General features: G+C 47.4%; 4 protein-coding genes, 1 long non-coding RNA gene and 1 pseudogene across 9 annotated transcripts in view; 4 read left to right on the forward strand and 2 right to left on the reverse strand.

Moving 5' to 3' along the window:
- The first annotated feature begins 61,068 nt into the window (after positions 1–61,068).
- On the forward strand, positions 61,069–481,676 carry mapkbp1 (mitogen-activated protein kinase binding protein 1). 2 transcript variants are annotated; one of them, XM_072486182.1, is made up of 32 exons: positions 61,069–61,317; positions 96,858–96,949; positions 223,146–223,208; positions 223,896–223,953; positions 259,481–259,651; positions 277,006–277,143; positions 280,837–281,019; positions 283,559–283,576; positions 286,834–286,994; positions 294,707–294,896; positions 301,212–301,358; positions 301,769–301,953; positions 303,184–303,275; positions 305,933–306,058; positions 308,933–309,003; positions 380,922–381,043; positions 386,879–386,954; positions 389,762–389,873; positions 406,150–406,213; positions 407,065–407,190; positions 408,624–408,772; positions 420,109–420,173; positions 424,301–424,561; positions 428,780–428,949; positions 447,801–447,946; positions 449,053–449,223; positions 451,835–451,964; positions 455,762–455,948; positions 463,128–463,389; positions 470,659–471,636; positions 474,317–474,402; positions 477,166–481,676. In XM_072486182.1, exons 1-32 carry the CDS (start codon positions 61,201–61,203, stop codon positions 477,475–477,477), a joined length of 5,229 nt encoding a protein of 1,742 aa, XP_072342283.1. In that variant the 5' UTR covers positions 61,069–61,200; the 3' UTR covers positions 477,478–481,676. The 2 variants fall into 2 exon arrangements, with proteins under 2 accessions (XP_072342283.1, XP_072342284.1); XM_072486183.1 differs by lacking the exon at positions 283,559–283,576.
- On the reverse strand, positions 451,926–589,096 carry LOC140397823 (uncharacterized). Of its 2 annotated transcripts, XR_011937259.1 has the most exons (4): positions 588,444–589,096; positions 518,346–518,490; positions 455,116–455,304; positions 451,926–452,167 (listed from the first exon to the last, which is right to left on the reverse strand). It is a non-coding gene; the product is annotated as an uncharacterized lncRNA (long non-coding RNA). The 2 variants fall into 2 exon arrangements; XR_011937255.1 differs by lacking the exons at positions 451,926–452,167; positions 455,116–455,304; positions 518,346–518,490 and adding an exon at positions 567,539–571,027.
- jmjd7 (jumonji domain containing 7) lies at positions 499,826–547,682 on the forward strand. Of its 2 annotated transcripts, none has more exons than XM_072486186.1 (8): positions 499,826–499,980; positions 507,222–507,375; positions 508,019–508,272; positions 508,975–509,031; positions 512,041–512,136; positions 514,588–514,664; positions 540,189–540,348; positions 547,082–547,682. In XM_072486186.1, exons 1-8 carry the CDS (start codon positions 499,932–499,934, stop codon positions 547,111–547,113), a joined length of 879 nt encoding a protein of 292 aa, XP_072342287.1. In that variant the 5' UTR covers positions 499,826–499,931; the 3' UTR covers positions 547,114–547,682. The 2 variants fall into 2 exon arrangements, with proteins under 2 accessions (XP_072342287.1, XP_072342286.1); XM_072486185.1 differs by lacking the exon at positions 547,082–547,682 and adding an exon at positions 545,231–546,523.
- A 245-nt stretch (positions 589,097–589,341) lies between the features above and the next one.
- ivd (isovaleryl-CoA dehydrogenase) lies at positions 589,342–651,643 on the forward strand. The gene is made up of 12 exons (XM_072486184.1): positions 589,342–589,639; positions 602,722–602,811; positions 608,436–608,487; positions 617,795–617,964; positions 619,477–619,570; positions 625,609–625,745; positions 642,382–642,478; positions 643,283–643,376; positions 643,710–643,791; positions 644,797–644,901; positions 646,767–646,839; positions 648,789–651,643. The coding sequence occupies exons 1-12, from the start codon at positions 589,490–589,492 to the stop codon at positions 648,920–648,922; spliced, it is 1,278 nt and encodes a 425-aa protein (XP_072342285.1). The 5' UTR covers positions 589,342–589,489; the 3' UTR covers positions 648,923–651,643.
- Positions 618,583–618,806, reverse strand: LOC140408082 (U2 spliceosomal RNA; annotated as a pseudogene).
- A 33,303-nt stretch (positions 651,644–684,946) lies between the features above and the next one.
- The window catches only part of tyro3 (TYRO3 protein tyrosine kinase), a 535,899-nt gene continuing 67,412 nt past the window's right edge, over positions 684,947–1,153,433 (forward strand). Inside the window, exons 1-7 of one of the 2 annotated variants that reach the window (XM_072486187.1) lie at positions 684,947–685,253; positions 725,693–725,879; positions 728,944–729,044; positions 934,496–934,669; positions 1,108,072–1,108,158; positions 1,109,589–1,109,704; positions 1,145,395–1,145,590. In XM_072486187.1, coding sequence (XP_072342288.1) covers positions 685,202–685,253; positions 725,693–725,879; positions 728,944–729,044; positions 934,496–934,669; positions 1,108,072–1,108,158; positions 1,109,589–1,109,704; positions 1,145,395–1,145,590 — 913 coding nt within the window. In that variant the 5' untranslated portion in view covers positions 684,947–685,201. The remainder of the gene's footprint in view (positions 685,254–725,692; positions 725,880–728,943; positions 729,045–934,495; positions 934,670–1,108,071; positions 1,108,159–1,109,588; positions 1,109,705–1,145,394; positions 1,145,591–1,153,433) is intronic. The other variant, XM_072486188.1, reaches the window with a different exon arrangement.

The raw sequence follows: 1,153,433 nt of genomic DNA on the forward strand, positions 1-1,153,433 counted from the left end.
AGGTTCGTGTTTGAATATGCTGCTGATACACTTTACAACATTTTTCCATAGTTAATTTTTCACAGGACTGCAGCTCCAAAGCAGCTGTCCCCCAGAGGGAGCCCATCAGAAGCACTAGCCCAAACCCTCCCTTTTCTTGGCACCCTCCCTTACTCCCTCTCTCCCCGGCAGCGCTCAGCCTATCCCAACTCGTGTTTCGTACTTGTTGCCCATTATTTTACCAGCCAGCATGAAATCTCATTTGGGGGCCAGTCACAGCCAGAAGTGCATTTTGTGCCTGCGAACATCTGATGGGCACAAAAGGAGGCCCAGGGATTAAACCTGACCGTTGTAATATCTGTCTGGTATTTCCTGCTCACGCAGTCAAAACCTTTCTCTGTCCAGTTCAAATTTACTGGCTTTCTTTTCTCTACAACTCAAGGTTTTCGCTTTCTTTTACCCTGAAATTCAAGTTCAGATTGTCACATTTCTCTTTCTTTCCATTCCTTCCATTTGGAATTCAAGCTGCTTCATGTCCATCAGAATCCTGGCGAACTCAACTTGAGTTTTACCTTTTCTTTCCTCAAGGTTCAAATTTTGAGCCAATATCTCAACTAGTTCTGCTTTTGCAGCATTTGCTCTGTTTCCATCTTTTCTGTCACTGCTTTCAAGTTTTCTTTTATTGACTGGTGAAAGGTACTCGGACAAACCCTCTCGAGCAAAGCAATAGACATAACCAATTTTAAAACTTCAATGAACACAGCAGAAGCCACTGAAATCTTGTTCGCTTAAACCTTTATCTCTGTGTTCAAATCCCTGTGGATTTGAAATCCCACAAAGAGCCCCCAATTTTGTTACGCTTTCCACAGAGACTTTAAAAAGGAAGTCGAACATCCAGTTATCTGAAAGAATGTCACGGCAAGATTTAAAAGTTCCATTCTAATAAATTACTGTACAAACACATTGAACTCTTTTTTTTTTATAGGCAACTTGTACCTGAACTGCAGAAAATGTCATAACTTGAATATTTATCCATCACACACTTCAAAGAACTACAGCCCTTTTCATTGGAACATTAACTAGTTGAACAAACGGGGCAGTAGCACAGTGGTTAGCACAGTTGCTTCGCAGTGTCAAGGACCCGTGTTCGATTCCCGGCTTGGGTCACTGTGAGGAGTCTGCACATTCTCATGTCGGCGTGGGTTTCCTTTGGATGCTCCGGTTTCCTGCAACCAGTCCCGAAAAACATGTTTGTTAGGTGAATTGGACATTCTGAATTCTCCCTCCGTGTACCCGAACAGGCGCTGGAATGTGGCGACTAGGGGCTTTTCACGGAAACTTCATTGCAGTGTTAATGTAAACCCACTTGTGACACTAATAAAGATTATTATTTTGCCTTGGAAATCCCTCTCTCACAGCACAGTGGGTGTACCTACCCCTCAAGGACTGCAGCAGTTCAAGAAGGCAACTCATCACCACCTTCTGAAGGGCAACAAAGGAGGGGCAGTAAATGCTGGCCTAACCAGCAACACCCACATCCCGTAAATTAACTTATTAAGAACCCTGCATAACCACCAGCTGTTCACCAAATGCTGCTTGACCACTGCACCCCCGCCTCCATCCATCCTGCCCCCAGACAAGTATACACAACCGATGCATCACACAAAGGACCCACAGTATACTGCAATTACGGTCCCAACAGTGCCCACCCCTGACCGAGCCCCGGACCCTGCCTGCATAATGCCACCAAGCATAGCACTGGTCGGTGGCGCACTGCGTCCACCCCCCGCCCCCAACAACCTGGCGCCACCCTGCTGGCGGAGTAACACACAGCCAACCCACAGTGGACCCCATAGGAGGGCGCACGACAGGGATCACAAAGCGTACAGCTGGCACGGGTAGCGCCAGCGACAAGTACCACTGGCGCAGGGATAGGTGGTGTCATCAGAGACTCTCCGATATGTTGGTGTGCATATTCTGCTTTGGTAGTGCATGCTGGGATACTTGGCTATATGAATTAATGCTTGCTTTGAAGTTGTCACAAATGGTGTTTTCTGCAGTGAATTTTGGACTAAATGAGTGACTCAAACCAGATGTGTCCTCCAAAGAGAATTGATCAGTGATGACCAGTGCTCCACGGACCTCAGGAGCTGTTATTCTTTTTTTAAATATAAATTTAGAGTAACCAATTCATTTTTTCCAGTTAAGGGGCAATTTACCGCAGCCAATCCACCTAGCCTGCATATCTTTGGATTTTGGGGGCAAAACCCAATCAAAGACGGGGATAATGTGCAAACTCCACACGGTCAGTGACCCCGAGCCGGGATCGAACCAGGGACCTCGGCGCCATGAGGCAGCAAGGCTAACCCATTGCGCCACTGTGCTGCCCTTAGGAGCTGTTATTCTAAGCTGTCAAAACAACTGCAAAGGAAGAAGCCCACTATGAGAGAAAGGGGCCCCTGGATCCGGCGTTCAGGACTGGCATCTCATGACCTTATGTCTTTATGTAATCACGCACGCAACATATTGAATGGACGAATGTAACATACTGTGTAAAGAATTGATTAACTATATATGGAATGAACTGTGATACTAAGAGAATTGATTGGCTGTATGTAAATGAGAATGCGAACAAATTCTGCTTTTGAAAGTATATATTAACCCAGTATAAGCCTCCGCTCAGGGAGAAAGTGTGCCGGCAAGACCGTGGGGTCTAGGACCTTTCTCCCAGAGCTCTGCAACAATAAATTGCTTCTTTTGCTCAAGTTAAGGTCTACTTGTGAATATTTTCACCCAACAGGTACCAGGCATCAACGGAGCCAGGGGTGTGGTGCGGAGGGCAAAGTGTCAGGGGAACGGACGCGGTTGGGTGTAGGAATGGGGGGAGACATAGGGGGAGGACCTGTAGTGCAAACCAGAGCCACCGTGTAGCCTGTTGGACCTGGCTGGGCATGGGAGTACACCGCATGCTAACATGTCTACCCTTTACCACTGCAGAGAATGGAGTTTGCTATTGAGCAAGGAGTGGTTGGCATGTCTGGCCGCCAAAGCCCTAGAGGATTCTCTGAGGCTGCACGAGCTGGAGCTGCTCGGGGAGCAGGCGAGATCCTGCAGAACAGGAGCCTGCCCTAGAGGAGCAGGAGCTAGCCGGTGATGATAGCCAGCCACCCAACAAGCTGAGGAGGAGGTGGGATTGAGTTGTCTCATCAGGTCTCGTGTGTATCAACAGCGTCTGAACTACGAGGACCTGCCAGACCGAGCATGCTGCCGACATCTGCGGCTGAGCAGGGAGACCATGAGACATCTGTGCCGGATCATAGCGCCTCTGTAACCGCGGGGAGGCCACCCGCACCCGATGGTCGTTGTAAGGGGAAAAATTCGGGACAACGGATCAAGACCATAAATCATGGCTGACACTGTACCAGAAACCGGCAGGCAAAGGGTTAAATCAGATGGGTAGCACAGAAAGACCACACTTAAAAAGCACAGACACAGATCCTATCAGGACAATAAAGTATTACCAATCAATACAAAGACTGCATTTAACACCTCGTTATGAAACCCAGAACATATCTCAACCGCCAGCCAAAAGCCATCACCATTTAATCTAGTTAAAGGGAGCTCTATGGTGAACCTAAATAAATCCTATTAAAATGCATGGTATTGACGTCAGAACCAGGAAGCCTGCGAAAAACTATGAATGAATGAAATCATGAATGAATGGGCTGTGAAGTGGGAACCGGTAATGGCCCACTGAAACTAACCTACGATAAAACCTTCATGAATAAGCCCGCCAAGAATCATGTCTGCAGGGTAAAGCTGTAAATATGCATGAACCCAAAAGCCCACCAAAACTTGTAAGAAATCTGTACTATATAAGATAAAGGCTTTCTGTATGTATTTTGAGTTCAGTGTGGACCGTGCTGTCTTTTAACGCCGGCCCGCTGTTCTCCCTGGAGCTTCAGACAATAAACCCTGTCTTGCGATTCAAACTTCTGACTCAGGCTGACTTTTTCCCTGCAATACCGTCAAGGTAATGGTCGCCCTGGACTTCTTTGCAACGGGGTCCTTCCAAGTGCCAAATGGGGACCTGTCTGAGACCTACCAGTCTTCCGTGTACAGGTGCATCCATGCCATTAAGGATGCCCTGTATGCCCGGGCGGCACAATGCATCCACCTGGATATGGACCGAGCCCACCAGATTGCCCAGGCAGTGGGATTCACCACCAACGCCAGGGTGCCCCAGGTCCAGGGCATGCATGTCCCCCTACGAGCACCGCCGCATGAGCAGGTGCCCTTCATAAACCAGAAGGGGTTCCATTCTCTCAATGTGCAGTTGATGTGTGACCATCGGCAGCACATTATGCATGTCTGCACCTGATACCCAGGCAGCATGCACGACGCCTTCATCCTATTACACTCGATGATGCCCAACATATTCAAGGCACATTCAACCCCAGGCGACAGGGGTTATCTGCTGTGGTCACGTCTGATGACGTCTATCCGGAGGCACAAACCAATGCGGACAACCACTACAACGATCCCCATGCTGCGACCAGGAGCGTGATCGAGCGGAGAATCGGCGTACTCAAGATGTGGCTCAGGTGCCTGGACCGCTTTGGTGGGGCCCTCCAGTACAGCCCGAGGCAGGTCGTGATAGCCTGCTGCGTCCTCCACAACATTGTGCAGCAGAGTAGCGCAGTGGTTAATACTGCTGTATCACAGCGCCGAGGACCCGGGTTCGTTCCCAGCCCCGGGTCACTGTCTGTGTGGAGTTTGCACATTCTCCCCATGTCTGCGTCAGTTTTGCCCCCACAACCCAAAGATGTGCAGGTGGTTTGGCCACCCTAAGTTGCTCCTTAGTAGGAAAAAAAAGAATTGAGTACTTTAAATTTATAATTAAAAACATTGTGCAGCAGAGGGGTGACATGCTGGAGGAGGAGGAACTTCAGGCCTCCTCCGACGAGGAGGATGTGGGGACGGGCCAGGATGGGCAGGGCATGGGGCATGGGCAACCACAGGAGGCCACACATCGTGTGCGCCAGGGCTGGTGCACACAAGACAATCTGATACCTCCAGGTTCGCCGACTAGGGGGCCTGTCCACCGGCAGCTTGAATGACCCGTCCCACCTTGGACACCTCCCCAGCCATGCTTCCCACCTGCTGTACTACAGGGTGTTGGCCCTGGGCGGTTATTGGGATGGAGGATGATGACTACCCGCTCTGCGATGAGCTCTGGTGCTTTGCATCATTTAACATAGTCTTATTCCTGTCCTCGGTAGCACATTCCACTGTCCGCCCGGGTGATCCTTGCATGTGTGCAGGCCATTCCATCTTACGATCTCATCAAACCCCTAGGGCCACGTGAGTGGGGATGTGGTCCAGGGTGGGAGGGAGAATGACAGGGTCTGGGGGGATGTGAGGAGTTGGGTGCCAGGGCAGTATACAGTGGTGGGTCACTCAGTGGGTAGGCCTGACCACATGGTACCCTCAAATATCTGGCCCCGTTTCCTACCGCCTCCGAGGGTGACCCCAGGGGTGGCCTCCAACTGCCCAGAGGGCCCTAGCCCATGTCCACCTCGATCACCCCACCCCACAGCACCGTGTCACCCATGTGGTGTTGGCCTGGGTGGCACGCATGATCGGTACCACCTCCTGCCCCTGCAGGCGGTTGGACTCCTCCAACTGCCCCTGCAGGAGTTGGATGGTTGCTGACATCCCCTCCTGTAGTCCCTGGCTCTGTGTCTGCATTTCCAACATTGATGGGGCCGCCCTTTCCAGAAGCCAGAGACCGTCTGGACGGCAGGTCGCCCCTGGGGCCGGACCGCCCTCTGATCCGCCACCCCCTCGGGTGTCCTACCTCCACCCTGCTACATATGTGTGGAGCGCACTAGAGAGTGCCCCAGGAGCCGCTTCACTAAAGTAGCAAGCTGAGGCGAGTGTCTCTGGGGTGGTGGAGGGTGCTGGTGACAGCAGTAACGAAAGGTCGGTGTGGTCCCCAGACATGTGCCCGGTGTGTCCTGGGATTGCAGCAAGGACATGGTGACAAAACCAAGATGTATGGTTGGATCGTGGGTCGGCGTGCTTGTCATGTGAGAGTACCTTTTAAAAAATGGGTGTCTATAAATGGGTGTGTATATAAGTATCTGTAGTGAGAGCACCTTTAAAAAATGGGTGTTTATTACTGCAGTGATGTCAGAGAGTGGGTGGAGCTGGGCTGTCTGTCAGCTTTTTACTTTCGTTTTAGGCTGTTTGCTGCAGGGCGTGTTTTAGTTTAGTTTTCAGAGCTGGATAGCTGCCGTCACAGCCAGAAGATGTATTAGAGTCTCTCTCTGTAATCTAAAGACTGTAAATCGATCCTGGTGATTTAAAATTAATAACAGTAGTGACTTTAACCTGATGGCAAAAAATGTTTTAAGTCTTATGGATGTTAAAAGGAAAGCTCAAAGGATTACTTAGTGTTGTATTCTTTGGGGGTTATATTTGAATTAATGGTTGCTAAGATGTTCTCTGTATGTTTTAAAAGGTTCCCTTCCACTCCTGCAGCTTTTCCATTTTTCCTGTGTTTAATGGCGGCTTCGACTTTGTGCACGCTTGGTAGGAGTCCAAGATTATCTTTGATGTACCTTTGATATACCTTTAACCAGGTGTATTCTGTACACAAAAAGCAGGTCTAATCCAATCATGCCAATTACTGCTCCATCAGTATACTCGCAATCTTCAGAAAAATGGTGGAATGTGTCATCGACAGTGCTATCAGGCAGTGCTTACTTCCCAACAGCTCCTCAAACAATGTCTAATTTGGATTCCACCGGGGCCACTTGGCTCCAGGCCTCTGCCTTGACTCTAACATGGGGTAAAGTGCTGAATGCCAGAGGTGAGGTGAAAGTGAGTGCCCTTGATATCAAGTCAGCATTTGACAAAGTGTGGCATGAAGGAGCCCGAGCAAGACGGGAGTCAATGGGAATCAGTGGAAAGTCACTGGTTGGAGTCAGACCTGACACAAAGGTGGTTGTGGTTGTTAGATGTCAATCATCTCAGCAGCATGACATCACTGCTGCAGGAGCTCCTCAGGGGAGTGTCCTAGGCCCAACCAACTTCAGCTGCTTCATCAGTGACCGCTTTTGCATTATGTGGTACTGAAAATAGGCTGACAAGACACATAGGCCAGGAACAGAAACTGCCACATTAGGCCTTGTCTGAATTGATACTGGCCGTCTGCAAGTCAACACATAAACTTGTTATTGCTCGATGTACTTTGTGATTACCCACTCGCGTTTTCACAAAATAACAAGAGCATTCTATGAATATGTAATGAATTTCCAGACACAGGTGATCAACTTTGCAGCAGGACAAAGGACAGACACAAGAAGCTATCAGATCCACCATAGGCTATTAGCTGGCCAGACAAGGGTGTTTCAGAAGACAATGGATTTTGATTGAATCACCCTGGATAAACAGGAGTATCCTGTTTTTTTCCATGAAGGAGTTGGGGTCTGGTTGGGATAATGGAACTCCGGCCAGTTTTGGGCGTATACTCAATACTAGGAAGGAACGTCGGAATAAATCTTCAGCGATAACCTGGATGTTCCCTAGGCATAACGTTCACAAGAAGACGAGATCCCGGGTCCCAGAGAAGATACCCACATCGCGTAGCCTAGCCAGCCTCCTTCACTAAGTGTGGGTAATACCAGAGCTCAGCTATGAATTTGAGTGAGAGAATTGTGAATAAAATTGCATTAAACCATGAACCTGTTTTGTTTTGTTTTCATCTCACAAATAAGGGCAACTTCACAGCTCCGAGGACCCGGGTTCGATCCCAGCCCCGGGTCACTGTCCGTGAGGAGTTTTCAAATTCTCCACGTGTCTGCGTGAGTCTCACCCCCACAAGCCAAAGATGTACAGGGTAGATGGATTGGCCACGCCAAATTGTCCCTTAATTGGGAGAAAAAAAAATTGGGTATTTTAAATTTTAAAAAAACAAAGAAGAGCACCTGGGTAAAACCTTTGATTAATGCAGTGGTCCAAGTACCTGAGATTCTACAGATACAACAGCCATAAGGTCAGAAGTGGAGATGTTTGCTGATGATTATGCAGCATTCAGTTCAATTCACAGCCCCTCAGAATATGAATCAGTCCATGCGTGCATGGAGAAAAACCTGGGCAACATTCAGCTTGGGCTGATATGTGGCAAGTAACATTCGCACCACACAAGTGACAGGCAATGTGCATCTCCAATGAGACAGTCTAACTGTCTCTCTTTGATATTCAGTCAAGTTGTTATCAAATTCCCTGCTCCAATAGCCTGTGAATTATGGTTAACCTGAAACATAACCGGGCCAACCACTGAACTACAATGGCCACCGGTACAGAGGTTGGGAATTCTGCAATGAGTAATTCAACCCCTGACTCCCAAAGCCTTTCCACCGCCTACAAGACACAAGTCAGGAGTACATAGAATATGTTATGGGCCAGAGTTTAGAGAACCACAAAGTGTATCATGGAGTTCACCTGACCCACAACTTTTACTAGATTGTGGTTTGGGGAGCACTCGGCCCACTCTACAGGTGTGGTACAGCAGAAATGGAAAAGTTTTTTTTAAAACAAAACAATGTTTATTCTATGAACTCAAGTTAACCTTTTTAAAACATACAATGAACATCTTAGCAACCATTAATTCAAATCCAACCCCCAAAGACTACAACACTAAGTAAACCTTTAAGCTTTCCTTTTTAACATCCACCCGACTTAAAAACAAAACCTTTATCAGAAGCACACCAGGTTAAAGTCACTACTGAAACACTTATAATTCCGAATTCACCAAATAATCAAGAGATAGTATTTTGATGGCAGAGAGAACAGCAGTACACCTGCTTGGTCTGGCTTCAGTTCCAGCACTGAAAACAAAACTAAAACACACCCTGCAGCAAACAGCCTAAAACGAAAGTAAAAAGCTGACGGACAGCCCAGCTCCCCCCACACTCTGACATCACTGCAGTAGTAAACACCCATTTCTTAAAGGTACTCTCACTACAGATATTTATATACACACCCATTTATAAACGCCCATTTCTTAAAGGTACTCTCACATGACACCTCCGCCCAAGAAAAAAAAATAAACCATCAACTTCAAGATGGTTTAATTTTTCACTTTTTCACTATCCTTTAAGAAATGCACACAGGAAATATACTTCTTCGTTTCAAAAAACAACACGCAAACAAGTATAATAATATTGTCCATTTTTTTTTTTGTTCTTCTTTCTCCAACTGAAATCCTTCTCAATTGACAGTCTCTTTGAACAAGAAGGTCTCTGCACGATCCGTCCATTTCTCTACGCCTCGGCATTTCTCTTTAAAGTCCCTTGTAATTCTCCAACACAGGAGCATTGATTATCTCAGCTTTCAGGCAGTCAAATGCATGTTGAAACTCTGCTGTCCACTTAAATTTTCGACGTTTCTTCAGCAAGTCCATCAGTGGAGCAATCATGCGACAAACCTTTTGCACAAATGTTCAATCAAATCTACTCATGCCAAGAAATCACATTATTTCCCTTTGTCTCGAGGGTATTGAAAACTCCTCAAGGAAAGTGACTTGGGCTTTTCCAAATTCACTTTTGGCTAGGTTTATCACCAAACCTGCCTCCTGAAGTCGATCAAATAACTCCATCAGATGTTTCAAATGTTCTGTCCATGTCTGGCTGAAAATTACCAGATCGTCGATGTATACCGCACAATTGGGTAATCCTGAAACAACTTTGTTAGTTTAAATGTGGCTGGGGTGTTTTTCATGCCAAATGGCATAACTTTGAATTGGTATATACCATCTGGAGTCACAAAAGCTGAAATCTCCTATGCCCTTTTGGATAAAGGTACCTGCCAGTAACCTTTAAGTAAATCCAGTTTGGAAATAAAAGCTGATTGTCCCACTTTCTCAATGTAATCCTCCAAACGTGGGATACGATAAGAGTCCGTTCTTGCAACTGCATTAACCTTTCTATAGTCCTCACACAACCGTTGGGTACCATCTGGTTTTGGTACCATCACAATGGGCGAGCTCCATTGACTGCACCCCACTTCAATTATGCCATTTTTAAGCATACTCTCAATCTCTTTGTTAACCTGTGCCAATTTTAAAGGGTTAAGTCTATATGTATGTTGTTTGATTGGAACAGCATTTCCCACATCTACATCATGTATAGCCATTTTTGTCCTTCCCAATTTATCTCCACAAACTTGCCCATGTGATATCAATAACTCTTTCAGGTCAGTCCGGTTTTCCTCTGGAAGGTAACTCAACAATTTATCCAATTTTTAAGAACATCCTCGCTTTCCAATTTAATTTGAGGTATGTCAAATTCACAGTCATCTGGATTTAGTTCGTCACTTTGAGTTAGAATCATTAAAACCTCCTCCTTTTTCTCTCCTTCCCTTTCAAAGTACCTTTTAAGCATATTCACATGACACACTCGGTGAGTGTTCCTTCTATCTGGTGTTTTTACCACATAATTCACCTCACTTAATTTCCTTTCAATCTGATAAGGTCCACAAAACCTTGCTTTTAAAGGTTCACCTACCACTGGTAACAACACTAAAACTTTATCTCCATAGGCAAAACTACGACCTTGGATTTCTTGTCTGCTACCCGTTTCATCACATTTTGTGCAACTTTTAAATGTTGTCCAGCCAATTCACCTGCTCTATTTAATCATTCTCTAAAATTTGACACGTAACCCAATAATGTAATTTCCGATTTCTCACTCACTAATTTTTCCTTAATCAATTTAAGTGGTCCTCTTACCTCATGACCAAAAATTAGTTGACTCATTAGATGCATCCCTAATTGCAAACAATATGAATGGAATTCCTTTATCCTAATCCTCTGGATAATCTTGACAATAAGCCCTCAACATTGTCTTTAATGTCTGATGCCACCTTTCTAACGCTCCCTGCGATTCTAGATGGTATGCAGTTGATTTAAATTGTTTTATTCCTAAGCTATCCATAACTTCTTTGAATAACTTGAGGTAAAATTCGATCCTTGATCTGATTGTATTTCTGTGGGTGGTCCATATCCGGTAAAGTATTTAAGTAACTCCTCCACAATCTTTTTAGCTGTAATATTACATACTGGAATGGCCTCTGGAAACCTAGTAGACACATCCATTATCGTCAAAAGATATTGATTCCCACTTTTCGTTTTAGGAAGCGGTTCTACACAATCAATTAGGACCGTTGTAAAAGGTTCCTCAAATGCTGGAATGGGTATTAAGGGCACTGTTTTTTCACTGCTTGAGGTTTCCCTATCACTTCACATGTGTGACATGATAGACGAAATTTAGCTACATCTTTATGTAGTCCAGGCCAATAAAAATGTTTCTGGATTTAACTTGAGTTTTCCTTATTCCCAAATGACCTCCCACTGGTACCTCATGTTCAACTTGCAACACCTCCTTTCAATACTATTTGATGAACTTCTGCCGACTTTTCATCCGCCTGCATATGTCAAGGTCTCCATTTTCTCATAACACTCTGGTATACACTCAGATTCCTCTTCCGTGTATGCTTTCTGATACATCCGTTTTATTTCTATATCTTTTTGTTGTAACTCCGCCAATTTTCCTGAACTCAAAATATCTGCCTCTTCCTCCACCTGTTCTTGTTCTTTTTCAACCATCTGACCAAAAATCGTTTCTGATAATTGCACTTCATCTTCATCTTCACTCTTTGATTTCTCCTCTTGTCTTAACCTGTGAGTTTGCAAACTTGTTACTACACAATCCGGGAAAATCCCAGGATATTCGCCCTTCAACACTTCAGTTGTCTGATTTTCCACTGGCTTATCAACCACAGTAAGCATCATTCCCACCTGTGATCCAGCTATATCATTACCCAAGATAAACTGTATTCCTGGACAAGATAGTTTCTCTATTACTCCTACTACCACTTCACCACTCTTCACTGGACTTTCCAACCTTACCTTATATAATGGAACTCTACTCCTCTCACCCTGAATTCCACATATTACCACCTTTTCTGGCAACATTCTTCCCAAACTACATAATTCCTCATCTCTTACCATTAAAGATTGACTAGCTCCCGTATGTCTTAAAATTGTGACTTCTTTACCTGCTCCTCCTGATACACATGAGTAAACTTTACCCACACAAGTAAATTCTTTAAAGAGACCTGGCACCTTCTTATCAATCACCTCTTCATCAAGCTGTACAACCTTTTGCACCTCCTTCGATTCACTTGGGCTTTCCTTTACCACTTTAACAAACCCCACTGTCTTATCCTGTTTTACCACATCAGCCTTCCCAGTGTTTTTCTTCAACCACCAACACTGTGACTTTACATGGCCTAGTTTATTACAGTGAAAACATTTGAAACTTTTCATTTCTTTTCCATCGTCCTGGATTTCTTTCTTTTTTTTAAATTTAGAGTACCCAATTCATTTTTTCCAATTAAGGGACAATTTAGCGTGGCCAATTCACGTACCCTGCACATCTTTTGGGTTGTGGGGACGAAACCCATGCTAACATGGAGTGAATGTGCAAACTCCACACGGACAGTGACCCAGAGCCGGGATCGAACCTGGGACCTCGGCGCCGTGAGGCAGCAGCATTAACCATTGCGCCACCGTGCTGCCCCTGGATTTCATTTTTAATCTGAGGTACATTCTCCTTATTATCTCCCATCAGATCACCTTTACTTTTACCATTTGAGTATTTCTCATATCCACAGTTTCTATCCCTCACCGGCTGAAACTGATGTCGGAAACCAAGCTTTGATTTATGAACTAATTCATAATCATCTGCCATTTCTGCTGCTAACCTCGCAATTTTAACCCTCTGCTCTTCCACATGAGTTCTCACTACATCAGGAATTGGATTATTAAACTCCTCCAAAAGTATAATTTCTCTGAGAGCTTCATACGTTTGGTCTACTTTCAAAGCCCTTATCCACCTATCAAAATTACTCTGTTTGAGCCTTTCAAACTCCATGTATGTTTGACCAAATTCTTTCCTTAAATTTCTAAACCTTTGTCTGTAGGCTTCAGGCACTAGTTCATATGCACCTAAGATGGATTTTTTTCACCTCCTTATATGTCCCAGATACCTCCTCCGGTAAACACTTCACTAGCCCTACCTACCAGCTTTGTTTGAATCAGTAATACCCACATGTCCTGTGGCCATTTCATTTGTTTAGCCGCATTCTCAAATGAAATGAAAAAGGCTTCTACCTCCTTCTCGTCAAACCTTGGCAATGCTTGGACATATTTAAATAGATTCCCACCAAGCCTTTGACTTTGATGCTCTTTCTCACTATCCTCATCACTGTCATCCAACTGTACGTTTCCCTTTACGCCTGCCCATTTTAGCTGACTGTCATGTTTCATGGCCATTTTCTGAAGTTCAATCTCTCTCTCTCTTTATCCTTTTCCCTGATCTGTATCTCCCTTTCTCTTTCTTTTTGTTCTGCTAGGGCTATTCTTTCTGTTTTCCTTTTTTCTCTCTTTCTCTCTCTCTTTATTTTTCCTTTCTCTCTCTTTCTCTTTCTTTTTCCTCTCTCTCTCTTCCGTATTCAAGCTGCTTTAATTCTTTCTCATGTTCCATTTGTTTAACTTGCAACTGAATTTTTGCTATTTCCAATGAGTCAAACTGTATCTCAGGCAACTTTAAATGCTTAGTCACCGCCATAATTACCTCATCTTTTTGCATTTTGTCAGGCAATGTTAACTGCAAAGTTTTTGCCAAATCTAACAGTCTGCTTTTAATCTCTGCCCATCAGGTACTGCGTGTAACCATCTCTACCCACAAAAATTTCTGAGCCTCTGAAACAGCCATTGTCCACAATACATTCCCTACTTAAACTAGAATGCCACACCTGAAAAGCAACCACAATATGCTCACCCCTCAATGCCTTTAAGTTCACTAAGCCAATCCAATAGATAGACTTTTATCCCCCTCGAGCCCCTAATTTGTTCTGGGCCAGGGTTTAGAGAACCCCAAAGTGTATCATGGAGTTCACCTGACCCACAACTTTTACTAGATTGTGGTATGGGGAGAACACGGCCCACTCTACAGGTGTAGTAGAGCAGAAATGGAAAAGTATTTTTCAAAGAAAAACAATGTTTATTCTATGAACTCAAGTTAAGCTTTTTAAAACATACAGTGCACATCTTAGCAACCATTAATTCAAATACAACCCCCAAAGATTACAACACTAAGTAAACCTTTAAGCTTTCCTTTTTAACATTCATACAACTTAAAAACAAAACCTTTATCAGAAGCACATCAGGTTAAAGTCACTACTGAAAACATTTATAATTTTGAATTCACCAAATAATCAAGAGATAGTCTTTTGATGGCAGAGAGAACAGCAGTACACCTGCTTGGTCTGGCTTCAGCTCCCACACTGAATACGAAACTAAAACACACCCTGCAGCAAACAGCCTAAAACGAAAGCAAAAAGCTAACAGACAGTCCAGCTCCACCCACACTGACATCACTGCAGGAGTAAACACCCATTTCTTAAAGGTACTCTCACTACAGATATTTATATACACACTCATTTATAAACACCCATTTCTTAAAGGTACTCTCACATGACAAATACTCTCTACTGACCTCCATCAGTGTGGTTCCAACAACACTCAAGCAGTTCAATCATTATTGGCATCCCATCCACTTGCTACACCACAAAGACTGCAGTCTTTATTTACTTTATTATATGCAACTAAGACAATAAAACACATCTTGGAATAGTTCCAAACTTCAGGTATGGCAGCCTTGATATATAGGCAAAGGACTGCAACATTTTGTCTTTAATGTTATAAAATTTAGTTTTGTAAGAAAAGCTTTTCTTCGGTTTTACATAACCTTGGTCAAAACTCATGTGGATCATTATGTTTAGTTCTGGGCCACCCAATGGGGTAGCCCAGTGGTTAGCACTGCTGCCTCACAGTGCCAGGAACCCGGGTTCAATTTCGACCTTGAGTCACTGTCTGTGTGGAGTTTGCAGGTTTTCCCCGTGTCTACGTGAATTTCCTGAGTGCTCCAGTTTCCTCCCACAGTCAAGGTTAGGTGGATTAAAACCTGCCATATGATCAATTAAAATTGCCCCTTTGTGACTTCCGGTGGTGGCCATGGAGTGAGTGGTCACTTATTTGGTAGCTCCCGCTCGTGGTGGACCTTTGGGACTTTTTTCCCCAATTCATGGGGATTTGATCGGTAAACTAGGAGACGGTGAGTTAGAGAGGAATCCCCACCAGTTTCTGGATTCGTGGACCAGAGGTGGTCTGCAAAGGAGAGATCGTTGGGCAAAGAAGGGAGTGGATCTGCAGCACAGGAAAACATGGTGGAGGCTCAGGGACTGGCATTTTCGGTCCAGTGGTCAACGGGGCAGCTGGTGGAATTGCTTCAGGAGAACTTTGCCAAGCACCTGGACTCGATTAAGACGGGGATTGACCGGATGGAGCAAAGATTGAAAGCCCAGGGACAGGCGATCCAGAAGGTGGAAGAGGCGGTGGCTGAGTACGGAGGACCAGCTGACCGTGTAGTGGTGGAGATGGGGCTGATGAGGGACCACCAGAAAAGGCTGCAAGAGAAGGTGGAGGATTAGGAGAACAGGTCGCACAGGCAGAATTTGAGGATCGTTGGCCTCCCAGAGGGCATCGAGGGATCGGACGCAGGGGCATACGTGGCGCGTATGTTCAAGAAGCTGCTGGGGGAAGGTTCATTTACTCGACCCTTTGGAGGTGGACAGGGAACACAGAGCGCTTATGAGGAAGCCGCGGATGAATGAACCGCCGAGGGCTATGGTGGTATGAATGCAGCGGTTCCTGGACAAGGAACAGATCTTGCGGTGGGCCAGGCAGCCGAGGAGCTGCAAATGGCAAGATATTTACCAGGACCTGGGTGCGGAACTGGCCAAAAGAAGGACAAGCTTCAATAAAGTTAAATCGGCCCTCTTCAAGAAGGGTTGAAGTTCAGCATGTTGTACCCAGCTCCTTTGTGGGTCACGTACGAGGGTCAAGAACTTTATTTTGGATCGCCGGATGAGGCGATGAACTTTGTTAAGGACAGGGGACTGGCAGGTGATGAAGGATGTTGAACTTGTTAAAATTTCCCCTGAGTGACCAAAGGTGCAGGTTAGGTGGGATTACGGGGATAGGGCAGGGGAGTGGGTCTAGGTCGGTGAGGGTCTTTCAGAGGGTCGTTGCAGAGTTGGTGGGCCAAATGGCCTCCTTCTGCACTGTAGGACCTCTGTGATTAATTTAACACACACGCACGCTAAATGTTTTTTTTATTAAAGTTAAATATTACGTAAAGCAAGAGGGTAGCCAGGGAAAGGGTTGGCCCACTGAAGGATAGGCAAGGGAATCTATGTGTGGAGCCAGAGGAAATGGGCGAGGTACTAAATGAATACTTTGCATCAGTATTCACCAAAGAGAAGGAATTGGTAGATGTTGAGTCTGGAGAAGGGGCTGTAGATAGCCTGGGTCACATTGTGATCCAAAAAGACGAGGTGTTGGGTGTCTTAAAAAATATTAAGGTAGATAAGTCCCCAGGGCCTGATGGGATCTACCCCAGAATACTGAAGGAGGCTGGAGAGGAAATTGCTGAGGCCTTGACAGAAATCTTTGGATCCTCGCTGTCTTCAGGGGATGTCCCGGAGGACTGGAGAATAGCCAATGTTGTTCCTCTGTTTAAGAAGGGTAGCAAGGATAATCCCGGGAACTACAGGCCGGTGAGCCTTACTTCAGTGGTAGGGAAATTACTGGAGCGAATTCTTCGAGACAGGATCTACTCCCATTTGGAAGCAAATGGACGTATTAGTGAGAGGCAGCACGGTTTTGTGAAGGGGAGGTCGTGTCTCACTAACTTGATAGAGTTTTTCGAGGAGGTCACTAAGATGATTGATGCAGGTAGGGCAGTAGATGTTGTCTATATGGACTTCAGTAAGGCCTTTGACAAGGTCCCTCATGGTAGACTAGTACAAAAGGTGAAGTCACACGGGATCAGGGGTGAACTGGCAAGGTGGATACAGAACTGGCTAGGCCATAGAAGGCAGAGGGTAGCAATGGAGGGATGCTTTTCTAATTGGAGGGCTGTGACCAGTGGTGTTCCACAGGGATCAGTGCTGGGACCTTTGCTCTTTGTAGAATATATAAATGATTTGGAGGAAAATGTAACTGGTCTGATTAGTAAGTTTGCAGACGACACAAAGGTTGGTGGAATTGCGGATAGCGATGAGGACTGTCTGAGGATACAGCAGGATTTAGATTGTCTGGAGACTTGGGCGGAGAGATGGCAGATGGAGTTTAATCCGGACAAATGTGAGGTAATGCATTTTGCAAGGTCTAATGCAGGTAGGGAATATACAGTGAATGGTAGAACCCTCAAGAGTATTGAAAGTCAAAGAGATCTAGGAGTACAGGTCCACAGGTCATTGAAAGGGGCAACACAGGTGGAGAAGGTAGTCAAGAAGGCATATGGCATGCTTGCCTTCATTGGCCGGGGCATTGAGTATAAGAATTGGCAAGTCATGTTGCAGCTGTATAGAACCTTAGTTAGGCCACACTTGGAGTATAGTGTTCAATTCTGGTCGCCACACTACCAGAAGGATGTGGAGGCTTTAGAGAGGGTGCAGAAGAGATTTACCAGAATGTTGCCTGGTATGGAGGGCATAAGCTATGAGGAGCGATTGAATAAACTCGGTTTGTTCTCACTGGAACGAAGGAGGTTGAGGGGCGACCTGATAGAGGTATACAAAATTATGAGGGGCATAGACAGAGTGGATAGTCAGAGGCTTTTCCCCAGGGTAGAGGGGTCAATTACTAGGGGGCATAGGTTTAAGGTGAGAGGGGCAAGGTTTAGAGTAGATGTACGAGGCAAGTTTTTTACGCAGAGGGTAGTGGGTGCCTGGAACTCGCTACCGGAGGAGGTAGTAGAAGCAGGGACGATAGGGACATTTAAGGGGCATCTTGACAAATATATGAATAGGATGGGAATAGAAGGATACGGACCCAGGAAGTGTAGAAGATTGTAGTTTAGTCGGGCAGTATGGTCGGCACGGGCTTGGAGGGCCGAAGGGCCTGTTCCTGTGCTGTACATTTCTTTGTTCTTTGTTTGTTCTTTGTTGTAAGTTAATGGTCAAAATCAGGATGACATAAGATGAGGTCACACCTGGTGCACACATTTAAAGTTAGTTGAACACAATCCTCCAGATGTCTCCCTTCTTCATCTCTTGACTTGTGACAATGGTTCTATCCCACTTATACTGTTTCTAACTGCACTAACTCCATTGACAGCTGTGTTAATGCTTAACAGAGGGTTCCAATACCCAGCAAGGTGTTTCTCAGCATGCTGAATGTTTATTGTTGCAGGAAGCAACGCTGTTTGGGTTAGCAAGGCGTAAAGGGAGGACTGAGTCTCCAGTTAGTGTGATAAAGAAATCTAAATGTAAACAATGTCTGAACAAAGAACAACAAAGAACAAAGAAATGTACAGCACAGGAACAGGCCCTTCGGCCCTCCAAGCCCGTGCCGACCATACTGCCCGACTAAACTACAATCTTCTACACTTCCTGGGTCCGTATCCTTCTATTCCCATCCTATTCATATATTTGTCAAGATGCCCCTTAAATGTCCCTATCGTCCCTGCCTCCACTACCTCCTCCGGTAGTGAGTTCCAGGCACCCACTACCCTCTGCGTAAAAAACTTGCCTCGTACATCTACTCTAAACTTTGCCCCTCTCACCTTAAACCTATGCCCCCTAGTAATTGACCCCTCTACCCTGGGGAAAAGCCTCTGACTATCCACTCTGTCTATGCCCCTCATAATTTTGTATACCTCTATCAGGTCGCCCCTCAACCTCCTTCGTTCCAGTGAGAACAAACCGAGTTTATTCAATCGCTCCTCATAGCTTATGCCCTCCATACCAGGCAACATTCTGGTAAATCTCTTCTGCACCCTCTCTAAAGCCTCCACATCCTTCTGGTAGTGTGGCGACCAGAATTGAACACTATACTCCAAGTGTGGCCTAACTAAGGTTCTATACAGCTGCAACATGACTTGCCAATTCTTATACTCAATGCCCCGGCCAATGAAGGCAAGCATGCCGTATGCCTTCTTGACTACCTTCTCCACCTGTGTAGCCCCTTTCAGTGATCTGTGGACCTGTACTCCTAGATCTCTTTGACTTTCAATACTCTTGAGGGTTCTACCATTCACTGTATATTCCCTACCTGCATTAGCCCTTCCAAAATGCATTACCTCACATTTGTCCAGGTTAAACTCCATCTGCCATCTCTCCGCCCAAGTCTCCAGACAATCTAAATCCTGCTGTATCCTCAGACAGTCCTCATCGCTATCCGCAATTCCACCAACCTTTGTGTCGTCTGCAAACTTACTAATCAGACCAGTTACATTTTCCTCCAAATCATTTATATATACTACAAAGAGCAAAGGTCCCAGCACTGATCCCTGTGGAACACCACTGGTCACAGCCCTCCAATTAGAAAAGCATCCATCCATTGCTACCCTCTGCCTTCTATGGCCTAGCCAGTTCTGTATCCACCTTGCCAGTTCACCCCTGATCCCGTGTGACTTCACCTTTTGTACTAGTCTACCATGAGGGACCTTGTCAAAGGCCTTACTGAAGTCCATATAGACAACATCTACTGCCCTACCTGCATCAATCATCTTAGTGACCTCCTCGAAAAACTCTATCAAGTTGAGACACGACCTCCCCTTCACAAAACCGTGCTGCCTCTCACTAATACGTCCATTTGCTTCCAAATGGGAGTAGATCCTGTCTCGAAGAATTCTCTCCAGTAATTTCCCTACCACTGAAGTAAGGCTCACCGGCCTGTAGTTCCCGGGATTATCCTTGCTACCCTTCTTAAACAGAGGAACAACATTGGCTATTCTCCAGTCCTCCGGGACATCCCCTGAAGACAGCGAGGATCCAAAGATTTCTGTCAAGGCCTCAGCAATTTCCTCTCCAGCCTCCTTCAGTATTCTGGGGTAGATCCCATCAGGCCCTGGGGACTTATCTACCTTAATATTTTTTAAGACACCCAACACCTCGTCTTTTTGGATCACAATGTGACCCAGGCTATCTACACCCCCTACTCCAGACTCAACATCTACCAATTCCTTCTCTTTGGTGAATACTGATGCAAAGTATTCATTTAGTACCTCGCCCATTTCCTCTGGCTCCACACATAGATTCCCTTGCCTATCCTTCAGTGGGCCAACCCTTTCCCTGGCTACCCTCTTGCTTTTTATGTAAGTGTAAAAAGCCTTGGGATTTTCCTTAACCCTATTTGCCAATGCCTTTTCATGACCCCTTCTAGCCCTCCTGACTCCTTGCTTAAGTTCCTTCCTACTTTCCTTATATGCCACACAGGCTTCGTCTGTTCCCAGCCTTTTAGCCCTGACAAATGCCTCCTTTTTCTTTTTGACGAGGCCTACAATATCACTCGTCATCCAAGGTTCCCGAAAATTGCCGTATTTATCTTTCTTCCTCTCAGGAACATGCCTGTCCTGTATTCCTTTCAACTGACACTTGAAAGCCTCCCACATGTCAGATGTTGATTTGCCCTCAAACATCCGCCCCCAATCTATGTTCTTCAGTTCCCGCCTAATATTGTTATAATTAGCCTTCCCCCAATTTAGCACATTCATCCTCGGACCACTCTTATCCTTGTCCACCAGCACTTTAAAACTTACTGAATTGTGGTCACTGTTACCGAAATGCTCCCCTACTGAAACATCTACCACCTGGCCGGGCTCATTCCCCAATACCAGGTCCAGTACCGCCCCTTCCCTAGTTGGACTGTTTACATATTGTTTTAAGAAGCCCTCCTGGATGCTCCTTACAAACTCTGCCCCGTCTAAGCCCCTGGCACTAAGTGAGTCCCAGTCAATATTGGGGAAGTTGAAGTCTCCCATCACCACAACCCTGTTGTTTTTACTCTTTTCCAAAATCTGTCTACCTATCTGCTCCTCTATCTCCCGCTGGCTGTTGGGAGGCCTGTAGTATACCCCCAACATTGTGACTGCACCCTTCTTATTCCTGATCTCTACCCATATAGCCTCACTGCCCTCTGAGGTGTCCTCTCGCTGTATAGCTGTGATACTCTCCTGAACAAGTAGCGCAACTCCGCCTCCCCTTTTACATCCCCCTCTATCCCGCCTGAAACATCTAAATCCTGGAACGTTTAGCTGCCAATCCTGCCCTTCCCTCAACCAGGTCTCTGTAATGGCAACAACATCATAGTTCCAAGTAGTAATCCAAGCTCTAAGTTCATCTGCCTTACCCGTAATGCTCCTTGCATTAAAACATATGCACTTCAGGCCACCAGACCCGCTGTGTTCAGCAACTTCTCCCCGTCTGCGCTGCCTCAGAGCCACACTGTCCCTATTCCCTAGTTCTCCCTCAATGCTCTCACCTTCTGACCTATTGCTCCCGTGCCCACCCCCCTGACTGATCTGGCCCAGAAGCAGTTTGCACACGACCTCTGTACAGACAGGTTTCCAACCAATCTTTTCAACTTTTTGGAAGTTGGAAGCTACGGAAATAATCTAAAATGGAAAATAACTGGATTTCCTTCCATTCCTCAACTTTAATTTTGGATTTTTCCTTCCCTTTATCTCAAGAGGTTTGGAATTCAAAGAGCAACGTTCCATTTGTTGTTTCGATGAGAAAGAAATGCCTCAGGCTGTCCCAATGCACGTCATGGAATAAAGTATTTCTGAAGTGTAGTCACTGTTATAATGTAAATTATTAGTAGAGGTGACAGGCCTGTGGCAAAATCCACTTTGCAATCAATTTGCTTTTTTGAAAATGTCTAGAAGCTGCATATGAGCAGGAAGGTGAAATTTTGAACCAGCTACACTTACAGATCAGGGTGCCTGAGGTGCAGGACTGTTCTCCTGTCTGCAAATAAATTACTTCATAGAATCATACAATTTACAGTGCAGAAGGAGGCCATTTGGCCCATCGAGTCTGCAGCGGCCCTTGGAAAGAGCAGCCTACTTAAACCCATGACTCCACCCTATTCCCGTACCCGGTAATCCCACCTAACCTTTTTGGACACTAAGGGGCAATTTAACGTAGCCAATCCACCTAACCTGCACATCTTTGGACTGTGGGAGGAAATTAGAGCACCGAAGAAAACCCACGCAGACACGGGAGAAAGTGCAAACTACACACAGTCATCCGAGACCGGGATTGAACCCGGGACCCTGGAGCTGTGAGGCAGACGTGCTTACCACTGTTCCACCCCTTCTGGCCTTGTGTGGGCAAGTAAATAAATAAAGCCGCTATAGTACCAAATGACCGTAGGCTGCTTTCCCCTTTGAGGACCTGATTTAACCTGAGGGTCATCGCACCTCAGGCGAGGGGCAAGGTTTAGAAGGCAGGGTCTTTGTGAATAACCCCAGCCGGACAGGAATTGAACCCGTGCTGTTGGCCTCAGCACTACATCACAAACCAGGGGGTAAGTAATGATTTTCTGGAACCATTGATGTGACTGGACTTTGGTTAGATTGTGTAAAGTGCACAAGGCCATTTAACATTCACCCCATGTTCCCCCAACATAGACATAGCTGTGTCGAGCCCAGACAGACTTGTCACAGGGTATGAATAACTGGCACATATGCCGTCCAATGTAGATTCCTGCTCCTTCCCTTTGGAATTCACTTTGGCTAGTGCTCAACCTTACTTTATGTCTGAGTTCACTCTACACCTTAAGAAACGAACTCCTTCCACACGGGTTATTCTTTCTTCCAACCTCTTCCATCGGGCAGAAGATAGAAAAGTCTGAGAACACACACTAACAGGTTCAAAAACAGCTTCTTACCCACTGTTACCAGATTCCTTAATGACCCTCTTATGGCCTGTGGTAAACCACTGAACATACATTACATGTATTATGGTACACTGCCATTGTACTCCAGTTATTACGGTAAATCCCGGCCTGCTAGCTCCACCCAGCAGGCTCTGTATAAAAGTGTACGCTCTCCTGCATGGCCCCATTCTCGGGTCCAGCTGCAGGAGGCTTAACATCCAGCACAATAAAGCCACAATAGTTCACCATTCGTCTCATGGTCATTGATGATACATCAATTTATTGTGCTAGAATTTTGAAGATGAACGTCTTGCTCAAGCCGCATCACCTGGAGCTGAACCCACACGCAGCCAATGCCACAGCCACTTTCGAGCACTGGCTAGCCTGCTTTGAAGGATATCTCGGAGCATCCACCAAAGTCATCTCAGACCGAAGATCATCCATGATCTCATTGAATGGCGGAGCAGGCTCGAGGGGCCAGATGGCCTACTCCTGCTCCTAGTTCTTATGTTCTTATGTAAACCGTCGAGTCTGTGGAGGTAGCTAAAGCAAATTGATGAGTTGACCAATGTCAGCTTTCATATTAGACATTCACGTCAAGGCAGGACCTGCTGGAAGAGAAGGGTGAGAGTCCTTGTTTGAAAACACTTGGTTCAGCAATGTGAGAAAGCCAGATGCTTTCCACTCTTGTTTGAAGAGGAGTCTTGGTAGGCACCATAGCAGTGCTCTGGAAATATTTTACCCAAAACACATTTTCAGGGGTAAACGTCTTGATGCTCTGGATTTTAAGAGGTCCAGGTAGAGAATGCAGCTGGGAGCAGCCCCCATGTCAGTCACCCCACCTCCCCTCCACCCAAAGATAATGATTATTTCCAAATACCTGTGAGACATTATGTGTAATGTCCAGCAATTTGAAGGTTGATGTAATACTCTAACCGACCACTAGATGGAGCTGGGGAGCAGACCTATAAAAAGGAATGCCTCTCATCCTTCTGGGAGAATCTGTGAGGAGAGTGTAGAGAGCTAGATGCGAGAGGAGTAGAGCAAAGAACAATTTAAGATAGAATGCACGTGTTAGTATAGTGTCGATTGTAGTTTAGTTATAACATTGCTTGTTTTAAGAATAGTGAGTGAACTGTAAAATAAGTAGTCGAATAAATTTAGCTTTGTTTATTAGACTTAGCTTTTTGTGGTCTTTGTGTACACTATGAAATCCATCCTGAGTAATAGCAGCACAAAGAACACTACAAGCAGGAGGTTTGGAGGACGATTGTGAACGTTTACAGATAAACAGGTCTGCAGCATATCACATTCTCGAGTGAGGAAGCAACCCATCATTTTGATACATTTCTACATTCGAAGGACAAATGTTCTTGAATCAGTTTGGTATGATTTAATTTGGGTTTTTTTCTCTTAAATTTAGAGTACACAACTATTTTTTTCTAATTAAAGGGCAATTTAGCGTGGCCAATCCACCTACCCTGCACATCTTTGGGTTGTGGGGGTGAAACCCACGCAGACACGGGAGAATGTGCAAACTCCACACAGACAGTGACCCAGGGCCGGGATTCGAACCCGGGTCCTCAGCGCCGTAGGCAGCAATGCTAACCACTGTGCCACCGTGCTGCCGCACAATTTCAGGGTCTCCCGGCTTCTATCGGCCACGTTGCACCATGGGGTGCAGCTTTTTGGGTGCAGCGTGGCCACAATGCGCTCACAATGTTTTGGCCTCAACTACTTTTTGTGGTGGTGAATTCCACAGGCTCACCACTCTCTGGTGGAGACATTACTTCATCTCAGTCCTAAATGTATCCTTAGACTGTGATCCCTGGTTCTGGTAAACCTTCGCTGCACTCCCTTGAGAGCATGAACATCCTTCCTCAAATAAAGCTGTGCATAATATTCCAGGTGTGGCCTCACCAAGGCCCTGTATTATTGCAGCAAGACATCCCTGCTCCTGTACTCAAATCCTTTCGCAATGAAGGTCAACATTGTCATAATATACACCAGTGTTGGTGACCTGTTTGTGATCCAGAACACCCAACACATCATGGTACAAGGAGTGGTTGCATACTAGCACTTCTGAGACCCACCTGCAACTAATCAGCATTCCGGCATCCTGAAGTATGGAGAACATCAACCTGCCACCGCTCCGCATTGCCGGCAATCTCGGGGTCAATTGGAAGATTTTTAAACAGCGCTTCCAGCTCCTCCTCGAAGCCACGGACAGGGAGAACGCCTCGGACACCTGGAAGATTGCTCTGCTACTCTCCACGGCCGGGCAACACGCCATTCACATCTTCAACTCCACAGGCGTGCACTACGCAGGACCGCACCGCGCATGTGCGCTGGCTCAACGAGCGTACTGACGTCACGACGTGCGGCGACTGTGGCTCCGCCCATTTAAAGCGGCAATGTCCTGACAAATCGCGACAATGCCTACGATGCAGACTTGGCCACTATGCTGCCTGCTGTCGAGCAGCTCAGCCTGCCAATTCGCATCGCTTCAGCCAGCCTCACAGGAACGTTCGGGCAATTCAACCCACGTTCACCGAGTCCGATTCCGACTTCCCGCAGATCAGTGACACCGAGGACCCGAGGGAGCCTTTTCGAGTCGCTGTTATAACAAAGAACAGGCTGTCCCAGAATCAAAACCACCAGCCGCTGTTGGTGCACAGCATTGATCCAGACGATGAGTGGTGTGCCACCCTGACGGCCAACCGATCCCAGATATGATTCCGCCTGGACACTGGTGCTTCCGCTAATCTCCTAGCGTGGTCAGACTTTCAGACTCTTGGGGTTAAACCAACCATTCTTCCGTCGACCTGCCAACTAGTGGACTACAATGGCAACGTCATTCCTGCCACCGGTTCATGCCAACTCGAAGTGACGCACAACTCGCGAAAAGCCATCCTTCCCTTCGAGATCGTGGGCTCCTCGAAGGACTCTCTGCTAGGCGCACAGGCGTGCAAACACCTAAACCTCGTTCAACGAGTACACTCTCTCCCTCCAGAGGACACGTCTGCCTTCCAGGATGCGGACTTCAGGGCGCAACTCAATGCCATCATCGACCAGCACCGTGACGTTTTCGAAGGCATGGGCACGCTTCCATACACTTACAAAATCCTGCTCAAACAAGACGCCACGCCTGTGGTTCATGCACCTCGCAGAGTCCCAGCACCCCTCAAGGACCGCCTCAAGCAGCAGCTGCAGAACCTCCAGGACCAAGGAGTGCTCTCCAGAGTGACGGAATCAACCCACTGGGTCAGTTCCATGGTGTGCATAAAGAAGCCTTCCAGTGAGCTCCGGATCTGTATTGACCCAAAGGATCTGAATCGCAACATAATGAGGGAGCATTACCCTATCCACAAGCGCGAGGAGATCACGTGCGAGATGGCTCGGGCCAACATCAAACTTGACGCCTCAAAAGGATTCTGGCAAATTCAACTAGACAGGTCCAGCAGAAAGCTGTGTACCTTTAATACCCCGTTTGGCAGATACTGCGACAACAGGATGCCGTTTGGGATTATATCGGCATCAGAAGTATTCCACCGGATCATGGAGCAAATGATGGAGGGCATTGAGGGTGTGGCCGTCTATGTTGACGAAATCATCATTTGGTCTACCACCCCGCAGGAGCATATCAGTCGCCTCCAGCACGTTTTCAAACGAATACGGGACCAAGGCCTTTGCCTCAACAGAGCCAAATGTTCCTTCGGCCAGACGGAACTCAAGTTCCTCAGGGACCACATCTCCCGGTTGGGTGTGCGGCCGGATGCGGACAAGGTGACAGCCATCACGGCCATGCAGAAGCCAGCGGATAAGAAGGCGGTCCTCCGATTTTTGGGCATGGTCAACTTCCTGGGGAAGACCATCCCCAACCTCGCCTCCCATACCACTGCTCTCCAGAACCTGGTCAGGAAGACGACAGACTTCCAATGGCTTCCCGCCCATGAGCGCGAATGGGAGGAGCTTGAGACCAAGCTTACCACGGCCCCGGTATTGGCATTTTCTGATCCCACGAAGGAAACAAAAATTTCAACGGATGCCAGCCAATCCGGCATTGGGGCGGTGCTCCTGCAACGCGATGAGGCCTCATCATGGGCCCCCGTTGCATATGCGTCACATGCCATGACCCCCGCGGAACAGCGCTACGCGCAGATCGAAAAGGAGTGCCTGGGCCTGTTGACTGGGGTCGACAAATTTCATGATTACGTGTACGGCCTCCCCCAATTCACTGTCGAGACCGACCATCGTCCGCTGGTCAACATTATACAAAAAGACCTGAATGATATAACCCCTCCCCTCCAGCGCATTCTGCTTAAACTCGGGCGGTACAATTTCCAGCTCCTATACACCCCGGGCAAGGACCTGATCATAGCCGACGCTCTGTCCAGAGCAGTCAACACTCCGTGTGACCCAGAGGGGTTCATCTGCCAGGTTGATGCCCATGTGGCCTTCACGGCCTCCAATCTGCCGGCCACGGATGAACGCCTTATCCACATTTGCCGCGAGACTGTGGCTGACCCCCTACTACAGCGTGTCATGCGCCACATGACGGACGGGTGGCTCAAGGGCCAATGCCTGCAGTTCTACAATATCAGAGACGATCTTGCAGTAGTCGATGGTGTCCTCCTGAAGCTGGACCGCATCGTGATCCCGCACAGCATGCACCAGCTCATTTTGGAACAGCTACACGAGGGCCATCTTGGCATGGAGAAGTGCCGACGGAGGGCCCCGAGAGGCTCTGTAGTGGCCCGGCATCAATGAGGGCATCACCAACACAGTGCTCAACTGCCCCACCTGTCAGCGGTTCCAGCCGGCCCAACCACGTGAGACCCTACAGTCCCATGAGTTGGTCACGTCCCCTTGGTCTAAGGTAGGCGTTGACCTGTTCCATGCGCTCGGCAGGGACTATGGTCTGAATGTAGACTATTTTTCGAACTACCCGGAGGTCGTACGCCTGCACAACATCACATCATTGGTGGTCATCCGTGCCTGCAAGGAGACCTTTGCTCGTCACGGCATCCCACTCACTGTGATGTCGGACAATGGCCCCTGCTTCGCGAGCCAGGAATGGTCCATCTTTGCCAGCAGGTACAACTTTGTGCATGTGACATCCAGTCCCCTACACCCCCAATCCAATGGCAAAGCGGAAAAGGGCGTCCACATCGTCAAACAGCTCCTCTGCAAGGCTGCCGATGCAGGAACCGACTTCTACCTCGCCTTGCTGGCCTATCGTTCGGCCCACTCTCCACGGGCCTGTCGCCAGCCCAGCTGCTCATGGGTCGCACCCTCAGGACCACGGTGCCGTCCATTCACGTCCCAGACCTCGACCACGTTCCGGTCCTTCAGCGGATGCAACAGCCTCGTGCACAACACAAGGTGGCGCATGACGCTCGGGCGACTGATCTCCCTGCTCTGGCGCCGGATGACAACGTCCGCATCCATCTTCCGGAGGGTGGCTGGTCAGCAACTGCTGTGGTTCTTCGGCAGGTGTCTCCCCGCTCGTTCCTGGTTCGTCTGCCAGATGGTTCCATTCGCCGCCGCAATCGGCGTGCCCTTCGTCTCGTTCCACGCTCGCTGCGTGATCCTCCACCGGTGCCACGCCCTCCTGTTGTCCCCAACCTGGACTATGTGGAGATTCCGAATACTCTGCATCCTCCTCACTCTGCCGTGTCCCAGCCTGTTCCTCAGCCGGTGGCTCCTGACCCACCCTTGAGGTGGTCAACCAGAATTCGTCGCCCACCTCAGAGACTTGACTTATGAGTTTTACAATGTTGGACTCTTTGATCTGTTCTGTTATCCTGTTTCATCGTTCCAGTAGTTTATATAATGTTCATTTCGTTGTTGGTGTGACACCCTATTTCTCTGCACCAGGCACCTTCCCATGTAAATAGATTAGCCTCATGTACATAGTCATGTAAATAACACGCACACACATAGTCAGGTACATTCACTACACAATATTTATTGTCACGCAGGCACATATTCTTTATATAAAAGGGAGGATGTCATAATATACACCAGTATATTATGGTGCAGACACACACACACACACTGATGGACATGCAGTGGGACCAATCAGCATACACAACACCGCAGCCAATCACCAGTGAGAGCACAACGCACTATAAAGACAGGGGACAGGAGAGTTCCCGCTCACTCTAGTAGCAGCCAGCTCGGAGCACAGAGCTCACAGCCTGCAACACAGACATTCACCATGTGCTGAGTGCATCACCTGGTTAGGACTAGGCAAGGGTCAACAGTTAAATCTGGTATTGCATTTACCCACAGTTCAAGTATGTTGATATAGTTAACCTTATAATAAAATAGAGTTGCGCCACTTCCAGTGTTGGTGACCTGTTTGTGATCCAGAACACCCAACACATCAAACATATCATTTGCCTTCTTTACCGCCTGCTGCACCTGCATGCTTACCTTCTGTGACTGATGTACAAGGAGACCCAGGTCTCGTTGCACACTCCCCTCTCTCAATATATAGCCATTCAGATAATAATCTACCTTCCTGTTTTTTCTATCAAAGTGGATAACCTTACATTTATCTGCATTATACTGCATCTCATAGAATCCCTAAAGTGCAAATACAAAAGGAGGCATCCAGCCCAATTGGTTTGCACCAACCCTCCAAAAGAGCACTCTACCCAAGTCACTCCCCCATCCACCCCACCTTATCCCATAACTCCGTAACCTGATCTGCACATCCCTGGAAACTAAGGGGCAATTTAGCATGGTCACTTAACGTGCACATCTTTGGACTGTGGGAGGAAACCAGAGCACCCAGAGGAAACCCAAGCAAACATGGGGAGAACGTGCAAAGTTCCACACAGACAAAGCCGGAACTGAACCTGGTGCTGTGAGGCAGCATACTGTGCCACTATACTGCCCATCTGGCATGCATTTATGCATTCTCTCAACTTGTCCAAGTGCATTTTTGCATCCTCCTCACAGCTCACCCTCCCACCCAGCTTTGTGTCTGTTGGGACTCTTATTTTACCTTCTAATAAGAATCGGAATACCGGTTGCTGGGAGGTATCAAAAATACGACTTTATTGCCAATTACTCACTCGAACAAACTGAGAAATGAAATATCAAACAATACATTATTGTATTGTCAAGTCGAGCACGGGCAAAAAGCATAAAGCACAAAAGGAAATCATTTTAACACAAATAAACAGATAGATGATTCAAGAATTCAGGAACAAAAGCCTTGACCACAAGGTCCTACATTTAAGGGAATTATTATCTCTGGTCTAACCCTTCATTTACTTTCATTGGCTTCTAATTCTCAGCTGAGACCTCCTGGTTTGTTCAAAAGAATGTTTGTTACTTCGAGGAGGATTTGTTAATCAAACATTGGACATTACTTAAGATTGACTGGTGCCTATCAAAACTAGCTTAGCGTCTGCAGTCTTAGGAAAAGTGCTGGATATGTGTTCTCACATTTAGCGATGTCTAATAGCTTGGCGGAGACCATAAGAATTGATTAGTTGATTAGACAGAGAACAATACGTTCTCAGTGCTGAATACACTGGAATACAATGGTTAATTCATTGTACGAGACACTGACTGAGTTCCCACAGTCAAGACATTTTTAATATTTAGCTTCTTTAGCTATATGCATTCAACTAGCCCCTATACGAATAAAACTATGAATAAAACTAGACTCTATTAGTGTCATCTGAAAATTTGGAGATATGACATTTAGTTATCACATCTAACTGAATAATATAAATTGTGAATAGCTGGGGTCTGAGCACAGATGTCTGTGGTATCCCACTCATTCCTTTCTGCTATTTGTAAAAATACTTGTTTATTCCTTCTCTTTGTTTCCTGTCTGCCAACCAGTTTTCTATCCATCTCAATACACTACCCCTAATCCCATGATCTTTAATTTTATACACTAATCCCTTATGTGGGACTTTGTCAAAAGCTTTCTGAATGTCCAAATAAACTACATCCACTGGCTCCCCCTTAGCAACTATATTAGTTCATTCTCGAAGAATTCCAGTAGATTTTCAAGCATGATTTCCCCTTCATAAATCCATGTGGACTCTGTCTGATCCTGCCATTGTTTTCCAAGTGTTCTGTGATTAAATCTTTTAAAATGGAACTTCAAACCCTCCCCACTCCTGACGTCTAGCTGACTGATTTATCATTCCCTGTTTTCTTTCTACCTCGTTTTTTAAATAGTGGGGTTACGTTAGCCACTCACTCTCCAATCTGCAGGAACTGTTCTAGAATCTATAGAATTTTGGAAGATGACCACCAACGCATCCACTATTTCTAGAACCACTTCCTTAAGTACTCTGCGATGTAGATTATCAGGCCCTGGGGATTCATCAGCTTTCAATCACACCAATGTCCGCAACACAATTTCCCTATTAACACTCATTTCCTTTAGTTCCTCCCTCTCACTAAACCCTGCATTCCCCAACATTTCTGGCATGTTAATTGTGTTCTCCTTTGCGAAGGTATGCTTGGCTGGAGTAGAGGAGGTGTATTAACTGGGAAATACATTCTTCTTCCCACAACCAGTCGGCTGGTGATTGAAAGCTTATGACTGTATAGCGTGGGAGAGTGGAAAGCTTTTGCCACTGGGTAGATGCATGGAGTGGGTGGAAAAGCTTTTACAACTGGATGAATGCGTGATGTCCTGATACATCCTCAGAGGAGGGAACCTATGTGGGCGGGCTTTGGCTAACGGGTACCCACTATGTTACCACCTCTGGTGGTAAGCGTCGGGTCAAATTGTTTGGAGAGTCCCGGTACCAGGGGCACCATAGGGGGTAAGGTTTGCTGGCACCCCATCCTTTTGGTCAAGTGGGACATTCCTATTGGAACCCGGAGCTTTGCAGCTAGAATTGGGCAGGCATGGGTTGGTCCAGGGGGCACAGGATGAGCCCCGTGGTCTGGGTCTGTTTGCTATTGGGTGAGGGAGCTCAAAGATTCCTTCTAGGGTGACGTGGTGCTGGTGGATGTTCGGTTGGGAAACAAATGCATTGCATACTGTTTCTGCAATTGCTCTACCTGTTGCCCGGTTTCTTTTCTTACCAAGACCACGCGTTGCATGTCCTGGTCGGCGTTATCGTACTGGGTCTGAAAACCAATCAAATGGGCGAGACAAGACTGGGCAGCACGGTAGCATTGTGGATAGCACAATTGCTTCACAGCTCCAGGGTCCCAGGTTCGATTCCGGCTTTGGTCACTGTCTGTGCGGAGTCTGCACATTCTCCCCGTGTGTGCGTGGGTTTCCCCTGGGTGCTCCGGTTTCCTCCCACAGTCCAAAGATGTGCAGGTTAGGTGGATTGGCCATGATAAATTGCCCTTAGTGTCCAAAATTGCCCTTAGTGTTGGGTGGGGTTACTGGGTTATGGGGATAGGGTGGAGGTGTTGACCTTGGGTAGGGTGCTCTTTCCAAGAGCCGGTGCAGACTCGATGGGTCGAATGGCCTCCTTCTGCGCTGTAAATTCTATGATAATCTATGAAGACTGGTGTGCCCCCTTAGCATCATCCACCTCTCTGTCCCTCGCTGCTAACTGTTCACTTAAATCCTTATTCTCCTTCTCAAACTCGCTCACATCTCCCTCACTATTTCTGTCTCTCTCCTCAATCTCTCTACGGAGCGTCCTAACGACCTCCTCTGTGCCTCGCAATTGTGCCAAACAGGACACGATTGCCATCGGCTTGCGAGCTTTCCCTCAGCTCTTTTTGTGGATCTCTGACAGGTTCTCCCACCAAGTATGTCCTATACTCCCGGGACCTGTTTCGTCATTGGCGCAGAATTCACTCCAAAGGGGCCATCCTTTCCCTTTGAGGTACTTTCTATTTTCCTCTTCCCATACGGGACACTGTCCTACTCTACTGGTCGCTGCGTCGAATTCCTGCGGGTTCACAAGGCGTTCCATTGCCTTCATTGCCATTTTCACTATCTCTGTGGTTCTCTACTGAATTTGGAACAGGGGGTGGTAAAGTGGTGATGTAAACATGGGTACGGCTTACGCTATTTTCCGGCCTACAAAACTCCCGACAGTTTTACGCAACAAAATCTCTCAGGTTTACCTTATATCCCTGTTAGTACGCATGCATTAACACACTTCCGAATCTCAGAGGTTTGATCAGTATCGTTCTCACACTTGTGGTTTTTCTGTCTCCAATTGGATTCAAATTCAAATTTGGGTTCTCTCGGAGTGACTCGGCCACTTCTAAGTCGAGTCCCGTCAGAGGTCGCCTGTAAATGTTGCTCATTGTGTTCTCTTTATTTCGCTCGGAATATGGCAGTCAATATGGTCGCCTTCCTTAATTCTAATTACATTTCGCTCTAGAGTCAGCAGGTATCTTTCGATACCGCCACAAGGTTCAAACCGAATACTGATCAAAGACTCGATACACCAGTTAGTTAGTTCAAAGCCAAATGCTTATTTATTTACACACACAGTTAAATATACTCATGCACAAATACTACAGACTAAACTATCACTACTGCTAAAGCCTATACTTAGCTTTGGGCGCCCACTCAGTCAGAGAAACAATGGCCGTTGTTCGGTTTTGAGGCTGCTGGGGTTGAAGTGGTGAAGGGGAACAGCTAAGATCGTCTGTCTGGTAGTGTGCATTAACCTTGGACTTACTTGTTCTTGTGCAGCTGGTGGACAGGTCTCTCCTTGGTGAGAGCCGGGTTCAAGAGAACGATTCTCTCTTGGGGGATCCTTCTTATACCCAAAAGGGGCTTTGCGCACTTTTGGGTGGGCCTTGAACTTGGCCCCAATTAATTGGGCCATTTTTTGATCGTTCCTATCGATTTCCTCCAATAAAGGGGTGGGTGCCCTGACGGGTCCTAGGTAGCCGTTGGCCTGCTTTGTTGTGGTCTCCTGTGGCGCCGGGGTGTCTCCCTTAGTATCGGTTACTCAAATGTTACTCTTTTGTCCCCGGAGATGGGCCATTAGTATGCTAATGGGCCTGCAGTTTTGGTCTTGTCTGGGAGCTGTGGCTCCAATATCCAGACAAACTCTGAACCTGCTTGTTTTCTCAGTATTGTCCATTTTCCCTGCAATCTTTGCAAAGTGTCCATTTTGTAATCGGGAAGAGGCCATCCCAGATGGCTACAAGACATACATACTATCAAATTGCATAAAGATACTGTAAAGGCCCACTGTTCCTTGTGGTTACATTCTGGGAAAAACACGGCAACTGGAAATACACATGTGGGAACTTATTTTATAATTGGATAAATTCCAACTATGCAAAAAGTTGTTATGTATAGAGAATAAATGATAATAAAAACAGTAAAGTGTGGATCGCTGTTCCTTACAGATGTTAACCTGGAGGTTTGACTATTAGAAAAACCAGCACTGCCTTATTTTATCTTCAAACTGCCTAATGTATCTAATTGTGATTCATTAACACTGTATTCCCTGGTCAATCTGGTAGCATGTTTCAGCATATTTAATACTGTTGCTTTTTCGGCAAGTGTCGTCACTTTTCTAGGAAAAGCTTGGCTCAGATTCACTCATTTTTCAATGGCAGTGACTTAAAGATTGCCCAACTACTATGTCATAAACACAAATAAAACTATGAACATCCATGTGCAAACACTCCAGACAACGCATGTGCAGCGTGCACCTTCTAGTCCAGGATAGACTCCTTTCCGGGTCATATTTTAAAATATTCATTTTGGTGCTTTTTCTCTTTTGTGATATTTTGCTCCAACTTCTCTTCTGATATTTTTTCTCTGAAAACTGGCTAAGCGAGCATTGAACCCGTAAACGGCGAAATGTCATACATCATGTTTCGCACGGATAAGTGAATTCATGAATGACGAAGACACGAATGGTGGGACTGCACTCTAGTTCATCTGTGCTGATGGAAAATACGCTGTGTTGCATTGCAATAACCTCTAGAGGTCAGCATTTTTCCATAATCGACAGTTATTCCTGTTTGGAAAGTGTAAGAATGTCTTGATCTGAAGGAACTTCTCTCCACAGTGGATCGGCACTCAAAGAAACAAACAGACAGAAATGTCATATTGTTCTAGATTTCATCAGATCATATACACCCTGTGGAAACGTGGACCTTGATAAGGTTCTGAACTGCTCTTGCTGCAATGTACTTGGATTCACTCAGGCTGTATTGCATGATTCATATTGTTGCTTTTCTACAAAGTTGCACGCCATTATTAGAAAGACTTCCTAAGTGGAGACTAAAAACAAGCTGTGATCTTATTTATATGGGGATAGTTGTGTGATGATAGGTAGACTACCATCTGTGTATAATATTAGCAGGTCATCATCTGTATATGTATTATAAGTTATATGTTTTACTGTTGTAGTTCTAGCATCCGACCAGCAGGTGGTGCGAGTATGCAGGCACTTGACCCGGACACACCATGTGTTCCCGCAGGAGATGTTAGTGAGGAGTTGAAAGCAGTCGCGTATTAGAGTAGCTCGTAGTATCTTAGTGTAAGTTAGTGTTAGACCATTATTTCCAACTGTATTAATCCTCGACATTATAGTAATCCTTTAGAGTAGTGTTGGTAATGAATAGTTTTGTTGTAAAACTAAGGGGCTGGTTTAGCACAGTGGGCTAAACAGCTGGCTCGTAATGCAGAACAATGCCAACAGCGCGGGTTCATTTCCCATACCGGCCTCCCCGAACAGGCGCCGGAATGTGGCGACTAGCGGCTTTCCACAGTAACTTCATTGACCATTAATGAACCAACAAATAGGGTGGAACAAGATCATGTCTGGATCCCATTGAGGTTTTGATTCCTCCCCAGCCTCTTTCCAGTGGCAAGGACAGAGGCAAATCCTCTAGCCTCCTTGAACCCACGTTATGGGATTGAGTCGGGAGAGTCACCAGACTATCCTGCACTAAAACCTGAGTGGAACTCATGCTAATTCTGAATTGGTGTGAGGCCCGGTTGAAGCCTGTTGAAAGATGCCTGGCTTGCAGAATTGATCCAGGAGTGATGGGCTGGGGGGTGGGGGGGTTACCTCAGGTAGTGTCCATTGCTGCACGTTTCTGTCCAAAGGCTTTGGGCAACAATGTGGGCAGAGGGGAGTTCTGTGCCCTTTTCTTCCGACATTGGAGTGGCCACAGTGCAATTTGAGACCTTTATTCACTTGTTTTTTTTTAAATATTTTCATTCAAGGCATTTAACATATAGGCATAGAGTACTGAATATCAGAAGAACAACACATCAACCCAACAAACAACTACAGACCTCCAACTCCCCCAACACCAACCCCCTACCATGTCCGCCTTCCCCATTTTAACCCCTTTACCCCCCCCAAACCACCTCTCCCCTTGCTGACCCCACAATTCTCCTTGAACAAATCGATGAACGGTTTTCACCTCTGGGTGAACTCTTCTACCGACCTCCGCAGAGCGAACTTGACCTTCTCCAACCTCAGGGATTCTGCCATGTCGCTCACCCACACCCCGGCCTTCGGCGACTCTGAATCCCATCAAAATGCGTCTCCGGGCTAACAGGGATGCAAAGGCCCAGACTTTAGCCTCTCTCCCCAGCCCCGGAGTCCCGGGTCTTCCGACACCCCGAGTATCGCCACCTCCGGACTCGGAACCACTCCACACCCAGAACGTCAGACATAACATCTGAGGACCCCTGCCAGAACCCTCTAAGTCTTGGACATGCCCAGAACATGTGGACATGATTCGCAGGCACCCCCCAACCCCGCCCACCCCCTCCCCTCCCCCACCCCCGAGCACCGCCCAGACCTATCCTTCACCCCCACAAAGAATCCTTGCCACTGTCATGTGGGCCCTATGCACCAGTTTAAATGCGATGAGGCTTAACCTCACATACAACGAGGGCGCGTGCAGCCTCCACATGCCCTCTGCCCACGTCCCGGCTCGCACTTCCCCATCAGCTCCTCCTCCTGCTTGCGCTTAAAATCCTCCGCCGGAGCGCTCTCCCTCTCCACAATTCCTTATAAATATCCGACACTTTCCCCTCCTCTATTTCGTTCTCCAATAACAGCTCGTCCTGCAACACCAGAGGCGACAGCCCCAGGAAGGACAGCACCTCTCTCCTCACAAAATCCCAAACCTGCAGGTACCTAAAGCCATTCCCCTTGGACAACCCACACAATTCCTCTAGCCCTGTGGATTTGCCTCCTATAAACAAGTCCCCAAAATATTCAATGCCCACCTGCCGCCGCCTCCAAAACTTTGTGTCCAGCCCTGCCGGCACAAACATATGGTTGTTGTAGATCGGCGCCCATGGCAACATACTCTCTAATACACGATCAATGACCACTAAAGCAAGGTTGTAGTCCAACTGAAGGCTTTAATAAGCTAGATGTTTCCCCCAGCAGCTCAGATACAGAAAGAAGGCTGCTGGGGCGGCACGGGCTCTTATACCCTGCCTTGCAGGGCGGAGCTACCATACAGCTTGACCAATAGGAAACATACAATATCTACCAATGGTGTTCCAGCATTACCAGGTACCGTAATACCTCTACACAGACTACCACATTCACCCCCTGTTAAAAAAAGAGTCCGGCGGGGGTGTGGCTTGATATTGCAACATGGTAATGTGGTAGAAGTTATAGTTATGGAGGTACCGTAATACCTCCGTACAGCGTTTTGTCTTAACTATATACAATTTCACAGTTACCTACATACACTTTAAAATTAAGCAATCAGTTGATCGGGGTCCCTGGTCGTCCTCTGTGATCGTCGAAGATCTGGTGGTGACGTCGGTGGAGGCTCGGGCGTCTGTGACTCCGGGAGCGTGGCCTCGATCTCTGTGGCAGGTTCAACACCCCGAGATGGCGCTGGTGGGGAAGCCGTTTGACCTGGGAAGGGAGCGTCTGCGGGGTGCGTCGGTGGGCGGGGGGGTCTAGACGGGGCCGGTGGAAGAACTGATCCTCCTGGGAAGGGGGTGGTTGTAAGGTGCACCGGTGGGAGGGAGGGTGGGACTGGTGGCTGGGGTGTGTGTGGGGATCTGGCGGGCGCCAGGTCTCGTAGGGAGACCGTATCTTGCCAGCCGTCGGGGTACGCCACGTAGGCGTACTGGGGGTTAGCATGGAGAAGATGGACCCTCTCGACTAACGGGTCCGACTTGTGCGCCCGCACGTGTTTTTGGAGCAGGACGGGTCCGGGAGCTGCCAGCCAGGTCGGGAGCGAGGTCCCAGAGGAGGACTTCCTGGGGAAGACAAGGAGACATTCGTGATGTGTTTGGTTGGTTGTGGTACAAAGTGGTGACCGGATGGAGTGGAGGGCATCCGGGAGGACTTCCTGCCAGTGGGAGACTGGTAGATTCCTGGACCGTAGGGCCAGTAGGACGGTCTTCCAGACCGTTCCGTTCTCCCTCTCTACCTGTCCGTTACCCCGGGGGTTGTAACTGGTCGTCCTGCTTGAGGCAATGCCCTTGCTGAGCAGGAATTGACGCAGTTCGTCGCTCATAAAGGAGGACCCCCTATCACTGTGTATGTATGAGGGGAACCTGAACAGCGTAAAGATGCTATGGAGGGCCTTGATGACGGTGGTTGCGGTCGTGTCGGGGCAGGGGATGGAATTTGGGAACCGGGAGTACTCGTCAATCATGTTCAGGAAGTACGTGTTGCGGTCGGTGGAGGGGAGGGGGCCTTTGAAGTCCATATTAAGGCATTCAAAGGGACGGGAAGCCTTTATCAGGTGCGCTTTCTCTGGCCGGTAGAAGTGCGGTTTGCACTCCGCGCAGATTTGGCAGTCCCTGGTGGCTGTCCTGACCTCCTCGATGGAGTAGGGCAGGTTGTGGGTCTTGATAAAGTGGAAGAAGCGAGTGACCCCCGGGTGGCAGAGGTCCTCGTGGAGGGCTCGGAGGTGGCGCACTTGTGCGTTGGCACATGTGCCGTGGGACAGGGCATCAAGAGGCTCGTTTAGCTTCCCGGGACGACACAGGATCTCGTAGTTATAGGTGGAGAGCTCAATCCGCCACCGCAAAATCTTATCGTTTTTTATCTTGCCCCGCTGTGCATTATCGAACATGAAAGTAACCGACCGTTGGTCAGTGAGGAGAGTGAATCTCTTGCCGGCCAGGTAATGCCGCCAATGTCGCACAGCTTCTACTATGGCCTGGGCCTCCTTTTCGACTGAGGAGTGGCGGATTTCGGAAGCATGGAGGGTACGTAAGAAGAAGGCCACGGGTCTGCCCGCTTGGTTGAGGGTGGCCGACTGAGCTACGTCGGACGCATCGCTCTCGACCTGGAACGGGAGGGACTCGTCGATGGCGTGCATCGTGGCCTTTGCAATGTCTGCTTTCATGCGGCTGAAGGCCTGGCGGGCCTCTATCGACAGGGGAAAACTGTGGATTGGATCAGGGGACGGGCCTTCTCCGCATGGTTGGGGACCCACTGGGCATAGTAAGAGAAAAACCCGAGGCAGCGCTTCAGGGCCTTGGGGCAGTGAGGGAGGGGGAAATCCATAAGGGGGCGCATGCGTTCAGGGTCAGGGCCTATAACTCCATTTCGCACTACGTAGCCGAGGATGGCTAGGCGGTCGGTGCTAAACACGCATTTATCCTTGTTATACGTAAGGTTAAGGATCTTTGCGGTCTGGAGGAATTTTCGGAGGTTGGTGTCATGGTCCTGCTGGTCGTGGCCGCAGATGGTGACATTATCGAGATACGGGAATGTTGCCTGTAAACCGTACCGGTCAACCATTCGGTCCATCTCGTGCTGGAAGACCGAAACCCCGTTGGTGACACCGAAGGGAACCCTTAAGAAGTGATAGAGCCGCCCATCTGCCTCGAAGGCAGTGTATTTGCGGTCACTAGTGCGGATGGGGAGCTGGTGGTAGGCGGACTTAAGATCCACCGTGGAGAAGACCTTATAACGCGTGATTCTGTTGACCAGGTCGGATATGCGGGGAGAGGGTACGCGTCGAGCTGCGTAAACCTGTTGATGGTCTGACTGTAGTCAATGACCATCCTATGCTTCTCCCCGGCCTTTACCACCACTACTTGAGCTCTCCAGGGGCTGTTACTGGCTTCACTGACTTCTTCCCTCAGTAGCCGTTGGACCTCTGACCTCATAAAGATCCGATCCTGGGCACTGTACCGTCTGCTCCTGATGGCGACGGGTTTGCAATCCGGGGTAAGGTTCGCAAACAGGGAAGGCGGATCGACCTTGAGGGTCGCGAGGCTGCAGACAGTGAGAGGGGGTATAGGGCCGCCGAATTTGAAAATTAGACTTTGGAGGTTGCACTGGAAGTCTAACCCTAGGTATGTGGCCGCGCAGAGGTGGGGAAGGACGTAGAGCCGGTAATTTTTAAACTCCCTTCCCTGGACCGTGAGGTTTGCTACACAAAACCCCTTTATCTCTACTGAGTGGGAACCGGAGGCCAGGGAGGTTTTTTGATTAACGGGGTGGACGGGGAGAGAACAGCGCCTTACCGTGTCGGGGTGTATGATGCTCTCCGTGCTCCCAGAGTCGATTAAGCAGGACATCTCGTGCCCGTTGATTAGTACTGTTGTTGTGGCAGTTGAGAGTGTTCGAGGCTGGGACTGGTCCAGGGTCACCGAGGCTAATCGCGGCAGCAGTTGAATGTTCTCTTCGGGCGGTGTGTGGTCAGCGCACGGTAGAATTCTTCCAGCGATTCCCCAGGGATTTGTCGCCTCGTCGCTAGCAGATGTCGGGCATAGACTTGGTTTACCGGGCGAATATAATGTCCTTTTAGCAGCTCCATTGCTGCATCGAAGTCTTCCGCGTCCTCGACGAGGGTGTAAATTTCTGGGCTCACCTTCGAGTGCAGGACTTGCAATTTCTGTTCTCTGGGTGTGTTTTCGGCCGTTCCGAGATATCCTTTGAAACACGCCAGCCAGTGCTTGAAGGTTGCCGCTGAGTTTGCCACATGGGGGTTGAGTTACAGACACTCCGGCTTGATTCGGAGCTCCATCCTTTTAAATCTAGCGTATTAAATTGAAACACAATCAATGACCACTAAAGCAAGTTTGTAGTCCAACTGAAGGCTTTAATAAGCTAGATGTTTCCCCCAGCAGCTCAGATACAGAAAGAAGGCTGCTGGGGCGGCACGGGCTCTTATACCCCGCCTTGCAGGGCGGAGCTACCATACAGCTTGACCAATAGGAAACATACAATATCTACCACTGGTGTTCCAGCATTACCAGGTACCGTAATACCTCTACACAGACGACCACACCCTCCAGCCCAAAATGCTGCCTTCACTGCCCCCACACCTTTAGAGCTGACACCACCACGAGGCTCACGGAGTACCTGGCAGAGGCGACAACAGCAGAGTCCTCAAACTCGTTCCTCTACACCAGTGTTTTTCAAACTCTTTTTCCGAGGACCCATTTTTACCAACCGGCCAACCTTCGGGACCCACGCCGGTCGACCTTCACAACGCACGCCGGCCGACAGTCGCGATCCACCATTTTCTCTTACATTTAATGCAAGAGTTGAGCCTGCTTGTCCTCACGATCTCACTCCAATCAGTTTCACAGGAGGAGAGCATGGATTTCGTACCTCAGTTTGTAAACCCTGAGTAGCTCCCCTGTGAACTGATTACTACAGTAACTCTTCAAGTGGATGAAGTCCACCGTCATAGGGATTGACTGGTCACTGTTTCTATTCAATGCTTTAATGTAGTCTAAAAGGTCAGCAAAAAACTGATAGTCAAGCTTCAGGACACAGAGGGTGACGCTGTGATGATTTCCCATGGCTTTCATTATATCCCTTGCCAAACATTCAGTCCTGTCCATGATTAAACCATGAGAAATATATATTCTTTCCAGATCATTACAGTAATGTTTAGGGATGTAAAACAGATCAAGGACATAGCCTTGTTCATCATCAGTGATCACCACGCAGTCAGCCGCCGCCATGCCGCGATCGCACTTTGACCCCAGGTTCAGGACCCAACACACCCGGGCCGCATGCGCACTGGTGAGCGGGCATGCACATGCAGTGCACCCCTAATTGTTTAGCTGGTCGCTGCTGCCATTTTTAAAGCAGCCCGCAGCCGACATTGTTGAAAGCCGGCTGCTATGGTTGTTGCGTGGGAATTCCCACGATCGGGCACGCCGCGATGGCTAGCTCTGTGACCCACCCGACACCCGCGGGTCGCGATCGCCACTTTGAAAATGCCTGCCCTACACGATGCCGCCTCCATTCGCCCCCAGATTGACCACTCCTCCACAGCCCATTTCCTCACCATTGCAATATTTGCTGCCCAATAATAATTTATCAAATTTGGCACCACCAACACGCCCCCCCCCCCCCCCCCCCCACCCCCGGCCTTTCCAAAAATGTCCACTGCACCCACGGGCCTTCCCCGCCCACTGCCGTTCCTAAACAAAATTTGGGGACAACTTCTGGGTGTGGCTATGCAGAGCTAGGTCGCATATTCAGCAGCCCCTGCTTGGAATGGACTTTTGGGCTCTTTTACAGGGCCCCCACGGCATTTGTTTGACATTTCCCGGTGTGAGAAGAAGGCTGCAATATTCCCCCGACAGTGTCCCCCAGGAAGGGTATGTCTCTGGGTTGCCAGACACGGCAGAAACAGTAAAAGATTTGGCTGCAACTGCAGGATAAACAGGGCCTCTTCCAGCATGCAGGCGGGGGAAGGGCAAGCTTAAAGCTGCAAGCTGACCTGAGGGCCTGTATCAAAGGTGAATTCTAGCAGCAGAGGGAACAACTGTGAAAAGACCTCATCAAGGCCACTGAAGGGACTTCCGGTTGCGGTGATGCCTAGCTAGCCGCACGCTTCGGCGGCTCCAGCTCCGACGGACCTTCGGGCTCTTTTAAGAGCCCCAACGGGGAGTTTTTCGACGACGCAACCCGGTGTGGGGTGTGTGAGAAGGGAGTCCCCCCCAAACGAAGGAGGAAAAAACCGGCGGCGGCGGCTGCAGCGCGAGGAATCGTCGACCAAAGGGTCAGAAAGAGAGAAGTACAAGATGGCGGCGGAGAAAGCGCAGGCGACATGGGGGCCTGAGCAGGATGAAATTGTGAGACGGTGCGTGGAGCTGCTGAAGAGGGAGGTGCTGACCCCGTTGCTACAGGCAATTGAGGGGCTCAAGGAGACATTAAAGACCCAGGAGACAGAGCTCCGCGTGGTGGAGCAGAAGGTGACAGATATTGAGGACGAGATCCTGGGCCTGGCGGTTAAGTCACAGACGCACGAGGCACTTCATAAAAAGTGTACTGAAAGGATCGAAGCCCTAGAAAATGGAGCGCGAAGGAAGAACCTTCGGATACTGGGTCTCCCTGAGGGTGTGGAAGGAGTGGACTGTGGAGCGTACGCAAGTACGATGCTGAGCTCACTGATGGGTGCTGAGGCCCCTACGGGCCCCTTGGGCAAATCGGATTCCGGCGAGAAGACCAAAAGCGGGAGAACCACCCAGGGCGATAATCGTGCAATTTTACCGCCTTAAGGATAGAGAAGAGGTCCTGAGATGGGCTAAAAAGGTGCGGAGTAGCAGATGGGAGAATGCAGTGGTACGGGTATACCAGGATTGGAGTGCAGAGGTGGCGAGAAGGAGGGCGAGCTTCAACCGAGCCAAAGTGGTGTTGCATAAAAGGAAGGTGAAGTTCGGGATGCTGCAGCCGGCAAGACTATGGGTCACGTATCAGGAGAGACACCATTATTTCGAGACGGCGGAGGAAGCATGGACCTTCATCAAAGAAGAGAAATTGGATCGGAACTGAGGGACTGACGCTGCAGGAAATTTTATTGTTAATGTAATGGTTGAAGTTAATTGAGAAGTAAAATGGGAAGGGGGGAGACATTGGGGAAATGTGGGCGCCGGTGAGGGGGGAAAGACGGGACATAGTTGGAGAATGGGGAAGGGGAGGGGGAGGGGAAAGGGAGCTGCGCCATAAGAGGCGGGTCAGGTAAAGGGATGTTCCCGCGCCAGAAAGAATAAGGCGGGAAGACAGGCGCAAGGCGGATGGGAGTTCCCCTCACGGGGGGGTCGAGGAGTTAACAGGAGTAGCCGGGGTCAGTTGAAGTCAGCTGACTTATGGAAGTAATATGGGGGGAGCAATCATGCTAGAAAGAGATCTAGCGGGGAGGGGGGGAGGGAGGGGGAGGGGGGGGGCAACTGGGTTGCTGCTGCGGAAATCCAAAAGGAAATGGCTAAAGAGTGGGTGGGCGGGGATGGTGTGCGACGCTGGGGGAGCGAGCGGGAGCGCGGAGGCGGGATATGGGACTGGCCTAGAGAAGGTAATGGCTAGTCGACACGGGCGGGGGGCAGGTAGCCCCCTAGTGAGGCTGATCACGTGGAACGTGAGAGGCCTGAACGGACCGATAAAAAGGGCCCGAGTGCTCGCGCATTTGAAAGGACTAAGGGCAGACGTGGTTATGCTCCAAGAGACGCACCTAAAGGTGGCGGACCAAGTTAGGCTAAGGAAAGGATGGGTGGCACAGGTGTTCCACTCAGGACTGGACGCAAAGAATAGAGGGGTGGCCATTTTGGTGGGGAAACGGGTAGCATTTGAAGCAAAGAACATCGTAGCAGATAGCGGAGGTAGATATGTAATGGTGAGTGGCAGGCTGGAGGGAATGGAGGTCGTGTTGGTTAATGTGTATGCCCCAAACTGGGACGATGCGGGATTTATGAGACGGATGCTGGGGCGTATACCGGACCTGGAGGTAGGAAACTTGATTTTAGGAGGGGACTTTAATACGGTGCTGGACCCGGGGCTAGATAGATCCAGCTCAAGGACCGGAAGAAGGCCGGCAGCGGCCAAGGTACTTAAGGGGTTTATGGACCAAATGGGGGGAGTGGATCCATGGCGATTTCTTAGACCTAGGGCTCGGGAGTTTTCCTTCTTCTCCCATGTCCATAAAGTGTACTCCCGGATAGATTTTTTTGTTTTGGGAAGGTCGTTGATCTCTAGGGTGGAAGAAGCTGAGTACTCAGCCATAGCGGTTTCGGATCATGCCCCACATTGGGTGGACCTGGAATTAGGAGAGGAAAGGGAGCAGAGAACACTCTGGCGATTAGATGTGGGACTGATGGCGGATGAGGGAGTGTGTGCAAGAGTGCGGGGGTGTATTGAGAGATACCTGGAGGTCAATGACGACGGCGAGGTCCCTGTGGGAGTGGTATGGGAAGCACTAAAAGCGGTGGTCAGAGGAGAGCTGATCTCCATTGGGGCCCACAAAAGGAAAACAGAGGCCAAGGAAAGGGAAAGATTACTGGGGGAGATTTTAAGGGTGGATAGGGAATTTGCAGAGACCCCGGAGGAGGAATTGTACAGGGAGAGGAGACGACTCCAGACGGAATTTGACCTTCTGACCACCAGAAAGGCGGAGGTACTGTGGAGGAAGGCACAGGGGAGGAGGTATGAATATGGGGAAAAGGCTAGTCGCCTGTTGGCTCATCAATTGCAAAAGAGGGCAGCAGCGAGGGAGATAGGAGGAATTAGAGACGAAAGGGGAGACACGGTGCGAAGGGCAGGAAAGATAAATGAGGTGTTCAAGACCTTCTATGAGGAACTGTATAGGTCTCAACCCCCAGGGGGAGAGGAGGGGATGCGGCAGTTGCTGGACCAATTGAGGTTCCCGAAAGTGGAGGAGCGGGGGGTGGTAGGCCTGGGGGCACCGATTGGGGTGGACGAGGTTATTAAGGGACTGGGAAGCATGCAAGCAGGGAAGGCCCCAGGACCAGACGGGTTCCCGGTGGAGTATTACAGAAAATATGTGGACTTGTTGGCCCCGTTGATGGCGAGGACGTTCAATGAGGCCAGGAAAGGGGGGACTCTACCCCCGACGATGTCGGAGGCGACGATATCGTTAATTTTGAAGAGGGATAAAGATCTGTTGCAGTGCGGGTCCTATAGACCCATTTCATTATTGAACGTGGACGCCAAATTGTTGGCAAAGGTACTGGCATCGAGGATAGAGGACTGTGTCCCGGGGGTGGTGCACGAAGACCAGACAGGGTTCGTAAAAGGGAGACAACTGAATGTTAACGTGCGACGACTATTAGGGGTGATAATGATGCCACCAGTGGAGGGGGAGGCAGAGATAGTGGCGGCAATGGACGCAGAGAAGGCATTTGATAGGGTGGAGTGGGAGTATTTATGGGAAGTGTTAAGGAGGTTTGGGTTTGGGAACGGGTTTATTAGCTGGGTTAGACTTCTTTATGGGGCTCCAACGGCAAGCGTAGTTACAGGTCGACATAGATCGGAGTATTTCCGACTATATAGGGGAACAAGACAGGGATGCCCGCTGTCTCCATTGTTGTTCGCGTTGGCAATTGAACCTCTGGCCATGGCGTTGAGGGACTCCAGGAAATGGAGAGGGGTGATTAGAGGGGGAGAAGAACACCGAGTCTCGTTATACGCAGATGACCTATTGTTATACGTGTCGGACCCAGCGGGGGGATGATAGAGGTTATGCGAATTTTGAGGGGGTTCGGGGATTTCTCGGGGTATAGGCTAAACATGGGGAAGAGTGAATTATTTGTGATACATCCAGGGGACCAGAGTAGAGAGATAGAAGGCTTGCCTCTAAGGAAAGTGGAAAGAAACTTCCGATACCTGGGGATTCAGATCGCTAGGAGCTGGGGAACCTTGCACAGACTTAATCTGACACGGTTGGTAGAACAAATGGAGGAGGACTTCAAGAGGTGGGACATGCAGCCTCTATCGCTGGCGGGCAGGGCGCAAGCAATTAAGATGATGGTCCTCCCGAGGTTCTTATTTGTATTTAAATGTCTCCCTATACTAATCACCAAGACCTTTTTTAATAAAATAGATAGGAGCATCACGAGCTTCGTGTGGGCAGGGAAAGTTCCGAGAGTAAGGAGGGGGTTCCTTCAGCGTAGTAGGGACAGAGGAGGATTGGCACTACCGAACTTGGGCGATTACTATTGGGCTGCCAATGTGGCAATGATACGTAAATGGATGATGGAGGGTGAGGGAGTGGCGTGGAAAAGACTGGAGAGAAAGTCCTGTAAAGGGACGAGTTTAGAGGTGCTGGTGACGGCGCCGCTACCGATCTCACCTAAAAAGTTTACCACAAACCCGGTGGTGGCGGCAACATTGAATATCTGGGGACAGTGGAGGCGACAGAGAGGGGTGCGGGGAGCCCTGGTGGGGTCCCCAATCAGGAACAACCATAGGTTCGCCCCAGGAAGAATGGATGGAGGATTTCAGAGCTGGTACCAGTTGGGAATTAGGAGGGTGGGAGATTTATTTATAGATGGGACTTTTGCGAGCTTGGGAGCATTGGAGGAAAAGTATAAGTTGCCCCGGGGAACTTTCTTGAGATATATGCAGGTGAGGGCGTTTACTAGACAACAGGTGAGGGAATTTCCGTTGCTCCCGACACAGGGGATACAGGACAGGGTGCTTTCAGGGGTGTGGGTCGGAGAGGGCAAGGTGTCAGAGATTTACCGAGAGATGAGGGAAGAGGGGGAGGAGTCGGTGGGCGAACTAAAAGGAAAGTGGGAAGAAGAACTAGGGGAGGAGATAGAGGAAGGTATGTGGGCTGATGCCCTAAGCAGGGTAAATTCCTCTTCCTCATGCGCCAGGCTTAGCCTGATTCAATTTAAGGTGCTACATAGAGCACACATAACGGGAGCAAGATTGAGCAGGTTCTTTGGAGTGGAGGACAAATGTGGGAGGTGTGGCGGGAGCCCGGCAAACCACGCACATGTGTTTTGGGCGTGCCCGGCACTGGAAGGGTATTGGAAGGGAGTGACGGGAGTGATTTCGCGGGTGGTGAAGGCCCGGGTCAAACCAGGCTGGGGGTTAGCTCTATTTGGAGTTGCGGAAGAGCCGGGAGTGCAGGAGGCGAAAGAGGCCGACGTTGTGGCCTTTGCGTCCCTAGTAGCCCGGCGCAGGATCCTACTCATGTGGAAGGAGGCGAAACCCCCCGGACTGGCGGCCTGGGTAAATGATATGGCGGGATTCATTAAACTGGAGCAGATAAAGTTTGCCCTGAGAGGATCGGCTCAAGGGTTCACCAGGCGGTGGCAGCCATTTCTCGACTACCTAGGGGAACGTTAGAGGGAAGACAGATGACCAGCAGCAGCAACCCAGGGGGAAGGGGGGGGAGGGGGGGGGTTTAGTTTAGTTTAGGTCAAAGATAAAGGGGTTTTGTTACTTGTGTATTGTTAAAAATTTCTGTTTTGTTATTGATGCGTTTGCTTTGTAAGAGGGGAAAAATTGTTGTTTGGGAAAAAAATTTCAAAAAACATATTTAAAAAAAAATAAAAAAAATTTGGGGACAAAGATAGGGAGGTTCTGAAAGACAAACAGAAATCTAGGCAGCCCTGTCATTTTCACTGTCTGCACCAACCCTGCCAGCGACAGCGGGAATAAGTCTTGTATTTTCTTTTATTTCATTTTCTTCCCATGTACTTAATGATCTGCTGAGCTGCTCGCAGAAAAATACTTTTCACTTTACCTCGGTACACGTGACAATAAACAAATCCAATCCAATCCAATCCAATCCAAGTCCCACCTCTTAAAATCCCCCTTCATCTGCTCCACCAATCGAGCCAAGTTCAGTTTATGCATCAACGCCAGACCTGGATCCAGGACCATATTGAAATCACGCCCATAATCAACCGGTGCGTGTCCAGGTCCCAGAATCTTCCCCAACACCCGCCTCATAAAATTCAGGTTGTCCCAATTTGGGGCATAAACATTTTGCAGGACTACTGACATCCCCTCCAGCTTCCCACTGATCATCACATACCTACCCCCCCGGATCGGCTACAATGTTCCCCACCTCAAAAGCCACTCTTGTTATTAACCAACAGTGCCACCCCCCTCGTCTTCATGTCCAGCCCGAGTGGAACATCTGCCCACCCTCCCCTTCCCCAGCCTCGTCTGATCCCCCCACTTCAAGTGCATCTCCTGCAAAAACACATTTGTCTTCAGATTCCTCAAAGCAGTCCATTCAACCCTCACACATTCCGCGTGACCAGCCTGGTCAGAGGGCTCCCCCCACCTCCCCTTCTGATCAGCCATACTCGTTTTGGAGCCAGACCCCGGCCGCGTCACCCGCCACTCCAGGCCTGCCCTCGGATGTCCGCCGCCATCTCACCCTTCCCAAGTGCGCAACACCAACCATTCCCATGTCAGCAAGCCTTCCCCCACCCTCTTCACCCTCAAAGACAGAACCAACCTCCCCCCCCCTCTCCCCCACCTTCCTCCTGGCAACCCCCCACTTCACCCCCGTTAACTAGCCCGCCCAGCTGGCCCCTGCCCAAGGCATCTGACTTCCCCTCATCCCGCTCGTCCACCCCTCCCTCCCCGCAGTCGTCCCAACCGTCCATGAACAAAGAGAAACAAAAGGCACATTCGCCATCGCCAATCCCCCATTGAAACCCACCCCAAATGCTTTACAATGAACACAAAGCTCCTCTCCAAAGTTCAATGTCCTCATATTCCTCCCAGTCCACGGTCCTTCATAAAATCCATCGCTTCCTCTGTCGAGTCAAAATAAAACTCCTGCTTCTGATGTGTCACCCATAAGTGGGCAGGATACAAACTCCAAGCTTCACCCCCTTCTCAAAGAGGGCAGCCTTTATCCGGTTGTAATCGGCACAACGCTTCGCCAGCCCCACTCGCAGGTCTGTGTGGAGTCTGCATATTCTCGCCATGTCTGCGTGGGTTTTATCCCCACAACCCAAAGATGGGCAGGGTAGGTGGATTGGCCACACTAAGTTTCCCTTTAATTGGAAACAAATTAATTGGGTACTCTAAATTTTTTAATTTTTTAAAAAATTGGACACAATTATACAGCAAGCACCTAATGAGTGAGCTATAAAGGTTTAGTATAACGTGCTTGCTGGTCACGTTTACCACCTCCCGCCCCAAGTCTCTGATTTTCCCCATTAGGGAGGCAGGATAGCAGGCAAGAGACCACAAGGCCGGGGTATCCAGAGACCCAGCCCATCTTCACAGTATAGGCCTCATTCACATAAGAACATAAGAACTAGGAGCAGGGGTAGGCCATCTGGCCCCTCGAGCCTGCTCCGCCATTCAATGAGATCATGGCTGATCTTTTGTGGACTCAGCTCCACTCTCCGGCCCGTACACCATAACCCTTAATCCCTTTATTCTTCAAAAAACTATCTATCTTTATCTTAAAAACATTTAATGAAGGAGCCTCTACTGCTTCACTGGGCAAGGAATTCCATAGATTCACAACCCTTTGGGTGAAGAAGTTCCTCCTAAACTCAGTCCTAAATCTACTTCCCCTTATTTTGAGGCTATGCCCCCTAGTTCTGCTTTCACCCGCCAGTGGAAACAACCTGCCCGCATCTATCCTATCTATTCCCTTCATAATCTTATATGTTTCTATAAGATCCCCCCTCATCCTTCTAAATTCCAACGAGTACAGTCTCAGTCTACTCAACCTCTCCTCATAATCCAACCCCATCAGCTCTGGAATTAACCTAGTGAATCTCCTCTGCACACCCTCCAGTGCCAGTACGTCCTTTCTCAAGTAAGGAGACCAAAACTGAACACAATACTCCAGGTGTGGCCTCACTAACACCTTATACAATTGCAGCAGAACCTCCCTAGTCTTAAACTCCATCCCTCGAGCAATGAAGGACAAAATTCCATTTGCCTTCTTAATCACCTATAAACCAACTTTTTGAGACTCATGCACTAGCACACCCAGGTCTCTCTGCACAGCAGCATGTTTTAATATTTTATCATTTAAATAATAATCCCTTTTGCTGTTATTCCTACCAAAATGGATAACCTCACATTTGTCAACATTGTATTCCATCTGCCAGACCCGAGCCTATTCACTTAGCCTATCCAAATCCCTCTGCAGACTTCCAGTATCCTCTGCACTTTTTGCTTTACCACTCATCTTAGTGTCGTCTGCAAACTTGGACACATTGCCCTTGGTCCCCAACTACAAATCATCTATGTAAATTGTGAACAATTGTGGGCCCAACACTGATCCCTGAGGGACACCACTAGCTACCGATTGCCAACCAGAGAAACACCCATTAGCCCCCACTCTTTGCTTTCTATTAATTAACCAATCCTCTATCCATGCTACTACTTTATCCTTAATTCCATGCATCTTTATCTTATGCAGCAACCTTTTGTGTGGCACCTTGTCAAAGGCTTTCCGGAAATCCAGATATACCACATCCATTGGCTCCCCATTGTCTACCGCACTGGTAATGTCCTCAAAAAATTCCACTAAATTAGTTAGGCACGACCTGCCCTTTATGAACCCATGCTGCGTCTGCCCAATGGGACAATTTCCATCCAGATGCCTCACTATTTCTTTCTTGATGATAGATTCCAGCATCTTCCCTACTACCGAAGTTAAGCTCACTGGCCTATAATTACCCGCTTTCTGCCTACCTCATTTTTTAAACAGTGATGTCACGTTTGCTAATTTCCAATCCGCCGGGACCACCCCAGAGTCTTTTGAATTTTGGTAAATTATCACCAGTGCATTTGCAATTTCCCTAGCCATCTCTTTTAGCACTCTGGGATGCATTCCACAGTTCCAGGAGACTTGTCTACCTTTAGCCCCATTAGCTTGCCCATCACTACCTCCTTAGTGATAACAATCCTCTCAAGGTCCTCACCTGTCATAGCCTCATTTCTATCAGTCACTGGCATGTTATTTGTGTCTTCCACTGTGAAGACCGACCCAAAAAACCTGTTCAGTTCCTCAGCCATTTCCTCATCTCCCATTATTAAATATCCCTTCTCAGCCTCTAAAGGACCAATATTTACCTTAGCCACTCTTTTTTATTTTATATATCTGTAGAAACTTTTACTATCTGTTTTTATATTCTGAGCAAGTTTACTCTCATAATCTATCTTACTCTTCTTCATAGCTTTTTAGTAGCTTTCTAGTTGCCCCGTAAAGATTTCCCAGTCCTCTAGTCTCCCACTAATTTTGCCACTTTGTATGCTTTTTCTTTCAATTTGATACACTCCCTTATTTCCTTAGATATCCACGGTCGATTTTCCTTCTTTCTACCGTCCTTCCTATTTGTTGGTATAAACCTTTGCTGAGCACTGTGAAAAATCACTTGGAAGGTTCTCCACTGTTCCTCAACTGTTTCACCATGAAGTCTTTGCTCCCAGTCTACCTTAGCTAGTTCTTCTCTCATCCCATTGTAATCTCCTTTGTTTAAGCACAAAACACTAGTGTTTGATTTTACCTTCTCACCCTCCATCTGTATTTTAAATTCCACCATATTGTGATCGCTCCTTACGAGAGGATCCCTAACTATGAGATCATGAATCAATCCTGTCTCATTACACAGGACCAGATCGAGGACCGTTTGTTCCCTCGTAGGTTCCATTACATACTGTTCTAGGAAACTATCGTGGATACATTCTATAAACTCCTCCTCAAGGCTGCCTTAACTGACCTGGTTAAACTAATCGACATGTAGATTAAAATCCCCCATGATAACTGCTGTACCATTTCTACATGCATCCGTTATTTCTTTGTTTATTGCCTGCCCCACCATAATGTTACTATTTGGTGGCCTATAGACTACTCCTATCAGTGACTTTTTTGCCTTACTATTCCTGATTTCCACCCAAATGGATTCAACCTTATCCTCCATAGCACCGATGTCATCGCTTACTATTTCCCGGATGTCATCCTTAAATAACAGAGCTACACCACCTCCCTTACCATCCACTCTGTCCTTCCGAATAGTTTGATACCCTTGGATATTCAACTCCCAGTCGTGACCATCCTTTAACCATGTTTCAGTAATGGCCACTAAATCATAGTCATTCACGATGATTTGCGCCATCAACTCATTTACCTTATTCCGAATACTACGAGCATTCAGGTAAAGAACACTTATGTTGGCTTTTTTACATCTGTTTTGAATCTTAACACCTCGATCAGTAACCTCTCCTAAGTTATATTTCCTCTTACCTTTTCTCCTAAATTTCCTTGTCGATGAACCCATATATTCATGTAACAACCTGCATTTACGTTCGCTTATCATTCACATTTTTACTTCCCGTTTGATTCCTTTTAGTATTACTGGTCCTATTCACTGAGCTCCCCTCGGTCACTGTACATTGTACTGTCACCCTTTTTGATTTTTGACGATGGCTTCTCTGCCTTACACTTTCCCCCTTACTGCCTTTTGTTTCTGTCCCTGTTTTACTACCTTCCAACTTCCGGCATCGGTTCCCATCCCCCTGCCACATTAGTTTAAACTCTCCCCAACAGCTCTAGCAAACACCCCCCTAGGACATCGGTTCCAGTCCTGCCCAGGTGCAGACCATCTGGTTTGTACTGGTCCCACCTCCCCAGAACCGGTTCCAATGCCCCAGGAATTTGAATCCCTCCCTCTTGCACCATCTCTCGAGCCACGCATTCATCCTATCTATCCTGACATTTCTACTCTGACTAGCTCATGGCACTGATAGCAATCCTGAGATTACTACCTTTGAGTTCCTACTTTTTAGTTTAACTCTTAACTCCCTGAATTCAGCTTGTAGGACCTCATCCCGTTTTTTACCTATATCATTGGTGCCTATGTGCACCACGACAGCTGGCTGTTCACCTTCACACACCCCCCCCCCCCCTCTGAATGTCCTGCAGCCGCTCCGAGACATCCTTGACTCTTGCACCAGGGAGGCAACATACCATCCTGGAGTCTCGATTGCGTCCGCAGAACCGCCTGTCTATTCCCCTTATGATTGAGTCTCCTATCACTATAGCCCTGCCATTCTTCTTCCTGCTCAGCTGCGCACCAGAGCCAACCACGGTGCCATGAACCTGGCCGCTGCTGCCTTCCCCTGGTGAGCCATCTCCCTCAACAATATCCAAAGCGGTAAATCTGTTTTGCAGGGAGATGACCGCAGGTGACACTTGCACTGCCTTCCTACTCTTGCTCTGTCTTTTAGTCACCCATTTTCTATCTTCCTCAGTAACTTTCACATGCGGTGTGACCAACTCGCTAAACGTGTTATCCACGACGTCCTCGGCATCGCGGATGCTACAAGCTGAGTCCATCTTCAGCTCCAGAGCCGTCAAGTGGTCTAACAGGAGCTGCAACTGGACACACGTCTTGCACGTGAAGGAGCCAGGGACAGTGGACGTGTCCCTGAGCTCCCACATCGCACACGAGGAGCATGACATGGGTCTGGGATCTCCTGCCATGTCTTAAACCTTAGGTAAACCTATACAACTACAATTCCAAAAAACAAAAGAAAAAATAAATAAATTAGACAATGAAAAGAAAAACTACTTACCAGTCACTTACCAGGGATAAAAAGCACCTCCTCCCCACCCAGTTCGAATTCCCACCTAGATCCAAATTCCCAAACTCACTCTTTGCTGTCTCACTCTGGCTGTGCCTTCTCTGGCTCACTGGGAGAACTCACTGGGAGTGAGTTACAAGTTGCTCTTTTAAAATTGGCCTGAGATGACTCCCCTCCCCTCCCTTAAATAAAAATGTGTAGACACCCACCCTACACCCAATCAGATTGACGGTCTGGCTACCGGATGAAAATAGTAGGAGGCTGGAACTGGCAATCTTTGGGAACAGACCCTGGGAGTCTGAGGAATGATGAACGGAAAGGGTCAGGCACAAATGGTGTGGAAGCATTGTGAGTTGTGGGGAGGAAATGAGATGACAACTGGCTCTAGGCTGGGACTGGGGAGTTTTTGTGAGGCCTGGGGGTTAGGTGCGGGGTGTGGAGGGGATGGGGCGGACTGGGGGTGTGTTGTTGTTGGGGGAGAACTCTGCTCCTGTTTGATCAGAAGGAGCTTAGGATCAGGTAAAACTTTGAAACTTACCTGGCCCTTTTTGGACTAGTTATTTCCTCCTATTTGTTTTGCATTGGGCAACAACAAGTCAGGAATTCACCTGTGATAAGGTCACTGACATATTGATCTTAAGTAGGCCCCCGCCTGCGTTTGGTTGGTGCCTTGTCCATGGCTGGGATAGCCAAAGGGTACATCATGTTGCATTAGTCCGACATTTTTAACCCCCTTGACCATCTCCTGCTCAACCAGAGTTGTGTTGGGGTAGGGGTAGGGAGATGGGCTTGATGGGGCAACGGTGGGAATTTAAAATCATGGCCATGATCTCTGTTGAATTCAGACATTTGATAAAGCCATAGTTTGCTGCAGTGGCAAAAGGGTTAGCAATCAGCTGCAGTTCTAACTGTGTGGGTGTCTCTGGAATGCAGTCATCAAACTAAAGCACATTCACCGCCAACATCGTGATATTTTTGTTGAAGTACAAAAGTGTAAGAGAATATGATTGCAGTGTATCAATGTATAATGCACCGTGTATCAATGTGGATTATTATAGATTCATGTAACACAGAGGAGGCCATTTGACCCATCGGGGATAGATGGGAATGTAGAACTTGGAACACAAACAGATCAGCCATGATCTTATCAAATGGTGGTGCAGGTTGGAGGGGCCGAATGGTCTCATTCCCCTCCTCTTTTCCCCTTTCTGAGCAATGTTTTTCCCTTTAAGCATTTGTTCATCTTCCAATTGAATCTACTTCAATCAGGCTTCCAGATCCTACCAATAAGAAAAAACAGAATCTCCTCATTCCCCTATGGTTCTTGCCAAATGCCTTAAAATTGCATCCTCTAGTCACCATCTGTCCTGCCAGTAGAAATGGTTTCTCTCCATTTATTCTATCAAAAGCCCATAAGGACCAGAAATTGGCCATTAAGCACCTTGTAGCTGCTACCCGATTCAATGACATCACAAATCGTCTGCACCTCAACTCCATTTACCCACCTTTGATTCCTATCCATCTGTGTATAAGAATGGTATCAGAATCGTGAGGATATACAGTAACTATTAGAAAAGGCTCTTTTCTTTAGAAAGGGGAATTCTGTGGGGTGGGCCTAGGTAGGGTGTTCTTTCCGTGGGCTGGTGCAGACTTGATGGGCCGAATGGCCTCCTTCTGCACTGTACTACCTATTTCTCCTGGTAATTATTGAAAGGATTCAATAGACGAGAGGCACAGGATATTGTTTCCACTTGTGGGAAGGCCAGAATTAGGGGGCCTGAATATATGATGGTGGTGGTGATGTGTCACAGGTACTCAGAGAGCCCAAACTGCTGTGGCAACATGCACGGTCACATGCATGTTTGTAGCTATGGATGCCGATGATAGAGGCTCCCACTTTCGCTCTATCTCATGGCTGACCAGGAGTGGCCATTACTGAAACATGGTTAAAGGATGGTCACGACTGGGAGTTAAATATCTAAGGGTATCAAACTATTCGGAAGGACAGAGTGGATGGTAAGGGAGGTGGTGTAGCTCTGTTATTTAAGTATGACATCCGGGCAACAGTAAGGGATGACATCGGTGCTATAGAGGATAAGGTTGAATCCATTTGGGTGGAAATCAGGAATAGTAGGGTGAAAAAGTCACAGATAGGAGTAGTCCATAGGCCACCAAATAGTAACATTATGATGGGGCAGGCAATAAACAAAGAAATAATGGATGCATGTAGAAATGGTACAGCAGTTATCATGAGGTATTTTAATCTACATGTCGATTGGTTGAACCAGGTCGGTCAAGGCAGCCTTGAGGAGGAGTTTATAGAATGTATCCGCGATAGTTTCCTAGAACAGTGTGTAATGGAACCTACGAGGGAACAAGCGGTCCTAGATCTGGTCCTGTGTAATGAGACAGGATTGATTCATGATCTCATAGTTAGGGATCCTCTTGGAAGGAGCGATCACAATATGGTGGAATTTAAAATACAGATGGAGGGTGAGAAGGTAAAATCAAGCACTAGTGTTTTGTGCTTAAACAAAGGAGATTACAATGGGACGAGAGAAGAACTAGCTAAGGTAGACTGGGAGCAAAGACTTTATGGTGAAACAGTTGAGGAACAGTGGAGAACCTTCCAAGCGATTTTTCACAGTGCTCAGCAAAGGTTTGTACCAACATAAAGGAAGGACGGTAGAAAGAGGGAAAATCGACTGTGGATATCTAAGGAAATAATAGAGTATCAAATTGAAGGAAAAAGCATACAAAGTAGCAAAGATTAGTGGGAGACTAGAGGACTGGGAAATCTTTAGGGGGCAACAGAAAGCGACTAAAAAGCTATAAAGAAGAGTAAGATAGATTATGAGAGTAAACTTGCTCAGAATATAAAAAGAGGAGCTGAACAGGTTTTTTGGGTCGCTCTTCACAGTGGAAGACACAAATAACATGCCAGTGACTGATGGAAATGAGGCTATGACAGGTGAGGACCTTGAGAGGATTGTTATCGCCAAGGAGGTAGTGATGGGCAAGCTAATGGGGCTAAAGGTAGGCAAGTCTCCTGGCCCTGATGGAATGCATCCCAGAGTGCTAAAAGAGATGGCTAGGGAAATTGCAAATGCACTAGTGATAATTTACCAAAATGCACTAGACTCGGGGGTGGTCCCGGCGGATTGGAAATTAGCAAACGTGACACCACTGTTTAAAAAATGAGGTAGGCAGAAAGCGGGTAATTATAGGCCAGTGAGCTTAACTTCGGTAGTAGAGAAGATGCTGGAATCTATCATCAAGGAAGAAATAGCGAGGCATCTGGATGGAAATTATCCCATTGGGCAGACGCAGCATGGGTTCATAAAGGGCAGGTCGTGCCTAACTAATTTAGTGGAATTTTTTGAGGACATTACCAGTGCGGTAGATAACGGGGAGCCAATGGACGTGGTATATCTGGATTTCCAGAAAGCCTTTGACAAGGTGCCACTCAAAAGGTTGCTGCATAAGATAAAGATGCATGGCATTAAGGGGAAAGTAGTAGCATGGATAGAGGATTGGTTAATTAATAGAAAGCAAAGAGTGGGGATTAATGGGTGTTTCTCTGGTTGGCAATCAGTAGCTAGTGGTGTCCCTCAGGGATCAGTGTTGGGCCCACAACTGTTCACAATTTACATAGATGATTTGGAGTTGGGACCAAGGGCAATGTGTCCAAGTTTGCAGACGACACTAAGATAAGTGGTAAAGCAAAAAGTCTGCAGAGGGATTTGGATAGGCTAAGTGAATGGGCTAGGGTCTGGCAGATGGAATACAATGTTGACAAATGTGAGGTTATCCATTTTGGTAGGAATAACAGCAAAAGGGATTATTATTTAAATGATAAAATATTAAAACATGCTGCTGTGCAGAGAGACCTGGGTGTGCTAGTGCATGGGTCTCAAAAAGTTGGTTTACAGGTGCAACAGGTGATTAAGAAGGCAAATGGAATTTTGTCCTTCATTGCTAGAGGGATGGAGTTTAAGACTAGGGAGGTTCTGCTGCAATTGTATAAGGAGTTAGTGAGGCCACACCTGGAGTATTGTGTTCACTTTTGGTCTCCTTACTTGAGAAAGGACGTACTGGCACTGGTGGGTGTGCAGAGGAGATTCACTAGGTTAATCCCAGAGCTGAAGGGGTTGGATTACGAGGAGAGGTTGAATAGACTGGGACTGTACTCGTTGGAATTTAGAAGGATGAGGGGGGATCTTATAGAAACATATAAAATTATGAAGGGAATAGATAGGATGGATGCGGGCAGGTAGTTTCCACTGGTGGGTGATAGCAGAGCTAGGGGGCATAGCCTCAAAATAAGGGGAAGTAGATTGAGGACTGAGTTTAGGAGGAACTTCTTCACCCAAAGGGTTGTGAATCTATGGAATTCCTTGCCCAGTGAAGCAGTAGAGGCTCCTTCATTAAATGTTTTTAAGACAAAGATAGATAGTTTTTTGAAGAATAAAGGGATTAAGGGTTATGGTGTTCGGGCCAGAAAGTGGAGCTGAGTCCACAAAAGATCAGCCATGATCTCATTAAATGGTGGAGCAGGCTCGAGGGGCCAGATGGCCTACTCCTGCTTCTAGTTCTTATGTTCTTATGTTCTTATGTACCTTATCTCAGTTCCTCACCATCAACTTTCAGGAATTCTGCATTTCTGTCTTTAGCCAGGAACCCACCTGAACTGGAATTTCTCGGTGAAGGAATCCATCCAGGATTTTGAATTTTTGGACTCTGGCAAACACAAAAACTGATTTCCATATTTATGGTTCTTTTTACTGTCGAGATTTTCATTGTTGTAAATCTCCTAATTGTATACGTGTATGAGTGTGTGAAGTTGTGATTATCCCCAGGTATCTCTGCTTAAGGACAAATGTGGAGAGAATAAAGGAGTTCAGTTTTGCCTCTCTCTCTTGTCCATTACACTGGGTGTACATGCGGCATGTATCAGTCCGTGCACATTGGCAATGTTTATCAGTCTAGGTGTATTTGCAATGTGTATCACTCTGGGTATATTTGCAATGTGTATCACATTGGATGTATTTGCAATATGTATCAGTCTGAGTGTATTTGCAATGTTTATCAGTCTAGGTGTATTTGCAATGTGTATCACTCTGGGTATATTTGCAATGTGTATCACTCTGGATGTATTTGCAATATGTATCAGTCTGAGTGTATTTGCAATGTTTATCAGTCTAGGTGTATTTGCAATATGTATCAGTCTGGGTGTATTTGCAATGTGTATCACTCTGAGTGTATTTGCAATGTGTATCAGTCTGGGTGTATTTGCAATGTGTATCACTCTGAGTGTATTTGCAATGTGTATCACTATGGATGTATTTGCATGTGTATCACTCTGGGTGTATTTGCAATCTGTATCACTCTGGGTATATTTGCAATGTGTATCACTCTGGATGTATTTGCAATGTGTATCAGACTGGGTGTATTTGCAATGTGTATCACTCTGAGTGTATTTGCAATGTGTATCAGTCTGGGTATATTCGCAATGTGTATCACTCTGAGTGTATTTGCAATGTGTATCAGTCTGGGTATATTTGCAATATGTATCAGTCTGGGTGTATTTGCAATGTGTATCACTCTGAGTGTATTTGCAATGTGTATCAGTCTGGGTGTATTTGCAATGTGTATCACTCTGAGTGTATTTGCAATGTGTATCACTCTGAGTGTATTTGCAATGTGTATCACTCTGAGTGTATTTGCAATGTGTATCAGTCTGGGTATATTTGCAATGTGTATCACTCTGGATGTATTTGCAATGTGTATCACCCTGGATGTATTTGCAATGTGTATCACTCTGGATGTATTTGCAATATGTATCAGTCTGGGTGTATTTGCAATGTGTATCACTCTGGATGTATTTGCAATGTGTATCAGTCTGGGTGTATTTGCAATCTGTATCACTCTGGGTGTATTTGCAATCTGTATCACTCTGAGTGTATTTGCTATGTGTATCAGACTGGGTGTATTTGCAATGTCTGTATGTCCAGGTGAATTTGCAATATGTATCAGTCTGGGTGTATATGTGATGTGTATCAATCTTGGTGTATATCTGATGTGTATCAGTCTGGGTGTATATCTGATGTGTATCAGTCTGGGTCTTTATGGGATGTGTATTACTCTGGGAGTCTTTGTGATGTGTTTCAGTTTGGTGTAAATGGGCTGTATATCAGACTCGGTGTATATATGATGTATATCAGTTTGGGTGTCCATGTGATGTGTTTCAGTCTGGGTGTATATGAAATAAATATCAGTCTGGGTGTATATGTGATGTACATCAGTCTGGGTGTATATGTGATGTATATCAGCCTGGGTTTATATGTGATGTATATCAGTCTGGGTGTAAATGTGATGTATATCAGTCTGGGTGTATATGTGATGTACATCAGTCTGGGTGTCTATGTGATGTGTTTCAGTCTGGGTGTAAAGGAATTAATATCAGTCTGGATGTATATGTGATGTACATCAGTCTGGGTGTATATGTGATGTTATCAGTCTGGGTGTATATGTGATGTATATCAGTCTGGGTGTATATGTGATGTACATCAGTCTGGGTGTATATGTGATGTTTATCAGTCTGGGTGTATATGTGATGTACATCAGTCTGGGTGTATATCTGACCTGTGTCTTTGAACTGGGAGTATATCCTTGTGAATGATCCAATGAGCCTGGCAGTTGCTGGTAGTTTGAGTGGTCTCTGGGTACCTTCGGCAGTGTGTATCCTCACTGTGCTGTGTAATGTTGGAGCACTGACGGAGGGGGCGATGTGTCTGTGAGATCTGCTCGGGATCAGGCTCTGGGATCGGGTTGCAGGAGCTGATCGGCCCGGGGGCTGCTCTGTGTGGGGAGGGCGGGGGGGATGTGAGAAACCCCCAGCAGACGGGCTCATCCCCCGGGGCAGGTGGGAGGGAAGGGGGGGAGTGGGGGCTCGGAAATGCCGGTGAGGGGGAGAGCGGGGCACTGCCCGGCACTCAGCCGCTCCGAGTGAACGGGGCAGCGGCCGAGGAGACACTGGAGGCGGCCGAGATCTGCTCCGGGACGGGGGACAGGGACCTTGAAGTGTGGGGGAAGGAGCAGGGGGGGCATGCATGAGGAACCATGGCCGATGTCGGAACTCCCACCATCACCACCAGGATTAAAAAACTGCTCCGCTCCCCTTCACTCAAACTGCGGAGGAGCAAACACCAGAGTGCCGGCAAGAATATCAGTGAGAAGGTGAGTGTCAACCCCCTGTGCTGTGTACACACAGGCAGGCAGCGCAACTAACTGGCAACTGGGCAATGTCAATAGTCCATTCAATGCTGAGGAGAGAGGATGCAAGGTGGTCCCAACAGATTGCAAATAAAAGCAGGCAGCCCCGGGAGTATCACTCAGAGAGCAAAGGATTGGGGGGGGGGGGGGGGGATGGAGACATCAGAAAGGGTTCATTAACCAGAACAATTGAAAGGTTAATCCACCAAGTAAATGGGTTAAAGGGACAGTTAACAGAGGTGCCGCTAAGAGCCTGTCCAGAATATTATAAAGTGTGGGATACTCGTTAATGCCAGCAAAGCAGGAATAGTGATCCCAACTGGAATTTGCAGTCGAATATCACAGGCGAATGCATCTTGTTCCCTTGCTGAGTCTGCATATATCCGAGCTCAGTGTTTCTCAGAGGTGTACATTGTTCATAGCTCCAGTGTTCCCGTGCAGCTTCCTCCAGGGTAGTGCCAGGCGGACACTCCGGGTTCATGGTGTATTGAAGCTTAACATTCACCTGGAGTGTTCACAGCCCACTCTGCTTCCCAATCCAGAGTTTCATTATTCACACTCACTCTGCTCCCTAATCCGGAGATTCATTATTCACACTCACTCTGCTTCCCAATCCAGAGTTTCATTATTCACACTCACTCTGCTTCCCAATCCAGAGTTTCATTATTCACACTCACTCTGCTTCCCAATCCGGAGATTCATTATTCACACTCACTCTGCTTCCCAATCCAGAGTTTCATTATTCACACTCACTCTGCTTCCCAATCCGGAGTTTCATTATTCACACTCACTCTGCTCCCTAATCCGGAGTTTCATTATTCACACTCACTCTGCTCCCTAATCCGGAGTTTCATTATTCACACTCACTCTGCTTCCCAATCCGGAGATTCATTATTCACACTCACTCTGCTTCCCAATCCGGAGTTTCATTATTCACACTCACTCTGCTTCCCAATCCGGAGTTTCATTTTTCACACTCACTCTGCTCCCTAATCTGGAGTTTCATTATTCACACTCACTCTGCTCCCTAATCTGAAGTTTCATTATTCACACTCACTCTGCTCCCTAATCCGGAGTTTAATTATTCACACTCACTCTGCTCCCTAATCCAGAGTTTCATTATTCACACTCACTCTGCTCCCTAATCTGGAGTTTCATTATTCACACTCACTGTGCTTCACAATCCAGAGTTTCATTATTCACACTCACTCTGCTTTCCAATCCGGAGTTTCATTATTCACACTCATTCTGCCTCGAATCCGGACTTGAATTATTCACATTTACTCTGCCTCCACTCCGCAAAGTTTTGCTGTTCACACTCGCTCTGTCCAGAGTTTCATTATTCGCACTCACTTTATTTAGAGTTTAGTTTTTCACACTCGCTCTGCCTCTAATCCGGAGTGTCTTTATTTACTTTCACACTCATTCTATCTGGACTATTGCTTTTGAATTTGTCAATCATAGGGGACTCTCTACCCGGGACAGATCTGTGTATCGCCATTACCACTGTTCTGGCCTCCCTGGAAGGAACTCACGGGTTATTTCAAATTATAGTCAGTGTGTCTGATCATGGATGGTTCGCAATGGACCCGATAATGGGTGCATTCAAGATTACGGGGACAGAGGTGATAGAGGAAGAGTACATGAGCTTGTTGCTGATATATCTGAAATGTCTCCAGTGGAGGTGAGTTTGGCTTATTGATGCTTCCAATCGGCCAAACAGGCTGAGAAAATGCATGGTGATGTTTTGTCATCAAGTGGCATGATCTTCATTCCCATTTACACTCGTGCTAAATCAAGACATGTCAATGTTTTACTCCTACCTCCATTCAGTGCAAGGTTTCAGAGTGAAGGGGAGCGGTATAAGATTAAAAATGGCACTCTCTGTGTCATGATGAATCAAAGTAAACGGCTGCATTTAAGTGACTGCAAATATATTTAGTGAATAAAATACCTTCCTATCCTCATTTTCCTCCCATCTGAAGCACATCATGTATTAAGTGTGTAACGTGCATGATTGTGCGAGTACTGATGTCCTTGGGCATCCCATTGGTGCCAACATTTGCACTAGCTGCTGACTGAGACACTGCTGTCATCTGCACAGTGTCAAGTTAAAGCACTTCGGCATTTAAAAACCTGAGTATGTTCACAGGAAACCTTGCATCAGGCAAGCACAATTAATGCTTCCTTCGTAGGTCCTGAGGAGGAAATTAATAAGGGCTGGAGAGCAGGATATTGCTACAAGCAGGATATTACTACTGTCCCCAAGTTGTTTGATGGTCTTTGGCCCAGAATTCTGGTGACTTCAATGGAAGTGCTGGCTTGGTGGCATTTTGGTTCACCAGGTCAAGGCAGCTTGCAGCAAGGGCCGGTACCCATCTCAGGACAACGTGAAGACCTTGCCACCCTCCCTTTCTCTCTGATTCTCCAGGCATCCAGGGTGATCCCAGAATAAAAGCTCCTTTAACACAGCAGAATATTCCACAAATACGCTTCACAGAGGCGCAATGGCAAAAATGCCCAGTCAAAGATGCTGAGATTAAAAGCCAGGGAAAAATCTTGGTCAAAGAAGTGGGTTTCCGATAGGATCTTGAAAAAGGAGGTCAAAGGGGCTTACCAAAGGGTCGGATCTGGTTGGCCAAATCCCAGGGGTGACTGGTGGGGCAAGGAACAGCAGGGTGATGGAGAGTTTAAGGTGATGGAGAGGATAAGGAGTCAGATGCTTAGCTCGGGGTCTAATAGGATGACAAAAGCTTTGACTAGCCTGATACAGTGTTCAGGGATTCTGTGGCAAGGGCACGGAGTTTGTCAGGCACGGTGGGCATGTGGATTATCCATTTTTGACTTTCCTAGTGCTTCACTGGAGGAACTTTCAGCTTCTTCAAGTCTGGGTGTTGGACAAGTAGTGTAAGAAGGCAGAACTGGTGAAGGACTCGAGAGGAGAGAGCAAGGAGCCAAGGATGGATTGTTGGGGACTTGTAACGGGCAGGGGTGGAATGTGAAGCCGCAGCTGGAGATGCTGTGACTATGTGTGGAGTGGAACCAAGCTAGGGTAATCCCAAGGTGGATAACAGAGGAGAATGTTTCGCCAATCTTCATGTGAGCTTATACAGCAAGTGTCAGCAGCTTGTGGAATCATGGAGGAGTATTGTAGGCAAGTCTGCTTCTGACCTTAGCAATCCAGGTGGCACTTAAGTAGGGGTCAATGGACAGTGGTCAGGGGTGGCTCATTTCTTCCCCTTCTACCTAGCCAGATAGTAGGTCCTGTGGCGCAGTGGGTAGCGTCCCTGCCTCTGAGTCCGAAGCTCCTGGTTCAAGTCCCGCTGAAAGACTTGATGACTATGGAAGGTGCGTTCACAACACAGCAGACAGCTTGATATCAACCAGTGAATCCTCCCCAACAGGCGCCTAAGGGTGGCAGGAAGAGAGGGAAGGATACCTGACCAGGGAAAGAAAATTGAAGCCTGTGCCATCACTATTTACAACATGCATGTCAAAGTGCGTGTTTCCACGGCAACCTGGATACCTTGAGGGAGCTAGGTGGCTGGACGGCTGGCGTCGATTAGATTGGTGACAACAGCAATGGGTTTGATTTCCACTTCTGGCTGGGGTGGAGTTGGGACCTGCCCCCTTGCCGGATCCATGGTGGAGACCATGCTGCTGTGGATCGGACTTGCCCTTGCATAGAGAACTGAAGAAGAAGACCTTGCCTGAATGTGTAGAGGACAATTGCAACCAAACTGCCAACCCCGAGGTCAACTAACAACATCGACCAGGAATTGAACCTGGAAGGACTTGGATGTATTGTTGGAGCTGTGGGTTCGAGCCCAACTTAGACTCAGTTCAAACTGATCTTCAAGTGTAACCCAAAGGGAACTATCATTCTTCCAATGAAAAGTTAAATGCCGATTCCAGCGGTTTACGTTGACATGATAGAACCTCCACTATTTAAAGAAGGTGCAGCGATATTTCCCAATGTTCTGGGCAATATTCCTCTTTGAAGTAACAGCACCAAAATTGATAAACTGATCATTCATTTCATTCCAGTTTGTGAGATCCTACTGTGCCCTTAGAGATTGCTACATTTTCCTAAATAACAGCAGTCACTGAGCTTCAAAATCACTAATGTTCAGACAAATCTTTGCAAGATGAATAAGTTCTAAAAAAAATGAGAGGTTGGCAGCACGGTGGCGCAGTGGGTTAGCACAGCAGCCTCACGGCGCCGAGGTCCCAGGTTCGATCCCAGCTCTGGGTCATTGTCCATGTGGAGTTTGCACATTCTCCCCGTGTTTGTGTGGGTTTCGCCCCCATAACCCAAAGATGTGCAGCATAGATGGATTGGCCACGCTAAATTGCCCCTTAATTGAAAAAAAAATTAATTGGGTAATCTAAATTTATTAAAAACAAGAAATGAGAGGTTTGTTTTTCTCTTTGGTCTGGATGGGCGAGTGTTGCATTGGACAATACTTCAGGGCATCTGGCAGAATAGTGCCTGATGATCAAGCAGCTTCTAGACTCTGAGAAAGATTAAGGGCAGGATTCTCTGGCCCCATCACGCTCTCGCTCAAGCGAAACGAGGTTGGTGAATAGCGGGAGAAGCAGAAAACAAGAACCGCGCCGGGAGGCAAACAGTTTGCTAAGCAACCGGCCCGCTCCCGTAAGCAAAATCGGGATCTCGCCGTATTGTGGCGAGAAACCAATTATCACCACTTAATCCTTATTTCCATACAATTAACGAGAGCCTCCCCTTATCCAACGGCCTCACGTCATTCAGCAGCCTCCCCAGCAAGTGGTCACGCTGGCGCCCATTAGTACTCCTTTTGAAAAACGTGAACCTGGCAGAAGGACTTCTGTGGGGAGCCGAGGCAGTGAGTAGCCATCTTTGCTCACAGGCAAAGCGCACGGGGGCGCTGGCATTGCCATTTCTGCGCTCGGCAGGGGGAGGAAGACACTCGGCTGAGGGGTCGGGGGGGAGGGTGAGGCGCTGGGGGGGGGGGGGGGGCAGCCAGGGGCAACCACTCGCGGCACCACCATGCCAACCCCTGGATCGTGTTTCCCGTTTCGGGGGCAACCCTTGTCCCTGCCCCTCTGCCCCTCTGACCACCCATAACTCCCACCGACTGCCGAGGCCTCTGGCCGTGCGTCTGAAGGCTATTGTTAATAGCGAATCGGCAATCGTTAAGTGAGCACTGCACACCACCCAAGTGGATTTCCATGGGTGAGCGGGCCATGTAGCATATGGCAGTCACTGCCTAGAATTCCAATCAGACTGCGATGCCTAGACCGTGTGCTTGAACACTGCGGGAAGTAACACCGCACATGCAGCAGCCAACATCGGAACACCCAGGGGATAGGAGATAAGAACATACTGCTGGGAATATTCTGCAGGTCAGATAACATCTGTGAAGAGAAACAGAGCTAGCCTTTCAGATCTGTGGCCTTTGATCAGGTTGGGTCTGGGTCAGTTGTACAAAGGTACAGGCCTGAGGCCTATCCAGGTCCTATTACTGCCGGCCTCACTTCCTTGAGACTGAGTTTTTATATTAATTCATGGGATGTGTCACCGGCTAGGCCAGCATTTATTATCCATCCATAGTTGCCCTTCAGAAGGTGGTGGTGAGCTGCCTTCTTCAACCGCTAAAGTCCTTGAGGTGTAGGTACATCCACAGTGCTGTTAGGGAGGGAGATCCAGGATGTTGGCCCAGCGACAGTAATGGAATGGAGATATATTTCCAAGACAGGGTGGTGAGTGGCTTTGAGGGGAATCTCCAGGTGGTGGGGTTCCCAGGTTTCTGCTGCTCTTGTCCTTCTAGATGGTAATGAGTCATGGGTTTGGAAGGTGCTGCCTAAGGAACTTTGGTGAGTTACTGCAGTGCAGGTTGTAGATGGTACACACGGCTGCCACTGTTCGTCGCTGGTGGAGGGTTTGAATGTTTGTGGAAGGGGGAGCAACCAATCGAGTTGTTTTGTCCTAGATGGTGTTGAGCTTCTTGCTTGTTGTTGGAGCTGCACTCATCCAGGCAAGTGGAGAGTACTCTATCACACTCCTGACTTGTGCCTTGATAGTGGAGGATGTTGATTGGGGGATTCAGCGATGGTAATGCCACTGAATGTCAAGGGGCGGTGGTTAGATCCTCTCTTGTAGGAGATGGTCATTGACTGGCAGTTGTGCGGCGCGAATGTAACTTGCCACTTGTCAGCCCAAGCCCAGGTCTTGCTGTATTTGGAGATGGACTGCTACATTATCTGAGGAGTCGCAAATGGTGCTGAACACTGTGCAGTCATCTGCAAACATCCCACTTCTGACCTTATGATGGAAAGAAGGTCATCGATGAAGCAGCTGAAGATGGTTGGGCCTTGGACACTACCCTGAGGAGCTCCTGCAGTGATGTCCTGGAGCTGAGATGATTGACCTCCAACCACCACAACCGTCTCCCTTTGTGGCAGGTATGACTCCAACCAGAGGAGGGTTTTCCCCCGATTCCCATTGACTCCAGTTTTGCTCGGGCTCCTTGATGCCATACTCGGTCAAATGCTGGTGTTGATGGCCCACAGCGCCTCATAGATGCCCAGTCTTGAGTTCTAGATCTGTTTGAAGCCTGTCCCATTTAACACAGTCGTAGTGCCACACAGCACGATGGAGGGTATCCTCAATGTGAAGAAGGGACTTTGTCTCCACAAGGACTGTGTGCTGGTCACTTCTACCGACACTTGCATCTGCAGCAGGCAGGTTGGTGAGGCAGAGGTCTAGTATGTTTTTCCCTCTTGTTGGCCCCCTCGCCACCTGCTGCGGTCCCAATCTAGCAGCTATGTCCTTTAGGACCCGGCCCGCTTGGTCTGTGGTGGTACGGAGCCACTCCTGGTGATGGACATTGAAGTCCCCCAGCCACAGCATATTCTGTGCCCTTGTCACCCTCAGTGCTTCCTCCAAGTACTGATTCATCAGCTGACGGGGGACAGTATGTGGTAATCCTTGCCCATGTTTGATGAGAGTGGATGTTGAGGCTCCCGGGGTAACCCCCTCTCGACTGTATAGCACTGTGCCTCACCGGGTGTCTTTGTAGTGGTTGAATTCAACTGGGTGGCTTCCAAGGCCTTTTCACAGGCAGCGAAGAGTCAAGCACATTGCTGTGGGTCCGGAGTCACATGTAGACTTCAATATTTCACTTGGTCAGGAAGACTGGCAGAATGGCGGGGAAGGGTGTTAGGAATGGTGCCCAAAGTCTTCCCGCTGCCATATTGCCAGTAGCAGGAAAGTTGACTGATCAATACCTGCTGGGGTGACCAAGTGAAATATTGAAGTGGTCAATTGAGCACCACATCTGCAGAAAGGCCATCTGCCGCAAGGTGAGACCGCCCAGTGAAACCTGGGGCCTTCAGTGGGCCCTGGGGTTGCAGATGGCGGTGGGGAGGGGGGGAGGGGGGGGGGGTGAATTCCATGGCCACAGAGGGACCCCCTGATAGCAAGAGCTGCCGCCAAACTTATGTCCCCGCTGCTGGTTTAGGACAGGGGGGATGCGGAAGGATTGTAAAACAAGGAGGAGAATTTTAAAATGGCTGTTTTTGCTGGACTGGAAGGCAGTGTAGATTAGTGAGCATAGGGGGCGAGGGTGTGTGTGAATGGGACTAAGTGCGAGTTGGAACACGGGCATCAAGTCCCTGGGATTTGGGATGGTAGGTTTGCAGTGGGACATGATTGCTTGCTGCTCTGGAAAGGAAACCTGGGGCGGAATTTAATGTCAACATTTCTAAGTTGATTTGCGGTGGGTTTTACAGTGAGTTTCCTGCTGGCTCTGCTGGTGAGTTCCCTCCCGCTATCAATCGGCACTTAAGGCGCGGTTCTCCCAAAAGGGAACAAAGTCCCCGAGCGAATGCGTTCAGCCGCGTGTTTCCCGGCGCTCGCAATGCCAAGAAACACATGGCTATTCAACGGGACTCGTTGGACAGGGGCCCCGCGACCGAGCTCGCACATAGCCCCGTTTTGTGCAGTGGGGAGCTCTGCTCACTGGAATTCCACAGGGTAGCAAGAGATCGGGACCCCACTTTTAAAAGGCATCACAATCTGCGAGGCCCCCGAAACAGTCCCCAAACTCCACCCCCCCCCCACCCAGTCTGAATGCACAATGGGAGGGTCCCCGGCCCGATCACACGCGTGCAGAGAATGCCAGCTTGGCACACTGGCAGTACACATGCCAGATAGCACTGCCAGGGTGTCCAGGTGGCACCAGCAGTGCCAGGGCACTACCCTGCCCAAAGGGCATGCAGCTGGGGGCCTCCGATCCCCTGGGAGATCCCCACAAGATGTCATTCTGCCTGGCCCCCGTTTGTGGGGATCAGTGCTGAACGGCATTCGCCCAAGGTCTCTGAGGTAATGGGGATGAATCCCAAATCCTCAGGTACCTCGGGACTCTGCAAATTAGAGTAAGGCTTATGCTTCACTATAAGATTTGGATTTGGATTTGATTAATTGTCTTGTGTACCGACGTACAGTGAAAAATATTGTTCTGTGTACAGTCCAGACAGACCGTTCCATAGATGAAAAGAACCATAGGACAGACATAAATACACAATGTAAATACATAGACACAGGCATCGGGTGAAGCATACGGAGTTTAGTACTGCTCAGTGACGATGTGTGAAGAGATCAGATCAGTCCATAAGAGGATCATTCAGGAGTCTGGTAACAGCGGGGAAGAAGCTATTTTTGAATCTGTTCATGCGTGTTCTCAGACTTTTGTATTTCCTGCCTGATGGAAGAAGTTGGACGAGAGAATAACCCAGGTGGGAGGGATCTTTGATTATGCTTGCCGCTTTCCCAATGCAGCGGGAGGTGTAGACGGAGTCAATGGATGGGAGGCAGGTTCGTGTGATGGGCTGTGTTCACGACTCTCTGTAGTTTCTCACAGTCTTGGGCCGAGCAGTTGCCACACCAGCCAGATAGGATGCTTTCTACGGTGCGTCTGTAAAAATTGGTAAGAGTCAATGTGAAGTTTCCTTAGTATCCTGAGGAAGTATTGGCGCTGTTGTGCTTTCTTGGTTGTAGGGTCAACGTGGGTGGACCAGGACAGATTGTTGGTGATGTGCACACTTAGGATTTTGAAGCTGTCAACCATCTCCACCTCGGCCCCGTTGATGCTGACAGGGGTGTGTACAGTGCTTTGCTTCCTGAAGCCAATGACCAGCTCCTTAGTTTTGCTGATGGTGAGGGAAAGATTGTTGTCGATACACCATGCCACGATGTTCTCTATCTCCCGTCCGTACTCTGATTCGTTGTTCGAGATCCGACCCATTACAGTCGTGTCGTCAGCAAACTTGTAGATGGTGTTCGAGCCAAATTTTGCCACACGGTTGTGTGTGTATAGGGAATATAGTAGGGGGCTAAGTACGCAGCCTTGCGGGATCCCTGTACTGAGGATTATTCTGGAGGAGGTGTTAGTGTTTCTTCTTACTGATTGTGTTTTTTAGGGGTCAGGAAGTTGATGATCCAGGTGCAGAGGGAGGAGCCAAGTCCTAGGTTTTGGAATTTTGATATGAGCTTGGCTGGGATTATGGTATTGAAAGCAGAGCTCTAGTCAATGAATAGGAGTCTGATGTAGGAGCCCTTGTGGTCGAGATGCTCCAGGAATGAGTGTAGGGCCAGGTAGATGGCGTCTGCTGTGGACCGGTTGTGGCGGTATGCGAATTGCAGTGGATCTAGGTATTCTGGGAGTTGATGTATATCATGACCACCCTCTTGAAACACTTCATAATGTTCGATGTCAAAGCAACCGGACGGTAGTCGTTGGGGCACGTTTCCCGGTTCTTCTTTGGCACCAGTATGATGGTGGTCTTCTTGAAGCTGATAGGAACCTTGAGCAGGGAGAGGTTGAAGATGTTTGCGAACACACCGCCAGTTGGTCCACGCAGGATCTGAGTGGACGACTGGGGCCTCCGTGAGGACCCGTTGCTTTCCAAGAGTTCACTTTCAAGAAGGCCGATCTGACTTCGGAAGAATTGACGGTAGGTATGGGTGTGTCCGAGGCTATTGTGGCAACTGTCAATGGTTTGATGGTTTCCTGCTTGAAACGAGCACAGAATGCATTGAGTTCATCAGGGAGAGGTACGCTGCTGCCGGAGATTCTATTTGGCTTTGCTTTGTAGCTAGTTATGTTCCGCAAGGACGGGTCTACCTTTCGGTGCGTTCTGGTCCTCGCGCGGGATCTCTGCCGTTTTGGGGGTGTTTAGTCCGGGTCTGGGTTGCTGGCAGGGTCTTCGTGCGTCAGGTTGGGCCAGGCTCAGTGTTCGGTTCCAGCGTTGGTGGCCAGGTCGGGCGGTCCTGGGATCCATCCCAGATTTGCCAAAAAGTGATCCCGGGATTTACATCGCAACACGATCTTGCGAGGCCCGGCGAGCCGGGTAGATCCCTCAAGCGGGGTCTCCTGCCTTTCATTGGCCACGCAGCAAGCTGTTTTTCCGGTGCTACGTAGCCATTGAATCGCACACTAAGTCACTTTTTGGGGTCCTGGGGAGTTTCTCCCCGGTTTAGCTCACACTTAGAATCTTTTTCAGCACTAGGGAGCTGATCTCCGAGGTCGGGCCGCCATTTTGGAAGGGTGCCCTGATCTCTAAGTGAGCTTGTGGGCCCCCCACACCCATGGGTAATGTCACCCCCTACACACATGGGCATTACTCCAACCCCCCGCCCCCCCCAGGTAAGGGCACCCTACTATGGGATCCACCCTCTTCAGGCCCCCCCCACACCTCCTTACTGGCCCCCACTCCAGGACCCCCCATCCGCCACCCCCCAACCTCCCAGAGGCCCCTACTTACCTGCCATGCCCCCCCCCACCCCCCCGCCCATCAAAATCTCCCTCCACCTTTCATGGGCATGGTCCCCTTTGGGCCCTGCCCCTAGCATGGCCACCCACCAGCTTGTCAGTGCCACCCACACACCTTGGTAGTGCCAGGGTGGCAGTGTCAAGGTGCCAGCTGGGCAGTGCCAAGGTGCCCGCATTCCAGGGGGAGGGCCAGGGGTCCACCCTGCATTCTCGCTGACCATCCAGGGGTCTCCGATGGCCCGGGAGACCCCCCTCCCCGGATGCCATTCTGCCTAGTCCACGCCTGGCAGTGGTCTCCCTAGGGAGGCCGATAGATTTTGGGTGAACTCGCCTAAGTAGGTTTAAACCCTACTTAGGCAGGCGCCATTTGGCTTCAGATTCCGATGCCTTGTGGAACTTGGGTCTGCCAGGGAGCCCGCAAGAGGCCTTTCCCGAGATCTATCGGCCCCGTTATGCCCTCGCTTGAGCGCAACACGCAATATCGCACCCCTGAAGATAGATACCCCAGTGATAAAGGAGCAGCATCACACATTCGGTTTAATTCCTGCGATGTCAGTAATGGACGATGCATTGCGGCTACCTCAGAAGCCATGTGTGCTCTGGCCGATGTGACCATCATTGCAACACAAGGCTACGAAGTAACTCTTTGAGTTTAGCATTGATTGAAAATAAGGATAGGCATATTGGGTGTGATTTTAACTCACTGAAAACCTTTGGGAACCAGTTAACTCAGTTGGCTAGAGTGTGATGCTGACATAGTCCTTCTCCCAGCTGAGGTAGCTCCTGGGGTCTGCCACTTCCTCTTCTTCCATTGACATTTCATGGCAGAGACATATTTGAAGCGCCATGATTATCGACCCTCATGCAGTGAGAGGCTACATGGAAAGTAGAGTGCTCTTTCCAAGGGCCGGTGCGGACAAAATGGGCCGAATGGCCTCCTTCTGCACTGTAAATTGTATGATTCTATGAAATCCCAGCCATTGGCACAGAATTAAAACTGGACCCGATAAATGTAAAGCAATGTGATGAAATCTTTGGCCTTGAAATCTGAAGGGGTGTGGGAAGGGTGTGAGACATGTGTCTGTTGGGGCTGGTGGCAGGGTGTCCTGAATGTGGAGACCCACAGGTCCTCACTATAATTTCAATATATTGGGGAATCATTGTCAGTTGGTGAAGCGAGGCGGGGGGTGAGAATGTGTAATCCCAGAAGGAAGATGGACGGTGAAACACTACAAGGTTACCAGGGCGTGGTTGTCAGCCAATCGTAGCAGAGAATTTGCTTGAGGAGACGAACGAGCCCCCCGGCCCTCCTGGCCCACAGGCAGTGCTGCAAAAAGCACATGCCAGCTGGATCTGGTTGCCCCCGCCTCCCTTCAGTTGCCGATTTTCCCGATTTCTGGAAACCCCGGCCGGCCAGCGTTAAATTTAAATGGCTGCCCAAGTATCAGTAATGGAGCCTCGTTATTACCTCCACCCGATTCCCAAACCCACCATGGTTGAACTGAAAGTGGGTGAGATCACAGACACCTCGGTCCTAAACTCTGGAATCCCTCTTTAAACTTCTCTACCTCTACCTCTCCTCATTTACGACGCTCCATAAAAGCTACACCTGTGACCAAGCTTTTGGTGGCCAGCCCTAAAAGGTTCTTTGTGTGGCTCAGTATCACTGTGTGTCTGGTAAGCTCCTGTGAAGCACCTTGCATGGCTTACCGTGTGTAAAGGTGCTATGGGAAAAGCAAGTTGTTGTTGCACACCCATAAGAAACGCTGCACCTGCACGGAGAGAGAGAACAGGCTTCAGGCATCAACCCTTCATGAGAACTATATATTCTACTCAAAAAGACGCACTCCTTATGCATAGACATGTGTGCCTTGGGGACACTGACTGTGTGTTTCCCGTATTCCCTGTTTTTGTTCTGGAGCGCCAGTGTCTGTAGTATTTTCCTTTTTAATATTAGCACTTGTTACACCAAATTTGCTTGCTGTGAGGTTCACAATCTTGCTTCGGGCAAAGTGTGCTAATTAGGTTAAATTTGCACATGTAAATAGTCTGACTCACTGAAAATGCTTTAGATTTGCAGTCTACAGGAATGTACTTTTTATTTAGTCTGGAGCACTGCAAGTCTTCCCTTCTTCTGAATTCATATCAGCATGAAACATTTACTCCCAGGTTAGGTACAGAGTAAAGCACCCTGTATACATCGAATTACCAATCCCAGTTTAGCTATGATGTGGTTTAGTTCTGAAGTATGCTGGAGGGAAGGGTGAGATCTGAGTAATTCATACAGGATTAAACTACTTGAATCAGGCAGAACCATATAAAAATACCAAGAATCCACACATTCTCACCCAATTCTCAATCTTTGGGTCATGCAAGTTCCACCTACTCACTTTGTCCCATTCTGCACTGTAAATTCTATGTTAATCTATGATAATCTCTGATAATCTATGTTTCTAAACTTTATCCCTTTCAAGATTCCTGCTTCACCTCTCTCTCTCTATTTGTCTCTCTGTTCTCTTTTGTCTCTCTGTCCTTTCCCTCTCCGTCTTTCTCTCTCTTCTCCCTGTCTTCTCACTCTTTTCTCTGTCACTGTTCCTGTCTCTGTCTCTATTTGTCTCTGTCTTATTCTATCACTGTCTTGCTATCTTTTTCACTCTGTCCATGGCTGTATCTCTGTCTCTCTGTATCCCCAACTCCAGAATCTCTTGATCTATGTCTCTCTCGTCATGTGTCTCTCTCGTTGTGTGTCTTTCTTGTGTGCCTCTCTCGTGTGTCGCTCTCGTGTGTCTTTCTTGTTGTGTGTCTCTCTCGTTGTGTGTCTCTCTCGTTGTGTGTGTCTCTCTCATGTGTCGCTCTCGTGTGTCTCTCTCGTTGTGTGTCTCTCTCGTTGTATGTCTCTCTCGTGTGTCTCTCTTGTCGTGTGTCGCTCTCGTTGTGTGTGTGTCTCTCGTTGTGTGTTGCTCTCGTGTGTCTCTCTCATTGTGTGTTGCTCTCGTTATGTGTCTCATGTGTCTCGTTGTGTGTTTCTCATTGTGTGTCTCTCTCATTGTGTGTCTCTCTCATTTTGTGTCTCTCTCATTGTGTGTCTCTCTCATTGTGTGTCTCTCTCATTGTATGTTGCTCTCGTTATGTGTCTCTCTCGTGTGTCTCTCTCGTGTGTCTCTCTCGTATGTCGATCTCGTTGTGTGTCTCTCTCGTTGTGTGTCGCTCTCGTTGTGTGTCCCTCTCGTGTATGTCTCATGTGTCTCTCGTGTGTCTCTCTTGCTTCTCTAATGTGTGTCTTTCTCGTTGTGTCTCTCTCGTTCTGTGTCGCCCTTGTGTCTCTCATTGTGTCTCCCTCGTTGTGCGTCGCTCTCGTTGTGTGTCGCTCTTGTTGTGTGTCGCTCTCGTTGTGTGTCGCTCACGTTGTGTGTCGCTCTCGTTGTGTGTCGCTCTCGTTGTGTGTCGCTCACGTTGTGTGTCGCTCTTGTTGTGTGTCGCTCTCGTTGTGTGTCGCTCTCGTTGTGTGTCGCTCACGTTGTGTGTCGCTCACGTTGTGTGTCGCTCTCGTTGTGTGTTGCTCTCGTGTGTCGCTCTCGTTGTGTGTCGCTCTCGTTGCGTGTCGCTCTCGTTGCGTGTCGCTCTCGTTGCGTGTCGCTCTTGTTGCGTGTCGCTCTCTTGCGTGTCGCTCTCTTGCATGTCGCTCTCGTTGCGTGTCGCTCTTGTCATGTGTCGCTCTTGTCGTGTGTCGCTCTCGTCGTGTGTCTCTCACATTGTGTGTCACTCGCGTTGTGTCTCTCTCTCATTGTGTATCTCTCTCGTGTGTCTCTCATGTGTCTCTTGTCATCGTGTGTCTCTCTCGTCGAGTGTCTCTCTCGTCGAGTGTCTCTCACATTGTGTGTCTCTCACATTGTGTGTCTCTCTCGTTGTGTGTCTCTCACATTGTGTGTCTCTCACATTGTGTGTCTCTCTCGTCGAGTGTCTCTCACATTGTGTGTCTCTCTCGTTGTGTGTCTCTCACATTGTGTGTCTCTCACATTGTGTGTCTCTCTCGTTGTGTGTCTCTCACATTGTGTGTCTCTCACATTGTGTGTCTCTCTCGTTGTGTGTCTCTCACATTGTGTGTCTCTCTCGTCGAGTGTCTCTCACATTGTGTGTCTCTCTCGTTGTGTGTCTCTCACATTGTGTGTCTCTCACATTGTGTGTCTCTCTCGTTGTGTGTCTCTCACATTGTGTGTCTCTCTCGTTGTGTGTCTCTCACATTGTGTGTCTCTCTCGTCGAGTGTCTCTCACATTGTGTGTCTCTCACATTGTGTGTCTCTCACATTGTGTGTCTCTCTCTCGTGTGTCTCTCACATTGTGTGTCTCTCACATTGTGTGTCTCTCTCGTTGTGTGTCTCTCACATTGTGTGTCTCTCACATTGTGTGTCTCTCTCGTTGTGTGTCTCTCACATTGTGTGTCTCTCTCGTTGTGTGTCTCTCACATTGTGTGTCTCTCACATTGTGTGTCTCTCTCGTTGTGTGTCTCTCACATTGTGTGTCTCTCTCGTTGTGTGTCTCTCACATTGTGTGTCTCTCACATTGTGTGTCTCTCTCGTTGTGTGTCTCTCACATTGTGTGTCTCACACATTGTGTGTCTCTCACATTGTGTGTCTCTCACATTGTGTGTCTCTCACATTGTGTGTCTCACACATTGTGTGTCTCTCACATTGTGTGTCTCTCTCGTTGTGTGTCTCTCACATTGTGTGTCTCTCACATTGTGTGTCTCTCACATTGTGTGTCTCTCACATTGTGTGTCTCTCACATTGTGTGTCTCTCACATTGTGTGTCTCACACATTGTGTGTCTCTCTCGTTGTGTGTCTCTCACATTGTGTGTCTCTCTCGTCGAGTGTCTCTCTCGTCGAGTGTCTCTCACATTGTGTGTCTCTCACATTGTGTGTCTCTCTCGTTGTGTGTCTCTCACATTGTGTGTCTCTCACATTGTGTGTCTCTCTCGTTGTGTGTCTCTCACATTGTGTGTCTCTCACATTGTGTGTCTCTCACATTGTGTGTCTCTCTCGTTGTGTGTCTCTCACATTGTGTGTCTCTCACATTGTGTGTCTCTCTCGTTGTGTGTCTCTCACATTGTGTGTCTCTCTCGTTGTGTGTCTCTCACATTGTGTGTCTCTCACATTGTGTGTCTCTCACATTGTGTGTCTCTCTCGTTGTGTGTCTCTCACATTGTGTGTCTCTCTCGTCGAGTGTCTCTCACATTGTGTGTCTCTCACATTGTGTGTCTCTCACATTGTGTGTCTCTCTCTCGTGTGTCTCTCACGTTGTGTGTCTCTCACATTGTGTGTCTCTCACATTGTGTGTCTCTCTCGTCGAGTGTCTCTCTCGTGTGTCTCTCACATTGTGTGTCTCTCACATTGTGTGTCTCTCTCGTTGTGTGTCTCTCACATTGTGTGTCTCTCACATTGTGTGTCTCTCTCGTTGTGTGTCTCTCACATTGTGTGTCTCTCTCGTTGTGTGTCTCTCACATTGTGTGTCTCTCACATTGTGTGTCTCTCACATTGTGTGTCTCTCTCGTTGTGTGTCTCTCACATTGTGTGTCTCTCTCGTTGTGTGTCTCTCACATTGTGTGTCTCTCACATTGTGTGTCTCTCTCGTTGTGTGTCTCTCACATTGTGTGTCTCTCTCGTTGTGTGTCTCTCACATTGTGTGTCTCTCACATTGTGTGTCTCTCACATTGTGTGTCTCTCTCGTTGTGTGTCTCTCACATTGTGTGTCTCACACATTGTGTGTCTCTCACATTGTGTGTCTCACACATTGTGTGTCTCTCACATTGTGTGTCTCACACATTGTGTGTCTCTCTCGTTGTGTGTCTCTCACATTGTGTGTCTCTCACATTGTGTGTCTCTCACATTGTGTGTCTCTCACATTGTGTGTCTCTCTCGTCGAGTGTCTCTCTCGTTGTGTGTCTCTCACATTGTGTGTCTCTCTCGTTGTGTGTCTCTCACATTGTGTGTCTCTCACATTGTGTGTCTCTCACATTGTGTGTCTCTCACATTGTGTGTCTCTCACATTGTGTGTCTCTCTCGTTGTGTGTCTCTCACATTGTGTGTCTCTCACATTGTGTGTCTCTCACATTGTGTGTCTCTCACATTGTGTGTCTCTCTCGTCGAGTGTCTCTCTCGTCGAGTGTCTCTCACATTGTGTGTCTCTCACATTGTGTGTCTCTCTCGTCGAGTGTCTCTCTCGTCGAGTGTCTCTCACATTGTGTGTCTCTCACATTGTGTGTCTCTCTCGTTGTGTGTCTCTCTCGTCGAGTGTCTCTCACATTGTGTGTCTCTCTCGTTGTGTGTCTCTCTCGTCGAGTGTCTCTCACATTGTGTGTCTCTCTCGTTGTGTGTCTCTCTCGTCGAGTGTCTCTCACATTGTGTGTCTCTCACATTGTGTGTCTCTCACATTGTGTGTCTCTCTCGTCGAGTGTCTCTCACATTGTGTGTCTCTCTCGTTGTGTGTCTCTCTCGTTGTGTGTCTCTCACATTGTGTGTCTCTCACATTGTGTGTCTCTCACATTGTGTGTCTCTCACATTGTGTGTCTCTCACATTGTGTGTCTCTCACATTGTGTGTCTCTCTCTCGTGTGTCTCTCACATTGTGTGTCTCTCACATTGTGTGTCTCTCTCGTCGAGTGTCTCTCACATTGTGTGTCTCTCACATTGTGTGTCTCTCTCGTTGTGTGTCTCTCACATTGTGTGTCTCTCACATTGTGTGTCTCTCTCGTCGAGTGTCTCTCTCGTTGTGTGTCTCTCTCGTTGTGTGTCTCTCACATTGTGTGTCTCTCACATTGTGTGTCTCTCACATTGTGTGTCTCTCACATTGTGTGTCTCTCTCGTCGAGTGTCTCTCACATTGTGTGTCTCTCACATTGTGTGTCTCTCTCGTTGTGTGTCTCTCTCGTTGTGTGTCTCTCACATTGTGTGTCTCTCTCGTTGTGTGTCTCTCTCGTCGAGTGTCTCTCACATTGTGTGTCTCTCTCGTTGTGTGTCTCTCTCGTCGAGTGTCTCTCACATTGTGTGTCTCTCACATTGTGTGTCTCTCTCGTTGTGTGTCTCTCACATTGTGTGTCTCTCTCGTTGTGTGTCTCTCTCGTTGTGTGTCTCTCACATTGTGTGTCTCTCACATTGTGTGTCTCTCTCGTTGTGTGTCTCTCTCGTCGAGTGTCTCTCACATTGTGTGTCTCTCACATTGTGTGTCTCTCTCGTTGTGTGTCTCTCACATTGTGTGTCTCTCACGTTGTGTGTCTCTCACATTGTGTGTCTCTCACATTGTGTGTCTCTCTCGTTGTGTGTCTCTCACATTGTGTGTCTCTCACATTGTGTGTCTCTCTCGTTGTGTGTCTCTCTCGTTGTGTGTCTCTCACATTGTGTGTCTCTCTCGTTGTGTGTCTCTCTCGTCGAGTGTCTCTCACATTGTGTGTCTCTCACATTGTGTGTCTCTCACATTGTGTGTCTCTCACATTGTGTGTCTCTCTCGTCGAGTGTCTCTCTCGTTGTGTGTCTCTCACATTGTGTGTCTCTCACATTGTGTGTCTCTCACATTGTGTGTCTCTCACATTGTGTGTCTCTCTCGTCGAGTGTCTCTCACATTGTGTGTCTCTCACATTGTGTGTCTCTCTCGTTGTGTGTCTCTCTCGTTGTGTGTCTCTCACATTGTGTGTCTCTCTCGTTGTGTGTCTCTCTCGTCGAGTGTCTCTCACATTGTGTGTCTCTCACATTGTGTGTCTCTCACATTGTGTGTCTCTCTCGTCGAGTGTCTCTCACATTGTGTGTCTCTCACATTGTGTGTCTCTCTCGTTGTGTGTCTCTCACATTGTGTGTCTCTCACATTGTGTGTCTCTCTCGTCGAGTGTCTCTCACATTGTGTGTCTCTCTCGTTGTGTGTCTCTCACATTGTGTGTCTCTCACATTGTGTGTCTCTCACATTGTGTGTCTCTCTCGTCGAGTGTCTCTCACATTGTGTGTCTCTCTCGTTGTGTGTCTCTCTCGTCGAGTGTCTCTCACATTGTGTGTCTCTCTCGTTGTGTGTCTCTCACATTGTGTGTCTCTCACATTGTGTGTCTCTCTCGTTGTGTGTCTCTCTCGTCGAGTGTCTCTCTCGTCGAGTGTCTCTCTCGTGTGTCTCTCACATTGTGTGTCTCTCTCGTCGAGTGTCTCTCACATTGTGTGTCTCTCTCGTCGAGTGTCTCTCTCGTGTGTCTCTCACATTGTGTGTCTCTCACATTGTGTGTCTCTCACATTGTGTGTCTCTCACATTGTGTGTCTCTCTCGTCGAGTGTCTCTCACATTGTGTGTCTCTCTCGTTGTGTGTCTCTCACATTGTGTGTCTCTCTCGTCGAGTGTCTCTCACATTGTGTGTCTCTCACATTGTGTGTCTCTCTCGTCGAGTGTCTCTCACATTGTGTGTCTCTCTCGTTGTGTGTCTCTCTCGTGTGTCTCTCACGTTGTGTGTCTCTCACATTGTGTGTCTCTCACATTGTGTGTCTCTCTCGTCGAGTGTCTCTCTCGTGTGTCTCTCACATTGTGTGTCTCTCACATTGTGTGTCTCTCTCGTTGTGTGTCTCTCTCGTTGTGTGTCTCTCACATTGTGTGTCTCTCACATTGTGTGTCTCTCACATTGTGTGTCTCTCTCGTCGAGTGTCTCTCACATTGTGTGTCTCTCACATTGTGTGTCTCTCTCGTTGTGTGTCTCTCACATTGTGTGTCTCTCACATTGTGTGTCTCTCTCGTCGAGTGTCTCTCACATTGTGTGTCTCTCACATTGTGTGTCTCTCTCGTTGTGTGTCTCTCACATTGTGTGTCTCTCTCGTTGTGTGTCTCTCACATTGTGTGTCTCTCACATTGTGTGTCTCTCTCGTCGAGTGTCTCTCACATTGTGTGTCTCTCACATTGTGTGTCTCTCTCGTCGAGTGTCTCTCACATTGTGTGTCTCTCACATTGTGTGTCTCTCTCGTTGTGTGTTTCTTTTGTCGTGTGTCCCTCTCGTCGTGTTCCCTTCTCGTCGAATGTCTCTCTCGTCGTGTGTGTCTCTCTCATGTGTCTCTGTCGTCGTGTGTCTCTCTCGCCGAGAGTCTCTCTCGTGTGTCTCTCACATTGTGTGTCTCTCTTGTTGTGTTTCTCTCTCGTTTGTCTCTCTCATTTGTGTTTCTCTTGTCATGTGTCCCTCTCGCCGTGTTCCCTTCTTGTCGCGTGTCTCTCTCGTGTGTCACTCGCGTTGTGTGTCACTCGCGTTGTGTGTCTCTCGCGTTGTGTGTCTCTCGCGTTGTGTGTCTCTCGCGTTGTGTGTCTCTCGCGTTGTGTGTCTCTCGCGTTGTGTGTCACTCGCGTTGTGTCTCTCTCTTATTATTTGTCTCTCTCATTGTGTCTCTCTCATTGTGTATCTCTCATTGTGTGTCTCTCGTGTGCCTCTCTCTATGTGTGTCTCTCTCGTTGTGTGTGTCTCTCTCGTGTGCCTCTCTCTATGTGTGTCTCTCTCTATGTGTGTCTCTCGTGTGTCTCTCTCGTGTGTGTCTCTCGTGTGTGTCTCTCGTGTGTGTCTCTCGTGTGTGTCTCTCGTGTGTCTCTCTCGCGTGTCTCTCTCTCATGTCTCTCGTGTGTCTCTCTCGTTGTGTGTGTCTCTCTCGTGTGTCTCTCTCGCATGTCTCTCTCGTGTGTCTCTCATTGTGTCTCTCGTTGTGTGTCTCTCTCGCGTGTCTCTCTCTCGTGTGTCTCTCATTGTGTCTCTCGTGTGTGTCTTTCGTGTGTCTCTCTCGTTGTGTGTGTCTTTCGTGTGTCTCTCTCGTTGTGTGTGTCTCTCTCGTGTGTCTCTCATGTGTCTCTCTCATTGTGTGTCTCTCTCGTGTGTCTCTTTCGTGTGTCTCTCATTGTGCCTCTCTCGTTGTGTGTGTCTCTCGTGTGTCTCTCTTGATGTGTGTGTCTCTCTCGATGTGTGTCTCTCTCGTGTGTGTCTCTCTCGTGTGTCTCTCTCATTGTGTGTGTCTCTCTCATTGTGTGTCTCTCTCGTTGTGTGTCTCTCTCGTTGTGTGTCTCTCTCATTGTGTCTCTCTCGTTGTGTGTCTCTCTCGTGTGTCTCGTTGTGTGTCTCTCTCATTGTGTCTCTCTCGTTGTGTGTGTCTCTCGTGTGTCTCTCATTGTGCCTCTCTCGTTGTGTGTGTCTCTCGTGCGTCTCTCTCGATGTGTGTGTCTCTCGTGTGTCTCTCTCGATGTGTGTCTCTCTCGTTGTGTGTGTCTCTCTCGTGTGCCTCTCTCGTTGTGTGTGTCTCTCGTGTGTCTCTCTCGATGTGTGTGTCTCTCGTGTGTCTCTCTCGATGTGTGTCTCTCTCGTTGTGTGTGTCTCTCTCGTGTGTCTCTCTCGTTGTGTGTGTCTCTCTCGTTTGTGTCTCTCTCGTGTGTCTCTCTCGTTGTGTGTCTCTCTCATTGTGTCTCTCTCGTTGTGTGTGTCTCTCGTGTGTCTCTCTCATTTTGTGTGTCTCTCTCGTGTGTGTCTCTCGTGTGTCTCTCATTGTGCCTCTCTCGTTGTGTGTGTCTCTCGTGTGTCTCTCTCGATGTGTGTGTCTTTCGTGTGTCTCTCTCGATGTGTGTGTCTCTCGTTGTATGTGTCTCTCGTGTGTGTCTCTCGTGTGTGTCTCTCGTGTGTCTCTCTCGATGTGTTTCTCGTGTGTCTCTCTCGTTGTGTGTGTCTCTCTCGTTGTGTGTGTCTCTCACGTTGTGTGTCTCTCTTGTGATTCTCTCTCGTTGTGATTCTCTCTCATTGTGAGTCTTTCTCTTTGTCGCTATCGTTGCATGTCGCTCACGTGTGTTGCTCACGCTGTGTGTCGCTATCGTTGCATGTCGCTCACGTTGCGTGTCGCTCACGTTGTGTGTTGCTCACGTTGTGTGTCTCTCACGTTGTGTGTCTCTCACGTTGTGTGTCGCTCACGTGTGTCGCACACGTGTGTCGCTCACGTTGTGTGTCGCTCACGTTGTGTGTCGCTCACGTTGTGTGTCGCTCACGTGTGTCGCTCACGTTGTGTGCCGCTCACGTTGTGTGTCGCTCACGTTGTGTGTCGCTCACGTTGTGTGTCGCTCACGTTGTGTGTCGCTCACGTGTGTCGCTCACGTTGTGTGCCGCTCACGTTGTGTATCGCTCACGTTGTGTGTCGCTCACGTTGTGTGTCGCTCACTTTGTGTGTCGCTCACTTTGTGTGTCGCTCACTTTGTGTGTCGCTCACGTATGTCGCTCACGTATGTCGCTCACGTATGTCGCTCACGTTGTGTGTCGCTCACGTTGTGTGTCGCTCACGTTGTGTGTCGCTCACGTTGTGTGTCGCTCACGTTGTGTGTCGCTCACGTGTGTCGCTCTCGTGTGTGTCGCTCTCGTGTGTGTCGCTCTCGTGTGTCTCTCTCGTTGTGTGTCTCTTGTGTCTCTCTCTCATGTGACGCCCATGTTGCGTGTCGCTCTCGTCATGTGTCTCTCTCATGTGTCTCTCTCGTGTGTCTCCCTCGTGTGTCTCTCTCGTGTATCTCACGTTGTGTGTCACTCGCGTTGTGTGTCATTCGCGTTGTGTATCACTCGCGTTGTGTGTCACTCGCGTTATGTGTCTCTCTCGTTGTGTGTCTCTCTCGTTGTGTGTCTCTCTCTCGTGTCTCTCGTGTGTCTCTCTCGTGTGTCTCTCTCATGTGTCTCTCTCGTGTGTCTCTCTCGTGTGTCTCTCTCGTTGTGTGTCTCTCTCGATGTGTGTCTCTCGTGTGTCTCTCTCGTTGTGTGTCTCTCATTGTGTCTCGATGTGTGTGTCTCTCGTGTGTCTCTCTCGTTGTGTGTGTCTCTCTCGTGTGTCTCTCGTGTGTCACTCATTGTGCCTCTCTCGATGTGTGTGTCTCCTTCGATGTGTGTCTCTCTCGATGTGTGTCTCTCGCGTTGTGTGTGTCTCTCTCGTGTGTCTCTCATTGTGTCTCTCTCGTGTGTGTCTCTCGTGTGTCTCTCTCGTTGTGTGTGTCTCTCTCGTGTGTCTCTCATTGTGCCTCTCTCGTTGTGTGTGTCTCTGGTGTGTCTCTCTCGATGTGTGTGTCTCTCTTGTTGTGTGTGTCTCTCTCGTTGTGTGTGTCTCTCTCGTGTGTCTCTCTCGTGTGTCTCTCTCGTGTGTCTCTCTCGTGTGTCTCTCTCGTTGTGTGTCTCTCTCGATGTGTGTCTCTCGTGTGTCTCTCTCGTGTGTGTCTCTCATTGTGTCTCGATGTGTGTGTCTCTCGTGTGTCTCTCATTGTGTGTGTCTCTCGTGTGTGTCGCTCTCGTGTGTGTCGCTCTCGTGTGTCTCTCTCGTTGTGTGTCTCTTGTGTCTCTCTCTCATGTGACGCCCATGTTGCGTGTCGCTCTCGTCATGTGTCTCTCTCATGTGTCTCTCTCGTGTTTTTCCCTCGTGTGTCTCTCTCGTGTATCTCGCGTTGTGTGTCACTCGCGTTGTGTGTCATTCGCGTTGTGTATCACTCGCGTTGTGTGTCACTCGCGTTGTGTGTCTCTCTCGTGTGTCTCTCTCGTGTGTCTCTCTCTCGTGTCTCCCGTGTGTCTCTCTCGTGTGTCTCTCTCGTGTGTCTCTCTCGTTGGGTGTCTCTCTCGATGTGTGTCTCTCATTGTGTCTCTCTCGTTGTGTGTGTCTCTCTCGTGTGTCTCTCGTGTGTCACTCATTGTGCCTCTCTCGATGTGTGTGTCTCTCTCGATGTGTGTCTCTCTTGATGTGTGTCTCTCTCGTGTGTGTCTCTCTCGTGTGTCTCTCATTGTGTCTCTCTCGTTGTGTGTGTCTCTCGTGTGTCTCTCTCGTTGTGTGTGTCTCTCTCGTGTGTCTCTCATTGCGCCTCTCTCGTTGTGTGTGTCTCTGGTGTGTCTCTCTCGATGTGTGTCTCTCTCGTTGTGTGTGTCTCTCTCGTTGTGTGTGTCTCTCTCGTTGTGTGTGTCTCTCTCTCGTGTGTCTCTCTCGATGTGTGTCTCGTGTGTCTCTCCCGTGTGTGTCTCTCATGTGTGTCTCTCATGTTGTGTGTCTCTCATGTTGTGTGTCTCTCTCGTGATTCTCTCTCGTTGTGATTCTCTCTCATTGTGAGTCTTTCTCTTTGTTTGTCGCTATCGTTGCATGTCGCTCACGTTGTGTGTCGCTCACATTGTGTGTCTCTCTCGTGTTTTTCCCTCGTGTGTCTCTCTCGTGTATCTCGCGTTGTGTGTCACTCGCGTTGTGTGTCATTCGCGTTGTGTATCACTCGCGTTGTGTGTCACTCGCGTTATGTGTCTCTCTCGTTGTGTGTCTCTCTCGTGTGTCTCTCTCTCGTGTCTCTCGTGTGTCTCTCTCGTGTGTCTCTCTCGTGTGTCTCTCTCGTGTGTCTCTCTCGTGTGTCTCTCTCGTTGTGTGTCTCTCTCGATGTGTGTCTCTCGTGTGTCTCTCTCGTTGTGTGTCTCTCATTGTGTCTCTCTCGATGTGTGTGTCTCTCGTGTGTCTCTCTCGTTGTGTGTGTCTCTCTCGTGTGTCTCTCGTGTGTCACTCATTGTGCCTCTCTCGATGTGTGTGTCTCTCTCGATGTGTGTCTCTCTTGATGTGTGTCTCTCTCGTGTGTGTCTCTCTCGTGTGTCTCTCATTGTGCCTCTCTCGTTGTGTGTGTCTCTCGTGTGTCTCTCTCGTTGTGTGTGTCTCTCTCGTGTGTCTCTCATTGCGCCTCTCTCGTTGTGTGTGTCTCTGGTGTGTCTCTCTCGATGTGTGTCTCTCTCGTTGTGTGTGTCTCTCTCGTTGTGTGTGTCTCTCTCGTTGTGTGTGTCTCTCTCTCGTGTGTCTCTCTCGATGTGTGTCTCGTGTGTCTCTCCCGTGTGTGTCTCTCATGTGTGTCTCTCATGTTGTGTGTCTCTCATGTTGTGTGTCTCTCTCGTGATTCTCTCTCGTTGTGATTCTCTCTCATTGTGAGTCTTTCTCTTTGTTTGTCGCTATCGTTGCATGTCGCTCACGTTGTGTGTCGCTCACATTGTGTGTCTCTCTCGTGTTTTTCCCTCGTGTGTCTCTCTCGTGTATCTCGCGTCGTGTGTCACTCGCGTTGTGTGGAATTCGCGTTGTGTATCACTCGCGTTGTGTGTCACTCGCGTTATGTGTCTCTCTCGTTGTGTGTCTCTCTCGTGTGTCTCTCTCTCGTGTGTCTCTCTCGTGTGTCTCTCTCGTGTGTCTCTCTCGTTGTGTGTCTCTCTCGATGTGTGTCTCTCGTGTGTCTCTCTCGTTGTGTGTCTCTCATTGTGTCTCTCTCGATGTGTGTGTCTCTCTCGATGTGTGTCTCTCTCGTGTGTGTCTCTCTCGTGTGTCTCTCATTGCGCCTCTCTCGTTGTGTGTGTCTCTGGTGTGTCTCTCTCGATGTGTGTCTCTCTCGTTGTGTGTGTCTCTCTCGTTGTGTGTGTCTCTCTCGTTGTGTGTGTCTCGCTCTCGTGTGTCTCTCTCGATGTGTGTCTCGTGTGTCTCTCCCGTGTGTGTCTCTCATGTGTGTCTCTCATGTTGTGTGTCTCTCATGTTGTGTGTCTCTCTCGTGATTCTCTCTCGTTGTGATTCTCTCTCATTGTGAGTCTTTCTCTTTGTTTGTCGCTATCGTTGCATGTCGCTCACGTTGTGTGTCGATCACATTGTGTGTCGCTATCGTTGCATGTCGCTCACGTTGCGTGTCGCTCACGTTGTGTGTCGCTCACATTGTGTGTCGCTCACGTTGTGTGTCGCTCACGTGTGTCGCTCACGTTGTGTGTCGCTCACGTTGTGTGTCGCTCACGTGTGTCGCACACGTGTGTCGCTCACGTGTGTCGCACACGTGTGTCGCTCACGTGTGTCGCTCACGTTGTGTGTCGCTCACGTGTGACGCTCACGGTGTGTGCCGCTCACGGTGTGTGTCGCTCACGGTGTGTGTCGCTCACTTTGTGTGTCGCTCACGTGTGTCGCTCACGTGTGTCGCTCACGTTGTGTGTCGCTCACGTTGTGTGTCGTTCACGTGGTGTGTCGCTCTCGCGTGTCTCGTGTGTCTCTCTCATTGTGTGTCTCTTGTTGTGTCTCTCTCTCATGTGACGCCCATGTTGTGTGTCCCTCTCGTCATGTGTCTCTCTCGTGTGTCTCTCTCGTGTGTCTCTCTCGTGTGTCTCTCTCGTGTGTCTCTCTCTCGTTGTGTGTCTCTTGTGTCTCTCTCTCGTGTGACGCCCATGTTGCGTGTCGCTCTCGTCATGTGTCTCTCTCGTGTGTCACTCGCGTTGTGTCTCTCTCGTTTCTCTCTCTCGTTGTGTTTCTCTTGCCGTTGTCCCTCACGTCGTGTCCCCCTCTCATCATGGGCGTCATTCTCCGACCCCCCGCCGGGTCGGAGAATGGCCGTTGGCCGCCGTGAATCCCGCCCCCGCCGAAGTCTCCGCTCCCGGAGATTGGGCGGGGGTGGGAATCGGTCTGCGCCAGTTGGCGGGACCCCCCGCTGGATTCTCCGGCCCGGATGGGCCGAAGTCCCGCCCAGGAATTGCCTGTCCCGCCGACGTAAATCAAACCTGGTATTTACCGGCGGGACCAGGCGGCGTGGGCGGGCTCCGGGGTCCTGGGGGGGGGGGGGCATGGGGCGATCTGACCCTGGGGGGTGCCCCCACAGTGGCCTGGCCCGTGATCGGGGCCCACCGATCCGCGGGCGGGCCTGTGCCGTGGGGGCACTCTTTCCCTTCCGCCTCCGCTACGGCCTCCACCATGGCGGAGGCGGAAGAGACTCTCCCCACTGCGCATGCACGGGAAACTGTCAGCGGCCGCTGACGCTCCCGCGCACGCGCCGCATTTCCGCGCCAGCTGGCGGGGAAACAAACGCAATTTCCGCCAGCTGGCGGGGCGGAAATCCCTCCGGCGTCGGCCTAGCCCCTCAATGTTGGGGCTAGGCCGCCAAAGATGCGGAGCCTTCCGCACCTTTGGGCCGGCGCGATGCCCGTCTGATTGGCGCCGGCTTTGGCGCCAGTCGGCGGACATCCCGCCGTTGGGGGAGAATTCCGCCCCTAGTGTCTGTCTCGTTGTGTATCTCTCTCCTTGTGAGTCTCTCTCTTTGTTTGTCGCCCTCGTTCCGTGTCGCCCTCGTTCTCTGTCGCCCTCGTTCTCTGTCGCCCTCGTTCTCTGTCGCCTCGTTCTCTGTCGCCCTCGTTCTATGCCCTCTCTGGTTCTGTGTCTTTCTTGTTCTGTGTCTCTCTTGTTCTGTGCTCCTCTCTTGTTCTGTGCCCCTCTCTTCTGTGTCTCTCTTGGTTTGTGTCTCTCTTGTTCTCTGCCCTCTCCTGTTCTGTGCGCTCTCCTGTTCTGCGCGCTCTCCTGTTCTGTGCCCTCTCCTGTTCTGCACCCTCTCCTATTCTGCGCCCTCTCTTTTCTGCGCCCTCTATTGTTCTGCGCTCTTTCTTGTTTTTCGCCAAATCTTGTTCTGCGCCCTCTCTTGTTCTGCACCTTCACTTGTTCTGCGTCCTCTCTTGTTCTGCGCCTTCTCTTGTTCTGCGTCCTCTCTTGTTCTGCGTCCTCTCTTGTTCTGCGCCCTCACTTGTTCTGCGCCCTCTCTTGTTCTGCGCCATCTCTTGTTCAGTGGCCTCTCTTTCTCTCTCGTAATCTGTCTCTCTCATTTTCTATATTTCTCATGTTGTCTCTGCTGTTCTCTATCTGTCTTGGTCTCTGCGTCATTCATTCGCGTTTTCTCTATTTCTCTGTCTCCTCCTTGTTCTGTGCGTCTTCCTGTGTTTCTATACCTATCTGTCTGTCTCTTTATTCCCAACACACTCTCTCTCTCTCACGCTCCACACTCTGTCTCCATAACTGAAAGCAAAATACTGCAGGTGCTGGAAATCTGGATTAAAAACAGAAAGTGTTGGAAAAACTCATCAGGTCTGTGGGGAGAGTTCATGTTTAGACTCTTCTTTGGAAAAGTCTCCTTGCCCTGCCACTGCTCCTGGTTTAGTACCCCCCCCCCCCCCCCCCCCCCCGGCTCTCCCCCCCTCCAGCAGTCTGTGATGATCTTTCGCTCCGGGTGGTCCCTTGTGAATCTTCCTCTTGATTTTCTCCTTACTGATTGCTCTCTGTTAATCTCTCTGAGGCCACGATCCCTCAGTCTCCTGCTATAACACTGAGTGGCTGAGGTCTGGAATCTTTCAACCTTCCCACCGAGGAGACGACAAAAGCTTCAGTGTCCCTGAGTCCTGGATTCCCCATATTTGCCCCATGACCTCTGACCTTCCAGGCCACAAGTGAGGAGTGGACATTCCTAATCCTTTGGGTCAGTTGTAATGTAGCGTACCATACGAAGATGTACCATTTGTACCAGGCTGATTCCTGGAATGGTGGGACTGTCATATGAGGAGAGACTAAGTCGTTAGGATTATATTCATTGGGGTTTGGAAGAGTGAGAGGGGTCTCATAGAAACTTACAAAATTCTAACTGGATTAGACAGGGTAGATTCAGAAACAATGGTTTGGATTTTCCACAGCCCTGCGCTGAAATCGCGTATGGGGCGGGGGCGGAGAATCCATTTTCGCGCCAAAATCGGGCCAGCGCTGGTCCGGCAATTCTCCGGGACCCGAGAATCAGGTTTTTGCGAATTACTCCACGGAGCTGGGGGACCGCTCCCAGCCGGCCTGTTGAGAGGCGGGGGGATCGGGCACTGGGAGGGGCCTTAAGGGCAGCCAGGGGACAGATCGGGCCGGTCTGATGCAAGGGCGCGTGGCCGATTGGGGGGGGCCTTCATTTCGGAGCTGCCTCCGCGGTCCGAGTCCGCCATGGCGCTCGGCGCAGCCACTGGAGGCCGGCGCCGTGCGCATGCGCAGACTCGAAACCAGAAGTGCGGGGGCCCGTCGCCGCAGCTGAAACAGCGTGAATTACTCCGGGTCCCTGCCAGCCCCCTGAAGGTGAGTGAATTGGTTTTTCTTTTTGTAGGGAACTCCGGAGTGAAACGCCAGCGTTTTTACACTGGCGTGGGGACAGAGCCCCATTTTGGGAAAATCCAGCCCACTATTCCTGATGGTGGGGGACTCCAGAAGTAGGGGGTCATAGTTTGAGGATGACGGGTAAACCTTTTAGGGCTGAGGTGAGGAGAAATGTCTTCACCCAGAGAGAGTGGTGAATCTGTGGAATTCACTACCACAGAAAGTAGTTGAGGCCAAAACTTTGTGTAATTCCTTTTTTTTTGTGTTTTTTTACAGTTTAGAGTACTCAGTTCATTTTTATTTCTAATTAAGGGGTAATTTAGTGTGGCCAATGCACCTACCCTGCACATCATAATCTTTATTGTCACAAGTGGGTTTACATTAACACTGCAATGAAGTTACTGTGAAAAGCCCCTAGTTGCCACATTCCGGCGCCTGTTCGGGCCACAGAGGGAGAATTCAGAATGTCCAAATTACCGAACAGCACTTTCGGGACTTGTGAGAGGAAATCCACCCAGACACGAGGAGAACGTGCAGACTCCGCACAGACAGTGATCCAAGAAAGGAATCGAACCTGGGACCCTGACGCTGTGAAGCCACAGGGCTAACCATCGCGCTGGTGTTTCCACATATTTGTGGTAATTTTCTAGGTTTATGGCTGTCACAAATCTAAAAGAAAGATCATTTCCCCTGTTAACCATTTCCCCCCAATACTCAAATAACAAGACTCAAAGGGGAGGCGGTGGCGTAGTGGTAATGGCGCTGGATAGTAATCCAGAGATCCAGGGTAATGATGTGGGGATCCGAGTTCGAATCCCACCACGGCAGATGGTGGAATTTAAAGCAAATAAAATATCTGGAATTACAAGTCTAATGATTACCATTGTCGTAAAAAAATCCCATCTGGTTCACTGATGTCCTTTAGGGAAGTAGATCTGCTATTCTTACCTGGTCTGGCCTAGATGTGACTCTTAAATGGCCAAGCAAGCCACTACAAAAACATAAAATAGGTGGATCATCCAGCATCGATCCAGGCACCAACAATAGCAAATCCTCCTAACTAACATCTGGGGGCTTGTGCCAAAGTTAGGAGAGCTGTCTCAGAGACTAGTCAAGCAACAGCCTGACAGTCATACTCACAGAACAGTACCCAGACACCACTATCAACATTCCTGGGTATGTCCTTTCTCTCCGGCAGGACAGACCCAGCAGAGGTGGCAGTATACAGTCAGGGAGGGAGTTGCCCTCAACATCGACTCTGGACCCGATGAAGTCTCACGGCTTCAGGTTAAATATGGGCAAGGAAACCTCCTGCTGTTGCGTCCACCATCAGCTGAACAGTACTCCTCCATGTTGAACATCAATGTGGCAAGGGCACACAATATGCTCTGGGTGGGGGACTTCACTGTTCATCACCAAGAGTGGCTCGGTACCACCACAGACAGAGCTGGCCGGGTCCTAAAGGACAGAGCTGCTAGACTGGGACTGCAGCAGGTGGTGAGGCAACCAACAGAAGGAAAAACACACTTGACGTCACCCTCATCAATCTGCTTGCTGCAGATGCATCTGTCCATGACAGTATCGGTAGAAGTGACCACCACACAGTCCTTGTGGAGACAAAGTCCCGTCTCACAGTGGGGATACCTCCCATCATGATGTGTGGCACTACCACCATGCTAAATGGAATAGATTTTGAGTTGTAGGGGTGAGACCCATGCAGATGGGACAGTGACCCAGGGTCGGGAACGAACCCGGGACCTCAGCATCATGAGGCAGCAGTGCTAACCACTGCGCCACCGTGCCACCCACGTTGTGTAATTTCAAGAAGGAATTAGATATAACTCTTGTGGCTAAAGGGATCAATGGATATGGGGGGGAGGCTGGGTCAGGGTATTGAACTTGATGATCGGCCATGAGCATAATGAATGGTGGAGCAGGCTCGAAGGGCCAAATGGCCTCCTCCTTCTGTTTTCTATTTTTCTTAAGATGGTAAGCTGATCACTCCTTGATTATCACGTTCTCTCTCTCCATCTGTCTCTCGCTGTGATTCTTCTCATTAAACTTCCTCTTTATCCTTCACTTTGATATCACAGTTAATCTTCCTCTCTGAGGCGTGCTTTATCTCCTGTCTTAGCTTCCTGCTGGTTGTCCTTTCCCTTCATTCTTTCTTGCTCTGCCTACCAATCATGTGCCAGTCCCAGTGGTTTATGGATAACTGCAATCCAGACTAACTATAACCCCCCTCAGGACTTCTGCTTTCTCTCCTTGCTACATGGACTTTTGAATCTAGCAATGCTAAATTTCGGGGAGAGTTTGCCTAGAGTGCATTCTGCAACTGAAAAGAATGGAATAAAGCTGCCTCGGTATGTGAGTCTAGTGATTATGTCAATGGACCAGTAATTGAGAGGTCTGGATTAACAATCCGACCATGGCACAGTCGATCACACTGCTGCCTCACAGCACCAGGGTTCAATTCCAGCCTCGGGTGACTGGCAGTGTGGGGTTTGCATGTTCTCCCCGTGTCTGCGTGGGTTTCTTCCGGCTGCCCCGGTTTCCTCCCACAGGCCATGCGAAATTGTCCCTTAGTGTCCAATGAAGTGGGGTTATGGGGATAGGCAGACGATTGGGACTAGGTAAGGTGCTCTTTCGGAGGGTCGGTGCAGACTCAATAGGTCGAAAAGCCTCCTTCTGGACTGCATGGTCTTTGGTTCTATGGCTGTGTAGGGAATTGAATTCAGGTAGGGAAAATGAGTAGATGAAAAGCTGGCATGGGTAAAAGTGGCCACAAAGCTGTCAGATTGTTGTAAAACCCAACCGATCCCGAATAACCTTTAAGGAAATAATCCTGCTCGATCTGGCCTGAGTGTGACTTCATTCCTGTGTCAGTGCCTTCTGAGATGGCTTGGTAAGCTCACTGTGGAACTCCCGACCTAACAATGTTGTGGCCTGCATTGTATCCTGTGGATGTGCAGCTGGCAGTGGATGTAAAACCCGCTCCTGGCTAAGTTCACGCTGTTAATGGCATATTTTTCTGGGTGGCCAATTAAGGCCCGCCCAGCGTGAACCATGTCTGCCGGTTGGGTTTGCATTGCGCGGGAATGTGTTGAGCGCTGGGTCCAATGTGGACCCAGCGGGGGGGTTTAAAAATGGAAGAGACTGCTTCCTAAAGCCTGTTGTGAGTTGTCTAGGCTGAGGAGCTGCCTAGAAGGATATCAATAACTGTCCCTGTTCTACAGTCATGGCCTCAGACCCTGGTGCTCATGGACAGTGGGAGGGCAAGACGGTTGGGCACTTTGCCCCCCCGCTTCTCCAATGATTGCCTCGGAGTCCTGGTAGAGACGGTCTGTGTCAGGCGGCACATTCTTATGCCCACCCTCTGAAAAGCGGCGTACTCGAGGAGTATGCCACGCTGATTATCCACGGCCTCAGGCCATTGTGCTCACACCGTCCGGGAAGCTTGCGTGGCGGCTGCAGACTCAGTCCGGGGCCACCACAGTCGGGGGAAGGCCGATCCGCTGGCAAGGGGGTTTCATTCGGGGCTGGGGGTACTGTGGGCGGGCGGTTCGGGCAAGCGAGCGGCCGAAGGGGGGGCACTACGTTTGCTGTCCGCCGTGGAGCATGGCACGGCTGCTGCAGGCCGCCACCGTGAGTATGCGCGGCCCTGGAACTGGAAGTGCTCAGGGCCATATCGGCAGCTAGAGCTGTGAGCTCCATGCTGCCTCCCTGCTAGCCCCCAGAAAAATAGGGAATCGGTGGCCATTTTGCTCCAGTTTTCCTGGCGTAAAAGACCACCGTTTTCACGCCGGAGTGGAGATTTAGTCTCCAAAACGGAGAATACAGCTCCTTTTGTCCTCTGTAAATGAAATGACCAGGTCCAGGGATTTGGTACCTTGTAAATCAAGGGTACCACTGCACTGACTGATTTTTGGAATTAGTCACTTAAGGGGACAGTAGTATATTTTAAAAATATTTCCTGTGGACCGGGGTCATCCTGAGTTTATTCTTACTCTTTGAGCTTCCCCATGTAGTGCGAGACCTGGCTTCTGAGTGGAGGAGGATAGCCGATGGAAGTCCATGATCAAGTAGTCAGTACATGGTCTGTGGAAGGAGTGAGTTTTACTAATGGGCAAATGGCTCATATCTCATTGCACGGTGAGTTAATGGTGCATTTAAGAGGGCCTAAAGAAACCATGATTAAGTGCCTCTTGCTCAGTGCTGTGGGATTGCAGCACTTTATCCTGATGTGTAGCAAAGAGTGCGAGCCCAGTGAATGGTGTTTGCTGTTTCTTTTTTGCAAAAATATACTTTATTTGTAAAACATCTGAAAGAACATTACAAACATTTCAAAATGACCATCCCACAAAGTGCAATAACATTCAGGTTATCTCCATACATCATGTGAAGCACTCTGAGGTACTTCAATATAATCTCAAAACATTACAGTCATTTCAAAATGGTTTATACAAATGGTGCAATGGTATTAAGTTGTTGACAGAGAGCATGTTGCACCCTGAGGTGCTTCAATGCAATTGTGCACCGTGTAATATTCGCTGTGAGTCATACAGCCCGGGGGGGGGTTCTGTACAATCCCCCTCCCCTCCGGTCACTATAGCTGAAAGGTTTCAGACAGTGACCTTCCCCCATTGTGCCTCTGCGCAGCTGCCCGTTAGCTTTAGTATCCCTCAGCCCATAGTCCTGGGTTTTGAAATGTCTGCAGCCTCAGTCAGGGTCAACTCTTTGCACTGAGGACCAGCAAGTTTCAGGCAGACCGAAGAACATTTTTTACCGAGTCGATGATCCTCCAGCAACAGCTGATGTCTGTCTCGGTGTGTGTCCCTGGGAACAGCCCGTAGAGCACAGAGTCCTGTGTCACGGAGCTGCTTGGGATGACCAAACACCACCTCATCTCTCTCCAGACTTTCTCTACAAAGACACATTCCACAAGGAGTTGGACAACGGTCTCTTCCTCATCTCAGTCAACTCGAGGGCAACGTGCGGATGGGGTGAGACTCCCGGTGTGTAGGATGGATCTGACCAGGAGAGCCTTTCTCACCCTGGGGACATGCTAACAGCAATAACTAACAGTTCTACTCCTTAGCAGGCCAAGTTGTCAGTCGTCCTGGGTGAGAGCTAGTCTCATTACCATCAATGTATTGTTACCATGGTGGTGTGATACCTGTGACCAAGGTACACCAATCTAATGTTTTCCCAAAAAGAAATGTGCTGCTCTCGTAGCCTGGCCCAGGGCGGTTTGTGAGTTTTCGCTTGTTGTATTTGGTAACGGTAGCGCAGTGGTTAGCAATGTTACTTCACAGCTCCAGGGTCCCAGGTTCGATTCCCGGCTTGGGGCACTGTCTGTGCGGAGTCTGCACGTTCTCCCCATATCTGCGTGGGTTTCCTCCGGGTGCTCCGATTTCCTCCCACAAGTCCCGAAAGACGTGCTGTTAGGTAATTTGGACATTCTGAATTCTCCCTGTATGTACCTGAACAGGCGCCGGAGTGTGGCGACTTGGGGATTTTCACAATAACTGCATTGCAGCGTTAATAATAAATGTTTTATTAAAGTTTTTCCAATCAGTGTTTTTACATAACAAAAATAGAAATACAGATTGTAATAAAAAATAACAATAACCATAGCCCAAAGCTTACAATAAAACTAATTACAAAACAGAATTTAAAAAAAACAGAACAAGGTGGGTCATGTCTCCACACCCAACTCACATTATATCAGCAGTAACCCCACCTGAACCCCCCCTCCCACCCCCACCAGGATGCTGCTGCTGGCACTTACTGCTCCCCTAGAAAGTCAAAGAAAGGTCGCCACTGCCGGGAGAACCCCATCAAGGACCCTCTCAAGGCGAACTTTATTCGCTCCAGGCTGAGGAACCCCGCCATGTCGCTAACCCAGGTCTCCACGCTCGGGGGTTTCGAGTCCCAACACATTAACAAGATCCGTCTCCGGGCTACCAGGGAGGCAAAGGCCAGTACCTCGGCCTCTTTCGCTTCCTGCACTCCCGGATCCTCCAACACCCCAGATATCGCTACTGTTGGACTCGCCTTCACCCGGGCGTCCAAAACCCTAGACATCACCCTTGCAAACCCCTGCCAGAATCCTTTAAGCGCCGGGCATGCCCAAAACATATGGGCATGATTCGCCGGACTCCCTGCACACCTCGGGCACCTGTCCTCACCCAGCTCCTCCTCCCACTTATCCTTCAACTCCCCCCCTGAGGCTTACTTCATTGCAGTGTTAATGTAAGCATACTTGTGACACTAATAAAGATTATTAAAAAATTAACTGGCTGGTTGGAATTAAGGGGCAACGTAGCATGGCCAATCCACCTACCCTGCACATCTTTTGGGTTGTGGGGGTGAGACCCACGCAGACATGGGGAGAATGTGCTAACACCACACGGACAGTGACCTGCATTACCACCTTCTTAATTTTAAAATCAAGGTGTTTGGAAACTGGGAATCATCAGGGGTCAGCAAGCATGGGCGGGATGTGCGAATGGACATGAGTTAGGACATGGCAGAGAGTGGGAGATGGGGGACCGGTCTGGAAGCTGCTGACGTGAACCTTGTGGCCAATGTAGTTATACAGCGATTTCTTTATTTTCCTCGTTGATCATTGTCCAACAAAAAGGTGGGGTGGCCCATGTGGCTCACGCAGTGCGACAAACCAGCAGTTATCAGCTGGGCTGACTATGGAATGCCCATGTCCTTTTGATCCTGGGTGGTTTTTGCAATGCACACTAACCTGTATCTATCTCTGTGTAGGTGATTTTGGAGAGAGTACTGGGCATCACAGTCTCTGGAAGCAGTGGACTTGCGTGCGACCCAAAGACAGGACTCGTAGCCTATCCGTCGGGGTGAGTAGATGTTCACGTGGAGATTGACACACAGAATTCTGTTACCTATTAACTACTTGATTGTGCAGCCTGGCATCCATTCCATTTTTCAACCAGTAATTCTTTCAAAGAATTGTCAACTTAATTTCCCTTGTTCACTGCGTTTAGTGCAAATGCTTGGACCTAAGCAATCAAACAGATGAGAGATTGGGAAGCTAAGTGTTGGATTTGATAGTGACCTGAAGATCCATGTATATCTGCTGCATTAACATATTAATATGAATGCAGAGATCGATGCGGTTTAGCAACTGAACACCGCAGTTATGAGTGGAAGAACGCTACTGAGTAGTCTCCCCTGTCTGTGACCCACCCCACCTATCCCGCAGGTAGCAAAGAGGTTTTGGTCAATGCTTGGTTGCCTGTTTACTTTCCTGGCCAAAGAGCAATGCGAGGAGGTGAAAGGAGATAGGAAAACTTTGGCCATTTCTATGCTGAAGGTTTGTGCCGAAAGTAGAGAAGTGATTTGTTCACTGCTCCATACCCCCAGGAATTGAAGATCAATGGAGGCGGTTTCAAAGATTCTGGAAAGCCCAAGGCTCAATGTGTTCCAATCCATGACTGTTGCAAAACGATTATTGCCACAATTCTGTTGCCACAACTTAAATCTCAAAATGATTTGTATATAAAATGTATCCATGTTGTTCAGTGATGTAAGCAATTGGAACAAATAGGTGTTTCTAATGCACACCCACATAGATAGTTACAGGAGCTGAAGAAGGTGCCGTCGTTTTTGCCAAAATTAAGCTGAAGAGTCTTATAGTTAACTTAGGTCTCACTGTTTAACTGTATGGTGTTGCTGTTTATTCAGCAAGGAAAGAATTATTTGATGCGTAATTATACACTGTTTCTGTTTGGTTGCAAGGAATGTGTAAATATAATCAATTCTATCCCTTCAGACAGATAGTTGCTACAGATTGAATTGTTCAGGATGTGTGTTTGTTTCTGTGTGTGTGTGCCCATGTTTGTGTGTATCTGTGTTTGTCTGTGATTTGTGTGCATGTGCTGTGTGTGTCCCCTGTGTCCTGGCCCCCTCCCGTGTGTGTGTCCGTGTGTGTCTCTATGTGTGTGTGTATGTATGTATGTCTTGTGTGTGTGGTCATGTACATGTGTATGTTTGTCCGTGTTTGCGTGCGTGTCCACATGTGCATGTCCAGGTATGCACATCCACGTGTGTGCGTACACATGTGTGCGTCCACATGTGTGTTTCCACGTGTGTATCCACGTGTGTGTTTCCACGTGTGTGTGTCTGCGTTTGTGTGTCCTCTGTGTGTGTGTGTGTGTGTGTGTCTGCATGTGTGTCCGCTTGTGTGTGTCTGTTTGGGTGTCCTGTGTGTTTAATTGAGTAATTGAGATAATGTGCTCACCTCCCAATGCTCTACAGAATTTAATTTGTTTCTCTGAGACACCGGTTGCCTGCACTCCATACAGTCTTCTGCGTATATGGTTGGAATTTCAATTGCCGATAGGGGTGGGAATGGAGGGGGGGGGGGGTGATTTGGAAATTAGATTTTACCACCTCTGGGACAGGTTGCTATTTTACAAGGGAGGAGGAAGGGAAAACCTACGTGCTGCCAATTAATGGCCCACTTAGGTTTTTTGAGTAGCTTGTTATGAGGCCCGTCCAGACAAATGGTGTTCCTGATTTATTTCTGGTCCAAACCATCCAATTTGGTATTTTGTCAGTGCACAGCTGTCAGGGTCACTTCAGGGCAAAATAAAGGTGTTTCCATTGGTGTTCATTTGTGACATTTTGAAAGGTCAACAAAAATTGGGTCAAGTGATCTACCTCAGGACTTCCAGTTGCGGCTATGCCTAGGTAGGTCGCACGTTCGGTAGCTCCCGCTGGGAACGGACTTTTGGGCTCCTCAGAGGGGCCCCAACGGCAATTGTTTGACGGTTCCCAGTGTGGGAAGGTGACAGCAAGGTTCCCCCGACATTATATGGATTGGACCAGGAGTGGAGCGGTTAAAAAGTGATCCTGGTGCAGCGAAAAGTGCGAGGGAGGAAAAGCAAGATGGCGGCGGGAGGAGACCAAGCAGCGTGCGTGCAGTGGTCGCAGGAGCAGCAGGAGTTCCTTAAACGCTGCTTTGCAGAGCTGAAGACAGCAATGCTGGTGCCAATGAAGGCGGCGATTGAGAAGCTTGTGGAGACCCAGAAGGCCCAAGGGGCGGCGATCCAGGAGGTGCGGCAAAAAGCCTTGGAGAACGAGGACGAGATCTTGGGCCTGGCGGTGAAGGTGGCCCAAGGTGCACGAGGCGTTGCACAAGAGGTGGGCGGAAAAATTGGAGGACCTGGAGAACAGGTCGAGGAGGAAGCATCTTCGGATTCTGGATCTCCCTGAAGGAGTGGAGGGGCCCGATGCCGGGGCATATATGAGCACGATGCTCAATTCGCTGATGGGCGCGGGAGCTTTCCCGAGGCCCCTGGTGAGGTTCCACCGCTTTATGGACAGTTAGGCCACACTTGGAGTATAGTGTTCAATTCTGGTCGCCACACTACCAGAAGGATGTGGAGGCTTTAGAGAGGGTGCAGAAGAGATTTACCAGAATGTTGCCTGGTATGGAGGGCATTAGCTATGAGGAGCGGTTGAATAAACTCGGTTTGTTCTCACTGGAACGAAGGAGGTTGAGGGGAGACCTGATAGAGGTCTACAAAATTATGAGGGGCATAGACAGAGTGGATAGTCAGAGGCTTTTCTCCAGGGTAGAGGGGCCAATTACTAGGGGGCATAGGTTTAAGGTGAGAGGGGCAAGGTTTAGAGTAGATGTACGAGGCAAGTTTTTTACGCAGAGGGTAGTGGGTGCCTGGAACTCGCTACCGGAGGAGGTGGTGGAAGCAGGGACGATAGTGACATTTAAGGGGCATCTTGACAAATACATGAATAGGATGGGAATAGAGGGATACGGACCCAGGAAGTGTAGAAGATTGTAGTTTAGTCGGGCAGCATGGTCGGCACGGGCTTGAAGGGCCAAAGGGCCTGTTCCTGTGCTGTACATTTCTTTGTTCTTTGTTCTTGACTGTGTCCTGAGATGGGCCTAAAAAGAACGGAGCAGCAGGTGGGAGAACACGGAGATCCGAATCTACCAGGACGGGAGTGCGGAGGTGGCTAAGAAGAGAGCTGGTTTTAACTGGGCTAAGGCGGTTCTCCATCGGAAGGGGGTGAAGTTCGGGATGCTGCAGCCAGCGCGATTGTGGGTCACGTTCCAAGATCGGCACCACTATTTTGAAACGCCTGATGAGGCGTGGAACTTTATCCAGGCTGAAAAGTTAGACTCAAAAGGCGGGTTTGTCGTGGGGGGATGTTTACTGTGTGTACTGCGTTTGGGGAATGTTCTTTTTGTTTTGGTGCTGGGTGGGGATGGGTGAATGGATTTGATGTGGGGGCTGTGGGAGAGTGTGGACGTCGGTGTTGGAGGGGCAGGGCCCCATGGAGGAAGAGGCCCGGGGATGGGAAATTGGGGTAAGGCCGCAAAAAGGAGCTGCGCCAGGGGGTGGCGGGGCCGGCTCAGACGGAAAGCGCGGGCTTTTTCCCGTGCTAGGGAAGGATGGGGGCGGGGCCAGGGGGGAAGGGCAGTGCTGGAGAGGAGCGGACACTGACTGCCAAGGGGTGGGGGGATTCTCACACTGGGGGGTCGATGGGAGAGGCCGGGGTCAGCAGGAGTCAGCTGACTTACGGGAGTGTCATGGGGGGAGCAAAATGGCTAGATGGGGATCTAGCGGGCAGGTGGGGAACTGGGTTGCTGCTGCATTGGCCAAAGGGTAGCTGGTAGTTGGAGAGGTGGTCGGGGCGGGGGTCCGCCGCCTGAGGGACTGGAGGGTGCGGGAGGCGCGGGCACGTGACTGGCCTAGAAAAGGAGATGGCTAGTCGGCAGGGGGGGGGGCGAGTAGCCCCCCGATCCGGCTGCTAACTTGGAATGTGAGGGGCCTGAACGGGCTGGTCAAGAGGACCCGGGTGTTCGCGCACTTAAAAGGACTGAAGGCAGACGTGGTTATGCTCCAGGAGACACACCTGAAGGTGGCAGATCAGGTTAGGCTGAGAAAGGGATGGGTAGGGCAGGTATTCCATTCAGGGCTGGATGCGAAGAACAGAGGAGTTGCAATACTGGTGGGGAAGCGGGTGTCGTTTGAAGCAATGAATATTGTAGCGGATAATGGAGGTCGATATGTGATGGTGAGTGGTAGGTTGCAGGGGGTGCGGGTGGTACTGGTGAAGGTATATGCCCCGAATTGGGATGATGCCGGATTTATGAAACGCATGTTGGGTTGGATTCCGGATCTGGAGGTAGGAAGCTTGATAATGGGGGGTCTTTAACACGGTGCTGGACCCAGCACTGGACCGTTCTAGGTCCAGGACGGGTAAGAGGCCGGCTGCTGCCAATGTGCTCGGGGTTTATGGATCAGATGGGGGGAGTGGATTCATGGAGGTTAGCCAGGCCGCAGGCCAGGGAATTTTCCTTCTTTTCCCACATCCATAGAGCCTACTCCCGGATAGATTTTTTCATTTTGAGTAGGGCGCTAATCCCGAAAGTGGAGGGAACGGAATATTCGGCCATAGCCATCTCGGACCACACCCCACATTAGGTGGAGCTGGAGTTGGGGGAGGGGAGGGACCAGCGCCCGCTGTGGCGCCTTGATATGGGACTGTTGGCGGATGAGGGGGTGTGCGGGCGGGTGCTGGGGTGTATTGAAAGATACTTGGAGGCCAATGACAATGGGGAGGTGCAGGTGGGGGTAGTCTGGGAGGCGTTGAAGGCGGTGGTCAGGGGAGATCTAATCTCCATTAGGGCCCACAGGGAGAAGAGAGAGAGGAGGGAGAGGGAGAGGTTGGTGGGGGAGATTTTAAGGGTGGACAGGTGTTATACAGAGGCCCCCGAGGAGGGGCTGCTTAGGGAGCGACGGAACCTCCAGACGGAATTCGACCTGATGACTACGGGGAAAGCAGAGGCACAGTGGAGGAAAGCGCAAGGGGCAGTTTAAGAGTATGGGGAGAAGGCGAGTCAGATGCTGGCACATCAGCTTCGTAAGTGGGAGGCAGCGAGGGAGATTGGTGGAGTTAGGGATAGAGGGGGGAATACATTGCGGAGTGCGGTGAGAATAAACGAGGTATTTAGGGACTTCTATGGGGATCTGTACAGGTCTGAGCCCCAGCGGGGGAGGAGGGGATGTGACGATTCCTAGATCAGCTGAGGTTCCCGAGGGTGGAGGAGGAGGAGGAGGTGGCTGGTTTGGGGGTGCCGATTGGGCTGGAGGAGCTGGTTAAAGGATTGGGAAACATGCAGGCGGGGAAGGCCCCGGGGCCGGATGGGTTCCCGGTTGAATTTTACAGGAAATACGTGGACCTGCTGGGCCCGTTGCTAGTGAGGACTTTTAATAAGGCGCGGGAGGAGGGGACCTTGCCCCCTACAATGTCCAGGGCGCTGAGTTCTTTGATCTTGAAGCGGGACAAGGATCCATTGCAATGTGGGTCGTATAGACCGATCTCGCTCCTCAATGTTGACGCTAAGTTGCTGGCGAAGGTGCTGGCTACAAGAATTGAGGACTGTGTCCCGGGGGTGATTCATGAGGACCAGACGGGATTTGTGAAGGGTAGGCAGCTAAACACAAATGTGCGGAGGCTCCTTAATGTGATTATGATGCCCTCGGTGGAGGGGGAAGCGGAGGTAGTGGCAGCTATGGACACGGAGAAGGCCTTTGATCGGGTGGAGTGGGAGTATCTTTGGGAAGTGTTGCGGAGGTTTGGGTTCGGGGAGGGGTTCATCAGTTGGGGCAGACTGCTATTTAGAGCCCCAGTGGCGAGTGTGGTTACGAACCGGCGGAGGTCGGAGTACTTTCGGCTGTGCCGGGGGACGAGACAGGGGTGCCCCTTATCCCCCTTGTTGTTTGCACTGGCAATTGAGCCATTGGCCATGGCACTGAGGGAGTCCAGGAAATGGAGGGGACTGGTCCGGGGGGTAGACGAACACCGGGTGTCATTGTATGCCGATGGCCTGTTGATGTATGTTGCGGATCCAGTGGAGGGGATGGCGGAGGTCATGCGGATCCTTAGGGAGTTTAGGGACTTTTCGGGGTATAAACTCAATGTAGGCAAGAGTGAGCTCTTTGTGGTGCATTCAGGGGACCAGGGAAGGGGGATAGACGAGTTACCGCTGAAGAGGGCGGAAAGGAGCTTTCGATACCTGGGGATCCAAGTAGCTAGGAGTTGGGGGGCCCTGCACAAGCTCAATTTGACGCGGTTGGTGGAGCAGATGGAGGAGGATTTTAAAAGATGGGATATGCTGCCACTCTCACTGGCGGGTAGGGTGCAGTCGGTCAAAACGACAATCCTTCCGAGGTTTCTCTTTGTGTTCCAGTGCCTTCCCATTTTTATCCCCAAGGCCTTTTTCAAACGGGTAAGCAGGAGCATCATGGGATTTGTGTGGGCGAATAAGACCCCGAGGGTGAAGAGGGTGTTTCTGGAGCATTGCAGGGGGGGGGGGGGGGGGGGGGGGGGGGGGCTGGCGCTGCCGAATCTGTGCGGCTATTATTGGCAGCCAATGTGGCCATGATCTGTAAGTGGGTAATGGAGGGAGAGGGGGCGGCGTGGAAGAGGTTAGAGATGGCGTCCTGTGTGGGCATGAGCCTGAGGGCACTGGTGACGGCACCGCTGCCGCTCTCGCCGGCAAGGTACACCACGGGTCCGGTGGTGGCGGCGACGCTGAAGATCTGGGGGCAGTGGAGGCGACACAGGGGCGAGGTGGGAGCCTCGGTTTGGTCTCCGATTCTGGAGAACCATCGGTTTGTCCCGGGAAGGACGGATATGGGGTTTCGGAGCTGGCATCGGGCAGGGATTAGAAGAATGGGGGACCTGTTCATCGATGGGACGTTTGCGAGCCTAGGGGCACTGGAGGAGAAGTTTGAGTTACCCCCGGGAAATGCCTTTAGATATATGCAGGTGAGGGCTTTTGTGAGGCGACAGGTGAGGGAATTCCCGTTGCTCCCGGCACAAGAAGTTCAAGATAGGGTGATCTCGGGTGTATGGGTCGGGGAGGGCAAGGTGTCGGAAATACACCAGGAGTTGAAAGAAGAGGGGGAAGCGCTGGTGGAAGAGTTGAAGGGTAAATGGGAGGAGGAGCTGGGGGAGGAGATCGAGGAAGGTCTGTGGGCTGATGCCCTAGGTAGGGTTAATTCCTCCTCCTCATGTGCCAGGCTCCGCCTGATACAATTTAAGGTGGTCCACAGAGCGCACTTGACGGGGGCGAGGTTGAGTAGGTTCTTTGGGGTAGAGGACAGATGTGGAAGGTGCTCAGGGAGCCCGGCGAACCATGCCCATATGTTTTGGTCATGCCCGGCACTGGAGGGGTTCTGGAGAGGAGTGGCGGGAGCAATATCTCAGGTGGTGAAAGTCCGGGTCAAGCCAAGCTGGGGGCTAGCAATATTTGGAGTAGTGGACGAACCGGGAGTGCAGGAGGCAAAAGAGGCCGGCATTCTGGCCTTTGCGTCCCTAGTAGCCCGGCGAAGGATCTTGCTAATGTGGAAGGAGGTGAAGCCCCCCAGCCTGGAGGCCTGGATAAATGACATGGCTGGGTTCATAAAGTTGGAGAGGATTAAGTTCGCCTTGAGAGGGTCTGCGCAGGGGTTCTACAGGCGGTGGCAACCGTTCCTAGACTATCTCGCGGAGCGTTAGAGGAAGGTCGGTCAGCAGCAGCAGCAACCTTGGGGGGGGGGGGGGACGGGGGGACGGCCTGGGAGGGGGGGGGGGAAGGGGGGACTGCCTGGGAGGGTGGATGAGCAAGAGATAACATGAAGGGTTGGGGAAACTGGCACGTACGGGTGAGGGCCAGTGTGCAAAGCTGTGTAAATATATCTTTTTGCCATGTTTATATCTTGCTCTGCGCGTTTCTCGTTTTTTTTTGTTAAGGGAGAAAAATTGTGTTAAAAAACTTTAATAAATATATTTTTTTTAAAAAGGGTTCATCAAGCTGGAGAGGATAAAGTTTGCCTTGCGAGGGTCTGTGCAGGGGTTCCTCAGGCGGTGGCAACCGTTCCTAGACTATCTCGCGGAGCGTTAGGAGGAGGTCAGCAGCAGCAGCCCAGGGGCAGGGGTGGGGGGTGGGTGGGGGGGTTTCTCTTGGGGTGGTGTTTGGGTTAAGGTGTTTTTTTCCCCCCTATTTGTGCTTTTTACTGTTATATGGGGGGTTACTGTATATGGGGGAATTCCAATGTATAATTTCTACTTGTGTTCTTGTTGCTTTCTTTTTGTTGGGGTTGGGTTTTGTTGAAAATTTGTTGAAAAACGTGAATAAATATATATATTTTTTTAAAAAGTGTTCTACCTCAGGCAGCACGATGGTGCAGTGGTTAGCACTGTTGCTTCACAGCTCCAAGGCCCCAGGTTTGATTCCTGGATTGGGCCCCTCTCTGTGCGGAGTCTGCACTTTCCGTGTCTGCGTGGGTTTGCTCCGGGTGCTCCAGTTCCACCCACAGTCCAAAGATGTGCGGGTTAGGTGGATTGGCCATGCTAAATGCCCTTAGTGTCCAAAAAAGGTTAGGTGGGGTTACTGGGTTATGGGGATAGGGTGGAGGTGTGAGCTTAAATAGGGTGCTCTTTCGGAGGGCCTGTGCAGACTCGATGGGCCGAATGGCCTCCTTCTGCACTGTAAATTGTATGATTCTATGAATATCCGGATTTCCACAAACCTGAAGCCAGTTGTTGAGAGTTACAGGGGAGCAGGCCTTCATACTGAAGCCTTCCAATTTTCTTTTTTCCTCTTAGCTAAGTCATAGAATTCCTACAGTGCAGAAGGAGGCCATTTGGCCCATTGAGTCGGCAACGACCCATGGAAGAGCTCCCTACCGCGTCCCACTCTCCATCCCATCCCGTAACTCCACCTCACCTGCACATGTTTGGACACTAAGGGGCAATTTATCATGGCCTATCCACCTAACCTGCACATCTTTGGACTGAGAGAGGAAACCGGAGCACCCGGAGGAAACCCACGCAGACATGGGGAGAAAGTGCAAATTCCACAGACAGTGACCCAAGGCTGGAATTGAACCTGGATCCCTGGCTCTGTGAGGCAGCCGTGCTAACCACTGTGTCACCATGCCACCTACTGACAATCATTTTTTTTTAAATTTAGAGGACCCAATTCTTTTTTTTTTCCAATTAAGGGGCAATTTAGCTGGGGGACTCCCGGAATCTGGCACATCATAATTGAAGGTTCTTTTATTGTTCTGCTTCCGTAGATAGTTCAGGCAGTGCCCTATTGGGCCTCCCTCCACCAACACCCTGGGCGCAATTCTTCCATCGGGAGACTAAGTCCCGACGCCGGAGTGAAAACCGGAGTGTTTCACTCCGGCGTCGGAGCCCGCTCCCAGCCCCCTATTCTCCCGTCCCCGGGGGGCGAGGAGCGGCGCCGCGTCATTTACGCGCCTTACCGCCGCGTAAAAGCAGCGGCGCGTAAATGACCTCATCCACGCATGCGCAGGTTGCCGTCCTCCCCGCGGCCGCCCCACAAGAAGATGTTGGATGGATCTTGCGGGGCGGCGGAGGAAAGGAGGTCCTCCTTCAGAGAGGCCAGCCTGCTGATCGGTGGGCACCGATCGTGGGCCAGACCCCTTTTGAGTCCCCCCCCCTGGTGCAGGAACCCCCTTCCCTCCCCCCATAGACCCCCCCCCCCAGGGTTCCCGCGCTGTTCCCGCCGGCAGCGACCAGGTGTGGACGGCGCCGGTGTTAACCTGTCATGTTGGGCAGGCCGCTCGGCCCACCCGGGCCGGAGAATCGCCGCTCGCCCGTTACAAACGGCGAGCGGCGATTCTCCGAGCGGCCAGCCGTGATTCTCGCCACGCCGGTTTTGGGGGGGGTGGGAGAATCGCGTGCCGGGGCGGCGTGGCGGGATTCGCGCGGCACCCAGCCGATTCTCCCACCCGGCGTGGGGGGGGGGAGAATTCCGCCCCCTGACTCCCTCCTTCCCCACCACTCTCCTTTGCCCTCTTTCCCCACACCCATTCCCTTTCCCTTCTGTTGGTACAGAGGCGAGGGTATCTGGTCTCTCCAGCGCAAAGTTTAGTGCTTGTACCATTTGTTTTTTGTAGAAACGTGTTGTGAACTGTTTTAATAATCAGAGAATCCACTCCCCCCTCCCCGTACATTGGTACTGAGGGGAGGGTACCCTGTTTCTCCAACACAAAATTAGTGTTTGTACCGTTTGGCCTTGTATATGTTTTTTACTGTTTTAATAAAAAGATATGGCCAGTTAACCTAACCTGCACATCTTTGGGTTGTGGGCGTGAAAGCCACGCAGACACGGGAGAATGTGCAAACTCCACACGGACAGTGACCCGGGGCCGGGATCGAACCTGGGTCCTCAGGGCCGTAGGCAGCAGTGCTGCCCACTGCATACCCGCTGACAACCATGACAGGTTGGGAAACACACTTAGTCCCACAGGTTGATAATTTGAAAATGCTGAATTTTATTCCGAGGATGTTTGAGAACAGGGATTGGTTTGAGAAACCCCTAACTTTGTGATGTCATGATCAGTAAAATCAAAGACATGATTGCCTGCAAAATGGCTGCCACGGGCATTTAGCTGGGATGTGGAATGATTGTGTTTGTGGATAAGATGGAATGACTGACTTCCTGCCTAAAGAAAATGAGCAAGGAACATCAAAAAACGTTATTGAGCATCTGTCAGAAGACATTGGTCCAGTTTTGAGCATAAATACCTAGGTAAGCCCCCTAGCGGGAAGGTTTAAGCGCCTGTTTCCACACCCTGAGTGCACTGGATCAGGTATAGGTGGGGGTAAAATTGCATCAGTGGCGATATGTCCTCACATATCCAAATTCCCTGTTGCACACCCAGTGATTTTTGCAATAATTTGCCTGTACTATCGCGAATGATGACACCACTGAGGACTTGCTCAGCTGGAGTTTTTTTTCAAATCTGCGGCTCCACGTCAACAGAAAAGAAACCGATTTTCAAGGGAGGGGGTAACATTTCCCACTTCCCTGCGTTCTCCCTTCTCGTGAACATGCGGCGTATACCTCACTCTGCTGCAGTGTCAGCTGCCACTCCCCGAGGTCTACAATCTGCCTTCACTGTGCCAAACTGTTGCCCACGGTGTTCAAAATGCTGGCCCTGTTGATTGGACTAGGCGCATCAGGTGCCTCGCCCACCATCCGTGATTGGACAGAGGGCCAGGATGTAGCCAATTGGGCTGTGGCAGTTAGGCCAGTCTCGGGATCCTCATTTAGTTCTAAATTTGGCATACCAAAGCCTTGTGCTAAAATCCAGTCTGTAGCTTCTACCCAAACCCAAGAGGGAGGATTAAACTGGAGGAAGTGTCGCTCTCATCCCTGTCTTAGTATCAGGCAGGCCAGTTGGAGAATAGGATGAAGATTGGTGGAAGAGGTAGAGAGTGGAGAGATGTCTTTCCGATGTGACCCACAGCACAGGATTCAAATGTTTCATTGACAGTTGGAAATTAGATTCAGGGAAACACAAGACTCGCTCCACTGCCAACTCTGACATAAATCTCATAAAAATGCAACGCAAGTGTTTTTGTGAAATCCCTCCAGTGGAATCTTCTGGTCCCACCAATGCCCCCCCCCCCCGGTCATGGTGGGGCGGTGGGATCCCTGACAGCATAGCCGATGAACAACGGAAATCACTGTTGACATTGGCAGGACTGGAAGATCCCGCCACCGTCCAAGGATGAGCTGCCGATGCTGCCGGAAAATCCCCCGTGGTGGGGGTCAGAATATCCCGGCCAAAATGCTGGAAAAAGTCAGCAGTCTGGCAGCATTTGTGGAGCGAGAAACAGAGTTTTTAAAGTATTTTTATTATAAATTTTCAACATTTTTACAATTTACAACAAACACGTCACCCCCCCCCCCCCAACACATTAAGCCCCCCCCCCCCAACCCCGACCACGCCCTCAGCAGTCAACGGTAACCAACTCTCCCAAAATACAAACCCCAACTTTGTAGAACCCATCACTCACCCCTCTTGGAGCAAATTTCACCTTCTCCAGAGCCAAAAAGCCGATCAGGCCCCCCCCCGCCACGCCGAGGCACAGGGTGGAGAATCTGCCCTCCACCCCAACGAGACCCACCTAAGAGCGATCAGTGAGGCGAAAGCTGAAACATCTGCTCCTGCAATAGCCTGCAGGTCCGACACCCTGAATCTGGCCTCCAGGGCACCGGGCTCCAGGTCCAATCCCCACAATCCCCAGACTGTCTGTGTGGAGTCTGCACGTCCTCCCCGTGTCTGCGTGGGTTTCCTCCGGGTGCTCTGGTTTCCTCCCACGAGTCCCGAAAGACTGTTAGGTGAATTGGATATTCTGAATTCTCCCCCTGTGTACCCAAACAGGCGCCGGAATGTGGCGACTAGGGGATTTTCCCAGTAACTTAAAAAAAAAAAACATTTTATTAAGGCATTTGTAAATTTTGAACACCAATTTCAAGAGAAAAAACAACAAAGTAAATAACACCCCCCCAACCAACAACCACACCCAGCCAACGTGGCTTACATTCGCAGTTCCCCAGTCCCCCTCCTCCACTTACTAATCCCGCCTCAACCGTCCCCCCCTACCCCCCCCTCCCCCCCTTTTGTATCTGCGAACAGCTTAATTTTCCCCAAGGAAGTCGATAAGCGGTTGCTACCTCCGGATGAACCCTTACGTCGACCCTCTCAGGGCGAACTTGATCTTCTCAAGCCTGAGAAACCCAGCCATGTCACTAACCCATACCCCCGATTTCGGGGCTCCGAGTCCGTCCACGCCAATAAGATCCATCTTCGGGCTACCAGGGAGGCAAAGGCCAAAACATCAGCCTCTCTTGCCCCCTGGACTCCCGGCTCTTCCGACACACCAAAAATCGCCACCTCTGGACACAGAACCACCCGTACCTTCAATACCGTGGATATAACATCGCCAAATCCTTGCCAGAATTTGCAAGCCCTCTCGCACACCGCCCACACCTATCCTCCATCCCTTCAAAGAACCTGCTCATCCGGGCCACAGTCATATGCGCCCTGTGGACCACCTTGAATTGTATCAGGCTGAGCCTGGCACATGACGAGGCCGCGTTAACCCGACTCAAGGCATCCTCCCACAATCCTGCCTCTAATTCCTTGCCCAGCTCTTCCTCACATTTTCGCTTTACCTCCCCTATCGGGGTTCCCTCCCATTGCATGAGCTCTTTATAAATTTCCGGGACCATCCCCTCCCCATCTCCCGTTTTTAAAACACCCTTGTCCTGTATGCCCTGGGGGTGGGAGCGGGAAGGTCGAAACCTGCCTCCGTGCAAAGTCCCTCACCTGCAGATAACGGAACCTATTCCCACCTGGCAGCTCAAACACCTATTGCAAGTCCTCCAAACGTGGAAAGCTGCCGTCAATAAATAGGTCCCCAAACTGCTCGATCCCAGCTTGCTGCCACCTCCGAAACCCCCCATCCAACGTCCCCGGCACAAACCGGTGATTGCCACAAATTGGAGCCCACACCGACCCTCCCTCCACTCCCATGTGCTTCCACCACTGTCCCCACACCCTCAAAGCCGCCACTACCACTGGGCTTGTGGAGTACCGAGTTGGCGAGAACGGCAGAGGTGGCGTTACCAGTGCCCCTAAACTTGTGTGCCTACACGATGCCGCCTCCACCCGCTCCCACACCAATCCACTCCCAATACCCACTTCCTGATCATTGCTATGTTTGCCGACCAATAGTAGCTCCTGAAATTCTGTAGGGCCAGTCCTCCTACCACCTTGAAAGGCATCCCCCCCCCCCCCCCAATCTCCTCTCCTGCCTCCTCGCCTGAATCGCAAAGCCCTCGCTTTTGCCCATATTCAATTTATACCCCGAAAACCGGCCAAATTCCCCTCAGATCCCCATAATCTCTCCAATCCCCCCCCCAGTAGGTCAGGAATATACAAGAGTAGGTTGTCCGCATATAACAAGACCCTGTGCTCTACACCCCCAACCCCCCCCTCCCCCGCATTATCCCCTGCGAGCCCTTTGACACTCTCAGCACCACTGCCAATGACTCTATAGCCAAAGCAAACAACAGTGGAGAGAGAGAGTGGACATCCCCGCCTCGTCCCCGGTGCAGCCTAAAATAATCCAAGCTCACTAGGTTCGTCCCTTACCAGCAAGGGCCCAGGACCCCTGAAAAAGTTATATAAAACTCCACTGGGTAACCTTCCGGCCCCGAGGCCTTGCCCGAGTGCAGAGCCTCCAGCCCCTCCACCACTTCAAACAGCCCAATCGGGGCCCCTAGGCCCTCCACCAGCTCTTTTTCCACCCTCGGAAACTCCAGTCCCTCCAAAAACCGCCCCATCCCCGCCATCCCGGCTGGGGGTTCTGACTCGTACAGCCTACTATAAAATTCCCTAAACACCCCGTTCACCCCCACTAGGTCCAAGATCATGTCCCGCTCTGTCCTTCACTCTCCCTATCTCCCTAGCCGCCTCCCGTTTCCTTAGCTGTTGTGCCAACATCCTCCTGGCCCTCCCTATATTCATATACCGCCCCACCGCCTTCCCTGTAGAGAGAAACCCAAACTCCATCTGCAGCTTCTGCCGCTCCTTCAACACCCTCGCCTCCGGAGTCTCCAAGTACCTCCTGTCCACCTGGAGAATCTCCTTAACATCTGTGTCCGCCCGTTCAACCTTCCCCCTGTGTGCCCGTATCAAGATAAACTCCCCTCTCACCACTGCCCTCATCGCCTTCCACACCGTGGCTGCCAAAACTCCCCCGTATCGTTTATCTCCACATATCTCCGAATGGCCTCCCTCACCTGCACACCACAAACCTCCTCCTGCGTTAACAGTCTAATCTCCAGTGCAGGCGCTGCCCCCCCCCCCCCCCCCCCCCCCCCTCCAGATCAGTCGATGCGAGTCCAGGTCAGGGATATTCCCCAATACCCGCCTCTTAAACTCTACATCATCCCAGTCCAGTGCATAAATGTTCACCAGCACCACCGGCATCCCCTCCAACTTCCCACTCACCACAACGTATCTGTCCCCCCGTGTATGCCACTATGCTTCCCACTTCAAACGCTACCCGCTTATTAATTAGAATCACCAAACCCTTTGTTTTAGAGTCTAGCCCCGAATGGAATATCTGCCCTACCCAGCCTTCCTCAGCCTAGTCTTATCCACCACCCTCAGGTGTGTCTCCTGTATCATTGCCACGTTCGCCTTTAAGCTTTTCAGATGCACAAACATGCGAGCCTTCTTGACTGGCCATTCAGCCTCTCACATCCCATGTGATCAGCCTGGTGGCTCCCTCTCGTGCGACTAGCTGCCAAATGGCGAATCTCTCAAGTCACACGGTGGCTCTCTATCGCCACCTGCTGGTCGGAGGTCGTACTGATAACTATATACATTGATAGATAACGATAAACATTGATGTGCACATGTCTATCACCTCCTCGGCGGGGTCAGCAACACGACTGGGACCTGTCCACCCTCGGCTCCAGCAGTGTGCTCCAATGCCTCCCCCATATCAACTCTTGGGCATCCAGATTCGAATGGCAGCCAGTTCTCTCTTCATGGACCCTGCATCATCCCAATTGGGTGCATATACGTTTACCAACGCCACCAACCTCCCCGCCATTGCACCCGTAGCGATTACGTACCTGCCCCTGATCCGCCACCACCTTCCCCATCTGGAACCTCACCAGCTTACCCACCAAAATCGCCACCGCTCGAGCCCGATTGTCAAACCCTGAATGAAACACCTGGCTCACTCACCCCTCCCTAAGCCTCGTTTCATCCTTCACCCTCAGATGGGTCTCTTGCAGCATCAACACATCGGCTTTTAAACTCCTGACGTGCACAAAGATTCTTGCCTCTCTTCACCGGTCCCCCGAACCCCTCGCGTTCCGTGCCACCATTCTGACCGGGGATCTCTCTCCTCCCCCCCGGACACTCCTATCCACCATTACCAGCACCCCAGGCCTCACCCATCTGGTCAGACCCTTCATTTTGTTACCGTCGAACCACTCCCAGAATACCCCCATCGCCTTCCTCTTGCAAACACCGCACCGAGAATCGATCCCCTCCCCTCACCATTCACACCTCCCAGGTCCTACTTGACCAGGCTCCAACAACCATGGCCCCTCCCCCCACCACACGCATGTTCACTAGCTAACCTACGTTTGCTAGCGCGGTGACCCCAGCCAGAGCCCCCCACCTCCTCCCCACCCCCATCCTCAGTAACATAAGAACATAAGAACATTAGAACTTGGAGCAGGAGTAGGCCATCTGGCCTCTCGAGCCTGCTCCACCATTCAATGAGATCATGGGGTGATCTTTTGTGGACTCAGCTCCACTTTCCGGCCCGAACACCATAACCCTTAATCCCTTTATTCTTCAAAAAACTATCTATCTTTATCTTTATCTTGGCCTTCGTGACCAAAACCCCATCTTCCTCAAACCAAGAAACAAAAATAAACCACACCCATAAGGAAAAACAAGGACATATTTGAATAAACATGTGAATAACCCCCCCCCCCGCAACCACCATCATTTAAACAAAACCCCAATCCAAGCAAGAAACACTTAATAAGAAAAACATTCCCCACCAACCAAATCCAAATCGCAGCTCTCATCTCCGTCCCAGTCGTTCAGACCTCAACAAATGCTTCCGCCGCCTTCACCCCCTCAGGCAAGCCCACAATTCTCAAATTTTGCCTCCTCTACCTGTTCTCCGGGTCCTCCACCTTAGCTCTGAGCCATTGGTCGACCTCCGCCCCCTCCCACAGCTCCTCACCCATCGAGGTGAACTGGATGTTGACTTGCGACAATGCCATTCCACCCCTTTCAACGCCGCTCCTTGCTCCCTCACCTTGACCGACAATCTTCATCGCTGCCACCTTCACTGGGTAATCGCCTCCTCCATCCACTGTTTCAGCGAAGCCGGCATCTCTCTCCGAAGCACCTCCACATGCTTGGCAAACGGCCTTTCAAACGCCACTGACATCACCTCGGTCAGAGTTTCAATCGTCAGGGGAGCGACCCCACCCGTCGACTGAGCCTCCCACATATTTCCTCCTGCAGGACTCACGGCAGCACTCGCTGGCGGATGTTCGTTCTCCCCCTTCTTTCCAGAACCTTTCTTCTGGGACTTCGACATTCCTCAAACTCCTTGTGACCTCCCACACCAACTCCTCCAAAAACTACCCCTGAGATCGGGCATAAAAGTCCAAAAATCAGAGTCTCTAGCAGGAGCCACCTAATGTGCGACCTCCACCTGCATGGCACACTGGAAGTCCCAGAGAGAAACAGAGTTGTTTTTTAAATGTATTTTATTTCAAGTATGTGTAAAAAACAGTAACATGTACAACAACCCACTCCACAACCTCACAGTCCACTGTTTGTGCAATTTTCCCCCATTTTACCCGCTACCCTCCCCCTCACCATCCCCCGCTAAGAATAGTTCCTCAAAAGTTGTCATGAACAGCCCCCACCGTATCTCGAAGCCCTCAGCTGACCCCCTCAAACTCAAATTTGATCTTTTCCAACCATGCCTGGCGGCGTATCCAACCTCCAATTCAGCAAGAATTATGCCGGGCAATAAGTGAGGCGAAGGCCATGACATCGGTCCCCTTCCCCTCTAGCAACAATTTTAGATAATGCCCCAAACACCACTTCCCAATATCTCTCTAGCTTCTTGCAGCCGCAGAACTTTTGTGTGCATGATTCGCCGGCCCGCGCCCACACTTCTCACACTCGTCGCCACACCTCACCCACACCCAACCCCAGGTTCGTTCGGAGGTGGCAGCCGTTTATCGACTTCTTCGGGGAAAACTAAACTGTTAGCAGTTTCAATAAGGGGGGGGGGGGTGTTAGTTTAGTTCAGTTCAGTTTAGGTGGGAAACAGCGAGAGGAGATGGAGGGACTGGGAGTGTGTGTATGTTATGTTGGCGGGTATGGTTGTTGGTTGGGGGGATGTTAAGCACTGAATTATGTTTACATTTGTATTTGTGTCTTTTGTTGTTCTAAAAACCATAAATGCCTCAATAAATGTTTGTTAAAAAAAAATAATGGCAACATTCCCAAGTTGGTCCCTAACTCCACCACATTCACCAGAAACACTTTGCTCGTCCCGACATTTAACTTATACTCCGCAAGGCCCAAGCCTCCCCAATAGCCCCGTGATCCTACCCATAATCTCCAATGTGTCCAACAGGAAAAACAACAGGTCATCTGCGTACAGTGACACCCGGTGCTCCCTGCCCCCCCTCACACTCCCCTGCCACTCCACAGACCCCTAAGGGCCATCGCCAAGGGCTCAATCGTCAGCGGTAACAACAATGGGACAGCAGACACCCCGTCTTGTACTTCTGTGCAGCCCAAAATTCAATGAACTTGTCCCATTTGTACGTTAACCTGCCACCTGAGCTGCATATAACAGAAATACCTATGTCACAAACGTCGGGCCAAACCCAAACCTACCCGAGATCTCAAATAAATACCTCCACTCTGTTATATTACTGGGTTCAGTAATATGTATTGTTACTAGTTGCTGTTAATGCAGATGCTCTGATGGTGTGACCCTGAAGAAACCATGAGTCTTCATCTTAAAGCAAACTAATTTATTAAGTAACAATTAATTATAATTGAGCTCGACACTCTACAGAACTATCACTAGTAATCAAGTAATTAAATATTAATGTATTAACTGATTCAAAACTACACGTGCTAACTATGCTGTGATCTATCTCTCATACACTACTGCTGTCTAGTCACTCCTGGGTGGAAAGAGACCAAGATCCTCTGGGGGCTGATACTTATAGTGGGATCCAGTGGTGCCCTCTAGTGGTAGTGTTACAGTTAGATGTTATAATTAACCTTTTAGTTATCTACATGTATACATATCATTACATACTCCACCCAAGCAAAATCTTTCTCTGCATCCATAGAGACAATAACCTCAGGCACCCACCCCACTGACGGAGTCATAACCACATTTAACAGCCTCCTGTTGTTACTGGAGAGCTGCCTGCCCTTCACAAAACTCGTTTGGTCCTCCGCAACCACCCCTCACACACATCCCTCTATCCTCCCCTCCACTAACTTAGCCAGCACCTTCACTTCTGTGTTCAACAACAAAATGGGCTTTTCCGACCCACACTCAAAGGATTCTTCCCTTTTTCGGGATTAGCGTGATCGACGCCTGCATCAGTGTCTCTGGCAGCTCCCCCTTCTATAAAGCCTCATTAAACATTCTCAACAAATGAGATGCCAACTCCATCACAAACACCGTATAAAATCCCGCCAGAATGCCGTCTGGCCCTGGAGCCTTGCCCAACTTCATCCCCCTAACGCTGTCAATCACTTCCCTCAGCCCCAGCAGCTCCTGCAACGCTGCCTCCTCGCTCCCTCCAACCTTGGAAACTCGCAACCCATCTAAAAACCATCCCTTATTCCCTTCCTCTCCCCCGGCTCCGCCCTGTACAAATTCTCGTAATACCTCCTGAACACCTCAGTTCCCCTCCCCGGCTCTGACACTACCTCCCCATTCTCTGTTTGTAGCTTTAAAATTTCCTTGGACGCAGCCTGCCTCCTCAGCTGGTGGGCCTCATATGGCTCGACTTCTCCCCATAACCATTTAGAGGACCCAATTATTATTTTTTCCAATTAATGGGCAATTTAGTGTGGCCAATCCACCTACCCTGCACATCTTTGGGTTGCGGGGGTGAAACCCACGCAAACACGGGGAGAATGTGCAAACTACACACGGACAGTGACCCAGGGCCGGGATACGCTCCCGGGTCCTCAGCGCCGCAGTCCCAGTGCTAACCACTGCGCCACCGTGCTGCCCTTCTCCCTATAATCATATTGAACCCATCTCACCCACCGCAGCTGCCCCACTGCCCTTCCAGTCGTCAACCTATCAAACCGCCCCTACAACCTCTTCCTCTCTGCCGATGACGCTATAGTGGGGGGCCCCCGCCTATCTCCTGTCCACCTCGACTATTTCCTCCGGTAACCATCCATGTTCTTCCCTCCTCCTCCTGTCGCTGTGTGCCTTGTACGAGATAATCTCACCTCAGACCACCGCCTTCAACGCCTCCCAGAATGTGACCGCCAACACCTCCCCATTCCGATTAACCTCCACATACTCCCCGATTGCCGACCTCACCTTTCCGCAGAACCTCTTATCCGCCAACAGACCCGAGTCTAGCCTCCATCCCGGCCTCTGCACCTGCCCCTCGCTGAGCCTCACCGCCAGCCAATGCGATGCATGATCGGATATCACAATTCCCGCATACTCCGCCCCCAACAACGCCGCTCACCACAAAGCCCCACACTCCGCAAGTTCTGCTGCCTGGACCTATTTTCCTGCTCCTCCAACTTCACCCTCAACGAGGTATCAGAGGTCCCCCAGAACCCCTTTTCCGCCTCCAAGGACACGATCCGATCTCTCTGGTCAGACACCACCGTCTCCACCTCTCGTATCTTTGTTCCTTGTGCCGAAGGCACTTTCCTACACGGTCCATCGATCCTCGCAGAGGTGCTACTGCTCCCTTAATGGCCTTCGGCCAATCATCGTGCATATCCTTTCTTTACTAGCGAAATCCATCTTGGGCCTTTCGCACTGGCGACGACCTTTCCCCCTTCACCATTTTCGCAATTGTTACTGCGTCACAGGTCCCCTCCAATTCCTTAGCCAGGTATTTAACTGTTTTTTGCCGGGTCTGGTAGCCAGTAGACATGCTTATCTTGGGGAGAACCTCTCCCTCTGTACCTTCTGCACCACTTCCCTGCCGGAGTTACCCCGCCAATGGGTATAAAGTGCCCAAACCAACACCTTCGAGCCGGAGCTTCTCTGTGTGCGACCACTCACTCCATGGCCGCCACCGGAAGTCGAGAGAAACAGAGTTAACGCTCTGAGTGACTCTCCTTCAGGCAAGAGCTTTCCTAGCACTTCCTGTTTTTATTTCATATCTCTGGCAGTATTTTGCTTTAATTTGAGTGCAGGTTTTTTTTGAATAATGCCTGAAATAATAAAGCGATTTGCTGTATGCCAAGCACTTCAGGATGGTTGCTGAGAGCTGCCAAGTTTTTTTTCTTCAGCTTAATATTGCCCCGAAGCTCAGTCCAGGGCCGTCCGCGCTGAAGTGGTGAATGTGGATGTTGTGAGGGTTAATTGTAATTGGCAGTTCTTCTTGATTCAAGCCTCGCAGATTACTATTGAATGTTACACATGTGGCGCATTAAGAGCCTTCCAGAGGAAACCACAGTGACTGATGGAGAGTCACAGCCTTGCAATTTATTGAGCATCATGGCAGGAACTGAGTATTGTTTCAAGAAGCTCACAATTGAATCAAAGGAGTTCTGATGACCCACTGACCTAGAACGCAGTCTGGGCAGTTTATGGGCCTTCTCTGAGCTGTAAAATGAAATAAAAGACTTGTCACTGTCATCCATGTAGTATTTTGACCTCATGCTCAGTGTTTAAAGGGGCACTGTCTGCAAGGGTAAAGCATTTGGCAAATTATTGTTTTCCCATTTGTTTGGCAGGCCTGTAAATGCATCAGTGTGGTTTCATTGACAAGCATATTCGAATTTATTGGTACCTCAAAACATGGAGTGCATTGCACTGTAATGTTGTGTGGTTCGCTTCTTGTGTAAAACTCTTAATTTGCTCCGCAAATTGCTCCCCTTTTTCTTTTCAGACCTGTGGATTCCATTCTCATGATACACTGTTTGGGTATACTCACCCCAGACACAACCCAGTTTGGAAAGGGGGGGGGGGGGTGGAGAAACCCTTTAATTTTACTGTTTTCCATAGTTCACGTGGATGTATGCTTAAAAAGACTCACATACTTCTCATTCCAATTTACCACCCTTCATTATGTCACTTGTACAATTGTACAGGAAGATAACTGCCTTACGTGAAAAAAACGACTAAGCAAACATAGGTAGGTCGTGCCTTCAGGGAAAGGGAGAACAAGCAGCCTTGTAATTGTGAGTGAAACACAATGGGGCAGGGTTTTATTTTGCCTGAGGATGTGGCCCACCCCGTAGTTTCTCGCTATACCGGCTGGCATGTTGCCTCAGGGCCATTTTTGTTCAGAGAGAATTGGGCTTACGGGTGGGAGTGTGGCGGGTGGTGATAGCTACCTGCCTACAAGCCCATTATACCAACTAAAGGCCCTGTTACTGTCCACTCTGCAGATGCTGACTGGAATATTCTAATCGGTATGTGGGGCCCTCTCTCTTGAGGCTGAAACTTGGCTGAGGGGTTGACGTGGCCTGTTTTTGGTAGTTTGAGATTTAATTACTTTCCATCTAGCTGGGAGATCCTCCCCCTTCTTTGTCCCCTCTCCGCACACCCCCAGCATCCACCATAGGCACAGGACAACGTAGGCCTTTGCCCATCCAGTGTCCAGTGGAGGGGGTTGACAATGGCCTGGTAGCTGTGGCCTTTTTGAATAATAACAAGTCTAAAAGCTCTTCAGAGGGTGCTTCCACTTTGGGGCATCCTCTTCTTCCTGTCTACATTGGCAGCAGCTTATCTCCCCATCTCTGACAGCGGGATTGCAAATCTTTAAACACTGAAGGGCCTCCTACTGGTACTCAGCTTCGGGAGCCTGCCAGCTGTCCTTAATTGGATGAGAGGCCTGCATCCTGGCCAATTATTGGCCTGCTTGTTAAAACTTGCGTTGGGCATCAGACAGTACACATGGGGCTGGATTCTCCGCTCCCTGATGCCAAAATCGCATTCGGCGACGAGGTGGAGAATCTGTTTTGGCGCCGAAATCGGAAGCGGCACTGGTTTTTAAATTCTCCACCCCCTGAAAATCGGCGAGTATCCATCGCCTCAGGCCACTGCCTGAGGCCCGCCCCTCGATGCTCCGTTGCCGACCGGCCGAATTCCCGACGGTGTGGGATTCGTGTGGTCTCACCGCCTGTGGTGAACCACGCATTGCTACTATATATATATTTACCGTCATTCGTTATTCATCCTACTGTTATCCACCACTGTATATATGTTCACTGTTGTTCTCATTCACTGTTACTTACTGTTGTTGTGTTGATGCTTCTGTTGACTCCGCCCCTCGGGGAGGTATATAATTGGCAGACCTGTGGGCCAGCTCTCAGTGCGGGAGCAGCAGCAGGCTGGCATACTTCTTAGCTTATTAAAACCACTGTTCTCTTCTACAACTCGACTCGTGTGAATTGATGGTCCATCACCGCCCAGGAATCCTTGTGTGGCGGCTGCGGACTTAGTCCTAAAAACGGAAAATCCAGCCATGGACTTTATTTTTATAACAAAATGGAGGATGGACACTCTGGGTGCAATCTAACGGCCTCTCGTGAGCTCTCATTATTTAACATATTTAAGTGTGTATTTAAGCTCACTTAAATATGTTTGCACCGGAGTTGCCCAAGGCGCAGGATCTAATAGCATTGCCTCGGAGACCCCAAGTGGCCGCTGTTTAACACTGATTTTCACAAATGCGTACCAGCACCTGGGGAGGGGGGGGGGGGGGGAGGAGACTATCAGGGACCCCTGGGTGAGTGATACCTTGGCACCCTGGCAATGCCACCCGGGTGCCACTGGCAATGCCAGGTGCCCAGGTGGCACTGCCAGGGTGCCAGGATGGCATCTTGTCAATGCCGAGGATCAGGCCCTGCCCTTATGAGGTGGGGTTCAGGGGAACTCAGGGACCCCTTAATTAGTAGGTTGGGGCATTTGGGGGTCTGGAGGCCGTGGCGGGGGGGTCCAGAGATCGGTTGGCACCTTGATCTCTTCCTGCACTGGTGAGTGGAGCTCGGTAGTGCAGGAAACAAGCTTATGTTTGGCTTCGGCGGGGCATTCCTCCCCAAGGCCCAAAATTGAAGCAGAGCACCCTTTTAACAGCGGGGTCGTTCTTGCCGCTTTAAGCGGCGGGAAACACCTGGCTAAACGCTCCCAAAATGGGATTCTGTTTCATTTCCGTTAAATCGCACTCTCTGTTTTGAGGCAAAATGGTTTTGCTTCAAAGGGGCTGGTTTAGCACAGGGCTGAAGAGCTGGCTTTGAAAGCAGACCAAGGCAGGCCAGCAGCACGGTTCAATTCCCGTAACAGCCTCTCCGAACAGGCGCCGGAATGTGGCGACTAGGGGCTTTTCACAGTAACTTCATTTGAAGCCTACTTGTGACAATAAGCGATTTTCATTTCATTTTCATTTTTCATTTTCAAATGGAGTTGAGAGGCCAGGAGACCTTTTTCTTCTCTGCCAATATTCAATGGATATTTAATACCCAAGGCTGGAAGCTACTGTAAAATTCCAAGTCTATGTCTAGCCTGTTTGTTTGGGCAACACATTAAAATGCAAACTACCTTTCAGGATGTTTCACGGGGAAGACATTAAAATTGGGACCCCGGAGATTCATCCTATGTCATGATCGCAGAATGAAAATTCAGCCCGTGGTCTTTGCTGGATGGTTAAACCTCTCTCATCAGTGGTGAGATTGTTCTCCGGAGTCTGCGTACCGCCTGCTTCACAATAGCATCATAGAAATTCCAGACAAAGAAAAGGATCAAAGTTGATCTGATTGACTTTCTCCTATCTGCTAGATGCCTGAATCAATGAGAATGGAGTTTTCATTAATCATCGCAATCAATGCATATTGATTAGTCTCCAACAGATCCAGACATAAGGTGAGATAAAAAACCCAGGAGAGGGGAACTTAGGGAAGCATTGAATCAAAGTTCCTCCCGATCATCTTGCACTGACCATGCCACAAACCACCCATGTTCTATCCAAAAATGTTATTTTCTGTAAACCAATTTGATTTGCAACTGAATGAATCAACACTGGCTGTTTCCACTGGTCTCCCCAAGAAGCCTCTAAAAATTGCACCATGCATCATTTTCGTCCAGCTTGCCAGAGATACTTTTTGATGTCTGGTTACCAACTAATGATGTTGCAGCTTCAATTCACAGTGGAGCAGGTAGATTCACATGACTGAGGGTAGATCTTTGCAGTGAGGCACATTGCTCTCTGTGAGATCTCGCTTTGCGGGCAGCACGGCAGCACACTGGCTAGCATTGTGGCTTCACAGCACCAGGGTCCCAGGTTTGATTCCCTGCTGGGTCATTGTCTGTGGGCAGTCTGCACCTTCTCCCCGTGTCTGTGTGGGTTCCCTCCGGGTGCTCTGGTTTTCTTCCACAGTCCAAAGATGTGCAGGTGAGGTGGATTGGCCATGCTAAATTGCCCTTTGTATCCAAAAAGGTTAGGAGGGGTTATTGAATTATGTGGATAGGGGGGGAAGTGAGGACTTAAGTGGGTCGGTGCAGACTCGATGGGTCGAATAGCCTCCTTCTGCACTGTATGTTCTATGTCTGTAAAATGGCCACTGTGGTTTTCTACATGGCAACAGTAGCCGGACTTCAAAAGAGCATTTCATTAGTTGTGAAGCACTATGGAATGATCTGAGCTTGTAAAAGGGTGCAATGGAATTGTAAGTTGTTGTTGTTATTGTGTGCCACTCTGTGTACTTTCTCTGTTTCCCTGTCTCTCCCTTACTCTCACAATGCACCCACACATCGAGTGCGCTCCTCAGTTGGGAATTCTATCTCTTGCTCGCTGGTGTTTCCTTCTCTAAAACCTCTGACTAAGCCTCTCACCATCTCCACAGAAAGCAAATCTGTATTTGTGGTTTGCTCGCGACTTATCACTTCCTGTGTTGCACATCGAGAGACTTTGAGGCATTCATCATTACTTCACTAATAAGGACCAGACGGGAACATGGGGACTGCGTTGCTGTCATCATTAATTCATGCAGGGAAAGAAGAAAAGAATTGCATTTACATTGTGCCTTTTGTGACATCACGCATGTTACAGAGAATTAAATTTCTTTTGAAGTGTAGTCATTGTTGTAATGTAGGGAAAGCAGCAGACAATTTGTGCACAGCAAGCTCCCACAAAAATGAATGCGATAATGATCAAATCATCTTTTTAAGTGACGTTAGCTGAGGTTAAATATTGGGCAGGACACAGTGCAGAACTCCCATGATCCTCTTCAAAATAGTGCCATGTGATTACTCGTCCAGTGACAATACCACCGTGCCACAGCCTCCCTAATATTGACCTTTCTCTCAAGGCGATTGGAATTCAAAGTAACACTTTAGTTGTCCAAAATCTTGGCCAGATCCCATCTAGAGATCCGCATTCAATTTTGGACAGTGCACCTCATGCATTGGCTTTGGAAGGGACATAGTGCAGATTCATCACAATGGAACAAATCTTTCCCGTGGATTAATGGCTGCCATTGTCCAAACAACTGCCGAAGCTGCTTCTCAATGGCCTTGCAGACCTCTTGGCTTTGGAGTGAAATTCCACAGATTGGGTGTGGGAAGAAACCCATTCTCGGAGATGCAAATGGGTGAAACTCAAACACTATTGTGTGTCAATAACCAAGTTGTCAGAGACCATTTGTGTAGACAGATCCAGACCAGCAAGGGAAAGATCTCCTTCAGCAGGCAGAGAATTATGGCTAGCCTTTACCTCTCGATTTGAAGAACAAAACCAATATTTTACTACAGGGATTCAACTGCACCTTGACTAGAGTGAAGACAAAAAATCCTGCTTCTGTGAGCAGTAAGCTACTGTGAATCCGTCTTCAGAAACCTCCATTTCTTCAGTCAACCAAAAGGCAATCACAGGCCTGCAAAATCCCAAGACTGCGTCACGAGGGAATCCAGAGTGACAGTGAAATTCTGGACACATCAGACCTAAGTGCATGCAACCTTTTTGCAATCACCTTTTCTTGCCCATGCATGTGTGAACGTGACTGTGGCAAATACATTTGGATAATAAGCAATTTTTTGGCATGGGGGGTTGGGGGCATTTATGGTAGGATTTGCAGTCAGCAGTCTACTCACTAAGCAAACAGAGTCTGTTGAAAAACAAATCAAGCTACAGAAAACATAATTTGTGACAGCAAGTCTCCTCAACAAAGGGAAGTTGCATGATATAAATTCTTTACATGTCAACAATCATAATTCAGTCTCCAGGCATGCCTGGTGGGTATAAGTACCCAATTATTTCCCTTCTGACTGTTATATTGTTGTATTATTCATGAAGAAATAGGAATGAATTGTTATGAGAATGTCCAATCAGGGCATTTTATTGCTGTACTGGGGCCATGTGACGAGTAACGATCTATCAGTCCACGGAAGAGAAGCTGTAAGAAATACACTCGATGAAGCTCCGACATATTAGAGTCTTGAAGAGTGTGATAAATCCTAACTTATGGGAGCCAAAGAGCATAACGCTGACCATTGTGGTGTCAGTGTGCGCAGGCTTTAAAAATAGCTTCTCAAACTGTTCTTCTCTGTCATTCCCAACATGAGAATAAAGGGCGTTGTCATGGAAACCACTATAATTAGCTCTAATAGTGCCCGTTTTCCTGAATCGTGACTGTTGCAATTATATGTTGGGATGAACACACCAGAACTCTTTTCAGCAATCAGACCTGCTGATCTTGACGGGGTCTTCCCTGTGGTGTATCTGTGGTCTCATTCCTAAACCAGTGTGGTGCAGAATCGTATTAGTGTGGTGTCCGCTCTGCGCTTGTAGTGTGATGGGTGCAATGTGTTCGAAATTTTAAATGCCATGATTAGATTTATCCATCAACTTTCTCAACTCAGGGAATACAAGCCAAATTTATGCAACCTGTCCGCGTTAACCGCGTAAGTTAACCGCGTAAGATCTGGTATCATTCTGGTGAAGCAGTGCTTTATTAGTCCTCCTTCCTGAGTTGCGCTGCCTCAGACCTGATTACAAGTTGGCTGCATGGAGCCTTTGAACGGGATTCTCCCATCTGGGACTAATGGCGCAATCCTATGGCCACGCTACGCCGGAAAAGCAGCTCACCGCGGCACAGCGTGGCCACTGAAAGCCGGCAGACCCCGTCCCTGCATCGACCCGACTCGCAACGCCTCACAAGATTCAACGCAATGTTGCGAGACATTGCGAGGTGAATGCCGGCCACTTTGGGAAAATCTGCATTGGCCCCCACAAACAGGGACCAGACGGCATGAGACTCATGGGGATCTCCCAGGGATCAGAGGCCCCCAGCTGCATTCCCTTTGGGCAGGATGGTGCCCCGGCTGGGGGTTTAGCGCCGCATACTGTGGCGGGGTGGGCTTGAATGCACGCATTCGGCCGTCATGTCTGGGTGCCATATTTAAAAGGTGCCTAATATCACTGACCGACCATTAAAGAAAGAAGATGGTCCTCCTGAAGAAAGAAGATAAATCTCCAGGAACACTCTTGAGGCTGGAAGATGGACCTCTTCGATGACACTGAAGCAGGAAGATCCAGCTGATAGGTACTCCCCCCATCCACTGCTGTGGTGTCCCAGGGTCCAGGGTCGCTGGTGGCTTCCATCCCAAACTCTGGAGCAGCCCCTGTCATTGTTCAGGTGTGTCCTGACTTCTGTGTGCCATGTTGTTGCAGCCATATTCTGGACTGACGTATTTCCCCATTGGCGTCGTCATTGGAATCGAGCATGAGGAGAGGATACCAGTTGGGCCTTCATCTTTATCCCATTAGCAGGATGCAAATCAGTTGGCGCTCTGGTCTTCCATGGGTTTCCTATCTGCCATGGCGGGTACCAATGGAAGATCCCATCCACCCCTCCGCTGAGGCTGCCATTAAACCTGCCGGCAGGGGCATGGAAGAATTCTGTCCTTTAAAACTGAACCGTCACTTCCTCACTTTTCATTTCCAATCACTTTGCGCCAAACATTCTGTTTGTCTTTCTTATTACTTTTCGTACCTGGACTCTAGTTTTTAATAATTCAAAGTCCCTCTGTAACGTGGCCATCCATGTAACCCACAGTGCTTCCTAACTTAGTGGCATCAGTAAACGTGGATTTCAAACCCTCCATTTCTTCCTCATGGTGAAAAGCTAAGCTGCCACTCCAGGTCCCTGAGGTATTTGTCACATCCTGCCAATCCGAGAACAAACCTTTATCCCTACTTTCTATTGCCTTTCTCTCAGCTAACTACCGACCCTTGCCACAAGGTTACCTCAAGCTTTTGGTCACCTGACTTACTATCTCCAAATATACCTCGATATCTAATTTTGTTTGATAACACCGCGTGTGAAATGCTTTGGGATGTCAGACTCTGTTAACGTCACTTTGTAAAAGTGAGTTGTTGCTCTGGTTGTATATTCACAGTTGAGAGAAGCAGCACGATCCAGAGGACAGAATGTCCACTCCTCACCGTTCTGTCCTGCTTGTCACCCAATTAGGGTGGCAATCTGCATGGCATGACTCGAACAAGCCCGTACATCCTTCATTCTTTCACAGTTCGCTAACTAGCCCAGCCTGTTTGTCCCCTATCCCTAGCTGTTCTTGAGCCGCTGCAGTCCACGTGGTGTAGGTGCACCCACAGTGCTGATAGTGAGGGAGTTCCAGGATTTTGACCCAGCGACAGTGAAGGAAGTGCAGTACAGTTCCAAGTCAGGATGGTGTGTGCCTTGGAGGGAGACTTGCAGGTGATGGCGTTCCCGTGTGTCTGTTGCCCTTGTTCTTGAGGCGAAGGGTTTGGAAGGGTTTAACAAGCAGCAGTCCAGGAGTTGATTGTGGAAAGAGGCTGGTTTCACTGTTCCAATGGGGATGTGTAACCCTCCCCATTTTGTACACCTAATTAGCCATTTAAAAAAAAATTGTCTCAAGGCTGAGTTGCCATCAGGTAATAAAGTGGTCACCCTAAATCTGCCTCTGGAGGGGGGGGGGGTTGGGCGAGTGATGGACGGTTGTTGTGATGGCAGGCCGGGGGGGGGGGGGGGTGGGGGTAGGGGGTGGGATGAAGGTTATATAACCAGGTGCAGTATCTGAGAGTTTTAACCTGGGTATGAATAAGGGGAGGGGGCGTGGTGGTGGGGGTCCACTGTAATCTGGTCTGTGGGGCCTTGGAGGAGATGGGGTTTATAATCCGACTTGAACGGTTCTATCTCAAAGACGGCAGCACTATTCAGGCCTTGTTCTCTGAATTACCATCTGCAATTTATTTCCTTATGTTGGCAAAGGATGGATTTTGTTTTTGCTGAGTTTGCAACTCGGTGGGACAAAGCAGCGTTTATACATGCATATGCATGACTTGCTGCATATTATTCTGGCAGTAGATTGAGCAGCAGCTTTAACCTACATGTTTAATGTAGCATATTACAATATTTATAGTATTGTGTTTTGAATATTGTATAATACAGTTCAGTGCGGTGATAAAATCAGATTACATCACATCTTCTGTAAAGCAGCTCTTTGTGTCAGCTGTGGCTCAATAGCATTCATAGAATTTATCACAGAATTTACAGTGCAGAAGGAGGCCATTCGGCCCATCGAGTCTGCACCGGCTCTTGGAAAGAGCACCCTACCCAAGGTCAACACCTCCACCCTATCCCCAGAACCCAGTAACCCCACCCAACACTAAGGGCAATTTTGGACACTAAGGGCAATTTAGCATGGCCAATCCACCTAACCTGCACATCTTTGGACTGTGGGAGGAAACCGGAGCACCCGGAGGAAACCCACGCACACACAGGGAGAACGTGCAGACTCCGCACGGACAGTGACCCAAGCCGGGAATCGAACCTGGGACCCTGGAGCTGTGAAGCAATTGTGCTAACCACTATGCTACCATGCTGCCCAAGTCATTTCCAAGTTATTTTTTTTTTCCTTTTAGATACGATTAGATAAATAATAATAGAATCAGGTGGTTGCTTTTACTGTCGAAATACACTTACAGTTAACCTTACACTTGCCTATTCCTTGCCTTTGAGCTAGGAGGTTGTGGGTTCAAGCCCCATTCCAGGACTTGAGCAGAGTATTCACGACTGATGCTGAGTGCAGTACTGTGGCAGTGCTGCACTGCCGAAGATGCATTCTCTCAGGCGAGGTGTTAAGCCACGTGTCTGTCCGCGTGGGCCAGCTCAGTGGTGCAGTGAGTAGCACTGCTGCCTCACGGCGCCGAGGTCCCAGGTTCGATCCCGGCTCGGGGTCACTGACCGTGTGGAGTTTGCACATTCTCACCGTGTCTGCGTGGGTTTCGTCCCCACAACCCAAAGATGTGCAGGCTAGGTGGATTGGCCACGCTAAACTGCCCCTTAATTGGGAAAATGAATTGGGTACTCTAAATTTAAAAAAAAGAAAACAAAAAGAAAAGTGTCTGTCCGCTTCTTGGCTGGGTGGAGAAGATCCATGGCATTGAATCTGAAGAAAGACAGGATTGTTATCCCTGACCCCATTTTAATACTTATCCTCCAACTCCATTCTACCATTGTTGTATGTGGAAGCTTGTTGTGCCTAAAATTGGCTGCCACATTTCCTCCATTCCAGCACTGAGTGCAATTCAAAGCTGTTCATTGGCTGAGAAGTGCTTTGGGATGTCCGATGTCTGTGATAGGTGTTATACAAATGCAAGTCCTTTTTTTTTTCATAATATCTCTTCATTGGTTGGAATCATACTTTGCACAAAGGAAGATGGTTGTGGTTGTTGAAGGTCAATCATCTCAGTTCAGGACATCACTGGGGGAGTTCCTCAGGGTAGAGTCTTAGGCCCAACCATCTTCAGCTGATTCATTAATGACCTTCTCTCCTTCATGGTGCTCGATTCAACCAAATGGGAACAAAGTCACATTGCGAATGCATTTAGCTGCTTGTTTCCTGTCGCTCGCATTGCCGAGAAACACATTATAAGGGGCCTCAACGGGGAACGTGCGGCCGAGGTCGTACATAGCCCTGTTTTGTACACTGGGGAGCTCCGCTCGCTGGAACCCCCCAGTGTAGCGAGAGATCGGAACCACCGTACCCAAAATGGGGGGGGGGGGGCAGCCCTGGGGGGGCAGCCCTGGAAGCCTCCAAACACCACGAATGCCATACCGTCTGGCCCCATTTGTGGGGACCAGTGCTGAACGGCGCTCGCCCAAGGTCTCTACAGAGAACTGTACAGCACAGTACAGGCCCTTCGGCCCACGATGTTGTGCCAAACTAGTCTGAAACTAAGATCAAATCAACCTACTCCCAATCATTCTAGTGCACTCCATATGCCTATCCAATAACCGCTTGAAAGTTCCTAAAGTGTCCGACTCCACTATCATAGCTGGGAGTGCGTTCCACGCCCCAACCACTCTCTGAGTAAAGAACCTACCTCTGACATCCCTCCTATACCTTCCACCATGAACCTTATAGTTATGCCCCCTTGTAACAGCTATATCCACCCGAGGAAAAAGTCGCTGAACGTCCACTCTATCTATCCCGCTCATCATCTTATACACCTCAATTAAGTCACCTCTCATCCTTCTTCGCTCCAATGAGAAAAGCCCTAGCTCCCTCAACCTTTCCTCATAAGACCTACCCTCCAATCCAGGCAGCATCCTGGTAAATCTCCTTTGCACCCTTTCCAATGCTTCCACATCCTTCCTATAGTGAGGTGACCAGAACTGCACACAATACTCCAAATGTGGTCTAACCAAGGTCTTGCACAGTTGCTGAGGCAATGGGAATGAATCCCAAAGCATCACGTACCCTGCACATTAGAGTGAGGCTAGCTGTCTCCTTATATGCAGATTTGCCAAAACGTGATCGAGCTCTCAATTGGCGGGATTTACATCGCAATGTCTCACGAGATCGCGTTGGATCTCGTGAGGTGTTGCGAGGCGGATAAATCCCGGGTGCGGGGTCTTCAGGCTTTTATTGGCCATGCTGCATCGCAGCGAGCTGCTTTTCCCGTGCAGCGTGGCCATTGGATCGTGCCCAACAAGTCAGAAGTGGGGATGTTCAGCACCATTTGCGACTCTTCAAATAATGAAGTAGTCCACGTCCATACACGAAAAGACCTGGACAGCATTCAGGCTTGGGCTGACAAATGGCAAGTAACATTCGCGCCACACAAATGCCAGGAAATGATCATCTCCAGCAAGACAGAATCTAACCATCATCCCTTGACATTCGATGGCATTACCATCACTGAATCCCCCACTATCAACATCCTGGGGGTTACCATTGACCATAAACTGAACTGGATTAGCCACATTAATAATAAGAGTTGGTCAGAGGCTGGGAATTCTGTGGCGCAGAACTCACCGTCTGACTCCCCAAAGCCTGTCCACCATCTATAAGGGTAAGTCAGGAGTGTGACGGAATACTCTCCACTTTCCTGGATTAGTTCAGTTTCAACAATACACAAGAAGCTTGACATCATCCAGGACAAAGCAGCCTGCTTGAATGACATCCAATCCAGGTGGCACTGCCACTGGCAGGGGCACTGCCAACATGCCAGGCTGGCAGTGCCAAGATGCCAAGTTGGCATTTTTCAAGTGGCGGCGATCAGGCCAGGGGGAGTGCACGGTGCAGATGTGGGTGGTTTCGGGAGGTCCGAGGACCTTCACAGTGAGTCTGGGCTTGGGGGTGGAGGTTCTTCGTTTGCGTCGGCGCTTGAGAGAAAAATGGCATCCTGATCTCTTGCTGCGCTGAGGAATTCTGGGGAGCAGAGCTCCTCAGTGCTGTAAACGGGGCTGAGTGCGGTCTTGGGTGCGGATTCCCCGCTGGGGCCCGTATCTCACCGGATGGGTGTTAGACAGCAGGGTGTTTCTCGGTGCTTTGAACGCCGGGAAACATGCGGCTAAACACGGTCGCTACAGGTCCCATTTGATTAGTTTGAGTCCTTAATCATTTTTTGGGGCCTTGAGGTGTTTCTCCCCGTCTAGCCCACACTTTGAAATTTTTTTAGCAGCGAGGAGCTGAACTTGCCGGCAAGGCCGGCTCCTCAGAGATCGGGCCGCCTCTTTGAAAGGGTGCCCCGATCTCTAAGTAAGCTTGAGGGTCCCCCGCACCCCTGGCCCATGGAATGCCAACCCTGCACACATAGGCATTATCTCCCCCCCCCCTCCCCCCCCAAGTGAGGGCATCCCACTATAGTCGCTGAGGCCCCCCCCCTTTCAGGCCTCCCAGCCCACCCTTTCAGGACCCTAACCCCTCACCCCCCCAATCTTTATGAGGCCCCTTCATGTTGTCCTCCAACCCCCTTTCATGGGCATGGCCCCCCTCCGGTCCCGTCCCTTGGCAGCGTCACCCAGGCACTGCCACCAAGGCAGTACCCCTCCCAAACTCACCATAGCAATGCCAGGCTGGCAGTGTCAAGGTGCTCAGATGCTATGGGGAGTGCCAGGGTGCCACCCTGCCCTCTCCCAGACCACCCACGGGCCTCAAATGGCCTGGGAGACTCACAGGTGCCATTACGCTTGGATCACGTTTGTGTGGACTAGAACGAATCAGCGCCCTAATAAGGTGTCCCAGGTAATTTAAATGGCTCATTTAAATATTCATAGCTGGATCTTGCCCAGTGAAGGCGAGATCCAGATCGCGACGTCTTGCGAGGTTCGGTTGAATCTCATGGGACGTTTTGAGCGTCACGAATTTCGCGAGGGACTTCTCGCAAGATTCTTTTTTAAAATACATTTTTTTCCATTTAAGGGGCAATTTAGCGTGGCCAATCCACCTACCCTGAGCATCTTTGGGTTGTGGGGTGAGACCCACGCAGACAAGGGGAGAATGTGTAAACTCCACACGGACAGTGACCCGGGGCCGGGATTGAACCCAGGTCCTCAGCGCCCTCTCGCAAGATTCATTAGCCTCGTCCCGATACCAAGTTGGGCGCGATGAGGCCATTAAATCAAGCCCACTTATCGGAGCTGTCATTGGGGTGATACAGTCAGAGTAATTCATTACTGGGGTGATGTGCTCTTTCAGGCCTTAGTCACAGTTTTAAGATGGGTTGAATTTTCCTGCTGGTTGAAATTGTTGGAATTGGAATTTTTGCAGTTGGTCAGTATAATATTGTGGTCCCTTCAATTGGTCAGTAGTTAATTGGGTGACTGGATAATGGAGCTGGTCAGTAATATATTTGGATTAGGGGCATATCATGTGGTCAGTAATTTATTAGGGGCTGGGGTCTATCCTTAGGGCATAGAAAGGCAGGTCACATTTCGTGGAGAATTGGTAATTAACATAACTGGAGTAAATGTGTTTGTGTGAAAAGCCACAATTGGTCAGCAGGTTAAAATAGCAACAGGCATGTATGTCAGTGCATTTCAATAACCTTTCACTCTGTAGTCAAACAGACAGCAAGATCCTACATATGTCGTTCAAGAGAATATTCTCACTTAAAGAGCCACAATCAAGTTGAGAGAGAATGTGAAGGGTTTGGTCCAACAGGATTGCATGCAATAGAAAAACAGCGGCAGGGACCCGGGTTCAATTCTGACCTTGGATGATTGTCTGTGCTGAGTTTGCACATTCTCTCCATATTTGCGTGGGTTTCCTCCGGGTTCTCCGGTTTCCTCCCACAGTCCAAAGATATGGGGCGGGTTTCTCTGTCCCGCCGCACCAGATTTCTGGTTCAGCGCGCCGCCGGGAGTCTCGGTTTTACCGGCTGGTCAATGGAATTTCCCATTGTGGGGCAGCCCTACGCCGTCGGGAAACCTCCTGGCTGCCGGCAAAACGGAGCATCCCGATGGCGGAGAATTCAGCCCATGCAGTTTAGGTGGATTTGCCGTGCTAAATCGCTACTTAGTATCCAAAAAGGTTAGTTGGTGCTATGGGGGTAAGATAGGGATGTGGGCCTAGGTAGGATGCTCCTTTGGAGTGTCGGTGCAGACTCATCGAGTGAATGGCCTCCTTCTGCACTGTAGAAATTTCATGATTCTAAAGGCTGACAAATCTCCAGAGCTTGATAATCTTCATCCCAGAGTACTTAAGGAAGTGGCCCTAGAAATAATAGGTTAATTGGTGGTCATTTTCCAAAATTCTTTGGACTCTGGAATGGTTCCTACAGATTGGAGGGTAGCAAATATAACCCCACTGTTCAAAAAGGGAGCAGGGAGAAAACAGGGAACTATAGACCAGTGAGCCTAATGTCGGTAGTAGGGAAGTTGCTACAGTCCATTACCAAGGATTTCATAGCACAGCATTTGGAAAGCAGCGGTATAATCAAAGTCAGCATGGATTTATGGAAGGGAAATTATGCTTGGCATCTCGTGGAATTCTTTGAAGATGTAACTAGTAGAGTTGACCAGGGAGACCGGGGATGTGGTTTGTTTGGACTTTTAGAAGAATTTTGACGAACTCTCACATAGCAGATTACTATGTAATGTGCATGAATTCCGGGTAGTGTCTTGAGATAGACAGGATACAAAGAGTTGGAATACATGGGTCTTTTTCCAAAAGGCAGGCAGTGACTAATGGGGTACCACAGGGATCAGTGCTACCACCCCAGCTGTTCACATTATATATTAATAATTTTGATGAGGGAACTGTAATTTGCAGATGATACAAAGCCATGTGGGAGGGTGATCTGTGAGGAGGATGCAGAGATGCTTCAATGTGATTTAGACAGGCTGAATGAATAGGCATATGCATGACAGATGCAGTATAACATGGATAAATGTGAGGTTATCCATTTTGGTTGCAAAAATAGGAAGGCAGATTATTGTTTGAATGGGTGTAAATTGAGAGATTTACACCCGTATCATCGAGATCGTGGTGCCCTCGTGCATCAGTCGCTGAAAGTAAGCGCGCAGGTCCAGCAGGCAATAAGAAGGGCAAAGGGTATGTTGGCCTTCATAGCGAGAGGCTTTGAGTATAGGAATAGGGATGTTTTACTGCAATTGTGTAGGGCATTGGTGAGGCCACACCTGGAGTATTGTGGGAAATGGTGTTACAGGGATAGGGTGGGGGAGTGAGCCTAGGTAGGATGCTCCTTCGGGGATCGGTGTAGATTTGATGGGCCGAATGGCCTCCTTCTGCACTGGAGGAATTCTATGATTCTATGATGTATCCTTGTAACTCTTGCTGTGTACAAATTGTTTGCTGCGTTTCCTACATCACCACAGTAACTACACTTCAAAAACACCTAATTTGTCATAAAGCACCTTGGAACATGCTGAGACCATGAAAGGTGCTATGTAAATGCAAGATAGTCTGCCTCTCTATAAAATCCAAAGGACTTTGTAGATATTGGGAACAGTTGAGAAGGGTGTTGGTCTGTACAGTATCAGTGAGTGTGGAGGGGTTTTGCCTGCTGGGAATTTGTCCAAGAATGTGTTTGTTTAGTGCCGACAGCGCAGTTTATCTTTTGCTCTTAGTTAATGTGTCAGTCCCGAGTCAGCCTAAGAGCACTGCAAACATAGATATTCAATTAAAGGTAACAGGCCTTGAGATTGCATGAGCTGTTGGCAGTGGAAATATTGTCTATACTTAAAGCAAGATGAGTACTTGTTTGATTAGATCTTGGTATATATTTAATTAGTGTGTTTATGCTTATTGGGATGTTGATTATAAGAGGTTTTGTCAGGCGAGCTGCAGACAGAAATGTCTCTCTGAATTCCTTTGACTGGGACTGACCAGCAGTGGTAAAATACAGCACCGGGACAGTGCTTTATCCAGACCCTTGGCCTTGCCAGCACCAACTAAACCCTGTCACTTCCTGCACCTTCTTGTTGTTACAGTCTTCACCCATATAACTGAGGAGATTGGCCTCAGTCACATCGGTAGCCTGTTGCCTCGCAGCTAAAGGAGAAAGGCATCACGCCAGCTTGTGACGGGATTGCAAAATACCCCCCATAGACCTTAGCTTGAGTCTTGCCTGAAAGACAAGGTTGCTGGGTTAGTTAGCTGGCTGTTTTCATGAGTAAACCACCCCCTTTGTGAGCATAACCTGCAGCTGTATTCTCCGGCAGCCATTGGTCAGGATTAACTCCCGATCACAGTAAATCATTGAACTGGAGCGTTTGTGGGATACCCACCAGCTCTCCGTCAGAGAAAGTGAACTCGGGAATAGGAGCAGGCCATTCAGCTCCTCGATCCACTTTTGCCATTCAAGCAAATCATGGCTAAACTGTCCCTCAACTCCATTCACCCTCTTTTACTCCCGGCCCCTTTGATATCGAGCAGAGTCTCTCCATCTAGGTCTTCAAAGCTCCAATTGTCCCCATGTCCACAGCTTTTTGATATGAGAATTTGGGGTCTTGAGCTCACAGCCAGCAATGGTTGCCCTGGAGCTCTGGCTGATTTCTGATGGTTGTGAGGCCTCTTCAAGTCCTTATTTTTTTGTTGAGGGACGTGGCCTAATGGATTGTTCTCTGAGACGCGATTGCTGCAAATAATGGCTGCCTTTGCTGCCAACATGTAGAGCTGTATGAGCAGCCGCCATTTTTATAGGAGGCAGTGTGACACAGGGCACATGCTCGGTCATCGCTGGCCCTGGAATCGGAAATATTATAGAGCCGGCAGCATTAAGTTAACATGTTTATAACAATCCCGTCCATCCACAGCTCACTCCCCCTTGAATTATAATTTTCTACACAAATCTAGAATGGTCTTTACAATTGCACCTTAGCTGTACTGGTGAACTGAATGTACTAAAAACCATCTTGTGTGAGCAGGGGTGAAAGTGGCAAATGAGAGCCTGCAAATTGGAAAGGGTTTGTTATTTTTGGAAACACCCTGCCTTTTCATCAACTTGCTCGATCCTCAATTCACGTCCCCCGCACCCCCCCCCCCCCCCCCCCCCCACCCCCTCCCCCATGCCCACCCGATCAAGAACTAAGAAACCCCCATGCCCCTTAGATTTTCACTCTGGGAGTCACACAAAGTCTGAGGCATTAAAATGGGGTCACTGCAGGAAATGGTTTGTGAATCCCTGTTTTACGTTATGTCCCCCTGTTCTTGATTTTCCCTTCAGCCAAATTAGTTTACCCCCACCTAACCTTACTAAATCCTTTCACATTTTAAATATCGTAATTAACTCATCCCTCACTCTTCTGTCCTCAAGAGAATACCAGCACAATTAACGTACCCTGCCCTCACAATTTAACCCCCTAAACCCTGTGTAATTCTGTGGAAAATAATTTGCTGCCAGTGCAACATGTACAGGTTCCATTACAACCACTGAGGTGGAACTGTACGATGAGAGCTCAAATTCTTTCCACCATTTTATCAGCTGACACTTGAAAATAATCTTTGATGGTTTTCCATGCCACTTCCTCACTGAGCTTTTCATCCTTGTGCTTTTTGTAAAGATGCAAGGAAACAGCAGATGAATCGCGGCGAAAGCGTCCGTGGTTTCTCCTTTTTCCTCCGATCAAACAGTTTCTTTTCCATCCTCGGGAAAACAAAATCCTAAATTGGCAAGTTGTTAACTGGAGGGCATATTTCTAAGATTATCATCGTCAAAAGAGGAGGGGAATGAAGTTTGGAAAATATTTATTTGTGCAGAGGTTCGATAGGACAGGGAATACCCTCCCGGCAAAAGTCTGGAAGGCAGAGTCCACAAAGTCATAAATAGATTGAAAAATTCAAATTTAATAGGGTTTCGGTGAAGGCTGGAGGAATGGGACATCAGAAGGCAGGCAGAGGAGCAATGGACCAAAAGGCCTCAAGTTGTGCTTTGGAAGCTGATGATGTAGGTCTGTCGGAAGTGGTGTTAACTGAGTCATTCCTGCAACCCCATATCATTTGTTTTCGATGCAAAATCCGAAATGACTGACAGAATGCAGTGCCTGCGAGTGTGGTGGAGGCAGGCACAATCGAGGCTTACAGAAGAGCAGTAGGCGGTTTTATGAAAAAGAAGATTACGGCATGGTGGCACAGTGGTTAGTACTGCTGCCTCACAGCGCCAGGGACCCGGGTTCGATTTTGGCCTTGTGTAACTGTCTGTGTGGAGTTTGCACTTTCTCCCCGTGTCTCTGTGGGTTCCGGTTTCCTCCCACAATCCAAAGATGTGCAGGTTAGGTGGATTGGCCATGCTAAATTGGCCTTAGTGTCCAAAGATGTGTAGGTTCGGTGGGGTTACTGGGATAGGGAACGGGAGTGGGCCTTGGTCGGGTGTTCTTTCAGAGGGTTGGTGCAGACTTGATGGGCCAAATGGCCTTCTTCTGCACTTTAGGAATTCTATGATTTTAATGTGCAGGTTACGGGGAGAAAGTAGGGATTGGCACTAAGTGAAATGCCTGTTCAGAGAGTTGGTGCAGATGTGATGGACCGAATGGCCTCCTGCACTGTCCCAATTCTGTGATTCAGCAACAATTCCATCTGTGCGGCTATATTGGAATTAGCAGATGAAATTTCACTGACCTTCAAACAATTTATAACTTAATTTATTTGGCTACCTCTCGGCACTAATATTCACCCTCCCTCAACTTGAGTGCACGTAGACGAGTCAGTTTCAACTCCGTAAGCATCTACTAGGAGATGTGTAAAGTAAATCGGAATACATATTTTTCATATCTTTCTCTTTCATGTATTCTGTTTCACAATTACTTCCTGGAACACTTTGTCACGCTGTGTTGATAAGACGCCTATTGATATACAACAAGATATCTTATCATGTCACGAGGAGCACCTGCATGAGAAAATGAATTAAATCATCGGGAAATTGAATTATTATTTCCCTGCCCCGTCGCTATTTTGGCATCGGGTCACTGGAGGGAGATTTAAAAGGCAAGTTTAATTGTGTTAAAGGGTAAGAAGGTTAAAAGGTGTAGAAGGTGAGACTGCGCCCGAGTTGAAGGTCCTGATTTTAACTCTGTGTCAATTGATGGGTTAAAATTGGGCCTGACGGGCAGCACGGTGGCGCAGTGGGTTAGCACTGCTGCCTCACGGCACCGAGGTCCCAGGTTCGATCCCGGCTCTGGGTCACTGTCCATGTGGAGTTTGCACATTTTCCCCATGTTTGCGTGGGTTTCACCCCCACAACCCAAAAGATGTGCAGGCTAGGTGGATTGGCCACGCTAAATTGCCCCTTAATTGGAAAAAATGAATTGGGTACTCAAAATTTAAAAAATAAATAAATAAAATTGGGCCTGAAACCCCTACACTTGGTGGCAGTCTGGAATGGCATGGGAGGAGTTTGTGTCACTGGACCAACCAGAGCATTGATTCTACAAATCTTATAACAGTCGCTTACAATTACGTGGCACTTCTAACATAGCAATATGTCACTTTGCGGTATATCAGCAACAACACAATCAGACAAAATAAACACGAGTCAAAGAAGGGGACATTAGGCTAGATGGCCAAACACATGGTCAAAGAGCTAGGTTTTTAGGAGCATCTTAAAGGTGGAGAGAGAGGCAGAGAGGTTTACACAGTGAATTCTTGAACTTAGAACCCAGGCAGGTAAAGCCACACCTACCAGTGACGGAGCGAAGAAAATTGAAGCACAGAATTGGCCAGAATTGGAGGGATGCAGAGACCTTCGGGGGCTGGAGGAGGTGACAGAGGCAGGGGAGGGGTTAACTACGAATGGTATTTTTAAATTGGAGGTGTCAGTGGATCTTGGACCAGTATTGTGCGCAGGGAGGATGGGTGAATGGAGCTAAGTGGACGTGAGGATATTGGCTACTCAGTTTCAGATGACCTAGATTGCGGAGTTGTTGTGGAAGAACATCTGTCGGATAGTCTGAGAGCCAGATGTCGCTGCGCTGCCCAGCAAGGTATTGCACCCTGGCTTTGATTACAAGCCCAGTGACATGCAGCACTTACAGTCAGCATGTTGGTTCTCCTTTCGGAGTCAGCTGAGTACAATCCACTTGCCTTGTAAAAAGACACCCACAGAGAGCAAAGGCTCCACCTTCTGCCATTGAAGCTGCTTCCCAGTGAAGGCCATCTGCTGTGTGTGAAAAAGAGAACTTTGTGACGCTGCAAGCTGAGTGCAGCTGGGTAAAGTGTTGGAGTGTGACAGGGTGCTCGGAAATGCCTGGCACACGGAAGACATTTCATTCCATATATTCTGTCTGGAAAGATCTGAAGTTGAACGCCCTGGAGTAGGAGAGGGACAATGCGTGCAGCGAGGATATCAGTCTCCCCGTGTCCTTGGAGAACAATTCTAGCACAGCAATTGGCGGTTTACAGGAATCACACAGAGGGGAGTGGAATTCTGAAACTGTTAGAAAAGCTGGAGGGGGTCAATTGACAATGTCAGAACTCGGGTTGATAGATTTTTGTTTGGTAATGGTGTGAAGAGATAGAATCATAGATTTCCTGCAGTGCAGAAGGAGGCCATTTGGCCCTTTGAGTCTGCACCTTTAATAAGGATACGGGGAGTCCATACCCAGTGAAATAAAGAAACTAAGTTTTATTTACAACATGACATATATGTAGCCTGGCAGATCCCTACTGGGTATCTTTCTGGTTGGTGCCTTACTGGTTAATAGAGCTCGCAATCTGCAAGGACCACTGGAAGATAATAATTTCCACCCTGTAGGACCTGTGCGGGCTATCACAGCACTGACCCGCCGAAAGGGCAATTCCTGCCCTATCCCCATAACTCCACCTAACCGTTGGACACGAAGAACAATTTATCATGGCCAATCCACCGAACCTGCACATCTTTGGACTGTGGGAGAAAACCGGAGCACCCGGAGGAAACCAACGCACACACGGGGAGAATGTGCAAACCCCACACAGTCACACAAGGCTGGAATTGAACCCGGGTCCCTGGCGCTGTGAGGCAGCACTGCTAACCACTGTGCCACCCTGTTAGTTTATTTTTAATTCGCGTTATCCCCTTTTCCATCAACCATCAATCCAACGTCTGGCATGCCTTTCAATGATGGAACCCGCTGCTGAGCTTTGACCATGTCCTCGCACTAAGTGGTACAGGTAGAATCTTGTTAATGTTTGTGGGGAAGAACACTGGCTGGTTTACTGCCCTTCCCTAACAATCAATCATACCGTCATAGTCACAGCCGCTGGATAATGATCAGCTATCTCAGCCCAGACCTGGAATGTGATGCTACTGATCAACCCTGTCTAACTCTCTAGATGTCTGTCTGTGGAAAGAGGCAGGGTGTGAGTGCCTCATCCCTTTTATAGTGTTTATGTCATGCCCCCTTGTGGTGATGCCACCTCTGAGTGTCCTGACTGCCCATTGGTTGTGTCCTATTCTGAGTGTTCATCTGGCACCACTGTTGTCGAAAGGCAAGTAAGATGGCAGCAGGGAGCCAAAATAGTTGTTCATGAAGGACATCAATAAATAGCAGCCAAACCACATATCAAACGATAGCTCAGTAACTGCTTCTCAGAGTGGCAGCCACCAGAGTTGTAGGGAGTTGTTGAGTAGATAGACCAAAGTGCAGCTTGAGTAAAAGCTGAGGACTTAATGCCACAAAGGCGTCTGCGTGACGCACCGGCGAGCTTTTCAAAGGAGCAGGACATCGAACGGTGCTGGACAGAGTTTGTCACACGGCTGCTATAAATACAGGCTAGCCTGGGGGTGGCGGGATTGCTGAGGCCTCCACAAGCGATGCACATTGGTCTTGTGCCAAGCATGTCAAAAGCAGACTATTGAATTTCATATGGGTTCATTGATCCTATCTCGCAGAGAAAAGAGTTTGCACAAAGGGGGAAATCAAAGCTCCTTTACCCAAACGTCGAGTGTTAGTCCTTCTTCTCACCTGTATTGATGTTGGGAATATATTCAGCTGGATCGAGGTACAATGCCATCCATTGTGAGAATTGGCAACATTCCACAGAGAGCTGTGTGTGCAATAAAAGTATTAATTTCTGAGACTGAACCCCCGCGGTGGTGGTATCATCAGAAAGTGAAGCACAAGATCGAATGCTCACTCAAATAGAAGCAAAATACTGCAGGCGCTGAAAATCTGAAATAAAAACAGGATGCTGGAAACATTCAGCAGGCCCGGGAGCATGTGTGGAGAGAGAAACAGAGGGCGTGATTCTCCGCCTCATTGCGCTCTTGCTCGAGCGAAACAAGGTCGGTGAATGACAGGAGAGGCGGAAGCGGCCAACCTTCAATCACCCAGGGGATGGGCCCCAGCCCCGGGCACATGTCCGCCGCCGGGTATGCATGGGTGATGGTGGGGTGGGTGCACGTCTTGGGGGATGGGGCATGGAATTGGTGGTTGACCCGCATCGCGGAACAAAGGGTCAGAAAGGTATGACAGGTTGTGTTGAGGGTGTTTATTGTTTCTTGTACAAGTGTACACCAGTGCCCCATTCACCCGATGGTGTCGACCCACTATCCCCACCCTCCCTCCCTCGCCTCTCCAAACCCCCCACAATGCCCCTCCCCCAACGCGCAATCCACCCCTTACCCTCTGACCTAACCACCCCCCCGCCCCTCTCAATGATCCTCGACGTGCTTAGCCCTCCTTGCTCTACCGCCAAGTCTAGATGTATACCCAGGATCCCAGGATGCACATCAGGGGTGGAGGCAGCTGGCTGCTCACCACGTCCCCTGGGCTTTGATGCCCTGGCGGTGGGTCCTCTGGGGCCGGAGGGCCCCGATACACTTGTCGGCCGCACATGCACAGCTGTGTCGCCCTGTTCCGGGTGCTGGCTGCGAGATGCGGCCTCATCAAAGGGTTGGAACTCGGGAGAGCTGGTCTCCAGTCCAGAGGATGGGTCTAGGTTGCCACCCAGCAGGCCCTCCTCCCTGTCGGTGCACATAGGGCCCTGGGTTTGCCTCGGGACGGAGGGACAGCTGGATTGAGCCCCGGCTGCCCTGCGTCTTCTGGCTCTGCCAGCCCTGGCGGTTCCCCAATGTCTGCAACATGGTGACGAAGCCCTTGGCGATCCTCCTCAGTGATTGGGCCATGCTCTGCAGTGACTTAGCCACCTGGGACTGGGACAAGCTCCGCACCGCCTCGGCCATTCCCATCTGAGAGCGGGACATGTCCCTCAGCACCTTATCAAGGTCAGCCTGGTACTGGGTGACATCCCCCATCATGTTGGGCAGCCTACCGAGTCCCTCAGTCCTGGCCATCACTGACTGCGCAACGCCTTGGACACCTTCACTCAATGCTGCTGATGTTGTGCACCAGGCTCTCCACTGCGGTCGCCACCCTAGCAGCGTTGGCCTCGGTGCCACGCATTGCCGGCGTAATCTCCTGGAGCCTCTGGAACTCCTCCAATCGGCTACGGATCTGCTGGAGTATCGCTGACATCTCCCTCTGAATGTCCCGGCCGCTCTCTCAATATCTCCATCAGCTCCGGGTACCTCTGTACCACTGGCTCAGCATCACGCTGGGACCCAGCTGGGTCCTGGGATCCAGCAGACCTCCGACTGTTGTCTCATCTGGGGGCTCCACCACATGTACATCAGCAGCTGTGTGGTGCTCACCAGATTGTACCCCAGAACCCTGACCACTAACATTGCCCACCGAGGTGTGTGTCTCTGTGCTGGTGGAGGGGAGGGATGACAGCTGTGATGCATCTATGATGGCATCCTCGGAGCTCGCCTCTGAGGTGGTAGGGAGGGAGGCAGGGTAGGGAGCCACCCAGGGAGGGCCTGCAGGACGAGGAAACTTTCCCCGTCCCTACATTCAGTGTAACATTCCAGGCCTAGGAGGATGTTGACCCACTGGGCAAAAATGCAAAACTGCCACTGTCAGATCAGTTGCTTATTATTATACACGGTCTGCTCGTCCCTCTTAATGACTTTGTGCAAAAGAAAAAGCTTAAGGGAGTGTATCATGAGCAGCCAATCCAACATTGTCCATTTTAAGCTGACAACATTTATATAAGCAAAATTCTGTGGATGCTGGATGTAGACCGGGTCCTAACATAACTACATGGTGATGCAGTCATGCGGAGCGTCACGAGAGCGGAGCTTGACAGATTTACCCGGGACCCCAGGTGGAGTAGCCGTGTTAATGAGAGCTCACAGGTTTAATTAATAAATCTCCTGTTTGTTGAAAGTCCCTTGTGCAATCATTGATTTAACGGACCACGCAGAACTACATTGTATCAGGGCTGGCAGTACGGCACAGGGCCTTTTGAATCATTGACCCACTTGTCTTCATTGAGAGTGTAGTGTACGAGCAGGAATGGATCATCGCCTGTGGTGCAGCGCTGTCTGAGAAAACCAAAGAGGTTCAAGCCTATACTCTGCTGAACTTAGCAGGTTCCATAGCAGTCGCAAAGTTTAAATTGTTTAAATTCAAATCAGAGGACCCCGCAATTATCCTCCAGAAATTTGAAGAAATATGTTCCCTGTCTAAAAACATAATTTTAGACCGCCACATATTCCATTCTACTGATCAGAAGCTGTTCAAATCAGTCCAGGCCTGTGTGGACACTTGTTGGTTTGATTTATTGTCACATGTACCGAAGTACAGTGAAAAGTATTTTTCTGCAGCCGAGGGAATGTACACAGTACGTACATAGTAGACAAAAGAATAATCAACAGAGAACATTGACAATGGTACATCGACAAACAGAGATTGGTTACAGTGCGGAACAAGGGGCCAAACAAAGCAAATACATGAGCAAGAGCAGCACAGGGCGTCATGAATAGTGTTCTTACAGGGAACAGATCAGTCCGAGGGGGAGTCGTTGAGGAGTCTTGTAGCTCTGGGGAAGAAGCTGTTCCTATGTCTGGATGTGCAAGTCTTCAGACTTCTGTACCTTCTGCCTGATGGTAGGGCCTGGAAGAAGGCAATGCCTAGGTGGGAGGGGTCTCTGTGATGCGACCATCAATTCACTCAAGGACTCGTAACGGAGTAAAACAGTAGTTTTAATTAACTATCAACTTTGCCTGCCTGCGACTGGGACATACTGAGGACAGTCCCACAGGCCAGCTACTCTTATACTCTTCAAAGGGGTAGAGCCATGGGCTGAGCCCGTACATGCTCCAACATCCTCCAACATCTCCCCCTGTGGGTGAAGCCATACAATGGCCCACAAATAAAACCCAAAGGGTTAATAACATAGAACATAACTGGTGAATTAACTGTATTTACATTCACCACATTCATAACTGTAAAAAAATAAAGTCCGGCGGGGGTGATGGATCACAGGTTCAGCCCGTCCGGCGCCCGGGTCGTACGCTGCAACCGCCGAAGCACTGGTGTTGCAGCCACTTCAGGTGGCTGGGGAAGTGGGTCCGGTGCAGCCCCAGGGGTGCACTCCGGGAGCGGCTCTTCCTGAGCTTCATTCCTGCAGACTGGTGAGCCGGGTGGAAGGGAGTGCGGGAGCCAAATGGCCGCGGGGACGCTGGGCATGGGAGAAAGAGCGGGATACAGCGCGGGGGGTACTCTGGACGTAGTGGTGGCGGAGCCTGCGGGCGCAACGTCTCGGAGGGAGACGGTATCCGGTCGACCATCGGAGTGCTCAACATATGAGTAGTGCGGGTTTGAGTGCAGGAGCTGGACCCTCTCTACCAGGGGATCGGTCTTATGGGTCCGACCGTGTTTCCGGAGGAGAACTGGACCCGGTGTCATCAGCCAGGGTGGGAGCGAGGCCCCTGAGGTAGTCCTCCTGGGGAAAATAAACAAGCGGTCAGGAGGAGTCTGGTTTGTGGCCGTTCAAAGGAGGGACCTAATAGCATGGAGCGCATCGGGGAGGACTTCCTGCCAATGGGAAACCAGGAGATTGCTGGACCGTAGGGTCAGTAGGACGGTCTTCCAGACCGTCGCGTTCTCCCTCTCCACCTGTCCGTTTCCCCGGGGGTTGTAACTGGTCGTCCTGCTCGAGGCGATGCCTTTACTGAGCAGGCACTGACGCAGTTCGTCGCTCATGAACGACGAGCCCCTGTCGCTGTGGACGTACTTGGGGAAACCAAACAGGGTGAGGACACTGCGCAGGGCTCTGATAACAGTGGGGGCGGTCATATCGGGGCAGGGAATGGCGAACGGAAAACGGGAGAACTCATCAATAATATTGAGAAAGTAGGTATTGCGATTATTCGAGGGGAGGGGCCCTTTGAAATCGATACTGAGGCGTTCAAAGGGCCGGGACGCCTTCACCAGGTGGGCCTTATCTGGTCGATAGAAGTGCAGTTTACACTCCGCACAGATTTGGCAGTCCCTGGTTACAGCTTTGACCTCCTCGGTGGAGTAGGGCAGGTTGCGGGCCTTGATATAATGGGCGAGCCGGGTGACCCCCGGGTGGCAGAGGTCATCGTGGATAGCACGTAGTCGGTCCTCTTGCGCGCTGGCGTATGTACCGTGGGTCAGGGCATCTGGGGACTCGTTGAGCTTCCGAGGACGATAACCTAATTATAGGTGGAGAGTTCGATTCTCCACCTCAAGATCTTATCGTTCTTGATTTTGCCCCGCTGCATATTGTCGAACATGAAGGCTACCGATCGTTGGTCGGTGACGAGGGTAAACCTCCTACCAGCGAGGTAGTGCCTCCAGTCCCGCATGGCTTCCACAATGGCTTGAGCCTCTTTTTCGACTAAGGAGTGTCAAAGTTCAGAGGCGATGAGGGGGCGTGAAAAAAATGCAACCGGTCTGCCTGCTTGATTGAGAGTGGCGGCGAGAGCGACCTCTGATGCGTCGCTCTCCACCTGAAAGTGGACGGACCCGTCCACCGCGCGCATCGCAGCTTTGGCGATGTCCGCCTTGATGCAGTTGAAGGCCAGGTGGGCCTCGGCTGCCAGAGGGAAAAGGGTGGCCTTAAATAGTGGGCGGGCTTTGTCCGCATAGTGGGGGACCCACTGGGCGTAGTAGGAAAAAAATCCAAGGCACCTCTTGAGGGCCTTGGGACAGTGAGGGAGAGGGAGTTGCAGGAGGGGGCGCAGACGGCCAGGGTCGGGCCCTAGGACTCCGTTTTCCACGACGTAGCCGAGGATGGCTAGCCTGGTTGTGCGGAAAACGCATTTCTCCTTGTAGGTGAGATTAAGTTTGTGGGCGGTTTGGAGAAATCGGTGGAGGTTGACGTCGTGGTCCTGCTGATCATGGCCACAGATGGTGACGTTGGCCAAGTACGGAAACGTGGCCCGCAGCCCGTACTGGTCCACCATTCGGTCCATTGCTCGTTGGAACACCAAAACCCGGAGGAAATGAAAATGGCGGCCGTCTGCCTCAAATGCCGTGTAGTGTCGATCCTCCGCACGGATTGGGAGCTGGTGGTATGCAGACTTCAGATCCACCGTGGAGAACACGTGGTAGTGTGCGATCTGATTGACCATGTCTGCAATCCGGGCAAGGGGGTACGCATCAAGTTGCGTAAACCGGTTAATGGTCTGGCTGTAATCAACCACCATCCGGAGCTTCTCCCCAGTCTTGTTGGCCAGCACCTGAGCTCTCCAGGGGCTATTGCTGGCCTCTATGACTCCTTCCCGCAAGAGACCCAGGACCTCAGACCTATCTTCCAGTTGGCCCCTGCCTATCTTCCAGCGTGCCTTCCGACTCCGACTCCGCACAGCACGTGCGACTCACGGGGGCCGCCATTTTGGATGCCATGTTCCTCGACGCCCGCCACGCTTGATCAATATTCTGTCCTGCATGCTATATTGCCTGCAGCGAGTGGCTACTGGCTTGCAATCAGCGGTGAGATTAGCGAAGAGGGATGGATGGTCGACTTTCAGAGTGGCTAGGCTGCACACAGTGAGTGGGGGCAGGGGTCCGCCAAAGCTAAGTGTCAGACTCTTGAGATTACATTGAAAATCGAGCCCTAAAAGGAGGGGGGCGCAGAGGTCTGGGAGCACGTGCAGCTAGAAATTAGTGTACTCAGCGCCCTGTACCGCTAAGGTTACCATAGTGCACCCTCGGATTTGTACCGAGTGCGACCCGGAGGCGAGGGAAATTGTTTGTTGCGCCGGGAATATCGGGAGCAAGCAGCGGCTTACCAGATCCGGGTGGATGAAACTCTCGGTGCTCCCGGAATCGAACAGGCAAGGTGTCTCGTACCCGTTAACCCGGACGGCCATCATTGAGCTCTTGAAGTGCTTGGGTCGCGACTGGTCCTGGTCCAAGGTGACTGCGCTGAGTTTAAAAAATATATATATCTTTTATTAAGGTTTTTTAACAACACAATTTTTCCCCTTACAAACAGTAACCCCCCCCTCCTGTAACAAAATAACGCAAAATCTCCCTGAGCACGATATATACATGGCAAGATGGTATATTTACATAGCTTTATACACTGGCTCTTGGCCGCACGTATCGTTTCCCCCACCCTCCTTGCCATCTCCCGCTCGTCCATCCCCTCAAACAATCTCTCGTGTCCCCCCCCCCCAGGGTTGCTGCTGCTGCTGACCGACCTTCTTCTAACGCTCCACGAGATATTCTAGGAACGGTTGCCACCGCCTGTAAAACCCCTGTGCAGACCCTCTCAAAGCAACACTGCACTGAGTTGAGGGTAACCGGCGGCGTGGTCGGCTGTGCTGGGGCGGCCCCCCGGTGACTGTCCGAGCAGGTCGTACACGTCGAGTGGCGTAGCAGATGGCGTCCAAGATGGTGGCCCCTGCTGATCAAGTGTGGCGGGCGTCGAGGAAGATGGCGTCAAAGATGGCGGCCCCCATGGATCGCATGTGGCCGGCCGCGTGGGGGCGGATGGCCAAAATGGCGGCCCCCGTGAGTCGCACGTGCTGTGCGGAGTCGGAGTCGGCAGGCACGCTGCCACATTGCGAGGTCTGCGGGCCTGAGAGTCGGTAGTCCGGGTCTGAGAATTCGCGTGCTTAGGCTTGGCGAGGCAGACCTTGGCGAAGTGCCCTTTTCGGCCGCAACTGTTGCAGTGCACGTTGCGGGCCGGGCAGTGCTGTCGAGGGTGTTGAGGCTGGCCGCAAAAATAACAAGGCAACCCCCCATGATGAGCGGGTGGGCGCGCAGCGCAGGCCTGGGGTAGTCTCTGGTCGGGAGCCCACGAGGGGGTCGGAGTGTTTGGCCGGAAATGCAGTGAGGCTCTGGAAAGCGGCCTCCAGTGAAGTCGCCAGTTTCACCATCTCGCCCAGGTCCTGGGTCCCTTTCTCGAACAGTCGCTGCCGCACATAATTTGATCTGACCCCCGCAACGTAGACGTCTCGGTTGGCGAGCTCCATGTGCTGAGTGGCCGTAACAGCCCGATAGTTGCAGTTGCGCGCGAGGGCTTTGAGGTCGCGCAGATAGTCATCGAGTGACTCCCTGGGGCGCTGGCGTCGAGTAGTGAGAAAATGTCGCGCATAGACCTCGTTCACAGGCCGCACGTAGATGCGCTCGAGGATTGCGAGAGCGGCGGTATATGAGGTGGCCTCTTCGAGTTGCACAGAAATGCGGTGACTCACCCGTGCGTGGAGGAGACTCAATTTTTGTTTGTCCGTGACAGATGGCGTCGACGACGCGGCAAGGTAGGCCTTACAAACACCGCAGCCAGTGTGAAAACATTTCCTTCGCCTCTGCGGCCTGTGGTTCGAGCTCCAGTCTGTCAGGTTTGAGGGCTGACTCCATAATCGTTTTTGTTCAGATAGTTAATTAAATTGATGTGACCATCAATTCACTCAAGGACTCGTGTCGGAGTAAAACAGTGGTTTTAATTAACTATCAACTTTGCCTGCCTGCGACTGGTACATACTGAGGACAGTCCCACAGGCCAGCTACTCTTATACTCCTTCAAAGGGGCGGGGCCATGGGCGGAGCCCGTACATGCTCCAACATCCCCCAACATCTCCCCATGTGAGTGAAGCCATACAATGGCCCACAGATAAAACCCACAGGGTTAATAACATAGAACATAACTGGTGAATTAACTGTATTTACATTCACCACACTCTGATAATGCTGTCTGCCTTCCTGAGGCAGCGGGAGGTGTAGACAGAATCAATGTAGGGGTGGCAAGCTTGTGTGATGCGCTGGGCTGAGTTCACCACACTCTGCAGTTTCTTGCGATCTTGGACCAAGCAGTTGCCATACCAGGCTGTGATGCAGCCGGATAGGATGCTCTCTATGGCACATCTGTAGAAGTTTGTGAGAGTCGATGCAGACATGCCAAATTTCTTTAGCTTCTGTAGGAAGTAGAGAGGTTGTAGGGCAGCACGATAGCATAGTGGATAGCACTGTTGCTTCACAGCTCCAGGGTCCTAGATTTGATTCCCGGCTTGGGTCACTGTCTGTGCGGAGTCTGCATGTTCTCCCCGTGTCTGCGTGGGTTTCCTCTGGGTACTCCGGTTTCCTCCCACAGTCCAAAGATGTGCAGGTTAGGTGGATTGGCCATGATAAATTGCCTTTAGTGCCCAAAAAAGGTTAAGTGGGGCTACTGGGTTACGGGGGTAATGTGGAGGTGTGGGCTTGGGTAAGGTGCTCTTTCTAAGGGCCAGTGCACACTCGATGGGCCGAATGGCCTCCTTCAGCACTGTAAATTCTATGATTATATGATTCTTGACTGTTGCATCAACGTGAGGACAGACTGTTGGTGATGGTGACCCCAAGGAATATATTAAAGGCCTTAGCAGAAAAATGTGCATTTGGAGTGTTTCCTGACACATTCATTGGAGATTAGTTAGTAGGGGGCACAGAAAACAACTGGGGGGTGCTTGATATCAACTGTAGCAGCCAGCAGTCTGTGTGCACGATTGATGAACAATCTGCAACATCGCACAAAGATTTTCAAAAATCTTCCATTGGTTGAGAGTCGGCGCAGAGTTGGCGCAGTTGTTGATTTAACAGACTGCGCAGAACTACACTGGAAATCTGAAATAAAAACAGAAAATTCTGGATAAGTGTCATGATATGCAGACACACACATGATGATACACAGGCAGGCACAGACAAGCAGCTAATGGACACAGAGACCAGGACATGACCAATAAGCAGGCAGGACACTCAGGGGTGGGATCTGACTACAAAAGACACGAGGCACACACACTCCGCCTCTTTCCACTGATGAACATCTACAGAGTCAGTCAAGGGTGTTGTTACAATCTCACACCTCCACCACGTGGCTAAGAGCTAGCCTGGTTCAGTCAGACAGAGTAATCACACTTAAGTTAGCAGAGAGTCGAATCACAGAGAACTGTGCTAACTGTGTTATTAGTTCAATAAACCTGATTGAACTAACTTCAAGGTCTGGAGTATCTTTTTGATCTAAGCTGCATCCAGTTGCAGCCAGTGTTAGACCAGTGGACCTAACACGACAATAAGCATGGCAAGTCTGGCAGCATCTGTGGGGAGAGATGCAGAGTTAACGTTTCAGATCCATATGACCCATCTACAAAATTGAAGATGGTAGAAATGTAATGAATGATATAGTTGGAGAGGTGGGTGGAGAGATGGGGCAGAATAGAAGCACAGGGATAGGTCAGAGCAAAGGAGAGATTTACAGAGATGTCATGGACATAAGACAAAGGGGGGTGTTAATGGTGCCATTAAGGACTGAAAAAGTGCTAATAGTGACAAAAGGTAAGATAGCAGAATGTGTTGATCGAAGAACAAAGGTCAGTACTCAGGGGGAGCAAACTCAAGTAGGGACAAGTGGTCATTTGGATGCTGTGATGGGACAAGCCCAAGGATACTGGTAGACAAAAGGTGCGGGGCCAAGATGGAGGGGAAAGTTCACAGTTTGAAGTTATTGAACTCAATATTGAGTCGAGAAAGCTGTAACGTACATAATTGGAAGATGAGGGGCTGCTCTTCCAGTTTACGCTGGGCTTCACTTGGAACATTGCAGCAGGCCAAGGGCGGACATGTGGGCATGAGAGCAGGACGGTGATTTAAAATGGCGAGCGACCGGAAGATCGGGGTCCTGCTTACGGACGGGGCAAAGGTGCTTCACAAAGTGGTCACCCAGCCCGCATTTAATCTCCACAGTGTTGAGGAGACCGCATTGGGAGCCGTGAATAGATTGAGATGCGAGTGAAATGCTGCTTCACCTGAAAGGAGTGCTTGGGACCTTAGACAGTGAGAAGAGAGGAGGTAAAGGGGCAGGTGTTGCACCTTTTATGATTGCAAGGAAGGTGTCGTGAGGAGGGGGATGAATGATAATCTTTATTATTGTCGCAAGTAGCAGCACGGTAGCACAGTGGGTAGCACTGTTGTTGCACCAGGGCCCCAGGTTCGATTCCCGGCTTGGGTCACTGTCTGTGTGGAGTCTGCACGTTCTTCCCGTGACTGCGTGGGTTTCTTCCGGGTGCTCCGGTTTCTTCCCAAAGTCCCGAACGACGTGCTTGTTCGGTGAATTGGACATTCTGAATTCTCCCTCTCTGACCTGAACAGGCGCCGGAATGTGGCACCTAGGGGCTTTTCACAGTAACTTCATTGCAGTGTTAATGTAAGCCTACTTGTTACAATAAAATATTATTATCATTATTATTATTAAGTATGTCATAATAAAGTATGACAGTATATCATGGTGCAGACACACACACTGATGGACACACAGCAAGACCAATCAACACACACAACACCGCAGCCAATCACCAGTTAGAGCACACGCACTATATAAACAGAGGACATCAGAGTTCCCGCTCATTCGGGATGCAGCTTCCTACAAGGACAGAGCTTACAGCTTACAGCACAGATCTTCACCATGTGCTGAGTGCATAGACTGGTTAGGACAGGCATAGGTCTTTAGTTTAATCTAACATCATGTTAACCCACAGTGAAAGTATGTTCAACAGTTTCTAACTTAATAAAAATAGTGTTGTACTATTTGAAGTGTTGGTGGCCTGTATGTGTTCCACGGATCCAGAGCACCCAACACATCATGATACCAGGAGTTGAGGGATGTTAGAACTTCTTAGACCTACCTGCAAGTGATCTGCCTTCCACCAGCTTTCAGCCATCCTGCAAAATGGACAGCGTCTGCCCGCCGCCGCCGCTCCGCATCACCGGTAACCTAGGGGCCAACTGGAAGATATTCAAACAACGCTTCCAGCTCTACCTTGAAGCCACAGACCGGGAAGCTGCCTCAGACACCAGGAAGATCGCTCTCTTCCCATCCCCGCCTGGGAACATGCCATCCACATTTTCAATTCTCTCACCTTTGCTGATGGTGAAGATAATTCAAAATTCAAGACGGTCCTCCTTAAGTTTGACAGTCACTGCGACATCGAGGTGAATGAAAGTTTTGAGCGCTATGTACTCCAACAGCGTTTGCAGGGTAAGGATGAACCTTTCCAGTCCTTTCTCACCCACCTCCGCATCCTTGCGCAGTCCTGTAATTACGGGCCCACCTCCGACTCCATGATATGCGACCAGATAGTTTTCGGTGTTCAGTCCGACCCCCTACGCCAGCAGCTCCTCAAGGTAAAGCAGCTCACCCTAGCGACCGCCATCGAGACCTGTGTGCTACATGAACACGCCACTAGTCGATATTCCCACATCCAAGCGGCTGAAATGGCGCGGCAAGGTCCCCACGAGGCAGAACGGGTCCAAGTAATCGAGCAACTCCAGGGCCTCAGCCTGGATGAGGGCGGCCATTTCACGCGCTTTTCGCAGACTCTCACGATTATGCGCACCGAACGAGGGGACGGCGACGTCGACGAACGTACTGCGCAGGCGCGCACCACGTACGACCGCACCGCGCAAGCGCGGTGACGCAGCGAACGTACTGACGCTACAACGTGCGGCAACTGTGGCTCCGCCCACTTAAAACGGCAATGTCCTGCCAAATCCCGACGATGCCTGCGATGTGGCAAACTTGGCCACTATGCTGCTTTATGCAGATCAGCTCAGCCTGCCAACTCTCGTCACTTCAGCCAGCCTCGCAGGAATGTCTGGGCCATTCAACCCTCGGTCACCGAGTCCGATGCGGACCGACTACCCGATATTGACACCGGGGACCCAAAGGCGCCGTTTCGAGTCGGTATCGTTACAAAAAACAGGGTGTCCCCGAAGCAAAGAATCCAGCCTCTATCGGTATACAGCATCGATCCGGACGATGAGTAGTGTGCCACCCTTACGGTCAACCGGTCCCAAATATGATTCCGCCTGGACACTGGTGTCTCCGCCAATCTCATTGACCTCTGACCTCCAAAGCCTTTGTGTCAAACCAGTCATCCTCCCATCAGCCTGCCAGCTATTAGATTATAATGGCAATGCCATTGCTGCCAGCGGCTCACGCCAACTTGAAGTGACACACATGTCACACAAAGCCATCCTTCCCTTTGAAATCGTGGGCTCCTCGAAAACCTCCCTGCTTGGTGCGCAGGCATGCAAGCTGTTGAACCTAGTTCAGAGAGTTCACTCTCTCTCTCCTGCTGACGGGTCTGCCTTTCAGGACACTGACTTCAGGCCGCAGCTCGACGCCATCATCGACCAGCACCACAACGTCTTCGAGGGCAAGGGCACGCTCCCGTACACCTACAAGATTTTATTAAAACCGAATGTCACGCCTCGCAGGGTCCCAGCACCCCTTAAGGACCTCCTCAAGCATCAGCTGCAGGACCTCCAGAACCATGGAGTGATTTCCAAAGTCACGGAACCGACCGACTGGGTCAGTTCCATGGTATGTGTAAAAAAGCCTTTCCGCGAATTGAGAATTTGCATTGATCCCAAGGATCTAAATCGCAATATTATGAGAGAGCACTATCCAATTCCCAAGCGCGAAGAGCTCACATGTGAGATGGCTCGCGCCAAGCTCTTTACCAACCTCGACGCCTCAAAAGGATTCTGGCAAATCCAGCTCGATAAACCCAGCAGAAAACTCTGCACATTTAACACCCCCTTTGGCAGATATTGTTACAACAGGATGCCGTTTGGGATCATCTCTAAATGATGGAAGGTATTGAAGGTGTTTGCGTTTTTGTCGATGACATAATCATTTGGTCCACCACCCCGCAGGAGCATGTCAGTCGCCTCCAGCGCGTATTCAAACATATGCATGAGCAGGGCCTCCACCTCAACAGGGCCAAATGCTCTTTTGGTCAGACGGAACTCAAGTTCCTCGGGGACCACATCTCCCAATTGGGTGTGCAGCCGGATGTGGACAAGGTGGCTGCTATCACAGCTATGTAAACACCAGAGGCCAAGGTAGCTGCCATCACAGCTATGAAAACACCAGAGGACAAGAATGCGATCCTCCGAATTCTGGGCATGGTCAATTTTTTAGGGAAATTCATCCCTAACCTCGCCTCTCATACCACGGCTCTCAGGAACCTGGTCAGGAAGACAACAGACTTCCAATGGCTCCCTGCCCACGACCGCGAATGGAGGGAACTCAAGGCAAAACTGACCTCGGACATGGTCTTAGCTTTCTTTGATCCAGCAAAGGAGACCAAAATTTCGACTGATGCCGGTCAATCAGGCATTGGGGCAGTGCTCCTTCAATATGATGAGGCCTCATCATGGGCCCCCATTGCATATGCGTCACGTGCGATAACTCCCACAGAGCAGCGCTACGCGCAGATAGAAAAGGAGTGCCTGGGCCTTCTGACCAGTGTGGTTAAGTTTCACGATTATGTGTACGGACTTCCTCAATTCACCGTCGAGACCGACCATCGCCCGCTGGTCAATATAATACAGAAAGACTTGAACGACATGACGCCTCGCCTCCAGCTTATTCTTCTCAAGCTCCGGCGATATGACTTCCAGCTGGTATACACCCCAGGCAAGGACCTCATCATTGCTGACGCTCTCTCCAGGGCAGTCAACACTCCATGTGACCCAGCGGGATTTGTCTGCCAGGTTGACGCCCACGTGGCATTCGCGGCCTCCAATTTACCTGCCTCGGATGAGCGCCTCGTCCAAATTTGCCGTGAGACGGCGGCTGACCCCTTGCTACAGCGTGTCATGCGCCACCTAACGGACGGGTGGCTTAAGGGCCAATGCCCTCAATTCTATAATGTCAGAGATGACCTTGCAGTAGTAGACGGGGTTCTTCTAAAACTGGACTGCATTGTCATCCCGCATAGCATGCGCCAACTTGTCCTGGAACAACTACACGAGGGCCACCTTGGCGTGGAAAAGTGCCGCCGACGGGCCCGAGAGGCAGAGTACTGGCCCGGCATTAATGAGGACATCGCCAACACAGTGCTCAACTGCCCCACTTGTCAGCCCTTCCAGCCGGCCCAACCACGTGAGACCCTACAGCCCCATGAGTTGGTCACGTCACCATGCATCAAGGTGGGCATCGACCTGTTCCACGCGCTGGGTAGAGACTATGTCCTGATCGTGGACTACTTTTCGAATTACCCGGAGGTGATACGGTTGCACGACCTGACCTCGTCTGCAGTCATTCGTGCACGTAAAGAAACCTTTGCTCGACACGGCATCCCGCTCACGGTTATGCCGGACAATGGCCCCTGCTTCGCCAGCCAAGAATGGTCCAACTTTGCCAGGCGGTACAATTTTGCCCATGTGACGTCCAGTCCCCTGTACCCCCAATCCAACGGCAAAGCAGAGAAGGGAGTACATATAGTCAAACGGCTCCTATGCAAGGCTGCTGATGCTGGGTCTGATTTCTACCTTGCCTTGCTGGCCTATTGCTCCGCCCCACTGTCCACTGGCCTGTCGCCAGCTCAATTACTCATGAGCCGCACCCTGAGGATGACGGTGCCGTCCATCCATGTCCCAGACCTCGACCACGTTCCGGTCCTTCGCTGGATGCAGCTGTCTCGTGCACAGCACAAGGTGGCTCCTGACTCCCGTGCAGCTGATCTCCCTGCTCTGGCTCCAGATGACAACGTCCGCGTCCATCTTCCGGATGGTGGCTGGTCTGCAACCGCTGTTGCCCTTCAGCAGGTGGCCCCCTGCTCGTTCCTGGTTCGTCTACCGGATGGCTCCATTCTGCGCCGCAATCGACGCACCCTTCGTCTCGTTCCACGCTCGCCACGTGATCCTCCTGTGTTGCCTCGCCCTCGGACTATGCAGAGCTCCCTGTCACTCTGCCTCCTCCTGACTTTGACGCAGTCCAGCCCGCTCCTGAACCGGCGGCTCTCGATCCACCCTTGAGGCGGTCAACCAGAATTCATCGCCCACCTCAGAGACTAAATTTATGAACTTTTCGAACTTATCGACTCTCTGAATTGTTTTGTTGCTTTGTTTGATCGTTTCCCTGGTTTGTATATAGTGTTGATCTCGTTACTATTGTTGCATACTGCTGCTCTGCACCAGGCACCTTCCCATGTAAATAGCTTAGTTCTCATGTATGTAGTCCTGTAAATATGTCTTCGCACCCCACACGTAGTTAGGAACATTCTCACCACACATTATCTATTGCCACACACATACATTTTTTTATAAAAGGGGGGATGTCATAATATACACCAGTATATCATGGTGCAGACACACACACTGATGGACACACAGCAAGACCAATCAACACACACAACACCGCAGCCAATCACCAGTTAGAGCACACTCGCTATAAAGACAGAGGGCATCAGTTTTCCCACTCATTCGGGATGCAGCCTCTCAGAAGGACAGAGCTATCAGCTTACAGCACAGATCTTCACCATGTGCTGAGTGCATAGACTGGTTAGGACAGGCATAGGTCTTTAGTTTAATCTAACATCGTGTTAACCCACAGTGAAAGTATGTTCAACAGTTTCTAACTTAATAAAATAGTGTTGTACTATTTTAAGTGTTGGTGGCCTGTATGTGTTCCATGGATCCAGAGCACCCAACACATCAATGTAGGTTTACATTAACACACTTTCAGGACTTGTGGGAGGAAACCGGAGCACTTGGAAGAAACCCACGCAGACACGGGGAGAACGTGCCGACTCTGCACAGACAGTGGCCCAAGCTGGGAATCGAACCCGGACCCTGTGCTGTTAAGCAACAGTGCTAACCACTGTGCCACCGTGCCTTACTATGAAGGGTGGGGGCGATGGGTGAGTGGCCCATGGTGTCACTGAGGGAATGGTTCTTGCAGAGTTCCGACAGGCGGTCTGAGGGGAAGATGTGTTCAATGGTGGCATCGTGCTGTAGTTGGCAGAAATGGCAGAGGATGATCCTTTGAATGCGGAGACAATATTTATGTTGTCACCCTCATTGCTTGAGCCAGACTCATAGCTCAGGTTAATTGGTGTATCTCATTCGCAGTCATCATTTCACATCTTCAGTAATAACAGACAGTGCTGTTAATCCCAGCTTCAGTTTGTGAAGCTTCTCTTACTGATCAGCTACAAAATGACAGTGCTTTAAATCAGAACCAATGAACTAACTGAATGTGGAACAAGCCCGAGGGTCAGGATGGCCTCCTCCTGCCCTTATGTTCCTGTAAATTGCAGCCTCTCCAATAAAGTCAGTGCGCCCGAGAATGTACAGACCAGGGAGAAAGAGCAGTGGAGCGGATTTGATACTTGCGAGTGTTCACTCTCGGTAACTGGCTGCTGTTCAAAGCAGGGTAGATGATATGCAGTGGCCCTCTGAATTAATTATGTGTGTCGATGGTGGTAGACAGTAGACTACAACTGCAACGTGTTTAGAGAGCACAGCTGGCGACCTGGGTAGTTTAGGTGTAGCGGACAAGTGCAGGACTCTGTGCCAACTTGGGAGATTGATCCACGGTCTAAACTTGGCCGATGACAGCAGTTTGCGCACATGGCCAAATTTCAGTGTGGGATCTCCTAAATAGGTCACATTCTGGTGGAAACCTTACACTAGGAGCGTCACTCACACTGAGAGGTGTGCAGAGGGAAGGTTTTCACTTCCCGGAACTGTTTCACACTACGCTGCTTGAATTTTATAAGTTTGCGTGAGCCAAATCTTAATGATTGGTTAAAGCAAGGGGGCTTTTCCATTTAATCATTCCTGCCTCGCACCCGCCTGTTCGAAGTATGTTGTGGATTGTGAGGTCACCATAGCCTTAATTTTGTTTAAGGCTGGGGCTTTGTGGCCCTGCTGTGGTGGGATATGCTGCGGGGGATACGTTGGGACAGCCAAAAGTCCATTGATTTTTGGCTGCACTGGAAGATCCCGGGTTTATGTCTTTTACTCCTATGGATAACAGTGCTAGTTTTAGCAATATTTAGATCCAGCCATGTGGTGTCCACAGTGTCAACGTCGGAAGATCCTCATTTTCTTTTTGTATCCTCAATTTAAAAAAGTTACTTGCTCTTTTTTAGCAAGCACGGTAGCACAAGTGATTAGCACAGTGGCTTCACAGCGCCAGGGTCCCAGGTTCGATTCCGGCTTGGGTCACTGTCTGTGCGGAGTCTGCACATCCTCCCCGTGTGTGCGTGGGTTTCCTCCGGGTGCTCCGGTTTCCTCCCACAGTCCAAAGACGTGCAGGTTAGGTGGATTGGCCATGATAAATTACCCGTAGTGTCCATAAGGGTTGGGAGGGGTTATTGGGTTGCGGGGATAAGGTGGAAGTGAGGGATTAATGTGGGTCGGTGCAGACTCGATGGGCCGAATGGCCTCCTTCTGCACTGTATGTTCTATGTAATCTATGTAATTTACAACAAATGTTCTGTCATCCCTCTATAGGGTACTTGTGGCTCAGTAGTTTTTCTTTAGCTAATTTCCACACTGTTGCTCTTTCTAGCTTTAGTCTATTTGCTCTGTTTAGGTCACCTTTGCTCATGAGTCGCCAGGTATCTTTATGATACCGCCACGTGGTTCAAGTTCAGGTTATGATTAATAACACAGCACACCGCTTAGTAAGGATTAAAACAATGGTCATTTATTATATACAACAAGCAATATTAATACCCTAATACTACTTTCTATATAACAAACCTATCACTACTGGCCAATACTTAACTTAGGAAGAGCCCACCAGGTCAGGGAAATGAATGGCTTGTCCAATCAAATCTGGCCCGCGGGATTCAAAAGGCTGCTACAGGTCGGTGGCTAGGTGTCTCTACCAGATAGCGATCGTTGGATTCAAACTTACGATACACGGTGGCTGGTCTTGCGAAGGTCTCGAGCAGGCGAAGATGAGAGAGAGCGAGATCTGAACTTGGACCTTCACTTTTATAGGGCCCAGGGGCTTCCTGCCTCCCGGGGCGGCCCTTGACCCTGAGTCCCAAGTGATTGGATTCTGTCCCCAGTCTCTGGGGTCGATGTGTCCAATGGTGAGGCGATTCCTCGATCGGGGGGTGGTCGCTCACCTGTCTTTGTTTCGGCCACTGCAGGCGCCGACAGGTCTGGCCCGGTATTCAATTGCTAATATGTTGCAATTCTTCCCGGGGATAGCTGATTTAACTGTGGATGTCTGAGTAGATTAGGTGTAAACAGTCCTGAATGAAACTGCAGATACCTGGGTTGATGGGCTGTTGATAGCCCTGAGTATCGATCTGGGCTATGTTCCCAGAGCTGAATATGCAAACCTGTCTGCAGCTGCCTGCTTGTGTCTTTTTGGCTGCTTTTCCCAGCAGTCTTTCGGGTTAGCCGTTTTAAACTGGGTTTTGGCCAGATTAATCGGAACGCAGCCATTTTACATGGCTACAACACCCACGTGATTTATTTTTTAGTGGGGAAAGTGGCGTTAAGTATTGCTGAGCTGAATGAACCGCGATAGCCAACAAGCCCTGGAGTTGGACTCGAACAAGGAGTTTCTGGGCCAGAGGTAGGGACATGCCACAAGACCTCCTTGTACTCAATAGGATTACACTCATCTTTCTGAGTCAGAGGGTCATGGACTTAAGTCCAAATAAAGCACTCATTGCCACATTGAGGCCTGTGGCATCTTGCTGTGTAAAGCCACGTTTCCGACATTGCAACAGGCACTACACGTTCACCAATACGTCATTGGCTGCAAAGTGCTTTCGCATTTTCTGAGGACATTGTGAACTGCGCTTTAAAAGTTGTAAGCTCTTTGAGCTTTACAGGCCTTGGGGAAGATGAATTGGGGTCGTCCCTCCCATCTTGGCAAATAGCTGCAGGGCAGCAATAACTGAAGGCTGTATAAGGAGACAGTGTCCTTTCAACCAGCGTGGATCAGCAGTTCCGAGAAAAAGAAGAAAATGAGGCTGTATTTTAAAAATTGTTATTCACCAGTCAAAAGAAAATTCTACTTAACTCTTTAATTGCACTGGTTATCCAGTATTGGGGTTTGATTTGTGCCTCCAGATGCTTCAGCACCAAAGAATTTCTCCTCAAATCTCTCTCCCTCCTTCCCACACTCTTTTCTTTTTGGATGATGAAAACGATTCCTCTATGCACGGTGGCGCAGTGGTTAGCACTGCTGCCTGCGGCGCTGAGGACTGGGTTTGAATCCCGGCCCTGGGTCACTGTCCCGTGTGGAGTTTGCACATTCTCCCTGGGTCTGCATGGGTCTCACTCCCACAACCAAAAGGTGTGCAGGGTAGGTGGATTGACCATGCAAATTTGCCCCTTAATTGGGAAAAAAAAAAGAATTGGGTACTCTAAATTTATATTATAAAAAGGATTCCTCTATGTCAAAGGTCTGGTCACCTGTCCTGATATTTCACTCTCTAGCTCAGTGTATAATTGTGTCAGGTTACTATATGAAGTGAATCCATAGAATCCCTGCAGTGCAGAAGGAGGCCATTGAGTCTCCACCGACCCTCCGAAAGAGCATCCTATGTAGGCCCAGCCCCATAACCCCGCACATTGATCATGGCCAATCTACCTAACCTAACCTACTCATCTTTGGACACTAAGGGGAAATTCAGCATGTCCAATCCACCTAACCTGCATATCTTTGGACTGTGGGAGTAAACCGGAGCACCCGGAGCAAATCCACGCAGACGTGAGGAGAACGTGCAGACTCCGCACAGACAGTTAGCTAAGGTCAGAATCAAACCCGGGTCCCTGGCGCTGTGAGGCTGTAGTGCTAACCACTGTGCCACCGTGTGTCTTGGGAACTTTCACGACATTAACAGTCCTTTACACAAATTCAGAATATTGCTGATTATTCTGGTGAAGGGAATGGGGGCCATAAATACTGGCCTGGTTAGCGACAATCGGCACCCAAGAACCAATATTTTTTTTTAAATCACTCATTCTGAAAAAAGAGTCAATGACATATTCACAGTTTTTTACTCCAATACCTACCACCCTCGAAACATTACGCCAAGGAAATCATAAACTTTGTGATGGAGGAGCAACAATTTGGATGGTAGCGGGGTGGAAGGGCTGAATAACCTCATTCATCTGAACCTTGTGACCTTGTTGCCAAGACAACCATGAGGAAACCATGCAGGTTGCTGAAGGCTGACAGCTGTGTTCTATCGTCCAATCTTGCTGCTTCATTTCATTATGTGGTACACTTAAGGTCAGCCAAGAGGTCAATACCTAATTCAGTCACTGCCTATAATCAAAGTAGTGATTTATTTTCCTTCCTGCGGCTATGTTCTGCTATTCTGCGACTATTAAAGACACACCCACCTAGCATTATCGGTTAAGAAGAATGTGTACTTTTGGTATTTTGTAAGCAAGAATCTGTGTTTTTTGCCAGGGCCATCACTGGCATTGTTCAGTTCAGGTGAAACAAGCCACGCTTGTCGAACGCCACATGTTCACTTCAGCAAGATGGCCTTGTCGGCTCCGAGAACAATTGTTCCTCGTGGCAGACAATTTTTTTCCAGGAAGTTCAGGTTTTGTGTTGCAAAGAAATGTGCTTCAAATCTAGCAGAACAGAGGTTCATGTGATGAGTAAAACATCATAGGATCATAAAATATTCAAAGAACATTCAGTCTTCCATTGTTGAGTGCAGTTCTAGAGAAATCATTTCAGACGTTAGAAAAGCATTCTCCATTGGCAGCTCTAATATCGTTGTGGAACCAGGATTATCATTTAGCCCTAAATGTCAAGGTCAGCCCAAGGCCAGGATAGTAGCTGAGGGCAGCACGGTGGCGCAGTGGTTAGCATTGCGGCCTCACATGCCGAGGTCCCAGGTTCGATCCCAGCTCTGGGTCACTGCGTGGGTTTTGCCCCCACAACCCAAAAGATGTGCAGGGTAGGAGGATTGGCCAGGCTAAATTGCCCCTCATTTGGAAAAGAAATGAATTGGATACTCTAAATTTATTTAAAAAGGGATAGTAGCTGGGCAGGTAATGAGAAGACCTCACGCTTGATTTCTTGTAACCAAAGTTGGTTACCACTCCCTCATTGTGAGGTACAGAATTCGGCAGCGAGAGGCTTGATGATAAAATCTTCCAGTGCAGAATGAGGCCCATCGGCCCGTTGCCAGCTCATTGAAACAATGAATCCCACCACGCACCTTGCTCTCTCTCCTACACATCCTTCCCTTCAAATATTTACCCAATTCGCTATTGAATTCCGCTCCTGGTGATTACCAGTAACAAACTGCATCCATCAGTTATTCCAAGTTGCCCTGGTGACAAACTGCTGGGGGAAATCATGTGAACTAAACAACATGAAAATAGACCTGGACATGACTCCAACACCACTTGTTGGGAAATAGTCTTGTCTATTAAAAAAACATTTATGGCACATCTTTTATAACTTCAGGATTTCCCAAAATACTCGGCAACCATTTAAATGCTTCTAAAGTGTATTCACTGTTTAATGAAACAACCAGGACAGCTAATTTGTGCTCGGCAAGGTACCACATGCAGTAATATGATAAATGACCATATCATCTAGTTTAGTGATTGTCATGATATGCAAACATGCAGCTAATGAACACATAGAATAGGACACGACCAATGAGCAGTCAGGACACTCAGGGGTGGTATCTCACTATAAAAGGGATGAGGCACTCACACCCTGTCTCTTTCCACAGACCCACATCTACAGAGTGAGACAGGGTGTATCCTCAGCACCACACCCCAGCACGTAGCTTTGAGCAAGGCTGGTTCAGTTAGGCTGAGTTACTACATTTAGATTAGCAGAGAGTCGAACTCATTGAGAACTGTGCTAATAGTTCAATAAAACACATTGAACTCATTTCAAAGTCTGGAGCATCTTTTACTCAAAACTGCATCAAGTGGCAGCTTGTGTTATTCCAAATTACATAACACAACATGATACCAGGAGTCTGTTCAATCTAGTTAGTTCAACTCAGCAAGATCCGTGACAACCAGCGAATGTGTACCAGCATAATGGAAAAGAATGCGGCTCCTCACCAGCTCAGGACCTCCGGCAATCTCAGTGCCAACTGGCAGACATTCGAGCAGAAATTTCAGCTTTACGTCGAAGCATCAGACCTCAATGGTGCGTCTGATGCACAGACGATAGCTCTTTTCCTCACCACAGCAGGTGATCACGCCTTGGACATATTCAACTCCTTTCACTTCGCCGAAGACCAGGAGAAGACAAAGTTTCAGACCATCCTGGACAAGTTTGACAGCCACTGTGAGGTGGACATCAACAAAATCTTCGAGCGCGACATATTCAAGCAGCGATTGCAAGGTAAAGACAAATCCTTCACCTCATATTTAACTAACCTTAGACGGCTAGCGCAATCCTGCAACTTTGGTGATATCACTGACTCCATGATCAGAGACCAAATCGTTTTTGGAGTTCATTCTGATCCTCTGAGAGAGCAGTTACTGAAGATCAAGCATATGACCCTGCCAGTCACGATTGAAACATGCACCGTGCATGATCACGGTAAAAATCGCTATTCCCAGTACAAAACGGCAGAAAATGATAGACTAGCCTCCCACGAGGCGGAGAGTGTGCATCTCCCGGATGCAGCGCCTCAACATTGACAAAAGCGGCCATTTTGCACGCTCTTCCTGAGGCCCGACGCATGCGCGATGCGAACGGGATAACGAAGCGGCCGAAACCCGCACTGCGCAGGTGCAGGCGTCAGAGCACCGCACTGCACATGTGCAATGACGCACGGAGCGTCAGGACGCCGACGTCATGACGTGTTCGAACTGTGGCACCGCCCATTTAAAGAAACACTGCCCTGCAAGAGGCAGACGCTGTTTAAACTGCGGGAAGCCTGGACACTGTGCAGCCCTGTGCAGATCTGCACCACCAGTCAGGAGCCAGCACTCCCAATTCCAACGACGGCGCATCCGGAGTGTGCAACACCGCCTACAGGATTCTGATCCCGGCAGTGCAACGGATCCAGATAATGAATGCCTGGACAACGCCCACCGTGTGGGCATTATTACAACGTGTGAATATGCCACACCAGACTCATCGCAAGTCCAGTCAATCCTCGCTGTGGATTCCGAGTTCGAATGGCGAGCAGTGATGAAGGTCAACCACTGCCCCATCCAGTTCAAGCTGGACACAGGTGCCTCTGCCAACCTCCTCTCACAGGCAGACCTCAGACGCATTAAGAAGCCCCCACGGTCCTTCCAGCTGCCTGCAAGCTCCTGGATTACAACGGGAATGCCATCACGGCACTGGGATCCTGCCATCTGCACGTATCCAACCGACACACACAAGCACGGTTACGCTTTGAAATTGTTAAGCCGGACAGGGCATCCCTACTAGGTGCACACGCCTGCAAGCAGCTGAACCTCATTCAAAGTGGTTTACACCACGGGCAGCATGGTGGCACAGTCAGTTAGCCCTGTTGCCTCACGGCGCTGAGGTCCCAGGTTCGATCCCGGCTCTGGGTCACTATCCGTGTGGAGGTTACACATTCTCCACGTGTTTGTGTGGGCTTCGCCCCCACAGTCCATAGATGTGCAGGGTAGGTGGATTGGCCACGCTTAATTGACCCTTAATTGGAAAAAAATGAATTGGGTACTCCAAATTTTTTTTTAAAAAGGGTTTACACCACGACATCCTCCCATGTGGATCTTCAGGCCGGCATCCTCACCCAGTATCCAGAAGTGGTCAACGGGATGGGCACGCTGCCGTATCGATACAAGATTCTGCTCCGACCTGATGCCAAGCCAGTGGTCCATGCACCACGCCGGGTCCCGGCTCCACTGAGACAGCGCATGAAGGCCCAGCTCAAGGATCTTCAGCAAATAGACATCATATCCAAGGTCAACGAACCGACTGACTGGGTCAGCTCGATGGTGTGCGTAAAGAAGCCTTCGGGGTCCTGCACATCTGCATTGATCCCAAGGATCTCAATAAGAATATCGTGTGGGAACACTACCCCATCCCGAAGCGGGAGGAACTCACGAGTGAGATGGCACACGCGCACTTCTTCATCAAATTGGGTGCATCACAGGGATTTTGGCAAATCCAGCTGGAAGAGTCCAGCAGAAGGCTCTGCACCTTCAACACACCTTTTGACAGATACTGCTACAATCGCATGCCATTTGGCATCATCTCGGCATCGGAGATATTCCATCGCATCATGGAGCAGATGAAGGCATTGAAGGGGTTTGTGTTCATGGACGACATCATCATATGGTCCATGACCCCTGAAGAACATGTGTCCCGTCACCAGAAGATATTCTGCCATGTACATGCCAACGGCCTAAAGTTAAACAGGTCCAAATGTTGTTTTGGCACATCGACGCTCAAGTTCCTAGGCGACCAGATCTCACAGTATGGTGTGTGCCCGGACACAGACAAAATCAACACCATCGAGGCGATGAAGGTCCCAGAGGACAAAAAGGCAGTGCTGCACTTCTTGGGTATGGTCAATTTTCTGGGCAAGTTCATTCCAAACATGGCCACACACATCACTGCCCTATGCAACCTGGTGAAAAGTCAACTGCCTTTGAGTGGAAGGCGGCACACCAGACAGAGTGGCTGGAGCTGAAAGCCAAGTTCACCGCTGCACCAGTCCTGGCATTCTTTGACCCGGACCGTGAGACAAAGATATCCACAGATGCGAGTCAGGATGGCATCGGTGTGGTGTTGATTCAACAAGATGACACATCATCCTGGGCACCAATAGCTTACGCATCAAGGGCGATGACGCCCACTGAAACCAGATATGCACAGATTGAGAAGGAGTGCTTGGGTCTTCTCACCAGCATCCTCAAATTTCATGATTATGTCTACGGCCTGCCGACATTCACTGTCGAGACGGATCGTAGGCCTCTGGCCCACATCATCCACAAGGACCTGAACGACATGACGCCTTGGTTGCAGAGAATCCTGCTTAAACTTAGGAGGTATGACTTCAACTTGGTGTACACACCTGGCAAGGAGCTCATCATCGCTGATACATTGTCCTGCTCCGTCAACTCACCCAGTGAACCGCTGGAGATCATCCAGCACATCGAATCGCAGGTGCAGCTGGGTGCTAGCACTCTCCCGGCGACAGATGAGAAGGTAGTTCTCATCTGTGATGAGACAGCCAAAGACCCCCTGTTACAGCGAGTCATCCACAACCTCACCAATGGCTGGCAGAAAGGGCAGTGCCCAATATTTTACAATGTAAAATGCTCTTCAGGCTGGACAGGATTGTTATTCTGCTCAATCTCCAGAGCTTGGTGCTGCGCCAGATTCATGAGGGACACCTGGGCGTCGAGATGTACAGACGCAGAGCCCGGCAAGCTGTCTACTGACCCGGCATCAGCCAGGACATCACAAACATGGTCCTGAACTGTGCTACCTGTCGGCGGTTCCATCCAACGCAGACCAACAGCATGACATAGTGACCTCTCCGTGGTCCAAGGTTGGCATCGACCTCTTTCATGCGAATGGTCGCGACTACGTATTGATCATCGACTATTTCTCGAATTACTCTGAGGTGCTGAAGCTCCTGGACTTCACCTCGTGGACCGTCATCAAAGCCTGTAAGGAGACGTTCTCAAGGCATGGCATCCCAATGACCGTCATGAGCGACAATGGCCCGTGCTTTAGCAGTCGAGAATGGTCCACGTTTGCCAGGTCATACAATTTCCAGCATGTCACCTCCAGTCTGCACTATCCGCAGTCCCATGGAAAAGTCGAGAAAGGGGTTCACATTGTGAATCAGCTCATCTGCAAGGCCGCGGACACTGCTTCCGACATACACTTTGCACTGCTCGCGTACAGGGCGACTCCATTGTCCACTGGCATGTCGCCGGCTCAATGCCTGATGAACAGGGACCTGCGGACGCGCTGCCAGCCATACACCTGCCCAACCTGGATCACCTCCCGGTGCAGAAGATGCAGCAGCTCAGAGACCGTCAAAAGCAGGGCTATGATGCCCATGACACCGATCTGGCCGTGCTGTCCCCGGCAGACACTGTCAGGATCAAGATACCGGATGCTGGGTAGTCTGCCCCGGCTGCTGTTGATCGACAGGCCGTGCCCCACTCTTATGTTGTACGTATGGCTGATGGCTCCATCGTGCGAAGGAATCGACGGGCAAAAGTTGCCCGCCAGCAACCACTTTCTCCTCCATTTCCATATGTTGAATTGCCACCTCCTGATACCTCGCACCACGAGACCATCAGTTAGGTTTCCATCCCGCCTGTCAAGGCGCCGTCGTCCCCTCCGCCACCTCTCCGGCGGTCGACCAGGATCAGACGAAAGCCTCAGAGACTGGACTTGTGAACATTTGTTTTGTTTGCTCTGTTCTGTTGTCCTCCATCAGTCACGTTAGACAGACTCATTCACATGTAAATACATTCACATATGCCAACAAAACATAAAAAAAAGGGAGATGTCATGATATGCAAACATGCAGCGAATTAACACATAGAATAGGACGTGACCAATGAGCAGTCAGGACACTCAGGGGTGGTATCTCACTATAAAAGGGATGAGGCACTCACACCTGCCTCTTTCCACAGACCAACATCTACAGAGTGAGACAGGGTGTATCCTCAGCATCACACCCCAGCATATGGCTTAGAGCAAGGCTGGTTCAGTCAGACTGAGTTACTACATTTAGATTAGCAGAGAGTCGAACTCATTGAGAACTGTGCTAATAGTTCAATAAAACATATTGAACTCACTTCAAAGTCTGGAGCATCTTTTACTCAAATCTGCATCAAGTGGCAGCTTGTGTTATTCCAAATTAAATAACACAACAGTGATGTTGATTAAAGGATAAGTGTAGGCCTGGAGATCAGGCAGAGAGAGTTCTTTACAGCTTTTCTTTGAAGTCAACCCACGGGCTCTGTTACGTGTACCAGGCAGACTGGGCCTTGGTTTAATGTCCCATCAAAAGACAGCATTCCTGAGAGTGCAGCACGTTTTTGAGATGTGAGCCGGAATTCTGTGCCCCAGTGCATCTCACAACCCCCTCGCTCCGAGAGTGAGTACCACCTATCAAGCCACAGCTGCAACGAGGCACAGCCATGTTCACACCACATCATCTCTAGATTGTACATTGGGGAAGAGCAGCAGACAGTACAGGAAAGGTACACTTGTGATTTTAGTGCTTTAAAAAAATATATTTTTTTGTTCTCCTTTTTCACATTTTCTCCTAGATTTACACCCAACAATAAACAATAATCAGTAACAAATGTAATGTCAATCCCCATATCAATAACAACAATCCCATCCGCCCACCAAGCCCCCAAACAGCAGCCAGCATGTTAACATAAACAAATGACATAAAGGAATCAGGAATCACCCAGAGTCACCATTAACACATACAGTCCTTCTCCCCCCCCAACCATCCCAGCCCCCAATGTTCAAATTTGACCTTTTCAAGCGATAAGAATTCCAGCAGGTATTCCCGCCACGCCAGGGCACAGGGTGGAGGGGTTGATCTCCACCCTAACAGGATCCACCTTTGGGCGATCAACGAGGCGAAGGCTACAACATCTGCCTCCGCGCCCATTTCCAACCCCGGCTGTTCCGACACTCCGAATATGGCTTCCTGAGGGCCCAGGTCCAGTTTCACGGGAACGTGGTTTGCGGGTCCTCCCCCTGCAACGTTCACACACATCTTCTACCCCCTCAAAGAGCTGGCGTATCCTCGCCCTGGTGAAGTGTGCTCTGTACACCACCTTCAGCTGTATCAGCCCCAACCTCGCACATAAGGTGGAGGCGTTCACCCTCCGGAGCACCTCACACCAGAACCCCTCCTCCATACCCTCTCCCAACTCTTCCTCCCACTTTGCCTTGATCCTTTCTAGCAGCGCCTTCTCCTCCAAAATAGCCCCATAAACTGTCAATACTACCCCCTTCTCCAGTCCCCCTGTCGTCAGCACCTCCTCCAGCAATGTGGAAGCCGGCTCTACTGGGAAGCTCTGCGTTATAACCTGCCTGCCTGCTGGGGGCTAATGCCAATCCCACAATCCTGTGGGAGTATGAGCTACCCCAATGAGGGGGGCGGAGAAATCATTAGCAGTCTCCCTGTATAAATAAAGCTGGCCAGTTTGGAACTAGCAGGAAGGAGTAAGCAGCAAGTGAGGTTGCTGCTGTTATGTATATATATGTTATTGTAAATAAATGTTATTTCTTGTATCCTTGAAACTCGTGCTGGATTCTTCGTCGCCCTCACAAAACTCTGTATCTCCTTTCTGGCAAAATCCCGAACCTGCATGGATCTAAATATTTCCCCTGCTCCAGCCCATACTTCGCTCCCAGCTCCTTCAATCCCGCAAGACGACCCCCAAGAAATAAATCTTTCAGTGTCCTCATTCCTTTCTCCTCCCGTCTCCGAAAATTTCCATCCCAGTTCCCTGGCTCAAATCTGTGGTTCCCCCGAATCAGCATTTCCCTTGACCCTGCCCCCAACCCGAAGTGGTGTCGAAACTGCCTCCAAATTCTCAACGAAGCCATTACTACCGGACTCCCTGGGCGGGATTCTCCCATTCGGCGGCAGAGTGTCCACGGCGTCACGTTTCACGACGGCGTGAACGGGCCGCTGGGAGTACTGATTCTGGCCCCTACGGGGGGCCAGCACGGCGCTGGAGCGGTTCACGCCGCTCCAGCCTCCCATCTGGCGCAAACTATGCGCCACGCCAACCCGCGCATGCGCGGTGGCTTCCCTCAACGTGCAGGCCCGGACGCAACATGACGCGGGAGTTCAGGAGCCGGCGCGTAAGAAAATAGGCCCGGGGAGCGAGAGGCCAATCGGTGGGCCCCGATCGCGGGCCAGGCCCCATCGGAGGCCCCCCGCGGGTCGGAGCCCCCCCCCCCACACCACAGGCCGCCCCCCGACCCTGCGCGCAGAGTTCCCGCCGGCTGCGAGCAGGTGTGGACGGCGCCGGCGGGACTCTCCCTTTTTAGAGCGGGCACTCGGCCCATCGAGGCCGGAGAATCGGCAGCTGGGCCGCGTAGAGCGGCCTGCAACCAGCGCCGCGCCAAACTCGCCGCGCCAATGGCGGTGATTCTCCGCTCTGTAGAGAATCGCGTGTCGGCATCAGGGTGGCGTGGCGCGGTTGTGGTGATTCTCCAGCCCGGCACGGGATTGGGAGAGTCCCGCCCGCTGAGTATCTCCCCGGGGCCATCGGCAGCGGCGCTGTCGCTTGCGCCTTCAATCCCCCTACATAAACTCTCCTCCATTCTGACCCATTGGGAGTCAACCCCTCTGACCCAGCTCCGTACCTTCTCCACATTCGCCGCCCAGTAATAATACATCAGGTTCGGAAGACCCAAACCCCCTGCCTGCCTTGTGCTTTCTTTTTTTTAATGTATTTTATTACAAACATGTATCAAATCAGGCTGCACCAAACAAACACCCCGGAAACATATTTCCCAACAATCAACTATACAGTCTGTACGGACTTTTCCCCTTTTTCACCCACCCTCCCACCCCCCGCGACAAACAGCCCCTCAAACACGGTCACAAACATCCCCCACCTTTCCTCAAAGGCCCCTGCTGAGCCCCTTAACTCATACTTTATCTTCTCCAACAGTAGGAAGTAGTTACGCCCGGTGGCAATGCCGACTGCCACTCCAGAAAATTTGCCATTGTGCAATCAGAGAGGCGAAGGCTACGCCTTCCTCCTCTCCATGAGCTCCGGCTTCTCTGAAACCCCAAATATCGCCACCAAAGGGTTCGGATCCTCCACCTCCTCCATTATCCTGGCTAAGACTGCGAACACTCCCACCTAGAATCTTCAGCGCACACCTCCCACACTCATCTGCTAATACTCCCCAATTGATCTCCCCTCCCAACTCCTCTTCCCATTTCTCCTTGATCTTCACCACCTTCTCGCCTCCCTGTTCCCCCAGCCACTTGTATATATCCCCAATTTTTCCCTCCCCTTCCACATTCGGAAGCAGCAGTCACTCCAGCAAGGAGTATCCCGTCAATCTAGGGAACCCCTTCCAGACTTTTCGCGCATAGTTCCTAGCCTGCATATACCTGAACTCACTACTCCTCGGCTGCTCTACCCTCTCCCTTAGCTCCTCCAGACTGGCGAACCCACCTCCAAATACAGATCCCTCACCTTAACCAGCCCCACTTCCCTCCACCTCCTGTATACCCTATCGAACCCCCTCACCCCCGGCTCAAACCCATGATTCTCGCACAGCGGCGTTAACACCGACATCCCTTTCACCCTAAAATGCCTTCTCAACTGATTCCACATCTTCACCGTGGACTGCAATACTGGGCTCCCTGAATACCTACTCGGAGTCATTGTCAATGCTGCCGTCACCACAGCCCTCAAACTAGACCCTATACAAGATTCCTCCTCCATCCTTACCCACTATACCCCTCTCCTTCCCACCACTGCCACACCTTGTCCACATTCGCCGCCCAATAACAATGAAGCAAGTTCGGCAACGCCAACATGTTAGTGTTTCCGGTCGTGCCCCTTTCGAAACATCCGGAGCAGATCGTCGAGAACCCACTCGGAATTCCCCAGGATGCTTCTGGAATGGACAGTTGATCTCCCAAGGTGTTGCAGCTGACTTCCTGCGAGAAAACTGCTTCTGTGTTCCGGTTTGGGCCCGGAAGGCCCAAAGGGTAGGAACAGGAGGAGACCATTCAGCCCATCATTCACTTTCTGGTTTATCTGCGCTTCAGCTTCGTTTTCCATCCTTTGCTTCTGAACTATTGACACCCTTTCCTGGCAAAATCTACCATCTCACTTTTCAAAACTGCAAGGATGGATCCTGTCAGAGCTCCGAGTGTTCCCAACGTTTCAGCGGCGGGAACACCTTTAGAATGATAATCATGCGACTCCGTGACTTCACACCAAAACATTCAAGAGCAACGCTGGACATTTGTGTTCCTTTAACAAGGACATAAATAAAAGCCAGCAAGGTGTTTGTGCATGGGAAACTTCAACAAACCATTAATCATTTATAAGGTCTGCCAATAAAACTCCAGAGCATTTACTGAGGAACATGTTTATATAGGCTCACATTTGTGGATTGTGGTATATGTCATGCAAGTGAGGCTCCAGGACTAATTCCAAGCAGCTACTTGGCTAGCTTGGGTGTAACTCACCCACAGAATATAAAGCTGAACGCCTAAGGGCCTGGCAGGTGTTAGAAACAGAGGTGCTGCGACAGAGAGAGAGAGAGCCATGCAGTACTAGTTGAGACACACACAGGCAGACACATACAGACACACACACAGGCACACACAGATACAGACAGACACATACACACACAGGCACAGAGAGATACAAACAGACATACACACAGACACAGATAGACACACACATACAGACATGGCGGGAGTGTTCCTGTTTACATCCTGTTTCCCCTCAGTAAGTATAATGTCAATGGATGACGATGACACACCTCCTGCTTGAATGTAAATTGAACGGTTCATGTGTAACACTGCTCTGGGTTGATCTTTTCCTTGCTCACCGTCCAGCCTGGCAACCAGTTAGGTTCTCAGGTTCCACGGCAATAGTGTCTTCTCCTCAGAGGCATTTAAAACGCTGCGTGGCAGCTCCCACTGGGAGGCTGAAGTTCCTCATGCTCCCCTGTGACACATTGTTTGGCTGCTGATGTTAGCCCAACAAGCTGACACAGTGATAGAATCAGAAAAACAAAGAATTGTTATAGTGCAGAAAGAGGCCATTCTGCCCATCTCTCCATGCTACCTCTCTTTGAGAGCAACTTAGCTAGTCCCTCTCTTCGGCCCTTTCCCAATAACCTTGAAAATCTTTTCTATTCAAAGAATTTTCCAATTCTCTTTAAAAAAAAACCTCCCTTTTAAAAAAAAAAAAATCTCGATTGACTCTGCCTCCACAATACTCTCAGGCAGTGTGTTCCGGATCCCAAACATACTCTGTTTAGAAACAAGTTTTTCCTCATGTCAGCTTTGACTCTTTTGCCAACTGCCTTAAATTGATGTTCCCTTGTTCTTGACTCTTTTTGAAGACAGGACAGGACTTTTTGAGGAAAAGTGACATTTGGTCCCTTACTGTACCCCGTCTTAGGGTGCCCTTTGTGCCTTTCGGACAGGCTATATCTGACCTTCTGTGTATGTAGGATGGGATTTTCTGGCCCTTCCCGCGAGCGGGATCTTCATTCCTGCCAAAGGCGATCCCCTCACACCCCAGGGGCGATTACTCGGGTAGCGGGCCGGGCGAGCCACACCTAAGTGGGACCGGAGATCCTGCCGGTGCGCTATGGGGAGCCGCCTGTGTTACCGGAAAACACGCCGCGGGGTGGGGAAAGGGGGGAGGCTGGAAGGTCCCGGTCATAGTTAGGCGAAGAGATGTGGGGGGAGGGGTTACCCAGGATTCCGGCTCCTTGCCACCATCCATTGTCTCCTGCTGGAACATGTGGGTACGGGTGGGTGATTGGGAAGAGCTTCGATGCCCTCTTCAGTCGCACAGTTCATCAGTACCCGCCCTTCAGGTGGGCATTTAACCAAAGGCCACTTGTCATTGGAGAGTGAGCAGCAAGTGTGGCACTGAGCCCCAACATGAGGTACCGCCTTCTGAGTAAGAGGGGCCTTCCCAGCTCAGTTACAAATCAGATCCCCCTTCCATTATTTTGCAGTAGACACACAGTTTGAGCTCACTTTGGGATAGGAACAGAAAACCCAGACCGAACCATGATGTCAGGTATACCAAGTGTAAAAATGTGAGTGAGGGTAATGGTTGGGGCCCGAGCGAGTAGAATAAGGACCCCTGCAACTGATAAAATATTTTCTTCGTTAGCGCTGGTAAATGCAATACTGACTGGTAGCCAAACCTTTTAGGCCCCGGATTCTGGAATATCTTTGTCAAATTTTTCCACATCTCCACAGGCAGCACTGTTGCTTTGGAAGGATGAGGGGGGATCTTATTGAAACTTACTGCGAGGCCTGGATAGAGTGGACGTGGAAATGTTTCCACTTATAGGAAAAACTAGAACCAGAAGACACCATCTCAGACTAAAAGGATGATCCTTTAAAACTGAGATGAGGAGGAATTTCTTCAGCCAGAGGGTGGTGAATCTGTGGAACTCTTTGCCGCAGAAGGCTGTGGAGGCCAAATCGTTGAGTGTCTTTAAGACAGAGATAGATGTGTTCTTGATTAAAAAGGGATTATGGGGAGAAGGCAGGAGAATTGGGATGAGAAAATATCAGCCATGATTGAATGGCGGAGCAGACTCGATGGGCCGAGTGGCCTAATTCTGCTCCTACGTCTTATGGTCTTATGGCCTTCACAGCTCCAGGGTCCCAGGTTCGATTCCCAGCTTGAGTCACTGTCTGTGCGGAGTCTGCACGTTCTTACTGTGTCTGCGTTGGGTTTCCTCCGGGTTCTCCGGTTTCCTTCCACAAGTCCTGAAAGACATGCTGTTAGGTGAATTGGATATTCTGAATTCTCACTCCGTGTACCCCAACAGGCGCCGGAATGTGGCGACTAGGGGCTTCTCATAGTAACTTCATTGCAGTGTTAATGTAAGCCTACTTGTGACAATAAAGTATTATTATTATTACCTCCCCCTTTTCAGACCTTCTTTAACTCCACCTCTATGTTTAAGACATTGTAGAAATGTAAGTAACTCTTCTTGTATGCATACACAGGTTGTGGGCCTTCCTGGCTAGGCCGCATTTATTGCTCATCTCCAAGTGCCCTTGGTAAGGTGGTGGTGAGCTGCCTTGTGGCACCACTGCCGTCCATGTGGTGTCGGTACACCCACAGCTCTGTGACTAAGTGAGACTCATTAATGGAAGACTATCTCTGAGACTCTGTCACGGTGCTTTGCTCTAACATAAAGAGCAACCCACGCTTCCAAATACAACACCTCTTACAGCTGGGGTTGCCAACCCTTCAGGATTGGTCCGGAGTCCCCAGCAATTGAAGATCTTCGACCCTAGAGAAAAATCAGAGGGGCATTAAGAAAGATTTGTATTTTCTTCTAGTCATTTTATCTGAGATATTCTCTTTACAAGATATAAAAATATTGAAAATTGGAGAAAAAGGCTGTTTGGCTGACAGTTACGCATCGTCCAATTGTGCAATGAATCTTTTAGCTTTCCAGTTGGTGTAGGAAGGCAGTGAGTCACAAGGACGGGTGTGTTGGCCGATTAATGGCTGGAGTGTGGGGGCAAGTCACGGGCTGAAACCTCCAGGGATATGTTTCATCACAGTTGGCAACCATACTACCAGCACTAATACATTTTTATCATTTAACTCTGCACCTCCAAACAAGCCTGGTGGAGAATTTGAATTCAGTTTTTGATGGTCCGCAAATAAAAATTAACAGCAGAAGCTGTCAGATTGTCATAAAAATCCAACCTGTTCACTAATTCGCCCACCAAATATTGGGTAGACAGAAGCCCCTGGCTTTGGTTCCTGCCACAAACCTCCCTTCCCAGCCACCATTCACCTCCCTGGCTCCTATTTCAGAATGAACCAAATTCTTTGCAACCTCCTGTCTTATTTGAGCGTCATATCCTCTCCGTCACAACATAGTCTACTCTCAGGCCTTGTCATACTCTGTGCTCGCACACTCCCTGTTGGATTCTCCACTTCCCCAGCCGCGTGTTTCTCGGCAGCGGCGTTTGTTGGCGGCGGGATTCTCCAATTGCCCAGATGCGTGTTTCCCGGTGGTGCGCCGTTCCCTGGAGTCGGGATTCCCTACTTCCGCCACTTGTCAATGGGATTTCCCATTGAAGCCACCCCACACGGCCGGGAAATCCCGCGGGCGGGTGAGAGCTGCCAGCGGGAAAAGAGAACCCCCAACAGCCAGAGAATTCCGGCTTCTGTCGGTGCTCCATCCATCTTAACGGCAAGATTTGCCAACTCTTCTCTTTCCCGGGGAGGAGTTTTGTAGAAAACGTGATCGTTGACATTTCCCTCCGCTGCAAATTCCTGCACTGTTTCTTCTTGGCCTGATTGAGCATACGTTTCACTCCCTTACATGTCCTGTAAAGAAGATAAGATCCTGTCAGCATTAGTGTTGATAAAAAAAAGGCCTTTAATACTGTTCGGGGCTGAGAACATTTGTTGAATGAGACATGCCAGGCAAGCTGTCCGCTGTGGAGAAGAGATTGGAACTCAGTGTTTTATTGGTGTGTAAAAGGAAAGGCTTGTATTTCTATTGTGGTGTGGGAAACGCCAGATTCTGCACAGCAAGATCCCACAAACAGCAATGACCAAATAACCTGCTTTTTAAAAAAAATAACGTTGGTTGAGTGATTTAGATTGGTGCACACACTGGGGAGATTCCTTTCCCTCCCCCCCCCTGCCCCCGTTCTTTTACATCTATCCAAGGTAGCAGCTGGGGCCTTGGTTTAATGTCCCTTTCAAAACCCAGTGGTCCGAATCTTACACTCCTTGGCCCTCAGGGATTTAGCTGCGTGGGGTGGGGTAGCGGGATGAGGGAGTCAGTTGGGCTTCCCGCTGAGTTCACACCCGCCCCGACCTCTCAGTGATTTTACGCTGGCGAGGGCGAGGCCTTGGACAAGAAGCTCCCTTCTAAAATCGGGCCTTAAGATCCAGTGGCTGCTGGACCTCCTCCTTCACACTAGTCGCCCACTGTTCACCCCCTCCCAGGCTTTCCTTACCCTCGCCACCCTGAGACTCTGAAACCTCACCTTTCCTTCCACCGCCGGGACTTAGGCCCCGTCGACTTGGTGAACTTCCACTTCTGTCCATTCAAGTAGTGTAAATAAAATTAGTTTAGTTCATGAAAAGAACTTCAAGTATCTTTGTGATCGCTACGCTTTCCAGCCTGACTGAAGTCAACCTCACCAAGATCACCACAGGTAGAATTGTCCTTGAGTCGTGTTCCGTTTACCTGGGTTGGAGGCATGACTGCAACAAGTGATTCCCTGACCCTATGCTTCCATTGAAACATCTCTTCTCTCCAGTCGTGGGGAGTTGGAGAATGGCCGTTATGATACGAACAAATTTATAAGCAGTTTTATTTGTAGTTTAGACAGCTTGTTTGTTCCGTAGAAGGGGGCTATTTGCTGTGAACTGCACAGAGTTCCTCTTTTCTCAACAGGGTAAGGATTACTCAGTTTGTAATTCGACACGCTTCTTGTTTACAGCCAGGTCATGGTTCAATGGGAATTATATCCCGAAGGGATTGTGGACAAAATAGTTAATCTACCTGATTAATAGTCTCTCACCACTATTCCCCCTTGTGACTACATCACCAGTGACACGGCCTAAAGCTCCCTCTAACGTGCCAATCGCAAAATGCCCCCTAGTTCAGGTGAATGCAAAATAAAGCTTCCTTCCACACTTGTTTAGCCCCACAATTATTCTTCTTTCTCTTGTGAGCAGAGTTATATTTGCTCTGCTGTGTGTAGGGAGAAGAACAGAAAACCCATAGGTTGGTCCACCTGGCACAGAAACACCAGGTCTTGCTCACTGTTCCTCTGGGGAGCTGTTAGGCTGTTAAGCTGAGAGTAAAATCACCAACAACTCGGAGGTACATGCTAGGGAAATGTAAGACCAAGTGCTATCGATGAGTAAATTGACAATGTAAAGCCATCGTCTTGGGTCGAGTTGCCAATGTACTAGGTGTTAGCCTGGAGTTTCCAGGGGTTAAATGGACAAATCCAGAGAGTGAAAACACGCATCCATTATAAACTTAGATTCCACTTTACATGTCAATTGTAGTTCAATGTGCTCTTGCCTTTGAGTCAGAAGATTGAGGGTTCAGGTCCCACCCTAGGACTAATGGTGTTGATGCTCCAGTACAGTACTGAGGGAGTGCTGCACTGTCTTCCAGGTGCAATGTCAAACTGAGATACCCTCTGCTCTCTCAAGTGGATGTAAAAGATTCCAGAGGATTATTTTGAGGAAGAGCAAAAGCGGATTATCAAGCCATTATCACATTATTGTTTGTGGGAGCTTGCTGTGCGCTCGTTGCCTGCAGCTTTTTCTGTATTACAACAGTGACTGCACTTCAGAAGTATTTTATTGGGTACCTTTGAAAAAAAGAGACATACTATCAAAGCTTTTCATCTGCACTCATCAGAACAACTCGCAAGAAATTTCCAACAGTAAGGGGGGAACAACAATTTATACTGCATGAGAAGAGAGTGCTGATTGGTTGGCAAGTGGACTCTGATTGTTGGAGGCGTTGCCATGGAGAATGCAGCATGGTACAGTTAACTACCTAGCCTGTTGGATATGTGGCTACTATTCACACACAGAGCCCTGTCGTTTGCAGACGGAAGAATTATGTCCACACATTACACCTTCTTTCATTGAAAGAATGTTCGGCGGCACAGTGGTTAGCACAGCTGCCTCACAGTGCCAGGGATCCGGATTCAATTCCGGGCTTGGGTGACTGAATGGAGTTTGTAAGTTCTCCCCATGGCTGCGTGGGGTTCCTCCGGGTGCTCTGGTTTCCTCCCACAGATCCACAGGGCTAAATCGCTGGCTTTGAAAGCAGACCAAGGCAGGCCAGCAGCACGGTTCAATTCCCGTAACAGCCTCCCCGAACAGGCGCCGGAATGTGGCGACTAGGGGCTTTTCACAGTAACTTCATTTGAAGCCTACTTGTGACAATAAGCGATTTTCATTTTCATTTCAGATGTGCAGGCTAGGTGGATTGGCCATTCTAAATTGCCCCTTAGTGTCCAAAGATGTGCAGGTTAGGTGTGGTTCTGGGGAAAAGGGCGGGGAAATGGGCCAAGGTAGGGTGCTGTTTCAGAAGGTCGGTGTAGACTCGATAGGCTGAACGGCCTTCCTCCGCACCATAGGAATTTTATGATTCTATGGAAACAAACTTAGGGAACAGTCATTCCCTAGTTCATTCTTTAGGGCAATGCCTTGACCAATCAGAGTCTACCTGGTTTGAATTTGAACAAAGTTTGGCAGTTAACTGGTCCATGTTGTATTCTCCATCACAATACACAAGTTTGGTGCTATCAAACAACTATTTTATTAGGTGTAAACACTTCGGGGTTTGGGGGGTCCTGAGGTAAAGAAAAGTGCTTTATAAATGCAAGTCTTCTTTTTCTTTTCTGTTTTTACAATTTCTTTTGAACACTTTTGTTTATTAGTATTAAAAAATATTGGCGATGTGGGAAAAAGATTGTTTGACTGACAGACAAGAACCGTCTGGTTGTGTAAAGGGGAGTTTGTTTCCTTTTCAGTTGGTGCGGGAAGGTCACTCAGTGGTCAGAGCACGAGGCGGGAGGTCAGGTAATGAATATCTACAGCCAGGGTTGGCAATCACAGTCTTGCAGCATCTGCTGACGACACCTGAATGACTATAGTTTACAGTATATTTTCCACATCTGCTGTTATGAGCTGGGATGCACTGGCTGAAAGGGTGATGGAGACAGTTTCAAAACTAACTTTCAAAAGAGAACCGGATAAATACTTGAAGGGAAAGATTTGCAGGGCTGCGGGTAAGGCACAGGGGAGTGGGATTAGTTGAATCGTTCTCTCAGGAAGCCAGCACAGCCACGATGGGCTGAATGGACCGCCACAGTGTTGTTAAAGTTCTGAACGATCTGGGCGCTGAAATTGCTGTGGATTCTGCTCTCTGAGCACCCTACCCCAGGCCAATGATACTGTGCCAAATGCCAGGGGGGGAGATGTTCATCTATTCGACTGAGGAAGGGCACCCATTACTGGAAGGCAGGTCCCTGGACCCCGTCCCTAGGCGTTGGCAGAATGTCATGGCAGCATGCATGGGCGCAGGAGAACAAGCCCAGGAGAAATGCCCCCCTTGGAGCTAGCAGGGGGGTGTGGGGATGGGGGAGTTTGGGGGCTTATCCCTTGCAAAGTTTCAGGGCCTTAGGCAGACCTACCATCTTCCCTTAGTGGAGGTAACTTTCACCCTCACGACTTAGGCATTAGAATGATGGAGCCGATCTCTGGGCTACTGTAGAAGGGAATTGAATATATAGTTGAGAAAGAAAAAAAAGGCAGTGATGTGCTTTTCGAAGGGCTGGATGGCCTTCTCCTGTGTTGCCTGACTCCAAGCCGCCCAGTTGATTCTCTCTGCCAGCATGAAACCCCCAGCAAGCTTCAGCCAAGGCCTGTGCAGGGGCACACATATTGCCCTCTTGGCGTGGGGAGTGGCTGACAGAAGACCCGCCTGTTATCACCGGGAGATGGTGGAATGGAAACCTCGGGGGCAGGATCCCGGAAGATTTTCAGACTTCGATTTGCCTCAGTCCCGATTGAAATTGCGAGTCGGGTGGATTTAATCAGGGGCTGTTGCACAAATTGTCACCACTCTCCCAGAAACGTTGTCTTCACCGGTTTCTCTTACACCACGTCCCCTCCCACCCGCCCGGCCTGGCCAGGCCCGGCCCCTCCAACTATTGAATGTAAATCTTATTGCTCCGACTCTTGACAGTATCACGGTTACATTCATTTTCTTCTCTGGCAAATCACTTCCATTGTCAGTGACTGTTAATAACGGAGGTGTCAATGAGTCACTCAGACTTAAGGACTTTTTTGTTGTAACATGAGGAGTGAGAAATCCTGCAGGGCTGGAATTAAGTTGTGGTGTTTGGAATCTGAATTTGGCAGTGATGACATTCTTCCCTGTCACGGGGCGAATTATTCTGTTTTTGTGATTGCGAATCAGTGTTATTCAGCAAGTTGCTTTTCAGAAGTGATTTTAAAATGGTGGGAAAGCCTCAATATTCCACCATCATTCATCCATCTAACAAATCTGGGTGTGTGCGTCTGTGTGCGTGCATGTGGACGTGAACATTTGTGTGAGTGTGCGTGTGTGTGTCTGTGTTCATGTGTACGTGTGTGTGCCTATGTGCACATGGAACACCAGGTTAAAGTCGAACAAGTGTGTTTTGAATCACTAGCTTTCGGAGCACTGCTCCTTCCTCAGGTGAATGAAAATGTAGCTCCATTCGCCTGAGGAAGGAGCAGTGCTCCGAAAGCTAGTGATTCGAAACAAACCTGTTGGACTTTAGACTTCTTACTGTGCTCATCCCAGTCCAACGGCGGCATCTCCACATCATGTGTGCATGTGTGTGTGCGCATGTGTGCGTGCATGTGTACGGGTGTCTGTACATGTGCACGTATACGTGTGCACGTGCGTATATGTGCACGTGTACATGTGCATGTGCGTCTATGAGCGTGCATGTGCGTGTGGGATTGACTGGCAGGACAACTAGTTGGCAAGCGGCCATTGGTCAGTGAGAGCACAAAGACATGGTTAGGGTAGAGGACACTGATGTTCGACAAGGGTAGAGGAAAAGATTCAGGATGATTTCATCAGTGAGGCCCGAGCTTGAGGACAGGAAATATTTCAGGGAGCCGGAGTGTCAGAGATCCGGGCCAATGTATCCTTCTTATTTGCCCACCAGCATGTCTTTGTCAGTATTAGTGCTTCTCTGTGGTACAGTCCAGTGGGTGTGATCTTCACATGCTAACTGCCCAAGTGGCTACCAGGCCAAAGCCTTGACAGTGAAAGTCGGTTGATTTGTCAGTTAAAGTTTATTTTTATTGCTTTCAAATTGTTGATTTTTTTTTTTCGAGAAATGCACAAGTACCTTTGCAGAATTTCAAATCAATTTAGCAGATAGTTTGAATGAAGCAACAGTAAATTAAAGGGAATATTGTGTTTGAATGTGTGGTGAGAGCCCCCATCTTGTCCTCGGGTTTCATCACTGCACACTGTGCTGGTGGATACACAAGTCCACAATCACGTGTCTTGCGTCAGGCTCATTGAGCCATAATCCCTTCCTCTATCCTCTGCAACCTTGCTCCTCTTACAACTTCCTTGATCAGCTGCGCTGGCCAGCACACTCTAACTTGTTCTACCTACCGACAGCACAGCTTGCTTCTAGCCACCCCAGTGTGGTCAACCTTCTCGAATTCCATTGGCGTTTCCTTACCAACTCATTGACATGAAGAATGGACAACAATGGCATTTTAAATACACTTGACCACCTCTGAGCCTGTACATAGTGCATGGGCTGATATCCAGGCACAGGCAGTAGATTGACTAATGTACAGGTGCATTCAGTGAACATGCTGCTGTACAGACGCAGGCAGTTTGTGGACTAATGTACAGGCACAGACAGTGATCATGCTGTTGTCGAGGTGCAGACAGTGAACATGCTGATGTACAGGCGCAGACAGTGATCATGCTGTTGTCGAGGTGCAGACAGTGAACATGCTGATGTACAGGCGCAGACAGTGATCATGCTGTTGTCGAGGTGCAGACAGTGAACATACTGTCGTACAGGTGCAGAAAGTTCTTGGGCTGATGTACAGGTGCATACAATGCACATAAATGCAGAGATGCAGACAATGAGCACGCTAATGTACAGGCACAGACTGCGCAGCTGCTGTACAGATTTAGAGTGCACATACTGATGTACAGACTCAGAGAGTGCACACACTGATGTACAGACTCAGAGAGCGCACACACTGATGACAGATGCAGAGAGTTCACACACTGATATACAGACTCAGAAAACGCACACACTGATATACAGACTCAGAAAACGCACACACTGATGTACAGACTCAGAGATGCACATACTGATGTACAGCCTCAGAGAGCACATATTGATGTACAGACTCAGAGAGCGCACACACTGATTACAGACTCACAGAGAGCACATATTGATGTACAGACACGGAGAGCGCACACAGTGATGTACAGACTCAGAAAGAGCGCATACTGATGTACAGACTCAGAGATGCACACACTGATGTACAGACTCAGAGATGCACATACTGATGTACAGCCTCAGAGAGCACATATTGATGTACAGACTCAGAGATGCACATACTGATGTACAGCCTCAGAGAGCACATACTGATGTACAGCCTCAGAGAGCACATATTGATGTACAGACTCAGAGAGCGCACACACTGATTACAGACTCACAGAGAGCACATATTGATGTACAGACACGGAGAGCGCACACAGTGATGTACAGACTCAGAGAGAGCACATATTGATGTACAGACTCAGAGAGCGCACATACTGATTACAGACTCACAGAGAGCACATATTGATGTACAGACACGGAGAGCGCACACACTGATGTACAGACTCAGAGAGCGCACACACTGATGTACAGACTCAGAGAGAGCGCACCCACTGATGTACAGACTCAGAGAGAGCGCACATACTGATGTACAGACTCAGAGAGAGCGCACATACTGATGTACAGACTCAGAGAGAGCGCACATACTGATGTACAGACTCAGAGAGAGCACATATTGATGTACAGACTCAGAGAGCGCACATACTGATGTACAGCCTCAGAGAGCACATATTGATGTACAGACTAAGAGAGCGCACACACTGATGTACAGACTCAGAGAGAGCACATATTGATGTACAGACTCAGAGAGCGCACATACTGATGTACAGACTCAGAGAGAGCACATACTGATGTACAGACTCAGAGAGCACATATTGATGTACAGACTCAGAGAGCGCACATACTGATGTACAGACTCAGAGAGAGCACACACTGATGTACAGACTCAGAGAGAGCACATATTGATGTACAGACTCAGAGAGCGCACACACTGATTACAGACTCAGAGAGCGCACACACTGATGTACAGACTCAGAGAGCGCACATATTGATGTCCAGACAGAGAGATGCACACACTGATGTACAGACTCAGAGAGCGCACATACTGATGTCAAGACTCAGAAAACGCACATACTGATGTACAGCCTCAGAGAGAGCACATATTGATGTCCAGACACAGAGATGCACACACTGATGTACAGACTCAGAGAGCGCACACACTGATGTACAGACTCAGAGAGAGCGCACATACTGATGTCCAGACTCAGAGAGCGCACATATTGATGTCCAGACACAGAGATGCACATACTGATGTACAGACTCAGAGAGAGCGCACATATTGATGTACAGACTCAGAGAGAGCGCACATACTGATGTACAGACTCAGAGAGAGCGCACATATTGATGTACAGACTCAGAGAGCGCACATACTGATGTACAGCCTCAGAGAGCACATATTGATGTACAGACTCAGAGAGCGCACACACTGATGTACAGACTCAGAGAGAGCACATATTGATGTACAGACTCAGAGAGCGCACATACTGATGTACAGACTCAGAGAGAGCACATACTGATGTACAGACTCAGAGAGCACACATTGATGTACAGACTCAGAGAGCGCACATACTGATGTACAGACTCAGAGAGAGCACACACTGATGTACAGACTCAGAGAGAGCACATATTGATGTACAGACTCAGAGAGCGCACACACTGATTACAGACTCAGAGAGCGCACACACTGATGTACAGACTCAGAGAGCGCACATATTGATGTCCAGACAGAGAGATGCACACACTGATGTACAGACTCAGAGAGCGCACATACTGATGTCCAGACTCAGAAAACGCACATACTGATGCACAGCCTCAGAGAGAGCACATATTGATGTCCAGACACAGAGATGCACACACTGATGTACAGACTCAGAGAGCGCACACACTGATGTACAGACTCAGAGAGAGCGCACATACTGATGTCCAGACTCAGAGAGCGCACATATTGATGTCCAGACACAGAGATGCACATACTGATGTACAGACTCAGAGAGAGCGCACATACTGATGTACAGACTCAGAGAGAGCGCACATACTGATGTACAGACTCAGAGAGAGCGCACATACTGATGTACAGACTCAGAGAGAGCACACACTGATGTACAGATGCAGAAAACGCACACAGTGATGTACAGACTCGGAGAGCGCGCGCACTGATGTACAGACTCAGAGAGCGCACACACTGATGTACAGACTCAGAGAGCGCACACACTGATGTACAGACTCAGAAAACGCACACACTGATGTACAGACTCAGAGAGCGCACATACTGATGTACAGACTCAGAGAGCGCACACACTGATGTACAGACTCAGAGAGCGCACACACTGATGTACAGACTCAGAGAGTGCACACACTGATGTACAGACTCAGAGAGCGCACATACTGATGTACAGATGCAGAAAACGCACACAGTGATGGACAGACTCGGAGAGCGCACGCACTGATGTACAGACTCAGAGAGCGCACATACTGATGTACAGCTGCAGAAAACGCACACAGTGATGTACAGACTCGGAGAGCGCGCGCACTGATGTACAGACTCAGAGAGCGCACATACTGATGTACAGACTCAGAGAGCGCACACACTGATGTACAGACTCAGAGAGAGCACATATTGATGTACAGACTCAGAGAGCGCACACACTGATTACAGACTCAGAGAGCGCACACACTGATGTACAGACTCAGAGAGCGCACATATTGATGTCCAGACAGAGAGATGCACACACTGATGTACAGACTCAGAGAGCGCACATACTGATGTCCAGACTCAGAAAACGCACATACTGATGCACAGCCTCAGAGAGAGCACATATTGATGTCCAGACACAGAGATGCACACACTGATGTACAGACTCAGAGAGCGCACACACTGATGTACAGACTCAGAGAGAGCGCACATACTGATGTCCAGACTCAGAGAGCGCACATATTGATGTCCAGACACAGAGATGCACATACTGATGTACAGACTCAGAGAGAGCGCACATACTGATGTACAGACTCAGAGAGAGCGCACATACTGATGTACAGACTCAGAGAGAGCGCACATACTGATGTACAGACTCAGAGAGAGCACACACTGATGTACAGATGCAGAAAACGCACACAGTGATGTACAGACTCGGAGAGCGCGCGCACTGATGTACAGACTCAGAGAGCGCACACACTGATGTACAGACTCAGAGAGCGCACACACTGATGTACAGACTCAGAAAACGCACACACTGATGTACAGACTCAGAGAGCGCACATACTGATGTACAGACTCAGAGAGCGCACACACTGATGTACAGACTCAGAGAGCGCACACACTGATGTACAGACTCAGAGAGTGCACACACTGATGTACAGACTCAGAGAGCGCACATACTGATGTACAGATGCAGAAAACGCACACAGTGATGTACAGACTCAGAGAGCGCACATACTGATGTACAGACTCAGAGAGCGCACACACTGATGTACAGACTCAGAGAGCGCACACACTGATGTACAGACTCAGAGAGTGCACACACTGATGTACAGACTCAGAGAGCGCACATACTGATGTACAGATGCAGAAAACGCACACAGTGATGTACAGACTCGGAGAGCGCACGCACTGATGTACAGACTCAGAGAGCGCACATACTGATGTACAGCTGCAGAAAACGCACACAGTGATGTACAGACTCGGAGAGCGCGCGCACTGATGTACAGACTCAGAGAGCGCACACACTGATGTACAGACTCAGAAAACGCACATACTGACGTACAGACTCAGAGAGCGCGTGCACTGATGTACAGGCTCAGAGAGTGCACATACTGATGTACAGGCTAAGAGAGTGATCATACTGATGTACAGATGCAGAAAACGCACACAGTGATGTACAGACTCGGAGAGCGCACACACTGATGTACAGACTCAGAGAGCGCGCGCACTGATGTACAGACTCAGAGAGCGCACATACTGACATACAGACTCAGAGAGCGCACACACTGATGTACAGACTCAGAGAGCACGCGCACTGATGTACAGACTCAGAGAGCGCACCTACTGACATACAGACTCAGAGAGCGCACATACTGATGTACAGACTCAGAGAGAGCACATACTGATGTACAGACTCAGAGAGCACATATTGATGTACAGACTCAGAGAGCGCACATACTGATGTACAGACTCAGAGAGAGCACACACTGATGTACAGACTCAGAGAGAGCACATATTGATGTACAGACTCAGAGAGCGCACACACTGATGTACAGACTCAGAGAGCGCACATATTGATGTCCAGACATAGAGATGCACACACTGATGTACAGACTCAGAGAGCGCACATACTGATGTCCAGACTCAGAAAACGCACATACTGATGCACAGCCTCAGAGAGAGCACATATTGATGTCCAGACACAGAGATGCACACACTGATGTACAGACTCAGAGAGCGCACACACTGATGTACAGACTCAGAGAGAGCGCACATACTGATGTCCAGACTCAGAGAGCGCACATATTGATGTCCAGACACAGAGATGCACATACTGATGTACAGACTCAGAGAGAGCGCACATACTGATGTACAGACTCAGAGAGAGCGCACATACTGATGTACAGACTCAGAGAGAGCGCACATACTGATGTACAGACTCAGAGAGAGCACACACTGATGTACAGATGCAGAAAACGCACACAGTGATGTACAACTCGGAGAGCGCGCGCACTGATGTACAGACTCAGAGAGCGCACACACTGATGTACAGACTCAGAGAGCGCACACACTGATGTACAGACTCAGAAAACGCACACACTGATGTACAGACTCAGAGAGCGCACATACTGATGTACAGACTCAGAGAGCGCACACACTGATGTACAGACTCAGAGAGCGCACACACTGATGTACAGACTCAGAGAGTGCACACACTGATGTACAGACTCAGAGAGCGCACATACTGATGTACAGATGCAGAAAACGCACACAGTGATGTACAGACTCGGAGAGCGCACGCACTGATGTACAGACTCAGAGAGCGCACATACTGATGTACAGCTGCAGAAAACGCACACAGTGATGTACAGACTCGGAGAGCGCGCGCACTGATGTACAGACTCAGAGAGCGCACATACTGATGTACAGACTCAGAGAGAGCACACACTGATGTACAGACTCAGAGAGAGCACATATTGATGTACAGACTCAGAGAGCGCACACACTGATTACAGACTCAGAGAGCGCACACACTGATGTACAGACTCAGAGAGCGCACATATTGATGTCCAGACAGAGAGATGCACACACTGATGTACAGACTCAGAGAGCGCACATACTGATGTCCAGACTCAGAAAACGCACATACTGATGCACAGCCTCAGAGAGAGCACATATTGATGTCCAGACACAGAGATGCACACACTGATGTACAGACTCAGAGAGCGCACACACTGATGTACAGACTCAGAGAGAGCGCACATACTGATGTCCAGACTCAGAGAGCGCACATATTGATGTCCAGACACAGAGATGCACATACTGATGTACAGACTCAGAGAGAGCGCACATACTGATGTACAGACTCAGAGAGAGCGCACATACTGATGTACAGACTCAGAGAGAGCACACACTGATGTACAGATGCAGAAAACGCACACAGTGATGTACAGACTCGGAGAGCGCGCGCACTGATGTACAGACTCAGAGAGCGCACACACTGATGTACAGACTCAGAGAGCGCACACACTGATGTACAGACTCAGAAAACGCACACACTGATGTACAGACTCAGAGAGCGCACATACTGATGTACAGACTCAGAGAGCGCACACACTGATGTACAGACTCAGAGAGCGCACACACTGATGTACAGACTCAGAGAGTGCACACACTGATGTACAGACTCAGAGAGCGCACATACTGATGTACAGATGCAGAAAACGCACACAGTGATGTACAGACTCGGAGAGCGCACGCACTGATGTACAGACTCAGAGAGCGCACATACTGATGTACAGCTGCAGAAAACGCACACAGTGATGTACAGACTCGGAGAGCGCGCGCACTGATGTACAGACTCAGAGAGCGCACACACTGATGTACAGACTCAGAAAACGCACATACTGACGTACAGACTCAGAGAGCGCGCGCACTGATGTACAGGCTCAGAGAGTGCACATACTGATGTACAGGCTAAGAGAGTGATCATACTGATGTACAGATGCAGAAAACGCACACAGTGATGTACAGACTCGGAGAGCGCACACACTGATGTACAGACTCAGAGAGCGCGCGCACTGATGTACAGACTCAGAGAGCGCACATACTGACATACAGACTCGGAGAGCGCACACACTGATGTACAGACTCAGAGAGCACGCGCACTGATGTACAGACTCAGAGAGCGCACATACTGACATACAGACTCAGAGAGCGCACATACTGATGTACAGACTCAGAGAGCGCACATACTGATGTACAGATGCAGAAAACGCACACAGTGATGTACAGACTCGGAGAGCGCACATACTGATGTACAGATGCAGAAAACGCACACACTGATGTACAGACTCAGAGAGCGCGCGCACTGATGTACAGACTCAGAGAGCGCACATACTGACATACCGACTCAGAGAGTGCACACACTGATGTACAGACTCAGAAAGCGCACACACTGATGTACAGACTCAGAGAGCGCACAAGTATGAATGCGGAATATAGGGTTAACGGTAGAGTTCTTGGCAATGTGGAGGAGCAGAGAGATCTTGGGGTCTATGTTCATACATCTTTGAAAGTCGCCACTCAAGTGGATAGAGCTGTGAAGAAGGCCTATGGTGTGCTCGCGTTCATTAACAGAGGGATTGAATTTAAGAGCCGTGAGGTGATGATGCAGCTGTACAAAACTTTGGTAAGGCCACATTTGGAGTACTGCGTACAGTTCTGGTCGCCTCATTTTAGGAAGGATGTGGAAGCTCTGGAAAAGGTGCAAAGAAGATTTACCAGGATGTTGCCTGGAATGGAGAGTAGGTCTTACGAGGAAAGGTTGAGGGTGCTAGGCCTTTTCTCATTACAGCGGAGAAGGATGAGGGGCGACTTGATAGAGGTTTATAAGATGATCAGGGGAATAGATAGAGTAGACAGTCAGAGACTTTTTCCCCGGGTGGAACACACCATTACAAGGGGACATAAATTTAAGGTGAAAGGTGGAAGATATAGGAGGGATATCAGAGGTAGGTTCTTTACCCAGAGAGTAGTGGGGGCATGGAATGCACTGCCTGTGGAAGTAGTTGAGTCGGAAACATTAGGGACCTTCAAGCAGCTATTGGATAGGTACATGGATGACGGTAAAATGATATAGTGTAGATTTATTGGTTCTTAAGGGCAGCACGGTAGCATTGTGGATAGCACAATTGCTTCACAGCTCCATGGTCCCAGGTTCGATTCCGGCTTGGGTCATTGTCTGGGCGGAGTCTGCACGTCCTCCCCGTGTCTGCGTGGGTTTCCTCCGGGTGCTCCGGTTTCCTCCCACAGTCCAAAGATGTGCGGGTTAGGTGAATTGGCCAATGATAAATTGCCCTTAATGTCCAAATTGCCCTTGGTGTTGGGTGGAGGTGTTGAGTTTGGGTAGGGTGCTCTTTCCAAGAGCCGGTGCAGACTCAAAGGGCCGAATGGCCTCCATCTGCACTGTAAATTCAATGATAATCTATGATTAATCTAGGACAAAGGTTCGGCACAACATCGTGGGCCGAAGGGCCTGTTCTGTGCTGTATTTTCTATGTTCTATGTTCTATACTGACGTACAGACTCAGAGCGCGCGCGCACTGATGTACAGGCTCAGAGAGCGCACATACTGATGTACAGGCTAAGAGAGTGATCATACTGATGTACAGATGCAGAAAACGCACACAGTGATGTACAGACTCGGAGAGCGCACACACTGATGTACAGACTCAGAGAGCGCACACACTGATGTACAGACTCAGAGAGCGCACACACTGATGTACAGATGCAGAAAACGCACACAGTGATGTACAGACTCGGAGAGCGCACACACTGATGTACAGACTCAGAGATCGCGCGCACTGATGTACAGACTCAGAGAGCGCGCGCACTGATGTACAGACTCAGAGAACGCACATACTGACGTACAGACTCAGAGAGCGCGCGCACTGATGTACAGATGTAGAAAACGCACACAGTGATGTACAGACTCGGAGAGCGCACACACTGATGTACAGACTCAGAGAGCGCACACACTGATGTACAGACTCAGAGAGCGCGCGCACTGATGTACAGACTCAGAGAGTGCACATACTGATGTACAGACTCAGAGAGCGCACACACTGATTACAGACTCAGAGAGCGCACACACTGATGTACAGACTCAGAGAGCGCACATATTGATGTCCAGACAGAGAGATGCACACACTGATGTACAGACTCAGAGAGCGCACATACTGATGTCCAGACTCAGAAAACGCACATACTGATGCACAGCCTCAGAGAGAGCACATATTGATGTCCAGACACAGAGATGCACACACTGATGTACAGACTCAGAGTGCGCACACACTGATGTACAGACTCAGAGAGAGCGCACATACTGATGTCCAGACTCAGAGAGCGCACATATTGATGTCCAGACACAGAGATGCACATACTGATGTACAGACTCAGAGAGAGCGCACATACTGATGTACAGACTCAGAGAGAGCGCACATACTGATGTACAGACTCAGAGAGAGCGCACATACTGATGTACAGACTCAGAGAGAGCACACACTGATGTACAGATGCAGAAAACGCACACAGTGATGTACAGACTCGGAGAGCGCGCGCACTGATGTACAGACTCAGAGAGCGCGCGCACTGATGTACAGACTCAGAAAACGCACATACTGACGTACAGACTCAGAGAGCGCGCGCACTGATGTACAGACTCGGAGAGCGCACACACTGATGTACAGACTCAGAGAGCACGCGCACTGATGTACAGACTCAGAAAACGCACATACTGACGTACAGACTCAGAGAGCGCGCGCACTGATGTACAGACTCAGAAAACGCACATACTGACGTACAGACTCAGAGAGCGCGCGCACTGATGTACAGACTCAGAGAGCGCACACACTGATGTACAGACTCAGAGAGCGCACATACTGATGTACAGATGCAGAAAACGCACACAGTGATGTACAGACTCGGAGAGCGCACACACTGATGTGCAGACTCAGAGAGCGCACACACTGATGTAGAGACTCAGAAAACGCACACACTAATGTACAGACTCAGAGAGCGCGTGCACTGATGTACAGGCTCAGAGAGCGCACATACTGATGTACAGACTCAGAAAACGCACACACTGATGTACAGACTCAGAGAGCGCGCGCACTGATGTACAGACTCAGAGAGTGCACATACTGATGTACAGACTCAGAGAGCGCACATACTGATGTACAGACTCAGAGAGCGCGCGCACTGATGTACAGTCTCAGAGAGAGCACATACTGATGTACAGACTCAGAAAACGCACACACTGATGTACAGACTCAGAGAGCGCGCGCACTGATGTACAGACTCAGAGAGTGCACATACTAATGTACAGACTCAGAGAGCGCACATACTGATATACAGACTCAGAAAACGCACACACTGATGTACAATCTCAGAGAGCGCGCGCACTGATGTACAGACTCAGAGAGTGCACATACTGATGTACAGACTCAGAGAGCTCACATACTGATGTACAGACTCAGAAAACGCACACACTGATGTACAGACTCAGAGAGCGCGCGCACTGATGTACAGACTCCGAGAGCGCGCGCACTGATGTACAGACTCAGAGAGTGCACATACTGATGTACAGGCTAAGAGAGTGATCATACTGATGTACAGATGCAGAAAACGCACACAGTGATGTACAGACTCGGAGAGCGCGCACACTGATGTACAGACTCAGAGAGCGCACACACTGATGTACAGACTCAGAGAGCGCACACACTGATGTACAGACTCAGAAAACGCACACACTAATGTACAGACTCAGAGAGCGCGTGCACTGATGTACAGACTCAGAGAGCGCGTGCACTGATGTACAGACTCAGAGAGCGCACATACTGATGTACAGACTCAGAAAACGCACACACTGATGTACAGACTCAGAAAACGCACACACTGATGTACAGACTCAGAGCGCGCGCACTGATGTACAGACTCAGAGAGCGCACACACTGATGTACAGACTCAGAAAACGCACACACTAATGTACAGACTCAGAGAGCGCGCGCACTGATGTACAGGCTCAGAGAGCGCACATACTGACGTACAGACTCAGAGAGCGCGCGCACTGATGTACAGGCTCAGAGAGTGCACATACTGATGTACAGACTCAGAGAGCGCATATATTGATGTACGGACTCAGCGTACATACTGATGTAAGACACAGAGAGCACATATACTGATGTACAGATGCAGATAACGCATATACTGCTGGAGCTACCCCTGTGACTCTAATAACTAACGCACCCACCCTGCTGTACTGAGCTGTACTGAGCCCTGTCCCTATTGCATTTACTGCACCCACAGTGCTGGAGAGATTTCTATGTGAAGTTGCATTTTCTCACAGCTGTATGTACAGTATGAAATGGATGTTGTAACTGATGGTACGCAGGGAATCGGACTTGTGTTTCACTGTGTAACTTTAGTACTGTAAAGAGTATTTGCTTTGCCTGTAATTCCTAACAGGAAGGTGATATTTGTAACATGATTGTTTGGTTTGGACAGCAGAATTTCTTATGTTAGGATAAATGTGTGAGATGAAGGGGACCATTGTTAGAGAAAGCAACATCTGCTTGAGAGTGGTTACTTGTTAGGCACTGTGTGTTACAAAGGGGTGTTTGGGGGAAAAAACTAATTTATTTGTGATAACGTGCGAGAGGCAGTGGGGTGAGAACAATAATTCTGGAAGGTGCTTGTCACTGAGGGTGTGTGCTTATTCTGAAGAGGTATTGACTTTTGGAGAGAATTAGGTACAAGGTGATGAGTGATAAGTTGTTCTTGTTTGAAGAGGGAGTGAGAGAGGCAGAAGAAGGCATGCTGCAGTCAGATAAAGGCACTTGCAGGATCAGTGAGTCGGGTATGGTTGCACGCTACACGAGTTGTACCTCTGCCAAAGACAACCAACTTGCAGCAGCAATAAAGTGAAATTAGAAATGATTTTGCACAGTTGTTCATCGCTTTAGACCATGGCATACTCTCGCCTTGGAGTTAGTGGCGTTGCCATGTAAACGAGTGTTACAAACTCGTTGGGATTTTGTTGTCCTTTTTTCATGTTGCATTCTGTCCTGTGATTGTTTTCAGTGTCTCACAGCAGGTCATGATTTCTGGCTGTCCAATATTAAAGGGAGAAAGAGCTTGCAATTAAAAAGCCTCTCGAGCCCAGGAACTCCCAGAGCGCTTTACAACAAATGAAGTACGTTTGAACCGCAGTCGCTGGGCAGGAACGAATTTGAACACAGTAGGGTTCCACAAACGGGAATGTGATAATGACCAGATTATGTTTTTTTGTGCTGTTGCTTGACGGAAAGCTGTTGGATGAGACACTGGTGAACTCCACCGCTTGGCGAAATGCTGTCAGGGTATCAAAGGCACCCACTTGAAAGGGCAGACAGGAGCTCAGTTTGACATTCATCAGAATGACGGAATATTTAGCATTGCTGCGTCATGATGCTGAGGACCCAGGTTCGATCCCAGCCCCGGTCACTGTCCGTGTGGGGTTTGCACAGTTTCCCCGTGTGTGCGTGGGTCTCACCCCCACAACCCAAAGATGTGCAGGATAGGTGGATTGGCCACGCTAAATTGCCCCTTAATTGGAAAAAAGAATTGGGTACTCTAAATTTATATTTAAAATGAAGAATGGCAAGGAGGTAGGTACCTCCCAAGAATAGCCACCAGGATACAGCAATATGTGCGCTAAGGTTGCCAAGGTTGGCCGTTCATGAGAGGTGGCAGTCGGGGGATTGTGTTGGGCTGGAGCGGCTCAGGTCAGGGATCCCTCCAGGAATGGGGCTTGTTTGGCTGCTCTCCCCATGCCTTTAAACCCTTTAAACTATCAGTCAGTATGTAAAAATGAACGTTTTCTCATAATAAAGTGAAAGTCTTCTCATCTGTACCTCCATACCATTTAAACAGTCACTCTGTATCTCATAAATACACATCTCTCATATAACGTGAAAGTCTTCTCATCTTTACCCCTCAATCCTTTAAAAGTGTCACTATGCCAAGTTAAAATGTCTGTGAGATAAAGGTGAAAGTTATCCCTTTGAAGTGATGGAAACCTTTGAAGTGGCTTTCACACATTTAATTTCATTGCCCTTTAAAGCGTAGACGTCTGCGCATATGCCGAGTATGCTGAAAGCTTTGATCTGCATTGCTTACATTCAATTTCTTGCCCCAATGCCTGCTAATAACTTTCTGATTGACAGGCCGAAGCAGTTTGAAAGGAGAGATTTAGGTTGTTTATTTAAATAGCTCTGCAGGGATCCATTAACTCAGGTTAGCAGGTGTTTACTAACTGCAGTTTTTTTTACAAGGCTGCCACTTTGTTCTCAAGTGCTTCCTAGAAAGTAGAGCTGTCGGACTGCCCTTTGCCAGCGATTAGGATGGGGAGTGGAGGGGGAGGAGGGCGCTGCAGCAGCTTTTTGAGATCAGAGCCCCCTTTAGAAATGGCTCTCCGATCTCAGAGGTGCAGGACCTGTCAGACAGATTAGGTCGCACCCCTCTCAGTTGCAGCGCAGACCCTGGTGCGCCAATGAATGGCACAGAAAAGCCAATTCAACTAAAACAAAATTCCAAATGCCATAGCATGGCAATGTCGGGGTCACTCCTAGTGCCTGTAGTAATCACTCCGGTTTTCCCGCTGACGGGAGCACTTAGTTGCGGTTCTGAAGAATCACGCCCCATTACTTGAAGAAGCATGTGATAGCTTACATGTAACAGATTTTAAAACTTGAATATATACTTTAAAAAAATTATTTTATGGGATGTGGATGTCGCTGACAAGGTCAGCATTTGTCCCCACCACCAATGAAGTATTTATCTCCTGATCTGTCTCAGGGTCAATGTTTAATATCAATATTCGGATGGGACATGCGACGTGGAACTTGTAAACTTGCTTGTGGTCACGTTCTTATTTGATTTTTTAAGCTGTTAAATTAATGGTTCAGTTCAAACTGTAAACATAGATTGACCAAGGGCCCAGAGAACAGATTCATTGTATGGAATGTAGCCACATAGCTTTCCTGTCTCTTTGGATCGGTAAACGTTTGTGCGTTTTCAGAGTAAGTTACTGATGGCTATTGGTTTAAATCACAACTTCCCTTATGATTATAGCATCATTGCTTATCAGTAATATAGAACACAGTTACAACAGCGGTTTGAGGGGCTGAGACTGAGCAGGAATCGATATGACACAGAGTGAGCAAGTATGTAAAGAGAAGACATGAAGACAGAGTCTGTAGTGTCATGATATGCACATAATGAGATACAAACAGGCAGCTAATGAATACAGAGAACAGGACATAACCAATCCACAGGCTGAACACTTGGGGGTGGTTCCCCACTATAAAAGGCACGAGGCACTCACACTCCGCCTCTTTCCACTGGGGACATCTACAGAGTGAGTCAGGGTGTACATATCTAACTCCTACAGCACGTGGCTAAGAGCTAGTCTGGTTCAGTCAGACAGATTAATCACACTAGGTTAGCAGAGAGTCGAACTCACAGAGGATTGAGCTAACTTTGTGACAGGTTCAATAAATCATATTGAACTAACTTCAAGGTGTGGAGTATCTCTCAGGTAAAGCTGCACCCAGTTGCAGTCTGTGTTATCTTACTGAGCTTAACATGACATGTAGAATATAGCTCGAGCAAGAAAGTATAGAAAACAGACTGCAGAAAATACAAATCCATGAGATACAGCTCTTTCATGAATCTATGGAACATAGCAGGAGGCAAAATCTATATGGTGTGTTGAATCTATGTATAGAATAATTGACTTATCCGACAGGTGCGCTAACCATTTAACCTTTGATTGTTGACTCAAGTAGATCATTTATCTATGGCGATTTAATTCAGTGGATTAAGCCACCACACCAACGAGATTGAGAAACAAGGACAGATGCACCCATGTTTGATTCGCAGACTGTGCAATGTTCCCTGAACTCAACTGGCCTTAAATTTTGTTTCAATATCCTCGGCAAGAGCAAGGGGAAACCAGGCACGATGCCCTGGCTTGGATGTGTGTCCCCAATTCAACATTCTACTCACCCACCTGCTGGCTCCACAAGAGGAGAATGGTCATTTGGGAGATGTACGGAAAGGGCCTTGGTGTCCTTGGAACTGAACCCCAGGAAAAAAAGAGTGAATGGGCGATCAACTGGGAAATTTCCTCTTAATGCAGGTCAAGGAACCTGACACAAACACACATGTGCAGGCAGATTTCATCACTTCCAAAGTACAGAGACATTTGTACAATACTTCAGTGCAGTCAATATGTTTGCACCTTTTATGTATTATAAAGATTGTTTAACATGGTGCTGACTCCACTCACTGGGACTGACTGTTTAACTTGGTGCTGACTCCACTCACTGGGACTGGGACTGTCTGTTTAACATGGTGCTGACTCCACTCACTGGGACTGACTGTTTAACATGGTGCTGACTCCACTCACTGGGACTGACTGTTTAACATGGTGCTGACTCCACTCACTGGGACTGACTGTTTAACATGGTGCTGACTCCACTCACTGGGACTGGGACTGACTGTTTAACATGGTGCTGACTCCACTCACTGGGACTGACTGTTTAACATGGTGCTGACTCCACTCACTGGGACTGGGACTGACTGTTTAACATGTTGCTGACTCCACTCACTGGGACTGGGACTGACTGTTTAACATGTTGCTGACTCCACTCACTGGGACTGGGACTGACTGTTTAACATGGTGCTGACTCCACTCACTGGGACTGGGACTGACTGTTTAACATGGTGCTGACTCCACTCACTGGGACTGGGACTGACTGTTTAACATGGTGCTGACTCCACTCACTGGGACTGGGACTGACTGTTTAACATGGTGCTGACTCCACTCACTGGGACTGGGCCTGTCTGTTTAACATGTTGCTGACTCCACTCACTGGGACTGGGACTGACTGTTTAACATGGTGCTGACTCCACTCACTGGGACTGGGACTGACTGTTTAACATGGTGCTGACTCCACTCACTGGGACTGGGACTGACTGTTTAACATGGTGCTGACTCCACTCACTGGGACTGGGACTGACTGTTTAACATGTTGCTGACTCCACTCACTGGGACAGGGACTGACTGTTTAACATGTTGCTGACTCCACTCACTGGGACTGGGACTGACTGTTTAACATGGTGCTGACTCCACTCACTGGGACTGGGACTGACTGTTTAGCATGTTGCTGACTCCACTCACTGGGACTGGGACTGACTGTTTAACATGTTGCTGACTCCACTCACTGGGACTGGGACTGACTGTTTAACATGTTGCTGACTCCACTCACTGGGACTGGGACTGACTGTTTAACATGGTGCTGACTCCACTCACTGGGACTGGGACTGACTGTTTAACATGTTGCTGACTCCACTCACTGGGACTGGGACTGACTGTTTAACATGGTGCTGACTCCACTCACTGGGACTGGGACTGACTGTTTAACATGGTGCTGACTCCACTCACTGGGACTGGGACTGACTGTTTAACATGGTGCTGACTCCACTCACTGGGACTGGGACTGACTGTTTAACATGTTGCTGACTCCACTCACTGGGACTGGGACTGACTGTTTAACATGGTGCTGACTCCACTCACTGGGACTGGGACTGACTGTTTAACATGTTGCTGACTCCACTCACTGGGACAGGGACTGACTGTTTAACATGTTGCTGACTCCACTCACTGGGACTGGGACTGACTGTTTAACATGTTGCTGACTCCACTCACTGGGACAGGGACTGACTGTTTAACATGTTGCTGACTCCACTCACTGGGACTGGGACTGACTGTTTAACATGGTGCTGACTCCACTCACTGGGACTGGGACTGACTGTTTAACATGGTGCTGACTCCACTCACTGGGACTGGGACTGACTGTTTAACATGTTGCTGACTCCACTCACTGGGACTGGGACTGACTGTTTAGCATGTTGCTGACTCCACTCACTGGGACTGGGATTGTCTGTTTAACATGTTGCTGACTCCACTCACTGGGACTGGGACTGACTGTTTAACATGTTGCTGACTCCACTCACTGGGACTGGGACTGACTGTTTAACATGGTGCTGACTCCACTCACTGGGACTGGGACTGACTGTTTAACATGGTGCTGACTCCACTCACTGGGACTGGGACTGACTGTTTAACATGGTGCTGACTCCACTCACTGGGACTGGGACTGACTGTTTAACATGGTGTTGACTCCACTCACTGGGACTGACTGTTTAACATGGTGCTGACTCCACTCACTGGGCCTGGGACTGACTGTTTAACATGTTGCTGACTCCACTCACTGGGACTGGGACTGACTGTTTAACATGGTGCTGACTCCACTCACTGGGACTGGGACTGACTGTTTAACATGTTGCTGACTCCACTCACTGGGACTGGGACTGACTGTTTAACATGTTGCTGACTCCACTCACTGGGACTGGGCCTGACTGTTTAACATGGTGCTGACTCCACTCACTGGGACTGGGACTGACTGTTTAACATGGTGCTGACTCCACTCACTGGGACTGGGACTGTCTGTTTAACATGGTGCTGACTCCACTCACTGGGACTGGGACTGACTGTCAGACAGACCCATTTTACTGCCCAATGTGGATGGAAAAATACTTGCAAAAGGCCTGGCCATGAGACTAGAGAACTGTGTACCAGAGCACAGAGTCTCACTCTATGCTGATGACCTGCTCTTCTACATTTAGACCCGCAAAATGGCCTGAAGGAAATCGTGAAGCTCCTGGGAGAGTTCGGAGCCTTCTCGGGCTACAAACTCAACCTGGGTAGCGGAGCTTTCCGGTAAACCCGAGAGGGGGAGGGGCAGAGCTGGAGGGTCTACCATTTAAAATAGCCCAAAACAAATTCCGCGACCTGGGGATCCAGATAGCCCGGGACTGGACATGGATCCACAAGTGGAATATGACCAGTCTGGCGGAGAAAGTCAAAAAGGACCTACAGAGTTGGGGTGAACTTCCGCTTTCCCTGATCAAGGTGAACGTACTGCCCAGCTTCCTCTTCCTGTTTAGATCCATGCTGATCTACATCTCTAAGGCTTTTTTCCAAAATGTAGACAAAATGATTATGGCATTTGTGTGGGGGGAGGGAACAAATCCAAGAATCCCTAAAACACTGAAATGGAGAAGAAACATGGGAAGGCTGGCCCTCCCGAACTTGCAATACTACCACTGGGCAGCCAGAGAGTGAGGAGATGGGTAAAGGAACCAAACATGGAATGGGTAAGGATGTAGGAGTCTTCCTGCATGGGAATGACCCTTCGATCCCTCGCCACGACAGTGCTCCTTTCCCCGCTGGCAAAACACTCAACCAGCCCAGTGGTAGTTGGAACACTTAGAACTTGGAACCAGGTGATTGAGAACTTCGGTCTAACCGAGGAGTCCACCTTGGCCCCCATCTGCGTCAACCACAGGTTTCCACCAGCTGTGCTAGACATTACCATTAAGAGGTGAAGACAGGAGGGGGGACACAGCGTTTAGGGACTTCTACACAGGGACAGACCTTAGAAGGGCTGACAGAGAGACTGGAACTACTGAACGGACAGGAACTCAGACATTTACAAATCAAACACTTTCTCCGCAAGGAGACGATGAGGTATCCTAGAGTCCCGAGAGACACAAAGTTGGAGGAGCTACCGAACGCGGACAGTATGGAAATGGGGAACTGCGGGGACATACACAAATAACGTTTAGAAAAGACATGTTCCAGTGGATGGAACAAGGGAGAAATGGAAGGAAGAGTTAGGGACGGAAGTAGGGTGGGAACTCTGTAGCGAAGCACTAAAAAGGGCTAACTCCACCTCCTCCTGTGCAAGGCTACTCATGCAGCTGAAAGTGGTGCACAGAGCGCACCTAACCAGAACTCGAATGAGCAGCTTGTTCCTGGAGGTGGAGGATAAATGTGAACGGTGTCAGGGAGGCCTGACCAACCACACCCACATGTTCTGGGCCTGCCCCAGACTTGTCGGGATTGGGCAGCCTCTTTTGAGGCAATGTCCAAGGTTGTGAGGGTGAGGGTGGAGTCGTGCTCGAGAATGGCAATCTTCGGGGTATCGACCCAGTCAGAACTTCAAAAGGGGAAGGGGGCCGACACCCTTGCATTTGCTTCCCTAATTGCCCGCCGGTGAATCTTGCTCGGCTGGCGATCAGCAGCACCACCCACAGCTGCAGGCCAATCACAATTTCTCCATCTGGAGAAGATTAAAGACACCTCCGAGGGTCGGACGATGGCTTCCACAAAGCTTGGGAGCCATTCATCAAACTGTTCCAAGACCTGTTTGAATCCAACAACGGATAGAACGGGGGGAGGGGAGGGGAGGGGCAGGGGGACGCACGGGAATCATCAGCCCCACAGAAAGCAGACAGGAATGATGGGGGGGGGCAACAGGGAGGGGGAGAGACCCAAGAAAACACCAAAGCGGAGCCCAGGGAGAGACCGACAGGGGGAACAGAGGGCCCTCACAAAGGTATAAGAATAAAACAAACACCAGACACACCATCTAGGAGGGCCGGGGGTGGGATGGCCGAAAAGGAACAGCGTGTAAATTATAACCGTTTCATCCATTTCTTGTCCAAACTTTAATTAAAATATTTTAAAAGAAAGAAAAAACACCCCATAAATCATGGATACCTCAAAATATTTTATGGTCCAGACTTTAATAGAAAGGTTAAGAGGAAAATGGGTGCTTATTCAAAGTTGTAATCTATGGCAAAGGCGAGAGATGATGTTCAGTGGTGGATCCTGGCCCAAGGGGTGGTTGGAATGGAGTGTTGAAGAGTTGGTGTTCAAGCTTCTGTAAAGTAAAGATTGGTTCTCCAAGGGCAGCACGGTGGCGCAGTGGTTAGCACTGCTGCCTCACGGCGCCGAGGTCCCAGGTTCGATCCCGGCTCTGGGTCACTGTCCGTGTGGAGTTTGCACATTCTCCCCGTGTTTGCGTGGGTTTCGCCCCCACAACCCAAAGATGTGCAGGGTAGGTGGATTGGCCACGCTAAATTGCCCATTAATTGGAAAAAATGATCTGTCAAAGACAGATCGTTCAGCATCAGGGAAGAGGAAAGGAGGAGAGTACAACACAAGGTAAGTTTAGAAGAAGGGAGAGGGGGCGTTGAACTTGTGACCTTTGATACCTGAAAGGAAGAGTAAAAGTTTTTTTTACTAAAAGGTTTCATGAGTCGAAGGATGAACTGAAACTGTGAAGCGGGACAGCATTCAAATAGAGTGACTCAGTGCTGCTGGGGAGGTAAGTTGAGAGTGTGAGTGTGACGGTGCAGGGCACTGAGTGTGGATGTCAGGTTGGCAGCAGGAGGGCAGCACGGTGGCGCACTGGTTAGCACTCCTGCCTCATGCGCCGAGGTCCCAGGTTCGATCCCGGCTCTGGGTCACTGTCCGTGTGGAGTTTGCACATTCTCCCCGTGTTTGCGTGGGTTTCGCCCCCACAACCCAAAGATGTGCAGGGTAGGTGGATTGAACACGCTAAATTGCCTCATAATTGGAAAAAATGAATTGGGTACTCTAAAATTTAAAAAGAGGATGGCAGCAGGAGCAGTAGTTTGAGGAACGCTGAATGTCTAGGAGGTATCCGGAAGCATGAAATGTGGACTTGGAGTTGGAATACACACCAAATAGGCTAGAGCCCAAGACAATGGCTGAGGAAGGAAATGTGGCTGTGGAGGTGAGTTATTTTAGATAGCAGATCAAAGACGAGGGAGGAAATAGGAAACAGCAAAGGTGAACAAGGTAAAAGTGACAAAAGAAAATCCCATCGGATTTCTTCACAGGGGGCTTGGGAGAGAAGTGGCAGTGAATTAGGCATTCATCAAAAAGCAGAATACTGCAGATGCTGGAAATTGTAATCAAAAATGGGAAATGTTGGAAATACTCAACATGTCAGACAGCATCTGTGGAGAGAGAATATAGTTAATGTTTCAGATCGGTACATTTTTTTCATAATGTATAATTAAAACATTTTTTTTCCCAATGAAGGGGCAGTTTAGCGTGGCCAATCCACCTAACCTGCACATCTTTGGGTTGTGGGGGTGAGACCCCCCCAAACACAGGGAGAATGTGCAAACTCCACACGGATGGTGACCCGGGGCCGGGATCAAACCTGGGCCCTCGGCGCCGTGAAGCAGCAGTGCTAACCACTGCAGCACCGTGCCACCCCAGGTCTACTTTTTAATCAAAACTGGGGCTGAATTTTGGGACCCCTCCCTTTGCTGGCAGGCTGAAAAGCATGTAAAATACAACTGGTGGCTAACCCCCTGCCTTCCCACTCACCCTGAGTTGTCCCTCATAATGCAGTGGATGCGTAAAGCATCAGCTAGTCTGCCCACCCATATATTGAGGCCCTCAACTGGTCAATTCATGCATCTGTGGAAGTGGGACAAAGGAGGACAGTCTGCCTTTTCACTAACTCTTGGTAAAAGGAAGGGTCAGGTACTTTGTGGGAAAATGGCACAACTACTTAGTGTGCCCCCCCCCGCCCCCACCTCCCAACCTGTAAAACTTCACCCACCAGCCAGCTCTTCCCCCTCTCTAGGGTTGATGATCCCTCCCTGACTAGAAAGCCCAAACTCACCATTAAATCCGGCATCCATTTTCTTTTCTGAGGGATTGAGTTTAGCCCCAGCAGCGCCACTATCGGACTGTCTGGCAGCGCTCGAGAGCGGCAAGTTCTTTCAATGAGGCACTGACTCCCACAATCACCTCGTTGAGTCCACCCCAAGTATATTATTGCTGCCTGGCAACCTTTTTTAAAGTTGGTTGGCTTTCGGGAGGTGAGTAATACCCCCCATTATTTCAGATCAGTTATACGGATGAGCCATGAATTAATTGAATGTGGAACTGTGGTGTTTAAAATGTTAAAAGGACTCGATGGGGGAGGTCGGGAGAACAGGAGAAACTGTGGGTGGAATTTTCTGCCCCGCCTGCTGCAGGGATCATGCGGTCCTGCTGAAAGTCAGTGGACATTTGGCTGTCGCACAGAATCCCCGGGGGCAGGCCCCACCACAGTGGGAAAACCCCAGCCTAGGTATTTACTCTGGTAGGAGAATACAGAAGACAATGGCGGAAAGCGTAAAATTAGAGTGTCAGGAGGGAAATCAGGAAAATTCTTCCAACAAAGGTTAGTAGAAATCTAGAATGCCACCCAAAAAAGCTGCGAATACCAGGGGTGGCATTTGGAGTTTTCAAGACTGGGAGGTGTGTTTGGGGGGGGAGATGGAGGGGGGAGATTTTTCGCTCCTGTTTTCGGTGGTGGGAACAGAAAACCCCATGGGGGGGGCGGAAACGCGATTTACACGGCCGGATTTCCCATGGCCATTCCCCCCCCCTCCCCCCTGCCACTCACTACTGATGTTGAGAACCCCATTACAATAAATTAACACCTGATAATCCCTCTATTACTTGGTCCATTCACCACGGCATGAGGACAGTGGTGAGCAGAGTCTTCCAGAGGCGTTCAGCTAAGTGTATCGCTGGGGGACGGGGGACGGGAGGGGGAATAGAGTCATGCAAGGGCATTGCCCCCTGGCACTACACTGGGGGAAGTGCAGGGGGCTGTTCGGGGTTAAGGAAGAGTTAATGTTCTCGAGGATTTAATAGACCGCACTTACTGTTTCATCGACTCCACATATATATATAAAGGGAACACAGGTGGCACTGTGATGTTGATGGAGAAGTGATTGTTGACACAAGAGGCGGGATTCTCTGATCCTGAGGCGAAGTGTTGACGCCGTCGTAAACGCCGTTGTATTTCCCGACAGCGTCAACATGGCCTCAGGATCAGCAATTCTGGCCCCTACAGGGGGCCAGCACGGCACTGGGGCGACTCGCGCCACTGCCGATCCCGGCGTGAGATCGGCGCCACGGGTCCGCGCATGAGCGGTGGAACCGGCGCGATTTCCGCGCATGCGCTGTGTTTCACTTCTCCGCGCCGGCCCCGAAGCAACATGGCGTAGGGCTACAGCGGCTGGCACGGAACAAAGGAGGCCCCCAACCCGAGAGGCCGGCCCGCCGATCGGTGGGCCCCGATCGGCGGCTGGCAGGGGCGTGATCATGGTGTTGGTGGGTAGGGGTGGGGGGACCTGGAGCTCCAACGTCCTGGACGAGGCACCCCAACTCTGACAGGACTTTCAGAAAGAGGCACCACCCACTCCCCACTTCCTGCCCTAGATGGGGAAAAGTGTAAATGTCACTTTGCCACCTAACCCACTCTTGCCAGCCTAAAATTTAAGGCTGTGCGCAGAAGGCCCTTAAGTGGCCAGTAGGTGGCTTCTCAAGGGCATTAATAGGTGAATAGGCTTCCCGCCTGTGGCCGTGCCCGCCCAAGAATAAGATTCTGGGTTTGCCCGGACGTGTTCCCGGGAGTAATGTTGCCCATTCAGTGGTAGCCCCACTCTCACCCCGCCTCAGAACCTGCCTTGGGGGAGTGTAAAATTCTGCCAATGAAGTGGAAGCCATTTTGTCCCTCGAATCCATGTCGACTTTGAATAGCAATACAGTTATTCCCATTCCCACCACTCTATCCCCATACTCTTCCATTTTATTTGTCTCTTGTACCCATCTATTTCCCTTTTGAAATCATCAACCGTCTCCACTTCCACCACCTCTGGAGACAGCAAGTTCCAGGACATCGCCACCTGCTGTGTAAAAAGGTTCTTCCTTACATTCTCTCCAGATCTCTTGCCCAAAATCTTAAATCTGTGTCACCCGAATCCTTGTACCATCAACTAAGGGGGACATGTATCATAATCTTGCATATCTGACTTCAATCTTCTTTCTAATTGGAGGGCTGTGACCAATGGTGTTCCACAGGGATCAGTGCTGGGACCTTTGCTGTTTGCAGTACATATAAATGATTTGGAGGAAAATGTAACTGGTCTGATTAGTAAGTTTGCAGACGACACAAAGGTTAGTGGAATTGCGGATAGCGATGAGGACTGTCAGAGGATACAGCAGGATTTAGATTGTTTGGAGACTTGGGCGGAGAGATGGCAGATGGAGTTTAATCCGGACAAATGTGAAGTAATGCATTTTAGAAGGTCTAATGCAGGTAGGGAATATACAGTAAATGGTAGAACCCTCAAGAGTATTGAAAGTCAAAGAGATCTAGGAGTACAGGTCCACAGGTCACTGAAAGGGGCAACACAGGTGGAGAAGGTAGTCAAGAAGGCATACGGCATGCTTGCCTTCATTGGCCGGGGCATTGAGTATAAGAATTGGCAAGTCATGTTGCAGCTGTATAGAACCTTAGTGAGGCCACACTTGGAGTATAGTGTTCAATTCTGGTCGCCACACTACCAGAAGGATGTGAAGGCTTTAGAGAGGGTGCAGAAGAGATTTACCAGGATGTTGCCTGGTATGGAGGGCATTAGCTATGAGGAGCGGTTGAATGAACTCAGTTTGTTCTGACTGGAACGAAGGAGGTTGAGGGGCGACCTGATAGAGGTCTACAAAATTATGAGGGGCATAGACAGAGTGGATAGTCAGAGGCTTTTCCCCGGGGTAGAGGGGTCAATTACTAGGGGGCATAGGTTTAAGGTGAGAGGGGCAAGGTTTAGAGTAGATGTACGAGGCAAGTTTTTTACTCAGAGGGTAGTGGGTGCCTGGAACTCGCTACCGGAGGAGGTGGTGGAAGCTGGGACGATAGTGACTTTTAAGGGGCATCTTGACAAATACATGAATAGGATGGGAATAGAGGGATACGGACCCAGGAAGTGTAGAAGATTGTAGTTTAGTCGGACAGCATGGTCGGCACGGGCTTGGAGGGCCGAAGGGCCTGTTCCTGTGCTGTACATTTCTTTGTTCTTTGTTCCTCCTGGGAAATCTCCTCTGGTAAATCTCCTCTGCAGCCTCTCAAGGACTCTCATCCTTGCTAAAGTGTTGTGACCAGAACTGGACACAATAGTCTATTTGTGGCCCAACCAGAGGAGGTTCAGCATAACTTTGCTGCTTTTCTACCCAACACCTCCTTTATGAGGCCCAAGATCTCACCTACTTTGCTAACCTCTCTCAGTACCGCCTGCCACCTCCAAGGGGCTGTGCACAAGAACCCCAAGGTTCCACTTCCCTTGCACACTCTTTAGAATTGTGCCATTCAGTTTAAACTGCTGCTCCCTGTCCCACCTGCCAGAATGCTTCACTTCACACTTCTCTCCATTAATTTCCATCTGCCACATGTTTGTTGATTCTGCTGGTGGACAGGAATCTCTCTGACCGTAACGTGTGCTGACATGGGCATTATTCTGTGGCAGTTTCTTCAGTTCTGTTCTTCCTCTTTTAACAAATAATAAATGCTGCCAGGTTTATGAATGCTGTAATGCTTAGCAACCAGAGACTATCATCCCCACGAAGATAATGCTGCAATTCCGATGTTTACAAGATGAGGGTCGGAGAATCAAAGAGTGCTTCAGACTGGTATGCCACCCCATTTAGGAGTGTCTGTTAGGCTACACGGATGGTAACGTCCCAAACTTTTATTCAAACCAAAATTAAATTAATTGCACCTGCCATGTGGGACGTTCTGCTCTCACGGAGGCTCCCATCAATTAAGCTTTCTTCTACATTTAAAATTGATTCCTTTCCAAAAGTTGAAATCATTTCAGTAATTAAGAATAAAAGTGGAAAATAATTCCTGACAGTGCTCAATGGGTAGCATGATGGCACAGTGATTAGTGCTGCTGCCTCACAGCTCCAGAGACCTGGGTTCGATTCCAGCCATGGGTGAGTGGCTGTGTGGAGTTTTCATGTTCTCTCCGTGTCTGCGTGGGTTTCGTCTGCATGATGTGCAGGTTAGGTGGATTGGGGACTTCCGGTTGCGGCGATGCGGAGCTAAGCCGCACGATTCGGCAGCTCCCGCGATTACGGACTTTCGGGCTCGCTAGAGGAGCCCCAACCGAATTTTTTTCACAGACAACCCGTGGGGAAGTGAAGAGAGAGGTTCCCCCACCAACCTTTATGGACCGGACCCGAAGTGCAACGGCCAAAAAAGCGGCATTGGAGCAGCGGGAGAAGCGAGGGGAAAAAAGCAAAATGGCGGCGGCCGGGGACAAAGAGGAGTGCGGGCCGGAGCTGCAGGAATTCATCAAGCGCTGCTTCGAGGAGCTGCGCAAGGAGATGCTGGCGCCTATGCTGGCGGTAATTGAAGGACCAGGGATAACCCAGAAGGCCCACGAGGTGAAGATCCAGGAAGTCCAGAAAAGAGTCAGTGAGAATGAGGACGAGCTCTTGGGCCTCGCGGTGAGAGTGGAGCGGCACGAGGCGCTACACTAGAAGTGGGCGGGAAGACCTGGAGAACAGGTCGAGGAGAAATAATCTGAGGATCCTGGGTCTCCCAGAAGGAGTGGAGGGGGCCGATGGCGCGGCATACGCGGGCACAATGATCGGGGCGATGATGGGCGCGGAGGCCCCTTCGAGGGCGCTGGAGCTGGACGGGGCACACCGGGTGCTGGCGAGGAAAGCCCAAGGCAACTGAGCCGCCAAGGGCGATGGTGGTGAGATTTCACCGGTTCACGGACAGAGAGAGGGTCCTGAAATTGGCCAAGAAGGAGCGGAGCAGCAAGTGGGACAATACAGAGATCCGAATATACCCGGACTGGAGCACGGAGGTTGCCAAGCGGAGAGCGGGTTTCAACCGGGCCAAAGCGGTGCTGCATCGGAAAGAAGTAAAATTCGGAATGCTGCAGCCAGCGCGACTGTGGGTCACATACAAGGACCAACACTACTACTTCGAAACGCCTGAAGAGGCGTGGACCTTTATACAAACTGAAAAGTTGGACTCTAACTGACGGTTTGTGAGGGTGAGGGGGATGTTTGAGGATTGATGTGTGATGGTTGTTGTATACAGGGGGGCAATCACGCGCAGGAAATGTTACATGGGCTGGGGGAGAGAAACAAGGCCGCGACAGGAGCTGCGCCAGAGGGGGCGGGGCAGGCTTTGGAAAGCGCGGTTTTTTTTCCCGCGCGCGGGAAGAAAGGCGGGAAGGGGAACGAAGGATTGATTCCCACACGGGGGGGGGGGTCAAAGGGATGGCGTGGGAAGCCGGGGTCAGCAGGTGTCAGCTGACTTACGGGAGTGATATGGGGGAGCAAAAAAGCTAGACAGGGGTTTAGCGGGGGGGAGGGGAGGGGGGCAGGGGGGGAGGGGGAAGGGGGGGGAAAAAGGGTTGCTGCTGCACTGGCCGAAAGGGAATGGGACACAGAAGAGGTGGTCGGGACGGAGGTCCCCCTACTGGGGGACTGGAGGGCGAGGGATACGCGGACACGGGACTGGCCCAGAAAAGGAGATGGCTAGTCGGCAGGGGGGGGGGGGTTTGGGGGGGGGGTGGGGGGGGCGGGGGGGGCGGTGAGAGCCCCTCCAATCCGGCTGATAACGTGGAACGTGAGGGGCCTGAATGGGCCGGTGAAGAGGGCTCGAGTGTTCGTGCACTTGAAGGAACTGAAGGCAGACGTGGCTATGCTCCAAGAGACACACCTGAAGGTGGCGGACCGGGTCAGGTTAAGAAGGGGATGGGTAGGACAGGTATTTCACTCGGGACTGGACGCGAAAAATAGAGGGGTGGAAATTTTGGTGGGAAAGCATGTGTCATTTGAGGCCAAGACTATCGTAGTGGATAATGGAGGGGGATATGTGATGGTGAGTGATAGGTTGCAAGGGACGTGGGTGGTGTTGGTAAATGTATACGCCCCGAACTGGGATGATGCTGGATTCATGAAGCGCATGTTGGGGCGCATCCCGGACCTGGAGGTAGGAGGCTTGATAATGGGAGGGGACTTTAACACAGTGTTGGACCCAGCACTGGACCGCTCCAGATCAATGACGGGAAAGAGGCCGGCGGCGGCCAAGGTGCTCAGGGGGTTTATGGATCAGATGGGGGGAGTGGACCCATGGCGGTTTGCAAGACCGCAGGCCAGGGAATTTTCTTTCTTCTCCCACGTGCACAAAGCCTACTCCCGGATAGATTTCCTTGTTCTGGGCAGGGCGCTCATCCCGAGGGTGGAGGGGACGGAGTATTCGGCCATAGCCGTTTCGGACCATGCCCCGCACTGGGTGGAAATGGGGCTGGGAGAGGAGAGGGACCAACGCCCGCTGTGGCGGCTGGATGTGGGTCTGCTGGCAGATGAGATGGTGTGTGGGAAGGTGAGGGGGTGTATCGAAAGGTACTTGGAGGCCAACGACAACGGGGAGGTGCGAGTGGGGGTGGTATGGGAGGCGTTGAAGGCGGTGACCAGGGAAGAGCTAATCTCCATCAGGGCTCATAGGGAGAAGACAGAGGGCATGGAAAGGGAGAGGTTAGTGGGGGAGATTTTGAGAGTGGACAGGAGATACGCAGTGGCCCCGGAGGAAAGATTACTTGGGGAAAGACGACGGCTCCAGACGGAGTTTGACCTGTTGACCACGGGGAAGGTGGAGGCACAGTGGAGGAAGGCGCAGGGGGCGACCTACGAGGCAAGAGAGGAGGGGACCCTGCCCCCGACAATGTCTGAGGCGACAATTTCCTTGATTCTAAAGCGAGACAAGGACCCACTGCAATGTGGATCGTACAGGCCGATCTCGCTCCTCAATGTGGACGCTAAGTTATTGGCAAAAGTGCTGGCCACGAGGATTGTGTCCCGGGGGTGATTCATGAGGACCAGACGGGATTCGTAAAGGGCAGGCAGTTAAACGCTAATGTGCGGCGGCTCTTAAACGTGATAATGATGACATCGGAGGAGGGAGAGGCGGAGATAGTGGCAGCTATGGACGCGGAGAAGGCCTTTGACCGAGTAGAGTGGGAGTACCTCTGGGAGGTATTGCGTAGGTTTGGGTTCGGGGGAGGGTTTATCAGCTGGGTTAAGCTCCTTTACAGAGCCCCGGTGGCGAGTGTAGTGACGAACCGGCGGAGGTCGGAGTACTTTCGGCTGTACCGAGGAACGAGGCAGGTGTGCCCCCTGTCCCCCCTGTTGTTTGCATTGGCGATCGAACCATTGGCCATATCACTGAGGGAGGCTAATAAATGAAGGGGGGTGGTCCGAGGGGGAGAAGAGCATCGGGTGTCGCTATACGCGGATGACCTGTTGCTGTATGTGGCGGACCCAATGGAGGGGATGGTGGAGGTCATGCAGACTCTGAGGGAGTTTGGGGAGTTCTCGGGCTATAAGCTCAATGTAGGGAAGAGTGAGCTTTTTGTATTACAGGCAGGGGACCAAGAAAGAGGGATAGGGGACCTACCGCTGAGGAGGGCGGTGGGGAGTTTTCGGTATCTGGGGATCCAGATAGCCAGGAGTTGGGGGGCCCTACATAAACTGAATCTGACGAGGTTGGTGGACCAAATGGAGGAGGACTTCAAAAGGTGGGACATGTTACCGCTCTCGCTGGCGGGTAGAGTGCAGTCGGTCAAAATGGTGGTCCTTCCGAGGTTTCTGTTTGTGTTTCAGTGCCTTCCCATCGTGATCACCAAGGGCTTTTTCAAGAGAGTAGGTAGGAGCATTATAGGGTTTGTGTGGGCGAATAAGACCCCGAGGGTAAGGAGAGGGTTCCTGGAACGCAGTAGGGACCGAGGAGGGTTGGCACTGCCAAACCTAGGGAGCTACTACTGGGCAGCAAATGTGGCGATGATCCGCAAGTGGGCTATGGAGGGAGAGGGGGCAGCATGGAAGAGGATGAAGATGACGTCCTGTAAAGGAACGTGCTTGGGGGCGTTGGTGACGGCACCGCTGCCGTTCTCGCCATCAAAGTATACCAAGAGCCCGGTGGTGGCGGCAATGTTAAGGATCTGTGGGCAGTGGAGACGGCATAGGGGTGCAGTGGGAGCCTCGGTGTGGTCCCCGATCAGGGGTAACCACCGGTTTGTCCCGGGGAAGATGGATGGGGGGTTCCAGGGCTGGCATCGGGCGGGGATTAGAAGAATGGGGGACCTGTTCATTGACGGGACATTTGCGAGCCTAGGTGCACTGGAGAAGTTTGAGTTACCCCCGGGAAATGCATTTAGATATATGCAGGTGAGGGCTTTTGTGAGGCGACAGGTCAGGGAATTCCCGTTGCTCCCGGCACAAGAAATTCAAGACATGGTGATCTCGGGTGTATGGGTCGGGGAGGGCAAGGTTTCGGCAATACACCAAGAGATGAAAGAAGAGGGGGAAGCGCTAGCAGAAGAGTTGAAGGGTAAATGGGAGGAGGAGCTGGGGGAGGAGATCGAGGAAGGTCTGTGGGCTGATGCCCTGGGTAGGGTTAATTCCTCCTCCTCGTGTGCCAGGCTCAGCCTGATACAATTTAAGGTGGTCCACAGAGCGCACTTGACGGGGGCGAGGTTGAGTAGGTTCTTTGGGGTAGAGGACAGATGTGGAATGTGCTCAGGGAGCCCGGCGAACCATGTCCATATGTTTTGGTCATGCCCGGCACTGGAGGGGTTCTGGAGAAGAGTGGCGGGAGCAATATCTCAGGTGGTGAAAATCCGGGTCAAGCCAAGCTGGGGGCTAGCAATATTTGGAGTAGTGGACGAGCCGGGAGTGCAGGAGGCGAAAGAGGCCGGCATTCTGGCCTTTGCGTCCCCAGTGGCCCAGCGAAGGATCTTGTTAATGTGGAAGGAGGCGAAGCCCCCTAGCCTGGAGGCTTGGATAAACGACATGGCTGGGTTCATAAAGTTGGGGAGGATTAAGTTTGCCTTGAGAGGGTCTGCGCAGGGGTTCTACAGGCAGTGGCAACCATTCCTAGACTATCTCGTGGAGCGTTAGAGGAAGGTCGGTCAGCAGCAGCAGCAACCCTGGGGGGGCGGGGGGGGAATGGCGGATTGCTTGGGGGGATGGATGAGCAGGAGATAACATGAAGGGCGGGGGAAACTGGCACGTGCGGGAGAGAGCCAGTGTATAAAGCTATGTAAATATACCATTTTGCCATGTATATATCTTGCTCAGTGCGATTTTGTGTTATTTTGTTACGGAGGGGAGGGTTATTGTTTGTAAGGGGATAAAATTGTGTTGGTAAAAAACTTTAATAAATATATATATTTTTAAAAAAAGGTTAGGTGGATTGTCCATGCTAAATTGCTAGTCTCCAAAGATGTGCAGGTTAGGTGGGGTTATGGGGAAAGGGCTGGTGAATGGGCCTAGGTAGGATACTCTTTCGGAGGGTCGATGCAGTCCCGATGGGCCGAATGGCCTCCGACTACACCGTAGGAATTTTATGGATCCTAAATGATTGGACCAATAAATGTTGATAAGAAAAACACAGTGAAAAAACAAAATTACTAACCTAATAACAAGGATAGTAACATTATTAATAATGATGGTGACAACATCTTATTGCTATTATTAATATTATACACCAGTAATATTAGGGACATCAGTAACATCGAAGACCAGTAATATTGAAAAGTAATAATATTAGAAGCCAGTAATATTTTATTAAGTTAGTAACCGGTAATATTGGAGAGCAGTAATATTGACTCCAGTAATATTGCAGATCAGTAATATTGGAGATCAGTAATATTGGAGATCAGTAATATTGCAGATCAGTAATATTGGAGATCAGTAATATTGGAGATCAGTAATATTGGAGATTAGGGCAAGGATTTTCCAGCCCCTCCAATGGGACATTATGGTCCCGCTGAAGTAAACAGGAATTTAAATGCCCACTGTGTCCGCTGGCGGGAGGGACATCGTGGCAGGACCATAATATTGGGGACCAGTGATATTGGAGACAAATATTAGAGACCAGTAATATTAGGCACAGTAAGAATTCTTCCAACACCCGATTAAAGTCCAACAGGTTTGTTCTGAATCACTAGCTTTCGGAGCGCAGCTGCTTCATCAGGTGAATCACATTGTAACATTGGGGACATTAATCAATTAGAGGTTTTAGTAGCTCCATCGAACATCCTCAGTGTCACTAATGTGAACTACACATTATGCTTCTACTTTGGTGTGCTTTTCTCAAGGTTTGACACTAATTATTGCCATTAAGAAGTTGCCGTAATTTGGACTCCCACATTGTCAGACTTCATACACAGTGCAAGCGTTATTCTTTTTTCTGTTTCCTCACATTGAACTTGCTTGTTGAAATGTTGCCTTTGTCATTTTTCTCATTCTCTGTGAACACAAACGCAGAGGCGACCCACTCAACCTGTCAGCAATAGGCTTGGCTGGCAGAGGAAGACACAAAGTGCACCACTTTAGTTTTGCACGGGCTAAGAGGTAGGTGGGCAGCTCACACTATTAGGAGCTACATAATTTTGTTTAAGATGAAGCCCCTGCCTATCAATGCACTGCGTCTGTCATAGTGAGACCAAATATATTCATTACGAAAATGGCACTATATTCCTTGACACAATTTTTGTAACATTGAGATATAGTTAAGGTCATTTATTGAGCAGCCCCTGTCTTAACTGTGCCATGTTTGTCATGGTGCAGTTGACTTACTAAGATGTCGCCTAACCGTCTTATAAACAGCAAGGCCAAATTAACCTAATTGCTGAACTTGTCGTCCCCCCCACCCAACTGTGACTCTGTGCATGTCTATGTTATTTAGCTGTCCCAGTTTCTCAGTCTGTCAGAAGTATAATGCCAAGGCTGAAATTAGTTCCCCACACCCTGTCACATACATTATAACAATCTCTGTGCTAAAAGAGCTTGTGTTTATGCAGCAGTTTTACAACCTTCCGAAGCAGTTCACTGCCAGTGAATGTTGTGGTGATTGCGGTCTGCAACAATATATAATTTCCTTTGGCTTTGAACTGAAGTCTAACTGGAAGAAAAGGATTGTAGCTGTCTAAATCCTCATGTGGGGGAGCTTGAGGTGGTTTGACTTGTCCAGTGAGAAAAGTACACATAAGAATCCAGCCACTGTATGGAATGTGCGAGCGAGTCATTCTATGGGATTCCAATTCATCGAATCCTCTCAGCATTTGGTGCTAATATAAAGAAAGATCTTTTTACGTCACCTATCACAACTTCAAGAGGTTACAAAGTGTTTGATGACCAATTAAGTTCCTTTGAGGTGCAGTCACCTCCCCCGCTGCCACCCCCCCCCCCCCCCCCCCCCAACAACCATAACCACCATTGGAATAATACCAGCGGCAGTGGGACTCGGGCGAAATTCTCCTGAAACGGCGCGATGTCCGCCGACTGCCGCCCAAAACGGCGCCAATCAGACGGGCATCGCGCCGCCCCAAAGGTGCGGAATGCTCCGCATCTTTGGGGGCCGAGCCCCAACATTGAGGGGCTAGGCCGGCGCCGGAGGAATTTCTGCCCCGCCAGCTGGCGGAAAAGGCCTTTGGTGCCCCGCCAGCTGGCGCGGAAATGACATCTCCGGGCGGCGCATGCGCGGGAGCGTCAGCGGCCGCTGACAGTTTCCCACGCATGCGCAGTGGAGGGAGTCTCTTCCGCCTCCGCCATGGTGGAGACCGTGGCGGAGGCGGAAGGGAAAGAGTGCCCCCACGGCACAGGCCCGCCCGCGGATCGGTGGGCCCCGATCGCGGGCCAGGCCACCGTGGGGGCACCCACCCGGGGCCAGATCGCCCCGCGCCCTCCCCAGGACACCGGAGCCCGCCCACGCCGCCTTGTCCCGCCGTTCAAAAGGTGGTTTAATCCACGCCGGCGGGACAGGCAATTTCTCGGCGGCACTTCGGCCCATCCAGGCCGGAGAATCCAGCGGGGGGGCCCGCCAACCGGCGCGGCCCGATTCCCGCCCCCCGCCGAATATCCGGTGCCGGAGACTTCGGCAACCGGCTGGGGCGGGATTCACGCCAGCCCCCGGCGATTCTCCGACCCGGCGGGGGGTTGGAGAATGACGCCCGAGATCTTTAAGTGGGCATTATTTTCTATCCTTCCTTCAGCAAAGAGACCAAATTGTATGCAGTCCTCTAGGTGTGGTGTTACCAAGACTCGAGATATTGCATATACTCCAATCCCTTTGTAATCGAACAACAAACATTTGCTTTCCTAATTGCCTGCAGTATGTACATGTTACCTATTTGTGACTTGTGTACAAAATCATCCAGATCCCTCTGAATCTCAACATTTTCCAGTCTCTCACCATTTAAAAAATGTTCAGATTTTCCATCTTTCCTATCAAAGTGGTTTACTTTTCACTTCCCCACATTATATTCCATCAGCCAATATCGTTCTTTGCAAATTTTTTATGTCCTTCTCACAACTTACTTTTACCCCTAACTTTGTATCATCAACAAATGTTGATACATTATTATCAGAGAGGCCTTGCCTAAATCATTGATATAGAATTTGCTTTCACTGAGCTCTGGGGCTGGATTCTCTGATCGGCGACGCCAAAACCGCGTTCGGCGATCGGCCGGAGAATCCACTTTTACGCTGGAATCGGGGGCTGTGCCGTTGTTCCGATGCTCCGCCTCCTCAAAAATAGCGTACTCCCGCACGCCGTTGGGATGGCCTCAGGATGTTACCTGAGGCCCTCCCCGTTGCTCCGCCCCCGATGGGCCGAGTCACTGACGGCATGGGACGCAACTTTCGGGGACCTCGCATGGCGGCAGCGGACTGTGTCCAGCGCCGCCACAGTCGGGGCGGAGCCATCCCGCTGGCTGGGGGGATTGGTGGGGGGGTGGCCTGGGGGTGGCGAGGGGGGTTACAGGGGGACAGTTTTTGGCAGGCCGGGTACGTGCGTGGCCGGCGGCATGCTGTGTGGCAGGGCCGCTGCAGGCCATCGCCAAGCGCACGTGTGGCTACGGACCTGGTCATTCTGTGGCTGTATCCGCAGGTAAGGGCAGGGGCTTTACGAGGTGTGGGTGCTCGCCTGCCAGCGGGCGGAGGATTGGTGCGGGGGCGGCACCGACTTTCTGGTCGTAAGGCCAGACGTATCCTGCGGATGTAGCCGCAGAATCAGAGACTCCAGCCCCTGATCTTTGCTTTCCTATTAATACGTTCTGTTATTTGACCTTTATGCCACTATCAGCACCTTCTTTTGTCCTGAATGCTGCCATTAACACTCTCTTTGTCTTATGTCCACAGCATCTTTGTCAGTCTCTCCTTAGCTCTGACCTATCCATGACCTTATGTCCCACCCCACCCCTTTCCTACGATGTAACCCATCACATTCCTCCCCCTCTTCAGCTCTGAAGAGAGTCATCCAGACTTGGAACATTATCTGTGTTTCTCTCTCCACAGATGCTACCAGGGCTGCTGAGTTTATCCAGAATTTTCTCCTTTTATTGATGATATAAAATTGTAAATACCTGAGGCCCAAGCAACTGATCCATGTGGAGCCCCAGTAGTTGCAGCCTGCCATCCTGAAAATGTACCATTTATTCCTACTCTCGGTTTTCTGTCTGTTAACCAATTCTCAACCCATGTTAATATATTACCCCCAAGTAGTCTACTTGGACTTCAGCAAGGCTTTTGATAAGATCCCACATGGGAGACTGATAGCAAAGGAAAGAGCCCATGGGATCCAAGGAAATTTGGCAAATTGGATCCAGAATTGGTTGAGTGGCGGGAATCAGAGGGTGATGGTCAAGGGGTGTTTTTCTGACTGGAAACCTGCTTCTAGTGGGGTCAGTGTTGGGGCCCTTGCTGTTTGTGGTTTAGATAAATGATTTAGATATGAATGTAGGAGGGTTGATCAGAAAATTGGGGAATGATACAAAAATTCGTGGGGTGGTAAATAGTGAGGAGGCTCTCCTTAAATTAGAGGAGGCTATAGATGGGCTGGTCAGATGGGTTGATCTTTTTTTAAAATAAATTTAGAGTACCGAATTGTACAAGGGTACAAACAAGGCAAGGGAAGACTTGATGAACGGCAGGACCCTAATAAGCACCGAAGATCAGAGGGATCTTACTGTGCATGTACACCTGTCCCTTAAGGTGGGCAGGTCGATAACGCGGTTAAGAAGGCATATGGTACACTTGCCTTCATTAACCGAGGCCTAGAGTTTAAGAGCAGGGAGATTATTCTGGAATTGTATAAAACGTTAGTTAGGCCACAGCTACAGTATTGTGTGCAGTTCTGGAATCCACATTATAGGAGTGATGTGATAGCACTGGAAAGGGTGCAGAGGAGATTTACCAGGATGTTACCTGGGCTGGAGAGTGTTAGTTATTTATGAAGAGAGATTGGATAGACTGGAGTTGTTTACCTTGAAGCAGAGGAGACTGAGGGGGGACATGATTAAGATGGATACAGTTATGAGGGGCAGACAGGAAGAAACGTTTCCCCGAGGCGGAGGGATCAATGACCAGGGGCATAGATTTACGGTGAGGGGCAGGAGATTAGAGGGGATGTGAGGAAAAAACACTTTTCTTTCAAAAAAAAATAAAATATTTATTAAACTTTTTTAACACAATTTTTCTCCCTTACAAACAATAACCCCCACCCCCACCCCGTAACAAAAAAAAACAAGAAATCGCGCAGAGCAAGATATATACATGTCAAAATGATATATTTACACAGCTTTGTACACTGGCCCTCACCCGTACGTGCCAGTTTCCCCAACCCTTCATGTTATCTCTTGCTCATCCACCCTCCCAGGCAGTCCCCCCTTTCCCCCCCCCCCTCCCAGGACGTGTCCCGTCCCGTCCCGTCTCTTCCCCCCTCCCCCCCCCCCCCCCCCCCCCCCAAGGTTGCTGCTGCTGCTGACCGACCTTCCTCTAACGCTCCGCGAGATAGTCTAGGAACGGTTGCCACCGCCTGTAGAACCCCTGCGCAGACCCTCTCAAGGCGAACTTAATCCTCTCCAACTTTATGAACCCAGCCATATCATTTATCCAGGCCTCCAGGCTGGGGGGGCTTCGCCTCCTTCCACATTAGCAAGATCCTTCGCCGGGCTACTAGGGACGCAAAGGCCAGAATGCCGGCCTCTTTCGCCTCCTGCACTCCCGGTTCGTCCACTACTCCGAATATTGCTAGCCCCCAGCTTGGCTTGACCCGGACTTTCACCACCTGAGATATTGCTCCCGCCACTCCTCTCCAGAACCCCTCCAGTGCCGGGCATGACCAAAACATATGGACATGGTTCGCCGGGCTCCCTGAACACCTTCCACATCTGTCCTCCACCCCAAAGAACCTACTCAACCTCGCCCCCGTCAAGTGCGCTCTGTGGACCACCTTAAATTGTATCAGGCGGAAAAAACCTTTTCACCCAGAGGGTGGTGGGAGTCTGGAACTCACTGCCTGAAAGGTTGGTGAAGGCAGAGACCCTCGTAACATTTAAGAAGTATTTAGATGCGCACTTGCGATGCCAAGGCACACAAGGCCATGGAGAAAGTGTTGGAAAATGGGATTAGAATAGTGAGGTGGTTGTTTTAGCCTGGTGCAGGTACGGTGGGCCGTAGGGCCCCTTCTGTGCTGAAAATTCGAATTTGGTGTAATAGCCCCTTGTGTGACATCTTATTGAATCTTGTTTTTGAAAAACCAAGAACACTATTCTTGGTCTATATCTCTCCTGCTACTTACAACCTCAAAAAACTCTTCACAGATTTAACAAACATGATTTCACTATTGACTCTGGCTAATCATATTATGATGTTCTTCGTGCCCTGTCACCTCATCCCTAATAATAGATTCTAACATTTTTCCAACGACTGATCTGAGTCTATTTGACTGCAGTTCACTCTTCTCTCTCCCTTTTGGAGCCTCACCTCGCCCTCCACTCCCAAACTTCAGGTCTTTGTTGCGGTGGCTTCGTGAGTCCCACAGCACAGTCCTGTCCAGATAAACACTGGTGTGTGACACCGGGGGGTGGGGTTTGGGGTGGGGGGGGGAATAACCCTGTACTTCCCAACCCCAGGTGCTGTACCCAGTGACACAGGAGGGTCCATGGGTCCAGCAGCATGGTGTTCACCATGAAGACCAGCTCAGGGATGGGGGCAGGAACTGGTCTGCTCAGGCAGAGTGCATCAGAAGCGGCGCAGCACTATGGCAGAAAGTTGTTGCACTCACCCCGAAGTCTACGGTGAACTTAGAGCGCTGTGCACACCGCTGATAACCAATCAGATTTGACGCCAATGTAAATTGCTCACTGGCGTGACGCAAGATTGAAAGACCTGATAGGATGCAGATGTCAGCTGCTTTAATGAGAATTCATAATATGCAAATGGCGTTTGCTCCATTGACCCGCCATTAATCCGCCATCGGGGGAATTGCAACGGGATTTTACGCGGACGGGTTTCCAAACTTCTGGCTCCCGTCAGATTTACCGCACCTGCCCCCCACCAAACCCGTCGGGGGCAAGATGGGCGAATTCCACCCCTAGAGAATTCTGGAAGATCAAAACTAAAGCATCCACTATTTCCATAGCTACCTCTTTTAAAACCCGGAGATGGTGACCATCTGATCCAGGGAATTTGATCAGCTTTTAGTCCCATTAATCTTTCCAGTATTATTTCATTACTCATTCTAATTTCTTCATAAATTCCTAATTTTCACCACAATTTCAGCAATATTTTCTTGTGTTTCTATCCTGAAGACAAATGCAAGATATTTGTTTCATGCCCCCTTTAAAATATCTCCTGTTTACTTTGGTTAATCTTTTCCTTTTACATACCTATTGAAGTTTTTACAATCTGTTTTTGTCAGCTTGCTTTCACATTCTATTTTCTATTTCTAAGTCGTCTAAGTTGCTGAATCCTGGTAGACAGACTTGTAGCTCTGTCTTTTCCCTCTGGCTTTTCTGCAGTTCCCATGATCTCTTGTGTATTAGATTACCTGGATCAAACCCATTTCCCTTCCCTCTCATTTGCACTTTGTCAGATTCCAATGGAGAAGATCCTTTCCTATTCACTTTCAAAGTAATGGAGCAAACCAATCCCATTCACTACCAAAGTGTTGGAAATCTTATTCATTCCCTACCAATGTGTTGGAATTTCCATTCACTCCCACTGGACAGTCCAAACCACAGACATTCCCATTCATTCCCATCGTAGTAAATCAACCTCTTTCATATTCATTCCAACATCATAATTCCAGTGGACTAAAACCTATGGGTTTCCTCCAGGTGCTCCGGTTTCCTCCCACAGTCCAAAGATGTGCAGGTTAGGTAGATTGGCCATGATAAAGCGCCCTTAGTGTCGAAAAAGGTTAGGTGAGGTTATGGGGATAGGGTGAAGGTATGAGCTTAAGTAGGGTGCTCTTTCCAAGGGCCGGTGCAGACTCGATGGGCCAAATGGCCTCCTTCTGTAGTGTACATTCTATGATTCTATTTGCTTTCATTCCCACTATATTTGTCTCTAATGGATCAAACTAATTTTCATTCATTCCCATTCTATAGAACACCGGGAGGCTGAAACTCATTCTATTCACTTCCATGGTACTGATTTAGTTAGACTAAATCTTTTCGTAGTCACGCATGTTATATTCAATTACAATTAATTGATCAAACTACTACTACTGTATTGGATTCCAATGTACATTTATAGCTTACGATGGCTGGAACAGTTCCAAGAAGTGGTTGTTGTTGGTGTTTTTTAGACTTTGGTGGAGAATTTGCCAGGTGGCGGTATTGTCAAGGGACTAGTAATCCAGAGACTCGGAGTAATCCTCTGGGGACCGGGGTTCGAATCCCACCAGGGGAGATGGTGAAATTTGAAGTCAATAAAAGTCTGTAATGGGGCAGCACGGTGACGCAGTGGTTAGCATTGCTGCCTCACGGCACTGAGGTCCAAGGTTCGATCCCGGCTCTGGGTCACTGTCTGTGTAGAGTTTGCACATTCTCCCCGTGTCTGCGTGGGTTTCATCCCCACAACCCAAAAGGGTAGCTGGATTGTCCACGCTAAATTGCCCTCAATTGGAAAAAATGAATTGGGTACTCTAAATTCATAAAAAGAAAAATCTGGAATTAACAGTCTAATGAAGGTCATGAAGCCATTGATAATTGTTGTAGTTAAAAACCCATCTGGTTCACAAATGTCCTTTTTAGGGAAGGAAATCTGCCATCCTTACCTGGTCTGGCCTACATGTGACTCCAGACCCACAGCAATGTCGTGGACTCTTAAATGTCCTCTTAAAAAATAAGCCACTCAGTTCAAGGACATTGTGGGATGGGCAATAATTGCTGGTCCAGCCAGCAATGCCCTTATCCCCTGAACGAATAAAAAAATACACACTTGTATATGAACATGAGCCAAGCTGCTTAATCCTAATGGACCAGACTCAGATACTTTTCTTAAATTCGTTCATGGGATGTGGATGTCGCTGGCTGGGCCAGAATTATTGCCCATCCCCGAGGGCATTTAAGAGTCAGCCACATTACTGTGGGTCTGGAGTCACATGTAGGCCAGGTAAGGATGGTAGATTTCCTTCCCTAAAGGACATTAGTGAACCAGATGGGATTTTACAACAATCGACAATGGTTTCATGGTCTTCATTAGATTTCTAATTCCAAATTTTTTTATTGAATTCAAATTCCACCATCTGCCATGGTGGGATTCAACCCCAGGTCTCCAGAACCGAGTCTCCTGGGTTTCTGGATTAGCAGTCCACTATGCCACTGCCTCCCCCACTGCATTCCTACTGTCCAGGAACCACAATTTGAAACTAATATTATTCCCCGGTTATACAATGATTGATGCATTAATTAGTGTTAAAACCTCTTCTGAAAGGGTGGCGCACTGGTTAGCACTGCTGCCTTATGGCGCCGAGGGCCCAGGTTCAATCCCGGCCCCGGGTCACTGTCCGTGTGGAGTTTGCGCATCCTAACACCCACAACCCAAAGATGTGCAGGCTAGGTGGATTGCCCCTTAATTGGAAATTTAAAAAAAAAACACTTCTAAAAGATGGAAACTTTTCATGTTTGTGATATTTCTGTTCGGTCTATTTAATATTCTCCGTGTTCATTTGCTTTGATTCATTCCCTGAGTACCATTTTTAAAAAACTATATTTATTTCATGTGAGTTCTTGACTCCCGATAGACACTCAAACTTGTTACTTTATCTCTGCCTTCCCTGAGGTTTTCCTGCTGTTTCCGTGGTTTCTCAGTGATTCCCTCACTGTAAATGTATTGCACTTTGTTACCCCTGTACTTCATATCACCTCAGTTATGTTAAACTTGGACTAAACACTGGTTCGGCCTCAACTGAGGTATTGTGTCCCGTTGTGGGCACCCACACTTTAAGGAAGGATGTGAAGGCATTGGAGAGGGTGCAGGAAAGATTTGTGGGAATGATTCGAGGGATGAAGAGGATGAAGTTGTGTGGAAAGATTGGAGAAGAGGAGGTTGAGATGTAATTTGATAGAGGTATTCAAAATCATGAAATGATGAAAAAGAATCGACAGGGAGAAGCTGTTCCCATTGGTGGTAGGATCGAGAACCGGGGGCACAGATTTAAGGTAATTGGCAAAAAACGACACCACGAGGTAAAACGTTTTGATGCAGCGAGTGTTTAGGACCTGGAATGTGCTGCCTGAGAGTGTGGTGGAGGCAGGGCCAACTGAGCCCTTCAAGAGGGAATTGGATCTTTAGCTGAAAAGGAACAATGGGCAGGGTTACTGGTTGGGAGTGTGGCACTAGGTGAATTCCTCCACCACGGGGCCAGCAGAGCGATGATGGGTCGAATGGCCTCCTTCTGTGCTGTCACCATTCTATGATTCCAACCTCGATCCCGATACTGAATATGTTTTCTTTTCCCTATTTCAGGTGTGTGGTCGTGCTCTTTAACCCCAAGAAGAACAAGCAGCACCATATTCTGAATGGATCAAGGTAGGACATTTCCACCTCTCCGACCAGAGCGAAGAACCCACTTGCATCCTTACAGCCTGTGCCAGTTCACTAGGGAGAAAGAAATCATCAGTGAACTGACCAACACTTGGTAGTAAATTCACTGCACTCAGCGGACAGCCAAGGTCAGCGGGACCTGACCCGAGATCAGAAATGGGGCTGCAGCATTGTAGTGCCACTGCTTTGACTCTCTCACTGTCTTGGACATATCACCCTGCTGGCCATAGTGAATTTACTCCTTCAACTCCAATGTACAGGAGCTGGGAGATGATAAGGGGGAAGGATAGAGAAAGGAATTAGAGGAACGAGAAAGTGGGGCGTGGGGCACTGAAATTTTGGGCAGAATTCTCCAGCTGTTCGCTGGTGGCGGGATACACTGTTCCTGCTGGCAGTGCACCCCTGCCCTCGAGTTTCTCGGCGGCGTGGAATGCCTTCAGTGGAAAACCCCATTGACAAGCAACGGGAGTAAAGAATCTCACTGCCAGTGAACAGCGGGCCAAAACTCTCCATCCTCGCTAGCAGCGGTAACAGGGCAGACTCGCAGCGAAGAATCCTGGCCTTTGTTTGGAACTAATCCAATTGATTATATGGATCATGTATTATCTATAAAACCACTTACCTTTTATATGAGTAGCAAAGTAGCCTGATCTCAGTCCTTTTTTTCCCCAGGAAAACCATCACAGCATTGGCCTTCTCTCCAGATGGCAAGTACCTGGTCACGGGTGAGGTGAGTTCCTTCACCAAGTCCTTATGCCCAATTCCTATCCCTTGTTCCTTGTGCTCTGTCCCTGTGTTGGCATGATAGTAGAACGTGTGTCTCCCCTTGCTTGATTCAGCAGTTTAAACATGAGCGTCTCGGGGTAGACTGCCCTGCTGCCAGGCCTAGGACCCAACAGAGAATTGGCATAGTGCAAGAAGTGAGACGGTGGCTCCATTTCGTATGGCTGTGATGGTAGCTTATGGATAGTCTTCAACCAGAGCAAAAATATAGGCTGGCATCTCAGCGCAATACTGAGGGAAGGCCACACTGTCGGAGGAGTCATCTTTCCGATGAAACATTAACCTATCTGCCTTGTCTTGGTGGACCTAAAAGAAACCATGACAATATTTTGAAGAATTGTAAGTTAACTTGGGTGCACTCTTTTGAAAGGTGCTATATACATCCAAGTCTTTGTCTCTTTATGAGTCTTTGATAAATTATGGGTGCAATTTTATGCCCCCTCTCACCCCACTGGAGGGTTTGAAAGTGGGAGGCTCATAAAATGCAGGGTGTGACCTGCCCGCCCGCCACCTAATTGCCCCACCACAACCCATCTCACCATTTACGTGGAGTGGTGGAGGCTTTGGGCCTGCCCTTGAGCCTATTGAGGTCCTTAAAAGGCCAATTAATGGCCACTTAAGTGTGCAATCCGCCCCTGCCAAGATTTTACCTGTGGCAGAGGAAGACCTATGCCATTTGGGTAGCCCAGCATTCTTTGATTGGGCAGGCTGATGACGGGCAAGGAGGTGGGTTGGATCTTTCTGTAAGAGATGGGTTACCAAACTGGGTTCCGTGAAACTCCAGTTTTCTGTGGAACGCCTTGAGGGGTCTGAGTGTGTGGGGGGGACACGGGAGAACCAGCGCCGGGGGGAGGGGTGTTGAGGGGGTCCCCAAGAAGAGTTGGGGCCGGGAGGCCTGACAAGAGCTGGGGCCGAAGGACCCCAGAAGGGCTCGGAGACCTGAGGGGAGGGTGAGTGAGTGAGGGTGAGAGTGAATGAGGGTAAGACTGGGTGAAGGTGAGACTGGGTGAGGGCGAGTGGATGAGGGTGAGAGTGGATGAGGTTGGGAGGTTGCGTGACAGTCGGTGAGAGTGGATGAGAAACGGTGAGAATGGATGGGTGGGGTTGAGGTTTGGTGAGAGTAGGTGAGAATGAAAGTGGATGAGTCAGGGTGTGAGTGGATTGGTGAGGGTGAGAGTGGGTGAGGTTGAGTGAGGTTGGACGAGGGTGAGGTTGGGCGAGGGTGAGGTTGGGTGAGAGCGAGGGTGAGAGTGGGTGAGGGAGTGTGTGAGTGGTGGGTGAGGGAGTGTGTGGGTGAGGGAGTGTGTGAGTGGTGCTCCCGCTAAAAATAGTAGAAATGACAATGACTAGAAGTCCAACATGCTATCTGTTGAGCAACAGAGCCTAAAAATGGCAAAAAATAATGTAAAACTTGGAAGAACTTTTTCAGTATAATAAATGTAAACATATAAGACATATATCTTTCAAGCTTGTTTTTGTATATTTGTGACGATTGCACAATAACAATCATTTTTTGTGGTTTAACTCTTCAACACAATAAGAATGTTTCTCAGTGATTCCTTCTTAGGAGGTCAAAAGGGTTTGTGGCTGGAAATGTTTGGAAAACCCTGCTTTAGGGGATGTTGTGCCCCCGCCTCCCTGCCAATCAGGCCCCGCTGATACCCTGGGCTCAACGTCCAGCCTCCATTTGTTCCTCTTCTTCAGGGACTTGAGTTACCGCTCAATCCTGGTTCTGTTGAGACCACAGAACTGCTGGTCAGCTCTCTGAGGTGGACGTCCTCCCGACTGAGGGGAAGCCCCATATCCAGACAGCCAAGGCCCCCGGAGCGTTAAATGGCTGTGGGGAAGCCAGGATCGGCCGGGATGCCTTCCCCACTGGCCCTTTGGACCCCCCCCCGACCATCCGGAAAATCCTTCCCCTTTGCCTCTGTGTCCTGGGCAGTTTCAAGATTCTATTTCCTCCCTCAAAGTTGGACTTTTTACATGTGTTGTTTCTGAGGTTTTGTTCCTCTCAATATGGAGATCAAATATTCCTAAACACATGGCAGAGTTTAAAACTATAAAGAGTTGCATTCTTTGAAGTAGTTCTCTTTGCACAGTTAAAATTACACCAACATAAATTTTTTTCATTGAAACAATCGGGAACTTTGGATTCCCCCTAGGCATTTATTTATTAAAACTGAAGAAAATATTCAAACACACAGCGGGGGCTGGAAATCTCAGAGGTAGGTGCAAAGTTGTGTTTGAAAACAATGTGAGAGTAATTCTGTGTTGCCAGAGGGAAAGTTACACCCACAGGGGCTGTGGGTCAGAGATTGGTGTAGCTCTATATTTTTGATCTGGACCCCTTCCGGCGGCAGGAACAGAGAATCCCGCTGCCAGCAATGGCGCGCCGCCGAGGAACGCGTGGATGGGAAAGCAGAGGATTCAACCCATCGGTTCTGCTAGCACTGATTCATAGGTATACGCCCCCATCTGGCCTGAGTTCTATTGTCTCATCCAGACTTAAATTCATTGACAGGAATAAACAGGATACTCCTGTTCAGCCAGGGTGATTCAATCAGGGTCCACTGTCCGCTGACTATTAGCCCATTATGGAGTCCAATGGCCTCTTGGTTTGTCCTGCTACAAAGTTGATCACCTGTGTCTGGAAGTTCATTACATATTCATAGCATGGTCTTGTTCTTTTGTGCAAACGTGAGTGGGTAATCATAAAGTCCACGTCGCGATAATAAGTTTATGTGTTGACTTGAATGCTTTTCCAGGTGGCCGGTATCGATTCCAGCCAGGGCCTCATTTGGCAGTTTCTGTTCGGGGCCTATTGGTCTTGTCAGCCTGTTCCCAGTACCACATCACTCTGCAGATTTCATCGACATCTGTGCCATTTTCTACCCTCAATCTTTATTTCAGAAAATGGGGCGACATTCTCCGACCCCCCCAGTGGGTCGGAGAATGGCCATTGGCTGCCGTGAATCCCGCCCCCGCCGGTTGCCGAAGTCTCCGGTACCGGAGATTGGGCGGGGGCGGGAATCGGGCCGCGCCGGTTGGCTGGCGAATGCCTGACTAACTTGATTTAATTTTGGAGTTCGGCCAATGGCAAGTTGCCTACATGCCAAAAAACAGGCGGCGGGGATGAAAAATACCGCAAGCAGACAAAGGAGTGTCCACGGATGGGCCGAAGTCCCGCCCAGAAATTGCCTGTCCTGCCGGCGTAAATTAAAGTAGGAATTTACCGGCGGGATAAGGCGGCGTGGGCGGGCTCCGGGTTCCTGGGGGGGGCGCGGGGCGATCTGGCCCAGGGGGGTGCCCCCATGGTGGCCTGGCCCGCGATCGGGGCCCACCGATCCGCGGGCGGGCCTGTGCCGTGGGGGCACTCTTTCCTTCCGCCTCCGCAACGGCCTCCACCATGGCGGAGGCGGAAGAGACTCTCCCCACTGCGCATGCGCGGGAAACTGTCAGCGGCCGCTGACACTCCCGCGCATGCGCCGCTCGGGGATGTCATTTCCGCGCCAGCTGGCGGGGCAACAAACGCCGTTTCCGCCAGCTGGCGGGGCGGAAATCCCTCCGGCGTCGGCCTAGCCCCTCAATGTCGGGGCTCGGCCCCCAAAGATGCGGAGCATTCCGCACCTTTGGGGCGGCGCGATGCCCGTCTGATTGGCGCTGTTTTGTTCTCAGGAACAATTAGGGATGGACAATAAATTGCTGCCCGAGCAAGGAACACTCGCATCCTATGAACAAATAGAAATTTGATAATGGGTTTAAATCGAATTCCTCATCCTAAAGGCACAGAATGAATTGCCTACTTCTAATCCCAATTCCTGTGTTCCTATATATTGGCACCTGCCTTAAGAGACTTTTATCGTCCCTTTTACATATTGAAAATATTGAAACGGCTCACTCTAAAACAAACCATCTGGCTTCAAATTGAAGAGGTGGCAACTGATGTTTCGAATGTTTCCTGCGAGAATGAGATATTGTTGTGGAAACCAGGGACTTTCTGCAGTAAATCATTCTCCCATATCTTTATTTTTTTAAAAATATTAAAACGTTGTAATCACTCTCAATTTGTGGATAATTTTCCACAGATAGTTTAACACTCTCGGACCAAATTCTTCTGTCAGCTAACCCAAGAAAGGCGATAACCATTTGAAATTCTTCACAAAGATACTTACAAAGGCAAAATGCAGCAGAGGCTGGAAATCTGAAATAAAAACCGGCGAGGCTGCAAATACTCAGCAGGTCAGGCAGTCTGGATGGAGAGAGAGAGGAGAGACAGTTAATGTGTCAGGCCGATGACCTTTCATATGATTCTAACAAAAGGCCTTTTTACCTGGAAGTCCACGGAAGAGGCGAGGAAAAAACATTTTACTCAGAGTGTCGAGAAATGGATTGCGCTGCATGAACAGCAACGTTCAAAAAGGATTGGGATCTCTACTTAAAAATGGATTACTTACAGGGCCATGGGGCAAGAATAAGGGGGTGGGACTAATTGAACAGCTCTTTTCGATGGACCGAACAGACTCCTCTACTGGATGATTCTGTGACAGGTGGCATCCGTGGACACTCCTTTGTCTGCTTGCGGTATTTTTCATCCCCGCCGCCTGTTTTTTGGCATGTAGGCAACTTGCCATTGGCCGAACTCCAAAATTAAATCAAGTTAGTCAGGCATTCCTCGCTTTTACTATGCTGACGCTTTCTTGTTTGCTTTTGTTTTATCCTTTATGACAGCTAATTCGACAAACGCGGCATCCACTTCATATAAATTGTTAACAAGACACTTGTTTATTCTCGGCAATTCACTTGCACGTTTTCACGAGGAATGTCAGTGAGTGTTCCAAAGGTGCGAATGGTTGTTCCAGCAGGTTTGGTCTCCAAGGTTGATGGTGAACACATTAGGCCTTGAGGTCAGCGATTGTGGTGGAATGTAATCTTCTTGCTGCTGATTCCATCAACCCATCATGGTAGAAGATTCAACAGGTGTTCCTACCTACAGAACGCAGGATAAGTGTGATCCGGCCATTTACTAAGCTACGGCCTCCCTCTGAGCATCAACAAAGTGACGAGGAGAGTCATTAATCAGATGCCATCCAGTGAGCCTGGCCCAGTTTGCGTTCTATCCAAACCATGTGGCTCTGTAACACATCAGCACTTTGGGGTTCCTGAGGTCATGAAAGCTGGGGTCAAGGATAGTTTTAAGGTGCCACCTTTTCTTGCCCATGATCAAATATGTCCCGCTGCCCGAATGTTTTTATGGTGTGGAGATGCCGGCGCTGGACTGGGGTGGACACAGCAAGAAGTCTCACAACACCAGGTTAAAGTCCAACAGGTTTATTTGAAATCACAAGCTTTTGGAGCGCTGCCCCTTCATCAGGTAAGTAATAATAATAATAATAATCGCTTGTCAGTGGAGGCAGATTCACAATCACAGCATATAAAGGAGAGACACAATTGCAAGATAATTACAGGTTGGAATGTGAAGAATGGTTGGAATGTGAGTCTTTACAGGTAAACAAATCTTTACAGGAACAAACAGTCAGTGGAGTGAGTGATAATCGAGGTGTAAATTGTCTCAAGCCAGGACAGTTAGTAGGATTCTGCAAACCTGAGCAGTATGGTGGGCGTTACATATAATATGACCTGAACCCAAGATCCCGGTTGATGCCGTCCTCATGCGTGCGGAACATGGCTACCAGTTTCTGCTCGCCGATTCTGTGTTGTCGTGTGTCTTGTAAGCCGCCTTGGAGAATGTTTAGCCAAAGATCAAAGGCTTAATATCCTTGACTGAAGAGTTCCCTGACTGGAAGGGAACACTCCTGCCTGGCAATTGTCGTGTGGTGTCCGTTCATCCGTTGTCGTAGCGTCTGCATGATCTCGCCGATGTACCACGCCTCTGGACACCCTTTCCTGCAATGTATGACGTAGACAACGCTGGCCGAGTCGCATGAGTATGTACCGCGTACCTGGTTGGTGGTGTTCTCACGTGTGATGGTAATATCCTGTTGATGATCCGGCATGTCTTGCAGAGGTTGCCATGGCAGGGTTGTGTGGTGTTGTGGTAGCCGTTCTCCTGAAGGCAGGATATTTTGCTGCAAACAATGGTCTGTTTGGGGTTGTGCGGTTCTTTGAAGGCAAGTAGTGGGGGTGTGGGTATGGCCTGGGCGGGATGTTCATTGACATCAATAACGTGTTGAAGGCTCTGAAGAAATTGTCGTAGTTTCTCTGCTCCGGGGAAGTACTGAACGATGATGGGTATTCAATTGGTCGTGTTCCGTGTTCGTCTTATGAGGAGGTCCGTGTGGGTTTCCGCTGTGACACGTCGGAACGGTCGATCAATGAGTCGAGCCCAATAGCCCATTCTTACAAGGGCAGCTTTCAGCGTCTGTAGGTGTCTGTCACGTTCGTCCTCGTCTAAGCAGATCCTGTATATAGGGAGGGCTTGTCTGTAGGTGGTGGCTTATTTAATGTGTTTTGGGTGGAAGCTGGAGAAGTGGAGCATTGTGAGGTCATCCGTGGGCTTGCGGTAGAGTGAAGTGCTAAGGTGTCCATCCTTGATGAGATGCATCTGTCCAAGAATGCAACCGATTCTGGAGAGTAGTCCATGGTGAGCCTGGTGGTGGGATGGAACTTGTTGATGTCATCATGTAGTCGTATCAACTGATGACGGCCTTCTGTGGCGGGTTCCCTCGCAGCAGGATGGGTGAGCCCTGCCGGAAACCAATGGTGAGCTGGCTATGCCGCTGCAGTGGAGGGGCAGAATATTCCATCCATAGTTTTTGTAATATTGTCATGCCATTACAGCCTTGATACTGGTACAGAAACCCTAGGCCAGGGGTAGCTGGAGCCTGCAAGCGTCTGCCAGTTAGTTCCTGATTAGATAGTTGAACTGAAGTCCACTGGAGTGTGGCATTTGAGGCTGGGGTGAGTGCAAACCAGGCTGGTGAGGGAAGGAATGGGCCTCGTGCGGGGGTGGGTTCGGTAAACAAAGTGAAACATCAAAAGGAGTGTCCCAATCCCATTTGTTGCATCTCATTTGTGTGTGAAGATTGACTGTGACGAGATAACCAAGCACAAAATGTTCCTTTGGATTTTGCCTGTGTTTTTCCTTTCAATGCATCTGTCAACTGCAGCTTGAAGGGAACAAGACAGTGTTGACATATGCACCACTGAAGCAGCACTCGGGTGTGATGCCATCGAGTCAGGTTCAATCTTCTTCTCCCCGCTCCCGACGCTGGTAGATAAGATTCCAAACACATGGTGGCACAGAGATTAGCACTGCTGCCACACAGCACCAGGGACCCGGGTTCGATTCCACCCTTGGGTGACTGGAGTTTGCACATTCTCCCTGTATCTGCATCGGTTTCCTCCGGGTGCTATGGTTCCCTCCCATCGTCCAGAGATGTGTAGATTGGGTGCATTGGCCATGCTAAATTGCCACTTAATTTCCAACCGTTAGGTGGGGTTATGGGGATTTGTCGTGGGTCTAGGCAGGGTGCTCGTTCAGAAGGTCGGTCTCCTAAGGTTGGGGAAGGGAGGGTTCTGTGGAGTTGAGGAAGCAGGAGGCTTGGGTACAGGAGAGTAGGCAGGTGGGAGGTAAGTGGAGGAGATAGCACATGTTTTTATGTTTTTTTACTTATTTTAAACATTATTTTAGATACAAATATAGGAATTTAGGAACGTACAGGATTTTAACCATTTAAAATAAATGTTTTAATTTTTTTTCTCGTGCGACTAGTCCTGCCAAACCTAACTACAACTTTCACACTGGGCGTATTGGGAAAAGCTGATTTGCAAACATTGTTTTGTTTAAAATTGCAATTTTCAGGAACACAAATACAATTCTAAGTGAGAACGTGTCGTTTGTTCGTGTAATAACGGGAACTCCAGGCGGCCATCAGTGGATAACAGTAACAGACAGTTTATTGAGAGACAAAAACTATTTCCAGAAAGTATTCAGGAACATTGCAGTATTAGCCGGCAACTCCAACTCTTCTCCCAGACTGGATCTGTTCTGCAGGTTTGAAAGGCCCCCAGCCTACTGGAATTGCGCACACTTTGCCGTGATAGGCCGGGTGTCATGTGGCCTCCGAGATTTATTGAGGCCTTGGTCGGGGAGGTCACCTGACCCCCGAGGTTTGCTGCAACAATTAGATTTGGGGTAATGTAAGGGTCCTTCCTGTTAATTAACTTATTTCCCCTTTATTTTACCATTATCATTTTTGTTCCATGGGTGATTAATGGACATTCATTTTTAAATCAAGCAGCAGAGAGAATGAGGAATTGAGAAGTTACAGGGAGAACACTCTGCTAGTCTCTGCTAGTTTGAACAGGAGCTTCAGCTTTTTCGGTACCGGAGAGAGATGAAGTGGGACTTGGTTTCATTGATTGACTGGTGGCCAATGAATTGGCCAAAAGGCCGTACTCTGCCTGGTAACAGATGGTGATTAGGTCCTACCCCCTGTGGAATGATTTACAGAGTCCCAAGGAGCTTATTTGGACTCCTGAAAGTACAAGATCAAGGTCTCTCACTCTCTCCTCCGTGTTTTCTCCAGAAAGACTCTGATTGCTGTATTCCTGAAACCACAGAGGCCTTAATGAGCATACAGTAAAGCTGCGGAAAGTAGAGTTTGAAAAGGAGTAAGCTGCTGGAAACAGCCATCTGAAACAAGGACTCTTTTTCCCTTTTACTTATGATTTCTTTTTGCCCCTTTCTTTCCCTCTGTGTTTGTCTGTCTTGTGTGTGTGGAGAGAACATAGAACATACAGTGCAGAAGGAGACCATTCGGTCCATCAAGTCTGCACCGACCCACTTAAGCCCTCACTTCCACCCTATTCCAGTAACCCAATAACCCCTCCCAGTTAAAGCAGGGAATTAGGAATTAGTTAATAGTTAAGCAGTTGTATTTTCTGCATATTTCATTGCAGTTCTTGTTATAGAACACCTAGAATATAGAACATACAGTGCAGAAGGAGGCCATTCGGCCCATCGAGTCTGCGCCGACCCACTTAAGCCGTCACTTCCACCCTATAGGACAGATGTCAGAGGTAGGTTCTTTACTCAGAGAGTAGTAAGGATGTGGAATGCCCTGCCTGCAACAGTAGTTCACTCACCAACACTAAAGGCATTTAAATGGCCATTGGATAGACATATGGGTGATAAGGGAATAGTGTAGATGGGCTTTAGAGTGGTTTCAAAGGTCGGTGCAACATCGAGGGCCGAAGGGCCTGTACTGCGCTGTAATGTTCCATGTTCTATCCCCGTAATCCAATGACCCCTCCTTACCTTTTTGGACACGAAGGGCAATTTAGCATAGCCAATCCACCTAACCCGTACATCTTTGGACTGTGGGAGGAAACTGGAGCACCCGGAGGAAACCCACGCACACACGGGGAGGATGTGCAAACTCCGCACCGACAGTGACCCAGCGGGGAATCGAACCTGGGACCCTGGCGCTGTGAAGCCACAGTGCTAGCCACTTGTGCTACCGTGCTGCCCAGTATTAATAAACAAGTAATTGTGTTTATATTTGAAAGCTAGTGACTAAGTATTGGACAGCCAAGGGTTAAAGACTTTGGGTATTTTTCTAAGAATTCACCTGTATTGTGACTCTGGGTCGACAATTGACTGTGCACTAACCCAGGGAGTCATAACAGTACAAAGCATATTAAGGGATATGGGGAAAATGTGGGAAAGTGGAAGTGGATGTAAAAGATCAGCTACGGTCAAACTGAATGGCGGAACATACTCAAAGGGCCGAAAGGCCTTTTTCTGCTCCTATTTCTCATGTAACTTATGTTACCATGCATTGCAACTTTTAACACGAGCTGAATAAATAAGTGCAGTGTTGTGTGGCATGAAGTGCTGACCTAATTTAACAAGAACGCCTCTTCAGTAAGTGTTGTGCATTTCAAAGGAAGATGCAGTGAGGAGTTATTTATGAAGTTTGACAGGTCTCAGTGTGTCTCCTCCTGTTTATCCATCTGTGTGAGTGTCTGTCCCTCCTGTCACTTCTTTTCTCTGTGTTTCTCAATCTTGCCTTTTGTTTCACGTGTGCATGTGTGCCTGTGTGTGGGCATGTGCCTGTATGTGGGTGTGTATCTGTGTATGCATGCATGTGTGAGCAAGTGTACATGTGTTTGTGTGCCTGTGTGTGTGCGTGCTTATGTGTGTGTGTTGCCTGCCTGTGTGCATGCATGTATAAATGCGCCTGTGTGTATATATGCATGCATGTGTCTGTGTGTGCGTGTACCTGTGCCTGTGTGTGTATGTATGTGCATTTGCCTGTGTGCGTGCATATATACGTATGTGTGTGTGCCTGTCGGTGTGTATGCCTGTGTGTATATATGTGTGCATGTGCCTCTGTGTGTTTGCCTGTGTGCGTGCGTGCTTATGTATGCCTGTGTGTGTGAATGTGTGAGTATGGGCATGTGTGCGAGTATGTGCATGTGTGTGTGTCCACGTGACTTCATTGTTAGGCTAGCGGGAGGCATACGGAAAGCCTGGCAATGAACAAGTTTAGATCTCAGGCAGGAAGGGGGGTCCTCCATTTGAAGACCACTTCTGACTTCAGGCCCATCCTTAAGGACTACTGGCCATTGGCCCTCTCCCCCCAGCACCCCCCCCCCGACATGCCGACTTCCCACTTTGTGCCCCCCATGCCTTCCCGACCTTCTTCACCCTCGGGCTCCTTAAACTTACCTTATTGTCCACTCCTGGGACTTAGGCCCAGGCAGTTTCCCGAAGTTCCTCTTCTGTCCACTGCAACAGTTGCCGCTGTGGATTGGCCAGCAACTCTCTAAGGCAGGGCCTCCTCCCGGGTGAGGGGTGACAGTCCTGCCGGTAGCCAATTCGAGCGTGACAGAGGGCATGCGGCAGTCGCAGTTGGCGGGATGTGTTCCCCGCTGACCATTCAGATGGTGAGAAGGAAAATCCAACCATCCAAATTATTCAGGTCATTAATTCTAATCTGACCCACCCAATGGGACACTGGCACGATCAAATTGCCTGCCCAGTTAACATCCCCAATCTGATTTTACCTCACCATCTTTCAGCCTCTCAAAGTCACTTCACTTACTTATCCGACTCCCTGTATTGGATGAGCTGAAATTGCCTCCAATTACTTATTGGGAAGAGCAAAGCAATTATCTTCAGTACCTGCCACTAACTCTGCTTCTTCACCACCGACTCAATCCCCCTCCCTGACAACTGCTGGACTGAGCCTCAGGGTCATGTTTGACCAACCTCCTATCTGTGCTATCGCTAACTCTGCCTATTTCTACCTTTGTAATATCGCACAACTCCAAGCCTCCCTCCGCTCTTCTGCTGTTGAAATCACTAACTTTGCATTTGAAACCTCAGACGTAACTATTCTAAGGCATCCTGGCCCAGCTTCCCACATTCGACTATCTACAACCTTGAGGCCACTCATATCTCTGCTCGCAGTGTCCTAACTTGCACCGGTTTCCACTCACCCATTGTGCTCGCTGACTTGCTTTGACTCCTGGTTAAGCAATGCCCCAATTATGAACATTCCAAATCCCTCCATGGCTTTCCCCCCTCCCTACCTCTGTAATCTCTTCCAGCCTCACAACACTGCAAAATAACTGTGATCCTCTACCTCTGGCCTTTTGTGCAACCCTGGTTTTAATTACCACAATCTTAGTGGTTTCCAGAGCCCTAGACTCTGGAATTCCCTCTCTGTCCCTCTACTTTGCTTTCCTCCTTTTTGACACTGCTTAAAACCTACCTCTTTGGCCAGACTTTGGGTCATCTGACCTTTATCTCCTTCTGTAGCTTGGTGTCAAATTTTGTTTTATAATGCTCCGGTGAATCCACCGTTGGATACTTCAATTCATTAGTTTGGCTCCTCCCTTGATACTGTAGTGATCTCTATATGTGCATGTACACAAGGGGTTAATGTGTAATCAGTAACACCACATGATCACTAGAGGGCCGGCCCAACAGGGGTATAAAAGACAACCACATTGGGGCTCTCGGTCTCTCTTGGGTGCACTGTGACCAGGGCAATAGCAGACTAGTCAGATGGCTAGTGGAGTTACGTATAGTTACTGTATTAAATCTTGTTAACCTTATCACTAGTATCAAAGATAAAGTAAAGAACTCATGCAATTATTGTTGTAGTTACTCAATAAACCTTTTGTTACTACTGGACGAGTTCGAATCTTCTTCATCGGGATTCAGAATACTTCATCACTAACCAAGGTTTGACTACCACATGTTACCTACCAGACAGGTAACAAAACAGATACCAATCTCAGTCAGATTGGCTAATGGTTTTACCCACTGTGCTAATTTAAGGCGTGAAGGATAGAATTTTCCACCGGCGGGATTTTCCATTGCTTCCGAAGTCAATGGACTTTCGATTGGCTCGCCACATTTTCCAGCCCCAACCCCCTCCATGAAAGGGCCGTAAAATTCGGCCCAATGTCTCTGAGTGATGCCGGTACTTTTAACCTTATGTAGTAACAGAACGTCATGTCAAATCTCGGGCAAAAGAGCTTCATTTTGGTCACATCTGGCTTCTCTACATTGTTATTTGTTAATGGGATATAAACACATCTTGGGCAGTTACAAATCGGCTTTCCAATTTGTCATGGACGAGGTGTTTTCAGAACCCCAAAATGTATCATGGAGTTCAACCAACCTCTCCCTTTAATGGATTTGTTGCTTTTCCTAGCACACGGCTTTTTCCCTAGGTGTGGGATTACAATTATGGGCACGTGGGTTTTTAAACACAAAACACTGTTTATTCCATGAACTCAACTTAACATCTTAAATAAACATTGGATCTCTTAACACCCCTTACTTCAAAGATAACTCAGAAAACATTGCAACAGTAAATATTTCCTCAAAATGTTCCTTCAAGTTAGTTTTTTGAAGAATAAAGGGATTAAGGGTTATGGTGTTCGGGCCGGAAAGTGGAGCTGAGTCCACAAAAGATCAGCCATGATCTCATTGAATGGTGGAGCAGGCTCGAGGGGCCAGGAGACCTACTCTTGCTTCTAGTTCTTATGTTCTTATGTTCAAACTTCCAAGAGACTTAAAACCTTTAATCAGAATCATATCAGGTTAAAGGCTTTACTATTATGAGTTTAAATCACCCAAATGATCCAGAGATAGTCTTTCATGGCAGAGATCCAGCTCACTGCAAACACAGACACTCCCCAAGCCCTTTTCCCCAAACTGCAGCTCTCTAGAAACACACAGACACACACAAGCTGCTTTTTAAAACTGCAGCTCTCTGGAAACACCCAGACACACACAAGCTCTTTTTCAAGCTGCAAAACTAAACTGCAAAATGGCTGACCTGACCTCAGCTCCACCCACTCTCTGACATCACTGTTTTCTTAAAGGTACATTGCTTAAACATCCATGTCTTAAAGGTACTCTCACATGACAAATTATTTGTTCCTATGTTTTGAATGTAGCTGTCTTGTCCACCACCTTCTTAAGGGCAATTAGGGATGAGCAATCGACACTGGTCCAACCAGCAATACTCAAACCCCAAAAACAAATGACGTGAAACTACCCTCCATTGCTAAATACAGCAAGTATTTAAGAGAGTTATTCTTGCTCCATCTTTGTGTTTTGAGGTCGATTGTCTACATGTACCTTTTAAAATGTCTTTATTCTTCCTATTTTGTCTGTGCCACATGGGCTATTAGCACTGGGTGTTTTCCTGGGATCTTTTAACTTTACACAGTGTGGGTTGATAAAGCTGCAGATTGGCAACACATCACCCAATAAGTAACATCCTTCCAACATATCAACACATTACCCACTACGTAACATCCTTATTACATATCAACACATCATTCGGCATCTTCATCCCACTTACCTCTTCTTCCACATTATTGGCCATTATTGGAATCTCGTGTGTTGCGGCAAAGGATTTCTTACCTTTTCCTCCCCTATCCATAATACATCCATTATTCTGATTTATTTCGCTTTTTCTCTGTACATCTCTCTGATCCCTGGCAACTCTGTCCCTGGCTAGCCCAGTCTCCACCTCCTAACCGCAGTGAATTATTCTTGATCATTGTTAACCCAACCATTTCACAAATCAGCAGTCACAATATCTACTGAGTCTCATGCTAACCACTCACCTTTGACTATTCCTGTGCTTTCAAGTGTGCCTGTGCAGTACTCCTTTCTGAAGCTGTAACCTTGTCTTAACTCCTTTTCATCAGCCAATGTCAAGTAACGTCAATTATCGGGGTAGATGGGAATGTGGAGCCTGAAATGCAAGCAAATTAGCTAGGATCTTATTGAATGGCGGAGCAGGCTCGAGGGGCCGAATGGCCTACTCCTCCTATTTCATATGTTTGTATTCATGATATCATAACCCGCATGAGACTTACGGGATGGGAATGATTGTCTTCCCCGTGTCCATTGTGGATACAAGCTCCCTCGTTAAGGGGGCAGGGGAAACTCAATCCACGTTGTATATATAAGGTCTGCAGTTTGGCTCAGACCTGTTGAGACCCTGTTGTGACTTATCAGGAGCTGTGTATTTATAACCTTGTAAATAAATCTAAGTTTCTTTGATACAACTCGGTGTGGACTCTCCGTGATGTCATAAGACATAACACCTCTTTCCCCATTTAATATTGAAAGTGGTCTGCTACAGAAACCTCCTCGTGTAAAAGAAACTTCTTAATCTTCATTTGAATAATATTTGGTCAGTCGGTTGGCCATTTGAGTTTATTTCTTGCTGCACTCCTGGTTTAATTCCTCCACTTCTATTTTAAGTTAACTGGCCTTGGCTGTTACCTGGCTTCATGTGGAGAGTGTTGGAGAGTGGAACTGTCCCAGGATGGTTGCTGCTGTCCTTTTTTTCTATTTTTAAAAGGAACTTTTCTGTTAAGCCCTCGTTTGCTTTGAATCACCTGCTTTCCTCATTTTTACCGCCTGTTTGCCTTTTTGCAGCTGGGTAATGTTTGAAGATTGTAGGAGTCCTTCCAAGAAGTTGTCACATCGGGTCAACCAGAACTCCTGGCATCAAAGCAGCTGGAGGTTTGTGGCACAGCAGTGATAGTCAGTGCTGGTCAGTGCTGGTGCCTTCCTTCTGGGATGTATTTGTACGCTGAATGATCGTTCTCAGCCTCCTGAGTTATCCAGTTAGCTCTTGTGACAGTGGCTCGAACACATTTCTAAAAAGGGGAATATGGAACCTGAAACGCAAGCAGATTAGCCACAATCTTATTGAGTGGCGGAGCAGACTCAATGGGCCGAATGATCTACTCCTGCTCGCATTTCATATGTTTCTGTTCATGATATCAGATTAAGGGGGTGGTTTAGCACAGGGCTAAATAGCTGGCCTTTAATGTAGAACATGGCAGGCCTGCGGCGCGGGTTCAATTCCTGTACCAGCCTCCCCGAACAGGCGCCGGAATGTGGCGACTAGGGGCTTTTCACAGTAACTTCATTTGAAGCCTACTTGTGACAATAAGCGATTTTCATTTCATTTCATTTGAAAAGAATGGGGAATTCTTCCCACTGTTCCAGACAATGTTTATCCCTCTACAAATGTCACTAAAACTGATTATCTGGTCATTATCACATTGCAGTTGTGTGCAAATTGCCCCTTTTCTTACATTACAACAGTAAAAATGCCCCATTATCTGTAAAATCATTCCGGACATTCTAAATCCATGAATGGAATATTGAAATGCACGACCTTCTTACTATCATTCTTTCTTTCTTTTGTGCTTTATCTTCTTCATTCCTCACTTACTTCCTTTCCATTTGACTGAAGTGTCTGAGGTTCCTTCGACCAGGAAGGTATCTGTCGGTGGACTGGTGGCCTGCCGATCTCTCCCTTGGAGAGCGATCCACACATTGACTGCATGGAGTCTCTCTTCATTTTCCTTACTGAGCTTCTGTACGCTAGTCAAGCCCTTATGCACTGAGTTGGGTTGACGTTTTCCTCTAGACAAGAGCTAGAACCAAGTATCTTCAAAACCCTCAGGATATTTTCACCTATCTGTTAAATCACCTTAATAGAATCCATGGATGGATCAGTCTCCTGAGCTCCATGGCTATTGTGATGACTGGTTAGAAATTAATCTATTATAGTGATGTTGTGCTCTCTCTGGCACTGATATCTTCTTCCACCATTGCCAATGACTGTACCCAGCTAGCCCACTCACCAGAGCTCATGCCAATCTATATGTACTGGAGTGCAGCTTTGGGCTGCAGGAGAGTGCTTAAGTTGGAATTTGGTGACTGAGGGAGTTTGGTGAGGAGGGAACAAATTGATCCTTTGAGTACAGTTGATGATCCTTTGAGTAACGTGAGTATGGTCTTGTAAACATTTACTACTTTTATTGCTTATACTTTTTAAGGTCTTATTTTGTGGTTCATCATCTGTAAGGGCTATACTCTGCAGCAACAAGTTGCAGGGAAGAAGGGCCCCAGAGTAATTGATATTATTTGACATTAAGTATCTTCCAAAAGGTTTAATGTATTTAAAGGGCTAAGTCATGACAAGGAAGCTCAAAGCCATAGTGTGCTCTTCCTGCTCTATGTGGGAAGCCGGGAGCATTTCTAATGCCAAGGGCCAGCATGTATGCAGGAAGTAGCTTCAGCTGCAGTTCCTGGAAGCCTAGATTTTGGAGATAGAGCAACAACTGGGGACATTGTGAAGCATCTGCGAGGCAGAGATTATCGTGGCTAGAAAGTATTGAGAGTCCACAGGGAGTAAGGGAATGAGTGACCACCAGGCTGAGCAAGGATACTAGGCAGGCACTGAAGGAATCCCCAGCGGCTATTCGCCTGAAAAACAGATATACCGCTTTGGACACTGTTGACGGGCATCTCAGAGGAAAGCAGCAACAGCCAAATTTGTTGCGCCACGGTTGCGTCTGCTGCACAGGGGAGCAGTAAGAAGTGTGGGAATGTAATAGATATAGGGGATTCAATTGTAAGGGGAATAGATAGCGTGTGTGTGGCTGCAGACGAGATTCCAGGATGGTATGTTGCCTCCCTGATGCGAGAGTCAAAGGTGCCTCAGTGCAGCTACGGGACACCCTGAAGGGGCAGAGTGAACAGCCAGTGGTAGTGGTGCACACTGGTACAAATGAAATCGGTAAAGAAAAGGGATGAGGCCCTAAAAGAATATAAGGAGTTCGGAACAAAGGTGTAAAGTAGGACCTCAAATATAGTTGGAAAAATTCCACCAAGGCCAGGCTTCATACAAAACTCTTGTTCATTTGATCAATGTAAAGACCCGCTGCCACGGTGTACAGTGCTGCATCCCAGTCCGGAGACCACCGGGAACACCGGTACAGGTCTGAGCTGCAGGTTTTAAACTCCCACCGAATGGTTCTTATTGGGCGAGCCTCCACCCGCTCAATAGGGGAACAAGTATTCCAGAAGGACAACGGGGAGATCAATTGATGATCCCCCGTGACCCTTCATGGTGTCATAACATCGCTCCCCCTCAAGTCAGTTTCACCCCGGTGCTTCCACGATGACAAGGCCTTTTCTGCCTCTTTGCAATTGGCCTTGAGACCATAATAAGTGAAGTCAGATCGGGAGGTGTGAATCAGATCAGCAATCTTCAATTCCACAGGGAGCACCTAAGGGTCACCAACATGGATTCTTATCGACATTGGCTATCAGGGAATACCCGATTCATCGGCCTCTATATCAGAACCAGAGCCCACACAATTGTGGGAGACGGACATAGGATCCTCTATGGGTGGTAGTTCTGTGCCAGCAATGGCCACCACTGAAGTCGGAGATGCGGCTTCAAAGGGGGCAGGCTCCCTACTGAGTTTCAAGAAAGTACATTATGTTCACACCTCAGTCGCAAAGACCGGCACCAGATATACAAAACGGCGAAGCTTTTGGGGAAATTTGTTTGGCACTAGATTAATTGGGAAACATTCACTTTTGTTGATATTCAATTTATAGCCAGAGAACAAGCCAAAGGCGCTGAAAATATTCAATATGGCATCAACACAGGCAACAGGGTTAGTGATATATACTGGAGGTCATCAGCCTATAAGGACACATGGTGCCCCACACCAGCTCAAAAGGTATCCTTTAGCAGTGGTGGATCACTTTAACGCTATTTGCAGGGGTTCCATCGCCAGGGCAAAGATCAGTGGGGACAGAAGATGGGTTGCCCTGGATAAGAGGAAGTAATACTCCGAATGTAAAGAGTTAGTGTGCGCACTCAGTAGTGGAGGTATAATGAAGGCAAATTCATGAAGTAAATTTTAGACCAGCCCCAAATTTACTCAAAATTGTCAACTGATGATCCCACTCCATCCGATCAAAAGCTTTCTCCGCATCCAACAACTGCCGAGACAACAACTTCAGGGACGGTGGAGGCAGGTGCAGTTGGGGAAAGTATAATGTCACGAAGAGGACATACATTTGAAGATAATTGACCAAAATCCAACATCTAGGAGTTAAGTGCTTTCACTTCCTCTTTTTCTCAGAACCCACTTAACTGCTTTTGATGTGGTCACGAGCTGTCAATCATAGCTAGATGTTTATGAACATTAGGGTTAGTTTCCCAGCAGTGCACTTGAGGTCCATTCAAGCGTGAAGGGAAATGAAATTAAACAATCCAGACACCTGGTTTTCTGGAAACTGTGATTCATCATCTAGTAAGAACAATTTCTCATTGATGTGAATAAACACCTTGCAGATCAAAGGGTCCGAGGGGGTTTAAACCCTGGAAATGTGGTATTCGCTTTCTGGGAATTTACAGTTGCTGCTTTCTCTGCCTGAGGCAGCAGGTGTAGGGGACATGTGAGTTTTAAAGTAGTGATTTTTTTCAATATTTTTGTCTGAACTGCTCTTTATCTTACAGGCAGGGGTTTCTGTAATGGGGGTCTCTGGTAGGGGTCTATATTACGGGGGTTTCTAGTGGGGATCTCTGTCATGGGGTCTCTCGTGGGGGTCATTGTCATGGAGGCCTCTGTTATAGGGTCTCTGGTAGGGTCTCATTATGGGGGTCTCTGGTGGGGGATCAGTGGGATGGATCAGTCACCCTCATGCCGGTGAACTGTGGGGTGGGGTTTGCAGGGGCAGTGAACCAGAAAATCTCATCTGGGGAGGGGGGAGGGGCTGCTGAATTGTGTTACGGGCGTGGCTGCCTCTTGACTTCACTATAGGGCCACCCGCTCAAAATGGCAGACCGATAACGGAATAGCGATGGAATCCCTTGCAATCCCACCATGCACTATGGCAAGGTATAGTGAGCCGTGGCAAGGGATGGTGAGCCCCCTTTGTGCGCCTTTCCCAGCATGAGCCCAAATCAGGGGCAATTCATCTCCAATGATATGGAATCTGTATGGCTGAGCTGAGAAACACTAAGGGGCAAAAAACATTAGTGAGGGTTGTTTATAGACTCCCAAACTGCAGTGGTGATGTTGGGAATGGCATTAAACAGGAAATTAGAGATGCATGCGATAAAGGAACATCTGTAATTATGGGTGACTTTAATCTGCATATAGATTGGGAAAATCAAATTAGTAACAATAACATAGAGGAGAAATTCTTACAGTGTGTACAGGATGGTCTTCTGGACCAATACATTGAGGAACCAACTCGAGGAATGGCTATCCTAGACTGAGTATTGTGTAATAAGAAATAAATAATTGCCAATCTAGTTGTGCAAGGCTCCTCGAGGATGAGCGATCCTAATATGATGGAATTTTTCATCAAGGTGGAGACTGACAGAGTGGATTCTGAGACTAAGGTCCTGAATCTTAATAAAGGAAACTATGATGGTATGAGGCATGAGTTCGCTGTAATGGATTGGGAAATGTTATTTAAAGGGAATATGGTGGATAGGCAAAGGCAAACATTCAAAGAGCGCAGGGTGAACTACAACAATTGTTTATTCCTGTCTGGTGCAAAAGTAAAATGGGAAAGGTGGCCAGACCATGGTTTACAAAGGAAATTAGAGATAGTATTATATCCAAGGAAGAGGCATATAAATTGGCCAGAAAAAACAATAGACCTGGGTATTGGGAGCAGTTTAGAAATCAGCAAAGGAGGATGGCAGGATTGCATAAGAAGGGGAAAATAGAGTACAAGAGCAAGTTTGCGGGGAACATATAAACTGACCGTAAAGGTTTCTATTGGTCTGTGAAGAGAAAAACGATTGGTGAACACAAATGTAGGTCCCTTATAGTCAGAGACAACAGAATCTATAATGGGGAATAAAGAAATGGCTGACCAACTAAATACATACTTTGGTTCTGTCTTCAAAAAGGAGGTCACCAATAGCATACCAGAAATGTTGGAGAACACAGGGTTTAGTGAGAGGGAGGAACTGAAAGAAATCATAATGAGTAGCGAAATGATGTTGGGGAAATTGATGAGATTGAAGGTCGATAAATCCCCAGGGCTTGATAATCTACACCCCAGTGTACTTCAGGAAGTGGCCCTAGAAATAGTGGATCCATTGGTGGTCACCTTCCAAGGTTCTATAGACTCTGGAACGGTTCCTTCAGATTGGAGGGTAGCCAATATAACCCCACTGTTTAAAAAGAGAGGTAGGGAGAAAATAGGGAATTATAGACCAGTAAGCCTGATGTTGGTAGTGGGGAAAATTTTAGCGTCCATTGGAAAATATTTAATAGCAGAGCACTTGGGAAACAGTGGCAGAACTGGACAGGGTCAGCATGGATTTGCAAAAGGGAAATCATGCTTGACAAATCTACTGAAATTCTTTGAGGATTTAACAAGTAGCGTTGATTGGGGGGGGGGAGGGGGGGGTCAGTGGATATGGTTTATTAGGACTCTCAGAAGGGGGGGGGGGGGTCAGTGGATATGGTTTATTAGGACTCTCAGAAGACTTTCAACAAAGTCCCACATAAGGGATTAGCTTGTACAATTAAAGCCATTGGGTATTGTACAGAGATGGATAGAAAACTGGTTGGCAGACAGGAAACGAAGAGTAGGAATAAACAGGTCTATTTCTAAACGACAGTTAGTGACTAGTGGGGCACCCCAGGGATCAGTGCTGGGACCCCAACTATTCACTACATATATTAATTATTTAGATGAGGGAACAAAATGTCATATCTCCAAATTTGGCAATGACACAAAGCTGGGTGGGAGAGTGAACTGTGAGGAAGATACAGAGATCCTTCAGTGTGATTTGGACAAGCTGAGTGAGTGGGCAAATACATGGCAGATGCAGTATAATTGGATAAACGTGAGGGCATCCATTTGGTTATCAAAAACAGGAAGGCAAATTGCTATCTGGCTATAAATTGAGACGGGGAATGTGCAACAAAACCTGAGTGTCCTTGTACATCAATCACTGAAGGTAAACATGTAGGTACAGCAGGCGGCAAAGAAAGCCAATGATATATTGGCCTTCATAACAAGAGGATTTGAGTACTGGAGCAGGGATGTCTTGCTTCAATTATACAGGGCCTTGGTGAGGCCACACATGGAATATTGTGTGCAGTTTGGGGCTCTTTATCTGAGGATGGATGTTCTTTCTCTAGGGGGAGTTTTCTAGAATGTTTAACAGACAGGTTCCTGGGATGCCATGAATGACATTTGACGAGAGATTGAGTTGGTTAGGATTATATTCGCTGGAGTTTAGTAATAGAAGAATGAGGGGGGATCTCATATAAATTCCAACAAGACTGGTCAGGGTAGATGTAGGAAGGATGTTCCTGATGGTGGCGGAGTCCAGAACCAGGGGTCCCAGTCTGAGTATTCGGGGTAGACTATTTAAAACAGAGGTGAGGAGAGATTTCTTCACCGAGAGAGTGGTTGGCCTGTGGAATTTGCTACCACTGAAAGTAGCTGAGGCCAAAATATTTCAAGAAGTTAGATATAGCTCTTGGGGCAAAGGGGATCAAAGGATATGGGGGGAAGGCGGGAACAGGCTATTGAGATGGATGAGCAGACTGAAAGGGCTGAATGGTCTCCTTTTGCTCCGATATTCTATGTTTCTATCTTGCCCAATTCACCTGAGCACCTAAAGGACCTCCACAGCAAAGAAACTAAAACCAGCAACTTCACGTTGGTATCTTGAAAGGTAGGACCAGCTGTACAGCTTGAAGTATGAAGAGTCTCAGGCAAAAGATGGTGAGCTCAGCCTGGCTTCCCATCTGCAGTCATGAGGTGCAAAACCTCACCTGAGGTCAGATCAGGCAGAACGTATCCAATGGGCGGGATTTATTGGCTCTTCACGCCAGCGGGAAATTCCGGTCCCACGCCGGCGCACGGGTTTCCCGGTAACGAGGGGTGCTGTCACCGGGAAATCCAGGCCACCTCCGGCGAAAAACATGCGGGGTCGTTAAATCCCGCCCAGTGTTGCAGAGCATCAAGACCCATATTTGAGTGCCAACCATAGTGCAGTTGCACCACCCACTCTTTGGAGTCAACAGAGGTCAGTAAGTTCAAGTCCCATTCAAGAGAGTTGGGCACAATCTCCAGGCTGTCACTCCAGTGCAGTACAGAGGGAATGCGGCAATGTTGGGATGAGATGTTAATCTGAGGTTGGGGTTTCCTGGCCCTGTCTCCGCCAGTAGGAAAGTCCAGTCCTGCCAAAGTCAATGGGCATTTGAATGGCTTGCCACATCCGCCACAGCGAATTCCTTTCCACAACGGGTATGGAAACCTCCAGCCAAGTAACTGACCCCCGGTGTCCTGGACAATATTCAAACTTCGACCAACATCACTCAGATGAGTAGATCTTGAGTAAGGATGTAAAGCAAGTGAGCATGAGTCGACAGCACAATGTACATCTCTTCCCATTGTTATTCCCACAGCCTTAGAGACATAAATGCCGTCCTTCTGTGCAAAGCCCAACATCGAAGCATTGAAGCATTTAGGTGCTGTTTAGCACAGGGCTAAATCGCTGGCTTTGAAAGCAGACCAAGGCAGGGTAGCAGCACGGTTCAATTCCCGTAACAGCCTCCCCGAACAGGTGGCGGAATGTGGCGACTAGGGGCTTTTCACAGTAACTTCATTGAAGCCGACTTGTGACAATAAGCGATTTTCATTTCATTTCAAGCAACAGCCGTGGCTGGTTTTTGCTGATGCATATTTTGACTGCACTCTTGATGGCTTATTCTGATCTATGATACTCCCGTGTTTTAAAGTTGTGCTTTTAATGCTTTCCAGATTGCTTCAGGAACCCATCGACAAGGTCAACTAAATCAAAAGTACCTCAGTGATACACTGTAATAAACTCTAAGAGACAAAGCCATAGTTCACTGTACAGTTTTAGCTGCTGTCATGGCAACATCTCAATCAGATGATTTATCTTGATTATAAAGCCTGGCATCTAACATACAGACGGTGTGAAACCTTTCAAAGAGGCTGACTGAGACCTAGGAGAAATTTTACATCCACTGCAACGAATGGCGATTTGCTCAACTAACCACTTATCTCTCACGCTGTTAATTAAAAGTATGATTGATTAACTACAAGCCAATTGAGAGTGGCACATATAGCAACTCGAGCTCAGCCCCTTGAGGCTTTTCTCCCGATCAGTTAGATCATGTCTGATCTCTAACCTAACTCCATTTGCTGACCTTGGTGGTTCCGTCACCCTCAATAATTTAGATCTCTGCATCTTGGAATTTTCAATTGAACCCCAGCCTGGGAGAGAGATTTCAGATTTCTACCTCCCTTCTTCTGTGAAGAGCAGTTTCCTGACATCATCTTGAAGAGCCTAGCTCAAATTTTAAGTCCCTGTGCTCTGAGCTCCCCCCACCATGAAAGTAAAGTACCATTAAAACATTTTCCCAGCCTCGCGGCAACCTAAGAACAAAAGATGTGATAATAATAATCTTTATTGTCACAAGTAGGCTTAATTAACACTGCAATGAAGTTACTGTGAAAAGCCCCTAGTTGCCACATTCCAGCGCCTGTTCGGGTACACAGAGGGAGAATTCAGAATGTCCAAATTACCTAACAAGCACGTCTTTCGGGACTTGTGGGAGGAAACCGGAGCACCTGGAGGAAAACCACGCAGGCATGGGGAGAACGTGCAGACTCCACACATTAAGTGACCGGAAATCGAACCTGGGACCCTAGAGCTGAATCATAGAGTTTACAGTGCAGAAGGAGGCCATTCGGCCCATCGAGTCTGCACCAGCTCTTGGAAAGAGCACCCTACCCAAGGTCAACACCTCCACCCTATCCCCATAACCCAGTAACCCCACCCAACACTAAGGGAAATTTTGGACACTAAGGGCAATTTATCATGGCCAATCCACCTAACCTGCACATCTTTGGATTGTGGGAGGAAACCGGAGCACCCGGAGGAAACCCACGCACACACGGGGAGAACGTGCAGACTCCGCACAGTGACCCAAGCCGGAATCGAACCTGGGACCCTGGAGCTGTGAAGCAATTGTGCTAACCACTGTGCTACCGTGTCGCAGGATTTGCAGTTTTTACTCTCTTATCGTGAATCTGCGATATCCAGAGTTTGGCAGCACGACATCGGCCTTGCAAATAACTGAAACGATCACCATTTTTTTTTTTTTAAAGATATTTTATTGAAAATGTTTGGCCAACCATCACAGCACATTGTGTATCCTTTACACAGTAATATCACAATATAAATAACAATGGCCAGTTTTATAAACAAGAAATAAATAATATATAAACAAAAACAAAACTAAATGGCAACTGCCTTGTCCCAGATAAATATTCTCCAAAAATATGTTTTAACAGTCCAATATACAATTATCTATAACAACAACCTATACATATTATACTTATATCCTTATATATTAACATCCCTGAGAATCCCTCTGGTTCCTCCCCCCCCCCCCCCCCCCCCGGGTTGCTGCTGCTGTCTTCTTCTTTTCCATTCCCTCTATCTTTCTGTGAGGTATTCGACGAACGGTTGCCACCGCCTGGTGAACCCTTGAGCCGATCCCCTTAGGACGAACTTAATCCGTTCCAGCTTTATAAACCCTGCCATGTCATTTATCCAGGTCTCCACACCCGGGGGCTTGGCTTCCTTCCACATCAACAGTATCCTGCGCCGGGCTACTAGGGACGCAAAGGCCAAAACATCAGCCTCTTTCGCCTCCTGCACTCCCGGCTCTTCTGCAACCCCGAATATAGCCAACCCCCAGCTTGGTTCGACCTGGACCCCCACCACCTTCGAAAGCACCTTTGTCACCCCCACCCAAAACCCCTGTAGTGCCGGACATGACCAGAACATGTGGGTGTGATTCGCTGGGCTTCTCGAGCATCTCGCACACCTATCCTCTACTCCAAAAAATTTACTGAGCCATGCTCCAGTCATATGCGCCCTGTGTAACACCTTAAATTGTATCAGGCTTAGCCTGGCACACGAGGACGATGAGTTTACCCTACGTAGGGCATCAGCCCACAGCCCCTCCTCAATCTCCTCCCCCAGCTCTTCTTCCCATTTCCCTTTCAGCTCATCTACCATAATCTCCCCCTCGTCCCTCATTTCCCTAAAAATGTCTGATACCTTACCGTCCCCCACCCATGTCTTTGAGATCACTCTGTCCTGCACCTCCTGCGTCGGGAGCTGCGGGAATTCCCTCACCTGTTGCCTCGCAAAAGCCCTCAGTTGCATATACCGGAATGTATTCCCCTGGGGCAACCCATATTTTTCGGTCAGCGCTCCCAGACTTGCAAACGTCCCATCTACAAACAGATCTCTCAATTGTGTTACTCCTGCTCTTTGCCATGTTCCAAATCCCCCATCCATTCTCCCCGGAGCAAACCTATGGTTATTTCTTATCGGGGACCACACCGAGGCTCCCGTCTTTCCCCTATGCCGTCTCCACTGCTCCCAAATTTTCAGAGTAGCCACCACCACCGGGCTTGTGGTGTATTTCTTCGGTGAGAACGGCAACGGCGCCGTCACCATAGCTTGTAGGCTAGTCCCCCTGCAGGACGCCCTCTCCAATCTCTTCCACGCCGCTCCCTCCTCTTCTCTCATCCACTTACATACCATTGAGATGTTGGCGGCCCAGTAGTACTCACTCAGGCTCGGTAGCGCCAGCCCCCCCCCTATCCCTACTACGCTGCAAAAATCCCTTCCTCACTCTCGGGGTCTTCCCGGCCCACACAAAACTCATGATACTCTTCTCAATCCTTTTGAAAAAAGCCTTCATGATCACCACCGGGAGGCACTGAAACACAAAGAGGAATCTCGGGAGGACCACCATTTTAACCACTTGTACCCTCCCTGCCAGTGACAGGGATACCATGTCCCGTCTCTTGAAGTCCTCCTCCATCTGTTCCACCAACCGCATTAAGTTTAACCTATGCAATGTACCCCAATTCTTGGCTATCTGGATCCCCAAGTAGCGAAAGTCCCTTGTTACCTTCCTCAGCGGTAAGTCCTCTATTTCTCTGCTCTGCTCCCCTGGATGCACCACAAACAGCTCACTTTTCCCCATGTTCAGCTTATATCCTGAAAATTCTCCAAACTCCCCAAGTATCCGCATTATCTCTGGCATCCCCTCTGCCGGGTCCGCCACATACACCAATAAATCGTCCGCGTAAAGAGATACCCGGTGCTCCTCTCCTCCCCTGAGTACTCCCCTCCACTTCTTGGAACCCCTCAATGCTATTGCCAGGGGCTCAATCGCCAGTACAAACAATAATGGGGACAGAGGACATCCCTGCCTCGTCCCTCTATGGAGCCGAAAATACGCAGACCCCCTTCCATTCATGACCACGCTCGCCATCGGGGCCCAATACAACAGTTGCACCCATCCAACATACCCCTCTCCAAAACCAAATCTCCTCAACACCTCCCACAAATAATCCCACTCCACTCTATCAAATGCTTTCTCGGCATCCATCGCCACCACTATCTCCGCTTCCCCCTCTGGTGGGGGCATCATCATTACCCCTAGCAGCCTCCGTATATTTGTATTCAGCTGTCTCCCCTTCACAAACCCAGTTTGGTCCTCATGGACTACCCCCGGGACACAATCCTCTATCCTCATTGCCATTACCTTGGCCAGAATCTTAGCGTCTACATTTAGGAGGGAAATAGGTCTATAGGACCCGCATTGCAGCGGGTCTTTTTCCTTCTTTAGGAGAAGCGATATCGTTGCCTCCGACATAGTCGGGGGCAGCTGTCCCCTTTCCTTCGCCTCATTAAAGGTTCTCATCAGTATCGGGGCAAGCAAGTCCACATATTTCCTATAAAATTTGACTGGAAATCCATCCGGTCCCGGAGCCTTCCCCGCCTGCATACTCCTAATTCCTTTCACTCCTTCCTCTATCTCGATCTGTGCTCCCAGTCCCACCCTCTCCTGCTCCTCCACCTTAGGAAATTCCAGCCGGTCCAGGAAGCACATCATTCTCTCCTTCCCATTCGGGGGCCGAGCTTCGTATAATCTTTTATAGAATGCCTTGAACACTCCATTCACTCTCTCCGCTCCCCGCTCTATCTCTCCTTCCTCATCCCTCACTCCCCCTATTTCCCTCACTGCTCCCCTTTTCCTCAATTGATGGGCCAGCAACCTGCTCGCCTTCTCCCCATACTCATACTGCACACCCTGTGCCTTCCTCCACTGTGCTTCTGCAGTACCCTTTGTCAGCAAGTCAAATTCTACGTGTAACCTTTGCCTTTCCCTGTACAGTCCCTCCTCCGGTGCCTCCGCATATTGCCTGTCCACCCTCAGAGGTTCTTGCAGCAACCGCTCCCGTTCCCTACTCTCCTGCTTTCCTTTATGTGCCCTTATTGAGATCAGCTCCCCTCTAACCACTGCCTTCAGCGCCTCCCAGACCACTCCCACCTGGACCTCCCCGTTATCATTGAGGTCCAAGTATTTTTCAATGCACCCCCTCACCCTTAGACACACCCCCTCATCTGCCATTAGTCCCATGTCCATTCTCCAGGGTGGGCGCCCTTCTGTTTCCTCCCCTATCTCCAAGTCTACCCAGTGTGGAGCGTGATCCGAAATGGCTATAGCCGTATACTCCGTCCCCCTCACCTTCGGGATCAACGCCCTTCCCAAAACAAAAAAGTCTATTCGCGAATAAACTTTGTGGACATAGGAGAAAAACGAAAACTCCTTACTCCTAGGTCTGCTAAATCTCCACGGGTCTACTCCTCCCATCTGCTCCATAAAATCTTTAAGCACCTTGGCTGCAGCCGGCCTCCTTCCAGTCCTGGATCTCGACCTGTCCAGCCCTGGCTCCAGCACCGTATTAAAATCTCCCCCCATTACCAACTTTCCCACCTCTAGGTCCGGGATGCGTCCTAGCATGCGCCTCATAAAATTGGCATCATCCCAGTTCGGGGCATATATGTTTACCAAGACCACCGCCTCCCCCTGTAATTTGCCACTCACCATCACGTATCTGCCCCTGCTATCCGCCACTATGGTCTTTGCCTCAAACATAACCCGCTTCCCCACTAATATAGCCACCCCCCTGTTTTTCGCATCTAGCCCCGAATGAAACACCTGCCCCACCCATCCTTTGCGTAGTCTAACCTGGTCTATAAGTTTCAAGTGCGTCTCTTGTAACATAACCACGTCTGCCTTAAGTTTCTTAAGGTGTGCGAGTACTCGTGCCCTCTTTATCGGCCCGTTCAGCCCTCTCACATTCCACATGATCAACCGGGTTGGGGGGCTTTTTACCCCCCCCTTGTCGATTAGCCATCCCCTTTTTTCAGCTCCTCACCCGGTTCCCATACAGCTGTGTCCCCCCCAGGCGGCGCCCCCCCGCCCACCCCACCCCATTCCGGCTCCCCCCTCTCCCCAGCAGCAGCAACCCAGTAACTCCCCCCCACCCCCCCCCCCCACCCCCGCTAGATCCCCCACTAGCGTAGTTACACCCCCCATGTTGCTCCCAGAAGTCAGCAAACTCTGGCCGACCTCGGCTTCCCCCGTGACCTCGGCTCGCACCGTGCGACGCCCCCTCCTTCCTGCTTCCCTATTCCCGCCATGATTATCATAGCGCGGGAACAAAGCCCGCGCTTCCCTTTTACCCGCCCCCCATGGCCAACGCCCCATGTCCTCCACCTCCCTTCCTCCCTCCACCACCACCTGTGGAAGAGAGAAAAGTTACCACATCGCAGGATTAATAACCTAAAACTCATCTTTCCCCCCCTTTTCCCCCCTCTTCGCCCCCCATACTCGCCCCACCACTTTGTTTCAAACGTTCTTTTTTAGTAACCCGCTTTTTCCAGTTTTTCTTCCACAATAAAAGTCCACGCCTCATCCGCCGTCTCAAAGTAGTGGTGCCTCCCTTGATATGTGACCCACAGTCTTGCCGGTTGCAGCATTCCAAATTTTATCTTCTTTTTGTGAAGCACCGCCTTGGCCCGATTAAAGCTCGCCCTCCTTCTCGCCACCTCCGCACTCCAGTCTTGATATATGCGGATCACCGCGTTCTCCCACCTACTGCTCCGAGTTTTCTTTGCCCATCTAAGGACCATCTCTTTGTCCTTAAAACGGAGGAATCTCACCACTATGGCTCTAGGAATTTCTCCTGCTCTCGGTCCTCGCGCCATCACTCGGTATCCTCCCTCCACCTCCAGCGGACCCGCTGGGGCCTCCGCTCCCATTAACGAGTGCAGCATCGTGCTCACATATGCCCCGACGTCCGCTCCCTCCGCACCTTCAGGAAGACCAAGAATCCTTAAATTATTCCTCCTCGCGTTATTCTCCAACACCTCCAATCTTTCCACACATCGTTTATGGTGTGCCTCGTGCATCTCCGTCTTCACCACCAGGCCCTGTATATCGTCCTCGTTCTCGGCAGCCTTTGCCTTCACGACCCGAAGCTCCCGCTCCTGGGTCTTTTGCTCATCCTTTAACCCTTCGATCGCCTGTAATATCGGGGCCAACAGCTCCTTCTTCATCTCCTTTTTAAGCTCTTCCACGCAGTGTTTCAAAAACTCGTGTTGTTCAGGGCCCCATATTAAACTGCCACCTTCCGACGCCATCTTGGTTTTTGCTTGCCTTCCTTGCCGCTGCTCTAAAGGATCCACCACAATCCGGGCACTTTCCTCTCCTTTTTCCATCCGTATCCAGGGGGGGATTCCCTTCTGGTTTACCGCACAGTGCTTTTAGCCGTTAAAATTGCCGTTGGGGCTCTTATTAAGAGCCCAAAAGTCCGTTCCACCGGGAGCTGCCGAAACGTGCGACTTAGCTGGTCATCGCCGCACCCGGAAGTCACGATCACCATTTTTATTCTTTGATTGTTTTGTATCATTTAAGACAGTAAATAACCTCAGTAAGTAAGGACTGAAAATGTCGTGAGTGCTCAGCAAGTCCCACAGCCTCTGTCAGTAGCAACATCGGGAATGGGCCTGATTTCCAATCCCCAGTCAGTCGCGATCCCGACATTGCTTTCCAATCTAGATTGGGATAGAGCCCTGGTGGGATATTAGACACCTTGGCCAGAATTTTACGTTGCTGGGGCGGGTACACCCAAGACACAAAATTGTGCGAGAGGACTTCGGGCCCGCGTCCTGACCTCACCACGCCTCCGCGTGATATTTCGGCCGGTGGGCATGGGCGTGGGTCTGAGACACGCCCACCAACAGAAAAGAAACCAACTTAAATTAACTAAACAACAATTGAGTAGGGTTTTACATGGCCCGTCTGCTTTCCCGGTTTTCGGGTAGGCCGATTAGCCAGGCAGCCTTTACCTTTCAACTACTACCTTCACCCAGGACAGGATGAAAGTCAGGGCTCAATTAAAATTAACAAATGTTTCTGGGGACGGATTGTGCTGGCGAGACACTGATGGTACAGTTTTTCCACTGGTATTTCTTTTTTTACAGGTTACAATCTGCAGTGGCAGTCCCCGCCCCCCCCGAGGGAGCTCCAGCCCTCACACACCCTATTCTCAGCGCCCGGTCGCTTCCCGCAGTCCCGAACACTGCTCAGCCTTCCACGCAGCACGTTTAACGCTGATTGTCCATTAGTTGGGCACCCAGAGTAATGTCGCCATAACAACTCGATGTCAGCGGGCGTGGGGAGGAGCAAATTTCACAACCTCTCCTGTCCTTGTGCCGGCTTCGGGTTCTCCCGAACATCAAGTTGTTTGTGCTACATTTCAAGGAGCTGGCCACTGTCAGTTGTTAACGGGTGGGGGGGGGGGGGTGAATTGTTTGGTTGAGGTTCCTGGAAGGTGGTGTTGGGGATTTGTGTTGTTTTTTATTTGCTATGTTGTTTGTTTAAAATGTTAAAATATCAGAAACTTGAATAAAAATACATATTTTTTAAAATGCCTCTGATGATTTACGGCTTGAACCTCCTGCTGTGAAGCCACCTCCACTCCATTCTTGGGGTGGGAGGGGGCGGAGGGAGCCAGGGTGGGGAGGGTTCGGGGTGGTGGAAGCATTTGGGAAAATTACAATCTGTTTCCACAATAATTGGTTTAATTGTCTACCCACAGCAGACAGCCAGGTCGCCAGCACTGCCAGAATCCCCGCTCTGGGAAAGAGAGGTGGAAACTGTTTTGTTATGTTTCCTTTGTAACATAAGCGGCTTCCTTGTGTTGCATTTGTCAAGGAAGGTCGAGACGTGTAGATAACGTCAACACATTTATTTACACTATGTACACTTTTATAACTTGAGTTCGACACTACTGCTAATCCTATTGTAGCTACCTAAACTGACTAACCAGCTGCTGTCTTCCACGTGGTGGGTGTAATATTGAATCAATCCTGTGCCTCTCCTCACTGACTGTCTCCACTGACCAAAGGGAGATCATGTGTGTGGTGTCCTTTATATATGGGTTGGTGTAATGCCCCCCTGTGGTCGTGTCACCTCTTTGTGTATCGTGAATGTCCATTGGTCGCCTCCTATCTAACTTATATATTGGCTGAGTGTGTGTGATGTTTCTTGTTCTCCCTCTAGTGTCTGGCTAGCTTACATGTATTTACAGTGATGCACATCACCACATCCTCCCTTTTTTATATGTTCATATTTTCTGTACACTTTAAGAAAAACTTAACAAAGAACAGGTAGACAAGTTAAGGTATATACAAGTCATGGGAACGGTGATTAAACAATAAGTCCAAATCATTCATGTGAGTCCATAAACCATCAATCATCATGGTCAAAAGTCTCTCTTGGTTATGAACGCTATCAACGTCCCTGTGCCACAGGAACCAAGAAGTGGTCAAATCACTTCGCTGTCTGATTTGGAGTCTCTTTCTTTTTTTATGTTTGTGGTGGTGCTGTCGGGTGGCATCTTGTAGCTGATAGGTCGTTGACATTAAAGAGGTACCGTCAACAGTATCATTCGAGGTCATGGATGTGCCAGATGTTGAAGTCGGATGAGACTGTGCGTACTGGTTCTGGCCACATGCTGTGCTGGAAGGGTGATTCTGCTGAGAAGCGTTGAAGCATGTCGATTTGGAGACAGAATTGCTGCTTGCATCAATGTCTGGTGATGGTGTGAAACTAGAACCTTGCATCTGATAGGAATATGCTGTCTGGCCAGGCTGTGGTGCAGCAAATCCTGGGCTGTAACTAAGGCATCCAGTCTGTAGTGCAGATTACGCTGGCGGTAGTCCTCCTTCGGTCTTGATTCCATTAGTGGGCAATCCGTAGTGCTGGCCTGTTTGAGAATATGCTGCATAGACTGCTGGCTGCTGCAGGCTTGAATACTGGGTTTGTCCAGCATGAGCTGTCATTGGCCGCACTGTCGGTGTGGAACAAATGTGTGGACATAGCTGTGGTGAAAATTGGTCTATTCCTCTTGGACTGTAGCTGCTGCTTGTTATTGCTGACCCAGTGTGATTGTCACGTGATCCATCTCCTGTCGTTGTGGCATCTGCTGTCACCCTGAGCATGCCATCACTGAGGTTGCGACACTGCCTGTCTGGAGTAAAGTCTGGCTTACGTGAATCAGAGTCGGCGTTTGGTTGCTCCCCATCTGGAGTCTGGTCTGTTTTAACTGAGTCAGTGTTGGTTTGTTGATGTTCCCCGTCCGGAGTCTTAGCAGGTTCACTGGAGTCAGCTGAGATTTCTTGAAGCTGCACGTCTGGAGTCGGAACATGCAGGAATGCACTGACTAGTGGAGAGGTTCGAGCAATTGAGGGTGGAAGTAGTGTGGTGTCACCGGAGTCACCAGTGGTCTCACCGTGATCATCGAGTGCCTCTGTACACACTAGCTGAGGTCTGTCACTTTGTACCTCTTGCATGGGAAGTGGGATATTATCGTCCCTCGTTTCACTACCGTGGGTAGATCCTCAGTAGCTGCTTGCTGTTCACTAGGGTTGGGTAAATTGTCAGAGTTTTCATCTGGTGGTGCAAACAATGTGGGTCGACTGTCATTGTCTTGCCGTTGTCCTTCATTTGGGCTTGAACAGTCATCATCACTTTGTCCTTCATTGTAGCATGATAGACCGTCATGGTCGTCCTGCTGTGCAGTGGAGCGTGGTAGACTTATAGTCTTCTTGGTGTTTACGTGAGCATGGCAGACTTGCATCGTCTGCCACTAGTTGGTCAGAGGAGGTTGCTAGACCCTCATGGTCTTGTTCCTGCAAGGACTGCACATCGGAGTCATGCATTTCTGCCATTGTGGAGTCTGTCCACGAGCTTGCTGTGGAGTCTTGTGATACTGGAGTCACTTCTTGTTCCTGCAAGGACTGTGGTGTGGAGTCTTGCATGTCTTCTTTCGTAGAGTCTGGAACCCTGAGCGGGGCGTGGACCACTCTGTGTGTGGCAGCAGGCCGCTCTGTGGGCTTGTACCGCTCTCTGTCTCTTAATCCTGCACTGATGAGTTGGGACGTCATATCTGCTGGGTTGAAGATCCTCAAATCCGAAGAATGAATCCGCATCTGCGTCGGATTCAATACGGGGGTCACCAATGTGCAACACGAAAGGTTCGTCCGAGTCGTAGTCGTCTAGGACCATGGAGCTGTCATTGGGCTTGCGAGGTCCAGAGAAAATGTAAAGGTCGGTATCGAAGTATTCAAGGTCGGAATCATCGATTTGTGTGTAGGTAACTGCTTGTTGCCGGGTTCTTCGGAGGTTAAATTCATTTCCTGGTTTAATTTGAGGCATTGTGCTGTCATTCCAGGTGAAGGGAGGTTGTTTTACAGCTTTAAAAGATTTTTTCTTTAAAATTGGTGCGGTCTGGGGCCTCTGACGTCATGACGTGCGTGACGTAGCACGTAGGAAGCGATTGCGCATGCGCAGATCGCTGCTCCTTTACCGATGGCCGTTTTCTTGATTTCGCATGCACGGCGTCTCGCGCATGCGCAAACGAACCTTCTGGTTCTGCGCACTTCTCGCGCAACTGCGCTAGTGTAGTCCCTTTGGCAAGATGGCTGCTGACCCCGACCCAAATCGTTCTCTGGTCCGGGATTTCGGCCTCGAGGTGAGTACTGGCGCTTCACTTACCTTTTCTTGCCGATTGGAGTGTGTTTTCCTCACAGTATTTGCCGAATTTGTCCAGGACTGCCTGGAAGTCGCACCTGTTTTGCCTCTTGGAAAACTTGAATTTTTAAAAGATTTCTTCTGCTCTTGCACCGGCGATGGTGAGGAGAAACTCTGTTTTTTCATCATCGGCCAGGTCTTTAAGTTCGGCTGCCACCAGGAAGAATTCAAACGTTTGCCGGAATATCTGCCAGTTTTCACGGAGATCGCCGTGGCACTGGAGCTGCTGCGGAACCGGGAGTTCGAACATCTTGCCTGGGTATTGTTGGTTGTCACTGTACGTTGAGGTATGGCTATCTGGATTTAAACAGTTCACTACTGGTACCATGTATTGTTATGTTTCCTTTGTAACATAAGCGGCTTCCTTGTGTTGTATTTGTCAAAGGAAGGTCGAGACGTGTAGATAACTTCAACACATATATTTACACTGTGTACACTTTTATAACTTGAGTTCGACACTACTGCTAATCCTATTATAGCTACCTAAACTGACTAACCAGCTGCTGTCTTCCACGTGGTGGGTGTAATATTGAATCAACCCTGTGCCTCTCCTCACTGACTGTCTCCACTGGCCAAAGGGCAGATCATGTGTGTGGTGTCCTTTATATGTGGGTTGGTGTAATGCCCCCCTGTGGTCGTGTCACCTCCTTGTGTATCGTGAATGTCCATTGGTCATCTGCTATCTAACTTATCTATTGGTTGAGTGTGTGATGTTTCTGGTGCTCCCTCTAGTGTCTGGCTAGCTTACATGTATTTACAGTGATGCACATCACCACAGAAACCTATTGCTGAACTGTCCTGATGAATCAGTAGTATTTTCTTTGAACTCACTCCCAAAACTACATCCACTGGTTTGGAGAAATTGAGCCCGAAGTTGCTGGTCAATGGCCTTTAATTTGAATTGACAGAAGTTCGAGATTCAGCAGGTTTTGAACAAGTTTAGAGCCAGTGTTTGAGGACTGATTTTTCATGACATAATTAATTTCCTGCTGATCATGATCAAGCTGCATTTAGTAATCCACTCTTTAACTGAGCTGTCCATCCTGATTGCTGTTAACTGTTTATTTTGCCCCCTTGGTGCTGCTTTGCAGAGTGGACACATGCCCGCCGTTCGAATCTGGGATGTCAATGAAAGAACACAGGTGGCAGAGCTCCAGGAACACAAGTACGGAGTGGCCTGCGTGGCATTCTCACCCAACGCCAAGTACATTGTCTCCGTGGGATACCAACATGATATGATCGTCAACGTTTGGGCGTGGAAGGTACACAGAGCATTGACATTTACTCTCATGGCTTTTGTCCCTGCATTACTGTCCAGAAACATTACCCCATGGAAATACTGGTTACAATGGAACAGCAAATGTATAGGTGAAATGGTACATACTGAAATACAGGAATACAGGGAGATCTGTGTGTACTGAACAGTGTGTTACACAGGGAGAGCTGTGTATACTGAACAGTGTGTTACACAGTGAGAGCTGTGTGTACTGAGCAGTGTGTTACACAGGGAGAGCTGTGTGTACTGAACAGTGTGTTACACAGGGAGAGCTGTGTGTACTGAACAGTGTGTTACACAGGGAGAGCTGTGTATACTGAACAGTGTGTTACACAGTGAGAGCTGTGTGTACTGAGCAGTGTGTTACACAGGGAGAGCTGTGTGTACTGAACAGTGTGTTACACAGGGAGAGCTGTGTATACTGAACAGTGTGTTACACAGTGAGAGCTGTGTGTACTGAGCAGTGTGTTACACAGGGAGAGCTGTGTGTACTGAACAGTGTGTTACACAGGGAGAGCTGTGTATACTGAACAGTGTGTTACACAGTGAGAGCTGTGTGTACTGAACAGTGTGTTACACAGGGAGAGCTGTGTGTACTGAACAGTGTGTTACACAGGGAGAGCTGTGTGTACTGAGCAGTGTGTTACACAGGGAGAGCTGTGTGTACTGAACAGTGTGTTACACAGGGAGAGCTGTGTATACTGAACAGTGTGTTACACAGTGAGAGCTGTGTGTACTGAACAGTGTGTTACACAGGGAGAGCTGTGTGTACTGAACAGTGTGTTACACAGGGAGAGCTGTGTATACTGAACAGTGTGTTACACAGTGAGAGCTGTGTGTACTGAACAGTGTGTTACACAGTGGGAGCTGTGTGTACTGAACAGTGTGTTACACAGGGAGAGCTGTGTGTACTGAACAGTGTGTTACACAGGGAGAGCTGTGTGTACTGAGTAGTGTGTTACACAGGGAGAGCTGTGTGTACTGAACAGTGTGTTACACAGGGAGAGCTGTGTGTACTGAGTAGTGTGTTACACAGGGAGAGCTGTGTGTACTGAACAGTGTGTTACACAGTGGGAGCTGTGTGTACTGAACAGTGTGTTACACAGGGAGAGCTGTGTGTACTGAACAGTGTGTTACACAGGGAGAGCTGTGTGTACTGAGTAGTGTGTTACACAGGGAGAGCTGTGTGTACTGAACAGTGTGTTACACAGGGAGAGCTGTGTGTACTGAGTAGTGTGTTACACAGGGAGAGCTGTGTGCACTGAACAGTGTGTTACACAGGGAGAGCTGTGTGCACTGAACAGTGTGTTACACAGGGAGAGCTGTGTATACTGAACAGTGTGTTACACAGTGAGAGCTGTGTATACTGAACAGTGTGTTACACAGTGAGAGCTGTGTATACTGAACAGTAACACAGTAACACAGGGAGATCTGTGTGTACTGAACAGTGTGTTACACATAAAGCTGTGTTTACTGAGCAGTGTGTTGCACAGGGAGAGCTGTGTGTACTGAACAGTGTGTTACACAGGGAGAGCTGTGTGTACTGAGTAGTGTGTTACACAGGGAGAGCTGTGTGTACTGAACAGTGTGTTACACAGGGAGAGCTGTGTATACTGAACAGTGTGTTACACAGTGAGAGCTGTGTGTACTGAGCAGTGTGTTACACAGGGAGAGCTGTGTGTACTGAACAGTGTGTTACACAGGGAGAGCTGTGTATACTGAACAGTGTGTTACACAGTGAGAGCTGTGTGTACTGAACAGTGTGTTACACAGGGAGAGCTGTGTGTACTGAACAGTGTGTTACACAGGGAGAGCTGTGTGTACTGAGCAGTGTGTTACACAGGGAGAGCTGTGTGTACTGAACAGTGTGTTACACAGGGAGAGCTGTGTATACTGAACAGTGTGTTACACAGTGAGAGCTGTGTGTACTGAACAGTGTGTTACACAGGGAGAGCTGTGTGTACTGAACAGTGTGTTACACAGGGAGAGCTGTGTATACTGAACAGTGTGTTACACAGTGAGAGCTGTGTGTACTGAACAGTGTGTTACACAGTGGGAGCTGTGTGTACTGAACAGTGTGTTACACAGGGAGAGCTGTGTGTACTGAACAGTGTGTTACACAGGGAGAGCTGTGTGTACTGAGTAGTGTGTTACACAGGGAGAGCTGTGTGTACTGAACAGTGTGTTACACAGGGAGAGCTGTGTGTACTGAGTAGTGTGTTACACAGGGAGAGCTGTGTGTACTGAACAGTGTGTTACACAGTGGGAGCTGTGTGTACTGAACAGTGTGTTACACAGGGAGAGCTGTGTGTACTGAACAGTGTGTTACACAGGGAGAGCTGTGTGTACTGAGTAGTGTGTTACACAGGGAGAGCTGTGTGTACTGAACAGTGTGTTACACAGGGAGAGCTGTGTGTACTGAGTAGTGTGTTACACAGGGAGAGCTGTGTGCACTGAACAGTGTGTTACACAGGGAGAGCTGTGTGCACTGAACAGTGTGTTACACAGGGAGAGCTGTGTATACTGAACAGTGTGTTACACAGTGAGAGCTGTGTATACTGAACAGTGTGTTACACAGTGAGAGCTGTGTATACTGAACAGTAACACAGTAACACAGGGAGATCTGTGTGTACTGAACAGTGTGTTACACATAGAGCTGTGTTTACTGAGCAGTGTGTTGCACAGGGAGAGCTGTGTGTACTGAACAGTGTGTTACACAGGGAGAGCTGTGTGTACTGAGTAGTGTGTTACACAGGGAGAGCTGTGTGTACTGAACAGTGTGTTACACAGGGAGAGCTGTGTATACTGAACAGTGTGTTACACAGTGAGAGCTGTGTATACTGAACAGTGTGTTACACAGGGAGAGCTGTGTGTACTGAACAGTGTGTTACACAGTGAGAGCTGTGTATACTGAACAGTGTGTTACACAGTGAGAGCTGTGTATACTGAACAGTGTGTTACACAGTGAGAGCTGTGTATACTGAACTGTGTTACACAGTGAGAGCTGTGTATACTGAACAGTGTGTTACACAGGGAGAGCTGTGTGTACTGAACAGTGTGTTACACAGGGAGAGCTGTGTGTATTGAACAGTGTGTTACACAAGGAGAGCTGCGTGTACTGAATGCTGTGTTACACAGGGAGAGCTGTGCGTACTGAACAGTGTGTTGCACAGGGAGAGCTGTGTGTACTGAACAATGTGTTACACAGGGAGAGCTGTGTGTAGTGAACAGTGTGTTACACAGGGAGAGCTGTGTGTACTGAACAGTGTGTTACATAGTGAGAGCTGTGTGTACTGAACAGTGTGTTACACAAGGAGAGCTGGGTGTACTGAACAGTGTGTTACACAGGGAGAGCTGTGTGTAATGAACAGTGTGTTACACAGTGAGAGCTGTGTATACTGAACAGTGTGTTACACAGGGAGAGCTGTGTGTACTGAACAGTGTGTTACACAGGGAGAGCTGTGTGTACTGAACAGTGTGTTACACAGTGAGAGCTGTGTGTACTGAACAGTGTGTTACACAGTGAGAGCTGTGTATACTGAGCAGTGTGTTACTTAGTGAGAGCTGTGTGTGCTGAACAGTGTGTTACACAGGGAGAGCTGTGTGTACTGAACAGTGTGTTACACAGGGAGAGCTGTGTGTACTGAACAGTGTGTTACACAGTGAGAGCTGTGTGTACTGAACAGTGTGTTACACAGTGAGAGCTGTGTGTACTGAACAGTGTGTTACACAGGGAGAGCTGTGTGTACTGAACAATGTGTTACACAGTGAGAGCTGTGTGTATTGAACAGTGTGTTACACAGTGAGAGCTGTGTGTACTGAACAGTGTGTTGCACAGGGAGAGCTGTGTGTACTGAACAGTGTGTTACACAGGGAGAGCCGTGTGTACTGAACAATGTGTTACACGTTGGGAGCTGTGTGTACTGAACAGTGGGTTACACAGTGGGAGCTGTGTGTACTGAACAGTGTGTTACACAGGGAGAGCTGTGTGTACTGAACAGTGTGTTACACAGGGAGAGCTGTGTGTACTGAACAATGTGTTACACAGTGAGAGCTGTGTGTATTGAACAGTGTGTTACACAGTGAGAGCTGTGTATACTGAGCAGTGTGTTACTTAGTGAGAGCTGTGTGTGCTGAACAGTGTGTTACACAGGGAGAGCTGTGTGTACTGAACAGTGTGTTACACAGGGAGAGCTGTGTGTACTGAACAGTGTGTTACACAGTGAGAGCTGTGTATACTGAGCAGTGTGTTACTTAGTGAGCGCTGTGTGTGCTGAACAGTGTGTTACACAGGGAGAGCTGTGTGTACTGAACAGTGTGTTACACAGGGAGAGCTGTGTGTACTGAACAGTGTGTTACACAGTGAGAGCTGTGTGTACTGAACAGTGTGTTACACAGTGAGAGCTGTGTGTACTGAACAGTGTGTTACACAGGGAGAGCTGTGTGTACTGAACAATGTGCTACACAGTGAGAGCTGTGTGTATTGAACAGTGTGTTACACAGTGAGAGCTGTGTGTACTGAACAGTGTGTTGCACAGGGAGAGCTGTGTGTACTGAACAGTGTGTTACACAGTGGGAGCTGTGTGTACTGAACAGTGTGTTACACAGGGAGAGCTGTGTGTACTGAACAGTGTGTTACACAGGGAGAGCTGTGTGTACTGAGTAGTGTGTTACACAGGGAGAGCTGTGTGTACTGAACAGTGTGTTACACAGGGAGAGCTGTGTGTACTGAGTAGTGTGTTACACAGGGAGAGCTGTGTGCACTGAACAGTGTGTTACACAGGGAGAGCTGTGTGCACTGAACAGTGTGTTACACAGGGAGAGCTGTGTATACTGAACAGTGTGTTACACAGTGAGAGCTGTGTATACTGAACAGTGTGTTACACAGTGAGAGCTGTGTATACTGAACAGTAACACAGTAACACAGGGAGATCTGTGTGTACTGAACAGTGTGTTACACATAGAGCTGTGTTTACTGAGCAGTGTGTTGCACAGGGAGAGCTGTGTGTACTGAACAGTGTGTTACACAGGGAGAGCTGTGTGTACTGAGTAGTGTGTTACACAGGGAGAGCTGTGTGTACTGAACAGTGTGTTACACAGGGAGAGCTGTGTATACTGAACAGTGTGTTACACAGTGAGAGCTGTGTGTACTGAGCAGTGTGTTACACAGGGAGAGCTGTGTATACTGAACAGTGTGTTACACAGTGAGAGCTGTGTGTACTGAACAGTGTGTTACACAGGGAGAGCTGTGTGTACTGAACAGTGTGTTACACAGGGAGAGCTGTGTGTACTGAGCAGTGTGTTACACAGGGAGAGCTGTGTGTACTGAACAGTGTGTTACACAGGGAGAGCTGTGTATACTGAACAGTGTGTTACACAGTGAGAGCTGTGTGTACTGAACAGTGTGTTACACAGGGAGAGCTGTGTGTACTGAACAGTGTGTTACACAGGGAGAGCTGTGTATACTGAACAGTGTGTTACACAGTGAGAGCTGTGTGTACTGAACAGTGTGTTACACAGTGGGAGCTGTGTGTACTGAGCAGTGTGTTACACAGGGAGAGCTGTGTGTACTGAACAGTGTGTTACACAGGGAGAGCTGTGTATACTGAACAGTGTGTTACACAGTGAGAGCTGTGTGTACTGAACAGTGTGTTACACAGGGAGAGCTGTGTGTACTGAACAGTGTGTTACACAGGGAGAGCTGTGTATACTGAACAGTGTGTTACACAGTGAGAGCTGTGTGTACTGAACAGTGTGTTACACAGTGGGAGCTGTGTGTACTGAACAGTGTGTTACACAGGGAGAGCTGTGTGTACTGAACAGTGTGTTACACAGGGAGAGCTGTGTGTACTGAGTAGTGTGTTACACAGGGAGAGCTGTGTGTACTGAACAGTGTGTTACACAGGGAGAGCTGTGTGTACTGAGTAGTGTGTTACACAGGGAGAGCTGTGTGTACTGAACAGTGTGTTACACAGTGGGAGCTGTGTGTACTGAACAGTGTGTTACACAGGGAGAGCTGTGTGTACTGAACAGTGTGTTACACAGGGAGAGCTGTGTGTACTGAGTAGTGTGTTACACAGGGAGAGCTGTGTGTACTGAACAGTGTGTTACACAGGGAGAGCTGTGTGTACTGAGTAGTGTGTTACACAGGGAGAGCTGTGTGCACTGAACAGTGTGTTACACAGGGAGAGCTGTGTGCACTGAACAGTGTGTTACACAGGGAGAGCTGTGTATACTGAACAGTGTGTTACACAGTGAGAGCTGTGTATACTGAACAGTGTGTTACACAGTGAGAGCTGTGTATACTGAACAGTAACACAGTAACACAGGGAGATCTGTGTGTACTGAACAGTGTGTTACACATAGAGCTGTGTTTACTGAGCAGTGTGTTGCACAGGGAGAGCTGTGTGTACTGAACAGTGTGTTACACAGGGAGAGCTGTGTGTACTGAGTAGTGTGTTACACAGGGAGAGCTGTGTGTACTGAACAGTGTGTTACACAGGGAGAGCTGTGTATACTGAACAGTGTGTTACACAGTGAGAGCTGTGTATACTGAACAGTGTGTTACACAGGGAGAGCTGTGTGTACTGAACAGTGTGTTACACAGTGAGAGCTGTGTATACTGAACAGTGTGTTACACAGTGAGAGCTGTGTATACTGAACAGTGTGTTACACAGTGAGAGCTGTGTATACTGAACTGTGTTACACAGTGAGAGCTGTGTATACTGAACAGTGTGTTACACAGGGAGAGCTGTGTGTACTGAACAGTGTGTTACACAGGGAGAGCTGTGTGTATTGAACAGTGTGTTACACAAGGAGAGCTGCGTGTACTGAATGCTGTGTTACACAGGGAGAGCTGTGCGTACTGAACAGTGTGTTGCACAGGGAGAGCTGTGTGTACTGAACAATGTGTTACACAGGGAGAGCTGTGTGTAGTGAACAGTGTGTTACACAGGGAGAGCTGTGTGTACTGAACAGTGTGTTACATAGTGAGAGCTGTGTGTACTGAACAGTGTGTTACACAAGGAGAGCTGGGTGTACTGAACAGTGTGTTACACAGGGAGAGCTGTGTGTAATGAACAGTGTGTTACACAGTGAGAGCTGTGTATACTGAACAGTGTGTTACACAGGGAGAGCTGTGTGTACTGAACAGTGTGTTACACAGTGAGAGCTGTGTATACTGAGCAGTGTGTTACTTAGTGAGAGCTGTGTGTGCTGAACAGTGTGTTACACAGGGAGAGCTGTGTGTACTGAACAGTGTGTTACACAGGGAGAGCTGTGTGTACTGAACAGTGTGTTACACAGTGAGAGCTGTGTGTACTGAACAGTGTGTTACACAGTGAGAGCTGTGTGTACTGAACAGTGTGTTACACAGGGAGAGCTGTGTGTACTGAACAATGTGTTACACAGTGAGAGCTGTGTGTATTGAACAGTGTGTTACACAGTGAGAGCTGTGTGTACTGAACAGTGTGTTGCACAGGGAGAGCTGTGTGTACTGAACAGTGTGTTACACAGGGAGAGCCGTGTGTACTGAACAATGTGTTACACGTTGGGAGCTGTGTGTACTGAACAGTGGGTTACACAGTGGGAGCTGTGTGTACTGAACAGTGTGTTACACAGGGAGAGCTGTGTGTACTGAACAGTGTGTTACACAGGGAGAGCTGTGTGTACTGAACAATGTGTTACACAGTGAGAGCTGTGTGTATTGAACAGTGTGTTACACAGTGAGAGCTGTGTATACTGAGCAGTGTGTTACTTAGTGAGAGCTGTGTGTGCTGAACAGTGTGTTACACAGGGAGAGCTGTGTGTACTGAACAGTGTGTTACACAGGGAGAGCTGTGTGTACTGAACAGTGTGTTACACAGTGAGAGCTGTGTATACTGAGCAGTGTGTTACTTAGTGAGCGCTGTGTGTGCTGAACAGTGTGTTACACAGGGAGAGCTGTGTGTACTGAACAGTGTGTTACACAGGGAGAGCTGTGTGTACTGAACAGTGTGTTACACAGTGAGAGCTGTGTGTACTGAACAGTGTGTTACACAGTGAGAGCTGTGTGTACTGAACAGTGTGTTACACAGGGAGAGCTGTGTGTACTGAACAATGTGCTACACAGTGAGAGCTGTGTGTATTGAACAGTGTGTTACACAGTGAGAGCTGTGTGTACTGAACAGTGTGTTGCACAGGGAGAGCTGTGTGTACTGAACAGTGTGTTACACAGTGGGAGCTGTGTGTACTGAACAGTGTGTTACACAGGGAGAGCTGTGTGTACTGAACAGTGTGTTACACAGGGAGAGCTGTGTGTACTGAGTAGTGTGTTACACAGGGAGAGCTGTGTGTACTGAACAGTGTGTTACACAGGGAGAGCTGTGTGTACTGAGTAGTGTGTTACACAGGGAGAGCTGTGTGCACTGAACAGTGTGTTACACAGGGAGAGCTGTGTGCACTGAACAGTGTGTTACACAGGGAGAGCTGTGTATACTGAACAGTGTGTTACACAGTGAGAGCTGTGTATACTGAACAGTGTGTTACACAGTGAGAGCTGTGTATACTGAACAGTAACACAGTAACACAGGGAGATCTGTGTGTACTGAACAGTGTGTTACACATAGAGCTGTGTTTACTGAGCAGTGTGTTGCACAGGGAGAGCTGTGTGTACTGAACAGTGTGTTACACAGGGAGAGCTGTGTGTACTGAGTAGTGTGTTACACAGGGAGAGCTGTGTGTACTGAACAGTGTGTTACACAGGGAGAGCTGTGTATACTGAACAGTGTGTTACACAGTGAGAGCTGTGTGTACTGAGCAGTGTGTTACACAGGGAGAGCTGTGTATACTGAACAGTGTGTTACACAGTGAGAGCTGTGTGTACTGAACAGTGTGTTACACAGGGAGAGCTGTGTGTACTGAACAGTGTGTTACACAGGGAGAGCTGTGTGTACTGAGCAGTGTGTTACACAGGGAGAGCTGTGTGTACTGAACAGTGTGTTACACAGGGAGAGCTGTGTATACTGAACAGTGTGTTACACAGTGAGAGCTGTGTGTACTGAACAGTGTGTTACACAGGGAGAGCTGTGTGTACTGAACAGTGTGTTACACAGGGAGAGCTGTGTATACTGAACAGTGTGTTACACAGTGAGAGCTGTGTGTACTGAACAGTGTGTTACACAGTGGGAGCTGTGTGTACTGAACAGTGTGTTACACAGGGAGAGCTGTGTGTACTGAACAGTGTGTTACACAGGGAGAGCTGTGTGTACTGAGTAGTGTGTTACACAGGGAGAGCTGTGTGTACTCAACAGTGTGTTACACAGGGAGAGCTGTGTGTACTGAGTAGTGTGTTACACAGGGAGAGCTGTGTGTACTGAACAGTGTGTTACACAGTGGGAGCTGTGTGTACTGAACAGTGTGTTACACAGGGAGAGCTGTGTGTACTGAACAGTGTGTTACACAGTGAGAGCTGTGTGTACTGAGTAGTGTGTTACACAGGGAGAGCTGTGTGTACTGAACAGTGTGTTACACAGGGAGAGCTGTGTGTACTGAGTAGTGTGTTACACAGGGAGAGCTGTGTGCACTGAACAGTGTGTTACACAGGGAGAGCTGTGTGCACTGAACAGTGTGTTACACAGGGAGAGCTGTGTATACTGAACAGTGTGTTACACAGTGAGAGCTGTGTATACTGAACAGTGTGTTACACAGTGAGAGCTGTGTATACTGAACAGTAACACAGTAACACAGGGAGATCTGTGTGTACTGAACAGTGTGTTACACATAGAGCTGTGTTTACTGAGCAGTGTGTTGCACAGGGAGAGCTGTGTGTACTGAACAGTGTGTTACACAGGGAGAGCTGTGTGTACTGAGTAGTGTGTTACACAGGGAGAGCTGTGTGTACTGAACAGTGTGTTACACAGGGAGAGCTGTGTATACTGAACAGTGTGTTACACAGTGAGAGCTGTGTATACTGAACAGTGTGTTACACAGGGAGAGCTGTGTGTACTGAACAGTGTATTACACAGTGAGAGCTGTGTATACTGAACAGTGTGTTACACAGTGAGAGCTGTGTATACTGAACAGTGTGTTACACAGTGAGAGCTGTGTATACTGAACTGTGTTACACAGTGAGAGCTGTGTATACTGAACAGTGTGTTACAAAGGGAGAGCTGTGTGTACTGAACAGTGTGTTACACAGGGAGAGCTGTGTGTATTGAACAGTGTGTTACACAAGGAGAGCTGCGTGTACTGAATGCTGTGTTACACAGGGAGAGCTGTGCGTACTGAACAGTGTGTTGCACAGGGAGAGCTGTGTGTACTGAACAATGTGTTACACAGGGAGAGCTGTGTGTAGTGAACAGTGTGTTACACAGGGAGAGCTGTGTGTACTGAACAGTGTGTTACATAGTGAGAGCTGTGTGTACTGAACAGTGTGTTACACAAGGAGAGCTGGGTGTACTGAACAGTGTGTTACACAGGGAGAGCTGTGTGTAATGAACAGTGTGTTACACAGTGAGAGCTGTGTATACTGAACAGTGTGTTACACAGGGAGAGCTGTGTGTACTGAACAGTGTGTTACACAGTGAGAGCTGTGTGTACTGAACAGTGTGTTACACAGTGAGAGCTGTGTATACTGAACAGTGTGTTACACAGGGAGAGCTGTGTGTACTGAGCAGTGTGTTACATAGTGAGAGCTGTGTGTACTGAACAGTGTGTTACACAGGGAGAGCTGTGTGTACTGAGCAGTGTGTTACATAGTGAGAGCTGTGTGTACTGAACAGTGTGTTACACAGGGAGAGCTGTGTGTACTGAACAGTGTGTTACACAGGGAGAGCTGTGTGTACTGAACAGTGTGTTACACAGTGAGAGCTGTGTGTACTGAACAGTGTGTTACACAGTGAGAGCTGTGTATACTGAGCAGTGTGTTACTTAGTGAGAGCTGTGTGTACTGAACAGTGTGTTACACAGGGAGAGCTGTGTGTACTGAACAGTGTGTTACACAGGGAGAGCTGTGTGTACTGAACAGTGTGTTACACAGTGAGAGCTGTGTGTACTGAACAGTGTGTTACACAGGGAGAGCTGTGTGTACTGAACAATGTGTTACACAGTGAGAGCTGTGTGTATTGAACAGTGTGTTACACAGTGAGAGCTGTGTGTACTGAACAGTGTGTTGCACAGGGAGAGCTGTGTGTACTGAACAGTGTGTTACACAGGGAGAGCCGTGTGTACTGAACAATGTGTTACACATTGGGAGCTGTGTGTACTGAACAGTGGGTTACACAGTGGGAGCTGTGTGTACTGAACAGTGTGTTACACAGGGAGAGCTGTGTGTACTGAACAGTGTGTTACACAGGGAGAGCTGTGTGTACTGAACAATGTGTTACACAGTGAGAGCTGTGTGTATTGAACAGTGTGTTACACAGTGAGAGCTGTGTATACTGAGCAGTGTGTTACTTAGTGAGAGCTGTGTGTGCTGAACAGTGTGTTACACAGGGAGAGCTGTGTGTACTGAACAGTGTGTTACACAGGGAGAGCTGTGTGTACTGAACAGTGTGTTACACAGTGAGAGCTGTGTATACTGAGCAGTGTGTTACTTAGTGAGCGCTGTGTGTGCTGAACAGTGTGTTACACAGGGAGAGCTGTGTGTACTGAACAGTGTGTTACACAGGGAGAGCTGTGTGTACTGAACAGTGTGTTACACAGTGAGAGCTGTGTGTACTGAACAGTGTGTTACACAGTGAGAGCTGTGTGTACTGAACAGTGTGTTACACAGGGAGAGCTGTGTGTACTGAACAATGTACTACACAGTGAGAGCTGTGTGTATTGAACAGTGTGTTACACAGTGAGAGCTGTGTGTACTGAACAGTGTGTTGCACAGGGAGAGCTGTGTGTACTGAACAGTGTGTTACACAGTGGGAGCTGTGTGTACTGAACAGTGTGTTACACAGGGAGAGCTGTGTGTACTGAACAGTGTGTTACACAGGGAGAGCTGTGTGTACTGAGTAGTGTGTTACACAGGGAGAGCTGTGTGTACTGAACAGTGTGTTACACAGGGAGAGCTGTGTGTACTGAGTAGTGTGTTACACAGGGAGAGCTGTGTGCACTGAACAGTGTGTTACACAGGGAGAGCTGTGTGCACTGAACAGTGTGTTACACAGGGAGAGCTGTGTATACTGAACAGTGTGTTACACAGTGAGAGCTGTGTATACTGAACAGTGTGTTACACAGTGAGAGCTGTGTATACTGAACAGTAACACAGTAACACAGGGAGATCTGTGTGTACTGAACAGTGTGTTACACATAGAGCTGTGTTTACTGAGCAGTGTGTTGCACAGGGAGAGCTGTGTGTACTGAACAGTGTGTTACACAGGGAGAGCTGTGTGTACTGAGTAGTGTGTTACACAGGGAGAGCTGTGTGTACTGAACAGTGTGTTACACAGGGAGAGCTGTGTATACTGAACAGTGTGTTACACAGTGAGAGCTGTGTGTACTGAGCAGTGTGTTACACAGGGAGAGCTGTGTGTACTGAACAGTGTGTTACACAGGGAGAGCTGTGTATACTGAACAGTGTGTTACACAGTGAGAGCTGTGTGTACTGAACAGTGTGTTACACAGGGAGAGCTGTGTGTACTGAACAGTGTGTTACACAGGGAGAGCTGTGTGTACTGAGCAGTGTGTTACACAGGGAGAGCTGTGTGTACTGAACAGTGTGTTACACAGGGAGAGCTGTGTATACTGAACAGTGTGTTACACAGTGAGAGCTGTGTGTACTGAACAGTGTGTTACACAGGGAGAGCTGTGTGTACTGAACAGTGTGTTACACAGGGAGAGCTGTGTATACTGAACAGTGTGTTACACAGTGAGAGCTGTGTGTACTGAACAGTGTGTTACACAGTGGGAGCTGTGTGTACTGAACAGTGTGTTACACAGGGAGAGCTGTGTGTACTGAACAGTGTGTTACACAGGGAGAGCTGTGTGTACTGAGTAGTGTGTTACACAGGGAGAGCTGTGTGTACTCAACAGTGTGTTACACAGGGAGAGCTGTGTGTACTGAGTAGTGTGTTACACAGGGAGAGCTGTGTGTACTGAACAGTGTGTTACACAGTGGGAGCTGTGTGTACTGAACAGTGTGTTACACAGGGAGAGCTGTGTGTACTGAGTAGTGTGTTACACAGGGAGAGCTGTGTGTACTGAACAGTGTGTTACACAGGGAGAGCTGTGTGTACTGAGTAGTGTGTTACACAGGGAGAGCTGTGTGCACTGAACAGTGTGTTACACAGGGAGAGCTGTGTGCACTGAACAGTGTGTTACACAGGGAGAGCTGTGTATACTGAACAGTGTGTTACACAGTGAGAGCTGTGTATACTGAACAGTGTGTTACACAGTGAGAGCTGTGTATACTGAACAGTAACACAGTAACACAGGGAGATCTGTGTGTACTGAACAGTGTGTTACACATAGAGCTGTGTTTACTGAGCAGTGTGTTGCACAGGGAGAGCTGTGTGTACTGAACAGTGTGTTACACAGGGAGAGCTGTGTGTACTGAGTAGTGTGTTACACAGGGAGAGCTGTGTGTACTGAACAGTGTGTTACACAGGGAGAGCTGTGTATACTGAACAGTGTGTTACACAGTGAGAGCTGTGTATACTGAACAGTGTGTTACACAGGGAGAGCTGCGTGTACTGAACAGTGTATTACACAGTGAGAGCTGTGTATACTGAACAGTGTGTTACACAGTGAGAGCTGTGTATACTGAACAGTGTGTTACACAGTGAGAGCTGTGTATACTGAACTGTGTTACACAGTGAGAGCTGTGTATACTGAACAGTGTGTTACACAGGGAGAGCTGTGTGTACTGAACAGTGTGTTACACAGGGAGAGCTGTGTGTATTGAACAGTGTGTTACACAAGGAGAGCTGCGTGTACTGAATGCTGTGTTACACAGGGAGAGCTGTGCGTACTGAACAGTGTGTTGCACAGGGAGAGCTGTGTGTACTGAACAATGTGTTACACAGGGAGAGCTGTGTGTAGTGAACAGTGTGTTACACAGGGAGAGCTGTGTGTACTGAACAGTGTGTTACATAGTGAGAGCTGTGTGTACTGAACAGTGTGTTACACAAGGAGAGCTGGGTGTACTGAACAGTGTGTTACACAGTGAGAGCTGTGTGTAATGAACAGTGTGTTACACAGTGAGAGCTGTGTATACTGAACAGTGTGTTACACAGGGAGAGCTGTGTGTACTGAACAGTGTGTTACACAGTGAGAGCTGTGTGTACTGAACAGTGTGTTACACAGTGAGAGCTGTGTATACTGAACAGTGTGTTACACAGGGAGAGCTGTGTGTACTGAGCAGTGTGTTACATAGTGAGAGCTGTGTGTACTGAACAGTGTGTTACACAGGGAGAGCTGTGTGTACTGAGCAGTGTGTTACATAGTGAGAGCTGTGTGTACTGAACAGTGTGTTACACAGGGAGAGCTGTGTGTACTGAACAGTGTGTTACACAGGGAGAGCTGTGTGTACTGAACAGTGTGTTACACAGTGAGAGCTGTGTGTACTGAACAGTGTGTTACACAGTGAGAGCTGTGTATACTGAGCAGTGTGTTACTTAGTGAGAGCTGTGTGTGCTGAACAGTGTGTTACACAGGGAGAGCTGTGTGTACTGAACAGTGTGTTACACAGGGAGAGCTGTGTGTACTGAACAGTGTGTTACACAGTGAGAGCTGTGTGTACTGAACAGTGTGTTACACAGTGAGAGCTGTGTGTACTGAACAGTGTGTTACACAGGGAGAGCTGTGTGTACTGAACAATGTGTTACACAGTGAGAGCTGTGTGTATTGAACAGTGTGTTACACAGTGAGAGCTGTGTGTACTGAACAGTGTGTTGCACAGGGAGAGCTGTGTGTACTGAACAGTGTGTTACACAGGGAGAGCCGTGTGTACTGAACAATGTGTTACACATTGGGAGCTGTGTGTACTGAACAGTGGGTTACACAGTGGGAGCTGTGTGTACTGAACAGTGTGTTACACAGGGAGAGCTGTGTGTACTGAACAGTGTGTTACACAGGGAGAGCTGTGTGTACTGAACAATGTGTTACACAGTGAGAGCTGTGTGTATTGAACAGTGTGTTACACAGTGAGAGCTGTGTATACTGAGCAGTGTGTTACACAGGGAGAGCTGTGTGTACTGAACAGTGTGTTACACAGGGAGAGCTGTGTGTACTGAACAGTGTGTTACACAGTGAGAGCTGTGTGTACTGAACAGTGTGTTACACAGTGAGAGCTGTGTGTACTGAACAGTGTGTTACACAGGGAGAGCTGTGTGTACTGAACAATGTGCTACACAGTGAGAGCTGTGTGTATTGAACAGTGTGTTACACAGTGAGAGCTGTGTGTACTGAACAGTGTGTTGCACAGGGAGAGCTGTGTGTACTGAACAGTGTGTTGCACAGGGAGAGCTGTGTGTACTGAACAGTGTGTTACACAGGGAGAGCTGTGTGTACTGAACGGTGTGTTACACAAGGTGATCTGTGTGTACTGAACAATGTGTTACACAGTGAGCTGTGTGTACTGAACAGTGTTACACAGTGAGAACTGTATGTACTGAACAATGTGTTACACAGTGAGCTGTGTGTACTGAACAGTGTTACACAGTGAGAGCTGTGTGTACTGAACAGTGTGTTACACAGGGAGAGCTGTGTGTCCTGAACAGTGTGTTACACAGGGAGAGCTGTGTGTACTGAACAGTGTGTTACACAGGGAGAGCTGTGTGTACTGAACAGTGTGTTACACAGGGAGAGCTGTGTGTACTGAACAGTGTGTTACACAGGGAGAGCTGTGTGTACTGAACAGTGTGTTACACAGTGAGAGCTGTGTGTACTGGACAGTGTGTTACATAGTGAGAGCTGTGTGTACTGAACAGTGTGTTACACAGGGAGAGCTGTGTGTACTGAACAATGTGTTACACAGTGAGAGCTGTGTGTATTGAACAGTGTGTTACACAGTGAGAGCTGTGTGTACTGAACAGTGTGTTGCACAGGGAGAGCTGTGTGTACTGAACAGTGTGTTACACAGGGAGAGCCGTGTGTACTGAACAATGTGTTACACATTGGGAGCTGTGTGTACTGAACAGTGGGTTACACAGTGGGAGCTGTGTGTACTGAACAGTGTGTGACACAGTGGGAGCTGTGTGTACTGAACAGTGTGTTACACAGGGAGAGCTGTGTGTACTGAACGGTGTGTTACACAAGGTGATCTGTGTGTACTGAACAATGTGTTACACAGTGAGCTGTGTGTACTGAACAGTGTTACACAGTGAGAACTGTATGTACTGAACAATGTGTTACACAGTGAGCTGTGTGTACTGAACAGTGTTACACAGTGAGAGCTGTGTGTACTGAACAGTGTGTTACACAGGGAGAGCTGTGTGTACTGAACAGTGTTACACAGTGAGAGCTGTGTGTACTGAACAGTGTTACACAGTGAGAGCTGTGTGTACTGAACAGTGTTACACAGTGAGAGCTGTGTGTACTGAACAGTGTTACACAGGGAGAGCTGTGTGTACTGAACAGTGTGTTACACAGGGAGAGCTGTGTGTCCTGAACAGTGTGTTACACAGGGAGAGCTGTGTGTACTGAACAGTGTTACAGTGAGAGCTGTGTGTACGAACAGTGTTACACAGTGAGAGCTCTGTGTACTGAACAGTGTTACACAGGGAGAGCTGTGTGTACTGGGACAGTGGGCATGATTTATCCAACCCCAGTGATGGCGGATCTTTCATCACCTTGCCAAAGGTGACCCCTGCGGCAGATCGTCCACAGTACAGCCAAACACGCCTTGGTGGCGTGGGAGAAACTGTCAGCACTGTGTTCCACAGGGAACTGTATCACATCTGAGCCTTCATGGGATGATTGTGTCAATGTTATTCATGCTGTCAGCATACATTTTGTTTCTCTGGAGCAGTGCTTTTCAAACAGGGGTCCTTGGGACCCAAGATTCTCCAATTTGCCCTGAAAGGTTCTGTGCAAAATTCTTACCACTTGAAAGTTGTTCAAAGTTTCTAAGATTCATTGTCTTACGTTTCCTGGCAAATAATCACCGATTGATTCAATAGCATTTTATTTTGTTTTCAGTTTTGTTTTCTGACCTCCATAGTAGGACAATAGGAGGGACTGAGGGTTAGGGTTCCATAGAATGTCAAATATATTGTGCGGTACCTTAATCAAAAGAAGGTTGTAAACCACTTATCTGGAGTGTCGCCAATGTCGGTACATGCAGCATTTAACAATTCATGCAGCATTTTTGATAGATATTGATTATGTTCTGAGGTAATGTGAAATGCGTGTTTCTGCATTCTTCCACAGAAAAATGTAGTTGTGGCTTCCAATAAAGTATCGAGCAAGGTGACAGCCGTGTCCTTCTCTGAGGACAGCAGTTATTTTGTCACTGCTGGCAACAGGCACGTCAAGTTCTGGTACCTGGATGCGTCGAAAGCCTCGAAGGTGAGTATATCTGATCAAGATCAGGAACGTCTTGCTCGCCCTCTCCCTGGGTTTATATTCCTCACTTGCTGTCTACATTCAATCATAGGAACAAGTCAAGACTGTTACACATGCAAAGTAGATACGGTTGTTATGTTTTGGGACTGTTGCTTTAACTTAGGGTGAAGTAGAGGACTGAAGGCGATGATGTGGTCTGATCTGATTTGTGCCTGACAAGCCTGGGTGGCTTGTTTCTTAAAGGTTCAAGGCTGCAGAGCACCCAAGTTGCTTTACTGGTAACAAGGTAGAAGGTATTCTTCCCTGTAGACAATGGTAAGAGCGTCTATACTGACTATGGGTAGACACCCTCATGTCTCACAAAGAGATGTTAGGCTTTATAAATGCTTGTACTTTAAACTCTCTATTTATTCCAAAGATAGGATGAAGTTGGGGGTTTAGAAGATAGTTAATCGATGTTTCTACCTAGAAACAAGGTCCATGTGATTCATATTGCCATGGAGCTGGACTTTGAAAGGGGAACACTGTAGAAAGCAATTGTAGTATGTGCTTTCACGGACAGGTCAGTCTATAAGAATCTTAGAGAGAGAGATGGAGCAGAGAGAGAGAGAGAGCAGAGAGATAGACGCAGCCAGTATCTGCTGTCCACCATTCAAAATGCAATTGGGAGCCCACGATCAAATCGAAGAGACTGTGTTCAACAGGATTTTAATGAGATTGGGAGATCTGCCTAGCTTTGGTTGGAGAAACAAATTTCCAGGTTTACCCTCAGCATCAGTTCAGGGATTAGAGTTTATCTCCTGGACTCATTGGGAGACTGTCCCTCAAGGTGTTACCCCATCCAGATTCCTCTCCCCTCTATGCCTTTGAAAACCCCTTGCCGTTGCTTGGCACCTATGGAGACTCCTGACGCCCCTAATGGGCTGGATCCAGTACAGCTCATGTCTTCATGCCCCAATTGTAGTCCCTATCGGTGCCAGCGCACTTGCTGGTGTCACCTGTACTGGAGAGCTGCCAGTATCTAATTGGTAGGCAGCTCCCCGAAGCAGAAGTCCTGCCTCCAGCCTATTAATGGCCAGTTGAGGCTTCAACTCATATCCGTGTGGGACACCATGGGTGGAATTTAATGTCCTCCCTTGAGCAATTTGGAGTGGGAGGCATGTCATTTAATCAGGCAGGTGGAGACCTCACCCTTCCTGCCTCCACCATGATTAAGTTCCAATTAATACCCACTTAAGGGCCTCATCCTGCTGAGCTGGTATTAGCCGAGTGGCCAATATGCATGGCAAGGGGTGGGTTTGCTTGAGCTTCCCAGGATGATCAAAGCACCCGGTATCTAGAAGGAGGCTTCTCTGTCCTTGTTGCCAGATCCCCCACTCACCCCCTCCCCTGCAACCCCCATCTCCTCCCCTGCAATTATCCCCACCCACTTGCCTACAAACTCCCCACCCCTCCTCTGTAGCCACCCCACACTTCCTCCCCTGCAATCTCCCCACTCACTCCCCTCCACCCCCTGCTCACACTCCCTGCAACCCCCTCCCGCAGCCCCACCCCTGAAATTGCCCCACTTCCTCCCCTTCACCCCCTTCCCCTCCCCTTCACCCCCAACCCTTCTCTCTGCACCCTCCCAACCCCTCCCTCTGCACCCTCCCAACCCCTCCCTCTGCACCCTCCCAACCCATCCCCCGCACCCTCCCAACCCCTCCCCCTGCACCCCCCCAACCTCTCCCCCTGCACCCCCCAACCCCTCCCCCTGCACCTCCCAACCCCTCCCCCTGTACCCCCCGACCTCTCCCCTGCACCCCGCCAACCTCTTCCCTGCACCCCCAACCTCTCCCCTGCACCCCCCAACCCCTCCCCTGCATCCCCAACCCTTCCATTGCACCCCAACCCCTCCCCCTGCATGCCAACCCCTCCCCTGCACCACAACCCTCCCCCTGCACCCCCAACCCCTCCCCCTGCACCCCCAACCCCTCCCCCTGCACCCCCAACCCCTCCCCTTGCACCCCCAACCCCTCCCCTGCACCCTCAATCCATCCCCTGCACCCCCAACCCTCCCCCTGCACCCCCAACCCCTCCCCCTGCACCCCAACCCCTCCCCCTGCACCTCCCAACCCCTCCCCCTGCACCCCCCCAATCTCCCCTGCACCCACCAACCCCTCCCCCTGCACCTCCCAACCCCTCCCCCTGCACCTCCCCCAATCTCTCCCCTGCACCCCCCAACCCCTCCCCTGCACCCCCAACCCTTCCACTGCACCTCCCAACACCTCCCCCTGCACCTCAACCCCTACCCTGCACCCTAACCCTCCCCTGCACCCCCAACCCTCCCCTTGCACCCTCAACCCCTCCCCTGCACCCCAACCCTCCCCCTGCACCCCCAACCCATCCCCTTGCACCCCCAGCCCCAACCCCTGCACCCCAACCCCTCCCCCTGCACCCTCAACCCCTCCCCCTGCACCCCCTCCCCCTGCACCCCAACTCCTCCCCTGCACCCTCAACCCCTCCCCTGCACCCTCAATCCCTTCCCTGCACCCCCAGCCCCTCCCCCTGCACCCTCAATCCCTTCCCTGCACCCCCAGCCCCTCCCCCTGCACCCCAGCCCCTCCACTGCACCCTCAACCCCTCCCCTGCACCCTCAACCCCTTCCCTGCGCCCCCAACACCTCCCCCTGCACCCCCAACCCCTCCCCTGCACCCTCAACCCCTTCCATGCACCATCAACCCCTCCCCCTGCACCCCCCAAAACCTCCCCCTGCACCCACCAGCCCCTCCCCCTCTCCCCAGCTCCTCCCCCGCACCCCCCCACCCCTCCAACGCACACCCCTGCAACTGCACACCCCCAACCTCTTCCCTGTATACCCCCACCCCTGCACAAACCCCAGCCCTCCCCTGCACACCCCTGCCCCTTCACAACCCCTCCTCTCCCGTCATCTCCACACACCTCCCCCTTCCCCCAGCAGCTGCCCCTCTCCAACCCCTTCACATTCCCCATCGACCCCCTCGCCATTACTCACCTGTGGCCTGGGATCCAGCGACAGTCCTGGATCTCGGGAGGCTGTCATACCCAGTGACACTGCTGTTCAATGGAGCTGCCGTCCTCTGATTGGCCAGCAGGCGGGACGTCTGCCCCAGGGGTCCTTGATCCTGGAAGGACTGCCACTGTCTAGTTATGTGCTGGAGTGTCATTTCATTTGGCAACCTTCCTAAGAGGGGTGTTACAGCGCTCTCATTGGCTCTCCAGCCAGTGGGCAGTGCCCCTTCACCTGCACTAAATAATGCCAAACTGGTCGCTTCCTTTCAATGTGAATACTTGCCAATTCTCACTACCCTATTTTCGATTGCCGAACCAACCTTCCAACCATTTACCTTCAATTCCATGAGTTTTAATTTGAGCCAAAAGTCTCTCATATGGAACTTTACCAATGCCTTCTGGCTGTCCATAGACTACATCAATAGTCTCTTTTTTCTGGGGCTTTGTGTGTGTCTCTCATTCACAGTGTGTTTATTTGTCTCTCTCCCTGGGCCCAGTTTTCACTGTGAACAAGTGGGTGGATTTTGATTGTGTTCAAACTGGGCCCAGTTTCTCTCATATCTTTTCTCACTGTTCCTCTCTCTCCCGGTCTGCCCTGTTCACCTGTTCCCGTCACAGTCGCCTGCGGTTCCCTGTTGATGGAGGTTTTCACTGCCTGTGTTTCAGGTCAATGCCACGGTGCCTCTGCTGGGCCGTTCGGGCCTGCTGGGCGAGCTGCGTAACAACTTCTTCAGCGACGTGGCGTGCGGGCGGAGCAAGAAGGCCGACAGCACGTTCTGCATCACCACCTCGGGCCTCCTGTGCGAGTTCAGTGAGAAGAGGCTCCTGGATAAGTGGGTCGAGCTGAGGGTAAGTGCCATTGGGAACTGCGAAGGCCCAGCAATAAGGGCCCATGAGACTCACTGATGTGTGCAGTCTGCAACCCCGCTGCTCTCCAATTCTGACATTGTGATCCCATTGCACTCGATTAAGCTGCTCTCCTTTCTCTGCTCGAGCCCTTCATCCGCTGATTTCTGTAAACATCCAATTTAACAATAGTGTCTCAGCGTCAACCATGGCTCAGTAGGTAACAGTCTCACCTCAGAGTCCGAGGTTGTGGGCTCTTGAACACAGAACGACATTCCAGTGCAATACTGACGGAACGTTGGACTGTTCATGCGCTGTCCCCTTGATGAAGTGTTAAATGTGGCTCCATCTGCCCTCTCAGTTAGATGGAATAGGCCTCGTGGTGCTAATTCGTAGAAGATCAAGGTGGTTTTTGTCAGTTCCTTGCTCATTATTCAACCTGCAACCAAAATCCATAAAATCCACCCTGATTATATGGTCACGATCTCATTACAGTTTTTGGGATCTTGGGAGTGGGGGGGGGGGGGGGGGGGGGGGGGGGGGCAGGGGGCGGGGGGTGGGGGGGGGGCAGCCCTCCCTCCCTCTTTTTAACCCATGAAAACAAGATTTCCTCTGAAATAATGGGAAGTGGTCAGGAGAACCTCCCAGGACATTCCCAGCGAGACAGCGCTGTTCCCTGAATGGCTGTGATTGTTCACCTGGAATTTCCAATGAATGGGTCCAGATGTCCCACCCGGTGGCTTTAGCCAGTGGAGGCACATCCCAGGGTAACCAGGAGCTTCCGGGCTTAGCTTCCAGTTCAGGAAGGAGTGGGGCAGCCACTGGCCCAGCGTTGCTCCTGGGGAGAGATCAACCAACCAACTGAGGATTCACCCTCCTGATCAGCAGCTGGTTGGTCACGGAGGTGTAGAGGCTGGACAAACTGAAAAGCAAGCTGGAGGAGGAGGTGCCTCCTGTGGTCAAATAGCCAACTGGCGTTCTGTGCACAGGCTTAAACACATGGACGGGTGAGGTACGGAGGATGGTCACCACCTGTGGCATCATAACCAAAGCAGGATGGGGGAAAGGACAGCAGCCTGACCTAGCGATAAGAATCTACGTGTTGGGGTCATTGACAGTGGTGGACGGCCTAAGCAGCTCCCCAGAACCAAAGCATGGGACGTCCTCTCACCAAAGATTCGGTATGAGGGACAGTTCCCCACCCAAGAGACTATTCTTCATTATAGGCAGAATTTTACATTGTGCGGGAGTTTCCCTGCCCCCCCCATTGTAAATTCTTCATCCCTTCTCCATCAGGTTGCCCCACAGCCGTTCAAGCTTGGCAGTGTAGTAATTGACTTGGGCCTCCATTTGGGAGGGAGTTCCGCCTCTGAGAATTGCTGACCAGTGAAATGACCGGTAACTCTCTGTGCCCCACCAGTGCCACTGGGCGCAGTGGCCCCTGCTGGTACTACACCCAATTCCCCATGGAGTTCTTAACTGGAGCCAGATGGGGTGGCCGGGGGTTGGGGTGGGACAGGCAAGGAGGGCTTGTGCAGTGGGATGCTGGAGTGGACAGGTAGTGTGGGAGGGGAAACATGGGGGTACGGAGGGGTTTGGCGAGGAGAAAAAAGACTGCAGGAAATTGGGAGGGCGGGGGAGGGTTGGTGGTGTGTGTGAGTTGCCTGATCAGCCCAAGGGGCCTGTAAAGGAAATACCTCTCACACTTGCCGAGTGAAAGCGGCTAGGCTTCCCAGCCCACCTTCTGTCCTATTTCAGACTCTGCAACCCAGAGATCACCTGATCTCCACTTTTATCAGTGGGTAGTGATCTGGACGGGGGGTGTTATTTCCCTCCCCAACCCTGGGAGACCGTCCGCAGCCCCACTGAGGGGACGCACCCGAGCTCCTTACACTCTGTCCTTTTGCACATAGTCCCCTGGAGGCCCGTGCTTGGATTTTATAGGATAATGGGCAGTCCCGCAAGCTGAATGACCGTTGTTATCTCCATCCGGCTGATGAAGTAATTTTTGAAGAGTTTTCACTGTTGTATGTCTGAAACAGCAACTCACTCATAGTGGACCCCACCAACAGCAATGAAATAATTGACCGAAAAATCTGCTTTTGCAACGCTAGGCAGGTGATAACCACCGGGCAGGACCATGCGCACGATGTGTTAAGTAAAAAGGAAAAATGTGTTCCCGTCAGGTTGTGCGTGCATTATCTGCTTTGTGTAGTTTACTGTAAACTGGGAATGTACTAACAGAGGAGCTAGCATTTAACTGTGGAAAGAGCTGTTAACTGTTGGTGAAGCTGCCACCCATTATTGTGCCTACGAGAGACAGATGTGAGAACACGTAGCTCCCATTCCATGTGTCTGCCAGCGTGGGCCTTCCTGTTGATCCGCACTGGAAATGTAGCCAAGTGGAAGTATAGAGATGTGACGTGTGCGTGTACGTGTGTGTGAAGTTCTGTCAGCTTAGTGTGCTGTTCTTTATTGTATCTCTAACACTTGATTCCCTCTCCTCTCCTCGCTGCTCTTCTCCCCTATTGACTTTGAAAAGAATGCAGACAGTACAACAGTAAGTGGACAATGTCAGTGTCAGCATCCTCCATAACCCATTCAACTCTTCCCTTGTGTGTCTGCATCTTTGTGACTAACCATCTGTCACACCCGCATGAGGGTTAAAGGAGTCAGTTGGCTTGTTCCTCTTGCAATTTGCTTTCTTGGTGTTCTGTGTGCCTGCAGCTCCTGAGGATGAGCAATCCTTCCGCACCATCTCCATGCATCCATCGGCCCTCTGCTGACTGGCCTACGTTGGGTCCTGGCTTGGTCATGCTTCGATTTTAAAACCCTCATCTTTGTTTTTTCAAATCCCTCCCATGGCCTCACCCCTCCCTATCTCTGTAATCTGCTCCTGCTCTCCCAACTTCTGAGGTCGCTGCATTTCTTCAACTCTGACCTCTTGGCCACCCGCACATCCTTCGCTCCACCATTGGTGTCCGTCCTCACCTTCAGCTGCCTGGGCCCGAAGCTCTGGGATGCACGTCCCAAAACCTCTCTGCTTCTCTCCCCTCCTCCATGACATTCCTTAAAACATATCTCTTCGACCACGCTTTTAGTCATCTGTGGTAAGACGCTCAGGGAGAAATTAGGAGTATTTTAGTTCCACGGCGAGTTGTAATGATCCCGAAAGCACCGTCTGAAAGTGATTGGTAACTTTTGGAAAATAATTGAATATATACTTCCTGTCTTTCCGTCCTCTTTTGGCATTTCTCATGTCAGACGAGTTTGCTGGAATGCTAGTTGATCACTCTTTATTGTTAACCAGCATTTTGTTTTTTTAGGGTGTTTTGCAGCCAGCTGTCCCTCCTGCCAGCAACCCTCCCTGTTTATCCGGTCTTGGCACTGGCAGTGATACCTGCTGGCTTTCCCTTCACCGCCGGTTGGGGAGATTGGATATGTACTGGAAGGAAAAGAATTGCAGGGTTCAGGGGAGTGTCCGTGTCTGCCCCCGTTTGCCTTATTTAAATGGCTGGTTTTTGACGAGGGATAAGATTTACTGGACAAAAAAATGACTTCACAAGGCTATCTTGTGCAGTTATCTGGACCGGAAAGGACAGGGGAAGATGGTGGGGAGGGAAAAGGACTTTGTTGTGTGTTAATGGTTCATACAGAAGGGACAAAAATCACTGCGGTGCAGGAAAATAGGTTTTGATGAGTGACTGCTGTAAGGGAGGGTCTGCTTCCTGCACTAAAGGAGACTCAATTATCAACTGCAGCAACATTGTCCTAACAGATTTACAATGTTGAAGTTTATTAGAACAAACAGAAATCTCATCAGGTTTTTTGTTTTTGACAGGCCTGCCTGTTCACGAGATCCTCAATCCCTCTTTTCTACCAGGCCAAAGCTCATTGTTTCTTAAACCATTGATGCAGTCATCGCCTAGCAAAACATTTCTCAATTCTATCGCCCCCCCCCCCCCACCCTCCCCCCAACCCCCACCGGGGTCGTAACTTCTAATTTATCATTATCATCTGTATCTCTCCCATCCTATCTAAAACCCTGCAGTAACCAAACAATTTTCTCAAATCCCTCGTTACTCGTGATTCCATTCATTTGAATCACCTCAGTCATCTTTTCTCAAGAAAACAAACCTTAGTCAATCCAATATCCTAAATTCCTGATATCCACAATTGAATTGTACTGGCCTTCTCTGCAGCTCCTCAAGAGCACTTGCAACATCTGGGGCGTCATTCTCTGACACCCCGCCGGGTTGGAGAATCGCCGGGGGCTGCCGTGAATCCCGCCCCCGCTGGTTGCCGAAGTCTCTGGCACCGGATATTCGGCGGGGGCGGGAATCGGGCCGCGCCGGTTGGCGGGCCCCCCCGCTCGATTCTCCGGCCCGGATGGGCCGAAGTCCCGCCGATAAATTGCCTGTCCCGCCGGCGTGGATTAAACCACCTTTTGAACGGCGGGACAAGGCGGCGTGGGCGGGCTCCGGGGTCCTGGGGGGGACACGGGGCGATCTGACCCCGGGGGGGTGCCCCCACGGTGGCCTGGCCCGCGATCGGGGCCCACCGATCCGCGGGCGGGCCTGTGCCGTGGGGGCACTCTTTCCCTTCCGCCTCCGCCACGGTCTCCACCATGGCGGAGGCGGAAGAGACTCTCTCCACTGCGCATGCGCGGGAAACTGTCAGCGGCCGCTGACGCTCCCGAACATGCGCTGGGAAACTGTCAGCGGCCGCTGACGCTCCCGCGCATGCGCCGCCCGGAGATGTCATTTCCGCGCCAGCTGGCGGGGCACCAAAGGCCGTTTCCGCCAGCTGGCGGGGCGGAAAATCCTCCGGCGTCGGCCTAGCCCCTCAATGTTGGGGCTTGGCCCCCAAAGATGCGGAGCATTCCGCACCTTTGGGGCGGCGCGATGCCCGTCTCATTGGCGCCGTTTTGGGCGCCAGTCGGCGGACATCGCGCCGTTTCGGGAGAATTTCGCCCCAGATAATCACTGACCCCATCGACATAAAAACAAATCAGACACATAAATGTTTTAAGTTCGCTCAACTCCGTGTTTTACTTCCTAATTCTGTGATCTTAATGTGTGTGCGCTTGTGTGTGTGTATGGATGTGTTTGTGTGTGCCTGTGCATGGCTGTGCTTTGTGTGTGTGTGTGCGTATGTGTTGTGTGTATATATTTATGTGTGCCTCTGTGTGTTTGTGTGTCTGTATGTGTGCCTCTGTGTGTGTGTGTATGTATGTGTGTACCTCTGTCTGTGTGCATGTGTGTGATGTGTGCATATGTATGTGTGTGCCTCTGTGTGTATGTGCATTTATGTGTGTATGTGTGTGCCTCTGTGTGTTGTCATGATGTGGAGATGCCGGCGTTGGACTAGGGGGAGCACCTGAGAGAGGAGCAGCGCTCCGAAAGCTAGTGTTTGAAACAAACCTGTTGGACTTTAACCTGGTGTTGTAAGACTTCCTTCTGTGTGTTGTGTGTGTGTATGTGCATGTGTGTGTTGTGTGTGTGTATGTGTGTGTGTTTGTGTGTGTGTGCATGTGTGTGTTGTGTGTGTGTATATATGTGCGTACCTGTGTATGAGCATGTGTGTTATGCATGTGTATGTATGTGTGTGCCTCTGTGTGTTTGTGTGTGTGTGTGTGTTGCTGCTTGGACCCAAACCTCTGGCAGGAATAAATTATTCTTTTTTAATACAGTAGCAATTTGTTTGAATTTTATTTTGTGGAAAAAATCTGCAGTTTTAATGGTTTTCTTTAATCTTAAGAAGAAACTGTACTGAATGTAATGTATTTATAATGTTGATCTTTTCCCCTGCACACAGACCACAATGGCCAGCTGCTTGTCAGTCAATGAGGATTTTATCTTCTGCGGTTGTGCTGATGGAGCAGTGCGGCTTTTTAACCCTGCTAACCTCCATTTCATCGCAACAATGCCCAAACCACATGACCTGGGCATGGATATCGCAGCTGCCACGGAGCCAAGGTGAGATTTGGGTTGGCTTTGTGCTTTATGGAGGTGAAGGAAGGTAGGGAAATTATCCCACTGCTGGAATATTCTGGAAAGATATTCGGTCTGCAGTGACCACTGAAATCTGAGTTGAGAAATGGTTCACAGAGTGTTAAATTCGCCGAATGTGAGTGACTGTAAATGTGGGTCATCCCGTCCACCTTGGCTGACGGTCCAAAGCAGAGGCTACACCTCTGCAGGAGCAACAGCAGATGCCTTCTCCTCAGTTCCATACCCCTTCGCCGGGGCAGTGGGACAGACACTGAGATCCAGCTGGGTGGAAGTGAGAGCCCCGACACAGGGCCTATGCACAGAGGATCAGCTCTCTCGACAGGCGTGAGCCCCAGTGCCTCAGGACGATGAGCCTCTCACAGTAGGCCACTGCTGACGCCTGCAGCCTCCTGGAACAAGACCTCCTTCCCATGGGAGCAAGTGGGAATGAATTGTCAATGGCTGACAAGGCTTGTCACTGGAGGGTCATTATCAAATTACTGTTTGCTGTACACAAATAGGTTGTCACATTCCCTCCATGTCAACATTGACCACTCTTTGGAAAGCACTTTGGATGTGAAAGGCACTATAGAAAGCTACTCATAGTCCCTTTAAGCGGAGGCCGAAGTGGTGCTTCAGGGTGAGTGAGAGTGGGAGTGTGCCATTCATTGGAGAGCGGGGTGCTCGTCCAAGGGAAATGCGGTCTTCTGTCCCTCACTAACTCTCTCCAGAGGCTGTGTTAATGAACCAGGGAGGAGAACAAAATACACACAGATCAAGTGATGAATCCTTTGCTTGTTCCAGCATGGCTGTTGTCAGCATGTGATGTGAAAGTGGGCTTGATGGCATTTAGCTCTATTCAAAAATGTCACCGATGTATGAGAGGCTTGTCCTTCAACACAAATCATCCGACGCTTCAAGAGTCAGTGCCACTAAATGCAGAATTAGTCTTATTAAAGGAGCAATGCACGCTTTTCTTTGATGCCAGTTTCTTTTTGTCTCATCTAACGTTGATGCTCATTCTTAGTTAAAGGGATCCAACAGTCTTCACTCCTCACCCAAGGGTCCACTCTTTGAGCCTGTGCCTCTTCAACCTCTCCACCAAAAGGAATTTCCTCGTGTCACGTCTGGGCCTGCTGAGGACTGTTTGTTGGGGATTTATTGTTATAATGAGTCAACAACTCCTCTCTCACTTTATTCTGTCACTACTGAGATGGTAAAAGACATTATGGGATGTCAGCTAGAAATTTCGACATCCTGTGTTCTTTAAACCTGGGCCTAAAAAGTGCACGTTTACTGAGACGGAGTATTTCTGCTGAACCAGATAATGCTCTTTCCTGTTTGTTTTTAATATTTATTCTTTGGTTATGGGCATCACTGGCAAGAACAACGTTTATCACTCCTCCCCTGTGAGAAGGGGGTGCCTTCATGAACCTCTGCAGTCCATGTGGAGAAGGTAATTCCCCAGTGCTGTTTGTCAGGCAACTCCAGCATTTTGACCCAGCAGCTACGAACAAACGACAATATATGCCCAAGTCATGGTGTGACTTGGAGGGGACCTTAGCCCTGATGGTGTTCCGATTCAGCTGGATTCTTTGTCCTTCTGGGTGGTGGAGGTAAGAGGTTTGATATCATCCTCTACGCAACAGGAATCACCAGAGAGTGACCAGGTGTAACTTCATTTCCTGATCTGAAATGGGAATGGAAGCAGCAGGCCTACCTGCACACCAGTGATGCAGAAAGCCACTGAACTTGATTTAAACCCCTACTGTCAGAAACCAATTGAAACGTACCATTCGGCATGCCCCTCACTCCCCCTACCTTCATCCTGTGGGTCACTGGGGACTAGGCCAGTTGCCAGGCGACAGCCTCACAATAATAGTCTGGAGAGCCAGTTCACCAGGTCGGATTTGAGCCACTGTCTCCCCTCCCCCTCGTCTGTAGCTAAGACCGCAGGTCAATCTGTGGAGGTGCTTCACCTCCAGGTTGGGGACCAGTTGCTGAGTCACTTCTTTTCATTTAAAAAGTTGGGAGAAATGCTGCCTCAAACTTGAGATTGCCACTCTCCCGCTTACCTGAAACGGCAGGCTGCAGTTCCTTCGAGACTGAAGGACCTCCTCTTGGCCCTCCAGTCCTGCAAATCCACTAATTGACCGACTGAGAGAAAATCATTTCCAGGTGACTGTTCCTCACACAGTGCAAGGTTCTGACCCCCACTTTACCCTGGTGTTGGGATCCTGAAGTCTGTCATAATATACACCAGTATATCATGGTGCAGACACACACACTGATGGACATGCAGTGGGACCAATCAGCATACACAACACCGCAGCCAATCACCAGTGAGAGCACACGCACTATAAGGACAGGGGACAGGAGAGTTCCCGCTCATTCTGGGAGCAGCCAGCTCGGACAACAGAGCTCACAGCCTGCAACACAGACATTCACCATGTGCTGAGTGCATCACCTGGTTAGGACTAGGCAAGGGTCAACAGTTAAAGCTGGTATTGCATTTACCCACAGTTCAAGTATGTTAACATAGTTAACCTTATAATAAAATAGAGTTGCACCACTTCCAGTGTTGGTGATCTGTTTGTGATCCAGAACACCCAACACATCATGGTACAAGGAGTGGTTGCATACTAGCACTTCTGAGACCCACCTGCAACTAATCAGCATTCCGGCATCCTGAAGTATGGAGAACATCAACCTGTCGCCGCCGCTCCGCACCGCCGGCCCCTCAGCGTACAGTGACAACCAGCAACGATACCCAGGCAAGATGTTCAAGATCCGGGTTCCGCAGCAGCTCCAGTGCCACGGCGATCTCCGCGAAAACTGGCGGGCATTCCGGCAAAAGTTTGAAATCTTACTGCTGGCAGCCGAACTAGAAGACCTGGCCGATCCTGAAAAAACAGAGCTTCTCCTCACCATCGCCGGTGCCAGAGCAGAAGAAATCTTTTAAAAATTCAAGTTCTACAAGGGGCAAAACAGGAGCGACTTCCAGGCAGTCCTGGACATATTCGGCAAATACTGTGAGGAAAACACACTCCAACCAGCAAGGAAAGGTAAGAGAAGCGCCAGTACTCACCTCGAATCCGAAATCCCAGAGCAGAGAACTATTTTGGTCGGTGGCCATCTTTCTAAAGGGACTGCACTTGCGCAGTTGCGCGACGCCACGCATGCGCAATCACGAAAACGACCATCAGTAAAGGAACCGCGATCTGCGCATGTGCAAACGCCTCCTACATGCTACGTCACATGCGTCATGACGTCAGAGGTCCCGGACCACGCCTATTTAAAGGGGAAACGTCCCAAATCAAAGAAAAAATCTTTGAAAGCTGTAAAACAACCATCCTTCACCTGGAATGACAGCACAATGCCTCAAATTGAAACAGGAAATGAAATAAACCTCTGAAGAACCCTGCAACAAGCAGTTACCTACCCCCAAACCGAGTCCGATTCCGACTTCCCGCAGACCAGTGACACCGAGGACCCGAGGGAGCCTCTTCGAGTCACTGTTATTACAAAGAACAGGCTGTCCCCGAATCAAAACCACCAGCCACTGTCGGTGCACAGCATTGATCCAGACGACGAGTGGTGTGCCACCCTGACGGTCAACCAATCCCAGATACGATTCCGCCTGGACACTGATGCTTCCGCTAATCTCCTCGCGTGGTCAGCCTTTCAGACCCTTGGGGTTAAACCAACGATTCTTCCGTCGACCTGCCAACTAGTGGACTACAATGGCAACGTCATTCCTGCTACCGGTTCATGCCAACTTAAAGTGACGCTCACCTTCCCTTCGACATCGTGGGCTCCTCGAAGGACTCTCTGCTAGGCGCACAGGCGTGCAAACTCCTAAACCTCGTTCAACGAGTACACTCTCTCTGTCCAGAGGACACATCTGCCTACCAGGATGCGGACTTCAGGGCGCAACTCAATGCCATCATTGACCAGCACCGCAACGTTTTCGAAGGCATGGGCACACTTCCATACACTTACAAAATCCTGCTCAAACAAGTCGCCACGCCTGTTGTTCATGCACCTCGCAGAGCCCCAGCACCCCTCAAGGACCGCCTCAAGCAGCAGCTGCAGGACCTCCAGGACCAAGGAGTACTCTCCAGAGTGACGGAACCAACCGACTGGGTCAGTTCCATGGTGTGCGTAATAAAGCCCTCCGGCAAGCTCCGGATCTGCATTGACCCAAAGGATCTGAATCGCAACATAATGAGGGATCATTACCCTATCCCCAAGCGCGAGGAGATCACGTGTGAGATGGCTCGGGCCAACATCGTCACCAAACTTGATGCCTCGAAAGGATTCTGGCAAATTCAACTAGACAGGTCCAACAGAAAGCTGTGTACCTTTAATACCCCGTTTGGCAGATACTGCTACAACAGGATGCCGTTTGGGATTATATCGGCATCAGAAGTATTCCACCGGATCATGGAGCAAATGATGGAGTGCATTGAGGGTGTGCGCGTCTATATTGAAGACATCATCATTTGGTCCACCACCCAGCAGGGGCATATCAGTCGCCTCCAGCGCGTTTTCAAACGAATACGGGACCAAGGCCTTCGCCTCAACAGAGTCAAATGTTCCTTCGGCCAGACGGAACTCAAGTTCCTAGGGGACCACATCTCCCGGTTGGGTGTGCGGCCGGATGCGGACAAGGTGGCAGCCATCACGGCCATGCAGAAGCCAGCGGATAAGAAGGCGGTCCTCCGATTTTTGGGCATGGTCAACTTCGGGGGAAGTTCATCCCCAACCTCGCCTCCCATACCACAGCTCTCCGGAACCTGGTCAGGAAGATGACAGACTTCCAATGGCTTCCCGCCCACGAGCGCGAATGGGAGGAGCTTAAGACCAAGCTTACCACGGCCCCGGTATTGGCATTTTTTGATCCCACGAAGGAAACAAAAATTTCAACGGATGCCAGCCAATCCGGCATTGGGGCGGTGCTCCTGCAACGCGATGAAGCCTCATCATGGGCCCCCGTTGCATATGCGTCAGGTGCCATGACCCCCACGGAACAGCGCTATGCGCAGATCGAAAAGGAGTGCCTGGGCCTGTTGACAAGGGTCGACAAATTTCATGATTACATGTAAGGCCTCCCCCAATTCACTGTCGAGACCGATCATCGCCCGCTGGTCAACACTATACAAAAAGACCTGAATGATATGACCCCTCCCCTCCAGCGCATTCTGCTCAAACTCCGGCGGTACGATTTCCAGCTCCTATACACCCCGGGCAAGGACCTGATCATAGCCGACACTCTGTCCAGGGCAGTCAACACCCCGTGTGACCCAGAGGGGTTCGTCTGCCAGGTTGACGCCCATGTGGTCTTCACGGCCTCCAATCTGCCGGCCACGGATGAACGCCTTATCCACATTTGCCGCGAGACTGCGGCTGGCCCCCTACTACAGCGTGTCATGCGCCACATGACGGACGGGTGGCTCAAGGGCCAATGCCCGCAGTTCTACAATATCAGAGTTGATCTGGCAGTAGTCGATGGTGTCCTCCTGAAGCTGGACCGCGTCGTGATCACGCACAGCATGCGCCAGCTCGTTTTGGAACAGTTACATGAGGGTCATCTTGGCGTGGAGAAGTGCCTACGGAGGGCCTGAGAGGCTGTGTACTGACCTGGCATAAATTAGGACATCGCCAGCACAGTGCTCAACTGCCCCACCTGTCAGCGGTTCCAGCCGGCCCAACCACGTGAGACCCTACAGCCCCATGAGTTGGTCACGTCCCCTTGGTCTAAGGTAGGCGTTGACCTGTTCCATGCGCTCGGCAGGGACTATGGTCTGATTGTAGACTATTTTTCGAACTACCCGGAGGCCGTACGCCTGCACGACATCACATCATCGGTGGTCATCCGTGCCTGCAAGGAGACCTTTGCTCGTCACGGCATCCCACTCACTGTGATGTCGGACAATGGCCCCTGCTTCGCGAGCCAGGCATGGTCCAACTTTGCCAGCAGGTACAACTTTGTGCATGTGACATCCAGTCCCCTGCACCCCCAATCCAATGGCAAAGCGGAAAAGGGCGTCCACATCGTCAAACGGCTCCTCTGCAAGGCTGCCGATGCAGGATCCGACTTCTACCTCGCCTTGCTGGCCTATCGTTCGGCCCCACTGTCCACGGGCCAGTCGCCAGCCCAGCTGCTCATGGGTCGCACCCTCAGGACCACGGTGCCGTCCATTCACATCCCAGACCTCGACCACGTTCTGGCCCTTCAGCGGATGCAACAGTCTCGTGCACAACACAAGGCAGTGCATGACGCTCGGGCGACTGATCTCCCTGCTTTGGCGCCGGATGACAACATCTGCATCCATCTTCCGGAGAGTGGCTGGTCTGCAACTGCTGTGGTTCTTCGGCAGGTGTCTCCCCGCTCGTTCCTGGTTCATCTGCCAGATGATTCCATTCGCCACCGCAATCGGCGTGCCCTTCGTCTCGTTCCACGCTCGCTACGTGATCCTCCACCAGTGCCACGCCCTCCTGTTGTCCCCAACCTGGACCATGTGGAGATTCCGAATACTCTGCATCCTCCTCACTCTGCCGTGGCCCAGCCTGTTCCTCAGCCGGTGGCTCCTGACCCACCCTTGAGGCGGTCAACCAGAATTTGTCGCCCACCTCAGAGACTTGACTTATGAGTTTTACGATGTTGGACTCTTTGATCTGTTCTGTTATCCTGTTTCATCGTTCCAGTAGTTTGTATATAATGTTCATTTCGTTGTTGGTGTGACACCCTATTTCTCGGCACCAGGCACCTTCTCGTGTAAATAGATTAGCCTCATGTACATAGTCATGTAAATAACACGCACGCACATAGTCAGGTGCATTCACTACACAATATTTATTGTCACGCAGGCACATATTCTTTATATAAAAGGGTGGATGTCATAATATACACCAGTATATTATGGTGCAGACACACACTGATGGACATGCAGTGGGACCAATCAGCATACACAACACCACAGCCAATCACCAGTACTATAAGTGGCACTATAAAGACAGGGGACAGGAGAGTTCCCGCTCATTCTAGTAGCAGCCAGCTCGGAGCACAGAGCTCCCAGCCTGCAACACAGACATTCACCATGTGCTGAGTGCATCACCTGGTTAGGACTAGGCAAGGGTCAGTTAAAGCTGGTATTGCATTTACCCACAGTTCAAGTATGTTAATATAGTTAACCTTATAATAAAATAGAGTTGCACCACTTCCAGTGTTGGTGACCTGTTTGTGATCCAGAACACCCAACACATCAAAGTCCACAGGAGAATTTCTGCCAACTGAAGCTAACTATAGCCCCCTGCCACCACACTTCCACCCAATAGTTGGCACTGGTTGAGATCAGTTGACACAGGCCTGGTTTCCTCATCTGTATGACTTTGTGAATCACTTTGCCCAGCAGAACCCACACGTACTGCAGTCAGACGGACTCCTGGTCCCTGCCGGATCAAATGGTAGTTTTGATGGAGACAACTATGGCACAAGAGCTTTGACTTTCAGCCGTCGTAATTCTGCCTTGTTGAAGCAAAACCTTAAATTTGGGTGCTTAATCAAGTTCAAAAGAGGCTGCAGAGATATCTTCAAAATGAGAGGTTGCAGTTCACTTAGCAACACTGTTTCATTGCTCTATTAGAATATTGTTTTGTGGGGGTTTACTAACATTACTTTATTTCTTCTCTAGCCACCTATTCTCAAACAGAGCAGATGCCAAGTACCCAGACACCATTGCACTGACCTATGACCCCACAAACCGCTGGCTATCATGTGTGTACAATGACCACAGCCTGTACGTGTGGGATGTAAGGGACTTTAGGAAGGTCGGGAAAGTGTACTCTGCTCTCTACCATGCATCTTGTGTTTGGAGTGTCGAGGTAAGGCTGCGGGTTAATTCACCGTGGAAAGCCATTTAATAAAGAAATTAAACAAGACAGTTTCTTTCTTAAAGCATCTTGGAGGCTGGTTTGCGCCTATGGTTCCTCACATATATTCTCTCACCCATAGTTCCTACATTGTAACAGTCTCTGCATTTCAAAAGTACTTTATTAACTGTAAAATGCTTTGGGACATCCTGAGGTTGGATAAGGTGCGACTGCTCGTCATCCCTCCCTTCCTCTCAACCCCAACCTCTTTCCTTTCCTCCCTTCACCTCCTCATCTCCCCTCTTATTTTCTTCCTATCTCTGTTTCTTTCCTTCCCACTTCCAATATTTTCTGACAGAGTTACATTGTCCTGCTATACTTGGCCCACTCACTTCAGATGGTCTGCGATTGGGAAAGTTCTGAATAGTGTCACTACACAACAATATTAAGTGTGGCTGATGGTGCAAAGCAGGCAATATTTATAATCGTTGCCCAGAATATGTCTTGCCTGACTTTTCCTGTTTGTTGAAGTGTGATGATTGGAAGATGTTAGGAAAATTGGATTATGAATGCAATTTAAGGGTTAAAAGCCTAGAGTTAGAATGTGTCTGTTTAAAAGGGATTTTGGTTTACTTCCAGGAAAAAGCAGGTGAAATTGACAAGGAATGTGTTTATCAGTCTGGGCTAATGCACAGTGGTTTGCTTGGGGAAGTCCCTGGAGAGTTCATTTGCTTTTGCAGCCTGCGGAGAGAATTTGTTTTTTTAGTTTGGGGACATGAGGGTGGAGCCAAGGAATGCAGAGAGACATTTTGAGAAGCTGTGGAGAGAGAGAGAGACAGAGGTTTGGAGACCGCCTTTTTGGAAGTGAAGTCTGATCTGGAAACCTTTGTGTTTCAGATCACAAGTAAAGGCAGTTTTCTTTCTCAGTAAGAGAGTTTAAGAAAGAGGAGTGGTAGTATATTTTAAAGCAGAGCATTCTTGTCTGAAGACAAGGAAGAGGCTGAAACAATCGAGTTGAAGCAGCTATTTGAAGATATTCAGCCAGAGTCTGAAGGGGTTCTAACAAGAGCCAGAATTTGATCTGTACCGCAAGTATTCCTCTGTGCCCTGCTGATGTTTAAGCTGGATTGAGAGCTGTGTGTTTCTTTTCTTGTTGTTTAGTGGGAAATTGTATAATTGTGTAAAGAAGTAATTGTAAGCTGTTCTTTTTCAGATGTTAAAAGTTTAATATTGTATTCATAATAAAGTTTTGTTTTAGAAATACCAAAGCTCTATTTTTTTCATGCAATCACTCCTGGAGTGAATTATTCTTTCCGCACAGTCTTAAAATGAACTAAAATATTGATGTTGTCGGTCCAGTATCCTAGCTACTGTTGGGGTCTGGCTTGGGATCATAATAGAAGTCAATTGGAGAGACGTAGAACGAGTGGCTGATCCAATATTGTCCATTTTATGCCAATATCCAATGTTAAGACTGCCTCCAACTTTAGTGGATGTCTAGATGGACCATAGTGGATGTCTTGCTGGACCATATCTTTCTGAGACACTGTGCCATGGAATGAGCCTAGATTTGTGACTTGCCACACACCGAGAAACTACTTTCGGTAATGCTCCAATGGGCACATTGTTAAGTGGAATCAAAGCATTTCCCCACAACAGGAAAACAAACATAGGGAGATAACAGAACCACAATTTTTTAAGCAACTTGACTATGATGCAATATGTAACTTGCTGCGTGGAAACTGGGATAACACACCCTCACTAGAGTCTGAAATACTTCTCCTGAATAGAAATGGGATAACTATTGCTCAGTAGAATTTGGAAAATCCTGACTCATAATTCGAATCCTGAAGCTTGTTTTTGTTGGGACCGTGAGCTGTTTCCAGGTAAGAAGTGAAAAGAAGGCTCCGAGACATTGCCAATAGAGCGGCATTGGGCGGCACGGTGGCACAATGGGTAGCACTGCTGCCCCACAGCGCCAGGGACCCGGGTTCAATTCCGGCCTCGGGTGACTGTCTGTGTGGAGTGTCTTAATATACACACAAGTATATGATGGTGCAGAAACAGACACTGACTGACACACTGAAAGACCAATCAACACACAGAACACAGCAGCCAATCACCAGACAGGACACGGCCACTATATAGCCAGAGGGCACTAGTTTTCCCGCTGATTCTGAGACAGCCAGAGCCCGTGATCAGTAACACGAACATCTACCAGATGCTAGCAGTATAGTCTGGTCAGGTTAGCCTCAGGTCTCCAGTCAACCTAACATAGTGTCAACCCACAGTGCAAGTATGTTTAACAGCTCATAGCTAAATAAAATAGAGTTGTACTTCTACAAGTGTTGGTAGCCTGTCTCTCTCACTGCTCTGGTAAACGCAGCCCTCGCAGACCCAGAATACCCAACACATCATGGTACCAGTACGTAATGTTAGAGTTCGATGGACCTACCCTGAAATAATCTGCCTTCGACCAGCGATCAGCCATCCGGTAGTATGGACAGCTTCCGCCCTCCACCGCCGCTCCGCATCACCGGCAACCTCTGTGCAAACTGGAAGATTTTTAAACATAAGTTTCACCTCTACCTCAAGCTACCGACCTGGAAGCTGCCTCAGACGCCAGAAAGATTACTCTCTTTCTCTCCACGGCCGGGGACCACGCCATCCATATTTTCAACTCCCTCACATTCGCTGAAGGTGAGGACAAGTCCACGTTCAAGACAGTCCTGCTCAAATTCGACAGCCACTGTGACATCGAAGTCAACAAAAGTTTTGAACGCTTCGTCTTTCAACAGTGTCTGCAGGGTAAGGATGAACCTCTTCAATCTTGCCTCACCCATCTTCGCATCCTTGCGCAATCCTGCAATTGCGGCTCCACGTCCGATTCAATGATCCGCGACCAGATCGTTTTCGGTGTGCACTCGGACCCCCTACACCAGCAGCTCCTCAAAGTTAAACAGCTCACCCTTGCTATAGCCATCGCAATCTGCGTTCTGCATGAGCGCGCCACTAACCGACACTCGCTCATTCAAGTGGCAGAGGCAGCGCAGCAAGGCCCCCACGGAGCAGAGCGGGTGCAGGCTGTAAAACAGCTCCAGGGACTAAGCCTGGATGAGGGCAGCCACTTCGCGCGCTTTTCCCGGGCTCGTGCATGCGCGCAACGACCGAAGGGACGGCGAGGCCGAAGACTGAACTGCGCATGCGCGCACTACGTTAGGCCGCACCGCGCATGCGCGGTGGCGCACTGAACATTCTGACGTCACGACTTGCGACAACTGTGCCTCCTCCCACTTAAAGCGGCAATGTCCCGCGAAATCTCGACGCTGTCTCCAGTGTGGCAAGCTTGGCCACTACGCAGCCCTGTGCAGGTCTGCTCAAGTACCTGCCTCCATTCGCTCCCACCAGCAGCGCAGGGACATCTGAACCGTACAACAACCGGTCACCGATTCCGACTCCAACATGGTTCCAGACCCTGACACCGAGGATCTCAAATCCCCATTCCGGATGGGCATCATCACCAAGCACACAGTGCTTGAAAAGAAAAAGGCCAAGCCCTTCCCAGTGATGAGCATTGATCCGGATGATGAGTGGTGTGCCACCCTCACGGTCAACAAATCTCGCATCCGGTTCAGGCTGGACACCGGCGCTTCAGCCAACCTCATTGCGCGGTCTGACCAGGACAGCCTCCACGTTAAGCCGACCATCCTTCCATCCGCCTGCCAGCTTCTCGACTACAATGGCAATGCCATTGCTGCCAGCGGCTCATGCCAGCTTGTGGTGTTGCACCGTTCCTTAAAGGCCACCATGCCCTTCGAGATTGTAGGGGCCACTAAAGCTTCCCTGCTCGGTGCTCAGGCGTGCAAGATCCTAAACCTCGTCCAAAGGTGTCGGCCCCCTGGACCAAGGTTGGCATTGATCTTTTCCATGCACTAGGCCGGGACTATGTCCTCATAGTGGACTACTTCTCTAACTATCCAGAGGTAGTTAGGCTGCATGACCTCACGTCGACAGCGGTCATCCGTGCGCGCAAGGAGACTTTTGCTCGCCATGACATCCCACTCACGGTCATGTCCGATAATGGCCCATGTTTTGCTAGTCAGGAGTGGTCCAACTTTGCCTGGCGGTATAATTTCACGCACGTCACCTCAAGTCCCCACTACACCCAGTCGAATGGCAAAGCTGAGAAGGGGGTACACGTTGTCAAACGACTCCTGTGCAAAGTGGCCGATGCGGGATCCGACTTCTACTTGCCTACAGGTCAACTCCATTGTCCACTGGCCTGTCACCAGCTCAATTGTTAATGAACCGCACATTACGAGCGACGGTGCCTGCAATACACGCCCCAGACTTGGACAACTTTCCGGTCCTGCTTCGAATGCAACTGACTCGGGCCCAACACAAGTCGGCGCACGACGCCCGCGCCACAGATCTCCCTGCTCTCGTTCCTGATGACCAGGTTCGTGTACAACTTCCTGAAGGTGGCTGGTCTGCCGCCGCGGTGGTAATCAAGCAAGTGGCCCCCAGGTCGTTCCTGGTTTGTATGCAGGATGGCCCTTTTCTTCGCCAAAATAGGAGGGCACTGCGGCTCCTTCCACGCTCGCCGCCAGATCGTGATGCCCTGCCTCGCCCTCAGGACAGGCCCGTCCAAGAGCTCGCAGATCTGCCTCTTCTGTTGCCACCCTCTGCGACTGACACAGTCCCGCCCGTTCCAGAGCAGGCGGCCCCTGACCCACCCTTGCGGTGGTCAAGCAGAATTCGTCGCCCACCACAGAGACTGAATTTATGAACTGCCTGAATTTATGAACTCTAACCTCATGGACTGATTGTTTCATTACCCTGGTTATTTGTTCGCTAGTTTGTACATACTGTTATTCAGGTCCTGTGTTTTGTTACATACAGTCTATCTGCACTCGACACCTGACCGTGTAAATATGTTAGAATTTTTGTATATAGTCCTGTAAATATGCTCACATATTCTCCACATAGTCAGGAACATTCACGTACCACACTATTTATTGCCACGTACATATTTTTTTTTTTAAAAAGGGGAGATGTCATAATATACACACAAGTATATGATGGTGCAGAGACACACACTGACTGACACACTGAAAGACCAATCAACACACAGAACACAGCAGCCAATCACCAGACAGGACACAGCCACTATATTGCCAGAGGGCACTAGTTTTCCCGCTGATTCGGGATGCAGACTCTGAGACAGCCAGAGCCCGTGATCAGTAACACGAACATCTACCATGTGCCAGCAGTATAGTCTGGTCAGGTTAGCCTCAGGTCTCCAGTCAACCTAACATAGCGTCAACCCACAGTGCAAGTATGTTTAACAGCTCATAGCTAAATAAAATAGAGTTGTACTTCTACAAGTATTGGTAGCCTGTCTCTCTCACTGCTCTGGTAAACGCAGTCCTCGCAGAACCAGCATACCCAACACATCATGGAGTTTGCACCTTCTCCCTGTGTCTGCGTGGGTTTCCTCCGGGTGCTCTGGTTTCCTCCCACAGTCCAAATATGTGCAGGTTAGATGGTTTGGCCATGCTAAATTGCCCTTAGTGTCCAAAGATGTGCAGGTTAGGTGGGGTTACGGGGATAAGGTCGGGGAGTGGATCTAGGTAGGGTGCCCTTTCAGGGGGTCGGTGCAGACTCGATGGGCGAATGGCCTCCTTCTGCACTATTGGGAGTCTAGGAAAAGAATTAGGCCAATAATGGTGTATCAATGGAACAAGTAGAATGGGATATTTTAAACTCACATCACCTAAGCTGTGTGACTGGAATTTCAGACGTTACATGAATTCTATCTACATCTCCCACTGTCTGGGGAAAGCGGGCAGCATAATCAAAGACCCCTCCCACCCGGCTTACTCACTCTTCCAACTTCTTCCATTGGGCAGGAGATACAAAAGTCTGAGAACAGACTCAAAAACAGCTTCTTCTCCACTGTTACCAGACTCCTAAACGACCCTCTTATGGACTGACCTGATTAACCCTGCACTCTTGCATGCTTCACCCGATGCCGGTGTCTATATATTTACATTGTGGACCTAGTGTTGCCCTATTCTGTATTTTATTTTAATTTTATTTTATTTTCATGTACTAAATGATCTGTTTGAGCTGCTTGCAGAAAATTACTTTTCACTGTACCTCGGTACATATGACAATAAAAAAATCCAATCCAATCTAATTTCAGCCCCTAGTTAAGCTCCACGCCTCTTTAGCACAAACTAGGCCTTTTTGAAAAAAATATCATACTCAGTCCCCAAACAATCATTGCTGAACATTCGGAATGCGTATCATTGTGTTTAACAGGTGTACCCAGAAGTAGAGGACAGTAATCGGGCATGTTTGCCTCCAGGCTCCTTCATTACCTGCTCATCGGACAACACCCTCCGACTCTGGAACACCGAGGGCTCCAGCACCAATGGGACCTCACTGCATCGGAACATGATCAGCAACGTAAGCACCCAAGCAATCCCTGCCAATTCTATGGACTCTGGTCACTTAGACCAGAACCTTCAGGCTAGCCCATAAATTGATTGAATCATGTTCTGCAACCTGACATGCTGGGATTTGAACTCTCGAGGCATTGATGGTATAGTTTTATTGTCGCTGGGCTGTATTCCAGAGACCCAGGGTAAATCTCTGGGGACCCTGGTTTCGAATCCCACCACGACAGATGATGAAATTAGAATTCAATAAAAATTCTGGAGTTAAAAGTCTTAACGATGCCCATGAAACCATTGTTGATTCTCGTAAAAAACCATCTGGTCCAATGTCCTTTAGAGAAGGAAATCTGACATCCTGTACAAACATGTACAAAGAGGCGAACCTGAAGTTGTTTTGAATTTCTTTTTCTCAAAACCCAGGATTTGCTGAAGATTCTCTACATGGACTCCAACACGTCGACGCTGCTAGATGTGGAAAACACTTCAGCGGGCGGCTCTGACAAACCAGATTCCCAGACTGCTGAGGTGAAGACTGGAATCAGAACCCTGTGTGTCAGCCCCGATGGACAGCATATGGCATCGGGTGACCGGGCTGGAACTCTGAGGTAAGTCTCCTTTGGGGAAGGCATCTCCCACAAAGCTAAATCAACCGAGTACTGAATACGTATAGCAGAGTCCAGCAATGGGGGCAGTGAGATACTCCGAAATGTAATCAGTCTGCACCCTGTCTTGACCAGGGCTTCTCAAACTGTGGGTCACAACCCCCAACCCCCCCCCCCCCCCTTCCCCCCCACCACCCGCCCAGCCCCAGTGGGGTTACGAGGTGGGATTTTGGGGGTCATGATCTCTGAGGCAGCAATGGTGGCCATGGAGCTGGGACTGGGTGTTGACAGACTCTGTGCTGTAACCCCCTCTGCCAATTCAGTCATTTATGTGCAACCGATGTAAGTGATCTGACTGAAGTGACCACAGATGCACTTTTTGGCTGTCAAGATTTAAGAGACACTTAGAGGGTTGGCCAATGTCTATAGTGCAAGGCAACTTCAAGTTTATGAATGGGAGAGCAGATGGGCAGCAATTGGCTGAGAGCAAGCTTGTATTTCAAAACAAGAGAATTCTCAGTGAGGGGTTTAAAAATTTGCAGATCCTGGCAATGAATGAGATGGAGAGACATTCAGGGACATGGGCCAAAGGCAGGTATATGGATTTAGGCCACAGATCAGCCACAATTGTATTGAATGTTGGGACAGGCACAAGCGGCTGAATGGCCTACTCCTGTTACTTTGTTTCTGTAGAAAGACTTGCATTTATATTGTGCTTTTCACGACCACCGGACATCTTAAAGTACTTTACAACCAATGGAAATCCTTTGGCAGTGATTTGGGAGTGGGGGATGAGGCGAGTGGGGTGGTGGGGTGGGGGTGAGTGGGTCGGGTGACCAAAAACCTGATCAAAGGAATGGGGTTTTAAGAATTGTCTTTTACGAAGAGAAGGAAGGAGGCGGAGAGGTTTAGAGAAGGAATTGCGGAGAGCGAGGCCTCCGTGGGAAGGTACGACAGTCAGAGGGACGGCCCAGAGCTGGAGGAACTGAGAGTAATCGAAGTAGGGTGGGGCAGGGGGGTAAGAGTGAGAAGGCTACGGTGAGATTTAAAAACTAAAACAGCCATCTTAAATATGTTGCCCCTAAGGTTCTGTGGTAAGGTAATCAGCAAAAACAAGGGTGATGGGTGACTCTCACAATTAGCTCGGTTATCTACAGCCAATTTGTCCGTCCAATCTACACGCGGTACATGGTGGAATGGACTGATGTACCTGTGTTGCAATGTGTCTGACAGGGTCCATGACCTCCAGCTGCTGAGGGAGCTCCTTCAAGTGGAGGCCCATGACTCGGAGATCCTGTGCCTTGAATACTCCAAACCAGAAACTGGTAAGAACAAATTTAAAACAGAATTCTGCCTGCAGCAAGGTCATCCAATAGAAATCATTGACTAGCAACAGGTGTAGCTGTGGCAACACTGTTTAACTCTGTCCACTCATTTTAGTAGAAAATATTGTTTTTCTCTTTTAAAAAGGGGACACATTTATTGAATTCTTCTTCTTGATGTCACTGGGGCAACTTGGTATCAATCCTAATTGGCAATTAAGAAGAGGTGAAAATGCCTCTCATTCATTCACACTGTACAGTACCTCTCACGCATATTTACTTAACAGATGTCTATTGCCACCAAGTAACCAATGTCATGATATGCAGACACACACATAATGACATACAGACAAGCAGCTAATGGACACAGAGAACAGGACATGACCAATAAGCAGGCAGGACACTCCGGGGTGGGATCTGACTATAAAAGACATGAAGTACTCACACTCCGCCTCTTTCCAATGATGAACATCTAGAGAGTCAGTCAAGGGTATTATTACAATCTCACATCTCCACCACGTGGCTAAGAACTAGTCTGGTTCAGTCAGACTGAGTAACCACACTTAAGTTAGCAGAGAGTCGAACTCACAGAGAACTGCGCTAACTGTGCTATTAGTTCAATAAACCTGATTGAACTAACTTCAAGGTCTGGAGTATCTTTTTGATCTAAGCTGCATCCAGTTGCAGCCAGTGTTATACCAGTGTACCAAACACGACAACCAAGAGACTAAAGCATTCACAGTGATTAAAGAACAATCACACGCTCTGCTTTTCATCTTACTATTCGACCAACTAATGCATGAAAAGGTTAAAGTTCATCCATATCTACAGTACAAAGACGATACCTGGATTCACATGCCCGATAATGGTGGCTCATTTTTATATCCACCAATCAGACATGCAATTAACCGTATCTGGATTCACAATTGTCCAAATAGAGCCACTGGCTAATGTATTGGGCTGCATAGATCCACATGATGACCTCAGTGTACCTGAGGTTTGTAGAAGAGTTAGATCCTAGGTTCCATCTTCCGGTTGCTCTTAGTTAATCAACATCAGCCAGAGTGGAAATAGATACCCCTTGTGGCGCCTGGGCCCAGAAGAATTCCAATTAGTCTTGCCCCCACAACCCAAATATATGCAGGGTAAGTGGATTGGCCAAGCTAAATTGCCCCTTAATTGGAAAAAAAGAATTGGGAACTCTAAATTTATTTTTTTAAATCATATTACATAATATAAGTTACAATGGATACCGATTTGAGACACTGACCCAATCCCAGGAGGCAAAGGTTAAATATAAATTTACATTGCATTGTACTGCCCCCTCATTTGATTGGTTGGCTTGGAGTCCATGGCCAGGGTTCCTATAACCTCTGTGTATTTTGCATATGACTGCGATATCAACACATTTGCTCCATAAATGTTCTCCAAAACTCTTCTGCCCATATCATTACTCATACCAAGTTCCATTCACGAATCACCTGTTGCTAACTTTTGGTTGGCTCTTAATTCGTAATTTGCTCTGTTTTATAACCTTTGCTCTAGAGTCGCCAGGTATCTTTATGATCCCGCCACGAGGTTCAAGTTCAAGTAATGATCAATAACTCAACACACCAATTAGTAAGATTCAAATCAAAACAAATTTATTATACACAGTCAATCGCTACTCATGCATAAACTCTACTTTCTAGACTATTCCTATCACTAAAAGGCCTATACTTAGCTTCAGAATTGGCCCACCAGGTCAGGGGAACAATTGGCCTTTCGTTCAGGTCCGGAGTCCGCAGGATTCAAAAGCTGGTATGGACTTGTAGCTAGGAGCGCCTATCTCGTAGCGAGCGTTGACTGGAGACTTACTTGGTTGATGTGGCCGCTTGGACAGGTCACTCTCACGGGTTGATTCAAGTTGCTGAGTGACCCTGCCAAAGAAGGACGATTTGAACTTGGGGGCTTTACTTTACAGTCCCCAGGGGCTTCCCGCCCTTCGGGGCGGACCCTGTACCTGGTTCCAAATGATTGGACTGCGTTCCGATCACTTGGATCGATTTCTCCAATACTGGAGTTGTTCCCTGATTGCTGGGCGGTCTAATGTCCGAAGGCCTAAATGTCCGTTGGCCTTCCTTTGTCTTGGCTCCTGCTGGCGCCGAAGAGTCTGGCTTGGCTTTATTCACCTTAACTGTTGCAATTGTGCCTTGGAATTGCTCATTACTATGCAAATGGCTGCTGGTTTCAGTGCTGTCTGGTTTTTGCAAGTTTCAATACACATGGAGCGAAATTCTCCAGAAACGGCGCGATGTCCGCCGACTGGCGCCCAAAACGGCGCAAATCAGTCGGGCATCGCGCCGCCCCAAAGGTGCGGAATGCTCTGCATCTTTGGGGGCCGAGCCCCAACCTTAAGGGGCTAGGTCAGCGCCGGACGAATTTCCGTCCCGCCAGCTGGCGGAAAAGGCCTTTGGTGCCTTGAAGAAATCTTGAAGATTTGACCACCTGTCTTTGTAATTCTATGTGGCCTGGTCTCAATTTTTGCCCAATAACATTCCTATGAATTTCATTACATTAAAGGCGCTATTACTTGCAAGTTGTTATTCCTGTTCTCGGCAGGCTTTGCCCCCATGTCTGTACCTGATTTTTATTTTTATTCTTTCCTTATCCTTCACCAGGCATGAATTTGTTGGCGTCTGCCAGCCGAGACCGCCTGATCCATGTGCTAGACGCAGAGGACGATTACAGCCTGCTCCAAACACTGGACGAGCATTCCTCTTCCATCACTGCCGTCAAGTTCACAGGTACGGATGTGTGTGAGTGTGGTGCCACATGCTCAGTGTTGACAGTTTAGCTCATTTTTTTCAATAGAATCTGCAGGGCAGAAGGAGGTCATTCGGCCCATCGAGTCTGCACCGGCTCTTAGAAAGAGCACCCCACTTAAGCCCACTCCTCCACCGTATCCCTGTAACCCAGTAACCCCACCCAACCTTTTTGGACACTAAGGGCAATTTATCATGGCCAATCCACCTAACCTGCATGTCTTTGGACTGTGGGAGGAAACTGGAGCACCCGGAGGAAACCCACGCACACACGGGGAGAAAGTGCAGACTCCACACAGGCAGTGGCCTAGACCCGGGAATCAAACCTGGGACCCTGGAGCTGTGAAGCAACTGTGCTATCCACTTTGAGAATGCCCACAGAATTAAGTGCCAATCAGGGGATGGACACTCCACCATTCTTGAGCTCCTGGCAATCAGAGGCAAGCAGCTGTGCAGTGCTCAGCAGTGCCATCAGGGGAGTGGTGGAATTTGCCAATGATGCACCAACCCAAGGCCCAAGAACACTGAGGGACACTCACCTGTGGCCTGTGGTCAGGAGAGTCAGCAGGGAGTTGGTTTTCTGTGACCCCCCCCCCCTGGCTTTCAAGTGCCGGGTCCTTCAATCAGCTCACAAGCAACTGTGACTGAACTTGCTTTTTGGGATTGCCTCATGGTGAGTTGAATACCAGCAGCAGTGGGATGAGGCCTGTAAGTGGACACTAATTGCCCACTCAAGGCCATCAATTGGCAGGGAGAAGGCTGTCACAGGCTTTCCTGCCTGGACTTAACTGGGGCAGAGACAGGAAGATGGTGGACTCCTCCACCATCGAGGGACGGCATTAAATTCTGCCCAAGGAATCAAACTAGCAGTTGGATTCTCAATTAATTTAACTCCCCGTTAACACAATTAGCCATTCCGTCGCTATCACAGCACAGTGTTTATACTTCACGTTGGGTAGATGGAAGTGTTGTTCCAATGCCACTGGACTTGCAGTGCCTGGACTTGAACCCTGGGAACATGGGTTCAAGTCCCCACCATGGCAGCCGGTGGAATTTAAATTCAATTGATAAAAAAATCTTGGATCAAGAACTAATCTCAGGAATGCTGACTTTGAAACTATCATTAATTGTCATAAAACCCCAGCTGGTTCACTTTAGGGAAGGAAATCTGCCAACCTTACCTGGTCTGGTCTACATGTGACTCCAGGCCCATTGCAATGGGGTTGACTCATAACTGCCCTCTGAAATGGCCCCAAAAGCCACTTAGTTCAAGGACAATTAAGGATGGGTAACAAATAATGGCCTTGTCACTGACACTCAAGTCTCTTGAAAAAAGAAAACCAACCCTTTGTCATCTCACTCCTCAACATAATCTTCGATTCCCTTCTTGTCCATGTGCTCTCCTACTGTCCCTTTTAATGCATCGATGCTATTCACCTCAAGTCAATCTGGTCCTGATCACATTACAGTTGGTGGGATCTTGCTATGTGGAGGTTGGCTGCTGTGTTTCTTACAAGATACTGCTTTTCAAAAAGTACTTAATTAACTGTAATGTGTTTTGCGAGGTCTGGTGGTTATGAAAAGTACTGTATAAATGTGCCTGAACAGGAGCCAGCACTGACACACACATCGGCTGTACAGTACCAGATGACAGTGAGTCCTCCATAGCCAACAGGTATGGACACTTCCAGGTGTTGAATTTTCACATAGACATAGAACATACAGTGCAGAAGGAGACCATTCGGCCCATCGAGTCTGCACCGACCCACTTAAGCCCGCACTTCCACCCTATCCCCGTAACCCAATAACCCCTCCTAACCTTTTGGACACTAAGGGCAATTTAGCATTGCCAATCCACCTAACCTGCACGTCTTTGGACTGTGGGAGGAAACCGGAGCACCCGGAGGAAACCCACGCAGACACGGGGAGAACTCCGGGCAATTCCCAGACTCCGCACAAACAGTGACGCAGCGGGGAATCGAAACTGCGACCCTGGCGCTGTGAAGCCATAGTGCTAGCCATTTGTGCTACCGTGCTGCCCATCTGAATGAATAGTCCTCCTGTTTTTGTGTATGGTTTCCCCGTGGTTGCTGGCAGTACAGGTAAACCCCCCCTGCCTCCCTAAAGCCAGTCCACCATCAAAAGGCACACGTCAGGAGTGTAATGGAATACTCTTCACTTGCCTGGATGAGTGCAGCTCCTACAACACTTGAGAAGCTCAACACCATCCAGGACAAGGAGCCCGTTAGATTGGCACCCCTTCCATAAACATTCACTCCCTCCACCAGCAACACACAGTAGCAGCAGTGTGTACCATCTACACGATGCACTGCCGGAATTCACCGATGCTTCTTAGGTAGAACCATCCAAATCCACAACCACTATCTGGAAGTCCGCTTACAAGTCAGACGCCATCCTGACTTGGAACACTGTCACCGTTTCTCACCTTCGCGAAGTCTAAATCCGGCAACTCACTCCCTAACAGCACTGTGGGTGTACCTGCTCCACGTGGACTGCAGCGGTTCAAGAAGGCAGCTCACCAACACCTTCTCAAGGGCAATTAGGGATGGGCAATAAATGTTGGCCAACCAGCGACGTTTAGATCCCATGAATGGTAAAAAACAAATATAACTGCATTATCCGCTTTACCTGCTGTGTCCTGCCTCAATAAATAAGCCGATGGGCAGGTAAGCCTGTGTTGAAATGATTCATGACTGTTATCAACAGTCCTGATCCGCTGGGACTCATGAAGCTGATATTTTTCTTCCTGCTCGGTGAAACTGGGAACATAAATAAGCCCATTGAGAATCCCTAAGTTACCATGGCAACTTAGTCACCTTCCTTTCTTCTTCACAGCAAATGATGGGAATGTCAGGATGATCACCTGTGGAGCAGACAAGAGTATTTACTTCCGGACAGCACAGAAGGTAACACATAGCAGTGTTGTACATAGACACCTTGATGAAAATCAAATCGAGGGGTTCAGATGGTTTATATATAGAATAATGGACACCCGGGAGTGAGTTACAGACTGGAATCTAATCGAGGGGTTCAGATGGTTTATATATAGAATAATGGATACCCAGGAGTGAGTTATAGACTGGAATCTAATCGAGGGGTTCAGATGGTTTATATATAGAATAATGGATACCCGGGAATGAGTTACAGACTGGAATCTAATCGAGGGGTTCAGATGATTTATATATAGAATAATGGATACCCAGGAGTGAGTTATAGACTGGAATCTAATTGAGGGGTTCAGATGGTTTATATATAGAATAATGGATACCCGGGAGTGAGTTACAGACTGGAATCTAATCGAGGGGTTCAGATGGTTTATATACAGAATAATGGATACCCGGGAGTGAGTTACAGACTGGAATCTAATTGAGGGGTTCAGATGGTTTATATACAGAATAATGGATACCCGGGAGTGAGGTACAGACTGGAATTAAATCGAGCGGTTCAGATGGTTTATTTATTGAATAATGGATACCCAGGAGTGGGTTACAGACTGGAATCTAATCGAAGGGTTCATATGGTTTATATGTAGAATAATGGATACCCGGGAATGAGACTGGAATCTAATCAAAGGTTTCAGTTGGTTAAGGTGTAAATTATTTGTTAAGTTATTTTCTTGGAGCAAATGAGAGGGGTCTTTTCTTTGCACGGAACCTAGTTATACTTGGCGTAGGAAGATGGGAAATAGGGGATACTAACATGTTTCAACTTGAGTAGAAAATTCAGCAAAACTTGTAGTCTGTATTCATTGAATTGAATATGAATTTACCTGAATATGTCTTTGGGAGAAGGGAAACAATGACGTCTTAGAGGGAAAGGTTGGCTAGTACATCGTGTGTGAGGAACATTGATTTAATTCATGGTTCAACTGCAGACAAACTGTTGGGATGAAAGTCTCCTTTGTCAGCTGCAAGGATTCGTTCTGAAATTCTACAGGTTCACTCTCAACCCCAGTCCAAGTGGGCTCCAATCCACACGTAGTTAGACTCGAATGGGCACGACTTTGCATCTCGTGATTCTGCACATTGTCATTCAATTCATTGGCCACAGAATCACACTCACTCCTGATGAGTAACATCGATCTTTCTCACAATGTGTTCAGAAACTAAACTGTTTTCATCCACCCCTCCCTGTTTCCTGTCTGCTGATTGTTACTTTGAACTTGCGTTGTTTATCTTGTGTGTTCCAGTGACTTGAGTAAGTGCTCGGGAGGGGTTACTGACCCTGCTGCTGCAGAGAGCTGAATTGACACACAGTTTAAATCGCCCCCAAGCTATTGACACTGCTCTTGCTTGGTGTTACGTTGCCAGGCGCTTCAGACTAAATAGGGTGCATCAACAGACAGACAGAGCACAGGCATGCCCTTGTTTTAACAGGACCACTGCTATCACTGCGCATTTCTCTAGGTCCTTGAATGGCAGAGAGCAACTAGGAGCAAGTGCATGGACCACGGAATTGATCTGCAAACACACTTACTAACCAAAACAGGCTTTCCCACTCAGACCAGAATTAAAATGAAAATAGACTCCCACTGATGCGGAAGAACCAAAATTTTTAGGGTGGCACGGTAGCGTAGTGGTTAGCACTGCTGCCTCATGGCGCCGAGGGCCCGGGTTCGATCCTGGCCCCGGGTCATTGTCCGTGTAGTGTTTACACAGTCTCCGCATGCCTGCGTTGGTCTCACCCCCATAACCCAAAGATGGGCAGGGTCGGCGAATTGGCCATGCTAAATTGCCCCTTTGAAAAAAGAATTGGGTGTTCTAAATTTTAAAAAAGAACCTCAATTTTCGAGACTCAGTAATACTTATGTTTCCAACAACATTCTGATATACTCCTCACTGTAACACTGATATACCCCACACCCCTCAATGTAACACTGATATACCCCACACCCCTCCCTGTAACACTGATATACCCCACACCCCTCAATGTAACACTGATATACCCCACACCCCTCCCTGTAACACTGATATACCCCACACCCCTCACTGTGACACTGATATACCCCACACCCCTCACTGTAATACTGATATACCCCACACCCCTCACTGTGACACTGATATACCCCACACCCCTCCCTGTAACACTGATATACCCCACACCCCTCAATGTAACACTGATATACCCCACACCCCTCACTGTGACACTGATATACCCCACACCCCTCACTGTAACACTGATATACCCCACACCCCTCACTGTGACACTGATATACCTCACACCCCTCACTGGGACACTGATATACCCCACAACCCTCACTGTGACACTGATGTACCCCACACTCCTCCCTGTAACACTGATATACCCCACACCCCTCACTGTGACACTGATATACCCCACACCCCTCACTGTGACACTGATATACCCCACACCCCTCACTGTGACACTGACATACCCCACATCCCTCACTGTAACACTGATATACCCCACACCCCTCACTGTAACACTGATAAACCCAAACACACATCACTGTGACACTGATATACCCCACATCCCTCACTGTACACTGATATACCCCACACCCCTCACTGTGACACTGATATACCCCACACCCCTCACTGTGACACTGATATACCCCAGACCCCTCAGTGACACTGATATACCCCACACCCCTCACTGTAACACTGATATACCCCACAGCTCTCACTGTGACACTGATATACCCCACACCCCTCACTGTAACACTGATAAACCCCACACCCCTCAGTGACACTGATATACCCCACACCCCTCACTGTAACACTGATATACCCCACACCCCTCACTGACACTGATATCCCCACACCCCTCACTGTAACACTGATATACCCCACACCCCTCACTGTGACACTGATATACTCCTCATTGTAACACTGATATACCCCACACGCATCACTGTAACACTGATATACCCCACACCCCTCACTGTAACACTGGTATACCCCACACCCTTCACTGTAACACTGATATACCCCACAACCGTCACTGTATAACTGGTATACCCCACACCCCTCACTGTGACACTGATACACCCCACACGCCTCACTGTAACACTGATATACCCCACACCTCTCACTGTAACACTGATATACGCCTCACTCCTCACTGAAACACTGATATACCCCACACCCCTCACTGTAACACTGATATACCCCACACCCCTCAGTGACACTGATATACCCCACACCCCTCACTGTAACACTGATATACCCCACACCCCTCACTGACACTGATATACCCCACACCCCTGACTGTAACACTGATATACCCCACACCCCTCACTGTGACACTGATATACTCCTCACTGTAACACTGATATACCCCACACGCATCACTGTAACACTGATATACCCCACACCCCTCACTGTAACACTGGTATACCCCACACCCCTCACTGTAACACTGATATACCCCACAACCGTCACTGTATAACTGGTATACCCCACACCCCTCACTGTGACACTGATACACCCCACACGCCTCACTGTAACACTGATATACCCCACACCCCTCACTGTAACACTGATATACCCCACACCCCTCACTGTAACACTGATATACGCCTCATTCCTCACAGTAACACTGATATACCCCCACAACCCTCACTGTAACACTGATGTACCCCACACCCCTCACTGTCACACTGATATACCCCACACCCTTCACTGTAACACTGATATATCCCACAAGCGTCACTGTATAACTGGTATACCGCGCACCCCTCACTGTGACACTGATACACCCCACACGCCTCACTGTAACACTGATATACTCCACACCCCTCACTGTGACACTGATATACCCCACACCCCTCACTGTAACACTTATATACGCCTCACTCCTCACTGTAACACTGATATACCCCACACCCCTCACTGTCACACTGATATACCCCACACCCCTCCTGTAAGACTGATATACCCCACACCCCTCACTGTGACACTGATATACCCCACACCTCTCACTGTAACACTGATATACCCCACACCCCTCACTGTCACACTGATGTACCCCACACCCCTCACTGTGACACTGATATACCCCACACCCCTCAGTGACACTGACATACCCCACACCCCTCACTGTAACACTGATATACCCCACAGCCCTCACTGTGACACTGATATACCCCACACCCCTCACTGTAACACTGATGTACCCCACACCCCTCAGTGACACTGATATACCCCACACCCCTCACTATAACACTGATATACCCCACACCCCTCACTGACACTGATATACCCCACACCCCTCACTGTGACACTGACTTACCCCACACCCCTCACTGTAACCCTGATATACCCCACACCCCTCACTGTAACACTGATATACCCCACACCCCTCACTGTGACACTGATATACCCCACACCCCTCACTGTAACACTGATCTACCCCACACCCCTCACTGTAACACTGATATAGCCCACACTCCTCACTCGAACACTGACATACCCACACCTCTCACTGTGACACTGATATACCCCACACCCCCCACTGTAACATTGATCTACCCCACACCCCTCACTGTAACACTGATATACCCCACACCTCTCACTGTAACACTGATATACCCCACACCCCTCACTGAAACAATGATATACCCCACACCCCTCACTGTGACACTGATATACCCCACACCCCTCACTGTAACACTGATATACCCCACACCCCTCCCTGTAACACTGATATAGCCCACACTCCTCACTGTCACACTGATACACCCACTCCCCTCACTGTAACACTGATATACCCCACTCCCCTCACCGTAACACTGATGTAGCCCACACCCCTCACTGTAACACTGATATACCCCACACCCCTCACTGTAACACTGATATACCCCACACCCCTCACTGTAACACTGATATACCCCACACCCCTCACTGTGACACTGATATACCCCACACACATCACTGTGACACTGATATACCCCACATCCCTCACTGTACACTGATATACCCCACACCCCTCACTGTGACACTGATATACCCCACACCCCTCACTGTGACACTGATATACCCCAGACCCCTCAGTGACACTGATATACCCCACACCCCTCACTGTAACACTGATATACCCCACAGCTCTCACTGTGACACTGATATACCCCACACCCCTCACTATAACACTGATATACCCCACACCCCTCAGTGACACTAATATACCCCACACCCCTCATTGTAACACTGATATACCCCACACCCCTCACTGACACTGATATCCCCACACCCCTCACTGTAACACTGATATACCCCACACCCCTCACTGTGACACTGATATACTCCTCACTGTAACACTGATATACCCCACACGCATCACTGTAACACTGATATACCCCACACCCCTCACTGTAACACTGGTATACCCCACACCCTTCACTGTAACACTGATATACCCCACAACCATCACTGTATAACTGGTATACCCCACACCCCTCACTGTGACACTGATACACCCCACACGCCTCACCGTAACACTGATATACCCCACACCTCTCACTGTAACACTGATATACGCCTCACTCCTCACTGTAACACTGATATACCCCACACCCCTCACTGTAACACTGATATACCCCACACCCCTCAGTGACACTGATATACCCCACACCCTCACTGTAACACTGATATACCCCACACCCCTCACTGACACTGATATACCCCACACCCCTCACTGTAACACTGATATACCCCACACCCCTCACTGTGACACTGATATACTCCTCACTGTAACACTGATATACCCCACACGCATCACTGTAACACTGATATACCCCACACCCCTCACTGTAACACTGGTATACCCCACACCCTTCACTGTAACACTGATATACCCCACAACCGTCACTGTATAACTGGTATACCCCACACCCCTCACTGTGACACTGATACACCCCACACGCCTCACTGTAACACTGATATACCCCACACCTCTCACTGTAACACTGATATACGCCTCACTCCTCACTGTAACACTGATATACCCCACACCCCTCACTGTAACACTGATATACCCCACACCCCTCAGTGACACTGATATACCCCACAGCCTCACTGTAACACTGATATACCCCACACCCCTCACTGACACTGATATACCCCACACCCCTCACTGTAACACTGATATACCCCACACCCCTCACTGTGACACTGATATACTCCTCACTGTAACACTGATATACCCCACACGCATCACTGTAACACTGATATACCCCACACCCCTCACTGTAACACTGGTATACCCCACACCCTTCACTGTAACACTGATATACCCCACAACCGTCACTGTATAACTGGTATACCCCACACCCCTCACTGTGACACTGATACACCCCACACGCCTCACTGTAACACTGATATACCCCACACCCCTCATTGTAACACTGATATACCCCACACCCCTCACTGTAACACTGATATACGCCTCATTCCTCACAGTAACACTGATATACCCCCACACCCCTCACTGTAACACTAATGTACCCCACACCCTCACTGTCACACTGATATACACCACACCCTTCACTGTAACACTGATATACCCCACAAGCGTCACTGTATAACTGGTATACCCCGCACCCCTCACTGTGACACTGATACACCCCACACGCCTCACTGTAACACTGATATACTCCACACCCTCACTGTGACACTGATATACCCCACACCCCTCACTGTAACACTTATGTACGCCTCACTCCTCACTGTAACACTGATATACCCCACACCCCTCACTGTCACACTGATATACCCCACACCCTCACTGTAGCACTGATATACCACACACCCCTCACTGTAACACTGATGTATCCCACACCCCTCACTGTGACACAGATATACCCCACACCCCTCACTGTAACACTGATATACCCCACACCTCTCACTGTAACACTGATATACGCCTCACTCCTCACTGTAACACTGATATACCCCACACCCCTCACTGTAACACTGATATACCCCACACCCCTCAGTGTCACTGATATACCCCACAGCCTCACTGTAACACTGATATACCCCACACCCCTCACTGACACTGATATACCCCACACCCCTCACTGTAACACTGATATACCCCACACCCCTCACTGTGACACTGATATACTCCTCACTGTAACACTGATATACCCCACACGCATCACTGTAACACTGATATACCCCACACCCCTCACTGTAACACTGGTATACCCCACACCCTTCACTGTAACACTGATATACCCCACAACCGTCACTGTATAACTGGTATACCCCACACCCCTCACTGTGACACTGATACACCCCACACGCCTCACTGTAACACTGATATACCCCACACCCCTCATTGTAACACTGATATACCCCACACCCCTCACTGTAACACTGATATACGCCTCATTCCTCACAGTAACACTGATATACCCCCACACCCCTCACTGTAACACTAATGTACCCCACACCCCTCACTGTCACACTGATATACACCACACCCTTCACTGTAACACTGATATACCCCACAAGCGTCACTGTATAACTGGTATACCCCGCACCCCTCACTGTGACACTGATACACCCCACACGCCTCACTGTAACACTGATATACTCCACACCCTCACTGTGACACTGATATACCCCACACCCCTCACTGTAACACTTATGGACGCCTCACTCCTCACTGTAACACTGATATACCCCACACCCCTCACTGTCACACTGATATACCCCACACCCTCACTGTAGCACTGATATACCACACACCCCTCACTGTAACACTGATGTATCCCACACCCCTCACTGTGACACAGATATACCCCACACCCCTCACTGTAACAGTGATATACCCCACACCACTCACTGTCACACTGATGTACCCCACACCCCTCACTGTGACACTGATATACCCCACACCCCTCAGTGACACTGATATACCCCACACCCCTCACTGTAACACTGATATACCCCACAGCCCTCACTGTGACACAGATATACCCCACACCCCTCACTATAACACTGATATACCCCAGACCCCTCACTGACACTGATATACCCCACACCCCTCACTGTGACACTGACTTACCCCACACCCCTCACTGTAACCCTGATATACCCCACACCCCTCACTGTAACACTGATATACCCCACACCCCTCACTGTGACACTGATATACCCCACACCCCTCACTGTAACACTGATCTACCCCACACCCCTCACTGTAACACTGATTTCGCCCACACTCCTCACTCTAACACTGACATACCCCACACCTCTCACTGTGACACTGATATACCCCACACCCCCCACTGTAACATTGATCTACCCCACACCCCTCACTGTAACACTGATATACCCCACTCTTCTCACTGTAACACTGATATACCCCAGACCCCTCACTGAAACAATGATATACCCCACACCCCTCACTGTGACACTGATATACCCCACACCCCTCACTGTGACACTGATATACCCCACACCCCTCACTGTAACACTGATATACCCTACACCCCTCACTGTAACACTGATATACCCCACACCCCTCACTGTAACATTGATCTACCCCACACCCCTCACTGTAACACTGATATACCCCACTCTTCTCACTGTAACACTGATATACCCCACACCCCTCACTGAAACAATGATATACTCCACACCCCTCACTGTGACACTGATATACCCCACACCCCTCACTGTGACACTGATATACCCCACACCCCTCACTGTAACACTGATATAACCCACACCCCTCCCTGTAACACTAATATAGCCCACACTCCTCCCTGTAACACTGATACACCCCACACCCCTCGCTGTAACACTGATGTACCCCACTCCTCTCACTGTAACACTGATATACCCCACTCCCCTCACTGTAACACTGATATACCCCACTCCCCTCACTGTAACACTGATGTAGCCCACTCCCCTCACTGTAACAATGATATACCCCACACTCCTCACTCTAACACTGATATACCCCACACTCCTCACTGTAACACTGATATACCCCACACTCCTCACTCAAACACTGATACAGCCCACACCCCTCACTGTAACACTGATATACCCCACACCCCTCACTGTGACACTGATATACCCCACACTCCTCACTGTAACACTGATATACCCCACACTGCCTCACTCTAACATTGATAAACCCCACTCCCCTCACTGTAACACTGATATACCCCACTCCCCTCACTGTAACACTGATATACCCCACTCCCCTCACTGTAACACTGATGTAGCCCACACCCCTCACTGTAACAATGATATACCCCACACTCCTCACTGTAACACTGATATACCCCACACTCCTCACTCAAACACTGATACAGCCCACACCCCTCACTGTAACACTGATATACCCCACACCCCTCACTGTGACACTGATATAGCCCACACTCCTCACTCTAACATTGATAAACCCCACACCCCTCACTGTGACACTGATATACCCCACACCCCTCACTGTAACACTGATCTACCGCACACCCCTCACTGTGACACTGATATAGCCCACACCCCTCACTGTGACACTGATATACCCCACACCCCTCACTGTAACACTGATATACCCCACACCCCTCACTGTAACACTGATATACACCACACCCCTCACTGTGACACTGATATACCACACACCGCTCACTGTAACACTGATCTACCCGACGTCCCTCCATGTAACACTGATATACCCCACACCCCTCACTGTGACACTGATATACCCCACACCCCTCACTGCAACACTGATATACCCCACACCCCTTACTGAAACAATGATATACCCCACAACCCTCACTGTGACACTGATATACCCCACACCCCTCCCTGTAACACTGATATACCACACACCCCTCCCTGTAACACTGATATACCCCTCACCACTCACTGTAACACTGATATAGCCCACACTCCTCACTGTAACACTGATACACCCCACACCCCTCGCTGTAACACTGATGTACCCCACTCCCCTCACTGTAACACTGATATACCCCACTCCCCTCACTGTAACACTGATATACCCCACACCCCTCACTGTAACACTGATATACCCCACAGCTCTCACTGTGACACTGATATACCCCACACCCCTCACTGTAACACTGATATACCCCACACCCCTCAGTGACACTGATATACCCCACACCCCTCATTGTAACACTGATATACCCCACACCCCTCACTGACACTGATATCCCCACACCCCTCACTGTAACACTGATATACCCCACACCCCTCACTGTGACACTGATATACTCCTCACTGTAACACTGATATACCCCACACGCATCACTGTAACACTGATATACCCCACACCCCTCACTGTAACGCTGGTATACCCCACACCCTTCACTGTAACACTGATATACCCCACAACCGTCACTGTATAACTGGTATACCCCACACCCCTCACTGTGACACTGATACACCCCACACGCCTCACTGTAACACTGATATACCCCACACCTCTCACTGTAACACTGATATACGCCTCACTCCTCACTGTAACACTGATATACCCCACACCCCTCAGTGACACTGATATACCCCACACCCTCACTGTAACTCTGATATACCCCACACCCCTCACTGACACTGATATACCCCACACCCCTCACTGTAACACTGATATACCCCACACCCCTCACTGTGACACTGATATACCCCACACTGTAACACTGATATACCCCACACGCATCACTGTAACACTGATATACCCCACACCCCTCACTGTAACACTGGTATACCCCACACCCTTCACTGTAACACTGATATACCCCACAACCGTCACTGTATAACTGGTATACCCCACACCCCTCACTGTGACACTGATACACCCCACACGCCTCACTGTAACACTGATATACCCCACACCCCTCATTGTAACACTGATATACCCCACACCCCTCACTGTAACACTGATATACGCCTCATTCCTCACAGTAACACTGATATACCCCCACACCCCTCACTGTAACACTAATGTACCCCACACCCCTCACTGTCACACTGATATACACCACACCCTTCACTGTAACACTGATATACCCCACAAGCGTCACTGTATAACTGGTATACCCCGCACCACTCACTGTGACACTGATACACCCCACACGCCTCACTGTAACACTGATATACTCCACACCCTCACTGTGACACTGATATACCCCACACCCCTCACTGTGACACTGATATACCCCACACCCCTCACTATAACACTGATATACCCCACACCCCTCACTGACACTGATATACCCCACACCCCTCACTGTGACACTGATTTACCCCACACCCCTCACTGTAACCCTGATATACGCCACACCCCTCACTGTAACACTGATATAACCCACACCCCTCACTGTGACACTGATATACCCCACACCCCTCACTGTAACACTGATCTACCCCACACCCCTCACTGTAACACTGATATAGCCCACACTCCTCACTCTAACACTGACATACCCCACACCTCTCACTGTGACACTGATATACCCCACACCCCCCACTGTAACACTGATATACCCCACTCTTCTCACTGTAACACTGATATACCCCACACCCCTCACTGAAACAATGATATACCCCACACCCCTCACTGTGACACTGATATACCCCACACCCCTCACTGTGACACTGATATACCCCACACCCCTCACTGTAACACTGATATACCCCACACCCCTCACTGTAACACTGATATGCCCCACACCCCTCACTGTAACATTGATCTACGCCACACCCCTCACTGTAACACTGATATACCCAACTCTTCTCACTGTAACACTGATATACCCCACACCCCTCACTGAAACAATGATATACTTCACACCCCTCACTGTGACACTGATATACCCCACACCCCTCACTGTGACACTGATATACCCCACACCCCTCACTGTAACACTGATATAACCCACACCCCTCCCTGTAACACTAATATAGCCCACACTCCTCACTGTACACTGATACACCCCACACCCCTCGCTGTAACACTGATGTACCCCACTCCCCTCACTGTAACACTGATATACCCCACTCCCCTCACTGTAACACTGATATACCCCACTCCCCTCACTGTAACACTGATGTAGCCCACACCCCTCACTGTAACAATGATATACCCCACACTCTTCACTCTAACACTGATATACCCCACACCCCTCACTGTAACACTGATATACCCCACACCCCTCACTGTAACACTGATATACCCCACACCCCTCACTGTAACACTGATATAGCCCACACTCCTCACTGTAACACTGATATACCCCACACTCCTCACTCAAACACTGATACAGCCCACACCCCTCACTGTAACACTGATATACCCCACATCCCTCACTGTAACACTGATATACCCCACACCCCTCACTGTGACACTGATATAGCCCACACTCCTCACTCTAACATTGATAAACCCCACACCCCTCACTGTGACACTGATATACCCCACACCCCTCACTGTAACACTGATCTACCCCACACCCCTCACTGTAACACTGATATACACCACACCCCTCACTGTGACACTGATATACCACACACCCCTCACTGTAACACTGATCTACCCCACACCCCTCCATGTAACACTGATATACCCCACACCCCTCACTGTGACACTGATATACCCCACACCCCTCACTGCAACAGTGATATACCCCACACCCCTTACTGAAACAATGATATACCCCACAACCCTCACTGTGACACTGATATACCCCACACCCCTCCCTGTAACACTGATATACCCCACACCCCTCCCTGTAACACTGATATACCCCTCACCACTCACTGTAACACTGATATAGCCCACACTCCTCACTGTAACACTGATACACCCCACACCCCTCGCTGTAACACTGATGTACCCCACTCCCCTCACTGTAACACTGATATACCCCACTCCCCTCACTGTAACACTGATATGCCCCACACCCCTCACTGTAACACTGATATACCCCACAGCTCTCACTGTGACACTGATATACCCCACACCCCTCACTGTAACACTGATTTTCCCCCACACCCCTCAGTGACACTGATATACCCCACACCCCTCATTGTAACACTGATATACCCCACACCCCTCACTGACACTGATATCCCCACACCCCTCACTGTAACACTGATATACCCCACACCCCTCACTGTGACACTGATATACTCCTCACTGTAACACTGATATACCCCACACGCATCACTGTAACACTGATATACCCCACACCCCTCACTGTAGCACTGGTATATCCCACACCCTTCACTGTAACACTGATATACCCCACAACCGTCACTGTATAACTGGTATACCCCACACCCCTCACTGTGACAGTGATACACCCCACACGCCTCACTGTAACACTGATATACCCCACACCTCTCACTGTAACACTGATATACGCCTCACTCCTCACTGTAACACTGATATACCCCACACCCCTCACTGTAACACTGATATACCCCACACCCCTCAGTGACACTGATATACCCCACACCCTCACTGTAACACTGATATACCCCACACCCCGCACTGACACTGATATACCCCACACCCCTCACTGTAACACTGATATACCCCACACCCCTCAGTGACACTGATATACCCCACACCCTCACTGTAACACTGATATACCCCACACCCCTCACTGACACTGATATACCCCACACCCCTCACTGTAACACTGATATACCCCACACCCCTCACTGTGACACTGATATACTCCTCACTGTAACACTGATATACCCCACACGCATCACTGTAATACTGATATACCCCACACCCCTCACTGTCACACTGATATACACCACACCCTTCACTGTAACACTGATATACCCCACAAGCGTCACTGTATAACTGGTATACCCCGCACCCCTCACTGTGACACTGATACACCCCACACGCCTCACTGTAACACTGATATACTCCACACCCTCACTGTGACACTGATATACCCCACACCCCTCACTGTAACACTTATATACGCCTCACTCCTCACTGTAACACTGATATACCCCACACCCCTCACTGTCACACTGATAAACCCCACACCCTCACTGTAGCACTGATATACCCCACACCCCTCACTGTCACACTGATGTATCCCACACCCCTCACTGTGACACAGATATACCCCACACCCCTCACTGTAACACTGATATACCCCACACCCCTCACTGTCACACTGATGTACCCCACACCCCTCACTGTGACACTGATATACCCCACACCCCTCAGTGACACTGATATACCCCACACCCCTCACTGTAACACTGATATACCCCACAGCCCTCACTGTGACACTGATATACCCCACACCCCTCACTATAACACTGATATACCCCACACCCCTCACTGACACTGATATACCCCACACCCCTCACTGTGACACTGACTTACCCCACACCCCTCACTGTAACCCTGATATACCCCTCACCCCTCACTGTAACACTGATATACCCCACACCCCTCACTGTGACACTGATATACCCCACACCCCTCACTGTAACACTGATCTACCCCACACCCCTCAGTGTAACACTGATATACCCCACACCCCTCACTGAAACAATGATATACCCCACACCCCTCACTGTGACACTGATATACCCCACACCCCTCACTGTGACACTGATATACCCCACACCCCTCACTGTAACACTGATATACCCCACACCCCTCACTGTAACACTGATATACCCCACACCCCTCACTTTAACATTGATCTACCCCACACCCCTCACTGTAACACTGATATACCCCACTCTTCTCACTGTAACACTGATATACCCCACACCCCTCACTGAAACAATGATATACTCCACACCCCTCACTGTGACACTGATATACCCCACACCTCTCACTGTGACACTGATATACCCCACACCCCTCACTGTAACACTGATATAACCCACACCCCTCCCTGTAACACTAATATAGCCCACACTCCTCACTGTACACTGATACACCACACACCCCTCACTGTAACACTGATGTACCCCACTCCCCTCACTGTAACACTGATGTACCCCACTCCCCTCACTGTAACACTGATATACCCCACTCCCCTCACTGTAACACTGATGTAGCCCACACCCCTCACTGTAACAATGATATACCCCACACTCCTCACTCTAACACTGATATACCCCACACCCCTCACTGTAACACTGATATACCCCACACCCCTCACTGTAACACTGATATACCCCACACCCCTCACTGTAACACTGATATAGCCCACACGCCTCACTGTAACACTGATATACCCCACACTCCTCACTCAAACACTGATACAGCCCACACCCCTCACTGTAACACTGATATACCCCACACCCCTCACTGTGACACTGATATAGCCCACACTCCTCACTCTAACATTGATAAACCCCACACCCCTCACTGTGACACTGATATACCCCACACCCCTCACTGTAACACTGATCTACCCCACACCCCTCACTGTAACACTGATATACACCACACCCCTCACTGTGACACTGATATACCACACACCCCTCACTGTAACACTGATCTACCCCACACCCCTCCATGTAACACTGATATACCCCACACCCCTCACTGTGACACTGATATACCCCACACCCCTCACTGCAACACTGATATACCCCACACCCCTTACTGAAACAATGATATACCCCACAACCCTCACTGTGACACTGATATACCACACACCCCTCCCTGTAACACTGATATACCCCACACCCCTCCCTGTAACACTGATATACCCCTCACCACTCACTGTAATACTGATATAGCCCACACTCCTCACTGTAACACTGATACACCCCACACCCCTCGCTGTAACACTGATGTACCCCACTCCCCTCACTGTAACACTGATATACCCCACTCCCCTCACTGTAACACTGATATACCCCACACCCCTCACTGTAACACTGATATACCCCACAGCTCTCACTGTGACACTGATATACCCCACACCCCTCACTGTAACACTGATATACCCCACACCCCTCAGTGACACTGATATACCCCACACCCCTCATTGTAACACTGATATACCCCACACCCCTCACTGACACCGATATCCCCACACCCCTCACTGTAACACTGATATACCCCACACCCCTCACTGTGACACTGATATACTCCTCACTGTAACACTGATATACCCCACACGCATCACTGTAACACTGATATACCCCACACCCCTCACTGTAACACTGGTATACCCCACACCCTTCACTGTAACACTGATATACCCCACAACCGTCACTGTATAACTGGTATACCCCACACCCCTCACTGTGACACTGATACACCCCACACGCCTCACTGTAACACTGATATACCCCACACCTCTCACTGTAACACTGATATACGCCTCACTCCTCACTGTAACACTTATATACCCCACACCCCTCAGTGTGACACTGATATACCCCACACCCCTCACTGTAACACTGATATACCCCACACCCCTCAGTGACACTGATATACCCCACACCCCTCATTGTAACACTGATATACCCCACACCCCTCACTGACACCGATATCCCCACACCCCTCACTGTAACACTGATATACCCCACACCCCTCACTGTGACACTGATATACTCCTCACTGTAACACTGATATACCCCACACGCATCACTGTAACACTGATATACCCCACACCCCTCACTGTAACACTGGTATACCCCACACCCTTCACTGTAACACTGATATACCCCACAACCGTCACTGTATAACTGGTATACCCCACACCCCTCACTGTGACACTGATACACCCCACACGCCTCACTGTAACACTGATATACCCCACACCTCTCACTGTAACACTGATATACGCCTCACTCCTCACTGTAACACTGATATACCCCACACCCCTCACTGTAACACTGATATACCCCACACCCCTCAGTGACACTGATATACCCCACACCCTCACTGTAACACTGATATACCCCACACCCCTCACTGACACTGATATACCCCACACCCCTCACTGTAACACTGATATACCCCACACCCCTCACTGTGACACTGATATACCCCACACCCTTCACTGTAACACTGATATACCCCACAACCGTCACTGTATAACTGGTATACCCCACACCCCTCACTGTGACACTGATACACCCCACACGCCTCACTGTAACACTGATATACCCCACACCCCTCATTGTAACACTGATATACCCCACACCCCTCACTGTAACACTGATATACGCCTCATTCCTCACAGTAACACTGATATACCCCCACACCCCTCACTGTAACACTAATGTACCCCACACCCCTCACTGTCACACTGATATACACCACACCCTTCACTGTAACACTGATATACCCCACAAGCGTCACTGCATAACTGGTATACCCCGCACCCCTCACTGTGACACTGATACACCCCACACGCCTCACTGTAACACTGATATACTCCACACCCTCACTGTGACACTGATATACCCCACACCCCTCACTGTAACACTTATATACGCCTCACTCCTCACTGTAACACTGATATACCCCACACCCCTCACTGTCACACTGATATACCCCACACCCTCACTGTAGCACTGATATACCCCACACCCCTCACTGTCACACTGATGTATCCCACACCCCTCACTGTGACACAGATATACCCCACACCCCTCACTGTCACACTGATGTACCCCACACCCCTCACTGTGACACTGATATACCCCACACCCCTCAGTGACACTGATATACCCCACACCCCTCACTGTAACACTGATATACCCCACACCCCTCACTGTAACACTGGTATACCCCACACCCTTCACTGTAACACTGATATACCCCACAACCGTCACTGTATAACTGGTATACCCCACACCCCTCACTGTGACACTGATACACCCCACACGCCTCACTGTAACACTGATATACCCCACACCCCTCATTGTAACACTGATATACCCCACACCCCTCACTGTAACACTGATATACGCCTCATTCCTCACAGTAACACTGATATACCCCCACACCCCTCACTGTAACACTAATGTACCCCACACCCCTCACTGTCACACTGATATACACCACACCCTTCACTGTAACACTGATATACCCCACAAGCGTCACTGTATAACTGGTATACCCCGCACCACTCACTGTGACACTGATACACCCCACACGCCGCACTGTAACACTGATATACTCCACACCCTCACTGTGACACTGATATACCCCACACCCCTCACTGTGACACTGATATACCCCACACCCCTCACTATAACACTGATATACCCCACACCCCTCACTGACACTGATATACCCCACACCCCTCACTGTGACACTGATTTACCCCACACCCCTCACTGTAACCCTGATATACCCCACACCCCTCACTGTAACACTGATATAACCCACACCCCTCACTGTGACACTGATATACCCCACACCCCTCACTGTAACACTGATCTACCCCACACCCCTCACTGTAACACTGATCTACCCCACACCCCTCACTGTAACACTGATATAGCCCACACTCCTCACTCTAACACTGACATACCCCACACCTCTCACTGTGACACTGATATACCCCACACCCCCCACTGTAACACTGATATACCCCACTCTTCTCACTGTAACACTGATATACCCCACACCCCTCACTGAAACAATGATATACCCCACACCCCTCACTGTGACACTGATATACCCCACACCCCTCACTGTGACACTGATATACCCCACACCCCTCACTGTAACACTGATATACCCCACACCCCTCACTGTAACACTGATATGCCCCACACCCCTCACTGTAACATTGATCTACCCCACACCCCTCACTGTAACACTGATATACCCAACTCTTCTCACTGTAACACTGATATACCCCACACCCCTCACTGAAACAATGATATACTTCACACCCCTCACTGTGACACTGATATACCCCACACCCCTCACTGTGACACTGATATACCCCACACCCCTCACTGTAACACTGATATAACCCACACCCCTCCCTGTAACACTAATATAGCCCACACTCCTCACTGTACACTGATACACCCCACACCCCTCGCTGTAACACTGATGTACCCCACTCCCCTCACTGTAACACTGATATACCCCACTCCCCTCACTGTAACACTGATATACCCCACTCCCCTCACTGTAACACTGATGTAGCCCACACCCCTCACTGTAACAATGATATACCCCACACTCCTCACTCTAACACTGATATACCCCACACCCCTCACTGTAACACTGATATACCCCACACCCCTCACTGTAACACTGATATACCCCACACCCCTCACTGTAACACTGATATAGCCCACACTCCTCACTGTAACACTGATATACCCCACACTCCTCACTCAAACACTGATACAGCCCACACCCCTCACTGTAACACTGATATACCCCACACCCCTCACTGTAACACTGATATACCCCACACCCCTCACTGTGACACTGATATAGCCCACACTCCTCACTCTAACATTGATAAACCCCACACCCCTCACTGTGACACTGATATACCCCACACCCCTCACTGTAACACTGATCTACCCCACACCCCTCACTGTAACACTGATATACACCACACCCCTCACTGTGACACTGATATACCACACACCCCTCACTGTAACACTGATCTACCCCACACCCCTCCATGTAACACTGATATACCCCACACCCCTCACTGTGACACTGATATACCCCACTCCCCTCACTGCAACAGTGATATACCCCACACCCCTTACTGAAACAATGATATACCCCACAACCCTCACTGTGACACTGATATACCCCACACCCCTCCCTGTAACACTGATATACCCCACACCCCTCCCTGTAACACTGATATACCCCTCACCACTCACTGTAACACTGATATAGCCCACACTCCTCACTGTAACACTGATACACCCCACACCCCTCGCTGTAACACTGATGTACCCCACTCCCCTCACTGTAACACTGATATACCCCACTCCCCTCACTGTAACACTGATATGCCCCACACCCCTCACTGTAACACTGATATACCCCACAGCTCTCACTGTGACACTGATATACCCCACACCCCTCACTGTAACACTGATTTTCCCCCACACCCCTCAGTGACACTGATATACCCCACACCCCTCATTGTAACACTGATATACCCCACACCCCTCACTGACACTGATATCCCCACACCCCTCACTGTAACACTGATATACCCCACACCCCTCACTGTGACACTGATATACTCCTCACTATAACACTGATATACCCCACACGCATCACTGTAACACTGATATACCCCACACCCCTCACTGTAGCACTGGTATATCCCACACCCTTCACTGTAACACTGATATACCCCACAACCGTCACTGTATAACTGGTATACCCCACACCCCTCACTGTGACACTGATACACCCCACACGCCTCACTGTAACACTGATATACCCCACACCTCTCACTGTAACACTGATATACGCCTCACTCCTCACTGTAACACTGATATACCCCACACCCCTCACTGTAACACTGATATACCCCACACCCCTCAGTGACACTGATATACCCCACACCCTCACTGTAACACTGATATACCCCACACCCCGCACTGACACTGATATACCCCACACCCCTCACTGTAACACTGATATACCCCACACCCCTCAGTGACACTGATATACCCCACACCCTCACTGTAACACTGATATACCCCACACCCCTCACTGACACTGATATACCCCACACCCCTCACTGTAACACTGATATACCCCACACCCCTCACTGTGACACTGATATACTCCTCACTGTAACACTGATATACCCCACACGCATCACTGTAATACTGATATACCCCACACCCCTCACTGTCACACTGATATACACCACACCCTTCACTGTAACACTGATATACCCCACAAGCGTCACTGTATAACTGGTATACCCCGCACCCCTCACTGTGACACTGATACACCCCACACGCCTCACTGTAACACTGATATACGCCTCACTCCTCACTGTAACACTGATATACCCCACACCCCTCACTGTCACACTGATAAACCCCACACCCTCACTGTAGCACTGATATACCCCACACCCCTCACTGTCACACTGATGTATCCCACACCCCTCACTGTGACACAGATATACCCCACACCCCTCACTGTAACACTGATATACCCCACACCCCTCACTGTCACACTGATGTACCCCACACCCCTCACTGTGACACTGATATACCCCACACCCCTCAGTGACACTGATATACCCCACACCCCTCACTGTAACACTGATATACCCCACAGCCCTCACTGTGACACTGATATACCCCACACCCCTCACTATAACACTGATATACCCCACACCCCTCACTGACACTGATATACCCCACACCCCTCACTGTGACACTGACTTACCCCACACCCCTCACTGTAACCCTGATATACCCCTCACCCCTCACTGTAACACTGATATACCCCACACCCCTCACTGTGACACTGATATACCCCACACCCCTCACTGTAACACTGATCTACCCCACACCCCTCAGTGACACTGATATACCCCACACCCTCACTGTAACACTGATATACCCCACACCCCTCACTGACACTGATATACCCCACACCCCTCACTGTAACACTGATATACCCCACACCCCTCACTGTGACACTGATATACTCCTCACTGTAACACTGATATACCCCACACGCATCACTGTAATACTGATATACCCCACACCCCTCACTGTCACACTGATATACACCACACCCTTCACTGTAACACTGATATACCCCACAAGCGTCACTGTATAACTGGTATACCCCGCACCCCTCACTGTGACACTGATACACCCCACACGCCTCACTGTAACACTGATATACGCCTCACTCCTCACTGTAACACTGATATACCCCACACCCCTCACTGTCACACTGATAAACCCCACACCCTCACTGTAGCACTGATATACCCCACACCCCTCACTGTCACACTGATGTATCCCACACCCCTCACTGTGACACAGATATACCCCACACCCCTCACTGTAACACTGATATACCCCACACCCCTCACTGTCACACTGATGTACCCCACACCCCTCACTGTGACACTGATATACCCCACACCCCTCAGTGACACTGATATACCCCACACCCCTCACTGTAACACTGATATACCCCACAGCCCTCACTGTGACACTGATATACCCCACACCCCTCACTATAACACTGATATACCCCACACCCCTCACTGACACTGATATACCCCACACCCCTCACTGTGACACTGACTTACCCCACACCCCTCACTGTAACCCTGATATACCCCTCACCCCTCACTGTAACACTGATATACCCCACACCCCTCACTGTGACACTGATATACCCCACACCCCTCACTGTAACACTGATCTACCCCACACCCCTCAGTGTAACACTGATATAGCCCACACTCCTCACTCTAACACTGACATACCCCACACCTCTCACTGTGACACTGATATACCCCACACCCCCCACTGTAACATTGATCTACCCCACACCCCTCACTGTAACACTGATATACCCCACTCTTCTCACTGTAACACTGATATACCCCACACCCCTCACTGAAACAATGATATACCCCACACCTCTCACTGTGGCACTGATATACCCCACACCCCTCACTGTGACACTGATATACCCCACACCCCTCACTGTAACACTGATATACCCCACACCCCTCACTGTAACACTGATATACCCCACACCCCTCACTGTAACATTGATCTACCCCACACCCCTCACTGTAACACTGATATACCCCACTCTTCTCACTGTAACACTGATATACCCCACACCCCTCACTGAAACAATGATATACTCCACACCCCTCACTGTGACACTGATATACCCCACACCCCTCACTGTGACACTGATATACCCCACACCCCTCACTGTAACACTGATATAACCCACACCCCTCCCTGTAACACTAATATAGCCCACACTCCTCACTGTACACTGATACACCACACACCCCTCACTGTAACACTGATGTACCCCACTCCCCTCACTGTAACACTGATATACCCCACTCCCCTCACTGTAACACTGATATACCCCACTCCCCTCACTGTAACACTGATGTAGCCCACACCCCTCACTGTAACAATGATATACCCCACACTCCTCACTCTAACACTGATATACCCCACACCCCTCACTGTAACACTGATATACCCCACACCCCTCACTGTAACACTGATATACCCCACACCCCTCACTGTAACACTGATATAGCCCACACGCCTCACTGTAACACTGATATACCCCACACTCCTCACTCAAACACTGATACAGCCCACACCCCTCACTGTAACACTGATATACCCCACACCCCTCACTGTGACACTGATATAGCCCACACTCCTCACTCTAACATTGATAAACCCCACACCCCTCACTGTGACACTGATATACCCCACACCCCTCACTGTAACACTGATCTACCCCACACCCCTCACTGTAACACTGATATACACCACACCCCTCACTGTGACACTGATATACCACACACCCCTCACTGTAACACTGATCTACCCCACACCCCTCCATGTAACACTGATATACCCCACACCCCTCACTGTGACACTGATATACCCCACACCCATCACTGCAACACTGATATACCCCACACCCCTTACTGAAACAATGATATACCCCACAACCCTCACTGTGACACTGATATACCCCACACCCCTCCCTGTAACACTGATATACCCCACACCCCTCCCTGTAACACTGATATACCCCTCACCACTCACTGTAATACTGATATAGCCCACACTCCTCACTGTAACACTGATACACCCCACACCCCTCGCTGTAACACTGATGTACCCCACTCCCCTCACTGTAACACTGATATACCCCACTCCCCTCACTGTAACACTGATATACCCCACACCCCTCACTGTAACACTGATATACCCCACAGCTCTCACTGTGACACTGATATACCCCACACCCCTCACTGTAACACTGATATAGCCCACACCCCTCAGTGACACTGATATACCCCACACCCCTCATTGTAACACTGATATACCCCACACCCCTCACTGACACCGATATCCCCACACCCCTCACTGTAACACTGATATACCCCACACCCCTCACTGTGACACTGATATACTCCTCACTGTAACACTGATAATGCCCACACGCATCACTGTAACACTGATATACCCCACACCCCTCACTGTAACACTGGTATACCCCACACCCTTCACTGTAACACTGATATACCCCACAACCGTCACTGTATAACTGGTATACCCCACACCCCTCACTGTGACACTGATACACCCCACACGCCTCACTGTAACACTGACATACCCCACACCTCTCACTGTGACACTGATATACCCCACACCCCCCACTGTAACATTGATCTACCCCACACCCCTCACTGTAACACTGATATACCCCACTCTTCTCACTGGATCACTGATATACCCCACACCCCTCACTGAAACAATGATATACCCCACACCCCTCACTGTGACACTGATATACCCCACACCCCTCACTGTGACACTGATATACCCCACACCCCTCACTGTAACACTGATATACCCCACACCCCTCACTGTAACACTGATATACCCCACACCCCTCACTGTAACATTGATCTACCCCACACCCCTCACTGTAACACTGATATACCCCACTCTTCTCACTGTAACACTGATATACCCCACACCCCTCACTGAAACAATGATATACTCCACACCCCTCACTGTGACACTGATATACCCCACACCCCTCACTGTGACACTGATATACCCCACACCCCTCACTGTAACACTGATATAACCCACACCCCTCCCTGTAACACTAATATAGCCCACACTCCTCACTGTACACTGATACACCACACACCCCTCACTGTAACACTGATGTACCCCACTCCCCTCACTGTAACACTGATATACCCCACTCCCCTCACTGTAACACTGATATACCCCACTCCCCTCACTGTAACACTGATGTAGCCCACACCCCTCACTGTAACAATGATATACCCCACACTCCTCACTCTAACACTGATATACCCCACACCCCTCACTCTAACACTGATATACCCCACACCCCTCACTGTAACACTGATATACCCCACACCCCTCACTGTAACACTGATATAGCCCACACGCCTCACTGTAACACTGATATACCCCACACTCCTCACTCAAACACTGATACAGCCCACACCCCTCACTGTAACACTGATATACCCCACACCCCTCACTGTGACACTGATATAGCCCACACTCCTCACTCTAACATTGATAAACCCCACACCCCTCACTGTGACACTGATATACCCCACACCCCTCACTGTAACACTGATCTACCCCACACCCCTCACTGTAACACTGATATACACCACACCCCTCACTGTGACACTGATATACCACACACCCCTCACTGTAACACTGATCTACCCCACACCCCTCCATGTAACACTGATATACCCCACACCCCTCACTGTGACACTGATATACCCCACACCCCTCACTGCAACACTGATATACCCCACACCCCTTACTGAAACAATGATATACCCCACAACCCTCACTGTGACACTGATATACCCCACACCCCTCCCTGTAACACTGATATACCCCACACCCCTCCCTGTAACACTGATATACCCCTCACCACTCACTGTAATACTGATATAGCCCACACTCCTCACTGTAACACTGATACACCCCACACCCCTCGCTGTAACACTGATGTACCCCACTCCCCTCACTGTAACACTGATATACCCCACTCCCCTCACTGTAACACTGATATACCCCACACCCCTCACTGTAACACTGATATACCCCACAGCTCTCACTGTGACACTGATATACCCCACACCCCTCACTGTAACACTGATATACCCCACACCCCTCAGTGACACTGATATACCCCACACCCCTCATTGTAACACTGATATACCCCACACCCCTCACTGACACCGATATCCCCACACCCCTCACTGTAACACTGATATACCCCACACCCCTCACTGTGACACTGATATACTCCTCACTGTAACACTGATATACCCCACACGCATCACTGTAACACTGATATACCCCACACCCCTCACTGTAACACTGGTATACCCCACACCCTTCACTGTAACACTGATATACCCCACAACCGTCACTGTATAACTGGTATACCCCACACCCCTCACTGTGACACTGATACACCCCACACGCCTCACTGTAACACTGATATACCCCACACCTCTCACTGTAACACTGATATACGCCTCACTCCTCACTGTAACACTTATATACCCCACACCCCTCAGTGTGACACTGATATACCCCACACCCCTCACTGTAACACTGATATACCCCACACCCCTCAGTGACACTGATATACCCCACACCCCTCATTGTAACACTGATATACCCCACACCCCTCACTGACACCGATATCCCCACACCCCTCACTGTAACACTGATATACCCCACACCCCTCACTGTGACACTGATATACTCCTCACTGTAACACTGATATACCCCACACGCATCACTGTAACACTGATATACCCCACACCCCTCACTGTAACACTGGTATACCCCACACCCTTCACTGTAACACTGATATACCCCACAACCGTCACTGTATAACTGGTATACCCCACACCGCTCACTGTGACACTGATACACCCCACACGCCTCACTGTAACACTGACATACCCCACACCTCTCACTGTGACACTGATATACCCCACACCCCCCACTGTAACATTGATCTACCCCACACCCCTCACTGTAACACTGATATACCCCACTCTTCTCACTGGATCACTGATATACCCCACACCCCTCACTGAAACAATGATATACCCCACACCCCTCACTGTGACACTGATATACCCCACACCCCTCACTGTGACACTGATATACCCCACACCCCTCACTGTAACACTGATATACCCCACACCCCTCACTGTAACACTGATATACCCCACACCCCTCACTGTAACATTGATCTACCCCACACCCCTCACTGTAACACTGATATACCCCACTCTTCTCACTGTAACACTGATATACCCCACACCCCTCACTGAAACAATGATATACTCCACACCCCTCACTGTGACACTGATATACCCCACACCCCTCACTGTGACACTGATATACCCCACACCCCTCACTGTAACACTGATATAACCCACACCCCTCCCTGTAACACTAATATAGCCCACACTCCTCACTGTACACTGATACACCACACACCCCTCACTGTAACACTGATGTACCCCACTCCCCTCACTGTAACACTGATATACCCCACTCCCCTCACTGTAACACTGATATACCCCACTCCCCTCACTGTAACACTGATGTAGCCCACACCCCTCACTGTAACAATGATATACCCCACACTCCTCACTCTAACACTGATATACCCCACACCCCTCACTGTAACACTGATATACCCCACACCCCTCACTGTAACACTGATATACCCCACACCCCTCACTGTAACACTGATATAGCCCACACGCCTCACTGTAACACTGATATACCCCACACTCCTCACTCAAACACTGATACAGCCCACACCCCTCACTGTAACACTGATATACCCCACACCCCTCACTGTGACACTGATATAGCCCACACTCCTCACTCTAACATTGATAAACCCCACACCCCTCACTGTGACACTGATATACCCCACACCCCTCACTGTAACACTGATCTACCCCACACCCCTCACTGTAATACTGATATACACCACACCCCTCACTGTGACACTGATATACCACACACCCCTCACTGTAACACTGATCTACCCCACACCCCTCCATGTAACACTGATATACCCCACACCCCTCACTGTGACACTGATATACCCCACACCCCTCACTGCAACACTGATATACCCCACACCCCTTACTGAAACAGTGATATACCCCACAACCCTCACTGTGACACTGATATACCCCACACCCCTCCCTGTAACACTGATATACCCCACACCCCTCCCTGTAACACTGATATACCCCTCACCACTCACTGTAATACTGATATAGCCCACACTCCTCACTGTAACACTGATACACCCCACACCCCTCGCTGTAACACTGATGTACCCCACTCCCCTCACTGTAACACTGATATACCCCACTCCCCTCACTGTAACACTGATATACCCCACACCCCTCACTGTAACACTGATATACCCCACAGCTCTCACTGTGACACTGATATACCCCACACCCCTCACTGTAACACTGATATACCCCACACCCCTCAGTGACACTGATATACCCCACACCCCTCATTGTAACACTGATATACCCCACACCCCTCACTGACACCGATATCCCCACACCCCTCACTGTAACACTGATATACCCCACACCCCTCACTGTGACACTGATATACTCCTCACTGTAACACTGATATACCCCACACGCATCACTGTAACACTGATATACCCCACACCCCTCACTGTAACACTGGTATACCCCACACCCTTCACTGTAACACTGATATACCCCACAACCGTCACTGTATAACTGGTATACCCCACACCCCTCACTGTGACACTGATACACCCCACACGCCTCACTGTAACACTGATATACCCCACACCTCTCACTGTAACACTGATATACGCCTCACTCCTCACTGTAACACTTATATACCCCACACCCCTCAGTGTGACACTGATATACCCCACACCCCTCACTGTAACACTGATATACCCCACACCCCTCAGTGACACTGATATACCCCACACCCCTCATTGTAACACTGATATACCCCACACCCCTCACTGACACCGATATCCCCACACCCCTCACTGTAACACTGATATACCCCACACCCCTCACTGTGACACTGATATACTCCTCACTGTAACACTGATATACCCCACACGCATCACTGTAACACTGATATACCCCACACCCCTCACTGTAACACTGGTATACCCCACACCCTTCACTGTAACACTGATATACCCCACAACCGTCACTGTATAACTGGTATACCCCACACCCCTCACTGTGACACTGATACACCTCACACGCCTCACTGTAACACTGATATACCCCACACCTCTCACTGTAACACTGATATACGCCTCACTCCTCACTGTAACACTGATATACCCCACACCCCTCACTGTAACACTGATATACCCCACACCCCTCAGTGACACTGATATACCCCACACCCTCACTGTAACACTGATATACCCCACACCCCTCACTGACACTGATATACCCCACACCCCTCACTGTAACACTGATATACCCCACACCCCTCACTGTGACACTGATATACCCCACACCCTTCACTGTAACACTGATATACCCCACAACCGTCACTGTATAACTGGTATACCCCACACCCCTCACTGTGACACTGATACACCCCACACGCCTCACTGTAACACTGATATACCCCACACCCCTCATTGTAACACTGATATACCCCACACCCCTCACTGTAACACTGATATACGCCTCATTCCTCACAGTAACACTGATATACCCCCACACCCCTCACTGTAACACTAATGTACCCCACACCCCTCACTGTCACACTGATATACACCACACCCTTCACTGTAACACTGATATACCCCACAAGCGTCACTGCATAACTGGTATACCCCGCACCCCTCACTGTGACACTGATACACCCCACACGCCTCACTGTAACACTGATATACTCCACACCCTCACTGTGACACTGATATACCCCACACCCCTCACTGTAACACTTATATACGCCTCACTCCTCACTGTAACACTGATATACCCCACACCCCTCACTGTCACACTGATATACCCCACACCCTCACTGTAGCACTGATATACCCCACACCCCTCACTGTCACACTGATGTATCCCACACCCCTCACTGTGACACAGATATACCCCACACCCCTCACTGTAACACTGATATACCCCACACCCCTCACTGTCACACTGATGTACCCCACACCCCTCACTGTCACACTGATGTACCCCACACCCCTCACTGTGACACTGATATACCCCACACCCCTCAGTGACACTGATATACCCCACACCCCTCACTGTAACACTGATATACCCCCACCCCTCACTGTAACACTGGTATACCCCACACCCTTCACTGTAACACTGATATACCCCACAACCGTCACTGTATAACTGGTATACCCCACACCCCTCACTGTGACACTGATACACCCCACACGCCTCACTGTAACACTGATATACCCCACACCCCTCATTGTAACACTGATATACCCCACACCCCTCACTGTAACACTGATATACGCCTCATTCCTCACAGTAACACTGATATACCCCCACACCCCTCACTGTAACACTAATGTACCCCACACCCCTCACTGTCACACTGATATACACCACACCCTTCACTGTAACACTGATATACCCCACAAGCGTCACTGTATAACTGGTATACCCCGCACCACTCACTGTGACACTGATACACCCCACACGCCTCACTGTAACACTGATATACTCCACACCCTCACTGTGACACTGATATACCCCACACCCCTCACTGTGACACTGATATACCCCACACCCCTCACTATAACACTGATATACCCCACACCCCTCACTGACACTGATATACCCCACACCCCTCACTGTGACACTGATTTACCCCACACCCCTCACTGTAACCCTGATATACCCCACACCCCTCACTGTAACACTGATATAACCCACACCCCTCACTGTGACACTGATATACCCCACACCCCTCACTGTAACACTGATCTACCCCACACCCCTCACTGTAACACTGATCTACCCCACACCCCTCACTGTAACACTGATATAGCCCACACTCCTCACTCTAACACTGACATACCCCACACCTCTCACTGTGACACTGATATACCCCACACCCCCCACTGTAACACTGATATACCCCACTCTTCTCACTGTAACACTGATATACCCCACACCCCTCACTGAAACAATGATATACCCCACACCCCTCACTGTGACACTGATATACCCCACACCCCTCACTGTGACACTGATATACCCCACACCCCTCACTGTAACACTGATATATCCCACACCCCTCACTGTAACACTGATATGCCCCACACCCCTCACTGTAACATTGATCTACCCCACACCCCTCACTGTAACACTGATATACCCAACTCTTCTCACTGTAACACTGATATCCCCCACACCCCTCACTGAAACAATGATTTCTTCACACCCCTCACTGTGACACTGATATACCCCACACCCCTCACTGTGACACTGATATACCCCACACCCCTCACTGTAACACTGATATAACCCACACCCCTCCCTGTAACACTGATATAGCCCACACTCCTTACTGTACACTGATACACCCCACACCCCTCGCTGTAACACTGATGTACCCCACTCCCCTCACTGTAACACTGATATACCCCACTCCCCTCACTGTAACACTGATATACCCCACTCCCCTCACTGTAACACTGATGTAGCCCACACCCCTCACTGTAACAATGATATACCCCACACTCCTCACTCTAACACTGATATACCCCACACCCCTCACTGTAACACTGATATACCCCACACCCCTCACTGTAACACTGATATACCCCACACCCCTCACTGTAACACTGATATAGCCCACACTCCTCACTGTAACACTGATATACCCCACACTCCTCACTCAAACACTGATACAGCCCACACCCCTCACTGTAACACTGATATACCCCACACCCCTCACTGTAACACTGATATACCCCACACCCCTCACTGTGACACTGATATAGCCCACACTCCTCACTCTAACATTGATAAACCTCACACCCCTCACTGTGACACTGATATACCCCACACCCCTCACTGTAACACTGATCTACCCCACACCCCTCACTGTAACACTGATATACACCACACCCCTCACTGTGACACTGATATACCACACACCCCTCACTGTAACACTGATCTACCCCACACCCCTCCATGTAACACTGATATACCCCACACCCCTCACTGTGACACTGATATACCCCACACCCCTCACTGCAACAGTGATATACCCCACACCCCTTACTGAAACAATGATATACCCCACAACCCTCACTGTGACACTGATATACCCCACACCCCTCCCTGTAACACTGATATACCCCACACCCCTCCCTGTAACACTGATATACCCCTCACCACTCACTGTAACACTGATATAGCCCACACTCCTCACTGTAACACTGATACACCCCACACCCCTCGCTGTAACACTGATGTACCCCACTCCCCTCACTGTAACACTGATATACCCCACTCCCCTCACTGTAACACTGATATGCCCCACACCCCTCACTGTAACACTGATATACCCCACAGCTCTCACTGTGACACTGATATACCCCACACCCCTCACTGTAACACTGATTTTCCCCCACACCCCTCAGTGACACTGATATACCCCACACCCCTCATTGTAACACTGATATACCCCACACCCCTCACTGACACTGATATCCCCACACCCCTCACTGTAACACTGATATACCCCACACCCCTCACTGTGACACTGATATACTCCTCACTATAACACTGATATACCCCACACGCATCACTGTAACACTGATATACCCCACACCCCTCACTGTAGCACTGGTATATCCCACACCCTTCACTGTAACACTGATATACCCCACAACCGTCACTGTATAACTGGTATACCCCACACCCCTCACTGTGACACTGATACACCCCACACGCCTCACTGTAACACTGATATACCCCACACCTCTCACTGTAACACTGATATACGCCTCACTCCTCACTGTAACACTGATATACCCCACACCCCTCACTGTAACACTGATATACCGCTCAGTGACACTGATATACCCCACACCCTCACTGTAACACTGATATACCCCACACCCCGCACTGACACTGATATACCCCACACCCCTCACTGTAACACTGATATACCCCACGCCCCTCAGTGACACTGATATACCCCACACCCTCACTGTAACACTGATATACCCCACACCCCTCACTGACACTGATATACCCCACACCCCTCACTGTAACACTGATATACCCCACACCCCTCACTGTGACACTGATATGCTCCTCACTGTAACACTGATATACCCCACACGCATCACTGTAATACTGATATACCCCACACCCCTCACTGTCACACTGATATACACCACACCCTTCACTGTAACACTGATATACCCCACAAGCGTCACTGTATAACTGGTATACCCCGCACCCCTCACTGTGACACTGATACACCCCACACGCCTCACTGTAACACTGATATACTCCACACCCTCACTGTGACACTGATATACCCCACACCCCTCACTGTAACACTTATATACGCCTCACTCCTCACTGTAACACTGATATACCCCACACCCCTCACTGTCACACTGATAAACCCCACACCCTCACTGTAGCACTGATATACCCCACACCCCTCACTGTCACACTGATGTATCCCACACCCCTCACTGTGACACAGATATACCCCACACCCCTCACTGTAACACTGATATACCCCACACCCCTCACTGTCACACTGATGTACCCCACACCCCTCACTGTGACACTGATATACCCCACACCCCTCAGTGACACTGATATACCACACACCCCTCACTGTAACACTGATATACCCCACAGCCCTCACTGTGACACTGATATACCCCACACCCCTCACTATAACACTGATATACCCCACACCCCTCACTGACACTGATATACCCCACACCCCTCACTGTGACACTGACTTACCCCACACCCCTCACAGTAACCCTGATATACCCCTCACCCCTCACTGTAACACTGATATACCCCACACCCCTCACTGTGACACTGATATACCCCACACCCCTCACTGTAACACTGATCTACCCCACACCCCTCAGTGTAACACTGATATAGCCCACACTCCTCACTCTAACACTGACATACCCCACACCTCTCACTGTGACACTGATATACCCCACACCCCCCACTGTAACATTGATCTACCCCACACCCCTCACTGTAACACTGATATAGCCCACTCTTCTCACTGTAACACTGATATACCCCACACCCCTCACTGAAACAATGATATACCCCACACCCCTCACTGTGACACTGATATACCCCACACCCCTCACTGTGACACTGATATACCCCACACCCCTCACTGTAACACTGATATACCCCACACCCCCCACTGTAACATTGATCTACCCCACTCCCCTCACTGTAACACTGATATACCCCACACCCCTCACTGTAACACTGATATACCCCACAGCTCTCACTGTGACACTGATATACCCCACACCCCTCACTGTAACACTGATATACCCCACACCCCTCAGTGACACTGATATACCCCACACCCCTCATTGTAACACTGATATACCCCACACCCCTCACTGACACCGATATCCCCACACCCCTCACTGTAACACTGATATACCCCACACCCCTCACTGTGACACTGATATACTCCTCACTGTAACACTGATATACCCCACACGCATCACTGTAACACTGATATACCCCACACCCCTCACTGTAACACTGGTATACCCCACACCCTTCACTGTAACACTGATATACCCCACAACCGTCACTGTATAACTGGTATACCCCACACCCCTCACTGTGACACTGATACACCCCACACGCCTCACTGTAACACTGATATACCCCACACCTCTCACTGTAACACTGATATACGCCTCACTCCTCACTGTAACACTTATATACCCCACACCCCTCAGTGTGACACTGATATACCCCACACCCCTCACTGTAACACTGATATACCCCACACCCCTCAGTGACACTGATATACCCCACACCCCTCATTGTAACACTGATATACCCCACACCCCTCACTGACACCGATATCCCCACACCCCTCACTGTAACACTGATATACCCCACACCCCTCACTGTGACACTGATATACTCCTCACTGTAACACTGATATACCCCACACGCATCACTGTAACACTGATATACCCCACACCCCTCACTGTAACACTGGTATACCCCACACCCTTCACTGTAACACTGATATACCCCACAACCGTCACTGTATAACTGGTATACCCCACACCGCTCACTGTGACACTGATACACCCCACACGCCTCACTGTAACACTGACATACCCCACACCTCTCACTGTGACACTGATATACCCCACACCCCCCACTGTAACATTGATCTACCCCACACCCCTCACTGTAACACTGATATACCCCACTCTTCTCACTGGATCACTGATATACCCCACACCCCTCACTGAAACAATGATATACCCCACACCCCTCACTGTGACACTGATATACCCCACACCCCTCACTGTGACACTGATATACCCCACACCCCTCACTGTAACACTGATATACCCCACACCCCTCACTGTAACACTGATATACCCCACACCCCTCACTGTAACATTGATCTACCCCACACCCCTCACTGTAACACTGATATACCCCACTCTTCTCACTGTAACACTGATATACCCCACACCCCTCACTGAAACAATGATATACTCCACACCCCTCACTGTGACACTGATATACCCCACACCCCTCACTGTGACACTGATATACCCCACACCCCTCACTGTAACACTGATATAACCCACACCCCTCCCTGTAACACTAATATAGCCCACACTCCTCACTGTACACTGATACACCACACACCCCTCACTGTAACACTGATGTACCCCACTCCCCTCACTGTAACACTGATATACCCCACTCCCCTCACTGTAACACTGATATACCCCACTCCCCTCACTGTAACACTGATGTAGCCCACACCCCTCACTGTAACAATGATATACCCCACACTCCTCACTCTAACACTGATATACCCCACACCCCTCACTGTAACACTGATATACCCCACACCCCTCACTGTAACACTGATATACCCCACACCCCTCACTGTAACACTGATATAGCCCACACGCCTCACTGTAACACTGATATACCCCACACTCCTCACTCAAACACTGATACAGCCCACACCCCTCACTGTAACACTGATATACCCCACACCCCTCACTGTGACACTGATATAGCCCACACTCCTCACTCTAACATTGATAAACCCCACACCCCTCACTGTGACACTGATATACCCCACACCCCTCACTGTAACACTGATCTACCCCACACCCCTCACTGTAACACTGATATACACCACACCCCTCACTGTGACACTGATATACCACACACCCCTCACTGTAACACTGATCTACCCCACACCCCTCCATGTAACACTGATATACCCCACACCCCTCACTGTGACACTGATATACCCCACACCCCTCACTGCAACACTGATATACCCCACACCCCTTACTGAAACAATGATATACCCCACAACCCTCACTGTGACACTGATATACCCCACACCCCTCCCTGTAACACTGATATACCCCACACCCCTCCCTGTAACACTGATATACCCCTCACCACTCACTGTAATACTGATATAGCCCACACTCCTCACTGTAACACTGATACACCCCACACCCCTCGCTGTAACACTGATGTACCCCACTCCCCTCACTGTAACACTGATATACCCCACTCCCCTCACTGTAACACTGATATACCCCACACCCCTCACTGTAACACTGATATACCCCACAGCTCTCACTGTGACACTGATATACCCCACACCCCTCACTGTAACACTGATATACCCCACACCCCTCAGTGACACTGATATACCCCACACCCCTCATTGTAACACTGATATACCCCACACCCCTCACTGACACCGATATCCCCACACCCCTCACTGTAACACTGATATACCCCACACCCCTCACTGTGACACTGATATACTCCTCACTGTAACACTGATATACCCCACACGCATCACTGTAACACTGATATACCCCACACCCCTCACTGTAACACTGGTATACCCCACACCCTTCACTGTAACACTGATATACCCCACAACCGTCACTGTATAACTGGTATACCCCACACCCCTCACTGTGACACTGATACACCCCACACGCCTCACTGTAACACTGATATACCCCACACCTCTCACTGTAACACTGATATACGCCTCACTCCTCACTGTAACACTTATATACCCCACACCCCTCAGTGTGACACTGATATACCCCACACCCCTCACTGTAACACTGATATACCCCACACCCCTCAGTGACACTGATATACCCCACACCCCTCATTGTAACACTGATATACCCCACACCCCTCACTGACACCGATATCCCCACACCCCTCACTGTAACACTGATATACCCCACACCCCTCACTGTGACACTGATATACTCCTCACTGTAACACTGATATACCCCACACGCATCACTGTAACACTGATATACCCCACACCCCTCACTGTAACACTGGTATACCCCACACCCTTCACTGTAACACTGATATACCCCACAACCGTCACTGTATAACTGGTATACCCCACACCCCTCACTGTGACACTGATACACCCCACACGCCTCACTGTAACACTGATATACCCCACACCTCTCACTGTAACACTGATATACGCCTCACTCCTCACTGTAACACTGATATACCCCACACCCCTCACTGTAACACTGATATACCCCACACCCCTCAGTGACACTGATATACCCCACACCCTCACTGTAACACTGATATACCCCACACCCCTCACTGACACTGATATACCCCACACCCCTCACTGTAACACTGATATACCCCACACCCCTCACTGTGACACTGATATACCCCACACCCTTCACTGTAACACTGATATACCCCACAACCGTCACTGTATAACTGGTATACCCCACACCCCTCACTGTGACACTGATACACCCCACACGCCTCACTGTAACACTGATATACCCCACACCCCTCATTGTAACACTGATATACCCCACACCCCTCACTGTAACACTGATATACGCCTCATTCCTCACAGTAACACTGATATACCCCCACACCCCTCACTGTAACACTAATGTACCCCACACCCCTCACTGTCACACTGATATACACCACACCCTTCACTGTAACACTGATATACCCCACAAGCGTCACTGCATAACTGGTATACCCCGCACCCCTCACTGTGACACTGATACACCCCACACGCCTCACTGTAACACTGATATACTCCACACCCTCACTGTGACACTGATATACCCCACACCCCTCACTGTAACACTTATATACGCCTCACTCCTCACTGTAACACTGATATACCCCACACCCCTCACTGTCACACTGATATACCCCACACCCTCACTGTAGCACTGATATACCCCACACCCCTCACTGTCACACTGATGTATCCCACACCCCTCACTGTGACACAGATATACCCCACACCCCTCACTGTAACACTGATATACCCCACACCCCTCACTGTCACACTGATGTACCCCACACCCCTCACTGTGACACTGATATACCCCACACCCCTCAGTGACACTGATATACCCCACACCCCTCACTGTAACACTGATATACCCCACACCCCTCACTGTAACACTGGTATACCCCACACCCTTCACTGTAACACTGATATACCCCACAACCGTCACTGTATAACTGGTATACCCCACACCCCTCACTGTGACACTGATACACCCCACACGCCTCACTGTAACACTGATATACCCCACACCCCTCATTGTAACACTGATATACCCCACACCCCTCACTGTAACACTGATATACGCCTCATTCCTCACAGTAACACTGATATACCCCCACACCCCTCACTGTAACACTAATGTACCCCACACCCCTCACTGTCACACTGATATACACCACACCCTTCACTGTAACACTGATATACCCCACAAGCGTCACTGTATAACTGGTATACCCCGCACCACTCACTGTGACACTGATACACCCCACACGCCTCACTGTAACACTGATATACTCCACACCCTCACTGTGACACTGATATACCCCACACCCCTCACTGTGACACTGATATACCCCACACCCCTCACTATAACACTGATATACCCCACACCCCTCACTGACACTGATATACCCCACATCCCTCACTGTGACACTGATTTACCCCACACCCCTCACTGTAACCCTGATATACCCCACACCCCTCACTGTAACACTGATATAACCCACACCCCTCACTGTGACACTGATATACCCCACACCCCTCACTGTAACACTGATCTACCCCACACCCCTCACTGTAACACTGATCTACCCCACACCCCTCACTGTAACACTGATATAGCCCACACTCCTCACTCTAACACTGACATACCCCACACCTCTCACTGTGACACTGATATACCCCACACCCCCCACTGTAACACTGATATACCCCACTCTTCTCACTGTAACACTGATATACCCCACACCCCTCACTGAAACAATGATATACCCCACACCCCTCACTGTGACACTGATATACCCCACACCCCTCACTGTGACACTGATATACCCCACACCCCTCACTGTAACACTGATATATCCCACACCCCTCACTGTAACACTGATATGCCCCACACCCCTCACTGTAACATTGATCTACCCCACACCCCTCACTGTAACACTGATATACCCAACTCTTCTCACTGTAACACTGATATACCCCACACCCCTCACTGAAACAATGATTTCTTCACACCCCTCACTGTGACACTGATATACCCCACACCCCTCACTGTGACACTGATATACCCCACACCCCTCACTGTAACACTGATATAACCCACACCCCTCCCTGTAACACTAATATAGCCCACACTCCTCACTGTACACTGATACACCCCACACCCCTCGCTGTAACACTGATGTACCCCACTCCCCTCACTGTAACACTGATATACCCCACTCCCCTCACTGTAACACTGATATACCCCACTCCCCTCACTGTAACACTGATGTAGCCCACACCCCTCACTGTAACAATGATATACCCCACACTCCTCACTCTAACACTGATATACCCCACACCCCTCACTGTAACACTGATATACCCCACACCCCTCACTGTAACACTGATATACCCCACACCCCTCACTGTAACACTGATATAGCCCACACTCCTCACTGTAACACTGATATACCCCACACTCCTCACTCAAACACTGATACAGCCCACACCCCTCACTGTAACACTGATATACCCCACACCCCTCACTGTAACACTGATATACCCCACACCCCTCACTGTGACACTGATATAGCCCACACTCCTCACTCTAACATTGATAAACCTCACACCCCTCACTGTGACACTGATATACCCCACACCCCTCACTGTAACACTGATCTACCCCACACCCCTCACTGTAACACTGATATACACCACACCCCTCACTGTGACACTGATATACCACACACCCCTCACTGTAACACTGATCTACCCCACACCCCTCCATGTAACACTGATATACCCCACACCCCTCACTGTGACACTGATATACCCCACACCCCTCACTGCAACAGTGATATACCCCACACCCCTTACTGAAACAATGATATACCCCACAACCCTCACTGTGACACTGATATACCCCACACCCCTCCCTGTAACACTGATATACCCCACACCCCTCCCTGTAACACTGATATACCCCTCACCACTCACTGTAACACTGATATAGCCCACACTCCTCACTGTAACACTGATACACCCCACACCCCTCGCTGTAACACTGATGTACCCCACTCCCCTCACTGTAACACTGATATACCCCACTCCCCTCACTGTAACACTGATATGCCCCACACCCCTCACTGTAACACTGATATACCCCACAGCTCTCACTGTGACACTGATATACCCCACACCCCTCACTGTAACACTGATTTTCCCCCACACCCCTCAGTGACACTGATATACCCCACACCCCTCATTGTAACACTGATATACCCCACACCCCTCACTGACACTGATATCCCCACACCCCTCACTGTAACACTGATATACCCCACACCCCTCACTGTGACACTGATATACTCCTCACTATAACACTGATATACCCCACACGCATCACTGTAACACTGATATACCCCACACCCCTCACTGTAGCACTGGTATATCCCACACCCTTCACTGTAACACTGATATACCCCACAACCGTCACTGTATAACTGGTATACCCCACACCCCTCACTGTGACACTGATACACCCCACACGCCTCACTGTAACACTGATATACCCCACACCTCTCACTGTAACACTGATATACGCCTCACTCCTCACTGTAACACTGATATACCCCACACCCCTCACTGTAACACTGATATACCCCTCAGTGACACTGATATACCCCACACCCTCACTTTAACACTGATATACCCCACACCCCGCACTGACACTGATATACCCCACACCCCTCACTGTAACACTGATATACCCCACGCCCCTCAGTGACACTGATATACCCCACACCCTCACTGTAACACTGATATACCCCACACCCCTCACTGACACTGATATACCCCACACCCCTCACTGTAACACTGATATACCCCACACCCCTCACTGTGACACTGATATGCTCCTCACTGTAACACTGATATACCCCACACGCATCACTGTAATACTGATATACCCCACACCCCTCACTGTCACACTGATATACACCACACCCTTCACTGTAACACTGATATACCCCACAAGCGTCACTGTATAACTGGTATACCCCGCACCCCTCACTGTGACACTGATACACCCCACACGCCTCACTGTAACACTGATATACTCCACACCCTCACTGTGACACTGATATACCCCACACCCCTCACTGTAACACTTATATACGCCTCACTCCTCACTGTAACACTGATATACCCCACACCCCTCACTGTCACACTGATAAACCCCACACCCTCACTGTAGCACTGATATACCCCACACCCCTCACTGTCACACTGATGTATCCCACACCCCTCACTGTGACACAGATATACCCCACACCCCTCACTGTAACACTGATATACCCCACACCCCTCACTGTCACACTGATGTACCCCACACCCCTCACTGTGACACTGATATACCCCACACCCCTCAGTGACACTGATATACCGCACACCCCTCACTGTAACACTGATATACCCCACAGCCCTCACTGTGACACTGATATACCCCACACCCCTCACTATAACACTGATATACCCCACACCCCTCACTGACACTGATATACCCCACACCCCTCACTGTGACACTGACTTACCCCACACCCCTCACTGTAACCCTGATATACCCCTCACCCCTCACTGTAACACTGATATACCCCACACCCCTCACTGTGACACTGATATACCCCACACCCCTCACTGTAACACTGATCTACCCCACACCCCTCAGTGTAACACTGATATAGCCCACACTCCTCACTCTAACACTGACATACCCCACACCTCTCACTGTGACACTGATATACCCCACACCCCCCACTGTAACATTGATCTACCCCACACCCCTCACTGTAACACTGATATACCCCACTCTTCTCACTGTAACACTGATATACCCCACACCCCTCACTGAAACAATGATATACCCCACACCCCTCACTGTGACACTGATATACCCCACACCCCTCACTGTGACACTGATATACCCCACACCCCTCACTGTAACACTGATATACCCCACACCCCTCACTGTAACATTGATCTACCCCACACCCCTCACTGTAACACTGATATACCCCACTCTTCTCACTGTAACACTGATATACCCCACACCCCTCACTGAAACAATGATATACTCCACACCCCTCACTGTGACACTGATATACCCCACACCCCTCACTGTGACACTGATATACCCCACACCCCTCACTGTAACACTGATATAACCCACACCCCTCCCTGTAACACTAATATAGCCCACACTCCTCACTGTACACTGATACACCACACACCCCTCACTGTAACACTGATGTACCCCACTCCCCTCACTGTAACACTGATATACCCCACTCCCCTCACTGTAACACTGATATACCCCACTCCCCTCACTGTAACACTGATGTAGCCCACACCCCTCACTGTAACAATGATATACCCCACACTCCTCACTCTAACACTGATATACCCCACACCCCTCACTGTAACACTGATATACCCCACACCCCTCACTGTAACACTGATATAGCCCACACGCCTCACTGTAACACTGATATACCCCACACTCCTCACTCAAACACTGATACAGCCCACACCCCTCACTGTAACACTGATATACCCCACACCCCTCACTGTGACACTGATATAGCCCACACTCCTCACTCTAACATTGATAAACCCCACACCCCTCACTGTGACACTGATATACCCCACACCCCTCACTGTAACACTGATCTACCCCACACCCCTCACTTTAACACTGATATACACCACACCCCTCACTGTGACACTGATATACCACACACCCCTCACTGTAACACTGATCTACCCCACACCCCTCCATGTAACACTGATATACCCCACACCCCTCACTGTGACACTGATATACCCCACACCCCTCACTGCAACACTGATATACCCCACACCCCTTACTGAAACAATGATATACCCCACAACCCTCACTGTGACACTGATATACCCCACACCCCTCCCTGTAACACTGATATACCCCACACCCCTCCCTGTAACACTGATATACCCCTCACCACTCACTGTAATACTGATATAGCCCACACTCCTCACTGTAACACTGATACACCCCACACCCCTCGCGGTAACACTGATGTACACCACTCCCCTCACTGTAACACTGATATACCCCACTCCCCTCACTGTAACACTGATATACCCCACACCCCTCACTGTGACACTGATATACCCCACAGCTCTCACTGTGACACTGATATACCCCACACCCCTCACTGTAACACTGATATACCCCACACCCCTCAGTGACACTGATATACCCCACACCCCTCATTGTAACACTGATATACCCCACACCCCTCACTGACACCGATATCCCCACACCCCTCACTGTAACACTGATATACCCAACACCCCTCACTGTGACACTGATATACTCCTCACTGTAACACTGATAATGCCCACACGCATCACTGTAACACTGATATACCCCACACCCCTCACTGTAACACTGGTATACCCCACACCCTTCACTGTAACACTGATATACCCCACAACCGTCACTGTATAACTGGTATACCCCACACCCCTCACTGTGACACTGATACACCCCACACGCCTCACTGTAACACTGACATACCCCACACCTCTCACTGTGACACTGATATACCCCACACCCCCCACTGTAACATTGATCTACCCCACACCCCTCACTGTAACACTGATATACCCCACTCTTCTCACTGGATCACTGATATACCCCACACCCCTCACTGAAACAATGATATACCCCACACCCCTCACTGTGACACTGATATACCCCACACCCCTCACTGTGACACTGATATACCCCACACCCCTCACTGACACCGATATCCCCACACCCCTCACTGTAACACTGATATACCCCACACCCCTCACTGTAACACTGATATACCCCACACCCCTCACTGTAACATTGATCTACCCCACACCCCTCACTGTAACACTGATATACCCCACTCTTCTCACTGTAACACTGATATACCCCACACCCCTCTCTGAAACAATGATATACTCCACACCCCTCACTGTGACACTGATATACCCCACACCCCTCACTGTGACACTGATATACCCCACACCCCTCACTGTAACACTGATATAACCCACACCCCTCCCTGTAACACTAATATAGCCCACACTCCTCACTGTACACTGATACACCACACACCCCTCACTGTAACACTGATGTACCCCACTCCCCTCACTGTAACACTGATATACCCCACTCCCCTCACTGTAACACTGATATACCCCACTCCCCTCACTGTAACACTGATGTAGCCCACACCCCTCACTGTAACAATGATATACCCCACACTCCTCACTCTAACACTGATATACCCCACACCCCTCACTGTAACACTGATATACCCCACACCCCTCACTGTAACACTGATATACCCCACACCCCTCACTGTAACACTGATATAGCCCACACGCCTCACTGTAACACTGATATACCCCACACTCCTCACTCAAACACTGATACAGCCCACACCCCTCACTGTAACACTGATATACCCCACACCCCTCACTGTGACACTGATATAGCCCACACTCCTCACTCTAACATTGATAAACCCCACACCCCTCACTGTGACACTGATATACCCCACACCCCTCACTGTAACACTGATCTACCCCACACCCCTCACTGTAACACTGATATACACCACACCCCTCACTGTGACACTGATATACCACACACCCCTCACTGTAACACTGATCTACCCCACACCCCTCCATGTAACACTGATATACCCCACACCCCTCACTGTGACACTGATATACCCCACACCCCTCACTGCAACACTGATATACCCCACACCCCTTACTGAAACAATGATATACCCCACAACCCTCACTGTGACACTGATATACCCCACACCCCTCCCTGTAACACTGATATACCCCACACCCCTCCCTGTAACACTGATATACCCCTCACCACTCACTGTAATACTGATATAGCCCACACTCCTCACTGTAACACTGATACACCCCACACCCCTCGCTGTAACACTGATGTACCCCACTCCCCTCACTGTAACACTGATATACCCCACTCCCCTCACTGTAACACTGATATACCCCACACCCCTCACTGTAACACTGATATACCCCACAGCTCTCACTGTGACACTGATATACCCCACACCCCTCACTGTAACACTGATATACCCCACACCCCTCAGTGACACTGATATACCCCACACCCCTCATTGTAACACTGATATACCCCACACCCCTCACTGACACCGATATCCCCACACCCCTCACTGTAACACTGATATACCCCACACCCCTCACTGTGACACTGATATACTCCTCACTGTAACACTGATAATGCCCACACGCATCACTGTAACACTGATATACCCCACACCCCTCACTGTAACACTGGTATACCCCACACCCTTCACTGTAACACTGATATACCCCACAACCGTCACTGTATAACTGGTATACCCCACACCCCTCACTGTGACACTGATACACCCCACACGCCTCACTGTAACACTGATATACCCCACACCTCTCACTGTAACACTGATATACGCCTCACTCCTCACTGTAACACTTATATACCCCACACCCCTCAGTGTGACACTGATATACCCCACACCCCTCACTGTAACACTGATATACCCCACACCCCTCAGTGACACTGATATACCCCACACCCCTCATTGTAACACTGATATACCCCACACCCCTCACTGACACCGATATCCCCACACCCCTCACTGTAACACTGATATACCCCACACCCCTCACTGTGACACTGATATACTCCTCACTGTAACACTGATATACCCCACACGCATCACTGTAACACTGATATACCCCACACCCCTCACTGTAACACTGGTATACCCCACACCCTTCACTGTAACACTGATATACCCCACAACCGTCACTGTATAACTGGTATACCCCACACCCCTCACTGTGACACTGATACACCCCACACGCCTCACTGTAACACTGATATACCCCACACCTCTCACTGTAACACTGATATACGCCTCACTCCTCACTGTAACACTGATATACCCCACACCCCTCACTGTAACACTGATATACCCCACACCCCTCAGTGACACTGATATACCCCACACCCTCACTGTAACACTGATATACCCCACAACCCTCACTGACACTGATATACCCCACACCCCTCACTGTAACACTGATATACCCCACACCCCTCACTGTGACACTGATATACCCCACACCCTTCACTGTAACACTGATATACCCCACAACCGTCACTGTATAACTGGTATACCCCACACCCCTCACTGTGACACTGATACACCCCACACGCCTCACTGTAACACTGATATACCCCACACCCCTCATTGTAACACTGATATACCCCACACCCCTCACTGTAACACTGATATACGCCTCATTCCTCACAGTAACACTGATATACCCCCACACCCCTCACTGTAACACTAATGTACCCCACACCCCTCACTGTCACACTGATATACACCACACCCTTCACTGTAACACTGATATACCCCACAAGCGTCACTGTATAACTGGTATACCCCGCACCCCTCACTGTGACACTGATACACCCCACACGCCTCACTGTAACACTGATATACTCCACACCCTCACTTTGACACTGATATACCCCACACCCCTCACTGTAACACTTATATACGCCTCACTCCTCACTGTAACACTGATATACCCCACACCCCTCACTGTCACACTGATATACCCCACACCCTCACTGTAGCACTGATATACCCCACACCCCTCACTGTCACACTGATGTATCCCACACCCCTCACTGTGACACAGATATACCCCACACCCCTCACTGTAACACTGATATACCCCACACCCCTCACTGTCACACTGATGTACCCCACACCCCTCACTGTGACACTGATATACCCCACACCCCTCAGTGACACTGATATACCCCACACCCCTCACTGTAACACTGATATACCCCACAGCCCTCACTGTGACACTGATATACCCCACACCCCTCACTATAACACTGATATACCCCACACCCCTCACTGACACTGATATACCCCACACCCCTCACTGTGACACTGACTTACCCCACACCCCTCACTGTAACCCTGATATACCCCACACCCCTCACTGTAACACTGATATACCCCACACCCCTCACTGTGACACTGATATACCCCACACCCCTCACTGTAACACTGATCTACCCCACACCCCTCACTGTAACACTGATCTACCCCACACCCCTCACTGTAACACTGATATAGCCCACACTCCTCACTCTAACACTGACATACCCCACACCTCTCACTGTGACACTGATATACCCCCCACCCCCCACTGTAACATTGATCTACCCCACACCCCTCACTGTAACACTGATATACCCCACTCTTCTCACTGTAACACTGTTATACCCCACACCCCTCACTGAAACAATGATATACCCCACACCCCTCACTGTGACACTGATATACCCCTCACCCCTCACTGTAACACTGATATAGCCCACACTCCTCACTGTAACACTGATATACCCCACACTCCTCACTCAAACACTGATACAGCGCACACCCCTCACTGTAACACTGATATACCCCACACCCCTCACTGTGACACTGATATAGCCCACACTCCTCACTCTAACATTGATAAACCCCACACCCCTCACTGTGACACTGATATACCCCACACCCCTCACTGTAACACTGATCTACCCCACACCCCTCACTGTAACACTGATATACACCACACCCCTCACTGTGACACTGATATACCACACACCCCTCACTGTAACACTGATCTACCCCACACCCCTCCATGTAACACTGATATACCCCACACCCCTCACTGTGACACTGATATACCCCACACCCCTCACTGCAACACTGATATACCCCACACCCCTTACTGAAACAATGATATACCCCACAACCCTCACTGTGACACTGATATACCCCACGCCCCTCCCTGTAACACTGATATACCCCTCACCACTCACTGTAACACTGATATAGCCCACACTCCTCACTGTAACACTGATACACCCCACACCCCTCGCTGTAACACTGATGTACCCCACTCCCCTCACTGTAACACTGATATACCCCACTCCCCTCACTGTAACACTGATATACCCCACACCCCTCACTGTAACACTGATATACCCCACAGCTCTCACTGTGACACTGATATACCCCACACCCCTCACTGTAACACTGATATACCACACACCCCTCAGTGACACTGATATACCCCACACCCCTCATTGTAACACTGATATACCCTACACCCCTCACTGACACTGATATCCCCAGACCCCTCACTGTAACACTGATATACCCCACACCCCTCACTGTGACACTGATATACTCCTCACTGTAACACTGATATACCCCACACGCATCACTGTAACAATGATATACCCCACACCCCTCACTGTAACACTGGTATACCCTACACCCTTCACTGTAAGACTGATATACCCCACAACCGTCACTGTATAACTGGTATACCCCACACCCCTCACTGTGACACTGATACACCCCACACGCCTCACTGTAACAGTGATATACCCAACACCTCTCACTGTAACACTGATATACGCCTCACTCCTCACTGTAACACTGATATACCCCACACCCCTCACTGTAACACTGATATACCCCACACCCCTCAGTGACACTGATATACCCCACACCCTCACTGTAACACTGATATACCCCACACCCCTCACTGACACTGATATACCCCCCACCCCTCACTGTAACACTGATATACCCCACACCCGTCACTGTGACACTGATATACTCCTCACTGTAACACTGATATACCCCACACGCATCACTGTAACACTGATATACCCCACACCCCTCACTGTAACACTGGTATACCCCACACCCTTCACTGTAACACTGATATACCCCACAACCGTCACTGTATAACTGGTATACCCCACACCCCTCACTGTGACACTGATACACCCCACACGCCTCACTGTAACACTGATATACCCCACACCCCTCATTGTAACACTGATATACCCCACACTCCTCACTCTAACACTGACATACCCCACACCTCTCACTGTGACACTGATATACCCCACACCCCCCACTGTAACATTGATCTACCCCACACCCCTCACTGTAACACTGATATACCCCATTCTTCTCACTGTAACACTGATATACCCCACACCCCTCACTGAAACAATGATATACCCCACACCCCTCACTGTGACACTGATATACCCCACACCCCTCACTGTGACACTGATATACCCCACACCCCTCACTGTAACACTGATATACCCCACACCCCTCACTGTAACACTAATGTACCCCACACCCCTCACTGTCACACTGATATACACCACACCCTTCACTGTAACACTGATATACCCCACAAGCGTCACTGTATAACTGGTATACCCCGCACCCCTCACTGTGACACTGATACACCCCACACGCCTCACTGTAACACTGATATACTCCACACCCTCACTGTGACACTGATATACCCCACACCCCTCACTGTAACACTTATATACGCCTCACTCCTCACTGTAACACTGATATACCCCACACCCCTCACTGTCACACTGATATACCCCACACCCTCACTGTAGCACTGATATACCCCACACCCCTCACTGTCACACTGATGTATCCCACACCCCTCACTGTGACACAGATATACCCCACACCCCTCACTGTAACACTGATATACCCCACACCCCTCACTGTCACACTGATGTACCCCACACCCCTCACTGTGACACTGATATACCCCACACCCCTCAGTGACACTGATATACCCCACACCCCTCACTGTAACACTGATATACCCCACAGCCCTCACTGTGACACTGATATACCCCACACCCCTCACTATAACACTGATATACCCCACACCCCTCACTGACACTGATATACCCCACACCCCTCACTGTGACACTGACTTACCCCACACCCCTCACTGTAACCCTGATATACCCCACACCCCTCACTGTAACACTGATATACCCCACACACCTCACTGTGACACTGATATACCCCACACCCCTCACTGTAACACTGATCTACCCCACACCCCTCACTGTAACACTGATATAGCCCACACTCCTCACTCTAACACTGACATACCCCACACCTCTCACTGTGACACTGATATACCCCACACCCCCCACTGTAACATTGATCTACCCCACACCCCTCACTGTAACACTGATATACCCCACTCTTCTCACTGTAACACTGATATACCCCACACCCCTCACTGAAACAATGATATACCCCACACCCCTCACTGTGACACTGATATACCCCACACCCCTCACTGTGACACTGATATACCCCACACCCCTCACTGTAACACTGATATACCCCACACCCCTCACTGTAACACTGATATACCCCACACCCCTCACTGTAACATTGATCTACCCCACACCCCTCACTGTAACACTGATATACCCCACTCTTCTCACTGTAACACTGATATACCCCACACCCCTCACTGAAACAATGATATACTCCACACCCCTCACTGTGACACTGATATACCCCACACCCCTCACTGTGACACTGATATACCCCACACCCCTCACTGTAACACTGATATACCCCACTCCCCTCACTGTAACACTGATGTAGCCCACACCCCTCACTGTATCAATGATATACCCCACACTCCTCACTCTAACACTGATATACCCCACGCCCCTCACTGTGACACTGATATACCCCACACCCCTCACTGTAACACTGATATACCCCACACCCCTCACTGTAACACTGATATAGCCCACACTCCTCACTGTAACACTGATATACCCACACCCCTCACTGTAACACTGATACAGCCCACGCCCCTCACTGTGACACTGATATACCCCACACTCCTCACTGTGACACTGATATACCCCACACCTCTCACTGTGACACTGATATAGCCCACACTCCTCACTCTAACATTGATAAACCCCACACCCCTCACTGTGACACTGATATACCCCACACCCCTCACTGTAACACTGATCTACCCCACACCCCTCACTGTAACACTGATATACACCACACCCCTCACTGTGACACTGATATACCACGCACCCCTCACTGTAACACTGATCTACCCCACACCCCTCACTGTAACACTGATATACCCCACACTCCTCACTATAACACTGATATACCCCACACCCCTCCATGTAACACTGATATACCCCACACCCCTCACTGTGACACTGATATACCCCACACCCTCACTGCAACACTGATATACCCCACACCCCTTACTGAAACAATGATATACCCCACAACCCTCACTGTGACACTGATATACCCCACACCCCTCCCTGTAACACTGATATACCCCACACCCCTCCCTGTAACACTGATATACCCCTCACCACTCACTGTAACACTGATATAGCCCACTCTCCTCACTGTAACACTGATACACCCCACACCCCTCGCTGTAACACTGATGTACCCCACTCCCCTCACTGTAACACTGATATACCCCACTCCCCTCACTGTAACACTGATATACCCCACACCCCTCACTGTGACACTGATATACCCCACACCCCTCACTGCAACACTGATATACCCCACACCCCACACTGAAACAATGATATACCCCACACCCCTCACTGTGACACTGATATACCCCACATCCCTCACTGTAACACTGATATACCCAACACCCCTCCCTGTAACACTGATATACCCCACACCCCTTCTGTGACACTGATCTACCCCACACCCCTCCCTGTAACACTGATAAACCCCACACCCCTCACTGTGACACTGACTTACCCCACACCCCTCACTGTAACCCTGATATACCCCACACCCCTCACTGTAACACTGATATACCCCACACCCCTCACTGTGACACTGATATACCCCACACCCCTCACTGTAACACTGATATACCCCACACCCCTCACTGTGACACTGACTTACCCCACACCCCTCACTGTAACCCTGATATACCCCACACCCCTCACTGTAACACTGATATACCCCACACCCCTCACTGTGACACTGATATACCCCACACCCCTCACTGTAACACTGATCTACCCCACACCCCTCACTGTAACACTGATATAGCCCACACTCCTCACTCTAACACTGACATACCCCACACCTCTCACTGTGACACTGATATACCCCACACCCCCCACTGTAACATTGATCTACCCCACACCCCTCACTGTAACACTGATATACCCCACTCTTCTCACTGTAACACTGATATACCCCACACCCCTCACTGAAACAATGATATACCCCACACCCCTCACTGTAACACTGATATACCCCACTCTTCTCACTGTAACACTGATATACCCCACACCCCTCACTGAAACAATGATATACTCCACACCCCTCACTGTGACACTGATATACCCCACACCCCTCACTGTGACACTGATATACCCCACACCCCTCACTGTAACACTGATATACCCCACTCCCCTCACTGTAACACTGATGTAGCCCACACCCCTCACTGTATCAATGATATACCCCACACTCCTCACTCTAACACTGATATACCCCACGCCCCTCACTGTGACACTGATATACCCCACACCCCTCACTGTAACACTGATATACCCCACACCCCTCACTGTAACACTGATATAGCCCACACTCCTCACTGTAACACTGATATACCCACACCTCTCACTGTAACACTGATACAGCCCACGCCCCTCACTGTGACACTGATATACCCCACACTCCTCACTGTGACACTGATATACCCCACACCTCTCACTGTGACACTGATATAGCCCACACTCCTCACTCTAACATTGATAAACCCCACACCCCTCACTGTGACACTGATATACACCACACCCCTCACTGTGACACTGATATACCACGCACCCCTCACTGTAACACTGATCTACCCCACACCCCTCACTGTAACACTGATATACACCACACCCCTCACTGTGACACTGATATACCACGCACCCCTCACTGTAACACTGATCTACCCCACACCCCTCACTGTAACACTGATATACCCCACACTCCTCACTATAACACTGATATACCCCACACCCCTCCATGTAACACTGATATACCCCACACCCCTCACTGTGACACTGATATACCCCACACCCTCACTGCAACACTGATAAACCCCACACCCCTTACTGAAACAATGATATACCCCACAACCCTCACTGTAACACTGATATACCCCACTCCCCTCACTGTAACACTGATATACCCCACACCCCTCACTGTGACACTGATATACCCCACACCCCTCACTGCAACACTGATATACCCCACACCCCTCACTGAAACAATGATATACCCCACACCCCTCACTGTGACACTGATATACCCCACATCCCTCACTGTAACACTGATATACCCAACACCCCTCCCTGTAACACTGATATACCCCACACCCCTTCTGTGACACTGATCTACCCCACACCCCTCCCTGTAACACTGATAAACCCCACACCCCTCACTGTGACACTGACTTACCCCACACCCCTCACTGTAACCCTGATATACCCCACACCCCTCACTGTAACACTGATATACCCCACACCCCTCACTGTGACACTGATATACCCCACACCCCTCACTGTAACACTGATATACCCCACACCCCTCACTGTGACACTGACTTACCCCACACCCCTCACTGTAACCCTGATATACCCCACACCCCTCACTGTAACACTGATATACCCCACACCCCTCACTGTGACACTGATATACCCCACACCCCTCACTGTAACACTGATCTACCCCACACCCCTCACTGTAACACTGATATAGCCCACACTCCTCACTCTAACACTGACATACCCCACACCTCTCACTGTGACACTGATATACCCCACACCCCCCACTGTAACATTGATCTACCCCACACCCCTCACTGTAACACTGATATACCCCACTCTTCTCACTGTAACACTGATATACCCCACACCCCTCACTGAAACAATGATATACCCCACACCCCTCACTGTGACACTGATATACCCCACACCCCTCACTGTGACACTGATATACCCCACACCCCTCACTGTAACACTGATATACCCCACACCCCTCACTGTAACACTGATATACCCCACACCCCTCACTGTAACATTGATCTACCCCACACCCCTCACTGTAACACTGATATACCCCACTCTTCTCACTGTAACACTGATATACCCCACACCCCTCACTGAAACAATGATATACTCCACACCCCTCACTGTGACACTGATATACCCCACACCCCTCACTGTAACACTGATATACCCCACTCCCCTCACTGTAACACTGATGTAGCCCACACCCCTCACTGTATCAATGATATACCCCACACTCCTCACTCTAACACTGATATACCCCACGCCCCTCACTGTGACACTGATATACCCCACACCCCTCAATGTAACACTGATATACCCCACACCCCTCACTGTAACACTGATATAGCCCACACTCCTCACTGTAACACTGATATACCCACACCCCTCACTGTAACACTGATACAGCCCACGCCCCTCACTGTGACACTGATATACCCCACACTCCTCACTGTGACACTGATATACCCCACACCCCTCACTGTGACACTGATATAGCCCACACTCCTCACTCTAACATTGATAAACCCCACACCCCTCACTGTGACACTGATATACCCCACACCCCTCACTGTAACACTGATCTACCCCACACCCCTCACTGTAACACTGATATACACCACACCCCTCACTGTGACACTGATATACCACACACCCCTCACTGTAACACTGATCTACCCCACACCCCTCACTGTAACACTGATATACCCCACACCCCTCACTGTGACACTGATATACTCCACACCCCTCACTGTAATACTGATATACCCCACACCCCTCACTGTAACACTGATATAGCCCACACTCCTCACTATAATACTGATATACCCCACACCCCTCCATGTAACACTGATATACCCCACACCCCTCACTGTGACACTGATATACCCCACACCCTCACTGCAACACTGATATACCCCACACCCCTTACTGAAACAATGATATACCCCACAACCCTCACTGTGACACTGATATACCCCACACCCCTCCCTGTAACACTGATATACCCCACACCCCTCCCTGTAACACTGATATACCCCTCACCACTCACTGTAACACTGATATAGCCCACTCTCCTCACTGTAACACTGATACACCCCACACCCCTCGCTGTAACACTGATGTACCCCACTCCCCTCACTGTAACACTGATATACCCCACTCCCCTCACTGTAACACTGATATACCCCACACCCCTCACTGTGACACTGATGTACCCCACACCCCTCACTGCAACACTGATATACCCCACACCCCTCACTGAAACAATGATATACCCCACACCCCTCACTGTGACACTGATATACCCCACATCCCTCACTGTAACACTGATAAACCCAACACCCCTCCCTGTAACACTGATATACCCCACACCCCTTCTGTGACACTGATCTACCCCACACCCCTCCCTGTAACACTGATAAACCCCACACCCTCCCTGCAACACTGATATACCCCTCGCCACTCACTGTAACACTGATATAGCCCACAACCCTCACTGTAACACTGATGTACCCCACTCCCCTCACTGTAACACTGATATACCCCAATCCCCTCACTGTAACACTGATATACCCCACACCCCTCCCTGTAACACTGATATACCCCACTCCCCTCACTGTAACACTGATGTAGCCCACACCCCTCACTGTAACACTGATATACCCCACACCCCTCACTGTGACACCGATACACCCCACACCCCTCACTGTGACACTGATATACCCCACACCCCTCACTGTAACACTGATATACCCCACACCCCTCACTCTAACACTGATATACCCCACACCCCTCACTGTGATACTGATATACCCCACACCCCTCACTGTAACACTGATATACCCCACACCCCTCACTGTAACACTGATATACCCCACACCCCTCACTGTGACACTGATATACCCCACACCCCTCACTGTGACACTGATATACCCCACACAACTCACTGTGACACTGATATACCCCACACTCCTCACTCTAACACTGATATACCCCACACCCCTCACTGTGACACTGATATAGCCCACAGTCCTCACTCTAACACTGATATACCCCGCACTCCTCACTATAACACTGATATACACCACACCGCTCCCTGTAACACTGATATACCGCACACCCCTCACTGTGACACTGATATAGCCCACACTCCTCACTCAAACACTGATATACCCCACACCCCTCACTGTAACACTGATATACCCCACAATCCTCACTCTAACACTGATATACCCACGCCCCTCACTGTGACACTGATATACCCCTCACCCCTCACTGAAACACTGATATACCCCACACCCCTCACTGTGACACTGATATACCCCACACCCCTCACTGTGACACTGATATACCCCACACCCCTCACTGTAACACTGATATACCCCACACCCCTCACTGTAACACTGATCTACCCCACACCATTCACTGTAACACTGATATACACCACACCCCTCACTGTGACCCTGATATACCCCACACCCCTCACTGTAACACTGATCTACCCCACACCCCTCACTGTAACACTGATATAGCCCACACTCCTCACTCTAACACTGATATACCCCACACCCCTCCCTGTAACACTGATATACCCCACACCCCTTCTGTGACACTGATCTACCCCACACCCCTCCCTGTAACACTGATAAACCCCACACCCTCCCTGCAACACTGATATACCCCTCGCCACTCACTGTAACACTGATATAGCCCACACCCCTCACTGTAACACTGATGTACCCCACTCCCCTCACTGTAACACTGATATACCCCAATCCCCTCACTGTAACACTGATATACCCCACACCCCTCCCTGTAACACTGATATACCCCACTCCCCTCACTGTAACACTGATGTAGCCCACACCCCTCACTGTAACACTGATATACCCCACACCCCTCACTGTGACACCGATACACCGCACACCCCTCACTGTGACAGTGATATACCCCACACCCCTCACTGTAACACTGATATACCCCACACCCCTCACTCTAACACTGATATACCCCACACCCCTCACTGTGATACTGATATACCCCACACCCCTCACTGTAACACTGATATACCCCACACCCCTCACTGTAACACTGATATACCCCACACCCCTCACTGTGACACTGATATACCCCACACCCCTCACTGTGACACTGATATACCCCACACAACTCACTGTGACACTGATATACCCCACACTCCTCACTCTAACACTGATATACCCCACACCCCTCACTGTGACACTGATATAGCCCACAGTCCTCACTCTAACACTGATATACCCCGCACTCCTCACTATAACACTGATATACACCACACCGCTCCCTGTAACACTGATATACCGCACACCCCTCACTGTGACACTGATATAGCCCACACTCCTCACTCAAACACTGATATACCCCACACCCCTCACTGTAACACTGATATACCCCACAATCCTCACTCTAACACTGATATACCCACGCCCCTCACTGTGACACTGATATACCCCTCACCCCTCACTGAAACACTGATATACCCCACACCCCTCACTGTGACACTGATATACCCCACACCCCTCACTGTGACACTGATATACCCCACACCCCTCACTGTAACACTGATATACCCCACACCCCTCACTGTAACACTGATCTACCCCACACCATTCACTGTAACACTGATATACACCACACCCCTCACTGTGACCCTGATATACCCCACACCCCTCACTGTAACACTGATCTACCCCACACCCCTCACTGTAACACTGATATAGCCCACACTCCTCACTCTAACACTGATATACCCCACACCCCTCCCTGTAACACTGATATACCCCACACCCCTCACTGCGACACTGATACACCCCACACCCCTCACTGCAACATTGATATACCCCACACCCCTCCCAGTAACACTGATATACCCCACACCCCTCCCTGTAACACTGATATACCCCACACCCCTCACTGTAACACTGATATACCCCACTCCCCTCACTGTAACACTGATATACCCCAATCCCCTCACTGTAACACTGATATACCCCACACCCCTCCCTGTAACACTGATATACCCCACTCCCCTCACTGTAACACTGATGTAGCCCACACCCCTCACTGTAACACTGATATACCCCACACCCCTCACTGTGACACCGATACACTCCACACCCCTCACTGTGACACTGATATACCCCACACCCCTCACTGTAACACTGATATACCCCACACCCCTCACTCTAACACTGATATACCCCACACCCCTCACTGTGATACTGATATACCCCACACCCCTCACTGTAACACTGATATACCCCACACCCCTCACTGTAACACTGATATACCCCACACCCCTCACTGTGACACTGATATACCCCACACCCCTCACTGTGACACTGATATACCCCACACAACTCACTGTGACACTGATATACCCCACACACCTCACTCTAACACTGATATACCCCACACCCCTCACTGTGACACTGATATAGCCCACAGTCCTCACTCTAACACTGATATACCCCGCACTCCTCACTATAACACTGATATACACCACACCTCTCCCTGTAACACTGATATACCGCACACCCCTCACTGTGACACTGATATAGCCCACACTCCTCACTCAAACACTGATATACCCCACACCCCTCACTGTAACACTGATATACCCCACAATCCTCACTCTAACACTGATATACCCCACGCCCCTCACTGTGACACTGATATACCCCTCACCCCTCACTGTGACACTGATATACCCCACACCCCTCACTGTGACACTGATATACCCCACACCCCTCACTGTGACACTGATATACCCCACACCCCTCACTGTAACACTGATATACCCCACACCCCTCACTGTAACACTAATATAGCCCACACTCCTCACTCTAACACTGATATACCCCACACCCCTCCCTGTAACACTGATATACCCCACACCCCTCACTGCGACACTAATACACCCCACACCCCTCACTGCAACATTGATATACCCCACACCCCTCCCAGTAACACTGATATACCCCACACCCCTCCCTGTAACACTGATATACCCCACACCCCTCACTGTAACACTGATATACCCCACACCCCTCACTGTCCACTGATACACCCCACACCCCTCGCTGTAACACTGATGTACCCCACTCCCCTCACTGTAACACTGATATACCCCACTCCCCTCACTGTAACACTGATATACCCCACACCCCTCCCTGTAACAGTGATAGACCCCTCACCACTCACTGTGACACTGATGTAGCCCACACTCCTCACTGTAACACTGATACACCCCACACCCCTCACTGTAACACTGATACACCCCACACCCCTCGCTGTGACACTGATACAGCCCACACCCCTCACTGTGACACTGATATACCCCACACCCCTCACTCTAACACTGATGTAGCCCACACTCCTCACTGTAACACTGATACACCCCACACCCCTCGCTGTAACACTGATGTACCCCACACCCCTCACTGTGACACTGATATACCCCACACCCCTCTCTGGAACACTGATATACCCCACACCCCTCTCTGGAACACTGATGTACCCCACACCCCTCCCTGTAACACTGATATACCCCACACCCCTCCCTGTAACACTGATATACCCCTCACCACTCACTGTAACACTGATGTAGCCCACACTCCTCACTGTGACACTGATATACCCCACACCCCTCGCTGTAACACTGATGTACCCCACACCCCTCCCTGTAACACTGATATACCCCACACCCCTCCCTGTAACAGTGATATACCCCACACCCTTCACTGTAACACTGATGTAGCCCACACTCCTCACTGTGACACTGATATACCCCACACCCCTCACTGTGACACTGATATACCCCACACCCCTCACTGTGACACTGACATACCCCACACCCCTCCCTGTAACACTGATATACCCCTCACCACTCACTGTAACACTGATGTAGCCCACACTCCTCACTGTGACACTGATATACCCCACACCCCTCGCTGTAACACTGATGTACCCCACACCCCTCCCTGTAACACTGATATACCCCACACCCCTCCCTGTAACAGTGATATACCCCACACCCTTCACTGTAACACTGATGTAGCCCACACTCCTCACTGTGACACTGATATACCCCACACCCCTCACTGTGACACTGATACACCCCACACCCCTCACTGTAACGCTGATATATACCCTACACCCCTCACTGTGCCACTGATACACCCCACACCCCTCACTAACACTGATATATACCCTACACCCCTCACTGTGACACTGATACACCCCACACCCCTCGCTGTAACACTGATATACCCCACACCCCTCCCTGTAACACTGATATACCCCACACCCCTCACTGTAACACTGATATACCCCACACCCCTCACTGTAACACTGATGTACCCCACACCCCTCACTGTGACACTGATACAGCCCACACCCCTCACTGTGACACTGATATACCCCACACCCCTCTCTGTAACACTGATATACCCCTCACCACTCACTGTAACACTTATGTAGCCCACACCCCTTGCTGTAACACTTATGTAGCCCACACCCCTCGCTGTAACACTGATATACCCCACACCCCTCTCTGTAACACTGATATACCCCTCACCACTCGCTGTAACACTTATGTAGCCCACACTCCTCACTGTAACACTGATATACCCCCCTCACCACTCACTGTAATACTGATATACACCACACCCCTCACTGTGACACTGATATACACCACACTCCTCACTGTACACTGATCCACCCCACACCCCTCGCTGTAACACTGATATACTCCACACCCCTCTTAAGGTATTTGTTCTGTGTCAATTCCCATGTTATGTGGACAGCAACTGTTTCTTTGCGAAGTCTGCCTCATTGCAGCTTCCATCCTGTCAAGTCTTTCTTCTGGCAGAGTTGAGAGACTCCCTACCTAAAGTGGCTCCCCCCACGGATTCCCCCAGAAAGAGTCCCCTGTCTGGAAGCTGGACAGTAGTCCAGACAGGGTCAGTGAGAATTATTACAGCTGTAACACTTCGCTTGAAGCTCCTCGAAGGAAAGCAGCTGTGACCTGCATCTGGTTCCTATAGACCCATTAGTTGCAAGCCATTTATAGCTTTCTAGTCATGGTCTGTGATTGTCAGCTTCTACAAACCATCAGCAGCTTTGATCCATTCATTACCCTTCACCTTCAGTGGCCTAAGGTAAAACCCCAATATTTCCAAGCATTGACCACATCAATGAGAGGTAAGTGCAGTGCAATCACACACAGTGTCTGGAATGCCCCTTCCCCTCCCCCTACAAATACCCGACCCCCCCCCCCCCCACTCGCACCCCACCACCCCCAGGACCCCTGTAATGGGAAGACCCCTTCCCCAGGACCTATGTCATTGGGGGACTGCTGCAGGTACTCCTGTAATAGGGGAACCCCCAAGTACCCCTGTAACAGGAGGACCGCACCCAGGAACACCTGTAATAGGAGGAACCCTGCCAAGGAACCCCTGTAATAGAGGGCACCTCCCCCCAGGGACTCCTGTATTAGCAGATCATCCAGGGACTCCTGTAATCGGCCCCCAGGGATTCTTGTAATTGGGGATCTCCCAGGGACCCTTTTTTTGTTGTTGAAATATTGTTATTAAAGTTTTTTAACAACACAATTTTTTCCCCTTACAAACAATAACCCACCCCCCCCACCCCCGGTAACAAAATAACGCAAAATCTCCCTGAGCACGATATATACATGGCAAGATGGTATATTTACAGAGCTTTATACACTGGCTCTTGGCCGCACGTATCGTTTCCCCCACCCTCCTTGCCATCTCCCGCTCATCCATCCCCTCAAACAATCTCTCGTGCCCCACCCCCCCCCCCCCCCAGGGTTGCTGCTGCTGCTGACCGACCTTCCTCTAACGCTCCGCGAGATATTCTAGGAACGGTGGCCACCGCCTGTAGAACCCCTGTGTAGCGCACAATGACTTACGAGAGAGACGAATAGAGATGAAGTCGATGAGGCTTTATTAAGCGTGACTTGTTCCCCGCAGTTCAGCAACAGACTGGAGCGGCGGGGAGAAGCCCTGGTTCTTATACTCCGCCTTCAGGGCGGAGCTAGGGGTCAACAGCCAACCAGGACCCGGGATCTGTCAGCCAATAGCATCACGGCGTCACAGTCCCACATGACCCCTAATACATACTACCACATTCACCCCTTGTTAAAAATGAACCCGGCGGGGTGGTGGTTCGCATGGTGGTAGGGGTTTACAAGGCTGGTCCTGGGAGGAAAAAATTTTTTGGCATGTCATTACAATCTTAGCCCTACACTGGGCTATGTACAGGGTTTGTGAACTATTTACAATATTCGTAATAGGAAAAGAACATTTTCGTTACAGTCCAACAACATTCTTGTGTTACACCGATGCCACGAGTCGAGCGGGCGGTCTGGTCTTCCTTGTCGATCGCCTCAGCCCCGGTGGTGGTGCAGGTGCTTGTTCCAGCGTTGTCGTCTCCGGGAGCTTTTCGGTGTCTGTTTCTGTTTCACTCCTGGTCGGACACGGGAGGAGGACCGATCCTCCCGGGAAGGGGGCGGTCGCGGGGTGCGCCGGTGGCAGGGAGGGGGTGATCGGTGTCGGGGGGGTGTGCGTGTTGCCGGCGGGCGCAAGGTCTCGCAGGGAGACCGTGTCCTGTCGGCTGTCGGGGTACACATCGTAGGCGTACTGCGGGTTCGCGTGGAGGAGGTGAACCATCTCGACCAACGGGTCCGACTTGTGCGCCCGCACATGTTTCCGGAGCAAGATGGGTCCTGGGGCCGCCAGCCAGGTCGGCAGCGACGTTCCGGAGGAGGACTTCCTGGGGAAGACAAGGAGGCGCTCATGCGGCGTTTGGTTAGTGGTGGTACACAGCAGCGACCGGATGGAGTGGAGAGCGTCCGGGAGGACCTCCTGCCACCGTGAAACTGGGAGATCCCTGGACCGTAGGGCCAGTAGGACGGTCTTCCAGACCGTGCCGTTCTCCCTCTCTACTTGCCCGTTCCCCCAGGGGTTGTAGCTGGTCGTCCTGCTCGAGACTATACCCTTGCTGAGCAGGAACTGGCGCAGCTCGTCACTCATGAAGGAGGACCCCCTGTCGTTATGGATATATGCGGGGCAACCGAACAGTGTGAATATGGTGCTAAGGGCTTTACTGACTGTGGCCGCTGTCATGTCGGGGCAGGGGATGGCGAAAGGGAAACGGGAGTACTCGCTCACCACGTTCAGGAAGTTTGTGTTGCGGTCGGTGGCGGGGAGGGGCCCTTTGAAATCCAGACTGAGGCGTTCAAAGGGGCGGGAAGCCTTGATCAGGTGCGCTCTATCCGGCCTGAAAAAGTGCGGTTTGCACTCTGCGCAGATGTGGCAGTTCCTGGTGACTGTACGGACCTACTCCACAGAGTCGGGGAGGTTGCGGGACTTTATAAAATGGTAGAACCGAGTGACCCCCGGGTGGCAGAGGTCCTCGTGGAGGGCTTGGAGACGGTCTATTTGTGCGTTGGCACATGTGCCACGGGATAGGGCATCAGACGGCTCGTTCAGCTTTCCGGGACGGTACAAGATCTCGTAGTTAAAGGAGGAGAGCTCGATCCTCCACCTTAAGATCTTGTCATTTTTAATTTTGCCCCGCTGTGCATTATCGAACATGAAAGCTACCGACCGTTGGTCAGTGAGGAGAGTGAATCTCCTGCCGGCCAGGTAATGCCTCTAATCTCGCACAGCTTCCACTATGGCTTGGGCTTCCTTTTCCACTGAGGAGTGGCGGATTTCTGAGGTGTGGAGGGTTCGTGAGAAGAAGGCCTCGGGTCTGCCCGCTTGGTTAAGGGTGGCCGCTAGAGCTACATCGGAGGCGTCGCTCTCGACCTGGAAGGGGAAGGACTCGTCGATGGCGCGCATCGTGGCCTTTGCGATGTCCGCTTTGATGCGGCTGAAGGCCTGGCGAGCCTCTGTCGACAGGGGGAAGGTAGTAGTCTGTATTAGTGGGCGGGCCTTGTCTGCATACTGGGGGACCCACTGGGCGTAATATGAAAAGAACTCCAGGCAGCGTTTCAGGGCTTTGGAGCAGTGGGGGAGGGGAAATTCCATGAGGGGGCGCATGCGTTCGGGGTCGGGGCCTATTATCCTATTGCGTACTACGTATCCCAGGATGGCCAGCCGGTTTGTGCTAAACACGCACTTTTCCTCGTTGTATGTGAGGTTCAAGGCGTTAGCGGTCTGGAGGAATTTTTGGAGGTTGGCGTCGTGGTCCTGCTGATCGTGGCCGCAGATGGTTACGTTGTCGAGATACGGGAATGTGGCCTGCAACCCGTGTTGATCAACCATTCGGTCTATCTCCCGTTGGAAAACCGAGACCCCGTTTGTGACGCCAAATGGGACCCTTAGGAAGTGGTATAGACGCCCGTCTGCCTCGAAGGCTGTGTACTTGCGGTCACCTGGGCGGATGGGGAGCTAGTGGTAGGCGGACTTGAGGTCCACGGTGGAGAAAACCTTATATTGGGCAATCCGATTTACCATGTCGGATATGCGGGGGAGAGGGTACGCATCTAGCTGTGTGTACCTGTTGATGGTCTGGCTATAGTCTATGACCATCCTTTGCTTCTCCCCGGTCTTTACTACTACCACCTGGGCTCTCCAGGGACTATTGCTGTCCTGGATTATGCCTTCCTTCAGCAACCGCTGGACTTCGGACCGAATAAATATCCGGTCCTGGGCGCTGTACCGTCTGCTCCTAGTGGCGACGGGTTTGCAATCCGGGGTGAGGTTTGCAAACAAGGATGGCGGTTCAACTTTGAGGGTTGCGAGGCCGCAGATAGTGAGTGGGGGTATTGGGCCACTGAATTGAAACGTTAGAATTGAGACCGTGTCCTGTCGGCCGTCGGGGTACGCCACGTTAGGCTCTGCAGGTTGCACTAGAAATCTAATCCCAGTAATGTGGGCGCGCAGAGTTGGGGAAGGACGTAGAGCCTGTAGTTTTTCAACTCCCTCCCTTGCACCGTTAGGGTCACTATGCAGAACTCTTTGATCTCTACGGAGTGGGATCCTGCAGCTAGGGAAATCTTTTGCGTACTGGGACGGATGGTCAAAAAACAGCGTCTTACCGTGTCGGGGTGGATGAAGCTTTCGGTGCTCCCGGATTCGATCAGGCATGGTGTCTCGTGTCCGTTGATCAGCACCGTTGTTGTCGTCGTCTGGAGCGTCCGGGGCCGTGCTTGATCCAGCGTCACCGAGGCCAGATGTGGTCGTAGTGTCTCAGCGTCTTCTTCGGACCCCGTGGAGCCGTCGATGCTGGGGTCCGTGGTTGTCATCCAAGATGGCGGCGTCCATGAATCGCACGCGGCCGCGGGGTGGACAAAATGGCCGCCCCCACGGATCGCACGTGGTCGGGGGTGGACAAAATGGCCGCCCCCATGCATCGCACATGGCTGGGGGGTCACAAGATGGCGGCGCCCATCCTCCCCTCGTGGTGGCTGGGACCCAAAATGGCGGCGCCCGCGGGTCGCACATGGGGCGCTGGGGGGGTTGGGGAGCGTTTGGGATGCGCTGGGCTCTTTCTTCTCCGGGGACAGCGGCGACCCCCCGAGACCGGCACACAGCCGCGAAATGGCCCTTTTTGCCGCAGCTCTTGCAAATCGCTGCGCGGGCCGGGCAGCGCTGCCGGGGGTGTTTCGCCTGGCCGCAGAAATAGCAGCGAGCTCCCCCGGGACGACTTGGCGTCTTAACCGCGCATGCCTGTGAGGGAGGGGGGGGGTTTGTCGCGACGGGGGTCCACGGAGCCCAAGGGGCTGCCGCGCGGTCGGGGCCGTAGGCGCGGGCGTTTTGCGAGGCCACATCTAGGGAAGCTGCGATGGTCCGTGCCTCTGAGAGTCCTAACGACTCTTTTTCTAAAAGTCTTTGGCGGATTTGGGGAGAGTTCATACCTGCCACAAACGCATTGCGAATTAACATGTCCGTGTGTTCAGTCGCGTTTACCGGCGGGCAGCTGCAGCCCCGTCCCAAAATTAGCAGCGCGGCGTAGAACTCCTCGAACGATTCTCCGGGACTTTCCCGTCTCGTTGCGAGTTGGTAGCGTGCGTAGACCTGGTTCACTGGGCGAACGTAGACGCTCTTTAGTGCTGCGAGCACCGTCGAGAAATCCTCTGCGTCTTCTATGAGAGGGTAAATTTTCGGGCTTACCCTTGAGTGCAGGACCTGCAGTTTCTGGTCTTCTGTGATCCGGCCGGGGGCCGTTCGGAGATAGCCTTCGAAACAAGCTTGCCAGTGTTTAAAAACTGCTGCTGAGTTCACTGCGTGGGGGCTGATCCGCAGGCATTCCGGGGCGATCCTGAGCTCCATAGTCCTTTAAGCACGCTTAATAAATTGTAGCGCACAATGACTTACGAGAGAGACGAATAGAGATGAAGTCGATGAGGCTTTATTAAGCGTGACTTGTTCCCCGCAGTTCAGCAACAGACTGGAGCGGTGGGGAGAAGCCCGGGTTCTTATACACCACCTTCAGGGCGGAGCTAGAGGTCAACAGCCAACCAGGACCCGGGATCTGTCAGCCAATAGCATCACGGCGTCACAGTCCTACATGACCCCGAATACATACTACCACACCCTGCGCAGACCCTCTCAAGGCAAACTTAATCCTCTCCAGCTTTATGAACCCAGCCATGTCGTTTATCCAGGCCTCCACGCTAGGGGGCTTCGCCTCCTTCCACAATAGCAAGATCCTTCGCCGGGCTACCCGGGACGCAAAGGCCAGAATGCCGGCCTCTTTCGCCTCCTGCACTCCCGGCTCGTCCACTACTCCAAATATTGCTAGCCCCCAGCTTGGCTTGACCCGGACTTTCACCACCTGGGATATTGCTCCCGTCACTCCTCTCCAGAACCCCTCCAACGCCGGGCATGACCAAAACATATGAACATGGTTCGCCGGGCTCCCTGAGCACCTTCCACATCTGTCCTCTACCCCAAAGAACCTGCTCAACCTCGTCCCCGTCAGGTGAGCTCTGTGAACCACCTTAAATTGTATCAGGCTGAGCCTGGCACACGAGGAGGAGGTATTAACCCTACCCAGGGCGTCAGCCCATAACCCTTCCTCGATCTCCTCCCCCAGCTCCTCCTCCCATTTACCCTTCAACTCTTCTACTAGCACTTCCCCCTCTTTTATCTCTTGGTGTATTTCCGACACCTTGCCCTCCCCGACCCATACCCCCGAGATCACCCTATCTTGAACTTCTTGTGCCGGGAGCAATGGAAATTCCCTCACCTGTCGCCTCACAAAAGCCCTCACCTGCATATATCTAAATGCATTTCCCGGCAGTAACTCAAATTTCTCCTCCAGTGCCCCTAGGCTCGCAAATGTCCCGTCGATGAACAGGTCCCCCATTTTTCTAATCCCCGCCCGATGCCAGCCCTGGAACCCCCCGTCCATCTTCCCCGGGACAAACCGGTGGTTACCCCTGATCGGGGACCACACCGAGGCTCCCACTGCACCCCTGTGCCTTCTCCACTGGCCCCAGATCCTTAACGTTGCCGCCACCACCGGGCTCGTCGTGTATTTTGTCGGCGAGAGCGGCAGCGGTGCCGTTACCAACGCTCCCAGACTCGTTCCTTTACAGGACGCCATCTCCATCCTCTTCCATGCCGCCCCCTCTCCATCCATGACCCACTTGCGGATCATCGCCACATTTGCTGCCCAGTAGTAGCTCCCTAGGTTCGGCAAAGCCAACCCTCCTCGGTCCCGATTGCGTTCCAGGAACCCTCTCCTAACCTTCGGGGTCTTATTTGCCCACACAAACCCCATAATACTCCTACCTACTCTCTTGAAAAAGCCCTTGGTGATCACGATGGGGAGGCACTGAAACACAAACAAAAACCTCGGAAGGACCACCATTTTGACCGACTGCACCCTACCCGCCAGTGAGAGCGGGAGCATGTCCCATCTTTTAAAATCCTCCTCCATTTGCTCCACCAACCTCGTCAAATTCAGTTTATGTAGGGCCCCCCAACTCCTGGCTATCTGGATCCCCAGATACCGAAAACTCCTCTCTGCCCTCCTCAGCGGTAGGTCCCCTATCCCTCTTTCTTGGTCCCCTGCCTGTAATACAAAAAGCTCACTCTTCCCTACATTGAGCTTATAGCCCGAGAACTCCCCAAACTCCCTTAGAGTCTGCATGACCTCCACCATCCCCTCCATTGGGTCCGCGACGTATAGCAGCAGGTCGTCTGCGTATAGCGACACCCGGTGCTCTTCTCCCCCGCGGACTATCCCCCTCCATTTATTAGACTCCCTAAGTGATATGGCCAAGGGTTCGATCGGCAATGCAAACAACAGGGGGGACAGGGGGCACCCCTGCCTCGTTCCTCGGTACAGCCGAAAGTACTCCGACCTCCGCCGGTTCGTCACTACACTCGCCACCGGGTCGCTATAAAGGAGCTTAACCCATCTGAAAAACCCTCCCCCGAACCCAAACCTATGCAACACCTCCCAGAGGTACTCCCACTCTACTCGGTCAAAGGCTTTTTCCGCGTCCATAGCTGCCACTATCTCCGCCTCTCCCTCCTCCGATGTCATCATTATCACGTTTAAAAGCCGCCGCACATTGGTATTTAACTGCCTGCCCTTTACGAATCCCGTCTGGTCCTCATGTATCACCCCCGGGACACAGTCCTCAATCCTCGTGGCCAGCTCTTTTGCCAAGAGCTTAGCGTCCACATTGAGGAGCGAAATCAGCCTGTACGATCCACATTGCTGTGGATCCTTGTCTCGCTTTAGAATCAAGGAGATTGTCGCCTCCGACATTGTCTGGGGCAGGGTTCCCTCCTCTCTTGCCTCGTTAAAGGTCCTCACTAGTAGCGGGGCCAGCAGGTCCACATATTTTCTATAGAACTCCACCGGGAACCCGTCCAGCCCCGGGGCCTTACCCGCCTGCATGCTCCCCAAACCCTTACTCAACTCCTCCAACCCAATTGGTGCCCCCAAACCAGCCGCCTCTTGCTCCTCCACCCTCGGGAACCTCAGTTGGTCCAGGAATCGTCTCATCCCCCCTCCCCCCTTGGGGGCTGGGATCTGTACAGCTCTTCATAGAAGGCCTTGAATACCTTATTTATTTTCGTTGCACTTCGAACCGTGACTCCCCTTCCATCTTTGATTCCCCCTATTTCCCTCGCTGCCGCCCTCTTACGGAGCTGGTGCGCCAGCATCCGACTAGCCTTTTCCCCGTACTCGTAGGTCGCCCCCTGCGCCTTCCTCCACTGTGCCTCCGCCTTGCCCGTGGTCAGCAGGTCAAACTCCGTCTGGAGCCGTCGCCTTTCCCCAAGTAATCTTTCCTCCGGGGCCTCTGCGTATCTCCTGTCCACTCGCAAGATCTCCCCCACTAACCTCTCCCTTTCCATGCCCTCTGTCTTCTCCCTATGAGCCCTGATGGAGATCAGCACTCCCCTGATCACCGCCTTCAACGCCTCCCATTCCACCCCCACTTGCACCTCCCCGTTGTCGTTGGCCTCCAAGTACCTTTCAATACACCCCCTCACCTTCCCACACACCACCTCATCAGCCAACAGTCCCACGTCCAGCCGCCACAGCGGGCGTTGGTCCCTCCCCTCTCCCAGCCCCATTTCCACCCAGTGTGGGGCATGGTCAGAAACGGCTATGGCCGAATACTCCGTCCCCTCCACCCTCGGGATGAGCGCCCTGCCCAGAACAAAGAAATCTATCCGGGAGTAAACCTTATGTACGTGGGAGAAAAAAGAAAATTCCCTGGCCTGCGGTCTTGCAAACCTCCATGGGTCCACTCCCCCCATCTGATCCATAAAACCCCTGAGCACCTTGGCCGCCGCCGGCCTCTTTCCTGTCCTTGATCTGGAGCGGTCCAGTGCTGGGTCCAGCACTGTATTGAAGTCCCCTCCCATTATCAGTCCACCTACCTCCAGGTCCGGAATGTGCCCCAACATGCGCTTCATAAATCCAGCATCATCCCAGTTCGGGGCATATACATTTACCAACACCACCCACGTCCCTTGCAACCTACCACTCACCGTCACATATCTCCCTCCAGGGACCCTTGTAATGGAAGGGCCCCCCAGGCACCCCTGTAATAAGGGGAGCCCCCAGGGACCCTTGTAACAGAGGGACCCCACCACAGTGATCTCTGTAATAGGAGGAAACACCCCTATAATAAGGGGACACACCCAGGGACCTCTGCAACGTTACGATCCATTTGCATTTATCTCCATGCTTCCGCTGGCATGCAGCATGGAGCATGTTCAAGCCGCCAGCGGGGATTCGGAGCATGGCATTCGGATCGGTGCCCGGCGCCAATCCCGATTTTGCCCAGACGCCCAATTCTCCGTCCCATCGTGGAACGCATTCTGGGTGTCCGGGACGGAGATTCCAGCCCTTGACTTTAGTGCTATCATTACAATTCCCTTTGTCATTCAATCTCTGCTGCCCGCCAACCAATCCCTGATTTTCTATTTTGGCCATCTGCTCCACCCACCCCCTGCCTTTTTCAACAACATAAGACCGATCACATTTCTACCTCTGCCTCTCCACAGATGCTGCCAGACCAGCTGAGTTTATCCAGCATTTTCTGCTTTTGTTCCCGATTAATTTACTGCTGTGGCAGATGATGTAAGCACATTTTAGGGATTATATTTGCAATGCAAATCCTTTATTCTACATTTGTTGTGCTACGAGCATGTTGCCTCTGTAGTGGTACAGCTTCTGCATTCGATTACTGTTGAGTGTTCAATGCAGACCTCCAGAGGTGAGAGCAGGGTATATCCAGAACTGTGTCAGTATTTAGGTGTGATGATGTTTCTGGGAATCCCCGGAATGTGTAGATGTATGATGGGATTCTCCGAGAGGATCTTTACACACCCTTCTATCCTGTCTATGTATGTCTCTGTGTGATCGCCATGTAGCCCTGCAGGAGTGTGGGTGCTGTTGCTAATCTTCCCCTGTTCCATTCCATTAGTCTGCCGAAGGCACTCAGTTCAGAAGGACCCACCACGTGGTTCGAAAGACCACTCTGTACGACATGGACGTGGATTCCACACACAAGTACGCTGCCATTGGATGTCAGGACAGAAGCATTCGGTGAGTTTAAGCAGTACATACTGTAGCCAGCGAACCTCAAGCACATGCAAGCAATGTATATGCACTGAAAACCAGCACAAGTCCCAGAACAAAGACTATTATAGAATTTCATAGAATTTACAGTGCTGAAGGAGGCCATTAGGCCCATTGAGTCTGCACCGGCCCTTGGAAAGAGCTCCCCACCCAAGCCCACATCTCTCCCCTATCCCCGTAACCCAGTAACCTCCCTTAACCTTTTTTGGACACTAAAGGCAATTCATCATGGCCAATCCACCTAACTCGCACATCTTTGGATTGTGGGAGGAAACCGGAGCACCCGGAGGAAACCCACGCACACATGGGGAGAATGTGCAAACTCCACACAGACAGTGACCCAAGCCGGGAATAGTCAGTGCTACACAATGAAACAAAGCCTAAACTACCCACACCCCTCACTGTGATACTGATATACCCCACACCCCTCACTGTAACACTGATATACCCCACACCCCTCACTGTGACACTGATATACCCCACACTGTAATACTGATATACCCCACACCCCTCACTGTGACACTGATATACCCCACACCCCTCACTGTGACACTGATATACCCCACACCCCTCACAGTAACACTGATATACGCCACACCCCTCACTGTGACACTGATATACCCCACACCCCTCACTGTAATACTGATATACCCCACACCCCTCACTGTGACACTGATACCCCACACCCCTCACTGTGACACTGATATACCCCACACCCCTCACTGTAACACTGATATACACCACACCCCTCACTGTGACACTGATATACCCCACACCCCTCACTGTAACACTGATATATCCCACACCCCTCACTGTGACACTGATATACCCCACACCCCTCACTGTGACACTGATATACCCCACACCCCTCACTGTGACACTGATATACCCCACACCCCTCACTGTAACACTGATATACCCCACACCCCTCACTGTAACACTGATATACCCCACACCCCTCACTGTAACACTGATATACCCCACACCCCTCACTGTGACACTGATATACCCCACACCCCTCACTGTAACACTGATATACCCCACACCCCTCACTGTAACACTGATATACCCCACACCCCTCACTGTGACACTGATATACCCCACACCCCTCACTGTAACACTGATATACCCCACACCCCTCACTGTAACACTGATATACCCCACACCCCTCACTGTAACACTGATACACCCCACACCCCTCACTGTGACACTGATATACCCCACACCCCTCACTGTAACACTGATATACCCCACACCCCTCACTGTAACACTGATATACCCCACACCCCTCACTGTAACACTGATATACCCCACACCCCTCACTGTGACACTGATATACCCCACACCCCTCACTGTGACACTGATATACCCCACACCCCTCACTGTAATACTGATATACCCCACACCCCTCACTGTAACACTGATATACCCCACACCCCTCACTGTAACACTGATATACCCCACACCCCTCACTGTGACACTGATATACCCCACACCCCTCACTGTAACACTGATACACCCCACACCCCTCACTGAGACACTGATATACCCCACACCCCTCACTGAAACACTGATATACCCCACACCCCTCACTGTGACACTGATATACACCACACCCATCACTAACACTGATATACCCCACACCCCTCACTGTAACACTGATATACCGCACACCCCTCACTGTAACACTGGTATACCCCACGTCCCTCACTGTAACACTGATATACCCCTCACCCCTCACTGTGACACTGATATACCCCACACCCCTCACTGTAACACTGATATACCCCACACCCCTCACTGTAACACTGATATACCCCACACCCCTCACTGTGACACTGATATACCCCACACCCCTCACTGTAACACTGATATACCCCACACCCCTCACTGTAACACTGATATACCCCACACCCCTCACTGTGACACTGATATACCCCACACCCCTCACTGTAACACTGATATACCCCACACCCCTCACTGTAACACTGATATACCCCACACCCCTCACTGTAACACTGATATACCCCACACCCCTCACTGTGACACTGATATACCCCACACCCCTCACTGTAACACTGATATACCCCACACCCCTCACTGTAACACTGATATACCCCACACCCCTCACTGTAACACTGATATACCCCACACCCCTCACTGTGACACTGATATACCCCACACCCCTCACTATAACACTGATATACCCCACACCCCTCACTGTAACACTGATATACCCCACACCCCTCACTGTAACACTGATATACCCCACACCCCTCACTGTGACACTGATATACCCCACACCCCTCACTGTGACACTGATATACCCCACACCCCTCACTGTAATACTGATATACCCCACACCCCTCACTGTAACACTGATATACCCCACACCCCTCACTGTAACACTGATATACCCCACACCCCTCACTGTGACACTGATATACCCCACACCCCTCACTGTAACACTGATACACCCCACACCCCTCACTGTGACACTGATATACCCCACACCCCTCACTGAAACACTGATATACCCCACACCCCTCACTGTGACACTGATATACACCACACCCCTCACTAACACTGATATACCCCACACCCCTCACTGTAACACTGATATACCCCACACCCCTCACTGTAACACTGGTATACCCCACGTCCCTCACTGTAACACTGATATACCCCACACCCCTCACTGTGACACTGATATACCCCACACCCCTCACTGTAACACTGATATACCCCACACCCCTCACTATAACACTGATACAGCCCACACCCCTCACTGTAAGACTGATATACCCCACACCCCTCACTGTAGCACTGATACAGCCCACACCCCTCACTGTAACACTGATATACCCCACACCCCTCACTGTAAGACTGATATACCCCACACCCCTCACTGTGACACTGATATACCCCACACCCCTCACTGTAACACTGATATACCCCACATCCCTCACTGCATCATTGATATACCCCACACCCCTCACTGAAACACTGATATACCCCACACCTTTCACTGTTACACTGATATACCCCACACCCCTCACTGTGACACTGATATACCCCACACCCCTCACTGTAATACTGATATAACCCACACCCCTCACTGTGACACTGATATACCCCACACCCCTCACTGTAACACTGATATACCCCACATCCCTCACTGTATCATTGATATACCCCACACCCCTCACTGAAACACTGATATACACCACACCCCTCACTGTAACACTGATACATCCCACTCGCCTCACTGTGACACTGATATACCCCACACCCCTCACTGTCACACTGATATACCCCACACCCCTCACTGTGACACTGATATACCCCACACCCCTCACTGTAACACTGATATACCCCACACCCCTCACTGTGACACTGATATACCCCACACCCCTCACTGTAACACTGATATACCCCACATCCCTCACTGCATCATTGATATACCCCACACCCCTCACTGAAACACTGATATACCCCACACCCCTCACTGTAACACTGATATATCCCACTTGCCTCACTGTGACACTGATATACCCCACAGCCCTCACTGTAACACTGATACACCCCACACCCCTCACTGTGACACTGATATACCCCACACCCCTCACTGTAACACTGATATACCCCACACCCCTCACTGTGACACTGATATACCCCACACCCCTCACTGTAACACTGATATACCCCACACCCCTCACTGTAACGCTGATACACCCCACACCCCTCACTGTGACACTGATATACCCCACACCCCTCACTGTGACACTGATATACCCCACACCCCTCACTGTAACACTGATATACCCCACACCCCTCACTGTAACGCTGATACACCCCACACCCCTCACTGTGACACTGATATACCCCACACCCCTCACTGTGACACTGATATACCCCACACCCCTCACTGTAATACTGATATACCCCACACCCCTCACTGTGACACTGATATACCCCACACCCCTCACTGTAACACTGATATAGCCCTCACTGTGACACTGATATACCCACACCCCTCACTGTGACACTGATATACCCCACACCCCTCACTGTGACACTGATATACCCCACACCCCTCACTGTAACACTGATATACCCCACACCCCTCCCTGTGACACTGATGTACCCCATACCCCTCACTGTGACACTGATATACCCCACACCCCTCCCTGTGACACTGATGTACCCCACACCCCTCACTGTGACACTGATATACCCCACACTCCTCACTGTGACACTGATATACCCCACACCCCTCACTGTGACACTGATATACCCCACACCCCTCACTGTAACACTGATATACCCCACACCCCTCACTGTAACACTGATATACCCCACACTCCTCACTGTGACACTGATATACCCCTCACTGTCACACTGATATACTCCACACCCCTCACTGTTACACTGATATACCCCACACCCCTCACTGTCACACTGACATACCCCACACCCCTCACTGTGACACTGATATACCCCACACTCCTCACTGTGACACTGATATACCCCACACCCCTCACTGTAACACTGATATACCCCATACCCCTCACAGTTACACTGACCTACCCCACACCCCTCACTGTAACACTGATGCACCCCACACCCCTCACTGTAACACTGATGCACCCCACACTCCTCACTGTTATACTGCTACATTCTAGACCCCTCACTGTCTCATTGATATACACCACACCCCTCTCTCCGTAATAGTGCGATATTCCATTTCCCTAACTGTAATAATGCTGTATTCCATTCCCCTCACTGTAATAATGCTATATTCCATTCCCCTCTCTGTAATAATGCTATATCCCGTTCCCCTCTCTGTATTAATGCTATATCCCATTCCCCTCACTGTAATAATGCTATACCCTATACCTCTGACCATAATAATGCCATATCCCATTTCCCCCTCTGTAATAATGCTATATCCCATTCCCCTCACTGTAATAATGCTATATCCCATTCCCCTCACTGTAATAATGCTATATCCCATTCCCCTCACTGTAATAATGCAATATTCCATTCCCCTCCCTGTAATAATGCTATACCCTATACCTCTGACCATAATAATGCCATATCCCATTTCCCTCTCTGTAATAATGCCATATCCTATTTCCCTCACTGTAATAATGCTGTATCTAATTTCCCTCACTGTAATAATGCTATATCCCATTCCACTCACTGTACATAGAACATACAGTGCAGAAGGAGGCCATTCGGCCCATCGAATCTGCACCGACCCACTTAAGCCCTCAGTTCCACCCTATCCCCGTAACCCAAAAACCCCTCCTGGCCTTTTTTGGCCACTAAGGACAATTTATCATGGCCACTCCACCTAACCTGCACATCTTTGGACTGTGGGAGGAAACCGTAGCACCCGGAGGAAACCCACGCACACACAGTGAGACCGTGCACAGACAGCGACCCAGCGGGGAATCGAAGCTGGGACCTTGGCACTGTGAAGCCACTATCCACTTGTGCTACCGTGCTGCCCAGCATTACTGTAATCATGCTATATCCTATACCTCTCACTGTGATACTGTTATACCTCATCCATCTCACTGTGATAATGTTATACCTCATCCATCTCACTGTACTAAAGCTACACCCCAAATCTTCATTTGCGCTTTGACTGCATAAACAGTGTCATACACTGATTGACCAGAGTGTTCTCAAAACTGATGTGAATTGGTCCTACTCTATCCCATGGGTTTGAAGGTGAAATGTATTGACACGTACACAATTTGATGTCACAATATGTGTCTTCCTGCCCTGCAGGATATTTAACATCAATAATGGGAAACAGAAGAAGCTGTATAAAGGATCTCAGGGAGAAGATGGTACCTTGATCAAGGTGAGTGCCAATATTATTCCGCTGGTATCCAACTTTCAGAGACGGGGCTGTCTAGGAAACCAAATGGTGAGTGAGGCAGGAACGACTATGCCAGACAGTGCTGGACCTGGGTGGGTGGGTGGCGTCCGTGGTGGCGTTGTGGGGGTTGTCCTCACTACACATTGACTTCCAAGCTCTTACTGCCCAGGGTAAGAACAAGTGGGAGATGGGTTTGGGTAAGTAAACAGGAGTGGGGTGTCAAGACAGGGAGGTGGGTGTGGACTTGGGGGTGGGTGTGAGCAGGTGAGTGAGCATATGAGTAATGAGTGAATGTGTGAGAAGTATGAGGAGGGGTCTCATTCTGAGGAGGGGGTCTCAGTGTGAGGAGTGGTCTCAGTGCGTAGGGGCTGACTGACACTCACTCTGTACAGTGACTGACCGACAGCCACTCTGGGTAGTGACCGACACTCTGTGTAGTGACCCACACTCACTCTGTGTAGTGACCGACACTCTGTGTAGTGACCAACACTCACTCTGTGTAGTGACCGACACTCACTCTGTGGAGTGACCAACACTCACTCTGTGTAGTGACCGACACTCGCTCTGTGGAGTGACCGACACTCACTCTGTGGAGTGACCAACACTCACTCTGTGTAGTGACCGACACTCACTCTGTGGAGTGACCCACATTCATTCTGTGTAGTGACTGACACTCACTTTATGTAGTGACCCACACTCACTTTGTGTAGTGACCGACACTCAGTCTGTGTAGTGACCGACACTCACTTTATGTAGTGACCGACACTCATTCTGTGTAGTGACTGACACTCACTTTATGTAGTGACCCACACTCACTTTGTGTAGTGACCCACACTCAGTCTGTGTAGTGACCGACACTCACTCTGTGTAGTGACCGACACTCATTCTGTGTAGTGACTGACACTCACTCTGTGTAGTGACCGACACGCACTTTGCGTAGTGACCCACACTCACTTTGTGTTGTGACCCACACTCACTCTGTGTAGTGACCAACACTCACTTTGTGTAGTGACCAACACTCACTTTGTGTAGTGACCGACACTCATTCTGTGTAGTGACTGACACTCACTGTGTGTAGTGACCGACACTCATTCTGTGTAGTGACCGACACTCTGTGTAGTGACCGACACTCTGTGTAGTGACCGACACTCACTCTGTGTAGTGACCGACACGCACTTTGCGTAGTGACCCACACTCACTTTGTGTTGTGACCCACACTCACTCTGTGTAGTGACCAACACTCACTTTGTGTAGTGACCAACACTCACTTTGTGTAGTGACCGACACTCATTCTGTGTAGTGACTGACACTCACTGTGTGTAGTGACCGACACTCATTCTGTGTAGTGACCGACACTCTGTGTAGTGACCGACACTCTGTGTAGTGACCCACACTCACTCTGTGTAGTGACCCACACTCACTCTGTGTAGTGACCTACACTCTGTGTAGTGACCGACACTCAGTCTGTGTAGTGACCCACACTCACTCTGTGTAGTGACCGACACTCTGTGTAGTGACCGACACTCACTCTGTGTAGTGACTCACACTCACTCTGTGTAGTGACTGACACTCACTCTGTGTAGTGACCGACACTCTGTGTAGTGACTGACACTCACTCTGTGTAGTGACCAACACTCATTCTGTGTAGTGACCGACACTCATTCTGTGTAGTGACTCACACTCAGTCTGTGTCGTGACCGACACTCTGTGTAGTGACCGACACTCACTCTGTGTAGTGACCAACACTCATTCTGTGTAGTGACTGACACTCACTCTGTGTAGTGACCGACACTCACTCTGTGTAGTGACCCACACTCGCTTTGTGTAGTGACCGACACTCACTCTGTGTAATGACCGACACTCAGTCTGTGTATTGACCGACACTCAGTCTGTGTATTGACTGACTGACACTCTGGGCTTGATTCTCCGCTGTCTGGATTCTCCGTTGCCACGGCAGCCCGGGGATTTCCCGGCGGTGTGGGGCCGCCCACATTGGGAAACCCTATTGGCCAGCTGGCGAGATGGAAAATCCCGCCGCTGGCAGGAGCACACCCGCACCAGAAAACTGGTGCAGCAGGGCGGAGAATCCCACCCTCTGTCAATGTTCTGAGTGACACGCTGGGCGGGATTCACCGTTGCCCGACGGCAATATCGTAATCGGCGATCGGGCGGAGAATCCCTTATGACGGCTCAACACCAGTTTTCTATCCTCCACCCCCTCCGTTGGAACGGCGTCAGCTCGTCACCTGAAAGCTCTCCCCGATGCTCCGCCCTCGATGGGCCAAGTCTCCGACGATTGACGTGTGGTCTGAGCGGTGAGGAACCGAGGGTGGCGTCTGCGGATTGTGTCCAACACCGCGACAGTCTACCGGGGGCCGTGCTGCTGGCAGGGCTGGGGGGCTCCCGCGAGGGCTGTGGGGAATGGTGGGGGGTGGTCAGGGGGTAGCCTGGTGGGAAGTATTTGGGAAGTCGGGTCCCCGCACGGCCGGTGTGATGTTTTACGGCGCGACCTCTGCAGGTCACCGTCGTGCGCATGCGCGGTCACAGGCCCGGCCATTCTCCAGCCGTTTTTGGCCTAGGAGCCGGAAGTTTTACCCGCGCTGTCTGCTAGCCCTTCACCAGTCACAGGGTCAGTGAGGGTTCGGTGCTGATTGTGGCGTCGTAAAATGCCACAGTTCCCATGCCGGCGTCGGCACTTAGCATGCAAATCGGTGAATCCAGCCCGCTGTGTCTGTGTGCTTCAGATTCCTGAGAAAATAATGACTTCGTGTCCCTTGATTTTGTTCCAGGTGCAGATTGATCCCTCTGGGCTGTTCATAGCAACCAGCTGCTCCGACAAGAACCTCTCCATCTTTGATTTCTACACGGGCGAATGTGTTGCCACCATGTTTGGCCACTCAGGTAAGCTCTGAAATAGTCTTCCCGTTGCCGATTTGCCGGAAACTCTTGCCGTTTGATTAACGTTGCTTCCGGAATGGGTTGTGCCCCTCCTGCATCCAAAACGGTTTGTCTTTCATCACCCACAATTCCAAAGGTTCTTTTCCGTCACAGGTAAGCTGTCCCTGTAGCAACGCCTCGTTTTCTGAGTGTAATGACGCAGGGTAAACGTAATATAGATTTATTTACAAGTATTTACAAGGTTCTGCATAACCCAGCATCTGACGCCCAGTTCAATCCCAGTTAGGTGGACTCGCCTCACCAGGCCCCGATCTAGGCCTGCTTTTAACCTTTGCTCATCACCAGCCCCAGGTGGTAGGTCTCCACTCCCGACCTGGGGAGCTCATACTTCACGAGTGCCACGAGGGAGATCAATGATGGTTTCCCCATGGTCCTCGTGGGGGTTATGGCACTGAGGGACCAGAATATTTTTTTGCCGCCAGATGAGCAGGGTTGAAACAGTATCATCATTGCAACGTGAGTGAAATATTGTTTCCTTTCACAATACGGGGTACACCTCATGGTCAGCCCTCCCCGATGTGCAAGGAGAGAGCATACTCAGGTAGGAATGAGAGCGCGGCTGATTCACCATCACGGGTATTCTCCCAATGGTTCAGCATTGAGAGCATAAACCATAAAACTTATGCCGATGTCCACCAACTCCCTTTGCCTTCAGGAGATTAGATCATCACAAGGTATTTATTTTACAAGAGTGTTATCAAACAAAGCATGCTGCCATTTAAAGTGCATCTGTAAGTTTTTTTAAAATGTGGGGCGTCATTCTCCGACCCCCCCGCCGGGTCGGAGAATGGCCGTTGGCCGCCGTGAATCCCGCCCCCGCCCCCGCCGAAGTCTCCGCTCCCGGAGATTGGGCGGGGGCGGGAATCCGGCCGCGCCGGTTGGCGGGACCCCCCGCTGGATTCTCCGGCCCGGATGGGCCGAAGTCCCGCCCAGGAATTGCCTGTCCCGCCGGCGTAAATCAAACCTGGTATTTACCGGCGGGACCAGGCGGCGTGGGCGGGCTCCGGGGTCCTGGGGGGGGGCGCGGGGCGATCTGACCTCGGGGGGTGCCCCCACGGTGGCCTGGCCCGCGATCGGGGCCCACCGATCCGCGGGCGGGCCTGTGCCGTGGGGGCACTCTTTCCCTTCCGCCTCCGCCACTGTCTCCACCATGGCGGAGGCGGAAGTGACTCTCCCCACTGCGCATGCGCGGGAAACTGACAGCGGCCGCTGACGCTCCCGCGCATGCGCCGCATTTCCGCGCCAGCTGGCGGCGCAACAAACGCCATTTCCGCCAGCTGGCGGGGCGGAAATCCCTCCGGCGTCGGCCTAGCCCCTCAATGTTGGGGCTAGGCCGCCAAAGATGCGGAGACTTCCGCACCTTTTTGCCGGCGCGATGCCCGTCTGATTTGTGCCGGCTTTGGCGCCAGTCGTCAGGCATCCCGCCGTTGGGGGAGAATTTCGCCCGTGATGTTGGTCTCTGGCTCCACTGCCCTTTCAGGCAGTAAGTTTCAGAGCTCCACCACCCTCTGGGTGAAAATAATTTCTCATTAACTCCTCTCTCATCTTTCTACCAATTACTTTCGATCTCTGCACCTTGGCTATTCACTTTCCGCTAATGGAAATAGGCCCTCTGGTTCAGACTCCTCTGGTTCAGACTCCTCACAATTTAAACACCTCCGTTAAATCTCCCCCAGCCTCCTCCAAAGGAAATAATTCCAGTCAATGCAATTCCTGCCCGAAGCTGAAATTCCGCATTTCTGGAAACATCTTTGTGAATCCCCTCTATACCCTCCCAGGTACATCCTTCCATTAATGCAGTGACCAGAACTGTATGTGGCCCAACTAGTGTTTTACACAATTCTAGCATAACCTCCCAGCTCTTGTGGCCTAGGCCTCGGCCAATAAAGGAAATTATCCTGTGTATCTTTTTAATCACCTCATCTGCCTATGTAGCTACCTTCAGGGATTTGTGGATGTGCACGTCAAGATCCCTCTGTTCCTCCACACTTCTCAGTATGAGAGGGGCGGCGCCTGTTGATAGAGGGCAGTTAACAATTTTGGCTATTTTGAAAGGAAAGTTGGGTGGCTAACAGTTTATTGGGAATAGAGTTGAGGGAACAGGAGGTCGGTCTAATGGACAAGATGAGTTTGGAGGGAGCATGAAAGGAGCTGGGAGAGAAGCATGAGAAAGTTGCAAGCTCAGGGCTAGGATGGGGTGGGTGGGGCCGAGTGGCTGAAGTTACTCCCTGGTCTCGGGGAAGGGAAGGAGGCAGCAGAACAGAGAAACTCAATCTTTGTGATTAAGAAGTCCATGAGCTGCCCGCATTTGTTAGAGATGAAGATGTGGGAGGCAGGGAAGAGGAGTTTGCACAGGAACATGTGCAATAGGAGCAAAGAGTAAGCCTGCTATGCCATTCAGTAGGATCATGTCTGATCTGATTGTTGCCTTTACTCCATTTTGTTATGTTTCATTCTTCTAATCTCCAATGGGTACAGGCTCAACCTGTTCAAGCTTTGCTCATAAGGCAACCCCTGCATCCCAGAAATCAGCCCAGTGAACCTTCTCTGAACTATATCTAATAGCAGAATATCCCTCCCTAAATATTTATTTATTTATTTATTAAATTTAGAGTACCCAATTCATTTTTTCCAATTTAGGGGCAATTTAGCGTGGCCAATCCACCTAGCCTGCACATCTTTGGGTTGTGGGAGCGAAACCCACGCAGACACGGGGAGAATGCGCAAACTCCACACGGACGGTGACCCAGAGCCGGGATCGAACCTGGGATCTTGTCACCGTGAGGCAGCAGTGCTAACCACTGCTCCACCGTGCTGCCCCTCCCTCCCTAAATATGAAAACTAAAATGGTACTCCAGGCGCAGTCTTCTCAATGCCCTGTAGAGTGTAGCAAGAATTCTCTATATTTATATGCCATATCCTTTGCAATAAAGACCAAAGTTCCTTTTGCCTCCCTAATTGCTTGCATTACCTGCATTCTAGCTTTTATCCTTCATCAGGGTGGCAGGGTGGCACAGTGGTTAGCACTGCTGCCTCACAGCTCCAGGGTCCCGGGTTCAAATCCGGCCTTGGGTGACTGTCTGTGTGGAGTTTGCACGTTCTCCCCGTGTCTGTGTGGGTTTCCTCCGGGTGCCCCGGTTTCCTCCCACAGTCCAAAGATGTGCAGGTTAGGTGGATTGGCCATGATAAATTGTCCTTAATATCCAAAAGGTTAGGTCAGGTTACGGGGATAGGATGGAGACGTGGGGTTAAGTATCCTCCACTTTCCAAGGGCCGGTGCACGTTTTGATGGGCCGAATGGCCTCCTTCTGCACTTTAAATTCGATGAATAATTCTATAAATGTACAATGACACCCAGATCCCTCTGTACCGCAGCATACATTGCCCCCACAGCTGTCCGTGCAAGGCAAGTGGTAGACGGTAAAACCAAGCAGGGAGGCTTGAGTTCGGGTGAAGGTGGCACCACCTTTTCATGGCATGATGTTGTTGCAACCAACCACAATAAGCTAATGGATTGCAAGGGACTTGTTCACAAGTTGCCTCAGACGTTCTGGAGGGAGATGAGTAGAGGGATAGGGAGGGCTGATTCGGATCTTGCTGTTAGAATCCACAGGGTCAGCAGTGGGAGGCGTGGGTAAGATGGGTACGAGGTTTGAAACATTAGCCCCAAGTGTGTGTGCTGAGTGGGAAGGTCAGCGAGAGAGTGGGATCGGGCAGTTGTGGCCGCTGCTGGAAAGGAGGAGATAATGAGTGCCTCGGTGGGCCCTTTGGAAGATGCCAAAAGACACAGAGAGTGACGCCGTCGGCCTATCTGAGTAGTCAAGCCGAAATTGGCGATGGGGAGTATCAAGGTCAAGGAGAGGTGAAAGGTTGAGATGCTGATTTGTGAGGGGAGAATATCTGAGAGGGGAGAAATTAAAGAAGGCATGATGATAGGAGAGAGGAAGAAGATGAGAGAGCAGGAGAGAGGTGCCTAAAAGGGGTGAAAACAAAATAAGAGACCGGTGGGACAGAAATAGGGAAAATAGGGCTGATCGTGTTTGGAGTGACAGCCAAAATGTGAATGCAAATGGAGAAACTCAAGTTTACAAAGGAAGATTAGGATATATACATAGAGCCTTGAATTCATCAGGAAATAGAGAGGAGAACTAGGAGGAGGTCAGAGATAATGTCGGAGATGCTGAGGCATTGAGTTTCTGTCGATAGGGGGGAGTTGTTGCAACAGTCATAAACTCAACATTCATGTCCAGGTTCAGAGACAGGTATGGAGGGCAAGCAAGTCCGGAAGTTGCTTGAATGGCAGAGAATTAGAGGATGCACTGATGGAGATATTTCTGCGGGAATAGAAAGCTAGGAGGAGTGTAGAATCAATGATGGAGCAGGGTAACAGTGGCAATGATGGAGGTCACCATAAGGTTCATAGGGGAAGAGAAATGGACTTCAGCTCGGGAGAGCGAAGCAGACTCTAGCTGAAGGGAAAATGAAACAGTGGGACACTCACAAGCACATCAGGGATCAGCTGTAGGCTAGATAAAGTGACCTTAAAACTGAACAGTAGGTCTGAGCCACCGCACCTGAATCTTATAGACCAGTCCAGGATGTTGGAAGCCGAATTTGAGCAGTGCTCCTTGAGGGGGACAAAGAACAGGTATGAGCCGGGATTCTCCGAGGCTCCGCGCCGCAATTGTGCTCGGCGCGGGGGCGGAGAATGGGCGCCAGACCCGCAATCGGGTCCGACGCCGCTCCCACGATTCTCCGGGGACCGGAGAATCGGCGCCAATCGCGCACGCGTGATCGACGCGGCACCGGTTGGGGACCATTGAGAAAGGCCCCCCCCCCCCGGCGATTCTCCACCGACAACTGACCGAGTTCCTGCCGGCGTGGTTCGCTCAAGGTTCCACCCAGCGGGAGCTCGGAGTGGCGACTGCGAACTCAGCCCGCGGCTTCCCTGGTGGGGCGGGGGGGGGGGGGGGGATCCGTCACCAGGGTGGTCCTCCAGGACGACCAGGCTCGCGATCGGGGCCACCGATCGGCGGGCGCGTGCAATCTCGGGAGGGGGAGGCTACATTGTCGGGGCGGGTCCGCGGTGTGGGTCCACCATGTTACGCGGGGCCGCTGCCGCACGTATGCGCGGACCCGTGGCCAGAAGTGCAGGGCCACATATCGGCAGCCGGAGCTGCGTGGACTACTCCGGAGCCCTGCTAGCCCCTTGCAATGTGGAGAATCACTCTGGACTTTCTCCAGGAAAGGCCAGAGTGATTCGCGGCCGTTTTCTTACGGACGTGGGGACAAAACCCCATTATCAGAGAATTCCTCCCTTGGTCTCTCGACTGGCAGTGTGCTTTTTAAAATTCATTCATTGGATGTGGCTGGGCCAGCATTTATTGTCAACCCCTAATAGCCCTTTAACTTCGTGGCTCACAAGGCCATTTCAGAGGGGCATGTAAGAGTCAACCACATTGCTGTGGGTCTGGAGTTACATCTGGGCCAGACCGGGTAAGAACAGCAGATTTTCTTCCCTGAAGGACATTAGTGCACCAGATGGGTTTTTACAACAATTAACATTGGTTTCATGGTCATTGTTAGATTTTTAATTCCCAGGGCGAGATTCTCCGACCCCCCCGCCGGGTCGGAGAATCGCCGGGGGCTGGCGTGAATCCCGCCCTTGCTGGTTGCCGAAGTCTCCGGCACCGGATATTCGGCGGGGGCGGGAATCGCGCCGCGCCGGTTGGCGGGCCCCCCCCCCGCGCGATTCTCCGGCCCTGATCCAAAGTCCCCCCCGGCTAAAATGTCTGTCCCACCGGCGTAGATTAAACCACCTACCTTACCGGCGGGACAAGGCGGCGCGGGCGGGCTCCGGGGTGGGGGGGCGCGGGGCGATCTGGCCCCAGGGGGTGCCCCCACGGTGGCCTGGCCTGCGATCGGGGCCTTCCGATCCGCGGGCGGGCCTGTGCCGTGGGGGCACTCTTTCCCTTCCGCCTTCACCACGGTCTCCACCATGGCGGAGGCGGAAGAGACTCCCTCCAATGCGCATGCGTGGGGATGCCGTGAGCGGCCGCTAACGCTCCCGCGCATGCACCGCCCGGAGATGTCATTTCCGCGCCAGCTGGCGGGGCGGAAATTCGTCCGCCGCCGACCTAGCCCCTTAAGGTTGGGGCTCGGCCCCCAAAGATGCGGAGCATTCTGCATCTTTGGGGTGGCGCGATGCCCGACTGATTTGCGCCGTTTTGGGCACCAGTCGGCGGACATCGCGCCGTTTCCGGAGAATTTCGCCCCAGATTTTTATTTGAATTCAAATTCCACCATCTGCCGTGGTGGGATTCGAACCCGGGTCCTCAGGGCATTACCCTGGCTCTCTGGATCACAAGTCCAGTGCCTATTGGCCCAGGTAACTTTAAGCTTGCAGTTAACTTGCAGTTGAGGCTAAAATGCACCCACTATCAGAGCCAGAGGAACTTGAACACTGGAACAGAGAAAACTGAGGGAAAAAGGACAAAGGACAGCAACAGATGGCCAATAATAAAACTGCACAGCACAGGAGTTTCCCAGGCAGGTGCCAACCCAGGAGTCACCTTGAAAGGACTAATGATCACATGTGTACAGTGCTTTTGTCCCATTTGAGTTGAATCCTGTGAAGGAATTCCAAATCCACCATCCCCTTTCCCTTCCCACCCAGTGCAGCTAGCTTACAATCTAAATGCCTCTGTCCGAAGGCCTTGGGATCTGCTCCTCCAGTGAATCACACAGACCAGCAGGTTTGCAGGTTCAACTCCTGCTCTGAATTCTCGCTGCAGTGATTGTGCAGGCTGCTACAACAGGAGTCAGTGCATTGGGTCTGGGCAGAGCAATGAGGGAAACCAGCATGAACCTTCAGCAGTGAGGGAGTTAGGCTGTCAGTGGTTGGAGAGCCTGTGGGTGAAGCTCCCTGTGAAGATTTACCATGAGGGAGAACAGGCAGAATCTGTAAAACCCAAAAGGCAGCAGATTGGTGCCTTTGGGAGGGGAGATCTAAAATTAGAAACTTTAACAGCAAGAGAAGTAAATGTGTGTTCGTCACCGGATCACTTACGAGATGGAATCTGAAATGAGGAAGCCACACAGGGAGCTCTGAGTGTTATTGGGGGTTAGTAAATCCAGCTTGCTGTACTGTGAACGTCATGTGATGATGATCCTCTCCTGCACAAGTGCACAGAACATTGCATTCCACGGCGAACAACCCATGATGATTTCCTGTGGCCGACCCACCTTCAACGTTACACCCTTTCAGCAGACGTGGTGATTTGGCCTCAATTAATGTGGGAGCTGACTGACCAATGCCAAGCTCTGTCAGCCACATTATTTATGGAGCGTAGTCATTGTTGCTGTCTGCTTTGCACTGTGTTGCCACCATCTGAAGGCAGGTATTGGGTACTACAGGAATTGAGGGCCATATAATTATGGGAGGAGGCCATTGGGCCCCTCAATCCTGTCACTCTGCAATTAGATCATGGCTGATCTATGCTTTAACTCTACATGATATTGGACAACAACGTTAGACATTAATTTGGCCTGGATTTTGCTCTTAGAGTCAAAACCTGAAATTTGCATCTGAAATTGTTCTCATTTTGCCAATGCCAGTAAACCCCTAAAATTCATGCTGATTTCATTACAATGTACCCCAACTCAAAATGGGTATTTGTGCCATAAATCAGCATAAACAAGCAGAATTTTGCCAGGATTTTACGTTTGTTGGGCATGCAGGTTTGGTGGTGGGGCAGAGAAGAGGATGGGAAATGTGCTTCAGACCATGATTGGCCCTGGAACGCAATTTCACGCTGGCCAGTGAACAAGCAGCCAGCGTGCAACACGGGGCGGGAAAGGCTCAGCGCTGCCAAGGTGGGGGGAAGTGGGGAAGAGGGCAGGGGCAAAGATAAAGGAGGGTGCGGCCTGGCACATCAAATGGGCTCCCTCATGACGGGCAGTTGCTGCGGAGCTGTCTCAGGGAGTTACAGACCTGTACAAAATAAATTCTGTTCAGGCAGTGCATTCCAACACAACCCTGAGACCCTGGGCGTGTTTCTTGATTTTATTCCAGCCCTGACATTTCATCCCACCCTGGATCGAGGTTTTAGCTAAAATGTAAGGCTTGTAAATGTAGATAGGCCACATGAAATTGCTTTTAATTGATTTCTTGATGGGTTTAATGTCAGCAGGCGCACTTCCGACACTCATGCACGCCCGACGACTGAAATATCACGCGGGTGCACAGTGATATCGGGTCGCGTGCCCAGCATCTTCTCACGCGATTTCACGTGCTTCCAGGTCAGGCACTACCACCTGAGCAACATAAAATTCTGGCCCCAGGAAATGTCAGACTCACCCCATCTGTTCCCCCTCTGAGTTTGAAACCTTTCAGCTCATTCAGGCATCATTCAAGCACATTAAGCACAGTGTGTTTACGACGCAACAACTGGGAAAGCTTTTCATTTTCCATGAGATTTCTACCTTGCTATAAAAATGCATTGAAAATGACAGAGCATTCAGAGCAGGTCTTACAAGGATCCTTTTTGTTTTGTTAAAGAGCTCAAGAAGTCGCAATTAAAAAGAATTGAAAAATGACTTTGTTTCCTGCCCCGTTTGAAAACCTGGTCACAATGTGTGTGAAGACCCCTTGAATACAGACAGTGGGAAGTTTCTCACATTTGTGCTTCTGGGCAGTTTCTTGGGCAGAGATTTGGTCAGATGGAGGGTTGATGAATGACTGTCAAAGATCGAAGAGACGCGTACTCATGAGTGTGACATAACTATGGCCTAACGTCAACAATCTTTTAAGCCACATAACAGATCTTGGGCCTGTCAAAGGAAACTCCGAGCTATGATAAACTTGAGACAAACAAATGCAGTCTGCTTATTATGCAATACATGTGGCACTTGTAACATGGGCCTTAGTGCTAGTCAATCACTGAGAGACTCAAGAGTAATATTACATTGGGGGCTGTGCATCATACGGACCAAAAATGGTGCCCATTTGCCCTGTCTGCATTGGTACCACTTGTGTTTGGGGTGTGGCTCACATGCATTGCCACTGTGGCTTTTAGGAATACTCTGGGTATTACTCATTACCATCATGAATGAAGATTCGAGAAAGAGTGCATCAAAATTGGGCAGGGTAGTGAGTGTTGCAGTTTAACAGGTTGGGAATCGTTGTGATATCGCTTTAAGAGAGAATATGCTAATGAGTAAGTAGCCAGGATGTAAACTGTGTGACCCAGCAGACATTGTTCAGAGAGAGCTTTCATTTCAGCTAGCAGCATGTGGTGCGAAGGCATTGCAGCTGTACTTTCCTATTAACAATAACTGTTGGATCCTTATAGTAAATCTGTCTGCTGAGCAATCCCGTGTTACATCTTCAAATAAATTGAACCTACGTTTGGTTTACCAGTCCTGTGTGAGATTGCTAAGTTTGTATGAAGCAAACACAGAAATACAACATGAATATGGGCATAAGAGCAGGATGAGGCAGAAGATTGAGGCCCAGGGGAAAGTCTGAGTCCTAGAAATTAGAAATATCTGAGAGATCAAGGTAGGCAACAAGAAGTGAACACTGGCCAAAGTCCATGACAGAGTGGGGGAGCCCCCAGCAGCAGAAAATGTATTGGCTTGACAGAGAAATAAATAGAGGGACCGTCTAGATCTAAACACATCCACAAAATGCAGCAAGTCCTGCCAAGTCTGATGAATGTCCCGAATGAAAAGGGGGGAAAGCTTGTCAAAAGTGACAACAGGGGCAGCACGGAGGCGCAGTGGTAGCACTGCAGTCTCACGGCGCCGAGGTCCCAGGTTTGATCCCGGCTCTGGGCCACTGTCCGTGTGCAGTTTGCACATTCTCCCCGTGTTTGTGTGGGTTTCGCCCCCACAACCCAAAGATGTGCAGGGTAGGTATATTGAATATGCTAAATTGCCCCTTAATTGGAAAAAATGAGTTGGGTACTCTAAATTTAAAATAAATAAATAAATAACTGACAACAGCCAGTCAGAAAAAACTAAGACAGTCACCAAGAGAATGGTCAGCAAATTGTAGCTCAATAGTTCAAACTATGAACTGAGTCTCAGAGTCACGTCACAGGCATTCACAACTTTTATACTATTATTAGAGAGACAGTCGCAGCATGAATATGAAACTGGCTCCGCGACAGAAAGCAGAGTATTGGGAATTGGCTGTTTTTCATATTGGAGGCAAGTTCCATCGTGGTGTTCCCCAGGAATTGATATAAGGAGCGCTGCTTTGTTTATATGTATTACTGACCTGGACTTGAGTGTTCAGGACATGTTTTCAAAGTTTGAAAATAATGTGAAACTTGAAAATGTAGCGAACGGTAAGGACAGCGCTGGACATCAGGAGGACAAGAAAGACTGGTGAAGTGGGAAGACATGGCTGATGGAATTTAACACAGGTACCTGAAAAGTGATCAATTTTGAGAGGAACAGTGAGAGGCAATGTGAACTAAATGGTACAATTATAAAGGGAGACCTGGGAGTTTACATATGCACCACTTTGAAGGTGGCGGAATAAGTTGAGAAAGCTGTCAAAAATGCAAATGGTATCCTTGACTTTATGAATGGAGGCATTGAGTCCGAAAGCAAGTGAGTTACGTTAAAATCTTTATAAAATACCGGCCCGGTTTCAGCTGGAGGTTTGTGATAACATGTGCGCATAATGCTTTAGGAAGGATAGCAAGGCCTCAGGGAGGATACAGAGGAGATTTACTAAAAACGGGAACAGGGATGACGGATGTCAGTAATGTGGAGAAACTGGGGATTTTAAAGGAAAGATTTGATGGAGGTGTTGAAGATCATGAAGGGGTTTGGTAGAGTAACTAAGTAGAGTGGCAGAAAGGACAGTAACCAAGAAGTCACACATGTGTGCTAATTGGCAAAAGAATCAGAGGTGACGTGGGGAGAGCTAATGGGCTGGAATTCTCCAGACCGTGACCCCCGAAATGTGTTTGCTGATGGGACGGAGAATCAGGCATCAGGGGAAAATCGGAATCGGAGCCGATTGCGATGCTCCGATGCCCTGCTGGGATCAAGGTTCATGACCACGCACTAGCAGAAGGATGTAAATGATTGCAAATGAGTCTTAGTGACGCCATTTGCAATCATTTAGTGGGCCCAGCACCCTCATCTCCAGCCCTCCGTGATTCTCCGGTCCCCTGGGCCCGGAATCCTGTGGGCGCAGATCACGTCTGGTATTTACCAGCGTGGCCCTGATGTTGTGAACCTTGCATTGGTCCAAGGGGGGAAACTCCTCAGGGGAGTTGCCCCCAAAGTCCATCCGAAGCCCCTCCCCCGCCACAATGCACCAGCTGCTCACCCCTCCCCCCCCCCCCCCCCCCCCCCAGGGACCCCCTAACTGAAGGCACCCCCCAACAGAGATCCCCGAACTAAAGGGAACTCCCACAGAGATCCCCTATCTAAAGGGACATCCACAGGGACCTCCTAATGAGAGAGACCCCTGTCTAAAAGCTAGACAGCAGCCCAGACAAGGGTGGTGCAAATAATTACAGCTGCAACACTTACCTGGAGGATCCACGTGTCCATTCCTTGAAGGAGTTCAGCTGTGACCTGTGTTTCAACCCTTCAGATACATTAGCTGCAAGCCATTCATTCCTTTCAAGTGGTTGGCTGTGATTCACAGTTTCCACAAACCAACTGCATTCATTCATTCATATACCTTCATGGATGGGTGACAAACAATGACCATGTCAAAGAGAGGTAAGTGCATTCCAATCACTCAGGGGGTGCGGTGGGCCAGGGGAGTGTGGTGGGCCAGGGGAGTGTGGTGGGCCAGGGGAGTGTGGTGGGCCAGGGGAGTGTGGTGGGCCAGGGGGATGCGGTGGGCCAGAGGAGTGTGGTGGGCCAGGGGGAGTGTGGAGGGCCAGGGGGATGCGGTGGGCCAGGGGGATGCGGTGGGCCAGGGGGATGCGGTGGGCCGGGGGAGTGTGGTGGGCCGGGGGAGTGTGGTGGGCCAGGGGAGTGCGGTGGGCCAGGGGAGTGCGGTGGGCCAGGGGAGTGTGGTGGGCCAGAGGAGTGGTGGGCCGGGGGAGTGTGGTGGGCCGGGGGAGTGTGGTGGGCCAGGGGGGTGTGGTGGGCCAGGGGGATGAGGTGGGCCAGGGGGTGCGATGGGCCAGGGGAATGTGGTGGGCCAGGGGGATGTGGTGGGCCAGGGGGATGTGGTGGGCCAGGGGAGGGTGGTCGGCCAGGGGAGGGTGGTCGGCCAGGGGAGTGTTGTGGGTCAGGGGAGTGTGGTGGGCCAGGGGTGTGTGGTGGGCCAGGGGAGTGCGGTGGGCCAGGGGGAGTGTGGTGGGCCAGGGGGTGTGGTGGGCCAGGGGAGTGCGGTGGGCCGGGGGAGTGTGGTGGGCCCGGGGAGTGTGGTGGGCCCGGGGAGTGTGGTGGGCCAGGGGAGTGCAGTGGGCCAGGGGAGTGCGGTGGGCCAGGGGAGTGTGGTGGGCCAGGGGAGTGTGGTGGGCCAGAGGAGTGTGGTGGGCCGGGGGAGTGTGGTGGGCCGGGGGAGTGTGGTGGGCCAGGGGTATGCGGTGGGCCAGGGGGATGTGATGGGCCAGGGGAGTGTGGTGGGCCGGGGGAGTGTGGTGGGCCGGGGGAGTGTGGTGGGCCAGGGGAGTGTGGTGGGCCAGGGGGATGCGGTGGGCCAGGGGGAGTGTGGTGGGCCAGGGGGAGTGTGGTGGGCCAGTGGGAGTGTGGTCGGCCAGGGGGAGTGTGGTGGGCCAGGGGGAGTGTGGTGGGTCAGGGGTATGCGGTGGGCCAGGGAGATGCGGTGGGCCAGGGGGAGTGTGGTGGGCCAGGGGGAGTGTGGTGGGCCGGGGGAGTGTGGTGGGCCAGGGGTATGCGGTGGGCCAGGGGTATGCGGTGGGCCAGGGGGAGTGTGGTGGGCCAGGGGGATGTGGTGGGCCAGAGGGATACGGTGGGCCAGGTGGATGCGGTGGGCCAGGGGGAGTGTGGTGGGCCAGGGGAGTGTGGTGGGCCGGGGGAGTGTGGTGGGCCAGGGGTATGCGGTGGGCCAGGGGAATGCGGTGGGCCAGGGGGAGTGTGGTGGGCCAGGGGGATGCGGTGGGCCAGGGGGTGCGATGGGCCAGGGGAATGTGGTGGGCCAGGGGGATGTGGTGGGCCAGGGGAGTGTGGTGGGCCAGGGGAGTGTGGTGGGCCAGGGGAGTGTGGTGGGCCAGGGGAGTGCGGTGGGCCAGGGGAGTGTGGTGGGCCAGAGGAGTGGTGGGCCGGGGGAGTGTGGTGGGCCGGGGGAGTGTGGTGGGCCAGGGGGGTGTGGTGGGCCAGGGGGATGCGGTGGGCCAGGGGGTGCGATGGGCCAGGGGAATGTGGTGGGCCAGGGGGATGTGGTGGGCCAGGGGGATGTGGTGGGCCAGGGGAGGGTGGTCGGCCAGGGGAGGGTGGTCGGCCAGGGGAGTGTTGTGGGTCAGGGGAGTGTGGTGGGCCAGGGGTGTGTGGTGGGCCAGGGGAGTGCGGTGGGCCAGGGGGAGTGTGGTGGGCCAGGGGGTGTGGTGGGCCAGGGGAGCGGGGTGGGCCGGGGGAGTGTGGTGGGCCCGGGGAGTGTGGTGGGCCCGGGGAGTGTGGTGGGCCAGGGGAGTGCAGTGGGCCAGGGGAGTGCGGTGGGCCAGGGGAGTGTGGTGGGCCAGGGGAGTGTGGTGGGCCAGAGGAGTGTGGTGGGCCGGGGGAGTGTGGTGGGCCAGGGGTATGCGGTGGGCCAGGGGGATGTGATGGGCCAGGGGAGTGTGGTGGGCCGGGGGAGTGTGGTGGGCCGGGGGAGTGTGGTGGGCCAGGGGAGTGTGGTGGGCCAGGGGGATGCGGTGGGCCAGGGGGAGTGTGGTGGGCCAGGGGGAGTGTGGTGGGCCAGTGGGAGTGTGGTCGGCCAGGGGGAGTGTGGTGGGCCAGGGGGAGTGTGGTGGGTCAGGGGTATGCGGTGGGCCAGGGAGATGCGGTGGGCCAGGGGGAGTGTGGTGGGCCAGGGGGAGTGTGGTGGGCCGGGGGAGCGTGGTGGGCCAGGGGTATGCGGTGGGCCAGGGGGATGCGGTGGGCCAGGGGGAGTGTGGTGGGCCAGGGGGATGTGGTGGGCCAGGTGGATGCGGTGGGCCAGGTGGATGCGGTGGGCCAGGGGGAGTGTGGTGGGCCAGGGGAGTGTGGTGGGCCGGGGGAGTGTGGTGGGCCAGGGGTATGCGGTGGGCCAGGGGAATGCGGTGGGCCAGGGGGAGTGTGGTGGGCCAGGGGGATGCGGTGGGCCAGGGGGTGCGATGGGCCAGGGGAATGTGGTGGGCCAGGGGGATGTGGTGGGCCAGGGGAGTGTGGTGGGCCAGGGGAGTGTGGTGGGCCAGGGGAGTGTGGTGGGCCAGGGGAGTGTGGTGGGCCTGGGGAGTGTGGTGGGCCAGGGGAGTGTGGTGGGCCAGGGAGTGCGGTGAGACAGGGGTGTATTGTGAGCCAGGGGGATGCAATGGGCCAGGGGGATACAGTGGGCCAGGGGGATGCAGTGGGCCAGGGGATACAGTGGGCCAGGGGGATACAGTGGGCCAGGGGGATACAGTGGGCCAGGGGGATGCAGTGGGCCAGGGGGATACAGTGGGCCAGGGGGATACAGTGGGCCAGGGGGATACAGTGGGCCAGGGGGATACTGTGGGCCAGGGGGATACAGTGGGCCAGGGGGATACAGTGGGCCAGAGGATACAGTGGGCCAGGGGATACAGTGGGCCAGGGGATACAGTGGACCAGGGGGATACAGTGGGTCAGGTGGATACAGTGGGCCAGGAGGATACAGTGGGCCAATGGGATACAGTGGGCCAAGGGGATACATGGGCCAGGGGGATACAGTGGACCAGGGGGATACAGTGGATCAGGGGGATACAGTGGGCCAAGGGGATACAGTGGGCCAGGGGGATACAGTGGGCCAGGGGGATACAGTGGACCAGGGGGATACAGTGGACCAGGGGATACAGTGGGCCAGGGGGATACAGTGGACCAGGGGGATTCAATGGGCCAGGGGGATGTAGTGGGCCAGGGGGATACAGTGGGCCAGAGGATACAGTGGACCAGGGGGATTCAATGGGCCAGGGGGATGCAGTGGGCCAGGGGGATACAGTGGACCAGGGGGATTCAATGGGCCAGGGGGATACAGTGGACCAGGGGGATTCAATGGGCCAGGGGGATACAGTGGACCAGGGGATACAGTGGGCCAGGGGGATACAGTGGACCAGGGGGATTCAATGGGCCAGGGGGATGTAGTGGGCCAGGGGGATACAGTGGGCCAGGGGGATACAGTGGGCCAGGGGGATTCAATGGGCCAGGGGGATACAGTGGACCAGGGGGATTCAATTGGCCAGGGGGATTCAATGGGCCAGGGGGATGCAGTGGGCCAGGGGGATGCAGTGGGCCAGGGGGATTCAATGGGCCAGGGGGATGTAGTGGGCCAGAGGGATGCAGCAGACCGGTCAAAGGTCCATTGAGTTGCAATGGGGCCGAAAAATCCTGGCCATTGTTCTTCTAAATTCTGAGTAGTTGAAAGTTTATTAACACCCCCCCCCCCCCCACCCCGACCCCCCACCCTCGCCCCACCACCCCCGAGTTTGATTTTTACGTTCTGAATGTGTTGAATTGTCATTTATTGTGGTTTTTGATCATCCAGATTTAGCGAATTGAGTTCCAAGAAACTTGCAATTGCGAAAGATTGGCAAACAGTTACACTTTACACATTGGTGATGCCTCAGACTAATTAACAGAGGGCATTTGGTAAACTGCATCAGTCTGCATGCTTATTAATGCATACTAGCCAGGGTTACTGGGTTTTGTTAATCTGTATTGGGCAAGATAGACCCTATTAATTTCCAGTAGCCAGACTCACCCTTATAAGCCACTATTCATTAGGAGGGACCTCACTAATCTCCCCTGGTTAGAGTGATCCTCCTGAGTCAGTATTGTTGGGTAGGAACTTATTCATCTCCACTCGTTAGGGTAATCCTCCCGCCAATATTGGTGCCCCTCACTGATCTCCAACCCTCAGGATGACCCTCATGAGCCAGTTTTGGTGAGGATGGACCTTGCTAATCAGTTACATTGATGTTCACTAATCCATGTGGGTCAGAACCATCCTTATTGACATACATCAGCCAGGTTTGCCACCGTTAACACGCTGGTTTATACAATGATTGCGTTTTTTTTCCAGAGGTAGTTACAGGAATGAAATTCACCAACGACTGTAAACACCTCATCTCTGTGTCCGGAGACAGGTATGGATTTTCTCTACCTCTATTGCCATTCACATCTTGAAGTTTCCTCTGTCCTTATTACAGTGCTTTGCAATTTAGCACTTTATCTGTTCCTGTTAAACCAGTTGATAATCATAGAATTCCTACAGTGCAGAAGGAGGCCATCCGGCCCATCAAGTCTGCACCGACCCTCCGAAAGTGCACCCTACCTAGGCCAACTCCCCCGTCCTAACCCCGTAACCCCAACTAACCTGTGGACACTAATGAACAATTTAGCATGGCCCATTCACCCAACCTCCACATCTTTGGACTGTGGGAGGAAACCGGAACAACCGGAGGAAACCCACGCAGATACGGGGAGAACGTGCAAACTCCGCACAGACAGTGACCCAAGGCCGGAATCGAACCTGAATCCCGAATGCTGTGAGGCAGCAGTGCTAACCACTGTGCCATCGTGTCGCCCTAACTTTTATATAACCTTTGTATTATGTGTCCATGTCTTTCTCTGTTTCCTTTTTGTTGAAGCACATGTTCTCTCTTTCTTAATATAAATTTTGAGTACCCAATTTTTTTTGTTTCATTTAAAGGGCAATTTAGTGTGGCCAATTCACCTACCCTGCACATCCTTTTGGGTTGTGGGGGCGAGACCCACGCAAACACGGGGAGAATGTGCAAACTCCACACGGACAATCTCTCTCTCTTTCCCTGCCTCGAGTTCATAGCATAAAAGGTTGAACGGAGAGAGAATTGAACCAGCTCCTATCATTCCCACCAATCTACCAACATCTGATCTGACCGTGTATTGGGCAGAGTGAAAGATTTGTGGTGTTTAGCTGCTTTTGATATGACTGATGTGCCTGCATTCCCCACAGCTGTATATTCATCTGGCGGCTCAGCTCAGAGTTGACCATTAACATGAGGCAGAGGTTGGCCGAGATCAGGCAGAAGGAGAAAAAGTCAATGAAGACACCTCCCCGGAAACAATCCACTCCAAACAGGTACAGGAACAGCAAGACTGCCATGTGGCGGGGAGGGAGAAAACTATGCCCTCCAGGCGAGAGGAACTAAAGTATCTGTGTTTTAAATTCATCCATGGGATGTGGACATCGCTGGCTGGGTCAGCATTTATTGCCCATTCCTATTTCCCTTGAACTGATGCTTGCGAGGCCATTTCAAAGGGCTTTAAAGAGTCAACAACACCACTGTGGACCTGGAGTCACATGTAGGCCAGACCATACTTGGACAGCAGATTTCCTTCCCTAAAGGACATTAGTGAATCAGATCGGTATGTCCAGAAAAAAGACAACAACGGTTTCATGGTCACCATTAGACTTTTCATTCCAGATTTTATTTTTCATTGAATTCACATTTCACCAGCTGCCATGGTGGGCATCAAACCTGGATCCTGGATCCTCAGATTAATCCAGCAACAATACCACTGCATCACCACCTGCCTGATCAATTGAGTGGACGGATGTTGCAGCTAACTATTAACCACTTTCCCAATATACAGCCACAAACACGAGGACTGTGGCCAATTTGTAAAATCCAGTTCCTTCAACTGACCTCCAGCGTCACCTTTTATCGCTGATCAACTTTGTACAGCAACAACTTAAGAACAGAGACTAAGGTCCCCACTGCCTACAGCATTGATGCTCATGTGATTTGCCCGCTGTGTAAGATGGGGAGTCAAACCACAATTCTTAGAAAGGGCTGTGTCCAGTGATACCACAGATCCTGGGTAGAATGGAGGTGATTGGATAATGTCCTGTCAATCCTGGCTGGAGGAGTGATTTCACCTACAGAATTTATATTATCAAATTATCCTCCACTCACTGCTTATTGCTGGGGAAGTAATCTTGCTTTTATGAGAAGTTGCTGAGTTCTGGTTGCCGTAGCTTGTAGAGAACCCGGGGTGGCGGCGGGGGTGGTGGTGGGGGCATAGGAGGTAGTGAGGAGTGGCAGGGGAGGGGGGGGCGTTGCAATGGCTTGGATATTCCCAATGTTTAACGAGCGGAAATTATGAGTCATGAAGGCCTGGATATTTGACAGAATACAGAGGTAGTAAAGTGATTTGGAGAACTGTTGTTGAACTCTCACGGCAATGGGGAGGCTGCGTGGATGGAACAGTATTACACAGAGTTATTAACATTGAATACTGTGTTATTATATTTTGGAAAAATAAGACTAATTGCTCTTTTGGACCCTTCACTATCTCTATCGTTAACACTCTCTCTGCCATCCAGTCCATATCTCGCCCTTTCATCTCTTTTTCTCTATATCTCTGTCTCCTGCTTCATATTTCCCTCTCCAACTTTATTTATTTCACTCTCTCTGGTTCTCTCTGTTGTTTGTGACAAAAAAGCAGTTTATTCCAGATTGCAATATTCATCCATCTTTCTTCACTCCCCACCCCACTCCCTCCCCGCAGGCGGGAAACATTTGACGTTGCTGCTCAGACGGCCATGTCCTCCGACAGTGAGAAAGAAGCCGAGGAAGATGTAAATGAGGAGGAGGAAGGTCACTGTGAGGGTTCCACGCACATCACGCCAAAACGAGGTCTCGCCGATGCGGGCACTGGTAGGTCCACTCTGACCTGTTCTGACTGGAGACGGGTAAGGATAGTTGTGTGAAAACAGAGCTAGTGCCCTTCACCCTTCCACCAGCTCTTTGAGTTTGTTGAAAAGGCTGCATTAGAGTGCAAGGTGTAAACAAACAGCAAATGGGATCTGTCACTCTCTGGATTTGCCAGCTAATCCAAGGGTACATTGTGGACATTGGGTGCCATCCAATTCTTCACCTTCCTAACCATTCTGCATGGACAGTAGGTTACTACCTATAACTACTGCCAGAAATGTGGTACAACAATGGCTGTACCCCTAGAGCGTAAATGTAACAGGAATCGAAAGCCCTTCCAGCAGAATATTGAGACTGTGCAAGTCCATTATACTTAACCAGGCCAGGGGAGTTGAACACTGTAAATATCACAGGTTTGATACAGTGATAGGAATCCCAACACTGTATCATTTATGATCCTGAGAAAAAGCAGCCCAAAACTGCACCATTACTGGTTGTGAGCAATGGGAGTCCAACAGTGTCATTTTTAAAAGTATAAATTTTTATTCGACTTTTTCCATTTTATACACAGTACAAAACAACATAACTGACTCGAAGAACTCACCCCATTCCCACATACAACCGGCCAGACCTAACCCCACCCCTCCTAAAGACCGAACCCCAACCACCCCCCATTTCCCCCTTAGCAACTAACGATGACCAGGGGCGGGATTCTCCACTCCCGCGACGAAGTGCCCACGCCGTCGTGAATGGCGTTGATGTTCACGACGGCGCGGAACGGCCCCGATCCCGACCAATTCAGGCCCCGACAATGGGCTAGGATCGGGGCCACGTCATCTACACGCGCCAGGCCTTGTCGCCGCGTAAAGGCGACGCCGCATAGATGATGCGGCCGGCACCAACCCGCGCATTCGTGGTTGCCGTCTTCTCTGAGTCCTCCCCGCAAGAAGATGGCGGACGGACCTTGCGAGGCCGCGGAAGGAAGGAGGTCCTCCTTCAGAGAGGACGGCCCGACGATCGATGGGCACCGATCGCGGGCCATGCCATATTTGAGGTACCCCCCGGTGCAGGATCCCCCCCCCCCCCGCAGGCTGCCCCCCCCCCAGCGCTCCCGCACTGTTCCCGACGGCAGCGACCAGGTGTGGACGGCGCCGGGGGGGGGGGGGGGAACCCGCCGTTTTGGCCTGGCCGCTCGGCCCATCCGGGCCAGAGAATAGCAGGGGTGCTGGAGAATCGCCATTTTGGGTGTCTCCGGCGATTCTCCGGCCTGCGGACTGCGGAACTCGACGGGGCCGTTCCCGCCGCTTGGGAGAATCGCGGGAGGGCGTCGAACCGGCTTCCCGGGAAATTTTGGCGGCCCAGCCGATTCTCCCAACCGGCGCGGGAGTGGCGAATCTCGTCCCAGTTCTTTGAAATACCCAATAAAGGGCTGCCCTCACTGTGCACCTGAATTTCTCGAGTTAGGCCCCCTGACTGTCCATCCCTCTGGAGGGCTGTCCTTCAAATCCTCGCGAGCTTGCCCCCTCATATAAAGGATGTGATCAATTTTCCGACTCCCCCAAAACATTATCGAGGGAGACAGACTGGCAAACACTGGAACAAGAACAGAAATCTTGGCAAAATGTTCATCTTGACTGACTGAACACGCCTGCCAAGGACAGAGGAAGATTATCCCACTTCTGCAGATCATTCCTCACCCTACCAACCAAGCTCATATAAATCAGCAAACGGAGCCAGGCCTAATCCTGGGCCACCTGAATACCCAGGTACCTAAGGTTGGAATCAGCCAACCGGAACAGCAGCACCCCAGACTGACTCCCCTTCCCGGGGGAATAACTGGGAGCGCTCACACTTTTCCAAGTTTAACTTAAACCCTGTAAAAGAACCAAAGCACCTCAGCAGCCCCATTATGTCGCCCATGGTGAGGATCGGGCCGTCACATACAGTAAGAGATCATCAGCATACAAGGACACCCTATGCTCCAGCCCTCTCCTCATTATCCCCCTCCACCTACCCAAAGCCCTCAGGTTGATGGCCAAAGGGTCTACCACCAATGCAAACAAGATGGGGGACATGGGGCACCCCCTGTCGCGTTCACCTGTTTAATTGGAAATACCCCAAGCTCATGTTATTTGTGCGGACACTGGCATTTAGGGCTTTGTACAACAGTGGTACCCAAGTTCTCCAAACAAATACCCCCATTCTCCTCTGTCAAATGCCTTCTCGGCATCCAATGCCACGATTACCCCTGATTCCGGCCCCTCCAACAGGGACAGCACCATATTTAACAATTGCTGCACATTAGTCGACAATTGCCGGCCTTTAACAAAACCCATCTGATCCTCCCTGATAACTCGAAGGAGACACTGCTCCAGCCTTCGTGCCAACCCCTTTGGCATTCCACCGCCTCCTTATTATTTTTTAAAAGAAGTGAAAAGGGTGCTTGCAGTAGCATCATGGGTAGGGACCTCCATGTTACCGAATCCTCTGACATCTCCACTAATAACGGTACAAACTGTCCTGCAAACATCTTATCAAATTCCGCCGGGAACCCGTCCAGCCCCGAGGCCTCACCAGTCTGCATTCTCCCTATAGCTGTCAAGACCTCCTCTGCCTCCAACGGTTCTTCCAGCCCTTTGCACTCTTCCTCCATCACCGTGGGACATTCTAAACCCTCCAAAACTCCAACATATCCGACCCCTCCCCAGGTGGCTCCGACCTATGAATGTTCCTATAGAACGCTTCAAATGCCCCATTGACTGTGTCTGGCTGGACATCAGCCTCCCACCCGAGTCTCTGACCTGAATAATCTCTCAGGAGGCCACCTTCCGCCTCAATTGTACTTCGCAAAGATGTTGGCAGAGCTGTTGGGAGAGGGGGAAGAACCCTCCCAATATGAGCTGGACACAGCACATGGGTCGCTCAGGCCCAGGCCAAAAGCAAATGAGCCACCAAAGGCAGTTATACTTTGTTTCCATAAGTTTCACATTAAGGAGAAGTCCTGAGTTGGGTGAAGTAAAGGGGTGAGGTGAAGTGGAATGCGTTGGTATTCGAATATACCAAGACTTGACGGTGGAATGGCGAGAAAGCGGGTGGGTGATGGCGGCACTGTACAGTAACGGTGGGAGTTTTGGCAAAGTCTACCCAGCGAAGCTGAGGGTGACCTACAATTTGAGGGACTGCCACTTCGAGACGGTGAAGGCGTTGGTGAAGGCCGAAGGGCTGAGACTGAAATGAGAGATGGGACTGCGATTGGACTTGGACTGAGGGGATGGGGACTGTGCTTAGCCTTTATCTCCCTTTTTGGTTGTTTCTTGTTCTGTACACATCTACAAACAACATAGGTAAAAAAAGGGATAAGGTCCTAAAAGCAAAATACAGGGAGCTAGGAAGGAAGTTAAGAAATCGGACCTTAAAGCTAGTGATCTAAGGATTACTACCGGTGCCACGTGCTAGTCAGAGTAGAAATTACAGGATATCTAGGATGAACACGTGGCTGAAGAGATGGTGTCAAGGGGAGGGTTTCAGATTCCTGGGGCATTGGAACTGGTTCTGGGGGACATGGGACCTGTACAAACTGGACAGGTTACACCTGGACAGGACTGCGACTGATGCCCTAGGGGGGTTATTTGCTAGAGCAGTTGGGACGGGTTTAAGCTAATATGCCAGGGGGTTGGGAACCCATGCAAGGAGTCAGAGAAAGCGGGAGCAAGGACAAAAGCAAAAGGTAGAAAAGTGAATAAGAAAAGTGATAGGTGGAGAAACGAAGAGCTAAATTCAAACAGAGCAAAAGAGAAAAATATTGGGAGCAAGACAAACAATGTGAAAAAGACAAACTTAAAGGCCCTGTGCCTTAATGCATGGAGCATTTGCAATAAAGTGGATGAACTAATCGCGCAAATAGATAAAAATGGGTATGATATAATTGGGATTATGGAGACATGGCTGCAGGGTGACCAGGGATGGGAACTGAATGTCCCAGGGCTTTCAGTATTTAGGAAGGATAGGCATAAAAGAAAAGGTGGTGGCGTGGCTCTGCTGGTTAAAGTGGAAATTAACACAATAGTGAGAAAGGATATTAGCTCTGACAATGTGGAATCTGTATGGGTAGAGTTGAGAAATACCAAGGGACAAAAAACATTAGTGGGTGTCATATATAGACCCCCAAACTGCAGTGGTGATGTTGGGAATGGCATTAAACACTAAATTAGAGATGCATGTAATAAGGGAATATCGGAGATCATGGGTGATTTTAGTCTTCACATAGATTGGGCAAATCAAATTAGCCACAATGCCGTAGAGGAGGAATTCCTGCAGTGTATACAGGATGGTTTTCTTGACCAATATGTGGAGGAACCAACTAGAGAGCGGGCCATCTTAGACTGGGTACTGTGTAATGAGAAGGGAATCATTGCCAATCTGGCTGTGCGAGACCCCTTGGGGATGAGCGACCATAACATGATAGAATTTCTTATCAAGATGGAGAGTGAAGTAGTTGATTCGGAGACTAGGGTGCTGAATCTTAATAAAGTTTTGAAGTTTTGAGGCGTGAGTTGGCCTTGATAGATTGGGGAGAGTTACTTAAAGTGATGACAGTGTCTACGCAATGGCAAACATTCAAGGAACACATGGGGGAACTGCAGCAACTGTTTATTCCTGTCTGGCACAAAAGCAAAGGGGGTAAGAGGGCAATCCATGGCTTTCAAAGGAAGTTAGAAATAGTATCCGATCCAAGGAAGAAGCATACAGATTGACCAAGAAAAATAATAGGTCTGAGGATTGGGAGCAGTTTAGAATTCAGCAAAGAAGGATGGAGGGATTGATTAAGATGGGGAAAGTACAGTACGAAAGTAAGCTTGCAGGGAACATAAAGGATGACACTAAGAGTTTCTATAGATATATGAAGAGAAAGAGATCGATAAAGATAAATGTAGGTCCCCTACAGACAGAAACAGGGGAATGCATAATAAGGGACAAAGAAATGGCTGAGCAATTGAATACATACTTTAGTTCTGTCTTTACAAAAGAGGACGCAAATCAGATACCAAAAGTGCTGGAGAATGAAAGGTTTAGTGAGAGGGAAGAACTGAGGGAGATCAACTTTAGTAGAGAAATAGTGCTGGGAAAATTGATGGGATTGAAGGCGGATAAATCCCCAGGGCCTGAGAATCTGCATCCCAGAGTGCTTAAGTAGGTGGCTCTGGAAATAATGGATGCATTGGTGGTCATCTTCTAGGACTTTATAGATTCTGAAACAGTCCTGCAGATTGGAGGGCAGCTCATGGCACTCCTATATTCAAAAAGGGAGGTAGCGAGAAAGCAGGGAATTATAGACCAGTAAGCCTAACATCGGTAGTGGGGGAAATTCTTGAAACCATTATAAAGGACTGTATAGCGGAACATTTAGAAAGCAGTGGCAGGATCAGACCGAGTCAGCATGGATTTATGAAGGGGAAATCATGCTTGGCAAATCTGTTGGAATTCTTTGAAGATGTAACCAGTACAGTTGACAAGGGGGAGCCAGTCGATGTGGTGTATTTGGACTTTCAGAAGGCGTACCGCATAAGAGATTATTGTGCAAAATCAAAGCGCATGGGATTGGAGGGAGTGTATTGAGGGAGATAGAAAACTGGTTGGCAGAGAGGAAACAAAGAGTAGGAATTAATAGGTCCTTTTCAAATTGCAGGCAGTAACCAGTGGGGTATCACAGGGATTGGTGCTGGGACCACAACTATTCACAATATATATTAATGATCTGGTTGAGGAAACAAAATGTAACATCTCAAAGTTTGTAGATGATACCAGTTTGGGTGGGTGGGTGAACTGTGACAAGGATGCAGGGATCCTACAGCATGATCTGGACAGGTTGGGCGAGTGGGCAAATCAATGGCAGATGCAGTATAATTTGGATAAGTGTGAGGTTATTCACTTTGGAAGCAAAAACAGGAAGGCAAATTACCACCTGAATGGTTGTAAATTGGGAGAGGGGAATGTGCAGCGGGACCTGGGTGTCCTTGTGCACCAGTCGCTGAAGGTAAGTATGCACGTGCAGCAGGCGGTAAAGAAGGCTAATGGTATGTGGGTTCATTGCGAGAGGTTTGGAATACAGAAGCAAGGATGTGTTGCTGCAATTATACAGGGCCTTGGTGAGGCCACACCTAGAATATTGTGTGCAGTTTTGGTCTCCTTCTCTGAGGAAGGATGTTCTTGTTCTTGAGGGAGTGCAGCGAAGGTTCACCAGACTGATTCCAGGGATGGCGGGACTGTCATATGAGGAGAGATTGACTAGGTTGGGATTGTTCTCGCTGGAGTTCAGAAGAATGAGGGAGGATCTCATAGAGACTTATAAAATTCTAATAGGACTAGACAGGGTAGATGCAGGGACGATGTTCCCAGTGAAAGGTGTGTCCAGAACCAGGGGTCACAGTCTGAGGATTCGGAGTAAACCATTTTGGATAGAGATGAGGAGACATTTCTTCACCCAAAGAGTGGTGAGCCTGTGGAATTCATGGCCACAGGAAGTAGTTGATGCTAAAACAGTGAATATATTATTTTTAAAAAAATATTTTATTAAGGTATTTGAAAATTTTTATAACAGTAGCATAAACAATGACATCAACATGGTAAAATAAACATTTCTCCCCCCAGCCCAATCTTCACGCACCTCAACCATACAACAATAATTCCCCCCCCCCCCCACCCCCCCACCCCCCCTTGGACTACTGCATCTGCTGACATTTTAATTTTCCCCGAGAAAGTCGACGAACAGCTGCCACCTCCGGGTGAACCCTAACATTGACCCTCTTGAGGCAAACTTTATTTTCTCGAGACTGAGAAACCCAGCCATGTCACTAACCCAGGCCTCTACACTCGGTGGCTTCGAGTCCCTCCACATTAACAAGATCCGTCTCCAGGCTACCAGGGAGACAAAGGGCAAGGCGTCGGCCTCTTTCGCCCCCTGAACTCCCGGATCTTCTGACACTCCAAAGACCGCCAGCTCCGGACTCGGCACCGCCCGTGTTTTTAGTACCGTGGACATTGCCTTAGCTAAACCCTGCCAAAACCCTCTAAGCTTCGGGCATGCCCAAAACATTGAATATATTTAGGAGGCGGCTGGATATAGCACTTGGGGAGAATGGGATCAAAGGCAATGGGGTGAAAGCAGGATTAGACTATTGAGTTGGATGATCAGCCATGATCGTGATGAATGGCGGAGCAGGCTCGAAGGGCCAAAAGGCCTCCTCCTGCTCCTATCTTCTATGTATGTATTTGTGGTGGGATCAGCTGGGTTTTTGGGTTGATTGAATGGGGGAGGGTAGTTTACCTTTGCTTATAGGTGGTTACAATTATATTGGGCTTTGGGATGAGGGCAGTTTTCTGGGGTGCGGTATTGCACTGGTTTGTTTGTTTGCTTTTGTTTTCCAGGGATTGGGACATGGGGGAGGGGATTGTGATGAGGAGGGGCTGGGCAGGGACCTCCACACTAGCAAGCGAAGGTTGGATAGTGAACGGGAGTGAGGTGGGGGGGGGAGGGGCCGCGGGTGTTGGAACCTAGTCGAACAAGTTTCGATGGGCCTGGGAGGTGTGAAAGGTGGGATGATGGGATCGATACTGGGAGAGGTGTTTTCAAGAGGAAGGGGATGGGGGGATTCTGGGAAGGGGAAGGGTTCGATGCTAACAAAGGGATGGAGCGGGTCAGGCCTGAAGGACAGGGCACAGGGTCATGATGATGGCGGATAGGAGGAGCGGGGGGGGGTGAGAGACCCCAGGTCATAATAGTGACGTGGAACGTGAGGGGGACCAGAGAAGAGATTGAGGGTTTTTACACACTTGAAAAGCTTAAATGCCAATGTTGTGATGCTGCAGGAGATCCATCTGAGGGTTAGGGATCAGGTGAGGCTTAGGAAGGGCTGGGTGAGTCAGGTTTTGTACTGACAGTAGGGCTCGGGAGGTAGCTGTATTGGTGGGCAAGAGGGTGAGGTTTCAGATGGAGAAGGTGGTGGGGGGACCAGGGGGGGCAGTTACGTGCCGGTGATGGGGGCGCTAGAGAGGAGGTTGGTGGCACTGGCAAGCGTATATGGCCCCAACTGGGATGATGCAGGGTTTGTGAAGAGGATGCTGGGTGCCAAATCGGATGTGGACACCCACGAGTTAATAGTGGGGGGAGGGGCGGATTTGGAATATGGTGCAGGAACCAAAGGTGGACAGGTCTCAGCCACACTCGCTGGCCCAGTCGGGGAGGGGGGCCAAGGTGTTGGCTGGGCTCATGAGGGAGATGGGAGGAGCGGACCCGCAGAGGTTCTTATACCTGAGGGAACGGGAGTATTTGTTTTTCTCCCCGGTACACAAGGTGTACTCGAGGATAGACTTTTTCATGGTGGTGAAGGCGCTATTGGCTGGGGTCAGGAGGTCGAACTACCCGCAATTGTGAGTTTGGACCATGCTCTGCATTGGTTGGATGTGGTTCTGGAGAAGGGGGTGGCTCACTGGCCAGGGTGGAGAATGGACGTGGGGTTGTTAACGGACCGGAGCTTTTGTGATAAGATCGGGAAGGTGATTGAGGAACATGTGGGGTTTAATTGCACAGGGGAGGTTTCGCAGTTGGTGGTTTGGAGGCTCTGAAGGCAGTAGTGAGGGGGAGGTGATTTTGTTCATAGCAGTCCATTCCACACCCTAACCACTCTCTGAGTAAAGAACCTACCTCGGACATCCCTCCTATATCTCCCACCCTGAACCTTATAGTTATGCCCCCTTGTAACAGCTACATCCACCCGAGGAAATAGTCTCTGAACATCCACTCTATCTATCCTCCTCATTATCTTATAAAATTCAATGAAGTCGCCTCTCTTCCTCCGCTCCAAAGAGAAAAGCCCTAGCTCCCTCAACCTTTCCTCATAAGACCTATCCTGCAAACCAGGCAGCATCCTGGTAAATCTCCTTTGCACCCGTTTCAATACTTCCACATCCTTCCTAGAATGAGATGACCAGAACTGCACACAATACTCCAAATGTGGTCTCACCAGGGTCATGTATAGTCGCAGCATAACCCCGCGGCTCTTAAACTCAAGCCCCCTGTTAATAAACGCTAACACACTATAAGCCTTCTTCACGGCTCTATCCACTTGAGTGGCAACCTTCAGAGATCTGTGGACATGAACCCCAAGATCTCTCTGTTCCTCCACATTCCTCAGAACCCTGCCGTTGACCCTGTAATCCGCATTCAGATTTTTTGTCTACAGGGAAAGCGGTGCACCAGTTGAGAAGGGTGAGGGGGGGCTGTCTACATGCACGGGGAGAAGGCTGGCTGGCCAGCTCTGGAGGGAGGCAGCGGTGAGGGAGATTGCTTGGTACGGGATAAGATGGTTAAGCTGGTGGTGGCCCCGGAGCAGAGCAATACTGTACTCAAGGAGTTTTTTAGGGATCTAGATAGGTCGGAGCCACTGGGGGAGGAGCGGGGAATGATGTAGTTTCTGGACGGGTTGGAGTATCAGAGGCTTGGCGAGGAGGATAGAGCAGGGTTGGAGGGGCTGGTGGGGGAGCAGGTGGTGAAGCAGGCGATTGGGAGGGTGCAGGCAGGGAAGGCGGCGAGTTCCAAGTTGAATTTTATAAGAAATTTAAGGCCAACTTTACGTTGATGTTGGGAATGTTTGAGGATGCGATATGTAGGGGTGTCTTGCGCAAGTGATGGGGCAAGCTTCTATTTCGTTGCTGCTAAAGAAGGATAAGGACCCGGTGGAGTGTGCGTCATACATATCTCTACTGAATATAGACGCCAAGATACTAGCAAAGATGTTGGCGTCAAGGTGTCTCCCAAAGCTGATTGGGGAGGATCAGATGGAGTTTGTGAAGGGAAGGCAGTTGGTCTCGAGCGTGAGGAGGTTGTTGAATGTGGTCCTGTCCCTGGCAGAGAGAAAGGAGAAAGGAGATGGACCTGATTAACACTACACCCCTGTATGCTTCACTCAATGCCAGAGTCTATGTAGTTACAATTGTGTACCTTCTGTTGCCCTACTATGTATTTTCTTTACTTTTCATGTACTTATTGACCTGTTGAGCTGCTCGCAGAAAAATACTTTTCGCTATACCTCGGTACACTGTGACAATAAACAAATCCTATCCAATCCAAGGTGGTGGTGGTGCTGGATGCAGGGAAGGTAGAGTGGGATACTTGATGGCGTAATTGGAGAGATTTGGAATTGGGCCGAGATTTGTGGCGTGGGTGCGGCTGTTGTATAAGAACCGATGGCGAGTGTTCGCACTAACAGACTAAACTCAGGGTACTTGCGCCGGGGTATGAGACAGGTGTGCCCTATGTCCCCCCTATTGTTTGCATTGACTATAGAGCCCTTGGCCATTGCGTTAAGTAGCTCGGTGCTGTGGAAGAGGATAGTAAGGAAGGGGGGTTGGAACATAAGGGGCGGGACTCTCCAACCCCCCGCCGGGTCACAGAATCACCGGGTGGGTCGCGATTCACGCTCTGACGCCGGTCCGCCGATTCTCCGGTCACCGGAGAATTGGCGCCAGTCGGGGACAAAAAAACAAGGACTCTGGCGGGAACTATCTCATGTGCAACCTCCTTCTACATGCCGCCACCGCAAGTTGTCCAACAGTATCATATTACTTGTACTCGGCAATGGGAATCCCAAGAGTACGTCTTAAGTGTTGTTAGAAAATGGGAGTCCAACAGTATATGTTGTTGGTAGTACTGACTGATTGGGAGTGCAATACCATTAGAGTGACTCGATACTGGGAGTCCATGATTAACCAGAAAAATTATCATAAATCATAGAATCCCTACAGTGCAGAACAAGGCCATTCGGCCCATTGAGTATGCACTGACCTTCGAAAGAGCCCTCTACCCATGTCTAATCACCTGTCCACCTCGCCCTATCCACGTAATGGAACCTGCACATCCTTGGACACTAAGGGCAATTTATCATGGCCAATCCACCTAACCTGCACATCTTTGGACTGTGGGAGGAAACCGGAGCACCCAGAGGAAACCCACACAGACACGGGGAGAACATGCAAACTCCACACACTCACCCAAGGCTTGAATTGAACCTGCATCCCTGACACTATGAGGCAGTGGTGCTAACCATTTTATTAACCACGCCACCCCCTCACATAATGCTATAACTTCATACAATAAAGTTAAAAACGTCAGTCTAAAATAAAATAATTATCGGCATCATTTCAGGTAAATGTGTCAAGATTACTGTACCGCACTGTTGAAAAGCAGGGCGTTAGTTGACTGTGCATGGGAGCTACGGCAGTACTTCTCCTGTGCAGCGACCCGGATAATGCATTTTGACGTCCCTCCTTTTTGTTTATTCCAGAAATCCCCACAGGAATACAGTACTCTGGGAGTGTGAAGAGCCTGTACTTCTGGGAGAATAGTAAGGTAAGCTTTCATCTGCTCCAAAAGCATTCAAAGTTTCAGCTCAGGAACAGGAATAGTATGCCTGTTTTTTAAAAAAGTGTTGAAGCCATAGAATTTTTAGATGTACTTGAGTATGCCAAATGTGTCCATTTTCTAAGACATGATGGACGCGATTCTCTGAAATGGAGGCAGAGTGTTCGCGCCGTCGTGAACGCCGTCGAGGTTCACGACGGCGCGAAACGGCCCCTATCCCGACCGATTCAGGGCCCGAATATGGGCTAGGAGCGGCACCGCGTCATTTACGCGCGCCAGGCCTTGGCGCCGCGTAAAGGCGGCGCCACATACATGACGCGGCCGGCGCCGCATAACTGGCGTCACCCGCGCATGCGCGGGTTGGCCGGCGCCAACCCGCGCATGCGTGGTTGCCATCCTCCCTGAGTCCGCCCCGCAAGAAGATGTCCGATGGATCTTGCGGGGCTGCGGAAGAAAGGAGGTCCCGTTTCAGAGAGGCCGGCCCGACGATCGGTGGGCACAGATCGCGGGCCAGACCCCATTTGAGGCCCCCCCTGGTGCAGGATCCCCCCTCCCCATCCCACAGGCCGCCCGCCCACAGCGTTCCCGCGCTGTTCCCGCCGGCAGCGACCAGGTGTGGGCGGCGCCGGGAGGAACCTGCCGTTTTGGGCAGGCCGCTCGGCCCATCTGGCACTGAGAATCACGGGGGTACCGGTGAATCGCCATTTTGGCTGTCTCGGGCGATTCACTGGAACGCGCCGCGCAAAACGCGATTGTGCCGATCTGGCCACTTCCGTGAATCGCGGAGGGCGTCGGACCGGTGTCGCGGGAAAATTTGGCGACCCAGGCGATTCTCTGAAACGGCGCGGGAGCAGAGAATCGCGCCCGATATCTTTCACATACACTAACTCACTGACTCATATACCCACGAAATGAACTATAGATTATCCACATTCATAGACAGTAAACATTATTTATGTGGATTAATCATTATATATACATATGTATAATATAGATACATGTATATAAATATGTGTCTTTTTATGTTTCATGCATTAGTGCAGGAGTTAACAATTCCCCAGAATCTCCTCAAAATATTCTTTGGACAATATGCTCACTTCTAAAATTACAGCGACACCACTATCATTTCCAGTTCTCACCTCTACCTATCTTATCATGCTGTTTGAGTAAGATTACCATTGTAATAGTGGGTTGTGGAATCTATTGGAGAGTGGGCTGAGATTGTCCAAACTCATTGCACGCAGGACATTGACATCAGATAGATAACTCAGCATGAGATTGTCCCAGAAATGCATGGGCGCAAATCAACTGTGTCACCCTGTCTGCTTGATACAAATTTATGCTATAACAGTAATATTCTCTTGCCATCCAAAAGGGATTTTTGAGGCTTTTGGGATTTTTTTCCAGGCTTTTCAGGCTGAGGAAATGCCTGGTGAGACAGGGTCAGGTAGTGCTTTATTTTACATCAGGTGTGCGTGCAAAACAATTCGGGTTGGATTCACTTGGGGCAGAATTTCCGCCCCTCCCGCAATGTGTCTTCTGGCGGCAGAAGTGGCTCCCCATTGGCTGATACCAGGATATTCCAGTCCCACCAATGTCAAATGCATTTTGCATTGTTGGTCCGCCGTGCCATCAGAGAACCCGCAATGGGTGGGGGGTCGCCATAGGTGGGACCACAAGGTCCCGCTGGCAGGAAGGGTCAGAAAGTTCAACGCTCCGTACAACCGGCCTTTCTGTTTTTATTTTAGTCATTCATTGATCATGAGTGTCATTGGCAAGGCCAGGATTTATTGGCCTTCCCTAAGGGCCCTTGAGTAGGTGTCCAAGATCCAGCTTCTTGAGAAAATCTGACTGGCTTGCTGGCAGTACTTCAGCAGGCAGCAAAAAGGAAACTGCATTGATATGAGTCCGGAGTCGTATATGAGCTGGACTGGATAAACGCAACAGATTTGCTCTCCTCGTGAACCTGATGGGGTTTTTTACAACAATCCTATAGTTTCACGGTCTCCATTCCTGCAACTCACTGTTTAGTACAGATTTGTTGAATGTAAACACCCTGCTGACATTGTGGGATTTGAACCCTTATCTCTAGATCGATCATCGAGGATTCTGAATTACTAGTCCAGTAACATAACCGCTATGCTACCATACCCCTCATATTTGTAATAATGCAATAATCAAGGCATTCTGTTTCCTACATCAGGGACTGACTTGACCAAAATAAATTACCTCCTGAAAATATCAAAGCTTAGCTCATTAGCATTTTAATCACCGATTGGCCTTGACTGTGATGCCATCTGCCAGGAGCGCCACATAAACTGTGGTGAAACACTTACTGCCCCAGTGCTGTTCTTGACTGGCCATTCGTATTTACATTGGGCCCAGGTATCCACCTCTTCCAATCAAGAACCAGTGGCGTATTGATATTGTCACTGGACTAATGATCCAGAGACCCAGGGTAAGGTCCTGGGGGCCTAGATTCGAATCCCACCACGGCAAATGGTGAAATTTGAATAGAAATCTGAAAGCTGACCAACCATTGTCAATTGTCACAAAAACCCACCTGGGTCATTAATATCTTTTCAGGAAGGAAATCTACTGCCATATCTGACACTTAAAATGCCTCTTCAAGGGCAAATAGGAATGGGCAATAAATGCTGGCCCTGGAGCAGTTCTAAGGTGCCAATGGGCAGAGGGTGCACTGTGCATGCTCTGCCTCCAGATGCCCGGGGTTGAGCGACCTAACCAGTGGCAGGGGGACCTCTGAAGCTGAAAGATAAGGACAATACGTGCCATACATTAGCAAGGTCTGTAGAGTGAGCTGTGGAAGCATTCCTTCCCTCACCCTCCCAAAGACCAGTCCACAAGTAACATCCACTCTCGTGTGCCATTGTTAACTTGTGGGAATATACTCTGCCTCAGAACCTCAACTTTTAAGTAATCACTTTAATTTTCCCAAATCATGTGAAGAATTGACAAAAAACCATCCAGAATGGTGGCAGCCTCGTGGTTGACGGATCCTTGGGTACGTTTTTGTTCTCGTCTGTCATTATCATCCTTAGCAATGTAAACAATCTGGCCGGACAACATGGTCAATAACCACACACCTCCTGTGCTCAGTGCCCCTGGACAATGGTGAGCAGAACCAACTGGAACAAAAGACAGTGGGTTCGCTGTTTGGGGCACTTTGCAGGTCAGCGCCAGCATATGCCGCCATTCCCCAGTTTCCATCTCCTCTTGAGCCTCCATTTCCCAGTCCACCTTTCCTCGAGTCCCCATTACCGTGCCCTTCTTCATTCGCTCCATTCTCAAGCCCCCCCCCCCGCCCCGCCCCCATTGCCGCTAAAACTCAAATTCCTGAGACACTCCTCCGAAATCCTAAAACACTGATGATTCCTTACTTTCCCGATTTCCCATTCATCAGCTCCCTTTCGAACTATTCTCCACACGGTCCCTGCTCTCTGCGAACGATGAAACCAAAATGGAAATTTCTTTCCAACTGCCAGTGATGTCACTGTGTGGGTTGCGGGCTCACAACTGTGGGGAATTTAAGTCACAGCTCAGCTGAGAGCCTGGATTTGGCTCTCAGAGGAGGATTCCCCATTCTAGCAATTTCTCAAATTTAGAATTCTCACCTTTTGCGTTCAAATTCCTCCATGCTTCACCGCTCCCTATCTCCATCATTTCTTCCAGTCCCACAACCTGCCGAGGCTTCGGCGATTTTCCTATTCTGGACTATCCAACTTCCTCAATCTTAATTGCTTCACCATTGGCAGCCGTGCTTTCCGCTGCCTCGTCCCCAGGTTCTGGAATTTTCTCTTGACGTCTACGTGATCCTTTTTCGCCTCTCACTGCTCCTGAAAACTCCCCTCTTTGACCAAACCTTTTGTCACTTGCATCCCCCCTCCCCCCAATCTCTTCATGTGACTTAGTGGCAGCTTTTGCTTGGTACTACTTCCTATAAAACACCTTGGGAGATTTAACTGGGTTTAAGGCGCTCTATAAATGTAGGTTTTTGTTGCGATGGAGGGTGTCACTTCGCCTCACAGAGTTATGACTTTGACTTGCCAGAACTGAAGCCTGTTGTAATGTGAACTCACCTCCTACTTCTGCAGACAGATGATGTGCCAATAAGATTGGACTCGATGCACGATCTTGCCCCGAGGCCCCGGGGACGATGGTCCCGCTGTGCCAACAACCTTGAGCTGAGTGTGAAGTCGATGTTGGACCTTCGGAACCTGGACTCTTTTGCCTTCTCGCCCTCGATGGAGTCCGTGTCCCAGTCAGGAACGACGCTGTCCAGGGGCAGTGTGTGTGAGGAAACCAGTGATCAGGAGCGCAGGGTCCGAGTCAGCATAGAAACTCTGCTGAGTGATGTGAGTCTTGTTCCCAGAAGGAGGCCATTCTGCCCTTTTGATGCCTGTGCCAGCTATTTGAAAGAGCTGTCCAATGAGACTCACTCCCGCTTTTCTTTCCCCCCCCCCCGGCATCCCATAAAATGTGTTCCCTTCAAATATTTATCCCATTCTCTTTCAAAATTACTGTTGAATCTGCTTCCACCACAGTTTCAGGCCGTGAATTTCAGATAGCAACAATTCTCTACATTTAAAAAAAAAATCCACTTTTGCCAGTCATCCTATTCTGTGTGCTCTGCTGACCAATCTGTTTGCCAGGGGAGAAAGATTCTTCTTTTACCTCCCTAGCCTCTGACTCACCCGCCTCCCCCATTTCCCCAGGAATCGCACCCTCCCGGTGGATCTCCCTTCAGGTCCCCGGGACTTCTCGCCAGCATCAGTCCCTGTCACGCTTCCACTCGACGGTCCAGGCCCCCCGCCGGTGAGTGACACTCCACTGCTGGGTTGCCAAATGCCCACCCTCTTCATGCCTACCACCCTTCATGCCTCCATTGTCACCCCCTCCTCCATTTTCATGGTTCCCCCTTTTTATTCCACATCCTTCATGCCTACCCATCATGCCAACCCCCCTTAATGCCTCCCCTTCACCCTCACCCTTTATGGCCCCCTCCCTTCGAGGCCCCCCACTCCACTTCATGGCCGGCCCACCTTTTCATAGTCCCCTTCCCTTCCCTTCCCCTTCCCAGATCCCCCCCCCCCCCTTCCCGGCCCTTCTCCCCACCCCTTCATGGACCCCCTCCTCTTCAAGGCCTTCCCCTCCTCTTCAAGGCCTTCCCCTCCTTTCACCTTCATTCCCCCCTCCCCATCATGACCCCTTCCCCTTCATTCCTCCCTCCCTTCCCCTTCATGCCCCCCCCAAACCCCCCCCACCCCTCCCACCCCGGCCTGAGGCGAGTTGGCCCAAGAAGACTGGGCACAAATTGTTGAGGGTAGGACTTTTGAGGAACAATGGTGGATGTTCAGGGAGATATTAAATACCTCTCAATTAAAGTATATTCCTGAGAGGAAGAGGAATTGTAAAAGGGAGAAATACGTTCCATGGCTAAACAAGGAAGTCAAGGAAGACATAAAGGCAAAAACGAGGGCATACCATACTACAAAATCTAGTGGTAAACTGGAGGATTGGGAGAACTTTAAGGTTCAGCTAAAGACTGCTAAAAAATATAATCAAAAAGGCTAAGATGAACTACAAAAGGAAACCAGCAGAAAACATAAACACTGATACCAAGAGCTTCTATAAGTATATAAAGAGGAACAGAATAGATAAAGTTAATGTTGGGACTTTAGAGGACGATACTGGTGAGGTAATAATGGGGAACGCAGAGATGGCAGAGGCACTGAACCAATATTTTGCCTCTGTCTTCACGGTAGAAGATAATTTAAAAATTCCAAAAATTGCAGTTAATGCAGAGGAGGAACTTGGTGCAATAACCATCACTAGGGAGACAGTATTGAATAAACTAATGGGATTAAAGGCAGTTAAATCTCCCGGGCCTGATGGACTGCACCCCAGGGTATTAAGGGAGGTGGTAGCAGAGATTGTGGATGCATTGGGTTTGATAATTCAGAATTCCCTGGATTCTGGAAAGGTCCCGATGGGTTGGAAACACACTTATTCAGAAAGGGAGAGAGGCAAAAAAAATCAGAAACTATAGACCGGTTAGCTTGACCTCTGTGGTGGGGAAGTTGCTGGAATCAATCAATAAGGAGGAGATAACTGAACATTTGGAAAGACAAAGCTCAATCCTCCAGTGTCAGCATTGTTTTATGTAGGGTAAAGTCATGCTTGACAAACTTGCTTGAGTTCTTTGAGAACATATCCAGGAAGGTCGATAATGGGGAACCTGTGGATGTGGTGTATCTAGACTTCCAGAAGGTGTTTGACAAGGTGCCAAATAAAAAACTGATCCAGAAGGTGAGATCGCAGGGGGTTGGGGCTAGAATACTAGATTGGATTGAGGATTGGCTGACTGACAGAAAGCAGAGGGGCTAGATGAATGCATCCTTCTCTGGCTGGTGAACTGTAACTAGCGGGGTACCACAGGGGTCAGTCCTCGGACCTCAACTGTTTACAATCTATATAAATGATATGCAAGCAGGGACAGAGTGTAACATAGCAAAGTTGCGGATGATATTAAAATAGGTGGGAAAGCAGGCAGTGAAGAGGGGATAAAGATTTTTTGTTTTTAATTTAGAGTACCCAATTAATTTTTTCCAATTAAGGGGCAATTTAGCATGGCCAATCCACCTATCCTGCACATCTTTGGGTTGTGGGGCCGAAACCCATGCAAACACGGGGAGAATGTGCAAACTCCACACGGACAGTGACCCAGAGCCGGGATCGAACCTGGGACCTCAGCGCCGTGAGGCAGCAGGGCTAACCCACTGTGCCACCGTGCTGCCCGGGGTAAAGATTTTACAGGTGGATGTAGACAGGCTAGGAGATTGGGCCAAAATTTGGTCAAAAAAAATTGAAAGTCAGATTATTATCTAAATGGAAAGCAGATTGAAGATGCGCTTGGGCAGAGGGATTTGGGTGTCTTTGTTCATGAATCGCTGGAGTTCAGAAGGATGAGAGGGGATCTGATCGATGCACGTAGAATACTAAAAGGGACTGATAAAGTAAACGTAGACCAAATGTTCCCCCGAGTGGGGCAATCTAGAATGGGAGGTCACAGATATAAGTTGAGAAGCGGTAGATTTAGAACTGAAGTGAGGAGGAACTACTTCTCGCAGAGGGTGGTAAATTTGTGGAACTCACTGCCCCATAGTGCGGTGGAATCTGAGTCATTAAATGGCTTCTAGATGGAGATAGATATATTGCTGATTTTAAAAACGGGTTAAAGGGATATTGGGAACAAGCAGGGAGGTGTATTTGAGACCAGGAAGAGATCAGCCATGATCTGATTGAATGGCGGAGCAGGCTCAAAGGGCTGAATTGCCTACTTCTGCTCCTAATTCCTATGTTTCCCCTTCAATGGCTACGAGAAGGCCTCATTGAAGGCCTCTCATGCCTGAGTGGTGCCAGTTGCTTCTATGGTGGAAAAGTACCTCCAGTGCAGGCATGCTGTTCAGGCATCAGCGGTTGAAAATGATCCAGTTTTAAAAAGAATTGCTTTCAGACAAAGCATCTTGTCTTTCTAGAAATCACTTCCGAGTGGAAAAAATCCACTGTAGAAAAAATGCAGTTAGACAGGACACCTGCTCCAAAAGAGGAAGCCCTTCAGAGTTAATGGACCATGAAATACTATAAAAACAAACAACGCTAATCCCTCCCTTGAGATAGCCTTCAGCTGTCAATCGAGAGGCTTATGAAAGTCAATGGGGTGTGAAATTCAATGTAAACAACCAAGTACAAAGGGATAAAAGCAGGCTTACTTCAACATTGAAGCTACAGAGCCTATTGAGACTTCAAAGGGACTGAAATGCTTCTTCAAGAAACAAGCTGCAGAATGGTTCTGTCCTGTGAGGGGGTTTGAGGACAGACAGGCTGCAGCTGTGCTTTGCCCAGTTTTGGGGGTTAAACATGAAAAGAAGCAGGCTTCAAGGCTTCACATACGCAAAGTGACCCTCATCTCGGGGAGACCCAAACGTGGCCCCCTCCAGCTCAGCATGAGCCCCCCAACCCCCTTGTAGGACCTCCACAGCCTCAAGTCAGTGGCTGCAGTACCCTGTGCTCCCTGAAGGTATTGGAGAGGGGTACTTGCTTGCTCTCCCTCGGAGGCCGTGGTACCTGGTTCCCACTTTTAAGGACCAGTAGTGATTCACATTGGCCACCCAATATGCCCAAATAGGCAATTGGTCAATTCTCATTGGTATCCAATATGTCCATTGATCAATTAGTTAGTTCTCGTTAGTCACCCAATATGTCCACTCTCATGGTGCATCACCAAGTCACACCCATCGGAAAGCGACCCGGCTCTTCCTTAAATCAATTGGATGATTTTTTTTTTACCATCAATCAGCCTATTTTGCCTTGTCTTCTATTTTTATAACTGACAGCTGGAATGTTACTTTAAAAAAAACACCATTTTCTTTAATGCGTCTGTGGTTTGTGTCCCAGGATTGCTTGCACCAATGTTGTGTAAATTAGTCTCTAATTCCTGGAGGGCTGTCTTGCAAACCATGCCGGATTCAAAGTCCCATCCTGAGACCCTGTCCTCATTGTTTCCCCGACAGATAGAGGAGCAGGAGTCGGCGGACACGCACAGCTCGTCCTTTGTCAGGCCCTGCAGCATCACACTACCCGTATGTGAAGAGGGTATATTCAGCCAGGAACTGGAGACACCAGAGATTGAGGAGCGTACCATCTACCCGGTTCACATGGGGAGTACCGGCGAGGCGGAGTGGTGAGTACTGACACTTATTCGAGACCTGTGTCCACAAGGGTAGAAAATGGGGGCTCAGGCTGGCGAACGAGCAACTTTTGAAAATGAAACGATTGGTGCTAATGTTTGAAGCCAGCATGTCACTGGTGAGTGTTTGAACTGTTTTAATTTCTCAGGCTGCCAAATAAGGAACGGAATGAGGACATTTATTCTTCAAATGAGTGGTTGGAGTTGAGGTCAGTTCCAGGTGGAAGATTAGGTTTTGGAGTGCTATTTTGAGCATCTGCTGTTGACCTTTTTTGAGGGGGAATCTCTTTCTTAGCGTTCATGCCATGATTTCCACAGGCTAACCAAGTCACACATAGACGAAAACCTGTGACTTCACTCCCTGCCCAGATATGGGCGAACAGTTACCTCCCACATTGTGGTAAATTGCTCACTCGACAATTGAGGGAATGCATGCCATTAATTCCACAACTTTAAAATGCCTCACCTTAACGTCTTTATATACAGACTTTATTCAAAATTTAGATTGCCCAATTATTTTTTCCAATTCAGGGGCAATTTAGCGCGTCCAACCCACCTACTCTGCACATTTTTGGGTTGTGGGGGCGAAACCCACGCAGACACGGGGCGGGCGATTCTCCGAGCCCCGCGCCGGGCCGGAGAATTGCCGCAACCGCGCCCCGACGCCGGCGTGCGATTCTCCGAGGTGCGGAGAATCGGCACCACTCCGCGCCACACGGATACAACAGAGTGGCGCCGGCGCCGTTCACCCCTGGTCGCTGCCGGCGGGAACTCTGCACGAACAGTCGGGGGGCGGCCTGTGGGGGGGGGGGGGGGAGAGCCTCCGATGGGGTCTGGCCCGCGATCGGGGCCCACCAATCGGCGGGCCGGCCTCTTTCCCCAGGCCTACTTCCCTGCGTGGCCGGCCCCTGAACACTGACGCCATGTTGAGTCGGGGCCGGCGCACTAAAGAAGTCCCCCACGCATGCGCAGGTTGGCGCGGCGAAGGAGGCTGGAGTGGCGTGAACCGCTCCAGTGCCGTGCTGGCCCCCTGTGGGGGACAGAATAAGTCGTACCCGGGCCTGGTTCGCGCCGTCGTGAAATGCGACGCCGTTCACAACGGCACGAACACTTGGGCTCCATTTGGGAGAAACCCTCCCGGGGAGAATGTGCAAACTCCACACGGACAGTGACCCAGAGCTGGGATCAAACCTGGGACCTCAGCACCATGAGACAGCTGTGCTAACCACTAGGCCACCGTGCTGCCCTTTATATACAAACTTAAACTACCTAACACAAAATGGAGCACTTTAGGAATGTAGGTAAAGGGGCAGCACGGAGGCGCAGATAGTTAGCACTGCTGCCTCACGGCGCCGAGGTCCCAGGTTCGACCCCGGCTCTGGGTCACTGTCTGTGTGGAGTTTGCACATTCTCCCCATGTCTGTGTGGGTTTCGCCCCTACAACCCATAGATGTGCAGGGTAGGTGGATTGGCCACGCTAAATTGCCCCTTAATTGGAAAAAATGAATTGGGTACTCTAAATTTTTTTTAAAAAGGAATATAGGTAAAGAATCAGGCCATTTGGCCCCTCCAGCCTGCTCTGCCATTCAGTTAGACTGTGGCTGACCTTTACTTTAACTCCATCTACCCATCTTGGTTCCACAACCCTTACTGCCAGTTATTATTTATTTCAGTTTTGAAGACCCTCAGACTGAACAGCCTTTTGTGGGAGGGAATTCCACACCAACCCATTTTGCATTTGTGTTGCGAAATGCTTCCTGGCATGGCCCATGAAAGGCCTTGCCCTAAATTTAAGCCTATGCCCCCTTGTTCTAGACTCCCCTCACTGAAGGAAATAGTTTCTCCCAATCGACGCTATCAAATCCTCTGTATCTTCAACATTTCAATTAGATCACTGCTTACTCTTCTAAACTCAATACCAACCTAGTCCTTGCAACCTTCCTTAATAATCTAACCTTTTAGTCCAGGTATCTGGTCAAACAGCCCTACGAACACTCCAAGATCAGTGAATCCTTCCTGAACTGTGGTGTTCAGTACTGAACTCCGTACACTAGAGAAGGATTAACTGGTGCTATTGTCCAGTTAATGGACCCTTTCTCAGTCCTGTGTTTGTTTACTTCAAAATATATGACCCTCAAAATGACCACCTCTGCATGCTGGGAAATTGGCTTTATTTGTATCGGAAGTCAGCCAGTCTGTTGGTTACTGAAGGGCAGAAGCAGAAATAATCCCTGAATCCAGACACACACACACAGACAGACACTCACACAGACAGACACACTCACACAGACAGACACGCCCACACACACAGACACACTCACACACACAGACACTCACACACACAGACACACTCACACTGACAGACACACACTCACACAGACAGACACACTCACACACACATACAGACAGACACACGCACACACACACTCAGACAGACAGACACACACACAGACAGACAGACACACACACATTCTCATACACACATGCAGACAGAGACACACAAGCACACGCACGCAGACACACACGTAGGCACATGTGCACATGCAGAGATGCACACGCACACACAGGGACACACAGATACATGCAGCCACACACAGACACACACGGGCGTGCACAAACACATGCACACACAGACATGGCATGCGCACTCACACATATATAAATACACGTGCAGACAGAGACAACACCCACACACACATGTACACACACAGGCATACTCACGCAAACATGTACACGACACACACACAAAGACACATACACCCATACACAGGTACACACACATACACAGACAGAGGCAAAGGCCCTCTCACTTGCCTGGTTTCAAAGGGAACCTCGTAAATCACAAAGGGGCACCTGGCATCCAGACTTCTGAAAGTGAAAGTGGGCCCCACTTAAGATCCGGCACAATGAAATAGCCTAGACACAAAATATGTATTAACTTTTTCTCAATGGCATAGTTGCCCCCCCTTAAAAAGCATGGGACTGGGCACCTCCCTTGTTGATAGTAGGCACTTGAAGTTTGCAGCCCCCACTCTGTGGCACAGCAAGCCTGGCAACATTTACTCTTACCAAGCACCCTCCCACCTCAGCTGCCCCTTCTACTAAAATGCATAACTCCTTCCAAGCTGCAGAAACCTCACATTCCCCACCACCGCCCCTAGTGTTGCTGGAGTGGCCTCGACGGTACCTTCTGGATTACTCTGTGGCCACGGACGTGTACAGTTTAGAGAGAACACTGCTTTTTAAAATAAATTTAGAATACCCAATTCTTTTTTTTCCAATGAAGGGGCAATTTAGCATGGCCAATTCACCTATCCTGCACATCTTTTAGGTTGTGGAGGTGAGACCCACGCAGACACGGGAAGAATGGGCAAACTCCACACGGACAGTGATCTGTGGCCGGTATCGAACGTGGGTCCTCGGAGCCGTACGTCAGCAGTGCTAACCACTGTGCCACCGTGCTGCCCTTAGAGAGAACACTGCTATGAGAATACTTTTACCACACAGACTGCTGCGGTTCAAGAACTGTCTCAACAGCATTCTCTCACCGGCCAAGTAAGGGCAGTGTGGAAGCACAGTGGTTAGCACAGTTGCTTCACAGCTCCAGGGTCCCAGGTTCAATTTCCGGCTTGGCTCACTGTCTGTGCGTAGTCTGCACGCTCTCCCCTTCTCTGCGTGGGTTTCCTCCGGGTGCTCCGGTTTCCTCCCACAGTCAAAAGATGTGCAGGTTAGGTGGATTGGCCATGATAAATTGCCCTTAGTGTCCAAAAAGGTTAGGTGGGGTTACTGGGTTACGGGGATAGGGTGGAGGTGTGGGCTCAAGTGGGGTGCTCTTTCCAGGGGCTGGTGCAAACTCGATGGGCCGAATAAGTAGGGATTAAAAAAAGACTTGCATTTATATAGTCCCTTTCAGGACCGCTGGACGTCTCAATCTGCTTTACAGCCAATGAAATCCTTTTTGAAGTGTAGTCACTGTTTTTATGGGGGAAAGGCGGCAGCCATTTTGTGCAGTTAGCCTGCTCTCAGAAAGCAATGTGATCATTACAAGGGTAATACACTGATGTCACTATGATTAAGAGATAAATATTGGCTAGGAAACTGGCGATAACTTCCCTGCTCTCCCTCAAAATAGTGCCGTGGGATCTTCTACATCCAGACAGGTGGGCCTCGACTTAACATCTCATCCAAAGACAGTGACAGTGCAGTCGCTCATTCACTACTGTAGTGTCAGCCTTGATTTTTGTGTTCAAGCCAAGGAGTGGGACATGAACCCCAAGCCTGGTGTTGAAGAAGCAAGAGTGTTACAAACATAGCCACAGCTATGGCAGCCCTGCCAGCAACATGCCCATCCTGAGAATGAGTTGTGAGGAAACCAGCATAGTGGTCCTTCCCATGAAGGAACTGCAATATATTCCCTAATGGTTATTCTTTTTTTAATATATTTCATTCCAAACACAATCAACAAATTACATAGTCATCCAAAGATCCAACCAAATTGCAAATAGTTTGTCATTTTTCCCTTTTTCTCCCCTTAATTAACACAACTCCCCCCAAACTAACCCCACCGCACCCACTGGCAGCAAACAAATCCTTGAATAGAGTCAAAAACAGCCTCTATCTTACATAAAATCCCTCTTCTGACCATTGAAGAGTGAACTTAATTTACTCCAATTGTAAGAACTCCGCCGTATCTTCCAGCCACACTGACACCTTTGGTGGCACCGCTGACCTCGATCCCAATAGGATTCGCCGCCGAGCGATCAGAGTGGCCAAGGTCACGACTGAAGTGTTCGGTGGTCTGCCACACAGATGAACCAACACGGTTGTGAATGGTACAACGCAGTTTTATTTCAGACAACTATTTACATTGGTAAACTGTTTACTGAGGTTCGATCATAACCTTTGATTCTGTGGACCTATTCGTAATTCTGTCTTGTGGTGGCACTCAGCACATGGTGGATGTCTGAGTGGCCTGCAATGAGCTCTGTGCCCTGAGCCGTCTCCTGCTCGAGTGCCCAGGAAGTGTTGTGTTCACTGTTTTGTACTGTGCATGCTCTTGCCTGTGATTGGCTGTCGTGCTGTGTGTGTTGATTGGTCCGTTGATCTGTCCATCAGTATGTATGTATGTATGTGCTATGATGTGTGCCTGAATATCATGACATCCCTCCTTTTTTTACAAGAACATGTGCCTACGTGGTCATGAATAGAGATGTGTACTGAGTGTAGCTAAATGTGTGTGTGTGTGCAATATTTACAGCATGTACATGGGGTTAAACTATATACAAGGGGCGATGTCGGGTGCGATATAACAACGAGGTTGTACCATAAACAAAGAACGGTTGAACGATAAAACAAATTCCTGTAACGATAAGAACATAAACATTTTAACACAGTGGTAGTATGAGTTCAATGTACAAGCAGTCTCATAAGTCCAGTCTAGTAGGTGGGCGACAAATTTGGGTTGACCGCCTCAAGGGTAGGTCTGGAACCACCGGCTGAGGAATGGGCCTGGCCACGGGCGATGACGGAAGGGGCATGGTGGCAGGCAGCTCCACGAAGTCGATATCAGGAACATCAGGAGGGCACGGTGTCAGTGTAAGGTCCCGTAGCGAGCGTGGAAGTAGGCGAAGAGCCCAGCGATTGCGCCTACGAATGGATCCATCATGCACGCGAACCAGGAACGAGCGGGGAGCCACACATCGCAGAACTTCGGCAGGTGCTGACCAGCCACCTTCTGGTAGGTGGATGCGGATTTCGTCTCCAGGGGCCAGGGCGGGAAGATCAGTTGCCCGTGTGTCATAGGGCCCTCTTCTGGCGACCGCGCTGCAGTTGCATTCTGTGTAATACCGGAGCATGGTTGGTTGTGGGTGCCAGAATGGAAGGCACAGTGGGCCTGAGGGCGCGACCCATCAACAGCTGGGCTGGTGAGAGGCCAGTGGCTAGTGGGGCCGAGCGATAGGCTAGCAGGCTAGGCAGAAATCTGATCCGGCAGCAGCAGCCTTGCCTTGAAGAGGAGCCGCTTGACAATGTGAACGCCCTTCTCTGCCTTTCCATTGGACTGGGGATGCAGAGGGCTGGACGTCACGTGTGTAAAACCATACGAGGCAGCAAAAGATGACCATTCCTGGCTGGCGAAACAGGGCCCATTGTCTGACGTGACAGTCATCGGAATGCCGTGGCGAGCGAAGGTGTCTTTGCAGGCCCTTATGACAGCGGACAATGTCAAATCGTGCAGGCGTATGACCTCCGGATAGTTGGAGAAGTAGTCAACGATGAAGACATAGTCCCTGCCGAGCGCGTGAAAGAGGTCCACACCCACCTTCACCCAGGGGGACGTCACCAGCTCATGGGGCTGAAGCATTTCAGGAGGTTGCGCCGGTTGGAACCTTTGGCAGGTGGGGCAGTTGAGCACCATATTGGCAATGTCATCACTGATGCCCGGCCAGTATACCGCCTCTCGGGCCCTCCGTCTGCACTTCTCGACCCCCAGATGGCCTTTGTGTAGTTGGTCGAGGACCAGCTTGTGCATGCTGTGAGGAATCACAGTCCGGTCCAGCTTTAGAAGGACACCATCAATGACGGCCAAGTCATCTCGGACATTGTAGAACTGCGGGCATTGCCCTTTGAGCCACCCTCCCGTCATGTGGCGCATCACACATTGTAGAAGGGGGTCAGCCGCAGTCTCTCGGCGAATACGGGCCAGACTGGAGTTGTCAGCTGACAGATTTGCCGATGTGAAAGCCACCTGTGCCTCGACCTGACAGACGAACCCCTCCGAATCTGGCGGCGTGCTCACTGCTCTCGATAGGGCATCCGCAATGATAAGGTCCTTACCCGGGGTGTAGTCCAGTTCGAAGTCATACCTCCTAAGTTTAAGTAGGATGCGCTGGAGGCGAGGGGTCATCTCATTTAGATCCTTATTAATGATGCTGACCAGGGGGCGGTGGTCAGTCTCAACGGTAAACCGTGGGAGGCCATACACGTAGTCATAGAACTTGTCTAACCCGGTTAGCAAGCCCAGGCACTCCTTTTCGATCTGCGCGTAGCGCTGTTCTGTGGGGGTCATGGCCCGCGAGGCATAGGCGACCGGCGCCCATGACGCAGTGTCATCCTGCTGTAGGATCACCACCCCAATGCCGGACTGGCTGGCATCAGTCGAGATTTTTGTGGCATGAGATGTGTCGAAGAACGGCAACACCGGTGCTGTAGTGAGCTTAAGTTTGAGCTCCTCCCATTCCTTCTGGTGTGAGTGTAGCCACTGGAACTCCGTGGACATCCTGACGAGGTGGCACAGAGCTGTCGTGTGGGAGGCAAGGTTGGGAATGAACTTCCCCAGGAAGTTGACCATGCCTAGAAAGCGTAGGACAGCTTTCTTGTCTGCCGGCTGCGGCATGGCTGTGATGGCGCTCACCTTGTCTGCATCCGGACGGACCCCTGACCGGGAAATGTGGGGCGAAATTCTCCGTTATCGGCGCAAAGTCCGCCGATCGGCGCAAAAAACAGCGCAAATCCGACTTGCGTCACGTCGGAAAAATGGGTCGAAAGTCTCCGGCCCGAAATGGGCTAGCAGCGACGTAACGGGATCCGCGCTTGCGCACGTGGTTCACGCCGTGCAGCATCCTACACGCCACACGGCGTGACGGCTCATAAGGCCGCGCTGCTCCCCCCCACCCGACCGGAACACCCGACCGCAACACCCGACTGGATGGCTGGCCGCCGCTCAGCCCCGAGGTTCGAGTCACGCGATGTGGAGGCGCTCCTGGACGCGGTGGAGCAGAGGAGGGACGCCCTGTATCCCGGGCACGGCCGCAGAGTTGCCCCACGCCACAGCCGGCGTCTGTGGAGGGAGGTGGCAGAGGCCGTCACCGCTGTGGCCCTGACACCACGGACAGGCACCCAGTGCCACAAGAAGGTGAACGACCTCATCAGAGCAGGCAGGGTGAGCCTCCCCCATATCCCCTCTCCCCCATATCCCCCCTCCCCCATATCCCCCATAACCCCCCCCATACCCCCCATAACCCCCCCCCCCCATATCCCCCCCTCCCCCATATCCCCCCTCCCCCGTATCACCTGATCACTGCCTGCGTGTCTAACCATGCATGCTTCATTGTGTATCGCAGGAGCAAACGTCGAGGCACCCATCCCCGCAGATGCAGACCGCCCGCAGGATGCCCCTCGGAGGCCACGGGAGACGGAGAGACCCGCACCCTCCAGCATGCGACGCCCACAGGATGCCCCTCGCACACCACGGGAGACGGAGAGACCTGGAGCAACAGGGAGACGACACCCCCGTCACGTGCGGGAGCGACCACCCAGCGACGAGGGCGGCAGCCACAGGCCCCCGTCACATCCGAGCAAGGACACCACTACCCAGGACACCACTATCCAGGACACCCCTACCCGGGACACCACTACCCAGGACACCCCTACCCGGGACAGCACTACCCGGGACAGCACTACCCGGGACAGCACTACCCGGGACACCACTACCCGGGACAGCACTACCCGGGACAGCACTACCCGGGACAGCACTACCCAGGACACCACTACCCAGGACACCCCTACCCGGGACAGCACTACCCAGGAAGACGAAATACCGGACAGTGACTCAGAGTGGATGGGTGGAGACGAACCCCCACCCCAAAGTGCCATGGACTCAGAGTGCGACGAAGAGCACGACACAACGCCACTGCTGTCACCAACACCCTCCACCATCGCAGAAACACTCACCTCGGTTGGGCACTTTAGTGATGAGGTGTCTGGTACACTCACTGGTGCGCACAACACAGCCGTCCCGGTACAGCAGGTGGAGGTAGGAGCAGCAGAGGGGCCGGGCGGTCGGAGGGCAGCCCAGCCCAAGCGAACATCTGCCGCCCAGATGGATCCCGGGTTCCTGGAGTTACCACACCCACCCATAGATCCGATGCAACCACTGACCCGGAGACGAGCGAAGAGGGTGACGGCCGGCTTGCGGCAGCTGCAGTCGCAGGTGGAGGAGTCCACCCGCGTCCAGGAGCTGGAAGTGGTGCCGGTCATGCGTGCCACCCAGGCCGACACCGCACGGGTGGCGTCCGCGGTGGAGGCAATGGGTGCGACAGTGTCAGACATGGGGAACGGTTTGCGAGGCCTGGGGCTTTCCGTGCAGGCGGCGTCTGTGGCCAAGGACATGGCTGCCCTCTCACAGGAGGCCATGAGCCAGTGCCAGCGCCAGATGGCAGAGGCGCTCAACGCCAAGGCCCAGTCTCAGCAGTCCATGGCCCAGTCTCTGCAGGCCATGGCCCAGTCTCAGCAGGCCATGGCCCAGTCTCTGCAGGCCATCGCTGAGGGCATCGGCGCCAGTGGCCATGTGCGAGCCGGCGTCGCACTGTCACAGACAGGGTTTGCCAACCCCCTGGGCTCCATGGCTGCAAACCTGCAGACCCCTGTCGATACCAGCACGGGCCTCCAGGACTGGCAGCGCCAGATGTCGGGGGGGCGTCGGATGGCCAGTCCGTTCGCATCCCCCACCCATGTAGAGGCCTGGGGGCCATCGGGCACCCTGAGGGAGGAGGAGGTGGTGAGGTCCGTCCCGGCTCCCCCTGTAGGGGAGGTCCCGGAACACCGCGACACCTCGGACTCCCCCCCCCTTCCGTCCCAGGTGCATCGTGTGGGCAATGGGCAGGACAGGCTGGCAGCTCGCCATCCCAGTCGCCCGGGCCGCAGCCTGGCCCATCTAGGCCAGGACGCCCCAGGAAACGGCCGCCAAAGGGATCCAGTGTCAGAGGGCAGGAATCACAGGAGTCCACCTCCAGTTCTGCTGTCCCGTCTGGGGAACCACGTAGACGTAGTCAAAGGGCCCGTAAGGCCAAACAATTAGACACTGAGTAAGTTGGCATGGGTGCAGGGCACAGATGAGTTTTAGGGGCCAGGGCACGTGCATGAACTCGTTTGGTTATTAAAGTCAATGTTACACCGACAGAAGCTGCCTTTGTGCTCTGTCCAAAGCGTGCGGGGTGTCATGTACGTTGAGCGCAAGTGTGTGTGTGAGGGGTGGTCTTACCTCAGCCCCAGGTGAGTCTGCCCCCTTCCCCCTGGGCCGCCATCAACATCCCCCCGGGCAGAGGACGGGACCGTGCGCTGCAGTGTCACAGCCGCATGCAGGGATGGTCCGGGTGGATGGTGGTACTGTGGCCATGGGTCAGACATAGTCCAACGATGTGGAGCCAGGAGCTCACCGCAGGGCGGGTTGTCATCATCCTCCATGGCCTGCAATAGACACGCGTCCACCCGCAACTGTGTGAGCGCGGCCGTTGTGCCGTAGGTGGATCGGCAATGGGGGTGGTGGTATGCATGCGGGTGGGGTGGGTGGGGTTGGGGAGGGGGGGTGAGGGTGCTGGGTGGGTGGATGGGTGGGGGGTGTGGGTGGTCGGCTGTTGCCATGGTGTGCGGTCTGTGGCCATACTACCCGATTCCCACGCCCATCTTGTCAGTGAAGCGGGCGGCTATCAGTCTGTCCCGTGCCCGCTGGGCCAGCCGGTAACGGTGGACAGCCACCCGCCTGTGTCTAGCCCGTCTGCCCTAACCATTGCCCCCATCCCCCTCATCTGGGGAGGACTGCGCCTCTTCCTGCTGCTCCTCCACTCCGCCCTCCTCTGTCTGCGACACGTCGCCCCTCTGTTGGGCTATGTTGTGCAGGACGCAGCACACCACAATGATGCGGCCGACCCTATCTGACCGATACTGGAGGGTGCCCCCAGAGAGGTCCAGGCACCTGAAACGCATCTTCAGCACGCCAAAGCACCTCTCTATCACTCCCCTTGTCGCTACATGGGCATCATTGTAGCGGTTCTCCGCCTCATTGCGTGGCCTCCGTACAGGCGTCATCAGCCACGATCGCAATGGGTAGCCCCTGTCGCCCAGCAACCAGCCCCTCAGCCGGGGATGGCGTCCCTCGTACATGCCGGGGATGGATGACCGCGACAACACGTATGAGTCGTGTACACTGCCTGGGTAACGGGCGCAGACGTGCAGGATCATCATGCGGTGGTCGCAGACCACCTGTATGTTCATCAAATAGGTCCCCTTCCTATTGGTGAACACGGCCCTGTTATCTGCAGGTGGCCGCACGGCGACGTGCATCCCATCGATCGCGCCCTGGACCATGGGGAACCCGGCCACGGCAGAGAAGTCCACGGCCCGGGCATCTTGGCTGGCCCGGTCCACAGGGAATCAGATGTAGCGGTGCGCCATGGCATAAAGGGCATCTGTCACTGCCCGGATGCACCGGTGCACCGAAGTCTGCGATATGCCCGACAGGTCCCCACTCGGTGCCTGGAATGACCCCGTTGCATAAAGGTTCAGGGCAACCGTAACCTTGACGGACAAGGGGAGAGGGTGTCCCCCGCCAGTGCCACGCGGTGACAGGTGTGCCAGCAGGTGGCAGATGTGTGCCACGGTTTCCCGCCTCATCCGGAGTCTCCTCCTGCATTCCCGGTCCGTGAGGTCCTGGTATGACTGCCGGGGCCGGTACACACGGGACTCCCTCGGGTGCCTCCGTTGCCGTGGGGCTGCGACGGCCTCCTCCCCCTCCTCGTCCTGTCGGTCAGGTGTCCCTCCAGCCTGGGCGGCTGCCGCCTGCCCCTCTGCGGCAGCCTGCACCGCCTCTCTGGCACGCTCCTCCTCCTCATCCAGGGCAACATGGACATTAGCGGCTGCCGCCACGGCGGCCAACATCGCTGGATGATCATTGCCCATATCCCCTCCTCCCCCCAGCCAGGTGGCATGGACCGCATGGGTCCAACTGTTGGAGGCTGGCACCTGGCCAGGTGGACCATCTCACTTGCCCCCCCATCCTCCTCCCCGGCACAGACCCCCCCATCCCCCTCCCCGGCACGGAGCCCCCCCCCCCCCCTTCCCCCTCCCCGGCACGGACCCCAACCTCCCATCCTCCTCCCCGGCACAGACCCCCCATCCCCCTCCCCGGCACGGACCCCCACATCCCCCTCCCCGGCACGGACCCCAACCTCCCATCCTCCTCCCTGGCACGGACCCCCCATCCCCCTCCCCGGCACGGACCCCAACCTCCTCCCCGGCACGGACCCCCCATCACCCTCCCCGGACCCCTCCATCCCCCTCCCCGGCACGGACCCATCCCCTTCCCCGCCATGGACCCCAACCTCCCATCCTCCTCCCCGGCACGGACCCCCCATCCCCCTCCCCGGCACGGACCCCCCATCCCCCTCCCCGGCACGGACCCCAACCTCCTCCCCGGCACGGACCCCCCATCCTCCTCCCCGGCACGGACCCCCCCTCCCGGCACTCCCCCGGAGCCCAGCCCATTCTAACCACCCCCCCCCCCCCGCCGCGCACACACACACACACACACACAACCCGAGACACATCTCTCCCCACACATTCAGACTGCGGCCACGCCATCGCCTGCCCAGCGGCCAACCCCCCAGGCCGTCACTCACCTCCACGCTGGTCGGCGTGAGCCTGGAGCACCGGGTCACGCCGATGAAAAGGAGGTTTGATTTACGTCGACGTGAATGGTCATCACGTCGACGGGACTTCGGCCCATCCGGTAGGGAGAATATCGGCAGGCCGAAAATCGGCTGCCTTGCGCAGACCCGTGCCATTCTCCGGCTGGAGGGTCGGAGAATGACGCCCGTGGTTCCCCAGGAACTTCAGCTCGGTTTGGCCGAAAGAACACTTGGCTCGGTTGAGGCGTAGGCCGTTTTCGCGTATGTGCGCACAAACGCGCTGGAGACGATAGATGTGCTCCTGTGGTGTGGTGGACCAGATGATGACGTCGTCCACGTATACACGCACCCCTAAGATGCCCTCCATCATCTGCTCCATGATCCTATGAAAGACCTCGGATGCCGAGATGATGCCAAATGGCATTCGTTTGTAGCAGAACCTGCCGAAAGGGGTGTTGAAGGTGCACAGCTTTCGGCTGGACGCATCCAGTTGGATCTGCCAAAAACCCTTCGAGGCATCCAGTTTTGTAAAGATTTTAGTCCGGGCCATTTCGCTCGTGATTTCCTCCTGTTTGGGTATGGGGTAGTGTTCCCTCATAATGTTGTTGTTGAGGTCTTTTGGATCAATGCAGATCCGGAGCTCGCCGGAGGGCTTCTTAACACACACCATGGAGCTGACCCATGGCGTGGGCTCCATGACCCGGGATAGGACCCCTTGGTCCTGGAGATCCTGCAGCTGCTGCTTGAGGCGGTCTTTGAGTGGCGCTGGGACCCTGCGAGGTGCGTGGATGACCGGGGTGGCGTCCGGTTTGAGCCAAATTTTGTAGGTGTCGGGCACTGTACCCATGCCCTCGAATGCCTCCTGGTTGTGGGCAAGGAGCGATTGGAGCTGTGCGCTGATCTCTGCATCCAGGAAGTCAGATGTGCTGTCTGGAGAAAGAGAGTGTACTTGTTGCATGAGGTGGAGAGCCTTGCAGAGAGTCATTCGATGAGCCGACTATCTCGAATGAGAGTGTGGCCGTGCGTGTGTTGTGTGTCACCTGGAGCTGGCAGGATCCCATAGCCGGGATAACGTTCCCGTTGTAGTCGACCATCCTGCAACGGGACGGCTGAATTGGTGGTCTGACCTTCATGGCGTAGAAGGCTGACCATGATATGAGGTTGGCCAGTGTCCAGGCGGAACGTTATGGGTGATCGGTTGACCGTTAGGGTGGCACACCATTCATCACCCGGATTGATCGTGTTAACTTGCACCGGCTGGTGGGTCCTGGCTGGAGACATTCGGTTCCCATCAATGACCGCAACACGGAAGGCGTCCCGGTCGTCTGTGTCACTGGTCTGGACATCATCTGGGCAGTATTCGTAATACGGAGGCTGAATGGTCCACACGTCCCTGCGAGGTTGTCGGAGTTGGGAAACATTGACAGGTTGAGCTGCTCGACAGCAAGCAGCGTAGTGGCCCACCTTGCCACAGCGGAGGCATTGTCGGGTTCTTGCGGGACATTGCCACTTTAAATGTGCGGCTCCACAGTTGCCGCACGTCGTGACGTCATGGCGTTCGTTGCGCCACTGTGTATGCGCGGTTCGGTCTTGCGTCGAGCGCGCCTGCGCATCGCGTCCCTCAGTGTTGCCGTAGTTTTTGGCGCGCACAAGCGTGGGAGGCCTCGAAAAGCGCATGAAATGTCCACCCTCGCCCGGGCCGCGGGCTGGGAGGAACTCGATCGACTGGACCCGTTCGGCCTCGTAGGGCACCTGCCTCATGGATCCGGCTGCGTAGGATCCCTGCCGCGCCGATTCGGCCCCTGAAATTGGGTATAACGGCTAGTCGCGTTTTCGTGCAGGACACAGGCTTTGATTGCGGAGGCTAAGTAAGGTGAGGCCTTTTATTTTTAAGGGCTGCTGGCGTAGGGAGCCCGAGGTGTCCCCAAAAACGATCTGGTCCCGAATCATGGAATCGGAGGTGGTGTCGTAACCGCAGGACTGCGCGAGGATGCGGAGATGCGTCAGGAATGACTGAAAGGGCTCATCCTTACCTTGCAGGCGCTGTTGGAAGAGATACCTCTCGAAGTTCTCGTTGACCTCGACGTTGAAGTGTTGGTCGAGCTTGAGAAGGACAGTCTTGTATTTGGTCTTGTCCTCGCCTTCCGCGAACACCAGGGAGTTGTAAACATGGATGGCGTGTTGACCTGCCGTGGTGAGGAGGATGGGGGTCTTTCTGGTGTCCGAGGCACTTTCCTTTTCGTTGGCTTCCAGAAAGAGCTGGAAGCTCTGTTTGAACAGCTTCCAATTAACGCCGAGGTTTCCAGCGACTTGCAGCGGCTGCGGTGTGTTGACGGTGTCCATGGCGCAGGATGGCAGATTCCGGAGGATCTTTAGGTAGGTACCAAATTCACTCCTGGTACTATGAAGTGTTGGGTGGTCTGCCACACAGATGAACCAACACGGTTGTGAATGGTACAACGCAGTTTTATTTCAGACAACTATTTACATTGGTGGACTGTTCACTGAGGTTCGATCATGACCTTTGATTCTGTGGACCTATTCCTAATTCTGTCTTGTGGTGACACTCAGCACATGGTGGATGTCTGAGTGGCCTGCAATGAGCTCTGTGCCCTGAGCCGTCTCCTGCTCGAGTGCCCAGGAAGTGTCGTGTTCCCTGTTTTGTACTGTGCATGCTCTTGCCTGTGATTGGCTGTCGTGCTGTGCGTGTGATTGGTCCGTTGATCTGTCCATCAGTATGTATGTATGTATGTGCTATGATGTGTGCCTGAATATCATGACAACGACATCGGCCTCCTCCCCTCCAGTAGCTCTGGCAGGTCGAAACTCCAAGATCACCACCAATGGACACAGCGCTGATGGTGTCTCAAAGATCAAGGTCCAGAATCCCCCTCACTTCGGGCAAGACCAAAACATATGGGCACGATTCGCAGGGCCCCTTGCGCCCTCTCGCATTTGTTCTCTGCCTCGGGGAAGAATCCACTCACATGAGCCCACGTCATGAGGGCTCTGTGCACCATCTTAAACTGTATTAGACTCGTCCTGGCACAGGATGATGTCGAATTCACCCGGTGCATAGTTTCACTCCAGGCTTCCCCCCACCCTAAGGTCGATCCTCAGCTCCTCCTGTCATTTCAGTCTTATCTCCCACACTGCGGCCTTCCCCATTTCCAACAATATCCACAATCTTCCCATCCCCCAGCTCATCCTGAGTTAACAATCCATCCAGTAAAGTGTAACTCCCCCCCAATTCCCCACCACGGTCCCAACCTTTCCACATTTGCTGCCTAGTGATAATGTAGCAGGTTTGGGAGCACCAGCTACTCCACCTGCCGTCCCCTCTGCAAACAAAGTCCCCATAATCCTGGACGTCTTGCCTGCCCAGACAAAGTCCAGGATTAACTTGTCTACCAAGGGAATGCGTTTGGAAGGAATATCAGGAGGGACTGAAAAACAAATAAAAACCTCAGGAGAATGTTCATCTTCATGGTCTGCACCCTCCCTGCTAAGGACAGCGGTAGGGGATCCCACCTCTTCAGATCCCCTTTTACCCCCTTTACCAAATTTGCCAAATTCCACTTATGCATCATGGCCCTGTCATGGGCCACCTGAATTCCCAAACACCGAAACCTTGTTTTGGCCAGCTTGAATGGCTGAGCTCCCAAATTAGCACTCCTCCCCTGGCCGTTCTCCAGGAATACCTTTGCCACATTCAGTTTATACACAGAAAAGGACTCGAATTTCCCGAATAGGTCCATTATTTTCCCCATGCATTCCAGCGGGTTCGAGACACATAACAGCAGACCATCCGCTTACAATGACACCCTATGCACCCTACCTCCCCTTTCAATACCCTTCCACGATCTTGACACCCGGAGCGCAATAGCCAAGGTTCAATAGCCGGCGCAAACAACAGGACGGACAGCAGGCATCGCTGACTCGTGCCCCTTTATCGCCGGACAAATCCCCAGCTCATCGTGTTTGTCATCACGCATACCGTGGGAACGGGATACAGCAATTGCACCCAAGAAAGGAACGTTGGCCCAGACCCAAACCGCCCCAGGATCTCAAACAAGTACCTCGATTCTCCGCATCTATTGAAATAATAACTTCCGGCACCTTTCCTCTAGATTGAGTCATCACCACATTCAACAGTCGCCTAATGTTGCTCGACAACTGTTGCCCCTGAACAAAACATGTCTGATCCTCAGAGACCACCTCCGGCATGCACCTCTCTAGCCACCTCGCCAGCCCCTTAGCCAGCAGCTTCACATCGGTGTTTAACAGGGAGATGAACCTGTAAGACCCACACTCCACTGGGTCCTTATCCTTCTTTGGGATAAACAGATCGATACCTGAGCCAGCGTTGCCGGCAGCTCCCTCCTTGCCAATGAATCATTATACAGCAGCACAGTAGCACAGTGGGCAGGACAGTTGCTTCACAGCTCCAGGGTCCCAGGTTTGATTCCCAGCTTGGAACACTGTCTGCGTGGGTTTCCTCCGGGTGCTCCGGTTTCCTCCCACAAGTCCCGAAAGACATGCTGTTAGGTAATTTGGACATTCTGAATACTACCTTTGTGTACCCGAACAGGCGCCGGAATGTGGCGACTAGGTAACGTCATTGCAGTGTTAAGGTAAGGCTACTTGTGACAATAAAGATTATTATTATTATCCCCATGAGGTGGGGCGTTAATACTGCCGAAAATTGTTTATAAAATCCGGCCCCGATGCCTTCCCTGGCTGCATCGACCCAATGGACTTTGCTATCTCCTGCAGACTCAATGGCGCCTCCAATCCTTGTCCATTCCTCTCTCCACTTCCGGGAATACCATCCCACCTAAAAAGTGCCCCAAGTCAGCATCTTCCCCTCGGGGCTCGGACCTGTACATCCTCTGGTACAAAGCCTCGGACGCCTTCTAATTTTCTCCGGTGTCGTAACCAACCCTCTTCCCCCATCTTTCAGCTGAGCTAACTCCCGCGTGGCCACCAGTCCTCCAACACCGAGACCACCTTCTCACATTATGTCCACCAGGAGCACCAAATTGAATCTCCACGAGGGTCTGTGGGCTTGGCCCGTTTCGAACCTCACGTCCACAAAAAAATCTATTCAGGAGTATACCTGATGCACGTGGGAGAAAAAGGAAAACTCCCTCTCTCCTGGATGTCTAAACCTTCACAAATCTACACCCCCACCCCCCGTTCTGATATATAAATCCCCTCAGCTCTTTTGTCACCCGACTGGCCAACGACTTGGGGCTTGATCGATCCATCCTGAAATATAACATGCAGTTAAAGTCACTCCTTATTATCAATTCATGCAAATACAGGTCTGGGATGGACGCTAGTGTCTTCTTAACAATTACCGCATTGTCCCAGTTGAGCGCATTGATGTTCACTAGAACAACTGGCCCCCCCCGACAAGACCCCGGGTCCCACATCTCACTGGACACCTTTTTAATAAACAGAATCACGACCCCGATTGACATGGAGTCGAACCCCGAGTGGAATGTCTGCCCCACCCAGCCCTTCATTAACCTCGTCTGGTCATTGACCTGCAGGAAAACCACATTCACCTTCAATCTTTTCAAGTGTGCAAACAGCCGATACCGTTTAACCGGACCGTTCAGCCTCCGCATATCCAACGTCACTATCCTCACCAAGTGCTTCTGAACGCCGCCCCCCCCCCCCTCCCCCCAACTATTAAGGATGAGCGGCACAATAGCACAGTGGTTAGCACTGTTGCTTCACAGCTACAGGGTCCCAGGTTCGATTCCCAACTTGCGTCTGGTGCGGAGTCTGCAAGTTCTCCCTGTGTCTGTGTGGGTTTCCTCCGGGTGCTCCGGTTTCCTCCCACAGGTCCCGAAAGACGTGCTGTTAGGTCATTTGGACATTCTGAATTCTCCCTCTGTGTACCCTAACAGGTGCCGGAATGTGGCAACTAGGGGATTTTCCAGTAACTTCATTGCAGTGTTAATGTAAGCCTACTTGTGACAATAAAGATTATTATTATGAACTCCCATCAACTGCTCCACAGGCAGTAGGGTAGGCGATGGCGACGCTCCCGACTTTGCCATGCTCTCAGCTACTGCGCCACGTGGATCCTCCACCTCTTGAGCCAAGGCTTTATTCAACTTCTGCCGGGTGTTGTAACCCACCGATATTCCACTTTGCAGGAGAAACCAACTCCCTCCAATTATTTTGCACTTTTTCCAGACAAAGCGCCCATTACCAAGGTAGAAAGGGGCAAAACCAGAGCCTCCAAGTAGGAGCCATCTTGTGTGCGACCCATCAGCTCATGGCCGCCACCGGAAGTCCTTAATAGTTATTCGTGATATGTATTTAACTTGCACAGTAATGTTAATACCGTGCTTCCATGTGTGCCAGTGAATACCAGGTGAAGGAGTTGCAGAAGGGAACACAGGAAAAAGGTTACCGTAGCCATGGTCTCCTCGAGAAGCACAGTCCGGACAGCGCCTGCTCTGTGGATTATTCCAGCAGCCACTTTTCCAGCCCTGAACATCCACATGAAGGTTAGAACCCAGAGTGGGTTTTCAATTCATTTTCATTCCTCCCTCTGTGGGGAAAAGTCTATTCGCGCGTGGGTTTAGTGCTTTCTAGTCCTCTCTGACCATCAGCCGTTGTTGCTACTGAAGCGTGCCATTTGGCCCTCCTGATCCTCCCTACTATAAATGCTCCTCACGTCCCTTATCTCATCCGAATAGCATACCCTTCTATTCCTTTCTCCCCCTCATGTGTCCATTTAGCTTTCCCTCCAAAGCAAGCGTGTTAATTACTAATGGCAGAGGAACCTTTCGCCTTCAGTATTGGCATCGAACACTTTCTGTTCCACCTCCGGATGGTTTAGCAGCTCCCTGGATACTGTCCGTGTGGTATTCTTAATTCAGATGAGGCATGTGCATCTGGATCGGTTTGCACTCAGTCAGAAAATATCTCTGCTTGGTTTGGGCTCACAACCAGTTCCCAAGGGTACAAGGACATTGTTCTGATCCACTTGCTCCCTCAGATGGTTGGACTGGATTTTACCGGTTTCTGAAGAGAACATCGGCTGGACATTAAGCTGCAGGTAACATTGGTCCATTGGTATGAAACTGCTCGAAGGGAAGCTGTTACAGAGAAAACATGGCATCGGGTCCTCTTGGAGGCTGTGCGACTTGGGCACCCTCAGTGGTCTCAGGTGCCCCTCCTCGGAGCTGCCCATTTAAAAAAAATTGTACTCTTGGCAAGGTCAGCATTTGTTGCCCATTCCTAATTGCCCTTGATGTGAGTGGCTGGCTCAGCCATTTCACAGGACAGTTACACACATTGCTGTAGATCTGGAGTGATCTGGAGTCACCTGTAGGCCAGACCGGGTAAGGACGGGAAATCTCCTTCACGAGAGGGCATTAGTGAACCAGCTTTTCAATTCTAGCTTACTCCTCCGTGGTGGGATTTGAACCTCTATCCCCAGGACATTATCCCAGCACTCTAGGATTACAAGACCATTGACAACACCACCAAGCCACCAACTCTCCCTCTCCCTGTGTCCCTTCACTCGACCATGTGGAAATATGAACCAGTATCAATGTTTGGGTTGAATGTGTGACTGGAAGGTCATTACTTCCTATTAATATTACAGATTCCGAATGTACGGAACCACTGAGCGTGGACGGAATCTCCTCCGACATGGAGGAAGAAGAGGATGAGCTCAGCAGAAGCTTCCCACGGGAGACAGCAGTGCCAAGAACTCCGGATCAGGAAAAGTTCCTGAAGCAACATTTTGGGACCCTGGCTGATGAGAGCATTGGCGGTAAGACTGTTTCCACTGTGGAAATTTTTAATTTGCAAAGGATTGTTAGCCTAGCCAGTGCCAGCCATGGAATGTTCTTTTATTATTGATTATTTCATGGGATGGGGGCATCGCCGGCAAGGCCAGCGTTTGTTGGCCATCCCTAATTGCCCTTGAACTGAGTGGCTGGCGCGGCCATTTCAGAGGGCATTATACGAGTCAAGCACATTGCTGTGGGTCTGGAGTCACAGATAGGCCAGACCATGCAGATATGCTGGCAGATTGCCTTCCCTTAAGAGCATTACTGACAAATGAAAAAGATGATTTTGTGGTCTCCATTCCTGAGACTAGCTTTTTAATCCTGGATATTTTCCTTATTAATTGAGTATAGTATTCCATTATGTTATTGGTGGGATTTGAACCCATGTTGCAGAGCCATCAGCCTGGGCCTCTGGATTACTCATCTGTTGGACATTACCACAACACCATTGCCTCCCCACATGCAGACTTAGATAATGTGGACCTTAGTGTTGGTGATGGTGCAGATCTGGGCAGTTTTATTGGAGTAATTCCTCCTCTTGGAGGAATTTCCCTGCATTCCAACCTACTCTTGCAAACATTGCCCTCTGGCCAGTCATGCTGGCGCATAAGATGGCCGCCCCCTACAAACTGTGGTTGGTGCCATATGTTTCACTGAGACAGATGTGAAAGGCAGTTCTTTGAGTGCAGAACTCCTGTCTGTACTAGATAGATCATTATGTGCAACCAAAGAGTTGTTCCTCTGTGTGCTTTGAGTGCTGCCAGCCCCGTGCCATCTTCCAAGTATTCGCTTCCCAGCTGAACACTTATCAGCATTCTGCGATATTTAAACGTTTGAGTAATTTTTACCCTTATGGTTATATTTGTGTTTCTTTCCTGTGATCTTCTCCCTATCTCTTCTGAAGACAGTGGGCACAATTTAACAAAAAGAAACAGAGTCCCGTTTTGGGTATGAAACGCAGGGTGTTTCTCGGTGCCTGCAGTGCCAAGAATGACCCCGCTATCAAACGGGACTTTTGCCTCGGTGAGGAACGCCCTGCAGAAGCTGCACTTACCTCACTTTTTAAAATGCCGTCCTGATCAGCGCGGTAGCACAGTGGATAGCACAGTTGCTTCACAGCGCCAGGATCCCAGGTTCAATTCCTGGCTTGGGTCACTGTCTATGCGGAGTCTGCACGTTCTCCCCGTGTCTGCATGGGTTTCCTCCGGGTGCTCCCATTTCCTCCCTGTCCAAAGATGTACAGATTAGGTAGGTTGGCTATGCTAAATTGCCCTTAGTGTCTAAAAAAGGTTAGGCGGGGTTACTGGGTTATGGGGATAGGGTGGAGGTGTGGAGCTTAAGTGGAGTGCTCTTTCCAAGAGACGGTGCAGACTCGATGGGCCAAATGGCCTCCTTCTGCACATAAATTCTATGATCTCTCGACCTGTCAGCCACTCCACCGTGGCCAACTTACCTTTTAGTGGATCCTTGAGCCGTCCCTCACCCTACCTCTTAAGGGGAGGACACCCCCAAGCCCAATCCCTGGTTCGGGCAACCTGGCACCTGGGCACTGCCAGCCTGGTACTCTGACAGTGCCACCTGGGAACCCTGCCGAGATGTTAGCCTGGCAGTGCCAAGGTGCCTGTGTGGCAGCAGGAGTGCCAGGGTACCACCCTGCCCAGAGCCGACCACCCAGGGGCCTCCGATGCCCTGGTCCACGTTTGTATTGACCAGTGGTAAACAGTGCAGTGGCGAGGTCCCCCAGGCGCAGTTGTTCGTTATGTTAATCTGGATCTCGTCCAGTGAGAGCGAGATCCAGATAGCGGCATCTCGCAAGATATCGTTAGACCTCGTGATGTGTTCCGAGTGTCGCAAAGAGAGGCCTCTCGCGGGATTTAACAGCCTCGTCGCATCACTAAATCGGGCGCGACGAGGTCATTCGAGCAAGCCCAGTAACTCTTTGCTGGGATACAACGCCCCATTGCTTCCCAGTTCTTCATCGGAAGTAGCCATTCTTCCTCTGTGACTGAGCAGTGAGGGCGAGAGGGGAAGGGAGTCCAATCTGAGAAAACCCTGTCCTCACTCAGCAATAAATATAAATACACAATTAATATCTGTACATGTTCCTACTTGCCAGTAGAGGTCACTGGATGATCTATCAGGAACACTAGCCAATTCTCACCAAATGTGCTAAGAAAGAAACAGCATCCTCCACAACCTCAAGATGCTCAAAACACCTTACAGCCAGTCAAGTACTTTTTGAGGGGTACTCACTGTTGTGATGTAAGAAACGCAGCAGCCAATTTGTGCGCAGCAAGATCCCATGAACAGCAATCAACAATGACCACAAAATCTGCTTTGACTGATATTGAATTGAGGAGTAAATATTGGTCAGGGCGCTGGGAGTAAGTCTCCCTAATGGAATCGGTCCCTATAGGTGGCTGTCAGGAGACGCCAGTCACTGCCTGGAATTAGGAATCCTCTTTCACTCATCCCTCAGGAAGACTGTAGAGAGTCTGCACATTATCAGCTCACTGGGATTAGCATTCAAATCTATTGTGTTGCACTGAGCTGTGGTTCTACATTTTTAATAACATATAATATAAATTACAGTGACAGTGAAATCTGACCATCGACTGGACAGCCTGAAGCCATTGTTTGTGAGACAGACTGAAGAGCTTCTCAACCCTCGACTCAGTATTTCAGCAAAGTTCCTGTCTCGATCGCTGACATCAAGCTTCAGGTCAGTGGGAGGAAGTCACCCTGTGGTCCTCGGATAATATAGCATTCATTTGTGAAAGTGAATACCTAATGGGGAGGCTGGTGATTCTTTCGGAAGGGGGTATGTGCCGATGTGGGGTGAGCACAACCGAAAATAGGTTGATCACAAAAATCCGTGTTTGGTCCACCAAAGAGTTTTAAATAGCGGAAAATATCCAGCAGCATCTGCAGAGAGAGGGAGAGAAACTGGAGGTTAAACATGAATTCATTTTGCCCTCTCCAGAGATGCTGCCTGACCTGCTGAGTATTTCCAGCATTTCATTTTATTTCAGATTTCTAATATCTCTAATATTTTGCCTGTGGTTCAATAACTGAAAATGACTTCCAAAGAAACTATAATGAACCATTTGCTAATTGTATTGATGGACTGTTGCCAGTTTCGAGTAAATTTGGAAAGCATACACTCAAAAAATCTTTGAAAAGTGCCGAAAAGGACCTGTTTAATTTTAAAATCTTCTGCAAACGGTGCAGTTGGCGGAAATCTCCCAGTGATCATTAATTTGAGCTGGGAGATTGATTTGTCGTGTGGCTGAGGCCAACTTTAAGCAGCATCCGTCCTTTAAACCAGCACAAAAAGATTGCAGAAGCTCAATTTGAGCCAATTGTAATTCACGCTTAAAATTCTCTGATTCTTTTGTGTGGGTTTGGAGGGCTTTTGGGCGAATTGCATCGAAGGAACGCCATGCAGGGCCAAATGGAAACTTCGATCCGGAGTAACAGCGAGATGGGATACCGAGGCAAGGTTTTCAAGGGTATGTGAAAGGGAGAGAGCCAGAGGAAAGGATCGGAAGTTATGGGGTGAGTTGGCGAGGGGTACAGGTGACTGTTTCCAAAGTTAGGAAGAGTTAAGGGAGGTGTGAAAGCGGGCAGAATTAGCCACGCCAAACACTTGGGGATAATGTGGCCATGGCAGACATCACAACTGAGGGGTTAGCTGCATATGTGCATGGTGGGGGTGAAATGTGATAATGTTACTATTCTGTCACAAAGAAGTCGATGTTCTAGTCGTAAGTGAGGGCAGCTGCTACAATTGGGAAGTTTAGCGTATTATTCTTAAGTATATATAAGAACTGGTTTCCACTGTCTGGGTGGGGGGGAAAGGAAAAGGGAGACTGTGGGTGCAATTGTACCCCCCTGCCACCAGCAGGGGAGATGGCAGGCAGGGATGACAATCCAGGGGGAATTATAAAATTGGTTTACGATGTGGGAATTGACGCCGGGAACCTACGTCCCCCAGCCGTCGTGGTGGGATAACGATGGGTTGCCATTCTCATTTGATCTGTCGAGAAGCCCTTTTGCATTCCATTGTTGGATGGCAAGTGAACCCCTGACTGGAATTTTCCCCAATGTCCAATCGTTGTCCACGCCAGGGCAATTTTACACCAGTCCGATACACACCCCGACCAATGTTCGAATCCTGGCTCTGGGTCACTGTCCGTGTGGAGTTTGCACATTCTCCCCGTGTTTGCATGGGTTTCGTCCCCACAACCCAAAGATGTGCAGGGGAGGTGGATTGGCCACACTAAATTGCCCCTTAATTGGAAAAAATGAATTCGGTACTCTAAATTTATGGAAAAAAAAGTGTGGTGTGCATATGCCGTGGAGGCCTCCAGTGACTGTGGGCCCTGGTAGATTACGGGCAGCAATGGGTGGGTGGAGCATCTATCGCGTGGATCCGTGAGCTGCAGCTGTCTGGGCGCCTTTTAAATGTAGTGCACGAATATGATGGCAGGGTGATCGTCACTGCCCGCCCCGCCGCGGTAAAAGTCAGGAAACCCCCGGAGGCATAATTAACACGCTCGGCATCATGCGATTAAGTGCGATTTCTTTGTAGGCTCCAGGCCGAGAAACACTCACAATTCCTGCTCCCCTGTCACGGGACTTAGGCCTGCAGCAGTAAATCCCAGCCTGTACCTGTGGTCTCTGGGTTTTTGTGAATAAATCTATGGCTCCAGATTGTTCTGTGAATGAGCACCATATTAGAATAAAAACAAATGGTGAGGAGAATGCTTGGTGAATGGGAGCACAGGGGAATTCAGTGAATAGAGTTGACAGGAAATAAGTGCAAAAGTAGCAATTTTGAGGAATAGTCCTTCAGTATGGCACACAAAAATGTCCCAACAGCTCTTTGTAAATTCGACAAAGTGCATCACTCCACAGAGCTTTTAATTGATGCTTCTCAATTACTAGACCAAGTTTGCTCAGCGAGCTTCAAATGTGCATTGTCACTGTTATAATGATCTTTCACTAACCGTCTGTCTCAATGGTCTCCTGACACTGATATTGCCAAGGGCATATCAATCAGGCGTAGTTAATATGAAGCTAAAAAGCTGTAAAGTGTTTAGTCAAATCAAATTTGCTTCTCAATGAGTACATCCAAGAATCCCAGACAGCAAAGACATTTTATTCCGACTTCACTTCAGAACACAGTTTTCAGTAGTTTTTGTTGAGTCCTGTACATTACTGACTAAGTTGCGGAGCTCCTTGCAAGCTTGAGAATCAGAGTCCATGGGTTTTGGGCTGGGTTCCCCCAGCCGTCTGTTTCCCAGCGGCGTGCCGTTCACTGGTGGCGGGATTCTCTCCTCCTGCCGTTTGTCAATGGGATTTCCCACTGAGGCCACCCCACACCGCCGAGAAACCCGTGGGTGGGGGTGCGCTCCCAGCGGGAACAGGGAATCCCAACAACCGGAGAATTCCAGCCTACAACTATGAAGTCATCGAAGAAAGAATGCAGCAAGAGCTACCGGGCCCTCCTTACTGAGAGTCCAACAGTCTACTGTCAAATTACAAAGCCCTGAGAGTCTAACACTATCAAAGAGCAACAGACCTCCAACTGAGAGATCAGCACTCTACTGTAGAATAACAGGTCCCTAACTGAGAGTCCAACACTTTACTGTAAGGGCTTCAAAGCTCTTTGAATGTGTTGCCCAGTGCGAGATGCTGGAACTTCAGTACTTGTTGAATATGGGTTTACTATTCATCTGCTATTATGTCTTCCGACTAGGATTCAACTGCATTCCTGTTAAAGCGATTCAAGCCTCAAAATTGACCTTTCAGGCATTTTGAATGGAGGTTCAATGCACTGCTGGTTACTCTGAATTGGAACATGTTACCTTTAGAAGGAGCATAGCTCTGAATGGGAATCGCACACTCTCGTCAACGAATGGTTACACGTGGCACAGTATTTCCAGAATTGAAGTCTTGGCAAAGTGTTGCAGAAGATTTCCTGCTGTGCTTTACAATCCTCTTCACAGTTCCAGCAGCAATGACCATAAAACCTTCAGTATCCCGTTAAGTAGTACCTGAAATCAACATCAACACCGAGTTTACTGCAAAGCAATTAAATACGCTGTTCCGTGAACTTGTTATTTGACAAACTAGCCATCAAAATTCCATGTATGCTCTGTAATGGGCACTAACAGGGAGTTTAAGTAGCACTCTGCTGTTCACCACGCCTCTGGCGGCTGTACCTAACTCTGGCTTCAATTCCTTTACCCACCTGACATTTTGTGCTAAACATGCGCTATGTCAGCATTTCCCTCAATTTAAGATCCCAGCTTGGTTCCTTCTTGGTAATTCCTTAGTGCCTAACTTATTGGTGAAAATCACCCCCATTATGGCATCTGAGTGGAAGATTAGCTCAGGAACTGTTCATTAAATTTGCCAAAAATAGTCGAAAATGACCTACTTTCTCGTTAGGATGTAAAATTCCCAACATCCTCTTTGGTGCCCTTGTTGTTGACATTTTTCTTATTTCAGGAACTGGCCAGATTTTAGTTCAAAGTTCCTCCAGCATAGTGAGCCAGGACTCAACCAAGTCACGCTCAATGGCTCTAACCGAGAGCATCAAGGAGGGGAAGCCTTCAAAGAGAGTGACAAGCAAGGACTGCTGAAGGGAGAAGACTCAGTAAGATACAGAAATGATGATCAGAAACGAGCAGATGATGTAAGCATTGTGTTACATTTAGGACTTTTCAATGTCTTTGCTTGTACGCATTGGTCTCCACGGCTACTGTGCAGTTAAGGTCTTGGTGAGGGTGCGGAGGAAATTTATTAGAGTGGTACCAGGGTTGAGGATCTTCAGTTATGTGGAGAGACTGGAAATGCTGGGATTGTTCTCCTTGAAGTAGAGAGAGTTACGAGGAGATTTGATAGAGGTGTTCAAAAGGGCTTTGATTGAGTAATTAAGGGAGAACTGTTTGTGGTGATAGAGAGAGCAGTTACCAGAGGGTACAGATTTACGGTGTGTAGCACCGTCAATATGACGCGAGGCAGGTTGAGGTAATGTCAATTGAAGGCTTTATTAAGCAGAACTTTATCCCCAGCAGCGTGGTTACAGAATGCAGCTGCTGAGGGAAATGGAGGGAAAAGCTGGGTTCTTATACCGGCATTTCTGGGTGGAGTCCAGTAGGTGGCAGATCCTATCAGGACCTGGCATCGTCGACACGTGGTGTACCGTATTACCCCTAATACATACCACCACATTCACCCTTGCTGAAAAAGAACCCGGCGGGATGGTGGTTCGCATGGTGGTAGGGGTTTACAGAGTCGGTACTGTGCCATAACTTTGAACAAAACACAAAACTATCGCTTCAACTGGGCCAACGGGCCAAACAGGGTCGGCATGATGCCATAACTATAACAAGACACAATAACTGAAAACTGGGCCAACGGGCCAAACAGGGTCGGCATGATGCCATAACTATAACAAGACACAATAACTGAAAACGTTGAGAGTTAAAGTGATTCGATGAGCCGGATGGGCGCCCTGGTCGTCCTTTCCGATCGTCTCGGGCATGGTGGTGATGGCGCTGGCTCGAGTCCCGTCGACTCTGGGAGCGTAGCGCTGTCCCCTGTGTCCTTACTCCTAGGCGGGTCTGGGAGGAGAACCGAACCCCCCGGGAAGGGGGTGGCTGCGGGATGAACCGGCGGGAGTGAGGAGGTGGTGATTGGCGTTGGGGGGGTGTGGGTAGCTCCGGTGGGCGCCAGATCTCGTAGGGAAACTGTGTCCTGTCGGCCATCGGGGTACTCCACATAGGCGTATTGCGGGTTGGCGTGAAGGAGATGCACCCGTTCCACCAACGGATCTGACTTGTGCGCCCGCACATGTTTCCGGAGCAGAATGGGTCCCGGAGCTGCTAGCCAGGTCGGAAGTGGCGTTCCAGAGGAGGACTTCCTAGGAAAGAGGAGGAGGCGCTCGTGAGGCGTTTGATTCGTGGTGGTGCACAGCAGGGACTGGATAGAGTGAAGGGCATCCGGGAGGACTTCCTGCCAGCGGGAAATTGGGAGACTCCTAGACCAGAAGGCCAGCAGGACGGCCTTCCAGGCCGTTCCATTCTCCCTTTCTATCTGCCCGTTCCCCCGGGGGTTGTAACTGGTCATCCTGCTCGAGGCTATGCCCCTGCTGAGCAGGAATTGACGCAGTTCATCACTCATAAAGGAGGACCCCCTGTCGCTATGGATATAGTCGGGGAAACCGAACAGTGTAAAAATGGTACCGAGGGCTTTAATGACCGTGGACGCTGTCATGTCGGGGCAGGGGATGACGAAAGGGAAACGGGAGTATTCGTCAACGACATTCAGGAAGTACGAGTTGCGATCGGTGGAGGGAAGGGGGCCTTTGAAATCCAAACTGAGGCGTTCAAAGGGTCGAGAGGCCTTATCCAGGTGCGCTCTATCTGGCCTGAAAAAGCGCGGTTTGCACTCAGCGCAGATCTGGCAGTTTCTGGTGACTGTTCGGACGTCCTCGACGGAGTAAGGGAGGTTGCGGGCCTTAAGGAAGTGGTAGAAACGAGTGACCCCCGGGTGGCAGAGGTCCTCGTGGAGGGCTTGTAGATGGTCCACTTGTACATTGGCACATGTGCCGCGAGATAGGGCATTGGATGGCTCGTTCAGCTTTCCGGGACGGTACAAGATCTCATAATTGAAGGTGGAGAGTTCGATCCTCCACTGCAAGATCTTGTCGTTCTTGATCTTGCCCCGCTGCGCATTATCGAACATGAAGGCAACCGACCGTTGGTCAGTGAGGAGAGTGAATCTCCTACCGGCCAGGTAATGCCTCCAGTGTCGCACAGCTTCCACTATTGCTTGTGCCTCCTTTTCCACTGAGGAGTGGCAGATTTCTGAAGCGTGGAGGGTTTGGGAGAAGAAGGCCACGGGTCTGCCTGCTTGGTTGAGGGTGGCCGCCAGAGCTACATCCAATGCGTCGCTCTCGACCTGGAAGGGGAGGGACTCGTCGATGGCGCGCATCGTGGCCTTTGCGATATCCGCTTTGATGCGGCTAAAGGCCTGGCATGCCTCTGTCGACAGGGGAAAAGTAGTGGACTGGATTAGCGCATGGGCCTTGTCGGCGTATTGTGGAACCCACTGGGCATAATAAGAAAAGAAGTCCAGGCAACGTTTCAGGGCTTTGGCACAGTGGGGGAGAGGGAACTCCATGAGGGGGCGCATGCGTTCAGGGTCGAAGGTCCTAACACTCCATTACGCACTACGTAGCCCAGGATGGCTAGACGATCGGTGCGGAACACGCATTTTTCTTTGTTGTAAGTGAGGTTCAGGGCGTGAGCGGTCATAGGAATTTTTGGAGATTGGCGTCGTGGCCGCAGATGGTGACGTTGTCGAGATACGGGAACGTGGCCCGTAAACCGTGCTGGTCAACCATTCGGTCCATCTCTCGTTGGAAGACCGAGACTCCGTTCGTGACGCCGAATGGAACCTTTAAAAAGTGGTATAACCGCCCGTCTGCTTCGAAGGCAGTATAGTTGCGGTCACCGGGACGGATGGGGAGCTGGTGGTAGGCGGACTTGAGGTCCACGGTGGAAAAGACCTTGTACTGTGCAATCCGATTGACCATGTCGGATATGCGGGGGAGAGGGTACGCATCTAGCTGAGTGTACCTGTTGATGGTCTGACTATAGTCGATGTTTCTCCCCGGTCTTAACGACTACCACCTGGGCTCTCCAGGGACTGTTGCTAGCCTGGATGATGCCTTCCTTCAGCAGCCTCTGGACTTCGGACCGGATAAATGCTCGGTCCTGGGCGCTGTACCGTCTGCTCCTTGTGGCGACGGGTTTGCAATCCGGGGTGAGGTTCGCAAACAAGGAAGGCGGTTCAACCTTGAGGGTCGCGAGGCCGCAGATAGTCAGTGGGGGTATAGGGCCGCCAAATTTAAATGTTAAACTCTGGAGGTTGCATTGGAAGTCCAACGCTAGGAGTGTGGGCGCACAGAGATGGGGGAGGACATACAGCCAGTAATTTCGGAACTCCCTCCCCTGCACCATTAGGTTAGCGATGCAGAACCCCGTGACCTGAACGGAGTGGGATCCTGCCGCCAGGAAAATTTTCTGGGTGCTTGGCCGAATTACGAGGAAACAGCGCCTTACCGTGTCCGGATGAATGAAGCTCTCGGTGCTCCCAGAGTCGATAAGACATGTCGTCTCGTAGCCATTCACTAGGACTGTAGTGGTTGCAGTCTGGAGCGTCCGGGGTGGCGACTGGTCGAGGGTCGTCGAAGCCAGACGTGATTGTTGAAGTTGAGCATCGTAATCAGGCAGTATGTGGCCGCCTGTGTCGGGGTCCTTCAGCCAAGATGGCGGCGTCCACGGATCGAGCGCGGTCGGGAGTGGACAAAATTGCGGCGCCCACCTCTCCCTCGTGGCATCCGGGGTCCAAAATGGCGGCGTCCGTTGGTCGCACGTGGATCGCTGGGGGGGCTGGGTCTGTGGTCCCGTTTCTTCCCCGGAGATAGCGGCGACCCCGTGGGACTTGCACACCGTCGCGTAGTGGCCCTTCTTCCCGCAGCTTTTGCAGGTAGCCGCGCGGGCTGGGCAGCGCTGCCGAGGGTGTTTCGGCTGGCTGCAGAAATAGCAGCGGGGCCCCCCCCGGTTGGTCTGGTGTTTTGGCTGCGCAGGTTTGAGGGGGTGGGGGGGTGTCGGAGAGTCGACCGCAGCGGGGGTCCATGGAGCCCAAGGGGCTGTAGTGCGGTCGGGGGCGTAGGCGCGGGCGTTACGCGAGGCCACATCGAGGGATGCCGCCAGGGCCCGAACTTCTGTAAGTCCCAGAGATTCCTTCTCCAGAAGCCTTTGGCGGATCTGGGAAGAGGCCAAACCTGCCACATACGCATCGCGGACCAGGAGCTCTGTGTGTTCACTCGCTGTTACCGCCGGGCATTTGCAGTTTCGACCCAGGATCTGCAGGGCGTTATAAAACTCGTCCAGCGATTCCCCCGGAAATTGCCGTCGTGTAGCGAGCTGGCAGCGAGCAAAAACCTGGTTGGCGGGCCGGATGTAGATATCCTTCAGCGCGGCGATGGCACCGGTGAAACCGTCCTCGTCCTTGATAAGGGAGTAGACGTCAGGACTCACCCTGGAATAGAGGACCTGCATCTTTTGTTCGTCTGTCGGTGTGCCGGGGGCCGTTCGGAGGTAGCCCTCAAAGCATGCCATCCAGTGCTTGAAAATAGATGTCGAGTTAGCTGCTTGGGGTGCGATGCGCAGGCACTCCGGGGTGATTCGGAGCTCCATGTCCCATGTCGTTTTCTTCAATTTAAATTCTGCTTAATAAATTGTAGCACCGTCAATATGACGTGAGGCAGGTTGAGGTAATGTCAATTGAAGGCTTTATTGAGCAGAACTTTATCCCCAGCAGCGTGGTTACAGAATGCAGCTGCTGAGGGAAATGGAGGGAAAAGCTGGGTTCTTATACCGGCATTTCTGGGTGGGGTCTAGTAGGTGGCAGATCCTATCAGGACCTGGCATCCCTCCACCAATAGCCTGTCGACACGTGGTGTACCGTATTACCCCTAATACATACCACCACACGGTGATTAGCAAAAGAGACAGGTGACCTGAGGAAAAGCAAATTTAGTGCAGCACGTTTTGATCTGGAATGCACTTCCTGGAAGTGTTGTGGGAGCTGATTCAATGATGGGCTGCAACCTCCGAGTTTCCCGGCAGTTGAACTGGGGCTACCCCACAGGTGTGCTGGGGAACTCCTCAAAGACCAGGCCGGACCCAACCCCTTTAAACATATCTGGTTTAGGGCAGTTAGTGCCATAAGAGAGAGGGCATGGCTTACTGACCAGCGATTGAGCTGCCTGCAATGTAGGCCCCGGGAACGAGCTGCACAACACAAATCTCACCCGGCCTGAATCGGAAGGTCAGGCGAGGTGGGATCGCTTGGCTTTCAGGATAAATACTTTTGAGTGGCGTGACAATCCAATTCAATTGCCATGCCATCGGAAGTCACGGCCCAATAACCTTCAATCAAAATTGGGATTCATTTTTGATGGGAGAATTTTGCAGAGCTATGAGGGAAGAGCAGGGGTATGGGATTGAGCGTTCAAAGCACCAGCACAAGGCCAACTGGCCTCCTCCTGTGCTGCATGATCCTGTGGATCATAATCTGTGGGCGGAATTCTCATTTTGAAACTAAGTGCGATGGGGGAGTGGCTCCAGACAACCAGAATAGGAGGATCCCGCGCCAGATGGTACTTTTGGAAGCTCATTCATTGTGCATAGGTGAGTTCCCATCTGACTCTCCTGGATGGCAACTGATTCGGTCACTCGCCCTCTGCGGATGGGTTCGAAGGTCCTGGATGCTATATTTAAATACCAGTTCAGCACACTCATGTCACCCTCTCCAGCCCACCTATCTTCGCCAGACCATGCAGAGTGTCAGCAACCCAGAGGGAAAAGGCTCGCAGCCTCAAGAGGAAGTCTGTTCCTCGATTCAACCACCCACCGCCTCTGGAGTCTTCATCCACCCCCTTGTAGTAAACAGTCTGATATCCATTTGACCCCTTGTTTGTGAGCCTTTCCTGAAGCCTCGTCGGGGTCCAGCTTCCCTCCCCTCTGCCTTCCATTCTTCATCTTCTTTTTCAACCTCTTTGCCCTTCTGCCTGCCATAGTAGGCCCTCACCCCCCCTCCCCTTGCACTCCAACCCTGGTTGAACTTCGGACCTTTGGTGCGGTGGTTGCATGAGTCCACAGCACAACGCTGTCCATCTAGGCACTGGAGTGTGGCACAGGGGGTTGGGGGGATGGGGGCGGCAGGAGACCCCTGTACTTCCCAACCAGCACTGATCCGAGTTGGTGACACATGAGGATCCATGGGTCCAGCAGCACGATGCTGACCATAAGACCAGCTCGGGGATGGAGGTAGGAACCAGTCTGCCCCAGCAGAGTGGTGAACAATGCATCACGAGCTGCGCAGCACGATGGCAGAAAGTCATTGCACCCACCACCAAGCAACTGGGGACCGCCATGAACACGTCATCCTTTAGCAATCGGGTTTGGCACCGACGTGATACAAGATTGGAAGTCCTGATGGGACACTGCGGGCATCTGTTTTAATGAGTTTTCAAGAGATACAAATGGTGTTCACTTCACCTGCCGGCGGGAAGAGCATTAGGAGAATTTGAACCTCATTTTATATCGGTGGGTTTCTGTTTTTTTGGCTCTCGCCAAACCTGCTGCGAGAGGGATGGGAGAATTCCATCCTCTGTCTTTGCTTCCTGCTAAGTTTGGCCTGCCTATTAATCTCAGATGTGGAGGATTGGATCTCTGGAGAATACACTTGTCACCTCAGAGTATTAAAGATTCTGCATTGGCAGATCAGTGTTTATAGAATGAGATGACAACCGTGGCATTCCTAACCTTTTCACAGACTCACAGAATAATAAAGTGCATAGAGGCCCTTCAGCCCAACGGATCTGCACTGATGCAGTGAGTTTCCAGCAGTGAGTTATAGACTATCCACAGGGCGGCTCAGGAGATGAGGGTGTTGATGAGTCGATCCAGTGGAGATGTTGTCAGTGAAACATTTTGATGGGCGTGCTGGCAGTGTCGATCCAGTGGAGATGTTGGCTGTGAGCCATGTATCCATATCACTCATTTGGAAATATTAATTCAGAGCAACACATTACTCTCAGGTCTCTCCTATGAGAGATTGTTGTTGAGACTCTCCTATTGTAGCCTGACGGTGATCTTAAGGTAGATTCAAATAATGGGATTAGAGCCGCATGTAAAACTATGGCTTCTAAATAACAGCAGGTCCAAGTAACTTGCCCATGGATTAGTTAAATTACCGAAGGATTAACTTTTTCTCATCTTGTTTTTTCCTGCAGCTCACATTGGAAACAGTGTCAAATTCTGCCTCAGACAGAACGCCAGTGAAAACCGTATATAGAATGGAGCCCAGTGTTGTTCTGGATAAGTCGGTATCTGTCAGAGCCATGTACACCCAGAGGAAACGGAACCCAGCTCTGGAAACACGGAGAGTGTTCATCGGATCGACAAAGCAGTCAGCTTCGACACATCCTAGTCCTGCTGTGTCACCAGGTCCAACCATGAGAAAGTCACAATCTGTTCATGACCTGATCCATGAAGGTAAGGAGGAAGGAGACAGTCAGATATATTTACAACCAAGGAAAAGTTGGTCAAAAGAAAAAGAAAGCACTTGCATTTATGTGGGGCCTAGGATGACCGTAGGACGTCCAAGTGCTTTGGGTTTTTTCTTGGTTTGAACCCCCCCCAAAAGTAAAGGCTCGATTCAATGGCCTTGCCCGACTTGGTCTCGGGACGAGGCTGCTGAATCTCGCGAGATTTGCAACGGTTGAAACATCTCGCAAGATTTAACGGAGCCTCGCGAGTTGCTGTCTGGATCTCATCTCGCTCGGCGAGAGTCAGATATGCATATTTAAATTAATAACTAGACTCATTTAAATATATGTTCGCTGGGTTCTCCCAGGGTCTGGGATTCACCAGTGGTGCCTGGGAGACCTCGCCAGGCCACTGTTTAATACTGTTCCACACAATTGTAACGGCATCTCGGAGGGGTCTCCCAGGCCATTGGAGACCCCCAGTCGAACATTGTGCAGTGTGGTACCTTGACACTCCCACTGGCACCTAGGCACCTTTGCACTGCCTGGTACTTTGATACTGCCACCTGGGCACTCTGGAAGTGCTTCCCTGGCACCCGGGTGCCAGACTGGCAGTGCCAAGTTGCACAGGTGCCAGGTTGCCCATGCCAGAGGTCTGGCTTGAGAATGCCTTGCACATAAGAGGTCGGGTGAGGGGGGGGGGGGGGGGCGGCTCGAGGACCCCAGAAGAGGTAATTTGGGTGAAGTGGGGGGGCGGGTTCCGGAGGCCATGGTGGCGTCGTTGAGGGGGAATCAAGAGATCTGCCCCGACCTGCAAGTAGGCGCCAGTGCAGACAATGACGTACATGCGGCCTCAACCGCACTGGCCGATGTTGTAAAGAGTGCCGTTGGATAGAGGGGTTATTCACGGCGCTCTGCTGAACGCACCTGAAACCCAACATAATAACGTTTCAGTTGAATTGCGACCTAAGAATTTCTGCAAAAAAAAACCTTCTCTATAAATGGTGGCTCTGATGCCATGTGGAAAAATATAGAGTTGTAAATAGTATGTGAAAGACAAAAAGCTCTTTAACATTTTCCTTTCTCAACGCAGTAGCTGGTGAAAAGATATTTAATGGCATAAACCTGGAAACTGAAGATATAGTTGGATAGTGTAAAGGGATGACCAAGGGCTGGAATCTTGGTGTTTGTTGATACTTCAACTAGCTGACACTCGAGTTTAGGCAACCCTCAGGTGGGCTATTATCTGGGTATTTTGGCAGCTCACAGTCAATGGGCCACTTTAAGAGCGCACACGAGGAATTTTGAGAGGGTCTACATTTCATTAAGCTGAAAGAATGGAACCTGAGGAGCTGAAGAATATTGATGAATGAACTGAGCAAAGGATCTCTCGATAATGAGGGTCCCATACTGATGAGGATTTCTCGATATTGAGGGTCCCATACTGATAAGTAGCGGCACGGTGGCACAGTGGTTAGCACTGCTGCCTCACATCTCACGGTTCGATTCCGGCCTTGATTGACTGTCTGCGCGGAGTTTGCACATGCTCCCTGTGTGTGCGTGGGTTTCCTCCGGGTGCTCTCGTTTCCTCCCACAATCCAAAGATGTGCAGGTTATGTGGATAGGCCATGGTAAATTGTCGCTTCGTGCCCAGGGATGTGCAGGTTAGGTTACGAGGTTATGGGGGATAGATCTGGGAGGGCAGGAGAGTGAGTCTAAGTAGGGTGCTCTTTTGGAGGGTTGGTACAGACTCACTGGGCCAAATGGCCTCCTTTTGCACTGTAGGAATTCTATGATATTGAAAGTTCTGTACTGATGAGGATCTCGCGATAATGAAGGTCCCGCACAGGCGAGGATCTCTAGATATTCAGCGCCCGCAGTGGAGATTAGACATGGGGTAGCTAGCAGATGAGGAGGTGTGTGAGTGGGTGAGGGCCATTATTCGGGGGTATGTGGAGCTGAATGACACGGGTGGAGTGTCAGCCTCCCACTTTCTGGGAGACGCTCAAGGCAGTGGTCAGGGGGGAGTTTATTTCGATCCAGGCACACAGGAGTAGGACAGAGCGGGCAGGGATGGCTAGGCTGGTGAACGAGATTCTGCGGGTGGATAGGAGGAATTCGGAGGCCCCGGAGGCTGGGTTGTTCAAGGAGCGGCAGAAGCTGCAGATGGAGTTCGGGCTGGTGTCCACGGGGAAGTCTGTAGGGCAGTTATGGAGGGCCAGGAGGGCTGTATATGAGTACGGGGAGAATAGCCTTGGACCCTGTCGGGGTGAATGGTGTTTTTGAGGAATTTTACAAGAGGTTATATGAATCGGAACCCCCGTCCGTGGGAGAGGGAATGCGGCGATTTCTAGATCAGTTGGAGTCCCCCAAGGTGGAGGAGGACGTGGTTGAATGGCTGGAAGCCCCCATTGGGCCGGTGGAGGTGATGAAGGGCATGGGGGAGATGCAGGCAAGGAAAGCCTGGGCCCGGATGGCTTCCCGGTAGGATTTTATAAAAGGTGTTCGGGGGATTGGGGCCCCTACTGGAAAAGGCATACAATGAGGCGAGGGAGAAGGGGGAGATTCCCCCTGCATTATCGCAGACTTCCATATCCTTAATTTTGAAGAAGGCTAGGACCTGAGCAGTGTGGGTCCTGCCACCCAATATCACTGCTAACTGTGGGTGCCAAGTTGTTGGCAAAGATCTTGGCCTTGCGGATTGAGGATTGTGTGTCGGGGGTGATAGGGGAAGACCAGACGGGGTTTGTAAAGGGGAGGCATCTGTCCGCGAACGTTAGGCACTTATTGAATGTGATAATGATGCCTTCGGAAGGACAAAAATGTGGAAGTGGCGGTCGCTATGGATGCGGAGAAGGCCTTTGATCGGGTAGAATGGGAATACCTGTGGGAAGTACTAGGATGGTTCAGGTTCGGGCAGGAGTTTGTGGAGTGGGTCCGGTTGTTGTATAGGACGCCAGTAGCAAGTGTAAGGATGAGTCGGATGAGTTTGGGGTATTTTAGGTTGCACTGTGGGACAAAGCAGGGATACCCACTCTACCCGTTGCTTTTTGCCTTGACAAATAGAGCCAATGGCAATGGCGCTTAGAGTGTCAAGAGTTATGAAGGGGGGAGCACAGAGGCTTACTCTATGCGGACGATCTGCTGCTTTACATATTGGACCCACTGGAGGTATCGGGGGGATAATTAACATTTTTGAGGAATTTGGCCGATTTTCCGGATACAAGTTAAACATGGGGAAGAGTGGATTTTTTTTGATCCAGGCAAGAAGGCAGGAGGGTGGTTTGGGCGAGCTGCCATTTAGAGTGGTGGGGACGAACTTCAGGTACTTGGACATCCAGGTGACGTGAGGATAGGAACAACTACACAAATTGAACTTGGCGCAGTTGGTTGAGCAAATGAAGGGGGACTTTAAGAGGTGGGACGTGCTCCCGCTGGCGGGTGCAGACTAGAAAGATGACGGTACTCCCGAGGTGCTTATTTGTTTTTAGAATCTTCCGATCTTTATTCCAAAGGCCTTTTTTAGGAAATTTTGATCTCGAGGCTGTGTGGGCAGGGTAATCACCACGGGTAAAGAAGGTGCTGCTGGAGAGGGGACACGGGGGGTGGGGCAGGCTGGCTTTGCCAAATATCATGAACTACTACTGGGCAGTGAATTTAGGCATGGTTAGGAAGTGGGTAGTGGGGGAGGGGTCAGCGTGGGAGCTGATGGAGACAGTCTCTTGTGAGGGCACAACCTTAGGGGCACTGTTGACGGTGTCTCTGCTGGCCAACTACTTCACGAGCCCGGTAGTGGTGGCAGCCCTGAGAGTGTGGGACAGCGGCGGCAGCATCTGAGGTTGGAGGGTGCCTCGGTCTAGACACCAATTTGTGGGAACTACAGGTTTGCTCCAGGGGGCGGGATTCTCCGACCCCGGGCCGTGTCGGAGAATCGCTTGGGGCGGGGTGGTGATTCACGCGAAACCGCTCCAACGCCAGTCCGACGATTCTCCGGTGACTGGAGAATCGGTGGCATTGGCACCAGCGCATTGGGCGCGGCGCCGGTAGCGGCCCCCCAGCGATTCCCCGCGCGCGATGAGCCGAGTGGCCGCCGAGATAGGCCAGGTCCCGCCGGCGCTGTTCACGTGTGGTCCTACCCGGCGGGATCGGCGTTCATCCTGCGGGGGGCGGCCTGATGTGGGAGGGGGGATCCGACCCCGGGGGGGGGCCTCCACCATGGCCTGGCCCGCGATCGGGGCCTACCGATCGGCGAGCGGGCTTCTCCTGGTGGGGCCTATGTTCCTCTGCGCTGGGCTCCTGTAGCTCTCCGCCATGTTGCGTCGGGGCCGGCGCTGAGAAGGAAACTAGTGTGCATGTACGAGTTTGCGCCGGCCGTAGTGCACATGCGTGAGTTCGCGCCGGCCTTAGCGCACATGCGCAGACCCACGGCACCTATCCTGACACCGGTATCGGCAGCTGGAGTTGCGTAAAGCACTCCAGTCCCGTGCTGTCCCCCTGTGCGGCGCAGGATCGCTGCTCCTAGGGGCCTGTTGACGCTGCTGTCATAAAACGCAACGGCGTTTACGACGGCGTCAACACTTCGCCTCAGGATCAGAGAATCCCGTCAGGGTTGGGGGTGGCGGCGGCCGGGGATCGAACGGTTTGGGGACTTGTTTGTGGGGGGGGGGGGCAGCTTGTCGAGTCTAGAGGAATTGGAAGAGGAGCATTTGCTGCCCAGCGGGAATATGTTCAGGTACTTACAAGTACGGGCTATGTCAGGAAGCAGGTGTCGTCCTTTCCTGATCTGCGCCTTCTACCCCCCCACCCCCGGGGGGCAGCAGGACAAGTTGGTGCCAAAAACAGGGCTTGCGAAGGTCGGGTGTCAGAGATCTACAAGGAGTTAATGGATTGGGAGGGAGCCCCGATAGGAGATGTTAAACGGAAGTGAGATGAGGAGCTGGGGTGTGAGAGGAGGCTCTGAGGAGAGTGAATGCATTCTCCTCATGTGCTAGGCTTAGCCTCATTCGATTCAAAATAGTCTATAGGGCACATATGACGGTGGCCAGAATGAGCAGGTTCTTTTGAAAGGTTTGGACACAGGTGTGTGCGGTGCGCACACAAACCATGTCCACATGTTTTGGGCATGTCCGAAGCTGAAGGGGTTCTGGCAGAGATTCGCAGACGTAATGTCCGAGGTGCTGAAGGTGAAAGTGGCCCCGAGTCCAGAATTGGCGATATTCGGAGCGTCGGAAGACCCGGAAGTCCAGGGGGCGAGAGAGACCGACGTTTTGGCCTTTGCCTCCCTGGTAGCCAGGAGACGGATTGCGGGGGGGGGGGGGGGGGGGGGGGGCTGTTAATTATATGTTATAAGATTTCCTGTTTTTGGTTTTGGTTGTGTTTAATGTATATATATAAACGCCTTCATAAAATATTTAAATAAAAGCTATTCAGGATCCCGTACTGATGAGCATCTCTTGATCTATTTATATTGCTGGTGCATTTTTTTTTAAAGAGGGGAGGTGTGATGAATGTACAATATATCTAGGTTTTTAGTGCAGTAAGGGTTAAAAGCATGGGTTAGTGTGTATATGACTGCTGCAGTCGTGTTTTTAAAGAATCCTGGTTTGAAAGATTTTGGGAGCCAGAGGTGCAATTAGGCCATCGTAAAAGCATGGGCTTTTGGAGTTTTGTTTGGATTAAGGGAGGTCCCTTTGGAGCTAATTAGATTTCAGCTTGGTAAAATGATGCAATTAATGGGGTGGGGGGGAGCTAAGGACTTAGGCATTTTGCAGAAAAACAGACTAATTGAGTTTTAGATGGAGATGTAAGCAGAAGTCAGGTATTTGTTCCCACTGCAGTTCAGTTAAAAGATATGTCTGTAGACAGATTAGTAGGCCAGGTGAAGCCACTAATGAAGAAATACAGCCAGAGTTCCTGCATGGTGCTGACAGGATACAGGTCTTTTTTTAAAAGCAGTGTCAGAAGATCTCTCTTTCTCAAAGTCGAGTATCCAGTCATCTCTGTAGAGCATGTATTCCTGGGAGCTAACTGTATTTAACAGTGGAATGAGAGCTGAGATGGTGTTGTTGTTTGAGTGGGAATAAAGATAGCTGTTTGGGGTTATTGTGACACTGTATTCACTGTGTAGATTAGCATTGTTTAAGGGGTAATTGTACACTATTTTTTCTTGTTTGATGTAGAATATGTTTTAAAACTGTGTTCATAATAAAGTTTGTTTTAATATGCCATAGCCTTATTTTGCATGAAATCACTCCTGGAGCGAGGTATCCTTTCCTCACAGAATTACAAAATTAGAATAAAATATTGGGGTTTCTGTCCAGTATTCTAGCCACTGTTGGGGTCTGGTCTGGGATTGTAATATGAGGATCTCCCGATATTCAGGGTTCCGTACTGATGAAGATCTCTCCATATTGAGGATCCTGTACTGATGAGGATCTCTCCATATTGAAGATCCATACTGATGAGGATCTCTCGATATTCAGGGTCCTGTACTGGTGAGGATCTGTCCACATTGAGGATCCCACACTGATGAGGATCTCGATATTCAGGGTTCTGTACTGATGAGGATCTCTCGATATTCAGGGTCCTGTACTGGTGAGGATCTCTCCATATTGAGGATCCCATACTGATGGGGATCTCTCGATATTCAGGGTCTCGTACTGGTGAGGATCTCTCCATATTGAGGATCCTGTACTGATAAAGATCTCTCAATATTGAGGGTTCTGTACTGATGAGGATCTCTCTATATTGAAGATCCATACTGATGGGGATCTCTCGATATTCAGGGTCTTGTACTGGTGAGGATCTGTCCACATTGAGGATCCCACACTGATGGGGATCTCTCGATATTCAGGGTCTTGTACTGGTGAGGATCTCTCTATATTGAGGGTTCTGTCCTGATGAAGATCTCTCTATATTGAGGGTCCCATATTAATGAGGGTCTCCCAATAGTGAGGCTTCCGTATTGGTGAGGATCTCTCAATATTCAGGTGCTTGTCCTTGTGGAACAAGCGGACTGATGGGGACCCATATTGATAAGGATCTCTAATTTTTGAGAGCATTGTACTGACAACATTTTTCAAGTGATAAAGAAACAGTAGTTCATATGTGACATGGCATGAGTTAAGATGAGGCCTGAACAGGCATGCGCTAAGATGAGGCCCTGACAGTGAGGAGCATAATCTGGTCATGAGAATAGTTTAAAATGAATCCTTTGTAAATCTGTTAGTTACTTTGATTTTTGAGTTGGTGATTTTCAATGTGTTTTCCTATTTAGTTTATCCAACAGACATGGCATCTACAATAAACACATCTGCAAAGCTGCAGCCTCACTCAGTGAATGTAGCTGAGAAAGATACCAGGGCCAACCAGCGACGGACTTTGCCCTTAGTCCCCAGTAAAGTGGATGCATCATCACCAACACTAGCAAAGGATAACACTCAGGGAAAGAGCGCCAGACAAAAATCCTACATGAACCCAACGACCAGCTCCATGGCCAAAATGTCACGCAGTGTTTCAATGGGAGACAATCTGAATTTCAGCGAGAATGGCGAGGATTTGACACCCGGAGAGAAGATTGTGGGTGGGCCACCTTTGGAATTGTCACCTCTGGTTAACATGGACATTGTGAATGAAATCTCACACAAACAGGAGTTGATTAAACAGAATCTGAAGGAGACCACAAGCTCCAAGCCATTGTTACAACCATCAGCAGGCTCCACAATGTTTCGTACTAATAGCTCTCAGGCTAAATTAACTCTTGACACTCGGGCCAACCTATTCCTGGATCTACCTAAACCATTGCCCGACCGGCCTTCTTTGACTTCATTCTCGCCGCCAATCAAGTTGAAGTCTTTCTATGACAGCGAGTCCTTCAAGCCGCCTGTTTCTGCAGCAGGAGGAACAAAATGGAGGCCAACCCTGGACGATGGCTATGTCACTCAGAGAAACATCCAAGAGAAAAAGGGTGGTAGTGCTTCCACACCCGGACAGGAGGCTGCTGCTCAATCGGAACGTCAGCCACACGTGCAATGCCACCATGAGTCACAAGTAGGGAAATCGCTTAACCCTCCTGGTCAGCAAGTGTCTCCGGCTTGGCTGCCTGTTAACACTGATTCCAGATGTGACAGGCTTGTGAACGAAGGCTCAAACTCTTTACCCAACACTCCAGCAGTAGGAGATCAAACGGTAACTTTTTCTACACCAGCAACACTCCCTCTTTCTGGACCCCAGAAGAATTTAACAAAAAAAACAGGTAAGAATTGAGGCCTAACCGATCTTACATCTGGATTGATCTATGATTGCTTCATAATTCGGCCCGTTGCAGCACACTGCGCCTACTGGTACATACTTCAGCTTCTTTTTGTTACCATTATTTTATCGTTGTGTAAATTGAGACACCCTGGGCTGGATTCTCCCAAAATGGGACTATGTCCCCACGCCGGCGTAAAAACGCTGGTGTTTCACTCTGAAGATTCCTGTGAAAACGAGGAGTCGATTCACTGACCTGCAGGGTGCTAGCAGGGACCCAGAGTAGTTCACGCAGCTTTAGCTGCGGATACGGGCCCCGCACTTCCAGTTTAGAGTCTGCGCATGCGCACTGCGGGGCCTCCAGTGGCTGGGCCGAGCGCCATGGCAGACCCGGACCGTGGAGGCAGTTTAAAAATGTAGGACCCCCCCCCCCCCACGATCAGCCACATGCCGAAAGATCCGACCGCGCCGATCTGTCCGATCCCCCCGCCCTCCCCACCAGGGTGGCTGCGGACTGAGTCCACAGCCGCCACATGAGCATCCCGACCGGCGATAGATGGTTAGAACCATGCCGTCGGGAACTCGGCCGGTCGGGAGCAGAGGATCGCTGGGCGGGCGTTTGGCAATTGGCCCCAGCCGCGCGGTGTACTCCATGAACACGGCGATTCTCAGGTCCCGGAGAATCGCCGGACCGCTGGCGGGCCCGATTTCGCCATGTAACTGGATTATCCACCCCTGCCCTGGTCGCGATTTCGGCGCGGGGCTGCGGAGAATCCAGCCCACTGTGTTTAGATTGAGTTATTTTTCTCCCCCTTCTTCTTTGTTGGGCTGTTGTATTGTACATTGTGCCTGCAGCTCCTCTCCCTCCAACCCTGCCCTCAGACCCCCCCCCCTCCTCCGATTTTTGCCGCTTCCTGGTCGTGGGCAAAAAGTCAGGACACTTCCTAGCTCTGCAAACCCAACCCGAGGGAAAGTGGTCCAAAAGGTCACATTTCAGTTTTGGGGTGATGGGGTCCCTGGGAGTCAAGCTGGGTGACCTGGAATAAGTGCTGATGATTCTGACTGCAGACGTGGGCTGTGGAAGGCCTAGCTTGCTGCACTGGCACTGTGTCAAAGTTTAAAAAAAAAAAATAGATATACATTAAACATCCCTCACCAACACCCCCCCCCCCCCCATGCCCCATCCATGCCACCCATGCTCCCACCTATCCCCTATTGCACCAATACCTTCCATGGCAACCTCTACCACTCTGCCCATCCCCCATGGTCCCTTAAAGCCCATATGTGAACTTAGTGCCAACTAATGCCAACCCATACCCCACCACCCTTTGCCCTTACATTTATCATGCCAACTCAGCCTGTATTCACCATGGGCAGGCCTCAGGACCCATGCTGAGATTAAATAAAATGAAGTTTCAAATGACTATTGAAAACTTCGTTTTTTTAAAAGCTCATTAATAAAAACCCATTTAATGCATTTATATCCATTCAACTACATTACACCTTATAACAACAAATGTTTGATTCAATTGCATAACCCCTTATAAAAACAAGCAGTGTAATACGTTGTCCCACTTCAAAGTGCCCATAACCACTTGGAGCTGTCAATCAAACTGTAACATGGAAGACACCCGACTGTGATAATGGGCAGATGGGCAGTTGTGAAATCATCATGTAGCACTGATCCAGTAATGGTAACCCTAAGGTTTATGTGGGCAGACAGAGTGACGTAGCAAACACTCATTTTTTAACACTCGAGTTTTTACAAAGGGTTAAAGGGCAGGAATTTTAAATGTCTTGACAGCTCCCTTTGACAGTTCCTCAACACTTTTGACAGTTGTTTTTCACAGTTCCAATGAATTTCCCAGTTCCAATGGGTTATGCACCATGTAAGCAAATTGATGCTCACTTGCAGCAATCCCAAAGGGCACCTGATCTACCCCAAAGTTGTCCTGGGACCATATCCAAAGGGGTTCCTTAAAGTGTACCCTGGCTGTCCAAACTAATCCACAAAGTCCAGACCTGCTCCTAACCACGTCTAATCTGCACACATCAGGTTACAGACACCACTCGCACCAAAATCACAGGTGCGTGGAGGCACTTGATGATTTCTGCAGATGGCAGCCCAAGCAGAAGATGACCCAATCCAATTCCCGCCTCTTTACCCCCACCCCCATGAAAATGGCAGGTGCCATGTTTGGAGGTGGGACTTGCGATTTCCAGGCTCGTTCGCCATTTTTGCAAACATGTAGGGGCTTTCTGACATCCTAAAATTCCAGGCCTTTGTTTCAAGCGCAGTACGATTTTGTTCAAGAACTTTTGAGGCTAAAATCTCATTCTCTCCTTGTGGCAATGGGCTGCACCATTCTGCCTGTAATAGTGGTCAGTTGCACCAGATGTGAAGCTGTAGGACTTCCAATTAAGGCTTTTCAAATTAAAGCCATTACCGCAATGTCAACATCTCACTCCAAACACTGGCTAGATTAATATCTATTGGATCTTACACTCTGAACTCCACGCAAGAGATGAGCAAAAATTAAAATGCCCCGAACCTTGTGACTTAGGTAAAAGAATAGTTGGGAGCTAGGAGATCAAGGTCGGACAAAGAGTACATTGGAGAGCTTGAATTGTCCACATAAATTGGGGGTAACAGTAATTACCTTTCTATTTTCTTTTCTTGACAGGTCCTACTGTCAGTGTTCAGAGTTGTAAACTCCTGGCAAGTGAGCTGCAGAGCTGTTTAGAGAGAGCCCTGAGCCTTTACCGAATGGTGAGTGTTGGCATTGTCAGATGTGTCTAAAGTAGATCCAGGGGGATCATTGGCACAATAAAGCCATTGAGAAATGAAAACGTAACAAGAAAGGTTCATCCATGGCTTACGAAGGATGTTCAGGATTGTTGGTTTTAAAGATGAGGCCTATAATGTTGTGAAAAATAATAGAGAATCTGAGCTTTGGGAGTGCTTTAAAAATCAGCAAAGGGCCACTTAAAAGTTGAAAAATGGGGGAGGGGGGGGGATAAATGAGAGTACACTAGCCAGGAATATTAAAACAGATTGTAAGAGGGTAGCACAATGGTTAGCAGTACTGCCTCACAGCGCCAGGGATCTGGGTTCGATTTCGGCCTTGGGAGACTGTGTGGAGTTTGCATGTTCCCCCTGTGTCTGCGTGGGATTCCTCGGGGTGCTCCCGTTCCCTCTGACGGTATAAAAAAAGTGCTGGTTAGGTGGATTGGCTATACTAAAATTGCTCCTTGGTGTTCAAAGATGTTCAGGTTAGGTGGTGTTGCGGGATGGGGCCAGGGGGCAGGACTAGGTGGGGTGCTCTTTCAGATGGTCGGTGCAGACTCCATTCTACATTGTAGTGATTCTATGAAAATTCTTTTCCAAGTACATAAAAAGGAAGAGAGTAGCTAAAATAAGCATTGGTTCCTTTGAGGCAAGGGACAGGAGAAATTATCATGGAGAATGAGAAAATGGTAGAGACATTGAACAATATGTTATGTCCGTTCAAAGAGGATAACCTCTGGCCTCATAAAAGCAAGAAAAAAGTAATTAATATTAGCAGAAAAAGATTACTGGAGTAACTTAAAGGCTGGAAATCCAGCAAATGCCCAGGGCCTAATGGCCTACATTCTAGTGTTCTCAAAGACATAGCTGCAGTGATAGTGGATACACTTGTTGATTTTCTAAAAGTCCTTCAATTCTCGAGTGAGCCCAGAGGATTGAATGCAAGTAAACGTAACACTGCTATTCGAGAAAGGAGGGAGAGAGAAAACAGGAACTGCAGGCTAGTTAGCCCAACATCGATCATCAGGAAAGTGCTGAAATACTTTCAGTAAGTCTTAATATTGCCCTTTGAAAATTACAGTATGATCAGACCAAGTGTAAAAGATTTTACGAAAAGGAAATTGTGTTAGACAAATTTAGATTTTTTTGAGGATGTAACTAGGAGGATAGATAAAGGGGAGCCTGTAGATGTAGTATACTGGATTTCCAAAAGGCATTTGATAAGGTGCCACACAAATGGTTAACAACCAAGATATAAAGAGTCATGAAATTTGGGGACAATATATTAGCACCAATAGAGCATTGGTTAATGGGGGGTAGGCAGCAAAGAGTTTGGATAAACAGGGCTTTTTTAAGTTGGCAGGCTGGAACTAGTGAAGTGCCACAAGAATCAAATCTAGAGCTTGTTACAATCAATATTAATGACTTTGACGAAGAGAGCGAGTGTAATATATCTACGTTTTCTGATGATACAAAGTTAAGTCGGAATGTAAGCTATAAGGAGGACACAGAGAGGCTGCAAAAAGAAATAGACTGGTACAGAGAAGCTGCAAAAAGTGAGTGGGCAACAAGTTAGCAGATGAAGTATAATCTGGGGAATCGAGAAGTTATTCACTTTGGTCATAAGAATAGAAAAGACATGAAACTTGTAAATGTAGATCTTCAGAGTGTCTTGGATGTGCTTGTACAAGGAATGCAAAGAGTTTGCATGAAGGTACAGCAAACAATTAGGAAGGCAAATGGTGTGTTGGTTTTTATTGCAAGGAGATTGGAGTACAAGAATAAAGAAGTCTTGCTACAATTTTACAGGGCTTTGGTGTGATGACGCTTGGAATACTGTATACAGTTTTGATCTCCATATAGTGTGATAGAGTTTTACAGCACAGAAAAAAGGCCTTGCAGTCCATTGTGTCTGCGCCAGCCATCAAACACCTATCTATTCTTTTAAAAAAAAATTTGGAGTACCTAATTCATTTTTTTTCCAATTAAGGGGCAATTTAACATGGCCAAGCCACCTATCTGCACATCTTTTGGGTTGAGGGGGTGAAACCCAAGCAAACACGGGGAGAATGTGCAAACTCCACATGGGCAGTGACCCAGAGCCGGGATTGAACCTGGGACCTCGGCGCTGTGAGGCAACAGGGCTAACCCACTGCGCCACTGTGCCGCCCTTAAACACCTATCTATTCTAATAAAGCACCACAGCGAAGATTGGGTTGTACTATGATGAGAGGCTGAGTAAATTGGGTCTACATTCTATGAGAGGTGATCTGATTGGAACATATAAGAGTCAGAAGGGGCTTGACAAGAGTAGACATCGAGGTTGTTTCCCTTGGCTGGAGAATCGAGAACGTGAGGGGGACAGTTTCAGATCAGGAGGCTGATCATTTTGGACTGAAGATGAGGAGCAATTTCTTCACTTTAGAAATCTGTACCCCAGAGGGCTGTAGATGCTCCATCATTGAAGATATTAAGGCTAAGATAGACAGAATCTTTTCTCCCTCGGGGAATCAAGGCATATGGGGAGTGGGTGGGAAAGTGGAGTTGAAGCTGAAGATTAGTCATAATAGTATTGAAGGGTGGAGCAGGCCCGATGAGCTGAATGGTCTGCTCCTATTTCTGGCGTTGTGTGTTCTAAGCACTGCTGCTAAAAGTTGGAATGATGTTCACTCTTTAGGGAAACGGTACAGTCCAGGAGTTGTGGCTCCCCTGTAAATAATTATTCTTGTGCATGTATGCTTTCAGGTATCCAATAACAAGGACTCCTTGAGCGAGAGCTGCCAGATGGCGGCCATTCTCTCAGAAACATTTGCCTTGGTGAGGAAAGAATTGGACAGCCTCCAGCCCATGGCAGCAGGCCCTGGGCTATCTCTTCAAGGGTCGTGGCAGGCGGCCTCTGCCTCTTACCCGAGTGGCGATCCCCCAGCGAAGGGCGATGGTTTTGAAGACAAGAAGACCTTGGCCCTGCTCGAGCAGTATTCCGAACTTCTACTCCAAGCCGTGGAGAGAAGGATGGATCATAAGCAGCCAGGAGGAAGGGAAAGTTCCGGACTATGAATTGTACAGCGCACAACACAATTTTGAGCTTAAATACACCCACAGAGAGAGCAATATAAAAATCATTCTTCCCACTGGAGGAAAGGAAATGGTACAACACGGTCTATTGTGTTGATCACAACTCGTCTCATATTTAACCTGGAACAGGTTAAGTTCCATTATCCAACTGACCTACGAGAAACCTTTATTGCCATTGCCTTCCTACTTTTTTTTTCATGTTTAATTTCTTCACATCCAGCCCCTGCAATAGGCTGCAGGGAGGAGTCACAATGCTGCCTGCCACCTTATTGCAGTGGTCAACTTATAAAGCGGGCAGCAAAAACATTTCAATTCAACCTGGAGACCAACGGAAAGGGGTCTCAGCTCACTCCAGTCAGCCGGGCGGAGGTGCTGGTGATCCATATGGCAGGAGAATGGAGGGGGAAGCATTGGGAAGATTGTGGAAACATGTAGTTTCAGCTAGACAAGAAGAAGCTACAATCTGGACTGCTGCAGGAAGATGGAGGCGCTGTCATTCTGACACAGCGACACGGATTGTTCCCCAAGCTTTGTTATAAGATCCTCTCGTTCTGCATCTTGTGCTACAGCGCCCACTCTCTTTTCATTTCTCTCTCTCTCTCTCTCTGACCGCCTAGCTCTTCCCCTCTCCAAGCAGATGTTGCTCAGGTTCCTCCAATTAGGCAATGAATCACTCTGGTTACAGTGAACAGGAGTTGGCAAAACTAAAAACCTGGAGTGGATCACTACGGATCATGACATTGTTGGAGCCCAGCGGAGTGATTACATGCTGACTGGAGCCACTGACTGTCCCTTTAAGGGAGGGGAAGGGAGCCGATAAACCAGTGTGTTTTCTTGATATTCCTCACAGTGTGTGATATATAATGTGCATTCCCAATTGATTGGACCACAGTTCCTTTTCTACATTCCTCCATTCCCCTATACTTGGGAAATCAGAGGACTTAACTTTTGGGAACATTGTCTTATTTACTGAAAAACAAACATGTTTACTTTTCGGCAGGTCTTCTCAGAGTTAGAATGAGGAAGGTAAAGGTATGCAATGGAAAACGGTTTCCCCACCTTACACAAGGCAACTGCATTTGCTGTTTGTTCTGTGCAAGCTAAATCTTTCAGTCACTCCTTGAACAGCACTCCTCAGTCAGACTGGCCTCTCAGTCAGATTCCACCCCCCACCGACTTCATTAGGTTCCCCCCTTCCCCACTAAACTTCACCCCTCAGTTAGATTTGCCACGAGATTCATCCCCCATTCAGACTCACACCTCCTCATCTCACAGAAATATGTTTCTGCGCTGGAGAGTTGTGAAATCTGAACGCAGTGCAAGGCAAGGGGAAAGATACAGATGCTGTTTGATGCCCTGTTGCACACAACAGCTGAATGAGAAAAGGCAGTGATGTGATGGACGTGTGTTTGTGACATGAAATAGAAGGTCACTGCAAACCCCTTACCATTGTGTAAATCAGTTCTTTCAGGTTGATTTACCCGTTAAGCCAGTGATATTTGCAACAAAATTCACGAAGCACCAGCAAAGACACCTTAACTCTGAACCGGACCCTACATCTGATGTGAGAATCCTCTTCCCCCCTCACAGTCTCTAGGTGGACACTTCAAACTTTGTACAATAATTTTGGATAGGAATTCACAAACGCGAGACAGGACACACAAAATGCGGGACAGACTCGCAAATACGGGACAGACTCACAGACATGGGGCAGACTCACAGCCACTGAAAAGGACTCACAGACACTGGAAAGGACACACAAATCTGAACAGGACACACAAACACTGGACAGGATACACAGACACTGGGCAGAACACAAAAAAAAATGGACAGGACACACAGACACTGGAAAGGACACACAGACACTGGATAGGACACACAAATCTGGATAAGACACACATACATGGGACAGGAAACATAAACACGGGACAGCCACAGAAACACTGGACAGGGCACACAAACATTGGACAGGACACAAACACAGGACAGATACAAACACAGGACAGGACACACAAACACGGGGCAGCCACAGAAATACTGGCCAGGACACAGAAACACTGGCCAGGACAGAGAAACAATGGACAGACAGACAAACACAGCACGGGACACGCAGACACTGAACAGGGCACCAACACGGGACAGCCACAGAAACACCGAACAGGACACAAACTCTGGACAGGACACACAAATCTGGACAGATCACACAAAGTCTGGACAGGACACACATACACAGGACAGACACACAAACACGGGACAAACATTAGAGAGGAGGTCTCAAATTCTGGACAAGAATTCCTCAAATTCTTTGAGGGCTTTCACCAAACATTCCCAACTTATACAAGCCTTGAGTAGGAATCCTAAAAACTGAAGAACCCTCAAAGCATCTCCCAATTCTCAGTACTTTCCTGAAGATATGTTTGGAGATGATGAAACTCTGTTTCTGAAATCTCTCCTGACTCTTTGGTTGTGGTTCATGCTACTCAGGAAGGTGGGGTTTGCTGAGCACCACAGCAAGTAAGCAGGAGGACTTCATGTTTCTGTACAAAAAGTTACTCTTCGTCAGTGAAAGGTTTTCTCCGGTGTTGTGATCTGGATCGTGTATCTGTTCAGAAGCAGATGTGAGGTGTTCGTTGTGGAGCTTTTTCATTGAGTGAATGTGCGGCTGATGAACTGAAGCTGTCTGGTGAGGTTGTCAGTCGTTGTCCAGTCGCGTGCACACAATGTTGAAACAATCAAGCGTTTCAAACAGGAAATAGGACAAATGTTCCTTTTGTTTTGTAAAAATTGCTTTTTTAGATAACTTTTTTTTAAAAAACCTTTGCCGGATACAGAGACTTTGTATGGATGGCCGCGATCGATAGCAACTGCATGCTTTGAAAGAGGTGTTTAAATATTGCCTTACCTACTCCGATTCCTCAGTGCGTAAATGGGTCACATGGGGTAGTACTGAGCCATAGATTTCAGGAAGCTCCCAGATTTGGTTCTTGGGCCTCTGATCCCAGGCAGGCGGTGGTGGAAGGACCTGGCATGTACAGCTGGCCTCAATTTTCCGGGCTGGGGAGTGCACGCGCGGGGATGTCAGGATTGAGTTCAGCTGCAGCGCAGCCTCCGCCACAAGGCCATAAGATCGTAAAATATAAGAGCAGAATTAGGCCATTCGGCCCATCGGGTCTGCTCCGCCATTCGATCATGGCTGATATGTTTCTCATCCGCATTCACCTGCCTTCTCCCCATAACCCCTGATCCCTATATTGGTCAAGAAATCACCTTATTTATCAAGAACACCAGATTTGTGCTTGAGATGCTGTTACCTACAGTGCCACAGACCAAGAACTGAAAGTTGGAAGGCTATCGCTCCCCGCTATCATACAGTTCGAGGCTTTACGCACGAGGTAGGCAGCAGCTGTAGGACCATGCACCAGCCTGACCGGTTTGTGAAACTCAGTAAGGCCCGATTTGTGTCAGTTAGTGAGCGGGGAAGGTTTCTACCTGAGGTACTGAGAACCTGGGTGCACATCGGTAGCAGTAAAGTTGATGTATTTTAATCCTCAGGTACCGGGGAATATGGCTGACCTCTCTTCCGGCAGTGCCGGCTGCTTGGTTGCTGCCTCCTCCCCCTTGAGTATCTGCTGCCTGGAGACCTGCTCCAGTCATGAGGATTTCTTTATAAATTTTTCTAATACTATCACTCAATCAGGCATGCTGACATGACGATGGAGTGGTTGGTATCATCCCAAATTTTTATTAGTATTTTAAATGTGAAGAAACTATAGAAACCTCTACCTGGAACGAGACAGAATATTGGGACATGGTAGTCCAGGATGTAACTAGTGTGTGCATGAAGGTTCATTGCATGGTGCATTCCAATTTGCACATCAGTGGTGCATGCTGAAGGCCATTTTGGAGACTTTTTAAACTCTCTCTAATTTCTTCAAACGATTGTCCGTGAAGATTAATTAGTATCAGTGCATTTTATAATGGAAGTACGGTCTTCATTTCTATAATGGATTCCCAAACTAATTTTTAAGCAGGTTGCTGTGAATGTTTCTTTCTCTTTTGTGTGTTTCTTGTACTGTAAGTGACTGTTTTTACCCGTTTTGCCATAGTGTTTGTACAATATGTTGGTCACGTCTTAAATATTTACAATAAAATCCCAACGTTTGGGAGGAAAGCCTTGGAAAGACTCTTGTCAAAGTCAACGTAATGATGGTGAGATCTTCATGGACAAGGTGCTGCTTTTAATCGATTAGGAAACCAATATTTATCCCTCACGCAACACCTCACATGGATTATTTTGTTGTTGCCATTTGTGGCAGCTTCCTATGTATAAATTGGCTGCCATATTTCCCACACTATAACTATGACAACAGTCCTACATAGAAACATAAATAGAAGCAGGAAGAGGCCATTCCGCCCTTCGAGCCAGGTCCGCCATTCATTATAATCATGGCTGATCATCAAGTTCAAAACCCTGATCCTGCCTTTCCCTTGATCCCATGAGCCCCAAGAGTTATATCTAATTACTTCTTGAAATTACACAACATTTTGGCCTCAACTGTTTTCTGTGGTAGTGAATTCCACAGATTCACCACTTTCTGGGTGAAGAAATTTCTCCTCACCTCAGTCATAGAATCATAGAATTTACAGTGCAGAAGGAGGCCATTCAGCCCATCGGGTCTGCACCGGCTCTTGGAAAGAGAACCCTACCCAAGCCCACACCTCCACCCTATCCCCATAACCCAGTAACCCCACCCAACACGAAGGGCAATTTTGGACACTAAGGGCAATTTATCATGGCCAATCCACCTAACCTGCACATCTTTGGACTGTGGGAGGAAACCGGAGCACCCGGAGGAAACCCACGCACACACGGGGAGAACGTGCAGACTCCGCACAGACAGTGACCCAAGCTGGGAATCGAACCTGGGACCCTGGAGCTGTGAAGCAACTGTGATAACCACTATGCTACCGTGCTGTCCTAAAAGGTTTACCCTTTATCCTGAAACTATGACCCCCCTAGTTCTGGACTCCCTCACCATTGGAACATTCTTTCTGAATCTACCATATCTAATCTTGTTAGAATTTTATAAGTTTCGCTGAGATCCCCCTTCACTTTCGAAACGCAATTAAAACAATCCTAACCGATTTAGTCTCTCCTCATACGACAGTTCCGCCATCCCACGAATCAGCCTGGTAAACCTTTGCTGCACTCCCACCATACCAAGAACATCCTTCCTCAGATAAAGACACTAAAACTGCACACAATACCCCAGGTATGGCCTCACCTCTACTACTTTTTACAGTGTCATTATCTGATACAGGCCTTTGATTTCTCTGCCTATCACGTTTCTTATACTCCTTTCTGTATTTTTCTCTTGTTCTTCCCCCTACTCTGAATCCTTGCATAGGTTCCCATCCCCGTGCCATATTAGTTTAAACCCTCCCCAACCGCTCTAGCAATTACACCCCCCCCCTTCTAGGACATCAGTCCCGGTCCTGCCGAGGTGTAACCTGTCCAGTTTGTACAGGTCCCACCTCTCCCAGAACAGGTCCCAATCCCCCAGGAATCTGAAACCCATCCCCTCACACCATCTACGCCATGTATTCATCTGATATATCCTGCTATTTCCACTCTGACTAGCACGTGGAACTGGTAGTAATCCTGAGATCACTACCTTTGAGGTCGGACTTCTCAACTTTCTTCCTAACTCCCTATATTCTGCTTTTAAGATCGCATCCCTTTTTTTTTTAACCGATAATTGTCATTGTCAGTGTCATTGGTACACATGTGTACTACATCACTGGCTATTCACCCTCCCCCTCCAGAATGTCCTGTAACCGAACCAAGACATCCTTGACCCTAGCACCGGGGAAGCAACATACCATTCTGGAAACTTGTTTGTGGCCACCGAAATGCCTATATATTCCGTTTACAATCGAATCCCCTGTAACTATTGCATTCCCACACTTCTTATTCCTCCCCTCTGCAGCAGGACCAACTGTGGTGCAACAAATTTGGCAGTTGCTGTTTTCCCCTGAGAGGTCATTCCCCTCAATGGTATCCAACGCGGTATATCTGTTTTGCAGTAGAATGGCCACAGGAGATTCCTGCACTACCTGCCTAGCTGTCTTGCTGCTTGGTGGTCACCCATTCCCTTCCTGCCTGGGGAGGCTGAGCCTGCGGTGTGACCACCTCTCTACACGTGCTATCCACAACACTGTCCGCCTCGTGGATGCTCCACAGTGTGCCCAGCCGCTGCTCCAGCTCCGAAACCCAGGCTTCCAGGAGCTTTAGCTGGAGACACATCCTGCACACATGTTGGTTCCGGGCACTGGAAATGTTCCCTGCTTCCCACATGGAGCAAGAGGAGCAAACCAAGACTTTAGCTCTTCTGCTATTACTTACCTCTTTAAACGAAAGCTTTGGAAGATGTTTGATATTCGATTATATCCAATTCTCTATGGCCCTTATTTCCTTGTCACTACCAATTCGAGCCCTTACAGATTATAAACCACAAAATGTATTTTCAAACTATAAGTGATTAAAGTTGTAAAGACTTACCAACCTTACCCACTACTTACCAATCAGCTCTCTCCCTTGCAGCCTCAACTGCTGCAGCAGGACAAGATCACTCTGTTATAAAGCAATGAGAAAAAGAAAAAAGCACCACATCCCACTCTGCGCCGAATTCCCACTCTGTTTCATGTTCCCGAGTTTCAAAATCACTCTGGTTGCGTCTCACTCCGGATGTGATCTCTCCCATTGCTCGTGCGCAAAGCTCACTGCTTATGAAGAACTTTGGGATCTCCTACAGTCAACTGCAAGGCCAGAATGTTACATTCACCCACACCCCACAGGTTCTGAGGTGGGGGGGGTGGAGGGGAGAGACAGGATTCCCTCCAAGATCCCGCCTGCCCCGACCTGGTTGCGATTTTACCCTGGGCCGGGCAAGGCCTCAAAGGAGAAGCTTGCCCCTTTGCCTGTTTTAAGGCCATTAAATGGTCACTTAAAGCCACTTGAGGAACTTTTTCCGAATGATTGATCAGGGAGGAAACCTGAAATTGGATTAAGTTCAACCTCGGGAGTGAAGACCTCCATTAGACACCCGCTTCTGACTGGGGGGCACCCTCCTCTTCAGGCCCAGTGGCCTCCGTACCGGACCTGCCCCTGACCTATCCCCGAGAGCCCAATCGCCCCCCCCCCCACCCCTCCGAGCAACCCCCAAGGCCTTCAATACCACATTTACCCCCTCCCCCCTTTTTAAAAAAAATATATGTTTATTCAAATTTTTCCTACAAAATTTTTTAACAAACAAGCCCCCCCCCATAACAAAAAGAAGAAAGAACACAAACACCACAATCAAAAAAATAATAAACTCCTTATACATTGGGTTTCTCCCGCATATATTAACCCCCCCATATGAGTACCCTTGGAGAACCCCCCCCCCCACCCGCCCAAATACCCCCCTGAAAGAGACACCCCCCCCCCCCCACCCCGGGTTGGTGCTGCTGCTGCTGACCTCCTCCTAGCGCTCCGCAAGATAGTCTAGGAACGGTTGCCACCGCCTGAAGAACCCCTGCACAGGCCCTCGTAAGGCAAACTTTATCCTCTCCAGCTGAATGAACTCTGCCATGACATTTATCCAGGCATCCACACTGGGGGGCTTCGCGTCCTTCCATAGTAACAAGATCCTCCGCCGGGCTACCAGGGACGCAAAGGCCAGGATACCGGCCTCTTTCGCCTCCTGCACTCCCGGCTCGTCCGTTACCCCAAATAATGCCAACCCCCAACTCGGCTTGACCTGGACTTTCACCACCTTGGACATAGTCCTCGCAAGACCCCTCCAAAACCCCTCCAGTGTCGGCACGACCAGAACATGTGGACGTGATTTGCCGGACTCCCCGAACACCTCCCACATCTGTCCTCCACCCCAAAGAACCTACTCACCCTCGCCCCTGTCATATGCGCTCTGGGAATAACTTTGAATTGTATTAGGCTGAGCCTGGCGCAAGAGGAGGAAGAATTAACCCTACTCAGGGCATCAGCCCACAGACCCTCATCAATCTCTTCCCCAAGCTCCTCCCACTTGCCCTTTAGCTCCTCTACCGAAACCTCCTCCTCTTCTTTCATCTCTTGATAGATCGCCAAAACCTTGCCCCCTCCGACCCATACACCCGAAATCACCCTGTCCTGAATCCTCTGTGCCGGGAATTCCCTTACCTGCCGCCTCACAAACGCCCTCACTTGCATATACCTGAACGCGTTTCCCGGGGGTAACCCAAACTTCTCCTCCAGCGCCCCTAGGCTCGCAAACGTCCCATCTACAAACAGGTCCCCCATTCTTCTGATCCCTGCCCGATACCAGCTCCGAAACCCCCCATCCATCCTTCCCGGGACGAACCGATGGTTCTCCCGAATCGGGGACCAAACCGAGGTTCCCATCTCGCCCCTATGCCGCCTCCACTGCCCCCAGATCTTCAACGTTGCCGCCACCACCGGACTCGTGGTGTACCTTGTCGGCGAGAGCGGCAGCGGTGCCGTCACCAACGCCCTCAGGCTCGTGCCCCTGCAGGACGCCATCTCCAACCTCTTCCACGTCGCCCCCTCTCCCTCCATTACCCACTTACGGATCATCGCCATGTTGGCTGCCCATTAGTAGCCGCACAGATTCGGCAGCGCCAGCCCTCCCTGTCCCTGCTACGCTCCAGAAACACCCTCTTTACCCTCAGGGTCTTATTTGCCCACACAAAACCCATGATGCTCCTACCTACCCGTTTAAAAAAGGCCTTGGTGATCACAATGGGAAGGCACTGGAACACAAAGAGAAACCTCGGGAGGACCATCATTTTAACCGACTGTACCCTGCCCGCTAGCGAGAGTGGCAGCACATCCCATCTTTTGAAATCCTCCTCCATCTGCTCCACCAACCGCGTCAAATTGAGCTTGTGCAGGGCCCCCCAGCTCCCAGCCACCTGGATCCCCAAGTACCGAAAGTTCCTGTCCGCCTTCTTCAATGGTAGGTCGTCTATCCCCCTTCCCTGATCCCCTGGATGCACCACAAAGAGCTCACTTTTCCCCACGTTGAGCTTATAGCCCGAGAAGACCCCAAACTCCCTTAGGATCCGCATGACCTCCGCCATCCCCTCCACTGGATCTGCCACATACAGCAACAGGTCGTCCGCATACAGCGACACCCAATGTTCCTCTCCCCCTCGGACCAACCCCCTCCATTTCCTGGACTCCCTTAGTGCCATGGCCAAAGGTTCAATTGCTAATGCAAACAAGGGGGGCAGGGGGCACCCCTGCCTCCTCCCTCGGTACAGCCGAAAGTACTCCGACCTCCGCCGATTCGTAACCACACTCGCCACCGGGGCTCTATATAGGAGTCTGTCCCAACTGATAAACCCCTCCCCGAACCCAAACCTCCGCAGCACTTCCCAAAGATACTTCCACTCCACCCGGTCGAAGGCCTTCTCCGCGTCCATAGCTGCCACTACCTCCGCCTCTCCCTCCACCGATGGGATCATAATCACGTTGAGGAGCCTCCGCACATTAGTGTTTAGCTGCCTGCCCTTTACAAATCCCGTCTGGTCCTCATGAATCACCCCAGGGACACAGTCCTCAATTCTCGTAGCCAGCACTTTTGCCAGCAACTTAGCATCCACATTGAGGAGCGAGATCGGTCTATATGACCCACATTGCAGCGGGTCCTTCTTCCGCTTCAGAATCAGCGAGATAAGCGCCCCGGACATTGTCGGGGGCAGGGTCCCCCTCTCCCGTGCCTCATTGAAAGTTCTCACTAACAACGGGCCTAGCAGGTCCTCATATTTCCTATAAAACTCGACCGGGAACCCATCTGGCCCCGGGGCCTTCCCCGCCTGTATGTTCCCCAATCCTTTAACCAGCTCCTCCAACCCAATTGGCACCCCTAAACCAGCCACCTCCTGCTCCTCCACCCTGGGGAACCTCAGTTGATCCAAAAATCGTCGCATCCCCTCTTCCCCCGCTGGGGGCTCAGATCTGTACAGCTCCTCATAGAAGTCCTTAAATACCTAATTTACTCTCACCGCACTCCGCACCGTATTCCCCCTGCTATCCTTAACTCCACCTATCTCCCTCGCTGTCACCCTCTTACGGAGCTGGTGTGCCAGCATCGGCTCGCCTTCTCCCCATACTCGTACGTCGCCCCCTGTGCTTTCCTCCACTGTGCCTCTGCTTTCCCTGTGGTCAATAGGTCAAACTCCGTCTGGAGGCTTCGCCGCTCCCTAAGTAGTCCCTCCTCGGGGGCCTCTGCATATCTCCTGTCCACCCTTAAGATCTCCCCAACCAACCTCTCCCTCTCCCTGCCCTCTCTCTTCTCCCTGTGGGCCCTAATGGAGATTAACTCTCCCCTGACCATCGCCTTCAACGCCTCCCAGACTACCCCCACCTGCACCTCTCCGTTGTCATTGGCTTCCAAGTATCTCTCAATGCACCCCCGCACCCTCCCGCACACCTCCTCATCCGCCAGTAATGCCACATCAAGACGCCACAGCGGGCGCTGGTCCCTTTCCTCTCCTAACTCCAGCTCCACTCAGTGCGGGGCGTGGTCTGAAATGGCTATGGCCGAATACTCCGTTCCCTCCACTTTCGGGATTAGCGCCCTACTCAAACCAAAAAAATCTATCCGGGAGTAGGCTCTATGTACATGGGAAAAGAATGAGAATTCCCTGGCCAGGGGCCTAGCAAACCTCTACGGATCCACTCCCCCGATCTGGTCCATAAACCCCCTAAGCACCTTGGCCGCAGCCGGCCTCTTCCCCGTCTTGGATCTGGAGCGATCAAATGCTGGATCCAGCACCGTGTTGAAATCTCCCCCCCCATTATCAAGCTTCCTGCCTCCAGGTCTGGAATCCGACCCAGCATGCGCTTCATAAATCCAGCATCATCCCAGTTCGGGACGTATACGTTTACCAGTACCACCCACACCCCCTGCAACCTACCACTCACCATCACGTATCGACCCCCATTATCCATTACAAGATTCTTGGCCTCAAACGACACCCGCTTCCCCACCAGTAATGCCACCCCTCTGTTCTTGGCATCCAGCCCCGAATGGAATACCTGTCCTACCCATCCCTTTCTCAACCTGACCTGGTCTGTCACCTTCAAATGTGTCTCCTGAAGCATGACTACGTCTGCCTTCAGTCCCTTTAAGTGCGCGAACACTCGGGCCGTCTTAACCGGCCCATTCAAGCCCCTCACATTCCAAGTTATCAGCCGGATTGGGGGGCTTCTCACCCCCCGCCGACTAGCCATCTCCTTTTCTAGGCCAGTCACGTGCCCGCGCCTCCCACACCCTCCAGTCCCCCAGACGGCGGACCCCCACCCCGACCACCTCTCCTATTTCCAGTTCCCCATTGGCCAATGCAGCAGCAACCCTATACCCCCCCCCCCCCACCGCTAAATCCATATCTAGCTCTTTTGCTCCCCCCATAACACTCCCGTAAGTCAGCTGAATCCTGCTGACCCCGGCCTCGCACCCTTCCCATCGACCCCCCCCCAGTGTGGGAATCCCCCCTCCCCTCCTCCCTAGCAGTCAGTGTGCGCTCCTCCGACCCCCACCGCCGTCCTTCCCTAGCGCAGGAAAAAGCTTGCGCTTTCCTGAGCTAGCCCTGCCCCTCTGGCGCAGCTCCATTTGCGGCCTTATCTCAATTCCCCCATCCCCGGGCCTCCCCTCCCTCCAACACCGGCGCCCACACTCTCCCACAGTCTCCCCATCAAATCCCTTCATCCATCCCCATCCAGCACCCAACCAAGGGAACATTCCCTACACGTAGTTAAAACCATATATACAGCAAACATCCCCCCCACAACAACAAACCCTCAATTTGAGTCCAACTTTTCAGTCTGTATAAAGCTCCAAGCCTCCTCAGGCGTTTCGAAGTAGTGGTGCCGATCTTGGAATGTGACCCACAATCGCGCTGGCTGCAGCATACCGAACTTCACCCCCTTCCGATGGAGCACCGCCTTGGCCCGATTAAAGCCAGCTCTCTTCTTTGCCACCTCTGCACTCCAGTCCTGGTAGATTCGGATCTCCGTGTTCTCCCACCTGCTGCTCCGCTCTTTCTTGGCCCATCTCAGGACACACTCTCTATCCATAAAGCGGTGAAACCTCACCACTACAGCCCTTGGCGGCCCGTTGGCCTTGGGTCTCCTTGCCAGGACCCGTGAGCCTCATCTATCTCCAAGGGCCTCAGGAAAGCTCCCGCGCCCATCAGCGAATTGAGCATCGTGCTCACATATGCCCCAGCATCGGGCCCCTCAACTCCTTCAGGGAGACTCAGAATCCGAAGATTCTTCCTTCTCAACCTATTCTCCAGGTCCTCAAATCTTTCCGCCCACCTCTTATGCAGCGCCTCGTGTGCCTCCACCTTCACCGCCAGGCCCAAGATCTCATCCTCGTTCTCCGAGGTTTTCTGCCGCACCTCCCGGATCGCCGCCCTCTGGGTCTCCACTAGCTTCTCAATCGCCGCCTTCATTGGCGCCAGCATTTCTGTCTTCAGCTCCTCAAAGCAGCGTTTAAGAAACTCCTGCTGCTCCTGCGACCACTGCGCCCATGCTGCTTGGTCTCCACCCGCCGCCATCTTGCTTTTTCTCCCTCTCGCTTTTCGCTGCTCCAAGATCTCTTTTTTCACCGCTCCACTCCTGGTCCAATCCATATACTGTCGGGGGGACCTTGCTGTCACCTTCCCACACTGGAAGCCGTCGAACAAGTGCCGTTGGGGCCCCTCTAGAGTCCTAAAGTCCGTTCCCGGCGGGAGCTGCCGAACGTGCAACCTATTCAGGCATGGCCGCAACCGGAAGTCTCCATTTACCCCCTCCCCCAACCACACCACCACTGTCCCCGACCCCTACCACTGTTCCCACCCCCTGCCACTTACCTTTCCTTCAAGTCCCAGCACTTCGTTCCAGGCAGCTAACTGCAGTGCCTCTTCTGGCTACTGCAGCACTGTTCCTGGAATGACTGAAGAGCTGCTGACCAGTCCGATTAGCTGGCAGCTCTCCAAGGTGGGACCTCCTCTCAGTGACAGGCAGACGTCCCATCTTCTGCCAGTCAACGCTCATTAGAGCTGGAGTCGGTGGGGATATGGTCTGAGCCTCCGCCATTCTGAAAATTCAGGTACCAAGTCTTTGTTAAATGCACCTTTTTTTCAAGAGGAAATGTGCAATAGGGAGCAACATTAATTTTTGGCTCTTCATCCTCCTCATGCCAGTTTGTTTTCACTCTTGTTACCTTCTGATGGATAAGTCCCAGCATGCACATCTTTTTGAGGTAAAATATTGACAACACGTCTATTAGATGGTGGCATAGTCGTAATGTCACTACAGGCATGGGGACATGGGCCAAACTTTACGCTCTCCCACTGGTGCGTTCTGAGGCAGGGGAGGAGGGTAAAATATCATAGATGGGATTCCCTCTAGGATCTCATCTACTCCGACCTGGACATGATTTTACAGTGTGACGGACAGGGATGTGAAGCTCTCCTGTGCCCCTATTACCCAACCAACCTCAATTGTTAGGCTGGAGGGAGCCTGACTAAGAGTGGGAAACAGGAAAAGTTCTGACCTTCAGTGTTGGGTGGGAGATGCTGGAAGATCCTCCCTCATGGACCAGAGACCTCTGGCACCCACCCCCCCAATCGGCCTGTCCGTTGACAGCAAGATCGCCCTCAGCCTACCTCTCGACAGCAAGACCCCTTCACCTGCCCTTGGCTTACTCCCCAACAGTAAGATCCCCCCCCCATCACCTCAACCTTCCCTCGACAACAAGATCTCCCAGGGCACCCCATATCCTCCCCCACCCAGGATCCCTGCTATTTACCATCAATGCGGTTCTTGGGACTTAGTCTCAGGCATAGTGCTGTATTACCTCTTCTGGCCACTGCAGCGCTAAGCTTAGATGGGCTGGAGATCTGTTCAGCCAATCTGATTGGCCAACAGCGCTCCAAGGTGGGACTTCCTTCCATGTGCGGACAGAGGTCCCGGCCTGCTGTCATTCCACACGCATTAGAGTGTAAAGTGGCAGTGGGCCTGTCTGAGTCAATGAGGAGGCATACCCACTGACTTTCTGGGTGATGGGCATCAAGTACCCACCATCCTGAAAATTCAAGCCATGGTGAGCCCAATCCTTTCACCATAGCAGCTGGTGAAATTTAAATTCAATCAATAAAATCTGGAATATAAATCTACTCTAATTAATGGTCGCTGTCACAACCATCATTGATTGTTGTAAAAATCCATCTGGTTCACTAATCCCTTTTAGGGAAGGAAATCTGCTGTCCTTACGGATGGGTACCTATGCAGGAGGTCAGACGAGGAGGAAACAAGGACAAAATCAAAAGTCAGAAAGGGGAATAAGAAAAGTGACAGGCAGAGAAACCAAGGGCCAGATTCAAACAGGGCCTCAGTGAAAAATATTAGGGAACAAGACAAGTAATGTTGAAAAGAAAAGCTTAAAGGCTTTGTGCCTTAACGCGCGGAGCATTTGTAATAAAGCAAATGAACTAATCACCCAAATAGACGTGAACGGGTAGGATATAATCGGGATTACGGAGACATGGCTGCAGGGTGACCGGGGATGGCCACTGAATGTCCAGGGGTATTCAGTACTTAGGAAGGACAGACAAAAAGGAAATGGCGGTGGGGTTGCATTGCTGGTTAAAGAGGAAATTAACCAATAGTGAGAAAGGATATTTGCTATGACAATGTGGAATTTGTATGGACGGAGCTGAGAAACACCAAAGGGCAAATAACATTAGTGGGCGTCGTATGTGGACTGCAGCGGTGATGTTGGGAATGACATTAAATAGGAAATTAGAGACACATGCAATAAAGGAACATCTGTAATTATGGGCGACTTTAATCGGCATATACATTGGGAAAATCATATTAGCCACAATATCATAGAAGAGGAATTCCTGGACTGTATACGGGATGGTTTTCTGGACCAATGCGTTGAGGAATCAACTAGAGAACAGTCCATCCTAGACTGGGTACTGTGTACGGAGAAAGGAATTATTGGCAATTTAGTGGTGCAAGACCCCTTGGGGTTCCGCGACCATAATACGATGGATTTTTTCATCAAGATGGAGAGTGAAGTGGTTGATTCTTAGTCTAGGTTCCTGAATCTTAATAAAGGAAACTACAATGATATGAGACATAGGTTGGCTTTGATCGATTGGGGGATGTTACTTAAAGGGATGACAGTGGATAGGCAATGGCAAACATTCAAGGAGCATATGGGGGAACTGCAACAATTGTTCATTCCTGTCTGGCACAAAATTGAAACGGGAAAGGTGGCCAATTCATGTCTTACAAGGAAAATTAGAGATATTATTCAATCCAAGGAAGAAGCATACAAATTGGCCAAGAAAAACATCAGGTCTAGGGACGGAGAAGATTAGAATTCAGCAAAGAAGGACCAAGGGATTGATTAAGAAGGGGAAAATAGTACGCGAGTAAACTTGCAGGGAGCATAAAAACTGACTGTAAAGGTTTCTATTGGTACGTGAAGAGAAAAAAATTGAAGAAGACAAATATGCGTTGCATACAGTCAGAAACAGGGGAATGTACAATAGGGGCAAATAAAATGGCTGAGCAACTAAATACATACTTTAGTTCTGTCTTCACAAATGAGGACACATCAGAAATGTTGGGGAACGTAGGGTTTAGTGAGGGGGGGGGGGGGGGGGGGGGGACTGAAGGAGATCGATATTAGTAGAGAAATGATGTTGGGAAATTGATGGGATTGAAAGCCAATAAATCTCCAGGGGCTGAAAATCTACATCCCAGAGTACTTAAGGAAGTGGCTCTAGAAATCTTGGAAGCACTGGTGGTCATCTTCCAGGATTATATAGATTCTGGAACAGTTCCTGCAGATTGGAGAATAGCTAATGTAAAGGGAGGTAGAGAGAAAACGGAATTATAGACCAGTAAGCCTGTCGTCGGTAGTGAGGAGAATTCTCGAATCCATTGTCAAAGATTTTATAGCTCAGCACTTAGAAAACAGTGGCAGGATCAGACAGAGTCAGCATAGATTTATTTATTTTAAAAATATTTTTATTCTCCTTTTTCCCATTTTCTCCCAAATTTACACCCACCAACAATAATCAGTAACGAATGCAATGTCAATCCCCATATTAACAACAATCCCATCCTCCCACCAAACCCCCAAACAGCAGCCCGCATGTTAACATAAACAAATATCAAAAAGGAAGTAGAAATCACCCATAGTCACCAATACAATTCTCGAAAGTGCAGAATGAATAATGCCCATGAATTGTAGAACTCCTCCATCCTTCCCCTCAGTTCAAATTTGACAATCTCAAGGGTCAAGAATTCCAGCAGCCCGCCACGCCAGGGCACAGGGTGGAGAGGTTGCTCTCCATCCCAACAGGATCCGCTTTTGGGCGATCAACAAGGCGAAGGCTACAACATCTGCCTCCGCACCGGTTTCTAACCCCGGCTGGTCCGACACCCCGAATATGGCCTCCCGAGTCCAGTTTCACATGCACCAGTTAAGAGATTACCCTGAAAACCTCCTTCCAGTAATCCTCCCAACAGCATGGATTTATGAAGGGGAAATCATGCTTGACAAATCTACTGGAATTCTTTGAGGATGTAACTGGTAGAGTTGATGAGGGGGAGCCAGTGGTTGTGGTATATTTGGACTTTCAGAAGCCTTTTGACAAAGTCCCGCATAAGAGATTAGCGTGTAAAATTAAAGTGCACGGGATTAGGGATAGTGTATTGAGATGGCTGGCAGACAGGAAACAAAGAGTAGGAATAAACAGGTGTTTTTCGAATGGCAGGCAGTGACTAATGGGTTACCCCAGGCATCAGTGTTAGGACCCCAGCTATTCACAATATATATTAATGATTTAGATGAGGGAACAAAATGTAATATCTCCAAATTTGGAGATGACACCAAATTGGGTAGGAGGGTGAGCTGCGAGGAGGATGCAAAGATCCTTCAGTGTGATTTGGACAAGTTGAGTGAGTGGGTGAATGAATGCAGTATAATTTGGATAAATGCGAGGCTGAGGTTACTCATGAAGGCCTTGCCTTCTCAACCTTGTCCCTCAAGTGTGGTGACCCTCAGGTTAAATCACCACCAGTCAGCTCTCTCTCAAAGGGGAGATACCTGTCCTATCTTCAGGGATTTGTGGACAAGTGCTCCAAAATCCCTCTGTTCCTCTACACTCTTCAGAATCATACCATTAATTGTGCATTCCCTGGCCTTGTTTGCCCTCCCCAAATCTATTGCCTCACACTTCCGTTTGCCATTTTTTGCCCATCTGACCAGCCATTCGATATCTTCATGCATTCTGGAGCTTTCTTCCTCACTATCAGCCAGACAACCATTTTTGCATCATCTGCAAACTTCTGAATCATTTCCCTACCTTTAATGGAGAATTTCAACTGGATCAGCGATATCAATACTGAAAGTTTAGAAATTATGTGAGGAGTAACTCACCTCCTGACATCTCAAAGCCTGTTTGCTATCAACAAGACACAAGTCAGGAGAGCGATGGAATATTCTCCACTTGCCTGGATGAGTGCAGCTCCAACAACACTCAGGTTAGGTGGATTGGTCACGCTAAAATTGCCCCATCGTGTCCAAAACATTAGGTGGGGTTGCTGGATTACAGGGATAGGAGGGAGATGTGGACTTAGGTACGGTGCTCCATCGGGGGCCGGTGTAGACTCAATGGGCAAATGGCCTCCGTCTGCACTGTAAATTCTATGATTCTAAGACGCTCGAGCAGCCTGCCTAATTGGCAACCACCTTAAGCATCCACTCCCTCTACCATCGACCACAGTGGCAGCAGTGTGTATAATCTACAAGATGCCCTGCAGCAATTTATCAAGGCTCCTTCAACAGCACCTTCCAAACTCGCAACCTCTAACATCGAGACGGGCAAATGCAGCAGATGTATGGTCCAGTGGAGTGGGTAGTCGGGGGAAGGGGGTAGTCAGGGTCATTGGGGAGTCGGGAGTGCGTTGGGAGTCATATGAGCACCGTATTAAACACTGACCTATTCCAGAAATTAATAGCGAGGCAACAGGCCCAAGTTTCCGATACTCAGGTCAGTTTCGGAGACATTTTCAGAGGGCCCTGGCATGCAAATCTGCCCATTGGAAGTTCAGATTTCCCGGGCAATTACTGCACGTGTGCAGGTCAAGGTTTCCAAAGGGTCCCAATACACAACAGCGGCGAACGTCTCAACATTGGTACAACCTTAGCTGCCATTCAGTCCTCTGGCACCATTGCCAGTAGCCAGAGAAACTTGGAAAAATGATGGTCAGAGCATCCACTATTTCTACCTTTGTTTCCAGCAGCCAGGAATACATTTCATCTGAATCTACTGATTTATCTACTTTTCAGGATGCTAAATCATCTTCACATTTCCACCCCTGTCTGTGTTTATTTGGATTTGGATTTTGTTTATTGTCAAGTGTACCGAGGTACAGTGAAAAGTATTTTTCTGCGAGCAGCTCAACAGATCATTAAGTACATGAAAATTAAAGAAAATACATAATAGGGCAACACAAGGTATACAATGTAACTATGTAAGCACTGGCATCGGATGAAGCATACAGGGTGTAAATGAGGTCAGTCCATAAGAGGGTCATTTAGGAGTCTGGTGACAGTGGGGAAGAAGCTGTTTTTGAGTCTGTTAGTGCGTGTTCTCAGACTTCTGTATCTCCTGCCCGATGGAAGAAGTTGGAAGAGTGAGTAAGCCGGGTGGGAGGGGTCTTTGATTATGCTGCCCACTTTACCAAGGCAGCGGGAGGTGTAGATGGAGTCAATGGATGGGAGGCGGGTTCGTGTGATGGACTGGGTTGTGTTCACAACTCTGAAGTTTCTTGCGGTCCTGGGCCGAGCAGTTGCCATACCAGGCTGTGATGCAGCCAGATAGGATGCTTTCTATGGTGTATCTGTAAAAATTGGAAAGCGTCAGTGTGGACATGCCGAATTTCCTTAGTTTCCTGAGGAAGTATAGGTTGGGAATTCCGTGGAGAGTAACTCACTTCATGCCTCCCCAAAGCCTGTCCGCTATCTACAAGGCACAAGTCAGGAGTGCAATGAGTGCAGGAGTCTCCACCTGACTGGATGAGTGCAGGTCCTACAACACTCAAGAAACTCGCCATCATTATGGACAGAGCAGCCCATTTGATTGGCGCACCTTCAACATTTACCCCCTCCACCACCAACACTCAGTGACTACAGTGTGTATTATCTACAAGATGCACTGCAGGAACTCAGCAAGGCTCTTTAGGCAGCACCTTCCATATCCATGACCTCTGCCACCGAAGAGCAGCAGATACATGGAAACACTGCCCCTCTGGCTGGTGAACTGTAATTAGCGGGGTGCTGCAGGGGTCAGTTCTCGGACCTCAAGTATTCACAATCTATATAAATGATCTGCAGGCAGGGACTGGGTGTAACATGGCAAAATTGGCAGATGATAATAAAATAGGTGGGGAAGCGGGCAGTGAAGAGGCGATAAAGATTTTACAGACAGATTTAGATAGGCTTGGAGATAAGGCCATAATCTGGCAGATAGAGTTTAATGTGGATAAGTGTGAGGCTATCCATTTTGGCTGAAAAAAATTAGAAAAGCAAATTATTATCTAAATGAAAAGCAGATTTAAAATGTGTCTGGGCAGAGGGATCTGGGTGTCTTTGTTCATAGATCGCAGAAAGTAGGTATGCAGGTACAGCATGTAATTAAAAAGGCAAATGGAATGGAGTATACAAGTAGAGAAATGTTGTTGCAATTGTTTAGGATGTTGGTGAGACCACATCTGGAGTATTGTGTCCAGTTTTGGTCTCCTTATTTGAGGAAGGATGTGGTGGCAATGGAGACAATTCAGAGGAGATTCACCAGATTGATTCCGGGGATGAAAGGGTTGACGTATGAGGAGAGATTAAACAGTTTGGGCTTATGCTAACTGGAGTTTAGAAGAATGAGAGGGGATCTGATCGAGGTGCATAAAATACTAAATGGAATTGATAAAGTAAACATAGAACAAATGTTCCCCATTATGAGGCAATCTAGAACAAGAGGTCACAAATATAGGTTGAGAGGTGGTAGATTTAGAACTGAGATGAGGAGGAACCACTTCTCACAGAGGGTGGTGACTTTGTGGAACTCGCTGCCCCATAGTGCGATGGAATCTGAATCATTAAATTGTTTCAAGAAGGAGATAGATATATTTCTGAAAAACAACATGTTAAAGGGATATGGGGAACAGGTAGGGAGGTAGATTTGAGACCAGGAAGAGATCAGCCATGATCTGATTGAATGGTGGAACAGGTTTGAAGGGCTGAATTGCCTACTTCTGCGTCTAATTCCTATGTTCCTGCATCAGCCCTTCCAAACCACACACCATCCTGATTTGAAACTATATCACTGTTCCTTCACTGTCGCTGGATCAAAATCCTGGAACTCGATATAGACATGGAACATACAGTGTAGAAGGAGGCCATATAGCCCATCGAGTCTGCACCGACCCACTTAAGCCCTCATTTCCACCCTATCCCGTAACCTAATAACCTCTTACTAAGGGCAATTTATCATGGCCAATCCACCTAACCTGCACGTCATTGGACTGTGGGAGGAAACCGGAGCACCCGGAGGAAACTCACGCAGACAAGGGGAGAATGTGCAGACTCCACACAGACAGTGACCCTGCGGGGAATCGACCCGGGGACCCTGGCGCTGTGAAGCCACAGTGCTATCCACTTGTGCTACTGTGCTGCCCATTAACTCCCTCTCTAACAGCACTATGGGTGTACCTACACCACATGGACTGCAGCGGTTCAAGAAGGTAGCGCATCACCATCTTCTCTCAGGCAGTTAGGAAAGAGCAATAAATGCTGGTCTAGCCAGCGACACTCATATCCCATGAATGAATAGAAAAGTACCAGCAAAACACTGTCAAAAAGTCAGAAAACAGCAGAAATGGAGGCCGTGCAGATGAGGAAGCCAATTGATAGTCACATTGAAGAGCTAGATTTTGGGTATTGGAGGAGAGTAGAGAGAGATGACAAGGCAGAGGGGCCCAGGGAGATGATCAACACTATCAAAAACGACTGAATACCATGTAGCCAAAGGCAGGGCGAAGGATGCTGGAGTGGTGTTGCCAACTTTATAGCATTGCTCCAGCTCCCACCTTTGGTTCAATTGGATTGCTAACAGATTCATAGTTGGCCGATTATAAACCCCACTGAACCCATGGGGATGATCCAATTGATCTCCCTGTGGGACTCGTGGAAGACAACCTCCCCTGCTGAGGGGTGCAGGCCCAACCGTGGTGCTGGTTATTCCCCGAGACAAAAGCCAGCCCAGGAAGTAGCCGGCATCTCACGATGGTCCCGGCAGGGATTTGGGAGTGTTGCTTCGTTGCTGTATTTGCTAACTGTGAGTAGGAAATAAACAATTTTCGGCTTGCCTTTTCAGGGCTCCTCACTGATTACAAGACCAATCAAATGATTATTTGTTCTCCAGCTTTTCTCCCCATCTGTAACTTAGTTTAATTACCCTTCCTGAGTGCTTGCAGTCTGAGAGATTAATTAATCTTTACTGCCTGGTCCTGAAAGGCATTAAATAAATGCAAGTCTTTCCCTTTTTTTAAAAAATGACACTGACTGATCGAGTCTGCACTGACCCTTTGAACGACCACCCTACGAAGGCCCTAACCCCCAGCCTAAGGGGCCAATCCACCTTACCTGCACATCTTTGCACTGTGGGAGGAAACCGGAGCTCCCGGAGGAAACCCACAGTGACATGTGAAAAAGTGCAAACACCAAGGCCAGTATTGAACCTGGTTCCCTTGAGCTGTGAGGCAACAGTGCTAACCACCGTGCCACCCCTAATGTTAGGATGGGTTTATCAGTGTCTCATTTAGGATCATGTATCTGGTAATTGCAAATTGCTGAGAAGAATTAACCTTGACTGACCCTCTTAGGGTTCAGGCGCGCGTTGTGTATTAATCTACGAGTGAGAAAGTTTGCAGATGTGGCTCAGCATCCAACCTCTTCCATAAAAAGCTGAACAGTGTCCAAACTGTGGAGGTTAAGAGGTTCCACTGAGTCCTCCTGGCCTCCGGGTGTCGCTGTGAGTCCTCCTGGCCTCCGGGTGTCGCTGTGAGTCCTCCTGGCCTCCGGGTGTCGCTGTGAGCCTTTCCTGGCCTCCGGGTGTCGCTGTGAGTCCTCTTGGCCTCCGGGTGTCGCTGTGAGTCCTCCTGGCCTCGGAATATCGCTGAGTCCTCCTAGCCTCCGGGTCTCGCTGTAAGTCCTCTTGGCCTCCGAGTGTCGCTGGGACTCCTCCCAGCCGCGGGGTGTCGCTGTGAGGTGGATCGCTGCTCCTGAGGCCGGCCGGAGATGCAGTCGGTGCGGGAGAGTCTGTGGCGAGTGGCGCAGGAGGCGCGGGGTGAGTGTGCGTGAAAGGGCCCAGAGTCGGGCGGCTTCACCCCGCTCCGCAATTGACTGCAGTCCTATCGTTGTTGACTTGCTTCCGGCAGCACCATCTTAATCGCCGCCAAGGGACCACAACCCCGCTCCTTCGCCTCTCCGCCCGGCCCTTTGCTCCAGCCCCTGTGCCCCCAGCTCTGTGGCACCAACCCTGTTCCCCCACCCCTACCCCTGTTCCCTTCTCCACCCCTACCCCTGTTCCCTTCTCCACTCCTACCCCTGTTCCCCCCATCCCACCTGTTCTGGGCCAGGGTTTAGAAAACTCCGAAGTATATCATGGAGTTTACCTGTGACCTACAACTGTTTATTAATTTTGGTTACCAGGAGCACAAGGGACTACCTTTCAGGTGTTATTCAACAGAGGCCTGAAGCACTTTCAATCAAAAACAAAGTTTATTCTATGAATTTAGTTAACACTTTTATAAACGCACACAGTAGGCATTTTTATCCGCTACAAACAGAAATACCCCACACAGCTACAGTACTCTATATATAACCCGTACTACATTTCCCCTTAAACTGTTCCAATTTAATAAGATCCCATGAACCAGAAAACCCCTTTCAAAGGTGTGGTCCAGCACACAGCACTCAAGACCTCTGTTCCACCCTGCTCCTGGCCTACACTGCATGGAGGTAACATTCTTACAATGCCTTTGTAGTTTTCTAACCAGTACACAACTGATTTGGCGGTGCTTCAATTACGCTTCTCCATTTCCTTGTGGCTTTCGATTATCTTCTGGTGAAATTCTGTCCGTTTCATTTTGGGTAAGATTACTCTGAATCCAGCCTGCACAACAATCTTGTGAAATGTCATCCCTGATAGAGTGGCATTATTGCTCGGCTGTGTTTGCAGTATCTTATCAGGCCACGCACTTGCTGAGGGAGCATCGGTAACTCCTCATCTTTGCTGGCCTCATCTCTAATTCAACGTATTTCGGTGGTGGTTACATTCACATGGTGATGGATCTTGATACCTAGATCTTGCATTTCTCTGGTGGCAACAGCAAAGCATCTATAAGCACCATTTCTCCTCTTGACCTGTATTTCAGAGTGAAATTGTAACTACAATTGTAGGCTCTACAACTCTGGTGATGAACTTTTCTTTCATCTCTGGGAGTTCTCTTTGGTACTCTACATGCAAGATGAATCATTGGTTTCATCGCTACATCAATAGAGATGTGATACTCAAAATCTTCAAAGCATCCAATCATCTCACCAAAACACTCTGGATATATTTGGTGCACTTCTGTCTTGCTTCTGTTTGGGTGGCACTTTTCAATGGGTGACCTTCAATCCTCAGTGACCCGCCCTTCATCTTGTGGTCCACTAAGATCTGTTGCAGATCTTTGCAACTGCTCAACCCTAGGATAGCAGGACCATCTATGTCAGTAACAGAGAACATACAGTTAACATCTTTATCTTTGTGTGTTCCACTCCTTTGGGTTGTTCTTACCTGTCGAACCTCAGTTCCCCCAATGCCATTAGCATGATGTTGCTTGGTTTCAGAGCATCTTTTTTTGGTAACCATTTTTTCCCATATTTTCAGGAAAGATCTTCTGGTACGGCCTTGAGTGGGATGGAGTTACTCTGTGCGCCCATATTGATTGGCAGTGTGATATTTATGTTTGTGGGCTAACTTCCCTCTCTCTGGTCTGAAGTGTTGTGTGAATTTCTTTTCTTTGGGAAGTGTCACATCCAGGCATTTCACGTGATTGTATGGTTCCAATGTCTGTTATCTTTTTAAACACTTCATTTTCTACCAGGGTATGATGTTTTGGTTTCTTTTTCTTCTCATTCATCCGGTTGCTTTGCTTCTGGTAATTCCTTTCCCATCTTTTGTCCGGCATATCTTTTTCCCAGTGATTGACCTTTCCACAAGCTCTGCAGGTTGATCCATTCACTGCAGTTGATCCATCTGTGGGGTATTTCCTTCTCTCTGTGAACTCCCATGTGATCGTCTGCAACCTGTGCCCATTTTTCACTCTTGTCTATGGGACATTCTTTTAATGCTGTTTCGCTCCAGCAGCCCTGCCGCCGTTCACTTAACTTAACTGAAGGCGAGATATTTAGGTAGTCAGTGTCTGCATCTGTCTATTCATGGCTTCACGTGCTCTGGCTGTGCCTGCAGCCTGCGGTATTATGAGCTTGTCCTTTCCAGTCAGATCGTTTCTTACTTCAGGGTGTATAGTGTCCCAAACTGTTCCTTGAATTAGTGTTTTCTGGCTCCATTTTTCAATCTCGTTGAGAAATGTTAACCTGGTTCCTTTCTCCAGCTTTGAAATTCACAGTCAGTGGATCCAGTGACTTAACTTTGGTTGGGGATATGCTGAATTTTTCAGAAGTTTAGTGTGTCTGTTTTTACTATCATCCTCACTGATTTCCCACCCTCGAACAAATCTACTTCCTCTCCTGCCCACAAAGGATGGTCGTGAAAGGCGTTAATAAATGCAAGCCTTTCTCTTTTTAAAAAAAAATTACATTGAACCAAATAAGACAGTACAACAGTCAACCAAATGCTGGACAGAGAGGTAAAAGTTTAAGGTATACCTTAAAGGAAGAGCGAGAGACAGAGGTTATAGGGAAGTAGTTCCAGAGTTTAAGGTCTATGTATATGAAGGCACGTGGTAGAGCGATGCATGAGGCTAAAACTGGAGGGCAGCAGATACCTCTGAGGTTACTGGAGCTGAAGGAGATGACAGAAATTGGGAGGGATAAGGCCTGGGGATTTTGAAAATGAGAAAGAATTAAGTATCAAGGATTTGCTTCACCGAAAGGCAGTGTACATCAGTGAGCAGGTACAGGGGTGATCGTGCAAGTTTCGCTAGGAGAAACAAGCATTGGGTGATCTCAAGTTTGTGTAGGGTGGATGATGGGAGGCCAGTCAGGAGAGCATTGAATACACCCATGTCGAGGAAGCAAAGGCATGGATGAGGGTTTCATTGTAGATGAGCTGAGGCAGGGCCGGAGTTAGACAGTGTTGGGAATGGACAGCTTTACTAATGGCGCGGATATGAGATCCGATGTTATCGAGGTGATGACTTGGGCGTTGGAGTGGATAAATGTCGGAAAATTAATGAAGCAGCTGAGGATGATTGGGCCAAGGCCATTATCTGGAGGAACTCTTAACAATTACACCCGCTTTTGTACCAGGTTTGACTCCAGTGGCTCAAAGAGTGTAGTGTCAACAACACTCCAGGGCAAAGCAGCTCATTTGAGTGACTCCTCATCCATCACCGTAAACATTTGCACCTTCCAACACCACCACAATGGCAGCAGTGTGTACCGACTACAAGCTGCACTACAGCAACTCACCGAGGCTCCTTCGACAGCACCTTCCAAACCTGTGGCCTCTGCCACTTAGAAGGACAAGAGCAGCCAATTCATGGGAACACCTCCTGCCTATAAACACACCATTCTGACTTGAAACTATATTGGCGTTCCTTCATTGTCAGTGGGTCAAAATCTGAGAACTCCCTTCCTAATAGCACTGTCGGTGTTCCCACAACACTTGGACTGCGGCGGTTCAAGGAGGTGGCTCATCACCACCTCCAAAGCAGTTAGGGATGGGCAGTAAATGCTGGTCTAGCCAGCAGTGCCCACATCCCATGCACAAATACAAAAAGAGTTTGGAGAGGAAAGAAGGTTGGAGATGGGATGGGATGTTCTAACCACAAAAGCATCAGGGGTGGGTTTCTGTGAGGCAAGGAATGGTGACAACAAATGACAGATTTAAAGAGAGACAGTACTTGATCGGAAAGGAGTATTAACAATATCAACAAACATGAAGGCTCAAAGAACTGGATGGTCAACATTTTAATGTGATGGGGACAAAGGAGCAGGAGGTGGCTCTCATGAACAAAGTGAGCTTGGAGTAGGTATGAGGAAGAATAGGAGAGAAACTGGAGAAAGATGCAAATTCAGGGGTGCAGTAGAAGGGGTTACCCTCAAGAGGACTAGGGGAATGTATGGAGCAGAGGTAGCTGAGCAGATACGGTAGGGCGGCACGTTGGCACAGTGGTTAGCACTGCTGCCTCACTGCGCCAGGGACCCGGGTTCAATTCCGACCTTGGATGTCTGTGTGGAGTTTGCACTTTCTCCCTGTGTCTGCGTGGGTTTCCTCCGGGTGCTCCGGTTTCCTCCCACGGTCCAAAGATGTGCAGGTTAGGTGGATTGGATATTCTAAATTGTTCCTTGGTGTCCAAAACGTTAGGTAGGGTAATGGGGGAGTAGGCCTGGATGGGGTGCTCTTTCAGACGGTGCAAACCCGATGGGCCGAATAGTCTCCTGCACTGCAGAGATTCGTTGATTCTATAAACTCAATCTTGGTGGCAAAGAAATCCAGCCCCCAACATCTCCTCCAGCATTCGGCTGGGGAAACTGCCCTTCACTAGCTCTATTCTTGGATCGATTCCGGCCTTGCACGTTCTCCCTGTATCTGCATGGGCTTCCTCTCACACTCCAAAGATGTGCAGGTTAGGTGGGGTTACAGGGCTCCAGGGATAGGGCAGGGGAGTGGGCTTAGGTAAGGTACTCTTTCAGAGGGCCGGTGCAGATGCGCTCAATGGTAACCCGTGGGATGTTGTTCATGGGGTATTCAGCGATGGTAATGCCATTGTATGTCAAGGCGCAATGGTTAGATACACTCTTTGGGCAGCACGGTAGCATTGTGGATAGTACAATTGCTTCACAGCTCCAGGGTCCCAGGTTCGATTTCGGCTTGGGTCACTGTCTGTGCGGAGTCTGCACATCCTCCCCGTGTGTGCGTGGGTTTCCTCCGGGTACTCCGGTTTCCTCCCACAGTCCAAAGATGTGCAGGTTAGGTGGATTGGCCATGATAAATTGCCCTTAGTGTCCAAAATTGCCCTTAGTGTTGGGTGGGGTTACTGGGTTATGGGGATAGGGTGGAGGTGTTGACTTTGGGTAGGGTGCTCTTTCCAAGAGCCGGTGCAGACTCGATGGGCCGAATGGCCTTCTGCACTGTAAATTCTATGAAAAAAAATTCTATGATTGTTGGAGATGATCATTGTTTGGCACTTGGGTGGCATGAATGTTATTTGCTACATGTCACCCCAAGTTTGGATATTGTCCAGGTCTTGTTGCATATGGACTTCAGTGTCTGAGAAGTCGCGAACGGTGCTGAACGTTGTGCAGTCATCTGCGAGCATCCCCACATCTGACCTTATGATGGAAGGAAAGTCATTGATGAAACGGCTGAAGATGTGCCGAGGATACTACCCAGAAGAATTCCTGCAGTGATGGCCTGGAGCTGAGATGACGGATCTGCATCCACCACAACCATCTCCCTTTGTGCCAGATATGACGGCACGGTAACACAGTGGTTAGCACTGTTGCTTCACAGCTCCAGGGTCCCAGGTTCGATTCCCGGCTTGGGTCACTGTGCGGAGTCTGCACATTCTCCCCGTGTCTGTGTGGGCTCCCTCCGGGTGTTCCGGTTTCTTCCCACAAGTCCCGAAAGACGCGCTGTTAGGTAATTTGGACATTCTGAATTCTCCCTGAGTGTACCCGAACAGGCGCCGGAGTGTGATTACTCGGGGATTTTCACAGTAACTTCATTGCAGTGTTAATGTAAGCCTACTTTAAAGTTTAAGTGTAAGCCTACAATAAAGATGATTATTATTATTAATGAGCCATAGCCAGAGAATCACCTATAATGATTTATCTTTCCACTCCTCCATTACCCCTATAGTCCCCCAAAGGATCTGTGCTTGGCCCTGCCTTCTATTTCTCATCTACGTGCTGCACCTTGATGATATCATCAAAAAACACAATTGTAGGTTCCACATGTTCAACATTCAGCACTATTTCACCACCATCTTTCTGGGCCCCATCACCATTTCTGACTTGTCACATTGCTTGGCTGACATCCAGAATTGGATGAGGGGAAATGTCCTCCAAGTAAATATTGGGAAGACTGAACCCATTGTCTTTGGACCCCTTACAATTCCATTCCCTGGGCACCATTTCCATACTCTTTGCAGACAACTATCTGAAGCCAGCCAGACGTTTTGCAATCCCAATGCTGCAACTGATGTCAAGATTAACTTCCACACATCTGCTCCATTACCAAGCTTCTGCACACTTCCTCCTCTGTGACATTGCCTGACCCTGCATGGCCTCATCCCTCGCAATTTCTGTAACCTCATCCAGCTGTACAAATCTTTGCAATCTCTGCACCCTTCAGTTCTGGTTTTGCACATCTCTGACTTAATCAATCCAAATTAATTCTTGGTGGCCATACTTTTGGTTGCCTGGGATCAAAGTGGAAATTCCCCACCTCTGTCTTCCTCCTCCTTTAAGATGTTCCTAGAAAATGACCTCTGTGACCAAATCTTGGGTCATCTGCCCTAATAATTCCTGTGTTTAGTTGTCAAATTTTGATTGATGAAGCACCTTGATGATATCATCTAAAAACACAATTGTCAGGTTTCACATGATGATGCACCATATAAATACTGTGGCTAGCAGAGCAGGTCAAAGGCTACGAATCCTGTGGAGAGTAACTCACCTCCTGACTGCCCACCCAGACATGCAAAGCCTGTCCACCATCTACAAGGCACAAGTCAGGAGTGTAATGGAATACTCTCCACTTTCCTGAATGAGTGCAGCTCCAACAACACTCAAGAAGCTCAACACCATCCAGGATAAAGCAGCCCGCTTTATTGGCACCCCATCTACAAACATTCCCTCTCTCCACCAACGACTCACCGTAGCAACAGTGTGTACTATCTACAAGATGCACTGCAAGAACTCACTAAGGTTCCTTAAGCAGCACTTTCCAAACCGACGACCACTATCATCTAGAAGGACAAGAGCAGCAGATACCTGGGAACCCCACCACCTGGAGGATCCTCTCCAAGGCACTCACTATCCTGACTTTGAAATATATCACCGTTCCTTCACTGTCGCTGGGTCAAAAACTGGAACTCACTCCCTAACAGTACTGTAGGGTTACCTACACCACATGGACAGCAGAGGTTCAATAAGGTGACTCACCACCACCTTCTCAAGGGCAATTAGGGATGGGCAATAAATGCTGGTCGAGCCAATGACACTCATCCCATAAAATTAGTTTTTTTAAATCCTTGAGACGTTCTGCTATGTTGTATAAATTATTATAAATGATAAAAACATGTATTGTTGCTTCCTCGCTGAAGGCCCCAATCTCTACTTTGTTTGCAGAGCTGTACTTGAATGACTCAGTCCCTTACTTAGACCAGCCCCCCACACCACTGGAATTGCAGCGAAGCTGGCTGTGTCCCAACAAGCCCTTCATTGTGCGGAATGCTATCAATCACTGGCCAGCAGTCTCCAAATGGACAGCCTCCTACCTTAGGTATGTTTCTAACTCCATTTGCTTATTGTCCTTTTGTTTATCTTCAGTTCTTCACATTCAGTATTTTTCTGGACCTTTTTATTTCTGCGTACAGCCTTAGCCACTATTCCGCGACTGCAAATATGCACTGAGACCTGTCGACTAAGCTGTCTGCAACTTTGCTGTCTGTCTTGGCGTGGGATGGTGCGGGAAGAGAACTTTCTTTTCTCTTCCTCAATTTCCGTCAATTTTCCTCACCACGATTTTTAAATTTTCATCTTTGTTCTCACCCCTTCCTATCACTGTTACCTCTTCCAGCGCTACAACCCACCAAAATATCTGTACTGCCCTAATTCTGATCTCTTGGACACCTCTGGTTTTAATCGCTCAGCCATAGGTGCTATGTTTTCAGCTGCCTATTTCCTAAGCACTGGAACTTCCTCCCTAAACCTCTCCCTGCTCCCCTCACTTAAGACGCTCCTTAAAACCTACCTCTTCCACCAAAATGCTTGCTCATCCACTCTAAATCTTTCTGTGGCTGAATGGCAAATTATGTTTGCTAATGCTCCTGATAAGCACCTTGGACCATTTTGCTACTTTTGAAGGTAGCATAAAAATGCAAGTTGTTTTGAGCATGTTTAACATTCAGGTGTTTAACTTGCAGAGAAATGGTCGGAAAGCAGATGGTGAGTGTGGCGGTGACCCCCAACGGTTACGCCGATGCCGTGCACGAGGGCCAGTTTGTGATGCCAGAGGAGCGGCGAATGCCATTTGCAGACTTTTTGGACATCGTAGAACGGAAGCAGACTACGAGCGGAGTGTTTTACGTGCAAAAACAGTGCTCGAACCTGACGGAGGAGTTTCCTCAGCTCCTGCCAGATATAGATCCCCACATCCTGTGGATGAGTGAGGCCCTAGGTATTGGAATGCTGAGCGAAGCGTGGCGATCACAGTTTCGCTTATTTTGCATTGCACGTTCGTCAGGGGCTCACATCAGAGATCATAGAAATAAAATGTTAAATTACTTTCTCCTCTTTCCATATGATCCACCAGCCCATACCCTCTCCGGTTATGTTCCCATCAGTAAGATGGTGATGGTTGAAGTGGGGCCTTTTTCATGGGTCTCCAGTGTACGCTCTTTGCATATCGAGGATGTTTTTTTGTGGGTGTTTAATGCCTTATTTTATGTATTGGTTGTGCTGATGGTGAGACCGTAAAGCAGACTTCAGACTAAGCTGGAGACTACTGCAGCATTCATATGTCCCAAGGTAGTCTGCTCCGTACCATGGGACTGGAAGAAGATAGATCCGGGGTGGGGGGGGGAGACTACTGGAGTAGCAGCAGCCACACCCACTCCTCCTACTTCCAGAAAAATAAAGAGGTACTTACCTACCTCTGGTCTGTTCAGACGGATCGCCTGCAGACCATCCAGTTGAAGAGGCCGCAGTGTCTGGGGGTGGGGGCAGTGGGTGGAGCAATAATTTCTTCCACCAGGATGAAGGCCTGAAGATTCAGGCTTCTCCCTTAACAGGCCGAAGGGCAGTCGAGTCACTCTGTGCCAGCTTGGGTTCGGATTCTTTTACTGTGGGGTTGATGCGTTTTTTTTCTTCACTCTTTTAGGGAAGATGCCTGATGCAGTAAATTTCTGGTTGGGGGAATCGGCTGCAGTAACTTCCTGTAAGTAACCAGAGCCTGTTACTAGTGTATAAATCAGGTGTTGGACAGTGAAGAGAGACGCCTGTATAAAAATTAAAAAAAAAGGGGGGGGGCGGCGTTCTGTTTTTGGGATGTATTGATGGGAAGAGCTGCCGCAAGGAACCCGTGACGACTGGTGAGAAGTTTTACATCGAGCTGATAGCTTTCCCATTACCGAGTGACCTCCAGTGTTGTCCGGGCAGCAAAGTAGCACAGTGGCTAGCACTGTTAATTCACAGCGCCAGGGTCCCAGGTTCGATTCCCGGCTTGGGTCACTGTCTGCAGAGTCTGCACGTTCTTCCTGTGTTTGCGTGCGTTTCCTCTGGGTGCTCCGGTTTCCTCCCACAAGTCCCGAAAGATGTGCTGTTAGGTGATTTGGACATTCTGAATTCTCCCTCTTGTGTACCCGAACAGACGCCGGAATGTGGCGACTCAAGGATTTTCACAGTAACTTAATTGCAGTGTTAATGTAAGCCTCCTTATGACAATAAAGATTATTAAAAATTATTAACATCTGGTCCTGTGCCTGCACGCTTCTACAGTCACTCTGTTTGGCATAACATGCATTGAGCTTCAATTTGATTTGCTGGCTGGTCCTGGTTCCTCATGCCATGCAAATCCACTTCCAACCCTGTAGTAACCCATCACGGGGTATGTCATAAGGTCAGTTTTATGGAGCTGGATTAACACCTGTATAGATACAGTCAATAATACAGGGTGCTGGGGAAGAGGTTACTGAGTGACAGTGTGTGGGAGCTGGATTAACATCAATAGAGAGATACAGTCAGTAACACAGGGAGCTGGGAGAGGGGTTACTGAGTGACAGTGTGTGGGAGCTGGATTAACATCAGTAGAGATACAGTCACTAACACTAGGTGCTGGGGGAGGGGTTACTGAGTGACAGTGTGAGGGAGCTGGATTAACATCAATAGAGATACAGTCAGTAACAGGGTGCTGGGGGAGGGGTTACTGAGTGACAGTATGAGGGAGCTGGATTAACATCAATAGAGATACAGTCAGTAACAGGGTGCTGGGGGAGGGGTTACTGAGTGACAGTGTGAGGGAGCTGGATTAACATCAGTAGAGATACAGTCAGTAACATGGTGCTGGGGCAGGGTTACTGAGTGACAGGGTGAGGGAGCTGGATTAACATCAATAGAGATACAGTCAGTAACAGGGTGCTGGGGGAGGGGTTACTGAGTGACAGTGTGAGCGAGCTAGATTAACATCAGTAGAGATACAGTCAGTAACACAGGGTGCTGGGAGATGGGTTACTGAGTGACAGTGTGAGGGAGCTGGATTAACATCAGTAGAGATACAGTCAGTAACACAGGGTGCTGGGAGATGGGTTACTGAGTGACAGTGTGAGGGAGTGGGATTAACATCAGTAGAGATACAGTCAGTAACACAGGGTGCTGGGGGAGGGTTACTGAGTGACAGTGTGAGGGAGCTGGATTAACAGCAGTAGAGACACAGTCAGTAACACAGGGTGCTGGGGGAGGAATTACTGAGTGACAAGGTCAGGGGCAGGAGGTTTAGGCAGAGGTCAAACCTTTATGCCCAGAGGATGGTGACAATCTGGAATGCACTGCCTGGGAGGGTGGTAGAAGCGGGTTGCCCCACATCCTTTAAAAGGTTCCTGGATGAACACTTGGCACGTCATAACATTCAAGGCTATGGGCCAAGTGCTGGCAAATGGGATTAGGTAGGCAGGTCAGGTGTTTTTCATATGTCGATGCAGACTGGATGGGTCAAAGGGCCTCTTCTGCACTATTATTCTGTGAGGGAACTGGCTTAACAAAGGTCAGATTCCATCTTGTACAAGGAAATTTGCTCATAGGCACCCTTGAGATTTATTTTCGTAAAAATCATTTTACTGATTCAATTAGATCATAGCAAAACATGAAATACACAATTTGTGGACCTATTTCCATTTTACTATTATATAATATTTATAGACTGCTCAATATAAAGTGCTTATATATGTTTTTCACATCACAAATATTTACATGAAGCATGTTTACAATAACTTAATGTCAGGTTCCACATCTATGCTGATGACATCCACCTCTGCCTGACACCCACCTCCGCCTCACCACCACCTCTCCCAACCCTTCTGTTTTTCAGGATTTGTTACATTGCTTGCCTGACATCCAGTCCTGAAAGAGCAAAGATGTTCTTCAATTCAGGAAGACTGATCACATTGTCTTTACTTTCCTTCACAAGCTCCTACCCTAGCCATTGACTCTAACCCTCTTCCTGCAACTCTCTGAGGATGAAGCAGTCTGTTCATAAACTTTGTGTTGTATTTGACTCAGGATAAATATTCGACCACTGATTCACTCAATCACCAAAAGTTCCTGCCTCATCTCAACTCATCCTGATACCTTCATCCATGCCATTATTCCTTCTGGACTTGAGCTGATCCAAAACTCTGCTACTTGTATTCTAATTAGCACCCAGTTCCATTCAACCATCACCCACGTGGTCACTGAACTGCATTGGCTCCTGATCCAATTCTATCATTGCCAACCTCATTTTCAAATCCTTCCGTGGCTTCATCCCTCCTTATCTAATCTCTGCCAGCCTTCCGAGGTATCCTCACTCCTCCAATTCTGGCTTCTTGAGAATCCACAATTTTTATTTTTCCACCATTGGAGCATTTGGTGCCTCCATCTTCTCAGTCCTAAACTCTGGAATTTCCTTTCTAACCCCCTCTGCCTCACTACCTCTTTCTCCTTTCAGTTTCTCCTTAACTTACTTCTTGGCCAAGCTTTTCAAATGTCTTGTCCAGGATTGTTTGTATGCCATAAGCAAGATTTTTCAATGCTATATGTAGATATATATTCTGCACTAGAAAATGAGCAACCTTGGCTAACTGTGTGTGTGTTCTCCATGGTATACTGTAAATTCATTGCTTGATTTGGCTGAACTAGATTTCCTGCACATTTGTGCCATTTTACTGACCCTTATTTCTCAACTTTATTTCAGTGCATAAAGATCACTATGAGAACCTGTACTGCGTGGTTTCGGGAGAGAAGCACTTTATCCTCCACCCTCCCACTGACAGACCCTTTATCCCATATGGTAGGTCAGGCTTTCACAGCACTGTCCTTTACCGCTGAAATCCTGTCTAACCTGGCCGTAAAAATAAATGAGATTAGTTGTTCTGAGCCAATTTGTCGAACAGATCATTATTCTATGTGAATTGTAAGTCTCAATCCCAGACGCCATGATGTTGGCCGGTAAGGGAAATGGGAATAGAACAAAGGACAAAGAAAAGTACAGCACAGGAACAGGCCATTCGGCCCTTCAAGCCTGCGCCGACCATGTTGCACGTCTAAACTAAAATCTTCTACACTTCCTGGGTCCGTATCCCTCCATTCCCATCCTATTCATGTATTTGTCAAGATGGCCCTTAAACGTCACTATCGTCCCTGCTTCCACCACCACCTCCGGCAGCGAGTTCCAGGCACCCACTACCCTCTGTGTAAAAAAAAAAAAAAAACTTGCCTCGTACATCTCCTCTAAACCTTTCTGCCCCTCGCACCTTAAACCTATGCCCCCCTAGTAATTGACCCCTCTATCCTGGGAAAAAACCTCTGACTATCAACTCTGTCTATGCCCCTCATAATTTTGTAGACCTCCATCAGGTCGCCCCTCAACCTCCGTCGTTCCAGTGAGAACAAACCAAGTTTATTCAACCTCTCCTCATAGCTAATGCCCTCCATAACCAGGCAACATCCTGGTAAATCTCTTCTGCACCCTCTCCAAAGGTAGTGTGGCGACCAGTTATGATATGGAATTAATTTGGTCTACATTGTTCCATCAAACTCTTTCCAGTAAAGATGTAGCACTGGTTAGAAGCATATTCCCACTAAGCGATTCCAAATAAACGAAACACTGAACTTCCCTTCCTGGTCCCAATACTAGCTGACATTGTAAATGATTCCCTCCCCTCTGCTACTGCTTCCTACCTTCTTTCATACCTGCTGCCATAGAGTCATAGATGTTTACAGCATGGAAACAGGCCCTTTGGCCCAGCTTGTCCATGCCGCTTGTCATCCACCTCAACTTTACAAATGCCAACCCTTTCCCTAGCTGACCTTGTACAACACTGAAACCCATCTCCAGCTTCTGTTGCCCCTTGTCCTGGAACACCTTATTGCTTCCCAGATCCATGCTCACCTTTCCTACGGTTTCAATCAGGTCCCCATTACTGACACTGAAATTGCCTTAATCTAAGTCAAAAATGACACACTTTTCATCTTCAGTGCACCTTTTAACATCGCCAACCACACTCCTCCTCAGTTCTCCAGCTTCGTGTGATTTCCCTTATCTACTCATGCATCTGCACTATTGGAGTCCTTTCTTGCCTCTGCACTGCTATTTCCAAAGAACCCCAAAGGATCTAACCTTTCTTCCTCTCCTTCCTCAGCTAAATGCTGCATATTGGAACAGAACTGAAGATGTGTTCAATATCTATAGTGACACACAAATTTATTACTCCACTACCTCTTGACCCCATTGCCTCTGTGCCTTGTCAGATTGACTGCTTGTCCAACGTACAATTTCAGATGAGCTGCAGTTCCTTTCACTTAAACATTGGGAGGACCGACATTGGCTTTGAACCTCACCACAGACTCCATATCTTCTCTCAGCGCCACCTCAGACTGAAGCAGACTGCTTGTAATCCCAATGGCTTTTTTGAATCTACGATGAGCTTATAACCCAATATCTTCATACAGGTCACTTACTTCCATTTCCAAAACATTTGACATCTCCACCTCTGCCTCTGTTCATGTGCTGCCGATGAATGTCTCACCCATGCTTTTGTCACCTCCAGATTCCTTAACGTCTTTGCTTTGTTCTATCTCTGTAACCTTCTCCAGGCTTAGAACCCTGCATTTCTACAACTGTGTGTTTTCCCTTCGCTATTCACTTAAATGGCAGCTGTGACTTCTGCTGTCCGTGCCCCACACTCCAGAATCCCTTCTCTAAGCCCCTCCACTTCCCTTTACTCCTTTCAGTCCCTTCTTAAAACTCACTTCTTTGATTAAATATTTGGCTGCTGCTCCTAATCTTTTGTTTCCTTACATCTTCATACCTGGACCATGAGATTGTTTTCCACATTTGCTTTCCTTTTAGCAGCGACATTTAGCGCTAACCCTGCTGGTTGGTCAAGCCAAGACTGCATTATCTGCATTTGAGGAGTTAGACGGGACCTCCTCCCAGTCACCAAGGAGTACTCTCGTTGACTCAAACGCCACAACATGCACAAGAGCCAATCCCACCAAATGTCTTTCCCTCTCTGTGGGCTGTTGCTTCCCTCCTGTCGGCCTTTCCTGCTTGTGGTATGACTGAAATCAGAGGCTCAGTAGATGAGAAATGAGCAGAAATTACCATTTTCCACCATAGTTCAGTCGTTCAGCCAGTTCTGTCGGAAATACCGTGTATGGGGAATGCCACTGGTGTCTTAAATGCAACATTGAGATCTGGGCTAGTCAATGAAACTCAGGCCTGTTGTTGGTTTTGCAGAATTCTTCCAGCCTGCAACATATAAGGTGAATGAAGATGGTTCCTTTGATGTGATAAATGTGCAGAATGCAGAGAAGGTAAAGAACCCTTCACAAGGGATGAAAAGATAATTCTATGAAAATGTGTGTATTTTTCAGCTAGATTTTTCTATAAGTAATTTTAGTCCCCCTGTTCTTTCAGACCTTGGCTCACCCCTGGCTTCTAACCTGCTGTCAATTCCTTTTGTAAATGGTTACCGGGAGGTGTCAGAAACCAATTATTAGTGATACTCCGCAATCCACTTTTTTTCTCGCTTGCAGAGAATAGCTCCAGTGCCCGCTTAGTAACTTCTGTGCCATATTGTGCAAACTGATAACATGACGTAGATTCAACCCACCATCTTCCCACATTAAGCAAAATAGCCGTCTAACTCGAGAGACCCAAGAGTGCCTTGTGTGTGAAATATAACACAATTCAGGGTGCTTGGATGTGATTCGAGTTAAGGCAGAATTCATGGATGTTGTTGAAAAATCTTTTAAGAGTTAAAAAGATGTAGCCCGAGGTTTTGAGACAGGCTAACACCTTGAAGTAAAATATTAAAATGATACTAAAAGACAATGAATAATTTAATGAATAAATATAACAGCCCCGCCCTTTACGAGAGCAGGGGGCGGGATTCTCTAGGGCCGGGCCGGAGAATCCTTGCGAATGGCACTAATCGAGCCTGAACGCGATGCTCCGCAGAGCGGGGAATCAGCGCCATTGGCGCCGGCGCGGCGCCAGTCGGGGGCCGTTCTACGTGGCCCCCCCACCCCAGGGTGAGCCGAGCGGCCGTAGCAAAAAACCCGAGTCCTGCCAGCACCGTTCTAAACTGCTCTCAGCTGACGGGGCCTTGGCGTAGAAGGTAGAAGGGTCCGGCGGGGGGGGGGGGGGGGGGGGGGGATCGACCCGGGGGGGGGGGGGGGGGGGGGGGATCGACCCGGGGGGGGCCTCTGTTGTGGCCTGGACAGCGATCGGGGGCCAGCCTCTCGGGCTGGGGGCCTCCTTTCTTCCGTGCCGGCCCCTTTAGTCCTATGCCATGTTGCGTCAGGGCCAGCGCGGAGAAGGGAGCCACTGCGCATGCGCGGACCCCGTGGCGCCCAGTTGACGCCGGGATCAGCAGCTGGAGTGGTGTGGGCCTCTCCAGTGCCGTGCTATCCCCCTGTAGGGGCCAGAATTGCTGATCCTGAGGCTGTGTTGACGCCGTCGAGAAACGCGGCCGCCCAGGATTTCTAAGCAAGGTTCCGAGGGGTAAAGACTTGCAGTTGCAAAACCCATTACATTTTTGGGAGTTAAAAGTCTTCTCTCAATATTATTGTGAAAAGTCTAATATTATAAAATATTAAATTAGAAGTTTATTCTGGACATTATGAGCTAAATTGGCATGTGATTTTTTTTGTTTCAAAAAGCATTTTGCATGATTCAAGCAATATGGAGAACCAAATGCTGAGAAATCTAGAAGTGGCTTTCCTATTATAAAGGTTGTATTGGGATTTTCTATCCTATATGTTAATTTGAGAAATGTGACAGAATAGGAGTATAGATATGTACACTATTCGATAGACTTGTATGATGTACAATATATATAATTAGTGCTTTATCTTGGAAAATAATGCACACTGTAATAAGAAGGATTGAAGCAGTCCTTTCCGAACAAGCCAATTTATTTTTGATCTTGTGCACGAACCATTCCACAAGCTATTGCCTGCCACGCCACTGCTTTGTTTTACTAAAAACAGGGGAACCTAAACCTTAATGGTGTGGTTGGATCACAGTGAAGTAGGCAGTAAATTACACACATTGTCTCCCACAAACCAAAGTACACAGGATTATTTGCCCATCTTTTGAAATGTGTTTGTATCAAGTTTTAAATAATTTGATGATAAAACGGGCTTCCGGTGACGGGGGGCGGGAGGCAACCGCACATTGGAGGGCTCCCGTTCGGAAACGGCATTTTCGGGGTTTAACGTCCGGTCCCAGGGGCAACGGAGGCGGCAAAAGCAGGGAGAAGGCACAGTGAAGGGAAATGTCGAAAATAAGTAAAAGAAAGGCCGTGAAAAATGCGGCTGAAAGTCCGTCGGGGAGTGGAAAGGTCACTGCGGGGACGGCAAAAAAAGTGGAGGCTGGGGCACCAGGGGAGGCCGCATTGCCCACGGCTGAAGAAATGACTAAGGTGATGGCCGCGGAACGCGAAAGGCAGTTCACAAAACACATGGAGGCAATGAGAAAGGAGATGGGGGTGGTATTGAAAGTGCTGGTGGAGGAGGCGATTGCCCCGGTGGGGGCGGCGGTATTGAACGCAGTGGCGGAGGTGCGGGAGCAAGGCGAGGCGCTGAAGGAAGTGGAAGAGTCATTATTGCAGCACAGTGATCAACTTACCTCGATGGGGAAGGAGATGCGGAAGGTGATAGAGATCAACAAGTGTCTGCGAGCCAAAATGGACGACTTGGAAAACAGATCCAGGCGACAGAATCTGAGTATTGTGGGTCTTCCCGAAGGAGTGGAAGGCCCGAGGCCGACTGAGTATTTTGCCACGATGTTGGCAAAGCTATTGGGGGAGGGGGATGATCCCTCCCGATATTAACTGGATCGGGCTTATCGGTCGTGGAGGCCTTTACCAAAGGAGAGTGAGCCGCCAAGAGTAGTGACTCTTTTCGTAGGTACAGTGTGAAGGAGAAGGTCCTGTGCTGGGCAAAGCAGAAGCGGGTGGTGCAGTGGGCTGGAGCTGGTATACTCGTATATCAGGACTTAGCTGGCGAGGATGTGGGCTGCCTTCAGCCGGGTGAAGAAGGCGCTGTACATCAGTAAGGTGCAGTGCGGCATAGTATACCCAGCTAAGTTGAGGGTGACCTACAAATCCATGCACTTTTATTTCGGGACGGTGGAAGCAGCGGAAGAGTTTGCGAAGGCAGAAGGACTGCGGCTGAATTGAGAAATGGTCATGTACCGATGTAGCCTCATGTAATTGTATTTTTTCACTGCGGCGGGTGTATGTGCTAAATGAGCCAACGTTATATATATTTGGACAAGGGAAGAGATGGGATTTTCACTTGCAATGTTGGTTCTTTGTGGCTTGGGTGTGTATGCGGGGTTTGTGTGCTAAAGGTGATTTCTTGGTTTTCCTGGGACCGGGCAAAGGGGAAAGAGACCCGGGCGGGGGCCTCCACGCTGGCCGGTTTAAGCTGGCCAGTGAACGGGAGTGAGGTGGGTGGAGGGGCTGCGGCCATTGGAGCCTGGCAGAATAGGTCCGATGAGTCTAGCCGGGTTGGAAAGTTGGGGGGAAGGAACAAAGGTTGGGGGGAGGAAGTGGAGGCGAGGGGTGGGGGGGGGGGGGGGGGGGTTACAATTCATGGGTGTCGTTTACGGTACTCTTTCGGGGATTGGATGGCATTGAATGTTAGGGAGGGGGGGGGGGGGGGGGGGACTCTATAGGTCAATGGTGACCATATGCGATTCCTGATTCCTTTTTCTTTTTTTTTCCCTTTGTTTTTCCCACCGTGGGAGGGTTTGTTTTATTTGATGCTTATATTGTCAGGCGGGGCGTTGTTTGGGGTAGTGGGAGGATGGGATCGTTGTTGTTGATAAGGGGATTGACTTTGTATTTGATACCGTTTACTGCTTGTGGGTGGGGTGTAAATTCTGAAGAAAATGTGAAAATGGAGAATAAAAATAGTTTACCAAAAAAAAAAAAAATTTGATGATAAAACAATTTTGATCAATCTTTTTGTGTCGCATTTAACCTGGTCAGGCGGGGCTTTACTCCCAGGATCTTCCACCACTGTTCACTGCATGGCATCCAGCAAATGTAGGAAAGGTGTCCAATGTGTCCCAGGAGAAACATCTGTCTCCTGTTTGGTGTGCTACTTCACGATGCCGTGGCTGAGACTGGAAATACAGTGTGGCAAATTACATACTCAAACTGGTATCCTAACAGTCAATGCCCAATGCATCAAAACTCCAAAGCCGTTTGCCAGCTACAGCTAATTTCTAGTGAGCTAAAGGTGCAGCTTCTCCTCTGAGCCTTGTGAGTAATTGTTCCACCTGGTTTAGGAGCTGGTAGTAACAACTATAATACTGAGTGGGTTGATTGAAATCAAGATAGCAGCATTAACTCTATAGTTGATTTTTCCCTACCCTAAGCTAAAGATTGAGGTAGTTAGCTGGGGCTCCTGAACACCATTCAGTGATTCATGCTGCCAAGTATGCATGTACACACATTGGACAAGCACAGAAATGCAAAAAAAATCTAGAAACAGGAACCCGCCCCCTTCTGGTTTTAATAGAGGTGGGAGGAGGGGCAGATGAACAATCTATTCATGGGAAGTCAATTTATTAATTGAATATTATCTTGAAGCTTCCTGCCTTCATTTTAACAGTCATTATGTTTTGCTCACATCAACTTCATTTCCTATGACCAAGAAATCTGGCAGGTCAAAGGAGATGAGAAAAGCCTAATTCATGAGGTATGTGCCTTTACGGTATTGCTTGTGGGTCAAGAGGAGCAGAATTGTTTCTTCCAGCCCCAACAAGCTACCTTTCCCCCACATTCCCAGCAATCAGTCTACTCCCTGTGCACTGGCAACATAACCTGTCCTCTTGACACTGTTAGGCCTCCCCAAACTACCATTTTTGCACCCAACCCCCTTCTGCTCCCTGAGCACAAGGTCATTCGGGAAGCCATTATTCCAGGGTTCCCAAACATAGCAGCAACAGCACCCCACACCCCTGCCCCTCCTGGGCTAAAGCCCATGCCCCATGGTTTATGCTCACAAATGAAGAATGGTCAGTTGGTAATATATTACAAGCATGCTGGTGTGCACAGAAATTAGTTGGTGCTTTCAGATGTAAAGCTGTGTTTTTGGAGCTGGAGAGAGCAGTCATGATTTTTTTTTTTAAAATTCCAATGAAGCGACTATTTAGCGTGGCCAATCCACCTAGCCTGCACATCTTTGGGTGTGGGGCTGAGACCCACGCAGACACGGGGAGTATGTGCAAACTCCACACGTTCCACGATCAAACCCTGGTCCTCGGCGCCTTGAGACAGCAGTGCTAATCACTGTGCCACCGGAGAGCTGTAATGATGAGTGTTGCTAAAGCAGCCATGGGCATACCTATAGCAACAGCTTCTCTCCTTGTTACTTGGAAACACAGCTTGATTAGTAAGGGGTTCAGGAGTAATGGGGAGAAGGCAGGGCATAAGAAACACATCAGCCATGATTGAATGGCGGAACAGACCCAATGGGCCGAATGGCCTAATTCTGCTCCTATGTCTTATCGTCTTATAGTACCAAAAGGACCATGTTCTCTTCAAGCTTACTGCCCACTTCAGGCCAAGTTAGTCTCTGTTCCTTTAGTCAAAAGGAGTCTGGTAAAGCAAAGTGATTGTGGCCTTGACAGTGGGCTTTGTTTTCAGAAACATGGGTGAAGTACCAAAGAAACACTCCACCTGAGGTAGTTGGCGGGACTGTGGATACTGCTTTCCTTCTTCCCTTCATTTGTATCCCAACTTCAATCACAGCCGCTCAAAAGTCTCAGGTTAGTGTGATAAATAATAAAAATCTCCACTCATCTGCAAAAAGGTATTTGGTAGTAAGTTCAGATCTGTCTCCACAAATTCACAGCTAATATTTAAGGATTATCAACAAGTTCTTTACCCAGCGCTATATTTACTGGTTCAGCTCCTGGTTCTTTGCAGATGGTATCCTTATCTCAGGTATGCAGATTAAGGCCGCATGGTGGCGCAGTGGTTAGCACTGCTGCCTCATGATGCCAAGGACCCCGGTTTGATCCCGGCCCCGGATCACTGTCCGTGTGGAGTTTGCACATTCTCCCCTTGTCTGCGTGGGTTTCAACCCCACAACCCAAATATGAGCAGGGTAGGTGGATTGGCCACGCTAAATTGCCCCTTAATTGAAACAAAAGAATTGGGTACTCTAAATTTATTTAAAAATAAATAAGGTATGCAGGCGCACACAGGTTGTAGCAACCAAGAATACAATGGAAATGTGTCGGGAAATAACTAAAGCAAACAAAAGTTTGGTCTAATTCACAAACTCTTATCAGGCCTAAATGCTTTTGAGTGCCAGCTCATGGATTGTTGATTCAGGTGAATTAGTTATTGTGGTGGAGGGAAACATTGGTGAAACATGGGGGAGCTCGGAGTGAAAATGAAAGTCAATAGGAACTTTTCATCCAAACATCAGTCCAGTTGTTAAATAAGCTATTGAGAAACTCCATTGGAGCAGCCAGTTTAATTGTGAGAGTGAGTTGTACATGTTCTTAAAGATTGAACAACATGGCAAAGAACTGGAATTGATCTTTCAAAAAAAGATGTTTGTTCTGCTTAATGGCATTTTCCTGTTCTTAGTAACCTTGCTGGTGTCTCGGCAACTGCACACATCATTATGCTGTGCTACTAGCTGCCATTTAGTACATTCTCTCTGTTACCAATGCACTCGGCATTTGAAAGGCCTGTCCGGGACCACTCAGTCCCTATATCCTTGGATAGTTAGTGTGGCCTCTTAACCCTTTCTTCCTTGTAATATTGTAGACATGCAAAGAGTGCAATGCAATGGATCTCAGTGAAGCCTGCTCTGTTAGTGTGGATAAAGTAGGGCCATTGTACTGTATTGTTTTGCTTTAATTTATTTTTCTCTCTCAAAATTCATCCAACAACAGAGAGCTTTTTGAATCAAAGCCAGTTGTGGAGTGCTCTTCAATTCTGCCTTGCTTCGCCTAATGAAGTTGTGATGCCAGGGATTTGACTGATAATTCCAGGGATTATGTAACATAAACATTGATTAGTCAGCTTTAGTAGAGCTCGATAAGCCTTGCAGGCTGATTGCCAAATGGTCTGTTTGATATTCCCCAAATCCCAGCTGAACAGATTTCTTTGTAATCGACACTGATTCATTGTAACAACTACAGACTGCTTCCTTACAAATCTCTTGACCATTCAGCTCAAAGAGGTATTTAGTATGAAGATAGGTTCAGAAAATGATTCAATGCTGGGGAGCCAGTGGCTAATGAGGTTCAGGGCATTCAATTTTCAGGCTTTTCGCAAAGCCAAAAGGGCCTTTTACATTTCAACTGGGTCATAGACAAATAGCTTAAAAGCATGGCTTTCCCAAATGCTTAGAACTGCATCACGTGTCTGTGCTTTGATGTTTTGTGCAGTGTGTTGTTGGCATTAGCATTAACATAATAAATATCTGAATTTAGGGATGGAGGAGGGAACACGGTGCGAAGTGCGGTGGGCATCAATGGGGTCTTCAGGGACTTCAACGAGGAACTGTACCGGTCTGAGCCCCCACTGGAAGAGGGAGGGATGGGTCGCTTCCTGGACCGGCTGAGGTTTCCGAGGGTGGAGGAGGGGCAGGTGGCGGGGTTGGGGCGCCGGTTGGGTTGGAGGAGTTCATCAAAGGGATAGGGAACATGCAGGTGGGGAAGGCACCGGGGCCGGATGGATTCCCGGTTGAATTTTACAAGAAGTATGCGGACCTGCTGGGCCCGCTGTTGGTAAGGACCTTCAACGAGGCAAGGGAAGGGGGGGTTCTGCCCCCGACGATGTCTAGAGCGCTGATTTCCCTGATCCTGAAGCGGGACAAGGATCCCCGACAGTGTGGGTCATGTAGGCCGATCTCACTCTTAAATGTAGATGCAAAGTTGCTGGCAAAGATTTTGGCCATGCGGATAGAGGACTGTGTGCCGCAGGTCATACACGAGGATCAGATGGGGTTCGTGAAAGGGAGGCAGTTGAATACTAATGTACGGAGGCTCTTGAATGTTATAATGATGCCGGCGATAGAAGGGGAGGCGGAGATAGTGGCGGCGATGGATGCGGAGAAGGCCTTTGATAGGGTGGCGTGGGGGTACCTGTGGGAGGTGTTGAAAAGGTTCGGGGAGGGCTTCGTCAGGTGGGTGAGGCTGCTGTATGAGGCCCCGGTGGCGAACGTGGCCACGAACAGGAGGTCAGAGTATTTCCGGCTATACAGGGGGACGAGGCAGGGGTGTCCCCTGCTCTTTGAGCTGGCGATTGAACCCCTGGCCATGGCATTGAGGGAGTCGAGGAATTGGAGGGGGCGGGTGGGGGGGGGGGGGGGGGGGGGGGGGCGGGGGCGGAGAGGAGCATCGGGTGTCGCTCTGCGGATGATTTGCTGCTTTATGTGGCGCACCCGGTGGGGGGAATGCCGGAGGTGATGAGGATCCTTAGGGAGTTTGGAGATTTCTCCGGGTACAAGCTTAATATGGGGAAGAGCGAGTTGTTCGTAGTGCATCCAGGGGACCAGGAGAGGGGGATTGGTGAGCTCCCGCTAAAAAGAGCGAAGAGGAGTTTCAGATACCTGGGGGCCCAGGTGGCTAGGAGCTGGGGGTCCCTACGTAAGCTTAACTTCACGAGGCTGGTGGAGCAGATGGAGGAGGAGTTTAATAGGTGGGACGTGCTGCCACTCTCCCTGGCGGGTAGAGTGCAGTCAGTTAAAATGACGGTGCTCCCGAGGTTTTTGTTCCTATTCCAATGCCTCCCCATTCTGATCCCTAGGGCCTTCTTCAAGCGGGTTAACAGGAGAGTTATGGGGTTTGTGTGGGCACAGAAGACCCCGAGGGTGAGAAGGGTGTTCCTGGAGCGTTGCAGGGATGGGGGGGGGGGGGGGGGGTGCTGGCGCTGGCGCTGCCTAACCTCTGTGGGTATTATTGGGCCGCCAACGTGGCGATGGAAATTAAATGAAAATCGCTTATTGTCACAAGTAGGCTTCAAATGAAGTTACTGTGAAACGCCCCTAGTCGCCACATTCCAGCGCCTGTTCAGGGAGGCTTTTACGGGAATTGGTCTGCTTTCAAAGCCAGCAATTTAGCCCTGTGCTAAACAGCCCCAGATGGTGCGTAAGTGGGTGATGGAGGGGGATGAGGCGGCATGGAAGAGGCTAGAGGTGGCGTCCTATGTGGGCACGAGTCTGGAGGCGCTGGTGACGGCGCCGCTGCCCTCCAACGAGGTATACTACGAGCCCGGTGGTGGCGGCTACCCTCATAATTTTGCGGCAATGTAGACGTCACAGGGGGGGAGGTGGGGGCCTCGGTGTGGTCCCCGATTCGGGGGAACCACCAGTTTGTCCCGGGGAGGATGGACGGAGGGTTTCTGAGCTGGCACAGGGTAGGTATTAGAAGGATGGGGGACCTGTTGTGGACGGGAAGTTCGCGAGCTTGGGTGAGCTGGAGGAGAAGTTTGGGCTCCCCCCGGGGAACACCTTCAGACATATGCAGGTAAGGGTGTTTGTTCGGTGGCAGGTGGGGGAGTTCCCACTGTTGCCGCCATGTGGGGTCCAGGATAGGGTGATGTCGGGGGTGTGGGTTGGAGAGGGAAGGATCTCGGCAATGTATCAGGTGATGCAGAGGTGGAGGAGCTAAAGAGTAAGTGGGAGGAGGAGTTGGGAGAGGAGATTGACGAGGGAACGTGGGCAGATGCCCTGGGGAGGGTGAACTCTTCCTCCTCTTGCGCGAGGCTCAGCCTCATACAATTTAAGGTGCTGCACAGGGCCCACATGACTGGGGCACGGATAAGCCGGTTCTTTGAGTGCGAGGACAGGTGTGTTAGGTGCTCAGGGAGCCCAGCAAATCGCACCCACATGTTCTGGGCTTGCCCAGCACTGGAGGACTTTTGGAAGGGTGTAGCGAGGACGGTGTCAAGGGTGGTAGATTCCAGGGTCAAGTCGGGCTGGGGGCTCGCAATATTTCGGGTGGCAGAGGAGCCGGGAGTGCAGGGGGCGAAAGAGGCCGGTATTCTGGCCTTTGCGTCCCTGGTAGCCCGGCAAAGGATTCTTCTTCAGTGGAAGGATGCGAGGCCCCCAAGCGTGGAATCCTGGATCAGCGATATGGCGGGGTTTATTAAATTGGAGAGGGTGAAATTCACCTTAAGGGGATCGGTACAAGGGTTCTTCAGGCGGTGGTAACCGTTCTTAGACTTCCTGGCAGAAAGTTAGAAGATGGTAAGCAGCGGCAGCAACAGGAGGGGGCGGGGGGCTGGTTCGTTTTTGTTGAGTGAGCGTGTATTTTGGCCTTTGTGTTGATGAAGGCTGTTTATTTATGTATATGGAGGGGGCGTTTGTTCTTTTCTTTCTGTATTTTGTTGATATTTTGTGAAAATTTGAATAAAAATATCTGAATTCATAATGATGCAATGACATTGCATCATGACATTGGAAGGAAAGACTTGTATTTGCATAGCACCTTTCAGGACCACCTGATGTCTCGAGGCACTTTACAGACAACTTGTTGGAAGTGTAGTCACTGATTTAATATAGAGAATGCAATTGCCTGTTTTTGCACACCACAAACTTAGAACAGACAGTGATGTGATAATCAGATAATCTGTTTGTGCTGTTGATTGAGGGATAAATATTGGCCACGGCATCAAGGATAACTCACCTGCATCTTCAAAATGGTCCCATGGGATCTCTTGCATCCATCAGAGCAGGTAGATGGCGGCTCAGTCTACCGTTTTATTTGAAATACGGCATCTCTGGCAATACAGCAAGTGCTCATAACTGCACTGAGGTGTTAGCCTTGATTTCTAAGCTCATGTCCTGGAGTGGGACTTGAATCCAGAACCTTGTGACTTGGCGAAAGGGCTACCTTTCTGAGCTACAGCAGCCACACAACTGTCGCTGAATCTCTTTGCTATTAATTAGTTAGCCCCAAAGTTAGTCCAAAGATGTGCAGGTTAGGTGGATTGCATAATCAAAGTGGGCAGCATAATCAAAGACCCCTCCCACCCGGCTTACTCTTTCAACTTCTTCCATCGGGCAGGAAATACAAAAGTCTGAGAACATGCACGAACAGACTCAAAAACAGCTTCCTGCCCGCCGTTACCAGACTCCTAAACGACCCTCTTACGGACTGACCTGATTAAAACTACACCCCCGTATGCATCACCCGGTGCCAGTGTTATGTAGTTGCATTGTGTGCCTTGTGTTGCCCTATTATGTATTTTCCTTTTTCTTTTATTTTCATGTACTTAATGATCTGTTGAGTTGCTCGCAAAAAAATATTTTACACTGTACCTCTGTACACGCGACAATAAACCAATCGAATCCGATTGGCCATGCAAAATTGCCCCTTGGTGTCCAGAGATGTGTAGGTTAGGTTACGGGGATAGGACAGGGGAGTGGGCCTCGGTAGAGTGCTCTTTCGGAGGGTCAGTGCAGAATTGATGGGCCGAATGGCCTCCTGCACTGCACGGATTCTCTGATTACAACCAGGATGTTCACTGGAAAACTGACCTTCCTTACTGCCAGTCTAAAAAATGAGGCAGATTTATTTTGATGTGTGAGGCCCACACTATGGGAGACAGTGACTGGAAGACAAAATAAACACACCTCCAGTTGCTCAGAGCAATTGGGGGTGCACGGACATGACCCAAATAATCACAACAGGCATGAGATACTATCAAAACCTTACATTCATAATGTAATCATGAGGCTGTAACAAAATTACTGACCCTCTAGCTTCAAACCACATCAGAAATGGGAGCAGGTGGTACGTTGGTGCAGTGGTTAGCACTGCTGCCTCACAGCGGCGAGGACCCGGGTTCGATTCCAGCCTTGGTTCACTGTCCGTGTGGAGTTTGCACATTCTCCGCGTGTCTGTGTGGGTCTCACCCCACAAACCTAAGATGTGCTGGGTAGGTGAATTGGCCACGTTAAATTGCTCCTTAATTGGAAACATTTTTAAAAAGAGCAAAAAAATAAATAGGAGCAGGAAGGAGTAGGCTTTTTGGCCCCTGGAGCCTGCTTTGACATTCAATTGTGGCCTCAACTCATTGGTGGGTAAACAGACATTTTATTGACCGTTGCCTACGCGCAGAGTTTCTGTATTCCACTGATGTCCATCCACGTAGTTTTTTTCCCACCGGTATGACTGAAGTTATACGCATGTAAAGCAAGGGCAAGTGAACTGAGGTGCCTGCTGATTGCTCACAACGTTGACTGAGATAACCGTGCACTTCTGTGTCCAAAGTGTAAATATTTAGTTTTTTAAAAAATATATATTTTATTCAAGATTTTTGGCCAAACATAACAGTACGTAGTGTTTCTTTTACACAACAATAAAGCAATATAAATAACAGTTTTAAACAAATAAATAAATAATATATGAACAAAAATGAATGCCTTGTCCAAAATAAATACTCTCCAAAAATCCAATATACAATTACCTATAACAAATACCTATACATATTATACATATACAATAACATCTCTGAGAGTCCGTTCGATTCCTCCCTTCCCCCCCCCTCCGCCCTCCCCCCTGGGTTGCTGCTGTTGTCTACTTCTTTTCCATTCCCTCTATCTTTCTGTGAGGTAATCGACGAACGGTTGCCACCGCCTGGTGAACCCCTGAGCCGAAACCCTTAACACAAACTTAATCCGTTCTAACTTTATAAACCCTGCCATGTTGTTTATCCAGGTCTCCACACCCGGGGGTTTGGCTTCCTTCCACATGAACAATATCCTGCGCCGGGCTACAAGGGACGCAAAGGCCAACACGTCAGCCTCTCTCGCCTCCTGCACTCCCGGCTCTTCTGCAACCCCAAATATAGCCAACCCCCAGCTTGGTTCGACCCGGACCCCCACCACCTTCGAAAGCACATTTGCCACCCCCTCCCAGAACCCCTGTAGTGCCGGGCATGACCAGAACATGTGGGTGTGATTCGCTGGGCCTCTCGAGCATCTCACACACCTATCCTCTACCCCCAAAAATTTACTAAGCCGTGCTCCAGTCATATGCGCCCTGTGTAACACCTTAAATTGTATCAGGCTTAGCCTGGCACACGAGGACGATGAGTTTACCCTACGTAGGGCATCAGCCCACAGCCCTTCCTCAATCTCGTCCCCCAGTTCTTCTTCCCATTTCCCTTTCAGCTCATCTACCATGATCTCCCCCTCGTCCCTCATTTCCCTGTATATGTCCGACACCTTACCATCCCCCACCCATGTCTCTGAGATCACTCTATCCTGCACCTCCTGCGTCGGGAGCTGCGGGAATTCCCTCACCTGTTGCCTCGCAAAAGCCCTCAATTGCATGTACCGAAATGCATTCCCTTGGGGCAACCCATATTTTTCCGTCAGCGCTCCCAGACTCACAAACGTCCCATCCACAAACAGATCTCTCAGTTGTACTACCCCAGCTCTTTGCCATGCTCCAAATCCCCCATCCATTCTCCCCGGAACGAACCTATGATTGTTTCTTATCAGGGACCACACCGAAGCTCCCGTCCTTCCCCTATGCCGTCTCCACTGCCCCCAAATTTTCAATGTAGTCACCACCACCGGGCTTGTGGTGTATTTCTTTGGTGAGAACGGCAACGGTGCCGTCACCATTGCTTGTAGGCTAGTCCCCCTGCAGGACGCCCTCTCCAATCTCTTCCACGCCGCTCCCTCCCCTTCTCCCATCCACTTACACACCATTGAAACATTGGCGGCCCAGTAGTACTCACTTAGGCTCGGTAGTGCCAGCCCCCCCCCTGTCCCTACTACGCTGCAAGAATCCCCTCCTCACTCTTGGGATCTTCCCAGCCCACAAAAAACTCATAATACTCTTCTCGATTCTTTTGAAAAAAGCCTTTGTGATCACCACCGAGAGGCACTGAAACACAAAAAGGAATCTCGGGAGGACCACCATTTTAACCGCCTGCACCCTACCTGCCAATGACAGGGACACCATGTCCCATCTCTTAAAGTCCTCCTCCATCTGTTCCACCAACCGCGTTAAATTAAGCCTGTGTCATGTACCCCAATTCTTGGCTATCTGGATCCCCAAGTACCGGAAGTCCCTTGTTACTTTCCTCAACGGTAAATCCTCTATCTCTCTGCTCTGCTCCCCTGGATGCACCACAAACAACTCACTTTTCCCCATGTTCAGTTTATACCCTGAAAAATCCCCAAACTCCCCAAGTATCCGCATTATCTCTGGCATCCCCTCCGCCGGGTCTGCCACATATAGCAACAAATCATCCGCATACAGAGATACCCGGTGTTCTTCTCCCCCCCCCCCCCCCCCCCCGAGTACTCCCCTCCACTTCCTGGAACCCCTCAATGCTATGGCCAGGGGTTCAATCGCCAGTGCAAACAATAATGGGGACAGAGGACATCCCTGCCTCGTCCCTCTATGGAGCCGAAAATAGTCAGACCCCCGTCCATTCGTGACCACGCTCGCCATCGGGGCCCTATACAGCAACTGTACCCACCTGATATACCCATCCCCAAAACCAAATCTCCTCAGCACCTCCCACAAATAATCCCACTCCACTCTATCAAATGCTTTCTCGGCATCCATCTCCACCACTATCTCCGCTTCCCCCTCTGGTGGGGGCATCATCATTACCCCTAGCAGCCTCCGTATATTTGTATTCAGCTGTCTCCCCTTCACAAACCCAGTTTGGTCCTCGTGAACCACCCCCGGGACACAATCCTCTATCCTCATTGCCATTACCTTGGCCAGAATCTTAGCGTCCACATTCAGAAGGGAGATGGGCCTGTAGGACCCGCATTGCAGCGGGTCTTTTTCCTTCTTTAGGAGGAGCGATATCGTTGCCTCTGACATAGTCGGGGGCAGCTGCCCCCTTTCCCTCTCCTCATTAAAGGTTCTCATCAGTAGCGGGGCCAGCAAGTCCATATATTTCCTATAGAATTCAACTGGGAATCCGTCTGGTCCCGGGGCCTTCCCCGCCTGCATGCTCCCAATCCCTTTCACCACTTCCTCCGTCTCAATCTGTGCTCCCAGTCCCACCCTCTCCTGCTCCTCCACCTTAGGAAATTCCAGCTGATCCAGAAAGCACATCATTCTCTCCTTCCCATCCGGGGGATGAGCTTCATATAATCTTTCGTAAAATGCCTTGAACACTCCATTCACTCTCTCCGCTCCCCGCTCCATCTCTCCCTCCTCATCTCTCACCCCCCTATCTCCCTCGCTGCTCCCCTTTTCCTCAGTTGGTGGGCCAGCAACCTGCTCGCCTTCTCCCCGTATTCGTAGTGTACACCCTGTGCCTTCCTCCATTGTGCCTCTGCATTACCCGTAGTCAACAAGTCAAATTCTACATGTAGCCTTTGCCTTTCCCTGTACAGTCCCTCCTCCGGTGCCTCCGCATCTTGTCTGTCCACCCTCAAAGATTCTTTCAACAACCGCTCCCTTTCCCTACCCTCCTGCTTTCCTTTATGTGCCCTAATAGATATCAGCTCCCCTCTAACCACTGCCTTCAGCGCCTCCCAGACCACTCCCACCTGGACCTCCCCATTATCATTGAGTTCCAAGTACCTTTCAATACACCCCCTCACCCTTAAACACATCCGCTCATCTGCCAATAATCCCATGTCCATTCTCCAGGGTGGACGCTGTTGTTTTTCTTCCCCTATCTCCAGGTCCACCCAATGTGGAGCATGATCCGAAATGGTTATAGCCGTGTACTCCGTCCCCGTCACCTTTGGGATCAGTGCCCTTCCCAAAACAAAAAAATCTATTCGTGAATAAACTTTGTGGACATAGGAGGAAAACGAAAACTCCTTACTCCTAGGTCTACTAAATCTCCAGGGGTCTACTCCTCCCATCTGGTCCATAAAGTCCTTAAGCACCCTAGCTGCAGCCGGCCTCCTTCCGGTCCTGGACCTCGATCTGTCCAGCCCTGGGTCCAGCACCGTATTAAAATCTCCACCCATTACCAACTTCCCCACTTCTAGGTCCGGGGTTCGTCCTAACATACGCCTCATAAAGTTGGCATCATTCCAGTTCGGGGCATACACGTTCACTAATACCACCGCCTCCCCTTGCAATTTGCCACTCACCATCACGTATCTGCCCCACTATCCGCCACTATAGTCTTTGCCTCAAACATTACCCGCTTCCCCACTAGTATGGCCACCCCCCTGATTTTTGCGTCTAGCCCCGGATGAAACACCTTCCCCACCCATCCTTTGCGTAGTCTGACCTGGTCTATCAGCTTCAGATGCGTCTCCTGAAGCATAACCACATCTGCCTTAAGTTTCTTTAGGTATGCGAGTACCCGTGCCCTTTTAATCGGCCCGTTCAGCCCTCTCACATTCCACGTGATCAACCGGGTTGGGGGGCTCTTTACCCCCCCCTTTGACGACTAGCCATCTCCTTTTTCAATCCAGCTCCTCACCCGGTTCCCACGTAGCCGTATCTCCCTCAAGCGGCGCACCCCCCGCCCCGACCACCACCCCCCCATACCAGCTCCCCCTTCTCCCCAGCAGCAGCAACCCAGTTAACCCCCCCCCCCCCCCCCCGCTAGATCCCAAACTAGCGTAATTGCACCCCCCATGTTGCTCCCAGAAGTCAGCAAACTCTGGCCGACCTCGGCTTCCCCCCGTGACCTCAGCTCACACTGTGCGAGGCCCCCTCCTTCCTGCTTCCCTGTTCCCGCCGTGATTACCATAGCGCGGGAACAAAGCCCGCGCTTCCCTTTTGGCCCCACCCCCAATGGCCGGCACCCTCAGCTCCTCATCCCCCCCCCCCCCCAACGACATGGGGAAGAGAGAAAAGTTACAGGGTCGCAGGATTAACAACTTGGGAAGTCATCTCTTCCCTCTTTTCCCCCCTTCATCCCACATATTCACCCCCCCACTTTGTCCCAAACGTTCTTTTTATGACCCGCTCACTCCAGTTTCTCCTCGGCAATAAATGTCCACGCCTCATCTGCCGTTTCGAAGTAGTGGTGTTTCCCTTGATGTGTGACCCACAGTCTTGCCGGTTGCAGCAGTCCAAATTTAATCTTCCGTTTGTGCAGCACCGCCTTGGCCCGATTAAAGCTTGCCCTCCACTCGCCACCTCCGCACTCCAATCTTGATATACGTGGATCACCGCGTTCTTCCACCTACTGCTCCGAGTTTTCTTTGCCCATCTGAGGATCATCTCTCTGTCCTTATATCGGAGAAATCTCACCACTATGGCTCGAGGAATTTCTCCAGCCCTCGGTCTTCGCGCCATAACTCGATAGGCTCCCTCCACCTCCAGCGGACCCGTCGGGGCCTCCGATCCCATTAACGAGTGCAGCATCGTGCTCACATATGCCCCGACGTCCGCCCCTTCTACACCTTCGGGAAGACCAAGAATCCTTAAATTCTTCCTCCTCGCATTATTCTCCAGCACCTCCAGCCTTTCCACACACCTTTTGTGTTGTGCCTCGTGCATCTCCGTTTTCACCACCAGGCCCTGTATGTCGTCCTCATTCTCAGCAGCCTTTGCCTTCACGACCCGAAGCTCCTGTTCCTGGGTCTTTTGCTCCTCCTTTAGCCCCTCAATCGCTTGTAATATCGGGGCCAACAGCTCCTTCTTCATCTCCTTTTTGAGTTCTTCCACGCAACGCCGCAGGAACTCTTGTTGGCCAGGGCCCCATATTAAACTGCCTCCTTCCGACGCCATCTTGCTTTGTGCCTGCCTTCCTGGTCGCTGCTCTAGAGGATCCACCGCAATCCGGCCACTTTCCTCTCTTTTTTCCATCCGTGTCCAGGGGGGGATTCCCTTCTGGATTACAGCACAGTGTTTTTTGCCGTTAAAATTGCCGTTGGGGCTCCTATCAAGAGCCCAAAAGTCCGTTCCACCGGGTGCTGCCGAAACGTGCGACCTAGCTGGTCATCGCCGCACCCGGAAGTCTTTAGTTTGTTTTTACCACTTGAAGGTGATGACAATTCTATAACTAGACTTTCTATAATTTGTCATGAAATATTTGGTGTGTATTAAATGCATTCAATCTTGTTTGAGGGTCATAGTTAGTGAACATGCCCGATTTCAATCTTGCGACCCACTGAGATGAAGGAGGGCCACTCATGCGGCCCAATCACTAGCCTTGGTTGCCCATCACTGCTTTAACTCCACTTTCCTACTGCCCCGATAACCCTTGACTCCCTTGTCCATCAGAAATCTGTCTAACTCGGCCTTCAATATATTCATTTTTATTTCCTCCACTGCTCAATTGAAATAAGGAAGGACTAGCACCTCTCACAAGGCGGGCTAGACGTACCCTTTGGAGTGACTTATCCTGTATTGGTCCTCACCTTCGCTCAGCTCTCACCTAAGGTTCCAAGTTGTTGTGAACATGCCACAGCGACCATACTCCAGTAAACTGCCTCGATGGGCATGCCCAACTGGGTGAGGGTACCCATTGGGTCTCCTCTCTTCGGAGATTTAGGATTTTGTCCACCACAGCATGTGAAGACTGATTCCGGCCATCTGGCAGATGAGACCAATCTAAACTCCAATGGTCTTGAAGACGGGTCAGCACCAAATGAAATGAAATGAAAATCGCTTATTGTCACAAGTAGGCTTCAATGAAGTTACTGTGAAAAGCCCCTAGTCGCCACATTCCGGCGCCTGTTCGGGGAGGCTGTTACGGGAACATATAGAGCTTGATATGCCCTGGTCACTCCCTGCATCCAGATCTATCTCCAGTTGTCTAGGCTCATCTTGGAACAGGATAAGTCAGGAAGAGAATGATGCTGATGGTGCACGACTCTCATAATAATCCAATTAGTGTGCAAGTCACATCATCATTTATCTGTCACAAGCTCTGTGGCGGTTTTCAGCGACATAGCAACAGATGTGGATTCACTGGGAGCGGTAGCTGTGAATCTGCACACAAGCGGCTCAGGCAAGTGTCATTTTTCATTAGAATGAAGCAAAAATTTGATTTGGCTGCCCCCTGAGTGACTAAGCAGTTCTTTTCAGGACCACACTGCTCATCTCTCTAGTATGAGGAAGGAGGTAGAACAGGTGGCCTGAACATTGTCGACTTAACCTCCCTGGTGCGCAGGTGGTAGGATTCCACCAACACGGTCGTATGTCAATCTCAAAAAAGAAAGTCAAGATAACCCTCGTCTTGATGCTCAAATAGCCTGTCATGAAGGAATCTTTCTCCGAGAAACTCAAAAGTCGTCTGTATACAGAAAAAATGGGCACTCGCATTGAGGATAACTTTGTTAACATTCTGGGATACAATGTACTCCACTGCTCGAGAGGCCCTTGGCCCTCTTTCTCATAAGCATCAAAATTGGTTCAATAAAAATACTGAGGTTGTCCTGAAATAACTGGAGGAGAAACATTCGCCTCCACAGGGTATATTTCAATGACACGTCATCACTATCCAAGTATAATGCCGACCCAAATATCTGCAGGATTGTCCAGTGCAAGCTCAGAAAAATGCAGGACATTTGCCTGAATCAGTAAGCAGACAAATTCAATCATATGCAGGCCACAAAGACTTGTCCAGATTCTAGAAAGCTCTGAAGTCTGTCTGTGGGCCCCAGTCTATTGGCAATCCTCTGTGCCGATGGGTCAACACTCTTCACAGAACAAGAATTCAGGAAAGATGGGCAAAGCACTTTAACCACGTCATCCATCAGCCATTATCCATCAATGAAGAAGCAATCAAAAGGCAGCCAGGGGTTGCCATGAACTGATCTGTTGATGACCCTGCCACATAGGTAGAAATGGTCAAACTCCAATCTATCTGCGAAACTTCCGGAATTGATGCTATTTCAGTTGAGACGTATAAGACGGGAGGTCAGTTCTTGGTCACGACTCTTACTGGACTTCCGGTGACGGGTAGATGTGCTGTGCAGTCGCACATCAGGTGGCTCTCCTCTTTTAGCCAGTTTTAGCCCACAAAATTAGATGAAAACATCCCCCTCACCCTCAACAATACGAATTACAGCAAGACTGCCAGGAAGCAGCAATTCGAGAGGCCGCAGAGACACCAGAAATGGCGGCATGTGTTCGGAGCGGCGATCAAATGAATCAGCAGACCCACAAAATGAGGGGTCACTTCCGAGAGAGGGAGACCAGCAGCCTGAAAAACAGAGACACCCCCCCCCCCCCCACACACACACTTTTTGTCCAAAAAACAGAATAGATAGACCGCAAGGGAGACAGAGAAAAACCAATGGATAATTTGCACGGGACTGTATCACCTCGTTATGAACAGGGGAACCAGTTCGCAGAAAGGAGGGGGCGAGTGCAGCAGAGCGCAGGAGAGGGCGAGGAGGAAACCAAGGGGGGAACCCAACGTAGCGGGCCTAAGAGGGGATCAGACCGACCGCAGGAGGGGTGCACTACATTAGCGGGAAAGTAAGCGCCAGGAGGTATGAGTGAGGGGGGTGCTGTGCACATCTCACACCAGGAGAAGAGTGGCTGGCAAGGGGGAGGGGGCACAACACCAAGGTGGGGGGGAAATAAATCAGAGTTGGGGGGGCCTAGGGGGTGCAGCAAGAGGAGGGGGAACAAAATGGCAGGGGGAGGGCTGTGGATTGGCTTTAGCAGGTCATTCTTGGAAACATGGAAATAAGATGGTACCACAAGCAGCCCCTTTGGAGGGCTCACTCACATGGCGTACACACATTCCGGCTATATTGCGTGGTTCCTGGAGAAAGGGAAACCCCAGAGTGCAGGGGCCCGGCTTCATGGTGAGTACAGTGCATGTGGCCATTTTGGATGGTCCCCTAACAAAGGGAAACCCTGAAGTGCGGGGGGGCGGGGGGGGAGGGGGAGGAGGAGAGAGAGACAATCTCCTCTCTTTCCCCCCCCCCCCAATCAGAATAGTCACGTGGAACGTCAGGGGACTTAACGGCCCAGTGAACATTTCCAGAATGTTCGCCCATCTGCAGAATGTTCGCCCATCTGCAAGCTGACATAGTCTTCCTCCAAGAGAAGCAGCTGAGGGAAAATGACCGACTGCGGTTAAGGATTGGCTGGGTGGGACAGACATACCATTCATGTTATAGGACAAGAGCCGGGGAGAACCATACTGATGAGCAAGAGGATGGTGTTAACTGCGACAAAGTCGGTTATGGACGAAGGGAGACGGTACATCATTGCCGGCAGTGCCCTGGGCGCGGAACCGGTGGTCCTGGTGAATGTGTACGTGCCCAACTGGGACGACAGGGAATTTGTGAAGGAAACAATGGCGGAAATCCCCGATATAGACACCCACAGACTAATCATGGGGTGGGGGGGGGCATTGACGGACAGGTCAAACCCCAAAACGGGAAAATGGTAGGCATGGCTAGAGAACTGAGGACGTTTATGGAGCAGATGGGGGCTGTAAACCAGGTGAGAAGGAATTCTAATTTTGTTTTGTATGTATGCAAGATCTATACCCGCATCAACGACTTTGTAGTGGGGATCCCGGGATAGTCAGGGTGGAATACTCTGCGATTGTAATCTCATACCACTCTCAACACTACATGGTGTAAGATTGGAGATGGATTGTGCCCAACGCCCCACATTGGAGGTTGGACACAGCCCTCCTGACCGACAAGGTCTTCTGCCAGAAAACATTACCGTCCATAGGTGAGTACATCAGTAACAACCGGAACAGGGAGGTCCCACCCTCCACGTTCTGGGAGGCGCTGAAGACTGTGATTAGAGAATAAATTATCACCTATAAAGCATGCAGGGACGGAAGAGAGGGCGGCCAGGCAACAATGGGACAACTCCATTCTGGAGGTCGAAGAAGATACTCCGAGGCTCTGACTGGCGGAAAGGAAAAACTACAAATGGACTTTAACCTGCTCTCCAGGAAAGCAGTGCACCAATTCCTCCAGACACACGGGACCTTCTACAAACATTGAGACAAGGCTAGCCGCCTACTGGCTCACCAACTGAGAAAGCAGGCAGCTACAAGGGAAATGGTACAGGTGAAGGATAGCAGAGGTGGACTGGTAGCCGAACCAAAAAGGTCAACAAAGCATTCGAGGCCTTCTACCGGGGGGCTGTACACCTTCAAACCCCCCCGACAGGAGCTCTGGGTGAAACAGTTTCGCAATGGACTGGACATGCCAGTCGTTGAGGACAATAGAAGGAGGGAGCTGGCAGCACCGCTAGAACTGGGAGAGGTCGGGCAGCACGGTGGCGCAGTGCGTAGCACTGCTGTCTCACGGCGCTGAGGTCCCAGTTTCGATCCCGGCTCTGGGTCACTGTCTGTGTGGAGTTTGCACATTCTCTGCTTGCGTGGGTTTCGCCCCCACAACCCAAAGATGTGCAGGCTAGGTGGATTGGCCGTGCTAAATTGCCCCCTTAATTGTCATGGAGAGCATCAGATCCATGCAGGTGGGGAAGGCGCCGGGACCTGGCGCGTTCCCGGTGGACTTCTACAAACAATTTGCGACAGCACTGACCCCGCACTTGCAAGAGATGTTCACAGACTCGCTAACGAGGGGCACCCTGTCTCCAACGCAAACACAAGCCACCATATCGCTGATACCCAAGAAAGACAAAGACCCAACCGAATGCGGATCATCCGGATCCATTTTGCTGCTCAATGTGGATGTGATACTCGCTAAAATCATGGCTAAGCGGCTGGAGAACTGTGTACCAGAGGTGGTCACAGAGGACCAGACCGGCTTTTAAGGGTTGACAGCGAACATCAGCCGACTGCTAAACATGATGATGACCCCATCCGGGAGTAGAATAACAGAGGTGATCCTCTCCCTGGACGCAGAGAAGGCCTTCGACAAAGTCGAGTGGAAATATCTCATTGAGGCACTAGAGCGGTTTGGGCTGGGGACAGGGTTTACCTCGTGGATGAAGCTCCTATACAATGCCCGCAAGGCGAGCGTATGGACCAACAGCTCTGAATACTTCCAGCTGCACAGGGGCACAAGACAGGATGCCTGCTGTCCCCACTCCTATTTGCCCTGACAATCGAGCCACTGGTGATCGCCCTCAAAGCGGCTAGAAGCAGGAAGGGAATCTGAAGAGGATACAGAGAGCACAGAGTCTCATTCTATGCAGATTACCTGCTCCTCTACATGTCGGACCCGCAAAGTGGCATGGAAGGGATCATGAAGCTCCTGAGAGAATTTGGAGCCTTGTTGGGCTACAAGCTCAACCTGAACAAGAGTGAAGTATCCCCCATGAATCTGAAAGGGGGAGGGGCAGAGCTTGAGGGACTACCATTCAAACTAGTCCAAAGCAAATTCTCCTATCTGGGGATCCAGATTACCCACAACTGGACAGGAATCCTCAAGTGGAACCTGATCAGTGTGGCGGAGAAAGTAAAAATGGACCTACAGATATGGGACACACTCCTTCCTGCTCTTCCTCGTGGGGAGGGTTCAGACGACAAGATTAACGTGCTGACCTGGTTCCTCTTCCTGTCCATATCTATACCGATCTACATCCCTACGGTCGCCTTCAACGCGGTCAACAAAACTATTGCGGTATGCGTGGGGGGTGGAGGAGAAAGTACCCCCCCACAAGGATCCCCCAAAAAAGGTCCTAGAAGAAGAAGAAACGGGCGGGGTCTGGCCCTCCCAAACCTTACAGTACTACCATTGGCCATCCACGGCAGAAAGAGTGAGGGGATGGGTGAAAGAACCAGAAATGGACTGGGTAAGAGCAGGGTAGAGCTCCTGTACAGGGTCGACCCTCTGGTACCTCGCCAGGGCAGCACTCCTATCCCCACCAACCAAACATTCGACAAGCCCAGTGGTGGTAGCCACACTCCGGACATGGAGCCAAATGCGACCACACTTCAGCTTAACCAAAATGTCTACTATTTCACCCACCCAAGGCAACCACATGTTTGCATCAGGCACGCTAGACGCCACCTTTAGGAGGTGGGGACGGGGGGTGGGGGGACACTGACCATTGGGGACTTCTACACCGAGGACAGGCTAGCGACCTAAGAGGAACTGACAGCTACCCAATGGGAATGAACTTCAGTACCTACAGGTTAATAACTTCCTCCGCAAGGAGTCGACAACATAGCCTTGGTCCCCGAGACGAGCAATATTACAGGAACCACTAGATGCGGGTAACCTGGGAGGGGGGAAACTGCAGGGGCCTGTATGGACAGCTATTAGAAAGGAAACGCTCCCCACTGGACGAAACCCAGGAAACATGGGAGGAAGAACTAAGGATGGAAATAGGGTGGGGATTCTGGAGTCAGGCACTGAACAGGGCCAACGCCACCTCCTCCTGCGCAAGGCTAAGCCTAATGCAGCTCAAAGTGGTGCACAGAGCGCACCTGACAAGAACCCGAATGAGCAGGTTCTTCCCGGAGGTGGAGGACAAATGTGAACGGTGCCAGAGGGGCCCGGCCAACCACACCCACATGTTTTGGGCTTGCCCCAGACTTGCTGGGCTCTGGATAGTCTTCTTCGAGGCCTTCGAGGCAATGTCCAAGATTATGGGAGTGAGGGTGGAGTTGTGCCCAAGAGTGGCAGTCTTGGGGGGTATCGGATCAGCCAGATCTATTTATGGGGATGGGGGCTGACGCCCTTGCCTTTGGTTCCCTAATCGGCCACTGATGAATCCAGCTCAGCTGGCGATCAGCACCACCCACAGTTGCAGACTGGCTGGCAGACCTGTTGGAATTTCTCCACCTGGAGAAAATCAAATTTGCCATCTGAGGGTCAGAGGAGAACTTCCGCAAAACGTGGAGGCCATTCACCAACTTGTTCCGGGACCTGTTCGAAGTCAACAGCCAATAGAGCGAGGGGAGGGGGGGGGACATGGGAGCCAGCAAGAGCAAGGAACAGATAGGGAGAGGGGGGAGGTTTGGGAACCGCCGGAACGGATAATATGGGGCCTAGAGCAAGTCCACAAAGAACAGGACCCAAAAGCAACACCGAAAACAGAGGATGGGGGGTCGACATTTGCACCTCTCCAGGGGTGTAGAGACCAACTGAGCTCAATTAATTTAGCACAGACCAGGAATCTAATATGCAATCTTGTGCCCAGCTTAATAATAATAATCTTTGTTAGTGTCACAAGTAGGCTTACATTAATACTGCAATGAAGTTACTGTGAAAAGCCCCTGGTCGTCATACTCTGGCACATATTCAGGTACACGGAGGGAGAATTCAGAATGTCCAAATTACCTAACAGCACGCCTTGTAGGAGGAAACCGGGGCGCCCGGTGGAAACCCACTCAGACTCTGCACAGAGAGTGATCCAAGCCTGGAATCGAACCTGGGACCCTGGAGCTGTGAAGCTAACCACTGTGCTACCGTGCCGCCCACTGGTTAGTAACTCACCATGCTACATCTTAATCTGCCTGGCCACTGGAGAGCTGTATCCAGTTGGTTTATAGGAGCTTGATGTTACCCATTTTCCAATATGTCTCCAGTGCGAATCCCTGATATTCTTAACTGTAGTATCATCTGGGCATAGGCTTCACTCCAACACATGCTTTAAACTGACACTTCAGTGCAATCATGAGGGAATGCTGCATTGTCCGAGGTGCTTCACTTTAATGGTATTTTAAACTGAGACCCTGTTTCCCTTCTCTGGTGGGCATTAAAGATTCCATGATACCAACTGAAGAAGAATAGAGTGTTTGCTGAACTCTCTCCACTAATACCACCAGGAAAAAAAATTAACTGATTACATATTGTAATATTGTTCATATGATTTTAGTGCATAATTGTTACCACATTTACCTGTAGAACAGCAAATGCACATCAAAACACAGCATGAAACAGTTGGCGAGACCTAATTCTTCAAGTGATAGCCTGGCACCAAAATGGAAACTACTCTGGTTTTATGTAACTAATTGCCTCTTCTTCCCTCCCCAAAACCAGGTACCTTGGATTCCTCTTGATCCCCTGAACCCTGATCTTGGCCGTTACCCAGAATATTCTCATGCAAAGCCTCTCCACTGCACAGTGAGAGCAGGCGAGATGTTGTACCTGCCCTCTCTCTGGTTCCACCATGTCCAGCAGTCACATGGCTGCATCGCAGGTACAGTATTCATGCAATTTATCATAGAAGAGAAAAATAAACGTCACGCATTGATACATAGCGAGTCAATGAACACCACATAGGATGGAACCAAAAGGAGATGTGGACCCATTAGAATCAAAGAGAGATGTAATTATAATGGGTAACAAGGAAATGGAAGAGACATTAAATACTTAGTAGACTCAAAAAAATTCTGAAAGTAATGGGGAACCATTTGGTTAATGAACAGAAAACAGCAGGAAAAGCAGGACACAGGTTGGCAGGCTGTAACACACAAATTAGGAGCAGGAGTAGGCCACTCGGCTCTTCAGGATCTAGTGAGAATGGTGAACTTCAAGAGTCCGATATCCATTTTATTTTTAGTCGCCATAGTCCCAGACAACCATAGGCTGCTTTCCCCTTTGACAGGGAGAGCTGACTGGTGGTGATTCAACCTGAGGGTCGCCACACATCAGGCGAGGGACAAGATTGAGAAGACGGGGTCTTCATGACTAGCTTCAGCCGGGTACAGGAATGGAACCCGTGCTGCTGGCCATGCTCTGCATCACAAACCAGCCATCCAGCTGACTGAACTCAACCACCCCTATTATAAATAAAGAAATAGTAATGGAGAAATTAATGGCAGTGAGTGGTAACAAATACCCTGATAAAAGCAAATTACTGCGGATTTTGGAATCTGAAATAAAAACATAAAATGCTGGACAATCTCAGCAAGTCTGACAGCATCTGTGGAGACAGTACGGAGCTAACGTTTCAAGTCTGAGTGACTCTTTAACAAATACCATGAACCTGGCAGCCTGCTTCCTGGGATTTCCTGTATAGATAATAGATGTATTGGTTTTGATCTTCCAGGACTCCTTAGATTCTAGAAAAGCTGCCAGCGATTGAAAGGTAGCAAACATGACCCTGCTATTTAAGAAAGGAAGTGTGGAAAAAATGGGAACTGTAGGCAGGTGAGCCTAACATCAGTAGTGCTAGATTCACCGACAAGAGGAAACATCCTCTCCACATTCATTATTAGGGACATTGAAACAGGGCACTTAGAAAACCATAACATGATTAAGCAGAGTTAATAGAGATTTATGAAAGGGAAATCATATTTGACAAATACGATAGTTTTTGAGGATTGACTAGTAAGATGGAATGGATGTAGTGCATTTAGATTTTCAAAATGTACTTGGTAAGGTATTATACAAGAGGTTATTATGCAAAATTAGGATTTGTACAATTGGGGGCATTCTATTAGCATGGAAGGATTGGTTAATGAACAGAAAACAGCAGGAAAAACAGGACACAGGTTGGCAGGCTGTAACATACAAATTAGGAGCAGGAGTAGGCCACTCGGCTCTTCAAGCCTGTTCCTCCATCGAATAAGATCGTGGATGATCTGACTGCAACCTCAACCCCACATTTCTGCCTACCCCGATAACCCTTCACCCCCTTGTTAATCGATAATCTATCTAGCTCTGCCTTAAAAATATTTAAAGATTCTGCTTCCACTGCCTTTTGAGGAAGAGAGTTCCAGAGACCCTCAGAGAACACATTTCTCCTAATCTCTGTTTAAAATGAGCGACACCTTATTTTTAAACAGTGACCCATAGATCTAGATTCACCGACAAGAGGAAACACCCTCTCCACATCCACCCTGTCATTACTCCTCAGGATATTAAAGGTTTCGAGCAAGTTGCTTCTTGCTCTTCCAAACTCTAATGGATTCAAACCTAACCTCTCCCAACATTGCTTCATAAGACAACTCGCTCATTCCTGGTGTTAGTCTAGTAAGCCTTCTCCAAAATGTTTCTAATGCATTTACATGTCTTCTGGTAAATAAGGAGACCAATACTGTACATAATATTCCAGATGTAATTTCACCATTGTACAATTGAAGCATAACCCCTCTACATTTGCAACCAATTCCCCTCACAAATGATAACATTCTATTAGCTTTCCTAATTACTTGCTGTATCTGTATACCAGCCTTTTGTGATTCACACACTAGGACATCTAGATCCCTTTGCATCTCAGAGCTCTGCAATCCCTCACCATTTAGATCATAAGCTTTTTTATTCTTCCTGCCAAAATGGACTATTTTGCATTTGCCCACATGATATTCCGTTTTTTCCCACTCACTTAACCTATCTATGTCTCTGTAGCCTCCTTACCACATCTTCACAACTTACTTCTCTATCTATCTTTGTGTTGTCAACAAATTTAGCAAACATACCTTCAGCCCCTTCATCCAAGTCATTTATAGAAATTATAAAATGTTGAGGCCCCAGCACTGATCCCTGTGACACATCATTCGTCATCCAGAAAAAAGCCCATTTATGTCGACCCTCTGTTTCCTATTATCCAGCCAATCTTAAATCCATGCCAATATGGTACCCCCTGCACCGTGAGCTTTTATTTTCAGCAATAACCTCTCAACACCTTATCGAGTGCCTTCAGGTAATCAAAGTACAGTACATCCTCTGGTTCCCCTTTATTCACAACGCGTGACTCCTTCAAAGAACTGCAATCAATTGTTTCAACATGATTTCCCTTTCACAAAGTCATACTGACTCTTCCTGATTGCCTAGAATTTTTCCAAGTGTCCTACTATAACATCTAATACTGCAGGAATCTGTACCTGGGACCGTAGCTATTTTCAATCTGTATTAATGGCTTAGATGTGAGGACGATGTAATGAGATGTAATTATCCAAGGTTGCCGACAATACAAAGTACGGTGAGAAAGTAAGAAATGAGGACGACTCAGAAAAGCTGCAGGAGGGATGAGTGGACAAGAATATGATACTGCAGTACAGTGTGATAAAGTGTGAAGTTATCCACTTTGAAAGGAAAATCATAAAGCAGAATATTCTTTGAATAGTGAGATGCTAGGAAATGTTTGCATTCAGAAGGACTGGGGATTCTTTGCACATGAATCACAAAGTCAACATGTAGGTGCAACAATCAATTTGGATGGTAAATGGTATGTTAGCTTTTGTTACAAACAGATTGGAGTATAAGAGTAAAGAGGTCTAGGCAGCACGGTGGCACAGTGGTAGCACTGCAGTCTCATGGCGCTGAGGTCCCAGGTGCGATCCCGGCTCTGGGTCACTGTCCGTGTGGAGTTTGCACATTCTCCCCGTGTTTACGTGGGTTTTGCCCGCACAACCCAAAGTTGTGCAAAGTAGGTGGATTGAACACGATAAATTGCCCCTTAATTGGAAAAAATGAATTGGGTACTCTAAATTTATTTTTTAAAAGAGTAAAGAGGTCTTGGTACAGGGCATTAGTGAGACCACACCTGAAGTATTGTCTTCAGTTTTGGTATCCTTACCAAAGGAAGAATATACCTGAATTTACTAAAGGGAGTACAACAAAGATTCACTCAACTGGTTCTTTGGATGAAGGGATTGTCCTATGAGGGGAGATTGAGTAGACTTCGGCATATATTCCCCGGAGTTTAGATGAATGAGAGGGTAAATGTTACCTATTTTCCAATACGTCTCAGATATGAATCCCTGATATTTATTCTTAATTAATATTATCTGGGCATGGGCTCCACTCCAACACATACTTTAAACTGACACTCCAATGCAGTAATGAGGGAGATTGAAGATTGCTTCACTTCAGTGGTATTTTGAACTGAGACCCTGTTTTCCCTACTCTGGTGGGCATTAAAGATTCCATGATACCAATTGAAGAAGAATAGAGTGTTTGGTGTCCTCCCTCAGCTAACACCACCAGGAAAAAAATGAACTGATTACACATTTTAATATTGTTCATATGATTTTAATGCAGATTTGTCAAAATTATTTCCCTTTCATAATTACATATTAACTCTGCTTAATCATATCATGATTTTCCAAGTGCCTTGTTACCATGTCCCTAATAATAGATTCTAGCACTTTGCCTATTGCTGATATTAGGCTCACTGGCCGACGGTTGCCCATTTTCTCCACACCTTCTTTCTTAAATAGCGGGGTTATGTTTGCTACCTTTCAATCATTGGCAGCTGTTCCAGAATCTAAGGAGTTCTGGAAGATCAAAACCAATGCATCCATTATCTATACAGGAAACCCGAGTAAGCATGTCATCATGTTCAGGATATTTGTTGCAACTTAGTGCCATTAATTTCTCCATTACTATTTCTTTACTTATTGTAATAGTCTCTCTAAGGTTCCCATTCTCCCTAGACCCTTCGATCCCCATTACTTTCAGAGTGCTTTTTGAGTCTACTGCAGTGAAAACAGATGCAAAGTATTGAAACATATAAATGTCTTTAGGGGCTTGACAGGGTAGATACTGAGGGGGATGTTTCCCCTGGTTCAGGAATCAACAATGCTGGGTCACAGTCTCATAACAAGAGGTGGCCATTTAGGACTGAGATGGAGAGAAATTTCTTCAAAGGATTGTTGATCTTTGGAACCCTCTACACCAAAGAACTGTGACTTGTCAGTTGTTTAGTATATTCATGACAGAGGTTGCTAGATTTTCTGAAAATTTGGACACCTCTAACCAGATAATTGTTGTATAGCACCAAAGCCGAACAAGTGCTCGAAGGTCAGATATATCACATGCACGCTGTAAAGCTATTCTCCCAATAATGTGACTCAGCCCCCCCCCCCCTCTCAGGATCGTGACCTCGACTGTTCCAGTGTGACATTTTTCCCTCCGCTAACCACCCTATTGTCTCTATGGGTGAGATTACCAATTCAGTGCCTCATTTGGAGCCTGTGCTCAAATAAAAATGTACTGAGACTGCACCTTCAAGAGAGTGGAGCAGAAAATGAGATCGTTGAAAAACAAAATTGAGAGGAAATGCAGCTTTTTGTTCTGAGAATGATTGTTAGCATGGACCCAGTACCAAGTTTGGTTTCCTTTTTCTGTTTCAGTGAATTTCTGGTATGACATGGAGTACGATATCAAGTACAATTACTTCCAGTTTCTGGACTCTATAACAAAAGCAATGAATGCCATGTGATTTACCCAGATAAAGATAAAGGACAGTTTAGGCGGCAACAAAACCGGATCTAGACTTCATGAACTCCTCCATATAAATGTGAACTGCATCAGAAATACTGATACGTGTGGGCTAGGTATTTCACTATGTGCCTGAGTAGTCACTGCGTGGCCACTGCAAATGAAACACTTTTGTTTTCACTTTGGTGAAACAGTGCCAAGTACCAAGATTAAATAATTGCTGCAAGTTTAGTTTTCATTACTATATAACTAATAATGTACTAGTACCTCAGACCTGGTGTTTACATGTACAGTCTCCCAGGCTTGAATGAATACATGGGGTAATACTGAATGAATACAAATCTACTGCTCCCTAGGTGGAGATCCATGAGGTTGTTTTGAAGATTGTGCGATTTGTCCCTCATCACTTCAAGGTCCTTTATATAATAACTAACCTAGTTCAACAGGTAAACTGGTGCAGCATGACTTGGGTGTATTCTTCAACAGTGGCTCTGTGCAAATTGCAGAAATCCCACCATTAATGATAACCCACATCAGCGGCTCACCAAGTCTCCTTCAACAGCACCTACCAAACCCACCGCGACCACTCGAAGACACATGGGAACACTACCACCAGCAGTTTCCATTCTGAGTATTCTGTCACTGGGCCAAAATCCTGGAACTCTGTGTGTAGCTATAGCAGGTGAACTGTAGTGATTCAAGAAGATGCTCACCATCATCGTTTCAAGGACCTTTAGGGATGAGTGACAAATGGTGGCCTTGCCTGTGGCACTTACACCTCATAAAAGAATTTTTTTTAAATCATTGTTTGAATAAAGAATTTTTAAAAATCAGTGTTTGAATATGGGCTATTTACCAGATAATTATTGGTATCCTGTGTGGAGCACTCCTTCATGACCATTCAGCCTACATCTGCCTTTCAAATGTCAGCTGTCTGTGCAGCTTTCAGCAAGGTTTAGGTGGCTAGAAACTCAGGAACACAAGGTCCTAACTGCGTATCAAGCAATGTGTTGAGTAAGCACAGAATGTTTTACTCTACCTCATTAATAGCAATAACCAGAGTGTGAAAAAGTGGAGAATAGTGGTATACAAACTTCATTCTATAGGTGAGGCCGATGGGAGCAATATTGTGGGATAACCTGGAAATTTCTGTTTTCCAACATAAATCTTGTATTTGTTGTTTAATAAAATAAGCATATGGTGAATACCTTTTCTGTTATTTATGGCGTGTTGTCAAAACTGCTTTGGTCATTTGAACCATGTTGTTAACGGTGGTTTATACACAGAACCCACTAAACCACACTTTATCCACAGAGGGTCAGACTCCCTAATCTGCAGTTTCATTAGTGTCTCTCTGCAGGACAGCATATGGTTCCTGCGTGCATACTGTTATATTCCTTGTCTTGTTCTCCAAGATAGCGAAAGATGTAGTGTTGACAAAGAACATAAAACGAAATGTTTAAATCAAAATGAATTTATTTTATGCTACTTAACTTGATTAGGTTCGCACACTTTACTGAGTAACAGATAACAAAATAATAGTCCTGAATCTGTGATACAGTAATTAATCTCTCTAATATATAAACCACACTCTAACTCAACCTCACATGATCCTTCTACATCAAATCCTCCACCAGCTTCTCCCAGCATGCCTAGAGATGCAGCCTTTTATAAGATCACTCAGTGACGCCATCTAGTGTTGATATACATGTAATCTCTCTTGTTAACTCTTTACTATACTTGGACTATACATATCATTACAGATACTGGCCACTCAACCACAGGGTGCAATTAGTGGATGCCAGACACTCAACCACAGATTCCGGTCTCTAAACCACATGATGTTACTAGTGGATTCCAGACGCTAATCCACAGGGTGTTAATGGATTCCGGCTACTAAACCACAGACCTGCTTAGTGGATTCTAGCCACTTGACCACAGGGTTTCTTAGTGGATTCCGGCCAGTTAACTGAAGCAGCTTTGTTGAGATGCCAGGAAAATGCTATCAGAACACCAGACACTCAGGCCAATCTTGAGCTTCTTCGCAGCCACTAACCCACTGGGGCAGCATGGTAGCACAGTGGTTAGCATTGTTGTTTCACCACGCCAGGGACACTGGTTTGATTCCCAGCTTGGGTCACTGTGCGGAGTCTGTACGTTCTCGTATCTGTGTGGGTTTCCTCTGGGTGCTCCGGTTTCCTCCCACAAATCCCGAAAGACGTGCTGTTAGGTGAATTGGACATTCTGAATTCTCCTTCTGTACCCGAACAGGTGCCGGAATGTGGCGACTTGGGGCTTTTCACAGTAACTTCATTGCAGTGTTAATGTATGCCTACTTGTGACACTAATAAAGATTATTATTATCCTGACTTAGAACTATATTGTTGTTCCTTCACTGTCGCTGAGTCAAACTTCTGGAACTCATTTTCTAACTACCTACACCACTGGTATACCTACACCACTGGTACACCTACACCACTGGATCACCACCACCTAAAGGGAAGTTATGAATGGGCAATAATTACTGGGTTTGGCAGCAGTACCCACATCCCATGGATGGATTTTTTGAAATCATTTACACAGCTATCTATGCTCCACACGAGCCTCCTCTTCATTTCATTCACCCTACCACATTAATGCAAATGGTGATCTAAACAGTGCTTTGTATAACTGTAACAAAACTTCCACCCCTTTATATTCTAATCCTCTCGTTTTGAAGACCGCCAATGCTCATGATCTCTCTCCGTTTTAGTAGTATGTACATCTGCGTGCAAAATAGATGACCCCTGCTTGGGTCTCACCCCCACAAACCTTAAGGTGTGCAATTGGAATTTTTTTTATTTTAAAAAATGACCCCACATTCGCCCACTTAGAAATCAATTTGCCATAGATTTGAGGCAATACGTTATAGAATCATAGAATCTGTGCAGTGCAGAATGAGGCCATTCAGCCCATCGCATCTGCACCCACCTGCCGAAAGAGCATCCTACCTAGGCCCAGACCCAGACCCTATTCCTGTAACCCCACCTATCCTTTTGGACATTAAGGGGTAATTTAGCTTGGTCAATTCACCTAACCTGCACATCTTTGAACTGTGGGAGGAAACCGGAGCACCCGGCTGAAATCCACACAGACATGGGGAGAATGTGAAAACTCCACACAGTAACCCATGGCTGGAACTGAATCAAGGTCCCGGGGGGGGGGGGGGGGGGGTAAGGCAGCAGTGCTAACCACTGTGTCACCACGCCACCCAGAATTTAATTCAATAATGATTTTCTTGTTAAAAGTATTTATTTTGAGAAAGCTGATTTGGAATTTTCTTTAGCACGCAGTCCCTATGCCTATGTTAGTAAGGAATGTATCAGCATGCATTAGTTATGGTGTTACCAAACAAATCAAATGGTTATATTCTAGCTATAGTAGCTTTCAAATGGAAAAGTAGAAAAAATGGGATTCTGGTGGCGGCCATGCAGGGAATGGTCGCCCATTTGGTGGCTCCCTCTTGATATGCCATCAGCCATCAATGAACACACGATGAGTGGTGAACGTAACTGAGGCTTTAATACACTAAACAGAAAGCCTCCTGGCCTCTAATCCCAAACTGGATCTGAGGCGGAGACCAGCCACCTTTATACATGAGCTTGAGGGGAGGAGTTATAGGCGGAGCTAGTAGGTATGTAACAATACAATACAGTGATAACCACATTCACCCCCTGTTTTAAGAAATGTCCGGCTGGGGTGAAGTGGACAGATTGAGTTATAGATCGAATCTGTCGGGGGCTCTGACTTTCCGCTGCGACCGCTTCAGTCCCGGCTGTGGTGAGGACACTGGTGTCGGATGAGGTGTCGAAGCCTGCGTGTCCGGGAGCATGTCGTCTTCTGCATCTCGTAGTAGATGAGTAACAATGGGGGGAGATGGTGTAGGGTCGGGGGTAATGGTGATGGTCACTGGGGAACCTGCGGGTGCCAAATCCTGAAGGGCCACGTAGGCATATTGGGAGTTAGCATGGAGGAGAAGGACCTTTTCAACCAGTGGATCCGACTTATGGCTCCTTGCATGCTTCCGGAGGAGGACGGGCCCTGGGACCGTCAGCCAGGATGGGAGCGAGACCCCTTAGGTGGACTTTCTGGGGAAAACAAACATCCTCTCATGAGGGGGTCACATTGGTGGCGGTACACAAGAGCGACCAGATGGAGTGGAGCGCATCGGGAAGGACCTCCTGCCAGCGGGAGACAGGGAGACTTCTAGACCATAGGGCCAGGAGGACGGCCTCCCAGACCATCGCGTTCTCCCTCTCCTCCTGTCGATTGCCCCTGGGGTTGTAGCTGGTCGTCCTGCTGGAGGCGATGCCCTTGCTGAGCAGGAACTGACGCAACTCGTCGCTCATGAAGGAAGATCCCCGATCGCTATGGATGTAGGTGGGGAACCCGAACAGGGTGAAAAGACTGTGCAGCGGCTTGATGACGGTGGCGGAGGTCATGTCAGAGCATGGGATAGCAAAAGGGAATCTTGAGTATTCGTCAACAATGTTGAGGAAGTACACATTACGGTCAGTGGAGGGGAAGGGCCCTTTGAAGTTGATGCTGAGGCGCTCCAAGGGGCGAGAGGCCTTTACCAGGTGCACCCTGTCTGGTCGATAGAAGTGCGGTTTGCACTCCGCGCAGACCTGGCAGTCCCTGGTCACAGTCCTGACCTCCTCGATGGAGTAAGGCAGGTTGCGAGCCTTGATAAAGTGAAAAAAACAGGTGACCCCCAGATGACAGAGGTCGTTGTGGAGGGCCCGAAGCCGGTCCACTTGTGCGCTGGCACGTGTACCGCGGGATAGGGCATCTGGGAGCTCATTGAGCTTCCCAGGTCGATACAAGATATCATAGTTGAAGGTGGAGAGCTCGATCCTTCACCTCAGAATCTTGTCGTTCTTGATCTTGTCCCGCTGTGTATTGTTAAACATGAAGGCAACCGACCGCTGATCAGCGAGGAGAGTGAATCGCCTGCCGGCCAGGTAATGCCTTCAATGTCGCACAGCTTCTACAATGGCTTGGGCTTCCTTTTCGACGGAGGAGTGTCGAATCTCGGAGGCATGGAGGGTACGGAAGAAGAAAGTCACGTGCCTGCCCCCCTGGTTGAGGGTAGCGGCCCGAGCAAAGTCCGACGCATCGCTCTCCACCTGGAATGGAATGGACTCGTCCACAGCGTGCATCGCGGCTTTGGCAACATCTGCCTTGATGTGGTTGAAGGCCTGGCGGGCCTCAGCCATCAAGGGAAAATGGTGGTTTTAATAAGTGGACGGATAATTGGGGACCCACTGGGCATAGTTGAAGAACCCCAGGCATCTCTTCAGGGCCTTGGGGCAGTGGGGGAGGGGGAGTTCCAGGAGGGGACGAATGCGGTCGGGGTCGGGCCCTAGGACTCCGTTTTCCACAACGTAGCCAAGGCTGGCTAGGCGGGTTGTGCGGAAAATGCATTTTTCCTTATTTTAGGTGAGGTTCAGGAGTTTAGCAGTGTGGAGGAAGTGCCGGAGGTTTTCGTCAGGGTCCTGCTGGTCATGGCCGCAGATGGTGACATTGTCTAAGTACGGGAACGTGGCCCGAGGCCCGTACTGGTCAACCATTCAGTCCATTTCTCGTTGGAAGACCGAGACCCCATTGGTAACGCCGAAGGGGACACTGAGGAAATGGTAGCGGCGGCCATCTGCCTCGAAGGCAGTGAATTGGCGGTCTTCCGAACGGATAGGGAGCTGCTGGTACGCAGACTTCAAGTCAATTGTGGCGAAAACTCGATACTGCGCAATCTGATTGACCATGTCAGATATGCGGGGGAGGGGGTACACATCGAGCTGCGTGTACCGGTTGATGGTCTGACTGTAGTCGATGACCATCCGGTGCTTCTCCACAGTCTTGGGCTCTCCAGGGGGTTGTTACTAGCCTCAATGATCCCCTCTCGTAGGAGTCGCTGGACCTCCGACCTGATAAAGGTCCTATCCCGGGCACTGTATCGTCTGCTCCTAGTAGCGACGGGTTTACAGTCCGGGGTGAGGTTATCGAAGAGCGAGGGAGGGGCGACCTTAAGCGCAGCGAGGCTACAGACGGTGAGGGGGGGGCAGGGGTCCACCGAACTTTAAAGTAAGGCTCTGGAGGTGGCGCTGGACGTCGAGCCCCAGTAATAGGGCAGCGCAGAGATGGCGAAGGATGTAGAGTTTGAAGTTAGTGTACTCTACGCCTTGTACAGTAAGGGTTGCGACACAGTACCCCCGAATTTCTACTGCATGTGATCCGGATGCCAGGGAGATTTTCTGGGTCGCGGGTAAGATTGGGAGGGAGCAGCGCCTTACCGTATCTGGGTGAATGAAGCTGTCTGTGCTCCCCCAGTCAAAATGGCAGGCCGTCTCGTGCCCATTGATCCGGACGGTCATCGTAGACTTAGTGAGGTGATGAGGCCAGGACCGGTCGAGCGTGATGAAGGTGAGCTTCGGAAGGTGATGGGTAGGCCGGTCGGAGGTAGTGGCGGCCAGCGTACAATCGGGTGAGCAGGGCTCCCGGGAGGCTGCGGAGTGGTCCCAAGATGGTGGCCCCCATGGGTTGCGCGTGGCAGGTGGCACCGGAGATGGCGTCAAAGATGGCGGGTCGCATATGGCGGCCGAAATCAAAGATGGCGGCGCCCACGGGTCGCACATGGCGGGTGGCGCGGCAGCTGGGGGCGGCCCCGACACGCAGCAGGCAGCGATGCTGGGCCTAGAAGCTTTAGGAAGAGACCGGGCCTGGCAGGCTTTCGCAAAGTGGCCCTTCCTCCCACACCCGTTGCAAGTCGCGTTCCGTGCAGGGCAGCGTTGTTTGGGATGATTACCCTGGCCGCAAAAGTAGCACTTCGGGCTTCCGGCGTTGGCGGGCTGCTGTGCGGCACAGGCATGCGCCACACCCGGGTCGGATGATGGCAGCGCCCACGAGGGTGCCACGCGGTCGGAGGTGTAGGCCTCCATATTCTGGAAGACCACCTCCAGCGAGTTTGAGAGCTGCACTGTCTCTGGGAGGCTGAATGTACCATCTTCTAGCAAGTGCTGGCGGATGTAGTTTGATTTCATGCCTGCAACATAAGCGTCCCTGACCAACAGCTCCGCGTGTTGGGTAGCCAATACCGCCTGGCAATCACAGTTCCGGCAGAGTACCCGCAAGGCACGTAGGAATTCTGCTAGTGATTCCCCAGGCCGTTGTCGTCTCGTGGCGAGAAGGTGCCTAGCATACACCTCGTTCACAGACTTGACATAGTGTCCCTTCAGCAGCATTATCGCCTCCGTATACGAGAGGGTGTCCCTGATGAGAAGAAAGACTTGCGGGCTCACCCGTGTGTGGAGGATCTGCTTCCTTTGGAGGTTGGTGAAGTCTTCGATGCAGGATCCGAGGTACGCTTCGAAGCAACTTAGCCAGTGCTCGAATGTTGCAGTGGTGTCGGCTGCCTGTGGGTCCAGCTCCAGGTGACCAGGCTTGAGTGACAAATTCATATTAGATGTTTAGTGCATTAAATTGATATGCCATCAATGAACACATGACGAGTGGTGAATGTAACTGAGGCTTTAATATACTAAACAGAAAGCCTCCTGGCCTCTGATCCTGAACTGGATCAGAGGCGGAGAACAGCCACCTTTACACATGAGCCCGAGGGGAGGAGCCACAGGCGGAGCCAGCAGGGACAAGCCCAGGCATGTAACAATACAACAGTACAATACAATACAGTGGTTTACCACACCGCTCAAGGTGGAATTGTTTGGTCCTCCCCCACCCAATCTGAGGTACACGGTGCTGAGGGAATGTAATACTCCTCTGGTGGAACGGGTTTATGGCTTGCCAGATGAGGAGTGTAATGAACAAGAGGCAGCAGTTTGACTGAGAGGTTAATAGAGGTGCAACACAGGAAATGATGGCGGAGAGTAGGGGGACAGTGCTGCCCGCCCAGTGGTCTATGGAACAGCTGATGAACTTTCTCAATAACAACTCTCAGCAGCAAAGGAAGGAGGCCTCAGAGGACCTGGCTAAGGTGGTGGAGCCGCTTAGAGAGGTTATTGAGCGCATGGAACAGAAGCAGGAGGCACAGGGCTTGGCAATCCAGAAGATGAAGGAGACAGTGGGGGAGCACGAGGATTGATTGGCCTCGCTGAAGGCAGAGATGGGGATGGTGATGAGCGGCCAAAAAGGACTGAGGGGGAAGTTCGAGGATCTTGAAAACCGCTCTCAGAGGCAATATTTCCAGGGATACCCGAGGGTATTGAAGGAGCACAGGCGGCCAAGGATGTAGTGAACATGCTGGAGAAGCTGATGGGGAGGAGGTCTTTGACCGGTTCTGGTTCGAAGGCTGGACCAGGGTGGGGCGGATTCCCCGTGGTGGTTTGGGAGGCCAGGGGCAAAGGAGTTCTCATACTTTTCACATTAGTATTGGGTGTTCTCCTAGATTGACTTCTTGTTATGGATAAGGTGCTGTTGGCGGGGGTAGCCAATTTGGAGTATTTGGGTATTCGGAGATCGTGGTCTCTGACCATGCAGTGCACTGGGTGGATTTGCGGGTGGCACAGGGCGAGGTTCAGCGGCCACAGTGGAGGTTGGATGTGGGACTGTTGCCGGATAAAGGGGAGGGTGAGGGGGGGCATTCCGAAGCTACGTAGAGCTGAACAACATGCGGGGTCACCATTAGCTTTTCTGGATACACCACTCCACTGTCAGACAACACCACCTTCACTCATTCGAAAGCCACTCGCCGCTTTGCCAGTTCCACCGTCAAGTCCTGATAGATATGAACCTTGGCGCCAGCCTATTGCACCTCCCGCTCCATCTTTGCCCAATTCAATACCTTCTCCTTCATGCGATATCTACGAAAACAGATAATCACTGCCCTTGGAATCTCGTTTAATTTAGGCTCAGGCCTCAACAACCAATGAGCTCAGTCTAATTCATAACGAGAGGGTTCTTCCCCTCCCCCATCAGTTCTGCCAACATCTTGGCAAAGTACTGTCGGCCTCGAGCCATCTGCCCCCTCGGGCAGGCTCACAGTTAACTTTTGTCGTCTCGAGCGGTTCTCCATATCCTCCAGCTTTGCTCGCAGCCCCTTATTGGCCTCAACCACCCTCTGCATCTCATCTCCCATCGAGGTGAGCTGATTGCTGTGCCGCGACATGGCCTCCTCCACCCCCTTCATCTTCTCACTTTGTTCCCTTACCTCAGCCGACACCTTTGCAACAGCTACCTTCACTGGGGCAATTGCCTCCTCTACCAATGCCTTCAGCACCACTGCTATCTCCTTTCTCATCGCCTCCATATGCTTTGCAAACTGCTTTTTGAGCTCTAGAGACACCACCTCAGCCATCTTCTCTGCTGTAAGCAGTGCGACTCCAACCAGCGGCCCGGCCTCCGCCCTCTTGCCAGCCCCGGGCTGGTCCTCACGCTCGACGGCGAGCTCTCAGTCTCTCGCTTCCTCGCTGCTATCTTCCTCTAATTTTTGGAAATCTTTTGCCTCTTTGCCGGTTCTTAGTCCTTCATGAATTGCCCCCAGGACTGGGCACTAAAAATTTCCAAAAAGAAAAAAAACATATAAGCCTTAAGCAGGAGCCACGCAATGTTTGGCGACCCCTCTACATGCTGCCTTCGGCTGCGCGTGTTCTGGGCCCTGCCCCGCTACTCTGGCTGCTTCAAGCATTGACCTCACTGCTCCTGCTGTTCCACACTTTATCTTCAGCCCTGCTGCTCCACACTTTAACATCAGTTCTGCTGTTCCAGCTGCCTCACCCTCTGCCACCATTTTAGCTCTCTCACTCCTGGATTCAGACCTGCCGCCTCGACTGCCTCGTGTCAGGCTCCGCCCCCGCTGTTCCAACTGCGCAACGTCTTCTGGGAAGTCCCTCACCAATAAATTCTGGTGGAGAGGAAACCCGAGACACTACACGTGTAGTGTCTCCCACCCGCCCTCCTCCTCTAACCTAATAATAAAACCCATTGGTGTGAGGTAAGTACCATATTGTATTATTATTATTATTTTTTAAAAAAAATTTAGTTGTTAGCCAGACCTTGGTTGAAAGTTAGAGGGATGGCAGGGGAGTGCAATGTTCCTCCTGCAGGATGTTTGAGGTGAGGGATGCCGTTAGTGTCCCTGCTGATTTTACCTGCAGGAAGTGCTGCCATCTCCAGCTCCTCCAAGACCGAGTTAGGGAACTGGAGCTGGAGTTGGAAGAACTTCGGATCATTCGGGAGGCAGAGGGGGTCATAGATAGCAGCTTCAGGGAATTAGTTACACCAAAGATTGGAGATAGATGGGTAACTGTAGGAGGGACAGGGAAGAAGCAGTCAGTGCAGGGATCCCCTGCGGTCGTTCCCCTGAGAAACAAGTATACCGCTTTGGATACTTGTGTGGGGGGGGGGGGGGACTTACCAGGGGTAAGCCATGGGGTACGGGCCTCTGGCACGGAGTCTGTCCCTGTTGCTCAGAAGGGAAGGGGGGAAGAGGAGCAGAGCATTAGTAATTGGGGACTCGATAGTCAGGGGCACAGATAGGAGATTTTGTGGGAGCGAGAGAGACTCACATTTGGTATGTTGCCTCCCAGGTGCAAGGGTACGTGATGTCTCGGATCGTGTTTTCCGGGTCCTTAAGGGGAGGGGGAGCAGCCCCAAGTCATGGTCCACATTGGCACTAACGACATAGGTAGGAAAGGGGACAAGGATGTCAGGCAGGCTTTCAGGGAGCTAGGATGGAAGCTCAGAACTAGAACAAACAGAGTTGTTATCTCTGGGTTGTTGCCCGTGCCACGTGATAATGAGATGAGGAATAGGGAGAGAGAGCAATGAAACACGTGGCTACAGGGATGGTGCAGGCGGGAGGGATTCAGATTTCTGGATAACTGGGGCTCTTTCTGGGGAAGGTGGGACCTCTACAGACAGGATGGTCTACATCTGAACCTGAGGGGCACAAATATCCTGGGGGGAGATTTGTTAGTGCTCTTTGGGGGGGTTTAAACTAATGCAGCAGGTGCATGGGAACCTGGATTGTAGTTTTAGGGTACGGGAGAATGAGAGTATAGAGGTCAGGAGCACAGATTTGATGTCGCAGGAGGGGGCCAGTGTTCAGGTAGGTGGTTTGAAGTGTGTCTACTTCAATGCCAGGAGTATACGAAATAAGGTAGGGGAACTGGCAGCATGGGTTGGTACCTGGGACTTCGATGTTGTGGCCATTTCGGAGACATGGATAGAGCAGGGACAGGAATGGATGTTGCAGGTTCCGGGGTTTAGGTGTTTTAGTAAGCTCAGAGAAGGAGGCAAAAGAGGGGGAGGTGTGGCGCTGCTAGTCAAGAGCAGTATTACGGTGGCGGAGAGGATGCTAGATGGGGACTCATCTTCTGAGGTAGTATGGGCTGAGGTTAGAAACAGGAAAGGAGAGGTCACCCTGTTGGGAGTTTTCTATAGGCCTCCAAATAGTTCTAGGGATGTAGAGGAAAGGATGGCGAGGATGATCCTGGATAAGAGCGAAAGTAACAGGGTAGTTATTATGGGAGACTTTAACTTTCCAAATATTGACTGGAAAAGATATAGTTCGAGTACATTAGATGGATCGTTTTTTGTACAATGTGTGCAGGAGGGTTTCCTGACACAATATGTTGACAGGCCAACAAGAGGCGAGGCCACGTTGGATTTGGTTTTGGGTAATGAACCAGGCCAGGTGTTGGATTTGGAGGTAGGAGAGCACTTTGGGGACAGTGACCGCAATTCAGTGACGTTTACGTTAGTGATGGAAAGGGATAAGTATACACCGCAGGGCAAGAGTTATAGCTGGGGGAAGGGCAATTATGATGCCATTAGACGTGACTTGGGGGGGATAGGTTGGAGAAGTAGGTTGCAAGTGTTGGGCACACTGGATAAGTGGAGCTTGTTCAAGGATCAGCTACTGCGTGTTCTTGATAAGTACGTACCGGTCAGGCAGGGAGGAAGGCGGAGAGCGAGGGAACCGTGGTTTACCAAAGAAGTGGAATCTCTTGTTAAGAGGAAGAAGGAGGCCTATGTGAAGATGAGGTATGAAGTTTCAGTTGGGGCGATGGATAGTTACAAGGTAGCGAGGAAGGATCTAAAGAGAGAGCTAAGACGAGCAAGGAGGGGACATGAGAAGTATTTGGCAGGTAGGATCAAGGAAAACCCAAAAGCTTTCTATAGGTATGTCAGGAATAAGCGAATGACTAGGGTAAGAGTAGGACCAGTCAAGGACAGGGATGGGAAGTTGTGTGTGGAGTCTGAAGAGATAGGCGAGATACTAAATGAATATTTTTTGTCAGTATTCACTCAGGAAAAAGATAATGTTGTGGAGGAGAATGCTGAGACCCAGGCTATTAGAATAGATGGCATCGAGGTACGTAGGGAAGAGGTGTTGGCAATTCTGGACAGGCTGAAAATAGATAAGTCCCCGGGGCCTGATGGGATTTATCCTAGGATTCTCTGGGAGGCCAGGGAAGAGATTGCTGGACCTTTGGCTTTGATTTTTATGTCATCATTGGCTACAGGAATAGTGCCAGAGGACTGGAGGATTGCAAATGTGGTCCCTTTGTTCAAAAAGGGGAGTAGAGACAACCCTGGCAACTATAGACCTGTGAGCCTCACGTCTGTAGTGGGTAAAGTCTTGGAGGGGATTATAAGAGACAAGATTTATGATCATCTAGATAGGAATAATATGATCAGGGATAGTCAGCATGGCTTTGTGAAGGGTAGATCATGCCTCACAAACCTTATCGAGTTCTTTGAGAAGGTGACTGAACAGGTAGACGAGGGTAGAGCAGTTGATGTGGTGTATATGGATTTCAGTAAAGCGTTTGATAAGGTTCCCCACGGTAGGCTATTGCAGAAAATACGGAGGCTGGGGATTGAGGGTGATTTAGAGATGTGGATCAGAAATTGGCTAGCTGAAAGAAGACAGAGGGTGGTGGTTGATGGGAAATGTTCAGAATGGAGTTCAGTTACAAGTGGCGTACCACAAGGATCTGTTCTGGGGCCGTTGCTGTTTGTCATTTTTATCAATGACCTAGAGGAAGGCGCAGAAGGGTGGGTGAATAAATTTGCAGACGACACTAAAGTCGGTGGTGTTGTCGACAGTGTGGAAGGATGTAGCAGGTTACAGAGGGACATAGATAAGCTGCAGAGCTGGGCTGAGAGGTGGCAAATGGAGTTTAATGTAGAGGTGATTCACTTTGGAAGGAATAACAGGAATGCGGAATATTTGGCTAATGGTAAAGTTCTTGGAAGTGTGGGTGAGCAGAGGAATCTAGGTGTCCATGTACATAGATCCCTGAAAGTTGCCACCCAGGTTGATAGGGTTGTGAAGAAGGCCTATGGAGTGTTGGCCTTTATTGGTAGAGGGATTGAGTTCCGGAATCAGGAGGTCATGTTGCAGCTGTACAGAACTCTGGAACGGCCGCATTTGGAGTATTGCGTACAGTTCTGGTCACCGCATTATAGGAAGGACGTGGAGGCTTTGGAGCGGGTGCAGAGGAGATTTAACAGGATGTTGCCTGGTATGGAGGGAAAATCTTATGAGGAAAGGCTGATGGACTTGAGGTTGTCTTTGTTGGAGAGAAGAAGGTTAAGAGGAGACTTAATAGAGGCATACAAAATGATCAGGGGGTTAGATAGGGTGGACAGTGAGAGCCTTCTCCCGCGGATGGAAATGGCTGGCACGAGGGGACATCGCTTTAAACTGAGGGGTAATAGATATAGGACAGAGGTCAGAGGTAGGTTCTTTACGCAAAGAGTGGTGAGGCCGTGGAATGCCCTACCTGCAACAGTAGTGAACTCACCAACATTGAGGGCATTTAAAAGTTTATTGGATAAGCATATGGATGATAATGGCATAGTGTAGGTTAGATGGCTTTTGTTTCGGTGCAACATCGTGGGCCGAAGGGCCTGTACTGCGCTGTATCGTTCTATGTCTCTGTTCCGGCTGCCCGACACACCCGTGGGGTTCTTCACCGGTTTCAAACCGGCTTGGTTTGGCACCCGTCCCTTGGGCCCTAAATGCCGAAAGTCTGGGGGGGGGGGGGAGAGAAAAACGGGAAAACCCCCCGAAAACAGTGTCCGCTGGCGAGAGCCTCTTCTTAACCTGGCCGCTCTGCTCGTAAGCGCCATCGGAAGCCGGATCTACGATTTCTAGGGCCACTTCCTTAAGTACTCTGGGATGAATATTATCAGGATCTGGAGATTTATCCGCCTTCACTCACTTTAATTTCCCCAAAACCATTTCTTTACTAATACTAATTTCCTTCAGCTCCTCACTAAAACCTCTGTTTCTCAGAACTTTCGGTACATTATTCATGTCTTCCTTTGTGAAGACAGAAGCAAAGTACGGATTTAGTTCCTCAACTATTTCTTTGTTCTCTGTTATTAAATCCCCCATTTCTGACTGTAAGGGTCCTACATTAGTTTTTATCAATCTTTTTGTCTTTACATATAAACTTATAGTCAGTTTTTGGGCAGCATAGTAGCAGTGGTTAGCACTGTTGCTTCAAAAGATCCTAGATTCGATTTCCGGCTTGGGTCACTGTCTATGTGGAATCTGCACGTTCTCCCTGAGTCTGCGTGGGTTTCTTCCGGGTGCTCCGGTTTCCTCCCACAAGTGCCAAAAGATGTGCTGTTAGGCGAATTGGCATTCTGAATTCTCTCTCTGTGTACCCAAACAGGTGCCGAAGTGTAGTGACTAGGGAATTTTCACAGCAACTTCATTGTAGTGTTAATGTAAGCCTACTTGTGACAATTATAAAGATTATTATTATGTTCCCTGCTAGTTTACTTTCAAATTGTATTTTCCCCTTTTTAATCAATCCCTTGGTCTGCCTTTGCTGAATTTTAAACTGTTCCCAATTCTCAGGTCTATTGCTTTTTCTAGCTAATTTGTATGCCTCTTCTTTGAATCTAACACTATCTCTAATTTCCCTTGTAAGCCATGGTTTGGCCGCAGTTCCCTTTCTACTCTTGTGCCAAATAGGAATAAACAACTTTTGGAATTCACTTATTCGTTCCTTGAATGCCTGCCATTGCCTGTCCACTGTCCTTCCTTTCAGTAATGTTTCCCAGTCCGTCATTACCAGCTCATGCCTCATACCATCATAGTTACCATTATTGAGGTTCAGGACCCTGGTCTCAGAATCAACTGCTGCACTGTTCCCCTTGATAAAAAATTCTACCATATTATGGTCACTCATACCCAAGGGTTCTCTCACAACTAGATTGCCAACTAATCCTTTTTCATTACACAACACCCAGTCTAAGATGGCCTGATTCCTTGTTGGTTCCTCAACATACTGGTCCAGAAAGCTATCCTATATACGCTCCAGAAATTCCTCCTCTATTGTACTGTGACTAATTTGAGTCACTAATCTATATGTCGTTAGGAAGTTTTTCTCCAGCGTAAGACTCCATTGAATTTTCCCTGGAAGTCCAGATTCACCAAACCAAGCACACAGCCTGCAAGGGTGAGATAAAACGTTTTAAATTACAGGCTAAGCTGTCCTAAAAAACATATTTTGTTCATTCAGTCAGAAGAGCAGTTTGAAAGAAGTTTGTTGCTAATCCCAATCCCAAGTCTCTCAAACTGCAATTCCCTTTTGTTTTATAAATTTAGAGTGCCCAATTATTTTTTCCAATTAAGGAGCAATTTAGCGTGGCCAATCCACCTAACCTGCACATCTTTGGGTAATGGGGGTGCAACTCACACAGTCACGGGGAAAATGTGCAAATTCCACATAGGCAGTGACCCAGGGCCGGGATCGAACCTGGGTCCTCGGCGCCATGAGACAGCAGTGCTAACCACTGTGCCACCATGTCGCCCAACTGTGCAATTTCCTAAACAGCAAACCTACGGTTCTTTTCTACGCATCCTGACTCACAACGTTGCTGGTTAAATTAAGTCAGCAGCCAGCTGACCCACGTAACCGTTGTAGACCCTTGTTAAGGCAGAGGCGCACCTCTGCCAATTTGGAAAGCCCCCTAAAAAACCCAGCAAGTGCAGGAAGATCCATTGTTCGGTACTGAAGGGCGAAACCATCTTGGAAGCCGGTAATCTCTTCAAGCTGTGAGGTGCATTGGACATTCTGAATTCTCCCTCTGTGCACCCAAACAGGCGCCAGATTGTGGCGACTACAGGATTTTCACAGTAACTTCATTGCAGTGTTAATGTAAGCCTACTTGTGACAATAATAAAGATTATTATTATTGACACTTTTGAAAAGCTTCAAAATGGCTGACAATGCCACACTTCCAACTCCATTGGGCTTCACCCAGGGCCCAGATCAGTCACAGAATTGGACGAAAATATTTTTAAATCTCAGCCTTCCTACAGACCTAAATTAAAAAAGTCAGAAGCAGGGGCGGAATTCTCCGCAATCGGCGCGATGTCCGCCGACCGGCACCAAAAACGGTGCGAATCAGTCCGGCATCGCGCCGCCCCAAAGGTGCGGAATCCTCCGCATCTTGACCGGCCGAGCCCTAACCTTGAGGGGCTAGGCCCGCGCTGGACTGATTTTCGCCCCGCCAGCTGGCGGGAAAGGCCTTTGGTGCCCCGCCAGCTGGCGCGGAAATGGCTTTGCCGGGCGGCGCATGCGCGGGAGCGTCAGCGGCCGCTCACGGCATCCCCACGCATGCGCAGTGGAGGGGGTCTCTTCCGCCTCCGCCATGGTGGAGACCATGGCGAAGGCGGAAGGAAAAGAGTGCCCCCACGGCACAGGCCCGCCCGCGGATCGGTGGGCCCCGATCGCGGGCCAGACCACCGTGGTGGCACCCCCCGGGGCCAGATCGTCCCGCGCCGCCCCAGGACCTCGGGGCCCGCCCGCGCCGCCTTGTCCCGCCGGTAAGAGAGGTGGTTTAATCCACGCCGGCGGGACAGGCATTCCAGCAGCGGGACTTCGGCCCATCGGGGCTGGAGAATCGCCGGGAGGGGCCCGCCAACCGGCGCAGCGCGATTCCCGCCCCCGCCGAATATCCGGTGCCGGAGAATTAGGCAACCGGCGGGGGCGTGATTCACGCCAGCCCCCGGCGATTCTCCGACCCGGCGGGGGGTCTGAGAATCCCGCCCCAGAACAAGTTAATACACCTTTTTCCTTAATTGGGCAAGTTTCAGAAACCATTATTGCACGAGTAGCTATCGATGAGTCATCTGCCAAATTTGAGTCATCTGCTAAATTTGATAATATTTTAAAATCCTTCGACATTTATTTTAACCTGAGATCCAATGAAATGTCGAAGCCAAATTAAATGAGAGGCCAGCTGCCTGGAGAATCTGCCAGGTCCTTTATAAACAATCTCTACAGGCTGGCAGAGGGATGTGAATGCAATGATTTAAAGTCTGAGTTCATCCGAGACAGAATCGTGCTGGATGTTGCAGACGGTTCACTCTCTGATCTCTCACAAGCTAAAGATAATCCTACCCTAGACAACGTAATCCAGCTAGTTGGACTGCCTGAGTTACGTGAACAACACAGGACCATCCTAAGGGGAGAGAACACTGTTTAGGTCAGAAAACAACTCTCAGCACTATATCAGGTCACAGAAATGCAGGGACCATCCAAGTCAAGGAAAGCAATACTTGAACCGCCCATCAGAGTGATCTTGCCAATGCTGTGGTGCAAAGCGCCCTCACAGGAAAGATTTTATCCCCCAATTAAGAAGCAATTTAACATGGCCAATCAACCTACTCTACACATTTTTGGATTGCTGGGGTGAGACCCACACAGACATGGGGAGTCCCCACAGGAAGGATTAGTGTCCTAATGCTTCCACTGCAACCGACAAGGACACTTTGTGCAAGTCAAAGCCCCAGCACTGCACAAACATCCCAAAGAAAATCCATGAGGTTGAGACCAAAGACTTTGAAGATATACAACCATGCTCCTGGGGTGACATCAGACAGTGTGGCTCTTCATTTTGGAATGCTGCCATCCTGATAAATGGTCATCCAATAAATTAGATTCAGATGCCAGCATTGAGTCCTCTCCGATGTGGAAATATGGCTCCATGGCCTTTAGATTCAAATGGCGGACACTCCACTTTATGGATCAGAGGGAGTCCGATACCCAGTCATCAGCATGAACCTTAAACTACTGAGGAATGGCCTTCAATCTTCTCCAGAAGCTGTCACGGCTACCCCTATGTTTAGCCAGCCTAAAAAGCATGGTCCTGAGCCCTCAAACATGAGTGTTCAGATCTGATTTCACCTGCGATCTCTCTACTTTTTGCAGAGCAGGTCTGTCCATCATCATTCCAGGTCCTGGAAAGTCTCCAATGGTCAGACGAACTTATCGCACCAGAAATTACCATAGCACCTCCATTGGGAGTGGTACCAGAGAAGCATCAACAGCCTGAGGAGCCTCTGCCTCCAGCTGCGATAATGGTACAGTCTGTACGTACACCAACCAATATGCACACATGACAACTTCCAGCCAGGCTGCCAGAACCACAAGGAATGCTGGAACCCTGGAACAGTCTTGCACCATCAACAACAAAGAAACGGAAGAAAGCATGCTACTCAATCTCTTCTTGCCACAGGAATACCCTTCCTCAGGCTCACAGAATTTGCAGTTGGCCCAAACAGAAAAAGAAGAACTGGCACCGCCAAGCTGACGATGATCATTTCCGTCCACCCCACGAGAAATGATCAAGAGTAACTGCAACTATGCATGGCAAAACCAGCCAGATCAAGCAGACGTGGTTTAGCATCAAGCAATAGAAGAAACGGATAAACCATACCCAAAACACCAGTCCAACCTCCAGGCCAACAACCATCAGGGTCTACCATTCTCCTGGCAGAATGGCGACTAAGATGTGGTCATGTTATAAAGCCTCCAGAATGCCACAACCTCGTGTGTGAAAGTTGTCGACATTAGCAATGATATTGGAATAGTGTTCAGTTTAGAAAAAGAAGGAAAATGCACAAGACTTATAACAATGTAGGACTTGAAGTAAACTAAAGTAACTATATCCATGGGATAAAGACTTGTGGTGTTGTATAAGGTTCTGCTACATAGGGGCTTAATGTGGAACTAAGTCAGTACCAGAGCGCACACAGCGATGTAAGAAGGCACAGGACCCAGAGCCTGGGTCAGTTTAGATGTCAGCTTCATACCTGTATCCACTACTCCATGTTTGTATATAGTTATGAATTGTTACCATGCTCAAGACTATGAAGCCTACCTCATGGTGAACGAAGCAGGATTCTTCAGTTTGGGGAGGGGAGGGGGGGGAGATGGTGGTGTGGGGGAGGCTGGAAGGGGCTGGGGGAAGAGATTGGAGGAAGGGTGGGGAGTAGATTGTGAGCCATCAGCTTGGGAGCTTTACATTGAGCTTGTCTTGCTGGACAGGAAGAGATTAATGTCATTCTTATGCTAGACCCCTGGATGGAGCCAGTGTGTCATCTTGAAGATATGGCTGTGCATGAAGCTTGATTCCCGGGGGATGATGGAGAGCAAGCAGTAAACCAGAGGGTGGAAATTTTAATAATAAGATCAGTCACTTTTTGAATTTTAGCCGCCATTTCTTAAAAGCCACAATTCTTTTACTCAATTATCAATAATTACTTAGATTTTGATTTAGTGTCACATGTACCGAGGTACAGTGAAAAGTATTGTTCCGCGTACAGTCCAGACAGATCGTTCCATGCATGAAAAAACATAGGACATACAATAAATGCACAATGTATAGACATAGACATCGGGTGAAGCATACAGGAATATACTACTACTCAGTAGAGAAGATGTGTGAAGAGATCAGTTCACTCCACAAGAGGGTCGTTCAGGAGTCTGGTAACAGCGGGGAAAAAGCTGTTTTTGAATCTGTTAGTGCGTTTTCTCAAACGTTTGCATCTCCTGCCCGATGGAAGAGAGAATAACCTGGGTGGGAGGGGTCCTTGATTATGCTGCCCACTTTCCCAAGGTAGCGGCAGGTGTAGACCAGTCTTGGTCCACGGTTGGGTGGCGGGCGGGTGTTGGCAGGGTGACTGGGCTATGTGTCGTGGCATTCCCGATCATGGGGCCATGTGTCGCGCCGTTCCCAATCACAGGAAGTAGTGCCCAATGGCGCGACCGGCTTTTAAAAATGCTGGCCGTCACCAGCTCTCAGAATGCCGGCCGGCCAGCGCATCCCAGAATGCCTCCTCTTGACATCAGCGTGCTGACCCAGGTGCAGATTTTATTTTAAATCGCTGGAGTCTTCCTGTCTGGAGGGTGGCAGAGAGCAGGTCACGCGCCCCGATCACTGACGTCACGTCTTCTGGGCGCGAGAGAGATTCCTACATTTTGCAGCTGCCAGGGTCTCTGGTGAACAACCCGTGAAGAAGAAGTTGAAAAGAGGAACAAAGCAGCATAAAGATGATTACTTGAAGTATGCGTTATTAATTGTGTCACTGCAATTCAGGATTCACAGTTCATATGTGTTATATGCAAGGAAGCACTGGTAAATGGAAGTTTAAAACCCTCAAAACTTCAAAGACATTTGAAGACTAAGCATGGCAAGTTCGAGGACAATCCTCTTGATTTCTTTCAACGGATGCAGTGAGATTTCATCAGCTGAAGTCATTATCAGAAACGTAACATTGAATAACAATGCACATGAGATTGTGAGGACCAAGCAGACTCACATTAGAGGTAAGTGAAAATGGTGGGTCACGAAGTTTGGGTGGCGTGGGTCGCGAAGGGTGGCCAGCTGGTAAAAATGGGTTCCGGGCAAAAAAGTTTGAAAACAACTGGTGTAGACTGAGTCAATGAATGGGAGGCAGGTTTGCATGATTGACTGGGCTCTGTTCACAACTCTGTAGTTTCTTATGGCCTTGAGCCAAGCAGTTGCCATACCAACCTGTGGTGAAAGTTATTACATAAGAGTTAATTGATCAATACTTTCTCAGAAGTACAAGATTAATAAAGGTTGAGAAACATGAAACTAGCCATTTAATGCCATCAAATTGGGTTTGATTGATTAAGGTTGGAAAGCACATATGAATCCACAATGAGTTACATGTGACTATGGAGCCGCAGGCTGCAGACCTGCAGTAGACTGTCAGGGAAATAATTCTGGAAATAATCATCAGGACAGGCAGCATCTGTGGGGAGAGTAACAGAGTGAATGCTTCAGGTTTGTGACCTTTCACCAACACTGGGAAAAGTTAGAAACGTAATAAATTTTGAGCTCCACTATAAGACTTGCTCCATCTGAAAATCAACCATTCGCCACTGCTTTGTTTCCCGTCACTCAGGCAAACTAATATCCATGTTGCTACTGTCCCTCATATTCTATCAGGTTAAACACCATTCAGATGTCGTATGCGACCCTGCACTGCTCGCTGTAGGTCCGCGCATGCGTGCGGCGGACAGCTGAAGGTCCGCACATGCGCCGCACAACATGGCGGAGCCACACAGTGGGCCGGCACGGAAGAAGGTAGCCCCCCCAGATCACCACGCCTGCCGATCGGTGGCCCCCGATTGTGGGCCTGGCCATCGTGGAGGCCCCCCCCCCTCCAAGAGACAGATCCCCCCGCCCACCATCAGGACGGCCACCCCAGCCGCAACGCCGAGCTCCTGCCGGGTGGAACCATACATGAACCATGCCAGCGGGAACTCGGCCGGTCGACCGCAAAGAGCCACGGGAGCCTCTTTCAACTGCCCCCGACCGGCACCGCGCCAACCGCGTGCGCGTGACTGCCACCGATTCTCCGGTCGACAGAGAATCGCGTCCTGGCGTCGGACCTGATCGCGGGTCTGAGGCCCCATGGTCTGCCCCCACGCCAAGCGTCATTTCACCGCGGAGGCTCGGAGAATCCCGACCCATTACTTCGACCCTTTGAAGGAGGCAGAAGCGTTTGTTACAGAGCATGTACTGGGGTCAAGTTAAATGAGCTCTGTGTGGACTTGTAATGGTTGTTTCTGGGAAGGGGTTTTGTTTTGATTTAAATACTGTATTTTGAATGTATTTGTTATTTCATTGTGTATAGAGTCAGGATGGGGTTGTTTTATACAAGTGTACGGGGGGGGGGGGGAGGATAACTGATTTGTGGGGGGGTGACATTGCCCATGGGGGGGGGGTCCACAAGCTCACTTAGAGATCGGGGCACCCTTTCAAAATGGCGGCCCGATCTCTGAGTTCAGCACCCCAGTGCTAAATCAATTCTAAGTGTGGGCTAAACCGGTGAGAAACTCCCCAGGGCCCAACGAAGTCACTAAAGTGTCATTGGATAGTTTGATTTGATTTGATTTATTATTGTCACATGTATCAGTACAAAGTGAAAACTATTGTTTCTTGCATGCTGTACAAACAATCCACACCGTACATAGGGAAGGAAGGAGAGACTGCAGAATATAATGTTACAGTTATAGCAAGGTGTAGAGAAAAGGTCAACTTAATACGAGGTAGGTCCATTCAAAAGTCTGATGGCAGCAGGGAAGAAGCTGTTCTTGAGTCGGTTGGTACGTGACCTCAAACTTTGGTATCTTTTTCCTGACGGAAGAAGGTGGAAGAGAGTATGTCCGGGGTGCGTGGGGTCCTTAATTATGCTGGTTGCCTTTCTCTGAGGCAGCGGGAATTATAGATAGAGTCAATGGATGGGAGGCTGGTTTGCGTGATGGACTGGGCTACATTCACGACTTTTTGTAGTTTCCTGCGGTCTTGGGCAGAGCAGGATCCATACCAAGCTGTGATACAACCAGAAAGAATGCTTTCTATGGTGCATCTGTAGAAGTTGGTGAGGGTCGTAGCTGACATGCCAAATTTCCTTAGTCTTCTGAGAAAGTAGAGTCGTTGGTAGGCTTTCTTAACTATCGTGTCGGCATGGGGAGACCAGGACAGGTTGTTGGTGATTTGGACACCTAAAAGCTTGAAGCTCTCGACCCTTTCTACTTCGTTCCTATTGATGTAGATAGGGGCATGTTCTCCACTACGCTTCCTGAAATCGATGACAATCTCCTTAGTTTTGTTGACATTGAGGGAGAGATTATTGTCGTCGCACCAGTTCACCAGATTCTCTATCTCATTCCTGTACTCTCATCGTCTTTTGAAATCCGACCCACTACGGTGGTGTCATCAGCAAATTTGAAAATCGAGTTGGAGGGGAATTTGGCCACACAGTCATAGATGTATAAGGAGTATAGTAGGGGGCTGAGAACACAGCCTTGTGGGGCACCGGTGTTGAGGATGATCGTGGAGGAGGTGTTGTTGCCTATCTTTACTGGTAGTGGTGGGGAACTCGCCGCAGAACCGATGGGAAACTCCCTGAAACACCCACCACAAATTAACTTAGAACTTTTGGGGGAGAATCGGGCCCAGAGTCTTTGAATATAGGTAGAGCTAGAGAGATTCTTGATCAACAAGGGGGTGAAAGGTTATCGGGAGTAGATGGGAATGTGGAGTTGAGGTTACAATCAGTGCAGCCATGATCTTATCGAAGGACGGAGCAAACACAAAAGGTTAAGTGGCCTACTCTTGCTCCAAATCGTATGTTCATATAGATGACTGGGAGATAGTCGCCAATGGATGTGACCACTGGACATGGACTGCTTGGAAAAACATGGTACAAAGTCTTACAACACCAGGTTAAAGTCCAACAGGTTTGTTTCGATGTCACTCGCTTTCAGAGCGCTGCTCCTTCCTCAGGTGAATGAAGAGGTATGTTCCAGAAACATATATATAGACAAATTCAAAGATGCCAGACAATGCTTGGAATGCGAGCATTAGCAGGTGATTAAATCTTTACAGATATCTTGTCTGTTTTCTTGCATCTTTGTAGAAACTTAATGTCAGTGTCTATATGCGCGATCTTCCTGGAGATCCTCTCCACTTTGAGCCGGCAGTTTGCGGTGTCGATGGTAGCCATGATGTGGAGATGCCGGCGTTGGACTGGGGTGAGTACAGTAAGAAGTTTTACAACACCAGGTTAAAGTCCAACAGGTTTGTTTCGATGTCACTAGCTTTCGGAGCGCTGCTCCTTCCTCAGGTGAATGAAGAGGTATGTTCCAGAAACATATATATAGACAAATTCAAAGATGCCAGACAATGCTTGGAATGCGAGCATTAGCAGGTGATTAAATCTTTACAGATATCTTGTCTGCTTTCTTTCATCTTTGGAGAAACTTAATGTCAGTGTCATTGTAAGAGGCAAAGGGAAATGGGAAACCCAGCTGGCTAGAAGAGGGTCCAGAAAACATATGTCAGTGAATCCTGCACCTTCTCAACCCATTATCTTCATCTCCAACAAATGTAACACAGGCTGCCATGCCAGGGTGGGGCTCCTGGGCAAAAACAGGGTCATGTTTAACAGAGTCAACCACAAAGATGTAAACCATCATCTCATTACGTGGGAGATTCATGTTTCAAAGTACCACTTCGGAGGAATGTGAGTTAGTGAGAGGGAGAGGTTTCGGGAGAAAATTCCAGCGCCAAGGTGCTTGGCAGCTGAAGACATGGTTGCCAGCAGTGGAGAAATTAAAATTGGGGCCGCTCAAGGGCCAGATTTGGAAAAGCGCAAAGATGGACAGTTGTGGGGCTGGAGGAGATTGCACGGGGAGAAAGATAGAAGAGAGAGAGAGGAGAGGGAAGAGAGGAGAGTGTATATTTGGAAACAGGGAAGAGAATTTTAAAATCAAAATGTTGCTTAACTGTGAGATAGCGAAGATCAGAAGATGATGGGGTGATGGATGAATGGAAGTTGGTGAGAGGTAGGTGCCATGCCCAATAAATGACGGAGGGAGTGAATGTTTGTTGAAGCAGTACCAATCAAGCGGGTTGCTTTGTCCTGGATGGTGTCAAGCTTCTTGAATGTTGTTGGAGCTGCACTCATCCAGGCAAGTGGACAGTATTCCATAACACTCCTGACTTGTGCCTTGTAGATGGAGGACAGGCTTTGGGGAGTCAGGTGGTGAATTACTAGACACAGGATTCCTACCCTCTGATCTGCTCTTAAGCCACAATATTTATTTGGCTAGACCAGTTCAGTTTCTGGGCATTGGTAACCCCAGGTTGTTGATATCATATTCCTTTTCATCTTTAATATCTAGAAATCGATAGGTCTCCGCCTTGAACATACTCAGTGACTGAGCCTCCACAGCCCTCAGTGGTTGAGAATTCCAAAGATTCAGCACCCTCTGAGTGAAGAAAGTCCTCCTGATCCTAGTCATAAATAGCCACCCATTTATTCTGAGACTGTGTCCCTTGGTTCTGGACCACCAGCCAGGGGAAACATCCTCCCTGCATCTACCCTGGCGAGCCCTGTAAGAATTTAATTTGCTTCATTGAAATCATCTCATTCTTCAAAACTCCCAAGGTACTGCCTCCTCATAGGACAAGCCTGCCATCCCAGGAGTCAGTCAGGTGAACCTTTGTTGCAATCCCTCTCTGGCAAGTATGTCCCTTCTTGGGTAAGGAGACTGAGATTGTACACTTATACTCCAATTGGGCAGCACGGCAGCACAGTGGGTAGCACTGTTGCTTCACAGCTCTAGGGTCCCAGGTTCGATTCCCGGCTTGGGTCACTGTCTGTGTGGAGTCTGCATGTTCTCCCCGTGTGTGCGTGGGTTTCCTCCGGGAGCTCCGGTTTCCTCCCACAAGTCCCGAAAGGCGTGCTGTCAGGTGAATTGGACATTCTGAATTCTCCCTCTGTGTACCCGAACAGGCGCTGGAATGTGGCGACTAGGGGCTTTTCACAGTAACTTCATTGCAGTGTAAATGTAAGCCTACATGTGACAATAAAGATTATGATTATTATTATTAAGTGCGGTCCCACCAAGGGTCTACACAGTTGCACCAAGACATCTTCACTCCGATAATCAAATCCTCTTGCAATAAAGGGCAACATACCATTTGCCTTCCTAATTGCTTGCTCCACCTGCATGTTAGCTTCCAGTGACTTATGAAGTAGGACACCTGGGTCTATTCCCACTCTCTCACCAGTTAACAAATACTGTTTTTTCTACCAAAGTGGATAACTTCACATTTGTTCCCCCGTTGGACGACACGGTGGTTAGCACTGCTGCCTCATAGCTCCAAGGTCCCAGATTCAATTCCAGCCTCGGGTGAATCAACATAGAATTTACAGTGCAGGAGGCCATTCGGCCCATCGAGTCTGCATCGGCTCTTGGAAAGGGCACCCTACCCAAGCCCACACCTCCACCCTATCCCCATAACCCGGTAACCCCACCCAACACTAAGGTCAATTTTGGACACTAAGGGCAATTTATCATGGCCAATCCACTTAACCTGCACATCTTTGGACTGTGGGAGGAAACCGGAGCACCTGGAGGAAACCCACGCACACACGGGGAGGACGTGCAGACTCCGCACAGGCAGTGACCCAAGCCAGGACTTGACCCTGGGATCCTGGAGCTGAGAAGCAATTGTGCTAACCACCATGCTACCGTGCTGCCCAGAATGTCTGTGTGGAGTTTGCACTTTCTCCCCGTGTCTGTGTGGGTTTCCTCCGGGTGTTCCGGTTTCCTCCCACAGTCCAAAGATGTGCAGGTTAGGTGGATTGGCCATGCTAAGTTGCCCCTTTGTGTCCAAGAATGTTAGGTGGGGTTACTGGGTTACGGTAATAGGGTGGAGGTATGGGCTTAAGTAGGGTACTCTTTCAAGGGCCGGTGTAGACTTGATGGGCCAAATAGCCTCCTTATGCACTGTAAATTCTATGATTCTAATATTCTATCTGCCATGTTCTTACCCACTCGCTTAGTTTGTCTAAATCCCCTTGACATAACAAGATGAAACCATATGTGCAATTCACATCTCCTATTGTTTGTGGATTTACCCAAAAATCAAAACCCATGGTTCTCTTAGACTCACTGTCTTCAAGCTTGAAACTTAACCAAGAGGGCAACCGATAAGCCAATTTCATCATAAGTAGGTGTGAATGGCTACTATCTATTTACCACTGTGTAGCAATGGCTTCAAACTTCAAATCGTTCTGGGTGGACAACATAAGCATTGCTTATGCGGTCATCTGATCAAATCTTTCTTCAAATAACCACTTACTTACTCCAAGCACTGGGGAGAAACCAGTCAGTCTGCAAACAACACAGTAATAAACAGCAGCAGCAAAGGCAGTAACAAATTCGGGCTCAGACTCATTTAGGTACCTCCTGGTACAAAATTTCATTTGGAGGATGCTTCCGATATTCCCGATGGCGCCACCATCATCCTTGCTGGAGAGGATCCTTTCCTCCTGTTTGGGGTTGAAAGAGGGTAGTACGCCTGTCATATTGTTGCTAACTTTTGGTTGGTTCAATTGGCTCTGTTTTATAACCTTTGCTCTCGAGTCACCAGGTATCTTTATGATACCGTCACGAGGTTCAAGTTCAAGTACTGATCAATATCTCAATACACCGATTAGTAAGATTCAAATCAAAGCACATTTATTATACATAGTAATCGCTACTCATGCACAAATTCTACTTCTAAGCTACTTCTACAACTAACAGGCCTATACTTAGCTTCGGACTGGCCCACCAGGTCAGGGGAACAAATGGCCTTTCGTTCGGGTTCCGAGTTTGCGGGATTCAAAGCTGGTATGGATTGGTAGCTAGGAGCGCCTATCTCGTAGCGAGCGTTGACTTAAAACTTACTGTCTCTTGGCGGCAGCTGCACCGGTCACTGTCAAGGGTTGGTTCGCGTTGCTGAGTGACCCGGTCAAGAACGATTTGAACTTGGGGGCTTAACTTTATAGTCCCCAGGGGCTTCCCGCCTTTCGGGGCGGATCCTGTACCTGGTTCCAAGTGATTGGACTTTGTTCCAATCGCTTGGTTCGATTTCTCCAATACTGGAGCGGTTCCCTGATCGATGGGCGGTCTTGAGGTGTCCGTTAACCTCTTTTGTGTTGGCTCCTGCTGGCGCCGAGGAGTCTGGCTTGGCTTTGTTTGTCCCAAATGTTTCGATTGTACCTGGGGATCGCTCATTAGTATGTAGATGGCTGCTTGTATCGATGCTGACTGAGCTTTTGCAGAGTTTAATACGCAGTCAACTTGCACCTGCTAATTTCTGCCTCTGTTGGCTGAATTTCCTTGCAGCCTTTGCTGTTCTCCATTTTACGTCGGGAGTTGGCCAACCCAGGTGGCTACAATATATGGATGGATTTTGGGGGAGGATCGGGTCTCGGAGGAAGGGCAAATGGGAGGAGGATGTGTGAAGTGAGACCTCTCGCAGGGTGAACACCATGTCATCGTGTGCGAGTGTCTTGATAGGGAGATATTAGGAACTTGGGTCCAGAAATGGGGTCCAAGATGCAGCAAGCAATTTAGGGGTTAAACAGACTGAAGGAAAAGACTGTTAGCAGCAGAGCCAGAGGGATACGCCCACAGCCTAAGTTACTTTGTCCCATCAATGGAAGGTTAGTTGCATATAAATGGCATAGTTGGGGTAGCACGATGGCACAGTGGTTAGCACTGCTACCTCACGGTGCAGTGGTTAGCACTGCTGCCTCATGGCGCCAAGGACCCAGGTTCAATCCCAGTCCCGGGTCACTGTGTGTGTGAAGTTTGCACATTCTCTCCATGTCTGCATGGGTCTCACCCGCACAACACAAAGATGTATAGGATAGGTGGATTGGCCACGCTGAATTGCCCCTTAATTGGAAAATAATAATTGAGTATTCTTTTGTCTAAACGGGAGTGGCAAATCGGCCATCATAACATGAATAGGTTCAAGCCTGGAAACCTGAGGGAGAACCGTTGTTTGAAGGAGTGGGCAGAGCTTAGAGAGAGAGCGATGGGAAATGCTGTTTGAACAGTTACAGGAAAGGCTACGGAATCGACCAGGAAGGTCATGAAAGTGGCCACCGAGGCAGACTTGGAAAAATGATTCTGAACAAATGTCCCTAACAGAAGAAAAGTGCTTCGTAAAGCACTTAGCAAGTATTGCCTTTGTTTGTTTGTGGGACAAGAGCTGCATTTTCATGTATAGTGGTAACTCGTGTGTTAAGGTTAAGAAACTGCATGTAATCCGTTAGTGATCGCTGAAGTAAAAGTTTAAACATGGTTTTCTTTTAATAAAGTTTGTTTATAAAATAAAACCCTATTGCTTATATTATCATTCCCAGAACGAATCGATCTTTCTGCACAACATTAAAAACGTTACGCATCTGGTTCAGTATCTTGGCCATTGTTGGGCTCTGAGCAGGAATCCGTAACAGCGAGGCTGAGCCTGATTCAGCTCAAGGTTGTGTTTAGGGTGCATCTCACTAAAGCCAGAATGAGCCGCTTCTTTACGGGGCTTGTGAATAGGAACGAGCACATGTTCTGGTCCTGTTCAAAACTTGAGGGTTTCTGGATCTCTTTTTTGAGCACCATGTCGGCGATCCTGAACACTGAGTTGGAGCCCCGCCCTCTGGCGGCAATATTTGGGGTTTCGGATTTGCCGGAGCTGCAGACGGGTGCAGGAGCTGATGTTCTGGCCTTCGCATTGTTGGCTGCTCGGAGGCACATCCCATTGGCCAACTCTCGATTTAAAATGGCGAACGGCAAAGGCTGATGGGAAAGTCAGCCAACATAGACAGAAACCAGCAGCTGCAGGTTTGCTGTGTATTTACCTCTGCAAAGGCCAGACAACATCGATACCAGCGACCATCAGCATGACAAAGTAGCAGCCACCTGCATACTGATGAGCAATCCCCGGGAACAATAAGTAACATTTTGGACACACAAAGCAAAGCCAGACTCCTCGGCACCAGCAGGAGGCAACACAAAGGAGGTGAATGAGCACCTCAAGACCGCCCATCGATCAGGGAACCGCTCCAGTATTGGAGAAAATTGAACCAAGCGATTGGGACAAAGTCCGATCACTTGGGACCAGGTACAGAGACCACCCCGAAAGGCGGGAAGCCAATGGGGACTATAAGACTTAAGCCCCAAGTTTAAATTGCTCTCTCTTCAGCTCTCTTCACCTCTGCGTCCTGCCCGGGTCACCCAGCAACACGAACCAACATTGACCGTGACCGGTGCAGTGACTCCCGACAAAGTAAGTCTTAATTCAACGCTCGCTATGAGATCGGCGCTCCTAGCTACCATTGCGTACCAACTTCGAATCCCGCAGACTCAGAACCCGAACGAAAGGCCATTTGTTCCCCTGACCTGGTGGGCCAGTCCGAAGTTAAGTATAGGCCTGTTAGTTGTAGAACTGGCTTAGACGTAGAATTTGTGCATGAGTAGCGATTACTGTGTATAATAAATGTGCTTTGATTTAAATCTTACTAATCGGTGTATTGGGTTATTGATCATTACTCGGACTTGAACCTCGTGGCGGTATCATAAAGATACCTGGCGACTCGAGAGCAAAGGTAATAAAACAGAGCAATTGAACCAAGGAGAAAATCAGCAACATTATTTGGCGACATCCTGACGGGACCCGATCTAGAAGTGGCATAACCACTCCGGGAGAACCCAAGAATTTGAATTAGAGATCCAATTGGGAACAGAAAACCACAAGCGTTCAAGCGGTTCTGATCAATACACATAATTCGGAAGTGTGTGTACGCATGCGTAACTAACAGGGCGATAACGTAAAACTGATAGATTTTTTGTTGCGACAAAACTGTCGGGAGTTTGTATATCGGAAAGTAGCGAAAGCCGTACCCGTATTTACAGCACCGCCTTAATACCCCTGTCCCAAATTTGAAGAGCAGCATTCGGAAAGGAAAGATGGCAATGCAACGCCTCATGAACCCAGAGGAATTTGCAGTCGCAGTAGAGTGGGACAATGTCCCATTTGGGAGGAAGAGATCAGGAAATATCTCAAAGGGAAAGGATGGCCCCTTTGGAATGAATTCTGTGACAACGAGGAATCAGGCCCCGGGAGTATAGGACATACTTGGTGGGAGAACCTGAGCGAGATCCACAAAAAGAGCTTAGGGAAAGCTCGCAAGCCGATGGCAATCGTGTACTGCTTGGCACAATTGCGAGGCACAGAGTAGGTCGTTAGGACGCTCCAGAAAGAAGTAGAGGGCATACATCGAATGAATAAGGTCGATGTAAGCGAGGTAGAAAAAGAGAATTTAGAATTGAGAAGGAAGTTGGCAGCAAAAGATGGAGAGGTGGAGGATGCCAAAAGGGCACACCAGTCTTGTCTGGCGCACTTAAGCAGCTTCCAGTCCCAATATGAAAAGGCCTATCAGGACACGCAACGTGCAGTCCTGGTACGTGAAGAAACAGAAAAGCAGGCAGAAGCATTGCAGAGACAGTGCAGCGACCTAAAGGCAGCGTTAAGAGCACTCCGTGCTGCCACCACAGAGCAAAGACAAAGCATGCTAGATCACGCAAAGTGCCGGAAGCAGATTGCAGAGCTGCAATCGCTGCTTTCAGTTCAGAAAGACTTCCAGGAAACCTTTGGAGCGAAATTAGATCAGGAAGACGGCCCTGATTGGGAAGAATTGAATGAAACAGCGCAGAGATATGTTCAGGGAACATGTGCGCAGGGAAAGCCCCAAAAGAGGAAAGTGCCCCAAGCCCCCACAGAGCAGATAGTTCAGGCTCCAATGAACCCAGTCGCCACCCATCGCACAGCCACATCGGACGATGCGGAATTTCTGTACACCACCCCCTTAACAGTGACCCAATTACGGGACGCGTGCGATAAGATCACACCGTTCCTCCCCACCTCAGACCCCCACCATTTCTTTGCCACAGTAAAGCATCAGGCGACCATGTACGGCCTGGATGAGCGAGAGCATGTAAAGCTCACAGTTTTAAGTTTAGATCCTTCAGTAGCAGCAGTCCTTCCTGACCCACAGAATGTAGGAGGCACCCTTGCAGAAATGCATACTGCGATCCTGGATGCGATCGGGTATAACCGGGGTGACCCCGTAGATGGCCTCAACAAATGCAGGCAAAAGAAAGCCGAGCACCCCACAGCGTTCGCTGGGCGCCTGTGGATCCACTTTGCAGCAGTCTTTGGAGACTTAGACCATGCCCATTCGTCCCCAGACAACATGGCCAAATGGACCCGCACCCTTATCTCCCATGCCACAGAAACAGGACAGAAAGCTTGCGCGAGTTATGATCCCTCAGAGGAGGCCCATAACGAGAAGTAGGTAGTGAAAAGGTTGTCCCGCGCTTGGGAGCAATCTATACAAAGCAAACCCGCAGTTAAGAATCCCGAAGAAAAGCAGGCCGACGCCGATATACAGGCAGTAAAAACACACCAGAACCCCGCATGGGTAAATGAAGGAAAGAACAGCCCCCCACCCAAGTCACAGGAGTGTTACAACTGTGGTCAGTTGGGACACTTCGCAAGAGAGTGCAATGCCCCTAGAAAGCCACAGAGAGCCCAGCAGACGGGCACTCTGAGTAAGAAGAAGACAGAGCCCATTCATAGTGTTAGCGCCCGTTCAGATCAGACGGACCTGGCCGGAATGGACTGACGGTGTTCGGGCTCCCCCAGTTGGGTCTGCGACACCCTTTGGGATAGGTCCGGATGACCGGTAGTTGCAGCGAAAATTCGGGGACAGCCCATCGAATTTCTCCGGGACACAGGAGGGTCCCTCACCACAATAAATTCCTCCACCATGTTCCAAAAAGATACGTGGCCCACTACAGCCACCATCACCCTCAGCTGCTTTACAGGCCACTCACAGCAGGGACACATCACAGCCCCTGTACCCATTCAAATCGGCAACATCACCACCAAGCACCCCGTACTTTTAGTTGATCTGCCCCACACAGCAGAACACATTCTGGGAATCGATTTCATGAATTCCCACAATCTTTCATTTGATCCAGTCAACCAGTGTGTCTGGAAAATGGCAAAATCCGCAAGAGCCCCCGCAACGCTCAACATAGGAGAGTACGCGAACAAAATTAGCGCAGTAGGCGAATTTTGGTTCAACCCGACCACGCTTAGTACGGACAAGCAGGTTAGGGCAGTTCTGCAAAAGAACAGGGCAGCATTCGCGACCCACAAACACGACTGTGGACGGGTGACTGGCTCCGTACAAATAACAGGACCTGACCCTAGACCCTAAAAACAGTATAGATTTCCTCAAGAGGTAGAGGGAGAAATCTCAAAGGTAATAGAAAGCTTATTAGAGCAGGGCGTACTTAGATCAGTAGCCTCCACTAATAATGCCCCGGTTTGGCCAGTGAGAAAGCCCGATGGATCATGCCGACTGACCATCGATTACCGGGAAATCAATAAAATCACCCCCGCAGCAGCCCCCACAGTAGCCACAAGTCCCGAGACCATGCTCAAGCAGGGGCTCAATTCCCGATTCTTTACGGTTTTGGATGTCAGTAATGGATTCTGGTCCATTCCATTGGCAAAGGCGTGCCAGTACAAATTTGCTATCAACTTTAAAAATCAGCAGTACCGTGGGCATGCCTGCCACAAGGCTTCCACAACTCCCCCTCCATTTTCCACCGACAGCTGGAAAATGGTTTAGCCAAATTCTCTCGCCCCGAATGTCTGGTCCAGTACATAGACGACCTACTACTGCAGACAGATACCAAGGAAGAGCATATTGAGCTTCTGTCTGAACTCCTGGAACTCCTACACTCAATTGGTTGTAAAGTCAACCCCAAAAAGGCCCAGATTTTGGAAGATAAGGTGATATATTTGGGAACAATTATCACACATTGTAAACGCGAGATCGAGCATAAAAGGATTGACTCGATTGCCAAATTGCCCCTTCCCCAGAACGTTTCAGCCCTCCGGTCGTTTTTAGGACTGGTTGGCTCCTGCCGAAACCACACTGACGGTTTCGCCAGCAAGGCAGCACCCCTTGGGAATGGCTTCCGCAGCATACGGATGCTGTGGACTCTTTAAAACAGGCACTCATAGCAGCCCCTGCACTACAAGTTCCAGACCCGCTTTCCCCCTACGCTATAGAGGTAGCAACCACAGACCGCACCCTTTTGGCCGTGCTCCTCCAGGAACGGCACGACCAGTTAAGGCCCATAGCTTACGCCTCCAGAATTTTAGATGCTGTGGAGCAGGGATTTTCAGCCTGTGAGAGGCACCTGCTCGCAGTATTTTGGGCAGTTCAGTATTTTTCGTATATAACCGGACTGAACACCATCACAATTCTCACCGAACACACCCCCACCCAACTTTTACTGGACGGACGACTCAAGGACGGTACAGTAAGCCAGATTAGAGCAGCTAGATAGACCCCCCTCCTGCAGGGACGGGACATCACTGTTAAACGGACAAAGACGCACGCCTTTTAGCCGACAACTTAACAGTACCCCCCCCCCACTTCCGGTTGCGGCGATGACCAGCTAAGCCGCACGTTTTGGTGGCTCCAGCTCGGACGGACCTTCGGGCTCTTTTAAGAGCTCCAACGGGGAATTTTTTCGGGACGAAACCCGGTGTGGGGTGAGACAACAGGGAGTCTCCTCCAGCGAAAAAGAAAAATATCGGCGGCGGCGGCCAGATCTCGGAGAATCCTCGAGGACAGGGGCAGAAGGAAAAAAGGAGCAAGATGGCGGGGGAGGGAGCCCAGGCGGCATGGGGACCGGACCAAGACGAATTTTTAAGACGGTGTGTGGTGCTGCTTAAAAAGGAGGTGCTGGCCCCGATGCTACAGGCAATCGAGGGGCTTAAGGAGACACAAAAGACCCAGGAGATGGAGCTCCGTGTGGTGGAGCAGAAGGTGACGGACAACGAGGACGAGATCCTGGGCCTGGCGGTCAAAGTGCAGACGCACGAGGCGCTCCACAAAAAGTACATTGAAAGGATTGAAGTCCTAGAGAACAGATCATTGAGAAAGAACCTCTGGATCCTGGGTCTCCCCGAGGGAGTGGAAGGAGCGGACGGCGGGGCTTACGTGAGCACGATGCTATGCTCGCTAATGGGAGCTGAGGCCCCCTCGGAAGTGGAAGGGGCCCCATCGGGTCCCTGCGAGACCAAAGGTAGGAAAACCACCTAGGGCGATGTTCGTGCGATTTCACCGCTTCAATGACAGGGAGGTGCTTCTGAGATGGGCCAAAAAGGTACGAAGTAGTAGATGGGAGAATGCGGTGGTACGAGTGTACCAGGATTGGAGTGCGGAGGTGGCGAGAAGGAGGGCGAGTTTTAATCGAGCCAAGGAGGTGCTACACAAGGTGAAGTTCGGGATGTTGCAGCCGGCGCGACTGTGGGTCACGCACCCGGAGAGGCATCACTACTTCGAAACGGCGGAAGAAGCATGGACCTTCATTAAAAACGAGAAACTGGATCAGAACTGAGGGACTGATGTTGGAGGGGAAACGACAATGCTGATGTATATAGAGATGTAAATTGGGGAGGGGGGGACACTGCGAAATGTGGGCGCCGGTGGGGGGGAAGAAGAGACATAGGCGGGGTATGGGGAATGGGAGTGGGGCGGCAGAGGGAGCTGCGCCACGAGGGGCGGGACGGCTCTAGAGAACACGGGGTTTATTTTTCTTGTTCCCGCGCCAGAAAGATGTTGGCGGGAAGATAGGCGCAAGGTGGATGGGAGTTCCCCACCCGGGGGGGGTCAAGGAGAGGGGGGGATAACTGGGTTGCTGCTGCAGAGATCGAAAAGGAACTGGTAAAAGAAAAGGTGGTCGGGGCGGGAATGCGCCGCCTGGGAAACGGGTGGGTGCGCTGAACCGGGACGTGGGACTGGCCCAGAGAGGGTGATGGCTAGTCGACAGGGGAGGGGGGCAGGCAGCCCCCCCAGTTCGGCTGATCACGTGGAACGTGAGAGGCCTAAATGGGCCGATTAAGAGGGCCCGAGTGTTCGCGCCCGTAAAAGGACTGAAGGCAGACGTGGCCATGCTTCAGGAGACGCACCTGAAGGTGGCGAACCAAGTTAGGTTAAGGAAAGAATGGGTGGGACAGGTGTTCCACTCAGGGCTGGATACAAAGAATAGAGGGGTGGCCATACTGGTGGGGAAACGGGTGTCATTCGAGGCTAGGAACATTGTAGCAGACAGCGGTGGCAGATATGTAATGGTGAGTGGCAGACTGCAGGGAATGGGGGTCGTGTTGGTTAATGTATATGCCCCGAATTGGGATGATGCGGGATTTATGAAGCGGATGCTGGGACGTATCCCGGACCTGGAGGTAGGAAACCTGATAATGGGGGGGGGATTTCAATACTGTGCTGGACCAGGGTTAGATCGGTCTAGATCTAGGACCGGAAGAAGGCCGGCAGCGGCCAAGGTGCTTAGGGGGTTTATGGACCAAATGGGGGGAGTGGATCCGTGGCGATTTGTTAGGCCGAAGGCCAAAGAGTTCTCCTTCTTCTCCCATGTCCACAAGGTGTACTCCCGGATAGATTTCTTTGTTTTGGGAAGGTCACTGATTTCGAGGGTGGAAGGAACTGAGTACTCAGCTATAGCTGTTTCAGATCATGCCCCACACTGGGTGGACCTGGAATTAGGAGAGGAGAGGGGGTAGCGTCCACTCTGGCGACTGGATGTGGGATTATTGGCGGATGAGGGAGTCTGCGGAAGGATGCGGGGATGTATCGAAAGGTACCTGGAGGCCAATGACGACGGGGAGGTCCGAGTGGGAGTAGTATGGGAAGCACTAAAGGCGGTGGTCAGAGGGGAGCTGATCTCCATCAGGGCCCACAAGGGGAAAACAGAGGCCAAGGAAAGGGAAAGACTACTGGGGGAGATTTTGAGGGTAGATAAAAAATATGCGGAGGCCCCGGATGAAGGACTATACAGGGAGAGGCGATGACTCCAGACGGAGTTCGACCTGTTGACCACAGGGAGGGCGGAGGCACAGTGGAGGAAGGCACAGGGGATGAGATATGAATATGGGGAAAAGGCGAGTCGCCTGTTGGCCCACCAGCTGCGAAAGAGGACAGCGGCGAGGGAGATAGGGATGAAATGGGAGCCACGGTGCGGAGAGCAGGGAAGATAAACGAGGTGTTTAAGACCTTTTACGAGAGACTATATAGGTCCCAACCCCCGGAGGGAAAAGAGGGGATGCAGCAGTTTTTGGACCAATTAAGGTTCCCGAGGGTGGAGGAGCAGGAGGTGGAAGGCCTGGGGGCGCCAATTGGGGTGGACGAGGTTACCAAAGGGCTGGGGAACATGCAGGCAGGGAAGGCCCCGGGACCAGATGGGTTCCCGGTGGAATGCTATAGAACATATGTGGACATGTTGGCCCCGCTGCTGGTAAGGACCTTTAACGAGGCCAGAGAAGGGGGGACCCTACCCCCGACAATGTCGGAGGCGACGATATCGCTAATCTTGAAGCGGGATAAAGATCCGCTGCAGTGCGGGTCCTATAGGCCTATCTCACTGCTAAATGTGGACGCCAAGTTGCTGGCAAAGGTGCTGGCAACGAGGATAGAGAATTGTGTCCCGGGGGTGGTGCACGAAGACCAGACAGGGTTCGTAAAGGGGAGACAATTAAATGTCAACGTGCGACGGCTATTAGGGGTGATAATGATGCCCCCAGCAGAGGGGGAGGCAGAGATAGTGGCGGCAATGGATGCAGAGAAGGCATTTGATAGGGTGGAGTGGGAGTATCTATGGGGGGTGCTGAGGAGGTTCGGGCTCGGGGAGGGGTTTGTCAGCTGGGTTAAACTCCTATATGGGGCCCCAACGGCAAGTGTGGTCACAAATGGGCAAAGGTCGGAGTATTTTCGACTACACAGGGGAACAAGACAGGGATGCCCGTTGTCCCCATTACTGTTCGCGCTGGCAATTGAACCACTGGCCATAGCGCTGAGAGACTCCAGAAAATGGAGAGGGGTGATTAGAGGGGGAGAGGAACACCGAGTGTCACTCTACGCGGATGACCTACTGCTGTATGTGACGGACCCAGTGGGGGGGATGACAGAGGTCATGCAGATATTGAGGGAGTTTGGAGATTTCTCGGGATATAGGCTTAACATGGGAAAGAGTGAGCTTTTTGTGATACACCCTGGGGACCAGAGTAGAGGGATAGATGGCCTACCGCTAAGGAGAGTGGAAAGAAACTTCCGATACCAGGGGATTCAGATAGCCAGGAGCTGGGGAACCTTCCCCAGCCCAGCAGACATATACTCGGACAGCCTCTATGTCTACAACAGCCTCATGGAATTCCTGCCCCTGTGGAAAGCAAGAGGATTTGTTTCCGCAGACGGAAAACCCCTCCCCTCAGCCCCATTGCTCCGGCACATTTTAGAGAGAGCACAGAACAGGACTTTTGGGATAGTCAAAGTTCGTAGTCACCATCGTTCCTCCCCCCCTGGAAATGTAAAAGCCGACGCACTGGCTAAAGCAGGTTCCAGGCATGGATACTTTTGGACAGCCCCCAAAAGCGCACCAGTGAATGCAGTTCAGGTCTCGCAGACAAAGATTGAGGATCTAGTGGAGGCCCAGAAGCAGGACAGCAATCTCAGGGAGATTCGAAAAGGAAAGTATCCAGCACCCTATGAGAGATTTTAAAATGCTCTGACCACACATGGTGGTGTGGTGTTAAAAGACACCCTTTATGTGGTTCCTGAACAGGACAGGAATCAACTGATTTGTTTGTTCCATGACGGTCATGGACATCAGGGAATCGATCCCACTACAGCCCACCTCAAGCAGCTTTGTTGGTGGCCGAATTTAAAGGAGGATGTAAATCACTACATCGAGAATTGTCTTATCTGTGCCCAGAATAATCCGGACAGATATGCCAAAAAGGCTCAACTCAGCCACACCCGACCCGTTAATGGCCCCTGGACTAACCTCCAGATCGATTTTATAGGACCATTGCCCCCTTGCAGGAATGGTTATAAATATGTACTCGTGGTGATAGACACGTTTACGAAATGGGTGGAAACATTCCCAGCCAGAACAAACACGGCAAAAACCACAGCCAGGATTTTGACCCACCACATCTTTACAAGATGGGGACTCCTCCTCAGCATTGAATCCGACCAAGGTTCCCATTTTACGGGACGTGTCATGCAGATCACCCTCACGATATTTGGCATCACCCAAAAATTCCACATAGCATATCACCCACAGTCGAGTGGTATCGTGGAGCGCATGAATCGGACCCTAAAATCCACCCTCAGAAAATGGTCCAGCAAAACAACACCACTTGGGACTCAGTCCTCCCTTTTGCACTGATGTTTTTGCGAAATACAACTTCAACTTCCACAGGTTACACCCCACACACTCTCATGACCGGACGCTCCATGAAAGGCACAGAATTTTTATTAGGTTTAGACTTGACCAGCCCCGAAGTGACGGCCCTCACACACGAGAAAGCCGTAGAGCAATTAGTGGAAAATGTTAAAACGGCTCAGCTAGCAGCCGCAGTAAAATTGGGCACAAGAAAGAAACAGAGCAAGGCCTGTTTTGACTAGACAGTGCATGCGACTGAGTTCAGTGTAGGACAGCAAGTCATGCTCTCCGTATACAACCCCAGCACATTCCTGTCACCAAAGTACTCGGGTCCGTACTCCATTGCGGACAAAGTAAGCCCTTCTGTATACAAGATAAAGTATCCCAACGGTAAGACTATGTGGTTCCATATCAATCAGCTGAAGGCATATGGAACCCAGTCTAACCACTCACACGTCATGCTCGACGCAGCACACCACACCCCGCCCACAGACAACGTAACTCTACCATCCCCCAACACATCCAGCCCAGCCACGGACTCGACCTCGACTCCACCCGAAATATACACTCCGCCCCGGAACGCCCACCGACTGCAGCAGCAGAGACAGCGACTGTGACTCGGATGATAGCCACAGCACGCCTCCCTACTATCCCCATGCAACAGGACCCACACCCAGCGAATCTGACCACGATTCGAGTGATCCCTTCATGATCACTTTCCTAAACAAACCCCACCACTGACCACCGACCTACCATGACGACCCCGATTCCGTCCCCACACAACAAGACACCACCTATTGGCACAGAGACAACTCATATAGACTCGTCCGAAACGACGAGAGCGACCCCAAATCATACCATGCAGCCCTATCAACCTTAATACATTCAAGAGTTTGGCATCCGGGAGAAGATGACGACCTGGAGTCTGACTCCCAAAACGAGAACCCCTTTGCGACCCTGTTCGCAACCGATAACTGAGGTGTCCAGATGACGTTTTAAAGGAATCGCTTGGGAGAAATGGTGTCCTTTCTGATGGAACCTGCCGCATGTTTTACGTGGTTTGTAAGTTTGTTAAATGTTGTTTGTCAGACCGCAACATTTTTTTCACGGCCCCACGCCTTCTCGGCCGAAACCTCTGAGGACTTGCCCACAGAGACTCGCTATTGGCCAGACGCTAGTTCAGAGGAACTAGTTTGTCTGCAGAGACGTGTAAAGGTCCCAGACGCCAGTTCAGCGGAACACGTCTGTCGACGGAAACCCAGACCCCCGTTCGTAACTGCTCTTCTGGTTCAAGGAAGGAACCAATACGGCAGCCCCACCACGATGACTACATTTCTTGCCCCTTCTTGTCGGTTGTTCAGGCAGTGGAGAAACGGCTTGGGACCCGCCCTGCCTGGGGACCCCCCCCTCTGGTCAACTACGCTCGGGTAGGGGAGACATTGCATTGGTAGCCGTCCTACCTGGGGACTCCATCCAACTCTTACCCGTTGCGGCCCATACGCACCTCATTTTGGAGATTTTAGTTCAAAAAGTTTTAGTTTGTTTCAGGTAACCCTTAGGTTGCCAACCACATGCTATTTAAACATGAAACATTTGGATGGTAGATCGCACAGTCTGCGAGACGGCTCGCACTGGTTCATTATTTGAAAGTGTGTCTTGTCCTAAAATTCGGTTTTGGGAGAAAAAAAAATGAGGGAGTCAAACATAGTGACCAATTATAAAGGGAGCAATTGGCACTAAAGGACAGGCAGGCTATCATACGAGATGTTAAACCAAGATAGTTACAGACACTATACTTGATTCCACAGAACTCCAGAAGCTCCAGGACCAGAGAAGAGAAAAGAGAAGGGAAAGAGGAAGCACCATGAGGACTTCCTTCGGATGGTTCATCATCACAATGGACATTTGGTTGCACGTGAACGCAAACCCCATGACCTCAAGCCCCCCAGCCGTTAATGATTCACTACCCCACAGTACCCAGAGCCCAGTCACCAGCGACACCACACCATCTTGGTGTGACAGGTTTATAACCTGGTATTCACTGTCCTACGTAATAGAAACCTTGTTGGTATTGGCGATACTCTACTGCATCGTGCAGACTATGCGACTAAGAAAATGGAGAAGGAGAGCCTACCGTGCTCGCACCCCGGTATATAGGATCAGATCCCCTATTTTGACAGGTTTATAACCTGATATTCACTGTCCTACGTAATAGAAACCTTGTTGGTATTGGCGATACTCTGCTGCATCGTGCAGACTATGGCGACTAAGAAAATGGAGAAGGAGAGCCTACCGTGAGTTATGGTCAGGGTAGAGGCCATGAAAGGAGTGCTCCCCAGGTCAGGGAATGGAAAGCAACGTAGTTATGTGATCCTTCACGCTAGGATCACAAGGAGGGCGTGTAGCCACCTAAATTGGCCTATTCCCGATTTAAAATGGCGAACGGCAAAGGCTGATGGGAAAGTCAGCCAACATAGACAGAAACTAGCAGCTACACGTTTGCTGTGTATTCACCTCTGCAAAGGCCAGACAACATCGATACCAGCGACCATCAGCATAACAAAGTAGCAGCCATCTGCATACTGATGAGCAATCCCCGGGAACAATAAGCAACATTTTGGACACACAAAGCAAAGCCAGACGCCTTGGCGCCAGCAGGAGCCAACACAAAGGAGGTGAACGACCACCTCAAGACCGCCCATCGATCAGGGAACCGCTCCAGTATTGGAGAAAATCGAACCAAGCGATTGGGACAAAGTCCAATCACTTGGGACCAGGTACAGGGTCCGCCCCGAAAGGCGGGAAGCCCCTGGGGACTATAAGGGTTAAGCCCCAAGTTCAAATCGCTCTCTCTTCAGCTCTCTTCACCTCTGCGCCCTGCCCGGGTCACCCAGCAACACGAACCAACATTGACCGTGACCAGTGCAGTGACTCCCGACAAAGTAAGTCTTAATTCAACGCTCGCTACGAGATAGGCGCTCCTAGCTACCCCATTCCGTACCAACTTCGAATCCCGCAGACTCAGAACCCGAACGAAAGGCCATTTGTTCCCCTGACCTGGTGGGCCAGTCCGAAGTTAAGTATAGGCCTGTTAGTTGTAGAAGTAGCTTAGACGTAGAATTTGTGCATGAGTAGCGATTACGGTGTATAATAAATGTGCTTGGATTTAAATCTTACTAATCGGTGTATTGGGTTATTGATCATTACTTGGACTTGAACCTCGTGGCGGTATTATAAAGATACCAGGCGACTCGAGAGCAAAGGTAATAAAACAGAGCAATTGAACCAAGGAGAAAATCAGCAACACTACCTAGTGCTTTGGTGTGGCTAGATGACATAATGGAGTTTTTGCACTTTGAGAAGGTCAAATACACCATGAAATGGCCAGCTGAATGGTTCTACTGGAAATCAGGAGCTGCATTTTCATTTATATTGTATTTCAAGGAATTCACTGTTGGTGTCGGGGGGAGGGGGAGAAGAGTTAATAAGGCGGGCTTGGTTACTATATTATTTTCTTTGTTTAGATTACTGTTGTTGTTTGGATGTTTTGTACTTTTTGGTATAAAATGACAAAAGCTTAATAAGAGTATATTTTTTTTTTAAAGCAAAGGCAGCGACATATGTGCCTTAAAACTACAGACTCAACATCACAAGACCTTCAAGCTTGTTCCTTTTCATGAGCTCCAGTGCAGAAAACCTACCTCTTAGTAATAAGACTACAAACAAATAACTTGGTGAATGGCTGAAAATCCACCTCTTCGAAGGAGCCCTACAACTGATTTTCAGCATCGGTTACTGAATTCATCTAACTACACTTCAAGAGTGGAAAACAACCTCATCTTCCCAGGTCTGCACTGAGACAAGCCAATCACATGGCTTAAGGAACCATTCCTTTGTCTGTAGCAGTGCACCATCCTCTTTAACTGTATTTTCCTCAAGTTTGTGTGCGTGAGTGTGGTGAATGAGATAACATTAAATGAACACATGAATGAATAGCCCTCTTCAATTAAACCCAAGGCTTGACGCAGGGTATACAAACTGACCATACACTCAAGAGTTAAGGAACACAAGCATTTTCTTTTTCATAAATGCACTGATTACTTACAGTAAGAAAAGAGAACCAGAGTTTCAGTTCTCTTTCATCATTGCCTGCAACAGAGGACGCAGGCAGCAGAATTTTGGATGACTTTAGGTTTACAAGGGGTTCACAACAGCAGCCACCATGAAACCACAAGTGAAGATACTCAACTGCAGGGGTTTCAAACTTCTTGCAAGAACTTTTGCAGATGTGCAAACCTGGAATGGCTGGAACCCAATTGGCAAACCTGCTGCAATTCTAATCATTGGTGACTTTTCTCCTTCCAAATACAAATTGATAAATGTTGGATCCTTTCGAAATCACATTATGGGTTTTCAACCAGGGTCATTTCTCAGTTGGCAGCTTGGGGTGCAGGCCTGTATTGGTGTCTCTAGATTTTCAAGCCCTGGGGTCGGAACCACGATCTTTGACAAAGGGTCATCTGGATTCGAAACGTTAGCTCTTTTCCCTCCCTACAGATGATGCCACACCTGCTGAGATTTTCCAGCTTTTCTTTTTCGTTTCAGATGCCAGCATCCGCAGTAATTTGCTTTTATCTTTAAGTGTAGCTAAGCTGCCGCTCCGCGCTGGGGCCAGGAGAGACCCTGTCTGCCGCTCCGCGCTGGGGCCAGGAGAGACCCTGTCTGCCGCTCCGCGCTGGGGCCAGGAGAGACCCTGTCTGCCGCTCCGCGCTGGGGCCAGGAGGGGCCCCCAGACTGCCGCTCCGCGCTGGGGCCAGGAGGGCCCCCCAGACTGCCGCTCCGCGCTGGGGCCAGGAGAGACCCTGTCTGCCGCTCCGCGCTGGGGCCAGGAGGGGCCGAGATGTCGCTCCATGAATTAAAACTGTTGGAATTCCTCAGCAGCATCTGTGGAGAGAGAAACATATATAATGTTTCGATTCTAACATAAATTTACTTCAGAAGAGTCCACGCTCCCGAACAACGTGTTACAGGAAGTGAGGCGGGTTGTGCCCCAGCTCTTGGGGTCCGCTGTATCCGGAAGTGGTTGAGGGCCTGTGTGTTGTCTTGAATACCGTTGTCCTGCACGCAGCTCCCGGCCTCTGGTACTTGGCTATGGCAGCTCTCCGTGTGCTCCGCGGCCCTTTGCTGACACTCAGCCGGCGGCAGGCCGACTTCCGAGCCCTCTGCCCCGCTCACAGGCTCCAGAGCAGCCTACATTCCGTCGATGATGTGATTAACGGGCTGACCGAGGAGCAGAGACAGGTAACCAGCTATTAACCAGAAAGGTAACCAGAGTCCGGTACCTGGCTGCTAGCCAGAGTCAGATAGCCAGGAGCTACTCAAAAACAGGTATTCAGCTGCTAACCAGAGGCAGGTTATTGACAGCTAAGCAGAGGCTTGGAAGTAACCAGACTCGGGTAAATGGGTGATAACCAGAGGTAACAAAATAGAAAATATCGGAAGTTGCCAGCAAAACAGACATAATCTGAGGAGGGAGAAATGGAGTTAGTGCTTCAGTCGATGATCCTTCATCAGGACTCGAGAAAGTTAGAAATATAATACTGTAGGTTTTCCGCAAGTACAGAGGTGGGGAAGAGAGAAAGAACAAAAGGGAAGGAAGGTCTGATAGTTTGGAAGGCTGAGCAAGAAAGATGAACTGACAAAAGGAATTTTAAAAAATTTGTTCAAGGAATATGGCATTGCTGGTTCGGCTAACATTTACTACCCATCCAATTACCCTTGAGACGGTGGTGGTGAACCACTTTCTTGAACCACTGCAGTTCATGTAGTGTAGGTACATTCACAGTACTGTTAGGAGACAATGTTAACAGGACAAATAAAGAAATAAGAAATGGGTCCAGGAGAGGTGTAAATAGGCAGAAACATATCAACAGTTCCCACCTGAATAAATCTGAGCCGGGGTTATGAGCAGAAATAGCTGAACTCCTGTGTTGAGCCCAGAAAATTGTAAAGTGCCTAATGGTAAAGTGAGGTGATGTTCCTTGAGCTTCATTGGAACAATGTAGGAGGCCAAGGACAGAGTGGTCAGAGTGGGAATGGGAGGAAGAATTCATATGATCAGCAATCTCATGGATATGCTTGCGGACTGAATGGAGGTATTCTGCAAAGGGATCTCCAATCTGTGTATGGTCTCCTATGTACAGGAGACTACATTGTTACCAGCAAACTCAGTACACTAAATTCAAAGAAGTATTAGCAAATGGTTGTCACAGCTGGAAACATCTTGGCTGTGACACCCATTCAGAGCCAAATTGCTTTTTACCTAGTCTCGTATGTGACAAATATTTATTTGAATGAGTTACTCCGCAGTGGTGCCTGGAAAGCCGTACTCAGCAAGGAGACCCTATCTTACATCATCTAGCTTTACAGATTTGGATACTTATGTGGTTGTTTTTAACTGGCGCAGATGCGATGGGCCGAAGGGCCTTTTCTGTGCTGTAGACCTCTATGAAATGGGAAAGTAGCCAGGAGGAACCAAATGCTGCTCAGATGAACGGGGCCTGATATTCAGGATTTTTTTTTTTTAAAATGACTGATAATTGAGTGTTGCTAGTAAGGTTTTCGCATGGGGAACACAAGCCTTCCTAGAATACACCGTAACTGTGATCTTGCCAAATCAAAGACTTGGGTTATGTGGCGTTCAACCCTCCAACTTACTATAACATCTTTATGACTTTTATAGATTTTTAAGCAGGATGAAAATTGGGGCAAGGTCAAATAAATACATTAAAAATTGTATAAACATAGGGCGGCACAGCTGCCTCATAATAATATAATAATCTTTATTGTCACCAGTACGCTTACATTAACACTGCAATGAATTTGCTGTGAAAAGCCCCTAGTCGACACATTCCGGCACCTGTTAGGATACACAGAGGGAGAATTCAGAATATCCAATTCACCTAACGCCACGTCTTTAGGAACTTGTGAGAGGAAACCGGAGTGCCAGGAGGAAACCCAGGCAGACACAGGGAGAATGTGCAGACTCCACACAGACTGACCCAAGCCGAAAATCGAACCTGGGACCATGGTGCCGAGGACCCAGGTTCGATCCCGACCCCGGGCCACTGTCCATGTGGAGCTTGCACATTCTCCCCGTGTTTGCGTGGGTTTCGCCCCCACAACCCAAAAATGTGCAGGTAGGTAGCATGGCCATGGTAAATTGTCCCTTAATTAGAAAAATGAATTGGGTACTCTAAATTAATGGGGGAAAAATAGTATTATCGTTTTTGGATGGTGATTTTTTAGGTAGTTAATTAGAGAACTGGATAATGACCTTGACTGAATAGTCAGGACTGGTGAGGCAAGTGAAGGTTTTTTTTCAAATCATTCTGGAGCCTGCAGGATATTTTTCATTGGTTGTGGGGCGTGCTGTTGTTTGAAGTTTATCATTGGCTGGCTGTGGCAAGCTGACCCCTGAACTTTCTTGAATGTCAGAATGCCCTCTATGCTTGGTTTACTAAGGGTTGCTCATAACAGATCCTTTAAGACCCACTTTTATATATTAATCACTTTGTTGCAGTTTGAAAAATCAAAATGTTTGTTCAGAGGTCCACAATATAAAATGTTTAAAAAATTTGTGAAGCCAATTCTCTATGATTTCAATTATTTCCCTCACCCACAGGTTCTATGATTCCTGCCGCCAACGCTGCCCCCCCACCCGCCTCCTTCCCCCCCCCCACCCACCTCCTTCCCCCCCCACCCACCTCCTTCCCCCCCCACCCACCTCCTTCCCCCCCCCACCCACCTCCTTCCCCCCCCCACCCGCCTCCTTCCCCCCCCCCACCCGCCTCCTTCCCCCCCCACCCGCCTCCTTCCCCCCCCACCCGCCTCCTTCCCCCCCCACCCGCCTCCTTCCCCCCCACCCGCCTCCTTCCCCCCCACCCGCCTCCTTCCCCCCCACCCGCCTCCTTCCCCCCCCCACCCGCCTCCTTCCCCCCCCACCCGCCTCCTTCCCCCCCACCCGCCTCCTTCCCCCCCACCCGCCTCCTTCCCCCCCCACCCGCCTCCTTCCCCCCCCCACCCGCCTCCTTCCCCCCCACCCGCCTCCTTCCCCCCCCACCCGCCTCCTTCCCCCCCCCACCCGCCTCCTTCCCCCCCCACCCGCCTCCTTCCCCCCCCACCCGCCTCCTTCCCCCCCCACCCGCCTCCTTCCTCCCCACCCGCCTCCTTCCTCCCCACCCGCCTCCTTCCTCCCCACCCGCCTCCTTCCCCCCCCACCCGACTCCTTCACCCCCACCCGCCTCCTTCACCCCCACCCGCCTCCTTCACCCCCACCCGCCTCCTTCACCCCCACCCGCCTCCTTCACCCCCACCCGCCTCCTTCCCCCCCCACCCGCCTCCTTCCCCCCCCACCCGCCTCCTTCCCCCCCCACCCGCCTCCTTCCCCCCCCACCCGCCTCCTTCCCCCCCCACCCGCCTCCTTCCCCCCCCACCCGCCTCCTTCCCCCCCACCCGCCTCCTTCCCCCCCACCCGCCTCCTTCCCCCCCACCCGCCTCCTTCCCCCCCCACCCGCCTCCTTCCCCCCCCCACCCGCCTCCTTCCCCCCCCACCCGCCTCCTTCCCCCCCCACCCGCCTCCTTCCCCCCCACCCGCCTCCTTCCCCCCCCACCCGCCTCCTTCCCCCCCCACCCGCCTCCTTCCTCCCCCACCCGCCTCCTTCCTCCCCACCCGCCTCCTTCCTCCCCACCCGCCTCCTTCCTCCCCACCCGCCTCCTTCCTCCCCACCCGCCTCCTTCCCCCCCACCCGCCTCCTTCCCCCCCACCCGCCTCCTTCCCCCCCACCCGCCGCCTTCCCCCCCCACCCGCCGCCTTCCCCCCCCACCCGCCGCCTTCCCCCCCCACCCGCCGCCTTCCCCCCCACCCGCCGCCTTCCCCCCCACCCGCCGCCTTCCCCCCCACCCGCCGCCTTCCCCCCCACCCGCCGCCTTCCCCCCCACCCGCCGCCTTCCCCCCCACCCGCCGCCTTCCCCCCCACCCGCCGCCTTCCCCCCCACCCGCCGCCTTCCCCCCCACCCGCCGCCTTCCCCCCCACCCGCCGCCTTCCCCCCCACCCGCCGCCTTCCCCCCCACCCGCCGCCTTCCCCCCCACCCGCCGCCTTCCCCCCCACCCGCCGCCTTCCCCCCCACCCGCCGCCTTCCCCCCCACCCGCCGCCTTCCCCCCCACCCGCCGCCTTCCCCCCCACCCGCCGCCTTCCCCCCCACCCGCCGCCTTCCCCCCCACCCGCCGCCTTCCCCCCCACCCGCCGCCTTCCCCCCCACCCGCCGCCTTCCCCCCCACCCGCCGCCTTCCCCCCCACCCGCCGCCTTCCCCCCCACCCGCCGCCTTCCCCCCCACCCGCCGCCTTCCCCCCCACCCGCCGCCTTCCCCCCCACCCGCCGCCTTCCCCCCCACCCGCCGCCTTCCCCCCCACCCGCCGCCTTCCCCCCCACCCGCCGCCTTCCCCCCCACCCGCCGCCTTCCCCCCCACCCGCCGCCTTCCCCCCCACCCGCCGCCTTCCCCCCCACCCGCCGCCTTCCCCCCCACCCGCCGCCTTCCCCCCCACCCGCCGCCTTCCCCCCCCACCCCGCCGCCTTCCCCCCCACCCGCCGCCTTCCCCCCCACCCGCCGCCTTCCCCCCCACCCGCCGCCTTCCCCCCCACCCGCCGCCTTCCCCCCCACCCGCCGCCTTCCCCCCCACCTCCCGCCGCCTTCCCCCCCCACCCGCCGCCTTCCCCCCCCACCCGCCGCCTTCCCCCCCACCCGCCGCCTTCCCCCCCACCCGCCGCCTTCCCCCCCACCCGCCGCCTTCCCCCCCACCCGCCGCCTTCCCCCCCCACCCGCCGCCTTCCCCCCCCACCCGCCGCCTTCCCCCCCACCCGCCGCCTTCCCCCCCACCCGCCGCCTTCCCCCCCCACCCGCCGCCTTCCCCCCCACCCGCCACCCGCCGCCTTCCCCCCCACCCGCCGCCTTCCCCCCCACCCGCCGCCTTCCCCCCCCACCCGCCGCCTTCCCCCCCACCCGCCGCCTTCCCCCCCACCCCGCCGCCTTCCCCCCCACCCGCCGCCTTCCCCCCCACCCGCCGCCTTCCCCCCCCACCCGCCGCCTTCCCCCCCACCCGCCGCCTTCCCCCCCACCCGCCGCCTTCCCCCCCCACCCGCCGCCTTCCCCCCCACCCGCCGCCTTCCCCCCCCACCCGCCGCCCTTCCCCCCCACCCGCCGCCTTCCCCCCCCACCCGCCGCCTTCCCCCCCCACCCGCCGCCTTCCCCCCCCACCCGCCGCCTTCCCCCCCACCCGCCGCCTTCCCCCCCCACCCGCCGCCTTCCCCCCCACCCGCCGCCTTCCCCCCCACCCGCCGCCTTCCCCCCCCACCCGCCGCCTTCCCCCCCACCCGCCGCCTTCCCCCCCCACCCGCCCGCCTTCCCCCCCACCCGCCGCCTTCCCCCCCACCCGCCGCCTTCCCCCCCACCCGCCGCCTTCCCCCCCACCCGCCGCCTTCCCCCCCACCCGCCGCCTTCCCCCCCCACCCGCCGCCTTCCCCCCCCACCCGCCGCCTTCCCCCCCCACCCGCCGCCTTCCCCCCCACCCGCCGCCTTCCCCCCCACCCGCCGCCTTCCCCCCCACCCGCCGCCTTCCCCCCCCACCCCGCCGCCTTCCCCCCCCACCCGCCGCCTTCCCCCCCCACCCGCCGCCTTCCCCCCCCACCCGCCGCCTTCCCCCCCCACCCCGCCGCCTTCCCCCCCACCCGCCGCCTTCCCCCCCCACGCCGCCGCCTTCCCCCCCCACCCGCCGCCTTCCCCCCCACCCGCCGCCTTCCCCCCCCCCACCCGCCGCCTTCCCCCCCCACCCCGCCGCCTTCCCCCCCCACCCCGCCGCCTTCCCCCCCACCCGCCGCCTTCCCCCCCACCCGCCGCCTTCCCCCCCCACCCGCCGCCTTCCCCCCCACACCCGCCGCCTTCCCCCCCCACCCGCCGCCCTTCCCCCCCCACCCGCCGCCTTCCCCCCACCCGCCGCCTTCCCCCCCACCCGCCGCCTTCCCCCCCACCCGCCGCCTTCCCCCCCCACCCGCCGCCTTCCCCCCCCACCCGCCGCCTTCCCCCCCCAACCCGCCGCCTTCCCCCCCACCCGCCGCCTTCCCCCCCACCCCGCCGCCTTCCCCCCCCACCCCGCCGCCTTCCCCCCCACCCGCCGCCTTCCCCCCCACCCGCCGCCTTCCCCCCCCACCCGCCGCCTTCCCCCCACCCGCCGCCTTCCCCCCCACCCGCCGCCTTCCCCCCCCACCCGCCGCCTTCCCCCCCCCACCCCGCCGCCTTCCCCCCCCACCCGCCGCCTTCCCCCCCCCCACCCGCCGCCTTCCCCCCCACCCGCCGCCTTCCCCCCCACCCGCCGCCTTCCCCCCCACCCGCCGCCTTCCCCCCCACCCGCCGCCTTCCCCCCCCACCGCCGCCTTCCCCCCCACCCGCCGCCTTCCCCCCACCCGCGCCTTCCCCCCACCCGCCCGCCTTCCCCCCCACCCGCCGCCTTCCCCCCCCACCCGCCGCCTTCCCCCCACCCGCCGCCTTCCCCCCCACCCGCCGCCTTCCCCCCCACCCGCCGCCTTCCCCCCCCACCCGCCGCCTTCCCCCCCACCCGCCGCCTTCCCCCCCCACCCGCCGCCTTCCCCCCACCGCCGCCTTCCCCCCACCCGCCGCCTTCCCCCCCACCCGCCGCCTTCCCCCCCACCCGCCGCCTTCCCCCCCACCCGCCGCCTTCCCCCCCACCCGCCGCCTTCCCCCCCCACCCGCCGCCTTCCCCCCCACCCGCCGCCTTCCCCCCCACCCGCCGCCTTCCCCCCCACCCGCCGCCTTCCCCCCCACCCGCCGCCTTCCCCCCCACCCGCCGCCTTCCCCCCCACCCGCCGCCCTTCCCCCCCCACCCGCCGCCTTCCCCCCCCACCCGCCCGCCTTCCCCCCCACCCGCCGCCTTCCCCCCCACCCGCCGCCTTCCCCCCCACCCGCCGCCTTCCCCCCCACCCCGCCGCCTTCCCCCCCACCCGCCGCCTTCCCCCCCCACCCGCCGCCTTCCCCCCCACCCGCCGCCTTCCCCCCCCACCCGCCGCCTTCCCCCCCCACCCGCCGCCTTCCCCCCCACCCCCGCCGCCTTCCCCCCCACCCGCCGCCTTCCCCCCCACCCGCCGCCTTCCCCCCCCACCCGCCGCCTTCCCCCCCACCCGCCGCCTTCCCCCCCCACCCGCCGCCTTCCCCCCCACCCGCCGCCTTCCCCCCCACCCGCCGCCTTCCCCCCACCCGCCGCCTTCCCCCCCACCCGCCGCCTTCCCCCCCCACCCCGCCGCCTTCCCCCCCACCCGCCGCCTTCCCCCCCACCCGCCGCCTTCCCCCCCCACCCCGCCGCCTTCCCCCCCACCCGCCGCCTTCCCCCCACCCGCCGCCTTCCCCCCCACCCGCCGCCTTCCCCCCCCACCCGCCGCCTTCCCCCCCACCCGCCGCCTTCCCCCCCACCCGCCGCCTTCCCCCCCACCCGCCGCCTTCCCCCCCCACCCGCCGCCTTCCCCCCCCCCGCCGCCTTCCCCCCCACCCGCCGCCCTTCCCCCCCACCCGCCGCCTTCCCCCCCACCCGCCGCCTTCCCCCCCACCCCGCCGCCTTCCCCCCCACCCGCCGCCTTCCCCCCCCACCCGCCGCCTTCCCCCCCACCCGCCGCCTTCCCCCCCACCCGCCGCCTTCCCCCCCCACCCGCCGCCTTCCCCCCCACCCGCCGCCTTCCCCCCCACCCGCCGCCTTCCCCCCCCCACCCGCCGCCTTCCCCCCCCCACCCGCCGCCTTCCCCCCCCACCCGCCGCCTTCCCCCCCACCCGCCGCCTTCCCCCCCACCCGCCGCCTTCCCCCCCCACCCGCCGCCTTCCCCCCCACCCGCCGCCTTCCCCCCCACCCGCCGCCTTTCCCCCCCCACCCGCCGCCTTCCCCCCCCACCCGCCGCCTTCCCCCCCACCCGCCGCCTTCCCCCCCCACCCGCCGCCTTCCCCCCCACCCGCCGCCTTCCCCCCCACCACCGCCGCCTTCCCCCCCCACCCGCCGCCTTCCCCCCCACCCGCCGCCTTCCCCCCCACCCGCCGCCTTCCCCCCACCCGCCGCCTTCCCCCCCACCCGCCGCCTTCCCCCCCCACCCGCCGCCTTCCCCCCCCAACCCGCCGCCTTCCCCCCCACCCGCCGCCTTCCCCCCCCACCCGCCGCCTTCCCCCCCACCCGCCGCCTTCCCCCCCACCCGCCGCCTTCCCCCCCCCACCCGCCGCCTTCCCCCCCACCCGCCGCCTTCCCCCCCACCCGCCGCCTTCCCCCCCACCCGCCGCCTTCCCCCCCACCCGCGCCTTCCCCCCCCACCCGCCGCCTTCCCCCCCACCCGCCGCCTTCCCCCCCACCCGCCGCCTTCCCCCCCACCCGCCGCCTTCCCCCCCACCCGCCGCCTTCCCCCCCACCCGCCGCCTTCCCCCCCACCCGCCGCCTTCCCCCCCCACCCGCCGCCTTCCCCCCCCACCCGCCGCCTTCCCCCCCCACCCGCCGCCTTCCCCCCCACCCCGCCGCCTTTCCCCCCCACCCGCCGCCTTCCCCCCCACCCGCCGCCTTCCCCCCCACCCGCCGCCTTCCCCCCCACCCGCCGCCTTCCCCCCCCACCCCGCGCCTTCCCCCCCACCCGCCGCCTTCCCCCCCACCCGCCGCCTTCCCCCCACCCGCCGCCTTCCCCCCCACCCGCCGCCTTCCCCCCACCCGCCGCCTTCCCCCCCACCCGCCGCCTTCCCCCCCACCCGCCGCCTTCCCCCCCACCCGCCGCCTTCCCCCCCACCCGCCGCCTTCCCCCCCCACCCGCCGCCTTCCCCCCCCACCCGCCGCCTTCCCCCCCACCCGCCGCCTTCCCCCCCCACCCGCCGCCTTCCCCCCCCACCCGCCGCCTTCCCCCCCACCCGCCGCCTTCCCCCCCCACCCGCCGCCTTCCCCCCCACCCGCCGCCTTCCCCCCCACCCGCCGCCTTCCCCCCCCACCCGCCGCCTTCCCCCCCACCCGCCGCCTTCCCCCCCCACCCGCCGCCTTCCCCCCCCACCCGCCGCCTTCCCCCCCACCCGCCGCCTTCCCCCCCCACCCCGCCGCCTTCCCCCCCCACCCGCCGCCTTCCCCCCCACCCGCCGCCTTCCCCCCCCACCCGCCGCCTTCCCCCCCACCCCGCCGCCTTCCCCCCCACCCGCCGCCTTCCCCCCCCACCCGCCGCCTTCCCCCCCCCACCCGCCGCCTTCCCCCCCACCCGCCGCCTTCCCCCCCCACCCGCCGCCTTCCCCCCCCCACCCCGCCGCCTTCCCCCCCCACCCGCCGCCTTCCCCCCCCACCCGCCGCCTTCCCCCCCACCCGCCGCCTTCCCCCCCACCCCGCCGCCTTCCCCCCCACCCGCCGCCTTCCCCCCCCACCCGCCGCCTTCCCCCCCCACCCGCCGCCTTCCCCCCCACCCGCCGCCTTCCCCCCCACCCGCCGCCTTCCCCCCCCCACCCGCCGCCTTCCCCCCCACCCGCCGCCTTCCCCCCCACCGCCGCCTTCCCCCCCCCACCCGCCGCCTTCCCCCCCACCCGCCGCCTTCCCCCCCACCCGCCGCCTTCCCCCCCACCCGCCGCCTTCCCCCCCACCCGCCGCCTTCCCCCCCCACCCGCCGCCTTCCCCCCCACCGCCGCCTTCCCCCCCACCCGCCGCCTTCCCCCCCACCCGCCGCCTTCCCCCCCCACCCGCCGCCTTCCCCCCCACCCGCCGCCTTCCCCCCCCACCCGCCGCCTTCCCCCCCACCCGCCGCCTTCCCCCCCCACCCGCCGCCTTCCCCCCCACCCGCCGCCTTCCCCCCCACCCGCCGCCTTCCCCCCCCACCCGCCGCCTTCCCCCCCCACCCGCCCGCCTTCCCCCCCCACCCGCCGCCTTCCCCCCCACCCGCCGCCTTCCCCCCCACCCGCCGCCTTCCCCCCCACCCGCCGCCTTCCCCCCCACCCGCCGCCTTCCCCCCCACCCGCCGCCTTCCCCCCACCCGCCGCCTTCCCCCCCCACCCGCCGCCTTCCCCCCCACCCGCCGCCTTCCCCCCCACCCCGCCGCCTTCCCCCCCCACCCGCCGCCTTCCCCCCCACCCGCCGCCTTCCCCCCCACCCGCCGCCTTCCCCCCCACCCGCCGCCTTCCCCCCCACCCGCCGCCTTCCCCCCCCACCCGCCGCCTTCCCCCCCCACCCGCCGCCTTCCCCCCCACCCGCCGCCTTCCCCCCCACCCGCCGCCTTCCCCCCCCACCCGCCGCCTTCCCCCCCACCCGCCGCCTTCCCCCCCACCCGCCGCCTTCCCCCCCCACCCGCCGCCTTCCCCCCCCACCCCGCCGCCTTCCCCCCCCACCCGCCGCCTTCCCCCCCACCCGCCGCCTTCCCCCCACCCGCCGCCTTCCCCCCCACCCGCCGCCTTCCCCCCCCACCCGCCGCCTTCCCCCCCACCCGCCGCCTTCCCCCCCCCCACCCCGCCTCCTTCCCCCCCCCCACCCGCCTCCTTCCCCCCCCACCCGCCTCCTTCCCCCCCCACCCGCCTCCTTCCCCCCCCCACCCGCCTCCTTCCCCCCCCCACCCGCCTCCTTCCCCCCCCCCACCCGCCTCCTTCCCCCCCCCACCCCGCCTCCTTCCCCCCCCCCACCCCGCCTCATTCCCCCCCCCACCCGCCTCATTCCCCCCCCACCCGCCTCCTTCCCCCCCACCCGCCTCCTTCCCCCCCCACCCGCCTCCTTCCCCCCCCACCCGCCTCCTTCCCCCCCCACCCATCCTCCTTCCCCCCCACCCGCCTCCTCCCCCCCCCCCCACACCCCCAGCCCATCTCCTCCCCCCCCCCCACCCCACCCCAGCCCGTCTCCACCCCCCACCCCCACCCCAACCCGTCTCCTCCCCCCCCCACCCCAGCCCGTCTCCCTCCCCCCCCCACCTCAGCCCGTCTCCTCCCCCCCCACCCCAGCCCGTCTCCCTCCCCCCCCCCACCCCAGCCCGTCTCCTCCCCCCCCCCACCCCAGCCCGTCTCCTCCCCCCCCACCCCAGCCCGTCTCCTCCCCCCCCCCACCCCAGCCCGTCTCCTCCCCCCCCACCCCAGCCCGTCTCCTCCCCCCCCCACCCCAGCCCGTCTCCTCCCCCCCCCCCCCACCCCAGCCCGTCTCCTCCCCCCCCCACCCCAGCCCGTCTCCTCCCCCCCCCCCACCCCAGCCCGTCTCCTCCCCCCCCCCCACCCCAGCCCGTCTCCTCCCCCCCCCCCACCCCCAGCCCGTCTCCTCCCCCCACCCCCCACCCCAGCCCCGTCTCCTCCCCCACCCCCCCACCCCCAGCCCGTCTCCCTCCCCCCACCCCCCACCCCAGCCCGTCTCCTCCCCCCCCCCCCACCCAAGCCCGTCTCCACCCCCCCCCACCCAAGCCTGTCTCATCCCCCCCCACCCAAGCCCGTCTCCTCCCCCCCCCCCCACCCAAGCCCGTCTCCTCCCCCCCCCCCCCCACCCAAGCCCGTCTCCTCCCCCCCCCCACCCAAGCCCGTCTCCTCCCCCAAGCCCGTCTCCTCCCCCAGATCATCTCCTCCCCCCCCAAGCCCGTCTCCTCCCTCCCCCCCCCCAATCCCGTCTCCTCCCCCCCCCCCCCAATCCCGTCTCCTCCCCCCCCCCAGCCCGTCTCCTCCCCCCCCCCCCCCCAAGCCCCGTCTCCTCCCCCCCCCCCAAGCCCGTCTCCTCCTTCCCCCCCCCCAAGCCCGTCTCCTCCCCCCCCCCCAAGCCCGTCTCCTCCCCCCCCCCCAAGCCCGTCTCCTCCCCCCCCCCCCAAGCCCGTCTCCTCCCCCCCCCCCCAAGCCCGTCTCCTCCCCCCCCCCCCAAGCCCGTCTCCTCCCCCCCCCAAGCCCGTCTCCTCCCCCCCCCCCCCAAGCCCGTCTCCTCCCCCCCCCCCCCCAAGCCCGTCTCCTCTCCCCCCCCCCAAGCCCGTCTCCCTCCCCCCCCCCCCCCCAAGCCCGTCTCCTCCCCCCACCCCCAACCCGTCTCCCTCCCCCCCCCCCACCCCATCTCCTCCCCCCCCCCCCCCCCCCCGTCCTCTCCTCCCCCCCCCCCCCCCCCAGCCCGTCTCCTCCCCCCCCCCCCCCACCTCAGCCCGGCTCCTGCCCCCCCCCCACCCCAGCCCGTCTCCCTCCCCCCCACCCCCACCCCAGCCCGTCTCCTCCCCCCCCCCCCCCACCCCAGCCCGTCTCCTCCCCCCCCCCCCACCCCAGCCCCGTCTCCTCCCCCCCCCACCCAAGCCCGTCTCCACCCCACCCACCCAAGCCCGTCTCCACCCCACCCACCCAAGCCCGTCTCCACCCCACCCACCCCCCGTCCTCCACCCCACCCACCCAAGCCCGTCTCCACCCCACCCACCCAAGCCCCGTCTCCACCCCACCCACCCAAGCCCGTCTCCTCCCCCCCCCCCCACCCAAGCCCGTCTCCTCCCCCCCCCCACCCAAGCCCGTCTCCTCCCCCCCCCCACCCAAGCCCGTCTCCTCCTCCCCCCCCCCCCCCACCTCAGCCCGTCTCCTGCCCCCCCCCACCTCAGCCCGTCTCCTGCCCCCCCCCACCCCAGCCCGTCTCCTCCCCCCCCCCACCCCAGCCCGTCTCCTCCCCCCCCCCACCCCAGCCCGTCTCCTCCCCGCCCCCCACCCAAGCCCGTCTCCTCCCCCCCCCCCCCCACCCAAGCCCGTCTCCTCCCCCCCCCCCCACCTCAGCCCGTCTCCTGCCCCCCCCACCCCAGCCCGTCTCCTCCCCCCCCCCCCCCCACCCCAGCCCGTCTCCTCCCCGCCCCCCCCCCCCAAGCCCGTCTCCTCCCCCCCCCAAGCCCGTCTCCTCCCCCCCCCCCAAGCCCGCCTCCCTCTCCCCACCCCGCCTCCTGCCTCTACTTGATGCCATCCTGCAGCAGTAAGGCTCTGATTGGTTACACAGCAGAGGCAGTTTGGGAATCGCTTGGGTAAACCAATGTCCTTTCAGCCCATGTGCCTTCACTGTGTCCCATCTTCTTTTTAATTTATAAAAGTGGAATATCATGTCTAATCTTATGGGGGGAGTGGGGGGCAGGGATGCGGTAGGTAGAGAGTTCCAGGACGAGTTATTGTAGGGAGGTGCTTGATTGAGGGAGCTGATTGATAAACCTAGACTTCCATTCAATGCAGTGTGATTCTCCCAGTCGGATCTCCCTCTCTCACCCTACATAGATGTTAAAGATAAACCACATTAGTTTTTTAAACAACCATTAAACTTCAGAATTGATACTATTGCTTTGCCTTTTCCTTCTTTGCTCATTAGCTTCGTCAAATGGTTGAGAAATTCTGCCAGGAGCACCTTGCTCCCAAAGCCCAGGAGATTGACGAGAAGAATGACTTCCCAAATTTGAAGGTAAGTCCACACTGTGTAGCTCATGCCCCGTGTATGAATCATTGCTTACAGCTGAAAGTTTAAAACTAGACATGGATAAAATCCGAATATATCAAAGTTCCCATTGATTAAGACGAACCAAAGTTACAACTTTTAGTGATTTGTGGACTTACACTTCCAAATCCCTTTGCTCCTCTACCCTATTTAGGTTGCTGTTTTCAAGTAATATATTATTTCTTTATTTTTTTTCACACAGCTCTGTAGATTCTTCCTTTTCAGATAATGATGCATTTCCCTCCTGATTGCCTCAATTGACCCTGCCTCCACCACACATTCGGGCAGCACACTCCAGATTCTAGCCCCTCACTGTATAAGTAAATCCTTCTTCATGTTGACGTTGCTTCTTTTGCAAATTCCTTTAAATCTATTCCCTCTGGTTCTCCACCAACGGGAACAGTTTTTGCCTACCTACTCTGTCTAGACCCCTCATGATTTGAGGAAATTCCTTAATTTTGACCCAGCGACAGTGAAGGAATGACAATAAATTTCTACGTCAGGATACTGAGTGATCTGGAAGGGAACATTCAAATGGCGGGGTTCCCAGGTATCTGCTGCTCTTCTCCTTTTAGATGGCAGTGGTCGTAGGGTTGGAAGTTGCTGCTTAAGGAACCCTGGTGAGTTCCAGCAGTGCATCCAGTAAATGGTAAACACAATTGCCACACTTCGTCGGTGGAGGAGGGTTTGAAAGTATGTGGAAGGGGGAGCAATCCAGTGGGCTGCTTTGTCCCAGATGGTGTAGATCTTCTTGAGTGATATTCGAGCTGCACTCATCCAGGCAAGTGGAGGGTAGTCCATCACACTCCTGTATTTATATGGCTAGTCCAGTTCAGTATGTGGTCGGGTAACCCTCTAGATGTTGATAGTGTGGATTAAGCAATGGTAATGGAAGGGCAGCACGGTAGCACACGTGGCTAGCACTGTGGCTTCACAGCGCAAGGGTCCCAGGTTTGATTCCCCCCTGGATCACTGTCTGTACGGAGTCTGCACGTTCTCCCTGTGTCTGCGTGGGTTTCCTCCGGGTGCTCCGGTTTCCTCCCACAGTCCAAGGATGTGCAGGTTAGGTGGATTGGCCATGATAAATTGCCCTTGGTGTCCAAAAAGGTTAGGAGGGGTTATTGGGTTATGGGGATAGGGTGGAAGTGAGGGCTTAAGTGGGTCGGTGCAGACTTGATGGGCCGAATGGCCTCCTTCTGCACAGTATGTTCTATGTATCTATGAATGTGAAGGGGCGATGGTTAGATTCTCTCTTGTTGGACATGATCATTGCCTGGCACTGTGTGGGACGAATGTTACTTGCCACTTGTCAGCCCAAGCCTGGATATTGTCCAGGTCTTACTGCATCTGGTCATAGACTGCTTCAGTATTTACGGAGTGGCGCTGGACATTGTGCAATCAACAGCGAAGATCCTCACTTCTGACCTTCTGGTGTAAGGAAGATCATTGATCATGGGGCTGGTTTAGCTCAGTGCGCTAAACAGCTGGCTTGCGATGCAGAACAAGGCCAGCAGCGTGGGTTCAATTCCCGTACCGGCCTCCCCGAGCAGGCGCCAGAATGTGGCGACTAGGGGTTTTTCACAGTAACTTCATTGAAGCCTACTTGTGACAATAAGCGATTATTATGATGAAGCAGCTGAAGGTGGTAAGACACTACCCTGAGGAACTCCTGCAGTGATGTCCTGGCTGCGAGATGATTGACCTCCAACTCTAAATTCTGACTGCATGACCATATCCCTCTTCCTAACTATATTGGTACCTATGTGGACCACAAATGCTGACTGTTCATTCTCCCACCTCTGGGTGATCTGCAAATCTTCAATGACACCCTTGACCCTGGAAAAGCACATCCTCCTTGATTCACATTTGTAGCCACAGAAACATCGGTTTGTTTCTGCATTGGTTCTTTCTGGAACTCCCAAAAACTACTGTTCACTTTCAAATTGTCAACCATTTTAAAATTTCTGGCCCACTCAGTGGTTCCTGGTGTGGTTTTGCCCTGGTCTTTGCACTTGTAATGCCCCTGTGGAACTGTTCTCTTGAATACTTTTGGGAATTAGCTGTCATTATCTTCAATAGTTCGTGAACTTTTAACAGCTTTGGTAACAAGCTCTTCTAAACAAGTTACCGCACAGCTTAAGGTCATTGCAATCAAGGTTCCTGTCTATATGCTGTAATTGAAAATTGCTGTAATGAAAAGCTTATCCTTTGACTCTCTTTCCATTAATTAAGTGGTTCTTCAGGGATCTGTGTTCTCCCCCTCTATCCCTTCCTATCATTAACGGTCTGCTCTCATCTTCCAAAACTATCCACGTTTTTGCTGATGATTGCATTATACATTCAACAGCTTCCTTCAGATTATGCAGGCCCTTAGCACTCAATACCCTCTGTGCTGGCAGTGCATCAACTGAATCTCTGTATCTTGATCTCTTCTATATCCTTCATACAGTATCTTTGTATTGTTTCCAAGTGTGATGAACTGCTACCAGTTCTTATCCTTGGCTCAACCCTTTTCCGTATCTTTGTACCTTGACCTCACTGTCACCTCTATTCTCAAACCAAACGCACATTTACATTATTGCTAAAGTTGATTCCCAGGAAACCTGGGGCGCAATTCACCCAAATGTGAACAAAGTTCCATAGCGGGCTTGTTCAGCCGTGTGTTTCCTGGCACTCGCAGTGCTGAGAAACACATGGCTATTCAATGCATCTTGTGTTGTATAAGGGGCCTCGATGGGTAATGCACAGTCTCGGCCGCGCATAGCCCCATTTTGTACAGTGGAAGGTTCTGCTCGCTAGAACTCCCCAGTATAGTGAGAGATTGGGACGTCATCTTCGAGGCCCCCGAACGCTCCCCGACCTCCAAACGCACTATGGGAGAGTCCCCGGCCCCAACACCCACACAGGGCTTCCCTCGGCAGTGCCCATGCCAGCTGGCAATGCCACCTGGGCAGCTTGGAAGTGCCAAGCTGGCACCCAGATGGCACTGCCAGAGTGCCCAGGTGGCATCAGCCGTGCTGGGGCACCACCCTGCCCAAAGGGTATGCAGCTGGGGGCTTCCCATCCTCTGGGAGACCCCCACGAGTACCGTTCCGTCTGGTCTCCATTTGTGGGGGCAGCACGGTAGCACAGTGGTTAGCACAGTTGCTTCACAGCTCCAGGGTCCCAAGTTCAATTCCCGGCTTGGGTCACTGTCTGTGCGGACTCTGCACGTTCTCCCTGTGTCTGCGTGGGTTTCCTCCGGGTGCCCCGGTTTCCTCCCACAGTCCAAAGTTGTGTAGGTTGGGTGGATTGGCCTTGCTAAATTCTCTTAGTGCCCAAAATGGTTGGGTGGGGTTACTGGGTTACGGGGATAGGGTGGAGGTGTGGGCTTGGGTAGGGTGCTCTTTCCAAGGGCCGGTGTGGACTCAATGGGCCGAATGGCCTCCTGCACTGTAAATTCAATGATTCTATGAAGGTCTCTGAGGCAATGGGGATGAATCCCAAAGCCTCGGGTCTCGCGGGAATCTCCACATAAGAGTGAGACTAACTGTCTCGCTCTAAATGCAGATTTGCCAACAAGTGATCCCACCTACAATGGGCAGGATTTACATTGCAACATCTCGCGAGATTGCGTTGGATCTTGAAAGGTATTGCGAGCCGGGTATTTCTCCGGAGCGGGGTCGATTGTCTTTTATTGGCCATACTATGCCGCAGTGAGCTGCCTTTCCGGCGCAGAGTGGCTTTTGGATCGTGCCTTTGATTTCCTCCTTTGTGCCAAACAGGTTTCCCCCTCCAAAGCTCTTAAACCTCGCAAAATGGGAAGGTTGCTCCTGTATCTGGTTAGACTTTTCTCTTATTCCTTGACAGGATACTTGAAAAGATCTCTCATAGAACTTACAGTGCAGAAGGAGGCCATTCGGCCCATTGAGTCTGCACCGACCCACTTAAGCCCTCACTCCCACCCCATCCCCGTAACCCCTCCTAACCTTTTTGGTCACTAAGAGCAATTTATCATGGCCAATCCATCTAACCTGCACGTCTTTGGACTGTGGGAGGAAACCGGAGCACCTGGAGGAAACCCACGCACACACGAGGAGAACGTGCAGACTCCACACAGACAGTGACCCAGCAGGGAATCAAACCTGGAACCCTGGCGCTGTGAAGCCACAGTGCTATCCACTTGTGCTACCATGCTGCCCATCTCTAATTGTATAGCAATTCTGATCTCTCTTCTATGATCTTGTCTTTCTCTATTTAATTTGTACATTAGTATGGGCCACTGGTCCTGTGAGCTTCCTTCTCATGCCCAACTATATCACCCAACATGTTCTTCCCTCCTATCAGTACCCTCACTGTATTTAAATACATGGATTCAATCTTTAAATACATGGATGCAATCTTCACTCCCTCTTACCTGTTTGATGGAGGCACTACTCCCTCTTTCCCTCCTGCCTGCTCTGCTTTAAAAAAAATATTTTTATTGACAGTTTTTTATTATAAACAAAATAATATAAAACAGTTCATTCAAGTTACAATGCAAAAAGAATACAATCAAGAAGCCCAATTAACTTAACCCTCCAACATTAACCAAACCCCTTAGGAACTGACGGTGAATAACTTTAAAAAAGGAAATGAATGGCTGCCATTTGGTAGAACCTTTCGACCAACCCCCTAATGATGTCCTTGACCGTCTCCAAATGTAAGAACGATTTGAGGTCACCCAACCAAGCTGAACCACTGGGCGGAATAGGAGACCTCCACCTAAGCAGAATGCATCTCCGGGCTATTAATGAGGAGAAGGCGAGGACACCAGCTTCACCCCCATCTGCAGCACTGGCGAGTATGATACCCTGAAAATGGCCACCAACGTACATGGCCCCAGATCAACATTAAGTATCCGTGACATGGTGCTAAAGAAGGAGACCCAGAAACTTACCAACTTGGGGCAAGACCAGAACATGTGTGGCTCTCTGGCCCCCCGTCTGCTCTGTTTGATAGGAGCCACTTTCATTCCTCAGGCTCCACCTCATTGTGGTAATCTCCTCTTCGCCTCCATCCCTGGTTTTATCAAAATATTCTTCTCTCATTTGCTCTTTGTTTATTGCGACACCAATCTCTTTCTCCTGTTTTACAGAGGGAGTGTTGTTCTTGCATCAGTTCAAGAATTTTCTTGTTTTCAATTGCCTCTTTTTCCTGGAAGTGCTTTGCTCTCTTTTACCCTCACCCCACACACACACCAACAAATTCACAAAAGAGCTTTCCTCTGAGTATCCCGTCTCATTTTTGTTCTCAACTACTTCATTAAACTGCATTCTGTAACTCACTCTGAACCATCTGTTATTCTGAACATACACTATCTGAACCCCTCAGTAAATGCCCATAACTCCTACCTTACAAATATCCTGTACGTGAATTGTTTAATTACTTAATATTAAACTGCAGCTTGTTCCTTAATGTTCAATAGTCAGTGTGCTGAAGACGATTGTGTGCAAATCCCACATGTCTGCATCCCCTACAAGAGTGGTTTATGCACCAGTGTACGGCACAGTTTGGATTTGTTAGCAAACTCTTCTCATAATTTACCGCTATGTTGCTTCTTTGGTGTTTAGGAGTTCTGGAAGCAGCTTGGTGATCTTGGAGTTCTAGGGATCACTGCACCTGGTGAGTTTTGATAGCTTCAGCTTCCGTCAGTTTTCCTTTCCATAGCAGTAATTTAAACTATCACGGGGGATATGGGGATGTTGTGCGAAGGTGGGGTTGAAGTAGAAGATCAGCCATGATCTTGTTGAATAAGGAGCAGGGTCATAGGGCCAAATGGTCTACTCAATTTCTAGGTTTGCACATAATGTGATGCCAACTTTGTATTCTTTTGTGGGATATGAGCATCGCTGGCAAGGCCAGTGTTTGTTGCCCATCCATAATTAACCTTGAGAAGCCGGTGGTGGGTCTCTGCCTTGAAGCACTGGAGTCCACCTGGTGTAGGTACAGCCACAGTGTGGTTTGGACAAGAGTTCCATGACTTTAATCCAGCTGCAGTGACGGAATGGTGATATGGTTCTAGGCGCCCAGTTACACAATTTTGATTGAGACTTCAGTCCAGCACTTGGGGAGTGCCGCCACATTGTCAAGAGGAGTCCCTTGAACGAGTTGTCACACCAAGGGTTGCTCTCTTCTGACTGTCTCATGGACAATAAAGATCCCATTGCACTATTTGAATCGCTGTTCTGACCAGATTTAATATCTCCACAGATAAATAATCACCAGTGGAACAGATTAATTGCAATTAGAACATAGAACATTACAGCGCAGTACAGGCCCTTCGGCCCACAATGTTGCGCCGACATGTGAAACCACTCTAAAGCCCATCTACACTATTCCCTTATCATCCATATGTCTATCCAATGACCATTTGAATGCTCTTAGTGTTGGTGAGTCCACTACTGTTGCAGGCAGGGCATTCCACGCCCTTACTACTCTGAGTAAAGAACATACCTCTGACATCTGTCCTATATCTATCGCCCCTCAATTTAAAGCTATGTCCCCTCGTGCTAGACATCACCATCCAAGGAAAAAGGCTCTCACTGTCCACCCTGTCCAATCCTCTGATCATCTTGTATGCCTCAATTAAGTCACCTCTTAACCTTCTTCTTTCTAACAAAAACAGCCTCAAGTCCCTCAGCCTTTCCTCATAAGATCTTCCCTCCATACCGGGCAACATTCTGGTAAATCTCCTCTGCACCCTTTCTAATGCTTCCACATACTTCCTATAATGCGGCGACCAGAATTGCACGCAATACTCAAATGCGGCCGCACCAGAGTTTTGTACAGCTGCAACATGACCTCATAGCTCCGAAACTCAATCCCTCTACCAATAAAAGCTAACACACCGTACGCCTTCTTAAAAACCCTCTCAACCTGGGTGGCAACTTTCAGGGATCTATGTACATGGACACCGAGATCTCTATGCTCATCCACACTGCTAATAATCTTACCATCAGCCCAGTACTCTGTCTTTGTGTTATTCCTTCCAAAATGAATCACCTCACACTTTTCCGCATTAAACTCCATTTGCCACCTCTCAGCCCAGTGCTGCAGCTTATCTATGTCCCTCTGTAACTTGTAACATCCTTCCGCACTGTCCACAACTCCACCGACTTTAGTGTCATCTGCAAATTTACTCACCCATCCTTCTACGCCCTCCTCCAGGTCATTTATAAAAATGACAAACAGCAGTGGCCCCAAAACAGATCCTTGTGGTACACCACTAGTAACTGGACTCCAGTCTGAACATTTCCCATCAACCACCACCCTTTGTCTTCTTCGAGCTAGCCAATTTCTGATCCAAACTGCTAAATCACCCTGAATCCCATGCCTCCGTATTTTCTGCAGTAGCCTATCGTGGGGAACCTTATCAAACGCTTTACTGAAATCCATATACACCACATCAACTGCTTTACCCTCCTCCACCTGTTTGGTCACCTTCTCAAAGAATTCAATAAGGTTTGTGAGGCACGACCTACACTTCACAAACCGTGTTGACTATCTCTAATCAAATTATTCCTTTCCCGATGATTATACATCCTATCTCTTATAAACCTTTCCAAGATTTTGCCCACAACAGAAGTAAGGCTCACTGGTCTATAGTTACCGGGGTTGTCTCTACTCCCCTTCTTGAACAAGGGGACAACATTTGCTATCCTCCAGTCTTCTGGCACTATTCCTGTAGACAAAGATGACTTAAAGATCAAAGCCAAAGGCTCAGCAATCTCCTCCCTAGCTTCCCAGAGAATCCTAGGATAAATCCCATCCGGCCCAGGGGACCTATCTATTTTCACACTTTCCAGAATTGCTAACACCTCCTTCTTATGAACCTCAAGCCCTTCTAGTCTAGTAGCCTGAATCTCAGTATTCTCCTCGACAACATTGTCTTTTTCCTGTGTGAATACTGACGAAAAATATTCATTTAGCACCTCTCCTATCTCCTCGGACTCCACGCACAACTTCCCACTACTGTCCTTGACTGGCCCTACTCTTACCCTAGTCATTCATTTATTCCTGACATATCTATAGAAAGCTTTAGGGTTATCCTTGATCCTACCTGCCAAAGACTTCTCGTGTTCCCTCCTGGCTCTTCTTAGCTCTCTCTTTAGGTCCTTCCTAGCTAACTTGTAACTCTTGAGCGTCCTAACTGAACCTTCATGTCTCATCTTTACATAAGCCTCCTTCTTCCTCTTGACAAGTGTTTCGACTGCTTTAGCAAACCACGGTTCCCTTGCTCGACCACTTCCTCCCTGCCTGACAGGTACATACTTATCAAGGACACGCAGTAGCTGTTCCTTGAACAAGCTCCACATTTCTATTGTGCCCATCCCCTGCAGTTTTCCTCTCCATCCGATGCATCCTAAGTCTTGCCTCATCGCAGATATAACTCTTTCCCTGCGGTATATATACCTGGTAATTTGCCTGGGATAAGGTAATTGACTTGTGCCAAAGTGAATCAGTCATGTGAAGTGCTCTTAGAGGTTTTGAAGATTTGATAAGATGCTATTTAAATGTAAGGCACAGTGGTTAGCACTGCTGCCTCACAGCGCTAGGGACCCAGGTTCAATTCCAACCTCGAGTGACTGTCTGTGTGGAGTTTGCACATTCTTCCCGTGTCTGCGTGAGTTTCCTCCAGGTACTCCGGTTTCCTCCCACCATCCAAAGATGTGCGGGCTGGTGGAGTGGCTGTACTAAATTGCCCCTTGGTGGGGTTACGGGGATAGGTTGGGGGATTGAGGTACCGGGGTGCTCTTTCATGGGGTCGGTTCAGACTCGATAGGCCAAATGGCCGCCTTCTGCACTGTAAGGATTCTCTGATTCCGTGGGCATCTGCCTGTAATATATTTGAACAATTGTCAATTGAACATGCCAAATTAAAATTGTTTCCTTTTGCTCCAAAAAACTTTTAAGAAACTTGGTGCATCCAAAAATCTGGCTGCAAATGCATTGCCTGGTGTAGTACCCAGTCATAGAGATCAAGGAGAAGACGGCAATAAGTTTTTTATTCAGAAAGTTGTGTTTTGCAATATGCTGCCCAAAAAGGGTTGCAGATTCAATAGTAAGTGCTAAAAGAGCACTGGAGATATACGTGAAAAAGAAGTAACAAAGCTATGGGTTACAAGCAGAGGAGTGGGACTAACTGGATATCTCTTTCAGGCAGCCAGCATAGGCCTTTTGTGTTGCATCATTCTCTACATATATTTATACAAAGCAGATGATCCAGGCTAAATAGCCATCCAATATTCATTGTCTTTGCATAAAGAAGGACTACTTGAATGAAGTACTGGAAGACAGCCAGCAACTGTGCAACTTTACCCCAATGTTTAAAAAAATATTAGTTCTTAGAATGTGGATGTTGCAGTCAAGGCCGACATTTATTGTCCTTCCCTACTTGCCGTGGGATGGTGATATTGAACCATCTTCTTCAACCACTCGCAGTTTGATACAGTTGAATGGCTTGTCGGAGTACTTCAGGGGGCAATTAGAAGTCAGCACATTGGTGTCATATTGAAGACTGGGAAAGGACATTCCTATTCGTTCCCTAAAGGAAATTCATTCATGGGTTTTTGCCATAATCCTATAACTTCATGTTACAGCTTTAACTCCGGAATTTTTCAAACCAAACTTAAATGCCCAGGCTGCCATTTTGGAATGGCATTATGACTACTAGAGTGCCACGCATGAATTCACATCTTCAAAACAAGGAGAAAAAATATCTTACTGTTAAAACGGGTGACATCACAGTAGTGTGCAGTACAGACTGGGAAGGCAAAGACCTGCCTGTGATGTCTCTCCCAAATCCCTGATCAACCTCTGGGACTATGTTGCAAATCATAGGGTGTGACTGACTTTGTACTACTTGGGGAACTTCATGCAGAAAAATAATGTGGAACTCTAGAATTAGTGTGTACATTGGGCTGGTGCAGTGAGGATATTTAGCAAATGTGGTTTTGTGTTTGCTTTTTAGATTTAAGATGTTGTAGTGGTGTCTATTTTGCATGTTACTGCAATTATTTTAAAGAAAATAGAATGAATTTGCAGTGATATAGCACCATGCGGAAGTCTGGTGACATCATGTGAAAGCCAAGTCACCCTGGCTCCTGGCAGGGTCTTTGTTTTCGATCCCTTTATACGTTTTTTCAGCGGATTTTGGTGTCCAAACCCAGTTAGCTGATTCAGAGAATTTTTTCCTAATGGCAACATGTCGAAAATGTCACTGGAGAAGCCCAATGTGAAGAAAGCCTAGGAGGGTAGCCCGTTGATAGAACCTGAGGGATTGAAGATGGCTGCCGTTACATTAGGCACGCTGGCTGTGGTGATGCGCAGGAACTGGAAAATGTGGCAAGCAGATTAGCAGACAGATCGAGCGGCAGGACAAGGAGATAAAGCCACTGTCGAGGAGGCACTGGGCTCGATTCGCGAGCAGCTAGGAAGAACCCTAAGGTGCTGAAAGCGCAAGGTAAGACTTTGAAGGGTATGGAGGAGGCCTTGTTGCAGCATGAGGGGCGGTTCGCCTCATTGGAGGTGGAGTTGCTGCTCCTGGTGGAGAGCAAAAAGGGCCTGAGGTTAAAAGTGAAGGATCTTGAGAACAGGTCTAGGCGGTTGTACCTCAGGATGGTGGGGCTGCCAGAGGGAGTGGAGGACTCGAAGCCGACTGAGTACTTCTCGGAAATGTTTTCTCGGCTGGTGGGAGGGGATGAGTTGTTCTCCCTTCTGGAGTTGGATAGAGATCATCGGCACTCTGACAGAAGCCACGGTCCAATGAGCCACTGCGGGTGGTTATTATCCGCTTTTCAGCTACAAGAGGAAGGAGAGGGTCTTGGAGTGGGTGAAAAAGAACTGTAATGTTGACTGGGATGGGCACATGGTACGGATATATCAGGGCATTGGAACTGAACTGGTGAAGAGGCGTGCGTCCTTCAACAAGGCGAAGGTGGTGTTTTATAGCAAAGGGGTGCAATTTGGGATGGTGTACCCGGTGCGACTGCGGGTCACAATAGATTTGAAAGGTTATTTCTTTGACACGCCACAACTGCGGCAGCCTTCATCAGAGAGAAGCTGGGGCAGGTCTGAGGATATCTGTTGGGGACTTGTGCAAAGGAGATGCTCGCACAGTATATTTATGCCTCTTTCTGTTATGTTTTTGTTTTCTTGGAAGTTGGGGCTGTAAGAAGGGGGGATTGGCATGTTGCTTGGAAGGGAGGGAAGCTTGCTAACGACATTGGGGTTTGGGTACTTTGGTGTGGGGAGTGGGTCAGGAGGGATTGGGTGGTTGTTGTTTTTAGGGGGGTTATTGGGCGCTGGGTGGGGGCCACCTCACTAGCGGGAAGGAGAAGGAGTGGCTAGTGATGTGGAGTAGGGGGAGAGGCTGCGATCCGTTGGGTTGGGTTGCCGTTTAGTTTGTTTGTTTGTTTGGTTGGGGGGGGGGGGTGGTTGTTGAGGTGGCAGGTAGCCTGCAAGCTTGGAGGGAGGAGACAAATGGATAGGGGAGGCGGTTGGGGAAGGGAGAACTAACAATGACCAGGGAATTCTCTTTGACCCTAGAGGTGGGGCTGAAAGTCATCTTTGGTGGGCCTGGGACTACGGTATTGCACCACGGTAGGGATGCCTGACTCGAGGGCTGGGTGAGAGACCCCCAACAGGGTTAGTCACTTGGAATGTGCGGGTCTGTGAAGACAGCAAGAGTTTTTTCCCACTTAAAGGGGTTTGTGGGACAGTGTGGTGCTCCTACAAGAAACTCACTTGTGGGCATGGGGCCAGACCTTGTGGAAGGCCTGGGTGAGCCAGCTTTTCCACTCTATTTGATAGTGGAGCCCGGGGGTGGCAATTCTGGCCAGCAAAAGGGTCCGTTTCCAGGCGGCGATGGTTCTGGCCAATCCGGGGTCGTTACGTAATGGTTACAGGTACGCTGGAGGGGAAGGCTGTGGTCTCCGTGAATGTGTATGTCCCAAATTGGGATGCTGTCAAGTTTGTGGGACGATTGCTGGCCACAATACAGGAGTTAGACACACCGATTGATTTTAAGGGGGGGATTTTAACTGTGTTGGATCCGAAACGGGACTGCTACAGGCCAAGGTCGCTGGCCCCTTTGGGGATGGCGAGGGTGTTAGCCGCATTCATGGAGGAGACTGGAGGTGGGGAGGAATTACGGGCGGTTTATGCATCTGGGGGGTAAGGCATTTTCCTTTTTCCGTCCTGGTACACCAGGTGTACTCGAGGATTTACTATTTTGTCATGGGTAGGACCCTGTCCTGTGGGGTGAAAAATGTGGAGAATTCGGCGGTGGCGATTTTTGACCACAAGCCGCACTTGGTGGACTTGATATTGGAGCCTGGTGGGGTGCAGCGCACGGGATGGAGGCTGAATGTAGGACTGTTGTCTGATATTGGATTTTGCGGGAAGATCTCTAGGGTCATAAAGAAGTACAGGGAATTGAATGAGAATGGGATAGTCTTGCCGTCTACTTTCTGGGAGGCATTAAAGGCGGTGATTAGCAGGGGGGAGATCATCTTGTATAAGGCATGCATAGATAAGGAAGGCAGAAAGGAGCATCCGGAGCTAGTGGATGAAATTCTTGGCATGGGTCGGGAGTATGTTAGTGACCCAACGCCGGAGTTATGGGCACGCAGAAAGAAACTGCAAATGCAATTCGACCTGTTGTCCACGGGCAGGGCAGTGCGCCAGCTGAAGCCCTTAAAGGGGGTGGTGTATGAATATGGGGAGAAAGCTAGCCGCCTTTTGGCTCAGCAGTTAAGGTGTGACAGGAAGCTGCTGGGAGATTATGCAAATTGGACTCCGCCCCAGAAAAGGTGAATGAGGCATTTCAAACTTTTTATGAGTGGCTTTCGAGGGTTTGGAGTTCCCCCAGATGGGGAGGAATTATGGGAGGAACTGGAAGTGCCGTTGGGCTGGATAGGTCCGAACTTTAAGAAAGATGCAGACGGGAAGGCATCAGGGCCACTTAAATTTATGAAAAAGAGAAAAGAAAAGATCATTCCATTGACCTTCCTAGAAAAGTACTTGGCTACAAAAATCAGGTTTTGAAACTCACATAAAAACTTTGGCAGCACCAAAGTCCGCCTTCATTCCCTTGCCAGCCACGCCAAGTTCAATTTATGTAGCTGGGCCACCTGTATCCCAAGGTAGCAAAAAACCACCTCTACCAACCAAAGTGCCAGTTCCCCCAACCTCCTCTCCTGTACCTGTGCAGAAACCCATATTAAACTTGTACTTTGAAAAGCGCTCAAATTCCCTCAAAATCCATCCCCATGATCCTATCAAAGCTCCTAACTGGGTCCGAATTATACAGCAGGTGATCATCGTATACAAAAAAAACTCGTCCCCCCCCCCCCCAAACCCCCTCACTCAATACCCCTCCACTCCCTCTAACCCCTTGGCGCCAATGCCAGTGACTCAATCGCCAGGGCAAAGAATAGCAAAAAGAGTGGACGCCCCTGCCTTGTCCCCCGGTGTAACCCAAAATAATCCGAACTGACCTCTTTCGTCTGAACACTCGCCTTAGGTGCCTTACACAGTAACCAAACCCAATCCATAAACCCCTGCCCAAACCGTCCCAACACCTTGACCAAATAAGCCCATTCGACCCGGTCGAGTGCCATCTCCGTGTCCATTACTACAACCACTTCCACTTCTTGGCCCTCCAAGGGCATCATTATAGCATTAAGCAACCTCCATACGTTCGCCGACAACTGCCATCCCATCACCAACCCTGTCTGGTCCTCGCCTATCACCCCCCGGCACACAATCCTCTATCCGCGTTGCCAGCACCGTTGCCAACAACTTTGCATCTACATTCAACAGTGAAATCGGGCGGTACAATCCACACTGCTCCGGGTCCTTGTCCTTCTTTAGAATAAGCGATGTTGAAGCCTGAGACAGTGTGGGGAGAAGTTTTCCCCCTCATTATCGTCTCGTATCTCCACTACTAAGGGCCCCAGTTCCAACCCAAACTTCTTCTCGAACTCGACTGGGAACCCATCCGGACCAGGGGCCTTCCCCGCCTACATCTACCCCACGCAATCTGTTATCTCCCTCAGCCCAATCGAGGCTCCCAGGCCCTGCATGTTCACCTCCTCAACCCTCGGGAACTCCAACCTGTCCAAAAACTGCCTCATCCAAACATCCCCTACCGGAAGCTCTGAATGATACAATCTCCAGTAAAACGCCAAAAAACCTTCGACACCCCATTCGGCTCCAAACCATAGCTATGACTATAACTTGTAAATGGTATTTTTATGCTTATAAATACAATGCATTCAGTGTATCTTTGGCTGTGCCTTGTGTGTGCAAATTCATGATTGCGTGTGTTTTACTAGTGTGTATATTGATGCAACAATGTTCTCATGTCATGTTAGTGTGTTTTTTAGGAGTGTGTGAGTGTGTGTATTCAGCTGGACTGTGGTATGTAGGAGGGACTTTGCACTTTGCAGTTGTTTGAATATGTTTACTAAGTGGATGGAACCTCTGTTTGGCGTGTATGTTGTATACAGAGGAGCACATAGTGTTTTCAGCATGGGCATTGCAGAAAATTCTTGAATATCTGATGATTACATGTGGTTTTACATGTGATTACTTTTCTGGTTACATCGAATTAACAGCACACGAACAGAGCTTACAGTCCAATTGGTCGATGCTGTTGTTTGTGCTCCTCATGAGCCTTTACACACCTTTTCTCACCTTGTCCTATCTGTCCTTTCTTGTCCTTTCTCCCTCCTGTACTTAACAAGCTTCCCCTTTATGCTATTTACCTCAACCTCTTCCATGCGGTAGCATGTTTCACATTTTCACCAGTAGTGTACATAATTACAGTGTTTTGCTTGGATGGCTGATGCATGGTGTTCAGGATTTTGTTCCTGTTGAGGTGAGCTTAATGATCTTGCTCAGCTGTCTTTGTGGTAACTTACAGAGGAATATGGAGGGGCAGGAGGTGGATACCTGGATCATGTCCTTGTTATGGAGGAAATAAGCCGTGCGTCTGCTGCCATCGGCCTCAGTTATGGAGCTCATTCCAACCTGTGCATCAATCAGCTGGTGAGGAATGGGAACGAAAAACAGAAGAAGAAATACTTGCCAAAGGTATAGTGCCAAGTAACGCAAAGCTCCGGTCATGTTTAAGTTGAATTAGTGGTTCATGCTTTGTATTCATTGCTCTCAGACTATCCTTTATTAGATAAAGGACATTTCAGAGAGGTATCCAAGACATAATCTCCAGTGCCTTCTACATAATCTCCAGTGCCTTCTAATCCTAAATTCTGAGTCCAGTTATAGTATAGATACCAAACTCGGGCAAGTACCTATATAAGTCCCTATATAGTGGCATTAGCAGCTAGCAGACCTGAATTTCATTGCCAGATCTACAGTGTGTCCTGTCTAGTGATAAAACAGTTCTGCTTGGCTTTAGCACACTGGGCTAAATCGCTGGCTTTGAAAGCAGACCAAGCAGGCCAGCAGCACGATTCAATTCCCGTACCAGCCTCCACGAACAGGCGCCGGAATATGGCGACTAGGGGCTTTTCACAGTTACTTCATTTGAAGCCTACTTGTGACAATAAGCGATTTTCATTTCATTTTCAGCATACCGTAACAAGGCTGGAGGTTTAGGAGCATAAAACTGCCTCCAAACTGTGGGCTCCTGCCTTCATATTGCCTCCATCACCTGACTTGAGCTCCTGCTTATGCATCAGTGTGCACTGTATAATGTGCACTTTTTTTATCCCATCCTTAAAGTTACAAAGGCAATTGCAAAATGGATGGGGGAACCCCTTAATCTCATTGCTTGCTCCAAAAACCAATTCAAAATCAAATTGAAACCAATTTGTGGTCTCCAAAAGAGAGAGACACAAGATCCAAGCTGACAAGAAAAGGCTCAACTTGGGCTTGACTGACGCTTGATCTTAGCCAAAAGGCCAAGAAGCGATGTTCTACTTTAAAAAATAGTTCAATTGATGTCCCACATATCCAGCTCATTGCAATCATTCAACAACTCCTGTATTTATTTCTGGAATAATGTCATTCCCAAGGAATGATGTGTGCTGGGCGTTACATTCCAAGATTTAAATATAATATATGAAAGCAACAAATGATCAGTCTTATTCGACTGGTAAAACATACCTAACCAGACACCAGCCATTATTAACAACACTGCAGAGATGGTGCACATCTGACATTATAACAAAAGTACCATAAAGGTTGTTTCCCAAAATCCCTACATGCTATAACTTTTCAGAAAGAAAGGTTCAGCCTGGTTGAAAGCAGGAACATGACAAGGTGGCAGAGTTCTAAATGAAAAATGTAAGGATTAAAAGAAAGTGTGTTCATGCAAATGGCATCTTCAAACATGACACAATATCGATTGGTGAGCTATTTCGAAACGAGACGCAGGGCTTTAAAATTTGGAACAGATTGTCAGTGAAGAGAAATCTTTCAACCAGCACTTGTGCAACTACATTGCAACTAGAAGGGAATCTATTGATTGTGTTATATTCCGGAGTTGGTTCTTGGAGCAGCCTCCGAGTGTGCTTGTCACTACACTACAGTTGGACTGTGACGTGAGTTTCCTTCTATTTAATTGGCTTTCTCTCCTTTCAGTTAATCAGTGGTGATCATTTTGGGGCTCTGGCCATGAGTGAACCGAATGCAGGGTCAGATGTTGTCTCGATGAAGTTGAAGGCGGATAAGAAAGGTTTGTGGAATTAATGACACAGTGAATGTCAGAACATAACACTGGCTTAGGTCTCTGGTTCCCTTTGCGATCTAAACTTGAATCCATCCCAGACCTTTTGAAACAAGTTTGGAGACTTGTTACTGGCTTGCTCGCAAGCCCAAGTTCATGACATAAAATTACCCATATTTTTGCGTGAAATTGCTAAATGTTACAGATTGGAATCTGCTGTAAGTACCTCCTCTGATTCTATCATACCATTATCCCTGTAGGCGACTTGAATGTTTTTATATGGGCGTTGACTTGCGCAGTCCTGTATCTGCTATCTGCTTGTACAGTAGGGGGACCCAGGAGTGTAAGGCCCACTTGTCATCTGAACAGGAACTCCACGCACTCGTACGTCTTCAATCTCTCCGAAGGTGGACCAGTTCAACTCTAGACCAGGGAAAACTTAACTTTAATTCCATTGCTTTATTCCAGAAAGTAAAGGTCAACAGGTGTGATCAGAGTTGCCCAGTCCAGTTGGTGCCTTTTATGTCTGGTGATTTCATTGCCCCACATGGATGGATTGGCACTTGAAACTAATTCATTTATTTGCAACTGTCCTACATTCTGAGGGCAGAACTGCTTTTCCTTTGTAACGTTTTGCAGGATGACTGCCTGTGCAGCCCTGTTCCCAAACACCAACATTGCCTTCCTTGGTGCCTATGTTCCTGGCTGCAAACAGTTTGTCCAATTTGGATACTAATCCCCGGATCTTTCCACACACCAAACATTGCCACCTCTGGACTCTGGGCCACCCCACGCCCAGAACCCTGGACATAACATCTGAGAACCCCTGCTAGAAACCCCTCAGACTTGGACTCGCTCGGAACATGTGGACCTAGTCCTCCACCCCTGCAAAGAACCTGCTCTCCTTGCCACCGTCATGTGGTCTGTATGCACCGTTTAAAACTGGATGAGGCTTAACCTCACACACGGAGAGGACGCGTTCTCCTCTACCCACGTGCCGGCTTGCACCTCCCCTGCCAGCTCCTCCTTCCACTGGCGCTTGATGTCCTCCACCGGAGAGCCCTTCTTCTCCATAAATTCTTTGTAAATATCCTACACTCTCCCCTATCCTACTTTGTCCTCCAAAAACAGCTTATCTTGCAACACCGGAGGCGGCAACCCCAGGAAGGATGGCACCTCTCTCTCTCTCTCTCTCTCTCTCTCTCGAGATCTCTCACCTGCAGGTACCTAAAGCCGTTCCCTTTTGGCAACTCCTACAATTCCTCCAGCCCTATGAACAAGTCCCTAATACACTCTATCCCCACCTGCCGCCACCCCCGGAACCTCGCATCCAGCCCCATCAGCATAAACATATGGTTGTTGCACATCGGTGCCCACAACGACATACCCTCCAGCCCAAAATGTTGCCTGCACTGGCTCCACACCCGTAATTCCCAAATCACCACTGGGCTCACGGACCGGCGAGAACGGAAAAGGTACCAACAACAGAGTTCTCAAAACTCGTTCCCTTACATGATGCCGCCTCCTTCCGCCCCCAAACCGACTTCTCCTCCACATCCCATTTCCTCACCAGCGTAATATTTGCTGCCCAATAGTAATATATCAGATTCGGCAATGCCAGCCCCCTGCCCCCTCTCCAGGAACACCTGCCTCACCCGTGGGGTCTTTTTCCCCCCCACCCCCCCCCTTCCTCCTACACACAATCCCCAAAATTATCCCGTTAACCTTCCTGAAAAAGTACTTGGGAACAAAGTTAGGGAGAACCTGGGCAGCACCATCATTTTCACTGTCTGCGCACACCCAGCCACTGATAGCAGCAACACATCCCGCCTCTTGAAAACTGCCTTCATTCCCTCTACCAATTGGGCCAAGTTTAATCCATGCCACTTGGATTCCTAAACACCTAAAACCCTCAACGGCAACTCCCCCAGCCTCCTCTCCTGCCCTCTAGCATTAATCGGGAACACTTCGCTCTTTGCCATGTTCAACTTGTACCCTGAAAAGCAGCCTAATTGCCCCAAACTCCCTCCAATGCTGCCCACTGCCTTGGTCTGAGATATATAACATCAGATCATCCGCACATAGCAAACCTCTATGCTCGGCAACCCCCCAGTCCCTGCTCAATCCCTTTCTATTACCTTGCCTCCCTAAGCACTATTGCCAACGGCTCTATCGCCAAGGCGTAAAGCAACTGGGAGAGTGGGCACCCTGTCTCGTTCAGCGATGTAACCCAAAGTACCCTAAACCCATCTGGTTCGTCAGGACACTTGCAATCGGCACCCTGTACAATAGTCAAACCCAATTCACAAACCCCTTTTTAAACCCGAACTGCCCAGCACCTCCAGCAAATATGCCCGCTTTACCCAATTAAAAGCCTTCTCCGTTTCCATTGTCACCACTGCTTCTATCTCCTGCCCCTCCGAGGGCATCATAATTACATTACGTAGCCTCCGCACATTTGCTGATAACTGCCTTACCGTCACAAATCCAGTCTTTCACCTCCGGCACAGAGTCCACAATTCCCGATGTTAGCACCTTCGCCAACAACTTTGCCTCAAAGTTCAGCAGCAATATCGGGCGGTACGACCCACACTGCTCCGGTTCCTTATCTTTCTTTAAGATCAGGAAAATGGACCCCTGCAGCAAAGAGTGGGGAGCAACCCCCATTCTCGCCTCATTGTACGGCCCTGGGGCCTTTTCTGCCCGCATTGCACTCATGCCGTCTGGCACATTCCTTAACCCAATCGGGGCCCCAGCCCCTGCACCCTCTCCCCCTCCACCTTGGGAAACTCCAACCCATCCAGGAACCACCGCATCCCCTCCTCCCAGATGGGGGCTCCGACTCATGCAGCCTCCGAAAGAAGGCCTCAAATGCCCTATTCACCCCTTCTGGATCCGTCACCCCCTTACCCATCTCATCCCTCACCCTACCAATCTCCCTCGCCGCTGCCTGCTTCCTCAAATGGCGGGGCAGCATCCGGCTTGCCTTTTCCCCGGACTCATACTCTGGCTCTCTGCAACTGTCCCACTGCCTACCCCGTGGACACTAACCCAAAAGCCATCTAGAGCCTCTGCCTCTCCCTTAACAACCCCTTCTCCGGTGCCACCGAGTACCCCCGAATCAGCCTCAGAATCCCCTCCATCAGCCTCATCCTCTCCTCACGCTCCACCCTCTCCCTATGCGCCCGGATCAAAATAAACTCCCCCTGACTACCGCCTTAAGTGCCCCCCACAGCGTGGCAGCGGTGACCTTCCCCGTGTCGTTCAGCTCCACATAGCCATAAATGGCAGCCCTCACCCGCTTATATACCCCCCCATCTGACAGCCCCACATCTAACCTCCACTGCCGCCGTTGGGCCTTCCGCTGCACCACATGCAAACTCGCCCAGTGCGACGTGTGGTCAGAAACCACAATTGCCGAGTACTCTGAGTTGGCCACCCCCACCAGCAGTGCCTTGTCCATGACAAAAAAATTGATCTGGGAGTACACCCGGTGCACGTGGGAGAAGTATGAAAACTCCTTCGTCCTTGTCCTCCCAAACCACCACAGTTCAACCTGCCCCCCCCCCCCCCCCCATGTGCCCTATGAACCCCCTCAACTCTCGCACCACCGCTGACACTCTCGACGACTTAGGACTCGACTGGTCCAAACCCGGATCTAGGACCATATTGAAATCGCGCAGATGCGTGTCCAGGTCCCTAACACCCACCTCACTAAGTCCACGTCATCTCAATTCGGGGCATAAACATTCACCAGGACCACCAGCATCCCCTCCAACTTCCCACAGACCATCACATACCTACCCCTCCTGACCGGCTACAAGGCTCCCCACCTCAAAAGCCACACTCTTCATTAACCAACACCACCACCCCCTCGTCTTCATTTTCAGTCCCGAGTGGAGCACCTGCCCCACCCATCCCTCCCTCAGTCTCGTCTGAACCCCCAACTTCAGGTGTGTCTCCTGCAAAAGCACAACATCCGCTTTCAGACTCCTCAGATGCGTGAAAACACGCAACCATTTAACTGGCCCATTCAGCCCTCTCACATTCCATGTGACCAGCCTCTTCTGGCTGATCAGCACCATCCCCATCTCGGTCTCCAGCGAGGTCAACCGATCCTCATGCTCCCCCACCGACTCCTCCACCTTCTGGATCACCAAGCTCTGAGCCTCCTGCCTCTGCTCCACTTGCTCAATTGCCATCCTAAGCGGCTCCATCACCATGGCCAAATCTTCCAAGGCCTCTTTCCTCTGCCGCTGGAATTTATTTTAAAACTCCACCAGCTGCTCCGTCGACCACTGGATGCCCTCCCCATCTTAATCTGTGTCGCACCACAAAAACTTTCTGTTCCAACTGCTCTCTCTTTCCCGTGGTTCTTTTTGTCTGCTAATCTATAAACTGATCTCCCCAGAGGAGTATTTCCTTCCCTGGGAACTCGTACACCTTTTGCATTCAAATACCACTCCATTCGGATGGGAAAGGACCGAAAAAACCCACCTTGAGCGGGAACCACCAAATGTGTGACCACTCACTCCATGGCCGCCACCGGGAATCCGCAGACACACTTTTCATCTGTTTTCATAGTTTTTCCGGGGATAAGTCATTTATAGCTTGAGGGGTGTCACTCTGCATCAAGCATGGCTGCCGAGGAGTCCCTCTTGCTCTTAGGCCAGCCATTGACATGTGTTGCATGTTCATAGTCAACCTGTTTGGCTGCATTATGAACACACCCTTCTTCGCTATTGAGTCCTGGAGTGGGACTCGAGCCTGGAGTTCTGGTGTTGGGGCGGTGTCATGTTCCCCGTCCAGACCCCAACATTTCGGTGGCGTGAGAGTTGAGGGGGTTCATCGGGCACATGGGGGGGGGGGGGGGGGGGGCAGGTTGAACTGTGGTGGTTTGGGAGGCCGAGGACGAAGGAGTTTTCATACTTCTCCCACGTGCACCGGGTGTACTCCCAGATCGATTTTTTTGGCATGGACAAGGCACTGCTGGTGGGGGTGGCCAACTCAGAGTACAAGAACGCCAAACATTTTTTAATTTGTAAAACTGCAAGGAAAGGATACTTTGCTCCTGGAGTGATTACACTGATAAATAGGGATATGTTGTATTAAAACAAAATTATAATTAACACCGGATTAAACACATTAACATCACAGAAAATAGCTTTTCTATTAACAGTCAAACAATTCTTAAAACAAAATGGAACATTTTAAGTACTAACTTGTACCTTATCTGTCTCAAATTTAGCAAAACCCATTACAGATCAAAAGCCACTTATAAATAAAGTTAACAAACATAGGGATGCTTGCTGTCTTCTGTGTAGCGAGTTGCTTTCAGCAAAGGAGATACCCTTTCAGACACAAGCTGCAAGTCCTTCTGTCTTTGGCAGATGAAAAGCTAAAGTCCTTGCTACTGACTCGCTCCTCCCATTAAATACATCATCTCAATCCCACTAACTGTCTTATGACCATCTTACTAAGGCTAAACACAGCCCCTCAATTATCTAAAGCCCAGGGAACCTTCTTTCTATAAACAAAATTCCATTAGCCATGTTTAGGTAAACAATTAAATGGTTAGAATCAATGATTATCTGACTTTTATGGCATTGTAATTGCACCTTTTTTTGCAGATAGAGTGCATGTGTATTAAACCAGGATTTTTAAACACCATTACTGCAACAGAAAAATGTATACCGTAACCCAGGCTTTCAATAACATTACTGCAACAGATATATACAATGCAATCTATATAAAAAATTCTTACATTCATCATAGCAGGGAGGCTACCCACTGCGCCAGAAGAACCCCCACCCCTTGTAGATGCTGACTACTAAATGTGGAAAATATTCCATACTTTGCCCACCCAAACAGAAACGTTAAAACTTGAAGCACCATTGTCGAGAAGAAAATTATTCGGTGGTTGCCAAAATAGACACAGTGCAGAATCCCAAGATGTAAAGGAGGTGCTTGATTGTTCTTTTCTGATCAATTGAATACCAAAAAGCAGTGTGCTTTACTGACTGAGACCTGTTTGTGTTTTCCGTAAGGTGATTACTACATCCTCAATGGCACCAAATTCTGGATTACCAATGGGCCTGATGCTGACGTTCTCATTGTCTACGGCAAAACAGACATTAATGCCAAGCCTGCATCGCGTGGTATTACAACATTCATTGTAGAGAAGGTAATAAATTACTTTGATTCGCTTCGGGACCTTCTAGCATCTCTTTGGGGACATTTTGGGGCATCAAATCAGGCATTTGTAAATGGCAGTTATTTTCTCTTTACGTTGCAATAGTTATGAGCTTGGGCTCAAGAATGCATCTTCAGCCTGGTCTGCTTTATATCCCAAATTTTCACCTGAGCTTCAAGAGTAAATTCAGGCCAGTTGCTGTCCCTGTCAGGTGATCAGGCATCAACCTATGGGGCTCAGGTGGGAATGGTGGTCAGCTACTATTGTAGAGCCCAGGACTGAGAAGTCATGAAAATGGGTTGCTGTGTGGATCTCAGCAGGGAACAGTGATCAGGTCCCCCGTGTGGAGCTCAGCAGGGAACAGGGCCCCCGTATGGAGCTCAGCAGTGAACAGTGATCAGGGCCTTTATGTGGATCTCACCCGGGAACAGTGATAAGGGCCCCTGTGTGGAGCTCATCGGGGAGCAGTGATCAGGATCCCCGTATGGAACTCACAGTGCGTAGTGATTAGGACCCCCATGTGGAGCTCAGGAGGGAGCAGTGATCGGGGCCCCCATGTGGAGCTCAGGAGGGAGCAGTGATCGGGGCCCCCATGTGGAGCTCAGGAGGGAGCAGTGATCAGGGCCTTTATGTGGATCTCACCCGGGAACAGTGATAAGGGCCCCTGTGTGGAGCTCATCGGGGAGCAGTGATCAGGATCCCCGTATGGAACTCACAGTGCGTAGTGATTAGGACCCCCATGTGGAGCTCAGGAGGGAGCAGTGATCGGGGCCCCCATGTGGAGCTCAGGAGGGAGCAGTGATCGGGGCCCCCATGTGGAGCTCAGGAGGGAGCAGTGATCAGGGCCCCCATGTGGAGCTCAGCAGGGAGCAGTGACCGGGTCCCAATGTGGAGCTCAGGAGGGAGCAGTGATCAGGGCCCCCATGTGGAGCTCAGCAGGGAGCAGTGACCGGGTCCCAATGTGGAGCTCAGCAGGGAGCAGTGACCAGGTCCCCATGTGGAGCTCAGTAGGGAGCAGTGATCGGGTCCCCATGTGGAGCTCAGCAGGGAGCAGTGATCGGGGCCCCCATGTGGGGCTCAGCAGTGATCGGGGCCCCCATGTGGGGCTCAGCAGTGATCGGGGCCCCCATGTGGGGCTCAGCAGTGATGGGGGCCCCATGTGGGGCTCAGCAGTGATCGGGGCCCCCATGTGGGGCTCAGCAGTGATCGGGGCCCCCATGTGGGGCTCAGCAGTGATCGGGGCCCCCATGTGGGGCTCAGCAGTGATCGGGGCCCCCATGTGGGGCTCAGTAGTGAGCAGTGATCGGGGCCCCCATGTGGAGCTCAGCAGGGACCAATGATCGGGTCCCCAAGTGGAGCTCAGCAGTGATCAGGGCCCCCATGTAGAGCCCAGCAGTGAGCAGGGCCCCCATGTGGAGCTCACCAGGGAGCAGTGATCAGGGCCCCTGTGTGGAGCTCAGCACGGAGCAGTGATCAGGGCCCCTGAGTGGAGCTCAGCAGGGAGCAGTGATTGGGGCCAATGTCTGGAGCTCACGGCTGGGGTGGGAAGGATGGTTTTATAAAAAACATCACTGGGAATCACGTGATGCAAGTATGGGAATTGCTGTGTTTCTCTGGGCTCTGACATTCCTCATTCTTTGATCCTCTCCTTTATCACGCTTACACAGCCCATACTTACCTAATCTGGGAGTGAATACTCCATATTGTGTCCCTGGAAGATTTTTGGCTAAATGTTGGTGATAAAACATTGAGGAATCCTTGACAAAAGAAAGCAGTCAGAAGCAACTGGGGTGGAGCCAACTCCTCAACATGGCAACTTAATCCTCGAATGGGTTCTGGATCCGGCACTCTCGAAGACATTACAGCTGCTTACTGCTAATATTATTAAAGTCATTGTCAAACTCGGCTTTTGTGCAGAATATCAGTGCTCAGGCTATGGAACTTCAGAATACTAGTAAGAGGCTTGAGGAAACAGAGGAGAGAATCCTTACTATTGAAAATGCTACTTTCTTAATTGAGGCCCGCTCGCAATCCTTGGAAAAGCAGGTATATGGTATGTCAGAATTCCTGGATGATCTGGACAACAGAGGCCGGAGGAAAAATGTCTGGATCATCGATTTGCCAGGAGTGGAGGGTAAGCTCCCTATTAAATTCTTTGAGAGCTGCCTGCCATGTTTTCTTAAGCTGAACACGGAGGCTGGGCGTATTATGTTCAAACGGGCACATCGTATCCGGTCTTTGAGGCCTGGGGACAATCAGCTTGCCCAGACTGTAATTATGCATTTTCATAATCGCCAAAGAGCAATGGAAGCAGCGAGGCATATTGGGCGTTGCTCTATGAGGGAGTGAAAGTGTTTTTCTTCCAAGATTTCTCGGCAGCGAAGCAACAGAAGCGCAGAGGCTTCAATGACGTTAGAAAGCGTCTGAAAGGCTACCAGAGTGCATTATGCCCTGCTTTATCCTACAACACTGAGGGTGACATCTTGCCTCTTTTTTTGAGGGGAACGACTCCTTGGTGTCATGATAGAAAGTTGGTGGCATAGCCCTACAAGTCCTCACATTATCATAGAATTTGCAGTGCAGAAGGAGGCCATTCGGCCCATCGAGTGCGCGCCAGCTCTTGGAAAGTGCACCCTACCCAGGGTCAACACCTCCACCCTATCCCCATAACCCAGTAACCCCACCCAACACTAAGGACAATTTTGGACACTAAGGGCAATTTATCATGGCCAATCCACCTAACCTGCACATCTTTGGACTGTGGGAGGAAACCGGAGCACCCAGAGGAAACCCACGCGCACACGGGGGGGATGTGCAGACTCCGCACGGACAGTGACCCAAGCCGGAATCGAACCTGGGACCCTGGAGCTGTGAAGCAATTGTGCTATCCACAATGCTACCATGCTACCCCCGACATGGTGAGGAACACTCCCTTGGTGTATTTGTTTTTATTTTGGGGTAAAAAAAATTGTTAACTGGTTCCTGCAAGGGTGCAGAGAAAAAAACTTTATAATATGTCAATGGTGCTTCTTGTATAATTGGAGATGGGGAAGGCATGTGTGGTGCTTGCCCGAACAGGACGTGAAAATCTGAAAATCTCTGGCATGTAAGGCTTCTACCTTTTTGTGTCATTATCCTATATTTTCTTTCGCTGAATAAACAATGGCGGTCACCACTTTGAAACATTGCTCGTGGGACATGTGGAGAGTACATCATTCTATTAAGAGAAAAAGGATTCCATTGGCCCCCTGGGATCGGGAAAAACGATTGAGCAGAGAATGGTGTATGAGGCGAAAATTGTGGCCGGCATCGGGCGCCCGACAGAATGCCATGCTCCATTGCCTCGACAGCAGCGTAAGTGCATTCTACTCCGGACGTAGTGATCTCATTGGATGCAGAGAAAGCTTTTGATTGGATGCAAAGGAATTATTTATTTTTTACAGTGTAGAAGTTTGGGTTGGGAGGGGAATTGATAGGTGGGTAAATGTGGATGGCATCTTAGGTGGCATAGTGGTACAGTGCTTAGCACTGCTGCTTCTCAGCACCAAGGACCCCTGTTCGATTCCAGTCTTGGGTGACTGTGGAGTTTGCATGTTCTCCCTGTATTGCGCGGTTTCCACTGGTGCTCTGGTTTCCTCCCACATCCAAAGATGTGAGGTTAGATGGATTGGCCATGCAAATTGTCCCTTAGTGTCCAAAGATGTGTAGTATAGGTTACGGCCTACAAGAGACGCACCTGAGGGAGAAGGACCGACTTCTGGTAAGGAAGGGCTGGGTGGGACGGACATACCACTCATGCTACGGGACGAGAGCAATATTAATGAGCAAAAGGACGAGATTTACGGGAACCAAGACAGTTACGGACCCAGGGGGAAGGTACGTCATGGTCAGCGGTGACCTGGAAGGGGCACCTGTCGTACTGGTAAATGTGTATGCTCCCAAATGGGAGTACTCTGAATTCATAAAGAAGACCATGGCAGAAATCACCGACCTTGACACGCACCGACTGATTATGGGGGGTGACTTTAACTGCGTGCTGTACCCACTGACCGACCGATCAAATTCCAGAACGGGGAAAACGTCTGGCATGGCTAGGCAGCTAGGGGCCTTCATGGAACAGATGGGGGCGGTGGACCCATGGAGGCTCCTACACCCGGGAGAAAAGGAGTTCTCGTTCTTTTTGCAGGTGCACAAGGTATACACCCGTATCGACTTCTTTGCAGTGGGGAAATCGGTGCTTCCAGGGATCACGGGAACGGAGTACTCCGTGATCGTTATCTCCGACCACACACCACACTATATGGATGTGAGGTTGGAGACAGGCTGGGCCCAGCGCCCCACATGGAGGCTGGACACGGACCTCCTGGCCGACAAGGCTTTCTGCCCAAAAATATAGCAGGCCATAGGTGATTACGTTAGTGACAACCAAAACCGTCTCACCCTCCACGTTTTAGGAGGCACTGAAGGCCATGATCAGAGGAGAGATCATAGCCGACAAGGCAAGTAGATTTAGGGAAAAGAGGGTGGCCAGGCAACAGCTAGTGGACTCCATTCTGGAAGTCGATAGAAAATACTCCGAGGCCCCGACCGTAGGGCTGCTGGCGGAGAGGAAAAAGCTGCAAATGGACTTTAACCTGCTATCCACTAGGAAAGCAGTGTACCAACTCCGCCAGACACGGGGGACCTTCTACGAACACGGAGACAAGGCTGGCCGCCTATTGGCTCACCAGCTGAGAAAGCAGGCAGCCACGAGGGAAATAGCGCAGGTTAAGGATAGCAAAGGCAGACTGGTAACTGAGCCAAAGGAGGTCAGTCGGGCATTTGAGACCTTCTACCGGAGACTGTACACCACCGAGCCCCCCCGACGGGGATGCGCGAATGAAACAGTTCCTAGACAGACTGGAACTACCAGTGGTGGGAGAAGACAGACAGGGGGAGCTGGAAGCACCAATAGACCTGGGAGAAATTATGGAGAGCATCAGCTCCATGCAGGCGGGGAAGGCATCAGGACCCAACGGGTTCCCGGCGGACTTCTACAAAAAATTCGCACCAGTCCTGGTCCCAAACCTAAGGGACATGTTCGCGGACTCACTGGCAGGGGGACCCTGCCCCCCACGCTAGCGCAGGCCACAATTTCACTGATACCCAAAAAAGATAAAGACCTGACGGAATGTGGATCATACAGACCCATTTCACTGCTGAACGTGGATGCAAAAATACTCGCAAAGGTCCTGGCCAAAAGGCTGGAGGACTGTGCACCAGAGGTGGTCGCAGAGGACCTAACGGGCTTTGTCAAGGGTAGGCAGTTCACAGCGATCATCAGGCGGCTGCTGAATGTGATAATGACCCCCTCTGAGGAGAGAACACCAGAGGTGATCGTCTCCCTGGATGCAGAAAAGGCCTTTGACAGAGTCGAATGGAGCTACCTCCTCGAGGTACTGGAACGGTTTGGGCTAGAAGCGGGATTCACCGCCTGGGTGAGGCTCCTGTACAACGCTCCCAAAGCGAGTGTCCGAACTAACACCACAAGCTCTGAATACTTCCAGCTACAGAGAGGAACAAGACGGGGCTGCCCCCTGTCCCCACTCTTGTTCGCGCTAGCGATCGAACCCCTGGCGATAGCCCTGCGAGACGCAAAAAGCTGGAAGGGAATCCGGAGAGGAGACAGACAGCACAGAGTCTCACTCTATGCAGATGACCTGCTCCTTTATGTCTCAAAGCCACAGGAGGGACCGAAGGCAATACTGCAAATACTTGAAAGAGTTTGGAACCTTCTTGGGCTAGAAACTTAACCTGGGCAAAAGCGAGACATTCCCAGTGAACCCAAAAGGGGGAGGGACAGAGCTCAAGGGGCTCCCATTCAAAACGGCCCAGAACAGATTCCGTTACCTAGGGATCCAAATAGCCAGAGACTGGACACAGATCCACAAGTGGAACCTGACCAGCCTGGTGGAGGAAGTAAGAAAAGACCTTCAAAGGTGGGGCTCACTCCCACTCTCCCTGGCGGGAAGAGTGCAGACGATCAAGATGAACGTACTACCGACGTTCCTCTTCCTGTTTAGATCCATACTGATTTTCATCCCCAAGGCCTTTTACCAAAACAGGCTAATTATGGCGTTTGTGTGGGGGGGGCAAGAACCCGAGAATTCCCAAGCCGACACTGCAAAGAGGGAAAGTCAGAGGGGGCCTGGCTCTACCGAACCTACAATACTACCACTGGGCAGCAACGGCAGAAAGAGTGAGGGGATGGGTACAAGAACCCGACACAGATTGGGTACAAATGGAGGAGACATCCTGTAAAGGAACAACCCTCCGGGCCCTGGCCACAGCAGCACTCCCATCCTCCTCAACAAGGTACACAAAGAGCCCAGTGGTAGCGGCCACACAGAGCCCGAACACCACTGGACGCGATCAGACAAAAATGGGAGGACGAACTGGGGACAGAGGTGGGATGGGGACTCTAGGGCGAAGCACTGAGCAGGGTGAGCTCCACCTCCTCCTGCGCAAGGCTAAGCCTAATGCAGCTCAAAGTGGTGCACAGAGCGCACCTGACCAGAACCCGAATGAGCAGGTTCTTCCCGGAGGTGGAGGACAAATGTGAGCGGTGCCAGAGGGGCCCGGCCAACCACACCCACATGTTTTGGGCTTGCCCCAAGCTTGCTGGGTTCTGGACAGCCTTCTCAGAGGCAATGGCCAAATTTTTGGGGGTGAGGGTGAAACCATGCCCAATAGTGGCAATCTTCTAGGTATCGGAGCAGCCAGAGTTACACATGGGGAAAAGGGGGCCGACGCCCTTGCTTTCGCTTCCCTAATCGCACGCCGGAGAATCCTGCTCGACTGGCGATCGGCAGCACCACCCAAAGCTGCAGACTGGCTCACTGATCTCTCGGAATTTCTCCACCTGGAGAAGATTAAGTACGCCACCCGAGGGTCAGAGGAAGGCTTCCTGGATACTTGGGGGCAATTTCGTCGGCCTGTTCCAAAACCTGTCTGAGGCCAGCAACGAGGAGTAAGCCAGGGGAAAAAACCCAAAAAGATGAAGAACCAAAGGACTGCACAACCCGGGGGTGTGGGGGGGGGGGGGAGAATGGGGAAACCACAAGAGAAGAGGAAAGGTGTTTAAACCAATGGGGGTGGGCGGGGGAGAGGATGGGGGGATATCATAGACCGATCCAGAGGGCAGCAAAATGTACGTACAGTTCGTCAAACGAAGGACAAAACAAACCTCTCTGTGAAATAAATCAAATTAGCGCGGGCAAGAAAAATGTAATGTATATAAGTAACAACTATTTATAAATATGAGAAAAGCCAATAAAAAGATTTTTTTTAAAAAAGATATAGGTTACGGGAATAGGATTGGGTAGTGGACATGGGTGGGGTATTCTTTTGGAGGGTTGGTGTGTCTTGATGGGCCGAATGGCTTCCTTCTGCACTGTAGGGATTCTATGATTCTAAGTGCTTTAAAAAAATCCACTGGCGGCATTTCTTACTAATGGTTATAGATCTGATTTTTATGTCCAGTGAGGGACTAGGCAGGGCTCCCCGTTATCATTCGCAATAGCTATTGAGCCCCGAGTGGAGGCAATTAGGATCCTTCAGTATTTGGGTTACTCAGTGGAGGAAAGCAACATAAGATTATGCTAAACTGGACATTTCTGTTCCCGCTATGACTGATTTTGCCTTTTTCCCAGTTTGTAAAATAAATTTTATGAAGTCTGAGGCTGTGCCTTTGGGAAGGTTTAGAGGGAGACTTCCCCCCTTTTGCTAATTTCCAATTTAAGTGGTCCTCCTCCTGGTTTACTTATTTGTCTCTTTTTGTTCCCTCATTTGTAAGGGGCAACCTCCCCACACCCCCATATCCTTACTTGCGTCTATCAAATGGAACCTGCACCATTGATCATCCTCACCAATATCGTGACCGTGCAGGATAGCACTGATTAAAATGAATGTGCATCCTTTGCAGATGCTGCCAATCGTGTTGTCTGCTGAGGTCCTGCAGAAAATTAACAGGATGCTCAGTTCTTTTATATGGAACAAAAAGAAACCTTGCGTGAAATTACTCAAACCGCAGCTTCCTGGTTCAAAGGGGGAGTTAGGATGTTGAATATTAAAATGTATCAGTTAGCTTCTCATCTTGGATTCATATGGAAATGGGGCAGAGAAGACCTTATCTCCATTTGGCTCGATATTGAAGCTGGCCAGTCTATATAATCCTTACTGGCCCTGTTATTCTTCGAGATTTCAAGGCTGTGCCTGTTAAGTGCAAAAATCCTAAAATGATTAATACCCTGAGAGCATGGAGGATGGTCCGTTAGCTGGAAGGGAGGTCAAAATTAACTTCCGCTCTCCTATTCAGGGCAACTCCGATTTCCCACCAGGCTGTGTGGACCATGGATTTGATAGCTGGAGCGATAAAGGTCATTGTAGACTGGGCGATATGTTTAGTGGGGCTTCCTTGTTTTTTAAGCAGCCGTTAAAATCCCAGGATGTTCCTTTTTTTTGATACCTGCAACTTAGAGACTTTATCCTCAGTAAGATATCTCTGTGTCTTGATGCTAATGTCTCCCAGGTGGAAAAAAAAATCTGAAATCCAGCGAACCTAAGCAATTAATTTTATGACATTTTATGTTTAGATTCTGTGCGAGTATACTAGAGACTGCGGTCTTGGGATAAATACTTTCCAGTGAATATTGATGAGGAGACTTGGGGCAATATATGGGAAAATGCCAATAGAATCTCAGTCTGCAATAGAACGAAGGAGACTCGGTTTAAAATGTTATACCGTCTGCATATCACGCCAAGCTTAAGACACATGTTTGACCCTACCATACCCTTGTTGTGCCAAAAGTGTAGAGTAGTCGAGGGGACTATGAACATTGTGTTTGGTCCTGTGCCAAAATTAAATCCTACAGGTGTGGTGTATATCACAGAATTTACGGTGCAAAAGGAAGCCATTCAGCTCATCGAGTCTGCACTGGCCCTTGGAAAGAGCACCCTATTTAAGTCCACGCCTCCACCCTATCCCCGTAACCCAATAACCCGACCTAACCTTTTGGACACTAAGGGACAATTTAGCATGGTCAATCCATCTAACCTGCACATTTTTGGACTGTGAGAGGAAACTGGAGCACCCGGAGGAAACTCGCACAGACACTGGGAGAAAGTGTAAACTCCACACAGATGTTTACCCGAGGCCGGAATTGAACCCGGGTCCCTGGAGCTGTGAGGCAGCAGTGCTAGCCACCGTGCCACCAAGAGCTTGAGAAGATGTCAAATACAGCCCTAGAATTTTATCCTTTGTTCTTAATTTTGGGGCTCCCAGACAGAAAGATAATTGACGCTAATGAAAAAAGTCTTTACTATCCTAACATTTGCAGCACAGAGGAACTTCCTCTGCTGCCGGATTAGCGATAAATCAGTTCAAAATTGGCATAAAATTATCCAGGAATATATCCCAATGGAATTCCAAACCTGTATACTCTGACCCAAATCGGATGCATTCCAAAATGTATGGACCCCCATCCCAAATATATAGGTTCTGTAATGTCTGACTTGTTTCTACAAGGGTTTCCATAAGTTATGTACCACCATTTTGGCCGTTTGCATGACTTTATCCTCTTTCTCTTCTCTTCTCTCTTCTCTCTTCTCTTTTCTCTCTTCTCTTTTCTCTCTTCTCTTTTCTCTCTTCTCTTTTCTCTCTTCTCTTTTCTCCCTCTCTCTCTCTCTCTCTCTCTCATCTCTCTCTCTTCTCTCTCTCAGGGAGATAACGTTTTGAGTTTGGATGACTCTTTGTTAAAGCTAAAGAGAACTGGATATGGGATCAGATTAAACCGTAGTGTAGGGGGGAGGGTTTGAAGCGGTGGGGCAGAATAGGGGGCCAGCGATAGGTGGAGATAGACTGAGATGTTGAGGACAGAAAGACAAAAGAAATGTAAATGATAATGATTAAGGCTAAGGTGGGTGCTGACAGTGGCACATAAACATAGAACATACAGTGCAGAAGGAGGCCATTCGGTCCATCGAGTCTGCACCGACCCACATTATGCCCTCACTTCTACCCTATCCCCGTAACCCAACAATCCCTCCTAACCTTTTTGGACACTAAGGGCAATTTAGCATGAGCAATCCACCTAACCTGCACGTCTTTGGACTGTGGGAGGAAACCAGAACACCCGGAGGAAATCCACGCAGACACAGGGAGAAAGTGCAGACTCCTCACAGTGACCCAGTGGGGAATCGAACCTGGGACCCTGATGCTGTGAAGCCACAGTGCTATCCACTTGTGCTATCGTGCTGCCCGAAAGAGATTAGAATATGTGAATGGCAGAACAAAGGTGAGCAGTGTGTCAAAGGGCAAGTAGGAAAAGATGGCCCAAGTGGGGTGGGGGGGGAGAGAGCGGGAACAATGATGAGGGAAAAATAGATCAATGGAAGAAATGAAAATAAAAAGAAATTGATAGAAATAAAAATGGAGTAAGAGTGGTGGAGAGCGTTCACCGTCTGAAGTTGTTGAATTCAACAAGTCCAGAAGGCTGTAATGTGCCGAATTGGAAGATGAGGTGCTGTTCCTCCAGTTTGCGTTGGGCTTCACTGGAACATTGCAACAGGCCATGGACAGACAGCATGGTGTTAGCACAGTTGCTTCACAGCTCCAGGGATCCGGGTTCAATCCCAGCCTCAGGTGACTGTCTGTTCGGAGTCTGTACGTTCTCCCCGTCTCTGCGTGGGTTTCCTCCCACAGTCCAAAGATGTGCAGGTTAGGTGAATTGACCATGATAAATTGCCCTTGGTGTCCAAAAAGGTTAGGTGGGATCACTGAGTTATGCGGATAGGGTGGAAGCGTGTGCTTAAATAGGGGGCTCTTTCCAAGAGCCGGTGCGGACTCGACGGGCCGATTGGCCTCCTTCTACACTGTAAATTCTATGATCTGACATGGCAAGTGACAGGAAGGTTTGGGTTCTGCTTGCAGACCCAAATATTTTTATTAGGGCATTTTTTAAATATACATTAAACACAACCAAAACCAAACCGAGAACAAACAGGAAATCTCATTACAAATTAACACTTGATTTTCTCCAATCTCAGGAATTCCACCAGGCCGCTCACCCATACCCCCGGCATCGGCGACACCAACAAAATCCACTCTGGGCTACCAGGGAGGCTAAGGCCAAAACGTCGGTCACTCTCGCTCCCTGGACTCCAGGGTCTTCCGACACTCCAAATATCACCACTTCCAGACTCGGGGCCACTTTCATCTCCAGCATCTCGTCCGCGAACCCCTGTCAGGACCCCTTCAGCTTTGGACATGCCCAAAACATGTGAACAAGGTTGCCCCCCCCCCCCCCCCGCGCACCGCACACGCCTGTCCTCAACCCCCTCAAAGAACCTGCTCATTCTGGCCACCGTCATATGCGCCCTATGGACTACTTTGAATTGAATAAGGCTACGCCGAGCACACAAGGAGGATACATTCACCCTCCTCAAAGCCTCCTCTCACAACCCAGCCTCCATTTCCCCCTCCCCAACCCCTCCTTCCACTTTGTTTAACTTCTATCTGTGCTTCCTCCCAGTCCATTAACTCCTTGTAATTCTCAGACACCCTGTGCGCCCGGTCGACCTCCAGGGCCCGGTCGAAGGCCCACTCCCCGATCAGCTGCTCCCTCGATGACCTCTGGCAACCCCACAATTCTTAAATTTTGTCTCCGGGAGTGGTTCTCCAAGTCTTTAACTTTCTCCTTGAGCCGCTTCGGAGTCTCCCTCAGCATTCCAACTTCAGCCCCCAACGAGGTAAGCTGCTCCTTGTGCTCCCCCATCGCCTCCTCCACCTTCTGGATCACCTGGCTCTGGGTCTCCAGCCTCAATTCCACCCGGTTGATCCCAGCTGTCAGCAGGTCTACCACCTTCTCCAGGTCCACCTGAGCCTCCCTCCTCTGCTGGCTGAACGTTTTGTTCAGAAAGTCCGCCAGCTGTTCCGTCGACCATTGGGCTGGTAGAACCGACCCTTTACCCTCCACCATCTCCCCCTGTGTCGACCGAAGGGTTTCTTGTTCTTGCAGCTCCTTCCTTCTAGACCCACCTCTGGTCCGCAAATCCATCCACCAACACGATCAGTGGCGTATAACTTTCCTCCACCACCTCTACACCTTTTTCCACCAAAACGTCTGCTGGCTGGCGACCGGGGAAAAGGACCGAAAAAGCTGCCTCGAGCGTGAGCTGTCAAATCTGCTACCACTCACTAGATAGCCTCCACCGGAAGCCAGCAGGGCTGGTTATAATCATCTTCGGGGGGGGGCAGCACGGTGGCGCAGGGGTTAGCACTGCTGCCTCACGACGCCGAGGACCAGGGTTCCATCCCAGCCCCGGGTCACTACCTGTGTGAAATTTGCACATTCTCCCCTGTCTGAGTGGGTCTCACCCCCACAACCCAAAAAAGATGTGCAGGGTGGGTGGATTGGCCACGCTAAATTGCCCCTTATTTGGAAAAAAGAATTGGGTACTCTAAATTTTTTTTTAAAAGATTATAATCATCTTCCTGTTTTCTTCTTTATATCTTTGCTGCTGTGTGGCTCAGATTATCTATCCACATAGCCAACTTTCATAACATTTAGATTAAATTTAGATTTATTGTCACGTGCACTGAGGCACAGTGAAAAGTATTGTGCGTACAGTCCATGCAGACCGCTCCGTTCATGGAAACCTATGACATACATAAAGACACAAATGTAAATACGTAGACATAGTCATTGGGTGACGCATACGGAATACAGTGCTGCAGCTGTCGAGATGATGTGTGAAGAGAGTGGGCAGCACGGTAGCACGGTGGTTAGCGCAGTTGCTTCATAGCTCCAGGGTCCCAGGTTCGATTCCTGGCTTGGGTCACTGTCTGTGTGGAGTCTGCACGTTCTCCCGTGTGTGCGTGGGTTTCCTCCGGGTGCTCCGGTTTCCTCCCACAGTCCAGAGATGTGCAGGTTAGGTGGATTGGCCATTCTAATTTGCCCTTCGTGTCCAAAAAGGTTCGGTGGGGTCACTGGGATGAAGGGGGTAGAGTGGAGGCATGGGGCTTAAGTAGGGTGCTCTTTCCAAGGGCCGGTGCAGACTCGATGGGCTGAATGGCCTCCTTCTGCACTGTAAATTCCACGAGACCAGTTCAGACCATAAGAGGGCCATTCAGGAGTCTGGTAACAGTGGGGAAGAAGCTGTTTTTAATCTATTAGTGCGTGTTCGCAAAAGTTTGTATCTTCTGCCCGATGGAAGAAGTTGGAAGAGAGAATTACCTTGGTGGGAGGGGTCTTTGATTATGCTGCCCACTTTCCCAAGGCAGTGAGAGGTGTAGACAGAGTCAATGGATGGGAGGCGGTTTTGGGGATGGACTGGACTGTCTTCACGACTCTGTGGTTTCTTATGGTCTTGGGCTGAGCAGTTGCGACACCAGGCTGTGATGTGCAGCCAGATAGGAATTTTTACCTAAAAAAATTGGTAAGAGTCAATGTGGACATGCCGAATGTCCTTAATGTCCTGAGGATTTAAAGGCGCTGTTATGCTTTCTTGGTGGTAGCGTCGATGTGGGTGGACCAAGACAGATCGTTGGTGATGTTTCCATTTAAGAATTTGAAGCTGTCAGCCATCTCCTCCTCGGCACCATTGATACAGACAGGGGTGTGTAACGACACTTTGCTTCCTGAAGTCAATGACCAGCTCCTTAGTTTTGCTGACATTGAAGGAGAGGTTGTTGTTGTTGTACCATGTCACTAAGTTCTCTATCTCCCTTCTGTACTCTTTCTTGTTTGAGATCTGACCCACTATGGTTGTGTCATCAGCAAAACTTGTAGATGGAATTGGGGGCCAAATTTTGCCACATAGTCGTGAGTGTATAGGGAGTATAGTAGGGGGCTAAGTACGCAGCCTGTGGGGCCCCGGTATTGAGGACTATCATGGAGGAGGTGTTGTTTATTCTTACTGACTGTGGTCTATGGGTCAGGAAGTTGAGGATCCAGTTGCAGAGGAAGGAGCCACGTCCAAGGCTTTGGAGTTTTGATATGAGCTTGGCTGGGATTATGATGTTGAAGGCAGAGCTGCAGTCAATGAACAGGAGCCTGACATAGGTGTCCTTGTCGAGATGCTCCAGGGATGATTAGGGCCAGGGTGATGGCATCTGCTGTGGACCAGTTGTGGTGGTAGGCGAATTGCAGTGGATCAAGGCAATTTGGAAAGGTGGAGTTGTTTTGTCTCATGCCTAACCTGTCGAAGCACTTCATAACAATAGATGTCAGGGCCACCGATCAGTAGTCAGTGAGGTATGCTGGTTTTTCTTTGGCATCGGTTTGATATTAGTCGTCTTGAAGCAGATGGGAACCTCGTAACAGTGTAGGGAGAGGTTAAAGATGTCTGCAAACATACCCACCAGTTGGCCCACGCAGGATCTGAGTGCACAACCAGGGACCCCGTTGGAATCTGTTGCCTTCCGTGGATTCACTTACGAGAGGGCAGATCTAACTTATGGGACTGTGACGGTAGATATGGGTACGTCCAAGGCTGTTGGGGCAGATTACATTGTTTCATTGGCTTCCTGCTCAAAATGAGCAAAGAATGCATTTAGTTCATCGGGGAGGGGTGCTTTGTTGCAGCGATTTTACTCGGCTTTACTTTGTAGCCAATTATATTGTGTAAGCCTTGCCACAATCAACGAGAGTTTGTATCGTTAGTCTGGGACTCTAGCTTAGTCTGGTATTGTCTCTTGAAATCCCTGATGGCTTTGCAGAGGTCGTTCCCAGATTTCTTGTACATATCAGGGTCACCTGTCTTGAAAGCGTCAGACCAGGACTTCAGTGGGGAGTGGATCCCCCGGTTAAAACATGGTTTCCAGTGGGGAATGCTTGTACTATCTTCTTTGATCGCAGTCCTCAACACACTTACTGATGAAGGCTTTGGTGGTAGTAGCTACTCCTCTAGGTTGGAGTTCTTGAGTTCTTGAATATGGACCAGTCCACTGACTCCGTGTAGGAGCTGTTCCGTTTCCTCGGACCAGCGTTGCACAATGTTCTTAATCGGATCCTCGAGCTTAAATTTCTGATGTATGCCAGGCGAAGGAGCGCCATTTGTGGTCTGATTTTCCCGAAATGTGGTCAGGGGATGGATATGTAGGCACCCTTGATGTTTGTGTAGCAGTGGTCAAGGATGTTGGGGCCCCTGGTGGGACAGGAGATTTGTTGGTGCAATTTTGGAAGTGCACTCTTGACTTTGGCCTGGTTGAAGTCACCGGCCACGATGAACAAGGCCTCTGGGTATTCCGTTTCCAAGTTGTTTATAGCCAAGTCCTAGGTTTTGGAGTTTTGATATGAGCTTGGCTGGGATTATGGTGTTGGAGACGGAGCTGTAGTCAATGAACAGGAGCCTGTAATGTACACTGAGTCAATGGACTGGTCCATATTCAAGAACTCAGCGTCCAACCTAGACGAGTAGCCACTACCATCATTTGGTGTACAATTCATCAAGCCTCTTCTTCACTTCTGCCTGGGGTGGGATGTAGACCGCTGTGATGATGGCAAAATTGAACTCCCGTGGGAGGTAGTATGGCTGGCACTTCACAGTCAGGTATTCCAGGTCCAGGGAGCATTAATTCGCCAGGATCGCCACGCCTAAGCGCCAGGAGGTGTTGATGAGGAGGCAAACCCCTCCACCCTTCGCCTTGATCGAGGATGCAGTGAGGTTCATCCAGTGAATTGAGAACCCCTCAGATTGTATGGCACAATTTGCTGAGGCAGGAGTGAGCCATGTCCCTGTGAAACAGAGTCTCTCACTTCCCTCTGATAGGCAAGTCTAGCGTTAAGCGTGTCCAGTTTGTTTTCAATCGTTTGGATGTTTGCCAGGAGTATGCTGGCGAGAGGAGAGAAAGGGTGAGGTTGGGTCTTCCTTTTGCCGTGTTCAGACTGTTGCGTGGGATCTTCACTGCTTTGGGGATGGTTAGGTGGTCTCGGTCGCTGGCAGGGTCTTCCTGGGTTGGACCTGGCCGGGTCACATGGTCTGATCCGACGTCGGCAGTTGGGCACTCCTAAGATTGGGTCTCGATCTAGGCCTGGTCAGGCCTCCTCATCGATCTTCTTCTTTTACCCGTTCAGGTAGGTCAGGATGCTGGCCAGGCCTCTCTGGGTCGGATCAAACCAGGTCGCATGGCTGGATGCCTGGTAGGGCACTTTGGATTCTGGGTCGGGAGCCTCATACTGGGTCATGTGGTTGGATGCTGCGTCGGGTTCTTCGGGTGCTGGTTCATGCTTCCAGCCAGTTCGGGCCTCCTTGTCGGGCCTCTTCTGTTTCCAAATCAAGGTCGGGTCGTCAGTCGAGTCCTGCCGGGTCGAGACGGGACATTTGGGTTGGTCCTCGGGAGGCGAAGAATCTCCAGACCTGTAAGTAAATGCAAAATAACATGGTTAGTGATTTTATTAGTGTTGAATTAACATACAAAAGATGAGAACGGTTATAAAAGATGTAGGAAGAGGATCTGTGGGGGAGAGCTCGTAGAGAGGTGCCACGCTCCGACGCCATCTTGGAATGGTTGGATGTCCCTTTGTGCAGTTCCTAATGTGATTTCTTTTTTTTGATGTCCCTCTGCATATTTTTGCTTGTTTTTAAGGGCATGCCTGGATTCAGTACTGCTCAAAAACTCGATAAATTGGGAATGAGAGGCTCCAACACGTGTGAACTAATCTTTGAAGACTGCAAAGTTCCAGGTAATAAACTGTTCCAAATTTGAATCTAATTGTTGTTATGGTCAGTTAGAACGCACAGCTTGCAATGGTGGTGGAAGCGGATTCAGTACTAACTTCTGAAAAATAATTGAGTATATTGTTGTAAAGGAAAAATTGCGGTAGTGTGGGTAAGAAACAGGGCCGAATGGGATTAACTGGCTCGCTCTTACAATGGTCCTGGGCAGGTATGATGGGCTGAAAGGCCTCCTTCTATAATGAGACTGTGATTGTATGAGTTAGATAGGTGGGCTTTCCAAGGCATTTTAAGGATCTGCTTCATTCGTGTATATGTTGTATAATTATGTGAGCATGTAACAGGCCCTGCCCTGCCTTTTCCCCCATCTCTTGTCTATTGGGGTTGACCAAAAACTCAGTTATCAATTAAATCAGAATAAATAATGCAGATTTGTGTGAGTGGACCTACTTTGTGCTTGGCAGAGAACATTTTGAATCCTACAATAGCACTCAGCCCAATCTGCAGGTAAATGCTTGTCATATGAGTACCAGGGCAAATCAACTTGACGGGGGTCCGATGAAATCGAGCACATCTATGCAGCGGAAAGTGGTCAGGTACACGCCTCTAACAATGGTTAGATCCAGTGAGCATAAAGATTTGCCAGGAAAGAAAATATTATCAGGGGATGTAATATTTGCAGGGGATGGTGCAGCTCGATCTGTTGCTGTATGGAAAGTACCTGTCACACAGTGTATACAGCTGCAACACTGACTCTTTTATTAAGATTTGATGTTCATATCTACATGATATCTATGACTTAATGGTTTCAGCCAGTAATATCTTGGGTGAAGCGAACAAAGGAGTATATGTGCTGATGAGTGGCCTGGACTTGGAGCGATTGGTGCTGTCTGCTGGTCCTCTCGGGTAAGGATTTATCTTCTGTTCCTTCCTGCGGATCATCTGTTTCAACCTCTTAACAAGGGCTTGATGTTCCGATGTGAAAGGCACTGTTTAAATATAGATAAATACTTTTCATTCAGTAGTGTTTGAGATCTGAACTTTGTACCGTGCCTTCTGCTCCAAAACCCAGTGGGAGCTTCTCATTCTCTGAGTCTCATGATATTTTGCACCCATGTCGCCATTTGAGTTCCGAGAACGTCGGTGCAAAAGCACGGCACAGATTTATAAATAGTGCAAGTCCAGCACCAAGTGGAGCAAGACAATATGAGGAACAAATTTCTTCTCATTTATTTGCAGCATCATGCAGGCTGTCCTGGACAATGCTCTCCCTTACTTGCATGTCCGAGAAGCTTTTGGCCAGAGGATTGGAGAGTTTCAGGTAAGATGCCACAAAGACTCTGAATATAAGGCTGTGAGGTATTCAATTTTTAAAAAAACTTACTCTATTTGGAACTCGTGTTATTCCTGGTTAGAAACATAGACAAATAACATGTTTGGGACCGCTGTTGCTTTGTGAACAAAGCACTTTGAACAATCAACTGCTTTTGAGAGGCCAATTAGTTCTGTGAGGGATTAAGTAACGCCCTTTCGGGGAGTGAGGGAGGGGGTTTGATGTTTAAGTATTCAAATCCTGATCAGGGAGTATTTACTCCAAGTGATAAATCAACGGGCTGCCATTTGAGGGGAATGATGGTACCAGTGATGGAGGATTGAGTTCCCGTTTAAGGAGGGATGGTCGAACTAGGGAGAGATTGTTGGGTTTCTATTCAGAGGGAATGATAACCCGAGGGAAAGAGAATTGGGTGCCCATTAGGAAAGAATGTTGTGTTGGAGATTTGGGATTTCTAAACCTCTCCGTGTCCCCTTAAAGCTTAACTTGTGATCCTGATTTTTGGGCACCTGCTTTGTTGTCTCCTTCGATTTGGAGTCAACCTTTGTCTTATAGCCCTCTTGTGGAGTACCTCAGCATGGAAGAGCATTACGAAAATTCAAGTTAATAGTATCTAGAGTTGGTAACCCTAGATATGATTAAATGGGCTCTAATTTTGGAGATTACAATTACCTTAATAGAACCCTAGGCCCCATTTTGGACATGGCAGACCGAGCAGTGGAGTGTCACTTCCCATTTAGAGATTTGAGTCATACTGTGATGGACATTGGCCTAGTCTTGGCTGGACTGAAAAGCCTTTTTCCAATGGTGGTTTTTAGAAAACGCTGTGTGTGTGCATGTGCTTCTTTCTTCCTCCCAAGTCTGTGATACGGTTAAGTGATCATGACCATGTTCAGGTTTTGTCCTTATTTTATCTTGTGCAGATTTGGACTGAGGTAGCTAACTGGAGTGTCTTCTTGATGTATTTAATTTTGCTCTGTTTCCCTCCTCCAGCTTTTACAAGGCAAGATGGCTGACATGTATACCCGTCTGAGTGCGTGCAGACAGTACGTATACAACGTGGCAAGAGCCTGTGACGAGGGCCACATGAGCTCAAAGGTGAGGGTAAAGGGAACTGCAGGGTCCATCCTCATGGACTGCTGTATAAGCAACCAAATTGTCAACAAATGCTTGGTAAATAATCGCTCCAAATGGTTTGCATAAATTCTTGACCGTAGCCATGGACTTGTGTTTACAGTGCATGACTGTGTGATCCGAGCTTTAATTCAGCATAGACTCTGTTAGTTGCAGGGGTTTGAGTAGCCTCAATCCAGTTTCAGGCGAGTATTCCACAGCACTGATTCCAGTTAAATTGGAAATCTCACCCACAGGGTGGCTAGTGTGAGAAAAGGGTAAATTATCATATTTCTGTAATGGTCAAAATTGTCTGCGCTTGAAGCTGAGATATGTTATTGGGCAATGTTGGGGAAGGTTTTGACATATAACTATGATGCAACATGCTAGAGGATGCTTTAGTATTGACACGGTGTTGATAATGTATGACATACAAATAAAGATGCTCAAATGGTTATGTTCAGTGAGTGCTCAGTAGCTTCCTGGAGTGGGAAATTCTCCAAATCAATGTCTGCTCTTTGTTCCAAAAGTTGAGGCAGTCATAATTCATTGTTGGTCAATAAACCCACATCAAAAAATATACTGCCCCGTAGCACTGGGACTGCGGCGCTGAGGACCCGGGTTTGAATCTCGGCCCTGAGTCACTGTCCGTGTGGAGTTTGCACATTCTCCCCATGTCTGCATGGGCTTCATCCCCACAACCCAAAGATGTGCAGGTTAGGTGGATTGGCCATGCTAAATTGCCCCTCAATTGGAAACAAATAATAATAATTGGGTACTCGAAATTTAAAAAATATATATACACTGCCCCATGATTTAAACTCTGCCTCACTGAGGACATGAGGGATGGTGTGGCAAATAGAAATATCACTGTAGTGCAGGAGAGATGTGCGATTAAGGCACATTTGGGAAAATATAAGGAAGAGTAGAAACTAAAACGATTCTGCAAAGGTGCATCGAGAAACCTGGGGGAAGACTTCCTAACGGGGCACTTGCTTATAACTATCTGCTCGAGGGCTGCTTAGGCAGAAACCTGGCAGCAGGTGGCTTACTTATGCTGTCATAAGAACACAAGTGATAGGAATAGGAGTACATCACACAGCCCATCTAACCTGCTCTGCCATTCAATCCAATCATGGTGATCGCTGCCTTCAACTCCCCATATTCCTTTATTCCCTGAGAGACTAAAATGTCTATCCCGGCCTTAAATGTATTGAACGATGAAGAATCCACAACCCTCTGGGGTAGAGAATTCTAAAGATTCACAACCCTTTGAGTGAAGATGTTCCGCCTCATCTCAGTCCTATATGATCGGTCCCTTATCCTAAGACTGTGCTCTGCTCTCTTCCTCCCTCTCTCTCTCCCCCCCCCCACCACCCCCCCCTCTCTCTCTCAGGTAAAATATCCCATAGTGTTATTCAAAGCAGAGAAGGTCTCCACATAGTCCTAGATAATATTTATCCATTAACTAACACCAGTAAAACGGATGATCTGGTCATTATCAATCACATTTCTGTTTTTGGGAGCTTGCTGTGCACACATTGGCTGCTGTGTTTCCTACATTACAACAGTGACTACTTTGCAAAGGTACATCATTGGTACAAAGTGCCTCAGACCATCCTGAGGCCATGAAAAGTGCTGTACTGTATAAGTATAGATTTGGCCTTTATGTTACAAAAGAGTAGGATGAGGAAGGGATATTGAGATCCATCAGACTGGTTCATGATACATTGAGTAGCTTAGGGTATTAATCAATATTGCATACTTTGGGTCCTGGTTCCTAACTGCAACTAACTACCCAAAGTATCTCCAGGTTTAGGACCTCATTTACATCTCCATTCCCTTTCCAGGATTGTGCAGGTGTGATTCTTTATGCTGCAGAGGCAGCTACTAAAGTCGCCTTGGATGGAATTCAGTGTCTGGGTGAGTGTTCTCTGCTTTAAATTATAAATCCAGGTAAGCACATAACAAGGGGGTACAACATTAAGATTAGAGTGAGACCAACAAGGGTACTGTCCGGAATCACTTCCTCACACACAAAGGGTAGTTGAAACCTGGAATTTCTTCCCCCAAAAAGTGATCAAGGTTCGGCCATTTAAGTAATTCAAAGCTGATGTTGATAAATTGTTATATTAATAATTTTTATTAGTGTCACAAGTAGGCTTACATTAACACTGGAATTAAGTTACTTGAAAATCCCCTAGTAGCCACACTCCGGCACCTGTTTGGGTACACAGAGGAGAATTCAGAATATCCAAATTACCTAACAGCACGTCTTTCGGGACTTGTGGGAGGAAACCGGAGCACCCGGAGGAAACCCACGCAGACACAGGGAGAACATGCAGACTCCACACAGACAGTGACCCAAGCCAGGAATTGAACCCAGGTCCTTGGTGCTGTGAAGCAACAGTGCTAACCTCTGTGCCACCATGCCGCCCTAGGTGAGCCTATTAAAGGATATAGATCCAAGCTGGATAAATGGGTTTTTAAATACAGATCCGTCATGATCTAATTGGCTGTTGGAACATGATTGGTCCCATGTACTTATGAGGCTAGTGAAGAATGTAAATACTCAGGCGCACTTGCCAGATTCAAGTAGAGAGGGCATACATACGAACTGGCAGCAGGAGTAGGCCACTCCGCCCCACAAGCCTGATCCACTATTCAATAAGATCATGGCTGATCTGGTTGTAACCTCAAGCCCACGCTCTCCTGATAACTTTTCACTCCCTTGTTAATTGTGAATCTATCTAACTCAGCCTTAAAAATATTCAAAGACTGCTTCCACTGCCTTTTGATGAGGAGATTCCAGAGACATGACATTAGGAATGAAGAAGTTTTATGGGCTGAATGTGAAATTTAGATCACCTTTAAATGACCAATCTTTCTGTCCCAGAGGAGATGTAAATGTGACCCTCTCGAAATGAAGTAAAATTCATGTCTTGGTTGGACTTGGACATTGCAAAGAGCTAAAGGTGGGGGGTTGTAACAAAAATGTTTGTCACAGAATGTTTCTTTTCTGCTTTTATTTTGAGTGACAGAGTAATTGCACTAGGTTACAGTGTGGAACTTAATGTCAACTTCATCTGAAGAGCACTAATTTCAGTTTTCATTATGGATCATTGAGCAACTCTACTTTTGAGACCTCAGCAAAGGTGTTCTTGTGCAAAGAATTCTTGACATTAATCTCACTTTGCAGTTAAATGTGTAACAGTCCACTCAACACAAAATGGATCAAGCATAAAATTCTCTAAGATGCAAACATTTCCCATTCCCTCCCATTGCACAAGAATTCAAATGAAGCAACTCCAGTTCTACTGATTCGAGTTTTAAAAAGATTTTCCAGACTCTTTTTAACTGAATTCAAATTCTGAAACTGTCATGGCAGGATTTAAACCCATGTTTTGTAGATAATTAGCCCAGCTCTGGATTACCATAAACCACTATAATTAGATCTTATAATAGGTCCTTCATGCTGCAGAGTTCAAGATCGGTTTTCAGTCCTGTGCTTTCTAACTTGCCTAATACTTGGGAAGTGGAATTCACCAAGAAAAGGCATGGTACTCTCAAAACGTATGTACATGCGATTTTTTGTTTTAACTTAGAGTACCCAATATTTTTTTCCCCCAATTAAGGGGCAATTTAATATGGCCAATCCACCAACCTGCACATCTTTGGGTTGTGGGGCTGAGACCCACGCAGACACAGGGAGAATGTGCAAACTCCACTCGGTCCGTGACCTGGGGCCGGGATCGCACCCGGGTCCGCGGCACCGTGAGGTAGCAATGTACATGCGATATGGCCGTTGCTAATCAACTCTTGTATTGTGGTGAATCTGTGCAATGTTCATTCTAATGTGTTTGTGATTGCAGGTGGAAATGGCTACATCAATGATTACCCAATGGGCCGCTTCCTGCGGGATGCTAAACTGTATGAAATAGGGGCTGGAACCAGTGAAGTCAGGAGACTCATCATTGGTAGAGCATTTAACGCCATTTACAAATAGCGCATTCCCAAAGGTGTGACCTAGCTCATCTCCTAATTCCACACAACACTGACTGCATTGTATCAATATCTCATTAACTTTTTAAAGGTTTGTTTTTACTGTATTTTGAAGTGCCTTGGATCCTATCAGGACATTAGTCATTCAAAAAAATATCAGCTGCAAGGTCGGGATCGTGGCAAAAATCATGAATGTTGACTTTCATTGAATATGAAATACTCTGTTAAATGGGAAGGAGAACATGCTGCAGGTTGGCAGAGCAACAGGATACAATGCAATGCGGAAATTGACTCTGCATCATCACTCGGGTTAGTTGGTTAATGCGCCATGTGGTGTTTTATTGACTTTCAGAAAAGAAATGAGATGCAAATGGAACAAAACTATCCCTGCACACTACTTCAGATTTAAATGGCAGGATTATGCAGTGCTGCTGTTACATTTGCACGTAATCTACACATACCTCTTTTCCTCCACTGTTGGATCACATTGTACTTCTCAAGTGTTCATTTGTCATTGTTGCAAAATCTATAATGGAAGTTTTTGCGGATGGTTGACTTTCTAAAGCAGCGACAAAGATGCAAGCTGTCCTAATCGGGCATCCTTTCAATCAAGATAATAAATACAAGCATATCTGCCCGGTATTACTCATGATACATCCGAGGTATGCTCTGATATCAGGTTACTGAGTTATGGGGATAGGATGGAGGTGTGGGCTTGGTTAGGGTACTCTTTCCAAGGGCTGGTGCAGACTCGATGGGCCGAATGGCCTCCTTCTGCACTGTAAATTCTATGCTGGGAGACACTTTGTACTGCAAATTGAATTATTCTCCTTAGGTGGAGCAGTGGAGCTTTGTAGACAATGAACTGCCCCTTTAAGATCAAAACTTCTTTGCACAAGCTAGGATCACTCTCGAGTTTAACCACTTTTCAGTGAGGGAAATGAAAATTATAGAATCATAGAATTTACAGTGCAGAAGGAGGCCATTCGGCCCATCGAGTCTGCACCGGCTCTTGAAAAGAGCACCCTGCTTAAGCCCACACCTCCACCCTATCCCCATAACCCAGTAACCCCACCTAACCTTTTTGAACACTAAGGGCAATTTAGCATGGCCAATCCACCTGACCTGCACATCTTTAGACTGCGGGAGGAAACCAGAGCACCCGGAGGAAATCCACGCAGACACGGGGAGAACGTGTAGACTCTGCACAGACAGTGGCCCAACCCGGGAATCGAGTCTGAGACTCTGGAGCTGTGAAGCTACCGTGCTGCCCGTATGCAAAGTACTTGCAAATTTCTGACTCATTGCAAAGAAAACTGCAAATAGCATTATATATATTTCAATGTGGAATATTCTACTTATGGCTGGTTCTGAAAAGTAGGTAAGCTTGTCAAAAACATGAACCTGCCTCATACAAGAGTGCAGAGCAATGAACAGGAATATAAAGGGGTGAACTGAAAGGAAAGAATAGAGGGGCTTAAACTCTGGAGCGGAGTTGATGGTGATTTCACTAAGTTATAAACTCAATGATCTGGATAATGTGCACTGTTATTTTAAGTCACCAAGTAGAACAAGGAAGCCATGTATAAATGAGTGAAATCTGTTGCCCAGAGGGATGGGCTAAATATTCTTTTAGTTCCAATCTTCTTGTGTAACAGTTGGCAGAAATCCAGTTACAATTTCCTAAATTGCTAAAAACTAGAATCAGCTCGATTACACACAGATCCACGTACTGGTGAATCCATTTATTGTGATTCGCATGTCCTGAGTATAGAAGAAGGGTCTATAGTGTAGGGAAGTGTCCTCTAGTCAGGTGTGGTTCTAAAGGTTGCCCAACACATCTATCCTGATGGGGCTCCTCCCAGACTAACCCTAGTCTGCAACGAATGTTCAGCGATCAAATAGTCTTGAGGATGGGTTGTAAAATTTCACTACCAGTTAATTATATTGCTACTGTTCACTCGTTCTCAAGGTTCTCTGTTTGATGGTGCTTTATTTATTCTGAGTCATAACTAACTCTATGGGGGGGGGGGGGGGGGTTACAGAACCATCTTACAAAACCATCTTACAAAGATTAGCTGTTCCAGCCCCATGATGGAATTATATCAGAAGAAAGGTGAAGAATGATGAACGGGTGATGTCTTCATATAGTTATAGTATTTGGTAAACTGTACATTTAGGTCACAAAAACCGTAACGCATCAGCATTCAAGCTTTTTTGATTTCTCCATCAATTAATACATATGTTCAACAAACATATTGATTTTAGCATGATAAAATCCTCCAAGGCGCTTACAGGAATGTTATCAAACAAAATGTAATAATCACATAAGAGGATATGAGGACAAGCAACCAAACGTTTGGTCAACAAGGTAGGGTTTGGAGGAATGTCTGTAAAGGAGGCAAGGGAAGCTGAGAGCTGTAGGGAAGGAATTCCAGAGCGTGGAGCTTTTTGCTTGGCAGAAAGTGACAAATGCATATTCATTGGTCAAATGACTGCAGGATACCTATTTAAATTGTGTCTGTGCAATTAATATAGCTGCAGCCTTGGATACAGCCTTGTTGTTTGTAGCTGCATTCGCTCCAAATAACTGCACCAATGCAATCTCCTATCAGGGAAACCTACTTTTAATCAATTAATGATTGTGCAGAATATATGTGACTAGATTTTAAATGTGACTGTGAAGCTGTTTCAATGTATTTTAATAAAATCTATGCGGAGCGCATGCTGGTGTCCTGTTGTTGATGAACTGTGCGGGAAGAGCAGCTCATAGAGGTATTTGACTGTTTGCCGCATCTTTAAAGGGACTTTTCAAGCAGATGGACCAGAAAGGGCAGTGGACATGTTTAACAGCTATCCTATGCAGCAGATAGGATTAGTACTCTGGTTGAAAGGGATCCAATGGGTCCAGGGCCCTGTGGTTGATAGAGCTGTTCTGCTACAGGTCTGCACACCTACATACTCTGAGCTATTATATCTGGTGATGCTTGGCTGCACCACTAACAGAATGATTGAGGAGGAATGCCCTGAGGTAAATGGGATTAAAGAGAAGGTATGCAGCACACTTATGGAATTTAACATGCAATCGAGGGAGGTAAAAACAGCCATAAGCGGTTCACCAAGAGATTTCTGGTAAAGTAGGTGAGGTGCAATATGGGCTCTAATTACAAAAGCTTTTTTAGATATGCAAAAGGAAATTAAGGATTGTATACAGTCAGTAAAGGATATTGTAGGGTGGATTCAAATTGATTCTCAAGTTACAAAAGAGTTTCTAAATTTTGCCCCAGTCCTTATTACCGTAGTTAATGCTTCTATTCCAGATTGGTGCTTGCTCTGTATTGAATACTATTGCTGACATTAAAATAGACAGCAATATTTTCCTGGATGCTTCTGGACATCTGTAAATTGATAGGCCTCTAGGTCAGGATAATATCCATCCAAAGGTGACTAAAGAAATGGGACCCATACTCTGAGCTCCTTCCCAATATCTGATAGTGTCAGGGAGAGTTTCCTTGGACCGAAAGTTAGCTCACATGAAAAGGGGTCTCATCAAAGCCAGAGAACTACAGGTCTAGCAACCTGATAACTCCCGTTAGGAAGATTCCTAGACAGGATTGTAAACAATGCTTTTTTTCTTGGCCTTTTTGGTTAAGATCAAGCGTCAGATCAAGCCCAACAGGAGGTGTTAAATCTACAGGCTTGTTCTTGTCAGCTTGGATCCAGTATGTCCCTTATGTGGGGACCATGAATTGGATTCAATTTGAATTTGAATTGTTTTTTGGAGCAAGCAAGGAGATGGATTAAGGGAGTAGGAATATTTTTTTAAAGACTCTTTATAATCACTGGAAAAGGAAGGCGATATTAGAAATATACTACCAAGCTTGTGAAATCAAATTTGATATGAAGCATTGGGAATTGCCTCCAATCCTGCAGCCAAAAAGTTTGAGTTCACGGCCTGGCGACTAGTGTCCCCAGGATTCTTTCTAGCAATGTTCCCCCTAAGCTATGTTTTTGTAAGTACCATGTAGGCCTTGCTCTGTGAAAAATAACGTGTATTTGGCTATGGGAGAAAATGTAAATGGACCAATAGATTTTGACTGAACCATTGGTTCAAAGTCCACTGCCCTTGATTATTTGGATTGGATTTGTTTATTGTCACGTGTACCGAGGTACAGTGAAAAGTATTTTTCTGCGTGCGGCTCAACAGATCATTAAGTACATGAAAAGAAAAGGAAATAAAAGAAAATACATAATAGGGCAACACAAGGTACGCAATGTAATTGGATAACACTGGCATCGGGTGAAACATACAGGGGTGTGGTGTTAATGAGGTCAGTCCACAAGAGGATCATTTAGGAGTCTGGTAACAGTGGGGAAGAAGCCGTTTTTGAGTCTGTTCGTGCGTGTTCTCAGACTTTTGTATCTCCTGCCTGATGGGAAAAGTTGGAAGAGTGAGTAGGCCGGGTGGGAGGGTTTTTGATTATGATGCCCGCTTTCCCCAAGCAGCGGGAGGTGTAGATGGAGTCAGTGGATGGGAGATAGGTTCGTGTGATGGACTGGGCTATGTTCACAACTCTCTGATGTTTCTTGCGGTCTTGGGCCGAGCAGTTGCCATGCCAGGCTGTGATGCAGCCAGATGGGTTGCTTTCTATGGTGCATCTGTAAAAGTTGGTAATGGTTAATGTGGACATGCCCAATTTCCTTAGTTTTCTGAGGAAGTATAGAGGCTGTTGTGCTTTCTTGGTGGTAGCGTCGACGTGGGTGGAACAGGACAGATTTTTGGAGATGTGCACCCCTAGGAATTTGAAACTGCTAACCATCTCCACCTCGGCCCTGTTGATGCTGACAGGGGTGTGTACAATACTTTGTTTTCTGAAGTCAATGACCAGCTCTTTAGTTTTGCTGGATTTGAGGGATAGATTGATGTCGCTGCACCACTCCACTAGGTTCTCAATCTCCCTCATGTATTCTGACTCGTCATTATTCGAGATCCGACCCACTATGGTTGTATCGTCAGCAAACTTGTAGATGGAGTTGGAAGCAAATTTTGCCACGTAGTTGTATATGTACAGGGAGTATAGTAGGGTGCTACGTACACAGCCTTGAGGGACCCCGGTATTGAGTACTATTGTGTAGAAGGTGTTGTTTATTCTTACTGATTGTGGTCTGTGGGTTACTAAGTCGAGGATCCAGTTGCAGAATGAGGAGCCAAGTCCTAGGTTTTGGAGCTTTGATATGAGCTTGGCTGGGATTATGGTGTTGAAGGCAGAGCTGTAGTCAATAAATAGGAGTCTGATGTAGGAGTCCTTGTTGTCGAGATGCTCTAGGGATGAGAATAGGGCCAGGGAAATGGCATCTGCTGTGGACCGCTTGCAACGGTATGCGAATTGCAGTGGATCAAGGCGTTCTGGGAGTATGGAGGTGATGCGCTTCATGACCAACCTCTTGAAGCACTTCATTACGACTGAAGTCTGGGCCACCGGACGATAGTCATTGAGGCACGTTGCCTGGTTTTTCTTTGGCACCGCGGTGTATGGTGGTGGTCTTCTTGAAGCAGGTGGGGACCTCGGAGCAGGGGCAGGTTAAAGATGTCCATGAACACATCTGCCAGCTGGTCCGCGCAGGCTCTGAGTGTATTTAATGGCCTGGACAGCAGCAATGTCACCGAGCTGTTATTAAACTCATCTGTTTATTATTCTGCTTTCATACAAACTGGACCAATGCTTTTGTTTCTTTACTACAACCATTGCCACTCCTTTTGCTTTTTGTTTCATGCTATCTTTGTTATTTAATATCTCCCTCCCTCTACTCTATCCCAGACTTTCCCTTTTCTTCCTCCCCCTTCCCAGCCCCCTTTCAATGGTATTAAATCTATGAATACTTCTACCCCGCCTCAATCCTGAAGAAGGATAATATTTGACTCAATAGCTCTTCTGTCCATCAATACTGCCAGACCTGCTGATTATTTCCAGCACTTTCTGTTTCATAGCAGTGTTGGGGATATGGGGAGTAAGATTGCATAAGACACCAAGACATGTGCACGGATTAAGACTTCTAAAAGTTCTCATATTTGTACAACGCAACCAATTTCTCAGAAGCCATGTTGTGTATTTTGTATGGCCTATGTAAAAGCCTCAGAACCAAACAAGAGAAACTGTAACTAAAGCTAATAATTGGGTGTTTGTATTTTCAGTATAAGTCACACCACATATGGGGCGCGATTCTCTGCTCCCACGCCGTTTCAGAGAATCGCCTGGGTCGCCAAATTTTTCCGCGACGCCCTCCCACGATTCACAGAAGTGGCCAGATCGGCACAATCACGTTTTGCGCGGCGCGGTCCAGTGAATCGCCCGAGACTGCCAAAATGGCGATTCACCAGTACCCCCGCGATTCTCAGTGCCTGATGGGCCGAGCGGCCTGCCCAAAATGGCGGGTTTCCCCCGGCGCCGTCCCCACCTGGTCGCTGCCGGCGGGAACAGCGCGGGAACGCTGGGTGGGGCGGCCTGCGTGGGGTGGGGGGATCAAATGTGGTCTGGCCCGCGATCGGTGCCCACTGATCGTCGGGTTGGCCTCTCTAAAGGAGGACCTCCTTTCTTCCGCAGCCCCGCAAGATCCATCGGACATCCTCTTGCGGGGCGGACTCGGGGAGGACGGCAACCACGCATGCGCGGTTGCCAAGGCCTGGCGTGCGTAAATGACGCGGCGCCGTTCCTAGCCCATTTTCGGGCCCTGAATCGGTCGGGATAGGGGCCGTTTCGCGCAATCGAGGTTCACGACGGAGCGAACACTCTGTCTCCATTTCAGAGAATCGCGCCCAAGATCTGCAGTGCTCAATGTTGGGCCCATCAGATGGTTGTGTGGTGTGGTGATATAATGCCTTTGGAAATGGTGCAAAGAATAATTACGTAAGTGATCCCTGGCTTCAAGACCTCGGATAGGATTAAGGGCGTAAGTCGATTTACTTTAGAGCACCGTAGACTGAGAGGCAAACTATTAGAGGTCTGTAAAGTAATTAAAGGACTGGGTAGCATCCCATTGATGGGCAGAACTTAACTGCCTGGTGGTAACACGTATATGCAGTATGAAGGGAAGAAAATGACAGCAACTCGAAAGGAAAGAGAATCTCACCGCCCCATTCCCCGCCTCCAGTTCATCTCACAGAAATCTTGTCAATTGACGATTCGAAATGATCTGTCTGCCTGACAAAGAAGTCAGTCATCCATTCAATGGAGAAGATTCCTCAGTCCTTTCAATGAAGAGGGAACATGTGTACCATTCTGACAAGAGCCTGGTCTTACAAATAGCACCTTCCCTCCGAGTCAGAATAGACTCAAGACCCACTCCAGCAGTTTGAGGATGGAATTTAAGCTGACACCCCAGTGTAGTACCAAGGAAGTGCTGAACTATTGCCGTTGCCATCTATCAGATAACATGTTAAATTAACACTCTGTCCTCTCAGGTGGATGTAAGAGATTCCTTGGTGTTCATCAAAGTAGGGGGAGTTCTCCATGCGACTCTGTGTGGAGTTTGTACTTTCTCCCCGTGTCTGCATGGGTTTCCTCCAGGTGCTCCAGCTTCTTCCCACAGTTCAAAGATGTGCAGATTCAGTGCTAAATTACCCCTAAGTGTACAATGGTCAGGTGGGGTTACAGGGATAGGGCAGGGGATTTGGCCTATGTAGGTTTCTCTTTCGGAGGGTTGGTGCTGACCCGATGGGCCGAATGGCCTTCTTTTGCACTAGAGGGATTTTATGATCTCATTGTTGCTTTGTGGGAACTTTCTATGTACAAAATTGGATGCTGCATTTTTTGCATAACAGTACAATTTCGAAGGGCATGCAAGAACCAAAAGATCTGGAGAATTACATATGCAAATATTTGAAAGTGTCAGGGCAAGTTGAGAAGGCTGTTAATAAATCACTGATCCTTGACTTTGAGTCGAAAAACAAGAAAGTTATGCTGAAGATGGAAATCTCAGGTTGCAGCTGGTGTTCAATTCTGGGTAACACACTTCAGGAAGGAGATTAAAGAGAGGAGCAGAAGGGATTTACTCGAAGGGACTTCATTTCTGTGGAGAGCTGAAAGGAGCTGAGATGGTTCTCTTTTTAGAGCAGAGAAGGTTAATCGGGGATTCATTAAGCGGCATTCAAAATTTCGAATCTAAGGAAGGTTTTGAAAAGGTAATAAAGAGAAAGTGTGCCCAGGGCAGGAGAGTCAGTAAACAGAAGACATAGATTTAAGGTGATGATTGGCAAAAGAAGATTTTCAAGCAACAAGTTAAGGTGACGTGAAATGCGTTGCCTGAAAGTGTGGTTTGAAGAAAATTCTATAGTAACTTTCAAAAGAGAATTGGATATATACGTGAAGGGGAAAAATTTCAAGGCCTATTTGTGATAGCTGAAGAGTGGGACTTATCTCAGATTTCAAAGGACAGGCACAGACAAAAGGGCTGAATGGCCTCTGCTGTTTCATGTAACGATTACAACAGTGACTACACTTCAAAGTACTTCACTGGCTGTAAAGTGTTTTGACACATCCAGTGATCCAGTGGTTGTGAAAGGCACTTTATTTCAGTCCCCTCAGAACAGGCAATGCTCACGAAAGTCTGGAGGCAGCAATCATTAGCTGTCTCTCTGCTCTTTCAAATGCAGAGGAGTATGTCATCAGATTAGTGAGCAGCCCCTTTCTTGTATAGACAAACATCCCAGAATGTGAATGTCTCCAACTGGTTCCCAAGTTGGCCGCACTGATTTAGGTCAGGACCCAAACTGTCTGTTCACCCAAGGTGGGGTTCAGCTTCAAAACTATTTTCGGGGAAATGGCCAGAGGAATTGGACAGCCAACAACCTGGGACTGATTACTGCTGCTCTCCATGAACCCCCAAAGAAAAGAGAAACAACATCTACTCACACCACCCAAAATATCTCCAGAAGAAACTATTTCCTGTGCCAACTATAACTGATGTCATAATTGATGCTGTAACAAGGTCTATAATTATGTCCATCAGGTCCCATTTACACTCCATGCTGACATTGATGCCTCAACCCTGTGACCTTTGTAACCTGGGTCCCCAGTGCTTTTGGACACAATTCATCTATTTTTATTTTATTTAAAAGAAATATTTTTATTCTCCTTTTTCACATTGTCTCCCAAATGTACACCCAACAATAAACAATAATCAGTAACAAATGCAATGTCAATCCCCATATCAATAACAACGATCCCGTCCTCCCACCAAACCCCCAAATATTAGGCCGCATGTTAACATAAACAAATGCCAAAAAGGAATCAGGAATCACTCATAGTCACCATTAACGCATACAGTCCCCAACCCTTCCCCCACCCCGCCTAATGTTCGATGTAATCCAATTCTCGAAAGTGCATAATGAATAATGCCCATGAATTGTAGAACCCCTGCACCCTTCCCCTCAGTTCAAACTTGACCTTTTCAAGCGTCAAGAATTCCAGCAGGTCCCCCTGCCATGCCAGGGCACAGGATGGAGAGGTTTATCTACACCCTTACAGGATCCGCCTTCGGGTGATCAATGAGGCGAAGGCTACAACATCTGCCTCCGCACCCGTTTCCAACCCCGGCTGGTCCGACACCCCGAGTATGGCCTCCCGAGGGCCCGGGTCCAGTTTCACGTGCACCACTTTAGAGATTACCCTAAAAATCTCCTTCCAGTAATCCTCCAGCTTTGGACGGGACCAAAACATGGATGTGGTTTGTGGGGGTCCACTCCCCAATGTTTTCATCTATTTTTCTAATCTTTATTGTCACAAGTAGGCTTACATTAACACTGCAATGAAGTTACTGTGAAAATCTCCGAGTCACCACATTCCAGCGCCTATTCGGGTACACAAGGAGAATCCAGAATGTCCAAATCAGCTAACAGAACATCCTTCGGGATTTGTGGGAGAAAACCGGAGCACCCGGAAGAAACCCACGCAGACGTAGGGAGAACGTGCAGACTGCACAGGCAGTGATCCAAGCCGGGAATCGAACCTGGGATCCTGGAGCTGTGAAGCAACAATGCTACCCACTGTGCTACCATGCTGCTCATACTAAGGCGTGGATGTAAAGACATAGTCCTAATAATGCCCTACCATTACTTGAAGAGAGCATGCGATTGGTCCAGAGTGTCAAGCACCAAGATCAAGCTAGAAACATCCCCCAACACCCCCCAAGTCAGGTAGGATTCTACATGGCTCAAAACCCTGAACTCAAACAATTGCTGCTAGGTTTTCTCCTAAATATGCTGCAGGGAAGCATCTTCCTCATCACACAAGATGACTGAATATTGCTTCTATTGTCTTTAATGTGACCACTGATAAAGCCATAGTAACTTTCATAATCAAAATTGTGTTGGATGGCAGAAGTTACTGTTTAGATGTTAATGGCTTGAAACTGATGGTGAATTTAGGCTGGGATTCTCTGTTTCAGAGATTACAGGCGTTATTCCCAAGGGTCGGGAGGGCCCTGCTACAGAGGCAGAGGCAGCGGGGGTAGGGGGGGACGGTTGGCGTTGCCTAACATGCTTCATTATTATGGGACAGCGAATGTGGATAAGGTGCGGCGGTGATGGGAAGGAGAAGGGGTAGAGTGGGTTAGGATGGAGGAGGAATCTTGTAAGGGTTCTAATTCGAGGGCTATGGTGACGGCAGCATTGCCAATGACTCCGAGTAGGTATTCAGGGAGCCCGGTGGTGCAGTCCACGGTGAAGATATGGAATCAGTCGAGGAGGCATTTTAGGGTGGAAGGGATGTCGGTGCTAACGCCGCTGTGCGAGAATCATGGATTTGAGCTGTGGGGATGGATAGTGTATACAGGAGGTGGAGGGAAGTGGGGCTGGTCAAGGTGAGGGATTTGTATTTGGAGGAAGGGTTCGCCAGTCTGGAGGAGCTAAGGGAGAGGGTAGAGCTGCCGAGGGGGAGTGAGTTCAGGTATTTACAGGGACTTTGCGCGAAAGGTCTGGAGGGGGTTCCCTAGGTTGCCGGGATACACCCTGCTGGAGCGACTGCTGCTCCCGGATGTGGAAGGGGAGGGAAGAATTGAGGACATATACAAGTGCTGGGGGAGCAGGGAGGCGAGCGGGAGGTGAAGATTAAGGTGGAATGGGAGTTGGGAAGGGAGATCATTTGGGGAGCATGGAGTGAGGCACTGCGTAGGAAAAACGGGAGCACTGCCGGGTATCTATTATTCTGTATATTAACCATCTGAACCCTTCGATTAGATTCCAGTCTGTAACTCACTCCCGGGTGTCCATTATTCTATGTATAAACCGTCTGAACCCCTCGATTAGTTTTCAGTCTGTTCCTCACTCCTGGGTCTCCATTATTCTACATATAAACCATCTGAACCCCTCGATTAGTTTCCAGTCTGTAACTCACTCTCGGGTATCCGTTATTCTATATATAAACCATCTGAACCCCTCGATTAGTTTCCAGTCTGTAACTCACTCCTGGCTATCTATTATTCTATACATAAGCCATCTGAACCACTCGATTAGATTCCAGTCTGTAACTCACTCCCGGGTATCCATTATTCTACATATAAACCATCTGAACACCTCGATTAGATTCCAGTCTGTAAATCACTCCCGGGTATCCATTAGTCTACATATAAACCATCTGCACCCCTCGTTTAGATTCCAGTCTGTAACTCACTCCCGGGTAACCATTATTCTATATATAAACCATCTGAACCCTTTGATTAGACTCCACAAGACTTCACTCCCGGGTATCCATTATTCTATATATAAACCACCTGAACCCCTCTATTAGATTCCAGTCTGTAACTCACTCCTCGGCATCCATTATTCTATATATAAACCATCTTAACCACTCGATTAGACTCCACAAGAACTCACTCCTGGGCATCCATTATTCTGCATATGATCCATCTGAACTCCTCGATTAGATTCCAGTCTGTAACTCACTCCCGGGTGTCCATTATTCTGTGTATAAACCATTTCAACCCCTCGATTCGATTCCAGTCTGTAACTCACTCCCGGGTATCCATTATTCTAGATATAAACCATCTGAACCCCTCGATTAGATTCCAGTCTGTAACTCACTCCCGAGTGTCCATTATTCTATATATAAACCATCTGAACCCCTCGATTAGATTCCAGTCTGTGACTCACTCCCGGGTGTCCATTATTCTATATATAAACCATCTGAAACACTCGATTAGTTTTCAGTCTGTAACTCACTCGTGGGTCTCCATTATTCTATATATATAAACCATCTGAACCACTCGATTAGACTCCAGTCTGTAAATCACTCCCGGGTATCTATTATTCTGCATATAAACCATCTGAACCCCTCGATTAGAATCCAGTCTGTAACTCTCTCCCGGATATCCATTATTCTATATATATAAACCATCTGAACCCCTCGATTAGATTCCAGTCTGTAAATCACTCCCGGGTAGCCATTAGTCTACATGTAAACCATCTGAACCCCTCGATTAGTTTCCGGTCTGCAACTCACTCCCGAGTATCCATTATTCTATATATATTGGGTCTGAACCGCTCGATTAGATTCCAGTCTGTAACTCATTCCCGGGTAACCATTATGTGGTGATGTGCATCAATGTAAATGCTTGTAGCCTAGCTAGAAACTAGAGGGAGCACTAGATACATCACACACATACACACTCAACCAATAGATCCGTTAGATAGGACACGACCAATGGACATTCACGATACACACAGAGGTGACACCACCACAAGACAGCATTACACCAACCCATATATAAAGGACACCACACACATGATCTGCCTCTTTCCAGTGGAGACAGTCAGTGAGTAGAGACACAGGGTTGATTCAATATTACACCCACCACGTGGATTGCAGCAACTGGTTAGTCAGTCTGGGTAGCTATAGTAGGATTAGCAGTAGTGGCGAACCCGAGTAATATAAGTGTAAATAGTTTAATAAACGTGTTGAAGTTATCTCCATGTCTGAACCTTCCTTTGTCAAGTGCACCACAAGGAAGCCGTTTATGTTACACCTTGAACATAACAAATCATGGTACCAGGTCTGAACTGTTTCAATCCATATAGCCATACCTCAGCGTACAGTGAGAACAAGCAACGATACCCAGGCAAGATGTTCGAGATCCGGGTTCCGCAGCAGCTCCAGTGCCACGGCGATCTCCGTGAAAACTGGCGGGTATTCCGGCAAATGTTTGAAATCTTCCCGGTAGCAGCCGAACTAGAAGACCTGGCCGATACTGCAAAGACAGAGCTTCTGTTCACCATCGCCGGTGCCAGAGCAGAAGAATTCTTTTAAAAATTCATGTTCTCCAAACGGCAAAACAGGAGCGACTTCCAGGCAGTCCTGGACAAATTCGGCAAATACTGTGAGGAAAACACACTCCAACCAGCAAGAAAAGGTAAGAGAAGCGCCAGTATTCACCACGATGCCGAGATCCCGGAGCAGAGAACAATTTTGATCAGCGGCCATCTTTCTAAAGGGACTGCAGTTGCGCGAGAAGCGCACAGAACGGGAAGGTCCATTTGCGCATGCGCGAGAAGCCACGCATGCGCAAATGAGAATAAGGCCCAAAGTAACGGAACAGCGATCTGCGCATGTGCAATCGCTTCCTACGCGCTACGTCACGCGCGTCATGATGTCAGAGGCCCCGGACCACGCCCATTTAAAGGGAAAACGTGCCAAATCAAAGAAAAAATATTTTAAAGCCGTAAAACAACCTTCCTTCACCTGGAATGACAGCACAATGCCTCAAATTGAACCAGGAAACGAAATTAACCTCTGAAGAACCCTGCAACGAGCAGTTACCTACGCCCAAACCGATGATTCCGACCTTGAATACTTCGATACCGATCTTTACATTTTCTCTGCATCTTGCGAGCCCAATGCCAGCTCCGGCGCAAACTGTGATGATATGGTCCTAGAAGACAATGAGTCAGACAAACTTTTCACCTTGGGAGGCTACGCCAGTACAAAATCCGAACCGCAACTAGATGTGTTGCACATTGACGACCCCGACGACGAGTTCTTCGGATTTGAGGATCTTCAGCCCAGCAGATATGACATCCTGACTCGTGCGTGCAGGATTATGCTGCGGCCTGAAACCAAGAGACAGAGAGTGGTACACGCCCACAGAGAGCGGCCTGCTGCCACACAGCATGGTCCACGCACCGCTCAGTTACCGACTCTATGAGAGAAGACATGCAAGACTCCAGAGCGCAGTCCTTGCATGAACAAGAAGCGACTCCAGTGTCACACGCCTCCACAGCAAGCTCGTGGACAGACTCCACAATTGCAGAAATGCAAGTCTCCAGAGCGCAGTCCTTGCACGAACAAGAAGTGACTCCAGTGTCACAAGCCACCACAGCGAGCTCGTGGACAGACCCCATGATAGAAGAAACGCAAGACTCCAGAGCGCAGTCCTTGCACACACAAGACGTGACTCCAGTGTCACAAGCCTCCGCAGCGAGCTCGTGGACAGCCTCCACGATAGAAGCAACGCAAGACTCCAACGCGTATGAGGGTCTAGCAACCTCCTCTGATCACCTAGCGGCAGACAATGCAAGTCTGCCACGCTCAGGTAAACAGCAAGAAGACTATGACAGTCTACCACGCTCCATGACGACCATGATGGTCTTCTACAGTGAAGAACAAAGCGACGATGACAGTCCAAGCCCAAATGAAGGACAACAGCAAGACAATGACAATCCACCCACATTGTTTGCACCACCAGATGAAGACTCTGACAATTTACCCAACCCAAGTGAACAACAAGCAGCTACCGAGGCTCTACCCACAGTATGTGAGACAAGTGACAACAGCAACAAGGAGAGGGAACGGGAGGCCCAGGAACCCCTGGTGCAAGGTGCGCAGAGGTATAAGGAGCTGGAAGGGAGGTTCAGGGACATCCAGGCAGCATACACGGTGACTTGCGACGAGTTAGGTGACTGTGAGGATGGGTCGTGCCAGGCACTGATAGGAAGAGCTGGAGGAGGCTCTGTCCAAGGTTAGGGGACGGGTGCACCTGGTAGGTCCAGGAGGGTACCCTAGGGGCAGAGGGCTCCTCGCAGCGGATGATTCCCCAGGCGCTAAGGGGAATAGACCGCCTCCTGAGACGCCGGTAATGTGTCCGGGTCGGCAGGTAGGGTTCGGGACGTCCAGGGAGGGACGGGGGGTCAGTGGAGTATCCCCAGGTCGTGGCGTCTCCGACATGGAGAGCACACCCCGGAGTGGTGGGGCTACCAAGCAGGGAGGGAGAGCCGGATGCCGATGAGGTAGGGGGGCAACAGCCCCAGGTGGGGCAGATGTGCCCGGTTAGAAAGCATGGTCCCCCGGTGGGAGGGGACCTAAGGGGACCGATAGAGAGCGATATAATAATTCCCCATGGGGCACACGTGCTTGGGGATGGTAACCCACATCCCAAGACTGACCAGGGCGGGAGACCTGTCGTTACATTTTATGGAGGTGCAACAGGCAGCCGACATTAATGATTGTCATGACACAGAACGGGTAAAGCTACTTTTGATGACCCTGGATTCGTACCTATGTCAGGCAGTGACCTCCAGGGAAGGGGGAAGACCTGCCACATAGGCAGCGGTGCAGACAGCGGTTCTGGAGGCCACGGGGTTAAATCAAGGTAGTCCCTTCATGAGGGTGGGGGAGACGAAACAGCAAGTCACTGAGTCCCCACTGAGTTTGCAGACAGGCTGTGGACAGTATACGAGGGAGCGTGTGGGACTCCCTTAGACAGGCAACATCTGGACGAGAGGACAGCCCACTGGCTGAAGACTCTCGTGGCGAACTGCCTTTCGCGAGTTAGGGCAAAGGCCGAGCATTGGTTCGACCCGCTGGACCACAACCTTAACGAGGCGGAGGTAATAAGGAAACTCACCCTCGCATATCGCAACGGGGAGAGAAGTGAGGAAAAGCCCCATAAGGGCAAGGTGCAGGCAGTCGCACGGCACCCCTCCCTAGGAGGGAGTGGAAGCAGGAAGGCAGCTGGACCTCAGGTCGGAGGCCGGTGTGCTACGGGTGTGGGAAACCCGGGCACTTCAGGAGGGAGTGTAGAAGCCCGAGTAGCGAGGAAAGGGCTCCCACAGGAGAGACCCAGACCCCGGCGGTAGGAGCATCAACCCCGGGGACTATCGACGTGAAAGATCTGCTAGCCTATCTGCAGACAAAGGCAGCAGGGTCCGGGCAGGTGGCGATGGCAACAGGCCAAGGCCCGCCCGTGCCCGCACCCCAAGCACCCTTATGACTACCAGCAAAGCAGCCCACCTTCTTATGCCTGTTAGAGTATGGCCCATGCGGGAGACCCTGGGTCAGGATGGAGGTCCAGGATGTGGTCGGGTGTTACCTGCTGGACACAGGTGCTTCCAGTACCATTGTCCACACGGACAATCCCCGAACATCCCCTCTATCCAGCGGGGCGCCCTACAGTCTTGTCGGCTTCACGGGGAACGATAAGACTGGCTTTTTCTCTGTTCCCTTGTCCATTAAGTTAGGGACACTCCAGGCACGGTGGAAATGCGTCCTGATGAGTTGGGAACAGGAGGGAAAGGGGATCCTAGGCCCCAATTTTATAGTGGCTCACCAAGTCCTGGTGGACCTGAGGAACCACTGTTTGTGGGGCATAGCAGGGGAGGGGGCTGAAAAGGAGGTAATGGTAATAGAGAGGGCACAAGAGAGGGGGGCCCTGTGTGTGGTAAAACCCAAGGAGGGGTATGATTTAGAGGCCCTGATAGAGAATACTCCGGAGAGTATGTGAAGAAGAATTTAGCCGCCTTTGCGACCCACAAGCACGATTGCGGGAGGGTCACTAGGACAGAGGTCAGAATAGATGGGGACCCCATGTCCCGACCCCAGAAACAGTATAGTTTCCCCCGGGAAGCTGAGGCAGATTTAGAGGTAGCCCTGAGCTCACTGGTCAGGCAAGGTATTTTGAGGCCAATTGCCACCCACGTGAACTCCCCACTCTGGCCGGTGAGGAAGCCAGATAATTCCTGGAGGGCAACAGTGGACTACAGAGTCCTCAATAAAAACATTCCGGCATGCGCCCCTACGGTGGCAGCCATAGCGGACTTGTTAGGGGAAATCCCAGCGTCGGCCTCTGTTTTTACAGTGCTGGATATTTCCAACGGGTTTTGGTCCATCCCGGTCAGGCAGGAGGACCAATACAAGTTCGCGTTCACTTTCAAGGGCCAGCAATATACGTGGAGCTGTCTCCCACAGGGGTTTCACAATAGCCCCAGTATTTTCCATCAGTGTATGACCGAATGTCTGAAGGAATTCAGTGAGCCCCACACACTGGTCCAGTACGTGGACAACATATTGCTGTTCACAGGCAGTAGCGAGGAACATGGCCCCCTGATAGATGAGTTGTTGGGGTTACTCCGTAAGGGAGGATTAAAGGTTAACCCCAAGAAAGCCCAGATCGGGTTGAGGGAGGTCAAGTTCCTGGGTTTAACCCTTCGGGCTGGAGAGAGAGGGATAGATGCGGCCAGGAGGCAGGCAGTGCAGGAACTCCCAGTCCCGGTGGATGTTAGGGGGGTACGGTCCTTTTTGGGAGTCACAGTCTACTGCCGTGATTTCATTGAAGACTATGCCGCGACTGCAGCGCCTCTGCTCAGGATGCTGCACAAGGGGGTGGAATGGGAGTGGGATAGCAAGTGTGAGTCGGCATTTGTCCGACTGAAACAGGACTTGCAGAAGGCCCCAGCTCTGGGAGCCATTGACCCCAGGGAGGAATTTTTCCTGGAGGTAGCAGCAGGCAGTGAAGGCCTGAGCGTTGTACTCCTCCAGAAACGGCATGGCAAGCTTAGGCCCGTGGTGTATTCCTCCCGAGTCCTCACAGAAGTGGAGCGGGCATACTCCAACTGTGAGAGGCATCTGCTCGCCGCATACTGGGCAGTAAAACGGGTGCAGGTTTTCATCAGAATGTCACCCATCACTCTCCTGACCCACCATACCCCAACCCAGATGGTACTAAACGGCCGAATTAAAGACGGCACGGTCAGTAGTGCAAGGATCACCTGGTGGACTCTCCTGTTGTCCCAGATGGCTGACCGGGTGAAGGGGCTGAGTGAGCCACAGCTCACAGCCAACTTAGTATACCCAGGGGAACCACACCATTGTTCCGTAGAGGGGGTATGGGAGGTAGGTTTCGGTTTTCGGGCAGGGCTGCACCCCATGGGTAGGGAAATCAATGTGGACGGATCCAGTTCCGTATCGGAGGGCACCAGGTTCATGGGTTGCGGGATCTGGGACCCCGAGACAGAGATAGCCCTGGCCCTCAAGCTCCCACACACACTGAGCGCCCAGCAGGCAGAACTGGCCGCCGTTATGTATGTGGTTACCCATCCGGAGCGTTTCCCCACTCCATACACCATTTGTTCAGATAGCATGTTCTCGTGCACGGAGTGACTAGCTATCTGGTCCTGCCGAGGGTACACCTCGTCGGACGGGGAACCCCTCAGCACCAAACCTCTGTTGGAGAGGATCGTGGCTGCTGTAGGGGACGGTGGGGATAGATACATACATAAAGTAAAGGCCCACTCCAAGACAGAGCCACGAGGTGAGGGGAACCAGAAGGCAGACCTTCTGGCCAGAGAGGGGTCTAGGAACGGGGTAGTGTGGGATCCATATGGGGAAGGACAGGTGGTAGCAGTCAAGGGACAGCCCTGGAGAGGGGATCCAGGAGTGACCTTGGCCCCAGACCTGGCTACAGTTTAGGCACAGGACCCCAAGTTAAAAACCGTTTTAGCAGCCCTAGGCAGACAAGAAAGAGTAGAGGGTCCCTATGGGGAGAAGAACATGACCGTGAAGGAAGGCATGCTCTTCAGAGGGGATCAATGGGTAGTGCCGTCCCAGCACAGGAGGGAGTTTAGCGAGGTGGCACACTAGAGCCCCGGAGCGGGACACCCCGGTCCCGAGACCACCTGGCAGCGGGTAGAGAGAGTGGGATGGTAGCCTGGCCTCCGGGGAGACGTCCACAAGTTCTGCGCGAGCTGTCTGGTATGTGCCACCAACAATCCTGATCCCCAGAAAAGGAAGGTTTCCCTGGGACACATCCGGAGGGTGGAAGGGCCATGGCAGTCGATACAAATTGACTACATAGGGCCCTTTCCCACCCCCTCGGGGGTGGGGTACAGGTACTGCCTCGTACTTGTGGATGTGTTCTCCAAATGGGTGGAGGCCTTCCCTTGCCGAACAGCCATCGCTGTGGGTACGGCAAAAATACTAGTGAGAGTGGTGTTCTCCAGGTGGGGACTCCCACAGTTTGTGGAGTCGGACCAGGGGAGTCACTTCACGGGGCAGGTTTTGCAGGCGACCCTGAAAGGTCCTGGGCATTAGGGCTAAGTGGCATGTGGCCTATAACCCCCAGTCCTTGGGCCCTGTAGAGAGGTTGAACCGCCCCATAAAGGAGAGGTTGCGGAAGGAGACCGGCGACTCTCCCAACCGGTGGGTGGAAGTTCTGCCCTTAGTGCTTATGGGGATCCGGGCTAGTAAGTCCAGGAGTACAGGGTATTCCCCACACAAGCTCATGACCGGGCGAGTCATGAGGACCCCGATGCATGTCATGGTTGGTGCTGATTTTCTCCTTGGTTCAATTGCTCTGTTTTATTATCTTTGCTCTCGAGTCGCCAGGTATCTTTATGATACCGCCACGAGGTTCAAGTCCGAGTAATGATCAATAACCCAATACACCGATTAGTAAGATTTAAATCAAAGCACATTTATTATACACAGTAATCGCTACTCATGCACAAATTCTACGTCTAAGCTACTTCTATAACTAACAGGCCTATACTTAACTTCGGACTGGCCCACCAGGTCAGGGGAACAAATGGCCTTTTGTTCGGGTTCTGAGTCTGCGGGATTAGAAGTTGGTACGCAATGGTAGCTAGGAGCGCCTATCTCGTAGCGAGCGTTGAGTTAAGACTTACGATTTTGATGATCACTGGAGTCACTGCATCGGTCATGGTCAATGTTGGTTCGTGTTGCTGGGTGACCCGGGCAGGAAGAAGAGAGTGAAGGGGAGCTGCTGAAGAGAGCGATTTGAACTTGGGGCTTAACTCTTATAGTCCCCAGGGGCTTCGGCCTTTCGGGGCGGACCCTGTACCTGGTCCCAAGTGATCGGACTTTGTCCCAATCGCTTGGTTCGATTTTCTCCAATACTGGAGCGGTTCCCTGATCGATGGGCGGTCTTGAGGTGCTCGTTCACCTCCTTTGTGTTGGCTCCTGCTGGCGCCAAGGAGTCTGGCTTTGCTTTGTGTGTCAAAATGTTACTTATTGTTCCCGGGGATTGCTCATCAGTATGCAGATGGCTGTTACTTTGTTATGCTGATGGTCGCTGGAATCGATGTTGTCTGGTTTTTGCAGAGGTAAATACACAGCAAACCTGCAGCCGCTGGTTTCTGTCTTGTTGGCTGATTTTCCCATCAGCCGTTGCCGTTTGCCATTTTAAATCGGGAGTTGGCCAATTTAGGTGGCTACAGGTACCTGCCCTGACAGAGGGACAGCTCGGGGAGGTAAGCAGGGACAAATTTGCCAAACAGCTGCTAGAACAGCTGAAGCAGGTTCACTGGCAGGCAGCCAGTAACATGGGGGCCCAACACCGCAGAAACAGGCTGCTGCTGGAGCCCCGCACAACTCACGCGTGGGCCATAGGGGAGCAGGTGATGTCCGCAATTTTGCGCGGGTAGGAACCCTTGAGCCACTGTACGCGGGGCCGTACAGTACAGTGGATAAAGCCAGCCCCATGGTGTACGCTGTATAGCTTCCCCGAAAGATAAGATGGTACCACGTAAACCAGTGCAAGCTCTTTGACCCCTCCAAGGCCGATAAGAGCAGGAAGGAAAGGAAGAAGGGGGAAGTGAGTGAGAAAGTCCCTTTCGAGGTGGAAATGGTAGGGGAAATACCCGACCCCACCGTTACCCAACAGGTGACAACATGCTGTCCCCGCCTGGCAGCACCAGAAGTAACGACCACTGTGAGGCAGACGGTTATACAAGCACCCAGCCCGGGTAACTTTAAAATACCCGAACACCCACTCACCGGTCGAGTAAACTGCCGCAGGGAGGCAGAAGTAGTGGAGGCAGAGGAGATGGAGGTGTCGCCTCTGGTTTGGGAACCATTGAGGGGACGTAGGAGCGGTAGGGTCTCCAAGCCCCCGGTAAGGTGGTCTCCCTCACACATGGCACCTGGGGCCCGATCCCGCAGTAAAAGGGCCCGGGTGGAAGGTGGGAACTGTGGAGCACTGCCGAGTGCGGTCACAAGTAGCCCAGTCTCCGCAGGGAGTGGAGGGGGATTCCAGAACCTCTTGGGGGAGGGGGAGGCCAGGGGCAGTCAGGCCCCTTGGCCCAGGGAGGTCCGGACCAGTCGGTTGGACCAGGCGGACGAGTGGCCCCGGCATAGTGGGGACCGGTTTTGAGCTGGCCACCCGGGGACGGGTGGCGTTGTACATTGGTTTATTGCTGTATTTATAGCTTCTGTTTAGTAGAACTCTTGTGTAGGATCTGGTCAGTGTTGTGTGTGTTTTGTTTCTACTTGGGGTAACAGTTTAGTGTGGAGGTCGGGAACTTCCACTGTGCGAGATGGACGCAGGGCACTCGGACCCTGGGGAGCCGGGCTGCGAAGTACAGCACCGCAGCCGGCAGTTTTAAATTGTATAGTGACAATCTTAAAGTGGCAGCCGCTAGTGTCGGCCATATGGCGCACTTCCGTTAAAAGGTCTCAGGAAGGATGGACGACAATGTGGAGGCAAGGAGGTCTTTTGTTCTGTTTTTTAGATGGGTCGTCCAGCTATGTGGATGGTGTTGATGGCGTGTCTGGAGGTGCGCGAGGCCCGCAGAGGAGATACAGAAGAGTCCCTGGTGTACGGGTGCTCTGGGGGCAGGGCACCCCTCGTAACCACCGGACAGGGTAACCCGGTGGCAAATGAACGGGCCCGCTACTCCCACAAAGGGAGGTGGCCTGGGTGGCTGGGGTCGAACTCGACCAGCTACTCCAGCCACCAGAGCCTCACTTACGGGGAAGCCTCTGTGCCCTGTAAAGAAATACAGGTGGCGACTGACCGGGTTAGGGTGACTGAGGGCAGGCGGGTGTGTTTGACTTGCAAGGGGGAATTTCCTTCGGGGAGATGGTGGTGGCTCAGGAAGCTGAGTCCGGACATGTGGGATCGATTCTCGAACTGGGAACGATTAGACAATGACACCTACTGGACCATCACGGGGTCGCCGGGAGGGATTACTGTATGTTGGGAGAAGTGGTGGGCTTATGACCAGGGGATATATTTATGCCTGTGGGGGTCTGCCAAGGTATGTCCACAAGGGCATCGATCACTTTTGTGAGGTGGTGGCAGGACCCAGGGAACGGAATAAATTGGGGTCGCAGTGGACAGGCATGTGTAGCTCCCAGGGAAGGGATGACCGTGAAAGCTACTGAACTGCTGGTTCAGGTAAAGAAGCCCCTATCCACCGCCCAACCGATCGACCCTCACAGCTGTCCGACCACCACCAAGGGGCCCGAGAATGGGTTCGTACTCGTCCCCACTAAGAAGGTGTTATACCAGGGGGTACATTACGCTGTGGCCTCGGTCGTTCTGAATCTGACCGAAGTACGTTTGCCGGCATGGTGTCCTTGCGAAACGGAATTGTTGTACCAAGCACCTTTAAAAGATATGTTTCAGAAGTTAAATAGAAGATATTAGATCCCCCGATTGGTGGAACGTAGGCTCTTGGATAGTGATCCCAGCCTGGATCCGTATAGCCTCCCATCTATTAATTGTGTGTCAACTAATTATTGTGTTTTATTTACTATGTGTTAACTGCAAGTTCTGGAAGCGAAGAAAGACCGCAGAGCTGCGGAAGTTATTAAATCGATCAAACCTCCACGGCCAGAACCGAACCTCACCAGTTTAATAAAAAACGCTACTGTACCCCAGTGCTGTGAAATTTCTGTGTATATATATATATATATATATGTGGTAACCCCTACGTTTGGAGGCCACTGGTTTATTGCTGTACTTGTTGTATTTAACGTTTTTCCATCCCGCACATCGCAAGGGATTGTTCTAATGTATCTACCAAATCACCTTTCTCTGTGTTGCTGTATGTAAAAGGGGTGTAGCTCAGATTAAGGGGACTCCTCGGGACACAGAGCTTCACAGGTTAGTAGGGGGTGCTTACAGTCACGAAGGAGGAGAAGTGTTGCCCTTCAACGTTTTATGTCGATACGGTCCGAGCGAGTCTGGACGTATCGAAGGGGCATCTGTAAGTTTGTTGGGCAACACCAACACCCATAAGGGCTGTAAAACGCACATTGGCCATTTTAAATGGTAGAAGTGGCCACATTTGGCTGCAGAAACTGGCTGTTTCTCCCAGCAGGCTCAGCCCCCAGTCGAATTCACAAACGGTCAGAGCCCAGACGGGCTGCTGATAAGATTAACTGAAACACAAAGGGAGCAGATGACATCACCAGACCAGGCCCGCATCGAGATTGGAAGATCGATACCAACCACAATGGACCTGGATAAGATACAATAGACATGATAATGGGGCTATCCAGCAATAAGGAGAAACCCATCTCCATGATGGGAAAGCAATGTGTAAGCCCCGGTAAAGTGATTAGGAACATCGATGGGGCCCATTCATACTGGGCAGGGCAGTCTATAGACTGATCTATCACTGAGGCTGATAACAATCCAGGACCATTGTTCTTGCAATAGCCGATGGGGGCGGAGCTCACAGGACTTTTTGAAATCTGAACTTTTAAAAAGTGTGGCTTGGCAGCCTTTTCGCTCTCTTTTCTCTTCGGACCCGCATGGCAACTCTCTTTCTCTTCGGACCCGCGTGGCAACTCTCTTTCTCTTCGGACCCGCATGGCAACTCTCTTTCTCTTCGGACCCGCATGGCAACTCTCTTTCTCTTCGGACCCGCATGGCAACTCTCTTTCTCTTCGGACCCGCGTGGCAACTCTCTTTCTCTTCGGACCCGCGTGGCAACTCTCTTTCTCTTCGGACCCGCGTGGCAACTCTCTTTCTCTTCGGACCCGCATGGCAACTCTCTCTTCGGACCCGCATGGCAACTCTCTTTCTCTTCGGACCCGCATGGCAACTCTCTTTCTCTTCGGACCCGCGTGGCAACTCTCTTTCTCTTCGGACCCGCGTGGCAACTCTCTTTCTCTTCAGACCCGCGTGGCAACTCTCTCTTCGGACCCGCTTGGCAACTCTCTTTCTCTTCGGACCCGCTTGGCAACTCTCTTTCTCTTCGGACCCGCGTGGCAACTCTCTTTCTCTTTGGACCCGCGTGGCAACTCTCTTTCTCTTGGGACCCGCGTGGCAACTCTCTTTCTCTTGGGACCCGCGTGGCAGCTCTCTTTCTCTTCGGACTCTCCTGGATCGAGTTTTTTTCACTGCACGCAGCCAGCCCAGAAGGTCAAGCTCGACTCAACTGAGTAATTTATAATCCAGGATTGTGAGTATTTCCTAGTAATTCGTGAAGTTCCCGAGAGTAACATAGCAGTTGAGGCTTTGTGGGAATGGTGGGTGCATGAACCTTTCATAGTGGAATACATTGCTAATACTATTTACAGTTAGAATTTACGTTGTGTCCGTTTAGTTTTTATTCCCATAGTCATAGTTTATAGAGTATAAGATACCTACATGTTGTTTCTGGTGTTGATGAGGTTTAATCTTGGTGGCTAATAAAAGATATATGATTTGAACTCGATTGGAGTCCATCTTGTCTTTCATTTTCTCATCAGTTATCCCTGGTTGGGCCACAATTTAAATATCCCTTACCATAATTCCGGAGTCGAGAACCGAGGGCACTCTTGGCGATTCAAACCTGTCCACTCAGGAAAGGTTGCCAGGTAGTGGATAGGCAGCAGTTTTCCTTTTCTCTCTCTTGGGGGGCGCTACTCTAGTGAAGTAGGCGCAAGGTGGCCGTTGTTCTACCGGCGAGAGAGAGAGAGAGAGAGAATCACTCGGGCATTGGTGGGGTTTGGGCAACGGAGAACCAAACCCAGAATAATCCAACGAGTAGAGTTAAAAAGAGGGAGCCCGCTACAAGAGGAATACACCAATATTCACCACAGCTGTATCCACACATTTTTTCCGCACCAGCAGTGCGGCCAATGACAGCTCATGCTGGACAAACCCAGTATTCAAGCCTGCAGCAGCCAGCAGTCTATGCAGCATATTCTCAAACAGGCCAGCACTACGGATTGCCCACTAATGGAATCATGACCGAAGGAGGACTACCGCCAGCGTAATCTGCACTACAGACTGGATGCCTTAGTTACAGCCCAGGATTTGCTGCACCCCAGCCTAGCCAGACGGCATATTCCTATCAGATGCAAGGTTCTAGTTTCACACCATCACCAAGTACTTATGCGAGCAGCAATTCTGTTTCCAATTCGACAAGCTTCAACGGTTCTCAGCAGGATCACCCTTCCTGCACAGCACGTGGCCAGAACCAGTATGTACAGTCTTATCCAACTTCAACATATGGCACATCCATGACCTCAAATTATACTGTTGATGGTACCTCTTCAACGTCAACACGTTATCAGCTACAAGATGCCATCCGACGGCACCATCACAAACACCATAAAAGAAAGAGACTCCAAATCAGACAGCGAAGTGATTTGACCACTTCTTGGTTCCTGTGGCACAGGGACGTTGATGGCGTTCATAACCAAGAGAGACATTTGACCATGATGATTGATGGTTTGTGGATTTATACGAATGATTTGGACTTATTGTTTAATCACTGTTCCCATGACGTGTATATACCTTACCTTATCTACCTGTTCTTTGTCCTATTTTCTGAAAGTGTACTGAAAATATGTAACATATAAAAAAGGGGGGATGTGGTGATGTGCATCAATGTAAATACATGTAGGCTAGCTAGACACTAGAGGGAGAACTAGAAAGATCACACACACACTCAACCAATAGATCAGTTAGATAGGACACAACCTATGGACATTCACGATACACACAGAGGTGACACCACCACAAGAGGGCATTACACCAACCCATATATAAAGGCCACCACACACATGACCTGCCTCTTTCCAGTGGAGACAGTCAGTGAGTACAGACACAGGGTTGATTCAATATTACACCCACCACGAGGATTGCAGCAACTGGTTAGTCAGTCTGGGTAGCTATAGTAGGATAAGCAGTAGTGTCGAACCTGAGTAATAGAAGTGTAAATAGTTTATTAAACGTGTTGAAGTTATCTCCACGAATGAACCTTCCTTTGTCAAGTGCACCACAAGGAAGCCGCTTATGTTACACCTACAGCATAACAAATCACATTATTCTATATATAAACCATCTGAACACCTTGTTTAGATTCCAGTCTGTAACTCACTCCCGGGTATCCATTATTCTATATATAAACCATCTGAACCACTCGATTAGATTCCAGTTTGTAACTCATTTCTGGATGTCCATTATTCTATATATAAACCATCTGAACACATCGATTAAATTCCAGTCTGTAACTCACTCCCGGGTATCCTTTATTCTATATATAAACCATCTGAACTCCTCGATTAGTTTCCAGTCTGTAACTCACTCCCAAGTATCCATTATTCTATATATAAACCATCTGAACCCCTCGATTAGATTCCAGTCTATGACTCACTCTCGGGTGTCCATTATTCTATGTGTAAACCACCTGAACCCCTCGATTAGATTCCAGTCTGTAAATCTCTCCCGGGTATCTATTATTCTATATATAAACCATCTTGAACCCTTGATTGGATTCCAGTCTGTAACTCTCTCCCGGGTATCCATTATTCTATATATAAACCATCTGAACCCCCGATTAGATTCCAGTCTGTAACTCACTCCCGGGTATCAATTCTATATATAAACCATCTGAACCCCTCGATTAGTTTCCAGTCTGTAACTCATTCTCTGGTATCCATTATGTGGTGATGTGCATCAATGTAAATACATGTAGGCTAGCTAGACACTAGAGGGAGCACTAGAAACATTACACAAACACTCAACCAATAGATCAGTTAGATAGGACACGACCAATGGACATTCACGATACACAAGGAGGTGACACGACCACAATAGAGCATTACGCCAACCCATATATAAAGGACACCACACACATGATCTGCCTCTTTCCAGTGGAGACAGTCAGTGAGTAGAGACACAGGGTTGATTCAATATTACACCCACCACGTGGATTGCAGCAACTGGTTAGTCAGTCTGGGTAGCTATAATAGGATTAGCAGTAGTGTCGAACCTGAGTAATAGATGTGTAAATTGTTTAATAAATGTGTTGAAGTTATTTCGATGTCTGAAACTTCCTTTGTCAAGTGCACCACAAGGAAGCCGCTTATGTTACACCTAGAGCATAAAAAATCATGGTACCAGGTCTGAACTGTTTTAATCCAGATAGCCATACCTCAGCGTACAGTGACAACCAGCAACGATACCCAGGCAAGATGTTCGAGATCCGGGTTTCGCAGCAGCTCCAGTGCCACGGCGATCTCCGTGAAAACTGGCGGGTATTCCAGCAGATGTTTGAAATCTTCCCGGTAGCAGTCAAACTAGGAGACCTGGCCGATGCTGAAAAGACAGAGCTACTGCTTACCATCGCCGGTGCCAGAGCAGAAGAAATCTTTAAAAACTCAAGTTCTCCAAAGGGCAAAACAGGAGCGACTTCCAGGCAGTCCTGGACAAATTCGGCAAATACTGTGAGGAAAACACACTCCAACCAGCAAGAAAAGGTAAGAGAAGCACCAGTACTCACCACGATGCCGAGATCCCGGAGCAGAGAACAATTTTGATCGGCGGCCATCTTTCTAAAGGGACTGCACTTGCGCAGTTGCGCGAGAAGCACACAGAACGGTAAGGTCCGTTTGCGCATGCGCGAGAAGCCACGCATGCGCAAATGAGAATAAGACCCAAAGTAAAGGAACAGCGATCCGCGCATGTGCAATCGCTTCCTACGCGCTACGTCACGCGCGTCATGATGTCAGAGGCCCCGGATCACGCCCATTTGAAGGGAAAACGTCCCAAATCAAAGAAAAACTCTTTTAAAGCCGTAAAACAACCTTGCTTCACCTGGAATGACAGCACAATGTCTCAAATTGAATCAGGAAATGAAAGTAACCTGCGAAGAACCCTGCAACGAGCAGTTACCTACGCCCAAACCAATGATTCCGACCTTGAATACTTCGATAATGACCTTTACATTTTCTCTGCACCTCGCGAGCCCAATGCCAGCTCCGACACAAAACGTGATGATGTGGTCCTAGAAGACAATGACTCAGACGAACCTTTCACCTTGGGAGGCTACCCCAGTACCAAATCTGAACCGCAACTAGACGTGTTGCACATTGACGACCCCGACGACGAGTTCTTCGGATTTGAGGATCTTCAGGCCAGCAGATATTACATCCCGACTCGTGAGTGCAGGATTATGCTGCGGCCTGAAACCAAGAGACAGAGAGTGGTACAAGCCCACAGAGAGCGGCCTGCTGCCACACAGCATGGTCCACGCACCGCTCAGTGTTCCCGACTCTACGAGAGAAGACATGCAAGACTCCACACCGCAGTCCTTGCATGAACAAGAAGTGACTCCAGTGTCACAAGCCTCCGCAGCGAGCTCGTGGACAGCCTCCATGATAGAAGCAACGGAAGACTCCAACGCGCAGTCTTTGCAGGAACAAGACCATGAGGGTCTAGCAACCTCCTCTGACCACCTAGCGCCAGACGATGCAAGTCTGCCATGCTCAAGTAAACAGCAAGAAGACTATGACAGTCTACCACGCTCCAGTGCACGGCAGGACGACCATGACGGTCGTGAAGAACAAAACGACGATGACAGTCCAATCCCAAATGAAGGACAACAGCAAGACAATGACAATCCACCCACATTGTTTGTGCCACCAGATGAAGACTCTGACAATTTACCCAACCCAAGTGAACAACAAGCAGCTACTGAGGCTCTACCCAAGGTATGTGAGACGAGTGACGACAGCAACCCACTTCCCATGCAAGATGTGCAAAGTGACAGACCTCAGCTAGTGTGTACAGAGGCACTCAGCGATCACTGTGAGACCACTGGTGACTCCGGTGACACCATGATACTTCCACCCTCATTTGCTCGAACCTCTCCACAAGTCAATGCATTCCTGCATGTTCCGACTCCAGACATGCAGCTTCAAGAAATCTCAGCTGACTCCAGTGTACCTGCTAAGACTCCGGACGGGGAACATCAACAAACCAACACTGACTCAGTTAAAACAGACCGGACTCCAGATGGGGAGCAACCAAACGGCGACTCTGATTCACATAAGCCGGACTTTATTCCAGACAGGGATAGCCGCAACCTCAGTGATGGCACGCTCAGGGTGACAGCAGATGCCTCAATGACAGGAGATGGATCACTTAACAATTACACTGGGTCAGTAATAACAAGCAGCGGCTACAATCCAAGAGGAATACACCAATATTCACCACAGCAAAATCCACACATTTTTTCGACACCAGCAGTGCAGCCAATGAAGGCTCATGCTGGACAAACCCAGTATTTAGGCCTGCAGCAGCCAGCAGTCTCTGCGGCAGATTCTCAAACAGGCCAGCACTACGGATTGTCCACTAATGGAATCAAGGCTGAAGGAGGACTACTGCAAGCACAATCTGCACTACAGACTGGATGCCTTAGTTACAGCCCAGGATTTGCTGCACCCCAGCCTGGGCAGACGGCATATTCCCATCAGATGCAAGGTTCTAGTTTCACACCATCACCAGGTATTTATGTGAGCAGCAACTCTGTTTCCAATTCGACAAGCTTCAACGGTTCTCAGCAGGATCACCCTTCCTGCACAGCACGTGGCCAGAACCAGTATGTACAGTCTTATCCAACTTCAACATATGGCACATCCATGACCTCAAATTATACTGTTGATGGTACCTCTTCAACGTTAACACGTTATCAGCTACAAGATGCCATCCGACGGCACCATCACAAACATCAAAAAAGAAAGTGACTCCAAATCAGACAGCGAAGTGATTTGACCACTTCTTGGTTCCTGTGGCACAGGGACATTGATGGCGTTCATAACCAAGAGAGACATTTGACCATGATGATTGATGGTTTGTGGACTCACACGAATGATTTGGACTTATTGTTTAATCACTGTTCCCATGACTTGTATATACCTTACCTTATCTACCTGTTCTTTGTTCAATTTTCTGAAAGTGTACTGAAAATATGTAATACATAAAAAAGGGGGGGATGTGGTGATGTGCGTCAATGTAAATACATGTGGGCTAGCTAGACACTAGAAGGAGAACTAGAAATATCACACACACACTGAACCAATAGATCAGTTAGATAGGACACAACCAATGGACATTCACGATACACACAGAGGTGACACCACCACAAGAGGGCATTACACCAACCTATATATAAAGGACACCACACACATGATCTGCCTCTTTCCAGTGGAGACAAGTCAGTGAGTAGAGACACAGGGTTGATTCAATATTACACCCACCACGTGGATTGCAGCAACTGGTTAGTCAGTCTGGGTAGCTATAGTGGGATTAGCAGTGGTGTCGAACCTGAGTAATAGATGTGTAAATTGTTTAATAAACTTGTTGAAGTTATCTCCACATCTGAACCTTCCTTTGTCAAGTGCACCACAAGGAAGTCGCTTCTGTTCCACCTAGAACATAACAAATCACATTATTCTATATATAAACCATCTGAACCCCTCGATTAGATTCCAGTCTGTGACTCACTCCCAGGTATCCATTATTCTACACATAAACCATCTGAACTCCTCGATTAGATTCCAGTCTGTAACTCACTCCCAGGTATCGTTTATTCTATATATAAATTATCTGAACCCCTCGATTAGATTCCACTCTGTTCATAACTCCCGGGTATCTATTATTCTATCTTTAAACCATCTGAATCCCTCGATTACATTCCAGTCTGTAACTCACTCCCAGGTATCCATTATAGTATATATAAACCATCTGAACCTCTCGATTAGATTCCAGTCTGTAACTCACTCCCGGGTATCCATTGTTCTGCATATAAACCATCTGAACCATTTGATTAGGCTCCACAATAACTCACTCCTGGGCATCCATTATTCTACATATAAACCATCTGAACACCTCGATTAATTTCCAGTCTGTAACTCACTCCCGGCTATTCATTATTCGATATATAAACCATCTGAACCCCTCAATTAGATTCCAGTCTGGAACTCACTCCCGGGTATCCATTATTCTACATATAAATCATCTGAACCCCTCAATTAGATTCCAGCCTGTAACTCACTCCCCAATATCCATTATTCTATAAACAACATCTGGACCCCTCGATTAAATACCATTCTGTAACTCACTCCTGGGTATCCATTATTCTAGATATAAACCATCTGAACCCCTCGATTAGATTGCAGTCTGTAACTCACTCCTGGGTATCCATTATTCTATATCTAAACCACCTGAACCCCTCGATCAGATTCCAGTCTGTAACTCACTCCCAGGTATAGTTTGTTCTATATATAAATTATCTGAACCCCTCGATTAGCTTCCAGCCTGTACATCACTCCCGGGTATCCAATATTCTGTATATAAACCATCTGAATCCCTCGATTAGATTCCAGTCTGTAACTCGCTCCCAGGAATCCATTATTGTATATATAAACCATCTGAACCTCTCGATTAGACTCCAGTCTGTAACTCACTCCCGGGCATCCATTGTTCTGCATATCAACCATCTGAACTGTTCGATTAGGCTCCACAATAACTCACTCCTGGGCATCCATTATTCTACATATAAACCATCTGAACCCCTCAATTAGATTCCAGTCTGTAACTCACTCCCGGGTATCCATTATTCTACATATAAATCATCTGAACCCCTCAATTAGATTCCAGCCTGTAACTCACTCCCCAATATCCATTATTCTATAAACAACATCTGGACCCCTCGATTAAATACCATTCTGTAACTCACTCCTGGGTATCCATTATTCTAGATATAAACCATCTGAACCCCTCGATTAGATTGCAGTCTGTAACTCACTCCTGGGTATCCATTATTCTATATCTAAACCACCTGAACCCCTCGATCAGATTCCAGTCTGTAACTCACTCCCAGGTATAGTTTGTTCTATATATAAATTATCTGAACCCCTCGATTAGCTTCCAGCCTGTACATCACTCCCGGGTATCCATTATTCTGTATATAAACCATCTGAATCCCTCGATTAGATTCCAGTCTGTAACTCGCTCCCAGGTATCCATTATTGTATATATAAACCATCTGAACCTCTCGATTAGACTCCAGTCTGTAACTCACTCCCGGGCATCCATTGTTCTGCATATCAACCATCTGAACTGTTCGATTAGGCTCCACAATAACTCACTCCTGGGCATCCATTATTCTACATATAAACCATCTGAACCCCTCAATTAGATTCCAGTCTGTAAATCACTCCCGAGTATCCATTATTCTATATATAAACCATCTGAACCCCTCGATTAGATTCCAGTCTGTACCTCACTCCCCAATATCCATTATTCTACCTATAAACCATCTGAACCCCTCAATTAGATTCCAGTATGTAACTCACTCCCGGGTATCCATTAGTCTATAGATAAACTATCTGAACCCCTCGATTAGATTCCAGCCTGTAACTCACTCCCCAATATCCATTATTCTATGTATAAACTATCTGAACCCCTCGATTAGATTCCAGTATGTTACTCACTCCCGGGTATCCATTATTCTATAAACAACATCTGGACCCCTCGATTAAATACCGTTCTGTAACTCACTACTGGGTATCCAATATTCTAGATATAACCATCTGAGCCCCTCAAATAGATTCTAGTCTGTAACTCACTCCTGGGTATCCATTATTCTATATATAAACCATCTAAACCCTTCGATTAGATTCCAGTCTGTAACTCACTCCCGGGTATCCATTATTCTATATATAAATGATCTGAACCCCTCGATTAGATTCCAGTCTGTAACTCACTCTCGGGTGTCCATTATTCTATATATAAACCATCTGAACCCCTCGATTAGATTCCAGCCTGTAACTCACTCCCGGGTATCCATTATTCTATATATAAACCATCAGAACCCTTCGATTAGATTCCAGTCTGTAACTCACTCCTGGGTATCCATTATTTTATATCTAAACCACCTGAACCCCTCGATCAGATTCCAGTTTGTAACTCACTCCCGGATATCCATTATTCTATATATAAACCATCTGAACCCCTCGATTTGATTCCAGTCTATAACTCACTCGTGGGTATCCATTATTCTATATCTAAACCATCTGAACCCCTCAATTAGATTCCAGTATGTAACTCACTCCCGGGTATCCATTCTTCTATTTATAAACCATCTGAACCCCTCAATTAGATTCCAGTCTGTAACTCACTCCCACGTATCCATTATTCTATATATAAACCATCTGAACCCCTCGATTAGATTCCAGTCTGTAACTCACCCCCGGGTATCCATTATTCTGTATATAAACCATCTTAACCCCTCGATTAGATTCCAGTCTGTAACTCACTCCCGGGTATCCATTATTCTATATATAAACCATCTGAACCCCTCGATTAGATTCCAGTCTATAACTCACTCCTGGGTATCCATTATTCTATATCTAAACCATCTGAACCCCTCAATTAGATTCCAGTATGTAACTCACTCCCGTGTATCCATTATTCTATTTATAAACCATCTGAACCCCTCAATTAGATTCCAGTCTGTAACTCACTCCCACGTATCCATTATTCTATATATAAACCATCTGAACCCCTCGATTAAATTCCAGTCTGTAACTCACCCCCGGGTATCCATTATTCTGTATATAAACCATCTTAACCCCTCAATTAGATTCCAGTCTGTAACTCACTCCCGGGTATCCATTATTCTGTATATAAACCATCTGAACCCCTCGATTAGATTCCAGTCTGTAACTCACTCCCGGGTATCCATTATTCTATATATAAACCATCTGAACCCCTCTATTAGATTCCAGTCTGTAACTCACCCCCGGGTATCCATTATTCTGTATATAAACCATCTTAACCCCTCGATTAGATTCCAGTCTGTAACTCACTCCCGGGTATCCATTATTCTGTATATAAACCATCTGAACCCCTCAATTAGATTCCAGTCTGTAACTCACTCCCGGGTATCCATTATTCTATATATAAACCATCTGAACCCTCGATTAGATTCCAGCCTGTAACTCACTCCCGGGTGTCCATTGTTTTATATATAAACCATCTGAACCCCTCGATTAGATTCCGGTCTGTAACTCACTCCCAGTATCCATTATTCTGTATATAAACCATCTGAACCCCTCGATTAGATTCCAGTCTGTAACTCACTCCCGGGTATCCATTATTCTATATATAAACCATCTGAACCCTCGATTAGATTCCAGCCTGTAACTCACTCCCGGGTATCCATTATTCTATATATAAACCATCTGAACTCCTCGATTAGATTCCAGTCTGTAACTCACTCCCGGGTATCCATTATTCTATATATAAACCATCTGAACCCTCGATTAGATTCCAGTCTGTAACTCACTCCCGGGTATCCATTATTCTATATATAAACCATCTGAACCCCTCGATTAGATTCCAGTCTGTAACTCACTCCCAGTATCCATTATTCTGTATATAAACCATCTGAACCCCTCGATTAGATTCCAGTCTGTAACTCACTCCCGGGTGTCCATTATTCTATATATAAACCATCTGAACCCCTCGATTAGATTCCTGTCTGTAACTCACTCCCAGTATCCATTATTCTGTATATAAACCATCTGAACCCCTCGATTAGATTCCAGTCTGTAACTCACTCCCGGGTATCCATTATTCTATATATAAACCATCTGAACCCTCGATTAGATTCCAGCCTGTAACTCACTCCCGGGTATCCATTGTTCTATATATAAACCATCTTAACCCCTCGATTAGATTCCAGTCTGTAACTCACTCCCGGGTATCCATTATTCTATACATAAACCATCTGTACCCTCGATTAGATTCCAGCCTGTAACTCACTCCCGGGTATCCATTATTCTATATATAAACCATCTGAACCCCTCGATTAGATTCCAGTCTGTAACCCACTCCCGGGTATCCATTATTCTATATATAAACCATCTGAACCCCTCGATTAGATTCCAGTCTGTAACTCACTCCCGGGTATCCATTATTCTATATATAAACCATCTGAACCCCTCGATTAGATTCCAGTCTGTAACTCACTCCCGGGTATCCATTATTCTATATATAAACCATCTGAACCCCTCGATTAGATTCCAGTCTGTAACCCACTCCCGGGTATCCATTGTTCTATATATAAACCATCTGAATCCCTCGATTAGATTCCAGTCTGTAACTCACTCCCGGGTATCCATTATTCTATATATAAACCATCTGAACCCCTCGATTAGATTCCAGTCTGTAACCCACTCCCGGGTATCCATTATTCTATATATAAACCATCTGAACCCCTCGATTAGATTCCAGTCTGTAACCCACTCCCGGGTATCCATTGTTCTATATATAAACCATCTGAACCCCTCGATTAGATTCCAGTCTGTAACTCACTCCCGGGTATCCATTATTCTATATATAAACCATCTGAACCCCTCGATTAGATTCCAGTCTGTGACTCACTCCCGGGTGTCCATTATTCTATGTGGCTGACTCTCACTTTGAGGTCTATCCCAGCCCCTGGATGGTGTCAATGGTGTTTGAAAGCGGTGGGGGTGCGGATGATTTCACGGCCTCGCTGAGCCAATGATGGGAGACGGTTTGGATGATGCTTGTGCTGGACTCGGTGAGAAGATGAATCGATGTGAGGACAGTACAGGAGCTGGAGGCTCTCAGGCTTCAGGCTGCACTCCGTCGACGTGCAGGAGCGGAGCCCTGCTTGTGCCCAAGCTACAAACTCCTCCCCGTTTCCTGGCTTGAGATCCAGAGCGAGAACCGATGGGAGGTCCCTCCATGCTCAACTCCTGCTGCTCAGTTTGTGCTCGCAGCCACCGTGGAGGTGCAGGCTAGGAGCTGTGAGTTGGAGCGGGCTGGGGATGGCCATGCAGAGCTGTCTGTGCCGGGAGAGGGCTCACTCGGCGGTCTAGATTCACAGTCACAATTCACAACTCCACTGTCAGCAGTCACAGCATTCCGGCCTCTCCTGGAGCTGCTTCTGTACATCTGGATGATTCCGGAATCGTGGCTGATCATCGCCCTTCTGCTCCGCCTCACCTGGGGTAAGTTGGATCAGAAGGAAGGGAAGGGGAGGAAAACAAAGTTTGGAGCGAGGTGACCAAAGTTTTGCAAACTTTCGGGGGTTATGGCTTGGGGTAGAGTTGTTGCCTGTCATTTGGTGAAAGGAATATTTGAGTTTACTTTCCCAGATTTGTTGCCTGTGAAACTATGTGTTTGCCGGGATTGCGAGGCTGTCTGTGGTGGAAGCTGCCCTGCTGCAGTTCCTTAGCAGCGAGGAAAGGTGGCATGGTGCACTGGGCAGTGCGGGTGAGAGCGGCTGTCCTGGGCCACCCCTTCCCCATATTAAATCAAAGCTCTTCCTGTGCCGGGAGGAGAGGAGCAGGATGTAAACTGCGAAAAGGACCGCCTTGAGGATTTTGTAACCTGCTTTAGAGAAAATATGTTTCTGAATGTTTTCCATAAATCACAGAGAGTTAGTTACTCTGCACACAATTACATCACACCGCAGTGGCATCACACCGCAGTGACATCACACCACACTGTAATGACACCACACCGTGGTGACATCACACCACACTAATGACATCACACCGCAGTGATTGCACACCGCAGTGACATCACACCTCAGTGTCCTCACATCACAGTGACATCACACCGCAGTGACATGATACCGCAGTGTCATCACGCCACACCGTAATGACTGCACACCACAGTGACATCACACCACAGTGACATCACACTGCAGTGACATCACATGGTGGTGACATCACGCCAGTGACATCACACCACAATGACATCACATCGCATCTCAGTGACATCACACCACAATGACATCACACTCCAGTGACATCACACCCCACTGAAGTAACATCACACCACACCACAGTAACATAACACTGCATCGCAGTGACATCACACCCCAGTGACATCATACCACAGTGACATCACACCACAGTCATATCACATCACACCGCAGTGACATCACACCACACCACAGTTACACCACATCACAGTGACACCATAGCACAGGACATCACACCGCAGTGACATCACACTGTAGTGACATCAGTGGGCTGCACGGTAGCACAGTGGTTAGCACAGTTGCTTCACAGCTCCAGGGTCCCAGGTTCGATTCCTGGCTTGGGTCACTGTCTGTGCGGAGTCTGCATGTTCTCCCTGTGTCTGCGTGGGTTTCCTCTGGGTGCTCCGGTTTCCTCCCACAGTCCAAAGATGTACCGATTAGGTGGATTGGCCATGCTAAATTGCCCTTACCCTTAGAGCCCAAAATGTTGGGTGGGGTTAATGGGTTACGGGGATGGGGTGGAGGTGTGGGCTTAAGTGGGGTGCTCTTTCCAGGGGCCGGTGCAGACTCGATGGGCTAAATGGCCTCCTTCTGCACTGTAAATTCTGTAATTCTGTGATCACACCGCAGTGACATCACATCATACTGCAGTGACAACACATTACACTGCAGTGATATCATACTACACTGCAGTGACACCGCACTGCAGCTAGTAATATAAAAGAAGATAGCAAGAGGTTTTTTTCAATATATGAAAGGTAAAAGGGAGGCAAAAATAGACATTGGACCACTGGAAAATGAGGCTGGAGAAGTAGTAATGGGGAACAAAGAAATGGCAGAGGAACTGAATAGTTTCTTGGTATCAATCTTCACGGTGGAAGACACCAGTGGAATATCAGAAGTTCAGGAGAGTCAGGGGGCAAAGGTGAGTGTAGTGGCCATCACCAAGAGAATGTTCTGGGGAAACCGAAAGGTCTGAAGGTGGATAAATCATCTGGACCGGATGGATTACACCCCAGGGTTCTAAAGGAGATAACTGAGAAGATTGTGGAGGCATTTGTGGTCTTTCAGGAATCGCTGGATGTAGGGAGGGTCCCAGAGGACTGGAAAGTAGCTAATGTAACACCCCTGTTAAGAAGGGAGGAAGGCAGAAGACAGGAAATTATAGGCCGGTTAGCCTTACTTCGGTCATTGCTCAGATTTTAGAGTCCATTATTAAAGATAAGATTACGGAGTACTTGGAAGTGCATGGTAAAATAGGGCTGAGTCAACAGAGCTTCATCAAGGTGAGGTCATGTCTGACAAATCTGTTTGAGTTCTTTGGGAATGTAACAAGGAAGTTAGACAAAGGAGAACCAGTGGACGTGATCTATTTAGATTTCCAGTGGGCCTTTGACAAGGTGCCATATAGGAGCCTGTCAAATAAGTTAAGCTACTGTGAAGGCTAAGATACTGGCATGGATAGAGGATTGGCTGACTGGCAGAAAGCAGAGAGTGGGGATAAAGTGATCTTTTTCAGGATGGCAGCTGGTGACTACTGGTGTGCCTCAGGGGTCTGTGCTGGGACCACAACTTTTCACAATGTACATTAATGATCTGCAAGAAGGAACTGAGGGCACTGTTGCTACATTTTCAGATGATACAAAGATATGCAGAGGGACTTGTAGTGAGGAAGCAGGGGGGGCTGCAGAAGGACTTGGACAGGTTAGGAGAGTGGGCAAAGAAGTGGCAGATGGAATACAATGTGGAAAAGTGTGAGGTTATGCACTGTGGTAGGAAAAATGGAGGCATAGACTGAAGGGCAATCCTTTAAAACAGAGATGAGGAGGGACTTCGTCAGCCAGAGGGTGGTGAATCTGTGGAACTCTTTGCCGCAGAAGGCTGTGGAGGCCAAATCACTGGGCGTCTTTAAGACAGAGATAGATAGGTTCTTGATTAATAAGGGAATCAGGAGTTATGGGGAGAAGGCAGGAGAATGGGGATGAGAAACATAACAGCCATGATTGAATGGCGGAGCAGACTTTTTTTTTCGGCCCATCGAGTCTGCACCGATCCACTTAAGCCCTCACTTCCACCCTATCCCCATTACCCAATAACCCCACCGAACCTTTTTGGACACTAAGGGCAATTTATCATTGGTAGCCCGTATTGGTATCAAGGGCAGCACGGTAGCCTTGTGGATAGCACAATTGCTTCACAGCTCCAGGGTCCCAGGTTCGATTCTGGCTTGGGTCACTGTCTGTGCGGAGTCTGCACATCCTCCCCGTGTGTGCGTGGGTTTCCTCCGGGTGCTCCGGTTTCCTCCCACAGTCCAAAGATGTGCGGGTTAGGTGGATTGGCCATGATAAATTGCCCTTAGTGTCCAAAATTGCCCTTAGTGTTGGGTGGGGTTACTGGGTTGTGGGGATGGGGTGGCGGCGTTGACCTTGGGTAGGGTGCTCTTTCCAAGAGCCGGTGCAGACTCGATGGGCTGAATGGCCTCCTTCTGCACTGTAAATTCTATGATAATCATGGCCAATCCACCTAACTTGCACGTCTTTGGATTGTGGGAGGTAACTGGAGCACCCGGAGGAAACCCACGCAGACACGGGGAGAACGTGCAGACTCCGCACAGACAGTGACCCAGCGGGGAATCAAACCTGGGACCCTGGCGCTGTGAAGCCACAGTGCTATCCACTTGTGCTACTGTGCTGCCCCCTATGATGGACCAAATGGGCTGATTCGGCTCTTATGTCTTATTGCCTTATGGACACCACACCAGTGACATCATGCCACACCACAGTGACAGCACACTGAAGTGACATCATATCACAGTGACATCACACTGCAGTGACATCATAGCACAGTGACATCACACTGCAGTGACATCATATCACAGTGACATCTCATTGCAGTGACATCATATCACAGTGACATCACATTGCAGTGACATAATATTGCACTACATTGTTATATCCACGAGACTTGAGCCTGAGTTCTGGTACAATCATACAAAACTTTATTCAGTTTTCAACGTTACATGCTGGTATCACTTCGGTCTCTACACACTGGTATCACTTATTTCTCTTCAATGCCTACAAGTTTCAAATCTTTTATAACTCCTTTCAAGGGCAGGGCTGTGAGAGTGTCAGTTCCTGACACTAATTGGTTCTAATTTGCTGTCGTGGGACGTTACCCCCACTGATTGGGATCATCCTCCACTGATTGGGTTTATCCTCCACTGATTGGGTTTATCCTCCACTGATTGGGTTTATCCCCACTGATTTGGCTTATGCCCCACTGATTGGGTTCATCGCCCACTGATTGGGTTTATCCTCCACTGATTGGGTTTATCCTCCACTGATTGGGTTTATCCTCCACTGATTGGGCTTATGCCCCACTGATTGGGTTTATTCCCACTGATTGGGTTTATTCCCACTGATTGGGTTTATCCTCCACTGATTAGGTTTATCCTCCACCGATTGGGTTTACCCTCCACTGATTGGGTTTATCCTCCACTGAATGGGTTTATCCTCCACTGATTGGGTTTATCCTCCACTGATTGGGTTCATCCTACACTGATTGGGTTTATCCTCCACTGATTGGGTTTATCCTCCACTGATTGGGTTTATCCTCCACTGACTGGGTTTATCCTCCACTGATTGGGTTTATCCTCCACTGATTGGGTTTATTCTCCACCGATTGGGTTTATCCTCCACTGATTGGGTATATGCCCCACTGATTGGGTTTATCCTCCAGTGATTGGGTTTATCCTCCACTGGTTGGGTTTAGCCCCCACTGATTGGGTTTATACTCCACTTATTGGGTTTATCCTCCACTGATAGGGTGTATCCTCCACTGATTGGGTTTATCGTACACTGATTGGGTTTTTGGGTTTATCCTCCACTGATTGGATTTATCCCCCACTGATTGGGTTTATCCTCCACTGATTGGGTTTATCCTCCACTGATTGGGTGTATCCTCCACTGATTGGGTTTATCCTCCACTGATTGGGTTTTTGGGTTTATCCTCCACTGATTGGATTTATCCCCCACTGATTGGATTTATCCTCCACTGATTGGGTTTATCCTCCACTTATTGGGTTTATCCTCCACTGATTGGGTTTATCCCCCAGTGATTGGGTTCATCCTCCACTGATTGGGTTTATCCTCCACTGATTGGGTTTATCCTCCACTGATTGGGTTTATCCTCCACTGATTGGGTTTATCCCCACTGATTGGGTTTATCCTCCACTGATTGGGTTTATCCTCCACTGATTGGGTTTATCCTCCACCGATTGGGTTCATCCTCCACTGATTGGGTTTATCCTCCACTGATTGGGTTTATCCTCCACTGATTGGGTTTATCTCCACTGATTGGGTTTATCCTCCAGTGATTGGGTTTATCCCCGACTGATTGGGTTTATCCTCCACTGATTGGGTTTATCCTCCACCGATTGGGTTTATCCTCCAGTGATTGGGTTTATCCTCCAGTGATTGGGTTTATCTTCCACTGATTGGGTTTATCCTCCACCGATTGGGTTTATCCTCCACTGATTGTGTTTATCCTCCACTGATTGTGTTTATCCTCCACTGATTGGGTTTATCCTCCACTGATTGGATTTATCCCCCACTGATTGGGTTTATCCTCCACTGATTGGGTTTATCCTGCACTGATTCGGTTTATCCTCCACTGATTGGGTTTATCCCCCACTGATTGGGCTTATGCCCCACTGATTGGGTTCATCGCCCACTGATTGGGTTTATCCTCCACTGATTGGGTTTATCCTCCACTGATTGGGTTTATCCTCCACTGATTGGGTTTATCCCCCACTGATTGGGCTTATGCCCCACTGATTGGGTTCATCGCCCACTGATTGGGTTTATCCTAACCTGATTGGGTTTATTCCCACTGATTGGGTTTATTCCCACTGATTGGGTTTATCCTCCACTGATTGGTTTTATCCTCCACTGATTGGGTTTACCCTCCACTGATTGGGGTTATCCTCCACTGATTGGGTTTTTGGGTTTATCCTCCACTGATTGGGTTTATCCTCCACTGATTGGGTTTATCCTCCACTGATTGGGTTTATCCCCCACTGATTGGGTTTATCCTCCACTGGTTGGGTTTATCCTCCACTGGTTGGGTTTATCCTCCACTGATTGGGTTTATCCCCACTGATTGGATTTATCCCCCACTGATTGGGTTTATCCCCCACTGATTGGGTTTATGCCCCACTGATTGGGTTTATCCTCCACTGATTGGGTTTTTGGGTTTATCCTCCACTGATTGTGTTTATCCCCGACTGATTGGGTTTATCCTCCACTGATTTGGTTTATCCTCCACTGATTGGGTTTTTGGGTTTATCCTCCACCGATTGGGTTTATCCTCCACTGATTGGGTTTATCCTGCACTGATTGGGTTTATCCTCCACTGGTTGGGTTTATCTCTCACTGATTGGGTTTATCCTTCACTGATTGGGTTTATCTCTCACTGATTGGGTTCATCCTCCACTGATTGGGTTCATCACCCACTGATTGGGTTTATCCCCCAGTGATTGGGTTTATCCTCCACTGATTGGGTTTATCCTGCACTGATTGGGTTTATCCTCCACTGATTGGGTTCATCCTCCACTGATTGGGTTCATCGCCCACTGATTGGGTTTATCCCCCAGTGATTGGGTTTATCCCCCAGTGATTGGGTTTATCCTCCACTGATTGGGTTTATCCCCCAGTGATTGGGTTTATCCTCCACTGATTGGGTTTATCCTCCACTGATTGGGTTTATCCTCCACTGATTGGTTTTATCCTCCACTGATTGGGTTTATCCTCCACTGATTGGGTTTATCCCCAGTGATTGGGTTTATCCTCCACTGATTCGGTTTATCTCTCACTGATTGGGTTTATCCCCACTGATTGGGTTTATCCCCCAGTGATTGGGTTTATCCTCCACCGATTGGGTTTATCCTCCACTGATTGGGTTTATCCTCCACTGATTGGGTTTATCCCCACTGATTGGGTTTATCCTCCACTGATTGGGTTTATCCCCCAGTGATTGGGTTTATCCCCCAGTGATTGGGTTTATCCTCCACCGATTGGGTTTATCCTCCACTGATTGGGTTTATCCCCCAGTGATTGGGTTTATCCTCCACTGATTGGGTTTATCCTCCACTGATTGGGTTCATCCTCCACTGATTGGGTTTATCCCCCAGTGATTGGGTTTATCCTCCACTGATTGGGTTTATCCTCCACTGATTGGGTTTATCCTTCACTGATTGGGTTCATCGCCCACTGATTGGGTTCATCCTCCACTGATTGGGTTTACCCTCCACCGATTGGGTTTATCCTCCACCGATTGGGTTTATCCTCCACTGATTGGGTTCATCCTCCACTGATTGGGTTTATCCCCCAGTGATTGGGTTTATCCTCCACTGATTGGGTTTATTCTCCACTGATTGGGTTTATTCCCCAGTGATTGGGTTTATCCTCCACTGATTGGGTTTATCCTCCACTGATTGGGTTTATCCTCCACTGATTGGGTTTACCCTCCACCGATTGGGTTTATCCTCCACTGATTGGGTTTATCCCCCAGTGATTGGGTTTATCACCCACTGAATGGGTTTATCCTCCACTGATTGGGTTTATCCCCCAGTGATTGGGTTGATCCCCCACTGAATGGGTTTATCCTCCACTGATTGGGTTCATCGCCCACTGATTGGGTTTATCCCCCAGTGATTGGGTTTATCCCCCACTGATTGGGTTTATCCTGCACTGATTGGGTTTATCCTCCACTGATTGGGTTTATCCCCCACTGATTGGGTTTATCCTCCACTGATTGGGTTTATCCTGCACTGATTGGGTTTATCCTGCACTGATTGGGTTTATCCTCCACTGATTGGGGTTATCCTCCACTGATTGGGTTCATCGCCCACTGATTGGGTTTATCCCCGACTGATTGGGTTTATCCTGCACTGATTGGGTTTATCCTCCACTGATTGGGGTCATCGCCCACTGATTGGGTTTATCCCCCAGTGATTGGGTTTATCCCCCACTGATTGGGTTTATCCTGCACTGATTGGGTTTATCCTCCACTGATTGGGTTTATCCCCCACTGATTGGGTTTATCCTCCACTGATTGGGTTTATCCTGCACTGATTGGGTTTATCCTGCACTGATTGGGTTTATCCTCCACTGATTGGGTTCATCGCCCACTGATTGGGTTTATCCCCGACTGATTGGGTTTATCCTCCACTGATTGGGTTTATCCTCCACTGATTGGGTTTATCCTCCACTGATTGGGTTTATCCCCCACTGATTGGGTTTATCTCCACTGATTGGGTTTATCCTCCACTGATTGGGTTTATCCTCCACTGATTGGGTTTATCCTCCACTGATTGGGTTTATCCTCCACTGATTGTGTTTATCCTCCACTGATTGGGTTTATCCCCCACTGATTGGGTTTATCCCCACTGATTGGGTTTATCCTCCACTGATTGGGTTTATCCTCCACTGATTGGGTTTATCCTCTACTGATTGGGTTTATCCCCCAGTGATTGGGTTTATCCTCCACTGATTGGGTTTATCCTCCACTGATGGGGTTTATCCTCCACTGATTGGGTTTAACCTCAACTGATTGGGTTTATCCTCCACTGATTGGGTTTATCCTCCCTGATTGGGTTTAACCTCAACTGATTGGGTTTATCCTCCACTGATTGGGTTTAACCTCCACTGATTGGGTTTATCCTCCACTCATTGGGATTAACCTCCACTGATTGGGTTTATCCCCCACTGATTGGGTTTATCCCCACTGATTGGGTTTATCCTCCACTGATTGTGTTTATCCTCCACTGATTGTGTTTATCCTCCACTGATTGGGTTTATCATCCACTGATTGGGTTTATCCCCACTCATTGGGTTTATCCTCCACTGATTGGGTTTATCCTCCACTGATTGGGTTTATCCTCCACTGATTGGGTTTATCCTCCCTGATTGGGTTTAACCTCAACTGATTGGGTTTATCCTCCACTGATTGGGTTTATCCTCCCTGATTGGGTTTAACCTCAACTGATTGGGTTTATCCTCCACTGATTGGGTTTATCCCCACTCATTGGGTTTAACCTCCACTGATTGGGTTTATCCTCCACTCATTTGGTTTAACCTCCACTGATTGGGTTTATCCCCCACTGATTGGGTTTATCCCCACTGATTGGGTTTATCCCCCACTGATTGGGTTTATCCCCACTGATTGGGTTTATCCTCCACTGATTGTGTTTATCCTCCACTGATTGGGTTTATCCTCCACTGATTGGGTTTATCCTCCACTGATTGGGTTTATCCCCACTCATTGGGTTTAACCTCCACTGATTGGGTTTATCCTCCACTCATTGGGTTTAAACTCCACTGATTGCGTTTATCCTCCACTGATTGGGTTTATACCCCACTCATTGGGTTTATCCTCCACTGATTGGGTTTATCCCCCAGATTGGGGTTACCCTCGACTCATTGCGGTTACCCTTCACTGATTGGGTTTATGTCTTAATCACCAACAACCTCTTGCATTTTCGGTGATGTTGGTTACTGAGTAACTGAACTCGTGTTGTTGTTCACGTATACTTTAACTTAGTTCCACAACATCTGCTGCTGACCACAGCAGTTGTATATATTAATCCTACAATAATAACCATCTACTCCTACAATATCATACCACAGTGACATCACAAGTGACATCACACTGCTGTGACATTACAAGTAAGCAACATCACACTGTAATGACATCACATTGCAGTGAATCACATTATGTCACATTAAAATGACATCATGCTGCAGTGACATCACATTGCATACAAGTGACAACAAATCACAATGATATCACACAAGAGTAACATCACATTGGAGTATTATTTCACATGAGTGACTTTAGCTTGGCTCGAGTGACGTGTGTCACAGTGTTGTCCCACATGAGTAACATCACACAGCAGTGTCAGCTTAAAGAGAGACAGGCAGACGAGTATAGTGAGGACATTTCTGAGCTTAGGATTCCAGGCATGGGCGCCAATTGTGGGGCAGAGGAAGGGAGGAAGCACAAGAGAATTGAGTCACAGGAAATGTTGAAGGTGGTGAAACAAATTGAGAAAGTGGTTAAGAGACATTTGAGATTTTGGGCTTTATAAATAAAGACATAGAGCACAAGAGCAATTAAGTTATGATGAACCTTTCTCAAAATATGTTGTGTTCAGCTCCAGGCACTGTACTTTATGAAGTTGTGAAGAGTTTAGAGAGGGTGCAGAAAATATTTCTGGGAACGGCAGTCAGGATGAGGGATATAAGTAATGTGGGTAAGTTGGACAAGTTGGAATAGTACTCCTTAAAGAGGGAAGGTTGAGAGGCCATTTGATAGAGACATTCAAATCATGAGGGGAACAGAGACAAACTGTTTATCTTGGTTAAAGTCTCATAAAGCAGAGAGAACAATTTGAGGTAATTGGCCAAAGAACCAACAGGGAAGTGAGGACAACTTTTTTATGCAGAGTGGTTAGGATCTGGAATGTACTTCCCGAGAGTATGGTGGAGGATGTCTCAATTGTGTTTTTTACAAGAGAATTAGACAATTATCTGAAGTTAAAACATTTACAGGGATATGGCAAAAGGCGGGTAGTGAGATTAGTTGAGTTCTTGCAGAGAGTCAGTGCACGGGTTCCTTCGTTGCAATCTTCCAGTCATTCTAGGAGTTTGCTCCCTGCAATAGACCCCCTTCTGCCCTGAAATCCCTCCCTGTCCCTAACCCCCTCCCTACCCCCTAAACCCCTCCCGGCCTCTAACCCCCTCCCTGGCCCCTAGACCCCTCCCCGGCCCCTAACCCCCTCCCTGCTCCTAACCCCCTCACTGCCCCTAACCCCCTCCCTTCCGCAACCCCCCTCCCTGCCCCTAACTCCCTCCCTGCCCCAACCCCCCTCCCTGCCCCTAATCCCCTCCCTTCCGAAAACCCCTTCACTGCCCCTAACTCCCTCCCTGCCCCTAACCCCCTCACTGCCCCAAACCACTCCCTGCCCCTAACCCCCTCCCTGCCCCAACCCCCCCTGCCCCTAACCCCTCCCTGCCCCATACCCCCTCCCTGCCCCTAACCCCCTCCCTGCCCCTAACCCCCTCCCTGCCCCTAATCCCCTCCCTTCTGAAAACCCCTTCACTGCCCCTAACTCCCTCCCTGCCCTTAACCCCCTCCCTGCCCCAAACCCCCCTGCCCCTAACCCCTCCCTGCCCCTAACCCCCTCCCTGCCCCTAATCCTCTCCCTTCCGAAAACCCCTTCACTGCCCGTAACCCCCTCCCTGCCCCTAACCCCCTCCCTGCCCCTAACTCCCTCCCTGCCCCCTAACCCCCTCCCTGCCCCTAACCCTATCCCTGCCCCTAACCCCCTCCCTGCCCCCTAACCCCCTCCCTGCCCCTAACCCCCTCCCTGCCCCTAACCCCTCCCTGCCCCTAACCCCTCCTTGCCCCCTAACCCCTCCCAGCCCCCTAACCCCCTCCCTGCCCCTGACCCCCTCCCTGCCCCCAACCCCCTCCCTGCCCCTAACCCACTCCCTGCCCCTAACCCCCTCCCTGCCCCTAACCCCCTCCTTGCCCTGAAGCTCCTCTCTGCCTTTAACCCGTTTCACTGCCCCTTACTCCCTCCTTGTACCAATCCCCTGTCTGCCCCAACCCTCTCCTTGCCCCTAACTGCCATTCTGCCCCAAGTCCCTCCCTCCCTACTTAACCCACTCCCTCTCAGCTCACCACCCCCGCAGCACTGTGCAGAAGCAGCAGATGATTGTCTATGCAGCGTTAATGCGCCTTTCTGATCATTCTAACACTCCCGGTGGTTTGTACTCTGCTCAGCAGCTGTGACATTGGAGCAGACTGATTTCTCCTGAGTGTCTGTTCAATCTGTCACTCAGTATCCAAGGTAGCTAAACTATTTTTTAAAGTGGAACGCAAGTCCAGGGGAATGTTGTCCATTGCAGGGATCTTTCTATTTTCACCTTCCCTGACACAATGAGCAAGTCTTCTCGAACGTTGGAATGAGTCATTCAGATTGGAAGCCTGTCACTTCAGTCTTTGGTCTCAGACTCCTAGGTCTGGGAGGAGAGAATACAAACAACCTACTTGGTATCCTCACTCCCGTACCGTATCCACTGTCACTCGTACAGGTGCGTAGGTGTCAGGTGAGGATAAAAATTAGGCCACGTGTCGTGGAATAACCTACCCAGAAGAGCAAGGGTCGCTCTGAAGTGTGAGAAATTTCTCTGAAGAAAGTATAGAGTAGAAAGGGTGGGCTGGGGGGGATTGCGAAGGATAAGGTGTTTAATAGACTTAAACACATTGTTTTGTCAAAAGCATGACAGTCCCCACTGGGATTTTAAAAAACCCAGAATGCCAAGGCTTATTGAGGTCAGTGGTGTTTTAATCACTGCGAGATCTCTTTCACCTTTAACTAGCATTTGTGAAACATGACTCTATTCCTTTGTTACAGGAAGTTAAATATCTCCTAACTTCTGGGTGTACAGTATTTACATGTTTGATTAAGTACTCAGGAGCCGAGCATGTATCTTGTACAATGAACATTTCTCAAGGTGCGTTCCCTGCCAGATCTGGCTTTCATTTTATCCTCCCATCCAAACAGGATGAACAAACTGGGCAAGTGGATGCGTTCCACTCTCTAGCATTGGCAGTTCTCCCTGGGCAGATTGCCCACAGCCTTTTGTCACCACATGGCGGTGTCGCTCACCTTTTGAGAAATAAATGTTGGGAGCAGGCCCCAGCTCATTGTACAACCTGGCTCTTATAACTTCCTGGATGGAGCAATCAGTATCCCCATGAGTCTCACTGAGTATGAGGTGCCTTTCTAAGGGGGCGGGGAGCCTGAGCACACTTTGATTGTGTTATATATAAAGTCAGCCAGACATGGAACCGACAGAGGAGACCCAGCTGGATTCTGATGTATATTGTAAATATAATTGCTCTGCAAAAAACTTAGTTTTCTTTCACCTACTCGAATCGGGCTCGTCTTTGGCTTACTAAACTGGCGATGAGGATCAAAAAGGACACCTCTCGACACTGCTACAACGTAGGCGAACAACCATCTCCTTTCTACTGCTAAACTAAGGTTCGAGTAAATTATTTTTTTTGATCACAAAAATGCCTTTGTTCGGAAGGCAGGAGTGTTCAATGCAATCATAGAGGATTGGACACAGTACGCAGAAGGTATGTGTTACCTTTTCAGGGTGAACACTATCACAGATGTGGATCGACAGACAGTGATATTACTGACTGCCTGTGGAGCTCATACTTATGGAGTGATAAAGAGTGTTACATATCCCACAGCTCTGGACATGAAGACTTTTGAAGAATTGGTAATTATAGTAGCACAGTAGTTCAAACCTAAATTGCCAATTTAACATGGCAGAGAGGACCCCAGGATAGTCCGTAATTGAGTTTCTGATGAGGCTATGAAAACTAGCTGAATTTTGTGAATACGGAAATTCTCTTTCTGAAAGTGCTGCGAGACAGTTTGGTCTGCGGCGTCAATAATATGGCTAACCAAAGGAAGCTGCTAGCCGAACCGGCCCTTGACATCCAGCAGGCTGTACAAATTTTGCTTTCCTGCAAAAGCACTGAGAGAGGAGTGCAAGAAATCCAGGGGATGAAGGTAAACACCCTAGGACACGTACCCACCCGGCAAATGACCCCTCCCAAACTGACACCCCCCCTGGACCAAGGATCGTAGACACCAGGTTCGTTGGTCTAGGACTGAAATGTCCCAACGTGATACCTCCACGGAGATGTGGGCATGTGGATGCAGGAGCCACAGGGAGCACAAGAGACAAGTCAGCTAACAATCCCGGCGCCCCGGTAGAGGCAGGCGTCTAATGAGGGCTCGCATTTTACACCTGGACCAGCCAGAGGAAGAGGAGGAGGGAATTCAGCTGCATTGCAGTGCGGCGCCTCGTGTCACCCCCATCAAGATAATGGTCATCCATTAGACATGGATGAAACTTGACACGAGAGTTGCGGTTTTGATTATCAGAAAGCAAACCTTCAACGGATAAGGACAGGGTGCAACAGTTGGATCTGCGGGATACCAATGCAAGGTTAGTGACGTTCGCCGGTGAACCATTAGCTGTGTATCTGGAGGACGTATTAGTCACAGGGGCAACTGAACAGGAATATCTATGTAATTTAGAGTTGGACTTTTGCCAGCAGAGAGAAAAATGCATGTTCCAACAAGGGTACCTGGGCTACCAGTGGTCTGTGAGGGGAGAAAGTATGGGCAATTCAACAAGTTCCGACACCTAAAAACACAATGGAGTTGCGGTCTTTTTGGGGATTGGTGAACTAATACGGAAGGTTCATCCCAGGTCTAGCGACCATTTTGGCCCCTGCTGAACCTCCTCTTAAAAACGAATCAAGAATAGGCGTGGAAAAAGCAACAGGCAGAAGCATTTGCACAATTGAAAGAATAATTGACTTCCTCAGGATTGTTTTTTTTTTAATAAACATTTTATTGAGGTATTTTTGGTTTAATAACAACAACAAAATAAACAACATACATGAAACCATAAACATAGTGCAAAAACCATTTACCTCTCGTACCAGATCCCACCCTTATTGACCCCCTACTCTAATATAAACTACTCCGCATCTGCCCATAGACCATCCTCTATCTCACCTCCCAGCTCCTCCTCCCACTTGCGTTTCAGCTCCTCGATCTGCGTCTCCTCCGACCCCATAAGCTCCTAATAAATGTCCGAGACGCTCCCTTCTCCTACCCACCCTCTGGAAACTACCCTGTCCTGAATCCCCCTTAGCGGTAGGAGCGGGAAGGTTGACACCTGTTTACGAAGGAAGTCCCGCACCTGCAGATACCCGAATCTGTTTCCCCTCGCCAACCCAAACTTTTCCTCCAACTCCCTCATACTCAGAAAGCTCGCCACTATGAACATGTCCCCCATCCTCTCAATCTCTGCTCTCCGCCATAACCGGAACCCCCCATCCATACTCCCCAAGGCAAACCGGTGATTATCACAGATTGGGGCTCCCACTGCTCCCACATGCTGCCTCCACTGGCCCCAAACTCTCAGGACCGCCACCACCACGGGGCTGGTGGAGTACCGTGCCGGCGAGAACGGCAGAGGCGCAGTTACCAACGCCCCCAAACTGGTGCCCTTACATGAAGCCGCCTCCATACGCACCCATGCCGACCCCTCCCCCATCACCCACTTCCTGATCATGGCTATATTTGCTGCCCAGTAATAGTTGCTAAAATGTGGCAGCGCCAGCCCACCCTCTCCCCGACTCCGCTCAAGCATTACCTTCCTTACTCACGGGGTCTTGCCCACCCAGACGAGTTCCGTAATCACTCTGTTGACCCGCTTAAAAAAGGACCGCGGAATAAAGATGGGGAGACACTGAAATACTAATAGGAATCTCGGGAGGACAGTCATCTTCACCGTTTGCACCCTCCCAGCCAGAGACAACGGAAGCGCGTCCCATCTCCGAAAATTGTCCTTCATTTGGTCCACCAGCCGGGCCAGATTCAATTTATGCAGCCGGTCCCATACCCGCGCCACTTGGATGCCTAGGTACCTAAAGCTTCCCTCTACTAACCTAAACGGCAGCTCCCCCAAACGCCTCTCCTGTCCCCTCGCCTGGACCACAAACATCTCACTCTTTCCCATATTAAGCTTATACCCCGAAAACCGGCCAAATTCCCCTAAAGCCCTCATGATTTCTTCCATCCCCTCTATTGGGTCCGAAACGTACACAAGCAGGTTATCCGCATAGAGCGAAACCCCGCCCCGGACCAGTCCTCTCCAGCCCCTCGAGGCTCTCAGAGTAATTGCCAATGGCAAACAACAGTGGGGAGAGGGGGTATCCCTGTCTCGTCCCCCGGTGCAGTCTAAAATATGTTGTCCTATTCGTCCGTACACTTGCCACAGGAGCCTGATATAGCAACCTGACCCAGTCAATAAAGCCCCGCCCGAATCTGAACCGTCCCAGTATCTCCCACAGATAATCCCATTCTACCCGATCAAAAGCCTTTTCTGCATCCATTGTGATCACTACCTCCACCTCCCTACCTTCTGGGGGCATCATGATCACATTTAACAGCCTTCTTACATTGGCCACCAACCGCCTGCCCTTAACAAACCCCATCTGGTCCTCCCCAATAACGTCCGGAACACAATCCTTGATCCTGGAGGACAAGATTTTGGCCAGCAACTTGGCATCTACATTCAACAGGGAGATCGGCCTGTAGGACCACACAGCTCCGGGTTCTTGTCCCGCTTCAGAATCAGTGAAATCGTTGCCTGTGACATTGTCGGAGGCAGCACCCCTCTTTCCCTTGCCTCATTGAACATCCTCAACAACACCGGCCCCAATATCCCCGCGAATGATTTATAAAACTCCACTGGGTACCGTCCAGACCCGGGGCCTTACCCACCTGCATGGCCTTCAAGCCCTCCACTATCTCTTCCAGCCCGATTGGGGCCCCCAGCTCTTCTACCTGCTCCCCGTCCACCTTTGTGAAATTCAGTCCCTCCAAGAATTGCCTCATCCCCTCCGGCCCCGTAGGGGGTTCCGACCTGTACAGCCTACTGTAGAAATCCCTAAACGCCTTATTCACCCCCACTGAATCTCCAACCAGGTTCCCATCTCCGTCCTTTACTTTCCCTATCTCCCTGGCTGCCTCCCTCTTTCTAAGCTGCTGTGCAAGCATTCTGCTGGCCTTCTCTCCATGCTCATAGATCGCCCCCCTCGCCTTTCTCAGCTGCTCCACTGCCCTCCCTGTGGTCAGCAAGTTAAACTCTGCCTGCAGCCTCCGCCGTTCCTTTGAAAGCCCTGCCTCTGGGGTCTCCGCATACCTCCTATCGATCTGTAGTATCTCCTTAATCAGTCGGTCCGTCTCTGCCCTGTCCAACTTCTCCCCTGAGCCCGGATCGAGATCCGCTCCCCCCCTGACCACCGCCTTCAGTGCTTCCCAGACCACCGCTGCTGAAACTTCCCCCGTGTAGTTGACCTGCAGGTAGTTCTGAATACATTTCCTCAGCCGCTCGCACACCCCTTCGTCAGCCAAAAGTCCCACATCTAACCTCCATTGCGGGCGCTGGTTCCTGTCTTTACTAACCTGCAGGTCAACCCAGTGTGGAGCATGGTCTGAGATTGTGATCGCCGAGTACCCCGTGTCCACCACCCCTGCCAGCAAGGCCCTGCTCAAAATAAAGAAATCAATCCGGGAATTCACTTTAGGCACGTGTGTGTAGAAGGAGAATTCCTTCACCCTCGGCTGCCCAAATCTCCATGGATCCCCCCCACCCCCCATCTGCTCCATGAACCCTCTTAGTTCCTTTGCCATTGCTGGCACCCTACCCGTTTTCGAGCTTGACCGGTCCAAGCCAGGGTCAATAACTGTGTTGAAGCCCCTCCCATGACCAACCTGTGCAAGTCTCGGTCCGGTATCTTCCCCAGCATCCTCTTTATAAACTCCACATCATCCCAATTTGGCGCATACACATTTACTAATACCACCTGCACCCCCTCTAGCTTCCCACTGACCATAATGTACCGACCTCCCACATCCAAGACTATTCTACCCGCCTCAAACACCACCCGCTTATTGATCAGGATCGCGACCCCCTCTAGTCTTTGAATCTAGCCCCGAGTGAAAGACCTGACTGACCCAGCCTTTCCTCAGTCTAACCTGGTCCGTTACTCTAAGGCACGTCTCCTGCAACGTTACCACGTCCGCCTTCAGTCCCCTAAGATGCACGAACACACGTCCCCTTTTGACCGGCCCAATTAACCCTCTAACATTCGAGGTGATCAGCCTAGTTGGGGGGCTCATTGCCCCCCGCCCCCCCCCTCTGCCGATCAGCCATCCCCTTTTTTAGGCCCAGCTCCAGCCCGTGCTCCGTGCCTCCACCGGTCCATCCCCAGGCAGCCCCCGCCCCCAACCTCCTCTCTGTCCCTCAGCCCAAGTCCCTCCCTCACCAGCAGAACATTCACCCCCCTCCCCCCCCAGTAACAACACCCTGTAACCCAACCCCTTTACTAAACCAAACATATGCACACCCCCCACCGCGCTTCCGAGAGCTAGCTCGCCTAGCTAGCTTGGTGGCCCCATCCCCGGCCCAGATAGTCTCCCACCTATTGTTCCCTCCCCACCTCCCCCCCACTCATACAAACAAACTCCAACATCAAACAATCCCCACACAATTGCCCAACCAAAAAACACCAAGATCAAAACAAGCACACCTCCATCCCCAACAGTGCAAATGAAAACCTTAACTCACTCAGCTGTACTGCTGGTTCCAAATCAATGCAAACAGCATCACAAACATCTTCCATGAAAAGCAAAACAAGAAACTTTTTACCAAAAACAAAGAAACAAAAAGAAAAAACTTGAACGTTGCAGCCAAGTTCAAAAGTTCTCAATCCATCCCCAGCTCTTTCTTTTTCGCAAAAGCCTGCTTTCCTCCTGCCCACCTCTACACTCATGTCCTGGTAAACCCGCAGGATGCTACTGTCCCATTTGCAGCTCCGTGTCTGCTTGGCCCACTGCAGAATACGCTCCTTATCCGAGAACCTGTGGAATCTCACCACCATCGCCCTCAGGGAGTCTCCCATTTGTGGCTTCCTCGCGAGTGCTCTGTGAGCCCTATCCACCTCCAAGGCCCGGGAGAATGCCCCATCCCCCAGCAGCTTCACAAACATGTCTGCGACGTATGCCCCAGCATCCGTTCCTTCGGACCCCTCCGGGAGCCCGACGATTCTTAGGTTCTGCCGGCAGGACCTATTCTCTAGGTCCTCCACCTTTCCAGGAGCTTCTTCTGCTGGTCCCTCAGCATCCCCACCTCCAGCTCCACCGTAGTCTGATGTTCCTCCTGCTCAGCCAGCGCCTTCTCCACCTTCTGGATCGCCCGATCTTGGGCGTCCAATCTATGCTCCAACCGCTCAATCGACTCTTTTATCGGGCCCAAGCAGTCCCATTTCTGCATAGCAAAGCCTTCCTGAATGACTTGCATCAGCTGCTCCATAGACTGCTGGGTCGACAAGCCCGAGGTCCGAACCTCCACCATGCTGTCTCCTGTTGCAGCTTCAGCCCAAGCCTGCTCTGTCTTGTTGTTTCTGCCCTTACGAACACTTCTAGTGCTTCTCTCCAGTGGGAATTCAGTAAACAATGGCCACTAACATCCGTTTTACAATTCTAGTCCCGTAGAAAAACGGAGGGAAAGGTCCAAAGGTCAGACCATAGCGGGAGCCACCAAATGTGCGACTTACTCGTTCATAGCCGCCACCGGAAGTCCCTTCCTCAGGATTGTTAACGCAAAACAACTATGTGTGACATGTCACTGTTCGGTATTGGCACCATTTCGTCGCATCACATGGAAGATGGCACAGAGAGGCCAATCATTTTTGCCTCCCGGACATTGACCGCGGCCGAGTGCAATTATGCGCAAATTGAGAAAGATGGTCTGGCTGTTGTCCTCATCATGAAGAAATTCAACCAATATGTGTATGGTCGACAATTCACGATCGTCATGGACTACAAACCACTGCTGGGTCTTTTCAAAGAAGACAAAGCAATTCCGCCCATCGCCTCTGCCAGGACAGTGTGGGGCCCTCCTGCTGGCTGCTTTGAGTACTCACTTGTGCATTGTCCTGGTACCCAGATTGTGAACATGGAGGTGTTGAGTCAACTGCCTTTGCTGATGGGAACCCCTTCTCCTCCAGGGACTGACGAGGTTGTGGCCATGCTCAATTTTATGCACTTATTGCCCGTTACAGCGTCCCAAACCTGTGAGTAGACACCAACCGACCGGTCCTTTCGAAAGTTTGACACATAGTCCTGTACGGGAGTCAGCGTAGAAGACTGCCCAACAAGTTACAGGCATCCTTGACAAGATTGTGCGAGTTTAGCGTGAAGGAAGGCATCCTTTTGTGGGAATGCGTGTCGTCGTCCTGGGTAAGACCCGATCTTGAGGGACCTGCATACAGGAGTGTCCAAATTGAGAATGTTCACCCGCAGCTATGTTTGATGGCTGGGCCTGGATGCAGACATAGAAATGGTAGCCCAGCAGTGCGTTGTTTGTCAGGAACTACAGAAGCTTCCGCCAGCCGTGCCTCTTCACCCATGGGAATGGCCAGGATGACCGTAAGTGTGCGTTACACACTGACTTTGCTGGTCCCTTTCAAGGTTCAATGTTTCTACTCCTGATAGATGCCACTCTAAATGATTGGAAGTCCACAGAATGTCGCCGACCACCTCGAAGGCGACCATTGAGAAAGTGCGCCTGTCTTTCAGTATGCCTGGTATCCCAGAGATGTTGGTGACCATCAATGGAACATACTTCACCAATGAGAAATCCACAGGGTTCATGAAGGCGAATGGGGTGCGACACATCCATATTACCCGGCTTCCAACGGGCTGGTGGAATGGGCGGAACAGACACTCAAACAAGGCCTGAAAAGGCAGACTTTGGGGTCAATTGACACAAGACTGGCGAGATTCTTATTCTGCTATCAGACCACTCCACAGGCCATGACCGGAGTAGCACCGGCTGAATGCTTTGAAACCGCCTTAGTCATGCTTTCCATGATACTGGCGGGAAAGTGCACTGGAGCCAGGAGCAGCAAGGGCATTGCCCAGACAGAGGAAAGCCAACCCGACTGTTTGAGACAGGTGGCGCAGCCTATGTTCGAAACTTTGTAGACGGCCAGTGGATCTCAGGAACAGTCATCCACCAGACAGGGCAGGTATCATATCAAGTTCAGGCATTGTGTCATGAAAAAAACACATCGATCACATAAGGTCCAGGAGACCAGTCTTACAAAAAACTCCTCGGGAAAGAACAATTGCAGTTAAACCAATTCCGATGCCAGTCGAGACTAGAGCATCACTCCAAAGAGGGACAAGTTGCCAAAATCAGAGAGGTCACTGATAATGGATTCCGACATGGAGACTCAGGCATCGGAACTCTCCCAGCGGGGAGAAAGCAGTGCAGCAACCTCAGGCAGTACCTCACCACAGCGTTCCGGATGGAGACGGCATTCGCCGTCCAGATATATGCCGCCTGATCCAATGCTGCAAGTGCAGGACCCAGAGTGACAAGTGACGCAAGTCTGGCTCCCTCCCACTCCACAGTCGTCAGAAGTGTCTTTGAACTTTGGGAGGAATGTTATAACCTGCACAAGACCTACAGGGTTGGAGTAACCAGTCTCCCGTAAGTCTCGTTGAGTACACTAAGTGGGCGGGGTATCCGAGGAAATTCATGATGTTCTATATAAAGTCAGCCAGGTATTGAACCAACAGAGCAGACACGGCTGGGATCTGATGTATATTATAAATATAATTGCTTTGCAATAAACTTAGCTTTTTTTCACCTACTTGATTCAGATTTATCTGGTGGCCTACTAAATTGGCCAAGATGCAGAGTAAATCTACCTTGTGCCAACTGTGTCGTGCCTGACAGCACTTTCAGGTAGGGCTTGCCAACGCTGGTAATCACGTGACCCCCACCTCCGATCACCCCACCTACAATCTCCCACCCATTGATCAGCTATTGGTCAACCAGCATGTCCAGCCCCATTGTGAAGCCGCCAATCAGAAAGCAAGCAGACCCCACTGCCCCAATTGGATCATTCTTCACTGACAATTAAATATCTGAGGCTATGAGGGTGCGGTTTCAGAACTGCCTGATGCTCGTGAGTTCCACCATGAACCTATGCTGCACTTACAGCCTTGTAGGATAAGTATTAATTAGAACACCGGAGATGGGGGGGGCAGGCGGGGGGGTAGGACTTTCCTGCTCTTCTTCAGAATAGTGCCACCTGAGAAGACAGTTATCCAAAAGACGGCGCCTGGAATTTTCTGGACATTGAGATTCTCTTTTCCCGTTGGCATTGTACCCCTGTCGTGGAAATCATAATAAAGACAAATTCCTCGAGGCTCGATTTAAGGAAATTTATTGACACAAATATATTTGTGGAGAGAGAGTGTTCCAGCTGCAAAAGCTAGTGCAGTGCACTCTGAGTTATGCAGTAGAAAACCATTATATTTATAGTGTGAAATAAACAACTTTGAAGAGATAAAGCTTGGGAACATACGCAAGAGGAAATATGAATGTTTTGCCCTTGGTTTAAAAACAATTTGAGTACGCATTTTGTTGTCCTTCGGAAGAACAACTTATTATCATAATAAGGCCGAGTACAACATACTAAGCAGTATTTGGTTTACATTACTTGACCTACTTATTTTCACTCAAAAGCATTATAAGGTTAAAATATAGTCAATATTCCCAGCATGCCTCTAAATTGGTAACTCATTAACTTCCCTTCCACAACCCCCGTCCGTCGGTTACCCGGTGACGTAGTGCGGCTTCAGTGAGAAATCTCGTGGACAAGTAGCATGCCACTGAGAAACACGGGACTGGGCGACCGGAGAATCCTGCCCAGCACCTCTGACAGTGCAGCACTCCCTCAATTTTGTGCCAGAGTGCAGGCCTGGATGTTGTGCTGAGTCTTTGGAGTGGTGCTTTGCCTGTCAGCATTCAAACACAGAGATGAGACTTCTACCCAGTGAGCAGCACCAATTGGGTAGGGGGACGGAAAATTGTGAAGGAAAATAGAGGGTCAATGGCCTGACAAAGAAACAAGTTTGATGACCACAAAATGTGACTTATTCCCTGCTTCCTTATCTTACTTGTTGCAGATAAGAGACACGGAAATGGGTGCAGCTCTGATGAGTCATATGGGCACTTGCTTCATACAGCTCAGAGTGCACCTATAAAAACGGTGCTGTGCTGAGAGCCACTGAGGGAGTGGGGGAGGAGCGGGCCTCAGGTTTAGAGCATGTCACGCAACCACAGCTAGTCCTTGCTTGTGCCAATACCCCCCATTAAACAAAATGGCTTTGACTTCCCTGCACTCGGCAGAGCTAATTCTTCAGGAGTTAGTCTGACCGACTGGGAGAACCTGGATTCAATGTGGTACAGATGGGGAGGTCAAGGATCAATGTTGTCCCAGCCCTCACTCCACTGAGACCCTCACACCTGAGCTTATAGCCCGAGAAGTCCCCAAAATCCCTTAGGATCTGCATGACCTCCACCATCCCCTCCACTGGATCCGCCACATACAGCAACAAGTCGTCTGCATACTGCGACACTCGATGTTCCTCTCCCCCTCGGACCACCCCCCTCCATTTCCTGGACTCCCTTAATGCCATGGCCAAAGGTTCAATTGCTAATGCAAACAACAGGGGGGACAGGGGGCACCCCTGCCTCGTCCCTCGATACAGCCGAAAATACTCCGACCTCCGCCGATTCGTAACCACACTCGCCACCGGGGCTCTGTATAGGAGCTTAACCCAACTGATAAACCCCTCCCCAAACCCAAACCTCCGCAACACTTCCCAGAGATACTCCCACTCTACTCGGTCAAAGGCCTTCTCCGCGTCCATCGCTGCCACTATCTCCGCCTCTCCCTTCACCGATGGCATCATTATCACGTTTAGGAGCCTCCGCATATTGGCGTTTAGCTGCCTGACCTTTACAAATCCCGTCTGGTCCTCGTGAATCACCCCCAGGACACAGTCCTCTATCCTCGTAGCCAGCACTTTTGCCAGCAACTTAGCATCCACGTTAAGGAGCGAAATCGGCCTATACGACCCACATTGCAGTGGGTCCTTATCCCGCTTCAGGATCAAAGAGATCATCGCCTCAGACATTGTCGGGGGCAGGGTCCCCCCCTCCCTTGCCTCATTGAAAGTCCTCACCAGCAACGGGGCTAACAGGTCTACGTACTTCCTGTAGAACTCAACCGGGACCCCATCTGATCCCGGGGCCTTCCCCGCCTGCATGCTCCCCAGTCCTTTAATCAGCTCCTCCAACCCAATTGGCGCCCCCAAACCAGCCACATTCCCCATAGTCTCCCCATCAAATCTCTTCTCCCATCCCCATCCATCGCCCCACCCGTGGAACATTCCTTACACATAGTTAGAACTCTGTATACAATCAACATCCCCCCCCACAGCCACAGACCCTCAGTTTGAGTCCAATTTTTCAGTTTGGATAAAGGTCCAAGCCTCCTCAGGCGTTTCGAAGTAGTGGTGTCGATCCTTAAATGTGACCCACAGTCGTGCTGGCTGCAGCATTCCGAATCTCACCCTCTTTCTATGCAGCACTGTCTTGGCCCGATTAAAGCCAGCTCTCTTCTTTGCCACCTCTGCGCTCCAGTCCTGGTAGATTCGGATCACCGCATTCTCCCATCTACTGCTCCGCTCCTTCTTGGCCCATCTCAGGACACACTCCCTGTCCACGAAACGATGAAACCTCACCACTATCGCCCTTGGCGGCTCGTTGGCCTTGGGTCTCCTCGCCAGGACCCGATGAGCCCCATCCAGCTCCAGAGGTCTCGGAGAGACCTCCGCACCCATCAGCGGATGGAGCATCGTGCTCATATAGGCCCCGGCATCGGCCCCCTCCACCCCTTCAGGGAGACCCAGAATCCGAAGATTCTTCCTCCTCGACCTGTTCTCCAGGTCCTCGAATCTTTCGGCCCACCTCTTGTGCAGCGCCTCGTGCGCCTCCATCTTCACCGCCAGGCCCATGATCTCGTCCTCGTTCTCGGTGGCTTTTTCCCGCACCTCTCGGATCTCTACCTCCTGGGCCTTCTGGGTCTCCTTCAGCCCCTCGATCGCCGTCAGCAGTGGTGCCAGCACCTCTTTCTTAAGCTCCTCCACGCAGCGCCTGAGAAACTCCTGCTGCTCCGGCCCCCATGCTGCTCGATCTCCGCCCTCCGCCATCTTGTTTTTTCTCCCTCATTTCTTTCGCTGCTCCAAAGCTAATTATTCCAAGTTAATTAAGCATGCCTTCAATATTTGGAATCCATGCTGGCTCTTTTTAAAAAAATGATGTTCTCTATCACCAGATCCTCTGCTAGCACTTTTTCCCCATTATGGATTCCAGCATTTTTCCTGCCGTTTATGTTCAGCTGACGGCTTATAGTTCCCAGGTTTTCACTTATATCCCCTTTTGTACATTGGAACAACATTAGCTGTTTACCAGTCCCCTGGCACAACACAACTTTTATATATTTATAAACGAATGGCCTGCTACAACTTGCCTGGTTTCCATGAGTATATGTGGGCGTTTGCCATCTGGACCTAGGGGGGGGTCTAATCCTATCTTAGCATTGCTAGTTCTTCAGTTATTTCCTTCCATTAATCTAAGAGTGCTAATATTTTTAAGCTCGTCCTCTATCCTCTATTTGAGTGAAGTATCTATTTTATTTTTCAAACCTTTTTCGTAAAAATGGAGATGACGTAGTTCTTCAAATACTTATATCATTACTGGTGAGTTTCTCTTGCTCATCCTTTGTTGGCTCCATCTCGACGTTAATCTTTTTTTTAACTTATGATCGATATTTTAACCCTCAGAAACGGACGGGGCTGGGAGACTAGAGCAAACACTCCCTCAGTGTTTACTCTAGTCTCCCAGTTTGGTGGGATGTTTAAACCAATTTCAAACCTGCCTTTAACCTGCCAAGCTTAACTCTGGCTGGTTGTGACTCCCAGACCTCAGCAGCTGAAAGTAGGTGAGGCAAGAGTTTCTGGGTGTAGGTAAGTGCTGTTGCCTAGCCCCCCAAACTCCCCCAATAATGGCTCCCTATAGAACCCCCCCCCCCTTCCTCTGCCCACAACCAATCAGCAAATACCCCACCAGGTTTCAGATTGCTGCCTCTCTGATCCCGTCTGCTGCAGTCAGGGATCAGTACCCCAGAGGGTCAAGGATCAGATCCTCACCTGGGGCCATCCCCATGATCCCACTAGCAGCTGTAGGCCTCTTACTTGTAGCTGCATCCTGTTCCGGAATGCTCCTGAGCCTGAGCACAAGTCAGGACTGCTAATCTGTCAGACATCTGGATGGGGAACCTACCAAATCTTCACAGTGAGTGAGGAAATATGCAACTGTGGCCTTTCTGACAGAATCTTCACTCCTGTCTAAACATCTCGCCCCTACCTGTGTATCTGGGAAATATAATTATTATATTTTTTGATAATTTGATTTCATAATTTCTCTTTGTCTTCCCAATGGTTTTGAAAAACCTCTCTCTGAAGTTTTTGTTCTTCTCTTTAGTTCTCTTCAATAAGAAGCTGTTATTGTTTTTTTTCTTTATATTCAGTGCTGTCTAGTCCTTTATTCATTTACAGTACCTCCACAATTAAATTGCATGGTTTTGACTTTTGGTGCTTTGTGTTTCTCTTGATCTCTGTTGACTACCCTTTAAAAGACATCTGCTGTTTTTGTCCCTTTTATGTCACTCTCACTCCTAATTATGAGCTTCACTTCGTTGTGATTACTACTACTAAGATGCTCCCCTACACTTACTTCTAACTGTTCTGATTCATTACCCACAACAAGATCCAGCAGTAATTCCTGCCTCCTTGGACTGCTTAGATACTTAGTGAGAAAGGAGGCCTGTATACACTAAAAACTCAATTCCCTTTTCTTCTTTCGCTTCTTTCTAAAGAATAAAGGGATTCGGGGATATGGTGTACGGGCCGGAGAGTGGAGCTGAGTCCACAAAGATCAGCCATGATCTCATTGAATGGCGGAGCAGGCTCGAGGGGCCAGATGGCCTACTCCTGTTCCTAGTTCTTATGTTCTTATGTTCTCCCTGCCAGTTTAATATAGGTGTAATTGAACTCCCTCATGATTATTATTCCTGCAATCTATATGGATTCTGTACTTATCTTATTGCTGGTTATATCCGTTTTCCTACTTCTGTTGTATGACCTTTGACGAGTAAATCAGCTCCACCTTCTTTCTACTTTCCTATTTGTGTTACATGCTGCAATCTTTCGTTACCAATGCTGATCTTTTTGTCGACATGTTTTGGTCTTCCTTTCTTATTCCTCTATCACTGTTTTTACTTTTTCAAAATCTTTATTCTATAAGACTTTTTCTGATCGCTGGCCATTTGTGTTTACCCCTCCCTTTAATTTGTCCTTTGCTCTCTTTTCCTGATTCTTTTGTTGTCAGATTTCTGTAAGTTCAAACCATTCCCTCCCTACCCCATGTTATTATAGTCTTATTTATAGCCCTAGTTATCTTATTCTATCACGACCTTGGACCCAGCTTGCTTCAGGTACCATACAGCCAACATTGCATTAATTGAAAGCCCAGTTTCCCACACCACTCCTTTAGCCAAATGTTAACTTTCCTAATCTGTGTGTCCCGGTTATAATTTGTACTTAGCTCAGGTAATGATCCTGAGTTTATTACTTCTGAAGTTTTGCTTCTCATTTTAGTTCCTAACTCGTGATGCTGTCGAAACAGGAACTCTTTCCTCTCCTGCCCTACGTTGCTGGTTTGAACACGGACCCCAATAATTTTTCATAGAAATTTTTTATACAATTTACAGTGCAGAAGGAGGCCATTGGGCCCATCGAGTCTGCACCGGCTCTTGGAAAGAGCACCCTACCCAAGGGCAACACCTCCACCCTATCCCCATAACCCAGTAACCCCACCCAACACTAAGGGCAATTTTGGACACTGAGGGCAATTTTGGACACCAAGGGCAATTTATCATGGCCAATCCACCTAACATGCACATCTTTGGACTGTGGGAGGAAATCGGAGCACCCGGAGGAAACCCACACACACACGGGGAGGATGTGCAGACTCCACACAGACAGTGACCCAACCCAGAATTGAACCTGGGACCCTGGAGCTGTGAAGCTACCGTGCTGCCCCATCCCTATCCTTTCCAGGTATTTTGAGATGTCCCTTACCCTGCTAGCCAACATATCCTTCAGGATTCTTGATCCTGGCTGCAAAAAAATGCAATCAATCCCCCTAATCATTGAACCCCTTGTAATCACTGAATTTCTACTGTTCATCTCATTTACTCAGACAGCTTCCTATCAGACAGCCTCATCCCCCGTTATAAGATTGTCTCATAGAGGTCTCCTTCCAAGGCTGGAAGTCCAAATTGTTCCTTATGACTCAGGCCTCCAAGACTTGACCACTTGGAACATCCATCTCCCTTGTGTCTCAGTGACCAGAATGGAACCCAGGGCATGGTCTGACCATACAATTGGATTATGCCATCCTTTGACTTGTATTCTATTCAGGCTATATAGTTCAACATTGTGTTGACTAGAACTGAGGCAAAGCATTAAAAAATATATATTTTATGGGCTTCGGCAAAGTCAGCATTAGTTGCCCATCCTTAATTGTTGCTGAGTCACCTTTTAAACTGCTGCAGTCCATGTGGTGTAGGTAGACCAACAGTGCTGTTAGGTAGGAAGTTCCAGGATTTTGACCCAGTAACAGAGAAGGAACGGCAATATAGTTCCAATTCAGGATGGTGTGTGGATTGGAGGGGAACTTGCAGGTGGTGGTGTTCCCATGTGTCTGCTGCCTTTGGCCTTCTAGGTGGTAGAAGTCGTATATTTGAAAGGTCCTGTTGAAGGATCCTTGGTGAATTACTGCGATGCATCTTGTATACAGTACACACTGCTGTCACTGTGCATGAGGGGGAGATGCCGGTGTTGGACTGGGGTGAGCACAGTAAGAGATCTTACAACACCAGGTTAAAGTCCAACAGGTTTGTTTGGAATCACTAGCTTTCGGAGCACAGCTCCTTCACCTGAGGAAGGAGCTGCACTCCGAAAGCTAGTGATTCCAAACAAACCTGTTGGACTTTAATATAGTGTTGTAAGACCTCTTACTGTGGCCACTGTGCATTGGTGGAGGGTGTGAATATTTAAATTGGTGGATGGGGTACTGATCAAGTGGGCTGATTTGTCCTGCATGGTGTTCTTGAGTGTCGTTGGAGCTGCACTCATCCAGGCAAATGGAGAATATTCCATCATAGAATCATAGAATCATAGAAGTTTACAGCATGGAAACAGGCCCTTCGGCCCAACCAGTCCATGCCGCCCAGTTTTTACCAGACTTCTGACTTGTGCCTTGTAGATGGTAAACAGCTTTGGGTGAGAAGGTGAGTTCACCGTAGAATTCCATGCCTTTAACCTGCATTTGTAGCCAAGGTATTGACGTACCAGGTAAAGTTCAGGTTTTGGTCAATGTTAGCCCCCAGGATGTTAATAGTAAAGTTCAGGTTTTGGTCAATGATAGCCCCCAGGATGTTGACAGTAGGGGATTAATTAATGATAATGCCATTGAATCCCAAGGTTAGATGTTCTCTAGTTGAAGATAATCTTGCCTGACACTATTGTGACAAGAATGTTACTTGCCACTTATCAGTCCAAACCTGAATTTTATCCAGGTCTTGCTGCATTTGGACATGGACTGTTTTAGTATCTGAGGAGTCACAAATTGTGTTGAACATTGTGTAATAATCTGGAACATCCTCACTTCTGACCTTATGATGGAAGGAAGGTCATTGATGAAGCGGCTGAACATGGTTGGACCCAGGACACTATCCTGAGGAACTCCGACAGTGATGTCCTGGAGCTGAGATGATTGGCTTCCAACAACCACAATCATCTTCCTTTGTGCCAGGTATGACTCCAACCGGTGGAGAGTTTGCCCCCTGATTCCCATTGACTCCAGTTTTGCAAGGACTCCTTAATGCCATACTCGGTCAAATGCTTCCTTGATGTTAAGGGTAGTCACTCTCAGCTCCCCTCCTGAGTTCATATCTTTTGTCCATGTTTGGAACAAGGCTTTAATGAGGTCAAGAGCTGAGTGGCCCTGGTGGAGCCCAAACTGAGCGTCAGTGGGCAGGTTATTGCTGAGTAAGTGCCACTTGATAGTAGTGTGGACTGCTTCTTCCATCACTTAACTGATGATGGAGAGTAGACTAAAAGGGCTGGAATTGGTTGGGTTAGATTTGTCCTGACCTTTGTGGACAATTTTCCACATCATGGGTCCATTTTGTAGGTGTAATGGAGCAGCCTGGATAGGGGTGCAGCTATTCTGGAGCACAAGTCTTTCAGTACTATTGCTGGGATCTTGTCAGGGCTCCATAGCCTTCTCAGTATCCAGTGCCTTCAGCTGGACTGAATCGAATTGACTAAAGACTGGCAATGTGTTGCTGGAACCTCTGGAGGAGGCTGCGATGGATCATCCACCTGGATCTTCTGGCTGAAGATGGTTGCAAATGCTTCCACCTTCATTGATGTGCTGGCCTACTCCATCATTGTGGATGGGGATATTTGTGGAACCTCCTCCGCCTGTTAGTTGTTTAATTGTCCACCACCATTCACAACTGAATGTGGAGTGGACACGATGGGCCGAATGGCCTTACTTCCGCTCCTATGTCTTATGTCTTATGGACTGCAGGGCTTAGACCTGATTCATTGGTTGTGGAATTGCTTAACTCTGTCTATCACTTGCTGCTTATGTTGTTTGGCATGCAAATCGTCCTGTTGTAGCTTCACCAGATTGACACCTCATTTTTAGGTATGCCTGGTGCTTCTCTTGGCATGCTCTCCTGCGCTCTTCATTAAACCATGCTTTTGAAAAATAAATTTAGAGTACCCAATTCATTTTCTTTCCAATTAAGAGGCAATTTAGCGTGGCCAATCCACCTACCCTGCACATCTTTGGGTTGTGGGGGCGAAACCCACGCAAACATGGGGAGAATGTGTAAACTCTACACGGACAGTGACCCAGAGCCGGGATCGAACCTGGGACCTCGGCGCCGTGAGTCTGCAGGGCTAACCCACTGCGCCACCATGCCGCCCGCCATTAAACCATGGTTGATCCCCTCATTTGGGTGGTAATGGTAGAGTAAGAGATATGCCGGGCCATGAGGTTACAGATTGTGGCTGGACAGAATTCTGCTGCTGCTGATGGCCCACATCGATGCCCGGTTTTGAGCTGTTCTGAATCTATCTCATTTAGCACAGTAGCCATGCCACACAACACGTTGGAGGGCATTTTCAGTGTGAAGATGGGACCTTGTCTTCACAAGGACTGTACAGTGGTCGCTTATATCCATACTATTGTGGACAGATGCACCTGCAACAGGTAAATTGGCGAGGGCAAGGTCAAATAGGTTTTTCTCTCTTGTTGGTTCCCCCACCACATTCTGTTGGCACAATCTGGCAGTATGTTTTTTATGACTTGGCCAGCACAGCTCAGTAGTGCTACCGAGCCACTCTTGGTGATGGACATTGAAACCGCCACCCACAGTACATTCTGCGCCCTTGCTACCCTCAGTGTTTCATCGAAGTGGTGTTCAATAGGGAGGAGTACTGATTCATCAGCTGAGGGAGGAAGCCTTGTTGCCTGTTTTTGACCTTCCTTGCAATGCAGGATACATGGCGAGCACTGGAATCCAATGCATAACTTTAGTATTATGAGAATGACACTCTAAGCTAACTGATTTATAAAATATTTTATTCAAGGCATTTTCATATAAACAAACAAAAGCAAAAGAACAACCAAACATGATAAACAACTAACACCCACTCCCCTAATACCGCCCCCTTCTCCCATCCTGCCTTCCCCATTTTAACACTTTACCAACCCCATTCACCCCCTTCGCTGACCCCTCAAACCTCCTTAAAGAAATCAACAAATGGCTTCCACCTCCGAGTAAATCCATCGACTGGCCCCCCTCAACTTGACCATCTCCAGCCTCAGGAATTCCGCCAGGCCACTCACCCACACCCCCGCTTTCGGCGGCTCCGAGTCCCTCCACCCGAGCATGAAGGGAGGAATAGGTCAAAACATCAAACTCTCTCACCCCCCGGACTCCCAGGTTTTTTGACACCCCGAATATCGGCACCTCTGGACCCGGGGCCACCTCCACCCCCAGCACCTCAGACATTAGGTGCACAAACCCCTGCCAGAACCCCTTTAGCTTCGGACATGCCGAAAACATATGTATGTGATTCGCAGACCTCCCCATGCACCACCGACACCTATCCTCCACCCCCTCAAAGAACCTACTCATCCTTGCGACCGTCATATGCGCCGTATATATTTTGAGCTAACTGATTTTGTTGATTGTTGTATATTTTAAGATGCAAGTCTACCAATATTCCGAGCAAACTTTCATATATATCCTCAGCTATTTCAAAGCATTCTTGGAGTATGACGATCATCCATTTTTTCCGACCACATAGTAGTTGCCTTGTTATATCTGTCCTGCCATTGTTCTTGCTTATTTTTTCCAACCCATTGTGTAATTTCTGAGCTACCACATCCAATTCCATTCCCTCTACCCCTGCTTTACTATCATCTGCAAATTTGACCATTTTATCTTACGTTTCAGCATCCATTTATGTAAATCGGAAACGGGATTGGTCCCAGCACCGAGCCCTGGAGCATCACACTGGGTACTCCCACCCTGTTGTATTTCCTCAAAAAATACCTATTGTTTTCTACCTTTCATTGGACAATAGATTGATAAAAGACAGAAGGGGGTCATTGACTCATTGGCTGAAGTTTTCTGGCCGTTCCCACTGGCAGTAAGCCCCCCTGCCACAAATTCCCCGGCGGCGGAGGGTGTGAACAACGGGAAAACCCGTTTACTCAGGCGGGACCGGAAGATCCTGACACCAGCCAATGGCAAGCCGCCTCCTCAAAACACGCCACGGGGGTGGGGTGAAAAGTTCCATCCAACACGTCTGTGCCGCCTCTTTGATCGGATCATCCAATTGATCACACTATCTCCAAATTCCTTCTTTTCAAGCATTTCTCCAATCCCCTTTATTAACGAACTCCCAAACCCTTTCAGCCAGTGCATTCCAGCTCATAATGACTTGTTGCTTTAAATGTTTATTTCCCACCCCCCATCCCTTTGCTTCTTATACCAGTGACTATAATTCTGCTTCCTCTGGTCACCAACTTCTCTGCCATTGGAAACAATTTTTCATTAATTATTCTGTCAAAATGCCTCAGGAATTTGAGTAACATCTTCAAATGCCCCCTTAATCTTCCGTGCTCAGAGGAGAACAGCTCCAGATTCTCTTCACATGAAAATCTTTCATCCCCAGTACCACTGTAGTATATCTCTCTGGCACCCTTTCAATGCCTGGACATCCTTCCTGATTGCGGTACCCAGAATTCAACATGATATTCTCAGAACATTGAAAATGGAGTAGGCCTTTCAGCCTGGTTCCCCCATCCAATACGATCATGGCTGATCGAACACGTCCCCATAACCCTTTACCTTATTACTAATCAGAAATCTAACAGTACCATAAATATACTCAATGACTGAGCTACCACAGCCTTCTTGGGTAGAGAATTCCAAAAACTTCTAGCTGAGAACGATATGCCGTCTTATAAAGATCGAGCATAACTTCTTTGCTTTTGTACCCAATTGTTTCTCTTTATAAAGCCCTTCTAACAGACTTGCCAACTAGCCATGCTGGCCTGTTGTATGCACACTGCCAGGTTTGTCTTTTTTGCACCCCTTTTAAAATAGTACCAATTAGTTTCTACTCTCTCTCCTCAATCTTCCTACTGGAATGAATCACTTCACACTTCTTTGCGCTGAATTCCATCTGCTGCAGGTCTGCCAATACTATGTCTTCCTCATGACTTTTATTCTTCCTCTCACTGTCGACTACATTTCTGACTTCCAGTGCAAATTTTGAAATTAGGTCATTTGTGGCCAAGTCCAGGTCATACGTCAAAAAGAGCAGAGCAGTGTTCTCACTAAACTGCGTGTATGCATGGTTGCGCAGCAACCTGGAGATTACAATGCAGGCCTCGTTCCGCACCTGCTGGGGTGACACTTTAAAGGTACGGAACATGGAAAAGTCTGGCTGTCCATAGCAACATTTTACAGGGAAAATTGGTTCCAGTAACGATCTCTGGGGACACCATTGCACATTACCTTCCAGTCTGAAAAACATCCCTTCACCACTCTCTGCTTTCTGTTGCCAATTTTGTATCCACACAGATCCTGCCCCTTCAATCCTCCCCACGTCAATATTGTTAACAGGTTCACAATGCGGTATTTTATCAAACCATTTTTGAAAATTCACATACACAGCATCAACTCACACCCACTCCATCAAATAAATTAATCAAGTTAGTCAAACACAATTTGTAACAAATCCAAGCAAAGTTTCCTTTATTAACCCATGTTTTTCCAAGTGGCAGTGAACTTTATCCCAGATTCTTACCTCCGAGAGCTTCCCCACCACCAGCAATACTAGGCCATCAAGCCTGTAATTGCCGAGTTCATCCCTTTCTGAGCAGAATTGTAACATTTGCAACCCTCCAGCCCACTGGCACCCACTTTTCCAGCTTAGGCGTATTGGAAGACTGTGTCTGTAAGTTTGACTTTACTTTCCCTCAGTAACAGAGAATCAGCCAATGTGTAACAATTGGTTAATCAGCAAAAACAATTCTTCAACAATTTGCCGGAAGTGGCATTGGGCTTAAAGGTATTTTTCAATAGGTTTGAGCTATTAAAATAGACTTTATACTCTATCTCCTTCTCACTTTTTGTTGGTCTAAAGCATAAACTCAGCAGTGTATCATCTCCTCTGTTGTTCCAAAATTTGAACCCAATTTGTCTTTGAGCCTTCAAGAACATCATTCCTTTCTTGTGCTGGAACAGTAGGCAGGAGTTTGGGTTCTGGGGTGGGGACCCTGATGTCAGGGACCCCGTAAGCCCATGTTGTGTCTGGAGCAGTCACTCTGGCTGGCAGCGGTTTTCCCTTCATTGTGCATTTGTCAGGCAATTCGGAGGCCCCCCACAGAGAAGGAACTGTACCCTGCAGTGGCAGGTAAGGCAAAAAGAGGGTGATTCTAACTGGTAGTGTCCTCTTAGCAAACCTAACAAAACTATTTGAAAAATGCCTGTCCACCATTGTGGAAGGTGAACTGGTGCAGGGGTCATAAGCCAAATGGGAAATTCCAGTTGGCCTCTGATAACAGGTCTTAAAAGACCTTCAATCTCAGTTGCCTGCCCCTCGCTTGTTGGCGGGCCGCCCTTCGACCTCTGATCCCGCCCCCTGGCCCGGGTGATGGGGTGGGTTAGTGCGGAAAACCAGCCTGTCAGCTTGCAAAACGCCGGCCTTCATTGCTGCTCCCATATCTGGGAAAGAATTCTGTCCAGTATCAATGATCAATATTGCCACCACCCACATACTCCCCTTTGCCTTCTCTAGCTTCCTCATTCTAGCCAGGAATATAAGGGACCCATTCCTCCCCTTGTTCAAGTCTGTTATTGTGTTATATCATATTCCGACAAGAATATTTGAGCCAGCAACTCCCTAATCTTGGCTAGGGTGTTCCAGCCCCACCAGGCAGGATCCACGGGGATGTGACGAGCCAGCCAGAAATCCATTGACTTTTGGCAGGGCTGGAAGAACCCGGCAGTGGGCAGGACAGGAAGATCCCGGCAGTGGGCAGGACAGGAAGATCCCGGCAGTGGGCAGGACAGGAAAATCCCGGCAGTGGGCAGGGCAGGAAAATCCCGGCCAGGTTGACCTGCATTTACAAACATGCACTCTAAACCCATCATCGACTGCCTCACATTTCCTCCCCACTGATCCCTCCCTAATTGTGACCTACTCTTTATTCTACTGCTATTTGTTTCTTCCAGTTGTTGCAAGCCTTGACATTCTCTCTGCCGCTTCATCCTAGTGCCCTTCCCCCAAACTCCGCAAACTTCTTAACCGTACCCAAGGTTTTCCCTGAATGCCACATTTGCTGAGTTTGCTTTGTGATTGTGATTCCTCTTCATTTAAAGTACGTAGAGGTTTGCCACTCCTCCACAGAGAGGTTCTTGAAGTAAGGAATTATGTGGGATGGGATTTTCGGAGTTGCCACGAGTGGTTTCTTCCGGCCCCATCGATGGTAACCCCCTACAACGAGTTACAGAATCACTGAAAGTTTATGTCGCCAAAAGAGGCCACTCGGCCCATCGTATCTGCGCCGGCTAAATAAAGAGCCAGCCAGTTTAATCCCACTTTCCAGATTTTGGTCCTGCAGGTTACGGCACATGAGGTACACACCTGGACACCTTTTGAATGAGTTGAGGGTTTCTGCCACTACTCCCCTTTCAGGCATGAGTGAGCCATTCAAAACACCGCAGACATCGACTGGACCCGAAGATCCCGCTGGAGAACAATGGCGAGCTCCCTCTGCCACTGGAAAACACCGAGCTAAAATCCTGTCCATGGATTTCTACAATGTCCTTTAAACACCTCTGAGCATCCCAAAATAATGTAGAATCCCTACAGTGCAGAGCAAGGCCATTTGTTCCATCGAGTCTGCACCCACCCTCTGAAAGAGCACCCCACCAACCCCACCTAGCCTGCACATCGATGGACTGTGGGAGGAAACCGGAGCAAACCCATGCAGACATAGGGAGAATGTACAAAGTCTACACAGACAGTGACCCATGGTCGGAATTGAACCTAGCTCCCTTGTGCTGTGAGACAGCAGCGCTACCCACTGTGCCACTGTGCCGCCCATAGTGAATGCAGTGCTTTTTGAGGTGTTACAATGTGGGAAACACAGCAGCCAATTTGTGTTGAGCAAGTTCCCACAAACAGCAATATGTTAACGACCAGGTTAGACCGGCGATCTATTTCAGAGGGATAAATATTGGACAGGTTTGATTGGAGCCGCTGAATCTGTCCACTTGAGAGGGCAGATAGAACTTTGGCTTAATACCCCATTCATTGTCACCTTCAGCAGTGCGGCACTTCTCTCAGCGCTAGACTGGAGTACCAGGCTGCTAAGGTTCTGGAATCCCACAACACCCTGACCCAGAGACGTGAGTGCTACCACTGAGCCAGGGCTGACACCTAGCAGGAAAGAGCATCAAGTAGCATTCGGACCATAGGGTCCAGTAAGAAGACAAGGCCAGAGATCCAATTGAGAACCTCTTAATTAATGCTGTGTTTATCAGTTGATATATTGCGTGCGGTTATTCTTCATGTGTTATTCTAGACAATTAACTTCAAGGTCTGGGGCAATGAAACACTTCCCTACAAAGCGTTGTTAGGTAAGAGTCAGGAAGGATAATCCAGGCCAACTCCACCTCCTCCCCACTGCCATGCTGTCCCGAGCCTGCCACAGCCCAGGGGTGCTGAGGTCAATTCAGAGCATCAAGTGGGCCTGTGGTCTGAGATAAGCTAGCTCAGTATGGGGATTGAATTTGGGCTTTGGAACACAGGAATATAGGATCAGTATGGGGCTGTTCAGCCCCTGAAGCCTTTTCTATCATTTGACTCGATCATGCCTGATCGTTCGTAGAATCCCTACAGTGCAGAAAGAGGCCATTTGACCCATCGAGTCCGCACCAACACTTTGAAAGACCACCCTACCTAGGCCCAATAACCTGCCCTGAAACCTCACATTAAGGGGCAATTTATCATGGCCAATTCACCTAACAGCACATCTTTGGACTGGGGGAGGAAACCGGAGCACCCGGAGGAAACCCACGCAGACATGGGGAGAATGTGCAAACTTCACACAGACAGGTCGGAATCAAACCCAGGTCCATGGTGCTATGAGGCAGTAGTGCTAACCACTATGCCACCCACATCTTAAGCTTATCTTAAGCTTTATCTGAACTCCATCTGTGCCATACAACCTGAAGGCTTCTCAATTCATCGGGCGGACTGCACCGCGTTATCAGGCAAAGCGAACGGTGGAGGGGTTTGCCTCCTCATCAACTCCTCCTGGTGCTTGGATGTGGCGACCCTGGCGACCTACTGCTCCCCGGACCTGGAATACCTGACCATGAAGTGCCGGCCATACTACCTTCCACCTGAGTTCACTTCAGCCATTATTGCAGAGGTCGACATCCCACCCCAGGCAGAAGTGAGGAAGGCGCTGGACGAACTATACACAGTTATAAACAACTACGAAACAGAACACCCGGAAGCCTTGTTCATCGTGGCCGGAGACTTCAACAAGTTCAACCTCAAGAGTGTACTGCCAAAATTCCACCAGCACATCTCCTGTGGCGACAACACTCTTGACCACTGCTACTCAAAAATCAAGGGCGCCTACCGTTCCATCCCCCGACCGCACTTTGGGAAATCAGACCATAAGACGGTGCTCCTTCTCCCGGCATACAAGCAGAAACTCAAGCGGGAGAATCCAGCTAAGAAGTTCTTGCAGTGCTGGTCCGAGGAAACAGAAGAGCTCTTACGTGACTGCTTTGAGTCAGTGGACTGGTCCATATTTAAGAACTCAGTGACCAATTTAAATGAGTATGCCACCACCGTCACAGACTTCATCAGCAAATGTGTGGACGACTGCGTGCCAAAGTAAGCAGTACGTACGTTCCCCAACCGGAAACCATGGCTCAATCGCGAGATTGACTCCCTACTGAAGGACAGATCTGAGGCATTCAAGTCAGACGACCCAGACCTATACAAGAAATCCAGGTATGACCTCCGCAAAGCCATCCGAGATGCCAAGAGAGAATATCAAACCAAGCTAGAGTCACAGACAGACTCTCGGCGGTTGTGGCAAGGACTAAACAACATAACGGGCTACAAAGCGAAGCCGAGCCGTGTCTCTGGCAGCAGCGCACCCCTCCCCGATTAACTCAATGCGTTCTATGCTCAGTTCGGGCAGGTAACCAACAAGTGCCCCAGCAGCCCATAATTCACCCATACCCACCATCACAGCTTCCGAAGTCAGCTCGGCCTTCCTGAAAGTGAACCCTCGGAAGGCGACGGGCCCGGACGGGATCCCTGGTCGTGCACTCAGAGCCTGCGCGGACCAGCTGGCAGAGGTGTTCGCAGACATCTTTAACCTGTCCCTACTCCACTCAGAGGTCCCCACCTGCTTCAAGAAGACCACCACCATCCGGTGCCAAAGAAGAACCAGGCAACGTGCCTCAATGACCGTCCGGTGGCCCTGAATTCAGTCGTAATGAAGTCAAGAGGTTGGTTATGAAGCAAATCACCTCCATGCTCCCAGAACACCTTGATCCACTGCAATTCGCATACCGCCGCCGCCAGTCCACAGCAGACGCCATTTCCCTGGCCTACACTCAGCCTAGAGCATCTCGACAACAAGAACTCCTACATCAGACTCCTGTTTATTGACAACAGCTCCGCCTTCAACACTATAATCCCAGCCAAGCTCATATCAAAGCTCCTAAACCTAGGACTTGGCTCCTCACTCTGCAACTGGATCCTCGACTTTCGAACCCACAGACCACAATCAGTAAGAATAAACAACAACAGCTCCTCCACAATAGTCCTCAATACCGGGGGCCCACAAGACTGCGTACTTCGCCCCCTACTCTACTCCCTGTACACACACGACTGCGTGGCAAATTTGGTTCCAACACCATCTACAAGTTTGCTGACGATACGACCATAGTGGGCCGGATCTCGAATAACGATGAGTCAGAATGCAGGAGGGAGATAGAGAACCTAGTGGAGTGGTGTAGCGACAATAATCTCTCCCTCAATGCCAGCAAAACTAAAGAGCTGGTCATTGACTTCAGGAAGCAAAGTACTGTACACACCCCTGTCAGCATCAACGGGGATGAGGTGGAGATGGTTAGCAGTTTCAAATTCCTAGGGGTGCACATCTCCAAAAATCTGTCCTGGTCCACCCACGTCGATGCTACCACCAAGAAAGCAGAACAGCGCCTATACTTCCTCAGGAAACTAAGGAAATTCGGCATGTCCACATTAACTCTTACCAACTTTTACAGATGCACCATAGAAAGCATCCTATCAGGCTGCATCACAGCCTGGTATGGCAACTGCTCGGCCCAGGACCGCAAGAAACTTCAGAGAGTCGTGAACACAGCCCAGTCCATCACACAAACCTGCCTCCCATCCATTGACTCCATCTACACCTCCCGCTGCCTGGGGAAAGCGGGCAGCACAATTAAAGACCCCTCCCACCCGGCTTACTCACTCTTCCAACTTCTTCCATCGGGCAGGAGATACAGAAGTCTGAGAACACGCACGAACAGACTCAAAAACAGCTTCTTCCCCGCTGTTACCAGACTCCTAAATGACCCTCTTATGGACTGACCTCATTAACACTACACTCCTGTATGCTTCATCCGATGCCGGTGCTTATGTAGTTACATTGTATACATTGTGGTGCCCTATTATGTATTTTCTTTTATTCCCTTTTCTTCCCATGTGTTTAATGATCTGTTGAGCTGCTCGCAGAAAAATACTTTTCACTGTACCTCGGTACACGTGACAATAAACAAATCCAATCCAATCCATCTGCCTGATGTGATTCAGTAACCTTCAAACTCAACTATCAAGCTCCTTTCTGATATTTTCAACTGATCCTCCCCATTGCTACCAAACTAGCCTCCGCAGCCTTTTTGGGGGGGAGAATGCGAGCTTTCCATACTCCTCTGTGTGAAGAAGTGCTTCCTGGCATCGCTCCTGAATTACCTGGCTCTATTTTGAAGCTTTGCCCCCTTTCCATAGACTCTGCCACAATAGGAAATAGTTTTTCTCTATCTCCCCTAGCATCTATTCATCTCAATTAGATCATCTGTTAATCTCCCATGTTGAAGGAAATATAAGCCATATTGCTCAATTTATTTAGTGTCAGATTAATGTGCTCTTTTCTCACAAGACAGAAGACAGCCCAGGAGGGGTATGGGGGTAAGCCAATCACTTGTAGTTGGCTTAAATCAGTTGATGTGCATGTTCAGTAGCATATATTTCATGAGCAATTTCTTATTTATCTCCTTTTCTTTTGGCAGGGCTGGAGTTTGTGGTCAACCCCACCAATGTCACAGCCTCACTGGGTATGAATACTCAGATGGGATGTCGATTAAAGGGGTTCTCGGTGATGCCCGCTATCCACTGGCTGAAGGATGGCCACAGGTTGCAGGATGCAGAGTCTACCAGCCTGCACCTAGGCGAGGACGAATTGCTAAGCAGCATCAGGTAATCCTGCAAACCCCAACAGGAATTCCGTCACCTGAGTGGGTTCAATTCTCACTACATAGAGGAGCAGCTGAAGGATGGCGAGCGATCAGCGTTTGCCATCCCGAGTGTTGGCACCCGACGCACAGCCAGCGGCTCTCGAACTCCCACTGCCATTTCACAGCCCACTTTAGCATTAATTGGCTGTGGGTGGGACCTCCGTCCACCCTCGGAAGGAAGTCCCATCTGTGAGAGCTGTTGGCCAGGCACACTACTGCAGCGCTCTGCCTGGGACTAAGTCCTGGGGCCTTTGAAAAGGTAAGGCCTGGAGGTCCAGAGGGCAGGAAGATATGGGATGCCCAGGGAGATGGGGGCGGTGTTAGGAGTAGGTCGGTCGCAACATTGGGGGATGGGCCAGAAAAGGGAGGGGGTCTCGGAGGGAAAGGTTCCCCAACCCACCCTCCCTGGACTCGCTCCTGCCAGTCTAGAAATTGAGGCTGGGTGGGTTGGGGCCATTAAGTGGCCACTTAAGGCCTAAACAAGTGAATGGATGGGTTTCTCGCCCGAGGCCCTGCCTGCCCAAGCATGAAATTGCTTCTGGGTTTGAGGAAGTGTATTCCCAGTGGAAATCTCGTCCATTCAATTTTATTCCCCTCGCCGCCTCAGACCCACCTTGCTGGGTGCGTAAAATTCTATCCATGGACATGAGTCAAAATCTAGACTGATGCTCCCAGTGTGTTATCTAGAGGTTGCTGCACTGTCAGAGGTGCTATCTTTTGGATGCACTAACAACCAAAAAAGATTATCAGTTGGGCTTGCAGTGAGGTTATTTATGCCTGCTCAGAGCTACTTAATTTCAAATTCAGGGCCTGTCCTCCACATGCAGAAAGAACAGGTTCAGGCATTGCGTCTTTTTCAATTCAACAAAAGCATGGGGAGAGGGCAACTGTTCCTTTTTGCATTTCCGTTCCTGTCTACCCCAAGTTAACGTTTCAAAGAAGCGTAAGCTAGTTCTTCCTCAGTGTCCTGACCAATATTTAACTCTCAATTCTCATCATTACAATCAGAGGTGATCTCACTATTTCACTCATTGCTTTAGCCGGAGTTGTTTTTTGCCTGCAGTTGTTTTTGTAAATTCCTTTCCGCTTGGCGTCGCTGGCCAGGCCAGCGTTCATTGCCCATCCCTAATTGCCTTTCAGAAGGTTGTGGTGAGCTGCCTTCTTAAACCACTGCAGTCCATGTGGTATAGGTACACCCACAGTGCTGTTCGGGAGGGAGTTCCAGGACTTTGGCCCAGCGATGGTGAAGGAACGGCGATATATTTCCAAGTCAGGATGGTGATTAACCTGGAGGTGAACTTCCAAGTGGTGATGTTCCTACCTGTTGTCCGCCCTTCTCCTCTCAGATGCTGGTGCTTGTGGGTTTGGAAGGTGCTGTCTAAGGAGCTTAGATCACAGTAGTAATAGGACTGTATTGGCTTTGAAGCACTTTAGGATGACTAGATGTTGTGAAAGGTGCTATACAAATGCAGGTATTTAGTTTACTATGGTGATCACCAGTCAGCTTTGATTACTTCATGACTTGTAGCTAGGGTCACGTAAGGTTTAGGGATATTGGGAGATCATTGTAAGTACTCCAGTCCGCTGGGCCATTCCATCCCCCAACTGAGGCTTACTGAGGTAAATGTTGTGTTGCAATCTCAGCATTGGCTGGAGCAACAGAAACCATGGAAGTGGTGACTAAAATGAGCGCTGCACCGTCAGAGTATGGCTCTGAATGTGTGGCTGGGCCTTTGACTGCACGTTCCCAATCTGTCGGGAAATATGTTCAACCGGGTGACATGCCGAAGCCCACTTGATGTACTGCCTCCCTCTGAGTTGTCTTCTGTGGGTGTTTAAGGAGAGGAATGTTTTTTTCCCCTTTTCCCAATGAAGCAATGAGCTGGGATCTAGTTCCCGTGGTTTGCCAATATTGTGCGGTGGTGTCAGCAGTGGGCTCCGTGAGTACCACGCTCCTCCCTGGGTCAGAAGGTCGTGGGTTCAATTTCCACTCCAGAGACCTGAGGCACAGACATCTATACTGGCGCTCCCAAGTGCAGCATGGATGCCTCATCTGCCCTCACGGATGGACGTAATAGATCCCACAGTATTCTTTTGAAGCAGAGTAGAGGAGTTATCCCTCAGTATCTTGGCCAATTTACATCCTTCAACCAGCATCTCCAAAAACGGTTAACTGGTCATAATCGCATTGTGGGGCAGCATGGTGGTGCAGTGGTTAGCACTGCTGCTTCATGGCGCCGAGGTCCCAGGTTCAATCCCAGCTCTGGGCCACTGTCTGTGTGGAGTTTGCACATTCTCCCTGAGTTTGCCTGGGTTTCTCCCCCACAACCCAAAAAGATGTGCAGGGTAGGTGGATTGGCCACACTAAATTGCCCCTTAATTGGAAAAAGAAATGAATTGGGTACTCTAAATTTATAAAAAAAAGTCGCATTGCTCTTTGTGGGATCTTGCTGTGCCCAAACTGCCTGGCACATTTCCTACATTACAGCAGTGACCACACTTCAGTCGTACTCTGTTACTCTGTGATGTACTTTAGGAAACCCTCAGGTTGTGAAAATTGCCATAGAAATGCAAAACCCAAGCGGCCTCTCTTGGGATGTGACCTCAGACATTGTGCAGGTGTTTTTAATGACCGCGGCAGCGAGTGGGAAGCAATTGAACCTGACGCAGGCCTCACCTGCTGTCTGCCGATTGGGACTTTCCAACTGAATGGCCATCAGAAGCCGGGATCCTCAACTTGGACAGGGGGCTTTATGGCCCAGTTGCAGCGTCACCACCACTGCCCTGGTTGAGATCAGGCAACTCGGTCCAGCCTGCAGATTGAATTTTGACCTTTCTTGGCCTTGTATGGCTTAGTTCCACAGTGTGTGACCCACCTCTCTACAGAAGTTACTGGTGAAGGAGGTAAATCACAAATACTTGGAGTCTGCGCTATCTGTTTGAATTAAATTAGTGATGTGACTTTAATACTTGAACAAAACTTACTTGTTTCTTTTGATAAATCTCAGATTCCATCTCTTTTTCAGATTGATAAAGGTGCAGCAAACAGACATGGGCTGGTATTGGTGCTTGGTGAGTGTGGAAGGCATTCAGTTTAACTCGAAGAAGGCCTTTTTAACTGTGGAAGGTAAGGGAGTAAATATTGGCAAGGGAGAGTCAGCCATGCTTGGGGTTTACTGAAGTAAACATGGGGGTGGGAGATGGGGAAAGCACCTCAGAGTGAATGGCAAGTTTTTACCATTAGACAAATTGGAGAGTCAGTATCCAGGTTCGGGGAGATTACAGAGTCTACAATGAGGATAGATCCAACAGCGTATGGAGCAACAGTGATTGGAGGGCCTACATCAAGCATAATTGAGTGGAGCTAAGGACATCGGAAATTGCAGGGTTTGTGTCTCGGCTAATTGTGTGGGGTTTAGGTTAATGTCATTCATTATCAATGAAGAGGCTCAATGAGTAGACAATTGCTCAGTGCGTAGGATTTGGACAAATGGTCAGTGTGTAGAGTTTAAATAAATGGTCAGTGTTTAGGGTTTAGACAAATGGTCAGTGTGTAGGGTTTAGACAAATGGTCAATGTTTAGGGTTTAGACAAATGGTCAATGAGTTGGGTTTAGACAAATGGTCAATGTGTAGAGTTTAGACAAATGGTCAGTGTGTAGAGTTTAGACAAATGGTCAGTGTGTAGAGTTTAGACAAATGGTCAATGTGTAGGGTTTAGACAAATGGTCAGTGTGTAGGGTTTAGACAAATGGTCAGTGTGTAGAGCTTAGCCAAATGGTCAGTGTGTAGAGTTTGGACAAATCATCAGTGCGTAGGGTTTAGACAAATGGTCAGTGTGTAGGGTTTAGACAAATGGTCAGTGTGTAGGGTTTAGATAAATGGTCAGTGTGTAGGGTTTAGACAAATGGTCAGTGTGTAGGGTTTAGACAAATGGTCAGTGTGTAGGGTTTAGACAAATGGTCAGTGTGTAGGGTTTAGACAAATGGTCAGTGTGTAGAGTTCAGACAAATGGTCAGAGTGTAGAGTTTACACAAATGGGCAGTGTGTAGAGTTTAGACAAATGTTCAGTGAGTAGAGTTTAGACAAACGGTCAGTGTGTAGAGTTTAAACAAATGGTCAGTGTGTAGGGTTTTGACCAGTGGTCAGTGTGTAGGGTTTAGACAAACGGTCAGTGTGTAGAGTTTAGACAAATGGTCAGTGTGTAGAGTTTAGACAAATGGTCAGTGTGTAGGGTTTAGACAAATGGTCAGTGTGTAGAGTTTAGACAAATGGTCAGTGTGTAGGGTTTAGACAAATGGTCAGTGTGTAGGGTTTGGAAAAATGGTCAGTGTGTAGAGTTTAGACAAATGGTCAGTGTGTAGGGTTTAGACAAATGGTCAGTGTGTAGGGTTTAGACAAATGGTCAGTGTGTAGGGTTTAGACAAATGGTCAGTGTGTAGAGTTTAGACAAATGGTCAGTGTGTAGAGTTTAGCCAAATGGTCAGTGTGTAGAGTTTGGACAAATCATCAGTGCGTAGGGTTTAGACAAATGGTCAGTGTGTAGGGTTTAGACAAATGGTCAGTGTGTAGGGTTTAGACAAATGGTCAGTGTGTAGGGTTTAGACAAATGGTCAGTGTGTAGAGTTCAGACAAATGGTCAGAGTGTAGAGTTTACACAAATGGGCAGTGTGTAGAGTTTAGACAAATGTTCAGTGAGTAGAGTTTAGACAAATGGTCAGTGTGTAGAGTTTAAACAAATGGTCAGTGTGTAGGGTTTTGACCAGTGGTCAGTGTGTAGGGTTTAGACAAACGGTCAGTGTGTAGAGTTTAGACAAATGGTCAGTGTGTAGAGTTTAGACAAATGGTCAGTGTGTAGGGTTTAGACAAATGGTCAGTGTGTAGGGTTTAGACAAATGGTCAGTGTGTAGGGTTTGGAAAAATGGTCAGTGTGTAGAGTTTAGACAAATGGTCAGTGTGTAGGGTTTAGACAAATGGTCAGTGTGTAGGGTTTAGACAAATGGTCAGTGTGTAGGGTTTAGACAAATGGTCAGTGTGTAGAGTTTAGACAAATGGTCAGTGTGTAGAGTTTAGACAAATGGTCAGTGTGTAGAGTTTAGACAAATGGTCAGTGTGTAGGGTTTAGACAAATGGTCACTGTGTAGGGTTTGGACAAATGGTCAGTGTGTAGGGTTTAGACAAATGGTCAATGTTTAGGGTTTAGACAAATGGTCAATGACTTGGGTTTAGACAAATGGTCAATGTGTAGAGTTTAGACAAATGGGCAATGTGTAGGGTTTGGACTAATGGTCAGTGTGTAGAGTTTAGTCAAATGGTCAGTGTGTAGAGTTTGGTGTTGCTCTTATTAGCCTTAGTTTTATTCGCTCTAATTCTGTCGCCTTTGCTCACGAGTCGCCAGGTATCTTTCTGATACCGCCACGTGGTTCAAGCTCAAGTAATGATTAATAATGCAGCACACCGCTTAGTAAAAGTTAAATCAACGATCATTTATTATATACAGCAATAAATACTTATACAATAATCCTACTTCTAGACTATTACCTACCACTAAAGGCCAATACTTAACTTTGGTGATGGCCCACCAGGTCAGGGAAACGAATGGTCTATCGAATTGGGTCTGACCTGCGGGATTCAAAAAGGCTGGTACGAGTCGATAGTCTGGAGCACCTATCTGGTAGCGATCGCTGGAGTAACACTTACTTGTTTCTTCGTCGAAGGGTCGCGAAGGTTGCGAGCAGGAGAAGAAGGGTCGATCTGAACTTGGCCCCTATTTTTATAGTTCCCAGGGGCTTCCCGCCTCTCGGGGCGGACCTTGACCCTGGTTCCAAGTGATTGGACTTGGTCCCAATCACTGGGTTCGATATGCTCAAATAATGGGGCGATTTCTTGATCGAGGGGTGGTCGTCCACCTTTCTTTGTCTCAGCCACTGCTGGCAACGAAAAGTCTGGATCGGCTTTATGTTGCTAATGTGTAGCAATTGTTCCCGGGGATGGCTGCTTAGTATGCAGATGGCTGGGTTGATGTGCTGCTCATGGTTGCAGGTATCGGTCTGGGCCGACTTCCCCAGAGCCGAATACACTGTTTTGCCTGCAGCTGTCCGTTTGAGTCCTGTTGGCTGATTTTCCCATCAGCCTCTTTCGTTCGCCATTTTAGATCGGGGTTTGACCATTTTACTCGGGAATCAGCCATTTTAGGTGGCTACAAACCCTCCTTGTGATCCTAACGCGAAGCGTGAAGGATCACATAAATTTTGTTCTTTCCATTCCCTGACCAGGGGAGGGGACACCTCCTACATGGCCACTGCTCTGACCCTAGCTATGCACACATTTTTTTTACCTAAACAATTCTAAGGGCGCTATGTCAGGCAGGGACATGCATTTACAAAATAACAAAATTGGAACCTCTAATTTTACCTAAATACACTATACTCACTAAACATTGCATTATCCTATCTTCCTAAAACATACAACAACAATCACAACATTTAATATACTCTTTCCTGGCTTGGCAGTCAAGCTCAGGATCATACTTTTTTTTTTTGTTCATGAAAAGTTTTGTACATCTTTTTATTTACATTAATAACGCAAGTGCATGCTCTTTATTATTTTGTTATAGGTCGCGGGGGTCGGGGGTCTGGTCATAACCGAATATAGGGGATCGGATCCGATATACCGGGGTTCGAGCGCGGTACGCTCTCCTTCTCCATTTGCGGAGGCGCATAGTCTGCACTACAGAGCAGAGTATCGCCAATGCTAACAGTGCTTCAATTACGTAGGACAGGGAGTACCAGGTTATGAACCTGGCACACCAGGAAGATGCAGTGTCGCTGGTGACTGAGCTCTGGGTACTGCGGGGCAGTGAAACATTAACGGCAGGGAGGTTTGACGTAATGGGGTCCGCGTTCCCGCGCAACCAAAGGTCCATAAAAAGAGTGTTGAGCACGATGAAAGAGGTCCTCATGGCTGTCCTGGCTGTCCTCGTTCCTTTTCCTTCTTGTGTTCTTTTGTTTTCTCCGATCCTGGAGCTTCTGGAGTTCTGGAAAAACAAGCATAGTATCTGTAACTACCTTGGTTTAATATCCGGTATGTTAGTTTGTCTGTCCTTTTGGGGCCAATTATTCCCTTATAATTGGTCACTATGTGTGACTCCCTCATTTTTTTTCTCCAAAAATAAATGTTAGGACACGGCACACTTCCCAATGACGGACCAGTGCTGATTTACCATCCGAATGTTCCAGGATGTAAATAGCAGATAGCAGCAACCTAAAGGTCGCCTAAACAAATAAAAACTTTTTGAAATGAAAAATGCCAAATGAGGTGTGTATGGGCCGCGACGGGTAAGATTTGGATGGAGTCCCCGGGTAGGACGGCTACCAATGCCGTATCTCCCCTACCCAAGCGTGTTTGACTAACGGGGGTTCCCCAGGCAGGGCGGGTCTCACGCCGTTTCTCCACTGCCTGAGCAACCGACAAGAACGGGCAAAAATGTAGTCATCGTGGTGGGGTTGCTACAGTGGTTCTATCCTTGAATCACAAGAGCAGCTACGATCGGGTGTCTGATACCCGAACCGGTATCAGCTGAAGTGTCTGCAGACAAGCTAGTTCCATTGAACAAGCGTCTGGTCTGGTGACCAGGTATCTGCAGATAAGTTGGTACTGCTGAACAAGCGGCTGGAAAAAAATTCTCCTGTCGGACGAACAACACAAAACAAACGTACGAACAACATAAAACATCCTGCAGGTTCCATCAGGAAGGACAACATTTCTCCCAAGCGTTTTCTTTAAACCTCATGTGGACACCTCAGTTCTCTGTCGCGAACAGGGTCGCAAAGGGGTTGGCGGTTTGGAAGTCAGACTCGAGGTCGTCCCCTTCTCCCGGGTGCCAAACTCTGGAGTGAATTAGGGCTGAAAGGGCTGCGTGGTGTGAGTTGGGGTTGCTTTCGTCGTTGCGGGCGAGTCTGTAGGAGTTGTCGCGGTGCCAATAAGTTGTGTTGAGTTGTGTGGGGACAAAGTCGGGGTCGTCCGTGTGGTTCAGTGGTCGGTGGTGGGATTTGTTTAGAAAAGTGACCATGAAGGGATCACTGGAGTCGAAATCGGAGTCGCTGGGTGTGGGTCCGGTTGTATGGGGATAGTAGGGAGGCGTGCTGTGGCTATCGTCCGAGTCACAGTCGCTGTCTCTGCTGCGGCAGTCTGTGGGCGTTCCGGGGCGGAGTGTATATTTTGGGGGTGGAGTCGAGGGCGAGTCTGTGGCTGGGCGGGACGTGGTGGGGGTTGGTCTGGTTACGTTGGCTGTGGGCGGGGTGTGGTCTGCTGCGTCAAGCATGACGTGGTGGGCGTGGTTTGACTGTGCTCCATAAGCCTTTAACTTGTTTATATGAAACCACGCAGTCTTACCATTTGGGTATTTTATTTTGTATACCGATGGGCTTACTTTATCCGTAATGGACTACGGACCCGAGTATTTTGGAGACAGGAATGTGCTGGGGTTATACACAGACAACATCACTTGCTGTCCTATATCATACTCCGTTGCGTGCACTGCCTTATCAAAACAGGCCTTGCTCTGTTTCTTTTTGGTGCCCAATTTAACTGCGGCTGCTAACTGAGCCGTTTTTACATTAGCAACTAATTGCTCCACGGCTTTCTCGTGGGTGAGGGCCGTTACTTCAGGGCTGGTCAGGTCTAAACCCAACAAGTATTCTGTCCCTTTCATGGGACGTCCGGTCATAAGAGTGTGTGGGGTGTAACCTGTGGAGGTGGAAACAGTGTTACGCAAAAACATCAGCGCCAAAGGGAGGACTGAGTCCCAAGTGGTGTTGTTCTGCTGGACCATTTTTCGGAGGGTGGTTTTTCGGGTCCGATTCATGCGCTCCACTATACCACTCGACTGTGGGTGGTACGCAATGTGGAATTTTTGGGTAATGCCAAATATCGTGAGGACGTTCTGCATGACCCGTCCCGTAAAATGAGAACCTTGGTCCGATTCAATACTGCGGGGGAGTCCCCATCTTGTGAAGATGTGGTGGGTTAGGATCTTGGCTGTGGTTTTCGCGGTGTTGGTGCGGGCTGGAAATGCTTCCACCCATTTTGTAAATGTGTCTATGACCACCAGAACATATTTATAGCCATTCCTGCAAGGGGGCAATGGACGTATAAAATCAATCTGGAGGTTAGTCCAGGGGCCGTTAACGGGTCGGGTGTGGCTGAGGTGGACCTTTTTGGCATATCTATCTGGGTTGTTCTGTGCGCAGATGAGGCAATTCTCAATGTAATGGCTTACATCTTCCTTGAGATTTGGCCACCAACAAAGCTGTTTGAGGTGGGCTGTGGGAGATCGATTCCCTGGTGTCCATGACCATCATGGAATAAACAGATTAATTGGTTCCTATCCTGCTCAGGAACTACATAAAGGGTGTCCTTTAACACCACACCGTCATGTGTGGTCAGTGTATTTCTGAACCTCTCGTAGGAGGCTGGAAACTTCCCTTTCACTATCTCAGTGAGAGCGCTATCCTGCTTCTGGGCCTCTACTAGATCCTCGATCCTAGTCTGCGTGACCTGAACTGCACTCACTGGCGCGCTTTCGGGGGTTTTCCAGAAATACCCATGCCTGGATCCTGCCTTAGCCAGTGCGTCGGCTTTAACATTTCCAGGGGGGGAGGAACGATGGTGGTTGCGGACTTTTATAATGCCAAAAGCCCTGTCCCGGGCTTTTTGTAAAATATGGCGGAGTAATGGGGCTGAGGGGAGGGGTTTCCTATCCGCGGAAACAAATCCTCTTGTTTCCCACAGGGGCAGAAATTCTGTAAGACTGTTGCAGACATAGAGGCTGTCTGAGTATATGTCTGCTGGGCTGGGGAAGGAATCTGGGTGCTCTACAATGTAAGCGATGGCCGCAAGCTCTGCTGCCTGCGCCCCTAAGTGTCCGGGGGGTTTTAATGCTATCTCCTCGAGGGCGCGTCCCTACGCGTCCTCAACATAAATCCCGCAACCTGTTATGCGTTGCCCATCTAAGACTGTGGACGATCCATCCACATAAATCTTAATGGGGTCACACGTGTCCGGGTGAGGGGGGCTCTGAGATGGATTTCCTATTTTCCTGGGGGGCGTTTTTGCTATAAAGGGGCCTGTGTTGTGGTGTGGGGAGATGATTTCACACTCATGGGGGGTTCCGGTGTACTGTAAATTGTCTGCTAAGTATGTGTGTGTCTTGGTCCGTTTTACTGTGATGTCCCGTCCCTGCAAGAGAAGGGTCCACCTAGCTGCGCGTATTTGGCTGACGGTACCGTCCTTAAGTCATCCGTCCAGTAAAAGTTGGGTGGGGGTGTGTTCGGTCAAAATGGTGATGGGGTTCAGTCCGGTAATGTATGAAAAGTACTGGACTGCCCAGAAAACTGCGAGCAGGTGCTTCTCACAGGCTGAGAATCCCTGCTCCACAGCATCTAAAATTCGGGAGGCATAAGCCACGGGTCTTAACTGGTCGTGCCGTTCCTGGAGGAGCACGGCTGAAAGGTGCGGTCTGTGGTCGCTACCTCTATTGCGTAAGGGGAAAGCGGGTCGGGAACTTGTAGTGCAGGGGCTGCTATGAGTGCCTGTTTTAATGATTCCACAGCATCCGTATGCTGCGGAAGCCACTCCCAGGGGGCTCCTTTCTTTAGGAGGTCTGAGAGGGGCGCTTCCTTGCTGGCGAAACCGTCAATGTGGTTTCGGCAGTAGCCAACCAGTCCTAAAAACGACCGGAGGGCTGAAAAGTTCTAGGGAAGGGGCAATTTAGCGATCGAGTCAATTCTTTTATGCTCGATCTTGCGTTTGCCGTGTGTGATAATTGTACCCAAATATACCACTTTTTCTTCCAAAATCTGGGCCTTTTTGGGGTTTACTTTACAGCCAATGGAATGTAACAATTCCAGGAGTTCGGACAGAAGCTCAATGTGTTCTTCCTTGGTGTCTGTCTGCAGTAGTAGATCATCTACATACTGTACCAGGCATTCGGGGCGAGAAAACTTTGCTCGTCCATTTGCCAGCTGGCGGTGGAAAATGGAGGGGGAGTTGTGGAATCCTTGTGGAAGGCATGCCCACGTGTACTGTTGATTTTTAAAAGTGAAGGCAAATTCGTACTGGCACGCCTTTGCCAATGGAATGGACCAGAATCCATTACTGACGTCCAAAACCATGAAATATCGGGCATGGAGTCCCTGTTTGAGCATGGTCTCGGGACTTGTGGCTACCGTGGGGACTGCTGCGGGGGTGACTTTATTGAGTTCCCGATAATCAATCGTCAGGCGCCATGATCCATCGGGCTTTCTCACTGGCCAAATCGGGGCATTATTAGTGGAGGCTACCGGTCTTAGTACGCCCTGCTCTAATAAGCTCTCTATAACTTTTAGGATTTCTCCCTCTGCTTCTAGGGGGAATCCGTACTGTTTTTGGGGTCTCGGGTCCGGTCCTGTTACTTGTATGGAGCCAGTCATCCGTCCACAGTCGTGCTTGTGGGTCGCGAATGCTGCCCTGTTCTTTTGCAGGACTGCCCTAACCTGCCGGTCCGCGCTGAGTGTGGTGGGGTTGAACCAAAACTCGCCTACTGCGCTAATTTTGTTCATATAGTCCCCGATGTTGAGCGTTGCGGGGGCTCTAGCGGATTTCGTCATCTTCCAGACACACTGGTTGACTGGATCGAAGGATAGGTGGTGGGAATTCATAAAGTCGATTCCCAGAATGTGTTCTGCTGTGTGGGACAGGTCTACTAAAACTACGGGGTGTTTTGTGGTTATGTTTCCCATTTGAATAGGTACAGGGGCTGTGATGTGTCCCTGCTGTGAGTGGCCTGTAAAGCCGCTGAGGGTGATAGTGGCTGTAGTGGGCCACGTGTCCTGAAAAAGGGTGGAGGAATTTATGGTGGTGCAGGACCCTCCTGTGTCCCAGAGAAATTCGATAGGCTGTCCCCGAATTTTCGCTGCGACTACGGGTCGTCCTGACCTATCGCAAAGGGTATCGCAGACCCAACTGGGGGAGCCTGTGCACCGTCAGTCCGTTCCGGTCAAGTCCGTCTGATCCGAACGGGCGCTAACGCTATGGATGGGCTCTACCTTTTTCTTACTCAGAGTGCCTGTTTGTTGGGCTCTCTGAGGCCTTTTAGGGCCATTGCACTCTTTTGCAAAATGTCCCAACTGTCCGCAGTTGTAACATTCTTGTGATTTTGTTAGGGGGCTGTTCTTTCCCTCATTTACCCAGGCGGGGTTGTGAGGTGCGGCTTTTACTGCCTGCATGTCTGCGGCTGCTTGCTTTTCCTCGGTGGTTTTAGCGGCGGGTCTATTGTGAACAGACTGCTCCCAAACGCGGGACAATCGTTTAACCACCCAGGCATTCTGTCCTGCCTCTGTGGCATGGGAGATAAGGGTGCGGGTCCATTTGGCCATATTGTCTGGGGACAAATGGGCACGGTCTACGTCTCCAAAAACAGCTTCGAAGTGAATCCACAGGCGTCCTGCGAACGCTGTGGGGTGCTCAGATCTCTTCTGCCTACACTTATTTAGGACATCTACGGGGTCACCCCGGTTATACCGGATCGCATCCAGGATCGCGGTATGCATTTCTGCAAGCGTGCCTTCTCCTACGTTCTGTGGGTCGGGAAGGGCTGCTGCTACGAATGGATCCAAACTCAGAACCATGAGCTTTACATGCTCTCTCTCATCCAGGCCGTACATGGTCGCCTGATATTTGACGGTGGCAAAGAAATGGTGTGGGTCTGAAGCGGGAAGGAACGGTGTGATTTTTGCAAACGCGTCCCGTAATTGGGTCACTGTGAGGGGAGTGGAATATAGGAATTCCGCCTCGTCTGATGTGGCTGTGCGGTGGGTTGTTACAGGGTTCATCGGAGCCTCAACTACCTGCTGTGTGGGGGATGGGGGTGCTTTTCTCCTTTGGGGCTTTCCCTGCGCACATGTTCCCTGAACATATCTCTGCGCTGTTTCCTGTAATTCTTCCCAATCAGGGCCGTCTTCCTGGTCTAATTTTTCCCCAAAGGTTTCTCGGAATCCCTTTTGGACAGAAAGCAGTGATTGCAGGTCTGCAATTTGCTTCCGGCACTTTGCATGGTCTATGGTGCTCTGTCTTTGTTCCGTGGTTGCAGTGTGGAGCGCTCTCAAGGCTGCCTTGACATCACTACATTGCTTCTGTAGTGTCTCCACCTGCTTCTCTGTCTCTTTCTTTACCAGGACTGCACGCTGCGTGTCCTGATAAGCCTTTTTGTACTGGGACTGGAAACTACTCAAATGCGCCAGACAAGACTGGTGACCCCGTTTGGCGTCAGCCACCTCTTCGTTCTTTGCTGCTAATTTCCGCCTTAATTCCAGATTCTCTTTCTCCACCTCGCATACATCGACTTTACTCATACGATATATGCCCTCTACTTCTTTGCGGAGCGTCCTGACGACCTCCTCTGTGCCTCACAATTGTGCCAGACAGGACACAATTGCCATCGGCTTGCGAGCTTTTGTTAAGTTCTTTTTATGGATCTCACTCATGTTCTCCCACCAAGTATGCCCTATACTTCCGGGACCTGAGTCGTCATTATTACAGAAATCATTCCACATGGGCCATCCTTTGCCCTTGAGGTATTTCCGAATTTCCTCTTCCCAAGGGGGGCACTGTCCCACTCTACTGCTGCTGGTCGCTGCGACCGCAAATTCCTCGGGGTTCATGAGGCATTGCATTGCCTGCATGGCCATCTTTCCTATTCGCTTGCTTCATTTGAATTTGGAACAGGGGGCTAAGGTGGTGTCGTAGATGCGGGTACGGCTTGCGCTAATTTCCAAAAATACAGACTTCCGACAGTTTTGATGCAACAAAAATCTATCAGTTTTACCTTATAGCCCTGTTAGTTATGCATGCATACACACACTTCCGAATTATGAATTATTAATCAGAACTGCTTGAACATTTGTGGTTTTTGTTTCCAATTGGATTCTAATTCAAAATTTCTTGGGTTCTCCTGGAGTGGTTTTCCACTTCTAGATCGGGTCCCGTCAGGATGTCGCCAAAATGTTGCTCTTATTAGCCTTAGTTTTATTAGCTCTAATTCTGTCACCTTTGCTCACGAGTCACCAGGTATCTTTCTGATACCGCCACGTGGTTCAAGCTCAAGTAATGATTAATAATGCAGCACACCGCTTAGTGAAAGTTAAATCAACGATCATTTATTATATACAGCAATAAATACTTATACAATAATCCTACTTCTAGACTATTACCTACCACTAAAGGCCAATACTTAACTTTGGTGATGGCCCACCAGGTCAGGGAAATGAATGGTCTATCGAATTGGGTCTGGCCTGCGGGATCAAAAAGGCTGGTACGAGTCGATAGTCTGGAGCACCGATCTGGTAGCGATCGCTGGAGTAACACTTACTTTGTTTCTTCGTCGAAGGGTCTCGAAGGTTGCGAGCAGGAGAAGAAGGGTCGATCTGAACTTGGTCCCTATTTTTATAGTTCCCAGGGGCTTCCCGCCTCTCGGGGCAGACCTTGACCCTGGTTCCAAGTGATTGGACTTGGTCCCAATCACTGGGTTCGATATGCTCCAATAATGGGGCGATTTGTTGATCGGGGGGTGGTCGTCCACCTTTCTTTGTCTCAGCCACTGCTGTCGCCGAAAAGTCTGGATCGGCTTTATGTTGCTAATGTGTAGCAATTGTTCCCGGGGACGGCTGCTTAGTATGCAGATGGCTGGGTTGATGTGCTGCTCATGGTTGCAGGTATCGGTCTGGGCCGACTTCCCCAGAGCCGAATACACTGTTTTGCTTGCAGCTGTCCGTTTGAGTCCTGTTGGCTGATTTTCCCATCAGCCTCTTTCGTTCGCCATTTTAGATCGGGTTTTGACCATTTTACTCGGGAATCAGCCATATTAGGTGGTTACATTGGACAAATGGTCAGTGTGTAGGATTTAGACAAATGGTCAGTGTGTAGGGTTTAGACAAATGGTCAGTGTGTAGGGTTTCGACAAATGGTCAGTGTGTAGGGCTTAGACAAATGGTCAGTGTGTAGAGATTAGGCAAATGGTCAGTGTGTAGGGTTTAGACAAATGGTCAGTGTGTAGAGATTAGACAAATGGTCAGTGTATTGAGATTAGACAAATGGTCAATGAGTAGGGTTTAGACAAATGGTCAGTGTGTAGAGATTAGACAAATGTTCAATGAGTAGGGTTTAGACTATTGGTCAGTGTGTAGAGATTAGACAAATGGTCAATGAGTAGGGTTTAGACAAATGGTCAGTGCGTAGAGTTTAGACAAGTGTTCAGTGTGTAGAGTTTACATAAATGGGCAATGTGTAGAGTTTCGACAATTGGTCAGTGTGTAGAGTTTAGACAAACGGTCAGTGTGTAGAGTTTAGACAAATGGTCAGTGTGTATAGTTTACACAAATGGGCAATGTGTAGAGTTTAGACAAATGGTCAGTGTGTAGAGTTTAGACAAATGGTTAGTGTGTCGGGTTTAGACAAATGGTCAGTGTGTAGGGTTTAGACAAATGGTCAGTGTGTAGGGTTTAGGCAAATGGTCAGTGTGCAGGGTTTAGTCAACTGGTCAGTGTGTAGAGTTTAGACAAACGGTCAGTGTGTAGGGTTTGGACAAATGGTCAGTTTGTCGGGTTTAAACAAATGGTCAGTGTGTAGGGTTTAGACAAATGGTTAGTGTGTAGAGTTTAGACAAATGGTCAGTGTGTAGAGTTTACGCAAATGGGCAGTGTGTAGAGTTTAGACAAATGGTCAGTGCGTAGAGTTTACGCAAATGGGCAGTGTGAAGAGTTTACAAAAATGGTCAGTGTGTAGAGTTTAAACAAATGGTCAGTGTGTAGAGTTTAGACAAATGGTCAGTGCGTAGAGTTTAGACATGTGTTCAGTGTGTAGAGTTTACATAAATGGGCAATGTGTAGAGTTTAGACAAATGGTCAGTGTGTAGGGTATAGACAAACGGTCAGTGTGTATAATTTAGACAAATGGGCAGTGTGTAGAGTTGAGACAAATGGTCAGTGTGTCGAGTTTAGACAAACAGTCAGTGTGTCGAGTTTAAACAAATGGTCAGTGTGTAGGGTTTAGACAAATGGTCAGTCTGTAGGGTTTAGACAAATGGTCAGTCTGTAGGGTTTAGACAAATGGTCAGTGTGTAGAGTTTACACAAATGGTCAGTGTGTAGAGTTTAGACAAATGGTCAGCGTGTAGAGTTTACACAAATGGTCAGTGTGTAGAGTTTAAACAAATGGTCAGTGTGTAGAGTTTAAACAAATGGTCAGTGTGTAGAGTTTACCAAATGGTCAGTGTGTAGAGTTTAGGCAAATGGTCAGTGTGTAGAGTTCAGGCAAATGGTCAGTGTGTAGGGTTTAGACAAATGGTCAGTGTGTAGGGTTTAGGCAAATGGTCAGTGTGCAGGGTTTAGTCAACTGGTCAGTGTGTAGAGTTTAGACAAACGGTCAGTGTGTAGGGTTTGGACAAATGGTCAGTTTGTCGGGTTTAAACAAATGGTCAGTGTGTAGGGTTTAGACAAATGGTTAGTGTGTAGGGTTTAGACAAATGGTCAGTGTGTAGGGTTTAGACAAATGGTTAGTGTGTAGGGTTTAGACAAATGGTCAGTGTGTAGAGTTTACGCAAATGGGCAGTGTGAAGAGTTTACAAAAATGGTCAGTGTGTAGAGTTTAAACAAATGGTCAGTGTGTAGAGTTTAGACAAATGGTCAGTGCGTAGAGTTTAGACAAGTGTTCAGTGTGTAGAGTTTACATAAATGGGCAATGTGTAGAGTTTCGACAATTGGTCAGTGTGTAGAGTTTAGACAAACGGTCAGTGTGTAGAGTTTAGACAAATGGTCAGTGTGTATAGTTTACACAAATGGGCAATGTGTAGAGTTTCGACAAATGGTCAGTGTGTAGAGTTTAGACAAACGGTCAGTGTGTAGAGTTTCGACAAATGGTCAGTGTGTAGAGTTTAGACAAATGGTCAGTGTGAAGAGATTAGGCAAATGGTCAATGAGTAGGCTTTAGACAAAAGGTCAGTGTGTAGAGTTTAGACAAATGGTCAGTGGCTAGGGTTTAGACAAATGGTTAGTGTCTAGGGTTTAGACAAATGGTCAGTGTGTAGGGTTTAGACAAATGGTCAGTGTGTAGGGTTTAGGCAAATGGTCAGTGTGCAGGGTTTAGTCAACTGGTCAGTGTGTAGAGTTTAGACAAACGGTCAGTGTGTAGGGTTTGGACAAATGGTCAGTTTGTAGGGTTTAAACAAATGGTCAGTGTGTAGGGTTTAGACAAATGGTTAGTGTGTAGGGTTTAGACAAATGGTCAGTGTGTAGAGTTTACGCAAATGGGCAGTGTGAAGAGTTTACAAAAATGGTCAGTGTGTAGAGTTTAAACAAATGGTCAGTGTGCAGAGTTTAGACAAATGGTCAGTGCGTAGAGTTTAGACAAGTGTTCAGTGTGTAGAGTTTACATAAATGGGCAATGTGTAGAGTTTCGACAATTGGTCAGTGTGTAGAGTTTAGACAAACGGTCAGTGTGTAGAGTTTATACAAATGGTCAGTGTGTATAGTTTACACAAATGGGCAATGTGTAGAGTTTCGACAAATGGTCAGTGTGTAGAGTTTAGACAAATGGTCAGTGTGTAGAGTTTAGACAAATGTCAGTGTGTAGAGTTTCGACAAATGGTCAGTGTGTAGAGTTTACACAAATGGTCAGTGTGTAGAGTTTAAACAAATGGTCAGTGTGTAGAGTTTAGACAAATGGTCAGTGTGTAGAGTTTACACAAATGGTCAGTGTGTAGAGGTTAAACAAATGGTCAGTGTGTAGAGTTTACACAAATTGGCAGTGTGCAGAGTTTACACAAATGGGCAGTGTGAAGAGTTTCCAAAAATGTTCAGTGTGTAGAGTTTAAACAAATGGTCTGTGTGTAGAGTTTAGACAAATGGTCAATGTGTAGAGTTTCGACAATTGGTCAGTGTGTTGAGTTTAGACAAATGGTCAGTGTGTAGAATTTAGTAAAGTGGTCAGTGTGTAGAGTTTAGACAAACGGTCAGTGTGTAGACTTTAAACAAATGGTCAGTGATAGGGTTTAGAATAATGGTCAGTGTGTAGAGTTTAGACAAATGGTCAGTGTGTAGAGTTTGCACAAGTGGGCAGTGTGTAGACTTTACACAAATGGGCAGTGCGTAGAGTTGAGACAAATGGTCAGTGTAGAGTTTACACAAATGGGCAATGTGTAGAGTTTCGACAAATGGTCAGTGTGTAGAGTTTAGACAAATGGTCAGTGTGTAGGGCATAGACAAACGGGCAGTGTGTTGGGTTTAGACAAATGGTGAGTCTGTAGGGTTGAGACAAATGGTCAGTGTGTAGAGTTTAAACAAATGGTCAGTGTGTAGCGTTTAGACAAATGGTCAGTGTGTAGAGTTTACACAAATGGTCAGTGTGTAGAGTTTAAACAAATGGTCAGTGTGTAGAGTTTAAACAAATGGTCAGTGTGTTGAGTTTAATCAAATGCTCAGTGTGTAGAGTTTAGGCAAATGGTCAGTGTGTAGAGTTTAGGCAAATGTTCAGTGTGTAGAGTTCAGGCAAATGGTCAGTGTGTAGAGTTTACACAAATTGGCAGTGTGCAGAGTTTACACAAATGGGCAGTGTGTAGAGTTTAGACAAATGTTCAGTGTGTAGAGTTTGCACAAATGGGCAATGTGTAGAGTTTCGACAAATGGTCAGTGTGTAGAGTTTAGACAAACGGTCAGTGTGTAGAGTTTAGACAAATGGTCAGTGTGTAGAGTTTCGACAAATGGTCAGTGTGTAGAGTTCAAACAAATGCTCAGTGTGTAGAGTTTAGTAAAGTGTTCAGTGTGTAGACTTTAAACAAATGGTCAGTGTGTAGGGTTTTGACAAACGGTCAGTGTGTAGGGCTTTTCTAAATGGTCAGTGTGTAGAGTTTAGACAAACGGTCAGTGTGTAGAGTTTAGACAAATGGTCAGTTTGTAGAGTTTAGGCAAATGGTCAGTGTGTAGAGTTCAGACAAATGGTCAGTTTGTAGGTATTAGACAAATGGTCAGTGTGTAGGGTTTCGACAAATGGTCAGTGTGTAGGGTTTAGACAAATGGTCAGTGTAGAGATTAGGCAAATGGTCAGTGTGTAGGGTTTAGACAAATCGTCAGTGTGTAGAGATTAGACAAATGGTCAGTGTATTGAGATTAGACAAATGGTCAATGAGTAGGGTTTAGACAAATGGTCAGTGTGTAGAGATTAGACAAATGGTCAATGAGTAGGGTTTAGACAAATGGTCAGTGTGTAGAGATTAGACAAATGGTCAATGAGTAGGGTTTGGACAAAAGGTCAGTGTGTAGAGTTTAGACAAATGGTCACTGTCTAGGGTTTAGACAAATGGTTAGTGTAGGGTTTAGACAAATGGTCAGTGTGTAGGGTTTAGACAAATGGTCAGTGTGTAGGGTTTAGGCAAATTGTCAGTGTGAGGGTTTAGTCAACGGGTCAGTGTGTGGAGTTTAATCAAATGGTCAGTGTGTAGAGTTTAGGCAAATGGTCAGTGTGTAGAGTTCAGGCAAATGGTCAGTGTGTAGAGTTTACACAAATTGGCAATTTGTAGAGTTTACACAAATGGGCAGTGTGTAGAGTTTAGACAAATGTTCAGTGTGTAGAGTTTACACAAATGGGCAATGCATAGAGTTTCGACAATTGGTCAGTGTGTTGAGTTGAGATAAACGGTCAGTGTGTAGAGTTTAGACAAATGGTCAGTGTGTATAGTTTACACAAATGGGCAATGTGTAGAGTTTCGACAAATGGTCAGTGTGTAGAGTTTAGACAAATGGTCAGTGTGTAGAGTTTAGACAAATGTCAGTGTGTAGAGTTTCGACAAATGGTCAGTGTGTAGAGTTTAGACAAACGGTCAGTGTGCAGAGTTCAAACAAATGCTCAGTGTGTAGAGTTTAGTAAAGTCGTCTGTGTGTAGAATTTACACAAATGGCCAGTGTGTGGAGGTTAAACAAATCTCATGTGTAGGGTTTAGGCAAATGGTCAGTCTGTAGGGTTTAGACAAATGATCAGTGTGTAGAGTTTACACAAATGGTCAGTGTGTAGAGTTTAAACAAATGGTCAGTGTGTAGAGTTGAGACAAATGGTCAGTGTGTAGAGTTTACACAAATGGTCAGTGTGTAGAGGTTAAACAAATGGTCAGTGTGTAGAGTTTAAACAAATGGTCAGTGTGTACAGTTTAATCAAATGGTCAGTGTGTAGAGTTTAGGCAAATGGTCAGTGTGTAGAGTTCAGGCAAATGGTCAGTGTGTAGAGTTTACACAAATGGGCAGTGTGAAGAGTTTCCAAAAATGTTCAGTGTGTAGAGTTTAAACAAATGGTCTGTGTGTAGAGTTTAGACAAATGGTCAGTGTGTAGAGTTTCGACAATTGGTCAGTGTGTAGAGTTTAGACAAATGGTCAGTGTGTAGAATTTAGTAAAGTGGTCAGTGTGTAGAGTTTAGACAAACCGTCAGTGTGTAGAGTTTAGACAAATGGTCAGTGTGTAGAGTTTAGGCAAATGGTCAGTGTGTAGAGTTCAGACAAATGGTCAGTGTGTAGAGTTTGCACAAGTGGGCAGTGTGTAGACTTTACACAAATGGGCAGTGCGTAGAGTTGAGACAAATGGTCAGTGTAGAGTTTACACAAATGGGCAATGTGTAGAGTTTCAACAAATGGTCAGTGTGTAGAGTTTAGACAAATGGTCAGTGTGGAGGGCATAGACAAACGGTCTGTGTGTATAATTTAGACAAATGGGCAGTGTGTAGAGTTGAGACAAATGGTCAGTGTGTGGGGTATAGACAATTGGTCAGTGTGTAGAGTTTAGACAAACAGTCAGTGTGTAGAGTTTAAACAAATGGTCAGTGTGTAGAATTTAGACAAACAGTCAGTGTGTAGAGTTTAAACAAATGGTCAGTGTCTAGGGTTTAGACAAATGGTCAGTCTGTAGGGTTTAGACAAATGGTCAGTGTGTAGAGTTTACACAAATGGGCAGTGTGTAGAGTTTAAACAAATGGTCAGTGTGTAGCGTTTAGACAAATGGTCAGTGTGTAGAGTTTACACAAATGGTCAGTGTGTAGAGTTTAAAAAAATGGTCAGTGTGTAGAGTTTAAACAAATGGTCAGTGTGTTGAGTTTAATCAAATGGTCAGTGTGTAGAGTTTAGGCAAATGGTCAGTGTGTAGAGTTTAGGCAAATGTTCAGTGTGTAGAGTTCAGGCAAATGGTCAGTGTGTAGAGTTTACACAAATTGGCAGTGTGTAGAGTTTCCACAAATGGGCAGTGTGTAGAGTTTAGACAAATGTTCAGTGTGTAGAGTTTGCACAAATGGGCAATGTGTAGAGTTTCGACAAATGGTCAGTGTGTAGAGTTTAGACAAACGGTCAGTGTGTAGAGTTTAGACAAATGGTCAGTGTGTAGAGTTTCGACAAATGCTCAGTGTGTAGAGTTCAAACAAATGCTCACTGTGTAGAGTTTAGTAAAGTGTTCAGTGTGTAGAGTTTAGACAAACGGTCAGTGTGTAGAGTTTAGACAAATGGGCAGTGTGTAGACTTTAAACAAATGGTCAGTGTGTAGGGTTTTGACAAACGGTCAGTGTGTAGGGCTTTTCCAAATGGTCAGTGTGTAGAGTTTAGACAAACGGTCAGTGTGTAGAGTTTAGACAAATGGTCAGTTTGTAGAGTTTGGGCAAATGGTCAGTGTGTAGAGTTCAGACAAATGGTCAGTGTGTAGGTATTAGACAAATGGTCAGTGTGTAGGGTTTCGACAAATGGTCAGTGTGTAGGGTTTAGACAAATGGTCAGTGTAGAGATTAGGCAAATGGTCAGTGTGTAGGGTTTAGACAAACGGTCAGTGTGTAGAGATTAGACAAATGGTCAGTGTATTGAGATTAGACAAATGGTCAATGAGTAGGGTTTAGACAAATGGTCAGTGTGTAGAGATTAGACAAATGGTCAATGAGTAGGGTTTAGACAAATGGTCAGTGTGTAGAGATTAGACAAATGGTCAATGAGTAGGGTTTAGACAAAAGGTCAGTGTGTAGAGTTTAGACAAATGGTCAGTGTCTAGGGTTTAGACAAATGGTTAGTGTGTAGGGTTTAGACAAATGGTCAGTTTGTAGGGTTTAGACAAATGGTCAGTGTGTAGGGTTTAGGCAAATGGTCAGTGTGAGGGTTTAGTCAATGGGTCAGTGTGTAGAGTTTAAACAAATTGTCAGTGTGTTGAGTTTAATCAAATGGTCAGTGTGTAGAGTTTAGGCAAATGGTCAGTGTGTAGAGTTTAGGCAAATGTTCAGTGTGTAGAGTTCAGGCAAATGGTCAGTGTGTAGAGTTTACACAAATTGGCAGTGTGTAGAGTTTCCACAAATGGGCAGTGTGTAGAGTTTAGACAAATGTTCAGTGTGTAGAGTTTGCACAAATGGGCAATGTGTAGAGTTTAGACAAATGGGCAGTGTGTAGAGTTTAGACAAACGGTCAGTGTGTAGAGTTTAGACAAATGGTCAGTGTGTAGAGTTTCGACAAATGCTCAGTGTGTAGAGTTCAAACAAATGCTCACTGTGTAGAGTTTAGTAAAGTGTTCAGTGTGTAGAGTTTAGACAAACGGTCAGTGTGTAGAGTTTAGACAAATGGGCAGTGTGTAGACTTTAAACAAATGGTCAGTGTGTAGGGTTTTGACAAACGGTCAGTGTGTAGGGCTTTTCCAAATGGTCAGTGTGTAGAGTTTAGACAAACGGTCAGTGTGTAGAGTTTAGACAAATGGTCAGTTTGTAGAGTTTGGGCAAATGGTCAGTGTGTAGAGTTCAGACAAATGGTCAGTGTGTAGGTATTAGACAAATGGTCAGTGTGTAGGGTTTCGACAAATGGTCAGTGTGTAGGGTTTAGACAAATGGTCAGTGTAGAGATTAGGCAAATGGTCAGTGTGTAGGGTTTAGACAAATGGTCAGTGTGTAGAGATTAGACAAATAGTCAGTGTATTGAGATTAGGCAAATGGTCAATGAGTAGGGTTTAGACAAATGGTCAGCGTGTAGAGATTAGACAAATCGTCAATGAGTAGGGTTTAGACAAATGGTCAGTGTGTAGAGATTAGACAAATGGTCAATGAGTAGGGTTTAGACAAAAGGTCAGTGTGTAGAGTTTAGACAAATGGTCAGTGTCTAGGGTTTAGACAAATGGTTAGTGTGTAGGGTTTAGACAAATGGTCAGTGTGTAGGGTTTAAACAAATGGTCAGTGTGTAGGGTTTAGGCAAATGGTCAGTGTGAGGGTTTAGTCAACGGGTCAGTGTGTAGAGTTTAGACAAACGGTCAGTGTGTAGTGTTTGGACAAATGATCAGTTTGTAGGGTTTACCAAATGGTCAGTGTGTAGGCTTTAGACAAATGGTTAGTGTGTAGGGTTTAGACAATTGGTCAGTGTGTAGAGTTTACGCAAATGGGCAGTGTGAAGAGTTTACAAAAATGGGCAATGTGTAGAGTTTCGACAAATGGTCAGTGTGTATAGTTTACACAAATGGGCAGTGTGTAGCGTTTAGACAAGTGTTCAGTGTGTAGAGTTTACACAAATGGGCAATTTGTAGAGTTTTGACAATTGGTCAGTGTGTAGGGTTTAGACAAATGGTCAGTGTGTAGAGTTTAGACAAATGGTCAGTGTGTATAGTTTACACAAATGGGCAGTGTGTAGACTTTATACAAATGGGCAGTGTGTGGAGTTTAGACAAATGGTCAGTGTGTAGAGTTTAGACAAATGGTCAGTGTGTATAGTTTCGACAAATGGTCAGTGTGTAGAGTTTAGACAAACGGTCAGTGTGTAGAGTTTAGACAAATGGTCAGTGTGTAGAGTTTAGACAAATGTTCAGTGTGTAGAGTTTACACAAATGGGCAATGTATAGAGTTTCGACAATTGGTCAGTGTGTTGAGTTTAGACAAACGGTCAGTGTGTAGAGTTTAGACAAATGGTCAGTGTGTATAGTTTACACAAATGGGCAATGTGTAGAGTTTCGACAAATGGTCAGTGTGTAGAGTTTAGACAAATGGTCAGTGTGTAGAGTTTAGACAAATGTCAGTGTGTAGAGTTTCGACAAATGGTCAGTGTGTAGAGTTTAGACAAACTGTCAGTGTGTAGAGTTTAAACAAATGCTCAGTGTGTAGAGTTTAGCAAAGTCGTCAGTGTGTAGAATTTACACAAATGGTCAGTGTGTAGAGGTTAAACAAATCTCATGTGTAGGGTTTAGGCAAATGGTCAGTCTGTAGGGTTTAGACAAATTATCAGTGTGTCGAGTTTACACAAATGGTCAGTGTGTAGAGTTTAAACAAATGGTCAGTGTGTAGAGTTTAGACAAATGGTCAGTGTGTAGAGTTTACACAAATGGTCAGTGTGTAGAGGTTAAACAAATGGTCAGTGTGTAGAGTTTAAACAAATGGTCAGTGTGTACAGTTTAATCAAATGGTCAGTGTGTAGAGTTTAGGCAAATGGTCAGTGTGTAGAGTTCAGGCAAATGGTCAGTGTGTAGAGTTTACACAAATTGGCAGTGTGCAGAGTTTACACAAATGGGCAGTGTGAAGAGTTTCCAAAAATGTTCAGTGTGTAGAGTTTAAACAAATGGTCTGTGTGTAGAGTTTAGACAAATGGTCAGTGTGTAGAGTTTCGACAATTGGTCAGTGTGTAGAGTTTAGACAAATGGTCAGTGTGTAGAATTTAGTAAAGTGGTCAGTGTGTAGAGTTTAGACAAACGGTCAGTGTGTAGACTTTAAACAAATGGTCAGTGAGTAGGGTTTAGAATAATGGTCAGTGTGTAGAGTTTAGACAAATGGTCAGTGTGTAGAGTTTAGGCAAATGGTCAGTGTGTAGAGTTCAGACAAATGGTCAGTGTGTAGGGCATAGACAAACGGTCAGTGTGTATAATTTAGACAAATGGGCAGTGTGTAGAGTTGAGACAAATGGTCAGTGTGTAGAGTTTAGACAAACAGTCAGTGTGTAGAGTTTAAACAAATGGTCAGTGTGTAGGGTTTAGACAAATGGTCAGTCTGTAGGGATTAGACAAATAGTCAGTGTGTAGAGTTTACACAAATGGTCAGTGTGTAGAGTTTAAACAAATGGTCAGTGTGTAGCGTTTAGACAAATGGTCAGTGTGTAGAGTTTACACAAATGGTCAGTGTGTAGAGTTTAAACAAATGGTCAGTGTGTAGAGTTTAAACAAATGGTCAGTGTGTTGAGTTTAATCAAATGGTCAGCGTGTAGAGTTTAGGCAAATGGTCAGTGTGTAGAGTTTAGGCAAATGTTCAGTGTGTAGAGTTCAGGCAAATGGTCAGTGTGTAGAGTTTACACAAATTGGCAGTGTGTAGAGTTTACACAAATGGGCAGTGTGTAGAGTTTAGACAAATGTTCAGTGTGTAGAGTTTGCACAAATGGGCAATGTGTAGAGTTTCGACAAATGGTCAGTGTGTAGAGTTTAGACAAACGGTCAGTGTGTAGAGTTTAGACAAATGGTCAATGTGTAGAGTTTCGACAAATGGTCAGTGTGTAGAGTTCAAACAAATGCTCAGTGTGTAGAGTTTAGTAAAGTGTTCAGTGTGTAGACTTTAAACAAATGGTCAGTGTGTAGGGTTTTGACAAACGGTCAGTGTGTAGGGCTTTTCCAAATGGTCAGTGTGTAGAGTTTAGACAAACGGTCAGTGTGTAGAGTTTAGACAAATGGTCAGTTTGTAGAGTTTAGGCAAATGGTCAGTGTGTAGAGTTCAGACAAATGGTCAGTGTGTAGGTATTAGACAAATGGTCAGTGTGTAGGGTTTCGACAAATGGTCAGTGTGTAGGATTTAGACAAATGGTCAGTGTAGAGATTAGGCAAATGGTCAGTGTGTAGGGTTTAGACAAATGGTCAGTGTGTAGAGATTAGACAAATGGTCAGTGTATTGAGATTAGACAAATGGTCAATGAGTAGGGTTTAGACAAATGGTCAGTGTGTAGAGATTAGACAAATGGTCAATGAGTAGGGTTTAGACAAATGGTCAGTGTGTAGAGATTAGACAAATGGTCAATGAGTAGGGTTTAGACAAAAGGTCAGTGTGTAGAGTTTAGACAAATGGTCAGTGTCTAGGGTTTAGACAAATGGTTAGTGTGTAGGGTTTAGACAAATGGTCAGTGTGTAGGGTTTAGACAAATGGTCAGTGTGTAGGGTTTAGGCAAATGGTCAGTGTGAGGGTTTAGTCAACGGGTCAGTGTGTAGAGTTTAGACAAACGGTCAGTGTGTAGTGTTTGGACAAATGGTCAGTTTGTAGGGTTTAAACAAATGGTCAGTGTGTAGGGTTTAGACAAATGGTTAGTGTGTAGGGTTTAGACAAATGGTCAGTGTGTAGAGTTTACGCAAATGGGCAGTGTGCAGAGTTTACAAAAATGGACAATGTGTAGGGTCTCGACAAATGGTCAGTGTGTAGAGTTTAGACAAATGGTCAGTGTGTAGGGTTTAGACAAATGGTCAGTGTGTAGCGTTTAGACAAATGGTCAGTGTGTATAGTTTACACAAATGGGCAGTGTGTACACTTTATACAAATGGGCAGTGTGTGGAGTTTAGACAAATGGTCAGTGTGTAGAGTTTAGACAAATGGTCAGTGTGTAGAGTTTCGACAAATGGTCAGTGTGCAGAGTTTAGACAAACGGTCAGTGTGTAGACTTTAAACAAATGGTCAGTGAGTAGTGTTTAGAAAAGCGGTCAGTGTGTAGAGTTTAGACAAATGGCCAGTGTGTAGAGTTTAGGCAAATGGTCAGTGTGTAGAGTTCAGACAAATGGTCAGTGTGTAGAGTTTACAGAAGTCGGCAGTGTGTAGACTTTACACAAATGGGCAGTGTGTAGAGTTTAGACAAATGGTCAGTGTGTAGAGTTTACGCAAATGGGCAGTGTGAAGAGTTTCCAAAAATGTTCAGTGTGTAGAGTTTAAACAAATGGTCTGTGTGTAGAGTTTAGACAAATGGTCAGTGTGTAGAGTTTAGACAAGTGTTCAGTGTGTAGAGTTTACACAAATGGGCAATGTGGAGACTTTAAACAAATGGTCAGTGAGTAGGGTTTAGAATAACGGTCAGTGTGTAGAGTTTAGACAAATGGTCAGTGTGTAGAGTTTAGGCAAATGGTCAGTGTGTAGAGTTCAGACAAATGGTCAGTGTGTAGAGTTTGCACAAGTGGGCAGTGTGTAGACTTTACACAAATGGGCAGTGCGTCGAGTTGGGACAAATGGTCAGTGTAGAGTCTACACAAATGGGCAATGTGTAGAGTTTCGACAAATGGTCAGTGTGTAGAGTTTAGACAAATGGTCAGGGTGTAGGGTATAGACAAACGGTCAGTGTGTATAATTTAGACAAATGGGCAGTGTGTAGAGTTGAGATAAATGGTCAGTGTGTAGAGTTTAGACAAACAGTCAGTGTGTAGAGTTTAAACAAATGGTCAGTGTGTAGGGTTTAGACAAATGGTCAGTCTGTAGGGTTTAGACAAATGGTCAGTGTGTAAAGTTTAGATAAACAGTCAGTGTGTAGAGTTTAACCAAATGGGCAGTGTGTAGAGTTTAGACAAATGGTCAGTGTGTATAATTTAAACAAATGGTCAGTGTGTAGGGTGTAGACAAATGGTCAGTGTGTAGAGTTTACACAAATGGGCAGTGTGTAGAGTTTAGACAAATGTTCAGTGTGTAGAGTTTGCACAAATGGGCAATGTGTAGAGTTTCGACAAATGGTCAGTGTGTAGAGTTTAGACAAACGGTCAGTGTGTAGAGTTTAGACAAATGGTCAATGTGTAGAGTTTCGACAAATGGTCAGTGTGTAGAGTTCAAACAAATGCTCAGTGTGTAGAGTTTAGTAAAGTGTTCAGTGTGTAGACTTTAAACAAATGGTCAGTGTGTAGGGTTTTGACAAACGGTCAGTGTGTAGGGCTTTTCCAAATGGTCAGTGTGTAGAGTTTAGACAAACGGTCAGTGTGTAGAGTTTAGACAAATGGTCAGTTTGTAGAGTTTAGGCAAATGGTCAGTGTGTAGAGATCAGACAAATGGTCAGTGTGTAGGTATTAGACAAATGGTCAGTGTGTAGGGTTTCGACAAATGGTCAGTGTGTAGGATTTAGACAAATGGTCAGTGTAGAGATTAGGCAAATGGTCAGTGTGTAGGGTTTAGACAAATGGTCAGTGTGTAGAGATTAGACAAATGGTCAGTGTATTGAGATTAGACAAATGGTCAATGAGTAGGGTTTAGACAAATGGTCAGTGTGTAGAGATTAGACAAATGGTCAATGAGTAGGGTTTAGACAAATGGTCAGTGTGTAGAGATTAGACAAATGGTCAATGAGTAGGGTTTAGACAAAAGGTCAGTGTGTAGAGTTTAGACAAATGGTCAGTGTCTAGGGTTTAGACAAATGGTTAGTGTGTAGGGTTTAGACAAATGGTCAGTGTGTAGGGTTTAGACAAATGGTCAGTGTGTAGGGTTTAGGCAAATGGTCAGTGTGAGGGTTTAGTCAACGGGTCAGTGTGTAGAGTTTAGACAAACGGTCAGTGTGTAGTGTTTGGACAAATGGTCAGTTTGTAGGGTTTAAACAAATGGTCAGTGTGTACGGTTTAGACAAATGGTTAGTGTGTAGGGTTTAGACAAATGGTCAGTGTGTAGAGTTTACGCAAATGGGCAGTGTGCAGAGTTTACAAAAATGGACAATGTGTAGGGTCTCGACAAATGGTCAGTGTGTAGAGTTTAGACAAATGGTCAGTGTGTAGGGTTTAGACAAATGGTCAGTGTGTAGCGTTTAGACAAATGGTCAGTGTGTATAGTTTACACAAATGGGCAGTGTGTACACTTTATACAAATGGGCAGTGTGTGGAGTTTAGACAAATGGTCAGTGTGTAGAGTTTAGACAAATGGTCAGTGTGTAGAGTTTCGACAAATGGTCAGTGTGCAGAGTTTAGACAAACGGTCAGTGTGTAGACTTTAAACAAATGGTCAGTGAGTAGTGTTTAGAAAAGCGGTCAGTGTGTAGAGTTTAGACAAATGGCCAGTGTGTAGAGTTTAGGCAAATGGTCAGTGTGTAGAGTTCAGACAAATGGTCAGTGTGTAGAGTTTACAGAAGTCGGCAGTGTGTAGACTTTACACAAATGGGCAGTGTGTAGAGTTTAGACAAATGGTCAGTGTGTAGAGTTTACGCAAATGGGCAGTGTGAAGAGTTTCCAAAAATGTTCAGTGTGTAGAGTTTAAACAAATGGTCTGTGTGTAGAGTTTAGACAAATGGTCAGTGTGTAGAGTTTAGACAAGTGTTCAGTGTGTAGAGTTTACACAAATGGGCAATGTGGAGACTTTAAACAAATGGTCAGTGAGTAGGGTTTAGAATAACGGTCAGTGTGTAGAGTTTAGACAAATGGTCAGTGTGTAGAGTTTAGGCAAATGGTCAGTGTGTAGAGTTCAGACAAATGGTCAGTGTGTAGAGTTTGCACAAGTGGGCAGTGTGTAGACTTTACACAAATGGGCAGTGCGTCGAGTTGGGACAAATGGTCAGTGTAGAGTTTACACAAATGGGCAATGTGTAGAGTTTCGACAAATGGTCAGTGTGTAGAGTTTAGACAAATGGTCAGGGTGTAGGGTATAGACAAACGGTCAGTGTGTATAATTTAGACAAATGGGCAGTGTGTAGAGTTGAGATAAATGGTCAGTGTGTAGAGTTTAGACAAACAGTCAGTGTGTAGAGTTTAAACAAATGGTTAGTGTGTAGGGTATAGACAAAAGGACAGTGTGCAGGGTTTAGACAAACCTTCAGTGTGTAGGGGTGAGACAAATTGTCAGTGTGTAGAGTTTAGACAAATGGTCAGTGTGTAGAGTTTAGACGAATGGTCAGTGTATAGAGTTTAGACAAATGGTCAGTGTAGAGTTTACACAAATGGGCAATGTGCAGAGTTTAGACAAATGGTCAATGTGTAGAGTTTCGACAAATGGTCAGTGTGTAGAGTTTAAACAAATGGTCAGTGTGTAGGGTTTAGGCAAACGGTCAGTGTGTATAATTTAGACAAATGGGCAGTGTGTAGAGTTGAGACAAATGGTCAGTGTGTAGAGATTCGACAAACAGTCAGTGTGTAGAGTTTAGACAAATCGGCAGTGTGTAGAGTTTAGACAAATGGTCAGTGTGTAGAGTTCAGACAAATGGTCAGTGTGTAGGTATTAGACAAATGGTCAGTGTGTAGGGTTTCGACAAATGGTCAGTGTGTAGGGTTTAGACAAATGGTCAGTGTAGAGATTAGGCAAATGGTCAGTGTGTAGGGTTTAGACAAATGGTCAGTGTGTAGAGATTAGACAAATGGTCAGTGTATTGAGATTAGACAAATGGTCAATGAGTAGGGTTTAGACAAATGGTCAGTGTGTAGAGATTAGACAAATGGTCAATGAGTAGGGTTTAGACAAATGGTCAGTGTGTAGAGATTAGACAAATGGTCAATGAGTAGGGTTTAGACAAAAGGTCAGTGTGTAGAGTTTAGACAAATGGTCAGTGTCTAGGGTTTAGACAAATGGTTAGTGTGTAGGGTTTAGACAAATGGTCAGTGTGTAGGGTTTAGACAAATGGTCAGTGTGTAGGGTTTAGGCAAATGGTCAGTGTGAGGGTTTAGTCAACGGGTCAGTGTGTAGAGTTTAGACAAACGGTCAGTGTGTAGTGTTTGGACAAATGGTCAGTTTGTAGGGTTTAAACAAATGGTCAGTGTGTAGGGTTTAGACAAATGGTTAGTGTGTAGGGTTTAGACAAATGGTCAGTGTGTAGAGTTTACGCAAATGGGCAGTGTGCAGAGTTTACAAAAATGGACAATGTGTAGGGTTTCGACAAATGGTCAGTGTGTAGAGTTTAGACAAATGGTCAGTGTGTAGGGTTTAGACAAATGGTCAGTGTGTAGCGTTTAGACAAATGGTCAGTGTGTATAGTTTACACAAATGGGCAGTGTGTACACTTTATACAAATGGGCAGTGTGTGGAGTTGAGACAAATGGTCAGTGTGTAGAGTTTAGACAAATGGTCAGTGTGTAGAGTTTCGACAAATGGTCAGTGTGTAGAGTTTAGACAAATGGTCAGTGTGTAGAGTTTAAACAAATGCTCAGTGTGTAGAGGTTAGTAAAGTGGTCAGTGTGCAGAGTTTAGACAAACGGTCAGTGTGTAGACTTTAAACAAATGGTCAGTGAGTAGGGTTTAGAAAAGCGGTCAGTGTGTAGAGTTTAGACAAATGGCCAGTGTGTACAGTTTAGGCAAATGGTCAGTGTGTAGAGTTCAGACAAATGGTCAGTGTGTAGAGTTTACAGAAGTCGGCAGTGTGTAGACTTTACACAAATGGGCAGTGTGTAGACTTTAGACAAATGGTCAGTGTGTAGAGTTTACGCAAATGGGCAGTGTGAAGAGTTTCCAAAAATGTTCAGTGTGTAGAGTTTAAACAAATGGTCTGTGTGTAGAGTTTAGACAAATGGTCAGTGTGTAGAGTTTAGACAAGTGTTCAGTGTGTAGAGTTTACACAAATGGGCAATGTGTAGACTTTAAACAAATGGTCAGTGAGTAGGGTTTAGAATAACGGTCAGTGTGTAGAGTTTAGACAAATGGTCAGTGTGTAGAGTTTAGGCAAATGTTCAGTGTGTAGAGTTCAGACAAATGGTCAGTGTGTAGAGTTTGCACAAGTGGGCAGTGTGTAGACTTTACACAAATGGGCAGTGCGTCGAGTTGGGACAAATGGTCAGTGTAGAGTTTACACAAATGGGCAATGTGTAGAGTTTCGACAAATGGTCAGTGTGTAGAGTTTAGACAAATGGTCAGGGTGTAGGGTATAGACAAACGGTCAGTGTGTATAATTTAGACAAATGGGCAGTGTGTAGAGTTGAGATAAATGGTCAGTGTGTAGAGTTTAGACAAACAGTCAGTGTGTAGAGTTTAAACAAATGGTCAGTGTGTAGGGTTTAGACAAATGGTCAGTCTGTAGGGTTTAGACAAATGGTCAGTGTGTAAAGTTTAGATAAACAGTCAGTGTGTAGAGTTTAACCAAATGGGCAGTGTGTAGAGTTTAGACAAATGGTCAGTGTGTATAATTTAAACAAATGGTCAGTGTGTAGGGTGTAGACAAATGGTCAGTGTGCAGGGTTTAGACAAATGGTCAGTGTGTAGTGTTTAGACAAATGGTTAGTGTGTAGGGTATAGACAAAAGGACAGTGTGCAGTGTTTAGACAAACCTTCAGTGTGTAGGGGTGAGACAAATTGTCAGTGTGTAGAGTTTAGACAAATGGTCAGTGTGTAGAGTTTAGACGAATGGTCAGTGTATAGAGTTTAGACAAATGGTCAGTGTAGAGTTTACACAAATGGGCAATGTGCAGAGTTTAGACAAATGGTCAATGTGTAGAGTTTCGACAAATGGTCAGTGTGTAGAGTTTAAACAAATGGTCAGTGTGTAGGGTTTAGGCAAACGGTCAGTGTGTATAATTTAGACAAATGGGCAGTGTGTAGAGTTGAGACAAATGGTCAGTGTGTAGAGATTCGACAAACAGTCAGTGTGTAGAGTTTAGACAAATCGGCAGTGTGTAGAGTTTAGACAAATGGTCAGTGTGTATAATTTAAACAAATGGTCAGTGTGTAGGGTTTAGACAAATGGCCAGTGTGTAGGTTTAGACAAATGGTCAGAGTGTAGGGTATAGACAAATGAACAGTGTGTAGGGTTTAGACAAAGCTTCAGTGTGTAGGGTTTAGACAAATTGTCAGTGTGTAGAGTTTAGACAACTGGTCAGTGTGTAGAGTTTAGACGAATGGTCAGTGTGTAGGGTTTAGACAAACCTTCAGTGAGTAGGGTTTAGACAAATGGTCAGTGTGTAGGGTTAAGACAAATGGTCAGTGTGTAGATTTTAGACAAACGGTCAGTGTGTAGAGTTTACACAAATGGGCAATGTGTAGAGTTTCGACAATTGGTCAGTGTGTAGAGTTTAGACAAACGGTCAGTGTGTAGAGTTTAGACAAATGTTCAGTGTGTACAGTTTACACAATTGGGCAATGTGTAGAGTTTCGACAAATGTCCAGTGTGCAGAGTTTACACAAATTGGCAGTGTGTCGAGTTTACACAAATTGGCAGTGTGTAGAATTTACACAAATGGTCAGTGTGTAGAGTTTAGACAAACGGTCAGTGTGTAGAGTTTAGACAAATGGTCAGTGTGTATAGTTTACACAAATGAGCAATGTGCAGAGTTTCGACAAATGGTCAGTGTGTAGAATTTAGACAAATGGTCAGTGTGTAGAGCTTCGACAAATGGTCAGTGTGTAGAGTTGAAACAAATGCTCAGTGTGTAGAGTTTAGTAAAGTGTTCAGTTTGTAGAGTTTAGACAAACGGTCAGTGTGTAGAGTTTATACAAATGGGCAGTGTGTAGACTTTAAACAAATGGTCAGTGTGTAGGGTTTTGACAAACAGTCAGTGTGTATGGTTTAGCCAAATGGTCAGTGTTTAGAGTTTAGACAAACGGTCAGTGTGTCGAGTTTTGACAAATGGTCAGTGTGTAGAGTTCAGGCAAATGGTCAGTGTGTAGAGTTCAGACAAATGGTCAGTGTGTAGAGTTTACACAACAGGGCAGTGTGTAGAGTTTAGACAAATGGTCAGTGTAGAGTTTACACAAATGGGCAATGTGAAGAGTTTAGACAAATGGTCTGTGCGTAGAGTTTCGACAAATGGTCAGTGTGTGGACTTTTGACAAATGGTCAGTGTGTAGGGTTTAGACAAACGGTCAGTGTGTATAGATTAGACAAATGGTCAGTGTGTAGAGTTTAGACAAATGGTCAGTGTGTAGAGTTTAGACAAATGGTCAGTGTGTAGAGTTTAAACAAATGGTCAGTGTGTAGGGTTTAGACAAACGGTCAGTGTGTATAGTTGAGACAAATGGGCAGTGTGTAAAGTTTAGACAAATGGTCAGTGTGTAGAGTTTAGACAAATGGTCAGTGTGTAAAGTTTAAACAAATGGTCAGTGTGTAGGGTTTAGACAAAAGGTCAGTGTGTATAATTTAGACAAATGGGCAGTGTGTAGAGTTTAGATAAACAGTCAGTGTGTAGAGTTTAACCAAATGGGCAGTGTGTAGAGTTTAGACAAATGGTCAGTGTGTAGAGTTTAGGCAAATGGTCAGTGTGTAGAGTTCAGACAAATGGTCAGTGTGTAGAGTTTAGACAAATGGTCAGTGTGTAGGGTATAGACAAACGGTTAGTGTGTATAATTTAGACAAATGGGCAGTGTGTAGAGTTGAGACAAATGGTCAGTGTGTAGAGTTTAGACAAACAGTCAGTGTGTAGAGTTTAAACAAATGGTCAGTGTGTAGGGTTTAGACAAATGGTCAGTCTCTAGGGTTTAGACAAATGGTCAGTGTGTAGAGTTTACACAAATGGTCAGTGTGTAGAGTTTAAACAAATGGTCAGTGTGCAGAGTTTAGACAAATGGTCAGTGTGTACAGTTTACACAAATGGTCAGTGTGTAGAGTTTAAACAAATGGTCAGTGTGTAGAGTTTAATCAAATGGTCAGTGTGTAGAGTTTAGGCAAATGGTCAGTGTGTAGAGTTCAGGCAAATGGTCAGTGTGTATAATTTAGACAAATGGGCAGTGTGTAGAGTTGAGACAAATGGTCAGTGTGTCGAGTTTAGACAAACAGTCAGTGTGTAGAGTTTAAACAAATGGTCAGTGTGTAGGGTTTAGACAAATGGTCAGTCTCTAGGGTTTAGACAAATGGTCAGTGTGTAGAGTTTACACAAATGATCAGTGTGTAGAGTTTAAACAAATGGTCAGTGTGTAGAGTTTAGACAAATGGTCAGTGTGTAGAGTTTACACAAATGGTCAGTGTGTAGAGTTTAAACAAATGGTCAGTGTGTAGAGTTTAGGCAAATGGTCAGTGTGTAAAGTTCAGGCAAATGGTCAGTGTGTAGAGTTTACACAAATTGGCAGTGTGTAGAGTTTACACAAATGGGCAGTGTGTAGAGTTTAGACAAATGTTCAGTGTGTAGAGTTTACACAAATGGGCCATGTGTAGAGTTTCGACAAATGGTCAGTGTATAGAGTTTAGACAAACGGTCAGTGTGTAGAGTTTCGACAAATGGTCAGTGTGTCTCGTTTACACAAATGAGCAATGTGTAGAGTTTCGACAAATGGTCAGTGTGTAGAGTTTTGACAAATGGTCAGTGTGTAGAGTTTCGACACATGGTCAGTGTGTAGAGTTCAAACAAATGCTGAGTGTGTAGAGTTTACACAAATGGTCAGTGTGTAGAGTTTACAAAAATGGTCAGTGTGTAGAGTTTAGACAAATGGTCAGTGTGTAGAGTTTAGACAAATGTTCAGTGTGTAGAGTTTACACAAATGGGCAATGTGTAGAGTTTCGACAATTGGTCAGTGTGTAGAGTTTAGACAAACGGTCAGTGTGTAGAGTTTAGACAAATGTCAGTGTGTAGAGTTTCGACAAATGGTCAGTGTGTAGAGTTTGGACAAACGGTCAGTGTGTAGAGTTTAAATAAATGCTCAGTGTGTCGAGTTTAGTAAAGTGGTCAGGGTGTAGAGTTTAGACAAACGGTCAGTGTGTAGACTTTAAACAAATGGTCAGTGAGTAGGGTTTAGAAAAACGGTCAGTGTGTAGAGTTTAGACAAATGGTCAGTGTGTAGAGTTTACACAAGTGGGCAGTGTGTAGACTTTACATAAATGGGCAGTGTGTAGAGTTTAGACAAATGGTCTGTGTAGAGTTTTCACAAATGGGCAATGTGGAGAGTTTCGACAAATGGTCAGTGTGTAGAGTTTAGACAAATGGTCAGTGTGTAGAGTTTAGACAAATGGTCAGTGTGTAGGGTCTAGACAAACGGTCTGTGTGTCTAATTTAGACAAATGGGCAGTGTGTAGAGTTGAGACAAATGGTCAGTGTGTAGAGTTTAGACAAACAGTCAGTATGTAGAGTTTAAACAAAAGGTCAGTGTGTAGGGTTTAGACAAATGGTCAGTCTGTAGGATTTAGACAAATGGTCCGTGTGTCGAGTTTACACAAATGGTCAGTGTGTAGAGTTTAAACAAATGGTCAGTGTGTAGAGTTTAGACAAATGGTCAGTGTGTAAAGTTTACACAAATGGTCAGTGTGTAGAGTTTAAACAAATGGTCAGTGTGTAGAGTTTAATCAAATGGTCAGTGTGTAGAGTTTAGGCAAATGGTCAGTGTGTAGAGTTTACACAAATTGGCAGTGTGTAGAGTTTACACAAATGGGCAGTGTGTAGAATTTAGACAAATGTTCAGTGTGTAGAGTTTACACAAATGGGCAACGTGTAGAGTTTCGACAAATGGTCAGTGTGTAGAGTTTAGACAAACGGTCAGTGTGTAGAGTTTCGACAAATGGTCAGTGTGTCTCGTTTACACAAATGAGCAATGTGTAGAGGTTCGACAAATGGTCAGTGTGTCGAATTTAGACAAATGGTCAGTGCGTAGAGTTTAGACAAATGGTCAGTGTGTAGAGTTTCGACAAATGGTCAGTGTGTAGAGTTCAAACAAATGCTCAGTGTGTAGAGTTTAGTAAAGTGTTCAGTGTGTAGAGTTTAGACAAACGGTCAGTGTGTAGCGTTTAGACAAACGGTCAGTGTGTAGAGTTTAGACAAATGGTCAGTGTGTAGAGTTCAGGAAAATGGTCAGTGTGTAGGGTTTCGACAAATGGTCAGTGTGTAGGGTTTAGACAAATGGTCAGTGTAGAGATTTGGCAAATGGTCAGTGTGTAGGGTTTAGACAAATGGTCAGTGTGTAGGGTTTCGACAAATGGTCAGTGTGTAGGGTTTAGACAAATGGTCAGTGTAGAGATTAGGCAAATGGTCAGTGTGTAGGGTTTAGACAAATGGTCAGTGTGTAGAGATTTGACAAATGATCAGGGCATTGAGATTAGACAAATGGTCAATGAGTAGGGTTTAGAGAAATGGTCAGTGTGTAGAGATTAGACAAATGGTCAATGAGTAGGGATTAGACAAATGGTCAGTGTGTGGAGATTAGACAAATGGTCAATGAGTAGGGTTTAGACAAAAGGTCAGTGTGTAGAGTTTAGACAAATGGTCAGTGTCTAGGGTTTAGACAAATGGTTAGTGTGTAGGGTTTAGACAAATGGTCAGTGTGTAGGGTTTAGACAAATGGCTAGTGTGTAGGGTTTAGACAAATGGTCAGTGTGTAGAGTTTACGCAAATGGGCAGTGTGAAGAGTTTACAAAAATGGGCAGTGTGTAGAGTTTAGACAAATGGGCAATTTGTAGAGTTTCGACAATTGGTCAGTGAGTAGGGTTTAGACAAATGGTCAGTGTGTAGAGTTTAGACAAATGGTCAGTGTGTATAGTTTAGACAAACGGTCAGTGTGTAGAGTTTAAACAAATGCTCAGTGTGTAGAGTTTAGTAAAGTGGTCAGTGTGCAGAGTTTAGACAAACGGTCAGTGTGTAGACTTTAAACAAATGGTCAGTGATTAGGGTTTAGAAAAACGGTCAGTGTGTAGTGTTTAGACAAATGGTCAGTGTGTAGAGTTTAGGCAAATTGTCAGTGTGTAGAGTTCAAACAAATGCTCAGTGTGTCAGTGTGTAGAGTTTAGACAAATGGGCAGTGTGTAGACTTTAAACAAATGGTCAGTTTGTAGGGTTTTGACAAACGGTCAGTGTGTAGAGTTTAGACAAATGGTCAGTGTGTAGAGTTCAGGAAAATGGTCAGTGTGTAGGGTTTCGACAAATGGTCAGTGTGTAGGGTTTAGACAAATGGTCAGTGTAGAGATTTGGCAAATGGTCAGTGTGTAGGGTTTAGACAAATGGTCAGTGTGTAGGGTTTCGACAAATGGTCAGTGTGTAGGGTTTAGACAAATGGTCAGTGTAGAGATTAGGCAAATGGTCAGTGTGTAGGGTTTAGACAAATGGTCAGTGTGTAGAGATTTGACAAATGATCAGGGCATTGAGATTAGACAAATGGTCAATGAGTAGGGTTTAGAGAAATGGTCAGTGTGTAGAGATTAGACAAATGGTCAATGAGTAGGGATTAGACAAATGGTCAGTGTGTGGAGATTAGACAAATGGTCAATGAGTAGGGTTTAGACAAAAGGTCAGTGTGTAGAGTTTAGACAAATGGTCAGTGTCTAGGGTTTAGACAAATGGTTAGTGTGTAGGGTTTAGACAAATGGTCAGTGTGTAGGGTTTAGACAAATGGCTAGTGTGTAGGGTTTAGACAAATGGTCAGTGTGTAGAGTTTACGCAAATGGGCAGTGTGAAGAGTTTACAAAAATGGGCAGTGTGTAGAGTTTAGACAAATGGGCAATTTGTAGAGTTTCGACAATTGGTCAGTGAGTAGGGTTTAGACAAATGGTCAGTGTGTAGAGTTTAGACAAATGGTCAGTGTGTATAGTTTAGACAAACGGTCAGTGTGTAGAGTTTAAACAAATGCTCAGTGTGTAGAGTTTAGTAAAGTGGTCAGTGTGCAGAGTTTAGACAAACGGTCAGTGTGTAGACTTTAAACAAATGGTCAGTGATTAGGGTTTAGAAAAACGGTCAGTGTGTAGTGTTTAGACAAATGGTCAGTGTGTAGAGTTTAGGCAAATTGTCAGTGTGTAGAGTTCAAACAAATGCTCAGTGTGTCAGTGTGTAGAGTTTAGACAAATGGGCAGTGTGTAGACTTTAAACAAATGGTCAGTTTGTAGGGTTTTGACAAACGGTCAGTGTGTAGGGCTTAGCCAAATGGTCAGTGTGTAGAGTTTAGACAAACGGTCAGTGTGTAGAGTTTAGACAAATGGTCAGTGTGTAGAGTTCAGACAAATGGTCAGTGTGTAGGGTTTCGACAAATGGTCAGTGTGTAGGGTTTAGACAAATGGTCAGTGTAGAGATTAGGCAAATGGTCAGTGTGTAGGGTTTAGACAAATGGTCAGTGTATTGAGATTAGACAAATGGTCAGTGTGTAGGGCTTAGTCAAATGGTCAGTGTGTAGAGTTTAGACAAACGTTCAGTGTGTAGAGTTTAGACAAATGGTCAGTTTGTAGAGTTTAGGCAAATGGTCAGTGTGTAGAGTTCAGACAAATGGTCAGTGTGTAGGGTTTAGACAAATGGTTAGTGTGTAGGGTTTTGACAAATGGTCAGTGTGTAGGGTTTAGACAAATGGCTAGTGTGTAGGGTTTAGACAAATGGTCAGTGTGTAGAGGTTACCGAAATGGGCAGTGTAAAGAGTTTACAAAAATGGGCAATGTGTAGAGTTTCGACAAATGGTCAGTGTGTAGAGTTTACACAAATGGGCAGTGTGTAGAGTTTAGACAAGTGTTCAGTGTGTAGAGTTTACACAAATGGGCAATTTGTAGAGTTTCGACAATTGGTCAGTGTGTAGGGTTTAGACAAATGGTCAGTGTGTAGAGTTTAGACAAATGGTCAGTGTGTATAGTTTACACAAATGGGCAATGTGTAGAGTTTCGACAAATGGTCAGTGTGTAGAGTTTCGACAAATGGTTCATGTGTAGAGTTTCGACAAATGGTCAGTGTGTAGAGTTTAGACAAACGGTCAGTGTGTAGAGTTTAAACAAATGCTCAGTGTGTAGAGTTTAGTAAAGTGGTCAGTGTGCAGAGTTTAGACAAACGGTCAGTGTGTAGACTTTAAACAAATGGTCAGTGAGTAGGGTTTAGAAAAACGGTCAGTGTGTAGAGTTTAGACAAATGGTCAGTGTGTAGAGTTTAGGCAAATTGTCAGTGTGTAGAGTTCAGACAAATGGTCAGTGTGTAGAGTTTACAGAAGTGGGCAGTGTGTAGACTTTACACAAATGGGCAGTGCGTAGAGTTTAGACAAATGGTCAGTGTAGAGTTTACACAAATGGGCAATGTGTAGAGTTTCGACAAATGGTCAGTGTGCAGAGTTTAGACAAATGGTCAGTGCGTAGGGTATAGACAAACGGTCAGTGTGTATAATTTAGACAAATGGGCAGTGTGTAGAGTTGAGACAAATGGTCAGTGTGTAGAGTTTACACAAATGGGCCATGTGAAGAGTTTCGACAAATGGTCAGTGTGTAGAGTTTAGACAAACGGTCAGTGTGTAGAGTTTAGACAAATGGTCAGTGTGTCTCGTTTACACAAATGAGCAATGTGTAGAGTTTCGACAAATGGTCAGTGTGTAGAGTTTTGACAAATGGTCAGTGTGTAGAGTTTCGACACATGGTCAGTGTGTAGAGTTCAAACAAATGCTGAGTGTGTAGAGTTTACACAAATGGTCAGTGTGTAGAGTTTACACAAATGGTCAGTGTGTAGAGTTTAGACAAATGGTCAGTGTGTAGAGTTTAGACAAATGTTCAGTGTGTAGAGTTTACACAAATGGGCAATGTGTAGAGTTTCGACAATTGGTCAGTGTGTAGAGTTTAGACAAACGGTCAGTGTGTAGAGTTTAGACAAATGTCAGTGTGTAGAGTTTCGACAAATGGTCAGTGTGTAGAGTTTGGACAAACGGTCAGTCTGTAGAGTTTAAATAAATGCTCAGTGTGTAGAGTTTAGTAAAGTGGTCAGGGTGTAGAGTTTAGACAAACGGTCAGTGTGTAGACTTTAAACAAATGGTCAGTGAGTAGGGTTTAGAAAAACGGTCAGTGTGTAGAGTTTAGACAAATGGTCAGTGTGTAGACTTTACACAAATGGGCAGTGTGTAGAGTTTACACAAATGGTCAGTGTAGAGTTTTCACAAATGGGCAATGTGGAGAGTTTCGACAAATGGTCAGTGTGTAGAGTTTAGACAAATGGTCAGTGTGTAGAGTTTAGACAAATGGTCAGTGTGTAGGGTATAGACAAACGGTCTGTGTGTATAATTTAGACAAATAGGCAGTGTGTAGAGTTGAGACAAATGGTCAGTGTGTAGAGTTTAGACAAAGTCAGTATGTAGAGTTTAATCAAAAGGTCAGTGTGTAGGGTTTAGACAAATGGTCAGTCTGTAGGGTTTAGACAAATGGTCAGTGTGTAGAGTTTACACAAATGGTCAGTGTGTAGAGTTTAAACAAATGGTCAGTGTGTAGAGTTTAGACAAATGGTCAGTGTGTAGAGTTTACACAAATTGGCAGTGTGTAGAGTTTACACAAATGGGCAGTGTGTAGAGTTTAGACAAATGTTCAGTGTGTAGAGTTTACACAAATGGGCAATGTGTAGAGTTTCGACAAATGGTCAGTGTGTAGAGTTTAGACAAACGGTCAGTGTGTAGAGTTTCGACAAATGGTCAGTGTGTCTCGTTTACACAAATGAGCAATGTGTAGTGTTTCGACAAATGGTCAGTGTGTAGAATTTAGACAAATGGTCAGTGCGTAGAGTTTAGACAAATGGTCAGTGTGTAGAGTTTCGACAAATGGTCAGTGTGTAGAGTTCAAACAAATGCTCAGTGTGTAGAGTTTAGTAAAGTGTTCAGTGTGTAGAGTTTAGACAAACGGTCAGTGTGTAGAGTTTAGACAAATGGGCAGTGTGTAGATTTTAAACAAATGGTCAGTGTGTAGGGTTTTGACTAACGGTCAGAGAGTAGGGCTGAGCCAAATGGTCAGTGTGTAGAGTTTAGACAAACGGTCAGTGTGTAGAGTTTAGACAAATGGTCAGTGTGTAGAGTTCAGGAAAATGGTCAGTGTGTAGGGTTTCGACAAATGGTCAGTGTGTAGGGTTTAGACAAATGGTCAGTGTAGAGATTAGGCAAATGGTCAGTGTGTAGGGTTTAGACAAATGGTCAGTGTGTAGAGATTAGACAAATGGTCAGTGTATTGAGATTAGACAAATGGTCAGTGTGTAGGGCTTAGCCAAATGGTCAGTGTGTAGAGTTTAGACAAACGGTCAGTGTGTAGAGTTTAGACAAATGGTCAGTTTGTAGAGTTTAGGCAAATGGTCAGTGTGTAGAGTTCAGACAAATGATCAGTGTGGAGGGTTTAGACAAATGGTCAGTGTGTAGGGTTTCGACAAATGGTCAGTGTGTAGGGTTTAGACAAAAGGTCAGTGTGTAGAGTTTAGACAAATGGTCAGTGTCTAGGGTTTAGACAAATGGTTAGTGTGTAGGGTTTAGACAAATGGTCAGTGTGTAGGGTTTAGACAAATGGCTAGTGTGTAGGGTTTAGACAAATGGTCAGTGTGTAGAGTTTACGCAAATGGGCAGTGTGAAGAGTTTACAAAAATGGGCAGTGTGTAGAGTTTAGACAAGTGTTCAGTGTGTAGAGTTTACACAATTGGGCAATTTGTAGAGTTTCGACAATTGGTCAGTGTGTAGGGTTTAAACAGATGGTCAGTGTGTAGAGTTTAGACAAATGGTCAGTGTGTAGAGTTTAGGCAAATTGTCAGTGTGTAGAGTTCAAACAAATGCTCAGTGTGTAGAGTTTAGTAAAGTGTTCAGTGTGTAGAGTTCAGACAAATAGTCAGTGTGTAGGGTTTCGACAAATGATCAGTGTGTAGGGTTTAGACAAATGGTCAGTGTAGAGATTAGGCAAATGGTCAGTGTGTCGGGTTTAGGCAAATGGTCAGTGTATTGAGATTAGACAAATGGTCAGTGTGTAGAGTTTAGACAAACGTTCAGTGTGTAGAGTTTAGACAAATGTTCAGTTTGTAGAGTTTAGGCAAATGGTCAGTGTGTAGAGTTCAGACAAATGGTCAGTGTGTAGGGTTTAGACAAATGGTTAGTGTGTAGGGTTTAGACAAATGGTCAGTGTGTAGGGTTTAGACAAATGGCTAGTGTGTAGGGTTTAGACAAATGGTCAGTGTGTAGAGGTTACCGAAATGGGCAGTGTGAAGAGTTTACAAAAATGGGCAATGTGTAGAGTTTCGACAAAAGGTCAGTGTGTAGAGTTTACACAAATGGGCAGTGTGTAGAGTTCAGACAAGTGTTCAGTGGGTAGAGTTTACACAAATGGGCAATTTGTAGAGTTTCGACAATTGGTCAGTGTGTAGGGTTTAGACAAATGGTCAGTGTGTAGAGTTTAGACAAATGGTCAGTGTGTATAGTTTACACAAATCGGCAATGTGTAGAGTTTCGACAAATGGTCAGTGTGTAGAGTTTAGACAAATGGTTCATGTGTAGAGTTTCGACAAATGGTCAGTGTGTAGAGTTTAGACAAACGGTCAGTGTGTAGAGTTTAAACAAATGCTCAGTGTGTAGAGTTTAGTAAATGGTCAGTGTGCAGAGTTTAGACAAACAGTCAGTGTGTAGACTTTAAACAAATGGTCAGTAAGTAGGGTTTAGAAAAACGGTCAGTGTGTAGAGTTTAGACAAATGGTCAGTGTGTAGAGTTTAGGCAAATTGTCAGTGTGTAGAGTTCAGACAAATGGTCAGTGTGTAGAGTTTACAGAAGTGGGCAGTGTGTAGACTTTACACAAATGGGCAGTGCGTAGAGTTTAGACAAATGGTCAGTGTAGAGTTTACACAAATGGGCAATGTGTAGAGTTTCGACAAATGGTCAGTGTGCAGAGTTTAGACAAATGGTCAGTGTGTAGGGTATCGACAAACGGTCAGTGTGTATAATTTAGACAAATGGGCAGTGTGTAGAGTTGAGACAAATGGTCAGTGTGTAGATTTTAAACAAATGGTCAGTGTGTAGGGTTTTGACAAACGGTCAGAGAGTAGGGCTTAGCCAAATGGTCAGTGTGTAGAGTTTAGACAAACGGTCAGTGTGTAGAGTTTAGACAAATGGTCAGTGTGTAGAGTTCAGGAAAATGGTCAGTGTGTAGGGTTTCGACAAATGGTCAGTGTGTAGGGTTTAGACAAATGGTCAGTGTAGAGATTAGTCAAATGGTCAGTGTGTAGGGTTTATACAAATGGTCAGTGTGTAGAGATTAGACAAATGGTCAGTGTATTGAGATTAGACAAATGGTCAGTGTGTAGGGCTTAGCCAAATGGTCAGTGTGTAGAGTTTAGACAAACGGTCAGTGTGTAGAGTTTAGACAAATGGTCAGTTTGTAGAGTTTAGGCAAATGGTCAGTGTGTAGAGTTCAGACAAATGATCAGTGTGTAGGGTTTAGACAAATGGTCAGTGTGTAGGGTTTCGACAAATGGTCAGTGTGTAGGGTTTAGACAAAAGGTCAGTGTGTAGAGTTTAGACAAATGGTCAGTGTCTAGGGTTTAGACAAATGGTTAGTGTGTAGGGTTTAGACAAATGGTCAGTGTGTAGGGTTTATACAAATGGCTAGTGTGTAGGGTTTCGACAAATGGTCAGTGTGTAGAGTTTACGCAAATGGGCAGTGTGAAGAGTTTACAAAAATGGGCAGTGTGTAGAGTTTAGACAAGTGTTCAGTGTGTAGAGTTTACACAAATGGGCAATTTGTAGAGTTTCGACAATTGGTCAGTGTGTAGGGTTTAAACAGATGGTCAGTGTGTAGAGTTTAGACAAATGGTCAGTGTGTATAGTTTACACAAATGGGCAATGTGTAGAGTTTCGACAAATGGTCAGTGTGTAGAGTTTAGACAAATGGTCAGTGTGTAGAGTTTCGACAAATGGTCAGTGAGTAGGGTTTAGAAAAACGGTCAGTGTGTAGAGTTTAGACAAATGCTCAGTGTGTAGAGTTTAGGCAAATTGTCAGTGTGTAGAGTTCAAACAAATGCTCAGTGTGTAGAGTTTAGTAAAGTGTTCAGTGTGTAGAGTTTAGACAAACGGTCAGTGTGTAGAGTTTAGACAAATGGGCAGTGTGTAGACTTTAAACAAATGGTCAGTGTGTAGGGTTTTGACAAACGGTCAGTGTGTAGGGCTTAGCCAAATGGTCAGTGTGTAGAGTTTAGACAAACGGTCAGTGTGTAGAGTTTAGACAAATGGTCAGTGTGTAGAGTTCAGACAAATAGTCAGTGTGTAGGGTTTCGACAAATGGTCAGTGTGTAGGGTTTAGACAAATGGTCAGTGTAGAGATTAGGCAAATGGTCAGTGTGTAGGGTTTAGACAAATGGTCAGTGTATTGAGATTAGACAAATGGTCAGTGTGTAGGGCTTAGCCAAATGGTCAGTGTGTAGAGTTTAGACAAACGTTCAGTGTGTAGAGTTTAGACAAATGGTCAGTTTGTAGAGTTTAGGCAAATGGTCAGTGTGTAGAGTTCAGACAAATGGTCAGTGTGTAGGGTTTAGACAAATGGTTAGTGTGTAGGGTTTAGACAAATGGTCAGTGTGTAGGGTTTAGACAAATGGCTAGTGTGTAGGGTTTAGACAAATGGTCAGTGTGTAGAGGTTACCGAAATGGGCAGTGTGAAGAGTTTACAAAAATGGGCAGTGTGTAGAGTTTCGACAAATGGTCAGTGTGTAGAGTTTACACAAATGGGCAGTGTGTAGAGTTTAGACAAGTGTTCAGTGGGTAGAGTTTACACAAATGGGCAATTTGTAGAGTTTCGACAATTGGTCAGTGTGTAGGGTTTAGACAAATGGTCAGTGTGTAGAGTTTAGACAAATGGTCAGTGTGTATAGTTTACACAAATGGGCAATGTGTAGAGTTTCGACAAATGGTCAGTGTGTAGAGTTTAGACAAATGGTTCATGTGTAGAGTTTCGACAAATGGTCAGTGTGTAGAGTTCAGACAAACGGTCAGTGTGTAGAGTTTAAACAAATGCTCAGTGTGTAGAGTTTAGTAAATGGTCAGTGTGCAGAGTTTAGACAAACGGTCAGTGTGTAGACTTTAAACAAATGGTCAGTGAGTAGGGTTTAGAAAAACGGTCAGTGTGTAGAGTTTAGACAAATGGTCAGTGTGTAGAGTTTAGGCAAATTGTCAGTGTGTAGAGTTCAGACAAATGGTCAGTGTGTAGAGTTTACAGAAGTGGGCAGTGTGTAGACTTTACACAAATGGGCAGTGCGTAGAGTTTAGACAAATGGTCAGTGTAGAGTTTACACAAATGGGCAATGTGTAGAGTTTCGACAAATGGTCAGTGTGCAGAGTTTAGACAAATGGTCAGTGTGTAGGGTTTCGACAAACGGTCAGTGTGTATAATTTAGACAAATGGGCAGTGTGTAGAGTTGAGACAAATGGTCAGTGTGTAGAGTTTAGACAAACAGTCAGTGTGTAGAGTTTAAACAAATGGTCAGTGTGTCGGGTTTAGACAAATGGTCAGTGTGTAGAGTTTAAACAAATGCTCAGTGTGTAGAGTTTAGTAAAGTGGTCAGTGTGCAGAGTTTAAACAAACGATCAGTGTGTACACTTTAAACAAATGGTCAGTGAGTAGGGTTTAGACAAACGGTCAGTGTGTAGAGTTTAGACAAATGGTCAGTGTGGAGAGTTTAGGCAAATGGTCAGTGTGTAGAGTTTACAGAAGTGGGCAGTGTGTAGACTTTACACAAATGGGCAGTGCGTAGAGTTTAGACAAATGGTCAGTGTAGAGTTTACACAAATGGGCAATGTGTAGAGTTTCGACAAATGGTCAGTGTGTAGAGTTTAGACAAATGGTCAGTGTGTAGGGTATAGACAAACGGTCAGTGTGTATAATTTAGACTAATGGGCAATGTGTAGAGTTGAGACAAATGGTCAGTGTGTAGAGTTCAGACAAACAGTCAGTGTGTAGAGTTTCAACAAATGGTCAGTGTGTAGGGTTTAGACAAATGGTCAGTGTGTAGAGTTTACACAAATGGTCAGTGTGTAGTGTTTAAACAAATGGTCAGTGTGTAGAGTTTAGACAAATGGTCAGTGTGTAGAGTTTACACAAATGGTCAGTGTGTAGAGTTTAAACAAATGGTCAGTGTGTAGAGTTTCAACAAATGGACAGTGTGTGGAGTTTAATCAAATGGTCAGTGTGTAGAGTTTAGGCAAATGGTCAGTGTGTAGAGTTCAGGCAAATGGTCAGTGTGTAGTGTTTACACAAATTGGCAATGTGTAGAGTTTACACAAATGGGCAGTGTGTAGAGTTTAGACAAATGTTCAGTGTGTAGAGTTTACACAAATGGGCAATGTATAGAGTTTCGACAATTGGTCAGTGTGTTGAGTTTAGACAAACGGTCAGTGTGTAGAGTTTAGACAAATGGTCAGTGTGTATAGTTTACACAAATAGTCAATGTGTAGAGTTTCGACAAATGGTCAGTGTGTAGAGTTTAGACAAATGGTCAGTGTGTAGAGTTTAGACAAATGTCAGTGTGTAGAGTTTCGACAAATGGTCAGTGTGTAGAGTTTAGACAAACGTTCAGTGTGTAGAGTTTAAACAAATGGTCAGTGTGTAGAGTTGACGCAAATGGGCAGTGTGAAGTGTTTCCAAAAATGTTCAGTGTGTATAGTTTAAACAAATGGTCTGTGTGTAGAGTTTAGACAAATGGTCAGTGTGTAGAGTTTAGACAAGTGTTCAGTGTGTAGAGTTTACACAAATGGGCAATGTGTAGAGTTTAGACAATTGGTCAGTGTGTAGAGTTTAGACAAATGGTCAGTGTGTAGAATTTAGTGAAGTGGTCAGCATGTAGAGTTTAGGCAAACGGTCAGTGTGTAGACTTTAAACAAATGGTCAGTGAGTAGGGTTTAGAATAACGGTCAGTGTGTAGAGTTTAGAATAACGGTCAGTGTGTAGAGTTTAGACAAATGGTCAGTGTGTAGAATTTAGGCAAATGGTCAGTGTGTAGAGTTCAGACAAATGGTCAGTGTGTAGAGTTTGCACAAGTGGGCAGTGTGTAGACTTTACACAAATGGGCAGTGCGTAGAGTTGAGACAAATGGTCAGTGTAGAGTTTACACAAATGGGCAATGTGTAGAGTTTCGACAAATGGTCAGTGTGTAGAGTTTAGACAAATGGTCAGTGTGTAGGGCATAGACAAACGGTCAGTGTGTATAATTTAGACAAATGGGCAGTGTGTAGAGTTTAAACAAATGGTCAGTGTGTAGGGTTTAGACAAATGGTCAGTGTGTAGAGTTTACACAAATGGTCAGTGTGTAGAGTTTAAACAAATGGTCAGTGTGTAGCGTTTAGACAAATGGTCAGTGTGTAGAGTTTACACAAATTGTCAGTGTGTAGAGTTTAAACCAATGGTCAGTGTGTAGAGTTTAAACAAATGGTCAGTGTGTAGAGTTTAATCAAATGGTCAGTGTAAAGAGTTTAGGCAAATGGTCAGTGTGTAGAGTTCAGGCAAATGGTCAGTGTGTAGAGTTTACACAAATTGGCAGTGTGGAGAGTTTACACAAATGGGCAGTGTGTAGAGTTTAGACAAATGTTCAGTGTGTAGAGTTTGCACAAATGGGCAATGTGTAGAGTTTCGACAAATGGTCAGTGTGTAGAGTTTAGACGAACGGTCAGTGTGTAGAGTTTAGACAAATGGTCAGCGTGTAGGGTTTCGACAAATGGTCAGTGTGTAGAGTTCAAACAAATGCTCAGTCTGTAGAGTTTAGTAAAGTGTTCAGTGTGTAGAGTATAGACAAACGGTCAGTGTGTAGAGTTTAGACAAATGGGCAGTGTGTAGACTTTAAACAAATGGTCAGTGTGTAGGGTTTTGACAAACGGTCAGTGTGTAGGGCTTTTCCAAATGGTCAGTGTGTAGAGTTTAGACAAACGGTCAGTGTGTAGAGTTTAGACAAATGGTCAGTTTGTAGAGTTTAGGCAAATGGTCAGTGTGTAGAGTTCAGACAAATGGTCAGTGTGTAGGTATTAGACAAATGGTCAGTGTGTAGGGTTTCGACAAATGGTCAGTGTGTAGGGTTTAGACAAATGGTCAGTGTAGAGATTAGGCAAATGGTCAGTGTGTAGAGTTTAGACAAATGGTCAGTGTGTAGAGATTAGACAAATGGTCAGTGTATTGAGATTAGACAAATGGTCAATGAGTAGGGTTTAGACAAATGGTCAGTGTGTAGAGATTAGACAAATGGTCAATGAGTAGGGTTTAGACTAATGGTCAGTGTGTAGGGATTAGACAAATGGTCAATGAGTAGGGTTAAGACAAAAGGTCAGTGTGTAGAGTTTAGACAAATGGTCAGTGTCTAGGGTTTAGACAAATGGTTAGTGTGTAGGGTTTAGACAAATGGTCAGTGTGCAGGGTTTAGACAAACGGTCAGTGTGTAGTGTTTGGACAAATGGTCACTTTGTAGGGTTTAAACAAATGGTCAGTGTGTAGGGTTTAGACAAATGGTTAGTGTGTAGGGTTTAGACAACTAGTCAGTGTGTAGAGTTTCCGCAAATGGGCAGTGTGAAGAGTTTACAAAAATGGGCAATGTGTAGAGTTTCGACAAATGGTCTGTGTGTAGAGTTTACACAAATGGGCAGTGTGTAGAGTTTAGACAAGTGTTCAGTGTGTAGAGTTTACACAAATGGGCAATTTGTAGAGTTTCGACAATTGGTCAGTGTGTAGGGTTTAGACAAATGGTCAGTGTGTAGAGTTTAGACAAATGGTCAGTGTGTATAGTTTACACAAATGGGCAGTGTGTAGACTTTATACAAATGAGCAGTGTGTGGAGTTTAGACAAATGGTCAGTGTGTAGAGTTTACACAAATGGTCAGTGTGCAGAGTTTAGACAAACGGTCAGTGTGTAGAGTTTCGACAAATGGTCAGTGTGTAGAGTTTAGACAAACGGTCAGTGTGTAGAGTTTAAACAAATGCTCAGTGTGTAGAGTTTAGTAAACTGGTCAGTGTGCAGAGTTTAGTCAAACGGTCAGTGTGTAGACTTTAAACAAATGGTCAGTGAGTAGGGTTTAGAAAAACGGTCAGTGTGTAGAGTTGAGACAAATGGTCAGTGTGTAGAGTTTAGGCAAATGGTCAGTGTGTAGAGTTCAGACAAATGGTCAGTGTGTAGAGTTTACAGAAGTGTGCAGTGTGTAGACTTTACACAAATGGGCAGTGTGTAGAGTTTAGACAAATGGTCAGTGTGTAGAGTTTACACAAATGGGCAGTGTGTAGAGTTTAAACAAATGGTCTGTGTGTAGAGTTTAGACAAATGGTCAGTGTGTAGAGTTTAGACAAGTGTTCAGTGTGTAGAGTTAACACAAATGGGGAATGTGTAGAGTTTCGACAATTGGTCACTGTGTAGAATTTTGTAAAGTGGTCAGTGTGTAGAGTTTAGACAAACGGTCAGTGTGTAGACTTTAAACAAATGGTCAGTGTGTAGAGTTTAGGCAAATGGTCAGTGTGTAGAGTTCAGACAAATGGTCAGTGTGCAGAGTTTGCACAAGTGGGCAGTGTGTAGACTTTACACAAATGGGCAGTGTATAGAGTTTAGACAAATGCTCAGTGTAGAGTTTACACAAATGGGCAATGTGTAGAATTTAGACAAATGGTCAATGTGTAGAGTTTCGACAAATGGTCAGTGTGTAGAGTTTAAACAAATGGTCAGTGTGTAGGGTTTAGGCAAACGGTCAGTGTGTATAATTTAGACAAATGGGCAGTGTGTCGAGTTGAGACAAATGGTCAGTGTGTAGAGTATCGACAAACAGTCAGTGTGTAGAGTTTAGACAAATGGGCAGTGTGTAGAGTTCAGACAAATGGTCAGTGTGTATAATTTAAACAAATGGTCAGTATGTAGGGTTTAGACAAATGGCCAGTGTTTAGGGTTTAGACAAATGGTCAGTGTGTAGGGTATAGACAAATGGACAGTGTGTAGGGTTTAGACAAACCTTCAGTGTGTAGGGTTTAGAGAAATTGTCAGTGTGTAGAGTTTAGACAACTGGTCAGTGTGTAGAGATTAGACAAACGGTCAGTGTGTAGAGTTTACACAAATGGGCAATGTGTAGAGTTTCGACAATTGGTCCGTGTGTAGAGTTTAGACAAACGGTCAGTGTGTAGAGTTTAGACAAACGGTCAGTGTGTAGAGTTTAGTCAAATGGTCAGTGTGTAGAGTTTAGTCAAATGGTCAGTGTGTGGAGTTCAGACAAATGGTCAGTGTGTAGAGTTTACACCAGTGGGCAGTGTGTAGACTTTACACAAATGGGCAGTGTGTAGAGTTTAGACAAATGGTCAGTGTAGTGTTTACACAAATGGGCAATGTGTAGAGTTTAGACAAATGGTCAGTGTGTAGAGTTTCGACAAATGGTCAGTGTGTAGAGTTTAGACAAATGGTCAGTGTGTAGGGTATAGACAAACGGTCAGTGTGTATAGTTTAGACAAATGGGGAGTGTGTAGAGTTTAGACAAATGGTCAGTGTGTAGAGTTTAGACAAATGGTCAGTGTGTAGGGTTTAGACAAATGGTCAGTGTGTAGGGTATAGACAAATGGACAGTGTGTAGGGTTTAGACAAACCTTCAGTGTGTAGGGTTTAGACAAATTGTCAGTGTGTAGAGTTTAGACAACTGGTCAGTGTGTAGAGTTTAGACGAATGGTCAGTGTGTAGGGTTTAGACAAACCTTCAGTGAGTAGGGTTTAGACAAATTGTCAGTGTGTAGGGTTAAGACAAATGGTCTGTATGTCGGGTATAGACAAAAGGTCAGTGTGTAGAGTTTAGGCAAATTGTCAGTGTGTAGAGTTCAGACAAATGGTCAGTGTGTAGAGTTTACACAAGTGGGCAGTGTGTAGACTTTACACAAATGGGCAGTGCGTAGAGTTTAGACAAATGGTCAGTGTAGAGTTTACACAAATGGGCAATGTGTAGAGTTTCGACAAATGGTCAGTGTGTAGAGTTTAGACAAATGGTCAGTGTGTAGGGTATAGACAAACGGTCAGTGTGTATAATTTAGACAAATGGTCAGTGTGTAGGGTATAGACAAATGGACAGTGTGTAGGGTTTAGACAAACCTTCAGTGTGTAGGGTTTAGACAAATTGTCAGTGTGTAGAGTTTAGACAACTGGTCAGTGTGTAGAGTTTAGACGAATGGTCAGTGTGTAGGGTTTAGACAAACCTTCAGTGAGTAGGGTTTAGACAAATTGTCAGTGTGTAGGGTTAAGACAAATGGTCTGTATGTCGGGTATAGACAAAAGGTCAGTGTGTAGAGTTTAGGCAAATTGTCAGTGTGTAGAGTTCAGACAAATGGTCAGTGTGTAGAGTTTACACAAGTGGGCAGTGTGTAGACTTTACACAAATGGGCAGTGCGTAGAGTTTAGACAAATGGTCAGTGTAGAGTTTACACAAATGGGCAATGTGTAGAGTTTCGACAAATGGTCAGTGTGTAGAGTTTATACAAATGGTCAGTGTGTAGGGTATAGACAAACGGTCAGTGTGTATAATTTAGACAAATGGGCAGTGTGTAGAGTTGAGACAAATGGTCAGTGTGTAGAGTTGAGACAAATGGTCAGTGTGTAGAGTTTAGACAAACAGTCAGTGTGTAGAGTTTAAACAAATGGTCAGTGTGTAGTGTTTAGACAAATGGTCAGTCTCTAGGGTTTAGACAAATGGTCAGAGTGTAGAGTTTACACAAACGGTCAGTGTGTAGAGTTTAAACAAATGGTCAGTGTGTAGAGTTTAGACAAATGGTCAGTGTGTAGAGTTTACACAAATGGTCAGTGTGTAGAGTTTAAACAAATGGTCAGTGTGTAGAGTTTAATCAAATGGTCAGTGTGTAGGGTTTAGACAAATGGTCAGTGTAGAGTTTACACAAATGGGCAATGTGTAGAGTATAGACAAACGGTCAGTGTGTATAGTTTAGACAAATGGGGAGTGTGTAGAGTTTAGACAAATGGTCAGTGTGTAGAGTTTAGACAAATGGTCAGTGGGTAGAGTTTAAACAAATGGTCAGTGTGTAGGGTTTAGACAAACGGTCAGTGTGTAGAGATTAGACAAATGGTCAGTGTGTAGGGTTTAGACAAACGGTAAGTGTGTATAGTTTAGACAAATGGGCAGTGTGTAGAGTTGAGACAAATGGTCAGTGTGTAGAGTTTAGACAAATGGTCAGTGTGTAGAGTTTAAACAAATGGTCAGTGCGTAGAGTTTAAACAAATCTCATGTGTAGGGTTTAGGCAAATGGTCAGTCTGTAGGGTTTAGACAAATGGTCAGTGTGTAGAGTTTAGACAAATGGTCAGTGTGTAGGGTATAGACAAACGGTCTGTGTGTATAGTTTAGACAAATGGGGAGTGTGTCGAGTTTAGACAAATGGTCAGTGTGTAGAGTTTAGACAAATGGTCAGTGGGTAGAATTTAAACAAATGGTCAGTGTGTAGGGTTTAGACAAACGGTCAGTGTGTATAATTTAGACAAATGGGCAGTGTGTAGAGTTGAGACAAATGGTCAGTGTGTAGGGTTTAGACAAATGGTCAGTGAGTAGAGTTTAGACAAATGGGCAGTGTGTAGAGTTTAGACAAATGGTCAGTGTGTATAATTTAAACAAATGGTCAGTGTGTAGGGTTTAGACAAATGGCCAGTGTGTAGGGTTTAGACAAATGGTCAGTGTGTAGGGTATAGACAAATGGACAGTGTGTAGGGTTTAGACAAACCTTCAGTGTGTAGGGTTTAGACAAATTGTCAGTGTGTAGAGTTTAGACAACTGGTCAGTGTGTAGAGTTTAGACGAATGGTCAGTGTGTAGGGTTTAGACAAACCTTCAGTGAGTAGGGTTTAGACAAATTGTCAGTGTGTAGGGTGAAGACAAATGGTCTGTATGTCGGGTATAGACAAATGGTCAGTGTGTAGAGTTTAGGCAAATTGTCAGTGTGTAGAGTTCAGACAAATGGTCAGTGTGTAGAGTTTACACAAGTGGGCAGTGTGTAGACTTTACACAAATGGGCAGTGCGTAGAGTTTAGACAAATGGTCAGTGTAGAGTTTACACAAATGGGCAATGTGTAGAGTTTCGACAAATGGTCAGTGTGTAGAGTTTATACAAATGGTCAGTGTGTAGGGTATAGACAAACGGTCAGTGTGTATAATTTAGACAAATGGGCAGTGTGTAGAGTTGAGACAAATGGTCAGTGTGTAGAGTTGAGACAAATGGTCAGTGTGTAGAGTTTAGACAAACAGTCAGTGTGTAGAGTTTAAACAAATGGTCAGTGTGTAGTGTTTAGACAAATGGTCAGTCTCTAGGGTTTAGACAAATGGTCAGTGTGTAGAGTTTACACAAACGGTCAGTGTGTAGAGTTTAAACAAATGGTCAGTGTGTAGAGTTTAGACAAATGGTCAGTGTGTAGAGTTTACACAAATGGTCAGTGTGTAGAGTTTAAACAAATGGTCAGTGTGTAGAGTTTAATCAAATGGTCAGTGTGTAGGGTTTAGACAAATGGTCAGTGTAGAGTTTACACAAATGGGCAATGTGTAGAGTTTAGACAAATGGTCAGTGTGTAGAGTTTCGACAAATGGTCAGTGTGTAGAGTTTAGACAAATGGTCAGTGTGTAGGGTATAGACAAACGGTCAGTGTGTATAGTTTAGACAAATGGGGAGTGTGTAGAGTTTAGACAAATGGTCAGTGTGTAGAGTTTAGACAAATGGTCAGTGTGTAGAGTTTAAACAAATGGTCAGTGTGTAGGGTTTAGACAAACGGTCAGTGTGTATAATTTAGACAAATGGGCAGTGTGTAGAGTTGAGACAAATGGTCAGTGTGTAGAGTTTAGACAAACAGTCAGTGTGTAGAGTTTAAACAAAGGGTCAGTGTGTAGGGTTTAGACAAATGGTCAGTGTGTAGGGTATAGACAAATGGACAGTGTGTAGGGTTTAGACAGACCTTCAGTGTATAGGGTTTAGACAAACCTTCAGTTAGTAGGGTTTAGACAAATGGTCAGTGTGTAGGGTTGAGACAAATGGCCTGTGTGTCGGGTATAGACAAATGGTCAGTGTGTAGGGTACAGACAAATGGTCAGAATCTAGGGTTCAGACAAATGGTCAGTGTGTCGGGTTTAGACAAATGGTCAGTCTGTAATGTTTAGGCAAATGGTCAGTGTGTAGAGTTTAGACAAATGGGCAGTGTGTAGAGTTTAGACAAATGGTCAGTGTGTATAATTTAAACAAATGGCCAGTGTGTAGGGTTTAGACAAATGGCCAGTGTGTAGGGTTTAGACAAATGGTCAGTGTGTAGGGTATAGACAAATGGACAGTGTGTAGGGTTTAGACAAACCTTCAGTGTGTAGGGTTTAGACAAATTGTCAGTGTGTAGAATTTGGACAACTGGTCAGTGTGTAGAGTTTAGACGAATGGTCAGTGTGTTGGGTTTAGACAAACCTTTAGTGAGTAGGGTTTAGACAAATTGTCAGTGTGTAGGGTTAAGACAAATGGTCTGTATGTCGGGTATAGACAAATGGTCAGTGTGTCGAGTTTAGGCAAATTGTCAGTGTGTAGAGTTCAGACAAATGGTCAGTGTGTAGAGTTTACACAAGTGGGCAGTGTGTAGACTTTACACAAATGGGCAGTGCGTGGAGTTTAGACAAATGGTCAGTGTAGAGTTTACACAAATGGGCAATGTGTAGAGTTTCGACAAATGGTCAGTGTGTAGAGTTTAGACAAATGGTCAGTGTGTAGGGTATAGACAAACGGTCAGTGTGTATAATTTAGACAAATGGGCAGTGTGTAGAGTTGAGACAAATGGTCAGTCTCTAGGGGTTAGACAAATGGTCAGTGTGTAGAGTTTACACAAACGGTCAGTGTGTAGAGTTTAAACAAATGGTCAGTGTGTAGAGTTTAATCAAATGGTCAGTGTGTAGGGTTTAGACAAATGGTCAGTCTCTAGGGGTGAGACAAATGGTCAGTGTGTAGAGTTTAGACAAATGGTCAGTGTGTAGAGTTTACACAAATGGTCAGTGTGTAGAGTTTAAAGAAATGGTCAGTGTGTAGAGTTTAATCAAATGGTCAGTGTGTAGGGTTTAGACAAATGGTCAGTCTCTAGGGTTTAGACAAATGGTCAGTGTGTAGAGTTTACACAAATGATCAGTGTGTAGAGTTAAACAAATGGTCAGTGTGCAGGGTTTAGACAAATGGTCAGTGTGTAGGGTTTACGCAAATGGTCAGTGTGAGGGTTTAGTCAACGGGTCAGTGTGTAGAGTTTACACAAACGGTCAGTGTGTAGTGTTTGGACAAATGGTCACTTTGTAGGGTTTAAACAAATGGTCAGTGTGTAGGGTTTAGACAAATGGTTAGTGTGTAGGGTTTAGACAACTAGTCAGTGTGTAGAGTTTACGCAAATGGGCAGTGTGAAGAGTTTACAAAAATGGGCAATGTGTAGAGTTTCCACAAATGGTCTGTGTGTAGAGTTTACACAAATGGGCAGTGTGTAGAGTTTAGACAAGTGTTCAGTGTGTAGAGTTTACACAAATGGGCAATTTGTAGAGTTTCGACAATTGGTCAGTGTGTAGGGTTTAGACAAATGGTCAGTGTGTAGAGTTTAGACAAATGGTCAGTGTGTATAGTTTACACAAATGGGCAGTGTGTAGACTTTATACAAATGGGCAGTGTGTAGAGTTTAAACAAATGCTCAGTGTGTAGAGTTTAGTAAACTGGTCAGTGTGCAGAGTTTAGTCAAACGGTCAGTGTGTAGACTTTAAACAAATGGTCAGTGAGTAGGGTTTAGAAAAACGGTCAGTGTGTAGAGTTTAGACAAATGGTCAGTGTGTAGAGTTTAGGCAAATGGTCAGTGTGTAGAGTTTAGGCAAATGGTCAGTGTGTAGAGTTCAGACAAATGGTCAGTGTGTAGAGTTTACAGAAGTGGGCAGTGTGTAGACTTTACACAAATGGGCAGTGTGTAGGGATTAGACAAATGGTCAATGAGTAGGGTTAAGACAAAAGGTCAGTGTGTAGAGTTTAGACAAATGGTCAGTGTCTAGGGTTTAGACAAATGGTTAGTGTGTAGGGTTTAGACAAATGGTCAGTGTGCAGGGTTTAGACAAATGGTCAGTGTGTAGGGTTTACGCAAATGGTCAGTGTGAGGGTTTAGTCAACGGGTCAGTGTGTAGAGTTTAGACAAACGGTCAGTGTGTAGTGTTTGGACAAATGGTCACTTTGTAGGGTTTAAACAAATGGTCAGTGTGTAGGGTTTAGACAAATGGTTAGTGTGTAGGGTTTAGACAACTAGTCAGTGTGTAGAGTTTCCGCAAATGGGCAGTGTGAAGAGTTTACAAAAATGGGCAATGTGTAGAGTTTCGACAAATGGTCTGTGTGTAGAGTTTACACAAATGGGCAGTGTGTAGAGTTTAGACAAGTGTTCAGTGTGTAGAGTTTACACAAATGGGCAATTTGTAGAGTTTCGACAATTGGTCAGTGTGTAGGGTTTAGACAAATGGTCAGTGTGTAGAGTTTAGACAAATGGTCAGTGTGTATAGTTTACACAAATGGGCAGTGTGTAGACTTTATACAAATGAGCAGTGTGTGGAGTTTAGACAAATGGTCAGTGTGTAGAGTTTACACAAATGGTCAGTGTGTAGAGTTTAGACAAACGGTCAGTGTGTAGAGTTTCGACAAATGGTCAGTGTGTAGAGTTTAGACAAACGGTCAGTGTGTAGAGTTTAAACAAATGCTCAGTGTGTAGAGTTTAGTAAACTGGTCAGTGTGCAGAATTTAGTCAAACGGTCAGTGTGTAGACTTTAAACAAATGGTCAGTGAGTAGGGTTTAGAAAAACGGTCAGTGTGTAGAGTTTAGACAAATGGTCAGTGTGTAGAGTTTAGGCAAATGGTCAGTGTGTAGAGTTCAGACAAATGGTCAGTGTGTAGAGTTTACAGAAGTGTGCAGTGTGTAGACTTTACACAAATGGGCAGTGTGTAGAGTTTAGACAAATGGTCAGTGTGTAGAGTTTACACAAATGGGCAATGTGTAGAGTTTAAACAAATGGGCAGTGGATAGAGTTTAGACAAATGCTCAGTGTAGAGTTTACACAAATGGGCAATGTGTAGAATTTAGACAAATGGTCAATGTGTAGAGTTTCGACAAATGGTCAGTGTGTAGAGTTTAAACAAATGGTCAGTGTGTAGGGTTTAGGCAAACGGTCAGTGTGTATAATTTAGACAAATGGGCAGTGTGTCGAGTTGAGACAAATGGTCAGTGTGTAGAGTATCGACAAACAGTCAGTGTGTAGAGTTTAGACAAATGGGCAGTGTGTAGAGTTCAGACAAATGGTCAGTGTGTAAAATTTAAACAAATGGTCAGTATGTAGGGTTTAGACAAATGGCCAGTGTTTAGGGTTTAGACAAATGGTCAGTGTGTAGGGTATAGACAAATGGACAGTGTGTAGGCTTTAGACAAACCTTCAGTGTGTAGGGTTTAGACAAATTGTCAGTGTGTAGAGTTTAGACAACTGGTCAGTGTGTAGAGATTAGACAAACGGTCAGTGTGTAGAGTTTACACAAATGGGCAATGTGTCTTGAGTTTCGACAATTGGTCCGTGTGTAGAGTTTAGACAAACGGTCAGTGTGTAGAGTTTAGACAAACGGTCAGTGTGTAGACTTTAGACAAATGGTCAGTGTGTAGAGTTTAGTCAAATGGTCAGTGTGTGGAGTTCAGACAAATGGTCAGTGTGTAGAGTTTACACCAGTGGGCAGTGTGTAGACTTTACACAAATGGGCAGTGTGTAGAGTTTAGACAAATGGTCAGTGTAGAGTTTACACAAATGGGCAATGTGTAGAGTTTAGACAAATGGTCAGTGTGTAGAGTTTCGACAAATGGTCAGTGTGTAGAGTTTAGACAAATGGTCAGTGTGTAGGGTATAGACAAACGGTCAGTGTGTATAGTTTAGACAAATGGGGAGTGTGTAGAGTTTAGACAAATGGTCAGTGTATAGAGTTTAGACAAATGGTCAGTGTGTAGAGTTTAAACAAATGGTCAGTGTGTAGGGTTTAGACAAACGGTCAGTGTGTATAATTTAGACAAATGGGCAGTGTGTAGAGTTGAGACAAATGGTCAGTGTGTAGAGTTTAGACAAACAGTCAGTGTGTAGAGTTTAAACAAATGGTCAGTGTGTAGGGTTTAGACAAATGGTCAGTGTGTAGGGTATAGACAAATGGACAGTGTGTAGGGTTTAGACAAACCTTCAGTGTATAGGGTTTAGACAAACCTTCAGTTAGTAGGGTTTAGACAAATGGGGAGTGTGTAGAGTTTAGACAAATGGTCAGTGTGTAGGGTACAGACAAATGGTCAGTGTCTAGGGTTCAGACAAATGGTCAGTGTGCCGGGTTTAGACAAATGGTCAGTCTGTAATGTTTAGGCAAATGGTCAGTGTGTAGAATTTAGACAAATGGGCAGTGTGTAGAGTTCAGACAAATGGTCAGTGTGTATAATTTAAACAAATGGTCAGTGTGTATGGTTTAGACAAATGGCCAGTGTGTAGGGTTTAGACAAATGGTCAGTGTGTAGGGTATAGACAAATGGACAGTGTGTAGGGTTTAGACAAACCTTCAGTGTGTAGCGTTTAGACAAATTGTCAGTGTGTAGAGTTTAGACAACTGGTCAGTGTGTAGAGTTTAGACGAATGGTCAGTGTGTAGGGTTTAGACAAACCTTCAGTGAGTAGGGTTTAGACAAATTGTCAGTGTGTAGGGTTAAGACAAATGGTCTGTATGTCGGGTATAGACAAAAGGTCAGTGTGTAGAGTTTAGGCAAATTGTCAGTGTGTAGAGTTCAGACAAATGGTCAGTGTGTAGAGTTTACACAAGTGGGCAGTGTGTAGACTTTACACAAATGGGCAGTGCGTAGAGTTTAGACAAATGGTCAGTGTAGAGTTTACACAAATGGGCAATGTGTAGAGTTTCGACAAATGGTCAGTGTGTAGAGTTTAGACAAATGGTCAGTGTGTAGGGTATAGACAAACGGTCAGTGTGTATAATTTAGACAAATGGTCAGTGTGTAGGGTATAGACAAATGGACAGTGTGTAGGGTTTAGACAAACCTTCGTGTGTAGGGTTTAGACAAATTGTCAGTGTGTAGAGTTTAGACAACTGGTCAGTGTGTAGAGTTTAGACGAATGGTCAGTGTGTAGGGTTTAGACAAACCTTCAGTGAGTAGGGTTTAGACAAATTGTCAGTGTGTAGGGTTAAGACAAATGGTCTGTATGTTGGGTATAGACAAAAGGTCAGTGTGTAGAGTTTAGGCAAATTGTCAGTGTGTAGAGTTCAGACAAATGGTCAGTGTGTAGAGTTTACACAAGTGGGCAGTGTGTAGACTTTACACAAATGGGCAGTGCGTAGAGTTTAGACAAATGGTCAGTGTAGAGTTTACACAAATGGGCAATGTGTAGAGTTTCGACAAATGGTCAGTGTGTAGAGTTTAGACAAATGGTCAGTGTGTAGGGTATAGACAAACGGTCAGTGTGTATAATTTAGACAAATGGGCAGTGTGTAGAGTTGAGACAAATGGTCAGTGTGTAGAGTTGAGACAAATGGTCAGTGTGTAGAGTTTAGACAAACAGTCAGTGTGTAGAGTTTAAACAAATGGTCAGTGTGTAGTGTTTAGACAAATGGTCAGTCTCTAGGGTTTAAACAAATGGTCAGTGTGTAGAGTTTACACAAACGGTCAGTGTGTAGAGTTTAAACAAATGGTCAGTGTGTAGAGTTTAGACAAATGGTCAGTGTGTAGAGTTTACACAAATGGTCAGTGTGTAGAGTTTAAACAAATGGTCAGTGTGTAGAGTTTAATCAAATGGTCAGTGTGTAGGGTTTAGACAAATGGTCAGTGTAGAGTTTACACAAATGGGCAATGTGTAGAGTATAGACAAACGGTCAGTGTGTATAGTTTAGACAAATGGGGAGTGTGTAGAGTTTAGACAAATGGTCAGTGTGTAGAGTTTAGACAAATGGTCAGTGGGTAGAGTTTAAACAAATGGTCAGTGTGTAGGGTTTAGACAAACGGTCAGTGTGTAGAGATTAGACAAATGGTCAGTGTGTAGGGTTTAGACAAACGGTAAGTGTGTATAGTTTAGACAAATGGGCAGTGTGTAGAGTTGAGACAAATGGTCAGTGTGTAGAGTTTAGACAAATGGTCAGTGTGTAGAGTTTAAACAAATGGTCAGTGCGTAGAGTTTAAACAAATCTCATGTGTAGGGTTTAGGCAAATGGTCAGTCTGTCGAGTTTAGACAAATGGTCAGTGTGTAGAGTTTAGACAAATGGTCAGTGGGTAGAATTTAAACAAATGGTCAGTGTGTAGGGTTTAGACAAACGGTCAGTGTGTATAATTTAGACAAATGGGCAGTGTGTAGAGTTGAGACAAATGGTCAGTGTGTAGAGTTTAGACAAACTGTCAGTGTGTAGAGTTTAAACAAATGGTCAGTGTGTAGGGTTTAGACAAATGGTCAATGTGTAGGGTATAGACAAATGGACAGTGTGTAGGGTTTAGACAAACCTTCAGTGTATAGGGTTTAGACAAACCTTCAGTTAGTAGGGTTTAGACAAATGGTCAGTGTGTAGGGTTAAGACAAATGGCCTGTGTGTCGGGTATAGACAAATGGTCAGTGTGTAGGGTACACACAAATGGTCAGTGTCTAGGGTTCAGACAAATGGTCAGTGTGTCGGGTTTAGACAAATGGTCAGTCTGTAATGTTGAGGCAAATGGTCAGTGTGTAGAGTTTAGACAAATGGGCAGTGTGTAGAGTTTAGACAAATGGTCAGTGTGTATAATTTAAACAAATGGTCAGTGTGTAGGGTTTAGACAAATGGCCAGTGTGTAGGGTTTAGACAAATGGTCAGTGTGTAGGGTATAGACAAATGGACAGTGTGTAGGGTTTAGACAAACCTTCAGTGTGTAGGGTTTAGACAAATTGTCAGTGTGTAGAGTTTAGACAACTGGTCAGTGTGTAGAGTTTAGACGAATGGTCAGTGTGTAGGGTTTAGACAAACCTTCAGTGAGTCGGGTTTAGACAAATTGTCAGTGTGTAGGGTGAAGACAAATGGTCTGTATGTCGGGTATAGACAAATGGTCAGTGTGTACAGTTTAGGCAAATTGTCAGTGTGTAGAGTTCAGACAAATGGTCAGTGTGTAGAGTTTACACAAGTGGGCAGTGTGTAGACTTTACACAAATGGGCAGTGCGTAGAGTTTAGACAAATGGTCAGTGTAGAGTTTACACAAATGGACAATATGTAGAGTTTCGACAAATGGTCAGTGTGTAGAGTTTATACAAATGGTCAGTGTGTAGGGTATAGACAAACGGTCAGTGTGTATAATTTAGACAAATGGTCAGTGTGTAGAGTTTAGACAAACAGTCAGTGTGTAGAGTTTAAACAAATGGTCAGTGTGTAGTGTTTAGACAAATGGTCAGTCTCTAGGGTTTAGACAAATGGTCAGTGTGTAGAGTTTACACAAACGGTCAGTGTGTAGAGTTTAAACAAATGGTCAGTGTGTAGAGTTTAGACAAATGGTCAGTGTGTAGAGTTTACACAAATGGTCAGTGTGTAGAGTTTAAACAAATGGTCAGTGTGTAGAGTTTAATCAAATGGTCAGTGTGTAGGGTTTAGACAAATGGTCAGTGTAGAGTTTACACAAATGGGCAATGTGTAGAGTTTAGACAAATGGTCAGTGTGTAGAGTTTCGACAAATGGTCAGTGTGTAGAGTTTAGACAAATGGTCAGTGTGTAGGGTATAGACAAACGGTCAGTGTGTATAGTTTAGACAAATGGGGAGTGTGTAGAGTTTAGACAAATGGTCAGTGTGTAGAGTTTAGACAAATGGTCAGTGTGTAGAGTTTAAACAAATGGTCAGTGTGTAGGGTTTAGACAAACGGTCAGTGTGTATAATTTAGACAAATGGGCAGTGTGTAGAGTTGAGACAAATGGTCAGTGTGTAGAGTTTAGACAAACAGTCAGTGTGTAGAGTTTAAACAAAGGGTCAGTGTGCAGGGTTTAGACAAATGGTCAGTGTGTAGGGTATAGACAAATGGACAGTGTGTAGGGTTTAGACAGACCTTCAGTGTATAGGGTTTAGACAAACCTTCAGTTAGTAGGGTTTAGACAAATGGTCAGTGTGTAGGGTTAAGACAAATGGCCTGTGTGTCGGGTATAGACAAATGGTCAGTGTGTAGGGTACAGACAAATGGTCAGAATCTAGGGTTCAGACAAATGGTCAGTGTGTCGGGTTTAGACAAATGGTCAGTCTGTAATGTTTAGGCAAATGGTCAGTGTGTAGAGTTTAGACAAATGGGCAGTGTGTAGAGTTTAGACAAATGGTCAGTGTGTATAATTTAAACAAATGGTCAGTGTGTAGGGTTTAGACAAATGGCCAGTGTGTAGGGTTTAGACAAATGGTCAGTGTGTAGGGTATAGACAAATGGACAGTGTGTAGGGTTTAGACAAACCTTCAGTGTGTAGGGTTTAGACAAATTGTCAGTGTGTAGAATTTGGACAACTGGTCAGTGTGTAGAGTTTAGACGAATGGTCAGTGTGTAGGGTTTAGACAAACCTTCAGTGAGTAGGGTTTAGACAAATTGTCAGTGTGTAGGGTTAAGACAAATGGTCTGTATGTCGGGTATAGACAAATGGTCAGTGTGTCGAGTTTAGGCAAATTGTCAGTGTGTAGAGTTCAGACAAATGGTCAGTGTTTAGAGTTTACACAAGTGGGCAGTGTGTAGACTTTACACAAATGGGCAGTGCGTGGAGTTTAGACAAATGGTCAGTGTAGAGTTTACACAAATGGGCAATGTGTAGAGTTTCGACAAATGGTCAGTGTGTAGAGTTTAGACAAATGGTCAGTGTGTAGGGTATAGACAAACGGTCAGTGTGTATAATTTAGACAAATGGGCAGTGTGTAGAGTTGAGACAAATGGTCAGTGTGTAGAGTTGAGACAAATGGTCAGTGTGTAGAGTTTAGACAAACAGTCAGTGTGTAGAGTTTAAACAAATGGTCACTGTGTGGTGTTTAGACAAATGGTCAGTCTCTAGGGGTTAGACAAATGGTCAGTGTGTAGAGTTTACACAAACGGTCAGTGTGTAGAGTTTAAACAAATGGTCAGTGTGTAGAGTTTAGACAAATGGTCAGTGTGTAGAGTTTACACAAATGGTCAGTGTGTAGAGTTTAAAGAAATGGTCAGTGTGTAGAGTTTAATCAAATGGTCAGTGTGTAGGGTTTAGACAAATGGTCAGTCTCTAGGGTTTAGACAAATGGTCAGTGTGTAGAGTTTACACAAATGATCAGTGTGTAGAGTTAAACAAATGGTCAGTGTGCAGGGTTTAGACAAATGGTCAGTGTGTAGGGTTTACGCAAATGGTCAGTGTGAGGGTTTAGTCAACGGGTCAGTGTGTAGAGTTTAGACAAACGGTCAGTGTGTAGTGTTTGGACAAATGGTCACTTTGTTGGGTTTGAACAAATGGTCAGTGTGTAGGGTTTAGACAAATGGTTAGTGTGTAGGGTTTAGACAACTAGTCAGTGTGTAGAGTTTACGCAAATGGGCAGTGTGAAGAGTTTGCAAAAATGGGCAATGTGTAGAGTTTCGACAAATGGTCTGTGTGTAGAGTTTACACAAATGGGCAGTGTGTAGAGTTTAGACAAGTGTTCAGTGTGTAGAGTTTACACAAATGGGCAATTTGTAGAGTTTCGACAATTGGTCAGTGTGTAGGGTTTAGACAAATGGTCAGTGTGTAGAGTTTAGACAAATGGTCAGTGTGTATAGTTTACACAAATGGGCAGTGTGTAGACTTTATACAAATGGGCAGTGTGTGGAGTTTAGACAAATGGTCAGTGTGTAGAGTTTACACAAATGGTCAGTGTGTAGAGTTTAGACAAACGGTCAGTGTGTAGAGTTTCGACAAATGGTCAGTGTGTAGAGTTTAGACAAACGGTCAGTGTGTAGAGTTTAAACAAATGCTCAGTGTGTAGAGTTTAGTAAACTGGTCAGTGTGCAGAGTTTAGTCAAACGGTCAGTGTGTAGACTTTAAACAAATGGTCAGTGAGTAGGGTTTAGAAAAACGGTCAGTGTGTAGAGTTTAGACAAATGGTCAGTGTGTAGAGTTTAGGCAAATGGTCAGTGTGTAGAGTTTAGGCAAATGGTCAGTGTGTAGAGTTCAGACAAATGGTCAGTGTGTAGAGTTTACAGAAGTGGGCAGTGTGTAGACTTTACACAAATGGGCAGTGTGTAGAGTTTAGACAAATGGTCAGTGTGTAGAGTTTACACAAATGGTCAGTGTGTAGAGTTTAAACAAATGGTCTGTGTGTAGAGTTTAGACAAATGGTCAGTGTGTAGAGTTTAGACAAGTGTTCAGTGTGTAGAGTTAACACAAATGGGCAATGTGTAGAGTTTCGACAATTGGTCACTGTGTAGAATTTTGTAAAGTGGTCAGTGTGTAGAGTTTAGACAAACGGTCAGTGTGTAGACTTCAAACAAATGGTCAGTGTGTAGAGTTTAGGCAAATGGTCAGTGTGTAGCGTTCAGACAAATGGTCAGTGTGTAGAGTTTGCACAAGTGGGCAGTGTGTAGACTTTACACAAATGGGCAGTGTATAGAGTTTAGACAAATGGTCAGTGTAGAGTTTACACAAATGGGCAATGTGTAGAAATTAGACAAATGGTCAATGTGTAGAGTTTCGACAAATGGTCAGTGTGTAGAGTTTAAACAAATGGTCAGTGTGTAGGGTTTAGGCAAACGGTCAGTGTGTATAATTTAGACAAATGGGCAGTGTGTCGAGTTGAGACAAATGGTCAGTGTGTAGAGTATCGACAAACAGTCAGTGTGTAGAGTTTAGACAAATGGGCAGTGTGTAGAGTTCAGACAAATGGTCAGTGTGTATAATTTAAACAAATGGTCAGTGTGTAGGGTATAGACAAATGGACAGTGTGTAGGGTTTAGACAAACCTTCAGTGTGTAGGGTTTAGACAAATTGTCAGTGTGTAGAGTTTAGACAACTGGTCAGTGTGTAGAGATTAGACAAACGGTCAGTGTGTAGAGTTTACACAAATGGGCAATGTGTAGAGTTTCGACAATTGGTCCGTGTGTAGAGTTTAGACAAACGGTCAGTGTGTATAGTTTAGACAAACGGTCAGTGTGTAGAGTTTAGACAAATGGTCAGTGTATAGAGTTTAGTCAAATGGTCAGTGTGTGGAGTTCAGACAATTGGTCAGTGTGTAGAGTTTACACCAGTGGGCAGTGTGTAGACTTCACACAAATGGGCAGTGTGTAGAGTTTAGACAAATGGTCAGTGTAGAGTTTACACAAATGGGCAATGTGTAGAGTTTAGACAAATGGTCAGTGTGTAGAGTTTAGACAAACGGTCAGTGTGTAGAGTTTAAACAAATGCTCAGTGTGTAGAGTTTAGTAAACTGGTCAGTGTGCAGAGTTTAGTCAAACGGTCAGTGTGTAGACTTTAAACAAATGGTCAGTGAGTAGGGTTTAGAAAAACGTTCAGTGTGTAGAGTTTAGACAAATGGTCAGTGTGTAGAGTTTAGGCAAATGGTCAGTGTGTAGAGTTTAGGCAAATGGTCAGTGTGTAGAGTTCAGACAAATGGTCAGTGTGTAGAGTTTACAGAAGTGGGCAGTGTGTAGACTTTACACAAATGGGCAGTGTGTAGAGTTTAGACAAATGGTCAGTGTGTAGAGTTTACACAAATGGTCAGTGTGTAGAGTTTAAACAAATGGTCTGTGTGTAGAGTTTAGACAAATGGTCAGTGTGTAGAGTTGAGACAAGTGTTCAGTGTGTAGAGTTAACACAAATGGGCAATGTGTAGAGTTTCGACAATTGGTCACTGTGTAGAATTTTGTAAAGTGGTCAGTGTGTAGAGTTTAGACAAACGGTCAGTGTGTAGACTTTAAACAAATGGTCAGTGTGTAGAGTTTAGGCAAATGGTCAGTGTGTAGAGTTCAGACAAATGGTCAGTGTGTAGAGTTTGCACAAGTGGGCAGTGTGTAGACTTTACACAAATGGGCAGTGTATAGAGTTTAGACAAATGGTCAGTATAGAGTTTACACAAATGGGCAACGTGTAGAATTTAGACAAATGGTCAATGTGTAGAGTTTCGACAAATGGTCAGTGTGTAGAGTTTAAACAAATGGTCAGTGTGTAGGGTTTAGGCAAACGGTCAGTGTGTATAATTTAGACAAATGGGCAGTGTGTCGAGTTGAGACAAATGGTCAGTGTGTAGAGTATCGACAAACAGTCAGTGTGTAGAGTTTAGACAAATGGGCAGTGTGTAGAGTTCAGACAAATGGTCAGTGTGTATAATTTAAACAAATGGTCAGTATGTAGGGTTTAGACAAATGGCCAGTGTGTAGGGTTTAGACAAATGGTCAGTGTGTAGGGTATAGACAAATGGACAGTGTGTAGGGTTTAGACAAACCTTCAGTGTGTAGGGTTCAGACAAATTGTCAGTGTGTAGAGTTTAGACAACTGGTCCGTGTGTAGAGTTTACACAAATGGGCAATGTGTAGAGTTTCGACAATTGGTCCGTGTGTAGAGTTTAGACAAACGGTCAGTGTGTAGAGTTTCGACAAACGGTCAGTGTGTAGAGTTTAGACAAATGGTCAGTGTATAGAGTTTAGTCAAATGGTCAGTGTGTGGAGTTCAGACAAATGGTCAGTGTGTAGAGTTTACACCAGTGGGCAGTGTGTAGACTTTACACAAATGGGCAGTGTGTAGAGTTTAGACAAATGGTCAGTGTAGAGTTTACACAAATGGGCAATGTGTAGAGTTTAGACAAATGGTCAGTGTGTAGAGTTTCGACAAATGGTCAGTGTGTAGAGTTTAGACAAATGGTCAGTGTGTAGGGTATAGACAAACGGTCAGTGTGTAAAGTTTAGACAAATGGGGAGTGTGTAGAGTTTAGACAAATGGTCAGTGTGTAGAGTTTAGACAAATGGTCAGTGTGTAGAGTTTAAACAAATGGTCAGTGTGTAGGATTTAGACAAACGGTCAGTGTGTATAATTTAGACAAATGGGCAGTGTGTAGAGTTGAGACAAATGGTCAGTGTGTAGAGTTTAGACAAACAGTCAGTGTGTAGAGTTTAAACAAATGGTCAGTGTGTAGGGTTTAGACAAATGGTCAGTGTGTAGGGTATAGACAAATGGACAGTGTGTAGGGTTTAGACAAACCTTCAGTGTATAGGGTTTAGACAAAACTTCAGTTAGTAGGGTTTAGACAAATGGTCAGTGTGTAGGGTTAAGACAAATGGTCAGTGTCTAGGGTTCAGACAAATGGTCAGTGTGCCGGGTTTAGACAAATGGTCAGTCTGTAATGTTTAGGCAAATGGTCAGTGTGTAGAATTTAGACAAATGGGCAGTGTGTAGAGTTCAGACAAATGGTCAGTGTGTAGAGTTTAGACAAACAGTCAGTGTGTAGAGTTTAAACAAATGGTCAGTGTGTAGGGTTTAGACAAATGGTCAGTGTGTAGGGTATAGACAAATGGACAGTGTGTAGGGTTTAGACAAACCTTCAGTGTATAGGGTTTAGACAAACCTTCAGTTAGTAGGGTTTAGACAAATGGTCAGTGTGTAGGGTTAAGACAAATGGCCTGTGTGTCGGGTATAGACAAATGGTCAGTGTGTAGGGTACACACAAATGGTCAGTGTCTAGGGTTCAGACAAATGGTCAGTGTGTCGGGTTTAGACAAATGGTCAGTCTGTAATGTTTAGGCAAATGGTCAGTGTGTAGAGTTTAGACAAATGGGCAGTGTGTAGAGTTTAGACAAATGGTCAGTGTGTATAATTTAAACAAATGGTCAGTGTGTAGGGTTTAGACAAATGGCCAGTGTGTAGGGTTTAGACAAATGGTCAGTGTGTAGGGTATAGACAAATGGACAGTGTGTAGGGTTTAAACAAAGGGTCAGTGTGCAGGGTTTAGACAAATGGTCAGTGTGTAGAGTTTAGACAACTGGTCAGTGTGTAGAGTTTAGACGAATGGTCAGTGTGTAGGGTTTAGACAAACCTTCAGTGAGTAGGGTTTAGACAAATTGTCAGTGTGTAGGGTGAAGACAAATGGTCTGTATGTCGGGTATAGACAAAAGGTCAGTGTGTAGAGTTTAGGCAAATTGTCAGTGTGTAGAGTTCAGACAAATGGTCAGTGTGTAGAGTTTACACAAGTGGGCAGTGTGTAGACTTTACACAAATGGGCAGTGCGTAGAGTTTAGACAAATGGTCAGTGTAGAGTTTACACAAATGGGCAATGTGTAGAGTTTCGACAAATGGTCAGTGTGTAGAGTTTAGACAAATGGTCAGTGTGTAGGGTATAGACAAACGGTCAGTGTGTATAATTTAGACAAATGGGCAGTGTGTAGAGTTGAGACAAATGGTCAGTGTGTAGAGTTGAGACAAATGGTCAGTGTGTAGAGTTTAGACAAACAGTTAGTGTGTAGAGTTTAAACAAATGGTCAGTGTGTAGTGTTTAGACAAATGGTCAGTCTCTAGGGTTTAGACAAATGGTCAGTGTGTAGAGTTTACACAAACGGTCAGTGTGTAGAGTTTAAACAAATGGTCAGTGTGTAGAGTTTAGACAAATGGTCAGTGTGTAGAGTTTACACAAATGGTCAGTGTGTAGAGTTTAAACAAATGGTCAGTGTGTAGAGTTTAATCAAATGGTCAGTGTGTAGGGTTTAGACAAATGGTCAGTGTAGAGTTTACACAAATGGGCAATGTGTAGAGTATAGACAAACGGTCAGTGTGTATAGTTTAGACAAATGGTGAGTGTGAAGAATTTAGACAAATGGTCAGTGTGTAGAGTTTAGACAAATGGTCAGTGGGTAGAGTTTAAACAAATGGTCAGTGTGTAGGGTTTAGACAAACAGTCAGTGTGTAGAGATTAGACAAATGGTCAGTGTGTAGGGTTTAGACAAACGGTCAGTGTGTATAGTTTAGACAAATGGGCAGTGTGTAGAGTTGAGACAAATGGTCAGTGTGTAGAGTTTAGACAAATGGTCAGTGTGTAGAGTTTAAACAAATGGTCAGTGCGTAGAGTTTAAACAAATCTCATGTGTAGGGTTTAGGCAAATGGTCAGTCTGTAGGGTTTAGACAAATGGTCAGTGTGTAGAGTTTAGACAAATGGTCAGTGTGTAGGGTATAGACAAACGGTCTGTGTGTATAGTTTAGACAAATGGGGAGTGTGTCGAGTTTAGACAAATGGTCAGTGTGTAGAGTTTAGACAAATGGTCAGTGGGTAGAATTTAAACAAATGGTCAGTGTGTAGGGTTTAGACAAACGGTCAGTGTGTATAATTTAGACAAATGGGCAGTGTGTAGAATTGAGACAAATGGTCAGTGTGTAGAGTTTAGACAAACAGTCAGTGTGTAGAGTTTAAACAAATGGTCAGTGTGTAGGGTTTAGACAAATGGTCAGTGTGTAGGGTATAGACAAATGGACAGTGTGTAGGGTTTAGACAAACCTTCAGTGTATAGGGTTTAGACAAACCTTCAGTTAGTAGGGTTTAGACAAATGGTCAGTGTGTAGGGTTAAGACAAATGGCCTGTGTGTCGGGTATAGACAAATGGTCAGTGTGTAGGGTTCAGACAAATGGTCAGTGTGTCGGGTTTAGACAAATGGTCAGTCTGTAATGTTTAGGCAAATGGTCAGTGTGTAGAGTTTAGACAAATGGGCAGTGTGTAGAGTTTAGACAAATGGTCAGTGTGTATAATTTAAACAAATGGTCAGTGTGTAGGGTTTAGACAAATGGCCAGTGTGTAGGGTTTAGACAAATGGTCAGTGTGTAGGGTATAGACAAATGGACAGTGTGTAGGGTTTAGACAAACCTTCAGTGTGTAGGGTTTAGACAAATTGTCAGTGTGTAGAGTTTAGACAACTGGTCAGTGTGTAGAGTTTAGACGAATGGTCAGTGTGTAGGGTTTAGACAAACCTTCAGTGAGTAGGGTTTAGACAAATTGTCAGTGTGTAGGGTGAAGACAAATGGTCTGTATGTCGGGTATAGACAAATGGTCAGTGTGTAGAGTTTAGGCAAATTGTCAGTGTGTAGAGTTCAGACAAATGGTCAGTGTGTAGAGTTTACACAAATGGGCAATGTGTAGAGTTTCGACAAATGGTCAGTGTGTAGAGTTTATACAAATGGTCAGTGTGTAGGGTATACACAAACGGTCAGTGTGTATAATTTAGACAAATGGGCAGTGTGTAGAGTTGAGACAAATGGTCAGTGTGTAGAGTTGAGACAAATGGTCAGTGTGTAGAGTTTAGACAAACAGTCAGTGTGTAGAGTTTAAACAAATGGTCAGTGTGTAGTGTTTAGACAAATGGTCAGTCTCTAGGGTTTAGACAAATGGTCAGTGTGTAGAGTTTACACAAACGGTCAGTGTGTAGAGTTTAAACAAATGGTCAGTGTGTAGAGTTTAGACAAATGGTCAGTGTGTAGAGTTTACACAAATGGTCAGTGTGTAGAGTTTAAACAAATGGTCAGTGTGTAGAGTTTAAACAAATGGTCAGTGTGTAGAGTTTAATCAAATGGTCAGTGTGTAGGGTTTAGACAAATGGTCAGTGTAGAGTTTACACAAATGGGCAATGTGTAGAGTATAGACAAACGGTCAGTGTGTATAGTTTAGACAAATGGGCAGTGTGTAGAGTTGAGACAAATGGTCAGTGTGTAGAGTTTAGACAAATGGTCAGTGTGTAGAGTTTAAACAAATGGTCAGTGCGTAGAGTTTAAACAAATCTCATGTGTAGGGTTTAGGCAAATGGTCAGTCTGTAGGGTTTAGACAAATGGTCAGTGTGTAGAGTTTAGGCAAATGGTCAGTGTGTAGGGTATAGACAAACGGTCTGTGTGTATAGTTTAGGCAAATGGGGAGTGTGTCGAGTTTAGACAAATGGTCAGTGTGTAGAGTTTAGACAAATGGTCAGTGGGTAGAATTTAAACAAATGGTCAGTGTGTAGGGTTTAGACAAACGGTCAGTGTGTATAATTTAGACAAATGGGCAGTGTGTAGAGTTGAGACAAATGGTCAGTGTGTAGAGTTTAGACAAACAGTCAGTGTGTAGAGTTTAAACAAATGGTCAGTGTGTAGGGTTTAGACAAATGGTCAGTGTGTAGGGTATAGACAAATGGACAGTGTGTAGGGTTTAGACAAACCTTCAGTGTATCGGGTTTAGACAAACCTTCAGTTAGTAGGGTTTAGACAAATGGTCAGTGTGTAGGGTTAAGACAAATGGCCTGTGTGTCGGGTATAGACAAATGGTCAGTGTGTAGGGTACACACAAATGGTCAGTGTCTAGGGTTCAGACAAATGGTCAGTGTGTCGGGTTTGGACAAATGGTCAGTCTGTAATGTTTAGGCAAATGGTCAGTGTGTAGAGTTTAGACAAATGGGCAGTGTGTAGAGTTTAGACAAATGGTCAGTGTGTATAATTTAAACAAATGGTCAGTGTGTAGGGTTTAGACAAATGGCCAGTGTGTAGGGTTTAGACAAATGGTCAGTGTGTAGGGTTTAGACAAATGGTCAGTGTGTAGGGTATAGACAAATGGACAGTGTGTAGGGTTTAGACAAACCTTCAGTGTGTAGGGTTTAGACAAATTGTCAGTGTGTAGAGTTTAGACAACTGGTCAGTGTGTAGAGTTTAGACGAATGGTCAGTGTGTAGGGTTTAGACAAACCTTCAGTGAGTAGGGTTTAGACAAATTGTCAGTGTGTAGGGTGAAGACAAATGGTCTGTATGTCGGGTATAGACAAATGGTCAGTGTGTAGAGTTTAGGCAAATTGTCAGTGTGTAGAGTTCAGACAAATGGTCAGTGTGTAGAGTTTACAGAAGTGGGCAGTGTGTAGACTTTACACAAATGGGCAGTGCGTAGAGTTTAGACAAATGGTCAGTGTAGAGTTTACACAAATGGGCAATGTGTAGAGTTTCGACAAATGGTCAGTGTGTAGAGTTTATACAAATGGTCAGTGTGTAGGGTATAGACAAACGGTCAGTGTGTATAATTTAGACAAATGGGCAGTGTGTAGAGTTGAGACAAATGGTCAGTGTGTAGAGTTGAGACAAATGGTCAGTGTGTAGAGTTTAGACAAACAGTCAGTGTGTAGAGTTTAAACAAATGGTCAGTGTGTAGTGTTTAGACAAATGGTCAGTCTCTAGGGTTTAGACAAATGGTCAGTGTGTAGAGTTTACACAAACGGTCAGTGTGTAGAGTTTAAACAAATGGTCAGTGTGTAGAGTTTAGACAAATGGTCAGTGTGTAGAGTTTACACAAATGGTCAGTTCGTAGAGTTTAAACAAATGGTCAGTGTGTAGAGTTTAATCAAATGGTCAGTGTGTAGGGTTTAGACAAATGGTCAGTGTAGAGTTTACACAAATGGGCAATGTGTAGAGTTTAGACAAATGGTCAGTGTGTAGAGTTTCGACAAATGGTCAGTGTGTAGAGTTTAGACAAATGGTCAGTGTGTAGGGTATAGACAAACGGTCAGTGTGTATAGTTTAGACAAATGGGGAGTGTGTAGAGTTTAGACAAATGGTCAGTGTGTAGAGTTTAGACAAATGGTCAGTGTGTAGAGTTTAAACAAATGGTCAGTGTGTAGGGTTTAGACAAACGGTCAGTGTATATAATTTAGACAAATGGGCAGTGTGTAGAGTTGAGACAAATGGTCAGTGTGTAGGGTTTAGACAAACCTTCAGTGTGTAGGGTTTAGACAAATTGTCAGTGTGTAGAGTTTAGACAACTGGTCAGTGTGTAGAGTTTAGACGAATGGTCAGTGTGTAGGGTTTAGACAAACCTTCAGTGAGTAGGGTTTAGACAAATTGTCAGTGTGTAGGGTGAAGACAAATGGTCTGTATGTCGGGTATAGACAAATGGTCAGTGTGTAGAGTTTAGGCAAATTGTCAGTGTGTAGAGTTCAGACAAATGGTCAGTGTGTAGAGTTTACACAAGTGGGCAGTGTGTAGACTTTACACAAATGGGCAGTGCGTAGAGTTTAGACAAATGGTCAGTGTAGAGTTTACACAAATGGGCAATGTGTAGAGTTTCGACAAATGGTCAGTGTGTAGAGTTTATACAAATGGTCAGTGTGTAGGGTATAGACAAACGGTCAGTGTGTATAATTTAGACAAATGGGCAGTGTGTAGAGTTGAGACAAATGGTCAGTCTCTCGGGTTTAGACAAATGGTCAGTGTGTAGAGTTTACACAAACGGTCAGTGTGTAGAGTTTAAACAAATGGTCAGTGTGTAGAGTTTAGACAAATGGTCAGTGTGTAGAGTTTACACAAATGGTCAGTGTGTAGAGTTTAAACAAATGGTCAGTGTGTAGAGTTTAAACAAATGGTCAGTGTGTAGAGTTTAATCAAATGGTCAGTGTGTAGGGTTTAGACAAATGGTCAGTGTAGAGTTTACACAAATGGGCAATGTGTAGAGTATAGACAAACGGTCAGTGTGTATAGTTTAGACAAACGGTGAGTGTGAAGAATTTAGACAAATGGTCAGTGTGTAGAGTTTAGACAAATGGTCAGTGGGTAGAGTTTAAACAAATGGTCAGTGTGTAGGGTTTAGACAAACGGTCAGTGTGTAGAGATTAGACAAATGGTCAGTGTGTAGAGTTTAAACAAATCTCATGTGTAGGGTTTAGGCAAATGGTCAGTCTGTAGGGTTTAGACAAATGGTCAGTGTGTAGAGTTTAGACAAATGGTCAGTGTGTAGGGTATAGACAAACGGTCTGTGTGTATAGTTTAGACAAATGGGGAGTGTGTCGAGTTTAGACAAATGGTCAGTGTGTAGAGTTTAGACAAATGGTCAGTGGGTAGAATTTAAACAAATGGTCAGTGTGTAGGGTTTAGACAAACGGTCAGTGTGTATAATTTAGACAAATGGGCAGTGTGTAGAGTTGAGACAAATGGTCAGTGTGTAGAGTTTAGACAAACAGTCAGTGTGTAGAGTTTAATCAAATGGTCAGTGTGTAGGGTTTAGACAAATGGTCAGTGTAGAGTTTACACAAATGGGCAATGTGTAGAGTTTAGACAAATGGTCAGTGTGTAGAGTTTCGACAAATGGTCAGTGTGTAGAGTTTAGACAAATGGTCAGTGTGTAGGGTATAGACAAACGGTCAGTGTGTATAGTTTAGACAAATGGGGAGTGTGTAGAGTTTAGACAAATGGTCAGTGTGTAGAGTTTAGACAAATGGTCAGTGTGTAGAGTTTAAACAAATGGTCAGTGTGTAGGGTTTAGACAAACGGTCAGTGTATATAATTTAGACAAATGGGCAGTGTGTAGAGTTGAGACAAATGGGCAGTGTGTAGAGTTTAGACAAACAGTCAGTGTGTAGAGTTTAAACAAAGGGTCAGTGTGTAGGGTTTAGACAAATGGTCAGTGTGTAGGGTATAGACAAATGGACAGTGTGTAGGGTTTAGACAGACCTTCAGTGTATAGGGTTTAGACAAACCTTCAGTTAGTAGGGTTTAGACAAATGGTCAGTGTGTAGGGTTAAGACAAATGGCCTGTGTGTCGGGTATAGACAAATGGTCAGTGTGTAGGGTACAGACTAATGGTCAGAATCTAGGGTTCAGACAAATGGTCAGTGTGTCGGGTTTAGACAAATGGTCAGTCTGTAATGTTTAGGCAAATGGTCAGTGTGTAGAGTTTAGACAAATGGGCAGTGTGTAGAGTTTAGACAAATGGTCAGTGTGTATAATTTAAACAAATGGTCAGTGTGTAGGGTTTAGACAAATTGCCATTGTGTAGGGTTTAGACAAATGGTCAGTGTGTAGGGTATAGACAAATGGACAGTGTGTAGGGTTTAGACAAACCTTCAGTGTGTAGGGTTTAGACAAATTGTCAGTGTGTAGAATTTAGACAACTGGTCAGTGTGTAGAGTTTAGACGAATGGTCAGTGTGTAGGGTTTAGACAAACCTTCAGTGAGTAGGGTTTAGACAAATTGTCAGTGTGTAGGGTTAAGACAAATGGTCTGTATGTCGGGTATAGACAAATGGTCAGTGTGTCGAGTTTAGGCAAATTGTCAGTGTGTAGAGTTCAGACAAATGGTCAGTGTGTAGAGTTTACACAAGTGGGCAGTGTGTAGACTTTACACAAATGGGCAGTGCGTGGAGTTTAGACAAATGGTCAGTGTAGAGTTTACACAAATGGGCAATGTGTAGAGTTTCGACAAATGGTCAGTGTGTAGAGTTTATACAAATGGTCAGTGTGTAGGGTATAGACAAACGGTCAGTGAGTATAATTTAGACAAATGGGCAGTGTGTAGAGTTGAGACAAATGGTCAGTGTGTAGAGTTGAGACAAATGGTCAGTGTGTAGAGTTTAGACAAACAGTCAGTGTGTAGAGTTTAAACAAATGGTCAGTGTGTAGTGTTTAGACAAATGGTCAGTCTCTAGGGGTTAGACAAATGGTCAGTGTGTAGAGTTTACACAAACGGTCAGTGTGTAGAGTTTAAACAAATGGTCAGTGTGTAGAGTTTAGACAAATGGTCAGTGTGTAGAGTTAACACAAATGGTCAGTGTGTAGAGTTTAAACAAATGGTCAGTGTGTAGAGTTTAATCAAATGGTCAGTGTGTAGGGTTTAGACAAATGGTCAGTCTCTAGGGTTTAGACAAATGGTCAGTGTGTAGAGTTTACACAAATGATCAGTGTGTAGAGTTAAACAAATGGACAGTGTGTAGAGTTTAGACAAATGGTCAGTGTGTAGAGTTTACACAAATGGTCAGTGTGTAGAGTTTAAACAAATGGTCAGTGTGTAGAGTTTAATCAAATGGTCAGTGTGTCGAGTTTAGACAAATGGTCAGTGTGTAGAGTTTAGACAAACAGTCAGTGTGTAGAGTTTAAACAAAGGGTCAGTGTGTAGGGTTTAGACAAATGGTCAGTGTGTAGGGTATAGACAAATGGACAGTGTGTAGGGTTTAGACAGACCTTCAGTGTATAGGGTTTAGACAAACCTTCAGTTAGTAGGGTTTAGACAAATGGTCAGTGTGTAGGGTTAAGACAAATGGCCTGTGTGTCGGGTATAGACAAATGGTCAGTGTGTAGGGTACAGACTAATGGTCAGAATCTAGGGTTCAGACAAATGGTCAGTGTGTCGGGTTTAGACAAATGGTCAGTCTGTAATGTTTAGGCAAATGGTCAGTGTGTAGAGTTTAGACAAATGGGCAGTGTGTAGAGTTTAGACAAATGGTCAGTGTGTATAATTTAAACAAATGGTCAGTGTGTAGGGTTTAGACAAATTGCCATTGTGTAGGGTTTAGACAAATGGTCAGTGTGTAGGGTATAGACAAATGGACAGTGTGTAGGGTTTAGACAAACCTTCAGTGTGTAGGGTTTAGACAAATTGTCAGTGTGTAGAATTTAGACAACTGGTCAGTGTGTAGAGTTTAGACGAATGGTCAGTGTGTAGGGTTTAGACAAACCTTCAGTGAGTAGGGTTTAGACAAATTGTCAGTGTGTAGGGTTAAGACAAATGGTCTGTATGTCGGGTATAGACAAATGGTCAGTGTGTCGAGTTTAGGCAAATTGTCAGTGTGTAGAGTTCAGACAAATGGTCAGTGTGTAGAGTTTACACAAGTGGGCAGTGTGTAGACTTTACACAAATGGGCAGTGCGTGGAGTTTAGACAAATGGTCAGTGTAGAGTTTACACAAATGGGCAATGTGTAGAGTTTCGACAAATGGTCAGTGTGTAGAGTTTATACAAATGGTCAGTGTGTAGGGTATAGACAAACGGTCAGTGAGTATAATTTAGACAAATGGGCAGTGTGTAGAGTTGAGACAAATGGTCAGTGTGTAGAGTTGAGACAAATGGTCAGTGTGTAGAGTTTAGACAAACAGTCAGTGTGTAGAGTTTAAACAAATGGTCAGTGTGTAGTGTTTAGACAAATGGTCAGTCTCTAGGGGTTAGACAAATGGTCAGTGTGTAGAGTTTACACAAACGGTCAGTGTGTAGAGTTTAAACAAATGGTCAGTGTGTAGAGTTTAGACAAATGGTCAGTGTGTAGAGTTAACACAAATGGTCAGTGTGTAGAGTTTAAACAAATGGTCAGTGTGTAGAGTTTAATCAAATGGTCAGTGTGTAGGGTTTAGACAAATGGTCAGTCTCTAGGGTTTAGACAAATGGTCAGTGTGTAGAGTTTACACAAATGATCAGTGTGTAGAGTTAAACAAATGGACAGTGTGTAGAGTTTAGACAAATGGTCAGTGTGTAGAGTTTACACAAATGGTCAGTGTGTAGAGTTTAAACAAATGGTCAGTGTGTAGAGTTTAATCAAATGGTCAGTGTGTCGAGTTTAGACAAATGGTCAGTGTGTAGAGTTTAGACAAATGGTCAGTGTGTAGAGTTTAGGCAAATGGTCAGTGTGTAGAGTTCAGGCAAATGGTCAGTGTGTAGAGTTTACACAAATTGGCAGTGTGTAGAGTTTACACAAATGGGCAGTGTGTAGAGTTTACACAAATGTTCAGTGTGCAGAATTTACACAAATGGGCCATGTGTAGAGTTTCGACAAATGGTCAGTGTGTAGAGTTTAGACAAACGGTCAGTGTGTAGAGTTTCGACAAATGGTCAGTGTGTCTCGTTTACACAAATGAGCAATGTGTAGAGTTTCGACAAATGGTCAGTGTGTAGAGTTTTGACAAATGGTCAGTGTGTAGAGTTTCGACACATGGTCAGTGTGTAGAGTTCAAACAAATGCTCAGTGTGTAGAGTTTAGTAAAGTGTTCAGTGTGTAGAGTTTAGACAAATGGTCAGTGTGTAGAGTTTAGACAAATGGGCAGTGTGTAGACTTTAAACAAATGGTCAGTGAGTAGGGTTTTGACAAACGGTCAGTGTGTAGGGTTTTGACAAACGGTCAGTGTGTAGGGCTTAGCCAAATGGTCAGTGTGTAGAGTTTAGACAAATGGTCAGTGTGTAGAGTTTAGGCAAATGGTCAGTGTGTAGAGTTCAGACAAATGGTCAGTGTAGAGTTTACACAAATGGCCAATGTGTAGAGTTTAGACAAATGGTCTGTGTGTAGAGTTTCGACAAATGGTCAGTGTGTAGAGATTAGACAAATGGTCAGTGTGTATGGTTTAGACAAACGGTCAGTGTGTATAGTTTAGACAAATGGGCAGTGTGTAGAGTTGAGACAAATGGTCAGTGTGTAGAGTTTAGACAAATGGTCAGTGTGTAGAGTTTAAACAAATGGTCAGTGTGTAGAGTTTAAACAAATCTCATGTGTAGGGTTTAGGCAAATGGTCAGTCTGTAGGGTTTAGACAAATGGTCAGTGTGTAGAGTTTACACAAATGTCAGTGTGTAGAGTTTAAACAAATGGTCAGTGTGTATAGTTTAGACATATGGTCAGTGTGTAGAGTTTACACAAATGGTCAGTGTGTAGAGGTTAAACAAATGGTCAGTGTGTAGGGTATAGACAAATGGTCATTGTGTATAGTTTAGACAAATGGGGAGTGTGTAGAGTTTAGACAAATGGTCAATGTGTAGAGTTTAGACAAATGGTCAGTGTGTAGAGTTTAAACAAATGGTCAGTGTGTAGGGTTTAGACAAACGGTCAGTGTGTATAATTTAGACAAATGGGCAGTGTGTAGAGTTGAGACAAATGGTCAGTGTGTAGAGTTTAGGCAAACAGTCAGTGTGTAGAGTTTAAACAAATGGTCAGTGTGTAGGGTTTAGGCAAATGGTAAGTGTGCAGGGTATAGACAAATGGACAGTGTGTAGGGTTTAGACAAACCTTCAGTGTATAGGGTTTAGACAAACCTTCAGTTAGTAGGGTTTAGACAAATGGTCAGTGTGTAGGGTTAAGACAAATGGCCTGTGTGTCGGGTATAGACAAATGGTCAGTGTGTAGGGTACAGACAAATGGTCAGTGTCTAGGGTTCAGACAAATGGTCAGTGTGTCGGGTTTAGACAAATGGTCAGTCTGTAATGTTTAGGCAAATGGTCAGTCTGTAGAGATTAGACAAATGGGCAGTGTGTAGAGATTAGACAAATGGTCAGTGTGTATAATTTAAACAAATGGTCAGTGTGTAGGGTTTAGACAAATGGCCAGTGTGTAGGGTTTAGACAAATGGTCAGTGTGTAGGGTATAGACAAATGGACAGTGTGTAGGGTTTAGACAAACCTTCACTGTGTAGGGTTTAGACAAATTGTCAGTGTGTAGAGTTCAGACAACTGGTCAGTGTGTAGAGTTTAGACGAATGGTCAGTGTGTAGGGTTTAGACAAACCTTCAGTGAGTAGGGTTTAGACAAATTGTCAGTGTGTAGGGTTAAGACAAATGGTCTGTATGTCGGGTGTAGACAAATGGTCAGTGTGTAGAGTTTAGGCAAATTGTCAGTGTGTAGAGTTCAGACAAATGGTCAGTGTGTAGAGTTTACACAAGTGGGCAGTGTGTAGACTTTACACAAATGGGCAGTGCGTAGAGTTTAGACAAATGGTCAGTGTAGAGTTTACACAAATGGGCAATGTGTAGAGTTTCGACAAATGGTCAGTGTGTAGAGTTTAGACAAATGGTCAGTGTGTAGGGTATAGACAAACGGTCAGTGTGTATAATTTAGCAAATGGGCAGTGTGTAGAGTTGAGACAAATGGTCAGGGTGTAGAGTTTAGACAAACAGTCAGTGTGTAGAGTTTAAACAAATGGTCAGTGTGTAGTGTTTAGACAAATGGTCAGTCTCTAGGGTTTGGACAAATGGTCAGTGTGTAGAGTTTACACAAATGGTCAGTGTGTAGAGTTTAAACAAATGGTCAGTGTGTAGAGTTTAGACAAATGGTCAGTGTGTAGAGTTTACACAAATGGTCAGTGTGTAGAGTTTAAACAAATGGTCGGTGTGTATAGTTTAATCAAATGGTCAGTGTGTAGGGTTTAGACAAATGGTCAGTCTCGAGGGTTTAGACAAATGGTCAGTGTGTAGAGTTTCCACAAATGATCAGTGTGTAGAGTTAAACAAATGGTCAGTGTGTAGAGTTTAGACAAATGGTCAGTGTGTAGAGTTTACACAAATGGTCAGTGTGTAGAGTTTAAACAAATGGTCAGTGCGTAGAGTTTAATCAAATGGTCAGTGTGTAGAGTTTAGACAAATGGTCAGTGTGTAGAGTTTAGACAAATGGTCAGTGTGTAGAGTTTAGGCAAATGGTCAGTGTGTAGAGTTCAGGCAAATGGTCAGTGTGTAGAGTTTACACAAATTGGCAGTGTGTAGAGTTTACACAAATGGGCAGTGTGTAGAGTTTAGACAAATGTTCAGTGTGTAGAGTTTACACAAATGGGCCATGTGTAGAGTTTCGACAAATGGTCAGTGTGTAGAGTTTCGACAAATGGTCAGTGTGTAGAGTTTAGACAAATGGTCAGTGTGTAGGGTATAGACAAACGGTCAGTGTGTATAATTTAGACAAATGGGCAGTGTGTAGAGTTGAGACAAATGGTCAGGGTGTAGAGTTTAGACAAACAGTCAGTGTAGAGTTTAAACAAATGGTCAGTGTGTAGTGTTTAGACAAATGGTCAGTCTCTAGGGTTTAGACAAATGGTCAGTGTGTAGAGTTTACACAAATTGTCAGTGTGTAGAGTTTAAACAAATGGTCAGTGTGTAGAGTTTAATCAAATGGTCAGTGTGTAGAGTTTAGACAAATGTTCAGTGTGTAGAGTTTACACAAATGGGCCATGTGTAGAGTTTCGACAAATGGTCAGTGTGTAGAGTTTAGACAAACGGTCAGTGTGTAGAGTTTAGACAAATGGTCAGTGTGTCTCGTTTACACAAATGAGCAATGTGTAGAGTTTCGACAAATGGTCAGTGTGTAGAGTTTTGACAAATGGTCAGTGTGTAGAGTTTCGACACATGGTCAGTGTGTAAAGTTCAAACAAATGCTCAGTGTGTCGAGTTTAGTAAAGTGTTCAGTGTGTAGAGTTTAGACAAATGGTCAGTGTGTAGAGTTTAGACAAATGGGCAGTGTGTAGACTTTAAACAAATGGTCAGTGAGTAGGGTTTTGACAAATGGTCAGTGTGTAGGGTTTTGACAAACGGTCAGTGTGTAGGGCTTAGCGAAATGGCCTGTGTGTCGGGTATAGACAAATGGTCAGTGTGTAGGGTACAGACAAATGGTCAGTGTCTAGGGTTCAGACAAATGGTCAGTGTGTCGGGTTTAGACAAATGGTCAGTCTGTAATGTTTAGGCAAATGGTCAGTGTGTAGAGATTAGACAAATGGGCAGTGTGTAGAGATTAGACAAATGGTCAGTGTGTATAATTTAAACAAATGGTCAGTGTGTAGGGTTTAGACAAATGGCCAGTGTGTAGGGTTTAGACAAATGGTCAGTGTGTAGGGTATAGACAAATGGACAGTGTGTAGGGTTTAGACAAACCTTCAGTGTGTAGGGTTTAGACAAATTGTCAGTGTGTAGAGTTCAGACAACTGGTCAGTGTGTAGAGTTTAGACGAATGGTCAGTGTGTAGGGTTTAGTCAAACCTTCAGTGAGTAGGGTTTAGACAAATTGTCAGTGTGTAGGGTTAAGACAAATGGTCTGTATGTCGGGTGTAGACAAATGGTCAGTGTGTAGAGTTTAGGCAAATTGTCAGTGTGTAGAGTTCAGACAAATGGTCAGTGTGTAGAGTTTACACAAGTGGGCAGTGTGTAGACTTTACACAAATGGGCAGTGCGTAGAGTTTAGACAAATGGTCAGTGTAGAGTTTACACAAATGGGCAATGTGTAGAGTTTCGACAAATGGTCAGTGTGTAGAGTTTAGACAAATGGTCAGTGTGTAGGGTATAGACAAACGGTCAGTGTGTATAATTTAGCAAATGGGCAGTGTGTAGAGTTGAGACAAATGGTCAGGGTGTAGAGTTTAGACAAACAGTCAGTGTGTAGAGTTTAAACAAATGGTCAGTGTGTAGTGTTTAGACAAATGGTCAGTCTCTAGGGTTTGGACAAATGGTCAGTGTGTAGAGTTTACACAAATGGTCAGTGTGTAGAGTTTAAACAAATGGTCAGTGTGTAGAGTTTAGACAAATGGTCAGTGTGTAGAGTTTACACAAATGGTCAGTGTGTAGAGTTTAAACAAATGGTCGGTGTGTATAGTTTAATCAAATGGTCAGTGTGTAGGGTTTAGACAAATGGTCAGTCTCGAGGGTTTAGACAAATGGTCAGTGTGTAGAGTTTCCACAAATGATCAGTGTGTAGAGTTAAACAAATGGTCAGTGTGTAGAGTTTAGACAAATGGTCAGTGTGTAGAGTTTACACAAATGGTCAGTGTGTAGAGTTTAAACAAATGGTCAGTGTGTAGAGTTTAATCAAATGGTCAGTGTGTAGAGTTTAGACAAATGGTCAGTGTGTAGAGTTTAGACAAATGGTCAGTGTGTAGAGTTTAGGCAAATGGTCAGTGTGTAGAGTTCAGGCAAATGGTCAGTGTGTAGAGTTTACACAAATTGGCAGTGTGTAGAGTTTACACAAATGGGCAGTGTGTAGAGTTTAGACAAATGTTCAGTGTGTAGAGTTTACACAAATGGGCCATGTGTAGAGTTTCGACAAATGGTCAGTGTGTAGAGTTTCGACAAATGGTCAGTGTGTAGAGTTTAGACAAATGGTCAGTGTGTAGGGTGTAGACAAACGGTCAGTGTGTATAATTTAGACAAATGGGCAGTGTGTAGAGTTGAGACAAATGGTCAGGGTGTAGAGTTTAGACAAACAGTCAGTGTAGAGTTTAAACAAATGGTCAGTGTGTAGTGTTTAGACAAATGGTCAGTCTCTAGGGTTTAGACAAATGGTCAGTGTGTAGAGTTTACACAAATTGTCAGTGTGTAGAGTTTAAACAAATGGTCAGTGTGTAGAGTTTAATCAAATGGTCAGTGTGTAGAGTTTAGACAAATGTTCAGTGTGTAGAGTTTACACAAATGGGCCATGTGTAGAGTTTCGACAAACGGTCAGTGTGTAGAGTTTAGACAAATGGTCAGTGTGTCTCGTTTACACAAATGAGCAATGTGTAGAGTTTCGACAAATGGTCAGTGTGTAGAGTTTTGACAAATGGTCAGTGTGTAGAGTTTCGACACATGGTCAGTGTGTAAAGTTCAAACAAATGCTCAGTGTGTAGAGTTTAGTAAAGTGTTCAGTGTGTAGAGTTTAGACAAATGGTCAGTGTGTAGAGTTTAGACAAATGGGCAGTGTGTAGACTTTAAACAAATGGTCAGTGAGTAGGGTTTTGACAAACGGTCAGTGTGTAGGGTTTTGACAAACGGTCAGTGTGTAGGGCTTAGCGAAATGGTCAGTGTGTAGAGTTTATACAAACGGTCAGTGTGTAGAGTTTAGACAAATGGTCAGTGTGTAGAGTTTAGGCAAATGGTCAGTGTGTAGAGTTCAGACAAATGGTCAGTGTGTAGAGTTTACACAAATGGGCAGTGTGTAGAGTTTAGACAAATGGTCAGGGTAGAGTTTACACAAATGGCCAATGTGTAGAGTTTAGACAAATGGTCTGTGTGTAGAGTTTCGACAAATGGTCAGTGTGTAGAGATTAGACAAATGGTCAGTGTGTAGGGTTTAGACAAACGGTCAATGTGTATAGTTTAGACAAATGGGCAGTGTGTAGAGTTGAGACAAATGGTCAGTGTGTAGAGTTTAGACAAATGGTCAGTGTGTAGAGTTTCGACAAATGGTCAGTGTGTAGAGTTTTGACAAATGGTCAGTGTGTAGAGTTTCGACACATGGTCAGTGTGTAGAGTTCAAACAAATGCTCAGTGTGTAGAGTTTAGTAAAGTGTTCAGTGTGTAGAGTTTAGACAAATGGTCAGTGTGTAGAGTTTAGACAAATGGGCAGTGTGTAGACTTTAAACAAATGGTCAGTGAGTAGGGTTTTGACAAACGGTCAGTGTGTAGGGTTTTGACAAACGGTCAGTGTGTAGGGCTTAGCCAAATGGTCAGTGTGTAGAGTTTAGACAAACGGTCAGCGTGTAGAGTTTAGACAAATGGTCAGTGTGTAGAGTTTAGGCAAATGGTCAGTGTGTAGAGTTCAGACAAATGGTCAGTGTGTAGAGTTTACACAAATGGGCAGTGTGTAGAGTTTAGACAAATGGTCAGTGTAGAGTTTACACAAATGGCCAATGTGTAGAGTTTAGACAAATGGTCTGTGTGTAGAGTTTCGACAAATGGTCAGTGTGTAGAGATGAGACAAATGGTCAGTGTGTATGGTTTAGACAAACGGTCAGTGTGTATAGTTTAGACAAATGGGCAGTGTGTAGAGTTGAGACAAATGGTCAGTGTGTAGAGTTTAGACAAATGGTCAGTGTGTAGAGTTTAAACAAATGGTCAGTGTGTAGAGTTTAAACAAATCTCATGTGTAGGGTTTAGGCAAATGGTCAGTCTGTAGGGTTTAGACAAATGGTCAGTGTGTAGAGTTTACACAAATGTCAGTGTGTAGAGTTTAAACAAATGGTCAGTGTGTATAGTTTACACATATGGTCAGTGTGTAGAGTTTACACAAATGGTCAGTGTGTAGAGGTTAAACAAATGGTCAGTGTGTAGGGTATAGACAAATGGTCATTGTGTATAGTTTAGACAAATGGGGAGTGTGTAGAGTTTAGACAAATGGTCAATGTGTAGAGTTTAGACAAATGGTCAGTGTGTAGAGTTTAAACAAATGGTCAGTGTGTAGGGTTTAGACAAACGGTCAGTGTGTATAATTTAGACAAATGGGCAGTGTGTAGAGTTGAGACAAATGGTCAGTGTGTAGAGTTTAGGCAAACAGTCAGTGTGTAGAGTTTAAACAAATGGTCAGTGTGTAGGGTAGGCAAATGGTAAGTGTGCAGGGTATAGACAAATGGACAGTGTGTAGGGTTTAGACAAACCTTCAGTGTATAGGGTTTAGACAAACCTTCAGTTAGTAGGGTTTAGACATATGGTCAGTGTGTAGGGTTAAGACAAATGGCCTGTGTGTCGGGTATAGACAAATGGTCAGTGTGTAGGGTACAGACAAATGGTCAGTGTCTAGGGTTCAGACAAATGGTCAGTGTGTCGGGTTTAGACAAATGGTCAGTCTGTAATGTTTAGGCAAATGGTCAGTGTGTAGAGATTAGACAAATGGGCAGTGTGTAGAGATTAGACAAATGGTCAGTGTGTATAATTTAAACAAATGGTCAGTGTGTAGGGTTTAGACAAATGGCCAGTGTGTAGGGTTTAGACAAATGGTCAGTGTGTAGGGTATAGACAAATGGACAGTGTGTAGGGTTTAGACAAACCTTCAGTGTGTAGGGTTTAGACAAATTGTCAGTGTGTAGAGTTCAGACAACTGGTCAGTGTGTAGAGTTTAGACGAATGGTCAGTGTGTAGGGTTTAGACAAACCTTCAGTGAGTAGGGTTTAGACAAATTGTCAGTGTGTAGGGTTAAGACAAATGGTCTGTATGTCGGGTGTAGACAAATGGTCAGTGTGTAGAGTTTAGGCAAATTGTCAGTGTGTAGAGTTCAGACAAATGGTCAGTGTGTAGAGTTTACACAAGTGGGCAGTGTGTAGACTTTACACAAATGGGCAGTGCGTAGAGTTTAGACAAATGGTCAGTGTAGAGTTTACACAAATGGGCAATGTGTAGAGTTTACACAAATGGTCAGTGTGTAGAGTTTAGACAAATGGTCAGTGTGTAGGGTATAGACAAACGGTCAGTGTGTATAATTTAGCAAATGGGCAGTGTGTAGAGTTGAGACAAATGGTCAGGGTGTAGAGTTTAGACAAACAGTCAGTGTGTAGAGTTTAAACAAATGGTCAGTGTGTAGTGTTTAGACAAATGGTCAGTCTCTAGGGTTTGGACAAATGGTCAGTGTGTAGAGTTTACACAAATGGTCAGTGTGTAGAGTTTAAACAAATGGTCAGTGTGTAGAGTTTAGACAAATGGTCAGTGTGTAGAGTTTACACAAATGGTCAGTGTGTAGAGTTTAAACAAATGGTCGGTGTGTATAGTTTAATCAAATGGTCAGTGTGTAGGGTTTAGACAAATGGTCAGTCTCGAGGGTTTAGACAAATGGTCAGTGTGTAGAGTTTCCACAAATGATCAGTGTGTAGAGTTAAACAAATGGTCAGTGTGTAGAGTTTAGACAAATGGTCAGTGTGTAGAGTTTACACAAATGGTCAGTGTGTAGAGTTTAAACAAATGGTCAGTGTGTAGAGTTTAATCAAATGGTCAGTGTGTAGAGTTTAGACAAATGGTCAGTGTGTAGAGTTTAGACAAATGGTCAGTGTGTAGAGTTTAGGCAAATGGTCAGTGTGTAGAGTTCAGGCAAATGGTCAGTGTGTAGAGTTTACACAAATTGGCAGTGTGTAGAGTTTACACAAATGGGCAGTGTGTAGAGTTTAGACAAATGTTCAGTGTGTAGAGTTTACACAAATGGGCCATGTGTAGAGTTTCGACAAATGGTCAGTGTGTAGAGTTTCGACAAATGGTCAGTGTGTAGAGTTTAGACAAATGGTCAGTGTGTAGAGTTTAATCAAATGGTCAGTGTGTAGAGTTTAGACAAATGGTCAGTGTGTAGAGTTTAGACAAATGGTCAGTGTGTAGAGTTTAGGCAAATGGTCAGTGTGTAGAGTTCAGGCAAATGGTCAGTGTGTAGAGTTTACACAAATTGGCAGTGTGTAGAGTTTACACAAATGGGCAGTGTGTAGAGTTTAATCAAATGGTCAGTGTGTAGAGTTTAGACAAATGTTCAGTGTGTAGAGTTTACACAAATGGGCCATGTGTAGAGTTTCGACAAATGGTCAGTGTGTAGAGTTTAGACAAACGGTCAGTGTGTAGAGTTTAGACAAATGGTCAGTGTGTCTCGTTTACACAAATGAGCAATGTGTAGAGTTTCGACAAATGGTCAGTGTGTAGAGTTTTGACAAATGGTCAGTGTGTAGAGTTTCGACACATGGTCAGTGTGTAAAGTTCAAACAAATGCTCAGTGTGTAGAGTTTAGTAAAGTGTTCAGTGTGTAGAGTTTAGATAAATGGTCAGTGTGTAGAGTTTAGACAAATGGGCAGTGTGTAGACTTTAAACAAATGGTCAGTGAGTAGGGTTTTGACAAACGGTCAGTGTGTAGGGTTTTGACAAACGGTCAGTGTGTAGGGCTTAGCGAAATGGTCAGTGTGTAGAGTTTATACAAACGGTCAGTGTGTAGAGTTTAGACAAATGGTCAGTGTGTAGAGTTTAGGCAAATGGTCAGTGTGTAGAGTTCAGACAAATGGTCAGTGTGTAGAGTTTACACAAATGGGCAGTGTGTAGAGTTTAGACAAATGGTCAGGGTAGAGTTTACACAAATGGCCAATGTGTAGAGTTTAGACAAATGGTCTGTGTGTAGAGTTTCGACAAATGGTCAGTGTGTAGAGATTAGACAAATGGTCAGTGTGTAGGGTTTAGACAAACGGTCAGTGTGTATAGTTTAGACAAATGGGCAGTGTGTAGAGTTGAGACAAATGGTCAGTGTGTAGAGTTTAGACAAATGGTCAGTGTGTAGAGTTTAAACAAATGGTCAGTGTGTAGAGTTTAAACAAATCTCATGTGTAGGGTTTAGGCAAATGGTCAGTCTGTAGGGTTTAGACAAATGGTCAGTGTGTAGAGTTTACACAAATGGTCAGTGTGTAGAGTTTAAACAAATGGTCAGTGTGTATAGTTTAGACAAATGGTCAGTGTGTAGAGTTTACACAAATGGTCAGTGTGTAGAGGATAAACAAATGGTCAATGTGTAGAGTTTTGACAAATGTTCAGTGTGTAGAGTTTACACAAATTGGCAGTGTGTAGAGTTTACACAAATTGGTGGTGTGTACAGTTTACACAAATGGGCAGTGTGTAGAGTTCAGGCAAATGGTCAGTGTGTAGAGTTTACACAAATGCTCAGTGTTTAGAATTTACACAAGTGGGCAGTGTGTAGACTTTATACAAATGGGCAGTGCGTAGAGTTTCGACAAATGGTCAGTGTAGAGTTTACACAAGTCGGCAGTGTGTAGACTTTATACAAATGGGCAGTGTGTAGAGTTTCGACAAATGGTCAGTGTGTAGAATTTAAACAAATGGTCAGTGAGTAGGGTTTAGAAAAACGGTCAGTGTGTAGAGTTGAGACAAATGGTCAGTATGTAGAGTTTAGGCAAATGGTCAGTGTGTAGTGTTCAGACAAATGGTCAGTGTGTAGAGTTTACACAAGTGGGCAGTGTGTAGACTTTACACAAATGGGCAGTGCGTAGAGTTTAGACAAATGGTCAGTGTAGAGTTTCGACAAATGGTCAGTGTGTAGAGTTTCGACAAATGGTCAGTGTGTAGAGTTCAAACAAATGCTCAGTGTGTAGGGTTTTGACAAACGGTCAGTGTGTAGGGCTTAGCCAAATGGTCAGTGTGTAGAGTTTAGACAAACGGTCAGTGTGTCGAATTTACACAAATGGTCTGTGTAGAGTTTAGGCAAATGGTCAGTGTGTAGAGTTCAGACAAATGGTCAGTGTGTAGAGTTTACACAAATGGGCAGTGTGTAGAGTTTAGACAAATGGTCAGTGCAGAGTTTACACAAATGGGCAATGTGTAGAGTTTAGACAAATGGTCTGTGTGTCGAGTTTCGACAAATGGTCAGTGTGTAGAGATTAGACAAATGGTCAGTGTGTAGGGTTTAGACAAACGGTCAGTGTGTATAGTTTAGACAAATGGGCAGTGTGTAGAGTTTAGACAAATGGGCAGTGTGTAGAGTTTAAACAAATGGTCAGTGTGTAGAGTTTAGACAAATGGTCTGTGTGTAGAGTTTACACAAATGGTCAATGTGCAGAGGTTAAACAAATGGTCAGTTTGTAGAGTTTAAACAAATGGTCAGTGTGTAGAGTTTAATCAAATGGTCAGTGTGTAGAGTTTAGGCAAATTGTCAGTGTGTAGAGTTCAGGCAAATGGTCAGTGTGTAGAGTTTACACAAATTGGCAGTGTGTAGAGTTTACACAAATGGGCAGTGTGTGGAGTTTAGACAAATGTTCAGTGTGTAGAGTTAACACAATTGGACAATGTGTAGAGTTTCGACAAATATTCAGTGTGTAGAGTTGACACAAATTGGCAGTGTGTAGAGTTTACACAAATTGGCAGTGTGTAGAGTTTACACAAATGGTCAGTGTGTAGAGTTTAGACAAAAGGTCAGTGTGTAGAGTTTAGACAAATGGTCAGTGTGTATAGTTTACACAAATGAGCAATGTGCAGAGTTTCGACAAAAGGTCAGTGTGTAGAATTTAGACAAATGGTCAGTGTGTAGAGCTTCGACAAATGGTCAGTGTGTAGAGTTCAAACAAATGCTCAGTGTGTAGAGTTTAGTAAAGTGTTCAGTTTGCAGAGTTTAGACAAACGGTCAGTGTGTAGAGTTTAGACAAATGGTCAGTGTGTAGAGTTTAGGCAAATGGTCAGTGTGTAGTGTTCAGACAAATGGTCAGTGTGTAGAGTTTACACAAGTGGGCAATGTGTAGACTTTACACAAATGGGCAGTGCGTAGAGTTTAGACAAATGGTCAGTGTAGAGTTTCGACAAATGGTCAGTGTGTAGAGTTTCGACAAATGGTCAGTGTGTAGAGTTTAGACAAATGGTCAGTGTGTAGGGTATAGACAAACGGTCACTGTGTATAATTTAGACAAATGGGCAGTGTGTAGAGTTGAGACAAATTGTCAGTGTGTAGAGTTTAGACAAACAGTCAGTGTGTAGAGTTTAAACAAATGGTCAGCGTGTAGGGTTTAGACAAATGGTCAGTCTGTAGGGTTTCGACAAATGGTCAGTGTGTAGAGTTTCCACAAATGGTCAGTGTGTAGAGTTTAAACAAATGGTCAGTGTGTAGAGTTTAGACAAATGGTCAGTGTGTCGAGTTTACACAAATGGTCAGTGTGTACAGATTAAACAAATGGTCAGTGTGTAGAGTTTAAACAAATGGTCAGTGTGTAGAGTTTAATCAAATGGTCAGTGTGTAGAGTTTAGGCAAATGGTCAGTGTGCAGAGTTCAGGCAAATGGTCAGTGTGTAGAGTTTACACAAATTGGCAGTGTGTAGAGTTTACACAAATGGGCAGTGTGGAGAGTTTACACAAATGGGCAATGTGTAGAGTTTCGACAAATGGTCAGTGTGTAGAGTTTAGACAAACGGTCAGTGTGTAGAGTTTCGACAAATGGTCAGTGTGTAGAGTTTAGACAAACGGTCAGTGTGTAGAATTTCGACAAATGGTCAGTGTGTAGAGTTTAGACAAATGGTCAGTGTGTAGAGTTTCGACAAATGGTCAGTGTGTAGAGTTCAAACAAATGCTCAGTGTGTAGGGTTTTGACAAACGGTCAGTGTGTAGGGCTTAGCCAAATGGTCAGTGTGTAGAGTTTAGACAAACGGTCAGTGTGTCGAGTTTAGACAAATGGTCTGTGTAGAGTTTAGGCAAATGGTCAGTGTGTAGAGTTCAGACAAATGGTCAGTGTGTAGAGTTTTCACAAATGGGCAGTGTGTAGAGTTTAGACAAATGGTCAGTGTAGAGTTTACACAAATGGGCAATGTGGAGAGTTTAGACAAATGGTCTGTGTGTCGAGTTTCGACAAATGGTCAGTGTGTAGAGATTAGATAAATGGTCAGTGTGTAGGGTTTAGACAAACGGTCAGTGTGTATAGTTTAGACAAATGGGCAGTGTGTAGAGTTTACACAAATGGGCAGTGTGTAGAGTTTAAACAAATGGTCAGTGTGTAGAGTTTAGACAAATGGTCAGTGTGTAGAGTTTACACAAATGGTCAATGTGCAGAGGTTAAACAAATGGTCAGTTTGTAGAGTTTAAACAAATGGTCAGTGTGTAGAGTTTAATCAAATGGTCAGTGTGTAGAGTTTAGGCAAATGGTCAGTGTGTAGAGTTCAGGCAAATGGTCAGTGTGTAGAGTTTAGACAAATGTTCAGTGTGTAGAGTTAACACAATTGGACAATGTGTAGAGTTTCGACAAATATTCAGTGTGTAGAGTTGACACAAATTGGCAGTGTGTAGAGTTTACACAAATGGGCAGTGTGTAGAGTTTAGACAAATGTTCAGTGTGTAGAGTTTACACAAATGGGCCATGTGTAGAGTTTCGACAAATGGTCAGTGTGTAGAGTTTAGACAAACGGTCAGTGTGTAGAGTTTAGACAAATGGTCAGTGTGTCTCGTTTACACAAATGAGCAATGTGTAGAGTTTCGACAAATGGTCAGTGTGCAGAGTTTTGACAAATGGTCAGTGTGTAGAGTTTCGACACATGGTCAGTGTGTAGAGTTCAAACAAATGCTCAGTGTGTAGAGTTTAGTAAAGTGTTCAGTGTGTAGAGTTTAGACAAATGGTCAGTGTGTAGAGTTTAGACAAATGGGCAGTGTGTAGACTTTAAACAAATGGTCAGTGAGTAGGGTTTTGACAAACGGTCAGTGTGTAGGGTTTTGACAAACGGTCAGTGTGTAGGGCTTAGCCAAATGGTCAGTGTGTAGAGTTTAGACAAACGGTCAGTGTGTAGAGTTTAGACAAATGGTCAGTGTGTAGAGTTTAGGCAAATGGTCAGTGTGTAGAGTTCAGACAAATGGTCAGTGTGTAGAGTTTACACAAATGGGCAGTGTGTAGAGTTTAGACAAATGGTCAGTGTAGAGTTTACACAAATGGCCAATGTGTAGAGTTTAGACAAATGGTCTGTGTGTACAGTTTCGACAAATGGTCAGTGTGTAGAGATTAGACAAATGGTCAGTGTGTAGGGTTTAGACAAACGGTCAGTGTGTATAGTTTAGACAAATGGGCAGTGTGTAGAGTTTAGACAAATGGTCTGTGTGTCGAGTTTCGACAAATGGTCAGTGTGTAGAGATTAGACAAATGGTCAGTGTGTAGGGTTTAGACAAACGGTCAGTGTGTATAGTTTAGACAAATGGGCAGTGTGTAGAGTTTACCCAAATGGGCAGTGTGTAGAGTTTAGACAAATGGGCAGTGTGTAGAGTTTAGACAAATGGGCAGTGTGTAGAGTTTAAACAAATGGTCAGTGTGTAGAGTTTAGACAAATGGTCAGTGTGTAGAGTTTACACAAATGGTCAATGTGCAGAGGTTAAACAAATGGTCAGTTTGTAGAGTTTAAACAAATGGTCAGTGTGTAGAGTTTAATCAAATGGTCAGTGTGTAGAGTTTAGGCAAATTGTCAGTGTGTAGAGTTCAGGCAAATGGTCAGTGTGTAGAGTTTACACAAATTGGCAGTGTGTAGAGTTTACACAAATGGGCAGTATGTAGAGTTTAGACAAATGTTCAGTGTGTAGAGTTAACACAATTGGACAATGTGTAGAGTTTCGACAAATATTCAGTGTGTAGAGTTTAGACAAAAGGTCAGTGTGTAGAGTTTAGACAAATGGTCAGTGTGTATAGTTTACACAAATGAGCAATGTGCAGAGTTTCGAAAAAAGGTCAGTGTGTAGAATTTAGACAAATGGTCAGTGTGTAGAGCTTCGACAAATGGTCAGTGTGTAGAGTTCAAACAAATGCTCAGTGTGTAGAGTTTAGTAAAGTGTTCAGTTTGTAGAGTTTAGACAAACGGTCAGTGTGTAGAGTTTAGACAAATGGTCAGTGTGTAGAGTTTAGGCAAATGGTCAGTGTGTAGTGTTCAGACAAATGGTCAGTGTGTAGAGTTTACACAAGTGGGCAGTGTGTAGACTTTACACAAATGGGCAGTGCGTAGAGTTTAGACAAATGGTCAGTGTAGAGTTTCGACAAATGGTCAGTGTGTAGAGTTTCGACAAATGGTCAGTGTGTAGAGTTTAGACAAATGGTCAGTGTGTAGGGTATAGACAAACGGTCAGTGTGTATAATTTAGACAAATGGGCAGTGTGTAGAGTTGAGACAAATTGTCAGTGTGTAGAGTTTAGACAAACAGTCAGTGTGTAGAGTTTAAACAAATGGTCAGCGTGTAGGGTTTAGACAAATGGTCAGTCTGTAGGGTTTCGACAAATGGTCAGTGTGTAGAGTTTCCACAAATGGTCAGTGTGTAGAGTTTAAACAAATGGTCAGTGTGTAGAGTTTAGACAAATGGTCAGTGTGTCGAGTTTACACAAATGATCAGTGTGTACAGATTAAACAAATGGTCAGTGTGTAGAGTTTAAACAAATGGTCAGTGTGTAGAGTTTAATCAAATGGTCAGTGTGTAGAGTTTAGGCAAATGGTCAGTGTGCAGAGTTCAGGCAAATGGTCAGTGTGTAGAGTTTACACAAATTGGCAGTGTGTAGAGTTTACACAAATGGGCAGTGTGGAGAGTTTACACAAATGGGCAATGTGTAGAGTTTCGACAAATGGTCAGTGTGTAGAGTTTAGACAAACGGTCAGTGTGTAGAGTTTAGACAAATGGTCAGTGTGTAGAGTTTCGACAAATGGTCAGTGTGTAGAGTTCAAACAAATGGTCAGTGTGTAGAGTTTCGACAAATGGTCAGTGTGTAGAGTTTACACAAATGGGCAATGTGTAGAGTTTCGACAAATGGTCAGTGTGTAGAGTTTAGACAAACGGTCAGTGTGTAGAGTTTAGACAAATGGTCAGTGTGTCTCCTTTACACAAATGAGCAATGTGTAGAATTTCGACAAATGGTCAGTGTGTAGAGTTTAGACAAATGGTCAGTGTGTAGAGTTTCGACAAATGGTCAGTGTGTAGAGTTCAAACAAATGCTCAGTGTGTAGGGTTTTGACAAACGGTCAGTGTGTAGGGCTTTGCCAAATGGTCAGTGTGTAGAGTTTAGACAAACGGTCAGTGTGTCGAGTTTAGACAAATGGTCTGTGTAGAGTTTAGGCAAATGGGCAGTGTGTAGAGTTTAGACAAATGGTCAGTGTAGAGTTTACACAAATGGGCAATGTGTAGAGTTTAGTCAAATGGTCTGTGTGTCGAGTTTCGACAAATGGTCAGTGTGTAGAGAGTAGACAAATGGTCAGTGTGTAGGGTTTAGACAAACGGTCAGTGTGTATAGTTTAGACAAATGGGCAGTGTGTAGAGTTTACACAAATGGGCAGTGTGTAGAGTTTAAACAAATGGTCAGTGTGTAGAGTTTAGACAAATGGTCAGTGTGTAGAGTTTACACAAATGGTCAATGTGCAGAGGTTAAACAAATGGTCAGTTTGTAGAGTTTAAACAAATGGTCAGTGTGTAGAGTTTAATCAAATGGTCAGTGTGTAGAGTTTAGGCAAATGGTCAGTGTGTAGAGTTCAGGCAAATGGTCAGTGTGTAGAGTTTAGACAAATGTTCAGTGTGTAGAGTTAACACAATTGGACAATGTGTAGAGTTTCGACAAATATTCAGTGTGTAGAGTTTTGACAAATGGTCAGTGTGTAGAGTTTCGACACATGGTCAGTGTGTAGAGTTCAAACAAATGCTCAGTGTGTAGAGTTTAGTAAAGTGTTCAGTGTGTAGAGTTTAGACAAATGGTCAGTGTGTAGAGTTTAGACAAATGGGCAGTGTGTAGACTTTAAACAAATGGTCAGTGAGTAGGGTTTTGACAAACGGTCAGTGTGTAGGGTTTTGACAAACGGTCAGTGTGTAGGGCTTAGCCAAATGGTCAGTGTGTAGAGTTTAGACAAACGGTCAGTGTGTAGAGTTTAGACAAATGGTCAGTGTGTAGAGTTTAGGCAAATGGTCAGTGTGTAGAGTTCAGACAAATGGTCAGTGTGCAGAGTTTACACAAATGGGCAGTGCGTAGAGTTTAGACAAATGGTCAGTGTAGAGTTTACACAAATGGCCAATGTGTAGAGTTTAGACAAATGGTCTGTGTGTAGAGTTTCGACAAATGGTCAGTGTGTAGAGATTAGACAAATGGTCAGTGTGTAGGGTTTAGACAAACGGTCAGTGTGTATAGTTTAGACAAATGGGCAGTGTGTAGAGTTTAGACAAATGGTCTGTGTGTCGAGTTTCGACAAATGGTCAGTGTGTAGAGATTAGGCAAATGGTCAGTGTGCAGGGTTTAGACAAACGGTCAGTGTCTATAGTTTAGACAAATGGGCAGTGTGTAGAGTTTAGACAAATGGGCAGTGTGTAGAGTTTAAACAAATGGTCAGTGTGTAGAGTTTAGACAAATGGTCAGTGTGTAGAGTTTACACAAATGGTCAATGTGCAGAGGTTAAACAAATGGTCAGTTTGTAGAGTTTAAACAAATGGTCAGTGTGTAGAGTTTAATCAAATGGTCAGTGTGTAGAGTTTAGGCAAATTGTCAGTGTGTAGAGTTCAGGCAAATGGTCAGTGTGTAGTGTTTACACAAATTGGCAGTGTGTAGAGTTTACACAAATGGGCAGTGTGTAGAGTTTAGACAAATGTTCAGTGTGTAGAGTTAACACAATTGGACAATGTGTAGAGTTTCGACAAATATTCAGTGTGTAGAGTTTAGACAAAAGGTCAGTGTGTAGAGTTTAGACAAATGGTCAGTGTGTATAGTTTACACAAATGAGCAATGTGCAGAGTTTCGAAAAAAGGTCAGTGTGTAGAATTTAGACAAATGGTCAGTGTGTAGAGCTTCGACAAATGGTCAGTGTGTAGAGTTCAAACAAATGCTCAGTGTGTAGAGTTTAGTAAAGTGTTCAGTTTGTAGAGTTTAGACAAACGGTCAGTGTGTAGAGTTTAGACAAATGGTCAGTGTGTAGAGTTTAGGCAAATGGTCAGTGTGTAGTGTTCAGACAAATGGTCAGTGTGTAGAGTTTACACAAGTGGGCAGTGTGTAGACTTTACACAAATGGGCAGTGCGTAGAGTTTAGACAAATGGTCAGTGTAGAGTTTCGACAAATGGTCAGTGTGTAGAGTTTCGACAAATGGTCAGTGTGTAGAGTTTAGACAAATGGTCAGTGTGTAGGGTATAGACAAACGGTCAGTGTGTATAATTTAGACAAATGGGCAGTGTGTAGAGTTGAGACAAATTGTCAGTGTGTAGAGTTTAGACAAACAGTCAGTGTGTAGAGTTTAAACAAATGGTCAGCGTGTAGGGTTTAGACAAATGGTCAGTCTGTAGGGTTTCGACAAATGGTCAGTGTGTAGAGTTTCCACAAATGGTCAGTGTGTAGAGTTTAAACAAATGGTCAGTGTGTAGAGTTTAGACAAATGGTCAGTGTGTCGAGTTTACACAAATGATCAGTGTGTACAGATTAAACAAATGGTCAGTGTGTAGAGTTTAAACAAATGGTCAGTGTGTAGAGTTTAATCAAATGGTCAGTGTGTAGAGTTTAGGCAAATGGTCAGTGTGCAGAGTTCAGGCAAATGGTCAGTGTGTAGAGTTTACACAAATTGGCAGTGTGTAGAGTTTACACAAATGGGCAGTGTGGAGAGTTTACACAAATGGGCAATGTGTAGAGTTTCGACAAATGGTCAGTGTGTAGAGTTTAGACAAATGGTCAGTGTGTCTCCTTTACACAAATGAGCAATGTGTAGAATTTCGACAAATGGTCAGTGTGTAGAGTTTAGACAAATGGTCAGTGTGTAGAGTTTCGACAAATGGTCAGTGTGTAGAGTTCAAACAAATGCTCAGTGTGTAGGGTTTTGACAAACGGTCAGTGTGTATGGCTTTGCCAAATGGTCAGTGTGTAGAGTTTAGACAAACGGTCAGTGTGTCGAGTTTAGACAAATGGTCTGTGTAGAGTTTAGGCAAATGGGCAGTGTGTAGAGTTTAGACAAATGGTCAGTGTAGAGTTTACACAAATGGGCAATGTGTAGAGTTTAGACAAATGGTCTGTGTGTCGAGTTTCGACAAATGGTCAGTGTGTAGAGAGTAGACAAATGGTCAGTGTGTAGGGTTTAGACAAACGGTCAGTGTGTATAGTTTAGACAAATGGGCAGTGTGTAGAGTTTACACAAATGGGCAGTGTGTAGAGTTTAAACAAATGGTCAGTGTGTAGAGTTTAGACAAATGGTCAGTGTGTAGAGTTTACACAAATGGTCAATGTGCAGAGGTTAAACAAATGGTCAGTTTGTAGAGTTTAAACAAATGGTCAGTGTGTAGAGTTTAATCAAATGGTCAGTGTGTAGAGTTTAGGCAAATGGTCAGTGTGTAGAGTTCAGGCAAATGGTCAGTGTGTAGAGTTTAGACAAATGTTCAGTGTGTAGAGTTAACACAATTGGACAATGTGTAGAGTTTCGACAAATATTCAGTGTGTAGAGTTTTGACAAATGGTCAGTGTGTAGAGTTTCGACACATGGTCAGTGTGTAGAGTTCAAACAAATGCACAGTGTGTAGAGTTTAGTAAAGTGTTCAGTGTGTAGAGTTTAGACAAATGGTCAGTGTGTAGAGTTTAGACAAATGGGCAGTGTGTAGACTTTAAACAAATGGTCAGTGAGTAGGGTTTTGACAAACGGTCAGTGTGTAGGGTTTTGACAAACGGTCAGTGTGTAGGGCTTAGCCAAATGGTCAGTGTGTAGTGTTTAGACAAACGGTCAGTGTGTAGAGTTTAGACAAATGGTCAGTGTGTAGAGTTTAGGCAAATGGTCAGTGTGTAGAGTTCAGACAAATGGTCAGTGTGTAGAGTTTACACAAATGGGCAGTGTGTAGAGTTTAGACAAATGGTCAGTGTAGAGTTTACACAAATGGCCAATGTGTAGAGTTTAGACAAATGGTCTGTGTGTAGAGTTTCGACAAATGGTCAGTGTGTAGAGATTAGACAAATGGTCAGTGTGTAGGGTTTAGACAAACGGTCAGTGTGTATAGTTTAGACAAATGGGCAGTGTGTAGAGTTTAGACAAATGGTCTGTGTGTCGAGTTTCGACAAATGGTCAGTGTGTAGAGATTAGACAAATGGTCAGTGTGTAGGGTTTAGACAAACGGTCAGTGTCTATAGTTTAGACAAATGGGCAGTGTGTAGAGTTTAGACAAATGGGCAGTGTGTAGAGTTTAAACAAATGGTCAGTGTGTAGAGTTTAGACAAATGGTCTGTGTGTAGAGTTTACACAAATGGTCAATGTGCAGAGGTTAAACAAATGGTCAGTTTGTAGAGTTTAAACAAATGGTCAGTGTGTAGAGTTTAATCAAATGGTCAGTGTGTAGAGTTTAGGCAAATGGTCAGTGTGCAGAGTTCAGGCATATGGTCAGTGTGTTGAGTTTACACAAATTGGCAGTGTGTAGAGTTTACACAAATGGGCAGTGTGGAGAGTTTACACAAATGGGCAATGTGTAGAGTTTCGACAAATGGTCAGTGTGTAGAGTTTAGACAAACGGTCAGTGTGTAGAGTTTAGACAAACGGTCAGTGTGTCTCCTTTACACAAATAAGCAATGTGTAGAATTTCGACAAACGGTCAGTGTGTAGAGTTTAGACAAATGGTCAGTGTGTAGAGTTTCGACAAATGGTCAGTGTGTAGAGTTCAAACAAATGCTCAGTGTGTAGGGTTTTGACAAACGGTCAGTGTGTAGGGCTTAGCCAAATGGTCAGTGTGTAGAGTTTAGACAAACGGTCAGTGTGTCGAGTTTAGACAAATGGTCTCTGTAGAGTTTAGGCAAATGGTCAGTGTGTACAGATTAAACAAATGGTCAGTGTGTAGAGTTTCAACAAATGGTCAGTGTGTAGAGTTTAATCAAATGGTCAGTGTGTAGAGTTTAGGCAAATGGTCAGTGTGCAGAGTTCAGGCAAATGGTCAGTGTGTAGAGTTTAGACAAATGTTCAGTGTGTAGAGTTAACACAATTGGACAATGTGTAGAGTTTCGACAAATATTCAGTGTGTAGAGTTTTGACAAATGGGCAGTGTGTAGAGTTTCGACACATGGTCAGTGTGTAGAGTTCAAACAAATGCTCAGTGTGTAGAGTTTAGTAAAGTGTTCAGTGTGTAGAGTTTAGACAAATGGTCAGTGTGTAGAGTTTAGACAAATGGGCAGTGTGTAGACTTTAAACAAATGGTCAGTGAGTAGGGTTTTGACAAACGGTCAGTGTGTAGGGTTTTGACAAACGGTCAGTGTGTAGGGCTTAGCCAAATGGTCAGTGTGTAGAGTTTAGACAAACGGTCAGTGTGTAGAGTTTAGACAAATGGTCAGTGTGTAGAGTTTAGGCAAATGGTCAGTGTGTAGAGTTCAGACAAATGGTCAGTGTGTAGAGTTTACACAAATGGGCAGTGTGTAGAGTTTAGACAAATGGTCAGTGTAGAGTTTACACAAATGGCCAATGTGTAGAGTTTAGACAAATGGTCTGTGTGTAGAGTTTCGACAAATGGTCAGTGTGTAGAGATTAGACAAATGGTCAGTGTGTAGGGTTTAGACAAACGGTCAGTGTGTATAGTTTAGACAAATGGGCAGTGTGTAGAGTTTAGACAAATGGTCTGTGTGTCGAGTTTCGACAAATGGTCAGTGTGTAGAGATTAGACAAATGGTCAGTGTGTAGGGTTTAGACAAACGGTCAGTGTCTATAGTTTAGACAAATGGGCAGTGTGTAGAGTTTAGACAAATGGGCAGTGTGTAGAGTTTAGACAAATGGTCTGTGTGTAGAGTTTACACAAATGGTCAATGTGCAGAGGTTAAACAAATGGTCAGTTTGTAGAGTTTAAACAAATGGTCAGTGTGTAGAGTTTAATCAAATGGTCAGTGTGTAGAGTTTACACAAATTGGCAGTGTGTAGAGTTTACACAAATGGGCAGTGTGTAGAGTTTAGACAAATGTTCAGTGTGTAGAGTTAACACAATTGGACAATGTGTAGAGTTTCGACAAATATTCAGTGTGTAGAGTTGACACAAATTCGCAGTGTGTAGAGTTTACACAAATTGGCAGTGTGTAGAGTTTACACAAATGGTCAGTGTGTAGAGTTTAGACAAAAGGTCAGTGTGTAGAGTTTAGACAAATGGTCAGTGTGTATAGTTTACACAAATGAGCAATGTGCAGAGTTTCGACAAAAGGTCAGTGTGTAGAATTTAGACAAATGGTCAGTGTGTAGAGCTTCGACAAATGGTCAGTGTGTAGAGTTCAAACAAATGCTCAGTGTGTAGAGTTTAGTAAAGTGTTCAGTTTGTAGAGTTTAGACAAACGGTCAGTGTGTAGAGTTTAGACAAATGGTCAGTGTGTAGAGTTTAGGCAAATGGTCAGTGTGTAGTGTTCAGACAAATGGTCAGTGTGTAGAGTTTACACAAGTGGGCAGTGTGTAGACTTTACACAAATGGGCAGTGCGTAGAGTTTAGACAAATGGTCAGTGTAGAGTTTCGACAAATGGTCAGTGCGTAGAGTTTCGACAAATGGTCAGTGTGTAGAGTTTAGACAAATGGTCAGTGTGTAGGGTATAGACAAACGGTCAGTGTGTATAATTTAGACAAATGGGCAGTGTGTAGAGTTGAGACAAATTGTCAGTGTGTAGAGTTTAGACAAACAGTCAGTGTGTAGAGTTTAAACAAATGGTCAGCGTGTAGGGTTTAGACAAATGGTCAGTCTGTAGGGTTTCGACAAATGGTCAGTGTGTAGAGTTTCCACAAATGGTCAGTGTGTAGAGTTTAAACAAATGGTCAGTGTGTAGAGTTTAGACAAATGGTCAGTGTGTCGAGTTTACACAAATGGTCAGTGTGTACAGATTAAACAAATGGTCAGTGTGTAGAGTTTAAACAAATGGTCAGTGTGTAGAGTTTAATCAAATGGTCAGTGTGTAGAGTTTAGGCAAATGGTCAGTGTGCAGAGTTCAGGCATATGGTCAGTGTGTAGAGTTTACACAAATTGGCAGTGTGTAGAGTTTACACAAATGGGCAGTGTGGAGAGTTTACACAAATGGGCAGTGTGTAGAGTTTAGACAAATGGTCAGTGTGTAGAGTTTAGGCAAATGGTCAGTGTGTAGAGTTTCGACAAATGGTCAGTGTGTAGAGTTCAGGCATATGGTCAGTGTGTAGAGTTTACACAAATTGGCAGTGTGTAGAGTTTACACAAATGGGCAGTGTGGAGAGTTTACACAAATGGGCAGTGTGTAGAGTTTAGACAAATGATCAGTGTGTAGAGTTTAGGCAAATGGTCAGTGTGTAGAGTTTCGACAAATGGTCAGTGTGTAGAGTTTAGGCAAATGGTCAGTGTGCAGAGTTCAGGCATATGGTCAGTGTGTAGAGTTTACACAAATTGGCAGTGTGTAGAGTTTACACAAATGGGCAGTGTGTAGAGTTTACACAAATGGGCAGTGTGGAGAGTTTACACAAATGGGCAGTGTGTAGAGTTTAGACAAATGATCAGTGTGTAGAGTTTAGGCAAATGGTCAGTGTGTAGAGTTTCGACAAATGGTCAGTGTGTAGAGTTTAGGCAAATGGTCAGTGTGCAGAGTTCAGGCATATGGTCAGTGTGTAGAGTTTACACAAATTGGCAGTGTGTAGAGTTTACACAAATGGGCAGTGTGGAGAGTTTACACAAACGGTCAGTGTGTAGAGTTTAATCAAATGGTCAGTGTGTAGAGTTTAGGCAAATGGTCAGTGTGCAGAGTTCAGGCATATGGTCAGTGTGTAGAGTTTACACAAATTGGCAGTGTGTAGAGTTTACACAAATGGGCAGTGTGGAGAGTTTACACAAATGGGCAGTGTGTAGAGTTTAGACAAATGATCAGTGTGTAGAGTTTCGACAAATGGTCAGTGTGTAGAGTTTAGACAAACGGTCAGTGTGTAGAGTTTAGACAAACGGTCAGTGTGTAGAGTTTAGACAAATGGTCAGTATGTAGGGTTTCGACAAATGGTCAGTGTGTCTCCTTTACACAAATGAGCAATGTGTAGAATTTCGACAAATGGTCAGTGTGTAGAGTTTAGACAAATGAGCAATGTGTAGAATTTCGACAAATGGTCAGTGTGTAGAGTTTAGACAAATGGTCAGTGTGTAGAGTTTCGACAAATGGTCAGTGTGTAGAGTTTAGACAAATGGTCAGTGTGTAGAGTTTCGACAAATGGTCAGTGTGTAGAGTTTAGACAAATGGTCAGTGTGTAGAGTTTCGACAAATGGTCAGTGTGTAGAGTTTAGACAAATGGTCAGTGTGTAGAGTTCAAACAAATGCTCAGTGTGTAGGGTTTTGACAAACGGTCAGTGTGTAGGGCTTAGCCAAATGGTCAGTGTGTAGAGTTTAGACAAACGGTCAGTGTGTCGAGTTTAGACAAATGGTCAGTGTGTAGAGTTTTCACAAATGGGCAGTGTGTAGAGTTTAGGCAAATGGTCAGTGTGTAGAGTTCAGACAAATGGTCAGTGTGTAGAGTTTTCACAAATGGGCAGTGTGTAGAGTTTAGACAAATGGTCAGTGTAGAGTTTACACAAATGGGCAATGTGTAGAGTTTAGACAAATGGTCTGTGTGTCGAGTTTCGACAAATGGTCAGTGTGTAGAGATTAGACAAATGGTCAGTGTGTAGGGTTCAGACAAACGGTCAGTGTGTATAGTTTAGACAAATGGGCAGTGTGTAGAGTTTACACAAATGGGCAGTGTGTAGAGTTTAAACAAATGGTCAGTGTGTAGAGTTTAGACAAATGGTCAGTGTGTAGAGTTTACACAAATGGTCAATGTGCAGAGGTTAAACAAATGGTCAGTTTGTAGAGTTTAAACAAATGGTCAGTGTGTAGAGTTTAATCAAATGGTCAGTGTGTAGAGTTTAGGCAAATGGTCAGTGTGTAGAGTTCAGGCAAATGGTCAGTGTGTAGAGTTTAGACAAATGTTCAGTGTGTAGAGTTAACACAATTGGACAATGTGTAGAGTTTCGACAAATATTCAGTGTGTAGAGTTGACACAAATTGGCAGTGTGTAGAGTTTACACAAATGGGCAGTGTGTAGAGTTTAGACAAATGTTCAGTGTGTAGAGTTTACACAAATGGGCCATGTGTAGAGTTTCGACAAATGGTCAGTGTGTAGAGTTTAGACAAACGGTCAGTGTGTAGAGTTTAGACAAATGGTCAGTGTGTCTCGTTTACACAAATGAGCAATGTGTAGAGTTTCGACAAATGGTCAGTGTGCAGAGTTTTGACAAATGGTCAGTGTGTAGAGTTTCGACACATGGTCAGTGTGTAGAGTTCAAACAAATGCTCAGTGTGTAGAGTTTAGTAAAGTGTTCAGTGTGTAGAGTTTAGACAAATGGTCAGTGTGTAGAGTTTAGACAAATGGGCAGTGTGTAGACTTTAAACAAATGGTCAGTGAGTAGGGTTTTGACAAACGGTCAGAGTGTAGGGTTTTGACAAACGGTCAGTGTGTAGGGCTTAGCCAAATGGTCAGTGTGTAGAGTTTAGACAAACGGTCAGTGTGTAGAGTTTAGACAAATGGTCAGTGTGTAGAGTTTAGGCAAATGGTCAGTGTGTAGAGTTCAGACAAATGGTCAGTGTGTAGAGTTTACACAAATGGGCAGTGTGTAGAGTTTAGACAAATGGTCAGTGTAGAGTTTACACAAATGGCCAATGTGTAGAGTTTAGACAAATGGTCTGTGTGTACAGTTTCGACAAATGGTCAGTGTGTAGCGATTAGACAAATGGTCAGTGTGTAGGGTTTAGACAAACGGTCAGTGTGTATAGTTTAGACAAATGGGCAGTGTGTAGAGTTTAGACAAATGGTCTGTGTGTCGAGTTTCGACAAATGGTCAGTGTGTAGAGATTAGACAAATGGTCAGTGTGTAGGGTTTAGACAAACGGTCAGTGTGTATAGTTTAGACAAATGGGCAGTGTGTAGAGTTTACCCAAATGGGCAGTGTGTAGAGTTTAGACAAATGGGCAGTGTGTAGAGTTTAGACAAATGGGCAGTGTGTAGAGTTTAAACAAATGGTCAGTGTGTAGAGTTTAGACAAATGGTCAGTGTGTAGAGTTTACACAAATGGTCAATGTGCAGAGGTTAAACAAATGGTCAGTTTGTAGAGTTTAAACAAATGGTCAGTGTGTAGAGTTTAATCAAATGGTCAGTGTGTAGAGTTTAGGCAAATTGTCAGTGTGTAGAGTTCAGGCAAATGGTCAGTGTGTAGAGTTTACACAAATTGGCAGTGTGTAGAGTTTACACAAATGGGCAGTGTGTAGAGTTTAGACAAATGTTCAGTGTGTAGAGTTAACACAATTGGACAATGTGTAGAGTTTCGACAAATATTCAGTGTGTAGAGTTGACACAAATTGGCAGTGTGTAGAGTTTACACAAATTGGCAGTGTGTAGAGTTTACACAAATGGTCAGTGTGTAGAGTTTAGACAAAAGGTCAGTGTGTAGAGTTTAGACAAATGGTCAGTGTGTATAGTTTACACAAATGAGCAATGTGCAGAGTTTCGACAAAAGGTCAGTGTGTAGAATTTAGACAAATGGTCAGTGTGTAGAGCTTCGACAAATGGTCAGTGTGTAGAGTTCAAACAAATGCTCAGTGTGTAGAGTTTAGTAAAGTGTTCAGTTTGTAGAGTTTAGACAAACGGTCAGTGTGTAGAGTTTAGACAAATGGTCAGTGTGTAGAGTTTAGGCAAATGGTCAGTGTGTAGTGTTCAGACAAATGGTCAGTGTGTAGAGTTTACACAAGTGGGCAGTGTGTAGACTTTACACAAATGGGCAGTGCGTAGAGTTTAGACAAATGGTCAGTGTAGAGTTTCGACAAATGGTCAGTGTGTAGAGTTTCGACAAATGGTCAGTGTGTAGAGTTTAGACAAATGGTCAGTGTGTAGGGTATAGACAAACGGTCAGTGTGTAGAGTTTACACAAATGGGCAGTGTGTAGAGTTTAAACAAATGGTCAGTGTGTAGAGTTTAGACAAATGGTCAGTGTGTAGAGTTTACACAAATGGTCAATGTGCAGAGGTTAAACAAATGGTCAGTTTGTAGAGTTTAAACAAATGGTCAGTGTGTAGAGTTTAATCAAATGGTCAGTGTGTAGAGTTTAGGCAAATGGTCAGTGTGTAGAGTTCAGGCAAATGGTCAGTGTGTAGAGTTTAGACAAATGTTCAGTGTGTAGAGTTAACACAATTGGACAATGTGTAGAGTTTCGACAAATATTCAGTGTGTAGAGTTGACACAAATTGGCAGTGTGTAGAGTTTACACAAATGGGCAGTGTGTAGAGTTTAGACAAATGTTCAGTGTGTAGAGTTTACACAAATGGGCCATGTGTAGAGTTTCGACAAATGGTCAGTGTGTAGAGTTTAGACAAACGGTCAGTGTGTAGAGTTTAGACAAATGGTCAGTGTGTCTCGTTTACACAAATGAGCAATGTGTAGAGTTTCGACAAATGGTCAGTGTGCAGAGTTTTGACAAATGGTCAGTGTGTAGAGTTTCGACACATGGTCAGTGTGTAGAGTTCAAACAAATGCTCAGTGTGTAGAGTTTAGTAAAGTGTTCAGTGTGTAGAGTTTAGACAAATGGTCAGTGTGTAGAGTTTAGACAAATGGGCAGTGTGTAGACTTTAAACAAATGGTCAGTGAGTAGGGTTTTGACAAACGGTCAGAGTGTAGGGTTTTGACAAACGGTCAGTGTGTAGGGCTTAGCCAAATGGTCAGTGTGTAGAGTTTAGACAAACGGTCAGTGTGTAGAGTTTAGACAAATGGTCAGTGTGTAGAGTTTAGGCAAATGGTCAGTGTGTAGAGTTCAGACAAATGGTCAGTGTGTAGAGTTTACACAAATGGGCAGTGTGTAGAGTTTAGACAAATGGTCAGTGTAGAGTTTACACAAATGGCCAATGTGTAGAGTTTAGACAAATGGTCTGTGTGTACAGTTTCGACAAATGGTCAGTGTGTAGCGATTAGACAAATGGTCAGTGTGTAGGGTTTAGACAAACGGTCAGTGTGTATAGTTTAGACAAATGGGCAGTGTGTAGAGTTTAGACAAATGGTCTGTGTGTCGAGTTTCGACAAATGGTCAGTGTGTAGAGATTAGACAAATGGTCAGTGTGTAGGGTTTAGACAAACGGTCAGTGTGTATAGTTTAGACAAATGGGCAGTGTGTAGAGTTTACCCAAATGGGCAGTGTGTAGAGTTTAGACAAATGGGCAGTGTGTAGAGTTTAGACAAATGGGCAGTGTGTAGAGTTTAAACAAATGGTCAGTGTGTAGAGTTTAGACAAATGGTCAGTGTGTAGAGTTTACACAAATGGTCAATGTGCAGAGGTTAAACAAATGGTCAGTTTGTAGAGTTTAAACAAATGGTCAGTGTGTAGAGTTTAATCAAATGGTCAGTGTGTAGAGTTTAGGCAAATTGTCAGTGTGTAGAGTTCAGGCAAATGGTCAGTGTGTAGAGTTTACACAAATTGGCAGTGTGTAGAGTTTACACAAAAGGTCAGTGTGTAGAGTTTAGACAAACGGTCAGTGTGTAGAGTTTAAACAAATGCTCAGTGTGTAGAGTTTAGTAAAGTTGTCAGTGTGTAGAGTTTAGACAAACGGTCAGTGTGTCGAGTTTAGACAATCGGTCAGTGTGTAGACTTCTAACAAATGGTCAGTGTGTATGGTTTAGACAAACGGTCAGTGTGTAATGTTTAGCCAAATGGTCAGAGTGTAGCGTTTAGACAAATGGTCAGTCTGTCGGGTTTAGACAAATGGTCAGTGTGTAGAGTTTACGCAAATGGTCAGTGTGTAGAGTTTAAACAAATGGTCAGTGTGTAGAGTTTAGACAAATGGTCAGTGTGTAGAGTTTAAACAAATGGTCAGTGTGTATAATTTAAACAAATGGTCAGTGTGTAGGGTTTAGACAAATGGTCAGTGTGTATAATTTAGACAAATGGACAGTGTGTAGGGTTTAGACAAATGGTCAGTGTGTATAATTTAAACAAATGGTCAGTGTGTAGGGTTTAGTCAAATGGTCAGTGTGTAGAGTTTCGACAAAAGGTCAGTGTGTAGAGTTTAGACAAACGGTAAGTGTGTAGAGTTTAAACAAATGGTCAGTGTGTAGGGTTTCGACAAACGGTCAGTGTGTATAGTTTAGACAAACGGTCAGTGTGTCGAGTTTAAACCAATGGTCAGTGTGTAGAGTTTAAACAAATGGTCAGTGTGTAGGGTTTAGACAAATGGTCATTGTGTAGGGTATAGACAAATGGACAGTGTGCAGGGTTTAGACAAATGGTCAGTGTGTATAATTTAAACAAATGGTCAGTGTGTAGGGTGTAGACAAATGGTCAGTGTGTGGGGTATAGACAAATGGTCAGTGTCTAGAGTTTAGACAAATGGTCAGTGTGTATAATTTAAACCAATGGTCAGTGTGTAGGGTTTAGACTAATGGTCAGTGTGTAGGGTTTAGACAAATGGTCAGTGTGTAGGGTTTAGACAAATGGTCAATGTGTAGGGTAGAGACAAATGGACAGTGTGTAGGGTTTAGACAAATAGTCAGTGTGTAGGGTTTAGACAAATTGTCAGTGTGTAGAGTTTAGACAGGACGAATGGTCAGTGTGTAGGGTTAAGACAAACCTTCAGTGAGTAGCGTTTAGACAAATGGTCAGTGTGTAGAGTTTAGACAAATGGTCAGTGTGTAGAGTTTCGACAAAAGGTCAGTGTGTAGAGTTTAGACAAACGGTCAGTGTGTAGAGTTTAAACAAATGCTCAGTGTGTAGAGTTTAGTAAAGTGGTCAGTGTGTAGAGTTTAGACAAACGGTCAGTGTGTAGAGTTTAGACAATCGGTCAGTGTGTAGACTTCTAACAAATGGTCAGTGTGTATGGTTTAGACAAACGGTCAGGGTGTAGAGTTTAGACAAACGGTAAGTGTGTAGAGTTTAAACAAATGGTCAGTGTGTAGGGTTTCGACAAACGGTCAGTGTGTATAGTTTAGACAAACGGTCAGTGTGTAGAGTTTAGACAAATGGTCAGTGTGTAGAGTTTAAACAAATGGTCAGTGTATATAATTTAAACAAATGGTCAGTGTGTAGGGTTTAGACAAATGGTCAATGTGTAGGGTATAGACAAATGGACAGTGTGTAGGGATTAGACAAATGGTCAGTGTGTATAATTTAAACAAATGGTCAGTGTGTAGGGTTTAGACAAATGGTCAGTGTGTGGGGAATAGACAAATGGTCAGTGTCTAGAGTTTAGACAAATGGTCAGTGTGTATAATTTAAACCAATGGTCAGTGTGTAGGGTTTAGACAAATGGTCAGTGTGTAGGGTATAGACAAATGGACAGTGTGTAGGGTTTAGACAAATAGTCAGTGTGTAGGGTTGAGACAAATTGTCAGTGTGTAGAGTTTAGAAAAGACGTATGGTCAGTGTGTAGGGTTGAGACAAACCTTCAGTGAGTCGGGTTTAGACAAATGGTCAGTGTGTAGAGTTTAGACAAATGGTCAGTGTGTAGAGTTTCGACAAAAGGTCAGTGTGTAGAGTTTAGACAAACGGTAAGTGTGTAGAGTTTAAACAAATGGTCAGTGTGTAGGGTTTCGACAAACGGTCAGTGTGTATAGTTTAGACAAACGGTCAGTGTGTAGAGTTTAAACAAATCGTCAGTGTGTAGAGTTTAAACAAATGGTCAGTGTGTATAATTTAAACAAATGGTCAGTGTGTAGGCTTTAGACAAATGGTCAGTGTGTAGGGTATAGACAAATGGACAGTGTGCAGGATTTAGACAAATGGTCAGTGTGTATAATTTAAACTAATGGTCAGTGTGTAGGGTTTAGACAAATGGTCAGTGTGTGGGGTATAGACAAATGGTCAGTGTCTAGAGTTGAGACAAATGGTCAGTGTGTATAATTTAAACCAATAGTCAGTGTGTAGGGTTTAGACTAATGGTCAGTGTGTAGGGTTTAGACAAATGGTCAGTGTGTAGGGTTTAGACAAATGGTCAGTGTGTAGGGTATAGACAAATGGACAGTGTGTAGGGTTTAGACAAATAGTCAGTGTGTAGGGTTTAGACAAATTGTCAGTGTGTAGAGTTTAGACAAGACGAATGGTCAGTGTGTAGGGTTGAGACAAACCTTCAGTGAGTAGGGTTTAGACAAATGGTCAGTGTGTAGAGTTTAGACAAATGGTCAGTGTGTAGAGTTTCGACAAAAGGTCAGTGTGTAGAGTTTAGACAAACGGTCAGTGTGTAGAGTTTAAACAAATGCTCAGTGTGTAGAGTTTAGTAAAGTGGTCAGTGTGTAGAGTTTAGACAAACGGTCAGTGTGTGGAGTTTAGACAATCGGTCAGTGTGTAGACTTCTAACAAATGGTCAATGTGTATGGTTTAGACAAACGGTCAGTGTGTAGAGTTTAGACAAACGGTAAGTGTGTAGAGTTTAAACAAATGGTCAGTGTGTAGGGTTTCGACAAACGGTCAGTGTGTATAGTTTAGACAAACGGTCAGTGTGTAGAGTTTAGACAAATGGTCAGTGTGTAGAGTTTAAACAAATGGTCAGTGTATATAATTGAAAGGAATGGTCAGTGTGTAGGGTTTAGACAAATCGTCAATGTGTAGGGTATAGACAAATGGACAGTGTGTAGGGTTTAGACAAATGGTCAGTGTGTATAATTTCAACAAATGGTCAGTGTGTAGGGTTTAGCAAATGGTCAGTGTGTGGGGTATAGACAAATGGTCAGTGTCTCGAGTTTAGACAAATGGTCAGTGTGTATAATTTAAACCAATGGTCAGTGTGTAGGGTTTAGACTAATGGTCAGTGTGTAGGGTTTAGACAAATGGTCAGTATGTAGGGTTTCGACAAATGGTCAGTGTGTAGGGTATAGACAAATGGACAGTGTGTAGGGTTTAGACAAATAGTCAGTGTGTAGGGTTTAGACAAATTGTCAGTGTGTAGAGTTTAGACAAGACGAATGGTCAGTGTGTAGGGTTGAGACAAACCTTCAGTGAGTAGGGTTTAGACAAATGGTCAGTGTGTAGAGTTTAGACAAATGGTCAGTGTGTAGAGTTTCGACAAAAGGTCAGTGTGTAGAGTTTAGACAAACGGTCAGTGTGTAGAGTTTAAACAAATGCTCAGTGTGTAGAGTTTAGTAAAGTGGTCAGTGTGTAGAGTTTAGACAAACGGTCAGTGTGTAGAGTTTAGACAATCGGTCAGTGTGTAGACTTCTAACAAAAGGTCAGTGTGTATGGTTTAGACAAACGGTCAGTGTGTAATGTTTAGCCAAATGGTCAGTGTGTAGCGTTTAGACAAATGGTCAGTCTGTCGGGTTTAGACAAATGGTCAGTGTGTAGAGTTTACACAAATGGTCAGTGTGTAGAGTTTAAACAAATGGTCAGTGTGTAGAGTTTAGACAAATGGTCAGTGTGTAGAGTTTACACGAATGGTCAGTGTGTAGAGTTTAAACAATTGGTCAGTGTGTAGAGTTCAGGGAAATGGTCAGTGTGTAGAGTTCAGGCAAATGGTCAGTGTGTAGAGTTTACTCAAATGGTCAGTGTGTTGAGTTTCGACAAATGGTCAGTGTGTAGTGTTTAGACAAATGGTCAGTGCGTAGGGTTTAGACAAATGGTCAGTGTGTCGGGTATAGACAAATGGACAGTGTGTATGGTACAGACAAATGGTCAGTGTCTAAACAAATGGTCAGTGTGTCGGGCTTACACAAACCTTCAGTGAGTAGGGTTTAGACAAATGGTCAGTGTGTAGGGTTAAGACAAATGGTCTGTGTGTCGGGTATAGCCAAATGGTCAGTGTGTAGGGTACAGACAAATGGTCAGTGTCTAGAGTTTAGACAAATGGTCAGTGTGTAAGGTTTAGACAAATGGTCAGTGTGTACGGTTTAGACAAACGGTCAGTGTGTAGAATTTAGACAAATGGTCAGTGTGTAGAGTTTATTCAAATGGTCAGTGTGTAGAGTTCAGACAAATGGTCAGTGTGTAGAGGTTACACAAATGGGCAATGTGTAGAGTTTCGACAAATGGTCAGTGTGTAGAGTTTCGGCAAATGGTCAGTGTGTAGAGTTCAGACAAATGGTCAGCGTGTATAATTTAAACCAATGGTCAGTGTGTACGGTTTAGACAAATGGTCAGTGTGTAGGGTTTAGACAAATGGTCAGTGTGTAGAGTTTAAACAAATGCTCAGTGTGCAGAGTTTAGTAAAGTGGTCAGTGTGTAGAGTTTAGACAAACGGTCAGTGTGTAGAGTTTAGACAAATGGTCAGTGTCTCGAGTTTAGACAAATGGTCAGTGTGTATAATTTAAACCAATGGTCAGTGTGTACGGTTTAGACAAATGGTCAGTGTGTAGAGTTTAGACAAACGGTCAGTCTGTAGAGTTTAGACAATTGGTCAGTGTGTAGATTTCTAACAAATGGTCAGTGTGTATGTTTTAGACAAACGTTCAGTGTGTAATGTTTAGCCAAATGGTCAGTGTGTAGCGTTTAGACAAATAGTCAGTCTGTCGGGTTTAGACAAATGGTCAGTGTGTAGAGTTTACACAAATGGTCAGTGTGTAGAATTTAAACAAATGGTCAGTGTGTAGAGTTTAGACAAATGTTCAGTGTGTAGAGTTTACACAAATGGTCAGTGTGTAGAGTTTAAACAATTGGTCAGTGTGTAGAGTTTAAACAAATGGTCATTGTGTAGAGTTTAATCAAATGGTCAGTGTGTAGAGTTTAGGCAAATGGTCAGTGTGTAGAGTTCAGGCAAATGGTCAGTGTGTAGAGTTTACTCAAATGGTCAGTGTGTAGAAGTTAAACAATTGGTCAGTGTGTCGAGTTTAAACAAATGGTCAGTGTGTAGAGTTTAATCAAATGGTCAGTGTGTAGAGTTCAGGCAAATGGTCAGTGTGTAGAGTTCAGGCAAATGGTCAGTGTGTAGAGTTTACACAAATGGGCAGTGTGTAGAGTTTACTCAAATGGGCAGTGTGTAGAGTTTAGACAAATGTTCAGTGTGTAGAGTTTACACAAATGGGCCATGTGTAGAGTTTCGACAAATGGTCAGTGTGTAGAGTTTCGACAAACAGTCAGTGTGTATAGTTTAGACAAATGGGCAGTGTGTAGAGTTTAGACAAACGGTCAGTCTGTAGAGTTTAGACAAATGGTCAGTGTGTAGAGTTTAAACAAATGGTCAGTGTGCAGGGTTTAGACAAACGGTAAGTGTGTAGAGTTTAAACAAATGGTCAGTGTGTAGGGTTTCCACAAACGGTCAGTGTGTATAGTTTAGACAAACGGTCAGTGTGTAGAGTTTAAACAAATGGTCAGTGTGTAGAGTTTAAACAAATGGTCAGTGTGTATAATTTAAACAAATGGTCAGTGTGTAGGGTTTAGACAAATGTTCAGTGTGTAAGGTATAGACAAATGGACAGTGTGTAGGGTTTAGACAAATGGTCAGTGTGTATAATTTAAACAAATGGTCAGTGTGTAGGGTTTAGACAAATGGTCAGTGTGTGGGGTATAGACAAATGGTCAGTGTGTAGAGTTTAGACAAATGGTCAGTGTGTATAATTTAAACCAATGGTCAGTGTGTAGGGTTTAGACTAATGGTCAGTGTGTAGGGTTTAGACAAATGGTCAGTGTGTAGCATTTAGACAAATGGTCAGTGTGTAGGGTATAGACAAATGGACAGTGTGTAGGGTTTAGACAAGTAGTCAGTGTGTAGGGTTTAGACAAATTCTCAGTGTGTAGAGTTTAGACAAGACGAATGGTCAGTGTGTAGGGTTGAGACAAACCTTCAGTGAGTAGGGTTTAGACAAATGGTCAGTGTGTAGAGTTTAGACAAATGGTCAGTGTGTAGAGTTTCGACAAAAGGTCAGTGTGTAGAGTTTAGACAAACGGTAAGTGTGTAGAGTTTAAACAAATGGTCAGTGTGTAGGGTATCGACAAACGGTCAGTGTGTATAGTTTAGACAAACGGTCAGTGTGTAGAGTCTAAACAAATGGTCTGTGTGTATAATTTAAACAAATGGTCAGTGTGTAGGGTTTAGACAAATGGTCAGTGTGTAGAGTTTAGACAAACGGTCAGTGTGTAGAGTCTAAACAAATGGTCTGTGTGTATAATTTAAACAAATGGTCAGTGTGTAGGGTTTAGACAAATGGTCAGTGTGTAGGGTATAGACAAATGGACAGCGTGTAGGGTTTAGACAAATGGTCAGTGTGTAGAATTTAGAGAATTGGTCAGTGTGTAGACTTCTAACAAATGGCCAGTGTGTATGGTTTAGACAGACGGTCAGTGTGTAATGTTTAGCCAAATGGTCAGTGTGTCGAGTTTAAACAAATGGTCAGTGTGTAGAGTTTAGACAAATGGTCAGTGTGTAGAGTTTAAACAAATGCTCAGTGTGTAGAGTTTAGTAAAGTGGTCAGTGTGTAGACTTCTAACAAAAGGTCAGTGTGTATGGTTTAGACAAACGGTCAGTGTGTAATGTTTAGCCAAATGGTCAGTGTGTAGCGTTTAGACAAATGGTCAGTCTGTCGGGTTTAGACAAATGGTCAGTGTGTAGAGTTTACACAAATGGTCAGTGTGTAGAGTTTAAACAAATGGTCAGTGTGTAGAGTTTAGACAAATGGTCAGTGTGTAGAGTTTACACGAATGGTCAGTGTGTAGAGTTTAAACAATTGGTCAGTGTGTAGAGTTCAGGCAAATGGTCAGTGTGTAGAGTTCAGGCAAATGGTCAGTGTGTAGAGTTTACTCAAATGGTCAGTGTGTTGAGTTTCGACAAATGGTCAGTGTGTAGTGTTCAGACAAATGGTCAGTGCGTAGGGTTTAGACAAATGGTCAGTGTGTCGGGTATAGACAAATGGACAGTGTGTATGGTACAGACAAATGGTCAGTGTCTAAACAAATGGTCAGTGTGTCGGGCTTACACAAACCTTCAGTGAGTAGGGTTTAGACAAATGGTCAGTGTGTAGGGTTAAGACAAATGGTCTGTGTGTCGGGTATAGCCAAATGGTCAGTGTGTAGGGTACAGACAAATGGTCAGTGTCTAGAGTTTAGACAAATGGTCAGTGTGTAAGGTTTAGACAAATGGTCAGCGTGTACGGTTTAGACAAACGGTCAGTGTGTAGAATTTAGACAAATGGTCAGTGTGTAGAGTTTATTCAAATGGTCAGTGTGTAGAGTTCAGACAAATGGTCAGTGTGTAGAGGTTACACAAATGGGCAATGTGTAGAGTTTCGACAAATGGTCAGTGTGTAGAGTTTCGGCAAATGGTCAGTGTGTAGAGTTCAGACAAATGGTCAGCGTGTATAATTTAAACCAATGGTCAGTGTGTACGGTTTAGACAAATGGTCAGTGTGTAGGGTTTAGACAAATGGTCAGTATGTAGAGTTTAAACAAATGCTCAGTGTGCAGAGTTTAGTAAAGTGGTCAGTGTGTAGAGTTTAGACAAACGGTCAGTGTGTAGAGTTTAGACAATTGGTCAGTGTGTAGATTTCTAACAAATGGTCAGTGTGTATGTTTTAGACAAACGGTCAGTGTGTAATGTTTAGCCAAATGGTCAGTGTGTAGCGTTTAGACAAATAGTCAGTCTGTCGGGTTTAGACAAATGGTCAGTGTGTAGAGTTTACACAAATGGTCAGTGTGTAGAATTTAAACAAATGGTCAGTGTGTAGAGTTTAGACAAATGTTCAGTGTGTAGAGTTTACACAAATGGTCAGTGTGTAGAGTTTAAACAATTGGTCAGTGTGTAGAGTTTAAACAAATGGTCATTGTGTAGAGTTTAATCAAATGGTCAGTGTGTAGAGTTTAGGCAAATGGTCAGTGTGTAGAGTTCAGGCAAATGGTCAGTGTGTAGAGTTTACTCAAATGGTCAGTGTGTAGAAGTTAAACAATTGGTCAGTGTGTCGAGTTTAAACAAATGGTCAGTGTGTAGAGTTTAATCAAATGGTCAGTGTGTAGAGTTCAGGCAAATGGTCAGTGTGTAGAGTTCAGGCAAATGGTCAGTGTGTAGAGTTTACACAAATGGGCAGTGTGTAGAGTTTACTCAAATGGGCAGTGTGTAGAGTTTAGACAAATGTTCAGTGTGTAGAGTTTACACAAATGGGCCATGTGTAGAGTTTCGACAAATGGTCAGTGTGTAGAGTTTCGACAAACAGTCAGTGTGTATAGTTTAGACAAATGGGCAGTGTGTAGAGTTTAGACAAACGGTCAGTCTGTAGAGTTTAGACAAATGGTCAGTGTGTAGAGTTTAAACAAATGGTCAGTGTGCAGGGTTTAGACAAACGGTAAGTGTGTAGAGTTTAAACAAATGGTCAGTGTGTAGGGTTTCCACAAACGGTCAGTGTGTATAGTTTAGACAAACGGTCAGTGTGCAGAGTTTAAACAAATGGTCAGTGTGTAGAGTTTAAACAAATGGTCAGTGTGTATAATTTAAACAAATGGTCAGTGTGTAGGGTTTAGACAAATGGTCAGTGTGTAAGGTATAGACAAATGGACAGTGTGTATAATTTAAACCAATGGTCAGTGTGTAGGGTTTAGACTAATGGTCAGTGTGTAGGGTTTAGACAAATGGTCAGTGTGTAGCGTTTAGACAAATGGTCAGTGTGTAGGGTATAGACAAATGGACAGGGTGTAGGGTTTAGACAAATAGTCAGTGTGTAGGGTTTAGACAAATTGTCAGTGTGTAGAGTTTAGACAAGACGAATGGTCAGTGTGTAGGGTTGAGACAAACCTTCAGTGAGTAGGGTTTAGACAAATGGTCAGTGTGTAGAGTTTAGACAAATGGTCAGTGTGTAGAGTTTCGACAAAAGGTCAGTGTGTAGAGTTTAGACAAACGGTAAGTGTGTAGAGTTTAAACAAATGGTCAGTGTGTAGGGTTTCGACAAACGGTCAGTGTGTATAGTTTAGACAAACGGTCAGTGTGTAGAGTCTAAACAAATGGTCAGTGTGTATAATTTAAACAAATGGTCAGGGTGTAGGGTTTAGACAAATGGTCAGTGTGTAGGGTATAGACAAATGGACAGTGTGTACGGTTTGGACAAATGGTCAGTGTGTATAATTTAAACAAATGGTCAGTGTGTAGGGTTTAGACAAATGGTCAGTGTGTGGGGTATAGACAAACGGTCAGTGTGTAGAATTTAGACAATTGGTCAGTGTGTAGACTTCTAACAAATGGCCAGTGTGTATGGTTTAGACAGACGGTCAGTGTGTAATGTTTAGCCAAATGGTCAGTGTGTCGAGTTTAAACAAATGGTCAGTGTGTAGAGTTTAGACAAATGGTCAGTGTGTAGAGTTTACACAAATGGTCAGTGTGTAGAGTTTAATCAAATGGTCAGTGTGTAGAGTTTAGGCAAATGTTCAGTGTGTAGAGTTCAGGCAAATGGTCAGTGTGTAGAGTTTACACAAATGGTCAGTGTGTAGAGTTTACACAAATGGGCAGTGTGTAGAGTTTAGACAAATGTTCAGTGTGTAGAGTTTACACAAATGGCCAGTGTGTAGAGTGTCGACAAATGGTCAGTGTGTAGAGTTTCGACAAATGGTCAGTGTGTAGAGTTTAGACAAATGGTTAGTGTGTAGAGTTTAGACAAATGGTCAGTGTGTAGAGTTTCGACAAATGGTCAGTGTGTAGGGTTTAGACAAATGGTCAGTGCGTAGGGATTAGACAAATGGTCAGTGTGTCGGGTATAGACAAATGGACACTGTGTAGGGTACAGACAAATGGTCAGTGTGTCGTGCTTACACAAACCTTCAGTGAGTAGGGTTTAGACAAATGGTCAGTGTGTAGGATTAAGACAAATGGTCTGTGTTGTCGGGTATAGCCAAATGGTCAGTGTGTAGGGTACAGACAAATGGTCAGTGTCTAAGTTTAGACAAATGGACAGTGTGTAAGGTTTAGACAAATGGTCAGGCTGTACGGTTTAGGCAAACGGTCAGTGTGTAGAGTTTAGACAAATGGTCAGTGTGTAGAGTTTATTCAAATGGTCAGTGTGTAGAGTTCAGACAAATGGTCAGTGTGTAGAGTTTACACAAATGGGCAGTGTGTAGAGTTTACACAAATGGGCAGTGTGTAGAGTTTAGACAAATGGTCAGTGTGTAGAGTTTACACAAATGGGCAATGTGTAGAGTTTCGGAAAATGGTCAGTGTGTCGAGTTCAGACAAATGGTCAGCGTGTATAATTTAAACCAATGGTCAGTGTGTACAGTTTAGACAAATGGTCAGTGTGTAGGGTTTAGACAAATGGTCAGTGTGTAGGGTTTAGACAAACCTTCAGTGTGTAGGGTTTAGACAAATTGTCAGTGTGCAGAGTTTAGACAAGACGAATGGTCAGTGTGCAGGGTTTAGACAAACCTTCAGTGAGTAGGGTTCAGACAAATGGTCAGTGTGTAGAGTTTAGACAAACGGTCAGTGTGTAGAGTTCAGACAAATGGTCAGTGTGTAGGGTTTAGACAAACAGGCAGTGTGTATAGTTTAGACAAATGGGCAGTGTGTAGAGTTTAGACAAATGGTCAGTGTGTAGAGTTTAAACAAATGGTCAGTGTGCAGGGTTTAAACAAATGGTCAGTGTGTAAGGTTTCGACAAACGGTCAGTGTGTATAGTTTAGACAAACGGTCAGTGTGTATAGTTTAGACAAACGGTCAGTGTGTAGAGTTTAGACAAATGGTCAGTGTGTAGAGTTTAAACAAATGGTCAGTGTGTAAAATTTAAACAAATGGTCAGTGTGTATGGTTTAGACAAATGGTCAGTGTGTATAATTTAGACAAATGGATAGTGTGTAGGGTTTAGACAAATGGTCAGTGTGTATAATTTAAATAAATGGTCAGTGTGTAGGGTTTAGACAAATGGTCAGTGTGTAGAGTTTCGACAAAAGGTCAGTGTGTAGAGTTTAGACAAACGGTAAGTGTGTAGAGTTTAAACAAATGGTCAGTGTGTAGGGTTTCGACAAACGGTCAGTGTGTATAGTTTAGACAAACGGTCAGTGTGTAGAGTTTAAACCAATGGTCAGTGTGTAGAGTTTAAACAAATGGTCAGTGTGTAGGGTTTAGACAAATGGTCATTGTGTAGGGTATAGACAAATGGACAGTGTGCAGGGTTTAGACAAATGGTCAGTGTGTATAATTTAAACAAATGGTCAGTGTGTAGGGTTTAGACAAATGGTCAGTGTGTGGGGTATAGACAAATGGTCAGTGTCTAGAGTTTAGACAAATGGTCAGTGTGTATAATTTAAACCAATGGTCAGTGTGTAGGGTTTAGACTAATGGTCAGTGTGTAGGGTTTAGACAAATGGTCAGTGTGTAGGGTTTAGACAAATGGTCAGTGTGTCGGGTATAGCCAAATGGACAGTGTGTAGGGTTTAGACAAATAGTCAGTGTGTAGGGTTAAGACAAATTGTCAGTGTGTAGAGTTTAGACAAGACAAATGGACAGTGTGTAGGGTTGAGACAAACCTTCAGTGAGTAGCGTTTAGACAAATGGTCAGTGTGTAGAGTTTAGACAAATGGTCAGTGTGTAGAGTTTCGACAAAAGGTCAGTGTGTAGAGTTTAGACAAACGGTCAGTGTGTAGAGTTTAAACAAATGCTCAGTGTGTAGAGTTTAGTAAAGTGGTCAGTGTGTAGAGTTTAGACAAACGGTCAGTGTGTAGAGTTTAGACAATCGGTCAGTGTGTAGACTGCTAACAAATGGTCAGTGTGTATGGTTTAAACAAACGGTCAGGGTGTAGAGTTTAGACAAACGGTAAGTGTGTAGAGTTTAAACAAATGGTCAGTGTGTAGAGTTTAGACAAATGGTCAGTGTGTAGAGTTTAAACAAATGGTCAGTGTATATAATTTAAACAAATGGTCAGTGTATATAATTTAAACAAATGGTCAGTGTGTAGGGTTTAGACAAATGGTCAATGTGTAGGGTATAGACAAATGGAAAGTGTGTAGGGATTAGACAAATGGTCAGTGTGTATAATTTAAACAAATGGTCAGTGTGTAGGGTTTAGACAAATGGTCAGTGTGTGGGGTATAGACAAATGGTCAGTGTCTAGAGTTTAGACAAATGGTCAGTGTGTATAATTTAAACCAATGGTCAGTGTGTAGGGTTTAGACTAATGGTCAGTGTGTAGGGTTTAGACAAATGGTCAGTGTGTAGGGTATAGACAAATGGACAGTGCGTAGGGTTTAGACAAATAGTCAGTGTGTGGGGTTTAGACAAATTGTCAGTGTGTAGAGTTTAGACAAGACGAATGGTCAGTGTGTAGGGTTGAGACAAACCTTCAGTGAGTCGGGTTTAGACAAATGGTCAGTGTGTAGAGTTTAGACAAATGGTCAGTGTGCAGAGTTTCGACAAAAGGTCAGTGTGTAGAGTTTAGACAAACGGTAAGTGTGTAGAGTATAAACAAATGGTCAGTGTGTAGGGTTTCGACAAACGGTCAGTGTGTATAGTTTAGACAAACGGTCAGTGTGTAGAGTTTTAACAAATCGTCAGTGTGTAGAGTTTAAACAAATGGTCAGTGTGTATAATTTAAACAAATGGTCAGTGTGCAGGGTTTAGACAAATGGTCAGTGTGTAGGGTATAGACAAATGGACAGTGTGCAGGGTTTAGAAAAATGGTCAGTGTGTATAATTTAAACAAATGGTCAGTGTGTAGGGTTTAGACAAATGGTCAGTGTGTGGGGTATAGACAAATGGTCAGTGTCTAGAGTTGAGACAAATGGTCAGTGTGTATAATTTAAACCAATAGTCAGTGTGTAGGGTTTAGACTAATGGTCAGTGTGTAGGGTTTAGACAAATAGTCAGTGTGTAGGGTTTAGACAAATGGTCAGTGTGTAGGGTATAGACAAATGGACAGTGTGTAGGGTTTAGACAAATAGTCAGTGTGTAGGGTTTAGACAAATTGTCAGTGTGTAGAGTTTAGACAAGACGAATGGTCAGTGTGTAGGGTTGAGACAAACCTTCAGTGAGTAGGGTTTAGACAAATGGTCAGTGTGTAGAGTTTAGACAAATGGTCAGTGTGTAGAGTTTCGACAAAAGGTCAGTGTGTAGAGTTTAGACAAACGGTCAGTGTGTAGAGTTTAAACAAATGCTCAGTGTGTAGAGTTTAGTAAAGTGGTCAGTGTGTAGAGTTTAGACAAACGGTCAGTGTGTAGAGTTTAGACAATCGGTCAGTGTGTAGACTTCTAACAAATGGTCAATGTGTATGGTTTAGACAAACGGTCAGTGTGTAGAGTTTAGACAAACGGTAAGTGTGTAGAGTTTAAACAAATGGTCAGTGTGTAGGGTTTCGACAAACGGTCAGTGTGTATAGTTTAGACAAACGGTCAGTGTGTAGAGTTTAGACAAATGGTCAGTGTGTAGAGTTTAAACAAATGGTCAGTGTATATAATTTAAAGAAATGGTCAGTGTGTAGGGTTTAGACAAATGGTCAATGTGTAGGGTATAGACAAATGGACAGTGTGTAGGGTTTAGACAAATGGTCAGAGTGTATAATTTCAACAAATGGTCAGTGTGTAGGGTTTAGCAAATGGTCAGTGTGTGGGGTATAGACAAATGGTCAGTGTCTAGAGTTTAGACAAATGGTCAGTGTGTATAATTTAAACCAATGGTCAGTGTGTAGGGTTTAGACTAATGGTCAGTGTGTAGGGTTTAGACAAATGGTCAGTGTGTAGGGTTTAGACAAATGGTCAGTGTGTAGGGTATAGACAAATGGACAGTGTGTAGGGTTTAGACAAATAGTCAGTGTGTAGGGTTTAGACAAATTGTCAGTGTGTAGAGTTTAGACAAGACGAATGGTCAGAGTGTAGGGTTGAGACAAACCTTCAGTGAGTAGGGTTTAGACAAATGGTCAGTGTGTAGAGTTTAGACAAATGGTCAGTGTTTAGAGTTTCGACAAAAGGTCAGTGTGTAGAGTTTAGACAAACGGTCAGTGTGTAGAGTTTAAACAAATGCTCAGTGTGTAGGGTTTAGTAAAGTGGTCAGTGTGTAGAGTTTAGACAAACGGTCAGTGTGTAGAGTTTAGACAATCGGTCAGTGTGTAGACTTCTAACAAATGGTCAGTGTGTATGGTTTAGACAAACGGTCAGTGTGTAATGTTTAGCCAAATGGTCAGTGTGTAGCGTTTAGACAAATGGTCAGTCTGTCGGGTTTAGACAAATGGTCAGTGTGTAGAGTTTACACAAATGGTCAGTGTGTAGAGTTTAAACAAACGGTCAGTGTGTAGAGTTTAGACAAATGGTCAGTGTGTAGAGTTTATACAAATGGTCAGTGTGTAGAGTTTAGACAAATGGTCAGTGTGTAGAGTTTACACGAATGGTCAGTGTGTAGAGTTTAAACAATTGATCAGTGTGTAGAGTTCAGGCAAATGGTCAGTGTGTAGAGTTCAGGCAAATGGTCAGTGTGTAGAGTTTACTCAAATGGTCAGTGTGTTGAGTTTCGACAAATGGTCAGTGTGTAGGGTTTAGACAAATGGTCAGTGCGTAGGGTTTAGACAAATGGTCAGTGTGTCGGGTATAGACAAATGGACAGTGTGTAGGGTACAGACAAATGGTCAGTGTCTAAACAAATGGTCAGTGTGTCGGGCTTACACAAACCTTCAGTGAGTAGGGTTTAGACAAATGGTCAGTGTGTAGGGTTAAGACAAATGGTCTGTGTGTCGGGTATAGCCAAATGGTCAGTGTGTAGTGTACAGACAAATGGTCAGTGTCTAGAGTTTAGACAAATGGTCAGTGTGTAAGGTTTAGACAAATGGTCAGTGTGTACGGTTTAGACAAACGTTCAGTGTGTAGAATTTAGACAAATGGTCAGTGTGTAGAGTTTATTCAAATGGTCAGTGTGTAGAGTTCAGACAAATGGTCAGTGTGTAGAGGTTACACAAATGGGCAATGTGTAGAGTTTCGACAAATGGTCAGTTTGTAGAGTTTCGGCAAATGGTCAGTGTGTAGAGTTCAGACAAATGGTCAGCGTGTATAATTTAAACCAATGGTCAGTGTGTACGGTTTAGACAAATGGTCAGTGTGTAGCGTTTAGACAAATGGTCGGTATGTAGAGTTTAAACAAATGCTCAGTGTGTAGAGTTTAGTAAAGTGGTCAGTGTGTAGAGTTTAGACAAACGGTCAGTGTGTAGAGTTTAGACAATTGGTCAGTGTGTAGATTTCTAACAAATGGTCAGTGTGTATGTTTTAGACAAACGGTCAGTGTGTAATGTTTAGCCAAATGGTCAGTGTGTAGCGTTTAGACAAATAGTCAGTCTGTCGGGTTCAGACAAATGGTCAGTGTGTAGAGTTTACACAAATGGTCAGTGTGTAGAATTTAAACAAATGGTCAGTGTGTAGAGTTTAGACAAATGGTCAGTGTGTAGAGTTTAAACAATTGGTCAGTGTGTAGAGTTTAAACAAATGGTCATTGTGTAGAGTTTAATCAAATGGTCAGTGTGTAGAGTTTAGGCAAATGGTCAGTGTGTAGAGTTCAGGCAAATGGTCAGTGTGTAGAGTTTACTCAAATGGTCAGTGTGTAGAGGTTAAACAATTGGTCAGTGTGTCGAGTTTAAACAAATGGTCAGTGTGTAGAGTTTAATCAAATGGTCAGTGTGTAGAGTTCAGGCAAATGGTCAGTGTGTAGAGTTCAGGCAAATGGTCAGTGTGTAGAGTTTACACAAATGGGCAGTGTGTAGAGTTTACTCAAATGGGCAGTGTGTAGAGTTTAGACAAATGTTCAGTGTGTAGAGTTTACACAAATGGGCCATGTGTAGAGTTTCGACAAATGGTCAGTGTGTAGAGTTTAGTAAAGTGGTCAGTGTGTAGAGTTTAGACAAACGGTCAGTGTGTAGAGTTTAGACAATTGGTCAGTGTGTAGATTTCTAACAAATGGTCAGTGTGTATGTTTTAGACAAACGGTCAGTGTGTAATGTTTAGCCAAATGGTCAGTGTGTAGCGTTTAGACAAATAGTCAGTCTGTCGGGTTCAGACAAATGGTCAGTGTGTAGAGTTTACACAAATGGTCAGTGTGTAGAATTTAAACAAATGGTCAGTGTGTAGAGTTTACACAAATGGTCAGTGTGTAGAGTTTAAACAATTGGTCAGTGTGTAGAGTTTAAACAAATGGTCATTGTGTAGAGTTTAATCAAATGGTCAGTGTGTAGAGTTTAGGCAAATGGTCAGTGTGTAGAGTTCAGGCAAATGGTCAGTGTGTAGAGTTTACTCAAATGGTCAGTGTGTAGAGGTTAAACAATTGGTCAGTGTGTCGAGTTTAAACAAATGGTCAGTGTGTAGAGTTTAATCAAATGGTCAGTGTGTAGAGTTCAGGCAAATGGTCAGTGTGTAGAGTTCAGGCAAATGGTCAGTGTGTAGAGTTTACACAAATGGGCAGTGTGTAGAGTTTACTCAAATGGGCAGTGTGTAGAGTTTAGACAAATGTTCAGTGTGTAGAGTTTACACAAATGGGCCATGTGTAGAGTTTCGACAAATGGTCAGTGTGTAGAGTTTCGACAAACAGTCAGTGTGTATAGTTTAGACAAATGGGCAGTGTGTAGAGTTTAGACAAACGGTCAGTCTGTAGAGTTTAGACAAATGGTCAGTGTGTAGAGTTTAGACAAACGGTCAGTGTGTAGAGTTTAAACAAATGGTCAGTGTGTAGAGTTTAAACAAATGGTCAGTGTGTAGGGTTTAGACAAATGGTCAGTGTGTAAGGTATAGACAAATGGACAGTGTGTAGGGTTTAGACAAATGGTCAGTGTGTATAATTTAAACAAATGGTCAGTGTGTAGGGTTTAGACAAATGGTCAGTGTGTGGGGTATAGACAAATGGTCAGTGTCTAGAGTTTAGACAAATGGTCAGTGTGTATAATTTAAACCAATGGTCAGTGTGTAGGGTTTAGACTAATGGTCAGTGTGTAGGGTTTAGACAAATGGTCAGTGTGTAGCGTTTAGACAAATGGTCAGTGTGTAGGGTATAGACAAATGGCCAGTGTGTAGGGTTTAGACAAATAGTCAGTGTGTAGGGTTTAGACAAATTGTCAGTGTGTAGAGTTTAGACAAGACGAATGGTCAGTGTGTAGGGTTGAGACAAACCTTCAGTGAGTAGGGTTTAGACAAATGGTCAATGTGTAGAGTTTCGACAAATGGTCAGTGTGTAGAGTTTCGACAAAAGGTCAGTGTGTAGAGTTTAGACAAACGGTAAGTGTGTAGAGTTTAAACAAATGGTCAGTGTGTAGGGTTTCGACAAACGGTCAGTGTGTATAGTTTAGACAAACGGTCAGTGTGTAGAGTCTAAACAAATGGTCAGTGTGTATAATTTAAACAAATGGTCAGTGTGTAGGGTTTAGACAAATGGTCAGTGTGTAGGGTATAGACAAATGGACAGTGTGTCGGGTTAGGACAAATGGTCAGTGTGTATAATTTAAACAAATGGTCAGTGTGTAGGGTTTAGACAAATGGTCAGTGTGTGGGGTATAGACAAACGGTCAGTGTGTAGAATTTAGACAATTGGTCAGTGTGTAGAGTTTACACAAATGGGCAGTGTGTAGAGTTTACACAAATGGGCAGTGTGTAGAGTTTAGACAAATGTTCAGTGTGTAGAGTTTACACAAATGGGCCATGTGTAGAGTTTCGACAAATGGTCAGTGTGTAGAGTTTCGACAAACAGTCAGTGTGTATAGTTTAGACAAATGGTCAGTGTGTAGGGTTTAGACAAACGGTCAGTGTGTATTGTTTACACAAATGGGCAGTTTATAGAGTTTAGACAAATGGTCAGTGTGTAGAGTTTAGACAAACGGTAAGTGTGTAGAGTTTAAACAAATGGTCAGTGTGTAGGGTTTCGACAAACGGTCAGTGTGTATAGTTTAGACAAACGGTCAGTGTGTAGAGTTTAAACAAATGGTCAGTGTGTAGAGTTTAAACAAATGGTCAGTGTGTATAATTTAAACAAATGGTTAGTGTGTAGGGTTTAGACAAATGGTCAGTGTGTAGGGTATAGACAAATGGACAGTGTGTAGGGTTTAGACAAATGGTCAGTGTGTAGGGTTTAGACAAATGGTCAGTGTGTAGTGTACAGACAAATGGTCAGTGTCTAGAGTTTAGACAAATGGTCAGTGTGTAAGGTTTAGACAAATGGTCAGTGTGTACGGTTTAGACAAACGTTCAGTGTGTAGAATTTAGACAAATGGTCAGTGTGTAGAGTTTATTCAAATGGTCAGTGTGTAGAGTTCAGACAAATGGTCAGTGTGTAGAGGTTACACAAATGGGCAATGTGTAGAGTTTCGACAAATGGTCAGTTTGTAGAGTTTCGGCAAATGGTCAGTGTGTAGAGTTCAGACAAATGGTCAGTGTGTAGATTTCTAACAAATGGTCAGTGTGTATGTTTTAGACAAACGGTCAGTGTGTAATGTTTAGCCAAATGGTCAGTGTGTAGCGTTTAGACAAATAGTCAGTCTGTCGGGTTTAGACAAATGGTCAGTGTGTAGAGTTTACACAAATGGTCAGTGTGTAGAATTTAAACAAATGGTCAGTGTGTAGAGTTTAGACAAATGGTCAGTGTGTAGAGTTTACACAAATGGTCAGTGTGTAGAGTTTAAACAATTGGTCAGTGTGTAGAGTTTAAACAAATGGTCATTGTGTAGAGTTTAATCAAATGGTCAGTGTGTAGAGTTTAGGCAAATGGTCAGTGTGTAGAGTTCAGGCAAATGGTCAGTGTGTAGAGTTTACTCAAATGGTCAGTGTGTAGAGGTTAAACAATTGGTCAGTGTGTCGCGTTTAAACAAATGGTCAGTGTGTAGAGTTTAATCAAATGGTCAGTGTGTAGAGTTCAGGCAAATGGTCAGTGTGTAGAGTTCAGGCAAATGGTCAGTGTGTAGAGTTTACACAAATGGGCAGTGTGTAGAGTTTACTCAAATGGGCAGTGTGTAGAGTTTAGACAAATGTTCAGTGTGTAGAGTTTCGACAAATGGGCCATGTGTAGAGTTTCGACAAATGGTCAGTGTGTAGAGTTTCGACAAACAGTCAGTGTGTATAGTTTAGACAAATGGGCAGTGTGTAGAGTTTAGACAAACGGTCAGTCTGTAGAGTTTAGACAAATGGTCAGTGTGTAGAGTTTAAACAAATGGTCAGTGTGCAGGGTTTAGACAAACGGTAAGTGTGTAGAGTTTAAACAAATGGTCAGTGTGTTGGGTTTCCACAAACGGTCAGTGTGTATAGTTTAGACAAACGGTCAGTGTGTAGAGTTTAAACAAATGGTCAGTGCGTAGAGTTTAAACAAATGGTCAGTGTGTAGGGTTTAGACAAATGGTCAGTGTGTACGGTATAGACAAATGGACAGTGTGTAGGGTTTAGACAAATGGTCAGTGTGTATAATTTAAACAAATGGTCAGTGTGTAGGGTTTAGACAAATGGTCAGTGTGTGGGGTATAGACAAATGGTCAGTGTCTAGAGTTGAGACAAATGGTCAGTGTGTATAATTTAAACCAATGGTCAGTGTGTAGGGTTTAGACTAATGGTCAGTGTGTAGGGTTTAGACAAATGGTCAGTGTGTAGCGTTTAGACAAATGGTCAGTGTGTAGGGTATAGACAAATGGACAGTGTGTAGGGTTTAGACAAATAGTCAGTGTGTAGGGTTTAGACAAATTGTCAGTGTGTAGAGTTTAGACAAGACGAATGGTCAGTGTGTAGGGTTGAGACAAACCTTCAGTGAGTAGGGTTTAGACAAATGGTCAGTGTGTAGAGTTTCGACAAATGGTCAGTGTGTAGAGTTTCGACAAAATGTCAGTGTGTAGAGTTTAGACAAACGGTAAGTGTGTAGAGTTTAAACAAATGGTCAGTGTGTAGGGTTTCGACAAACGGTCAGTGTGTATAGTTTAGACAAACGGTCAGTGTGTAGAGTCTAAACAAATGGTCAGTGTGTATAATTTAAACAAATGGTCAGTGTGTAGGGTTTCGACAAACGGTCAGTGTGTATAGTTTAGACAAACGGTCAGTGTGTAGAGTCTAAACAAATGGTCAGTGTGTATAATTTAAACAAATGGTCAGTGTGTAGGGTTTAGACAAATGGTCAGTGTGTGGGGTATAGACAGACGGTCAGTGTGTAGAATTTAAACAATTGGTCAGTGTGTAGAGTTTACACAAATGGGCAGTGTGTAGAGTTTACACAAATGGGCAGTGTGTAGAGTTTAGACAAATGTTCAGTGTGTAGAGTTTACACAAATGGGCCATGTGTAGAGTTTACACAAATGGTCAGTGTGTAGAGTTTCGACAAACAGTCAGTGTGTATAGTTTAGACAAATGGTCAGTGTGTAGGGTTTAGACAAACGGTCAGTGTGTATTGTTTACACAAATGGGCAGTTTATAGAGTTTAGACAAATGGTCAGTGTGTAGAGTTTAGACAAACGGTAAGTGTGTAGAGTTTAAACAAATGGTCAGTGTGTAGGGTTTCGACAAACGGTCAGTGTGTATAGTTTAGACAAACGGTTAGTGTGTAGAGTTTAAACAAATGGTCAGTGTGTAGAGTTTAAACAAATGGTCAGTGTGTATAATTTAAACAAATGGTCAGTGTGTAGGGTTTAGACAAATGGTCAGTGTGTAGGGTACAGACAAATGGACAGTGTGTAGGGTTTAGACAAATGGTCAGTGTGTAGGGTATAGACAAATGGTCAGTGTGTAGGGTTTAGACAAATGGTCAGTGTGTAGGGTATAGACAAATGGGCAGTGTGTAGGGTTTAGACAAATGGTCAGTGTGTAGGGTTTAGACAAATGGTCAGTGTGTAGGGTTTAGACAAATGGTCAGTGTGTAGGGTATAGACAAATGGGCAGTGTGTAGGGTTTAGACAAATTGTCAGTGTGTAGAGTTTAGACAAATTGTCAGTGTGTAGAGTTTAGACAAATAGTCAGTGTGTAAAGTTTAGACAAGACGAATGGTCAGTGTGTAGGGTTGAGACAAACCTTCAGTGAGTAGGGTTTAGACAAATGGTCAGTGTGTAGAGTTTAGACAAGACGAATGGTCAGTATGTAGGGTTGAGACAAACCTTCAGTGAGTAGGGTTTAGACAAATGGTCAGTGTGTAGAGTTGAGACAAGACGAATGGTCAGTATGTAGGGTTGAGACAAACCTTCAGTGAGTAGGGTTTAGACAAATGGTCAGTGTGTAGAGTTTAGACAAATGGTCAGTGTGTAGAGTTTCGACAAAAGGTCAGTGTGTAGAGTTTAGACAAACGGTAAGTGTGTAGAGTTTAAACAAATGGTCAGTGTGTAGGGTTTCGACAAACGGTCAGTGTGTATAGTTTAGACAAACGGTCAGTGTGTAGAGTTTAAACAAATGGTCAGTGTGTAGAGTTTAAACAAATGGTCAGTGTGTATAATTTAAACAAATGGTCAGTGTGTAGGGTTTAGACAAATGGTCATTGTGTAGGGTATAGACAAATGGACAGTGTGTAGGGTTTAGACAAATGGTCAGTGTGTATAATTTAAACAAATGGTCAGTGAGTAGGGTTTAGACAAATGGTCAGTGTGTGGGGTATAGACAAATGGTCAGTGTCTAGAGTTTAGACAAATGGTCAGTGTGTATAATTTAAACCAATGGTCAGTGTGTAGGGTTTAGACTAATGGTCAGTGTGTAGGGTTTAGACAAATGGTCAGTGTGTAGGGTTTAGACAAATGGTCAGTGTGTAGGGTATAGACAAATGGACAGTGTGTAGGGTTTAGACAAATAGTCAGTGTGTCGCGTTTAGACAAATTGTCAGTGTGTAGAGTTTAGACAAGACGAATGGTCAGTGTGTAGGGTTGAGACAAACCTTCAGTGAGTAGCGTTTAGACAAATGGTCAGTGTGTAGAGTTTAGACAAATGGTCAGTGTGTAGAGTTTCGACAAAAGGTCAGTGTGTAGAGTTTAGACAAACGGTCAGTGTGTAGAGTTTAGACAAGACGAATGGTCAGTGTGTAGGTTTGAGACAAACCTTCAGTGAGTAGCGTTTAGACAAATGGTTAGTGTGTAGAGTTTAAACAAATGCTCAGTGTGTAGAGTTTAGTAAAGTGGTCAGTGTGTAGAGTTTAGACAAACGGTCAGTGTGTAGAGTTTAGACAGTCGGTCAGTGTGTAGACTTCTAACAAATGGTCAGTGTGTATGGTTTAGACAAACGGTCAGTGTGTAGAGTTTAGACAAACGGTAAGTGTGTAGAGTTTAAACAAATGGTCAGTGTGTAGGGTTTCGACAAACGGTCAGTGTGTATAGTTTAGACAAACGGTCAGTGTGTAGAGTTTAGACAAATGGTCAGTGTGTAGAGTTTAAACAAATGGTCAGTGTATATAATTTAAACAAATGGTCAGTGTGTAAGGTTTAGACAAATGGTCAATGTGTAGGGTATAGACAAATGGACAGTGTGTAGGGATTAGACAAATGGTCAGTGTGTATAATTTAAACAAATGGTCAGTGTGTAGGGTTTAGACAAATGGTCAGTGTCTGGGGTATAGACCAATGGTCAGTGTCTAGAGTTTAGACAAATGGTCAGTGTGTATAATTAAAACCAATGGTCAGTGTGTAGGGTTTAGACTAATGGTCAGTGTGTAGGGTTTAGACAAATGGTCAGTGTGTAGGGTTTAGACAAATGGTCAGTGTGTAGGGTATAGACAAATGGACAGTGTGTAGGGTTTAGACAAATAGTCAGTGTGTCGCGTTTAGACAAATTGTCAGTGTGTAGAGTTTAGACAAGACGAATGGTCAGTGTGTAGGGTTGAGACAAACCTTCAGTGAGTAGCGTTTAGACAAATGGTCAGTGTGTAGAGTTTAGACAAATGGTCAGTGTGTAGAGTTTCGACAAAAGGTCAGTGTGTAGAGTTTAGACAAACGGTCAGTGTGTAGAGTTTAGACAAGACGAATGGTCAGTGTGTAGGTTTGAGACAAACCTTCAGTGAGTAGCGTTTAGACAAATGGTCAGTGTGTAGAGTTTAAACAAATGCTCAGTGTGTAGAGTTTAGTAAAGTGGTCAGTGTGTAGAGTTTAGACAAACGGTCAGTGTGTAGAGTTTAGACAATCGGTCAGTGTGTAGACTTCTAACAAATGGTCAGTGTGTATGGTTTAGACAAACGGTCAGTGTGTAGAGTTTAGACAAACGGTAAGTGTGTAGAGTTTAAACAAATGGTCAGTGTGTAGGGTTTCGACAAACGGTCAGTGTGTATAGTTTAGACAAACGGTCAGTGTGTAGAGTTTAGACAAATGGTCAGTGTGTAGAGTTTAAACAAATGGTCAGTGTATATAATTTAAACAAATGGTCAGTGTGTAAGGTTTAGACAAATGGTCAATGTGTAGGGTATAGACAAATGGACAGTGTGTAGGGATTAGACAAATGGTCAGTGTGTATAATTTAAACAAATGGTCAGTGTGTAGGGTTTAGACAAATGGTCAGTGTCTGGGGTATAGACAAATGGTCAGTGTCTAGAGTTTAGACAAATGGTCAGTGTGTATAATTTAAACCAATGGTCAGTGTGTAGGGTTTAGACTAATGGTCAGTGTGTAGGGTTTAGACAAATGGTCAGTGTGTAGAGTTTACTCAAATGGTCAGTGTGTAGAGTTTCGACAAATGGTCAGTGTGTAGGGTTTAGACAAATGGTCAGTGCGTAGGGTTTAGACAAATGGTCAGTGTGTCGGGTATAGACAAATGGACAGTGTGTAGGGTACAGACAAATGGTCAGTGTCTAAACAATTGGTCAGTGTGTCGGGCTTACACAAACCTTCAGTGAGTAGGGTTTAGACAAATGGTCAGTGTGTAGGGTTAAGTCAAATGGTCTGTGTGTCGGGTATAGCCAAATGGTCAGTGTGTAGGGTACAGACAAATGGTCAGTGTCTAGAGTTTAGACAAATGGTCAGTGTGTAAGGTTTAGACAAATGGTCAGTGTGTACGGTTTAGACAAACGGTCAGTGTGTAGAGTTTAGACAAATGGTCAGTGTGTAGAGTTTATTCAAATGGTCAGTGTGTAGAGTTCAGACAAATGGTCAGTGTGTAGAATTTACACAAATGAGCAGTGTGTAGAGTTTATACAAATGGGCAGTGTGTAGAGTTTAGACAAATGGTCAGTGTGTAGAGTTTACACAAATGGACAATGTGTAGAGTTTCGACAAATGGTCAGTGTGTAGAGTTTCGGCAAATGGTCAGTGTGTAGAGTTCAGACAAATGGTCAGCGTGTATAAGTTAAACCAATGGTCAGTGTGTACGGTTTAGACAAATGGTCAGTGTGTAGGGTTTAGACTAATGGTCAGTGTGTAGGGTACAGACAAATGGTCAGTGTCTAGAGTTTTGACACATGGTCAGTGTGTAAGGTTTAGACAAATGGTCATTGTGTACAGTTTAGACAAATGGTCAGTGTGTAGAGTTTAGACAAATGGTCAGTGTGTATAGTTTAGACAAACGGTCAGTGTGTAGAGTTTAGACAAATGGTCAGTGTGTAGAGTTTAAACAAATGGTCAGTGTATATAATTTAAACAAATGGTCAGTGTGTAGGGTTTAGACAAATGGTCAATGTGTAGGGTATAGACAAATGAACAGTGTGTAGGGTTTAGACAAATGGTCAGTGTGTATAATTTCAACAAATGGTCAGTGTGTAGGGTTTAGCAAATGGTCAGTGTGTGGGGTATAGACAAATGGTCAGTGTCTAGAGTTTAGACAGATGGTCAGTGTGTATAATTTAAACCAATGGTCAGTGTGTAGGGTTTAGACTAATGGCCAGTGTGTAGGGTTTAGACAAATCGTCAGTGTGTAGGGTTTAGACAAATGGTCAGTGTGTAGGGTATAGACAAATGGACAGTGTGTAGGGTTTAGACAAATAGTCAGTGTGTAGGGTTTAGACAAATTGTCAGTGTGTAGAGTTTAGACAAGACGAATGGTCATAGTGTAGGGTTGAGCCAAACCTTCAGTGAGTAGGGTTTAGACAAATGGTCAGTGTGTAGAGTTTAGACAAATGGTCAGTGTGTAGAGTTTCGACAAAAGATCAGTGTGTAGAGTTTAGACAAACGGTCAGTGTGTAGAGTTTAAACAAATGCTCAGTGTGTAGAGTTTAGTAAAGTGGTCAGTGTGTAGAGTTTAGACAAACGGTCAGTGTGTAGAGTTTAGACAATCGGTCAGTGTGTAGACTTCTAACAAATGGTCAGTGTGTATGGTTTAGACAAACGGTCAGTGTGTAATGTTTAGCCAAATGGTCAGTGTGTAGCGTTGAGACAAATGGTCAGTCTGTCGGGTTTAGACAAATGGTCAGTGTGTAGAGTTTACACAAATGGTCAGTGTGTAGAGTTTAAACAAATGGTCAGTGTGTAGAGTTTAGACAAATGGTCAGTGTGTAGAGTTTACACAAAGGGTCAGTGTGTAGAGTTTAAACAATTGGTCAGTGTGTAGAGTTTATACAAATGGTCATTGTGTAGAGTTTAATCAAATGGTCAGTGTGTAGAGTTTAGGCAAATGGTCAGTGTGTAGAGTTCAGGCAAATGGTCAGTGTGTAGAGTTTACTCAAATGGTCAGTGTGTAGACTTTCGACAAATGGTCAGTGTGTAGGGTTTAGACAAATGGTCAGTGCGTAGGGTTTAGACAAATGGTCAGTGTGTCGGGTATAGACAAATGGACAGTGTGTAGAGTTTAGACAAGACGAATGGTCAGAGTGTAGGGTTGAGACAAACCTTCAGTGAGTAGGGTTTAGACAAATGGTCAGTGTGTAGAGTTTAGACAAATGGTCAGTGTGTAGAGTTTCGACAAAAGGTCAGTGTGTAGAGTTTAGACAAACGGTAAGTGTGTAGAGTTTAAACAAATGCTCAGTGTGTAGAGTTTAGTGAAGTGGTCAGTGTGTAGAGTTTAGACAAACGGTCAGTGTGTAGAGTTTAGACAATCGGTCAGTGTGTAGACTTCTAACAAATGGTCAGTGTGTATGGTTTAGACAAACGGTCAGTGTGTAATGTTTAGCCAAATGGTCAGTGTGTAGCGTTTAGACAAATGGTCAGTCTGTCGAGTTTACACAAATGGTCAGTGTGTAGAGTTTAAACAAATGGTCAGTGTGTAGAGTTTAGACAAATGGTCAGTGTGTAGAGTTTACACGAATGGTCAGTGTGTAGAGTTTAAACAATTGGTCAGTGTGTAGAGTTCAGGCAAATGGTCAGTGTGTAGAGTTCAGGCAAATGGTCAGTGTGTAGAGTTTACTCAAATGGTCAGTGTGTTGAGTTTCGACAAATGGTCAGTGTGTAGGGTTTAGACAAATGGTCAGTGCGTAGGGTTTAGACAAATGGTCAGTGTGTCGGGTATAGACAAATGGACAGTGTGTAGGGTACAGACAAATGGTCAGTGTCTAAACAAATGGTCAGTGTGTCGGGCTTACACAAACCTTCAGTGAGTAGGGTTTAGACAAGTGGTCAGTGTGTAGGGTTAAGACAAATGGTCTGTGTGTCGGGTATAGCCAAATGGTCAGTGTGTAGGGTACAGACAAATGGTCAGTGTGTAGGGTTTAGACAAATGGTCAGTGCGTAGGGTTTAGACAAATGGTCAGTGTGTCGGGTATAGACAAATGGACAGTGTGTAGAGTTTAGACAAGACGAATGGTCAGAGTGTAGGGTTGAGACAAACCTTCAGTGAGTAGGGTTTAGACAAATGGTCAGTGTGTAGAGTTTAGACAAATGGTCAGTGTGTAGAGTTTCGACAAAAGGTCAGTGTGTAGAGTTTAGACAAACGGTCAGTGTGTAGAGTTTAGACAATCGGTCAGTGTGTAGACTTCTAACAAAGCGTCAGTGTGTATGGTTTAGACAAACGGTCAGTGTGTAATGTTTAGCCAAATGGTCAGTGTGTAGCGTTTAGACAAATGGTCAGTCTGTCGGGTTTAGACAAATGGTCAGTGTGTATAGTTTACACAAATGGTCAGTGTGTAGAGTTTAAACAAATGGTCAGTGTGTAGAGTTTAGACAAATGGTCAGTGTGTAGAGTTTACACGAATGGTCAGTGTGTAGAGTTTAAACAATTGGTCAGTGTGTAGAGTTCAGGCAAATGGTCAGTGTGTAGAGTTCAGGCAAATGGTCAGTGTGTAGAGTTTACTCAAATGGTCAGTGTGTTGAGTTTCGACAAATGGTCAGTGTGTAGGGTTTAGACAAATGGTCAGTGCGTAGGGTTTAGACAAATGGTCAGTGTGTCGGGTATAGACAAATCGACAGTGTGTAGGGTACAGACAAATGGTCAGTGTCTAAACAAATGGTCAGTGTGTCGGGCTTACACAAACCTTCAGTGAGTAGGGTTTAGACAAATGGTCAGTGTGTAGGGTTAAGACAAATGGTCTGTGTTCGGGTATAGCCAAATGGTCAGTGTGTAGGGTACAGACAAATGGTCAGTGTCTAGAGTTTAGACAAATGGTAAGTGTGTAAGGTTTAGACAAATGGTCAGTGTGTACGGTTTAGACAAACGGTCAGTGTGTAGAATTTAGACAAATGGTCAGTGTGTAGAGTTTATTCAAATGGTCAGTGTGTAGAGTTCAGACAAATGGTCAGTGTGTAGAGGTTACACAAATGGGCAATGTGTAGAGTTTCGACAAATGGTCAGTGTGTAGAGTTTCGGCAAATGGTCAGTGTGTAGAGTTCAGACAAATGGTCAGCGTGTATAATTTAAACCAATGGTCAGTGTGTATGGTTTAGACAAATGGTCAGTGTGTAGGGTTTAGACAAATGGTCAGTGTGTAGGGTACAGACAAATGGTCAGTGTCTAGAGTTTTGACACATGGTCAGTGTGTAAGGTTTAGACAAATGGTCATTGTGTACAGTTTAGACAAATGGTCAGTGTGTAGAGTTTAGACAAATGGTCAGTGTGTATAGTTTAGACAAACGGTCAGTGTGTAGAGTTTAGACAAATGGTCAGTGTGTAGAGTTTAAACAAATGGTCAGTGTATATAATTTAAACAAATGGTCAGTGTGTAGGGTTTAGACAAATGGTCAATGTGTAGGGTATAGACAAATGGACAGTGTGTAGGGTTTAGACAAATGGTCAGTGTGTATAATTTCAACAAATGGTCAGTGTGTAGGGTTTAGCAAATGGTCAGTGTGTGGGGTATAGACAAATGGTCAGTGTCTAGAGTTTAGACAGATGGTCAGTGTGTATAATTTAAACTAATGGTCAGTGTGTAGGGTTTAGACTAATGGCCAGTGTGTAGGGTTTAGACAAATGGTCAGTGTGTAGGGTTTAGACAAATGGTCAGTGTGTAGGGTATAGACAAATGGACAGTGTGTAGGGTTTAGACAAATAGTCAGTGTGTAGGGTTTAGACAAATTGTCAGTGTGTAGAGTTTAGACAAGACGAATGGTCATAGTGTAGGGTTGAGACAAACCTTCAGTGAGTAGGGTTTAGACAAATGGTCAGTGTGTAGAGTTTAGACAAATGGTCAGTGTGTAGAGTTTCGACAAAAGATCAGTGTGTAGAGTTTAGACAAACGGTCAGTGTGTAGAGTTTAAACAAATGCTCAGTGTGTAGAGTTTAGTAAAGTGGTCAGTGTGTAGAGTTTAGACAAACGGTCAGTGTGTACAGTGTAGACAATCGGTCAGTGTGTAGACTTCTAACAAATGGTCAGTGTGTATGGTTTAGACAAACGGTCAGTGTGTAATGTTTAGCCAAATGGTCAGTGTGTAGCGTTGAGACAAATGGTCAGTCTGTCGGGTTTAGACAAATGGTCAGTGTGTTGAGTTTACACAAATGGTCAGTGTGTAGAGTTTAAACAAATGGTCAGTGTGTAGAGTTTAGACAAATGGTCAGTGTGTAGAGTTTACACAAAGGGTCAGTGTGTAGAGTTTAAACAATTGGTCAGTGTGTAGAGTTTATACAAATGGTCATTGTGTAGAGTTTAATCAAATGGTCAGTGTGTAGAGTTTAGGCAAATGGTCAGTGTGTAGAGTTCAGGCAAATGGTCAGTGTGTAGAGTTTACTCAAATGGTCAGTGTGTAGACTTTCGACAAATGGTCAGTGTGTAGGGTTTAGACAAATGGTCAGTGCGTAGGGTTTAGACAAATGGTCAGTGTGTCGGGTATAGACAAATGGACAGTGTGTAGAGTTTAGACAAGACGAATGGTCAGAGTGTAGGGTTGAGACAAACCTTCAGTGAGTAGGGTTTAGACAAATGGTCAGTGTGTAGAGTTTAGACAAATGGTCAGTGTGTAGAGTTTCGACAAAAGGTCAGTGTGTAGAGTTTAGACAAACGGTCAGTGTGTAGAGTTTAAACAAATGCTCAGTGTGTAGAGTTTAGTGAAGTGGTCAGTGTGTAGAGTTTAGACAAACGGTCAGTGTGTAGAGTTTAGACAATCGGTCAGTGTGTAGACTTCTAACAAATGGTCAGTGTGTATGGTTTAGACAAACGGTCAGTGTGTAATGTTTAGCCAAATGGTCAGTGTGTAGCGTTTAGACAAATGGTCAGTCTGTCGAGTTTACACAAATGGTCAGTGTGTAGAGTTTAAACAAATGGTCAGTGTGTAGAGTTTAGACAAATGGTCAGTGTGTAGAGTTTACACGAATGGTCAGTGTGTAGAGTTTAAACAATTGGTCAGTGTGTAGAGTTCAGGCAAATGGTCAGTGTGTAGAGTTCAGGCAAATGGTCAGTGTGTAGAGTTTACTCAAATGGTCAGTGTGTTGAGTTTCGACAAATGGTCAGTGTGTAGGGTTTAGACAAATGGTCAGTGCGTAGGGTTTAGACAAATGGTCAGTGTGTCGGGTATAGACAAATGGACAGTGTGTAGGGTACAGACAAATGGTCAGTGTCTAAACAAATGGTCAGTGTGTCGGGCTTACACAAACCTTCAGTGAGTAGGGTTTAGACAAATGGTCAGTGTGTAGGGTTAAGACAAATGGTCTGTGTGTCGGGTATAGCCAAATGGTCAGTGTGTAGGGTACAGACAAATGGTCAGTGTCTAGGGTTTAGACAAATGGTCAGTGCGTAGGGTTTAGACAAATGGTCAGTGTGTCGGGTATAGACAAATGGACAGTGTGTAGAGTTTAGACAAGACGAATGGTCAGAGTGTAGGGTTGACACAAACCTTCAGTGAGTAGGGTTTAGACAAATGGTCAGTGTGTAGAGTTTAGACAAATGGTCAGTGTGTAGAGTTTCGACAAAAGGTCAGTGTGTAGAGTTTAGACAAACGGTCAGTGTGTAGAGTTTAGACAATCGGTCAGTGTGTAGACTTCTAACAAATGGTCAGTGTGTATGGTTTAGACAAACGGTCAGTGTGTAATGTTTAGCCAAATGGTCAGTGTGTAGCGTTTAGACAAATGGTCAGTCTGTCGGGTTTAGACAAATGGTCAGTGTGTAGAGTTTACACAAATGGTCAGTGTGTAGAGTTTAGACAAATGGTCAGTGTGTAGAATTTACACGAATGGTCAGTGTGTAGAGTTTAAACAATTGGTCAGTGTGTAGAGTTCAGGCAAATGGTCAGTGTGTAGAGTTCAGGCAAATGGTCAGTGTGTAGAGTTTACTCAAATGGTCAGTGTGTTGAGTTTCGACAAATGGTCAGTGTGTAGGGTTTAGACAAATGGTCAGTGCGTAGGGTTTAGACAAATGGTCAGTGTGTCGGGTATAGACAAATGGACAGTGTGTAGGGTACAGACAAATGGTCAGTGTCTAAACAAATGGTCAGTGTGTCGGGCTTACACAAACCTTCAGTGAGTAGGGTTTAGACAAATGGTCAGTGTGTAGGGTTAAGACAAATGGTCTGTGTGTCGGGTATAGCCAAATGGTCAGTGTGTAGGGTACAGACAAATGGTCAGTGTCTAGAGTTTAGACAAATGGTCAGTGTGTAAGGTTTAGACAAATGGTCAGTGTGTACGGTTTAGACAAACGGTCAGTGTGTAGAATTTAGACAAATGGTCAGTGTGTAGAGTTTATTCAAATGGTCAGTGTGTAGAGTTCAGACAAATGGTCAGTGTGTAGAGGTTACACAAATGGGCAATGTGTAGAGTTTCGACAAATGGTCAGTGTGTAGAGTTTCGGCAAATGGTCAGTGTGTAGAGTTCAGACAAATGGTCAGCGTGTATAATTTAAACCAATGGTCAGTGTGTACGGTTTAGACAAATGGTCAGTGTGTAGGGTTTAGACAAATGGTCAGTATGTAGAGTTTAAACAAATGCTCAGTGTGTAGAGTTTAGTAAAGTGGTCAGTGTGTAGAGTTTAGACAAACGGTCAGTGTGTAGAGTTTAGACAATTGGTCAGTGTGTAGATTTCTAACAAATGGTCAGTGTGTATGTTTTAGACAAACGGTCAGTGTGTAATGTTTAGCCAAATGGTCAGTGTGTAGCGTTTAGACAAATAGTCAGTCTGTCGGGTTTAGACAAATGGTCAGTGTGTAGAGTTTACACAAATGGTCAGTGTGTAGAATTTAAACAAATGGTCAGTGTGTAGAGTTTAGACAAATGGTCAGTGTGTAGAGTTTACACAAATGGTCAGTGTGTAGAGTTTAAACAATTGGTCAGTGTGTAGAGTTTAAACAAATGGTCATTGTGTAGAGTTTAATCAAATGGTCAGTGTGTAGAGTTTAGGCAAATGGTCAGTGTGTAGAGTTTACTCAAATGGTCAGTGTGTAGAGTTTAGGCAAATGGTCAGTGTGTAGAGTTCAGGCAAATGGTCAGTGTGTAGAGTTTACATAAATGGGCAGTGTGTAGAGTTTACTCAAATGGGCAGTGTGTAGAGTTTAGACAAATGTTCAGTGTGTAGAGTTTACACAAATGGGCCATGTGTAGAGTTTCGACAAATGGTCAGTGTGTAGAGTTTCGACAAACAGTCAGTGTGTATAGTTTAGACAAATGGGCAGTGTGTAGAGTTTAGACAAACGGTCAGTCTGTAGAGTTTAGACAAATGGTCAGTGTGTAGAGTTTAAACAAATGGTCAGTGTGCAGGGTTTAGACAAACGGTAAGTGTGTAGAGTTTAAACAAATGGTCAGTGTGTAGGGTTTCCACAAACGGTCAGTGTGTATAGTTTAGACAAACGGTCAGTGTGTAGAGTTTAAACAAATGGTCAGTGTGTAGAGTTTAAACAAATGGTCAGTGTGTAGGGTTTAGATAAATGGTCAGTGTGTAAGGTATAGACAAATGGACAGTGTGTAGGGTTTAGACAAATGGTCAGTGTGTATAATTTAAACAAATGGTCAGTGTGTAGGGTTTAGACAAATGGTCAGTGTGTGGGGTATAGACAAATGGTCAGTGTCTAGAGTTTAGACAAATGGTCAGTGTGTATAATTTAAACCAATGGTCAGTGTGTAGGGTTTAGGCTAATGGTCAGTGTGTAGGGTTTAGACAAATGGTCAGTGTGTAGCGTTTAGACAAATGGTCAGTGTGTAGGGTTTAGACAAATGGACAGTGCGTAGGGTTTAGACAAATGGTCAGTGTGTAGAGTTTAGACAAGACGAATGGTCAGTGTGTAGGGTTGAGACAAACCTTCAGTGAGTAGGGTTTAGACAAATGGTCAGTGTGTAAAGTTTAGACAAATGGTCAGTGTGTAGAGTTTCGACAAAAGGTCAGTGTGTAGAGTTTAGACAAACGGTAAGTGTGTAGAGTTTAAACAAATGGTCAGTGTGTAGGGTTTCGACAAACGGTCAGTGTGTATAGTTTAGACAAACGGTCAGTGTGTAGAGTCTAAACAAATGGTCAGTGTGTATAATTTAAACAAATGGTCAGTGTGTAGGGTTTAGACAAATGGTCAGTGTGTAGGGTATAGACAAATGGTCAGTGTGTATAATTTAAACAAATGGTCAGTGTGTAGGGTTTAGACAAATGGACAGTGTGTGGGGTATAGACAAACGGTCAGTGTGTAGAATTTAGACAATTGGTCAGTGTGTAGACTTCTAACAAATGGTCAGTGTGTATGGTTTAGACAAACGGTCAGTGTGTAATGTTTAGCCAAATGGTCAGTGTGTAGCGTTTAGACAAATGGTCAGTCTGTCGGGTTTAGACAAATGGTCAGTGTGTAGAGTTTACACAAATGGTCAGTGTGTAGAGTTTTCACAAATGGTCAGTGTGTAGAGGTTAAACAATTGGTCAGTGTATCGAGTTTAAACAAATGGTCAGTGTGTAGAGTTTAATCAAATGGTCAGTGTGTAGAGTTTAGGCAAATGGTCAGTGTGTAGAGTTTACACAAATGGGCAGTGTGTAGAGTTTAGACAAATGTTCAGTGTGTAGAGTTTACACAAATGGGCCATGTGTAGAGTTTCGACAAATGGTCAGTGTGTAGAGTTTCGACAAACAGTCAGTGTGTATAGTTTAGACAAATGGGCAGTGTGTAGAGTTTAGACAAACGGTCAGTGTGTAGAGTTTAGACAAATGGTCAGTGTGTAGAGTTTAAACAAATGGTCAGTGTGCAGGGTTTAGACAAACGGTCAGTGTGTATTGTTTACACAAATGGGCAGTTTATAGAGTTTAGACAAATGGTCAGTGTGTAGAGTTTAGACAAACGGTAAGTGTGTAGAGTTTAAACAAATGGTCAGTGTGTAGGGTTTCGACAAATGGTCAGTGTGTATAGTTTAGACAAACGGTCAGTGTGTAGAGTTTAAACAAATGGTCAGTGTGTAGAGTTTAAACAAATGGTCAGTGTGTATAATTTAAACAAATGGTCAGTGTGTAGGGTTTAGACAAATGGTCAGTGTGTAGGGTTTAGACAAATGGACAGTGTGTAGGGTTTAGACAAATGGTCAGTGTGTAGAGTTTAAACAAATGGTCAGTGTGTAGGGTTTCGACAAATGGTCAGTGTGTATAGTTTAGACAAACGGTCAGTGTGTAGAGTTTAAACAAATGGTCAGTGTGTAGAGTTTAAACAAATGGTCAGTGTGTATAATTTAAACAAATGGTCAGTGTGTAGGGTTTAGACAAATGGTCAGTGTGTAGGGTATAGACAAATGGACAGTGTGTAGGGTTTAGACAAATGGTCAGTGTGTAGGGTTTAGACAAATGGTCAGTGTGTAGGGTTTAGACAAATGGACAGTGTGTAGGGTTTAGACAAATGGTCAGTGTGTAGGGTTTAGACAAATGGTCAGTGTGTAGGGTTTAGACAAATGGACAGTGTGTAGAGTTTAGACAAATAGTCAGTGTGTAGGGTTTAGACAAATTGTCAGTGTGTAGAGTTTAGACAAGACGAATGGTCAGTATGTAGGGTTGAGACAAACCTTCAGTGAGTAGGGTTTAGACAAATGGTCATTGTGTAGAGTTTAGACAAATGGTCAGTGTGTAGAGTTTCGACAAAAGGTCAGTGTGTAGAGTTTAGACAAACGGTAAGTGTGTAGAGGTTAAACAAATGGTCAGTGTGTAGGGTTTCGACAAACGGTCAGTGTGTATAGTTTAGACAAACGGTCAGTGTGTAGAGTTTAAACAAATGGTCAGTGTGTAGAGTTTAAACAAATGGTCAGTGTGTATAATTTAAACAAATGGTCAGTGTGTAGGGTTTAGACAAACGGTCAGTGTGTAGAGTTTAAACAAATGGTCAGTGTGTAGGGTTTCCACAAACGGTCAGTGTGTATAGTTTAGACAAACGGTCAGTGTGTAGAGTTTAAACAAATGGTCAGTGTGTAGAGTTTAAACAAATGGTCAGTGTGTAGGGTTTAGATAAATGGTCAGTGTGTAACGTATAGACAAATGGACAGTGTGTAGGGTTTAGACAAATGGTCAGTGTGTATAATTTAAACAAATGGTCAGTGTGTAGGGTTTAGACAAATGGTCAGTGTGTGGGGTATAGACAAATGGTCAGTGTCTAGAGTTTAGACAAATGGTCAGTGTGTATAATTTAAACCAATGGTCAGTGTGTAGGGTTTAGGCTAATGGTCAGTGTGTAGGGTTTAGACAAATGGTCAGTGTGTAGCATTTAGACAAATGGTCAGTGTGTAGGGTATAGACAAATGGACAGTGTGTAGGGTTTAGACAAATGGTCAGTGCGTAGGGTTTAGACAAATGGTCAGTGTGTAGAGTTTAGACAAGACGAATGGTCAGTGTGTAGGGTTGAGACAAACCTTCAGTGAGTAGGGTTTAGACAAATGGTCAGTGTGTAGAGTTTAGACAAATGGTCAGTGTGTAGAGTTTCGACAAAAGGTCAGTGTGTAGAGTTTAGACAAACGGTAAGTGTGTAGAGTTTAAACAAATGGTCAGTGTGTAGGGTTTCGACAAACGGTCAGTGTGTATAGTTTAGACAAACGGTCAGTGTGTAGAGTCTAAACAAATGGTCAGTGTGTATAATTTAAACAAATGGTCAGTGTGTAGGGTTTAGACAAATGGTCAGTGTGTGGGGTATAGACAAACGGTCAGTGTGTAGAATTTAGACAATTGGTCAGTGTGTAGACTTCTAACAAATGGTCAGTGTGTATGGTTTAGACAGACGGTCAGTGTGTAATGTTTAGCCAAATGGTCAGTGTGTAGCGTTTAGACAAATGGTCAGTCTGTCGGGTTTAGACAAATGGTCAGTGTGTAGAGTTTACACAAATGGTCAGTGTGTAGAGTTTAAACAAATGGTCAGTGTGTAGAGTTTAGACAAATGGTCAGTGTGTAGAGTTTTCACAAATGGTCAGTGTGTAGAGTTTAAACAATTGGTCAGTGTGTAGAGTTTAAACAAATGGTCATTGTGTAGAGTTTAATCAAATGGTCAGTGTGTAGAGTTTAGGCAAATGGTCAGTGTGTAGAGTTCAGGCAAATGGTCAGTGTGTAGAGTTTACTCAAATGGTCAGTGTGTAGAGGTTAAACAATTGGTCAGTGTATCGAGTTTAAACAAATGGTCAGTGTGTAGAGTTTAATCAAATGGTCAGTGTGTAGAGTTTAGGCAAATGGTCAGTGTGTAGAGTTCAGGCAAATGGTCAGTGTGTAGAGTTTACACAAATGGGCAGTGTGTAGAGTTTACACAAATGGGCAGTGTGTAGAGTTTAGACAAATGTTCAGTGTGTAGAGCTTACACAAATGGGCCATGTGTAGAGTTTCGACAAATGGTCAGTGTGTAGAGTTTCGACAAACAGTCAGTGTGTATAGTTTAGACAAATGGGCAGTGTGTAGAGTTTAGACAAACGGTCAGTGTGTAGAGTTTAGACAAATGGTCAGTGTGTAGAGTTTAAACAAATGGTCAGTGTGCAGGGTTTGGACAAACGGTCAGTGTGTATTGTTTACACAAATGGGCAGTTTATAGAGTTTAGACAAATGGTCAGTGTGTAGAGTTTAGACAAACGGTAAGTGTGTAGAGTTTAAACAAATGGTCAGTGTGTAGGGTTTCGACAAATGGTCAGTGTGTATAGTTTAGACAAACGGTCAGTGTGTAGAGTTTAAACAAATGGTCAGTGTGTAGAGTTTAAACAAATGGTCAGTGTGTATAATTTAAACAAATGGTCAGTGTGTAGGGTTTAGACAAATGGTCAGTGTGTAGGGTATAGACAAATGGACAGTGTGTAGGGTTTAGACAAATGGTCAGTGTGTAGGGTTTAGACAAATGGTCAGTGTGTAGGGTTTAGACAAATGGTCAGTGTGTAGGGTTTAGACAAATGGTCAGTGTGTAGAGTTTAGACAAGACGAATGGTCAGTATGTAGGGTTGAGACAAACCTTCAGTGAGTAGGGTTTAGACAAATGGTCATTGTGTAGAGTTTAGACAAATGGTCAGTGTGTAGAGTTTCGACAAAAGGTCAGTGTGTAGAGTTTAGACAAACGGTAAGTGTGTAGAGGTTAAACAAATGGTCAGTGTGTAGGGTTTCGACAAACGGTCAGTGTGTATAGTTTAGACAAACGGTCAGTGTGTAGAGTTTAAACAAATGGTCAGTGTGTAGAGTTTAAACAAATGGTCAGTGTGTATAATTTAAACCAATGGTCTGTGTGTAGGGTTTAGACTAATGGTCAGTGTGTAGGGTTTAGACAAATGGTCAGTGTGTAGGGTTTAGACAAATGGTCAGTGTGTAGGGTATAGACAAATGGACAGTGTGTAGGGTTTAGACAAATAGTCAGTGTGTCGCGTTTAGACAAATTGTCAGTGTGTAGAGTTTAGACAAGACGAATGGTCAGTGTGTAGGGTTGAGACAAACCTTCAGTGAGTAGCGTTTAGACAAATGGTCAGTGTGTAGAGTTTAGACAAATGGTCAGTGTGTAGAGTTTCGACAAAAGGTCAGTGTGTAAAGTTTAGACAAACGGTCAGTGTGTAGAGTTTAAACAAATGCTCAGTGTGTAGAGTTTAGTAAAGTGGTCAGTGTGTAGAGTTTAGACAAACGGTCAGTGTGTAGAGTTTAGACAATCGGTCAGTGTGTAGACTTCTAACAAATGGTCAGTGTGTATGGTTTAGACAAACGGTCAGTGTGTAGAGTTTAGACAAACGGTAAGTGTGTAGAGTTTAAACAAATGGTCAGTGTGTAGGGTTTCGACAAACGGTCAGTGTGTATAGTTTAGACAAACGGTCAGTGTGTAGAGTTTAGACAAATGGTCAGTGTGTAGAGTTTAAACAAATGGTCAGTGTATATAATTTAAACAAATGGTCCGTGTGTAAGGTTTAGACAAATGGTCAATGTGTAGGGTATAGAGAAATGGACAGTGTGTAGGGATTAGACAAATGGTCAGTGTGTATAATTTAAACAAATGGTCAGTGTGTAGGGTTTCGACAAATGGTCAGTGTCTGGGGTATAGACAAATGGTCAGTGTCTAGAGTTTAGACAAATGGTCAGTGTGTATAATTTAAACCAATGGTCAGTGTGTAGGGTTTAGACTAATGGTCAGTGTGTAGGGTTTAGACAAATGGTCAGTGTGTAGAGTTTACTCAAATGGTCAGTGTGTAGAGTTTCGACAAATGGTCAGTGTGTAGGGTTTAGCCAAATGGTCAGTGCGTAGGGTTTAGACAAATGGTCAGTGTGTCGGGTATAGACAAATGGACAGTGTGTAGGGTACAGACAAATGGTCAGTGTCTAAACAAATGGTCAGTGTGTCGGGCTTACACAAACCTTCAGTGAGTAGGGTTTAGACAAATGGTCAGTGTGTAGGGTTAAGTCAAATGGTCTGTGTGTCGGGTATAGCCAAATGGTCAGTGTGTAGGGTACAGACAAATGGTCAGTGTCTAGAGTTTAGACAAATGGTCAGTGTGTAAGGTTTAGACAAATGGTCAGTGTGTACGGTTTAGACAAACGGTCAGTGTGTAGAGTTTAGACAAATGGTCAGTGTGTAGAGTTTATTCAAATGGTCAGTGTGTAGAGTTCAGACAAATGGTCAGTGTGTAGAATTTACACAAATGAGCAGTGTGTAGAGTTTATACAAATGGGCAGTGTGTAGAGTTTAGACAAATGGTCAGTGTGTAGAGTTTACACAAATGGACAATGTGTAGAGTTTCGACAAATGGTCAGTGTGTAGAGTTTCGGCAAATGGTCAGTGTGTAGAGTTCAGACAAATGGTCAGCGTGTATAAGTTAAACCAATGGTCAGTGTGTACGGTTTAGACAAATGGTCAGTGTGTAGGGTTTAGACTAATGGTCAGTGTGTAGGGTACAGACAAATGGTCAGTGTCTAGAGTTTAGACAAATGGTCAGTGTGTAAGGTTTAGACAAATGGTCATTGTGTACAGTTTAGACAAACGGTCAGTGTGTAGAGTTTAGACAAATGGTCAGTGTGTAGAGTTTATTCAAATGGTCAGTGTGTAGAGTTCAGACAAATGGGCAGTGTGTAGAGTTTACACAAATGGGCAATGTGTAGAGTTTCGACAAATGGTCAGTGTGTAGATTTTCGGCAAATGGTCAGTGTGTAGAGTTCAGACAAATGGTCAGCGTGTATAATTTAAACCAATGGTCAGTGTGTATGGTTTAGACAAATGGTCAGTGTGTAGGGTTTAGACAAATGGTCAGTGTGTAGGGTACAGACAAATGGTCAGTGTCTAGAGTTTTGACACATGGTCAGTGTGTAAGGTTTAGACAAATGGTCATTGTGTACAGTTTAGACAAATGGTCAGTGTGTAGAGTTTAGACAAATGGTCAGTGTGTATAGTTTAGACAAACGGTCAGTGTGTAGAGTTTAGACAAATGGTCAGTGTGTAAAGTTTAAACAAATGGTCAGTGTATATAATTTAAACAAATGGTCAGTGTGTAGGGTTTAGACAAATGGTCAATGTGTAGGGTATAGACAAATGGACAGTGTGTAGGGTTTAGACAAATGGTCAGTGTGTATAATTTCAACAAATGGTCAGTGTGTAGGGTTTAGCAAATGGTCAGTGTGTGGGGTATAGACAAATGGTCAGTGTCTAGAGTTTAGACAAATGGTCAGTGTGTATAATTTAAACCAATGGTCAGTGTGTAGGGTTTAGACTAATGGTCAGTGTGTAGGGTTTAGACAAATGGTCAGTGTGTAGGGTTTAGACAAATGGTCAGTGTGTAGGGTATAGACAAATGGACAGTGTGTAGGGTTTAGACAAATAGTCAGTGTGTAGGGTTTAGACAAATTGTCAGTGTGTAGAGTTTAGACAAGACGAATGGTCATAGTGTAGGGTTGAGACAAACCTTCAGTGAGTAGGGTTTAGACAAATGGTCAGTGTGTAGAGTTTAGACAAATGGTCAGTGTGTAGAGTTTCGACAAAAGATCAGTGTGTAGAGTTTAGACAAACGGTCAGTGTGTAGAGTTTAAACAAATGCTCAGTGTGTAGAGTTTAGTAAAGTGGTCAGTGTGTAGAGTTTAGACAAACGGTCAGTGTGTAGAGTTTAGACAATCGGTCAGTGTGTAGACTTCTAACAAATGGTCAGTGTGTATGGTTTAGACAAACGGTCAGTGTGTAATGTTTAGCCAAATGGTCAGTGTGTAGCGTTTAGACAAATGGTCAGTCTGTCGGGTTTAGACAAATGGTCAGTGTGTAGAGTTTACACAAATGGTCAGTGTGTAGAGTTTAAACAAATGGTCAGTGTGTAGAGTTTAGACAAATGGTCAGTGTTTAGAGTTTACACAAATGGTCAGTGTGTAGAGTTTAAACAATTGGTCAGTGTGTAGAGTTTAAACAAATGGTCATTGTGTAGAGTTAATCAAATGGTCAGTGTGTAGAGTTTAGGCAAATGGTCAGTGTGTAGAGTTCAGGCAAATGGTCAGTGTGTAGAGTTTACTCAAATGGTCAGTGTGTAGAGTTTCGACAAATGGTCAGTGTGTAGGGTTTAGACAAATGGTCAGTGCGTAGGGTTTAGACAAATGGTCAGTGTGTCGGGTATAGACAAATGGACAGTGTGTAGGGTACAGACAAATGGTCAGTGTCTAAACAAATGGTCAGTGTGTCGGGCTTACACAAACCTTCAGTGAGTAGGGTTTAGACAAATGGTCAGTGTGTAGGGTTAAGACAAATGGTCTGTGTGTCGGGTATAGCCAAATGGTCAGTGTGTAGGGTACAGACAAATGGTCAGTGTCTAGAGTTTAGACAAATGGTCAGTGTGTAAGGTTTAGACAAATGGTCAGTGTGTACGGTTTAGACAAACGGTCAGTGTGTAGAATTTAGACAAATGGTCAGTGTGTAGAGTTTATTCAAATGGTCAGTGTGTAGAGTTCAGACAAATGGTCAGCGTGTATAATTTAAACCAGTGGTCAGTGTGTACGGTTTAGACAAATGGTCAGTGTGTAGGGTTTAGACAAATGGTCAGTGTGTACGGTTTAGACAAATGCTCAGTGTGTAGAGTTTAGTAAAGTGGTCAGTGTGTAGAGTTTAGACAAACGGTCAGTGTGTAGAGTTTAGACAATTGGTCAGTGTGTAGATTTCTAACAAATGGTCAGTGTGTATGTTTTAGACAAACGGTCAGTGTGTAATGTTTAGCCAAATGGTCAGTGTGTAGCGTTTAGACAAATAGTCAGTCTGTCGGGTTTAGACAAATGGTCAGTGTGTAGAGTTTACACAAATGGTCAGTGTGTAGAATTTAAACAAATGGTCAGTGTGTAGAGTTCAGACAAATGGTCAGTGTGTATAATTTAAACCAGTGGTCAGTGTGTACGGTTTAGACAAATGGTCAGTGTGTAGGGTTTAGACAAATGGTCAGTATGTAGAGTTTAAACAAATGGTCAGTGTGTAGAGTTTAAACAATTGGTCAGTGTGTAGAGTTTAAACAAATGGTCATTGTGTAGAGTTTAATCAAATGGTCAGTGTGTAGAGTTTAGGCAAATGGTCAGTGTGTAGAGTTCAGGCAAATGGTCAGTGTGTAGAGTTTACTCAAATGGTCAGTGTGTAGAGGTTAAACAATTGGTCAGTGTGTCGAGTTTAAACAAATGGTCAGTGTGTAGAGTTTAATCAAATGGTCAGTGTGTACAGTTCAGGCAAATGGTCAGTGTGTAGAGTTCAGGCAAATGGTCAGTGTGTAGAGTTTACACAAATGGGCAGTGTGTAGAGTTTACTCAAATGGGCAGTGTGTAGAGTTTAGACAAATGTTCAGTGTGTAGAGTTTACACAAATGGGCCATGTGTAGAGTTTCGACAAATGGTCAGTGTGTAGAGTTTCGACAAACAGTCAGTGTGTATAGTTTAGACAAATGGGCAGTGTGTAGAGTTTAGACAAACGGTCAGTCTGTAGAGTTTAGACAAATGGTCAGTGTGTAGAGTTTAAACAAATGGTCAGTGTGCAGGGTTTAGACAAACGGTAAGTGTGTAGAGTTTAAACAAATGGTCAGTGTGTAGGGTTTCCACAAACGGTCAGTGTGTATAGTTTAGACAAACGGTCAGTGTGTAGAGTTTAAACAAATGGTCAGTGTGTAGAGTTTAAACAAATGGTCAGTGTGTAGGGTTTAGATAAATGGTCAGTGTGTAAGGTATAGACAAATGGACAGTGTGTAGGGTTTAGACAAATGGTCAGTGTGTATAATTTAAACAAATGGTCAGTGTGTAGGGTTTAGACAAATGGTCAGTGTGTGGGGTATAGACAAATGGTCAGTGTCTAGAGTTTAGATAAATGGTCAGTGTGTATAATTTAAACCAATGGTCAGTGTGTAGGGTTTAGGCTAATGGTCAGTGTGTAGGGTTTAGACAAATGGTCAGTGTGTAGCGTTTAGACAAATGGTCAGTGTGTAGGGTATAGACAAGTGGACAGTGTGTAGGGTTTAGACAAATGGTCAGTGCGTAGGGTTTAGACAAATGGTCAGTGTGTAGAGTTTAGACAAGACGAATGGTCAGTGTGTAGGGTTGAGACAAACCTTCAGTGAGTAGGGTTTAGACAAATGGTCAGTGTGTAGAGTTTAGACAAATGGTCAGTGTGTAGAGTTTCGACAAAAGGTCAGTGTGTAGAGTTTAGACAAACGGTAAGTGTGTAGAGTTTAAACAAATGGTCAGTGTGTAGGGTTTCGACAAACGGTCAGTGTGTATAGTTTAGACAAACGGTCAGTGTGTAGAGTCTAAACAAATGGTCAGTGTGTATAATTTAAACAAATGGTCAGTGTGTAGGGTTTAGACAAATGGTCAGTGTGTGGGGTATAGACAAACGGTCAGTGTGTAGAATTTAGACAATTGGTCAGTGTGTAGACTTCTAACAAATGGTCAGTGTGTATGGTTTAGACAGACGGTCAGTGTGTAATGTTTAGCCAAATGGTCAGTGTGTAGCGTTTAGACAAATGGTCAGTCTGTCGGGTTTAGACAAATGGTCAGTGTGTAGAGTTTACACAAATGGTCAGTGTGTAGAGTTTACACAAATGGTCGGTGTGTAGAGTTTAAACAAATGGTCAGTGTGTAGAGTTTAGACAAATGGTCAGTGTGTAGAGTTTTCACAAATGGTCAGTGTGTAGAGTTTAAACAATTGGTCAGTGTGTAGAGTTTAAACAAATGGTCATTGTGTAGAGTTTAATCAAATGGTCAGTGTGTAGAGTTTAGGCAAATGGTCAGTGTGTAGAGTTCAGGCAAATGGTCAGTGTGTAGAGTTTACTCAAATGGTCAGTGTGTAGAGGTTAAACAATTGGTCAGTGTATCGAGTTTAAACAAATGGTCAGTGTGTAGAGTTTAATCAAATGGTCAGTGTGTAGAGTTTAGGCAAATGGTCAGTGTGTAGAGTTCAGGCAAATGGTCAGTGTGTAGAGTTTACACAAATGGGCAGTGTGTAGAGTTTACACAAATGGGCAGTGTGTAGAGTTTAGACAAATGTTCAGTGTGTAGAGTTTACACAAATGGGCCATGTGTAGAGTTTCGACAAATGGTCAGTGTGTAGAGTTTCGACAAACAGTCAGTGTGTATAGTTTAGACAAATGGGCAGTGTGTAGAGTTTAGACAAACGGTCAGTGTGTAGAGTTTAGACAAATGGTCAGTGTGTAGAGTTTAAACAAATGGTCAGTGTGCAGGGTTTAGACAAACGGTCAGTGTGTATTGTTTACACAAATGGGCAGTTTATAGAGTTTAGACAAATGGTCAGTGTGTAGAGTTTAGACAAACGGTAAGTGTGTAGAGTTTAAACAAATGGTCAGTGTGTAGGGTTTTGACAAATGGTCAGTGTGTATAGTTTAGACAAACGGTCAGTGTGTAGAGTTTAAACAAATGGTCAGTGTGTAGAGTTTAAACAAATGGTCAGTGTGTATAATTTAAACAAATGGTCAGTGTGTAGGGTTTAGACAAATGGTCAGTGTGTAGGGTATAGACAAATGGACAGTGTGTAGGGTTTAGACAAATGGTCAGTGTGTAGAGTTTAGACAAACAGTCAGTGTGTAGGGTTTAGACAAATGGTCAGTGTGTAGGGTTTAGTCAAATGGTCAGTGTGTAGGGTATAGACAAATGGACAGTGTGTAGGGTTTAGACAAATGGTCAGTGTGTCGGGTTTAGACAAATAGTCAGTGTGTATAATTTAAACAAATGGTCAGTGTGTAGGGTTTAGACAAATGGTCAGTGTGTAGGGTATAGACAAATGGACAGTGTGTAGGGTTTAGACAAATGGTCAGTGTGTAGGGTTTAGACAAATGGACAGTGTGTCGGGTTTAGACAAATAGTCAGTGTGTATAATTTAAACAAATGGTCAGTGTGTAGGGTTTAGACAAATGGTCAGTGTGTAGAGTTTAGACAAGACGAATGGTCAGTATGTAGGGTTGAGACAAACCTTCAGTGAGTAGGGTTTAGACAAATGGTCATTGTGTAGAGTTTAGACAAATGGTCAGTGTGTAGAGTTTCGACAAAAGGTCAGTGTGTAGAGTTTAGACAAACGGTAAGTGTGTAGAGTTTAAACAAATGGTCAGTGTGTAGAGTTTAAACAAATGGTCAGTGTGTAGAGTTTAGACAAACGGTCAGTGTGTAGAGTTTAAACAAATGGTCAGTGTGTAGAGTTTAAACAAATGGTCAGTGTGTATAATTTAAACAAATGGTCAGTGTGTAGGGTTTAGACAAATGGTCATTGTGTAGGGTATAGACAAATGGACAGTGTGCAGGGTTTAGACAAATGGTCAGTGTGTATAATTTAAACAAATGGTCAGTGTGTAGTGTTTAGACAAATGGTCAGTGTGTGGGGTATAGACAAATGGTCAGTGTCTAGAGTTTAGACAAATGGTCAGTGTGTATAATTTAAACCAATGGTCAGTGTGTAGGGTTTAGACTAATGGTCAGTGTGTAGGGTTTAGACAAATGGTCAGTGTGTAGGGTTTAGACAAATGGTCAGTGTGTAGGGTATAGACAAATGGACAGTGTGTAGGGTTTAGACAAATAGTCAGTGTGTCGCGTTTAGACAAATTGTCAGTGTGTAGAGTTTAGACAAGACGAATGGTCAGTGTGTAGGGTTGAGACAAACCTTCAGTGAGTAGGGTTTAGACAAATGGTCAGTGTGTAGAGTTTGGACAAATGGTCAGTGTGTAGAGTTTCGACAAAAGATCAGTGTGTAGAGTTTAGACAAACGGTCAGTGTGTAGAGTTTAAACAAATGCTCAGTGTGTAGAGTTTAGTAAAGTGGTCAGTGTGTAGAGTTTAGAGAAACGGTCAGTGTGTAGAGTTTAGACAATCGGTCAGTGTGTAGACTTCTAACAAATGGTCAGTGTGTATGGTTTAGACAAACGGTCAGTGTGTAATGTTTAGCCAAATGGTCAGTGTGTAGCGTTTAGACAAATGGTCAGTCTGTCGGGTTTAGACAAATGGTCAGTGTGTAGAGTTTACACAAATGGTCAGTGTGTAGAGTTTAAACAAATGGTCAGTGTGTAGAGTTTAGACAAATGGTCAGTGTGTAGAGTTTACACAAATGGTCAGTGTGTAGAGTTTAAACAGTTGGTCAGTGTGTAGAGTTTAAACAAATGGTCATTGTGTAGAGTTTAATCAAATGGTCAGTGTGTAGAGTTTAGGCAAATGGTCAGTGTGTAGAGTTCAGGCAAATGGTCAGTGTGTAGAGTTTACTCAAATGGTCAGTGTGTAGAGTTTAGACAAATGGTCAGTGCGTAGGGTTTAGACAAATGGTCAGTGTGTCGGGTATAGACAAATGGACAGTGTGTAGGGTACAGACAAATGGTCAGTGTCTAAACAAATGGTCAGTGTGTCGGGCTTACACAAACCTTCAGTGAGTAGGGTTTAGACAAATGGTCAGTGTGTAGGGTTAAGACAAATGGTCTGTGTGTCGGGTATAGCCAAATGGTCAGTGTGTAGGGTACAGACAAATGGTCAGTGTCTAGAGTTTAGACAAATGGTCAGTGTGTAAGGTTTAGACAAATGGTCAGTGTGTACGGTTTAGACAAACGGTCAGTGTGTAGAGTTTAGACAAATGGTCAGTGTGTAGAGTTTATTCAAATGGTCAGTGTGTAGAGTTCAGACAAATGGTCAGTGTGTAGAATTTACACAAATGAGCAGTGTGTAGAGTTTATACAAATGGGCAGTGTGTAGAGTTTTCACAAATGGACAATGTGTAGAGTTTCGACAAATGGTCAGTGTGTAGAGTTTTGGCAAATGGTCAGTGTGTAGAGTTCAGACAAATGGTCAGCGTGTATAAGTTAAACCAATGGACAGTGTGTACGGTTTAGACAAATGGTCAGTGTGTAGGGTTTAGACTAATGGTCAGTGTGTAGGGTACAGACAAATGGTCAGTGTCTAGAGTTTAGACAAATGGTCAGTGTGTAAGGTTTAGACAAATGGTCATTGTGAACAGTTTAGACAAACGGTCAGTGTGTAGAGTTTAGACAAATGGTCAGTGTGTAGAGTTTATTCAAATGGTCAGTGTGTAGAGTTCAGACAAATGGGCAGTGTGTAGAGTTTACACAAATGGGCAATGTGTAGAGTTTCGACAAATGGTCAGTGTGTAGAGTTTCGGCAAATGGTCAGTGTGTAGAGTTCAGACAAATGGTCAGCGTGTATAATTTAAACCAATGGTCAGTGTGTATGGTTTAGACAAATGGTCAGTGTGTAGGGTTTAGACAAATGGTCAGTGTGTAGGGTACAGACAAATGGTCAGTGTCTAGAGTTTTGACACATGGTCAGTGTGTAAGGTTTAGACAAATGGTCATTGTGTACAGTTTAGACAAATGGTCAGTGTGTAGAGTTTAGACAAATGGTCAGTGTGGAGAGTTTATTCAAATGGTCAGTGTCTAGAGTTTAGACAAATGGTCAGTGTGTAAGGTTTAGACAAATGGTCATTGTGTACAGTTTAGACAAACGGTCAGTGTGTAGAGTTTAGACAAATGGTCAGTGTGTAGAGGTTATTCAAATGGTCAGTGTGTAGAGTTTACACAAATGGGCAGTGTGTAGAGTTTACACAAATGGGCAGTGTGTAGAGTTGAGACAAATGGTCAGTGTGTAGAGTTTACACAAATGGGCAATGTGTAGAGTTTCGACAAATGGTCAGTGTGTAGAGTTTCGGCAAATGGTCAGTGTGTAGAGTTCAGACAAATGGTCAGCGTGTATAATTTAAACCAATGGTCAGTGTGTACGGTTTAGACAAATGGTCAGTGTGTAGGGTTTAGACAAATGGTCAGAGTGTAGGGTTTAGACAAATGGTCAGTGTGTAGGGTTTAGACAAACCTTCAGTGTGTAGGGTTTAGACAAATTGTCAGTGTGTAGAGTTCAGACAAATGGTCAGTGTGTAGGGTTTAGACAAACAGTCAGTGTGTATAGTTTAGACAAATGGGCAGTGTGTAGAGTTTAGACAAATGGTCAGTGTGTAGAGTTCAAACAAATGGTCAGTGTGCAGGGTTTAGACAAACGGTCAGTGTGTATTGTTTACACAAATGGGCAGTTTGTAGAGTTTAGACAAACGGTCAGTGTGTAGAGTTTAGACAAATGGTCAGTGTGTAGAGTTTAAACAAATGGTCAGTGTGTATAATTTAAACAAATGGTAAGTGTGTAGAGTTCAGGCAAATGGTCAGTGTGTAGAGTTTACTCAAATGGTCAGTGTGTAGAGGTTAAACAATTGGTCAGTGTGTCGAGTTTAAACAAATGGTCAGTGTGTCGAGTTTAATCAAATGGTCAGTGAGTAGAGTTTAGGCAAATGGTCAGTGTGTAGAGTTCAGGCAAATGGTCAGTGTGTAGAGTTTACACAAATGGGCAGTGTGTAGAGTTTACACAAATGGGCAGTGTGTAGAGTTTAGACAACTGTTCAGTGTGTAGAGTTTACACAAATGGGCCATGTGTAGAGTTTCGACAAATGGTCAGTGTGTATAGTTTAGACAAACGGTCAGTGTGTAGAGTTTAGACAAATGGTCAGTGTGTAGAGTTTAAACAAATGGTCAGTGTGTATAATTTAAACAAATGGTCAGTGTGTAGGGTTTAGACAAATGGTCAGTGTGTATGGTATAGACAAATGGACAGTGTGTAGGGTTTAGACAAATGGTCAGTGTGTATAATTTAAACAAATGGTCAGTGTGTAGGGTTTAGACAAATGGTCAGTGTGTGGGGTATAGACAAATGGTCAGTGTTTAGAGTTTAGACAAATGGTCAGTGTGTATAATTTAAACCAATGGTCAGTGTGTAGGGTTTAGACTAATGGTCAGTGTGTAGGGTTTAGACAAATGGTCAGTGTGTAGGGTTTAGACAAATGGTCAGTGTGTAGGGTATAGACAAATGGACAGTGTGTAGGGTTTAGACAAATAGTCAGTGTGTAGGGTTTAGACAAATTGTCAGTGCGTAGAGTTTAGACAAGACGAATGGTCAGTGTGTAGGGTTGAGACAAACCTTCAGTGAGTAGGGTTTAGACAAATGGTCAGTGTGTAGAGTTTAGACAAATGGTCAGTGTGTAGAGTTTCGACAAAAGGTCAGTGTGTAGAGTTTAGACAAACGGTCAGTGTACAGAGTTTAAACAAATGCTCAGTGTGTAGAGTTTAGTAAAGTGGTCAGTGTGTAGAGTTTAGACAAACGGTCAGTGTGTAGAGTTTAGACAATCGGTCAGTGTGTAATGTTTAGCCAAATTGTCAGTGTGTAGCGTTTAGAGAAATGGTCAGTCTGTCGGGTTTAGACAAATGGTCAGTGTGTAGAGTTTACACAAATGGTCAGTGTGTAGGGTTTAGGCAAATGGTCAGTGTGTAGAGTTCAGGCAAATGGTCAGTGTGTAGAGTTTACTCAAATGGTCAGTGTGTAGAGGTTAAACAATTGGTCAGTGTGTCGAGTTTAAACAAATGGTCAGTGTGTCGAGTTTAATCAAATGGTCAGTGAGTAGAGTTTAGGCAAATGGTCAGTGTGTAGAGTTCAGGCAAATGGTCAGTGTGTAGAGTTTACACAAATGGGCAGTGTGTAGAGTTTACACAAATGGGCAGTGTGTAGAGTTTAGACAACTGTTCAGTGTGTAGAGTTTACACAAATGGGCCATGTGTAGAGTTTCGACAAATGGTCAGTGTGTAGAGTTTCGACAAATGGTCAGTGTGTAGAGTTGAGACAAATGGTCAGTGTGTAGAGTTTAGACAAATGGTCAGCGTGTAGAGTTTCGACAAATGGTCAGTGTGTAGGGTTTAGACAAATGGTCAGTGCGTAAGGTTTAGACAACTGGTCAGTTTGTAGAGTTTCGACAAATGGTCAGTGTGTAGGGTTTAGACAAATGGTCAGGGTGTAGAGTTTCGACAAATGGTCAGTGTGTAGGGTATAGACAAATGGACAGTGTGTAGGGTACAGACAGATGGTCAGTGTCTAAACAAATGGTCAGAGTGTAGGGCTTACACAAACCTTCAGTGAGTAGGGTTTAGACAAATGGTCAGTGTGTAGGGTTAAGACAAATGGTCTGTGTGTCGGGTATAGCCAAATGGTCAGTGTGTAGGGTACAGACAAATGGTCAGTGTCTAGAGTTTAGACAAATGGTCAGTGTGTAAGGTTTAGACAAATGGTCAGTGTGTACAGTTTAGACAAACGGTCAGTGTGTAGAGTTCAGACAAATGGTCAGTGTGTAGAGTTTATTCAAATGGTCAGTGTGTAGAGTTCAGACAAATGGTCAGTGTGTAGAGTTTACACAAATGGGCAGTGTGTAGAGTTTACACAAATGGGCAGTGTGAAGAGTTTAGACAAATGGTCAGTGTGTCGAGTTTACACAAATGGGCAATGTGTAGAGTTTCGACAAATGGTCAGTGTGTAGAGTTTCGGCAAATGGTCTGTGTGTAGAGTTCAGACAAATGGTCAGCGTGTATAATTTAAACCAATGGTTAGTGTGTACGGTTTAGACAAATGGTCAGTGTGTAGGGTTTAGACAAATGGTCAGTGTGTAGGGTACAGACAAATGGTCAGTGTCTAGAGTTTAGACAAATGGTCACTGTGTAAGGTTTAGACAAATGGTCAGTGTGTACAGTTTAGACAAACGGTCAGTGTGTAGAGTTTACACAAATGGGCAATGTGTAGAGTTCCGACAAATGGTCAGTGTAGAGTTTCGGCAAATGGTCAGTGTGTAGAGTTCAGACAAATGGTCAGCGTGTATAATTTAAACCAATAGTCAGTGTGTACGGTTTAGACAAATGGTCAGTGTGTAGGGTTTAGACAAATGGTCAGTGTGCAGGGTTTAGACAAATGGTCAGAGTGTAGGGTTTGGACAAATGGTCAGTGTGTAGGGTTTAGACAAACCTTCAGTGTGTAGGGTTTAGACAAATTGTCAGTGTGTAGAGTTTAGACAAGACGAATGGTCAGTGTGTAGGGTTTAGACAAACCTTCAGTGAGTAGGGTTTAGACAAATTGGTCATTGTGTACAGTTTAGACAAACGGTCAGTGTGTAGAGTTTAGACAAATGGTCAGTGTGTAGAGGTTATTCAAATGGTCAGTGTGTAGAGTTTACACAAATGGGCAGTGTGTAGAGTTTACACAAATGGGCAATGTGTAGAGTTTCGACAAATGGTCAGTGTGTAGAGTTTCGGCAAATGGTCAGTGTGTAGAGTTCAGACAAATGGTCAGCGTGTATAATTTAAACCAATGGTCAGTGTGTACGGTTTAGACAAATGGTCAGTGTGTAGGGTTTAGACAAATGGTCAGAGTGTAGGGTTTAGACAAATGGTCAGTGTGTAGGGTTTAGACAAACCTTCAGTGTGTAGGGTTTAGACAAATTGTCAGTGTGTAGAGTTTAGACAAATGGTCAGTGTGTAGAGTTTCGACAAACGGTCAGTGTCTAGAGTTCAGACAAATGGTCAGTGTGTAGGGTTTAGACAAACAGTCAGTGTGTATAGTTTAGACAAATGGGCAGTGTGTAGAGTTTAGACAAATGGTCAGTGTGTAGAGTTCAAACAAATGGTCAGTGTGCAGGGTTTAGACAAACGGTCAGTGTGTATTGTTTACACAAATGGGCAGTTTGTAGAGTTTAGACAAATGGTCAGTGTGTAGAGTTTAGACAAACGGTAAGTGTGTAGAGTTTAAACAAATGGTAAGTGTGTAAGGTTTCGACAAACGGTCAGTGTGTATAGTTTAGACAAACGGTCAGTGTGTAAAGTTTAGACAAATGGTCAGTGTGTAGAGTTTAAACAAATGGTCAGTGTGTATAATTTAAACAAATGGTCAGTGTGTAGGGTTTAGACAAATGGTCAGTGTGTATGGTATAGACAAATGGACAGTGTGTAGGGTTTAGACAAATGGTCAGTGTGTATAATTTAAACAAATGGTCAGTGTGTAGGGTTTAGACAAATGGTCAGTGTGTGGGGTATAGACAAATGGTCAGTGTTTAGAGTTTAGACAAATGGTCAGTGTGTATAATTTAAACCAATGGTCAGTGTGTAGGGTTTAGACTAATGGTCAGTGTGTAGGGTTTAGACAAATGGTCAGTGTGTAGGGTTTAGACAAATGGTCAGTGTGTAGGGTATAGACAAATGGACAGTGTGTAGGGTTTAGACAAATAGTCAGTGTGTAGGGTTTAGACAAATTGTCAGTGCGTAGAGTTTAGACAAGACGAATGGTCAGTGTGTAGGGTTGAGACAAACCTTCAGTGAGTAGGGTTTAGACAAATGTTCAGTGTGTAGAGTTTAGACAAATGGTCAGTGTGTAGAGTTTCGACAAAAGGTCAGTGTGTAGAGTTTAGACAAACGGTCAGTGTATAGAGTTTAAACAAATGCTCAGTGTGTAGAGTTTAGTAAAGTGGTCAGTGTGTAGAGTTTAGACAAACGGTCAGTGTGTAGAGTTTAGACAATCGGTCAGTGTGTAATGTTTAGCCAAATGGTCAGTGTGTAGCGTTTAGAGAAATGGTCAGTCTGTCGGGTTTAGACAAATGGTCAGTGTGTAGAGTTTACACAAATGGTCAGTGTGTAGGGTTTAGGCAAATGGTCAGTGTGTAGAGTTCAGGCAAATGGTCAGTGTGTAGAGTTTACTCAAATGGTCAGTGTGTCGAGTTTAAACAAATGGTCAGTGTGTCGAGTTTAATCAAATGGTCAGTGAGTAGAGTTTAGGCAAATGGTGAGTGTGTAGAGTTCAGGCAAATGGTCAGTGTGTAGAGTTTACACAAATGGGCAGTGTGTAGAGTTTACACAAATGGGCAGTGTGTAGAGTTTAGACAACTGTTCAGTGTGTAGAGTTTACACAAATGGGCCATGTGTAGAGTTTCGACAAATGGTCAGTGTGTAGAGTTTCGACAAATGGTCAGTGTGTAGAGTTGAGACAAATGGTCAGTGTGTAGAGTTTAGACAAATGGTCAGCGTGTAGAGTTTCGACAAATGGTCAGTGTGTAGGGTTCAGACAAATGGTCAGTGCGTAAGGTTTAGACAACTGGTCAGTGTGTAGAGTTTCGACAAATGGTCAGTGTGTAGGGTTTAGACAAATGGTCAGGGTGTAGAGTTTCGACAAATGGTCAGTGTGTAGGGTATAGACAAATGGACAGTGTGTAGGGTACAGACAAATGGTCAGTGTCTAAACAAATGGTCAGAGTGTAGGGCTTACACAAACCTTCAGTGAGTAGGGTTTAGACAAATGGTCAGTGTGTAGGGTTAAGACAAATGGTCTGTGTGTCGGGTATAGCCAAATGGTCAGTGTGTAGGGTACAGACAAATGGTCAGTGTCTAGAGTTTAGACAAATGGTCAGTGTGTAAGGTTTAGACAAATGGTCAGTGTGTACAGTTTAGACAAACGGTCAGTGTGTAGAGTTCAGACAAATGGTCAGTGTGTAGAGTTTATTCAAATGGTCAGTGTGTAGAGTTCAGACAAATGGTCAGTGTGTAGAGTTTACACAAATGGGCAGTGTGTAGAGTTTACACAAATGGGCAGTGTGAAGAGTTTAGACAAATGGTCAGTGTGTCGAGTTTACACAAATGGGCAATGTGTAGAGTTTCGACAAATGGTCAGTGTGTAGAGTTTCGGCAAATGGTCTGTGTGTAGAGTTCAGACAAATGGTCAGCGTGTATAATTTAAACCAATGGTTAGTGTGTACGGTTTAGACAAATGGTCAGTGTGTAGGGTTTAGACAAATGGTCAGTGTGTAGGGTACAGACAAATGGTCAGTGTCTAGAGTTTAGACAAATGGTCACTGTGTAAGGTTTAGACAAATGGTCAGTGTGTACAGTTTAGACAAACGGTCAGTGTGTAGAGTCTACACAAATGGGCAATGTGTAGAGTTTCGACAAATGGTCAGTGTAGAGTTTCGGCAAATGGTCAGTGTGTAGAGTTCAGACAAATGGTCAGCGTGTATAATTTAAACCAATAGTCAGTGTGTACGGTTTAGACAAATGGTCAGTGTGCAGGGTTTAGACAAATGGTCAGAGTGTAGGGTTTGGACAAATGGTCAGTGTGTAGGGTTTAGACAAACCTTCAGTGTGTAGGGTTTAGACAAATTGTCAGTGTGTAGAGTTTAGACAAGACGAATGGTCAGTGTGTAGGGTTTAGACAAACCTTCAGTGAGTAGGGTTTAGACAAATTAGTCAGTGTGTAGAGTTTAGACAAATGGTCAGTGTGTAGAGTTTACACAAACGGTCAGTGTGTAGAGTTCAGACAAATGGTCAGTGTGTAGGGTTTAGACAAACAGTCAGTGTGTATAGTTTAGACAAATGGGCAGTGTGTAGAGTTTAGACAAATGGTCAGTGTGTAGAGTTTAGACAAACGGTAAGTGTGTAGAGTTTAAACAAATGGTCAGTGTGTAAGGTTTCGACAAACGGTGAGTGTGTATAGTTTAGACAAATGGTCAGTGTGTAGAGTTTAGACAAATGGTCAGTGTGTAGAGTTTAAACAAATGGTCAGTGTGTATAATTTAAACAAATATTCAGTGTGTAGGGTTTAGACAAATGGTCAGTGTGTAGGGTATAGACAAATGAACAGTGTGTAGGGTTTAGACAAATGGTCAGTGTGTATAATTTAAACAAATGGTCAGTATGTAGGGTTTAGACAAATGGTCAGTGTGTGGGGTATAGACAAATGGTCAGTGTCTAGAGTTTAGACAAATGGTCAGAGTGTATAATTTAAACCAATGGTCAGTGTGTAGGGTTTAGACAAATGGTCAGTTTGTAGGGTATAGACAAATGGACAGTCTGTAGGGTTTAGACAAATAGTCAGTGTGTAGGGTTTAGACAAATTGTCAGTGTGTAGAGTTTAGACAAGACGAATGGTCAGTGTGTAGGGTTGAGACAAACCTTCAGTGAGTAGGGTTTAGACAAATGGTCAGTGTGTAGAGTTTAGACAAATGGTCAGTGTGTAGAGTTTCGACAAAAGGTCAGTATGTAGAGTTTAAACAAATGCTCAGTGTGTAGAGTTTAGTAAAGTGGTCAGTGTGTAGAGTTTAGACAAACGGTCAGTGTGTAGAGTTTAGACAATTGGTCAGTGTGTAGACTTCTAACAAATGGTCAGTGTGTATGGTTTAGACAAACGGTCAGTGTGTAATGTTTAGCCAAATGGCCAGTGTGTAGCGTTTAGACAAATGGTCAGTCTGTCGGGTTTAGACAAATGGTCAGTGTGTAGAGTTTACACAAATGGTCAGTGTGTAGAGTTTAAACAAACGGTCAGTGTGTAGAGTTTAGACAAATGGTCAGTGTGTAGAGTTTACTCAAATGGTCAGTGTGTAGAGGTTAAACAATTGGTCAGTGTGTCGAGTGTAAACAAATGGTTAGTGTGTAGTGTTTAATCAAATGGTCAGTGTGTAGAGTTTAGGCAAATGGTCAGTGTGTAGAGTTCAGGCAAATGGTCAGTGTGTAGAGTTTGCACAAATGGGCAGTGTGTAGAGTTTACACAAATGGGCAGTGCGTAGAGTTGAGACAAATGGTCAGTGTGTAGAGTTTACACAAATGGGCCATGTGTAGAGTTTCGACAAATGGTCAGTGTGTAGAGTTTCGACAAATGGTCAGTGTGTAGAGTTTAGACAAATGGTCAGTGTGTAGAGTTTAGACAAATGGTCAGTGTGTAGAGTTTCAACAAATGGTCAGTGTGTAGAGTTTCGACAAATGGTCAGTGTGTAGGGTTTAGACAAATGGTCAGTGCGTAGGGTTTAGACAAATGGTCAGTGTGTAGGGTATAGACAAATGGACAGTGTGTAGGGTACAGACAAATGGTCAGTGTCTAAACAAATGGTCAGTGTGTAGGGCTGACACAAACCTTCAGTGAGTAGGGTTTAGACAAATGGTCAGTGTGTAGGGTTAAGACAAATGGTCTGTGTGTCGGGTATAGCCAAATGGTCAGTGTGTAGGGTACAGACAAATGGTAAGTGTCTAGAGTTTAGACAAATGATCAGTGTGTAATGTTTAGACAAATGGTCGGTGTGTACAGTTTAGACAAACGGTCAGTGTGTCGAGTTTAGACAAATGGTCAGTGTGTAGAGTTTATTCAAATGGTCAGTGTGTAGAGTTCAGACAAATGGTCAGTGTGTAGAGTTTACACAAATGGGCAGTGTGTAGAGATTACACAAATGGGCAGTGTGTAGAGTTTAGACAAATGGTCAGTGTGTAGAGTTTACACAAATGGGCAATGTGTAGAGTTTCGACAAATGGTCAGTGTGTAGAGTTTCGGCAAATGGTCAGTGTGTAGAGTTCAGACAAATGGTCAGCGTGTATAATTTAAACCAATGGTCAGTGTGTACGGTTTAGACAAATGGTCAGTGTGTAGGGTTTAGACAAATGGTCAGAGTGTAGGGTTTAGACAAATGGTCAGTGTGCAGGGTATAGACAAATGGACAGAGTGTAGGGTTTAGACAAACCTTCAGTGTGTAGGGTTTAGACAAATTGTCAGTGTGTAGAGTTTAGACAAGACGAATGGTCAGTGAGTAGGGTTTAGACAAATGGTCAGTGTGTAGAGTTTATACAAATGGTCAGTGTGTAGAGTTTCGACAAACGGTCAGTGTGTAGAGTTTAGACAAACGGTCAGTGTGTAGAGTTTAAACAAATGCTCAGTGTGTAGAGTTTAGTAAAGTGGTCAGTGTGTAGAGTTTAGACAAACGGTCAGTGTGTAGAGTTTAGACAATCGGTCAGTGTGTAGACTTCAAACAAATGGTCAGTGTGTATGGTTTAGACAATCGGTCAGTGTTTAGGGTTTAGCCAAATGGTCAGTGTGTAGAGTTTAGGCAAATGGTCAGTGTGTAGAGTTCAGACAAATGGTCAGTGTGTAGAGTTTACTCAAATTGGCAGTGAGTAGAGTTTACACAAATGGGCAGTGTGTAGAAATTAGACAAATGGTCAGTGTAAAGTTTACACAAATGGGCAATGTGTAGAGTTTAGACAAATGGTCAGTGTGTAGAGTTTTGACAAATGGTCAGTGTGTAGAGTTTAGACAAATGGTCAGTGTGTAGGTTTTAGACAACCGGTCAGTGCGTATAGTTTAGACAAATGGGCAGTGTGTAGAGTTTAGACAAATGGTCAGTGTGTAGAGTTTAGACAAATGGTCAGTGTGTAGAGTTTAAACAAATGGTCAGTGTGTAGGGTTTAGACAAATGGTCAGTGTGTATAATTTACACAAATGGTCAGTGTGTAGAGTTGAGACAAATGGTCAGTGTGTCGAGTTTAGACAAACAGTCAGTGTGTAGAGTTTAAACAAATGGTCAGTGTGTAGGGTTTAGACAAACGGTCAGTGTGTATAGTTTAGACAAATGGGAAGTGTGTAGAGTTTAGACAAATGGTCAGTGTGTATAATTTAAACAAATGGTCAGTGTGTAGGGTTTAGACAAATGGTCAGTGTGTAGGGTTTAGACAAATGGTCAGTGTGTAGGGTAAAGACAAGTGGACAGTGTGTAGGGTTTAGACAAACCTTCAGTGTGTAGGGTTTAGACAAATTGTCAGTGTGTAGAGTTTAGATAAATGGTCAGTGTGTAGAGTTTAGACGAATGGTCAGTGTGTAGGGTTTAGACAGACCTTCAGTGAGTCGGGTTTAGACAAATGGTCAGTGTGTAGGGTTAAGACAAATGGTCTGTGTGTCGGATATAGACAAATGGTCAGTGTGTAGGCTACAGACAAATGGTCAGTGTGTAGGGTTTAGACAAATGGTCAGTGTGTGGGGTATAGACAAATGGTCAGTGTTTAGAGTTTAGACAAATGGTCAGTGTGTATAATTTAAACCAATGGTCAGTGTGTAGGGTTTAGACTAATGGTCAGTGTGTAGGGTTTAGACAAATGGTCAGTGTGCAGGGTTTAGACAAATGGTCAGTGTGTAGGGTATAGACAAATGGACAGTGTGTAGGGTTTAGACAAATAGTCAGTGTGCAGGGTTTAGACAAATTGTCAGTGCGTAGAGTTTAGACAAGACGAATGGTCAGTGTATAGGGTTGAGACAAACCTTCAGTGAGTAGGGTTTAGACAAATGGTCAGTGTGTAGAGTTTAGACAAATGGTCAGTGTGTAGAGTTTCGACAAAAGGTCAGTGTGTAGAGTTTAGACAAACGGTCAGTGTATAGAGTTTAAACAAATGCTCAGTGTGTAGAGTTTAGTAAAGTGGTCAGTGTGTAGAGTTTAGACAAACGGTCAGTGTGTAGAGTTTAGACAATCTGTCAGTGTGTAATGTTTAGCCAAATGGTCAGTGTGTAGCGTTTAGAGAAATGGTCAGTCTGTCGGGTTTAGATAAATGGTCAGTGTGTAGAGTTTACACAAATGGTCAGTGTGTAGGGTTTAGGCAAATGGTCAGTGTGTAGAGTTCAGGCAAATGGTCAGTGTGTAGAGTTTACTCAAATGGTCAGTGTGTAGAGGTTAAACAATTGGTCAGTGTGTCGAGTTTAAACAAATGGTCAGTGTGTAGAGTTTAATCAAATGGTCAGTGAGTAGAGTTTAGGCAAATGGTCAGTGTGTAGAGTTCAGGCAAATGGTCAGTGTGTAGAGTTTACACAAATGGGCAGTGTGTAGAGTTTACACAAATGGGCAGTGTGTAGAGTTTAGACAACTGTTCAGTGTGTAGAGTTTACACAAATGGGCCATGTGTAGAGTTTCGACAAATGGTCAGTGTGTAGAGTTTCGACAAATGGTCAGTGTGTAGAGTTGAGACAAATGGTCAGTGTGTAGAGTTTAGACAAATGGTCAGCGTGTAGAGTTTCGACAAATGGTCAGTGTGTAGGGTTTAGACAAATGGTCAGTGCGTAAGGTTTAGACAACTGGTCAGTGTGTAGAGTTTCGACAAATGGTCGGTGTGTAGGGTTTAGACAAATGGTCAGGGTGTAGAGTTTCGACAAATGGTCAGTGTGTAGGGTACAGACAAATGGACAGTGTGTAGGGTACAGACAAATGGTCAGTGTCTAAACAAATGGTCAGAGTGTAGGGCTTACACAAACCTTCAGTGAGTAGGGTTTAGACAAATGGTCAGTGTGTAGGGTTAAGACAAATGGTCTGTGTGTCGGGTATAGCCAAATGGTCAGTGTGTAGGGTACAGACAAATGGTCAGTGTCTAGAGTTTAGACAAATGGTCAGTGTGTAAGGTTTAGACAAATGGTCAGTGTGTACAGTTTAGACAAACGGTCAGTGTGTAGAGTTCAGACAAATGGTCAGTGTGTAGAGTTTATTCAAATGGTCAGTGTGTAGAGTTCAGACAAATGGTCAGTGTGTAGAGTTTACACAAATGGGCAGTGTGTAGAGTTTACACAAATGGGCAGTGTGAAGAGTTTAGACAAATGGTCAGTGTGTCGAGTTTACACAAATGGGCAATGTGTAGAGTTTCGACAAATGGTCAGTGTGTAGAGTTTCGGCAAATGGTCTGTGTGTAGAGTTCAGACAAATGGTCAGCGTGTATAATTTAAACCAATGGTTAGTGTGTACGGTTTAGACAAATGGTCAGTGTGTCGGGTTTAGACAAATGGTCAGTGTGTAGAGTTTAGACAAATGGTCACTGTGTAAGGTTTAGACAAATGGTCAGTGTGTACAGTTTAGACAAACGGTCAGTGTGTAGAGTTTACACAAATGGGCAATGTGTAGAGTTTCGACAAATGGTCAGTGTAGAGATTCGGCAAATGGTCAGTGTGTAGAGTTCAGACAAATGGTCAGCGTGTATAATTTAAACCAATAGTCAGTGTGTACGGTTTAGACAAATGGTCAGTGTGCAGGGTTTAGACAAATGGTCAGAGCGTAGGGTTTGGACAAATGGTCAGTGTGTTGGGTTTAGACAAACCTTCAGTGTGTAGGGTTTAGACAAATTGTCAGTGTGTAGAGTTTAGACAAGACGAATGGTCAGTGTGTAGGGTTTAGACAAACCTTCAGTGAGTAGGGTTTAGACAAATTAGTCAGTGTGTAGAGTTTAGACAAATGGTCAGTGTGTAGAGTTTACACAAACGGTCAGTGTGTAGAGTTCAGACAAATGGTCAGTGTGTAGGGTTTAGACAAACAGTCAGTGTGTATAGTTTAGACAAATGGGCAGTGTGTAGAGTTTAGACAAATGGTCAGTGTGTAGAGTTTAAACAAATGGTCAGTGTGCAGGGTTTAGACAAACAGTCAGTGTGTATTGTTTACACAAATGGGCAGTTTGTAGAGTTTAGACAAATGGTCAGTGTGTAGAGTTTAGACAAACGGTAAGTGTGTAGAGTTTAAACAAATGGTCAGTGTGTAAGGTTTCGACAAACGGTGAGTGTGTATAGTTTAGACAAATGGGCAATGTGTAGAGTTTAGACAAATGGTCAGTGTGTAGAGTTTTGACAAATGGTCAGTGTGTAGAGTTTAGACAAATGGTCAGTGTGTTGGTTTTAGACAACCGGTCAGTGCGTATAGTTTAGACAAATGGGCAGTGTGTAGAGTTTAGACAAATGGTCAGTGTGTATAATTTAAACAAATGGTCAGTATGTAGGGTTTAGACAAATGGTCAGTGTGTGGGGTATAGACAAATGGTCAGTGTCTAGAGTTTAGACAAATGGTCAGTGTGTATAATTTAAACCAATGGTCAGTGTGTAGGGTTTACCCTAATGGTCAGTGTGTAGGGTTTAGAAAAATGGTCAGTGTGTAGGGTTTAGACAAATGGTCAGTTTGTAGGGTTTAGACAAATAGTCAATGTGTAGGGTTTAGACAAATTGTCAGTGTGTAGAGTTTAGACAAGACGAATGGTCAGTGTGTAGGGTTGAGACAAACCTTCAGTGAGTAGGGTTTAGACAAATGGTCAGTGTGTAGAGTTTAGACAAATGGTCAGTGTGTAGAGTTTAGACAAATGGTCAGTGTGTAGAGTTTCGACAAAAGGTCAGTATGTAGAGTTTAAACAAATGCTCAGTGTGTAGAGTTTAGTAAAGTGGTCAGTGTGTAGAGTTTAGACAAACGGTCAGTGTGTAGAGTTTAGACAATTGGTCAGTGTGTATGGTTTAGACAAACGGTCAGTGTGTAATGTTTAGCCAAATGGCCAGTGTGTAGCGTTTAGACAAATGGTCAGTCTGTCGGGTTTAGACAAATGGTCAGTGTGTAGAGTTTACACAAATGGTCAGTGTGTAGAGTTTAAACAAACGGTCAGTGTGTAGAGTTTAGACAAATGGTCAGTGTGTAGAGTTTACTCAAATGGTCAGTGTGTAGAGGTTAAACAATTGGTCAGTGTGTCGAGTGTAAACAAATGGTCAGTGTGTAGTGTTTAATCAAATGGTCAGTGTGTAGAGTTTAGGCAAATGGTCAGTGTGTAGAGTTCAGGCAAATGGTCAGTGTGTAGAGTTTACACAAATGGGCAGTGAGTAGAGTTTACACAAATGGGCAGTGCGTAGAGTTGAGACAAATGGTCAGTGTGTAGAGTTTACACAAATGGGCCATGTGTAGAGTTTCGACAAATGGTCAGTGTGTAGAGTTTCGACAAATGGTCAGTGTGTAGAGTTTAGACAAATGGTCAGTGTGTAGAGTTTAGACAAATGGTCAGTGTGTAGAGTTTCGACAAATGGTCAGTGTGTAGAGTTTCGACAAATGGTCAGTGTGTAGGGTTTAGACAAATGGTCAGTGCGTAGGGTTTAGACAAATGGTCAGTGTGTAGGGTATAGACAAATGGACAGTGTGTAGGGTACAGACAAATGGTCAGTGTCTAAACAAATGGTCAGTGTGTAGGGCTTACACAAACCTTCAGTGAGTAGGGTTTAGACAAATGGTCAGTGTGTAGGGTTAAGACAAATGGTCTGTGTGTCGGGTATAGCCAAATGGTCAGTGTGTAGGGTACAGACTAATGGTAAGTGTCTAGAGTTTAGACAAATGATCAGTGTGTAATGTTTAGACAAATGGTCGGTGTGTACAGTTTAGACAAACGGTCAGTGTGTCGAGTTTAGACAAATGGTCAGTGTGTAGAGTTTATTCAAATGGTCAGTGTGTAGAGTTCAGACAAATGGTCAGTGTGTAGAGTTTACACAAATGGGCAGTGTGTAGAGATTACACAAATGGGCAGTGTGTAGAGTTTAGACAAATGGTCAGTGTGTAGAGTTTACACAAATGGGCAATGTGTAGAGTTTCGACAAATGGTCAGTGTGTAGAGTTTCGGCAAATGGTCAGTGTGTAGAGTTCAGACAAATGGTCAGCGTGTATAATTTAAACCAATGGTCAGTGTGTACGGTTTAGACAAATGGTCAGTGTGTAGGGTTTAGACAAATGGTTAGTGTGCAGGGTATAGACAAATGGACAGTGTGTAGGGTTTAGACAAACCTTCAGTGTGTAGGGTTTAGACAAATTGTCAGTGTGTAGAGTTTAGACAAGACGAATGGTCAGTGAGTAGGGTTTAGACAAATGGTCAGTGTGTAGAGTTTATACAAATGGTCAGTGTGTAGAGTTTCGACAAACGGTCAGTGTGTAGAGTTTAGACAAACGGTCAGTGTGTAGAGTTTAAACAAATGCTCAGTGTGTAGAGTTTAGTAAAGTGGTCAGTGTGTAGAGTTTAGACAAACGGTCAGTGTGTAGAGTTTAGACAATCGGTCAGTGTGTAGACTTCAAACAAATGGTCAGTGTGTATGGTTTAGACAAACGGTCAGTGTTTAGGGTTTAGCCAAATAGTCAGTGTGTAGAGTTTAGGCAAATGGTCAGTGTGTAGAGTTCAGACAAATGGTCAGTGTGTAGAGTTAACTCAAATTGGCAGTGAGTAGAGTTTACACAAATGGGCAGTGTGTAGAAATTAGACAAATGGTCAGTGTAGAGTTTACACAAATGGGCAATGTGTAGAGTTTAGACAAATGGTCAGTGTGTAGAGTTTTGACAAATGGTCAGTGTGTAGAGTTTAGACAAATGGTCAGTGTGTAGGTTTTAGACAACCGGTCAGTGCGTATAGTTTAGACAAATGGGCAGTGTGTAGAGTTTAGACAAATGGTCAGTGTGTAGAGTTTAGACAAATGGTCAGTGTGTAGAGTTTAAACAAATGGTCATTGTGTAGGGTTTAGACAAATGGTCAGTGTGTATAATTTACACAAATGGGCAGTGTGTAGAGTTGAGACAAATGGTCAGTGTGTAGAGTTTAGACAAACAGTCAGTGTGTAGAGTTTAAACAAATGGTCAGTGTGTAGGGTTTAGACAAACGGTCAGTGTGTATAGTTTAGACAAATGGGAAGTGTGTAGAGTTTAGACAAATGGTCAGTGTGTATAATTTAAACAAATGGTCAGTGTGTAGGGTTTAGACAAATGGTCAGTGTGTAGGGTTTAGACAAATGGTCAGTGTGTAGGGTAAAGACAAGTGGACAGTGTGTAGGGTTTAGACAAACCTTCAGTGAGTCGGGTTTAGACAAATGGTCAGTGTGTAGGGTTAAGACAAATGGTCTGTGTGTCGGATATAGACAAATGGTCAGTGTGTAGGCTACAGACAAATGGTCAGTGTGTAGGGTTTAGACAAATGGTCAGTGTGTGGGGTATAGACAAATGGTCAGTGTTTAGAGTTTAGACAAATGGTCAGTGTGTATAATTTAAACCAATGGTCAGTGTGTAGGGTTTAGACTAATGGTCAGTGTGTAGGGTTTAGACAAATGGTCAGTGTGTAGGGTTTAGACAAATGGTCAGTGTGTAGGGTATAGACAAATGGACAGTGTGTAGGGTTTAGACAAATAGTCAGTGTGCAGGGTTTAGACAAATTGTCAGTGCGTAGAGTTTAGACAAGACGAATGGTCAGTGTATAGGGTTGAGACAAACCTTCAGTGAGTAGGGTTTAGACAAATGGTCAGTGTGTAGAGTTTAGACAAATGGTCAGTGTGTAGAGTTTCGACAAAAGGTCAGTGTGTAGAGTTTAGACAAACGGTCAGTGTATAGAGTTTAAACAAATGCTCAGTGTGTAGAGTTTAGTAAAGTGGTCAGTGTGTAGAGTTTAGACAAACGGTCAGTGTGTAGAGTTTAGACAATCGGTCAGTGTGTAATGTTTAGCCAAATGGTCAGTGTGTAGCGTTTAGAGAAATGGTCAGTCTGTCGGGTTTAGATAAATGGTCAGTGTGTAGAGTTTACACAAATGGTCAGTGTGTAGGGTTTAGGCAAATGGTCAGTGTGTAGAGTTCAGGCAAATGGTCAGTGTGTAGAGTTTACTCAAATGGTCAGTGTGTAGAGGTTAAACAATTGGTCAGTGTGTCGAGTTTAAACAAATGGTCAGTGTGTAGAGTTTAATCAAATGGTCAGTGAGTAGAGTTTAGGCAAATGGTCAGTGTGTAGAGTTCAGGCAAATGGTCAGTGTGTAGAGTTTACACAAATGGGCAGTGTGTAGAGTTTACACAAATGGGCAGTGTGTAGAGTTTAGACAACTGTTCAGTGTGTAGAGTTTACACAAATGGGCCATGTGTAGAGTTTCGACAAATGGTCAGTGTGTAGAGTTTCGACAAATGGTCAGTGTGTAGAGTTGAGACAAATGGTCAGTGTGTAGAGTTTAGACAAATGGTCAGCGTGTAGAGTTTCGACAAATGGTCAGTGTGTAGGGTTTAGACAAATGGTCAGTGCGTAAGGTTTAGACAACTGGTCAGTGTGTAGAGTTTCGACAAATGGTCGGTGTGTAGGGTTTAGACAAATGGTCAGGGTGTAGAGTTTCGACAAATGGTCAGTGTGTAGGGTACAGACAAATGGACAGTGTGTAGGGTACAGACAAATGGTCAGTGTCTAAACAAATGGTCAGAGTGTAGGGCTTACACAAACCTTCAGTGAGTAGGGTTTAGACAAATGGTCAGTGTGTAGGGTTAAGACAAATGGTCTGTGTGTCGGGTATAGCCAAATGGTCAGTGTGTAGGGTACAGACAAATGGTCAGTGTCTAGAGTTTAGACAAATGGTCAGTGTGTAAGGTTTAGACAAATGGTCAGTGTGTACAGTTTAGACAAACGGTCAGTGTGTAGAGTTCAGACAAATGGTCAGTGTGTAGAGTTTATTCAAATGGTCAGTGTGTAGAGTTCAGACAAATGGTCAGTGTGTAGAGTTTACACAAATGGGCAGTGTGTAGAGTTTACACAAATGGGCAGTGTGAAGAGTTTAGACAAATGGTCAGTGTGTCGAGTTTACACAAATGGGCAATGTGTAGAGTTTCGACAAATGGTCAGTGTGTAGAGTTTCGGCAAATGGTCTGTGTGTAGAGTTCAGACAAATGGTCAGCGTGTATAATTTAAACCAATGGTTAGTGTGTACGGTTTAGACAAATGGTCAGTGTGTCGGGTTTAGACAAATGGTCAGTGTGTAGGGTACAGACAAATGGTCAGTGTCTAGAGTTTAGACAAATGGTCACTGTGTAAGGTTTAGACAAATGGTCAGTGTGTACAGTTTAGACAAACGGTCAGTGTGTAGAGTTTACACAAATGGGCAATGTGTAGAGTTTCGACAAATGGTCAGTGTAGAGATTCGGCAAATGGTCAGTGTGTAGAGTTCAGACAAATGGTCAGCGTGTATAATTTAAACCAATAGTCAGTGTGTACGGTTTAGACAAATGGTCAGTGTGCAGGGTTTAGACAAATGGTCAGAGCGTAGGGTTTGGACAAATGGTCAGTGTGTTGGGTTTAGACAAACCTTCAGTGTGTAGGGTTTAGACAAATTGTCAGTGTGTAGAGTTTAGACAAGACGAATGGTCAGTGTGTAGGGTTTAGACAAACCTTCAGTGAGTAGGGTTTAGACAAATTAGTCAGTGTGTAGAGTTTAGACAAATGGTCAGTGTGTAGAGTTTACACAAACGGTCAGTGTGTAGAGTTCAGACAAATGGTCAGTGTGTAGGGTTTAGACAAACAGTCAGTGTGTATAGTTTAGACAAATGGGCAGTGTGTAGAGTTTAGACAAATGGTCAGTGTGTAGAGTTTAAACAAATGGTCAGTGTGCAGGGTTTAGACAAACAGTCAGTGTGTATTGTTTACACAAATGGGCAGTTTGTAGAGTTTAGACAAATGGTCAGTGTGTAGAGTTTAGACAAACGGTAAGTGTGTAGAGTTTAAACAAATGGTCAGTGTGTAAGGTTTCGACAAACGGTGAGTGTGTATAGTTTAGACAAATGGGCAATGTGTAGAGTTTAGACAAATGGTCAGTGTGTAGAGTTTTGACAAATGGTCAGTGTGTAGAGTTTAGACAAATGGTCAGTGTGTTGGTTTTAGACAACCGGTCAGTGCGTATAGTTTAGACAAATGGGCAGTGTGTAGAGTTTAGACAAATGGTCAGTGTGTATAATTTAAACAAATGGTCAGTATGTAGGGTTTAGACAAATGGTCAGTGTGTGGGGTATAGACAAATGGTCAGTGTCTAGAGTTTAGACAAATGGTCAGTGTGTATAATTTAAACCAATGGTCAGTGTGTAGGGTTTACACTAATGGTCAGTGTGTAGGGTTTAGAAAAATGGTCAGTGTGTAGGGTTTAGACAAATGGTCAGTTTGTAGGGTATAGACAAATGGACAGTCTGTAGGGTTTAGACAAATGGTCAGTTTGTAGGGTATAGACAAATGGACAGTCTGTAGGGTTTAGACAAATAGTCAATGTGTAGGGTTTAGACAAATTGTCAGTGTGTAGAGTTTAGACAAGACGAATGGTCAGTGTGTAGGGTTGAGACAAACCTTCAGTGAGTAGGGTTTAGACAAATGGTCAGTGTGTAGAGTTTAGACAAATGGTCATTGTGTAGAGTTTAGACAAATGGTCAGTGTGTAGAGTTTCGACAAAAGGTCAGTATGTAGAGTTTAAACAAATGCTCAGTGTGTAGAGTTTAGTAAAGTGGTCAGTGTGTAGAGTTTAGACAAACGGTCAGTGTGTAGAGTTTAGACAATTGGTCAGTGTGTATGGTTTAGACAAACGGTCAGTGTGTAATGTTTAGCCAAATGGCCAGTGTGTAGCGTTTAGACAAATGGTCAGTCTGTCGGGTTTAGACAAATGGTCAGTGTGTAGAGTTTACACAAATGGTCAGTGTGTAGAGTTTAAACAAACGGTCAGTGTGTAGAGTTTAGACAAATGGTCAGTGTGTAGAGTTTACTCAAATGGTCAGTGTGTAGAGGTTAAACAATTGGTCAGTGTGTCGAGTGTAAACAAATGGTCAGTGTGTAGTGTTTAATCAAATGGTCAGTGTGTAGAGTTTAGGCAAATGGTCAGTGTGTAGAGTTCAGGCAAATGGTCAGTGTGTAGAGTTTACACAAATGGGCAGTGTGTAGAGTTTACACAAATGGGCAGTGCGTAGAGTTGAGACAAATGGTCAGTGTGTAGAGTTTACACAAATGGGCCATGTGTAGAGTTTCGACAAATGGTCAGTGTGTAGAGTTTCGACAAATGGTCAGTGTGTAGAGTTTAGACAAATGGTCAGTGTGTAGAGTTTAGACAAATGGTCAGTGTGTAGAGTTTCGACAAATGGTCAGTGTGTAGAGTTTCGACAAATGGTCAGTGTGTAGGGTTTAGACAAATGGTCAGTGCGTAGGGTTTAGACAAATGGTCAGTGTGTAGGGTATAGACAAATGGACAGTGTGTAGGGTACAGACAAATGGTCAGTGTCTAAACAAATGGTCAGTGTGTAGGGCTTACACAAACCTTCAGTGAGTAGGGTTTAGACAAATGGTCAGTGTGTAGGGTTAAGACAAATGGTCTGTGTGTCGGGTATAGCCAAATGGTCAGTGTGTAGGGTACAGACTAATGGTAAGTGTCTAGAGTTTAGACAAATGATCAGTGTGTAATGTTTAGACAAATGGTCGGTGTGTACAGTTTAGACAAACGGTCAGTGTGTCGAGTTTAGACAAATGGTCAGTGTGTAGAGTTTATTCAAATGGTCAGTGTGTAGAGTTCAGACAAATGGTCAGTGTGTAGAGTTTACACAAATGGGCAGTGTGTAGAGATTACACAAATGGGCAGTGTGTAGAGTTTAGACAAATGGTCAGTGTGTAGAGTTTACACAAATGGGCAATGTGTAGAGTTTCGACAAATGGTCAGTGTGTAGAGTTTCGGCAAATGGTCAGTGTGTAGAGTTCAGACAAATGGTCAGCGTGTATAATTTAAACCAATGGTCAGTGTGTACGGTTTAGACAAATGGTCAGTGTGTAGGGTTTAGACAAATGGTTAGTGTGCAGGGTATAGACAAATGGACAGTGTGTAGGGTTTAGACAAACCTTCAGTGTGTAGGGTTTAGACAAATTGTCAGTGTGTAGAGTTTAGACAAGACGAATGGTCAGTGAGTAGGGTTTAGACAAATGGTCAGTGTGTAGAGTTTATACAAATGGTCAGTGTGTAGAGTTTCGACAAACGGTCAGTGTGTAGAGTTTAGACAAACGGTCAGTGTGTAGAGTTTAAACAAATGCTCAGTGTGTAGAGTTTAGTAAAGTGGTCAGTGTGTAGAGTTTAGACAAACGGTCAGTGTGTAGAGTTTAGACAATCGGTCAGTGTGTAGACTTCAAACAAATGGTCAGTGTGTATGGTTTAGACAAACGGTCAGTGTTTAGGGTTTAGCCAAATAGTCAGTGTGTAGAGTTTAGGCAAATGGTCAGTGTGTAGAGTTCAGACAAATGGTCAGTGTGTAGAGTTTACTCAAATTGGCAGTGAGTAGAGTTTACACAAATGGGCAGTGTGTAGAAATTAGACAAATGGTCAGTGTAGAGTTTACACAAATGGGCAATGTGTAGAGTTTAGACAAATGGTCAGTGTGTAGAGTTTTGACAAATGGTCAGTGTGTAGAGTTTAGACAAATGGTCAGTGTGTAGGTTTTAGACAACCGGTCAGTGCGTATAGTTTAGACAAATGGGCAGTGTGTAGAGTTTAGACAAATGGTCAGTGTGTAGAGTTTAGACAAATGGTCAGTGTGTAGAGTTTAAACAAATGGTCATTGTGTAGGGTTTAGACAAATGGTCAGTGTGTATAATTTACACAAATGGGCAGTGTGTAGAGTTGAGACAAATGGTCAGTGTGTAGAGTTTAGACAAACAGTCAGTGTGTAGAGTTTAAACAAATGGTCAGTGTGTAGGGTTTAGACAAACGGTCAGTGTGTATAGTTTAGACAAATGGGAAGTGTGTAGAGTTTAGACAAATGGTCAGTGTGTATAATTTAAACAAATGGTCAGTGTGTAGGGTTTAGACAAATGGTCAGTGTGTAGGGTTTAGACAAATGGTCAGTGTGTAGGGTAAAGACAAGTGGACAGTGTGTAGGGTTTAGACAAACCTTCAGTGTGTAGGGTTTAGACAAATTGTCAGTGTGTAGAGTTTAGATAAATGGTCAGTGTGTAGAGTTTAGACGAATGGTCAGTGTGTAGGGTTTAGACAGACCTTCAGTGAGTCGGGTTTAGACAAATGGTCAGTGTGTAGGGTTAAGACAAATGGTCTGTGTGTCGGATATAGACAAATGGTCAGTGTGTAGGCTACAGACAAATGGTCAGTGTCTCGGGTTTAGACAAATGGTCAGTGTGTAGGATTTAGACAAATGGTCAGTGTGTAGAGTTTAGACAAACGGTCAGTGTGTCGAGTTTAGACAAATGGTCAGTGTGTAGAGTTTAGGCAAATGGTCAGTGTGTAGAGTTCAGACAAATTGTGAGTGTGTAGAATTTCGACAAAAGGTCAGTGTGTAGAGTTTCGACAAATGGTCAGTGTGTAAAGTTTAGACAAACGGTCAGTGTGTAGAGTTTAGACAAATGGTCGGTGTGTAGACTTTAGACGAATGGTCAGTGTGTAGGGTTTAGACAAACCTTCAGTGAGTCGGGTTTAGACAAATGGGCAATGTGTAGATTTTAGACAAATGGTCAGTGTAGAGTTTACACAAATGGGCAATGTGTAGAGTTTAGACAAATGGTCAGTGTGTCGAGTTTACACAAATGATCAGTGTGTAGAGTTTAGACAAATGGTCAGTGTGTAGGGTTTAAACAAATGGTCAGTGTGTATAGTTTAGACAAATGGGCAGTGTGTAGAGTTTAGACAAATGAACTGTGTGTAGAGTTTAGACAAATGGTCAGTGTGTAGAGTTTAGACAAATGGACTGTGTGTTGAGTTTAGACAAATGGTCAGTGTGTAGAGTTTACACAAACAGTCAGTGTGTAGAGTTCAAAAAATGGTCAGTGTGTAGGGTTTAGACAAACGGTCAGTGTGTATAGTTTAGACAAGTGGGCAGTGTGTAGAGTTTAGACAAATGGTCAGTGTGTATAATTTAACCAAATGGTCAGTGTGTAGGGTTTAGACGAATGGTCAGTGTGTAAGGTTTAGACAAATTGTCAGTGTGTAGAGTTGAGACAAACGGTCAGTGTGTAGAGTTTAGACGAATGGTCAGTGTGTAGGGTTTAGACAAACCTTCAGTGAGTAGGGTTTAATCAAATGGTCAGTGTGTAGGGTTAAGACAAATGGTCTGTGTGTCGGGTATAGACAAATGGTCAGTGTGTAGGGTACAGACAAATGGTCAGTGTCTAGGGTTTAAATAAATGGTCATTGTGTAGGGTTTAGACAAATGGTCAGTGTGTTGAGTTTAGACAAACGGTCAGTGTGTAGAGTTTAGACAAATGGTCAGTGTGTAGAGTTTAGGCAAATGGTCAGTGTGTAGAGTTCAGACAAATGGTCAGTGTGTAGAGTTTACACAAATGGGCGGTGTGTAGAGTTTACAGAAATGGGCAGTGTGTAGAGTTTGGACTAATGGTCAGTGTGTAGGGTTTAGACAAATGATCAGTGTGTATAATTTAAACAAATGGTCTGTGTGTAGGGTTTAGACAAATGGTCAGTGTGTAGGGTTTAGACAAATGGTCAGTGTGTAGCGGAGCGAAAAATGGACAGTGTTTAGGGTTTAGACAAACCTTCAGTGTGTAGGGTTTAGACAAATGGTCAGTATGTAGGGTTTAGACAAATGGTCAGTGTGTAGGGTATAGAAAAATGGACAGTGTGTAGGGTTTAGACAAACCTTCAGTGTGTAGGGTTTAGACAAATGGTCAGTGTGTAGAGTTTAGACAAACGGTCAGTGTGTCGAGTTTAGACAAATGGTCAGTGTGTCGAGTTTAGGAAAAAGGTCAGTGTGTAGAGTGAGACAAATGGTCAGTGTGTAGAGTTTACACAAATGGGCAGTGTGTAGAGTTTACACAAATGGGCAGTGTGTCGAGTTTTGACAAATGGTCAGTGTAAAGTTTACACACATGGGCAATGTGTCGAGTTTAGACAAATGGGCAGTGTGTAGAGCTTCGACAAATGGTCAGTGTGTATAGTTTAGACAAATGGGCAGTGTGTAGAGTTTAGACAAATGGACTGTGTGTAGAGTTTAAACAAATGGTCAGTGTGTAGGGTTTAGGCAAATGGTCAGTGTGTAGAGTTTAGACAAATCGTCAGTGTGTAGAGTTTAGTCAAATGGTCAGTGTGTAGAGTTCAGACAAATGGTCAGTGTGTAGAGATTACACAAATGGGCAGTGTGTAGAGTTTACACAAATGGGCAGCGTGTAGAGTTTAGGCAAATGGTCAGTGTGTAGAGTTTACACAAATGGGCAATGTGTAGAGTTTAGACAAATGGTCAGTGTGTAGAGTTTCGACAAATGGTCAGTGTGTAGAGTTCAGACAAATGGTCAGTGTGTAGGGTTTAGACAAATGGTCAGTGTGTATAGTTTAGACAAACGGTCAGTGTGTAGTGTTTAGATAAATGGTTAGTGAGTAGTGTTTAGACAAATTGTCAGTGTCTAGAGATTAGACAAATGGTCAGTGTGTATAATTTAAACAAATGGTCTGTGTGTAGGGTTTAGAAAAATGGTCAGTGTGTAGGGTTTAGACAAATGGTCAGTGTGTAGGGGAGAGAAAAATGGACAGTGTGTAAGGTTTAGACAAACCTTCAGTGTGTAGGGTTTAGACAAATGGTCAGTGTGTAGAGTTTAGATGAATGGTCAGTGTGTAGGGTTTAGACAAACCTTCAGTGAGTACTGTTCAGACAAATGGTCAGAGTGAAGGGTTAAGACAAATGGTCAGTGTGTCGGGGATAGACAAATGGTCAGTGTCTCGGGTTTAGACAAATGGTCAGTGTGTAGGGTTTAGACAAATGGTCAGTGTGTAGAGTTTAGACAAACGGTCAGTGAGTAGAGTTTTGACAAACGGTCAGTGTGTAGAGTTAAGACAAATGGTCAGTGTGTAGAGTTTAGGCAAATGGTCAGTGTATAGAGTTCAGACAAATGGTCAGTATGTAGAGTTTACACAAATGGTCAGTGTGTAGAGTTTACACAAATGGTCAGTGTGTAGAGTTTCGACAAACGGTCAGTGTGTAGAGTTTAGACAAACGGTCAGTGTGTAGAGTTTAAACAAATGCTCAGTGTGTAGAGTTTAGTAAAGTGGTCAGTGTGTAGAGTTTAGACAAACGGTCAGTGTGTAGAGTTTAGACAATCGGTCAGTGTGTAGACTTCAAACAAATGGTCAGTGTGTATGGTTTAGACAAACGGTCAGTGTTTAGGGTTTAGCCAAATAGTCAGTGTGTAGAGTTTAGGCAAATGGTCAGTGTGTAGAGTTCAGACAAATGGTCAGTGTGTAGAGTTTACTCAAATTGGCAGTGAGTAGAGTTTACACAAATGGGCAGTGTGTAGAAATTAGACAAATGGTCAGTGTAGAGTTTACACAAATGGGCAATGTGTAGAGTTTAGACAAATGGTCAGTGTGTAGAGTTTTGACAAATGGTCAGTGTGTAGAGTTTAGACAAATGGTCAGTGTGTAGGTTTTAGACAACCGGTCAGTGCGTATAGTTTAGACAAATGGGCAGTGTGTAGAGTTTAGACAAATGGTCAGTGTGTAGAGTTTAGACAAATGGTCAGTGTAGAGTTTAAACAAATGGTCATTGTGTAGGGTTTAGACAAATGGTCAGTGTGTATAATTTACACAAATGGGCAGTGTGTAGAGTTGAGACAAATGGTCAGTGTGTAGAGTTTAGACAAACAGTCAGTGTGTAGAGTTTAAACAAATGGTCAGTGTGTAGGGTTTAGACAAACGGTCAGTGTGTATAGTTTAGACAAATGGGAAGTGTGTAGAGTTTAGACAAATGGTCAGTGTGTATAATTTAAACAAATGGTCAGTGTGTAGGGTTTAGACAAATGGTCAGTGTGTAGGGTTTAGACAAATGGTCAGTGTGTAGGGTAAAGACAAGTGGACAGTGTGTAGGGTTTAGACAAACCTTCAGTGTGTAGGGTTTAGACAAATTGTCAGTGTGTAGAGTTTAGATAAATGGTCAGTGTGTAGAGTTTAGACGAATGGTCAGTGTGTAGGGTTTAGACAGACCTTCAGTGAGTCGGGTTTAGACAAATGGTCAGTGTGTAGGGTTAAGACAAATGGTCTGTGTGTCGGATATAGACAAATGGTCAGTGTGTAGGCTACAGACAAATGGTCAGTGTCTAGGGTTTAGACAAATGGTCAGTGTGTAGGATTTAGACAAATGGTCAGTGTGTAGAGTTTAGACAAACGGTCAGTGTGTCGAGTTTAGACAAATGGTCAGTGTGTAGAGTTTAGGCAAATGGTCAGTGTGTAGAGTTCAGACAAATTGTGAGTGTGTAGAATTTCGACAAAAGGTCAGTGTGTAGAGTTTCGACAAATGGTCAGTGTGTAAAGTTTAGACAAACGGTCAGTGTGTAGAGTTTAGACAAATGGTCGGTGTGTAGACTTTAGACGAATGGTCAGTGTGTAGGGTTTAGACAAACCTTCAGTGAGTCGGGTTTAGACAAATGGGCAGTGTGTAGATTTTAGACAAATGGTCAGTGTAGAGTTTACACAAATGGGCAATGTGTAGAGTTTAGACAAATGGTCAGTGTGTCGAGTTTACACAAATGATCAGTGTGTAGAGTTTAGACAAATGGTCAGTGTGTAGGGTTTAAACAAATGGTCAGTGTGTATAGTTTAGACAAATGGGCAGTGTGTAGAGTTTAGACAAATGAACTGTGTGTAGAGTTTAGACAAATGGTCAGTGTGTAGAGTTTAGACAAATGGACTGTGTGTAGAGTTTAGACAAATGGTCAGTGTGTAGAGTTTACACAAACAGTCAGTGTGTAGAGTTCAAAAAATGGTCAGTGTGTAGGGTTTAGACAAACGGTCAGTGTGTATAGTTTAGACAAGTGGGCAGTGTGTAGAGTTTAGACAAATGGTCAGTGTGTATAATTTAACCAAATGGTCAGTGTGTAGGGTTTAGACGAATGGTCAGTGTGTAAGGTTTAGACAAATTGTCAGTGTGTAGAGTTGAGACAAACGGTCAGTGTGTAGAGTTTAGACGAATGGTCAGTGTGTAGGGTTTAGACAAACCTTCAGTGAGTAGGGTTTAATCAAATGGTCAGTGTGTAGGGTTAAGACAAATGGTCTGTGTGTCGGGTATAGACAAATGGTCAGTGTGTAGGGTACAGACAAATGGTCAGTGTCTAGGGTTTAAAGAAATGGTCATTGTGTAGGGTTTAGACAAATGGTCAGTGTGTTGAGTTGAGACAAACGGTCAGTGTGTAGAGTTTAGACAAATGGTCAGTGTGTAGAGTTTAGGCAAATGGTCAGTGTGTAGAGTTCAGACAAATGGTCAGTGTGTAGAGTTTACACAAATGGGCGGTGTGTAGAGTTTACAGAAATGGGCAGTGTGTAGAGTTTGGACTAATGGTCAGTGTGTAGGGTTTAGACAAATGATCAGTGTGTATAATTTAAACAAATGGTCTGTGTGTAGGGTTTAGACAAATGGTCAGTGTGTAGGGTTTAGACAAATGGTCAGTGTGTAGCGGAGCGAAAAATGGACAGTGTTTAGGGTTTAGACAAACCTTCAGTGTGTAGGGTTTAGACAAATGGTCAGTATGTAGGGTTTAGACAAATGGTCAGTGTGTAGGGTATAGAAAAATGGACAGTGTGTAGGGTTTAGACAAACCTTCAGTGTGTAGGGTTTAGACAAATGGTCAGTGTGTAGAGTTTAGACAAACGGTCAGTGTGTCGAGTTTAGACAAATGGTCAGTGTGTCGAGTTTAGGAAAAAGGTCAGTGTGTAGAGTGAGACAAATGGTCAGTGTGTAGAGTTTACACAAATGGGCAGTGTGTAGAGTTTACACAAATGGGCAGTGTGTCGAGTTTTGACAAATGGTCAGTGTAAAGTTTACACACATGGGCAATGTGTCGAGTTTAGACAAATGGGCAGTGTGTAGAGCTTCGACAAATGGTCAGTGTGTATAGTTTAGACAAATGGGCAGTGTGTAGAGTTTAGACAAATGGACTGTGTGTAGAGTTTAAACAAATGGTCAGTGTGTAGGGTTTAGGCAAATGGTCAGTGTGTAGAGTTTAGACAAATGGTCAGTGTGTAGAGTTTAGTCAAATGGTCAGTGTGTAGAGTTCAGACAAATGGTCAGTGTGTAGAGATTACACAAATGGGCAGTGTGTAGAGTTTACACAAATGGGCAGCGTGTAGAGTTTAGACAAATGGTCAGTGTGTAGAGTTTACACAAATGGGCAATGTGTAGAGTTTAGACAAATGGTCAGTGTGTAGAGTTTCGACAAATGGTCAGTGTGTAGAGTTCAGACAAATGGTCAGTGTGTAGGGTTTAGACAAATGGTCAGTGTGTATAGTTTAGACAATCGGTCAGTGTGTAGTGTTTAGATAAATGGTTAGTGAGTAGTGTTTAGACAAATTGTCAGTGTCTAGAGATTAGACAAATGGTCAGTGTGTATAATTTAAACAAATGGTCTGTGTGTAGGGTTTAGAAAAATGGTCAGTGTGTAGGGTTTAGACTAATGGTCAGTGTGTAGGGGAGAGAAAAATGGACAGTGTGTAAGGTTTAGACAAACCTTCAGTGTGTAGGGTTTAGACAAATGGTCAGTGTGTAGAGTTTAGATGAATGGTCAGTGTGTAGGGTTTAGACAAACCTTCAGTGAGTACTGTTCAGACAAATGGTCAGAGTGAAGGGTTAAGACAAATGGTCAGTGTGTCGGGGATAGACAAATGGTCAGTGTCTCGGGTTTAGACAAATGGTCAGTGTGTAGGGTTTAGACAAATGGTCAGTGTGTAGAGTTTAGACAAACGGTCAGTGAGTAGAGTTTTGACAAACGGTCAGTGTGTAGAGTTAAGACAAATGGTCAGTGTGTAGAGTTTAGGCAAATGGTCAGTGTATAGAGTTCAGACAAATGGTCAGTATGTAGAGTTTACACAAATGGTCAGTGTGTAGAGTTTACCCAAATGGGCAGTGTGTAGAGTTTAGACAAATGGTCAGTGTGTAGAGTTTACACAAATGGGCAATGTGTAGACTTTAGACAAATGGTCAGTGTGTAGAGTTTTGACAAATGGTCGGTGTGTAGAGTTCAGACAAATGGTCAGTGTGTAGGGTTTAGACAAACGGTCAGTGTGTATAGTTTAGACAAATGGGCAATGTGTAGAGCTTAGACAATGGTCAGTGTGTAGAGTTTAGGCAAAATGGTCAGTGTGTAGAGTTCAGACAAATGGTCCGTGTGTAGGCTACAGACAAATGGTCAGTGTCTACGGTTTAGACAAATGGTCAGTGTGTAGGGTTTAGACAAACCTTCAGTGAGTACTGTTCAGACAAATGGTCAGAGTGAAGGGTTAAGACAAATGGTCAGTGTGTCGAGTTTAGGCAAAAGGTCAGTGTGTAGAGTGAGACAAATGGTCAGTGTGTAGAGTTTACACAAATGGGCAGTGTGTAGAGTTTACACAAATGGGCAGTGTGTCGAGTTTTGACAAATGGTCAGTGTAAAGTTTACACAAATGGGCAATGTGTCGAGTTTAGACAAATGGTCAGTGTGTAGAGCTTCGACAAATGGTCAGTGTGTATAGTTTAGACAAATGGGCAGTGTGTAGAGTTTAGACAAATGGACTGTGTGTAGAGTTTATACAAATGGTCAGTGTGTAGGGTTTAGGCAAATGGTCAGTGTGTAGAGTTTAGACAAATGGTCAGTGTGTAGAGTTTAGTCAAATGGTCAGTGTGTAGAGTTCAGACAAATGGTCAGTGTGTAGAGATTACACAAATGGGCAGTGTGTAGAGTTTACACAAATGGGCAGTGTGTAGAGTTTAGACAAATGGTCAGTTTGTAGAGTTTACACACATGGGCAATGTGTAGAGTTTAGACAAATGGTCAGTGTGTAGAGTTTCGACAAATGGTCAGTGTGTAGAGTTCAGACAAATGGTCAGTGTGAAGGGTTTAGACAAATGGTCAGTGTGTATAGTTTAGACAAACGGTCAGTGTGTAGTGTTTAGATAAATGGTTAGTGAGTAGTGTTTAGACAAATTGTCAGTGTCTAGAGATTAGACAAATGGTCAGTGTGTATAATTTAAACAAATGGTCTGTGTGTAGGGTTTAGAAAAATGGTCAGTGTGTAGGGTTTAGACAAATGGTCAGTGTGTAGGGGAGAGAAAAATGGACAGTGTGTAAGGTTTAGACAAACCTTCAGTGTGTAGGGTTTAGACAAATGGTCAGTGTGTAGAGTTTAGATGAATGGTCAGTGTGTAGGGTTTAGACAAACCTTCAGTGAGTACTGTTCAGACAAATGGTCAGAGTGAAGGGTTAAGACAAATGGTCTTTGTGTCGGGGATAGACAAATGGTCAGTGTCTCGGGTTTAGACAAATGGTCAGTGTGTAGGGTTTAGACAAATGGTCAGGGTGTAGAGTTTAGACAAACGGTCAGTGAGTAGAGTTTTGACAAACGGTCAGTGTGTAGAGTTAAGACAAATGGTCAGTGTGTAGAGTTCAGACAAATGGTCAGTGTATAGAGTTCAGACAAATGGTCAGTATGTAGAGTTTACACAAATGGTCAGTGTGTAGAGTTTACCCAAATGGGCAGTGTGTAGAGTTTAGACAAATGGTCAGTGTGTAGAGTTTACACAAATGGGCAATGTGTAGACTTTAGACAAATGGTCAGTGTGTAGAGTTTTGACAAATGGTCGGTGTGTAGAGTTCAGACAAATGGTCAGTGTGTAGGGTTTAGACAAACGGTCAGTGTGTATAGTTTAGACAAATGGGCAATGTGTAGAGCTTAGACAAATGGTCAGTGTGTAGAGTTTAGGCAAAATGGTCAGTGTGTAGAGTTCAGACAAATGGTCCGTGTGTAGGCTACAGACAAATGGTCAGTGTCTACGGTTTAGACAAATGGTCAGTGTGTAGGGTTTAGACAAACCTTCAGTGAGTACTGTTCAGACAAATGGTCAGAGTGAAGGGTTAAGACAAATGGTCAGTGTGTCGAGTTTAGGCAAAAGGTCAGTGTGTAGAGTGAGACAAATGGTCAGTGTGTAGAGTTTACACAAATGGGCAGTGTGTAGAGTTTACACAAATGGGCAGTGTGTCGAGTTTTGACAAATGGTCAGTGTAAAGTTTACACAAATGGGCAATGTGTCGAGTTTAGACAAATGGTCAGTGTGTAGAGCTTCGACAAATGGTCAGTGTGTATAGTTTAGACAAATGGGCAGTGTGTAGAGTTTAGACAAATGGACTGTGTGTAGAGTTTATACAAATGGTCAGTGTGTAGGGTTTAGGCAAATGGTCAGTGTGTAGAGTTTAGACAAATGGTCAGTGTGTAGAGTTTAGTCAAATGGTCAGTGTGTAGAGTTCAGACAAATGGTCAGTGTGTAGAGATTACACAAATGGGCAGTGTGTAGAGTTTACACAAATGGGCAGTGTGTAGAGTTTAGACAAATGGTCAGTTTGTAGAGTTTACACACATGGGCAATGTGTAGAGTTTAGACAAATGGTCAGTGTGTAGAGTTTCGACAAATGGTCAGTGTGTAGAGTTCAGACAAATGGTCAGTGTGAAGGGTTTAGACAAATGGTCAGTGTGTATAGTTTAGACAAACGGTCAGTGTGTAGTGTTTAGATAAATGGTTAGTGAGTAGTGTTTAGACAAATTGTCAGTGTCTAGAGATTAGACAAATGGTCAGTGTGTATAATTTAAACAAATGGTCTGTGTGTAGGGTTTAGACAAATGGTCAGTGTGTAGGGTTTAGACAAATGGTCAGTGTGTAGGGGAGAGAAAAATGGACAGTGTGTAAGGTTTTGACAAACCTTCAGTGTGTAGGGTTTAGACAAATGGTCAGTGTGTCGAGTTTAGACGAATGGTCAGTGTGTAGGGTTTAGACAAACCTTCAGTGAGTACTGTTCAGACAAATGGTCAGAGTGAAGGGTTAAGACAAATGGTCAGTGTGTCGGGGATAGACAAATGGTCAGTGTCTAGGGTTTAGACAAATGGTCAGTGTGTAGGGTTTAGACAAATGGTCAGTGTGTAGAGTTTAGACAAACGGTCAGTGAGTAGAGTTTTGACAAACGGTCAGTGTGTCGAGTTAAGACAAATGGTCAGTGTGTAGAGTTTAGGCAAATTGTCAGTGTATAGAGTTCAGACAAATGGTCAGTATGTAGAGTTTACACAAATGGTCAGTGTGTAGAGTTTACCCAAATGGGCAGTGTGTAGAGTTTAGACAAATGGTCAGTGTGTAGAGTTTACACAAATGGGCAATGTGTAGACTTTAGACAAATGGTCAGTGTGTAGAGTTTACACAAATGGGCAATGTGTAGACTTTAGACAAATGGTCAGTGTGTAGAGTTTTGACAAATGGTCGGTGTGTAGAGTTCAGACAAATGGTCAGTGTGTAGGGTTTAGACAAACGGTCAGTGTGTATAGTTTAGACAAATGGGCAATGTGTAGAGCTTAGACAAATGGTCAGTGTGTAGAGTTTAGGCAAAATGGTCAGTGTGTAGAGTTCAGACAAATGGTCCGTGTGTAGGCTACAGACAAATGGTCAGTGTCTACGGTTTAGACAGATGGTCAGTGTGTAGGGTTTAGACAAATGGTCAGTGTGTAGAGTTTTGACAAACGGTCAGTGTGTAGAGTTTAGACATATGGTCAGTGTGTAGAGTTCAGGCAAATGGTCTGTGTGTAGAGTTCAGACAAATGGTCAGTGTGTAGAGTTTACACAAATGGGCAGTGTGTAGAGTTTACACAAATGGGCAGTGTGTAGAGTTTAGACAAATGGTCAGTGTGTAGAGTTTACACAAATGGGCAATGTGTAGAGTTTAGACAAATGGTCAGTGTGTAGAGTTTTGACAAATGGTCAGTGTGTAGAGTTCAGACAAATGGTCAGTGTGTAGGGTTTAGACAAACGGTCAGTGTGTATAGTTTAGACAAATGGGCAATGTATAGAGTTTAGACAAATGGTCAGTGTGCAGAGTTTAGACAAATGGTCAGTGTGTAGAGTGTAAAGAAATGGTCAGTGTGTAGGGTTTAGACAAACGGTCAGTGTGTATATTTTAGACAAATGGGCAGTGTCTAGAGTTTAGACAAATGGTCAGTGTGTAGAGTTTAAACAAATGGTCAGTGTGTAGGGTTTAGACAAACGGTCAGTGTGTATAGTTCAGACAAATGGTCAGTGTGTAGAGTTTAGACCAATGGTTAGTGAGTAGTGTTTAGACAAATGGTCAGTGACTATTGTTTATACAAACGGTCAGTGAGTAGAGTTTAAACAAATGGTCAGTGTGTATAAATTAAACAAATGGTCATTGTGTAGGGTTTAGACAAATGGTCAGTGTGTAGGGTTTAGACAAATGGTCAGTGTGTAGGGTTTAGACAAATTGTCAGTGTGCAGGGTATAGACAAATGGACAGTGTGTAGGGTTTAGACAAACTTTCAGTGTGTAGAGTTTAGACAAATGGTCAGTGTGTAGAGTTTAGACAAACGGTCAGTGTGTCGAGTTTAGACAAATGGTCAGTGTGTAGAGTTTAGATAAATGGTCAGTGTGTAGAGTTCAGACAAATGGTCAGTGTGTAGAGTTTACACAAATGGGCAGTGTGTAGAGTTTACACAAATGGGCAGTGTGTAGAGTTTTGACAAATGGCCAGTGTGTAGAGTTTAGACAAATGGGCAGTGTGTAGAGTTTAGACAAATGGTCAGTGTGTAGAGTGTAAACAAATGGTCAGTGTGTAGAGCTTAGACATATGGTCAGTGTGTATTGTTTAGACAAATGGTCAGTGTGTAGAGTTTACACAAATGGGCAGTGTGTGGAGTTTAGACAAATGGTCAGTGAGTAGAGTTTCGACAAATGGTCAGTGTGTAGAGTTCAGACAAATGGTCAGTGTGTAGAGTTTACACAAATGGGCAGTGTGTAGAGTTTACACAAATGGGCAGTGTGTAGAGTTTTCACAAATGGCCAGTGTGTAGAGTTCACACAAATGGGCAGTGTGTAGAGTTTAGACAAATGGTCAGTGAGTAGAGTTTCGACAAATGGTCAGTGTGTAGGGTTTAGACAAATGGTCAAGGTGCATAGTTTAGACAAACGGTCAGTGTGTAGAGTTTAGACCAATGGTTAGTGAGTAGTGTTTAGACAAATGGTCAGTGTCTAGTGTTCAGACAAACGGTCAGTGTGTAGAGTTTAGACAAATGGTCAGTGTGTATATTTTGAACAAATGGTCAGTGTGTAGGGTTTAGACAAATGGTCAGTGTGTAGGGTTTAGACAAATGGTCAGTGTGTAGGGTATAGATAAATGGACAGTGTGTAGGGTTTAGACAAAGCTTCAGTCTGTAGGGTTTAGATAAATGGTCAGTGTGTAGAGTTTAGACAAACGGTCAGTGTGTCGAGTTTAGACAAATGGTCAGTGTGTCGAGTTTAGACAAATGGTCAGTGTGTAGAGTTCAGACAAATGGTCAGTGTGTAGAGTTTACACAAATGGGCAGTGTGTAGAGTTTACACAAATGGGCAGTGTGTAGAGATTACACAAATGGGCAATGTGTAGAGTTTACACAAATGGTCTGTGTGTAGAGTTTCGACGAATGGTCAGTGTGTAGAGTTTAGACAAATGGTCAGTGTGTAGGGTTTAGACAAACGGTCAGTGTGTACAGTTTAGACAAATGGGCAGTGTGTAGAGTTTAGACAAATGGTCAGTGTGTAGAGTGTAAACAAATGGTCAGTGTGTAGGGCTTAGACAAACGGTCAGTGTGTATAGTTTAGACAAATGGTCAGTGTGTAGAGTTTACACAAATGGACAGTGTGTGGAGTTTAGACAAATGGTCAGTGAGTAGAGTTTCGACAAATGGTCAGTGTGTAGAGTTCAGACAAATGGTCAGTGTGTAGAGTTTACACAAATGGGCAGTGTGTAGAGTTTACACAAATGGGCAGTGTGTAGAGTTTTGACAAATGGCCAGTGTGTAGAGTTCACACAAATGGGCAGGGTGTAGAGTTTAGACAAATGGTCACTGAGTAGAGTTTCGACAAATGGTCAATGTGTAGAGTTCAGACAAATGGTCAGTGTGTATAGTTTAGACAAATGGGCAGTGTGTAGAGTTTAGACAAATGGTCAGTGTGTAGGGCTTAGACAAACGGTCAGTGTGTATAGTTTAGACAAATGGTCAGTGTGTAGGGCTTAGACAAACGGTCAGTGTGTATAGTTTAGACAAATGGTCAGTGTGTAGAGTTTAGACCAATGGTTAGTGAGTAGTGTTTAGACAAATGGTCAGTGTCTAGTGTTCAGACAAACGGTCAGTGTGTAGAGTTTAGACAAATGGTCAGTGTGTATATTTTGAACAAATGGTCAGTGTGTAGGGTTTAGACAAATGGTCAGTGTGTAGGGTTTAGACAAATGGTCAGTGTGTAGGGTACAGACAAACCTTCAGTGTGTCGGGTTTAGATAAATGGTCAGTGTGTAGAGTTTAGACAAACGGTCAGTGTGTCGAGTTTAGACAAATGGTCAGTGTGTCGAGTTTAGACAAATGGTCAGTGTGTAGAGTTCAGACAAATGGTCAGTGTGTAGAGTTTACACAAATGGGCAGTGTGTAGAGTTTACACAAATGGGCAGTGTGTAGAGATTACACAAATGGGCAATGTGTAGAGTTTAGACAAATGGTCAGTGTGTAGAGTTTCGACGAATGGTCAGTGTGTAGAGTTTAGACAAATGGTCAGTGTGTAGGGTTTAGACAAACGGTCAGTGTGTACAGTTTAGACAAATGGGCAGTGTGTAGAGTTTAGACAAATGGTCAGTGTGTAGAGTTTAGACAAACGGTCAGTGTGTAGCGTTTAAACAAATGGTCAGTGTGTCGTGTTTAGACAAATGGTCAGTGTGTAGAGTTTAGACAAATGTTCAGTGTGTAGAGTTTAGACAAACGGTCAGTGTGTAGAGTTTAAACAAATGTTCAGTGTGTAGGGTTTAGACAAACGGTCAGTGTGTATAGTTTAGACAAACGGTCAGTGTGTAGAGTTTACAGCAATCGGTAGTGAGTAGTGTTTGGACAAATGGTCAGTGTCTAGAGTCTAGACAAATGGTCAGTGTGTAAGACCATAAGACCATGAGACATAGGAGTGGAAGTAAGGCCATTCGGCCCATCGAGTCCACTCCACCATTCAATCATGGCTGATTTCAACTCCATTTACCCGCTCTCTCTCCATAGCCCTTAATTCCTCGAGAAATCAAGAATTTATCAACTTCTGCCTTAAAGGCACTCAACGCCCCGGCCTCCACCGCCTTCTGTGGCAATGAATTCCACAGACCCACCACTCTCTGCATGAAGAAATTTCTCCTCATCTCTGTTCTAAAGTGACTCCCTTTTATTCTACGGCTGTGCCCCCGGGTCCTAGTCTCCCCTGTTAATGGAAACAACTTCCCTACATCCACCCTATCTAAGCCATTCATTATCTTGTAAGTTTCTATTAGATCTCCCCTCAACCTCCTAAACTCCAATGAATATAATCCCAGGATCCTCAGACGTTCATCGTATGTTAGGCCTACCATTCCTGGGATCATCCGTGTGAATCTCCGCTGGACCTGCTCCAGTGCCAGTATGTCCTTCCTGAGGTGTGGGGCCCAAAATTGCTCACAGTATTCTAAATGGGGCCTAACTAATGCTTCATAAAGCTTCTGAAGTACATCCCTCCTTTTATATTCCAAGCCTCTTGAGATGAATGACAACATTGCATTTGCTTTCTTAATTACGGACTCAACCTGCAAGTTTACCTTTAGAGAATCCTGGACTAGGACTCCCAATTATGAATTTTGTCACCGTTTAGAAAATAGTCCACGCCTCTATTCTTTTTTCCAAAGTGCAAGACCTCGCACTTGCCCACGTTGAATTTCATCAGCCATTTCTTGGACCACTCTCCTAAACTGTCTAAATCTTTCTGAAGCCTCCCCACCTCCTCCATACTACCTGCCCCTCCACCTATCTTTGTATCATCGGCAAACTTAGCCAGAATGCCCTCAGTCCCGTCATCTAGATCGTTAATATATAAAGAGAACAGCTGTGGCCCCAACACTGAACCCTGCGGGACACCACTCGTCACCGGTTGCCATTCCGAAAAAGAACCTTTTATCCCAACTCTCTGCCTTCTGCCTGACAGCCAATCGTCAATCCATGTTAGTACCTTGCCTCGAATACCATGGGCCCTTATTTTACTCAGCAGTCTCCCGTGAGGCACCTTATCAAAGGCCTTTTGGAAGTCAAGATAGATAACATCCATTGCTCTTCTTGGTCTAACCTATTTGTTATCTCTTCAAAGAACTCTAACAGGTTTGTCAGGCACGACCTCCCCTTACTAAATCCATGCTGACTTGTCCTAATCCGACCCTGCACTTCCAAGAATTTAGAAATCTCATCCTTAACAATGGATTCCAGAATCTTGCCAACAACCGAGGTTAGGCTAATTGGCCTATAATTTTCCATCTTTTTCCTTGTTTCCTTCTTGAACAGGGGGGTTACAACAGCGATTTTCCAATCCTCTGGTACTTTCCCTGACTCCAGTGACTTTTGAAACATCATCACCAACGCCTCCACTATTTCTTCAGCTATCTCCTTTAGAACTCTAGGATGTAGCCCATCTGGGCCCGGAGATTAATCAATTTTTAGACCTCTTAGTTTCTCTCGCACTTTCTCCTTTGTGATGGCTACCATATTCAACTCTGTCCCCTGACTCTCCGGAATTGTTGGGATATTACTCATGTCTTCTACTGTGAAGACTGACGCAAAGTACTTATTCAGTTCCTCGGCTATTTCCTTGTCTCCCATCACAAAATTACCAGCATCATTTTGGAGCGGCCCAATGTCAACTTTTGCCTCCCGTTTGTTTTTAATATATTTAAAGAAACTTTTACTATCATTCCTAATGTTACTGGCTAGCCTACCTTCAAATTTAATCCTCTTTCCTTATCTCTCTCTTTGTTATCCTCTGTTTGTTTTTGTAGCCTTCCCAATCTTCTGACTTCCCACTACTCTTTGCCACATTATAGGCTTTCTCTTTTGCTTTGATGCATTCCCTAACTTCCTTTGTCAGCCATGGCTGCCTAATCCCCCCTCTGATAACCTTTCTTTTCTTTGGGATGAACCTCTGTACTGTGTCCTCAATTACTCCCAGAAACTCCTGCCATTGCTGTTCTACTGTCTTTCCCACTAGGGTCTGCTCCCAGTCGATTTTCGTCAGTTCCTCCCTCATGCCCCTGTAGTTACCTTTATTTAACTGTAACACCTTTACATCTGATTCTACCTTCTTTCTTTCAAATTGGAGATTGAATTCGACCATATTATGATCACTGTCTCCTAAGTGCTCCCTTACTTTAAGATCTTTAATCAAGTCTGGCTCATTACATAACACTAAGTCCAGAATGGCCTGTTCCCTCATGGGCTCCATCACAAGCTGTTCCAAAAAGCCCTCCTGTAAACATTCAATGAATTCCCTTTCCTTGGGTCCACTGGCAGTATTATTTACCCAGTCCACCTGCATATTAAAGTCCCCCATGATCACTGTGACCTTGCCTTTCTGACATGCACTTTCTATTTCGTGGTGCATCTTGTGCCCCTGGTCCTGACCACTGTTAGGAGGCCTGTACATAACTCCCATTATGGTTTTTTTGCCTTTGTGGTTCCTCAACTCTACCCACACAGACTCCACATCATCCGATCCGATGTCGTTTAGTGCTATTGATTTAATTTCATTCCTAATTAACAAGGCAACCCCGCCCCCTCTGCCCACCTCTCTGTCTTTTCGATAGGTTGTGAATCCCTGGATGTTTAAATGCCAGTCCTGAACCCCCTGCAACCATGTCTCTGTGATGCCTACCACATCATACCTGCCAGTCACAATCTGGGCCACAAGCTCATCTACCTTGTTCCGTACACTGCGCGCATTTAAATATAGCACCTTTATATTGACCGTCCCTTTTTGTTTTCTTAGTGTGGTGGACCTTGTTTACTGAGCCTTTCCATACAGTGTGTCATATTTTGTGGGATGGGGACTATTGTAACCTCTCCCGAGTTCTGTCTTTTCGTGCTTTTTTGTATTCCTAAGCAGCTACGCTTCCCACTGATTACTTCACCTCTTGGTTCCCTGACTTTCCCTTCCCCCCCATTCTTTAGTTTAAAGTCCTATTGACCACCCTATTTACTCTTTTCGCCAGAACACTGGTCCCAGCTCGGTTCAGGTGGAGACCATCCCAACGGTATAGGTCCCCCCTGTCCCAAAACTGATGCCAGTGTCCCATGAAAAGGAACCCCTCATTCCCACACCACTCTTTCAGCCACGTGTTAACTTCCCATATTCTTGCCTCCCTATGCCAATTTGCACGTGGCTCGGGCAGTAATCCGGAGATTATGACCCTTGAGGACCTGTTTTTTCATTTGAATCCTAGCTCTTTATAATCTCTAAACAGGTCCTCTTTCCTAGACTTGCCTATGTTGTTGGTACCGACATGGACCACAACAACTGGATCCTCCCCCTCCCTCTCCAGTATCCTTTCAAGCCGGTCAGAGATGTCCCGCACCCTAGCACCGGGCAGGCAACATACCATGCGGGACTCTTTATCCTGCTCACAAAGGATACTATCTATCCCCCGATAATAGAATCCCCTACAACTACAACTTGCCTATTTACTCCCTCCCCTTGAATGGCCTGCTGAACCATGGTGCCTTGGTCAGCTGACTCATCCTTCCTGCAACCCTGTTCGCCATCCACACAGGGAGCAAGTGCCTCATACCTGTTGGACAGAGTCAAGGGCTGAGGCTCCTGAGTTCCTGACTGCTGGTTCCCTTTACCTGCCTGACTTGCAGTCACACCCTGCTGTCCCTGGCCACTGGCAGGATTTAAACTACTTACTCTGACAGGTGTGACTGCCACCTGAAACACAGTGTCCAGGTAAGTCTCCCCCTCCCGGATGTGCCTCAGTGTTTGAAGCTCAGACTCCAGCTCATCAGCTCTGAGCCGGAGCTCTTCGAGCAGCCAACACTTACTGCAGATGTGGTCGCTGCAGCTCGCAATGGGATCTGCCAGCTCCCACATCAAGCAGCTCAAGCACATCACCTGACCAGCCATCACTAATTAATTAATTAGTTTAATTTAAGTTTATGGTGGGGGCAGCTTCAGCCAATCAGACACTACCCTGCACTTTTAACTGAAAAACAGCACAATTAGATTAACCAATTACCTTTCCTGGTTACCTTACTGCACCCAAACTAGCAAATTCTCACTGTCTGTATCTCTCTCACTCCGGCTGTGTCTCCTTGACCTGCGCAATGCTAATAATATAATATAATAATGCTAATAATAATATAATATGGCACTTAACTCACACCAATGGATCTTATTATTAGGTTAGAGGAGGAGGGCGGGTGGGATACACTACACGTGTAGTGTCTCGGGTTTTCTCTCCACCAGAATTTATCGGTTGGGGGGGGGGGGTCTTCCCAGAAGTCCACGGGTCGAAAAGAATAAAACAGAAAAGAAGTGTTTTTTTAAAAAGGATAAACTTACCTCCCAGAAATCACTTGTGCACCGCTCCCGCTGAAATCGACTGGCCTGCTCCTGTGAAGGCAAGTGTTTTTAAAGGATAAATTTACCTCCCAGAAATCACTTGCGCACCGCTCCGGCTGAAATCGACTGGCCTGCTCCTGTGAAGGCAAGTGTTTTTAAAGGATAAACTTACCTCCCAGAAATCACGAGAGTGTGTAGAGTTTAAACAAATGGTCAGTGTGTAGAGTTTAAACAAATGGTCAGTGTGTAGAGTATAAACAAATGGTCAGTGTGTAGAGTTTAGGCAAATGGTCAGTGTGTAGAGTTCAGGCAAATGGTCAGCGTGTATAATTTAAACCAATGGTCAGTGTGTAGATATTGCACAAATGGGCAGTGTGTAGAGTTTACACAAGTGGGCAGTGTGTAGAGTTTAGACAAATGTTCAGTGTGCAGAGTTTACACAAATGGGCAATGTGTAGAGTTTTGACAAATGGTCAGTGTGTAGAGTTTGGACAAATGGTCAGCGTGTAGAGTTTACACAACTGGACAGTGTGTATAGTTTACACAAATGGGCAATGTGTAGAGTTTCGACAAATGGTCAGTGTGTAGAGTTTGGACAAATGGTCAGTGTGTAGAGTTTAAACAAATGCTCAGTGTGTAGAGTTTAGTAAAGTGGTCAGTGTGTAGAGTTTAAACAAATGCTCAGTGCGTAGGGTTTAGTAAAGAGGTCAGTGTGTAGAGTTTAGACAAACGGTCAGTGTGTAGAGTTTAGACAAATGGGCAGTGTGTAGAGTTTAAACAAATGGTCAGTGTGAAGGGTTTAGACAAACGGTCAGTGTGTAGGGTTTAGACAAATGGCCAGTGTGTAGAGTTTAGACAAACGGTCAGTGTGTAGAGTTTAGACAAATGGTGAGTGTGTAGAGTTCAGACAAATGGTCAGTGTGTAGAGATTGCACAAATGGGCAGTGTGTAGAGTTTACACAAGTGGGCAGTGTGTAGAGTTTAGACAAATGTTTAGTGTGCAGAGTTTACACAAATGGGCAATGTGTAGAGTTTTGACAAATGGTCAGTGTGTAGAGTTTAGACAAATGGTCAGCGTGTAGAGTTTACACAACTGGTCAGTGTGTATAGTTTACACAAATGGGCAATGTGTAGAGTTTCGACAAATGGTCAGTGTGTAGAGTTTGGACAAATGGTCAGTGTGTAGAGTTTAAACAAATGCTCAGTGTGTAGAGTTTAGTAAAGTGGTCAGTGTGTAGAGTTTAAACAAATGCTCAGTGCGTAGGGTTTAGTAAAGAGGTCAGTGTGTAGAGTTTAGACAAATGGTCAGTGTGTAGAGTTTAGACAAATGGGCAGTGTGTAGAGTTTAAACAAATGGTCAGTGTGAAGGGTTTAGACAAACGGTCAGTGTGTAGGGTTTAGACAAATGGCCAGTGTGTAGAGTTTAGACAAACGGTCAGTGTGTAGAGTTTAGACAAAATGGTCAGTGTGTAGAGTTTAGGCAAATGGTCAGTGTGTAGAAGTCAGACAAATGGTCAGTGCGTAGAGTTCACACAAATGGGCAGTGTGTAGAGTTTACACAAATGGTCAGTGTGTAGAGTTTACACAAATGGGCAATGTGTATAGTTTAGACAAATGGTCAGTGTGTAGAGTTTACACAAATGGTCAGTGTGTAGGGTTTAGACAAACGGTCAGTGTGTATAGTTTAGACAAATGGTCAGTGTGTAGAGTTTAGACAAACGGTCAGTGTGTAGAGTTTTTAAAAATGGTCAGTGTGTAGGGTTTAGACAAACGGCCTGTGTGTAGAGTTTAAACAAATGCTCAGTGTGTAGAGTTTAGTAAAGTGGTCAGTGTGTAGAGTTTAGACAAACGGTCAGTGTGTAGAGTTTAAACAAATGCTCAGTGTGTAGAGTTTAGGAAAGTGGTCAGTGTGTAGAGTTTAGACAAACGGTCTGTGTGTAGAGTTTAGACAAATGGGCAGTGTGTAGAGTTTAAACAAATGGTCAGTCTGTAGGGTTTAGACAAACGGTCAGTGTGTAGGGTTTAGACAAATGGCCAGTGTGTAGAGTTTAGACAAACGGTCAGTGTGTAGAGTTTAGACAAATGGTCAGTGTGTAGAGTTTAAGCAAATGGTCAGTGTGTAGAGTTCAGACAAATGGTCAGTGTGTAGAGTTCAAACAAATGTGCAGTGTGTAGAGTTTACACAAATGGCCAGTGCGTAGAGTTTAGACAAATGGTCAGTGTGTAGAGTTTACACAAATGGGCAATGTGTAGAGTTTAGACAAATGGTCAGTGTGTAGAGCTTCGACAAATGGTCAGTGTGTAGAGTTTACACAAATGGTCAGTGTGTAGGGTTTAGACAAACGGTCAGTGTGTATAGTTTAGACAAATGGGTAGTGTGTAGAGTTTAGACAAATGGTCAGTGTGTCGAGTTTCGACAAATGGTCAGTGTGTAGAGTTCAAACAAATGGTCAGTGTGTAGGGTTTAGACAAACGGTCAGTGTGTAGAATTTAGACAAACGGTCAGTGTGTAGAGTTTTTTAAAATGGTCAGTGTGTATAATTTATACAAATGGTCAGTGTGTAGGGTTTAGACAAATGGTCATTGTGTAGGGTATAGACAAATGGACAGTGTGCAGGGTTTAGACAAATGGTCAGTGTGTATAATTTAAACAAATGGTCAGTGAGTAGGGTTTAGACAAATGGTCAGTGTGTGAGGTATAGACAAATGGTCAGTGTCTAGAGTTTAGACAAATGGTCAGTGTGTATAATTTAAACCAATGGTCAGTGTGTAGGGTTTAGACTAATGGTCAGTGTGTAGGGTTTAGACAAATGGTCACTGTGTAGGGTTTAGACAAATGGTCAGAGTGTAGGGTATAGACAAATGGGCAGTGTGTAGAGTTTAGACAAATGGTCAGTGTGTAGGGTTTAGACAAACCTTCAGTGAGTAGGGTTTAGACAAATGGTCAGTGTGTAGGGTTAAGACACATGGTCTGTGTGTCGGGTATAGACAAATGGTCAGTGTGTACGGTACAGACAAATAGTCAGTGTCTAGGGTTTAGACAAATGGTCAGTGTGTAGGGTTTAGACAAATGGTCAGTGTGTAGAGTTTAAACAAATGGTCTGTGTGGAGGGTTTAGACAAACCTGTGTGTAGTGTTTAGACAAATGGTCAGTCTGTACGGTTCAGACAAATGGTCAGTGTGTAGAGTTTAGACAAACTGTCAGTGTGTAGGGTTTAGACAAATGGTCAATGTGGTGGGTTGAGACAAATGGTCAGTGTGTAGGGTTTAGACAAATGGTCAGTGTGTAGGGTTTAGACAAATGGTCAGTGTGTAGAGTTGAGACAAACGGTCAGTGAGTAGGGTTTAGACAAATGGTCAGTGTGTAGGGTTTAGACAAATGGTCAGTGTGTAGAGTTTAGACAAATGGTCAGTGAGTTGGGTTTAGACAAAATGGTCTGTATGTAGTGTTTAGACAAACCTTCAGTGTTAAAGTTTAGATAGATGGTCAGTGTGTAGAGTTTAGACAAATGATCAGTGTGTAGGGTTTAGACAAATGGTCAGTGTGTAGGGTTTAGACAAATGGTCAGTGTGTAGGGTTTAGACAAATGGTCAGGGTGTAGGTTTTAGCAAACCTTCAGTGTGAAGGGTTTAGACAGATGTCAGTGTGTAGAGTTTAGACAAATGGTCAGTGTGTACGGTTTAGACAAATGGTTAGTGTGTAGAGCTTAGACAAATGGTCAGTGTGTAGGGTTTAGACAAACCTTCAGTGTGTAGGGTTTAGACAGATGGGCAGTGTATAGGGTTAAGACAAATGGTCAGTGTATAGGGTTTAGACAAATGGCAGTGTGTAGGGTTTAGACAAATGGTCAGTGTGTAGGGTTTAGACAGATGATCAGTGTGTAGGGTTTAGACAGATGGTCAGTGTGTAGAGTTAAGACAAATGGTCAGTGTGTACGGTTTAGACAAATGGTTAGTGTGTAGAGTTTAGACAAACGGTCAGTGTGTAGGGTTTAGACAAATGGTCTGTGTGTAGGCCACAGACAAATGGGCCGTGTGTAGAGTTTAGACAAATGATCAGTGTGTAGAGCTTAGACAAATGGTCAGTGTGTAGAGTTTAGACAAATGGTCAGTGTGTAGGGTACAGACAAATGGTCAGTGTATAGGGTTAAGACAAATGGTCAGTGTGTAGGGTATACACAAATGGTCAGTGTGTAGGGTTTAGACAAATGATCAGTGTGTAGGGTTTAGACAAATGGTCAGTGCATAGGGTTTAGACAAACCTTCAGTGTGTAGGGTTTAGACAAATTGTCAGTGTGTGGAGTTTAGACAAATGGGCAGTGCGAAGGGTTTAGACAAACCTTCAGTGTGTAGGGTATAGACAGATGGGCAGTGTATAGGGTTAAGACAAATGGTCAGTGTATAGGGTTTAGACAAATGGCAGTGTGTAGGGTTTAGACAAATGGTCAGTGTGTAGGGTTTAGACAAATGGTCAGTGTGTAGGGTTTAGCCAGATGGTCAGTGTGTAGGGTTTAGACAGATGGTCAGTGTGTAGAGTTAAGACAAATGGTCAGTGTGTACGGTTTAGACAAATGGTTCGTGTGTAGAGTTTAGACAGACGGCCAGTGTGTAGGGTTTAGACAAATGGTCAGTGTGTAGGGTTTAGACAAATGGTCTGTGTGTAGGGCACAGACAAATGGGCCGTGTGTAGAGTTTAGACAAATGATCAGTGTGTAGAGTTTAGACAAATGGTCAGTGTGTAGAGTTTAGACAAATGGTCAGTGTGTAGGGTACAGACAAATGGTCAGTGTATAGGGTTAAGACAAATGGTCAGTGTGTAGGGTTTAGACAAATGGTCTGTGTGTAGGGCACAGACAAATGGGCCGTGTGTAGCGTTTAGACAAATGATCAGTGTGTAGAGTTTAGACTAATGGTCAGTGTGTAGAGTTTAGACAAATGGTCAGTGTGTAGGGTTTATCAAATGGTCAGTGTGTAGGGTACAGACAAATGGTCAGTGTATATGGTTAAGACAAATGGTCAGTGTGTAGGGTTTACACAAATGGTCAGTGTGTAGGGTACAGACAAATGGTCAGTGAATATGGTTTAGACAAATGGGCAGTGTGTAGGGTTTAGACAAACCTTCCGTGTGTAGGGTTTAGACAAACGGTCAGTGTGTAGGGTTTAGACAAATGGTCAGTGTGTAGGGTTTAGACAAATGGTCAGTGTGTAGAGTTTAAACAAATGGTCAGTGTGTAGAGTTTAGACAAATGGTCAATGTGTAGGGTACAGACAAATGGTCAGTGTGTAGGGTTTAGACAAATGGTCAGTGTGAAGGGTTTAGACAAATGGTCAGTGCATAGGGTTTAGACAAACCTTCAGTGTGTAGGGATTAGACAGATGGCCAATGTGTAGAGTTTAGACAAATGGTCAGTGTTTAGGGTTTAGACAAATGGTCAGTGTGTAGAGTTTAGACAAATGGGCAGTGTGTAGGGTTCATACAAACCTTCAGTGTGTAGGGTTTAGACAAACGGTCAGTGTGTAGGCTTTAGACAAATGGTCAGTGTGTAGTGTTTACACAAATGGTCAGTGTGTAGGGTTTAAACAAATGGTCAGTGTGAAGGGTTTAGACAAATGGTCAGTGCATAGGGTTTAGACAAACCTTCAGTGTGTAGGGATTAGACAGATGGCCAATGTGTAGAGTTTAGACAAATGGTCAGTGTTTAGGGTTTAGACAAATGGTCAGTGTGTAGAGTTTAGACAAATGGGCAGTGTGTAGGGTTCATACAAACCTTCAGTGTGTAGGGTTTAGACAAACGGTCAGTGTGTAGGCTTTAGACAAATGGTCAGTGTGTAGGGTTTGGACAAATGGTCTGTGTGTAGGGTTTAGACAAACCTTCAGTGTGTAGGGTTTAGACAGATGGACAGTGTGTAGAGTTTAGACAAATGGTCAGTGTGTAGGGTTTAGACAAATGGTCAGTGTGTAGAGTTTAGACAAATGGGCAGTGTGTAGGGTTTAGACAAACCTTCAGTGTGTAGGGTTTAGACAAACGGTCATGTGTAGGGTTTACACAAATCGTCAGTGTGTAGGGTTTAGACAAATGGTCTGTGTGTAGGGTACAGACAAATGGGCAGTGTGTAGAGTTTAGACAAATGATCAGTGTGTAGAGTTTAGACAAATGGTCAGTGTGTAGAGTTTAGACAAACGGTCAGTGTGTAGGGTTTAGACAAACGGTCAGTGTGTAGGGTTTAGACAAACGGTCAGTGTGTAGGGTTAATACAAACAGTCGGTGTGTATGGTTTAGACAAATGGTCAGTGTTTAGAGTTTAGACACATGGTCAGTGTGTCGGGTTCAGACAAATGGTCGGTGTGTAGAGTTTAGACAAATGGTCAGTGTGTAGAGTTTAGACAACGGTCAGTGTGTAGGGTTTAGACAAATAGTCAGTGTTTAGAGTTCAGACAAATGGTCATTGTGCTGAGTTTAGACAAACGGTCAGTATGTAGGGTTTACACAAATCGTCAGTGTGTAGAGTTTAAACAAATGGTCAATGTGTAGGGTTTAGACAAATTGGTCAGTGTGTAGATTTTAGACAACGGTCAGTGTGTAGGGTTTAGACAAATAGTCAGTGTTTAGAGTTCAGACAAATGGTCATTGTGCTGAGTTTAGACAAACGGTCAGTATGTAGGGTTTACACAAATCGTCAGTGTGTAGAGTTTAGACAAATGGTCAATGTGTAGGGTTTAGACAAATTGGTCAGTGTGTAGGGTTAAGACAAATGGTCAGTGTGTAGGGTTTAGACAAATGGTCAGTGTGTAGGGTTTAGACAAACCTTCAGTGTGTAGGATTTAGACAGATGGTCAGTGTGTAGAGTTCAGACAAATTGTCAGTGTGTAGAGTTTAGACAAATGGTCAGTGTGTAGGGTTTAGACAAATGGTCAGTGTGTAGGGTACAGACAAATGGGCAGTGTGTAGAGTTTAGACAAATGATCAGTGTGTAGAGTTTAGACAAATGGTCAGTGTGTAGAGTTTAGACAAATGGTCAGTGTGTAGGGTATAGACAAATGGTCAGTTTGTAGGGTTTAGACAAATGGTCAGTGTGTAGGGTTTAGACAAATGGTCAGTGTATTGGGTTAAGACAAATGGTCAGTGTGTCGGGTTTAGACAAATGGTCAGTGTATAGGGTTTAGACAAATGGTCAGTGTGTAGGGTACAGACAAATGGGCAGTGTGTAGAGTTTATACAAATTGGCAGTGTGTAGGGTTTAGAATAACCTTCACTGTGTAGGGTTTAGACAAACGGTCAGTCTGTAGGGTTTAGACAAATGGTCAGTGTGTAGGGTTTAGACAAATGGTCTGTGTATAGGGTACAGACAAATGGTCAGTGTGTAGAGTTTAGACAAATGATCAGTGTGTAGGGTACAGACAAATGGTCAGTGTATCGGGTTAAGACAAATGGTCAGTGTGTAGGGTTTAGACAAATGGTCAGTGTGTAGAGTTTAGACAAATGGTCAGTGTGAACAGTTTAGACAAATCGTCAGTGTGTAGGGTACAGACAAATGGTCAGCGTATAGGGTTAAGACAAATGGTCAGTGTATAGGGTTTAGACAAATGGTCAGTGTGTAGGGTACAGACAAATGGGCAGTGTGTAGAGTTTAGACAAATGGTCAGTGTGTAGGGTACAGACAAATGGGCAGTGTGTAGAGTTTAGACAAATGATCAGTGTGTAGAGTTTAGACAAATGGTCAGTGTGTAGAGTTTAGACAAATGGTCAGTGTGTAGGGTTTAGACAAATGGTCAGTGTGTAGGGTTAAGACAAATGGTCAGTGTGTAGGGTTTAGACAAATGGTCAGTGTGTAGGGTACAGACAAATGGTCAGTGTGTAGGGTTTAGACAAATGGTCAGTGTGTAGGGTACAGACAAATGGCCAGTGTGTAGGGTACAGACAAATGGTCAGTGTGTAGAGTTTAGACAAATGGTCAGTGTGTAGAGTTTAGACAAATGGTCAGTGTGTAGGGTTTAGACAAATGGTCAGTGTGTAGGGTTAAGACAAATGGTCAGTGTGTAGGGTTAAGACAAATGGTCAGTGTGTAGGGTACAGACAAATGGTCAGTGTATTGGGTTAAGACAAATGGTCGGTGTGTCGGGTTTAGACAAATGGTCAGTATGTAGGGTTTAGACAAATGGACAGTGTGTAGGGTTAAGACAAATGGACAGTGTGTAGGGTTCAGACAAACCTTCAGTGTGTAGGGTTTAAACAGATGGTCAGTGTGTTGGGTTGAGACAAATGGTCAGTGTGTAGGGTTCAGACAAATGGTCTGTGTGTAGGGTACAGACAAATGGTCAGTGTGTAGAGTTTAGACAAATGATCAGTGTGTAGGGTACAGACAAATGGTCAGTGTGTAGGGTTTAGAATAACCTTCAGTGTGTAGGGTTTAGACAAACGGTCAGTGTGTAGGGTTTAGACAAATGGTCAGTGTGTAGGGTTCAGACAAATGGTCTGTGTGTAGGGTACAGACAAATGGTCAGTGTGTAGAGTTTAGACAAATGATCAGTGTGTAGGGTACAGACAAATGGTCAGTGTATAGGGTTTAGACAAATGGTCAGTGTGTAGGGTACAGACAAATGGGCAGTGTGTAGAGTTTAGACAAATTGGCAGTGTGTAGGGTTTAGAATAACCTTCAGTGTGTAGGGTTTAGACAAATGGTCAGTGTGTAGGGTTTAGACAAAAGGTCAGTGTGTAGGGTTTAGACAAATGGTCAGTGTGTAGGGTTTAGACAAATTGTCTGTGTGTCGGGTACAGACAAATGGTCAGTGTGTAGAGTTTAGACAAATGATCAGTGTGTAGGGTACAGACAAATGGTCAGTGTGTAGAGTTTAGACAAATGGTCAGTGTGAACAGTTTAGACAAATCGTCAGTGTGTAGGGTACAGACAAATGGTCAGCATATAGGGTTAAGACAAATGGTCAGTGTATAGGGTTTAGACAAATGGTCAGTGTGTAGGGTACAGACAAATGATCAGTGTGTAGAGTTTAGACAAATGGTCAGTGTGTAGAGTTTAGACAAATGGTCAGTGTGTAGGGTACAGACAAATGGTCAGCATATAGGGTTAAGACAAATGGTCAGTGTGTAGGGTTCAGACAAATGGTCAGTGTGTAGGGTACAGACAAATGGGCAGTGTGTAGAGTTTAGACAAATGATCAGTGTGTAGAGTTTAGACAAATGGTCAGTGTGTAGAGTTTAGACAAATGGTCAGTGTGTAGCGTACAGACAAATGGTCAGTGTGTAGAGTTTAGACAAATGGTCGGTGTGTAGCGCTTAGACAAATTGGCAGTGTGTAGGGTTTAGAATAACCTTCAGTGTGTAGGGTTTAGACAAACGGTCAGTGTGTATGGTTTAGACAAATGGTCAGTGTGTCGGGTTTAGACAAATGGTCTGTGTGTAGGGTACAGACAAATGGTCAGTGTGTAGAGTTTAGACAAATGATCAGTGTGTAGGGCACAGACAAATGGTCAGTGTATCGGGTTAAGACAAATGGTCAGTGTGTAGGGTTTAGACAAATGGTCAGTGTGTAGAGTTTAGAGAAATGGGCAGTGAGTAGGGTTTAGACAAATGGTCAGTGTGTAGAGTTTAGACAAATGGGCAGTGAGTAGGGTTTAGACAAATGGTCAGTGTGTAGAGTTTAGACAAATGGACAGTGTGTAGGGTTTTGACATATGGTCAGTGTGTAGGGTTCAGAGAAATGGTCTGTGTGTAGGGTTTAGACAAATGGTCTGTGTGTCAGGTATAGACAAATGGTCAGTGTGTAGAGTTTAGACAAATGATCAGTGTGTAGTGTTTAGACAAATGGTCAGTGTGTAGGGTTAAGACAAATGGACAGTGTGTAGGGTTTAGACAAATGGTCAGTGTGTAGGGTTAAGACAAATGGTCAGTGTGTAGGGTTTAGACAAATGGTCAGTGTGTAGGGTTAAGAAAAATGGTCAGTGTGTAGGGTACAGACAAACTGGTCAGTGTATAGGGTTAAGACAAATGGTCAGTGTGTAGGGTTAAGACAAATGGTCAGTGTATAGGGTTTAGACAAATAGTCAGTGTGTAGGGTTTAGACACATGGTCAGTGTGCCGGGTCTCGACAAATGGTCAGTGTGTAGGGGATAGACAAATGGACAGTGTGTAGAGTTTAGACAAACCGTCAGTGAGTAGGGTTTAGACAAATGGTCAGAGTAGGGTTTAGACAAATGGTCAGTGAGTAGGGTTTAGACAAATGGTCAGTGTGTAGGGGTTAGACAAATGGTCAGTGTGTAGGGTTAAGACAAATGGTCAGTGTGTAGGGTTTAGACAAATGGTCAGTGTGTAGGGTTTAGACAAATGGTCAGAGTGTAGAGTTTAGACAAATGATCTGTGTGTAGTGTTTAGACAAATGGTCAGTGTGTAAGGTTAAGACAAATGGTCAGTGTGTAGGGTTTAGACAAATGGTCAGTGTGTAGGGTTAAGACAAATGGTCAGTGTATAGGGTTTAGACAAATGGTCAGTGTGTAGGGTTTAGACAAATGGTCAGTGTGTAGGGTTAAGACAAATGGTCAGTGTATAGGGTTTAGACAAATGGTCAGTGTGTAGCGTTTAGACAAATTGGCAGTGTGTAGGGTTTAGAATAACCTTCAGTGTGTAGGGTTTAGACAAACGGTCAGTGTGTAGGGTTTAGACAAATGGTCAGTGTGTAGGGTTTAGACAAATGGTCTGTGTGTAGGGTACAGACAAATGGTCAGTGTGTAGAGTTTAGACAAATGATCAGTGTGTAGGGTACAGACAAATGGTCAGTGTATAGGGTTTAGACAAATGGTCAGTGTGTAGGGTACAGACAAATGGGCAGTGTGTAGAGTTTAGACAAATTGGCAGTGTGCAGGGTTTAGAATAACCTTCAGTGTGTAGGGTTTAGACAAATGGTCAGTGTGTAGGGTTTAGACAAAAGGTCAGTGTGTAGGGTTTAGACAAATGGTCAGTGTGTAGGGTTTAGACAAATTGTCTGTGTGTCGGGTACAGACAAATGGTCAGTGTGTAGAGTTTAGACAAATGATCAGTGTGTAGGGTACAGACAAATGGTCAGTGTGTAGAGTTTAGACAAATGGTCAGTGTGAACAGTTTAGACAAATCGTCAGTGTGTAGGGTACAGACAAATGGTCAGCATATAGGGTTAAGACAAATGGTCAGTGTATAGGGTTTAGACAAATGGTCAGTGTGTAGGGTACAGACAAATGATCAGTGTGTAGAGTTTAGACAAATGGTCAGTGTGTAGAGTTTAGACAAATGGTCAGTGTGTAGGGTACAGACAAATGGTCAGCATATAGGGTTAAGACAAATGGTCAGTGTGTAGGGTTCAGACAAATGGTCAGTGTGTAGGGTACAGACAAATGGGCAGTGTGTAGAGTTTAGACAAATGATCAGTGTGTAGAGTTTAGACAAATGGTCAGTGTGTAGAGTTTAGACAAATGGTCAGTGTGTAGCGTACAGACAAATGGTCAGTGTATTAGGTTGAGACAAATGGTCAGTGTGTCGGGTTTAGACAAATGGTCAGTGTGTAGGGTTAAGACAAATGGTCAGTGTGTTGAGTTTAGACAAATGGTCGGTGTGTAGCGCTTAGACAAATTGGCAGTGTGTAGGGTTTAGAATAACCTTCAGTGTGTAGGGTTTAGACAAACGGTCAGTGTGTATGGTTTAGACAAATGGTCAGTGTGTCGGGTTTAGACAAATGGTCTGTGTGTAGGGTACAGACAAATGGTCAGTGTGTAGAGTTTAGACAAATGATCAGTGTGTAGGGCACAGACAAATGGTCAGTGTATCGGGTTAAGACAAATGGTCAGTGTGTAGAATTTAGACAAATGGTCAGTGTGTAGAGTTTAGAGAAATGGGCAGTGAGTAGGGTTTAGACAAATGGTCAGTGTGTAGAGTTTAGACAAATGGGCAGTGAGTAGGGTTTAGACAAATGGTCAGTGTGTAGAGTTTAGACAAATGGACAGTGTGTAGGGTTTTGACATATGGTCTGAGTGTCGGGTATAGACAAATGGTCAGTGTGTCGGGTACAGACAAATTGGCAGTGTGTAGAGTTTATACAAATGATCTGTGTGTAGAGTTTAGAGAAATGGGCAGTGAGTAGGGTTTAGACAAATGGTCAGTGTGTCGTATTTAGACAAATGGTCAGTGTGTAGGGTTTTGACATATGGTCTGAGTGTCGGGTATAGACAAATGGTCAGTGTGTAGGGTTTAGACAAATGGTCAGTGTGTAGAGTTTAGACAAATGGACAGTGTGTAGGGTTTCGACAAATGGTCAGTGTGTAGGGTTAAGACAAATGGTCAGTGTGTAGGGTTTAGACAAATGGTCAGTGTGTAGTGTTAAGACAAATGGTCAGTGTGTAGGGTACAGACAAACTGGTCAGTGTATAGGGTTAAGACAAATGGTCAGTGAGTAGGGTTTAGACAAATGGTCAGTGAGTAGGGTTTAGACAAATGGTCAGTGTGTAGGGTTAAGACAAATGGTCAGTGTGTCGGGTTCAGAGAAATGGTCTGTGTGTAGGGTTTAGACAAATGGTCTGTGTGTCAGGTATAGACAAATGGTCAGTGTGTAGAGTTTAGACAAATGATCAGTGTGTAGTGTTTAGACAAATGGTCAGTGTGTAGGGTTAAGACAAATGGACAGTGTGTAGGGTTTAGACAAATGGTCAGTGTGTAGGGTTAAGACAAATGGTCAGTGTGTAGGGTTTAGACAAATGGTCAGTGTGTAGGGTTAAGACAAATGGTCAGTGTGTAGGGTACAGACAAACTGGTCAGTGTATAGGGTTAAGACAAATGGTCAGTGTGTAGGGTTAAGACAAATGGTCAGTGTATAGGGTTTAGACAAATAGTCAGTGTGTAGGGTTTAGACACATGGTCAGTGTGCCGGGTCTCGACAAATGGTCAGTGTGTAGGGGATAGACAAATGGACAGTGTGTAGAGTTTAGACAAACCGTCAGTGAGTAGGGTTTAGACAAATGGTCAGAGTAGGGTTTAGACAAATGGTCAGTGAGTAGGGTTTAGACAAATGGTCAGTGTGTAGGGGTTAGACAAATGGTCAGTGTGTAGGGTTAAGACAAATGGTCAGTGTGTAGGGTTTAGACAAATGGTCAGTGTGTAGGGTTTAGACAAATGGTCAGAGTGTAGAGTTGAGACAAATGATCTGTGTGTAGTGTTTAGACAAATGGTCAGTGTGTAAGGTTAAGACAAATGGTCAGTGTGTAGGGTTTAGACAAATGGTCAGTGTGTAGGGTTAAGACAAATGGTCAGTGTATAGGGTTTAGACAAATGGTCAGTGTGTAGGGTTTAGACAAATGGTCAGTGTGTAGGGTTAAGACAAATGGTCAGTGTATAGGGTTTAGACAAATGGACAGTATGTAGGGTTTAGACAAATGGTCAGTGTGTAGGGTTAAGACAAATGGTCAGTGTGTAGGGTTTAGTCAAATGGTCAGTGTGTAGGGTGAAGACAAATGGTCAGTGTGTAGGGTACAGACAAACTGGTCAGTGTATAGGGTTAAGACAAATGGTCAGTGAGTAGGGTTTAGACAAATGGTCAGTGAGTAGGGTTTAGACAAAATAGTCAGTGTGTAGGGTTAAGACAAATGGTCAGTGTGTAGGGTTTAGAGAAATGGTCAGTGTGTAGGGTTTAGACAAATGGTCTGTGTGTCGGGTATAGACAAATGGTCAGTGTGTAGAGTTTAGACAAATGATCAGTGTGTAGTGTTTAGACAAATGGTCAGTGTGTAGGGTTAAGACAAATGGTCAGTGTGTAGGGTTTAGACAAATGGTCAGTGTGTAGGGTTATGACAAATGGTCAGTGTGTAGGGTTTAGACAAATGGTCAGTGTGTAGGGTACAGACAAACTGGTCAGTGTATAGGGTTATGACAAATGGTCAGTGTGTAGGGTTAAGACAAATGGTCAGTGTATAGGGTTTAGACAAATGGTCAGTGTGTAGGGTTTAGACACATGGTCAGTGTGTAGGGTTTAGACAAATGGTCTGTGTGTCGGGTATAGACAAATGGTCAGTGTGTAGGGAATAGACAAATGGACAGTGTGTAGAGTTTAGACAAACCGTCAGTGAGTAGGGTTTAGACAAATGGCCAGTGAGGAGGGTTTAGACAAATGGTCAGTGAGTAGGGTTTAGACAAATGGTCAGTGTGTAGGGGTTAGACAAATGGTCAGTGTGTAGGTTTAAGACAAATGGTCAGTGTGTAGGGTTTAGACAAATGGTCAGTGTGTAGGGTTTAGACAAATGGTCTGTGTGTCGGGTATAGACAAATGGTCAGTGTGTAGAGTTTAGACAAATGATCAGTGTGTAGTGTTTAGACAAATGGTCAGTGTGTAGGGTTAAGACAAATGGTCTGTGTGTCGGGTATAGACAAATGGTCAGTGTGTAGAGTTTAGACAAATGATCAGTGTGTAGTGTTTAGACAAATGGTCAGTGTGTAGGGTTAAGACAAATGGTCAGTGTGTCGGGTTTAGACAAATGGTCAGTGTGTTGGGTTAAGACAAATGGTCAGTGTGTAGGGTTAAGACAAATGGTCAGTGTATAGGGTTTAGACAAATGGTCTGTGTGTCGGGCAAAGACAAATGGTCAGTGTATAGGGTTTAGACAAATGGTCAGTGTATATGGTTTAGACAAATGGTCAGTGTGTAGGGTTTAGACAAATGGTCTGTGTGTCGGGCAAAGACAAATGGTCAGTGTGTAGTGGGGATTCATGCTAACAATCTTTTGGGGTGTTGATTCCGTCCATTCTACAGTTGGGTAGTAAATGCAGGGTGGGGAATTGATGTCAAAAGTGTTGAATGGAATGCCAAATATCTGCCAATATTATTAATAGGAAGGGCTGCTGTATTTAGGTTTGATGTGGTTGATATGTAACAACTTTCCTTATTTCCTGATTAGGTTTGCCATACATCACAGTGCAACCAAAGGACATCATTGTATTCAAAGATACACCTTTCAACCTGACCTGTGCTGCTATTGGAAGGCCCAAACCTACAGCAATTCAATGGAGGATGGGAGGGGACTTAGTCGATGGAACAGGACAAGAATCCCCTTCAGTACTGACTATTAAAGGTATGGCTGATGTGAGCATCTGGTAGATCAATTCATAAAAAGTAATTAATTAGACTTAACAAATCCTCAGACCAGGCACCCAAAGGCCTACTGCTGATGATCAAAGCCTGATAATCAGCAGCTGGAGATAGAGGACTTCACCCTGCAGATAAAACAATTAATCTATCCAGGTATGACTATCAGCACCTCACACTGGGAGTCTGTCACAGTATTGACACTGAACTCTCTCACTGGGAGTCTGTCACTGTATTGATATTGATCTCTCTCTTTGAGAGTCTGTCACTGTATTGATACTGAACTCTCTCACTGGGAATCTGTCACTGTATTGATGTTGAACTCTCTCACTGGGATTCTGTCTCTGTATTGATACTGAACTCTCTCACTGGGAATCTGTCTGTATTGAAATTGAACTCTCTCACTGGGAATCTGTCTCTGTATTGATATTGAACTCTCAGTGGGAGTCTGTCACTGTCTTGATATTGAACTCTCTCACTGGGAATCTGTCTGTATTGATACTGTACTCTCACTGGGAGTCTGTCACTGTATTGATACTGAACTCTCTCACTGGGAGTCTGTCACTGTATTGATATTGAACTCTCTCACTGGGAGTCTGTCACTGTATTGATATTGAACTCTCTCACTGGGAATCTGTCTGTATTGATACTGAACTCTCTCACTGGGAGTCTGTCACTGTCTTGACATTGAACTCTCTCACTGGGAATCTGTCTGTATTGATACTGTACTCTCACTGGGAGTCTGTCACTGTATTGATACTGAACTCTCTCACTGGGAGTCTGTCACTGTATTGATATTGAACTCTCTCACTGGGAGTCTGTCACTGTATTGATATTGAACTCTCTCACTGGGAGTCTGTCTGTATTGATACTGAACTCTCTCACTGGGAGTCTGTCACTGTCTTGATATTGAACTCTCTCACTGGGAATCTGTCTGTATTGATACTGTACTCTCACTGGGAGTCTGTCACTGTATTGATACTGAACTCTCTCACTGGGAGTCTGTCACTGTATTGATATTGAACTATCTCACTGGGAGTCTGTCACTGTATTGATATTGAACTCTCTCACTGAGAGTCTGTCACTGTATTGATATTGAACTCTCTCACTGGGAGTCTGTCACTGTATTGATACTGAACTCTCTCACTGAGAGTCTGTCTCTGTATTGATACTGAACTCTCTCACTGGGAATCTGTCACTGTATTGATACTGAACTCTCTCACTGGGAGTCTGTCTCTGTATTGATATTGAACTCTCTCACTGGGAGTCTGTCACTGTATTGATACTGAACTCTCTCACTGAGAGTCTGTCTCTGTATTGATATTGAACTCTCTCACTGGGAGTCTGTCACTGTATTGATACTGAACTCTCTCACTGAGAGTCTGTCACTGTATTGATATTGAACTCCCTCACTGGGAGTCTGTCACTGTATTGATACTGAACTCTCTCACTGAGAGTCTGTCTCTGTATTGATATTGAACTCACTCACTGAGAGTCTGTCTCTGTATTGATATTGAACTCTCTCACTGGGAGTCTGTCACTGTATTGATACTGAACTCTCTCACTGGGAGTCTGTCTCTGTATTGATACTGAACTCTCTCACTGGGAGTCTGTCACTGTATTGATACTGAACTATCTCACTCGGAGTCTGTCACTATTGATATTGAACTCTCTCACTGGGAGTCTCTCACTGTATTGATATTGAACTCTCTCACTGGGAGTCTGTCTCTGTATTGATACTGAACTCTCTCACTGGGAGTCTGTCACTGTATTGATACTGAACTCTCTCACTGAGAGTCTGTCACTGTATTGATACTGAACTATCTCACTCGGAGTCTGTCACTATTGATATTGAACTCTCTCACTGGGAGTCTGTCACTGTATTGATACTGAACTCTCTCACTGGGAGTCTCTCACTGTATTGATATTGAACTCACTCACTGAGAGTCTGTCTCTGTATTGATACTGAACTCTCTCACTGGGAGTCTCTCACTGTATTGATATTGAACTCTCTCACTGAGAGTCTGTCACTGTATTGATACTGAACCCTCTCACTGGGAGTCTCTCACTGTATTGATATTGAACTCTCTCACTGGGAGTCTGTCTCTGTATTGATACTGAACTCTCTCACTGGGAGTCTGTCACTGTATTGATACTGAACTCTCTCACTGGGAGTCTGTCACTATTGATATTGAACTCTCTCACTGGGAGTCTGTCACTGTATTGATACTGAACTCTCTCACTGGGAGTCTGTCACTATTGATATTGAACTCTCTCACTGGGAGTCTGTCACTGTATTGATACTGAACTCTCTCACTGGGAGTCTGTCACTATTGATATTGAACTCTCTCACTGGGAGTCTGTCACTGTATTTATACTGAACTCTCTGACTGGGAGTCTGTCACTGTATTGATATTGAACTCTCTCACTGGGAGTCTGTCTCTGTATTGATCACTGTCGATTTCGGCGGGAGAACAGCTGGTGAGTCAGTTTCAGCGGGAGCATTGCGGAAGGAGGTTGCTGGGAGGTAAGTCAACCTTTAAAAGCACTTGTCTTTGCAGGGGCAGGCCAGTCGATTTCGGCGGGAGAACAGCTGGTGAGTCAGTTTCAGCGGGAGCATTGCGGAAGGAGGTTGCTGGGAGGTAAGTCAACCTTTAAAAGCACTTGTCTTTGCAGGGGCAGGCCAGTCGATTTCGGCGGGAGAACAGCTGGTGAGTCAGTTTCAGCGGGAGCATTGCGGAAGGAGGTTGCTGGGAGGTAAGTCCACCTTTAAAAGCACTTGTCTTTGCAGGGGCAGGCCAGTCTATTTCGGCGGGAGAACAGCTGGTGAGTCAGTTTCAGCGGGAGCATTGCGGAAGGAGGTTGCTGGGAGGTAAGTCAACCTTAAAAGCACTTGTCTTTGCAGGGGCAGGCCAGTCGATTTCGGCGGGAGAACAGCTGGTGAGTCAGTTTCAGCGGGAGCATTGCGGAAGGAGGTTGCTGGGAGGTAAGTCAACCTTTAAAAGCACTTGTCTTTGCAGGGGCAGGCCAGTCGATTTCGGCGGGAGAACAGCTGGTGAGTCAGTTTCAGCGGGAGCATTGCGGAAGGAGGTTGCTGGGAGGTAAGTCAACCTTTAAAAGCACTTGTCTTTGCAGGGGCAGGCCAGTCGATTTCGGCGGGAGAACAGCTGGTGACTCAGTTTCAGCGGGAGCATTGCGGAAGGAGGTTGCTGGGAGCTAAGTCAACCTTTAAAAGCACTTGTCTTTGCAGGGGCAGGCCAGTCGATTTCGGCGGGAGAACAGCCGGTGAGTCAGTTTCAGCGGGAGCATTGCGGAAGGAGGTTGCTGGGAGGTAAGTCAACCTTTAAAAGCACTTGTCTTTGCAGGGGCAGGCCAGTCGATTTCGGCGGGAGAACAGCTGGTGAGTCAGTTTCAGCGGGAGCATTGCGGAAGGAGGTTGCTGGGAGGTAAGTCAACCTTTAAAAGCACTTGTCTTTGCAGGGGCTGGCCAGTCGATTTCGGCGGGAGAACAGCTGGTGAGTCAGTTTCAGCGGGAGCATTGCGGAAGGAGGTTGCTGGGACGTAAGTCAACCTTTAAAAGCACTTGTCTTTGCAGGGGCAGGCCAGTCGATTTCGGCGGGAGAACAGCTGGTGAGTCAGTTTCAGCGGGAGCATTGCGGAAGGAGGTTGCTGGGAGCTAAGTCAACCTTTAAAAGCACTTGTCTTTGCAGGGGCAGGCCAGTCGATTTCGGCGGGAGAACAGCTGGTGAGTCAGTTTCAGCGGGAGCATTGCGGAAGGAGGTTGCTGGGAGGTAAGTCAACCTTTAAAAGCACTTGTCTTTGCAGGGGCAGGCCAGTCGATTTCGGCGGGAGAACAGCTGGTGAGTCAGTTTCAGCGGGAGCATTGCGGAAGGAGGTTGCTGGGAGGTAAGTCAATCTTTAAAAGCACTTGTCTTTGCAGGGGCAGGCCAGTCGATTTCGGCGGGAGAACAGCCGGTGAGTCAGTTTCAGCGGGAGCATTGCGGAAGGAGGTTGCTGGGAGCTAAGTCAACCTTTAAAAGCACTTGTCTTTGCAGGGGCAGGCCAGTCGATTTCGGCGGGAGAACAGCTGGTGAGTCAGTTTCAGCGGGAGCATTGCGGAAGGAGGTTGCTGGGAGGTAAGTCAACCTTTAAAAGCACTTGTCTTTGCAGGGGCAGGCCAGTCGATTTCGGCGGGAGAACAGCTGGTGAGTCAGTTTCAGCGGGAGCATTGCGGAAGGAGGTTGCTGGGAGGTAAGTCAACCTTTAAAAGCACTTGTCTTTGCAGGGGCAGGCCAGTCGATTTCGGCGGGAGAACAGCTGGTGAGTCAGTTTCAGCGGGAGCATTGCGGAAGGAGGTTGCTGGGAGGTAAGTCAACCTTTAAAAGCACTTGTCTTTGCAGGGGCAGGCCAGTCGATTGCGGCGGGAGAACAGCTGGTGAGTCAGTTTCAGCGGGAGCATTGTGGAAGGAGGTTGCTGGGAGGTAAGTCAACCTTTAAAAGCACTTGTCTTTGCAGGGGCAGGCCAGTCGATTTCGGCGGGAGAACAGCTGGTGAGTCAGTTTCAGCGGGAGCATTGCGGAAGGAGGTTGCTGGGAGGTAAGTCAACCTTTAAAAGCACTTGTCTTTGCAGGGGCAGGCCAGTCGATTTCGGCGGGAGAACAGCTGGTGAGTCAGTTTCAGCGGGAGCATTGCGGAAGGAGGTTGCTGGGAGGTAAGTCAACCTTTAAAAGCACTTGTCTTTGCAGGGGCAGGCCAGTCGATTTCGGCGGGAGAACAGCTGGTGAGTCAGTTTCAGCGGGAGCATTGCGGAAGGAGGTTGCTGGGAGGTAAGTCAACCTTTAAAAGAACTTGTCTTTGCAGGGGCAGGCCAGTCGATTTCGGCGGGAGAACAGCTGGTGAGTCAGTTTCAGCGGGAGCATTGCGGAAGGAGGTTGCTGGGAGGTAAGTCAACCTTTAAAAGCACTTGTCTTTGCAGGGGCAGGCCAGTCGATTTCGGCGGGACAACAGCTGGTGAGTCAGTTTCAGCGGGAGCATTGCGGAAGGAGGTTGCTGGGAGGTAAGTCAACCTTTAAAAGCACTTGTCTTTGCAGGGGCAGGCCAGTCTATTTCGGCGGGAGAACAGCTGGTGAGTCAGTTTCAGCGGGAGCATTGCGGAAGGAGGTTGCTGGGAGGTAAGTCAACCTTTAAAAGCACTTGTCTTTGCAGGGGCAGGCCAGTCAATTTCGGCGGGAGAACAGCTGGTGAGTCAGTTTCAGCGGGAGCATTGCGGAAGGAGGTTGCTGGGAGGTAAGTCAACCTTTAAAAGCACTTGTCTTTGCAGGGGCTGGCCAGTCGATTTCGGCGGGAGAACAGCTGGTGAGTCAGTTTCAGCGGGAGCATTGCGGAAGGAGGTTGCTGGGAGGTAAGTCAACCTTTAAAAGCACTTGTCTTTGCAGGGGCTGGCCAGTCGATTTCGGCGGGAGAACAGCTGGTGAGTCAGTTTCAGCGGGAGCATTGCGGAAGGAGGTTGCTGGGACGTAAGTCAACCTTTAAAAGCACTTGTCTTTGCAGGGGCAGGCCAGTCGATTTCGGCGGGAGAACAGCTGGTGAGTCAGTTTCAGCGGGAGCATTGCGGAAGGAGGTTGCTGGGAGCTAAGTCAACCTTTAAAAGCACTTGTCTTTGCAGGGGCAGGCCAGTCGATTTCGGCGGGAGAACAGCTGGTGAGTCAGTTTCAGCGGGAGCATTGCGGAAGGAGGTTGCTGGGAGGTAAGTCAACCTTTAAAAGCACTTGTCTTTGCAGGGGCAGGCCAGTCGATTTCGGCGGGAGAACAGCTGGTGAGTCAGTTTCAGCGAGAGCATTGCGGAAGGAGGTTGCTGGGAGGTAAGTCAACCTTTAAAAGCACTTGTCTTTGCAGGGGCAGGCCAGTCGATTTCGGCGGGAGAACAGCCGGTGAGTCAGTTTCAGCGGGAGCATTGCGGAAGGAGGTTGCTGGGAGCTAAGTCAACCTTTAAAAGCACTTGTCTTTGCAGGGGCAGGCCAGTCGATTTCGGCGGGAGAACAGCTGGTGAGTCAGTTTCAGCGGGAGCATTGCGGAAGGAGGTTGCTGGGAGGTAAGTCAACCTTTAAAAGCACTTGTCTTTGCAGGGGCAGGCCAGTCGATTTCGGCGGGAGAACAGCTGGTGAGTCAGTTTCAGCGGGAGCATTGCGGAAGGAGGTTGCTGGGAGGTAAGTCAACCTTTAAAAGCACTTGTCTTTGCAGGGGCAGGCCAGTCGATTGCGGCGGGAGAACAGCTGGTGAGTCAGTTTCAGCGGGAGCATTGTGGAAGGAGGTTGCTGGGAGGTAAGTCAACCTTTAAAAGCACTTGTCTTTGCAGGGGCAGGCCAGTCGATTTCGGCGGGAGAACAGCTGGTGAGTCAGTTTCAGCGGGAGCATTGCGGAAGGAGGTTGCTGGGAGGTAAGTCAACCTTTAAAAGCACTTGTCTTTGCAGGGGCAGGCCAGTCGATTTCGGCGGGAGAACAGCTGGTGAGTCAGTTTCAGCGGGAGCATTGCGGAAGGAGGTTGCTGGGAGGTAAGTCAACCTTTAAAAGCACTTGTCTTTGCAGGGGCAGGCCAGTCGATTTCGGCGGGAGAACTGCTGGTGAGTCAGTTTCAGCGGGAGCATTGCGGAAGGAGGTTGCTGGGAGGTAAGTCAATCTTTAAAAGCACTTGTCTTTGCAGGGGCAGGCCAGTCGATTTCGGCGGGAGAACAGCTGGTGACTCAGTTTCAGCGGGAGCATTGCGGAAGGAGGTTGCTGGGAGCTAAGTCAACCTTTAAAAGCACTTGTCTTTGCAGGGGCAGGCCAGTCGATTTCGGCGGGAGAACAGCTGGTGAGTCAGTTTCAGCGGGAGCAATGCCGAAGGAGGTTGCTGGGAGGTAAGTCAACCTTTAAAAGCACTTGTCTTTGCAGGGGCAGGCCAGTCGATTTCGGTGGGAGAACAGCTGGTGAGTCAGTTTCAGCGGGAGCATTGCGGAAGGAGGTTGCTGGGAGGTAAGTCAACCTTTAAAAGAACTTGTCTTTGCAGGGGCAGGCCAGTCGATTTCGGCGGGAGAACAGCTGGTGAGTCAGTTTCAGCGGGAGCATTGCGGAAGGAGGTTGCTGGGAGGTAAGTCAACCTTTAAAAGCACTTGTCTTTGCAGGGGCAGGCCAGTCGATTTCGGCGGGACAACAGCTGGTGAGTCAGTTTCAGCGGGAGCATTGCGGAAGGAGGTTGCTGGGAGGTAAGTCAACCTTTAAAAGCACTTGTCTTTGCAGGGGCAGGCCAGTCGATTTCGGCGGGAGAACAGCTGGTGAGTCAGTTTCAGCGGGAGCATTGCGGAAGGAGGTTGCTGGGAGGTAAGTCAACCTTTAAAAGCACTTGGCTTTGCAGGGGCAGGCCAGTCGATTTCGGCGGGAGAACAGCTGGTGAGTCAGTTTCAGCGGGAGCATTGCGGAAGGAGGTTGCTGGGAGGTAAGTCAACCTTTAAAAGCACTTGTCTTTGCAGGGGCAGGCCAGTCGATTTCGGCGTGAGAACAGCTGGTGAGTCAGTTTCAGCGGGAGCATTGCGGAAGGAGGTTGCTGGGAGGTAAGTCAACCTTTAAAAGCACTTGTCTTTGCAGGGGCAGGCCAGTCGATTTAGGCGGGAGAACAGCTGGTGAGTCAGTTTCAGCGGGAGCATTGCGGAAGGAGGTTGCTGGGAGGTAAGTCAACCTTTAAAAGCACTTGTCTTTGCAGGGGCAGGCCAGTCGATTTCGGCGGGAGAACAGCTGGTGAGTCAGTTTCAGCGGGAGCATTGCGGAAGGAGGTTGCTGGGAGGTAAGTCAACCTTTAAAAGCACTTGTCTTTGCAGGGGCAGGCCAGTCGATTTCGGCGGGAGAACAGCTGGTGAGTCAGTTTCAGCGGGAGCATTGCGGAAGGAGGTTGCTGGGAGGTAAGTCAACCTTTAAAAGCACTTGTCTTTGCAGGGGCAGGCCAGTCGATTTCGGCGGGAGACCAGCTGGTGAGTCAGTTTCAGCGGGAGCATTGCGGAAGGAGGTTGCTGGGAGGTAAGTCAACCTTTAAAAGCACTTGTCTTTGCAGGGGCAGGCCAGTCGATTTCGGCGGGAGAACAGCTGGTGAGTCAGTTTCAGCGGGAGCATTGCGGAAGGAGGTTGCTGGGAGGTAAGTCAACCTTTAAAAGCACTTGTCTTTGCAGGGGCAGGCCAGTCGATTTCGGCGGGAGACCAGCTGGTGAGTCAGTTTCAGCGGGAGCATTGCGGAAGGAGGTTGCTGGGAGGTAAGTCAACCTTTAAAAGCACTTGTCTTTGCAGGGGCAAGGCAGTCGATTTCGGCGGGAGAACAGCTGGTGAGTCAGTTTCAGCGGGAGCAGTGCGGAAGGAGGTTGCTGGGAGGTAAGTCAACCTTTAAAAGCACTTGTCTTTGCAGGGGCAGGCCAGTCGATTTTGGCGGGAGACCAGCTGGTGAGTCAGTTTCAGCGGGAGCATTGAGGAAGGAGGTTGCTGGGAGGTAAGTCAACCTTTAAAAGCACTTGTCTTTGCAGGGGCAGGCCAGTCGATTTCGGCGGGAGAACAGCTGGTGAGTCAGTTTCAGCGGGAGCAGTGCGGAAGGAGGTTGCTGGGAGGTAAGTCAACCTTTAAAAGCACTTGTCTTTGCAGGGGCAGGCCAGTCGATTTCGGCGGGAGAACAGCTGGTGAGTCAGTTTCAGCGGAGGCATTGCGGAAGGAGGTTGCTGGGAGGTAAGTCAACCTTTAAAAGCACTTGTCTTTGCAGGGGCAGGCCAGTCGATTTCGGCGGGAGAACAGCTGGTGAGTCAGTTTCAGCGGGAGCATTGCGGAAGGAGGTTGCTGGGAGGTAAGTCAACCTTTAAAAGCACTTGTCTTTGCAGGGGCTGGCCAGTCGATTTCGGCGGGAGAACAGCTGGTGAGTCAGTTTCAGCGGGAGCATTGCGGAAGGAGGTTGCTGGGAGGTAAGTCAACCTTTAAAAGCACTTGTCTTTGCAGGGGCTGGCCAGTCGATTTCGGCGGGAGAACAGCTGGTGAGTCAGTTTCAGCGGGAGCATTGCGGAAGGAGGTTGCTGGGACGTAAGTCAACCTTTAAAAGCACTTGTCTTTGCAGGGGCAGGCCAGTCGATTTCGGCGGGAGAACAGCTGGTGAGTCAGTTTCAGCGGGAGCATTGCGGAAGGAGGTTGCTGGGAGCTAAGTCAACCTTTAAAAGCACTTGTCTTTGCAGGGGCAGGCCAGTCGATTTCGGCGGGAGAACAGCTGGTGAGTCAGTTTCAGCGGGAGCATTGCGGAAGGAAGTTGCTGGGAGGTAAGTCAACCTTTAAAAGCACTTGTCTTTGCAGGGGCAGGCCAGTCGATTTCGGCGGGAGAACAGCTGGTGAGTCAGTTTCAGCGGGAGCATTGCGGAAGGAGGTTGCTGGGAGGTAAGTCAACCTTTAAAAGCACTTGTCTTTGCAGGGGCAGGCCAGTCGATTTCGGCGGGAGAACAGCCGGTGAGTCAGTTTCAGCGGGAGCATTGCGGAAGGAGGTTGCTGGGAGCTAAGTCAACCTTTAAAAGCACTTGTCTTTGCAGGGGCAGGCCAGTCGATTTCGGCGGGAGAACAGCTGGTGAGTCAGTTTCAGCGGGAGCATTGCGGAAGGAGGTTGCTGGGAGGTAAGTCAACCTTTAAAAGCACTTGTCTTTGCAGGGGCAGGCCAGTCGATTTCGGCGGGAGAACAGCTGGTGAGTCAGTTTCAGCGGGAGCATTGCGGAAGGAGGTTGCTGGGAGGTAAGTCAACCTTTAAAAGCACTTGTCTTTGCAGGGGCAGGCCAGTCGATTGCGGCGGGAGAACAGCTGGTGAGTCAGTTTCAGCGGGAGCATTGTGGAAGGAGGTTGCTGGGAGGTAAGTCAACCTTTAAAAGCACTTGTCTTTGCAGGGGCAGGCCAGTCGATTTCGGCGGGAGAACAGCTGGTGAGTCAGTTTCAGCGGGAGCATTGCGGAAGGAGGTTGCTGGGAGGTAAGTCAACCTTTAAAAGCACTTGTCTTTGCAGGGGCAGGCCAGTCGATTTCGGCGGGAGAACAGCTGGTGAGTCAGTTTCAGCGGGAGCATTGCGGAAGGAGGTTGCTGGGAGGTAAGTCAACCTTTAAAAGCACTTGTCTTTGCAGGGGCAGGCCAGTCGATTTCGGCGGGAGAACAGCTGGTGAGTCTGTTTCAGCGGGAGCAATGCCGAAGGAGGTTGCTGGGAGGTAAGTCAACCTTTAAAAGCACTTGTCTTTGCAGGGGCAGGCCAGTCGATTTCGGTGGGAGAACAGCTGGTGAGTCAGTTTCAGCGGGAGCATTGCGGAAGGAGGTTGCTGGGAGGTAAGTCAGCCTTTAAAAGAACTTGTCTTTGCAGGGGCAGGCCAGTCGATTTCGGCGGGAGAACAGCTGGTGAGTCAGTTTCAGCGGGAGCATTGCGGAAGGAGGTTGCTGGGAGGTAAGTCAACCTTTAAAAGCACTTGTCTTTGCAGGGGCAGGCCAGTCGATTTCGGCGGGACAACAGCTGGTGAGTCAGTTTCAGCGGGAGCATTGCGGAAGGAGGTTGCTGGGAGGTAAGTCAACCTTTAAAAGCACTTGTCTTTGCAGGGGCAGGCCAGTCGATTTCGGCGGGAGAACAGCTGGTGAGTCAGTTTCAGCGGGAGCATTGCGGAAGGAGGTTGCTGGGAGGTAAGTCAACCTTTAAAAGCACTTGTCTTTGCAGGGGCAGGCCAGTCGATTTCGGCGGGACAACAGCTGGTGAGTCAGTTTCAGCGGGAGCATTGCGGAAGGAGGTTGCTGGGAGGTAAGTCAACCTTTAAAAGCACTTGTCTTTGCAGGGGCAGGCCAGTCGATTTCGGCGGGAGAACAGCTGGTGAGTCAGTTTCAGCGGGAGCATTGCGGAAGGAGGTTGCTGGGAGGTAAGTCAACCTTTAAAAGCACTTGTCTTTGCAGGGGCAGGCCAGTCGATTTCGGCGGGAGAACAGCTGGTGAGTCAGTTTCAGCGGGAGCATTGCGGAAGGAGGTTGCTGGGAGGTAAGTCAACCTTTAAAAGCACTTGTCTTTGCAGGGGCAGGCCAGTCGATTTCGGCGGGAGAACAGCTGGTGAGTCACTTTCAGCGAGAGCATTGCGGAAGGAGGTTGCTGGGAGGTAAGTCAACCTTTAAAAGCACTTGTCTTTGCAGGGGCAGGCCAGTCGATTTCGGCGGGAGACCAGCTGGTGAGTCAGTTTCAGCGGGAGCATTGAGGAAGGAGGTTGCTGGGAGGTAAGTCAACCTTTAAAAGCACTTGTCTTTGCAGGGGCAGGCCAGTCGATTTCGGCGGGAGAACAGCTGGTGAGTCAGTTTCAGCGGGAGCAGTGCGGAAGGAGGTTGCTGGGAGGTAAGTCAACCTTTAAAAGCACTTGTCTTTGCAGGGGCAGGCCAGTCGATTTCGGCGGGAGAACAGCTGGTGAGTCAGTTTCAGCGGAGGCATTGCGGAAGGAGGTTGCTGGGAGGTAAGTCAACCTTTAAAAGCACTTGTCTTTGCAGGGGCAGGCCAATCGATTTCGGCGGGAGAACAGCTGGTGAGTCAGTTTCAGCGGAGGCATTGCGGAAGGAGGTTGCTGGGAGGTAAGTCAACCTTTAAAAGCACTTGTCTTTGCAGGGGCAGGCCAGTCGATTTCGGCGGGAGAACAGCTGGTGAGTCAGTTTCAGCGGGAGCATTGCGGAAGGAGGTTGCTGGGAGGTAAGTCAACCTTTAAAAGCACTTGTCTTTGCAGGGGCAGGCCAGTCGATTTCGGCGGGAGAACAGCTGGTGAGTCAGTTTCAGCGGGAGCATTGCGGAATTCTCAGCAGGAGCTGAGAATTTTTCTTTTTTTTTTAAATTAGTTTTTTAGGCGGGAACAGGAAGTCGACCCGCGGACGTCTGGGAAGACCCTCACCAATAAGTTCTGGTGGAGAGGAAACCCGAGACACTACACGTGTAGTGTCTCCCACCCACCCTCCTCCTCTAACCTAATAATAAAACCCATTGGTCTGAGGTAAGTACCATATTTTATTATATTATTATTATTTTTTATAAAAATTTAATTTAGTTGTTAGCCAGATCTTGGTAGAAAGTTAGAGGAATGGCAGGGAAGGGAGTGCAATGTTCCTCCTGCAGGATGTTTGAGGTGAGGGATGCAGTTAGTGTCCCTGCTGATTTTACCTGCAGGAAGTGCTGCCATCTCCAGCTCCTCCAAGACCGAGTTAGGGAACTGGAGTTGGAGTTGGAAGAACTTCGGATCATTCGGGAGGCAGAAGGGGTCATAGATAGCAGCTTCAGGGAATTAGTTACACCAAAGATTGGAGATAGGTGGGTAACTGTAAGAGGGACTGGGAAAAAGCAGTCAGTGCAGGGATCCCCTGCGGTCGTTCCCCTGAGAAACAAGTATACCGCTTTGGATACTTGTGGGGGGGGGGACTTACCAGGGGTAAGCCATGGGGTACGGGCCTCTGGCACGGAGTCTGTCCCTGTTGCTCAGAAGGGAAGGGGGGAGAGGAGCAGAGCATTAGTAATTGGGGACTCTATAGTCAGGGGCACAGATAGGAGATTTTGTGGGAGCGTGAGAGACTCACGTTTGGTATGTTGCCTCCCAGGTGCAAGGGTACGTGATGTCTCAGATCGTGTTTTCCGGGTCCTTAGCGGGGAGGGGGAGCAGCCCCAAGTCGTGGTCCACATTGGCACTAACGACAGAGGTAGGAAAGGGGACAAGGATGTCAGGCAGGCTTTCAGGGAGCTAGGATGGAAGCTCAGAACTAGAACAAACAGAGTTGTTATCTCTGGGTTGTTGCCCGTGCCACGTGATAGTGAGATGAGGAATAGGGAGAGAGAGCATTTAAACACGTGGCTACAGGGATGGTGCAGGCGGGAGGGATTCGGATTTTTGGATAACTGGGGCTCTTTCTGGGGAAGGTGGGACCTCTACAGACAGGATAGTCTACATCTGAACCTGAGGGGCACAAATATCCTGGGGGGGAAATTTGTTAGTGCTCTTTGGGGGGGTTTAAACTAATGCAGCAGGGGCATGGGAACCTGGATTGTAGTTTTAGGGTAAGGGAGAATGAGAGTATAGAGGTCAGGAGCTCAGATTTGACGTCGCAGGAGGGGGCCAGTGTTCAGGTAGGTGGTTTGAAGTGTGTCTACTTCAATGCCAGGAGTATACGAAACAAGGTAGGGGAACTGGCAGCATGGGTTGGTACCTGGGACTTCGATGTTGTGGCCATTTCGGAGACATGGATAGAGCAGGGACAGGAATGGATGTTGCAGGTTCCGGGGTTTAGGTGTTTTAGTAAGCTCAGAGGAGGAGGCAAAAGAGGGGAGGTGTGGCGCTGCTAGTCAAGAGCAGTATTACGGTGGCGGAGAGGATGCTAGATGGGGACTCATCTTCTGAGGTAGTATGGGCTGAAGTTAGAAACAGGAAAGGAGAGGTCACCCTGTTGGGAGTTTTTTATAGGCCTCCTAATAGTTCTAGGGATGTAGAGGAAAGGATGGCGAAGATGATTCTGGATATGAGCGAAAGTAACAGGGTAGTTATTATGGGAGACTTTAACTTTCCAAATATTGACTGGAAAAGATATAGTTCGAGTACAATAGATGGGTCGTTTTTTGTACAGTGTGTGCAGGAGGGTTTCCTGAAACAATATGTTGACAGGCCAACAAGAGGCGAGGCCACGTTGGATTTGGTTTTGGGTAATGAACCAGGCCAGGTGTTGGATTTGGAGGTAGGAGAGCACTTTGGGGACAGTGACCACAATTCGGTGACGTTTACGTTAATGATGGAAAGGGATAAGTATACACCGCAGGGCAAGAGTTATAGCTGGGGGAAGGGCAATTATGATGCCATTAGACGTGACTTGGGGGGGATAAGGTGGAGAAGTAGGCTGCAAGTGTTGGGCACACTGGATAAGTGGGGCTTGTTCAAGGATCAGCTACTGCGTGTTCTTGATAAGTATGTACCGGTCAGACAGGGAGGAAGGCGTCGAGCGAGGGAACCGTGGTTTACCAAGGAAGTGGAATCTCTTGTTAAGAGGAAGAAGGAGGCCTATGTGAAGATGAAGTGTGAAGTTTCGGTTGGGGCGATGGATAGTTACAAGGTAGCGAGGAAGGATCTAAAGAGAGAGCTAAGACGAGCAAGGAGGGGACATGAGAAGTATTTGGCAGGAAGGATCAAGGAAAACCCTAAAGCTTTCTATAGGTATGTCAGGAATAAGCGAATGACTAGGGAAAGAGTAGGACCAGTCAAGGACAGGGATGGGAAATTGTGTGTGGAGTCTGAAGAGATAGGCAAGATACTAAATGAATATTTTTCGTCAGTATTCACTCAGGAAAAAGATAATGTTGTGGAGGAGAATGCTGAGCCCCAGGCTAATAGAATAGATGGCATTGAGGTACGTAGGGAAGAGGTGTTGGCAATTCTGGACAGGCTGAAAATAGATAAGTCCCCGGGACCTGATGGGATTTATCCTAGGATTCTCTGGGAGGCCAGGGAAGAGATTGCTGGACCTTTGGCTTTGATTTTTATGTCATCATTGGCTACAGGAATAGTGCCAGAGGACTGGAGGACAGCAAATGTGGTCCCTTTGTTCAACAAGGGGAGCAGAGACAACCCCGGCAACTATAGACCGGTGAGCCTCACGTCTGTAGTGGGTAAAGTCTTGGAGGGGATTATAAGAGACAAGATTTATAATCATCTAGATAGGAATAATATGATCAGGGATAGTCAGCATGGCTTTGTGAAGGGTAGGTCATGCCTCACAAACCTTATTGAGTTCTTTGAGAAGGTGACTGAACAGATAGACGAGGGTAGAGCAGTTGATGTGGTGTATATGGATTTCAGCAAAGCGTTTGATAAGGTTCCCCACGGTAGGCTATTGCAAAAAATATGGAGGCTGGGGATTGAGGGTGATTTAGAGATGTGGATCAGAAATTGGCTAGCTGAAAGAAGACAGAGGGTGGTGGTTGATGGGAAATGTTCAAAATGGAGTACAGTCACAAGTGGAGTACCACAAGGATCTGTTCTGGGGCCGTTGCTGTTTGTCATTTTTATCAATGACCTAGAGGAAGGCGCAGAAGCGTGGGTGAGTAAATTTGCAGACGATACTAAAGTCGGTGGTCTTGTCGATAGTGTGGAAGGATGTAGCAGGTTACAGAGGGATATAGATAAGCTGCAGAGCTGGGCTGAGAGGTGGCAAATGGAGTTTAATGTAGAGAAGTGTGAGGTGATTCACTTTGGAAGGAATAACAGGAATGCGGAATATTTGGCTAATGGTAAAGTTCTTGAAAGTGTGGATGAGCAGAGGGATCTAGGTGTCCATGTACATAGATCCCTGAAAGTTGCCACCCAGGTTGATAGGGTTGTGAAGAAGGCCTATGGAGTGTTGGCCTTTATTGGTAGAGGGATTGAGTTCCGGAGTCGGGAGGTCATGTTGCAGCTGTACAGAACTCTGGTACGGCCGCATTTGGAGTATTGCGTACAGTTCTGGTCACCGCATTATAGGAAGGACGTGGAGGCTTTGGAGCGGGTGCAGAGGAGATTTACCAGGATGTTGCCTGGTATGGAGGGAAAATCTTATGAGGAAAGACTGATGGACTTGAGGTTGTTTTCGTTGGAGAGAAGACGGTTAAGAGGAGACTTAATAGAGGCATACAAAATGATCAGGGGGTTGGATAGGGTGGACAGTGAGAGCCTTCTCCCGCGGATGGATATGGCTGGCACGAGGGGACATAACTTTAAACTGAGGGGTAATAGATATAGGACAGAGGTCAGAGGTAGGTTCTTTACACAAAGAGTAGTGAGGCCGTGGAATGCCCTACCTGCTACAGTAGTGAACTCGCCAACATTGAGGGCATTTAAAAGTTTATTGGATAAACATATGGATGATAATGGCATAGTGTAGGTTAGATGGCTTTTGTTTCGGTGCAACATCGTGGGCCGAAGGGCCTGTACTGCGCTGTATTGTTCTATGTTCTATGTTCTATGATACTGAACTCTCTCACTGGGAGTCTGTCACTGTATTGATATTGAACTCTCTCACTGGGAGTCTGTCATTGTTTTGATATTGAACTCTCTGACTGGGAGTCTGTCACTGTATTGATACTGAACTCTCTCACTGGGAGTCTGTCACTGTATTGATACTGAACTCTCTCACTGGGAGTCTGTCACTGTATTGATATTGAACTCTCTCACTGGGAGTCTGTCACTGTATTGATACTGAACTCTCTCACTGGGAGTCTGTCACTGTATTGATATTGAACTCTCTCACTGGGAGTCTGTCACTGTATTGATACTGAACTCTCTCACTGGGAGTCTGTCATTGTATTGATATTGAACTCTCTCACTGGGAGTCTGTCACTGTATTGATACTGAACTCTCTCACTGGGAGTCTGTCACTGTATGATACTGAACTCTCTCACTGGGAGTCTGTCACTGTATTGATACTGAACTATCTCACTGGGAGTCTGTCACTATTGATATTGAACTCTCTCACTGGGAGAATGTCACTGTATTGATACTGAACTCTCTCACTGGGAGTCTGCCACTGTATTGATATTGAACTCTCTCACTGGGAGTCTGTCACTGTATTGATATTGAACTCTCTCACTGGGAGTCTGTCACTGTATTGATACTGAACTCTCTCACTGGGAGTCTGTCACTGTATTGATACTGAACTCTCTCACTGGGAGTCTGTCATTGTATTGATATTGAACTCTCTCACTGGGAGTCTGTCACTGTATTGATACTGAACTCTCTCACTGGGAGTCTGTCACTGTATTCATACTGAACTCTCTCACTGGGAGTCTGTCACTGTATTGATACTGAACTCTCTCACTGGGAGTCTGTCACTGTATTGATACTGAACTCTCTCACTGGGAGTCTGTCATTGTATTGATATTGAACTCTCTCACTGGGAGTCTGTCACTCTATTGATAATGAACTCTCTCACTGGGAGTCTGTCACTGTATTGATACTGAACTCTCTCACTGAGAGTCTGTCACTGTATTGATACTGAACTCTCTCACTGGGAGTCTGTCACTGTATTGATACTGAACTCTCTCACTGGGAGTCTGTCACTGTATTGATACTGAACTCCCTCACTGGGAGTCTGTCACTGTATTGATACTGAACTATCTCAGTGGGAGTCTGTCACTGTATTGATATTGAACTCTCTCACTGAGAGTCTGTCACTGTATTGATACTGAACTCTCTCAGTGGGAGTCTGTCTCTGTATTGATATTGAACTCTCTCACTGGGAGTCTGTCACTGTATTGATATTGAACTCTCTCACTGAGAATCTGTCTCTGTATTGATATTGAACTCTCTCACTGGGAGTCTGTCACTGTATTGATATTGAACTCTCTCACTGGAAGTCTGTCACTGTATTGATACTGAACTCTCTCACTGGGAGTCTGTCACTGTATTGATATTGAACTCTCTCACTGGGAGTCTGTCACTGTATTGATATTGAACTCTCTCACTGAGAGTCTGTCACTGTATTGATATTGAACTCTCTCACTGGGAGTCTGTCACTGTATTGATATTGAACTCTCTCACTGGGAGTCTGTCACTGTGTTGATATTGAACTCTCTCACTGGGAGTCTGTCACTGTATTGATACTGAACTCTCTCACTGGGAGTCTGTCTCTGTATTGATATTGAACTCTCTCACTAGGAGTCTGTCACTGTATTGATATTGAACTCTCTCACTGGGAGTCTGTCACTGTATTGATACTGAACTCTCTCACTGGGAATCTGCCACTGTATTGATATTGAAGTCTCTCACTGGGAATCTGTCACTGTATTGATACTGAACTATCTCACTGGGAGTCTGTCACGATTGATATTGAACTCTCTCACTGGGAGTCTGTCACTGTATTGATACTGAACTCTCTCACTGGGAGTCTCTCACTGTATTGATATTGAACTCTCTCACTGGGAGTCTGTCACTGTATTGATACTGAACTCTCTCCGTCGGAGACTGACTCTGTATTGATATTGAACTCTCTCACTGAGAGTCTGCCTCTCTATCGATATTGAACTCTCTCACTGGGAGTCTGTCACTGTATTGATACTGAACTCTCTCACTGGGAATCTGCCACTGTATTGATATTGAACTCTCTCACTGGGAGAATGTCACTGTATTGATACTGAACTCTCTCACTGGGAATCTGCCACTGTATTGATACTGAACTCTCTCAATGGGAGTCTGTCTCTGTATTGAATTGAACTCTCTCACTGGGAGTCTGTCACTGTATTGATACTGAACTCTCTCACTTCGAATCTGCCACTGTATTGATATCAAACTCTCTCTCTGGGAGTCTGTCACTGTATTGATACTGAACTCTCTCACTGGGAATCTGCCACTGTATTGATACTGAACTCTCTCACTGAGAGTCTGTCACTGTATTGATACTGAACTCTCTCACTGGGAATCTGCCACTGTATTGATACTGAACTCTCTCAATGGGAGTCTGTCTCTGTATTGAATTGAACTCTCTCACTGAGAGTCTGTCTCTGTATTGATATTGAACTCTCTCACTGGGAGTCTGTCACTGTATTGATACTGAACTCTCACTGAGAGTCTGTCTCTGTATTGATACTGAACTATCTCACTGGGAGTCTGTCACTGTATTGATACTGAACTCTCTCAGTGGGAGTCTGTCTCTGTATTGATATTGAACTCTCTCACTGGGAGTCTGTCACTGTATTGATATTGAACTCTCTCACTGAGAATCTGTCTCTGTATTGATATTGAACTCTCTCACTGGGAGTCTGTCACTGTACTGATATTGAACTCTCTCACTGGGAGTCTGTCACTGTATTGATGTTGAACTCTCTCCCTGGGAGTCTGTCACTGTATTGATATTGAACGCTCTCACTGAGAGTCTGTCACTGTATTGATACTGAACTCTCTCAGTGGGAGTCTGTCTCTGTATTGATATTGAACTCTCTCACTGGGAGTCTGTCACTGTATTGATATTGAACTCTCTCACTGAGAACCTGTCTCTGTATTGATATTGAACTCTCTCACTGGGAGTCTGTCACTGTACTGATATTGAACTCTCTCACTGGGAGTCTGTCACTGTATTGATGTTGAACTCTCTCCCTGGGAGTCTGTCACTGTATTGATATTGAACTCTCTCACTGGAAGTCTGTCACTGTATTGATACTGAACTCTCTCACTGGGAGTCTGTCACTGTATTGATATTGAACTCTCTCACTGGGAGTCTGTCACTGTATTGATATTGAACTCTCTCACTGAGAGTCTGTCACTGTATTGATATTGAACTCTCTCACTGGGAGTCTGTCACTGTATTGATATTGAACTCTCTCACTGGGAGTCTGTCACTGTATTGATACTGAACTCCCTCACTGGGAGTCTGTCTCTGTATTGATATTGAACTCTCTCACTAGGAGTCTGTCACTGTATTGATACTGAACTCTCTCACTGGGAGTCTGCCATTGTATTGATATTGAACTCTCTCACTGAGAGTCTGTCACTGTATTGATATTGAACTCTCTCACTGGGAGTCTGTCACTGTATTGATACTGAACTTTCTCCGTCGGAGACTGACTCTGTATTGATATTGAACTCTCTCACTGAGAGTCTGCCTCTCTATCGATATTGAACTCTCTCACTGGGAGTCTGTCACTGTATTGATACTGAACTCTCTCACTGGGAATCTGCCACTGTATTGATATTGAACTCTCTCACTGGGAGAATGTCACTGTATTGATACTGAACTCTCTCACTGGGAGTCTGTCACTGTATTGATACTGAACTCCCTCACTGGGAGTCTGTCACTGTATTGATACTGAACTATCTCAGTGGGAGTCTGTCACTGTATTGATACTGAACTCTCTCAGTGGGAGTCTGTCTCTGTATTGATATTGAACTCTCTCACTGGGAGTCTGTCACTGTATTGATATTGAACTCTCTCACTGAGAATCTGTCTCTGTATTGATATTGAACTCTCTCACTGGGAGTCTGTCACTGTATTGATATTGAACTCTCTCACTGGAAGTCTGTCACTGTATTGATACTGAACTCTCTCACTGGGAGTCTGTCACTGTATTGATATTGAACTCTCTCACTGGGAGTCTGTCACTGTATTGATATTGAACTCTCTCACTGAGAGTCTGTCACTGTATTGATATTGAACTCTCTCACTGGGAGTCTGTCACTGTATTGATATTGAACTCTCTCACTGGGAGTCTGTCACTGTGTTGATATTGAACTCTCTCACTGGGAGTCTGTCACTGTATTGATACTGAACTCTCTCACTGGGAGTCTGTCTCTGTATTGATATTGAACTCTCTCACTAGGAGTCTGTCACTGTATTGATATTGAACTCTCTCACTGGGAGTCTGTCACTGTATTGATACTGAACTCTCTCACTGGGAATCTGCCACTGTATTGATATTGAAGTCTCTCACTGGGAATCTGTCACTGTATTGATACTGAACTATCTCACTGGGAGTCTGTCACGATTGATATTGAACTCTCTCACTGGGAGTCTGTCACTGTATTGATACTGAACTCTCTCACTGGGAGTCTCTCACTGTATTGATATTGAACTCTCTCACTGGGAGTCTGTCACTGTATTGATACTGAACTCTCTCCGTCGGAGACTGACTCTGTATTGATATTGAACTCTCTCACTGAGAGTCTGCCTCTCTATCGATATTGAACTCTCTCACTGGGAGTCTGTCACTGTATTGATACTGAACTCTCTCACTGGGAATCTGCCACTGTATTGATATTGAACTCTCTCACTGGGAGAATGTCACTGTATTGATACTGAACTCTCTCACTGGGAATCTGCCACTGTATTGATACTGAACTCTCTCAATGGGAGTCTGTCTCTGTATTGAATTGAACTCTCTCACTGGGAGTCTGTCACTGTATTGATACTGAACTCTCTCACTTCGAATCTGCCACTGTATTGATATCAAACTCTCTCTCTGGGAGTCTGTCACTGTATTGATACTGAACTCTCTCACTGGGAATCTGCCACTGTATTGATACTGAACTCTCTCAATGGGAGTCTGTCTCTGTATTGATATTGAACTCTCTCACTGGGAGTCTGTCACTGTATTGATACTGAACTCTCACTGAGAGTCTGTCTCTGTATTGATACTGAACTATCTCACTGGGAGTCTGTCACTGTATTGATACTGAACTCTCTCAGTGGGAGTCTGTCTCTGTATTGATATTGAACTCTCTCACTGGGAGTCTGTCACTGTATTGATATTGAACTCTCTCACTGAGAATCTGTCTCTGTATTGATATTGAACTCTCTCACTGGGAGTCTGTCACTGTACTGATATTGAACTCTCTCACTGGGAGTCTGTCACTGTATTGATGTTGAACTCTCTCCCTGGGAGTCTGTCACTGTATTGATATTGAACGCTCTCACTGAGAGTCTGTCACTGTATTGATACTGAACTCTCTCAGTGGGAGTCTGTCTCTGTATTGATATTGAACTCTCTCACTGGGAGTCTGTCACTGTATTGATATTGAACTCTCTCACTGAGAATCTGTCTCTGTATTGATATTGAACTCTCTCACTGGGAGTCTGTCACTGTACTGATATTGAACTCTCTCACTGGGAGTCTGTCACTGTATTGATGTTGAACTCTCTCCCTGGGAGTCTGTCACTGTATTGATATTGAACTCTCTCACTGGAAGTCTGTCACTGTATTGATACTGAACTCTCTCACTGGGAGTCTGTCACTGTATTGATATTGAACTCTCTCACTGGGAGTCTGTCACTGTATTGATATTGAACTCTCTCACTGAGAGTCTGTCACTGTATTGATATTGAACTCTCTCACTGGGAGTCTGTCACTGTATTGATATTGAACTCTCTCACTGGGAGTCTGTCACTGTATTGATACTGAACTCCCTCACTGGGAGTCTGTCTCTGTATTGATATTGAACTCTCTCACTAGGAGTCTGTCACTGTATTGATACTGAACTCTCTCACTGGGAGTCTGCCATTGTATTGATATTGAACTCTCTCACTGAGAGTCTGTCACTGTATTGATATTGAACTCTCTCACTGGGAGTCTGTCACTGTATTGATACTGAACTTTCTCCGTCGGAGACTGACTCTGTATTGATATTGAACTCTCTCACTGAGAGTCTGCCTCTCTATCGATATTGAACTCTCTCACTGGGAGTCTGTCACTGTATTGATACTGAACTCTCTCACTGGGAATCTGCCACTGTATTGATATTGAACTCTCTCACTGGGAGAATGTCACTGTATTGATACTGAACTCTCTCACTGGGAATCTGCCACTGTATTGATATTGTACTCTCTCACTGGGAGTCTGTCACTGTATTGAATTGAACTCTCTCACTGGGAGTCTGTCACTGTATTGATACTGAACTCTCTCACTGGGAATCTGCCACTGTATTGATATCAAACTCTCTCTCTGGGAGTCTGTCACTGTATTGATACTGAACTCTCTCACTGGGAATCTGCCACTGTATTGATATTGAACTCTCTCACTGGGAGAATGTCACTGTATTGATACTGAACTCTCTCACTGGGAATCTGCCACTGTATTGATACTGAACTCTCTCAATGGGAGTCTGTCTCTGTATTGAATTGAACTCTCTCACTGAGAATCTGTCTCTGTATTGATATTGAACTCTCTCCCTGGGAGTCTGTCACTGTATTTATACTGAACTCTCTCAGTGGGAGTCTGTCACTGTAATGATATTGAACTCTCTCACTGGAAATCTGTCACTGTATTGATATTGAACTCTCTCACTGGGAGTCTGTCACTGTACTGATATTGAACTCTCTCACTGGGAGTCTGTCACTGTATTGATATTGAACTCTCTCACTGGGAGTCTGTCTCTGTATTGATATTGAACTCTCTCACTGGGAGTCTGTTACTGTATTGATATTGAACTCTCTCACTGGGAGTCTGTCACTGTATTGATATTGAACTCTCTCACTGGTAGTCTGTCACTGTATTGATGTTGAACTCTCTCCCTGGGATTCTGTCACTGTATTGATGTTGAACTCTCTCCCTGGGAGTCTGTCACTGTATTGATATTGAACTCTCTCACTGGTAGTCTGTCAGTGTATTAATGTTGAACTCTCTCCCTGGGAGTCTGCCACTGTATTGATACTGAACTATCTGACTGGGAGTCTGTCACTGTATTGATACTGAACTCTCTCACTGGGAGTCTGTCTCTGTATTGATATTGAACTCTCTCACTGGGAGTCTGTCACTGTATTGATATTGAACTCTCTCACTGAGAGTCTGTCTCTGTATTGATGTTGAACTCTCTCACTGGGAGTCTGTCACTGTATTGATGTTGAACTCTCTCACTGGGAATCTGTCTCTGTATTGATACTGAACTCTCTCACTGGGAGTCTGTCACTGTATTGATACTGAACTCTCTCAGTGGGAGTCTGTCACTGTAATGATATTGAACTCTCTCACTGGGAGTCTGTCTCTGTATTGATACTGAACTCTCTCACTGGGAGTCTGTCTCTGTATTGATACTGAACTCTCTCACTGGGAGTCTGTCACTGTAATGATATTGAACTCTCTCACTGAGAGTCTGTCTCTGTATTGATACTGAACTCTCTCACTGGGAGTCTGTCCCTGTATTGATATTGAACTCTCTCACTGGGAGTCTGTCACTGTATTGATACTGAACTCTCTCAGTGGGAGTCTGTCTCTGTATTGATATTGAACTCTCTCACTGGGAATCTGTCACTGTATTGATATTGAACTCTCTCACTGAGAGTCTGTCATTGTATTGATATTGAACTCTCTCACTGAGAGTCTGTCTCTGTATTGATACTGAACTCTCTCACTGGGAGTCTCTCACTGTATTGATACTGAACTCTCTCACTGGGAGTCTGTCACTGTATTGATACTGAACTCTCTCCGTCGGAGACTGTCTCTGTATTGATATTGAACTCTCTCACTGAGAGTCTGTCTCTGTATTGATATTGAACTCTCTCACTGAGAGTCTGTCACTGTATTGATATTGAACTCTCACTGAGAGTCTGTCACTGTATTGATACTGAACTCTCTCACTGGGAGTCTGTCACTGTATTGATATTGAACTCTCTCACTGAGAGTCTGTCAATGTATTGATATTGAACTCTCTCACTGGGAGTCTGTCACTGTATTGATATTGAACTCTCTCAGTGGGAGTCTGTCTCTGTATTGATATTGAACTCTCTCACTGGGAGTCTGTCTCTGTATTGATACTGAACTCTCTCAATGGGAGTCTGTCTCTGTATTGATACTGAACTCTCCCACTGGGAGTCTGTCTCTGTATTGATACTGAACTCTCTCACTGGGAGTCTGTCTCTGTATTGATACTGAACTCTCTCACTGGGAATCTGTCTGTATTGATACTGAACTCTCTCACTGAGAGTCTGTCACTGTATTGATACTGAACTATCTCACTGGGAATCTGTCTGTATTGATACTGAACTCTCTCACTGAGAGTCTGTCTCTGTATTGATACTGAACTCTCTCACTGGGAATCTGTCTGTATTGATACTGAACTCTCTCACTGAGAGTCTGTCACTGTATTGATACTGAACTATCTCACTGAGAGTCTGTCACTGTATTGATACTGAACTCTCTCACTGGCAATCTGTCTGTATTGATACTGAACTCTCTCACTGGGAGTCTGTCATTGTATTGATGCTGAACTCTATCACTGGGAGTCTGTCTCTGTATTGATACTGAACTCTCTCACTGGGAATCTGTCACTGTATTGATCTTGAACTCTCTCACTGGGAGTCTGTCTCTGTATTGATACTGAACTCTCTCACTGAGAGTCTGTCTCTGTATTGATATTGAACTCTCTCACTGAGAGTCTGTCTCTGTTTCGATATTTAACTCTCTCCCTGGGAGTCTGTCACTGTATTTATACTGAACTCTCTCACTGAGAGTCTGTCTCTGTATTGATATTGAACTCTCTCACTGAGAGTCTGTCTCTGTATCGATATTGAACTCTCTCACTGGGAGTCTGTCACTGTATTGATCCTGAACTCTCTCACTGGGAATCTGCCACTGTATTGATATTGAAGTCTCTCACTGGGAGAATGTCACTGTATTGACACTGAACTCTCTCACTGGGAGTCTGTCACTGTATTGATCCTGAACTCTCTCACTGGGAATCTGCCACTGTATTGATCTTGAACTCTCTCACTGGGAGTCTGTCACTGTATTGATACTGAACTCTCTCAGTGGGAGTCTGTCACTGTATTGATATTGAACTCTCTCACTGGGAGTCTGTCACTGTATTGATACTGAACTATCTCACTGGGAGTCTGTCACTGTATTGATATTGAATTCTCTCACTGGGAGTCTGTCACTGTATTGATATTGAACTCTCTCACTGAGAGTCTGTCTCTGTATTGATATTGAAGTCTCTCACTGGGAGTCTGTCACTGTATTGATATTGAACTCTCTCACTGGGAATCTGTCACTGTATTGATATTGAACTCTCTCACTGGGAGTCTGTCACTATTGATATTGAACTCTCTCACTGGGAGTCTGTCACTGTATTGATACTGAACTCTCTCACTGGGAGTCTGTCACTGTATTGATACAGAACTCTCTCACTGGGAGTCTGTCATTGTATTGGTACTGGACTCTCTCACTGGGAGTCTGTCACTGTATTGATTCTGAACTCTCTCACTGGGAGTCTGTCACTATTGATACTGAACTCTCTCACTGGGAGTCTGTCACTGTATTGATATTGAACTCTCTCAGTGGGAGTCTGTCACTGTATTGATGTTGAACTCTCTCACTGAGAGTCTGTCACTGTATTGATACTGAACTATCTCACTGGGAGTCTGTCACTATTGATATTGAACTCTCTCACTGAGAGTCTGTCACTGTATTGATACTGAACTATCTCACTGGGAGTCTGTCACTATTGATATTGAACTCTCTCACTGGGAGTCTGTCACTGTATTGATACTGAACTCTCTCACTGGGAGTCTCTCACTGTATTGATATTGAACTCTCTCACTGGGAGTCTGTCACTGTATTGATACTGAACTCTCTCCGTCGGAGACTGTCTCTGTATTGATATTGAACTCTCTCACTGAGAGTCTGTCTCTGTATCGATATTGAACTCTCTCACTGGGAGTCTGTCACTGTATTGATACTGAACTCTCTCACTGGGAATCTGGCACTGTATTGATATTGAACTCTCTCACTGGGAGAATGTCTCTGTATTGATACTGAACTCTCTCAGTGGGAGTCTGTCACTATTGATATTGAACTCTCTCACTGAGAGTCTGTCACTGTATTGATACTGAACTCTCTCAGTGGGAGTCTGTCTCTGTATTGATATTGAACTCTCTCACTGGGAGTCTGTCACTGTATTGATATTGAACTCTCTGACTGAGAGTCTGTCACTGTATTGATGTTGAACTCTCTCCCTGGGAGTCTGTCACTGTACTGATATTGAACTCTCTCACTGGGAGTCTGTCACTGTATTGATGTTGAACTCTCTCCCTGGGAGTCTGTCACTGTCTTGATATTGAACTCTCTCACTGGAAGTCTGTCACTGTATTGATATTGAACTCTCTCACTGGGAGTCTGTCACTGTACTGATATTGAACTCTCTCACTGGGAGTCTGTCACTGTATTGATGTTGAACTCTCTCCCTGGGAGTCTGTCACTGTCTTGATATTGAACTCTCTCACTGGAAGTCTGTCACTGTCTTGATACTGAACTCTCTCACTGGGAGTCTGTCACTGTATTGATATTGAACTCTCTCACTGGGAGTCTGTCACTGTATTGATATTGAACTCTCTCACTGAGAGTCTGTCACTGTATTGATATTGAACTCTCTCAGTGGGAGTTTGTCTCTGTATTGATACTGAACTCTCTCACTGGGAGTTTGTCTCTGTATTGATACTGAACTCTCTCAATGGGAGTCTGTCTCTGTATTGACACTGAACTCTCCCACTGGGAGTCTGTCTCTGTATTGATACTGAACTCTCTCACTGGGAATCTGTCTGTATTGATACTGAACTCTCTCACTGAGAGTCTGTCACTGTATTGATACTGAACTATCTCACTGAGAGTCTGTCACTGTATTGATACTGAACTCTCTCACTGGGAATCTGTCTATATTGATACTGAACTCTCTCACTGGGAGTCTGTCATTGTATTGATACTGAACTCTATCATTGGGAGTCTGTCTCTGTATTGATACGGAACTCTCTCACTGGGAGTCTGTCACTGTATTGATACTGAACTCTCTCACTGGGAGTCTCTCACTGTATTGATATTGAACTCTCTCACTGGGAGTCTGTCACTGTATTGATACTGAACTCTCTCCGTCGGAGACTGTCTCTGTATTGATATTGAACTCTCTCACTGAGAGTCTGTCTCTGTATCGATATTGAACTCTCTCACTGGGAGTCTGTCACTGTATTGATACTGAACTCTCTCACTGGGAATCTGGCACTGTATTGATATTGAACTCTCTCACTGGGAGAATGTCTCTGTATTGATACTGAACTCTCTCAGTGGGAGTCTGTCACTATTGATATTGAACTCTCTCACTGAGAGTCTGTCACTGTATTGATACTGAACTCTCTCAGTGGGAGTCTGTCTCTGTATTGATATTGAACTCTCTCACTGGGAGTCTGTCACTGTATTGATATTGAACTCTCTGACTGAGAGTCTGTCACTGTATTGATGTTGAACTCTCTCCCTGGGAGTCTGTCACTGTACTGATATTGAACTCTCTCACTGGGAGTCTGTCACTGTATTGATGTTGAACTCTCTCCCTGGGAGTCTGTCACTGTCTTGATATTGAACTCTCTCACTGGAAGTCTGTCACTGTATTGATATTGAACTCTCTCACTGGGAGTCTGTCACTGTACTGATATTGAACTCTCTCACTGGGAGTCTGTCACTGTATTGATGTTGAACTCTCTCCCTGGGAGTCTGTCACTGTCTTGATATTGAACTCTCTCACTGGAAGTCTGTCACTGTCTTGATACTGAACTCTCTCACTGGGAGTCTGTCACTGTATTGATGTTGAACTCTCTCACTGGGAATCTGTCTCTGTATTGATACTGAACTCTCTCACTGGGAGTCTGTCACTGTATTGATACTGAACTCTCTCAGTGGGAGTCTGTCACTGTAATGATATTGAACTCTCTCACTGGGAGTCTGTCTCTGTATTGATACTGAACTCTCTCACTGGGAGTCTGTCTCTGTATTGATACTGAACTCTCTCACTGGGAGTCTGTCACTGTAATGATATTGAACTCTCTCACTGAGAGTCTGTCTCTGTATTGATACTGAACTCTCTCACTGGGAGTCTGTCCCTGTATTGATATTGAACTCTCTCACTGGGAGTCTGTCACTGTATTGATACTGAACTCTCTCAGTGGGAGTCTGTCTCTGTATTGATATTGAACTCTCTCACTGGGAATCTGTCACTGTATTGATATTGAACTCTCTCACTGAGAGTCTGTCATTGTATTGATATTGAACTCTCTCACTGAGAGTCTGTCTCTGTATTGATACTGAACTCTCTCACTGGGAGTCTCTCACTGTATTGATACTGAACTCTCTCACTGGGAGTCTGTCACTGTATTGATACTGAACTCTCTCCGTCGGAGACTGTCTCTGTATTGATATTGAACTCTCTCACTGAGAGTCTGTCTCTGTATTGATATTGAACTCTCTCACTGAGAGTCTGTCACTGTATTGATATTGAACTCTCACTGAGAGTCTGTCACTGTATTGATACTGAACTCTCTCACTGGGAGTCTGTCACTGTATTGATATTGAACTCTCTCACTGAGAGTCTGTCAATGTATTGATATTGAACTCTCTCACTGGGAGTCTGTCACTGTATTGATATTGAACTCTCTCAGTGGGAGTCTGTCTCTGTATTGATATTGAACTCTCTCACTGGGAGTCTGTCTCTGTATTGATACTGAACTCTCTCAATGGGAGTCTGTCTCTGTATTGATACTGAACTCTCCCACTGGGAGTCTGTCTCTGTATTGATACTGAACTCTCTCACTGGGAGTCTGTCTCTGTATTGATACTGAACTCTCTCACTGGGAATCTGTCTGTATTGATACTGAACTCTCTCACTGAGAGTCTGTCACTGTATTGATACTGAACTATCTCACTGGGAATCTGTCTGTATTGATACTGAACTCTCTCACTGAGAGTCTGTCTCTGTATTGATACTGAACTCTCTCACTGGGAATCTGTCTGTATTGATACTGAACTCTCTCACTGAGAGTCTGTCACTGTATTGATACTGAACTATCTCACTGAGAGTCTGTCACTGTATTGATACTGAACTCTCTCACTGGCAATCTGTCTGTATTGATACTGAACTCTCTCACTGGGAGTCTGTCATTGTATTGATGCTGAACTCTATCACTGGGAGTCTGTCTCTGTATTGATACTGAACTCTCTCACTGGGAATCTGTCACTGTATTGATCTTGAACTCTCTCACTGGGAGTCTGTCTCTGTATTGATACTGAACTCTCTCACTGAGAGTCTGTCTCTGTATTGATATTGAACTCTCTCACTGAGAGTCTGTCTCTGTTTCGATATTTAACTCTCTCCCTGGGAGTCTGTCACTGTATTTATACTGAACTCTCTCACTGAGAGTCTGTCTCTGTATTGATATTGAACTCTCTCACTGAGAGTCTGTCTCTGTATCGATATTGAACTCTCTCACTGGGAGTCTGTCACTGTATTGATCCTGAACTCTCTCACTGGGAATCTGCCACTGTATTGATATTGAAGTCTCTCACTGGGAGAATGTCACTGTATTGACACTGAACTCTCTCACTGGGAGTCTGTCACTGTATTGATCCTGAACTCTCTCACTGGGAATCTGCCACTGTATTGATCTTGAACTCTCTCACTGGGAGTCTGTCACTGTATTGATACTGAACTCTCTCAGTGGGAGTCTGTCACTGTATTGATATTGAACTCTCTCACTGGGAGTCTGTCACTGTATTGATACTGAACTATCTCACTGGGAGTCTGTCACTGTATTGATATTGAATTCTCTCACTGGGAGTCTGTCACTGTATTGATATTGAACTCTCTCACTGAGAGTCTGTCTCTGTATTGATATTGAAGTCTCTCACTGGGAGTCTGTCACTGTATTGATATTGAACTCTCTCACTGGGAATCTGTCACTGTATTGATATTGAACTCTCTCACTGGGAGTCTGTCACTATTGATATTGAACTCTCTCACTGGGAGTCTGTCACTGTATTGATACTGAACTCTCTCACTGGGAGTCTGTCACTGTATTGATACAGAACTCTCTCACTGGGAGTCTGTCATTGTATTGGTACTGAACTCTCTCACTGGGAGTCTGTCACTGTATTGATTCTGAACTCTCTCACTGGGAGTCTGTCACTATTGATACTGAACTCTCTCACTGGGAGTCTGTCACTGTATTGATATTGAACTCTCTCAGTGGGAGTCTGTCACTGTATTGATGTTGAACTCTCTCACTGAGAGTCTGTCACTGTATTGATACTGAACTATCTCACTGGGAGTCTGTCACTATTGATATTGAACTCTCTCACTGAGAGTCTGTCACTGTATTGATACTGAACTATCTCACTGGGAGTCTGTCACTATTGATATTGAACTCTCTCACTGGGAGTCTGTCACTGTATTGATACTGAACTCTCTCACTGGGAGTCTCTCACTGTATTGATATTGAACTCTCTCACTGGGAGTCTGTCACTGTATTGATACTGAACTCTCTCCGTCGGAGACTGTCTCTGTATTGATATTGAACTCTCTCACTGAGAGTCTGTCTCTGTATCGATATTGAACTCTCTCACTGGGAGTCTGTCACTGTATTGATACTGAACTCTCTCACTGGGAATCTGGCACTGTATTGATATTGAACTCTCTCACTGGGAGAATGTCTCTGTATTGATACTGAACTCTCTCAGTGGGAGTCTGTCACTATTGATATTGAACTCTCTCACTGAGAGTCTGTCACTGTATTGATACTGAACTCTCTCAGTGGGAGTCTGTCTCTGTATTGATATTGAACTCTCTCACTGGGAGTCTGTCACTGTATTGATATTGAACTCTCTGACTGAGAGTCTGTCACTGTATTGATGTTGAACTCTCTCCCTGGGAGTCTGTCACTGTACTGATATTGAACTCTCTCACTGGGAGTCTGTCACTGTATTGATGTTGAACTCTCTCCCTGGGAGTCTGTCACTGTCTTGATATTGAACTCTCTCACTGGAAGTCTGTCACTGTATTGATATTGAACTCTCTCACTGGGAGTCTGTCACTGTACTGATATTGAACTCTCTCACTGGGAGTCTGTCACTGTATTGATGTTGAACTCTCTCCCTGGGAGTCTGTCACTGTCTTGATATTGAACTCTCTCACTGGAAGTCTGTCACTGTCTTGATACTGAACTCTCTCACTGGGAGTCTGTCACTGTATTGATATTGAACTCTCTCACTGGGAGTCTGTCACTGTATTGATATTGAACTCTCTCACTGAGAGTCTGTCACTGTATTGATATTGAACTCTCTCAGTGGGAGTTTGTCTCTGTATTGATACTGAACTCTCTCACTGGGAGTTTGTCTCTGTATTGATACTGAACTCTCTCAATGGGAGTCTGTCTCTGTATTGACACTGAACTCTCCCACTGGGAGTCTGTCTCTGTATTGATACTGAACTCTCTCACTGGGAATCTGTCTGTATTGATACTGAACTCTCTCACTGAGAGTCTGTCACTGTATTGATACTGAACTATCTCACTGAGAGTCTGTCACTGTATTGATACTGAACTCTCTCACTGGGAATCTGTCTATATTGATACTGAACTCTCTCACTGGGAGTCTGTCATTGTATTGATACTGAACTCTATCATTGGGAGTCTGTCTCTGTATTGATACGGAACTCTCTCACTGGGAGTCTGTCACTGTATTGATACTGAACTCTCTCACTGGGAGTCTCTCACTGTATTGATATTGAACTCTCTCACTGGGAGTCTGTCACTGTATTGATACTGAACTCTCTCCGTCGGAGACTGTCTCTGTATTGATATTGAACTCTCTCACTGAGAGTCTGTCTCTGTATCGATATTGAACTCTCTCACTGGGAGTCTGTCACTGTATTGATACTGAACTCTCTCACTGGGAATCTGGCACTGTATTGATATTGAACTCTCTCACTGGGAGAATGTCTCTGTATTGATACTGAACTCTCTCAGTGGGAGTCTGTCACTATTGATATTGAACTCTCTCACTGAGAGTCTGTCACTGTATTGATACTGAACTCTCTCAGTGGGAGTCTGTCTCTGTATTGATATTGAACTCTCTCACTGGGAGTCTGTCACTGTATTGATATTGAACTCTCTGACTGAGAGTCTGTCACTGTATTGATATTGAACTCTCTCACTGGGAGTCTGTCACTGTATTGATATTGAACTCTCTCACTGGGAGTCTGTCACTGTGTTGATATTGAACTCTCTCACTGGGAGTCTGTCACTGTATTGATACTGAACTCTCTCACTGGGAGTCTGTCTCTGTATTGATATTGAACTCTCTCACTAGGAGTCTGTCACTGTATTGATATTGAACTCTCTCACTGGGAGTCTGTCACTGTATTGATACTGAACTCTCTCACTGGGAATCTGCCACTGTATTGATATTGAAGTCTCTCACTGGGAATCTGTCACTGTATTGATACTGAACTATCTCACTGGGAGTCTGTCACGATTGATATTGAACTCTCTCACTGGGAGTCTGTCACTGTATTGATACTGAACTCTCTCACTGGGAGTCTCTCACTGTATTGATATTGAACTCTCTCACTGGGAGTCTGTCACTGTATTGATACTGAACTCTCTCCGTCGGAGACTGACTCTGTATTGATATTGAACTCTCTCACTGAGAGTCTGCCTCTCTATCGATATTGAACTCTCTCACTGGGAGTCTGTCACTGTATTGATACTGAACTCTCTCACTGGGAATCTGCCACTGTATTGATATTGAACTCTCTCACTGGGAGAATGTCACTGTATTGATACTGAACTCTCTCACTGGGAATCTGCCACTGTATTGATACTGAACTCTCTCAATGGGAGTCTGTCTCTGTATTGAATTGAACTCTCTCACTGGGAGTCTGTCACTGTATTGATACTGAACTCTCTCACTTCGAATCTGCCACTGTATTGATATCAAACTCTCTCTCTGGGAGTCTGTCACTGTATTGATACTGAACTCTCTCACTGGGAATCTGCCACTGTATTGATACTGAACTCTCTCAATGGGAGTCTGTCTCTGTATTGATATTGAACTCTCTCACTGGGAGTCTGTCACTGTATTGATACTGAACTCTCACTGAGAGTCTGTCTCTGTATTGATACTGAACTATCTCACTGGGAGTCTGTCACTGTATTGATACTGAACTCTCTCAGTGGGAGTCTGTCTCTGTATTGATATTGAACTCTCTCACTGGGAGTCTGTCACTGTATTGATATTGAACTCTCTCACTGAGAATCTGTCTCTGTATTGATATTGAACTCTCTCACTGGGAGTCTGTCACTGTACTGATATTGAACTCTCTCACTGGGAGTCTGTCACTGTATTGATGTTGAACTCTCTCCCTGGGAGTCTGTCACTGTATTGATATTGAACGCTCTCACTGAGAGTCTGTCACTGTATTGATACTGAACTCTCTCAGTGGGAGTCTGTCTCTGTATTGATATTGAACTCTCTCACTGGGAGTCTGTCACTGTATTGATATTGAACTCTCTCACTGAGAATCTGTCTCTGTATTGATATTGAACTCTCTCACTGGGAGTCTGTCACTGTACTGATATTGAACTCTCTCACTGGGAGTCTGTCACTGTATTGATGTTGAACTCTCTCCCTGGGAGTCTGTCACTGTATTGATATTGAACTCTCTCACTGGAAGTCTGTCACTGTATTGATACTGAACTCTCTCACTGGGAGTCTGTCACTGTATTGATATTGAACTCTCTCACTGGGAGTCTGTCACTGTATTGATATTGAACTCTCTCACTGAGAGTCTGTCACTGTATTGATATTGAACTCTCTCACTGGGAGTCTGTCACTGTATTGATATTGAACTCTCTCACTGGGAGTCTGTCACTGTATTGATACTGAACTCCCTCACTGGGAGTCTGTCTCTGTATTGATATTGAACTCTCTCACTAGGAGTCTGTCACTGTATTGATACTGAACTCTCTCACTGGGAGTCTGCCATTGTATTGATATTGAACTCTCTCACTGAGAGTCTGTCACTGTATTGATATTGAACTCTCTCACTGGGAGTCTGTCACTGTATTGATACTGAACTTTCTCCGTCGGAGACTGACTCTGTATTGATATTGAACTCTCTCACTGAGAGTCTGCCTCTCTATCGATATTGAACTCTCTCACTGGGAGTCTGTCACTGTATTGATACTGAACTCTCTCACTGGGAATCTGCCACTGTATTGATATTGAACTCTCTCACTGGGAGAATGTCACTGTATTGATACTGAACTCTCTCACTGGGAATCTGCCACTGTATTGATATTGTACTCTCTCACTGGGAGTCTGTCACTGTATTGAATTGAACTCTCTCACTGGGAGTCTGTCACTGTATTGATACTGAACTCTCTCACTGGGAATCTGCCACTGTATTGATATCAAACTCTCTCTCTGGGAGTCTGTCACTGTATTGATACTGAACTCTCTCACTGGGAATCTGCCACTGTATTGATATTGAACTCTCTCACTGGGAGAATGTCACTGTATTGATACTGAACTCTCTCACTGGGAATCTGCCACTGTATTGATACTGAACTCTCTCAATGGGAGTCTGTCTCTGTATTGAATTGAACTCTCTCACTGAGAATCTGTCTCTGTATTGATATTGAACTCTCTCCCTGGGAGTCTGTCACTGTATTTATACTGAACTCTCTCAGTGGGAGTCTGTCACTGTAATGATATTGAACTCTCTCACTGGAAATCTGTCACTGTATTGATATTGAACTCTCTCACTGGGAGTCTGTCACTGTACTGATATTGAACTCTCTCACTGGGAGTCTGTCACTGTATTGATATTGAACTCTCTCACTGGGAGTCTGTCTCTGTATTGATATTGAACTCTCTCACTGGGAGTCTGTTACTGTATTGATATTGAACTCTCTCACTGGGAGTCTGTCACTGTATTGATATTGAACTCTCTCACTGGTAGTCTGTCACTGTATTGATGTTGAACTCTCTCCCTGGGATTCTGTCACTGTATTGATGTTGAACTCTCTCCCTGGGAGTCTGTCACTGTATTGATATTGAACTCTCTCACTGGTAGTCTGTCAGTGTATTAATGTTGAACTCTCTCCCTGGGAGTCTGCCACTGTATTGATACTGAACTATCTGACTGGGAGTCTGTCACTGTATTGATACTGAACTCTCTCACTGGGAGTCTGTCTCTGTATTGATATTGAACTCTCTCACTGGGAGTCTGTCACTGTATTGATATTGAACTCTCTCACTGAGAGTCTGTCTCTGTATTGATGTTGAACTCTCTCACTGGGAGTCTGTCACTGTATTGATGTTGAACTCTCTCACTGGGAATCTGTCTCTGTATTGATACTGAACTCTCTCACTGGGAGTCTGTCACTGTATTGATACTGAACTCTCTCAGTGGGAGTCTGTCACTGTAATGATATTGAACTCTCTCACTGGGAGTCTGTCTCTGTATTGATACTGAACTCTCTCACTGGGAGTCTGTCTCTGTATTGATACTGAACTCTCTCACTGGGAGTCTGTCACTGTAATGATATTGAACTCTCTCACTGAGAGTCTGTCTCTGTATTGATACTGAACTCTCTCACTGGGAGTCTGTCCCTGTATTGATATTGAACTCTCTCACTGGGAGTCTGTCACTGTATTGATACTGAACTCTCTCAGTGGGAGTCTGTCTCTGTATTGATATTGAACTCTCTCACTGGGAATCTGTCACTGTATTGATATTGAACTCTCTCACTGAGAGTCTGTCATTGTATTGATATTGAACTCTCTCACTGAGAGTCTGTCTCTGTATTGATACTGAACTCTCTCACTGGGAGTCTCTCACTGTATTGATACTGAACTCTCTCACTGGGAGTCTGTCACTGTATTGATACTGAACTCTCTCCGTCGGAGACTGTCTCTGTATTGATATTGAACTCTCTCACTGAGAGTCTGTCTCTGTATTGATATTGAACTCTCTCACTGAGAGTCTGTCACTGTATTGATATTGAACTCTCACTGAGAGTCTGTCACTGTATTGATACTGAACTCTCTCACTGGGAGTCTGTCACTGTATTGATATTGAACTCTCTCACTGAGAGTCTGTCAATGTATTGATATTGAACTCTCTCACTGGGAGTCTGTCACTGTATTGATATTGAACTCTCTCAGTGGGAGTCTGTCTCTGTATTGATATTGAACTCTCTCACTGGGAGTCTGTCTCTGTATTGATACTGAACTCTCTCAATGGGAGTCTGTCTCTGTATTGATACTGAACTCTCCCACTGGGAGTCTGTCTCTGTATTGATACTGAACTCTCTCACTGGGAGTCTGTCTCTGTATTGATACTGAACTCTCTCACTGGGAATCTGTCTGTATTGATACTGAACTCTCTCACTGAGAGTCTGTCACTGTATTGATACTGAACTATCTCACTGGGAATCTGTCTGTATTGATACTGAACTCTCTCACTGAGAGTCTGTCTCTGTATTGATACTGAACTCTCTCACTGGGAATCTGTCTGTATTGATACTGAACTCTCTCACTGAGAGTCTGTCACTGTATTGATACTGAACTATCTCACTGAGAGTCTGTCACTGTATTGATACTGAACTCTCTCACTGGCAATCTGTCTGTATTGATACTGAACTCTCTCACTGGGAGTCTGTCATTGTATTGATGCTGAACTCTATCACTGGGAGTCTGTCTCTGTATTGATACTGAACTCTCTCACTGGGAATCTGTCACTGTATTGATCTTGAACTCTCTCACTGGGAGTCTGTCTCTGTATTGATACTGAACTCTCTCACTGAGAGTCTGTCTCTGTATTGATATTGAACTCTCTCACTGAGAGTCTGTCTCTGTTTCGATATTTAACTCTCTCCCTGGGAGTCTGTCACTGTATTTATACTGAACTCTCTCACTGAGAGTCTGTCTCTGTATTGATATTGAACTCTCTCACTGAGAGTCTGTCTCTGTATCGATATTGAACTCTCTCACTGGGAGTCTGTCACTGTATTGATCCTGAACTCTCTCACTGGGAATCTGCCACTGTATTGATATTGAAGTCTCTCACTGGGAGAATGTCACTGTATTGACACTGAACTCTCTCACTGGGAGTCTGTCACTGTATTGATCCTGAACTCTCTCACTGGGAATCTGCCACTGTATTGATCTTGAACTCTCTCACTGGGAGTCTGTCACTGTATTGATACTGAACTCTCTCAGTGGGAGTCTGTCACTGTATTGATATTGAACTCTCTCACTGGGAGTCTGTCACTGTATTGATACTGAACTATCTCACTGGGAGTCTGTCACTGTATTGATATTGAATTCTCTCACTGGGAGTCTGTCACTGTATTGATATTGAACTCTCTCACTGAGAGTCTGTCTCTGTATTGATATTGAAGTCTCTCACTGGGAGTCTGTCACTGTATTGATATTGAACTCTCTCACTGGGAATCTGTCACTGTATTGATATTGAACTCTCTCACTGGGAGTCTGTCACTATTGATATTGAACTCTCTCACTGGGAGTCTGTCACTGTATTGATACTGAACTCTCTCACTGGGAGTCTGTCACTGTATTGATACAGAACTCTCTCACTGGGAGTCTGTCATTGTATTGGTACTGGACTCTCTCACTGGGAGTCTGTCACTGTATTGATTCTGAACTCTCTCACTGGGAGTCTGTCACTATTGATACTGAACTCTCTCACTGGGAGTCTGTCACTGTATTGATATTGAACTCTCTCAGTGGGAGTCTGTCACTGTATTGATGTTGAACTCTCTCACTGAGAGTCTGTCACTGTATTGATACTGAACTATCTCACTGGGAGTCTGTCACTATTGATATTGAACTCTCTCACTGAGAGTCTGTCACTGTATTGATACTGAACTATCTCACTGGGAGTCTGTCACTATTGATATTGAACTCTCTCACTGGGAGTCTGTCACTGTATTGATACTGAACTCTCTCACTGGGAGTCTCTCACTGTATTGATATTGAACTCTCTCACTGGGAGTCTGTCACTGTATTGATACTGAACTCTCTCCGTCGGAGACTGTCTCTGTATTGATATTGAACTCTCTCACTGAGAGTCTGTCTCTGTATCGATATTGAACTCTCTCACTGGGAGTCTGTCACTGTATTGATACTGAACTCTCTCACTGGGAATCTGGCACTGTATTGATATTGAACTCTCTCACTGGGAGAATGTCTCTGTATTGATACTGAACTCTCTCAGTGGGAGTCTGTCACTATTGATATTGAACTCTCTCACTGAGAGTCTGTCACTGTATTGATACTGAACTCTCTCAGTGGGAGTCTGTCTCTGTATTGATATTGAACTCTCTCACTGGGAGTCTGTCACTGTATTGATATTGAACTCTCTGACTGAGAGTCTGTCACTGTATTGATGTTGAACTCTCTCCCTGGGAGTCTGTCACTGTACTGATATTGAACTCTCTCACTGGGAGTCTGTCACTGTATTGATGTTGAACTCTCTCCCTGGGAGTCTGTCACTGTCTTGATATTGAACTCTCTCACTGGAAGTCTGTCACTGTATTGATATTGAACTCTCTCACTGGGAGTCTGTCACTGTACTGATATTGAACTCTCTCACTGGGAGTCTGTCACTGTATTGATGTTGAACTCTCTCCCTGGGAGTCTGTCACTGTCTTGATATTGAACTCTCTCACTGGAAGTCTGTCACTGTCTTGATACTGAACTCTCTCACTGGGAGTCTGTCACTGTATTGATATTGAACTCTCTCACTGGGAGTCTGTCACTGTATTGATATTGAACTCTCTCACTGAGAGTCTGTCACTGTATTGATATTGAACTCTCTCAGTGGGAGTTTGTCTCTGTATTGATACTGAACTCTCTCACTGGGAGTTTGTCTCTGTATTGATACTGAACTCTCTCAATGGGAGTCTGTCTCTGTATTGACACTGAACTCTCCCACTGGGAGTCTGTCTCTGTATTGATACTGAACTCTCTCACTGGGAATCTGTCTGTATTGATACTGAACTCTCTCACTGAGAGTCTGTCACTGTATTGATACTGAACTATCTCACTGAGAGTCTGTCACTGTATTGATACTGAACTCTCTCACTGGGAATCTGTCTATATTGATACTGAACTCTCTCACTGGGAGTCTGTCATTGTATTGATACTGAACTCTATCATTGGGAGTCTGTCTCTGTATTGATACGGAACTCTCTCACTGGGAGTCTGTCACTGTATTGATACTGAACTCTCTCACTGGGAGTCTCTCACTGTATTGATATTGAACTCTCTCACTGGGAGTCTGTCACTGTATTGATACTGAACTCTCTCCGTCGGAGACTGTCTCTGTATTGATATTGAACTCTCTCACTGAGAGTCTGTCTCTGTATCGATATTGAACTCTCTCACTGGGAGTCTGTCACTGTATTGATACTGAACTCTCTCACTGGGAATCTGGCACTGTATTGATATTGAACTCTCTCACTGGGAGAATGTCTCTGTATTGATACTGAACTCTCTCAGTGGGAGTCTGTCACTATTGATATTGAACTCTCTCACTGAGAGTCTGTCACTGTATTGATACTGAACTCTCTCAGTGGGAGTCTGTCTCTGTATTGATATTGAACTCTCTCACTGGGAGTCTGTCACTGTATTGATATTGAACTCTCTGACTGAGAGTCTGTCACTGTATTGATGTTGAACTCTCTCCCTGGGAGTCTGTCACTGTACTGATATTGAACTCTCTCACTGGGAGTCTGTCACTGTATTGATGTTGAACTCTCTCCCTGGGAGTCTGTCACTGTCTTGATATTGAACTCTCTCACTGGAAGTCTGTCACTGTATTGATATTGAACTCTCTCACTGGGAGTCTGTCACTGTACTGATATTGAACTCTCTCACTGGGAGTCTGTCACTGTATTGATGTTGAACTCTCTCCCTGGGAGTCTGTCACTGTCTTGATATTGAACTCTCTCACTGGAAGTCTGTCACTGTCTTGATACTGAACTCTCTCACTGGGAGTCTGTCACTGTATTGATGTTGAACTCTCTCACTGGGAATCTGTCTCTGTATTGATACTGAACTCTCTCACTGGGAGTCTGTCACTGTATTGATACTGAACTCTCTCAGTGGGAGTCTGTCACTGTAATGATATTGAACTCTCTCACTGGGAGTCTGTCTCTGTATTGATACTGAACTCTCTCACTGGGAGTCTGTCTCTGTATTGATACTGAACTCTCTCACTGGGAGTCTGTCACTGTAATGATATTGAACTCTCTCACTGAGAGTCTGTCTCTGTATTGATACTGAACTCTCTCACTGGGAGTCTGTCCCTGTATTGATATTGAACTCTCTCACTGGGAGTCTGTCACTGTATTGATACTGAACTCTCTCAGTGGGAGTCTGTCTCTGTATTGATATTGAACTCTCTCACTGGGAATCTGTCACTGTATTGATATTGAACTCTCTCACTGAGAGTCTGTCATTGTATTGATATTGAACTCTCTCACTGAGAGTCTGTCTCTGTATTGATACTGAACTCTCTCACTGGGAGTCTCTCACTGTATTGATACTGAACTCTCTCACTGGGAGTCTGTCACTGTATTGATACTGAACTCTCTCCGTCGGAGACTGTCTCTGTATTGATATTGAACTCTCTCACTGAGAGTCTGTCTCTGTATTGATATTGAACTCTCTCACTGAGAGTCTGTCACTGTATTGATATTGAACTCTCACTGAGAGTCTGTCACTGTATTGATACTGAACTCTCTCACTGGGAGTCTGTCACTGTATTGATATTGAACTCTCTCACTGAGAGTCTGTCAATGTATTGATATTGAACTCTCTCACTGGGAGTCTGTCACTGTATTGATATTGAACTCTCTCAGTGGGAGTCTGTCTCTGTATTGATATTGAACTCTCTCACTGGGAGTCTGTCTCTGTATTGATACTGAACTCTCTCAATGGGAGTCTGTCTCTGTATTGATACTGAACTCTCCCACTGGGAGTCTGTCTCTGTATTGATACTGAACTCTCTCACTGGGAGTCTGTCTCTGTATTGATACTGAACTCTCTCACTGGGAATCTGTCTGTATTGATACTGAACTCTCTCACTGAGAGTCTGTCACTGTATTGATACTGAACTATCTCACTGGGAATCTGTCTGTATTGATACTGAACTCTCTCACTGAGAGTCTGTCTCTGTATTGATACTGAACTCTCTCACTGGGAATCTGTCTGTATTGATACTGAACTCTCTCACTGAGAGTCTGTCACTGTATTGATACTGAACTATCTCACTGAGAGTCTGTCACTGTATTGATACTGAACTCTCTCACTGGCAATCTGTCTGTATTGATACTGAACTCTCTCACTGGGAGTCTGTCATTGTATTGATGCTGAACTCTATCACTGGGAGTCTGTCTCTGTATTGATACTGAACTCTCTCACTGGGAATCTGTCACTGTATTGATCTTGAACTCTCTCACTGGGAGTCTGTCTCTGTATTGATACTGAACTCTCTCACTGAGAGTCTGTCTCTGTATTGATATTGAACTCTCTCACTGAGAGTCTGTCTCTGTTTCGATATTTAACTCTCTCCCTGGGAGTCTGTCACTGTATTTATACTGAACTCTCTCACTGAGAGTCTGTCTCTGTATTGATATTGAACTCTCTCACTGAGAGTCTGTCTCTGTATCGATATTGAACTCTCTCACTGGGAGTCTGTCACTGTATTGATCCTGAACTCTCTCACTGGGAATCTGCCACTGTATTGATATTGAAGTCTCTCACTGGGAGAATGTCACTGTATTGACACTGAACTCTCTCACTGGGAGTCTGTCACTGTATTGATCCTGAACTCTCTCACTGGGAATCTGCCACTGTATTGATCTTGAACTCTCTCACTGGGAGTCTGTCACTGTATTGATACTGAACTCTCTCAGTGGGAGTCTGTCACTGTATTGATATTGAACTCTCTCACTGGGAGTCTGTCACTGTATTGATACTGAACTATCTCACTGGGAGTCTGTCACTGTATTGATATTGAATTCTCTCACTGGGAGTCTGTCACTGTATTGATATTGAACTCTCTCACTGAGAGTCTGTCTCTGTATTGATATTGAAGTCTCTCACTGGGAGTCTGTCACTGTATTGATATTGAACTCTCTCACTGGGAATCTGTCACTGTATTGATATTGAACTCTCTCACTGGGAGTCTGTCACTATTGATATTGAACTCTCTCACTGGGAGTCTGTCACTGTATTGATACTGAACTCTCTCACTGGGAGTCTGTCACTGTATTGATACAGAACTCTCTCACTGGGAGTCTGTCATTGTATTGGTACTGAACTCTCTCACTGGGAGTCTGTCACTGTATTGATTCTGAACTCTCTCACTGGGAGTCTGTCACTATTGATACTGAACTCTCTCACTGGGAGTCTGTCACTGTATTGATATTGAACTCTCTCAGTGGGAGTCTGTCACTGTATTGATGTTGAACTCTCTCACTGAGAGTCTGTCACTGTATTGATACTGAACTATCTCACTGGGAGTCTGTCACTATTGATATTGAACTCTCTCACTGAGAGTCTGTCACTGTATTGATACTGAACTATCTCACTGGGAGTCTGTCACTATTGATATTGAACTCTCTCACTGGGAGTCTGTCACTGTATTGATACTGAACTCTCTCACTGGGAGTCTCTCACTGTATTGATATTGAACTCTCTCACTGGGAGTCTGTCACTGTATTGATACTGAACTCTCTCCGTCGGAGACTGTCTCTGTATTGATATTGAACTCTCTCACTGAGAGTCTGTCTCTGTATCGATATTGAACTCTCTCACTGGGAGTCTGTCACTGTATTGATACTGAACTCTCTCACTGGGAATCTGGCACTGTATTGATATTGAACTCTCTCACTGGGAGAATGTCTCTGTATTGATACTGAACTCTCTCAGTGGGAGTCTGTCACTATTGATATTGAACTCTCTCACTGAGAGTCTGTCACTGTATTGATACTGAACTCTCTCAGTGGGAGTCTGTCTCTGTATTGATATTGAACTCTCTCACTGGGAGTCTGTCACTGTATTGATATTGAACTCTCTGACTGAGAGTCTGTCACTGTATTGATGTTGAACTCTCTCCCTGGGAGTCTGTCACTGTACTGATATTGAACTCTCTCACTGGGAGTCTGTCACTGTATTGATGTTGAACTCTCTCCCTGGGAGTCTGTCACTGTCTTGATATTGAACTCTCTCACTGGAAGTCTGTCACTGTATTGATATTGAACTCTCTCACTGGGAGTCTGTCACTGTACTGATATTGAACTCTCTCACTGGGAGTCTGTCACTGTATTGATGTTGAACTCTCTCCCTGGGAGTCTGTCACTGTCTTGATATTGAACTCTCTCACTGGAAGTCTGTCACTGTCTTGATACTGAACTCTCTCACTGGGAGTCTGTCACTGTATTGATATTGAACTCTCTCACTGGGAGTCTGTCACTGTATTGATATTGAACTCTCTCACTGAGAGTCTGTCACTGTATTGATATTGAACTCTCTCAGTGGGAGTTTGTCTCTGTATTGATACTGAACTCTCTCACTGGGAGTTTGTCTCTGTATTGATACTGAACTCTCTCAATGGGAGTCTGTCTCTGTATTGACACTGAACTCTCCCACTGGGAGTCTGTCTCTGTATTGATACTGAACTCTCTCACTGGGAATCTGTCTGTATTGATACTGAACTCTCTCACTGAGAGTCTGTCACTGTATTGATACTGAACTATCTCACTGAGAGTCTGTCACTGTATTGATACTGAACTCTCTCACTGGGAATCTGTCTATATTGATACTGAACTCTCTCACTGGGAGTCTGTCATTGTATTGATACTGAACTCTATCATTGGGAGTCTGTCTCTGTATTGATACGGAACTCTCTCACTGGGAGTCTGTCACTGTATTGATACTGAACTCTCTCACTGGGAGTCTCTCACTGTATTGATATTGAACTCTCTCACTGGGAGTCTGTCACTGTATTGATACTGAACTCTCTCCGTCGGAGACTGTCTCTGTATTGATATTGAACTCTCTCACTGAGAGTCTGTCTCTGTATCGATATTGAACTCTCTCACTGGGAGTCTGTCACTGTATTGATACTGAACTCTCTCACTGGGAATCTGGCACTGTATTGATATTGAACTCTCTCACTGGGAGAATGTCTCTGTATTGATACTGAACTCTCTCAGTGGGAGTCTGTCACTATTGATATTGAACTCTCTCACTGAGAGTCTGTCACTGTATTGATACTGAACTCTCTCAGTGGGAGTCTGTCTCTGTATTGATATTGAACTCTCTCACTGGGAGTCTGTCACTGTATTGATATTGAACTCTCTGACTGAGAGTCTGTCACTGTATTGATGTTGAACTCTCTCCCTGGGAGTCTGTCACTGTACTGATATTGAACTCTCTCACTGGGAGTCTGTCACTGTATTGATGTTGAACTCTCTCCCTGGGAGTCTGTCACTGTCTTGATATTGAACTCTCTCACTGGAAGTCTGTCACTGTATTGATATTGAACTCTCTCACTGGGAGTCTGTCACTGTACTGATATTGAACTCTCTCACTGGGAGTCTGTCACTGTATTGATGTTGAACTCTCTCCCTGGGAGTCTGTCACTGTCTTGATATTGAACTCTCTCACTGGAAGTCTGTCACTGTCTTGATACTGAACTCTCTCACTGGGAGTCTGTCACTGTATTGATATTGAACTCTCTCACTGGGAGTCTGTCACTGTATTGATATTGAACTCTCTCACTGAGAGTCTGTCACTGTATTGATATTGAACTCTCTCAGTGGGAGTTTGTCTCTGTATTGATACTGAACTCTCTCACTGGGAGTTTGTCTCTGTATTGATACTGAACTCTCTCAATGGGAGTCTGTCTCTGTATTGACACTGAACTCTCCCACTGGGAGTCTGTCTCTGTATTGATACTGAACTCTCTCACTGGGAATCTGTCTGTATTGATACTGAACTCTCTCACTGAGAGTCTGTCACTGTATTGATACTGAACTATCTCACTGAGAGTCTGTCACTGTATTGATACTGAACTCTCTCACTGGGAATCTGTCTATATTGATACTGAACTCTCTCACTGGGAGTCTGTCATTGTATTGATACTGAACTCTATCATTGGGAGTCTGTCTCTGTATTGATACGGAACTCTCTCACTGGGAATCTGTCACTGTATTGATACTGAACTCTCTCACTGGGAGTCTGTCACTGTATTGATGTTGAACTCTCTCACTGGGAGTCTGTCTCTGTATTGATATTGAACTCTCTCACTGGGAATCTGTCACTGTATTGATCTTGAACTCTCTCACTGGGAGTCTGTCACTGTATTGATGTTGAACTCTCTGACTGAGAGTCTGTCATTGTATTGATACTGAACTCTCTCACTGGGAGTCTGTCTCTGTATTGATATTGAACTCTCTCACTGAGAGTCTGTCTCTGTATTGATACTGAATTATCTCACTGGGAGTCTGTCACTATTGATATTGAACTCTCTCACTGGGAATCTGTCACTGTATTGATATTGAACTCTCTCACTGGGAGTCTGTCTCTGTATTGATACTGAACTCTCTCACTGAGAGTCTGTCTCTGTATTGATATTGAACTCTCTCACTGAGAGTCTGTCTCTGTTTCGATATTTAACTCTCTCCCTGGGAGTCTGTCACTGTATTTATACTGAACTCTCTCACTGAGAGTCTGTCTCTGTATTGATATTGAACTCTCTCACTGAGAGTCTGTCTCTGTATCGATATTGAACTCTCTCACTGGGAGTCTGTCACTGTATTGATCCTGAACTCTCTCACTGGGAATCTGCCACTGTATTGATATTGAAGTCTCTCACTGGGAGAATGTCACTGTATTGATACTGAACTCTCTCACTGGGAGTCTGTCACTGTATTGATCCTGAACTCTCTCACTGGGAATCTGCCACTGTATTGATCCTGAACTCTCTCACTGGGAATCTGCCACTGTATTGATATTGAAGTCTCTCACTGAGAGTCTGTCACTGTATTGATATTGAACTCTCTCACTGGGAGTCTGTCACTGTATTGATACTGAACTCTCTCAGTGGGAGTCTGTCACTGTATTGATATTGAACTCTCTCACTGGGAGTCTGTCACTGTATTGATACTGAACTATCTCACTGGGAGTCTGTCACTGTATTGATATTGAACTCTCTCACTGGGAGTCTGTCACTGTATTGATATTGAACTCTCTCACTGAGAGTCTGTCTCTGTATTGATATTGAACTCTCTCACTGGGAGTCTGTCACTGTATTGATATTGAACTCTCTCACTGGGAACCTGTCACTGTATTGATATTGAAATCTCTCACTGAGAGTCTGTCACTATTGATATTGAACTCTCTCACTGGGAGTCTGTCACTGTATTGATACTGAACTCTCTCACTGGGAGTCTGTCACTGTATTGATACAGAACTCTCTCACTGGGAGTCTGTCATTGTATTGGTACTGAACTCTCTCACTGGGAGTCTGTCACTGTATTGATTCTGAACTCTCTCACTGGGAGTCTGTCTCTGTATTGATACTGAACTCTCTCACTGGGAGTCTGTCACTATTGATATTGAACTCTCTCACTGAGAGTCTGTCACTGTATTGATACTGAACTCTCTCACTGGGAATCTGCCACTGTATTGATATTGAACTCTCTCACTGAGAGTCTGTCACTGTATTGATACTGAACTCTCTCACTGGGAGTCTGTCACTATTGATATTGAACTCTCTCACTGGGAGTCTGTCACTGTATTGATACTGAACTCTCTCACTGGGAGTCTGTCACTGTATTGATACAGAACTCTCTCACTGGGAGTCTGTCATTGTATTGGTACTGAACTCTCTCACTGGGAGTCTGTCACTGTATTGATTCTGAACTCTCTCACTGGGAGTCTGTCACTATTGATACTGAACTCTCTCACTGAGAGTCTGTCACTGTATTGATACTGAACTATCTCACTGGGAGTCTGTCACTATTGATATTCAACTCTCTCACTGAGAGTCTGTCACTGTATTGATACTGAACTATCTCACTGGGAGTCTGTCACTATTGATATTGAACTCTCTCACTGGGAGTCTGTCACTGTATTGATACTGAACTCTCTCACTGGGAGTCTCTCACTGTATTGATATTGAACTCTCTCACTGGGAGTCTGTCACTGTATTGATACTGAACTCTCTCCGTCGGAGACTGTCTCTGTATTGATATTGAACTCTCTCACTGAGAGTCTGTCTCTGTATCGATATTCAACTCTCTCACTGGGAGTCTGTCACTGTATTGATACTGAACTCTCTCACTGGGAATCTGGCACTGTATTGATATTGAACTCTCTCACTGGGAGAATGTCTCTGTATTGATATTGAACTCTCTCACTGGGAGTCTGCCACTGTATTGATACTGAACTCTCTCCCTGGGAGTCTGTCACTGTCTTGATATTGAACTCTCTCACTGGAAGTCTGTCACTGTATTGATACTGAACTATCTCACTGGGAGTCTGTCACTGTATTGATACTGAACTCTCTCAGCGGGAGTCTGTCTCTGTATTGATATTGAACTCTCTCACTGAGAGTCTGTCACTGTATTGATACTGAACTCTCTCAGTGGGTGTCTGTCTCTGTATTGATAGTGAACTCTCTCACTGGGAGTCTGTCACTGTATTGATATTGAACTCTCGCACTGAGAATCTGTCTCTGTATTGATATTGAACTCTCTCACTGGGAGTCTGTCACTGTACTGATATTGAACTCTCTCACTGGGAGTCTGTCACTGTATTGATGTTGAACTCTCTCCCTGGGAGTCTGTCACTGTCTTGATATTGAACTCTCTCACTGGAAGACTGTCACTGTCTTGATACTGAACTCTCTCACTGGGAGTCTGTCACTGTATTGATATTGAACTCTCTCACTGGGAGTCTGTCACTGTATTGATATTGAACTCTCTCACTGGGAGTCTGTCACTGTATTGATATTGAACTCTCGCACTGAGAATCTGTCTCTGTATTGATATTGAACTCTCTCACTGGGAGTCTGTCACTGTATTGATGTTGAACTCTCTCACTGGGAGTCTGTCACTGTATTGATACTGAACTCTCTCAGTGGGAGTCTGTCTCTGTATTGATATTGAACTCTCTCACTGAGAGTCTGTCACTGTATTGATACTGAACTCTCTCACTGGGAGTCTGTCACTGTATTGATATTGAACTCTCTCACTGGGAGTCTGTCACTGTATTGATATTGAACTCTCGCACTGAGAATCTGTCTCTGTATTGATATTGAACTCTCTCCCTGGGAGTCTGTCACTGTATTGATGTTGAACTCTCTCACTGGGAGTCTGTCACTATTGATATTGAACTCTCTCCCTGGGAGTCTGTCACTGTCTTGATACTGAACTCTCTCACTGGAAGTCTGTCACTGTATTGATACTGAACTCTCTCACTGAGAGGCTGTCACTGTATTGATATTGAACTCTCTCACTGGGACTCTGTCACTGTATTGATATTGAACTCTCTCACTGAGAGTCTGTCACTGTATTGATACTGAACTCTCTCAGTGGGAGTCTGTCTCTGTATTGATATTGAACTCTCTCACTGAGAGTCTGTCACTGTATTGATACTGAACTCTCTCAGTGGGAGTCTGTCTCTGTATTGATACTGAACTCTCTCACTGAGAGGCTGTCACTGTATTGATATTGAACTCTCTCACTGGGACTCTGTCACTGTATTGATATTGAATTCTCTCACTGGGAGTTTGTCTCTGTATTGATATTGAACTCTCTCACTAGGAGTCTGCAACTGTATTGATATTGAACTCTCTCACTGGGAGTCTGTCACTGTATTGATACTGAACTCTCTCACTGGGAATCTGCCACTGTATTGATATTGAAGTCTCTCACTGGGAATCTGTCACTGTATTGATACTGAACTCTCTCACTGGGAGTCTGTCATTGTATTGATATTGAACTCTCTCACTGAGAGTCTGTCACTGTATTGATACTGAACTATCTCACTGGGAGTCTGTCACTATTGATATTGAACTCTCTCACTGGGAGTCTGTCACTGCATTGATACTGAACTCTCTCACTGGGAGTCTCTCACTGTATTGATATTGAACTCTCTCACTGGGAGTCTGTCACTGTATTGATACTGAACTCTCTCACTGGGAATCTGCCACTGTATTGATGTTGAACTCTCTCACTGGGAGAATGTCACTGTATTGATACTGAACTCTCTCACTGGGAATCTGCCAGTGTATTGATATTGAACTCTCTCAATGGGAGTCTGTCTCTGTATTGAATTGAACTCTCTCACTGGGAGTCTGTCACTGTATTGATACTGAACTCTCTCACTGGGAATCTGCCACTGTATTGATATCGAACTCTCTCTCTGGGAGTCTGTCACTGTATTGATACTGAACTCTCTCACTGGGAATCTGCCACTGTATTGATATTGAACTCTCTCACTGGGAGAATGTCACTGTATTGATACTGAACTCTCTCACTGGGAATCTGCCACTGTATTGATACTGAACTCTCTCAATGGGAGTCTGTCTCTGTATTGAATTGAACTCTCTCACTGAGATCTGTCTCTGTATTGATATTGAACTCTCTCCCTGGGAGTCTGTCACTGTATTTATACTGAACTCTCTCAGTGGGAGTCTGTCACTGTAATGCTATTGAACTCTCTCACTGGAAATCTGTCACTGTATTGATATTGAACTCTCTCACTGGGAGTCTGTCACTGTACTGATATTGAACTCTCTCACTGGGAGTCTGTCACTGTATTGATATTGAACTCTCTCACTGGAAGTCTGTCACTGTATTGATACTGAACTCTCTCACTGGGAGACTGTCACTGTATTGATATTGAACTCTCTCACTAGGAGTCTGTCACTGAATTGATATTGAACTCTCTCACTGGGAGTCTGTCACTGTATTGATGTTGAACTCTCTCCCTGGGAATCTGTCACTGTATTGATGTTGAACTCTCTCCCTGGGAGTCTGTCACTGTATTGATGTTGAACTCTCTCCCTGGGAGTCTGTCACTGTATTGATATTGAACTCTCTCACTGGGAGTCTGTCACTGTATTGATATTGAACTCTCTCACTGGGAGTCTGTCACTGTATTTATATTGAACTCTCTCACTGGGAGTCTGTCACTGTATTGATGTTGAACTCTCTCCCTGGGAGTCTGTCACTGTATTGATGTTGAACTCTCTCCCTGGGAGTCTGTCACTGTATTGATATTGAACTCTCTCACTGGGAATCTGTCACTGTATTGATACTGAACTCTCTCACTGGGAGTCTGTCACTGTATTGATATTGAACTCTCTCACTGGGAGTCTGTCACTGTATTGATATTGAACTCTCTCACTGAGAGTCTGTCTCTGTATTGATATTGAACTCTCTCACTGGGAGTCTGTCACTGTATTGATATTGAACTCTCTCACTGGGAACCTGTCACTGTATTGATATTGAAATCTCTCACTGAGAGTCTGTCACTATTGATATTGAACTCTCTCACTGGGAGTCTGTCACTGTATTGATACTGAACTCTCTCACTGGGAGTCTGTCACTGTATTGATACAGAACTCTCTCACTGGGAGTCTGTCATTGTATTGGTACTGAACTCTCTCACTGGGAGTCTGTCACTGTATTGATTCTGAACTCTCTCACTGGGAGTCTGTCTCTGTATTGATACTGAACTCTCTCACTGGGAGTCTGTCACTATTGATATTGAACTCTCTCACTGAGAGTCTGTCACTGTATTGATACTGAACTCTCTCACTGGGAATCTGCCACTGTATTGATATTGAACTCTCTCACTGAGAGTCTGTCACTGTATTGATACTGAACTCTCTCACTGGGAGTCTGTCACTATTGATATTGAACTCTCTCACTGGGAGTCTGTCACTGTATTGATACTGAACTCTCTCACTGGGAGTCTGTCACTGTATTGATACAGAAGTCTCTCACTGGGAGTCTGTCATTGTATTGGTACTGAACTCTCTCACTGGGAGTCTGTCACTGTATTGATTCTGAACTCTCTCACTGGGAGTCTGTCACTATTGATACTGAACTCTCTCACTGAGAGTCTGTCACTGTATTGATACTGAACTATCTCACTGGGAGTCTGTCACTATTGATATTCAACTCTCTCACTGAGAGTCTGTCACTGTATTGATACTGAACTATCTCACTGGGAGTCTGTCACTATTGATATTGAACTCTCTCACTGGGAGTCTGTCACTGTATTGATACTGAACTCTCTCACTGGGAGTCTCTCACTGTATTGATATTGAACTCTCTCACTGGGAGTCTGTCACTGTATTGATACTGAACTCTCTCCGTCGGAGACTGTCTCTGTATTGATATTGAACTCTCTCACTGAGAGTCTGTCTCTGTATCGATATTCAACTCTCTCAATGGGACTCTGTCACTGTATTGATACTGAACTCTCTCACTGGGAATCTGGCACTGTATTGATATTGAACTCTCTCACTGGGAGAATGTCTCTGTATTGATATTGAACTCTCTCACTGGGAGTCTGCCACTGTATTGATACTGAACTCTCTCCCTGGGAGTCTGTCACTGTCTTGATATTGAACTCTCTCACTGGAAGTCTGTCACTGTATTGATACTGAACTATCTCACTGGGAGTCTGTCACTGTATTGATACTGAACTCTCTCAGCGGGAGTCTGTCTCTGTATTGATATTGAACTCTCTCACTGAGAGTCTGTCACTGTATTGATACTGAACTCTCTCAGTGGGTGTCTGTCTCTGTATTGATACTGAACTCTCTCACTGGGAATCTGTCTGTATTGATACTGAACTCTCTCACTGAGAGTCTGTCACTGTATTGACACTGAACTATCTCACTGAGAGTCTGTCACTGTATTGATACTGAACTCTCTCACTGGGAATCTGTCTATATTGATACTGAACTCTCTCACTGGGAGTCTGTCATTGTATTGATACTGAACTCTATCATTGGGAGTCTGTCTCTGTATTGATACGGAACTCTCTCACTGGGAATCTGTCACTGTATTGATACTGAACTCTCTCACTGGGAGTCTGTCACTGTATTGATGTTGAACTCTCTCACTGGGAGTCTGTCTCTGTATTGATATTGAACTCTCTCACTGGGAATCTGTCACTGTATTGATCTTGAACTCTCTCACTGGGAGTCTGTCACTGTATTGATGTTGAACTCTCTGACTGAGAGTCTGTCATTGTATTGATACTGAACTCTCTCACTGGGAGTCTGTCTCTGTATTGATATTGAACTCTCTCACTGAGAGTCTGTCTCTGTATTGATACTGAATTATCTCACTGGGAGTCTGTCACTATTGATATTGAACTCTCTCACTGGGAATCTGTCACTGTATTGATATTGAACTCTCTCACTGGGAGTCTGTCTCTGTATTGATACTGAACTCTCTCACTGAGAGTCTGTCTCTGTATTGATATTGAACTCTCTCACTGAGAGTCTGTCTCTGTTTCGATATTTAACTCTCTCCCTGGGAGTCTGTCACTGTATTTATACTGAACTCTCTCACTGAGAGTCTGTCTCTGTATTGATATTGAACTCTCTCACTGAGAGTCTGTCTCTGTATCGATATTGAACTCTCTCACTGGGAGTCTGTCACTGTATTGATCCTGAACTCTCTCACTGGGAATCTGCCACTGTATTGATATTGAAGTCTCTCACTGGGAGAATGTCACTGTATTGATACTGAACTCTCTCACTGGGAGTCTGTCACTGTATTGATCCTGAACTCTCTCACTGGGAATCTGCCACTGTATTGATCCTGAACTCTCTCACTGGGAATCTGCCACTGTATTGATATTGAAGTCTCTCACTGAGAGTCTGTCACTGTATTGATATTGAACTCTCTCACTGGGAGTCTGTCACTGTATTGATACTGAACTCTCTCAGTGGGAGTCTGTCACTGTATTGATATTGAACTCTCTCACTGGGAGTCTGTCACTGTATTGATACTGAACTATCTCACTGGGAGTCTGTCACTGTATTGATATTGAACTCTCTCACTGGGAGTCTGTCACTGTATTGATATTGAACTCTCTCACTGAGAGTCTGTCTCTGTATTGATATTGAACTCTCTCACTGGGAGTCTGTCACTGTATTGATATTGAACTCTCTCACTGGGAACCTGTCACTGTATTGATATTGAAATCTCTCACTGAGAGTCTGTCACTATTGATATTGAACTCTCTCACTGGGAGTCTGTCACTGTATTGATACTGAACTCTCTCACTGGGAGTCTGTCACTGTATTGATACAGAACTCTCTCACTGGGAGTCTGTCATTGTATTGGTACTGAACTCTCTCACTGGGAGTCTGTCACTGTATTGATTCTGAACTCTCTCACTGGGAGTCTGTCTCTGTATTGATACTGAACTCTCTCACTGGGAGTCTGTCACTATTGATATTGAACTCTCTCACTGAGAGTCTGTCACTGTATTGATACTGAACTCTCTCACTGGGAATCTGCCACTGTATTGATATTGAACTCTCTCACTGAGAGTCTGTCACTGTATTGATACTGAACTCTCTCACTGGGAGTCTGTCACTATTGATATTGAACTCTCTCACTGGGAGTCTGTCACTGTATTGATACTGAACTCTCTCACTGGGAGTCTGTCACTGTATTGATACAGAACTCTCTCACTGGGAGTCTGTCATTGTATTGGTACTGAACTCTCTCACTGGGAGTCTGTCACTGTATTGATTCTGAACTCTCTCACTGGGAGTCTGTCACTATTGATACTGAACTCTCTCACTGAGAGTCTGTCACTGTATTGATACTGAACTATCTCACTGGGAGTCTGTCACTATTGATATTCAACTCTCTCACTGAGAGTCTGTCACTGTATTGATACTGAACTATCTCACTGGGAGTCTGTCACTATTGATATTGAACTCTCTCAGTGGGAGTCTGTCACTGTATTGATACTGAACTCTCTCACTGGGAGTCTCTCACTGTATTGATATTGAACTCTCTCACTGGGAGTCTGTCACTGTATTGATACTGAACTCTCTCCGTCGGAGACTGTCTCTGTATTGATATTGAACTCTCTCACTGAGAGTCTGTCTCTGTATCGATATTCAACTCTCTCACTGGGAGTCTGTCACTGTATTGATACTGAACTCTCTCACTGGGAATCTGGCACTGTATTGATATTGAACTCTCTCACTGGGAGAATGTCTCTGTATTGATATTGAACTCTCTCACTGGGAGTCTGCCACTGTATTGATACTGAACTCTCTCCCTGGGAGTCTGTCACTGTCTTGATATTGAACTCTCTCACTGGAAGTCTGTCACTGTATTGATACTGAACTATCTCACTGGGAGTCTGTCACTGTATTGATACTGAACTCTCTCAGCGGGAGTCTGTCTCTGTATTGATATTGAACTCTCTCACTGAGAGTCTGTCACTGTATTGATACTGAACTCTCTCAGTGGGTGTCTGTCTCTGTATTGATAGTGAACTCTCTCACTGGGAGTCTGTCACTGTATTGATATTGAACTCTCGCACTGAGAATCTGTCTCTGTATTGATATTGAACTCTCTCACTGGGAGTCTGTCACTGTACTGATATTGAACTCTCTCACTGGGAGTCTGTCACTGTATTGATGTTGAACTCTCTCCCTGGGAGTCTGTCACTGTCTTGATATTGAACTCTCTCACTGGAAGACTGTCACTGTCTTGATACTGAACTCTCTCACTGGGAGTCTGTCACTGTATTGATATTGAACTCTCTCACTGGGAGTCTGTCACTGTATTGATATTGAACTCTCTCACTGGGAGTCTGTCACTGTATTGATATTGAACTCTCGCACTGAGAATCTGTCTCTGTATTGATATTGAACTCTCTCACTGGGAGTCTGTCACTGTATTGATGTTGAACTCTCTCACTGGGAGTCTGTCACTGTATTGATACTGAACTCTCTCAGTGGGAGTCTGTCTCTGTATTGATATTGAACTCTCTCACTGAGAGTCTGTCACTGTATTGATACTGAACTCTCTCACTGGGAGTCTGTCACTGTATTGATATTGAACTCTCTCACTGGGAGTCTGTCACTGTATTGATATTGAACTCTCGCACTGAGAATCTGTCTCTGTATTGATATTGAACTCTCTCCCTGGGAGTCTGTCACTGTATTGATGTTGAACTCTCTCACTGGGAGTCTGTCACTATTGATATTGAACTCTCTCCCTGGGAGTCTGTCACTGTCTTGATACTGAACTCTCTCACTGGAAGTCTGTCACTGTATTGATACTGAACTCTCTCACTGAGAGGCTGTCACTGTATTGATATTGAACTCTCTCACTGGGACTCTGTCACTGTATTGATATTGAACTCTCTCACTGAGAGTCTGTCACTGTATTGATACTGAACTCTCTCAGTGGGAGTCTGTCTCTGTATTGATATTGAACTCTCTCACTGAGAGTCTGTCACTGTATTGATACTGAACTCTCTCAGTGGGAGTCTGTCTCTGTATTGATACTGAACTCTCTCACTGAGAGGCTGTCACTGTATTGATATTGAACTCTCTCACTGGGACTCTGTCACTGTATTGATATTGAACTCTCTCACTGGGAGTTTGTCTCTGTATTGATATTGAACTCTCTCACTAGGAGTCTGCAACTGTATTGATATTGAACTCTCTCACTGGGAGTCTGTCACTGTATTGATACTGAACTCTCTCACTGGGAATCTGCCACTGTATTGATATTGAAGTCTCTCACTGGGAATCTGTCACTGTATTGATACTGAACTCTCTCACTGGGAGTCTGTCATTGTATTGATATTGAACTCTCTCACTGAGAGTCTGTCACTGTATTGATACTGAACTATCTCACTGGGAGTCTGTCACTATTGATATTGAACTCTCTCACTGGGAGTCTGTCACTGCATTGATACTGAACTCTCTCACTGGGAGTCTCTCACTGTATTGATATTGAACTCTCTCACTGGGAGTCTGTCACTGTATTGATACTGAACTCTCTCACTGGGAATCTGCCACTGTATTGATGTTGAACTCTCTCACTGGGAGAATGTCACTGTATTGATACTGAACTCTCTCACTGGGAATCTGCCACTGTATTGATATTGAACTCTCTCAATGGGAGTCTGTCTCTGTATTGAATTGAACTCTCTCACTGGGAGTCTGTCACTGTATTGATACTGAACTCTCTCACTGGGAATCTGCCACTGTATTGATATCGAACTCTCTCTCTGGGAGTCTGTCACTGTATTGATACTGAACTCTCTCACTGGGAATCTGCCACTGTATTGATATTGAACTCTCTCACTGGGAGAATGTCACTGTATTGATACTGAACTCTCTCACTGGGAATCTGCCACTGTATTGATACTGAACTCTCTCAATGGGAGTCTGTCTCTGTATTGAATTGAACTCTCTCACTGAGATCTGTCTCTGTATTGATATTGAACTCTCTCCCTGGGAGTCTGTCACTGTATTTATACTGAACTCTCTCAGTGGGAGTCTGTCACTGTAATGCTATTGAACTCTCTCACTGGAAATCTGTCACTGTATTGATATTGAACTCTCTCACTGGGAGTCTGTCACTGTACTGATATTGAACTCTCTCACTGGGAGTCTGTCACTGTATTGATATTGAACTCTCTCACTGGAAGTCTGTCACTGTATTGATACTGAACTCTCTCACTGGGAGACTGTCACTGTATTGATATTGAACTCTCTCACTAGGAGTCTGTCACTGAATTGATATTGAACTCTCTCACTGGGAGTCTGTCACTGTATTGATGTTGAACTCTCTCCCTGGGAATCTGTCACTGTATTGATGTTGAACTCTCTCCCTGGGAGTCTGTCACTGTATTGATGTTGAACTCTCTCCCTGGGAGTCTGTCACTGTATTGATATTGAACTCTCTCACTGGGAGTCTGTCACTGTATTGATATTGAACTCTCTCACTGGGAGTCTGTCACTGTATTTATATTGAACTCTCTCACTGGGAGTCTGTCACTGTATTGATGTTGAACTCTCTCCCTGGGAGTCTGTCACTGTATTGATGTTGAACTCTCTCCCTGGGAGTCTGTCACTGTATTGATATTGAACTCTCTCACTGGGAATCTGTCACTGTATTGATACTGAACTCTCTCACTGGGAGTCTGTCACTGTATTGATATTGAACTCTCTCACTGGGAGTCTGTCACTGTATTGATATTGAACTCTCTCACTGAGAGTCTGTCTCTGTATTGATATTGAACTCTCTCACTGGGAGTCTGTCACTGTATTGATATTGAACTCTCTCACTGGGAACCTGTCACTGTATTGATATTGAAATCTCTCACTGAGAGTCTGTCACTATTGATATTGAACTCTCTCACTGGGAGTCTGTCACTGTATTGATACTGAACTCTCTCACTGGGAGTCTGTCACTGTATTGATACAGAACTCTCTCACTGGGAGTCTGTCATTGTATTGGTACTGAACTCTCTCACTGGGAGTCTGTCACTGTATTGATTCTGAACTCTCTCACTGGGAGTCTGTCTCTGTATTGATACTGAACTCTCTCACTGGGAGTCTGTCACTATTGATATTGAACTCTCTCACTGAGAGTCTGTCACTGTATTGATACTGAACTCTCTCGCTGGGAATCTGCCACTGTATTGATATTGAACTCTCTCACTGAGAGTCTGTCACTGTATTGATACTGAACTCTCTCACTGGGAGTCTGTCACTATTGATATTGAACTCTCTCACTGGGAGTCTGTCACTGTATTGATACTGAACTCTCTCACTGGGAGTCTGTCACTGTATTGATACAGAACTCTCTCACTGGGAGTCTGTCATTGTATTGGTACTGAACTCTCTCACTGGGAGTCTGTCACTGTATTGATTCTGAACTCTCTCACTGGGAGTCTGTCACTATTGATACTGAACTCTCTCACTGAGAGTCTGTCACTGTATTGATACTGAACTATCTCACTGGGAGTCTGTCACTATTGATATTCAACTCTCTCACTGAGAGTCTGTCACTGTATTGATACTGAACTATCTCACTGGGAGTCTGTCACTATTGATATTGAACTCTCTCACTGGGAGTCTGTCACTGTATTGATACTGAACTCTCTCACTGGGAGTCTCTCACTGTATTGATATTGAACTCTCTCACTGGGAGTCTGTCACTGTATTGATACTGAACTCTCTCCGTCGGAGACTGTCTCTGTATTGATATTGAACTCTCTCACTGAGAGTCTGTCTCTGTATCGATATTCAACTCTCTCACTGGGAGTCTGTCACTGTATTGATACTGAACTCTCTCACTGGGAATCTGGCACTGTATTGATATTGAACTCTCTCACTGGGAGAATGTCTCTGTATTGATATTGAACTCTCTCACTGGGAGTCTGCCACTGTATTGATACTGAACTCTCTCCCTGGGAGTCTGTCACTGTCTTGATATTGAACTCTCTCACTGGAAGTCTGTCACTGTATTGATACTGAACTATCTCACTGGGAGTCTGTCACTGTATTGATACTGAACTCTCTCAGCGGGAGTCTGTCTCTGTATTGATATTGAACTCTCTCACTGAGAGTCTGTCACTGTATTGATACTGAACTCTCTCAGTGGGTGTCTGTCTCTGTATTGATAGTGAACTCTCTCACTGGGAGTCTGTCACTGTATTGATATTGAACTCTCTCACTGGGAGTCTGTCACTGTACTGATATTGAACTCTCTCACTGGGAGTCTGTCACTGTATTGATGTTGAACTCTCTCCCTGGGAGTCTGTCACTGTCTTGATATTGAACTCGCTCACTGGAAGACTGTCACTGTCTTGATACTGAACTCTCTCACTGGGAGTCTGTCACTGTATTGATACTGAACTATCTCACTGAGAGTCTGTCACTGTATTGATACTGAACTCTCTCACTGGGAATCTGTCTATATTGATACTGAACTCTCCCACTGGGAGTCTGTCATTGTATTGATACTGAACTCTATCATTGGGAGTCTGTCTCTGTATTGATACGGAACTCTCTCACTGGGAGTCTGTCACTGTATTGATACTGAACTCTCTCACTGGGAGTCTCTCACTGTATTGATATTGAACTCTCTCACTGGGAGTCTGTCACTGTATTGATACTGAACTCTCTCCGTCGGAGACCGTCTCTGTATTGATATTGAACTCTCTCACTGAGAGTCTGTCTCTGTATCGATATTGAACTCTCTCACTGGGAGTCTGTCACTGTATTGAAACTGAACTCTCTCACTGGGAATCTGGCACTGTATTGATATTGAACTCTCTCACTGGGAGAATGTCTCTGTATTGATACTGAACTCTCTCAGTGGGAGTCTGTCACTATTGATATTGAACTCTCTCACTGAGAGTCTGTCACTGTATTGATACTGAACTCTCTCAGTGGGAGTCTGTCTCTGTATTGATATTGAACTCTCTCACTGGGAGTCTGTCACTGTATTGATATTGAACTCTCTGACTGAGAGTCTGTCACTGTATTGATGTTGAACTCTCTCCCTGGGAGTCTGTCACTGTACTGATATTGAACTCTCTCACTGGGAGTCTGTCACTGTATTGATGTTGAACTCTCTCCCTGGGAGTCTGTCACTGTCTTGATATTGAACTCTCTCACTGGAAGTCTGTCACTGTATTGATATTGAACTCTCTCACTGGGAGTCTGTCACTGTACTGATATTGAACTCTCTCACTGGGAGTCTGTCACTGTATTGATGTTGAACTCTCTCCCTGGGAGTCTGTCACTGTCTTGATATTGAACTCTCTCACTGGAAGTCTGTCACTGTCTTGATACTGAACTCTCTCACTGGGAGTCTGTCACTGTATTGATATTGAACTCTCTCACTGGGAGTCTGTCACTGTATTGATATTGAACTCTCTCACTGAGAGTCTGTCACTGTATTGATATTGAACTCTCTCAGTGGGAGTTTGTCTCTGTATTGATACTGAACTCTCTCACTGGGAGTTTGTCTCTGTATTGATACTGAACTCTCTCAATGGGAGTCTGTCTCTGTATTGACACTGAACTCTCCCACTGGGAGTCTGTCTCTGTATTGATACTGAACTCTCTCACTGGGAATCTGTCTGTATTGATACTGAACTCTCTCACTGAGAGTCTGTCACTGTATTGATACTGAACTATCTCACTGAGAGTCTGTCACTGTATTGATACTGAACTCTCTCACTGGGAATCTGTCTATATTGATACTGAACTCTCTCACTGGGAGTCTGTCATTGTATTGATACTGAACTCTATCATTGGGAGTCTGTCTCTGTATTGATACGGAACTCTCTCACTGGGAATCTGTCACTGTATTGATACTGAACTCTCTCACTGGGAGTCTGTCACTGTATTGATGTTGAACTCTCTCACTGGGAGTCTGTCTCTGTATTGATATTGAACTCTCTCACTGGGAATCTGTCACTGTATTGATCTTGAACTCTCTCACTGGGAGTCTGTCACTGTATTGATGTTGAACTCTCTGACTGAGAGTCTGTCATTGTATTGATACTGAACTCTCTCACTGGGAGTCTGTCTCTGTATTGATATTGAACTCTCTCACTGAGAGTCTGTCTCTGTATTGATACTGAATTATCTCACTGGGAGTCTGTCACTATTGATATTGAACTCTCTCACTGGGAATCTGTCACTGTATTGATATTGAACTCTCTCACTGGGAGTCTGTCTCTGTATTGATACTGAACTCTCTCACTGAGAGTCTGTCTCTGTATTGATATTGAACTCTCTCACTGAGAGTCTGTCTCTGTTTCGATATTTAACTCTCTCCCTGGGAGTCTGTCACTGTATTTATACTGAACTCTCTCACTGAGAGTCTGTCTCTGTATTGATATTGAACTCTCTCACTGAGAGTCTGTCTCTGTATCGATATTGAACTCTCTCACTGGGAGTCTGTCACTGTATTGATCCTGAACTCTCTCACTGGGAATCTGCCACTGTATTCATATTGAAGTCTCTCACTGGGAGAATGTCACTGTATTGATACTGAACTCTCTCACTGGGAGTCTGTCACTGTATTGATCCTGAACTCTCTCACTGGGAATCTGCCACTGTATTGATCCTGAACTCTCTCACTGGGAATCTGCCACTGTATTGATATTGAAGTCTCTCACTGAGAGTCTGTCACTGTATTGATATTGAACTCTCTCACTGGGAGTCTGTCACTGTATTGATACTGAACTCTCTCAGTGGGAGTCTGTCACTGTATTGATATTGAACTCTCTCACTGGGAGTCTGTCACTGTATTGATACTGAACTATCTCACTGGGAGTCTGTCACTGTATTGATATTGAACTCTCTCACTGGGAGTCTGTCACTGTATTGATATTGAACTCTCTCACTGAGAGTCTGTCTCTGTATTGATATTGAACTCTCTCACTGGGAGTCTGTCACTGTATTGATATTGAACTCTCTCACTGGGAACCTGTCACTGTATTGATATTGAAATCTCTCACTGAGAGTCTGTCACTATTGATATTGAACTCTCTCACTGGGAGTCTGTCACTGTATTGATACTGAACTCTCTCACTGGGAGTCTGTCACTGTATTGATACAGAACTCTCTCACTGGGAGTCTGTCATTGTATTGGTACTGAACTCTCTCACTGGGAGTCTGTCACTGTATTGATTCTGAACTCTCTCACTGGGAGTCTGTCTCTGTATTGATACTGAACTCTCTCACTGGGAGTCTGTCACTATTGATATTGAACTCTCTCACTGAGAGTCTGTCACTGTATTGATACTGAACTCTCTCACTGGGAATCTGCCACTGTATTGATATTGAACTCTCTCACTGAGAGTCTGTCACTGTATTGATACTGAACTCTCTCACTGGGAGTCTGTCACTATTGATATTGAACTCTCTCACTGGGAGTCTGTCACTGTATTGATACTGAACTCTCTCACTGGGAGTCTGTCACTGTATTGATACAGAACTCTCTCACTGGGAGTCTGTCATTGTATTGGTACTGAACTCTCTCACTGGGAGTCTGTCACTGTATTGATTCTGAACTCTCTCACTGGGAGTCTGTCACTATTGATACTGAACTCTCTCACTGAGAGTCTGTCACTGTATTGATACTGAACTATCTCACTGGGAGTCTGTCACTATTGATATTCAACTCTCTCACTGAGAGTCTGTCACTGTATTGATACTGAACTATCTCACTGGGAGTCTGTCACTATTGATATTGAACTCTCTCACTGGGAGTCTGTCACTGTATTGATACTGAACTCTCTCACTGGGAGTCTCTCACTGTATTGATATTGAACTCTCTCACTGGGAGTCTGTCACTGTATTGATACTGAACTCTCTCCGTCGGAGACTGTCTCTGTATTGATATTGAACTCTCTCACTGAGAGTCTGTCTCTGTATCGATATTCAACTCTCTCACTGGGAGTCTGTCACTGTATTGATACTGAACTCTCTCACTGGGAATCTGGCACTGTATTGATATTGAACTCTCTCACTGGGAGAATGTCTCTGTATTGATATTGAACTCTCTCACTGGGAGTCTGCCACTGTATTGATACTGAACTCTCTCCCTGGGAGTCTGTCACTGTCTTGATATTGAACTCTCTCACTGGAAGTCTGTCACTGTATTGATACTGAACTATCTCACTGGGAGTCTGTCACTGTATTGATACTGAACTCTCTCAGCGGGAGTCTGTCTCTGTATTGATATTGAACTCTCTCACTGAGAGTCTGTCACTGTATTGATACTGAACTCTCTCAGTGGGTGTCTGTCTCTGTATTGATAGTGAACTCTCTCACTGGGAGTCTGTCACTGTATTGATATTGAACTCTCGCACTGAGAATCTGTCTCTGTATTGATATTGAACTCTCTCACTGGGAGTCTGTCACTGTACTGATATTGAACTCTCTCACTGGGAGTCTGTCACTGTATTGATGTTGAACTCTCTCCCTGGGAGTCTGTCACTGTCTTGATATTGAACTCTCTCACTGGAAGACTGTCACTGTCTTGATACTGAACTCTCTCACTGGGAGTCTGTCACTGTATTGATATTGAACTCTCTCACTGGGAGTCTGTCACTGTATTGATATTGAACTCTCTCACTGGGAGTCTGTCACTGTATTGATATTGAACTCTCGCACTGAGAATCTGTCTCTGTATTGATATTGAACTCTCTCACTGGGAGTCTGTCACTGTATTGATGTTGAACTCTCTCACTGGGAGTCTGTCACTGTATTGATACTGAACTCTCTCAGTGGGAGTCTGTCTCTGTATTGATATTGAACTCTCTCACTGAGAGTCTGTCACTGTATTGATACTGAACTCTCTCACTGGGAGTCTGTCACTGTATTGATATTGAACTCTCTCACTGGGAGTCTGTCACTGTATTGATATTGAACTCTAGCACTGAGAATCTGTCTCTGTATTGATATTGAACTCTCTCCCTGGGAGTCTGTCACTGTACTGTTGTTGAACTCTCTCACTGGGAGTCTGTCACTATTGATATTGAACTCTCTCCCTGGGAGTCTGTCACTGTCTTGATACTGAACTCTCTCACTGGAAGTCTGTCACTGTATTGATACTGAACTCTCTCACTGAGAGGCTGTCACTGTATTGATATTGAACTCTCTCACTGGGACTCTGTCACTGTATTGATATTGAACTCTCTCACTGAGAGTCTGTCACTGTATTGATACTGAACTCTCTCAGTGGGAGTCTGTCTCTGTATTGATATTGAACTCTCTCACTGAGAGTCTGTCACTGTATTGATACTGAACTCTCTCAGTGGGAGTCTGTCTCTGTATTGATACTGAACTCTCTCACTGAGAGGCTGTCACTGTATTGATATTGAACTCTCTCACTGGGACTCTGTCACTGTATTGATATTGAACTCTCTCACTGGGAGTTTGTCTCTGTATTGATATTGAACTCTCTCACTAGGAGTCTGCAACTGTATTGATATTGAACTCTCTCACTGGGAGTCTGTCACTGTATTGATACTGAACTCTCTCACTGGGAATCTGCCACTGTATTGATATTGAAGTCTCTCACTGGGAATCTGTCACTGTATTGATACTGAACTCTCTCACTGGGAGTCTGTCATTGTATTGATATTGAACTCTCTCACTGAGAGTCTGTCACTGTATTGATACTGAACTATCTCACTGGGAGTCTGTCACTATTGATATTGAACTCTCTCACTGGGAGTCTGTCACTGCATTGATACTGAACTCTCTCACTGGGAGTCTCTCACTGTATTGATATTGAACTCTCTCACTGGGAGTCTGTCACTGTATTGATACTGAACTCTCTCACTGGGAATCTGCCACTGTATTGATGTTGAACTCTCTCACTGGGAGAATGTCACTGTATTGATACTGAACTCTCTCACTGGGAATCTGCCACTGTATTGATATTGAACTCTCTCAATGGGAGTCTGTCTCTGTATTAAATTGAACTCTCTCACTGGGAGTCTGTCACTGTATTGATACTGAACTCTCTCACTGGGAATCTGCCACTGTATTGATATCGAACTCTCTCTCTGGGAGTCTGTCACTGTATTGATACTGAACTCTCTCACTGGGAATCTGCCACTGTATTGATATTGAACTCTCTCACTGGGAGAATGTCACTGTATTGATACTGAACTCTCTCACTGGGAATCTGCCACTGTATTGATACTGAACTCTCTCAATGGGAGTCTGTCTCTGTATTGAATTGAACTCTCTCACTGAGATCTGTCTCTGTATTGATATTGAACTCTCTCCCTGGGAGTCTGTCACTGTATTTATACTGAACTCTCTCAGTGGGAGTCTGTCACTGTAATGCTATTGAACTCTCTCACTGGAAATCTGTCACTGTATTGATATTGAACTCTCTCACTGGGAGTCTGTCACTGTACTGATATTGAACTCTCTCACTGGGAGTCTGTCACTGTATTGATATTGAACTCTCTCACTGGAAGTCTGTCACTGTATTGATACTGAACTCTCTCACTGGGAGACTGTCACTGTATTGATATTGAACTCTCTCACTAGGAGTCTGTCACTGAATTGATATTGAACTCTCTCACTGGGAGTCTGTCACTGTATTGATGTTGAACTCTCTCCCTGGGAATCTGTCACTGTATTGATGTTGAACTCTCTCCCTGGGAGTCTGTCACTGTATTGATGTTGAACTCTCTCCCTGGGAGTCTGTCACTGTATTGATATTGAACTCTCTCACTGGGAGTCTGTCACTGTATTGATATTGAACTCTCTCACTGGGAGTCTGTCACTGTATTTATATTGAACTCTCTCACTGGGAGTCTGTCACTGTATTGATGTTGAACTCTCTCCCTGGGAGTCTGTCACTGTATTGATGTTGAACTCTCTCCCTGGGAGTCTGTCACTGTATTGATATTGAACTCTCTCACTGGGAATCTGTCACTGTATTGATACTGAACTCTCTCACTGGGAGTCTGTCACTGTATTGATATTGAACTCTCTCACTGGGAGTCTGTCACTGTATTGATATTGAACTCTCTCACTGAGAGTCTGTCTCTGTATTGATATTGAACTCTCTCACTGGGAGTCTGTCACTGTATTGATATTGAACTCTCTCACTGGGAACCTGTCACTGTATTGATATTGAAATCTCTCACTGAGAGTCTGTCACTATTGATATTGAACTCTCTCACTGGGAGTCTGTCACTGTATTGATACTGAACTCTCTCACTGGGAGTCTGTCACTGTATTGATACAGAACTCTCTCACTGGGAGTCTGTCATTGTATTGGTACTGAACTCTCTCACTGGGAGTCTGTCACTGTATTGATTCTGAACTCTCTCACTGGGAGTCTGTCTCTGTATTGATACTGAACTCTCTCACTGGGAGTCTGTCACTATTGATATTGAACTCTCTCACTGAGAGTCTGTCACTGTATTGATACTGAACTCTCTCACTGGGAATCTGCCACTGTATTGATATTGAACTCTCTCACTGAGAGTCTGTCACTGTATTGATACTGAACTCTCTCACTGGGAGTCTGTCACTATTGATATTGAACTCTCTCACTGGGAGTCTGTCACTGTATTGATACTGAACTCTCTCACTGGGAGTCTGTCACTGTATTGATACAGAACTCTCTCACTGGGAGTCTGTCATTGTATTGGTACTGAACTCTCTCACTGGGAGTCTGTCACTGTATTGATTCTGAACTCTCTCACTGGGAGTCTGTCACTATTGATACTGAACTCTCTCACTGAGAGTCTGTCACTGTATTGATACTGAACTATCTCACTGGGAGTCTGTCACTATTGATATTCAACTCTCTCACTGAGAGTCTGTCACTGTATTGATACTGAACTATCTCACTGGGAGTCTGTCACTATTGATATTGAACTCTCTCACTGGGAGTCTGTCACTGTATTGATACTGAACTCTCTCACTGGGAGTCTCTCACTGTATTGATATTGAACTCTCTCACTGGGAGTCTGTCACTGTATTGATACTGAACTCTCTCCGTCGGAGACTGTCTCTGTATTGATATTGAACTCTCTCACTGAGAGTCTGTCTCTGTATCGATATTCAACTCTCTCACTGGGAATCTGGCACTGTATTGATATTGAACTCTCTCACTGGGAGAATGTCTCTGTATTGATATTGAACTCTCTCACTGGGAGTCTGCCACTGTATTGATACTGAACTCTCTCCCTGGGAGTCTGTCACTGTCTTGATATTGAACTCTCTCACTGGAAGTCTGTCACTGTATTGATACTGAACTATCTCACTGGGAGTCTGTCACTGTATTGATACTGAACTCTCTCAGCGGGAGTCTGTCTCTGTATTGATATTGAACTCTCTCACTGAGAGTCTGTCACTGTATTGATACTGAACTCTCTCAGTGGGTGTCTGTCTCTGTATTGATAGTGAACTCTCTCACTGGGAGTCTGTCACTGTATTGATATTGAACTCTCGCACTGAGAATCTGTCTCTGTATTGATATTGAACTCTCTCACTGGGAGTCTGTCACTGTACTGATATTGAACTCTCTCACTGGGAGTCTGTCACTGTATTGATGTTGAACTCTCTCCCTGGGAGTCTGTCACTGTCTTGATATTGAACTCTCTCACTGGAAGACTGTCACTGTCTTGATACTGAACTCTCTCACTGGGAGTCTGTCACTGTATTGATATTGAACTCTCTCACTGGGAGTCTGTCACTGTATTGATATTGAACTCTCTCACTGGGAGTCTGTCACTGTATTGATATTGAACTCTCGCACTGAGAATCTGTCTCTGTATTGATATTGAACTCTCTCACTGGGAGTCTGTCACTGTATTGATGTTGAACTCTCTCACTGGGAGTCTGTCACTGTATTGATACTGAACTCTCTCAGTGGGAGTCTGTCTCTGTATTGATATTGAACTCTCTCACTGAGAGTCTGTCACTGTATTGATACTGAACTCTCTCACTGGGAGTCTGTCACTGTATTGATATTGAACTCTCTCACTGGGAGTCTGTCACTGTATTGATATTGAACTCTCGCACTGAGAATCTGTCTCTGTATTGATATTGAACTCTCTCCCTGGGAGTCTGTCACTGTATTGATGTTGAACTCTCTCACTGGGAGTCTGTCACTATTGATATTGAACTCTCTCCCTGGGAGTCTGTCACTGTCTTGATACTGAACTCTCTCACTGGAAGTCTGTCACTGTATTGATACTGAACTCTCTCACTGAGAGGCTGTCACTGTATTGATATTGAACTCTCTCACTGGGACTCTGTCACTGTATTGATATTGAACTCTCTCACTGAGAGTCTGTCACTGCATTGATACTGAACTCTCTCAGTGGGAGTCTGTCTCTGTATTGATATTGAACTCTCTCACTGAGAGTCTGTCACTGTATTGATACTGAACTCTCTCAGTGGGAGTCTGTCTCTGTATTGATACTGAACTCTCTCACTGAGAGGCTGTCACTGTATTGATATTGAACTCTCTCACTGGGACTCTGTCACTGTATTGATATTGAACTCTCTCACTGGGAGTTTGTCTCTGTATTGATATTGAACTCTCTCACTAGGAGTCTGCAACTGTATTGATATTGAACTCTCTCACTGGGAGTCTGTCACTGTATTGATACTGAACTCTCTCACTGGGAATCTGCCACTGTATTGATATTGAAGTCTCTCACTGGGAATCTGTCACTGTATTGATACTGAACTCTCTCACTGGGAGTCTGTCATTGTATTGATATTGAACTCTCTCACTGAGAGTCTGTCACTGTATTGATACTGAACTATCTCACTGGGAGTCTGTCACTATTGATATTGAACTCTCTCACTGGGAGTCTGTCACTGCATTGATACTGAACTCTCTCACTGGGAGTCTCTCACTGTATTGATATTGAACTCTCTCACTGGGAGTCTGTCACTGTATTGATACTGAACTCTCTCACTGGGAATCTGCCACTGTATTGATGTTGAACTCTCTCACTGGGAGAATGTCACTGTATTGATACTGAACTCTCTCACTGGGAGTCTGTCTCTGTATTGATATTGAACTCTCTCACTGAGAGTCTGTCTCTGTATTGATATTGAACTCTCTCACTGGGAGTCTGTCACTGTATTGATACTGAACTCTCTCCGTCGGAGACTGTCACTGTATTGATACTGAACTCTCTCCCTGGGAGTCTGTCACTGTATTGATACTGAACTCTCTCCCTGGGAGTCTGTCACTGTCTTGATATTGAACTCTCTCACTGGAAGTCTGTCACTGTATTGATACTGAACTATCTCACTGGGAGTCTGTCACTGTATTGATACTGAACTCTCTCAGCGGGAGTCTGTCTCTGTATTGATATTGAACTCTCTCACTGAGAGTCTGTCACTGTATTGATACTGAACTCTCTCAGTGGGTGTCTGTCTCTGTATTGATAGTGAACTCTCTCACTGGGAGTCTGTCACTGTATTGATATTGAACTCTCGCACTGAGAATCTGTCTCTGTATTGATATTGAACTCTCTCACTGGGAGTCTGTCACTGTACTGATATTGAACTCTCTCACTGGGAGTCTGTCACTGTATTGATGTTGAACTCTCTCCCTGGGAGTCTGTCACTGTCTTGATATTGAACTCTCTCACTGGAAGACTGTCACTGTCTTGATACTGAACTCTCTCACTGGGAGTCTGTCACTGTATTGATATTGAACTCTCTCACTGGGAGTCTGTCACTGTATTGATATTGAACTCTCTCACTGGGAGTCTGTCACTGTATTGATATTGAACTCTCGCACTGAGAATCTGTCTCTGTATTGATATTGAACTCTCTCACTGGGAGTCTGTCACTGTATTGATGTTGAACTCTCTCACTGGGAGTCTGTCACTGTATTGATACTGAACTCTCTCAGTGGGAGTCTGTCTCTGTATTGATATTGAACTCTCTCACTGAGAGTCTGTCACTGTATTGATACTGAACTCTCTCACTGGGAGTCTGTCACTGTATTGATATTGAACTCTCTCACTGGGAGTCTGTCACTGTATTGATATTGAACTCTAGCACTGAGAATCTGTCTCTGTATTGATATTGAACTCTCTCCCTGGGAGTCTGTCACTGTACTGTTGTTGAACTCTCTCACTGGGAGTCTGTCACTATTGATATTGAACTCTCTCCCTGGGAGTCTGTCACTGTCTTGATACTGAACTCTCTCACTGGAAGTCTGTCACTGTATTGATACTGAACTCTCTCACTGAGAGGCTGTCACTGTATTGATATTGAACTCTCTCACTGGGACTCTGTCACTGTATTGATATTGAACTCTCTCACTGAGAGTCTGTCACTGTATTGATACTGAACTCTCTCAGTGGGAGTCTGTCTCTGTATTGATATTGAACTCTCTCACTGAGAGTCTGTCACTGTATTGATACTGAACTCTCTCAGTGGGAGTCTGTCTCTGTATTGATACTGAACTCTCTCACTGAGAGGCTGTCACTGTATTGATATTGAACTCTCTCACTGGGACTCTGTCACTGTATTGATATTGAACTCTCTCACTGGGAGTTTGTCTCTGTATTGATATTGAACTCTCTCACTAGGAGTCTGCAACTGTATTGATATTGAACTCTCTCACTGGGAGTCTGTCACTGTATTGATACTGAACTCTCTCACTGGGAATCTGCCACTGTATTGATATTGAAGTCTCTCACTGGGAATCTGTCACTGTATTGATACTGAACTCTCTCACTGGGAGTCTGTCATTGTATTGATATTGAACTCTCTCACTGAGAGTCTGTCACTGTATTGATACTGAACTATCTCACTGGGAGTCTGTCACTATTGATATTGAACTCTCTCACTGGGAGTCTGTCACTGCATTGATACTGAACTCTCTCACTGGGAGTCTCTCACTGTATTGATATTGAACTCTCTCACTGGGAGTCTGTCACTGTATTGATACTGAACTCTCTCACTGGGAATCTGCCACTGTATTGATGTTGAACTCTCTCACTGGGAGAATGTCACTGTATTGATACTGAACTCTCTCACTGGGAATCTGCCACTGTATTGATATTGAACTCTCTCAATGGGAGTCTGTCTCTGTATTAAATTGAACTCTCTCACTGGGAGTCTGTCACTGTATTGATACTGAACTCTCTCACTGGGAATCTGCCACTGTATTGATATCGAACTCTCTCTCTGGGAGTCTGTCACTGTATTGATACTGAACTCTCTCACTGGGAATCTGCCACTGTATTGATATTGAACTCTCTCACTGGGAGAATGTCACTGTATTGATACTGAACTCTCTCACTGGGAATCTGCCACTGTATTGATACTGAACTCTCTCAATGGGAGTCTGTCTCTGTATTGAATTGAACTCTCTCACTGAGATCTGTCTCTGTATTGATATTGAACTCTCTCCCTGGGAGTCTGTCACTGTATTTATACTGAACTCTCTCAGTGGGAGTCTGTCACTGTAATGCTATTGAACTCTCTCACTGGAAATCTGTCACTGTATTGATATTGAACTCTCTCACTGGGAGTCTGTCACTGTACTGATATTGAACTCTCTCACTGGGAGTCTGTCACTGTATTGATATTGAACTCTCTCACTGGAAGTCTGTCACTGTATTGATACTGAACTCTCTCACTGGGAGACTGTCACTGTATTGATATTGAACTCTCTCACTAGGAGTCTGTCACTGAATTGATATTGAACTCTCTCACTGGGAGTCTGTCACTGTATTGATGTTGAACTCTCTCCCTGGGAATCTGTCACTGTATTGATGTTGAACTCTCTCCCTGGGAGTCTGTCACTGTATTGATGTTGAACTCTCTCCCTGGGAGTCTGTCACTGTATTGATATTGAACTCTCTCACTGGGAGTCTGTCACTGTATTGATATTGAACTCTCTCACTGGGAGTCTGTCACTGTATTTATATTGAACTCTCTCACTGGGAGTCTGTCACTGTATTGATGTTGAACTCTCTCCCTGGGAGTCTGTCACTGTATTGATGTTGAACTCTCTCCCTGGGAGTCTGTCACTGTATTGATATTGAACTCTCTCACTGGGAATCTGTCACTGTATTGATACTGAACTCTCTCACTGGGAGTCTGTCACTGTATTGATATTGAACTCTCTCACTGGGAGTCTGTCACTGTATTGATATTGAACTCTCTCACTGAGAGTCTGTCTCTGTATTGATATTGAACTCTCTCACTGGGAGTCTGTCACTGTATTGATATTGAACTCTCTCACTGGGAACCTGTCACTGTATTGATATTGAAATCTCTCACTGAGAGTCTGTCACTATTGATATTGAACTCTCTCACTGGGAGTCTGTCACTGTATTGATACTGAACTCTCTCACTGGGAGTCTGTCACTGTATTGATACAGAACTCTCTCACTGGGAGTCTGTCATTGTATTGGTACTGAACTCTCTCACTGGGAGTCTGTCACTGTATTGATTCTGAACTCTCTCACTGGGAGTCTGTCTCTGTATTGATACTGAACTCTCTCACTGGGAGTCTGTCACTATTGATATTGAACTCTCTCACTGAGAGTCTGTCACTGTATTGATACTGAACTCTCTCACTGGGAATCTGCCACTGTATTGATATTGAACTCTCTCACTGAGAGTCTGTCACTGTATTGATACTGAACTCTCTCACTGGGAGTCTGTCACTATTGATATTGAACTCTCTCACTGGGAGTCTGTCACTGTATTGATACTGAACTCTCTCACTGGGAGTCTGTCACTGTATTGATACAGAACTCTCTCACTGGGAGTCTGTCATTGTATTGGTACTGAACTCTCTCACTGGGAGTCTGTCACTGTATTGATTCTGAACTCTCTCACTGGGAGTCTGTCACTATTGATACTGAACTCTCTCACTGAGAGTCTGTCACTGTATTGATACTGAACTATCTCACTGGGAGTCTGTCACTATTGATATTCAACTCTCTCACTGAGAGTCTGTCACTGTATTGATACTGAACTATCTCACTGGGAGTCTGTCACTATTGATATTGAACTCTCTCACTGGGAGTCTGTCACTGTATTGATACTGAACTCTCTCACTGGGAGTCTCTCACTGTATTGATATTGAACTCTCTCACTGGGAGTCTGTCACTGTATTGATACTGAACTCTCTCCGTCGGAGACTGTCTCTGTATTGATATTGAACTCTCTCACTGAGAGTCTGTCTCTGTATCGATATTCAACTCTCTCACTGGGAATCTGGCACTGTATTGATATTGAACTCTCTCACTGGGAGAATGTCTCTGTATTGATATTGAACTCTCTCACTGGGAGTCTGCCACTGTATTGATACTGAACTCTCTCCCTGGGAGTCTGTCACTGTCTTGATATTGAACTCTCTCACTGGAAGTCTGTCACTGTATTGATACTGAACTATCTCACTGGGAGTCTGTCACTGTATTGATACTGAACTCTCTCAGCGGGAGTCTGTCTCTGTATTGATATTGAACTCTCTCACTGAGAGTCTGTCACTGTATTGATACTGAACTCTCTCAGTGGGTGTCTGTCTCTGTATTGATAGTGAACTCTCTCACTGGGAGTCTGTCACTGTATTGATATTGAACTCTCGCACTGAGAATCTGTCTCTGTATTGATATTGAACTCTCTCACTGGGAGTCTGTCACTGTACTGATATTGAACTCTCTCACTGGGAGTCTGTCACTGTATTGATGTTGAACTCTCTCCCTGGGAGTCTGTCACTGTCTTGATATTGAACTCTCTCACTGGAAGACTGTCACTGTCTTGATACTGAACTCTCTCACTGGGAGTCTGTCACTGTATTGATATTGAACTCTCTCACTGGGAGTCTGTCACTGTATTGATATTGAACTCTCTCACTGGGAGTCTGTCACTGTATTGATATTGAACTCTCGCACTGAGAATCTGTCTCTGTATTGATATTGAACTCTCTCACTGGGAGTCTGTCACTGTATTGATGTTGAACTCTCTCACTGGGAGTCTGTCACTGTATTGATACTGAACTCTCTCAGTGGGAGTCTGTCTCTGTATTGATATTGAACTCTCTCACTGAGAGTCTGTCACTGTATTGATACTGAACTCTCTCACTGGGAGTCTGTCACTGTATTGATATTGAACTCTCTCACTGGGAGTCTGTCACTGTATTGATATTGAACTCTCGCACTGAGAATCTGTCTCTGTATTGATATTGAACTCTCTCCCTGGGAGTCTGTCACTGTATTGATGTTGAACTCTCTCACTGGGAGTCTGTCACTATTGATATTGAACTCTCTCCCTGGGAGTCTGTCACTGTCTTGATACTGAACTCTCTCACTGGAAGTCTGTCACTGTATTGATACTGAACTCTCTCACTGAGAGGCTGTCACTGTATTGATATTGAACTCTCTCACTGGGACTCTGTCACTGTATTGATATTGAACTCTCTCACTGAGAGTCTGTCACTGCATTGATACTGAACTCTCTCAGTGGGAGTCTGTCTCTGTATTGATATTGAACTCTCTCACTGAGAGTCTGTCACTGTATTGATACTGAACTCTCTCAGTGGGAGTCTGTCTCTGTATTGATACTGAACTCTCTCACTGAGAGGCTGTCACTGTATTGATATTGAACTCTCTCACTGGGACTCTGTCACTGTATTGATATTGAACTCTCTCACTGGGAGTTTGTCTCTGTATTGATATTGAACTCTCTCACTAGGAGTCTGCAACTGTATTGATATTGAACTCTCTCACTGGGAGTCTGTCACTGTATTGATACTGAACTCTCTCACTGGGAATCTGCCACTGTATTGATATTGAAGTCTCTCACTGGGAATCTGTCACTGTATTGATACTGAACTCTCTCACTGGGAGTCTGTCATTGTATTGATATTGAACTCTCTCACTGAGAGTCTGTCACTGTATTGATACTGAACTATCTCACTGGGAGTCTGTCACTATTGATATTGAACTCTCTCACTGGGAGTCTGTCACTGCATTGATACTGAACTCTCTCACTGGGAGTCTCTCACTGTATTGATATTGAACTCTCTCACTGGGAGTCTGTCACTGTATTGATACTGAACTCTCTCACTGGGAATCTGCCACTGTATTGATGTTGAACTCTCTCACTGGGAGAATGTCACTGTATTGATACTGAACTCTCTCACTGGGAATCTGCCACTGTATTGATATTGAACTCTCTCAATGGGAGTCTGTCTCTGTATTGAATTGAACTCTCTCACTGGGAGTCTGTCACTGTATTGATACTGAACTCTCTCACTGGGAATCTGCCACTGTATTGATATCGAACTCTCTCTCTGGGAGTCTGTCACTGTATTGATACTGAACTCTCTCACTGGGAATCTGCCACTGTATTGATATTGAACTCTCTCACTGGGAGAATGTCACTGTATTGATACTGAATCTCTCACTGGGAATCTGCCACTGTATTGATACTGAACTCTCTCAATGGGAGTCTGTCTCTGTATTGAATTGAACTCTCTCACTGAGATCTGTCTCTGTATTGATATTGAACTCTCTCCCTGGGAGTCTGTCACTGTATTTATACTGAACTCTCTCAGTGGGAGTCTGTCACTGTAATGCTATTGAACTCTCTCACTGGAAATCTGTCACTGTATTGATATTGAACTCTCTCACTGGGAGTCTGTCACTGTACTGATATTGAACTCTCTCACTGGGAGTCTGTCACTGTATTGATATTGAACTCTCTCACTGGAAGTCTGTCACTGTATTGATACTGAACTCTCTCACTGGGAGACTGTCACTGTATTGATATTGAACTCTCTCACTAGGAGTCTGTCACTGAATTGATATTGAACTCTCTCACTGGGAGTCTGTCACTGTATTGATGTTGAACTCTCTCCCTGGGAATCTGTCACTGTATTGATGTTGAACTCTCTCCCTGGGAGTCTGTCACTGTATTGATGTTGAACTCTCTCCCTGGGAGTCTGTCACTGTATTGATATTGAACTCTCTCACTGGGAGTCTGTCACTGTATTGATATTGAACTCTCTCACTGGGAGTCTGTCACTGTATTTATATTGAACTCTCTCACTGGGAGTCTGTCACTGTATTGATGTTGAACTCTCTCCCTGGGAGTCTGTCACTGTATTGATGTTGAACTCTCTCCCTGGGAGTCTGTCACTGTATTGATATTGAACTCTCTCACTGGGAATCTGTCACTGTATTGATATTGAACTCTCTCACTGGGAATCTGCCACTGTATTGATGTTGAACTCTCTCCCTGGGAGTCTGCCACTGTATTGATACTGAACTCTCTGACTGGGAGTCTGTCATTGTATTGATACTGAACTCTCTCACTGGGAGTCTGTCACTGTATTGATACTGAACTCTCTCACTGGGAGTCTGTCTCTGTATTGATATTGAACTCTCTCAGTGGGAGTCTGTCTCTATATTGATACTGAACTCTCTCACTGGGAATCTGTCACTGTATTGATACTGAACTCTCTCACTGAGAGTCTGTCACTGTATTGATGTTGAACTCTCCCACTGGAAGTCTGTCTCTGTATTGATACTGAACTCTCTCACTGGGTGTCTGTCTCTGTTTTGATACTGAACTCTCTCACTGAGAATCTGTCTGTATTGATACTGAACTCTATCATTGGGAGTCTGTCTCTGTATTGATTCTGAAGTCTCTCACTGGGAGTCTGTCTCTGTATTGATATTGAACTCTCTCACTGGGAGTCTGTCACTGTATTGATATTGAACTCTCGCACTGAGAATCTGTCTCTGTATTGATATTGAACTCTCTCCCTGGGAGTCTGTCACTGTATTGATGTTGAACTCTCTCACTGGGAGTCTGTCACTATTGATATTGAACTCTCTCCCTGGGAGTCTGTCACTGTCTTGATACTGAACTCTCTCACTGGAAGTCTGTCACTGTATTGATACTGAACTCTCTCACTGAGAGGCTGTCACTGTATTGATATTGAACTCTCTCACTGGGACTCTGTCACTGTATTGATATTGAACTCTCTCACTGAGAGTCTGTCACTGCATTGATACTGAACTCTCTCAGTGGGAGTCTGTCTCTGTATTGATATTGAACTCTCTCACTGAGAGTCTGTCACTGTATTGATACTGAACTCTCTCAGTGGGAGTCTGTCTCTGTATTGATACTGAACTCTCTCACTGAGAGGCTGTCACTGTATTGATATTGAACTCTCTCACTGGGACTCTGTCACTGTATTGATATTGAACTCTCTCACTGGGAGTTTGTCTCTGTATTGATATTGAACTCTCTCACTAGGAGTCTGCAACTGTATTGATATTGAACTCTCTCACTGGGAGTCTGTCACTGTATTGATACTGAACTCTCTCACTGGGAATCTGCCACTGTATTGATATTGAAGTCTCTCACTGGGAATCTGTCACTGTATTGATACTGAACTCTCTCACTGGGAGTCTGTCATTGTATTGATATTGAACTCTCTCACTGAGAGTCTGTCACTGTATTGATACTGAACTATCTCACTGGGAGTCTGTCACTATTGATATTGAACTCTCTCACTGGGAGTCTGTCACTGCATTGATACTGAACTCTCTCACTGGGAGTCTCTCACTGTATTGATATTGAACTCTCTCACTGGGAGTCTGTCACTGTATTGATACTGAACTCTCTCACTGGGAATCTGCCACTGTATTGATGTTGAACTCTCTCACTGGGAGAATGTCACTGTATTGATACTGAACTCTCTCACTGGGAATCTGCCACTGTATTGATATTGAACTCTCTCAATGGGAGTCTGTCTCTGTATTGAATTGAACTCTCTCACTGGGAGTCTGTCACTGTATTGATACTGAACTCTCTCACTGGGAATCTGCCACTGTATTGATATCGAACTCTCTCTCTGGGAGTCTGTCACTGTATTGATACTGAACTCTCTCACTGGGAATCTGCCACTGTATTGATATTGAACTCTCTCACTGGGAGAATGTCACTGTATTGATACTGAATCTCTCACTGGGAATCTGCCACTGTATTGATACTGAACTCTCTCAATGGGAGTCTGTCTCTGTATTGAATTGAACTCTCTCACTGAGATCTGTCTCTGTATTGATATTGAACTCTCTCCCTGGGAGTCTGTCACTGTATTTATACTGAACTCTCTCAGTGGGAGTCTGTCACTGTAATGCTATTGAACTCTCTCACTGGAAATCTGTCACTGTATTGATATTGAACTCTCTCACTGGGAGTCTGTCACTGTACTGATATTGAACTCTCTCACTGGGAGTCTGTCACTGTCTTGATATTGAACTCTCTCACTGGAAGTCTGTCACTGTATTGATACTGAACTCTCTCACTGGGAGACTGTCACTGTATTGATATTGAACTCTCTCACTAGGAGTCTGTCACTGAATTGATATTGAACTCTCTCACTGGGAGTCTGTCACTGTATTGATGTTGAACTCTCTCCCTGGGAATCTGTCACTGTATTGATGTTGAACTCTCTCCCTGGGAGTCTGTCACTGTATTGATGTTGAACTCTCTCCCTGGGAGTCTGTCACTGTATTGATATTGAACTCTCTCACTGGGAGTCTGTCACTGTATTGATATTGAACTCTCTCACTGGGAGTCTGTCACTGTATTTATATTGAACTCTCTCACTGGGAGTCTGTCACTGTATTGATGTTGAACTCTCTCCCTGGGAGTCTGTCACTGTATTGATGTTGAACTCTCTCCCTGGGAGTCTGTCACTGTATTGATATTGAACTCTCTCACTGGGAATCTGTCACTGTATTGATATTGAACTCTCTCACTGGGAATCTGCCACTGTATTGATGTTGAACTCTCTCCCTGGGAGTCTGCCACTGTATTGATACTGAACTCTCTGACTGGGAGTCTGTCATTGTATTGATACTGAACTCTCTCACTGGGAGTCTGTCACTGTATTGATACTGAACTCTCTCACTGGGAGTCTGTCTCTGTATTGATATTGAACTCTCTCAGTGGGAGTCTGTCTCTATATTGATACTGAACTCTCTCACTGGGAATCTGTCACTGTATTGATACTGAACTCTCTCACTGAGAGTCTGTCACTGTATTGATTTTGAACTCTCCCACTGGAAGTCTGTCTCTGTATTGATACTGAACTCTCTCACTGGGTGTCTGTCTCTGTTTTGATACTGAACTCTCTCACTGAGAATCTGTCTGTATTGATACTGAACTCTATCATTGGGAGTCTGTCTCTGTATTGATTCTGAAGTCTCTCACTGGGAGTCTGTCTCTGTATTGATACTGAACTCTCTCACTGGGAGTCTGTCTGTATTGATACTGAACTCTCTCACTGGGAATCTGTCACTGTATTGATCTTGAACTCTCTCACTGGGAGTCTGTCACTGTATTGATGTTGAACTCTCTGACTGAGAGTCTGTCATTGTATTGATACTGAACTCTCTCACTGGGAGCCTGTCACTGTATTGATACTGAACTCTCTCACTGGGAGTCTGTCACTGTATTGATACTGAACTCTCTCACTGGGAATCTGTCACTGTATTGATATTGAACTCTTCCACTGGGAGTCTGTCTCTGTATTGACACTGAACTCTCTCACTGGGAGTCTGTCTCTGTATTGATACTGAACTCTCTCACTGGAAATCTGTCTGTATTGATACTGAACTCTCTCACTGGTAATCTGTCACTGTATTGATATTGAACTCTCTCACTGAGAGTCTGTCACTATTGATACTGAACTCTCTCAGTGTGAGTCTGTCACTGCAATGATATTGAACACACTCACTGGGATTCTGTCTCTGGATTGAGACTGAACTCTCTCACTGGGAGTCTGTCTCTGTATTGATACTGAACTCTCTCACTGGGAGTCTGTCTCTGTATTGAGACTGAACTCTCTCACTGGGAATCTGTCTGCATTGATACTGAACTCTCTCACTGGGAATCTGTCACTGTATTGAAACTGAACTCTCTCACTGGGAGTCTGTCACTGTATTGATATTGAACTCTGTCACTGAGAGTGTGTCTCTGTATCGATATTGAACTCTGTCACTGGGAGTCTGTCACTGTATTGATACTGAACTCTCTCACTGGGAGTCTGTCACTGTATTGATATTTAACTCTCTCAGTGGGAGTCTGTCACTGTATTGATATTGAACTCTCTCACTGGGAGTCTGTCTCTGTATTGATACTGAACTCTCTCAGTGGGAGTCTGTCTCTGTATTGATACTGAACTCTCTCAGTGGGAGTCTGTCACTGTATTGATATTGAACTCTCTCAGTGGGAGTCTGTCACTGTATTGATACTGAACTCTCTCACTGGGAGACTGTCACTGTATTGATATTGAACTCTCTCACTAGGAGTCTGTCACTCAATTGATATTGAACTCTCTCACTGGGAGTCTGTCACTGTATTGATGTTGAACTCTCTCCCTGGGAATCTGTCACTGTATTGATGTTGAACTCTCTCCCTGGGAGTCTGTCACTGTATTGATGTTGAACTCTCTCCCTGGGAGTCTGTCACTGTATTGATATTGAACTCTCTCACTGGGAGTCTGTCACTGTATTGATATTGAACTCTGTCACTAGGAGTCTGTCACTGTATTTATATTGAACTCTCTCACTGGGAGTCTGTCACTGTATTGATGTTGAACTCTCTCCCTGGGAGTCTGTCACTGTATTGATGTTGAACTCTCTCCCTGGGAGTCTGTCAATGTATTGATATTGAACTCTCTCACTGGGAATCTGTCACTGTATTGATACTGAACTCTCTCACTGGGAGTCTGTCACTGTATTGATATTGAACTCTCTCACTGAGAGTATGTCACTGTATTGATATTGAACTCTCTCACTGGGAATCTGCCACTGTATTGATGTTGAACTCTCTCCCTGGGAGTCTGCCACTGTATTGATACTGAACTCTCTGACTGGGAGTCTGTCATTGTATTGATACTGAACTCTCTCACTGGGAGTCTGTCACTGTATTGATACTGAACTCTCTCACTGGGAGTCTGTCTCTGTATTGATATTGAACTCTCTCAGTGGGAGTCTGTCTCTATATTGATACTGAACTCTCTCACTGGGAATCTGTCACTGTATTGATACTGAACTCTCTCACTGAGAGTCTGTCACTGTATTGATGTTGAACTGTCCCACTGGAAGTCTGTCTCTGTATTGATACTGAACTCTCTCACTGGGGGTCTGTCTCTGTTTTAATACTGAACTCTCTCACTGAGAATCTGTCTGTATTAATACTGAACTCTATCATTGGGAGTCTGTCTCTGTATTGATCCTGAAGTCTCTCACTGGGAGTCTGTCTCTGTATTGATACTGAACTCTCTCACTGGGAGTCTGTGTGTATTGATACTGAACTCTCTCACTGGGAATCTGTCACTGTATTGATCTTGAACTCTCTCACTGGGAGTCTGTCACTGTATTGATGTTGAACTCTCTGACTGAGAGTCTGTCATTGTATTGATACTGAACTCTCTCACTGGGAGTCTGTCACTGTATTGATACTGAACTCTCTCACTGGGAGTCTGTCACTGTATTGATACTGAACTCTCTCACTGGGAATCTGTCACTGTATTGATATTGAACTCTTCCACTGGGAGTCTGTCTCTGTATTGATACTGAACTCTCTCACTGGGAGTCTGTCTCTGTATTGATACTGAACTCTCTCACTGGAAATCTGTCTGTATTGATACTGAACTCTCTCACTGGTAATCTGTCACTGTATTGATATTGAACTCTCTCACTGAGAGTCTGTCACTATTGATACTGAACTCTCTCAGTGTGAGTCTGTCACTGCAATGATATTGAACACACTCACTGGGATTCTGTCTCTGGATTGAGACTGAACTCTCTCACTGGGAGTCTGTCTCTGTATTGATACTGAACTCTCTCACTGGGAGTCTGTCTCTGTATTGAGACTGAACTCTCTCACTGGGAATCTGTCTGCATTGATACTGAACTCTCTCACTGGGAATCTGTCACTGTATTGAAACTGAACTCTCTCACTGGGAGTCTGTCACTGTATTGATATTGAACTCTGTCACTGAGAGTGTGTCTCTGTATCGATATTGAACTCTGTCACTGGGAGTCTGTCACTGTATTGATACTGAACTCTCTCACTGGGAGTCTGTCACTGTATTGATATTTAACTCTCTCAGTGGGAGTCTGTCACTGTATTGATATTGAACTCTCTCACTGGGAGTCTGTCTCTGTATTGATACTGAACTCTCTCAGTGGGAGTCTGTCTCTGTATTGATACTGAACTCTCTCAGTGGGAGTCTGTCACTGTATTGATATTGAACTCTCTCAGTGGGAGTCTGTCACTGTATTGATATTGAACTCTCTCACTGGGAATCTGCCACTGTATTGATATTGAACTCTCTCACTGGGAGAATGTCACTGTATTGATACTGAACTCTCTCACTGGGAATCTGCCACTGTATTGATACTTAACTCTCTCCCTGGGAGTCTGTCTCTGTATTGAATAAACTCTCTCACTGAGAGTCTGTCTCTGTATTGATTTTGAACTCTCTCCCTGGGAGTCTGTCACTGTATTGATACTGAACTCTCTCACTGGGAATCTGTCTCTGTATTGAATAAACTCTCTCACTGAGAGTCTGTCTCTGTATTGATATGGAACTCTCTCCCTCGGAGTCTGTCACTGTATTTATACTGAACTCTCTCAGTGGGAGTCTGTCACTGTAATGATATTGAACTCTCTCACTGGGAGTCTGTCACTGTATTGATGTTGAACTCTCTCCCTGGGTATCTGTCACTGTATTAATATTGAACTCTCTCACTGGGAGTCTGTCACTGTATTGATATTGAACTCTCTCACTGGGAGTCAGTCACTGTATTGATATTGAACTCTCTCACTGGGAGTCTGTCACTGTACTGATGTTGAACTCTCTCCCTGGGAGTCTGTCACTGTATTGATGTTGAACTCTCTCCCTGGGAGTCTGTCACTGTATTGATATTGAACTCTCTCACTGGGAATCTGTCACTGTATTGATACTGAACTCTCTCACTGAGAGTGTGTCTCTGTATCGATATTGAACTCTCTCACTGAGAGTCTGTCACTGTATTGATATTGAACTCTCTCACTGAGAGTCTGTCACTGTATTGATACTGAACTCTCTCACAGGGAATCTGCCACTGTATTGATATTGAACTCTCTCACTGGGAGTCTGTCACTGTATTGATATTGAACTCTCTCACTGGGAGTCTGTCACTGTATTGATACTGAACTCTCTCACTGGGAGTCTCTCACTGTATTGATATTGAACTCTCTCACTGGGAGTCTGTCACTGTATTGATACTGAACTCTCTCCGTCGGAGACTGTCTCTGTATTGATATTGAACTCTCTCACTGAGAGTCTGTCTCTGTATCGATATTGAACTCTCTCACTGGGAGTCTGTCACTGTATTGATACTGAACTCTCTCACTCGGAATCTGGCACTGTATTGATATTGAACTCTCTCACTGGGAGAATGTCTCTCAATTGATATTGAACTCTCTCACTGAGAGTCTGTCTCTGTATTGATATTGAACTCTCTCCCTGGGAGTCTGTCACTGTATTGATACTGAACTCTCTCAGTGGGAGTCTGTCACTATTGATATTGAACTCTCTCCCTGGGAGTCTGTCACTGTATTGATACTGAACTCTCTCAGTGGGAGTCTGTCTCTGTATTGATATTGAACTCTCTCACTGAGAATCTGTCTCTGTATTGATATTGAACTCACTCACTGGGAGTCTGTCACTGTATTGATACTGAACTCTCTCACTGGGAGACTGTCACTGTATTGATATTGAACTCTCTCACTAGGAGTCTGTCACTGTATTGATGTTGAACTCTCTCCCTGGGAGTCTGTCACTGTATTGATATTGAACTCTCTCACTGGAAGTCTGTCACTGTATTGATACTGAACTCTCTCACTGGGAGGCTGTCACTGTATTGATACTGAACTCTCTCACTGGGAGTCTGTCACTGTATTGATACTGAACTCTCTCACTGGGAATCTGCCACTGTATTGATATTGAAGTCTGTCACTGGGAGAATGTCACTGTATTGATATTGAACTCTCTCACTGGGAGTCTGTCACTGTATTGATACTGAACTCTCTCACTGGGAGTCTGTCACTGTATTGATATTGAACTCTCTCACTGGGAGTCTGTCACTGTATTGATACTGAACTCTCTCACTGGGAGTCTGTCACTGTATTGATACTGAACTCTCTCCGTCGGAGACTGTCTCTGTATTGATATTGAACTCTCTCACTGAGAGTCTGTCACTGTATTGATATTGAACTCTCTCAGTGGGAATCTGCGACTGTATTGATATTGAACTCTCTCACTGAGAGTCTGTCTCTGTATTGATATTGAACTCTCTCACTGAGAGTCTGTCACTGTATTGATACTGAACTATCTCACTGGGAGTCTGTCACTATTGATGTTGAACTCTCTCACTGGGAGTCTGTCACTGTATTGATACTGAACTCTCTCACTGGGAGTCTCTCAATGTATTGATATTGAACTCTCTCACTGGGAGTCTGTCACTGTATTGATACTGAACTCTCTCCGTCGGAGACTGTCTCTGTATTGATATTGAACTCTCTCACTGAGAGTCTGTCTCTGTATCGATATTGAACTCTCTCACTGGGAGTCTTTCACTGTATTGATACTGAACTCTCTCACTGGGAATCTGCCACTGTATTGATATTGAACTCTCTCACTGGGAGAATGTCACTGTATTGATACTGAACTCTCTCACTGGGAATCTGCCACTGTATTGATACTGAACTCTCTCAATGGGAGTCTGTCTCTGCATTGAATTGAACTCTCTCACTGAGTCTGTCTCTCAATTGATATTGAATTCTCTCCCTGGGAGTCTGTCACTGTATTGATATTGAACTCTCTCACTGGGAGTCTGTCACTGTATTGATATTGAACTCTCTCACTGAGAGTCTGTCACTATTGATACTGAACTCTCTCAGTGTGAGTCTGTCACTGCAATGATATTGAACACACTCACTGGGATTCTGTCTCTGGATTGAGACTGAACTCTCTCACTGGGAGTCTGTCTCTGTATTGATACTGAACTCTCTCACTGGGAGTCTGTCTCTGTATTGAGACTGAACTCTCTCACTGGGAATCTGTCTGTATTGATACTGAACTCTCTCACTGGGAATCTGTCACTGTATTGAAACTGAACTCTCTCACTGGGAGTCTGTCACTGTATTGATACTGAACTCTGTCACTGAGAGTCTGTCTCTGTATTGATATTGAACTCTGTCACTGAGAGTGTGTCTCTGTATCGATATTGAACTCTCTCACTGGGAGTCTGTCACTGTATTGATATTTAACTCTCTCAGTGGGAGTCTGTCACTGTATTGATATTGAACTCTCTCACTGGGAGTCTGTCTCTGTATTGATACTGAACTCTCTCAGTGGGAGTCTGTCACTGTATTGATATTGAACTCTCTCAGTGGGAGTCTGTCACTGTATTGATATTGAACTCTCTCACTGGGAATCTGCCACTGTATTGATATTGAACTCTCTCACTGGGAGAATGTCACTGTATTGATACTGAACTCTCTCACTGGGAATCTGCCACTGTATTGATACTTAACTCTCTCCCTGGGAGTCTGTCTCTGTATTGAATAAACTCTCTCACTGAGAGTCTGTCTCTGTATTGATTTTGAACTCTCTCCCTGGGAGTCTGTCACTGTATTGATACTGAACTCTCTCACTGGGAGTCTGTCTCTGTATTGATATTGAACTCTCTCACTGGGAGTCTGTCTCTGTATCGATATTGAACTCTCTCTGTCGGAGACTGTCTCTGTATTGATATTGAACTCTGTCACTGAGAGTGTGTCTCTGTATCGATATTGAACTCTCTCACTGGGAGTCTGTCACTGTATTGATATTTAACTCTCTCAGTGGGAGTCTGTCACTGTATTGATATTGAACTCTCTCACTGGGAGTCTGTCTCTGTATTGATACTGAACTCTCTCAGTGGGAGTCTGTCTCTGTATTGATACTGAACTCTCTCAGTGGGAGTCTGTCACTGTATTGATATTGAACTCTCTCAGTGGGAGTCTGTCACTGTATTGATATTGAACTCTCTCACTGGGAATCTGCCACTGTATTGATATTGAACTCTCTCACTGGGAGAATGTCACTGTATTGATACTGAACTCTCTCACTGGGAATCTGCCACTGTATTGATACTTAACTCTCTCCCTGGGAGTCTGTCTCTGTATTGAATAAACTCTCTCACTGAGAGTCTGTCTCTGTATTGATTTTGAACTCTCTCCCTGGGAGTCTGTCACTGTATTGATACTGAACTCTCTCACTGGGAGTCTGTCACTGTATTGATATTGAACTCTCTCACTGAGAGTCTGTCTCTGTATTGATATTGAACTCTCTCACTGAGAGTCTGTCACTGTATTTATACTGAACTCTCTCACTGGGAATCTGTCTCTGTATTGAATAAACTCTCTCACTGAGAGTCTGTCTCTGTATTGATATGGAACTCTCTCCCTGGGAGTCTGTCACTGTATTTATACTGAACTCTCTCAGTGGGAGTCTGTCACTGTAATGATATTGAACTCTCTCACTGGGAGTCTGTCACTGTATTGATGTTGAACTCTCTCCCTGGGTATCTGTCACTGTATTAATATTGAACTCTCTCACTGGGAGTCTGTCACTGTATTGATATTGAACTCTCTCACTGGGAGTCAGTCACTGTATTGATATTGAACTCTCTCACTGGGAGTCTGTCACTGTACTGATGTTGAACTCTCTCCCTGGGAGTCTGTCACTGTATTGATGTTGAACTCTCTCCCTGGGAGTCTGTCACTGTATTGATATTGAACTCTCTCACTGGGAATCTGTCACTGTATTGATACTGAACTCTCTCACTGAGAGTGTGTCTCTGTATCGATATTGAACTCTCTCACTGAGAGTCTGTCTCTGTATTGATACTGAACTCTCTCACAGGGAATCTGCCACTGTATTGATATTGAACTCTCTCACTGGGAGAATGCCACTCTATTGATACTGAACTCTCTCACTGGGAATCTGCACTGTATTGATACTGAACTCTCTCAATGGGCGTCTGTCTCTGTATTGAATTGAACACTCTCACTGAGAGTCTGTCTCTGTATTGATATTGAACTCTCTCACTGGGAGTCTGTCACTGTATTGATACTGAACTCTCTCACTGGGAGTCTCTCACTGTATTGATATTGAACTCTCTCACTGGGAGTCTGTCACTGTATTGATACTGAACTCTCTCCGTCGGAGACTGTCTCTGTATTGATATTGAACTCTCTCACTGAGAGTCTGTCTCTGTATCGATATTGAACTCTCTCACTGGGAGTCTGTCACTGTATTGATACTGAACTCTCTCACTGGGAGAATGTCACTGTATTGATACTGAACTCTCTCACTGGGAATCTGCCACTGTATTGATACTTAACTCTCTCCCTGGGAGTCTGTCTCTGTATTGAATAAACTCTCTCACTGAGAGTCTGTCTCTGTATTGATTTTGAACTCTCTCCCTGGGAGTCTGTCACTGTATTGATACTGAACTCTCTCACTGGGAGTCTGTCACTGTATTGATATTGAACTCTCTCACTGAGAGTCTGTCTCTGTATTGATATTGAACTCTCTCACTGAGAGTCTGTCACTGTATTTATACTGAACTCTCTCACTGGGAATCTGTCTCTGTATTGAATAAACTCTCTCACTGAGAGTCTGTCTCTGTATTGATATGGAACTCTCTCCCTGGGAGTCTGTCACTGTATTTATACTGAACTCTCTCAGTGGGAGTCTGTCACTGTAATGATATTGAACTCTCTCACTGGGAGTCTGTCACTGTATTGATGTTGAACTCTCTCCCTGGGTATCTGTCACTGTATTAATATTGAACTCTCTCACTGGGAGTCTGTCACTGTATTGATATTGAACTCTCTCACTGGGAGTCAGTCACTGTATTGATATTGAACTCTCTCACTGGGAGTCTGTCACTGTACTGATGTTGAACTCTCTCCCTGGGAGTCTGTCACTGTATTGATGTTGAACTCTCTCCCTGGGAGTCTGTCACTGTATTGATATTGAACTCTCTCACTGGGAATCTGTCACTGTATTGATACTGAACTCTCTCACTGAGAGTGTGTCTCTGTATCGATATTGAACTCTCTCACTGAGAGTCTGTCACTGTATTGATACTGAACTCTCTCACAGGGAATCTGCCACTGTATTGATATTGAACTCTCTCACTGGGAGAATGCCACTCTATTGATACTGAACTCTCTCACTGGGAATCTGCACTGTATTGATACTGAACTCTCTCAATGGGCGTCTGTCTCTGTATTGAATTGAACACTCTCACTGAGAGTCTGTCTCTGTATTGATATTGAACTCTCTCACTGGGAGTCTGTCACTGTATTGATACTGAACTCTCTCACTGGGAGTCTCTCACTGTATTGATATTGAACTCTCTCACTGGGAGTCTGTCACTGTATTGATACTGAACTCTCTCCGTCGGAGACTGTCTCTGTATTGATATTGAACTCTCTCACTGAGAGTCTGTCTCTGTATCGATATTGAACTCTCTCACTGGGAGTCTGTCACTGTATTGATACTGAACTCTCTCACTGGGAGAATGTCACTGTATTGATACTGAACTCTCTCACTGGGAATCTGCCACTGTATTGATACTTAACTCTCTCCCTGGGAGTCTGTCTCTGTATTGAATAAACTCTCTCACTGAGAGTCTGTCTCTGTATTGATTTTGAACTCTCTCCCTGGGAGTCTGTCACTGTATTGATACTGAACTCTCTCACTGGGAGTCTGTCACTGTATTGATATTGAACTCTCTCACTGAGAGTCTGTCTCTGTATTGATATTGAACTCTCTCACTGAGAGTCTGTCACTGTATTTATACTGAACTCTCTCACTGGGAATCTGTCTCTGTATTGAATAAACTCTCTCACTGAGAGTCTGTCTCTGTATTGATATGGAACTCTCTCCCTGGGAGTCTGTCACTGTATTTATACTGAACTCTCTCAGTGGGAGTCTGTCACTGTAATGATATTGAACTCTCTCACTGGGAGTCTGTCACTGTATTGATGTTGAACTCTCTCCCTGGGTATCTGTCACTGTATTAATATTGAACTCTCTCACTGGGAGTCTGTCACTGTATTGATATTGAACTCTCTCACTGGGAGTCAGTCACTGTATTGATATTGAACTCTCTCACTGGGAGTCTGTCACTGTACTGATGTTGAACTCTCTCCCTGGGAGTCTGTCACTGTATTGATGTTGAACTCTCTCCCTGGGAGTCTGTCACTGTATTGATATTGAACTCTCTCACTGGGAATCTGTCACTGTATTGATACTGAACTCTCTCACTGAGAGTGTGTCTCTGTATCGATATTGAACTCTCTCACTGAGAGTCTGTCACTGTATTGATACTGAACTCTCTCACAGGGAATCTGCCACTGTATTGATATTGAACTCTCTCACTGGGAGAATGCCACTCTATTGATACTGAACTCTCTCACTGGGAATCTGCACTGTATTGATACTGAACTCTCTCAATGGGCGTCTGTCTCTGTATTGAATTGAACACTCTCACTGAGAGTCTGTCTCTGTATTGATATTGAACTCTCTCACTGGGAGTCTGTCACTGTATTGATACTGAACTCTCTCACTGGGAGTCTCTCACTGTATTGATATTGAACTCTCTCACTGGGAGTCTGTCACTGTATTGATACTGAACTCTCTCCGTCGGAGACTGTCTCTGTATTGATATTGAACTCTCTCACTGAGAGTCTGTCTCTGTATCGATATTGAACTCTCTCACTGGGAGTCTGTCACTGTATTGATACTGAACTCTCTCACTCGGAATCTGGCACTGTATTGATATTGAACTCTCTCACTGGGAGAATGTCTCTCAATTGATATTGAACTCTCTCACTGAGAGTCTGTCTCTGTATTGATATTGAACTCTCTCCCTGGGAGTCTGTCACTGTATTGATACTGAACTCTCTCAGTGGGAGTCTGTCACTATTGATATTGAACTCTCTCCCTGGGAGTCTGTCACTGTATTGATACTGAACTCTCTCAGTGGGAGTCTGTGTCTGTATTGATATTGAACTCTCTCACTGAGAATCTGTCTCTGTATTGATATTGAACTCACTCACTGGGAGTCTGTCACTGTATTGATACTGAACTCTCTCACTGGGAGACTGTCACTGTATTGATATTGAACTCTCTCACTAGGAGTCTGTCACTGTATTGATGTTGAACTCTCTCCCTGGGAGTCTGTCACTGTATTGATATTGAACTCTCTCACTGGAAGTCTGTCACTGTATTGATACTGAACTCTCTCACTGGGAGTCTGTCTCTGTATTGAATAAACTCTCTCACTGAGAGTCTGTCTCTGTATTGATATTGAACTCACTCACTGGGAGTCTGTCACTGTATTGATATTGAACTCTCTCACTGGGAGGCTGTCACTGTATTGATACTGAACTCTCTCACTGGGAGTCTGTCACTGTATTGATACTGAACTCTCTCACTGGGAATCTGCCACTGTATTGATATTGAAGTCTGTCACTGGGAGAATGTCACTGTATTGATACTGAACTCTCTCACTGGGAGTCTGTCACTGTATTGATACTGAACTCTCTCACTGGGAGTCTGTCACTGTATTGATACTGAACTCTCTCACTGGGAGTCTGTCACTGTATTGATACTGAACTCTCTCCGTCGGAGACTGTCTCTGTATTGATATTGAACTCTCTCACTGAGAGTCTGTCACTGTATTGATATTGAACTCTCTCAGTGGGAATCTGCTACTGTATTGATATTGAACTCTCTCACTGGGAGTCTGTCACTGTGTTGATACTGAACTCTCTCACTGAGAGTCTGTCTCTGTATTGATATTGAACTCTCTCACTGAGAGTCTGTCACTGTATTGATACTGAACTATCTCACTGGGAGTCTGTCACTATTGATGTTGAACTCTCTCACTGGGAGTCTGTCACTGTATTGATACTGAACTCTCTCACTGGGAGTCTCTCAATGTATTGATATTGAACTCTCTCACTGGGAGTCTGTCACTGTATTGATACTGAACTCTCTCCGTCGGAGACTGTCTCTGTATTGATATTGAACTCTCTCACTGAGAGTCTGTCTCTGTATCGATATTGAACTCTCTCACTGGGAGTCTGTCACTGTATTGATACTGAACTATCTCACTGGGAGTCTGTCACTGTATTGATATTGAACTCTCTCACTGGGAATCTGTCTCTGTATTGATATTGAACTCTCTCACTGGGAGAATGTCACTGTATTGATACTGAACTCTCTCACTGGGAATCTGCCACTGTATTGATATTGAACTCTCTCACTGGGAGAATGTCACTGTATTGATATTGAACTCTCTCACTGGGAGTCTGTCTCTGTATTGATATTGAACTCTCTCACTGGGAGAATGTCACTGTATTGATACTGAACTCTCTCACTGGGAATCTGCCACTGTATTGATACTGAACTCTCTCCCTGGGAGTCTGTCACTGTATTGATATTGAACTCTCTCACTGGGAGTCTGTCACTGTATTGATATTGAACTCTCTCACTGGGAGTCTGTCTCTGTATTGATATTGAACTCTCTCACTAGGAGTCTGTCACTGTATTGATATTGAACTCTCTCACTGGGAGTCTGTCACTGTATTGATACTGAACTCTCTCACTGGGAGTCTGTCACTGTATTTATACTGAACTCTCTCACTGGGAGTCTGTCTCTGTATTTATACTGAACTCTCTCAGTGGGAGTCTGTCACTGCATTGATATTGAACTCTCTCACTGGGAGTCTGTCACTGTATTGATACTGAACTCTCTCCGTCAGAGACTGTCACTGTATTGATATTGAACTCTCTCACTGAGAGTCTGCCACTGTATTGATACTGAACTATCTCACTGGGAGTCTGTCACTATTGATATTGAACTCTCTCACTGGGAATCTGTCACTGTATTGATACTGAACTCTCTCACTGAGATTCTGTCACTGTATTGATATTGAACTCTCTCACTGAGAGTCTGTCACTGTATTGATACTGAACTATCTCACTGGGAGAATGTCACTGTATTGATACTGAACTCTCTCTCTGGGAGTCTGTCATTGTATTGATATTGAACTCTCTCACTGGGAGTCTGTCACTGTATTGATACTGAACTCTCTCACTGGGAGTCTGTCACTGTATTGATACTGAACTCTCTCACTGGGAGTCTGTCACTGTATTGATATTGAACTCTCTCACTGGGAGAATGTCACTGTATTGATACTGAACTCTCTCTCTGGGAGTCTGTCATTGTATTGATATTGAACTCTCTCACTGGGAGTCTGTCACTGTATTGATACTGAACTCTCTCACTGGGAGTCTGTCACTGTATTGATACTGAACTCTCTCACTGGGAGTCTGTCACTGTATTGATATTGAACTCTCTCACTGAGGGTCTGTCACTGTATTGATACTGAACTATCTCACTGGGAGTCTGTCACTATTGATATTGAACTCTCTCACTGGGAGTCTGTCACTGTATTGATACTGAACTCTCTCACTGGGAGTCTCTCACTGTATTGATATTGAACTCTCTCACTGGGAGTCTGTCACTGTATTGATACTGAACTCTCTCACTGGGAGTCTCTCACTGTATTGATATTGAACTCTCTCACTGGGAGTCTGTCACTGTATTGATATTGAACTCTCTCAATGGGAGTCTGTCACTGTATTGATGTTGAACTCTCTGACTGAGAGTCTGTCTCTGTATCGATATTGAACTCTCTCACTGGGAGTCTGTCACTGCAATGATACTGAACTCTCTCACTGGGAGTCTGTCTCTGTATTGATATTGAACTCTCTCAGTGGGAGTCTGTCACTGTATTCATACTGAACTCTCTCAGTGGGAGTCTGTCTCTGTATTGATACTGAACTCTCTCACTGAGAGTCTGTCACTGTATTGATACTGAACTCTCTCACTGGGAATCTGTCACTGTATTGATACTGAACTCTCTCACTGAGAGACTGTCACTGTATTGATATTGAACTCTCTCACTGGGAGTCTGTCTCTGTATCGATATTGAACTCTCTCACTGGGAGTCTGTCTCTGTATTGATACTGAACTCTCTCACTGGGAATCTGTCTGTATTGATACTGAACTCTCTCACTGGGAGTCTGCCACTGTATTGATATTGAACTCTCTCACTGGGAGTCTGTCTCTGTATTGATATTGAACTCTCTCACTGGGAGTCTGTCACTGTATTGATACTGAACTCTCTCCCTGGGAATCTGTCTGTATTGATACTGAACTCTCTCACTGGGAATCTGTCACTGTATTGATCTTGAACTCTCTCACTGGGAGTCTGTCACTGTATTGATACTGAACTCTCTCACTGGGAATCTGTCTGTATTGATACTGAACTCTCTCACTGGGAATCTGTCACTGTATTGATATTGAACTCTCTCACTGGGAGTCTGTCACTGTATTGATACTGAACTATCTCACTGGGAGAATGTCACTGTATTGATACTGAACTCTCTCTCTGGGAGTCTGTCATTGTATTGATATTGAACTCTCTCACTGGGAGTCTGTCACTGTATTGATACTGAACTCTCTCACTGGGAGTCTGTCACTGTATTGATACTGAACTCTCTCACTGGGAGTCTGTCACTGTATTGATATTGAACTCTCTCACTGGGAGAATGTCACTGTATTGATACTGAACTCTCTCTCTGGGAGTCTGTCATTGTATTGATATTGAACTCTCTCACTGGGAGTCTGTCACTGTATTGATACTGAACTCTCTCACTGGGAGTCTGTCACTGTATTGATACTGAACTCTCTCACTGGGAGTCTGTCACTGTATTGATATTGAACTCTCTCACTGAGGGTCTGTCACTGTATTGATACTGAACTATCTCACTGGGAGTCTGTCACTATTGATATTGAACTCTCTCACTGGGAGTCTGTCACTGTATTGATACTGAACTCTCTCACTGGGAGTCTCTCACTGTATTGATATTGAACTCTCTCACTGGGAGTCTGTCACTGTATTGATACTGAACTCTCTCACTGGGAGTCTCTCACTGTATTGATATTGAACTCTCTCACTGGGAGTCTGTCACTGTATTGATATTGAACTCTCTCAATGGGAGTCTGTCACTGTATTGATGTTGAACTCTCTGACTGAGAGTCTGTCTCTGTATCGATATTGAACTCTCTCACTGGGAGTCTGTCACTGCAATGATACTGAACTCTCTCACTGGGAGTCTGTCTCTGTATTGATATTGAACTCTCTCAGTGGGAGTCTGTCACTGTATTCATACTGAACTCTCTCAGTGGGAGTCTGTCTCTGTATTGATACTGAACTCTCTCACTGAGAGTCTGTCACTGTATTGATACTGAACTCTCTCACTGGGAATCTGTCACTGTATTGATACTGAACTCTCTCACTGAGAGACTGTCACTGTATTGATATTGAACTCTCTCACTGGGAGTCTGTCTCTGTATCGATATTGAACTCTCTCACTGGGAGTCTGTCTCTGTATTGATACTGAACTCTCTCACTGGGAATCTGTCTGTATTGATACTGAACTCTCTCACTGGGAGTCTGCCACTGTATTGATATTGAACTCTCTCACTGGGAGTCTGTCTCTGTATTGATATTGAACTCTCTCACTGGGAGTCTGTCACTGTATTGATACTGAACTCTCTCCCTGGGAATCTGTCTGTATTGATACTGAACTCTCTCACTGGGAATCTGTCACTGTATTGATCTTGAACTCTCTCACTGGGAGTCTGTCACTGTATTGATACTGAACTCTCTCACTGGGAATCTGTCTGTATTGATACTGAACTCTCTCACTGGGAATCTGTCACTGTATTGATATTGAACTCTCTCACTGGGAGTCTGTCTCTGTATTGATATTGAACTCTCTCACTGGGAGTCTGTCACTGTATTGATACTGAACTCTCTCACTGGGAATCTGTCTGTATTGATACTGAACTCTCTCACTGGGAATCTGTCAATGTATTGATCTTGAACTCTCTCACTGGGAGTCTGTCACTGTATTCATACTGAACTCTCTCAGTGGGAGTCTGTCTCTGTATTGATACTGAACTCTCTCACTGAGAGTCTGTCACTGTATTGATACTGAACTCTCTCACTGAGAGTCTGTCACTGTATTGATGTTGAACTCTCTGACTGTGAGTCAGTCATTGTATTGATACTGAACTCTCTCACTGGGAGTCTGTTACTGTATTGATACTGAACTCTTTCACTGGGAGTCTGTCACTGTATTGATATTGAACTCTCTCACTGGGAATCTGCCACTGTATTGATATTGAACTCTCTCACTGGGAGTCTGCCACTGTATTGATATTGAACTCTCTCACTGGGAGTCTGTCTCTGCATTGATATTGAACTCTCTCACTGAGAGTCTGTCTCTGTATTGATATTGAACTCTCTCACTGGGAGTCTGTCACTGTATTGATACTGAACTCTCTCCGTCGGAGACTGTCACTGTATTGATATTGAACTCTCTCACTGAGAGTCTGCCACTGTATTGATACTGAACTATCTCACTGGGAGTCTGTCACTGTATTGATACTGAACTCTCTCCGTCGGAGACTGTCACTGTATTGATATTGAACTCTCTCACTGGGAGTCTGTCACTATTGATATTGAACTCTCTCACTGGGAATCTGTCACTGTATTGATACTGAACTCTCTCACTGAGAGTCTGTCTCTGTATCGATATTGAACTCTCTCAGTGGGAGCCTGTCACGATTGATATTGAACTCTCTCACTGGGAGTCTGTCACTGTATTGATACTGAACTCTCTCACTGGGAATCTGCCACTGTATTGATATTGAACTCTCTCACTGGGAGAATGTCACTGTATTGATACTGAACTCTCTCTCTGGGAGTCTGTCATTGTATTGATATTGAACTCTCTCACTGGGAGTCTGTCACTGTATTGATACTGAACTATCTCACTGGGAGTCTGTCACTATTGATATTGAACTCTCTCACTGGGAGTCTGTCACTGTATTGATACTGAACTCTCTCACTGGGAGTCTCTCACTGTATTGATATTGAACTCTCTCACTGGGATTCTGTCACTGTATTGATACTGAACTCTCTCACTGAGAGTCTGTCACTGTATTGATGTTGATCTCTCCCACTGGGAGTCTGTCTCTGTATTGATACTGAACTCTCTCACTGGGAGTCTGTCTCTGTATTGATACTGAACTCTCTCACTGGGAATCTGTCTGTATTGATACTGAACTCTCTCACTGGGAGTCTGCCACTGTATTGATATGGAACTCTCTCACTGGGAGTCTGTCTCTGTATTGATATTGAACTCTCTCACTGGGAGTCTGTCACTGTATTGATACTGAACTCTCTCCCTGGGAATCTGTCTGTATTGATACTGAACTCTCTCACTGAGAATCTGTCACTGTATTGATCTTGAACTCTCTCACTGGGAGTCTGTCACTGTATTGATATTGAACTCTCTCCCTGGGAATCTGTCTGTATTGATACTGAACTCTCTCACTGGGAATCTGTCACTGTATTGATCTTGAACTCTCTCACTGAGAGTCTGTCACTGTATTGATACTGAACTCTCTCACTGGGAATCTGTCTGTATTGATACTGAACTCTCTCGCTGGGAATCTGTCACTGTATTGATATTGAACTCTCTCACTGGGAGTCTGTCTCTGTATTGATATTGAACTCTCTCACTGGGAGTCTGTCACTGTATTGATACTGAACTCTCTCACTGGGAATCTGTCTGTATTGATATTGAACTCTCTCCCTGGGAATCTGTCTGTATTGATACTGAACTCTCTCACTGGGAGTCTGTCATTGTATTGATATTGAACTCTCTCACTGGGAGTCTGTCACTGTATTGATACTGAACTCTCTCACTGGGAATCTGTCTGTATTGATACTGAACTCTCTCGCTGGGAATCTGTCACTGTATTGATATTGAACTCTCTCACTGGGAGTCTGTCACTGTATTGATACTGAACTCTCTCACTGGGAATCTGTCTGTATTGATACTGAACTCTCTCACTGGGAATCTGTCAATGTATTGATCTTGAACTCTCTCACTGGGAGTCTGTCACTGTATTCATACTGAACTCTCTCAGTGGGAGTCTGTCTCTGTATTGATACTGAACTCTCTCACTGAGAGTCTGTCACTGAATTGATACTGAACTCTCTCACTGAGAGTCTGTCACTGTATTGATGTTGATCTCTCCCACTGGGAGTCTGTCTCTGTATTGATACTGAACTCTCTCACTGGGAGTCTGTCTCTGTATTGATACTGAACTCTCTCACTGGGAATCTGTCTGTATTGATACTGAACTCTCTCACTGGGAGTCTGCCACTGTATTGATACTGAACTCTCTCACTGGGAGTCTCTCACTGTATTGATATTGAACTCTCTCACTGGGAGTCTGTCACTGTATTGATACTGAACTCTCTCACTGGGAATCTGTCTGTATTGATACTGAACTCTCTCACTGGGAATCTATCACTGTATTGATCTTGAACTCTCTCACTGGGAGTCTGTCACTGTATTGATACTGAACTCTCTCACTGGGAATCTGTCTGTATTGATACTGAACTCTCTCACTGGGAATCTGTCACTGTATTGATATTGAACTCTCTCACTGGGAGTCTGTCTCTGTATTGATCTTGAACTCTCTCACTGGGAGTCTGTCACTGTATTGATACTGAACTCTCTCACTGAGAGTCTGTCTCTGTATTGATATTGAACTCTCTCACTGGGAATCTGTCTGTATTGATACTGAACTCTCTCACTGGGAATCTGTCACTGTATTATTCTTGAACTCTCTCACTGGGAGTCTGTCACTGTATTGATGTTGAACTCTTTGACTGAGAGTCTGTCATTGTATTGATACTGAACTCTCTCACTGGGAGTCTGTTACTGTATTGATACTGAACTCTCTCACTGAGAGTCTGTTTCTGTATTGATATTGAACTCTCTCACTGGGAGTCTGTCACTGTATTGATACTGAACTCTCTCTGTCGGAGACTGTCTCTGTATTGATATTGAACTCTCTCACTGAGAGTCTGTCTCTGTATTGATATTGAACTCTCTCACTGGGAGTCTGTCACTGTATTGATACTGAACTCTCTCTGTCGGAGACTGTCTCTGTATTGATATTGAACTCTCTCACTGAGAGTCTGTCTCTCTATTGATATTGAACTCACTCACTGGGAGTCTGTCACTGTATTGATACTGAACTCTCTCACTGGGAGTCTGTCACTGTACTGATACTGAACTATCTCACTGGGAGTCTGTCACTATTGATATTGAACTCTCTCACTGGGAGTCTGTCACTGTATTGATACTGAACTCTCTCACTGGGAGTCTCTCACTGTATTGATATTGAACTCTCTCACTGGGAGTCTGTCACTGTATTGATACTGAACTCTCTCACTGGGAGTCTCTCACTGTATTGATATTGAACTCTCTCACTGGGAGTCTGTCACTGTATTGATATTGAACTCTCTCAATGGGAGTCTGTCACTGTATTGATGTTGAACTCTCTGACTGAGAGTCTGTCTCTGTATCGATATTGAACTCTCTCACTGGGAGTCTGTCACTGCAATGATACTGAACTCTCTCACTGGGAGTCTGTCTCTGTATTGATATTGAACTCTCTCAGTGGGAGTCTGTCTCTGTATTGATACTGAACTCTCTCACTGAGAGTCTGTCACTGTATTGATACTGAACTCTCTCACTGGGAATCTGTCACTGTATTGATACTGAACTCTCTCACTGAGAGTCTGTCACTGTATTGATGTTGATCTCTCCCACTGGGAGTCTGTCTCTGTATTGATACTGAACTCTCTCACTGGGAGTCTGTCTCTGTATTGATACTGAACTCTCTCACTGGGAATCTGTCTGTATTGATACTGAACTCTCTAACTGGGAGTCTGCCACTGTATTGATATTGAACTCTCTCACTGGGAGTCTGTCTCTGTATTGATATTGAACTGTCTGACTGGGAGTCTGTCACTGTATTGATACTGAACTCTCTCCCTGGGAATCTGTCTGTATTGATACTGAACTCTCTCACTGGGAATCTGTCACTGTATTGATCTTGAACTCTCTCACTGGGTGTCTGTCACTGTATTGATACTGAACTCTCTCACTGGGAATCTGTCCGTATTGATACTGAACTCTCTCACTGGGAATCTGTCACTGTATTGATATTGAACTCTCTCACTGGGAGTCTGTCTCTGTATTGATATTGAACTCTCTCACTGGGAGTCTGTCACTGTATTGATACTGAACTCTCTCACTGGGAATCTGTCTGTATTGATACTGAACTCTCTCACTGGGAATCTGTCAATGTATTGATCTTGAACTCTCTCACTGGGAGTCTGTCACTGTATTCATACTGAACTCTCTCAGTGGGAGTCTGTCTCTGTTTTGATACTGAACTCTCTCACTGAGAGTCTGTCACTGTATTGATACTGAACTCTCTCACTGAGAGTCTATCACTGTATTGATGTTGATCTCTCCCACTGGGAGTCTGTCTCTGTATTGATACTGAACTCTCTCACTGGGAGTCTGTCTCTGTATTGATACTGAACTCTCTCACTGGGAATCTGTCTGTATTGATACTGAACTCTCTCACTGGGTGTCTGCCACTGTATTGATCGTGAACTCTCTCACTGGGAGTCTGTCACTGTATTGATGTTGAACTCTCTGACTGAGAGTCAGTCATTGTATTGATACTGAACTCTCTCACTGGGAGTCTGTTACTGTATTGATACTGAACTCTTTCACTGGGAGTCTGTTACTGTATTGATACTGAACTCTTTCACTGGGAGTCTGTCTCTGTATTGATACTGAATTCTCTCACTGGGAGTCTGTTACTGTATTGATACTGAACTCTTTCACTGGGAGTCTGTCACTGTATTGATATTGAACTCTCTCACTGGGAATCTGCCACTGTATTGATATTGAACTCTCTCACTGGGAGTCTGTCACTGTATTGATACTGAACTCTCTCACTGGGAGTCTGTCTCTGTATTGATATTGAACTCTCTCACTGAGAGTCTGTCTCTGTATTGATATTGAACTCTCTCACTGGGAGTCTGTCACTGTATTGATACTGAACTCTCTCCGTCGGAGACTGTCACTGTATTGATATTGAACTCTCTCACTGAGAGTCTGTCTCTGTATTGATATTGAACTCTCTCACTGAGAGTCTGCCACTGTATTGATACTGAACTATCTCACTGGGAGTCTGTCACTATTGATATTGAACTCTCTCACTGGGAATCTGTCACTGTATTGATACTGAACTCTCTCACTGAGAGTCCTACTCTGTATCGATATTGAACTCTCTCAGTGGGAGCCTGTCACGATTGATATTGAACTCTCTCACTGGGAGTCTGTCACTGTATTGATACTGAACTCTCTCACTGGCAATCTGCCACTGTATTGATATTGAACTCTCTCACTGGGAGAATGTCACTGTATTGATACTGAACTCTCTCTCTGGGAGTCTGTCATTGTATTGATATTGAACTCTCTCACTGGGAGTCTGTCACTGTATTGATACTGAACTCTCTCACTGGGAGTCTGTCACTGTATTGATACTGAACTCTCTCACTGGGAGTCTGTCACTGTATTGATATTGAACTCTCTCACTGAGAGTCTGTCACTGTATTGATACTGAACTATCTCACTGGGAGTCTGTCACTATTGATATTGAACTCTCTCACTGGGAGTCTGTCACTGTATTGGTACTGAACTCTCTCACTGGGAGTCTCTCACTGTATTGATATTGAACTCTCTCACTGGGAATCTGTCACTGTATTGATACTGAACTCTCTCACTGAGAGTCTGTCACTGTATTGATGTTGATCTCTCCCACTGGGAGTCTGTCTCTGTATTGATACTGAACTCTCTCACTGGGAGTCTGTCTCTGTATTGATACTGAACTCTCTCACTGGGAATCTGTCTGTATTGATACTGAACTCTCTCACTGGGAGTCTGCCACTGTATTGATATTGAACTCTCTCACTGGGAGTCTGTCTCTGTATTGATATTGAACTCTCTCACTGGGTGTCTGTCACTGTATTGATACTGAACTCTCTCCCTGGGAATCTGTCTGTATTGATACTGAACTCTCTCACTGGGAATCTGTCACTGTATTGATCTTGAACTCTCTCACTGGGAGTCTGTCACTGTATTGATACTGAACTCTCTCACTGGGAATCTGTCTGTATTGATACTGAACTCTCTCGCTGGGAATCTGTCACTGTATTGATATTGAACTCTCTCACTGGGAGAATGTCACTGTATTGATACTGAACTCTCTCACTGGGAGTCTGTCACTGTATTGATACTGAACTCTCTCACTGGGAGTCTGTCACTGTATTGATACTGAACTCTCTCACTGGGAGTCTGTCACTGTATTGATACTGAACTCTCTCCGTCGGAGACTGTCTCTGTATTGATATTGAACTCTCTCAGTGGGAATCTGCTACTGTATTGATATTGAACTCTCTCACTGGGAGTCTGTCACTGTATTGATACTGAACTCTCTCACTGAGAGTCTGTCTCTGTATTGATATTGAACTCTCTCACTGAGAGTCTGTCACTGTATTGATACTGAACTATCTCACTGGGAGTCTGTCACTATTGATGTTGAACTCTCTCACTGGGAGTCTGTCACTGTATTGATACTGAACTCTCTCACTGGGAGTCTCTCAATGTATTGATATTGAACTCTCTCACTGGGAGTCTGTCACTGTATTGATACTGAACTCTCTCCGTCGGAGACTGTCTCTGTATTGATATTGAACTCTCTCACTGAGAGTCTGTCTCTGTATCGATATTGAACTCTCTCACTGGGAGTCTGTCACTGTATTGATACTGAACTCTCTCACTGGGAATCTGCCACTGTATTGATATTGAACTCTCTCACTGGGAGAATGTCACTGTATTGATACTGAACTCTCTCACTGGGAATCTGCCACTGTATTGATACTGAACTCTCTCAATGGGAGTCTGTCTCTGTATTGAATTGAACTCTCTCACTGAGTCTGTCTCTCAATTGATATTGAACTCTCTCCCTGGGAGTCTGTCACTGTATTGATATTGAACTCTCTCACTGGGAGTCTGTCACTGTATTGATATTGAACTCTCTCACTGAGTGTCTGTCACTGTATTGATATTGAACTCTCTCACTGGGAGTCTGTCTCTGTATTGATATTGAACTCTCTCACTAGGAGTCTGTCACTGTATTGATATTGAACACTCTCACTGGGAGTCTGTCACTGTATTGATACTGAACTCTCTCACTGGGAGTCTCACTGTATTTATACTGAACTCTCTCACTGGGAGTCTTTCTCTGTATTTATACTGAACTCTCTCAGTGGGAGTCTGTCACTGCATTGATATTGAACTCTCTCACTGGGAGTCTGTCACTGTATTGATACTGAACTCTCTCCGTCAGAGACTGTCACTGTATTGATATTGAACTCTCTCACTGAGAGTCTGCCACTGTATTGATACTGAACTATCTCACTTGGAGGTCTGTCACTATTGATATTGAACTCTCTCACTGGGAATCTGTCACTGTATTGATACTGAACTCTCTCACTGAGAGTCTGTCTCTGTATCGATATTGAACTCTCTCAGTGGGAGCCTGTCACTATTGATATTGAACTCTCTCACTGGGAGTCTGTCACTGTATTGATACTGAACTCACTCACTGGGAATCTGCCACTGTATTGATATTGAACTCTCTCACTGGGAGAATGTCACTGTATTGATACTGAACTCTCTCTCTGGGAGTCTGTCATTGTATTGATATTGAACTCTCTCACTGGGAGTCTGTCACTGTATTGATACTGAACTCTCTCACTGGGAGTCTGTCACTGTATTGATACTGAACTCTCTCACTGGGAGTCTGTCACTGTATTGATACTGAACTATCTCACTGGGAGTCTGTCACTATTGATATTGAACTCTCTCACTGGGAGTCTGTCACTGTATTGATACTGAACTCTCTCACTGGGAGTCTCTCACTGTATTGATATTGAACTCTCTCACTGGGAGTCTGTCACTGTATAGATACTGAACTCTCTCACTGGGAGTCTCTCACTGTATTGATATTGAACTCTCTCACTGGGAGTCTGTCACTGTATTGATACTGAACTCTCTCACTGGGAGTCTCTCACTGTATTGATATTGAACTATCTCACTGGGAGTCTGTCACTATTGATATTGAACTCTCTCACTGGGAGTCTGTCACTGTATTGATACTGAACTCTCTCACTGGGAGTCTCTCACTGTATTGATATTGAACTCTCTCACTGGGAGTCTGTCTCTGTATTGATACTGAACTCTCTCAATGGGAGTCTGTCACTGTATTGATGTTGAACTCTCTGACTGAGAGTCTGTCTCTGTATCGATATTGAACTCTCTCACTGGGAGTCTGTCACTGCAATGATACTGAACTCTCTCACTGGGAGTCTGTCTCTGTATTGATATTGAACTCTCTCAGTGGGAGTCTGTCACTGTATTCATACTGAACTCTCTCAGTGGGAGTCTGTCTCTGTATTGATACTGAACTCTCTCACTGAGAGTCTGTCACTGTATTGATACTGAACTCTCTCACTGGGAATCTGTCACTGTATTGATACTGAACTCTCTCACTGAGAGACTGTCACTGTATTGATGTTGATCTCTCCCACTGGGAGTCTGTCTCTGTATTGATACTGAACTCTCTCACTGGGAGTCTGTCTCTGTATTGATACTGAACTCTCTCACTGGGAATCTGTCTGTATTGATACTGAACTCTCTCACTGGGAGTCTGCCACTGTATTGATATTGAACTCTCTCACTGGGAGTCTGTCTCTGTATTGATATTGAACTCTCTCACTGGGAGTCTGTCACTGTATTGATACTGAACTCTCTCCCTGGGAATCTGTCTGTATTGATACTGAACTCTCTCACTGGGAATCTGTCACTGTATTGATCTTGAACTCTCTCACTGGGAGTCTGTCACTGTATTGATACTGAACTCTCTCACTGGGAATCTGTCTGTATTGATACTGAACTCTCTCACTGGGAATCTGTCACTGTATTGATATTGAACTCTCTCACTGGGAGTCTGTCTCTGTATTGATATTGAACTCTCTCACTGGGAGTCTGTCACTGTATTGATACTGAACTCTCTCACTGGGAATCTGTCTGTATTGATACTGAACTCTCTCACTGGGAATCTGTCAATGTATTGATCTTGAACTCTCTCACTGGGAGTCTGTCACTGTATTCATACTGAACTCTCTCAGTGGGAGTCTGTCTCTGTATTGATACTGAACTCTCTCACTGAGAGTCTGTCACTGTATTGATACTGAACTCTCTCACTGAGAGTCTGTCACTGTATTGATGTTGAACTCTCTGACTGAGAGTCAGTCATTGTATTGATACTGAACTCTCTCACTGGGAGTCTGTTACTGTATTGATACTGAACTCTTTCACTGGGAGTCTGTCACTGTATTGATATTGAACTCTCTCACTGGGAATCTGCCACTGTATTGATATTGAACTCTCTCACTGGGAGTCCGCCACTGTATTGATATTGAACTCTCTCACTGGGAGTCTGCCACTGTATTGATATTGAACTCTCTCACTGGGAATCTGCCACTGTATTGATATTGAACTCTCTCACTGGGAGTCTGCCACTGTATTGATATTGAACTCTCTCACTGGGAGTCTGTCTCTGCATTGATATTGAACTCTCTCACTGAGAGTCTGTCTCTGTATTGATATTGAACTCTCTCACTGGGAGTCTGTCACTGTATTGATACTGAACTCTCTCCGTCGGAGACTGTCACTGTATTGATATTGAACTCTCTCACTGAGAGTCTGCCACTGTATTGATACTGAACTATCTCACTGGGAGTCTGTCACTATTGATATTGAACTCTCTCACTGGGAGTCTGTCACTGTATTGATACTGAACTCTCTCACTGGGAGTCTGTCACTGTATTGATACTGAACTCTCTCCGTCGGAGACTGTCACTGTATTGATATTGAACTCTCTCACTGGGAATCTGTCACTGTATTGATACTGAACTCTCTCACTGAGAGTCTGTCTCTGTATCGATATTGAACTCTCTCAGTGGGAGCCTGTCACGATTGATATTGAACTCTCACTGGGAGTCTGTCACTGTATTGATACTGAACTCTCTCACTGGGAGTCTGTCACTGTATTGATACTGAACTCTCTCACTGGGAGTCTGTCACTGTATTGATACTGAACTCTCTCACTGGGAGTCTGTCACTGTATTGATATTGAACTCTCTCACTGAGAGTCTGTTTCTGTATTGATATTGAACTCTCTCACTGGGAGTCTGTCACTGTATTGATACTGAACTCTCTCTGTCGGAGACTGTCTCTGTATTGATATTGAACTCTCTCACTGAGAGTCTGTCTCTGTATTGATATTGAACTCTCTCACTGGGAGTCTGTCACTGTATTGATACTGAACTCTCTCTGTCGGAGACTGTCTCTGTATTGATATTGAACTCTCTCACTGAGAGTCTGTCTCTCTATTGATATTGAACTCACTCACTGGGAGTCTGTCACTGTATTGATACTGAACTCTCTCACTGGGAGTCTGTCACTGTACTGATACTGAACTATCTCACTGGGAGTCTGTCACTATTGATATTGAACTCTCTCACTGGGAGTCTGTCACTGTATTGATACTGAACTCTCTCACTGGGAGTCTCTCACTGTATTGATATTGAACTCTCTCACTGGGAGTCTGTCACTGTATTGATACTGAACTCTCTCACTGGGAGTCTCTCACTGTATTGATATTGAACTCTCTCACTGGGAGTCTGTCACTGTATTGATACTGAACTCTCTCACTGGGAATCTGTCTGTATTGATACTGAACTCTCTCGCTGGGAATCTGTCACTGTATTGATATTGAACTCTCTCACTGGGAGTCTGTCTCTGTATTGATATTGAACTCTCTCACTGGGAGTCTGTCACTGTATTGATACTGAACTCTCTCAGTGGGAGTCTGTCTCTGTATTGATACTGAACTCTCTCACTGAGAGTCTGTCACTGAATTGATACTGAACTCTCTCACTGAGAGTCTGTCACTGTATTGATGTTGATCTCTCCCACTGGGAGTCTGTCTCTGTATTGATACTGAACTCTCTCACTGGGAGTCTGTCTCTGTATTGATACTGAACTCTCTCACTGGGAATCTGTCTGTATTGATACTGAACTCTCTCACTGGGAGTCTGCCACTGTATTGATATTGAACTCTCTCACTGGGAGTCTGTCTCTGTATTGATATTGAACTCTCTCACTGGGAGTCTGTCACTGTATTGATACTGAACTCTCTCACTGGGAATCTGTCTGTATTGATACTGAACTCTCTCACTGGGAATCTGTCACTGTATTGATCTTGAACTCTCTCACTGGGAGTCTGTCACTGTATTGATACTGAACTCTCTCACTGGGAATCTGTCTGTATTGATACTGAACTCTCTCACTGGGAATCTGTCACTGTATTGATATTGAACTCTCTCACTGGGAGTCTGTCTCTGTATTGATATTGAACTCTCTCACTGGGAGTCTGTCACTGTATTGAGACTGAACTCTCTCACTGGGAATCTGTCTGTATTGATACTGAACTCTCTCACTGGGAATCTGTCACTGTATTGATCTTGAACTCTCTCACTGGGTGTCTGTCACTGTATTGATACTGAACTCTCTCACTGAGAGTCTGTCTCTGTATTGATATTGAACTCTCTCACTGGGAATCTGTCTGTATTGATACTGAACTCTCTCACTGGGAATCTGTCACTGTATTATTCTTGAACTCTCTCACTGGGAGTCTGTCACTGTATTGATGTTGAACTCTTTGACTGAGAGTCTGTCATTGTATTGATACTGAACTCTCTCACTGGGAGTCTGTTACTGTATTGATACTGGACTCTCTCACTGGGAGTCTGTCACTGTATTGATACTGAACTCTCTCTGTCGGAGACTGTCTCTGTATTGATATTGAACTCTCTCACTGAGAGTCTGTCTCTGTATTGATATTGAACTCTCTCACTGGGAGTCTGTCACTGTATTGATACTGAACTCTCTCTGTCGGAGACTGTCTCTGTATTGATATTGAACTCTCTCACTGAGAGTCTGTCTCTCTATTGATATTGAACTCACTCACTGGGAGTCTGTCACTGTATTGATACTGAACTCTCTCACTGGGAGTCTGTCACTGTACTGATACTGAACTATCTCACTGGGAGTCTGTCACTATTGATATTGAACTCTCTCACTGGGAGTCTGTCACTGTATTGATACTGAACTCTCTCACTGGGAGTCTCTCACTGTATTGATATTGAACTCTCTCACTGGGAGTCTGTCACTGTATTGATACTGAACTCTCTCACTGGGAGTCTCTCACTGTATTGATATTGAACTCTCTCACTGGGAGTCTGTCACTGTATTGATATTGAACTCTCTCAATGGGAGTCTGTCACTGTATTGATGTTGAACTCTCTGACTGAGAGTCTGTCTCTGTATCGAGATTGAACTCTCTCACTGGGAGTCTGTCACTGCAATGATACTGAACTCTCTCACTGGGAGTCTGTCTCTGTATTGATATTGAACTCTCTCAGTGGGAGTCTGTCACTGTATTCATACTGAACTCTCTCAGTGGGAGTCTGTCTCTGTATTGATACTGAACTCTCTTACTGAGAGTCTGTCACTGTATTGATACTGAACTCTCTCACTGGGAATCTGTCACTGTATTGATACTGAACTCTCTCACTGAGAGTCTGTCACTGTATTGATGTTGATCTCTCCCACTGGGAGTCTGTCTCTGTATTGATACTGAACTCTCTCACTGGGAGTCTGTCTCTGTATTGATACTGAACTCTCTCACTGGGAATCTGTCTGTATTGATACTGAACTCTCTAACTGGGAGTCTGCCACTGTATTGATATTGAACTCTCTCACTGGGAGTCTGTCTCTGTATTGATATTGAACTCTCTCACTGGGAGTCTGTCACTGTATTGATACTGAACTCTCTCCCTGGGAATCTGTCTGTATTGATACTGAACTCTCTCACTGGGAATCTGTCACTGTATTGATCTTGAACTCTCTCACTGGGTGTCTGTCACTGTATTGATACTGAACTCTCTCACTGGGAATCTGTCCGTATTGATACTGAACTCTCTCACTGGGAATCTGTCACTGTATTGATATTGAACTCTCTCACTGGGAGTCTGTCGCTGTATTGATATTGAACTCTCTCACTGGGAGTCTGTCACTGTATTGATACTGAACTCTCTCACTGGGAATCTGTCTGTATTGATACTGAACTCTCTCACTGGGAATCTGTCAATGTATTGATCTTGAACTCTCTCACTGGGAGTCTGTCACTGTATTCATACTGAACTCTCTCAGTGGGAGTCTGTCTCTGTATTGATACTGAACTCTCTCACTGAGAGTCTGTCACTGTATTGATACTGAACTCTCTCACTGAGAGTCTATCACTGTATTGATGTTGATCTCTCCCACTGGGAGTCTGTCTCTGTATTGATACTGAACTCTCTCACTGGGAGTCTGTCTCTGTATTGATACTGAACTCTCTCACTGGGAATCTGTCTGTATTGATACTGAACTCTCTCACTGGGTGTCTGCCACTGTATTGATCGTGAACTCTCTCACTGGGAGTCTGTCACTGTATTGATGTTGAACTCTCTGACTGAGAGTCAGTCATTGTATTGATACTGAACTCTCTCACTGGGAGTCTGTTACTGTATTGATACTGAACTCTTTCACTGGGAGTCTGTCACTGTATTGATATTGAACTCTCTCACTGGGAATCTGCCACTGTATTGATATTGAACTCTCTCACTGGGAGTCTGCCACTGTATTGATATTGAACTCTCTCACTGGGAGTCTGTCTCTGTATTGATATTGAACTCTCTCACTGAGAGTCTGTCTCTGTATTGATATTGAACTCTCTCACTGGGAGTCTGTCACTGTATTGATACTGAACTCTCTCCGTCGGAGACTGTCACTGTATTGATATTGAACTCTCTCACTGAGAGTCTGCCACTGTATTGATACTGAACTATCTCACTGGGAGTCTGTCACTATTGATATTGAACTCTCTCACTGGGAATCCGTCACTGTATTGATACTGAACTCTCTCACTGAGAGTCCTACTCTGTATCGATATTGAACTCTCTCAATGGGAGCCTGTCACGATTGATATTGAACTCTCTCACTGGGAGTCTGTCACTGTATTGATACTGAACTCTCTCACTGGGAATCTGCCACTGTATTGATATTGAACTCTCTCACTGGGAGAATGTCACTGTATTGATACTGAACTCTCTCTCTGGGAGTCTGTCATTGTATTGATATTGAACTCTCTCACTGGGAGTCTGTCACTGTATTGATACTGAACTCTCTCACTGGGAGTCTGTCACTGTATTGATACTGAACTCTCTCACTGGGAGTCTGTCACTGTATTGATATTGAACTCTCTCACTGAGAGTCTGTCACTGTATTGATACTGAACTATCTCACTGGGAGTCTGTCACTATTGATATTGAACTCTCTCACTGGGAGTCTGTCACTGTATTGATACTGAACTCTCTCACTGAGAGTCTGTCACTGTATTGATACTGAACTCTCTCACTGGGAGTCTGTCACTGTATTGATACTGAACTCTCTCACTGGGAGTCTGTCACTGTATTGATACTGAACTCTCTCACTGGGAGTCTGTCACTGTATTGATATTGAACTCTCTCACTGAGAGTCTGTCACTGTATTGATACTGAACTATCTCACTGGGAGTCTGTCACTATTGATATTGAACTCTCTCACTGGGAGTCTGTCACTGTATTGATACTGAACTATCTCACTGGGAGTCTGTCACTATTGATATTGAACTCTCTCACTGGGAGTCTGTCACTGTATTGATACTGAACTCCCTCACTGGGAGTCTCTCACTGTATTGATATTGAACTCTCTCACTGGGAATCTGTCACTGTATTGATACTGAACTCTCTCACTGAGAGTCTGTCACTGTATTGATGTTGATCTCTCCCACTGGGAGTCTGTCTCTGTATTGATACTGAACTCTCTCACTGGGAGTCTGTCTCTGTATTGATACTGAACTCTCTCACTGGGAATCTGTCTGTATTGATACTGAACTCTCTCACTGGGAGTCTGCCACTGTATTGATATTGAACTCTCTCACTGGGAGTCTGTCTCTGTATTGATATTGAACTCTCTCACTGGGAGTCTGTCACTGTATTGATACTGAACTCTCTCCCTGGGAATCTGTCTGTATTGATACTGAACTCTCTCACTGGGAATCTGTCACTGTATTGATCTTGAACTCTCTCACTGGGAGTCTGTCACTGTATTGATACTGAACTCTCTCACTGCGAATCTGTCTGTATTGATACTGAACTCTCTCGCTGGGAATCTGTCACTGTATTGATATTGAACTCTCTCACTGGGACTCTGTCTCTGTATTGATATTGAACTCTCTCACTGGGAGTCTGTCACTGTATTGATACTGAACTCTCTCACTGGGAATCTGTCTGTATTGATACTGAACTCTCTCACTGGGAATCTGTCAATGTATTGATCTTGAACTCACTCACTGGGAGTCTGTCACTGTATTCATACTGAACTCTCTCAGTGGGAGTCTGTCTCTGTATTGATACTGAACTCTCTCACTGAGAGTCTGTCACTGTATTGATACTGAACTCTCTCACTGAGAGTCTGTCACTGTATTGATGTTGATCTCTCCCACTGGGAGTCTGTCTCTGTATTGATACTGAACTCTCTCACTGGGAGTCTGTCTCTGTATTGATACTGAACTCTCTCACTGGGAATCTGTCTGTATTGATACTGAACTCTCTCACTGGGAGTCTGCCACTGTATTGATATTGAACTCTCTCACTGGGAGTCTGTCTCTGTATTGATATTGAACTCTCTCACTGGGAGTCTGTCACTGTATTGATACTGAACTCTCTCACTGGGAATCTGTCTGTATTGATACTGAACTCTCTCACTGGGAGTCTGTCACTGTATTGATATTGAACTCTCTCACTGGGAGTCTGTCACTGTATTGATACTGAACTCTCTCACTGGGAATCTGTCTGTATTGATATTGAACTCTCTCACTGGGAATCTGTCACTGTATTGATACTGAACTCTCTCACTGAGAGTCTGTCTCTGTATCGATATTGAACTCTCTCAGTGGGAGTCTGTCACTGTATTGATACTGAACTCTCTCACTGGGAATCTGCCACTGTATTGATATTGAACTCTCTCACTGGGAGAATGTCACTGTATTGATACTGAACTCTCTCTCTAGGAGTCTGTCATTGTATTGATATTGAACTCTCTCACTGGGAGTCTGTCACTGTATTGATACTGAACTCTCTCACTGGGAGTCTGTCACTGTATTGATACTGAACTCTCTCACTGGGAGTCTGTCACTGTATTGATATTGAACTCTCTCACTGAGAGTCTGTCACTGTATTGATACTGAACTATCTCACTGGGAGTCTGTCACTATTGATATTGAACTCTCTCACTGGGAGTCTGTCACTATATTGATACTGAACTCTCTCACTGGGAGTCTCTCACTGTATTGATATTGAACTCTCTCACTGGGAATCTGTCACTGTATTGATCCTGAACTCTCTCACTGAGAGTCTGTCACTGTATTGATACTGAACTCTCTCACTGGGAATCTGTCTGTATTGATACTGAACTCTCTCACTGGGAGTCTGTCTCTGTATTGATACTGAACTCTCTCACTGGGAATCTGTCTGTATTGATACTGAACTCTCTCACTGGGAGTCTTCCACTGTATTGATATTGAACTCTCTCACTGGGAGTCTGTCTCTGTATTGATATTGAACTCTCTCACTGGGAGTCTGTCACTGTATTGATACTGAACTCTCTCCCTGGGAATCTGTCTGTATTGATACTGAACTCTCTCACTGGGAATCTGTCACTGTATTGATCTTGAACTCTCTCACTGGGAGTCTGTCACTGTATTGATACTGAACTCTCTCACTGGGAATCTGTCTGTATTGATACTGAACTCTCTCGCTGGGAATCTGTCACTGTATTGATATTGAACTCTCTCACTGGGAGTCTGTCTCTGTATTGATATTGAACTCTCTCACTGGGAGTCTGTCACTGTATTGATAATGAACTCTCTCACTGGGAATCTGTCTGTATTGATACTGAACTCTCTCACTGGGAATCTGTCAATGTATTGATCTTGAACTCTCTCACTGGGAGTCTGTCACTGTATTCATACTGAACTCTCTCAGTGGGAGTCTGTCTCTGTATTGATACTGAACTCTCTCACTGAGAGTCTGTCACTGTATTGATACTGAACTCTCTCACTGAGAGTCTGTCACTGTATTGATGTTGATCTCTCCCACTGGGAGTCTGTCTCTGTATTGATACTGAACTCTCTCACTGGGAGTCTGTCTCTGTATTGATACTGAACTCTCTCACTGGGAATCTGTCTGTATTGATACTGAACTCTCTCACTGGGAGTCTGCCACTGTATTGATATTGAACTCTCTCACTGGGAGTCTGTCTCTGTATTGATATTGAACTCTCTCACTGGGAGTCTGTCACTGTATTGATACTGAACTCTCTCACTGGGAATCTGTCTGTATTGATACTGAACTCTCTCACTGGGAATCTGTCACTGTATTGATCTTGAACTCTCTCACTGGGAGTCTGTCACTGTATTGATACTGAACTCTCTCACTGGGAATCTGTCTGTATTGATACTGAACTCTCTCACTGGGAATCTGTCACTGTATTGATATTGAACTCTCTCACTGGGAGTCTGTCTCTGTATTGATATTGAACTCTCTCACTGGGAGTCTGTCACTGTATTGATACTGAACTCTCTCACTGGGAATCTGTCTGTATTAATACTGAACTCTCTCACTGGGAATCTGTCACTGTATTGATCTTGAACTCTCTCACTGGGAGTCTGTCACTGTATTGATACTGAACTCTCTCACTGAGAGTCTGTCTCTGTATTGATATTGAACTCTCTCACTGGGAGTCTGTCACTGTATTGATACTGAACTCTCTCACTGGGAATCTGTCTGTATTAATACTGAACTCTCTCACTGGGAATCTGTCACTGTATTGATCTTGAACTCTCTCACTGGGAGTCTGTCACTGTATTGATACTGAACTCTCTCACTGGGAGTCTGTCACTGTATTGATGTTGAACTCTTTGACTGAGAGTCTGTCATTGTATTGATACTGAACTCTCTCACTGGGAGTCTGTTACTGTATTGATACTGAACTCTCTCACTGAGAGTCTGTCACTGTATTGATATTGAACTCTCTCACTGGGAGTCTGTCACTGTATTGATACTGAACTCTCTCTGTCGGAGACTGTCTCTGTATTGATATTGAACTCTCTCACTGAGAGTCTGTCTCTGTATTGATATTGAACTCTCTCACTGGGAGTCTGTCACTGTATTGATACTGAACTCTCTCTGTCGGAGACTGTCTCTGTATTGATATTGAACTCTCTCACTGAGAGTCTGTCTCTCTATTGATATTGAACTCACTCACTGGGAGTCTGTCACTGTATTGATACTGAACTCTCTCACTGGGAGTCGGTCACTGTATTGATACTGAACTATCTCACTGGGAGTCTGTCACTGTATTGATATTGAACTCTGTCACTGAGAGTCTGTCACTGTATTGATATTGAACTCTCTCACTGGGAGTCTGTCACTGTATTGATGTTGAACTCTCTCCCTGGGAGTCTGTCACTGTATTGATACTGAACTCTCTCACTGGGAGTCTGTTACTGTATTGATACTGAACTCTCTCACTGAGAGTCTGTCACTGTATTGATATTGAACTCTCTCACTGGGAGTCTGTCACTGTATTGATACTGAACTCTCTCTGTCGGAGACTGTCTCTGTATTGATATTGAACTCTCTCACTGAGAGTCTGTCTCTGTATTGATATTGAACTCTCTCACTGGGAGTCTGTCACTGTATTGATACTGAACTCTCTCTGTCGGAGACTGTCTCTGTATTGATATTGAACTCTCTCACTGAGAGTCTGTCTCTCTATTGATATTGAACTCACTCACTGGGAGTCTGTCACTGTATTGATACTGAACTCTCTCACTGGGAGTCTGTCACTGTATTGATACTGAACTATCTCACTGGGAGTCTGTCACTGTATTGATATTGAACTCTGTCACTGAGAGTCTGTCACTGTATTGATATTGAACTCTCTCACTGGGAGTCTGTCACTGTATTGATGTTGAACTCTCTCCCTGGGAGTCTGTCACTGTATTGATATTGAACTCTCTCACTGGGAATCTGTCACTGTATTGATACTGAACTCTCTGACTGGGAGTCTGTCTCTGTATTGATATTGAACTCTCTCACTGGGAGTCTGTCACTGCAATGATACTGAACTCTCTCTCTGGGAGTCTGTCTCTGTATTGATGTTGAACTCTCTGACTGAGAGTCTGTCTCTGTATCGATATTGAACTCTCTCACTGGGAGTCTGTCACTGCAATGATACTGAACTCTCTCACTGGGAGTCTGTCTCTGTATTGATATTGAACTCTCTCAGTGGGAGTCTGTCACTGTATTCATACTGAACTCTCTCAGTGGGAGTCTGTCTCTGTATTGATACTGAACTCTCTCACTGAGAGTCTGTCACTGTATTGATATTGAACTCTCTCAGTGGGAGTCTGTCACTGTATTCATACTGAACTCTCTCAGTGGGAGTCTGTCTCTGTATTGATACTGAACTCTCTCACTGGGAATCTGTCACTGTATTGATACTGAACTCTCTCACTGAGAGTCTGTCACTGTATTGATGTTGATCTCTCCCACTGGGAGTCTGTCTCTGTATTGATACTGAACTCTCTCACTGGGAGTCTGTCTCTGTATTGATACTGAACTCTCTCACTGGGAATCTGTCTGTATTGATACTGAACTCTCTCACTGGGAGTCTGCCACTGTATTGATATTGAACTCTCTCACTGGGAGTCTGTCTCTGTATTGATATTGAACTCTCTCACTGGGAGTCTGTCACTGTATTGATACTGAACTCTCTCCCTGGGAATCTGTCTGTATTGATACTGAACTCTCTCACTGGGAATCTGTCACTGTATTGATCTTGAACTCTCTCACTGGGAGTCTGTCACTGTATTGATACTGAACTCTCTCACTGGGAATCTGTCTGTATTGATACTGAACTCTCTCACTGGGAATCTGTCACTGTATTGATATTGAACTCTCTCACTGGGAGTCTGTCTCTGTATTGATATTGAACTCTCTCACTGGGAGTCTGTCACTGTATTGATACTGAACTCTCTCACTGGGAATCTGTCTGTATTGATACTGAACTCTCTCACTGGGAATCTGTCAATGTATTGATCTTGAACTCTCTCACTGGGAGTCTGTCACTGTATTCATACTGAACTCTCTCAGTGGGAGTCTGTCTCTGTATTGATACTGAACTCTCTCACTGAGAGTCTGTCACTGTATTGATACTGAACTCTCTCACTGAGAGTCTATCACTGTATTGATGTTGATCTCTCCCACTGGGAGTCTGTCTCTGTATTGATACTGAACTCTCTCACTGGGAGTCTGTCTCTGTATTGATACTGAACTCTCTCACTGGGAATCTGTCTGTATTGATACTGAACTCTCTCACTGGGTGTCTGCCACTGTATTGATCGTGAACTCTCTCACTGGGAGTCTGTCACTGTATTGATGTTGAACTCTCTGACTGAGAGTCTGTCATTGTATTGATACTGAACTCTCTCACTGGGAGTCTGTTACTGTATTGATACTGAACTCTTTCACTGGGAGTCTGTCACTGTATTGATATTGAACTCTCTCACTGGGAATCTGCCACTGTATTGATATTGAACTCTCTGACTGAGAGTCTGTCTCTGTATTGATACTGAACTCTCTCACTGGGAGTCTGTCACTATTGATATTGAACTCTCTCACTGGGAATCTGTCACTGTATTGATACTGAACTCTCTCACTGGGAGTCTGTCACTATTGATATTGAACTCTCTCACTGGGAATCTGTCACTGTATTGATACTGAACTCTCTCACTGGGAGTCTGTCACTATTGATATTGAACTCTCTCACTGGGAATCTGTCACTGTATTGATATTGAACTCTCTCACTGGGAGTCTGTCACTATTGATATTGAACTCTCTCACTGGGAATCTGTCACTGTATTGATACTGAACTCTCTCACTGAGAGTCTGTCTCTGTATCGATATTGAACTCTCTCAGTGGGAGCCTGTCACGATTGATATTGAACTCTCTCACTGGGAGTCTGTCACTGTATTGATACTGAACTCTCTCACTGAGAATCTGCCACTGTATTGATATTGAACTCTCTCACTGAGAGTCTGTCACTGTATTGATACTGAACTCTCTCACTGGGAGTCTCTCACTGTATTGATATTGATCTCTCTCACTGAGAGTCTGTCTCTGTATTGATATTGAACTCTCTCACTGGGAGTCTGTCACTATTGATATTGAACTCTCTCACTGGGAATCTGTCACTGTATTGATACTGAACTCTCTCACTGAGAGTCTGTCTCTGTATCGATATTGAACTCTCTCAGTGGGAGCCTGTCACGATTGATATTGAACTCTCTCACTGGGAGTCTGTCACTGTATTGATACTGAACTCTCTCACTGGGAATCTGCCACTGTATTGATATTGAACTCTCTCACTGAGAGTCTGTCACTGTATTGATACTGAACTATCTCACTGGGAGTCTGTCACTATTGATATTGAACTCTCTCACTGGGAGTCTGTCACTGTATTGATACTGAACTCTCTCACTGGGAGTCTCTCACTGTATTGATATTGAACTCTCTCACTGGGAATCTGTCACTGTATTGATACTGAACTCTCTCACTGAGAGTCTGTCACTGTATTGATGTTGATCTCTCCCACTGGGAGTCTGTCTCTGTATTGATACTGAACTCTCTCACTGGGAGTCTGTCTCTGTATTGATACTGAACTCTCTCACTGGGAATCTGTCTGTATTGATACTGAACTCTCTCACTGGGAGTCTGCCACTGTATTGATATTGAACTCTCTCACTGGGAGTCTGTCTCTGTATTGATATTGAACTCTCTCACTGGGAGTCTGTCACTGTATTGATACTGAACTCTCTCCCTGGGAATCTGTCTGTATTGATACTGAACTCTCTCACTGGGAATCTGTCACTGTATTGATCTTGAACTCTCTCACTGGGAGTCTGTCACTGTATTGATACTGAACTCTCTCACTGGGAATCTGTCTGTATTGATACTGAACTCTCTCGCTGGGAATCTGTCACTGTATTGATATTGAACTCTCTCACTGGGAGTCTGTCTCTGTATTGATATTGAACTCTCTCACTGAGAGTCTGTCACTGTATTGATATTGAACTCTCTCACTGGGAGTCTGTCACTGTATTGATACTGAACTCTCTCACTGGGAGTCTGTCACTGTATTGATACTGAACTCTCTCACTGGGAATCTGTCTGTATTGATACTGAACTCTCTCACTGGGAATCTGTCAATGTATTGATCTTGAACTCTCTCACTGGGAGTCTGTCACTGTATTCATACTGAACTCTCTCAGTGGGAGTCTGTCTCTGTATTGATACTGAACTCTCTCACTGAGAGTCTGTCACTGTATTGATACTGAACTCTCTCACTGAGAGTCTGTCACTGTATTGATGTTGATCTCTCCCACTGAGAGTCTGTCTCTGTATTGATATTGAACTCTCTCCCTGGGAGTCTGTCTCTGTATTGATACTGAACTCTCTCACTGGGAGTCTGTCACTATTGATACTGAACTCTCTCACTGGGAATCTATCACTGTATTGATCTTGAACTCTCTCACTGGGAGTCTGTCACTGTATTGATACTGAACTCTCTCACTGGGAATCTGTCTGTATTGATACTGAACTCTCTCACTGGGAATCTGTCACTGTATTGATATTGAACTCTCTCACTGGGAGTCTGTCTCTGTATTGATATTGAACTCTCTCACTGGGAGTCTGTCACTGTATTGATACTGAACTCTCTCACTGGGAATCTGTCTGTATTGATACTGAACTCTCTCACTGGGAATCTGTCACTGTATTGATCTTGAACTCTCTCACTGGGAGTCTGTCACTGTATTGATACTGAACTCTCTCACTGAGAGTCTGTCTCTGTATTGATATTGAACTCTCTCACTGGGAGTCTGTCACTGTATTGATCTTGAACTCTCTCACTGGGAGTCTGTCACTGTATTGATACTGAACTCTCTCACTGAGAGTCTGTCTCTGTATTGATACTGAACTCTCTCACTGGGAATCTGTCACTGTATTGATCTTGAACTCTCTCACTGGGAGTCTGTCACTGTATTGATGTTGAACTCTTTGACTGAGAGTCTGTCATTGTATTGATACAGAACTCTCTCACTGAGAGTCTGTCACTGTATTGATATTGAACTCTCTCACTGGGAGTCTGTCACTGTATTGATACTGAACTCTCTCTGTCGGAGACTGTCTCTGTATTGATATTGAACTCTCTCACTGAGAGTCTGTCTCTGTATTGATATTGAACTCTCTCACTGGGAGTCTGTCACTGTATTGATACTGAACTCTCTCTGTCGGAGACTGTCTCTGTATTGATATTGAACTCTCTCACTGAGAGTCTGTCTCTCTATTGATATTGAACTCACTCACTGGGAGTCTGTCACTGTATTGATACTGAACTCTCTCACTGGGAGTCTGTCACTGTACTGATACTGAACTATCTCACTGGGAGTCTGTCACTGTATTGATATTGAACTCTGTCACTGAGAGTCTGTCACTGTATTGATATTGAACTCTCTCACTGGGAGTCTGTCACTGTATTGATGTTGAACTCTCTCCCTGGGAGTCTGTCACTGTATTGATATTGAACTCTCTCACTGGGAATCTGTCACTGTATTGATACTGAACTCTCTCACTGGGAGTCTGTCACTGTATTGATATTGAACTCTCTCACTGAGAGTCTGTCACTGTATTGATATTGAACTCTCTCACTGGGAATCTGCCACTGTATTTATACTGAACTCTCTCAGTGGGAGTCTGTCACTGTAATGAGATTGAACTCTCTCACTGGGAATCTGTCACTTTATTGATATTGAACTCTCTCACTGGGAGTCTGTCACTGTATTGATATTGAACTCTCTCACTGGGAGTCTGTCAGTGTATTGATGTTGAACTCTCTCCCTGGGAGTCTGCCACTGTATTGATACTGAACTCTCTGACTGGGAGTCTATCATTGTATTGATACTGAACTCTCTCACTGGGAATCTGTCTCTGTATTGATACTGAACTCTCTCACTGGGAGTCTGTCTCTGTATTGATACTGAACTCTCTCACTGGGAATCTGTCTGTATTGATACTGAACTCTCTCACTGGGAGTCTGCCACTGTATTGATATTGAACTCTCTCACTGGGAGTCTGTCTCTGTATTGATATTGAACTCTCTCACTGGGAGTCTGTCACTGTATTGATACTGAACTCTCTCCCTGGGAATCTGTCTGTATTGATACTGAACTCTCTCACTGGGAATCTGTCACTGTATTGATCTTGAACTCTCTCACTGGGAGTCTGTCACTGTATTGATACTGAACTCTCTCACTGGGAATCTGTCTGTATTGATACTGAACTCTCTCGCTGGGAATCTGTCACTGTATTGATATTGAACTCTCTCACTGGGAGTCTGTCTCTGTATTGATATTGAACTCTCTCACTGAGAGTCTGTCACTGTATTGATATTGAACTCTCTCACTGGGAGTCTGTCACTGTATTGATACTGAACTCTCTCACTGGGAGTCTGTCACTGTATTGATACTGAACTCTCTCACTGGGAATCTGTCTGTATTGATACTGAACTCTCTCACTGGGAATCTGTCAATGTATTGATCTTGAACTCTCTCACTGGGAGTCTGTCACTGTATTCATACTGAACTCTCTCAGTGGGAGTCTGTCTCTGTATTGATACTGAACTCTCTCACTGAGAGTCTGTCACTGTATTGATACTGAACTCTCTCACTGAGAGTCTGTCACTGTATTGATGTTGATCTCTCCCACTGAGAGTCTGTCTCTGTATTGATATTGAACTCTCTCCCTGGGAGTCTGTCTCTGTATTGATACTGAACTCTCTCACTGGGAGTCTGTCACTATTGATACTGAACTCTCTCACTGGGAATCTATCACTGTATTGATCTTGAACTCTCTCACTGGGAGTCTGTCACTGTATTGATACTGAACTCTCTCACTGGGAATCTGTCTGTATTGATACTGAACTCTCTCACTGGGAATCTGTCACTGTATTGATATTGAACTCTCTCACTGGGTGTCTGTCTCTGTATTGATATTGAACTCTCTCACTGGGAGTCTGTCACTGTATTGATACTGAACTCTCTCACTGGGAATCTGTCTGTATTGATACTGAACTCTCTCACTGGGAATCTGTCACTGTATTGATCTTGAACTCTCTCACTGGGAGTCTGTCACTGTATTGATACTGAACTCTCTCACTGAGAGTCTGTCTCTGTATTGATATTGAACTCTCTCACTGGGAGTCTGTCACTTTATTGATCTTGAACTCTCTCACTGGGAGTCTGTCACTGTATTGATACTGAACTCTCTCACTGAGAGTCTGTCTCTGTATTGATACTGAACTCTCTCACTGGGAATCTGTCACTGTATTGATCTTGAACTCTCTCACTGGGAGTCTGTCACTGTATTGATGTTGAACTCTTTGACTGAGAGTCTGTCATTGTATTGATACTGAACTCTCTCACTGAGAGTCTGTCACTGTATTGATATTGAACTCTCTCACTGGGAGTCTGTCACTGTATTGATACTGAACTCTCTCTGTCGGAGACTGTCTCTGTATTGATATTGAACTCTCTCACTGAGAGTCTGTCTCTGTATTGATATTGAACTCTCTCACTGGGAGTCTGTCACTGTATTGATACTGAACTCTCTCTGTCGGAGACTGTCTCTGTATTGATATTGAACTCTCTCACTGAGAGTCTGTCTCTCTATTGATATTGAACTCACTCACTGGGAGTCTGTCACTGTATTGATACTGAACTCTCTCACTGGGAGTCTGTCACTGTACTGATACTGAACTATCTCACTGGGAGTCTGTCACTGTATTGATATTGAACTCTGTCACTGAGAGTCTGTCACTGTATTGATATTGAACTCTCTCACTGGGAGTCTGTCACTGTATTGATGTTGAACTCTCTCCCTGGGAGTCTGTCACTGTATTGATATTGAACTCTCTCACTGGGAATCTGTCACTGTATTGATACTGAACTCTCTCACTGGGAGTCTGTCACTGTATTGATATTGAACTCTCTCACTGAGAGTCTGTCACTGTATTGATATTGAACTCTCTCACTGGGAATCTGCCACTGTATTTATACTGAACTCTCTCAGTGGGAGTCTGTCACTGTAATGAGATTGAACTCTCTCACTGGGAATCTGTCACTTTATTGATATTGAACTCTCTCACTGGGAGTCTGTCACTGTATTGATATTGAACTCTCTCACTGGGAGTCTGTCAGTGTATTGATGTTGAACTCTCTCCCTGGGAGTCTGCCACTGTATTGATACTGAACTCTCTGACTGGGAGTCTATCATTGTATTGATACTGAACTCTCTCACTGGGAATCTGTCTCTGTATTGATACTGAACTCTCTCACTGGGAGTCTGTCTCTGTATTGATACTGAACTCTCTCACTGGGAATCTGTCTGTATTGATACTGAACTCTCTCACTGGGAGTCTGCCACTGTATTGATATTGAACTCTCTCACTGGGAGTCTGTCTCTGTATTGATATTGAACTCTCTCACTGGGAGTCTGTCACTGTATAGATACTGAACTCTCTCCCTGGGAATCTGTCTGTATTGATACTGAACTCTCTCACTGGGAATCTGTCACTGTATTGATCTTGAACTCTCTCACTGGGAGTCTGTCACTGTATTGATACTGAACTCTCTCACTGGGAATCTGTCTGTATTGATACTGAACTCTCTCGCTGGGAATCTGTCACTGTATTGATATTGAACTCTCTCACTGGGAGTCTGTCACTGTATTGATACTGAACTCTCTCACTGGGAATCTGTCTGTATTGATACTGAACTCTCTCACTGGGAATCTGTCAATGTATTGATCTTGAACTCTCTCACTGGGAGTCTGTCACTGTATTCATACTGAACTCTCTCAGTGGGAGTCTGTCTCTGTATTGATACTGAACTCTCTCACTGAGAGTCTGTCACTGTATTGATACTGAACTCTCTCACTGAGAGTCTGTCACTGTATTGATGTTGATCTCTCCCACTGGGAGTCTGTCTCTGTATTGATACTGAACTCTCTCACTGGGAGTCTGTCTCTGTATTGATACTGAACTCTCTCACTGGGAATCTGTCTGTATTGATACTGAACTCTCTCACTGGGAGTCTGCCACTGTATTGATATTGAACTCTCTCACTGGGAGTCTGTCTCTGTATTGATATTGAACTCTCTCACTGGGAGTCTGTCACTGTATTGATACTGAACTCTCTCACTGGGAATCTGTCTGTATTGATACTGAACTCTCTCACTGGGAATCTATCACTGTATTGATCTTGAACTCTCTCACTGGGAGTCTGTCACTGTATTGATACTGAACTCTCTCACTGGGAATCTGTCTGTATTGATACTGAACTCTCTCACTGGGAATCTGTCACTGTATTGATATTGAACTCTCTCACTGGGAGTCTGTCTCTGTTTTGATATTGAACTCTCTCACTGGGAGTCTGTCACTGTATTGATACTGAACTCTCTCACTGGGAATCTGTCTGTATTGATACTGAACTCTCTCACTGGGAATCTGTCACTGTATTGATCTTGAACTCTCTCACTGGGAGTCTGTCACTGTATTGATACTGAACTCTCTCACTGAGAGTCTGTCTCTGTATTGATATTGAACTCTCTCACTGGGAATCTGTCTGTATTGATACTGAACTCTCTCACTGGGAATCTGTCACTGTATTGATCTTGAACTCTCTCACTGGGAGTCTGTCACTGTATTGATGTTGAACTCTTTGACTGAGAGTCTGTCATTGTATTGATACTGAACTCTCTCACTGGGAGTCTGTTACTGTATTGATACTGAACTCTCTCACTGAGAGTCTGTCACTGTATTGATATTGAACTCTCTCACTGGGAGTCTGTCACTGTATTGATACTGAACTCTCTCTGTCGGAGACTGTCTCTGTATTGATATTGAACTCTCTCACTGAGAGTCTGTCTCTGTATTGATATTGAACTCTCTCACTGGGAGTCTGTCACTGTATTGATACTGAACTCTCTCTGTCGGAGACTGTCTCTGTATTGATATTGAACTCTCTCACTGAGAGTCTGTCTCTCTATTGATATTGAACTCACTCACTGGGAGTCTGTCACTGTATTGATACTGAACTCTCTCACTGGGAGTCTGTCACTGTACTGATACTGAACTATCTCACTGGGAGTCTGTCACTGTATTGATATTGAACTCTGTCACTGAGAGTCTGTCACTGTATTGATATTGAACTCTCTCACTGGGAGTCTGTCACTGTATTGATGTTGAACTCTCTCCCTGGGAGTCTTTCACTGTATTGATATTGAACTCTCTCACTGGGAATCTGTCACTGTATTGATACTGAACTCTCTCACTGGGAGTCTGTCACTGTATTGATATTGAACTCTCTCACTGAGAGTCTGTCACTGTATTGATATTGAACTCTCTCACTGGGAATCTGCCACTGTATTTATACTGAACTCTCTCAGTGGGAGTCTGTCACTGTAATGAGATTGAACTCTCTCACTGGGAATCTGTCACTTTATTGATATTGAACTCTCTCACTGGGAGTCTGTCACTGTATTGATATTGAACTCTCTCACTGGGAGTCTGTCAGTGTATTGATGTTGAACTCTCTCCCTGGGAGTCTGCCACTGTATTGATACTGAACTCTCTGACTGGGAGTCTATCATTGTATTGATACTGAACTCTCTCACTGGGAATCTGTCACTGTATTGATACTGAACACTCTCACTGGGAGTCTGTCTCTGTATTGATATTGAACTCTCTCAGTGGGAGTCTGTCACTGTATTGATACTGAACTCTCTCAGTGGGAGTCTGTCACTGTATTGATACTGAACTCTCTCACTGAGAGTCTGTCACTGTATTGATGTTGAACTCTCCCACTGGGAGTCTGTCTCTGTATTGATACTGAACTCTCTCAGTGGGAGTCTGTCACTGTATTGATATTGAACTCTCTGACTGAGAGTCTGTCTCTGTATCGATATTGAACTCTCTCACTGGGAATCTGTCTGTATTGATACTGAACTCTATCACTGGGAGTCTGTCTCTGTATTGATTCTGAACTCTCTCACTGGGAGTCTGTCTCTGTATTGATACTGAACTCTCTCACTGGGGATCTGTCTGTATTGATACTGAACTCTCTCACTGGGAATCTGTCACTGTATTGATCTTGAACTCTCTCACTGGGAGTCTGTCACTGTATTGATGTTGAACTCTCTGACTGAGAGTCTGCCACTGTATTGATACTGAACTCTTTCACTGGGAGTCTGTCACTGTATTGATATTGAACTCTCTCACTGGGAGTCTGTCACTGTATTGATACTGAACTCTCTCACTGGGAGTCTGTCACTGTATTGATATTGAACTCTCTCACTGGGAGTCTGTCACTGTATTGATATTGAACTCTCTCACTGGGAGTCTGTCTCTGTATTGATATTGAACTCTCTCACTGAGAGTCTGTCTCTGTATTGATATTGAACTCTCTCACTGGGAGTCTGTCACTGTATTGATACTGAACTCTCTCCGTCGGAGACTGTCACTGTATTGATATTGAACTCTCTCACTGAGAGTCTGTCACTCTATTGATACTGAACTATCTCACTGGGAATCTGGCACTATTGATATTGAACTCTCTCACTGGGAATCTGTCACTGTATTGATACTGAACTCTCTCACTGAGAGTCTGTCTCTGTATCAATATTAAACTCTCTCACTAGGAGTCTGTCACTGTATTGATACTGAACTCTCTCACTGGGAATCTGCCACTGTATTGATATTGAACTCTCTCACTGGGAGAATGTCACTGTATTGATACTGAACTCTCTCACTGGGAGTCTGTCATTGTATTGATATTGAACTCTCTCACTGGGAGTCTGTCACTGTATTGATACTGAACTCTCTCACTGGGAGTCTGTCACTGTATTGATACTGAACTCTCTCACTGGGAGTCTGTCACTGTATTGATATTGAACTCTCTCACTGAGAGTCTGTCACTGTATTGATACTGAACTATCTCACTGGGAGTCTGTCACTATTGATATTGAACTCTCTCACTGGGAGTCTGTCACTGTATTGATTCTGAACTCTCTCACTGGGTGTCTCTCACTGTATTGATATTGAACTCTCTCACTGGGAGTCTGTCACTGTATTGATACTGAACTCTCTCACTGGGAGTCTGTCACTGTATTGATACTGAACTCCCTCACTGGGAGTCTGTCACTGTATTGATATTGAACTCTCTCACTGAGAGTCTGTCACTGTATTGATACTGAACTATCTCACTGGGAGTCTGTCACTATTGATATTGAACTCTCTCACTGGGAGTCTGTCACTGTATTGATACTGAACTCTCTCACTGGGAGTCGCTCACTGTATTGATATTGAACTCTCTCACTGGGAGTCTGTCACTGTATTGATACTGAACTCTCTCACTGGGAGTCTCTCACTGTATTGATATTGAACTCTCTCACTGGGAGTCTGTCACTGTATTGATATTGAACTCTCTCACTGGGAGTCTATCACTGTATTGTTGTTGAACTCTCTGACTGAGAGTCTGTCTCTGTATCGATATTGAACTCTCTCACTGGGAGTCTGTTACTGCAATGATACTGAACTCTCTCACTGGGAGTCTGTATCTGTATTGATATTGAACTCTCTCAGTGGGAGTCTGTCACTGTATTCATACTGAACTCTCTCAGTGGGAGTCTGTCTCTGTATTGATACTGAACTCTCTCACTGAGAGTCTGTCACTGTATTGATACTGAACTCTCTCACTGGGAATCTGTCACTGTATTGATACTGAACTCTCTCACTGAGAGTCTGTCACTGTATTGATGTTGATCCCTCCCACTGGGAGTCTGTCTCTGTATTGATACTGAACTCTCACACTGGGAGTCTGTCTCTGTATTGATACTGAACTCTCTCACTGGGAATCTGTCTGTATTGATACTGAACTCTCTCACTGGGAGTCTGTCACTGTATTGATACTGAACTCTCTCACTGGGAATCTGCCACTGTATTGATATTGAACTCTCTCACTGGGAGTCTGTCTCTGTATTGATATTGAACTCTCTCACTGGGAGTCTGTCACTGTATTGATACTGAACTCTCTCACTGGGAATCTGTCTGTATTGATACTGAACTCTCTCACTGGGAATCTGTCACTGTATTGATCTTGAACTCTCTCACTGGGAGTCTGTCACTGTATTGATTCTGAACTCTCTCACTGGGAATCTGTCTGTATTGATACTGAACTCTCTCACTGGGAATCTGTCACTGTATTGATATTGAACTCTCTCACTGGGAGTCTGTCTCTGTATTGATATTGAACTCTCTCACTGAGAGTCTGTCACTGTATTGATGTTGATCTCTCCCACTGGGAGTCTGTCTCTGTATTGATACTGAACTCTCTCACTGGGAGTCTGTCTCTGTATTGATACTGAACTCTCTCACTGGGAATCTGTCTGTATTGATACTGAACTCTCTCACTGGGAGTCTGTCACTGTATTGATACTGAACTCTCTCACTGGGAATCTGCCACTGTATTGATATTGAACTCTCTCACTGGGAGTCTGTCTCTGTATTGATATTGAACTCTCTCACTGGGAGTCTGTCACTGTATTGATACTGAACTCTCTCACTGGGAATCTGTCTGTATTGATACTGAACTCTCTCACTGGGAATCTGTCACTGTATTGATCTTGAACTCTCTCACTGGGAGTCTGTCACTGTATTGATACTGAACTCTCTCACTGGGAATCTGTCTGTATTGATACTGAACTCTCTCACTGGGAATCTGTCACTGTATTGATATTGAACTCTCTCACTGGGAGTCTGTCTCTGTATTGATATTGAACTCTCTCACTGGGAGTCTGTCTCTGTATTGATATTGAACTCTCTCACTGGGAGTCTGTCACTGTATTGATACTGAACTCTCTCACTGGGAATCTGTCTGTATTGATACTGAACTCTCTCACTGGGAATCTGTCACTGTATTGATCTTGAACTCTCTCACTGGGAGTCTGTCACTGTATTGATACAGAACTCTCTCACTGAGAGTCTGTCTCTGTATTGATATTGAACTCTCTCACTGGGAATCTGTCTGTATTGATACTGAACTCTCTCACTGGGAATCTGTCACTGTATTGATCTTGAACTCTCTCACTGGGAGTCTGTCACTGTATTGATGTTGAACTCTCTGACTGAGAGTCTGTCATTGTATTGATACTGAACTCTCTCACTGGGCGTCTGTTAATGTATTGATACTGAACTCTATCACTGGGAGTCTGTCACTGTATTGATATTGAACTCTCTCACTGGGAGTCTGTCTCTGTATCGATATTGAACTCTCTCACTGAGAGTCTGTCTCTGTATTGATATTGAACTCTCTCACTGGGAGTCTGTCACTGTATTGATACTGAACTCTCTCCGTCGGAGACTGTCACTGTATTGATATTGAACTCTCTCACTGAGAGTCTGTCACTGTATTGATACTGAACTATCTCACTGGGAATCTGTCACTATTGATATTGAACTCTCTCACTGGGAATCTGTCACTGTATTGATACTGAACTCTCTCACTGAGAGTCTGTCTCTGTATCGATATTGAACTCTCTCACTAGGAGTCTGTCACTGTATTGATACTGAACTCTCTAACTGGGAATCTGCCACTGTATTGATATTGAACTCTCTCACTGGGAGAATGTCACTGTATTGATACTGAACTCTCTCACTGGGAGTCTGTCATTGTATTGATATTGAACTCTCTCACTGGGAGTCTGTCACTGTATTGATACTGAACTCTCTCACTGGGAGTCTGTCACTGTATTGATACTGAACTCTCTCACTGGGAGTCTGTCACTGTATTGATATTGAACTCTCTCACTGAGAGTCTGTCACTGTATTGATACTGAACTATCTCACTGGGAGTCTGTCACTATTGATATTGAACTCTCTCACTGGGAGTCTGTCACTGTATTGATACTGAACTCTCTCACTGGGAGTCTCTCACTGTATTGATATTGAACTCTCTCACTGGGAGTCTGTCACTGTATTGATACTGAACTCTCTCACTGGGAGTCTCTCACTGTATTGATATTGAACTCTCACTGGGAGTCTGTCACTGTATTGATATTGAACTCTCTCACTGGGAGTCTGTCACTGTATTGATGTTGATCTCTCTGACTGAGAGTCTGTCTCTGTATCGATATTGAACTCTCTCACTGGGAGTCTGTCACTACAATGATGCTGAACTCTCTCACTGGGAGTCTGTCTCTGTATTGATACTGAACTCTCTCACTGGGAATCTGCCACTGTATTGATATTGAACTCTCTCACTGGGAGAATGTCACTGTATTGATACTGAACTCTCTCACTGGGAGTCTGTCATTGTATTGATATTGAACTCTCTCACTGGGAGTCTGTCACTGTATTGATACTGAACTCTCTCACTGGGAGTCTGTCACTGTATTGATACTGAACTCCCTCACTGGGAGTCTGTCACTGTATTGATATTGAACTCTCTCACTGAGAGTCTGTCACTGTATTGATACTGAACTATCTCACTGGGAGTCTGTCACTATTGATATTGAACTCTCTCACTGGGAGTCTGTCACTGTATTGATACTGAACTCTCTCACTGGGAGTCTCTCACTGTATTGATATTGAACTCTCTCACTGGGAGTCTGTCACTGTATTGATACTGAACTCTCTCACTGGGAGTCTCTCACTGTATTGATATTGAACTCTCTCACTGGGAGTCTGTCACTGTATTGATATTGAACTCTCTCACTGGGAGTCTGTCACTGTATTGATGTTGAACTCTCTGACTGAGAGTCTGTCTCTGTATCGATATTGAACTCTCTCACTGTGAGTCTGTCACTGCAATGATACTGAACTCTCTCACTGGGAGTCTGTCTCTGTATTGATATTGAACTCTCTCAGTGGGAGTCTGTCACTGTATTCATACTGAACTCTCTCAGTGGGAGTCTGTCTCTGTAATGATACTGAACTCTCTCACTGAGAGTCTGTCACTGTATTGATACTGAACTCTCTCACTGGGAATCTGTCACTGTATTGATACTGAACTCTCTCACTGAGAGTCTGTCACTGTATTGATGTTGATCTCTCCCACTGGGAGTCTGTCTCTGTACTGATACTGAACTCTCTCACTGGGAGTCTGTCTCTGTATTGATACTGAACTCTCTCACTGGGAATCTGTCTGTATTGATACTGAACTCTCTCACTGGGAGTCTGTCACTCTATTGATACTGAAGTCTCTCACTGGGAATCTGCCACTGTATTGATATTGAACTCTCTCACTGGGAGTCTGTCTCTGTATTGATATTGAACTCTCTCACTGGGAGTCTGTCACTGTATTGATACTGAACTCTCTCACTGGGAATCTGTCTGTATTGATACTGAACTCTCTCACTGGGAATCTGTCACGGTATTGATCTTGAACTCTCTCACTGGGAGTCTGTCACTGTATTGATACTGAATTCTCTCACTGGGAATCTGTCTGTATTGATACTGAACTCTCTCACTGGGAATCTGTCACTGTATTGATCTTGAACTCTCTCACTGGGAGTCTGTCTCTGTATCGATACTGAACTCTCTCACTGGGAATCTGTCTGTATTGATACTGAACTCTCTGACTGAGAGTCTGCCACTGTATTGATACTGAACTCTCTCACTGGGCGTCTGTTACTGTATTGATACTGAACTCTTTCACTGGGAGTCTGTCACTGTATTGATATTGAACTCTCTCACTGGGAGTCTGTCACTGTATTGATACTGAACTCTCTCACTGGGAGTCTGTCACTGTATTGATATTGAACTCTCTCACTGGGAGTCTGTCACTGTATTGATATTGAACTCTCTCACTGGGAGTCTGTCTCTGTATTGATATTGAACTCTCTCACTGAGAGTCTGTCTCTGTATTGATATTGAACTCTCTCACTGGGAGTCTGTCACTGTATTGATACTGAACTCTCTCCGTCGGAGACTGTCACTGTATTGATATTGAACTCTCTCACTGAGAGTCTGTCACTCTATTGATACTGAACTATCTCACTGGGAATCTGGCACTATTGATATTGAACTCTCTCACTGGGAATCTGTCACTGTATTGATACTGAACTCTCTCACTGAGAGTCTGTCTCTGTATCAATATTGAACTCTCTCACTAGGAGTCTGTCACTGTATTGATACTGAACTCTCTCACTGGGAATCTGTCTGTATTGATACTGAACTCTCTCATCTGGGAATCTGTCACTGTATTGATCTTGAACTCTCTCACTGGGAGTTTGTCACTGTATTGATACAGAACTCTCTCACTGAGAGTCTGTCTCTGTATTGATACTGAACTCTCTCACTGGGAGTCTGTCTCTGTATTGATATTGAACTCTCTCACTGGGAGTCTGTCACTGTATTGATACTGAACTCTCTCACTGGGAATCTGTCTGTATTGATACTGAACTCTCTCACTGAGAGTCTGTCACTGTATTGATACTGAACTCTCTCACTGGGAATCTGTCACTGTATTGATACTGAACTCTCTCACTGAGAGTCTGTCACTGTATTGATGTTGATCTCTCCCACTGGGAGTCTGTCTCTGTACTGATACTGAACTCTCTCACTGGGAGTCTGTCTCTGTATTGATACTGAACTCTCTCACTGGGAGTCTGTCACTGTATTGATGTTGAACTCTCTGACTGAGAGTCTGTCATTGTATTGATACTGAACTCTCTCACTGGGCGTCTGTTAATGTATTGATATTGAACTCTCTCACTGGGAGTCTGTCACTGTATTGATACTGAACTCTCTGACTGAGAGTCTGCCACTGTATTGATATTGAACTCTCTCACTGGGAGTCTGTCACTGTATTGATATTGAACTCTCTCACTGGGAGTCTGTCTCTGTATTGATATTGAACTCTCTCACTGAGAGTCTGTCTCTGTATTGATATTGAACTCTCTCACTGGGAGTCTGTCACTGTATTGATACTGAACTCTCTCCGTCGGAGACTGTCACTGTATTGATATTGAACTCTCTCACTGAGAGTCTGTCACTCTATTGATACTGAACTATCTCACTGGGAATCTGGCACTATTGATATTGAACTCTCTCACTGGGAGTCTGTCACTGTATTGATACTGAACTCTCTCACTTAGAGTCTGTCTCTGTATCAATATTGAACTCTCTCACTAGGAGTCTGTCACTGTATTGATACTGAACTCTCTCACTGGGAATCTGTCTGTATTGATACTGAACTCTCTCATCTGGGAATCTGTCACTGTATTGATCTTGAACTCTCTCACTGGGAGTTTGTCACTGTATTGATACAGAACTCTCTCACTGAGAGTCTGTCTCTGTATTGATACTGAACTCTCTCACTGGGAGTCTGTCTCTGTATTGATATTGAACTCTCTCACTGGGAGTCTGTCACTGTATTGATACTGAACTCTCTCACTGGGAATCTGTCTGTATTGATACTGAACTCTCTCACTGAGAGTCTGTCACTGTATTGATACTGAACTCTCTCACTGGGAATCTGTCACTGTATTGATACTGAACTCTCTCACTGAGAGTCTGTCACTGTATTGATGTTGATCTCTCCCACTGGGAGTCTGTCTCTGTACTGATACTGAACTCTCTCACTGGGAGTCTGTCTCTGTATTGATACTGAACTCTCTCACTGGGAATCTGTCTGTATTGATACTGAACTCTCTCACTGGGAGTCTGTCACTCTATTGATACTGAAGTCTCTCACTGGGAATCTGCCACTGTATTGATATTGAACTCTCTCACTGGGAGTCTGTCTCTGTATTGATATTGAACTCTCTCACTGGGAGTCTGTCACTGTATTGATACTGAACTCTCTCACTGGGAATCTGTCTGTATTGATACTGAACTCTCTCACTGGGAATCTGTCACGGTATTGATCTTGAACTCTCTCACTGGGAGTCTGTCACTGTTTTGATACTGAACTCTCTCACTGGGAATCTGTCTGTATTGATACTGAACTCTCTCACTGGGAATCTGTCACTGTATTGATCTTGAACTCTCTCACTGGGAGTCTGTCTCTGTATCGATACTGAACTCTCTCACTGGGAATCTGTCTGTATTGATACTGAACTCTCTGACTGAGAGTCTGCCACTGTATTGATACTGAACTCTCTCACTGGGCGTCTGTTACTGTATTGATACTGAACTATTTCACTGGGAGTCTGTCACTGTATTGATATTGAACTCTCTCACTGGGAGTCTGTCACTGTATTGATACTGAACTCTCTCACTGGGAGTCTGTCACTGTATTGATATTGAACTCTCTCACTGGGAGTCTGTCACTGTATTGATATTGAACTCTCTCACTGGGAGTCTGTCTCTGTATTGATATTGAACTCTCTCACTGAGAGTCTGTCTCTGTATTGATATTGAACTCTCTCACTGGGAGTCTGTCACTGTATTGATACTGAACTCTCTCCGTCGGAGACTGTCACTGTATTGATATTGAACTCTCTCACTGAGAGTCTGTCACTCTATTGATACTGAACTATCTCACTGGGAATCTGGCACTATTGATATTGAACTCTCTCACTGGGAATCTGTCACTGTATTGATACTGAACTCTCTCACTGAGAGTCTGTCTCTGTATCAATATTGAACTCTCTCACTAGGAGTCTGTCACTGTATTGATACTGAACTCTCTCACTGGGAATCTGTCTGTATTGATACTGAACTCTCTCACTGGGAATCTGTCACTGTATTGATCTTGAACTCTCTCACTGGGAGTTTGTCACTGTATTGATACAGAACTCTCTCACTGAGAGTCTGTCTCTGTATTGATATTGAACTCTCTCACTGGGAATCTGTCTGTATTGATACTGAACTCTCTCACTGGGTGTCTGTCTCTGTATTGATATTGAACTCTCTCACTGGGAGTCTGTCACTGTATTGATACTGAACTCTCTCACTGGGAATCTGTCTGTATTGATACTGAACTCTCTCACTGGGAATCTGTCACTGTATTGATCTTGAACTCTCTCACTGGGAGTTTGTCTCTGTATTGATACTGAACTCTCTCACTGGGAATCTGTCACTGTATTGATACTGAACTCTCTCACTGGGAATCTGTCTGTATTGATACTGAACTCTCTCACTGGGAGTCTGTAACTGTATTGATACTGAACTCTCTCACTGAGAGTCTGTCACTGTATTGATATTGAACTCTCTCACTGGGAGTCTGTCACTGTATTGATACTGAACTCTCTCTGTCGGAGACTGTCTCTGTATTGATATTGAACTCTCTCACTGAGAGTCTGTCTCTGTATTGATATTGAACTCTCTCACTGGGAGTCTGTCTCTGTATTGATATTGAACTCTCTCACTGAGAGTCTGTCTCTGTATTGATATTGAACTCACTCACTGGGAGTCTGTCACTGTATTGATACTGAAATCTCTCACTGAGAGTCTGTCACTGTATTGATATTGAACTCTCTCACTGGGAGTCTGTCACTGTATTGATATTGAACTCTCTCACTGGGAGTCTGTCACTGTATTGATACTGAACTCTCTCACTGAGAGTCTGTCACTGTATTAATATTGAACTCTCTCACTGGGAGTCTGTCACTGTATTGATATTGAACTCTCTCACTGGGAGTCTGTCACTGTATTGATATTGAACTCTCTCACTGAGAGTCTGTCACTGTACTGATACTGAACTATCTCACTGGGAGTCTGTCACTGTATTGATATTGAACTCACTCACTGGGAGTCTGTCACTGTATTGATACTGAACTCTCTCACTGGGAGTCTGTCACTATTGATATTGAACTCTCTCACTGGGAATCTGTCACTGTATTGATACTGAACTCTCTCACTGAGAGTCTGTCTCTGTATCGATTTTGAACTCTCTCACTGGGAGTCTGTCACTGTATTGATACTGAACTCTCTCACTGGGAGTCTGTCATTGTATTGATATTGAACTCTCTCACTGGGAGTCTGTCACTGTATTGATATTGAACTCACTCACTGGGAGTCTGTCACTGTATTGATACTGAACTCTCTCACTGGGAGTCTGTCACTATTGATATTGAACTCTCTCACTGGGAATCTGTCACTGTATTGATACTGAACTCTCTCACTGAGAGTCTGTCTCTGTATCAATTTTGAACTCTCTCACTGGGAGTCTGTCACTGTATTGATACTGAACTCTCTCACTGGGAGTCTGTCACTGTATTGATACTGAACTCTCTCACTGGGAGTCTGTCACTGTATTGATATTGAACTCTCTCACTGGGAGTCTGTCACTGTATTGATACTGAACTCTCTCAGTGGGAGTCTGTCACTGTATTGATATTGAACTCTCTGACTGAGAGTCTGTCTCTGTATCGATATTGAACTCTCTCACTGGGAGTCTGTCACTGTATTGATGTTGAACTCTCTGACTGAGAGTCTGTCTCTGTATCGATATTGAACTCTCTCACTGGGAGTCTGTCACTACAATGATGCTGAACTCTCTCACTGGGAGTCTGTCTCTGTATTGATACTGAACTCTCTCACTGGGAATCTGCCACTGTATTGATATTGAACTCTCTCAGTGGGAGTCTGTCACTGTATTGATATTGAACTCTCTGACTGAGAGTCTGTCTCTGTATCGATATTGAACTCTCTCACTGGGAGTCTGTCACTACAATGATGCTGAACTCTCTCACTGGGAGTCTGTCACTGTATTGATATTGAACTCACTCACTGGGAGTCTGTCACTGTATTGATACTGAACTCTCTCACTGGGAGTCTGTCACTATTGATATTGAACTCTCTCACTGGGAATCTGTCACTGTATTGATATTGAACTCTCTCACTGGGAGTCTGTCACTGTATTGATACTGAACTCTCTCAGTGGGAGTCTGTCACTGTATTGATATTGAACTCTCTGACTGAGAGTCTGTCTCTGTATCGATATTGAACTCTCTCACTGGGAGTCTGTCACTGTATTGATGTTGAACTCTCTGACTGAGAGTCTGTCTCTGTATCGATATTGAACTCTCTCACTGGGAGTCTGTCACTACAATGATGCTGAACTCTCTCACTGGGAGTCTGTCTCTGTATTGATACTGAACTCTCTCACTGGGAATCTGCCACTGTATTGATATTGAACTCTCTCACTGGGAGAATGTCACTGTATTGATACTGAACTCTCTCACTGGGAGTCTGTCATTGTATTGATATTGAACTCTCTCACTGGGAGTCTGTCACTGTATTGATACTGAACTCTCTCACTGGGAGTCTGTCACTGTATTGATACTGAACTCCCTCACTGGGAGTCTGTCACTGTATTGATATTGAACTCTCTCACTGAGAGTCTGTCACTGTATTGATACAGAACTCTCTCACTGAGAGTCTGTAACTGTATTGATACTGAACTCTCTCACTGAGAGTCTGTCATTGTATTGATATTGAACTCTCTCACTGGGAGTCTGTCTCTGTATTGATACTGAACTCTCTCACTGGGAATCTGTCACTGTATTGATACTGAACTCTCTCACTGGGAATCTGTCTGTATTGATACTGAACTCTCTCACTGGGAGTCTGTAACTGTATTGATACTGAACTCTCTCACTGAGAGTCTGTCACTGTATTGATATTGAACTCTCTCACTGGGAGTCTGTCACTGTATTGATACTGAACTCTCTCTGTCGGAGACTGTCTCTGTATTGATATTGAACTCTCTCACTGAGAGTCTGTCTCTGTATTGATATTGAACTCTCTCACTGGGAGTCTGTCACTGGATTGATACTGAACTCTCTCTGTCGGAGACTGTCTCTGTATTGATATTGAACTCTCTCACTGAGAGTCTGTCTCTGTATTGATATTGAACTCACTCACTGGGAGTCTGTCACTGTATTGATACTGAAATCTCTCACTGAGAGTCTGTCACTGTATTGATATTGAACTCTCTCACTGGGAGTCTGTCACTGTATTGATACTGAACTCTCTCACTGAGAGTCTGTCACTGTATTAATATTGAACTCTCTCACTGGGAGTCTGTCACTGTATTGATATTGAACTCTCTCACTGGGAGTCTGTCACTGTATTGATATTGAACTCTCTCACTGAGAGTCTGTCACTGTACTGATACTGAACTATCTCACTGGGAGTCTGTCACTGTATTGATATTGAACTCTGTCACTGAGAGTCTGTCACTGTATTGATATTGAACTCACTCACTGGGAGTCTGTCACTGTATTGATACTGAACTCTCTCACTGGGAGTCTGTCACTATTGATATTGAACTCTCTCACTGGGAATCTGTCACTGTATTGATACTGAACTCTCTCACTGAGAGTCTGTCTCTGTATCGATTTTGAACTCTCTCACTGGGAGTCTGTCACTGTATTGATACTGAACTCTCTCACTGGGAGTCTGTCATTGTATTGATATTGAACTCTCTCACTGGGAGTCTGTCACTGTATTGATATTGAACTCACTCACTGGGAGTCTGTCACTGTATTGATACTGAACTCTCTCACTGGGAGTCTGTCACTATTGATATTGAACTCTCTCACTGGGAATCTGTCACTGTATTGATACTGAACTCTCTCACTGAGAGTCTGTCTCTGTATCGATTTTGAACTCTCTCACTGGGAGTCTGTCACTGTATTGATACTGAACTCTCTCACTGGGAGTCTGTCACTGTATTGATACTGAACTCTCTCACTGGGAGTCTGTCACTGTATTGATATTGAACTCTCTCACTGGGAGTCTGTCACTGTATTGATACTGAACTCTCTCAGTGGGAGTCTGTCACTGTATTGATATTGAACTCTCTGACTGAGAGTCTGTCTCTGTATCGATATTGAACTCTCTCACTGGGAGTCTGTCACTGTATTGATGTTGAACTCTCTGACTGAGAGTCTGTCTCTGTATCGATATTGAACTCTCTCACTGGGAGTCTGTCACTACAATGATGCTGAACTCTCTCACTGGTAGTCTGTCTCTGTATTGATACTGAACTCTCTCACTGGGAATCTGCCACTGTATTGATATTGAACTCTCTCAGTGGGAGTCTGTCACTGTATTGATATTGAACTCTCTGACTGAGAGTCTGTCTCTGTATCGATATTGAACTCTCTCACTGGGAGTCTGTCACTACAATGATGCTGAACTCTCTCACTGGGAGTCTGTCACTGTATTGATATTGAACTCACTCACTGGGAGTCTGTCACTGTATTGATACTGAACTCTCTCACTGGGAGTCTGTCACTATTGATATTGAACTCTCTCACTGGGAATCTGTCACTGTATTGATATTGAACTCTCTCACTGGGAGTCTGTCACTGTATTGATACTGAACTCTCTCAGTGGGAGTCTGTCACTGTATTGATATTGAACTCTCTGACTGAGAGTCTGTCTCTGTATCGATATTGAACTCTCTCACTGGGAGTCTGTCACTGTATTGATGTTGAACTCTCTGACTGAGAGTCTGTCTCTGTATCGATATTGAACTCTCTCACTGGGAGTCTGTCACTACAATGATGCTGAACTCTCTCACTGGGAGTCTGTCTCTGTATTGATACTGAACTCTCTCACTGGGAATCTGCCACTGTATTGATATTGAACTCTCTCACTGGGAGAATGTCACTGTATTGATACTGAACTCTCTCACTGGGAGTCTGTCATTGTATTGATATTGAACTCTCTCACTGGGAGTCTGTCACTGTATTGATACTGAACTCTCTCACTGGGAGTCTGTCACTGTATTGATACTGAACTCCCTCACTGGGAGTCTGTCACTGTATTGATATTGAACTCTCTCACTGAGAGTCTGTCACTGTATTGATATTGAACTCTCTCACTGGGAGTCTGTCACTGTATTGATGTTGAACTCTCTGACTGAGAGTCTGTCTCTGTATCGATATTGAACTCTCTCACTGGGAGTCTGTCACTGTATTGATACTGAACTCTCTCACTGGGAGTCTGTCACTGTATTTATATTGAACTCTCTCAGTGGAAGTCTGTCACTGTATTGATACTGAACTCTCTCACTGGGAGTCTGTCACTGTATTGATACTGAACTCCCTCACTGGGAGTCTGTCACTGTATTGATATTGAACTCTCTCACTGAGAGTCTGTCACTGTATTGATATTGAACTCTCTCACTGGGAGTCTGTCACTGTATTGATGTTGAACTCTCTGACTGAGAGTCTGTCTCTGTATCGATATTGAACTCTCTCACTGGGAGTCTGTCACTGTATTGATACTGAACTCTCTCACTGGGAGTCTGTCACTGTATTGATATTGAACTCTCTCACTGGAAGTCTGTCACTGTATTGATATTGAACTCTCTCACTGGGAGTCTGTCACTACAATGATGCTGAACTCTCTCACTGGGAGTCTGTCTCTGTATTGATACTGAACTCTCTCACTGGGAATCTGCCACTGTATTGATATTGAACTCTCTCACTGGGAGAATGTCACTGTATTGATACTGAACTCTCTCACTGGGAGTCTGTCATTGTATTGATATTGAACTCTCTCACTGGGAGTCTGTCACTGTATTGATACTGAACTCTCTCACTGGGAGTCTGTCACTGTATTGATACTGAACTCCCTCACTGGGAGTCTGTCACTGTATTGATATTGAACTCTCTCACTGAGAGTCTGTCACTGTATTGATACTGAACTATCTCACTGGGAGTCTGTCACTATTGATATTGAACTCTCTCACTGGGAGTCTGTCACTGTATTGATACTGAACTCTCTCACTGGGAGTCTCTCACTGTATTGATATTGAACTCTCTCACTGGGAGTCTGTCACTGTATTGATACTGAACTCTCTCACTGGGAGTCTCTCACTGTATTGATATTGAACTCTCTCACTGGGAGTCTGTCACTGTATTGATATTGAACTCTCTCACTGGGAGTCTGTCACTGTATTGATGTTGAACTCTCTGACTGAGAGTCTGTCTCTGTATCGATATTGAACTCTCTCACTGTGAGTCTGTCACTGCAATGATACTGAACTCTCTCACTGGGAGTCTGTCTCTGTATTGATATTGAACTCTCTCAGTGGGAGTCTGTCACTGTATTCATACTGAACTCTCTCAGTGGGAGTCTGTCTCTGTATTGATACTGAACTCTCTCACTGAGAGTCTGTCACTGTATTGATACTGAACTCTCTCACTGGGAATCTGTCACTGTATTGATACTGAACTCTCTCACTGAGAGTCTGTCACTGTATTGATGTTGATCTCTCCCACTGGGAGTCTGTCTCTGTACTGATACTGAACTCTCTCACTGGGAGTCTGTCTCTGTATTGATACTGAACTCTCTCACTGGGAATCTGTCTGTATTGATACTGAACTCTCTCACTGGGAGTCTGTCACTCTATTGATACTGAACTCTCTCACTGGGAATCTGCCACTGTATTGATATTGAACTCTCTCACTGGGAGTCTGTCTCTGTATTGATATTGAACTCTCTCACTGGGAGTCTGTCACTGTATTGATACTGAACTCTCTCACTGGGAATCTGTCTGTATTGATACTGAACTCTCTCACTGGGAATCTGTCACTGTATTGATCTTGAACTCTCTCACTGGGAGTCTGTCACTGTATTGATACTGAACTCTCTCACTGGGAATCTGTCTGTATTGATACTGAACTCTCTCACTGGGAATCTGTCACTGTATTGATATTGAACTCTCTCACTGGGAGTCTGTCTCTGTATTGATATTGAACTCTCTCACTGGGAGTCTGTCACTGTATTGATACTGAACTCTCTCACTGGGAATCTGTCTGTATTGATACTGAACTCTCTCACTGGGAATCTGTCACTGTGTTGATCTTGAACTCTCTCACTGGGAGTTTGTCACTGTATTGATACAGAACTCTCTCACTGAGAGTCTGTCTCTGTATTGATATTGAACTCTCTCACTGGGAATCTGTCTGTATTGATACTGAACTCTCTCACTGGGAGTCTGTCTCTGTATTGATATTGAACTCTCTCACTGGGAGTCTGTCACTTTATTGATACTGAACTCTCTCACTGGGAATCTGTCTGTATTGATACTGAACTCTCTCACTGGGAATCTGTCACTGTATTGATCTTGAACTCTCTCACTGGGAGTTTGTCACTGTATTGATACAGAACTCTCTCACTGAGAGTCTGTCTCTGTATTGATATTGAACTCTCTCACTGGGAATCTGTCTGTATTGATACTGAACTCTCTCACTGGGAGTCTGTAACTGTATTGATACTGAACTCTCTCACTGAGGGTCTGTCACTGTATTGATACTGAACTCTCTCTGTCGGAGACTGTCTCTGTATTGATATTGAACTCTCTCACTGAGAGTCTGTCACTGTATTGATACTGAACTCTCTCTGTCGGAGACTGTCTCTGTATTGATATTGAACTCTCTCACTGAGTCTGTCTCTGTATTGATATTGAACTCTCTCACTGGGAGTCTGTCACTGTATTGATACTGAACTCTCTCTGTCGGAGACTGTCTCTGTATTGATATTGAACTCTCTCACTGAGAGTCTGTCTCTGTATTGATATTGAACTCACTCACTGGGAGTCTGTCACTGTATTGATACTGAACTCTCTCACTGAGAGTCTGTCACTGTATTGATATTGAACTCTCTCACTGGGAGTCTGTCACTGTATTGATATTGAACTCTCTCACTGGGAGTCTGTCACTGTATTGATACTGAACTCTCTCACTGAGAGTCTGTCACTGTATTAATATTGAACTCTCTCACTGGGAGTCTGTCACTGTATTGATATTGAACTCTCTCACTGGGAGTCTGTCACTGTATTGATATTGAACTCTCTCACTGAGAGTCTGTCACTGTACTGATACTGAACTATCTCACTGGGAGTCTGTCACTGTATTGATATTGAACTCTGTCACTGAGAGTCTGTCACTGTATTGATATTGAACTCACTCACTGGGAGTCTGTCACTGTATTGATACTGAACTCTCTCACTGGGAGTCTGTCACTATTGATATTGAACTCTCTCACTGGGAATCTGTCACTGTATTGATACTGAACTCTCTCACTGAGAGTCTGTCTCTGTATCGATTTTGAACTCTCTCACTGGGAGTCTGTCACTGTATTGATACTGAACTCTCTCACTGGGAGTCTGTCATTGTATTGATATTGAACTCTCTCACTGGGAGTCTGTCACTGTATTGATATTGAACTCACTCACTGGGAGTCTGTCACTGTATTGATACTGAACTCTCTCACTGGGAGTCTGTCACTATTGATATTGAACTCTCTCACTGGGAATCTGTCACTGTATTGATACTGAACTCTCTCACTGAGAGTCTGTCTCTGTATCGATTTTGAACTCTCTCACTGGGAGTCTGTCACTGTATTGATACTGAACTCTCTCACTGGGAGTCTGTCACTGTATTGATACTGAACTCTCTCACTGGGAGTCTGTCACTGTATTGATATTGAACTCTCTCACTGGGAGTCTGTCACTGTATTGATACTGAACTCTCTCAGTGGGAGTCTGTCACTGTATTGATATTGAACTCTCTGACTGAGAGTCTGTCTCTGTATCGATATTGAACTCTCTCACTGGGAGTCTGTCACTGTATTGATGTTGAACTCTCTGACTGAGAGTCTGTCTCTGTATCGATATTGAACTCTCTCACTGGGAGTCTGTCACTACAATGATGCTGAACTCTCTCACTGGGAGTCTGTCTCTGTATTGATACTGAACTCTCTCACTGGGAATCTGCCACTGTATTGATATTGAACTCTCTCAGTGGGAGTCTGTCACTGTATTGATATTGAACTCTCTGACTGAGAGTCTGTCTCTGTATCGATATTGAACTCTCTCACTGGGAGTCTGTCACTACAATGATGCTGAACTCTCTCACTGGGAGTCTGTCACTGTATTGATATTGAACTCACTCACTGGGAGTCTGTCACTGTATTGATACTGAACTCTCTCACTGGGAGTCTGTCACTATTGATATTGAACTCTCTCACTGGGAATCTGTCACTGTATTGATATTGAACTCTCTCACTGGGAGTCTGTCACTGTATTGATACTGAACTCTCTCAGTGGGAGTCTGTCACTGTATTGATATTGAACTCTCTGACTGAGAGTCTGTCTCTGTATCGATATTGAACTCTCTCACTGGGAGTCTGTCACTGTATTGATGTTGAACTCTCTGACTGAGAGTCTGTCTCTGTATCGATATTGAACTCTCTCACTGGGAGTCTGTCACTACAATGATGCTGAACTCTCTCACTGGGAGTCTGTCTCTGTATTGATACTGAACTCTCTCACTGGGAATCTGCCACTGTATTGATATTGAACTCTCTCACTGGGAGAATGTCACTGTATTGATACTGAACTCTCTCACTGGGAGTCTGTCATTGTATTGATATTGAACTCTCTCACTGGGAGTCTGTCACTGTATTGATACTGAACTCTCTCACTGGGAGTCTGTCACTGTATTGATACTGAACTCCCTCACTGGGAGTCTGTCACTGTATTGATATTGAACTCTCTCACTGAGAGTCTGTCACTGTATTGATATTGAACTCTCTCACTGGGAGTCTGTCACTGTATTGATGTTGAACTCTCTGACTGAGAGTCTGTCTCTGTATCGATATTGAACTCTCTCACTGGGAGTCTGTCACTGTATTGATACTGAACTCTCTCACTGGGAGTCTGTCACTGTATTTATATTGAACTCTCTCAGTGGAAGTCTGTCACTGTATTGATACTGAACTCTCTCACTGGGAGTCTGTCACTGTATTGATACTGAACTCCCTCACTGGGAGTCTGTCACTGTATTGATATTGAACTCTCTCACTGAGAGTCTGTCACTGTATTGATATTGAACTCTCTCACTGGGAGTCTGTCACTGTATTGATGTTGAACTCTCTGACTGAGAGTCTGTCTCTGTATCGATATTGAACTCTCTCACTGGGAGTCTGTCACTGTATTGATACTGAACTCTCTCACTGGGAGTCTGTCACTGTATTGATATTGAACTCTCTCACTGGAAGTCTGTCACTGTATTGATATTGAACTCTCTCACTGGGAGTCTGTCACTACAATGATGCTGAACTCTCTCACTGGGAGTCTGTCTCTGTATTGATACTGAACTCTCTCACTGGGAATCTGCCACTGTATTGATATTGAACTCTCTCACTGGGAGAATGTCACTGTATTGATACTGAACTCTCTCACTGGGAGTCTGTCATTGTATTGATATTGAACTCTCTCACTGGGAGTCTGTCACTGTATTGATACTGAACTCTCTCACTGGGAGTCTGTCACTGTATTGATACTGAACTCCCTCACTGGGAGTCTGTCACTGTATTGATATTGAACTCTCTCACTGAGAGTCTGTCACTGTATTGATACTGAACTATCTCACTGGGAGTCTGTCACTATTGATATTGAACTCTCTCACTGGGAGTCTGTCACTGTATTGATACTGAACTCTCTCACTGGGAGTCTCTCACTGTATTGATATTGAACTCTCTCACTGGGAGTCTGTCACTGTATTGATACTGAACTCTCTCACTGGGAGTCTCTCACTGTATTGATATTGAACTCTCTCACTGGGAGTCTGTCACTGTATTGATATTGAACTCTCTCACTGGGAGTCTGTCACTGTATTGATGTTGAACTCTCTGACTGAGAGTCTGTCTCTGTATCGATATTGAACTCTCTCACTGTGAGTCTGTCACTGCAATGATACTGAACTCTCTCACTGGGAGTCTGTCTCTGTATTGATATTGAACTCTCTCAGCGGGAGTCTGTCACTGTATTCATACTGAACTCTCTCAGTGGGAGTCTGTCTCTGTATTGATACTGAACTCTCTCACTGAGAGTCTGTCACTGTATTGATACTGAACTCTCTCACTGGGAATCTGTCACTGTATTGATACTGAACTCTCTCACTGAGAGTCTGTCACTGTATTGATGTTGATCTCTCCCACTGGGAGTCTGTCTCTGTACTGATACTGAACTCTCTCACTGGGAGTCTGTCTCTGTATTGATACTGAACTCTCTCACTGGGAATCTGTCTGTATTGATACTGAACTCTCTCACTGGGAGTCTGTCACTCTATTGATACTGAACTCTCTCACTGGGAATCTGCCACTGTATTGATATTGAACTCTCTCACTGGGAGTCTGTCTCTGTATTGATATTGAACTCTCTCACTGGGAGTCTGTCACTGTATTGATACTGAACTCTCTCACTGGGAATCTGTCTGTATTGATACTGAACTCTCTCACTGGGAATCTGTCACTGTATTGATCTTGAACTCTCTCACTGGGAGTCTGTCTCTGTATTGATACTGAACTCTCTCACTGGGAGTCTGTCACTGTATTGATACTGAACTCTCTCACTGGGAATCTGTCTGTATTGATACTGAACTCTCTCACTGGGAATCTGTCACTGTATTGATCTTGAACTCTCTCACTGGGAGTCTGTCACTGTATTGATACTGAACTCTCTCACTGGGAATCTGTCTGTATTGATACTGAACTCTCTCACTGGGAATCTGTCACTGTATTGATATTGAACTCTCTCACTGGGAGTCTGTCACTGTATTGATACTGAACTCTCTCACTGGGAATCTGTCTGTATTGATACTGAACTCTCTCACTGGGAATCTGTCACTGTGTTGATCTTGAACTCTCTCACTGGGAGTCTGTCTCTGTATCGATATTGAACTCTCTCACTGGGAGTCTGTCACTGTATTGATGTTGAACTCTCTGACTGAGAGTCTGTCTCTGTATCGATATTGAACTCTCTCACTGGGAGTCTGTCACTACAATGATGCTGAACTCTCTCACTGGGAGTCTGTCTCTGTATTGATACTGAACTCTCTCACTGGGAATCTGCCACTGTATTGATATTGAACTCTCTCAGTGGGAGTCTGTCACTGTATTGATATTGAACTCTCTGACTGAGAGTCTGTCTCTGTATCGATATTGAACTCTCTCACTGGGAGTCTGTCACTACAATGATGCTGAACTCTCTCACTGGGAGTCTGTCACTGTATTGATATTGAACTCACTCACTGGGAGTCTGTCACTGTATTGATACTGAACTCTCTCACTGGGAGTCTGTCACTATTGATATTGAACTCTCTCACTGGGAATCTGTCACTGTATTGATATTGAACTCTCTCACTGGGAGTCTGTCACTGTATTGATACTGAACTCTCTCAGTGGGAGTCTGTCACTGTATTGATATTGAACTCTCTGACTGAGAGTCTGTCTCTGTATCGATATTGAACTCTCTCACTGGGAGTCTGTCACTGTATTGATGTTGAACTCTCTGACTGAGAGTCTGTCTCTGTATCGATATTGAACTCTCTCACTGGGAGTCTGTCACTACAATGATGCTGAACTCTCTCACTGGGAGTCTGTCTCTGTATTGATACTGAACTCTCTCACTGGGAATCTGCCACTGTATTGATATTGAACTCTCTCACTGGGAGAATGTCACTGTATTGATACTGAACTCTCTCACTGGGAGTCTGTCATTGTATTGATATTGAACTCTCTCACTGGGAGTCTGTCACTGTATTGATACTGAACTCTCTCACTGGGAGTCTGTCACTGTATTGATACTGAACTCCCTCACTGGGAGTCTGTCACTGTATTGATATTGAACTCTCTCACTGAGAGTCTGTCACTGTATTGATACAGAACTCTCTCACTGAGAGTCTGTAACTGTATTGATACTGAACTCTCTCACTGAGAGTCTGTCATTGTATTGATATTGAACTCTCTCACTGGGAGTCTGTCTCTGTATTGATACTGAACTCTCTCACTGGGAATCTGTCACTGTATTGATACTGAACTCTCTCACTGGGAATCTGTCTGTATTGATACTGAACTCTCTCACTGGGAGTCTGTAACTGTATTGATACTGAACTCTCTCACTGAGAGTCTGTCACTGTATTGATATTGAACTCTCTCACTGGGAGTCTGTCACTGTATTGATACTGAACTCTCTCTGTCGGAGACTGTCTCTGTATTGATATTGAACTCTCTCACTGAGAGTCTGTCTCTGTATTGATATTGAACTCTCTCACTGGGAGTCTGTCACTGGATTGATACTGAACTCTCTCTGTCGGAGACTGTCTCTGTATTGATATTGAACTCTCTCACTGAGAGTCTGTCTCTGTATTGATATTGAACTCACTCACTGGGAGTCTGTCACTGTATTGATACTGAAATCTCTCACTGAGAGTCTGTCACTGTATTGATATTGAACTCTCTCACTGGGAGTCTGTCACTGTATTGATACTGAACTCTCTCACTGAGAGTCTGTCACTGTATTAATATTGAACTCTCTCACTGGGAGTCTGTCACTGTATTGATATTGAACTCTCTCACTGGGAGTCTGTCACTGTATTGATATTGAACTCTCTCACTGAGAGTCTGTCACTGTACTGATACTGAACTATCTCACTGGGAGTCTGTCACTGTATTGATATTGAACTCTGTCACTGAGAGTCTGTCACTGTATTGATATTGAACTCACTCACTGGGAGTCTGTCACTGTATTGATACTGAACTCTCTCACTGGGAGTCTGTCACTATTGATATTGAACTCTCTCACTGGGAATCTGTCACTGTATTGATACTGAACTCTCTCACATAGAGTCTGTCTCTGTATCGATTTTGAACTCTCTCATTGGGAGTCTGTCACTGTATTGATACTGAACTCTCTCACTGGGAGTCTGTCATTGTATTGATATTGAACTCTCTCACTGGGAGTCTGTCACTGTATTGATATTGAACTCACTCACTGGGAGTCTGTCACTGTATTGATACTGAACTCTCTCACTGGGAGTCTGTCACTATTGATATTGAACTCTCTCACTGGGAATCTGTCACTGTATTGATACTGAACTCTCTCACTGAGAGTCTGTCTCTGTATCGATTTTGAACTCTCTCACTGGGAGTCTGTCACTGTATTGATACTGAACTCTCTCACTGGGAGTCTGTCACTGTATTGATACTGAACTCTCTCACTGGGAGTCTGTCACTGTATTGATATTGAACTCTCTCACTGGGAGTCTGTCACTGTATTGATACTGAACTCTCTCAGTGGGAGTCTGTCACTGTATTGATATTGAACTCTCTGACTGAGAGTCTGTCTCTGTATCGATATTGAACTCTCTCACTGGGAGTCTGTCACTGTATTGATGTTGAACTCTCTGACTGAGAGTCTGTCTCTGTATCGATATTGAACTCTCTCACTGGGAGTCTGTCACTACAATGATGCTGAACTCTCTCACTGGTAGTCTGTCTCTGTATTGATACTGAACTCTCTCACTGGGAATCTGCCACTGTATTGATATTGAACTCTCTCAGTGGGAGTCTGTCACTGTATTGATATTGAACTCTCTGACTGAGAGTCTGTCTCTGTATCGATATTGAACTCTCTCACTGGGAGTCTGTCACTACAATGATGCTGAACTCTCTCACTGGGAGTCTGTCACTGTATTGATATTGAACTCACTCACTGGGAGTCTGTCACTGTATTGATACTGAACTCTCTCACTGGGAGTCTGTCACTATTGATATTGAACTCTCTCACTGGGAATCTGTCACTGTATTGATATTGAACTCTCTCACTGGGAGTCTGTCACTGTATTGATACTGAACTCTCTCAGTGGGAGTCTGTCACTGTATTGATATTGAACTCTCTGACTGAGAGTCTGTCTCTGTATCGATATTGAACTCTCTCACTGGGAGTCTGTCACTGTATTGATGTTGAACTCTCTGACTGAGAGTCTGTCTCTGTATCGATATTGAACTCTCTCACTGGGAGTCTGTCACTACAATGATGCTGAACTCTCTCACTGGGAGTCTGTCTCTGTATTGATACTGAACTCTCTCACTGGGAATCTGCCACTGTATTGATATTGAACTCTCTCACTGGGAGAATGTCACTGTATTGATACTGAACTCTCTCACTGGGAGTCTGTCATTGTATTGATATTGAACTCTCTCACTGGGAGTCTGTCACTGTATTGATACTGAACTCTCTCACTGGGAGTCTGTCACTGTATTGATACTGAACTCCCTCACTGGGAGTCTGTCACTGTATTGATATTGAACTCTCTCACTGAGAGTCTGTCACTGTATTGATATTGAACTCTCTCACTGGGAGTCTGTCACTGTATTGATGTTGAACTCTCTGACTGAGAGTCTGTCTCTGTATCGATATTGAACTCTCTCACTGGGAGTCTGTCACTGTATTGATACTGAACTCTCTCACTGGGAGTCTGTCACTGTATTTATATTGAACTCTCTCAGTGGGAGTCTGTCACTGTATTGATATTGAACTCTCTGACTGAGAGTCTGTCTCTGTATCGATATTGAACTCTCTCACTGGGAGTCTGTCACTACAATGATGCTGAACTCTCTCACTGGGAGTCTGTCACTGTATTGATATTGAACTCACTCACTGGGAGTCTGTCACTGTATTGATACTGAACTCTCTCACTGGGAGTCTGTCACTATTGATATTGAACTCTCTCACTGGGAATCTGTCACTGTATTGATATTGAACTCTCTCACTGGGAGTCTGTCACTGTATTGATACTGAACTCTCTCAGTGGGAGTCTGTCACTGTATTGATATTGAACTCTCTGACTGAGAGTCTGTCTCTGTATCGATATTGAACTCTCTCACTGGGAGTCTGTCACTGTATTGATGTTGAACTCTCTGACTGAGAGTCTGTCTCTGTATCGATATTGAACTCTCTCACTGGGAGTCTGTCACTACAATGATGCTGAACTCTCTCACTGGGAGTCTGTCTCTGTATTGATACTGAACTCTCTCACTGGGAATCTGCCACTGTATTGATATTGAACTCTCTCACTGGGAGAATGTCACTGTATTGATACTGAACTCTCTCACTGGGAGTCTGTCATTGTATTGATATTGAACTCTCTCACTGGGAGTCTGTCACTGTATTGATACTGAACTCTCTCACTGGGAGTCTGTCACTGTATTGATACTGAACTCCCTCACTGGGAGTCTGTCACTGTATTGATATTGAACTCTCTCACTGAGAGTCTGTCACTGTATTGATACAGAACTCTCTCACTGAGAGTCTGTAACTGTATTGATACTGAACTCTCTCACTGAGAGTCTGTCATTGTATTGATATTGAACTCTCTCACTGGGAGTCTGTCTCTGTATTGATACTGAACTCTCTCACTGGGAATCTGTCACTGTATTGATACTGAACTCTCTCACTGGGAATCTGTCTGTATTGATACTGAACTCTCTCACTGGGAGTCTGTAACTGTATTGATACTGAACTCTCTCACTGAGAGTCTGTCACTGTATTGATATTGAACTCTCTCACTGGGAGTCTGTCACTGTATTGATACTGAACTCTCTCTGTCGGAGACTGTCTCTGTATTGATATTGAACTCTCTCACTGAGAGTCTGTCTCTGTATTGATATTGAACTCTCTCACTGGGAGTCTGTCACTGGATTGATACTGAACTCTCTCTGTCGGAGACTGTCTCTGTATTGATATTGAACTCTCTCACTGAGAGTCTGTCTCTGTATTGATATTGAACTCACTCACTGGGAGTCTGTCACTGTATTGATACTGAAATCTCTCACTGAGAGTCTGTCACTGTATTGATATTGAACTCTCTCACTGGGAGTCTGTCACTGTATTGATACTGAACTCTCTCACTGAGAGTCTGTCACTGTATTAATATTGAACTCTCTCACTGGGAGTCTGTCACTGTATTGATATTGAACTCTCTCACTGGGAGTCTGTCACTGTATTGATATTGAACTCTCTCACTGAGAGTCTGTCACTGTACTGATACTGAACTATCTCACTGGGAGTCTGTCACTGTATTGATATTGAACTCTGTCACTGAGAGTCTGTCACTGTATTGATATTGAACTCACTCACTGGGAGTCTGTCACTGTATTGATACTGAACTCTCTCACTGGGAGTCTGTCACTATTGATATTGAACTCTCTCACTGGGAATCTGTCACTGTATTGATACTGAACTCTCTCACATAGAGTCTGTCTCTGTATCGATTTTGAACTCTCTCATTGGGAGTCTGTCACTGTATTGATACTGAACTCTCTCACTGGGAGTCTGTCATTGTATTGATATTGAACTCTCTCACTGGGAGTCTGTCACTGTATTGATATTGAACTCACTCACTGGGAGTCTGTCACTGTATTGATACTGAACTCTCTCACTGGGAGTCTGTCACTATTGATATTGAACTCTCTCACTGGGAATCTGTCACTGTATTGATACTGAACTCTCTCACTGAGAGTCTGTCTCTGTATCGATTTTGAACTCTCTCACTGGGAGTCTGTCACTGTATTGATACTGAACTCTCTCACTGGGAGTCTGTCACTGTATTGATACTGAACTCTCTCACTGGGAGTCTGTCACTGTATTGATATTGAACTCTCTCACTGGGAGTCTGTCACTGTATTGATACTGAACTCTCTCAGTGGGAGTCTGTCACTGTATTGATATTGAACTCTCTGACTGAGAGTCTGTCTCTGTATCGATATTGAACTCTCTCACTGGGAGTCTGTCACTGTATTGATGTTGAACTCTCTGACTGAGAGTCTGTCTCTGTATCGATATTGAACTCTCTCACTGGGAGTCTGTCACTACAATGATGCTGAACTCTCTCACTGGTAGTCTGTCTCTGTATTGATACTGAACTCTCTCACTGGGAATCTGCCACTGTATTGATATTGAACTCTCTCAGTGGGAGTCTGTCACTGTATTGATATTGAACTCTCTGACTGAGAGTCTGTCTCTGTATCGATATTGAACTCTCTCACTGGGAGTCTGTCACTACAATGATGCTGAACTCTCTCACTGGGAGTCTGTCACTGTATTGATATTGAACTCACTCACTGGGAGTCTGTCACTGTATTGATACTGAACTCTCTCACTGGGAGTCTGTCACTATTGATATTGAACTCTCTCACTGGGAATCTGTCACTGTATTGATATTGAACTCTCTCACTGGGAGTCTGTCACTGTATTGATACTGAACTCTCTCAGTGGGAGTCTGTCACTGTATTGATATTGAACTCTCTGACTGAGAGTCTGTCTCTGTATCGATATTGAACTCTCTCACTGGGAGTCTGTCACTGTATTGATGTTGAACTCTCTGACTGAGAGTCTGTCTCTGTATCGATATTGAACTCTCTCACTGGGAGTCTGTCACTACAATGATGCTGAACTCTCTCACTGGGAGTCTGTCTCTGTATTGATACTGAACTCTCTCACTGGGAATCTGCCACTGTATTGATATTGAACTCTCTCACTGGGAGAATGTCACTGTATTGATACTGAACTCTCTCACTGGGAGTCTGTCATTGTATTGATATTGAACTCTCTCACTGGGAGTCTGTCACTGTATTGATACTGAACTCTCTCACTGGGAGTCTGTCACTGTATTGATACTGAACTCCCTCACTGGGAGTCTGTCACTGTATTGATATTGAACTCTCTCACTGAGAGTCTGTCACTGTATTGATATTGAACTCTCTCACTGGGAGTCTGTCACTGTATTGATGTTGAACTCTCTGACTGAGAGTCTGTCTCTGTATCGATATTGAACTCTCTCACTGGGAGTCTGTCACTGTATTGATACTGAACTCTCTCACTGGGAGTCTGTCACTGTATTTATATTGAACTCTCTCAGTGGAAGTCTGTCACTGTATTGATACTGAACTCTCTCACTGGGAGTCTGTCACTGTATTGATACTGAACTCCCTCACTGGGAGTCTGTCACTGTATTGATATTGAACTCTCTCACTGAGAGTCTGTCACTGTATTGATATTGAACTCTCTCACTGGGAGTCTGTCACTGTATTGATGTTGAACTCTCTGACTGAGAGTCTGTCTCTGTATCGATATTGAACTCTCTCACTGGGAGTCTGTCACTGTATTGATACTGAACTCTCTCACTGGGAGTCTGTCACTGTATTGATATTGAACTCTCTCACTGGAAGTCTGTCACTGTATTGATATTGAACTCTCTCACTGGGAGTCTGTCACTACAATGATGCTGAACTCTCTCACTGGGAGTCTGTCTCTGTATTGATACTGAACTCTCTCACTGGGAATCTGCCACTGTATTGATATTGAACTCTCTCACTGGGAGAATGTCACTGTATTGATACTGAACTCTCTCACTGGGAGTCTGTCATTGTATTGATATTGAACTCTCTCACTGGGAGTCTGTCACTGTATTGATACTGAACTCTCTCACTGGGAGTCTGTCACTGTATTGATACTGAACTCCCTCACTGGGAGTCTGTCACTGTATTGATATTGAACTCTCTCACTGAGAGTCTGTCACTGTATTGATACTGAACTATCTCACTGGGAGTCTGTCACTATTGATATTGAACTCTCTCACTGGGAGTCTGTCACTGTATTGATACTGAACTCTCTCACTGGGAGTCTCTCACTGTATTGATATTGAACTCTCTCACTGGGAGTCTGTCACTGTATTGATACTGAACTCTCTCACTGGGAGTCTCTCACTGTATTGATATTGAACTCTCTCACTGGGAGTCTGTCACTGTATTGATATTGAACTCTCTCACTGGGAGTCTGTCACTGTATTGATGTTGAACTCTCTGACTGAGAGTCTGTCTCTGTATCGATATTGAACTCTCTCACTGTGAGTCTGTCACTGCAATGATACTGAACTCTCTCACTGGGAGTCTGTCTCTGTATTGATATTGAACTCTCTCAGTGGGAGTCTGTCACTGTATTCATACTGAACTCTCTCAGTGGGAGTCTGTCTCTGTATTGATACTGAACTCTCTCACTGAGAGTCTGTCACTGTATTGATACTGAACTCTCTCACTGGGAATCTGTCACTGTATTGATACTGAACTCTCTCACTGAGAGTCTGTCACTGTATTGATGTTGATCTCTCCCACTGGGAGTCTGTCTCTGTACTGATACTGAACTCTCTCACTGGGAGTCTGTCTCTGTATTGATACTGAACTCTCTCACTGGGAATCTGTCTGTATTGATACTGAACTCTCTCACTGGGAGTCTGTCACTCTATTGATACTGAACTCTCTCACTGGGAATCTGCCACTGTATTGATATTGAACTCTCTCACTGGGAGTCTGTCTCTGTATTGATATTGAACTCTCTCACTGGGAGTCTGTCACTGTATTGATACTGAACTCTCTCACTGGGAATCTGTCTGTATTGATACTGAACTCTCTCACTGGGAATCTGTCACTGTATTGATCTTGAACTCTCTCACTGGGAGTCTGTCACTGTATTGATACTGAACTCTCTCACTGGGAATCTGTCTGTATTGATACTGAACTCTCTCACTGGGAATCTGTCACTGTATTGATATTGAACTCTCTCACTGGGAGTCTGTCTCTGTATTGATATTGAACTCTCTCACTGGGAGTCTGTCACTGTATTGATACTGAACTCTCTCACTGGGAATCTGTCTGTATTGATACTGAACTCTCTCACTGGGAATCTGTCACTGTGTTGATCTTGAACTCTCTCACTGGGAGTTTGTCACTGTATTGATACAGAACTCTCTCACTGAGAGTCTGTCTCTGTATTGATATTGAACTCTCTCACTGGGAATCTGTCTGTATTGATACTGAACTCTCTCACTGGGAGTCTGTCTCTGTATTGATATTGAACTCTCTCACTGGGAGTCTGTCACTTTATTGATACTGAACTCTCTCACTGGGAATCTGTCTGTATTGATACTGAACTCTCTCACTGGGAATCTGTCACTGTATTGATCTTGAACTCTCTCACTGGGAGTTTGTCACTGTATTGATACAGAACTCTCTCACTGAGAGTCTGTCTCTGTATTGATATTGAACTCTCTCACTGGGAATCTGTCTGTATTGATACTGAACTCTCTCACTGGGAGTCTGTAACTGTATTGATACTGAACTCTCTCACTGAGGGTCTGTCACTGTATTGATACTGAACTCTCTCTGTCGGAGACTGTCTCTGTATTGATATTGAACTCTCTCACTGAGAGTCTGTCACTGTATTGATACTGAACTCTCTCTGTCGGAGACTGTCTCTGTATTGATATTGAACTCTCTCACTGAGAGTCTGTCTCTGTATTGATATTGAACTCTCTCACTGGGAGTCTGTCACTGTATTGATACTGAACTCTCTCTGTCGGAGACTGTCTCTGTATTGATATTGAACTCTCTCACTGAGAGTCTGTCTCTGTATTGATATTGAACTCACTCACTGGGAGTCTGTCACTGTATTGATACTGAACTCTCTCACTGAGAGTCTGTCACTGTATTGATATTGAACTCTCTCACTGGGAGTCTGTCACTGTATTGATATTGAACTCTCTCACTGGGAGTCTGTCACTGTATTGATACTGAACTCTCTCACTGAGAGTCTGTCACTGTATTAATATTGAACTCTCTCACTGGGAGTCTGTCACTGTATTGATATTGAACTCTCTCACTGGGAGTCTGTCACTGTATTGATATTGAACTCTCTCACTGAGAGTCTGTCACTGTACTGATACTGAACTATCTCACTGGGAGTCTGTCACTGTATTGATATTGAACTCTGTCACTGAGAGTCTGTCACTGTATTGATATTGAACTCACTCACTGGGAGTCTGTCACTGTATTGATACTGAACTCTCTCACTGGGAGTCTGTCACTATTGATATTGAACTCTCTCACTGGGAATCTGTCACTGTATTGATACTGAACTCTCTCACTGAGAGTCTGTCTCTGTATCGATTTTGAACTCTCTCACTGGGAGTCTGTCACTGTATTGATACTGAACTCTCTCACTGGGAGTCTGTCATTGTATTGATATTGAACTCTCTCACTGGGAGTCTGTCACTGTATTGATATTGAACTCACTCACTGGGAGTCTGTCACTGTATTGATACTGAACTCTCTCACTGGGAGTCTGTCACTATTGATATTGAACTCTCTCACTGGGAATCTGTCACTGTATTGATACTGAACTCTCTCACTGAGAGTCTGTCTCTGTATCGATTTTGAACTCTCTCACTGGGAGTCTGTCACTGTATTGATACTGAACTCTCTCACTGGGAGTCTGTCACTGTATTGATACTGAACTCTCTCACTGGGAGTCTGTCACTGTATTGATATTGAACTCTCTCACTGGGAGTCTGTCACTGTATTGATACTGAACTCTCTCAGTGGGAGTCTGTCACTGTATTGATATTGAACTCTCTGACTGAGAGTCTGTCTCTGTATCGATATTGAACTCTCTCACTGGGAGTCTGTCACTGTATTGATGTTGAACTCTCTGACTGAGAGTCTGTCTCTGTATCGATATTGAACTCTCTCACTGGGAGTCTGTCACTACAATGATGCTGAACTCTCTCACTGGGAGTCTGTCTCTGTATTGATACTGAACTCTCTCACTGGGAATCTGCCACTGTATTGATATTGAACTCTCTCAGTGGGAGTCTGTCACTGTATTGATATTGAACTCTCTGACTGAGAGTCTGTCTCTGTATCGATATTGAACTCTCTCACTGGGAGTCTGTCACTACAATGATGCTGAACTCTCTCACTGGGAGTCTGTCACTGTATTGATATTGAACTCACTCACTGGGAGTCTGTCACTGTATTGATACTGAACTCTCTCACTGGGAGTCTGTCACTATTGATATTGAACTCTCTCACTGGGAATCTGTCACTGTATTGATATTGAACTCTCTCACTGGGAGTCTGTCACTGTATTGATACTGAACTCTCTCAGTGGGAGTCTGTCACTGTATTGATATTGAACTCTCTGACTGAGAGTCTGTCTCTGTATCGATATTGAACTCTCTCACTGGGAGTCTGTCACTGTATTGATGTTGAACTCTCTGACTGAGAGTCTGTCTCTGTATCGATATTGAACTCTCTCACTGGGAGTCTGTCACTACAATGATGCTGAACTCTCTCACTGGGAGTCTGTCTCTGTATTGATACTGAACTCTCTCACTGGGAATCTGCCACTGTATTGATATTGAACTCTCTCACTGGGAGAATGTCACTGTATTGATACTGAACTCTCTCACTGGGAGTCTGTCATTGTATTGATATTGAACTCTCTCACTGGGAGTCTGTCACTGTATTGATACTGAACTCTCTCACTGGGAGTCTGTCACTGTATTGATACTGAACTCCCTCACTGGGAGTCTGTCACTGTATTGATATTGAACTCTCTCACTGAGAGTCTGTCACTGTATTGATATTGAACTCTCTCACTGGGAGTCTGTCACTGTATTGATGTTGAACTCTCTGACTGAGAGTCTGTCTCTGTATCGATATTGAACTCTCTCACTGGGAGTCTGTCACTGTATTGATACTGAACTCTCTCACTGGGAGTCTGTCACTGTATTTATATTGAACTCTCTCAGTGGAAGTCTGTCACTGTATTGATACTGAACTCTCTCACTGGGAGTCTGTCACTGTATTGATACTGAACTCCCTCACTGGGAGTCTGTCACTGTATTGATATTGAACTCTCTCACTGAGAGTCTGTCACTGTATTGATATTGAACTCTCTCACTGGGAGTCTGTCACTGTATTGATGTTGAACTCTCTGACTGAGAGTCTGTCTCTGTATCGATATTGAACTCTCTCACTGGGAGTCTGTCACTGTATTGATACTGAACTCTCTCACTGGGAGTCTGTCACTGTATTGATATTGAACTCTCTCACTGGAAGTCTGTCACTGTATTGATATTGAACTCTCTCACTGGGAGTCTGTCACTACAATGATGCTGAACTCTCTCACTGGGAGTCTGTCTCTGTATTGATACTGAACTCTCTCACTGGGAATCTGCCACTGTATTGATATTGAACTCTCTCACTGGGAGAATGTCACTGTATTGATACTGAACTCTCTCACTGGGAGTCTGTCATTGTATTGATATTGAACTCTCTCACTGGGAGTCTGTCACTGTATTGATACTGAACTCTCTCACTGGGAGTCTGTCACTGTATTGATACTGAACTCCCTCACTGGGAGTCTGTCACTGTATTGATATTGAACTCTCTCACTGAGAGTCTGTCACTGTATTGATACTGAACTATCTCACTGGGAGTCTGTCACTATTGATATTGAACTCTCTCACTGGGAGTCTGTCACTGTATTGATACTGAACTCTCTCACTGGGAGTCTCTCACTGTATTGATATTGAACTCTCTCACTGGGAGTCTGTCACTGTATTGATACTGAACTCTCTCACTGGGAGTCTCTCACTGTATTGATATTGAACTCTCTCACTGGGAGTCTGTCACTGTATTGATATTGAACTCTCTCACTGGGAGTCTGTCACTGTATTGATGTTGAACTCTCTGACTGAGAGTCTGTCTCTGTATCGATATTGAACTCTCTCACTGTGAGTCTGTCACTGCAATGATACTGAACTCTCTCACTGGGAGTCTGTCTCTGTATTGATATTGAACTCTCTCAGCGGGAGTCTGTCACTGTATTCATACTGAACTCTCTCAGTGGGAGTCTGTCTCTGTATTGATACTGAACTCTCTCACTGAGAGTCTGTCACTGTATTGATACTGAACTCTCTCACTGGGAATCTGTCACTGTATTGATACTGAACTCTCTCACTGAGAGTCTGTCACTGTATTGATGTTGATCTCTCCCACTGGGAGTCTGTCTCTGTACTGATACTGAACTCTCTCACTGGGAGTCTGTCTCTGTATTGATACTGAACTCTCTCACTGGGAATCTGTCTGTATTGATACTGAACTCTCTCACTGGGAGTCTGTCACTCTATTGATACTGAACTCTCTCACTGGGAATCTGCCACTGTATTGATATTGAACTCTCTCACTGGGAGTCTGTCTCTGTATTGATATTGAACTCTCTCACTGGGAGTCTGTCACTGTATTGATACTGAACTCTCTCACTGGGAATCTGTCTGTATTGATACTGAACTCTCTCACTGGGAATCTGTCACTGTATTGATCTTGAACTCTCTCACTGGGAGTCTGTCTCTGTATTGATACTGAACTCTCTCACTGGGAGTCTGTCACTGTATTGATACTGAACTCTCTCACTGGGAATCTGTCTGTATTGATACTGAACTCTCTCACTGGGAATCTGTCACTGTATTGATCTTGAACTCTCTCACTGGGAGTCTGTCACTGTATTGATACTGAACTCTCTCACTGGGAATCTGTCTGTATTGATACTGAACTCTCTCACTGGGAATCTGTCACTGTATTGATATTGAACTCTCTCACTGGGAGTCTGTCACTGTATTGATACTGAACTCTCTCACTGGGAATCTGTCTGTATTGATACTGAACTCTCTCACTGGGAATCTGTCACTGTGTTGATCTTGAACTCTCTCACTGGGAGTTTGTCACTGTATTGATACAGAACTCTCTCACTGAGAGTCTGTCTCTGTATTGATATTGAACTCTCTCACTGGGAATCTGTCTGTATTGATACTGAACTCTCTCACTGGGAGTCTGTCTCTGTATTGATATTGAACTCTTTCACTGGGAGTCTGTCACTTTATTGATACTGAACTCTCTCACTGGGAATCTGTCTGTATTGATACTGAACTCTCTCACTGGGAATCTGTCACTGTATTGATCTTGAACTCTCTCACTGGGAGTTAGTCACTGTATTGATACAGAACTCTCTCACTGAGAGTCTGTCTCTGTATTGATATTGAACTCTCTCACTGGGAATCTGTCTGTATTGATACTGAACTCTCTCACTGGGAGTCTGTAACTGTATTGATACTGAACTCTCTCACTGAGGGTCTGTCACTGTATTGATACTGAACTCTCTCTGTCGGAGACTGTCTCTGTATTGATATTGAACTCTCTCACTGAGAGTCTGTCACTGTATTGATACTGAACTCTCTCTGTCGGAGACTGTCTCTGTATTGATATTGAACTCTCTCACTGAGAGTCTGTCTCTGTATTGATACTGAACTATCTCACTGGGAGTCTGTCACTGTATTGATACTGAACTCTCTCTGTCGGAGACTGTCTCTGTATTGATATTGAACTCTCTCACTGAGAGTCTGTCTCTGTATTGATATTGAACTCTCTCACTGGGAGTCTGTCACTGGATTGATACTGAACTGTCTCTGTCGGAGACTGTCTCTGTATTGATATTGAACTCTCTCACTGGGAGTCTGTCTCTGTATTGATATTGAACTCTCTCACTGGGAGTCTGTCTCTGTATTGATATTGAACTCTCTCACTGGGAGTCTGTCACTGTATTGATACTGAACTCTCTCTGTCGGAGACTGTCTCTGTATTGATATTGAACTCTCTCACTGAGAGTCTGTCTCTGTATTGATATTGAACTCTCTCACTGGGAGTCTGTCACTGGATTGATACTGAACTGTCTCTGTCGGAGACTGTCTCTGTATTGATATTGAACTCTCTCACTGAGAGTCTGTCTCTGTATTGATATTGAACTCACTCACTGGGAGTCTGTCACTGTATTGATACTGAACTCTCTCACTGAGAGTCTGTCACTGTATTGATATTGAACTCTCTCACTGGGAGTCTGTCACTGTATTGATATTGAACTCTCTCACTGGGAGTCTGTCACTGTATTGATATTGAACTCTCTCACTGAGAGTCTGTCACTGTATTGATACTGAACTCTCTCACTGGGAGTCTGTCTCTGTATTGATATTGAACTCTCTCAGCGGGAGTCTGTCACTGTATTCATACTGAACTCTCTCAGTGGGAGTCTGTCTCTGTATTGATACTGAACTCTCTCACTGAGAGTCTGTCACTGTATTGATACTGAACTCTCTCACTGGGAATCTGTCACTGTATTGATACTGAACTCTCTCACTGAGAGTCTGTCACTGTATTGATGTTGATCTCTCCCACTGGGAGTCTGTCTCTGTACTGATACTGAACTCTCTCACTGGGAGTCTGTCTCTGTATTGATACTGAACTCTCTCACTGGGAATCTGTCTGTATTGATACTGAACTCTCTCACTGGGAGTCTGTCACTCTATTGATACTGAACTCTCTCACTGGGAATCTGCCACTGTATTGATATTGAACTCTCTCACTGGGAGTCTGTCTCTGTATTGATATTGAACTCTCTCACTGGGAGTCTGTCACTGTATTGATACTGAACTCTCTCACTGGGAATCTGTCTGTATTGATACTGAACTCTCTCACTGGGAATCTGTCACTGTATTGATCTTGAACTCTCTCACTGGGAGTCTGTCTCTGTATTGATACTGAACTCTCTCACTGGGAGTCTGTCACTGTATTGATACTGAACTCTCTCACTGGGAATCTGTCTGTATTGATACTGAACTCTCTCACTGGGAATCTGTCACTGTATTGATCTTGAACTCTCTCACTGGGAGTCTGTCACTGTATTGATACTGAACTCTCTCACTGGGAATCTGTCTGTATTGATACTGAACTCTCTCACTGGGAATCTGTCACTGTATTGATATTGAACTCTCTCACTGGGAGTCTGTCACTGTATTGATACTGAACTCTCTCACTGGGAATCTGTCTGTATTGATACTGAACTCTCTCACTGGGAATCTGTCACTGTGTTGATCTTGAACTCTCTCACTGGGAGTTTGTCACTGTATTGATACAGAACTCTCTCACTGAGAGTCTGTCTCTGTATTGATATTGAACTCTCTCACTGGGAATCTGTCTGTATTGATACTGAACTCTCTCACTGGGAGTCTGTCTCTGTATTGATATTGAACTCTTTCACTGGGAGTCTGTCACTTTATTGATACTGAACTCTCTCACTGGGAATCTGTCTGTATTGATACTGAACTCTCTCACTGGGAATCTGTCACTGTATTGATCTTGAACTCTCTCACTGGGAGTTTGTCACTGTATTGATACAGAACTCTCTCACTGAGAGTCTGTCTCTGTATTGATATTGAACTCTCTCACTGGGAATCTGTCTGTATTGATACTGAACTCTCTCACTGGGAGTCTGTAACTGTATTGATACTGAACTCTCTCACTGAGGGTCTGTCACTGTATTGATACTGAACTCTCTCTGTCGGAGACTGTCTCTGTATTGATATTGAACTCTCTCACTGAGAGTCTGTCACTGTATTGATACTGAACTCTCTCTGTCGGAGACTGTCTCTGTATTGATATTGAACTCTCTCACTGAGAGTCTGTCTCTGTATTGATACTGAACTATCTCACTGGGAGTCTGTCACTGTATTGATACTGAACTCTCTCTGTCGGAGACTGTCTCTGTATTGATATTGAACTCTCTCACTGAGAGTCTGTCTCTGTATTGATATTGAACTCTCTCACTGGGAGTCTGTCACTGGATTGATACTGAACTGTCTCTGTCGGAGACTGTCTCTGTATTGATATTGAACTCTCTCACTGGGAGTCTGTCTCTGTATTGATATTGAACTCTCTCACTGGGAGTCTGTCTCTGTATTGATATTGAACTCTCTCACTGGGAGTCTGTCACTGTATTGATACTGAACTCTCTCTGTCGGAGACTGTCTCTGTATTGATATTGAACTCTCTCACTGAGAGTCTGTCTCTGTATTGATATTGAACTCTCTCACTGGGAGTCTGTCACTGGATTGATACTGAACTGTCTCTGTCGGAGACTGTCTCTGTATTGATATTGAACTCTCTCACTGAGAGTCTGTCTCTGTATTGATATTGAACTCACTCACTGGGAGTCTGTCACTGTATTGATACTGAACTCTCTCACTGAGAGTCTGTCACTGTATTGATATTGAACTCTCTCACTGGGAGTCTGTCACTGTATTGATATTGAACTCTCTCACTGGGAGTCTGTCACTGTATTGATATTGAACTCTCTCACTGAGAGTCTGTCACTGTATTGATACTGAACTCTCTCACTGGGAGTCTGTCACTGTATTGATACTGAACTCTCTCACTGAGAGTCTGTCACTGTATTAATATTGAACTCTCTCACTGGGAGTCTGTCACTGTATTGATATTGAACTCTCTCACTGAGAGTCTGTCACTGTACTGATACTGAACTATCTCACTGGGAGTCTGTCACTGTATTGATATTGAACTCTGTCACTGAGAGTCTGTCACTGTATTGATATTGAACTCACTCACTGGGAGTCTGTCACTGTATTGATACTGAACTCTCTCACTGGGAGTCTGTCACTATTGATATTGAACTCTCTCACTGGGAATCTGTCACTGTATTGATACTGAACTCTCTCACTGAGAGTCTGTCTCTGTATCGATTTTGAACTCTCTCACTGGGAGTCTGTCACTGTATTGATACTGAACTCTCTCACTGGGAGTCTGTCATTGTATTGATATTGAACTCTCTCACTGGGAGTCTGTCACTGTATTGATACTGAACTCTCTCACTGGGAGTCTGTCACTGTATTGATATTGAACTCTCTCACTGGGAGTCTGTCACTGTATTGATACTGAACTCTCTCAGTGGGAGTCTGTCACTGTATTGATACGGAACTCTCACTGGGAGTCTGTCTCTGTATTGATACTGAACTCTCTCACTGGGAGTCTGTCTCTGTATTGATATTGAACTCTCTCACTGGGAGTCTGTCACTGTATTGATACTGAACTCTCAGTGGGAGTCTGTCACTGTATTGATACGGAACTCTCACTGGGAGTCTGTCACTGTATTGATACTGAACTCTCTCACCGGGAGTCTGTCACTGTATTGATATTGAACTCTCTCACTGAGAGTCTGTCACTGTATTTTTACTGAACTATCTCACTGGGAGTCTGTCCCTATTGATATTGAACTCTCTCACTGGGAGTCTGTCACTGTATTGATACTGAACTCTCTCACTGGGAGTCTCTCACTGTATTGATATCGAACTCTCTCACTGGGAGTCTGTCACTGTATTGATATTGAACTCTCTCACTGGGAGTCTGTCACTGTATTGATGTTGAACTCTCTCACTGGGAGTCTGTCACTGTATTGATACTGAACTCTCTCCGTCGGAGACTGTCTCTGTATTGATATTGAACTCTCTCACTGAGAGTCTGTCTCTGTATCGATATTGAACTCTCTCACTGGGAGTCTGTCACTGTATTGATACTGAACTCTCTCACTGGGAATCTGTCACTGTATTGATACTGAACTCTCTCCGTCTCTCAAGCCGGTTCTGTTGTTATTCTACACTATTTAGAGGCCTTGGGTATTGGGTCCATATATTGCCCTGGTGGCACTGAAGAAGTCCCGGGTGTCATGCTTGTCAGTGAGGAGATGCCGCTCTTTAGCTTTCTCAGTGCACCATTGGTTCTTGATTGCCCAAATTCATCTTTGTACCTCCGCCTTGGCTAATTAATGAGCTCTCCTTTTTGCCTTGCTGATTATGTTGTCTTGCCGTTGTGCCTAGATCTTTCCTCTTCTTGTCAATGAGGTCTTGGATGGTGTGGTCGTTTGCATCCAACCAGTCTTGGTGTTTCTTGGTCTTGAAGCCAATGGTTTCTTCACAGCTGGAGATGATGGCTCTCTTCAGCTCTTTCCAGTTTTCCTCGACCCCATTAGAATGGACTCTGCAGATTTTGGACATTGTTGGAAGTTCACTAGAATGCTTGGCTCTTGAAGCTGCGCAACATTGAAATTTTCTCTGAGCTGTTTCTTCATATTCCATTGCTTCTGATGGAGTTTGATAGACATCGAGGAGTGGATGAGCCGATGGTCTGTCCAGTAGACGTCTGCACTGGTCATCGCTTTGGTGATGAGGGCATCCTTTTGGTCTTGGATCGAATGACAAAGTCGATCATGTGCCAATACTTTGATGTGGATGTCTCCAGGAAGTTTCAAATTTGTCTTTTTGGTTGAACAATGTGCTACGGATGTTCTGCACATTTGATGATCAGGAGATCCACGTTGGAGTTGTAATTCCCAACTCCTTCCTTTCCAATGGTTCCATTCCAGATTTGGGAGTCCTTTTGCACGCTGGCGTTGAAGTCTCCTAGGAGGATGATCTAATTTTCCTTAAGAATGTTGGAGAGTATGGTGCACAGGGTGGAGTAGAAACCTTCTTTGGACTCATCATTGACATCAAGGGAAGGGGTATAAGCACTCACAATCATTGCCTGCTAGTTCTTGGCAAATTGAAGACAAAGGGTCATGATGCACTTGTTGATGCTGACAGGGAGTTCCGAGAGTTGTTCGCTCCTGATGGCAAAACCAATTCCATCTGATTCTATGGCTGATCCTCTGGTTTTCCTGCCCCGAAGAAGGTGTAACCACTGTCATCTTCCCTCAGCTGCCCTTCGCCTGCTCTTTGGGCCTCTTGCAGGGCAGCAACGTCAGTATTGAAGTGGCTGAGTTCACGGGCAACAATAGCAGTTCTCAATTCCAGTTGATTGTTTTGCATATTATCCATGAGAGTATATTACTGCACATCTGAAATCAGCTTTTATACTCTGTGAATGGGATCCACGCCTGTATTTATAGATATCCAATCATAGAGACTATTAATGTATGTAATTGGTGCCAGCTCTTGTCCTCGACATAGACGAGAATCCACACAACTGGGGAGGTCGAAAATGATTTAACAATTGGCACCGTGCAAAATTCTCATGGACTAGACTCCTTGACACTACAGGCAGTGCCCAGACAGAATGACACAAGCCTGTGTAAGAATGCTGGCATTGCCCTGGATGGGGCAGGTGCTCGATCAAAAGTCTTGGCATTGCGCAGACGACATTTACCAACCTCTTTGGATACTCCAGTGCTGCTCGAGTAATGTGGCACCACTTGTATTTCACAATCTCTTCTCATTCCTGAAGCCACAGCAGGGACTCTTGTTCAAGTAATTGCTTTATTGAAAACCTATTAGATTAACATTTTCACAAGAGACCTGGAAATTGAAATTAGCAATCACCCCCCGCCCTGTCAGGTTGAAACTTGCTTTAGCTGCTTGCATGTGAACTGTTTTTTGAATAAATCTGCTGATCCACATTTTTTGGTACTCCAGCAATTTTCAGCAGCCTCTCCCCCCAGCCATCCTGCTTGCTGGCCAATATGCAGAGGTGGGAAATATTCGGATGAATTTATCTTGGAACTGTACAGAACTGCCCTACTTGCAACAACCGCATCAACCAAGGTGCCTGGAGACCTGTTCCCCCACTGAGCAAAACTTAAGACAGCATTCAATATGCACGGATGCACACCCATAGCAATTTAATTCAAACCAATGATTAATAAAAACACGGCGCAGAATGAAGTGATAGTCAGATACAGAGTGGAAACTAATCGAGGGGTTCACATATTTTACATATAAAATAGTGAATACCGGGGAGTGAATTACAGTCTGAAATCTAATTGAGGGATTCAGACGGTTTATATATAGAATAATGTATACCAGGGAATGAGTGAGAGTGAGCGGAATGGTAGCACAGTGGTTAGCACTGTTGCTTCACAGCACCTGGTCCCAGGTTCGATTCCTGCTTGGGTCACTGTCTGTGTGGAGTCTGCATGTTCTCCCCGTGTCTATGTGGGTTTCCTCCGGGTGCTCCGGTTTCCTCCCACAAGTCCCAAAAGGCGTGCTATTAGGTGAATTGGCCATTCTGAATTCTCCCTCTGTGTACCCGGACAGGCGCCGGAATGTGGCGACTTGGGCTTTTCACAGTAACGTCATTGCAGTGTTAATGTAAGCCTACTTGTGACAATAATAAAAGATTATTATTATTGCAGGCTGGAATCTAATCGAGGAGTTCAGATGGTTTATATGTAGAACAATGGATACCCGGGATTGAGTTACAGACTGGAATCTAATCGAGGGGTTCAGGTGGTTTATATATAGAATAATGGATATCCGGGAGTGAGTTACAGACTGGAATCTAATCGAGGTGTTTAGATGGTTTATATATAGAATAATGGATACCCGGGAGTGAGTTACAGACTGGAATCTAATCGAGCGGTTCAGATGGTGTATATATAGAATAATGGACACCCGAGAGTGAGTTACAGGCTGGAATCTAATCGAGGGGTTCAGATGGTTTATATATAGAATAATGGACACCCGGGAGTGAGATACAGACTGGAATCTAATCGAGGGGTTCAGATGGTTTATATATAGAATAATGGATACTGGGAGTGAGTTACAGACTGGAATCTAATCGAGGGGTTCAGATGGTTTATATATAGAATAATGGACACCCGGGAGTGAGTTACAGACTGGAATCTAATCGAGGGGTTCAGATGGTTTATAGAAATAGAATAATGGATACCCAGGAGTGAGTTACAGACTGGAATCTAATCGAGGGGTTCAGATGGTTTATATATAGAATAATGAATACCCAGGAGTGAGTTACAGACTGGAATCTAATCGAGGGGTTCAGATGGTTTATAGAAATAGAATAATGGATACCCAGGAGTGAGTTACAGACTGGAATCTAATCGAGGGGTTCAGATGGTTTATAGAAATAGAATAATGGATACCCAGGAGTGAGTTACAGACTGGAATCTAATCGAGGGGTTCAGATGGTTTATATATAGAATAATGAATACCCGGGAGTGAGTTACAGACTGGAATCTAATCGAGGGGTTCAGATGGTTTATAGAAATAGAATAATGGATACCCAGGAGTGAGTTACAGACTGGAATCTAATCGAGGGGTTCAGATGGTTTATAGAAATCGAATAATGGATACTGGGAGTGAGTTACAGACTGGAATCTAATCGAGGGGTTCAGATGGTTTATATATAGAATAATGGACACCTGGGAGTGAGTTACAGACTGGAATCTAATCGAGGGGTTCAGATGGTTTATAGAAATAGAATAATGGATACCCAGGAGTGAGTTACAGACTGGAATCGAATCGAGGAGTTCAGATGGTTTATATATAGAATAATGAATACCCGGGAGTGAGTTACAGACTGGAATCTAATCGAGGGGTTCAGATGGTTTATAGAAATAGAATAATGGATACCCAGGAGTGAGTTACAGACTGGAATCTAATCGAGGGGTTCAGATGGTTTATAGAAATAGAATAATGGATACCCAGGAGTGAGTTACAGACTGGAATCTAATCGAGGGGTTCAGATGGTTTATAGAAATAGAATAATGGATACCCAGGAGTGAGTTACAGACTGGAATCTAATCGAGGGGTTCAGATGGTTTATAGAAATCGAATAATGGATACTGGGAGTGAGTTACAGACTGGAATCTAATCGAGGGGTTCAGATGGTTTATATATAGAATAATGGACACCCGGGAGTGAGTTACAGACTGGAATCTAATCGAGGGGTTCAGATGGTTTATATATAGAATAATGGACACCCGGGAGTGAGATACAGACTGGAATCTAATCGAGGGGTTCAGATGGTTTATATATAGAATAATGGATACTGGGAGTGAGTTACAGACTGGAATCTAATCGAGGGGTTCAGATGGTTTATATATAGAATAATGGACACCCGGGAGTGAGTTACAGACTGGAATCTAATCGAGGGGTTCAGATGGTTTATAGAAATAGAATAATGGATACCCAGGAGTGAGTTACAGACTGGAATCTAATCGAGGGGTTCAGATGGTTTATATATAGAATAATGAATACCCAGGAGTGAGTTACAGACTGGAATCTAATCGAGGGGTTCAGATGGTTTATAGAAATAGAATAATGGATACCCAGGAGTGAGTTACAGACTGGAATCTAATCGAGGGGTTCAGATGGTTTATAGAAATAGAATAATGGATACCCAGGAGTGAGTTACAGACTGGAATCTAATCGAGGGGTTCAGATGGTTTATATATAGAATAATGAATACCCGGGAGTGAGTTACAGACTGGAATCTAATCGAGGGGTTCAGATGGTTTATAGAAATAGAATAATGGATACCCAGGAGTGAGTTACAGACTGGAATCTAATCGAGGGGTTCAGATGGTTTATAGAAATCGAATAATGGATACTGGGAGTGAGTTACAGACTGGAATCTAATCGAGGGGTTCAGATGGTTTATATATAGAATAATGGACACCTGGGAGTGAGTTACAGACTGGAATCTAATCGAGGGGTTCAGATGGTTTATAGAAATAGAATAATGGATACCCAGGAGTGAGTTACAGACTGGAATCGAATCGAGGAGTTCAGATGGTTTATATATAGAATAATGAATACCCGGGAGTGAGTTACAGACTGGAATCTAATCGAGGGGTTCAGATGGTTTATAGAAATAGAATAATGGATACCCAGGAGTGAGTTACAGACTGGAATCTAATCGAGGGGTTCAGATGGTTTATAGAAATAGAATAATGGATACCCAGGAGTGAGTTACAGACTGGAATCTAATCGAGGGGTTCAGATGGTTTATAGAAATAGAATAATGGATACCCAGGAGTGAGTTACAGACTGGAATCTAATCGAGGGGTTCAGATGGTTTATAGAAATCGAATAATGGATACTGGGAGTGAGTTACAGACTGGAATCTAATCGAGGGGTTCAGATGGTTTATATATAGAATAATGGACACCCGGGAGTGAGTTACAGACTGGAATCTAATCGAGGGGTTCAGATGGTTTATAGAAATAGAATAATGGATACCCAGGAGTGAGTTACAGACTGGAATCTAATCGAGGGGTTCAGATGGTTTATATATAGAATAATGAATACCCGGGAGTGAGTTACAGACTGGAATCTAATCGAGGGGTTCAGATGGTTTATAGAAATAGAATAATGGATACCCAGGAGTGAGTTACAGGCGAGTATGTAATCAAGGGGATGGGATATTTTCTGTATCGAAGAATTCGTAATTGGAAGTGAGGCCATGTACAAGCCATAAGACAAAAGAAGAAGCATTTGAACTTGCAAGTGCAAAAAGAACTGAACAGTGACATCAAGAAAATAAATGTCAGGATTTTGGTCGTTTAGCAGGGAGTGAGTTGCAGGCCAGAATCTAATTGAGAGTTTCAGATGGTATATATATAGAATAATCATTGCCTCCCCAGCTCCATTACTCTATTTGAAACTTACCATGTTAATTGTGCCACTGGTGCAGTCCCTGTAATAACTGTTGTAAGACGTAGTGTGTGGTTCACTAGGTCTCATGAGTCTTGTATAGTTTAACAATATGGGCACGATTTTCTGGAAAGACTTCTAAGTGTGGTAGCGAGCGGGAAATGCCGCAAACTTCCCAGCCCTCGGCTCAGCGAGGCCAGCAATGCTATTCAACGTTAATTAGTCCACTTATCGATCCCCCCCCGGGCTTGTCGCTGCAAATGAAGGCTTTTCTTTGCCGGCACCGCACTCGCCAGCCACCCCACTAACAAGCTTGAGCAGCACATAAGCTGCACTTGCTCAGCCAACCCCAGCCAGCTCGCAACAGTGTCGGCCAGGAGACCAGCCCCAAGGTTCGGGGATGCAGACCTGGGGAGGCTGCTGGACTCAGTGGAGGCCAGGAGGGATGTTCTGTTCCCCCGATGTGATGTTCTCTGCAAGCTGGGATGGCGAGGTCTTTGTAGTTGAAGTGCTCAAGAAAATAATAATAGCAATAACCTTTTATTGTCACAAGTAGGCACTGTGAAAATCCCCTTGTTGCCACATTCCAGCACCTGTTTGGGTAATGAGCCGGTACGGGAATTGAACCCGCGCTGCTGGCCTGCAACGCCAGCTCAACGGCTTTGTAAATTAACAAAACTGTTTATTAATTAAGTAAATCACTAAAGGGTTTCTGGGATGTAAGATTGCAGTTGGATATTACGGCTAAATACAAATAACTATGGTTAACTCTTATTAACCACTGTCAACTCAGGAGCTGTTCAATCACCCCTGCTTTCAAGCTCCTGAGGTGTGCCTTTTAAACAGCCTATTCAGTCCCCGGACGTTCCACGTTACCAACCTTACTGGAGGCTCGCGCCTCCGATCCCCTCTACCGTCTGTCATCTTCCCCACTTAACTCCCACACCTTTAATTCCACCCTGTACCTAGCCCATCCCAGATGGCCCATGACCATGTCATCTCTCACCCCCTGCCACATCGCAGCAACCTCCCCCACCTTTCCCCCCTCCCCCCCCCCCAGCTCCACCTTCCCCCCTCCCAGTCCTCTCGACCTTCTCCACCACCACCTCACTTCCGTTCACCAGCATAACCTGCTAGCGCAACAGCCCCTGCCCAAAGACACTTACCAATGACCTCCAATTCACCCCCAACCCCGCTCCTCAGCTCAAGGAGGAAGGCTCCCTGTTGACCTTACCCTCCCCTACCCAAACAAAGACTTCCCCTGAACTCCAGGCAGCCTTCTCCAAAAGCAAACAAACACATGTTAAACATAAACAGGAGGGGGGGACAGCAACATCCATCCCCACATATACTTTCCACCCCTTACAATCCCAAACCTCTACTCCAAAAAAAGGATGAACATTCCTCAATCCCTACTGCCACTTCAAACATGCTCCCAACCATTACATAGTGCCAGCACCCTGGTTCCCAAGCATTGTCCTCTCAGTTCTCCCCCAGTTAAGCTCCTTAATAAATTCTTCGGCCGCTTCGGGGCTCTCACAGTGATACTCCCGGCCTTCGAACGTCACCCATAATTTTGCTGGGTAGAGCACCCCAAACCTGATCTGCCATGGTACAGCACCGCCTTGGCCTTGTTGAAGCTTGCCCATCGCTTTGCCAACTCGGCTCCAATGTCCTGATAAATTCGGACCCTGTTCCCCTTCCAGTCGCAGGTAATCTTCTCCCTGGCCCACTGTAGAATCTTTTCTTTCTCTTCAAATTTGTGGAGTCTAACGATCACCGCCCGCGGCGGCTCCCCAACTCTAGGCTTCTGCCTCAGGGACCTATGCGCTCGGTCCACTTCAGGCACCTTATCTAGCACCCCTTTGGACACCAGCTCCGCCAGCATCTTCGAGACGTACCTCGTGGCACTCACACCTTCCACTCCTTCAGGCAGGCCCACTATTCGCAGCTTCTGCCTTCTCGAGGCATTCTCCTGCTCCTCCACCTTTGCCCTCAATGTTTTACACAGGCCCCCTAGGAGCGCCACGCCCACCTCCAGAGCCACCACACGATCGCTGTGGTCCGAGATCACTCCTTCAATTTCCCGAATCTGTGACCCTGCACCTCCAAACACCTCTCCACCCGTTCCAGAGAACTCTTCAGGGTACCGCCGCTTCTTCAATGGCCTTTGCATGATCTTCCCGCATTTGTTTCCTCTGCTACTGGAATTCAGCTTTAATAAAGGCCATCAAGTCAAGTTGAAGCCTTCCAGCTTGCACCAGCCCTTCCCCGCCTGCATGCTTAAAGTGGCTTTTGCTGTTGCTGCAACACAAGCTTTTTCCAACTTTCCAGCCAAATCTCTCACTGCTTTCTGCCGGGTCTGGTACCCAGCAGACATATAACTCCTGGGAAAGTACCCCTCCAACATTCACCTACATCTTTTCAGCAAAATTCCACCCAGTATTAGGTAAAAATAGCTTTTTTCTGTGACTTTGAGCAGGAGCTGCCCTGTGTGTGACCACTCACTCCATGGTCACACCTGGAAGTCCGCCTAACTTCAGAAAGTGGGGGTGGTCATGGGCAGCGAACTGAGTTCCTGGAATTCCGAGTTGAAAATTTTCTCCTCTTGAACTCCAGGACAGCAGCTCATTCAGGAACACATTCCAGAAACACTCCCTCAAGTAAACTTATCTGAGACGCTCCCACAAAGGTTGTGGATGCTGAGACTCAATTGGAGCTTTCAAGACCGAGATTGGTCGATTTTTGTGTGATAAACATATGGAACAGAGGGTTTAAATGGAGTTGAGGTCAGATAAGTGTCATGTGAGGGTCCCTTTAAGAAAAGTGTGTTTATCAAATGGCTGCAGTGATGCCATTGTGTGTGGAGCTGGGCTGTGATTCTGTCTTTTACTTTTGTTTTGAGCTGGAAGCTGCTTTGTGGCTCTGAGGTTTTTTGGTTTTGTTTTCAGTTGGGAGCTGCATTCAAACAAAGAAGGTGTATTTTGGTCTCTCTCTCTGCATGCTAAAGAATGTCTCCAGACCACTTGATAACTTCAAAGTAATACCTGTTTTCTGTAAGGAATTCAAACCTACTGTTTTGTAGAAAAAGGGTGTTTGACTTATGGATATTGTTAGGAAAATTATTAAGGGTTACCTATGGAGTACTGTATCTTTGAGGGGGTATTTGTGTTGGTAGTTGATAAATGTTTACTGTGTGTTTATAAAATGTTAACTGGATTCATAGAATAAACATTGTTTTGCTTAAAAATATTTTAAATCTCTGTTGCATAACACCTGGAAAGTGGGCCCTTGTGCTCCTCATAACCAAAAGCTATTAAAAGGTGTAAGTCAGGTGAACTCAATGATATAAAAGCAAATTACTGCGGATGCTGGAATCTGAAACGAATGAGAAAATGCTGGAAAATCTCAGCAGGTCTGGCAGCTTCTGTAGGGAGTGAAAGGAGCTAACGTTTCGAGTCCGATGACTCTTTGCCAAAGCTCCATAATATACTTTGGTGTTCTCTAAACCCTGGCCCATAACATAAGCCATAATCTAATGAAGTGGCAGAGCAGACTCCAGGGGTTGAATGGCATCCTTCAGTTCCTCTGGAGCCAACTGCATTGTCCTATTTCAGCCTTAGCTGAAAGCAGCTAATTCTGAGGCCTTAACGATTCACTATGATGTCTCATTCTTCCACCCATACTAGACCAACCTGCATGAACTCCTTCTCTTTGACTTTTCAGCCGGGATGGGGAGCTGATTGCTTTAAATCTGTAGAGTGTAACAAACACCTTCTCTCTGCCATCCATGTCCTCAGGAATTAAAAGACTGACCACCTTCACTTGTGAAGCACACAACCCAAAGGGAGTAACTGTTTCCAGGACAGCGAGTGTTAATGTCAAAGGTAAGTTCACAACTTCAGTTCCTCCAATTCTCTTCTGTCTGTTGTTGGAACCTTTCTGCATGCTCTGTTACTTATTTATTCGATGATTCCAATATCACCCGGGGCAACCGCCCACTTTGCAACCTCCGTAGGATTGAGCTCATCATCAAAGATGCTCGTGCTTTTTTTCATCCTTTTTCGCTTTCTGTTTCTCCTTGCCTACACACTTTCCCCATCCACTTCTCTCCTTTTTTGATCTTTCCTCTTTACCATTCACCCCTTTTCTCTTCCATTCTTTCCTTTGCTTCCTTCCCCTCCTTCCTCTCATGGACCGTTCTATTAACTATTTCCTTCACCCTTTGCTTCCTTTCCCATTTCCTTCCTTCGCATCTTTACTCCTCCTCATTCCTTTCTTCCCTCATTCTGCATTGCTTCTCTCTCATTTCCTCCCCTCCTTCCTTCGCCCCCTTCTCTTCTTCATTTCTCTTTCATTGTCTTCTCACTTGCTCCTCATCCCTCTCCATTCGCCTTTCCTATCTTTCTTTTCCTTCTTTCCTTCTCCTCTTTCTTTCCTTCCTCTCATTTTCTGTAGTCCCCCCCTTCCTTTTTTCTCCTTTTTTCCTTCATCCATTCTGTGATGATATGCATAAAGCAATTCTGTATATAATATTGTACATGACCTCCGACCAGCAGGTGGCAGTGTAAATCTACCATGCGGCTCTGTGCTTGGGGGAGTTGGGAGTAAGTCGTGTTGATGGATATTTTACAATAGCTGTGTAATAGTTAGTTAGTGTTAGTAGTTTGTTATTTATTTATTCCAGTTATCTTTACCACACAGTTGTTTCATAATAAATTCTTTAAACTAGATGTTCTGTAGTGTATCATTCATATCAGCCGGTCTACAGAACCTGACACCTTCCCCTTCTTCATTGCCTTCCCTCCCTTGCTCCTCGTTCTCCTCTCTCTTCCCCATTTAAGGGAAATAAATTTGCGCTGCTGTTTTGTAATTTATGGTAACGTAGTAACATGGTCTTAATTGGCTGCCAGCAATGAATCTCCCTCGTCAAAGGAGAATTCTCCTGGTTGGGGAAGATTGTCTCTTTAAAAGCACCGAGTTCCTTACCTCATGCTTTTACATGCTGACTGTGGGTTCTTGGAACAGTTATGCTGGAGGGCGAGTTGCCACATGATTAAAAACACATGCTCTGGTGACTCACTTATTTTCTTGCTTTCAAACTGATAGTCAGCTGTAGCCTGGATGTAGAATATTGAACAGAACCTCTGTTCTCGAGACACTGTGACTGGGCTAAGTGATGCCCACAGGATGTATTTACAATGGAATGAAGGGAATTGCATTGTCAGCTCAAGCTGCAACTCTGCACTGGGGAGGCGATGAGTTCTTTGTCTGTGGCTTCCCGGTGCACCAGCTGTTGAGTAATTTTCTTCTTTAGTTTTACCAGCCAGGCCCACCAAGCTGAGAATCAACAGCCGGACTCCCAACAGTGTCAGCATCAGTTGGACTGCCGCCTCTGATGGCTTCTCGAAGCTTCAGGCCTGTACTGCTCAGGTAAGTGGAGCTGTGATCAGATTGAGCAGATTCTCTTTGTATGTATTGGGTGAGATTTTAACTCATTCAGACCTCACCCACCAGAGTGCAGGGGGCGGGATTCTCTGGCCACTGGCGACTGGAAATTCCCGCCTGAGGTCAATGGACCGTCACATGGAACCCGTGGCGTTCTTGTGGTGGGCGGGGTGGAAGAATCCAGACCCATTGTGGCAAAATCCAGGCCAATTCCTTCTTTAAAATCGTTTGTACATAGAATGTAAAGATCAGAAACAGACCATTCAGCCCAGCTGTTTTGTGCTCCACATGTGGTACTTGCCACCTAACTTGATCTTAACTAATCTACATATACTTCTATTCCTTTCTCCCTTGTGTCTTTATTCAACTTCACCCAAAATACATCTATGCTATTCACCTATTCTGCCCCGAGGTCCTAAATCCCTAGGAAGGCCCAACCCTGGGCATTTAAATTGGTTCAACCTTCCCCATTGAAGCAATGGGGTTGGACCCATGTTGGGAACATTAAATTCTGCTTGTTGTCTTTCTGAACAGTCTCTCTCCCTGGTACCATCACATCATTGCTTAACACTTACGTACCGGCCATATCAGCAACACCAGTCTAAGGTGTGTGCAAATGAATAAGAGTTCCGCTCCTTGCGAAGATGTCTACATTTACATTTTAGAATCTTGTGATACCCTGATCAAAAACAGGACTGCCAGTTAAAACTGTGGGGTGGCAGTGTTAAAACTGAGGGGTGGTAAGTGTCCCAGTCAGGAAAGAAAGAAGTTGCATTTCGCAAATGCACCTTTCACTCACAACCACAGGGTGTTCCAAAGTGCATTGCAAACATTTAAGCACTTTTAAAATGTCGTCACGTTGGGAACACAGCAAGATTCCACAAACAGCAATGCGATGAACAGCTTTAGTGACGATGGCTGAAGGATAAATATTGGCCAGCAAACCAGGGAGAACTTCCCCATTCATCTATGAAATCCTGCTGAGGGATCTTGGGCGAAATTCTCCCCCAACGGCGCAATGTCCGCCGACTGGCGCCAAAAACGGCGCCAATCAGACGGGCATCGCGCCGGCCCAAAGGTGCGGAATGCTCCGCATCTTTGGGGGCCGAGCCCCAACATTGAGGGGCTAGGCCGACGCCGGAGGGATTTCCGCCCCGCCAGCTGGCGGAAATGGCGTTTGGTGCCCCGCCAGCTGGCGCGGAAATGCGGCGCATGCGCGGGAGCGTCAGCGGCCGCCGACAGTTTCCCGCGCATGCGCAGTGGGGAGAGTCTCTTCCGCCTCCGCCATGGTGGAGGCCGTGGCGGAGGCGGAAGGGAAAGAGTGCCCCCACGGCACAGGCCCGCCCGCAGATCGGTGGAACCGATCGCGGGCCAGGCCACCGTGGGGGCACCCCCCGGGGTCAGATCGCCCCGCGCCCCCCCCCAGGACCCCGGAGCCCGCCCACGCCACCTGGTCCCGCCGGTAAATACCAACTTGTCATTTACGCCGGCGGGACAGGCAATTTCTGGGCGGGACTTCGGCCCATCCGGGCCGGAGAATTGAGCGGGGGTATCCCGCCAACAGGCGCGGCCCGATTCCCGCCCAATCTCCGGTACCGGAGACTTCGGCGGGGGCGGGGCGGGATTCACGGTGGCCAACGGCCATTCTCCGACCCGGCGGGGGGTCGGAGAATGACGCCCCTTATTACATCCAGTTGAGAGAATAGACAGGGCCTCAGTTTAACATCTCATCTGGAAGACACCGCTCCCTCAACACTGCACTGGAGTGTCAACCTAGGTGTTGTTCTCAGGTTTATCAATGAGACGCGCTATCCTCAATTTACCGGCACAAGTATATACATTGGCTATCATTGCTTCATAACACGTTGTATTCATGGTGGTTTTTGCAGCCTCGAGTGTACTGGTATGTGTAACTCATAAAAGTAGGGCTCTGAGCTAACTTGAAGTCACTGTGTACATGAACTTTGTTCAAGTCCCAATTTTTATGATTTCCATTGAACCAGTTCTTGGGGTTAAATTTTGAACAGCACAGTTTTGTTTTCTCGAGGCTTCTCAGATTGTAGTGGAATGGCTTGAGCTGTGGATGTTTGATCTGATTCCAAATTAGTGCCTCTCTATTTAAACTCTTGGTTCATAGAGTTGCTAGGTTGCAATTAGTAAAGGTCCGTAGTCACAGACAGAAGGCTTCTGTATTGAACAAGGTTACGGCTCAGGGGAGGAACCTTATTGTATAAAGAGTTGCGGATGGATACACGGGCAAAGTCCCATCAACTGCCGCAAATAGTTCTCATTCTCCCAAAGGTCCCATCTTTCTCCAAATCAAAATAGGATCAAGGCTATAGTTCTCAGTTGTTGAAAAGTCCGCATAAATTTGAATAATTTATCACTCTACATCGTAAGATAGAGAGATTAGTTGGAAAATAGAATCTTCTTTTCGAGCCTGACCTAGATTTTTTAGGCGTAGGTCCAACTGGAAGTTGGAGCTCCATCGAGCTCCATCCATGTGATAGGCTGATCAGAAAAGATCTGCACTTTATTTAATTTGCAATTCTCACTTATGCACCAGGTACAAATTACTGGTAAACATACTCCCAGGTGCCTGTTTTAGAGTCTAGAAACTTCCATATGCTCTCCTCAAAACTGGGGTCTCGCTCCCTCAACTTTGGAATAATGGTGTGACCTCAATTCCTTCACAGAAAAATGCTTTGCCAAAATTAGTAGTTCCCACCCCCTTGGCGTGACCCCATGCCACGCCAGGCCACGTAAGCAAGTTATTGGCAGGGCTTCTCTGTTGCCTGCCATCAAGAAGCACGAGAGATACCAGTGCACCTTTTCTATTTTTCATGTTCCCTCGCTCACTCTCCCGCTTTCTTTTTTATTCTCTCACTCTCTTACTTTCCCTTGCTCTCTCTCTCACACACCCTCACTCATTCCCTCACTATCTCAGTTTCTGTTACTCACCCAATATTCCATTTTTCTTTTCTTCCTGCCAAAGTGGACAACCACGCATTTTACCGCATTGTACTACATCTGCCAAATGTTTTGCTCACGCCGACATAACTTTGTAGCATCAGAAAATTTGGCGACAATACACTCGGTCTCACACGCCCTCAATCTCGCACGCCCTCAATCTCGCACGCACCCTCTCACTCTCACATTCACTCGTACATTCTCTATCACATACCCTCATAACACTCTCACTCAATCTCCTGGACTCTGCCTGGTATCTTCCATACAGTAGGCAGCTCGCCCTGGATGAAACAATGAATGTCAAAGAAGCATGTGTGCAAACAGATGTCAGCTACATCAATGCTCGGCATTAAACTCCACCACACTCTCTTTTAATGTATATTAGAGACATAAAAACCTTTCAGTATGGGGAGTGTGGACGAGAGCACCCTGTTAAATCAATCCCTTCCCCTCAGCATCTACCCTGTCAAACCCCCACAGAATGTTATATTTTTGAATTAGGGTCCCTCTCATTATTCTAAACTCCAATGAGTATTGGTCCAACATGTTCAAACTTTCCTCATAAAACAAATCCTCTCATCACAGGAAGAAACCTAGTGAAGCTTCTTGGAGCTGCTTCCACTGCAAATATATCCCTCCTCAAGTAAAAAGACCATAACTGTGCCCAGTCTTCCAGCTGCTGTCTCAACAATGCCCTTACAACCTAACCCCACTTTTATCCTCCATCCACCTTACAATAAACTGCAGCATTTCATTTGTTCGCCTAATTACTTGCTGTGCCTGCATGCTAACTCCTTGTGATTCCGTATGAGGGCACCCAAATCCTTCTGCACTGCAGCATCTCTCTCCATTAAATAATGGGCATGATTTAAAACCCAAAAGAGAGGCATCGCGAACGACCCCACTATCAAATGGGACTCTTGTTATTTTTGGCCTCAGGGCATGCACTTACCTCACTTCCTGCACTGAGCTCAGCTATTAAACTGAGCTCAGCTCGTCAGTGCAGGAAGAGGTCGGGGGCCAATTTTAAATGCAGCCCCAATCTCTCGATCCCCTTTGAGCACCACATCACGGCCTTTGGACCCCCTCATTGCCCCAACTTACCTCTTAGAGGGTCCTCTAGCTCACCCCCCCTAACCCCACCTCTGGGCCCTACCCCTGGCATGAGCACCCGGACACCTGAAACTTTGGCACTGCCAGCATGGCATTGCCAGGGTGCTAGTGGCTAGTGCCTGGCTGGCAGTGCAAAGGTGTCCAGGTGGCAGTGGGAGTGCCAGGGTAACACCCTTCCCAGAGCCTGGCCACCCGGGGTCATCTGATGGCCTGGGAAAACCCCCTTGTTACATTTGTGTGACCAGTGATAAATGGCACCATGACGTGGTCTCCCAGGTGTAGGCATTCGTTCCCAGGCCTCTGGAGAATCGGGTGACAACATATATAAATGAGCCTAATGGCTGACTTAAATATGTCAATCTGGATCTCACCCAGTGAGGGAGAGATCCAGATCATGACTTCACGTTAGATCTTGCGAGGTGTTCCGAATCTCGCAAGTCTTGCGAGAGGCTTCTCGAGAGATTTAATGGCCTTGTATCTTTGAGTTGGGTGTGACGAGGCCGCTCGATTGTGCCCAATATTCCATTTTTCTTTTCTTCCAGCCAAAGTGGACAACCACGCATTTTACCGCATTGTACTACATCTGCCAAATGGTTTGCTCACGCCGACATAACTTTGTAGCATCAGAAAATTTGGCGACAATACACTCGGTCCCTTCATCCAAATCAGTAATATAGTTTGCAAATAATTGCGGTTCTAGCGACTGTGAGATGTGGCATTCCATTTGTTACAGCTTGCCAACCTGAACATTACCCTTAACGTTTCCTGTCAGTTAGCCATTTCTCTGTTCATGCTCACATTTTACTCCCAACACCATAAGTACTTATCTTGTGTAATAATCTTTTATGTGGCACCTTATCAAAATGCCTTTGGAAATCCAAATACACTGCATCAACTCGTTCCCCTTTATTCTCTCTCCTCGCTACATCTTTGAAGAATATGAATACATTTCTCAAGCCACCCTTTCCTTCTCATAAAAACATGTTGACTCTGCTTTATTCGCCAAGATTTCCTAAACGTCCCGCCATTATTTCCATAATAATGGATGACAGCAAGTTCCCAATGACAGATGGTAGACTCACTGGCCTATAGTTTTCTACTTCTGTCTTCCTCCTTTCTTGAACAGGGATGTTAAATTTGTGGTTTTCCACTCTGCTGCATCCTCTCCAGAATCCGGGGTTGAATTTTTAGGAGGCGCTCTCCATCCTGAGAGTCAGCATGTGATGCACTCCCGGAAGCCAACTGCCATTTCACGCTCAATTGAGCGTTGATTGGCAGTGGGCAAGACTCTCGAGGAAGGCGGCCGTGCCTTGGAAAGCTGTCAGCCAATCGGATTGACAGACAGCTTTCCCACCCTTGCAGGCACAGCGCTGCAGTGGCCGGAAGAGGTACTTCAGCCCTCTGCCTGTACCTGTTCCCAAGGTAAGTCCCAGGGTCGGGGGGGGGGGGGGGGGGGGGGGGAATGCCTTGCGATGGGTAGGCCAGGAGTTGGAGGGAGGGCCGGAGCTCCCAGGTCCTGGAAAGGAGGGTGCTCCAAATCTGAAAGGGCATTTCTATGTCTTTTCTCTCCGTTTGATTGTTTATTCTCTTCCCACACCTACTGGTGCACAAGGCAGACTTTCATCTGTACCCATAGTGAGGTTTTTCCTAGAACAGGCCGCTAGCCTGTCACCAGAGGCTTATAGCTTTAGGGGCGCAACTCTGCATCAAGTGTGGCTGACCAGAAGTCTCTCCAATTTCTTACCTCCTACCAGTGTTGTGTTGCTCCTCAACTTGTTTGGCTGTGTTATGGACGCACATTCTCTGACCATCAAGTCGTGGGGTGGGACTGGAAGCCAGAGTTTCTGGCTCAGAGGCAGCGACCCTACCCCCTGCACCACAAGACCCCCTTCTCAGTTTGATAACTGCCATTAATTTCCTTAATTAGCCACATAGGTTTCATCCTTCTTGTGGAGCCTTTCTTTCCTCAGCCAACACTGCTGTTATTTTTGTGACCCCTATATTCGCTCACTGCCAAAACTGATCAACTTATTTCTGAATTAATGCAGCTTTGATGGTCTCCTTCGGAAAGTGCTGGTCAGGAATGGAGTTGGAGGCAGTAGTGTTATATGTGCCCAGCCAGCGCTGCATAATTATGCCTCGAATTGAATGGATCCTTTGTTGGTGGGATCAGGGAAATATTATCTGTGGAAAGCGACAGTCCAGGGTGGATGAGGCTCGGTTTCTGTCATTAACTTTCTGATTTTCTTCTTTAGTTAAAGCATTAAAAAGACTATTCACTCCTGTGTCATTTTAATTAGTGTACAGTTAACTTCCTCAGGAGTCGACATTTGGGAACCAGTTCAATGAGGCCAAAGTGAATGTAACCATCTGATGTTTCGAGGCAGTTGGTGACGTTTGTTAATACGCTGGCGGAGCACAATACACACTGAGTCAAAGATAACACTTATTCCATCTGGTACTGCATGGCTTGTGCGTTTATTTGCTTCAGTTCCTGTGCATGTGTGAGTTCAGGATGTTGTGTACCTTTCAACAATAGCAACAACGGCTTGCATGTAGATAGCTCCTTTAACTTAGTGAAGTGGTGCAAGGTGTTTTGCATCAGCTTTAAGCAGAAGAGATTGCATTGAGAGACTGAGTGGAGTGTGAGACAGTGTTGGTGATAGAGGGACTGGTACTGGAGTGTGGGACAGTGTTGGTGATAGAGAGACTGGTACTGGAGTGTGAGACAGTGTTGGTGACAGAGAGACTGGTACTGGAGTGTGAGACAGTGTTGGTGACAGAGAGACTGGTACTGGAGTGTTGGACAGTGTTGGTGATAGAGAGACTGGTACTGGAGTGTGAGACAGTGTTGGTGATAGAGAGACTGGTACTGGAGTGTGGGACAGTGTTGGTGATAGAATGACTGGTACTGGATAGAGAGACAGTGTTGGTGATGGAGGGACCGGTACTGGAGTGTGGGACAGTGTTGGTGATAGAGAGACTGGTACTGGAGTATGAGACAGTGTTGGTGATAGAGGGACTGGTACTGGAGTGTGAGACAGGGTTGGTGATAGAGAGACTGGTACTGGAGTGTGGGACAGTGTTGGTGACAGAGAGACTGGTACTGGAGTGTGAGACAGTGTTGGTGATAGAGAGACTGGTACTGGAGTGTGAGACAGTGTTGGTGATAGAGAGACTGGTGCTGGAGTGTGAGACAGTGTTGGTGATAGAGAGACTGATACTGGAGTGTGAGACAGCGTTGGTGATAGAGAGACTGGTACTGGCGTGTGAGACAGTGTTGGTGATAGAGAGACTGGTACTGGAGTGTGAGACAGTGTTGGTGACAGAGAGACTGGTACTGGGGTGTGAGACAGTGTTGGTGATAGAGAGACTGGTACTGGAGTGTGGGACAGTGTTGGTGATAGAGGGACTGGTACTGGAGTGTGAGACAGTGTTGGTGATAGAGAGACTGGTACTGGAGTGTGAGACAGTGTTGGTGATAGAGAGACTGGTACTGGAGTGTGAGACAGTGTTGGTGATAGAGGGACTGGTACTGGAGTGTGAGACAGTGTTGGTGATAGAGAGACTGGTACTGGAGTGTGAGACAGTGTTGGTGACAGAGAGACTGGTACTGGAGTGTGAGACAGTGTTGGTGACAGAGAGACTGGTACTGGAGTGTGAGACAGTGTTGGTGATAGAGAGACTGGTACTGGAGTGTGAGACAGTGTTGGTGATAGAGAGACTGGTACTGGAGTGTGAGACTGTTGGTGATAGAGGGACTGGTACTGGAGTGTGAGACAGTGTTGGTGATAGAGAGACTGGTACTGGAGTGTGAGACAGTGTTGGTGATAGAGAGACTGGCACTGGAGTGTGAGACAGTGTTGGTGATAGAGAGACTGGTACTGGAGTGTGAGACAGTGTTGGTGACAGAGAGACTGATACTGGAGTGTGAGACAGTGTTGGTGATAGAGGGACTGGTACTGGAGTGTGAGACAGTGTTGGTGATAGAGAGACTGGTACTGGAGTGTGAGACAGTGTTGGTGACAGAGAGACTGGTACTGGAGTGTGAGACAGTGTTGGTGATAGAGAGACTGGCACTGGAGTGTGAGACAGTGTTGGTGACAGAGAGACTGGTACTGGAGTGTGAGACAGTGTTGGTGATAGAGAGACTGGTACTGGAGTGTGAGACAGTGTTGGTGACAGAGAGACTGGTACTGGAGTGTGAGACAGTGTTGGTGATAGAGAGACTGGTACTGGAGTGTGAGACAGTGTTGGTGATAGAGAGACTGGTACTGGAGTGTGAGACAGTGTTGGTGATAGAGGGACTGGTACTGGGGTGTGAGACAGTGTTGGTGATAGAGACACTGGTACTGGAGTGTGAGACAGTGTTGGTGATAGAGAGACTGGTACTGGAGTGTGAGACAGTGTTGGTGATAGAGGGACTGGTACTGGAGTGTGAGACAGTGTTGGTGATAGAGAGACTGGTACTGGAGTGTGAGACAGTGTTGGTGACAGAGAGACTGGTACTGGAGTGTGAGACAGTGTTGGTGATAGAGAGACTGGCACTGGAGTGTGAGACAGTGTTGGTGACAGAGAGACTGGTACTGGAGTGTGAGACAGTGTTGGTGATAGAGAGACTGGTACTGGAGTGTGAGACAGTGTTGGTGACAGAGAGACTGGTACTGGAGTGTGAGACAGTGTTGGTGATAGAGAGACTGGTACTGGAGTGTGAGACAGTGTTGGTGATAGAGAGACTGGTACTGGAGTGTGAGACAGTGTTGGTGATAGAGGGACTGGAACTGGGGTGTGAGACAGTGTTGGTGATAGAGACACTGGTACTGGAGTGTGAGACAGTGTTGGTGATAGAGAGACTGGTACTGGAGTGTGAGACAGTGTTGGTGATAGAGGGACTGGTACTGGAGTGTGAGACAGTGTTGGTGATAGAGAGACTGGTACTGGAGTGTGAGACAGTGTTGGTGGTGGAGAGACTGGTACTGGAGTGTGAGACAGTGTTGGTGATAGAGAGACTGGTACTGGAGTGTGAGACAGAGTTGGTGATGGAGAGACTGGTACTGGAGTGTGAGACAGAGTTGGTGACAGAGAGACTGGTACTGGAGTGTGAGACAGTGTTGGTGACAGAGAGACTGGTACTGGAGTGTGAGACAGTGTTGGTGATAGAGAGACTGGCACTGGAGTGTGAGACAGTGTTGGTGACAGAGAGACTGGTACTGGAGTGTGAGACAGTGTTGGTGATAGAGAGACTGGTACTGGAGTGTGAGACAGAGTTGGTGATAGAGAGACTGGTACTGGAGTGTGAGCCAGTGTTGGTGATAGAGAGACTGGTACTGGAGTGTGAGACAGTGTTGGTGACAGAGAGACTGGTACTGGAGTGTGAGACAGTGTTGGTGATAGAGAGACTGGCACTGGAGTGTGAGACAGTGTTGGTGACAGAGAGACTGGTACTGGAGTGTGAGACAGTGTTGGTGATAGAGAGACTGGTACTGGAGTGTGAGACAGTGTTGGTGATGGAGAGACTGGTACTGGAGTGTGAGACAGTGTTGGTGATAGAGAGACTGGCACTGGAGTGTGAGACAGTGTTGGTGACAGAGAGACTGGTACTGGAGTGTGAGACAGTGTTGGTGATGGAGAGACTGGTACTGGAGTGTGAGACAGTGTTGGTGATAGATGGACTGGTACTGGAGTGTGAGACAGTGTTGGTGATAGAGAGACTGGCACTGGAGTGTGAGACAGTGTTGGTGACAGAGAGACTGGTACTGGAGTGTGAGACAGTGTTGGTGATAGAGAGACTGGTACTGGAGTGTGAGACAGTGTTGGTGATGGAGAGACTGGTACTGGAGTGTGAGACAGTGTTGGTGACAGAGAGACTGGTACTGGAGTGTGAGACAGTGTTGGTGATGGAGAGACTGGTACTGGAGTGTGAGACAGTGTTGGTGATAGATGGACTGGTACTGGAGTGTGAGACAGTGTTGGTGATAGAGAGACTGGCACTGGAGTGTGAGACAGTGTTGGTGACAGAGAGACTGGTACTGGAGTGTGAGACAGTGTTGGTGATAGAGAGACTGGTACTGGAGTGTGAGACAGTGTTGGTGATGGAGAGACTGGTACTGGAGTGTGAGACAGTGTTGGTGATAGAGGGACTGGTACAGGAGTGTGAGACAGTGTTGGTGATAGAGAGACTGGTACTAGAGAGAGAGACAGTGTTGGTGGTAGAGGGACTGGTACTGGAGTGTGAGACAGTGTTGGTGATAGAGAGACTGGTACTGGAGTGTGAGACAGTGTTGGTGATAGAGGGACTGGTACTGGAGTGTGAGACAGTGTTGGTGATAGAGGGACTGGTACTGGAGTGTGAGACAGTGTTGGTGATAGAGAGACTGGTACTGGAGTGTGAGACAGTGTTGGTGATAGAGAGACTGGCACTGGAGTGTGAGACAGTGTTGGTGACAGAGAGACTGGTACTGGAGTGTGAGACAGTGTGGGTGATAGAGAGACTGGTACTGGAATGTGAGACAGTGTTGGTGATAGAGAGACTGGTACTGGAGTGTGAGACAGTGTTGGTGATAGAGAGACTGGTACTGGAGTGTGAGACAGTGTTGGTGACAGAGAGACTGGTACTGGAGTGTGAGACAGTGTTGGTGATAGAGAGACTGGTACTGGAGTGTGAGACAGTGTTGGTGACAGAGAGACTGGTACTGGAGTGTGAGACAGTGTTGGTGACAGAGAGACTGGTACTGGAGTGTGAGACAGTGTTGGTGATAGAGAGACTGGTACTGGAGTGTGGGACAGTGTTGGTGATAGAATGACTGCTACTGGATAGAGAGACAGTGTTGGTGATGGAGGGACCGGTACTGGAGTGTGGGACAGTGTTGGTGATAGAGAGACTGGTACTGGAGTATGAGACAGTGTTGGTGATAGAGGGACTGGTACTGGAGTGTGAGACAGGGTTGGTGATAGAGAGACTGGTACTGGAGTGTGGGACAGTGTTGGTGACAGAGAGACTGGTACTGGAGTGTGAGACAGTGTTGGTGATAGGGAGACTGGTACTGGAGTGTGAGACAGTGTTGGTGATAGAGAGACTGGTGCTGGAGTGTGAGACAGTGTTGGTGATAGAGAGACTGGTACTGGAGTGTGAGACAGCGTTGGTGATAGAGAGACTGGTACTGGCGTGTGAGACAGTGTTGGTGATAGAGACTGGTACTGGAGTGTGAGACAGTGTTGGTGACAGAGAGACTGGTACTGGGGTGTGAGACAGTGTTGGTGATAGAGAGACTGGTACTGGAGTGTGGGACAGTGTTGGTGATAGAGGGACTGGTACTGGAGTGTGAGACAGTGTTGGTGATAGAGAGACTGGTACTGGAGTGTGAGACAGTGTTGGTGATAGAGAGACTGGTACTGGAGTGTGAGACAGTGTTGGTGATAGAGGGACTGGTACTGGAGTGTGAGACAGTGTTGGTGATAGAGAGACTGGTACTGGAGTGTGAGACAGTGTTGGTGACAGAGAGACTGGTACTGGAGTGTGAGACAGTGTTGGTGACAGAGAGACTGGTACTGGAGTGTGAGACAGTGTTGGTGATAGAGAGACTGGTACTGGAGTGTGAGACAGTGTTGGTGATAGAGAGACTGGTACTGGAGTGTGAGACAGTGTTGGTGATAGAGGGACTGGTACTGGAGTGTGAGACAGTGTTGGTGATAGAGAGACTGGTACTGGAGTGTGAGACAGTGTTGGTGATAGAGAGACTGGCCCTGGAGTGTGAGACAGTGTTGGTGATAGAGAGACTGGTACTGGAGTGTGAGACAGTGTTGGTGACAGAGAGACTGATACTGGAGTGTGAGACAGTGTTGGTGATAGAGGGACTGGTACTGGAGTGTGAGACAGTGTTGGTGATAGAGAGACTGGTACTGGAGTGTGAGACAGTGTTGGTGACAGAGAGACTGGTACTGGAGTGTGAGACAGTGTTGGTGATAGAGAGACTGGTACTGGAGTGTGAGACAGTGTTGGTGATAGAGAGACTGGTACTGGAGTGTGAGACAGTGTTGGTGATAGAGGGACTGGTACTGGGGTGTGAGACAGTGTTGGTGATAGAGACACTGGTACTGGAGTGTGAGACAGTGTTGGTGATAGAGAGACTGGTACTGGAGTGTGAGACAGTGTTGGTGATAGAGGGACTGGTACTGGAGTGTGAGACAGTGTTGGTGATAGAGAGACTGGTACTGGAGTGTGAGACAGTGTTGGTGATGGAGAGACTGGTACTGGAGTGTGAGACAGTGTTGGTGATAGAGAGACTGGTACTGGAGTGTGAGACAGAGTTGGTGATGGAGAGACTGGTACTGGAGTGTGAGACAGAGTTGGTGACAGAGAGACTGGTACTGGAGTGTGAGACAGTGTTGGTGACAGAGAGACTGGTACTGGAGTGTGAGACAGTGTTGGTGATAGAGAGACTGGCACTGGAGTGTGAGACAGTGTTGGTGACAGAGAGACTGGTACTGGAGTGTGAGACAGTGTTGGTGATAGAGAGACTGGTACTGGAGTGTGAGACAGAGTTGGTGATAGAGAGACTGGTACTGGAGTGTGAGCCAGTGTTGGTGATAGAGAGACTGGTACTGGAGTGTGAGACAGTGTTGGTGACAGAGAGACTGGTACTGGAGTGTGAGACAGTGTTGGTGATAGAGAGACTGGCACTGGAGTGTGAGACAGTGTTGGTGACAGAGAGACTGGTACTGGAGTGTGAGACAGTGTTGGTGATAGAGAGACTGGTACTGGAGTGTGAGACAGTGTTGGTGATGGAGAGACTGGTACTGGAGTGTGAGACAGTGTTGGTGATAGAGAGACTGGTACTGGAGTGTGAGACAGTGTTGGTGATAGAGGGACTGGTACTGGAGTGTGAGACAGTGTTGGTGATAGAGAGACTGGTACTGGAGTGTGAGACAGTGTTGGTGATGGAGAGACTGGTACTGGAGTGTGAGACAGTGTTGGTGATAGAGAGACTGGTACTGGAGTGTGAGACAGAGTTGGTGATGGAGAGACTGGTACTGGAGTGTGAGACAGAGTTGGTGACAGAGAGACTGGTACTGGAGTGTGAGACAGTGTTGGTGACAGAGAGACTGCTACTGGAGTGTGAGACAGTGTTGGTGATAGAGAGACTGGCACTGGAGTGTGAGACAGTATTGGTGACAGAGAGACTGGTACTGGAGTGTGAGACAGTGTTGGTGATAGAGAGACTGGTACTGGAGTGTGAGACAGAGTTGGTGATAGAGAGACTGGTACTGGAGTGTGAGCCAGTGTTGGTGATAGAGAGACTGGTACTGGAGTGTGAGACAGTGTTGGTGACAGAGAGACTGGTACTGGAGTGTGAGACAGTGTTGGTGATAGAGAGACTGGCACTGGAGTGTGAGACAGTGTTGGTGACAGAGAGACTGGTACTGGAGTGTGAGACAGTGTTGGTGATAGAGAGACTGGTACTGGAGTGTGAGACAGTGTTGGTGATGGAGAGACTGGTACTGGAGTGTGAGACAGTGTTGGTGATAGAGAGACTGGCACTGGAGTGTGAGACAGTGTTGGTGACAGAGAGACTGGTACTGGAGTGTGAGACAGTGTTGGTGATGGAGAGACTGGTACTGGAGTGTGAGACAGTGTTGGTGATAGATGGACTGGTACTGGAGTGTGAGACAGTGTTGGTGATAGAGAGACTGGCACTGGAGTGTGAGACAGTGTTGGTGACAGAGAGACTGGTACTGGAGTGTGAGACAGTGTTGGTGATAGAGAGACTGGTACTGGAGTGTGAGACAGTGTTGGTGATGGAGAGACTGGTACTGGAGTGTGAGACAGTGTTGGTGACAGAGAGACTGGTACTGGACTGTGAGACAGTGTTGGTGATGGAGAGACTGGTACTGGAGTGTGAGACAGTGTTGGTGATAGATGGACTGGTACTGGAGTGTGAGACAGTGTTGGTGATAGAGAGACTGGCACTGGAGTGTGAGACAGTGTTGGTGACAGAGAGACTGGTACTGGAGTGTGAGACAGTGTTGGTGATAGAGAGACTGGTACTGGAGTGTGAGACAGTGTTGGTGATGGAGAGACTGGTACTGGAGTGTGAGACAGTGTTGGTGATAGAGGGACTGGTACTGGAGTGTGAGACAGTGTTGGTGATAGAGAGACTGGTACTAGAGAGAGAGACAGTGTTGGTGGTAGAGGGACTGGTACTGGAGTGTGAGACAGTGTTGGTGATAGAGAGACTGGTACTGGAGTGTGAGACAGTGTTGGTGATAGAGGGACTGGTACTGGAGTGTGAGACAGTGTTGGTGATAGAGGGACTGGTACTGGAGTGTGAGACAGTGTTGGTGATAGAGAGACTGGTACTGGAGTGTGAGACAGTGTTGGTGATAGAGAGACTGGCACTGGAGTGTGAGACAGTGTTGGTGACAGAGAGACTGGTACTGGAGTGTGAGACAGTGTGGGTGATAGAGAGACTGGTACTGGAATGTGAGACAGTGTTGGTGATAGAGAGACTGGTACTGGAGTGTGAGACAGTGTTGGTGATAGAGAGACTGATACTGGAGTGTGAGACAGTGTTGGTGACAGAGAGACTGGTACTGGAGTGTGAGACAGTGTTGGTGATAGAGAGACTGGTACTGGAGTGTGAGACAGTGTTGGTGACAGAGAGACTGGTACTGGAGTGTGAGACAGTGTTGGTGACAGAGAGACTGGTACTGGAGTGTGAGACAGTGTTGGTGATAGAGAGACTGGTACTGGAGTGTGAGACAGTGTTGGTGATAGAGAGACTGGTACTGGAGTGTGAGACAGTGTTGGTGACAGAGAGACTGGTACTGGAGTGTGAGACAGTGTTGGTGATAGAGAGACTGGTACTGGAGTGTGAGGCAGTGTTGGTGATAGAGAGACTGGTACTGGAGTGTGAGACAGTGTTGGTGACAGAGAGACTGGTACTGGAGTGTGAGACAGTGTTGGTGATAGAGGGACTGGTACTGGAGTGTGAGACAGTGTTCGTGATAGAGGGACTGGTACTGGAGTGTGAGACAGTGTTGGTGATAGAGAGACTGATGCTGGAGTGTGAGACAGTGTTGGTGACAGAGAGACTGGTACTGGAGTGTGAGACAGTGTTGGTGATAGATGGACTGGTACTGGAGTGTGAGACAGTGTTGGTGATGGAGAGACTGGTACTGGAGTGTGAGGCAGTGTTGGTGATAGAGAGACTGGTACTGGAGTGTGAGACAGTGTTGGTGATAGAGAGACTGGTACTGGAGTGTGAGACAGTGTTGGTGACAGAGAGACTGGTACTGGAGTGTGAGACAGTGTTGGTGATAGAGCGACTGGCACTGGAGTGTGAGACAGTGTTGGTGACAGAGAGACTGGTACTGGAGTGTGAGACAGTGTTGGTGATAGATGGACTGGTACTGGAGTGTGAGACAGTGTTGGTGATGGAGAGACTGGTACTGGAGTGTGAGGCAGTGTTGGTGATAGAGAGACTGGTACTGGAGTGTGAGACAGTGTTGGTGATAGAGAGACTGGTACTGGAGTGTGAGACAGTGTTGGTGACAGAGAGACTGGTACTGGAGTGTGAGACAGTGTTGGTGATAGAGAGACTGGCACTGGAGTGTGAGACAGTGTTGGTGACAGAGAGACTGGTACTGGAGTGTGAGACAGTGTTGGTGATAGAGAGACTGGTACTGGAGTGTGAGACAGTGTTGGTGATGGAGAGACTGGTACTGGAGTGTGAGACAGTGTTGGTGATAGAGAGACTGGCACTGGAGTGTGAGACAGTGTTGGTGACAGAGAGACTGGTACTGGAGTGTGAGACAGTGTTGGTGATGGAGAGACTGGTACTGGAGTGTGAGACAGTGTTGGTGATAGATGGACTGGTACTGGAGTGTGAGACAGTGTTTGTGATAGAGAGACTGGCACTGGAGTGTGAGACAGTGTTGGTGACAGAGAGACTGGTACTGGAGTGTGAAACAGTGTTGGTGATAGAGAGACTGGTACTGGAGTGTGAGACAGTGTTGGTGATGGAGAGACTGGTACTGGAGTGTGAGACAGTGTTGGTGATAGAGGGACTGGTACTGGAGTTTGAGACAGTGTTGGTGATAGAGAGACTGGTACTGGAGTGTGAGACAGTGTTGGTGATAGAGAGACTGGTACTGGAGTGTGAGACAGTGTTGGTGACAGAGAGACTGGTACTGGAGTGTGAGACAGTGTTGGTGATGCAGAGACTGGTACTGGAGTGTGAGACAGTGTTGGTGATAGATGGACTGGTACTGGAGTGTGAGACAGTGTTGGTGATAGAGAGACTGGCACTGGAGTGTGAGACAGTGTTGGTGACAGAGAGACTGGTACTGGAGTGTGAGACAGTGTTGGTGATAGAGAGACTGGTACTGGAGTGTGAGACAGTGTTGGTGATAGAGAGACTGGTACTGGAGTGTGAGACAGTGTTGGTGATAGAGGGACTGGTACTGGAGTGTGAGACAGTGTTGGTGATAGAGAGACTGGTACTAGAGAGAGAGACAGTGTTGGTGATAGAGGGACTGGTACTGGAGTGTGAGACAGTGTTGGTGATAGAGAGACTGGTACTGGATTGTGAGACAGTGTTGGTGATAGAGGGACTGGTACTGGAGTGTGAGACAGTGTTGGTGATAGAGGGACTGGTACTGGAGTGTGAGACAGTGTTGGTGATAGAGAGACTGGTACTGGAGTGTGAGACAGTGTTGGTGATAGAGAGACTGGCACTGGAGTGTGAGACAGTGTTGGTGACAGAGAGACTGGTACTGGAGTGTGAGACAGTGTGGGTGATAGAGAGACTGGTACTGGAATGTGAGACAGTGTTGGTGATAGAGAGACTGGTACTGGAGTGTGAGACAGTGTTGGTGATAGAGGGACTGGTACTGGAGTGTGAGACAGTGTTGGTGATAGAGGGACTGGTACTGGAGTGTGAGACAGTGTTGGTGATAGAGAGACTGGTACTGGAGTGTGAGACAGTGTTGGTGATAGAGAGACTGGCACTGGAGTGTGAGACAGTGTTGGTGACAGAGAGACTGGTACTGGAGTGTGAGACAGTGTGGGTGATAGAGAGACTGGTACTGGAGTGTGAGACAGTGTTGGTGACAGAGACTGGTACTAGAGTGTGAGACAGTGTTGGTGATAGAGAGACTGGTACTGGAGTGTGAGACAGTGTTGGTGATAGAGAGACTGGCACTGGAGTGTGAGACAGTGTTGGTGACAGAGAGACTGGTACTGGAGTGTGAGACAGTGTGGGTGATAGAGAGACTGGTACTGGAATGTGAGACAGTGTTGGTGATAGAGAGACTGGTACTGGAGTGTGAGACAGTGTTGGTGATAGAGAGACTGGTACTGGAGTGTGAGACAGTGTTGGTGACAGAGAGACTGGTACTGGAGTGTGAGACAGTGTTGGTGATAGAGAGACTGGTACTGGAGTGTGAGACAGTGTTGGTGACAGAGAGACTGGTACTGGAGTGTGAGACAGTGTTGGTGACAGAGAGACTGGTACTGGAGTGTGAGACAGTGTTGGTGATAGAGAGACTGGTACTGGAGTGTGAGACAGTGTTGGTGATAGAGAGACTGGTACTGGAGTGTGAGACAGTGTTGGTGACAGAGAGACTGGTACTGGAGTGTGAGACAGTGTTGGTGATAGAGAGACTGGTACTGGAGTGTGAGGCAGTGTTGGTGATAGAGAGACTGGTACTGGAGTGTGAGACAGTGTTGGTGACAGAGAGACTGGTACTGGAGTGTGAGACAGTGTTGGTGATAGAGGGACTGGTACTGGAGTGTGAGACAGTGTTCGTGATAGAGGGACTGGTACTGGAGTGTGAGACAGTGTTGGTGATAGAGAGACTGATGCTGGAGTGTGAGACAGTGTTGGTGATAGAGAGACTGATGCTGCAGTGTGAGACAGTGTTGGTGATAGAGGGACTGGTACTGGAGTGTGAGACAGTGTTGGTGATAGAGAGACTGGTACTGGAGTGTGAGACAGTGTTGGTGATAGAGAGACTGGTACTGGAGTGTGAGACAGTGTTGGTGACAGAGAGACTGGTACTGGAGTGTGAGACAGTGTTGGTGATAGAGGGACTGGTACTGGAGTGTGAGGCAGTGTTGGTGATGGAGAGACTGATACTGGAGTGTGAGACAGTGTTGGTGATGGAGAGACTGGTACTGGAGTGTGAGGGAGTTTTGGTGATAGAGGGACTGGTACTGGAGTGTGAGACAGTGTTGGTGATAGAGGGACTGGTACTGGAGTGTGAGACAGTGTTGGTGATGGAGAGACTGGTACTGGAGTGTGAGACAGTGTTGGTGATAGAGGGACTGGTACTGGAGTGTGAGGCAGTGTTGGTGATAGAGAGACTGGTACTGGAGTGTGAGGCAGTGTTGGTGATAGAGGGACTGGTACTGGAGTGTGAGGCAGTGTTGGTGATAGAGGGACTGGTACTGGAGTGTGAGACAGTGTTGGTGACAGAGAGACTGGTACTGGGGTGTGAGACAGTGTTGGTGATAGAGAGACTGATGCTGGAGTGTGAGACAGTGTTGGTGATAGAGAGACTGGTACTGGAGTGTGAGACAGTGTTGGTGACAGAGAGACTGGTACTGGAGTGTGAGACAGTGTTGGTGATGGAGAGACTGGTACTGGAGTGTGAGGCAGTGTTGGTGATAGAGGGACTGGTACTGGAGTGTGAGACAGTGTTGGTGATAGAGAGACTGGTACTGGAGTGTGAGACAGTGTTCGTGATAGAGAGACTGGTACTGGAGTGTGAGACAGTGTTGGTGATAGAGGGACTGGTACTGGAGTGTGAGACAGTGTTGGTGATAGAGAGACTGGCACTGGAGTGTGAGACAGTGTTGGTGATAGAGGGACTGGTACTGGAGTGTGAGACAGTGTTGGTGATAGAGAGACTGGTACTGGAGTGTGAGACAGTGTTCGTGATAGAGAGACTGGTACTGGAGTGTGAGACAGTGTTGGTGATAGAGAGACTGGTACTGGAGTGTGAGACAGTGTTGGTGATAGAGGGACTGGTACTGGAGTGTGAGACAGTGTTGGTGATAGAGAGACTGATACTGGAGTGTGAGACAGTGTTGGTGATAGAGAGACTGGTACTGGAGTGTGAGACAGTGTTGGTGATAGAGGGACTGGTACTGGAGTGTGAGACAGTGTTGGTGATAGAGAGACTGGTACTGGAGTGTGAGACAGTGTTGGTGACAGAGAGACTGGTACTGGAGTGTGAGACAGTGTTGGTGATAGAGAGACTGATACTGGGGTGTGAGACAGTGTTGGTGATGGAGAGACTGGTACTGGAGTGTGAGACAGTGTTGGTGATAGAGAGACTGATACTGGGGTGTGAGACAGTGTTGGTGATGGAGAGACTGGTACTGGAGTGTGAGACAGTGTTCGTGATAGAGAGACTGGTACTGGAGTGTGAGACAGTGTTGGTGATGGAGAGACTGGTACTGGAGTGTGGGACAGTGTTGGTGATAGAGAGACTGGTACTGGGGTGTGAGGCAGTGTTGGTGATAGAGGGACTGATACTGGAGTGTGAGACAGTGTTGGTGATGGAGAGACTGGTACTGGAGTGTGAGACAGTGTTGGTGATAGAGGGACTGGTACTGGAGTGTGAGACAGTGTTGGTGATAGAGCGACTGATACTGGAGTGTGAGACAGTGTTGGTGATAGAGAGACTGGTACTGGAGTGTGAGACAGTGTTGGTGACAGAGAGACTGGTACTGGAGTGTGAGACAGTGTTGGTGATAGAGAGACTGGCACTGGAGTGTGAGACAGTGTTGGTGATAGAGAGACTGGTACTGGGGTGTGAGACAGTGTTGGTGATAGAGGGACTGGTACTGGAATGTGAGGCAGTGTTGGTGATAGAGGGACTGATACTGGAGTGTGAGACAGTGTTGGTGATGGAGAGACTGGTCCTGGAGTGTGAGACAGTGTTGGTGATAGAGAGACTGGTACTGGAGTGTGAGACAGTGTTGGTGACAGAGAGACTGGTACTGGAGTGTGAGACAGTGTTGGTGATAGAGGGACTGATACTGGAGAGAGGGACAGTATTGGTGATAGAGAGACTGGTACTGGAGTGCGAGACAGTGTTGGTGATAGAGGGACTGGTACTGGAGTGTGAGACAGTGTTGGTGATAGAGAGACTGATACTGGAGAGAGAGACAGTGTTCGTGATAGAGAGACTGGTACTGGAGTGTGAGACAGTGTTGGTGATAGAGAGACTGGTACTGGAGTGTGAGACAGTGTTGGTGATAGAGAGACTGGTACTGGAGTGTGAGACAGTGTTGGTGATAGAGAGACTGGTACTGGAGTGTGAGACAGTGTTGGTGATAGAGAGACTGGTACTGGAGTGTGAGACAGTGTTGGTGACAGAGAGACTGGTACTGAAGTGTGAGACAGTGTTGGTGATAGAGGGACTGATACTGGAGAGAGAGACAGTGTTCGTGATAGAGAGACTGGTACTGGAGTGTGGGACAGTGTTGGTGATAGAGAGACTGGTACTGGAGTGTGAGACAGTGTTGGTGACAGCGAGACTGGTACTGGAGTGTGAGACAGTGTTGGTGATAGAGGGACTGGTACTGGAGTGTGAGACAGTGTTGGTGATAGAGAGACTGGTACTGGAGTGTGAGACAGTGTTGGTGATAGAGGGACTCATACTGGAGTGTGAGACAGTGTTGGTGATGGAGAGACTTGTACTGGAGTGTGAGACAGTGTTGGTGATAGAGGGACTGGTACTGGAGTGTGAGACAGTGTTGGTGATAGAGGGACTGGTACTGGAGTGTGAGACAGTGTTGGTGATAGAGAGACTGGTACTGGAGTGTGAGACAGTGTTGGTGATAGAGGGACTGGTACTGGAGTGTGAGACAGTGTTGGTGACAGAGAGACTGGTACTGGAGTGTGAGACAGTGTTGGTGATAGAGAGACTGGTACTGGAGTGTGAGGCAGTGTTGGTGATAGAGGGACTGGTACTGGAGTGTGAGACAGTGTTGGTGATGGAGAGACTGGTACTGGAGTGTGAGACAGTGTTGGTGATAGAGGGACTGGTACTGGAGTGTGAGGCAGTGTTGGTGATAGAGAGACTGGTACTGGAGTGTGAGGCAGTGTTGGTGATAGAGGGACTGACTGGAGTGTGAGGCAGTGTTGGTGATAGAGGGACTGGTACTGGAGTGTGAGACAGTGTTGGTGACAGAGAGACTGGTACTGGAGTGTGAGACAGTGTTGGTGATAGAGAGACTGATGCTGGAGTGTGAGACAGTGTTGGTGATAGAGAGACTGGTACTGGAGTGTGAGACAGTGTTGGTGACAGAGAGACTGGTACTGGAGTGTGAGACAGTGTTGGTGATGGAGAGACTGGTACTGGAGTGTGAGGCAGTGTTGGTGATAGAGAGACTGGTACTAGAGTGTGAGACAGTGTTGGTGACAGAGAGACTGGTACTGGAGTGTGAGACAGTGTTGGTGAAAGAGGGACTGGTACTGGAGTGTGAGACAGTGTTGGTGATAGAGAGACTGGTACTGGAGTGTGAGACAGTGTTGGTGATAGAGAGACTGATGCTGGAGTGTGGGACAGTGTTGGTGATAGAGAGACTGGTACTGGAGTGTGAGACAGTGTTGGTGATAGAGGGACTGGTACTGGAGTTTGAGACAGTGTTGGTGATAGAGAGACTGGTACTGGAGTGTGAGACAGTGTTGGTGATAGAGGGACTGGTACTGGAGTGTGAGACAGTGTTGGTGATAGAGAGACTGGTACTGGAGTGTGAGACAGTGTTCGTGATAGAGAGACTGGTACTGGAGTGTGAGACAGTGTTGGTGATAGAGGGACTGGTACTGGAGTGTGAGACAGTGTTGGTGATAGAGAGACTGGCACTGGAGTGTGAGACAGTGTTGGTGATAGAGGGACTGGTACTGGAGTGTGAGACAGTGTTGGTGATAGAGAGACTGGTACTGGAGTGTGAGACAGTGTTCGTGATAGAGAGACTGGTACTGGAGTGTGAGACAGTGTTGGTGATAGAGAGACTGGTACTGGAGTGTGAGACAGTGTTGGTGATAGAGGGACTGGTACTGGAGTGTGAGACAGTGTTGGTGATAGAGAGACTGATACTGGAGTGTGAGACAGTGTTGGTGATAGAGAGACTGGTACTGGAGTGTGAGACAGTGTTGGTGATAGAGGGACTGGTACTGGAGTGTGAGACAGTGTTGGTGATAGAGAGACTGGTACTGGAGTGTGAGACAGTGTTGGTGACAGAGAGACTGGTACTGGAGTGTGAGACAGTGTTGGTGATAGAGAGACTGATACTGGGGTGTGAGACAGTGTTGGTGATGGAGAGACTGGTACTGGAGTGTGAGACAGTGTTGGTGATAGAGAGACTGATACTGGGGTGTGAGACAGTGTTGGTGATGGAGAGACTGGTACTGGAGTGTGAGACAGTGTTCGTGATAGAGAGACTGGTACTGGAGTGTGAGACAGTGTTGGTGATGGAGAGACTGGTACTGGAGTGTGGGACAGTGTTGGTGATAGAGAGACTGGTACTGGGGTGTGAGACAGTGTTGGTGATAGAGGGACTGGTACTGGAGTGTGAGGCAGTGTTGGTGATAGAGGGACTGATACTGGAGTGTGAGACAGTGTTGGTGATGGAGAGACTGGTACTGGAGTGTGAGACAGTGTTGGTGATAGAGGGACTGGTACTGGAGTGTGAGACAGTGTTGGTGATAGAGCGACTGATACTGGAGTGTGAGACAGTGTTGGTGATAGAGAGACTGGTACTGGAGTGTGAGACAGTGTTGGTGACAGAGAGACTGGTACTGGAGTGTGAGACAGTGTTGGTGATAGAGAGACTGGCACTGGAGTGTGAGACAGTGTTGGTGATAGAGAGACTGGTACTGGGGTGTGAGACAGTGTTGGTGATAGAGGGACTGGTACTGGAGTGTGAGGCAGTGTTGGTGATAGAGGGACTGATACTGGAGTGTGAGGCAGTGTTGGTGATAGAGGGACTGATACTGGAGTGTGAGACAGTGTTGGTGATGGAGAGACTGGTACTGGAGTGTGAGACAGTGTTGGTGATAGAGAGACTGGTACTGGAGTGTGAGACAGTGTTGGTGACAGAGAGACTGGTACTGGAGTGTGAGACAGTGTTGGTGATAGAGGGACTGATACTGGAGAGAGAGACAGTATTGGTGATAGAGAGACTGGTACTGGAGTGCGAGACAGTGTTGGTGATAGAGGGACTGGTACTGGAGTGTGAGACAGTGTTGGTGATAGAGAGACTGATACTGGAGAGAGAGACAGTGTTCGTGATAGAGAGACTGGTACTGGAGTGTGAGACAGTGTTGGTGATAGAGAGACTGGTACTGGAGTGTGAGACAGTGTTGGTGATAGAGAGACTGGTACTGGAGTGTGAGACAGTGTTGGTGATAGAGAGACTGGTACTGGAGTGTGAGACAGTGTTGGTGATAGAGAGACTGGTACTGGAGTGTGAGACAGTGTTGGTGACAGAGAGACTGGTACTGAAGTGTGAGACAGTGTTGGTGATAGAGGGACTGATACTGGAGAGAGAGACAGTGTTCGTGATAGAGAGACTGGTACTGGAGTGTGGGACAGTGTTGGTGATAGAGAGACTGGTACTGGAGTGTGAGACAGTGTTGGTGACAGCGAGACTGGTACTGGAGTGTGAGACAGTGTTGGTGATAGAGGGACTGGTACTGGAGTGTGAGACAGTGTTGGTGATAGAGAGACTGGTACTGGAGTGTGAGACAGTGTTGGTGATAGAGGGACTCATACTGGAGTGTGAGACAGTGTTGGTGATGGAGAGACTTGTACTGGAGTGTGAGACAGTGTTGGTGATAGAGGGACTGGTACTGGAGTGTGAGACAGTGTTGGTGATAGAGGGACTGGTACTGGAGTGTGAGACAGTGTTGGTGATAGAGAGACTGGTACTGGAGTGTGAGACAGTGTTGGTGATAGAGGGACTGGTACTGGAGTGTGAGACAGTGTTGGTGATAGAGAGACTGGTACTGGAGTGTGAGGCAGTGTTGGTGATAGAGGGACTGGTACTGGAGTGTGAGACAGTGTTGGTGACAGAGAGACTGGTACTGGAGTGTGAGACAGTGTTGGTGATAGAGAGACTGGTACTGGAGTGTGAGACAGTGTTGGTGATAGAGAGACTGGTACTGGTGTGTGGGACAGTGTTGGTGATAGAGAGACTGGTACTGGAGTGTGAGACAGTGTTGGTGATAGAGAGACTGGTACTGGAGTGTGAGACAGTGTTGGTGATAGAGGGACTGGTACTGGAGTGTGAGGCAGTGTTGGTGATAGAGAGACTGATGCTGGAGTGTGGGACAGTGTTGGTGATAGAGAGACTGGTACTGGAGTGTGAGACAGTGTTGGTGATAGAGGGACTGATGCTGGAGTGTGAGGCAGTGTTGGTGATAGAGAGACTGATGCTGGAGTGTGAGACAGTGTTGGTGATAGAGAGACTGGTACTGGAGTGTGAGACAGTGTTGGTGATAGAGAGACTGGTACTGGACTGTGAGACAGTGTTGGTGATAGAGAGACTGGTACTGGAGTGTGAGACAGTGTTGGTGATAGAGGGACTGGTACTGGAGTGTGAGGCAGTGTTGGTGATAGAGAGACTGATGCTGGAGTGTGGGACAGTGTTGGTGATAGAGGGACTGGTACTGGAGTGTGAGACAGTGTTGGTGATAGAGAGACTGGTACTGGAGTGTGAGACAGTGTTGGTGATAGAGGGACTGGTACTGGAGTGTGAGGCAGTGTTGGTGATAGAGAGACTGATGCTGGAGTGTGAGACAGTGTTGGTGATAGAGGGACTGGTACTGGAGTGTGAGACAGTGTTGGTGATAGAGAGACTGGTACTGGAGTGTGAGACAGTGTTGGTGATAGAGAGACTGGTACTGGAGTGTGAGACAGTGTTGGTGATAGAGAGACTGGTACTGGAGTGTGAGACAGTGTTGGTGATAGAGGGACTGGTACTGGAGTGTGAGACAGTGTTGGTGATAGAGGGACTGGTACTGGAGTGTGAGGCAGTGTTGGTGATAGAGAGACTGATGCTGGAGTGTGAGACAGTGTTGGTGATAGAGGGACTGGTACTGGAGTGTGAGACAGTGTTGGTGATAGAGAGACTGGTACTGGAGTGTGAGGCAGTGTTGGTGATAGAGAGACTGGTACTGGAGTGTGAGACAGTGTTGGTGATAGAGAGACTGATACTGGAGTGTGAGACAGTGTTGGTGATAGAGGGTCTGGTACTGGGGTGTGAGACAGTGTTGGTGATAGAGGGACTGGTACTGGAGTGTGAGGCAGTGTTGGTGATAGAGAGACTGATGCTGGAGTGTGGGACAGTGTTGGTGATAGAGAGACTGGTACTGGAGTGTGAGGCAGTGTTGGTGATAGAGAGACTGATGCTGGAGTGTGAGACAGTGTTGGTGATAGAGGGACTGGTACTGGAGTGTGAGACAGTGTTGGTGATAGAGAGACTGGTACTGGAGTGAGGCAGTGTTGGTGATAGAGAGACTGATGCTGGAGTGTGAGACAGTGTTGGTGATAGAGAGACTGGTACTGGAGTGTGAGGCAGTGTTGGTGATAGAGAGACTGGTACTGGAGTGTGTGACAGTGTTGGTGACAGAGAGACTGGCACTGGAGTGTGAGACAGTGTTGGTGATAGAGAGACTGGTACTGGAGAGAGAGACAGTGTTGGTGATGGAGAGACTGGTACTGGAGTGTGAGACAGTGTTGGTGACAGAGAGACTGGTACTGGAGTGTGTGACAGTGTTGGTGATAGAGAGACTTGTACTGGAGTGTCGGACAGTGTTGGTGATAGAGAGACTGGTACTGGAGTGTGAGACAGTGTTGGTGATAGAGAGACTGGTACTGGAGTGTGAGACAGTGTTGGTGATAGAGAGACTGATACTGGAGTGTGAGACAGTGTTGGTGATAGAGGGACTGGTCCTGGAATGTGAGACAGTGTTGGTGATGGAGAGACTGGTACTGGAGTGTGAGACAGTGTTGGTGACAGAGAGACTGGTACTGGAGTGTGAGACAGTGTTGGTGATAGAGAGACTGGTACTGGAGTGTGAGACAGTGTTGGTGATAGAGGGACTGGTACTGGAGTGTGAGACAGTGTTGGTGATAGAGGTACTGGTACTGGAGTGTGAGGCAGTGTTGGTGATAGAGAGACTGGTACTGGAGTGTGAGACAGTGTTGGTGACAGAGAGACTGGTACTGGAGTGTGAGACAGTGTTGGTGACAGAGAGACTGGTACTGGAGTGTGAGACAGTGTTGGTGATAGAGGGACTGGTACTGGAGTGTGAGACAGTGTTGGTGATAGAGAGACTGATGCTGGAGTGTGAGACAGTGTTGGTGATAGAGAGACTGGTACTGGAGTGTGAGACAGTGTTGGTGATAGAGAGACTGGTACTGGAGTGTGAGACAGTGTTGGTGATAGAGGGACTGGTACTGGAGTGTGAGGCAGTGTTGGTGATAGAGAGACTGATGCTGGGGTGTGGGACAGTGTTGGTGATAGAGGGACTGGTACTGGAGTGTGAGACAGTGTTGGTGATAGAGAGACTGGTACTGGAGTGTGAGACAGTGTTGGTGATAGAGGGACTGGTACTGGAGTGTGAGGCAGTGTTGGTGATAGAGAGACTGATGCTGGAGTGTGAGACAGTGTTGGTGATAGAGGGACTGGTACTGGAGTGTGAGACAGTGTTGGTGATAGAGAGACTGGTACTGGAGTGTGAGACAGTGTTGGTGATAGAGAGACTGGTACTGGAGTGTGAGACAGTGTTGGTAATAGAGAGACTGGTACTGGAGTGTGAGACAGTGTTGGTGATAGAGGGACTGGTACTGGAGTGTGAGACAGTGTTGGTGATAGAGGGACTGGTACTGGAGTGTGAGGCAGTGTTGGTGATAGAGAGACTGATGCTGGAGTGTGAGACAGTGTTGGTGATAGAGGGAGTAGTACTGGAGTGTGAGACAGTGTTGGTGATAGAGAGACTGGTACTGGAGTGTGAGGCAGTGTTGGTGATAGAGAGACTGGTACTGGAGTGTGAGACAGTGTTGGTGATAGAGAGACTGATACTGGAGTGTGAGACAGTGTTGGTGATAGAGGGTCTGGTACTGGGGTGTGAGACAGTGTTGGTGATAGAGGGACTGGTACTGGAGTGTGAGGCAGTGTTGGTGATAGAGAGACTGATGCTGGAGTGTGGGACAGTGTTGGTGATAGAGAGACTGGTACTGGAGTGTGAGGCAGTGTTGGTGATAGAGAGACTGATGCTGGAGTGTGAGACAGTGTTGGTGATAGAGGGACTGGTACTGGAGTGTGAGACAGTGTTGGTGATAGAGAGACTGGTACTGGAGTGTGAGGCAGTGTTGGTGATAGAGAGACTGATGCTGGAGTGTGAGACAGTGTTGGTGATAGAGAGACTGGTACTGGAGTGTGAGGCAGTGTTGGTGATAGAGAGACTGGTACTGGAGTGTGTGACAGTGTTGGTGACAGAGAGACTGGCACTGGAGTGTGAGACAGTGTTGGTGATAGAGAGACTGGTACTGGAGAGAGAGACAGTGTTGGTGATGGAGAGACTGGTACTGGAGTGTGAGACAGTGTTGGTGACAGAGAGACTGGTACTGGAGTGTGTGACAGTGTTGGTGATAGAGAGACTGGTACTGGAGTGTGGGACAGTGTTGGTGATAGAGAGACTGGTACTGGAGTGTGAGACAGTGTTGGTGATAGAGAGACTGGTACTGGAGTGTGAGACAGTGTTGGTGATAGAGAGACTGATACTGGAGTGTGAGACAGTGTTGGTGATAGAGGGACTGGTACTGGAGTGTGAGACAGTGTTGGTGATGGAGAGACTGGTACTGGAGTGTGAGACAGTGTTGGTGACAGAGAGACTGGTACTGGAGTGTGAGACAGTGTTGGTGATAGAGAGACTGGTACTGGAGTGTGAGACAGTGTTGGTGATAGAGGGACTGGTACTGGAGTGTGAGACAGTGTTGGTGATAGAGGTACTGGTACTGGAGTGTGAGGCAGTGTTGGTGATAGAGAGACTGGTACTGGAGTGTGAGACAGTGTTGGTGACAGAGAGACTGGTACTGGAGTGTGAGACAGTGTTGGTGACAGAGAGACTGGTACTGGAGTGTGAGACAGTGTTGGTGATAGAGGGACTGGTACTGGAGTGTGAGACAGTGTTGGTGATAGAGAGACTGATGCTGGAGTGTGAGACAGTGTTGGTGATAGAGGGACTGGTACTGGAGTGTGAGACAGTGTTGGTGATAGAGAGACTGATGCTGGAGTGTGAGACAGTGTATGTGATAGAGGGACTGGTACTGGAGTGTGAGGCAGTGTTGGTGATAGAGAGACTGATGCTGGAGTGTGAGACAGTGTTGGTGATAGAGAGACTGATACTGGAGTGTGAGACAGTGTTGGTGATAGAGGGACTGGTACTGGAGTGTGAGGCAGTGTTGGTGATAGAGGGACTGGTACTGGAGTGTGAGACAGTGTTGGTGATGGAGAGACTGGTACTGGAGTGTGAGACAGTGTTGCTGATAGAGAGACTGGTACTGGAGTGTGAGACAGTGTTGGTGATAGAGAGACTGGTACTGGAGTGTGAGACAGTGTTGGTGATAGAGAGACTGATACTGGAGTGTGAGACAGTGTTGGTGATGGAGAGACTGGTACTGGAGTGTGAGACAGTGTTGGTGATAGAGGGACTGATACTGGAGAGAGAGACAGTGCTGGTGATAGAGAGACTGGTACTGGAGTGTGAGACAGTGTTGGTGATAGAGAGACTGGTACTGGAGTGTGAGACAGTGTTGGTGATAGAGAGACTGGTACTGGAGTGTGAGACAGTTTTGGTGATAGAGACACTGGTACTGGAGTGTGAGACAGTGTTGGTGATAGAGAGACTGGTACTGGAGTGTGAGACAGTGTTGGTGATAGAGACACTGGTACTGGGGTGTGGGACAGTGTTGGTGATAGAGGGACTGGTACTGGAGTGTGAGACAGTGTTGGTGATAGAGAGACTGGTACTGGAGTGTGAGACAGTGTTGGTGATAGAGACACTGGTACTGGAGTGTGAGACAGTGTTGGTGATAGAGAGACTGGTACTGGAGTGTGAGACAGTATTGGTGACAGAGAGACTGATACTGGAGAGAGAGACAGTGCTGGTGATAGAGAGACTGGTACTGGAGTGTGAGACAGTGTTGGTGATAGAGAGACTGGTACTGGAGTGTGAGACAGTGTTGGTGATAGAGAGACTGATACTGGAGTGTGAGACAGTGTTGGTGACAGAGAGACTGATACTGGAGAGAGAGACAGTGCTGGTGATAGAGAGACTGATACTGGAGTGTGAGACAGTGTTGGTGATAGAGAGACTGGTACTGGAGTGTGAGACAGTGTTGGTGAGAGCCTACTGGAACTTGATCTTTTCCACCCTCAGGAAATCTGCCAGCTCGTTCACCCACACCCCTGCTTTCGGCTACTCCGAGTCCCACCACCTGAGCAAATTCTGTCCCGGGGTATCACCGAGGCAAAGGCCAGAACAATGGCCTCTCTCACCCCTGGTCTCCCCACACCCTGAATATCGCCACCTCTGGACTCGGAACCACCCACATACATCACGTCTCAGAACCCCTGCCAGAACCCTCTGAGTCTTGGACACGCTCAGAACATGTGGACGTGATTTGCTGCCCCCAACACACCGCCCCCACCTATCCTCTACCGCCGCAAAGAACCTGCGCGTCCTCGCCACCATCATATGAGCCCTATGCGTCACCTTAAACTGGATGAGGCTCACGATGAGGAACTGCTCACCCTCCGCAAGGCCTCCGCCCACGTCCTGGCCCCCACCTCCCCTCCCAGCTCCTCCTCCCATTTATACTGTTGTCCCCCACCAAGGCTCCCTCCAACTCCATCAATTCCTTGTAGACATCCGACACCTTCCCCTCCCCTATTGCATCTGTCGACAGCACCTTGTCCTGCAACCCCAGGGGCAGTAACCCAGGAAAGGGCGGCACCGTTTTCCTCACAGAGTCCCGAACCTGCAGGTAACTAAAGCCTTTCCTCCGGGCAACTCGTACTCTTCCTCCATGTCCTCCAGCTCTGTAAATTTGCCCCCTATAAACAAGTCCCTAATGCACTCAATCCCCGCCTGCCGCCACCCCCTAAACCTCGCCTCCAGCCCCGCTGGAGCAATCCTATGATTATCGTAGACTGGTGCCCACGCCGAGGCATCCTTCAGCCCCAAATGCTGCCACCACTGCCCCTACACCCTTAGGGCCGACACCACCACTGGACTCACGGAATATCTGGCCAGTGAGAACTGTCAAGGCGCCAACAACAAAGCCCTCAAACTCGTTCCCCTACACGATGCCGCCTCTACCCGTCCCCACATCAACCCCTCCCCCACGGCACATTTCCTCACCATTACAATGTTCGCCAGCCAGTAATAATTTATCACAATCGACAGCGCCAGCCCCCTCCCCTCGTCCCTGTTCCAAAAAAGCCCGCCGCACCCTCTGGGTCTTCTCCACCAACACAAACCTGGAGATCAGCCCATAAAGAACGACATAGGGTCAAAGATCGAGAGACTCTGAAACAGAAATCGAGGCAGCACCGTCATTTTCACTGTCTGCACCCACCCTGCCAGCGACAGCGGCAGCACATCCACCTCTTAAAGTCCACCTTCATCTGCTCCGCCAGTCGAGCCAAGTTTATACAGCTGCACCCACCTCCGTGCCACCTGGATACCCAAATACCTGAATCTAGCCCTACCACCCTAAATGGAAATTCCCTCAGTCTCCTTTCCTGCCCTCTGGCATTAATTGGAAACACCTCACTCATTCCCGTGTTCTATTTATATCCCGGAAACCGGCGGAATTCCCCCCAAATCTCCAAAATACCTCCAATGCTGCCCACCGGGTCTGAAATATACAATAACAGCACTTCCACATACTACGAGACCCTATGCTCGGCAGCTCCCACCCGCTCAATCCCTCTCCAATCCCACTAGGTCCTAAGCGCCATTGCCAACAGCTCTATCTCCAAGGCGAAAAGCAACGGGGAAAGCGGGCACCCCTGCCTCATCCCCCGGTGTAGCCCAACGTACCCCAAACTCACTTGGTTCGTCTGCACGTTCACAACCGGCGCCTTGTCTAGCAGCCGGACCCAATTCACAAACCCCTCCCCGAACCGGCCCAGCACCTCCAACAAATACGCCCACTCCATCCGATCAAAGGCCTTTTCCGCGTCCATCACCACCACTACTTCAACCTCCTGCCCCTCCGAGGGCATCATAATTACATTAAGCAGCTTCCGCACATTCGCCGACAACTGAAAGTGAAAAATGAAATGAAATGAAAATCGTTTATTGTCACAAGTAGGCTTCAAATGAAGTTACTGTGAAAAGCCCCTAGTCGCCACATTCCGGCGCCTGTTCGGGGAGGCTGGTATGGGAAATGAACCGTGCTGCTGGCCTGCCTTGGTCTGCTTTAAAAGCCAGCTCTATAGCCCTGTGCTAAACCAGCCCAGCCTTCCCTTCACAAACCCCGTCTGATTCTCGCCGATCACCCCCGGCACACAGTCCTCAATTCGCGATGCCAACACCTTCGCCAATAACTCAGCATCTACATTCAGTAATGATACTGGGCGGGACGACCACACTGCTCCAGGTCTTTATTTAGAATCCGGGAGATGGAAGCCTGCGGCAATGTAGAGGGGAGTCCTCCCTGTCCCTATTATACGCCCTGACCAGCGGTGGCCCTAGGTCTGCCCCAAACATTTTATAAAACTCGACTGGAACCCGCTTGCATCGCCCCCATACCATCCATCACGTCCCTGAGCCCAATTGGAGCCCCTAGACCCTGAACCAGCCCCTCCTCCATTTTTGGAAACTCCAGCCCATCGAGGAATCGCCGCATAATCTCGTCCCCGGTCGGGGGCTCCGACTCGTAGAGCCTCCTATAAAAGGCCTCAAATACCCCATTCACTCCCTCCGGGTCATTCATCACCCTTATTATCCCTAACTCTACCAAACATCCTCTCTGCCTCCTGCTTCCTCAACTCCAAATACCTCTGTCCACACTCAAAACCTCATCCACCAGCCTTGCCCTCTCCTCCTGCTCCGCCTTCTCCTTGTGTGCCCGAATCTACATAAACACCCCCCTGACTACCGCCTTGAGAGCCTCCCACAACATGGCAGCTGTGACCTCCCCCTTGTCGTTCCACTCCACGTAACTCTGAATGGCAGCGCTCACCCCCACACACACTCCTCATCCACCAGCAACCCCACATCCAGGCTCCACTGCGGCCGTTGGGCCTCCCCCTGAGGCACCTGTAAATCTACCCAATGTGGCGCATGGTTGGAAACCACAATCGCTGAATTCTCCGATTTGGCAATCGCCGTTTGCAGCACCTTCTCCATCACAAGAAAGTCAATCCGGGAGTTCACCCAGTGTGCATGGGAGAAGTATGAAAATGTCTTCGCCCTCGGCCTCCCAAACCTCCACGGGTCCAACCCCCATGCGCTCCATGAACCCCTTCACCTCCCTCGCCATCGCCGACACCCTCACCGACTTGTGACACCCTCGCCGACTTGTGACACCCTCGCCGACTTGCGACATGACAGGTCCAAGCTCGATCTATGACCATATTAAAATCCCCCCAACTCCATTATCAAACGATGTGAGTCCAAGTCCGGAATCTTCCCCAACACCCGCCTCATGAAATGCACATCATCCCAATTCGGGGCATACACATTAACCAGGACAACCCGCATCCCCTCCAGCTTCCCACTAACCACCACATATCTGATGCACGATCAATGGCCACTAAAGCGAGGTTGTAGTCCAACTGAAGGCTTTAATAAGCTTGATGTTTCCCCCAGCAGCTCAGGTACAGAATGAAGGCTGCTGGGGCGGCACGGGCTCTTATACCCCGCCTTGCAGGGCGGAGCTACCATACAGCTTGACCAATAGGAAACATACAATATCTACCAATGGTGTTCCAGCATTGCCAGTTACCGTAATACCGCGGCACAGACTACCACATTCACCCCTGTTAAAAAAGAGTCCGGCAGGGGTGGTGGCTTGATATTACAACATAGTAACTTGGTAGAAATTATAGCTATAGAGGTACCGTAATACCTCCGTACAGTGTTTTGTAACTATTTACGAGTCTATTTACTGTTTACAATTTATGATTCATAATTAACTATACACTTTAAAATGAAGCAATCAGTCGATCGGGGGCCCTGGTCGTCCTCTGTGATCGTCGAAGCTTCGGTGGTGACTCCGGTGGAGGCTCGGGCGTCTGTGACTCCGAGAACGTGGCCTCGATCTCTGTTGCAGCCTCTACACCCCGAGACGGCGCTGGTGGGGAAAACGGTTGACCTGGGAAGGGAGCGTCTGCAGGGTGCGTCGGTGGGTGGGGGGGCCTAGACGGGGCCGGCGGAAGGACCGATCCTCCTGTAAGGTGCACTGGTGGGAGGGAGGGTGGAACTGGTGGCTGGGGTGTGCGTGGGGCTCCGCCGGGCGCCACGTCTCGTAGGGAGACCATATCTTGTCGGCCGTCGGGATACGCCGCGTAGGATTACTGGGGGTTAGTGTGGAGAAGATGGACCCTCTCGACCGCACGTGTTTTCGGAGCAGCTTATTAAATTGTTGCATGATCAATGACCACTAAAGCGAGTTTGTAGTCCAACTGAAGGCTTTAATAAGCTAGATGTTTCCCCCAGCAGCTCAGGTACAGAATGAAGGCTGCTGGGGCGGACGGGCTCTTATACCCCGCTTTGCAGGGCGGAGCTACCATACAGCTTGACCAATAGGAAACATACAATATCTACCAATGGTGTTCCAGCATTACCAGGTACCGTAATACCTCTACACAGACTACCACAATACCTCCCCCCCTGATCGGCCACAATGCTCCCCACCTCGAATGCAACCCTATTATTGACTCTCGTCTGATCCCCCAACTTCAGGTGCGTCTCCTGCAAAAATGATATGTCCGCCTTCAGACTCCTCAGACGCGCGAACACACGTGATTGTTTAACCGGCCCATTCAAACCCTCAGGTTCCACAAGACCACCCTGGTCGGGGGGTCCCCGCCCCTTCCCCTGCCATACCCATTTTTTAGCCAGTCCCTGGCCTGTGTCACATGCCCCTCCAGACCTGCACTCGGATGTCTACTGCCATCGATCACTTCTCAACTGTGCCACACCAACCACACCCTTGACAGAAACCCTCCCCCCCACCCTTAAACAAAAATCCAATCACCCCCCACATCTTCCTCCTGTCAACCCCCCACTTCACTCCTGTTAACAAGCCTGCCCAGCTAGCATGGTGGCCCCCTCCCAAAGCCTCCAACTTCTCCGCTTTCCTCCAGTCCCCCCCCACCCCCGATCATACCGACCCATCAACACCCAAAGAGTAACAAGGGGCACACTCACAATCACTGCTCCCCTGCCAAGACCTGTCCTGGATTGCTCACCCCGAAACGCTTTAAAAAGCACACAAAACCCCTCCAAAGTTCAATGTTCTCACACTCCTCCCAGTCCATTGTCCCTCATGAAGTCTGTAGCCTCCTCTGGCATGTCAAAATAATACTTTCTCTCTGGAAAGTCACCCACAGACGGGCCAGGTATAATACTCCAAACTTCACCCCTTCTCAAAGAGGGAAGCCTTGATCCAGTTGAACCCGGCCCTCCTCTTCGCCAACACTGCACCCGGGTCTTGCTAGACCCTCAGCTCACTGTGGCTACATTTCTGCCTCGCCCAACGTAAGATCTTTACAGCCGCACCACCATGGCCCTCGGCGGCTCCCCCAGGTGCAGCCTCCTCCTCAGCACCCTGTGCACTCGGTCCACCTCGAAAGGCAGATCAAAGGCCCCCTGCCCCATCAGCTTCACCAGCACACTCGCCACATACACAGCAGCCCCCACGCCTTCAATGCCTTCAGGCACCCAACAATCTTCACATTTTGCCTTCTGGAGCAGTTTTCCAGGTCCTACACCTTCTCCCTCAGCCTCTTCTGGCTTTCCAGCATCACTGCCAACTCTGTTGCCAAGGAGGCCATCTGCTCCTCGTGCTTCCCCATTGCTTCCTCCACTTCTAAATCGCCCAGCTCTGGGACTCCAGCCTCTATCCAACTTGCTCAATCCCAGATCTCAGTGGCTCCACCACCATGGCCTGTTCTTCCTGGGCCTCTTTATTTTCCTGTTGGAACTTGTTATTCAAGAACTCCACCAGCTGCTCCGTCGACCACTGGGCACACAGTGCTGCTCCCTTTCCCTCCGCCATCTTTCCCTGTGGAACACCATGAAATCTCTCCTGCTCCAACTACTCTTTATTTCGCGTGGCACTCCTCATCTGCAGATTCATGCCCCAGCCACACCAGAGGAGTATTGCTTTCCCTGGGCACTCCTGCTACACCCCTCGGGCGGGGAAATATTGTAAAAGTTGCTCTTAAGCGAAAGCCACCAAATGCGCGACCATTCACTGCCACCAGAAGTTCCTTTTGTCTATAATTTAACATATTGTATGTGTTTCTCTCTCTCTCTCTCTCCCTCCAGGTTTTTGATCCCAACAAGATGAATGCTAGTTCAAATACCAACATATCTTTTGAGGAGACATTTCCTGTCCCACCATACAGGCACACGATCGCAAGCCTGAGCGCATTCACATCCTGTGGTGTTCGACTAAGTTGTAGTAATGAAGTAGGACGTTCCGAGTTTACTGACTGGATACACTTCCAAACATCTGAAGCAGGTGAGGTGATCCACGGTCATGTACAGTGTTAGAACACAATGGACGGGATGGAGACAAAGGGCGCGATTCAACCTAAAACATTTCTTTTTTAATGTTTCCAATGAAGGGGCAATTTAGAGTGGCCAATCCACCTACCCTGCACATCTTTGGATTGTGGGGGTGAGACCCACACAGACACAGGGCAAATTCCACACGGACAGTGATCCGGGGCTGGTGTCGAACCCGGGTCCTCGGAGCATGAGGCAGCAGTGCGAACCAGTGCACCACCGTGCCGCCCCAACCAAAACATTTCTAAGTGTACTTTTGGGCAAATTTGGCGGGTGTTTCTTACTGGCTGGTAAAGCATGCCCTGAGTCTCTCCAACCTTAACATTTTAATTCATTCATGAAGTATGGGCATCACTGGCAAGGGCATCATTTGTTGCCCATCCTGGACTGTGGGAGTGAGCCCTCTGAGTAAAGCTGAGGGGCTTGCTGGGCTGCTTCCTGGGACAGCTAAGAGTCAACCACATTGTTGTGGGCCTGGCGTCAGGTAAATGAATCAGATCATATTGAATGGCAGATTTCCTTTCCTTAAGGAACCAGTAGCATCATGCTTACCATTACTGATATTAGCTTCTTAAAAAAAATTCCAGATGTATTTAGTTTAGGTTAAATTCACCAGAAACTGTGATGGAATTTCAACTCGTAACTCTGAATCAGTATTTACCAGGCCTCTGAATTATGAGTCCAGTAACATAATCAGTATGCTACTGTTGTGGTATGCTTCTTCATATAGCATACGCTGCTTCCTTGATGTATGCTCTGACAAAGGAAGGTTCAGACTTGGAGATAGGTTTAACACATTTGTTGAACTGTTAACAATTCTCCTACTTGAGTTTGACTCTCCTGCTGATCTTGCTGTAGTAACTCAATCTAACTAACCAGCCTGCTCTAAGCCATGCGGTGGGTGTGATGCTTCCGATCTGCCCCTGTGTCTCTGAGTGTCGCCTGTGGAAAAGAGAAAGAGCATGTGTGCCCTGTCCTTTTATATGGGTTGCCCCCTTGTGGTAATGTCACCTCTGGGTGTTTTGACTGCCCATTGGTCATGTCCTATCTTACTGACCTATTGGTTGAATGTCTGTGTGTCATGATGTCTCTGGTGCCCCCTCTAGTGTTTATTTAGTTCGAGTGTATCTACATTAACCCCTTGTGTATTTACAGTGATGTATATCACCACATCCCCCCTTTTTTCATGTTACATATTTTCTGTACAGTGTGAAAGAAAATTGAACAAAATACGTAGTAGATAAGTGATGACATGTACAAATCATGATGACAGTGATGATTATACAATTCCAAATAATATGTATGAGTCCAAAATTCATTAATTAACATGGTCAAGTGGATTTCTTGTTTTGTTATTGAAGTGGTGATGTTGACGTTGTTATTGCTTTGTGAACGGCGTCAGTGTCCCTGTGCTTAAGGAACCAAGAAGTGGTCAAATCACTTTGTTGTCTAATTTGGACTCTTTTTTTTCCATGCTTATGGTAGCGATGCTGTAGGTAATCTGTGTCGACCGACCTGGACTGTTGTGATCGCGATATCGATGCTGTATGTCAGCTGCCTTGAAAGCTGGTCTGCTTGTGTGTAGTGGAGCAAACTTGAATCGGTGAGATTTGCTGTCATGCCATGGTATGGCTGCACTCTTGCCAGTGTTAGGAGCTGTGCTGTTACATTGTCCTGCATTTGCAGAGTTGTAGCATGTCATACCAGTCGTTGTTCCAGTGTTGTTGTTTTTGTCGTGCTTGTTGTTGACACTGGAGTCCTTTCTGGTTCACCTGAATCAGCTTTGGTTTCTTGACACTCCCCGTCCGGAGTCATTTCAGGTTCACTTGAATCATTTGAGGTTTCTTGATGCTCCCCTTCCTGAGTCAAAACGTTCAGGAACGCATTTATTATGGAGAGGCTCGAGTGGATGAGGTTTGAATTAACGTGGTGTCACTGGAGTCACTAGTAACCTCACTTTGATTGTCGAGTGCCTCTGTACATACTAGCTGAGATCTGTCAGTCTCGCTGTCATGTCGCACATCAAGGGCGGGATTCTCCGACCCCCCGCCGGGTCGGAGAAATGGCGGGGGACGGCGTGAATCCCGCCCCCACCGGCCGCCGAATTCTCCAGTGACGGAGAATTCGGCGGGGACGGGAATCGCGCCACGCCAGTAAGCAGGCCCCCCCCCCCCCCGACGATTCTCCGGCCAGCGATAGGCCGAAGTCCCGCTGCTGTAATGCCGGTCCCGCCAGCGAGAATTAAACCACCTCCCTTACCGGCGGGACCAGGCGGCGCAAGTGGGCTCCGGGGTCCTGGGGGGGGCGCGGGGCGATCTGGCCCTGGGGGGTGCCCCCACGGGGGCCTGGCCCACGATCGGGGCCCACCAATCCGCAGGTGGGCCTGTGCCTTGAGGGAACTCTATCCCCTCCGCGTCGGCCATAGGCTCCGCGATGGCCGACGAGAGGTGACCCCCCCCCCCCCGCACATGCGTGGGGATGATGTCAGCAGCCGCTCATGCTCCCAGGCATGCACGGACTTCCGCCGGCCGGCGGAGTCCCTTCGGCCCTGGCTGGTGTGGCACCAAAGGCCTTCCACGCCAGCCGGCAGGACGGCAACCACTCCGGCGCGGGCCTAGCCCCTAAAGGCGAGGGCTTGGCCCCTAAAGGTGCGGAGAAATCTGCACCTTTGGGGCGGCCCGATGCCAGAGTGGTTCCCGCCACTCCATCCCGCCGGGACCCCCCGCCCCGCCGGGTAGGGGAGAATCCCGCCCCTTGTATGGGAATTGTGAAGCCTTTGTCACTTGTCGCACATACAGTGTGTAGACCTTCAGTGTCTTCGTGCTGGTTAACTGAGCTGGGTAGACTGTCAGAGTCTTCTTCTGGTGACTCAAATAATCTGGTAGACTGTCATAGTATTTTTGTTGTTCACGTGAGCGTGGTAGACTGTCATAGTCTTCTTGCTGTGCACTTGAGCGTGGCACACTTGCATCGACTGCTGCTGGTTGCTCAGATAAGGTTGCTCGACCTTCATAGTCTTGTTCATGCAAGGACTGCGTTCTGGAGTCTTGCATCACTTCTATCGTGGAGTCTGTCAACGAGCTCGCTGTGGAGGCTCCGCTCTCTCTGTGAAGTCTGGCATCGTTCCCTGTGTGGAGTCATGCAGTGGTCTCGCTGTGGAGTCGATCTGTGCGCTCTCAATGGAGTCGTGCAGTGGTCTCGCTGTGGAGTCTTTCTGTATTCTCTGTGTGAAGACGTGCAGTGGTCTTGCTGTGGAGTCTGTCATTGCTTTCTGTGCGGAGTCGGGGCTCTTTCTGGTGCGTGGAGCTCTGTTCGTGGTGCGTGGACCACTGGTGTGGTGTCAGGCCGCTGTCTGTGGGCTTGGACCTCTTTCTGTCTCTTGGCGTCAGGCCGCTCTCTGTGGGCTTGTACCACTCTCTGTCTCTTGGTGTCAGGCCGCAGCAGAATCCTGTACTTCTGGGTTAGGATGTCGTCTGTGCTGGGCTGAGGATCCTCAAATCCGAAGAACTCGTCCATGTCTGTGTCGGATTCTTCACTGTACAAGACATCTCGTTGCGGTTCGGATTTGGTACTGAGGTCGCCACGTCCAATGATGAAATCATCTTCCGAGTCGTAGTCTTCAAGGACCACATCATCACTTTCTGTGCCGGAGTTGTCATTGTGCTCGCGATGTCCAAAGAAGAACTCAACGTCTGAGTCGTAGTCTTCAAGGACCAAATCATTTCTTAGGGCAGTGCTAACTGTTTGTTGCAGGGTCCTGCGAAGATTACTTTCAGCTACTGGTCGAAGTTCAGGCATTGTGCTGTCGTTCCAGGTGAAAGAATTGTGTTTTGCGGCTTTAAATTTTCTTTTCACTATTTTGGGACATTTCCCCTTTAAGTGGGCATGGTCCGGGGCCTCTGACGTCATGACGCTGGTGACGTAAGCATAGGAATGGATCGCGCATGCGCAGATTGCTTTCCCTTTACTTTTTTGCGTAAGCTGCGCATGCGTAGATGGACCCTCAGTCTCTTTGCGCATGCGCAGCTGACAATGAAGAGTTGCCAATGTATTTCCAAGTCAGGATGGTATGTGATTTAGAAGGGAACTTTCATATGGTGGTGTTCCCATGCATCTACTGCCCTTGTCTTTAGAGATCGCGGGTTTGAAAACTACTGTCGAAGGAGTCTTGGTGAGTTGCTGCAGTGCATTGTTTAGATGGTACACATGGCAGCCACTTTGTATCGGTTGTGGAGGGAGTGAATGCTGAAGGTGGTTGATGAGGTGCCAATCAAGCCGGCTGCTTTTCCATGGATTGTGTCGAGCTTATTGAATGTTGGGGCTGCACTCATCCAGACAAGTGGCAAATATTCTACCACACTCCTGACTTGGGGAGTCAGGAAATTAGTTACACTTTGCAGAATTCCCAGCCTCTGGCCTGCCCTGGTAGCTCCAGTATTAATGTGGCTAGTCCAGTTCAGTTTCTGGTCAGTGGTAACCCCCAGAGGTTGATTGTGGGGGATTCAGCTATAGTAATGTCATTGAATGTCATGGGCCGATGGTTAGATTCTCTCTTGTTGGAGATGGTTATTGCCTGGCACTTGTGTGTCATTAATTGTGCTTGTTTCTTATCAGCCCAAGCCTGAATATTATCCATGTCTTGCTGCATTTGGACATGGACTGCTTCAATATCTGAGGAGTCGCGAATGGTGCTGAACATTATGCAGTCATCTGTGAACATCCCCACGTCTGCCCTTATGATGGAGGGAAGGTCTTTATTGAAGCAGCTGAACATGGTCGGCCAAGGACACTACCCTGAGGAACTCCTGTAGTGATGTCCTGGAGCTGAGATGATTGACCTCCAAAAACCACAACCATCTTCCTTGATGTCAAGGGCAGTCATCCTCACCTCACCTCTTGAGTTCAGCACTTTTGTCCATGTTTGACCAAGGCTTTAATGCGATTGGGAGATAAGTGGCCAAAGGGGAACATAAACTGAGAATCAATGTACAGGTTATTGCTGAGGAAGTGCCTCTTGATAGAACTGTCGATGACAGCTTTCGTTACTTTTGTGATGATCGAGAGTAGACTGATAGGGCGGTAATTGGCCAGCTTGGATTTGTCCTGCTTTTTTGTACAGGACACACCTGGGCAATTTCTTTCATATTGCCGGGCAGATGTCAGTGTTGTAGCTGCCCTGGAACAGATTGGCTAGGGTACGCAGCAAGTTCTGGAGCACAAGTCTTCAGCACTGTTGCTGGGATATTGTCAGGGCCCATAGCCTTTGCAGTATCCAGTGCCTTCAGACATTTCTTAATATCACGTGGGGTGAACTGAATTGGCTGAAGATTGGCATCTGTGAAGCTGGGGCCTGTGTATGATGCCATGATGGATCATCCACTTGGCACTTCTGGCTGAAGATTGTTGTGACTGTCTCAGCCTTGTCTTTTGTACATATGTGCTGGGTTCCTCCATCATTGAGGATGGGGATATTTGTGGAGCCTCCTCCTCCAGTAAGTTGTTTAACTGTCCACCACCATTCACGACTGGATGTGGCAGGACTGCAGAGCTTAGATCTGATGTTTAGAACATAGAACATAGAATTGTGGAATTGCTTACCTCTGTTGTCATGTACCTTTAAGAAATGGGTGTTTATTTAAGTATCTGTAGTGAGAGTACCTTTAAGAAATGGTTGTTTATTACTGCAGTGATGTCAGAGAGTGGGTGGAGCTGGGCTGTCTGTCAGCTTTTTACTTTAGTTTTAGGCTGTTTGCTGCAGGGTGTGTTTTAGTTTTGTTTTCAGAGTTGGAGCTGAAGCCAGACAAAGCAGGTGTACTGCTGTTCTCTCGGCCATGAAAAGACTTATCTCTTGATCATTTGGTGAATTAAGAATTATAAATGTTCTCAGTAGTGACTTCTGTGAAAAGGTGTTTCTTTTGTCTTCTGGATGTTGTTTGGGAAGTTATTAAGGATTACTTAATGTTGTATTCTTTGGGGGTTGCATTTGAATTGATGGTTGCGAAGATGTTCACTGTATGTTGTAAAAAGGTTAACTTGAGTTCATAGAATAAACATTATTTTGCTTTAAAAAAAAACGTTTCCATTTCTGCTGTACCACACCTGCAGAGTGGGCCGTGTGCTCCCCATACCACAATGTATTAAAAGTTGTGGGTCAGGTGAACTCTATGATACACTTTGGGGTTCTCTAAACCCTGGCTCATAACAAATTGGGGGCTCGTCCAGGATAAAAGTCTATCTATTGGATTGGCTTACTGAACTTAAAGACAGTGAGGGGTGAGCATATTGTGGTTGCTTTTCAGGTGTGGTATTTCAGTTTAAGTCGGGACTGTGTTGTGGACAATGGCTCTTTCAGAGGCTCTGAAGTTTTGGGGGGCGGAGACGCTCACACGCAGTACCTTACGGACAGAGACTAAAAGCAGACTGTTAGATTTGGCAAAAACTTTGCAGTTAATATTACCCGACACAATGCGGAAAAAATGAGGTAATTATGGCGGTGGCTAAGCATTTAAAGTTGCCTGAGATACAGTTTGACTCATTGGAAATGGCAAAAATTCAGTTACAAATTAAGCAAATGGAACATGAGAAAGAATTAAAGCAGCTTGAATACGAAAGAGAGAGAGAGGAAAACCAAAGAGAGAGAGAGGAAAAATAAAGAGAGAGAGAAGGAGAGAGAAGAAAAAGAGAGAGAAGAAAGGAAAACAGAAAGAATAACACGAGCAGAACAAAAAGAAAGAGAAAGGGAGATACAGATCATGGAAAAAGATAAACAGAGAGAGTTTGAACTTCAGAAAATGGCCATGAAACATGACAGTCAGTTAAAATTGGCAGACGTAAAGAGAAACGTGCAGTTGGTGGATAGTGATGAGGATAGTGAGAAAGAGCGTCATAGTCAAAGGCTTTGTGGGAATCTATTTAAATATGTCCAAGCATTGCCAAGGTTTGACGAGAAGGAGGTAGAAGCTTTTTTCATATCATTTGAGAATTTGGTCAAACATACATGTAGTTTGAAAGGATCAAGCAGAGTAATTTTGATAGGTGGATAAGAGCTTTGAAAATAGACCAAACATATGAAGCTCTCAGAGAAATTATACTTTTGGAGGAGTTTAAAAATTCAATTCCTGATGTAACGAGAACTCATGTGGAAGAGCAGAGGGTTAAAACTGCGAGGTTAGCAGCAGAAATGGCAGATGATTATGAATTAGTTCATAAATCAATGCTTGGTTTCCAACATCAGTTTTAGCCTGTGAGGGATCAAAACTGGGGACATGAGGAATACTCAAGTGGTAAAGGTAAAAGTGATCTGATGGGAGATAATAAGGAGAGTGTACCTCAGATTAAAAAAGAAATCCAGGAGGGTGGAAAAGAAGTGAAAAATTTCAAATGTTTTCTCTGTAATAAACTAGGCCATGTAAAGTCACAGTGTTGGTGGTTGAAGAAAAGCACTGGGAAGGCTGATGTGGTAAAACAGGATAAGACAGTGGGTTTTGTTAAAGTGGGAAAGGAAAGCCAAAGTTAAGCGAAGGAGGTGCAAAAGATTGTACAGCCTGATCAAGACATGATTGCTAAGAAGGTGCCAGATCTCTTTAAAGAATTTACTTGTGTGGGTAAAGTTTACTCATGTGTATCAGGAGGAGCAGGTAAATAAGTCACAATTTTAAGAGATACGGGAGCAAGTCAATCTTTAATGATAAGAGCTGAGAAGTTATGTAGCCTGGGAAGAATGTTGCCAGAAAAGGTGATAATATGTGGAATTCAAGGTGAGAGGAGTAGTGTTCCATTATATAAGGTAAGGTTGG

The sequence above is a fragment of the Scyliorhinus torazame genome, chromosome 2 (genome assembly GCF_047496885.1).
Source record: "Scyliorhinus torazame isolate Kashiwa2021f chromosome 2, sScyTor2.1, whole genome shotgun sequence".
NCBI lineage: Eukaryota > Metazoa > Chordata > Chondrichthyes > Carcharhiniformes > Scyliorhinidae > Scyliorhinus > Scyliorhinus torazame.

Excerpts from the sequence above, each read along its gene's own strand:
- mapkbp1 (XM_072486182.1), top strand. The coding sequence starts at position 61,201 with ATGGCCGATGTCGGAACTCCCACCATCACCACCAGGATTAAAAAACTG. Across the intron at positions 406,214-407,064 it reads ATCTCTGTGTCCGGAGACAG|CTGTATATTCATCTGGCGGC; the intron begins GTATGGATTTTC and ends CATTCCCCACAG. Across the intron at positions 455,949-463,127 it reads ATCAGAAACGAGCAGATGAT|CTCACATTGGAAACAGTGTC; the intron begins GTAAGCATTGTG and ends TTTTTCCTGCAG.
- jmjd7 (XM_072486185.1), top strand. The coding sequence starts at position 499,932 with ATGCAGTCGGTGCGGGAGAGTCTGTGGCGAGTGGCGCAGGAGGCGCGG. Across the intron at positions 508,273-508,974 it reads GTGGATGAGTGAGGCCCTAG|GGAAGATGCCTGATGCAGTA; the intron begins GTATTGGAATGC and ends TCACTCTTTTAG. Across the intron at positions 540,349-545,230 it reads GTCACATGGCTGCATCGCAG|TGAATTTCTGGTATGACATG; the intron begins GTACAGTATTCA and ends TTTCTGTTTCAG.
- ivd (XM_072486184.1), top strand. The coding sequence starts at position 589,490 with ATGGCAGCTCTCCGTGTGCTCCGCGGCCCTTTGCTGACACTCAGCCGG. Across the intron at positions 617,965-619,476 it reads AGAAGAAATACTTGCCAAAG|TTAATCAGTGGTGATCATTT; the intron begins GTATAGTGCCAA and ends CTCTCCTTTCAG. Across the intron at positions 643,377-643,709 it reads CTGTCTGCTGGTCCTCTCGG|CATCATGCAGGCTGTCCTGG; the intron begins GTAAGGATTTAT and ends ATTTATTTGCAG.